This window comes from Typopeltis vanoorti, chromosome 2, assembly GCF_054136105.1.
Source record: "Typopeltis vanoorti isolate ZY-2024b chromosome 2, IOZ_Tvanoo_1.0, whole genome shotgun sequence".
NCBI lineage: Eukaryota > Metazoa > Arthropoda > Arachnida > Uropygi > Thelyphonidae > Typopeltis > Typopeltis vanoorti.
The window spans coordinates 179,559,703-180,573,807 of record NC_143550.1 but is presented as its reverse complement, the minus strand read 5'-3'; the positions used below and the strand labels follow the sequence as shown (position 1 = coordinate 180,573,807).

The 1,014,105-nt window shown below is 35.9% G+C and overlaps 5 protein-coding genes and 2 pseudogenes across 6 annotated transcripts; 5 read left to right on the top strand and 2 right to left on the bottom strand.

The window, feature by feature from the left end:
• The first annotated feature begins 201,107 nt into the window (after positions 1-201,107).
• Positions 201,108-753,639, top strand: Set2 (SET domain containing 2). Of its 2 annotated transcripts, XM_090414085.1 has the most exons (21): positions 201,112-201,246; positions 218,427-218,471; positions 276,027-278,453; positions 325,780-325,908; positions 351,601-351,652; positions 396,897-396,973; positions 413,690-413,891; positions 432,003-432,100; positions 439,839-439,992; positions 530,025-530,156; positions 546,812-546,922; positions 582,760-583,407; positions 615,005-615,254; positions 629,877-630,009; positions 632,235-632,470; positions 645,990-646,279; positions 673,072-673,407; positions 697,051-697,217; positions 715,916-715,997; positions 737,416-737,601; positions 753,073-753,639. In XM_090414085.1, exons 2-21 carry the CDS (start codon positions 218,458-218,460, stop codon positions 753,241-753,243), a joined length of 5,895 nt encoding a protein of 1,964 aa, XP_090270211.1. In that variant the 5' UTR covers positions 201,112-201,246; positions 218,427-218,457; the 3' UTR covers positions 753,244-753,639. The 2 variants fall into 2 exon arrangements, with proteins under 2 accessions (XP_090270203.1, XP_090270211.1); XM_090414077.1 differs by lacking the exon at positions 218,427-218,471 and having other exon boundaries at positions 201,108-201,246.
• On the top strand, positions 256,272-256,453 carry LOC150109703 (U2 spliceosomal RNA; annotated as a pseudogene).
• On the top strand, positions 461,853-493,306 carry LOC150109702 (uncharacterized). Its single transcript, XM_090414209.1, has 2 exons — positions 461,853-461,877; positions 492,923-493,306. The coding sequence occupies exons 1-2, from the start codon at positions 461,857-461,859 to the stop codon at positions 493,304-493,306; spliced, it is 405 nt and encodes a 134-aa protein (XP_090270335.1). The 5' UTR covers positions 461,853-461,856.
• Positions 753,640-791,514: 37,875 nt separating the features above from the next.
• On the bottom strand, positions 791,515-859,806 carry Cdc6 (Cell division cycle 6). Its single transcript, XM_090409790.1, has 12 exons — positions 859,713-859,806; positions 856,560-856,803; positions 847,252-847,398; positions 842,042-842,241; positions 841,752-841,915; positions 839,979-840,085; positions 833,315-833,451; positions 833,077-833,183; positions 827,603-827,670; positions 816,815-817,032; positions 803,279-803,419; positions 791,515-791,923 (listed from the first exon to the last, which is right to left on the bottom strand). The coding sequence occupies exons 2-12, from the start codon at positions 856,792-856,794 to the stop codon at positions 791,825-791,827; spliced, it is 1,623 nt and encodes a 540-aa protein (XP_090265916.1). The 5' UTR covers positions 856,795-856,803; positions 859,713-859,806; the 3' UTR covers positions 791,515-791,824.
• Positions 859,807-864,383: 4,577 nt separating this feature from the next.
• LOC150109699 (5S ribosomal RNA) lies at positions 864,384-864,502 on the top strand (annotated as a pseudogene).
• Positions 864,503-890,205: 25,703 nt separating this feature from the next.
• On the top strand, positions 890,206-909,040 carry LOC150109698 (uncharacterized). Its single transcript, XM_090409778.1, has 2 exons — positions 890,206-890,388; positions 906,725-909,040. Exons 1-2 carry the CDS (start codon positions 890,331-890,333, stop codon positions 907,894-907,896), a joined length of 1,230 nt encoding a protein of 409 aa, XP_090265904.1. The 5' UTR covers positions 890,206-890,330; the 3' UTR covers positions 907,897-909,040.
• An 8,950-nt stretch (positions 909,041-917,990) lies between these two features.
• Positions 917,991-1,011,356, bottom strand: LOC150109697 (ribosome biogenesis protein SLX9 homolog). The gene is made up of 6 exons (XM_090409765.1): positions 1,011,280-1,011,356; positions 999,776-999,903; positions 973,830-974,010; positions 957,148-957,289; positions 944,581-944,646; positions 917,991-918,297 (listed from the first exon to the last, which is right to left on the bottom strand). The coding sequence occupies exons 2-6, from the start codon at positions 999,896-999,898 to the stop codon at positions 918,168-918,170; spliced, it is 642 nt and encodes a 213-aa protein (XP_090265891.1). The 5' UTR covers positions 999,899-999,903; positions 1,011,280-1,011,356; the 3' UTR covers positions 917,991-918,167.
• Between the last annotated feature and the right edge of the window lie 2,749 nt (positions 1,011,357-1,014,105).

Genomic DNA, 1,014,105 nt, shown 5'->3' with positions numbered 1-1,014,105 from the left:
TGAAGTTGAAGCTATCAAGACAACTGAATTGTCTCGCCTTCCTGAAGCTCTGCCGGGATAACCAGGTTAATTTTCACACAGTTAATCCCTAACTGTGTGAAATTCAAGCACCATTTCTCTTCGCCAAAGGCACTTCTTATTTATAACCATGCCAGCCAAGCCTTACTCAAAGAACCAATTTCCGCCACTCGCCTTTCCTGAGTGAAGCTAACTCAGCTATACAGCCACTTGAAGATGACCTTTAAAGCACCTTAAGGAACGAAATTTGGTGACTGCAGCGGAGAAAGAATTTTAAAAAGTACGAGATCGACACATCAAAAAATTTGAAAATTTAAAAAAGGACGCGATCTCGAAACCACAACTTCCTACCGAAAGGGAAGTTAACCTGTCGTCACTTAGTGTGAAACCTGAAGCACTCGACGTCCTACCACGTGGCCACAACTTCGCCATTGCGCTCAGAAGAATACCTGCTGAGGATATCATGATACGAATTGAACGCGGGATTCGACACGTTCTAAGCCACATCGCCAACGATATTAGACTGGATGTAGCTTGTGTTCTGGACAAAGCTAAACCACCTAAAACCAACATACCCAGCAAAGAAATTAAATCACTATTACAACTAAAGAAAAACATGAAAATAATAATCACTAAAGCTGACAAAGGGAATGCCACAGTATTGCTTAACCAAAAAGATTACACAGGTAAGCTGAAATATCTATTGTTAGATCGGGCCACTTACCTCCCCATCGTGTACAATCCCACCAACTCACAAATTAGAAAACTCCACAGGTTCCTTAAGAAGGTCACTTCTTGGCCTATGGAAATCACTAACAAATTAAAACCATATAACTCCCCCCCCTGTATTAATGGACTCCCAAAAATTCACAAGGAAAATGTGCCATTATGTCCCATAATGATTGGCATTGATTTCTCCACATAGAAACTAGCTAAACATTTGGCCAAAGCTCTCTCACACTATACTGGCAACACACCTTCATACATAAAAATCTCAGCCCACTTCAAAGCAAGCATAGAAAGCCATACTCTCAAACACACTGACATAATGGTCAGTTTTGATGTCTCCTCCTTATTCACAATGTCCCACACAAAGAATCCTTAGAGTTAATCCAAGCAAAATATCCTCCCGATATCACAGCCTTATTCCATTTCACAATGAAATCAGGCTATTTTGTTTGGCAAGGAAAATTCTACAAACAAATAGAGGGGACAGCCATGGGTTCTCCACTCTCCCCACCCTTGGTCAACTTTTATATGGAAACTTTTGAAGTGAAAGCCTTAAACTCAGCCCCACAAAAACCCAACCGTTTGGCTTTGCTATGTAGATGATGTATTCGCTATTTGGCCACATGGCTCCGATGCACTCCTCTCCTCTCCTTCTTAACACACTTAAACAACCAACACCCCAGAATGAAATTCACCCTGGAAGAGGAAAAAAACAACTGCATTCCTTTTTTAGACACACTAGTCACTCGCCAGCCTGATGGAACCTTGGTTTTCTCAGTATATATAGAAAATCCACCCATACAGGTAGATACATTCATCAACAATCCCACCATCCCTCCTCACAACAATATGGAGTCATTAAGACACTACACAACAGGGCTAAACTTAACTGCTCGAATGACAATCCTAACCACAGAACTAAACCAAACCACATTCTAAACACTTTCTCATCCAATGGCTACCCCTCGCCTGAAAAAATCCAAAATATATTGAAACCAGAAACCAAATTCCCCCCCCCTCACAACAAGGATTACTTTAAATTCATCACTATACCGTACATCCGAGGCACCTCGGGAAAATTACAAAAATCTTAAAAAAACCTAACTTAATTTCTTGTTAAAGACCATATAAAAAATTGGCATCCCTTATCTGCTCTACTAAAGACCAACCCTCCCCCCCTTAGAGACCTACCTGCAGCTGTAAGCTGTCCTACTTTGGCCAAACAGACAGGAGAGCAAATATCAGAATTTCAGAACACAAGGACTACATCTGTTTTCACCAATAAAGTCACTCTGGTCTTGCTGACCATGCGCTGGATACCTGCCATAGAATACGGTGGAAGAAAGCCAGGATAATACACCATAGCAAATACAGATATGAAAGGCTTTTCATGGAATCAGCTTCATCCCTAAGAAACGATCCAAACCTCAACAAATTTGGCTGCATGAGACTTCCTCAAATTTGGTAAACCTACATCAGAAGACCTTCAGCCCAATCTCCCAAGAATGCCAACATTGCCCGCTAGAGGGCACAATCAGGACTTTAGGAGAAATAATAGCTTCCTACTTTTTCCTCACATACTGTTTTGTTGTGCCTGCGTGCACGTGTCTTGTACTTAAGTTCTTGAAAATGGAAACGTAACGTTGCCGAAATATTGAAATATATTAAAATTTATTTTAATATATATCCTAGTACGTTGTAATTTCCTTAAATTATATAGTGAAAATAATAGTAGAATCATTGCTAGAAATAAATGTAATTATATTTATAAAAAGTTTATCATATTCCCATTATAAGACATGTAACAGTATATGGATGTGAAACGTGGCCATTATCGCAATACATAGATTGAGAATCTTTGAAAGGAAAATATTAAAGAAGATATATGGACCAATAAAAAGGGAAATGAGATATGGAGAATTAGATCAAATAATGAACTTGAACAACTAACTGTTGAAGATATAATAAGATATATAGAGTCACAACGAATAGCTTGGTTGGGGCATATAGAAAGAATGGAAAAAGAATATATGAATTGAAACCATTAGAACAAAGGAAAGGTAGTCCAAGAAAAAGATGGATTGATGATGTACAAAAAGATCTTACAACTCCAAAAGTTAAGAATTGGAAGACTGTTGCACAGAAAAGAAAAGAATGACTAAAAGTTGTTTTGCAAGCTAAAACTCATAAAGAGGTGTAAAGCTAGATGAAGAACAACAAATGAAAAATTTACCTTCAACAAGCAAATCTCACATCTTGCTGAAAAAAAAAAAAACGCTTACAAATAATACAGCTTCTACCAGCTAAGTCGGTAAGGATAAAGTTGGGATTATATCTAACGAGCTCTGAAAACAATATATACTGGAGCTGTACTACCATTGATGTTTTATGCTGTATCTGCTTGAAAAATGCACTAAAATGAAAGACAAAATGACAAAAGTTAATCAAGTTCAACGCCTTAGAGTCATACGAATAATTAAATGATAAAGGACAATTTATTTCGAGGCATGTTGCGTTATTGTTGGTCTAACACCAAACTATCTGAAAATGCAAAAATTCTCTCTCTTATATGTGAAGTCACTTCTGGGAGATATAATGGATATGCAAACATTTCCTTACAACCCTACGTCACCTCACCCAGAAAAGACATCATTAAATAGCAGAAATGCTTTGAAAGCGACTAATTCCATAAATGCACCAATGGGGGAAAAAGAGAAGGAAGCGTCGGTTGCTCTTTCATAGTGTATTACAGACGGTTCATTATACAAGAACGCTGCTTTGGATTGCTTTCCCACTCTCAACCAATGATCAGAAGCGTTGGGATAGAACCCAACATCATTCATCAATGTCAAAAACATTCCTCCAACGTACTTAACCTAAACAACTTGCACACAACCGAATACTTGTTCTTCTTCTTCCCTAAACAAGGTGACTTCGGAAAATGTCTCAAATAAGTAACTTATGAGCGCAAAAAAGTAGCAAAATTTGTGCTGTCATTAAATGAACCAAAAACACTTGAAATAATATCACAATTATATTCGAATGCGAACCACTTATTAAATGCTGAATAATCGTTATCTCTGTTTCTTTCACATCTATATTTATTTAATAATTAAAATATTTCAGTTTAGTACCCACATTATTTCAGACAGTGACATCTCTTATTAGGGTTAGGTCCAAGAGATGGTAGCACTTGTTTGCCAGCCTCTTCATCGGTGGCTGCTATAATTAGTGATAGACATGGGCCTGCTAACTCTGATTGGCTAATGGTGGAGATTGAATTGCCTAATCAGCTTCAAACGCTAGATAGGGTTTAAAGGCCTCACCTATTCCCTATAATGGAATAAAAGGCGTTAGCTAATTTTTTTTGAATGTTTTAGTTTAAATTTAGTTTTAAGTTCTCTTGAACACATTTAACTTTTGTTTGATGATGTTTGGCTAATCAGCTTTTGAATATAATTTTTATTTATTTATTTATTTATTATTTTTTGTTATTAATAATAATGATAATTTATTGATTTCTAAAATATTTATACATACAATGAACATCTTGAGTGACATTGCAACTTATAATTTTACAGAGTTCAGAAGTAAGCGCTGCAATTTCTACATTGGATTTCAATTAAAATTTTTAATGATACTTTTTTTTGCCTTTATATTATGTATTTACAACACATGTTCTTCTAATATTAACAATGAATATTATACAGAATTTTTTGTATATTTTTTTTTCAAAGTTTGAGAAAGAGTGATTATACAAACAAATTTCTGCGTATATAATAATAATAATAATAATAATAATAAGCTAACGCCTTTCATTCTCTTGTAGGGAGTAGACGAGGCCTGTAAATCCTATCTAGCTTTTGGAGGATGAGTAGGCAATTCAATCTCCACCGGAAGCCAATCAGAGATAACTGGCCCATGTCTATCACTAATTATAGGCGGCCAATATGTCTGATATACTGTGAGATTTATGTCGATTCTTTTGCGCTTCTGGAACGAAAAACCGAGTATCCAGAAAAAAAAAAAAAAAACTGCTTCCTTTCCAGTGCCAGAGATCGACAAACTCGTGAACCGGTCGAAAAAAAGCTTAGAAAAAGTTCCTGCAATCGGTGACTAGGCTAGAACTAAACGTCTCTCTGCAGGGGGCCTAGCGAAGATGTAGAAAGCGTCACTTCTATTAAGCTCCAGAGGCCTTCCATTATTATTATTATTATTATTATTATTATTATTATTATTATTATTATTATTATTATTATTATTATTAAGAGCTGAAACAGGCACTATATAAATATTATAGCGAGAATGAAAATTAGAGCAATTCCTGTTTCTCTCTCCCCCACCACACATACACACAAACCTACGACAACCCCCCCCCTCTCAAAAAACTACCACTACAAGAACACAAAGAAACAAACACACCATGTCTAAATCCAACCCTAAATTTGCACTATTTGCACAAAAAAAAAAAAGTTAAACTGTAATAGCAGTCGAAGTCCTTCAAGCACGTACCAACAAACAGTAAAATCAACACCTGGCTTGTGACCACTATAGGAACACAACCATGAAACAACCACCCTCTGTCATCTATTATCTTCCTCAGATAAACTCTGCTAAGCTTCGAGGAAGAAAATTACTAACTTGCAAGTATCTGTTATACACACTTGTAATGCGTTTAAATATTATATACATATAATTACTACAGCAACTATGTATGCAATGTATCTAAGACATAAAAAAAAATAATAATTCTGTATAATCCTTATTGTAAATACTGTAAATATTATTATTGTATGTAACTTATACTGAGACATAATAAAATGTAAACAAAAAAAATTATTATTATTATTATTGCGAGTGTGAGTGCGAATTTCTCAATGAATGGCTGCAGTGAAAATCAAGCCAATTAAACATAGATTTGATTTCATAGCTTCCCAACACAGCAAACAAATCAATAAATAATAACTGGTGTCATCCTCAGATAAGCTCACAAATAAGCTTCGAGGATGAAAGCTGAGAAAATGCATCTCATCTCATCAAAGATAAAAAAAAATAAATAAATAAATAAAAATAAAATAAAATATATGTAACCTATGTAATGAAATGCATGTAATGTACGTATCACATGCAAACAAATGTATGTAATGTTGTATCATATGTAATGATAAGTATGTAATGTATGTATCATATGTTATGAATTATTATAATTATTACTGCGAAAAAAAATTATTATTATTATCAGAATACATGAATGTATCAAATGTAAAGAAATGTTTGTAATGTTGAATCATACGTAAATAAATGTTTGTAATGTTGTATCATACGTAAACAAATGTGAGTAATGTTGTTTCTTATGTAAACAAATGTATGTAATGCTGTATCATCCGTAAACAAATGTAATGTTGTTTCATGTGTAAAGAAATATATGTAATGTTGTATCATACATAATCAAAAGTATGTAATGTATGCATATGTAATAAATTATTATTATTAGTAGTAGTAGTAGTAGTAGTAGTAGTAGTAGTATTAGGTAGTGCTACAAATGCCAAGAAGACCTAACGGGGAAAGAAAACCACGTAACATGTAGGAACTGCCAAAGAAACATGCATTTTTTATGTTCAGGATTGTCCGAGATTACTTGGCAGAGAAAATCAAACAAGAATCGTGACGAGTGGAAGTGTCCCCATTGCAGAGACAACAAAGGAACGTTGCCTTCGACCGCAGGCGGAAAACAGCCAATGCAGAAAACAACCGCAGGCAGTAAACAGCTATCAACAAAAGAGGGAATTAAAAACAAAGAAAACAACAACGGAAACCCAGGTGAGCCATCTTTAAACGCATTACTTGAAAACAGATTACAAAACCTAAAAGATGTTTAATCGATTTTGTTGGAGAACTATTTAAAAAACATACCGCACAAATTACAGAAAAATTCAACCAATATGAGGAATTTATTAAATTTAATAATAACTCGATAGAAGGTATGTTACAGACCGTTAGAGAAATTAAAAACTGCATCAAAGAGCTAACTGAAAGACAGCATAATTTAATTAAAGCGACAACGGACCTACGGCAAGAACTAAACTTTCTAAAGTAACAGTACGAGCTCTCAAAGCAACAGCAGCACAAAAATGACCTCCTCATAAGTGGTCTCCCAGAAATAGCTACGGAACATCTAAGAGACACTGTAATACAACTAGGCCAAAAAATCGGCTCTCCCATTGAATCAAGAGACATCCAGTCAGTGCATCGGTTACCACAAAAAAGGAAAAGAGAAAATAATACCCGTCCTTCTCCTGTCGTAGTGCGACTCACCAACAGCCTAACAAAAACTACACTTATAAAAGCTAGCAGGATTAAAAATCCAGTAGTAAAGGATCTGAAAGGAGACTATGACAACACCCCAATATATACTTGTCTGAATACCTTACTCCACACTATCAGAAAATATTCTACCAAGCAAGGAAAGTAAAAACAGAAAACAATTACCAGTTTATATGGATAAGAGACAGCAAAATATTCCTTAGAAAGACACAAGATGCAAAACCAATTGAAATAAAATCCGTAGATGACCTCAACAGGCTGTCACATTGAAAGGAATATTGACCAGCACACCAACCAACATGAATGCACACCATCAAGCAGACGTAATCACCCCGGAACATGATAACTGCCACATTCTGAAATCAATATCAGAATGGAAACAACTGACAATCCTCAAAAAAGGACTATCTATTCTCCACATCAACATCAGAAGCATTCAAAAATACTGGCTGACCCTGCAAGCTTATCTGAAGGAGGATATAGACGAAATAGACATTTTAATACTGACTGAAGTATCTACGACAAACGAAGAGGCATCCTCCTACCAAATGCCACACTTCCAACAACAAAAACACTGCAGACAAATAAAACGAGGCGGTGGTATAATAATATTTACCAAACATAAACTAGAAGTAACAGAAATAAACTATTAATTAGAATACGCAGAAAACATATGCATCGAAATTAAAATCATCAAACAAGAAAACTCCCTGATATTAAACACAATATACAGACCACCCAACTTAAGCACCACAAAATTCCTAGAAGAACTAAACCGATGGCTTTCATTCCTGAAAGTAGGCACCTCAAAATACTTGATAATAATAGGAGACATTAATATAAACATTAGGAACATAAATAACAACACAGAACAATACCTAGACCTATTATCGGCATATAACATAACCCCATCCATACAGTCGTATACACGACAAGAGATAGTCGGAAACACAACAACCTCAACCTGCACTTATCATATAAATATAAGGGCCCCTCCAAACAGCCACACAGCAGCCGTCATAACATGCAAACTAGCAGACATTATTTCACAGCATTGCAGTTACACCCTGAACCAGAACCCATAAAAATCACTGAGACTACAAAACAGTATCATAGCATTGTAAACGAAGCAATAGTGAACGATGAAATCAGAAAAACAGACTGGATGCAGATAGCATCTTTAGACTCTGCTGAAGCTGTATATAATAATCTTAAACTTACATTTAACAAAATATACAACAAAACATTAACAAAAATAAAAATACGCCCCCAAACGAAACAAAATCCATGGATAACAGACAACATATTAACAGACATACAAAGAAAAGATGCCCTATGGAATATCGCTTTAAAAGCTGAATACAAAAGAAAACGGAATCTCCTAACAACCCAGATTAGAACCACAAAAAGAAACTATTACAGCAACAAATTAACAACAGCTCAGAATGACATAAAGGAAACCTGGCACCTGATTAATGAAACTGGACAATATACACAGAACCACTGCCACAGAAACAATAAAACACAGCTTTGCCTGCGACCACAAATCCCTCAAACAATTGGCAAACAACTTTAATCAGCACTTCTTGAACTCTCTCCAAAAGCTACAAGAAACAACCTTTCCTCACACAAACGAATATTCTCCACTAGGTCCACGAGCAACCCAGTCGATGTGGTTCCCCACAGTAACAAAAGAAGAACTATCACTGGCAATTCAACAAATTAATCCTAACAAAGGACCGGGGATAGACGGAATCAGACCAAAAGACATCAAGAAACACTCAACCCACCTACTTCCAGTTATACAAAAACTGTTAAATAAAATCTTCGAAACGGGACACATACCTGAAACACTGAAGACTGCATTAATCACACCCATTCACAAACAGGGAAAAAGAAACATAATAAGTAATTACAGATCTATCGCCATGCTTCCTGTAATCAACCAAATCATGGAGCGCATTGTACATCAGAAACTCTCCACATACGTTGAAAAATTTCAAATCATACCCAAAACACAATATGGCTTTCAAAAAAAAAAGGAACAGCAACACTCCTGGAAGATTTCACAGATCTATTAAACGCTGCATTGGATAAAAACAGAATAACATTCGTGGTATTCATTGACCTAACAAAAGCATTTGACACACTAACACATAAAACCTTGTTAACGAAACAAATGCATATCGGAATTGAAGGGCGTCTACTCCAGTGGTTTAAAGCATACACGAAAAACAGAAAGCACATCACACGTACAGGATCAGCACACAGCAAAGAGGTACATGTAACCTGTGGAGTACCGCAATTAGCTGTCCTATCTCCCATTCTATTTAACATATACACACACGACATAAGCCAACTCCCCCTAAAAAGTACAATCTTCCAGTATGCAGACGACACTGCCATAGTATCCATTCACAACAATGCAAATATCAATTACAAAATTATGCAACACGACATCAATCAAATCATTAACTGGTTAACCGAAAACGGCATATATATATACCTTGGAAAAACAAATCTAATGATATTCAAAAACCCCCAAACCCTGCCCATAGAAACTAAATATCTGACTAACAAACATTCGTCCACCTATACACAAAGTGCAGAACCTAAAATCACAACCATCACACACGTGAAAACAACACGCTATCATGGACTTCACTTCGATGCTGATCAAAGTTGGAATAGCCATACAAACTACCTACATACCAAGCTTAGGATAATAGCAAGCAAACTATACAGATTAAAAAACATTGCCCCAACCCACATAAAAATACTAATCTATAAAGCATTATGTGAAAACATTTTAAGATATGCAATCACATCATACGCATTCTGCGCAGACTACAGACTTAACAGGCTACAATGGTTGCAAGATAAAATGATAAAACTGATATTCTGGGAACAACCCACTCTTATGCAGGAAGCATGGACAAAACACAAAATATTTAAGGTGAAACACTTACGCCAGTACACAGTCATGTTAAAACACTACTATAGCCCAACATATAGAGTAACCAGAACAACATATCAAATAACAAGACCACAGTCAACAAACTACATAACATATAAGTACAACAATCAGCACGGCAAAGCCACCCGAAACTTCTACGTACCTGACATGCTAAACAAACTGCCGTTCGACAACAGAAACCTAGAAACATACAGAGAGCTGAAACAGGCACTATATAAATATTATAGTGAGAATGAAAATTAGAGCAATTCCTGTTTCTCTCTCCCCCAACACACATGCACACACACACACAAACCTATGACAACCTTCCCCTCTCAAAAACTATCACTACAAGAACACAAAGAAAAAAACACACCATGTCTAAATCCAACCCTATTTGCCCAAAAAAAAGGGAAAAAAAAGAAAAAAAAAGTTAAACTTTAATAGCAGGCGAAGTCTTTCAAGCACGTACCAACAAACAGTAAAATCAACACCTGGCTTGTGACCAGTATAGGAACACAACCATGGAACCACCACCCTCTGTCATCTATTATCTTCCTCAGATAAGCTCTGCTAAGCTTCGAGGAAGAAAATTACTAACTTGCAAGTATCTGTTATACACACTTGTAATGCATTATAAATATTATATATATATAATTACTACAGCAACTATGTACGCAATTCATCTGAGACATAAAAAAGAAATTCTGTATAATCCTTATTGTAAATACTGTAAATATTATTATTGTATGTAACTTATACTGAGATATAATAAAATGTTTAAAAAAAATTATTATTATTATTATTTAAAAATAAAAATTAAAAATTAATAAAAAATTATGTACCTGCAAGTATCTTATGCACAATTATGTTCATGTAATGTATTGTATATTTTATTATTATTATTATTATTATTATTATTATTATTATTATTATTATTATTATTATTATTATTATATAATATTATTGGAAAAACAAAGCTAATGATATTCAAAAACCCCCAAACCCTGTCCATAGAAACTAAATATCTCACTATCAAACATTCATCCTCCAATACACAAAGTGCAGAATCTAAAATCACAACCATCACACACGTGAAAACAACACGCCATCTTGGACTTCACTTCGATGCAGATCAAAGTTGGAATAGCCATACAAACTACCTACATACCAAGCTTAGGATAATAGCAAGCAAACTATACAGATTAAAAGACATTGCCCCAACCCACATAAAAATACTAATCTATAAAGCATTATGTGAAAACATTTTAAGATATGCAATCACATCATACGCATTCTGCACAGACTACAGACTTAACAGGCTACAATGGTTGCAAGATAAAATGATAAAACTGATATTCTGCCAACAACCCACTCTTATGCAGGAAGCATGGACAAAACACAAAATATTTAAGGTGAAACACTTACGCCACTACACAGTCATGTTAAAACACTACTACAGCCCAACATATAGAGTAACCAGAACAACATATCGAATAACAAGACCACAGTCAACAAACTACATAACATATAAGTACAACAATCAGTACGGCAAAGCCACCCGAAACTTCTACGTACCTGACATGATAAACAAACTGCCGTTCGACAACAGAAACCTAGGAACATACAGAGAGCTGAATCAGGCGCTATATAAATATTATAGCGAGAATGAAAATTAGAGTAATTCCTGTTTCTCTCTCCCCCACCACACATACACACACACACAAACCTACGACAACCCCCCCTCTCAAAAAACTACCACTACAAGAACACAAAGAAACAAACACACCATGTCTAAATCCAACCCTATTTGCACAAAAAAAAAAAAAAGTTAAACTGTAATAGCAGTCGAAGTCTTTCAAGCACGTACCAACAAACAGTAAAATTAACACCTGGCTTGTGACCACTATAGGAACACAACCATGAACCCACCACCCTCTGTCATCTATTATCTTCCTCAGATAAGCTCTGCTAAGCTTCGAGGAAGAAAATTACTAACTCGCAAGTATCTGTTATACACACTTGTAATGCATTATAAATATAATATACATATAATTACTACAGCAACTATGTATGCAATTCATCTGAGATATAAAAAAAAAAAAATTCTGTATAAACCTTATTGTAAATACTGTAAATATTATTATTGTATGTAACTTATACTGAGACAAAAAAAAAATTATCATTATTATTATTATTATTGAATTGTGTGTGTATGCTGCATTACTGCATTGTATCGTGAATTGTGTGCACATTGGTGCCAATCCATATTTAGCTAGTTAAAAAAAAAATGTATATTCATATTTATAAAATGTACTCTGCATTTTGTATATCGAATTTTCGTACTTAACAGAAAAGATAATATGTTTTTCATTGTGTGTGTGCAGATACTCTGTGTGATAGTAAACCTTATCATTTTCATTGTAAAAACAAATAAGTTGTTTATAAAAAAAAAAAAAAAACATTATTATTATTATTATTTTATTCTAAATTCAAAAATTCTGTATAAACTTTATTGTAAATATTGTAAATATTATTCTTGTATGTAATTTATACTGAGACATAATAAAATGTTTTCAAAAAAAAAAATATATGTGTATGTAATTTATCTGGAAAATAATAAAATGTTTAACATTTTTTTTTAAAATTATTATTATTATTGAGGATCTTTAAGGATCAGAACTTATAACTGAGACGAGAACCCCACATAGCCTTTAAAGGAATGTAAAGAACCGACCAGGGCTAATGCCCTACGTCCAATCCTCACCTTCTCATGCTGCACCTTGTTAGGTATCTACTTCGATATTGAATAAATGTGGGTGGACTGGAAATTTGGGATTTAGCAGACCAAATTGTACTCTTATTGGCTTAAACCAAAATATAGAATGATGGTAGAACATGACAGAAATTCATTCCACCGTGATTTCGCCAGGAACCAGAGCGACCAATGAAAAGACAGCTACTGGAACAAATACTAAAATACATTCCAGCTGACGATAGCTAGAGTTCGATATCGGTACTATCAACATAAGCTTGAATGGCAAAGAAATTGAGCTAGCTGAGGAATTAGATAAGTACTAGATCGACAAAATAGGGGTGAACGGTAATGACAATCAATGAAAAATTAAGAGTAGCCACAGTATGCAACACTAAATACGAAGCTAATCATCTTGAATGGCAGGCATTCTCAAGTAGAGTGATGTGGGCAAATTTCAGAATAGGGAACTGGACAATGAGACTTATTTGTGCCTGTGATCTCACAGAAGGTTTTACCAAGGAAAATGTGGAAAAATATTTTGAGACTTTAGAGAAAGCAACTGACCTGTTGGATTTCTGCTCAGGACATGGATTGGTTATTACTAATACCATGTTCCAACATAAAAATGTGTGACAAATTCACATGGAGAGAAGAGGCAAGGAATATGAAAAGACTCATTGACTATGTTATTGTCGATTGTGATTTTTTCTCCCTGGTGTAGGATACCAGAGTGTACAGAGGAATTGAAATTCGAAGTGAACACCATTTATTCTTGAGCAGAATAAAATTGAATTTCATATTGAAAAGAAGAACATGTAAGAAAGTTTTAAAGCGAATAAAAATCGAACAGCTCTCCGATGTGAACTGTAGACTAAAATACACAAACATTATGCAAGAAAAATGAAAGTGTTTGAGAATAGGAACCAAACCTTGGAGATTCAGCCATGAAGAAAACACTGATTAATTCAGCCAGAGAGGCATGTGGTGAGGAGGTTGTCTGCAAGATTAGAAAAATCAGAACTCCATGGTAGACACAGGAAGTTAATGAGGTGAGGAAGGAAAAGATGAAAGCATATGAAAAGTTTCTGGCAAATAAGTCAGCTTGTGCCCTTGGAGAATACAGAGACAAATCTAAGAAAGCTAAACACTGAGAAAAACTATCTAAACAAAAGACATGGGAAGACTTTGGTAATAACATAGGAAATAAATATGTATCAAAAGGGGGGGCAAGATATTCTGGAGGTTGTCGAAGAAGCTGAGAAATGGAGGAAAGAGAGCTGAAAATTAATTAGAGGTGATAAAAGTGACATGAAAACTGGAGAAAAAGATATCCGTGAAGTATGGAGTAATTACTTCGAAAAGTTGCTAAATGAAACAATAGATGACAGCACAGTGGTAAACACACTCCACAGGGATGCAGTCAGGAATGCATTGAAAAGTTCCTGGCAAATATGAATCTGAATAGATGATATTCGACCAGAAATGCTCCAGTATGGAAGTATAAAAGTCTTACAGTGGCTACAGTGCACAGTTCAAGGGTCTTGGACAGAGGGAGGAATTCTTGAAGATTGGAGTAGAGCTCTCATTGTACCCATATATAAAGAGCGAAATAATACTGAATGTGAGAATTACAGAGGTATTTCTCTGTAATTCTCAGTGTTCTAAGTGTTGCTGGTAAGATTTATATCAGTATATTTGAGAACGTATATATTTGATAAATTTATTCAGTTGACTTCCTACCATACCAGCTTTGTTGATTCTGTTGTCTACTTCCACATTTAATTTACCATCTTCACTAAAAAAATTTTTAGTATCAGCGGTTCTTCTGTCATCAATCTCACATATGCTGGTATTTTGTTGTAGATCAACAACGTCTTATAATACACAGCATATTCATTTTTATTCAGGAATAGATATCTTTTACTGCGTTGTTCTGAATACTAAAATAAAAATGTCTCTATACCGTTAAAAAACTTTGCAACCTCAACCAATGCAATACTGCAAAAGCAAAAGAAAAAACAATTAGCATTTTTCTACTAACATCCACTTTCAAATTTTCAGTTCCAGAAAACATATGTAACACCTGTTTGTAATAAATTCATCGGATATTATCACTTCCCCTAGGTACTGAGTGAGCTCAAAATTTCAGCTCACCGAGACATGCCTTCTCAACAGTTCAAAAATAATACAACGCTAAGAATTTGAAACCCTGCGCTCTCTTTAAAGCTTTTCGAATGAATCAAAGGTGTATGCATTTTGAAAGCACACGCGGGATATTAACGCGAATGTGATGCAATATTTACGCTGCGAAAAGTGCCTTCTTCATAAAGAACAGTAGTATGGCAGGCACTAGTGACCAGATCAAGATCAAGATAAGGAATTGTGACGTGATTGGTTGCTGACGTCATTGTCTGTGACGTCATGGGTCTGGAATGTTTGGAATTTCCCTGTGGGCATATGTGTCAATGGCTTCAGTTGTTGTGTTTTGGTTCACATATGGCATTATGGGTGATGGTAGAGATAAGGATTCGTGTTGGGATTGGTGGGACACTTTGAACCAGATGAAGATCAAGATAAGATAAGGAATCATGACGTGAATGCTTGTTGTTATGAGATGTAGATAAGTGACATCGTTTGTTAGTTGTAAATAAGTGACGTTATTGTTTTGAATGGAAAAGGGAGATATATTAGAGATAAGGAATCGTGTCGTGATTGGTGGACACTTCTGACCAGATCAAGATCAAGATAAGATAAGGAATCGTGACGTGAATGTTTGTTGTTATAGAGTTTGGAATGTTTGGAATTTCGCTGGGGCTCTCGTCTGTCGGGGACATCACGTTGTGTGTTTGGGGATATTTAGAGATAAGAATCGTGACGTTATGTGTTTGGAAATTTCTGAGGAACATATGTCTCTCTGTGATATCACATGGTGTTTTGGTTTGGCTATGGAATTGTGGGCGATGTTTTTGAGATAAGATATCTTGGAATTTTCCCAGGGTGACAGAAATCCGTCATTGTCGTCATGTTTTGTTTGGTTGTCTAAGGATGGATGTACTAATTTCCAATACATTATGGAATATTTCTTTCCTGTTAAAGATTGGGAATTCTTAGAGTAAGTCATGATGGCGGCAGTCTTTCGAGCTTTTCTGAATAATTAATTATATACTGGTGTCACTCAAACACACATACTTTTTTCCTCTTTCCATACCTGATCTGTATTTTCTTTTATATTCATATTCTAATCAAGTTCATATTTTATTCATAATTCATCCGAATTTTGAATACTAAAACGAAAGTTTAAGGGAATTCTTAGAGAAAGTCGTGATGACTGTCGTGTTTCGAATTTTTCTGAATAATTAATTATGTACTGGTGTCCTTTAAACACACACATACGCTTTAGACATAAAAATCTCTAATGTATCCATGTTGATACTCTAATATATACCCTATGTTTATTCTTATGAAAAAAAACTATCCAGTATTAGAATTACGATTACCAAACGAGCAATGATTATTGAATTACAATTATCAATTGTTATGTTTAAGTTAAAAATTAACTTACATTTCTTTCCAGAATGAGAACATCTTGGTACTATCTAAGTTTTCAGAATATTCCAAATTGTTGATTATTAACATATATTCACAGAACACAAACAAAACTCTGAAAATCCATTTGACTTTTTTCATTATAAGTTTTACTTTAAAATTTAGTTAACTACATATTATTACCAGAATAAGTGAGTAAAATAAATAAATTGGTTATGAATTATTTTCCCACACTGGTAATTTTCATTAACCTTGTTTGTAGATAACTGAGTGTGTCATTTCCGGTCAGTCAGTCATCGTTCTTTTCTTAACCGTATAACGCTTTCTTCAAACGTAACATTTTGCTCCCAGGTTGTGTTGTAGTCAAGCTTTATGATGTGACTAATGTTTACAGTAGTGTTAGGTAGCAAAAGTTCGTAATTTGACCTTGTATGATCTTTGAGACCTAAGTTAATCGAATCACTTCTTTTCCTACACGTATCGCGGTTTCTTCAAAGGTATATTTCCACAGGATTATATGTATTACTCAAGCTTACTGTTGTGACTAATTGTTTTCGAGGTGATACATGAATTGCTTACAGTACTGATGATGAGGTAGCAAAGGTTCGCAATTTGACCTTGTGTGATCGTTGAGAACTAAGTCATTCATTGTCAGATGACAGGGTTATTGGTTTTCCATTGGTTCTGATTTTTTTATAAATAGACTAAAGGGTCGCTCGCTTCATTTGAGTTTCTAGTAGTATTTGTAATATTTGTATGCATTCAGAAGATTGTAGTTTCAAAATGAGTTTTTCTTTAGAAAAGTTAAGTTAATTTTGTCATTTTATAGTAATTTCATATAAATTTTAGTGACTACATTAGCGATTTTTGTCTATAAAGTTATAAGATGGTTTTTGCAATGGAAAAATAAAAAATCGTGTTCATGATATTCAATCTGTTTTGTGTTAAGTGGAATACCATAAGTCATTATATATCATCATCATCATCATCATCATCATATTCCTGCCATGTACCCTCAAGGGGTGCACAGGATATGACAGTACTACATGAAAAATTTACATCATTACTAACTTCCTATCTACAATTTTCCTCCAAATCAGTCTGTTACTTGTCAAGACTCCAACATTATCAGATCTTATATTTCTATCGTTTAAGGCACTTTGTACCGTATCAATCCACCTATATCTTGGTCTTCCTCTGGGTCGCTTTCCTGCCAACCTGGCAGAGAACACTTGTTTTGCTAATCTTTCCACTCCCATTCTATTCAAGTGACCATACCACCTGAGATTAGCTCTGCTAATGCATTCCTGGATGCTGACAATGTCAAGTTATTTCCTAATATCCTCATTTTTAATATGATATTGCCATTGATGCCATCTGTTCATGCCTCTAATCTTTCTCAGGACTCTCATATCTGCAGTCTCTTGTCTTTGGTCAAGTGTTTTACCTCTGAGCCAGCTCTCAGATCCATAAGTTAAAACTAGTTTGAACACTGTCTTGTATACAGCTAATTTAGTGTTCCGACTAATTTCTCTCTTATTCCATATGAATTTATTCAATTGACTTCCCATCATACCAGCTTTACTGATTCTGTTGTCTATTTCTATATTTAATTTACCATCTTCAGTAAAATCGTGACTAAGTAGCTGAAATGTTTTACTTGTTCCACAGGTTCTCCATTCACAACACAGTTGACATTTTCAATGATTCTGCCTATTTTCATTGTCTTTGTCTTTTTATTACTGACCTTCATACCATATCTATTATAACAGCTATTCAATTTAGTCAGAGATTCTTGCAGACTTGTAGCAGATTTATTTAGAAGTATAACATCATCTGCATAAAGCAAAGAGCTGACATTAACATCTCCAATTTTGATATCAGGCTTAATATCACTTTCCTTCATAATGTGATCCATATAGATAATGAATTACAGAGGGGATAATGTACATTCTTGTCTCACACCAGATTTAACATTAAGCCATCTTCCTGTACTTCCTTCAATTTCTAACTGCTGACTTACAACTCAAATAAAGACTAAGTATTGCTTGATATAATGCCCCATTGACACCATATAACTGCAGCGTTTTGAATAGCTTCTCTCTTGGCACCCTGTCATATGCCTTTTCCAAATCGACAAAACTTCAATACAGATCTTTGTTATATTCCCATGCTTTCTCCACTATTTGTCGTAAAGTGAAGATCTGATCCTGACAGCCTCTATTTGGCCTGAATCCAGCTTGTTCTTCACCAAGCTTTTCTTCCACAATTCTTCTCAACCGTTTCTCAAGTATACTTGCATAGATATTTGCCAGGAACACTCAGTAGGGAAATACCTCTGTAATTCTCACATTCAGTTTTATTTCCCTTTTTATATGTGGGTACTATGAGAGTTCTACTCCAATCATCGAGAATTCGTCCCTCAGTCCAGGCTTTCTGAACTATGCAATACAGCCGCTGTAAGACTTTTATACCACCATACTTCAGCATTTCTGGTCGAATATCATCTACTCCTGCTGCCTTTCCACATTTCAAGCCTTTGATGGATTTTTCTACTTCAAGTATGGATATGTATTCTGACTGCTTGCCTGGTCAGTATTTTTTATCACTGTGCTGTCATCACTGCTTGTTTCATTTAGCAGTTTTTCAAAGTAATTACTCCATACTTCAAGGATATCTTTTTCTCCTGTTTTCATGTCACCTTTATCATCTCTAACTCCTTTTACGGCACTCTTTCCTCCATTTCTAAGCTTCTTCAACAACCTCCAGAATATCTTACCACCTTCTTGATATTTATTTTCTATGTTCTTGCCAAAGTCCTCCCATGACTTTTGTTTAGCTAGTTTTACCCAGTGTTTTGCTTTCTTACACTTCTCTCTGTATTCTGTAAGAGTAAAACTGACTTATTTGCCAGAAACTTTTGATATGCCTTCTTCTTTTCCTTCACTGCCTCTTTAACTTCCTGTGTCCACCAGGAAGTTCTGATTTTTTTATCCTTGCACACAACCTCACCACATGCCTCTCTAGCAGAATCAATCAATGTTTTCTTCAGAGTTTGTGACTGAATCTCCAAGGTTTGATTCCTGTACTCAAACTCTTTCATTTTCTTTTCAATAATCTTTGTGTATTTTAGTCTACAGTTCACATCTGAGAGCTGCTCAACTTTTATTTGCTTTAAAACTTTCTTAGATATTATTCTTTTCAATATGAAATTCAACTTTATCCTGCTCAAGACTAAATAGTGATCACTTCCGATTTCAAATCCTCTGTACACTCTGGTGTCCTGCACCAGGGACAAAACATCACTATCAACAATAACATAGTCAATGAGACTTTCCTTATTCCTAGCCTCCTCTCTCCATGTTAATTTGTGCACATTTTTATGTTGGAACATGGTGTTAGTAATAACCAGTCCATGTCCTGAGCAGAAATCCAACAGACATTTGCCATTATTATTAGCTTTGCTCTTTTCTCCAAATTTTCCCAAAATATTTTTGTATGTCTCACAATCATTTCCTACTCTGCTATTTAGATCCCCTATAAGGACCAACTTTTCCTTTTTCATTGTGTCAGTTGCTTTTTCTAAAGCATCAAAAAATTCCTCCACTTCTACCTTAGTAGAACCTTCTGTGGGACCATAGGCACAAATGAGTCTCATTGTCCAGTTCTCCATTCTCATATTTGCCCACATTACTCTACTTGAGACTGACTGCCATTCAAGAAGATTAGCCTCGTATTTTGTGTTGAATACTATGGCTACTCCTTCTTTTCCTTGATTGTCATTGCCTGAATATGACATTTGGTATTTATTTCTCAGAAAGATCTCACCAGTTTTTCTGTTTTTTGTTTCAGTCACCCCTATTATGTCGATCTGGTACTTATCTAATTCCTCATCTAGCTCCATTTCTTTGCCATTCAGGCTTCTTACGTTGATAGTACCGATCTTTTACTCTTGTGATGTTGAGTTGGGGTTTGTTTTCAGATTTGTTCCAGTAGCTGACTTTTCGCTGTTCGCCCTAGTTCCCTGACGAAAACAACGGGGCTTTGTTTAACCAGGCGACGCCCCAGCCGGCATGAAATTTTTTCATGTTGTACCATAATTTTTTATTTTGGTTTAACCAATAAGGATACAATTTGGTCGGCTAAATCCCAAAATGCCTGCCCATCCTCTTTCGTTCAGTATCCAAGTAGATATCCAACAGGGTGCACCACGAGAGGGTGAGGATTGGACATTAGGTCAGAAGCCCTGGTCTGTTCACTGCATTCCTTTAAAGGCTATGTGGAGGTCTCCTCTCAGTTATACAGCTTTGACCCTTAAGCACCCCTGACCCTTAATATATATACAGGGTGTTCGGGATAAATTTGACATATTTATAATTAATTATATTTTTCCGTAAGTTACATGTATTAACACACACTTCTCTTCATTTAAAAGTTTGGACCCTTCTTCATTCATATACAAGATGTCAGAAAGGATGGATAGCTGGAACCCACCTGAATCATGGAAGAGAATAACTTGTATCATGATGATTCGTGCCCGCCATCAAAATAAGGATATTACGACTGCTGCCCAATGCTCCCTGAATACAGTAAAAACAATCAGGCATGAACTAGAGACTTGCAGTGGTGACTACGAGGATGTAGCAAGAAGAAAGATCCCTAGCAGACGATCTGATTGCGTTCGTACAGCAGAATTCCTCGCAAATCTGCAGGAACAGGTGTTGAAGAACCCTGGCATTGGAATTCGGGCTTTGTTCGTGGAGTTGCTAACTGTAGTCAAGCCCTGGATAACAAGGGTAGCCAATGGTAGGCCGTATGTATGGCAGCAGGATTCGGCCCCTTGCCACACCTCTGGGAAAAGTCAAAAATGGTTGTCTGAAAATTTCTACGACTTCACCAGTCCAAATGTTTGGCCTCCAAACTCCCCAGACCTTAACCCCATGGATTATTTTGTATGGGGCGCAGTTGAAAAAGACACCAATCGCACTTCCAGTAATACAAAAGCCCAGTTAATGGATAAAATTAAAACAGTTTTTGCGGCCCTTCTCAGGGAGACTGTAGCATCAGCTTGTTCGAGGTTCCGAAGCAGAATTGAAGCTGTGATCGATGCTAATGGTGGTTATTTTGAGTAAATCCTGTTGATAGTATTGTAATTAACTCTGCCTGTAATGTTTTTTTGTCAATTCATTAAATTTAATAGATACAAAGAAGATTTTCTTTTTCATTACGAAACTGTCAAATTTATCCCGAACACCCTGTATATATATATATATATATATATATATATATATATATATATATATATATATATATATATATATATATATATATATATATATAATTAATTTTTTTTTGATTGGGAAAAGATATTGAGTGTGATTATTTAGTAATATTGTGTTAGTGAAACCATCGCATGGTGTCGAAATTGCTAAAAACATTATGATGAGTAACGTTTAGTTTTATTTTTTGGTTATTAGGATTTTTTGGGGAAAATATTTGAGGGTTGATATTTAGAAAAAATTTGTTAGTGAAACTCTCATATAGTGTCGAAATTGCTAAAATGATCTTAAGTTTTTTTTATTTCTGAATGATATTTCTGAAATCTAGAAAGTAATTTTTTTTTAATAGCGATCATCTGTTATTCGTTTTGTTAATGGTAATGGCAATATATTCAAGCATCAACCCACCATTGTAGAGGTTGATTTGACTAAAAAATGGTTGCGAAAATGAAGAAATCACAGGATGTGGTATCAATTCTAATGTAACAATTGCTGGTATGGCTGGTGGAAGTCGCAACCCTCCCCAAAATTTATATAATTCACATTCAGTTACTGGATGTGAAACTAAATTCTCTACTTCTACCACTATTGAACCCTCACTCTACAGGGAGTTTTATACTGTTTCAGTGGCCCGATCACGTAAATCTATCAAGTATCAAACTCGACAATTGGAGTATCAAGTTCGATTTCGTGATCTGGAACTCTTTTCACCAGAGTGTTTTTTTGAAATATTTCGAGATATGTTTAATGAAATCATTCAGCGTTTATCAGGTTCTGGAACTTTTTCTCACGTTCGGTTGGGCGTTAGTGCATCCAGTTTAGAAAGCAACATTAACTTACCATTCATGTTGCTTTCTGATCTAACTATCCAAAGGATAGTTGATGCTTTTTATGCTGTCGTCCAATCGAAATGTGAGTTTCTATTGGTAAATGATCTGATTATTGATGTAGTACTTATCAATATCAGTAACAATGGTGGTGACAGAACCAATGTTAAAAGAAGAACGCTGCTTAGTCTGGATGAATTTGTGAAAATCAAAAGAGCTGTTGTGGAAATTAACAACAAAGATAATCTTTGCATGGCCCGAGCACTTGTTCTGGGTGTTTCTTCACACACTGATGATGCCCAAACATACAGACAAGTGCAGTTAGATCATAAAAAGTTACAAACAAAGAGGGCTTTAACTCTCCACAAAATTGCAGGGGTTCCGCTCATTTCTTGCGGTATTCCAGAAGCAGATCTCTTTCAAAAGCATTTCACTCCGGAATACTAAATCGTAATTTTTTCGGCAGATGCTGATTTTTCTGTGGTGTTTCGGGGACCAAATGCCAAAAAGCAGATCTGTCTTTTATACCGCAACACTCATTATGATTTTGTGCGTAGTGTGCCAGCTCTGTTTGAGAATAGCTATTATTGCCCAGTTGCATAAAAACATTCAAAAAACCAATCAATTTGAAAATGCATAGATGTAAGAACATATGCATCCGCTGTCGCACAAACGCCAATCATAGTGTGCAGAACCTTCTTTTGTGCAAGTCGTGCAATAGATTTTTCTACGGCAACGAATGTCTGAAATTGCACATACAAAATAATATATGTTCAAAATTCCTTCATTGTGGACAGTGTTTGACTACTTTCTCTACAGATAAAAGTCACGTCTGTCCACCTGAAAATTTCTGCAAAAATCGGAGGTCTCAAATAAACAGGTTTGTATGGGTTTTTTTGACACAGAAACCATTGCTAAAATCATCATGTACCAGTCTTATGTATAGCTGATTTTGGTAGTCACGAACGTGAGTTCTGGGGTGTAAACTGTTTTCTGTCAAGAATATCATAAAAAGAGATCGAGATGGTAAGGTCCTTTGGACTGTCAAACCAAAATACGAAAATATTCGTGTAATTGCACACAATGTTCGTGGTTTTGACGGGTATTTTATTTTGGAATATCTTTTTTCAAAAAATTTCCAACCCTGTGTAGTGTTTGATGGATCGAAGATACTTGCTATCTATTATGACCCCCTTTAAACATCATATTTCTTGATAGTTTTTCCAACATTAGTGTTGCTCTTAGGAAACTGCCAGCCATGTTCGATATCCCAGAATTTCGTAAGGGTTTCTTTCCTCGTTAGTTTCACACATCCGATTCTCTGGATTATCGTGGAGTCATCCCCAAAAAATCATATTTCCAGCCGGAATTTATGAATAAATCGGCTAGACACTGAATGAATACTGTCTGAAAGTGGAACTTTGAGCTTTTATGAAAGATGACGTGTATGTTTTGTGAGACAGTTGCAACACTTTTCGCACTCTCTTCATACAGCTCACCCAGATTGATCCCTTTCTCCATGACATTACAACTGCAGGAGTATGTTTGAGAGTATTTCTCCAAAACTTTTTGAAACCTAATACATTGGCCATACTTCCTGCTCGGGGTTAGATAGGGGCAAATGTGCAAAGTCGAAAGGCTTTAGCTTGGCTCAAATGGCAAGAACAACAGAACAACATAACCATACGACATGCACGTTCTGTGTGTGGGGGTGAAAGTCCGCATCGGACCTTATTTTGTCGATGGGAAATGTGGAATCATTTTATATGATTTCTACGGTCGCTTCTTCCACGGTTGTCAAAACTGCTTTAGGGCAAATACTTACCAACCATACAGAAATACAAACATGATAACCCTTTTTGAGCAAACAAAGGATCGGGAAAACTACTTTCGTAGCCAAGGATTCGATGTTATCTCAATTTGGGAATGTCAGTTTAATGCAGAAATTTCTAAAAATAGAGCCTTGAAAACCTTTATTGCTGCTCTTAATATTCCAGATCCCATATTACCTCATAGTGCTCTACATGGTGGCAGAACCGACTGCTACAAAATGTATCACAAATTTCAGTCAGAAGGGGAAGTTATTCGCTATTTGGACTTCAATAACCTTTATCCATGGGTAATGAAATACCAGGTATTTCTAATGGGGCATCCCGAAGTTATTATCGATAATTTCGACTATTCTCCTGGGGCATACTTTGGTATTTGCCATGCAAAAGTGGAAGCACCTACTGATCTCTTTTTACCGGTTTTTCCCATCACAGATAATGAAAAATTAATCTTCCTCCTGTGTGGAAAATGTGCTTCTGAAATGGCCCCATTATGCTCTCATACGGACTGATCATTTACAGGTTATTGGTGCAGTCCAGAATTAGATTTAGCACGTTCTTGCGGTTATAAAGTTATTGAATTTTACGAGGTGTGGCATTTTTCTCAAAAATTTGAAGGAGAAGAAAATTCTTTGCTCACTATATTGATACCTTTCTGAAGCTGAAACAGGAAGCATCTGGATGGCCTGAAGGTCAAAACTGACAGGCTTATCTGGACGAGTTTTTGCTAAGGGAAGGTGTTATGTTAAATAGCGAACACATTAGTAAAAACCCTGGTAAACGTTCACTTGCTAAGCTTTGTTTGAATTCTCTATGGGGATGGCTTGGCATGAGAATGTTAACAACTCAGACACAGGTGATTTCCTCTTATGAAGACCTAGTAGAACTTTTTTTAGATAACAGTAAAGTTATCCAAGATGCCAGGTTAGTTTCAGAAGAGCAGATGATGGTTGCCTACTCTCCTATTGAAGGCACTGAGCCTGAAAATAGGAAAGGGAATGCTGTCATCTCCTCATTTGTAGCTGCCTACAGTAGGATAAAGTTATACGAGGTCATGGAACCTTTGCAAAGACGGCTTTTATACACAGATACTGATTCTGTCATTTTCATTGAAAAACCGGGCGATTACTCACCGTCCATTGGTCACCTTGGGGAGCTAGGTGACGAACTCGACGGTGACTTTATTGTTGAGTTTGTTACCACAGGCCCCAAATCTTATTCCTACAGAACGCGGGGGGGGGGGTAAGATTGTGACCAAATGCAAAGGCATTACTTTAAATTCTCGCGCGGCTACTGAGATTAATCTGGAATCTATGATTGCAGCAGTAAGGGGTGAGCCACAAAACATCCAAATTCCTGTACCATTTTTTGTCCACAGAGACAAATGGAGGTGTCAACTCAAAATGACCTCCGTAACAAAAATATTTGGATACACTTTTGCGAAGCGCATAGTGTCAACAGACACATGCACTTTTCCCTATGGGTATTTTAAAGGATAATTCCTTACACTCACATACCCCATAAGCAAAAGATGCCATCTATGGGACAGAAAACTAAACAACATTCTACCTGGTAGGTAAAAATCCATGGTTGTTTCCCAACATAATAATTTGCAGTGTCGCCCTTCTCTTGTACAGTTTTCACATCAATGTTATTGTTACTATTATTTCACAATAGTTTTTTTTTTCTTAGAATTAAAAAAAGAAAAATTTCGTCTTGGCATGATTACATGGTGACTGTGATAAAAAAAATAATAATAAATAAATAAAAAATAAATAAATAAAAATAATTTTTTTTGTAATATTAAAACAACTACCTATTTGTTTTTACATGATCTCTGATTATATAAAAATAATCACAGTCTTATTATGTTATCATTTTCGATATATTCATACATCCATTTACATGCATAATTTCGGGAGCTACTCAGTCAGGAAGAACAACATTCGTGTTGTCTCTCATAGAACATTGTAATCAACTAATCAATCCACCACCGGAGCGAATCGTTCACTGTTACAGTGAAAATCAAGATAAATTTAAAAATTTTACCAATATAGAATTCGTGAATGGTTTGAAGTTACCTGAATTTGATTCTAATGTGAGAAATTTACTCATAATCGATGATTTGGTTCACCAGGCAGGACAGCACGGAAATAGCTGATGTATTCATAAAAGGTTCACATCACCGTAACCTTAGTGTCATTCTATTGACACAAAATTTATTCTGTAAAGGTACGCATTTTCGTACAATTTCTCTCAATAGCATTATGTTATTGCTTTTAAAGATCCCCGAGACTCCTTGCAGTTTTCTCATGTAGCTTCCCAAGTATTTACAAGACAAACGAACGTGTTAGTTCAGATTTATAAAGATGCAACACGCGAACCCCACTCATATTTAGTTTTAGACCTTAGACAGGAAACACCTGATATTTTACGCTTGAGGTCACGGATTTTGCCAGGAGAAGAACCCAATACAGTATTTATCCATGAATGGCTGATAGACTCAAACGCTATGAATATCTCATCAAGTACTTATCTCATTCCTCTCCCAAACAAGCAAATGATGCTTTAAAACATTGCACCTCCAGCCAAATCACCACACTCTGTGAAATATGCAAAAATGTTTTATGTGGAAATATTCCACTAAAAAATAATCAGAAGTCACGCCTACGAAGGAAAAAAAAATTATAAGAGCACTAAGTAACAAATCTCTTCCCTTCATTACCAGAAGAAAACTGGTTTTGCAGCACGGGGGAGCCATGTTCCCATTATTAGGCAGTATCATTGTTCCTTTATTGACTTCACTTATTAGAAAATGAATATGTTTAAAAAATTTACACTTCTCCAATCACCAGAGGAGCGTGAACTGTACACACTCGATGACGAAATGAGCGCCATTTTAAAAATAAGAAATAAACATGCAGATGAAAAAGTAAAAGCATATTTAAATGTTCTGCAAAAGTATTTAGGGTTGAAAAACCAATTGGCTCTCACAGAAGGAGAGCAACAGGAACATAGACTACCACGTCCAGAACCTTTACTGAACAAACCAAATACCCAGAACCATTCCCATCAACCATCAACGTCAGCCAGTCCCAGTGAAAAAATGCTTCCACTCCAATCCCTCCCCGCAAGAGAACTCGAAGAAGGAGTACCAAATTCATCTCTCTATCTCCCCGAAAGCTGCGTGGGAATAAGAAACTGGTTTGGAAAAAGTGGTAAGTGAAAAAACAATTTTTTTAAATAATTTTTTTATTTTCAGTAAATGATCTGTAACAGCATTAGTTACTACAATATCATTTAACCATAAATCCTTAGAATAACATTTGTTAATATTATTTTGCATAGAAAGACCACGACATCTCAATATTAAAAAATACACACAATGCAAACCGCACGCGACAGATTCCTTAGCTTGTACAGCTACAGAATTATAATGCCATTTATTAGTGTTAATATTCAGAAAGATAACAATATCGTTTTCGGGTGGACGACCCAAGCTATCGAAAAAATCATCGTGTTTGTCTTTAATATAGATAGCTTGCCAATGTTGTCCTGGCAACCAGGTCGGATCTGTGTTCACTACGAACATCGACTGTTGTTTTCTGATCGAATATTGTGGCAATTCATCACGAGCACAAACTCCTAAACCCACTTTTCTCGTGGTGGGTTCTAACGCTAGTATGCTTACTAATTGTTCAGTGTTCATAGTCCAGTAACACAGAACGATCCTTTGTTACGGATAACGTACACTCAAATTCTGCATAAAGAACCACTGTGATGTTTTCAGGAAGAGGTTGAGCAAATTTAACTTCGAGGCGCACGCTTCCTCTTCTTAATAGGCTGACATGGGGGGCAACGGCATTTTGATCTGGTGATAAGTCAAATCCATAGAGAATGTTTCCCTTTACGTATTCTTCATAAGAAATGTCATTACCACAGTCTCTGTTCCATTTACCTAGTGATGTGAACAGTGACATGTAGCATCTGCTGTAATGCTACATGTCACTGCTTTCTTTGAAGTTCGGAGTCAAAGGTTGTGAGGGATACTGAATACCGTCAGCTGTCACTACAAGAACATTCAGATTGAAATGATGAAAATTAAATGGATTTCTGTTGAAAATGCCATTAAATCCATCACTAGCGACCAGTCCAATAATTAATCTTGATGGTATTTCACCTAGATACAGATTGTCTCGTGTGGCATCTGACATACCCTTGAGAATCGAAAAATAAGACACTTGCACACGATTGATGGGATATATCATGTTTGACTTGTCTAACACAGACAGGTGAGCCAGTTGAATCTTTGAATTTATTTTGACTTTGCGGACAAAAAGAGTAGCCTCTTCAATTTGCACTTTAGCCTTAGATTTGCAGTCAGTAAACAAAATTCGGGAGAACTGCGAACCATACGAACACGAACAGCAACGTTATTGATCAAGTACCGGTCTTGATGCATGATGTCAGCGTGCATTCGCCCAAGCATCTCGATACTTTTCGATTGGTTAATTCGAGCTTGTCGTCTACGCATCCCACATTCACTTTTGGTAAACATATCACTAACATTAGCCACATCATCTTTAACGAAATAGTTCATTTGTGAGTTGACTGTTTTTAGCATCTCTGTCATAATTTAGTATATTTTCAATATAAGCCTTATAAGGATACGTGTCTGATGCCACATTCACTAGTTTTTTTTTGGTGAAAAAAGTCAATTTGACTGAACAGGGAATGGAAAAAATTATTCACAACACCAACTGAAGAATCTTCGATAGGTTTATTATCATTGTCAGTGATGCGCACACGAACACGTAGGTATGAGTTTCCCAAATCCAAGTATTCTTCAGATGTACCTGGTATGCAAAATTCCACAGGACCTCCACTGTCAGTACTGGATATTGGTTGGTAGGTGACATAAGAACTTCTTTCCACACACATGTTGACATGAGGGTGGGAAAAAAGATCTAACTCTGACATCATATCCTCAGCAAAAGATGTCATCTCGCTTGGGCTTTTTAGTACTCGTTTTTTTCTTCTTGCTTCCTTGACCTCTCTGAAGTAATCGAGTCTGAGCCTTTTCAGCAGTGGTTTTCCCAGCTTCTGATACTCTGTTTATAAAGGCTCGACGTACAGGTACCCCTTCAATACATCTCCTATCATATGCTGACCGGCTTTTAAGGTTTGACGACCGACAAATTGAGTTATTTTAAAAGTGGACTTAGAAAGGAGAAGGCACTTCTGAAAATGCTACCTAATCCGTACCCACGCTGTATTGGGGCCCTGTAAACATTTGAGCCCTACCTTCCTGCAATGTGTAATATCTGAGATAATCAGTCATCCTTCACTTGTCGGAACTGTAATTGAACTATTGTCTTGCCACCACGAAAGTGGAACAACTCGCCGCTATCAGAACGAATTTCAATGCTAATTGACTGAAATGTTGGTTTTCGTAATGGATAATAATCAGGTTGAGCGAAAACGAAGGAACACTTAGTGCTGCACTGAACAATTCGTAACAATGGTGCACATGTATTACCAACTATCTGTTTTTGTATTAAATCAGAATAAACAAAATACGCGGCTACACCCCTCTTTATATCAATTGGATATTTCCCTGTGATTGTACCTTTCAGTTTAACACCAATCTGATTAAAACCCAGTAGAAAACCCAAACCCGAGGCCTCCTTGGGAAACAAAAGGTTGTAATCTTTCTGGACTGTCAGAGAAATAGTATTATTTGGGTTCTTTTTTCCAGTAATCACAGAACTCACATCAAACATTGCTTGAAGAAGTTCAGAGGGTGAATTGTAACTGCCATGGGGAATCTTGTACACTTTGTAAAATCCTTCTTTAGACTTTTCGAAGACTTTATTTCCTATGATGTTGTTGTTGTTGTCGATATTGTTGACTCCTCCCCCAATTGCACGTATCATATGAAACTCATCGTAACCGGAATCTATGTTATTAAATTCTCCCAGAAGATGAATTTCGGCAAGAGCAACTTCCCATTTACCTTTAAGTCTCGAGTGGTAATTCCACTTGAAATTTCGTTTGCGTATTTGTAGGAAACATTTTCATACTGGCATTATTGGGAAGGGTTAAGTAAAACATCTTCGCTACGAAACCAAGAATTTTACGATGAGGTATAACCGAACCACTTAACAAAATACTGAAGCTTTCCTTTCTGTTTGCGGTGCTTAAGTACTTGTTCGATTAGATACAGGTCTTCCGGAAGTTCATTGCGTATATTAGCCTTTTGCAGTTGAGGTTCATAGAAAGTTCCCTCCACTATCTCTCCGTCCCGACTGCGAACTCTATATACTACAGGGTTTCTATTAATAACCTGAGCAGTAGAGAACAATTCTGGTGTCCAGTTACCCAAATACCCTTTTCTAAATTTGTGGGTATCATCACTTAAAACCACACTATCATCTACTTGAAATTTTGGTTTGGTAGTCTCCTCTTGGGCTCCGTACAAATATTTCCAAACACGATCCTCGTTGAGAAGGTTAACTTGCAAAGGAGCCATACCGACAGTGCGGTGTGTTGTGAGGTTATAAGTATGTACAAGGGTCGGCAATACATTTGTATAACTTTTACTTTTAGTATACGTCATCCACTTGTAGATCTTTGTTTTCAATGTTCTGATAAATCTATCTGCAATGGGTGCCTTCATTTCGCTCCTGGTCGTGTAGAAATGAATATTATGGTTCTTAAACAATGCACGAACGTTCTTGTTGTAAAACTCTTTTCCTTGCTCAGTGTTTATGTAACATGGCACTTCCTATTTAAAGATAGACTCGAAAGCATTAACAACATCGTCTGTTGATTTCTTCTTCAGTGTTCGAACCCACGCAAATCGGGAAAAACAATCAATGCATACAAGAAGGAAACACACACACCCCCATTCTCTTTTGCAAGGGATGACATATCTGCCAAATCACATTGAAAAAGTGTGTAAAAGTGTCGGTACTTTGATTTGATTGCGTTTAAACTTTCTTCTAATGGGTTTATGTCTCACATAAGTAGGTTGTGTTGCTAACCAACTTTTCACGATTTCATGTGACAAATTTGTGTTTCTGTAAAGCTTTGATACTTCCAAAAATGACTACTGTATTAGGATTATAGTAATCTGCTAACTTTTCCATTACTATCAATGTTTTTTTTTCTTTGCAGGTGAAAATCAAGAACTATCGCAAAACTGCCAGATACTTGCTTTTAAAGCAGTATTGGTAATATTAGTGACCTGAGAAATTGCCCTAATCATTTGGGAAGTAGTATCAAAATCAGGCAATTAAACTTGCCTCATCAAAGAAATGTTACGCCAAGAAAAACACCATTTGCATTGGTGATATATGTAAATTCCTATTTCTGCATATTACAATGTAAATAATATGTGTGAAATAAATATGTAAACTTAAAAGAAAAAGCAGTGTCTTTGTTATGTATGTTTGAGTAAGAATACCTTTGAAATCGCCGTGAAATCACACGCGATTTCTTTCTTTATTTATTTATTTATTGAACTTTAAGATATTAATTTAGACAAATCAAAATATTCGGATGAATTATGAGTAAAATATGAACTTGATTAGAATATGAATATAGAAGAAAATACAGATCAGGTATGGAAAGAAAAAAAAAGTATGTGTGTTTGAGTGACACCAGTATATAATTAATTATTCAGAAAAGCTCAAAAGACTGCCACCATCACGACTTACTCTAAGAATTCCCAATCTTTAACAGGAAAGAAATATTCCATAATGTATTGGAAATTAGTACATCCATCCTTAGACAACCAAACAAAACATGACGACAATGACGGATTTCTGTCACCCTGGGAAAATTCCAAGATATCTTATCTCAAAAACATCGCCCACAATTCCATAGCCAAACCAAAACACCATGTGATATCACAGAGAGACATATGTTCCTCAGAAATTTCCAAACACATAACGTCACGATTCTTATCTCTAAATATCCCCAAACACACAACGTGATGTCCCGACAGACGAGGGCCCCAGCGAAATTCCAAACATTCCAAACTCTATAACAACAAACATTCACGTCAGATTGATGACAGAAGAACCGCTGACACTAAAAAAATTTTTTAGTGAAGATGGTAAATTAAATATGGAAGTAGACAACAGAATCAACAAAGCCGGTATGGTAGGAAGTCAACTGAATAAATTTATCAAATATACGTTCTCAAATATACTTGCATAAATCTTACCAGCAACACTTAGAACACTGAGAATTACAGAGAAATACCTCTATAATTCTCGCATTCAGTATTATTTCGCTCTTTATATATGGGTACAATGAGAGCTCTATTCCAATCTTCAAGAATTCCTTCCTCTGTCCAAGCCCCTTGAACTGTGCACTGTAGCCACTGTAAGACTTTTATACATCCATACTGGAGCATTTCTGGTCGAATATTATCTATTCAGATTCATATTTGCCAGGAACTTTACAATGGATTCCTGACTGCATCCCTGTGGAGTGTGTTTACCACTGTGCTGTCATCTATTGTTAGCAACTTTTCGAAGTAATTACTCCATACTTCACGGATATCTTTTTCTCCAGTTTTCATGTCACCTTTATCACCTCTAATTACTTTTCAGCTCTCTTTCCTCCATTTCTTAGCTTCTTCGACAACCTCCAGAATATCTTTCCCCCCCTCTTGATACATATTTATTTCCTATGTTATTACCAGTCTTCCCATGTCTTTTGTTTAGATAGTTTTTCTCAGTGTTTAGCTTTCTTAGATTTGTCTCTGTATTCTCCAAGGGCACAAGCTGACTTATTTGCCAGGAACTTTTCATATGCTTTCATCTTTTCCTTCACCACCTCATTAACTTCCTGTGTCTGCCATGGATTTCTGATTTTTCTAATCTTGCAGACAACCTCCTCACCACATGCCTCTCTGGCTGAATTAATCAGTGTTTTCTTCATGGCTGAATCTCCAAGGTTTGGTTCCTATTCTCAAACTCTCATTTTTCTTGAATAATGTTTATGTATTTTAGTCTACAGTTCACATCCTCGTGAACTGTAGACTATTATTATCCTCGTGAACTGTAGACTATTATTATCCTCGTGAAGAGGACAATGAAGCATTACTGCAGTATATTGTGTTCAATTTTAGGAATCGCGCGAGGCATGCAAACAACTGGGGAGTCTTTAACGTGAATAAATATAATATTATTATTTGACACATTCAGGGAGTCCAAAGACTCTTCGAGGGAGAGTGTGCCAACAGTATCGAACGATTGTTCCCCTTCCAACTAATAACTGCGCTCAAACTTTCTTAACTGAGCCATTAGTGGCAGAGGCTCTACCAATCGACCAACCTTTGCAGGCAAATATATCTCTGATACTGATAGATATTTCGTGGATGAGCACCGCACACCTAGCACACCCGGAATATATTCTTTTCTTTTTTTTTTTCTAAATTTTACAATGTGTTTTCATTATCATACAGGCTATTTATATTTTTGAATATTCACATATTATATTTTCGGTTTAGCACAGAATGTCATATTTTATTGGTTTATTGATGTACACTTTTGTACAGAGTAGACACTGAAGCCTAAATGAGCAAGATGCAAAACAGTTGCAAATCTCTGAAAATAGAATTCACAGAAGAGTCTATGGATATAAGACATCACAACACACAACAGGAGAATGGAGAAAAGAGACAATCAAGAATTAACGATATTAACTCTATAGATCGCAAGATTTAGTGTATGAGATTCGAGTAAGCAGATCGAGAAGGCTTGAACATGTGGAAAGAATGCGTGAGGAGACAATGGGCAAACAAGCATCCAAGGTGAAGCCTGATGGAAAGCGACCCTGAGGAAGACTGCAGATGCGTTGGGAGAATAATATCCAAAAAGTCTCATATGAAACGGGAATTCAGAACTGGAATAGAAAAACTCAAGACAGCAAGGAATGAAAGGACGTTCTTAAGCTAATTGAACCTCCAAGGTTCAACTAGCTAAAGAAGCATAATAAGATTGATTTCAGGAATTTGGTTTGCAGCGTTTAAAAAGCGGATAAGGTGAGTGATGGGTACTATAATAATGTCTTCTTTTGCCTGTGGTAGTGGCGTAGCAATAGAGAAAATTGCGGGAATTATTTCGCGACATAGACATCCAACACCATTACGGGATTTATTTCATGCCATAGACATCAAAGAAAATTGCGTTAGAGTAATCACTTATTCATGTCATACTTGTGTCGAAAAAAAGTAGTTCATTTCTTTAAACACACACACACACACACACACACACACAAATAGACTGTCGTGTAGCATATGAAATTTTTAATTGTAGTCATTGGCTAATGAGAATTATTTGATTAAGCCGTGCTAATCCCACCTACTTCGAAGCTAAGGTTAGCTTTTATGAAGATAGTGGGATTAGCATACACTATTTATGTGGTTAGATATTTTTTAAGGATAGAATATATGCATTGGATGATGGTGATTTGTGAAGTGAAAATAGGTGTGGGTTGAGATATATTAATTGTGTTGATATAGCTACCACAGTTCCTGTTTTAATGTTCTGTAACTTACCATGTGTTTTAAATTTTGTGGTAGGTTGTTGAGTAGCATGGGTATGAGATATTATCAGTGGCGGATTTAGGCATTAAGTGGCCAGAGGCGTTTGAGATTTTCGGGGCCCTTTAAATTATTCACAAACAATTCATTTAATTTTTTTAACATTTTATGTATAATTGCACAATGCATACACATGCATTGTGCATACATAACAATAATTACTTCACAACAAAAATTATAAAACATTTTGTATACATATAAATATGAAAATACGTAGGTAACTTTAATTCTGTGTTACATATTATAGGAACAATTCGATAATATTATAATCACATTCAGGTACAGTCTGTATTTTATACATATGTATTTTATGAAATTATACTGGCACTTTTCTACTTTGTGCAGCAGCAAATTTGTCAATTAATAAAACAAATTCTAATTCTTGTATTACAGAATTTTCAATAAACATCAGTGACAAATTTGATAGTCGATCTTGCCCCAATGAATTTCTTAAATAATTCTTGACACGCTTAAGGACAGAAAAAGATCTTTCTGCAGAAGCATTACAAATAGGCATTGTTAAAAAAAAATTTAGTATTGGTCCTACATTTGGAAAAGTTGATTGCAATCCGTTAATGATTGTTTTGTACATTTGAAATGGACATGTGATTTTTTCTTCTTAACTGAGGCTCGACTATTGCCGTTACCCACCCATGACCAGAGCTTTTAGCTCAATAACACCCCATCCACACATTTTCATCAATTCGAGGAAGGGATAAAGAGTCAATGACTCAGTCCATCTCCTCCCCCCCAAAAATAAATAAATAAATAAAATAATTTTGTTGTATTAAGAAGTGTAGAACTTTTCTCTTCGACTCTGTCTTTGATTATAATTGTTATTGTTGTTATAGTAAGTTTAGCCTAAGTTCTATCACAGTGTTTGATACACCATCGTCGCTAATCATAATAATTTTAACCTTAAGGTGCATCTTACTACATCTTATGCATCTTCTTATAATTGGAAGCAACAGCACATTTACTTTGAATTGTGCCTGTCGTTCTTAACAAATAAAATAAGAATAATAGTTATAAACAGTTTTTAATTCATCCAACACCTACATCTAAATAGATGAAGCGAGCAACGACTTCATAAGGAAAGATTTCACTAAAACTGTACAACGGTGGATTCATGGGAGTGTCAGTTCGCTAAAAGCGTCGTGTGAGTGAATGCAGCGTCGTAGAGTGAGCTTCGGTCATAAAAGCGTCGTATGAGTATATCGTCGTAAAGCGGGGTATTGCTTTCTTCAGACAGTTAATGATGAAGAAACTCCACAAAGATCAATGGAACTTGTAATAAAAATAACTTTTGCAAAATAGAACTTATTATCCTCGTTATAACCTATCCGTTCCACTATTTGTATGAAGTAACTCGAAAACGACTAACAGCTTTTAATGAAAGTTTATACTTTCATTAAAAAATGGAACAAGAACTACTTTAGCAGAAGACCAAAATACATTTTTAACTTCATTGTACAAGTTTCGTACGCAAATCGTTACGACATCAATTGCACTCAGCGAATTCATCTCTCTCACTGTCTGCTTGTCTTTAGAAATAACACATCTAAGCAACTTCCTGTTTCCAGCAAAGTCGGATATGACGTAACGGTTTCAATGCAACAATTTAGCATCTGAGAATTGATATATACTGCTACTGCCAAAACCGTTTGACGTTCAAATAAATTATTATTATTATTATTATTATTATTATTATTATTATTCGCCTTACAACACAAATCAGAAATGCAAAAAGAAGCTACTACAGAGACAAACTAACCTCCGCACAAAACAACATGAAACAAACCTGGCATCTGATCAATTAGATGATAGATTGTGTTCCCAACACCACCGCCACCGAAACCATAAAACACAGCTTCATGAAAGACGCAAAACCTATCCAACAACTAGCAAATGACTTTAACCAATACTTTGCAGACTCCATCCAAGAACTATATAGAAATATTCCCCCAATCACAAAACGTGACCCTCCACTTGGACCACAATCAAAACGGACATTATGGTTCCCAACCATAAAAGAAGCAGAACTTCTCTCTCTGTAATACATCAAGTCAAATCAAACAAAGGCCCAGGAATTGATGGTATAAGACCTAAGGATATAAAGCAAAATGCAACTAGTTTAAGTCCTATCCTACTAAAATTAATAAATAAAATATTTAAAAAAGGACAGATACCAAGTATGCTAAAGACCGCCATAATCACACCCATATACAAACATGGAAAAAGAAATTTAATCAGCAATTACAGACCCTTAGCAACATTACCAATTATCAATCAAATCATACAGAAGAAACTCACAGCATACACAGAGACCTTTCATATTATCCCCAAAATACAATATGGTTTTTCAGAAAAATAAGGGAACACATCTCTCTTGGAAGACTTTACAGACGTAATTAATACCGCCTTAGTCAAAAATAAAATTGCCATGGTAGTCTTTATTGATCTAACTAAAGCATTCGATACACTCACACATCAAGCCTTATTAGAAAAGCTGAGGCATGTTGGAATAGACGGGCCTCTTCACAGGTGGTTTACAAACTACCTTCAAAATAGAAAGCATATCACACGTATCGAGTCAAACCGAAGCAGAGAGCTACCAGTAACATGTGGAGTACCACAGGGAGCTGTACTCTCCTCAACTATTCAACATTTACATTCACGATATTAATCAGCTACCACTCAAAGGTTAGATATTCAAATACGCAGACGATACAGCAATAATATCCATCCATAATAACGCAAGCATAGCCCAAACAAATATGAAATATGACATAAATCTGATCATAGACTGGCTCACGAAAAACTCCATACACCTAAACTCAGAAAAGACAAAATTAATGATATTCGGAAATCCTCTGACTCGACCAGTTGATAACAAATACAGGGTGTTCGGGATAAATTTGACAGTTTCGTAAGGAAAAAGAAAATCTTCTTTGTATCTATTAAATTTAATGAATTGACAAAAAAACATTACAGGCAGAGTTAATTACAATACTATCAACAAGATTTACTCAAAATAACCACCATTAGCATCGATCACAGCTTCAATTCTGCTTCGGAACCTCGAACAAGCTGATGCTACAGTCTCCCTGGGAAGGGCCGCAAAAACTGTTTTAATTTTATCCATTAACTGGGCTTTTGTATTACTGGAAGTGCGATTGGTGTCTTTTTCAACTGCGCCCCATACAAAATAATCCATGGGGTTAAGGTCTGGGGAGTTTGGAGGCCAAACATTTGGACTGGTGAAGTCGTAGAAATTTTCAGACAACCATTTTTGACTTTTCCCAGAGGTGTGGCAAGGGGCCGAATCCTGCTGCCATACATACGGCCTACCATTGGCTACCCTTGTTATCCAGGGCTTGACTACAGTTAGCAACTCCACGAACAAAGCCCGAATTCCAATGCCAGGGTTCTTCAACACCTGTTCCTGCAGATTTGCGAGGAATTCTGCTGTACGAACGCAATCAGATCGTCTGCTAGGGATCTTTCTTCTTGCTACATCCTCGTAGTCACCATTGCAAGTCTCTAGTTCATGCCTGATTGTTTTTACTGTATTCAGGGAGCATTGGGCAGCAGTCGTAATATCCTTATTTTGATGGCGGGCACGAATCATCATGATACAAGTTATTCTCTTCCATGATTCAGGTGGGTTCCAGCTATCCATCCTTTCTGACATCTTGTATATGAATGAAGAAGGGTCCAAACTTTTAAATGAAGAGAAGTGTGTGTTAATACATGTAACTTACGGAAAAATATAATTAATTATAAATATGTCAAATTTATCCCGAACACCCTGTATATTACCATCCAACATCCACTTTCCAACATAAAAAACACACAGAACAGCAAAACCATTACAATCACTCAGGTTGAAACAATACGATATCTTGGAATTTACTTCGATAGATATGAACTGGAATAGCCACATAAACCATCTACACAACAAACTCCAAACAATAAGTGGCAAACTCTACAGGTTAAAAGACATGGTTCCCATACGCCTAAAAACACTAATATACAAAGAGTCATCATCATCATTATCATGCATATCAAGGATTTAGGCCAATTCCGGCCTTAGAAGTCATCGTTGAATCGTTTAAGAGGACGTCCTGGTTTTCTTTTTCCTAATGGCTTGTACTTTAAGGCTTGGTTTGGTAATCTTTCTGTTTTCATTCTTTGAACGTGTTCCATCCATTTATGTTTATATTTTTTAATTTTTTCTATTACTGATTCTTAGTTTAATTCTTTCATAATATCTTTGTTTCTTTTGTGATCAAATAGGGTATACTTTGCAGTTTTTCTCATATACAAAATATACAAAGCACTATGCCAAAATATACTAAGATACGCTATAACAACGTAGGCATATTGCAATGCACTGAAAGCACCCTACAAATGAAATAGATTAATGTCGCAACAGTACAAAATGATTAAACTGATCTTTTGGGAACAAAGAGAAAATAACGACCTTATATACACTGTAATGTGAGAACACAAAATACTGACAGCAAAACATTTATGTCACTATGCAGCTTTGCTAAAACATTATTTCGATGCCAACTACAGGGCAGTTAGAAATACATACCGTATAACAAGACCTCAGACTACTAATTATATCACATATAAATACAATAATCACTACGGAAAGGCCACGCGAAACTTCTACATCCCAGACATGATAAACAAATTACCTTTTGAATACAGAAACCTTACAAACTACAATAGCCTGAAAAGAGCTCTAAGGACATACTACGAACAAGAAACCCACACCCAAAATACCATACAAACTTAATGAAACACAATATATTCGTTCAGGCTTCCAGTCCAGCGACGCATCAATACATTCCAAGTTATTGTGTGTGTGTGTGTGTGTGTGTGTGTGTGTGTGTGTGTGTGTGTGTGTGTGTGTGTGTGTGTGTGTGTGTGTGTGTGTGTGTGTGTGTGTGTGTGTGTGTGTGTGTGTGTGTGTGTGCACGCGTGCGCGCGCGAAGTTCTCAATCATAGATTTCGTAGCTTCCCAACACAACAAAAAACCCAATAAATAACAACCAACTGGTGTCATCCTCAGATAAGCTTCGAGGATGAAAGTAGAGAAAGAAGGAATTTCGGACTACCGCCAGCTCACCAGACTTATGGATGAACTGAAAGCCCCACACCACACGTTTCAGCCTAAAAGCGAAAAAAATTTAAAGGTGGTAATCAGAGGACTGGCTGAAACCATACCAGCCGAAGAAAGAGCTACTGACCTCAGATCACAAGGCCTTGAGCCGATTAAGATATCGTGCATGTACCGAGCAGACAAGCGCCCCATGCCTCTGGTCTTGGTCGAGATCAGTAAAGACCATAGAGAAATTTATGAGCTTAAAGCTGTCTGTAACTTGGTTATCAAGACTGAACCCCCCTCAGAAAGAAGACATCTGCCAGACAATGCCATCGCTGTCAAAAGTATGGTCATGCGCAGAAACTTTGCAGGGCGGAATACAAATGTGTGAAGTGCGGAAATAGTCATCCCTCGCACACATGTCACAAACCAAGAACCACTCCTGCTAAGTGTGCCAACTGTGGCGGCCCACATCCAGCTAATTACAAGAGCTGTTCACTCCACCCATCTAACCTGACAAGGACTAGGGAGGCAGTAACCCCGCCCACACAGAAGCGCATCTCACACCTTAAATCGGAAATTAAAGTGCGAAGTATTACGCCTGATAAATCATATGCCTCTGCAGTTTCCTCATGCAACAAATCGGCAGAAACCACACCAAGCAGCTAAAACTCTGCTGCAATGCTTGCTGCCACTTTGGGAGAAATGCTATCATCTTTTAGCAAATCAAATCCAAACCAGGCTGACACAAACAGATTTCTCAAAAATACCCAAGTCATATTCTCTTTGATTAATGGATAATTCGACCATCACAATAAATTCTATACAGGTTGCATTCTGGAATGCCAATGGACTCAGCAACAACATTCTAGAACTCCAAGAATTTGCTACTCACTACAAAATTTATATCATGTTAGTTAATGAGACCCATCTGCGGCCCTGTGATAACCCCAAGCTAAGAAATTACTCGTTAATTAGAAACGACAGACCTAATGCCAGAGGTGGAGGTACTGCAATCGTTATCAAGAAAAACATCCGTTATAATGAAATAAAAAAAAATCCTACAACTAATCTGGAAAAAACTGTCATAGAAATTTACACCATTAATGCAGGCAACTTAAAAATATATTCTGTTTATAACACTCCAGGCAGAACTCTGCTATCCTCTGATCTTTCTCAGCTGCTTGACACTATGGAAGCAACAATAGTAGCAGGAGATCTAAACTCAAAACATCCCTTATGGAATAGCATGTGTACCAATTACAACGGAAAAATCCTTTAAAATTTTGCTAAGCTGAGAAATATTATCATCGCAGCCCCGATTGAACCAACACACAATGGAACACATGGTAGGCCCGATGTATTAGATATAGCCATATTCAAAAACACATCTCACAATTCCAGCTGCAAGTAATTAACGACCTCAGTTCGGACCACAACCCAGTACTTCTAAAACTGGGAGAGGATCTGGAACTTATTCCCAGTCAGTCATTTACTAATTTCACAAAATTCAAGGCTACAATCAACACTATCATGGACTCAGTGCCAAATATCTCCACTTGTGAAGAAATTGACGCAGCAGTCAGCAACCTGGAAAGAAAAATTCAAACTAGCTTAACTTCAGCCTCTTCTATCTCCACTCCAGCTCAAGTAAACACACTTCCAGAAGAAATCCTTGCTCTAATCAAAAACAAAAATAAAATCCGACGTCGCTTTCATAACACGCTATCTCCTCAAGATCGCCAAGAGCTGAACAGAGCATCCAACTTAATTCGCTATGCACTAAAAGATCACAGAAATCTACAATGGAAAAGAAAACTTTGTTCCCTGAAAGCTGAAGATAAATCCTTGTGGAAGTTGGCAAAGGCTCTCCGTACGGACCATTCCAATATCCACTCCATTCACAGAGAAAGAGGTATAGTTTATAGGGAGGGTGAAAAGGCAGAAGTTCTCGCAGAAGCTCTTCAACTTCAGTGCAGTCCTAATTATGCGCATACGGATTTGATATTCATAGAGAAAATTCACCGTGGAGTCCGTTCTGCGCTCCAACTGCCTAAAAACTGTGAAAATATCTGTCCCACCTTACCTAAGAAGGTCTACTCAATCATTAGGAAGCTCAACAACAAAAAAGCCCCTGGTCCAGATGAAATTAACAACAAAACAATCAAGGCCCTTCCGCACAAAGCTGTTATGCACTTGGTAGCAATCATAAATGCAATGCTCAGACTAAGCTATTTTCCAACCCGATGGAAACAAGCAGATATAGTTCTTATTCATAAGCCGGGAAAAGCACCTCAGTTGCTGCAAAGTTACAGATCCATCAGTCTCCTTTCATGCTTGGGAAAGATTGCAGAAAAAATCGTCCTCAATCGACTTCAGGATGTGGTGAATAATAACAACACAGTACCGAAGGAGCAATTTGAGTTTAGAACCGGACACAGTACTAACACATCAAGTTCACAGATTGGTCGAATTTATCATTACTGGATTCAATTGGCGACAATATACAGGTGCTGTTTTTCTGGATGTAGCAAAGGCCTTTGATAAAGTTTGGCACAAAGGCCTCCTCTATAAATTATTTATGGCCAAAGTTCCGCTCTACCTTTTCAAACTTATCGACTCCTTTCTAAAAAACCGGAAATTTCAGGTCAAGTTGAGAGGACTCAAATCCTCTTTGAAAAGAATCACTGCAGGTGTTCCTCAAGGTTCGTTGCTCTCCCCGCTGCTTTTTAACATCTTCGTTGCTGACGCCCATAACACGACATCAACCACCACAGCTTACTATGTGGATGACATGGCAAAAGTACTGCCATTCTCTTCACAAGGCGGAAGGCGTCCCACTATGGAGAAGTCAAACTTTTAAACACAACTATTCCATGGAAATCCAGCACCAAATATTTAAGTATTCAACTGGACAACCACCTTAACTTTAACTCTCACATCGACTATGCCCACAGCAAGTCAAACTCCGCAATAGCTCAACTCTACCCTCTACTCAACCGTAGAAGCAAAGTCAGCCCAGAAAACAAATTAAGAATATACAAAGCAATCATCAGACCCATGCTGACTTATGGTTCAGCAGCGTGGAGCCACACCTCTCCTAGCAACATCAAAAGATTACAAATAATCCAATCTAAATGCCTCCGAATGATCTTCGATGTCGCGTGGTTTGTAAGGAACACTATCCTCCATCAAGACGGAAACCTGCCAGACATACCTACGTTTCTCCTCCAGATAGCAACCAAGTACTTTACTCAGGCATCACTCCATTCAACCTACTCATTCGTGAGTCATCAGATTACGATGAAAATGACAGATGGAGACATAAACGCCCAAAGGCGGCCCTGATCACAGATAGAAATCTTTCAACACCCTAATTAGGGCGAGCCAAGTGCTCAAAACTTTCTTCCTTTAAACAGGGAATCATTCATAGCGAAAAAGGGATCAGAGTCCACGGGACAGATATCCATCAAGCCACATCAGTTAACAGTTAACACAGAGAAATTAGTTCTCATCCAAGATGTATCATATGTAACCAAATGCGTGCAATGTACGTATCACATGAAAACCAATGTAGATATATAACCAATATAGAGTGTAAAATTGCAAAGAAACATCTGTAATAATCATCATTATGAATATCATAATAATATACGTTGCAAACAGTTATTGTTATTATTATTATTATTTAAAAAACTTTATGTACGAGAAAGTATTTGTTATGCATAATTGTGTTCATATAATGTATAATTTATCTGAGAAATAATAATAAAATGTTTAAAAAAATTAAAATTAATCTATATATACATTAATAAACTATAAATAATTATGTGGGAATCAATGATTAAAAGTATTTTTATTAGTTAAAATAACACATTCTAAACCATTGTAACACTGTTACTAATATTCGCTGAGTAGAATCTAATGCAAAACGGAAGCAATATCAAATTTCACCTTATCAGAATTACATCCCATTCAAGACTATGGCATGGATTAATCATATAGTACATCTTTACATGCAGCCAATACTAATCTAGGCAAAAGAATCAAGAATTCTTATTTTTTATTTTTTCAAAATAAATTGTAATTAAGGACTGGGAATTAACAAGTTACTAGCATTCCTTATTTCAAATTAATATTATATTATAATGGTATTAACCAATATATCGATTTATTTCTAACCTTGATAAACCTTATCTTTTTTTTTTCTAGCATTCAAATGATGACATCACAAAAATTATCCCTTCGACCAACCCCATGAACACCTTGGTGGCAAGACGATAAAAAGTTTCTTGCTGTTTTGTGCGTGTTTGTTAACTTTGTACCCTTCTTAGCGGTTGTCTTTTTTCTTCTTAAAGTGGAAAAATCTGGAGATAGAGTCGTGGCGTGGTTATTGGTCTTATTTTTCTTATTAACAGTGTTCCACCTGGTCGTATCGGTGCTCATGTGTTCTAGCGTATTCTCCATAAATCAAGAAACCAACTGTAGCAAATGTCGCACAGCATCTACTATCCCCGATGGACGATCTAAAAAAGTGAACAGTGAAAAGCAACCGCTCTTGTATGGGGATACTCACTCAATCGATCTGAAAAATGCGCCTTAGAAAAACATTATCACACAAATTTGATTTTTCTAACCCTATTTGCCAGAATATCGTTACCGATTTGTTCTTTCACTATGTGTGCAGATCAAATTATTTTGTTTTCAATTGATGCAAGTTGTTGTTAAGATTTATAAGAGTTCCTTTTTATGGTTTCAATAAATGCTAGCAATCAAACACAAACCAGCAAAGTATTAGTTGTTTTATTTAGATCTCTTCCATCATTGTAACAAACATTCCTTTTGCAACCCTGATTGCAATCGTCAACAATCCACTGTTGCATGTCACAAAACGGATTCCAATCTATATATGATTAAGGATTTCGTGCTCGCCGATGATTTTTGTTTCACCTGCAACACAAGATAATTTATGATTGCCTTAGTGAATTAGAAGAGAATACTTATAATTTACTATCACATTTGTAAACTATTTTATTTTAATTAACATTCATAAATAACATAAATTATTTAATATCTAATATGTATTTAATTTAACGTAATGGTTATTTAAAGAAAAAAAAGTGAATAATTTGGAGAGTTTTCGTACACCTTTGATGGTCTATAATTTGCTACCACAGACTTAGATCCTCCTTTATTCAAAGGAATTATTTTGCCCTCCTTCCACTATCTTGGGACTCTGCCAGAATTCTGACAAATTAAACACCCTAGCCAAATGCATTGCCAGTTCTCCTGTAAAAACAGTAAACCTATTTCTTGTAAAACGCGAGCCGATATCCCATCCAATCCAACGAGAACAGAATGATCTTGTCGAATCTGAATAGATAAATGTCATCTGGTTAGCAGTAGATAGCACTTCTCCATTTTGCTTTCCATTTATACTGTAATTTCCATTCCACTGGAATTTATTTTTCAGCTATATTCAGCCTTCTTCAGAAGAGCCATAACTCCGTTTTTCTACAGGTAACGAGAAATCCATTAACCACGCTACCGGCCAAGACGTCTATAGACGTTCAAGTTATCATGGATGCGAAGTGCATATTAAAATTGTAATACCATTGATATTACATTGAAATATATGATGGATACGAAGCGTATGCGGATACGCATCCGCATCCGCATCCGTATGCGGATGCGTATTTGATACATAATGGCCGGTCAGCGTCTATGCTTATGCTACCTAGAAACCGGAATTAACAAACGATGGAGAATGGTGATTCAATCACTGTTGACCAACAAGGAATCTTATGTTGACTGTCCTTCAGACAAATTCAAGAACTTCTAAGAAGAAAGAAGAAATTCAAATGGTTACCCCTGATATCTTTAAAGCATTTCACTGAATTTCGAAGAAAGAAATGAAATTTACTTCCATTTGCTTTGCTACTTTTCTTCCATAATTGGATTTACCCATGGCATCTTTTCCACAAAATTTCTTTTTATTCAACTCATGTTTATGGATGGTACCTCATCATTTATTTCTTCTGAAAGGCATGTATAATCCTGTGGAAATATCATTTGCATCCATAGCGTTAGGCTGTCCGAAGAAAGACCCTCTTAGTTCGGTTTCAGTCGCCAACTAGAAGACAGTTTTCTAAGACTTCAACAGGTTCCCGAATAAGTGGATCTCTTCTACAGACAAGCCTAGAACAGGCTTGTCCATAGAACAAGGAACACTTTCACCTGGAACATGCGTTTTCCATCCAGTAAACTCAAGAAAATCGATCGTAGGACTCATCATTTCAGGCACTAATATATAGTGGTAGGATTAGGAACTAGGAGATAGCAACAGTTGTCTGCCCTACTTTCCTACACAAATACTAGGTAAAATCATTAATAATATTGGGCAAACTATTGAGTGATAGGCCATGGGAGAAAACTAGCTGCCCACTAATCTTAAATAGTTTGGGCTAAATGGACTCGCCTTTTCCCTTTAGGGAATAAATGGCGTTAGTGGTTTTCATCTATCTAGACATACACACAAATAAAATACTCTAACACCTGTTATTTCCCAAAGGGAGTATACAGAGCTCCTTTTGCCATAACTTTTTTGAAAACAAATGTGCAGCCAGTCTCCATCCTACCACATAAAATCATCAATCCCCGAACTATTAATAAATAAAAAAACTGTTCAGAACAGATAACAAGAAGAGAGAGAGAGAGATAGTAGGACAGACTACTGCCGCCACCTTACGATCTAAATACAGGGTGGCCATAAAATAACTTTCCCTCTTTGGAAGCATCTGTAGCTAAAACTAATAAACGGGATGAGACCTAATTTTATATTGAGACTTTTGAAGGCATGGAAAGATGATTTCCGCAAAAAAAAAAGATTTAGTATCAAAAGTCGCCGATAGGGGAAACTTTGGCGCTGGCGGAGCCGAAAACAAGCGGATAATTACATTAGAGGCAGATAAAATGGAATAATAATATTTCGACGGTGTAAGCGCTTATAATCTGCGGTAATTAGTGCTTGCACCCGACTGAACTTATACGGATAGAAGTGAAGCATTTTCCGTAACATTTTCCAGACTGTACCATAAGCCATATCAAGTTTGCGAGCTATGGCACGAGCGCTTGAACCAGTACTGGTCCCTGTGTCTTCGAACACCGCAGTAGCAACGTCTGTTACTGTCTCTTCTTGCACTGCTTTCCGTCCTCTGCCAGGTCTAACTCCTAGTGATCCAATTTCTTCAAACTTCTTAATCATATCTCTCAGTGTTACAGCTGACATAGGACCTGTACGCACTTTATGAAGCCTTCTAAATTCCCGAAGGGCCGCTACGGCATTGCACTGTTTTAGGTAAAACAACTTAACAAGTAAAGCACACTGAGGCAAGGTAGGATGTATTGAGCACAATTCGTCAGTCATTCGAATAACTGCATGAACATTCCCAATCCCTTTTTAAGTGGAATTGGTGGCCCTGCTGTCACGTACGCACAGTAAAATTTGCATAAACCTTTTTACTTGCGTTTACTGCAAATATATACTGCTTTCGGCCCCGCAGCGCCATATTTCCCCTACCAGCGACTTTTGGTACTAATTTTTTTTTGCGGAAATCATCTCCCCATGCCTTCAAAAGTATAAAATATAAAAGTACATAAAAAAAGTATATAAAAGTATATAAAAGTATAAAATTCAGTCTCATTTCGTTTATTGGTTTTAGCCACAGATGCCTCCAAAGAGGGAAAGTTATTTTATGGCCACCCTGTATTAACATCAATAGTATTTTTTAGATGCTGGGTAGAAAATCCGATATTCTGAGAGGAAAAACCCTATTTACCATACCTGAGTTCGACTATCTAATTAACAAATGAAGAAGGGAAAGGTTTCTTTGGTTGGCGTCTTGAATCCAACTTAGAAAAGTTTCTTCTGAATGCCAAGCGCTATGGATGCAAACGTTATTTCCACAAGGTTATGTAGGCAAGTTATATATATTAAAGAAAAAAGAGGATAAGTGTCTACAGTCTATCGATCTACTGTTCTCACTCCAGTATTGTCTTAAGTAATAAATGAAAATATCAATAGTCAAATTATTTGTCTGTGGGAGAACATATCTTATCAGTGACCACCAATATCGATTCTGCCAATCAAGTTTGAAAAAATCTTACCTAAATCACCAACTTTTTGACACGTGCCATCAAAAGGTTTCACAAAATGTGCTGTTACACTTGACATTTCCAATCCATCAGATGTTAGGCGTCAATGGCCCGGGAATAAACGTCTTTTTATGTAATGGGATTGCCAGCTTTATCTGAGATAGTTATTACACATAATAGTGGGAGTGTTCTTTCTCTTGAGATTTCTTATTTATGCAAGAGTCATCAGGAATGTAATCTACTCCATCCTCCTCTTCTTCATATATATAAAAGAGCTGCTCTCATTGGCCTCAAAACCTATTCGCATAGTTTTGATAATACTGTCCATTCATCCCACTCATATGACAACCCTGACAGTACCTAAACATTTCAAGCTTCAAGGTCATTAAGAGTAAGATTTCCTAAACAATGATCTATAGAGCTTCCTTCAATGGGCTGATGAACAACATAATTACTTCCACTGCTTCCAAAACGCAGTTTTTCTTTATTTTCTCTCAAAGCTGGCCTTAATTCTTTCCCCTTTGCCTCTATTTGACTGTTCCACTTAACAGTCAAATCTGATCTCCCTTCTCTTACTGACTCTCACTCTTAGCCTTTCTTGAAATATTTAGCCTTGTTTTGTTCCTTTACTCCAATCCAGTTTCGTGTATTGGTAGTTCTGATGTTAAAAAATCAGCTAACTCCTTTTTGTTCCCGTATAGGGAGTAGGCGAGGCCGTTTAAGCCATATCTAACTTTTGGAGACCGAGTGGGCAGTTCAATCACCACTGGTAACCAATCAGAGATATCTGACCCAAGGTTATCACTAATTAATCGGTACGGAATGAAGAAGATGGCTAATAAGTGGCACCATCTCGGAACCCTAACAATATTTTTAATGTCTGAAAATAGTGTGAGTTCGACGGACGATTTTCTTGAGTTTACAGGAAGAAAAAACCGAGTTTCCGGGAGAAAAAAATTCACTTTGATGTTAAGTATACACAATAAAGGAGCCTTTTATAAGTTTGGCAAAGTGCGTAAAATAGCATGCAATAATCTCTTGTTCTCTTGCTATCCTCAACCCATTCTGTGCAAAAGCTCCCCGACATTAATCTGGTAACCACTCAACAGCTTATATGTCTCAATCATATCCCTCCTCCTCCTATCCACCAATTTCTGCAAATTGCATTTTGTCAATCTGTCTTCATACTCTACATTCCAGAGACCAGAAACCACCTTAGTCAATCGCCTCTGAACGTTTTCCAACGCAATTTCATCTTTTTGAAAACCAGGTGACCAGATCTGGGCACAGTAATCCATATGTGGTCTGATCAAAGCCTTATACAAAGGAACCATAATATCCTTACTTCTGCGAGTCAATGTCCTCCGTATCATTCCCATTATCCACTGTGTTGTCTTCACAATTTTAGTAACATGTCCCCGAAATTTTAGGTCCTTGTCTACAGTCTCTCCCAGATCTCTCATTTCCTCTATCTCTTCCAAGATATTCGCACCGATTGTGTACTTTACATCCCATCTCTGCTTCCCAAATTTCAAAACCTTACACTTTGAAACAGTGAATTGACATCCTCACTTATTTACTCATTCAGCCAGTGTATTCAAGTCCTCTTGCAAAGCTAAAGCATCCACACTACTCCTGATAGCTCTCCCCAACTTTTCATCATCTGCAAACAACTGCACATCACCATTCAGACCTCTCCAGATATCATTTACATACAAATTAAACAGCAATGGACCCAAAATAGACCCTTGAGGTACACCACTAGTAACTTTCCTCTTCTGGGATATCGCTCCTCCACAGACAACTCGCTGAATTGGAGATTGGCTATCAGACAGCCAATTTCCAATTCAGCGAACCAATCTACAGTTCAGCCCCATCCGTTCCCATTTAATTACCAGCTTGTCATGTGGCAATTTATCAAATGCCTTTGCAAAATCTAAATATACCACTGTATATGCCACACCCTTATCCAAGTTGCTAAAGCATGATCTTCCTATAGTAAATTCATGCTGGCCGCCAGAGTATTTTTCTGTTGTCAACCCAATTCTGAATCGTATTCCTAACTAACTTCTCTAGTACCTTGACCACAACTCCAGACACACAGACTGGTCTATAATTCAAAGCCTTACTCTTATCACCTCCCTTATGAATTGGAACAATTTTACCCTCTTTCCAGTCTTTTGGAACTTAACCCAGTGAGAGACTCATGTTGAAAAGATATACAAAAGCTGTTGTTAACTCTCTGGCACATTCCCTCAAGACACGTGGTGAAATAGCACCAAGTCCCACAGCCTTATTTACATCAAGTCTATTCAATTCCTCATATACCTCCTGTTCACTTACTACCAGTTCCTCCTCCTCCTCCTCCTTTCCCACAGCTTTCAAGTTCTGCATGATGCCACATTCACAAGAAGGAAATACCTTTAGAAATTGCTCACTAAATATCTGAACTATATCCTCCGCAGCGGTTATTATTCCTCCGTTTTCACCAATCAATCCCATCCTACCATAATCATTCTTTCTTCTACTGGCGACATATCGAAAAAACTCCTTTGGATTTTTTTTTGGCCGCTTTAGCTAACTGCTGCTCATACTGCATTCTTGCTACCCTTATCAAGCTAGTCACCTTCCTCGCGTGGTCTTTATACTTCTCATGCAACTGGTGGTTATATATACTCATTTTGTGTTTCTTCAATAATACCTTCTTCGTCCAGATTGCATACCTTATCTCTTGATTCATCCATTTTACACCTACTCTATTTACCCTCTTGACCCTTGGAATACACTCTGATATTGCCTCCAGCAAATAGTTCTCGAGTATGACCCAAGCAGCATTGATATCTTTTCCATTCCAATTTATTATCGCAAGCTTTTCGTAATTACCAGTCTTATAATTCCACATATATCCATTTCTAACTGACGTCCTTGAATGACTGGTCAACCTGCACGTGATCACCTCGTGGTCACTCTCACCAACTGGTGGAAGATTTGACACCTCATTTATAATAACATCATCTGATGAGATGATCAAATCCATTACTCTTGATCCTCGTGTACCCTCCGTTACGTGCTGCCTAAGGTAATTATCTTTCAAAAACTCCAAGAATTCATTTTCTTTACCCCCAGATGCAGTCTCTTGCTTCCAGTCTATATTATCATAATTAAAGTCGCCCATAATGATAACTCGTTTCTTGCTAGCTAGGCCAATTTGCCTATACACTTCCTTTTCATTACCCTCCATATTACCAGGTCTATAGCAACATCCAACTAAATATTTCATCCTGCTTACTTCTACCTCACACCATACCGCCTCAAAACCGTGACCGCTATTTGCACCTTGCAATTCCACCTTAGATGGGCACAACTCATCTGCTACCATTTACAGTACTCTTCCTCCCTTTCTTCCCTGTCTAACTTCACGAAAAATATCATATCCGTTCATCTGTATTCCTGTCAGGATGTCATCTAACCACGTCTCACTTATACCAACAATTTTGGGACGAACAGACTCGAGCAAAGCAACAATTTCGTTCCCCTTATTTCGAATACTTCTAGCATTAGTGAATAAACATAATAAATCATTACTGCTTCTACAAGTTCTAAGAACATCACTCCTACGATGTGACTCTTCAATACCTTCCCTAGTCACTTCCTCTATATTACCACCAATTCTACAACTTTCTTCACACCTAAACTCTTCCCAGGCCATCTCAATCTGTATTTGTCCGCTTACACATTCACCTCTGAATTCAGCACCCGCCTGTTTCATAAAGTTCTTCCCCATCCACCCTGACTCGCCCCCTCATTTCCCTGTTCGTGCTGTACCTCCACTGTCTCATTTACTTGATTCATAATATTCACCTGCGCATTTGCAAGTGAACAAATATCTCTCCCTACCCTACTTTTTTGCTCTTTCATATCATTTCGCACCACCTCAGATATTCATTACAGTCATTACTTCTGGCAGTAACAATCTCTCCAGCAGACTTACACCAAAACCATTTAAATGCAGCCCATATTCTTTATACAATTCCATCCGTCCCTGAAATTCCTCCCACACATTCACAAAATGCACTCCATTCTCCTCACATAACTGCGCTAACATATCATTCATAATCTTTGCTCGCCTCCTCAATTCATCATTATCATACCTTGGCAACACACTGACTACCTTTCCTATCACACTGTTATCTTTTACTCTCCTTAATAATCTCCTTATATCCAATCTTATATCCAAAATTGCTATTGATACGAAACTTTTATTATTGGTGTTTGTTCGTGGTGAGGATGAAATATTTTGAATAAAGGATTTTTTTAATATGTAAATTTATTTATTAATAAATTCGTTAATGATTAGAAATTTTTTTAATATATATGCAGCACCCCCACTTAAAATTTTCACCTGCTGCCACTGATTTAAAGTTGAACCAATAAAAAAAATATGAAGAAAGTGGATTAATTTCAAAAAAAGAAATCAATGAATTTCACGAAGAAATAACATTTTATGAAACAATGACTGAATATTTAAAACAGTGGACAATACCATTGGAAAAATATTCAGTGTTTTCATGGATGACTTTGGAAGAAATTCCAAGGTGGAAAGATGTCAGAAAAAGTTATGAATATTTGAAGACAAAAAATATTGATATAAATGACACATACTTATTTAATCACCACATTGAAAACCATATTAGAGGAAGAATTAAAATCTTCAGAGTGGAATAAAAAAAATAGCTTCAGAAAAATGGGCATTTATATTTTCAAAAATGGAAACGGAATTTCCAGAGCAATATAAAGATTTGTATAATATATGTGAATATGTTTTTTCTATACTTGGTCACAATGGTAACGTGGAAAGAATATTTTCCTTAATGGATATCCTATGGAGGATAGAAATAGACTTTCAATAAATACTGTTGAAAGTATTCTTCAGTGTCTCGAAAACTACGATTTTAATTGTCTTCAAATTCATGATTATTTACTGAATAACAAGACTCTGTTTAAAATGGCCAAATCCAGTGATGAGTTCAAAAAGAAAGAGTAATATTTTAATTAAAACAAAGGATAACTAATATTAGTTTTATTTAAATTAAGGGGATATTAAATCCCACATTGTTTTAAAACCGAATAAGAAACTCAAAGATTGGAATCAGAGTTTCATGCCGAATATAGTAAACTATAAAAGTATTAGTTTTGTGATTTTTAAATAGTCAAAATAAGCCCATGGTATTATTTCTTATAGTTATAATTTTAAAAAAATGTTTTTGTGATTTTCTTTTCTTTAAATTTTGTGTTTGTGTTATACTTGATTCAAGTATAAAGTCAAGTAACTTGAATATCTAATATTTTTAGTTGAGTTGTAAGATCTTTATAAAACAGAATTTACTATTTTACTTAAATATAAAGAGCCAACAGACTTCTGAAGCCTCAAAAAAGGCTGAAACCGGTCTGGGTAGTGCCCACCATATTGTAATATAGTTCGCCCACCGATTAGAAATCCCTCGACACTTCTGCGCATGTCAGAAAAATGAGAATCCATTCCGATAATAGGGTAATCATTCCGTATTGTGGGATGAGACAAAGATCTGTATTTAAGTTTTGTCGATTTGGAAAAGGCATATGACAAGGTGCCAAGAGAGAAGCTATTCAATACGCTGCAGTTATATGGTGTCGATGGGGCATTATATCAAGCAATACTTAGTCTTTATTTGAGTTGTAAGTCAGCAGTTAGAATTGAAGGAAGTACAGGAAGATGGTTTAATGTTAAATCTGGTGTGAGAAAAGGGTGTACATTATCCCCTATCTAACTATCCTATTCATTATCTATATGGATCACATTATGAAGGAAAGTGGTATTAAACCTGATATCAAAATTGGAGATGTTAATGTCACCTCTTTGCTTTATGCGGATGATGTTATACTTCTAAATAAATCTGCTACAAGTCTGCAAGATTCTCTGACTAAATTGAATAGCTGTTGTAATAGATATGGTATGAAGGTCAGCAATAAAAAGACAACGACAAAGAAAATAGGCAGAATCATTGAAAATGTCAACTGTGTTTTGAATGGAGAACCTGTGGAACAAGTAAAACATTTCAGTTACTTAGGCACAATTTTTACTGAAGATGGTAAATTAAATATAGAAATAGACAACAGAATCAGCAAAGCTGGTATAGTGGGAAGTCAATTGAATAAATTCATATGGAATAAGAGAGAAATTAGTCGGAACACTAAATTAGCTGTATACAAGACAGTGTTCAAACCAGTTTTAACTTATGGATCTGAGAGCTGGGTCAGAAGTAAAACACTTGACCAAAGACTAGAGACAGCAGATATGAGAGTCCTGAGAAAGATTAGAGGCATGAACAGATGGCATCAATGGCAATATCATATTAAAAATGAGGATATTAGGAAAGAACTTGACATTGTCAGCATCCAGGAATGCGTTAGCATAGCTAATCTCAGGTGGTATGGTCACTTAAATAGAATGGGAGAGGAAAGATTAGCAAAACAAGTGTTCTCTGCCAGGTTGGCAGGAAAACGACCCAGAGGAAGACCAAGATATAGGTGGATTGATACGGTACAAAGTGCCTCAGACGATAGAAATATAAGATCTGATAATGTTGGAGTCTTGACAAGTAACAGACTGATTTGGAGGAAAATTGTAGATAGGAAGTTAGTAATGATGTAAATTTTTCATGTAGTACTGTCATATCCTGTACACCCCTTGAGGGTACATGGCAGGAATTTGATGATGATGATAAAATAGCAAAATTTATAATGCTTTAGAATAGCTTGATAATTTTGATAATACCAAAACAAGATGAGACATCTGTAGAAATTCATTATTATAGTTTCTTTTAATTATGAACTCTATAAAGATATATTTAATAAATTGGTTTTATTTTTTTGTTTTTAATTAAATAAACTAGTTTCATTTTGTCACAGATGGTTTTTGCTTCTGAACTACCCGGACTATTGTTCTTATCAATATTACCAAATTCCCATCTCCTTCTTTGGAAATTTTCTTTTACTAAATGTTTGACTTGTGTTGACCAATCACTGATTTAGCAGTTTAATCCAGAGATTAAATATGGTCAGTTTAATCCATAATGTTCTTAAGAATATTTCACCCTGTGATTTCCCAGAATCCCTTTAGGAAATAACAGATCGCCAAGTATTGAACTTGTGATCATTTTGAAACATGTTTCAGAGAAAACAGAGGTTTTTTTTGTGTGCTGCTGCTATTTGTATTAATTAGTGGGTAAGAGCAGTTTCTATAGCACATAAACAGAGCATTTGATTTTCAAGTTTATTATTATTTATAAATTAAATTGATTTTTCGGTTCATTTTTTTGTGCATCAAGATTCTAGTTATTTTAGGGTAAAATGTCGAGTAAAAAAGTGGATGTTAGTGAGCATAGCAAGTTATCGTTACTATTGATTGCTTCTACTTTTAACTAAAGCTGAAATTATTATGCTTATTACTGCAACTTAAAAAAAATCAAATCTGGAGTTGATTTAAATTAATCCTATATATATACATATATTATATGCTTTTTATGTGAATCCCAGTAAGTAAGGTGGTCTCGCACTAGGCGACAAAATTTACCTTTCACCTAAAGTTGGGTGGTTGGAAAGCAGATACGTTAACCATTCTGTCAACCAGGGAGGCATACTGTGCATGTTACTGCAAACTGAAACGTTTTATATTTAGATCCATATTGTAATTCCATAAATATATATAATGATTTTTGCTACAATTTTTATTACCAAAAATTCAAAATTTTTTATTTTTAGTGAGAATATCTGAACTTTACAGTTGATGAAGTTCCTATTTTTACCTTGATTAGCAAGCTTAATTTGATTGCATTTAAATTCTTTTTTTTTTTTAAAAACTTATCCTTATACAATTATTTAAGAAGCAACTTGCACCAAAATAAAACAAGTGACCCGTCGTTACAAATGCATTGAATCAGATATATTGGATTCGATTTATTATGATGACATTATAGATATATTTGCTAAAACCAAGCCAAAAAAAAAAAATTTTAGAGTTATTGATTTTTTTTTAAATTGAAATTTGAACTGATTTATTTTTATACATTTTTTTAAAATGCAAATATATGTATACCAATGTTGTATTGTGTTATTAAAATTAGTTATCATGGAAATGTTGACTTTTATTTTCAATAAACTAAAAAAAGTGCTTATTTTTCAGGCCTCATAATGATGTTGCGCCTCGGATCTCCAAAAGTATAAATGCAGCCCTGGACACTGTCTGTTTGTAATGCTAGCGGTGAACGCTCATTTTCTGTACTTAAACGCATTAAAAATATTTACACAATTCGTTAAGTCAGATGCATTTGAGAAATTTGTCAATTATGTTCACAAAAAAAACGATATTGTTGAATTATTAGATTATAAATGCATGATAGATAACTTATACAGTTATAACTTATAAGGTATATATAATTGATAAATACTTCATTAAGCAAATGTATAAAAATTTATTTGTGAATTACTGAATAGTTTAAAGTTCATATTTTTTATCATTAAGTTTATTTTTATTTATAAATATTTCAGTTATTGGATTTTGAAAATGGATAAAAAGAAACCAGGTTGCCAATATTGCAAACGTAAAGCAGAAAAGGAAGAAAGTTTGAAAAAACAAGAGGGTGCATTTTTAAAATATCTTTGCCGAGAAGATCGTAATCACATGCAAGAAAATCTTCAAGATTATTTGTTGGATAATTCATCTATAATTTTGATTAATGAATTGAAGAATTCTACAGATACCAAAAATTGGATTAAAACATCGAAGGAGAAATCTACAGATCATATGAGTATTGTTCATTCTGAAGCTGGTTGTTCTACAGATCCAATCATAAAAGGATTTGATTTTACAAATTTAAATTATAATGATCCAGCAACTTGGTGTCCTGTAAAATTTTCCAATAACAATCAATTGCGTCAACTATTAGTTGAACATAGACCTGAACAGATTCATGATTTTGATTTTCCGAAAGATAACAATAATAGAAGATTTTTAATGACTCATTATACTCTATGACTATTTAATGGCGAGACAATTCAGCTTTGTGGTTATTATATTCAAAATCCACAGATTCTGCACTTTGCTGATTCTGGATTGAGGGACTGGAAAAATGCTTCTATTTTAGCTGCGCATGAAAAAAGTCAAAGACGCATTGAAAATTACCATAAGTGGAAAGAATTAGAAATTCGAATAAAAGAAAAGAAAACCATTGATGAAGAGAACTTGCTAGTTATTAGAAAAGAGGAGAAACATTGGGTGCAAGTATTAGAACGACTCTTTGCTTTAGTTCAGATTTAGCTATTCAAAATTTATCATTTCGAGGAACAAATGAGACATTGTTTTCGCATGGAAATGGAAATTTTTTGAAATTTGTCGAATTTCTAGTAAAGTTTGATCCAACAACGAATGAACATCTTCGAAGAATAAAAGATAAAGATACATATGTGCATTATCTTGGAAAAGATATTAAAAATGAAATAATAAACATCTTCGCCAATAAGATAAAAAAGAAAATTTTAGAATCTGTTGTTGCCGCAAAATATTTTTCCATAATTATTGACTGTACATCTGACATTGATCACATGGAACAAACGAGCACGTACTTCGATTCGTAGACACTAGTAATAGCACAGTTTCTATAAAAGAACACTTTTGGGGATTTATGGAAATAAAAAATACCACAGGAGAATTTTTTTCAAATGAAATACCAGGAACTCTAGACAAATTTTCATTACCAATACAAGATTTACGAGCTCAAGGATACGATAACGCCAGTAATATGAAAGGTGATGTAAAAGGTGTGCAGCGGCCGAATTTAAAATATTAACCCGAGAGCTATGTATGTACCCTGTAGCTCACATTCATTAAATTTAGTAGTGAATCGCACTGCTAATACTTTAGATGCCACAGCATTTTTTGACGCGGTACATTGTCTATATGTATGTTTTTCCGGTTCGACTCGACGGGAATGCCCCAAAAGATACAAGTAATTTTACACTCAAACCAGTCTGTGATACACGATGGGAGAGTCAAATAGACTCATTAAAGCTCCTAAGATATAATTTGTCCGATGTTTTCGAAGCACCGCAAGAAATATCTCAAGATGATAGTTTATGTGGAAATACCATGAAATCAGATGCAAGTAGTCTTCTTAAAACTTTAAAGAAGTTCAAATTTATCACATCCTTAGTAATGTGGTATAATATACTTTTTGAAATAAACTTTACAAGTAAACAACTTCAGAATACAAGCCTTGATATAAATGGAGCCATAAATTGTATTAATGACAAAGAATTTCTTAATGAAAATCCGAAATGAGGATGAATTTGAAAAGATGTTAACAGTGTGGGGAAAAAAAAAAAAAAAAAAAAACTGCTGAGAGGTCTTAGGTGCAATGCCTAATTTTGAACAAGAAGCAGTTAGAATTAGATAAAAAAAAAAAAACAATTTATGTATGAAGCAGAGGATGAATTCAACAATTTTAAACAAAAATTTAAAGTAGATTTTTATTTTTCAATTATTGATACCTCAATTGCAATTGATGAAAAATTCAAGCACATGTCTACAATTAACGAAAAGTTTGGTTTTCTTTTAAATATATATGAATTTCAAAAAATTACTTCAGCAGAACTGCTTAAAAACGTTTGATATTGGAAAATTATTTAACACATGATAATTCTAGAGATATTGATGGAACAGATTTATGTAGTGATTACAAATAATAGCAAGACAAATTCCAGAAAATACTTCATTAGATGTCCTGTCATACATATGCAAAAATAATTTAGAAAATAGTGTTCCAAATGTGTTTATTGCCCGTATCGGTAGCAAGTTCAGAAAGGAGTTTTGTTGCATTTCAATTTACGATTATTATGCTTTCAACTAGCCTTACATGTGAAACTCTACTTCTTTATCCAAATCTTATCTATATACGAGATATCACCCAAATACAAATATTCAAGCTTCTTGTCCCCTTAGTGTCCCTAAATATTTATTTTATACTGAGGCTTTCAGGACATTTAGTTTAAGATACAAAATTCAAAAACAAGGAGCAATTACCAAAATGTGCCTGAGTGTGAAACTAATATGCAATCTTGACCTTTATCTCGTAACTTAACAAAATCCCCCCCCCCCCCCCATGTGATTAGGTTCGCATGTTGTTACAAGTGGGCATTGAGTGGCAATCTCAGACAACTGTATTTTCATTGAACCAAAGTTTATTGAACTCTTAAACATGGTACAATTCATTCTTTATCAAATAATACTAAATTCAATACTAAGAATATATAATACAAATTAACACTAGCTAAACAAGTATTAGGCTAAGATCCTATATGGGAATTGTGATCATACCGCCATAACAGATTCTATACAAACATATATAGTCCTAGAACTAGTTGACCTTTTTATCTAACCCTTTACTAGTCTGATCACGCTATAATTCTGTACTTGCTAGGACATATATCATCAGTTACTCTAATTTTCTTACTAAAACAATATGGATTAAAATTATCCTTTTGCTGAGCTAATACACACTTTTGACCTTTAAAACTCTCTTAAATGAAATACAATGCATGCATAAATCTCTAGGCACATGAATACCTATTAATTAATAGTAACCAGCTTATTCTCATTCTAGTCTGACATGTACTAAAGTCCTAATATCATTCTCATTAATCCCTTCAACTGTTCTGGTATTGAACAATGATTACAGTTACATATGATTTGAACTGACACGAGATTCTTACAGTACCTTTTTTTTTGGGATCTTCTACACTGGTTTCTACCTTTTTCCAATTGTACCTTCCTAGGATGAACTCTTCTATAACTTATCACTCCTAAGTTCCTTTGGCAATAAGATAGGCTATCACGATCTTTACTTTACATGTTTCAATCAAGGACATACATAGGATCATCTATTCTATGGCTGTGAAATTCACTACATGGGCACTGACTTCTGTATGGATTTCTTTCTCTCATTACTATCACTAGATGAAAGACACTGCCATTATCTTCTTTCTTTTAACTAAACGGCGTCCCTCATTTCTTACAATAGGAACATGGAATCGAAATCTCGCACACTTTGTTTCCTTATTGTGTCGGACAGAGAAAACTCCTTACCAGTCACTCAGAAAAACCAGGTGTGACCTATACGAAGACTCGTGAAGAAAACTAAAGAAAAAAGCCTCGTGGGGGGTTCCTAACCCTTTTATACGATGACCCTACTGCCACCTTCTTCAATTTCTTTCCCCCCCCCCCCCCTGTACTGGAGTCTATTTCACTGACCAATTAGTGGCGTTTTTTCTGCCAAAACATCCTGCGATCCATGTGCACGCGACTGACACGTGAAGAAGTCTCAATTAGAGAATTATGCCCTTGGGCTTTAGTTTTTTTTGTTTAAGCTAACCTCTATGTCATCTATACTAGATTAATTCCCTTTCCAAAATTTTCTAAGAATTAACTCGAATCATTAATCTCTTATTTCAAGTGTAAAAAGTAGCCTCTCACATACAAAATCATATGACTAATCTTCTTTGCTTTACTTAACCTTAGTTTATCATATCACAACTGTAATAAATTCCCCCCCCCTCCTTTTTTTTTTATTATTTAGTTCAACAAACAATTTCAGCTATATTTTTCACTTGGATGCAAGCATAATTTCCTTTCTTTTAATTTTGTGTATTCATTACTTTCAAAGGCTCTTAACGATATCTGCTTAGGAACAAGCTTGCTTACTTAGTTATTTATACAGGGTTTTTATTTCTTCTCTTGTTACATCATAACTGAAATTTTCACATTTTTAAGTTATCAGGGTGTAACGGTTTCTCGAAATTAAAACTTACACTCTCTCTCTCTACGATGGCTCAGGAATGACTCACTAGTCTAGTAATAATATCTATAGAGCATGAAATAGCATCTACAATTAATATAGATGAATTAATTCAAAACTTTGCCTAAGCCAGAAAGATTAATTTTTCATAATTTTTGTATTTAAGATGTAATAATTTTCTTGCTATACAGATATTAGGAGTAATCATATGTATACAAAATGTATTGGTTGTGATTAATAAATTTTATATATAAACATTTATATAAATGTTCATAATATTTTTTATAAATATCCACATGTGTAGGTATATGTGTGTGAGTATGACAAAATATATATACAGCAATCCCTTGATTAGTGCACCTAATGCGTTCTTTAAAACAGGCGCATTAATTGAAAACACACTAATCAAATATAATAACCTATGGGAAAATGCATAATTTGTTCCTCAAATTTCTTTTTTGAACCTTAATTTTTTTATAAAAGAATTAAGGTATGTCGCAGGGTCTAGTTAAAGTAAAGTCATGAAGCTGAAAGACTATAAAACATAATCGGAATATAAATTTTATTATTTTACTTCTTAACAAAGAATTGAGCTAACGTAGTTTGGCAGCATTTTGTCTCTTTTTTTTCATACAACCAATGGTATGGCCCTATTGCCTCTTCTGCAAATTTTACTGCTTTTTTATTCATCAGGGTCAGCCTCTGCATTGCCGCTTAAAAACTTTGCTTGTATAAAAAATATTATACGCCGCTGATTTTTATAATCCACTTGCAGGCAATTTTTATGACCGATCATAAACAGCAGTATTCTCTTTCCCAAATGTTGAAAGGTTTCAATGTGAGAAAATTAACGATACACAAATGTTATTAGGCGTTCTGGGTCCAAGCTTTGACATATTCTCGAATATTATTCTCCTCAGAATAGTTCCACTATAAAATATTTATTCATAAAAAATGCTTAGAAAACTAAAATTACAATTCCAGGAACTTCTTGCTCAACACAGATTGGGAAACCCTGGTATATATAGTGTACATAGAAGTAGTGTAAATATGCCATTAAAAATAACTTTGAAAATGTTTTTAATCGGTAACTAAATTATTTCATTCTGGTGAGTGATTTTTTTAAAATAGTTAAGGCATAAAAATCTATAGACAGAAAATTTTTAAAATCTGTAACATTTATTTTTAAGATGTATATAGGCGCACTAATCAAATTTGGATATCGAAAAAAAATGATGCACTAATTACTGCATAGAGACATTGTATAGGGGTGCCTAAATTTACTTTGCCTAGGGGCATCAGATACTCTTGCACTGGCCCTGGCTTTTAGTGCATTTATTGTACTACTTCATTTAATAACATAATTGTAGAAATATTATGTTTTTACTACTCTTAAGCATGGCACCTAAAGCTCAAGTTAAAGTTGTTACCACTGAAGACAACGTTTGTCCCAATGAGAAAAAGCATTGCTGCAGTGATAAATGATCAGAGGATAATCTGACATTGGAAATATCCTGATTAAAAGAAATTATTAAAAAAATCAACCAGAAAATTTAAAAAAGATGGAAAAATGTTTAACGAAAATTAAGAAAGAATCTGAACAAGAAGAGGCAGGAAAGCACTGAACTTGGTGATCATAAGGTAAGTCAATTAAGAAAAGAAAGGGAGGTGATATGATGATTTAATCTTAAAATTTGCACTTGCCAAGGGAGTCACTACTTCTAGTTTAATGGGTTATCTGGAAAATTAAAGATATAACATCTCATCTTCCTTTCCCTCTTTTACCTTCTGGTGTCGAGGGTTTATTAATCATCAGACCTCAAACTGTTCACAAGATAAGGTGGTCAGCCCTACGCCCCGGTGTATCCTATGTCAGTAGTGTTGAGTTCTCAAAGCTGTTTTGCCTGCTTTGTGGGATGAAAAACCCCAGAATAACCTGGGGGGAAAACCTACTTCCACACCCAAGACCGGCTAATTTGGCCATGGCTGAGGAAGATACTTCAGCTCCTCACATCACTGACAGGAATCGAACCTAGGACACTCCTTCCCCAGGCATATGGCTGCAAAGCTAGGCTAACCGTGTGGACTTCGATATATAACAGACATTGAAAAACAGAAAAAGTAAAAAAAGATGATAGTTCTGATGATAGACCTATATCAATAAGTAGTGACAAATATAAGAGAGGATATGAAAAGTCTGTTGGGAGAAGCAAGAGAGAAACACAAGTAAAAATTGTAGATTTGCTACCCAGATATGACAGTACCAAGTTAAGAAGGGCAATGATTCCATGTGCATGCTGTGTAGAAGAAATGGATGAAAGTTCGATGTGTGGAGTTTCCAATGGTTTGTATAAGAGGAACAGCCTGCATTTTAATTCATTTGGCATCAGGAGTTTGGAAAAATTACTTATTGATATAGGTCAAGGAAAATAGATCAAGGGAGGAATGGCAAAAATGTATGTGAAAGTACAGCTATGGTATGCAAATATGATAAAGATATGAATTGCTTCAAATGGTTATCTGGCAAAAGAGTGGAAATATATGCTTTGGGTTTTCAAATATGTCTGGAAAGAGAAAAGAGAAAGCTGTACAACAAGGCCAAATAGATTGCATATTTAATTTTAAGAATAGGCTAGGTGATAATTTGCTATGTCTATACACAAATGCCAGGAACATCAAAAACAAAGGGGTTGAGTTCGTTGCTTTATTGAATATGATGTGGCCTAAAATTGTTGGCATTAGCAAAACCTGGCTATCAGAATCAGATATGGTAATTGTGATATGAGTGTAATGGGTATACTATTTTTTTAAGAATGACAAAAGAAATAGATGGGAAGTACTAATGATATCAGATAACTTAAGTCCAATTAGGGTAGAATTGCAAGAAAACTAATGGTAACAATGTCCCACATAGTGATGAGTTTGAGGCCATCATGTAAAGTGGAGGCTAACAGAATGAAATATATTGTAGGGTGTTGCTACAGGGCAACTAAGTTGCAGGCGAAGAAGGAATGCATCGCCTACTTGGGCTTATGGGTACTAAAAGAGTGATCATTATGCGACTTTAATTACCTAAACACTGACTGGGTAGAAGAAAAATCTCATAAGAATCAAACTTAATTTATTGAATACTTGCGAGACAACCTTCTCAAAGCAGCATGTGAAAGAAAGAACTCTAGGTCAAAGAGTGTTAGATTTGTTCATAGCGTCAAAAAGGGTATATGTTAAGAATGAGTATTTTAACAGCTGGTGACAGTGATCATGCTGTGCTTTCTTGGGAAGCATCAATTACATTGATGTTTCCATTTAAGGACAGTAATCTCAAACCTGAACACAAAACATCCATGACTGACTATAGCAGGATTCAAACACTGTATCTGATTGGAGCTAGTATATAAAGTCACTCAGCTAACCAACACCTCTCAACAGCCTAAGAAGAAAGACCTTTTCTACACCTTAATGGAATTATATTAATCAAAAATTTTCTTGGACCTTATATCAATATGCAATGTACCAAAAGGAATTATCTAAAGTTTAATTGCAATTGTGAAATAATGTACATTTAAAGAATTATTGGGAGTTTATTATAAGTATGCTAATAATGTAATTGAAATTTGCATTTTAAATCTACTCCTTCATGATCTGGTACATGTTTATTCTCTAAAGCAAGTTCCTAGATCACTTAACTCAAGCCTGGCCACATTATTAGAACAATAGGTTTACATCTTGTGAGCAGGGATTTAGAAAAATTATCAAAGAACAGACATTTAAAGAGCATTTTTATAAAAAAATTACTCTGTATAGAGAGCTCCTGCAGATACGAGGTGGTATCAAAAGGTTTCGAGACTAGGTTTGTAACACGCCAACAGATGGCAGCACAAGGCTGCACGCACAGTCACAGGGAGCATCTACCTTCATAAGTCAGTGTGCCAAAAGACATCGTCCTGTGTACATCGGAAACTGCAACTGATGCTATTCTGACCACCTGCGTTACTCAGCGATTTCATCATGGATAGCAAGTTAGAACAAAGAGCAAACGTGAAATTCACATTTTTTCATTACTGGTGACGAAACTTGGGTGTATGGGTATGACCCTGAGATGAAGCAACAGTCTTCACAGTGGAAGAGCCCATCATCTTCACGACCAAAAAAGGCGAGGCAGGTCTGCACTCAACCAAGTGCATGCTCATCTTCTTTTTCGACATTTGCGGCATTGTGCATCGAAAATTCATCCAAAAGGGCCAGACAGTCAATAGCGACTTCTACTGCCAGGTTTTAAAGTGTCTGAGGGAGGACATTCAGCGAAAGCGACCAGATCTGTGGCGCACGAAAAACTGGATGTTCCATGACAACAATGTACCCTGTCACCGAGCTCTCCTCACGTGCGAGTTTCTCACCAGAAACAACATGATCTCACTTCCACAACCACACTACATGCCAGATTTAGCTCCAGCAGATTTCCCCTCTTCCCGAAGATGAAGATCCAGCTCAAAGGTCAGCGTTTTGACACCGTTGCGGAGATCCAGCATGAATCGCAGAAGGTGCTTGGCATGCTTCGAAAAGAAAACTTCCAGGACACATTCCAGAAGTGGAAAAAAAGCTGGGAGCTCTGTATTGATATGCAAGGAGACTATTTTGAAGGTGATAGTGTAAATGTAGATAAATAAAGTAATTTCTTGTAAACAGAGCTAGTCTCGAAACCTTTTGATACCACCTCTTATTTTAGACCAACAAACGGGGGGGGGGGGGGGTGCTTGAGGGTCAAAGCTGTATAACTGAGAGGAGACCTCCACATAGCCTTTAAAAGAATGTGGAGAACCTACCAGGGCTTCTGACCTAATGTACAATTATCACCTTCTCGTGGTGCACACTGTTGGGTATCTACTTGAATACTGAACGAACGAGGATGGGCTGGCAATTTGGGATTTAGCCGACCAAGTTGTATTCTTATTGGTTAAACTAAAATAAAAAATGATGGTACAACATGACAAAATTTCATGCCGGCTGGGGGTGTCGCCCAGTTAAACAAGGCCCCTGTTGTTTTCACCAGGGAACCAGGGCGAACAGCGAAAAGTCAGCTACTGGAACAAATCTGAAAACAAACCCCAATTCAACATCACCTGAGTTAAAGATCGGTACTATCAACATAAAAGCCTGAATGGCAAAGAAATAGAGCTAGGTGAGGAATTAGATAAGTACCAGATCGACATAATAGGGGTGACTGAAACAAAGAAGTCAAAAACTGGTGAGATCTTTCTGAGCAATAAATACAAAATGTTATATTCAGGCAATGACAATCAAGGAAAAGAAGGAGTAGCCATAGTATTCAACACAAAATACGAGACTAATCTTGAATGGCAGTCAGTCTCAAGTAGAATAATGTGGGCAAATATGAGAATGGGGAACTGGACAATGAGACTTATTTGTGCCTATGGTCCCACAGAAGGTTCTACAAAGGTAGAAGTGGAGGAATTTTTTGATGCTTTAGAAAAAGCAACTGACACATGAAAAAGGAAAGGTAAGTCCTTGTTGGGGATCTAAATAGCAGAATAGGAAATGATTGTGAGACATGCAAAAATATTTTGGGAAAATTTGGAGAAGAGAGCACAGCTAATAATAATGGCAAATATCTGTTGGATTTCTGCTCAGGACATGGACTGGTTATTACTAACACCATGTTCAAACATAAAAATGTGCAAAAAATTCACATGGAGAGAAGAGGCAAGGAATAAGAAAAGTCTCATTGACTATGTTATTGTTGATAGTGATGTTTTCTCCCTGGTGCAGGACACCAGAGGGTACAGGGGATATGAAATTGGAAGTGATCACTATTTAGTCTTGAGCAGGATAAAATTGAATTTCATATTGAAAAGAATAACATGTAAGAAAGTTTTAAAACGAATAAAAGTTGAGCAGCTCTCAGATGTGAACTGTAGACTAAAATACAGAAAGATTATTGAAAAGAAAATGAAAGAGTTTGAGAACAGGAATCAAACCTTGGAGATTCAGTGGCAAACTCTGAAGAAAACACTGATTGATTCAGCCAGAGAAGCATGTGGTGAGGTTATCTGCGAGGATAAAAAAAATCAGAACTCCATGGTGGACACAGGAAATTAAAGAGGCAGTGAAGGAAAAGAAGAAAGCATATCAAAAGTTCCTGGCAAATAAGTCAGCTTGTGCTCTTAGAGAATACAGAGACAAATGTAAGAAAGCTAAACAGTGTGTTAAACTAGCTAAACAAAACTCATGGGAGGACTTTGGCAAGAATATAGAAAATAAATATCAAGAAGGTGGCAAAATATTCTGGAGGTTGTTGAAGAAGCTTAGGAATGGAGGAAAGAGTGCTGTAAAAGGAGTTAGAGATGATAAAAGTGACATGAAAACAGGAGAAAAAGATATCGTTGAAGTATGGAGTAATTACTTTGAAAAACTGCTAAATGAAACAAGCAGTGATGACAGCACAGTGGTAAAAAACACTGACCAGGCATGCAGTCAGGAATATATATCCATACTTGAAGTAGAAAAAGCCATCAAAGGCTTGAAATGTGGCAAGGCAGCAAGGGTAGATGATATTCGACCAGAAATGCTGCAGTGGTTTACAATAAAATAATACAGTGACTGCACTGCATAGTTCAGAAAGCCTGGACAGAGGGACGAATTCCCGATGATTGGAGTAGAGCTCTCATAGTACCCATATATAAAAAGGGAAATAAAACTGAATGTGAGAATTACAGAGGTATTTCCCTACTGAGTGTTCCTGGCAAGATCTATGCAAGTATACTTGAGAAACAGTTGAGAAGAATTGTGGAAGAAAAGCTGGATTCAGGCCAAATAGAGGCTGTCAGGCTCAGATCTTCACTTTACGACAAATAGTCGAGAAAGCATGGGAATATAACAAAGATCTGTATTTATGTTTTGTCGATTTGGAAAAGGCATATGACACGGTGCCAAGAGAGAAGCTATTCAATACGCTGCAGTTATATGGTGTCAATGGGGCATTATATCAAGCAATACTTATTCTTTATTTGAGTTGCAAGTCAGCAGTTAGAATTGAAGTACAGAATGATGGATTAATGTTAAATCTGGTGTGAGACAAGGATGTACATTATCCCCTCTGTTATTCATTATCTATATGGATCACATTATGAAGGAAAGTGGTATTAAACATGATATCAAAATTGGAGATGTTAATGTCAGCTATTTGCTTTATGCGGATGATGTTATACTTCTAAATAAATCTGCTACAAGTCTGCAAGATTCTCTGACTAAATTGAATAGCTGTTGTAATAGATATGGTATGAAGGTCAGCAATAAAAAGACAAAGACAATGAAAATAGGCAGAATCGTTGAAAATGTCAACTGTGTTGTGAATGGAGAACCTGTGGAACAAGTGAAACATTTCAGCTACTTAGGCACCATTTTTACTGAAAATGGTAAATTAAGTATAAAAATAGACAACAGAATCAGCAAAGCTGGTATGGTAGGAAGTCAATTGAATAAATTCATATGGAATAAGAGAGAAATTAGTCGGAACACTAAATTAGCTGTATACAAGACAGTATTCAAACCAGTTTTAACTTATGGATCTGAGTCAGAAGTAAAACACTTCACCAAAGACTAGAGACCGCAGATATGAGAGACCTGAGAAAGATTATTGGCATGAACAGATGGCATCAATGGCAATATCACATTAAAAACATATTTGGAAAGAACTTGACATTGTCAGCATCCAGGAATACGTTAGCAGAGCTAATCTCAGGTGGTATGGTCACTTAAACAGAATGGGCGAAGAAAGATTAGCAAAACAAGTGTTCTCTGCCAGGTTGGCAGCAAAACGACCCACAGGAAGACCAAGATATAGGTGGATTGATACGGTACAAAGTGCCTTAGACGATAGAAATATAAGATGTGATAATGTTGGAATCTTGACAACTAACAGACTGATTTGGAGGAAAATTGTAGATAGAAAGTTAGTAATGATGTAATTTTTTTCATGTAGTACTATCATATCCTGTACACCCCTTGAGGATACATGGCAGGAATTTGATGATGATGATAAAAATTAACACTTCATCTGGCCTTTAACTTCTGAATAGAAGTCATTTCATAAGTTAACATTAAGAAACTAAATGTATGCAATGCTAATAGGTCTTGATAAATGTTCATTTTTATCCTTTGGACTATTTGCTCTTTGATTCAAATTAACTTCTGATAATTTGACATTCTTACTGCTAAAATGTTAATGAGCATTTTGACTTAATTAAAAGTAAAAATCATTCAGACTGCTAGTACCTACAGCAATAACCAACTATGTTAATTACTCAACAGCATGACTACAACAGAACAGGAATGCAATAGATATGCTGATCCACAATGAAATGCATGGAGTCTCCTATTTGGGTATGTTAATTAATATGTATTTCTAAACAATGCCAAGCTTGTCATGCCTGTTAAGATATCAGAATACCCAATCTGAAAGAAATTGTTTCCTTCTACAATACAAATAATTCTCAACATCCTACCCTGTTTCTATAGATATATGCAGTAATGCCACCAGCTATACCAAGGATGAAGACCAACAGCAATAATATTGAAAACTGGAAAGTATAAAAGAAATTTATCATTAGAAATTACTGTAAGTGTCAAATTTTAAATACATGCTAAAATATATGGTAACAGCTAATAGTACAAGGTACATTACATGCCACTATTATGTTCCAGTTTTGATAAATACAACTATGCTATAAACAGGATATTTATATTATAACAAAGCCTAATTCCAAGGTTGCAAAAACATGAACCTCATTCTTCCTCCACTGCAAAATTTGTCTTGTATCTATGTTGTAAGAATTTCTTACAAATCTAGGCATTTTTATCATTTAAGACTCAAACTTTAAAAAGGTTGCACTCTTTCTCAATCTGTCTTTATATGCAAAGTTCCACAAACCAGATATGATCTTGGTTAGCTGATAATGAATTTGTTTCTTCACTTCCATGAAAGTCAGATAACCACATCTGAGCAGTGATCCAGATGTTCTCTTACTAAGGCCTTGAGAAATGAGATGATATCCTTAATTACTACAGGTTAATGTTCTTTTTGGCACTGCAGATCAAATGTTGATATCTTAATCACCTTGGCAACATTGAACCTAGATTATCCACCATTACCCATATTTCTCTAGCTTCAATTACTTACAAATTCCTATTAACATAATGCTATATACAATGTCCTCAGTCCAAAAACTGACTTCTCACTATGTAACATTAAACTGGCATTCAATAACATTTGCTCACAGCATCACTCTGTTCAAGACAGAATTGCAAGGATTTTGCATCAAAAATGCCACTTATCCAATCCTACATGCATCATCCACGTAATTTAATTTTTCTTTCCAAACCATCCTTAAATATATAAAGGAAACTAAAGTGGTCTGAGGATAGAATTACAGTTCCTCTATATACCTTAGGTGACTGTCAGATAGGCTTGAGGTACGGACTGGTCAGTGGCTATTTCGTATATTCCTCTGAGTTTAACAATCTCCTGTGGAATTCTGCCAAATGCCTTGGCAAAATCTAAAAGAATAACACCATTATAAAATGGCAACAGTGATTCTTTCAGATTATAAAATTATAATCTGAATTTCATAATTCTTTCAGATTTCATAAACTTGAAATTTTATAAATTTGTAAAATACACCCTACATTTAACAAAGGGTATGCAACCCTCTATAGCAGATCAAAAATGTTACCTTTTCACATCGGGACAATTTTTCACCACCCCTCCAATACATTAATGACTACTCCAGAGACATGCTAGTCTGTTCTGGTGCTTAAATATTGTTACTCATTTTTCTTTCAGGAAATGACAATGTAGGAAATTTAATAAGTAATTCTAATATTTCAGAATTAAATTTGTATCAAGGGAGTCATATACATGCAAGTAATACAAGTAAGTGAGACTGAGAAAAGACATAGAGGCCTACAGTCCTAAACAGCATCATCTATTGAGTTTTATGTTCTCAACTGTTGGGCATTGCTGTGGATAAGTTTCCCAGATAAGATACAGCTTGATGCAAGCATATTTGTTGAGAAAGTAAGGCATGGTCTGCTAAACCTGAGCAGTTGTAGTGGTGAATTAGATGTAGCCTTGGTACTGTGATCCTCAACGTTAGCTGTCCTGCCTGTTTAGCCAAAGAAGGAAAGGCTGCAGCTGTGGATACCTGGTGTACCCTAGGTAATTCCATATGTAGCTAGTCTTAGAGATAAGGGATACCACTCTTAAAAACTAGCTACAACTTCTGAATTATTCAAATTTATGTTATATACCGATTACTTTACATTGAAAAGAATCTGCCAAAACAACCACAATGAGTTTCTTCTCCCATCCATTTGCTAGTTTTTATATGGAAAATTTAGAGAACAAAAGCAGTAACAACTTCTCAAAAAATTCAATTTGTTATTCATGTCAAAAATTTCTGGAACAAAAAAATTACATTACACAAATAAAAATAAATTTACTACCTGAATTATTCGCAATCTGATGTTTTCGCAGCTCAAGATAGCATTATTAAAAAGGCACTTTAGAAATACCTGTATTTCTGAAAAACTTGCATCTCGTATGCCTTTAAATACTGCTAGCTTGCAAATCTCAGTCTTCCAGAAACCTAGACATGAATGAATGCACTGTTTGCCATTTAGCCCCAATCTCATCCATGAAAGGTAGAGAAGTTTCAAGTATACAGAATAACCAATGTTAAAAAAATAATAAAAAAATTCTGTATTACCTGAAGTTCCTCAAATGAAGAATCCTATTTTAGACAACCTTACTACTTAAGCATTCAAACATCCTAACAGTAGAAATATTTTAATCTTCTGTTATAAAGGATAAAGTGCAAACTAATCTCACACACAGACAGAAAATTAAATACAAAGACCAGATGCAATAGCCTTAAACTTAAAACCTAAGGATGTCTATACACATAGATTGGTTTAGTTTAAAACAGCCTGTATTCCAAACAAAGTGCGGTACAAAGTGCCTTAGACGATAGAAATATAAAATCTGATAATGTTGGAGTCCTGACAAGTAACAGACTGATTTGGAGGAAAATTGTAGATAGGAAGTTATTAATGATGTAATTTTTTCATGTAGTACTATCATATCCTGTACACCCCTTGAGGGTACATGGCAGGAATTTGATGATGATGTATTCCAAACAAGCAAGGTTTAAACTTGTTACAATAAGTAACATACTTCCCGTTTGATTATTTGCCGAGTGTTTAGAACAATCTGTAGCATGGTGTAATGGTAGATTTATAGTGTCCTTGAACTGCCAATATCTGCTTAAGCAGATATTGGCAATTCTATCAATGTTTTTTTTATAATAGAGATAAAGAGCCCCAAAAACCAAATGAGTGTCATCCACCCCCATCCCCCTCAGGAAAGTGGCTAAGAATAACTGGCTTGATGTGAGAATGAGTGAATCTGTATCTCTATGGCCATGGCTACATTTTTTTAAAAATGCAAAGTTACTCTAGATATAGAAAATTGCAACAGAATTATGGTCTGCTGTCAATTAACAGCACAGACAGGATTCTGTGCTGTTAATTTTGTTGACCAATGCAAAACTGGTCAATTATGAAGCTAAGAGGAGAGAAGAGAAAGTGATTAGCATTGGTCTTAACTGAAAACTGCTATCAAAACAAATTATATAATAGATTATTCTTATCAACTAGTATTTGTACAAAAAATTTAGGAACTTTATATTATAAACATACCAAAAACATTGTAAAAGCTATAGCATAACAGATCTTAATTCCACCAAAAATCTTCCTAAAATTTGTTGCCAACTACAGAATAGATTGGCTTACTTTTCTTTCTCTCAACCAACTCACTTCAACCACTATCTCACTGGTTCTACCTTAGTAGAAATACCTAAGAATTTAAGTACCTGTGCATGTACTTAAATTTTTAGATATTTCCTTATAGGTACTAGCAGGTGTGCTGTTTCACTGAAACAACCTACTTTTAAGCTTATAATATGAGAAGCAGATATCCAACATTCTTTAAGATGTTCAATTGGGAAAAGATTCTGGTGCAAATGCACAAGACCCTTTCCCCAATATATTTGCTTCTGTTCTCTGGAACACTTCCTTATAAGTACTTTCAAAGAGTACAGTAACACACACACTAAAAACATGAATGAGGAAGCTGGTAGTAGTATGCAATTAGGCATATGCATGCAACTATTTTGTAGCCTTTTATGCATGTACTTAAATTCTTTGGTGTCATCTGTCAGTTTTGTGTTCATGCATTTTGATTACAGGCCTGATAAATAGAACACTCAACCCAAATATAGTACAAAAGGAAACATGTTTGAAAATATATCAGTTGAAATTTTTGGAACCATCAATGGCACTTTGCACATTCAAAACATCATACTTTTTTTTTTATTTTATTTTATTTTTAGAGTGTTAGCAGCATTATTGCCTTTTTTGAACTCAAAGAAGGATGTGCTCTTTGGTGGCCTCTACAATAATAAAAGGTTATTGAAATAACTTATGTATAATGTTCTTGCATAGAATGAGGCCTAGCGGTACTTAAAAAGCTCTAAAAAGCTTTTTAGACAAGCTGAGACACATCTGAACAAGTACAGCATAAAAAATATTACTTTTGGGATGGCCTGATAGCCAAGAGATCCAACTGAATTAGCTGATGGTTATATTGGTAGCTGCAATCTGTTCTCATAACAGAGAAAAAAAATGGCATATTTGTAGATATGGAGAGCCTTTTTATATTTGATTTTAAATTTCATACAAATGAATAAGATTTCTATATCCAAACATCTTTTAAGAAAGGCCAGACTGTCCAATTCTCTAGTCAAAGTTTCAACTTGACTAATGTTTTACTTTGCAAAACATTAGTCAAGCTGAAATTGCAATGCAGATACATTACAATTTGAATGTATGATCTGAACATCTACCATCCCTCACCAATAGTATTTCTTTTGTGTGTATGATTTGTCTGTAATATTCTAATTTTTTTTACCTCTGCCACTGCTTTTTTTTTTCATTCAGAAATCTTTCAAAATAATTTACTCCACATATTCATAACTCTAATTTTGTTTTATAGTACTTCTTTATTTCTAAGCTTTTTTAAATAGCCTCAGAATTGACATTTGCGATATGTTATAACTTATTTTATGATTTGTTCACTTAGCTGTTACACATACTTAGATTTGTTACTGAAAGAAAACTATCTGTAAGAAAGAATATTTAAATTCTAGCTTGATGCAATTTTTTTTTTTTTTTCCTCTAGAGGTCATGCCAGTAGAATAATATAGAGGAAGTGACAGGAGAAGGTATTGAAGAGTTACATCGCAGGAGTGATGTTCTTAGGACTTGTAGAAGCAGTAATGATTTATTATGTTTATTCACTAATGCTAGAAGTATTCGAAATAAGGGGAACGAAATTGTTGCTTTGCTCGAGTCTGTTCGCCCCAAAATTGTTGGTATAAGTGAGACATGGTTAGATGACGATGACATCCTGACAGGAATAGAGATGAACGGATATGATATTTTTCGTGAAGATAGACAGGGAAGAAAGGGAGGAGGAGTACTGTTAATGGTAGCAGATGAGTTGTGCCAATCTAAGGTGGAATTGCAAGGTGCAAATAGTGGTCACGGTTTTGAGGCCGTATGGTGTGAGGTAGAAGTTAACAGGAGGAAATATTTAGTTGAGTGTTGCTATAGACCTGGTAATATGGAAGGTAATGAGAAGGAAATATATAGGCAAATTGGCCTAGCTAGCAAGAAACGAGTTATCATTATGGGCGACTTTAATTATGGTGATATAGATTGGAAGCAAGAGACTGCATCTGGGGGTAAAGAAAATGAATTTTTGGAGTTTTTGAAAGATAATTACCTTAGGCAGTACGTAACGGAGGGTACACGAGGATCAAGAGTATTGGATTTGATCATCTCATCAGATGATGTTATTATAAATGAGGTGTCAAATCTTCCACCAGTTGGTGAGAGTGACCACGAGGTGATCACGTGCAGGGTGACCAGTCATTCGAGGACGTCTGTTAGAAAGGGATATATGTGGAATTATAAGACTGGTAATTACGAAAAGCTCAGGAAATTGGAATTTGGAAGAAGAACTGGATGGAAAGGATATCAATGCTGCTTGGGCCATACTCAAGAACTATTTGGTGGAGGCAATATCAGAGTGTATTCCGAGGGTCAAGAGGGTAAACAGAGTGGGTGTAAAATGGATGAATCAAGAGATAAGGTATGCAATATGGAGAAAGAAGGTATTATGGAAGAAACACAAAATGAGCATATATAATAACCAGTTGCAGCAGGCGAGGAAGGTGACTAACTTGATAAGGGTAGCAAAAATGCAGTATGAGCAGCAGTTAGCTAAAGCGGCCAAAAAAAATCCTAAGGAGTTTTTTTCGATATGTCGCCAGTAGAAGAAAGAATGATTATGGTAGAATGGGATTGACTGCTGAAAACGGAGGAATGATAACCGCTGCGGAGGATATAGTTGAGATATTTAATGAGCAATTTCTAAAGGTATTTCACTCTTGTGAATGTGACATCATGCAGAACTTGAAAGTAGTGGGAGGAGGAACTGTTAGTAAGTGAACAGGAGGTATATGAGGAATTGAATAGGCTTGATGTAAATAAGGCTGTGGGACTTTATGCTATTTCACCACGTGTCTTGAGGGAATGTGCCAGAGAGTTAAAACAGCTTTTGTATATCTTTTCAACACGAGTCTCTCACTGGGTCAAGTTCCAAAAGAGTGGAAAGAAGGTAAAATTGTTCCAATTCATAAGGGAGGAAATAAGAGTAAGGCTTTGAATTATAGACCAGTCTGTGTGTCTAGAGTTGTGGTCAAGGTATTAGAGAAGTTAGTTAGGAATAAAGTTCAGAATTGGGTTGACAGCAGAAAAATACTCTTTGGTGGCCAGCATAGATTTACTAAAGGAAAATCATGCTTTAGCAACCTGCTTACTTTTTATAATAAAGTGACAAATGCGTTGGATAAGGGTATTGCATATACAGTGGTATATTTAGATTTTGCAAAGGCATTTGATAAATTGCCACATGACAAGCTAGTAATTAAATTGGAACGGATGGGGCTGAACAGTAGATTGGTTCACTGGATTGGAGATTGGTTGTCTGATAGGTATCAGCGAGTTGTCTATGGAGGAGCGATATCCCAGAAGAGGAAAGTTACTAGTGGTGTACCTCAAGGGTCTGTTTTGGGTCCATTGCTGTTTAATTTGTATGTAAATGATATCTGGAGAGGTCTGAATGGTGATGTGCAGTTGTTTGCAGATGATGCAAAGTTGGGCAGAGCTATCAGGAGTAGTGTGGATGCTGTAGCTTTGCAAGAGGACTTGAATACACTGTCTGAATGGGTAAATAAGTGGGGATGTCAATTCAATGTCTCAAAGTGTAAGGTTTTGAAATTTGGGAAGCAGCGATGGGATGTAAAGTACACAATCGGTGCGAATATCTTGGAAGAGGTAGAGGAAATGAGAGATCTGGGAGTGATTGTAGACAAGGACCTAAAATTTCGGGGATATGTTACTAAAATAGTGAAGACAACACAGCGGATAATGGGAATGATGCAGAGGACATTGACTTGTAGAAGTAAGGATGCTATGGTTCCTTTGTATAAGGCTTTGATCAGGCCACATATGGATTACTGTGCACAGATCTGGTCACCTGGTTTTCAAAAAGATGAAATTGCATTGGAAAACGTTCAGAGGCGATTGACTAAGGTGGTTTCTGGTCTCTGGAATGTAGAGTATGAAGACAGATTGACAAAATGCAATTTGCAGAAATTGGTGGATAGGAGGAGGAGGAGGGATATGATTGAGACATATAAGCTGTTGAGTGGTTATTACCAGATTATCGTCGGGGAGGTTTTGCACAGAATGGGTGAGGATAGCAGGAGAACAAGAGGTCATTCCTGGAAGCTGTATAAGGAGGGTGTGAGGAGCAGGTTTTTTGCATGGAGAGTGGTGAGTGATTGGAATGAGTAAATATATTTAAGGCACAGTATGATAAACTGTGTGTATAACAGTGGACCTCCCACGATGAGTCTGACTCCTTGAGGTTTTTATAATAATAATAATGATAATAACGCGATCAAATTTTTGTTTCTCTAGCTTACAGTTTGTAATATAACGCAGCTTGTATAGTATAATTATGTATGCTCCAGATGATGATCTTGATATGAAGATCGAAACGTCAAGATAATAAAGTTATTTATAACTCTTAAAGCTGACTGAAATATACTGAAAAAAAAACAAAAATTGAACAAGAACCAAACCTTCGGTGACAAAATGTGAAGACATTTTTTTTCAGCCAGTGTATGGATTTTACGGTTGTAAAATCCATAATTTATAAAATGAATGCTGATCACCATGTAACACTAAAAGAAAGGATACTTAGATTTGTTACATTTCTATATTCCTTCCAGGGTCATGACTTATTTGCTAGGAATTTGATATTTTTTCAGGACTACTCTAACTTCAAGTATTACAAAAAGGCAGAACTTTTCCATCCTTACCCAAATGTCTGGGCCTTTCAGATTTCTCTATCTTTACAATTTTGCTATATCCCTCACTGGCTGAAAAAAAAAATTTCTTCAGATTTTGTCACCGAAGGTTTGGTTCTTGTTTCAATTTTTTTTTTTCTTTCAATATATTTCAGTCAGTCAGCTTTAAGAGCTAAAATGAAAGTCTCATGAAAAGTAAAATTAATTATCAATATACTTTAGCTCTTCTGCAAGTTCAACTTCTCCATTTATCTGTTACACCAATTATTTGATTCTTTTATCACAGGTTTCAGTATCTGACTTTAATTTTGTCCTAGTTCTCTGGCAAGGAACAGCCAGGTTCTTATTGAACTAAACATCTCGACTGGCATTATGCAAAATGTACTATTATTTTAAGGAATTATTTCTTATTATCATCTAATTTCATTACTTGAGTCTCACACTAGCAATCCATCCCTCTTTATTCAGTATCTAAGTTGACCCCCCCCCCAATCACCAAAAAAAAAAAAAAAAAAGTGTGTGTGAGAAGGAAGGTGATAAGACTGAAATTTGGAACCTGTGGATGGTTCTCTCATTCCCTAAATGCTACATAAAAAAAAATCCATTATTTAACTTTGACTGTAGTGATCTATTAATTTTTGTTCAGTTTGTAATTATTAGGCATGCTTTTTTTAAGTCTATAGAATAAAGAAAAAAGTAATGATTACAAACTATCTTAAGATTTTTCTTTTTTGGAAGAGCATATCCTTTAGAGATTATACAAGACAATTTGAGACATTTAATGTCTGACCCTTTTTCCTGATTCATCTTTTCAACAAGAGAAGCTAATTTTAAATACAAAACTACCTTCTGCAAAAATGCATGAACTTACTTCTTAATATACAAAATTAAATGTATCAACGAAAGGATTAACTTTAAGACAATAAGTAAATAAGCAGATCTTGTAAAATCAGTAACATACAGTAGTTCTCCTTGACAGCTCCACAACATCCCAGAAAAGCCAATGCAAACATCATAATTCCCACAATAATTAAGAGAATCGATGGGGAGGCATATTCACTTCATAAGAAGTCCAAATAATTACTACCTTTTGTCTTGGTTACAGCACCTACAGATATGAAGGTTATTCCTGCAATCTGAAACAAAGTTTTAAAGTTAGATATGTATTGTGCTGTTAGAAAATTGCATAAGTAGATCTTTAAAATAAAATACAAGTACCAATAGTATCTAGATTAAAGTTATATTTAAGTATTCCAAAGAAAATGCCTTTCCAACATAAGAAGTTTCATGTTACAATTTATAAAGATATCCAAAACACAAAGTTTATGGTTGTTCATAATAGTTCAGCTGCACACAGCAAAAGGCAAGTTATGTTACATTAGTAGCATGTAGCTGCTCAAGGCATGAACATCATATTTCAGATGAAGTGATAAGAGGGAACTTACCATCTATACATATTCAAATTATATTTTGAGTCGTTTTTTTTTCCCCCCAATGAGACTAAGTAGCTTATTAAATAAGAGAAAAAAAAATTGTTTTAATCTAGCATTTCACCTACTGATAACAGGCATTTAAGTTATTCAAAATATTAACATTGAAATTCCATATTCTATTTTCGTTTTTGCTTTGTTTACCTCTTTCAAAAAGCAGCATAGGATTAGTCTCCCAGAAATTTGGCAGTTTTTTTTTTTTTTTTAGATAAAAGTTTTAGATTGTCCTATGAAAGATATGCAGATTCTAAGAATAACCAATAATTTCAATTTTAAAAATTGAATTTTAGGTCAAGTTTTCCCCTCCCCATCTTTTGTATAAGGTAGAGTGCATGGTTTAATCAATTTTATCCATATAGCTTCATAATTTTGGTGTTTATGTTCACAGCTACAATACACCCCTATTGGCAGTGTCATCTTTTGGAGACCAACTAAGAGAAATAGTGGATGCTTAGTTTTTGTTAAGACATCACATGGAGGTAGCAAGGATTTTCTTCCCCTAAACTCTGGTTCTTCATCCTGCAAAACAGCCAAACTGGCCATTATAACAGATGCAAATTAACAGATATAATACACCAACCTCATAGCCTGGGTTGCTTTGGTCAGGATTTATGGCCAACCACTTCAACTGCTTATGTCTCTTTATGTTTGAGCACAACTTCTTTAAATGGGGAAAGATATTTCTGCTCTACAAATATAGTAGCAGACATCTTAGATTAATTTATATTATGGGTTCGAGGATATTTGGTGAATGTCAATTTGTAATGCTGCAGAAAGATAAGTAATTTTTTTCCCCCCAATTTCTGCTAATAATACTGAGTGAATTTAATAAATTTAGTTTAATCCTTTATCCAAGTGTGAGCAAACAAAGTTTGCGCCTGAAAGTATCTTCAAGACTGGGGTAAGGTGGTACAACACCAGAGCAACTCGTTGCAAAGGTGGAGCAAGCTACCAACAATCCTGTCACAGTATCTCCTATAATGCAAAACACATCTCCTTGCGGATATGTCTAATGTCATGCATTAAGGGATGTTGTACCACCTTACCCTAGTCTTGAAGATACTTTCAGGCGCAAACTTTGTTTGCTCACACTTGGATAAAGGATTAAACTAAATTTATTATACTCTAACCAAGTGAAAAATAAACTTTCAACTGAGTGAATTTATTGTATTATAAGTGTGCAAAATAGACAGCTATTTATATTTAAGGAAATAAATCATTTTACAGTAAATTGTTGGTATGACACCTATGCATAGCAGAACAAAATGGTAGCCAAGACATTTTTGTTAGGAGAGCAAAACTGGTGAAAGCATAAATACTTTGAAAGTGAATATGAAGAGAACAAATTACATGATAGAGTAGAGAGCATTGATTCAATGCTGGAATTGTAAATATGTAAATATGTAAAAATGTAAATATCAGTGATAATACTAAAAGTGCAGTAGCAGAAGTTTAAGTAGAAGACTGAATAAAGAAACTGAGCACTTGCATGTAGTCCTTCACAAGACTAAGTGCAAGATTGAAAAGCTACACAAATGGCAAGAGATCAGCCGTGAGGGGAAAAAAAAAGTCCGAAAACAAAAGAAAAATCAGAATAATCTTCATGAAAGCACTACAAAATCTTGTTTCCATGGCATTAAAATTAATATTAGTAATGCTATCAAAATGCAGAAAGAGAAGGCAAAAGAATTGTTTTGGCTGGAACTAGCGACTTAAAGAGGTGAGAAATATTATATAAGGCAGAATGTCAGTTGTTAGAAGAAAAGGAAAAAGTGCAACAAGTGTACTGCCAAGCTACGATAGAGGCAAACTGAGAAGAATGATGATAGCTAATATTGTGCAGAAGGAATGATGCAGAGTTGATGGACAGAAAGATCTGTACAATGCTGATGGACTGGACTTAAAATCGATTCCAAGTTAAATATCTGGAGAAAGCTTTATTTACTGAGTGTTGAAGCAACAAAGACAAGAAAACTAAAACAATTAGGGCAGATGACTCAGATGAGTGTGTGTGAAGGCATCCATGAAGAGAATGAGTGTAAATGATGAACAAAAAATGTAACTAGTCTCTCAGGCAACAATATCAAATGAAGGTAGTCAATTCAGAATTGAAAAGAGGTTAGGGCATCCAAGGAGATGCTACAGTTTCAATACATTAATGCTAGATGCATCAGGAATAAGAGGGAAGAATTTTTGGCATTGGTTAGTGCAAACCCTACTAAAAGATATAGGCATTAGTGAGACTTGGCTAACACCTGATTACAGTTACAGGGATGTAATGTGATGGATTTAGCATTTGAGGAGGATAGAGTAGACAGGTGAGGGGGGGGGGGGCTGCTAATGATGAATTGCAGTCAAAATTAGGAGTCAGATGACAATTCTTTTGTCATTTTCTGATCAATAAGTCAATCTGGTGTGAGAGAGACCAATAGGACAAAATTGGTTGCTGCTGTAGGTTGTGGAGTGCAAGGGATAATGTGGAAGATATGCATCAGCAGATTAGTGCAATGAAGAAAGTCAATTATTATGGAAGGCTTCAACTTCAGAGACAGATTGGAAGGAGAAAAGATCACATGGGAGGAAGAAAATGGAATTTACACACTTACTGAGATAATCACTTGAAGCAGAATATGAGAGAGGTCAGGACCTGTCCATAACTAAGGTGGCTACATCACCTCCAGCGGGAGAAAGTGATCATAAGGTCATGACTTAGTGTGGTAGCAAAACGTGGAAATTCCAGTTAAAGGATGTGGAAATATAAAGCAGGAGATTATGATACACTTAAAAGGAAGCTTGAAGCAATGCCATGGCATAAAGATTTGCAAGGGATGTTCAGTGTATGTAGGATAGTCAAGGGATATCTGGAGGAAGTAATACTGAACTGTAGATCCAAGTGTCAGAAGGTAAATCAGGTAGGCGTTAGATGGATGAGTAGTATGATTAAGAATGAGCTGCAATAAAAAGAATATTGCAAAGTATAATACTGAACTGTAGATCCAAGTGTCAGAAGGTAAATCAGGTAGGCGTTAGATGGATGAGTAGTATGATTAAGAATGAGCTGCAATAAAAAGAATATTGCAAAGTATATATAAGGAGAAAGGTGACCAGCTAAATCATGAACAGTACAAGGATAAGGCAAGAAAGTTCACAAGCGTGGTAAAGAATGCAAAATCAGATTATGAGAAGAAATTAGCCAAAGAGATAAAAGGAAATCCCATAGTTTTTTCGTTATGTAGCAAGTAGGAGGAAGAATAAGTATGGAAGGATATCTTTAATGAGTGCAGATGATAGCGAGGTAATAGAAGCATATGAAATTGAACTACTTGAATGACTATTTTGCAAGAGTATATTATCCAAGTAAAGATATTATGGCAGACGTGACTAAAATGAGAACAGAGGTTGATGAATTAGAGGTACTCAGGTTATTACAAATAACCTAAGTACCTTTATTTGCATTCACCAAATAGGTGAATGCAAATAAAGCTATGGCAGTGGATGAGATATCAGCTCACATTTTAAGAGAATATGCAGGAAAAATGACAAAAGACTGAAGGAGCTTAATAATACTAATCTTTACGGTGATAAGAAATCAGAACTACAGAGAAATAAATCTGCTTTGTATTACATTAAAATTGTGCATAAAAATAATTCAAAATAATTTAATTATCCAATGAGCAACAAGATTTAGAGAAAAATAGATCAGCAATAAATGTGTTAAACTGTGAATGAAATTATTTTGTATATTTTTGTTCTTCATTCACATTTAACATAATCTACCATATACTAAGCAAGACTTGTTTATATATTATTTGTTAGTCCCTTGCTTAAGATTTATTATTCATGTATTTTCCTTGAAGTTCTAATAATAATTAATTAATTAATCAAGGATATATAATAATAGTGATAGACTCTGTATTAAATTATCATCATCATCATCAAATTCCTGCCATGTACCCTCAAGGGGTGTACAGGATATGACAGTACTACATGAAAAAATTACATCATTACTAACTTCCTATCTACAATTTTCCTCCAAATCAGTCTGTTACTTGTCAAGACTCCAACATTATCAGATCTTATATTTCTATCGTCTAAGGCACTTTGTACCATATCAATCCACCTATATCTTGGTCTTCCTCTGGGTCGTTTTCCTGCCAACCTGGCAGAGAACACTTGTTTTGCTAATCTTTCCTCTCCTATTCTATTTAAGTGACCATACCATCTGAGATTAGCTCTGCTAACGCATTCCTGGATGCTGACAATGTCAAGTTCTTTCCTAATATCCTCATTTTATCATCAATGGCATCAATGGCACATCATCAATTATATCATCAATGGCATCAATGGCACAGATGCCATTGATGCCATCTGTTCACGCCTCTAATCTTTCTCAGGACTCTCATATCTGCGGTCTCTAGTCTTTGGTCAAGTGTTTTACTTCTGACCCAGCTCTCAGATCCATAAGTTAAAATTGGTTTGAACACAGTCTTGTATACAGCTAATTTAGTGTTCCGACTAATTTCTTTCTTATTCCATATGAATTTATTCAATTGACTTCCCACGATACCAGCTTTGCTGATTCTGTTGTCTATTTCTATATTTAGTTTACCATCATCATTATTAATTGTGCCTAAGTAGCTGAAATGTTTTGCTTGTTCCACAGGTTCTCCATTTAAAACACAGTTGACATTTTCAATGATTCTGCCTATTTTCATTGTCTTTGTCTTTTTATTGCTGACCTTCATACCATATCTATTACAACAGCTGTTCAATTTAGTCAGAGAATCTTGCAGACTTGTAGCAGATTTATTTAGAAGTATAACATCATCTGCATAAAGCAAAGAGCTGACATTAACATCTCCAATTTTGATATCAGGTTTAATACCACATTCCTTCATAATGTGATCCATATAGATAATGAATAACAGAGGGGATAATGTACATCCTTGTCTCACACCAGATTTAACATTAAACCATCTTCCTGTACTTCCTTCAATTCTAACTGCTGACTCACAACTCAAATAAAGACTAAGTATTGCTTGATATAATGCCCCATTGACACCATATAACTGCAGCATATTGAATAGCTTCTCTCTCTTGACACCTTGTCATATGCCTTTTCCAAATCGACAAAACTTAAATACAGATCTTTGTTATATTCCCATGCTTTCTCGACTATTTGTCGTAAAGTGAAGATCTGATCCTGACAGCCTCTATTTGGCCTGAATCCAGCTTGTTCTTCACCAAGCTTTTCTTCCACAATTCTTCTCAACCGTTTCTCAAGTATACTTGCATAGATCTTGCCAGGAACACTGAGTAGGGAAATACCTCTGTAATTCTCACATTCAGTTTTATTTCCCTTTTTTATATATGGGTACTATGAGAGCTTTACTCCAATCATCAGGAATTCGTCCCTCTGTCCAGGCTTTCTGAACTATGCAGTGCAGCCACTGTAAGACTCTTATACCACCATACTTCAGCATTTCTGGTCGAATATCATCAACTCCTGCTGCCTTTCCACATTTCAAGCCTTTGATGGCTTTTTCTACTTCAAGTATGGATATGTATTCCTGACTGCATGCCTGGTCAGTGTTTTTTTATCACTGTGCTGTTATCACTGCTTGTTTCATTTAGCAGTTTTTCAAAGTAATTACTCCATACTTCAACGATATCTTTTTCTCCTGTTTTCATTTCACCTTTATCATCTCTAATTCCTTTTACAGCACACTTTCCTCCATTCCTAAGCTTCTTCAACAACCTCCAGAATATTTTGCCACCTTCTTGATATTTATTTTCTATATTCTTGCCAAAGTCATCCCATGACTTTTGTTTAGCTAGTTTTACACACTGTTTAGCTTTCTTACATTTGTCTCTGTATTCTGTAAGAGTAAAAGCTGACTTATTTGCCAGGAACTTTTGATATGCTTTCTTCTTTTCCTTCACTGCCTCTTTAACTTCCTGTGTCCACCATGGAGTTCTGATTTTTTTATCTTTGCACACAACCTCACCACATGACTCTCTGGCAGAATCAATCAATGTTTCCTTCAGAGTTTGCCACTGAATCTCCAAGGTTTGATTCCTGTTCTCAAACTCTTTCATTTTCTTTTCAATAATATTTCTGTATTTTAGTCTACAGTTTACCTCTGAGAGCTGCTCAACTTTTATTCGCTTTAAAACTTTCTTACATGTTATTCTTTTCAATATGAAATTCAATTTTATCCTGCTCAAGACTAAATAGTGATCACTTCCAATTTCAAATCCTCTGTACACTCTGGTGTCCTGCACCAGGGAGAAAACATCACTATCAACAATAACATAGTCAATGAGACTTTTCTTATTCCTAGCCTCTTCTCTCCATGTGAATTTGTGCACATTTTTATGTTGGAACATGGTGTTAGTAATAACCAGTCCATGTCCTGAGCAGAAATCCAACAGATATTTGCCATTATTATTAGCTTTGCTCTTTTCTCCAAATTTTCCAAAAATATTTTTGTATGTCTCACAATCATTTCCTACTCTACTATTTAGATCCCCGACAAGGACCAACTTTTCCTTTTTCATTGTGTCAGTTGCTTTTTCTAAAGCCTCAAAAAAATTCCTCCACTTCTACCTTAGTAGAACCTTCTGTGGGACCATAGGCACAAATAAGTCTCATTGTCCAGTTCCCCATTCTCATATTTGCCCACATTACTCTACTTGAGACTGACTGCCATTCAAGAAGATTAGCCTCATATTTTGTGTTGAATACTATGGCTACTCCTTCTTTTCCTTGATTGTTATTGCCTGAATATAACATTTTGTATTTATTGCTCAGAAAGATCTCACCAGTTTTGGTCTTTTTTGTTTCAGTCACCCCTATTATGTCGATCTGGTACTTATCTAATTCCTCAGCTAGCTCCATTTCTTTGCCATTCAGGCTTCTTATGTTGATAGTACCGATCTTTAACTCTGGTGATGTTGAGTTGGGGTTTGTTTTCAGATTTGTTCCAGTAGCTGACTTTTCGCTGTTCGCCTTGGTTCCCTGGCGAAAACAACGGGGGCCTTGTTTAACCGGGCGACGCCCCAGCCGGCATGAAATTTTGTCATGTTGTACCATCATTTTTTATTTTGGTTTAACCAATAAGAATACAATTTGGTCGGCTAAATCCCAAATTGCCAGCCCATCCTCGTTCGTTCAGTATCAAAGATACCCAACAGGGTGCACCACGAGAAGGTGAGGATTGGACATTAGGTCAGAAGCCCTGGTTGGTTCTCCGCATTCCTTTAAAGGCTATGTGGAGGTCTCCTCTCAGTTATACAGCTTTGACCCTTAAGCGCCCCCGTATTAAATTATTAAGTTTATTTTATTTATTGGTATGTTTATATAGGAATTTGTATTCAACATTTTAACTGCATATTAATTGAAATGTAAATATTCTCTATTTATTCCTACTTGTGGAAGTTTAGCGTTATGCAATAGCTCAATTTTATTATGTTTTGTTGTCATGGAGACGTATGTAAGTAAGCGAGCGCGAGTTTGGAACAGTGCGTGAGGAAAATGTTAAAGGTTTATTGAAAGGAGTTTTAGTTAAAGAAATCACGAGAATAATTTAGGCAGGAAGAACAGATATATATAAGGAGGAACGCTGAAAATTTAGAGAAAGAGAGGAGTGGGAAATGAAAAAATGGCGGTTGCCAAGTGTCTATATATATGATCCGTGATTCTGTCATTTGATATAAAATGTGATTCAAGGAATTTAACAAGTATATTTACTAGCAGTGAATAGTTTTACTGGTATGGTATAGTTAACCCGTTTGGTTTTCAAACAGGTTCAAATAATCAGCTTAGTAGGTAAGTCAACCTTTTTTCAAAACAAGGGCGATACGCTAGGCCTACTGCCATCAGTATCGTCATTGTTTCATTTACGGCATTAGAAACTGTCTATTATTACTATTGTAAAAAAAAAAAAGAGAGAGACATGTCCTGCTCTGCAGAACAAAACTTGGGTCCAACTATGGATGCACCATATGAGGAACTTAATTTCAAGCAGCTCCTAGCAATTTTTAAGCACACAGGAAATCTGCTTCACACAAAGTGGCCAGGAAAGGTGGTAGTACACGAAATACAAGAAGTTGATACAGACGACGCTCAACTTTTAGAACTTCTTCAAGACGGCGCTACCGAAATAGCAACAACAGCTGAAGATAATTCCCTTACTGACAACACTAATTATCAGGAGGTTCGCACACGCAAAAAAGCACAAAACTGCGGCCTCCAAACCACAAAATGTGGATGTAATGGAAGAAGATGGCTCTGTCCCAGACTCCCCTACCTCCTCAAGGGAAAAGATCACCCTGATTATTCTGTACGAAAAGAATAAATGGATGTCAGTAAGGAATACAATGAACAACTTACAGATCTCTTACCACCATGCAAAGAATGTCACAGAAGGTGTTAAAATTCACCCCAAGACTGTAATGGACTATCGTCGGTTAACATCTGAATTAAATACCAGAGGAATTCAGTATCATACATTCTCACTTGGTTCGGAAAAAAATCTCAAGGTAGTGATCAGAGGTGTATCTGAGGATGTCTCCACAGACGAAATCACTACAGATCTACACCAGAATGATTTAAAATCAGTAAAGGTCAGCAGAATGATCAGGAGGGACAAGACTCCAATGCCACTAGTGTTGATTGAGATCAGTCAAACCTACAAACACATATATGACTTGAAGACCATCTGTGGATCGAAAATCTCGGTAGAACCGTTAAGAAAAAGAGCTTCAACTGGGCAATGCCATAGATGTCAAAAGTTCGGGCATGCCCAGAAAATGTGTAGGGCCAAATTTAAATGCTTGAAGTGTGGGGTCGATCACCCAACGAACACATGCTCAAAGCCAAAATCTATCCCGGTCAAATGTGCCAACTGTGGCGGTCCTCACACTGCCAACTACAGATGATGTTTGCATAATCCACGTAATAGGAAATCTGAAGAAGGAACATTCTCTTCCTCTCTTAGCTCACCTACATCAGCGACTACTTCACAGCCTCCTAAAGTTCAGAACAAAGACTCAGAAGCCCATCTGCTGAAAACTGAGCTCCCCAAAAGAACAACTCAAAAACAGCAATCTAGGACATATACGGATGTAACCCGCCCTAAACAGGCATCCCCTAGAACAGTCAGCATCACGCCCAAATCTGACAGCTATCATTACCGCTTCCTTGGCAAATATGCTGCTAGATTTTAGCAGATCCAATCCTTCACAAAGTTCTACTAACAGATTTCTAAAAGACACCCAAGTCATCATTTCATCGCTCACTAATGAACAGTAAAAAATTAAAACCAGAATCCCTAGCGATCATAGCCTGGAATGCAAACGGCTTGAGAAATAAGATCCTGGAACTTCAAAATTTTGTCCACAGACATCAGCCAGATGTCCTTTTACTAAGTGAAATGCACCTAAGACCTGCAGACAATCCCAAAATTTATGGATATCAATTGTATAGAAGTGACAGATCAACCCAGAGAGGTGGAGGCACGGCAATCTTCATCAAGAATTTTATCTCTCATCACTCCCCAAACATCCCTCCTACCTCCAATCTTGAGGTCACTGGCATAGAGATTCTCACAAGTTCTGTCGGCAAATTAAAAATTTTTGCATCATACCATCCCCCACAAAAATCATTATTATTTTCGGATTTGAATGCCTTATTTGATACTGGAGAGCCTATCATTGTGGTAGATGATTTAAATGCTAAGCATTCTACCTGGAATAGCCATTCCACCAACAAAAATGGACATATACTACAGAACTATGCTGGTTTCAACAACCTTCATGTAATAGGTCCTGCTGATCCCATCCATCACAACACTTATGGTAGGGCTGATGTACTGGACATAGCCATACTGCAGCACATCATTCTCAAATACAATATAATGACAATCAATGATCTATCATCAGATCATAACCCAATACGGTTAAATTAGGAAATCTTGAAAAATTATCTCCCCCCCACCTCACTCATTTATTCCTTGGGAAAGGCTCTCCAAGGTGCTTCCAAAATATATTGGTCCTGTTCCCATCATTAAATCAAAAGAGGAAATTGAAATAGCTGTCAAAAATCTAACAGAACAGATTACAGAAGCCTGTGCAGCAGTTACTACCCCTGCAACTACCTGCAAATCCAACCACTTGCCTGAAGATATTATGAACATGATTAGGGAAAAAAATAAGGCTAGAAAAAGATACCACACCACCAGGGTGCCACAAGACAAGCGGTTTTTAAACAGGTTCAATTCTGCAGTAAGAGATGCACTCACAGCTCATAGAACTCAACTCTGGGAAGAAAAACTGACCTCCATCTCCACTGACAATCACTCTGTATGGAATCTTATCCGAAAATTAAAAACAGAAATAAACCTCTTCCCCTCTTCAAACAGATTCAGGTCTCATCCACACTGATGCTGATAAAGCTGAGGCAATAGCAAATCATCTTGAAAAACAATGCAAACCCGCACACGACCACCATGATATTAGTCATATCTGCAAGATCCTCCGTAATGTCAGATATTCGCTCAATTCAGCTCTCACACATTACACTCAAATTGCACCCACCTCACCTGCTGAAATATATGCTATTATTCAAAAATTCAAGAATAAAAAGGCTCCTGGACCCGATAGTATCTTCAACAAAGTTATAAAACTTCTACCACGTAAAGCTATTGTTCATTTAGTAAATATAATCAACTCCATCCTTCACTACAAATATTTTCCTTCCCACTGGAAATTGGCATACATAATACCAATTCATAAACCTGGAAAAGGTTTATGAATTGGTATTATGTATGCCAATATACCAGTGGGTATGCCAATATGCCAGTATACCAATACTTTACCTCAAAATTACAGACCAATCAGTCTCATCTCTAATCTCGGAAAAATTGCCGAGAAGGTAATTCTTACTAGGCTTCAAGATTCAGTACTCCGATTAAATATCCTGCCTGAGGAGCAGTTTGGCTTCCGACAGTTGCATAGCACCACGCAACAAATACACAGATTGGTAGAACATATCATCACAGGTTTTAACTGGCGTCAATGCACTGGGGCTGTTTTCCTGGACTTAGCCAATGCATTTGACAAGGTTTGGCATTATGGTTTGCTATACAAACTAATATCATCTGGTGTACCAATTGGAATCATTCAACTCATCAAGGCATACCTCTACGATAGGCGCATGCAAGTGAGATTGAGTGGAGTAGTCTCTACACAAAAACACTTGGCTGGAGTTCCACAAGGGTCCTTACTAGCACCAGTCCTATTCTCCTTATACCTGCATGATATACCACACAACCCATTATCTTCAATTAAAGCTCTTTATGTGGATGACACAGCGATATTGGTCAGATCATTAAAGCCTCACCTAACCATCAAGAAACTGCAAGAAAACCTACTGCAAATTGAACAATATTTCACCAAATGGAGACTCCTGGTGAATCCTCTGAAGAGCGTAGCCATCCTGTTCTCTAGAAGATCAGTGCTTCCTAAAGAAGATATTCTCCTATTTCACACAAAAATTCAGTGGAAAACAGAGATCAAATATCTTGGTGTAGTACTGGACAGAAAACTGACTTTCAACTCCCATATCCAGACTCTCTGTGCAAACACATCAAAAACCATAGCCCAGCTCTACCCATTAATTAACAGAAACAGTAAGCTGAACACCAGAATCAAACTTCTCATATACAAACTGATGGTTCGTCCAATACTCACCTATGCCTCACCGGCCTGGAGTCATACTTCAAACTCGAATATTATCAAATTACAACACATCCAGAACAAGTGTCTTAGAATGATCCTGGGTGCCCCATGGTTCATCCGAACTGTCCAACTGCACCGGAACACGGAGGTCCCCTATATTTATACTTTCATGCAAACTATAGCAACCAAATTCTTCTCAAAAGCAACTGTGCACCCTAGCAGACTGATCCAACTGGCTGCTGACTATTCTAAGCACAAAAGACCTAAAGCCATCCTCAACCCCAACACTGAGGATTAATCTCCTAGCCCACTCAGGGCGAGCAATTAGCTCAAACTTTCTCAACTCACAGTCTCTATTAAGATAGCCAGGAATATGAGAAGCTTTTGCTTCACCCGTTAAGTTAGTAATGTTAATAGTTAAGAGAAGGAATTTCTAATTTGGCATTTGGTTGGAATCGGAGCATTCAGGAATCAGAGTGCGATAATAACGTGTCGGCAAAATCACTCAAAGAGCTAATTAAAGTCTGCTAGTTGAGAGGCGGTTAGGTAATAAGTTGTAGAATAACAATTATAGCTACAGAAGATAGCTGAGTGACTACTGAATGACTAGCGATACTTGAGTTGAAATTTAAATTCAGGGCCGACATTTCAAGGACACACAGAATCTTGAAATAAAGCACGGAGTTACTAGAGAATAGCAGAGGCTATAAAGTTGAAGTTTAAGGATAGTTGTGTTTAGAATTATAGTGCCTAAAGAATTAATTGAATGTAGGAAGAATGAACAACTGTTCATATAAAACCTCAAGTTAAGAATTATTGTGTGTTGCCTTAATTCATGAGTGATCAGTAGTATTTCATGCGAGAACATTTGTTTATGTGTATAGTGACCGATGATTAATTCAGCTATTGCTTAGAAGATTTATTTAATGAGTGCCGTATATTAAGTGTTTACGTATAAGTAGATGAAGAAAAAAGATTATCGGTAAGATTATTCCAACCTTAAATATTTCTATACAGCGAAGTGTGCGAGTTTCATAGAATTTCCTTATACTAACAGTAACTATTGCGGATAATTAGCTGAAGTGTAAAATTAAAAGTGTTTGTTTATGAAGAGGTGTTACTGCAATTTTTATCGTATTTTGGAACTTAAGAAACTGTGAGAAGACTGTATTATAGAGATAACAGATTTACCATTGTCTGAGTTTGTATGATTGTATTTATCAGAGAAGCTAAAATGTTTGTGATATCTTAATTACTGATTTGAAGTTAAGTGTAAAATTTGCGATTTTAAAATTAAATGTTTGTTTTTGTTAATCAAAAGTTGTATTTTGATTGAATATCTTTTACTGCACCATTCATAAAATATTCGAATCAAAGCAGGTAAATTAAGTAAGTAAAATATACTCGGCCAGTATATATAATAACATCATATAAGGGAAAGGTGGTTAAGAGTTGGTTTATCTTCAATTCTTGAACTAATTCAGACATAAAGTGGCACAGTCTTTAAATATAAATTTTCTTTATATTTGAATTAGAAATCAACTTACAGCCTATCAACTAGTTAAGAACATCGTAATAACCATATATCGAATTCAAAGTATAGATTGAGAAGAAGTAGGATTCAACAAATGCAATATTCATATTAAAACAGAGAAATGAATGGAATATAACAATTCTCTTTGCATGTGATTTGATTTAAACGTATTCAATAGAATACTGTTAAGATAACCACATTAAAAATTAGATAAATAATAAAATTTGTTTTAGCATTGATATATCCATATGCACACAGGCAAATTTTGTTAATTTCATCTTCGCATATATACTGTTTCCTATCCAAGGTGTGGAAGCTTCAGCACATATGCTTTGTTCCCTATCCTCATCCTGTGCTCAGTGGCCATTCTTGTGTCCTTACTGCCTTATTGGTCTATGCAGTATTGTCTTTATCAGCAAAAAGCATTTGCACCATTTGAACAAAATGTCTAGCAAGAGAAAAAGGAAATTAAGACAAAAAGAAAAACGAATAAAGCAAGTGAAGAAAAGGCCTAGAAAATTCCATTCTTTAGAGGTTCTAGTAGTAAGACTTATACGTTGGTTAGACATAACTGGTAATTAATTTACGGAATTAACAACGCATATGAAGTATATTAATTAAAGATAACTTTAATGAATCACTTCTATATTTCGGCAATGTCACATTGCCATCTTCAGGAACATAAAGATATGGTATATGCACTAAGGAACTAACAAAGCAAATGAGGAAGAAAGTAAGAAACTAATTTTGTTCCTAAAGTCCTAAGGTGCCCTCTTGCGGGCTAATTTGGTAGTCTTGGCAGTTGAGCTGAAGTTCTCATAATGAAAGTCTCCCAAATTTGGGGCAGTTTCATGCACCCAAATTTGTTAAGGTTAGGAACGTTTTTTAGAGCTGCTGAAGATTCTTTGAATAATCTTTCGTATTTAAACTTGCTGCGATGGATTATTTTTGTTTTCTTCCAACGAATTTTATGGTGGGTATCTAAGGCATGGTCTGCCAACCCAGAGCGGCTGTACTGGTGAAACCGGATGTAGTCTTGGTGTTCTGAAATCCTGATATTTGTTGTTCTGCCTGTTTGGCCAAAGTAGGACAATTTGCAGCTGCAAGGGACCTGGTATACACCAGGTAGGTCTAGGGGAAGTGGTTGGTCTTTGGTAGAGCGGATAAGGGATGCCAACTTTTTATATGGTCTGTAACAGGAAGTAAGGTCATATTTTTCGAGGATATTAGTTATTTTTTCAAAGGTGCCCTGGATGTAGGGGATAGTGATAGACTTGGTGTAGTCTTTATTGTGGAGGGGAGTTGTGGTTTATAGGTTTTAGTATTTTTTGGATTTTTTTGGGGTTATAGCCATTGGCTAAGAAAGTGTTGAGGATGTGGTTTAGTTCAATAGTCAGGGCCTTGTCATCTGAGCAGATTAATTTTGCCCTGTTATATAGTGTTTTTATCACCCCATATTGTTGTGAGGGGGGGGGGGGATTGCTGGTGAATGTATCTGCCAGTGTGGGTGGGTTTTCTGTAAACAGAGAAAACCAAAGATCCATCAAGCTGGCGGGTGATTAAAGTGTCTAGGAAGGGGAGGGTGTTGTTTTCCTCTTTTTCTAAGGTGAACTGGATTCTGGGATGTTGGTTGTTTAAGTGTGTTAGGAAGGAGTGGAGTGTGTCTGAGCCATGTGGCCAAATAGCAAACACATCATCCACATAACGAAGCCAAATAGTGGGTTTTTGTGGAGCGGAGTTTAAGGCTTTCTCTTCAAATGTATGGTGGGTATCTCTTAGATACCCACCATAAAATTTGTTGGAAGAAAACAAAAATAATCCATCGCAGCAAGTTTAAATAGAAAAAAGAAATATTAAAAAGAAAGATTATTCAAAGAATCTTCAGCAGCACTAAAAAACGTTCCTAACCTTAACAAATTTGGGTGCATGAAACTGCCCCAAATTTGGGAGACTTTCATTATGAGAACTTCAGTTCAACTGCCAAGACTACCAAATTAGCCCGCAATAGGGCACCTTAGGACTTTAGGAACAAAATTAGTTTCTTACTTTCTTCCTCATTTGCTTTGTTAGTTCCTTAGTGCACATACCATATCTTTATGTTCCTGAAGATGGCAATGTGACATTGCCGAAATATAGAAGCGATTCATTAAAGTTATCTTTAATTAATATACTTCATATGCGTTGTTAATTCCGTAAATTAATTACCAGTTATGTCTAACCAACGTATAAGTCTTACTACTAGAATCATGATCATCCACGGAGATGCAATCGCACGAAAGGCCCGTCAATACGGCAAATTGAGGTTGAAGATATCGAGGCAAATAAATCGTCTGACGTTCCTAAAATGCTGCCGGGATAACAAAGTGATCCCCAACTGTGTGAAATTGAAGCACCGTTTCACTTCCGAGAAAGCTCTAGCATTTATAACCGCACTAGCTTTGCCCTGTTAAGAGAACAAATTACTGCGACGCGCGTTCTCCTTGCCGACGAAAACAAAACCTTACGGGCGCTAGAGGAAGAGCTTTCTAACACACTCGGCCTTGATCTATGGTCTATACTTCATGACATCTCATGCACATCGGCAAGAAAGGAATTCGAAAAAATACGAAAACCTGACAAAGACCTCTTCTTCTGTACCCCAGCCACCACTTAACACAGTAGTCAACCTCTCGTCGGCAGTTTTAAAGCCTGAAGCACTCACCGCACTTTCACGTGGTCACAATTTCGCCCTAGCTCCAAAAAGGATACCTGCTGAAGAAATCATGATCCAAATAGAGCGTGGAATTCGCAACCTGCCTAACCATATCGCCAACAACTTGAGACTGGATGTAGTCGGTGTTCTCACTAAAGCCAAACCTCCAAAATCCAACTTATTCAAAAACGAATATACAGCCCTACAAGAATTAAAAAACAACAAAAAAATAGTAATCACCAAAGCTGATAAGGGAAGCGCCACTGTGGTACTCAATCAAAAAGACTACAAAGGTAAGCTAAATTCTTTAATACGAGACCGTACTACTTACCTCCCCATTGAATATAATCCGACCAACTCTCAGATTAGAACTATCCACAGACTCCTTAAGAAGGTCACTTCTTGGCCTGTGGAAGTCACCAACAAACTTAAACCTTATAACTCTAGACCTCCCCCCCCCCCGATTATATGGACTCCCAAAAATACATAAACAAAATGTGCCATTGCGTCACATAGTGGATGGCATTGATTCGCCCAAATATAAATTAGCCAAACATTTAGCCAAAACGCTCACACACTACACTGGCAACACACCATCACACATAAAAAAACTCAGCCCACTTTAAAGCCAGTATTGAAAACCTCACACTCCAACACACTGACATAATGGTCAGTTTTGATGTCTCCTCCCTATTCACTAATGTCCCACTCAAAGAAACCCTTGAGCTCATCCAAGCCAAGTTTCCTCCCGATATCTCAGCCCTATTTCAGTTCACAATGAACTCAGGCTATTTCGTTTGGCAAGGAAAGTTCTACAAACAGATAGAGGGGACAGCCATGGGTTCACCACTTTCCCCACCCTTGGCCAATTTCTTTATGGAGACATTTGAAGAGAAAGCCTTAAACCCCGCCCCACAAAAACCCACTATTTGGCTTCGTTATGTGGATGATGTGTTTGCTATTTGGCCACATGGCTCAGACACACTCCACTCCTTCCTAACACACTTAAACAACCAACATCCCAGAATCCAGTTCACCTTAGAAAAAGAGGAAAACAACACCCTCCCCTTCCTAGACACTTTAATCACCCGCCAGCTTGATGGATCTTTGGTTTTCTCTGTTTACAGAAAACCCACCCACACTGGCAGATACATTCACCAGCAATCCCCCCCCCCTCACAACAATATGGGGTGATAAAAACACTATATAACAGGGCAAAATTAATCTGCTCAGATGACAAGGCCCTGACTATTGAACTAAACCACATCCTCAACACTTTCTTAGCCAATGGCTATAACCCCAAAAAAATCCAAAAAATACTAAAACCTATAAACCACAACTCCCCTCCACAATAAAGACTACACCAAGTCTATCACTATCCCCTACATCCAGGGCACCTCTGAAAAAATAACTAATATCCTCGAAAAATATGACCTTACTTCCTGTTACAGACCATATAAAAAGTTGGCATCCCTTATCCGCTCTACCAAAGGGATGGCCTCTTGTCATCACTCCTTCCCGCTGATCAACCAAGCGAAAGAACTCCCCAGTGTCAACCCTGTAACCACCTCTCAACAGTTTAAAAGTCTCAATCATATCACCTCTCCTTCTTCTATCCGCCAAACTCTGCAGTCCACATTCTCTCAGCCGATCCTCATAACTATCCTTGTACAGTCCTGAAACCATCTTTGTCATCCATCTTTGTATCCTTTCCACAGTTAATTTATCCCCTTCAAATCCTGGGGACCAAATCTGAGAACAATAGTCCAAGTGTGGTCTGATCAGAGACTTATACAACGGAATGATAACCCTCTTATCTCTGTAGGTCAGTGTCCTTCTCATAATAGCAGCAATCCTCTGTGTTACCTTCACCACCTTTGCAATATGTCCCCTAAACTTCAGGTTTCTATCAATCATCAACCCCAGATCTCTTGTCTCCCCTACTTCCTCCAGTATAACTCCTCCCATAGAGTATGCAGCATCCCATCGATGTTTCCCAAACCTCAAGACCTTACATTTTGCTGCATTAAACTGACACGCCCATTCATTTGCCCATCTATCTAGCTTATTTAAATCCTCTTGCAGGGCTAACACATCTGCGCTATTACTAATAATCCTTCCCAGCTTCGCATCATCCGCAAACAACTGAATATCCCCCTGCAATCCACTGGCTATGTCATTGATATAAAGGTTAAACAATATAGGTCCTAGTACTGAGCCCTGTGGGACCCCACTTGTAACCCTCTGTCTCCTGGAAACTGCTCCACCATACACAACTCTCTGATACCTATCAGACAGCCAATCCTGAATCCAGTTGACCAATCTGACATCCAGACCCATGTGCTGCAACTTAAATATCAGCTTATCATGTGGCACCCTGTCAAATGCCTTCGCCAAGTCTAAGAAAATTGCAGTATATGCCTTTCCCTCATCTAATGCTCTTGTAACTTTATTATAAAAGGCTAGCATATTGCTAAAACAAGAGCGTCCTTTCACAAATCCATGTTGATTCTCACAGATAACATTACCCTCATCTGCCCAATGCTGTACACGGTCCCTCACTACTTTCTCCAAGATTTTAACAACTACTGATGACACACAGACTGGCCTATAATTAGACACTTCCAGTCTGTTACCACCCTTATGCAATGGCACTATCTTACCTACCTTCCATTCCCTGGGCACCTTTGCCAAAGCCAGACTTTCATTGTAAAGCCACGTTAAAGGTATTGTCAATTCGCTAGCACATTCTCTCAAATTCTTCCTCATTTGCTTTGTTAGTTCCTTAGTGCACATACCATATCTTTATGTTCCTGAAGATGGCAATGTGACATTGCCGAAATATAGAAGTGATTCATTAAAGTTATCTTTAATTAATATACTTCATATGCGTTGTTAATTCCGTAAATTAATTACCAGTTATTCTTTAGAGGTGAAGTTTTGCAATAGTTTGACAAAGATAAATGTAGCATTGACATTCAAAACAGCCATGGGACTGAGTGATAATGACTGATACAATTTACAAGAGTGCTCAAATCATCCATAAATCTCAGTATGACTGGAGTAATGAAGTTGATATCATGCAATTGAAAAAGTTGAAAATGTGCTGGCTATAGGATCAAGAACCAGAACATGTCTGAGGCAGTCATGTGAGAAGGTAAAAGATTTGTATGAGGATCTGAAAAGATGAAAGCAACAGATACCTTTTGGTGCACATTGTGGGTGGTTGAACCATTATAAGAGTTATGCATTCTAGAATATCAACGACTGGCAAGACTTCAGCTCCCACTGAAGAATTTCATGAATCTCTTCAAAGCAAGAATAGGAGGTTACAATCAGAAGCTGAAACTGCAAATCAGGTTTCCAAAGAGATTCCTGAAAATTAGCTTCCTACAAATCTTCAATTGCAGCATGCCAGCTAAAGAAGATGTGATGATATATTAATGGTGAAAATACTTTTAGTAGCAATGTTTTAAAAATACAGAAAATTATATTTACTACTCTTATGCTTTAAGATGTATGAAAAAAAGGTGCATTTGACTGAATTAATCTTGAAAGATCAGAATCTCTCATGTGGATATGCAACCTCTACATAATCCTCCCATTTTATGCATTTGATATACATAGCAATTCTCAAGAACACATAACAGTTCTAGACTGAAGAAATTAAAATAACTAAAAAATAATTAAACAAGGTGAGTCATTAAGTCCCACCTGATTTAATTAACAACAGATGAAATAAAGTAAAATGGAAAGATGTGGAATGCATACAAATGAAAAATTAAGGAACTGGATGTGCTGATGATATAATTCTATAAAAAATTATGAAACATTCCATAATGCAGTAGGGAAAAAAATTAAAATTTAAACAAAAAAAAAAGTTCTAAAATGCCCATAGGTAGCAAAGAAATTAAAGGGAAAATCACTGAACAAGTTTAGTAAGATTTAGGAATAGAAATAAACATGTATGGCATGACACAAAATTAAATGCAAGAACAAGCAATAAATGTTATTGGAATATCTGGATATCTCAACTGGAAGAATAAGAATCTATGAAGACAATCAGACCAGTACTAAACATATGCAACAAATACAAAAATTATACAAATAAATGAAAACATTTGCAAAAAAAATTGAAAAAATTGTAACAATATTAAAAGAAAATCTAGTACTCAAATAAGAAAAATTGTAACATACAACCAGTAAATGATTGAATCCAAAAATAAAATATCAGATAATAGATGGGCATAAAAAGCAAAGAACTGGATACCAAAGGGAAAGAGAAAGACCAAGGAAAATATGACAAGACAGTTTAACAATGGAGGTAGTACAAGCATTTATGATTAAGTGAAGAAAAGCAAGAATTTTCTTTCTAACACTATTCACAGTTTAAGAGTGGTGGAGGTGGGCGGTAGATGGCGTTGATGGAGATGATTCGTAGTAGAGAGGTGCGGTATAGTAGTTGAGACAGTTGTAAGTGTCCTCCTGCGATGAGTCTTCGGACTCCTTGGAGGTATCAGGAATAATAATAATAATAATAATAATAATAATAATAATAAGAGTGAAACTGCATGCAATATTACAAAAATTTTATTTGCTACCAGCAAATAAAATTTGCTGGTAGCAAACAAAAATAAAATTTTTGCCTAGATATATCAAGCTGAGTTTGCACTAAACATGTCACCAATATTGATGATGCCTACTTACAATACAAACTTTTATGCTAGCACGTATGTAAAAGTATGAAAATATTTCATAGCTATTTTGCCAAAAATATTCTTAGATGATTTATAACTACCTCCATAGCACAAGTGAAGGAATGGAACATTGCACCCTTTGATTGGAAAACACCCGAAGGCAAGTTAGCCGATCTCCTATGTAGGTAGCAGGGTTTTCCCTCTCCTAAAAATTGGTTTTTCATCCTGTGTACAGGCAGTACGGCCATGAGAACATACATAATTTACAGACAAAAAAAAATAAAATACTATAGTTGATGGTGATGGGCAGCAGATGGCAGTAGTGCCATGTGTATTTGAAGAATTAAGTAGAAATGGGAGATGTGTAGAGTAGTGTCCTCTTGAGATGAGAACCTCTGGAGGATTCACGTAATAGCAATAATTAAATGTGAATTCACTCATAGGATTAGATATGCCATCAGCCCATGTTCTCACAAGAACATGGGAGAGAATTAGCACTATGTCTAACCATACTCAAAATCTGTACTGTGGCAGGGTCCCAAGATAATTTCATTATGTAAGACGATCAGAGACAAGATAGCAAAATTACATATTTATAACAAAAACAAACAACATATTTAAATGTATCGGATTTATTAAACTCCAGTATACAGACAATGTCTGGGAGAAAGGAGATTTCATTCCAGACATGATCAGGAGAATGTGCTATTAAATTTCAGAATGAACAATAAATTTTCTATGAATCAAAAATAATAATATTAAAAAAAAGTTCACTTTGAATTACAGAGGCTGTTCATTTTGTTATCTGAACGAACAGTGCATTCTAATTACTCAGCTTGAACCAAAACAAGCTAGTAAGCACACATGCTACGTGACTCATGTTTTGAATGTAGTTAATGGATCTTTTCCCCCTCAAGATAGCCACATAACTGAAAGAAATATATTCAAGCTTAACATTTTTCTATAGATGCATTAAGTTGGAAATATATTATGTCAAGCATGCATTTTCTTTTAAAAAATTGCTGAAGGTGGCAAGTGATGGCCTCAGAAGTAAAAGTTTAGGTTTTGGAAAAGTTGGTTATGGTTAAGATTCAGATATAAGTAGATAGCAATATGATCCTCTGTAGGGATCAGCATAGTTTGTGAAAGGAGATCGTCTTGGCAACTTATTCTAATATAATGACAGGATTGTTAAAGGCCTGCATTGATATTCATCAAATTTCTGACACGTACCCTCAAGGAATGTACAGGATATGATAATACTACATGAAGAACTTGCATCATTACTAACTTCCTATCAACAATTTTCCTCCAAATCAATCTGCTATCTGTAAGACTCCATTATCAGATCTTATATTTCTGTCTTCTAAGGCAGATTTTATATCAATTCTCCTATATCTTGGTCTTCCTCAGTGTTTTTCCTGCCAACCTGGCAGACAACACTTGATTTGCTAATCTTTCCTCTCCCATTCTGTACATTCCTTGAGGAATGTACAGAATGGGAGAGGAAAGATTTCACTTGAAAGAAATACACTTGACCAAAGAGGATAGTCTTTGGTCAAGTGTATTTCAAATGCAGTTCTCGGATCCATAAGTTAAAACTGGTTTCAACACAGTCCTGTAGACAGCTAATTTAGTGTTTTGACTAATTTTTCTCTTATTCCATATAAATTTATTCAGTTGACTTCTACATTGATATTGGACTTTTGAAAAATAGGTATCTGACGAGACCAAATGCAACAGATGTGAATAAAAAATTAGACAATCCAAAAATTAGGACAGTAGCATCAAGGAGTTTGTTTAGAAACTAAGGAAGCTATTTGTTGCATAAAGTATTGTCAGCAAAGCTGTTTACAGGATTATTAATGATTGAAAGTAGGTCATTTATGTATAGCACAGAGAGGATAGGTGATAGAACAATCCATTATGACAGTGAATGACAAGAATAAAAGCAAACTACAGTAATCTACCATTTATCTGAGCTTCAAAACAATGATATTTCAATTAACTAATCTTTTAATTTCAACCAACTTGTGGCAGAACATGTAATTATATTTCAATTATCAGAGAGAAGTTTGCTTAAAAAAGAAACCCCACTTTTCAAGTAGGCTTCAGTGACACACAAATGCCTCTGAAGATATGATTATGATTATTATTCAGGCCTCCAAGGAGTCAAAAGACACATCGAGGGAGGTCCTTCCTAAGATATAAAGTCTGTCAAGACTCATCGAGGAGAGGTTCCCCCCCCCCTGAGAAACACAAAATTATCATACCATTCTTTAAACTCATTGACCGTTCTCACTCCCACAACTCCATCAGGCAATGCATTCCACGGCTCAACCACCCTCCACACAAAGAAACCACTCCTTACCCTCTTGCTCACAGTTTCCTTTCGTAACTTCCTGGGATGGCCTCTTGTCATCACTCCTTCCCACTGTTCAACCAAGCGAAAGAACTCCCCAGCGTCAACCCTGTAACCACCTCTCAACAGTTTAAAATTCTCAATCATATCACCTCTCCTTCTTCTATCCACCAAACTCTGCAGTCCACATTCTCTCAGCCGATCCTCATAACTATCCTTGTACAGTCCTGAAACCATCTTTGTCATCCGTCTTTGTATCCTTTCCACAGTTAATTTATCCCCTTCAAATCCTGGGGACCAAATCTGAGAACAATAGTCCAAGTGTGGTCTGATCAGAGACTTATACAACGGAATGATAACCCTCTTATCTCTGCAGGTCAGTGTCCTTCTCATAATAGCAGCAATCCTCTGTGTTACCTTCGCCACCTTTGCAATATGTCCCCTAAACTTCAGGTTTCTATCAATCATCAACCCCAGATCTCTTGTCTCCCCTATTTCCTCCAGTATAACTCCTCCCATAGAGTATGCAGCATCCCATCGATGTTTCCCAAACCTCAAGACCTTACATTTTGCTGCATTAAACTGACACGCCCATTCATTTGCCCATCTATCTAGCTTATTTAAATCCTCTTGCAGGGCTAACACATCTACACTATTACTAATAATACTTCCCAGCTTCGCATCATCCGCAAACAACTGAATATCCCCCTGCAATCCACTGGCTATGTCATTGATATAAAGGTTAAACAATATAGGTCCTAGTACTGAGCCCTGTGGGACCCCACTTGTAACCCTCTGCCTCCTGGAAACTGCTCCACCATACACAACTCTCTGATACCTATCAGACAGCCAATCCTGAATCCAGTTGACCAATCTGACATCCAGACCCATGTGCTGCAACTTAAATATCAGCTTATCATGTGGCACCCTGTCAAATGCCTTCGTCAAGTCTAAGAAAATTGCAGTATATGCCTTTCCCTCATCTAATGTTCTTGTAACTTTATTAAAAAAGGCTAGCATATTGCTAAAACAAGAGCGTCCTTTCACAAATCCATGTTGATTCTCACAGATAACATTACCCTCATCTGCCCAATGCTGTATACGGTCCCTCACTACTTTCTCCAAGATCTTAACAACTACTGATGACACACAGACTGGCCTATAATTAGACACTTCCGGTCTGTTACCATCCTTATGCAATGGCACTATCTTACTTCCTTCCATTCCCTGGGCACCTTTGCCAAAGCCAGCCTTTCATTGAAAAGCCACGTTAAAGGCAATGTCAATTCCCTAGCACATTCTCTCAAAACTCGTGGTGAAATACCATCCAGTCCCACAGCTTAACTGACATCCAGAGTACTCAGTATCTGAAACACACCTCCATGAATCCTCTATCTCTATCTCCTCTATCTGAAACCTCCATGAATCTCCTCCTGTACCTCCAGACCTCGAACCAGTCCTATCAATCTAGCATTAAAACTGACTCCTCTAGGATGAAATACTCCAATAAAGTGTTCATTGAACAATTCCACTATGTCCTCTGCATGTCACTCTATTCCCATTTTTATCCCACAATATCATTCTTCCACAGTCATTTCTCCTCCTACTGGCCACATAGCTAAAAAATTCCCTAGGATTTTCTTGGGATCGTAGGGCCAATCTCCTCTCATATTCCAGTTTCCCTTTCCTTACCATACTAGTCACTCTTCTGGCCTGTGTCTTATATTCCTCATGCATCTTCTCTTCACCTGTCTCCTTATATCTCTTCCATAGCCTCTTTTTCGCATGCAATTCCTGTTTAATATTGTTTGTCAACCACTTTACTCCAAATTGCGTCCTCTTCTTCACCCGTGGTATACAACTTACCATTGCTGATAACAAATATTCTTTCACAATTTCCCAAACACTAGTGATATACCGGCCTTCCAATTCTTCCCTCCATGAAACTTCCCGAAGTTGACGTCTAAGACTATTTTAATCACCTGCCTTATAATTCCACATAAGTTCCCGTCTCTTTGATACTCCTGCATGTCTATTCATTTTCCAAGTCAACCATATGGTCACTCTCTCCAACTGGTGGGAAGGACATCAACTCAGTTATTATCAACTCTTCTGATGCTATAACCAAATCCAAAACTTTTGCACCTCTTGTTCCCTCTGTTACATGTTGCCTAAGCCATTTGTCCCTCAAGAATTCTAGAAATTCCATTCCCCTATTGCTACATGCATCTTCCTCTCTCCAATTTATACTACTGAAGTTAAAATCTCCCATAACAATCATTCTTCTTGCACTTGCCAAACTTAGCTGTCTAAACATCTCCTGGTCCCCATCCTCTGTGCTCCTGGTTCTGTAGCAACACCCCACTAAATATCCTGTCTTGCCTACCTCTACCTCACACTATACGCTCTCAAAATCATTTGTCTCACTTCCTTCCAAATTCTCCACTCTTATAGGACATAGGTCATCACTTATCATAAGCAGTACCCCACCACCACGCTTTCCTCTCCTATCCTGACGAAAAATGCTATACCCAGCGACTTCTATTCCTGTTGTTATATCCCCTGTCAACCACGTCTCAGTGATCGCAATAATTTTTGGCCAGGCTGATGCTATCTGCGCCACCAATTCCTCTCCCTTATTCCGGATACTCCTGGCATTAGTATAAAGCATATAAATGCCATTGTTTCTATACTCAGCATTATCCCTTCTAAACTCCACTGGGTTCAGTGTTACCTGACATTGTCTCCCTTCTCCCAAGTATCCATTCCCACAAGAGGCCACCCCTGCTATCATCCTCCCTGGGACACACTGACTTGTTCAGAACAGCAATCTCTCCAGATGCCTATGTCCTTCCTCATTCAAATGTAAACGGTCTCTCGCATACAATTCCTCTCTTTCCTCAAACGCACTCCAAGCATCCACATATACTAGTCGTCTCTTGTCACACATTCTCGCTATTATGCCATTCAATATCACCGCTCTTCTGCTCAGCTCATCATTATCATACCTAGGCAACACACACACTATTTTTTCTCTCTCTGTCTTCTTCCGTACAGTCTCAAGCAAAAATCTCATATCTCTCGCTGCCCGACTTACATTACTTACCACTCAAGTCATTCGTTCCTACCATCACAATCATCTCATCCACCCTTTCACCTCTCTTAATTGCCATAGCCACCTTTCTATTGTTCCTCCTGGCAAACATTCCTCACGCATCCTATCTTGAACACCACGGATCATCGAGTCGCCATACATTATACCTCTTACCATTCCCTCGCTCCTATTGTTTCCATTCTCTCCTTTTCTTTCATTCCGATACCTCCCTCTTGTACTGTTTCCATTCTCTTCTCTTCTAGCACTCCCATACATCTCTCTCATTCCCTCTCTCCTACTGTTTCCATTTTCTCCACTTCTAGCACTTCCATATCCCTCTCTCATTCTGTCTCTCCTACTACTGTTTCCATCCTCTCGTCTGCTAGCATTCCCATACCTCTCTCTCATTCCCTCTCTTCTACTGTTTCCATTCTCTCCTCTTCTAGCACCCCCATACCTCTCACTCATACTCCCTAAATTCTCTCTCTCTCCTACTCTGATTTGCCTTGCATTTATCTCTTCCATTCTCCTAATCTTATCTTTCATACTTCTGCTCTCATTCACAAGACATTCCACCTCCTCTTTCAACTCATCTATCTCCCTCTGCAGGTCAGTCACTCTTAATCTAAATTCACTCTCCCAAACAAAACCATCTCCTAAACTTTCACAGTCACTCACACCTTCCACACTATCAACTATTATTTTCTCATTCATATATATCTTTTTTTCATTCTCTCCTATCACACTACTTGTCTTCCTACATTCATTCCCCGTTCCTGGAGCAACAAAGTCGGATATCGATATATCTAATGTACTTATTTCCTCCAACTGCCTGCATTTTGCGCACATATGCTCTCCACTCTCTTTAACAAGCCACATATGTAATTCCCGAGACGCATGCATGCCACAAAGTCCCTTATGATATTGCTAATAATTGAGTTCTTAAATGGCGGAGGACTTGGCGTTACGCCACTTGCAACTGCTGCTGAATCCACCATCATTCCTTACTGCCGAGTAGCGTAATCTTTAATAATTATTCAATTAATAAATAAGAGGAAAAAAAAGTACAAACATCAGAACATTTAAGTACTAAATATAATTAAACAAAATGAAATATAACTAAATACAGTAACTTAACTTCGTTTTGTCTTCCACCGTTACGCATTCGATTCCGACGGTACCAAAATATATTATATCGCGACAGCAACTAACTTCCAAAAAACAACCACTGAAGTACACTCGTATTCAGAGAAACAATTTAGCACTCAAAAACGTAGAAAAACGGGGGGGAATGGACTATTCACCGATTAAACACCACTTTCTTCTACACAGCTCAAATTCACCGCTAAGTGCTACAGCGACGCTAGCGCCATTCATATTTGAAAAGCAATGCCTCATTTCTCCAAAACCTTTCCAGGGTGTGCCCAATGTAGGATAAAAGATTGGTCATGTTTGTTGAGTGGAAGAATCCATGCTAGTAGTCTTAAATTAACTGGTAGACCTTTAAGTAAGGGAGAAGTTAACTCATTTTGGAGAGGGACATGGTTAAAGTAATCAGTTGCTAGGTTGGCAGTACTTATCTCCCTTTTTTCCTTTTTTGAAATGACTAGCTACATACTTGCTTCCATATTAAGCTAAGTACAGTTAAAAAATTTATTTTACTTACTTATTTATTGTTCTTTCATTTATTTGGGTACTTAAGAATTTTATATTTTGATGACTGTACCATTTCTAGTTGTTATATAGAGAAAACTGGAATAACTATGCATTTTGTAATTCCCTTTTTAGCAGTGGCACTATTTTCTATTTATCAGAAGATACCCCCCCCCCTGCCTTTTGAAGTTCTTTTCAATTTCTGATTCCTTTTTCTTGCACTTTTGTCTTTTCCTAAGACATCGTTGGCTGCTTTATTATTATATTACCTACCATTTCCATATTATCGCTTACTTCCATTTCTGATAAATTCTGTTTTCTGTAACAAAGAAAATTACAAATTACTATTTTCAACTCTTCAGCCATGTTTCCAATAACTGCATAATGACTGCCTAAAGGTAGACTGACATCTATCATTTTTATTTATATATAATCACAATAACAGATTTAATGTCTTGTCAGGTGTGTTATGGACACATATCTATAAAAGGAATTTGCAATTTTCAAATTTATGGGAATCCCATTCACTAAAGGTTTGGAACCTTTTGTACAGGATGACCATGAGGGACTAAGGGCAACAATCTCCATTTCCTATAAAAGATCAAATGAAACTTTGTTAATGCACCACAGGCCTCCAATACACAGAGTGGTATACTTACACCAGGCAATGAATATCATCTACTTCCTGAAGACATTCACACCAGTGCAATTCAAATCCACAGCTTGTAGACCAGAGAGATAGTATATTAGTGTTTGGCCCACAAGGCTGGTGCCAAGGAGAAAGCCAAACTGATCTCAGCCCATTTATTTTGATATGCTTCATTATTTTCCAATGTTTCCATACGATTTTTAATCTTGTTTCTACCATTTATTATTTATTGCCATTTTATTTTTCCATATCTTTATATATCAGCAAGTGTTCTGATTGTTCAGATTATCTTTAAATATATAGCAGATTAAAATCTGATTTTCTGTTCCTATTGCAGCAGTTATTTCTGCACCATACTGCTTCAGTTTTTTCCCCCACTAGATCTTTACCTTGGTGCTTCATATGTTATTCTAATGTTCAATGTTTTATAGATTCGTTTGCATTCCCCTCATAGTTGTCTCCAATGTCTCATATAGGAGACAACTATAACAGCTAGATATGAAGTTCTCAAAATCTAGTTATAGTTCCCTGCTCCTCTCAAAAATTCTCTATCCAGAAATCGAATGTTTATATTTTGAATAATTAATTGCAAGCTTTTGCAAATAAGTTACATTATATAAATTATATATTACATAATATAAATATTATTATTATTATTATTCCAGGCAACTCTAAGGAGTCTACAGACTCATCGAGGGAGGCCCTAACATCATGTCAAGAACAACTATTCGACATTCACACAGTATCTATCATACCTTGCCTTGAACTCGTTCACGGTCGTAGTACCCACAACAGACTCCGGCAGCTTGTTCCAACCATTCACCAGTCTCCAAGTAAAAAACCTAGTTCTAACACCCCTTCTAACCACATTCTTGCCCAGCTTCCATGTGTGGCCCTTAGTCTTCCCACCACCAGTCCTATTCTCAAAAATATCTTCTGGATTAATCTTATAGAAACCCTTCAGTAATTTGAATGTCTTAATCATATCACCCCTTTTCCTCCTATCGACCAATTTTTGCAACCCACAAATCTTCAACCTGTTCTCATAAGGTTCATTCCACAGACCTGCTATCATCTTGGTCGCTCGTTTCTGGACCCTCTCCATTTCCTCCCCATCAAGAAGAAACCCTGGCGCTCATATCTGGGCATAGTAGTCTAGTCTAGATGGGGTCTTATCAAGGCTCGATACAGAGGAACAATAACTTGTTTGTCTCTGCTTGCTAAAGTATTTTTCAGAAGCCAAGTGATTTGATGAGCTGATTTAGCCACTTTTGCAATGTGCCCCCTAAACTTCAATTCCCTATCCACCAACACTCCAAATCCCTGGCCTCATCAATCTCCTGGAGTACGGTTCCATCAATGTGATATACTGCTGCTATTCTTTTCACCCCAAAATGCATAACATTACACTTTGCCACATTAAATTGACATCCATTTTCCCTAGCCCAGTCCTCCAAACTATTCAAATCATCCTGTAAAATTTTGACATCCTGTGCACTCACAATTGCTCTACCCAACTTTGCATCACCAGCAAACAAGTGAACACTTCCTCTCAGATCCTTTCCTATATCATTGATGAACAAATTGAAAAGTAGTGGTCCAAGAACAGAGCCTTGCAGCACACCACTAGTCACGAGCCATCTTTTGGACTCAACTCCTGTATAAACCACTGTCTGGTATCTCTTCATCAACCACCCTCCTATTCATCTCACCAACCCTATATCCATCCCCATCTGCTCCAGTTTACTGATTAGAGTTCCATGTGGTATCCTGTCAAAGGCTTTTGCAAGGTCCAGTAGAATCACTGTAAACCAATTACCCTTATCCAGTTCAGCCATCACTGTGTTATAAAACGTGAGCAAGTTACTGAGGCATGATCTACCCTTCACAAAACCATGTTATCCCCCATACAATATCCCATTTTCATCTATCCAATCCTGTATTCTTTTCTTGACTAATTTCTCCAAGACTTTGACAACGATTCCTGATGTGCTAATCGGTCAGTAATTTACAACAGCAGTCTTAGACCCTCCTTTATGCATTGGAACTATTTTCCCCTCTTTCCACCCCCTCGGGACTAACCCAGACCCGAGACTCAAATTAAACAAAATGGTCAAGGGTACTGACAATTCTTTAGCCGCTTCACGTACGACACGAGCTGGTATACCATCCAAATATTTATTTTATAAATAAAATAAATATATATATATATATATATATATTATTATTATTATTATTCCTGAGAGCCTGTGTAGCTCAGTGGATGTGGCGTTTGCACACCATCGCGCTAGGCCGCACGAAGGAAGTCTTGGTTTCGAGTCTAGTCGGCGACTAGAGGAAATTTTTCTAAGCCTTTTTTCGACCGGTTCCCGAGTTAGTCGATCTCTGGCACGGGCAAGCAGGTTTTTCCTCCCGGAAACTCGGGTTTTTCGTCCTGTAAACTCAAGAAAATCGACCGTAGAACCCACATTATTTCAGACATTAAATATATTGTGTTAGGGTTAGAAACCACGAGATGGCGGCACATTTGAGCCGTCTCTCTTCACTGCGTACCGCTTAATTAGTGATAGCCTTGGGCCATCTGTCTCTGATTGGGTACCAGTGGAGATTGAACTGCCCACTCAGTCTCCAAAAGTTAGATAGGGCTAAATGGCCTCGCCTACTCCCGTATATACGGGAATAAAAAGGCGTTAGCTGATTTTTTTTTTTTTTTTTTTTTTTTTATTATTCCTGATACCTAGGAGTCCGAAGATTCATCGCGGGAGGACATCTTCAACTGTCTCTACACCTTACCTCTACTACCAATCAACGCCATCTACCGCCCACCTCCAACACCACCACAACTAGTAATTTTTGTCTGTAAATTGCGTGTGTTCTGAAGGTTTTATAAATAAATATATATATATATTTATTTATAAAAGCGGTGTTTAAGTTCCAAACTACAACTGCAAGGTACGACGTTGCTTCTGTACAATTATGAAATTATTTTTGAAGCGGTGGTGGGGGGGAGAAAAAACATACAAGCTGCTATGCTTTTATTCATCAGAGAAAAATCAAATCTGAGAATACAGCAGTCGGTATCAGTACAGGCCACTTTACTTTACTGCGATCATTAATTCATAACTAGATAAACTGAAATCAAATATTTTAACTGACATCACTAAAATAAATTGAGTAAAGAAATTTTTGGATACTTACTAGAAATATGAAGTTGAAGACAAATAAAAAGGTATTTCAGCAGGCTCATTCCACCTTGCACCATCTTGGTAAATTAATGTAATATACAGAAATATATAGTCAAAATTATTAAAAAAACAAATAGACAAATACACCCACTAACGTTTAACAACTCCAAGGGCTGATACCTGATAACCTGATATGGCTTGATGGATAACAGTCCAATGGATTTCGATCCCTTCATCGCTATGAAATAGTCGTATATTAAAGGTTAGCGAGCACCCTATTTTAGGGCAGTACAGAGACCTGAAACGATAAGCAGAGCTGCTTTCTGGCGCTTATGTTTCCACCTATCGTGTTCATCATAGTTAGATGACTCTTGAATGAGTTGATTTGGATGAACAGCTGCTTTGGCAAAATAAGCAGTGGCACTGTTATGAAGAAATGGGAATATCTGGAATATCGGCATCACGATGTAAGAGAGCATTTCTGACAAACCACGGAGCGTTGAAAATCATACGGAGGCACTTGTTTTGAATAACTTGTAGCTTTTTGATGTTGGTGGGGGAAGTGTGACCCCAGGCCGGCGATCTGCAAGTTAACGATGGTCTGATAATTGTTTTGTAGATCCGTAGTTTGTTTTCAGTGCTGACTTGACTTCTTCTATTGAGGAGAGAATAGAGTTGCACAATTGCAGAGTTTGCTTTTTTGCATACATAAACTATGTATGCAAAAAACTGAACTGGTTCAGAAAATGGTTATCAAGTTGAATGCCTAGATATTTGGTGCTAGATCTCCTTGGGATGGCTGTGTTAAAAAGTTTAACTTCTCCAAAGTGAGATGCTTGTTTTCTTGTGAATGGCAGTACTTTTATCAGCATTTACTGATATTCTCCATTTTCTGAACCAGTCCTCCAAATTTGTTGCTGCAGTTTGTAAGCGCTACGTAGCTATATTTGGCCTGAGAGATCACCCAAGAATTGCCATATCATCCGCATAACTAGCTATAGTGGTTAGTGATGTGCTAGGAACATCAGAAACAAAGATGTTAAAAAGCAGCGAGCCTTGAGGGACACAAGCAGTGATTTTTTTTCAGTGAGGATCTAATTCCACGCAACTTGACTTGGATTATACGTTCCTGTAGAAAGGAGTCAATAATTTTAGTAAGATAAAGAGGGATGTTGGCTGAAATTAATTTATACATGAGACCTTTGTGCCACACCTTATCGAAAGCTTTTGCAACATCTAAAAAGATAGCTCCTGTGTGTAAATTCCAGTTAAATCCTGTAATAATGAATTCAGTCAGTCTGTGAATTTGCTGTGTAGTGCTATGTCCGGTACGGAAACAAATTGTTCTTTAGGAATTATGTTATTTTTATTCACCTCCTCATTAAGTCGGTTAAGAATGACTCTTTCTGCGATTTTTCACAGGCATGATAAAAGACTGATAGGTCTATAGCTCTGTGGCATTTGAGATGCCTTACCAGGCTTGAGAATAAGGAATATATCAGCTTGTTTCAATCTTGAGAGGAAATAATTTAATCTCAGCATTGCATTAATAATGGCTACTAAATGCATGACAGCTTTGTGTGGGAGGGCTTTAATTGTTTTGTTGGTAATTTCATCTGGACCAGGGGTTTTTTGTTTTTAAGCTTCCTAATGATTGAATAGACCTCTTTATGTGAGGTGGGACAGATATTTTCACGGTTACAAGGTTGCCGAAGCGCGGAGCGTACTCGACGGTGTATTTTCTCTATGAAGACTAGATCCACATGCGCATAATTAGGACGGCACTGATGTTGGAGAGCGTCAGCGAAAGCTTCAGCTTTTTCATTATCTCTGTAAACAAGACCTCTTTTTCTGTGAATGGGCTGGATGTTAGAGCGATCTGTACGGAGAGCTTTAGTCAACTTCCACAGAGAATTATCTTCAGTTTTGAGAGAACAGTTTTCTTTCCCACTGCTGGTTCCTGTGATCTTTTAATGCATAACGGACTAGGTTGGACGCTCTATTTAGTTCTCAACAGTCTTGCGGAGATAGCATGTTGTGATAGCGGCGCCTGAGTCTATTTTTGTTCCTGATCCGAGCAAGGATTTCTTCAGGAAGTAAGTTTACCTGAGCTGAGGTGGAAATAGAACAAGCTGCGGATAAGCCAGAGTGTAATTTACATTCGAGATTGCCGACTGCACTCAATTTATTCACGGGTGGAGATAGTAGGTATTGAGTCTATGATAGTGTTCATTTTAGCATTGAATTTTGCAAAGTTAGTGTGGGGTTGGCTGGGAATGAGCTCAGGCTCCCCCCCCCCCAAACTTAAGAGTACTGGATTGTGATCTGAGCTGAGCTCGTCAACCACTTGAAGTTGGAATTTATGGGAAATATTGTTAAAAATAGCAATATCCAAAACATCAGGTCTGCCGAACGTTTTCGTAATGTGTTGGCTCGATCGGGCCTGTAATAACAATATTTCTCTTCAAGGCAAAACTGTAGAGGATCATTCTGTTGTTGTTAAAACTCTTGCTGTTCCATAAAGGATGCTTGGAATTGAGATCTCCTGCTATAATTATTGCTTCATTTCTATCAGGTAGCTGAGAGAGATCAAAGGGGATTAGAGGTTTGCCAGGGGGGTTGTATACAGAATAAATCTTTAAGCTGCCTGCATTGTTGGTATGAATTTCTATGCCTGTCTCCTCGAGGTTAGATGTATTAGTCTTCTTAATCTCGTTATAGCGGATGTTTCTTCTGACAAAGATGGCAGTGCCTCCACCTCTGGCATTGAGTCTGTCATTTCTAAGTAATGAGTAGTTTCTGAGTTTGGGATTATCGCAGGGACGTAGATGAGTCTCGTTAATGAGGAGAATATCAATTTGTAAATGATCTGTAAGTTCCTGTAATTCAAAATTTTGCTGTTGAGACCATTTGCATTCTAGAATACTATCTGCATAGAATTTGATGTTGAAGCTGGATTAGTCATTAATCATGGAGAAGATGACTTAAGTATTCCTAAGGAATTTGTTGGTGTTGGCCTGGCTTGGATTTGTTTTACTGAAGGCCATTAGCATCTCCCCTAGTGAGGCATAGAGAATTGCTGAGGAATTCTGACTGCTAGTTGCAGGGAGTACCTTGGTGTTAAGCGAGGAAACCACAGAAGCATAAGATTTATCTGGTGTAACTTTTCGCGCTTTGATTTCAGGCACAGATCTCTCAATATTTTTCTGAGTGGGCTGGATTAACTCCTGTCTAGTCTTTTGAAGGTTGGATGGGTGGAGAGAACGACCCTTGTAATTGGCAGGATGTGGGCCACTGCAGTTCGCACATTTAGCAGGTGTGGTCTTTGGCTTGACGCAAGTGTGGGAGGGATGGTTGCCACCGCACTTCACACATTTGTAATCTGCTCTGCATAATATATGTGCATGCCCAAATTTTTGGTAGCGATGGCATTGACCAGCCGATGCCTTTCTTCTCAGTGGCTCAGTTTTGATGACCAAGTTGCAGACTATTCTAAGATCGTAAATTTCTCTCTGATCTTTACTGATCTCTACTAAGACCAGAGGCATGGGGCGCTTGTCTGCTCGATACATGCGAGAAATCTTGATTGGCTCCAAGCCTTGTGATCTGAGGTCAGTAGCTATTTCTTCTGATGTTATGTTTTCTACAAAACCTCTGATGACTACCTTAAGGTTCTTTTCACTTTTCAGTTGGTAAGTATGGTATGGAAATTTATGATCATCCATAAGTCTGGTGAGCTGGCGGTAGTCCGTTGATCCTTCGGGCTGTACGCAGACTCCATCATCTGTGTTTTTGGCTGATGAGAACTTGATGTTATTGTTCTTCATCGTTTCTGCAAGCAACGACCATTTTTCCTTAGATCGCAAGACTACTGGTGGAATCCTCTCTTTGGGCTGTGTTGGTATATCTATCTCTGTTCTTGCACCAGGTAGTGCTGATGTGTCCATTTGAAGTGCAAGGTTCTGCAGCAAGAGACTCTTTCTTTCTCTTCTTTCTGCTGACTTCCTGATAATCATTGGAATCTATGTCAGTTGTTGTAGCGTAGGAAATGACACTGTCACGTGTAAGGTTAGGAGAAAGTTCGAAGGTTTACGGGTCTTCTGTCTCGACCTCCATAATCTGATGAACGTCAACCTTTCCTGGCCATTTTGTGTGTAAAATGTTACCAATTTGCCGGAAAATAGCTAGAAGTTCTTTGAAAGAGAGATCCTCGTATGGTGAATCCATAATTGAATCTGGACTTGAAGTGGGGTAAGGACCTGCCATGTCCCTTCAACCACCAAGTGCTGCACAGGGTGGGGAACAGGAGAGGGCCTGAAAAATGTTTTTGAAGATGAAAATAAAAGTCTTACCTGCTCTGTTGATCGCGCACGCTGTTGACGCTACAGAAGAAACATCAAACAATCACTATTTTAATGTTGAAAGGAATTGTGAACTAATCATTAAAAACAAAACTTGAATCACTGCTGTAATAACTACGAAGAGCGCTGAGACACGTCTGTACTAAACAAAACCCGACTACCTACTTTTTTGAACTTTAAACTGATGCCTAGAGAAAACTCCACAAAACGCCTGGTTTCAACTGTGACTATAAAAGTTCAGTATACGTGAACACAACCTCGCAATGGCTGATGGGAACAGAGTTATTTAGATACACCCTTTCTTTGAGGTAGGCGTCTGTAGCTACGTACTTGGCAAATGACAGCAGTCAGAATGCAACCATCGTTAATAAAAATATGTTTATAAATGCTCATAAAGAGAATTAAAAGATTAAATAAAATTAAATGAAGTTGGTTTAAAATTAATTTTGTAAAATACATGCAATCGTTTCATATTACTTTTCGTTTTATATTATGCAATAATTAAAACAATTAATTTAATTAAATCAATTTAAATTAAAACTTGGTGCAATTAATTTCTTAAAGCATTTTGTTAGAAAATTTTGAATTTTTCAGAAATCAAAACGCAAGATTTAAATAATTTTAGCCTTTTAAAAATTTATAATTTTTTAAAAAATTATTTTATGTGAATTCTATTCGTCAGGGGGTTCTATCACCATTATTTCGCAACAAATGCAACAAATCCAGGATATTTTAGTCTTTTTTTTTTTGGTAAAGAATTTGAGAAAATATATGCAATAATTATTTTATATTATTATTATTATTATTATTATTATTCGTGACACCTCCAAGGAGTCCGAAGACTCATCGCGGGAGGACACCCACAACCGTCTCAACCACCACACCGAACCCCCCCACCACGAATCATCTCCATCAACGCCATCTAGCGCCCACCTCCACCACTACTACAACTAGTATTTTTTTGTCTGTAAATTGCGTGTGTTCTGAAATGCCGATTTGTCTGTATGCGGGTTGAAAAACCCTAGTTTCCAGGAGAAAAACCCTGCTACCTCCGTATGAGATCGGCTAACTCACCTTCGATTGAAATCTTGCAACATGTACCAAACCTCTATTTTGGGCTCTGGTTTTAATGGGAGAAAATTAGTGGTTGTCTGAAGTCATGATTTTCCTTACGTTTTATGAGTTTCACAATTTTTCCTTTTTAATAAATAACTATCAAAACTGTTTCACATAATTACAAAAACCCCTTATTTGTTTTCCCAGAATTCCCAAAAGACAATGACATCTAGCGGATTTAGAAATGCTTGATTAACAGGTCAAGTATTCAAATACTTGACTGGTATTTGACATTTGCCTTGAGCGGTAAATAAGCCCTAGCTGGTTTGAGTGCAACAATCGCTTCCCTCTTCCCACTCCCTAAGTAAAATGTATACAGCTCTGCCGAAAGATAAGGAAAAGAACGGTTTAGGACCCCCCCCTCTACATATACACATTTACTATTATGAAAATCGAACCCCACGGAGCATTAGGGTCCAACAATACAATTTTTGTGATTTTTCTGGATTTAACTCCCCCGAATTCACAGTTCACATCCACACTCACTAGTAGTTTATTAATTCTTCTTCGTTCTTTTCCTGCCTACGCCTTAAAGATATTAAATTCGATATCAGTAAATTTCTTCCTTCTTCCCAACATTTAACCTATCGCAAGTGCTCAAATACTGCAGGATTAATGGACTTGAGGGTTTGGGATTTAAAAAAAAAAAGAAAAAAAGATGACTGATACATCGAATGGCTTGAAAGTAGTTGAAGTACAAAACCAGGATATGCCTACTGTAAAAAGAAGGCTGGTGACTCACCCCAAAAAAGGAAGAAATCCGGAATAGGAAATGCACTTTAACATAATTAAATGCTTGTTTAGATAGCGCAGTGGACAATCGAGTTTTTTGTTAAGTAATAGGCGCCCATACATTCAAATCTCCCTCTCTCTAGCTGACATGCATTCGTATTCTTTATATGACAGCTATGTAGATCGTAGTCTCTATCTCCGTCTAATTTTTATGCTTGCCACACACACGTTCGTTCGCGCGCCTCTAAATTGCACCTGTAGCCAATACGCTATAAGCCCAACAACTATTTCACTTTACTTCCGGATACAGGAAAACGTTGGGGAATTGTGAGAGTTTACTCTAACATTTTCAAATAATGCTGCCATCTGTTGGCATAGTAACGAATTGAAGTAGCTGTTCTAAATTTTAAAATACCTGTTAAGTGATTAGTTAAATTTATTATTATTTCTTCCATTATCATTCTGTGTAAGTCTTCATTTAATATTCTGAAATTTAATAAACTAGTAAGCATCATCGTAATTATAATGAGAAATATTTAATAAGACAAACAAAATATAGATATATTTAACATGCGTTTTATATACTGTATAATGTTTGTTATATTATATATATGAAATAGCAAGAAATGTATTATGAATACAGAAGATTGGATGGTGTATATTTATAAATCAACATTTTAAACCAGAATTATCAAACGATATTGTGCACACAATCTCATGTCAAAATTCCATTGGATGTCTCTTCAGAGCTAAAAAGCAACGCGGTTTTCTTTTCGTATTAGATAGACGGTAGTTTGGAACAACCCAAACGTTGCCTAGGGATTCCCACAGGAGGGAGGAACGTGTGTAAATATGATATTCTTTCGTACACCTATCTTCTTCACTACTCCAATTACAGACCAGGTAGTTCTTTTGTCTTGCAAATAAACAAGGCTTCACACAGGCAATACACTGTGTTCTAAAACTTATCGGATACACGTGTTTTTTTGTTTGTTTGTTTGTTTGTCTCTCTCTCTCTCTCTCTCTCTCTCGAATATTGCATATCACGGATAAACCAATTGGTACAGCAGTGAGAGATTCAAAATAAATAAATAACTGTAGTTGTGTGCAATATATTACTTCCGCCAGGTATTATCACAGACTGTATGCCTTGTTAGTCTTCAGCAGTTCTTGTCACTGTAACTTAAGTGCATCAGGTGTGAAAAACGATGCCAATTTTCATTGGCATCGTTTTTTTTTTAATTGTATTTGTTTTTATTTTGAATACATTTGAGATAAATTATATATTACGTTGAAATGAACACAATTACTGATAAAATAAGCATGAATCAATTTCAGTGGAAGAAATAAAAGAAATTTCCGTCGAAGCGGATTTGAACCACCGACACTGCGCTTTTTTTTTTTAAATACAATATTTAGTAACAATAATAATTAATTGTTCATAAAGCTCGGCATTTAAAATTCTCATTCCGGGAATCGAACCAATCGCAACCACTAGACCACTTTTTTTTTTTAACTTTATTATAAACTTTCGCAATTATTTACATCATAATGAATTATATATACAATATATACAATTGTTATACCATTATTTCAATCGAAGTTTGATTTTATATTATATCATCATGTTATAATGTAGTTGTTACATTACTGTTCTCTTAAAATGCCTTGACTTCCTTTACTTATAAACAGGGAATCTCATAACTGGTAGTTACTGTACATGCACATTACTTTCTATTACATCAATTAAGGTATAATTCAGCTTTGTTAGCTTTTTTTTTAAAAGAATATACAGTTAATTATATTTACATACCATATATATAATTATATATCTCACTTGTTATATATTTAACAATCTATATATTCTACAAGATAAATCATATATACATCTGTACAGCGAAATAACATTCACATGCAATGAAGTAGGAGAGCACGCTTTTTTCTCCGGTAGGAGATCTGTTCCAAGTGACTCAGGTGCTGTTTCCTCTAGTGGAGGTGGAGAGTTAGTATCCTTCCGAATTTACTTCCGATTTGCCCCATTTCCACTAGGAGTGATGAAGGTGTCGTTCTGTTGTTGGTTGGAAGGTTCATCTGATGTAAGGTTGGAGGTTAAGTGTGTCCATTCTTCTGTAGTTATTCTTCTGGAATGGACTGAATTGGTGATCTCCTCCTGGATGTAGTGATGTAATTTCAATATTGTTCCGGGACTGTCTTCCCTTCCATACGCTTGGTCGCACCTGTGAGCCCAAATTGCGTACATCGTTAGGATTAGAACAATGGTTTGCATCCTGTTCATATGTTTTCCTTTTAGCCAGAATAACATTTCTTCATTGATTACTTTGATTTCGGGAAGCCATCTTTTAACGGCTTTCCAAGTTACGTCTGCTTCCTTGCAGTATAACATTTGGTGGTATAGTGTTTCCGGTTCCTGGCAAAACTGACATGTTGCCTGACCTTTAGCCACTATCCACATCTTGGTTGGTAGGCAGGCATGGTGCACTTTAAAGAAGAAGGTTTTATACCTTGGATGTATTGGGAGCTTGAAGATATTGTTTAATACCGGACTGAGTGTGATTTTTCCTCTGCCAACTGAGCTATCGACAAGAATCGGTCAAACATTACATTATAAATCATACTTATATAATAGTTCTTGGCGTGGTTTTTCGGTTCAATTACATATTTGAAAATTAAGGTTGACTTTCTTTAAAGTATAAAGGTTGTAATCATTTTATGAAAAATTACACAATTTTTTATAGGATTTCTTATATATATATATATATATATCATCTGCTGTTTTTTTTTTTTAAATATAAATGTGAAGTAGAGCAAATGAAATATGTTTTAATATTATCCAACCTCATTCTGCTCTCATTTCGGAAATTCAAATTTTAGAATTTTATGAAACTATAAGCGAACTATTTACTTAACACAGGAATGCATACGTGTCCATAAAAGTTTGGTGTATTGTATTAGTGAAATTATGGTTTGGCGATTCTTATGTTCTTTTATAATTAGAAGAGAACTAGTTAAAGATTTTTAATTACAGAATCTCGTTGTTCTACATATATGATATCTAAAGTTTTATATGTTTTTTCCTTTTATAATGTCAATACGATTTTAGTTAAAAATTATTTTTGCTATTGCAATATTCGTAGTTCGTATTAACGCTTCGCAATGGCGACACCATACGGGCATATCTTCGAATATTTTTTACAATATGTAAAAATACAGTATGGTATTCGAGTACAACCAAATGCATATAATTACAGCACAAGTAATTGAAAAAATATCAAGAGACATAAAATATTGCATATGTTCTGGTATTAAGCAATAAAATATTAAGAGCTGGACTTATGGTAACCTCAAATGTAATAGAAAAATAAAATACAACTTACAAGTTCTTTGTTGATTTTTGACATAGAACTTCAAATGGTTATTATGTTTTAATCTAAAAGTTTTAGTTTTTTTTTCTTTTGGTAGTAAATGCAGGTTTCTGATTTATTGAAAGAAGTGGTGTAAGAAGTGATAATTTATTATTAAAGAGTACAATACATGTGGATATATCATATCGCCAATATAGCAGCATATCCACGGTATGTTACATTGACTGTTAGACGATTTGCCTTTAGATGTACTGCATATCATTACTACAGGCAGACCTGCAATGTGTATTCAGACCTAGAGTGATACGAGAATATTGTAACAATGAATTACAATGATTACGTATTTTAGAGCAATCATTCATCAGGGCATGTGTTTGCATATTTTTTTTCTTTCCACTTCCGTTTTATTTTACGTAAAAAGTCAAAGATGTTACACAATGTTAGAACATGCTATACGAAAATACCTACGAAAACTCTAGTTCACCGATATTTTTCTTCTAAGATTTTTAAACATCAATTTTGGTTTAAACCTGAAATTTTGTGTTAATTTTTTTTTTTTATTCGAAAGGGATGGCCTTCATGTTTCATTCCATTTCGATGTGTGTACATACTTATGAATAGCTTCTGATTTTTTTTTCTTTTGTTAAGGAATGTTTAAATCAGAAATAAATTTCAGCCATTCAATGTTTAAAGTACGAAAGCAAAAATACATCCCTGAATTCAATTCTCATCCGTATCCTTCCAAGACTGATTGAGTCTCTTAATTCGAGATTCTTAGGCAATTATTGAATCCGGCTTGCCATTTTCCCATATATCCCCTGAGGGCAGTATTTTATGTCTAATAGATACGTGTGTTCAAGGGCGGTTTGCCTCTTTGACGGGATGAAAAATCCAAGTTCCAGGACGAAAAAACCCTACTATCTTCGTATGAGAGCAGCTAACTCATGTTTAGTTGAAAATCCCTGGAAAAGTTTCTTCACGTTACAGGCAGGATTCGAACCTGCCTGTAAAAGGATTCGAACCTGTCTGTAAAGGGATTCGAATCCCGTATTTTCTGTTATAAAAGAGGCTCGTTCGTTGTAGTTCCCTGCAAATACACGGAACTATCTCTCTCTACGCATGCTCTAGATATACAGGAATGTGGCATTTCTGTTCAAACTTGATAGCGAGTTGAGGCAACCAGTTTTCTCTAAGAGTGTGATTCTGTTGATGGTATTTTGGTCCTATCTAGTTGCATATTGGACTCTGGGGACATCATGTTAAAGGAGTGCCTAAGAAATTAATTGCTGAAAGCATAAACGTTTTCTCCAAATGACATCCGACTATTATTTCTGTCTGATGCCACCAATAACACTTTACATGTATACGACATCGATCAAATGATATTCAAGCAAACGCATATCTTTTGCATTGACCAAAATTTGCATATTGTCTAGTGGGATTCATTTTCTTGTAGATGGAGTTGTGTTGCCAGCTTGGAAGATCACTTTCTAACTTCCTGGAGGTCTCTGGTAAGCATATTGTAATTCTATGCATGTACTATACAGATTTGCTCACACTTACAATTTTTAATTCCAAAATTCCATATATATATATCCCATAGTGCACAGCACACTTCCTTCACAGTCATGTATAATAATTTGCGTTGTGAAAAATCACTACCCTGTCTTAGTCGTGATGATTTTTATTCGAAAACATTTTATACTCACGATAAAAAATAAATAAGAGAATTAAAAATATATACTATTTTGTCAAATATAATTGGATTACGTTTACAGAAAAAATCTTTGAATATCTTTTTATTTTTCTGACCATTTTTTTATTTTTATATAGAAATATGACTTCTTATGCTGAGGGGAATTGATACTGTGACAGTATAAATATGGAAATCTCAGTGGCCACACAGGCAAGTGAGGATTATGTATTTTGATGAGAACGGACGTGTTATTTTAGACTGTGCCTGATTACATTGCATACAAGGTTTCTCAGTAATCTCACATTGCACTGGTGTTAACACAATGTGATTCCTACTGTCTCCCCCCTCTGCACGAAATGTGCGAGGTCAAATGGCTGGCAGGCCCCACCCGCAATGAGGACCAGTGGTGGATTTAAGGTTTCATAGGGAGGCAGGTTTCTAAACTGTGGCCAAGTGAGATATTGATACTCCTTTTCCCCAATTAGTAGGTTGCAACAAGACTTAATTTGCTAATAGACCAACTCAGTCTACAGATCACTTGCTGGCAGGCTTCAAGATCTGCGGGATTATATACTGCTAGTAATCCATCTAGGTCTACAGGATACTTTTCTGGCATATCCCTAGCCCTTCGGGATTATTTATACTGCTATTAACCAATTTCTGCTGGCTGAAAATCGCCACTTTGACATTTAAAACATCAAAGAACAGATCCAGATCCTCAATAAAGAGCAGTCCCGAGAGAGATACTGAAAGTCATAATAGGCAAGTTAGAATCTGACTGGCCAGGATTTATAAAACAATATATTCACTCTAATGATCAGGATGGAGAGGGGGAGGAGAATGAGATCTCACAAGTTGAACTCATTGCTGCTCTGTCACCAAAATCCCCCTGTCAAAACATCTCTCAAGGGGAGCACTCTAACAAAAGAAGAACTATAGAAGACCAGATGGATGAAGACATACCAACATTAGATGTCCCGAGGAACACTGAAAAGATTCCACCAGTAATACTAAGGGACGAGGACAAATGGACCACTGTCACATCAACCCTTAGGGAACATAAAATCTCATATTCCTAGACTAAAAATCAAGATGAAGGAGTCAAAATCCAGCCAGCTTCAGTCACCGACTACAGACAGCTGACAAGATTAATGGACAACAAAAGTCTTCCATATTACACTTTTGCTTTACCTAGTAAGAAGAATCTCAATGTAGTGCTTCGCGGAGTGACCGAGAGTGTCACCAGTGAAGAAATCACTGCTGATCTTAAGAGTCGGAACCTAACACCAGTAAAAGTGAGCAGGATGTTCAGGGCAGATACCAATGCCACTAGTACTCGTAGAAATTGATAAGACACAGAAAGAGATTTACGAACTGACAACGATATGTGGCCTCAGAATTTCTACTGAACCACTAAGGAAGAAGTCGACAGCTGGGCAGTGCCATAGGTGCCAAAGGGTTAGCCATGCCTAAAAACTTTGCAAAGCAAATTACAGATGTTTAAAATGTGGCGAGGACCACCAGACCGTCATGTGTACAAAACCAAGATCCACTCCAGCTAAATGCGCCAATTGTGGAGGACCTCATCCTGCCAACTACAAGGGATGCATTACACACCCAAATAACCGAGGGTCAGGAAAAACTACCTTTCCAACACATTTCAGCGATGCTCAAGACAGCCGTACAAGTCACACCCCAGTCCAAGTTATCTCCAGCTCGGCAACTCAAGAAAGGAAACAAATGCCTAAAACTTATGCAGAGGCAGCATGAACAAAAGCTACTCCATCTCATGACCATATAAGCTCAAAATCTAACATCAGTACTAACTGCCTCACTAGCTACATGTTACAAGAATTCAGTGTGACGAATCCTTCGCCGTCCTCCACAAAAAGATTCCTACAAGGTACCCACTCAATTCTGACAGTCCTCAATAATGAATAAAAGAAAATTCCATCCCAACTCTCTCAAGATCACTGCATGGAATGCTAACGGACTCAATAACATAATTCTTGAGCTGCAAGAGTTCTCTCACAGACACAATCCTGACGTAATACTGGTAAATGAAACACATCTCAGGCCAGCTAATAATCCCAAATTACAGAACTATATTATGTATAAAACAGATAGACTCACCAGCAGCGGAGGAGGAACAGCTATTTACGAGGGCTGTTCAATAAGTAAAAATACTAATTTTACTGTCGCGAAACCACTCATCACAATAAAGAAATGTTGCTGTTTGTATTAACAAAAGAGGTTGATAGATGGCGTATACGGGCTGATGTGCCAGAGTGTCACGTGACTAAACAGAAGCTTGTTTTGGTCACGCGAACCTCGACCAGTCGTCGAAATGGAAGCGTCGAACAGCGTTATGCGACAAAAATCGGCATCGGACACTTTTAACATGATACGCGAAGCTTTCCACAATGAAGCAATGTCGAGGGCAAGTGGTTTTCGCTGACACAAAACTTTTAAGTAAGGAAGGCAAAATGTGGGAGATCTTGAACGTGAGGGAAGACCTTCAACGTCCATCACAGAGACAATGATCAACACAGCAGCGATTATCATCAAGGAGGATCGCAGAATTACAGTACACCAGCTGCATGTTGTCCTGAATATTTCTGTGGGAAGTGTTCACTCATTTGGGACTGAAACGTGTTTGCGCCCGATGGATTCCCAAACTCTTGACACCGGAGCAAATGCAGCATCGAGTGGATGTGTGCACAGAATGGAAAGAAAGACTGGAACAAGAAGGCGACAACTTCTTAAGCTTGTCTGATGCCGATTTTTGCAAATGCACACAAAATTGAATCGCTCGTAGGCGCGCCGAAACAAGCTTGCGTTTAGTTACGTGACACTCTGACACATCAGCCTGTATATGCCATCTATCCACCTCTTTTGTTAATACAGACAGCAACATTTCTTTATTCCAAACCACTCATCACAAAATTAATTTCCAAAGAAATTAATATTGTGATGAGTGGTTTCACGACAGTAAAATTAGTCTTATTACTTATTGAACAGCCTACGTACATTAAAAACTACCTAAGCCACAATGTTCTGACCAAACCGCAAACCAAGAACCTCGAGATAACAGGAATTGAAGTTCATACCAATAATGCTGGCAATATCAAAATCTATGCTGTATATAATTCACCCAGCATTCCATTGCTGGTATCTGACTTGGACTCCATTCTTGGCTTTACAGACTCCATCATCATGGCTGGTGACTTTAACGCCAAACATACAGCCTGGCATAGCTCCACAATCAACGACAAAGATCGAACTCTAAACCATTACTCAATGCAACATTCTATTGTTGTAACTGGACCCACAGAGCCCACCCATCACAGCTCAACTGGAAGTTCAGATGTACTTGATATAGTCGTCCTCAAAAACATCAGATACCAATATCGGCTGGAAACAATAAATGAACTTTCGTCCGATCACAACCCTATTCTGCTTCAACTTGGTACACAAGAACAATTCTCCCCTCCCCACTCTTTCATATCTTGGGACAAACTCTCCAGAATCCTACCTGATCACATTGGCCCAGTCCCTACTATTCACACTAAAGAGGAGATGGAATTGGCTGCAAACAACCCTACCAGTCAAATCAAAAATACAATAAAGTCAATCATCCAAACTACAGTCTTTCACCCAAGTGGTCGGATCCCTGAGGAAATCATGGATTTAATCAGACTGAAAAACAAAACCAGAAAGAGGTATCATAACACAAGAGCCCCTCAAAATAAAACAAATTTGAAAAAATTAAACAGACAAGTCCAATAAGCCCTCCAAAAACATCGAAACCAAGAATGGGAATCTAAGCTAACGAAATTAAACCCAGAAGAAAACTCCATTTGGAAGTTTCTGATTATCTTCCGCACTAAAAGACAACGTTTACCGCCAATTCAGACCATGAAAGGAATAGTTCATACTGACAAGGAAAAGGCAGAGGTTCTGGCCGACAGCTTGGAAACTCAATGCAACCCCTGATATGAAAATTGGAACATCAATCTCATCTACAAGAGTTAAGCAGGCCATAACACAAGAAAAAGATGACCTAGAACCTCTCACACCCACTTCTCCAACAGAAGTTATAAACATTATAATCCACCTGAACAACAATAAAGCTCCAGGTTCAGATGGAATTACAAACAAAATAATTAAACTACTCCCCAGAAAAGCCATTGTGCATCTAGTCAACATAATTAATGCCATCCTCAGACTCAAGTATTTCCCTTTAACATGGAAAATAGCAGATGTCACACCAATCAAAAAAGATAGGGGAAAAAAACCCAACTCCCTGAAAGCTACAGACCTATCAGTCTTCTGTCTAACCTTGAAAAGATCGCAGAAAAAGTAGTCCTTACTAGGCTTCAATCACAAACGGACCAACTACGTATAATTATTATTATTATTATTATTACCACGGGCTACTCCAGGAGTCCTTAGACTCATCGAGGGAGGCCCTAAACATCATGTTCACACAGCTGTTCAACATTCTCACAGTATCTATCATACCTTGCCTTGAACTCGCTCACTGTCATAGCACCCACAACAGACTCTGGCAGCTTATTTCACTCATTTACCACTCTAAAAGTAAAGAACCCAGCTCTAACACCCCTGCTAACCACGCTCTTGCCCAGCTTCCATGGGTGTCCCCTAGTTCTCCCACCACCAGTCCTGATCTCAAAAATATCATCTGAATTAATCCTATAGAATCCTTTTAGCAATTTGAATGTCTCAATCATATCTCCCCTTTTTCGCCTATCAACTAGTTTCTGCAACCCACAAATCTTCAACCTGTTCTCATATGGTGCATTCCATAGACCTGCTATCATCTTAGTCACTCGCCTCTGGATCCTCTCAACCTCCTCCCCATCAAGAAGGAACCGAGGTGACCAAATCTGGGCACAGTAGTTGAGATGAGGTCTTATCAGGGCTCGGTACAGAGGTACAATAACTTGTTTTTCTCTGCTCGTCAAGGTATTTTTCAACAACCAAGTGAGTTGATGAGCTGATTTAGCTACTTTCGCAATGTGCCCCCTAAACTTCATCTCCCTATCCACCAACACTCCCAAGTCCCTGGCCTCATCAATCTATTGGAGTACAGTTCCACCAATGTGGTATACTGCTGCTAATCTTTTCACTCCGAAATGCATAACCTTACATTTTGTCACATTAAATTGACATCCATTCTCCTTAGTCCAGAACTCCAATCTATCTAAGTCATCTTGCAAGACTTTGACATCTTCTGCATTCACTATCGCCCTACCCAACTTTGCATCATCAGCGAACAAATGAACTGTCCCACTTAGACCCTTCCCTATATCGTTAATGAACAGATTAAACAGCAGTGGTCCAAGAACAGAACCCTGTGGCACACCACTAGTCACAGGCCGTTTTTTGGACTCTACTCCTGAATAAACTACTCTTTGATATCTCTCCATCAACCACCCAGCTATCCATCTCACCAACCCTATATCCATTCCCATTCCTATATCCATTCCCATAATCCCAAATAAGCAATTTGGATTTAGAAAAAAACCACTCCACCGTTCAGCAGATCCGCAGGCTGATCGAATACATTTCCGAAGGCTTCAACCGGAACCTTCATACAGCTGCAGTCTTTTTAGATACTGCAAAGGCTTTTCATAAGGTGTGGCATCAGGGCCTTCTCTACAAGCTCATCACATTCAATATGCCTACTAATCTAGTTAAATAATTCACTCTTACCTCAGAGACAGATAAATGCAAGTCAAAATAAATGAAACTGTATCAACCAGACGCAAGGTTCTGGCGGGAGTGCCGCAGGGCTCATTCCTGGCCCCCTTACTGTTTTCTATCTATATTGCTGATATCCCCCGAAACCCAATTTAAATGAATTTTGTTCCCATTTTTAAAATTGTAAATAATAAAACAATAAAAACCCAGTTTACACTTCATTTACACATGTATAAAATGTTTTCCCATCCTGCCTTCTCTATATGTTACGGTGCGATGTGTTGTGAAAAATGAGGTATCTTTTATTAAGGAATGTTATACAAGCCATACGCTTGGGTACGATATAAGGTTATAGTTTGTTATTCATTATTTCAAAAGAGAAGTACACTGGAATATCTGTTAATATTTATGCTTTATTGAAACTAAATGTGTACCTCATTCCTTAACAATGAACATGGAAATTATATTGTTAAGACTGGATCAACTCTCAGCTACTGAACACACACACACACACACACACACACACACACACACACACACACACACACACACACACACACACACACACACACACACACACACACACACACACACACACACACACACACACACACACACACACACACACACACACACACACACGCACACTGGGATATATATATCCCACAGCTGATTTGCTCTGGTAGGGATTCAAGCACTTGAAGAGGTTCCACGTTTGGTTTCATGGCACTATTTCTGGGCTATATAAAAATGTATAAAATTGGTACCAATAGAAAAAAATTCCTTAGCCCACCCACGGTACAAAATATACTACAGTTTCTCATATATAACCTTTCGTAGGTGGGAACAACATAAAAAACAAATATGAGGATTTCACTATTTCGACAGCCTAATTTGAAAGGAATGCAGTTTATCCAACCACACCACAATTCTTCGGAAAGCATATAAGTTTGTATTTCAGTATTAAAGTTACCGAAAACCGTACTTAATAGTTTGGGAGAATGGGGGTAGTTGTGATTATTTTCTGTTTAGAATTATTTTCTTTTTTGAGTTGAGATGACTTAATGATCATTGATAACACTGACCAACAAAAAAAACTTTTTCTGCTGATTATGATCTGACACTTGTTTTTTACTAATTTGGGTGCGCTGATTTCAAATATCAAACCCATTTTTCTCTATCACGTCAGGTTTTTCCTCTATTGCATTTTCTTTTTGCTAATTTGTAAGTTTTTGATCATTTTAAGGAGGCAGTACTATTTAGAGGATCAAAAAATCGATTTTTTAATATTATTTTCTAAAAGTATGTACTTTTAAAAATCTGTTCCTAACTTTTTATTAAGACATTCGAAAAATTCCCGAAGATATAGCCTATTATTCAAAGCGGTGCGCAGATCAGAATCGGAGCGCTCACCGCACTCGCTTGTTAGTAAACGAATAAATGCGTAAGAACCTGCAACGGCACGTACTGGCACTTTGAATGCGAGAGAGGCCGATAACCGACCTAATACATTTAGGTGATGAAAAGTAGGCGATGACAACTGCCTAAAACAAATGAATGCTATATGCGTCATAGCGGACAAAGAACGATCGAAATCAGTCAATCGTTAATTGATCGTGGATATATGATGAGCGCTTATAACGTTTCAATAAAGTCTCTGTTTTTTTTTTTTTGTCTTCTTAATTGCATGTTAGTCGGCAGTGAAGAAAATACATCATGTCTACTACTCGAAAATGTGTCAATAGTGTAGATTCCTTCTGCTACATTTGTGGCAGGTTTACTGTTCCCAGTCAAAGGACAAATATCACTGATTTCGTTAAGAAAGTGTACTTTGCATACTTTGACGTAAAACTTGCAGATCAGGACAAGTCATCGGCTCCAAATAAAGTGTGTAAGTCATGTGTAGAAAATTTACGACAGTGGAGCAAGGGAAACTCCAAAAATTAGCTTTTGGCATTCCAGTGATTTGGCGTGAACCGAAAAATCACGTAGATGATTGCTATTTTTGTTTAGTTCAGACTTCTGGTTATAATAACAAGAATAAGAAAAAAATTGTGTATCCAAATCTCGACTCAGCAATTCGGCCAGTTGCTCATTCCAATGAAATAGCCGTGCCAATTTATAAAGGACTTCCTTTACTTGAGAACGAGCATGATCGGGATATGCCAGATATTCTTGAGGAGCAAGACCCGGATGTTGATTTAGACAATGAAAATTTAATTTCTAGTTCTGGACCGCAATGTTTTACTCAAGCGGAATTGAATGACTTAGTAAGAGATTTGGGCCTATCAAAGGAATCATCGGAATTGTTAGCTTCAAGATTAAATGAAAAAAACTTACTGGAGCAAGATACGAAGATAACTTTTTATCGTAGCAGGGAAAGTAATATTGTACAATATTTTAAACACGAGTGTGGGTTTGTTTACTGTAACAATGTGTCAGGTTTACTAACTGAAATGAGTGTTGTACAATATCATCCAAATGAGTGGCGTTTATTTATCGACAGTTCAAGCAGAAGTCTCAAGTGTGTCTACTACACAATGGGAATGTATATGGCTCAATTCCTATTGGCAATTCAGTCCACTTAAAGGAAACATATGAGTACATTAAAAAGGTTCTGAAGTTATTAAAATATACAGACCATAACTGGATCATCTGTGTGGATCTTAAAATGGTTTAATTAAAATGTGTAATTTATAAAAGAAAAATTGCTACAAACAAAAATTTATTCCCTGAAACTCATGTGTAAGTAAAATTGTTATTTTTTTTATAAATATTCTTGTAATTTTTAATGAATATTGTTAAGTAGTTATGTATCTAATTATATCGGCCTCGCATTCAAAGCGCCAGTATGTGCCGTCGCTGGTTCTTACGCATTTATTCGTTTACTAACAAGCGAGTGCGGTGAGCGCTCCGATTCTGATCTGCGCACCGCTTTGAATAATAGACTATATCTTCGGTAATTTTTAGAATTTCTTGATAAAAAGTTAGGAATAGATTTTTAAACGTACATACTTTCAGAAAATAACATTAAAAAGTCGATTTTTTTGATCCTCTAAATCAGGGTTTCTCAAACTTTTTCTCCGACGGAACACTTCACAAATCCTGAAATGTTTACGGAACACCTTGGTTATTTTGTAATGTATTAATTAATAATTAATTGGTAATTTAGCGTATTTTATTGTTAATTATAATTGTCAATTAATTGGTAATGACTGGTAATTAATTATTAATTATTAGTTAATTAAACATCAATTAAACCATTATTAAATTAATTTGTGCTGATTTTCATTGACGTATCCCATTCTGATCACCAAAAATGTATAATATTATTATAAATACTTACGAGTGAATGCAGACTTTTTACTTTTTCTCCTGTGTGCTGATTTTGTAGGTTAGGTAAATTAAATAAAATAAATGAGTAAATCTAAGCGTTAAGAAAAAACAATCATTTATTGTCAAATGTTAATTAATAAAAACAAAACACATAAAATAGTAAAACGTATATTGCAAATTAAGTTCTTAATGACTCCGATGTTTTTGAGTCTTTGAATTACAAATCGTTTGATATCAGGCACAATATTAGAAAGTTGAATTCTCATATTTGGTATAGCATCGACTCTATTCCTGGACTTTGATTTGGTTGCAGCATAATATGAAAATCCTGCCTCGCATAAATATGTCGTTGTAAAAGAAAGTAAAACAAGAATTGCTAGTTTTGACACGCTTGTCCAGAAATCATTTATTGGCAGTTCCTTGTATTTTTGTTTTAAATCAGAGACACTAATTAAGTCAATTAGATTTTCATAGTCACTTGCGCTGAAGCCTGCTGGCTTAGCTGTCACTGTAAATGGATTCAGAACCCAGGAATTATTCTCACTGGATTTTGGAAATATTGCAAAAGGGTCGATTGCAAGTCATGCAATCGAAAGTGTTCTAAAATTACGTTAGATACTTCTTCATTTACTTTAGAATTTATTTCAGTCAAAAATTCATGAAAGATGGGAAAACAATCAAAATTATTCTGTTCAACTGTAGAAATTCAGAATTGCAACTTCCTATCAAAAGATGCAATTTTATCTCTTGTATTAAAAATTGTAATTTTCTTTCCTTGTAATGATAAGTTAATTTCATTGCACTTTGTAAAAATATCTGCCAGATACGCAAGACTCATCAACCATGAATAATTTCTTAATAATTCAATAAAATTTTGTCCTAAATTATGTGACATCAAGAAGACCATTAACTCACTACGAAGTTCAAAAAGCCTCAATAATGCTTTTGCTCTGGATAGCCATCTCACTTCAGCATGTAATAAAAGTGCGTTACGTGCACTACCCATTTCATCGCACAAAATTTTAAATAATCTGAATTGAAGTGGTCGAGAATTTACATAGTTGATCATTTTTATGGCTTCATCCAAAATAGTTTTTAAATATGTAGGAATTCTTTTTGTTACTAGTGCTTGTCTATGCAAAACACAATGACTTTTGGTGGCTCTTGTAGCTACTTGCAGGATACGTGTTACAACTCCCTTCATTTTTCCTACCATTGCTTGAGCAGCATCTTTACAAATATCGATACACTTCTCCCAACCGATTTCCTGTTTTGTAATATAATTATTAATACAGTTGAATATATCTTCTCGGGTAGTTTTTTCTTGTAGATATTCCCACATGAGTAAATCTTCTTCAATACTTTTATCAAATATGTAACGAACAAACACTAGTAATACAGCGAGTCCTGCGACATCTGTAGATTCATCCATTTGCAATGAATATTCACTGCAAAGTCTAAGTCGATGAATTAGCTCTTTTTCTATGTCAGCAGAAAGATTTTTGATGCGGCGTGAAACAGTATCATTTGATAATTGTCTGCATCTATTTTTTTAGCAACCTGCTCATTTAACATGCATGATACGATGTCTTTCACACACGGCTTAATGAGCGTCTCACCAATTGTATGAGAAAAGACGCCTCTGTTGCATTTTCAGTTGTAGCAATTGTAGCCATTTAAAGTTTAGATTTTTCTAGCGAGTCGCGTCGTCTCTTAAACAAATGTATATCTTTTCCTTTGTAATCAGTGTGTTTTGTTTCGAAGTGCCTACGAAATTTAGCTGGAGCCAAAGTACTGTTTAGTGGTATTTTATTACACAAAACATGAGGAGCATGTGTATTGCCAATGCACGTAAATCCATAATTTAAATAACTTTCATGGTACTTCCGTTTTGGTCTGTTATTAGATGACTCTTGTTCTTTAATATTAGCGTTTGAAGAAACCACAGTTTGCAATTCCATATCTTCTCCAATGATACGAATAGATGTGTCAGCAGAAGTACTTGCTTTTCCTTGTGTTAAAGTTCCTGTCTTTAAACAAGAATCCATGGGTATTTTTTCAATAATATTCAAATTCCAATATTTGTCAGAGCTATAATAAAAACAAATAGAATTGTGTTGTAAATATAACTTTAGTATGAAAAACAATATTATAAATAAGAAATGTGGAATAATATAAAAGTAAATGAATAATGCAAAATAGTAAAAAAAGACTGCAACACACAAAAGTAAATATGAATTGTAACAATACCTGTAAGAAAAGTACTAAACCGTATCAAATAATGTAAAAGCAATTGTAATAAGAATGATTTGATAAAATGTTCAGTAACAAAAATTAAACAGTTCGAAATAAATCAGATATTAATTATAAAATTAGTTAAAAGAGTAAGAAGAATTCTTTTTTTAAAAGTCGTCTCGCCTACTCCCTATATACGGGAATAAAAGGCGTTAACTGATTTTTTTTCTTTTTCCGAGGGCCCGGTCCCAAGAAATTTACTCGTAAATACCTTTCCAAATTTTTTTAAAGTTCATACATTAACATAAGGATTAATAATTAATTATGGCATAATTATAAAGAGTATTAGTATACTTATGTATACGGTGTGGCATGTTGACAAATATAAATTACATTAAAATTAGTTATCAATCACTGGGCTAATGAAATCTTGTAGCATGTCGTAGTTTCTTCAGGCAAACATCATTAAATTATTTTGTGCTGATTTTCATTGACATATCCCATTCTGATCACCAAATACATTTATAATATTATTATAAGTACTTACGAGTGAATGCAGACTTTTTCTCCTGTGTGCTGGTAGTTTTCCCCTCCTTTTGTACATCCTGGAGATCTTTGTAGGCTTGAGGTGGATGACTCACTATGTTCCGTCAAAACACCTTCAATAAAAGATTTCTTAATACCAAAATTAAACAAAGTGCCTTGTCTCTTATTCATATTAATTGTAACTCTGCATTCTTATTACTTTTAAAAAAATCACGGCACTCCGGTTTCAGAACAAGCACTTACGTACTGCAATATACGAACTTGCGAAGAAAATATTCAGTAGTAATAGATTTGAGAACCGGATACAGACTACCTTGATCTTCAATTTCACTCGAAAAATTTTCTTTATACTTCCTTGCTGATTGGTCACTGATATTTGCAATGCAGATGTTATTTCTTTCAGTTTTGAGAACAGAGGATACGCCGCCCATTGTTATAATCGGCTTGTAGGCAATTTTTATGATCGGTCATAAACGGCAGTATTCTCTTTCCCGATTGTTGAAAGATTTCAATGTGTGAAAATTAACAATAATTCATGAATACTTCCATGTTTAAAAATGTTTGGTCACTGATATTTGCAACACAGATGTCATTTCCTTCAGTTTTGAGAACAGAAGATATGACAACAATTGTTGTAATGGGCTTGCAGGCAATTTTTATGACCCGTCATAAACAGCAGTATTCCCTTTCCCAAATGTTGAAGGGTTTCGATGTGTGAAAATTAACGATACACAGATGTCATTAGGTGTTCTGGGTCTGAGCCTTTCGACATATTCACTAATATTATTCTCCTCAGAATATTTTTACTATAAAATATTTTTTCATGAAAAATGCTTGAAAAACTAAAATGACAAATTTCAGAACTTCTCGCGGAACACCTATTCACCTTCCGCGGAACACTAGTGTTCCGCGGAACACAGTTTGAGAAACCCTGCTCTAAATAGTACCTGCCTCCTTAAAACTATCAAAAACTTCCAAATTAGCAAAACGAAAATGCTATAGAGGAAAAACCTGACGTGATAGAGAAAAATGGGTTTGATATTTGAAACGGGCGCACCCAAATTAGTAAAAAAACAAGTGTCAGATCATAATCAGCAGGAAAAAAAAAAATTTTTGTTGGCCAGTGTTATCGGAGAATCAGAAAGCACTTATTCAGTAATGCTCTGCAGTACGGCAGAGAAAGCATCTTTCCCACATAAACTTTATCTTAAAGAAACCTGCTTATACTTACGAAGATTAAAATAAAAATGAATCAAATGCTTCATTTTTTTACCGGAAAGAAATCTGGAAAGAAACAAATATTAATGTATAAATTATAAAAATTAAGTGAATATTAGATTCAGCATTATTTCAAAGCCGAATACAGAAATTATAAAAGTTTCGTATGAAATTTGACCAGAGAGCTTACGGGAATACACTCCCGGTATTTACGAGACCAGGCAGAAACCCAAGAGAGCAAAAAACCCTCTTTCAACACCCAGGAACCTGAAACGCCGGAGAGGTGTATTCCTCGCAAGCAAACTCTCAGTCGATGAGTAAAATTATTTACTAAAATAAAATAAAGGGCCAAAAGGCTTCACTTCGGTGATGAGAGGAGAATTTATGATGTTTGGATTTCTTTATTAATCTGCTTTCATAGTGACTGTACACATTAGAATTTGAATAGGGCGTTCAAAATTACGGGTTCTGTTTATTAAGGTAATATTACTACTTGGAAGACACACACACACACACACACAAAAGCATCTCCCAAATTGATTGCTTTCCTTGTCTTTCGATCGAATTAAAATGACTGGTTTTGATTCCATGTTATTAGGGCATCTCACTATATGGGAATAGTGCATTTTTTATTGTCTATTGCATATTTAAGATCGCTTCATTGTCACTTTTTTTTCCAAAGAAAAAAAATAGAATCTCTTTTTAGAATCATGTAGTCTATACTTTCAGTAAAACATACATCTAATTTATTCAGAATGTGTTTGATTCAAATGCTTATTTTCAGTTTCTTAAACTTTGTACAAAAATATAGCTATTTATTTCTCTTTGATTGTTTTGACCTTCCCTGCGGATCTCAAAACTATTCAGAGAAAGACTTTTATGAATTTTTTTTTTTTTTGGGGGGGGAGGTCTAGAAGTGGTATTTATAAATGACTGAGTGTTTATCTTTTGGCATTGTATTCTATTGTGATTATATTTTCACTCTCACCTAAATAATGCGTTTATTTTTATGTCTTTCTGAAGATCTAAAGTGTTTCCTATGGGAAACAGAAGAAACTTTCATTTTGTTTTAAAAAATTCGTTTTTTGTTAAAAATAAGTACTTCGTTTAATTCTTAAACGTTCATTTTGCATACATTTATTATTATTATTATATTGTATTATTGAAAAATATAAATTTTCTTGTAGGTATTCACTCAGTAAAACAACTAACACTGTGTAATAATTTTATACAGATCCTGTACAGATGAAGATTATGACCTTGATTTTACTTGGATTGTATATTGGGTAATATTTATTTATTCATTTCTGGTGATGACTGTCTTTCACTAAAATAAATTTTAAATATAACATAAAATATCATTAATTCAATTAGATAACTCTAATTATATATATAGTAAATTCTAATTATATCTTTAGGATTATTTAATTAATTATTAAAATATATTAAAATTAGTTATTACAGGTTCTGTTTTTTTCTTAATTTTTCTGAAATTTATTTCTTTTAAAATTGTCACATTAAATTTAATTAAAACATTATTTTAAGTCGTAAAGAAATGTTATGTGCATATATCTTTCTATGAAAAGAAAAGAAAGAGAAATTTCTACCAAAAATAACCATTAGCAAAAAAAAAATGTGATTTCTTATATCAGTAATTTTTTAACATTGTTATCTAACTGAATTAATGCTTATTTTTTATTTTAAGTTTATTTTCGTGAAAGACACGCACCAGAAATGAATAAACACCATTTATTTTAAATTAATGTATCAAAATTTCAATTTAGAAATAACTTGCTGCAAAATTTACTAATATTCTCAAAAACTAAAACCTTAATTTGTTAATAGCTATCTTTAAGAAACAGTATAAAGAAATTTACAACTTCTGGCTTAATACATTCGTAAATCATCAAACATATAAACAATTTTGAAGAAGGAAGATGAAGAATGCTTAAATTTTCTGATAAAATTAGGTCCAGGAATTATACAGACTGATTATCTTGATGCATCTCTATCACTGTGATGCAGATACATCTGATAGAACTTCCAGGTGATATCTTGCTATTTCTAACTGGACAAGAAGAGATAGACACTGCATGTGAAATTCTCTATGGACGGATGAAATCATTGGGCCCCTCTGTCCCAAAATTGATTATTCTTCCTGTTTACTCTGCTCTGCCTAGTGAAATGCAAAGTCGCATATTTAAACCTGCGCAAATATTGCTAAACAGAATGTTTACAATTCAAAAACAGGAATGGATTCTCTTGGTGTTACTCCAGTCTCCCAGACACAAACTAAACAAACAGCAGGTCGAACTGGGCCTGGAAAATGCTATCGTTTATATACAGAAAGAACATATAGAGATGAAATATTGACAACTCCGGTTCCTCAGATACAAAGAAAAATCTAGTTTCAACCATACTCCAGCTAAAGGCTATGGATATCAATGATCTGTTGTCTTTTGACTTCATGGATACATCTCCTACTGAATCATGGCTCTAGAGCAGCTTCATTCCTTAAATTCATTAGATGATGAAGGATTATTAACTCAACTATTTTTCCATGCTGTCAGTACAGAATGTTTTCTGTAGGCATCTATAGACCAAAGGATAAACAAGCACTATATCAATTCAGAAAGCTATCTGCAGTAGCTTCTTTCGTAATGCTTCCAAGAAAGACCCTCAAGAAGGATACAGGACATTGGTTGATAGACAGGTGGTATATATATTCATCCATCCAGTGCCCTCTTTAACAGACAGCTAGAATGGGTTGTATATCATGAACTTGTACAGACCACTAACGATTATATGAGGGAAGTTACAACTGTTGATCTATGGTGGTAATATTTATTTCATAAACATTACCACCATAACTGCTGGTAATTTCAGTGTATTTTAAATTTATATTTATGCATTTATTTGTGCTATGTTGTACATGCCAAATTGAATAAAATTACAGATACCAAAAAATTTTATATACTTGGTTTTAATCCTTTTCCTAAGTAAGCCAAACAAAGTTTTCGGGTGAAATATATTCATGGCTGATCTACTTGTATGTAGAGGCTGATGACTTCATATTGTAAAATCTTTGTGTGTGTTGTAAATTTGTATTTTCTTTCCGTGCTTATTCACTTATTTAAATTCTCTTACTTAACTTTAAATTAAATCATTGTTCGTTGATTCTATTTACCTTACTTTAATTCCATGCAGTCTTGCTATCAACTAGACCGTTAGTTAATCTTATGAAGAGTGCACATGGATTGGAAGACAAAGGGATTGCCGTTGGGTAGTGCCAATTCCTTTGTTTCGGTTCTGGTGCTAATCCTTTTTCAAATTTAGGGAAAATTTATATCATGCTGCGCCACCCTAAATCCTAGATCACAGAATAACTCAAAAATCAAAGAAATAGCACTCAGAAAAGTACACTACTATATAACTCTTTTAGATAATTTCGTAAGGTTCTTAAATCATCAAATAACTTAAATTCAAGTGCAGTCGTAGCCACCCTAATGCTTTACCTCCCGCTTTGGTTCTGACTTTATGAGCAGTGCAATAAAAAGAAAATCAGGCAAGTCGTAAGATTAATACAAAAGGACATTTAATAATCAAATCAAGCAATTTGCAGGTAAGTAACGACAATTACTGGAATAGAACCACAGCTATCCTTGAGAAAAAGTATAATTAATTAAAAAATGTGAACTCTCTCAACATTTTACAACATGAATCTAGATTAGAGGCTCAATCAATGGTCAATCATTCCTTCACTACTTAACATTCCTAGAGATTATATACATCTCAACATATTTCTACACAATCCTTTCTTTTAGAACTTAAGGTTCCCCTTTCTCTCTTTGCATAAACTCTAGAGACCTTTCATTTACGAAACATGAATAACTGAAAGGTCTTCACGCATACTTGGCCTTCTCCACACGTATCTCAGTAGTGCTTCCGTTTCGTCGATCCTTCTCCTAATTGATCTCATCTACATGAATCGACTGGTGGGCTTCGATATGATTCGCCTCCGTCGGAAGAAATGACCCTGGCTTGCCGCTCTCAGGTCAACTGGCTCGGCATGGCTTGTCGATCTCCATTGTATATTCTGCAAGATCGGAAGTGTTGCTCCGCTGAGCTACTACTTGATTGGTGAACTCTCTGTAGACATCTCCGCGTGCTCCTACGACCTCCGAGGGATCTCCCGAACTTGATGATCAATCGAACGAAAGAGAAAAAAAGCCACGAACTTGGAACTTCTTTGGGAGATGGACCGAGTCCTTGACTCTTTATCCCTTCATCTGATTTTAGCTTGTGTATGAGAAGATTATTTTGGGTAAATTACCCGCTCATTGTGAGCATTGTAAGCTGTATTAGCTTTATCTTGCGATGGAGGATTATGTTTTTTTATGTTTGAAATGATCTGAGGGTTTGTAGTCTGCTGCCTGTTGAATTAGCTGATTTGGGTGATTATCTGCGTCTGTGAAGAATTTTTCTGCAATGCCTGTTATGTAGGTCTTGATATCTGGACGGTTGGCTTCCTGGTGTAACTGAAGGTTTCTCATGAACCAAGGGGCATTAAAAGCCATTCTTAGGCATTTGTTCTGGATCGTCTGAAATCTGTTGATGTTGGTTTTAGCTGTGTGTCCCCAGGTTGGTGATGCGTAAGTGAGTTGTGGTCTTATTACAGATTTATAGAGGAGGATCTTGCTATTCATGTTTAGGAAACTCTTCCTATTCAAAAGTGGATATAGTTGTGCTATTGTCTGACTTGCTTTGGTGGCGATACTATTTATGTGTGTCTTGAAATTCAGGCGTTTATCAAGATGAACTCCAAGATATTTGGTAGAGTTTTGCCAAGGGATGATTTTTCCAAACATTTGTATGCTTATGTTTGGTTCTGATTTACATCTGTGAAAAGTACTGCAGAGCTTTTTCCTGGATTAATGGCAATGCGCCATTTGGTGTACCAGTCCTCTAATTCGTTGACTGCTCTCTGTAGCTTGTTTGTGGCCAGATGTGGACGGAGGGATAATTGTGTCGTCGGCATAGAGAGCGGTGATGGATGGGGAAAACTTGGGGAGATCCGCCATGTATATGGAGAAGAGTAGGGGAGATAGCAGAGAGTCTTGTGGGACTCCTTCCATGACTCTCCTTTCTGTGGATCTGATTCCATTCAGTTTTATTTTACATTTTCTGTTACTGAGGTATGATTTGATAAGTAGAATTAGTGGTATTGGGATTCTGACTTGGTGTAGCTTGAAAATTAGACCATGATGCCAACTTCTATCAAATGCTTGTGTTATGTCCAAAAAGACTGCGCCAGAATGTTGGCGCCATTCATACCCTTGGATGATGTATTCAATGATTCTGTAAATTTGGATGGTCGTAGATTGCTGTTTTCTGAATTAGAATTGCTCGTTTTATATGACTTGGTTATTATCTGTTGCTTTTTGAATCCGTGTTAGTATAGCGCATTCGGCTATCTTGTATACACATGATAGAAGGCTGATAGGCCGATAGTTCTGTGGGAATTGTGCATTTTCCCCAGGTTTTGGAATTAGGAAGACCTCTACAAGTTTCCATCGCTCTGGGAAATAATTTATCCTAAGGATGGCATTGGTGATGGCTACCAGATGTATAACCCCTTTACGGGAAAGTAACTTGAGCACCTTGTTCCTTATACCATCTGGACCTTTTTGTTGTTTAGTTTTCTTATGATATCATATATTTCTGTTGGTGACACGGATTTGCTGTTGGATTGGAGTGAAGCGTTTTGAGTTATTTTACGCACTTGGGTGTGAATTTTTCTTATGAAGCTTAAATCTACATTTGCATAATTGGGACTGCATTGTCTTTCTAAGCTGTCTGCAAATGCTTCTACATTTTCCTCGTCACTGTAGACCACTCTATATTCTCCTTGGATTGTGGGAAGCGTGCTAGGTTTTGAACGAAGTGATCTCATCATTCTCCACAATGATTGATTCTCTGTGTTTAATTGGTGTATTTTGTTATTCCAGAGTTCGTTACGGTGATCCTTTAGGACATACCGAACCTGGTTTGTAGCTCTGTTAACTGCGTGCTTATCTGCGGGATTCAGTTTTCTGTGATATTTTCTTCTTAATCTGTTTTTCTCTCGGACGAGACATTTTATGTCCTCTGGGAGTTTATTTGGTGGTGCGCATCTGGTTGTGTGTGTTACATGTGATACTTGCTTTTCAAAGGTTTTTACTGCTTTTTCTATGTCTTCAGTGGATATTATATGTGGTACTGGGCCAAGAATTTCCTGGAAGGCTGAGGGAAGTTGTTTCCAATTTATAAAGGTGGAGGTATTTTCCGTTAAATCTTGTGTGGTGCCTAGTTGCAATATGATGGGGTTGTGATCAGAACTTAATTCGTTGACCGCATGTATTTGATAGCTGTGCGCTATGTTTTTTAATATAGCTATATCAAGTACATCAGGACGTCCGGTTGTCCGTAGTGTGTTGGTTCTGTGAGTCCTATTACTGCTATGTTTCGTGAAGTAGTATAAGAGTTGAGTATTCTTCCGTTGATATTTGAGTTTCTGCTATTCCAGGCTGAATGTTTGGCATTAAAATCTCCAGCTATAATTACTGCTTTACTTGCATTTAATATTTCATCCAGATCTGATTCTAGGAGTTTTTTTATCTTGGGGGGGGGGGGGGGTTGTAGGCTGCAAATACCATGATACTGCTTGCATTCTCCATGTGTATTTCAATTCCTGTTGTTTCCATGTGTTCTGTTTGAGGTGTGGCGATTGCGTTGTGTTTTATACTTCTTTTAATGAAGATGGCAGTTCCTCCTCTTGCATAGGTTCTATCTGTGCGATACATGGTGTAGTTGTCGATTCTTTTCTTGTCAGATGGAAACAAGTGTGTTTCATTTACTAAGATGATGTCTGCTTGGGTTTCTGCCGCGAATTCCTGTAGTTCTATTGCTTTGTTGGGTAGTCCGTTAGCATTCCAGCTGATGATATGTAGAGAGTTGGGTTTTATTTTGCTTTTATCTATTAAGGATTGTAGAGAATAATGTGTCTGTTTTAGAATGATGTCCTTGGCCTCTTGTGTTGGGTCAGTTTGTCGGAGTTCTGCAAGCATCTCTCCTATACAGCTTGTTATATTGAGAAGATTGGTCTTGCGGGTTTGCTGTTGGTGGTTTGTTTTGGGTTTGGAGTCTTGTTGTTGGGTTGGTCTTGTAACTTCTGCATATGATCTTTCGTTTGTTGTGGAGGCTGTGATTTGTTTGGTGGGTGTGCTTTCTTGTATGAGCTTGCTGCTTTGGGGTTGTATCTTCTGGTTTTGAGGATGTGCTGTACACCCTCTGTAATTGGCGGGGTATGGGCCCCCGCAGCACATTTCGCTGGGTGCGTGGTTTCTTGTATTCTAGTGTGGCGTGTTTTCCTCCACATTTTACGCATCGGAATTCTGCTTTGCAGCATAGCTGAGCATGACCGAACGTCTGATATCTGTGACATTGTGTTGTTGTGAATTTGCGTCTCAGAGATCCTACTTTTAAAATTAGGTCGCAGATGGTTTGGAGGTTGTATATATCTTTCTGGTCTTTTGAGATTTCGACTAGGATCAAGGGGTAGGGAGTCTTGTCAGCTCTGTGCATTCGGCTTACTTTAATGAGGTTAAATCCTTTGTTAATGTAGGTCTATGATAACTTCTTCTGTTGATATTGTTTCTGTAATTCCTCTTAATACTACTTTCAGAGTTGAGTTGGAATGTGTGATACGGTAGGTTGTTGTTATCCAAGAATTTTGTTATGTTTCTGTAGTCTGTCGATGTCTTAGGTTGAATGCGTATTCTTTCTTCCGTGTTTGTTGCCTTTGCGAAGGTTATTCCTGTTGTTCACAGAGCGGTGGCGATCGAGGTCCAGTGTTCCTTTGCCCTTAGGATGACTGGGGGTATTCTTTCCTTTATCTGTTTCTCTTGTTTTGGGTATTACAAAAACTCAAAACGACGTAGGGAAAGAAATTGAAACACCATGTTTATTTTTATTTTAGTTGTAAGTATAGCTGTTGAAAACTAATTATTAATTAAATAATAAAATTACTAAGTTAACATAAATAGAAGAATCGTCGAAAAATAAAATTGTTTCTCACGTGAAAAATGCCGCTAGGGGCGGACCGCGCACCCCCCTAGCTACGCCACTGATGAATGAATATATATATATATATAATACTTGAACATTTACATTTTTTATGTGCCACACATGGTTATGAACGTGATGGATTACTATATACAGTATGTTAGGGTTAAACAATACAGATAGCAAACATGAAAGTTTTTTTTTCCAGCCACATCAGGCCGCCAGTAAACAAGGTGATGGTGTCACACCGTGCGATTAAAATCATCTACTATTTCAAAATATTCGCAAGTATATATGCAGCAAGAGAATTTAACCCATAATCTGTAAGCTGGTTAGTATGGGGCTTGAACTAACTAAGCTACTGGCACTATTCATATTGATAACAAACTCAGAATATCTTAGGCAAATGTTTTGCAATTAATTTTGATATTTCTTTGCAATCAATCACCTATTACAGGTAAATGTACGGTGTATATATATATATATATATACTAGACAATGTTCCCGAAATGCCATTTTAGTCTTTAGCATTGGATTGCTTATATGTAGATGTGATAATGATACATCGGAACACAGTTATTATTTGCCTTATCCAAGAGTTAAAAAGTAATCTTGCCAATCCATGGGCAGCATTGAAAGTTAGAGTGTCTTCTGCACGTGCATTATGCGTTATCCCCACTAGGTAGGGGTTTGGTGCGGTCTGCACTGAATGCAGCTTCAGCGTTGAGTGTACCATCCCTAGTCTGCACAGCACATTCACTATTGCAAAATACAACTATTGCTACAAAATGAATTATATAAAATACCATTGAGGGTATTGTATTACAAACAAGAAAATAACGGTTTTCAGATAAACATAAAAATTTAAGAACAGAGATAATAAAACAGGAACTTTCATATTATACTGGAGAGGCAGCAGCCCTGCAGTATTGGACAAATGGGCAAAAACTATATTACCAGCTGAACACATTGTTACAAAAATGTGCTTAAAACGAAATTGGATGTTAAAAACTATTTGATTCCTATAAGGAGAAGAAATGGTCTTTATTACTATAATTTAAAAAGTACATGTACGTACTAGAATAGTCAAAAATATCAAAGAGCTCCATTATAAGATACGCAGGTGTGATTGCAGATGGCATTTCAATCAAATGCACACCTCAGTGGTTAAAAGAAACCTGTGAATGTCTTACTCGGTATTATTTTCATTAATATTCGCCAAAGGAATCGGTCATCCACGAGAAGGGGAAAAAAATTAAATGTAAGTGCTGCACTCTAACGAGTTTTAGTATATCATCATGCAATCACGTGTCATTTAGAGGAGTAGAATTTATCAATCTACTAATTGTCAACGAATATGCTGAATTGCACGAACAAATAAAAATATTAAAATCAATAAACCATGAATAAGTATGCGAATGGCTTGAGTGATATTAAGAGGAAGTTCTGGCAAGAACTAACTAATTCTCTAGCGATGAACCAGGATGGATGTATCCTGATTCTATCCATTCCGTTTTTACATACTGTAACCATTTTTGTCTATACTGCGGGATATATTGTATTATAGGTCTTGCTAATATCTCCCATGCTATAATTATGGTATACCTGCATACTTTGGTTGAATTAATAACTTAATTAAATCTACGTCTTCTTCTGTGCTTTCAATTTTATTATTAATGCCATTTTCTTCTTTGTAATCAAAGAAGACAATGGACAACATGAAAAAAAAAAATCCATTCATTACTTTCTTTTTGCCTTCCACCGGTGCATGTATACCAGTAATAGTCAGGTGAGTATTCTAGTTTTAATATAACTCTGATTTGTTTTTTTTTTATTTATTTATTCCAATAAATATAACTCACTACTTTATTTTTTTAGGATTCTATGTACAATCATTGCTACACCTGTTTTAGCTCCTCTCTCATAACTGCTTACACCACTGTAAAATGATATAATTATTAATTAGTTTTGAGCTTCTCAACTTTTTCTTGGTTTCAGATATTGGTGCGTTTTTTATAATGAAAAGAATGAGCAAGGGAAATGAGGAAGAATGAGGAAGTTTTAAATTGAAGATTAGCCCAAAATTCATTCACAATATATCAAATACAATTTATTATATAGGGCCTGTGTAAATAGGTGGAAGTGCGGTTTGCATCCATAGCACTAGGCTGCCTGAAGAAAGCCCTTCTCAGTTTGAATCCTAGTTGCGAACTAGAAGAACTGTTTCTAACTTTTACTTTGATCAGCTCCCGAGTTAGCCAATCGCGGACACACGGACAAGTGGTTTTTTCTATCCAGAAACTCGGGTTTTTCGTTCCTTAAACTCAAGTAAATCGACAGCAGAACCCAATAATGTACTGTGTTAGATGTTTTCTGTGTTTTCAGACCAATAGTATACTGTGTTAGGGTTAGGGACCGCGAAATGGCGGCACTTGTCCGTGTCTCTTTGCCGACTTGGGCCAGCTGTCTGTAATTGGCTAATGGTGGAGATTGAACTTTCCCCTCAGTCTCTAAAAATTTACATACGACTAAAGCGGCCTCGCCTACTCGCCATAGGGAATAGAAGGCATTAACGGATTTATTATCTCAGAATTAGAGAAGTGGTTCAGGAGATAGTGCATCGACGTCACCGCAGACAAGAATGTCGCTGTCCTTTACACGGCACGCCCAGAACGCGAGATAATCATGTTTGATGTCTCATCTGATGACAACCAGTCATCAAATATTTGGGATGCAGCTAGAGGGGAAAAACTCTGCTTTGTATCCATGTAGATTATTCCTGCTCAAAAGCAAATAACGTAACAGGACAATTTTTTGACTAGGCATGGATATCGATATGGAAATCTATACAAAGAGCAATAATCAGATCTGTTCTGATTATTGTTTCTGATCATCGATCTATACGAATCGCCAAGTTAGGGACACACTGACTTGGTAGGTACAAACGGCTCAAGACCGCACTGTGCAGCTGAATATGAAATACGATGCTAATCAGCTCACAATGGGCGAGCCACGTGCTCACTAAATAAACCTGATTTGCAATTCTTTTTCAGAAACTTTTCAGAAACTTTATCCCTTTATGAAAATTCTTTTTCATAAAGGGATAAAGAGTCAAAGATCGAATCGATTTGCCAGAAGCGTTGCGTTAACCGTTATAAAGAGGGCGTGTTTCACTGTTTTCGCTTTAGTGAGTTCTGTTTTTCTCTCACTGCTACACTGCTACGAGCATATCTGTCTGATGATGCGGCATAGTTTCCTTCGTGTGTGTGTGTCAGTTAAAGGATTAAAAACCGAGTAACCAGAAGAAAAACTACTTTGTCAGTAAAAGAGACTGACTAATGTAGGAATATTTATAGAACTTTTTTTAAAGTTTCTCTAGTTGATGACTAAAATCGAACTTAGAACGATCTGTCTCCGAGAAACCTAGCACTATGGTAAACGCCATGTCCACATTCAAGCCGAGAAAGAGAATGTGCCAAAAAATTAAAATAAAATAAAATAATAAAGAAAATAAACTCAGACTCATGCCTCTTATCACCTTTATTGGTGACATTAAAACATCATAGTTGTTCTTCTTCTGTCCCCAACATACCAAATACTTCCATAATACTACGATATGGTTTTCATTTTGGCATTATAAAAATACAAAATTTTATATTTTGTATTTTTATAATGCCAAATTTTTATAATGTCACGATTTTAAGTGCGTTAATAGAACCGTCTATAACATTTTGCAAAGAAGCTGTTTGTAATAGGAAAACAATTATAATTTCTCATCATACCTGAGCTCAAAAAAATAAAAAAATAAAAAAAACTAGGTACTTGATTGACAAAAGAACACTAATTTCTTCATCTCATCTTCCTTTCCTTCTTTTACCTTGCGGTGTCGAGGGTTTATTGTCGAGGGATAAGGTGGTCAGCCCTACGCCCCGGTGTATCCTGTGTCCTGTAGTGTTGAGTTCTCAAGGCAGATTTTGTCTGCTTTACGGGATGAAAAACCCCAGGATAAACTGGGAAAAAACCCTCCTGTCCACACCCAAGACCGTAGTCAATATCTGCCAAAATCTGCCATAGCCAAGCTAACTTGGCTATGGCAGATCCTTCAACTCCTCACGTCACCGACGGGAATCGAACCTAGGACACTCCTTCCCCAGGCATATGGTTGCGAAGCGCACAGCTACTAGGCTAACCTCGCGGACACTAATTTTTTAGGATCTATAAACCAGACAGAGTGGTGTAATCGCATCTTATTTCTTCCCATATTCATTTCACTTATTAGACTGAATAGCTACGGATGATGTTTACTAAATATGACATTTATATCTATCATAAATCTCTGTTATGTCTAAAAGTTGTATTCTCCCTGTACATTTTATCTGTTTTTGGGAAGAAAGAGGGCCAAGTTTACTATAGAAAAACTACCAAACTTGGCTAACTTAGTTTCAGTTTAACCAATTTAAAAAAGTAGTTCTCCATTCTATAGGATACAGATCGAGATCTTTTCAGTTAAAAGGAACAGAGTATTTTGATTATGCTGCTGCAGATGATAGTTCTGCTGAAATCCTATGATGTGTTTATTTCATTTCTCTAATTATAAGTCAACCTTCGTTTTGCATGAAGATTTTAGACTGCTGTTAAATTTGTATCATAGTAATCAGCAAGCAGAACTTTTGTTTTGAAGAATGGACGGAGAATGCTGCCAAACTCAATATTTTTCAATATGTTGTTTTTGTATTCGAAACTAATTTATCCAATCTCAGAGGGAAGCGTATGTCATGTCCATACAAAGGTTTATTCTCTTTTGAGCAGTCTGGCCAGTGACCAGCTGCAGTATCATTGCAAATTCGTACAACCAGAAAGATTGTTTCTAATTTCTAATTTAGGGATATCGTGTTGTATTAATTTATTCAAGTTTTTTTTTTTTTAATTTATATGATAGTATTACTCTATTTGCTCTGTACTAGCGACTTCGAGTTTTCTTTTACCGTTATAAGCCCTGAAGAAGTCAAACAGCTCCTTTGGCGAAACTTGTTGGCGTTGTATGTTTATAAATCTCTGTTCAATTAAAAACCACTATATTTCAGTTTAAATTATCTATTTGTGTGACCAAATATAGTTTAACAATGAACAAAACAGTTATTATTTTTATGGAAATTAATTTCCAATTGCATTAACATTTTTATCCCTTATCTAAGTATTAGTTTTCAAAGAAGTGTGTCAAACTATAGCAATGTGTAATCAGTCATATTGTAATTGGATTTCATGAAAATCGTTTTTCTTACACTAAAGCTGGAAATATAACCAAATTATCAACACAGGCATAAGCAAATTTGAAAGGGCCAAAAGCAGGAAACTTGCATGATGTCTCAATGGAAGTCATGCCAAACGGGATGGGTGAGACAGTCGCATCAGGGATCAACAAAATAACCTTCTCAAAAAAAAAAAAAAAATTACATTCAGTTACCAGAAATTTTTTCATTTTTTTTTAAGACTTTTACCCTGTTCTTGCACTTTCACCATTTTTGCGCCCTGATGGGATGGTTTTATTGCATGATTATTAAGAAAAATCCCATTTAAATCCATTAAGAAAAACTCCATGGTTTATTTTCACAATTTCTTGCAATGATCTTCATAAATGGCATCCTACATTTTCCAAAATGCGTAGCACTGTTCCACTGATTTCTCTTCCGAGAAAGATAATGTGAACCTCAGGAAATGTAATGCCTAATTGGGATTGTGTTCTCCCCCCCCAAAAAAAAATTAAGATAATTATATCGGAAATACGTGCTATTCTTAAGGGGAGGGGTATATATCATCACCATCATCATCATCAGCCATTGTCGATCCACTGCTGGATGAAGGCTTTTCCAAGATTACTCCAAAACTCTATGTCCATGAGTCTCCTTTTCCATGTCACTCCTGCAAATCTGATGATATCATCAATCTACCGTGATTTAGGTCGGTGTCGTGGTCGTTTTTCCTCTCGTGGAATCCAATCTAGTACTTCTTTTGTCCATCGCTGATCTTGTCTTCGAGCAATATGCCCAGCCCATCATTGCCACTTCCGATGTTTCACTCTTCCTATGATGTCAGAGACTTTGGTTTGATTTCTTATCCACGTATTCCTTTTGTGATCCAATCTTGTGATACCAAGAATACGTCTTTCCATACTAAATTGTGTTGTTCTTAATTTTTGAATTTCCTTTGCATTCAGTGTCCATGTTTCACAGCCATATGTCATTATAGGAAGAATACATTGGTTAAAAACGTTTCTCTTCAGACATAATGGTAGTCGGCTTTTGAATACTGAATGTAATTTTCCAAATGCTTTCCACCCAAGCATCGCGCGCCTTTTAATTTCATCCATGATATTTTGTTCCATTGATATCTGTTGTCCTAACTATATGTAATGATCTACTTATATATATATATGTGTGTGTGTGTGTGTATGTGTGTGTGTGTGTGTTAAAGATACCAAGAAATTTTATATTTCGTTTTAATCCTTTTCCCAAGTAAGCAAAACAAAGTCTTGCGCATGAAATATATTCACGTCTGAGCTACTTATATATAGAGGCTGATGACTTCATATCACTTGCCTAAGTATATATTGCCTTATATGTATCCCATAATGCAAAGCACCCCTCAATTTTACATCCCCAGGTCCTGGGGAGAATGTAAAAATCGATGCAGTAGAATTTTCCTTTTTCTTGCGTCGACTTTTGCAGAGGTCGCATCTCGTAAACAAGTAGTGGCGCACCCAGGATTTAATTTTTTTTTTTTTGGGGGGGGGGGGGGGTGTAGTTCAACGGATAAAAATATTTTTAATACAATGAATTTGCATTAAAAATATTTTTATTCGTTCAACTAAAATTCGTTAAATTTCATTAGGCAATTATAAAAATTTATTTAAAGAATAAAATCCAGTTTTCTTTCATTTTTACAAAGCTCTTGAATTATTGCAGTCGTGGTTACATTAATCTCTGTGTATATACAGCAAAGCCAGTCCGTTCAACCGTGATTGTGTCATGGTAGATCTTAAATAGGTTTTTAAAAGGCGTAAGGTAGAGAATGACCTTTCACTGACGCATGTTGTTACTGGAAGCGTTGCAAATAATTTTAACAAGTTATAGATGTTAGGATATATCATTTTGTCGCACTTTGAAACTGCATCAACGGCATTTTTGGAAGGAGCTATTGCAAACCGTTTTTAAAATTTTTATACCACAACTTGTATTGGGCATTCAAAATTGCTGGATTTGTATAAGGCAAATCACTTGCATAAAATTCACACAACTGAAGAAAATCTTCCATTGCACTTGCTGTTGGATCATCTTTTTCATTTGGTAGAAGAGAAAAAAATATATTTTAAAATGTTGCGGTGCCGAGTGAAACGTTTATGAAATTGAGTTAATATTTGGTCAATAAATGGAATGAAATAGTTCTCCTGAAATACTCTTCTACAGAATCGGCTGGAACATTGGACCTTAATGTTTGCTTTGATGAAGTCCTTGGCTTTTTAATGTCAATATCAAAATTATTGGCTTTTATCCATGCTTCATCGTAAATATCTTTAAATGAAGAATCTGATGTTTCACGAACGGTATTTAATTGAGCCACTACATCATCAACAAAATTTAGGGCAATTAAGAAGTCACTGCATTATTATGTCAGATTTTTGCATTAATTTCGACAATGATAGATAGGTTCCTTTTTTTTAAATGCATTAACTGCTCTAATCCATCAGAGATTTTATTATTCTTTTCTTTTCTTCTTTTATTATTATTTTTTCTCTATATTTCTATCACTCTTTGCTTCAGATTTCTCCGCTGATTCTCTAAAGTTGGCTGGTCTCAAGGCGCCCGTGGTAAAGTTTCCCTCTCGGAAATTCATGTTTTTCTTTACCACAAAACAGGCAAATTGGATGTGTTGCATCATTGTAAATCTATCCAACCATCTTTCCTTCTCTTTACGTATGCAAAAATAACATTAACAACATCAATAATAAACTGTAGAGTTGTGCATTGATCGCAAATATTGATAGCTCAATTGGCAGCGTGGTAGACTGTAGAAATGTGATGTTGATATCCATAAGTCACTGGTCCAAATCTGACTGAAAGTCATCTTTATTAGTATTGTTATTATCTTTTTTAACTATCGTTTTTTTTTTTTCTCTTCAGTGAAATGGCAGCTATTTAATATTAGACAAGGTATTTAATATTAGACAATTAGACGATGTTGATGTGTGTAAAATAACAAAGATTAAATTTAGTATCTGGAATATTTTTATAAATTACGTATCAAGATGGACCTGGTCGATATCTTGGCGCATTCCTTCTGCACACTGCCAAGAGTTCTGCATGACAGCAATGGAAATCTACCTTACCAATTACACGGAAAATAGCAACACTTTGCAAACAGCGCCATCGCACGGAATCACACGAACACACTATCTTTTATGTGTAACATATCCAAGTTACTATAACAAGAAATAGGATTATTGACGAGTTTCGTGTTTCTCTCAACTAGATTGAACGTTTACTTTAAACTCGCAAAAATCTTGTGCCCAAGAAAGTTCAGTGAATACACTTATATGGCCATAATAAAAATAACGGGTTCTAGAAACATGTAATCCAGACTGTTCATTATAATGCTTGTATTCGAATGAATTCTCATGATGCTCAGTAGATTCACCTGAGTAAGTGAAAAAGTGGATTAGTACCTGAGCTATAATAAAGGGCTTCGACCTAAAGTAATCAAAAGCTACTTTTGTTATACGTAATAAGAATATATCATTCGATGTCGTATAGACTATATTAAACTTCGTCAACGCTGTCGCTATTGAAATTATCGTCAACAAGGTATGAAGGCTTAGCGACTATATCAAAGGAAGTTAAACATCACGTGTCACTGAGGCCAACTGAGTCAGCATGTATAAGAGCTATCATGCAAAACGCACGGAATTCCTGTTGGATGGAGATTTGTCTTTTACTTTATATAATACTCAATAGACAATAATGTAGTGTGAATGCTAAGGTAGATTTTATTTCCCATTTTCCTTTGCATGTTAGGCTCAATGGTCCGTCACTGCCAAGTAACTTTTCTTAGAAACTTAAGCACTAATGCTTTAATAGAACGGCTATTCCTAATTGCCTTACTGCATTACGACTGTAAATTGGCGTGTTTTCCGGGATGAGAAACCCGAATTACCGGGAGAAACAACCCCTTCACTTCCACTTCCACACGAGACCAGTAAAAAGTTGGAAAGCCCTTCGCGTCCTGGATGGAATTCGAACTCAGGTCTTTTCAAAGATTACGTAGCTTAGCCTCCCCCCCCCCCCCCAAAAAAAAAACGACGGATGTACGAAGGCGTCTATCGACTTTATTTCATCTTAAATTTGGCATAGTCATACTTATTTGGTATTTACTGCTTGTTCAATGCGACAATTCGCTGAAAACAGTAATGTACTGAAAATAGGAACTAAACAAAACTGCTAATAAGAAAAACGAACGTAAATGTAAAGGCCGAAATTAAATGAGATTGATTGATTCTAAGAGGGAATCGTGCACATTAAAGACAAATGAATTATGCGATAATATTTGGGAATAAGGCTTAAATTTCATATTATTTATTGCCTTTAAAGGAAAGGAGTTTTTTTTTTTTTTTCATTTCTAGAAACCCAAGTCCTAATTGGATACATGACGAAATTTGACTAAATTTATGCTTTAGATAAGCAATTTATTTAGTTAATAATTTAAAAAAATATATTTTATATATATATATTTTGTCATTACTGTTTTGAAAATTCCTATTAAAGAACAAGGAACCCAAAAAGTTTGTCTAAATCGAATATTCGTTATCTACGCCTTTCAAATGTTTATACTACGCATTCTACGGGCTCAGAAGAAATAAAAAGTTCTTTTTCTAAATAATCGCACACACAATTAGTGTTTTCCATCGATCACAAATAATTATCTTTGACGAGAGAGAAGCCACAGCGATTCAGCTTGACAATTTAATAAATATTTTAGTCGAGAAGTACTTTCTCCTAACAAAACAAAACAAACAAACGTTTCAACCACTCCAAACAGGTTCCGATAGTACAAATACTGCAAAGCGTTTCTTATTCCTTTTTAGAACCCATCTTCTGTATCGCACTAATATATATAAAAGGCACCATCCTCTTAGCGGCAGTGTTCTGTCTTTCATGAGAGTGTCAAAATATGAACGCCGGGTACATAGTGTCGATATTAAACTTACGGTATATTTTCCTAACAAAGGTGAATTTTACATTGAAATAAGCATTACCCCCCCCCCTTTTTTTTCAGACTGAAACAATCGTGACCTGTATTACTGTAAGCAAACGAACTACAGAGTCGACTGTATGTTTTGTGTGCTGTCATGTTGAGAATTTCCAGACTTTTAATGTCTTGAGAGGCTATCCATTCATGACAGTGGTAAAAGACTGCATCCCTCAAAGCCATAGGCAACATTATCAACATTAATATCTAGAATAAAGGGTGTTTAGAAGAATCTAAAACTATTCTCAAAAGTCCCACATGAAAACAATCAACCAGAAGTTTTAACCATATACAGGATTTCGGTCGGTAGCGGGTATGAACTACGCAAACAGATGCACAGTCCCGATTTCTAAGGAAGGGCGCATAAGTCAAACATCGATTATAGCAAGAACCATCGGAGACCACAGTTATGTAAAGAACATCGTGATTGGTATGTAGAGCCTTAGAAGTCATTATATCCGTAGTCAAACATCGATTATAGCAAGAACCATCGGAGACCACAGTTATGTAAAGAACATCGTGATTGGTATGTAGAGCCTTAGAAGTCTGTCATATGGAGCGATGATTTATATATATATATATATATATATATATATCATTTTTGATGAGATTAGATGGGAAAGTGTGAGTTTAACGAATACCTGGAGAATTTTCCAAACACATGGTTGCAGAAGTGTAATGGTATGGAGCTGTTTTTCCTGGTATGAACTCAGACTTTTCATTCCGATGCTTGGAAGGATGAATGTCTACGGATATAATTTTTTTTAGTTGATAATGCAATACTTTATACATTCTGAACGTGTTAAAGAACAAACTCATGTTTCTTCTGCACGACAGCGCACACTGTACCATAGTGCAAATGGAAATTGGGGTGCAAGCCCCACCAATGCATCTAGCAACGGTACATGAACTAGTGGTTATACAGGAAAAACGGATCAAAATACCTGATTCATGTCTTCTTATCTCATGGAAAATGTTCAGTTAACCTGGATGAAAACTGCTAAATAACTTCAATACTAAAGAGAAGACGATCTTTCTGGGAGAATTAATAATGTAAGATCATTTGGCGATACACAAAAGACGTAAAGCTCATCCTTATTATCCCTGTGAATTAGGACCACCTTAAATTTCTCTTCAAGTAATTGACAGAAATAACTGACGCTTTCACTACAAATAAAAATGTATCTAAAATTTAATGATTTTAAAAATATATTTTACACGTTTTTATTTATTATTTATGTAAATATTCAATAATAAATATTTATTCGTTTGTTTGAAAGAAATATTATTATGGCTTCTAAATTGACATTTCTTGAGGAAAAGGCAATTTGTGATACGGGCTACTCTAAACTTTTGAAATAAGTGCCAAAAGTTTGGGAAACACTGTTGTGAAGAAATTTAGTTTATCCAATTCCAGAAGTGATGTTGAGGTGTAATGAGTCTGCTGCAAGTGAGACAGACTGTGCAAGAAGAAGAAATTAGCTTAAAAAGTTACATCGAATTTATTATGAAATTAATAACACGATATTAATAGTGAAACAGAAATAATGCTATAGGCTTTATCTGTGTAGTTGTGACTGGAATGCAGATGTTGATGCCAATCAATTGCGCAATGGAGCTTAACACTTGTCTTTTATTTTGGTATTCCTCTGTAGTTCCTTTTTTCGTTCTATTTGTAATATATTCTCAATGTGGCAATTGATGGTGTTTTCCTTTATCCGCATTCTTTATTTTTACGCTTCAGGATTTCTTCCGCTTGTGTCACTACCGTTAGTTTCGTTTTTGTCTCGCACAGTTCCAAGTACTTCTGCATTGTCATTATTATTATACTGCATGTAATGTTGTTACACCTGAAACGTTTTGTTAACTTGTTCCCTTAATCAAGTCTTTAACTATGAGTCTGAATGAATCTAAGGATCGGAAAGCACATGGAAAGCATAAGCAGCTGCGAAAGGTACCAAATGGCCTGTCCACAATGCCGTGAGAAAATTAACAAAGAACGGACACCAAACAAAAGCAACGACGTACAGGAAGGTTAAGTCCTTGCTTTTGATTGGTAGCTGTTCTTTGTTCTTCATTTTCTCATAGCATTGTGGACAGGCCATTTGGTACCTTTCGCAGCTGCTTATGCTTTCCATGTGCTTTCCGGGGGTGTCGAAGTATACAGACGGGCTCTTGAAATCCCTAATAAAATAGTAAACTTGTTGAACCTGATCTGCGAGATGCAGGCATAATTCACAAGTAATATCTCCGAAAAATATATAAAAAAAAAAAACGTGTTCAAATTTGCTCCGATATTTTCTTTAATTTAAGGAAGACAAAATAGTGTTTTACAGGGGGAAGCATATATCCTAACTGGCATATGTTATTTTGAAGTATAACATTTAAAAAATTGGACAGCAGTTTAAAGCCAATCAATGAAATGTTTCATTCAGGCTCATCAAATAAGAAGTTGCGTGTTCTGTGAATGTATTAATATCAGAAGGGGAAAAAATCGGTTGTTCCTGACATGACTTGAAATTTTGTTAAATTGCATTGTTTAATGAAATTCCTAAAATCACCCACTTATTATGTTTATTATGTTTAAGAATTTGCTGCCAAATGTTTAACTGTTCGCGTACTTTATTGTCGAGTGGCATTTCATCATCAGTCATGGGACTGGTAGCTCAGCAGCAATTTCTTCCATTCCGCTCCGTATTGGCTTTCTCCTTAATCTCCTGGTAACTCCTCAAGCCAATGCTTTCTTTGATGTGTTCAAGAAAGCTTTTCCTTGGTCTGCATCTTCTTCTTTCCCCCTCTATTTTGCTTCACTTATTCTTTTCACAAGTCCATCATGACGAAGCATATGTCCAAACCACCCTTCTAATTTTGATCGATTTAATTAGAGTTCTTGTTTCGTTTATCTCTCTCTCTCTCTCAGGACTTGTTCGTTTGATTTTTTTCTGTCCATTTTATATTGTTCATGTGGCACCAGCACCACATTTCGAAAGCCTCCAATCTTCTTACATCTTCTCTGCCTAGAATCCAAGTTTAACATCCAAGTTTAACATTTATTAGTGAAACATGGCTGACTGTAGATGATATAGCTAGTGGGATTGAATGTGATGGGTATAGTGTGTTCAGGAATGACAGAGAGAATAAAATGGGGGAGGAGTATTGTTGATGATAGCTGATGAGCTACAGCCAAGGAGAATAGAAGTTGAATTGCAGGATAGAGAAAAGAGCACATTTGAGGCCATTTGGTGTGAGATTGTGGCTAGCAGAACTAAATATACAATTCGGTGCTGCTATAGACCAGGTGATGGAAAAGATGGTGGTGACAATATGCACAAGCAAATAGAAGAAATGAGTGGAAGGAGGGTAATTATTATGGGAGATTTCAACTATGGTCGCATTGATTGGAGTGAGGAAAGGACACACGGGAGGAAGGAATTGGATTTTATGCGGTTATTAAGGGATAATTATCTGCTACAGCATGTAATGGAAAATACTAGGGGTCAGAGAGTGCTTGGCCTAGTAATTACATCTGAGGATTTGGCTGTAACAAATATGACCACATTGCCACCAATCGGTGAGAGTGATCATAGGGTCTTGACTTGGGAGGTGGCTAAAGGTGTAGAATTTTCAATTAAGACTGGGTACATGTGGAATTATCGGGCTGGAAAGTATGACAAGCTTAGGAGATTGATTGGCTCAGTGCCATGGCATGTACAACTGCAAGGACTAGAAGTTGATAGTGCATGGGAGGTAGTTAAGAAGTGCTTGCATGAAGCAATGGCTGACTGTATACCTCGAGTCCGAATAATAAATCAAGTAGGGGTTAAATGGATGAATAACACCATTAAGCTTGAGTTGCAAAAAAAGAAACAACTATGGAGGAATTTAAGGAGAAAGGTGACCGGCAGGCACATGAACGGTATAAAGCGCAGGCCAGAAGGGTGACGAGTGTGGTAAGAAAAGCAAAAAAGGATTACGAAAGAACATTGGCCATGCAGGCTAAAGAGAATCCTAAACAGTTTTTTAGATATGTAGCAAGTAAAAGGGAAAATGTACATGGCAGAATGATTTTAAAGAATGCCGATGGTAGGGAGGTAACTGAATCAGTTGAGATAGCTGAGTTACTGAGTGAGCACTTTGCAAGAATATATCATCTAGGTGGTGACATTGCAGAAACAAATAAACCAGTAGATTATACGGGAATTGTGGTGAATGAAGTGGAGGTGAGTAGTCTATTGCATAACCTCAATGTCAATACATCTGTGGGATTGGATGGTATACCAGCTCGTGTAGTACGAGAAGCAGCTAAAGAATTGTCAGTACCCTTGACCATTTTGTTTAAATTGAGTCTCAGGTCTGGGTTAGTCCCGAGCGGGTGGAAGGAAGGAAAAATAGTTCCACTGCATAAAGGTTGTACCAAGACTGCTGTTGTAAATTACCGACCGATTAGCATATCAGGAATCATTGTCAAGGTCTTAGAGAAATTAGTCAAGAAAAGAATACAGGATTGGATAGATCAAAATGGGATATTGTATGGGGGACAACATGGTTTTGTAAAGGGTAGATCATGCCTCAGTACCTTGCTCACGTTTTATAACACAGTGACGGCTGAACTGGATAGGGGTAATGGGTTTACAGTGATACTACTGGATCTTGCCAAGGCCTTTGACAGGATACCACATGGAACCCTAATCAGTAAACTGGAGCAGATGGGGATAGATATAGGGTTGGTAAGATGGATGGGAGGGTGGTTGAAGGAGAGATACCAGAGAGTGGTTTATTCAGGAGTGGAGTCAAAAAGACGTCTTGTGACTAGTGGAGTGCCGCAGGGCTCTGTTCTTGGACCACTGCTTTTCAATTTGTTCATCAATGATACAGGAAAGGATTTGAGAGGAAGTGTTCACTTGTTTGCTGATGATGCAAGTTGGGTAGAGCAATTGTGAGTGCACAGGATGTCAAAATTTTACAGGATGATTTGGATAGTTTGGAGGACTGGGCTAGGAAAAATGGATGTCAGTTTAATGTAGCAAAGTGTAAGGTTATGCACTTTGGGGTGAAAAGAATAGCAGCAGTATATCGCATAGGTGGAACCGTACTCCAGGAGATTGATGAGGCCAGGGATTTGGGAGTACTGGTGGATAGGGAGTTGAAGTTTAGGGGAACATTGCAAAAGTAACTAAAACAGCTCACCAAATCACTTGGCTTGTGAAAAATACTTTAACATGCAGAGAGAAGCAAGTTGTTGTTCCTCTGTATCGAGCCTTGATAAGACCCCAACTGGACTTCTGTGCCCAGTTATGGGCACCAGGGTTTCTTCGTGATGGGGAGGAAGTGGAGAGGGTCCAGAAACGGGTGACCAAGATGATAGCAGGTCTGTGGAATGAACCTTATGAGAATAGGTTGAGGATTTGTGGGTTGCAGAAATTGGACGATAGACGAAGGAGGGGTGATATGATTGAGACATTCAAATTACTGAAGGGTTTTTATAAGATTGATCCAGAAGATATTTTTGAAAATATGACTGGTGGTGGGAGGACTAGGGGACATGCATGGAAGCTGGGAAAGAGCGTGGTTGGCAAGGGTGTTAGAGCTAGGTTTTTTACTTGGAGAGTGGTGAATGAGTGGAATAAGCTTCCAGTGTCTGTTGTGGGTGCTACGACCGTGAATGAGTTCAAGGCAAGATATGATAGATAATGTGTAAATGTTGAATAGTTGTTCCAGACATGATGTTAGGGCCTCCCTCGATGAGTCTGTCGACTCCTTGGAGTTTCCCGGAACAATAATAATAATAATAATAATAATACAGTGCAATACTTCATATCAATGTCTTTACTATTTTTCTTTTCAGTTGTAGGTTGAGGTTTCCTGTTAAAATGCTTTTCATCTTAGAAAATTGGGATTTTGCATTGTTTATTCGTGATCTTATGTCTTCTCTTGTTCTGCCATCTTCTGTTATTAAGCTTCTTAAATATTTAAAGCTTTTTACTTGTTTTATTTGTTTCCCGCTAATGTCTATATGCTCTGTATTGATATTGATAGGGAGTTTGCCTGTAACAAGGATTTTAGTCTCATCTGTGATGATTTTCATTTCATATTTTTCGACGTTATTATTTAGTAATTCTAGCATTGTTTTTTAATGTTCTACTGTTTTCTGCTACAAGGGCTATGTCATCATCAAATCTCATACACATGACGTGCTCACCATTTATCTTTATGCCACTATTAATTTTATCTTTAGTTTCCTGAATGGCCTTTTCAATATATAAATTAAATAAAAGTGGTGAAAGTATACATCCTTGTCTTACTCCACTCCTGATATTTATTACTTTCTTCAACCCAAGCTTGCATTCTATTCCTAACCAATCTCTTGAACTCCTTGAATACAAGTGCAATAGTTATACAGCCTGATCTATAATTGAAAACGTCTGTCCAAGGACCATGCTTGTGGTCACCTCGTTAGGAACCCTACTCACTGCAAGACTTTCGTTAAACAACCAGCTCCAGAGCATAAATAACTGTTTTGCACATTCCTCAAAAATACATTTTAATATGTTCATGCATTCCCATAACATACAATTTACACTAAATCGCAGACAAAGCTTATTATTATTATTATTATTATTATTATTATTATTATTATTATTATTATTATTATTATTATTATTATTATTATTATTATTAAGAGAGACCATCAGGTATCAGAGACTCATCAAGGGAGGCCACATACTACACTCACCAGATATCATACTTATTCTTGAATTCATTCACACTGCTTGCACTCACAACATCCAATGGCAATCCATTCCAATCACGCACCACCCTATAAGAGAAAAATGTAGCCCTCGCCCCCTTCTTAGCGGCATTCATTCTTAGCTTCCAAGGATGCCCTCTTGTCCTATCCTCACCCTCCACAAATTAAAAAATTTCATCAATTGAAATCCAGTGTGACCCTTTTAGAAGTTTGTAAGTCTCAATCATATAGTCTGCAGCTTAAAAATTCTCGATCTGTCTTCAAAATTAGTATTCTACAATCCTGATATCATTTTTAACACTTTCTCCAATATATCAGAATCACAACGGAAACCAGGAGACTACACCTGTGCACAATAGTCCAAGTGAGACCTTATCAAGGCCTTGTAAAGAGGAAAAATAACATCCTTATCTTTACATGTGATTGTTCGTTTCAGCGTTGCAATTATCTTTTGAGTTGTATTTGCAATCTTTGCCAAATGGCCCCTAAACTAGAACTTCCTATCTACTAAGAATCCAAGATCCCTAGCTTGATCAGTTTTTGTTAGCATAATCCCACCAATATAATACGACGTTGGATATCTAATCAAGCAACAGTGAATGATTTTACATTTACTGACATTGAACTGACATCCATTTTCCCATGCCCACAGTTCCAATCTATTCAAATCATTCTGCAAGTACGGCATATCGGCAGTTCCTGAGTTTCTAGGATTTTTCCTACGAAAAATCCTAGCTACCTATCTTTGGATCATCAGCAAAATGCTGATGATGCAAAGACAGGTGGCTGATGATTTTTCGCTTGTCAAATCCTTCCCAATATCATTAATGTACAGATTGAATAACAGCGTACCAAACAGTGATCCTTATTGTACATCACTCATTACCTTAACTCCTACAGACTCACATCCCCCATATACCACTTTTTGATATCTGTCAGACAGCCACCCTCTTATCCCTGCCAATAGTTTATGATCCAGTCCCATATTCTCTAGCTTATGTAACAGTCTTCTATATTGTATTTTGTCAAAAGCTTTAGCAAAATTCGAAAGTATCATGGTATATCCATTCCTACAACTTGCTCACATTCTGTAACATAGTTATTGAATGTAAGCAAGTTGCTAAAACAGAACCTTCCCTTTGTAAACCCATGTTGCTCATTGCAATGTAGAGATTCGCTGTCAACCGATTTCTGAATGCGAGTCCTAACTAATATTTCATAATCTTCACCACTACTCCTGAGATACTAATTGTTCGATACATCGGTCTTTACACCACTTTTGTGCAATGGAATTACCATACATTCTTTCCACTGCTGCGAAATCTTTCCTGTTCTGAGACTCATATTAAACAGTCCCCTCAAGGAAATAGCCAGTTAAGCTGAACACTCTTTTATCCCACGTGCTGATATCCTATCAGTCACTATTGCTGAATTCTTATTGCTGAATTCTTATTCAGATTGTGCAACAGCTCTAATACCTCCTACCCATACACCCGAACTTTTTAACAAAGTTGATAACTTTGTTAAAAGTTATGAACTGGTGAAGAGGTAGCAGTGAGCTCAATTCGTCTACACCAGTTGATAACTTTTAACAAAATGGGCACTAATTAGTTGAACAACCTCTTCTGCGTCTTTAATCCTCATCCTCACGCCATCTATATTTAGAAGGTTATTCTTTCATATTCATTCTTTCTTTTACTTTCAGCATATCGACAGAATTCTTTTGGGTTGTCTTTAGTGCGGACTAAAGACAACCTTTGCTTATGTCTTTGCTTAAGTGTTTGGAGAGTGATAGGGATGATCTGGTACTCTGGTGGAATATTTTCTCAAGGTTATTTGTGATGGAAAATGTCTGAACATCTCCAGCTGCATTGTCTGTGCAGTTGGAGAAGGAAACCAGTTGGTACTGTGCACACTGAAATCGTCGATGAAGATAATCTCACTGCTGGAAAGTTGGATTGAAGGACATCGACTTTCAAAGAGAGGAAATCAAAGAGCTTCGAATAGCTTGTGACACCGAGAGAACGAGACAGCAGCATATGAATTTGACAGAGTGGAGGAGGGAGAGAGATTATCAGCAAAATAGGTCATGATCAGGAGATTCTAAATGGAATGCTCTCTTGAATGACATATCAGAGCGATCGTTCCATTGGTACATCAGATTTCCGAGCTAAACTTCCTTTTGCAGTCGATGCATCATGTTTCCTCCCTGCTGTCTCAATATGTGACTGGGGAGAACAGATTTTGATATTTTTGACAGCCTTCATTAGTTATATTAGTTACAAAATTCCGCATTAGTTGCAAAATACTGTTTGATATTAAGGTATGTATCAAGGGCGCGCCGGCCTTATGTGCAATGTGTGTGACGTAAACATGCGCAAGGACAGTAAAGGCGCCAAAGAGGAGGAAATACTTTTAAAAAAAAAACGTATTTTAAGGTGAATTTTTTATTGGAGTGGGGGGGGGAGGATAGGGGCGCTAACTAGAGTTTTGCACACAGGCACCGGACATTACTGGCATGTTACTGGTATGTATATATCTCTTCTAATACTTTGTGACATTATCTTGGTGTATATAATCGCTGGAAGTTTTTTTTTTCACTTGGTTAGACTATAAATTATATATTTAGTAGAATCCTTTATCCAAGCGTAAGCAAACAAAGTTTGCTGCTGAAATATCTTCAGGACTGAGGCAACTCGTAGCAAAGGTGGACTAAGTTCTCATCACTATCCTTAATGTCCCATAATGCAAAGCACATCTCTTTGCAGACATGTATACTGCTGTGCATTATGGAAAGGGTCACTACCTAGACCGGTTTCGACCTTTATTGAGGCCTCTTCAGTGGGACTCAGACCCAGTGGGGATATCAAGGTTTAAACCTTGATATCACCTCTGTAATGCAATGCAGAGCTCATATTTATAATTTATAGTCTAACCAAGTGGAAAAAACTTCCAACATCTTTCTCTAATCCAGAGTAATTTAATAATAAGGTGTGACACCTTTTGGCAAGTGGCATATGGAAATATGAGTACTGCATTGCTTCAACCTTGATATCACCTCTGGGTCTGGCTCCCACTGGTTATATGCTCGTGCATAATACTTTCACTTTTTTAGCACTTGTGTTTTTGGTTATTAAAATCTAGAAGTGCAATCTAATAATAATTAATAATATTTAATAAATATTAACATCTTGCTTTTGTATTTCTTAAACATTTAATATGAATCACTGGTTAAAAACTAGACTGAAACGCAGTGAAGTAAAAAATAATTTTTACTCTTAGAAAGAAAAGCTTAGACGAATTAAAATGATTTCCCAACAAAAAATAATTTTATTCGTTTCACGAAACTTTTCTTATTATTGAAAATTTAAATTACATAATTTTTGTTTCCTTGGGGGAGACCACACTCCTACCAGGTACGTCCCCCGGTTGGCGGATGGGGGAAACCCAAATGGGTTGCTCTGAATAAAGAATAAAGAGCCGTGGACCAAAGGATGTAGCAGAGGCATGGCAAGCTGGCTACATATTATGCCAGTAACTTTCATGAGCAGGAGAAAGTCTACAAACCGAGATAGTGCTACTGCGTACGGGACAACCGACGCGCCTACTCAAAGACCACATAGAGTAGGTGAGAAATCAGCAATGTGGTCAGCCAAGGATGTGAAACATGTAGCCACCCTCAACATAAGATCACTATACCGACCTGGAAAATTACAATTAGTCCAGGAAAATTTAAAAAGACTGAAATGGAGTATTTTTAGGTTTATCAGAGACACATTGGTGCGGAGATGGATTCATGGATTTACCAGAAGGAGGACTGTACTTCTCAGGAAGAAAAGATAACATACACAGAGAAGGAGTTGCATTACTAATTGAAAAGAAACTCACACACTCAGTAATTGAAATAAACCCAGTGTCTCCTAGAATAATAACAGCCAAACTTCAAGCAAAAGAAAAAGGTCAAACAATTAAAATAATCCAAATATATAAGCACCAGACAGTAACCATTCAGAGGAAGAAATAGAAAATTTCTATGAAGAACTACAACAGGAAATAGATAATCCCAAAAATAGAGAACTCATGATAGTGATGGGAGATTTTAATGCTAAAATAGGACAGTTCACAGCAGACAAAAAAGACGTGAAGGGGAAATTTGGATACGGAGAGCTTAACGACAGAGGAGAACAATTACTCCACTTCTGTAAAGCAAACGATCTAATGATTACAAACACATTGGTCTATCAACGCCCTAATAATAAATATACATGGACATCCCCAGATGGTAATATAAAGACCTGCATAGACTATATCATCATAAACAAACAATGGAAAAGATCAGTAAATAATGTACGAACATTAAGAAGTTTTGATTTTGACACTGACCACGAAATTTTAACTGCCAAAGAGAAGATAAAATTCAACAGGAAAAATAATATCAGAAAAGAAGAAAACATCAGCCTATCAAAACTAAGAGATAGCTCAAGCAGAAGTCGATTTTTAGAACAGATGTGCTTGAAATTAAAACCCTCCATCTTACAGAACAGCGGAAAATTCTGGGAAGAAGGAAAAGAAACAGTGTTATCAATTGCAAAAGACACTCTAGGTTCCAAACCCAAAATAAACAAACAGTGGATAACCCAAGAAATCATAGCTACCATAGAAGAGAAAAGAGAGGCCAAGATACTTGTAAACCAACAAAACAATGAAGAAAATAGAGAAAAATACAGAGCACTAAAAAATAAAGTTGATAACCTATGCAAAAAAGCCAAATAAAAATGGTTAGAAGAAAAAGCTAAGAAATGCCAAGAAGCATACCAACAAAACAACTTAAAAGTCTTCCATGATACTGTAAGAGAAATTACAAAGGAATTCTCAGCAAAAGCAGTAACAGTGATAAACAACAAGATGACTGAAACCGGGAATATTGAATATATAAGAAAAATCTGGTCAAACCATTTTAAGACTATCTTCCACCAAGGAAACAAAACTACAATGCCAACAATAGAAGAAAATAATGATCACCCAAAAATTTTACAAGAAGAAGTTAGATACGCAATAAAACAGATGAAAAACAATAAAGCACCAGGCATTGATACTATCCCTACTGAACTGTGGTCATATGGAGGCAGCATATCATTAGAATATTTAACAACCCTATTCAATAAAATACTACAAACAGGAGAGATCCCAGATGACTGGAGAACTGGAAAGATCATCCCAATATACAAGAAACGAGCAAAAGAGACAGAAATTACAGACCGATCAATTTACTCCCTCACACCTATAAAATATTCATAAGAATTATACAAAATAGATTAAAAAACACCTACGAAGAAATGATAGGCATAGAACAAGCTGGTTTCCGAGGAAACTATTCAACAATAGACCAAATTTTCGCATTGCACCAACTAGCAGAACTCAGCTGGGAAGACCATAAAGAACTATATTGTTGTTTTGTGGACTTTAAACAAGTTTCGATAACATCAACAGAGAAATCCTTCTCAAAATTCTACTAGAAAAAGCAACAGACAAATATATAATACAGTTTCTGATAAAATATTACTCTAAGACAAATGCAATAATTAAAAAGGACACACTCACAACAGAACCCATAGAGATCCAAAAAGGAGTAATGCAAGGATGCCCATTATCCCCAATACCTTTCAACATATATCTAGAAGAAGTTGTAAAGAAAGCAATAGACAATGAGCCTGGAATCAATGTCAACGGTTTAAACATAAATAATATCAAATATGCAGATGATCTCGTCCTTCTTGCAAGAACCCCAAATGAACTACAAAAGTTGATAAAAAAAGCTAAATGAAACCTGTAAAACATATGACATGACAATAAATATACAAAAGACAAAAGTGATGAAAATAGGGAGGAACAGAACTACCATCTCAGCCACCCTAAACGGAGAACAATTAGAACAAGTAGACAACTTCATATACCTTGGATCAAAACTAACAGAAACAATAGATGAACTCAAAACAATCAAACACAGAATAGCGAGAGAGGATGGACCACCATGGGAAAATTACAGAAAATCTGGAAAACAAACAAGATATCTAAACAAGCCAAAATCAAATTATATGAAGCAATAATTATACCAACAGTCATCTATGGAGCAGAAGCGTGGACAGGTGAAAAAAGAGGAGAAAAAACTGCTGGCATTTGAAATGAAATGCTTAAGAAAAATAAATAGAACAAGTTGGATAGAAAAGAAAACAAACATTCACAGTCAGACAAGAACTATTGTATAAAAAGACAATAATAGAAAAAATTAGAAAACACCAACTGAGATGGTTTGGTCACACTGTACGCATGGATGCAGACAGACTTCCTAACGTCCTAATCAATACTTTTCCAACTGAAAAAAGACCTGGAAGACCAAGAATTACCTGGCTGAAATTAATAAAGAACATCTCGGGATGCAGAACATATAAGGAACTTTTTCGAACAGCAAGGAATAGAGAAGACTGGAAGATCCTGTTCAAGAGAAGACTCAACCCGTCTTAGACGGAAGAGAAGAAGAAGAAGAAGAAGAAATTTTTGTTTCTAATATATTATAATGGACTCGTTCATCTAAAATGTATTTAATAATTTTAAAAATATATTTTACACCTTTTTATTTATTATTTATGTAAATATTCAATAATAAATATTTATTCGTTTGTTTGAAAGAAATATTATTATGGCATATTATGACATCGCAACATCAAAAAGAAAAGCAAACCACAGAATACAGGGAAGACTGAAATTGCAGCTCACGCCCTTGAACTAAACCACATTCCCCAAATTGACAAAGCCATAATCATTGACAAACAAGAAAACGAAACGATGCTTAGAATATCCGAAACTATTGCCATAAAATGTGATGGGAATTCTATCAACGTCCACCGCCCCTACCTAATTTCCGAATGTTGGACGTTCCAAAACTTACAAATTAAGCCACGCCTCCGGCCATTTAGCGACAACAAATGCCCAAATTTGGCAGATACATCTTGCAGCCTTGACATAGCCCTACAATCATTCCCACAAAGTTCCGACGATGGTCAGACGATGACTGAAACGGTCCACATCCCGTAAACCCTTGCCCCAGTTTCCACATAAGGATACCCTTCCTCTTCCTTCCCCCCCCTCTCCCCACAACAAAATAATATATATATATATTTATATATATATTATTAATTGTAACCCGGGTTCCCAAACTTATTTCCCGTGTCCCAAGTACATCCCCATGTTCTTTCATTCTCTTCCCCCCCTTCCACAAGAGCTTGGATTTAGAAGGCACCTTTAAACCAAAATCAAGGTATGTACATAATTTTTCAACATTTTTTATTCTGCCATAATTGCCTTCTACACTCGCCCGTAATGTCCTAAATTATATATATATATACCCCTTTTGAGTTATGTTAGCCAATGTATTAAATATAAGGGACACTCCTAAACAAAAACAGGCTAAAATATAGCCGTTAATTATATTAATAGTGTTTTAGAGGAGTAGCATGGGAATTTCCTAGAAATTATACTTACTTATTATTATGGCTTCTAAATTGACATTTCTTGAGGAAAAGGCAATTTGTGATACGGGCTACTCTAAACTTTTGAAATAGGTGCCAAACATTTGGGAAACACTGTTGTGAAGAAATTTAGTTTATCCAAGCAATTACCACTCCCCCTTCCCCCCAAAAAACTTCACATCACGAGCATAGAGAGACATTTCATTCCAAATACCTAAACGTAAATCATTTATGAGTACATTAAACAACAAGGGTCCTGACATCGACCCCTTTGTTATCCCACTCTTAACAAGTGGGCTGCCTGAACACCACTTTCTGTCATTTATCTGCAAACCAGAGGCGTAGCTAGGGCGGGGGGGGGGTCCGCCACGGGCGGCACTTTGAACCTTTTTGAATTTTTGCAGTTAATTCTAAAATACAGTCTCGAGATCTCATTTCCAAATATTGTAATACTACTGCGAATTTTCCTTACAATTGCTGTAACTGTTGCTAGTTGTGAGAGGAGTTTCTGTAAATAAAACTGATTTAAGAACCACCAACATTACTACGAAGTAGACTTCGCCAATGTCATCGACGATTTTGCTAACAGAAAAGCAAGAAAAATAATATTTTAGAATACCATAAAGTATTATAAAAGAATTATAAATTATGAATGAATACCTAACATACAATTGCATCTTATAAACTGGTTTGCAACGAAAGGGAAAAAAAAAGCTGTACTACGGACTGTACAATACAGTATTGCATACTGATAATGATCGTGTATTAATTTTCGTACAATTACATACACTTCTTTTATATTTTTGAAGTCGATAGGATACTTATTAAACGTTCGGTTTTCTCGAAGTTTTATTTTCAGAAACAGAATTCCGTTTGTATACCTTAGATTAACAATTGCTTGAATTAAATTTAGTATTTTATTTTAATTTAAATTAAATTTAATCTAATTGTTGTTTCTTCTTCTTCCTATTCAAGTTCTAGGCCAAGTGGCCTGTTACGGACTCAGTCCATCTTCCTCTTGGTCGTCTTCCTACAATCACCTCTTGATTCGAAGAAAAACGCTGACCAGCGAGGAAGAGTTTTACTTTTGGGAAGAGACAGAAGTCAGAGGGACCCAAATCAGGGGAATAGGGTGGATGTTCCAACAATTCATAGTGCAGATCCCTTAATTTTCCCATTGCCAAAACAGCTTTGTGGGCAGGTGCATTGACCTGATGAAAGATGATTTTTTTATTCTGCAAACTGAGTCTTTTCTCACGAATTTTTTAGTCTAGTCTGGTTAAAAGATCGGAATAATATTCCCCGGTTATTGTTTTACAATTTTCAAGATAATTAATAAACAAAATGCCTTCAGCATCCCAAAACACGGATGCCATAACAATTCCTGATGTAACCCACTTTGTCTCCTTTAGCGCTGAACGACTGGCTTCTATCCACTGTTTTCAGTGATGTTTGAATTCTGGTGTGTAATCGTGAATCCAAGTCTCATCCCTGGTAATAAATCGATGCACAAAATCAATTTGATTCTCGTTAAAATGCCCCAAGCACTGTTCAGAGATTTTCATGCGGGTGCATTTTTCATTAGCTGTGAGCAAGCGCGGCACCCATCATGCGCCAAACTTTTTAATTTGCAGTTCTTCATGCAAAATGTACCCTACATGTTCTTTTGAAATGCCTATAATCTCAGCAATTTCAAGCACTTTGACTCGCCGATCATGCAATACCATATCGTGAACTGATCAATGATTACTGGTGTAGTTATACTTTTTGGACGTCCTTCACGTGGATCATCTTCAAGGCTGGTATGGCCACGTTTAAACTCGGCAGCACATTTCTTAATTGTCGAAAACGAAGGAGAAGAGTGTCCATAAACGTTTATGAACTTCGAACGAATTTCTTTTGGCGTTAAACCTTCTTTTAGAAAGAATTTTATAGTAGCACGATACTCAGTTTTATATATTTCAAGGTATACGAGACAACACTTTGGCTTCAGACAGCTGTGAAAAAGCAAACTACTTGATAGAATGACTTCAATTTCACATGGATGCTTATGACAGATGTACCAACTTAGAACAAAAAAATCTTGCCGATAGTGTTGCCATCTATGATCGAGCCCGAGAACGTTTCAGACCACCCACGCATTTCTGGTTTGCCATCGCAGAATTAAAATTTCAAAACATTTTATTCCTCGGTATGCTTAAAACGTTCCATTGCCCACGGACATTTTTGGCTGATATAACGTGGTCATTTCTATATTACATATAATATAATAAAAAAACTTAGAAAAAGCAAGACTGCTTTTTTTTTCTTATTTATATTATTATAAATACGTTGATGAACAATTTTTTATTCCTATATCAAAATGGGGTCCGCGCGGTTAGCCTAGTGGCTTTGCGCTTCGCAACCATATGCCTGGGGAAGGAGTGTCCTAGGTTCGATTCCCGTCGGAGACGTGAGGAGCTGAAGGATCTTCCTCAGCCATAGCCAAGTTAGCCGGTCTTGGGCGCGGGAAGTAGGGTTTTTTCCGCCAGTTTATCTGGTGTTTTTCATCCCGCAAGCAGGCAAACCAGCCCCGTGAACACACACGGATACAGCAAAGAATACCTTGAGGCATAGAAGTGACCATTCTATCCTCGTATTTCGGTTACGAAATCCAAGCATGCTTGGAAGGTTGTGGGCCTTAAAGGCCTGTTAAAGCCATTGGGATGGATAGATAGATAGATAGATAGATATCAAAATGGGACATTTCGCACTGAGAAAGTCTTCTATATCTCTAATAAATCTAGATTGATAGGTGAGAGACGAGATCCTTTGAAAAAAAGATTTCTTGTAAATTCCAACAATTCAAGTGTTATTACAAATATATAATAAAAAGGGGTTGCTTGATCAAATGCTTACATATTTATCTACCCTCATAGCAGAGTCAACAGCAATGACGACAGAAGCCTCCTTGGTTTTGTCGATATAGACGAAGTCTATATCGACTAACGAACTCGATTCGATTCCCGTCCTTCCCACCATGATAATCCTAGTTGTAGAATATAAGATAATGATTGAATAAGGCTGTAATCTGTGGTTGAGAATAAACACAGTATTTTTCATTCGATTTAACCTTTATCATATACATTTCAGCCATCTTGCTTTTCTAAATTCTAACAGCTGTATATGATTATCCGAAATATGAATTTCATTCGATTGTCTTGAGCTGGGGGTTAAAAATCACTTTCTGGCAGAAGAACAACAAATTTTTCTATCATTATAAGACTTCAACTAACTTCGAATCAGGATGTTTCGCAATCTCAAAAAAAATATTGAGATTGATAAAGCAGAAGCTGATCAAAGATCAGATTTGTCACTTCCTTACACCACTTATATAGTCCTTATAAGGACCGGCTTAAAGGAGCGAAGCAAGAATGCTTTTCATCTTTCTGGTTATCTGTAGAGGACAGTGTAAGGATAAGGTGTTATTGGGCTATTAGAGCTCTGATCATGGTAGGAGGGTAACAGCAAGAGCTGAGCCTCAGTTAGAACTTCATTGGCTACTATATAAGTAAAGCCATCTCTAAAAATAAGGACGATCCCTAGACCACTCCATAGTGGCCGAAAGACCGTCCAACTCAGCGTTGGGCTCCACTCAGTGACGGGTTTCCCTACCACCGAGCAGAACCGCTCATATTCCAGGGAAAAGAGCATCCACCGACACAGCCCCCTCACCAAGCCATGCCGGAGAACACCCTCCCTGGAGACTCAAAATGCTCCCTTAAGGAAAAAACCTTAAGAGATCGAACTCAAACTCTCGAATCTCTGCGTCCCAGGGGGTAACAGCAACAGCAGAGCCTCAGTTAGAACTTCAATGGCTACAGCATTGCCATCCATTACCCTCCCAGGGTAATTTCTTCTCCTAGCAGGTATAACCACTTAAGTCCTTATAAGGACTGGCTTAAAGGAGAGAATCAAGAATGCTTTTTCATCTTCCCCATTATCTGTAAAGGACAGTGTAAGGATAAGGTGTTATTGAGCTATAAAGCTCTGATAATGGCAAGAGGGTAACAGCAATATCCGAGTCTCAGTTAGAGCTTCATTGGCTACAGCATTGCCATCCATTACACTCCCTGGGTACCCAGTAACCATGTAATTCATCCTTCCCGGGTGTTTTGGTCCATTTTTCGTTCTTGAGATGCGTTCGTAATTTGTTCAATTCGCTTTGCCTTGTTATTGTGCCTCTTAGGGTTGTCCCATAGGTTTTTGCGAAACTTTAGTGTATTTTCTTTGTCTCTGGTATTTATATTTATATTTTCTTTAAGGTTATCATTCTTGCAGCAATCAATTTTCTTGTAATCTCGTGTGTGTGTGTGTGTGTGTATATATATATATATATTTGTAAAATATAAAATATAGTTTAAAATAACTATTTTAAAATATATAAGAATATATAAGTTATTGATATTAGATTTTAAAATACACCTTTTATTTCTTAGTGTAATTTTTATGTAAAAGGGAAAAAAGCATGTGGATCGTGAAGAGAAGAATCGACCGTGAGATGCGGTGATTAATACCCTTAGAGGGTAATGGATGGCAATACTATAACCAATGAAGTTTCAACTGAGGCTCGGCTATTGCTGTTACCCTCCTGCCATGATCAGAGCTTTAATAGCTCAATAACACCTTATCCTTGTACACTGTCCTCTACAGATAACGGGCAAGCAAGAATGCTTCGCCCCTTTAAGCCAGTCCTTATAAGGATAAGGATCGTGAAGTCTGATAATTGAAATAGGCGAGTTATTGGAAACATTTTCTCTATTATAGCGATCATCTCGGAAGGGGGATTAAAAAAAAGAAATCATTTTTGAAGAACACTGATGCTGGAATTTCAAAACATATTGCGGCATGTTAAAAATGATATTATTCAAACTAATGCGAAATGGGTAGCAGAGAAGGATATTTTGCATGATCTATTGTTGAATCTTATCACAAAGTGCAGATTTCATAATAAACCTGTCATCTGGATGAATAATTAAGTTTTTAAAGAAATACATTATAAGAAAAAACCGAAAAGAGTATTGATCTGCGAAATTAATTATTAACTATTATTAAATTATTTATTATTAAATAACTATTATTAATTATTAGTCATAGTTCATAGAGTGGTCATAGAAAGTTCATAGAGTATACTGGAGTCACCAGCCAACGAAGAACAAAGGACGTCGCCATTTTAAAAGTCGCACTATAGTCGCTAACGGGAAGAAAGGCTAAAAGTCACCGAGACAGCGAAGTTCAAGCAAAATGAGCTACAACAAGTGCAATAAGCCATTAAGCGATGAAGGGGACGGGCCGCATTGTTCCGGATGTAACCAAAAAACAACACTTTCATTGTTCAGGGATGTCAGAAAGCACGTGGAAAGCAAAAGTAGCTGTGAAACGGACCGAATGGTGATGTCAATAGTGCCGTGAGAAAGCGAAGAACAAAGACCAGACACCAACGACGACGCATATCAAGGTAAGCCGCTTCCGGATCCTAAAATTACAGATAACTTTGATTCATTTAAACTCATGGTGAAAGACTTATTAAATGCACACATGAAACAAATTAACAAAAAATTCGAGGAGTATGAACATTACATACAGTTCAATAACGAGACCTCTGAAGAGATGTTGGGAACCGTGAGAGCGATAAAAACGAAATTAACGGTAGCGATAGAAACGCAAGAAACACTCCAGCGCGAAAATCAAGAATTGCGGAAAGAAGTAAACACACTCAAATGTCAAATGGAGCACATGCTACAAAAAGAAAGAAAAAAAGATCTTCAAATTGAGGGAATAGCGAAAGAAAATACAAAAGACGTAAGCAACATAATGCAACTGATCGGTAGCAAAATTGGAATTCAAATCGCAACCACAGATATCACCTATATCAAGAGAGGCCCACAAAAAAATAAAGAGAGACCGCCACCAATCATCGCTCGTTTTACCAACAGAAAATCTGAGAGACCTCATTCTTACAGCAAGCAAGAAAATAAAGCTGACAACAACGACCCTAACTGATAAGAAACTCCCAACACCAACCTATATAACGGAACACTGGACTCCATACTTCAAAAATCTTCTATACCAAGCAAGGAAGACAAAAACAGAGAAAAACTACAAGTTCGTGTGGACAAAGAATTCCCAGATATTTATGAGAAAGAATGAAAACACTCGAGTATACATAATTACAAGTGAATCCAACTTACATAGCTTACCAATATAAAACACTAACTCTTTACATCCTTAAGAATAAGATTAGAACTCATTTAAAAACAATATAATGAGATCTCAAACATAGGCGAACATATCCAGTCAGACAACATAAATTTCAAGATCTTTTACTTTTTAAAGAAATGGTCAGACAACATTTCCACCAACACCAACTTCGCTATCATACACACAAACATAAGAAGTATAAAAAAACAATGGCTTACATTGATAAGACAGCTCAATTATACCATGATAAACATAGATGCGCTAATACTGACCGAAGCTGCAATAAACGACACAGAAATTTACGCATACAACATAAATAATTATCAAACTTACAACTTATGTAGACCAAGCAAAAGAGGAGGTGGCATTTATCAAAGAAAAATACAATGTGACAGAAAAACAAACTCCCTTCGAACATGCGCAAACACTAATTTTGGAAATCACAAATAGTCACAATAGTATCAAATACACAATAAACACAATATACAGACCCACAGATAATAATCCACTCAGTTTTCTTTGCGAGTTAGAAACATGGCTAAGCGGCATCGAACCCCGTACAACACACAGGCTCATCCTAATAGGAGACATTAACATAAATACGCTTGACCACGCTTCTTCAACCACTAACACATATTTTGATATACTAAGTCAGTACAACATAAACCCTACCATTAACTCCCCAACAAGAGAAGAAATACTCAATAACGCAGTAACAAAATCATGCATTGATCATATCGACATACGGGCTCCCATCAATACGTATACATCATAAGTAATTAACGTAAAAATTGCCGATTACTAATTTGTCTCAATTTCGATTTAGTACGTTTCCTACCCCCCCTCCCTCCCACCACCACAAAAGTCGACAAAACTCGATAATACTAAAGAGCATTGTCGATAACCAAGTAAAAAATACAGACTGGAATTCCCTACTTAAAATAAACGATCCTGTAACATTATACGAGAATTTTCAACTAAAGTTCACAGATATATACAAAAGAGCAACAAAATCTACACAAACGAGGCGACAAACAGACAACCATCCATGGATAAATGACGACATACTAAATACTATGACCGTGAAAGAAAATCTATGGAAAAAACATAAAAAGTCACCCAGTAACACACATTTACAAACCTTATACAAAAACACAAGAAATAAACTAACAACAAAAATTCGTAGGGCAAAAAGACGATACTACTTCCAAAAATTCATGGAATATAACAACAACATTAAGCAAACATGGGCTACACTCAGCGAATTAGTAACCCGAAAAAAGAAAACTTCAGCACAAGATTTTATTGCAAAAAGCTTCGGTCAGGAAACAAACCAAGAGGAACTAGCAGACTCATTCAACCATACTTTGACAAACAACATCACACAAATCAAAAAAGACAAACTACCAACGATCAACAAAAAACTACCGACACAAAGTCAACAACAAACGATGTATTGTCCACCCATAACAAAACAGGAACTGAAAGAAGCAATCCTACAACTAAAACCAAAGACCACTCCAGGAATAGACAAAATAAGACTCACAGACCTTATAACACACTTTGAACAAATAAATCCAATACTTTTGAAACTCGTGAACATAATATTCGACACAGGCATTGTTCCACAACAACTAAAAACTGCAGTAATTACGCCAATATACAAACACGGCAAAAGAAACGATACACAGTAATACAGACCAATAGCTGCACTACCAGTCATCTCAAAAATTCTAGAAAAAATAACACATACCAGACTACAGAATTATTTACAGCAGTACAACATCATCTCACAAAACCAATACGGCTTTCAGAAAACAAAAAGCACTACTTTATTAGAAGACATCGCCGACACAATAAAGAAAGCTCTCGACAAAAACAAGTACGCCGTCCTTATACCGCTGGACCTAACCAAAGCATTTGACACACTTGAACATGACATACTACTCATCAAAGTATACTCAATAGGTATAACAGGAACACTGCATACATGGTTCAAGAACTATCTCTCAAACAGAACACAAGTAACAAAAATAGGTACATGTCACAGTCGAAATATACAGGTAAAACACGGTGTACCTCAAGGTGTCATATTATCACCCACTCTATTCAACATATACATTAACGATGTTCATAACATATCCATAAGAAGTCAAATATTTCAATATGCAGATGACACTGCACTATTAGCAATCCACACATACATTAACACAGCTCTCTGTAAAGCACAACAAGACCTAAACGAAATCACAACTTACTTCCACCAAAACGCAATTCTAATCAACGGCACCAAAACACAGATGTTGATAATACACAACCCAAGAATCATACTCCCCGCATCACTATCGATACATTGTCACACATACCGCTGCATTAACAACAAAAATACCTGCCAATGTTCCGAAATCAAACCTGTAACACACGCAAAATACCTCGGTCTCTATATAGATTCCCACCTTAAATGGACAAAATATAGAATACCTACACAAACTGCGGATCATCGCAGCAAAACTCTTCCAAGTTAAAGACATTATTCCACCCAACATAAAAAAACTCCTATATCACGGTATCTGCGAATCCCTACTAGATATGGAATAACAGTCTATGCAAATACATCAAACAGCCAACTAACAAAATTAGAAACACTACACAGGAAAATCGTGTCAACAGTGATCTGGACACCTTACACGCAGCAACCAATGTTCGACAAGCACATGGCGATACACAGAATTCTGAGCGTTAAAAACCTGAAACACTACATGATATTAACAAGGAATTACTTCAACATCACCTATCTAAACAACAGAGTCACGTATCGTATAACACGACCTACAGCAACTCTGTACATCCCTGCACCCTTCAACAACTCATACGGTTCTTTTGTGAGATCACATCAGATACCCACGCAACTCAACAGCCTACCAAGAAATTTAAAACAACACGTAGATAACTACAGAACATTAAAACACGAACTCTGGAAAATATACCAACAAAGTTAAGAAACCATTAACACTAATATACACATCACAAATCACTAGCATCCAACGCCTACATCCCATACATAAACAGTAGCAACAACACAAACAGTGAAGGCTAAATCCCACTCTCTTCATAAAATCTAACCCAAGCTTCGAAGTAGGTGGGATTAACTTCCCTCACTCATCTACAAGTATTCCTCATAAACAAATGCAGAAATTTGTATGTATAATCACTCTTTCTCAAACTTTATTATACAAAACAGCCAATAATGTATATAACAATAAAGAAGATACTGATTATTATGAAATAATATCATTAATATAATATTACTATGTAACATGCAAAAATGTAATCAATTTTTCTTCTTCTTAAAAAATTATTATTATTATATTATTATTATTATTATTATTATTATTATTATTATTATTATTATTATATATTATCTTATATGTAAGCTTATCCTCAGATAAGCTTACATATAAGATTCGAGGATGAAAGCAGAGAAATTAGTTATCATCCCAGATGTATCATATGTAACCAAGTGCATGTAATGTACGTATCACATGTAAACTTAAAGATTAAGGCAGTTCAGTGCCGAAAACACTTTTCCTGAGATGATTACCCTTGATTTGAACCTTGTACTTATATATATATATATATATATATATATATATTTATTTATTTATTTATTTATTTATTTATTTTATTTTATTTTTATTATTATTATTATTATTATTTTTATTTTATTTTATTTTTTCTCTTGGAGTTCTTGGTTTTATTCGATCTTTCTTAGGCTTCCTCCTTTAGTTTGGAGAAACTCTTCTTTTCCTAAACGTGCTTATTAATTTTGCGAAGACAAAAAATCATTTCTTCATCTTTCATACACAGAGACGAGAGGAAGCAGACCTTTGTCCTTCCTCATACAGGTTTGATGCTCGACTCGGCAGGAAGAATTATGACGGATACGGTGGATACTGCAGAATTTCTGTGAAATGGCCGTGGCTGTTGAGATTATTAAAGCATATCTGAAATTCAAAACTTCCTACATCTTATTATGAGAATTGATATATTTTATATATTTTTTATTAAAGTCATTTTACTTTTAATATGAAGTACTACTGCAGATTTTGACCAGGATCGTATACTTCTGAATTTCGTTTTTCAATTGCTAAAATGAAGTATTTTGTAGACGACTCCTGGTAAAATTTGTGTGATAATTCATATGAAAAGTAAAATCCCTTAATAAAATAAACACGAACAGAACTGTAGTAAATACCCCGAATGACAAATATCACCAACAAATATTAAAATATAAATACCAAAAGGAAAGAGAAAAAGTGGGTAGATCTCAAAAATTAGACCGGAACAGATAAACAAAAAAGGTTGCATGATGATGCCAAAACAAAACTACAGGTAAAGATATGACTGCAGGGTATTGATACTGGGGAAAAAATTCAACTGTGTCAATATGTTAAGCAGAATCTATAGCAGTCGATTTTGTCTGTCCATACGCAAGTCCAGGACTCTGGCTTGAAGGATTATTTATCACCACCATCATCATCATCATCAAATTCCTGACGTGTACCCTCAAGGGGTGTACAGAATATGATGGTACCACATTAAAAACTTACATCGCTACTAACTTTCTATTAACAATTTTCCTCCAAATCAATCTGTTACTGTCAAGACTCCAGCATTATCAGATCTTATATTTCTGCCTTCTAAGGCACTTTTTGCTGTATCAATCCACCTATACCATTGTCCTCCTCTGGGTCGTTTTCCTGCCAACCTGGCACAGAACACTTGTTTTGCTGGCCTTTCCTCTTTCATTCTGTTTAAGTGACCATACCACCCGAGATTAGCTCAGCTAACACATTCCTGGATAGTGCAAAAGATACTCTTTTTGTACTACAAAAACACTTTTGTACTTCGTAAACATAATTTTCTCTATCATTTTGTAGTGAAGTTGAACCACACAAAGATTGTCATGGGCATCCTAAATCCTAATTTTTATCAAATTTCATAGACAGAGGCGAAGTTGTAATCTGTAATTTCGATAGTCTGAATGGTTTGGTCATTCTGAAAGAGCAGAGCATCAGGTGCTGGATGGCCAGAAAATAAAAGGATCAGGGCAATAATTATGATGATTATCGTAAATATTACCAAATTTCAGTACAATGGTCATAGGTGGAAGCCTGGAATGAGTATGTAACGTACAAGACATTGTACAAAAAGAAAAAAAAAAAGGATATAACGAGCGCTTCGGTGTTTTGAAGCATCTAAAACTGGTACAAAACTTACAAATGTATAGATTTAAAATAAATACATTCAATTCAATAATAATAATAATAATCAATATTAATTTATAGTCCTTATAAGGACTGCCTTAAAGGGGCGAAGCAAGAATGCTTTTCATCTTCCTCGTTATCTGAAGAGGACAGTGTAAGGATAGGGTGTTATTGAGCTATATAAAGCTCTGATCATGGCAGGAGGGAAACAGCAATAGCCGAGCCTCAGTTAGAACTCCATTGGCTACTGCATTGCCATCCATTACTCTCCAAGTACTATATAATGTAATCTATAATATCGTCTCCTTTTAAATCAGTTCTTAAGTTCTTAAAAGAACTGGGAGATGGACTGAGTCCTTGACTCTTTATCGCGTCACCTGAATGACGAAACTCTGTATGGATGGGTTATTGAGCTAAAAGCGCTAGGCATGGCTGTGTAATGGCAATAGCCGAGCCTCAGTTAAAACTTCATTGGCTACAGCATTGAAATTCTTTCCTTATAGTCCATATAAAGACTGGCTTAAAGGAGCGAAGCAAGAATGCTTTTCATCTTCCCCGTTATCTGTAGAGGACAGTGTAGGGATAAGGTGTTATTGAGCTATTAAAGCTCTGATCATGGCAGGAGGGTAACAGCAATAGCTGAGCCTCAGTTATAGAACTTCATGGGCTACAGCATTGCCATCCATTACCCTCCAAGGGTAGTATTGTGGGTGTCCTCTTATATATTTATTTCATGCAATTTTTATATTGGTGTCTAAAGATATATATACATTTTAAATTTTATGAAGATTAAAAATTGCAATTTTTAGATTAGTGTAGAATACTAATTAATTTTTTTATTTCATTTTAATAATTAAATAATCTACAGCAAATTTATGCGTACGTCAGAGAGAAAAGATGTATAAAAGAAAGAGTGTAGGCGAGGTCCCAATACCATGGGATAATCAAGCATTGAAGAAGACGAGAAGGAATCATCCAGATCGAGAGAAAATTGAAATTCCATTCATAAATGGTAGGAGGGAGATCAACGATGTCTGCTTTTTTAGGTCTCGAAGCCAGACTGTTGTGGCAAGCGTACAACACAGAGATAGCAGGTTTAAACGTGATTAAAGCACGTACTGCTAAAACCACTGTTGCCCTTCAGAGGTTACAACCATTTTGGAACAGCAACAAAACACAACTAACCAGAACGCTCTATCTCATTCTTACTATACGTTTTAATTACTTTCATTTTAGATTCAAGGTCGCAATGACTATGATGTGCTCACTGCCAGTATCGGAAGATTAACTGATGTTTTATGTGTTGTCCGAATAAGTATATAATGTCGTAATATTCGTGAAATCATCTCAAAGACAAATCTTATCCCGAGATAATATCTCTCATATCTCCATGACACTTTCCTGTAGGGAAAAACAGGGCTGGCTCACATGATTGTTTTTCGGGTCTCAGACCGAGGTCCCGTGCTCAGAGGAGGGGCCATCACTTTAAAATTTCTAAGAAAATTTGATAATATAATTTTTGATGTTTTAGAGATGTATTAATATAGAAAATATTTTAGTATATAACCATGGGCGGCTCGTGCATACGCACTGCGGAACTGCAGCACCCCCAATTTTTCTTGGCATATAAATATATTTATTAATTTATTTATATTTGCTTGTAATATTTAATTTTATCATCAACTATACAATTCTCTTATTTTGTATTAAAAATAATAAAAATTCATCTTGTAGCACTTAGGAGGGCGCTAGCAGCACTGTGTTCACCACAGTATCATATTGCTACGCGCGCAAGCATATGCACGTCATAGTGAAATGCGAGCTATTAGTGTAATGCGGCACTGTCCGTCGCGCAGTTTCACGGTTGTTTATATGCAGTTTACGCTAGTAGTAGAGTGTTTGTAGTGCTTTTTCATCAAATAATGCCTCGTGTTAAAGTAATTTTCAATCAAATGCAATCTCGTGAAATTGATGTATTCAAAGTACATGAATGTATAGCAAATTTTAAAACTGCTATTTTAGCAATAAGAAATTCATAGTACTGTGAGAATCCTTCAAAGTCGCTCATTGCTGAATCAAAGGAAATATGCGACTGCATATGTGTTGATATGGAGGAAAGGTATTCTTTCACTAAACATTTATTAGCTGCTAAATTATTTAACAATGATAAATTAGCTAATTTCAAGAATAAATTGCCTACAGAAGAAATAAAATTGACCACTAAAGCATGTCCCATGATCAACAAAGAAAAACGTGAAAAACTTCGAGTATTCTACAGTAGACCCGACATGCATGATTATTGTAAATTAATTGACTTCTTAAAATTTATAACATACAAGAGTACTCTTGTCCCTATCTACAAGGGTAAAGGGGATGCACAAGACTGTAAAAATTACAGAGGAATAAAGTTGATGTCCCACACAATGAAAATCCTAGAAAGGGTTCTTGATGGTAGATTGAAGAAGGTGGTGGAGATTGCAAAGGAACAATTTGGCTTCATGCCTGGTAGATCAACAACAGATTCTATCTTTGGGTTACGGCAGATGATGGAAAAGTATCGAGAGAAACAACGGGAGCTACATCTGGCATTTATTGATCTCGAGAAAGCATACGATAGAGTGCCAAGGCAAGAAGTCTGGAGATGTCTGAGGGAGAAGAAGGTGCCGGAGAAATATGTCAGGTTGTTGCAGGGAATGTACAGAAATGTGAAGACAAGTGTTCGGACCTGTCTGGGACAGAACAGAAAGTTTTCAAGTAACAGTTGGCTTGCATCAAGGGTCAGCATTAAGTCCGTTTCTGTTTAATATTGTGATGGAGGTGGTAACAGAGGAGGTGAGAGAAGATGCGCCTTGGACAATGTTGTATGCAGATGACATCTTGCTGTGTGTAGATTCAAGAGAAGAAGCGGGAACTAAACTGGAAAGATGGAGAAAAGTACTGGAAGAGAGAGGTATGAGACTGAGCAGAAATAAGACAGAGTATATGTGTTGCACAGTAGGTGGCGGCCAGGAGACAGATCTGGAGTTGGAAGGAAATGTCATCAGGAAGGTGAGAGACTTTTGATACTTAGGTTCAACAATGGAAGAAGATGGAGGAGCTGAGAAGGAAGTGGGATGCAGGATACAAGTGGGTTGGAGGAACTGGAGATAGATGGCTGGACTGTTATGCGATAAGAGGGTGCCGATCAATCTGAAAGGCCAAATCTATAGGACAGTAGTGAGGCCAGCTATGACATATGCTATAAAAACTGTGGCCCTGAGGAAAAATAACATCAGCAGGATGGAAGTAGCAGAGATGAGAATGCTTAGGTGGATATAAGTGTGACCAGAAAGGATCGTCTGAGAAATGACTATGTGAGGGGAACAGTGAAAGTTACGAACTTAGGAGCGAAGATACAGGAGGCAAAGTTGAGATGGTTTGGTCATGTGATGAGGAGGGAGGACGAATATGTGGGAAGAAGGGTCATGCAGATAGATGTGCAAGGAAGGCGGAAGCGTGGGCGGCCAAAGAAGAGATGGAGGGAGTTGGTAGAAGAGGACTTGAGGATGAAGAACTTGGATGTGGTGACAGTCCAAGACAGTCCAAGGTGTGGAGGAGACTCATTATCAACAGTGACCCCACTTAAGTGGGAGAAGCTGCAGAAGAAGAAGAAGAAGTTAAAATTTATAACATAAAATAATTTAGATTGTGTTCTTGGTGAAATTACTGTATTGATAAAAATTCTCTTAACAATTCCTATGACTACATCAGAGCCTGAACGCTGTTTTTCAACATTAAAGAGAATAAAAACTTTTCTGAGGAGTACTATGAATCAGGATAAGTTAAATGCACTTGTGATGATTTCAACAGAGAAAAAATTCTTCAACAGTCACACAAACATCAAGAAAAAAGTTATCGACCTTTTCGCTCGAAACAAAACAAGAAAAATGGATTTTATTTTTAAGTAATTTTGAATTATACTAAACTGTATACTTTTATCGATAATAAAAAAAATATTTTTTCATGAAACAAAACCAGAAGAATATATTTTATTTTTAAGTAATTTTGAATTATAGAAAATTGTATAATTTTATCGATTATAAATAATATTTTTCATTTCTCATTTTTTTTTAATATTTACCATAATATTGATATTTTATCCAAACACATATACACTGTACTTACAGTGTACATGTATATTTCGAAAGTTGCAGCACTCCCACAAGCCACCACTGTATATAAATATATGTATTTAATGTTTATAAATTATATTTAATAAAATTATATGATTTTTCGATAAAAAATTATTTTTTGCAATATTTTGAGAACCCACTAATAACTTTCTCCCGAGGCCCCACTGAACCTGCAAGAGTTGAGAGATTAACTCTATTATGACATCATTTATCAACTTGTTTAACATTTTGAAAGTTAATTCTTCAAGATAATTACCAGACGTCTTCAGATAATACTTGCATTCTACTTCGATGTCGAGCAAAAAGATTCTATATTATTCGGTAATATCTTGCCTACGTACCTACCTACATATCTATATGCTTCGAGTACTATGCCACATACGGCCAAAATTCACTTTCTTCAGTTACCCCGGTCTCTTGCAAATAATTCTGTCCCTCCCTCTCTCTCTCTCTCGCTCTCTCTCTCTCTCTCGAGCTTTCTTTCTTTTTCTATCATTCTTCGTCAAGTCAGATTTGCTATACCTCTTTCCTTTTGGAATCCATCTAAGCCACAATAGGAATTTCTTCTATGTCCATTCTGAGTATATGTCCTTTCGATTTTATTTATTTATTTTTTTAAGAAAAACATTTATTTTTGTTTTCTTGTGATATACGGATGATTGATTTCCAATTATTATTCAATCATCTGAAAGTTGTATTTGCTTTTGTCAATCTCCTTGTCACTTTCATCTTCACCATTAACATCCAGATGATGGCAATGGTAATAATAATAATAATAATATAAAATTCTTAACTGTTTCCACTAATGTTGGAAACTTTCAGTTTCTTTGTGGAATTCTTTGTTCAGTTAAGAGTTTTGTTTTATTCGTATTTAAAGCTAACCTTTTCAAGCTATGTAATTAATGATGATTTGATTTTCAATATATCAGAAGGTTTTGACGATATCAAACTATATTATATCTGCATAACAAGATCTTACAACTGTTGATGTCAAATTCTACTATATTCTTATCTTTTATGCTTAGAATCTCTCCTTTTCATATTCCCCTCAATGACTATGTTGAAAAGTAGTCTAGAAATTGAACAGCTCTGTCGCACACACACATACAAGTCTTAATCTCATACAATTTTGATGAATGCTGGCTTTTACTTTATACATGTTCATCCATACTTGCCATAGTTTATAATTATTATTGATGTCTCTCCATAGTGACTGCTGCAAATTCTATCAAATGTAAGTATAATTGTTTTAAACTGTATCCAGCCATATTTCTTAAAGTAAAATATGATAAATCATACTTTCAACCTATTCTCAAATGAACTTGCTTACGTCGTACAATAATTTCAATTTCATTTTTAATTATCCTTATCTTGCAAAGGTATTTGAATAATTTTCGATACACATCGTCGCCAAATATAATAATTTTAACTTTAATGTGTAATGTAACAGGTTTACATGTCTTCTTTTAATTAGAAGCAACAGCACCTTTACTTTGAATTTTATCCACCATTATTAACAAAAATAAAATCAGAATAATGTTATAAACTGTTTATAATTCACAGTGAAATATCAAGATCCAAAGAGACGTAACGAGCAATGACGTCATAAATATTTCACGAAAACGGCTTATCGGTTTATAAATAGTTTTCATGATCGAAAATAGAGCCTCTGTAGCTCAGTCAGTATAGACAAAGTCCCTTGGTCGGAAAGACCTGGGTTCGATTCCTGTCTATGACATGAGGAACCTTTATCTGATACCTTTTGACTAAAGGTGAGTTAGCCGGTCTCATATAGAGATGGAGGGTTTTTCCACCCGGAAACTGGTTTTTCATCCCTGAAAACAGGCCAACGGCTCACTAGAACACACACGGCTACAGGCCTAAAATATTCTACGGGAAGGAAGGCAATGGGAAGCCACCTTGCTTCATAATCATTCTCCCTAGTATGATTAGCATATAGCTACCCCCACCAGCCATATGGCTGAGGGAATACGAATAGCAACTTCAAGCTATAGGTGTCTCCTAACTCTCTTCATCTAAACGTTTCCATCTTGAACTTGTTGGTGCCAAAGAGTTCCAAGTATTGTCTGACCATCTTTCCGATCTTCCAGCTGATCTTTATATAATATTATGATTATACTTGAATAACCCTGTACATCGATGAGTAGCATCTAATGCAAAAGGGAAGCAATGTTAAATTTGGCTTTATCAGAATGAGCAGTCATACAGTACGCCTTTACATACAGTCAATACTAATCTAGGGTTGTATAGATCTGTTATTCGGTTTTTTAAAGAACTTTTTTGATGTTCATAATACCAACAAATGAACTTGTTTTTTGTAATTTCTTAGTTTGTGCATTTAAATGGTGTTCTCTTTATCCCTGAAGATGTTAGTCTTACGACTAACGAAACCTGTCGGGTTATTTTTAGTACTTGTTAAGTTTTTTAAAACAGTTCTCTAATAAACATGTGGAACCAAAACCGGAATATTTCTATTGAACTTCTTAACCACATAAACCTACGCATGAATGAGCTACTAGCATTAGCTCATTCATGAAATTTGAAATTAATATAATATTAATTTCAAATTAATATTATATTATGATGGTATTAACCAATGATATGGATTTATTTCTAATATTAATAAACATTGGTTATTTCTTTCTTTTTTTTTTTTTTTTCTAGCATTCATATGATGGCATCAGAAAAATTATCACGTTCACCATCCCAATCAAAACCTTGCCAGCAAGAAGAGAGGAAGCTTCTTGCTGCTTTATCCTCATTTGCTAACTTTTGGTAAACAACCGAAGCAAATAGAAAAAAACAGAAAATAGAATAATGGGGTGGGTATTGACCATGTTCTTCTTATTAACAATATTCCACATGATAGTATCAGTGTCCCTGTGTTCTAGCATATTCTCAGCACCAGAAACCGACTGTAGCATATGTCAGTCAGCATCTACTGTCACCAATGGATGATCTAAATGAGTGAACAGTGAAAAGCAACCGCTCTTTATGTGAATACTCGCTGAATTGATCTGAAAAATGCTCCTTAGACAAACTTCAGATTTGACTTTTCTAACCCTCTTTGTCAGAATGTCATTACTGATTTGTTTTTTCACTATGTGTAGATCAAATAATTTGTTTTCAATTGATGCAAGTTGTTTAAATAATTAAACAACTATGTGACTGATCTATAAGAATTCCTTTTTATGGTTTTAATAAACGCAACCAATCAAACAAAACCCAGCAAAGTATTCAGTTGTTTTATTTATATTTCTTTAATCATTGTAACAAACATTTCTTTACAATTCTGATTGTAAACGATAAAAATTTACTCTTGCATGTCACAAAACTGATTCCAGTTTATATATGGTTACGGATTTTCGTGCTCGCCAATGATTTTTTCTGCTTGGAAAAAACAAAGTAACAAACAGCAACGAAAGAGACTGCTGGATGATGGATGAGACTGTTGGGAAGCAGTGGATGATGGCTTCGGCCGAAGCCATCATCTACTGTTGACCTGCAACGCAAGATAATTTATGGTTGCCTTAGTGAATTACAAGAGAATAGTTTTAATTTACTATCATATTTATAAATTACTTTATTTTCATAACATTCATCAAGTCTGCTGATGAAAAACACTGCTGCAAAATCTACCAAATGTAGGTATGAATGTTTTAAACTGTATTCAGATAAAAGTAATATGTGATCAAGTCTTAACATCTTTTCTATTTCATTTTAATTGTCCTTATCAAAATTCTCCACTGAAAATTTTGAAAGTACTAATAGTATACATTGACACAGCAAGAAAATATAGAACTAACCCTGCATCACGATTAACATTTCTGACTTAAAGGGTGAAGCAAAATGCTTTTCATATTCCCCGCTATCTGATAGGTAAACAGTGAGTGGAAAAATTTATGGGCCAATTGCTCGCCCTGAGCGGACTTGGAGATAAACATCAGAATTATAGTTTAAGATGGCTTTCGGTCTTTTATGTTTGAAGTAATCCATTGCTTCGTAATTTGCAGCTAGTTGAACCAGTTTGTTGGGATGCACAGATACTTTTTAAAAGAACTTTGTTGCTATAGTTTGCAGGAGTGTAAATATAGGTGACGTCTGTGTCTCTATGGAGTTGCACATTTCTTATGAACCATGGAGCGTTTAGGATCATTCGTAGACATTTATTTTCACTAGTTGTAATTTAAGAATGTTAGTATCAGTGGTATGGCTCCAAGCCGGAGAAGCGTAAGTGAATATAGGACGAACCATCAGTTTGTAGATAAGTAGTTTGAGTCTTGTGTTTAGTTTACTGTTCCTGTTGATTAGAGGGTAGAGTTCAGCAACGGCTTTTGATGCCTTTGCACAAAGAGCCTTGGTATGGCAGCTGAACGTTTGCCTTGTCCAGTAGTACACCAAGATATTTGATTTCTGTTTGCCACGGGATTTTTGTGTTAAACAGGAAGATGTCCCCTTTAGGAAGCATCAGTCTTCTGGTGAATAGCATGGCTATGCTCTTCTGGGGATTTACTTGCAGTCGCTATTTGGAGAACCATTTTTCAATCTGTAGTAGGTTTTCTTGTAGTTTTTTGATGGCAAGATGGGACTGTAGATCTAGCTAATATTGCTGTATCATCCGCGTAGAGGGCCATGGATGACAATGGATTGGGCGGGATATCAGACGTGTATATGGAAAACAGAATCGGGGCTAGTAAGGATCCGATTCTGTTTTCGATTGTGGGACTCCAGCCAAGATATGTTTCTGAGCTGATACTGTACCATTAATCTTGATTTGCATATGCCTTTTCCAATGGTATTCTAGTTGAGATCTTATGCAGTAATCCGAAATGCCAAATTTTATCAAATGCACTGGCTATGTCAAGGAAAACAGCCCCAGTGTATTGATGCCAATTCCACACTGCTCTTTAGGAAGAATGTAATGTTTAACTTGTGTACGGAGGCTTGGAGTCCGGTGAGAATAACGTTTTCTGCGATTTTACCCAAATTTGAGATGAGACTAATGGGTCGATAATTTTGAGGCAGGTGCAGGTCTTTTCCGGTCTTATGGATTGGAATTATATACGTCACAGGAAGGGAAATGTTTGAAGAGGAGGATGGAATTATGTTGGTCAGATGTACAATGGCTATACGAGGCAGCAGCTTAATCCGTTGCTAAACACTGTGCAGATATTCAGTCAAGATATATCAATGGATTTTGGCTTAGACAAATGCGCAATTGCTGGAATAACAAGAGGAAAGTTTGAAGATATGAACGAAATCGAGCTGCTCAATGGTGAAATAATCAAAGCAATAAAATTCGAAGACAGCTACAAATATTTGGGAATGTTAGAAGCATCACAAATTCTGCACAATAAGATCAAAGAAAGAACTAGAGCAGAATACATAAGACGCTTAAGAAAACTCCTTAAGTCAATGCTTAATGCTGGAAATTTGATAAAAGCAATTAATACCTGGGTCATACTGTTCTGAGATATTCAGCAGGCATTGTTGAATGGACCCAGCTAGAGATGGAAGATTTAGACCGAAAAACTCGAAAATTAATGATAATGCACCATGTCCTCAATCCTCGAAGTGACATTGATAGGCTATATCTATCACGCAAAAAAGGATTGAAGAAGAAAAACGAAATTTAAATGATTATCTGCAGCAAACAACAGAAAAATTTCTAATTGAGGTAAGGAAAGAGGGTTTATTTAAACCCATGGAGACAAAATTTGAATACAAAATCAACCAAGTAAAATTGAGAACTGAAAGATGGAAAAATAAGGCATTGCATGGAAAATACCTTCACAGCATAGAGGACAGCGCTGACAGCAACTTGACCTGGCAATTAAAGAAAGAAACAGAATTGGTAATTTTTGCAGCACAAGAACAGGCCATTAAAACCAACGTTATGAAGGCAAAAATACAAAAAATTCAAGAAGACAGTAAATGTAGATTGTGCAAAGAAAAGGAAGAAAGGTAGACCACATTATAAGTGGATGCAGCAAAATCGCACAAATTGAGTACCGTAAAAGGCATGATAACGTAGCTAAGATAATCCACTGGCATTTATGTAAAAAGTATGGGTTTGAAGTATCTATAGGCTATTGGAAGCATAAAGTTCACCAGAAAGTGGTTGAGAATGAAAAAGCTAAAATACTCTGGGATTTCAAAATCCAGACTGACAAAAGCTAGAATGTAATACACCCGATACCACAGTCGTTGAAAAAAAGTGAAAACAAGGGTGTTAAGTTTATCGAAATATCAGTACCAGGAGATAGTCGGATTGACGACAAAGAAAATGGAAAAATTACGAAATATCGCGATTTGCAAATCGAAGTTGAACGAATCTGGCAAAAGAAAACGAAAGTTGTTCCCATAATAATAGGTGCTTTAGGCGCCATCCCTAAAATATTAAAAAAACATCTAGAAGCACTCGAGTTAGATGGATTAAAAATTGGGCAGCTGCAAAAGGCCGCTTTGTTCGGCACAGCTTTCATTTTCAGAAAGTATTTCCACAACTCATAGGCTAGTTTAGATACAAAGATACGACTAGTTTCATTGAATACATCAACTTCTTCAGGTATCACAGGCAAAGAATTAAATAAAAAATAACAGAGACATAATAAAATACATTAACATATCTAGTATAAAACACTCAAGTACATTTACATTTAAAAAGAGAGTGATGCGTGCTTGAGTTCCAACGGACTACGGGCGTGAGCTGGCACAAGTGCGCCAGTATTGGATAGTGGCAATATGTGCGTCAGAGATATTGTAGCTAAATTAGTGGCCAGTCTTCGATGTGTTGGCGGCCTTCATCCGAGTTGATAGAGAAGAGAATGTGGGTAGAGAGAGCGCTGCCCCTGGTTCTGTTGTAGGAAATGTCGCTTTGATGTTCTTCCATGCGTAAAAGGATGGATTTAGCTGTCTGGCCGTAGTATGGTTTGTCACAATCACACAAAATCTTGTAGACTGCTGGACACTGAGTAGGAAGATGTTTCATTTTAGGTCTACTTGGTATGGAGCGAAGTTTACGAAACATAGTGAAGCAAGTTCTAATGTTGAATTTCTGAAGCATTTTAGCTAGTTTTGGGGAGAGAGAGCTGATGTATGATAACGAAATAAAAGCTCTAGGTGGAGAAGAATCTTCAGCAGCAGTCGAGCGGCGGACAGAGAGAAATTTATTAATCTTCTTAAGAGAGAATCCATTGTTAACAAAAGACCTTTTGAGAAAATTGAGTTCATATTCAATTTCTGTTTCATCTGTTAGTAACGATCTGGCTGGATGTGCCAGGGTTGAAATAATACCAAACTTTTGTGGAGGGTAGTGATGGGAAGAAGCATGAAAGTATCTGATCATAGAATTGGACTTTTCCCCATTTCCTCAGCATTTGTAGGTGCATATGCTTGTACGATGATCAATTTCTTGAACCTGGAGAAAAATCTAGCTTTAATTATTCGATTATTTACTGGATTCAATTCTATCAGATTTTTCTTTGCTTTCTCATATTTTTCATCTTCTCCAGAATATAATATGCAGTATTTGTCGGTTGTTCCTATCTCACCAAAGCCTGTCCATTTCAAAAATTCCTAAGATATCAATAACGTATTTATTCATCTCGTTATCTATCTGCCTTGTTTTATTCATTTGATACATTGTGCAAACGTTCCATGTTCCGATAGTATTTTAAGTTTAATTTTAGGGTGAGTGATTGACCTCAGGTTTTGAGGTTCCGTAAGACTTGGCTCCACCCGCATCATAGTTGTTGGCTCCTCTCCAAAGTCCTGTAAATAGTTATCGACTAGTATTTAAATTACGGCGGTGTTTCTTCGAGCAGTCTAGCTCTGGGGAGTGCAAATATCACATCCAGTGAGCTACACGCATTCCAAAACTAATTACTTTGCATATGATGATTAAATAAATTAAAATATCAATCGGACAGAATGGTTGCAAAAACATGCAACAAGAATGCAGTAAATAGTAAATACGTATGGTATTTACTATTTACTATACGTAATATGAAGTAGAAAAAACAATCTGAAATGTGGAATTGCAGCGGGAGTTAACAATATCCAGTCAGAAAGATCAAATTAAGAGGTGTTATTGCTTTACCATGACTGCATTGCATAATTCAGAAGGCTTGATCTGAGGAGCGAGTACCCAGTGATTGGAGTAGCTATCTATAAAAAAAAAAAAAAAAAAAGAAAGAAAGAAAGAAAACCTAATGCGAGAATTATAATAGGATTTCGCTCCTGAGTGATCCAGGTAAGATTTATGCAAGCATACTTGAGAAAAGGCTAATAGAACTTGGGAAATGAAAGTTAGGAGAAGAGCATGCTAAATTCAGGCAAAATAAGGTGTTATCAGAATCACTTTAGATAAATAATTAAGAAATCATGGGTATTTAATAAAGATCTTAATCTAAGTATTGTATAACTGGAAGATGCATATGACAATGTTCGATGAGAAAACCTGTTCACAACGCTGCAATTATATGTTGTTAATGAGACATCATGCCTTACCCAAGTCGTAATTAATTATTAGGTATTAGCGATATTGTTACATGTAACTTGTGGTATTTTGTTTATTTTGACTGTGTTGTTAAGAGGGGGTCAACTATTATTACGCGACATACTTACAGAAACCGTTTTCGTTGGGGCACCAATACATATGAGAAAATTGGCGACGAACACTTCGATTTTGACTGATATCAACAGGCTGGATATAGTGCGGTGTAGAGTGTGATTAATTTAATCGTTGCCGAGAGTGAATGGTTTGTGGTATGAGAGCGAGAATGGAGACAAAATTTGTCGGAAATGTTTCGTAAGTGAGTACAAGAAATGCGAGTCGTGTTGGGAGTGAAAGAATGAGGTGACGGATATTATGAGTATAACGCAGGATTTTCAAACTGTTCTGGAGAATGTAGCGAATGATAGTGCGGGAAATACGAATGAGAGATTGATGGCTGTGGTTGAAAGTAATAATGTTCATGATGAGTTGCTAGACCTGAAGAATAATAGCTGAGGAACTTCAACAAACAAAAATAGACTTTTAGTCATATTTTAGATTTAATGGAAATGGTGCATTTGAGACATTTGTGCTATGAGAATGTGCGAATGAACTGGCAGTCGCTGTGAGGAAGTTGAGTGGGAAAAGGATAAGACAGTTTCCTTATATAAAGATGCTCCAAGAGAACAATAGTAAATTACAGACCAAATAATATCTGGAATGGTAGTAAGGTATTAGTAGGCTGACCATACGTATCTTTTTTTTTTTTTTTTCCCGGCCGTCCCGAAGTTTTAATAAAAATGTCAATTTTGTTCCGTTTTTAATAAAAACTATAAATGTACTTTCATATGGATCGGTCATAAATTATTATTCATAGCCTATAATCATATATCGATATCATGGATACCAATCATTTGTATAACCATGAAGTCGCATTGTTCGATACTAAATATCAATATCTGCAGTGATTTATTTAGAGAAAATAAAAAAAAAAAAATTTGATGTTGGCAACGCTTTCGCTTCTAAGACGCGGCGTCTGTTCTGATGCAGCGTTAGTTTTTGTTTTGCCTCTATGCTAACCGGTGGCTTTGTTATTCAATGCTGGTAGTTTAAATTTCATATTTTTTTAAAGTTTTAAGTCTTATTTTTTAAAGCTTTAAGTTTATTCTTACACTGTCAAAGGGGAAAAACTGCAGTTTTAATGACGATCTCCAGAAAGAAATCAAATTAATTTAACTGGACAAACTGTGTACAAGTGATGGAACAAAAGCACAGATTTTTTTTCTGAAATGAGAGTAAAACGCCTTCACTTTCAAGACTTTTGTAATATTGTAGAGTTTATTCTTTGTCTTCCAGGAAGTACAGCACCTATTGAGAGAATAATTTCTGTTATGAACAGTACTCGTATGTGGTCAAAGGAGAAATATAGATTAAATGTTGAGAAAATGAGAGCTATGTTAGTTGAAAGACAAAATTGTGTCATGGAGTGTGAGAAGTTTTATGATAAGATGTTGAAATGACCGAAATTTGCTGCGTAAGATCGCTTCATCTGAGAAATATTCATGGTACGATCGAGTTGAAATGCTGTCCCACCCTCTACGTCTACCTAAATTTTTGCATGGGCTCTCTCACTGAAGAATAATAGTAAGTTCATTACGTTTATGTAATAAAACTTTTTTAACGTCTTATTTTTTCATGAATACAACATAACCCCCCCCGTCCCGTTTTTGCTATCCCAATATCCCGTTTTTGTCTCAAAGAAATATGGTCAGCCTAGAAGCCTAGACATTAGCAAAGTTGGTTAACAGCAAAATTCAGAAATGGCTGGATAGGAACATAATATACTCCATAGGGGTCAGCATGTCTATGTAAAATGAAAGTCCTCACCAGGGGCGGCTCGTGCATAGGTAATGCAAAACTGTAGCACCCCAATTTCTCTCGATATATAAATATATTTATTAATTTATTTATATTTACTTGTAATGTTTAATTTTATCATCAACAATCCTATACAATTCTCTTATTTTGTATAAAAAATAATAAAAATCCATGTGGAGTGAGTTTGATGGGCGAAAGGATCTATATAAGATTGATGGCTTGCATTTGAATGGTTACGGTGTAAGAAGACTTGAGAAAGTGTTGCTGAATGTAGTGGATGTGCAAATTCAGGGAAACTAGATTTGTTGGGGGGGGGGTAGAGATACAGTCCTTATGGAGGCAGTTGAATGTAAGAATGAATATAATATGCCAGAACAAATAAGGACAACAAATCAGAGTGGGATAGTTAATATAAGGCATCAAGGTAGGGTTGGGGCTAATGGGGGTCTTAAATTCATGTACACTAATACTAGGAGTATTAGGAACAAGAAGGAAGAGTTTTTGGCCATGGTTGGCACTTCCAGACCACAGGTTATAGGTATTAGTGAAACATGGCTGACTGTAGATGATATAACTAGTGGGATTGAATGTGATGGGTATAGTGTGTTCAGGAATTACAGAGAGAATAAAATGGGGGGAGGAGTAGTGTTGATGATAGCTGATGAGCTACAGCCAAGGAGAATAGAAGTTGAATTGCAGGATAGAGAAAAGAGCACATTTGAGGCCATTTGGTGTGAGATTGTGGCTAGCAGAACTAAATATACAATTGGGTGCTGCTATAGACCAGGTGATGGAAAAGATGGTGGTGACAGTATGCACAAGCAAATAGAAGAAATGGGTGGAAGGAGAGTGATTATTATGGGAGATTTCAACTATGGTCGCATTGATTGGAGTGAGGAGAGGACACACGGGAGGAAGGAACTGGATTTTATGCTGTTATTAAGGGATAACTATCTGCGACAGCATGTAATGGAAAATACTAGGGGTCAGAGAGTGCTTGACCTAGTAATTACATCTGAGGATTTGGCTGTAACAAATATGACCACATTGCCACCAATCGGTGAGAGTGATCATAGGGTCTTAACTTGGGAGGTGGCTAAAGGTGTAGAATTTTCAATTAAGACAGAGTACATGTGGAATTATCGGGCAGGAAAGTATGACAAGCTTAGGAGTTTGATTGGTTCAGTGCCATGGCATGTACAACTGCAAGGACTAGAAGTTGATAGTGCATGGGAGGTAGTTAAGAAGTGCTTGCATGAAGCAATGGCTGACTGTATACCTAGAGTCCGAATAATAAATCAAGTAGGGGTTAAATGGATGAATAACACCATTAAGCTTGAGCTGCAAAAAAAGAAACAATAGTGGAGGGAATTTAAGGAGAAGGGTGACCGGCAGGCACATGAACGGTATAAAGCGCAGGCCAGAAGGGTGACGAGTGTGGTAAGAAAAGCAAAAAAGGATTACGAAAGAACATTGGCCATGCAGGCTAAAGAGAATCCTAAACAGTTTTTTAGATATGTAGCAAGTAAAAGGAAAAATGTACATGGCAGATTGATTTTAAAGAATGCCGATGGTAGGGAGGTAACTGAATCAGTTGAGATAGTTGAGTTACTGAGTGAGCACTTTGCAAGAATATATCATCTAGGTGGTGACATTGCAGAAACAAATAAACCAGTAGATTATACAGGAATTGTGGTGAATGAAGTGGAGGTGAGTAGTCTATTGCATAACCTCAATGTCAATACATCTGTGGGATTGGATGGTATACCAGCTCGTGTTGTACGAGAAGCAGCTAAAGAATTGTCAGTACCCTTGACCATTTTGTTTAATTTGAGTCTCGGGTCTGGGTTAGTCCCGAGCGGGTGGAAAGAGGGGAAAATAGTTCCACTGCATAAAGGTGGTTCCAAGACTGCTGTTGTAAATTACCGACCGATTAGCATATCAGGAATCATTGTCAAGGTCTTAGAGAAAATAGTCAAGAGGAAAATACAACATTGGATAGAAGAAAATGGGATACTGTATCGGGGACAGCATGGTTTTGTGAATGGTAGGTCATGCCTCAGTAACTTGCTCACGTATTATAACACAGTGACGGCTGAACTGGATAAGGGTAATGGGTTCACGGTGATTCTACTGGACCTTGCCAAGGCCTTTGACAGGATTCCACATGGAATTCTAATCAGTAAATTGCAGCATATGGGAATGGACATAGGGTTGGTGAGATGGATAGGAGGGTGGTTGACGGAGAGATATCAGAGAGTGGTTTACTCGTGAGTAGAGTCCACAAGACGGCCTGTGACTAGTGATGTGCCACAAGGATCTGTTCTTGGACCACTGCTGTTTAATTTGTTCATTAATGATATAGGAAATGATCTGAGTGGAACAGTTCATTTGTTTGCGGATGATGCGAAGTTGGGTAGGGCAATAGTGAATGCAGATGACGTCAAAATTTTGCAGGATGATTTGGATAGATTGGAGGTCTGGGCTAAGGAGAATGGATGTCAGTTTAATGTGGCAAAATGTAAGGTTATGCATTTTGGGGTGAAAAGATTGGCGGCAGTTTACTGCATTGGTGGAACCCTGCTCCAGGAGATTGATGAGGCACGAGATTTAGGAGTGTTGGTGGATAAGGAATTGAAATTTAGGGGACACATTGCAAAAGTGACCAAAACAGCTCATCAAATCACTCTTGGTTGCTGAAGAATACGTTGACAAGTAGAGACAAGCAGGTTATTGTTCCTCTCTATCGAGCCTTGATAAGACCCCATCTACACTACTGTGCTCAGATTTGGTCACCTAGGTTTCTTCTTGATGGGGAGGAGGTGGAGAGGATCCAGAGGCGAGTGACCAAGATGATAGCAGGTCTGTGGAATGAACCGTATGAGAACAGGTTGAGGATTTGTGGGTTGCAAAAATTGGTTGATAGGCGGAGGAGGGGAGATATGATTGAGACATTCAAATTACTGAAGGGTTTCTATAAAATTAATTCAGAAGATATTTTTGAGAAAGGGCTGGTTGTGGGAGGACTAGGGGACATCCATGGAAACTGGGCAAAAGTGTGGTTAGTAAAGGTGTTAGAGCTGGGTTCTTTACTTTTAGAGTAGTGAATGAGTGGAATGCGCTCCCTGAGTCTGTAGTGGACTGTGACAGTGAATGAGTTTAAGGCGAGGTATGATAGATACTGTATGAATGTCAGATAGTTGTGATGAATATGATTTGGGGCCTCCCTTGATGGGTCTAATGACTCCCTGGAGTTGCCCGTAATAATAGTAATAATAGTAATAATCTTGTAGTTAGCAAGACCGTGTTTACCACAGTGTCATATTGCTACGCGCGCAAGCACATGCACGTCATATTGAGATGCGAGCTATTAGCGTAATGCGGCACTGTCCGTAGCGCAGTTCCACCGTTGTTTATGTGCAGTTTGCGCCAGTAGTTGTGTTGGTAGTGCTTATCGTGTTTACCGTCTCTTTAAATATTTGGACATTACAATTAAAGACATAACATTTGTTATGGTTTATATTTTAGAACATTATTGGGGTTATGATAATGGATTTTATTTTGAAGTAATTTTGAATTATACCAAACTGTATAATTTTATCGATAATAAACAATATTGTTTCATGTTTAATTTTTTTTTAAAATTTTTACCATAATTTTGATATTTTATCGAAACACGTAGTTTTTACAGTGTGTATGTATATTTCGAAAGTTGCATGACCCCCGATTTTAAGTTGCGAGCCGCCATTGGACCTGACTCAGTGATTTATTCACATTATCCTCATCCAATTCTGCCCTCACATTTATTGTAATATGACAGTAGAATTGGATAAGGGAAATTGCTTCACCATGATGCTGCTGGACTTTGCAAAGGCATTTGATGGAATATCACATGGAAAACTATTGCATAAGTTGGAGCAAATGGGAATGGGTACGAGTCTGGTGGCATGGATATGAGGGGGTGGCTGATAGACAGACAACAGAAGCTGTTGTATGGGGGAAGTGGAATCAAAGTGAATGAGGGTCTAGAGGAGTGCCCCAGGACTCTGCACTGGGAAGATTTGAAGAGGGATGCAGTTGTTTGTCGATTATGCAAAATTAGGAAGGGCAATAGTTGATGAAGGTGATGCAGATATCTTACAAGATGATTTAAATATATTGGCAGCGTGGTCAAATGGTAGTGGTTATCAATTCAATATTGCAAAATGTAAGGTAATGCATTTTGGGAAGAAAAGATTCGCATTTATATTGATGGTACTAGTTTGCAGGAAATTGATGAGGCTAGGTATCTGGAGGTGATGGTGGATAGAAATTTGAAATTCATAAGACATATTGAAAGAGTTGGCAAAATAGCTCAGAGGGTTACTTGGATGCTGAACAGTACATTGAGAAGAAGCTATAAGGAGGTTATTATTTCCATTTATAAGGTTATGGGTCAGTCGAATGTTCACTACTGTGTATTGATTTGGTCACCTGCAATTCCTGGGGCATTCGCGAAATGGTGTAGATGATCCAAAGACAAATGACCATGCTCGTAACCATTATGTGAAATGTTCCTTATGATGATAGATGGAGGCTGTATGGGTCGCAGAGTTTAACTACCAAGTGGAGGAGAGGGGATATGATAGAAACTTGAAGAAATTTTTCAATACATGGGGAGTAGGGGGAAAACAAGGGTCACACTTGAAAGCTGTCTATGAGTGTGGTTAGGGTGTAGACTGTGAGCGCTATGTGAGACTATGAGCGCCCCAACAGTGAATAGGTTTAAGGATATGCATGATTGGTCTCTCACAGTAAGCCTTTTGACTCCATGCAGTACCCATATAAACAGTGGCGGCTCATGGCTTGAAATCGTGGGGGTGATGCAACTTTCGAAATATACACACACTTTAAGTACAGTGTATACGTGTTTGGATAAAATATCAAAATTATGGTAAAAATTAAAAAAAAAAATTAAACATTAAACAATATTGTTTATTATCGAGAAAATTATACATTGGTATAATTCAAAATTACTTAAAAATAAAATCCATTATCTATAAAATATATTTATTTTATTTTATAAAAAATAAAATAAATATTAACCCCAATAATGTTCTAAAATAAAACTATACAAATGTTATGTCTTTAATTGTAATGTCCAAATTTTTAAAGAGACGAAGTAAACACGATAAGCACTACGAACACTCTACTACTGGCGCAAACTGCCTATAAACAACAGTGGAACTGCGCAACGGACAGTGCCGCATTACGGTAGTAGTTCGCATCTCACTATGACGTACAAATGCTTGCGCGTAGCAATATGACACTGTGCTAAACATAGTGCTGCTAGCGTCGTTCACCCTCCTAAGTGCTATAAGATGTTTGTAGCACTTAGTCTTTTTGTTATTTTTTATACAAAATAAGAGAATTTTATAGGATTGTTAATGATAAAATTAAATATTACAAGCAAATATAAATAAATTAATAAATATATTTATATGTCGAGAAAATTTGGGAGTGCTGCAGTTCCGCCATGCCTGTGCAAGAGTCGCCCCTGCATATAAATAATAATAATAATAATAATAATAATAATAATAATAATAATAATAATAATAATAATAACAAGCAAGCTGTATTTGGGTTGTAAGTCAACAGTTAGAAATGAAGAGGCACAGTAAGAAGGTTTTATGTTAAATCAAGTGTAGACAAGGATGCACATTATCTCTGCTGTTATTTGTAATCTACGTGGATCACATTATGAAGGAAAGTGGTCTTAAATATTCTTTCAAAAATGGCAGTGTGTTGTTCCTAGCTCTTTTCTTTATGCACCTGATATTATACTTGTAAATAAATTCAGCACAAGTCTGTGAAATTCCTTGGCTAAACTAAATAACTGTCAATAAATTTGGTATGAAAATCAGCAATAAATAGACAGAGACAATGAAAATAGACGTATTAAAAATTTTGGCTGCATCCTGAATGGGAACCTATAGAACCAGTAAAACAGTTCGGCTATTTGGAAATGAACAGCAGAAGTAGCAAAGCTGCTATGTTAAGTCAACTGAATAAATTTATATGAAATAATAGAGAGATTAGTCAAAACACTAAACTATCTGTATACAAGACAGACAGATTAGCGCCTCTATAGCGCAATTGGAAGAACGACGGTACATTGCGCCTACGATTGGAATAGGCCTAAGTTCGATTCTCATCGCGACGGGAGGAATCTTTATCTGGACGATTTCAATCGAAGGTGCGTTATCCGATCTCATACGGAGGTAGCAAGGTTTTTCATCCTGCATACAGAGACAAATCGGTCCTTCAGAATACACGCAATTTACAGACAAAAAATACTAGATGTGGTGGCCGGTTGATGGAGATGATTCGTCGTAGTAGAGGTTCGGTGTAGTGGTTGAGACAGCTGTAGGTGTCCTCCCGCGATGAGTCTTCGGGCTCCTTGGAGGTGTCAGGAATAATAATAATGATAATAATAAGACAGTGCTCAAACCAGTTTTAACTTATGATTATAGAGATGGGTCAGAAATAAAACTGTTAATCAAAGACTGGAGACTACAGAATGAGAGTCCTGATCAAGATTAGGGGACTAAACAGATGGCATCATTGGCAGTATCATAATAAAAATGAGGTTATTAGCAAAAAAACGTAACATTGTTGGTATTCAGGAATATGTTACCGGAGCTAATATCAGGTTGCATGGCCACTTAAATAGAATGGAAGACGAAAGATTAAAAAAAAAAAGTGTTCTTTGACAGGATGGTAGTTAGAAGACCCAGATGAAGACCAGAATTTAGGTGGATTGACACTGTAAAAAGTTACTTAGAAGACAAGAATATAATTTTCCTAGAAATTAATTTGCAGGAAAATTTTTGATATGTATTTAGTAATGACGTAATTTTTCCCTTTCGTGTATCATAATATCCAGCACAACCACGTATTAGTAAGTTGATGACCATTTTAACCTTTCTTATTGATAAAATATTACTTTAAAAATACTCTAGGAACTCGTTTTAAACAAAAAAAAAAAACAGGTATTGTGTTGGTTCTAGTAGCACTTTGCCGTAGAAGATTTTTTAAAACAATGTAATATATCTTATATCTATCTATTGCAGTTTATTGATTAGCTTCGATTTAAAAAAAAATGAAAACACTGTGCTTTTCTCTTCAAAAAATCACAATGGTGCCAATAGATGGCATAACAAGCTTATGTTTGGTTAGTAACACGCTAGATGCGTGAAACACCGATCGCTTAGCAAATTGCAAATCGAGCTTGTAGTGGTAGTATATGCGATGTGTGAAATCAAACGAAGTCATCCGATTTAGTCGGATTTAATTTTATTTGCTTTGTTTTTCGCTTATGTTTTGCTAATGTCTCCCGTTATTTCGTAATGACAGAAATATATGACCCTGCTTTTCCAACAGGGTAAGTAAAACCGTATTTCCACTGCTTTGTATATATCAAACAGTATTACAAATATGGCACTTCGCACACCCGTCTTGCCTTTTCCCTCCTGAACATGGCGTCGAACGTCAGCCGAAGACGACAAAGCGAAATGTTTGATTATTTCATCAGTAATGCTTCACACACATTGATACTACTTATATGATTAAATAGTTTATGTTTTAGTACTTATTATCTAATTTGATTCTGATTTGTATATATCAACTTTTCCGTTCATTCTGTTTTAAACTTTTTAGTTCATGGTATTGAAATGTTTCTTTTATGTTGAAGTAGTTTACAAATACATCGGTTGAATATTTTGCCAGTTTTTACCTTCCGTAGCACTTGTTAGTAAAAAGAAGAGGAGAGAGCATTGGTTAGGCAAGTAAAGAACAATTTAAAAGATTAATGATATAACTTTTTCAGTACTTTTGCTGTTTTGGTTGAAACGAGTAATATCGAGTTAATTGTTATCATTTGCGTTGTTCTAAGTGGCTGAATGGACAGCATTACCGGTTTAATTCCAAACTATTGGAAATGTTTTTCTATGATTTCTTGTTATCCCATTGTGTAGATTTATTTAGTTATATTTTTAGAGGCTCATGTTTTGGACTAGTTGGTGCTGAGTAGTTAGCATGCTAATTCAGAAAAGCATACAGGTTTCCTTGATAGATATTAATCTTGATTAAACATGATAATTCTGATAAACTTTGACCATAATATATATATATATATATATATATATATATATATATATATATATATATATATATATATATATATATATATATATAAATTATAACATGTAATAATCATATTCTCGCAAAATCATACAATACAGCCAAATATATCCATATTTTAACTTCCACCATACTCATGTGGATTGATTGCAAAAAAACAAAACAAAAGTAAACATACTTGGCCCACAATCAGTGTTCTTAACAAGAAGAATACTGAATGTATGCTGAGTATGTTTGCTTTTTATACCTGATGTACTTAATAAAATCTATAAGTGGATAAAAAGAATTGAGAAAACATAATTACTCAAACACACTGGGACCAATAAATAGAAGTTTGGAAAATCTGACATTAATTACACACATTACAGCAGAAAAATAGGTATAGGTAAAAGAAATGGAAAAGGAAACAAGGTCTGTGATTATGGAATGATGAAGAATCAAGAATATAATTTGATTAAAAAAACAGCTTTTTATAACATGGCTTACCTGAAGAAAATTAGAAGACAAAATAGAACTTAAAAGGAAAAGAGCTAAAATAAATAAATAAAACAAGAAAACTTCACAGAAAAAGTTGGGATAATTATGCAGTCTTGCCATAAATACTGTTACAACAGCTGTGCCAGCCTGGCTGGCCGAATGGTTAGCGTGTCCACTCTCCATCCAAGAGGCTGCTGGTTCGAATCCCACGGTGGGCATGGATGTTTGTGATTGTCTGTGGAAATACCGGTGTGGTCGGCGGTAGATGGCGTTGGTGTGGTTGCGGTCAGTTGGTGAATTGTGAGTGGTGGAAGCACAGTTGTAGAGTGGATGCCCTCCCTCGATGAGTCTTTGGACTCCCTGGAGGTGACTAATAATAATAAACTAATAAAAATAAACTTCCTCACACCCCTGCACTGCACACGAATTGTGCAAGCTGAGTTCTGTTAGGGGCACTGTGTGTAGCCAATGTGTTCATCAGTAGAGAGAGAGTTGTCTAACAGTACAGTTAAATGCAGTGGGGAGATTATGAGAACTGTGTCGCTGTAATAGCGCTTCATGATAATAGTCTAATACAACACCAGTAGAATGTTTGTTTATTGGACTATTAACCATTATAACAATGCAGAAGACATATCTGACCACCAGAGAAAAGGTCGATCACGCTGGGTTAGGATGCAACGGCTTGTAAGGGTGTAAAGGCATGCCTCTGCTGTAATCCAATGAGAATGCAGAAAGTGATGTTATGAGAGAGAGAGAGATGAACATTTTGCAGAGAACAATGTCACATTTACTATCTGATGACCTGGGGGTGAGATCCTATCATCGTTCTACTGGACACTTCCTAATAGACGGTGATGAAATCAAAGGCACTTCTCCAGCAGTACATGAACAACAGACATAGATTAGAAGATTTCTGCCATTAAAAAGTTGTTTAACTGCCTAAACAATCAGATATATGTCCTGGATGGTTGCACAGCATGTGCCACATCACCCAGGATTCGGAGAAGTCATTATCCTGCATCAGAGGTGGCTTGGTATGTGTTGGGGGGGGGGGAGTGATGTATGAGGGAGTATCTGAATGCATTTCTGAGAAAGGGGGTCAAAACCAAAGTGTATGAAGACACTGTGATATGTCCCTGAATGACTTGTTTCATGGTACAGTGGTTGGAGGTGAATGTGCTGACTACATACCACCATCTAATTGGCTGTCTGGAAGTCCTGATCTGAATCTGTTGGACTTCAAATTGTGGTTGGAGCTTGAAAGAAACAAGAGAGCCTGCAAGAAACATTGTCAGCCTGAAGGTGAATTTGGAGCAAGCAGTGGCAACATTTCCATTGGATGTTGTGTGAGCTGCCATCAGTATGTGTCCTCAAAAGGAGGAGGGTGGGGGGGCATTTCAAACATTGAGTGCTGCTATATGTACGTTATACATGTGGTTTAGTTTGTATGTGCTGAAAGCTGTAAATCATTTACTGATAGATTAAAGATTTATGTGCTGTTCAAGTTGTAACAATGTTTATGGCTAGACTAGGTATATTAGTAAATTAGAAAAAGACATTAATAACTACAACCCAAAATCTATAAAGAAATAAAGTTTCTTACAAAAAGAAACCATAGATATTTGAGAGATCAACAACTAGCAGTGTACATTATTATTATAAACTGGCAAGAAAAACAGTCAGAATTGTTACTTAAAAGATGTTTTCAATATAACTGCTAATACTCTCCCAAATAACAGAACATTAGGATTATTAAATAAAGCATTAAAAGAAATGGAAAGTAGAAAATCACCTGGAGTAGATAAAAACCCAAATAGAACTTATAAAATATGCAGGAAATTAATTAAACCAAAGATTTCTTATATTAATAAACAAAATATATAACTAGTAAATTACCCAGTGATGAACTATGCAACTGCAATTTTTGATTTTAAAAGAGGAAATAAGTATAGTCATGAAACTACACAGGAATAAATTTATGAAATATATGCAAAAATATTGAACAGAATCAAATCCAATTTTTGGCAAAAAACAACAACAACATGTTTTTTTTTTTTTTTTTTAAAAAAAGGAAGGTCCTGCTTGGATCGTATATTCACTCAAAATACCAGTTCAGAAGAAGAGAATTCAATACTTAGAAATACACCTAGCATTCATTTGTAGTAACTGAAGATAATTTATAAGAAGCTGTATATTAAATTTAATAAAACATCTTTTAAGAAAAAAACAACTTTACATTCAAAGGAAAAATGCCTGGCTGAAGTAAAATAGTTGAATATTACAAATGAATGTTAGATTTCCAAATAATTGAAGTCTAATTATTTAGGTTATAAAATAAGTTTCAAGAAGATTGATATATCTAACAAAATAGATTTTCTAAATTGACCAACAGTGGTCACAAAAAAAAAGCATGCTAAGAATATATATTTTATCAAAACCATCATTATTATATGGAAGTGGCACATGAACAATAAAATGAGATAAGTAAAAAATCACTGCAGCAGAAATATATTAGAACAGGTTCTAGAAGACTTGTAAAGACATTGAAAGTACTAAACTAGACACCAGTAGTTGAAAAACAATATAGAAATAAATGGAAAGAACATCTACAATAGTGCCTCTGAAAGGTACTAGGAAGATAAGGAATTATAGACATAGATGAAGCAACAGACACAAACTGATGAAATTCCAAATCAAGAATAAAGCAAGTTACCTGGTATAGATTCATGAATGGAAGAAAATTGTAGTGGTCACATTTGATTGTATGTACATAAACATTCTTTAGAGTTTTTTTTTTAACCCCATATATCTGCATGCATCATGGGATGCAGAACATGAAACTTCTTGTAATTAATACCAAAAAGTTTTATATCACATAAGTTTTTCAGAATTTTTTATTTCAAGTACATGTCAAAAATCTGAATTATTATTTATATTTTACATTGGACACATTTCTACTGTATTCTGCACACGTGCGTGCGCGCGCGCACACACACACACACATACATACATATATCAGATGTTGAGATCATGCTTTGTGACCTCAGTCTAGTATCCAAGCTTATACATGTTACTCATAGTGGTATTTTTAGGATGGAGATGGCAACATACATTATAATATAATTAACAAAATTAATTAATGATGAAACTACACAGGAAAAAAGTTTTCTGCAAGCACTACCTGAGTGAGTCTGAATTGGAGGGAAAAAAAAGTAAAGCCTTAAGTCCTGAATGGCACCACATAGCAAGTTTTGATTGGTCACTCTTGGCCATAGGGTATGAGCCAATGATGTGATGCCCATTGATGCATTGATGCACATTGTATTCAGGTTAGGATGGTTTCCCAACACTAAGGCAGGTTCAGAATCTGCTGGGGGGAAAAAAAGGGCACTGTGCTTCATGGAAGCAAATACATGTATGAATACTCTTCCTTGACTCTACTTTGCTAAAGTATCCTAACTTCAAATTTTGATGCATAAAACTGCCTTACATCTGGGAAATGCTCACAGGAAATGGTCTGAGGATAAGCCAAATGTGACAATCAACCCACTTAAGGCCTTAATTTGTCTCTTCACTTTAGTCTGTCATGTAGAGCCTACATGTGCAGACTCTACATGCCTGTGTATCATTCCCAGTGATGCCAGTTTGCTTTAGTGGAATATCAGAAATAGTAATTAAATTACTTATGTCATCTATATTATCATTTCCTTCCTAAAAATATCAGTATGAGTATATTACATCATTGTCACTGTATTGTATTTGGTATTGTATTGGAAAGAATAATAATGTATTTACCAACTTACAAAGATACCTCAATTGCTAATAAATGGTAACAAAGATGTTTGAAGCGTTAACAATCACAAATACCAAGATCAACTCACTTGAGTGCTAATAATGCAAAGATGTCTTGAGTGCTAATAAACACTGTTGTGACTAATAGACTCAGTGAAAGAGAAAATATTAACAGTTCGTGATAAACTGTTTCACAAATTTGACATTTTATATTTTTATTGTTATGCTAATCCATTCTTGATTACCTGATAAGTATTAATCAGATATTTTTAGTGCCACAATCCTGTATCTGGAACAGTATTCACTGTTGAACCAAATTTCAATTCGAATAAAAGATAAAGTAAATGCATTGGACAGAAGTGATGTTGATATTCTGGATCATTTCCATAGTCATCATAACATAGAAAACAGGTAACCAGAATAAAACGTTTCACGTTAATGTTTTGGAGCACTACAAAACATTCTGGTTTGGAACAGTGTTCTTTTGCGATCTACCATACCCATATACATCCATCTGATTTGAAGAGAGTGTATTGTGATTTGTACCTTAGCTTTTCAGTGCTGCACTGTTCAGTTACATTGAGCCTGTTGCATGTTGAACTCTAGCATTATTTTGAAATGTTTGGTTTGTGCATATCAATCCTTTCATAAAAACTGAGGTTGTGTAGATTAGTACATATGCCCAGAACTTGTGGTCGAATTCATTGATACACATTGGATCTTTTCCAAATATTGAGTACATTATCATTCCTGTCAGTTTTTGGTTTGCTGATTGTTCCTTAGGTTTTGTTTTCATTATCCCATTTCTATCTATTAAAAACCTCAAGTCACATCTTGAATGCAGTGTTGAACAGTCTGTCATAGATGAAATTCAGCAGTGAGCTATTGCTTCTGACTTGGTGTATTACTAAAGCATCTTAATGGGAGTCAAAAGTATAATTTTCTAAATAAGAGATCTGAAGATGTCATCATCAAATTCCTGCCATGTACCCTCAAGGGGTGTACAGGATATGATAGTACTGCATGAAAAATTTATATCATTACTAACTTCGTATATACAATTTTCCTCCAAATCAGTCTCTTACTTGTCAAGACTCCAACATTATCAGATCTTATATTTCTATCGTCTAAGGCACTTTGTACCGTATCAATCCACCTATATCTTGGTCTTCCTCTGGGTCGTTTTCCTGCCAACCTGGCAGAGAACACTTGTTTTGCTAATCTTTCCTCGCCCATTTTTTTTAAGTGACCATACCACCTGAGATTAGTTCTGCTAACGCGTTCCTGGATGCTGACAGCGTCAAGTTCTTTCCTAATATCCTTGTTTTTAATATGATATTGCCATTGATGCCATCTGTTCACGCCTCTAATGTTTCTCAGGACTCTCATATCTGCGGTCTCTAGTCTTTGGTCAAGTGTTTTACTTCTGACCCAGCTCTCAGATCCATAAGTTAAAACTGGTTTAAACACTGTCTTGTATACAGCTAATTTAGTGTTCTGACTAATTTCTCTCTTATTCCATATGAATTTATTCAATTGACTTCCCACCATACCAGCTTTGTTGATTCTGTTGTCTATTTCCATATTTAATTTACCATCTTCACTAAAAATCGTGCCTAAGTAGCTGAAATGTTTTACTTGTTCCACAGGTTCCCCCTTCACAACACAGTGGACATTTTCAACAATTCTACCTATTTTCATTGTCTTTGTCTTTTTAATGCTGACCTTCATACCATATCTATTACAACAGTTATTCAATTTAGTCAGGGAATCTTGTAGACTTGTAGCGGATTTATTTAGAAGTATAACGTCGTCAACATAAAGCAAAGAGCTGATATTAACATCTCCAATTTTGATATCATGTCTAATACCACTTTCCTTCATAATGTGATCCATATAGATAATGAATAACAGAGGAGATAATGTACATCCTTGTCTCACACCAGATTTAACATTAAACCATCTTCCTGTACTTCCTTCAATTCTAACTGCTGACTTACAACTCAAATACAGACTAAGTATTGCTTGATATAATGCCCCATCGACACCATATAACTGTAGCATATTGAATAGCTTCTCTCTTGGCACCTTGTCATATGTCTTTTCCAGATCAACAAAACTTAAATAGAGATCTTTGTTATATTCCCATGATTTCTCAACTATTTGTTGTAAAGCGAAGATCTGATCCTGACAGCCTCTATTTGGCCTGAATCCAGCTTGTTCTTGATCTGACGATGTACATTAGAAAATTTCAGTATTCACTAAATTTTCAAAACAAAGCAAAAGTTTAATGTTATACGATATGCAAATGCTGGTTTTGTTTGTTGAGTGCCTAGCATACCCACTCTCCAATCAGGAGACTGTGTGAGACCATAACCTCCTTATTTACTGGAGCTTGAAAAAGTTGTTTGGTTTCTAGAGCAGGACTTTCAGATTGACAAACTCTTGGCTCACACACCTACTAACATATTGTAGGTGTACAACTTCTTTGAATGGGAATCACATAAAAAAAATTTCTGCATGTCAACCTGATTGCTTGTTAGTTTTCAGCTTTCAGACCACTCAGAATTTTACACTACTTAGGATAGTTTCAGGATGTTGGCTGTCACTGGGTGGGTAGGGGAGAGCTTAACAGAAAAATCAGTTTTTAACTCCTTTCAAATATCACTTAGTATATATCCAGTCTAATCTATGATTCCAAATGGGTTTTTTGTAATATTTGTGATTCTTCATATATGGCTACAGTCTTTTAATTGAAATTAGAGAGATTGTTGGATCCTACTTCGTCTTAATCTATACTTTGGATCCAACATGATTACTATTACGATGTTCTTAACTAATTGATAAGTTGTGAGTTGATTTCTAATTCAAATATAAAGAAAATTTATATTTAAAGACTGCGCCACTTTACATCTGAATTAGTTCAAGAATTGAAGATAAACCAACCCTCAACTATTTCTCCTTAATATATATACTGGCCGAGTATATTTAACTAACGTAGTTTACCCACTTTGGTTCGAATATTTTATGAATGGTGCAGTGAAAGAGATTCAGGCAAAATACAATTTTTGATTAACAAAAACAAACATTTAATTTTATAAACACAAATTATACACTTAAGATCAAAATACTAAAGTTATTATAAAAAACACTTCAGCCTTTCTGATAGTACTGTCATACAAACTCAGACAATGGTAAATCTGTTATCTCTATTACAGTTTTCTCATAGTTCCTTAAGTTCCAAATACAATAAAATTGCAGTAACACTTCTTCACAAACAAACACTTTTAATTTTACACTTCAGTTAATTCTCACCAATAGTTACTGTTAATATAAGAATATTCTAGGATGAAACTCACACACTTCTCTGCAAAGGAATATTAATGGGTGGAATAATCTTGCCGATAATCTTCTTTCTTCATAAACTTACACACAAACATTTTTTATAACTGTAAACACTTAAACAGTTTATGGCGTTCATTAAAATAATTCTTCTAAGCAATAACTGAATTAATCATCGGTCGCAATACACATAAACAAACGTTGTTGCATAAAGTACTACTGATCACTCATGAAATAAGGCAATACACAATAATTCCTTAACTTGAGGTTTTATATGCACAGCTGTTCATCCTTCCTGCATTCATTTAATTTTTAGACACTACATTTCTAAGCACAGCTAACGGTAAACTTCACTTTACAGCCTCTACTATTCGTTAATAACTCTGTGCTTTGCTTCAAGGTTCTGTATGTCCTTGAAAGGTCGGCCCTGAAATTGAATCTCAACTCAAATATCGCTAGTCTATTTAGTAGTCACTTAGCTGTCTTCCGTAGCTATAATTGTTATTCTACAACTTATTAGCTAACTGCTTCTTGACTAGTAGACTTTATTAGCTGCTTGAGTGACTTGCCAACTCGCTATTATCACACTGTGATTCCCGAATGCCCCGATTCCAACCTATTGCCAATCCTCTCCTTTCTCTCTCTCTTAATTAATCTAATCTCTCTCTGTTTTCAGCGTTCTTCCCTTTTTTATATCCATTCATCCCGCATAAATTATTCTCGTGATTTCTTTCTAAAACTCTTTTCAATAAACCTCCTCACGTGGTGTTCCAAAACGTGCTCGCTCATTTACATATGTCTCCATGACAACCAAACAAAATATAATAAAATTGAGGTATTGCATAACGCTAAACTTCTACAAATAGGAATAAATAAAGAATATTTGCATTTCAATTAATGCGCAGTTAAATTATCAAATACAAGTTCTTATAATATTAATATAGTAATGAATGAAATAGCTTAATAATATTTAATACAGTCTTTTCATTATTAATACATATATCTTTGATTAATTAATTAAATATTAAATAAGGTTAAAGGTAGTTATATGAATATTAAATTATAAATAAGTGAATTACATTAAATAATATTTACAAGTCTAGCCTATGTGATGGAAGATCATGTTGGATTCTGAAACAAATAATAATTACTCCAATCTCTATATAATCAGAATCCAACAAGATGTTATTCTTCAAAAAATGGAATTTTTTAAAGAATATATCATTACTCTTTAATATATATATCAATGCCATTATCAGACATTGGAGACTGATAGTTCATGGAAATATCCTATCATGAATATTTCTTGGCCATTAATGAAGATGAATGGCAGTATTCTGTGCACCATTTTAAATCTTACTGCTAAAAAAAAATTTAATATGGAAATATCAACTGTATCAACCAAAATTATGGCATTTCAAGGAAAGGAACCAGGTTATAGCAATACATGTGTTGAAAATGCACTTCTTGTGCAAGTAAGCTCTTCAGCTATCTTGGTTATAGCCTAACTTACACAGGAGAAGTTGTCATTAATGATAAAATTTTAAATTATAGCCCTTAAAATAATTAATCAGGTTTTTAATCCAGCAAAAGTACAGTCATACCAGAATTAAAGCATAGAAGACTATCAACACCATTATTTGTCTATGGAGTGAAGCCTAGACCATCACAAAACAAGATGAACAATGGCTGACTTGAGTTGAAATGAAATTTCAACTCAACTGGAGTACACATCTATTGATGAAACAGATGTGTACTCCAGTCAAAGGTTCCAGACCACTATTGCATAGTGAATCATTGCATTTCTCCCACTTGTAGATGCATGTAATAGTTTAATAACATTTTTAAACAGTCACACGTACAGTATGTACATAACTGACATAAATCATATATTTACATCAGTTACTTATGAAAAATTTAGAATGATTTTTGTAAACAAAAGATTTAGGGTTATTTATAAATGTGACGGCAAGATTGTCATGTTTATGGATTATTAATTTTTCACTTTGCTAAGAACTTTGACAGCTTATTAACAACTGTAACCACAGTAGCATAAGACCTCTAGCCTATCTGAGTGTTTGAGAAGCCATCACTAAATTAAATAATTTTAATCTTGGTATCTAATGTAATAAGTTTACAAGTCTTTCTCTTTGCTGGAAGCAACAGTGCACTTATTTTGATTTTTATCTACCATTATTAACAAAAATAAAATAATAAAAAGTTCACAATGAAACACCAAAACATGCAGTGAGCATTGGTCATAATTGACATATGACCAGATCGTATGAGCAGATCATTGCAAGGTGAAATGTAAGGTGGGGCCTAATGTTAGATGTATTGTTTGATGAAAAAACTAAATGCATTACCTATAATACAGTATATCTAGCAATATGAGCAAAACTGGTTATAGGATGTAAACAGAATGGACAGGACCAGGATGCCTCAACAGGTTGTTCAGCATGCACTCCTAGAGGCAGGAGACTGCCAGGAAGACCAGCCAAGAGATGGCTTAAGACCATAACAGGCCACTGATCCTGTTAAGGCCTTCTTCTGGACAGAATGACGATTCTCTAAAGTAGTGATTCAAAGGCTTTCAGTAAAAAATTCCAGTTTGCAGTTTATGTATAATTTTTACTTTGGTATTTCTGTACGATGGTGAAAATTGACATTTTCTGTTGAAAGTCCTCCAATATCTGGGTGTTCATTAAAGATACCACTCTTCTAGAGAGGGAGAAAAAAATGCAATTCTGATGTATTCTCTTAGTAACTTATTTAATTTAAATATTAAATGAAGTTACCTTCTAATAATTGAATATTTGTTTTCAATATTTCAGATAAGTTTGAATCCAAAAATGTCATCACATTCTTCTTTATCGCTCCACAGCCCAAATCAAGCCTTGGCCTCTATATTCATCGTCTCCATCTCTACCTATCAAAATGTTGCTTTTCCAGTTTGGACATTGCAGTATGGTGTTACTACCTTCACTAATGGTATATCTCCATCTTGTTCTTGGTTTTCCTTTTGGTCTTATTACTACAGTATTTATTATTTGTTAGCCTTGACAAGAAATTATATTTTGGTTTTAATCCTTTACCCAAGCATGAATAAATGAGATGCACATGAAGCATCTTTATGACTAGACTACTTTTATAGAGGTTGTTCGCTTTACATCATATTGCCTCAGTATTCCATAATGCACATCACACTCCCCTTTTGGGTGTGTATGTATGTTGTCATGCATTATGGGAAGGCTTATTACCTGCTCTGATTACGATCATTATTGAAGGCAGATGAGTAGAAGCTAACATGTGAAGAGCTAAATCAGTGCAGAAATCATGAAGATGCTTCATATGAAACTTTTTTTTTTTTTATCGCACTTAGGTATAAGATAAAAATAAGAATATTTTTGTTTCATTCGAGTATAATTTACTTCCTGATCAAGCAACATATACACCAAAACACATTACAACTATCTCTAATCCAGAATATTTTAATAATATGACATTATATGATTTTGCTATTTGTGCATATAAAAGAACTTTAGCACTGATTTAATTCTCACTATTTCTATGAATCTAGCTTCTGTTGATGAGATCTCAGTAAAGAGTAAACTGGTTTGGTAATGACCTTTGCCATTAGTGCATGGCAATATACACATTTAAAAGGTAGTGTGCTGTGTGTTATGGGATACTGAGGCAGCACACTACCAGCGCGTGCACACACACACACACACACACACACACACACTTTTGTTTGCTCATACTTGGCTAGAAACAAGAATATAATTTTTTGTCAAGTACAAGTGAAGAAACTTCTTGCTGCTTGCTAACAACGGAATTTTTAGGAAACTGTTTCACCCATTAACTGCTCTGTACCCGTTAACATATTTGTCTGTTCTCAGACACTGGCTTTCAAAAGGCTGAGAGTTAATCAGAATATCAATAGAAAATCTGGCATCTTCATATGAGGCTGCTTAACTCTCTTTCAGCTGAAAGTCTTGTTTCTCATATGGTGGTGAGATTTGAACACAGCATTTCTAAATGAAGGATGCATATACTGCTATTCTGACCATGCTGTAAAGGCACTGTATTTGATGACAGCAAGACAAGGTTAAAGAAATTCATTGCGAGATTGATGTGTGGCTCTCAAAAGCTTTAAGAGTACCCAATTTTTCATAAAGCATTGTTGTTTTTAAACAAATTTTTACTTCACACATGCTATGTATAGACATAACTTTACGTTTATCTTCGAACAAAAAAAAATATAAAAAAATACCATATGAGTCATTAGTATCCAAGATGCATTAAAACATAATCAGCATTTTGTACATAGTTAGATATTGTACTTATAATTTGAATATAAAAGTGATTTCCTAACTTCTGTATATTATCTCAATTTTTTGGAGTATCCAAAAATCCCTCATTAATTAAATCTACTCTATTAACATCACCTTCTATATATCCGTATCTCAGAAGTTGAATAGAATACCAAAATATACCATTATGAAAAGGTATTTATTATTGTTTTAAAATATTAAATTTCCACATGAGAAAGTATAAAACCTGTAACAAAATAATGTCATGCATGGCTAAAGATATTAAGAAGAGAAGAGTAACCCATTCATGTTTTTCTTGAATAGCTGGAGATAGTAATGCTGTGTGAACATTATATGTTGAAACAGAAGTTTGGATGCTGTGCATTAATATTAAGCATCTACTCACATTTTCATTAGATTTGAGGAATAGAAGAATGGCAGAAGCCCAGAGCATGGCTTGCCATTCCATACTTGCCATAAAGATCATTGTAGATGTAAGTTTTGTTCTTCACAAAAGAACAAAAATGATGATAACTGATCCATTATTTGTCCAAAACAGGAACTTTATACTTGACATTTAGAAGAAGAAAGAATGGAGATCATATTTGCAGAGAACTTACTATCTTTTCTGATGTACTTTGAATATAAAGGAGGGGAATAGTTTTGCTGTGCTCTACAGTTTTTATCTGTTTTAAAGGGATTGTAGCCATTCGCTAAAAAAGTATTGTAAAGGTAACTTACCTGGGTTCAGTTTTCAGGGTTGTCATTTGAACAAGTAACCCTGGCTCGATGTGTAAGTGTTTTGAAGATGCCATTCTGTTGGGTTGGGTGATGTGATTGTTTATATAAATACCTTCCTGTATGTGTGGCTTTCTATAAATGGAAAAGGATAATGAGCCTTTAGCCAGTCATGTCACTAGTATATGGGGAGACAATTATTACTTTATTTTTCTGTTGCAAAGTTTATTTTAAAATGTTTGTTAAGATATGCTGAAAATGTATCCAGTATGTTTAGTCATGTTGTCGCAATAGCAAACACATCAACAACATAGTGCAGACAAATTATCGATTTGTGTAGCCATGTTGAGCTCTTGGTTTTCGAAATGTTCCATATGGTCTAGTGCAGGAAAGAGGGAACCCATTTCAGTTCCATCCAGTTTGTTTTTATGTCTTTCGTTTCTATAAGAACTAATCTGAATACTTAAGATATGTCAGAGGGGGAAATGGGACTAAATGAGATCAAGGGTCTCTGTCAGAGGTATATGAATGAATGGTGGAGTAATGACAAAATCTGTCAGAGTTTAATGTTTTAAAGTGAAAAAAATATTCAATAAAGTAGGGAGAGTTACCTGTAAAGAGAGAGAGAGACGAGAGAAAAGTGATTCAGATAAATTGCTGTCAACAATTTCCCAGAGAAGGGTTATTAGGTTTGCAAATTTTGGGAACCCAGAGTATTCCGTGTGGTATGACATGATAGGGTTTAGCTTTTTGGTAATCTTTCTGTCTTGGTTGAGACGATTTATAATAACCCACATCCATAATGGCAGTTGCATTTCCTCTATTTGCTTTGGTTCTAATATTTTTTTTTCCCTATATCTATATAACTTTTTAAGTGCTGATATTTCTTTAGGAGGAATGTTACTCATGGGAGATTTAGATTTTATCAAAATACTGGCCACATCCAAATGAATGTTATTGGCAACTGTGGATGATAGATTGTATATAGCATGTTCCATACTGGCCATTATTTTCCAAATTGGTACTTTTTGGGACTGATGCAAAATTATTCCCTTGACTTAAGTGCATTGACTGGATCTTCTGAGGATTGCTGTGAAGATAGTTCATTATGCGTTCTTGCTGTAGTTTTGGTTAGGAAGTGCTTCATTGTTAATGAGCTTCAGATTTGTCAGTTTTTCACATTGTCAAATTGTTTAGTAGCAGCATTTTCAGAGATGGTATCTGCAGTAGACTACAGTTCTGGTTTTTTTACAGATTTACCAGAAAGCTCTTCCTGTGATGCAGTGAAGGCAGCATTGATTTTGGCTACCTTGATACAAGTGTTTTCAGATTAACACTAAGCCTGCCTGTGTGTAAATTTGGTTTTGGTGAATGGAATTTCTGTGTGAATCTTAGACAGGGATAGCGTTAGTATCCTGGCATCTTTTTAGGAAAGCAGTCTGATCGAGCTGTTGTGACAATTGTAGTTTCCATTTACCTAGCTATATTAGGACATCACTTCATTTCCATTTACAATTTGAATTGCTTCTACATTGATTTAGTTGTGTGCTGTGTGTAATTTGTGCTCTGAAGATGCTGAGTAGAAAACAGCAAAATATTAATAAGTTCAATAAATTAATTATATTTTTCTTTTCTTTCTTGTTCATATCGTGAAACACTATTATGAATAATTAACAACACCCATCTTTCTACATGTATTGATTATAAATCTTGCTTGAAATATGAAATTTTATTGTTAAATAAGTTGCAATTATTGAAACCATTTTTGTCTTGGGATATTGTTGTCTTTTTCTCATAACTGCAGTTGTAATATTGTGTTGCCATCATAAGCACAAAAGAAAAATAATTTCAATTTTTAATAAGTGAAAAGGTTTATACTGGTAGTTTAGGTTAGTGAAATGAAAGAATCATACTTAGTTCTAGAAAAGTAATGCCATTTCCTCCTATATAGGATCCAAGATTTTGATTAGGGGATACTTAATGCAAAATATAACCAAATAATAAGTAATGAATGCTAACCTAACCAACTTTACTTCTTATTTGTTTACATTTTGTATGAAGTATTCTCTAATTAAAATCTTGGATTGTTTATAGGAAATGGAATTGTCTATTCTAGACCTATGTATGATTTTATCACATCATAGATTGTGCAGATAATTTCATTTAGTATAAGTTAGTCAAGTACTGTGGCATTAGTTATATTTTTATTTTTTTTCTGATTGGATATTTTTGCAATATTGCACTGATATTTAAGTATATATTTCAAAACACAGAGAAGCCAAACAGAATTATTATTATTAATTTAATTTAATGCTTTTTCTTTTATCTCAAGTTGTTATAATAGAGTTTTACTATATTTGTTCACACAGGACAAACAAGAAGTGTGACATGCTTAAGGTTCTGTAATTTTAAAATTTTATAGTGTAAGATATTCCTTGTATTAAAAATGGCCTACCACCTTTACAGTAATTATTTTGCTGGCTAATTGAATAATATGCATGGCTAAGCAAAGATCTAAATTTCTTTAAAACTATCATCATCAAATTCCTGATATGTACTCTCACTGTGTGTGGGGAAGGAGGTACAGGATATTATGATAGTACTACTACATGAAGACTTTACATTCATTATTAATTTCCTATTGCTTATTTTTCTCCAAATTAAACTATCTGTCAGGATTTCAGTATTGTTGGATCTTATGGTTTGGTTTTCTAAAGCACTTCTTACTGTATCAGTCCATCTAGACCATAGGTTCCCAAACTTTTTCGGGCCACCGCCCACTTTGCAAGGCATAAATTTTGTAACGCCCCCTATTATACACACATATATACATGCTCTGTTTTCTCATTGACATAGAAAATTGACATCTATTTCTAACTGACATGGTAAATTTTCAAATGATTAAATAATTGAAATAGAAAATTGATAAAAAAAAAAAATTGATCGTGTAAGACGGGTATAAGATGAATTAAAATGCAATATTTAAATTTTAAATGATTATCTAATTGCAAAATCACGAAAATAATTAATTTTTAAATATATATTATTAATTTCTTCTATAAAGAGCCACCGACCCCTAGACCCCCTGAACGTCCCCAAATGCTTCTGATCCCCTGCCCCCCCCCCAGAAAGCTTCAGCACCCACTGGGGGGGGCAGTACCACCCACTTTGGGAACCTATGATCTAGACTGTGGTTGGTCTTCTTCAGGTTCTTTTTCCTTGCTCATTAAAAAAAAACAAAAAAAACTTGTTTTTTAAATCTTTCCTCTCCTGTTCTGTTTAAACAACCATACCACCTCAGGTTAACAATATCAAGTGTTCCTTCCTAATATCCTAATTTTTAATATGGTTCTGCCATTGATATCATGTTCACTTTCCTTACTCTTTCTCAGAACTCTCACATCTGTGATCTCCAGCCTTTGATCAGGTGTTCAAATTTATTCAAGTTTAGTTTTATTTCTAACTCAGATCCATGAGATAAAAGTGGTTTGAACACTATCTCCTGTACAGCTGGTGTGGATTAAAACTATCATTCAATCAAAATATTTTTTATGTGAGTACCATCAGTTTCTTTTAAAATTCAAAGCTTCTGCTTATTATATTATGCTAATAGTGTAAGATATTGTATATGAACTCTGTGTGCATGCACAGATACTGTACCTAATTACTGTATAACTGCTTATAATTCTTAGCTTAATATCTGTAATTTTCACACCATTATTAATCTATATCTTATGCATTTGATTTCTCTTAGTTTTACATATAAGCAGCATTGGTGACTACAGATGGATAACATAATGTAAGTAATAGATATAACAGTGATAAAAAAAAAAAAAGTCAGCCATGGCCAAATTCTTTGTTAGTCTGCCATTATGAGAAGTAATTGGCTTATTTATAATCAGCATTTCAGTAACAGTAGGGATTATTACCATTTTGCAATCATACATCAGTCATTGACAAAACAAACATGGCAACTAAAATACAATGATCCCTTCATTATGTAACCTGCTACTGACCAAACCTTCAGTTAACCAGCCCTCAAATAGGTTAGTTTGTTAATGAACTTTTGGAACAGTATGATGTTATTGTACCTTCAGTTATTTGATAGGCAAATTGCTTTCACTGCAGTCAGATAGTTGGAGGATTTCTGTGTATCTTTAATATATATAATAAGAATCATATATTGAAACATTGAGAGAATTTTAGTAATATATGAAAAGTATATTTGGTACTTGAATTTGTTATTAAGATGGTATGCTTTGTTTATAAACATTATATGTTGGACTTTGGCCATGATTGATGTAAGTGCTATAAGGACTAATAGCAGTTATTACCAGCATTTTTTTCTTTCTTTTATCTGCCATGTGTTGTCAACACCAGAATATATAAATAAAACATGAATATTTAATGTTTTTACATAATTTTTTACTCAAGTAGCAACATTGCACTAGCTGTTATGAACAAGAAAGTGATGCAGTTTTTCTAGTCTGACCATTTCTTCTTTTATACAGTGGAAAAATTAAATATATATAATGAATTGGTAATATGAGCTAGTTCATATGGGCAGACCAATGTCAGCAATTTGGAAAAACTTGATTATTCTTTTCACATTAAAAAAAGGCAGCACTCTGGACAACATTGCTGCCTTTCAAAAGCATGAAGTTTAAGAATCAAGGACATTTTTAATATTTTTACATATTGTTCCAAGTCATTTACTGTATCATCCATGACTGCCTGCTTCACAAGAAGATGGCAGTAACATTGCTGCTAATAACCTTGCTGAAGACTATTTGGCTGTGCATGCAGTTTTCAGCCATAATGTAATATGAATTTTTAGATTGCATCACCACAGTGAGATAAATGCTCCCAGAGCATACCATTTCCAAACCCTCTCTCTGCCTGAAAGCTCCATTTCAGGCCATTAGCACAACAAGTGATGTTGACATTTAGGGACAGTAGGGGAATCATTTTGACAGCTTTTGATTGTGGACTATATCATCTGTGGAATGTTGTACTGTCATCAAAAAAGTTGGAGAAGTGCATTTGCTTCATGACGCTACTCAGCTACCCTAACTAATCTCGTTCAACATTTCAGTTTTGATTTGTGAGAGGTTCATTTTTCTTATAGTTCTCATGCTTCTAATAATATTCCATCTCATTGTTTCAAGGCGGGTGATGCTGGCAAGATCTACTGTGGATTGTGACTGGCAGAATCCATATTGGTGATCATTGATTATTTGACAGTTCTGTAAATGTTGACCAGTGATAGCCTGCATTACTTAGGATAGCACAAATGCCATTTGAGTATAATATGATGTATGATACATATACTGTTGGTTGAGTGAACTTCCCATGATGAGTCTTCTGTCTCTACAGAGGTTAATGTAATAATAATATAGTAGAGATTTTAAATAACAGATATTAGTTCAGGAACACATCTCTTGAGTATAATTGGTGGGATATCAGGACCAGAAGACTTTTGGTATCCTGGATTTTTAAGTTCTGAAGGCTTTCAGGTGTTATATAATTTCACCTGGTACACTACAGTGCTTGACCACAAGTCATGCACTGTAGTGTACCAGGTGAAATTATGGGTACTTTGTTTTGTAATCTATGCAGATGCTGAATAAGAACACCAAGCCAGTAGGTCAGCTTTATCTTTAGGTTATATTGTACTGCCACCTGAGTGAAAGTTAGGATCACAGACAGAAATTGCATCCAATTGCTTTTGCAAGGGCTAGAGAGCACAGCTGCCCTCTAAATGGTGTAATAGGTGAGTTTAATTTTAGCTCTGTTAATGACTATTTTGCATGTTGGGCATAATTGTAGTCTCCGAATACAATTTCAATTTTGAGTGTCTCAAGTGACTTACAATATGTTTTTTCCCTTGGAAAACCATAGCTTTCCAAGAAGCATGTTTTCCATATGTTTGATGAGGAATTTTGAACAGAGTGAGCATTGAAGGCCCTCATTTCAACATGAATTGTTCTGTGTACATAATCACAATGATTACCTGAATCAAGAGAATGGAAACAGTAGCAAACTTCACCTTCTCTTCCACCTTGTACACTAGAATTGGGAAAAGGGAAACAGGAGTTGTCAACATTTGTCACCAAGGAAGATGACTTCACTGGCGGGATAGTTGGATCGCAGGAAATCAAACTTCATAAATAGGAAGTCGAACAGATCAGAATGAATTTTCAGAATTGGGTGTGCATTAAAGACATCTGATGAATGATATATAATGAAGCAAAACACTCTTAAGCCACAGAAGGCCAAAAAAAGAGATTTCAGATTTGTCATTCTCTGACAGGAAATATTAGACCTCGCAAAAGCATAAGTACATCCTTGTGGCAGAAGCAATCGTCATATTACCTGGAACACTTTGCAGGGAAATTTCTCTATACTTTTTACATTGTGTTGTTTTCCTTTTTATAGATTGTACTCTGAGCATTTGCTCAGAGAGAAATATGCAAGAAAGTGAAGCAACATGTAAACACTAGAGAAATAAAAATCATAGTACAACTTTAGTAAAGAACAAAATAAATCAGGGATTGGGCATAATTGAAGCTATTGAAAAAGCAAATGAAAGAAGAGCACCTTAAAAGAAATCAGACATATAAAGGTGACATGAAAACTGAAGATAAAAATATTCTAGAGATCTGAAGGAATTACTTTGAAATATTGCAAAATAGTGGTAGAAAATATTTCAGAGGAATGTGATCAGGAGTGCATATCAGTAATAGGGAAAAAAAGTCATTAAAAAACCCTTGAAATGTGGAAAGATTAGCAAAACAAGTGTTTTCTGCCAGGTTGGTAGGAAAAAGACCCAGAGGAAGACCAAGATATAGGTGGATTGATAGAGTAAAAAGTGCCTTAGAAGATAGAAATATAAGATTTGATAATGTTGGAGTCTTGACAGGTAACAGAATGATTTGGAGGAAAATTGTAGATAGGAAGTTAGTAATGATGTAAATTTTTCATGTAGTACTATCATATCCAGTACACCCCTTGAGGGTATATATATCAGGAAATTGATGATGAAATGTGGAAAGGCATTTAGATGATATTCAACCAGTTATGCTCGAATATGGAGGTATAAAAGGTTTTAAGTGGCTACATTGCATAATTCAGGTCTTGGAAAATTGGAACAGGTGGGGTTGGATAGTAGATTAGTGCATTGAATTGGAGGTTGGCTGTCTGATAGGTATCAGCAGGTTGTGTATGGGAGAGTGATTGATCTCCCAGAAGGGTAAAGTCACTTTACTCTTGGTGTGCCCCAGTGGTCTGTTTTGGGGCCATTGTTGTTTAATTTATATGTAAATGACATTGGAAAGGGTTTAAATTGTGATATATGGTTGCTTGCAGATGATGCAAAGTTGGGGAGAGAGTTATGAGAAGTAGAGCAAATGTTATAGCTTTGCAAGAGAACCTAAATAGATTGTCTGAATTGGCAAGTGTGTGGGGATGCCAGTTTAATGTTGCAAAGTGTAAGGTTTTAAAATTTAAGAAGCAAAGATGGGATACAGAGTATAGGACTGATGGAGAAGATGAAAGTTTTTGGGGTGATGGCAGATAGGGACTTGAGATTTCATGAACATTTTGCTAAAATTGTGAGGGCAACACAGTGGATTAGAGAATGATGAGTATAACACTGATGCGTAGAGGTAAGGGTGTTTGATTCTTGTACAAGACTTTGGCATATGTTTACTGTACCGATTACTGTGCACAGATTTGGTCACTAGGTTCTCAAAAGAATGATGAGATGTTAGAGAGGGTTCACAAACAATTGACTAAGTTGGTCTCTGGAATGTGGAATATGATGACAGATTGAGAGAATATGAATTGCAGAGTCTAGTGGATAGAATGAAGAGGGGGAGACATGATCGAGTCATATAAGTTGGTAAGGGATAAATACCAGATTAGTGTGGATGAGATTTTTCATAGAATATCTGTAAACAGGAGGAAAATGAGGGGCCATCCCTGGGAAGCTGTATAAGATGGGTGTGACCAAGGGGGTGAGGAGTAGATTTTTTGGATGGAGTGTGGTGAGTGCAGGGACAGTGAATGTATTTCAGTTATGATGAGCTGTTCATGTGATAAGTCTCTTGACTCCAGGTCTGTTGATAATAATATATCCAAATTTAACTACAGTTCTGCAAATATTATTAATCATTCCAATAAGTATTGCTAGTGCCAAAAGTTTTTAAAACTTGAATTATTTATGGTCAGCAATTACTTAACAAAGATTAACAAGGGTCTAGCAACTTTCAGTAGAGAAAAAAATTGCACATAATGTACATTAAAAACTCGTTGCTGATTTTCTGCTAAAAAAACTTCAGAAAAGTAAATATTTAATTACTGTTTTTGTTACTGTTTTATTATTATGTTTATACAGTTTTTTGTTTAATTATTAAAAATACATTTTTTTTTTTTATACATACTGACTTGAAATTTTTCGGCAGCAAAATATTGCTTGCTTCGGGATGGCACATACCCTAATGACAGACCTGCTGATGATGTGATGAGATGTTGATCATAAAATGTGTCTTATATTAAATTCTTTAATTGTCTTACATAATTTACATGTATAGTGAGTTAATCATGTAGTACTCTTATAATATTGTGTATGAGGAATTTGATTATGATACTATGAGAACTGTTGAAAGTTTATTTTTTCACTTGGTTAGAGTATAATAAAATTAGTTTAATCCTTTATCCAAGTGTGAGCAAACAAAGTTTGCGCCTGAAGTATCTTCAGGACTAGGGTAAAGTGATACAACAACCCTAGTCCTGAAGATACTTCAGGCGCAAACTTTGTTTGCTCACACTTGGATAAAGGATTAAACTAATTTTATTATACTCTAACCAAGTGAAAAAATAAACTTTCAACATCTTTCTCTAAATCCAGAGTAATTTATTAAAAAAGGGTGGCACACCATTTGGCAACTCCTATAGGTAGAGATGACCTGCTAATGCTTCTGCCTGGTATTTCCACTAGGGCCTGGCTCCCACTGAAGAGACCTCAATAAAGGTCGAAACTAGTCTGGGTAGTGGTCCTTCCTTTAATGCATAACATTAGACATATCCGCAAGGAGATGTGTTTTGCATTATATAGGAGATACTGAGTTAGGAGTGTTGGTAGCTTTCTCCACCTTTGCAACGAGTTGCCCTGGTGTTGTATCACTTTACCCTAGTCCTGAAGATACTTCAGGCGCAAACTTTGTTTGCTCACACTTGGATAAAGGATTAAACTAATTTTATTATACTATGAGAACTATTTAAGTCATCCAGAATTTTCTCCTGAAAACTTAGTTTTCATTGTACAAAACACCAGATTGGTCAAAGAATGCTTGCACTTAACAGGATATAACATATTGGCACCGCAATCTTAGTTTCTTTGACTATTATTACAATGAAACGAACCGAAATCCCCTACCATTACACTGTAAAAACAACTCCCTTGGATTTCCTGACTAGTCTGTCTTATGTATACCATCATTTTCATTTATCCTCAAGGGTTATACAGGATTGTGATTATATCATAGCACCACACTCCATTGCATCAGCAGACTCATTTTTCCCAACACTTACCCAACTTATTCACTTAACCTAACAACATATTTATTCTATTAAACATTACAGTCCTTAACACTCTCTGAATTCACAATATATTCTGGTAATGCATTTTATTCACTCACAGTTCTCCATGTAAAAAGTCTACTCCTCATACCTTTCTACATTTCACTGTTACACAGCTTCCAGGTATGGTCTCTGATTCTTCTCCTGTCACCTACTCCTTTTATCATTCTTATTGTATTCATCTAATAAAATCCCCTCCCTAATTAAACAGAGCCTGCATAGCTCAGTCAGTATAGACAAAACACATTAGTTTGAAAGACTGGGTTCGATTCCCATACATAACATGAGGAATCTTTTTGTAGGCATAGGTTTCTGTGGTTTAGCAGTTCAAAAGAAAGATTTCAGTATTGTGACCACATGTTTATTAAGATAAATAAAGATAAACACACCCGACAAGTTTCGTATGTCATTTGACGTACATCCTCAGGGGTTAAAGGTAACTAAAAGTTTAAACTCATGAAAAATTACTCAAAATAGTCCATTAGATGTTGTTATGGCAGTCTAACTGTTCATAAAATTAAAAAATCCAAATGCAGAATCGATAATACGTTAATGCATTTTGGTCAGCATTATGAATGCTGACCAAACTTTCCTGGAAATTAAAGAAGAGTGTGGTTAACAAAGGTGTCAGAACAAGGTTTTTTCCCTGGAGGGTGGTGAATGAGTGGAATTCATTGCCTGACTTAGTTGTGAGCTCTTCATCTGTAAATGAATTCAAGAAGAGATGAGTCTACTGACTCCATAATAAATTGGTGTAGAATTAGGCACTGGTTTTTGTTGCATTGTGTTGGGATTCTAAGTATATTTGCATATTTAGGTGCTGTAGAAATCTTGATATTTTTTCTAGCAGTAGAAAAGCTACTTTAATGTTGTGCTTGTATAGTAAATTTCCTTGTGAAACTGTTTTTTCAATATAAGATGTTCGTTTTATGGCAAAGTACATTATGGCCAGTGGAAGTTGTGTGGGATGCTAGGCCGGATTTGTGTTCTCTCCTTTTTTCACGTCTTTTTGATATTCGTTCATATGAATTTCCCCTAATCCTCCCATCTCGCCTACATAACATGCCACAGGAACAATAAATTTTATAGACACCTGGTTTTTTTAAAGGGTGATGTTTTGGGAGCTGTAGAAATCTTGATATTTTTTCTAGTGGTAGAAAAGCTACTTTAATGTTATGCTTGTATAGTAATTTGGCCAATTTGTCCATAACATTCTTGATGTATGGTAGCGTAATTGCATTCTTAAAATTTTGCTTTTGTGAGATGCTTGTAGGAGGTGTGTTGAGGGTTTTCTTGATTGCTTAGGTTCAAAATCATTTTTTATGAGGATCTGTGTGTTAAATAATGTAATTCTTCCTTCCGCTTTTCTTCTGTGCTGGAAATATTGTAAGCTGTGTCTCTCAAATTTTTTATTAAACCTATTTTTGCATGGGGTGATGGTGTGAGGCAGCATTAAGAAATCTTCCTGTGTTGGTGGGTTTTCTATAAATGGAGAAAGATAATCTGTTTTCTTTTTCATTGATCTCTATTAGGATATCAAGGAAAGGTAGTTTTTTATGTTCTTCCTGTTTTTCCACAGGACGTTATAGAACTATATAAACATTGCATAAAAAATATGTTCTTCATGTTTCAAGACAAATTTTGGGAACAAAAAGGACTGGCAAACCATATATGGAAAATTTTTAAAATAATGCACTAAACAACTATCAATAAAAAACCAAAAATTTGGATGTGTTATGTAGACGATTATTTTCATTATATGGCCAGGAACACTAGAGGAACTCACTGCTTTTAAAGATTATCTTAATAATCTGCACAACAACATAAAATTCACTTTGGAACAGGAAGAACATAAAAAAACTACCTTTCCTTGATATCCTAATAGAAATCAATGAAAAAGAAAACAGATTATCTTTCTCCATTTATAGAAAATCCACCAACACAGGAAGATTTCTTAATGCTGCCTGACACTACCACCCGATGCAAAAAAAAAGGTTTAATAAAAACCTTGAGGGAGAGCTTACGATATTTCCAGCACAGAAGAAAAGCGGAAGGAAAAATTACATTATTTAACACAGATCCTCATAAAAAAATGGTTTTGAACCTAAGACAATCAAGGAAATCCTCAATACACCTCCTACAAGCATCTCACAAAAGAAGATTTCAAGAACGCAATTACGCTACCATACATCAAGAGTGTTATGGCCAAATTGGCCAAATTACTATACAAGCATAACATTAAAGTAGCTTTTCTACCACTAGAAAAAATATCAAGATTTCTACAGCCCCCAAAACATTACCCTTTAAAAAAACCAGGTGTCTATAAAATTTATTGTTCCTATGGCATGTTATGTAGGCGAGATGGGAGGATTAGGGGAAATTCATATGAACAAACATCAAAAAGAAGTGCAAAAAAGAGAGAACAAAAATCAGGCCTAGCATTTCACACAACTTTCACTGGCCATAATGTACTTTGGCATAAAACGAACATGTCTTATATTGAAAAAAACTTTCCCAAGGAAATTTAAAGAAGATGCAAATATGCTTAGAATCCCAACGCAATGCAACAAAATCCAGGGCCTAATTCTACACCAAGTTTGGTCAGCATTCATAAAAAATATACCTAAGTCAGACCTCGGACAGAGTGAATGTGACATCATCCAGCATTGTTCAAACATAGCATGCATTAACTTATGTATTGATTCTGCATTCGGAATTTTTAATTTGATGAACAGTTACACTGCCATAACAACATCTAATGGACTATTTTGAGTAATTTCTCATTTCTTATGTTTAAACTTTTAGTTACCTTTAACCAACCCCTGAAGATGTAAGTTAAACGACATGCAAAACTTGTCGGGTGTGTTTATCTTTATTTATCTTAATAAACATGTGGTCACAATACCAAAATCTTTCTTATATTATTATTAAGCAAAGTGGCATTACCTAATATCAACATTGGAATATTCAGCTCAGCACTTTATTCAGATGATGTATTCGTAAACAAATCCAGTAGCAAGCTTAAGATTCATTTATTAAATCAAGTAACTGCTGTAATAAATTTAGTATGAAAATCAGTCTCAAAATGATAGACAACTATAAAATTCAACAGGAACATGGAAAATGTAAAAATAAAATTTGAGTGCATTCTGAATGGAGAGGCTAAAGAACAAGTAAAACATTTCATCGATCTATGCACAATTTTTAATGAAAATGGCAAATTAAATATGGAAATAGACAATGGAATTAGAAGCTAGTATGGTTGGAAATCAGCTGAATGAATTTGTGGAATTAGAAATTAGCTAATGAGATATGTGGTATGGAAGTAGTAGAAGAAGAAAAAATAGTATTTAAAAAAAAAAGAAAGAAAGAAGAGAAAAAAAGATCACTAAACCAGTACACAAGGTAGTGTTCAAACCAGTTTTAATTTATGGATCTGAGATTTGAATCAGAAATCAGAAATCAAAGATATGAAAATTCTGAGAAAAATTACGGTAGCGAACAAATGGCATCAATGGCAGAATCTTATTAACACGTTCATTGCCAATCACACAATATCGCGTGATGTGAGTTCTCACCATACGGCTGATCACGCGTTATCGCGTGGACGCCGCTATCAAGTTTCTAAGTGGAATAGTATAGTGGCCACCACACGAAATTCCAATTTTCAGCTTGGCAATGAACGTGTTAAAAATTGAGGATATTAAGACTGAAGTTATGTGAGTAGAGCTAATTTGCAGTGTTTTGGTCACTTAAACAGAGTGGGAGAGGAATGGTTAGCAAAAGAGGATGGCAGGAAAAAGAGCCAGACAAAGACCAAAATCTAGGTGGATTAATACACTAAGAACTGTGTTAGAAGATCAAAATATAAGATCTGAGTATTATAGTGCTGACAGATAACGGATTCATTTGGAGGAAGTTAGTAATGATGCAAACTATTAATGTACTGTTATGATATCCTGTAAACCCCACGAAAGTACGTATTAGAAATTTCATGATGATGATGAATATTCACTTGAAAAGAAATTTAAGCTAAAGATGAGATTCTTCTGAAGTATTTGTTATTTTAAAAGTTATTTTGAAAACCATTAAGAAAAGTACCACAATTTGAGATCTTATGTAAGTTTGTAAGTCCAGAACAGTATTGATTATTATTATTTTTTACTAAATGATTTAAGGAAATTACAACGTCAACTAGGATATACATTAAAATAAATTTTAATATACTTCAATATTTCGGCAACGTCACATTGCCATTTTCAAGAAACTTAAGAACGAGACACGTGCACGCAGGCACAACAAACAGTAAGTGAGGAAGAAGCAGGAAGCTATTATTTCTCCTCAAGTCCTAATGGTGCCCTATAGTGGGCAATGTTGGTATTCTTGGGTGATTGGGCTGAAGGTCTTCTTATGTAGGTTTCCCAAATTTGAGGGAGTCTCATGCAGCCAAATTTGTTGAGGTTTGGATTATTTCTTAGGGCTGAAGCTGATTCCATGAAAAGCCTTTCATATTTGTATTTACTATGGTGCATTATCGTGGCTTTCTTCCACCGTATTCTATGGCAGGTATCCAGCGCGTGGTCAGCAAGACCAGAGTGGCTGTATTGGTGAAACCGGATATAGTCCTTGTGTTCTGAGATTCTGATATTGGCTGTCCTGCCTGTTTGGCCAAAGTAGGACAGCTTACAGCTGCAAGGGACCTGGTATACACCAGGTAGGTCTAGGGGGGAAGGTTGGTCTTTAGTAGAGCAGATAAGGGATGCCAATTTTTTATGTAGTCTGTAACAAGAAGTTAAGTCATGTTTTTGTAGGATTTTTGTAATTTTTTCCGAGATGCCTCGGGTATAGAGTATGGTGATGGATTTAGAGTAATTATTGTTGTGAAGGGGGGGGGGGTTTGCCATTGGCTGAGAAAGTGTTGAGAATGTGGTTTAGTTCTGTGGTTAGGGCATTGTCATTTGAACAGATAAGTTTAGCCCTGTTGTGTAGTGTCTTAATGCCTCCATATTGTTGTGAGGAGGGGTGGTGGGATTGTTGGTGAATGTATCTGCCTGTATGGGTGGGTTTTCTATAGACTGAGAAAACCAAGGTTCCATCAAGCTGGCAGGTGACTAGTGTGTCTAAGAAAGGAAGGCAGTTGTTTTTTTCTTCTTACAGGGTGAATTTGATTCTGGGGTGTTGGTTGTTTAAATGTGTTAGGAAGCAGAGGAGTGCATCGGAGCCATGTAGCCAAATAGCGAACGCATCATCAACATAGCGAAGCCAAATGGTTGGTTTATGTGGAGCAGAGTTTAAGGCTTTCTCTTCAAAAGTCTCCATATAAAAGTTGGCCAAGGGTGGGGAGAGTGGAGAACCCATGGCTGTCCCCTCTATTTGTTTGGAGAATTTTCCTTGCAAACAAAATAGCATGAGTTCATTGTGAACTGAAATAGGGCTGTGATATCGGGAGGAAATTTAGCTTGGATTAGCTCTAAGGATTCTTTGAGTGGGACATTTGTGAATAAGGAGGAGACATCAAAGCTGACCATTACGTCATTGTGTTTGAGTGTAAGGTTTTCTATGCTTGCTTTGAAGTGGGCTGAGTTTTTTATGTGTGAAGGTGTGTTGCCAGTATAGTGTGAGAGCACTTTGGCCAAATGTTTAGCTAGTTTGTATGTGAGGGAATCAATCCCATCCACTATGGGACATAATGGCACATTTTCCTTATGTATTTTTGGGAGTCCATAAATACAGGGGGTGAGTGGGTATGGAGTTAAATGGTTTTAATTTGTTAGTGATTTCCACAGGCGAAGAAGTGACCTTCTTAAAGAGCCTGTGGAGTTTTCTAATTTGTGAGTTGGTGGGATTGTACTCGATAGGGAGGTAAGTAGCCTGATCTAACAATAGAGCTTTCAGCTTACCTGTGTAATCCTTTTGGTTAAGCAATACTGTGGTGTTCCCTTTATCAGGCTTTGGTGATTATTATTTTCTTGTTTTTCTTTAATTCCAGTAGGGATTTAAACCAACCATTTGGCTTCGCTATGTTGATGATATGTTCGCTATTTGGCCACATGGCTCCGATGCACTCCTCTCCTTCCTAACACACTTAAACAACCAACACCCCAGAATCAAATTCACCCTGGAAGAAGAAAACAACAACCCCTTCCTTTCTTAGACACACTAGTCACCTGCCAGCCTGATGGAACCTTGGTTTTCTCAGTCTATAGAAAACCCATCCATATAGGCAGATACATTCACCAACAATCCCACCACCCCCTCCTCGCAACAATATGGAGTCATTAAGACACTACACAACAGGGCTAAACTTATCTGTTCAAATGACAATGCCCTAACCACAGAACTAAACCACATTCTCAACACCTTCTCAGCCAATGGCAAACCCCCCCCCCCCCCCAAAAAAAAATCCAAAAAATCTTGAAACCAGTAAACCACAACCCCCCCCCCCCTCACAACAAGGATTACTCTAAATCCATCACCACACCCTATATCCGAGGCACCTCGGAAAAAATTACAAAAATTCTAAAAAAACATGACTTAACTTCTTGTTACAGACCATATAAAAAATTGGCATCCCTTATCTGCTCTACTAAAGACCAACCTTCCCCCCTAGACCCACCTGGTGTATACCAGGTCCCTTGCAGCTGTAAACTCTCCTTCTTTGGCCAAACAGGCAGGACAGCCAATATCAGAATCTCAGAACACAAGGACTACATCCGGTTTCACCAATACAGCCACTCTGGTCTTGCTGACCATGCGCTGGATACCTGCCATAGAATACGGTGGAAGAAAGTCACGATAATACACCGTAGTAAATACAAATATGAAAGGCTTTTCATGGAATCAGCTTCAGCCCTAAGAAACAATCCAAACCTCAACAGATTTGTCTGCATGAGACTGCCTCAAATTTGGGAAACCTACATAAGAAGACCTTCAGCCCAATCGCCCAAGAATACCAACATTGCCCGCTGTGGGTCACCATTAGGACTTTAGGAGAAATAATAGCTTCCTGCGTCTTCCTCACTTACTGTTTGTTGTGCTTGCGTGCACGTGTCTTGTTCTTAAGTTTCTTGAAAATGGCAATGTGACGTTGCCAAAATATTGAAGTATATTAAAATTTATTTTAATGTATATCCTAGTTGACATTGTAATTTCCTTAAATCATTTAGTAAAAAATGCATAACCAACGTCTAATCCTTTCCATGAGAATTGATTATTATTGTATGGGTACTTCCATGGAGGCTGAATTTATGTACTTAAATTTTAATGATGATTATCAACTGTATATTGGAGTTTTGCAAGAAAAGCAAGTAATTTTCAAATCATTGCACCAAATGTCATTGAGACAGATTTTTTTTATATGAAAAAATGCTGAGTTAGAATTTGGTGAAAATAGCAACAGAATAACTTTCAGCCTTTAAAATATAAATAACAAAATCATAAAAACACATTTAAAAAAATGCAAACAAGACAAACACTTTCACATTCAATTCATTAATATTTGTGCCTTTCACATCCATTTTTCACATACACTGAAGCATTGAGTAGTGTTCATGCTGCTAGAGTATAGTAGGTGATGAGTTGCTCAGGTGTTATGAAAGAGCTGCCCTAAAATATTATGATGTAGAAAGTGTGTAGAAGGGCTTTAGAAAGACTGTGCATGGAACTAGTCAGTCTGTTTTATGGGTTAAAGGGGGGGAGAGAGAGAGAGAGAGAAGCAAAAACTGAATTATTTGAAAGCAGCCAGGCATTGCAGTTAATTGCTGAAAGTAGAGAATGTAGGTATAGGCTGGAACAGCATCCAAATAATGAGAATAGACTAAGTTATAGGAGAGATTAATTACCAAGTAAAAGCGTAGTTGAAAATAGATTAACAATATGGTTAATTTTGTTAATCTGTTAATCTTGGTTAACAATATGTCATAGAATGTAGCTAGGAAGAATCATCACAAAGGTTTAAATGAAGTTATTAATAAGATATATGAAGAGGGAGAATGGAGTGAAGTCGTTAAAAGATAAGAACACAGCACAGTTGAAGGGCAAGATGCCATCCTAGCAAGGGGGGGGGGTGGAGCATTTTGATCTTTTAAACAATATTCAGTCTTGCAATCTGGTTATCCTTGTGAACAGATTAGTTCCTTTACTAATTTGATATCACTCCCATTACACTACCTGTGGTTAGATTGGCTATAAGTAAATTAAAACTTCATAAATCACAAGGATATGATGAGATTATTGCAGAAATGCTAAAAGCAGGTAGGGAGAGTATAGTGATCCAGCTGATTGTGATTCTGAACCTCTCAGAGTGGTGTAAAACTGCCAGGTAAGTTCCTCTGTATTATTATAGTCAACAGAATAAAGGACTTGGTTGGCAAGCAACTTAGTGATGAGCAAGGTGAATTCAGAAAGGAAATTGTATAGTTGAACTGTTTTTACTGAGACAGATCCTTGTGAAATGTTTAGAATTTCAGAAATCTGTGAGAAGTCTTTTTGTGACTTCAAAAAGACTTTTCAGTTGATAGGTAAATTTTATGGAAGATTGTAAGAGTTTATGGAATACTCAACACATTTATTAGCATTATGACTACTTTGTATAATAACAGTGAGGCTTGTATTCAAGTTGATAAAGCATATAGTGAATGGTTTAAATTAACAGCTGGTACAATATGGGTATGTCTTGTCACCTTTTCTGTTTAGTCTCATAATTGATTTTTTGATGAACAAGACTCTGCAAGGGGATTAAAGTGGTCTAAGAATCTTAGAATATCTGAAGATTATGCTGATGATTTGGCCTTATCCACAAATGTGTAGAAAGTGAATTCCTTTATTCCTGCAATTGATGATGCATAGAGTCAACTAGATTTGATCATCAATATTGAGAAAACAAACATGAAGAAGATAAGTCCTCGATCCTTCTTAAACAATGTGCTATAGAAAAGCCTCTCACTTCAGTTATCCTAGTAGTTGTGTAACTGATATTGATAAAGTGGATAGAAAATTAGGGATAGCTTCAGGAATGTTCAAAAAAATTATGGAACGTTTCGAAAGACAGCAGAATATCAATTGGAACAAAACTTAAAATCTACAATCGTCTGGTTTTCTATTTTTGTATAAGAGTGATAAACAGAGACAATTGTTTTGATCAGTGGTGTTTAAGGAGCATTTTGGGAGTAAGATAGTTTGATATATCTCATCATTATTCATGAAGTCAGAGTAGTGGGCAGCCACTTCTTAGTACTTTCTTATATAAAGAAAGGGTATGGTTTGGCCAATTAACAGAATGCAGGACATTTGGTTGGTCAACAAGATTATGTTGAGTGATCCAGAAGGTTAGGAGAAGAGGTAGGTCCTGAATGAGGTAGACTGACAATATCAAACAAGACCTAAACAGAATTGGCATTCAATGATATGAAGCAGCAGTAGATGCTCATGACACATTCATCTGGAGCAGGAAGATATTCGATCTTGTGAGACCTCCATGACTGTTGGTTACTTAAGGAACTCATACGTATACTAACATCACCTGAATATAAGGCTGTTGCTTTCTTAGCAGCTGTCATCAATACAACTGGACCAAGAGAAATTACCTCCTACTCTACCATAGTTTGCTGCATGCCCCAGATCTTTCACAAGAAAGACATCAGAATAATGTTCATTAGTCTGAATAACAATATAAATCTCCTAGTCTGGATGTATTCTCAATTTGTGGTGAAAATTGTATTCCTGAATACATATACTATTATCACCTAATATAGTCTGCCATAACATGTACCTGACAGCATGGAAGCAAATCAACACCTTAACTCAACAAAAGTGTCAACGCCTTACTAGTAAAGTTTTCTGGATTAGAGATAGTCGATGGAAGCTTTTTCACTTCGATATGCTCAGTCCTGAAAATATTTCAGGTGCAAACTTTGTTTGCTTACACTTGGATAAAGGATTAAACCAAATATGTAATTGGTAGCATAGCCAAGTGAAAAAACTTCCATCAACTATCTCTAATCCAGAGAATTTTAATAATAAGGTGTTGACACCTTTTGGTAACTGATATATGGTGATATGACTTTTGCATTAGTTCCACCTTGGTATCACCACCTCTGGGTCTAGCTCCCACTGACGAGACCCCAAGTTTGCTTACACTTGGATAAAGGATTAAACCAAATATGTAATTGGTAGCATAGCCAAGTGAAAAAACTTCCATCAACTATCTCTAATCCAGAGAATTTTAATAATAAGGTGTTGACACCTTTTGGTAACTGATATATGGTGATATGACTTTTGCATTAGTTCCACCTTGGTATCACCACCTCTGGGTCTAGCTCCCACTGACAAGACCTCAATAAAGGTCAAAACTGGTCTGGGTTGTGATCCTTTCCATAATGCATAGCATTATACATACCTATAAGGATATGTGCTTTGCATTATGGGATACTAATGCAAGTGATCAGAACTTATACCACCTTTACTGCGAGTTGCCCCAGTCCTGAAAATATTTCTGGCACAAACTTTGTTTGCTTACACTTGGATAAAGGATTAAACCAAATATGTAATTGGTATCTTGTAATAAATTCCACTTTCCAGTAATAAACTTATTTTGCTAATATAGATCTTATGACTTGCTTCCAAAAAAAATTCATTTTTTTTTTCTCATGAACAAACAAATAATGAAATAATTAAAAATATTGGTCTCCAAACTTTCCGTTCCTGGAAATTGCCTGAAAATGAGTTCACTTGAATTCAGGGTTTTAAAGATCACATCTCCATTAAATTTCATCTTTTAATGGATTTTGTCATAAGTAGGATAAAATTGCTGAAGTGGAATAATGTTAAGTTGGTTCATAATTTATTCATTGTGGTTGGTTGGTTGGGTGATTAAACTACATCAAAATGCCAGCCCTTTTAAATGTTACCAAAATATTCAGAGGATGGATATGTATAAATTTAGCATAGTATATTTAGTGCATTGTTTGATCTCTTGTGGATAGAAAGAAGATATGGAGTTCATACACTATTATTATTATATCAAGTCAGGCTGATATACTTTGCGTTGAACACCTATTCACACAAGATTACATGGCAGAAGCTGCATAATTTGTAATAGCTATATAGAGGCCATTACGAATCCAAGGCAAATTTTGGAATAATTGTCATCAGTGAAACACTTTCTAATCTCAACAAAAACATGGCTAAATTAAGTTACTCCAGATTTGAGAGACATAGTTTATGACTACCTTCATCCCAACAACCACGTACAGCTGCCACCTATATATCTAGCTTTTGAGGATGTAATGTATGCTAGTATCCTGATTCTCTTTTTTTCATTAGTTTGGAATTATTTCCATTAGTCACATGATTATCGTTTTATGTGTTCTAAGATAAGTGCTTTTATGTTCTGATTATATGTTTGAACACAGTGAAGTATGATCAGCTTAATAAGTTATATGATATATTTTGCCCTTTTAATGCTGTTGTATTAATACATTAAAAAGGTTTGTGTAATATGATAATAGTGAGCACTTAATAATCTTCCACATAGTAAACCATGAGTAATTGCAAACCAGTGGTGGCTTGTACATAAGCACTGCAGCACCCCCAAGGAAAAATGAAAAAATTAAATTTTGTGTTTATAAATAATAATGCTTACAACATTATATAAATTTTAATACAACATGTTAAAGGTTACAGCTTATGTTTTGACATTGATTGAATAGTTAATAATTGGAATTGTTCAATTAATGCTTTTGATTACGAAACAAATGCACTAACGCAGTGTCGGAATTATCACGTTCTGCCAATTGCAGCTTGACTCGCCAATATTCGTTTGCGCTTGTCATTGCACGTAACAAATGAATCTGATGCTGCTCAAATGAGCAGGGTCACTTCAGATAAATTGTATGTTTGCACGTGTTATTTCTGTGAGATACGAAACTTATTATTGGTGCGTATTCGTGGTGAGGGTGAACTATTTTTTGTAAATCTTATTTTATTCTGTTAAAATAACATATAATTATTTATTTATTATAGATACAAAGCTGAATTATGACGAGTGTCACTTGTTGAAAATATGAAAAGAATTATATTTTTTAAATTATCTTTACACGAAACAAATGCACTGCAATCTAACACACTTTCGGAATTATCGTGTTCGGCCAATTGCAGCTAGACTCGCCGATATTCGTTTGCACTTGTTATTGTACGTAACAAGCGAATGCGACACTGCTCATTTGAGCAGTGTCGCTACAGATAAATTGTATGCATGCGCATGCTACTTCTGTGAGATACGAAACTTTTATTACTTTTATTATTGGTGTGTTTGTGGTGAGGGTGAATATTTTTAATAAAGCGATTTTTTAATATGTAAATTTATTTATTAATAAATTGGTTACTGATTAGAAAAAAAAATTATTTTTTCTTTTTATTTTGTATATGCAGTACCCCACTTAAAATTTTCACTGGCTGCTGCTGTTGCAAACTTTTCTGCACACCTATAAAAAGAAAAAAAAATCATTAACCAATAGTATTCTATGAGGGTGTTCTGAAACGTTCTTGGCCTTGACCATAGATGGCAACATTATCGGCAAGATTTTTTTTTTTTTTTCTAAGTTGGTACATCTGCCATAAGCATCCATGTGAAATTGCAAGTCATTCTATTAAGTAGTTTTTTATACAGCTGTCTGAAGCAAAAGCGTTTTCTGTATCCCTTGAAATGGATAAAATTGAGTATCATGCGGTTATAAAATTCTTTGTAAAAGAAGGTTAAACGCCAAAAGAAATTCATTCAAAGTTAATAAAAGTTTATGGGCACTCTTTTCCTTCATTTTCGACAATTAAGAAATGGGCTGCCTAGTTTAAACGTATCCGTACTAGCTTTGAAGATGATCCACGTGAAGAACATCCAAAAAGTGTAACAACACGAGAAATCATTGATCGAGTGCACAATATGGTATTGGATGACCGACAAGTCAAAGTTCGTGAAATTGCTAAGATTATAGGCATTTCAAAAGAATGTGTAGAATGTATTTCACATGAAGAATTGCAAATGAAAAAGCTTTGTGCAAGATGGGTGCCATGCTTGCTCACAGCAGATCAAAAATGCACTCACATGAAAATCTCTGAACAGTGCTTCGAGCATTTTGACAAGAATAAAACTCATCAATTTATTACTATGAATAAGACTTGGATTCACCATTACACACCAGAATCCAACAGCAGTCAAAACAGTGGACAGAAGCCAGTTGTTCAGCGCTAAAGGAGACAAAGTACAAAGTCGGTTACATCAGCAGGAAAGGTCATGGCATTGGGATGCTAAAGGCATTTTGTTTAATAATTTTCTTGAAAAGGGTAAAACAATAACTGGGGAATATTATTCTGATATTTTAACCAGAGTAGACGAAAAAATTCGTGACAAAAGACCCAGTTTGCAGAAGAAAAAATCATCTTTCATCAGGACAATGTACCTGCTTCCAAAGGTGTTTTGGCAATGGGAATATTAAAGGATCTGCACTATGACTTGTTGGAACATCCATCCTATTCCCAGATTTGGCTCCCTCTGACTTCTCTCTCTTTCCAAAACTAAAACTCTTCCTTGCTGGTCAGCGTTTTTCTTCAAATCAAGAGGTGATTGCAGTTATAGAGGAGAATTTTGCAGATCTTACTGAGAACCATTACAGGGATTGGATAATGGTACTGGAGCATCGCTGGAATAAATGTATTAGTCTTAAGTGAGATTATGTTGAAAAATAAAAATAATTTTGAAATTATTAATTCGTTTTTTCATTGTTAGGCCAAGAACTTTTCAGACCGCCCTCGTACTTGTTGTGCAGGATTCAAATGTTCGTGTATATTATTATTTAAATGATACTGCATTTCATTGGTTCATCATTACTGATTATAGTGTTTATATAGAATAATTAACTATGTGCTAGCTAATAACGATGTTTTAAGATACATGAATAGTATCAAATACTCTTCTGAACATACAATAAATAGAGACAGATGCTTCCTGTTAATTAGAGATCTGCAGTTGTTATACAGTCCTATTTTGCCATGTGAGGGGTTGCTCTTGGATAATCTTTCAGTGTGCCAAATTAAAAATAAATAAATAAATAAAAATAAAAAAAATTACAAAATTTTTCAGATTGAGAAGGTGGGACTGATTTTGAATTTGGCTTACTTTCTCTTCAAAGAGGACTTTTTGGAGTTTGAATTTTCTTGGAAATGGCTAACTCATTGTGATGTGTAAAGCTAATCATGAAATAATTTTTTGACCACTAAAACTGAGAGTGATTGGGGGAGAGAGAGAAATTGTAGAGGTATTTATGTAGCTACTCATGTGGCAACTGTCTCAGTGCCGACTTGTTTTTGAGGATAGTTATATGCTGTGGTTTGTACTGCTTTGATCCCCAGACCTAAATTCAGATGACTTTTTACTTTTAGGCAATCTGAAAGAAGAATGTACAAACAGCCCTTAAACAGCAGATCTAAAAAGTTACAGCAGGCTGCTATTGATTGGGAAGCATCTCTGTCTTCATGGTGTATGCTTAGAAGTGTGTTGCTTGACATCACTGTTGTATATGTTGTAAAGACAAAACAACCATGAAAATAAACTAAGGATCACAAAAAGGTGCGTATCATCATAATTTTGGTTTAAATGTTAATTTAAACCAAAATTGAAATGGATGGGCAAATTTTAGTAATCCCAAATAATTAAATTTAATCCAAATTGGTCTAACTAGTGGTTCTGTTATTACCTCTACATATAGAAAAATGGTTGGTCAAAACAATTCTAATCAGGTGCATTATACAGTCTGCAAAATGCATCTAGAGACATCCAGAGTATTATATGCTAGTCACATAGGGACTAGTATTTTTTTATGATGAAAATCAGTTGTATATCATCATTGATGCTGTGCAGATATAAATATATATACCTCATATTGATACAAATAAAATGAAACTCCCATGCATCATGAATATATAATATAATACTGTACTCTTGTGTAAGTAGACTTCATTGTGTAATTGATATCTCATATTACAGTGACCCAAAAGTTTTTGAATTTTGACATTTGCACTTCAATATTTAATAAAATTAGAATTACAAAACATTACTCAACAAAAAATAAATTATGCTTTATGGTCACCACATATGGACTTTTATTAAAAATATAATAGTAATGTGAGTAAAGTATTAGGGGTTAAACATTCTGGAAACTAAATACGAAAGTTTTTTTTTTTACACACTTCAGGTCTCCAAATAAGACTTATTAGGCTCACAATGGGCATAGAAATTCACCTGTCACTTAAACATACCATGTTGCAGTGGAATTCAAATCCCCATCCTTGTTAGACAGCAAAGGTGCTCTGAGACCAACTGGTTGTGGATTTGTGAAATATTCTCTTGGCCAACCATACCAGCATTTATTATTCAGACAATTAAAATGCAGTATGATGAAGATATTCTGAAAACTTTTGAATCACTCTAGTATATTCAAGTTAATATTGTTTTTTCATTCTGATGTATTTTAATAACTTCAGAGAACTGAGAAAAGCTCTGATAATTAATTAATTATGTGCATTATTTGTAGTTTTACTGGTTATCTAAACAGAACTTAATATCTGATTGTTACAAATATGTGATCCTCACTGAAGGGATCAGAGTTCATGTAACTTGTAATTTAATTAAATGATCATTCTGACACTCTGAACCAAGTTGCTTTGGATATTCCAACCATTTTATTATTATTATTTCTATCCCCATTATTTATGTACTACAAGTGAATGAATTCAAAATCTTTGTCATATAAAACATAGTCAGTTTTCTCGTATTAGTGCTTAGAAAAAAGTTTTAGATTGAACTTTCAGCTGATAACACTCTGTTCAATTGATAGTAATCTATATTGAGATATGGAATCAAAACCAGAAATACAAAATAGTCCATTAGGTTTTTTTTTTTTAACAGATTTGCATGCTTTTCATAGCTTTTTTGAAATATTTTATCCTGAATTAATCCAAATACTGAAATTTCAAATTATTGTTACTTAAAGAAGTAGCAGGGTACAGCATTTTTCGACAGGATAGGAAAGGAAAACGTGGTGGTGGAGTACTGTTTATGATAAGTGATCATAAACAGTACTCCACCACCACTTATCATAAACAGTACTCCACCACCACCACCATCACAAACAGTTTATGATATGTAATCTAAGAGTTGGAGACTTTGGAAGACAGTGACACTAATGGTTTTGAAAGCATATGGTGTGAGGTGGAAGTGGCCAAGACAGGATATTTACTAGGATGTTACTAGTAAAACCAAGGAGCACAGAAGGTAGGGAGCAGGAGATGTTTAGGCAGTTGAGCTTGGCAAGTGCAAAAAGAATGATTGTTGTGGGAGATTTTAACTACAGTAGTATAAGCTGGGAAGAGGAAAATGCATGTAGTAATAAGGGAATTGAATTTCTAGAATTCTTGAGGGACAAACATCTTAGGTAACATGTAATTGGAGGGAAGAGGAGGTTCAAGAGTTTTGGATATGGTAATGGCATCAGAAGAGCTGATAATAACTGAGATGACATCTCTCCCACCAGTTGGAGAGTGACCATGTGGTTTTGACTAGGAAGATGAATAGACATGCAGGAGTATCAAAGAAAAGGGTACACATGTGGAATTATAAGGAAGGTGATTATAATAGTCTTATATATTAACTTGGGGCAGTTCCATGGAGGGTGGAATTGAAAGGCCAGGTTATCATTAGTGTTTAGGAAGTTGTGAAGGAATATTTGTCAGTAGCAATAGTAAGCTGTATTCCATGAGTGAAGAAACAGATGCAGTTTGGTGTAAAGTGAATAACAAACAATATCAAACAGGAACTGCAGTTGAAAAACAGATTATGGAAGAGATATAAGGAGAGGGGTGGAGAGCAGATGCACAAAGAATATAAGGCACAGGCCAGGAGAGTGACTAGTATGGTGAGGAAGATAAAAGTGGAATATGAGAAGAGATTGGCAATAAGATCCAAAGAAAATCCTGGGGAATTTTTTAGCTATGTGGCCAGTAGGAGGAGGAATGACATTGTGGGACATAAACAGGAATAGAGTGACTGATGCAGAGGACATAGTGGAATTATTCAATGAACAGTTTATTGGAGTATTTCATCCTGGAGGAGTAAATTTTAATACTAGAGGGATAGGGTAGGTTCGAGGTTTAGAAGTGCAAAAGGAGAGTGTATTCTAGATGCTGAGTACTCTGGATGTCAGTAAAGCTGTGGGACTGGATGGTGTTTCACCACGGGTTTTGAGAGAATGTGCTAAAGAACTGACAACTCCATTGACCTGGCTCTTCAATAAAAGTCTGGATGCAGGAAAGGTACCCAAGGAATGGAAGGAAGTTAAGATAAGTACCGGTGCATAAGGGCGATAGCAGACCGGAAGTGTCTAATTATAGTCCAGTTTGTGTGTCATCAGTAGTTGTTAAGATCTTGGAGAAGGGTAATGTTATCAACATGGACTGTGAGAATCAACATGGATTTGTTAGGGAATGCTCTTGCTTTAGTAATATGATTGCTTTTTATAATAAACTGATGAGCAGTTGATAAGGGAAAGGTATATACTGCCATTTTTTTGGATTTTACAAAGGCATTTGACAGGGTGCCACATGATAAGCTGATATTTAAGTTGAAGCACATGGATTTAAATGTCGGGTTAGTCGACTGAATTCAGAATTGGCTGTCTGATAGGTATCAGAGAGTTGTGTATTGTGGGGCAATATCAATGAAGCAGAAGGTTGCAAGTAGAGTTCCACAGGGCTCAGTACTGGGACCTGTATTGTTCAACCTTTATATTAATGACATTGTCAATGGATTGCAAGGGGATATTCAGTTGTTTGCAGATGATATGAAGCTGGGAAGGGTTATCGGTTTAATGTAGCAAAATGTAAAGCTTTGAAGTTTGGGATCGGTCGATGGGAAGCTGCATACTCGATTGAAGGAGTTGTACTGGAGGAAGTAGGGGAGACGAGATATGGGGGTGATGGTTGATAGAAAACTGAAATCCAGGGAGCATATTGCAAAAGTGATGAATGTAACCCAGAGGATTGCTGCAATACTGAGAAAGACACTGACCTGCAGAGATAAGAGTTATCATTCCATTGTATAAGATCCTGATCTGACCACACTTAGATTATTGTTCTCAAATTTGGTTCCCAGGATTTGAAGAGGGATAAATTAACTGTGAAAAGGGTACAGAGGTAGATAACAAAAATGGTTTCAGGATTGTACAATATCAGTTATGAGGATCGGCTGGGGGAATGTGGACTGCAGAGTTTGGTGGATAGAAGAGAAGGAGAGATGATATGATCGAGACTTTTAAACTGTTGAGAGTCAGTTATAGAGTGGACATTGGGAAGTTCTTTTGCTTGGTGGAACAGCAGGAAGGAGTACTGACAAGGGAGCTGTCCCTGAAAGGAAGCTGTGAGCAAGAGGGTGAGGAGTAGTTTCTTTGCGTGGTGGGTCGTTGAACCATGGAATGCATTGCCTGAGAAAGTGGTGAGAGCAAAAACGGTCAATGAGTTCAAGAAGTGGTATGATAGACGGGATCCGGAAAAGTCGCCCCCTGTAGATAATGAATAAGCTACAAAAATGTAAATAATATATCTAATTTTTTAATAATTCTAATTTATTTTGTTTTAATAGAATAAATGCACATTATTATTGTTTAAAACTCGAAGTTGTATGCAATGCCTCTAAGGTAATCAATTACATTACGATTTTGAAAATCTTGGACTATTGTTTTGATTCTAGCAGAAATTGCAGCATACTTATTTCTTTGATTGCCTGAATTACCGGCAATTAGTTGTGTAATTTTGAAATTGTGCAGCCCTTGTTGTTTCTTTAAAGAATCGATGAATTGGTAAATATTTGGGAATACAGTTGCACAAGTTTCCTGAAATCCCCTATGTCACCCCTCCACGCCATTGTTGGTACGTTGCTGATCATTCAGTGTTCGTGTGTAAACATTCCACAATTCAATGGCAAAAATGGGTAATTGCCGGCCTCTCCGTTGTCTTTTTCCAATATATGTATCTTCAAAGTAGTTTGCAATCACCATAGTAGCTTCAATGGGGAAGTCATCAGCTTCAACTAAATCTTCAAATGCTTGAATAACGTTAGCAGGAAGAATAAATGCCAATGCCGGAATCATTCAAATCCAACGAGCAAATTCATGGTCTTGTTTGTATCGGGCTTTTAAACCTTCATTCTGTACCTTTCGCCAAACGCTTTGGGACAGATGAAAAAAGCAACCGGTATTTACAGTGCTAGGAAATTCTTGTTGGAAGGCTTCCATGGCACTTTGTTCGAAATCTATCATAAGTTGCTGGGGTGGAGACCTGGTTGTAGATTTTTAACTTCTTGAAGCAACTTGACGTATGTGGCACGAGTTTTGTTTGGCAGAAGCACGTAGACCACTGGAATAACTGCATTGAATTGAACCACATGAATTGTATAAAGCTGCTGGAAATGCGTGGGTACTGTCCTAAAAGTTGCATCAGTAAACCACTCCTAGCTACGCTAATAACTGAAGATTGTTACTAGTGAAAAAAATAAGCATGCGAACCGGGAGCAGTTCGTCCTGAGAATCATACATCAAAAACTGTTGTACATTGCCATCGATAATAATTTCTTGATAATTTTGTGGAATTACTAGGTCATGGAGATTGCTCGGTAAAGCAGGATTACCATTGTTGCATCGAATATGATGAATGGTTCGTTTAAGTGAATCCTTTTTAGCAAGTATTGCCACGACATTGGCATGAGCCTCTGCAATTACTGATGCAACAATTTGTTGTGGCCGTTCGTTTGTGGGTGTTGCATGTTGCCATATTTGACCAATTAATTGCAATGCTTCCGACCTTGCAGCTTGATCTGCATGGTTATGTTTAGTTATGACTTTCACAACTGGGCCTTCCAAACTCTGTCCAAACATGCCCTTTGCAGGTGGAACGTTTTTCACAAACCAAGATTCCATGTTGTTCATCTACCAATTTTCTTTGAAAACACATAAATGGTTGTCATCATCTACCAATTTTCTTTTGCTTCTTATTGACGGAACACTTTTTGCCATTGTATACACAGATCAATCAAGATGCAAAAATAATATGTAGATATTGCACTGCCTGTGACGCTCAACTTGTTCATGCAATGCACTGCCGATAATGAGGCGGCGAAAACAGCAAACGCGTGCTGTCCACTGTTCTCTCCCCCCCCCCAACGTCCGTCACTAACCACGTGTCTATTGCCCTCGTGGTCGAGTATGTATTCTTTCCATTGTGAAAGGATTACCAGTTCCACTTAATACTTTCACAATGGAAAGAGAACCCTGAAGACATACAAAAGGGGAGAAATTAGTTTAAAAGCTACATGACAATTTGTACACGAATGTAATTTTAAAAATTTGTTTGGAAAAGTTAGAGTTATCGGAAGTTCGATTCGAGTAATCGAGAGAGTTTAACATTGAATCTCCACTAAAGGGGCAGGGACTTCATTAAAAATTCGAGTTATTGAGAGTTGACTGTACTGTATTTATATTATTGTAACCTACTCATTATCTACATGGGGCAAAATGCTGGGAGCGACTTTTCCGTAAACCATGATATAAGAAAATATACCCGAGGAATGGAGAGAGAGTACTCTTGTTCCCATCTACAAGGGTAAAGGGGATGCACAAGACTGTAAAAATTACAGAGGAATAAAGTTGATGTCCCACACAATGAAGATCCTAGAAAGGGTTCTTGATGGTAGATTGAGGGAGGAGGTGGAGATTGCAGAGGAACAATTTGGCTTCATGCCTGGTAGATCAACAACAGATGCTATCTTTGGGTTACGACAGATGATGGAAAAATATCGAGAGAAACAAAGGGAGCTACATCTGGTATTTATTGATCTGGAGAAAGCATACGATAGAGTGCCAAGGCAAGAAGTCTGGAGGTGTCTGAGGTAGAAGAAGGTGCCGGAGAAATATGTCAGGTTGGTGCGGGAAATGTACAGAAATGTGAAGACAAGTGTTCGGACCTGTTTGGGACAGACAGAAAGTTTTCAAGTAACAGTTGGCTTACATCAAGGGTCAGCATTAAGTCCGTTTCTGTTTAATATTGTGATGGAGGTGGTAACAGAGGAGGTGAGAGAAGATGCTCCTTGGACAATGTTGTATGCAGATGACATCTTGCTGTGTGTAGATTCAAGAGAAGAAGCGGAAACTAAACTGGAAAGATGGAGAAAAGTACTGGAAGAGAGAGGTATGAGACTGAGCAGAAGTAAGACAGAGTATATGTGTTGCGCAGTGGGCGGTGGCCAGGAGACAGATCTGGAGCTGGAAGGAAATGTCATCAGGAAGGTGAGAGACTTTAGATACTTAGGTTCAACAGTGGAAGAAGATGGAGGAGCTGAGAAGGAAGTGGGATGCAGGATACAAGCGGGTTGGAGGAACTGGAGGGAGATGGCTGGAGTGTTATGCGATAAGAGGGTGCCAATCAATCTGAAAGGCAAAATTTATAGGACAGTAGTGAGGCCAGCTATGACATATGCTATAGAAACTGTGGCCCTGAGGAAAAATAACATCAGCAGGATGGAAGTAGCGGAGATGAGAATGCTTAGGTGGATGTGCGGTGTGACCAGAAAGGATCATCTGAGAAATGACTATGTCAGGGGAACAGTGAAAGTTACGAACTTAGGAGCGAAAATACAGGAGGCAAGGTTGAGATGGTTTGATCATGTGATGAGAAGGGAGGACGAATATGTGGGAAGAAGGGTCATGCAGATGGATGTGCAAGGAAGGCGGAAGCGTGGGCGGCCAAAGAAGAGATGGAGGGAGCTGGTAGAAGAGGACTTGAAGATGAAGAACTTGAATGTGGTGACAGCCCAAGACAGGAAGGTGTGGAGGAGACTCATAACAAACAGTGACCCCACTTAAGTGGGAGAAGCTGTAGAAGAAGAAGATGATAGACTTTGTGTTTCCTAAGAAGCACTTCCCACGATGAGTCTCTTGACTCCATGGAGGCCTGAATAATAAAAAAAAAAAAAGTCCTTATATAGCTGTTGTGACTCAAGGCATGTAGCAGTAGCTTGAAAATGGATTGAGTCATGGTTTGAACATGTCTAGATGACTTACATTAAGAAAACTAACAAGCTCGGTCTCTCACTTGTGCTCAGATGCTTTGAATCTCATTTGTTTAATTCTATTATTATGTCATGTCAAAAAATTCAAGTTACAAGGCTTGTTTTACAGCCAAGATCATTAACACCTGTAATGCAGACTGCATTACAGGTGTTATTGAACCACACATATCACTCTTTAACAGTGATCCAGCATCACTTTTTGAAATGGTAACAGCTGCATATATACTTTCATTACTTTTAAAAGTAGGGATCTTTTTTAAAAAAAAGAAAAGAAGTTTACTCATTATCCTGCATATCTTGTCAAATTAAGGAAAAAGGTGATTTTGATCTACACACAAAAGGCTACAAGACCTATAGCACAGTAAATTGTGTGCAAGAGGAATAGAAGAAAGGAGGAGATGCAAGATCTGTTCACATATTGCTTGAACAGTTGGGGATGTAATCTTTGGGGGAAGAAGTAGATGGAATAAAAGAGTAGGCAGTGAAGTTTGTTCAGTGAGTTTTAAGATGGACTGTAAAAGGGTGTGTTGATTAGCAGTGTTTTTTTGTTTTAATGCTTTTGGAGGAATAATAGTGGCCAATTCAGCAGAGCACTGTTCATGAAACTATCTGTGGAAGATGTACAAGGTAGAAACCAGTGATACCAAAGGTACCAATGATATTTAGAAAACCAGATCATATAATAGATAACCTGCAAAAAAGTAGTTCTGGTCATATCTATGGAAGGCTCAAGCCTATAGCAGCCTTGCTGTAGAGATGAAAGGAGCAGCCTCTCATCTCTATGGGAGCAGCCTTGCTGTAGAGATGAAACAGGAAGTAATCTATTTGGATTTTCTTTGAAAAGCGAATATGTTAATTGTTTTGGGTGTCACTGCAAGATGTTGCAATAGTAATGATTGATGAACCTTCTGCTTGCAGTATGGATAAATAGTTAATGTTATCAGAGAAAAGTGTGAGGTCAACATTGCTTATCTGATTTAAAGGAATTAAATGATCTTGAAAGCAATTTGAATTTATATAAGATCTGATAATGTTGGAGTCTTGACAAGTAACAGACTGATTTGGAGGAAAATTGTAGATAGGAAGTTAGTAATGATGTAAATTTTTCATGTAGTACTATCATATCCTGTACATCCCTTGAGGGTACATTGATGATGATGAAAAAGAAAAATTGAATTGCTTAGGTTTTGTCAGTGAATTTTTTTATTGCTGATATAGATTCCACTTTTTAGAAAAAAAAACAAGTTTGTGAGACAAAGGATTTAGCTCTTTTTTTTTTTGTGGACTTGGCCAAAACAAGCTTAAAAGTAGTTTTGTTGTATGATAGCATCTTCCATACCTCTTGCACATGGAGTAAATATGAAGAATAATCTAAGTTGATTGGAACTAATGTAATTCAAGGAGTACCATGAATAATTTTGAAATATATAAAGTTAGATTGCTCCTTAGTGTGCATGAAGGATTTGCAAAACATTACTGCTTTTTTTGTGCTTATGGGATTGCAAAGCAGCAAAAGAACATTTTGTCCAAGAAAAACATGACATGAAGAAAAGATTATAATTGGGAAAGATAACATACAATCCACCTTCCGCCTCATTGATCCTGAAAAATTTTTTCTGCCACCCTACCACAAGATCTTATGAAAAACTTTGTTGAAGCATTGGACAAAAAGATGAACTTGTATTCTAGTACCTCATTACAAAATTTAAAACATTTCAGAAGCCAAACTTAAGAAGGTTGTAGTTGTTGAATCTCACAGTATGGGATAGTGGTTGCCACTATCCCATACTGTGATAATGGTTGCCAGTTTAACGTGACAAACTCTAAGGTTATGCATTTTGCGGCCAAAGATATTGCACACTGTTTATTATATGATTGGAATTGCACTGCAGGAAATTGAGACTAGGAATTTAGGGGGCGATGGTGGACAGGTGTTGAAGTTCAAATGAAATAGAGTAGAAGTGAGCAAAATTCCTTGAAAGATCATGTGTATGTTAAGAAACTCACTGAGCAAGGATAAGAAGGTTATCTCTCTAAATTTATAAGGCTTTATTATCACAGTGGACAGATTTGTTTGCTGGGATTGTGTATGTGGAAGCGATGGAGAGGATTCAGAATGAATGACCTGTGGAGTGCTACCTATGGGAACTATTAAAAGATGAATTTGAAAAGTCATTAAAATACAGTTATTCTGTCCTGGAAATTGTTTGGGATATTGTGGGTTTTATTTATTTTTTTAGAACAATCTGCCAGATCAACTCGTACAAGATATAGGGACCAGGATATCCATTTGAGGATTCATTTTCACGCAATGAAGTGAATATGGTGATAATGGAGCAACAATACCAAAAAATGGGTTGTTAATATTGATGGGAGAATACCGTTGATTTCTTTGAGGAGAGAGAGAGAGAGAGAGTTGTGCAGTAATGCTTGCAAGAAGAAATTATGCACTCAAAGCACATTTACATTTATGTATAATTAGCAATCATTAAACAGTACTTAGCCAACTTGTGTTTTGGCATTTTTGCCACGAAGAACCTTTTTGTGCTTGAGGCAGGAGTCATTTTTAAATTCTGTATCCTAAAATTCTACATCCCACTTGTTTTGATGACAGTTACAAAATATCCTTGTTGGCCAGTGTAATTGTAGTGGATAAGGGAGGAAAGTTGCTACTCCTTGGCATCTGTGTTTAATCTGTTCTTATAAGATCTTAATGAAGAAAGATGAATTTAACATTAAAGAAAGTCATGCTTAATTATTTAACTTATATTTCTCTCTTAACTTTAAAATAGTGGGATGTAGAACAGAGCAGAACTTGACTGTCTTACAGACATCAGACAGCAATAAAACTTGGTTTGGATATGCATGCTACAATGTGATTTATAAAGCTGGAAGATATGATTCTTTCTTTCATTCATGGTTATATGGTGATCAGCATTCATTGTGTATAATTAGGAAGACACATTTCTGTGTTCGAGCAATTTCTTTACTTAAACTAAGATACAGTAGCATTTGATTTTTGACCTTTATATTAAGATCATCATCAGGAATACAAATATGTACACTGGGATACAAGGTGCATCACAACACTTTAGTAAGCTAACATGTAATTGCTCTGTCCATCATTGACCCCTTGTGTGACCTCTAGTGAGGGCAAGAAAAAGCAGAAGAGAGAGGTTTAAAAAATAATAAAAATGATAATTAAACACTTAAATAAGTGAAACTAGATATATTGCTACTAATTAAATTCTCTTTTGCAGGTTTGTTATTTTTAGGTTCTGTTTGTTTCTATTGACCATTGGTTATAAATTGATCTATATTTTCTTGTTTTTTTGTGTTTGGAGATTTTTGTAGTTCATCCTGCCTGTTCTTTTATAATCCTAGATGTTATATGGGTTGTTATTACTCTTGGAACGTCAGACTGGTGCTGAGTGGTTAGCATATCTGCTCTCCAGTCAGTCAAGAGGCTGCAGGTTCGAATCCTGCCAAGGGCATGGCTGTTTGTGATCGTCCTACTAACTGTTTGCCACATGTACTGCTTTAACCTGTGTCCTGGTGCTGTGTGATCTTTGATATCTTTGCTGTATGATCTTTTGTTTGATTTGATATCCATATCAAATCAAACAAAACAAACACAAACTCTTGGAACTGTTAAGCCATCATTTTTGTTAAGGTTGTGATGATGGATTGCATCTCACAGGCTTCTTTGAGAGTTGAATTCTTCTTGTATTCCTTTGTTAACCTTTATATAAAGGTCAAAATGATGAAATAATTTCTCTAGCAGGGAAGTTTTTTCTCAATATATATATATATATATATATATATATATATATATAAAATGAATGACTAGCAGATATGTTTATAATTACTGCTTAAAAAAATAATAAAAATAAATTCATGTTCCTATGACAAAAGGCTATGGCAACTTTGCATATACTCTTACTCGCATACTCTTACTTGCATATACTCTGAAACATATATAATTTTTGTTTAGGTTTGGAAATGTTAAGCAGCCATGTGATATTCTTTTTAAATATACATGTGTATAACTTAGCTACTGTGATGTAATATGGCTATCTATTTCCACTATATTGTGTAGTTCTTGGCTATGGATCTTTATAGATTTCTGCTTAAGAAGCAATTAATCTCACCATATTCCATTATAAAAATGTACTTTAATTTACATGTAGGGAATATGAAACCCCAACAAAAATAAAGTCTTCTGAATTTCAGTATTGCTTGATGTCTTCAGACAACAAAGATTCAACCGTGCACATCGGGGATTTGAAACGAAGTAACTGCTACCGAGTATTAAGCATGATAAAATATATATTCCCTTAATGGGAGTTAACAAAAGCAAGCTGAATGTTTACTCCATGAAGGAAGAAAGAGTGTTTCATATTAAATTATTGTTCTTTCTTATCCTTCATTTTAAATGACCAGTTTGTGCCTAAGCATATATTATTTTGCATATGTACATATAAGATTCCACTCACACTATACAGGTTCCCAAAGTCTTGGTTCACAGTGCCTGTAATGTCTCATTAATTTTTTTCATGGTGCCTCTAGGCCAAAAGAAATACCTAACAGTTCCGTTATTAAGTCATATTAAGTCAGGAATTTGATGATGATGATCATCATCATCAAATTCCTGCTATGTACCCTCAAGGGGTGTACAGAATATGATAGTACTACATGAAAAAAAATTACATCATTATTAATTTCCTATCTACAATTTTCCTCCAAATCAGTCTGTTACTTGTCAAGACTCCAACATTATCAGATCTTATATTTCTATCGTCTAAGGCTCTTTGTACCGTATCAATCCACCTATATCTAGGTCTTCCTCTGGGTCGTTTTGCTGCCAACCTGGCAGAGAACACTTGTTTTGCTAATCTTTCCTTGCCCATTCTGTTTAAGTGACCATACCACCTGAGATTAGCTCTGCTAACGCATTTCTGGATGCTGACAATGTCAAGTTCTTTCCTAATATCCTCGTTTTTAATATGATATTGCCATTGATGCCATCTGTTCACACCTATAATCTTTCTCAGGACTCTCATATCTGTGGTCTCTAGTCTTTGATCAAGTGTTTTACTTCTGACCCAGCTCTCAGATCCATAAATTAAAACTGGTTTGAACACTGCCTTTATACAGCTAATTTAGTGTTCCGACTAATTTCTCTCTTATTCCATATGAATTTATTCAATTGACTTCCCACCATACCAGCTTTGCTGATTCTGTTGTCTATTTCTATATTTAATTTACCATCTTCACGAAAAATCGTGCCTAAGTAGCTGAAATGTTTTACTTGTTCAACAGGTTCTCCATTCACAACGCATTTGACATTTTCAATGATTCTGCCTATTTTCATTGTCTTTGTCTTTTTATTGCTGGCCTTCATACCATATCTATTACAACAGCTATATTTAGTCAGAGAATCTTGCGGACTTGTAGCGGATTTATTTAGAAGTATAACATCATCCGCATAAAGCAAAGAGCTGACATTAACATCTCCAATTTTGATATCATGTTTAATACCACTTTCCTTCATAATGTGATCCATATAGATAATGAATAACAGAGGGAATAATGTACATCCTTGTCTCACACCAGATTTAACATTAAACCATCTTCCTGTACTTCCTTCAATTCTAACTGCTGACTTACAACTCAAATAAAGACTAAGTATTGCTTGATATAATGCCCCCATTGACACCATATAACTGTAGCATATTGAATAGCTTCTCCGTTATTAAGTCTTTAGGTCCAAACTACTTATTATAAATATTTGTGTCCTAAAAACTTACTAGCCATTTGAAAAAATAATACACATAAATTGAAAGAAAAAAATTAAAAAGAAAATTCTTAAATAACCACAATTACTCGTGGGATGTATTGGAATTAGATTGGACATTGCTGTCCTCATTTCCTGTTTCACATTGATTTTTGCATGGTACTTGCTTTTTATCTTCACAACGACCCAAAACCCAATTTTGCAAAGAATATGACATAGCGAATCGAATGGCTTCGCTGAGTCTTAGTACTTAGCAATGGATACTCATAGAGCAGTGGTTCCCAACCTTCTTCCACTTACGTACCTCTTTTAAACCCATTTCTATAAATTGTACCCCTTGTTTTTAAAATAGCTGTTTATAAATACTGACACTTTTGTTCGGTGCCTATCTTAATGTAACGCACTTACTTATACTCAGTCAATAACTGAACTAATAATGCGTCAATAACGTCTAAAGTCAATAATATGTACCACCGGTTGGGAATCGATGTCATAGAGCCTTCATAGTTCAGTCAGTATAGATGAAGCGATTTGGTCAGAAAGACCTGGGCTCGATTCCCATCCATGACGTGAGGAATCTTTATCTATCTTTCAACTAAAGGTGAGTTAGCTGGTCTCATACGGAGGTAGAGGTTTTTTTCACCCGGAAATCCAGGTTTTTCGTCCCTCAGAACAGGCAAATCGGCCTGTGAACACACATGGATCCACAGTCATAAAATACATAATTCCCTCATTAGGAGGGCTCAACCAATCCTAAGGGATGGTGGAGGAATGTGGGGAATATCCATTTAAATAAATAAAAAAAAGGATATTCATCTTTTATTGCTATCCAAAACTCAGTAAGTTCCATGCTGCCAAATTTTAGTTTTAAAATCTTGTCACAAGACAGCTCAATAAGATTTTCTTCTTCAGTTGTTTCCAGTGGAACCTCTCCTTTGACTGAACTCAATCATATACACAACAACTTCCTATCCAATAGCTACAATGATTACAGAATTAAAAAAATAATCAATGCTTCCTCCATTACTCAGCCATCTCTTCAGGATTTCAGAAATGCCATCACCATTCCTTATGTCCATTGGCACATAGGAAAAAATAGCCAGTTCTTTAAAAATGTACTATCTCTACACACCTATACACACAGCTTTAAAGCCCCACTGGAAACTTTACCAAAGATTAGCTCCTTCCTTTCTCAGTGCTTGGAGTATATAAAGTGCCCCTGTTTCTGCAAGTTGGCTTGCTTTAGACATACAGGTAGATCAGCCACTATCCATTTAGATGAACATAAATCTTACATCTACAATCATAGTCGTGATTGCAGATGTAAGACTTGCAGACCATGTATTGACACAACTCACAGGATCTTCTGGAAGAAAACGCTCTGCCTTAGTAAATTTAAAAAGGAAACTGTTTTTGGAATCTTCAGTGGCATTCGGAAATCAATCTAATTTAAACAAATACAGATGCATAAAACTTCCCCAGATATTATTATTATTATTGTTACATTACACCTCCAAGGAGTCCAAAGATTCATTGAGGGAGGACACCTACTCTACAGCGAGCCGCCTATTTCCTACCACCACCACCACTAGTATTTTCACAGACAATCACAAACATCTATGCCCAAGGTGGGATTCAAATCCATAGCCTAGGCTGGAGAGCGGATACATTAACCACTCGGCCAACCAAGCTGGCACAAATATGGAAAACAATAATTGTTAGAGGTCTCAGTTTACATCCTAGGTTGCTTACAAATGTCCATAGAGATTGCACCACCTAGATAGGACTTCAGAGTCACCCACTTTTCATTAAGTATTGCATTATCTTTATGTGTGTGATACAAGTGTTATTTGTACTTTCTGAAGATTTCTCAGTGACCGAGATGAAATATTGGTAGCATTAAAATTAGTTTTTAGTCCTTTCCTAGTGCTGTCAATACTCTATTATACCTCCAACATTAAGGGATTGGTATTGTTTATAAATGAGTTCCAATTTGCTCTACAAGTGTTACTAGGCATGCTCTGCAATGGAGAGCACCAGGGACACATCATCCTGCTAATATATGTGAAAGGGACTTATGGTGGAGACAGTGAAATGGTTTGCGAAATCATCTCATTGGTTGGACATGCATTCATGGTTCCACTATGAATGCATGTCCAACCAATGAGATGATTTCGCAAACCATTTCACTATCTCCACCATAAGTCTGTTTCATATATATGTAGGATGATGTGTCCCTGGTTCTCTCCATTGCAGAGCATGCCTAATTACACTCGTAGAGCAAATTGGGACTTATTTGTAAACAATACCAATCCCTTCAGATTGAAAGTGTAATAGAGTATTGACAGCACTAGGAAAGGACTAATTATAATGCTACCAATATTTCATCTCGGTCACTGAGAAATCTTCAGGAGTACAAATAACACGTACCATACACATAAAGATAATGTAATACTTCATGCAACTTGTAGACATGAAGACTTGGAACCTTATGTTTGTCTGTATACGAGTGTGATATGGGAGACATTTATCCTACACATGATGATAGTGCTTGTCCTCATAGAGCGGAGCTTGTGGATCACTATCTTCAAGAAACTATCGCACGTACGGACTGGCCAGACAGGTCTCCTGATTATAATCCTATTGAGCATGTTTGTGATGTACTAGGTGGATGGGTTGCTGCTCTCAACCCCCCCCCCCCCCCAACCTTGAGAGAGCTTTTGTAGGAACAATAGTTATTACCAATAACTTATTCCTGCACACTTATTCCTGATAACGACCTTTGAAATGTGGTGCTATAGGAGAGCTCTGAAAATCTCATGGACAGAACATGTGACAAATACAGATGTCCTACAGAGAATGAGAACACAGAGATCTTTATTACAGGAAATGATCCAGAGAATGATAAGATTGCAGAGGATACTAACAGTTTTAGAAGGAAAAATTATAGGAAAAGGATCAAGAGACAAAAAACGAAGGACATGGCTTGAAGATATAAGATCATGGACAGTATCACGTGGCTATGCAGAAACAAAAAGGAAAGCCATGGAAGGACATGGTGCTGTACCCTCTCACTGAGGAAGCTACATGAAGAAGAGGAAAGAAGTAATATAAATCTTTTTTACCTTAATATTTCAATATTTCTTCTTGAATATGATTCCAGCTGCCTTTCCACATCTTATGTTTCTTATGGCTTAAAAGCCATAAGAGACATAAGATGCATTCTGGAATAGTTTCCACCACTGTTCTTTGCCTGCTTCTCTCATTTGACATTGTTTATAAAATGATTACTCTGGACATTCAGGATGTCTTCAGTTTTTATGTCTCATATCCTCTGCAATTCCTTTTATGTTACTATTTCCCTCATTTCTGTTTTTTTTTTTTTTTTTCCCTATAGTTTCCCAGAACATTTTGTCACCTTCCTAATGTTCTTACTGGTGTTTCTGTGACACCTGGTTTACTAATTTTATATGTTGTTTTGCATTCTTTCACTTTTCTCTGTATTCACTCCAAACACATGCTGATTTGCTTTCTGAGAAACTTGCAAGATACTTTCTTTATCAGTACTGCCTCTTAATTTCCTGAGTCCACCATAGAGGTTTTTTTATCCCCCAGACTTCACATGGCACTCAGGCTGAATTAGTGATTTCTTCACACTACTATTTATTCTCCAAGTTTTGATTCTTGTTTCCTGACTTTCATTTTTGTTCTGAATGATATTTCTATACTTTATTCTATAATTTATCTCTGAAATCTGCTCAACTTTGATTATTTTTAAAACTTTTATCATTTTTTCTGCTCTAGAATTTTCCTGCTGATCAAAAGTAAATAGCGATCACTTCCCAATTCCCTATATACTTCTGTATATGAAACAATTTACGTAATGCTATCAACAGTAAGTTGAAACACCTTCCAGAAATATCTGTTTAATATTTTGAGGGCCAATGGGATGATCTCTAAAAGATAATAAACTGATAAGAACACATGTTATTCTTTTCTGTTCTTGACCTTTTTTGGCTAAGATAAGAGTGTTAGCATCTGTTCTTATGAGTTTAATATCTGATGCAGACTACAAGGTATTAAACTGATTTTTGGAAGGTGTCAAAGTGCATGGACTTTGCTCCATCTTTGACATGAATTGCTTGGTATTGTACAACCTCAGTCTTGTTTGGGTATTGTTTCTCAGCCTTATTGTGTGTGTGTACGTGTATACACACGCATGCTGGGTGGAGATGTAAAATGTATTCTTTATTGTGGATAAGAAAAGTTTGAAAAAGACTTGTCTAGTCAACACTGAAATAGAACAGAGGAAGTTGTAAGTTTGCATGATCACAGTCATCTTATGCCATCTTGCATATTGAAGACTGATGATCCACCTCATCAACGTAGGTAGATCCTGTCAGACTTGGACAAATTATGTGTAGGTTTTAATTTCATACAAATACATTTGATCATAACTGTAAATTATATGTAGATATGCCGTTTATCATTTTTTAAAATGTTTTCTTTTGCATGATATGTTATTTACTTATTTAGCTATTTATTTATTATTACTGTACAGCTCTAACCATTACAATAGTTAATGTAATGGTTTATCATTTATTGGTGCAAGAACAGCAAAGGTTGTGTTGCTGTTCTTGCACCAATAAATGATAAACCATCCAGATTTTTCTCAAAATGTTTCTATATGCCTGATGTTTATTTCCTGTTTGAATCTCCAACAAGGACTAACTTTTCCTTATTTTTCTTTATACCTGCTGCCTTTGCTTAATGACTCAAAAAAAAAAAAAAAACTCCTCCACTTCATACTTAGTCAAACTTTCTGCAGGACACTCATTGTCCAATTCCCCATTTTGTTGTTTGTCCATATCACTACTTGATCTTGCCTGTTCCATTCAAGAAAATTTGTTCTGTTTGATATTGAATACTTCAGCTGTTCTTTTCCTTTTCCTGATCATTATAGAATGAATGTTTAAGATCTTGTAGTCATTTAGAAAAATCTTGCCTCTTTTTGTAGTCTTTGTTTTTGGCATATCAGTGTCATGTATTTCTCTTATTTTTCTACCAGTTCCATCTTTTCTGATGTTAGTTCTTACATTCATGGTGCCTATCTTGAATTCATTTTCATGTTGATTTTGAATTTCAGTACTGACTTTCAATATTTGCTCTGGTTGTCTAACGAAAACATCATGACTCTCATTTAATTCAGTGACACCCTAGGTGGTATGACTTCATCTTGTATCATCATTGTCTTCTGGTTTAAGTCATGACTAAATACATTAGCTAAATCCCAAATGTCCAATTCATCTTTCATTCAGTATCTGGGGGGAAAGATACTTGTTAAGGCAGCAATATCTGAGTAGGTGAGGTTTGTATATTAGCTTAGATGCTCCAGTGATTAATCCTCATTCATTAAGGTGATCTGGAGATCTCCTTCCAGTTTGAGATATCCAGAATAATTGCATGTTTGTAGTGTTTAGGACTAAATCTGAAGAATCTAAAATCTAGAGAGTTAAGATCTGTGCTACGGCAACTCGTAAACGCCAGTGAGTGTATTCCCATAAGCTCTCTGGTCAAATTTCATACAAAACTCATAGTTTCTGCATTCCACTTTGAAATAATGCTGGATTTAATATCCACTTGATTTATATAATTTTGCATCATCGAAATGAAGCCTTTTGGCTCTTTATTTTTGTAAATACTGTATGCACTGACTGAGAGTTTGCTTACTATCTGTATTTATGAAAAATACACTTCTCTAACACTTTGAGTTCCTTAGTACTGAATGAGAGTTTTTGCTCTCTTAAGGTTTCTGCTTGGTCTCTGAGGAGAACTGATCAGTTCAAAACAGCTGTCAGGCCAGTGAAACTTTATCAAAATGGACAAATAGAGGGCGAATATATGGACGCTTGGACAAAGCAATCATGTCTCCTATAAGGGCTGCACTAGAGCAACTCGTAAACACTGGTGAGTGTATTCCTGTAAGCTCTCCGGTCAAATTTCATACAGAACTTTCCTAGTTTCTGCATTCGGCTTAATACCCACTTGATTTATAGTGATGTTTTTGTAGTCATGACATGTCATGGAGATAACTAACATTTCTCTTTGTGGCTTTAAAACAGTTATCTAACTGATGTCATTAGATAATATACTAGATCACCTGATGGTAATGCTTTAGATGGCTTCCAGTTGAGGTAGTGAATCATCCTGCTTCCATTCTTTTGCTAGGCATCTGGACAAGTCCAAGTAATGTTTGTGGGTAAACTGCCAAGGCAATGATTTGAAGAAGAGTATGGTGAAATTCTCCATTTTTGAATGGCTTCGTAAATGTCCATTCTTGTATATTCCATGTTTTCCCAATTTAAGTTGAACAGCAACTATTAAAAGTCAGGAAAAGAGGAATAACTGCTTGTGGGGGAAAAAAAAAAAGTGTGTGCAATATGCTAATGAAATGATTTTCTTCAGCCTGCATTGTCCATCAAGACTGAAGTATAGAACATGAGATCCTGCAAAAAATCAGATGCAATCCTCTAGGACAATTTATTATCCCAGATGGTTGCATCTAGCAGCAGCCATGAACAACCTTTAGGTTGTTCGCTGCTAATCTTCACTTATAACAACACATGCAGTAGATACTCACAGTCAATGCATTATCAGTTTCATACTCTATTAGTTTAACCAGCCTTACTTTTCTATAAAATGAATATAGAATTGCATTTCATTTGGCCATAGAATAGTGTGTGTTGATTCATTTTTCAGTTTACTTATAGCTGATACCTGGTATTGATGTATATTGTATGCTCTACAACAGACTTTCTTAATTTTATAGGTACTTGAAATTATGACATAATACTGATACATTATCACAGATTAACAACAACAACAAAAAAAAAAATCCTGTATGGAATCAGCAAACTCATCTCAGGAGGTCTCACTCAACCATTAGCATATCATATTGAACCTTAAACATATTCACACCTTGATGACAATGTTTTACCATTCATCAACTGTTCTCATCTTAAAAACATTTTCTTCATACTCTTCTTTCCCCATATTTACTCAGCTTCCAGGGATGAACACCCATTCTCTCCCTCTACTCTGTGGATAATCTCTTCCATATTAATCCTATGAAATCTCACCAATTTAAAAATTTTAATAATCTTTCTTGCCTTTCCTTTAAACTATATTTCCTCTTCATCTCCCTATAACCAATATTCCAGACTTGACATTACCTTGTTTAATTCTTCTCTGGTTTTCTGATAACCACGAAAACTGGATGACTAAATCTATTCATAGTAGTCTTTGTATGGTCTGAATGAAGATTTCTACAATATGATAGCTTATCTCTTTTATCTGTACTTATCATAGCAACAGTGTGTTGTTCAGTCTTCACAACTCTTGTGGTGTGCCCTTGGACCATCAGATTTTCAAATCATAATCACACAATCATAATCCATTTACCTCCTGAAGCACCATTCCATCAGTACAGTACAGTACAAAGTCTTAGACCTTATCTTCCAAATTACTGTAACCTACATACACTTCTTAACACTAAAACAACAACTTAACAATTAAAATCTGTTTAAAATTTCCTGAATGAACTTAATATCAGCATAACTCCCAGAAAACAACCCAGTATGTCCTGTCAGTCCACATGAAGGATATACAAATAAAGTTAAACAATAGGTGGCCAAAAAAACAGAACCCTCCACCTGCAAATGGTTATTTCTGACTAATTTGCTTTTCTCCCAGCTTGTATACTACCACACAGAATCTCTCAGTTGTCCTTTACTGTCACTTATCCATTGTTTGATCATAAAATACAGGTAGATTGTTTGAACCAAGACTATCCTTTACATATCCATGTGAAAGATAATTCTTGATCGTTGTGATAGGTGTTGGAAGTTTTTGCACTTGGTTATACTAAAATTAAAGATGCCAAGAAATTATATACTGGTTTAATTCTTTATCCAAGTGTAAGCAAACAAAGTTTGCACCTGAAGTATTTTCAGGACTGGGGCAAATCATATATAGAAGCTAATGACTCCACATCACTTGCCTTACTATTCCATTATGCAAAGCACATATCCTTGCAGACATGTATAATGTATAGCATTATACATGTCTACAAGGATATGTGCTTTGCATTATAGGAAGAGTCAATACCCAGACCAGTTCCAACCTTTATTGATGTCTCATCAGTGGTAGCCAAGGATATGTGCTTTGCATTATGAGATACTAAGGCAAGTGATGTGGAGTCATTAGCTTCTATATATGAGTTGCCCGAGTCCTGAAAATACTTCAGGTGCAAACTTTGTTTGCTTACACTGGGATAAAGAATTAAACCAAGTATATAATTGCTTGATATCTTTAATTTATTGTATAACTAAGTGGGAAAACTTCCAACAACTATCTCTAATCCAGAGTATTTTAATAAAGTGTGACACCTTTTGGCTACTCATATGAAAATATGACATCTGCATTACTTCAACCTTAATATCACCTCTGAGTCTGGCTCCCCTGATGAGACTTTAATAAAGGTCGAAACTTGTCTGTACTGACCTTCCCACAGTAGCGCACTCAGGATTTAATCTTGAGGGGGTGGACCGAGTTGAGTAGAAGATTTGAGAATACACACTACGCATTGCATACGACCTATGACTGAGCATCTGTAGTAATTCATAAGTAGTATAGAAATAGAAGACACGACATAACATAAAAAAAAAAGAATTTTAATTAGGAAAAGATTTTTTGAAAATTTTTTAATGTTTTTTCCCCTTTTTTTGAGGGGGGGGGGAAGGCTCCCCCTCTGGGTGCACCACTGAGAAGGTAATGCATAACATTATACATGTTTGCAAGGATATGTGCTTTGCATAATGGAATACTAAGGCATGTGATGTGGAGTCATTAGCTTCTATATACAAATTGTCCCAGTCCTGAAAATACTTCAGGTGCAAACTTTGTTCACTTACACTTGGATAAAGGATTAAACCATTTTATATAATTTCTTGGTATCTTTAATTTACATTGTGATAGGATTGGTTGCTAGACAAAGAATCCATATTGTATTTCTAAGGAATCACTCTAATCCTTGAACTGCAGTTTCAGATTTGTATGTATTTGGAAAACATCTGTCTGAGCACATTTGTTGCAGCACTTACCACTTCTTTTGGAACACTCCCCAGTGCAAGACTCATTAAACAACCACATTAGGGGTGCAGTTAATGATGATATATCATCCAGCTCCATATCCTTATTTTATTACCATCTAATCTGCCTTTTCATTATTATTTTTTTTTTTATGTGGCTCTCACGTACGAAAATATTTTGTAAACCTATAGTGCATTTGTACCTTGAGTGCATTAAGAATTTTTTCTATTTTTATTAATTTTATATATTTTTATTTTGTACATAGTCCTGAAACCCTACTCTAGAGACCAAACATTCTACTTTTCGCAGCATGTTTTATGTGCGATCACCACCTCCCCATCCGCACGGTTAGCCTAGTGGCTTTGCACTACGCAACCATATGCCTGGGGAAGGAGTGTCCTAGGTTCGATTCCCGTCGACGATGTGAGGAGCTTAAGGATCTTCCTCAGCCATAGCCAAGTTAGCCAGTGTCGGGCATGGACAGCAGGGTTTTTTCCCCCACAGTTTATCTGGGACTTTTCATCCCGCAAGCAGGCAAGCCGGCCGTGGACATACACGGATTACAGTCAGGAATACTGACCCAGCCATAGGCCTGATTCGTCAGCTGTGCCGGTTCTGGAGCTTGGATAAAATTTGGGGGGACTTAGATGGTGCCTTCCATTCCCATAAAAGGGAACTTACACTGTATCATCACACAGAAATTAATTAATTACCACCTCCCCACTTCAGGCCTCCAATAAGTAAGGAGATGGTGTCACACCAGGCAGTAAAATTAATTTCCCACCTAAAGACAATCACAAACATCCATTCCCATGGCAAGATTTGAACCTATAGCCTGTTGGTTGGACAGCTGATATACTACTCTTTTCATTCTGATTGCTCTTATTTTCCTGTTTATTACTCTCATCCACTCTGCCTGTCATAATCTCACAATCACTCTCTCGATTCTTATATCCATCTTCTGGCTCTCCTTTCATATTCTGTTTCTCCCTCAGTCTCTCTCTCTCTCTCACACACACACACACCAGTCAATCAAAACGTAGTCATCACTAAAGTCGTTCAAGTGCAGCGTATCTCTTTTGGAACTTGACTCAATGTAAAATTCATATTAAACAAATGTGTCAAAACACGTGTATTCTCTAAAAGCATAAGCTGACTTTATACATTTATTAATTGCACACAATTGGCCTTGCATTTGTTCTTCTCAACTTTTTATTGTCATATTGCTACACTGTCATCCTTTACCTGTACTGACAGCTTCCTTAAACACACCTTTTAAATATTTCACATTTATACCCATAGCTGCTACTTACGGATGCTATACCACCCAGAATGCATGTCTAATGATTGAATAACAGAGATTGTCATTAGATATTTGGCCATTTGATTAGTCTTTGACATCTTACTTCACTTTTCTCTTAGTTTTTCATGTGAATCCTGCCCATGAAAGGGTATAGAACTGGGTAAGCCAAAGGTAGGATAATAGAAAACTGTGCTTTAGACACCCAAGATGTCATACTAGGTGATAAAATTCATTAACCACTTAATGATAATTTATAGTTTCTGTTGCCAGTTGATTGGATATGCTGTCCACTCGACAGCATTATTACTAACTGATTATTATTAGTAATTGATATTTTGAAATTATTAATTATTCCATCTTCAATTAATATTAACAGCTGGGTTCGAATTATAGAATTTACTCAATTGTTATATTAGTCAGTGTCAAGTGCTTTTTTTCTTTTAATTGCTTGGTAATAAGTCCACCACTCTACTCATTGAAGACCTAAAGATGTGTGAAACAGTACTATTTGATCTTGTTACACCCTGATATCTTAAGAATGTAAAATTCTCAGTTATCATGGTGTAACATGAAGAATAAATAAAATAAATTAGAACCCTGCATAAAAGATAATAGTTGAATTAATAAAAAGAAAAAGAAAGATTCTTGCATCCAATAAAATATATAAAAAAAATAAAGGTTTTTGTTAAACTAACTAACAAAAGAAAGAATATATTAATATTGTGATATGATTTAAAAGAGAAAAGGTAAATAAATAAGACAGAAAAGGATTATTCATAAGAGATGGTATGTGAGAGGCTAGAGATTAAGTTATTAAGTAAGTTCTTTTTGGAAAGGGGATTAAATTAGAGGCTAGCAAAAGAAAAACAACAGACTATCACTCAGGGCCAATTCCCAGATTGAGACATCGTTACGGGCTCGCCGATCAAATAATGTTTGGCAGAAAAAAGCTACCATAATTGGTCGGTGAAGTAAAAACAAGTAGGGGCGGAGAAAAGAAGTTAGAAAAAGTGCCGTTAGGAGAACAGGTAGAAAAGGGCTGGAAACCCCCCCCCCCCCACGAGGCTTTTTTTGGTTTTGGTTTTGATTCTGTTCCAGGAGAGTCCTTCGCGAGCTCTTTCATATGGATTTCACGGTGTTTTCCTGAGTGGCGAGATAGGAGTTATATCTCCACGTCACAACACGGAAACGAAAGTGAGCGGAATTTCGGTTCCGTATTTCCTATGTGAGAAGCGAAGAATGCCATATAGTCGAGGAAAAGAAAGCATATTCTTTGTGTTTCGACTTCAGTGACAACTACAAGAAGGGGAAAGAAGTAAAGAAATCGATGACCACGTGGCGAGTCGCACAGCCGATATATAGATGATTCAAAGTGTGTTCGGAGTTACGAAAAGTTAAGCCAGCCTAAGCCTAGTTCAATTCCTAAAGAACGTAGAAGAAGCAGATTATCGGTGAGGTTATATCAAGATAGCTCAATCAGAAGAAGGTAAAGGTCCATATGAAAATCCCAAGAAAGAAAGGTACTGTAAAATATATCTAATGTTAACTAAAATTTGTCTGTGATAAGTATCATCATTCCAATATGGAACTGTTGAAGTGACCAAGGAAAATTTATACTAGGACTTTAGTATCTGACAGAATATATTAAAAGTGAGCTTGCTAGTGTTAATGTTATGTGAATAATTAAGTGTCCTGAGAATTTTGCATGTCTATAGTAATGTATAGGAAAGTTGAAATGTCATAGTTGTGTGTTAGTGCAGAAAAGGGTTTAGTTAATCTACTTAAGTTTGAATAGTTAAATAGTGTGAATTAATCTTATTTGTCCATGTCAAGTGAATTTATGTGTTGAATTGTTATGGCGGCATGATCGTAATACTCATTATTGGATCATAGCCTAATTACTTGTAATAAGCTAATGTTAGTTTATAAGTATTTAGTTTAGCATTAAATTGAGTAATCACAAAAAATTGAATTGTACCATGTTAAGGAATTTAATAAACCTTTGTTCAATGATAAAAGAGTTGTCTGAAATTGCTGTCCAATGCACCACTTGAAAAATTACGAACCTAATCACGCGGGAAATTAATGTTAAGAAACGAGATAAAGTGTCACGACTGCAACATTGTTTCACTTTAGACATATTTGAGTTCTTTCTCCTTGTTTTTGTATATAATATCTTAAACTAAATATCCCAAAAGGTGCAGTATAAATACAAATATTAGGGATACTAAGGGGAGAAATAATTTAAGTATTAGTAAAAATTTTGGTGATATCTCGTGCGTGATAATAGAAGAACATAGATAAGCGGAAATTATAAAATAGAATAAAATTCATAAAATGGGACACAACATAAATGGCGCAGCCGGTTGGATGTAAAGTATAAGAAAGTTAATAGAATAGAATAAGAAGAATAGGTCACAACAATCTCTAGAGTAGGGTTTCATAAATATCTAATTATTAGCTACCTCCCCATTTGGGATGTCCTGTGGTTTGCATTCTTTTGTGGTGGTATCAAAAATACAAAAATCGATGTATATTGTGGCATATGAAAAATTTGCAAATATATATGGATAACACTCTTCCTACTTTATTGGTTAATCTATCATTTTCAGTCATGGTGGGACAGTGTACCAGGACCTTATTAAACAGGTGTTTGTACTGAAAACCATGTCTGAATGCTTGGTGTAATTCCAAAGGATTTTGTGTCTACTTTCAGCACTGTGCTGAACCTGCCTGGACTTTTAAGGTTTTTATTCATGGCATCCCCCAGTATTCATCATTCCTCTTGAATGACCAGTTTACCCAGAATAAGAAAGGATACATTTGCACGCCAGGCATATACAGGATTGCTACTTTGACTGGCAGAAGGCAAAAATTGATATTTTGCAAGATTTCAGGTGGTAAAGAACTATAATTTTCTCAATATCCTGTATGTTTGTTCTGAAATTCAGATATGTAAGGAACTGAAACTTTTCTTTCATTTGTGGTAGTGGGTGGAAATGAATAGTACCTCGTTGCACATATGGATGAATGGATAGGGAATGTATCACCACTCATAATCACTGCAGTTGAAGTTCTTACTAGATGTGATTTTGCCATAATTCTAATAAAGATCCTGTATTTAGATTTCATGCTTTAACATAAACACCACATTTTTGAGCTTTATTGAAAATACTAACCAGTTGAAGTCTGAATCTGCTTTATCATTATAATGAGGCCAAATTACATTATAATGTTTTCAGCTAAATTTCATGCCCTCTGATCTCCAAAAAAAATGAATTTCAACATTAGTATTAATTCCTGATAATAACATTATTATATTATGAAAGCAGATAAAGGGAAAGCAGTAGTTGTGATGGATGTTGTAGATTAAAGTTGGAAAATTTTATTGCTATTCTGTTACCAATCAGTGCTTTTAAATGCAATTGGAATCTGATGAAGAATAAGCTAAACAATGATTAAGTTTGTTAAAGAAAAAAAAGAAACTACTTGAGATAGGGATATAGTTGGAAAAAAAACAAAAACGAACCTATCGTCATCGTTCGTTCTGAGCTGTACATGCACACTGGTCAGAAAGGGAGCACACATGCATAGTAACTGCATGCACAAAATTTCAGTAATTTTGCATAATACTATAAAAATGAATTATATGATAAATCATACTTGTCATTTATTTTATTTAGTCGTCTGAGCAATTTAGGCATAGGCTTTTTATGTCCTGTTCCTGCTCTGCAGATGAAGTTGGTCTTTCCATCTTATCAGTCTTGGATGTCTGCAGTCTCTTTTTCCTGTAGGTTTATATTTATATGCTAGTTTGGGAATCCTATTGTTATTCATCCTTTCTATGTGGTGTAGCCAATTTTGCTGACATAGAAATAGCAAGAAATAGAAATGTATATTTTATTTAGTAATTTCTCCAATGTCTCCACTGCAATATCTCTTAACCCATTCCAACTTAATACACTTAAATTAGTTACTTTTAGCTGCACCACGTGGGTGAACTGATGTATCACTGTGTATTTGTTCAGAGTGCCTACTACTGTCTAGACAGTACAGTCACTTCAACTATGCAAATGGTGATGGATTTTTGTAGCTACACAAATTAAAGCAAATGTAAAAGGCATAGAATTTCTTATTCTGCAACTTGACATAACTTGTTTATAAACTGTATCTGTATGCAGTATTTAAGTAGTTGAAAGAATAAGCTAAGTTATTCTTGTAGAAATATTTATAATTGCAACATATAAAAACTCTCTCGGGGGACCCTGTAACCCCTAAAGAGTGCGTCCCCTGGGTGGCGGATAGGGGAGCATCCATGTGCGTGCGTGCATGCATGCATGCGTGTGTGTGTGTATATATATATATGTGGTGGGGTGGTCCGAATATACTGAATAAGGACTCGTGGACCAACAGGGCCATAAGGGGCAATCGTTTTGATTGTAAGGGAAGCGGCACTCCCATGGATCCCTAGCTGGATCTATCTTCTTCTACTTTGAGGAAGATCCACTTATTTAATCTTTCCTATAAGGCCTTATCAGCCAACTTTTTTATTTTATGACCCTTATGCTATTAGAGTACTCAAGGGCCATGGGGTCTTTTCATTTCTGGCCTTACAACTATGCCCTCTCTATAAACCTTACTATAATTCTTCTATAATCTACTCTTTCCCTCCTTCAATATACCCTATTCCTCCAATGGGTTTAAATGAGGAAGAAGGCTAGTTCAGAAGCCTTAGGGTAGCAGCCCTACCACTGAACTATTCCATTGTCAGGCTAGTCCCCTGACATGGAGAACATAATTCTACTTGTAAGCTGACAGAAAAAGATAATCAGATTAAAGCTATGGGAAATGACCCTGGAATGGAAAAGGTAAAACAAAAATGGAAATGACAAAATATAATACACATAGCAAACTGGAATGTAAGAGGAATAGCATATAAAGAAATAGAATTAGACCACTTATTAAATGAAAAAAATTTTAAAATAGCAGTAATCACTGAAACAAAAAAGAAATTAAAAGGAACTATGAGAACCGAAAATTTTATTGTGATATACAGTGGAGTCGACAGAGACCAAAGAGCACAAGCAGGAGTCATGATTTGGATTCATAACTCCTTTCAAAACAGTTAAAACATTATAAATTATGGAATGAAAGAATGATAGAAGCTAGAATAAAAATAGATAGAGGATGCCCCAGAAGAAGGAAGAGAACAGAATAATATTGATTTTTATAATCAGCTACAAAACATATATAATAAAATAAATAAAAATGATTACATAATTTTAGCAGGAGACTTAAATGCAAGAATTGGAAACACGAAAATTAATAATAATATAGGAATACACGGAGAGCATACTCTAAACAGGAATGGTAAAAAATTTATTGCCTTCGTACTTTATAATAACCTAAAAATAATAAATTCCTCAAGAGGAGGGATATCAATATTAGATTACTTTATATTAAATGAAAAGACATCAAAATTTTCACTAGATGTTAGAGTTCACAGAGGATATGAAATAAGCAGTGACCACTTTCTTGTTAAAATAAAATTAAGATTTCCATCTAAATGGCTACAAGTAACAAGAACAGAAAGAAAATTTGAAACATTTGTTTATTAAACTAGACTATTGAATGACACAAATATACAGTGGCTATATGAACAAAGAATTAACCAATATCTAGATAAAATGAAATAAAATGAAGAAATAGAAACAGAATGGCTTAATATAAAAATAATACTAAATGCAGCAGCAAATGAAACACCAAAAAATTCAATAAAAGAAAAAAACTGAAGATCTGGGATGATACAATCAAAGAGATAATCAAAAAGAAAAAAGAAGCCTATCACAAATGGTTAAGCAGTAAAAGATTAGAAGATGAAATAGAATATAAAAGAATAAGAGCCATAGCTAAAAGAGAAGTCAGAAAAAGACATACAGAATTATGGAATAAATTTGTTTCTAATTTAGAACATGATTTATATAAAATAAGACCCAATATATATAAGATTTTGAAACACTTAAATGCAGATACCAAAGAAAACATAAAATTAAACACCGAATTGAAATTAGAAGAATTTCTAAATTACTACACAGAATTGTGGACGGACAAATATTTTAAAAAAGACAACTGGCAAACAATTAACGAAAATGAAAAGGAAATAACTAAAGAAGAATTAGAAATCAGCCTGAAAGAAACAAGAAATGGAAAATCACCTAGAGAAGATAAGCTAGGTTCAGAACTATATAAATATGCAGGAACAAGATTCAAAGAAAGACTCTTATTGTTTTTAAATAAGATTTATTCAACTGGTATCCTTCCAATAGAATGGAAAAAGCAATATGATTTCTATCTTTAAAAAAGGTAATAGAGATGACCCTAAAAACTATAGAGGTATCAGTATACTAAATTCCTGTTACAAAATATATAGCAGAATCTTAAATAGCAAACTAATGAAATATTCCGAAAACTTTATTTTAAAAGTAGAGAATGGATTTAGAAAAGGACGATTATGTATAGACCTGGCCGTTTGCCTAAAATTAATAATAGAGAAAAGAAGAGAATACAATTTAGAAACACATATTGCATTTATTGACTTTGAAAAAGCATTTGACAAAATTAAAAGAAACATATTATTTAACATATTAAAAGAAAGACAAATACCAAATAATATCCTAAAAGCTATCACAAGTATATATGAAAATAATCAAATACAAATAAGATTAAATCACAAGCTATCATATACGAGAGAGATAAGCCAAAGGGTCCGACAGGGATGTCCCCTCTCAGCAACTTTTTAATATCTACTTAAATGAAATAATAATAAAACGGAATAAAAATTTACATCAAGGAATTAAACTTTACATGCAAATCTATGTATTAGTTCATTCAAAAGGATATCAGTAATGTGATAATATATCTTCTCTGGAATGTAGTGCTTGTCCTGAAACTATTAGCTGGAATGATGTACACATCAGAATTATTTGTGTATATCATTCCACGTGTAATTCAAATGTGCTGTTGATATTAATACTGAAGATGGATTTATTACTAAGAGTATATTTTGGAGCGATAAAATAGAGAAGGAGGGGAGATGAAGAGTGAACTATTGTCTACTTTGTCTAATCTAAATTTAAAGGTACCTGTGGCATGACTATAAACAACAAATTACATGATAACCACAGTAATTAACTTTGATGAAATGAAAGTACAGATATTTCACACTGAAAATAACAGTACCTCATCAGTGCATAGAAACAAGCAAATCAAAGAAACGGGAATACAGGGTACATACAAACTGTGGTTTACCAATTAAACTGTTGTTGCGTGCTGGTGGGAGCCCAATGAAGCTATGAACCTAACTTGCCTTGTAAACACAACTGAAGGTTCTGGAGGTGTCATCATGGTGTGGGACATGTTCTGTTGGTACAGAACAGGTCCCCTGATATTGTTGAAAGGGTGGGTGTCCTTTAAGGAATATCTGAACATTGTTGCCAATCAAGTCCATTCCGCAGTGTTGACTTTTTATCCAGCAGGTGATGGATAAAATGACTGGTTTCTCAAAATGTGAGATATTCTGGTTGTTTAATCAGCAGAAAACTAATCCACATTGCTTGTCTGAGAGGCATAACTGTGATCCTAAAACAATCTGACAGGAATGAGATTACCATAGTCAAAGAAGGCTTGTACAAAAAAATAAAACTTCGTGTGTGTGCAGCAATGGACAGAAGCATTTAATGAACGTTGTTCCTAATTCATAACTATGTGCTGACCCATATCTCACTGCACATAGTTATGAATTAGGAACAGTGTTCCTAATTCATAACTATTGGCAATCGCAACTATGTGGAAACCACTTTCTGCAAAGAACTGGAAAGTTTGTTTACAGTGGTGTTGGGAACACTGTGACTGGACACTGGAAGACTGGAAAAAAGTCATGACGCAATGAACCTATCTTACCTTGTAAACACAACTCAAGGTTCTGGAGGAAGCATCATGGTGTAGGACATGTTCTGTTGGTACAGAACGGGTTCCGTGATATTGTTGAAAGGTCAGGTGTTCTCTAAGGAATATCTGAACATTGTTGCCAGTCAAGTCCATCCTGCAGTGTTGACTTTTTATCCAGCAGGTAATAGTTGTTTCATGGATGACAGTGCTACTACTGTCCATTGCGCAAGAATTGTTCAGCAGTGGTTCAGTGAGCATGACAGTGACTGACACCATCTTCCCTGGCCACCACAAAGCCCAGATCCGAATATCGTTAGGAATGTATGGGATATGTTATTAAAGCACATCCAGAAGCAAAGTCCCCTTCCATCAAATCGGAGTCATTTAAAGAACTGTTTGGTGAATGCTTGGTAAGTTGTAGACATGGATGCAATCCATCATCCTGTGGAATCTATGTCAAACTGTATATGTGATGTAATTTGGGCTAAAGAGATCTATCACACTCTTCTTCTTCTTTCACTATGCCTTATCCCATGTTAAACAGGGTCGGCGCACCGATCTTTAATCTTCCTCTTCCAAGTTCTCCGGTCCAGGACGTCCTTCGGACTCCATCCTTTCTCCATAAGATCCTCTGTCACCTTATCCCTCCACCTGAGCTTGGGCCTGCCTCTTTTCCTCCTTCCCTCCAACTCCATATACTCCACTCGTTTACCAACATATTCCTCACCCTTTCTCTCTACATGTCCAAACCACCTCAGCCTACTTTCTTCTTGCCAATGGTCCCACCTTAATCATTCCTCTGATGTAGTCATTCCTTATCCTGTCCTTTGTCACACCACTCATCCATCTCAACATCTGCATCTCTGCTACCTCCATCTTCCTCTCCTGTGCCTTCGTTATAGGCCACGTCTCTGCACCATGGAGCATTGCCAGCCTCACCACCATCTTATTCAGCTTTCCTTTCCTCTTACAACTCACTCTCTTGTTGCGCAGGACCCCGCTCATCTTCCTCCAATTCATCCAACCGCATGTTGTTCAGTGCTGTATTTCCTCATCCAAGTCACCATTCCTCTCGATAACTGACCTAAGGTACTTGAATTTCTTCCCTGAAATTAGCCTTTCACCCTGGAGTCGTATGGCCATATCCTCGTCACTCCCCGTTGACATATATTCAGTCTTCACTCGGTTAATTCTCATGTCGCACTCTTCCAGGGTATTTTCAAGCTTCTCTCGGGATGATTCGCATAGAACAATGTCGTCAGCAAACAGCATGCTACATGGTGCCTCCTTCTTGACATCTTCCACTAGTACATCTATGACCAGGTCAAGGAGGTAGGGGGCTCAGAGCTGACCCTTTATGTAGCCCTAAGACAATGGGGAACCCTTCTGTCATGCCGACACTAGAGCTGACCTGAATTTCTGTTACCTCATACATCTCCTTCACCAACCTCATGTACTTCTCTGACATCCCTTCTTCCTCTCATTCAGCGACCCGATTCTTGCTTTACACACACACACACTCTCTTTCTGTTGGATTCACTTCTTTAGCCGAACCCGTCCTTGGTTCAGTAGCCCTAGCCCACTTCTCACAGTCCTCAGGCAACAGAACTGCGCATCACTTACGGGGGACGGCGTAGCCATGGTCCTTTCTCTGTTATCCAACATTTCATCATTGGTTTTGGCATGGTTTTTTTTATGGCCTATGAATCTATGTCAAACTGCATATGTGCTGTAATTTGGGTAAAGAAATCCAACACACCATTAAATAAAAATTTCTAATTCAGTGGCAGTTTGTACATACAGATTCATGAAGATTCAATTCTCTACAGGTTGTCTAGAGCTGCAGATCCAAGGCTCTCCCTTTGTTCATATCATTTCTTAGGAAAGTACAGTTTGATGTATGTTTTCGTTGGATTCCAAGCCACATTGGGATTAAAGGAAACGAGGAGGGTACAGATACTGCAGGTAGGTCAGCTCATTTCTCAAACTTTGTCTGCCTGTCCCATTCACCGATTACTGGCAGATCATCAGTCAGAAACTTTTTTCTCTCTGGCAGTCATTATGGAATGGAGAGACCAATAATTAGCTCCATAAAATCAAGCTGAAATCAAATGGTGACAGTCTAGTCTATGCTGAGACTGTAAAGAGGACGTTGTTCTTGCTCAGTTCAGTATAGGTCATAGTCACTTATATATCCCTTCCTATTGAGAGGTGATATGCCTCTATGTGAGTTATGTGGTACTGGACTAACCATCATTCATATTGGACTACTCTTGTTTTGTTGGTGAGTGCAGTGACTATTTCAGTCACATTCATAATCTTAGTCCTGTATACTCATGCAGATTTTATCAGGTTCATCAAATTTTGCCTCTCTTTTTAAATTTTTTCACATATATCATTATGTACATATTTGTTTTATTAGTTTAATTTAGTGTATATATCAGCTTTTAAATGTTAACTTTTTAAATGTTTTAATTAATTTTTTACACTAATTTTATATTTCATTTTTTACATTTGTTTCTACATGTCTTTTACATCACTGATTTTTATACCTGTTTATGTTCCATCTGTTGCATCATGACCTTAGCTGTGCTTGTGCCGTTAAACCCAAAACAAACAAACAACAAACATGTTAAGAGTGCCCAAGAATTTTAGTTTTATCACTTGCCATTGGCATGTCTTGTGTGCTAGTAAATCTTATTGAATTATGACAAATGTGTGGAAGCAGTAGACAATGTATATGATATAATACCTGGAAAAAACAACTCATATCTGTCCAGTCAGCCTGGGCATAGTTCATTTGGAAGCAATTAGTTGAAAGATAATTGAGCATTACTGATACTTTAACACATTCATCTCAGGATGATTGGAAATTTGTTGCCACTATCTTGACCTTATTGTGGGGGAGAGGAGAAAACACTTCGCCTCGCCATAATTTCATGTTTGTGTATTGACAGACATGCCATATATCATGATTCCTAAAAGTCTAGGTGTCATTATTACTAAAACGTGTAAATATGTGAGCCATCTTTAATGAACCTTGTGAGAATGGTAAATACAAGGGAGAGAAAGGTATGAATAGAAATAGATACTAGCAAATTAATTATTAATAATTTTCATTTGTGATATTATATGTATGTGTCCTATGTGAGTGGAGCAAATAACATCATCGTATAAATTGTAAACTTGCATTTATGATGGAAATAAAACTTATGAGGAGAGGGGAGTAGAAAGGGATTTGTTTGCAAAATATAAATAACTAACCAATAATAAACAACAGTTACATACATTTTGTAACTCAGTAAATAACTATAGGAGGTTCTAATCCAATGAACTAACAGTGTTGATTAGGTGATTCATCTAGGCATGGCAGGAATATATAGTTTGATGCTGCAGCAAATCATGTTGTATAATTTGTTGTGCTTATGTGGATTTATTTCTGTTATTTATTCATGTTTTGCTTAGTTTTCTAAGAATTTTCTTTTTTCACTTATGATCAGTATACACTTTTTTACATATAAATTATATATTTAGTTTAATCCTTTATTCAAGTGTAAGCAAACAAAGTTTGCACCTGAAATATCTTCAGGACTGGGACAACTCATGGCAAAGGTGGACTAAGTTCTTGCCATTGGTGGCCTGTGAAGTTTTAAGTGGGGGTGCTGCCTATACAATATAAATTTTAAAAAAATTATTTTTTTCCTAATTAGTAACCAATTTATTAATAAATAAATCTACAGATTTATTCTTGCACTAATATCTTGCACTATGTTAATATCTACTCTCAAGATGTATATTGCAGAAAATGTGTTAGCAACTGTTTATAATGGAGTCATGAGGTACAGAAAGCAAATTTTCAAAAGTAATTAAAATGTATAACTTGGAATTAGTTTGAATTGCATTTAAGATTTTTAATATCATTAAAACATTTCATTTACATATGCTAATTTTATTAATATTCTAGTGAAAACATTGAAACTAATATGCCATATAAACTTTGTGAAAGATATATCCTGCTATATATATCAAGATATATATTGCAGAAAATGTGTTAGCAACTGTTTATATTGGAGTCATGAGGTACAGAAATCAAATAATGTAAAGCAAATTTTCAAAAGTAATTAAAATGTATAACTAGGAATTAGTTTGAATTGCATTTAGGATTTCACATAATTTTCACATCATTAAAACATTTCGCATATGCTAATTTTACAAATATTCTAGTGAAAACGTTGACTAATATGGCATATAAACTTTGCAAAATACATCTACTCGATGCAAAAGCAACATAATATACCACAAACTAGTTCCATGTAACTTATGCCTGTCCATACACTCTTTTAACACATTCACACCTGGTATGAATGTATTAAAAGAGCACTCAGTATTCATTGAGAATTGTAACCAGTATATATGAGATTAAATCAGTAGCATTAATGCCTTAATGGTTGATTGATTTAGATATAAAATAAATGAATAATAAAATTTAAATGTGTTTGTTTTAGATTAATGCTTCCCATATCCTTGAGATAGGTATAAATTGTCTCTGCCTGAAAGGCAACTCTTAAAAGAATGGACTTTTGCAAAGAAGTTCATCTGCACATTTTTTTCATCTGTAAGAAAAATATCCTTCATCCTGCCTACATTTAAAAGATAAAATTATCCATAATCTTTTCCAGATAAAATAAATTTTGTCCTTGCAGTTTGAATTAGTATGGATAAATCAGATGAATTGCTGAAATAAGAAGATTAAAATGCATGAATGAGTGATTTGGCAGAACCAAATGATATTGCTTCATTATTAATTATTTCAGTTTTGAGAGAGCTAAAGTCTTACCTAGTGTTCCTTCATTGACCAAATCTTATAAGAACAATTCTGTGCCGGTCTCAATCAATGGGAAGTGCTTATATTAAGCAAGACCATGTTGATTTTATGTTCAGTATTTTTTAAATTCAGAAGTTATAAGCCCTAAAATATATGATTGCTGTTGATGTTATATATTTCACTTATATCCATTATGTTGTATATTATATGTCCTTTTGTTATTAATGGTTCTGACTAATCTTTTGATAGGGCTCTGAAGATAACCATTATGCCTAATAAAATATTAATATAAATAAATGATTTATTACTAATTTACTCCTTGTATCATTGTGAAATGATATTTTGTAAAATGTATGCAAATGTAAAGTCGACTAATTCATTTGGGTACTGTGGTTTCTGCATTGTTTTTTTGTTTATGATTAATTTAAAAAAATTGTTGTTAGAGGTGGGGGAACCTTTTAATTGGCAGCTCCCACATATTTCATGTTTATTTAATGTTTGCTAATGGAATCTCTGTTCTTTTAGGGATGATGAGGAAGAATATCTGGAGGAGGAGGAGGAAGAGGAGGGTGATAATGAAGTTAAATCTTTAGTAGATTTGCATACCACTGAATCACATCCATCACATCAGGTCACAGAAAACTGTGAAACAGAACTATTAGAAGTAATTAAACAGCCAGTATCTCTTGTAGAAGATTCTGAAGACTGTGACCAACAAATAGTATCATATATAGAGGTGGCAGGAGATAAACATTATTCAGTGAACAATTATGAAGTCATTTCAACATCAGATTGCAACAAAATATCAGCTGTTAATGATAATCAAGAAACATGCATACAAGACTCTCGAGAATTTCCACATAAACATTACCCTGAAACATTACCATGTTCTGTTATGACAGATTGTAAAGAAATTTCAACAGTACCAGACTGTGAAAAAACACCAGATGTTGATGTTCATGAAGACATTTCTATAAATACCTACAAAGATATTACTTCACCTGTAGAAAACTTCGAGGACATTTCTAAACACAATTGTAAAGATATTTCAACGACTGTTACAAACTATGAAGAAACATCTACACTTGATTGTAACAATATTCAAATAACTGTTGAAAACCATGAAGTTTCTACCCATGTAGAAAATTGTGAAACTGTGTCAACTGTTGTGGAAAATTGTGATGACATTACAGAATATGTTGAAGAATGTGAAAAAATTTCCTTACCTATACAGGACTCTGGGAAATGGTGTTTATATAAAATAGATGCTAACACTATCGAAGAATCTTGCATACATCCAACATTAGATGATACTATGGATAATGTGAAAAAGGAAACTGTTCTTGATTCATCAGAAGTGGATATCGTGATGATGGAAGATGAAATAACAAAACAGGAAGGAGAAATCATAGCATTTGAGGAAATTACACGATCGGGCATTGACATAGAAACAGAAAATGTAATTGAAACAGTAGAAGAAACAGTTAGAACTGATTCATCAAATGTTACATATAATGAAGGTAATAATGAAAATAATGGTGCCTCACTTAATTTATTACCGTCTAACATAAGTAATATTGAAGTTTCAGATAATTTAGTTGATACTCCTTTGGAATCAGAAGTTAATTCTGATAAGCAGGAAATGACAGAAAATGAAATACAGACAGTACCATTTATTGAACCTGCTCCTAAAATTGAATGTACAAATGTAAAACCAACAAAAGAAACCAATAATAAATTAAATATTGTAAAACCAGTTATAGAAAAGGCTAGTATTTCAAAAAAAAATAAAAGTGTGACAGTTAAATCTGAGAATACAGTTGAAAAGTCTTCTGGTTATAATGCACAGAAATCGAGGCTTGAATTTTACCTTCTGTTACGCAATTTTGGGTCTGAGAATGAACAGTCTAGTGCAGCTAAAACTAATTCAGAAAAACTGAATGCTTCTAAAGAAGAAGCATCTCAGTCAAAGAAAGAAGATAAGCAAATTAGAAAAGAGCAGGAGATTTCCAAAGAAACAGAAGAAGGTGATAGTTATAAGCAGGAATCACTTAGTTCTTCTCCTGAAAGTGGAAGAAAAAATGCTATTGAAGGCACACCAATAAGACGAAGTAGTCGTATTAGATCTATTGTAGAGAAAAGGGAGAAAGAAAAAGAGGAAAAGGCACGAGCAGGTAAGGATAAATCTGAAGATGTTAAAGACACAAAAGATGTTTTAGGAAATGAGAAAAATAGTCATGAAAAATTAAAAAAGGATGAAAAAGATGTATCAGATAAAGACCAAAGCATAGCACTTGATAAAAATGAAAAAATTAAGGATACAGAAAGCACTGAAAGACAGAAAACTGATAAATATAAAAGTGAGAAATCTAAACGTGAAAAAGACGAGAAAAGCAAATTTACCAAAGATAAAGATAAAAGTGATAAAACTCATTCAGAAGTAGGTTCAGAAACTGTTAAGAATGATCGTGATGTACGCAATAAAAAGGCTAGACCACTTAGAAAGAACAGTTCAAGTAATGCCAAAGTTAATTTAGAATCTATTGATGAAGAAAACTCTAAACCTAAAGAACATATAGGTGTAGAAAATACTACTTTAACAGAAGTAACTCCTGTGCCTCTTCAGCCACCATTATCTGTATCACCCACATGCGGAGGGAAAAAAGATAATGAAGAACCATGTAATCCAAAACCAGAAAAAGTTAAATCTAGGTGGAGAAGAAATAGTGAACTTGAAAGAGGTGAACTGAGTGGAAGTTCAACACCAACTCATACTCCAGAGCCTGGAGATCGGAAGTCTCCTGTGCCACTTTTACGGGAACCTTTATGTCCACTGTCAGAAAATCAAGTGTTACCACCTGTTAGCACTGAGTTGAACACAAAAATTACTAATGATATGGAAAAGCCACCTCATTATGATGAAATATTTGAAAATGTATATCTTTTTGAAAGGTAAGTGTGTATTTTGAAATAAAACGTGTGTACCAGAACATGAACTAGTTCTGGTACGCACGTTCTTAAATTATTATACATGAATTGTGATTGGTAGACCTTTTTTATAGACTGATACATTCATATAGAATTCTACAGCATGCATACATACATACTTCTGGAAAGCTATATAATTTTAAGTGACTTAGGTTTTCTACAAATACAGCGGTAGTCTGAGAAGTTCTCGGCTTCAACCATAGATGGCAACACTATTGGGAAGATTTTTTTTTTTTTTCTAAGTTGGTACATCTGTCATAAACATCCATGTGAAATTGCAAGTCATTCTATCAAGTAGTTTGTTTTATACAGCTGTCTGAAGCAAAAGTGTTTTCAGTATCCCTTGAAATGGGTAAAATTGAGTATCGTGCGGTTATAAAGTTCTTTGTAAAAGAAGATTTAACGCCAAAATAAATACATTCGAAGTTCATGAAAGTTTATGGCCACTCTTCTCCTTTGTTTTCAACAATTAATAAATGGGCTTAAACGTGTTTAAACATTGCCATACCATCCTTGAAAATGATCCATGTGAAGGATGTCCAAAAAGTGTAACAACACCAGAAATCATTGATCAGGTGCATGTTATGATATTGGATGACTGGCAAGTCAAAATGCGTGAAATTGCTGAGACTATAGGCATTTCAAAAGAACGTGTAGGATATATTTTGCATGAAGAATTGCAAATGAAAAAGCTTAGCGCAAGATGGGTGCCGTGCTTGCTCACAGCAGATCAAAAACGCACTCACATGAAAATCTCTGAACAGTGCTTGGAGCATTTTAACAAAAATAAAACTGATTTTGTGCATCAATTTATTAGTATGGATGAGACTTAGATTCACCATTACACACCAGAATCCAAACAGCAGTCAAAACAGTGGACAGAAGCCTGTTCAGCACCAAAGGAGACAAAGTCGGTTCCATCATCAAGAAAGGTCATGGCATCGGTGTTTTGGGATGCTAAAGGCATTTTGTTTATTAATTATCTTGAAAAGGGTAAAACAATAACTGGGGAATATTATTCCGATCTTTTAACCAGCCTAGATGAAAAAATTTGTGAGAAAAGACCTGATTTGCAGAAGTAAAATATCATCTTTCATCAGGACAATGCACCTTCCCACAAAGGTGTTTTGGGAATGGGAAAATTAAGGGATCTGCACCATGACCTGTTGGAACATCCACCCTATTCTTCAGATTTGGCTCCCTCTGACTTCTATCTCTTCCCAAAACTAAAACTCTTCCTCACTGGTCAGCATTTTTCTTCGAATCAAGAGGTGATTGCAGCTGTAAAGGGGTATTTTGCAGATCTTACTGAGAATCACTATAGGGATGGGATAATGGTGCTGGAGCATCACTGGAATAAATGCATTAGTCTTAAGGGAGATTATGTTGAAAAATAAAAATAATTTTGAAATTATAAATTTGCTTTTTCATTGTTAGGCCAAGAACCTTTCAGACCACCCTCATAAAATATGTTTAGAATTCAAAGTTGCTTGATGAACTCCCACCTGTGAAAAGTTACAAACCTTAGTCAATCCGCAGTACTAAGTAATTTTTATTATTATTTTTAATTTTATTTTTTATATTTGGTATTAGTATTACTTCCAAGCTGCCATCAAATCTGAAGACCCATCACGAGAGGTTGAACACTCACAGACCACAATAACTATCATACCCTGCCTTAAATACATTCAGTATTTGAGGATCCAACATTCAAGTGTTGGATCACTTGCCACCCACTCTAGCAATGTATTCCACTTGTTAACCACCCAACAAGCAAAAAATCTTATTTTGACTTCCTTACTCACATGACCATCATACAGTTTCCAGGGGTTGCCTCTTGTTCTCACATTATCCTTTGCAATAATTCCCATGTATATATCTCAATGATATCATTCTTCCTCCTCGTCCTATCTGCCAAGCTCTAAAGACCTCATTCCCTCAGTCTATCCTTATACTTCAATGTTTTTTATCACCAGTATAGTCAGGTGACCAGATCTGTGCATAGAAATCCAAGTGGGGGCCTAATTAGCGTCTTATACTGTAGAACTATCATATCCTTATCCATACATGCCAGTGTTCACATTATAGCAACAACTTTCTGGATAACTTTTATAATTTTTGTAATGTGTTCCCTAAACATCAGTTCTCTATCCATCAAGATGCCCAGATCCCTTGCCTCCTCCTGAATCAAAGTTCCTCCAATATGGTAAGCCTCATTCCATCATCTCTGGCCAAACTTCATAACTTTACACTTCTTCTTTTCATCCATTTTCTTTGTCCACTGCTGGGTGAAGGCCTCCTCTAGTTCTTTCCTTCTTTCTCTGTTCTTGGCAATGGTTGACCAATTTTTCCCAACAAAATTTGACAGTTCATCACTCCACCTTCTTTTAGGATGTCCTCAGCCTCGTTTCCCTTCTTTTGGAATCCAGTTCGTTAGTATGGTGGTCCATCACTCATCTTCTCTTCTGGATAGATGTCCGGCCCATTTCCATTTTAGTCGCTTATGGTGAAGAATGATGTCAGTGTCAGTCTGGCTTCTTATCTTTTAATGTGATGCCTAGCATCAACCTCCATTTTTCTTTGAGTTGTTAGTTTATTTGCCAGTGCTTTTGTTAGCGACCAAGTTTCACAACCATATGCGATGACTGGAAGTATACACTGGTTAAATGTCTTCCTTTTTAAACAGAGTGGGACATCATTGTTTTGAAAATGCTTTTCAGTTTTCTGAATGCACCCCAGGCAAGTTGAACTCTTCTATTTATTTCCTTTTGAAGTCCACAATTTAGATCAATGAGATGACCTAAGTATGTATATGAAGAGAGAGACTTTCCAACAAATTGTTTTCTATTATTATGTTTTTTGGTGTTACAAAATGATTAAACATGATTTTAGTTTTTTCTCTTTTTCATTTTAGACCAATTTTTGTGCTTTCATGATATAGGTCTTCTGGAATGTTTGCAAAAATTATGATATCATCTGCATATCTTAGGCGTGTTAAGTTTCTGTTTTTAATTTTTATACCAAGGTTTGTCCAGTTTATATTTCTTAAAGGACGCTGTAAAGATTTTGGGTGATAGCGTCTCCTTGTTGGACACCTTTTTCAATTGATATTTTATTGCTACTTGTGTGAAGTTGGATTGTTGCTGTTGTAGTGTGGTATATTTCCTGGAGGAGGTCCATATATTCTCCAGGAACTCCTTGATTCTGGAGTGCTTTGATTATTGCATTCGTTTTGATGGAATCAAATGCTTTTTCATAATCAATAAAGGCTAAACAGAGAGGCAGTTGGGTTTCTTCTGCTTTTTCTATTATTTGTTTTACTGCATGGATATGATGAATTGTGTTAAAACCTTTATGGAATCCTGCTTGTTCTAATTGTTGATTTGAGTCTAGAAGAGGGGTTAAGCTGTTATTACTTTTGTGAGAATTTTGTACAGATTTGAGAGAATATTAATTGGTCTATAGTTTGCTTCTTCTTTGTCTCCTTTTTTAAATAACAGTATCAGAGTAGTTTTTCAAGTTTTCTGGTATCTTCCCCTCTTCAAGACATAGATTTAGTAAGTTTGTGACATGGTGAATTATATTGTTTCCTCCCCACTTAATTAATTTTATGTGAATTAGGTCTTCACCAGGAAATTTTTCATTTGTTTTAATGCTTGTTTTATCTGAAGTGAATGGAGGGATGAATTCTATATATGATGGAGAAGAGTTATTTATATTTGTAGAAAGTTTTTTTAACATGGGTATATTATGTATTCAAGATACCAAGTAATTTTATATAAACTTGGTTTTAATCCTATATCCCAATTTGTTGTTCCTTTTTTGTTGTTTGTTGCTTTTGAATTCATTGGCTGCTGAAATTATTACTTCCGTTAGGTTTTTGCTTATTTTATTTACGTCTTCTTCAAACAAAGCAAACAATCCTATTGGGAAATAGGATTAAAACCAAATTTATATAAAATTACTTGGTATCTTGAAGTTATTTATATTTGATTTATCTTTTGAAGGATCACTATAAAGTTCTTTATAAAATTCTTCTAGCCTTCTTAGGATTCGTTCTTGGTTCCTTATTATAGTTCCATTCTTATTTTTTATTGCAGTTATTTGACTTTTGCCAAATGTTTTCTTAGTTTTAATTGTTTCTTTTATTTTTTAAGTGTTATAAGATATTATTTCATTTCTTATTTATTGTTTTGCATAGTTCTGCATATTCTATTTTAGAAATTAAGTTTTTGTCTTGTTTCATATTTCGTCTCTTTATTAGTAGTTGTAAGGTTTCCTCTGAAAGTTTATGGTCTTTTTGTTGTTTGTTGCTTTTGAATTCATTGGCTGCTGAGATTGTTACTTCCGTTAGGTTTTTGCTTATTTTATTTACGTCTTCTTCTTCAAATATATTTATTAAATCTAGTTTTTGATTCAGTTTTTGTTCATATTTCTTCTTCTTGTTTTCAATAGGTTTTAAGTCAAACCTTCTTAATATCTGGTTGTTTAGCCATTTTATTTTTTCCAGTTTGGGGCTTATTTTGATTTTGGCTCTGACCTGTCTGTGGTCACTTCCTGTTTTTATTTGATTTAGTACTGAGGTATCTTGAACTATTTCTTTATTATTACACAGTATATAATCTATTTCATTTTTTATTTCTCCATTTGGACTTCTCTGTGTCCATTTTCTTTTGAGGGCTTTCTTAAAAAATGTATTCATAATGTAAAGCTTGTTACTGATAGAGAATTCTGTAAGAGCCATTCCTGAGTTGCTGCTTGTACCATATATGTATGATCCAATTGTGTCTATATTTGGTGAATGGGATGATCTACTTTGGCATTAAAATCACCCATTACTATAGTAAAGTTTTGATTGCTATTTCTTTTTTTGTCTAGAGAAGTGTTTCTCAATGTTTTTTGGATCATGCCTCACCTCAACCTCTCAAAGATTTTGATGCTCCCCCCTCTAGCATAATAGTCAGCTAAGTTCTGAAAAAGTATAATATAAATATGTATAAACTGCACTTAAACCTATGATATCCCATTTAATGTTTTAGTTCTTGCTGTAAGATGGTAAGGTCTTCCTCTTCTTTAAATGTTTGACAATTAAATGTTTCTATATAGAGGAAAAGAGGATTGTATCGATTACTGTTATATTCATGAATTCTTTGGGCTATTCCAGTATTGCTTATTATTTGGGAAAGCTTTCCCACTGCATCATGCTCTGGTCTCCATAAATGGTTTCGATCAGAGTAGTCATATAGTTGGGGAAATTTAGTCACATCCAGTGTTTGCCCATTCTGGCCATGGGCTTTACGGCCTTGCTTCTTCTTGGCATTGTAGTAGAAGGGTTGTGGCCTAATCTCCCATGCTGGCCACATAACATCTTGGGAGATGCATTTTATAGCTTTCTGCCAGCTCTTTGCTCAGTATCAACTTTGCCATGGCTCATTATAACACCATGTTTCCTGGGGGGGGGGGTCCACTCAGAGGCATGATACTAAGACTTCCTGGGTATGGCCCTCCAGACTTAACCAAAATATTGGCACTGCCATCTATATCAGGAATTTGATGACTTGGATTCTCTCTTATGCAGTGGCACTATTTTCCCCTCTTTCTGCTTGACTGAATTGTTCAAAAACAAGTCAAAGGCACTCTCATTTTTTGGAACATTTCTGTAGTATGTATGGTGCTATCCCATTCAGTCATTCTGTCTTATTAACATTAGGGTTACTTCGTATTCTACAAACTTCCCATTCTTGAACTGTCAGTGTTCTGTCCTCCTTCCTGTTGCTTTTCAACACCACTGAAATACAGTAACAAAATACTCATTGATGATTTCTACTGTATCTTCAGCAGATGAGAGTTGTATTCCATCTCCAGTCAGTCTTCCATATTATCCCTTTCTTTTACTAGTAACATAACTGTAGAATTTTCTAGGATTTTGCTTTATTTCTTCAGCCAATCTCTTTTAATATGCCAGTTTCTCTTTCACTACTATATGCCTCATGCTGCTAAGGGGTACATGTTATTCTTTATATTTCCTACATACTTTCCTCTTTCTCAGATGCTCCTTCATAACTTCACAATTTATCCTCTGAACCTTGAGAATGCAATCTGACATTGCAATAAGTAATTGATTCTGGTGAAGTTCACAGGTACTGCTAATTTTTCTCCCTTTCAGCTGATTGAGCATTGCACATCATAATTTATCATTGTCTCCTGCTCTGTAGTTCCACTCTTGCTGTGTGAAGCTTGTGCATGTCCAGCCACTCCCCATGTCAAAATGACATGATGATTCTCCACCAATTGGTGAATTAATGGTGACAGCCTTTGTTATCACTTTATGAGATTAAGTGTAACATTCTAGTCCCTTGTGTTGCTTCAGCTACATGCTACATAAGATAGTTGTCCTTAAGTAGCTCAAAGAATTTTATCTCCTTCCTTACATGATAATTCCTGCTTCCAGTCAGTGCCTCCATAGTTAGTCATTCATTCACTCTCCTGTTGTCTGGATAGTTCTGAATCATCTCCCTCTGCATTCCCTAATTTTTAACATCATCCCACTAAATATCTAAAATTTGTTTACCTCGATCTCACACCAAATGTCCTCAAAGGGATTATTGTTACTGTTTTTTTCCAAGTTCCACATTGAGATGACACAATTTTTCTGAAATCATCAGTGATATCAAACATCCACTTTTTATGTTTCTCCTTTTTTTTTTTTTTTTTTTTTTTTTTTGAAATATGCCTTAACTATCACATTCTATTCCTGTGAGTACTGTCCTGTCTAAAGTAATTGATATTTCATTTAATAAACTGTACTTTACACAACTCATCTCAACCTACCGAACATCGACTACCACCGACCTCAATTATGATCTCCAAGCCATTCTCCAATGGGGTTAAGGCAACCTCATCAATTTCAATCTAATAAAACCATTCTGTCTTATTTCTCACAAAAAAAGAGCCATTTTCGCCGATACAGGCAGTCCCTGAGTTACGGACTACCCATCTTGCGGCTTTCCGTACTTATGAAAGGGGTCTCAGGGCTCTGCATAAGGTTAACAATTAAATGAATAATTCAGGAACTAGTTTCTTTCGCGTATGTAAACAAACTCGCACTTCACTGCATTATTATAGCAGCTCTTCCCGTTATTTGGAAGTCAGATTTAAGGACCTGGGTCACACTTGCCATGATTGAAGATTGGTTCTTGAACTGTTTTATTCCTGCTGTGGAACGTTATTGTTCATAAAAGAAAATTCCCTTTAAAATTCTACTTGTGCTGGACAGTGCTCCTGAAAATTGAACATCTTTAGATGATCTTCACCCTAATGTAAAGGTTGTATTTTTACCACCCAACACTACATTGTTACTACAGCCATGGGCGAAGGAGTTATTTCTGCATTTAAGGCTTATTACTTATGGTGTATGTTCCTGCAAGCGGTCAGGGCTATGGAAGATGATGTGATGACCTTTAGAGAGTTCTGAAAGAATGATAACATCTATAATGCCAGCAAAAATATTGCTAATTCTTGGGAGCAAGTGAAGCAATCAACAATTAAAGGGATGCGGAACAAACTCTCCTTAAATTTGTGATGATTTTCGTGGCTTAACAGAAGATATTGCCAAAGCCAGAAAAGCTGTGGTGGATATAGCAATGCATTGCAATTGGACATCAACAAAAATGATGTCATTGACTTACTAGAGTCCGTAATTATATATTGTTTTTTTTTTTTTTATCCTTTATCCAAGTCAGTGGTGGCCCGTGAAGCTTTAAGTGGGGGTGCTGCCTATACAAAATAATTTTTAAAAAAAAATTATTTTTTTCCTAATTAGGAACCAATTTATTAATAAATAATCTGTAGATTTATTTATTAATAAATTGGTTACTGATTAGGAAAAAAAATTTTTTTAAAATTATTTTGTATAGGCAGCATCCCCACTTAAAACTTCACAGGCTGCCACTGATCCAAGTGTTGGCAAACAAAGTTTGCACCTGAAGTACTGAAAAGTTCTGGAAGTACTTCAGATGCAAACTTTATTTGCTAACACTTGGATAAAGGAAACCCAATATATAATTAGTAGCATAGCCAAGTGAAAAAACTTCCGTAAACTTACTAGATTCCCATTCACAAGAATTAACCAATGAAGACAGAGAAGCAGCCGATAGAAACACAAGAATACGAAGAATCAGAAGATCCAGAACCAAGAAAGTTTATGACAAAATAATTAACTGAAACCTTTTGTTTCATTGAAACAGCATTTGCTAAGTTTCAGGAGCAAGATCCTAACATTTAGCAGTTTACAAAGGTATACCATGCAGTTAGTGAGAACATCAGCTGTTACAAGGCCATTTATGATGAAAAAAAGAAAAAGGCTGTATGCAAACGATCCTCATCTTCATCATCATCAAATTCCTGACATGTACCCTCAAGGGATATACAGGATTTGATAGTACTACATGAAAAATTTACATCATTGCTAACTTCCTATCTACAATTTTCCTACCAAATCAGTCTGTTACTTGTCAAGACTCCAACATTATCTGATCTTATATTTCTATCATCTAAGGCGCTTTGTACTGTATCAATCCACCTATATCTTAGTCTTCCTTTGGGTCGTTTTCCTGCCATCCTGGAAGAGAATACTTGTTTTGCTAATCTTTTCTCGCCCATTCTGTTTAAGTGACCATACCACCTGAGATTAGCTCTGCTAACGCATTCCTGGATGCTGACAATGTCAAGTTCTTTCCTAATATCCTCATTTTTAATATGATATTGCCATTGATGCCATCTGTTCATGCCTCTAATCTTTCTCAGGACTCTCATATCTGCGGTCCAGTCTTTGGTCAAGTGTTTTACTCCTGACCCAGCTCTCAGATCCATAAGTTAAATCTGGTTTGAACATTGCCTCGTATAAAGCTAATTTAGTGTTCCGACTAATTTCTCTCTTATTCCATATGAATTTATTCAGTTGACTTCCCACCATACCAGCTTTGTTGATTCTGTTGTTCTTCAACAGAATCAACAAAGTTGGTATGAAGTATTTAGTGAAGGTGTCTCATCTTCTATAAAATCGTGCCTAAGTAGCTGAAATGTTTTACTTGTTCCACAGGTTCTCTGTTCACAACGCAGTTGATATTTTCAATGATTCTACCTATTTTCATTGTCTTTGTGTTTTTATTGCTGACATTCATACCATATCTATTACAACAGTTATTCAATTTAGTCAGGGAATCTTGCAAACATGTAGCGGATTTATTTAGAAGTATAACATCATCAGCATAAAGCAAAGAGCTGACATTAACATCTCCACTTCTGATATCATGTTTAATACCACTTTCCTTCATAATGTGATCCATATAGATAATGAATAACAGAGGGGATAATGGACATACTTGTCTCACACCAGATTTAACATTAAATCATCATTCTGTACTTCTTTCAATTCTAACTGCTGATTTACAACTAAAATAAAGACTAAGTATTGCTTGATGTTAATGCCCCATTGACACCATATAGCTGTAGCGTATTGAATAACTTCTCTCTTGGCACCTTGTCATATGCCTTTTCCAAATCGACAAAACTTAAATACAAATCTTTGTTATATTCCCATGCTTTCTCAACTATTTGTCGTAAAGTGAAGATCTGATCCTGACAGCCTCTATTTGGCCTGAATCCAGCTTGTCTTGTACTTCATCAAGCTTTTCTTCCACAATTCTTCTCAACGTTTCTCAAGTATACTAGCATAAATCTTACTAGGAACACTCAGTAGGCAAATACCTCTGTAATTCTCATAATCAGTTTTATTTCCCTTTTTATATATGGGGTACTATGAGAGCTCTACTCCAATCATCGGGAATTCGTCCCTCTGTCCACACCTTCTGAACTATGCAGTGCAGCCACTGTAAGACTTTTATACCACCATACTTAAGCATTTTTGCTCAAATATCATCTACTCCTGCTGCCTTTCCACATTTCAAGCCTTTGACGGCTTTTTCTACTTCAAGTATAGATATGTATTCCTAACTGTATGCCTAATCAGTGTTTTTTACCACTGTGCTATCACTGCTTGTTTCATTTAGCAATTTTTCGAAGTAATTACTCCACGCTTCAAGGATATCTTTTTCTCCCGTTTTCATATCACCTTTATCGTCTCTAACTTCTTTTACAGCACTCTTTCCTCCATTTCTAAGCTTCTTCAACAACCTCCAGAATATTTTGCCACCTTCTTGATATTTATTTTCTATGTTCTTGCCAAAGTCCTCCCATGACTTTTGTTTAGCTAGTTTTACACAGTGTTTAGCTTTCTTACATTTGCCTCTGTATTCTCTAAGAGCAAAAGCTGACTTATTTGCCAGGAACTTTTGATATGCTTTCTTCTTTTCCTTCACTTCCGCTTTAACTTCCACCAAACTCTTTCATTTTTTAAGACTAGTACACTTTTTTTATAATCTTTGTCAAGTAGCTTTATTTTATCCTCCTACATGTTTCGCCAATCATTTTCTATTGGCATCTTCAGGGAATACAAACTAGTAAGCTAAAATGAAGTTTACAGACTAGGTTATAACTGATGGTTCTAATTCATGCAAAAAATTGGTATTGTGCATGACAATGTGCGTGTCTCGTTAACGAGATTTATTCGTTATGGCTCATTATTTAATTGTTATGAAAGTTCATTTCTTTGATGTTTAATGATCTGATAAAAGTTTTCCAAATTTCTGGTAAAATTAGACCTTGATTCTTGTTTAGGTTTTCAGTTTTACAGGCAACTGTAGCTGCTTCTTTAAAGGTTCTTGAATGGTAGTTATCTTCTATGTATGGCATAAGGCTCTTATCCCACTCAATGTGATGGTTAGTAGAGGCAAATTGGCATGAAAGGCCTGAAATGTCTTGTCTGTTATTTCTGACATATTTCTAAACCTAAACAAGAATCAAGGTCTAATTTTACCAGAAATTTGGAAAACTTTTACCAGATCATTAAACATCAAAGAAATGAACTTTCATAACAATTACGTAATGAGCCATAACGAATAAATCTCGTTAACGAGACACGCACATTGTCACGCACAATACCAATTTTTTGTATGAATTAGAACCATCAGTTACAACCTAGTCTGTAACCTTCATTTTAGCTTACTAGTTTGTATTCCCTGAGGATGCCAATAGAAAAAGATTGGCGAAACATGTAGGAGGATAAAATAAAGCTACTTGAGAAAGATTATAAAAAAAAGTGTAATAGTCTTATGAATAATTGTCAAAAAAAAAAACAACAACATAATGAACTTTGATTTTTTTTCTTCAATAATCTTTGTGTAGAGCCTGTGTGGCTCAGTGGATGTGGCGTTTGCACACCACCGCGCTTGGCCGCACGAAGGAAGTCTTGGTTTCGAGTCTAGTTGGCGACTAGAGGAAATTTTTCTAAGCCTTTTTTCGACCGGTTCCCGAGTTAGTCGATCTCTGGCACGGGCAAGCAGGTTTTTCCTCCTGGAAACTCGGGTTTTTCGTCCTGTAAACTCAAGAAAATCGACCGTAGAACCCACATTATTTCAGACATTAAATATATTGTGTTAGGGTTAGGGACCACGAGATGGCGGCACATTCGAGCCGTCTCTCTTCACTGCATACCGCTTAATTAGTGATAGCCCTGGGCCATCTGTCTCTGATTGGGTACCAGTGGAGATTGAACTGCCCACTCAGTCTCCAAAGTTAGATAGGGCTAAATGGCCTCGCCTACTCCCGTATACGGGAATAAAAAGGCGTTAGCTGATTTTTTTTTTAAATCTTTGTGTATTTTAGTCTACAGTTCACATCTGAGAGCTGCTCAACTTTTATTCGCTTTAAAACTTTCTTACATGCTGTTCTTTTCAACATGAAATTCAGTTTTATCCTGCTCAAGACTAAATAGTGATCTCTTCCAATTTCAAATCCTGTGTACACTCTGGTGTCCTGCACCAGGGAGAAAACATCACTATCAACAATAACATAGTCAATGAGACTTTTCTTATTCCTTGCTTCTTCTTTCCATGTGAATTTGTGCACATTTTTATGTTGGAACATGGTGTTAGTAATAACCAGTCCATGCCCTGAGCAGAAATCCAACAGGTATTTGCCATTATTATTAGCTTTGCTCTTTTCTCGAAATTTTCCCAAAATATTTTTGTATGTCTGACAATCATTTCCTACTCTGCTATTTAGATCCCCAACAAGGACCAACTTTTCCTTTTTCATTGTGTCAGTTGCTTTTTGCTAAAGGATAAAAAAATTTCTATTAAGGTAGAACCTTCTGTGGGACCATAGGCACAAATAAGTCTCATTGTCCAATTCTCCATTCTGATATTTGCCCACATCCCTCTACTTGAGACTGCCTGCCATTCAAGAAGATTAGCCTTGTATTTTGTGTTGAATACTGTGCCTACTCCTGCTTTTACTTGACTGTTATTGCCTGAATATAACATTTTGTATTTATTGGTCAGAAAGATCTCGCCAGTTTTTGTCTTTTTTGTTTCAGTCACCCCTATAATGTTGATCTGGTACTTATCTAATTCTTCAGCTAGCTCCATTTTTTTGCCATTGAGGCTTCTTATGTTGATAGTACCGATCTTTAACTCTGCTGATGTTGAGTTGGGGTGTGCTTTCACAATCCTAGATACCTTTTTTTTTCAAGAAACTGTCTTCAGTGGTAAGCTCCTCTCCTCCTCTTTAAATCCTGATTCTCCAGCATCACATCCATCTTCCAATTAATGTTAGCCTACATTCTTGCCTCAATAATGCCCCTTCCAGTAAGCAAGACATTGATGCAACCTTTAATATTCTGTTTTTGAAATTTTTCCTATCTAAACTTTGCATGAGTTCGTTTTTATGTTCTATTTGTTTGAATTAAAAGAAAGAGCAAAATAGTTTCTGTAACTTATTATTATAGTACAGGGGTATCATTATTATCATCATCACAGTATTACACTGTATTATTATTGCCACATATGAGCCATTATAGTATTGTTATTAATATTGCATATGCACTGTTCATCAGGGATTTGAGTTACATACAAATCCGACTTAAAGATGTTCTCAGGAACTTATCTCGTTCGCAACCCGGGGACTACCTGTATTACTTTTGACAACAGCCAAATTTCCAGACAAGATGAGATTTCTCTTCTTGGAATTACTGTTACATCAAGCCTCTTCTAGCATAAACACTTCACAACCATTGCATTCTCAGCTTCTAAAAAACTAGGATTTCTCTTTTGCTCAAGATATTAATTCACCTCTGAATAGCCGTAACCTTATACAAATCACAAATCTTCCCAGCTATTGAATATTGCTCTCACATTTGGAGTAGGGGCCCCCTAAAAGCTCCCTCAAAATGCCTGACTCAATACAGAGGAGAGAAATTACTTATTAATGACCCATCGCTTGCCAACTCACTCCTCCCACTTTCGCACAGGTGTTTGGTTTCTGGAATATGTGTATTCTATAAATATTTCCATGAGAAATGTTCATCTAAAATAGCATCATTAATTCTCCCAGCTTAGCTAAGCTCATTGGAACACGTGCAGCTGCTGCTCAACATCCTTTCACAGTGCACCTTGAAATCCACAGAACAAGTTTTTTGTTTTCCTCCTCCTCCTTCATCCCTGCTAATGTTGTATTGTGGAACAGTCTTCTCCCTGATGTGTTTCCCCAGGAATACAATTGGTGGAGAGCATTGTGGCTCTCCCCCTAGTTCCCCTTTCCTTCTTACAGTTCCTTTCCCAATCATTTAAGTCTTTTGACTGTGCTACTTCCATTGAGACCATCCCATTCCTATTGTGTCTTCCTTTGTCCATTATCTCACCAATTCTGATATCTTACGCTGACATTCCAACCATTTTTCCTTGATTGTCTATACACACACTCCCTTCCTCTCATTAACAATCTACCCAGTTGCATGCTCTCATTCTTACTCAAAAACACTCTGCAGCGAACTGCTCTCTCCTACCTTCAAATTTATCCCATACATCTACAAACTCCAGTTCTCTCTCTCTCTTCCTGCACATTCGAGGCATCATGTCATTTGTGATCATTGTTCTTTTCCTCAGCTATCTACTATCATAACTTGGCAATACATTCACACTTCTCACTCTCAACTTTTCTGCTTCACTATCTCTAACAATACTCTCTTCTTCTGCAGCTTCTCTCACTTAAGTGTGGTCACTGTTGATGATGATTCTCCTGCACATCCTCCTATCTTGGGCTATCACCACATCTAAGTTCTTCATCCTCAAGTCATCTTCTACCAGCTCCCTCCATCTCTTCTTTGGCTGCCCACGCTTCCTCCTTCCTCGCACATCCATCTGCATGACCCTTCTTCCCACATATTCGCCCTCCCTCCTCATCACATGACCAAACCATCTCAACCTTGCCTCCTGTATCTTCTCTCTTAAGTTCATAACTTTCACTGTTCCCCTCACATAGGCATTTCTCAGACGATCCTTTCTGGTCACACCTCACATCCACCTAAGCATTCTCATCTCTGCTACTTACACCCTGCTGTTGTTATTTTTCCTCAGGGCCACAGTTTCTATAGCATACGTCATAGCTGGCCTCACTACTGTCCTATAGATTTTGCCTTTCAGATTGATCGGCACCCTCTTATCGCATAACACTCCAGCCATCTCCCTCCAGTTCCTCCAACCCGCTTGTATCCTGCATCCCACTTCCTTGTCAGCTCCTCCATCTTCCACTGTTGAACTTAAGTATCTAAAGTCCCTCACCTTCCTGATGACATTTCCTTCCAGCTCCAGATCTGTCTCCTGGCCGCCACCTACTGTGCAACACATATACTCTGTCTTACTTCTGCTCAGTCTCATACCTCTCTCTTCCAGTACTTTTCTCCATCTTTCCAGTTTAGTTCCCGCTTCTTCTCTTGAATCTACACACAGCAAGATGTCATCTGCATACAACATTGTCCAAGGCGCATCTTCTCTCACCTCCTCCGTCACCACCTCCATCACAATGTTAAACAGAAACGGATTTAATGCTGACCCTTGATGCAAGCCAACTGTTATTTGAAAACTTTCTGTCTGTCCCAAACAGGTCCGAACACTTGTCTTCACATTTCTGTACATTTCTCGCACCAACCTGACATATTTCTCCGGCACCTTCTTCTCCCTCAGACACCTCCAGACTTCTTGCCTTGGCACTCTATCGTATGCTTTCTCCAGATCAATAAATACCAGATGTAGCTCCTTTTGTTTCTCTCGATATTTTTCCATCATTTGTCGTAGCCCAAAGATAGCATCTGTTGTTGATCTACCAGGCCTGAAGCCAAATTGTTCCTTTGCAATCTCCACCTCCTTCTTCAATCTTCCATCAAGAACCCTTTCTAGGATTTTCATTGTGTGAGACATCAACTTTATTCCTCTGTAATTTTTACAGTTTTATGCATCCTCTTTACCCTTGTAGATGGGGACAAGTGTATTCTGCCTCCCTTCCTTGGGTATATTTTCCTGTTGGCAAACTTTCATGAACATGTTCCACAGCAGGTCAATTCCCTCTTCTCTCAGTGCCTTCCATGCCTCCACTGGAATCCTGTCGGGGGCCCACTGATTTTCCATTCTTCATCCTCTTCATGGCCTCCATCACTTCTACTCTACTGATGTTTTGCACCATCCCCTCTGAAGGCTGCCCATCTTCTCTGTGAGTCCTTGCATTTTCCTCATTCAATTTTCTCTAACAATACTCTGAAATCTGTAAATGATACCTTATTTACACTTCCTCGCAAATCATCATATTCAACTTCTTTGCATTTTCTCTCCATAGCTTCTGTCGCTTTTCCTATCATTGCTCCTCTCAGACATTCTTTTCACATGTGTTCACATCTTTCAGCATGGAGTCCCCATACAGCACTACACTACTTTCCACCATTCTACTTTAATCATTCATCTTTGTCTACCACTAGCACCTTCCTTCTTACACTTCCAATACCAATTATCTTTTTTAAATGTCCTATCTCATCTGTACATGCCTCAATTCATTTCTCAACCCTACCAATTATTTTCTAATTTCCTAACTCTTGTTTATCTTTCATACATGTTTCTTTATGATTCTTCATTCTTTCGTCTACCTTTCTGCTGTCTTTAGCATCTTCCTCCATCTTACTACACTGCCATGTCAATTCACCACAGTTGTACTACATTCTCTATTCTCAACTTTTGCTGCATATTATATCATTCCTACCACCATTGATTGCTTTTTTTTACCATATTACTTGCTCACCTTTTCATACTTTCTTACACATTTACTGCTCTTTCACAGTATCTCTCTTCACTATTAGATGAACACTCATTCTTCTTTTTTTTACATTCTCATCGCTGCCATCCTTTGTCACCAATTTATCACTGCCAACTCTGCATTCTGATTGCACTTTGCACATGCTCTCCTTCCATCCACCTTAAAAATTCTTGACTTACTGACACAATCCAACAAATACATATAGCAGATCTCTCATTTCATGAAATGACTAAAATCGAAACCATCACCATCTTGTTTTCTATGCATGAGTTGAATTTTGATTTTAGTCATTTGGTTAATTTTAGTTGTTTAGTCATTTAGGGTTGGAAAAGTGTAGCACAATTACATGGGGTTAGTTAATTTAAGGATTGTCACATAAATGGTAGATTACTGCATATAAAGCTAAGATTTGTAAACGAAACTCATGGGAAGACTTTGGTGAGAATATACAAGATAAGTATCACAAAGTGGCAAAATGTTTGGGGGATTGAAAAAGTGAAGAAAGAGTACTTAAAAGCAATCACAAATGAGAAAGGTGAAAGTTTTAGAAAAAGCAATCAGTCACCTGAAATATGGAATAAACAAAAAATATTCCAGTATGAAGATATAAACTTTACATGCAGTGCAGTCACTTTACAGTAGCTGCACTGCATAATTTGGCTTCCACATGATTGAAATAGAGCTCTCATAGCATCATCTGTGAAAAAAAAAAGGGAAAAAAAAAAAAAGGTGAGGATGTTCAAGTAAGACTTATGCAAGCATACTTGAGAACAGGCTAAGAAAAGCTGTGAAAGAGAAATCTGGAAAAGAACAAGCTGGGTTCCAGCCATATATGGTTGTTAAAATTGGATTTTGATTGTAAGACAAATAGAGCAATCATTGTAATATAACAAGAATATGTATTTAAGTTTTATAGATCTGGAATAGCATGTAGCCTATATTTAATTTTTATTAATAGTTAGAATTCAAGGTCATATGGAAAGATTGTAAAATCTGGTATGAGACAAGAGTGCTATATTTCCTCCGTTATTCATGATCTATATGGATTATGTTATGAAGGAAAGTAGCATTAAATCTGATTATAACAATTGGAGATGTTAATCTAATTTCTTTACATTTTGCAGAAATCCAGTAAGTCTGCAGGATTCTTAACCAAACCAAATAACTGCTGTAACAAATTTGGCACATGAAAAGTACCAATAAAAATGAGGCAGGAATAGTGAAAATAAAAACATCAGGCTATTTTGGTGCAGTTTTAGTTACAGTGGCTCTGTAGAGCCTCCAATTGGTTTAGACAAAGCCCTTTGGTCAGAAAGACCTGGGTTTGATTCCCATCCATGATGGGTGATTTAGCTGGTCTCTGGATGTAGAGGATTTTTTTCACCCAGAAACTAGAGTTTTTCGTCCACAGAACAGGCAAACCAGCCGTTCCCCATTGAACCGCACACATTTGTAGATTACTGGCCTTTGTGAAAGTCATAAGGAACAAGCTATGAGTTATACTTGAAGTTAAATATTTCAAATCAGCTGCTCTCAGCAATAACGTATATTGGATATAGGACAAATCTTATATTGGAAGTTCTTTTCATTGGTTAGACTATAATAAATTTAGTTTAATCCTTTATCCAAGTGTAAGCAAACAAAAAAAGTTTGCACCTGAAGTATCTTTAGGACTGAGGCAACTTGTGGTAAAGGTGGACCAAGTTCTCATCACTCCTTGTCTCAGTATCTCCCATAATGCAAAGCACATCTCCTTGCAGACATGTATAATGCTATGCATTAAGGGAAGGACCACTACCCAGACCGGTTTCTACCTTCATTGAGGTCTCGTCAGTTGTTTGCTTTGTTTGATTACATTTGGATAAAGGATTAAACTAAATTTATTATAGTCTAACCAAGTGAAAAAAAACTTCCAACATCTTTCTGTAAATTCAGAGTAATTTAATAATAAGGTGGTATATCTTTTGACAACTCATACAGGTAAATATGACTATTTCATTGCTTCTGCCTTAATATCACCACTTCTGGGTCTGGCTCCCACTGATGAGACCTCAATAAAGGTTGAAACTGGTCTGGGTAGTGGCCCTTCCCTTAAAGCATAGCATTATACATGTCCACAAGGAGATGTGCTTTGCATTATGGGAGATACTGAGACAAGGAGTGATGAGAGCTTGGTCCACCTTTACCACAAGTTGCCTCAGTCCTGAAGATACTTCAGGTGCAAACTTTGTTTGCTTACACTTGAATAAAGGATTAAACTAAATTTATTATAGGATAAATCATATAGTTATATTTTAGCCGTCCTATTGCTTTTTCTACTTCGCCTCTTAAAATGTCTACATCGTACTCATTTACTGGTAGTAATATCAGCTTCATTTCTTCAATCAGTTTCCCAGCACTATCTAAATCTAGTTTTTCTTCATATAACTCACTACAGTATCTTGCCCACCACTGTATAATATTATCTTTATTCATCAATACTTTGCCTTTTTCATCTTTAATTGTGGTCTATTTTGGTTTCCACCTGCTATTAATGTTTCTAATCATTTTGTACACCTCCCTAGTTGTATGCTCTCCATAGTGCAGTTCTATATTATTACATTAGGCTTCTAACCATTTCATCTTATCGATTCTGACTGCTTTTTTTACCTCGTTACACTTTCTTCTATATTGCTGCTCTATTTGTTCTGATGTATCTCTTGTTATCTTCAACATTCTCTTCTCCTGTACTAACTTCAGCGTTTCTTGTCTAATCCACTTCTTCTGGTGCTGTTTCTTCAACTGCGTCTTCTATCATTTTCATTACTTCTTTCACTCTTAGATTTCAATTTTCTTCTTTGTCCACACTTTTAAGTTTCTCTTCTAACACTGTTCTATACCTTCCTATTTCTGCTTCACTTATTCTTGCTCTATCTCTTCGTTTCTGATGATGGGTTTATATTTTCTTTTTAATTTTAACTTGATGTTTGCAATCACTAAACTATGATCCGAGTCTATATCCACTCCTTGAAAAGTTCGACACTGTTGTACTGATGTTATCCATCTTCCTTTAATTGTAATCATATCGATCGTGTTATTGGTTTTCCCATCATTTGATCACCACGTCCATTTTCTACACTCCTTTTGCTTGAATCTTGTGTGACAGATCATCTCATGGTACATAGCAAATTCTAACATTTTTTCGCCTCGTTCATTTCTTTCTCCAAAACTATATTTTCCCATGACACTTTCCCAACCATCATTATCTATTCCGACATTGGCATTACAATCTACGGCAATAATTAGCACATCTTGTTTTGGTATTGTTGCTATTGTTGCTAGCAGATCTTTGTAGAATAAGTCAATATCTTCATCTGTGCTGTCAGATGTGGGTGCATATATCTGGATTATTGGTATATTAAATGGTTTTGCTTGAAATCTTGCTACTATATATATATATATATATATTTATTTATTTATGTTGGGCCCATATACAAGAGGTTGGCTAGTTAACTTATGGTACTGTATATGGGTAGTGGGTTGGGAAAGGACAAACTTGTTTACATGTGATTTAAAAGCTTGTATGCTGTATTCCTTGGGGAATATGCCAGGTGGGAGACTATTCCACAGTACCGCAGTAGCAGGGATGGAGGAGGAGGAAAAGCAATTTGTAAACTCCCATCATTTGTAATCACATCCCATCACAGTACACCTTGAAACCCTTGGGTTTCAAGGTGTACTGTGAAAGGATGTTGGTTAACAGCTGTACGTGTTTCAATGGGCTTAGTACAGAGTGGGGGAATTATTGATGCTGTTTTGGATGAACATTTTCCATGGAAATATTTATAGAATATACAAATCGCAGAGACCAAGCGTCTTTGTGAAAGAGGGGAATGAGTTGGTGACAGATGGGTCATTTATCAATCTAATTGCTCTCCTCTATATTGAGTCAAGCATTTTGAGGGAGCTTTTAAGAGCCCCACTCCAAATGTAAGAGCAGTATTCGATAGCTGGGCGGATCTGTGATTTGTATAATGTTAACAGCTGTTTAGAGGTGAAGTAGCATCTTGAGCGAAAGAGAAAACTAGTTTTTTGGAAGCTGAGGATGCAATGGTTGTGATGTGTTTATTCCAGGAGAGGCTTGATGTCAAGTAATTCCGAGAAGAGAGATCTCATCTTGTCTGGGAATTTGAGTGTTATCAAAAACAATGTTGGGTGAAAATGGTTCTTTTTTGTGAGAAATAAGACAGAATTGGGTTTTACTAGCATTGAAGTTATCTGAGCCCCATTGGAGGATGGCTTGGAGGTCAGAATTAAGTGCAGTGGTGGTTGATGTTCTGTGGGTTGAAGTGGGTTATGTAGAGTAGGGTTTGTCAAATGAGAGGGAAGAGTGTAACGTGCTGTCGTCTGCAAAACTGTATATTGGGTTAGAGGTCAACTGAAGTAGGTCATTGATATATAGAAGGAAGATGGTTGGTGAGAGAACTGAACCTTGTGGGACCCAGCATGAGTTGGATGGTGAGAGGATAGAGAGCCATCTACCATCACACCTAGTGTTCGTCCAGACAGGAAGCTGGCAATCCATCTGCAGAAGTTCTGAGACAGTCCAAATGAGGAGTTTACTTGGTAAGCCTTTGTGCCAGACTCGGTCAAAGGCTTTAGAGATATCAAGTGTAACTACTTGGAATTTGCCGAATTTCTCCATGGCATTTGTCCAGCGATGGGTGATGTATGAGAGTAGATCTCCTGTTGATCGGCTTCGACGGAATCATACTGGTGGTCACTTAATAGTTGGGCACCTTCGAGGTAGAGTCGGAGTTGAGAGTTGATGGTTTTCTCCATCACTTAGATAGGACTGAAGTGAGTGAGTGAGATAAGGCGGCAGTTAGATGACAGTGATTTGTCACCCTTTTTAGGAATGGGTTAAATGTGGGCCAGTTTCCAGGCTTTGGGATATATATATATATATATATATATATATATATATATATATATATATATATATATATATATATATATATATATATATATATATATATATAAGTGGAGTAAGAGAGTGTGTACAGATAGCATAGGATAGGAGTCAGTTCTGTTGTGCTGACTTTCAGGACATTTGGAGAAATGCCATCAGGATCAGGAGACTTTTTATATGTAATTTAGACAACAGGTTCATGATATATTTTTGGCAAAAGGATACTGGGGGAGCATTGCATGCTGGGCAGTTGGAATGACTGGAGGGCATTTGCTATTGTCAGTTACGTGTGCATTGGAGGCAAAGTGTGAAGCCAGAAAGTTAGTTTTTTCTGTAGGTGATGTTGCAATTGAGCCATCTGGATATGATAGAGGTGGGAGTAGTGTAGGGCAAAAATTATGACCAATTGCCTTGGCAAGAGACTAAACGGCATGGCTGCCATTTGGATAGGCTGCAAGATTCCTGCTTTTTGCCTGTTCAAATTCTGTTTTAGAAGCATTGATAATTTTCTTGCATCTGTTTTGGGCTTCAGTATAGGCATTGAAGGAGGATGGGGTTCTCGATTTGAGACAGTTACGGTATGCCTGATTTTTTATTTGTACCACCTTGGCACATCTTTTGGAGAACCAGGGTTTAGTTAGGGGATGGCAGTTCAGAGTAGTGTGGGGAATGTATGTTTTCATGCTAGTGAAGATTACTTTGGTACGTTCGGTGGATATGTTTGGACTGGAAGGCCGGAAACAATAACCCAACCATGGGAATGTAGCATAATAGTCTCAGAGACTGTCCCATTTGGCACTGTTATGCCAAATTATTGTGTGGGAGTGATTGTAAGCGTTGTTGCATGGGGGAGGAGATGAGCACTAGGATATTTGGGTTATCTGGTATTCTGGTCGGCTTTTGAACAATTTGTGTAAGGTCATTAGTGATGGCAAATGTTTCAGCATCTCTGCCTGCAGGATCCGTACAACTGGAAGAGGAAAGCCAGTTAGTGGTGTGGACATTAAAATCTCCTAGGAGGATGATTTCACTGTTAGGAGAGTGGGACTGGAGAAAATCAACTTTTAGGGAGAGGAAATGAAAGAGCTCAGAATGATTGGTGGTATTAAGAGAGCGATAGAGACAGCAGATGAATTTGACTGAGTTGGGGAGGGATAGCTTTAGCCAAAGAAGGTCGAAGTTGGGTGATTCTAAGTTAGGTGCTCTCTGACAGGGTATGTCAGAGTGGATATATGCACAGACACCACCCTTGGGTCGAAAGGAGTTAAATAGTGTGTAGTTAGGGAGGTTGAGATGGTTAGTGCTGGGAGAAGGTGAGATTTGAGTTTCTGTTAAAAAGAGTAGGTGGGGTTTGGCAGACTGCAGATGTTAGTGGATGCTGTTAAGGTTGGAATTGAGGCCACAAATGTTGGTGAAGTGGATATGCAAGGTTCTGTGAGGCATGGATTTGACTGCAAGGGTCTTGCACATTTCCTATGAAGTGCCTGCATTCTGGTCTCCTTTCATTCAACTTTTGTCTCCATTTTGGTGTTTCTCTTCTAGTTGTCTTCGGAGTTGCCGTCTTTGTTCTCTCTGGGCAAAGGTCCAGCACATATGCACGACTGGGGTCAAGTGTCCTTTAGCTTGTTGTTTATCACCATTATAAATTTGGATTTGTTTGTTGGTGTGTCGGAGGTCATTTTCACGAGACGTGGAAAGTTTGTTCCATCCTTTCTTTTGTTTATGGATCCGACAATATTTCTAGGATCGAAATTGCATTTTCCTGATAGAATGCCGACATCTTCTTTTAAAGATTTTCTGTTTTCTGTCAGAATGTCCAGGATAACGTCGCTGAGTCTCCTATTTTTGGCCTCGAGCAACTCGTGTACCGTTGATGCGATTAGTTCGTTAGCAGGCACGGATGCACTTGTGATTGCACGCTGGATGTCGAGTATCTCGAGGTTAGTTTCCAACTTTCTGATTTTGGAGGAGTAAGTATCTGTCATAGTATTAAGCTGTTGTTCGAGGTTTTCAACTCTTGCCTAGGTTTTATAGCTGTTTTACGGAAGGGATGCACATCATACAGAAGTAGGATTGGTCGAGATCGGTGAAAAGCTTTTTCGCCGATTCATCTATTTTTGTGCAGGAAGTATGCAGCCAGCCAGTTGCAACAGAAATCGCACATTAGACCTTTTTTCTTCCTTTGTTGCTGCCATCTTATTTCGCACGGTAGGCATAGCACTTTCACCTGGCTGTTTTTTAATTGAAAAAATAGCTGATTTAATGGACTAAGGGTACTTATGAGTTGTACTGAAATATTCGTCTCCTTAGTACCTTCTGTTAGTTTTCTGTTTACTGCTTATCACAAAAAACACTTGGTGAAATGCAGGAGCACAAGTTTAACGTAACTTATCCAAAGGCGCCACCTCAGTCAATCTGATACTGTGATTCTTTCATTGACTGGTTTGTAACCTAACAGTGCCTCTCTAACTCTTTTGCTAAGATGGAAACCAACTCCTGCTTCATGCTTGGTGTCATGCCCTGACCATATGACTTTGCATCTATTTATCATCTCCTGATGATGTCCATCGCATCTCCGCCAGTCCTAGTATATCACATCGATATCTCTTCAGTTCCTCGCTAAATAATTCTAGTTTTCCTGACATTCAAAGTGTCCGTACATTCCATGTTCCTACTGATAACAGTTCTGTTAGTTTCAGTTTCCTTTCAATATCCCACTTTTCGATCCAACCGTGATCGCTCGATTGGTATTGCGCACTTTGTTCATCTGGACAACGTCCGAGCCAGCATGTTTTATCTGTTGATCGTACAGGCAGCATAACAATAATTCTTTAGGGTTGCCTTTGACCATTCAAGGTCAGTTTCATTTCTTACTATGATTTCCTAACAATACTCTTCTGTCCTGCTTTCCCTATATGTTGTAACTCTCTCTGTGCTATAACTTCTCGCATCCTTATTTTCACAATGTTCTTTTCACTTCATCTTAGGAATTTGTTGCTTATTAAGGTTGCACATTCATTTCATGCCCATCCTATTTGTTTAAACTTTATGGAAATATATGTAAATGCTGCATGATTTATGCATCTTTACACTGCTACCCAGGCACTGCTGATATTCTTCCCATTCCGTAACCAATACCATGAGACGTTATTAAATCTAATATTCTTTGAATGTGAGATTTGATCATAGCATCAGCAGTTTCTTCTCATAGAAGGAATTCAATGAAGAAATCAGAAGAAAATCAATAAATTTTGATTCATTCTTATTACAAGTTTTCTCTGCTACTCAATCAATATTTGGATAATTTAAGTCACACGTAAAAATTAACCAGCTTATAGTTGTTAGGATAATTTGGGGATGCATTTAATTTAATTGTCTTTAGCGACTATAAACTTCCATCTCTGTAATGACACCAACTGTATATTTCATCCTTTTAGTATCCACTTTCAGCTATACTTCTCACTCATTGCTGCATGGATCATTACATTACTAATATTACTTTGAAAAGTTTCTAACTTACTGAGCTCAAGCTGATATCATTAATTGCACCATTCTTTCCTTTATCTTCTTGTCCTTTCTGAAAAGTTATTAACATCCAAATAGGGTAATATATTTTCCTGAAAATATATCACACCAGATATCAGTCACTACTAGCCAAAGCAGTTCAAGAAGCACACGGAAACATCTAAGACTCTTCAAAGGACAAGACAACAACCAGTCACTATATTTGACTGAGAACCAGGTTTCACTAATGTCAGCAGCTGGGCTTCACTGTATATAAGGTAGTCTGAAAAGCATCCTCGACCATAGATGGTAACACTATCGGCAATATTTTTTTTTCCCTAAGTTGCTACATTTTATAAGGCATCCATGTGAAATTTGCAAGTCATTCTATCAAGTACCGTATTTGCCGGTGTATAGGACGCACCCCCTTCATTGTACACATTTTTTAGGAAAAAAACTTTATCACTGAATATTATCATAAATTACAGTATTTCAAATATAAAGTAATAAGTAGGTCTACTTTCAACAAATACCTAATCTAACTAGGAAAAAGTACCTACCTTTTAATCATCAAAACCCAGAAATTCATCTCCAGAGCTAAACGAAGAGACACTTGAAACCTCTTCTAAATCAGAATCTGAGTCCTCATACAACAAATTTTCCTCTGTACCATCCAGTGAATTACTAATGCCATACTTCTTAAATGTTTTAACCACTGTCTCAGTTTTCACAGCATCCCATGAAGCTTTGACCCACTCACAAACTTGCAGAATGCTAGGCCTTCTTCCTGATGGCATAACCTCAAAATCTGAACCTCAAAACCCAGAAATTCATCTCCAGAGCTAAATGAAGAGACACTGAAACCTCTTCTAAATCAGAATCTGAGTCCTCATACAACAAATTTTCCTCTGTACCATCCAGTGAATTACTAATGCCATACTTCTTAAATGTTTTAACCACTGTCTCAGTTTTCACAGCATCCCATGAAGCTTTGACCCACTCACAAACTTGCAAAATGCTAGGCCTTCTTCCTGATGGCATAACCTCAAAATCTGAAGACTGCATCCAGCCTGTTCCACTTCCCCTTCATAAATCCCTTAAATGGTTTATTAATACAGACATCTAAAGGTTGAAGCTGACTAGTTAGACCTCCTGAAATTACAGCTAACTGAGTTTTCAATTCCTTGAGTTTATTTGTAACATCGTCTGTTCTGTGAGAATGAAACTGATCCCATACTAGCATAGCAGGCTTCAACAGTCCACCAGGGCGCATAGACCAAATTTTATCTATCCATAACTTCATTCCTCCGCCATCCATCCAGCTATTTGCATGAATATGTACAAACACTCCTTTAAGCAGTTTTATTTGGGTAGAGTCTTCCTTTTAAAAATGAATAGTGGCAGCAATTTTGTCCCATCAGCACAGCAGGATAAAACAACCGTGTAGTGAGTTTTTTCGTGCCCTGAAATTTTAATAGTAACATGTTTAGTGCCCTTAGAATCTACAGTTTTGTTTGAGGGCACATCAAAAGTCAGCGGAACCTCTTCCATGTTTCCTATTTGCGCAAGTTCAAAATTTTCTCGTTTCCTTGCGTTAATGACTAGGCATCACTAATGCATAGAATAAAATTCAATGGATCTGTGAAGTTCGAGATCGTAAAACGTTCCTATTGTATCACTGAATAAGGTACAGAGACATCTGCAGGCTGTGCAATGTTTCTCAAAAAACAGTGCAATTAGAGACAACTGGATAAAAACGGCACTAACTAATGAATTGAATGTCCCCCTCCCACAGAAATTGCTGTATTTTATTATTATTATTATTATTCAGGCCTCCATGGAGTAAAGAGACTCATCGTGGGAGGTCCTTCCTAAGAACATAAAGTCTGTCAAGACTCATCGAAGAGTGGTCCCCCCCCCAAGAAACACAAAGTCTATCATACCACTCCTTAAACTCATTGACCGTTTTCGCTCTCACCACTCCATCAGGCAATGCATTCCACGGTTCAGCCACCCTCCATGCAAAGAAACCACTCCTCACCCTCTTGCTCACAGTTTCCTTTCGTAACTTCCAGGGATGGCCTCTTGTCATCACTCCTTCCCGCTGTTCAACCAAGCGAAAGAACTCTCCAATGTCAACCCCGTAACCACCTCTCAACAGTTTAAAAGTCTCAATCTGACTCAAGTAAAACCGCATGTTGCCTGTGCAACATATGGTTTTGTTTGAGTGAACGTGTTAAAATGAAGAAATATATGATGAACGTGTTTCAAATATTATATAAGGAATTCGGTTGAAGAGAATTAGCATTTCAACTCAACTGTCGGCTTGTCTTTGTCATTTAGTAGCACGATCTTTTGTTAATACTGCACTAATCATATGAACGCAGATGTCTGAAGTTTGAGAAACACTGCTCTACGTAACTGGAATGCTCTCACTCACACCGCAAGGAAGCAATAAAGAAATCTCGTAACTCGGAACAGAGAAAAGTTCCAGACATGAAAATAATAAAAAACTGAGTATCGGCATATAAGACGTACCCTGTTTTTCAGACCTATTTTCAAAGGAAAAAAGTGCATCTTATACGCCGGAAATACGGTAGTTTGTTTTATACAGCTGTCTGGAGCAAAAGTGTTGTCTGTATCCCTTGAAGTAGGTAAAATTGAGTATCGTGCGGTTATAAAATTCTTTGTAAAAGAAAGTTTAACTCATAAAGAAATTCATTTGAAGTTCATAAAAGTTTATGGGCACTCTTTTCCTTCGTTTTCAATAATTTCGAAATGGGCTGCTGAGTTTAAACGTGCGCATACCAACCTTGAAGATGATACATGTGAAGGATGTCCAAAACGTGTAACAACATCAGAAATCATTGATCAAGTGTATTGGATGGCTAGGAAGTCAAAGTGCGTGAAATTGCTGAGACCATAGGCATTTCAAAAGTAGGATATATTTTGCATGAAGAATTGCAAATGAAAATGTTTGCACAAGATGGGTGCCGTGCTTGCTCACAGCAGATCAAAAACGCACTCACATGAAAATCTCTGAACAGTACTTGCAGCGTTTTAACAAGAATAAAACTGATTTTGTACATTGATTTATTACTATAAATGAGACTTGGATTCACCATTAAATACCAGAATCCAAACAGTAGTCAGATCAGTGGACATAAGCTGGTTGTTCAGAGACAAAGAACACAAAGTCGGTTTCATCAGCAGGAAAGGTCATGGCATTGGGATGCTAAAGGCAGTTTGTTTATTAATTATCTTGAAAAGGGTAAAATAATAACTGGGGAATATTATTCCGATCTTTTAACCAGACTAGATGAAAAAAATTGTGAGAAAAGACCCAGTTTGCAAAGAAAAAAATCGTCTTTCATCAGGACAGTGCACCTGCTCACACAGGTGTTTTGGCAATGGGAAGATTAAGGGATCTGCACTATGAATTGTTGGAACATCCACCCTATTCCCTAGATTTGGCTCTCTCTGCCTTCTATCTATCTCTTTCCAAAACTAAAACTCTTCCTCGCTGGTCAGCAATTTTCTCCGAATCAAGAGGTGATTGCAGCTGCAGAGGGGTATTTTGTAGCTCTTACTGAGAACCACTATATGTACGGGATTACGGCACTGGAATAAATGTATTAGTCTTGAGGGAGGTTATGTTGAAAAATAATAAGCCGAGAACTTTTCAGACCAACCTTGTATTCACTAGGGCAACAAATTCAATATCTATGTTTGTAATGCTCCCTGCATTTGTATATAGACAAGTTATCTCTTGGTTTATTTTATACTTAAATCTATATGATAAATGCATGTAAACACAAGAAAGATATTTAATTAACCAAATATTTCGGTCTGGAAATAGCAGACCATCTTTAGTGGTATTACAAGAACAGCTTTAAAAAATTCAAGCTAGAATGCTAACAATAGATCGTTAAAAATAGAACACGCTGCGTGATGTTATATCACTAAGTATTAAGTATAAAACGGAACATTTTGAAGTAGAGACATGATTGGGGGGGGGGGAAAATTAATGAGTAATCTTGATTAAACTTTCCCAGATTTTTGATATAGATATACAGTTTTTACAATTCAGGTTGGGACGATGGAGCAAGGCCTCCACTCTTTCCTTGAACAAACATTTGAAGATATAACGGGATCTATGTAAGAGGTGAGTTCTGGACCAAAAGATGCTGTGTTCAGTTTCAATCCTGTGTTGAGCCAATCCAGACTTTTCAGGTTTGTTGTGAAGAATGGATGATTGATGTTCTTGGATTCTTTTTTCAAGAGAATGTCCAGTCTGTCCAAAATAGTTAAGATCACAGTTGCAAGGAATTTGATAAATTCCAGGAAGAGATAAAGTTGAGCGTTTGTCTTTAGGAGAAGGAAAATGAGAAGACAATTTGTTAATAGGTGAATAAGTAGCTGTTAAATCATATTTCTTTAAAATTCTTGCGATAGGTTCTGAAATGCCGGAGATATAAGGAATAGGCACTCGACGTATTGAAACTTTGTTGTTTTGTGGAGGATTATAAGAATTGAGAAGATGTTGAGTACTTTTTTTAGAAAAGCCATTGAGTTTCATGTGTTGTTGGATGTAGAAAGTTCTTTCTGTAGATAATCAAAAGTAGAACAATTAGTTTTGGCTCTTCTGATGAGGCATTTTATAATTCCTGTTTTTTGACAAGGATGATGAACTGATTCTTTAAGAATATAACGACCTGTGAACGTTGGTTTCCTGCATACTGTAGTTGTAAGAATATTTGAAGGTGACTGAATGAGGAGAACGTCTAAAAAAGATAACTGGTTGTTTTCTTCTATTTCCATAGTAAACTTTAAACAATGATGCAAGGAATTAATACTGTTTAAAAAAGAAGGTAAAGAGTTTTTGCTGTGAGGCCAAATAGTAAAGATGTCATCTATATATCTTACCCAAAAGGATGGTTGAGGGAAAATAGATGAGAAGAGGACTTTTTCTAAATGTTCCAAATAAAAGTTGGCTAAAGCAGGAGATAGAGGACTTCCCATGGCCATTCCTTCTACTTGGCTGTAAAATTTATTTTGACATACGAAATATCCAGAATGTATTACGAAATCGAATAGTTTTATAATGTCTTGAGGAAAGATGTCTGCAAGTAATTTTAAAGTTTCCTTGAGAGGTACATTGGTATATAAAGATTCTATATCAAACCTAACCATAAGAGCTGTAGGTTGTAATGAGACATGTAATGAAAAAAGAATCCAAGAACATCAATCCTCCATTCTTCACAACAAACCTGAAAAGTCTGGATTGGCTCAACACGGGATTGAAACTGACCACAGCATCTTTTTGTCCAGAACTTGCCTCTTACATAGATCCCGTTATAGGTTCGAATATTTGTTCAAGGAAAGCGTGGAGGCCTTACTCCATCATCCCAACCTGAATCGTAATGACTGTATATCTATATCAAAAATCTGGGAAAGTCTAATCAAGATTACTCATTAATTTTTTTTCCAATCATGTCTCTACTTCAAAATGTTCCGTTTTATACTTAATACTTAGTGATATAACATCGCGCGACGTGTTCTGTTTTTAACGATCTATTGTTAGTATTTATTCTAGCTTGTATTTTTTAAAACTGTTCTTGTAATACCACTGAAGATGGTCTGCTATTTCCAGACCGAAATATTTGATTAATTAAATATCTTTCTTGCGTTTATCATTCAGTCTTATTTCACAAGTATCCTTAAAACAGCAAATACTTACATCTATAGTCTGCTTGTTCATTTGGGCAGATTTGTCCTTTGTATTTCTAGACGTTTTCACTTGAATCTATTGCATACAGGTCTCCATTCCAGATTTATAACGATATTCATTGATATATGATTATTCGTTTGTATGCCTTAGTTGCACTCTAGTTGTACACACATTCTCATTATTCTTCCCATGATCTAGTTTTCCTAACATTGGGTTAGGTGTCACTCGAATAATTATTTCTCCAAACTCCTGATGCCAGTTCCATTCAAGTGCAGGCTATCCATCTTATACAAGTTCTTTCTACCATGAACCTCACTGTATACACACCAAAAACTCACACCTAATTCTTCTAAATAGCCTGTGCACTGAATTGCATTTTATCGAATGTCACCTCCTTAATTCATTATTATCATATCTTGGTAAAATACTAACCATTTTCACTGTCTCAGTCTTCTTTCAATAATCCTTTCATATCTTCTCTCTTGTTCATTAATGCCACTTTACAGTTATTAGATTTTCTAATTCATTCACTCTTTCAGAGAGAATAAGTCATCTATATCAGTGGTGTCCTTGAGACAGAAAAAAAATTCATTTTATTGTTTTCTTGGATGCTGGAGTAAAATGTCTGCTGAATATCTCAAGCTCATTTATTTACAGAACCAATCTGTTAATCAGTCCTAAGATTCACTTTGTTAATATTCCTTTTTGGAATTACTTGTTAACATTGGAACTGTCAGATTTTACTGAATCTTTGAAAAATTCTCTTGTCTTCTTTCTTAAGTTTCCTCTCTTTTTTCTCATTACCTGAATACTGAGTCTCTGTCCAGCTGTCAATCAATCATTAATTTCCTCAGTATGCATATACACTTCTTCAAATAAGGAGCAAGTGAAAACATAGTAATGGTTGCAACATTATTGTTAGTGAAAAGAGAATTTCTTTGTCTAGCAACAGATATTATTGTACAATTAACAAATTATGAATTAGAATAAATTAAGAGTGAGATTGTTACAATTATCTGGATATCTGGATAGTAGATTCAATCAAAAACACTCTTATATTTTTTCTTTAAACATAAACAAGCATGCACAATTGAAAATTGTGCATGCTTGCTTACAAAGCTTAAAAATAAAAATAAACAAAATTTTTAATTATAATTGTTCTCAGAAGGGGTGCTTAAGGGTCAAAGCTGTATAACTGAAAGGAGACCTCCACATAGCCTTTAAAGGAATGCGGAGAACCGACCAGGGCTTCTGACCTAATGTCCAATCCTCACCTTCTCGTGGTGCACCCTGTTGGGTATCTACTTTGATACTGAACGAACGAGGATGGGCTGGCAATTTGGGATTTAGCCGACCAAATTGTATTCTTATTGGTTAAACCAAAATAAAAAATGATGGTACAACATGACAAAATTTCATGCCAGCTGGGGCGTCGCCCGGTTAAACAAGGCCCCCGTTGTTTTCGCCAGGGAACCAGGGTGAACAGCGAAAAGTCAGCTACTGGAACAAATCTGAAAACAAACCCCAACTCAACATCACCAGAGTTAAAGATCGGTACTATCAACGTAAGAAGCCTGAATGGCAAAGAAATGGAGCTAGCTGAGGAATTAGATAAGTACCAGATCGACATAATAGGGGTGACTGAAACAAAAAAGACCAAAACTGGTGAGATCTTTCTGAGCAATAAATACAAAATGTTATATTCAGGCAATGACAATCAAGGAAAAGAAGGAGTAGCCATAGTATTCAACACAAAATACGAGGCTAATCTTCTTGAATGGCAGTCAGTCTCGAGTAGAGTAATGTGGGCAAATATGAGAATGGGGAACTGGACAATGAGACTTATTTGTGCCTATGGTCCCACATAAGGTTCTACTAAGGTAGAAGTGGAGGAATTTTTTGAGGCTTTAGAAAAAGCAACTGACACAATGAAAAAGGAAAAGTTGGTCCTTGTTGGGGATCTAAATAGTAGAGTAGGAAATGATTGTGAGACATACAAAAATATTTTGGGAAAATTTGGAGAAAAGAGCAAAGCTAATAATAATGGAATTATCTGTTGGATTTCTGCTCAGGACATCGACTGGTTATTACTAACACCATGTTCCAACATAAAAATGTGCACAAATTCACATGGAGAGAAGAGGCTAGGAATAAGAAAAGTCTCATTGACTATGTTATTGTTGATAGTGATGTTTTCTCCCTGGTGCAGGACACCAGAGTGTACAGAGGATTTGAAATTGGAAGTGATCACTATTTAGTCTTGAGCAGGATAAAATTGAATTTCATATTGAAAAGAATAACATGTAAGAAAGTTTTAAAGCGAATAAAAGTTGAGCAGCTCTCAGATGTGAACTGTAGACTAAAATACAGAAATATTATTGAAAAGAAAATGAAAGCGTTTGTGAACAGGAATCAAACCTTGGAGATTCAGTGGCAAACTCTGAAGGAAACATTGATTGATTCTGCCATAGAGGCATGTGGTGAGGTTGTGTGCAAGGATAAAAAAATCAGAACTCCCTGGTGGACACAGGAAGTTAAAGAGGCAGTGAAGGAAAAGAAGAAAGCATATCAAAAGTTCCTGGCAAATAAGTCAGCTTTTACTCTTACAGAATACAGAGACAAATGTAAGAAAGCTAAACAGTGTGTAAAACTAGTTTAACAAAAGTCATGGGAGGACTTTGGCAAGAATATAGAAAATAAATATCAAGAAGGTGGCAAAATATTCTGGAGGTTGTTGAAGCTTAGGAATGGAGGAAAGAGTGCTGTAAAAGGAATTAGAGATGATAAAGGTGAAATGAAAACAGGAGAAAAAGATATCCTTGAAGTATGGAGTAATTACTTTGAAAAACTGTTAAATGAAACAAGCAGTGATGACAGCACAGTGATAAAAAAACACTGACCAGGCATGCAGTCAGGAATACATATCCATACTTGAAGTAGAAAAACCATCAAAGGCTTGAAATGTGGAAAGGCAGCAGGAGTAGATGATATTCGACCAGAAATGCTGAAGTATGGTGGTGTAAGAATCTTACAGTGGCTGCACTGCATAGTTCAGAAAGCCTGGACAGAGGGACGAATTCCTGATGATTGGAGTTGAGCTCTCATAGTACCCATATATAAAAAATGAAATAAAACTGAATGTGAGAATTACAGAGGTATTTCCCTACTGAGTGTTCCTGGCAAGATCTATGCAAGTATACTTGAGAAACGGTTGAGAAGAATTGTGGAAGAAAAGCTTGGTGAAGAACAAGCTGGATTCAGGCCAAATAGAGGCTGTCAGGATCAGATCTTCACTTTACGACAAATAGTCGAGAAAGCATGGGAATATAACAAAGATCTGTATTTAAGTTTTGTCGATTTGGAAAAGGCATATGACAAGGTGCCAAGAGAGAAGCTATTCAATACGCTGCAGTTATATGGTGTCAATGGGGGATTATATCAAGCAATACTTAGTCTTTATTTGAGTTGTGAGTCAGCAGTTAGAATTGAAGGAAGTACAGGAAGATGATTTAATGTTAACTCTGGTGTGAGACAAGGATGTACATTATCCCCTGTATTATTCATTATCTATATGGATCACATTATGAAGGAAAGTGGTATTAAACCTGATTTCAAAATTGGAGATGTTAATGTCAGCTCTTTGCTTTATGCGGATGATGTTATACTTCTAAATAAATCCGCTACAAGTCTGCAAGATTCTCTGACTAAATTGAATAGCTGTTGTAATAGATATGGTATGAAGGTCAGCAATAAAAAGACAAAGACAATGAAAATAGGCAGAATCATTGAAAATGTCAACTGTGTTGTGAATGGAGAACCTGTGGAACAAGTAAAACATTTCAGCTACTTAGGCACAATTTTTACTGAAGATGGTGAACTAAATATAGAAATAGACAACAGAATAAGCAAAGCTGGTATCGTGGGAAGTCAATTAAATAAATTCATATGGAATAAGAAAGAAATTAGTCAGAACACTAAATTAGCTATATACAAGACTGTGTTCAAACCAATTTTAACTTATGGATCTGAGAGCTGGGTCAGAAGTAAAACACTTGACCAAAGACTAGAGACCGCAGATATGATAGTCCTGAGAAAGATTAGAGGCGTGAACAGATGGCATCAATGGCAATATCATATTAAAAATGAGGATATTAGGAAAGAACTTGACATTGTCAGCATCCAGGAATGCGTTAGCAGAGCTAATCTCAGATGGTATGGTCACTTAAATAGAATGGGCGAAGAAAGATTAGCAAAACAAGTGTTCTCTGCCAGGTTGGCAGGAAAACGACCCAGAGGAAGACCAAGATATAGGTGGATTGATACAGTACAAAGTGCCTTAGACGATAGAAATATAAGATCTGATAATGTTGGAGGCTTGACAAGTTACAGACTGATTTGGAGGAAAATTGTAGATAGGAAGTTAGTAATGATGTAATTTTTTCATGTAGTACTGTCATATCCTGTACACCCCTTGAGGGTACATTGCAGGAATTTGATGATGATGATGATTGTTCTCAGAAAATCTTCCAAGTGGGACCCATTTTCTTAGCCATACTGCTACTAAGAGAACTATAGTCTGCAAAGCTCTAAATGTAACGCTGTTCCTTTGACTCTGTTATGTTTTGGGCCCGCTTTTATCTCTTATATGTATATATTACTTTTCTACCTTTCTGTCATTAATTCCTATATTTTCTTTCCTTTTACTTATTTAATACCATTTTACTTTAAACTTCTATCTCACTTAACTTAACTCAGGCCGAATCCCTGACAAGAATGAAGCTTTGGTTTGTGAGACAAAGAATATGTAAATGGCAGATGCCTATTTCTTTGTCTCAGCTCTGGTTCTAACTCCTTATTCAAATTCAGAGAAATTTATTTATTTTCGTTGTGCCACCCTGAATCCTAGATTATACTAAACTTGTATGACCAAGGAGTTAGAATACAGTCAGCATTCACTCTTATCAACTATATATTTTCCAACTTGCAGTCATGACCCAATATTATCTAATTTCGTGCCTTTTTAGGTTTGCTAAATTTTATGAGCAAGTGCAACAGGTTCTAAGTTCAGGCAATACAAAATTTATATTTAAATAAAACAATTAATTTCAAGAAAATACATATAATACACGTTATAAAACTGAGTCAATCAAACATTCAAAGCTAGGTAGAGAATTAGCACTCATATATACAATTACTTTATCCTTTCTGTAAATCTCAATCTGAGAAACATATTTAATAACATTTAATACACTTAGTCTTTGTGCCACTCTAGTTAATCAGTTCAATTCACAATACGAATTAAGTTCCATTCTCAATTTTCTCTGACAATCCTATCCACAATATATATATTTACAAAACTCGATTAAGAACTTTAGTAAATCTCTCTCTCAAGGTAAATTCATGTAACAATTTTCTGTATCTCTTTCAATTTTATCAGTAATTTCTAGATTCTATCTGCCACATAAACTTTACATACAATATTCTGTTTCATTCTCAATCTATCAATTTACCCTAAGAGTCTCTTGTAGCACATAACAATAAAATCTTCCTAATCATTTCCACTAGATAGGAGGAACAAAATTTTGTACCTTACCAATTGCTGGTATGTTACTTTGGCCGCTTCCTTATCTCGTCGGGTATCTGCCTTCTACGACTACTTTACTTCACGTATTCTCATGATGTTCACCACGGATTCCCTCTGTACTTCATAGTTGGATAATTCTGAAGTCTTCCACAAATATAGTCTGCTGGGCTAGTTTCCTGCTTGGCAGGGTTCGTGATCATTCTTCTGATATCTCCTTGAACAAAGGAATACCACATGGAGGCTCCACACCAGCTGGACCTACAAGGGCAGGGTGAAAGTAAAGGGGAAACTCATCATTGGCCTACGAAAAAGTCAGGCTCAGAGTTCCCCAGTAGAAAAGAGAAAGAAGGGAAGTGATAGTGAGGTTGAAGTGGAGAAATAAAGGGGGATGGGAAAGGAGAGGAGAGGGAATAGGATGGGAAGGTTGGGGGGGGGGGGGGAGTAGGAAAAGGAAGTGTAGGCCTCAGCTCATATCTCACATCTTTCTAGCTCCATGCTATCAGATGATAACCTTTCACCCTTGCCCCCGGCTCACAAGATCGAAAAGACCACGGAGACAGCCTGTGCCCAGGTGACCCGCCCTTTCAGGGCAGCCCACCTCAAGTGGGCCTGCGCTGCCTGGGTTTTTCCTCCAAACTATCCCTGTGGGAGACTAGGGAACAAAACAGACCTCAGGGAGGACGCAGAGACCAAGAAAATGACTAGAAGTGGAGCTGCTGCTGCAGATGGAGATCTTATAGCAGCAGCAGCAGGCAGAACTTGATGGTATTGTGTTTGAGATTGCACAGGATTGGAGGTGAACATCACTTGATCTTAAATGTGGTGTCACCCAGAGTCTCCCTTTCAAGATGTAGAAATCTCCTTAAGGAACCATAGAACATGTAGAGAACGATCCGAGAGAGATTCAACAGATTGGGAGGATTAGTCGGATTAGAAAATTTCTTTCTTACCTTCCACATGTGGTATTTGAGCTCATTAATTATAAATACCTGGAATTGTGATGAATGAAGTAGAGGTAACTAGTCTGTTACAGAACCTCAATATCAATACATCTGTGGGATTGGATGGTATACCAGCTCATGTTGTACGTGAAGCAGCCTCAGGACTGGGTCAGTCCCAAGGGGGTGGAAAGAGGGGAAAATAGTTCCACTTCACAAAGGTGGTTTCCAAGGCTGCTGTTGAAAATTACCGGCCAATCAGCATAACAGGAATCATTATCAAGGTCTTAGAGAAAATAGTCAAGAGGAAAATACAAGATTGGATAGAAGAAAATGGGATACTGTATCGGGGACAGCATGGTTTTGTGAAGGGTAGGTCATGCCTCAGTAACTTGCTCACGTATTATAACACAGTGACGGCTGAACTGGATAAGGGTAATGGGTTTACAGTGATTCTACTGGACCTTGCTAAGGCCTTTGACAGGATACCACATGGAATTCTAATCAGTAAATTGCAGCATATGGGAATGGACATAGGGTTGGTGAGATGGATAGGAGGGTGGTTGACGGAGAGATATCAGAGAGTGGTTTACTCAGGAGTAGAGTCCACAAGACGGCCTGTGACTAGTGGTGTGCCACAAGGATCTGTTCTTGGACCACTGCTGTTTAATTTGTTCATAAATGATATAGGAAAGGATCTGAGAGGAACAGTTCATTTGTTTGCGGATGATGCGAAGTTGGGTAGGGCAATAGCGAATGCAGATGACGTCAAAATTTTGCAGGATGATTTGGATAGATTGGAGGTCTGGGCTAAGGAGAATGGATGTCAATTTAATGTGGCAAAATGTAAGGTTATGCATTTTGGGGTGAAAAGATTTGCGGCAGTTTACTGCATTGGTGGAACCGTGCTCCAGGAAATTGATGAGGCACGAGATTTAGGAGTGTTGGTGGATAAGGAATTGAAATTTAGGGGACACATTGCAAAAGTGGCCAAATCAGCTCATCAAATCACTTGGTTGCTGAAGAATACGTTGACAAGCAGGTTATTGTTCCTCTGTATCGAGCCTTGATATGACCCCATCTCGACTACTGTGCTCAGATTTGGTCACCTAGGTTTCTTCTTGATGGGGAGGAGGTGGAGAGTATCCAGAGGCGAGTGACCAAGATGATAGCAGGTCTGTGGAATGAACTGTATGAGAACAGGTTGAGGATTTGTGGGTTGCAAAAATTGGTTGATAGGCGGAGGAGGGGAGATATGATTGAGACATTCAAATTACTGAAGGGTTTCTATAAAATTAATTCAGAAGATATTTTTGAGAACAGGGCTGGCTGTGGGAGGACTAGGGGACATTCATGGAAACTGGGCAAAAGTGTGGTTAGTAAAGGTGTTAGAGCTGGGTTCTTTACTTTTAGAGTAGTGAATGAGTGGAATGCACTCATTCACTACTATCACATGCACTATCACAGCATCCACCCTGAGTCTGTGGTGGATGCTGTGATAGTGAATGAGTTTAAGGCGAGGTATGATAGATACTGTATGAATGTCGAATAGTTGTGATGAATATGATTTGGGGCCTCCCTCGATGAGTCTAATGACTCCCTGGAGTTGCCCGTAATAATAGTAATAATAATAATACCACTAACTTCTGCTTGTTGTTGGCTGGAGCTCGATGCGTAGCCTCCTCCAGATGTAGATGGAAATGGGACACCAGTAGAAAGTGTGCTCCACTGTGTCCAGGCTCCCGCAGAAGTCACAAAAGGGATTCCGGGTGTTGTGGAACTGCCAGATGTTGACTGGAAGGTGTCTGTACCCAATCCTCCATGCCAGGTCCTTTCTCGACAGGTAGCCTTGATGTTTGGAGAGGTGGCCGTAGAGGATCTCGTTGTTGATCCCCAGATCCGGAACATTCGTACGAAGGATGTTAAAGAAATGGTCGTACCATGTATAACTGTTCTGGATCGCGGTGATGTTCACACCCGACAAGCGGAATTGTTGCATTAGCTGGCACAGTCTGTTGTAGTCTTCTGGAATAATGTCTGCCTTGGGACCCTGGTGGACTTGGATCCCAAAAAGGGGAAGCTTGTGACCCAAGAAATACCGCACAGGATAGCTGCAGGGATGTGTAGTCTGCAGTCCCCTATTTAGATGGAAAGCGGTATTACTTAGATATCTGATGGTAAAGGAGGGGAGGACGAAGCCCCCCGTCCGCCGCTTCTCCGGAAGTTGAAGGATCTCGATATCGACTTCCTGGCTTAGATTGCCCCAGAAGAACTTCAGGGGCTTCCTGTAAAGCTGGATTTCCTGATCCTCGCTGATGTTGGTAGTGTTCAGGACGTGCTGAAGCGCAGGGCATATGATGGTTTTAATGACAGAAGCCCTGGAGGAGAGTGACAGCTGTCCATTTTCCCAGTCCTTGAGTTTCTCGATGATGTTGTTATCAAGATGTTCTATGTTGAGCACGGGCTGTTCTTCAAACAGGACCCCCAAGATGGTAAGGGGGTCGGCAGTAGGGACAAGACCTGCAGGGATGTTGTGCAGATCCCAGACTCCGTACAACTTGATCTTAGTTTTGTCGGGGTTGGCTGTTAGCCCCGACACTTTAAACTTCTTTAGGATGTTGAAGAAGTTTAGTACGGAGTCATTGTCCCTAAGAGTGCCCACCACGTCATCCGCATAGGCGATTACCTTCGAGTCATCCGTGGTGAGAGGAAGCGGAATTCCTCTAACTGCATGATAGTTGTTGACAGCCTGCAGGAATGGTTCAAGGGCTAGTGCAAAGAGCAGCGGACTGAGGGGACACCCTTGTTTGACCCCTTTCTGGATGGTAATGGGGTCATATAGGTGTCCGTTGATGAGGAGGCGAGTGGAGCTGTTGTTGTAGCCTCCTCTGATGATGTTGAGGAGTCCACTGCTGACCCCGACTTTCTCCAGGATGTTGATGAGAAAGGAATGCCAGACGCTGTCGAACGCTCGGTCGAGATCAATAGTCAACAATGCCATAGAGTAGTTCTTGATGTTAACCAGACGTAGCACTTCTCTGATGAGGATGAGATTGAACTCCATTGATCGACCAGGAACACCATACACTTGTTTGCTTTTGATGATGTACCTCAACCTGATTTTCAGTCTGTTGTTGAGAACACGGGCGAGGATCTTATAGTCCGTGTTTGACAGACTGATGGGGCACCAGTTTTTGATGATGGAAGGGTCCCTGTTGGTCTTCGGGATGAAGACGGTATGGCATTCCATAAATTCTTGTGGCATGTTTCCGGTGGTAAGGAAGGTGTTAAATATTGCCACGAGAATGGGGAGGATGTGGTCTCAGGCCTCTCGGTAGAGTTCCGTGCCTAATCCGTCTGGCCCAGGCGCTTTCTTTGTACGGCACTGTTTGAAAGTTGATGTTATTTTGGCTTCTGTAAAAGGTGCATCCAACCCTGCTTGAATGTGCGCAGGGAAGGAGTCAATGTTCCAACAGAAGTAATCCTGGCGGGTACTGTTTTCTTGGTAGAGTTGGCTGTAGTACCCCCAGAAGGCGTTCATGATGTTAGGTGTTGTGGTGTGGTCACACCCGCCTTCACTGATGGTAGTAATGGGTTCGCTCCTGCCGGAAGTTGATGTATCGCCTGTTGTAAAAAGCGGCCGATTGCCTGTCTTCTGAGCGGAGGTGGAGACGGATGTCAGTGTTCTTTTCTTCCACCTGCTTTTGCTTCTCCAATTCAATGTCGAGATTAATGTCACAGATGGGGTTGTGACATGGAAAGCCTTGGCATTGGCTGGCCACGAACCAGCTCCTCTCCTTGTAGAGATCACGGAGCCGAGCTCTTCTGAGGAAGGCACGTTCCTGACCCCATTTTTTCATATTGTCTTTGATGGTAAGTTTAAGCCATGCCCAGGCATTCCGGTCCCAGCCAGCAGTGCTCCAGGTGGAGCACAGTTGATTAAGCTTGGCTGAGAACAGGGACGGGAAGTCTGGTGGTAACTTCCAGTGGCCCGGACCAACATCTACAGATTCTAAAGGGTGGTACCTGAGCACGACTATTTTATGGTCCGAGATGGAATAGTTGACTGGAACGTGCCTTATTGTCTCAGCTCTGGAGACAAGGGATGGTGATAAATAGAGGCAGTCAATCCGTGTACTGACGCCTCGGCCTGTCCAGGTATAATCCCGACAGTAGGGGTTGTGAGCCCTCCAGATGTCTGTCAATTGGAGGTTCCTAAAGCGGATTTCCAATTCCCTGTAGCCAGCTGTACCTGTGTTTGGAATACCCCCTACTTTGTCGTGGGCCAGGTCTGCCAGACAGTTGAAGTCCCCCATCAGGATGACATGATGGGCACCATATAAGTAGTTATGTAGCGACTGGAAGAATGCAGGCCTAGGTGGTCGGTCTGCCGGGGCATAGTTGTTGATGTACCTGGTGGTACAGCCCCAGTACTTCCAGTCGATGGCAAGGACTCTCCCCTCTGTATCCCTCTGGATGTTATGGAAGGCTCTGATGAGGGGAGGCTAGCATAAGTACCCCTACCCCGGCACTGTGACTTGTGCCGAAGCTCCAAAAACATGTTAAGGGGTACTTATGGCTTAGTTCCTGCATATCCCTATAATGGAAAAAGTGGGTTTCCTGCAGGAACAAAAAACGGATGTTAAATGCTAGCATGATGTTCCACACCTCCTGTTGTTTAGCTGGTGAACGGAGCCCTCTGATGTTGAGGGAGGCAACACAGAAGGCGGGGGTGGCGACATTACGATGTTTTGAGTAATTAAACCCGACCTAGATCTTTAATACGTAATTTTTGTATGTACCTTGTGAGGTCGTCGATCTGTAGGGGGAGGTGGAATATCCCACGTCCTGCAGACTGGCTTCCAGCCTTGCACGCAAGTTCGAGAGAACCTTGAACTCGTGCTGGGTGTTAATAATTCTGAAGCTGACGATCTTGTTGTCCTTTACTTCACGGTCGTACAAATTGAACTGGGAGCCGGTAAGTTTTTGTATTTTTGAGTTGACACTGTGTCTGTGGTGAGAAGAGGTTTCCACCTCCATCTCAGACTCTGATGTTGTTGAGTCCAGACCTCCCTTGGGGAAGCTTCGTTGATGTTTTTTCTCCAATTTTGGAGAAGCCACCTCTTTTCTTTTCTTAGGGAGGTCTTTGGGGGATGGAAGATGTTGTTTCCCCCCTCTCTGGTGTTCAACTCTTCTGCAGGGGGGGTGCTGGCTACTGTGGGGGGGGTTGTAAAGCGTCCACAGACGACACTTCCTCTGATGATGTTGAGGGGTGGATAGCTGGTGTTGTGCTATTCATAGCATCATCTGTACCCTTGGCTGTGTGTTGTTCTACTTCTGACGGTGGTAATGGAATGTCAGAAGTGGCTGAGGGGGGACTGATTCCTCAGCAGATGTTGGGGGGGGAACAGTTTCTTCTGCTGATGTTGTTGCAGTGGGACGCTTTTTGATTTTCCCCAAGACAGTCTGTGTGAAAGTCTTCTCCCAAATGGTGTCGGGGAGTACCGGAAAACCACCAGCGTCTTTTGCAGGCTGTGGAGATAGTGCCTCAATGGGCGCCCCCGCCCCCCCTCTGCAAATATGCGCAGAGAGCAAGATGTTACAGTGTGTTCTGTGCTGGTGCACTTTCGGCAGGGGTGTGGGCACTGGTTGGAGATATGCCCTATGCCTATGCAGTTGAAGCACTTGGCTCGGGGGCAGTCATTCCCCAGATGTTCTGTTGAGCCACATCACAGACACTGTCTTTGTACTCCGGTATATTGAACTAGGACACGTGACGTGCCGATGGTTACGAGATTTGGCACTGGCTGTCACATGTCAATGGTGAATGTGACATCACCGGAGAACCAGGTGGGGTCTTCCTGGCAGACGCTCTTTTTGATGTTACTCACTTTCCCCCACTTGTTGAAAGTTTGAGTGAGCACGTCGTCTCCAGCTTCTAGATATTCCATGGGGGAAGCGGCTGATTTTGATTTGGTGCACCTGGGACCCAACCATGGTGGAGGTCACCTGCTTCCCTTGGACTTGGAAGCCCCCTAAAAGCTTGTCCCTCGTCGTCACGTTCTTCATGACGAGCAGAAATCTATCCCCTCTGTAAGAGGTGAAGGAGAAGATATTGTGCACTCCTATGGTCTCCTTAAGAACTTTCCTTAATACTCTGGGGTCTTCCAAACCTGGAATCTTCACTCCTAAGGTCCGGGTTCCTGGGGGGGGGGGGGGCGACGAGGATCACTTTACTCATCTTAGTCTCTGCGTCTGTTTAAAAAAAAAAAAAAAATAGAGTCCATAGACTCTAATAATAATCCCATAGTGCTATAAAGCGCTATGGGATTATTAAGCAAGTTAAGGTTAGTAAATGAAACAACAACAAAGGTTAGTAAAAGAATGTTATAAAGGAACACAATAACTGTAAGTAAAAAAAAAAGCCCTGAAAACTAGAAATACGCCCTCGATTCCGCCAGCCGGACTGGGGGACAGGAACACAGCAGCAGGAAAACGTCTAAAAGCCTAGTCTCCAGCGTTACATTCCTTTTTAAGCGTCACGCCGCTCCTTTCTCTTTCGTCATTGACATCTACGTCATCTTTCTTCACGGCACTTAGCGGCGCACACAGAATCCTTTCATAACTTACGGAGTGTAGCTGTGGAAGGGGGGGGGGGAGGCACTGTACTTACTAACAGGTATGCCTGTACACAGTATTACGTGTTTCTGAAGTCGGTCATTTCGCAGTTTTGAATATTATTTCTCTCCCAGCAATTGTTAAGTACTTACATAGTATTTGAGACTAAGTAGACATACATAATAAAAGTTCACAATACAATATAAGATAAAAGACAAAACTAAATCAAGATTGCTATACAAGTGCTTATTCATTTCTGAAAAATCGTTATTTGTTCCAATAGAGTGAGAACTATGTTAAGTCCGAGTGAAACGTAATTTTCTTTAATATTTTGTTTCACTCCGACTTAGCAACGCTCTTGCTGTCAAAGGAAATTCAATCAATAAACAACTTTCTCCCATAATACTCTGTATGTATACTTAGCCATTTTCTCTCATTGATAAGGATTATTAAAAGGCAACTTCAAGAAACAGTTGATCATTTTAGTTCTTGACTCTTATTAAGGGATTCATGTTATCTACAGACTATACCCTAAAAATAAAATCTCTGACATCACACAGCCATTTGATATGCATGTGAAAGAGATGATACCAGCTTTTGGCATGAATGTTGATAACATTACATTGTACTCCAACTCGCTATCTTTAATTATGCTAGCCAAGGAAGTCTAATACTCCATCAGTAGTGTACCTGCAGCTGCCTAGTGCTTATAATACTCTGATTTTTTTACCTCCATACTTATAATTCAAGATTTGATTCCTATGTTTAATGTCTTCTTATTTTTCCTGACTACATTATCTTGAATCATATACCACTAGAATCCATTAACTTTTACTGCTGAGATGCATGCCACACCACTTACATTTCAACGTAAAGTCACTGCCAAAAACGATTTATATCTGCCCGCTAAATACTTACATGACATTTGTTCTCTTCTGTACGTTCACATAACTCTGTGATGTTTCACAGTTATTTTATAAAATGAGGACCCTTAATTTTGATGTTTACTTGTACTGGATTCTTAGTCACTTTGCAATCAAAGGAAACGAGACTGCAACTTCTAGGTCAGCGTAGACTTTCTCCACATAACAGATTTTTGATAATTTTAAGCAGTACACAAATTATGAAATTATGTACTCTACAACCATGTTATAATTATTTTAATTTCCTGATGTTTTGACTTTCTTATTAGGGTCATCATATGGAGTATATGTGTGTGTGTGTGTGTGTGTGTGTGTGTGTGTGTGTGTGTGTGTGTGTGTGTGTGTGTGTGTGTGTGTGTGTGTGTGTGTGTGTGTGTGTGTGTGTGTGTGTGTGTGTGTCTATACAGTGACAAGCTAAATTACATTTCACACAGTATGCTGAAGAGACAATGAATTGATCAACAATTGTTTTGCTGGTCTGATCTGGTGAAAATAAAATTAAATTACAATAAATAAATGAAATAAAATAACTACATCAAAGCTGTATTCTGATTAAGACAATATTAGAAAAACATTCTTTCATATGTCATAATTAAGTTTTGTTACAGTAAAAATGTTGTCCTAATTTAACTTTCTATTACACTTTCTATCTACAAAAAGGTAGAAATTCATTGCACCTGTAATTTGCCCTATATAACAGAAACAGGATGCACAATTCCTATCAGAAAAAAAAAGGAACATAAACGACACATTGAATATAATAACTATGGTCAAGCTTATCTTTCTGATCTTGCCCTGAACACTTTACATAGAATCGAAGGCACAGCCATGGGCTCACCATTATCCCTCTCACCATTGCTAACTTCTACATGGAACATTTTAAGTATTCTAGATTCCTCTCCTTTAAAATCCAAAGTCTGGCTTAGATACGTTAATAATGTTTTTGCTATCTGGCCTGATGGCTGCCAGACATTACACACTTTCCCTAGCTACCTAAACAAACAACACAAACACATAAAATTCACAGTTGAGATTGAAAAGCAAAACACACTTCCGTTTCTAGATGCACTTGTCACACATCTTCCTTCTGACAGTCTTTCCTTCACTGTTTAGGACACATAAACTTCTACCACTAACCAACACAAAAACTAGGGGTCATTAATACACTGAGAAACAGGACTTTGTAAATTTGCTCCAATGAACAAGCACTTAAAGATGATACCTTCCTAAAAAATGATTACAGCCAAAATCTATCAAGAAAAGTCTGTACAAGACTTCACTTAAAAACAAAAATCAACTAGACTACAATAAAACTGTAACCATTCCATACATTAAAGGGATATCAGACAAAATAAACAGAATACTACAAAAATACAACCTTAAAGCCACCTTTAAACCTCCTGCAAAATTAAAGAACCTACTCAACACATCCAAGGATCCACTCCGTCTGCTAGCCCACCCTGGAGTATACCGTATTCGTTGCACCTGTAATTTGCCCTATATAGAGAAAACAGGATGCACAATTCCTATCAGAAAAAAAGGAACATAAACAAGACATCGAATATAATAACTGTGGTCAAGCTGGTCATTCTGATCTTGCCCTGAACACTTTACATAGAACTGATTGGAAAAGCACCTGTTGTTTACATCACGCCAAAACATGGTATGAGTTTTTAGATTGTTTATTTTATAGTTACAGCGTTTATTATATGTATAATATAGTATATATTATTATATTACTTTTACTACTACTATTACTATCACTAGTAATATCACTGGTATTACTACCAGCCGTGCTGAACTCTTCAACATAGAGAAGTTTAGTTTGTGAATGGATAGCAGTTGGATTATAATATGTATGTTGATGAATTTTAGAACATTAACACTCACTTGTATGTCGATGCGCAAAAATGAGACTGGGATCAACACGTGCGCGGTTCTTATTTACTTATACTTACACGTATGCAATCTCGCTCCCGCCACGCCGGCCGGGCGGGAACCACAACATCTGTTTATTGGTAAATACGTCATTCTAGCCCACTTGATTGGCCTCCATAACTATTTTCATGACCTTGCTCCATCTTACAGGTCCTATTCATGTCACTGTTCTCATGATTCACTCTTAATTGCATTGTCATTCAGGATGGAGGTAATCCAAGTTAACCGAATTAAATATTACCCGTACAATGATGTCTTATATTTTTCTATCGACCCCTAACAATGTTATATCGACCTCTTTGGCGACCACTGCTCCAGACTCATTGTGCCTGACTCAAAAAAACACATGGAATTTTTTTAAAAAATCATTGAGACAGATGCAATCATTTTGTTTTTTATGTATATACTTTTCTGGCCTGGTTTGCTGAATGGTAACATATCTGCTCTCCAACTGGCTGTTGGGTCATATCTCACCATGAGCACATGGATGTTTTTTGATTAACTTTAGATGTAAGATGAAGTCATCTTACACCTTAGTTTTTATTATGTTTATTATGTCTTCTGTAACCATTTATATTGGTACAATATGGTCTTAGTCGACCCTGAACCCAATGTCTTATTGGGTTCCGAGTTAGTATACTTGAAGTAGGCTCTGCTATGAATAATAGCCATCACTTGCATCTCATCACACAAGAAACTGCTATGTAGTGCTTCTGTTACAAAAAAAAAAGTGACATGTTTTGTCATTGTGCGACTGTTAAGCTGTCTTATATTGATCATTAAATTGGAAAATGAACAATGTATTATAAGTATCTTCTAATAGTGTTTTTTATTTTTGCTCTTCAGGAGGCGTTCTAAAAGTAAAAAAGAAGTACGGCGAATGGTTTGTGACTGTTCATTGACTAAAGAAGAACAAGAAAGAGGGATTCTTGGTTGTGAAGAAGACTGCTTAAATCGTCTTTTGATGATTGAATGGTAAATTTGGGAATGATAATTTTAATCTAGGAAAAAAAAAAAAAAGGAATGAAAAAAACTATGTACTGAATTACAATCTGTAATCACTGTGCTTCTTGGGGCATATCTGAATGAAAATCGTTAGATTTTCATTCAGATATGCCACATATTATATTTTGATAATTAACTTAATTTCAAAAGAAAGTATTTTAGATTAGATAAATCTGGCAAGTAAATTTCAACATTTATATAATTAGATGCAGTTTTCCCCTCCTCCCATTTAATGTAGTGTTGAATGCTTTTATTTTTTATTTTTTAATTATAGAATATATATATATATATGTAGGAAGATCGATTTACTCGCTTGATATGCATTTTTAAAAAAAATGCATATCAAGACTAGAAATGACTAGAAACCGAGAAAAATTAAAACAAAGTTTAATAGCGCAACTAGTTTCAGCTTGTATCAGCTTTTTCTTCAGGTGCACATTAAAAAAGAAATAATCAGTAAAACATAGAGGAAATAATTGTAAACATCACGGAAAGTTAGTGTATATATATTCAACGTTCAAGTCTGTGCATTCAAAACTGTTCTTTCGTTGGCTTCTTTGTTGGGCGTATGCATGTGTATAGCATCTCGCGAACGCCAGTATTTGATTGTAGCACAATGACAGCCTGAAAGGTTGTAACTAAGGTTGTTGTTGTTGAGATATAGGGGGTTGAGAATGATTTCTTTTGATTCTGTTATCTTTCTTTCTAATTCATCATGGCAACGGAAAGTGTTATTAGACTTGTCCCATAGGACTGTATGGCTAAGGTTTTCTTCATTAGAATTGGCCGAGAACAGAACATAACTAGACAAAGCACTGGCTCGTGTTCTCCTATAACTGATGTCTCTCTTATGTTCTTCAATGCATAACTCGATCGGTTTCTCTGTTTTGCTAAAGTATGATATATTGCAGTTGCACCAAATCTGGTAAACATCGGGATATTTAAGGTTGTGATGTCTAGGTTTCAGATTGCTCACTAAGGAGTGAATTCAATGGATTCAGTACTCTGCATTGAATCCATTTTCATCATCAATAATGCTAAACCCCCTACAGACAATATCTCTTCATGGGAACGACAGGCTATTAAGAAGTTACAAAACAACAAAAATATAATTATTCTTTCTGTAGATAAAGGCAACGCCACAGTTGTTCTTAACATTGATGAATATCATAACAAAATGATGGAATTATTACAGAGTGACACTTACTCGATCCTCAAGAGAGATTCCTCCCATGAACTCCACAACCGGACCAACAGTCTACTGAGAACTACCTCTGAACTACCTAGAAACATATATGCCTTTCTCTCCATCCATTTATTCCACGATTATATAGACTACCTAAAATTCATAAGGAAAATATTCCACTACGATCTATCGTAGAAGGAATTGATTCTCCAACATATAATATACATGATATATAATATGAAAGATATTATTATAATATTATTTATTTATTTATTAATTATTTATTATAAATAATAAAGGATATTATTATTAAGGAAGATGAAATCATGTCTAGTTTTGATATAGTCTCCTTATTTAGCAATGTTCCTACGGATGAAGTTCTTGTACAACTCAAAGATAAATTATCTAAAAAGATCATGGCCTTACTTACTCATTGCATCCACTCAGGATACTTTAAGTTTCAGTACACCATCTATAAACAAAATTATGGCCTTGCAATGGGTAATCCATTGTCACCTGTACTTGCGAACATCTATTTAGAAGATCTGGAAGTTAAAGCCATCTCTTCTTATCTTTTAAAACCAGGAATTTGGAAAAGATGTATTGATGACATTGTCCTGATTTGGAGCCATGGCCGTGAATTTCTCCCGAACTTCCTAGAACGTCTAAATAATCAACATCCGGACATAAAATTTACAGCTGAGTTTGAAGCTAATGGTTCTCTTCCTTTTTTTGACATCAAACTGACCCGTTCCCCAGAGAAATTAAAAATCTCCATTTATAGAAAAGCTACCCACACCAACAGATATCTCCACGGAGGATAATGATGGTCAATCCCATTGTGTATAATCTGTCTCAAATTGGCCAAGGTTCTTAGGAAATACAACATAAGAACTTTATTTACTCCTCTTCTGAAAATCCGCTCCTTAGTGAGCCATCTGAAACTTAGACACCACAATCTTAAATATCCCAGTGTTTACCAGATTTGGTGCAACTGTGATATACCATACTTTGGCCAAACAGAGAAATCAATCGAGTTACGCATTGAAGAACATAAGAGAGACGTCAGTTACAGGAGAACGCGAGCCAGTGCTTTGTCTAGTTCCTATTGGCCAATTCTAATGAAGAAAACCTTAGCCATACAGTCCTATGGGACAAGTCTAATAACATTTTCCTTTGCCACGATGAATTAGAAAGAAAGATAATAGAATTAAAAGAAATCATTCTCAATCCCCCCCACACACAATTCAACAACAACTTGAGTTACAACCCTTCAGATTGTCATTGTGCTACGATCAAATACTGGCATTCGTGAGATGCTATACGCATGCATACACCCAACAACGAAGCCAATGAGAGAACAGTTTTGAATGTGTAGACTTCAACGTTTCAGCACTGAATATATATACACTAACGTTTCGTGATGTTTACAGTTCTTTCCTCTATGTTTTAGTGGTTATTTGTTTTTTATTGTGCACCTGAAGAAGGCTGATACAAGCTGAAACTAGTTGTCCAATTTTTTTAAAAAAATATGTATATATACATACATACATTCTAATACTGTGATGAAGATATATGCTAACCCTCTGTTAATAGAATTATCTTTGTCTCCACAAAGGGAATAAAGAAAATGTATGCTGATAAAGTCATTCTATAAAATTTGTTCAAAAAAAAAAGTGCACTTATTTTCAGTCAGCAAATATTACAATAATTGTCATATTTTGCTTTCATAGACTGGAAAGTGTATAATAAACTATTTTTATTTCCAGAAAATATTGCACAGTATTTGTGCAATATTTTCTCTGTACGATAAGAGCTCCATTAAGTTAAACTGGTAGTTTGAAGCAACTATGCCCAATAACTGCTATCCAGAAAGCAGCACAATTAGGTAGCAAAAACTGTGAATGTCATTTTTCTGTTGTGGAGACTACAATGGAATAGGGTTTTTGGGAGAGTGGCACTCAGACACCGATAGATTTAACAGAAAAAGTATCTTACAAATAATCTCTAGATGATATAAATCTAAAGGTCTCTCAAAATATATTATTTTTAAAAAAGACTATCATAGTTTGAAGAAGGTTATTTTCCTTTAATATGACTGCTATTGTTATCCAGAGTAAGTTATTACTTGCATATATTTGAAATGCAGATAGAACAGTATACATTGTTTCGAAGGAGAAATTTATAATCTTGTGTATAAAACTACCTCATTGTGAAAGAATATTTGCACAATCTGATTCATTGTAGTGCATATACTGGAGACAAGAATTATTATTTTAGAAACAGGAACAGTTCATCAAGTGGAAGTCAGAATCCAAGGTTGTTGCTTTATGGGTAATTTGATGACAGATTTTTATGCTGAGTCCTGCTGAATTTTTTATGCTGAATTAAACAACTTACTTCTCATTTGATGGTTGTAATGGAGAAATGAATTTTATAAAAGCTTAAAACTCTTTGCATTAAAAGTTTAAATTCAGATAGCTCGAACGACATGGTCAGAATTCTCCACTAAATTTCATTTGGTTCATTAAACTTTTTTTGTTATTGAAAATTTAAATATAATTTTTGTTCTACTGCATGTATATGGGATTCGTATAACTATTACACACAGGGTGGGCATAATTAAAGAGGTGTTCAAAGCCCTATAGCAAAAAATGAATTGGATGAAATTCAATGAAACTTGGTTTAAGTTACAGAAGGGGAAAAAAAAGTACAAAATTCTGCCACCAGTGTGTAATTGGCACTGTTTCTACTGACAGTTGGTGGATATAAGAAAGACCAAGATCAATTCGTTTGATTCTGATAACACTGAAGTGCTATGGATCTCACCAGAATGTGCATTGCTAGTCAAACTTTACTATCAACAATGCTGTAACTCTAATGCTGCACTTCAAGAATTCTGGTGTTTTAAGATTAGGAGAAAAGGTCCAATGGCAATAACAAATCTTCTAAATTTAAAAATAGCTTAACTTTAGCAGTGAGCTCAGGACGAGGGCACAAATGGATTATGTACCTCGGGTATTACTGTCAGTGCACAATGCAGTGATTTGTTCTGATTAATTTAATAACAATGATATTTTGTATTTATTAAATTATCCCATAATGAGTAAAAAGTCAAGTCAGAAAACCACACTTTTAAGTTATTTTAAGAAAGGTGAAACTGATAAGCATAGTAGTGAAGACACCAAATCAACAACAGAATCGTCGATTTCTGCAGAGTTTCTTTCCAACGTAAAACGTGCGTCTAAACACTGCTTATCGGATATTAACAGTGAGTGGTTTAAAAAATTCCATTGGTTAGTGGTGAAATATAATGAAATGATGTGTTCCACATGTATGAAATATGGAAAGAGACGACCCACAAAGAAAGAAGTGACTTGGGTAACTATGCCATGCACAAGACTTTGAAAACAAATCTTGTGCATGGCAACAAATATAAATTAGCAACAACATCTGAGCTCAAAGAGTCTTTTCCAAAATGTATACTAGAAGAAACTGGAATAAGGCAAATTGATAAATCAATTTCAATTTTGAATAACTTGCAGAGAGAGATGCTTTTCTGGGAGCTTTAAGAATGTATTGGTTAGCAAAAAATGAGTTACCACATACTACATCATTTGAAAAATTGCTTGAGCATTGCAAGGCTATGGGCTATTCCTACTTAGAACATCTTAACATTGGTAAAAATGCACATTATACCTCAGAATGAATAATGCAAGAGTTGATTGATATTTTAGCATCAGAAATTAGATCTGAAATACTGAAAAATATACATTCTGCGGATTATTTCAGTGTTTTATGTGATGAAACTACAGACATCTCAGTTTTAAAATAGCTGATTGTGTACATTAAATATGTTTGTCAACTTAGAAAAGAGGTCAGGGTTAGTTTTATATCAACTTGCAATATCATTGATGGTAAAGTTGAGACTATAACTAACAAAGTAATTTAAACCCTTGATGGCCTAGGCTTAAAAACTTGTAATCTGGTGGGCCTAGGATCTGATGGAGTAGCTGTCATGATTGGAAAGAAAAAGGGAGTTGCAAAACTGCTCAAAAATAAAACAGATGGACTCATGGTCAACTGTCATTGTGTAAACCACCGACTGGCTCTTGCTAGTGCCCAAGCAGCTGCCGAAGTGCCTTATTTAGTCGTGTTTAATAATATCTTAAGGCAATTATTTTTCTTCTTCCAAAATTCTTCAGTCAGGATGGTTGGTTTAACCCAAATCCAAAATATACTGAACAGTTCTCATATTGAACTTAAAATGGCTAGTGACATTAGACATCAGTCTCGTGATTCTACAATACAGTCTCATGGTGAGTGTTATAACTGCATTGGAAAGAGAGGCCACTGAACGAAATGATATCACAGCTGAAGGTTTAAGTAAATATATCAGAACAATTTTGTAGCTTCACTAATGATGCTTTCAGATGTGTTACTGCCTTTATCTAACTTGTCTAGATCATGGCAAAGGCAAGATGTTGACTTAACTGAAATAGAGCCAGTCTTAGAAACCAGAAAACTATCCATCATGGAATTGAAAGACACTCCTGGCAGTCATTTTCAAAATCTTCATCAGCATCTTTCAGGTGAATGGTCAGACCTTTACATTGATTATTCAGAGTCTAATGTTATTGCGTTTAAGACTACAATATATGATAAATACATTGGCCCAGTTATTAAACATCTAGAATCAAGATTTCCTGCTTTTCAAGACTTTTCAATGCAGAAAGTCATGATGAATCTGAGGCTTCTGAGATTCCTTTTGATTATTATTCTAGAAATGGAAGTCCTTTAGTTTTAAACTATGAAAGTACTAAACTAGAATGGACAGTTGCATCAAAAAATGATTAATTGACAATCATACAAAAATCTAGATCCAAAAATGAAACAAATACTGCTGAAATTAGCAACAACATCTTGGCTCAGAGTCTTTTCCAAATTTAGCATAACTAGCTGCTGTTGGACTGACCATACTTGTGAGCACAGCTGAATGTGAAAGGGTTTCTCTGCATTAAAAAGGATAAAAAGCTGTATGAGGAATCACATCAGTCAGAACTAAATAATCTGATGCTGATTTCACTGGAGGGACCAGATCCAATATTTTAATTACGAAATAGCTGCTGACAACTGGGCTTCTAAGAAGAAGAGAAGAATTAATGTATAGAATTTTAAGTTGTGAGCATTACAAGGTTTTCATTACTTAATGAGAAAATAAGAAAAATCCTATTCTTCTTTGTTGTAATTACAATATAAAATATTATCCTTGTTTGAAGTAATTTCTAATAAAATTACTATTTTAATTTGTTACGAAAAAGGATCTTTCTTAACTCATTCAAAATTTTTGTACGCCCAGCTAATCTTAATTTTACTCGTCTAGTAAAAATTTCTGAGGAGAACACTGACCATGATTCGCTGCTCCATAACCAGTTTTCCAAACTTCCATGTCCCATTGTACACACTCTTTGCACCACTGAAGATGATGCTGCATGTTGGTTTGAGTAATGTGGGGCTTTCGTATTGCAGTCCTCCCATGGAAATCCATGTTGTGAGCCTTGGTTCTGAATGTATTTGTGCAGATTCATGTTCCACTCAATGTCTGGACCTCATTACATGGCATGATGCACCTTGCCTATGCAGATGTCCATTGAGTTCTTTCCAAGCAGCGTATGAGAAAATGTGTGTGTATATAACTAAAAGTGTATTTTGAGATCAAGAGTAATCTATAGATAATCTTAAAAGAGCTAGAGTTATTGGGGGATATTTCACTGGATGGCTATTTCACACATCTAAGGTAGATGGAATTGAAGACAGCTGAGAGCTGACATTTATTAATTAAAAAAGATTGTTTTATGTGTGTGTAATTTATTATAATATAAATGTTAAAAAGTAAATACCTTTATAATTGAAATGTTTTAATGAAATATTTTTTAATTTCTCCTAAATGCCTTTGCCTCAGAGGGGGTATACCAAGGTTACTAAAATTTTAAAAAGGGTGCACAGCTGCTGAAAGTTTGAGTATACCTGTGTTAAGGTAAATAAATCTGGATACTGAAAAGCAACCAATAATTGTGGTACAAACTTTTTCGTGCTGTAAAGAAAATAAATTTATAATTTTAAAATTTTTAACATGACAGTTTTGTTTAGGAACATGATATACATATCCTAAGATGGTGTTGTTTTACTTATTCATGTCATTTAAGAATTAATGATACTGTCATTTGTAGAATGGGCACACCCATTCTTAAGTGAAATATTCATTATTTCATTTATGATTGTTGATTCGTGTTTATGAAAACCTTCCTACATAGAAAAAATCTCATTTGTTTGATAAGAGCTAGAAAATTTCTCAAAATAACTGATATAGCTTTCTACAGGCATTTATTGATGTTTATATATATATATATATGTTAAGAATACCAAGCAATTTTTAAAAACTTGGTTTTACTCCCATTTCCCAAGTAAGCAAACAGACAAATAAGTCAAGTTTGCGCCTGCAAGTGATGCAAGTCTAGCTGATCCTACAGGTAGTGCAAGCAGCTAGACTTGCATCACTTGCAGGTGCAAACTTGACTTATTTGTCTGTTTGCTTACTTGGGAAATGGGAGTAAAACCAAGTTTTTAAAAATTGCTTGGTATTCTTAACATTTATTATACCCAAGGTAAAATACTCTCTCTCTCTCTCTCACACTCACAACAGGCTGCAATGCCTTTAGCAAATAAATCCTGTGTGTTTTGTGATCAAGAGCAAAGTAATCTGTAGATATTCTTAAATAGCTAGAGGTTCTAGTCCTTGGCGATACTTCATTGGAAGTCTGTTCCACACAACTGAGATAGATGTAATTAAAGACAGCTATGAGTATCAGGCTTGGTGAGAACCAACATTTTTGTGGATACTGAAGATGTTGTACAAGTGATGTGATTATAGTTTGAATATTCAAGCTCAATGAGAGCAAAAATATGAGGAAGAGGGTAGGTAGAATAACATTTTTCTGAGAAACACTTGAATTAAATGGAAAATCTGAAGAAAGAACACCATACACCATTACATGCAGTGAACGATCTCAGAGAAAATTGGCAATCATGTTGGAAGCTTAATGGATTGTATACAGCACTCAGAAAGGATTAAGACAGAATTTAATACTGTATTTGTATTTTGTCTCAGTCACTGATTAATCTTCAAGGATTACAAAAAACTAATGTTACATATACACAAATCCCACACAATACTAAGACAACCACATGGGTGACTCTAAAGTCCTACCTAGGTGGAGCGCCCTCTATGGGCGGTTGTAGGTGACCTGGAATGTAAAGTGGGATCTCTGATGATTAGTGTTTCCCAAATCTTAGAAACCTTAATGCAACCGTATTTATTTAGATTTGGTTGATTTCTGAGAACTGCTGTAGATTCTAATAGTCTCTTTTTTGAATTTACTGTTGTGGAGCATTGCGGTTTTTCCCCAAGAGATCCTGTGGGTTGTATCCAAGACATGGTCAGCCAGGCCTGACCGACCATACTCTTGGTTGCAGATGAGTGACTTGTGTTACAGGATCAGGGTACTTTATAAATTCCAGGCACTGAGAGAGGAGGGAGCTTTTCTTTTGTAGAACGGATAAGGTAGCAAGTTTATGGTTAGGCTTAAATGCTGTGTGTAGGTTGTACTTATTTAAAATCTTGGCTATTTTTTCCGATATGCCACGGATGTAAGGTATGGTGATGGCATTTCTAAACTCTTTCTGAAGAGATGGCCGGGTAATGGGGGACGACCTGATTATTTTTTTAATACTATGATCGCTGTAGCCATTGGAGAGGAAGGTGTTGTGTATGTGGTTGAGCTCAGTTGCAAGGGAAGTTCCACTGGAACAAAGATTGTGGGCTTTCTTGGTTAGAGTTTTAATAATGCCATATTATTGAGCAGGGTGGTGGTGGGAGAGTTTGTGAATGTATCTGCCTGTGTGCAGATAGGTTTTTCTGTATGCAGCGAAGGAAAATGTACTGTTAGGAAGGCATGTAACGAAGGTGTCTAGGAAGGGTAAACTATTGTTCTTTTCCTTTTTCCATCGTAAACTGGATTCTTGGATATAGGCTATTGAGGTGACTGAGGAAGGAGTCTAATGTGTGTGGGCCATGAGGCCAACTAGAGAACGCTTCATCTACATATCTTAGCCAGATAGAAGGTTTGAGAGGGGCTAAGTCTATGGCTCATTTTTCAAAAAAAAAATAAAATAAAAAAAAGATGTTGGATACAAGAGTGATACCCAACTGCCTTAAGCTAAAGATCAATTTTCATTCAAAAAAAAAGCCTCCGCATACATAACTACTCCAGCTTTGCAGTACTGCAGGAACAAATCACCGCAACTTGTGCCACCCTCTCCGAGACGAATGCTGCCATTGGTCCTTTACAATGAGAGCTCTCCACGGTACTTAATCCTGAACTTTGGTCCATTCTCTCTGGCATCTCAGAAACTTCCACAGAAAGAATTCCAAAAAATAAAACATAAACATATCAAAAAGTATAACAACCTGTGTTAATGCAAATTGCAACTGCAAATTCAACTGCTCCAGACAGTAGTTAATCTATATTCCAAAAGGCTCAACAACAATGCTGTTAGTGCCCTAAGCCTTGGCCACGATTTTGCGGTCACACCGAAAGAAGTGTCGGTGCTAGATGTAATGTATAATATCGAACGCAGGATCTGTCGCTTAGCTCCAGAGATAGCATATAACATCAGACTTGACGTCGCCAACATCCTCACCCAGTCTTTGCCTCCAAAAAGTAATTTATTGTCATCACCAGAGCGGATACGGGTAATGCTACAGTCTTCCTTAATGCCACGGAATACAATCGAAAAATGGAGATTATCCTCTGAGATTGCTCTTCCTACATCCCACAAAAACACAAGTTCAAAAATTAAAAAACTTACTTAATCCCTTAACATACAAAGACATCTGTGACACGTCTTTTGTTTATTGCACCAAAATTGATTTTGAATTTTGGTTTCACATATAAATACAACCGAATATAGACGCTAGACAACCTTGTGCCTATTTCCTTTCAGCCGAGAAAAGTTGCCAACGGCATGTATCAGCTATTTCGTTTGCACAAATTCATCATTATTTTTCAAATAATGATGAATTCGATCCAGCATATCACCCTCGCCCAAAAAATTGGCAGAAAAACGACTGCTTTCAGATTTTTAATTGGTACGTTAAGTGGTTAAAAAAGTACTTTCTGGCCTCTGGATATTACGAAAAACTCGAACCTTTCTGCCCCCTCCCCTCGAATATACAGTTTACCAAAAATCTACAAACATAATTCCCCACTAAGACCTATTGTATATTCCACTAACGTGCCTTGCTACAAACTGTCGAAACAGCTGGCTTACTCTTTGACACCCCTCACTGGACTTTCCACATCCTGTATAGAAACCTCTACCCATTTTAAAACCTTGTAGAAAATCTGGCCTTAAATAACATGGACATATTAGTAAACTTTGACATCTCCTCACTGTTTGCCAGTATTCCCTTAATTGATACCGTAACACTCTTAGAAAACGTTTTTCCTTCTGACACCTTATATCTTTTTCCTATACCATCAATTCTGGTTATTTTTCTTGGAAGAACAAAATCTACAAGCAGATAGAGGGACCCCCTCCACAAATTTTATGAAAAACGAGCTATAGACTCAGCCCCTCTCAAACCTTCTATCTGGCTAAGATATGTAGATGATGTGTTCTCTATTTGGCCTCATGGCCCACACACATGAGACTCCTTCCTCAGTCACCTCAACAGCCTATATCCAAGAATCCAGTTTACGATGGAAAAAGGAAAAGAACAATAGTTTACCCTTCCTAGACACCTTAATTACATGCCTTCCTAACAGTACACTTTCCTTCACTGCATGTACAGCAAACCTATGCACACAGGCAGATACATTCACAAACTCTCCCACCACCACCACCCATCTCAACAATATGGCATTATTAAAACTCTAACTAAGAGAGCCCACAATCTTTGTTCTAGTGGAACTGCCCTTGCAACTGAGCTCAACCACATACACAACACCTTCCTCTCCAATGGCTGCAGCGATCATAGTATTAAAAAAATAATCAGTTCGTCCCCTATTCCGCGGCCATCTCTCGAGAAAGAGTTTAGAAATGCCATCACCTTACCCTACATCCGTGGCACATTGGAAAAAATAACCAAGATTTTAAACCTACACACATTATTATAAACTTGCTACCCTTATCCATTCTACAAAAAATCAGCTCCCTCCTCCCTCAGTGCCTGGAGTTTATAAAGTACTCTGTTCCAGTAAGCTGGCATACTTTGATCAGCAACCATCTGCCAAGAGGAACACAAGTCATTCATCTGCAACCAAGAGTATGGTCAGTGAGGCCTGGCTGACCATGTCTTGGATACAACCCACAGGATCTCTTGGAAAAAAACCACCATGCTCCACCACAGTAAATTCAAAACAGCCAGACTATTTTTAGAATCCGCTGCAACTCTCAGAAATCAACCAAATCTAAATAAATACGGTTGCATTAAGCTTTCTAAGATTTGGAAACACTGATCATTAGAGATCCCACTTACATTCCAGGCCACCTACAAGCACCCATAGAGGGCACTTCACCTAGATAGGACTTTAGAGTCACCCATGTGGTTGTCTTAGTATTGTGTTATATTTGTGTATATGTTACATTAGTTTTTTGTAATCCTTGAAGATGTCTTAGTGACTGAGACGAAATATAGGAAGTATTAAATTCTGTTGTAATCCTTTCTGAGTGCTGTGTACAATCCATTAAGTCTCCAACATGATGTCCTTACAGCACTTAAGCCTCAGCACATGGAAAATTGGCAATCCAGTTACAAAGGAAGGCAGGTGGATCATAAAGCCGTCAATTCCAGATACTACCAAATGCCTTAGAAATGTCAAGTCCAACATCTTGTGTTGGACTTGACATTTCTACTCTGTAGTTCTTGGCAAAATCCATATTTGGTAGTGATTAATGAGTTGAGACTTCTCCAGACATTGAAGAAGTTGACTGTTGATGACTTTCTCCATTGCTTTGGACAACGTTGTGAGAGCAATAGTTGATTCCCCCACTTTTTTTTTTTTTAAATTGGCTGTATATGAACTTGTTTCCATAGTATGGAGTGGATGCCAATGAATTATAATATAGTGTTTATATGATAAAGAACCAATGTTAGTTTAGGATTTCATCTCTTGAGCACAACTGTTGTGGTTCCATCAGATGTGCAAGATTCTTTGATATTTATCTAGTTAAAGGCTATAGGAAGCATGCCATGTAATATTCCTGGTAAAAAAGAGGTGATCTTCATCATTTATGCATGAGTTAGATGAAAAGAATGATCCAGGAAATTAGTTGTGTTATATGGTGACTTGTTAATAAGAGGTGTATTAGATGAGAGTTTGATGAAATCGTACTTACCGGATACAAAAATTAATGATGTATGTGAGAGTATTAGAGTTTAAAAGCAGGGGGTGAAAGAAATGATAGTCATGGCAGGAACAAATGATTTGAAAGGAGATAAAATTGCTATGAGAGAGGACTTAAAGGAATTATTAGGGGTAGCAAACGAAAAGAGTGAGAGAGCTAGGATAGTGAGTCTGTTGCTATGGTATGACTGAGAAGAGTTTAGGAGGGCCATAATTGCAAATGACTATGTGTAGGTTGTGCAGAAGATGTGGCGCAGAGTGAGTTTGATGTGTGAAAGGATTTGTACAAGATGGCTGACTTACATCTGAATGGATTTGGTGTGTGGAGACTGGAAAAATGTTGCTGAATGAAGTGAAAGTGGATGTGCAAAATCAGAGAAACTAGAACCATTAAGGTGGGGGGGGGAAGAGGATATGCAGGCATCCGTGAGGCAGTTGAGTGTAAGAATGTATATAATGTGCCTGAGCTAGTATGAAGGACAAGAGATCAGAATGGGATAGTTAGTATAATGCATCAAGATAGGGGTGGGACAAATGGACCTCTGCATTTCATGTATACTAATGCCAGGAGTATTAGGAACAAGAAGGAAGAATTTTTGCATTGGTTGGCTCTTCCTGGCCACAGGTTATTGGCATTAGTGAAACATGGATGACAGAAGATGATATAGTTAGTGGGATAGAATGTGAAGGGTATAGTGTGTTCAGCAGGGACAGAGAGAATAAAATGGGGGAGGAGTGTTATTGATGATAGCTGATGAGCTACAGCCAATAAGAATAGAAGTGGAATTGTAGGATAGAGAAAAGAGCACATTTGAGGCTATTTGGTGTGAGATTGAAACTAGCAGAACTAAATATACAGTTGGGTGTTGCTATAGACCAGGTGATAGAATAGATGGTGGAGATAGTATGCATAAACAAATTGATGCAATGAGTGGAAGGAGGGTAATTATTATGGGGATTTCAACTATGGTAACTGATTGGAGGGAGGAGAGGACACATGTGAGGAAGGAATTGGATTTTATGCAGTTACTAAGGGATAGCTATTTCAGGCAGCATGTAATGGAAAATACTAGGGGGTTTGAGAGTGCTTGACCTAGTAATAGCATCTGAGAACTTGACTGTAATGAATATGACCATGTTGCCACCAATTGGTGAAAGTGATCATAAGGTCCTGACCTGGGAGGTGGCTAAATGTGTGAAATTTTCGACTAACACAGGGTACATGTGGAATTACCATGCTGGTAAGTATGAAAAGCTTAGGAGATTGCTTTGTTCAGTGCCTTGGCATGTAAAACTGCAAGGGTTGAATGTTGACAGTGCATGGGAAGTGGTCAAGGAGCGTTTCAGGAGGTAATGGGCTGACTCTATACCTAGAGTCCGAATAGTAAATCAAGTAGGGGTTAAATGGATGAATAGTACCATTAAGCTTGAGCTGCAAAAAAAAGAAACAACTGTGGAGGGAATTTAAGGAGAAAGGTGACCTGCAGGCACACCAACGGTATAAAGCGCAAGCCAGAAGGGTAAAGACTGTGGTAAGAAAAGCAAAAGCAGATTATGAAAGGAAATTAGCCATGCAAGATAAAGAGAATCCCAAACTGTTCTTTCAAGCTGCAAGTAAAAGAAAAACTGTACACGACAGAATGATTTTAAGGAATGCCGATGGTAAGGAGGTCACTGAATTAGTCAATATAGTGGAATTACTGAGTGAGCACTTTGCAAGCATATCATCCAGGTGGTGACATTGAAGGAATGAAGGAACCATTAGTTTATATGGGAATTGTGGTGAATGAAGTGGAGGAGAATAGTCTATTACAGAACCTTAATATGAATACATCTGTGGGATTGGACGGTATACCAGCACAGGTCTTACGTGAAGCAGCTAAAGAATTGTCAGTGCCCTTGACCATATTGTTTAATCTGAGTCTCAGGACTGGTTTAGTCCCGAAGGGGTGGAAAGAGGGGAAAATAGTTCCACTGCATAAAGGAGGATCCAAGACTACTGCTGCAAATTACCGACCTATCAGCACATCAGGAGTTGTTGTCAAGGTCTTGGAGAAAGTAGTCAAGGGAACAATACAGGAATGGATTGATGAAAATGAGATACTGTATGGGGGACAGCATGGTTTTGTGAAGGGTAGATCATGCCTCAGTAACGCTCAGGTTTTATAACACAGTGACGGCTGAACTGGATAAGGGTAATGGGTTTACAGTGATACTGCTGGACCTGGCTAAGGCCTTTGACAGGATACCATATGGAATTTTAATCAGTAAACTACAGCATATGGAGATGGATATAGAGTTGGTGAGATGGATAGGAGGGTGGTTGATGGAGAGATATCAGAGAATACTTCACTCAGGAGCAGAGTCCAAAAGACGGCCTGTGACTACTGGTGTGCCACAGGGTTCTGTTCTTGGACCACTGCTGTTTAATTTGCTCATTAACGATATAGGGAAGGATCTGAGCAGAAAGGTTCATTTGTTTGCTGATGATGCAGAGTTGGGTAGAGCAGTAGTGAATGCACATGATGTCAAAATTTTGCAGGATGATTTGGATAGTTTGGAGGACTGGGCTAAAGAGAATGGATGTCAATTTAATGTGACAAAATGTAAGGTTATGCATTTTGGGGTGAAAAGATTTACTGCAGTATATCACATTGGTGGAATGGTACTCCAGGAGGTTGATGATGCCAGGATTTCGGAATGTTGGTAGATAGGGAGTTGAAGTTTAGGGGGCACATTGCAAAAGTGACTAAATCAGCTCATCAAATCACTTGGTTACTGAAGAATACTTTGACAAGCAGAGACAAGCAAGTTATTGCTCCTCTGTATCAAGCCTTATAAGACCCCATCTTGACTACTGTGCCCAGATTTGGGCGCCAGGGTTTCTTCTTGATGGGGGAGGAGGTGGAGAGGATCCAGAGACGAGTGACCAAGATGATAGCAAGTGTGTGGAATGAACCTTATGAGAACAGACTATTACACTTTTTTATGTAATCTTTATCAAGTAGCTTTATTTTTTATCCTCCTACATGTTTCGCCAATCTGTTTCTATTGGAATCCTCAGGGAATACAAACTAGTAAGCTAAAATGAAGGTTACAGACTAGGTTATAACCGATGGTTCTAATTCATACAAAAAATTGGTATTGTGCGTGTCTCGTTAACGTGATTTATTCGTAATGACTCATGACATAATTGTTATGAAAGTTCATTTCTTTGATGAACGATTTAACGATCTGATAAAAGTTTTCCAAATTTCTGGTAAAATTAGACCTTGATTCTTGTTTAGGTTTTCAGTTTTTCGGATGACTGTAGCTGCTTCTTTAAAGGTTCTTGAATGGTAGTTGTCTTCTATGTATGGCATAAGGCTCTTATCCCACTCAATGTGATGGTTAGTAGAGGCAAAGTGGCATGAAAGGCCTGAAACGAATTATAAAAAATAAAGCTACTTGATAAAGATTATATAAAAAAGTGTAATAGTCTTATGAATAATTGTCAAGAAAAAATTCAACATAATGAACCTTATGAGAACAGGTTGAAGATTTGTGGGTTGCAGAAATTGGTCGATAGGTGGAAAAGGGGTGATATGATTGAGACATTCAAATTACTGAAGGGTTTCTATTGGATTAATTCAGAGGATATTTTTGAGAACAGGACTGGTGGTGGGAGGACTAGGGGCCATCCATGGAAGCTTTCTGGTTAGTAAGGTGTTAGAGCTAGGTTTTTTACTTTTAGAGTGGTGAATGAGTGGAATAAGCTGCCAGAGTCTGTTATGGGTGCTATGACTGTGAATGAGTTTAAGGCAAAGTATGATAGATACTGTGTTAATGTTGAATAGTTGATGAACATGATCCTCAGGGCTTCCCTCGATGAGTTTAGGGACCCCTTGGAGTTTCCCATAATAATAATAATAAATTTCAACAAATTGATATGGAATAGTTTCCAATAGAAGTTGAAAATTGCTTAAAGTCCTAAAGTATGCTAGATACTAAGTAGGCTGAATATGTGCCATCCAAATTCTTGGAATTTTTATGCCACCATTATTGTTGAGATTAGGGTGGTTAATCAGAATTTCACAGGCTTCTTTAAATTTTCTTTCATACCAGGTTTTTGTATGATGTAAAGAGCAGGTACTTTTCCAATCAATTTGGTGTAGGGTGTTGAGAGCGTGATCTGAGAGGCCTGCTTCACCAAAATTGTTATATTTAATATGTCTTTTGTGTTATTTTTTACATATAGGGATTGTACGTCCAGTTTCACTAATATAAGATAAGTAGTGCAGCTTGTTTCGCTGTATGTACGTGTATGCTCCAGATGATGACCTTGATATGAAGGTCAACGTCGAGTGTTTATTTTGGTTTATATTTAACTAAAGTTTTGCTCTAACACAGTAGTTGTCTCCATAATTTTCCATAATGTGGCTGGTGGGATCAATCCCTCCCCATTTCCACAGTTCACACTTATTTTGTGATGAAAATAGGTCCTGCATTTGTTGGGATAATCCAAACTCTCTCTCACAGTATTTCTCATTGCACTCACAATTTCTTCTGCTTAATTAAAAATACATTAATACTTTCCTGCTCAGACATATCTAATTTCCCTGACTATTATTATTATTATTATTACCACGGGCTACTCCAGGAGTCCTTAGACTCATCGAGGGAGGCCCTAAACATCATGTTCACACAGCTGTTCAACATTCTCACAGTATCTATCATACCTTGCCTTGAACTCGCTCACTGTCATAGCACCCACAACAGACTCTGGCAGCTTATTCCACTCATTTACCACTCTAAAAGTAAAGAACCCAGCTCTAACACCCCTGCTAACCACGCTCTTGCCCAGCTTCCCATGGGTGTCCCCTAGTTCTCCCACCACCAGTCCTGATCTCAAAAATATCATCTGAATTAATCCTATAGAATCCTTTTAGCAATTTGAATGTCTCAATCATATCTCCCCTTTTTCGCCTATCAACTAGTTTCTGCAACCCACAAATCTTCAACCTGTTCTCATATGGTTCATTCCATAGACCTGCTATCATCTTGGTCACTCGCCTCTGTATCCTCTCAACCTCCTCCCCATCAAGAAGGAACCGAGGTGACCAAATCTGGGAACAGTAGTCGAGATGAGGTCTTATCAGGGCTCAGTATAGAGGTACAATAACTTGTTTTTCTCTGCTCGTCAAGGTATTTTTCAACAACCAAGTGAGTTGATGAGCTGATTTAGCTACTTTCGCAATGTGCCTCCTAAACTTCATCTCCCTATCCACCAACACTCCCAAGTCCCTGGCCTCATCAATCTCTTGGAGTACAGTTCCACCAATGTGGTATCCACATTGGTGGAACTATCCACATTCACTCTTTCACTTTACAATAATTTCTTCATGCACAACTCCAAAACCATTCACGTGCAGCCAATTTTACAAGTACAAACCTTTCCTCCCATCAAAGTCACCCAATACATAATTAATTTCATGTTAGCAGACTCACATGATTCCTGCTTGCTTTTTTTGCTTCACTCAGCTCTTTCATATCCTTTCTAATAAATGCATCTACCTGTTCTTCTTGCTTGTGTATTGGTTCGTTTATCTCCTGAAGCCTGGTTTTTATATCTGCTTATTCCTCGTTCAGGTTTTTGACCCATCCTTTATTTCTTCACGTGTTTTGTCTCTTTTCCTTCTATTTGTCAAGTGCTTTTCTAGCCTTTCCAACTCCTGTATAGTATTGTGCAGTGCTCATTAAATCCCTGCAAATTTCCTCCATTGTGTCACACTCTTCCTCCTTTCTTTCTTTCTTCCCCCCCCCCCCCATTTCTTTTATTTTTCTCACATCTTTGACTTCACTCACCATCTTGCAATTCAAACACCTGCATTCTTGCTCAAATTTTGTTCAGCTTGTGCTTAAGAGAGCAAGCATTGTCTCGGTTACTACCTCATCGAATTTCTTCTCACATTTTACATTCCTCAACTTGTTTACTCATCCTACATTTCTGGCACATTCTATCACTCTTGGTTTAATTTTTCAATAAAATACTCATATTTAGAAATGTTCCAAACATGCTACATAATGAAAATTTCCAAGTCATATACAAACAGTGTAACTCACTGCCTCCATTAGTATGCTTCACACATACATGCTTTATCAACCTATGTTATTATTATTATCCTAAGACCTGATGGAGTCACAGACTTCTCTAGGAACTCCCTTTCGTCATAAACACATTCAAACTCTCTACAGACACCATGCGCAATTTATATTTGCATAATGTGGAAGGGCAGCTGCAGTAGATGAACTTCGGACAGAAATGCTCAAATATGTAGTTATAGAAGTAAATTTTATAACTACACATTTTATAAAAAAATTTAAAATTTTATAAAATGTTTAAATTTTATAAAAGTTAATTAAGGCTGCATTGCATAATTCAGAGGTTTGAATTCCAGATGATTGGAACAGAGTTCTCATAGTACCCATCTATAAAAAGGGAAATAAAACTGAATGCAAAAATTACAGAGGTATTTCCTACTGAGTGTTCCTGGTAAGATTTATGGAAGTATACTTGAGAAACAGCAAAGAAAAATTGTGGAAGGGAAGCTTGGTGAAGAACAAGCTGGATTCAGACCAAATAGAGGTTGTCAGGATCAGATTTTCACTTTAAGACAAATAGTTGAGTAATCTAGAGAATATAACAAGGATTTGTATTTAAGTTTTGTTGATTATGGAAAAGGCATACAACAAGATGCTGAGAGGAAAGCTCTTCAAAACGTTAGTTATATCGTGTAAATGGGACATTATATCAAGCAATACATAGTCTCTATTTAAGCTGTGAGTCGGCAGTTAGACTTGACAGGAAGATGGTTTGATGTCAAATCAGGTGAGCGACAATGATGCACATTATCTCCACTGTTTTTCAATATCTATATGGATCACATTATGAGGGAAAGTGGTATTAAATCTGATATCAAAATTGGCAATGATAATCTTAGGTCTTGACTTTATTATATTTTTTATAAATCCAGCACAAGACTGCAAAATTTCCTGACTAAATTGAATAACTGTTGTAATAAATTTGGTATGATAATCATCAATAAAAAGATAAAGACAGTGAAAATGAGCAGAAACATTGAAAACATCAACTGTATCCTGAATGGTGAACCTATAGAACAAGTACAACATTTTAGCTATTTAGACACCATTTTTGGTGAAGATCATCATCATCATGTGTATCAAGGATTTAGGCCTAGCATGGCCTGTTCCGGCCTTAGAAGTCATCGTTTAAGAGGACGTCCTGGTTTTCTTTTTCCTAATGGCTTGTACTTTAAGGCTTGTTTTGGTAATCTTTCTGTTTTCATTCTTTGAACGTGTTCCATCCATTTATGTTTATATTTTTTAATTTTTTCTATTACTGGTTCTTGGTTTAATTCTTTCGTAATTTCTTCATTTCTGCTGTTGTTTGTCTTTTTGTTTTATTGTCCAGATTTCGCTTCCATACATTAAGACTGGTAGGGTTAATGTATTGTATACTTTTAGTCTGGTTTGTTTTTGAACTAGGTTTGGTTTAAATATAGAGTTAATTGTGCCTGTTATTTTTAAATATTTTGCAATTTTTACGTTTATATCTTTTTCATTTTCATATGTGATCATACATCCTAGGTAGTTAAATGCATTTACTTGTTCTAAGAGGTTGTTTAAGGTTCAAAGCTGTATAACTGAGAGGAGACCTCCACATAGCCTTCAAAGGAATGCGGAGAACCAACCAGGGCTTCTGACCTAATGTCCAATCCTCACCTTCTCGTAGTGCACCCGGTTGGGTATCTATTTGGATACTGAACGAACGAGGAAGGGCTGGCAATTTGGGATTTAGCTGACCAAATTGTATTCCTATTGGTTAAATCAAATTGCATTCCTTTTGGTAATCTTTCTGTTTTCATTCTTTGAACGTGTTCCATCCATTTATATTTATATTTTTTAATATTTTCTATTACTGGTTCTTGGTTTAATTCTTTCATAATTTCTTCATTTCTTTTGTGATCAAATAGGATATACTTGATGGTACAACATGACAAAATTTCGTGCCGGCTGGGAGCGTCGCCTGGTTAAACAACGTCCCCGTCGTTTTCGCCAGGGAACCAGGGCGAATAGCGAAAAGTCAGCTACCGGAACAAATCTGAAAACAAACTCCAACTCAACATCACCAGAGTTAAAGATCGGTGCTATCAACGTAAGAAGCCTGAATGGCAAAGAAATGGAGCTAGCTGAGGAATTAGATAAGTACCAGATCGACATAATAGGGGTGACTGAAACAAAAAAGACCAAAACTGGTGAGATCTTTCTGAGCAATAAATACAAAATGTTATATTCAGGCAATGACAATCAAGGAAAAGAAGGAGTAGCCATAGTATTCAACACAAAATACGAGGCTAATCTTCTTGAATGGAAGTCAGTCTCAAGTAGAGTAATGTGGGCAAATATGAGAATGGGGAAATGGACAATGAGACTTATTTTGGTCCCACAGAAGGTTCTACTAAGGTAGAAGTGGAAGAAATTTTTGAGGCTTTAGAAAAAGCAACTGAAACAATGAAAAATGAAAAGTTGGTCCTTGTTGGGGATCTAAATAGCAGAGTAGGAAATGATTGTGAGATATACAAAAATATTTTGGGAAAATTTGGAGAAAAGAGCAAAGCTAATAATAATGGCAAATATCTGTTGGATTTCTGCTCAGGACATGGACTGGTTATTACTAACACCGTGTTCCAACATAAAAATGTGCACAAATTTACATGGAGAGAAGAGGCTAGGAATAAGAAAAGTCTCATTGACTATGTTATTGTTGATAGTGATGTTTTCTCCCTGGTGCAGGACACCAAAGTGTACAGAGGATTTGAATTCGGAAGTGATCGCTATTTTAGTCTTGAGCAGGATAAAATTGAATTTCATATTGAAAAGAATAACATATAAGAACGTTTTAAAGCGAATAAAAGTTGAGCAGCTCTCAGATGTGAACTGTAGACTAAAATACACAAAGATTATTGAAGAAAAAATGAAAGACTTTGAGAACAGGAATCAAACCTTGGAGATTCAGTGGCAAACTCTGAAGAAAACATTGATTGATTCTGCCAGAGAGGCATGTGGTGAGGTTGTCTGTAAGGATAAAATCATCAGAACTCCCTGGTGGACACAGGAAGTTAAAGAGGCAGTGAAGGAAAAGAAGAAAGCATATCAAAAGTTCCTGGCAAATAAGTCAGCTTTTACTCTTAGAGAATACAGAGACAAATGCAAGAATTCTAAACACTGTGTAAAACCAGCTAAACAAAAGTCATGGGAGGACTTTGGCAAGAATATAGAAAATAAATATCGAGAAGGTTGCAAAATACTCTGGAGGTTGTTGAAGAAGCTTAGAAATGGAGGAAAGAGTGCTGTAAAAGGAATTAGAGATGATAAAGGTGACATGAAAACGGAAGAAAAAGATATCCTTGAAGTATGGAGTAATTACTTTGAAAAACTGCTAAATGAAACAAGCAATGATGATAGCACAGTGGTAAAAAACACTGACGAGGCATGCAGTCAGGAATACATATCCATACTTGAAGTAGAAAAGGCCATCAAAGGCTTGAAATGTGGAAAGGCAGCGGGTGTAGATGATATTCGACCAGAAATGTTGAAGTATGGTGGTATAAGAGTCTTACAGTGGCTGCACTGAATAGTTCAGAAAGCCTGGACAGAGGAATGAATTCCCGATGATTGGAGTAGAGTTCTCATAGTACCCATATATAAAAAGGGAAATAAAACTGAATGTGAGAATTACTGGGGTATTTCCCTACTCAGTGTTCCTGGCAAGATCTATACAAGTATATTGAGAAACAGTTGAGAAGAATTGTGGAAGAAAAGCTTGGTGAAAAACAAGCTGGATTCAGGCCAAATAGAGGCTGTTAGGATCAGATCTTCATTTTATGACAAATAGTCGAGAAAGCATGGGAATATAACAAAGATCTGTATTTAAGTTTTGTCGATTTGGAAAAGGCATATGACAAGGTGCCAAGCGAGAAGCTATTTAATACGCTGCAGTTATATGATGTCAATGGGGCATTATATCAAGCAATACTTTGTCTTTATTTGAGTTGTAAGTCAGCAGTTAGAATTGAAGGAAGTACAGGAAGATGGTTTAATGTTAAATCTGGTGTGAGACAAGGATGTACATTATCCCCTCTGTTATTCATTATCTATATGGATCACATTATGAAGGAATGTGGTATTAAACATGATATCAAAATTGGAGATGTTAATGTCAGCTCTTTGCTTTATGCGGATGATGTTATACTTCTAAATAAATCTGCTACAAGTCTGCAAGATTCTCTGACTAAATAGGTTAGCTGTTGTAATAGATATGGTATGAAGGTCAGCAATAAAAAGACAAAGACAATGAAAATAGGCAGAATCATTGAAAATGTCAACTGTGTTGTGAATGGAGAACCTGTGGAACAAGTAAACCATTTCAGTTAAGCGAGAAGCTATTTAATACGCTGCAGTTATATGATGTCAATGGGGCATTATATCAAGCAATACTTTGTCTTTATTTGAGTTGTAAGTCAGCAGTTAGAATTGAAGGAAGTACAGGAAGATGGTTTAATGTTAAATCTGGTGTGAGACAAGGATGTACATTATCCCCTCTGTTATTCATTATCTATATGGATCACATTATGAAGGAATGTGGTATTAAACATGATATCAAAATTGGAGATGTTAATGTCAGCTCTTTGCTTTATGCGGATGATGTTATACTTCTAAATAAATCTGCTACAAGTCTGCAAGATTCTCTGACTAAATAGGTTAGCTGTTGTAATAGATATGGTATGAAGGTCAGCAATAAAAAGACAAAGACAATGAAAATAGGCAGAATCATTGAAAATGTCAACTGTGTTGTGAATGGAGAACCTGTGGAACAAGTAAACCATTTCAGTTATTTAGACACGATTTTTACTGAAGAGGGTAAATTAAATATAGAAATAGACAACAGAATCAGCAAAGCTGGTATGGTGGGAAGTCAATTGAATAAATTCATATGGAATAAGAGAGAAATAGCTGAAATGTTTTACTCAGATCCATAAGTTAAAACCAGTTTTAACTTATGGATCTGAGAGCTGGGTCAGAAATAAAACACTTGACCAAAGATTTGAGACCACAGATATGAGAGTCCTGAGAAAGATTAGAGGCATGAACAGATGGCATCAATGGCAATATCATATTAAAAACGAGAATATTAGGGAAAAAACTTGACATTGTCAGTATCCAGGAATGCGTTAGGAGAGCTAATCTCAGGTGGTATGGTCACTTAAAGAGAATGGGCGAGGAAAGATTAACAAAACAAGTGTTCTCTGCCAGGTTGGCAGCAAAACGCCCCAGAGGAAGACCAAGATATAGGTGGATTGATATGGTACAAAGTGCCTTAGACGATAGAAATATAAGATCTGATAATGTTGGAGTCTTGACAAGTAACAGACTGATTTGGAGGAAAATTGTAGATAGGAAATTAATAATATGTAATTTTTTTCATGTAGTACTATCATATCCTGTACACCCCTTGAGGGTACATGGCAGGAATATGATGATGATGACGACGACCTGTTCTAAGATCTTGTTATCTATTACTATTTGTTATCTTTGTTAACTTCTTGTTATCTTTTATTGAAGATGGTAAATTAAATACAGAAATAGACAACAATATTAGTAAAGCTGGTATGGTAGGAGGTCATCTAGATTAATTTTTATGGAATAAGAAACAAATTAGTCAAAACATTAAATTAGCTATGTACAAGATGTTGTTTCACTTGATCAAACACTGGAGACCTCTGATAAGAGTTCTGAGAAAGATTAGCATTGTGTACAGATGGTATTAATGGCAGTATCACATTAAAATTCAGGATATTGGGAAAGAAGTTGCTATTGTTAGCATTCAGGAATCTGTTAGTAGAGCTAATTTCAAGTGGTATGTCACTTGAATAGAATTTGAGAGGAAAGATTAACAAAACAAATGTTCTTTGGCAGGTTGTCAGGGAAAAAACCCAGAGCAAGATCAAAATGGATTGATACAGTAAAAAAGTGCCTTAAAAGACAAAAATATAAAATCTGGTATTGGAATCTTAACAGATTAATTTGGAGGAAAATTGTTGATTAGAAGTTAGTACTAGTGTGACTTTTTCATGTATTACTATCATAATTATCCTATAAACCCCCAGAGTTTATAGGATAATAGGATAGGAAAGTTTATAGGAAGCATATCAGGAATTTGATGGTGATGATGATATATTGTATCAGTTGTTCAGTTGCATATATAAATAAGATAAGCAATCACCTATATATACAATTCATTAAAACACTCAGATTAATTGGTAATTACTAAAATACTCAGTGCTCATCTGATCTTACGTTATGGGTTGTAAAACAAACATCTTGTCTTGAGCAATGCCCTGTCATATAAGAAAATAATTAAATATCTACCAAATTTCTTCTAAATTAAATATAAGCTTAACTTGACCTAACCAAATGCAAACTAAACTGAACATAACACAATCTATAAAGCAGTATTGGAATATTTTAACAGCAATGAGTTTATCTTTTATGGAACTCTCATAATCTTCCTAATAGTTTAAAATTTTCTCCAAATATTATTGGAGAAAAATTTAAACTATTAGAAAAGGGGGAAAAAAAGCTGAAAAAAAAGCTTTGGAGGCTTCTTTTTGGAAAAAGAAGCCTCCAAAGATAGAAATTGCAGAGCTGATGCTAATTATAACATATTTGGCATTATATAATAATGAAATGAATGTATTAATCAAATGAGTTGAACGTTGCAGGCCATTTTATTTCAGAACTGTTATGCAGTTGTGTATATTTTATTACCTGTTTTATTGCTGACTTAAAAGATTGTGTTTATTTGTATTTATCTTAAAATGATAAATTGGAAATATAATTTTTATATAATTAAAAGTATTTTAGTAAAGAAATTTTTCCTTCCTCTAGTGGTTCACGTTGTGCAAATGGAGAATCTTGTACTAATAGAAGGTTTCAAAAGGTAAATGAGTAATTAGTTGTGCTTTTGTAAAGTGCTTTTGAAATATATTCAGGAATATGCATATGATTTATCTTTTAATTAAAAATCTTTTAACCTGTTCAGGACTTGGGCTAGTCATTACTAATACCATGTTCCAGCATAAAGATATGTGCAAATTCATATGGAGAGAGAGAGAGAGAGAGGACACAAGAAATAACTCATTGTGTGTTCTTGATAGCAACTTTTTTCTGGTGGAAAGGTTTTGTTGTATATTATTATTATTCAAGAAAATAATGAAAGAGTTTGAAAACAAAAACCAAACCCTGGAATACACTAGTTATACGTTGGTTTTTCATAACAGTATTACTTAGGAAATTACCAATGTAATTATATCAATTACAAAAATCTTTTAATTAATACTTACAAAATATTTTGAGAAGGTCAGATTGCTATCATTAGGAAACAAAGAACAAATTAATATGTGCAAGAGGAATCAGAAACAAGAAAGATAAGTCCTAATATAGTGCTCCCTAGTGGGCTGAGATAGGTGTTAGCTGTTGTGCTGAAGTTCTCAGGATACGTGTTTTCCTAATTCGAGGCAGTTTTATAAATATAGTTGCCGCAAATCTTGGAATCACCTTTCCATAGAACTTCAGCTTAACAGACAAGAACACCCATCAAGGGGGCACTATTTTAGTACTTTAGACTGATCTTTGTTGTTTCTGCTTTTGGCAAAGTCAAATTGCTATCATCAGGGAACAAACTGATGTAGTGTCTATTGGCACATATCAGAAGTAGGAATGATCACCATTTAGTTTTGAGCTGAATAAAATTAAAATCATAATGAAAAAGTGCATAAGAAAGTGTTAAAAAAAAGATTGAAAGTTGAACCGCTTTCAGAGGTAAATTGTAGACTCATTTAGTTCCTTTTATTGAAGAAAACGTTTTGCCATTGCAGTATGAACAGGATGGCCAAAGTGTTTCAAAGTGATGGGGGGGATTTAATTCCAGTCTCACCCAAAAGAATGTGGCTACTGTCAGAAAGTCACGCCCAATAAAATTTAACTAATAACCATATGCACGAGGGCATTTGGGCATTTATGAATTTTTGTTTTATTAGTGACGCACTATTTTCTTTAAGAAAGATACATATGTGTATACTTTAAATGAAAAATATTCCATTACAATTAAATAGAGTTTTATTCAATGATTTTCATATGTTTTGTTTGAAAATAACTTATTGTTCATATCAGGTTTTCACGTCCAGAACCATTCTTCTATTTTTTCATATGCATTGTACAGGGAAACCTCGCTTAACGCGAATTCGATATATGCGATAATCAGTTAGCGAGATTGAGTGAAATGATACTATTTCCCCCTTTAAGTGAGTGATTAATCAGTTACTGTGATTTTTTTACTTTATGTGAAATTTTTTGTCGCCAAGCTGTAGCAAGTGGGAAAGCTGAAAGTCATTAAGAGACACGAAAGTGGCGCTAGTAATACAATGATTGTGCGAGACCTGGGATACAGTGAGTCTACAGTTTGGACTATATCAAATAAGAGCAAAGAACAAGGAAAAGTTGGTACTGCTTCTTTAAGCATGCAGATCACTCGAAATAGAAGCCATCTAATGATCAAGATGGAGCATCTTCTATCACTCTGGATTGAGGATTATAACCAAGAAAGAATATCTCTTGGTACAAGGAATATTCCAGCAAAAGCTCTCAATATTTTTACCTCATTGAAACAGACCAAATTTCAAAATTTGGTCTGTTTCAATGAGGTAAAAATTTCAAAATTTGGTCTGTTTCAATGAGGTAAAAATATTGAGATTGGACTGGACTGCATAATGTAAGAATAACTGGGGAATCTGCTAGTGCTGATAAAGATTCTGTGGCAAAGTTTCCTGAAGAACTGCAAAGCATAATTCAGGAGTGTGTGATTATGACGATCGACAAATACTCAACATTGACGAAGTTGGTCTCTTTTGGAAGACCAACAAAAACTTTCCTAACTAAAATTGAAGCATCTCAACCAGGATACAAAGGATCTAAATGTCATCTTAGCTTTTTATTAGGAAGCAATAAACCCCTAGTTTATGTTAGTTTATTGTGCACAAAATCCAAGATTAACATTATTGAAGAAAGAAGCACTAATTTCCAATAATTCTGAAGGTTGACTATTTTTTTTTCAGAAACTCTGTAATTAATCGGGTTTTCTTTATTTACTTTGCCATCGTGAGTTTCTGTTTTGAATATTACTAGTGTAAAGGGATGTTATGTGTCTGTATAGCAAAGGGAACGTTTCCAACAGCGTTGAAAAGAAAGAAGAGGATGGAAATGCTTCCTCGGAGATCCTGTTTTGACTAGATCTTTGTATAATTCTTCATATCGTGTCATACATGACTTCAGTTCACATTTGAACTGTTCAGCTCATTCAGTATTTGGATCATGTGTAAGAAAATGACTTTGACCAATTTACTAGACATTTGAAGCTGTTGTTTAATTAATCCTGCAGTGAGTCGAACCTCTTCATTATCATCATCTTCATCACCTTTTTCATCAAGATTCTCAAGAACAGCTTCTATTATTTTGTCATCACTAACAGCCTTGTCAACCATCAATTCTTCAATATCTGCAGATGAAAAATCATCAAATCCTTCTGCCAACTGCATGTGCTAATCTGATGATATTGGAATATTCAGTCATATGCAAAGTACAGTGTTTTTCTTTTTCACACATTCTGGCCATGTAGCTTTCCAGCATGCATTTAAAGTTGATGGTTTCAATTCTGATAATGCCAGCTTAGCAAGTTTGATGCAATCCAAAATAGAAAATTTCTTTAACACATCAATACCTGTCAGTAAATTATTTTAATCTAATTTATCCAAAATATATTGGAATGTTCTTATGTAATAAGTTTTGAAGGTAGCAATCACACCTTGGTTTAGTGGTTGCATTAAGGATGTTGTATTAGGTGGCAGAAAACAGAATTCCACATTTGGGTGTTCTAAAACAGGATGGCCAGAATCAATATAATCAATAAAACTTTAAAGCCCAGATTTTTTTTTTCATCAAATGGCATTTAACTTCTGAAACAAAACATTGATGGAACCATTCATTAAAAATTTCTTTTGTAACCCAACCTTTTTTGTTTGTCTTCCATTTCACTGGTAACATGTTAAAATCCACACCTTTCATTGCCCAGGGACAAATAAAGTAATGGTTTTAATATATGATCTCTTGAAGCATTGCTACAAAATAATAGTCAAACAATCCTTAGCTGCTTTAAAGCCACCAAATTTTTTTGTGATTTCACTATATAAGTTCTACTTGATCTTTTTTTTTCAAAAAAAGATTGGTCTCATCTGCATTCCAAACTTGATCAGGAGTGTAGCCACCATTTTCAATAATTTTGGATAGTTTTGAAAGAAATTCACTACTACCAACATTTGCAGATGCAGCTTCTCCTTTTATTTGTACGTTATGAAGCACGTATCTTTTGAGAAATTTTGTAAGCCAACCTGTGCTTGCAGAAGAATCACAATTGTTGTTTGATGTTATTGGATCCTTTTCCTGAATCTGTTTGTACAACCATAATGCTTGTTTGATGACATTTCCATCTAAAGGTATTCCTTTTTTGTGAGCAATTTTCTGTCCACATCACTAGGGCCTTTTCCATCTTCACTTTTATGTCTCTGGTGTACAATGACGACTTGCCATCTAATTTTGTTCCATAAAGAACAAATTTTCTAATGGTCTCTTCATTTTTCTTAATCATTCTCACTGTAGCTTCATTCAATCCAAAATATTTCCCTAAGGATGTTGAACCTTCTCCAGCTACTAAACTATATAAAATTTGGATCTTAGTTTCTGAAGAAATAGCTTTTCTTCTTCTGTCTAACTGAATTATTTGACATCTTTGTGTGATTAATGGGGTAATGAAAATATCTGAAAATAATCTATAATTAATTTTACTAATTTGATGGTACACATACTATCAAATTATGTATTTAATGCATACCTGTATAACTCTATTGCACAAACAAAACTTTCATGAACAAAATACAAGACACGCAAACATGTTGAATTGAAAAAAAAAAATGATTGTTTAGCAAACAGCTTACAGCTTAACTCCTTCCAAGCAGTGTTATGTAGGTGCGCCTCCCATAATGGGCCAACTTAACTTCGAGGAATCATCATAGCACCCTTCTACTTCCAGGAACCAGCAGCAAGTGAATATAATGGATCATCTGTCAGCTTGAACTTCTGGGAATCATAATTACAAAAATAAATTTTTTTGTTGCCACCACAATTGTCTACATTCTATAGCCTGGAGTAATCCCTGATATTTAAAGCATCAAGGGGTTTCCCAAAATTCAAGTTTAAGTACATATGTACCATTCTAAATGATAATTATAATGGAAATACCCTTTTTTTAACAGAACCAAATTCAAACAGAAATTTTAAAAATAAGCACCATTTGAAATGTGCTAAATCAAAATATACTGCATAAAAATAGAATTGCTTTTGTTTTCAAAATCGTGTAAAAAGAGTATCTTTATAACTGTATCTTCCTTACCTTTGATTTAACCTAAACCACTACCACCTGTAAAAGCTGATGGTGGTTTAGAAATATGGACATGCCCAAAACTGTCTGTTATGGTTTTCATCATCTGTACCTAACATGTCACAAAATTGAATGGTAATAAATCATGCTCTGCGCACACAAAAACCCTTCAAACTCCTATGCATGCCAGAGGGTGTGGACAGATAGAAAGGAGATATAAATTACAATATATTTGAATGGTATGGTCTTGTTTGCTTCAATTTGGAATTGTATTATCTAATTTGTTTTCATTCTTTAAGCATCTAAAATTTGTGAAAAATCGAAAAAAATAATGGCAAGAGCATCACTTAAAGCTTACAGAATCATCCATAGATAAAATAGATACTATTCCACTGAGGTAAAAGAAAACCCACTGCAGGCGATGGCAGGTTTTGAAAACAAACCTATCTTGCATTAATACTGTGAGCAACATTTCTAGATTATCTTTTTTAAGCCACTTCAGACCTTCAATTAGCAGGATAGCGATGTTAACATTAGGTGATAAATTAATTTTTCATTTAAAAGTTAACCATGAATTTTTATTGTACACTTATTTTTTTAATTCACTTAAAAATGAATGATTATTGTGTAATGCAGCATTCATCAGCATTATGAATATCTACACAGATATTCATACCATTTATCAGTTTTTGGGAAACAGTGGATTGCCCTTTCTCTCACAGAATTTAAGGGGAAAATTTACAACATTTGTATGCTATAAAAGAAAACTTGATATCCTAACAACACATTTTAAAAATTATAAATTGCTTAATATATATATATTGTTTATTACTCTTATGATTTCAAAATATGATACTGTGATATATACAGTGACTATGTCTCGAATTACAAAAATTGACAGAACAATCATATTCATCCATAAATGACTCAGGCTAAAGAAGGCAAAGAGGTTGATTATTTTTTTATAGGGTATTACTTTTAGACTTCTAGCAGCAAGGCAGGGATGATAAAAATTTACTTTGTGTATTAGAGTTCTTCCTATAGATGGGAGAAGTTTAATAACTTCAGTGACAAAAGGAATTAATGTTATTTGTTTAGTTAATATAGCAGGTAATTTATTATGGTATATTAACAGCACAAGCAATTTTTTAATTGATTTATTATTGAAGCGTAATGGTTATTCAGGAATCTCCACAGTGTCATTTTTGCATATCTAAAGGGGGTGGGGATTCCTGTTGATATCTATCTTTGCTATTTCTGTCAGTTAAAGTGTTCAGATTCAGCCCCCCCCCTTTTTTTTTTTTTTTTGCAGCTTCTAAAGAGAGGTTGAAAAGATAATTATTCAAGTAAACTATTCATGTATGATGATGATAAAGATAGCTTAGAGTAGTGGTCGATATCGACTCCCAGGAGTCGATATAACATTGTTAGGGGTCGATTCTGGCTTAGGGGTTGATAGAAAAATATAAGACATCATTGTATGGGTAATATTTAATTCGGTTAACTTGGATTACCTCCATCCTGAATGACAATGCAATTAAGAGTGAATCATGGGAACAGTGACATGAATAGGACCTGTAAGATGGAGCAAGGTCATGAAAATAGTTATAGAGGCCAATCAAGTAGGCCATACCAATAAACAGATGTTGGTGGTTCCTGCCCGGCTGGCGCGGCAGGGGTGAAATTGCAACACGTGCACGGTTTTTATTTACTTATACTTACACATATTCGATCCCAGTCTCATTTTTGCGTATCGACATACAAATGAGCATTAATGTTCTCAAATTCATCAACATGCATATTATAATGCAATCGTTATTCATTCATTCACAAACTAAACTTCTCTATGTTGAAGAGTTGAGCAGGACTGGTAGTAATACCAGTATTTTATTAATACCAGTATATTAATATCACTAGTAATACCAGTGATATTACTAGTGATAGTAGTAGTAATAGTAATATAATAATATATACTATATTATACATACAAGAAACACTGTAACTATAAAATAAACAATCTAAAAACTCACTACGTAATAGTAAATAGAGGGGGTCGATAAAAAGTCAAAAAACTCTTGAAGGGGGGTCTACGGTCAAAGAAGTTTGGCGACCCCTGGCTTTGAGCAACAAAATTTAGAGGGAATTGTCCCAATGATGACAGAGAATGGTGATTATCCTATTAGAGAAGAAGTAGAAAGAGCCATCTTAAGATCAAAAACAGAAAGGAAAAAAAAAAAAAAAAACCCAGAAATTGACAATATCCCATGAGAACTACTTAATTATTACCCCGTTTTTAGAGCACTTCACAAAATTTGCCAGTAGGTGTGGAACACTGAGATCTGGCAAAAGGCTGGTGCAGTTATATTGTTGTTCCAATTCAAAAAAAAGAGCAAAAATACAATAATTTTAGGACAGTTAGCCTCATCAGCCATCCAAGCAAAATATTTTTGGCATCTTACTCCCACATATTGAATCAAAAATGGAACCTAATTTTTCAGACTTCAGTCTGGATTTAGAAAGAACAGGATCACAATTGTACATATATTTACGCTCGCTCCATATCATTGGAGAAAAATATGTAGAACATTGCTAATGTGCCATAATTTTATTGATCAACAAGAAAGCCTTTGATTCTGTTTGGCATGATGCCCTTTGGAAAATTCTGCAATATTATGGAATAGAGAGTAAAATGTCTTTTGAAAAATGATGGTTGAAATCAGTGGGTATAGCATTCCATTTGCTGTGGAGCGTGGAGTGAGATGAGTACAAATTTCTGCTTCCTCGAATATGTTGTAAATGAAGCCCTGGAGTGCTGTGATATTGGATAGAAGGAAGAAAAATAAACTATCTAAAGTTTCCTGATGATATTGATCTTCTAGCAGAAAACAAATCAGATCTTCAGGAGATCACAAGAAAATTAGTTTATACTCTTAAAAAATATGGCTTAACCATAAGTACCCAAAAATCAAAAATAATGATAAACATCTGTGCTTCTGAACCAAGAAGGAAGTGCTGTAGCAGAAACTGAAAAAAATCTTACTTGAATATACACCCATAGAAGAAGCTGATCAGTTTAAATGCCTAAGCAATATCTTTAATAAAGATCAGAATATTAGAACAAAAATTGAAAAAGCATCAACAGCAGTCCAAAAACTAAAACCACTTTTACAGATAACAAGCTTATAATTACAAACAGATAATGCTTTATTGATACTAGTTCATTCGGTACTTCTGTATGGAAGTGAAACTGGACTCTCCTAAAAGAAGATGAAAAAAAGAGGTTACTCATATTTAGTATCAATGCCTGGTGCTCCCCCAAGGAGTAACCTCCAAAGAGGTTACTCCTTGGGGGAGACCACACTCCTACCGGGTGCGGGTGGCGGATGGGGGAAACCCAAATGGGTTGCTCTGAATAAAGAATAAAGAGCCGTGGACCAAAGGATGTAGCAGAGGCATGGCAAGCTGGCTACATTATTATGCCCGTAACTTTCATGAGCAGGAGAAAGTACAAACCGAGATAGTGCTACTGCGTATGGGACAACTGACGCGCCTACTCAAAGGCCACATAGAGTAGGTGAGAAATCAGCAATGTGGTCAGCCAAGGATGTGAAACATGTAGCCACCCTCAACATAAGATCACTATACCGACCTGGAAAATTACAATTAGTCCAGGAAAATTTAAAAAGCCTGAAATGGAGTATTTTAGGTTTATCAGAGACACATTGGTGCGGAGATGGATTCATGGGTTTACCAGAAGGAAGACTGTACTTCTCAGGAAGAAAAGATAACATACACAGAGAAGGAGTTGCATTACTAATTGAAAAGAAACTCACACACTCAGTAATTGAAATAAACCCAATGTCTCCTAGAATAATAACAGCCAAACTTCAAGCAAAAGAAAAAGGTCAAACAATTAAAATAATCCAAATATATGCACCAGACAGTAACCATTCAGAGGAAGAAATAGAAAATTTCTATGAAGAACTACAACAGGAAATAGATAATCCCAAAAATAGAGAACTCATGATAGTGATGGGAGATTTTAATGCTAAAATAGGACAGTTCACAGCAGACAAAAAAGACGTGAAGGGGAAATTTGGATACGGAGAGCTTAACGACAGAGGAGAACAATTACTCCACTTCTGTAAATCAAACGATCTAATGATTACAAACACATTGTTCTATCAACGCCCTAATAGTAAATATACCTGGACATCCCGAGATGGTAATATAAAGAACTGCATAGACTATATCATCATAAACAAACAATGGAAAAGATCAGTAAATAATGTACAAACATTAAGAAGTTTTGATTTTGACACTGACCATGAAATATTAACTGCCAAAGTGAAGATAAAATTCAACAGGAAAAATAATATCAGAAAAGAAGAAGAAAACATCAACCTATCAAAACTAAAAGATAGCTCAAGCAGAAGTCGATTTTTAGAACAGATGTGCTTGAAATTAAAACCCTCCATCTTACAGAACAGCGGAAAATACTGGGAAGAAGGAAAAGAAACAGTGCTATCAATTGCAAAAGACACTAGGTTCCAAACCCAAAATAAACAAACAGTGGATAACCCAAGAAATCATAGATCCCATAGAAGAGAAAAGAGAGGCCAAGATACTTGTAAACCAACAAAACAATGAAGAGAATAGAGAAAAATACAGAGCAATAAAAAATAAAGTTGATAACCTATGCAAAAAAGCCAAAGAAAAATGGTTAGAAGAAAAAGCTAAGAAATGCCAAGAAGCATACCAACAAAATTACCTAAAAGTCTTCCATGATACTGTAAGAGAAATTACAAAGGAATTCTCAGCAAAAGCAGTAACAGTGATAAACAACAAGATGACTGAAACCGGGAATATTGAATATATAAGAAAAATCTGGTCACACCATTTTAAGACTATCTTCCACCAAGGAAACAAAACTACAATGCCAGCAATAGAAGAAAATAATGATCACCCAAAAATTTTATAAGAAGTTAGATATGCAATAAAACAGATGAAAAACAATAAAGCACCAGGCATTGATACTATCCCTACTGAACTGTGGTCATATGGAGGCAGCATATCAATAGAATATTTAACAACCCTATTCAATAAAATACTACAAACAGGAGAGATCCCAGATGACTGGAGAACTGGAAAGATCATCCCAATATACAAGAAAGGAGACAAAAGAGATTGCAGAAATTACAGACCAATCAATTTACTCCCTCATACCTATAAAATATTCATAAGAATTATACAAAATAGATTAAAAAACACCTACGAAGAAATGATAGGCATGGAACAAGCTGGTTTCCGAGGAAACTATTCAACAATAGACCAAATTTTCACATTGCACCAACTAGCAGAGCTCTCAGCTGGGAAGACCATAAAGAACTATATTGTTGTTTTGTGGACTTTAAACAAGCTTTCGATAACATCAACAGAGAAATCCTTCTCAAAATTCTACTAGAAAAAGCATACAGTTTCTGATAAAATATTACTCTAAGACAAATGCAATAATTAAAAAGGACACACTCACAACATTACCCATAGAGATCCAAAAAGGAGAAATGCAGGGATGCCCATTATCCCCATGCCTATTCAACATATATCTAGAAGAAGTTGTAAAGAAAGCGATAGACAATGAGCCTGGAATCAATGTCAATGGTTTAAACATAAATAATATCAAATATGCAAATGATCTCGTCCTTCTTGCAAGAACCCCAAATGAACTACAAAAGTTGATCAACAAGCTAAACGAAACCTGTAAAACATATGACATGACGATAAATATACAAAAGACAAAAGTGATGAAAATAGGGAGGAACAGAACTACCTTCTCAGCCACCCTAAATGGAGAACAAGTAGACAACTTCATATACCTTGGATCAAAACTAACAGAAACAATAGATGAACTCAAAACAATCAAACACAGAATAGCGATGGGATGGACCACCATGGGAAAATTACAGAAAATCTGGAAAACAAACAAGATATCTAAACAAGCCAAAATCAAATTATATGAAGCAATAATTATACCAACAGTCATCTATCGAGCAGAAGCGTGGACAGTTAAAAAAAGAGAGGAGAAAAAACTGCTGGCATTTGAAATGAAATGCTTAAGAAAAATAAACAGAACAAGTTGGATAGAAAAGAAAACAAACATCACAGTCAGACAAGAACTATTGTATAGAAAGACAATAATAGAAAAAATTAGAAAACAACAACTGAGATGGTTTGGACACACTGTACGCATGGATGCAGACAGACTTCCTAACGTCCTAATCAATACTTTTCCAACTGAAAAAAGAAGACCTGGAAGACCAAGAATTACCTGGCTGAAATTAATAAAGAACATCTCGGGATGCAGAACATATAAGGAACTTTTTCGAACAGCAAGGAATAGAGAAGACTGGAAGTTCCTGCTCAAGAGAAGACTCAACCTGTCTTAGACGGAAGAGAAGAAGACTCATATTTGAAATGAGGTACTATAGATGATTCCTAAGGATACCATATGCTGATTATGTCACAAATTTTGAACTAAGACAAAGAAGTTTTAGTTCTTTTGCCATTCCAAGAGAAAACCTGATTACCAAGATTCAAACGAAACAACTCATCTGGCTTGGTCATATCAGCAGATCTAATGGTTTCTCCAATGCAAGTTCTTGAAGGACATATCAGGAACTCAAAAAAGAGGTATACCCAGAATAAACAGGCTAGACAATATAAAAAAAAAAAAAAAAATGGACAGATGCTATACTTACAATGACTGAATGGAAAATTTCTACAAGGAATATTTCCTAATATGTACTTGATTGGCCTTTGTAGATTATAGGAAGAAGGAAAGATTGAAATATTTTGAACAGATTACCATGAGCAATATCAGGATAACTATAACTTAGTCAAGATAGTGATCATTACAGTAGTTTTTCTATGGGGAACTGCTATTAAGATTAACTTGTCAGTTATACTTGCCAAGAAATTATATTCTTATTTATAATCATAAAATTCGATGATTTATAATAATCGAATTTGCTTCTGTACAGGATATAATAGTACTGTATGAAAAATTTACATCATTACTAACTTCCTATCTATAATTTTCCTCCAAATCAGTCTGTTGCTTGTCAAGACTCCAACATTATCAGATCTTATATTTAAATCTTCTAAGGCACTTTTTACGGTTTTCTGTTTAAGTGACCATATCACCAGTGATTAATTCTGCTAACAATGTAAAGTTCTTTCCTAATTTTCTTGTGTTTAATATAATATTGCAATTGATGCCATCTGTTCATGCCCCTAAACTTTCTCAGGACTCATATCTGCGGTCTCCAGTCTTTGGTCACGTGTGTTTTACCTCTAACCCAGTTCTCAGATCCATAAGTTAAAATTGGTTTGAACACTGTCTTGTATACAGCTAATTTAGTGTTTTGACTAATTTCTCTCTTATTCAATATAAATTTATTCAGTTGATTTCCTACCATACCAGCTTTATTGATTCTGTTGTCTATTTCCATATTTAATTTACCATCTTCACTAAAAATCGTCCTAAGTAGCTGAAATATTTCATTTGTTCTATAGGCTTTCCATTCACAATGCAGTTGATATTGTCAATGCTTCTGCCTATTTTCACCCTTCCATGTGGGGCACCTGTTCGTGGTGGAGAGGACCTCCCAGTGATGGTACTGGCCCTTTTCATTCTTCCTCTTTTTCTTTGCTTTTCTTCCCGTATTATTTGCTCTACTTCTCCTGAGTCTTTTTCACTTTTTTCTTTTTACAGACCACCATCACTGGGATCCAACGCTGTGTTTGCCGTACGGTGCGACCCATGGACATCCGGAAAGGGGGATCCTGGTAGTCTTGCACTTCTTTGGCCCCTGCTTCGGCAAAAGGGGGTGGTCCTGGGTGGCCCAGCCAGGATCAATCGGCTAGTGGGCTTGCCTGTAAGGGTCAACGATGTTGCAGTAAGTCTCTCACCCCATGGTCCTGGGTCAGGTTCCTAGACCTGCTGCAGTGCCAGTATAGCGTCCAGGGTAGCCCTGGCATTCCACTCCTGAGCGCATTTGCTTGCCAGGTAGTGGGTGTCCATGTGTGGCTGGGTGGGAAGCTTTGGTGCAGAATTAAAAATTTCTTAAAATATGAATTCTTCACCCTTAAATGTTTCAGGGACCCTAACAAAGTCCCAGTCAAGTACTGATAATATAGACACAGCATATGGAAACAGAAGTAAGAAACAAAAGATATCGGATACTAACAAAAATGAATCAATCTTTTTAATAATTCTTGCAACAGGTGAAAAACCAATTGGGAAAATGTCACCCTTCTTTATCCAAAATGGTTTAGAAGGACTGGCAGGATCTCCCAAAAGTGTCAAGAAATTGCGTTCTGGTGATATCCTTGTGGAAACGATGTGCAAACAACATTCCAAGAAACTACTGAGAGCAACGACAATGGGTGGAATACAAATTGCAGTAACACCTCACAAAACACTCAATTCCAGTAGAGGAGTGATATCAGAATGGGATCTCCTTGAGGTTACTGATGAGGAGTTATGTTCAGAGCTTAAAGATCAAGGAGTGACGGGTGTGAGGCGCATCCTGATACGCAGGGATGGTCGCCTGGTCTCAACCAAGAACATCATCCTTACTTTTGATACACCTAGGCCTCCGACATCTGTAAAAGCAGGGTATCTCAGCTGTCCTGTTAGAATATATATCCCTAACCCACCGAGATGCTTTAAATGTCAATGGTATGGACATGCCTAAACTGCCTGTCATGGTTCTACTACCTGTGCTCGATGTGGTAGTAAAGAACATGAAAATAAATCTTGCTGTGAAAAAAAAGCTAAATGTGTCAACTGTCAGGGAGATCATCCAGCATACTCTCGTGCATGTCAGAAATGGAAAGATGAAAAAGAGATACAAAAAATAAAAACAGAACAAAACATTACATATCAGGATGCAAAAAGAAAGTTAGCCATCGTTACACCTGTTCTACGATCCTCTTATGCTGAAAAAGTAACAATTAAAAAAGTGCCAACAGCAACTCAAACATGTATGTCTATTCCACCATTTGATTATTTCACCATATCTGAACTTTACAATCGTAAGTGCTTCTTTGTTGAGCGCATTAATCACAAGACCTACGGCCTTACTCCAGAGACAACTTCAGAAATGGTTCCATTCAATGAAACTCATCTGTCAAAAAAATCATGGTGGAGACTTCACTCAAAGATAAACCACCAGACACTTGCACAGAAAAAATGGATACCTCGATACCCACTGAAAGCAAACTAAACATACCAACTGACCCTGACACATTTGATGTTTTGAACACTCTACCAGAGGAAGAGATGGACACTGGCCGTCCATACTTCCCTAAAACAGTAGATAAATATAAATATGATAAAGGTAAGCCCTCAACCTCTCGAAAACCAGTTGTCAATAAAATCAAAACAATAGGAAAATTTTTACAATGGAACTGTCGTGGGATCCATCAGAATATTGACGATATCAAGATGTTTGTTCCTGTAGACAGAAACAAACCTTTCTGTTTCTGTCTACAGGAAACTTACTTAAAACCCAATGAGGACCGTACCTTTAGGAATTTCAGTTGTACATAAGGATAGAACTGGAGATGGTCCTGCTCATGGAGAAGTAGCTATCCTAGTGGGCAGTCATACCCTTTCCATCAGGTCCAACTTAATACTTCTCTGGGAGCGGTAGTGATTCGCTTCTCTGTGGGATTCCTTATTACAGTATGTTCAATTTATTTACCACCAAATGCTGAGTTAAATGAAATTGATCTTGATAACCTTATCTCGCAACTGCCTGAACCCATACTTTTGATGGGTGACTTTAACGGTCACAATACTCTATGGGGTAGTGCCAACACTAATAGACGAGGACGAAGCATTGAAAAAATTCTTGATAATAATAACCTTTTCCTTCTAAATAATAAACTCAATACTTTCTTCCATATGCCTATCCACTCATATTCTGCAATTGATCTTACAATCTGTTCCCCTTCTATTCTTCCGCTGCTCATGTGGGACATTGAAGAGAACATATATGGAAATGATCAGTTTCCTGTTCTTTGTACAATGTCGTCACAGGAACCATGTTCACCCACATGGATACCTATATGGAAAATGGACCAGGCTGACTGGAACACTTTCTCTCATCTTGCAAAATTTAATGCTGATGCCATCAGTCAAACATTTATCAATGAAGCTGTAAAATATATAACAGAATGCATTGTCCAGGCAGCAACAACCTCCATCCCAAAATCATCATCTTGATTTCCAGTCTATCCAAAGCCTTGTTGGAACTCAGAATGTCAGGCAGCCAAAAAAGATCAACACAGAGCATGGAGCATATTTCGTAGATACCCCACCACATCAAATCTAATAACTTTCAAGCGTGCTTGAGCCAGAGCACGTTTTGTAAGACATCAGAGTCAAAAACAATCATGGATCCAATTTACTACATCAATTAATCAAATGGCCAGTCCAAAAATTGTATGGGATAAAATCCGGAAAATGAAAGGCAGATATAGTACACGTTGTTTGTCCACCTTAGACTATAATGGAAGTGTTCTTGCTGATCCCAAAGCTATTTCAGATACTTTAGGAGAAACTTTTGCTAAAGTCTCAGCAACAGCTTCATATTCTCCCGAATTTTTAATGCTGAAAGAGCAGCAAGAGAAACAAAGGCTTAATTTTTCTACCAACATTCTTCAGCCATATAATCAGCCATTTGTCAAGGAGGAACTAAAAAGAGCTCTCCTACAATCTCACCCTAGTGCAGTAGGACCTGATGACATCCATTATGAAATGATAAAACATCTACCATCATCTTCTATGGATCTTCTTCTCTTATTATACAATAGAATACTTGCAGAGGGAGAGTTTCCAAATTCTTGGCATAAGTCAATTGTCATTGCTATCCCAAAACCAGGAAAAGATCCAACACAAGCAAATAATTATTGACCCATTGCTCTGACTAGCTGTCTTTGTAAGATACTAGAGAAAATGGTTAATGCCAGACTTCTCTGGTATTTAGAAAGCAACAGTCTTCTTTCCAATACACAATGTGGTTTCCATAGACATCGATCAACTTTAGACCATTTAGTTTGGTTAGAAACATGTATAAGAGATGCATTTCTGAAGCGAGAACATCTTGTCTCGGTTGTTTTTTACATGGAAAAAGCTTATGACACAACCTGGAGATATGGAATATTAAAAGACCTATAACCTAGGTCTCAAAGGACACCTCCCTATATTTATTAAAAACTTTCTGTCCAAGGGAACTTTCCAAGTCGGAGTGGGAAGTATGCTATCTCAACCATATCTTCAAGAACAAGGTGTTCCCCAAGGCTCTGTCTTAAGTGTAACCCTTTTTGCTATTAAAATCAACTCAATCATTGAACAGCTTCCTCCCACTGTAGACAATGCTCTATATATTGATGACTTCACAATTTACTGTCACTCACGTAACATGAGGGTAATTGAAAGACAACTTCAGCAAGCAATTGATCATGCCTCTCTGTGGGCTCTTAATAATGGGTTTAGGTTTTCAACAGAAAAAAGTATCTGTGTACACTTCTGTCGAAAACGCACTCATCACCCAGATCCTGAACTGAGAATGGGATCTACTGTTATTCCAGTAACTACAGAAACCAAGTTCTTGGGACTCATTTTTGACAGAAAACTCACATTTCTAGCACACTTATACTTATACCTCATCTTATACCCCATCATCCATCTACCTGCAATTGTTCAATGCACACAGAGCAGCACATGCAGATTTCTTACCCATCTATACTGATGGTTCAAGAACTAACACCTCTGTTGGCTGTGCTGCTGTGTTTCCTGACATTATCTCAAATCAGATCCCACTTGACTGCAGTAATTATACAGCAGAGTTACATGCCATTCAGCTTGCACTCGTCAACTAAGAGAAAAGTGCAAAAGAACTTTGAACCTCCTTTGCTCTCTATCCTCTACTGAGTGGGGTGCTGATCGAGCTTCATTGCTCCATCTTTATCGTGCACTTATACGTTCAAAGCTGGATTATGGGTCCCAAGTCTATGGTTCGACAAGACAGAGTAACCTACAATGGTTGGATTCCATCCATCATCAGGGTATATGGATAGCTACTGGTGCCTTTCGCACCTCACCCACTCCAAGCCTCTATGTAGAAGCAAATGAACTGGCTCTATCACTTCGACGAAAACAGTTGTCTCTTAATTACACCCTAAAAATAAAATCTCTCCCAGATCACCCTACATAGAATAGTATCTTCTCTCTGCATTGGGAAGCTCAATATCACACGCATCAAACTGCTATACATCCTTTTGGTATGCGTATTAAAGAAACTATGCAAGCTGTTAGTATAAATGTTGACAACATTAGCTACACTAAACATAACAGCATTCCTCCTGTTATGTTTAGTGTAGGTTTGCACACCATCCTGCAACCTCTCACTTTGTCAGCTACAGAAATCTTATACCCCATCATCCATCTACCTGCAATTGTTCAATGCACACAGAGCAGCACATGCTGATTTCTTACCCATCTATACTGATGGTTCAAGAACCTCTGTTGGCTGTGCTGCTGTGTTTCCTGACATTATTATCTCAAATCAGATCCCACTTGACTGCAGTAATTATACAGCAGAGTTACATGCCATTCAGCTTGCACTTGTGCATATAAAAGAAAACTGCTACCAAAAGTGTATAATTTATACAGACTCATTGAGCTCTTTACAGGCTATCTCTTCTCCTATGTATAATCCTCATCCAGTACTTTATGAAGTGCTACACCTGCTTCACAAAATGAAAATCCTTAATTTCGATGTTCAGTTCTGCTGGATTCCCAGCCACATCAGAATCAAAGGAAATGAGCTGATTTAGCAGCTGCAGATACAGCTGCTAAATCAGCCCATACCTTCTCCACATACTATTTGACAGTTCCATATATACAGACTACAGACATCTTATAAGATCAAAGCTAATTGCTCAGTGGGAGTTAACATGGCAAGAAACATCAACAAACAAATTATATAACATTAAACCTGAAATTAAACACTGGCATTCTAGTCAACGTACAAAAAGAAGGGAGAAGGTTCTCCTTGCTAGGCTCCGCATAGGTCACAGTCACCTTACGCATTCTCATTTACTGAGAGCTGATGACCCTCCCATATGTGAAAAATGCAACACACGTCTCACATTTCATCATATTCTGGTAGATTGCCAAAAATTTACACGAGAGAGGAATGAAATTTTCACCTATCTAACTAAGCCATATACACTCAGGGAAACGCTAGCAGACTCAGTCAAATTCCACAAGGTTTTTAATTTTTTTACAAAGAATTAATTTGTACAAACACATTTGACCATAAATTTCTTATATGTAAATCCTTTTTTTTTGTTGCTTAACTTAACTTTTATAGATATATATTATTCATAAGGTTAAATCTGACCAATTATGTATTACCATGGGCCTCTATCTTGTATATTTGTATCACCCTGCTGTAATTTTGTTAATATGTAAATACAATAATGCTAAACTTAAATTTTGTGTATCAATGCTGTATAATAATTCCTTTTATTAGTATAATAATGTTTGTTATAATCTTACTAGATGTAGACACTGCTTTCCTTGACTTGTTTTGTATATACATATGTTAACCTATAATTACCTATTTATGTACTGCTGAAACCTCTGCAGTAATTTTGTTTATATGTAGATATTGCATCACTTAACATGCATTTTGTGTATGCATCGTATTTACTACTTTATTTTTCAAATAATCATATGGTGCTGTAGGACATCTTACCTATTTGTGTACTACTGCATTGCTAAATTTAATTTTCATCCATGCATATTGTATAATAATCCGTTTTTGCCTATTTTTGTACTGCTATAAAGTCATCTATTATAATCTTACATATATGTAGATACTGCATTCCTTGGTTTAGTGTTTCATATATTATGTATTAACTTACATTGTTAACTATTTTTGCACTACTGTAATAACCTCTGACCTTGTGTATTGCTGTGCCCTCTGCAGCAGTTCTGTTTACATAGAGATGCTGCTTTGAGAAACTATTTTTCTGTAAATGCTAATGTTATAACCTTTGTAGTTTTTGTACTAAATAAACTATAAACCAACCAACCAACCTATTTTCTTTGGCTTTGACTTGTTATGGCTGACCTTCATACCATATCTATTACAACAGTTATTCAATTTAATCGGGGAATCTTGCATACTTGTAGTGAATTTATTTAGAAGTATAACAATGTCCACATAAAGCAAAGAGCTGACATTAACATCTCCAATTTTGAAATCAGGTTTAATACTACTTTCCTTCATAATGTGATCCATATAGATAATATACATTCTTGTCTGACACCAGATTTAACATTAAACCATCTTCCTGTACTTCAGTTCTAACTGCTGAATTACAACTCAAATAAAGACTAAGTATTGCTCGATGTAATGCCGCATTCACACCATATAACTGTAGCGTATCGAATAGCTTCTCTCTTGGTACCTTGTCATAATATGCCTTTTGCAGATCTACAGAACTTAAATACAGATCTTTGTTATATTCCTATGATTTCTCAACTATTTGTCATAAAGTGAAGGTCTAATTCTGACAGCCTCTATTTGGCCTGAATCAAGCTTGTTCTTCATCAAGCTTTCCTTCCACAATTTTCCTCAATCATTTCTCAAGTATACTTGCGTAAATCTTACCAGGAATACTCAGTAGAGAAATACCTCTGTAATTCTCTCATATATATGATGGAGATACTTTTTATCCCCACGATATATAAAAAGAGAAAAAAAAATTCTCTTTTTATATGTGGGTACTATGAGAGCTCTACTCCAATCATCCGTGCAGTCATGGTAGAGCAATAACACATCTTAATTTGATAGTTCTGACTGGATATTATTAACTCCCCCTGCAATTCCACATTTCAGATTGTTTATTCTACTTCAACTATACATATTTACTGTTTACTGCATTCTTGTTGCATGTTTTTGCTACCATGCTGTCAGATTGATATTTTGATATATTTAATTATTATATGTAAAGTAATTAGTCTTGGAGTGTGTGTAGCTAGTGGGTGTGATATTTGCATTCCCCCAGAGCTAGACTGCCTGAAGAAACCACATTGTAATTTAAATTCTAGTCGACTATTTACAGGACTTTGGAGAGGAGCCAACAACTATGATGTGGGTGGGACCAAGCCTTATGCAACCTCAAAACCTGAGGTCCATCACTCACCCTAAAATTAAACTTAAAATACTATCGGAACATGGAACGTTCGCACAATATATCAAATTGTAAAAACTGGGTAGATAGTTAACGAGATGAGTAAATACGGTATATTGATATCTTGGGAATTGCTGAAACAGGATGGATAGGCTTTGGTGAGATAGGAACAACCAACAAATACTGCATATTATATTCTGGAGAAGATGAAAAACATGAGAAAAGAGTTGCAATCATTGTAAATGAGAAAGCAAGGAAAAGTCTGGAATAGAATCCAGTAAATAATCGAATAATTAAAACTAGATTTTTCTCCAGGTTCAAGAAATTGACCATCATACAAGTATATGCACCTACAAATGATGCTGTAGAAATGGGGAGGGGAAAAGTCTAATTATATGATCATCTCCAAAAATTGATTGACAAAGTTCCTAAACACGACTTACTAATTTTGATGGGAGAATCAAATGAAAATGACTAGGAAAATAAGATTTAAGCCAACTGGGAAAAGTGTAAAGAAGTCTTCAACAAAACTGCAGAAGATATTTTAGGAGTGGCAAGTGGGAAGTCACACAAAGAATGGATTACAGGAAATATGTTAAAACTAATTGAAGAAAGGAAGAAGATAAAAGAGTAAATAAATACCCCCAAGTCAGAAAGATTACACGGAGAATATCAGAAGAAATACCAAAAAGCACATAAGATGGTGAAGCGCTCCACCAGAAATGACAAGAGAAACTGCTATCAGCTGTTGGCTGAAGATGCTCAGAGAGCAAATGATACTGGAAATCTTGAAGTTTATAAAATTATAAGATAACTTGGAGGAACCTACCAGAAGAATGAATGTGGGGTTAAAGATAAAAAGCTCAACTACTAACTCATGAGCAAGAAGTCCAACAAAGATGGAAAGAGTATTTTGAAGAACTATTAAATGTTAAACACTATTCTATAAATCCAAACATTGAGTCCCCTTTCGAGAAGATACTAAATGAATTCGAATTTGATGTTAAACATTGGAGAGCTCACAGTGTAAGAAATCATGGAAGCGATCAAGATCCAAAAGAATAGAAAAGCAAGTGGAAATTATAACATTAGTGCTGGAATGCTCAAAGCTGACCTAAAAACATCAGTAACTATACTATATAAACTGTTTAATTTCATATGGGCATCTGAGAAGGTTCTGAGTATCTGGAAAGAATCACAAATAGTCAAATTTCCAACAATAGTGATCTTACAGACTACCAACTGGAGAGGAATCAGCCTATTGTCAGGACCATCAAAGATCTTCACTAGAATTATAATAAATAGAATAAAAGATAGTACTGAGAAAATAATGAGAATAGTACAAGCAGGTTTTAGAAATGGAAGAAGCACATTGAATCAAATTTTTATTCTTAGAAACATAATTGAACAGTGCTGAATTAAATTCAACTGTATATCTCAACTTTATTAATTAAATAAATTTATATATATATTGTAGGCATAGGTTTCTGTGGTTTAGCAGTTCAAAAGAAAGATTCCGGTATTGCGACCACATGTTTATTAAGATAAATAAAAATAAACAAACCCGACAAGTTTCGTTTGTCGTTTGATTTACATCTTGAGGGGTTGAAGGTAACTAAAAGTTTAAAACAAGAAATGAGAAATTACTCAATATAGTCCATTGTTATGGCCGTCTATTAAAATTAAAAAATCTTGAATCTTTCAAAATTTTCCATATATAGGTTAGCTAAAGTTGGAGAGAGGGAGGAGCCCATTGCCAGTCCTTCTTTTTGTTCTTAAAATTTGTCTAAATACATTAAAAACGTATTTTTTATCCAATGTTTATGTAGTTCTGCAATGTCTGGTGAACAAAGGTCTTCAAGGAGATTCACTGTTTCATTTCTGGGAACATTTGTAAAGAGGCTGACTACATCCAAACTTGCCAAGATATCTAAAGGTTCTATGTGTATATCCTTTACCTTCTCAATAAAATGTGCACTGTTCTTAATGAATGATGTTGTTTTTCCTGTGTGTGGTAAAATAATGTTACCGAGATTTGAGGTCGAAGAGTCTCTTCCATCCACTAACGGTCTTAAAGGAGTATCTTTCTTATGAATTTTTGGTACTCCATATATCCTAGGTACTAATGGGTGTTTTGATTGTAGAGTTCTTTTTAGTTCTTCAGTCCAATTGGGTATATTTTTAATTAGATCATTGGTTTTATTGTAAGCTCGCCAGGTGGGATCTCTGTCTAAGGATGTATAGGTATTAGAATCATCAAGAAGAATCTTCATTTTTTTGTTATAATCCTCTGAGTACATGACTACTGTCACATTCCCTTTATCTGCCTTAATTATAACGATGTTTTTGTCTGATTTTAGTTCTTTGAGGGCTGTGAATTCCATATATGGTAAATTCCTGGGTGGTAATTTGCTTTGTAATAGTAATGCTGTACTTTGTATACAGATGAGATCCAATGCATCCCCAGGCAAATTTCATATTCATTTCTCGATTTGAGCTATGATGTCAATTTTTGGGATGTAGCATGACATTAAAATGAAGTTGAAACCTTTCAAAACTAGATTTGTTCTCCTTCTTGATAGGACTCTTGAAGAAAGGTTAATTACTACTTTGGAATGATCTAGATGTTTTCTTTTTCTTGAAGTATATTAAATTCTTTAATTAAATTACATTTCTTTTGGTCAAAAATCGCTGCAGCTTTGTTGTATGTAATATTGTCACTGTTATTCCACAGGTTGGACGGAACCCATGTGGCTAACTCACTGTGTCAAGTAAATGTATCTTGGCTTATTTGTGCTAGTTCTGATCTCGTGGCTGCAATTCTTTCTCTCAAAATCACTAGTTCCATTTTTCGGTAAATTCTGTTAGCTTTGGTTGTATGGAATGCACACATGATTTGGATGAACTTAGATACAATTTCATTATCTCTACATCGGATTAAAAAATTCGGATTTTTTAATTTAATGAACAGTTAGATGGCCATAACATCATAGAATGGACTATTTTAAGTAATTTCTCATTTCTTGTGTTTAAACTTTTAGTTACCTTTAACCCCTGAAGATGTAAGTCAAATGACATACGAAACTTGTCGGGTTTGTTTATTTTTATTTATCTTAATAAACATCTGGTCGCAATACCGGAATCTTTCTTTTGAAAACACATATATACAGGGTGTTCGGGATAAATTTGACATATTTATAATTAATTATATTTTTCCGTAAGTTACATGTATTAACACACACTTCTCTTCATTTAAAAGTTTGGACCCTTCTTCATTCATATACAAGATGTCAGAAAGGATGGATAGCTGGAACCCACCTGAATCATGGAAGAGAATAACTTGTATCATGATGATTCGTGCCCGCCATCAAAATAAGGATATTACGACTGCTGCCCAATGCTCCCTGAATACAGCAAAAACAATCAGGCATGAACTAGAGACTTGCAATGGTGACTACGAGGATGTAGCAAGAAGAAAGATCCCTAGCAGACGATCTGATTGCGTTCGTACAGCAGAATTCCTCGCAAATCTGCAGGAACAGGTGTTGAAGAACCCTGGCATTGGAATTCGGGCTTTGTTCGTGGAGTTGCTAACTGTAGTCAAGCCCTGGATAACAAGGGTAGCCAATGGTAGGCCGTATATATGGCAGCAGGATTCGGCCCCTTGCCACACCTCTGGGAAAAGTCAAAAATGGTTGTCTGAAAATTTCTACGACTTCACCAGTCCAAATGTTTGGCCTCCAAACTCCCCAGACCTTAACCCCATGGATTATTTTGTATGGGGCGCAGTTGAAAAAGACACCAATCGCACTTCCAGTAATACAAAAGCCCAGTTAATGGATAAAATTAAAACAGTTTTTGCGGCCCTTCCCAGGGAGACTGTAGCATCAGCTTGTTCGAGGTTCCGAAGCAGAATTAAAGCTGTGATCGATGCTAATGGTGGTTATTTTGAGTAAATCTTGTTGATAGTATTGTAATTAACTCTGCCTGTAATGTTTTTTTGTCAATTCATTAAATTTAATAGATACAAAGCAAATTTTCTTTTTCCTTACGAAACTGTCAAATTTATCCCGAACACCCTGTATATATATAAAATAAAATTGTAAGCTAACGCTTTTTTATTCCGTCACAGGGAGTAGGCAAGGCCTTTTAACCCTATCTAGCTTTTGGAGACTGAGTGGGCAGTTCAATCTCTGATTGGCCAATCAGAGATAGGTGGCCCCTGACTATCGCTAATTATAAGCCGACACCTATGAAGAGATCAGCAAGCAAGTGCTGCCATTTCTTGGCAGCACTTGCTTGCTGATCTCCTAACAGAATATGTTACTGTCTAAATTAATGTGGATTCAATGGTCGAATATCTTGAGTTTACAGGATGAAAAACCCACTTGCCCATGCCAGAGATCGACTAACACAGGAACCGGTCGAAGATAGGCTTAGAAAACGTTTCTCCAGTCAGCGACTAGACTCCAACTGAATTCTATCTTCGGGTTGCCTAGCCAGAAGATGCAAGTGCCACTTCCACTGAGCTACACAAACCCAGTCTAGACTCGAACTGAAGGCTATCTTCAGGCAGAAGATGCAAGCTCCCACTAAGCTACTAACATAGAACAGTCTTTTTTCAAGTGGCTTAGCAGTAGGTGCAAACATCATTTCCACAGCACTGTGGAGGCCTATTATCTAAAAATATTTATTTCAATATCTTTTCTGTGGATATTTGTGCTTTAGTATTGAAACTTCATTCTCAGAGAAATTCTTAGTTCATTTCGTTTTTAACCTCCCTACCGGCCGAGGTGGATGAAATAGCAAGACCATCCCAGCATCTTTCATGTATCAAAACTTCATTGGCATTCTACCTTTTATCATGAAATTAACTCTCTCTCTCTCTCTCTCTCTCGGTTAATCCCTGAACGGCAATTTCAGAGCTGTTAACGAATTAACTGTGGTGTAGCGACCTTTGTGTCACTTGTCTTTATGTGTACTGTGTTACTTTGAAATTTCGTTTACTGTCCTACGATATTTTTAGCTGCCAATTTATTTATCGTGTCTCTATCCCCAAAATAAACACGAATTTCACATGTGCGAAAATAATCAACCTGGAAATGACCAGAGATCAGCCTTTGCAATGAATCTATTTAGTAATAAATTTGCTGTCTTTTATTCTTCAAATCGGTGCAACGGAACAAGACAACTTTATGTTCTTTCTCTTTCATACATGAAAAATGCTGGGGTGGTCTGGCTATTTCATCTGTCTCGGCCGGTAGGGAGGTTAACTGTCGTTCGTACGCAGGCGAAACAATTGATAGTTTAGTTACTGTTATTTGGCATTTGTAAAAGTAGTATGCAAGTGTATATACCAGGGGTGGGAAAGTTCTTCGGTAATAAGAGCCACATATAATACATTTTTGAATGTTCAAGTGCCGCAGAAAATATTTCAGAAATAGGTCTCTCTGCAGTGCACCAGGAGAGAGGAATTAGTTCTGTTGCCTGTTTAAGCTTTGAGTTCTCTGGAGCGAGAATTGCAATCACATCACTAATATTATTTTTTACAAATTCTTCATGACTGTAAGGTACTTTACGTTCGAGCAATATTCCAAGCTATAACAAAACTAGCTTCAATAGCCAAATTACTTTGTTTACAGAGGGAAAATAGGTTATTTTGTTGAGTGACTAAATTAGATTTCAAACGTTTTTTCGAAGTTCTGATTCAGGAGGAAATTCAGATGCAAACTTTTTATGATTACCTTCACCATGGCCCTTTACATTACTGGCTTTAAAGTGGCTGATGGTTGTATGACAGATAAGACACAGAGCCCTTTCACCCTTAACAGTAAAAGCAAAATCGTCCTCCCATTGTTGGTTAAACACTCTCATTTGTTGTTCGTATTTCCGTTTTATACTCTTCTGTTGCTCAGTCATTTTAAAGAAGGATTTTATAACTTTCACTAAAATCTTCTTCTTCTTCCTAACATGGAATATAGGCAATGTGGCCTGTTCCGGTCTCATGCCATCTCTTTCTTGGTCTTCTGATTCTTCTTTTTCCACTTATTTCGTATCTGTATAATATTTTTGGTAGTCTGCTGTTGTCCATTCGATTTAAATGTTCTAGCCATTTTTGTTTATACTGTCTTATGTAGTAATTAATTGGTTTTATTTTAAGGGATTGTAAGATTTCTTCATTTGTTTTGTGGTCCCACTTGGTATATCTAGCTGTTTTTCTGAGGAACTTCATTTCTGCTGTTTGAATTCGTTTTTCATCTTTCCTTTTCATGGTCCATGTTTCGCTTCTGTATAGTAGAGTTGGTTTTGACAAGACATTATATAGTCTGATTCTAGTGTGTTTTTGTACCAGGGATGGCTTAAATATATTATTTATTATGCCATTTACTTTGACAAAGTTTGATATTTTAGTGTCTGTCTTTTTCTTCTTCGTATGATAGATCACATCCCAAGTATCTGAAAGTGTTTACTTGTTCTAGTATTTTATTATCTATCACTATTTTACTTCTTATTGGGTTTTCTCCTTTGAATGCCATTATTTTTGTTTTTTCTTTGGATATTGTCATATTATATTGCTTTGAGATATCATTTAATGATTTGAATGATCTTCGTAAGTCGTCTTCTGATGTAGCTAATACTATTTAATCATCTGCAAATAGTAGTGTATCTATCATCATTTGCGGGATCATTTGTATACCAAATGGGTTATGCTGTTTCCAGATTGTTAATATTTCATTTATATATATATTGAAAAGCAGAGGTGAGAGGGTACATCCTTGTACTCCTCTTGATATATCTTTCCATTCTGAGGTGTGTTCTAATTTAACTGCTATTTTATTTCCTGTATATATTTCTTGAATAGATTGTAAAAGTTGGTTTGGTATGTTTAAATTGGTTAATATTTTAAACAATTTTTGTCTACTAATTTTGTCAAACGCTTTTTCATAATCAATAAACGCCACATGTGTTTCTTTTTGAAATTCTCTTCTCTTTTCTATTAATAATTTTAAAGTAAAAATTGGATCTATGCAGGATCAGCCTTTTTGGAAGCCATTTTGTTCTTCTAGTAATTTGTTTTCTACAATGCTGCTTTGTTTCTCTTTTAATATTCCTGCATATATTTTATATCCTGTATTCAGCAGGCTAATTCCCCTATAATTATTGCAATTATCTTTATTTCCTTTTTTATAGAGTGGGATGACCAGTGCTTTTTTCCAAGAGTTAGGGGTTTTTCCCGGACATCCAAACCATATCAAAAAATTTCAAAAGTCTTTTCATTAAATTTTTCACCTGCATTTTTGTATAGTTCTATATTTATATTGTCTTCTCCTGGCGTTTTCCTATTTTTCATTTTCTTTATTATATTTTTCAGTTCAAACATTGTGATATTTTCTATTAGGTCATTCTTTGTCTTATAAAATTTTAATTCATTGTTCTCATCTGTCCAGAGATTTTGGAAATAGGTCACCCATTTTTCTAAATCTATTGTTTATATTTTTATCTTTTCTTTTATTTCTTTATTCATGTATTTTATTACTTTATAGGTTTTGGGTTGTGGCTTAAATAAATCCTTTTCTAGTTCTGTTACGAAATTATTCCATCTTTCTCTATGTTTTTTTTCGTACTTCTCGTTTTGCAATTGCACTATTTCTTTTATACTCTATTTCTGCTTCTAATTGTTTTGGAATTTAGCCATTTCTGGTAACTGTCCTTTTTGGTTTTATTATATTTTCTATTTCTTTGTTCCAGTCTCATAGTCCTCTTTTTCTAATCCATTTGGGCTTTATTCCTAAGGTTTCTGTTGCTGCTTTTGTGAGAATTTGTTTCAAATTTTCCCATTCATCTTCTATGTCACTTGATTCATGTGTGGTTTCTGTTTTTAAGTTTGTGCATTTTTGATATTGTAGTCTAACTTGAGGATCCTGTAATGAAGAAATTTTGTAGCTTGGCTGGTAAGAATTTTCAATTCTATGTGTTTTTAGCCACTTTGGTTTAAAACGAATTTTTGCTGATACCATATAATGATCAGAGTTTAATTCAAAGCCTCGATATGCTCTTACGTCTAAGATTAACTCCGCTAATTTAAAATTTGTGATAGCATAGTCAATTACTGATTTGTATCCTCTGGCTGACCAAGTATATTTATGTATTTCCTTGTGTTTAAACATTGAATTCATTATTCTCATATTATTATAAATGACAAAATCGCGCAATCTGCGACCATTTTGATTACATGTATCTTTGCCAAATTTACCTATGTTTGTTTTGTATTTTTTGTTTCCTATTCTGGCATTTAAATCTCCTGCTAGCAGTAAATAGTCAGTTTTGTTTGTTTTATCTATGGCATTCTGTAATTCTTTATAAAATATATTACTGTCTTCTTCTTTTCCCTCTTCTGGTGCATATGCACCAATTATTGTTATGTGGCCTCTTTATGTCTTGAGTCTAATTTCTATTAGTCTTTCATTCAAATAGTTGTAATTTACAATATTGTTCTTTAGGGATTTACTAAAATCAATCTTAATTATTTATTAATCAGAAAAGTACATATCTACACTAGAATTCACTAGTTATGTTTAGCTACCACCACAAGCACATAACTTGTGTAACATGAAGAGTGATGACACAGAGTCCAGGCAATGGAGGCACTTTCTGCACTGGATAATGCAGCGATCATAGTAATCACTTTTGGAACTAATTTTGGTGGGAGCGACACAGGCCATAAAATGTCGAAACACTTTTTACCAACCAAATACGATAACAAAAACCACTTTAACAAGCCTTTTAGCTAGTACCATTTAAAAGCTAAATATGTAAAGTTTCAAAATATATGTTTTTTACTTATCTTTAAAGCACTTACGAAATAACATATTCTAATATTGGTACACACTATACTACTATCGATTAAACATACAAACTTATTGTTTTAATACTGACCATATTGTAATGCGTACAAACATCTCGCATTCTTTGCCTACCAGTTTCGCTAGCAAACTGTCTAGCTTTTTCAAGGCGTTGATGGAAAAGCATAAAAAAAACTAGTAAATGCAAATTAAAAGGAACATAAAAACATTGTAAACAATCTAGTAGCTAAGGTTACATGTTTGCACGACAGAGACTGAGAGGACTTATTGTTCTTATTCATTATCATGGATGCGTGTTTGTTGTAAATGCGTAATGTGATTACTGGCTAGCTGTAGTTCAGATGGATTTAGAGAGAGGATCAAGTTTTTCCACGAACTGTTCAGAATAGTACCCTGATTTCTGTTGAGGTTTCTGCTAGTTATTAACACTATTGTGGCTTCCTTGAATAAACGATGTCTGTAGTCGTCATCCAAATATGGCATGGAGCTGTTTTGCCACTCTATTGCATGGTTAGACATACAGAAATGATGTGCTAAGCTGGAAGATATACTTCTGTTGTGGTTTACATCACCAACATGTTCTTTTTGTCTGGTCTCTAAACTCTCTGAAGTTTGTCCGATGTAGGCAAGACCACAGGAGCAAGGAATGTAATATACTCCTGGATATTTGTAGAATGGCACCTTATCTTTTGGGGATCCTAAAACCTGTCTGATTCTGGTGGTTGGTTTGAGAATTACTCTGATGTTGTAGGCTCTTAGTATTCTGGCTATTTGATAAGAAATTGACCTGATGAAAGGGATCACTACAGTAGAAATATGTTGGGAGCTTGATTCTTCTTGTCTGGGGTTGTCACCGTATAGATATTTTTTGATGATGTTTGGAGGATATCCATTTTGTGATATGTAGCGGAAGCAGTATGCAGCGATGCAACGGCAGTTGCATCGCTGCATACTGCTTCCACCTACTACATACTGGATCTGCTGCCTCTGGATACATCAAAAAAAGCCCTGGATCTTTTCTTGATCCTTTCTTGTACTTCCTCTTGCGGTCCCTGGATTAAGGGTTGAGAACCCCTAACATTTCCATGTAAAACAGGGATGTGACCTTCAGAGTTGTTGATTACTTTTGTTTATCCTTGAACACACAAAAACAATCTTATTCACTACGCATGGGAGATCCTTAGTTGTTCGCCGCCTGTTGTTGCACTGTCCTTGAGACATGCATTAGGTTAAGCTTCGAACAATTGAAGGCACTTGACATTTTACAAACAAAGCTTCTAAGCTCTTTCTTTGAAATTGGAACCACTTAAAAATGACAGGCTGCTTTCTAAGGCATTGGAAAGAACACACAATTGCCCTTGAAATACACAGTTTAACATTCCTACCTTTTCAATACATTCTTGCATGGTTACATTTAATATAAACCTTATATATACAAAATTCCTAATAATAAAATTCTGCAATCAGCGTTAAATTACAGTATCCTTTTATGTACACTATTTGTGACCTCTGTAAAAGTCGATGCAAAGTTAAGATAAAAAAAAATTCCTGCTGCATCTAATTTTACAATATTCCCATAATTTCTCAACTATTTGTCATAAAGTGAAGGTCTGATTCTGACAGCCTCTATTTGGCCTGAATCCAGCTTGTTCTTCACCAAGCTTTTCTTCCACAATCCTTCTCAACTATTTCTCAAGTATTCTTGCATAAATATTACCAGGAATACTCAGTAGAGAAATACCTCTGTAATTTTCACATTCAGTTTTATTTCACTTTTTATATATGGGTACTATACCACCATACTTAAGCATTTCATGGTCGAATATCATCTACTCCTGCTGCCTTTCCACATTTCAAGCCTTTAATGGCTTTTTCTACTTCAAGTGTGGATATGTATTTCTGACTGCATGCCTGGTTTTTTTTTTTTTTTTTTTTTTTTTTTACTACTGTACTGTCATCACTGCTTGTTTCATTTAGCAATTTTTCGAAGTAATTACTCCATACTTTAAGGATATCTTTTTCTCCAGTTTTCATGTCACCTTTATCATCTCTAATTCCTTTTACAGCACTCTTTCTGAGCTTCTTCCACAACCTCCAGAATATCTTGCCACCTTTTTGATATTTATTTTCTATGTTCTTGCCAAAGTCCTCCCATGACTTTTGTTTAGCCAGTTTTACATAGTGTTTAGCTTTCTTACATTTGTCTCTGTAATCTCTAAGCTGACTTATTTGCCAGGAACGTTTGATATGCTTTCTTCTTTTCCTTCACTGCCTCTTTAACTTCTGTGTCCACCAGGGAGTTCTGATTTTTTTATCCTTGCAGACAACCTCACCACATACCCCTCTGGCTGAATCAATCAGTGTTTTCTTCAGGGCTTGCCACTGAATCTTCAAGGTTTGGTTCCTGTTCTCAAACTCTTTAATTTTTTCTTGAATAATGTGTATTTTAGTCTATAGTTAATATCTGAGAGCTGCTCAACTTTTATTCGCTTTAAAACTTTCTTATATGTTCTTCTTTTCAATATGAAATTCCATTTTATCCTGCTCAAGACTAAATAGTGATCACTTCCAATTTCAAATCCTCTTTACACTCTGGCGTCCTGCACAAGGGAGAAAACGTCACTATCAATAATATTCTACCTTAGTAGAACCTTCTGTGGGACCATAAGCACAAATAAGTCTCATTGTCCAATTCCCCATTCTGATATTTGCCCACATCACTCTACTTGATATCACCTGCCATTCAAGAAGATCAGTCTCGTATTTAGTGTTGAATACTATGGCTATTTGATTTTTTTCCTTGATTGTCATTGCTTGAGTGTAGCATTTTGTATTTATTGCTCAGAAAGATCTCACTAGTTTTTGTCTTTTGTTTCATTCATCCCTATTATGTCGATCTGGTACTTACCTAATTCCTCAGCTAGCTCCATTTCTTTGCCATTCAGGTTTCTTATGTTGATAGTACCGATCTTGAACTTTGGTGATGTTGAGTTGGGGTGTGTTTTAAGATTTGTTCCAATATCTGACTCTTCGCTGTTTGCCCTTGTTCCCTGGCGAAAACAACGGGAGGCCTTGTTTAACCTGGTGATGCCTCAACTGGCATTAAGTTCTGTCATGTTGTACCATCATTTTATATTTTGGTTTAAGCTAATAAGAATACAATTTGGTTGGCTAAATCCCAAATTGCAGCTTATCCTTGTTCGTTCAATATCCAGGTAGATACCTAACAGGGTGTACCACGAGAAGGTGAGATTAGAAGCCCTGGTCCCACATTCCTTTAAAGGCTATGTGGAGGTCTCCTCTCAGTTATACAGTTTGACCCTAAGCACCCCATATTTAATCCTTTTGTTATATTTTATTATATATTTATTATATTATATTTTATTCTTATTCCTTTTTAATTCTTATTTAATCCTTTATCCAAGTGTGTACAAACAAAGTTTGTACATGAAGGTTCTTCACGACTAGGTTATTTGTATATAGAGGGCTAAGGCTATTGACTTCACATCAGTTGCCTTAGTATCTCATAATGCAACCACACTTCCTTTCAGAAGTTCATGCTATGCATTATAGGAGGGTCACTACCTAGACTGGGTTCAAACTCTTTGAGACTAGATTGGTGGGAGCCAAACCCAGAAAGATCCTGCATTTGGCTCCATTTTCATTTTTCTTGTATAATATTTGTGCATTTGTATATACTTCACCTGACATTTGCTCAACTTCGATTCTTATCAATATAATATTCAATTTTATTCTTCTCAAAATTAAATGGTTATGTGATCCCTTCCACTCAGATTCTCTGTATGTTCTTATATCCCATGAAGATATTGCCTGTCAGCTATGACATAATGACTATGACTTTTCTTGTGTCTTCTCTCCATGTGAATTTGTGTGAATATTTATTTTGGAACATGGTGTTTATAATGACTAGTCCTTGTCCTGAACAGAAATCTATCCGGCACCTTTATTATTAACTTTCTTCTTTTCCCCAAATTATTTCCATATATCTGGTAATTATTTCCTACTCTGCCTTTGAGATTTCCAACAAGGACCACCTTTTTCTTTGTTTCAGCTGTATTGTCTAATGCCTCAGAAAATCCCTTTACTTCCTTAATTGGAACTTTCCATGGTACCATAGACACAAAGGTTTTGTTGTTCCCCTTGATATTACTTGCCATTGTAGAAGACTATCCTTATATTTAGTGTTGAATAGCATAGCTACTTTTTCCTTTCCCTGGTCATTATTCTTTGAATATAACATCTTGTATTTGCTATTTAGAACAATCTCACCAGATTTTGTCTTTTTAGTTTCAATAACATCTGTTATGATATTATGTCAATCTGGTAGTACTTTTATTCAAGGCATTTAGGCATTTGTTATTTCCATCGATACTCATGATGTTGAGTGCCAATCTTGAATTCTGCTGATGTTTGCTTATCATTTTTTCAATTTCTTTATATAATTGCAATCTTTGTGCCTACATAGATGAAATCTTTTCTTGTTCTTTTGGTTTCCCATTCCCATGTTGAATATCTTTAGTTTTGATATCAGGTTTAATGCTACTTTCCTTCATAATGTGATTCATGTAGATGATGAATAGCAGTAGAGTTTTGCACCATTATCTTTCAGCTGATTTTACATCTTTTTTGCACATCCTGTTCTAATCGTTAACTTTAAATCCTTAGTATATTTGTCTTGCTTCATATGTCTCTTTTATACCATATAAGGAAGTAAACTTGGTGGCCCTCTGAATTGTGTTGCTTAGATTTTGTGCTCTCTAATTTTAGCACTATTTAAAGTGATTTTCACTCAATTTTTCATCCCAGATGTCAATACAGCAATAGATCTTGTTTTTTTTTTTTTTTTTTTTTTTTTTTTTTTTTTTTTTTGTAAAGACCAACTATAAATTAAGCTTTTAGACAAAAAAAAGTTAATACAGGCCAAAGCAAATGGCAACCATGCATTCTGGTCTATAGCCGAAGCCATTGTTATAACTTTAACACAGCACTTCTTCCCCCACTGTTACATCATCACACACAGTAAAAGCCAACCTCCTGACTTTTTACTTCTGTTCTTGCACTGCTGATTTTGATAAATGTCCCCCAACTATCCCACACACACACTCCATTCAGTGCCTATTGTGTCCTTTCATCAGAAAGCAATCAGAAAAATTATTCCCAAATTTAATACTTGAAACATCTCCTGGCCTTGATTCATTCCTCCAGTTGTCTTAAAGGCTTGTGCACAAGAGTTGACTTTCATTCTGTGTTGCCTTTACACTTTCTTATTCCACTGTTATCTAGCCTATAATAAATTTAGTTTAATCCTTTACCCAAGTGTAGGCAAACAAAGTTTGTGCCTGAAGTAATTCAGGATTGAGGCAACTCGTAGCAAAGGTGGTCCAAGCTCTCATCACTCCTTGTCTCGGTATCTCTCATAATGCAAAGCACATCTCCTTGTGGACATGTATAATACTATGCAGTAAGGGAAGGACCACTACCCAGACCAGTTTTGACCTTTATTGAGGTCTCGTCAGTGGGAGGCAGACCCAGAAGTGGTGATATTAAGGCAGAAACAATGGAGACGTCATATTTACTTATACAAGTTGCCAAAAGGTGTACCACCGTATTATTAATTTACTCTGGATTTAGAGAAAGATGTTGGAAGTTTATTTTCCACTTGGTTAGACTATAATAAATTTAGTTTAATCCTTTACCCAAGTGTAGGCAAACAAAGTTTGGGCCTGAAGTAGTTCAGGACTGAGGCAACTCATAGCAAAGGTGGACCAAACTCTCATCACTCCTTGTCTCAGTATCTCCCATAATGCAAAACACATCTCCTTGCAGACATGTATAATGCTATACATTAAGGGAAGGGCCACTACCCAGACTGGTTTCAACAAAGGATTAGGTTAATCCTTTATTGAGGTAAAGGATTAACCTAAATTTATTAGATTAATCCTTTAACCAAGTGGAAAATAAACTTCCACATCTTTCTCTAAAGATGTGGAGACCTCAATAAAGGTTGAAACCAGTATGGATAATGGCCTTTCCCTTAATACATAGCATTATATATGTCTGCAAGGAGATGTGCTTTGCATTATGGGAGATACTGAGACAAGGAGTGATTAGAGCTTGGTCCACCTTTGCTAGGAGTTTCCTCAGTCCTGAACCACTTAAGGTGCAAACTTTGTTTGCCTACACTTGGGTAAAGGATTAAACTAAATTTATTATAGTCTAACCAAGTGGAAAATAAACTTCCTGTTATCTAGCCTGCAGTCTGGATATTAGCCCACTTTCAACATATCCCCCCAAAAGGGCAACAAACCTATATCTTTAAACTACCATTCAGTTTGTCTTACTCCAGTTATTTTCAAAGTAATGAAAAGAACTATAAACACTCAAGTGCTATGCTATCTTGAAGACTCTCAGCTAATACGGTCAGTCAACGTGATTACTCACTTATGAGCCATATTTGGACAATTACTGAAAAGCTTCGTGAGTCTCAAGTGGTTGCCCTTGGTATCTGTGAAGCTTTTGACTGGGTCTGGCACAAAGGCCTATTAAGTAAACTCCCATCATTTGGTCTGCCCCTGATTTCTGCACTTGGACTACCAGCTTTCTGACTTAGGGTTAGGGCTCTTCAGGTGATGGTGGATGGTTCCTTATTAAGATAAATCTCCCACAATGTAATTTATCTTCTTGAGATAAATCTCTCTTGGTACGAACATATTACCAATATTGCGTCGTCTGCTTCCAAAAAAATTAGGTTTCTTTTTTTTTTTTTTTTTTACTGGAGGCATTACTTTACTCCAAGCAACTTCCGACTATACAAACCATAAATCCATCCCACCATTGAATATTGCCCTCACATCAGAGGGGGGGGGGGTGATTCTCTTACAAGCTCCCAAATGACCGCTCTTTCACTAAGACACTTTACTGACTTTCACATAGGTGCTTGGTTTCTGTTGCATGCATCTGCTACAAATATTTTTATGACCTCTGTTCATCAGAATTAGCATTAATAATACTCCCACTCTCTTCCAAATTCATTCAAATGCACGCAGCTTTTAATCAACACTTCCTCACAGTGCATCTCAAAACTCAGAACAAATTTCTCTTTGTTCATCCCTTCTGCTGCTGCCACCCTCTGGTGCAGTTTACCATCTTATATGTGTTTCCCAACAAATACTATCCAGCTCTTGCAAAAAATTAGTTTTTTTTTTTTTTTTTGAGACATTACTTGAACTTCAAACAATTTCTAACTTTATAAAATCAGAAATCCATTGGACCATTGAATATTGCTCTCACAACTGGGCTTTCTTCTAAGACTTCTCTGAAGATACTGGACTCTTCGCTTTTCTATGTACTTGTGTTCTTGGTTAAAGCAAATTAAACCATCGAAACAGATCCTTGCAAATACATGTAGTATTTCAAAAGCAAACTGAACATGTATATATTTCTCTTCATTATGGTTAATTTGAAAGTTTGTCTTCATCAGCATTCATTTCATTCATGCATTAGTGTTGACCATTGCATGACTCAGGCAGCTGACAGAATTTGGAAAAGTGATGTAGATTCTTCCAAACTATTACAAAATTCCCAACTACTTCTATTTATAAGTCATAGGAAAGTTATATCGTTCAATACAGTATGTTTTTCTTGTTACATCCAATTTTAGAAAATTAACTGATATATTCCCACTGAGCTGCCAGACTGTTCTCTTCTTTTGCTTTAATTGAAATCCATACTAGTATAAATTTATAGAAAAATATAAAAGTTTTTGAAAGATATCCATCTTGGAGTGAAAGAAAATTTGCACCATTCAGTTTGTGTTTTCTCATTCAGTGAGGCAGCCTTCCGTTTAGTATAATCTACTTATCCAAACCTCAAATTTTAGCCAGATTCTTTATTCTTAGGTATAGCAAACTACCAAGAAGTCCGAACCCAATTTGTACTCCCATAGGTTTCTCTTCCACATAGCTTTAAAAAAAATAAATAAATAAAAATAAAAAAGTTTCTCTATTATTCTAGAGGAAATACACCAGAATAGACAATATTCCTTTAGTCCCTGTTAGTTGCTAAATTTCAGAATTGGCTGCATATACAGGGTGTTCGGGATAAATTTGACATATTTATAATTAATTATATTTTTCCGTAAGTTACATGTATTAACACACACTTCTCTTCATTTAAAAGTTTGGACCCTTCTTCATTCATATACAAGATGTCAGAAAGGATGGATAGCTGGAACCCACCTGAATCATGGAAGAGAATAACTTGTATCATGATGATTCGTGCCCGCCATCAAAATAAGGATATTACGACTGCTGCCCAATGCTCCCTGAATACAGTAAAAACAATCAGGCATGAACTAGAGACTTGCAATGGTGACTACGAGGATGTAGCAAGAAGAAAGATTCCTAGCAGACGATCTGATTGCGTTCGTACAGCAGAATTCCTCGCAAATCTGCAGGAACAGGTGTTGAAGAACCCTGGCATTGGAATTCGGGCTTTGTTCGTGGAGTTGCTAACTGTAGTCAAGCCCTGGATAACAAGGGTAGCCAATGGTAGGCCGTATGTATGGCAGCAGGATTCGGCCCCTTGCCACACCTCTGGGAAAAGTCAAAAATGGTTGTCTGAAAATTTCTACGACTTCACCAGTCCAAATGTTTGGCCTCCAAACTCCCCAGACCTTAACCCCATGGATTATTTTGTATGGGGCGCAGTTGAAAAAGACACCAATCGCACTTCCAGTAATACAAAAGCCCAGTTAATGGATAAAATTAAAACAGTTTTTGCGGCCCTTCCCAGGGAGACTGTAGCATCAGCTTGTTCGAGGTTCCGAAGCAGAATTGAAGCTGTGATCGATGCTAATGGTGGTTATTTTGAGTAAATCTTGTTGATAGTATTGTAATTAACTCTGCCTGTAATGTTTTTTTGTCAATTCATTAAATTTAATAGATACAAAGAAGATTTTCTTTTTCCTTACGAAACTGTCAAATTTATCCCGAACACCCTGTATATTGCATATATAATGGAAACATATATTGCAGAACAATATATATTTCCATATACAGTGGTATCTCGCTAATCTGAACCTCTTTAGTCCAAACCATCCAGTAATCCGAACTGCGGTTTGAAAGAAAAAAAAAAAGTTTTATTTATTATATATATTTTTTTGTGCACTGTTATTTTTATTTAATAATTATTATTTTAACTATTATTATTTATTTTATTATCATTACAGTACAATATTTTTTTTTCATACTGTCAATTCTATGATTATAGTGTAGGCCTATTTTGATATATTGTGTGTTCACGTTTGCTTGGGAAGCCGTAGAACCTGAAGCAATTCGAGCATCATGGAAAAAAATGTGGCCTTCTAGAATTTACCAAGATAATTATGGTGATACACAAAAAGAGGAAATTCAAAACGTGCATAATTTGGTTAAAAATATAAATCCGGATGTTGAAATTTCACAAAAAGATGTTACGGAATGGATTACAGGTAGAACTGAAAGTGAATTTGAAATCAAATCAGATGCTGAAATTATAAATATGACGCTACAGAATGAATTAGAAGACGATGATGAGGATAAAGAACTCAAAGAAAAAAAAAGTAAAACATGAAGAGGCAGTTGACAGTTTTACAATGTGTATAGAATGGGCTAAGCAGAATGATACGCCATTCCACAAAATTTTATTGCTAATGCAGCTCCGAGAAGAATCATTTGAAAAAAGTTTAGCTTCCAAGAAGCAAAAGAAAATCGGTGACTTTTTTACAAAGAAATTTTTTTAAAAAATTTTTTTATTTTTTTTATTTTGTGGAACTTTTTTTGTGTTGTGTACAAGAAAGTGATATTTTTTATTAAGTTATGTTATGTACTGAACTATGCAATTTTATTAAATCAGAATCCTCAACAATACAGTATATATAAACTAAATTTTTTACTAAAATAATCTCTTGTATTGTAGTTTTATATTTCAGTACAGTACTTCATTACTTCATTTATTTACAGAATTAAATTGATATACCATTAGAATCTGATTATTTTTTGTCTTAAATACTAGTTATTGTCTCTTGGGGAGGGGGATTTGCTAATTCGAACGAGCACGGTTTTTATTAGTTCGGATTAGCGAGATACCACTGTATGCTGTTCTGTTTTTCTCTTTTTCCCCAGGCAAAATTGTTTTGAATTATTACTCGTATTTTTATTTACCATGAAGGGAATATTCTTTTCTTGATTAGTGACCATGATATTTAATGTTGCCTCTGGCAACAAATCTTTTATTAAAATAACTGCCATATTACTGTTGACCCTTGAACAATGCTGCAGTTGAAAATCCGCATATAACTTTTGATGATGATGATCAGTCTGTTTTCCACCCACCATAGGGTGAAGGCCTCTCCCATTGCTGGAGGGTTAGATCTACTTCTTCCATGGTGATGACCCAGTCCATCTTGGGAGAGTGTATATATACGTGGATGAATGAATGTATAAAGGTGGAAGACAATCACAAACATCCATTCCTAGGCGGGATTCAAACCCCGTATCCTCTTGGCTGGAGAGCAGATATGCTAACTGCTCAGCCAACCAGGCCAGCATATAACTTTTGACTCCTCAAAAACTTAACTACTAATAGCCTACTGTTGACCAGAAGCCTTCTTCATATCGATAACATAGTCAATTAACATGTATTTTGTATGTTGTATATATTATATACTGTATTCTTTCAATAAAGTAAGCCAGAGAAAAGAAAAGTGTTATTAAGAAAATCATAAGAGAAATTACATCTACAGGTATGATTGTATAACTTGTATTTATCGATACTATAAGTTTACGTCGTCTGTTTACAAGATGAATCGTCAGTACCTACATCAGTATTGTCTTATATGATAGAAACAGTGTAGATGTTATACATATTATTAATACTAGATATCAAAAATGAAAAGATAATGTGAAAAAGAAATTCTTATTTATTTACAGGTCTAACGATTCATGCATTGATAACGAAGAAGCAGCACATGATTGCTTTATTTGACGTTTCAGAAAATCAATTCCAAATATCACTTCTACATTTGGATTAGAAGATTCTAGAAGAACTATTCCCATTCATGTGCCGTCTCCTGTCTAGGGGGTTGACTACCATAATGTGACTTATGGTTGACTATGGGCATATCAACGGATTTACAGTCATGAATACTTACGACAATACATATTGTTGTAAGTATTCATGACTGTAAATCCGTGTGTTTACGGGGGCGATTTGCCTGTTCTGAGGGACTAAAAACCCTCTACAACTTTACGTCGTTCTCTACAATGTTAAGTTAGTCGGTCTCTACAACGTATGAGACTGACTAACTCACCTTTAATCGAAAGAGACCAGAAAAAGATTCCTCACTTCGTGGACTGGAATCGAACTCAGGTCTTACCGACCAAAGGGCTTTGTCTATACTGACTGAGCTACGGAGGCTCTGGAAGAACTATTAATGGATAACAAAAATTTCAAATGAAAACAGGGAATTGAAATAAAAGCATTTATTTGCTTAATAGCTGAAATTTCTGATTCAGATATACTCTTCAGCTTAATTGGATATCTTAAAACTGAAATGTCATTTGGAATTAAAGTTTTAATTTTGTTAAACTATAAGAAATGAGTGAAATATGTGCACCTGTGTCAAATAAGATTTCACAAGGCACATTTTCAATAAATCCTTGTAGAATTGTCAGAGGATTATCTCAATTAGCATAAGGAGCTAATGCTACATCAAACTCCTTCAGGGTTTGAGCTGCATTTAGCTTTACCCTTGCCTAATGAGTAGTTTGACATTTCTGTCCTTGCCAATATGATATTGGAAAAATAATTATTTTCAAAATTTCCTATATTCTCAGATTTCTTATGTTTAAAACAGAGTTCCTAACATAACAGTCTTTAGCAAAATGACCAGGTTTATTGCATCTAAAACATTTTGGAACTTATCTTCTTTGAGATGTTTTGTTCTTGTCAATACCGTTAGATTTACAAGAGAAAGATTGATTATCTGTAGGATTCTTGGATATTGTTAAATCAGGTATCATCTTACAGAAGTTCCTGTCCTTTCACTATTGGTCTCTGCTGTCTTTCTATTTCTTCACTAAGAAATGTTTTTAGCTCCTCTATTTTTCCCAAACCATGTAATTTTACTCTGGAATCAGATTCTGGAACATCTTCAGTTAAATTCACACAAATTTCTTTAGACTGTTTCTTTATCTTAGCACCTAATTTTTGAAATTTACTTTCTTTCACTTTATCTGCAGCCACTGTTTAGGGGAATAAGTTTCATTATACTGAAAAGAGTTTACCTGTTTATTGTTTGAGGAATGAAATATATCTCTCTCTTCCTTTTCCCTAACAATCTGAAAACATTGTTTAAGATTTTTGACCTTTTTCTTGCTGTTTCTTTCAAATTATCTTTAAGGCCATGACTTAAACTGATTAAAAAGCAACCATTCTAAAGAGGATCTCTTCAGATGAAACATTAAATTTATGAGCAATGCTCCAAAGTCTGTGGTAATGCTCTGAAACAGACTCCCTATTACCTTGAATGCACCGATGAATTTTCCAAATGTTAGGCCTTAATACTCCCAGATTTGAAATTCTGATATCAGTAAACTTTGTTGCACCACTGTCAATGTCTCCCAGTAAAGGGGATATGTTTGAGAACGATTTGGCTTTGCCCAGTAATTTATTGCTAAGTATAATTAACAAATGGAAATTTGGCTATTTTCCTAAATCTGTAATTTTTTCTGTATATCTAAAAAATGTTTCTATGCTTTAATGACTATCACCTGAGAATGAAGGTATTACAAAGTTTGGATTAACTAACTTAAAAAATTCCTCATATTTAATTGAAGAAACTTCGCTACTAGAATTACTACTTCCTGTAGCCATTTCACTTGAGTCAAAATTACTTTCTGGAGTCTAAAATAAAGTTAAGTCGCAACCAATCCTGTTAATCTGCTTTGCCATTTGTTTTGAGATCTCTATAAAGATTTTTTATACTGAGTGTTTAGTATTTATACAAGGGTTCAATTCCAATTGGTGCAATCAATTTTAACCTGTTTGTTTTAGAATCTGGAAAATCACTGACTCAAGAACAAATACAAAAAATATACACATCTAATAAAACTGAAACAATATATGCACTTTACATAAAATTACATATCTACAAAAATAACTGGATCCAAGGCATTCTAAAATACATCTACACTTTAGAGATTTTCTTATCCAAAAATATTAAAATCACCCATTCTCTGACTCAGTCTATTACTGAATTGTTTAATATATACTTAATAAATACCAGAATAAACACCTTGTTTTCACAATAACAAAATGTTCATAGTCAGTTTCTTTGTTAAAGCCTTTTTCCGAAAATATAAAATTTCTTCTTTTTCATAGGATCCTATGAAAAAGATCACAATATTATTCCTCTTATCTCACTGAAGTATAAATATTTATTACCCTTTGCAGTTCTATTTGATGCACAATTTACCACCAGAAAGAAAAGTTTCTTCTACTGCTTCATAAACAACATATCTAAGTTGAGCTAATTCTGTCGCCTTTTCCAATAGAAATAACAAATAGATCCAGCGTCCTTAAGACAGATGAAACTTTCCAATCAGCCTTTCCTCGAACATTCAATTAGAACATTGACTGTTCTAATTCTTCTTTTATTTACTAAATACTTGTTGACATTCTCAACTTCTCCAGTTTAAAGACTCACAGTTCTACAATTCCCGTTTGGAATCTTCTCTTAATATTCTTCCGACTGTCACATGAAACTTATAAACTTCAAGAAACAAGATTTCACTGGTCTGCGTTCTTAACTTTCATTAGCTGTCTCTTGTTTTTCCCCCCTTACTTTGATACTGAACGCTCCCTCGTTTTCCTTGTTACCCCAATACCAAATTCTCTGTTAGCTGTCAAGCACCCACCAATCTCCTCGGCAAGGATGTGCAATCCATCTAAAATGGCAAGCGAGAAGTTACCTATAATGGGCAATATGCTGTCTTCATTAGCATAATGAGAATGTCTTTACAAAACACAACACTTGATAATTTTAAATTACAATAACAACAATTGAAAGTAACATAATTATTAGAATCTAGTAAGTACACCAAATGCTTTTACTTTTTATTTTGAGAATAATAATAATAATATAAATAACAGGCACGTCACAAGTGTCAATGTACGTGTTACAAAACCAAAACTAATAATATACTAACATAAACAGTTTGTAAAAATATTCATCATTTTAAATTATGATTATTTTTACAAAACCATCTTCCTATACCTCTCTCAATTCTAACTGCAGACTTACAGCTTAAATAGAGACTCGGTATTGCTCGATATGATTTCCCATTTACACCATATAACTAGCATTTTGAAGAGATTTCCTCTTGGCACCTTGCCATATACCTTTACCTTTTCCAGATTAACAGAACTTAAATACACATCCTTGTTATATTCCCTAGATTTCTCAAATATTTGTCTTAAAGTGAAAATCTGATCCTGACAACCTCTATTTGGTCTGAATCCAGCTTATTCTTCACTAAGCTTCCCTTCCACAATTTTTCTTTGCTTTTTCTCAAGTATACTTCCATAAATCTTACGAGGAACACTAAGTAGGAAATACCTGTGTAATTTTTGCATTTAGTTTTATTTCCTATGAGAGCTCTGCTCCAATCATCAGGAATTTGACTCTTTGAACAGGCCTTCTGAATTATGCAATGCAACCACTGTAAAACTTCATCTACAAATTTCAAATTTTATTTAAACAAATTTCATCTACTCCAGCTGTCTTTCCACATTTCAGGTTTTTAATGACTTTTTCTACTTCAAGTATTGATATTTATTTCTGACATTCCTGTTAGGAGTTTTCTACCACTGCTCATTTCATTTTGAAGTCTTTCAAAGTAACTAATCCAAAAATCTAGAATATCTTTATCTTCAGTTTCCATATCACATTTTTCATCTGATTCCTTTTTACAGTACTTTTTTCCTCCATTTCTAAGCTTTTTCAATAGCCTCCAGAATATTTTGCCACCTTCCTGTTATTAATTTTCTAGGTTCTTACTAATCTTCTCGTGACTTTTGTTTAGCTACTTTTACACAGTGGTTTGCTTTCTTACATTTGTCTCTTTATTCTCTAAGAACTTGTCAGGAACTTTCCATATGCTTTCCTTTTCGTAGACTGCTTCTTTAACTTCCTGAGTCTACCATGGAGTTGTGATTTTTCTATTCTTGCAGACAATCTCTCACATATATCTCCTGAATCGATGTTTTCTTCTGGGTTTGTCACTGAATCTCCAAGGTTTGGTTCCTGTTTTCAAACTCTTTATCTTGAATAATGTTTGTGCATTTTAGTCTGCAGTTCACATCTGAGAGCTGCTCAACTATTATTTGTTTTAAAACTTTCTTACACATTCTTCTTTTCAATATGAAATTCAATTTTATCCTGAATTTTTTATGACTAAATGGTGATTACTTCCAGTTTTGAAACCTCTGTTATTCTCTTGTGCCCTGAACCAGTTTGAAAACATTGCTATCAACTATAACATAGTCAGTGAGACTTTTCGTATTTCTTTCATCTTCTCTCTATGTCAATTGTGCAGATTTTTATTTTAGAACGTGGTATTAGTAAATACTAATCCATGTCCTGAACAGAAATCCTGCAGTCATTTACCACTATTATTAGCTTAGTGCTTTTCTCCAAATTTTTCCAAAACACTTCTATATATTTGGTTATCATTTCCTATGCTGCTGTTTAGATTTCTAACAAGGACAAGCTTTTCCCTTTTCATTGTGCCAGCTGCCTTCTCTAATACCTCAAAAAAATTCCCCCATTTCTTCCTTGGTAGAACTCTTGTACCATAAGCACAAATAAGTCTCATTGTCCAGTTTCCCATTCTGATATTTGCCCACATCACTCTACTTGATATTCCCTGCCATTACTCCCTCTTTTCCCTGATTATTATTGCCTCAATATTACTTTTTGTATTTGGTGCTTAGAAAGATCTCGCCTGTTTATGCCTTATCTGTTTCAGTCACGCCTGTTATACAATCATATTACATTGTAATTTAAGCCATTGTAAACGTCAATATTGAGATTATTAAATGCTTAATATACATATTGCTATATTAATAATTTAATAATCTTGATATTGCCTGCAATTCAAGAATGTCCTCATATAGCTTATTTCATTGACTAGTTTTTTTTATGGAGTTACGTCGAAACAGTGACCACGTCTTTTCTAATACATCCATTTTTTTAACAGCATAAGAATAAATTCACAGGATTTTAGTATAAATAAAATTCTGTCAACCAATCTGTCGAGCTGATGTTAAAATTTGAGATTGATTTCCATTGCGTATTTTTGTTGATGTAAAGAGCACGTGATAATTGTTGGCCTTCATGTATTATTTTGGTTGTTGTAAAGAGCACTTGATAATTGTAGGCCTTCATGTATTATATACCTTGTTACATTTATTGGTTAATCCTTTTTTAGAAACAATATGCCCAAACAGAACCATTCAAGACAGAAAAGAAAGGTTGGGGTTTGCGAACTGTCGATGCTTTGCAGCCGTAAGTTTTTTTCCTTTAGTAATTTTTAATGATGAAATTTAAATGATAAAAATGCAAGCATTTTACCTATTGAAAGTTTACTTCTTTGATTTATATTGCTAGCAAAGAGTGATTCAGATATGGAACTATTTGCTTTTCCTATTTATTTATTTATTTACTTTTTTTATTCAGTTATCAAAAGAGGATTCTAGAATTGTAATAAACAAACAAAAGAAAGTTAAGTTTTCATATAAACTACAAAAGTTGATGTAAATAATAACTGTAAATTTATTTTTAATACTTTAAATTGCTTTGATTCACTAGGATGAAGCAATGTATATGATGTTTTTCTTTTATCAGAATAAAAATACAAAGCAGTATTAAAAAGTTGCCTTTTGAACACTGATATAATATTCGGTATTTTAAAGACTCTACATCTATTTATATTATTATAAATTGTTTACTATAAATTGAATTTCCACGTTTGCATTGAAATAAATCAAAATAAAAAGTATCAGGTGATATTTTTGCTGCGGTGATAATGCTACAAAAGTGAGAGCCAGAAGTGCTGGTCAGGTCGCAAGGGTGGAACAGAGATTATGCGTAGAAATGTGTGTAACAGAAGATAGGATTGAAATGGAGATTAAAAGTGGTGATCAAAAGAATAGTACTATGACAGATGCAAAGATTGAAGAGTTGGCCCTAATGAGGAAGATAGCACTGTTACACAGAGTGATACACAGGACGTAAAAGCATAAGCTGCAGCAAATGTAGAAGTGTCTGGTGAATAGTTCAGCTGATAATAAGAAAGAAGTGTGATAAAAGAGAGAAGGAAATATTAAGGAGTCTTGTATGATGTTTCTATTATGAGAGGTGTGATTAGCTAAAGAGTGACAAAATAGTGCTTCTGAGGTGAAAAAATTAATGATGTTAGTGAGATTATCAGAACTTAAAAGGGTAAAGTAAAAGAGTAGATTGTTTTGGCTGAATGAATGATTCAAAGGAATTTCTATGGTATGTACAAGATTGCATCATCAAATGAATTCTCTCTTGGAATTCATTTATGGTGCAATTTTTTGAGCTGTAACTTCTGATTGCTTGGTATCATTTGTGTCCTGTTTAAATAACATAGCATGCTCAAATAACTTCATTTGGAATAGTCTTTTTTTTTTTTTTTTTTTTTTCCTCATCACTTTCCTCTATTTTTCTGAACAGCACTTCCATGCTGGCTTGTATACAATTTTTGCTAGTGTGTTTTACTTTGCTAAACCTGACAGACATTTTAGTCAGTGTGCACATAAACATTGAAAAAATTATTATCGATGATTTCAAACATGTATTAACAAGAATAAAAATGCTATTATTGCAAATGTTATTTATTTTCACAGTATTGATGACAACACAGAGTAATAGAAGATAATATTTGTTAACTTATTTGCTGATATTTCGCTGGTATTATATCCAGCATCTTCAGAGTACGAAAACAACTTGTCACAGTATGTGAAATAACAACAACATGAAACAACTTTCTTAAAAATTCTGTTCGCCTTTAAATCTTTTAGAAAACTATATCTTAAAAAGTTCAGACGTAATGATTAGTTTTGATATCAAGGTAAATATTATGGGAGATTTCAACTACAGGACACATAGGAAGGAGGAGAGGAGGACACGTAACAGAAAGGAATGGTAAACTGCATAAATGGTATTTATGCAGTTACTGAGAAGTTACCTGAGGCAGCATGTGATGGAATGCTAGGGGTCTCAGAGTGTGCTAGATCTACTGATTGCATCAGAGAATTTGTCCATAACCAATATTGACCACATTGTGACCAGCTGGTGAGAGTAATCATGTGGTCTTGATCTGGGAGGTGGCTAAATGGGTGGAATTTTCAGTTGATATGGGGAAGGGGGGGGGATATGTGTGTAATTACAGGGCTGGTAATTATGACAAACTTGAATCAGTGCCACACCATGTGAAACTGCAAGGGTTGAATGTTAATAGTGCATGGAAAGTGGTAGAGGAGTGTTTGAGGGAAGTAGTAGCAGACTGCAAACTTAGAGTCAGGAGAATAAATGAAGTGGGAGTTAAATGGGTGAATATCATCCATTAAGTAGGAGCTACAAAAAAAGAAAGATTTATGGAGGGAATTCAAGGAGAAAGGTGACCAGCAGGCACATAAGCAGTGCAGAGCACAGGCCAGAAGGGTAACCAGTGTGGTAAGAAAGGCTAAAGTGAGTATGAAAGGAAATTAGCAGTGCAGTCCAAAGATAATCCCAAAGTGTTATTTCAGTGTGCTGCAAGTAAAAGGAAGAATGTTCATGGCAGAATGATTTTAATGAATTCCAATAGTAAGGAGGTAACTGAATCAGGTGAAATAATACGAGGGCTGTTCAAAAAGTAATAAGACTAATTTTACTGTCGCGAAACCACTCATCACAATATTAATTTCTGTGGAATATTGATGTCTGTATTAACAAAAGAGGTTGATAGATGGCGTATATGGGCTGATGTGCCAGTGTCACATGATTAAACGCAGGCTTGTTTTGGCACCTACGAGCCGCGACCAGTCGTCGAAATGGAAGCGTCCTTGGAACAGTGTTATGCAATTAAATTTTGTGTGCGTTTGCAAAAATCGGCATCAGGCACTTTTAACATGATATGCGAAGCTTTCCACGATGAAGCAATGTCGAGGGCAAGTGTTTTTCGCTGGCATAAATCTTTTAAGGAAGGAAAGCAAAATGTGGAAGACCTTCAACGTCCATCACAGAGACAATGATCAACACAGCAGCGATTATCATCAAGGAGGATCGCAGAATTACAGTACGCCAGCTGCATGTTGTCCTGGGTATTTCTGTGGGAAGTGTTCACTCAATCATGGCTGAACATTTGGGACTGAAACCTGTTTGCGCCAGATGGATTCCCAAACTCTTGACACCGGAACAAATGCAGCATTGAGTGGATGTGTGCACAGAATGGAAATAAAGACTCGAACAAGAAGGCAACAACTTCTTAAAACGCATCATTACAGCAGATGCTTGGTTGTATCACTATGACCCTACAACGAAACAACAAAACAGTGAATGGAAGCATCTGTCTTTGCCTACCCCCAAGAAAGCGAAAACTGTAAAATCAGCTGGTAAAGTGATGGCCATAATGTTTTTTGACTACAAAGGCATTGTATACCAACACGCTGTAGAACCCGGGAATACTGTAAACTTTTTTTTTTTCAGTGCTTAAAAGAAGTAATAGTTTTCTTAACCACTAAAAATTATAACGTAAATCATGTGGAACTTCTCAGTAATCCCGAATGGATACAAAATTTTTGTTTTTTGTTTGATATGACAGAACATTTTATAAGCTAAATTTGAAGTTGCAAGGGAAGGGAAACACAGTCTTACGGTTACTAGAGGAAGTCCTTATCTTTGAACAGAAACTAAGGGTGTTTTTTGAAGAAGAAAAATTTATATATTTTAAAAATCTAAAAAGTTATAGATGGAATTTAAATCAAGAAAAAGTTGATTGCAAAATATTTGCTGAAATGATTATTACTGTAATTTCAGATTCATTTACAAGCAGATTTCAGGATTTTAAAAAACATCAGGAGATGATGAAATTTATATTACATCCATTAAATTGCAATTTAAAATTAATAGATATTGAAGTTTTTCCCAGAATATCAATTGCAGAACTACAAATGGAGATTCTGGAAATTCAGAATAAAAGCATCTGGGTACAAAAACTTCAGGAAATGGTAAGCACAAATTGAAGAAAACGAGGAAACTATGGAAGAAACACCACAGGAAATTATATTTAAATATTAGAATTCTTTCTCAACTAATTATTCAAATGCCAGGCGACTTGCTTTTGGGGTTTGACTCTTTTCGGTTCAACGTACAATTGCGCACAGTTTTTCTCTTCATTGAATTACATTAAAATTAAGTATAGGAACAAATTGACTGATGAAAGTTTGAAAGCCGAATTACTATTAAAGTGCACGACATACAATCCAGATTTAAGTAAATTGGCTGAGAAGATGCAAAATGAAAAGTCTCATTAGTGAATTTTAAATTAAAACAATCAAATATCTATTAAAATACATAATATTGTTAGGTATAGTTTCTGGGAAAATTCCCATGCTACTCTTCTTAAAGACTATTATTATAATTCCGGCTATTATAGCTTGTTTTTGTTTAGGAGTGTCCCTTATTTTAAATACATTGGCTATTATTACTCAAAAAAGGGGTATATATATTTTAGGGCATTATGGGTGAGTATAGAATGCAATTATAGCAGAATAAAAGAGGTGGAAAAATTTGTACATACCTTGTTTTGATTCCAGGATGTCTTCCAATTTCATGATCTTGCTGAAGGTTGTTTATAACGAGGGGGAGGAAGGGAGCATGGGAGTGTGTTTTGATGCGGGAAAAATAAATTTGGAAACCCGGGTTATGTATTTATAATATATATTATTGTGTTTAGGGGTGCATTTTTTTGGGGGGGGGGAGAGAAGGGGAAGGGTTTACTTATGGGGAAACTGGGGCAGGGGAGAGAGTTAACGGTGTGAGGACTGTTTCGGTCGACTGACCATCATCGGAACATTTTCAGAATGAGTGTGGGGCTATGTCAAGACTGTAAGTTGAATCTGCCAAATAAGGGCATTTGTTGTTGCTAAATGGCTGAAGGCATGGCTTAATTTGTAAGTTCTGGATCGTCCAACATTCTGAAATTAGGTAGGGGTGGTGGATGTTGATTGAATTTTCATCGCATTTTATGGCAATAGTTTCAGATATTTTAAGCATTGTTTCGTTGTCTTGTTTGTCCGTGATTATGGCCTTGTCGATTTGGGGGATATGTTTCAGTTCAAGGGTGTGAGCTGCAATTTCTGTCTTCCCTGTACTCTGTGTTTTATTTTTCTTTTTGATGTTGCGATGTTTTTTTGTGTTCAGATATTCCAGAATGGGAATATACATAATATTGTATATTTGTTCCGACTAATTCTTTTTGCAATACAAATTCTGAGTTTTTTGCAATATTATACTTACTTAAACATGTTTTGTGATTAAAAACGTAATCAAACTTAATGTTGTTTTATTTATTGAACATATAAAAATTTATATACAAAAATAAAAGTGGTATTTGATATCTCGAAGTACTGAATTAAAAACAAATTTACCTAAGTTTGAACTAACTGCAACTTTTAGTCACCAGGAAAAATTGAATTGAAGTTGTGGCTCCCAAAATTTTGTTCTAATTAATTTTTTTGGTGGAATGGTTCTTTGGTTCAAAAAGGTTCCCGACCTCCTGCTTTAAAGGAATGCGGAGAACTGACCAGGGCCTCTGACCTAATGTCCACTCCTCACCTTCTCGTGGTGCACCCTGTTGGGTATCTATTTGGATACTGAACAAATGAGGATGGGCTGGCAATTTGGGATTTAGCCGACCAAATTGTATTCTTATTGGTTTAAACCAAAATAAAAAATGATGATGCAACATGACAGAATTTCATTTTGTGATTAAAAACTTAATCAAACTTAATGTTGTTTTATTTATTGAACATATAAAAAATTTATATACAAAAATAAAAGTGGTATTTGATATCTCGAAGTACTAAATTAAAAACAAATTTACCTAAGTTTGAACTAACTGCAACTTTTAGTCACCAGGAAAAATTGAATTGAAGTTGCGGCACCCAAAATTTTGTTATAATTAATTTTTTTGGTGGAATGGCTCGTTGGTTCAAAAAGGTTCCTGACCCCTGCTTTAAAGGAATGCGGAGAACTGACCAGGGCCTCTGACCTAATGTCCAATCCTCACCTTCTCGTGGTGCACCCTGTTGGGTATCTTCCTGGATACTGAGCGAACGAGGATGGGCTTGCAATTTGGGATTTAGCCTACCAAATTGTATTCTTATTGGCTTAAACCAAAATAAAAAATGATGATACAACATGACAGAATTTCATGTTGGCTGGGGCATCACCCAGTTAAACAAGGCCCATTGTTTTTGCCAAGGAACCAGGGCGAACAGCGAAAAGTCAGCTACTGGAACAAATCTGAAAACAAACCCCAACTCAACATCACCAGAGTTAAAGATTGGTACTATCGACATAAGAAGACTGAATGGCAAAGAAATGGAGCTAGCTGAGGAATTAGATAATTACAAGATCGGCATAATAGGGGTGACTGAAAAAAAAAAAGACAAAAACTGGTGAGATCTTTCTGAGCAATAAATACAAAATGTTATATTCAGGCAATAACAGTCAAGGAAAAGGAGTAGCTATAGTATTCAACACAAAATACGAGGCTAATCTTCTCGAATGGCAGACAGTCTCAAGTACAGTGATGTGGGCAAATGTCAGAATGGGGAATTGGACAGTGAGACTTATTTGTGCCTATGGTCCCACAGAAGGTTCTACTAAGGTAGAAGTGGAAGAATTTTTTGATGCTTTAGAAAAAGCAACTGACACAATGAAAAGGAAAAGTTGGTCCTTGTTGGGGATATAAATAGCAGAGTAGGAAATGATTGTGAGACATACAAAAATATTTTGGGAAAATTTGGAGAAAAGAGCAAAGCTAATAATAATGGCAAATACCTGTTGGATTTCTGCTCAGGGCATGGACTGGTTATTACTAACACCATGTTCCAACATAAAAATGTGCACAAATTCACATGGAGAAAAGAGGACTAGGAATAAGAAAAGTCTCATTGACTATGTTATTGTTTTTTTAAATAACTAAACCTGTGGTGAATTCATCACTAAAAAACACGCTTACTAACCACAGTAATGACTACTTAGTTCATAAATACTTGTGATGAAATATTTACGAATTGAATGGTGATTACTGCGGTTAGTTCGTGTGTTTTTTAGTGATATGTTATTGTTGATAGTGATGTTTTCTCCCTGGTGCAGGACACCAGAACGTACAGAGGATTTGAAATTGGAAGTGATCACTATTTAGTCTTGAGCAGGATAAAATTGAATTTCATATTGAAAAGAATAACATGCAAGAAAGTTTTAAAGCGAATAAAACTTGCGCAGCACTCAGATGTGAACTGTACACTAACATACACAAAGATTATTGAAGAAAAAATGAAAGAGTTTGAGAACAGGAATCAAACCTTGGAGATTCAGTGGCAAACGCTGAAGAAAACATTGATTGATTCTGCCATAGAGGCATGTGGTGAGGTTGTCTGCAAGTATAAAAAAAAATCAAAACTCCCTGGTGGACACAGGAAGTTAAAGAGGAAGTGAAGGAAAAGAAGAAAGCATATCAAAAGTTCCTGGCAAATAAGTCAGCTTAGAGATTACAGAGACAAATGTAAGAAAGCTAAACACTATGTAAAACTGGCTAAACAAAAGTCATGGGAGGACTGGCAAGAACATAGAAAGTAAATATCAAAAAGGTGGCAAGATATTCTGGAGGTTGTTGAAGAAGCTCAGAAATGGAGGAATGAGTGCTGTAAAAGGAATTAGTTATGATAAAGGTGACCTGAGAACGGGAGAAAAAGATATCCTTAAAGTATGGAGTAATTACTTCGAAAAAATTGCTAAATGAAACAAGCAGTTATGACAGCACAGTGGTAAAAAACACTCAACAGGCATATAGTCAGGAATACATATCCATACTTGAAGTAGAAAAAGGAATCAAATGCTTGAAATGTGGAAAGACAGCAGGAGTTAATGATATTCAACCAGAAATGCTGAAGTATGATGGTATAAAAGTCTTACAGTGGCTGCACTGCATAGTTCAAAAGGCCTGGACAGACATGCGAATTCCTGATGATTGGAGTAAAGCTCTCATAGTACCCATATATAAAAAGGGAAATAAAACAATGTGAGAATTATAGAGGTATTTCCCTACTGAGTGTTCCTGGTAAGATTTATGGTAGTATTCTTGAGAAACGGTTGAGAAGAATTGTGGAAGAAAAGCTTGGTGAAGGACAAGCTGGATTCAGGCCAAATAGAGGCTGGCAGAATCAGATCTTCACTTTACGACAAATAGTTGAGAAAGCATGGAATTGTAACAAAGATCTACATTTAAGTTTTGTCGATTTGGAAAAGGCATATGACAAGGTGCCAAGAGAGAAGCTATTCATGGTGTCAGTGGAAAATTATATCAAGCAATACTTAGTCTTTATTTGAGTTGTAAGTTAGCAGTTAGAATTGAAGGAAGTACAGGAAGATGGTTTAATGTTAAATCTGGTTTGAGACAAAGATGCACGTTATCACCTCTGTTATTCATTATCTATATGGATCACATTATGAAGGAAAGTGGTATTAAACATGATATCAGAATTGGAGATGTTAATGTCAGCTCTTTGCTTTATGCAGACGTGTTATACTTCTAAATAAATCCGCTACAAGTTTGCAAGATTCCCTGACTAAATTGAATAACTGTTGTAATAGATATGGTATGAAGGTCAGCAATAAAAAAACAAAGACAATGAAAATAGGTAGAATTGTTGAAAATTTCAACTGCGTTGTGATTGGAGAACCTGTGGAACAAGTAAAACATTTCAGCTACTTAGGCACAATTTTTAGTGAAGATGGTAAATTAAATATGGAAATAGACAACAGAATCAACAAAACTGGTATGGCAGGAAGTCAATTGAATAAATTCATATGGAATAAGAGAGGAATTAGTCGGAACACTAAATTAGCTGTATACAAGACAGTGTTCAAAACAGTTTTAACTTATGGATTTGACAGCTGGGTCAGAAGTAAAACATTTGACCAAAGACTAGAGACCACAGATGTGAGAGTCCTGAGAAAGATTAGAGGCGTGAACAGATGGCATCAATGGCAATATCATATTAAAAACAAGTATATTGGAAAAGAACTTGACATTGTCAGCATCCAGGATGCATTTGCAGAGCTAATCTCAGGTGGTATGGTCACTTAAACAGAATGGGTGAGGAATGATTAGCAATAATCATTCCTCACCCTTCAACTCAGTTGGATGATTTTTTGGAGACCAATGAGGAGAACTCAGCAGAAATGCTTTGGGAAGGAGTCAAGGTGATAATACAGGACACGGGGAAGAAGTATCTCGGCCCAATAAGAAGACCAAGAGACCCGTGGATATCAGATTCAACATGGGAACTAATCAAAAGAAGGTGGTTGGAAGTCAGAAGAGCCATCAAGTAGGACAAGGAAAAGTTCTATACTAATAAATGTGAAGAGATAGAGTTCCAGATGAAGAGGCACAATTGTAAAAGTATATTTTATTTAGTTTGTGACTTAAAGCACAAGTTTAAAACCAAATTGAATGTCATCAAAGACAGGAATAGAGCATTACTAACAGAAAAGTTGGAAATAAAAAACAGATGGAAAGAATACTGTGAGGAACTGCACAGCAGAGTGGATAAAGAAAATGTGAAGCCCTCTCACCAGGAAAATTTTGATTTGGAACCTCCTCCACTTAGGCATGTAGTCGAAAGAGCAGCTTAACAGCAATAATGCCCCAGGTGCAGATGAAATCCCAGCAGAGTTAATTAAGGCCACAGGGGATGGAGGGATAACAGTGTTTCATAGATTGATTACAAGGATATGGGAGACAGGATCAGGGCCTAGAGCAGGGGGTCTTCAACACATGGCGCTCAGGCCACAGGTGGCCTGTGGAGCTCTTTGCCATGGCGGAGCATGGCAAAGGACTTTCCATTTTGAAAAAAATAACTACTTAACAATAAAACGCGATTAAATAAAAAATAATTTCAATGAAAACTGCGGGCCACTAAGCTATACTATGGTATTTAGAATTGTAAGATGCTTTCCAGATTCACAAGGAATGCTGCGCATTTCATACTTTACATAAAATCCTATAAAAATGAATATTAAATAGATATGCTTCTTCAGCCATCTACCAGCGCCAAGATGGCTAAAGCAGTAATTCGTTTGAGTGTGCTGTCCAGTGCCATCCAGATGCATCTCGAAGGTTCTCGATACTTCGTTATTTTCATATAAATACAAGAGGATCTCATCCACAGTCAGTCGTGAACAGTGCTTGAGATTTATTGCAAGATCGCAGTGTAATCTAAAGCATTAATTGAACAATTCCAATTATTAATTATTCATAATATTTTCGTAACCAACAGTCTTCTTTAGATTTATTTTCAATGCCATTCAGTTTCAATGCTGCCGAAATGCCAGGTTCAGTATAAATGGAGCTGCTTGAACTACAAAACAACTCTTCTTTGAGAGAAAAATTATTCAATGTCAGTGGCGGCCAGTGAAAATTTTAAGTGAGGGTGCTGCATATATATTTAAAAAAAAAAAAATCTTTTTTTTTTCTAATCAGTAACCAATTTATTAATAAATAAATTTACATATAAAAAATCGCTTTAATAAAAATATTTTGCCTTCACCACAAACAAGCACCAATAATAAAAGTTTCATGTCTCACAAAAATAACACGTGCAAGGATACGAAACAAGCAGTGTCGGAATCACTGGTAACATGCAATGAGAAGCGCAAACGAATATTGGCGAGATCGCTGATATTGGCCTAACGTGATAATTCCGACACTGCATTAGATCGCAGTGCAATCTAAAGCATTAATTGAACAATTCCAATTATTAACTATTCAATCAATGTCAAAACATAAGCTGTAACCTTTAACATGTTGTATTGCATTTATATAATGTTGTAAGCATTGTTATTATTTATAAACACAAACAAAATTTACTTTTTTTCATTTTTTCCTTGTGGGTGCTGCAGTACGAGTCACCACTGTTCAATTTGCCCTTGCTTACATTTTACAAAGACTACATTTCTGAGGACACATTCCCTTATCTTCGCCGGCATGCTTTGAAGATGTGTGCTTTCTTAAGAAGCACATACTTATTTGAGCACTTCTTCTCCAAAATGAAGCATGTGAAATCCAACTCAGATTACAGACCATCTCGAGAATACCCTACGCATAGTGACTTCCAACATTGATGCCAACATTTGCATTTGATGAGCCTTACCCTTCACAACTCACCTCAACCTACAGAACATCAACCACCACCACCCTCAACTCTGATCTCCAAGCCATCCTACAATAGGGTTCGGATAACCTCATAAATTTCAACGCCAATAAAACCCAGTTCTGTACTATTTCCCATAAAAAAGAACCATTGTCCCCAGTATCCTTTTTGACGATACCCAAATTTCCAGACAGCCTGAGATCTCGCTTCTTGGAATCACCCTCACATCAAACCTCTCCTGATATAAATATATCACATCCATTGCATCCTCAGCCTCAAAAAAAAAAAAAAAAAAACTAGGATTTCTCTTTCGCTCAAGACGTTACTTCACCACCGAACAGCTACTAACATTATACAAATCACAAATCCGCCCAGCTATTGAATACTGCTCCCACATATGGGGTGGGGCCCCTAGAAGCTCTCTCAAATTGCTCGACTCAATACAGAGGAGAGCAATTAGACTTATCAATGATCCATCCCTTACCCTCTCTCTCCCCACTTTCACACAGATGTATAGTTTCTGCAGTTATGTATATTCTACAAATATTTCCATGGGAAATGCTCATCCGAAATAACATCAATAATTCCTCCACTCAGTACAAAGCTCATTGGAACACATGCAGCTGCTGCACAACATCCCTTCACACTACACCTTGAAACAAACAGAACAAGTTTCTTTCCTCTTCCTTCATCCCTGCAACTGCTGTACTGTGGAACAGTCTCCAACCTGCTGTGTTTCCCAAGGAATGCAATTTAAAGTCATTCAAATCAAATGTAAGCAAATTCCTCCTTTCCCAACCCACTACCCATACACAGTACTAACGTAATATAGGTTGACCAACCAACCTCCTGTGAATGGGCCCAACATAAAAAAAAAAAAAAAAATTAAAAAAAAAAAAAACTGGTCAAGGAAAATCATCGCCAAGTTTCCCATTGACATTGTAAAAAATGAATGTTTCTTCATTAAATTATCTTTTTTCAAGTATTGGTTGTATTTACTTATCATAAACCGGACTTCCACCTACGCTCTTAAAGCTGAGTTTGCTTATTTTTATAGGATTTTATGTAAAGTATCAAAATGTCCAGCATTCCTGTGAATCTGGAAAGCATCTTACAATTCTAAATAGCGAAATATAGCTTCAGTGGCCCTTGGGCTTAATTGAAATTTTTAATGTGGCCTGTACTGTCTGGAAGGTTGTGAAGACCCCTGGCCTAGAGACTGGAAGAAGTCAGTTTTCATACCACTACACAAGAATGGTGATATGAAGGCATGCAAGAATTATAGAACTATTAGTTTGATATCTCATGCAAGCAAAATTTTATTAAAGATCATGATAATAGGATTGAGGCCAAAGTTGAGGCAGAGATGCCCGAGGAACAAGCAGGTTTTAGGAAAGGTAGGGGCACCAGAGATCAGATCCTTTGCCATGGACAGATCATAGAAAAATATAAAGAATTCAGACTCCTTCTGGTAATGTATTTCTTAGAATACTCTAAAGCTTTTCACTGTGTTGAGCATGTGAAACTGTGGGAAGTAATGAAAAGAATGGGTTTTCCTCAACACACTATCAGGTTGATAGCCAACTTGTATAAGGAGCAAGAAGCCACGGTAAGAACAGGTGTTGGATTGACTTGACTAGCTTCAAGTTGGAAATGGAGTTAGGCAAGGATGTTTACTTTCTCCTTACTTGTTTAGTATATATTCGAAGGACATCATTGGATGAACCGAAGACAGGAATTAGGATAGAAGGTAGATCGATCAGTAATCTGAGGTATGCTGATGATACAGTGCTCCTTTGTAATGACATGGAAGAACTAGGACTAATTCTTGACAAAGTTAAGAAGATCAGTAATAACAGAGGTCTTCAACTCAATCCTAGCAAGACAAAGATTATGGTTCTCAAAGGAAATACAAACAGGGAAGCTCTTGAGAAACAAGTGTACCTTAATGGAGAAAGAATTGAGGAAGTCAGCAAGTTTGAGTACCTGGGATCCATTATTAATGTGAAGAATTGTTTTTCATAAGACGTCAGAAGAAGGTTAGGAATGGCTAAAACAACAGTCAGAAACCTTTCTAAAATATGGAAGGATGGATCTATCTCCATGGGAACAAAGTTGAGGATTTTGGATGCAGTTGTTTTTCCAACAGCAAGTTATGGATGTAAGACTTGGAACCTAAAAAAGTCAGATAAGAAACTGATATCTGCTTTTGAGATGTGGTGTTACAGAAGACTGTTGAGGATATTATATACCGAAAGGCGTACAAATGAATGGGTGTTAGAAAAGATCAGTAGAAAATTTAAGGCTCCTTAAGGATATTTACAGAAGAAAGTTAAAATATTTTGGACACATTGAAAGGATGGAAGGGGGACTTCTCAGAACAGTAATAGAAGTTCCTGGAAAAGAGGAAGCGATAGACCATCAATGAGATGGATGGATTGTGTGTGTGTGTGGTGTGACCGATCTTCAGAGAGTTAAGGACTCCAGAAAAGCAAACAATAGGACTACATGGCGAGGCCTGGTGTGGCACATCACCAAGCATGGGAGTGACCATACGGCATCTGTAGATGTCCAGTGAACATATAGATAGTTGGATCCTGTATTTTGTAGTCATGTAATTTTATTTAAAGTGTATATATTGTCTTAGTTTTATTTGAAATGTATATATTGTCTTAGTTTTATTAAATGTATATATTTTTTGTGTTTGGTCTTGAGTCAGTGATTTTCCAGATTCTAAAAGAATCTGGAAAATTCGAATCAGAATCGAACCTTGTTTAAATACTAAACACTCGGAGTATAAAAACAATCTTTATAGAGACAATCTCTAATCACTTTACGATAATATGCTGGAAAATCCTATTCTAATTTTCATCTGACAAAATTTTCCACATATTAATGTTGTTTGTGTTATGCTAACTACTTAACGATTTTGCACTTAGGGGTGGCATATGAAGGCTCACTTGTGGTGCTAAAACTTGAACTATCGGTTAAGGGTTAAGTTAGTAGTGGGATGTTGAGTTTGTGCATTTCCAAGTGGACTGGGTCAAAAAGTTTGAGGAATGCTGTTTGTGTCACTAAAAACTGAACAAACTACATACATGGGTTCCATAGTCAGGTACACATATTTATTTCGTAGGTATCCTTCCATCCAACGTGTCCAGTTAACTATGATTAAAGCAAATCATTCTGTAGTAACAAAATTGACTAAATATTATTGTGATTATTATAATGTTATTGAAGATTGGTGTTTTTTGCAACTCAAACATAATTTCAAAGATTTTCTCAATAGGAACCTTCACAGTTTTTTTATTTTATTTTGGGCCGATATATGAGAGGTTGGCTGGTCAACCTATAGGTCTTTAGTACCGTATATGGGTAATGGGATGGGAAAGGAAAAACTTGTTGACATTCAATTTAAAAGACTCTTCCACAGCACAGCAGTAGCTGGAATGAAGGAGGAGAAAAAGAAACTTGTTCTGTGGGTTTCAAGTGTATTGTGAAAGAATGTTGGGCAGCAGCAGCTGTACGTGTTCCAATGGGCTTAGTACAGAGTGAGGGAATTATTGATGCTATTTCAGATGAACAGGTTGGTTTGTGATTAAGTTATAGTTGGGGGTGGAAAGAGGGGAAAATAGTTCCACTGCATAAAGGAGGTTCAAAGACTGATGTTGCAAATTACCGACCGATCAACATATCAGGAATCGTTGTCAAGGTCTTGGAGAAAGTAGTCAAGAGGAAAAGACAGGAATAGATAGATGAAAATGGAATACTGTATGGGGAACTTCATGGTTTTGTGAAGGGTAGATCATGCCTCAGTGACTTGCTCACGTTTTATAACACGGTGACGGCTGAGCTGTATAAGGGTAATGGATTTACAGTGATTCTGCTGGACCTTGCTAAGGCCTTTGATAGGATAACACATGGAACCCTAATCAGTAAACTGGAGCAGATGGGGATGGATATAGGGTTGCTGAGATGGATAGGAGGGTGGTTGATGGAGAGATAGCAGAAAGTGGTTTATTCAGGAGTGGAGTCTAAAAGATGGCTTGTGACTAGTGGAGTGCCACAGGGCTCTGTTCTTGGACCACTGCTTTTCAATTTGTTCATCAATGATATAGGTAAGGATCTGAGAGGAAGTGTTCACTTGTTTGCTGTGATGCAAAGTTGGGTAGAGCAATGTGAGTGCACGGGATGTCAAAATTTTACAGGATGATTTGGATAGTTTGGAGGACTGGGCTGGGAAAAATGGATGTCAATTTAATGTGGCAAAGTGTAAGGTTATGCACTTTGGGGTGAAAAGAATAGCAGCAGTATATCACATTGGTGGAACCGTACTCCAAGAGATTGATGAGGCCAGGGATTTGGGAGTGTTGGTGGATAGGGAATTGAAGTTTAGGGGGCACATTGCAAAAGTGACTAAATCAGCTCATCAAATCACTTGGCTTCTGAAAAATACTTTAACATGCAGAGATAAACAAGTTATTGTTCCTCTGTATCGAGCCTTGATAAGACCCCACCTGGACTACTGTGCCCAGTTATGGGCACCAGGGTTTCTTCATGATGGGGAGGAAGTGGAGAGGATCCAGAGACGAGTGACCAAGATGATAGCAGGTCTGTGGAATGAACCTTATGAGAATAGGTTGAAGATTTGTGGGTTACAGAAATTGGTCGATAGGCAGAATAGGGGTGATAATTGAGACATTCAAATTACTGAAGGGTTTCTATAAGATTAATCCAGAAGATATTTTTGAAAATAGGACTGGTGGTGGGAGGACTAGGGGCCATGTATGGAAGCTGGGCAAGAATGTGGTTGACAAGGGTGTTAGAGCTAGGTTTTTTACTTGGAGAGTGGTGAATGAGTGGAATAAGCTGCCAGAGTCTGTTGTGGGTGCCATGACTGTGAATGAGTTCAAGGCAAAGTATGATAGATACTGTGTGAATGTTGAATAGTTGATGAACATGATCTTCAAGGCTTCCCTCGATGAGTTTAGGGACTCCTTGGAGTTTCCCGTAATGATGATAATAAATAATAATAATATTTATAATTCATGTTTATAATTTCATTTTCAAGTCCACGGTACAGTATAGTGCTATCATATCAAAGTCATCGAGCTAGTCTAGTCATTTATGTCACACCAAGTCATGGAGGGATTAATTTTGTGTTTGTTGTTATTGAAATGATACTCGATTCTTAATACATCAATTCACTATGAAGTTATATACATATAAATTCTTTATGATTCCAATTCATAAAATGAACTGGCAATTGCAATTTTTTAGTCCGTGCAACATTGGTATCTTGAAAACTGCTAACTAGAGGTTTCCTGTAATATAAAATTATTTTTTAAAGAAAAGAGAAAAATTCTTAACCACTCATGGTATTATGTGCTTGCAACCTTTCATAATTGGTAGTTCTATTAAATCAGGATGGTGGGTTATCTGTCATAACAAACTATTTCTGTGGTTCCTACAGTTACATAATAACCAGTAATTAATATCTTCTATGTTATGTTACACAATCAGGTAAAAAAAAAAATTTTTTTTTTCATTAATGATTTCAGTGGTTTAATAAGATTGTGTGGAGTCTTCTACATATGCATCACATTTTGATTCGAAGAAAGCAGATTAAATTTTCGTTCAATAATATTACCGAGAAACTGCAATGGACGAAAATTGAATAATTGCCGCTATGCTTGTTTCAGGCATAAACTTAAGGTTCAGACAACTAAAAATAAAGAAATAATATTATTTTATGCCTTTCTTTTTATAGAGGAACCTTTGTAATGGAATATGTTGGTGAAGTTCTGAGTCCCCAGGAGTTCAAGCAGCGTGTCAAACATTATGCCAGAGAAAAGAATAATCATTATTATTTCATGGCTTTAAAAAGTGATGAAATTATTGATGCTACATGTAGAGGAAATCTATCCAGATTTATTAATCACAGTTGCAGTCCAAATTGTGAAACACAAAAGGTAATGTTATTAAAAATAGAAAAAAAGCTTTTTTTTTTTTTTTTTTTTTTTTTCCATTTCTTATTCAACAAGTTACATATAATATTCCTGATGATCAATGTAAGCTAATAATCACATATGTTTTGGACTGTAGTACTTGGTATAATGGAAGAGAGAAATATTAGGAATGAGCTGAAGAAGTAACAGTTGGTATAAAAACTGATATAGTCATCTAATCTTATAAGTGTCTGTCTCTCTCTTTTCAAAGGTTCTCCTGCTATAGGGAAGAAAAAAGAAAGTTTAATTATTTATGGACTGGTTTGTAGATAACATGTTTTTTGCTACAGATTTGATAATATCTTTAGATTTATTTAATTGCATAATTGGTAAAAGCATATCCAGACATTGATTCTTTCATCAAGAAAGAATTTAGAGCAAATTATTTATGTAATTTTTTATACATGTACTGTTTATTTAGTATGTAGTTTATATAGTAAGTTTGCTGACATTTGTTAGCAGTCATTTTATAGTTTATATAATGACTGCTAAAAAATGTCAGCTAGTTGTTATTTGTGGGGTTGACAGGATTTGAAGAGTGGGAGGTGTGACAGAATTATAAATACCAACTGTGCAGAATAAAGAACAGCTGCTAGTAACACTCATAAATTATCTGAAAACAGTTACACATACATCATGATTTGTTAGCTTTATGTCAGTATAGTTGAAAAAATTTAGAAATGGGAGGAGGGGGTTGCTTAAGGGTCAGAGCCAGAGAAAAACATCTGCATAGTTTTTTTTAATTCATATTTAAGATTTTAGGTACACAAAACACGTGTTGAAATGATTATTTTACAAATTATTAATAAACTAACACTTGACATTTCGACCCCTGTATCGAGGTCATCATCAGAAGGATACACGTGTATAGGAACCAAACTACATGCTGTTGCACTCTATAAAGGTAAATTAAATCTACGTTGTTAACTAGTCTTTTTTTTTTTAATTTTATTTTTTTATCACTAGAGGTCAGGCTAAGAAAAAGATTAGTTAACAACGTAGATTTAATTTACCTTTATAGAGTGCAACAGCATGTAGCTTGGTTCCTATACACTTCTATCCTTCTGATGATGACCTCGATACAGGGGTCGAAACGTCAAGTGTTATTTTATTAATAATTAATAAAATAATCATTTCAACATGTGTGTCTTGTGTCCGTAAATTCTTAAATATGAATGCTGATAACGTGTAACCTTAAAAGAAATAGTTTTTTAAGGAATGTGAAGAAACATAACAGGCTTCTAACCTTACTATCGATTCCCCACATTCCCTTTGTGTTTGTTAGTAAATATCTACGTGGATACTGAAGAAATGCTGATGGGCTCCAATATGAGATTTAGGCAACCAAATTGTGTTCTTGTTGGCATAAACCAAAACAAATAGTATAACATAATTGGAGTTTCATTACGCTGGGGCATCAGCTGATTAAATCAGGCCCTTTCTGTTTTCATTAGGAAGCAAGGGCAAATAGTGAAAAGTCAGCTACAGTAACAAATTTCATAAATTCCAAATCATCATCAGCACAATTCAAGATATGCATCAGGTAAGTAGCATCAACAGAAAAGAAAAGGGACTGGCAGGCAGACTGAAGAAGTATCGAGTTGATATGATTGGTTAACAAAACAAGGCAAAAACAGTTGGAATCCTTCTAAATATCAAATACAAAATGTCCTATTCAAACAATAATTTAGGAAAAGAACAGGGTAGCAATTTCATTCAATATTACTTGTGATGATAATATTCCTAAATGGCAGGCATTATCATGTAGAGAGATATGTGCAAACATTAAAATTTGTGACTATGGCTGCACAGAAGTTTCTAAGGAAGGTGGGAAATTTTTTGAATCATTAGAGAAGGTAGGTGACTTAATGAAAAAGATGATTCTTTGGGATTTTAACAGCAGATTAGATAACAGGCATATACATGATCTTGAAATGAGTAAAATCAAAAATCATGAAAGTATCTTCTGATTTCTCTTAAGGACACAATTCGTCATCACCAGCATCATGTTTCAAAATGGATTTGCATAACACAGGCAGAAAATAAGTCTCTCATATTATGTTATTGTTGATAGTGATTTCTTCACACTGGTTCTGGGCACAACAGAATATGTTTGTTTTAAAATACAAAGTGATCATCATTTTAGTGGAAAAAGTTTGCATATCTTACTAAAAAAGCGTGCAATCAAGTTTAAATAAAAATCAGAGTCGAGCAGCTTTCAGAGGTGAACTGTAGATTCAGATATAGAAATATTATAGAGTTTTAAAGCGAATAAAAGTTGAGCAGCTCTCAGATGTGAACTGTAGACTAAAATACACAAAGATTATTGAAGAAAAAATGAGAGAGTTTGAGAACATGTATCAAACCTTGGAGATTCAGTGGCAAATTCTGAAGAAAACATTGATTGATTCTGCCAGAGAGGCATGTGGTGAGGTTGTCTGCAAGGTTAGAAAAATCAGAACTCCATGGTGGACACAGGAAGTTAAAGAGACAGGAAGGAAAAGAAGAAAGCATATCAAAAGTTCCTGTCAAATAAGTCAGCTTGTGCTGTTAGAGAATACAGAGACAAATGCAAGATTGCTAAACACTGTGTAAAACTAGCTAAACAAAAGTCATGGGAGGGCTTTGGCAAGAATATAGAAAATAAATATCAAGAAGTGGCAAAATATTCTGGAGGTTGTTGAAGAAGCTTAGGAATGGAGGAAAGAATGCTCTAAAAGGAGTTAGAGATGATAAAGGTGACATGAAAACAGGAGAAAAAGATATCCTTGAAGTATGGAGTAATTACTTTGAAAAAATGCTAAATGAAACAAACAGTGATGATAGCACTCTGATAAAAAAAACACTGACCAGGCATGCAGTCAGGAATACATATCCATACTTGAAGTGAAAAAGCCATCAAAGGCTTAAAATGTGGAAAGGCAGCAGAAGTAGATGATATTCGACTAGAAATGTTGAAGTATGGCGGTATAAAAGTCACAGTGGCTGCACTGCATAGTTCAAAAAGCCTGGACAGAGGGACGAATTCCAGATGATTGGAGTAGAGCTCTCATAGTACCCATATATGAAAAGGGAAATAAAACTGAATGTGAGAATTGCAGAGGTATTTCCCTACTGAGTGTTCCTGGCAAGATCTATGCAAACATACTTGAGAAATGATTGAGAAGAATTGTGGAAGAAAAGCTTGGTGAAGGACAAGCTGGATTCAGGCCAAATAGAGGCTGTCAGGATCAGATCTCCACTTTACGACAAATAGTCGAGAAAGAATGGGAATATAACAGAGATCTGTATTTAAGTTTTGTCGATTTGGAAAAGGCATATGACAAGGTGCCAAGAGAGAAGCTATTCAATACGCTACAGTTATATGGTGTCAATGGGGCATTATATCAAACAATACTTAGTCTTTATTTGAGTTGTAAGTCAGCAGTTAGAATTGAAGGAAGTACAGGAAGATGATTTAATGTTAAATCTGGTATGAGACAAGGATGTACATTATCCCCTCTGTTATTCATTATCTATATGGATCACATTATGAAGGAAAGTGGTATTAAACATGATATCAAAATTGGAGATGCTAATGTCAGCTCTTTGCTTTATGCAGATGATGTTATACTGCTAAATAAATCTGCTACAAGTCTGCAAGATTCCTTGACTCTTCTCCTTGACATATAAAGATAAGGGAGTCATTTTGTCTCTTTACAAGGCCTTGATAAGACTTCACTTGGACTGTTGTGCACAGGTCTAGTCTCCTGGTTTCCATGGTGATTCTGAAAAAGTGTAGAGAGAGTAAAAAAGAGAATGTTAAAACAATATCAGGATTGTGGAATAATGATTGTGAAGACATTGAGAATTTGTAGACTACAGATTCTAACATACAGAAAAAAGAGGGATGATATGATTGAGACTTACAAACTTCTACAGGGGTTACACAGGATTCCAGTGGATGTAATTTTTCATTTTGTAGAGGATGGGGAAAGGACTAGAGGGCATCTTAGAAGTTCAGAATGGATGCTACCAGTGCTTTTTTTCTGGCGGTACACAGTACTGGCACCTTTTTTTTTTTTAAAGTTTTTAAAAATTTGTGATTTATTGGCAGCAAAATGTATTATAAATATTCCAGTAAATGATGCTGTGTTCACGAATTGAATTTTCAGTTTTGATTACTCATAGTACCCTGCTTTCCTGTTTCAGAGGTTGGTACGCAACCGGAAACAGGAAGTTGTGTTCACTTCCGATTGCTTCCAATATCAGTTTATCATTTCTATATTCACTCTGCAACAGGCAGGTGTTCACGTGAGTTTTGAATTAATCTAAGTTAAATCATTTCAATCTTTGTTCAAAATGAGTAAAATAAGTAGTTACTTTATGCCAATGAGTAAAAAAAGGAAAGCTGAAGAAGCAGAAATCGTTTTCTTAAAACAGAAAACTAGCACCGAAAAAAGAGGATCATGAAACCAAGCTGAAGATCCACTTGGTCAAAAGGAAGCAGATTCTGATAATGATTGGCCCAATTGTTGAACACTTTTGCAGAAAAATGACTTCTGGGAGAGAAACGAGTGGCTATATGCCAAGAATAAAATGTTGGGCTGTAAGGTGTGTCGTGATGTCGGAAGTCTTGCCGTTGATAAACACATGGGAACGAAAATTTCAGCGGAGTGGGGAAATGGTAAAATCAGTCATTTTGGAGAATCTCGCAAACAACAGTTAATGTCATTAAGAAAAAAAGATTTACAATCATAAGGAGAGTGCAACGTACAAAGCGTGCCAAAAAAATAAAATCTGAAGCAAAAAAACATTAGAGAAAGTTTTCCTAAATATTTTGTCTCATAATAAAGACGGAACAGGGAAAGTGTTTCGAACTGCTTACAAAGTTGCGAGGAGAAATCAATCATTTAATAACTTTGAATACAAAATATATTTACAGGAACTTAATGGCCTAGATATGGGATATATCTTTCATTCTGTAAATGCTTACAATAACATTGTGAGCCATATCGCAAATGAAATGAGAAAAGCAACAACTGATCTTTCTGCTCCTGTGAGTCCTTTCCTAGATTTGATCGAATTATCAGATGTAACTGCTAGAGGAATTCTTTAATTAGTCATTTTGAGTGTTTAGGATTATCTTAAGATTACTTAAAGAAGTATTTATTGTCTGTAACTTGTGACGGTGCAGCTGTGTTGTTTGGTGTGCGTAATGGTGTAAGGAGGCTAATGACAGAGGTTTCCTAGTGTTATTTTCTGGCCTTGTGCTAGCCATCGCCTTGAATTGTCTGTTAGTGACACAGTGAACAATATGGCAGGAGTGAATCGCTTTAAGAGTTTCATGGACAAACTTTATATGACTTATCGTGCTTCACCTCAGAATGCTAGGGAACTACAGGAATGTGCAGCGACTCTAGAACTTCAACTTCTTAAAATTGGCAGAATTTTAAGCATTTGCTGGGTAGCATCTAGCTTTCGCTAGATGGGACCTCCTCTCACTGTTTCTGCAGTGTGGCAAGACTTTGAAGCCTTTGTCCATCATTTTCTGGAGGCAAAAGAAGATAGCAGAAGCAAAACAGATCTGTTTCTTTATGAGGGCCTTTTAAGAAAAATAAAATCATGTGAGTTTGTTCTTGATTTGGGCCTTATGTGTGATGCTCTCCAAGAACTTGGAGAAAGTCTGGATTGGAGAAAGTCGTGAAGAAAGTCTAGATTTACAAGAGAGAAATATTGACTTGCACAAAGCAGACAGGAGGATACAGAATAGAGTTCAACGTTTTGAAAAAAGAATTGAAAATCCTTGTCTGTACTACAGTATTTCTCTTCAAAGTCAGAAGAACACGAAGTTCAAAGGGATTGAGATGCACAAAAATGAAAAACACAGTCCTGCAATAAGTTCATCTGCTTTCTATAAAAGTCTGAAAGAAGCTGTTGGAAAGCGTCTGCTTGACGGAGATGATGCTGATTTGCCTCAATGTGCTAAGATTTTAGATTGCAAGTATTGGCCAGAAAATCCTGGGCAGCATCTGACATTTGGTGAAGCTGAAATTAAAAAGTGTTAACATGCAAATTTCGCTTAAATGAAAGAGAAGCAGTTCGTAGTTTCCGTGAATATCTTCAAGAAAATAAAGTCCCGGACATGCTACTTCCTCTAAAGCACACTTTGGGCACAATTGCAATATCTTCCAGTGAATGTGAAAGGGGGTTTCTCTCAGATGAATCTTATAGTAACTTCATCTAGGTCATCTCTGCTTGTACGGACAACTTCTACACTGATGTTCATCATGATAGTAGGACCTCCTCTCACTCAGTTCGACCCTAGCAAATATGTGGACTCATGGCTGCTCTGAGATCGTCATTCTGCAGTTAATACCAAAAGCAAGAAGTGATCTAGAGACGATGAGGGTATATTGGAGGATATGTTAAAATTATGGAAATTGCTGTAATAACATCTTCATGATGAGTACCGGCACCTTTTTTTTCCAGAAAAAAATCACAGGCAGTATAATCTTTGTTTCGGTGTGCCTATTAGACTTGGTTCTTAACCGATGTCGTATATATTAATGTTATTGTGTGTTGTTTTTTAGTATAGTGTGCCCAGTTGATGCATGAAGGAAGATTGATCTTGATTGTCATCAGAAGTTGCAGTTGCACATGTTCATTTCTTTGTGTGTTTGGCGAAGTGATATTAAAATGTATGAAACAAGCATTTACTCCTCTGATCATGAAATGTTATGTGATGGACTTAGCATTGAGTGAGAGATTGGACTGGACAGCAAATTATTATAATATTTAAGTGGTCAGTACTCTTTGTCTTTATATGAAAGATGCATAGAGATTAACAAGTGATTGTTACTTTGATCAAAATGTTCATCTCTGAAAATTCTCATGTTGTACTAACTTGTCAGTGGAATAAAATACTGTAAATTGCCTTATGATTTCGATTTATATATATTGGGAGGGCTTGCCATGAATTGCTACACATTCTTTGTAGTCATTGTAAAGCTATGAATATAAAGAATGTATCACATAACATCACATAATTATATATTGAAATCTGTTGATTTCAGATTCTTCTTGTTGAGAGGTTTATACGCTGGTTAAACATGATAACTAATATTTAAGGAAGTGACAGCATATACTAGAAATATAAATTAAATAAACTTTAATATATATTTTCCGATATTTCGACAAACGTCACATTGCCATCTTCTTGGGAACTTAATACAAAGACACGTGCACACAAGTACTACATAACAGCAAATGAGAACTGAAGCTAGGAAACTTACGTTTTCCTAAAGTCCTGATGGTGCTCCCTGGCGGGCTATATTGGTGGTTCTTGACCTTTGGGCTGAAGTTCTTCTGATAAATGTTTCCCAAATTTGGGGCAGTCTCATGCATCCAAATTTGTTGAGGTTTGGCATGTTCCTAAGGGCTGAGGCTGATTCCATGAATAGTCTTTCATACTTGAACTTGCTGCAGTGTATGACTGTGGCTTTCTTCCATCTTATTCTGTGGTGAGTATCCAGAGCGTGGTCTACAAGCCCAGAGTGGCTGTACTGGTGAAATCGGATGTAATCCTTGTGTCCTGAGATTCTGATATTTGCTGTCCTGCCTGTTTGGCCGGACAGCAAATTACAGTTGCAAAGACAATTTACAGCTGCAAGGGACCTGGTATACACCAGGTAGGTCTAGGGGAAGTGGTTGGTCTTTAGTGGAGCGGATAAGGGATGCCAATTTTCTATGTGGTCTGTAACAAGTGGTTAAGTCATGTTTTCTTAAGATTTTGTTGATTTTTTCTAAGGTGCCTCAGATGTAGGGAATGGTGATGGATTTAGAGTAATATTTTTTGTGAAGGGTGGTGGGTTGTGGATAACTGGGTTCAGTATTTTCTGGATTTTTTTGGGGGGGTAGCCATTGGCTGAGAAAGTGTCACGGATGTGATTTAGTTCAGTGGTTAGGGCTTGATCATTTGAACAGATTATTTTTGCCCCGTTGAATAGTGTCTTAATAACTCCATATTGTTGCGAGGTGGGGTGATGGGATTGTTGGTGAATGTATCTGTCTGTATGGGTGGGTTTTCTATAAACTGAGAAAACCAAGGTTCCATCAGGTTGGCGGGTGACCAGTGTGTCTAGGAAGGGGAAGTTATTGTTTTCCTCTTTTTCCAGGATGAACTTGATTCTAGGGTGTTGGTTGTTTAAGTGTGTTAGGAAGGAGAGGAGTGAATCCGGGCCATGTGGCCAAATAGCAAACACATCATCAATGTAGCGAAGCCATATGGTAGGTTTTTGTGGGGCTGAGTTTAAGGCTTTCTCTTCAAAAGTCTCCATAAAGAAGTTGGCCAAGGGTGGGGAAAGCGGTGAACCCATGGCTGTCCCCTCTATCTGTTTGTAGAATTTTTCCTGCCAAAAGAAATAGCCTGAGTTCATTGTAAACTGAAATAGGGCTGAGATATCGGGAGGAAATTTAGCTTGGATTAGCTCTAGGGTTTCTTTGAGGGGTAGTACATTCGTGAATAGGGAGGAGATGTCAAAACTGACCATTATGTCATTATGTTGCAGTGTAAGGTTTTCTATACTGGCTTTGAAGTGGGCTGAGTTTTTTATGTGTGTTGGTGTGTTGCCAGTATAGTGTGAGAGCGCCTTGGCTAAATGCTTGGCTAGTTTGTAAGTATGAAAGACAATTAATGGAATCAGCCTCAGCCCTTAGGAACATGCCAAACCTCAACAAATTTGGTTGCATGCGACTGCCCCAAATTTGGGAAACATTTATCAGAAGAACTTCAGCCCAAAGGCCAAGAACCACCAATATAGCCTGCCAGGGGACACCATCAGGATTTTAGGAAAACGTTAGCTTCCTAGCTTCAGTTCTCATTTGCTGTTATGTAGTACTTGTGTGCACGCAACGTGACGTTTGCCGAAATATCGGAAAGTATATATGAAAGTTTATTTAATTTAGATTTCTAGTATACGCTGTCAATTCCTTAAATATTAGTTATCATGTTGATTTTAGAATATATAATTAACCAAACTAATAATTGAAACGATTGGTACCTTTGGATGGCATCACATTAAATTAGGGAAAAGAAATTGTACAATAAAACCAATCTTGTGACAAGAATCAAGAGACATGGGAGTGGTCAGTTTAAAGCATAAAAGTTAGAGATTTGGTACAGGAAAATAAATCACCAATGATTTTAGATTTATTTTTGTGTGAGTCGGTGATTATGATAATCTCTGGGATGGACTGAATCACACATGAGCCTAAAGTCTATTGTCCTCAATTTCCTACTGCCTCTGCTTTCTAATTCATGACATAGATTTGAATTGTACTAAAAGCATTGATGTAAAGGAGTAAATTCTGCTTATTGAGGACCTGAAATGACCTGAAAAGGTTATTTGTTTGGCTTTAAGAGCAAAATAACAAACTTTTGCATTTTGCTGGAAAGCTCTGCAGTCTCTTAGCAACCTTCCAAATCTTTTTTTCTTTTATTTATACACCATAGAAGGTGAGATATACATTTTTTACTCACTACTCAAAGGGTTAAGTATTGAATTGGTATTATTTACTGTTACTTAACAGTAAAACTAGTAATCACTTTGAACTTTTATTGAAACAACTTTCCTACAATCAATCTTTGGTATAATGTTGAAATGATTATCTGGGATATCTAAAAAATCTTAAGACATGGGTTGTGAATTTAGGGCTTTCGTAAAAGTGGAGATTTTTGTGTTTTATTGTGTTTTTCCATTAGAAAATGTTTTTTATAGTATATTAGTGTAGATTTTAGTACATTTAGTATTTTATAGCAAATTTTTGTTAAGATATTTCAATAATGAGTCTAGTTTAAAATGACTCCAAAAATGCACAAGAAATGTAATGCTAAAAAAAATAAAAAAGCAGCGAACTTGAGAAAAAGGAGGCTTGCCCCACCTAGGAGGTTGATGAAGCTATTGAGAAAGTTATTGAAAATGAATTAACCTCCAAAATAGCAAAATTAAAGCAGATCATCAAAGAGACAATGTGGTAATTACAGAAAGTCAAGAGGCATTTTAATGAACTTAGGGAGGAAAAGAAAATTAAGCAGCAGCATACGAAACAACAAAGCACGGAATCAGGTAAGTCAGTAAGCAAAACTGAGGTAAATAATGTTTGTAAAAACAATGATGTTATTTGGTATGGCGACTATATCATAAAAGATGCTGTTGGTGAGCAGGTTATAACATCAAGTTTTCCTGGAACTAAAATTAAAAATATAGCACATGCAGTTTGAAAACAGAAAAAAAAAGTAAACGAGATCATAATTGTAGTAGGTAAAAACAACTTTTACTAGTGATAAATTCAGTAAGAGAGGACATGAATTTTTGGAAGAGGAGAGTGAAGAATGAGAAAGTAAAAAATAGCAAGCATATTACCTGGATGTGATCAAAATGGATTAAGAAGAAGGGCTGTGATGACAAACGATTTCGATTTGTAAGTGGTGTAGAAGGAATAGATGCAGGTTTTTATTGTAAACTCTTTATTTATTTCTACTTTATTATGTTGTTAGCTGCTGTGCCATTGTAAACTCTTGATTGTTCTCTATTTGAAACTTATTATTTTAGCTACTTTATCTTTTCTTTCTTTCACTTCTATATCTAATTTTTCTTTTTACTTTAAATTACTTTACTATATCTCTATTTTACCTTTTTTTTTCTATCTCTATATTCTTCATTAACCTTATTTAATCCCTCTTTTAACTTATCTAATCCCTTCATGTAGTCTATTAACTTTTGTACTTGCTCTACCTTCAGTGTTCTTTTACCTATACCAGAGATCACTAGAAATTTATTTTTGATATAACGACTGTGCCACTGGCGGTCTCCTTGTGGTATAAGAATTATCAATACTTCCAGAGAAGTTCACTTGCTATCTTAAGGCCCTTCTCAATAATATTTTACAGTCGTGGCTAACACTTATCTTCAATTCGTAGCTATTGTAAACTCCCCGCTCACAGGATCACGTTTAGTTGGAAACAGTGCATTGCCTAAAAGATCAGACGGCACTCTTTGTAAATAAAACAAATATGTTTATTTGTATTGAAGCAATCATACAATTTTCACACTAATGAATTACTACTTCTTACTCCACTCTAAGTTCAACACTTTAGGGGAAAACTTCCTTTAAAACATTTACGTAAGCATGCAACATAATACAAATCATTAAGCAATTTAAAGAAAAACTATCAGTCCATTTACAATATTGGAATTATCATGCCTTGTTAACTATACTATAAATGCCAACCTTCACTTTATATAAACTTCTCTTTATGCAAACTATTCTCATTATACTACATATAATAACTCTATAAATTTATTAGTCCTTGTAAAACAATCTTTCATAACATATACAAAATTGCAAAAAAAAAAAAATAAATAAATAAATAAACTCACATGACTTCTTGGCACTTGTTCACATTTCCTTTACAGATTCCCTGGCTTCTTTTCCATATCAGGTCTTGGGCTTTTACTTGGAGATCTCAAGAACACAGGCATTTCATCGACGAATCGCTGGCGGAACCTGGAGCACAATTTCCCGTCTGGTCAAGGCCTCATGCAGGTCATCCCACTGGCAATGCATTAGGTCCAGCACTGCTGCTCCTATGGTAATTAATCGGCTCCTGGAGCTTTCCGTCTCAACATCATCCGAACAGGACGAAAGTCGTGGATCGACGATACTCTCTCCTCTTTTCCTCCTTTTTCTTATGATCTTATATTTGGTTTTTCGCGGGACCCTGGACGAAGGTTTGAGACCCCCGAACATTCCCGCACAATCTGTCTTGGCCTTTGCGGACTTCTAGTTCTCCTAAGTGCACACTTAATCCTTTTTACAGAACAGCGGAACTGCATCTGATGTATACCATCCTCTTTTACCATTGACTTTGAAGGCGGTATCGGACTGACTTAGGATACAGTAGGTTTCCTTTTCACTCTATACTACATACTAACATCAATATATTTCCGATTTCAATGGCATTTCCCTTGAACTTAACATTTTAAGATATCTTCTGTTTACACAATTTAGTATGTTAATTCCTCTAGGTTTTAATACATGAGCTTTTGGTATTACTTACATAGACAATTACAATATATTTCCGATTTCTACGGCATTGCCCTTGAACTTAACATATTCATACATTTTCTATTTACACAATTTATCATGCTAATTCCTCTGGGTTTTAATACATGGGTTTTTAGTGTTATTTACATAGAAAATTACAAGTCTACTTTTGTGAATTTTTGATGTGAGCCTTGTAAAAGTCGATGTAAATAAAAATGAAAAAATTTACGCTGCATCGAATTTTACAGTGAGACCTGGCTATCAGAATCAGATATACCAACTGGCGTGAAGTATAATGGGTACAGTATTTTTAGGAAGGATAGACAGGATAGGAGATGTTAGCGGGTGTGTGTGCTACTAATGACGTCTAATGACTTGAATCCAGTTAGAGTTGAGACCTGAGACTGTAGTACAATTAACAGTATTTCATGTGGCAGTGAGTTTAAAGCCATCTGGTGTGAGGTGAAATCTAACAAGATCAATTACATAGTGGGATGTTGTTACACACCTGATGGATCAGTTGCTAGTAATGAAGAAATGCATCACCAAATAGAAAAGATAACCAAGAAAAGAGTAATCATAATGGGAGACCTTAATAATCCAAATATTGGGTACCAGTAAAATCTCATGAGAAGAATGAAAATGAATCTATTGAGTTGTTGCGAGTCAACTTCCTCAAGCAGCATGTGACAGAAGGAACTTGAGGTCAAAGAGTATCAGATTTTAGTGCCATAGGGTGTTTCAGGTTAACTATAACTATTCTGCCTCTGGTTGGTGACAGTGATTATGCAGTACTCACTTGGGAAGTGGCTAAATTTATGAAAAGTTTACATGCTAAACCACAAAGCAGAAAATTATGACCGTCAAAGGAGTATACAGAGCTCACTAGAATGAGATTGGTTGCTGGATTGAAAGTATATCAACAGTGCATGGGAAGCATTTAAAAACTACTTTAATAATGCAACATTAGAATGTGTCCTGAGAGTTAGAAGAATAAACAGGGTAGGAATCAAATGAATGTGTAATCTTATTAAGCAAGAGATTCGAGAAAAGGATGATGTGGAAGGAATACTGTGTGCATAAGGATGATGTCTGTTATGAAAATTATAAGCAGCAGGCTAGAAGTCACAACTGTGGTACAGAAAGCAAAGTCTGAGTATGAAAAGAAACTGCCTCTGCAAGTTAAAGACAACCCCCACAAGAATTCTATCTCAAGTAAAAGAAAGAATGCATATGACAGAATAACTTCTAAATGCAGATGGTGTGAGGGTGACAGAGGTTGTTCAACTAATGAGTGCCCATTTTGTTAAAAGCTATCAACCTGGTGTATGCAACTTCAATCTCACTGCTACTTCTTTGCTGGATGAAGAAACAAATGAATGAGGACAAGTATAAGAGCTGTTGCACAAACTGAATAATAATTCAGCACTAGGGACTGATGGGATATCAGCACAGGTACTAAATGAGTGTTCAGCTGAACTGGCTATTCAGAAAAATTCCTTTCACAAGGCTGTATAATATGAGTCTCAGAACAGGGAAGATTCCAGAGGAATGGAAGCAGTGTATAGTAATTTCATTGCATAATGGTGGTGCAAAGACTGATGTATCCAACTATCAACCAATTATGTTGGAGGTTTAATGGATTTTTTACAACACTCAAAAAGAATTAAAATAGAATTTAATGCTTCCTATATTTCGTCCTAGTCACTAGGACATCTACGGGGATTACAAAAACAATTAATGTAACATGTACACAAAAACTTACAATACTAAGCCCAACCACGTGGGTGACACTAAAGTCCTGTCTAGGTGGAGCGCCCTCTAAGGGCGGTAGTAGGTGGCCTGGAATGTAAGGTGGGACCTCTGGTGATGAGTGTTTCCCAAATCTTCGGAAGCTTAATGCAACCGTATTTATTAAGATTTGGTTGGTTTCTGAGAGCTGCTGCTGCTTCTAAGAAAAGTCTCTCTTTCTTGAATTTGCTGTGGTGGAGCATCGTGGTTTTCTTCCATGATACTCTGTGGGTGGTGTCCAAAACATGGTCAGCCAAGCCTGAATGGCCATAATTGTGTTTAACGATGTACGACTTTGGGCGCTCCACCTAGACAGGACTTTAGTGTCACCCATGTGGTTGGGCTTAGTATTGTAAGTTTTTGTGTGCATGTTACATTAATTGTTTTTGTAATCCCCGTAGATGTCCTAGTGACTAGGACGAAATATAGGAAGTATTAAATTCTATTTTAATTCTTTTTGAGTGTTGTAAAAAATCCATTAAACCTCCAACATAATGTCCTCACAGCACTTAAGCCTCTACACAAGAATATCAACCAATTAGTATCTCAGGTGTGTGGTAATGAAGATTTTGGAAAACTGGTTAGAGCTTGCATTCAGAAATGGGTTGACCGTGAATCTAAGAGAAGGTCATGTTTTCGCAACTTACTCACATTCTATAATAATGTTACCGTTGATTTGACAAGGGGAATGGATACAACATGATAATTTTGGATTTTGATATTAGCATGGATAAGAGGATGGCTGACGGACAGATAACAGAAAGTGGTATGCGGGGGATGTGAGTCTGCAAGATTTAAGGTAACTAGTGGTGTGCCACAAGGATCAGTGCTTGGCCCACTGCTTGCCAATCAGGACAATAATGATATTGGAAAGGATTTGATAGGCGACATACAGCTATTTGCTGATGATGCAAAGATAGTCAGGATAAATGGGAATGCTGCTGATATGTAGTACTTGCAGAATGATTTAAATAGGTTGGGATTGTAGGTGTGGGAAAATGGATGTCAGTTCAATGTCAGTACTGTAAAGGGAACGCCACGGTATTGCTTAACCAAAAAGATTACACAGGTAAGCTGAATGCTCTATTGTTAGATCGGGCTACTTACCTCCCTATCGAGTACAATCCCACCAACTCACAAATTAGAAAACTCCACAGGCTCCTTAAGAAGGTCACTTCTTGGCCTGTGGAAGTCACTAACAAATTAAAACCATTTAACTGCACCCCCCCCCCCACCGCCTGTATTAATGGACTCCCAAAAATACATAAAGAAAATGTGCCATTACGTCCCATAGTGGATGGCATTGATTACCCCACATAGAAACTAGCTAAACATTTGGCTAAAGCTCACACACTATACTGGCAACACACCTTCACACACAAAAAAACTCAGCCCACTTCAAAGCAAGCATAGAAAACCTTACACTCAAACACACTGACGTAATGGTCAGCTTTGATGTCTCCTCCTTATTCACAAATGTCCCACTCAAAGAATCCTTAGAGCTAATCCAAGCTAAGTTTCCTCCCGATATCACAGCCCTATTTCAGTTCACAATGAACTCGGGCTATTTTGTTTGCAAGGAAAATTCTCCAAACAAATAGAGGGGACAGCCATGGGTTCTCCACTCTCCCCACCCTTGGCCAACTTTTATATGGAGACTTTTGAAGAGAAAGCCTTAAACTCTGCTCCACATAAATCAACCATTTGGCTTCGCTATGTTGATGATGCGTTCGCTATTTGGCTACATGGCTCCGATGCACTCCTCTGCTTCCTAACACACTTAAACAACCAATACCCCAGAATCAAATTCACCCTGGAAGAAGGAAAAAACAACTGCCTTCCTTTCTTAGACACACTAGTCATCTGCCAGCCTGATGGAACCTTGGTTTTCTCAGTGTATAGAAAACCCACCCATACAGGCAGATACATTCACCAACAATCCCTCCCCCCCCCCACCCTCACAACAATATGGAGTCATTAAGACACTACACAACAGGACTAAACTTATCTGTTCAAATGACAATGCCTTAACCACAGAACTAAACCACATTCTCAACACTTTCTCAGCCATTGGCACCCCCCCCCCCCCCCAAAAAAAAAAATCTTGAAACCAGTAAACCACAACCCCCTCACGACAAGGATTACTCTAAATCTGTCACAATACCCTATATCCGAGGCACCTCAGAAAAAATTACAAAAATCCTAAAAAAACATGACTTAACTTCTTGTTACAGACCATATAAAAAATTGGCATCCCTTATCCGCTCTACTAAAGACCAACCTCTCCCCCTAGACCTACCTGGTGTATACCAGGTCCCTTGCATCTGTAAGCTGTCCTACTTTGACCAAACAGGCAGGACAGCTAATTTCAGAACACAGGGACTACACCCGGTTTCACCAGTACAGCCACTCTGGTCTTGCAGACAATGCACTGGATAACTGCTATAGAATACGGTGGAAGAAAGCCACGATAATACACTGTAGTAAATTCAAATATGAAAGGCTTTTCATGGAATCAGCCCCAGCCCCAAGAAACAATCCAAACCTCAACAAATTTGGTTGCATGAGACTGCCCCAAATTTGGGAAACCTACATCAGAAGACCTTCAGCATAATCGCCGACGAATACCAACATTGCCCAACAATATTCTTTCTCCTAAAAGTCCTACTGGTGCCCCCTATGGGGGCACCATTAGGACTTTTAGGAGAAAGAATAGCTTCCTGCTTCGTCCTCATTTACTATTTGTTGTGCTTGCGTGCACTTCTCTTGTTTTTAAGTTCCTGTGAAAATGGGAACATGACGTTGACGAAATATTGGAAGTGTATTAAAATTTATTTTAATATATATCCTAGTATACGTTGTAATTTCCTTAAGCTATTTAGTAAAAATGCATAACCAACGTCTAAGCCTTTCCACGAGAAGTAAATGTAAAGTCATGCTCTTTGGCAAGATTAGATATCTAATGTCGTATTATATTAGTGGGATTATGCTAGAAGAAACTGATCAGGCTAGGTATCTTGGAGTTCCATTGTCATGCAACAAAGATTGCAAATACAACTTAAAATATAATTGCAATGCTAAAACGAACTTTCACATATAAAGATAAGGATATCATTTTGCTTCTTTACAAGGCCTTGATAAGATCTCTCGGACTATTGTGTGCAGTTCGTTTTCCTGGTTTCTGTTGTGATTCTGATACAGTGGAGAGAGAGAGTGCAAAGGAGACTGTTAAAAATATCAGGATTATGGAATGCTGACGGGAATTGAACCCAAGGACATTCCTTCCCCAGACATATGGTTAGCCTTGTGGCTGAGCGCTTCGCAACCATTTGTCTGGAGAAGGAGTGTCCCGGGTTCGATTCCCGTCGGTGACGTGAGGAGCTGAAGGATCTTCGTCAGCCATAGCCAAGTTAGCTGGTCTTGGGCGTGGACAGTAGAATTTTTTCCCCTAGTTTATCCTGGGGTTTTTCATCCCACAAAGCAGGCAAACCGGCCTTGAGAGCTCAACACTACAGGACATAGGATACACCGGGGCGTAGGGCTGACCACCTTATCCTGTGAACAGTTTGAGGTCTGATAATTAACAAACCCTCGACACTGCAAGGTAAAAGAGGGTAAAAGGAAGATGATGATGATGAGATTATGAAGACAGATTGAGAATTTGTAGACTGCAGACACTAGCAAACAGGAGAAAGAGGAGTTTATATGAATGAGACTTAAACTTCTGAATGGGTCATACAGGATTTCAGCTAATGAAATTTTTCAGTTTATGGAGCATGGAGAAAGGACGAGAGGGCATCCTTGGAAGCTGAGAATGAATGTCAATAAGAATGTGGGCAAGGGCTAGATTTTTCTCTCATGATGTGGTGCTTGATTGAAATCGATTAGTGTTTGTAATATGTGCCCTCCCTCGATGAGTCCCTGACTCCCTGGAGGTCTCTCTCTTACTAATATAATGATATTGACATACATTTAACAATCAATCATTTTATTTGATTTCTTACACACATCATTATGGTAATTAATTATGAAATAATTTTCAAGTTATTTTAGCCTTTGTTATTGTGCATAAAAGTAGTTTAAGCTGAAAATAAAACATTTTACATCCAAGGAGTGGTAATTATATCGTGTAAAACCCGTATTGAATATTCACTAACTTGTAATACATTTTCAGGTATAATTTTTGTTTTGTTCTAGTGGACAGTAAATGGAGAGTTGAGAATTGGGTTCTTTACAAGGTGTTATGTAAAGAGTGGAGAAGAGCTGACATTTGATTACCAATTTCAGCGTTATGGGTAAGAGCGTTTTTTAATTTTATTTTTTTTGAAACCAAATTTTGAGTTTCATTGTCAGAATGTAATTATATTCTGATATTGAAAGTCACTTGAAACTCATTATTATAATTATTGGGAATGCACTTGCAAGGAGTCCTAACTCATTGAGGAGGGCTTATTTAGACACTAATAATAGTCTTATAGTAAGCATCATTTTTAAATAGCATAATTTGCTTTAATCCATATGCTTTGCCTGTATTATAGGCACTGAATTAAGTTAGAATTCGAGGTATATTTTTTATAACAGTACTTTTTATTGATTATTCTCATATCAAATCAGGTTGTAAAATATGTTTGCTTATGATACTCAGATCACTTTTCACGTAGTGGAAAATTAATAATGGTAATCAAAACAAAAAGTTAGTGGAAGTTCTTTACTTGTGATTGTGGATGCCTAAGAAAGATTTAATCAAAATTTAATCAAAATCTGCCCAACCAAAGATATCTTTGGCTGGGCAGATTTGAAATATATATTGTTCTCACATTTGATTTTCTGTAGAAGAGAGCATTCTGTCCAATAGATGAACCTTCTCACTGGTGCACTTTCTCATTTTTTTTTATTATAAAATAAAGAAGTATCTATAGGTGCTTTCTTGGTTGTTCCTCCACTGAACAGTTCACTATCATTCTGCTTTCTATTAATCTCATGATCCTGACAGAATAAATTCTGTCAGGATCATGAACGTAATTTTAAGTAGCATTCTGGTACCATCTTCTGATACCTTGTTGTAATTGATCAACTAGTGTTTCATAATTTCAATCTTTATTGTTATATGAAGCCAATTACCAGTATCTCTGAATTCCAGACTTCTATTTTTAATGACTTATTTCAATTATTCCTTTTTTTTTTTTCATAGATTCTTAATTCAGAGTCCAACAAATGGAAATGTACCTTGATTTTTGGCATCTTAAATTTTTAAACACCATGCTTTTAGGTGATGGAATGCAGAGCCTACTTGTTTGGTTTGCTGTTTAACATGAGTAACATGAGATTCAGTATAATATGCAATGGATATGATATCAGACATTTGTTTTTCATAGAAATCTAATTATGCTAGTTCAACAAAATTAACAGTCTGATTCATGTTCTTTTACTGGTCTCCAAATTATATTTTGCTGTAAACCAGTAGTAATGTGTACCAGATATAGTACGTCAACAGAATATTTCATTACCTACCTTCCTATTAACAACTCTCTTTCAAAATCTTATATCTTGAGTTAATTCACTCCATTTTTGTTTTCTAAAGTACTCCTAACTAGATGTGCTACTTTCCTGCCATTTTTTGGTTCAAAATCATGAATATTAAAAGTGTCAGATTCTTTTGAGGTAACATAATATTTAATAGGTTTGCATTAATGTCATTTATTCATGCCCCAAGTTTCTCAGAACTCATATAGTCTCCTTTTTATTTCTGTCTCAACTCAGGTTTAGGTTTTTTAATTATGTTGACTAGAATCATTAAAGGGGGGGGGGGGTTTGTTTACTGGATTGAAGATGCATACTAAATAAGAAGGAACTGATTAGAAACTGAATATATATTTGACAAATAAATTATGTAAATTAACATGCAAAACTGGTAAGAACTGTTGTAAGAATCAAAAAACATGGAAACAGTGAAATTAAACAAGTCATCCATTTGTTAGCATTGTTTGGAGATTAGCCAAAAAGTTAAAATCTGGTGCATGAAATGATCTAATTAAAGACTTCCAGATGGGATCAGTCCTTTATTTCTGTACAGTGAGCCATATGAAAAAAAGTGATTGTTGTAGATTCATTATCTGACAGGAGAGAAAGTTTATCTTCTAGATAAGACATAGAGATCTTGCCAATTGGTGTGTGTGTCTGTGAAGAGTGGTAAGCTAAACTGGCCTTTCTTCCCCTTGATGAGCCACATTGCAGAGTTTTTTTTTTTTTATCTTAGAACCTCTAGGATTCTGAACTATGTAAGAAAGGCCAAAGAACAAGGAATTCTGTCAACTCCTTGATGTTTATAGAAGTGGTTATTTTGTTGTCTTTGGGAGAAGGATGGCAAGAATAAGTTTGTTTGCCACTGATGCTATGAAATTTGAGATCGGTGATTCTGATTTGAATGACTACTGATTTACATAACTGAAACAGTGAGTGTCTGTAGCTCATGCACATTAAGATTTGGCCAAGAAGTAGGATTGGAGAATAATTTTTTTTGTGCTGATTTCCTTCAGTCTTTGTTGTGACCGAATTGGTTGAAGAGAAGTTATAATCTTACATATTTTCTGTTTTCATCTTTTTAAGATTGCTTGCCTTTTAATGCTATGAATGAATCCTATTTTATGCGCAGGATTGTGAAGATAACGGATAATGGAGGTAATGTCCAGTATAAGTGAGCTTATGGAAAACATTTAATGTGAAACCATTCTGAGATGTTTTTGAAATAAGATTATCTGGAAATGGCAATTTGCCTTTGTTTTCCAATTCAAAATGAATTTTATTTTTTTATACAAGACACTGAGAGCGATTAGAAAATTGTTTAAATCAGTGATATCCAAGATATCACCCATTATCTCCACCAGATGGCAGGTTTCATATTGCCTAATTCAAGAAACTTTTTTTTTTTCAAAGTATTCGATGATAAGATCTGTACATGTAGGCCAAAAAGGTATTTATAGAATGATCATTCCATTTTAAGTCATTTGAAGGCAATATTTTAAAAAGTTTTGAGACTTAAAACTTCATCAGTTGGGATGTTTGTATACAGGGAGACAACATCAGGACTAATAAGAATGTCAAAGCCTTGCTAATATTGACATAATCTAGAAATTGGATTACTTGTGCAGCTATTCACTATCTCCACATATTTTTAGATTTATCATATTACAATGGTTCCTATAAGTTTCTCTTGTTAATTTATATCTTGTATTTGTTAACTATGCATTTATTTTTGTTAGCCTGAAGAATCCATAAGTAACCTGTAGTGAAAATTAGTTGGTTTCTTCTTATTTATTATGTATTTTTAATCCTGACACCAAAGTTAAAATTAGTTTGAAGCAAGATATACTGCGAACTATTCATCTGGCTTACAACCAGTTTTACTTAATTCTGTTAGTTACACAGTTTGCCATTTTCTCTAAAATATGCTTAAATATGTGACTTGTTCTCCAGGATCACTCCTGAGAAAGCAGCCACTGTTTTCTTCCCCCCCCCCCCCCACCTAGTTTCATATAGTAGTTTTTCATTTTATTCCTGAGATTCATATCATGTTTGTCAAAGCATTATGACTTAAACACTAACAGCAGATTTATTTAAAAAGCAGTGTTATATAATATAGAATTAAGCTTAATATCTCCTAATTGAATTTGAGAATATTATTTATTTATTTTTTATGTTGGGCCATACATGAGAAGTTGGTTGATCAACCTATAATATTAGTGTAAAATAATATTAATTATTTAATTTTGATGTCGGCTGTTGGCTTTGTTAAATATTAATTTAAATTATTTATTTTAACTTTACTTTGTCTTGACTTTACTTTTCCCAACTTCACTCAGTGTAGACTATCACCTACTTTTACATAAACCTCTCAAGATTAATCCTGCTGTGACCAATTTCTGTCCCCCCTGCTATTAAACAAACCTTGTGTTATAAGTTTATTTAATGTATGCAGTCCCCACTCTCACACAAATCAAATTAGAAAATTTATTTTATTTTCGACTGCACCATCTAATTTGAGTAAATATTGTTTGAAAGTTAGGGTGAGGAAAAACAAGAAGTAATCACTAACCATACCCTAAATCTCTATATGCAACTTGTGACTATTCATAATTTATTATGCCCGCAGGTTCCCATTTTTTTTTGAGATAATGCATTAGCCAAAGAACAGGCCAGGTAGTTACAAAATAAAAACATTTATTCTAAAACTAGACAAGAAGTACATTACACATTTCACTTAACCCCTTTTTCAAGCAAAAAAGGCAATTGATAAGGCAAAACTCACAATGCACACAATTACTGGATTATGTACATGCTTGCTCACTGCATAAACAGATAAATAAAATCCTTCCCTCAAATGCTGACTTAATAATCGCCTAATTACAAACAATTTCTCAATAGCACTGCTACCTGTATTATAACTATGCACACATTCATTGTTTAAACCATGCAAATTAACAAACAATCTTCCTGCAAACTTGTGACTAAGTAGGTACCTGTTTACAATCGATTTCTTGTAAGCACATTCACCATTCTGGGATACACTTCCTTAACAAAATTATGAAATTAGTGCCTACTTACAATTTCACCATGAATTAAGAGTCCAAACAAATTGCAGCATACTTCTTCAGGATCGTAGTAGCCTCTATGTTCTGGTTGACTTTCCTCCTGCTTAGATATCACAGGCGATCTCTTGTAGAATATCCTCCATCGGATATTCGATATGGAATCAGCCGTAGTTACTGCTAGGCTTGCGAGTATCTGCTCTCTTTCTGGAGACTAAATCAGAGAGCCATCGATGAGGAAATCAGCCTGCTGCGATCTGGAGATGAAGATCCTACAGCGCTCAACAGAAAGAAGAGCCTCAGCGACTAGAAGAGAAGGTTAAACGCCTCCACAACGACCGGAACAAAAGCCTGGGCAACGAGCAGAAGAAAAGCCAAGGGCCACAATCTCCTTTTATGCAAAATGTTGCTCTTTGTTCTCTATGGTGTTTTTTCAGGATTAGCCTTTAGCAATGATGTCATTTCTGCCCGTTCGGTCAACATCGGCTAACCTTGCAACATTTGGTTGGTGTTTCGCCATCGCTAATCTGGCATAATCCCTACTTACAGCTTTACATACAGTCAATGTATATGCACTTTTACAGCAACATTTTATTTTGCACATTATATTTTAAATATTACTAAATATTAAAACAAAAAAACTGTAAAATCGATTCTGAAAAATTAGCAAAACAAAATTTTTCTGCTAGAGATTTTACATTACTACTGTATATGGGTAGTGGGTTGGGAAAGGAGAAACTTGTTTACATTTGATTTAAAAGACTATATATTGTATTCCTTGGGAAACACAACAGAGGGAAGACTGTTCACCAATACAGCAGTTGCAGGTAAGGAGGAGGAAAAGAAACTTGTTCTGCGGGTTTCAGGGTGCACCGTTGAAGGGATGTTGAGCAGCAGCTGCACATGTTCCAATGAGCTTAGTACTAAGTGGGCATATTATTGATGCTACTTCAGATGCACATTTCCCATGGAAATGTTTGTAGAATACACATGTTATGGAAACCAAAATATCTGTGCGAAAATGTGGGAAGTAGGTAAGAGATTGGTCATTAATAAGTCTAATTGCTCTCCTCTATTGAGTCAAGCATTTTGTGGGAGCTTTTAGGGTCCCCACTCCAAATGTGAAAGCAATATTGAATAGCTGGGCAGATTTGTATAAGGTTAACAGCTGTTCAGGGTGAAGTAGCATCTTGAGCAAAAGAGAAATCCTATTTTTTTTAGAAGCTGAGGATGCAATGGTTACGATGTGTTTATGCCAGGAGAGGCTTGATGTCAGGGTAATTCCAAGAAGAGAAATCTCAAATTCTCTGGAAATTTGGGTGTTATCAAAAATAATACTGGGAGAAAGTGGTTCTTTTTTTTATGAGAAATAAGACAAAACTGGGTTTTATTAGCATTGAAAGTGACGAGGTTATCTGAACCCTATAGGAGGATGGCTTGGAGATCACAATTGAAGGCGATGGTGGTGATTGATGTTCTGTAGGTTGAGGTGAGTTGTGTAGAGTAAGGTTTATCAAATGAAAGGAAGGAGTGCAATGTTCTGTCATCTGCAAAACTGTGTATTGGGTTGGATGTCAACTGAAGTAGGTCATTGATATATAGCAGGAAACGGGTTGATGAGAGGACAGAATGTTGTGAAACCCTGGCATTAGTTGAATGGTGAGAGGACAAGGAACTATCCACCATGTTAGATAAAAAAAAAAAAAAAAAATGTTTACCTAACTTTACATCATCAACAAACATTTGAAGATCCCTGTGAAGATGCTGTGACCAGGTCCTGTCCCTGACAATACAGACTGAAGCAGGCTTCCAGAAGAAACTTAAATCTGGAGTCACTTTCATCGACTTAACATCAGCTTATGACACAGTCTGGATCAGGAGCCTCCTCCTAAAGCCCGTAAAACTGAAAACCTAAACAAGAATCAAGGTCTAATTTTACCAGAAATTTGGAAAACTTTTATCAGATCATTAAACATCAAAGAAATGAACTTTCATAACAATTACATCATGAGCCATAGCGAATAAATCACGTTAACGAGACATGCACATTGTCACGCACAATACCAATTTTTTGTATGAATTAGAACCATCAGTTATAACCTAGTCTGTAACCTTCATTTTAGCTTACTAGTTCGGTGATCTTAAAAGTTTGTATTCCCTGAGGATGCCAATAGAAAAAGATTGCCGCGAAACATGTAGGAGGATAAAATAAAGCTACTTGACAAAGATTAGATAAAAAAAGTGTAATAGTAGCAGTTTTTCTTGCTCTGAGACCAGCAGTTTAGAAACTAAAGAACAGTTTAAACATGGCCAATAAACAATGTTCATAATATATATATATATATAAATATTATAATAGTTGTAAAATTTTGAGAAATTTAAAACATCCTTGATTTCCTTTGCAATCAACCTAGTAAAACCACTTGATTGTCTAAATAACTAAATAACTTGATTATGTTGTACCTACATACATATATAATTTCAACCAGTATAGTACAGTTTGGTCAGCTAAGTACTAAACTGCCATTCCATCCTCCTTCTTTCAGCATTCAATTGGATATGAACTACACCATTGTAACAAACTGCACAAAAGTTTCAACTAATGCTCCATGGGTATGCTAAAAAAAATTCAGTATGGAATATGTCCCTATGAGTTTGCTATGTCAAAGTCAACTGTGATGGACACACTACAGGAAGATGAGGATTGATGATTGGGTCAGATGCTCTAGTTGATTCTTTTAATTCTTATAGGCTTCCTGGAAAAGGCTCTTCATATTTCCATACCTTTTACCCTTAACAAACTTCAAATCCATGGCTACTGAAAGTGACCTTGTCCCTTCAGTTAGCTTTACTTAATATATAGAAATAATCACAAACCCATTTTTTATTTTGATCTTCTGTTTAAGTCTCAAAGAACTGAAATTATCCAGTCCTTATTAGGTGATTAATATGGTATCGCTCATTACAAATGTAAATGACCTTCCTCCCCATCTAACAGAAGAATTTTATGCTTGTTCTGTAGCCTCTTGTAAATATGGATTACTAATAAAAAGTAGAATGTTATTGTCGATCCCAAAAGATATGAGCAGGTATTAAAAGTGACTGTAGTCATTCACATATATTTTTTAACCACCTTACTGGCCAAGGTTATCATGGATGCAAAGTGCATATTAAAATTGAGATACCGTTGATATTACATTGAAATATACGATGGATACGAAGTGTATGAGGATGTGTATTTGATTCATAATGGCTGGTAAGGTGGTTAATGACAAGATCCCCCATCCTCCTTCCCCAATTGTAAAAGGGGAGAGGAATGAAAATGTATTAATGTTTCCCCTTATACTCATATTTCTAGTATAATAAATATATTTAAATTATTTTTAAACTAATTATATTTCTATCTACTGGACTAATGTATCTTTGCAAACATTTGCAATGCTTTCAGCAAGGAAGCCCAGAAATGCCATTGTCAATCAGAAAATTGTCGAGGTTATATTGGTGAGGATAAACAGATCTCTCTCAAGTCATATCGAAACATGTCATCTAAAAAACGTAAATTATCTGAGGAGAAGAAAAGAGAAATATTAGAAGATTTAACGGTAAGTATCAGTGATCTATACATTAAATTCTGTATCTTTTTAGCAGCATTTAAAGATTATTGTGCATATAATTTATTTTAAAGACTTGTTTATATGCATTTGTTTCATAAGCTATTTATCATCAGTCTTTTTCCACAGACTGATAGTTATAATACAGGCATCTGTTATTCATACTTTGTTATAATTAATGAATAACTGTAATGGTGCTTATATATTCTATAATCTTCTATATTCAGTGGAATATAGAACTTTTCTTTTTCCCTTTGGGAATAAATCTTAAAATGAAAAAAAAAAAAATTTGAAATTAAATAAAAAAATTATCTTTTATTTGATATAGTTAGTAGTAAGAAATTCAGTTTCTTAACAGCTTTTTTATGAATGTTACATTCCAAGTTAAATAAATAAGATAACAGCATTGTCATATTTGAGTTTTATAGATTGACCATGATATTAACTGATTGGCTCTGCAGAATACTGCTGAAGTTTATCGTTTAGTTTCTTTATTAGGAAGGAAGTCTTCGAAGACTTCATTTCATCAGGCTGTATGTCAGCTGTTGTACCTCTAGTTATTGATCATGTGTGAAAAAATGTAGGCTAATGTCATTAATAGCATTTTTTTATTATAGATTAAAAAATATATATGCTGTTGATATTGTTAAAATCTGCTAAATCATGCTGATTTTTTTTTTTTTTACTTATTTATTGGGAATGAAAGATGTATTATTAAAGAACTGGCAAGAAATATACTACAATGGATGATAAAGTTGTTTATTTGCTAAATTAAAAACAGCAGATTTTTTTATTTATTAATATATTTATTAACATTATATCATTTGGAAATAATTTCCCATATAGCATTCAGTAACACTTCCAGTATTGTACATATCCATACCTCATTGATAGGTTAATCTACATATACCAGCCACTGAATTGAAAATTTCACAGAAATCAGTGATTTTCATATAAGCATGCAACTGCCAGTACTGATCATCTTCAATTCCTTGTGCACAGTTCATTAAGATATGGGTCGGGAACAGCCTTCGTTAAATGCTTCAGTCAGTTGCTGCACACAGGAAGTTCTGTTTGTCCCCACAAGCTTTCTCAGACAATAGTGATCTCATTCCTGACAAATTGTTTTAGGATCACAGTTATGCATTTTAGACAAGCAATATGGGTTATTTTTCCACTGATTAAACACCCAGGATATTTCACCTTTCGAGAAACTAGTCAGCCCTGCAGTTTTCAAAATTGTGGCTCCAGCCAGACAAGCACTCACAATAAGCCTTTAATGAACTCCAAAAGATCCTTTGTTTTTCCCATTGGGATCAAAACTGTTGACTATTGCTGACCAGCAGTATTCTTAAATAGCTGTGTAGGATACATAGCAATGCACACGATCAAGTATTTTGTATATGCGTTGCGTGAGTGATTACGTATATCTGCATAAAAGGTTTTTATAATACAGTGTCTGGTATGTGTAGTTAGGTTATGAGGATGCAACTGTTGTCTAGTTTAAAAACTATAAATAAGCAACACAGAATGTTATTATCTAGAAATTGCGAGAACAGGATCTAGTTTAAATTTGTACTAACAAATGTTGCAACCCAAATAGACTTGTCAGCTTAAACTAGAAATAAGGTTATTATTTATCCAATTTCAGTATTCTTTTGAATTTCAGTTTTCTCAATTCTAACCTACATTCCTTATACAACACTGATGTGCTTATTGGCTCTTTGATGCATGCATCGTGTATGGGATCGGTGTAGATGACATTTCCTTTTGAAATGCTGTTAACTCTTTCATGTGCTCATCATTTGACTATGATTATAGTGACTTTATAATGAACCATTGTTCTTCTTCATAGGCTATCAATTTGCATGTTGCTGCATTCTGTGACTTGAGATTGTACATACTACTGAGTTTTAAATTTTGCACTGACATTGATAGATAAATGCATTCTTTCACGTAGCATTTTTGTATAACTATAACAATTATATGTTTTGCCTTTGTTTAGCATTCAGGTTGTGCTTTGTAAATTACAATTCCAGTATGATTACAATTTGTGATTTTAATGGTATTTTTATAGTTTATTGTTATATAATGTTGTAGTTCATTTATAGTATCTAGAATTTTGTGTTTCTAAAAGTCTTCACAATTTTTTCTATTCAAAACATTAGTAGTGCTTACCAAGATACTGGTTAAATGGATGTGTGGGAAAAAAAAAAAAAAAACTTAGTGCAGCTGTTGTTTTATCATCTTTCTATTTATAGCATTGCTTGTCAGTTATTGTTGGATTATCTAAGATCTGAAGTGTTGTTTGATCTGATTAGAGATTTTAACACCTTTTTACAGAATTTAGCTTTGATTCCTATGTAGGGTTCACATGTAAGCAGTTTACCACAGGGTTGTCCATTATGAAATTGTTAAGCTATGACGTCCAAGAGGAAGAACATTGTAATGATGTAGCTTACATTTGTGAGAGAGAGAGAGATGGGGAGGAGATGCAATTGCACCTCCCACTTATGCCAGTTAGATATGAAACTCATCAAGTGAGGCACCATAGCAGTACTCACAAGAAAGAGAAATTTGGTCATGCATGCATATCATATCTTCCAACCATTCTCTGAACTTGGTGTATCTGTATCCAAAACTCTGAAAGGTTGTAATGTACTACTTATTATGAGGCTCATGTTAAACCGCTTGCAAGCACCAGTTTTCATCATAAACTAGGATCCCACCTGCAGAACATGTTTCTCTGCATGCTTAGACTTAAGAAAAGCAAATTACTTTTCATGTCTGAATCTGCATCAGTGCTTTCTAATCTTCATTATCAAAATTTGTAAAGATGCCTGGTATATTTCACCCACCCTGACGACTTGGATGAAATATACCAGGCATCTTTACACCCCCATTTCCAAGTTATTTTAATTTCATCAATACACTTGCCATTCATGTTTAATCACTGGATGTGTCTTGTAGCTAAATAATAAGGTTATCATGTCTCTTTTACAACAATTACCACTACAACTCAGAAGGAGCTTCCGATGATAGTACTAACTCAGTATGTGTGCTGTAACAAAAATACAATAAATTAGAATGTAGAATCTTCCCGGACTCATTTCAACTCCAAAGATTTAACTGTGAATTGCAAATTTGCAAATATGATCACTAGATAATACCACAAACCCTTAGGTCTGGCTTTATCGATGTTGAAAAGGCACTTGATTCAATCTCAGTGTTAGCTATTTTAAAAATGCTAAAAAAATCAAGCAATTGAAAAACTTATATTGATATAACTCAGGTGTAAGAGGACAAGATATTACAGCTGTTGCACAAATGGAATAAGAATTCAGCAATAGGGAATGATGGGATATCAGCACATGTGCTAAAAGAGCATTCAGCTGAACTGGCTATTTCTTTTATCAGACTGTTTAATATGAGTCTCAGAACAGGGAAGATTCCATAGGAATGAAAAGAATGTATGTTAATCCCATTGCACGAGCATTGGGATGTAGAGACCAGTGTATCCAACTATCAGCCAATCAGTATCTCACTTGGTGGTGGAGATTTTAGAAAAGTTAGTTAGGGCTTGCATTCAGAAATTAGTTGACAGAGAATCTCTACTTTGCAATGAACACCATCGATTTACTATGGGAAGGTCATATTTTAGCAACTAGCTCACATTCTATAATAATGTTATCACTGAGTTAGACAAGCGGAATGGATACACCATGATACTTTTGGATTTTGATAAGTCTTTTGACGGAATACAGCATGGTAGACTATTGCATAAATTGGAGAATATGGGTTAGGTTGGTGTGGGTAAGAGGATGGCTCACTGACAGATTTCAAAAAGTGGTGTATGGGGGGATGTGAGTTTGCAAGATTTAAGGTAACCAGTGGTGTACCACAAGGATCAGTGCTTGGTCCACTGTTATTCAATCTGTACATTATTGATATTGGGAAGGATTTGACAAGCGACATATAGCTGTTTGCTGATGATACAAAGATAGGTAGGGTAATCAGGAATGCAGCTGATATGCAGTACTTGCAGAATGATTTGAATAGGCTGGAATTGGACATGGGGAAAATGGATGTCAGTTCAATGTCAGTAAATGTAAAGGCATTCATTTTGGCATGATTAGATACCCAGTGTTGTATTATATTGATGAGACTATGCTAGAAAAAACTGATCAGGCTAATGATCTTTTCGTGTCAGTGCATAGGAAGTTGAAGTTCAGGGGCCATGTAGCAATGATTGCAAATACAACTCAAAAGATAATTGCAATGCTGAAACGAATGTTCACATGTAAAGATAAGGATGTCATTTTGCCTCTTTAAAAGGACTTGATAAGACCTTGAAGTGTTGTGTGCAGGTCTGGTCTCCTGGTTTCCATTGTGGTTCAGATATAGTTCAAAGGAGAGTGTTAAAAATGATATCAGGATTGTGGAATACTGATTTTGAAGACAGATTCCTTTGGCCAGATTGAGAATTGCAAACACTAGCAAATGGGAGAAAGAAAGTTGATATGATTGAGACTTGCAAACTTCTGAAAGGATCATACAGGATTTCTGTTGATGGAATTCTTCATATTTATGGAGGGTGATGAAGGGACAAGAGGGCATCCTTGAAAGCTGAGAACGAATGCTGCTAAAAAGGCAGTGAGGGCTAGATTTTTCTTTCATAGGGTAGTGCATGATTGGAATGGAATGCCATTGGTTGTTGTGAATGCAAGTAGTGTGAATTAATTCAAGAATAAGTATGATAGCTGGTGCGTGTAATATATAGCCTCCCTCGATGAGTCCCTGACTTCTTGGAGCTCTCTCTTAATAATAATAATATGCTTAGTCATATATATTTGAACTCCATGTATAAAATTAGGAACAAATTGATTTGATGAGTGCTAATATGAATTTGATGAGAAAAAGTATTAGTAGCGAGAATGACGCGGGGAGAATGGGTGCACGTTCGGAAGAGAAGAATGGTGTGAAATAAGGCAAAAAATTGTTAAAAAATCATTGAAAAGAAAACGAGTGACTTGAAAACTATAATGTATGGTAAAAAGGACGAAAGTGAGGTGAATGTGGCAGAAGGCAACGAAATTGAGAGAACAAATGAATCCTGAAATAGCGTGACGCAAGGTTCAAAAGTTGGAAAAATCGAAAGAATGAATGATAGCAAAAGTTGGGCACATGAACTGAAAGTACGCAAACTTAGAAGGATGAATGAGAGTGAAGCAGGGATCGAGAGTTCAAAAATGAGAAAGATTGAATGACAGAGAGAATGTGATGCGAGATTCAAAAGTTGAGTTGGGTAGGATGAGGCAAGAGATGAATGGATGTGGAATGAAATTAAGAAAATTCAGGTGAAAACGATTAAAACAAATCATGTTGGTACGAAAGATGAGCGAGTGGCATTGTATGGCGACTGCATTATTAAAGGTGTGCTGGATTAGAGGATGTACAAGGTATGTTTTCCAGGCAGTAAAATCAGTAGCGTGATTAAGGCATTGGATATGAGGAGGGAGCGAGCAAGAGAGTTGATGGTTTTAATAGGTAGAAATCACAAGACAGAGGATAAAGAGCATGTCAGAATGGATATCAGGAGGCTGCTTAGACGGATAAAAGAGAATAGTGTGACAGGAAAGGTAGTAAGCATGTTGCCTAGGTATGACTGTGGTGAAATGAGGCAGAGAGCAAGGATTATGAATATGTTAGCTGAAATGTGTGAGGAGAAAGCAGTACAGTTTGTTAATGTGTGGAAATGAGTTTGAAGGACGAAGTGAACTATATAAGAGAGATAGACTGCATTTGAGTGGTTATGGTGCGACTCGCTTGGAGAGACTTCTGCTGGGAGGTAGAGAAGTGAGCACAGAGAATGAATCAGATCAAGTGGGAAGTGATGTGGATGAGCAGGAGAGATTGAAAAGGTGGTTATGAATGAGGAAGTGAGTGGAATGAGTATGAAAATGAGAGAATGGGTGGGTGTGCAAGAGGAACAGGGAAACGGAGAGGCTCAGCGTGGACAGGGGTACACAGCATGAGAAAGGTGGATGCTCCAAGAGGATGTAAAACATATGTAGACAGGAAAGGAATTGGATGACCTGGGATCAAGAGAAACACTTGGAATTGAAGAGGGTTATAAAATGAATAAGCAGAAAGGGAAATCGCCCCAGTTGAGCATGGAGAGATCACATCGAATGAGTGGTATCAGTGGAACTAGCTGTAGATCCAGGAATGAGCTGTTGTGTTTGTATACAAATGCTAGAAGTGTAAGAAACAAGCCAAATGAAATGGTGTCCTTTCTATATCATAATATAGAAAGAAACGTCAAACATCTCTCCAGTATTATTATTATTATTGTTGTTCCGGGCAACTCCAAGGAGTCAACAGACTCATCAAGGGAGGCCCTAACATCATGTCAAGAACAACTATTCAACATTCACACAGTATCTATCATACCTTGCCTTGAACTCATTCACGGTTGTAGCATCCACAACAGATTCTGGAAGCTTATTCCACTTATTCACTACTCTCCAAGTAAAAAACCTAGCTCTAACACCCTTGTCAACCACACTCTTGCTCAGCCTCCATTCATGGCCCCTAGTCCTCCCACCACGAGTCATATTTTCAAAAATATCTTCTGGATCAATCTTATAGAAACCCTTCAGTGATTTGAATGTCTCAATCATATCACCCCTCCTTCGCCTATCGACCAATTTCTGCAACCCACAAATCTTCAACCTATTCTCATAAGGTTCATTCGACAGACCTTCTATCATCTTGGTCACTCGTCTCTGGATCCTCTCCACTTCCTCCCCATCACGAAGAAACCCTGATGCCCATAACTGGGCACAGTAGTCCAGATGGGGTCTTATCAAGGCTCGATACAGAGGAACAACAACTTGTTTGTCTCTGCATGTTAAAGTATTTTTCAGAAGCCAAGTGATTTGATGAGCTGATTTAGTCACTTTTGCAATGTGCCCCCTAAACTTCAATTCCCTATCCACCAACACTCCCAAATCCCTGGCCTCATCAATCTCCTGGAGATTGATGGTTCCACCAATGTGATATACTGCTGCTATTCTTTCACCCCAAAGTGCATAACCTTACACTTTGACACATTAAATTGACATCCATTTTTCCTAGCCCAGTCCTCCAAACTATCCAAATCATCCTGTAAAATTTTGACATCCTGTGCACTCATAATTGCTCTACCCAACTTTGCATCATCGGCAAACAAGTGAACATTTCCTCTCAAATCCTTTCCTATATCATTGATGAACAAATTGAAAAGCAGTGGTCCAAGAACAGAGCCCTGTGGCACACGACTAGTCACAAGCCGTCTTTTACACTCCACTCCTGAATAAACCACTCTCTGGTATCTCTCCTTCAACCACCCTCCTATCCATCTCACCAACCCTATATCTATCCCCATCTGCTCTAGTTTACTGATTAGGGTTCCATGTGGTATCCTGTCAAAGGCCTTGGCAAGGTCCAGCAGCATCACTGTAAACCCATTACCCCTATCCAGTTCAGCCGTAACTGTGTTATAAAACGTGAGCAAGTTACTGAGGCACGATCTACCCTTCACAAAACCATGTTGTCCCCAATACAATATCCCATTTTCATCTATCCAATCCTGTATTCTTTTCTTGACTAATTTCTCTAAGACCTTGACAATGATTCCTGATATGCTAATCGGTCGGTAATTTACAACAGCAGTCTTGGAACCACCTTTATGCAGTGGAACTATTTTCCCCTCTTTCACTCCCTCGGGACTAACCCAGACCCGAGACTCAAATTAAACAAAATGGTCAAGGTTACTGACAATTCTTTAGCTGCTTCTCGTACGACACGAGCTGGTATACCATCCAATCCCACCGATGTATTGACATTGAGGTTATGCAATAGACTACTCACCTCCACTTCATTCACCACAATTCCCATATAATCTACTGGTTTATTCGTTTCTGCAATGTCACCACCTGGATGATATATACTTGCAAAGTGCTCACTCAGTAACTCAACTATATCAACTGATTCAGTTACCTCCCTACCATCGGCATTCTTTAAAATCATTCTGCCACGTACATTTTTCCTTTTATTTACTACATATCTAAAAAAACTGTTTAGGATTCTCTTTAGCCTGCATGGCCAATGTTCTTTCGTAATCCTTTTTTGCTTTTCTTACCTCACTCGTTACCCTTCTGGCCTGCGTTTTATACCGTTCGTGTGCCTGCCGGTCACCTTTCTCCTTAAATTCTCTCCATAGTTGTTTCTTTTTTTGCAGCTCAAGCTTAATGGTGTTATTCATCCATTTAACCCTTAGTTGATTTATTATTCGAACTCTAGGTATACAGTCAGCCATTGCTTCATGCAAACACTTCTTAACTGCCTCCCATGCACTATCAACTTCTAGTCCTTGCAGTTGTACATGCCACGGCACTGAACCAATCAAACTCCTAAGCTTGTCATACTTTCCAGCCTGATAATTCTACATGTACCCTGTCTTAATTGAAAATTCCACACCTTTAGCCACCTCCCAAGTCTACACCCCTATGATCACTCTCACCAATTGGTGGCAATGTGGTCATATTTGTTACAGCCAAATCCTCAGATGTAATTACTAGGTCAAGCACTCTCTGACCCCTATTATTTTCCATTACATGCTGTCGCAGATAGTTATCCCTTAATAACCGCATAAAATCCAATTCCTTCCTCCCATGTGTCCTGTCCTCACTCCAATCAATACGACCATAGTTGAAATCTCCCATAATAATTACCATCCTTCCACTCATTTCTTCTATTTGCTTGTGCATACTGTCACCACCATCTTTTCCATCACCTGGTCTATAGCAGCACCCAATTGTATATTTAGTTCTGCTATCCACAATCTCACACCAAATGGCTTCAAATGTGCTCTTTTCTCTATCCTGCAATTCAACTTCTATTCTCCTTGGCTGTAGCTCATCAGCTGTAATCAACAACACTCCTTCCCCCCCACCATTTTATTCTCCCGGTCATTCCTGAACACACTATATCCATCACATTCAATCCCACTAGCTATATCATCTAAAGTCAGCCATGATTCACTAATACCAATAACCTGTGGTCTGGAAGTGCCAACCATGGCCAGAAACTCTTCCTTCTTGTTCCTAATACTCCTAGCATTAGTGTACATGAATTTAAGACCCCCAATAACCCCCAACCCTACCTTGATGCTTTATATTAACTATCCCACTCTGATTTGTTGTCCTTATTCGCTCGGGCATATTATATTCATTCATACATTCAACTGCCTTCCTAAGGACTGCATATCTTCCCTCCCCCCTTAATAGATCTAGTTTCCCTGAATTTGCACATCCACTACATTCAGCAACACTTTCTCAAGTCTACTTACACCATAACCATTCAAATGCAAGCCATCCATCTTATATAGATCCTTTTGCCCATCGAACTCACTCCACACATCCACAAATTCCACACCACTCGTCATACATAACCCACGCATAAAGTCATTCGCAATTATGGCCCTCCTTTTAAACATTTCACTGTCATACTGTGGCAAAAGACTAATCATTCTAACTCTCTCACTCTTTTCTTTTGCTACCTCAAACAATTTATTCAGGTCTTCTATCATTTTCATTTTATCTCCTTTCAAATCATTCGTACCTGCCACAACAATCATTTCTTTCACCCTTTCCTTTTGCTCTCTAATAGACTCAGTTACATCCTTTATGGTCGCAGCAGGTTGGTACGATTTTGTCAAATCCTCTACCTTACACACCTCGTACTAACGAGTCTCCATACAGCACTCTATCCTTCATTTTGTTCATGTTCACACTCATACGCCTATTTTTCCTGTCATACTTTTTATTATTGGCTGGTTCAATCAGTCGAATTTTGCTCATACGCTCTAGCTGCTGTTTTGCCATTTGTATTGCACCATTCAACAAAGCGATCTCACTCGTTGCATCTATCTCATCTTTTTTTATTCTCTGTAAAATCATTAATACTATCATTCACACTTTCTACATTCACACTCTCACAATTCTCTGGTACAACCTCGCTGCTTGTCATATCCCTATTTTCTTCATTCTGAAGTTTGACAAAAATATCACACTCATGATTCGAAATACACTTCAATTTCTCATTCTCCCTACATTTTCTACACACATTCACTCCTTTATTATCATCTAACCACACTCTGACCGCACTCTGCAAAGCGTACATTTCTGAGATAGTACACTGAATCATCTCCTTTACATTACCGTTCTTGAAAGAAGATGGTGAACCATCATTACTGGCCACCATTTTCCTTCGTACTGGAGCCATACTTACTAGTAACATATTTTATCAAATTATAAACACCAAAAACACACAAAAAGATGCACTAAGATAAGTAAGGCAAACAAAACTACACAATATTAAAGTAAATTTATCAACGATAACTGAAAATAACGCTTATCTTATCAGGAGCTTTCACGAACACTACACACTACGAATCCCTCTAGCGGCGACTTCCCGACATAGATTCAATATAACTTGTATGTAACAGTATTGAAGCCAACAGACTTCGATTTGAAATAGCTAAAGTGATCATCAATTCTGATGGTGGGAATTAAATATCCCACCATCAGAATTGAAAGCTATTATTTCCTTAAAACATAACAAAAATGAAATGGTTGCACTAATTGAGTCTGTTCACCCAAAAATTGTTGGAATAAGTGAGACATGGTTAGATGAGGACGACATCCTGACAGGAATAGCGATGGAAGGGTATGATGTCTATCATGAAGAAAGAAGGGGTAAAAAGAGAGGGGGGGGGAATCTTTCTCTATCATCTATTGATGATAAAGAAAGATTTATGTCCATACAAAGTAGAGATGCAAGAGGGAAATAGGGGCAGTGGTTTTGAGGCAGTATCAGAAGTGGTAATAACCAATTCCACAAGGATTACAAAGACCAGGCAAGGTGTGAGATTGAGTGAAATACTTGGTTGGATGTTGTTATAGACCAGGTAATGTGGATGGTAGTGATAATGAAATGTATGATCAAATTAGCGAAGGAAATATGAAACAAGTGATCATTATGGGAAATTTTAATTATGACAGTAGAGACTGGAACGATGAGATAGCAACTGGAAATAAAGAAAATGAGTTTCTTGAGTTTTTGAGAAGTAACTACCTCAGACAGTATGTTACAGAGCAGAGGGCATGTGAGAATTGAGTGTCTTGGATTTGGTCATCTCATTAAGAGGATGTAATTATAAATGAGGTGTCAAATCATCCACCAATTGATGAGAGTGACCATATGGTGATTACCTGGGTGGTTGTCAGCATTGTGAGGACATCTGTGAGAAAAGGGTTTATGTGAAACTACAAGGGAAGTGTGGGGTGTAATTATGAAGAGCTCAGGAGACAGCTTGCAGGTGTAGCATGGAATGAGGAGTTAGCTGGAAAAGAGATCAATGCAACTTGGGGATTTTCAAGAACTATCTAGTAGATTCAATGTCTAAATGTATTCCAAGGATGAGAAGGTTAAATGAGGTATGTATGAAATGGATGAATGAAGATATTAAGTATACCATACAGAGAAAAAAGGCATTATGCAGGCAGGTATAAGTGGTAATAACCAATTCCATAAGGATTACAAAGACCAGGCAAGGAGGGTGATTTGGTTGATAAGGGTAGCAAAAGTGAAGTGTGTGAAGCAGTTAGCTAATGAAGTCAAAAAGAATTCTAGGGAGTTCTTTTCAATATGCAGCCAGCAAAAAAAAAAAAAAAAAAAAGAATGATCATGAAAAGATGACATTGATTGGAATAAATGGTATAAGGACAACTACTGTGGAAGATATAGTGGAGATACTTAATGAGCAGTTCATAAAGGTCTTTCATTCTTGTGAATATGACATCATGGAGAGATTGAGAGCAGTTGATGAGGAGGAGGAGAGACTGACTGTAGGTGAGCAAGAGGTGTATGGGGAGTTGAGCAAACTGGATGTTAATAAGGCTGTGGGACTTGATAATATATCATCACTTATTCTGAAGGAATGTGCCAGGGATTTGATGCTGGCCTTGACACATTTTTTTAATATGAGTCTTGCACTGGTTCAAGTTCCTAAGGAGTTAAAGGAGGTCAAGATTGTGTCACTTCATAAAGGAGTGATAGAACTCAAGCATCAAACTATAGGCCTATAGTGTGTCAAGTGTTGTGGTTAAGTTGTTCGAGAAGCTTGTGAGAACTAGGATCCAGAATTGGGTTGACAACAATGGTATTATCTTTGATGGACAGCATGGATTTGCTAAAAGGAGGTCATGTTTTAGTAATCTACTTACTTATTATAGTAAGGTGAATGCTTCCATGGACAGAGAAGAAGGATACACAGTAATATGCTTAGAAAAGGCTTTTGATAGATTACTGCATGATAAGTTGATAGTGAAACTAGAGCGGATGGGGTTGGATATTAAATTAGTGCATTGGTGACTGGAGACTTGAAGACTGGCTATCTGATAGGTATCAACATGTTGTGTATGGGGGAGCGATATCTAGGAAGAGGAAAGTCACTAGTGATGTGCCTCAGGGGTCTTTTTTAGGGCCATTACTGTTTAACTTGTATATTAATAATATTGGTGAAGATTTGGATGGAGATATTCGGTTGTTTGCAGATGATGCAAAGTTGGGACAAATTATGAAGATTAGAAAAGATGTGGCCTTACAAGAAGACTTGAATAAATTGAGTGATTGGACAAGCAAATGGGCTGTGAATGATTGGAATGCCTTGCCTGAGAGTGTGGTGTCTGCAGAGAATTTGAGTGTGTTTAAAGCATGGTATGATGAGCTGTATGTGTGATAAACGGACTTCCCAGATGAGTCTTTGACTCCATGAGGTCTTGGGTAATAATAATAAATATGAAATTTTCTGTAAATAATGGTGTTAAACAGACAGATGCCATTTCACCCAAATTATTTACAGCAACCCTAGAAGAAATTTTTAAAAATCTGGATTGGAAAGAACTAAATCACTTATGATTTATTGATGACATTGTTCTTTTAGGAAACTCTGTAGATCAACTTCAACAAATGATCAATAAATTGAATGCAGAAAGTAAAAAGAAAGGATTAAATTTATATACAAAGACAAAACAAAAATAATGTGTAATAAATATATCACCAAGAAGCCAGCATAAATGAAAACCTGAAATTGATATAGTAACATCCTATGTTTACCCAGTACAAAAGATCACAGTAGAGTGGGGCTGCAAAGAAGAAATTATACATAGAATTAAATTCGACCAACAAGTTGAGGATTACCCAGAGGAAAATGGAAAAATACAAATTGCAGTGAGCAGCAGGTCATATTGCAAGAAATAGTATCCATAGAATGGAAAGAGCTACAGACCAAGGAGATGATGGTAGGGTGTGATTAAAGAGATTGCCGAGACTTAGTGGCATAGGAAGGTGCAAGATCAAGATAGGACTGAATGGAGGACTTCAGGGAAGGCTTTTGTCTAACACCAGGCAGAAAATTCTGATTAAGAAGTAGTGGATTTAATTGAAAGTTTATGTGAGCTACTGAATTAATGTATATTTGTAAAGGAAGCGAATTTTTGCTTGTTTTTCTGAACATGTTTCTGCATTTCGTTTTTCATTTTGTCAATTGGTACAAGTGGGAAAATTGGGAACATTCAAATAGAAAACAGTGGAAAAAATTAAGTGATAGAAGTCCAGAATTGAATAAAGAGAGGTTATCTGACTTTCTATTCTCTCTTTCTCTCTCTCATGTGTAGTCAGTTCAATAGATATTCATTTCAGTTTTTGAAAGCCAAATGCTTAGAAACATATTTGGCTCAGTGGATGATAATAGTCTCTGGTGGAAAATGATAGTATTCTTAAGAAGACAATAAATAGTAAAATTCTTAGTAAAAGATAACAAAAGAAAGCCTAGAACAAGATGGATATACACTATTAATCAAAATTTCAACATCATATTACAATTTCCAAACTGGCGAAGTAAAGTTTTGGACAGACAGGGTTGTAGGCTCAGTTTGGGCTATAGAGCAAGAAGAAGAAGAAGAGGACTGTTAAATACATGCTTTCTGTTGTAATTTTATTTCTTTTTATATTAGTTATCCCAAAAATGTGGCTAGAAGTAACTTATAGTTTTGCTATGAAATTCTATTAATAGTTTTGCTGATAACAGCAAAGTCCATTTCTCTTTATTTTATAAACAAATCTTGCACTGTCCAAAAAATGCTTTAAGAATATCACATCTAACATCTGAAACAATGACCTGCCTGTTATTTTCCAGCATTGAAGTTTACAAGTTTGTCTTTACTCTGTTCAAAAGCACCAAGGAGGCCATTGTTTAAGACAATAGTTGTGGTGATCTTGAAGTTTGAGTCATTTGGACACCACGAGATTTGTTTATGAAATGAAGAGGAATGCATTTTACTGTCACCAGCAACACTGTATTTCATAGTAAAACTATGAGTCACTTCTAACTACATTATATGTTTTTGGCATTTCTCACGCCTACAAAAGTTTGGTAACCTATTGTGCATTTTATACCATTAATGGACTAAGAGTTAGATAATATGTGAATACCACTCTTGAGACTGAACATAGAACTATCTTTTATTCATACTGTTATTATTGCATGGCACCTCTGTGCAGTCAAATGAACTCAAATTGCAAGAGCGCAATCCACTATTTAAACTCCCATGTACATAATTGCCACTGTTTATACACTATACCATGATCCATTAGCCTCCATCCAACACTGTTAACTGCCACTAATTGTGATTTTGTTCTGTAAATTGCATGAATACTGGGGTTGATTTGCCTAGTACTGTCAAGGCATTTAGCCTATAATAAACATGGTGATGGTATGAACTGGGCATTGAAATTCATCTGTTACTGTGCATTTTATATGGCTTTATCTTGTTGATCATAGTAAAATGTTAGTTGGAGATTATTCACATCACAATGAACATAAAATTATTGGCATATATCTGCTAATGAATTTGTTTCAGCAAATGTCTGTTTACTCAAATTACAAAATCAGAATTTTATATATACTTGTATATATAAAATTCTGATTTAGCCAAGATATCATTAACCAAGTATTATATTTGGTTAATGATATCTGTGACTTCTTAAACGTGTAGTATATTTTTCTTACTTAACTTCCTGATGTTGAGAGAAATACACTTTACATACATATATACTTGTAAACAACTATTTTGTGGTAAGTTATAGATATCATCATTATTATATAAGTCAGAAATCCTTGTTCTGTTATTCAAAAAATAATTAAACCCACTGATGGAGTATGTGACTATAGCACACAGTTTGTCCTTCAGAGACATGGGAATAATTGATATTTATGGATCAGATTTGTCTGACATCCACAATTGTAGAAGTTGAAGGTTTTATAATCTCATGTAGCATGGCATCAGTTACTCATTTGTTCCATAGCATAAAATTTGATGGAAAATCTAGTTCCATTTCTCCCTTTGTGGTTAACCAAAATTTATGATTTCCATCATATCTCAGAACAAAAAACACATTTCTGTAATGCAACGAAATGAAAATCCAGTTTTGACAAAACCCAGTAAACATACCATAAGTATATAGAATATATAGGCTCATATAGTTAGCATGACATGGTGAAGAATCTTTTTCTTACTTTCAGAAAGGATTATGCATCTCTGTCAGCTTGTAAACCATATTATTTTGAACTTTGGTTAGTTACACAATCAACACCTAATTCTGATACTGCCATTTCAATAAAACCATTATTTTCTTCCAGAAGCATTTATAGAATAGTTGTTGAAAATGTTTCCACTTGGTTATACTATTAATTAAAGATACCAAGAAATTATATACTTGGTTTAATCCTTTATTCAAGTGTAAGCAAACAAGTTTGTGCCTGAACTATTTTCGAAACCGGTGTGGATAATGACCCTTCCCATAATTCACAGCATTATACATACCCATAAGGATATGTGCTTTGCATTATGGGATACTAAGGCAAGTGATGTGAAGTTATACACCTTTACCATAAGTTGCCCGTCCTGAAAATAGTTCAGGTGCAAACTTGTTTGCTTACACTTGGATAAAGGATTAAACCAAGTATATAATTTCTTGGCTTCTTTAATTTATATTTACAGAATAACAGTGTAATTTTTTCAGATGTTCAAATATAAAACGTAGAAGCAACTTTAATAATCATTTTATATTTGCCTACCAATAATGATGGGAACGCACAGATATAAAATTTGTGGTAGAAAGTAAGTGATATTGTGCTCTGATTCTCTTCTAATGTGTTGACTACCATTGGCATAATGTATCAACTTGCTGCAAGTACTAAAACCCTGTTAGTATTTTCTCTTCAGTATATATATATATATATGGTTCCAGATTTTTCACAGTAATTACAAATTTTTTTTCTAGTAAATAAAAGCAAAATGTTTTTGGAATTTGCATGTTTATATTATTGGTTTAAAGTTTGTAGCTCATGCAGGAAGAGAGTGCTGAGATCATTAAAGCAAGAATGGTATCATGATTGTACAAACATGTCAGTACATGGTTGCTATGAGCTGCTTATCAATTTGCTGTCAGTGTTGAAATGTAAACATTTTATTTTCAAAAATATATAATTCCTGATATCTTTTACACTTTCTCTGTATCTACAAACTTTTTTTTAGTAAAAGAACTGGATGACATATGGATGAGTAATTCTTTTATATATACCATCCTCTGAGATATCTCATCATGAGTTATCTCATAATATAGACTTCTGAGACAAAATTCATTTACACCTATAAGAAGATAAGTGACTTATAGTAACTGCATGCTGAAATTAATGCCACTTGCTTGTAATGAGTTGGATACTTCTTTCTCACACAGATCTAGAAAATGTGTGTTAGTCCAATTGTGGTGTTGCCATTTCAGCATTTATTTTGCAGATCTCGTTTGTTACTTCTCATTTATTGGCTATTAAAAAAGTATTTAGTTCAGTTTCATTATATTTGTTCTGAACACCAAGCTTCCCTTTCCCCCATTTGAAATACCTGCATCTTATATGAATTATCGTATAGTCTCAAAAAAAAAAAAAAAAAAAAAAAAAAAAAAAAAAAAAAAAAAAAAACGTCCAACCAATATGACAAATACAAGATAATTCATAGTCAGCTCCCTAGTTTAGATAGCAAACTGTAAGTCAGCAATCATTGAGTTAAAGCATTAGTGAATTACATTGCTAGTGAAGGCTATGTTACAATTCCACTCCCCAGTTTGTTCCACAGTTATTCTTTGAAATGAATGCCACTGCAGTGTTGTGTTATTTCAAGCATTATCATGTTGGAAAGTGCAAGATGTGATGACGTAAAAGTGCCAGTGTCCAAACTACCATAATTTCTCCAGGATCGTGTGTAGTAGTCAAGATTCTGTATACTGATTAGTAGGCCTAATCCTCATCAGATGAAGCAATTCCCAGTCATTGCACTGTCCCTTGCATTGCTAGGCCAATATACTCAAAAGTATTCTCAGCACATTTTTACCTAAACACATCCATTAGACTTTATGCGATTCTCCCACCTTCTATGAAACATTCCAAACCCCATATTAGTACTAGGAGTTAAATAATCTAGTTTTCCAGCCTCTAGAGACTAAACATGGTACTTTTTTTCAAGCGACTTCAGACCTGTTTAAAGACATATATAAACATCTACATCTTCAGTGAGATTTGAGTCCCACATCCTGTTTGCTGGAGAGCCTGAAGCACTGTCCAGTTGACCATTGGCTTGCAGATGGTCAGTAACCTGAAATACCCCATTCAGTCAATACCCATTTAGTACCATAATAAGGATTCAGATAATCTGAGAATCCTGCTGTAGATATCAGGCATGCTATAATCTTTTGTCTACATCACCATGGTAGTTTTGCACTGGACAATGAAGTGAAATTCACCCACCACCTAAATGTATTGACATTCATTCATACCATTGTCTCATTTAAAGCTATAGTCTTTCTGTTAGAGAACAAAGCTACTATCTACCTGGCCAGGTCATATCTTTTTTAAAGTTTTAGATAATTTTTAAATGATCTTTTAAAGACTTTTCAGACGATAGTCTTTTGTCAGAAGACTGTCATAATTCCACTTGTTAAGTCATTGGCTTAAAGGTTTGTGTCAAGAATGTGAGTTTTTTTGTTTTTTTTTATAGAGTGAGAGCTTTTTTTTTGATGAAACCAGCAAACATTTTTGTCCAGAAAATCTTTATTGAATAATTCATGACAGTTGTAATTAATGCCAATTTAAAAATGCAATTTCATATATCAAGTCAGAAATATCAAGACACTTCACAGCTTTTCCAAAAGAACTAATTTAATAATAAATTAATTAAAATTTTAAATTTGAAGTGTTCCATTTCTTAATTTTTCATCACTGACTTATTTTTTGGATTACTTAAAAGAACAGGTAAAGAAAACAACTCTTCTGTACCACTTTATGAACATTATGTTACTATCGCACATATGAGTATATTACAACATTCAATTTTTTCCTGTTTAGAAAATATATTAAAATATGTAACATATAGCATATATTTCTTTTACAGAAGGTTCTGTAAGCGATTTTTTTTTTAAACCTACCTTTCATTCATTTAATATAGTTGACTCTCACTATATCAGATTAATAGAAACTACAAGAAGGATCTGTTATAGAATGCTATTGTGAATTTCTCTTAGAACTGCACCTATAGGGCTTTGGTCATAACTTTTCAGCATTTTGTTATTGCAGTGCATACTATAGAGTTAACTGTATCTTGAATTATGTACACTTCATTTTATTAAAGAGATTTCCAGTTTAAAATTTATTGTTCTCCATTTTCTTTTATATTATATTACTGACTTTTATATTTAAATCTCAGAAAAGCATAAATTTCATCTTTCATGTTTTTATGAAACTATAAATCAAGGCAAGTCAAGTTGACAATTTTAAAGCAGAAAATGAAATTTTTTGCCTGTATAACACAAAGTTGTCAGTCAGATACATTTTTTTATTTTATGAAATATATAGTTGACTGTCACTATAGAAAACTCCTTTATAAGAAACTCGCTCTTAATGAACTGCTTAAAAGCTCTGATGACATTCTGTTCTATTCTATTACATCACTGTAACACACAATTTGTGGATCCCTGTGACTTTACTATATTTGGAGTTGACTTTTGTTTAGTGTGAATCCCACTCATGAAAGGTTGCAGACTTGTAACTCTATTTATCCCTTAGCCCACCCCATGAAACATCTGGGAACTCTGATCTAGAAATTAACATTCGGGCCTATAATATTAACAGGGTGGTGGCCTCACATCAGACAATGAAAATTTTGTATGATCTAGAGACTTTTACAAACATCCATATCATTGTGCAATTTGATCTCTCAGACTGTTGGTTGGAGAACAGATTCACTGTTTACTTGGCCATTCAAAGATGTGTGTGTGTGTAAAATCAACAGTATACAACAGTCACGTTTACTTGTTTTCTTTGCTAAATTTGCTTAGTTTCATGTTTTTTCATACATTGATTTCAGATCAGAGATATTGTTGCTGATTCTCCAAATTTAGTATAGTGCCAAGAAGAATGGAAAGATCAGTGTTAAAATAAAGATAAAATTTAAAGATATAAAAAAATGATTAGGGAAGATACTTGTTTCAAGGACATAGAGCATATCAAGAGCTAAATGGAAATGGGTAGAGCATATGACAGGAATTGAACATGAATGGGGGGAAAAAATTGTGTAATTTGGATAACAGTAATGAAAAAACTGGGAGAAATGGGAAGATGAGATTGAGAAAGAAGATCTAGAGAAAGCTGACTAAAAGACTACTGAAGAATCCATGTCTTACAGTATATCGATTAAATAAAAGAGATGATAATTTTATAAGATCAATGATTGCTGAAGTACTGAGCTTGGACTCAGTACTTCAGCTTTGTTTTGTGCTTTTATAGTGATCCCAGAATATAGTATAATATTATCTCTTCTGTTGTTGAGGAGTCTTGCTTTTCAGCAGTTTGACGATTGATAGATTAGAGTTGGCCATGTTTGATAGACAGTTGGTGACATGTTTCATTTGGGATGTCCTCTAAGAAGGAAAAATTACATGCAAGAACTACAAAGTGAGAACAAAAATATAAAAGTTAGTTAAATAGTTTTATATAATTCAATTTTTTAAAAAAAAATGTAGACTTCCAAGTTTTCCTATGTGAAAAATGTATGTAATTTGAAAAAAAATTATTCTCTTCATAATTTAAATACACTATGCCTGATTTTGTGAAATTTTATTAGGAATAAGCATAGCATGTTCAAGAATAAGTGAATTTATTCTTGAAGTATGATATCTTTTAGAATTAATTTGCATTTTATTAATCATAGAACATTGATGAAATATGCATTGCTCCCTTGCTGAACTCTTATCTACTGTTGTTGCATTTTAATGAAAATATTGAGAATCTTTTATAATCGTATAAAACTGCTTTAGAATGCACAAATATATTTATGCCTTGTCCTTTTAGTTTAATTTTGATTCTGTGTGTGTCTGTTTGTGAGAATTTTTATCACATCAGACTATCAGCTTCTTAAATATTGTATCTTTTTATTTTTTTTTTTTTTTTTTTATATCTTTGTGAAGGTTTTCATGCCTCTGGATATTATGGCTGTTGGAGTTTGTCGTCTTGAATTTTTACCCCCATTCAAATACCACATCCACACAGATTTGCTTCCAGTATTTCAGTTTTCAAGAAAAAAATATTCATCCCAATACCCTTTAATCATGATTATCCACACTTTTTGATTACTGTTTATCTCTTTCTCCCACCACTACCCCTATTTTCTCTCTCTCTCTCTCTCACACACACACACATACACCCCTTTAGTATTTCCAAAGCAGATAATTAATATGAATTGGCAGTTTCCCGAATTATGCATCTCAGAAAGTAGTATACTACAGTTCCACAGAATTTCATATTTACTGCATGAGCTTACATTTAATCTCTCCTCCTGCTACTACTTGAATCACTGTTTCACAGATTTCTTTAATCTGCATTTTTAGTTATTTTTTGTAACTTTCTGTTTGGGTTCTGATCATATCTAGTATATAGTAGATGCATTCTGTGACATACATTGAAAAACAAGGTTAGCTCACACCAAAACTTAAATTTATACTTTTCAGGAACATTTTTAATTCCAAGGGGGAAAAAAAAAAATTAAAACTACAATTATATATGTGCACACTGAATCTTTATGCAATAATCATACAGATACCATCTGCATTACAATATAATGGGAAATGCTCATGTATTTTTCATATTGCAGTGTTGAGCATGTTGAAAGAACTACCAGTTTTAAAAACCTGTTGAACCACTACAAACTTTAATATAAAAATTGATTTTGCTTAATTTATAATCTCTTAACAAAGAAAAACCAGGTTTTATACTTCATTGAGATGGGTATGTTTGCTGTTGGAAAAAGATTTTAGCACATCTTGATCATTTAGTTCATTTTCACAAGATACACCATTTCATTATTGCATGCATTTTTCATATGTCTCCAAGATAATTCACCTCAAATTATCGCTAATAAATATATATAAATATAACAACTTATTTAAAAAAAACCTTATTTCATCCTTCCTACAAAAATAAGTTTTATGTTGGGTTTGAGTTACTGTCATTGGGTGTGTGTGTCAGAGAATACCTCCTAACACCACCCTTTTTTTCCAGCTGCCTTGCCTTTTGATGATTCGAACTTGAAGACATCTTTTTATGAACTTCGGAAAACACGTCAGCAGAAATAGTTAGTCATGTTTACATGTTATTTCCAGGTAAAGATAATCTACCTTTTCTTATCTGTACATTGCATGAAACACACAAACATTTAAAGATTAGGTATATACCTTTTACAGAAAAGATTTTTATACACCCACTCACATGCAGTGGCATCTTCAACACAAACAGTATAATTTCAGAGTGATATTTATTTTCATTATTGCACCACACATTGCTTACTATATAACATACAAATCTAACAAATTGCAAGTACAGACATGTACATTTATATGTGTATGTATATATATATTATATGTGTGTGTGAATTAGATATTTAAGAAATGCATTAATTAATACTGACAAAACAGCCATATCTGTATATCAGTACTCTCAAGATCTGTGTATTCTGGTACAGGACCCAATGTTCATTTTGTCACATAATGAAAATACTTATACACATTTGATATCGGGTTTGTCATTCCATTGACATTTTTATAAATTGATGAGTTTGTTACCATAACAATTACTGGAAGGGATCATTTATAGACATGCATATTACCTCAAATAAACAGTGTTACCACATCATAAAGTTAGTCATAAAAACACCAGAGGTTGTCAAAATATCAAAATATTGTTTGGGGGCAGGTAGGGATCTACATATAACTTACACATCCCATTACACTGAATGTCTAGTGACTAAATAGTATTTTCTACATCAAGTTGAAAATGACAATTAAAATAGCTACCATACAGTGTCATGGCATTTGATTCTACTTACCTGTAGTGTACATAGCACTCAAGTGAAACTATTTATCTGACATTTTATTAACCAAATCCCTTCCTTACAGTATCAAAGTATTTGGCATTGTTATGCCGATGTAAAATATATCAATGAAGGCAGTTATTCAATATTGTAATTCAACTTTTTAATGGCCATGTCCTCTTTAAGACTTGCTTCCTTAAGGGGAAGGGTATCATCATTATCATATTCTTGATATGTGTCCTTGCATAGGGGATACAGGATATTATAATAGTACTGAATGAAAAGACATCCTGGGAGAGCCATGCTAACCGTTATTCACACTACCTGTCACACTTCTCCTTAAACTCATTCACCATTGGAGCACTTGTAACTACCTCTCGCCATCCATTCTGCTTAATCATCACTTTCCAAGCAAAAAATCTAGTCCACATGCTTACTAAGCACACCCGTACACAACTTTCAGGTATGACCCCTTGTTCTCCCCCCTCTCATTATGTATCTAAAAATTCCTGTTGTGTTAATCTTGTAGTATGCTACTTCTGTATCCCTTTAGTACCTTATAAATTTCTATCATGTCTCCTCTCCTCTGCCTGTAAACTAAATTCTGCAGCCTGCATACCTTCCATCTAGCCTCATATGGATTATTTCATATTTGGTCATTTGTCTCAATATCCTCTCCACCACCTCCTGATCTCCAAGAAACACAAGTGACCAAATCTGTGCACATTGATCAAGGTGTGGCTGAATTATAGCTTTACACAGAGGGATAATAACTTCCCTATCTTGACTTGTCAATGCATTCTTCAGCATCCAAGTAATTCTCTGAGCTATTTTTCCAACTTTTGCAATGTGCCCTCAGAACCTCAGCTCTGTCCATCAGTACCATCCAGTTTATTAAAATCATCCTGTAGAATGTCTACATCACCTTTATCAACTATTGCTCTCCCCTATTTTGCATCATAAACAAATAGTTGAATTTCCTGCATCATTAACATACAAATTAAAGAGTACTAGCCATAGCTTGGAGCTTCGAGGCACTCCACTAGTCACCCATGTTCACCTTGCTTTCACTGGCTTGTATTACTATTCTCTGGTATATGTCTGGATCTCCCTTCTCCCAAATACATGCTACCAACTTCCTATACATTGTGATTAGCTCCAACTTATGTGATAGTTTTTCATGTGGTATTCTGTCACATACCTTTGCAAAGTCCAGCAGTATCATGGTTTAACCAGTTTACTTGATCCAATTCTGCTGATATTTTTTTTATAAAATGTGAATAAATTACTAAGGCAGGACCTACCTTTTACAAAACTGTGCTGTCCACTGTAGAGTATCATATTCCTATCCATCCATTTCTGGATTTTACCATTGATGAACTTTTCCAATACTTTAGTCACCACTCCTGAGATATTAAATGGTCTATAATTTGCTACTATTCCTTGGAACTGCCTTTATAATGGAACTATCTTACCATTCTATCTTTCCGCTCCCTTGGAACCTTGCCAGAACTGAGATTTATGCTAGATTAAACAACTTCAGCAGAGGCACTTCCAGTTCTCTTGCACATTTCCATAGTACACTGTATTCACATTGATATTTTTCAATATGCTGAGCAACTCCAATTTGTCAACCTCATTTCTTTCATCAGTCTCTGTCACATCAATAACTGCAAAGTTTCCATTTGGATGATATGCCCTTGCCAAGAAGTTGATAAGTAATTCAACTGTTCTACTTCTGTCATTTTCTTGCCATTGTCCATGAGTAAAGTTATCGTCCATAATAATTCTTTCTCTTATTTAATATATATAGAGAGAAAAACCGTTTTGGATTTACTTTGTCCTGCTTGACTATTTACTCTTCTTTATTACACTAGTTACCCTTTTTGCCTGTGTATTACTTATAAGCATACTGATTATCTTTTTGTGACTGTCTCGTCTCTTCCACATTTTTTTGCTGCTCCTGCTTTTTAACACTGATTTTCCATACACCTCTGTTTATCCACCTGACCCTGGGTATGCAGTCTCATACTCTCTCTTAAATTCCTGACCACTTCTCATACACTACTGACATTCCCTCCTTGTAGCTTTTTATGCCATAGCACTGCTGCAACCTGTCACCTAAGTTTGTCATAATCATCAGCTTTGTAGTTCCACGTAAATCCTTTGACTGAGAATTCCCTATGTTGGTTAACCTCCCAGAACAAGACTGCACAGTTGTTTACCCTGATTGGAAGTGGATGCTATTACCAGATTCAGTACTCTCAAATCCCCGATCCCCTTCTTCATTCTTCATATGCTGTTTCAGGTAATTATCCCTTAGTAACTGTATAAATTCCATTTCCATCTTGTGTGCCCTTTCCTCCTTGCATTCTATATCAAAGTAGTTGCAATCCCCCGCTTCCCATAATAATTGCTTGATATCTGCATGGTATCTACATTTTTCTTCTGAAACCCCCAGGTCTATTGCAGCAGCAACAATATATTTTGTCCTATTGGCTTCTATCTCACACCCTCTTCTTCATCGCCATTTTCTGTTCACTGCTAAATGAAGGCCTTTCCCAAAGTTGTCCATTTTCTCATACCAGATAGTCTCAGATGAACCATCTTTCTTAGATCCCAAATCCTTCTTAACTTCTATTTTTGTTGGTTGAAGCTCTTCAGCTATCATTAGTAATACTTCTCCTGTCCAATTCCTTCTATCCTCTCTGAAAATATAGTACTCTTACATTCTATCATTTTATATTAACTAGATCTTGCTGGTGTCAGTTTTCGGCTGAATTTTGCTGACCATGTTGAAAACTCCTCTCCTTTAAGTAGGGGGAACAGCTTTTGTCCCACTCGATGACATGGTTAGTTGTGGAGAAATGAGACGACAGCCCAGAAATGTCCTGTCTGTTGTTTTTGACATAGCCAATGTGCTCCTTTTGCCTGATTTCGAGGCTTCTCGAAGTCTGTCCAATGTAATTAGAGCCACATGAGCATGGAATATTATAGACTCCAGCATATTTGTAGAAAGGATGGTTGTCTTTTGGAGATCTTAGTGGTTTACGAATAGTATCTATAGGTTGAAATGCTACTCTTATTTTGTGTTGTTTGAGGAGATTGGCGAGCTTGTTGGAGATGCCACTTACATACGGAATTGCTATTGTTTTTATATATTGAATCTCTTCTTTTCTCTTTGTGGTGGTTCAGAGAAAAGGATTTTATTGACTAGTCTTCTTGGATAGCCGTTCAAGTACAGATTGTTGGAAATAAATTTTAACTCATCTTGAAGGGTCTTGTTGTCCATTGAGATGCAAATAGCTCTTTTCTTTAACATGTGTATAATGCTGAGTTTATGTGATATGTGGTGAGAGGAGTTAAAATGTAGGTAGCGACCTGTATTGGTCGGTTTTCTGTAGACCGATAGATTTAAACTGCCATCAGTTTGTTTTTTGATTAAGATGTCTAAAAACGGAAGTTGTTTTTCTCTCTTTCAAGTTCCAGAGTGAATTTAATAGAATGATGGAAAGCGTTGATCTTTTTGAGAAAATCATAAATGTCATCTTTGTTGTTGTTCCATATGATGAAGATATCGTCCACGTATCTAAACCAAATTTTAGGTCTAGGAAAAATTTGTGATAGGATTTTGTTTTCTAAGTCTTCCATAAAGAGGTCAGCACATGAAGGTGAGAGTGGGCTTCCCATTGCCAAGCCTGTTAACTGTTGATAGATTTTATTTTTCCAAGAAAAATAATTGGAGTTTAGGCAGTGAGCAAACAATACGGTTATATCTTGTGGGAATAAGGTACTTAAGATGTCAATGACCTCTACTACGGGAACACTTGTAAAGAGAGAGGTGACATCTAAGCTGGCTAGAAGATCATTATCCGATATCTTGATGTTTTTTAGCTTTTCTACGAAATGTCCAGAGTTTTTGATGTAACTCTCTGAGTTGTGGATGTATTGCTGTAGGAGTTTCGAGAGATGTTTTGACAATAAGTAGGTGGGCGAGTTGATTGCATCAACTATTGGGCGTAAAGGAATACCCTCTTTGTGCACTTTTGGAACTCCATAGAGTCTCGGAGTTAAAGGATGCATCGATTTTAGTTTTTTAATCAAGTCTGTTGGCCAGTTAGATAAATTGCGTAGTAATTCGTTGGTATCATTGTGATTTTTTAATGTTGGATCTTTTGTTAAAAGACGGTAAACAGACAAGTCAGAAAGTAGATGGTTAACTTTGTCTTCATAGTCCTTTGAGTTCAGTATCACAGTACTGTTTCCTTTATCTGCTTTAAGTACTATGATGTCTTTGTTGTTTTTTAAATCACGAATAGTTCTTTTATCCAGTGATGAGAAGTTTTGTTTTGTGGAATAGGGTGCGGAAAGTATTATGCAACTTTTTAATCTTAGATCATTTGCTGTGTGAGGTGGTAATAATGAGATTCCTTTTTCTAGACTACAGATGAAATCTATCTTGGGAATCTGTTGTGGAGCTGTTGCATAGTTGAAACCCTTTTTGAGAATGTCGATTTCAGGTTTCTTTAAGATGTGGTTTGAAAAATTAAGAATAACTTGGATGTCTGGTAGAGAAGGTTTAGACTCATTGTGGGTGGTATAGAGGTGGTTAAATTTTTTAATCTGGGTCTGTCTGCTTTTGTTAAAAGCTTTGGTGAAACTGGTGTTGATCATTTTATCTAACACTTGCCAAATTTCCTCATCTAAAGAGCTGGATAGATCCATGAACAGTTCATAACATTGTGAGTCAATTTGACTAAGCACAAATCTTGTGTGATGTAACCTTTCACGAATGAGGAGCATCGATGTCTTGAAATAAATATTTTTAGCTTGTCTAGTATTGAAAAGAGGTTTAAGATGTAAAAACTTAGGAATTATGCAGTTATCACGGCAACATTTTAAAAAAGTGAGATGGTTTAGTAACCTTGCCTTTTTACATTTTAAGATTTCAAAATGGCGTACCTTGATTTTCGTATCACCATTGACTCTATTCATCATGAAGGTTGTTTTCTTGATCATAAATAGTAAATAATAATATTTGGTTAACCGATCAAGTGTTGATCAATATTTCAACACTTGATTTCATTTTAACCTATAGATACTATTCGTAAACTACTAAGATCTCCAAAAGACAACCATCCTCTCTACAAATATGCTGGAGTCTATAATATTCCATGCTCATGTGGCTCTAATTACATTGGACAGACTTCAAGAAGCCTCGAAATCAGGCAAAAGGAGCAAATTGGCTATGTCAAAAACAACAGACAGGACTCCTCTCCTTTATTTCTGATACTTCTGGCTTTTGTGTGCATGCATTTCAATATCCTCTTGGACTCGGTTACTCTTGCATAATGTCATTACCAACCCATTCAGATTTGAAACCAGGTAAATTGCACTGAGTCATTCATGATCATTTCTGCACTCACACTCATTTGTTACTCTTGCATAATGTTGTTACCAACCCATTCAGATTTGAAACCAGGTAAATTGCACTGAGTCATTCATGATCATTTCTGCACTCACACTCATTTGTCACCAGAGTTAGTTAGACAACATTTTCTCAAATGCATCTTCCCTCCCCACACCCCTTGTTTCCCTAATTTGCACCTCCCCTCATCTCACTGAACAAACAATCTCCAAACCAAACATAACTCAAAACCATTGAAGTGTGGTCCATCAGGCATATACAACCCCTTTGTCCATCCAACTGACTCCATACATCTATAAACTGCATACCTCATGTACGATCTGCTCTTTAAATCATTAGCAATCATGGCCTTTCTCAAATGAGGCATCAGACTCGCAATCTTTACTTTCTCACTCTTCATTTTTGCTTCTTTCAACAACTTCCATATCCTCTCTCATTGCATATTTCTCACCTTGCAAATAATTTGTCTGCCAAAACAGGCATCTCTTTTACTTTTTTCTTATTAAGTACACCTCTTAACACCGAATCTCTATGCTCACAGTTTCTTGTGCTTTTATCCTTTTCTCATTCAATTTTTTATTTTCACCCCCGTTGTATTACACAGCAGTTTTTTTTTCTCCAGTCACTCGAGTTTGTGTTTTCTCCTGTGAAGGCCTCTGCATAAGTGCACTATTTCTCTCCTGTCGCCTCATCAATATTATCATACTTTCAATCACTTTTATGCTCTCATTTATTTCATACATTATTGTTCACTCCCTCCACTATAATTTCTACAATTTCACTATCTTACCTTACATAGTTAATGTCAGTTACTTTATTCTCCTGCTTTTGACACCACCTACATTTCTTTCATTCCTTCATGAAACATTTCTGTCTCCCTCCCACATTTAATTTGGTTCCACAAACCACTCACTCTTAGTAGTGAAGACGTTGAACCCACAACATCACGCAAAATCCCTAATATTGAAATCATTGAAGTCTTGGCTGCCATTTTTCTGGTATGAATCAGTGAAATGTAAAATGCTTTTTAAACAAATCATGCAATAAGATTCACAATTAAACAGACACAGTTAACTACACAGTCTTAAACTAATAAAACACGCCCAATAACGATTAGCAATATGGCATATTTACTAAAAATAAGGACTTTTAAAGAAAAACAAATTAATCTGCTATCTGTCAGGACTTCACTATTGTTTATTTTATATTTCAGTCTTCTAAGATACTTCTTACTGTATCAATCCACCTAGATCTTGGTCTTCTTCTGGGGCTTTTCTAGTCTTTCTTTTTCTCCCATTTTGTTTTAAGTAACCATATGGGAATGTGTGAGCAGGTTGCATATGTTCCTGAATGACATTCTCATTTCCTCTTATATCTGTGACCTTCTGTCTTGGATCAAGTGTTTTATTCTTTACCCAACTCAGATCTGTAAGTTAAAATTGGTTTGAACACTATCTTATATATAGCTATTTTAGTGTTCTGACTAATTTCTGTCTGTATTCTCAAATGAGACCCAACAAAAAGTCAATACTATGATAAATCTGCTTTTCATTGAATATTATTTTATTTCCTTTACTGGATATTTAGAATTATTGGAATTTATAATTTTCCATTAATGTTACATCTATAAGATTTTATAAAGAAGATAATGCATCGTTCTAGGGATGATTGATAATTTAGTCAGTTTTTAAAGGTTAAGTGCCATCCTGATTGGCTGAGTTGGACAGTGTGTCATTTTCAGGCTATAAGCTATGAGTTCAAATCCAAGAGTGGTACAGATGATGTTTGTAAATGTCTTTAGTTGGTAGATGCTTTTCATCACCCCATGTGAGACCATCATCTTCTTTAGAATTCGATATTCACTATTATCTATTCACCAAATAGGTTCACTATTTTTTACAAAAAAAAATAAAAAATAAAAATAATCCTCCTAGTGCAATAAATTGCTTAGCATTAGTTCTTGCCCTGTGCTATATCAGCTGAAGTTGTCCGTTTTTCATGCAGCCACACAATCAAAAGAATGACATTGATTTACGTCCCATCTAGCATGCAGAAAATGCTATGATAGTTTTTTCATCTGAAGGAAAATTAGACAGTATGAGAGAAATATAGGATTTTTTACTATCAGAAATTCAGATCCCCCCCCCCCCATGCAAAACAAACCAACTGATAAAGTGTATAAAAGTTTTTGTTCTCCTTTACATTATTTATATTGTGTCACTTTTTAATACTTCAGTCGTGATAGCAATAAGTCATTCACTATATGTGAATGAATGACATTGCTATTACTTAATAATATCAGTTAAAGTTTGAGACCTTATTTTGCTTTAATACATACCCATCATGGAGATTTATGAATAGAAATATAGAAAAGCAAATACAAACAATGCATTTTGATTCAACAGAAGTTGTAGTCTCACTCTTTTAGCCTAACACCGACTAGTATTTATTTACATATATTCTTATAAATCTATGGTTGAATTTTTCTGTATTGTGGGATTAAAATCTCAAATTTTTTCCAGGGAGGAAATCCTAGTTGAATGCACTAAAGATTGACTAACACCAGAATCAGCAGGAGATTGTGAGGACATCCCGAATAGATTCTGTAGTGATTAATTACTTTGGGATAGGTGCAAACTTGAGTACAGACATAGAGATAATAAAGGACAAATATTAGCTATGTAGCACATTTGAGTACAATTGAATAGATGCCATAGGACCAGAAGACTTGTTCAAAATGTTCAGTTCTTCTGATATCTTTTTTCTGAAAAATCTGGGAAGCTTATGGTGCTTGCTCAGTAAGTGGTGTGGTGGATGGCAGTTTGCCTTTGTCATCTCTACAGGAGTTGGAGGAAAAGAGTTAATGTCAGGAGGTCAGCTTTATCTTTTGGTGCCATCTGGATGAGAGGTGGAAGCACATATGAGTAGAAGTTGATCTAGTAGCCTTTGCAAGTAAGCAGAAGATAAATTTGTTCTATTGGCTTTTATGAAGTTACGTTTGGATTTGCTGATGGTTGTTTTGCATCTGTTGCAATCTTTAGCATACACTGAATATGAAGTTGGGTTTCTTATTGCAAGCCACCTGCAGTAGCTGTATTTTATTTTATTTTATTTTATTTATTAATTTTCTTCAACTGCCTTGGTACATCTTGTATTAAAAACCAGCTTGGATGAAAATTCTGGTTAGAATGGAAAATGAAGGCCTTCATGCTGTTGAGGATAATTTCTGTCACTCAGATGTTGTTTATTATTTTAACGGTATAATAGAACACAGAAACTAAGTAAATAATTAATTTGTAATTAATCTGTTCAAATGACAAGGCTCTGACTGCTGAACTGACTCACTTACGCCACACCTTCTTGGCCAACGGCTACAATCCACAAAAAATAAACAAAATACTAAACACTCCTAAGAAACCCCTCCCACCATCTACCACAGAGAACTACAACAAAACAGTCACCATCCCCTACATTAAAGGCACATCCGAAAAGATCTCAAGAATCCTCAATAAACATAAACTATGCACCACATTCAGACCATGTAGCAAATTAGCCACCCTCATCCGCTCACCCAAGGACAGCATTCCTCCTTTATCACATCCAGGAGTCTACCAAGTACCCTGCTCATGCAATCAAGCCTACTACGGTCAAACAGGAAGAACTGTGAATATCCGCATCAGCGAACATAAACGATACGTCCGGAAATATCATTATGGGAAGTCGGGCCTAGCAGACCATGCTCTGGATACCCCTGCACACAGGATCAACTGGAAAAACACAAAAGTACTACACAGAAACCCATATAAATCAGAGAGATTGTTCTTAGAGGCGACAGAAGCCCTAAAACACACTCCAAATCTCAACAAATATGGCTGTATTAACTTGCCGAAGATCTGGGAGACAGTCATATTAAGAAAAAACTAGCACTTTTCTAGGACTCTAGTAATATATGATAGCGTTTTTTTTTTTTTTTTTTTTTTTTCAGATAGAGGGCGCCAAAATCAGGACTCTAGTCTTTGTGTTGCTGCTACAATTTTGGTTAAGTACACCATGTTGTTTTAGTCTCGCGTATTGTTACAAACAGTGTTTTTGTGCTCTGAAGATGCTGGTTATAATACCAGCGAAATATCAGCATCAAGTCAATAAATTAATTATTTACTTAGTTTCTGTGTTCTATTATACCGTTAAAATAATAAACAACATGTTCGACGAACACATAAGTCTGTCCACACGTTCTGTCACTCAGAGCAGATTTTTGAGTCAGAAGAGTGGAAGCAGTAGTCAGACTATGGAAAGGAAGAATGAAATTCTGGAGGTCATCCTGCAATTAAGTAGATGTGCACAAGACTGTGATCTGAGTTACCAAAAAGAGAAGTGTCCTCTGCAGTGTATCTAGAAAGAGACCTGATTTTTAAGAAAAAAGAGTATAGGGAGAGCAGAAATAATTATCAGGAATTTGAATAGGTAGATATATGATTTGTCTTAGGTCAGTGCTTATCATAAAACTTTTGCATCACGTCCCAAGTTTGTCTAGGGTGTTGGAAAAGGGATCAATAGTTGTGATCGTTAAGGTTGCCTAGGAAAATAACCTCTGAAGATCATTATTTGGATAACATGATTACATAGGTTGGTTGAGCTTCATGAATAGGAACAAGGTGAAGAATTCAGAATAGTTTTTGGAATTTGAGAGAGTTTGTCAGTTGTGGAGACATAGTCATTCTTTGTTATATGTTTCATTCATATTTCAAGTTAGGCAAAAAGCATAGAATGGGAAATGCAGTGTAATGTGATACTCTGTCTTGACTCCCATGCAAAGTGTGACCAGTCTCCTTGCCATAATGTGACCATGACATTGCCTTATTTAAGTCAGCAGTTAAAATTTAAGATAGTATAGGAAGATGGTTTGATGTAAAATCAGGTGTAACATAAGAATGTACATAATCTCCACTGTTATATCATCTACATGGGCCATTATGAAAGTAATTGGCATTCAGTTGGGTATCAAGATTTGGAGATGTTGATCTAACTATTAAATTTATGCAGGCGATGTTATATTCCAAAACAAAACATATCTCCAGGATTTCTTAAATAAATTGAATACTGCTTGTAACAAATTTGGCAGGAAGATTGAAAATATCTGTTGCATCCTGAATTGAATAGGGAACCTGTAATAAAACTATTTAGGCACAATCTTTATTGAATATGGCAAATTAAAACTGGAAATAGAGAATGGAATAAACAAACCCAGTATTGTAGTAAGCCAACTGAATAAAATATAAGAAATATTAGTCAAAACACAAAATTAGCTATAGATGACACTGTTCAAACCAATTTTAACTTGTGAGTAGGAGCTGGGTTAGATATAGAGCTATTGATCAGTGATCAGATATGAGAGATATATCAGGGACCCCTCCCAGTATGACAGTTTTGAGAAAAGCAATTCAGTGCAAGATGGCATCAGTGACCACAAAATGTAGATATTGAAGGAACCTGTCATTCAGTATTCAGTAATATGCAAGCAGAACTAATTTCAGGTTGTATGGTCACTCAGACAAAATAAGATAAGAAAGGTTAGCAGGAAAAGACAAATTTAAGGCAGACTGGTGCAGTTAGAATTGTCTTAGTAGACTGAGATATAAGATCTGACAATATTGGAGTCCGTCCCAATGATAGACTAATTTGAAAGGAAGATTAGAGATATTATGTTAGTAATATAAACTTTTCACATAGTACTATCAGTCTGTGTGATAATTCTTTATGATTGCAAATGAGTATCAGAATGAATGCTACAACCAATTTCTTTTTAATTATAGTTGACATCTCAAGTAAGCCAATCATTACCAAAAATCAGACACTAATTGCAAGGACAAATGTTGTTATAAGCACCAAAAACCCACTGTTAAATAGTACTTAAAATCACTCCTTCTAAATATGCTTGGCCAATCATTCGCACCGACTTCCCCCCCCCCCCCATTTCTGTCTTTCTTTCCTCAGTTAAGGCTTTGTATATCGACCTTCCTTTATTTCTGCAGCTCAGCATATGAGCACGGAAAGTTTGTTTAAAGTAGTGATTAACTTCCGGCATGAGAAAACCCTCCTCTCCTGCCAGTTGTCCATTATTTCCTCTCTTCTCTCTCCGTTATGATGTGATATGTCACTTCGAAGTCACGTAGTGCTTGTACCTTTCGTTCCGTCCTCCGACTTTTCACCCCAACTTAGGCCTTTGGCCAGCAAGATGAGACAACGCAAGGCGTTGATGCTGTGGATCATTACGATGTGCCAATGGCAAATATCTCTTGGATTTCTGCTCAGGACATGGACTGGTTATTACTAACACCATGTTCCAACATAAAAATGTGCACAAATTCACATGGAGAGAAGAGGCTAGGAATAAGAAAAGTCTCATTGACTATGTTATTGTTGATAGTGATGTTTTCTCCCTGGTGCAGGACACCAGAGTGTACAGAGGATTTGAAATTGGAAGTGATCACTATTTAGTCTTGAGCAGGATAAAATTGAATTTCATATTGAAAAGAATAACATGTAAGAAAGTTTTAAAGCGAATAAAAGTTGAGCAGCTCTCAGATGTGAACTGTAGACTAAAATACAGAAATATTATTGAAAAGAAAATGAAAGAGTTTGAGAACAGGAATCAAACCTTGGAGATTCAGTGGCAAACTCTGAAGGAAACATTGATTGATTCTGCCAGAGAGGCATGTGGTGAGGTTGTGTGCAAGGATAAAAAAATCAGAACTCCCTGGTGGACACAGGAAGTTAAAGAGGCAGTGAAGGAAAAGAAGAATGCATATCAAAAGTTCCTGGCAAATAAGTCAGCTTTTACTCTTACAGAATACAGAGACAAATGTAAGAAAGCTAAACAGTGTGTAAAACTAGCTAAACAAAAGTCATGGGAGGACTTTGGCAAGAATATAGAAAATAAATATCAAGAAGGTGGCAAAATATTCTGGAGGTTGTTGAAGAAGCTTAGGAATGGAGGAAAGATGCTGTAAAAGGAATTAGAGATGATAAAGGTGAAATGAAAACAGGAGAAAAAGATATCCTTGAAGTAATGAGTAATTACTTTGAAAAACTGCTAAATGAAACAAGCAGTGGTGACAGCACATTGATAAAAAACACTGACCAGGCATGCAGTCAGGAATACATATCCATATTTGAAGTAGAAAAAGCCATCAAAGGCTTAAAATGTGGAAAGGCAGCAGGAGTAGATGATATTCGATCAGAAATGCTAAAGTATGGCAGTATAAGAGTCTTACAGTGGTTGCACTGCATAGTTCAGAAAGCCTGGACAGAGGGACGAATTCCCGATGATTGGAGTAGAGCTCTCATAGTACCCATATATAAAAAGGGAAATAAAACTGAATGTGAGAATTACAGAGGTATTTCCCTACTGAGTGTTCCTGGCAAGATCTATGCAAGTATACTTGAGAAACGGTTGAGAAGAATTGTGGAAGAAAAGCTTGGTGAAGAACAAGCTGGATTCAGGCCAAATAGAGGCTGTCAGGATCAGATCTTCACTTTACGACAAATAGTCGAGAAAGCATGGGAATATAACAAAGATCTGTATTTAAGTTTTGTCAATTTGGAAAAGGCATATGACAAGGTACCAAGAGAGAAGCTATTCAATATGCTGCAGTTATATGGTGTCAATGGGGCATTATATCAAGCAATACTTAGTCTTTATTTGAGTTGTGAGTCAGCAGTTAGAATTGAAGGAAGTACAGGAAGATGGTTTAATGTTAAATCTGGTGTGAGACAAGGATGTACATTATCCCCTCTGTTATTCATTATCTATATGGATCACATTATGAAGGAATGTGGTATTAAACCTGATATCAAAATTGGAGATGTTAATGTCAGCTCTTTGCTTTATGCAGATGATGTTATACTTCTAAATAAATCCGCTACAAGTCTGCAAGATTCTCTGACTAAATTGAATAGCTGTTGTAATAGATATGGTATGAAGGTCAGCAATAAAAAGACAAAGACAATGAAAATAGGCAGAATCATTGAAAATGTCAACTGTGTTGTGAATGGAGAACCTGTGGAACAAGTAAAACGTTTCAGCTACTTAGGCACAATTTTTACTGAAGATGGTAAACTAAATATAGAAATAGACAACAGAATCAGCAAAGCTGGTATCGTGGGAAGTCAATTGAAAGATTCATATGGAATAAGAAAGAAATTAGTCGGAACACTAAATTAGCTGTATACAAGACTGTGTTCAAACCAATTTTAACTTATGGGTCTGAGAGCTGGGTCAGAAGTAAAACACTTGACGAAAGACTAGAGACCGCAGATATGAGAGTCCTGAGAAAGATTAGAGGCGTGAACAGATGGCATCAATGGCAATATCATATTAAAAATGAGGATATTAGGAAAGAACTTGACATTGTCAGCTTCCAGGAATGCATTAGCAGAGCTAATCTCAGATGGTATGGTCACTTAAATAGAATGGGAGAGGAAAGATTAGCAAAACAAGTGTTCTCTGCCAGGTTGGCAGGAAAACGACCCAGAGGAAGACCAAGATATAAGTGGATTGATACGGTACAAAGTGCCTTAGACGATAGAAATATAAGATCTGATAATGTTGGAGTCTTGACAAGTAACAGACTGATTTGGAGGAAAATTGTAGATAGGAAGTTAGTAATGATGTAATTTTTTCATGTAGTACTGTCATATCCTGTACACCTCTTTAGGGTACATGGCAGGAATTTGATGATGATGATGATGATGAATTTCCAGCTCATATGACATCTCAAATGGATCACACTGATGAGTTACCATCTGTTATCCCTATCAGCTGAGTTGAGTTTGGTTCTTTTGAATTACAGCTGAATCTACTAAGTAGTACTGTGAGGTCAGTGTTTTATGTTTGTTAATTGTTTTTTTTTTTTCTGGTTAGTCTGTTTTGCAGTTTGCAAAAAGCTTGCTTGCTCAAAAAAAATCATCCCAACCACCTTATGATACTAGCTAACTCATCTTCAATTCAAAAGCTCTTATACAAAATTTGAATCTGAGACTTTCAAATCAAAGCTCATCCTCATTACCACTGCAGCTGCTGTGACTACATTGTTAGTAGGGATAGCTTATATATGTTTGATATTGATTTTCCAAACTTCCAATGGTTTGCTGCAAAATTTAACATGCAGTAAGCCATTAGGGGTTTGTAAGGATTAAATTTTGACTATTATAATACACTCATAAAGATCACTCACATGAATTCTGTAACTGTTATGATTAACTTCTGTTTTGTGTCCATTCTGCATCATTACTTCAGTTCTAACAAACAAATATGTAGAGACCTCCAAAATACTTTGCTCTAATGAATTATAATATAATGAGAATGATATTTCTTTAGAATATAATAATCTTGAATTTGGCACTGTATGACCTTTGCTATCCTTGCTCCAGTAAACCCCCTAATCAACTGAACAGCCAACCAATCTTTAAAATAGCTTTGTGCCCTTGGGGAAAGGCTTTCCATATATTTTTTACCTTGAGTAAGTTTGTTATAGCACTGTTTGTAATAATGATTGTTGATTGTATGGTAGAATTGAATGAAGAGAAATAGTGTGAATAATAAATTGAGGGCAGAGAGGATGTACTCATTTCATATTTTTCTCTGCCTGACAATGCCAAGTTTTTGAATATAAAAATATTTGCATGCATGATTTTGACTATTATAAAGCACTCATAAAGATCACTCACATGAATTCTGTAACTGTTATGATTAACTTCTGTTTTGTGTCCATTCTGCATCATTACTTCAGTTCTAACAAGCAAATATGTATGTAAAAACGTCCAGAGACGAGTGACCAAGATGATAGCAGGTCTGTGGAATGAACCTTATGAGAATAGGTTGAGGATCTGTGGGTTGCAGAAATTGGACGATAGGCGAAGGAGGAGTGATATGATTGAGACATTCAAATTACTGAAGGGTTTTTATAAGATTGATCCAGAAGATATTTTTGAAAATATGACTGGTGGTGGGAGGACTAGGGGCCATGCATGGAAGCTGGGCAAGAGTGTGGTTGACAAGGGTGTTAGAGTTAGGTTTTTTACTTGGAGAGTGGTGAATGAGTGGAATAAGCTTCCAGAGTCTGTTGTGGGTGCTACGACCGTGAATGAGTTCAAGGCAAGATATGATAGATACTGTGTGAATGTTGAATAGTTGTTCCAGACATGATGTTAGGGCCTCCCTCGATGAGTCTGTCGACTCCTTGGAGTTTCCCGGAACAATAATAATAATAATAATAATGAAACTAGTGTTTGAATTGATTGAATCTAATAGCAAAATTATAGGAACAGAGCCAACTGATTAACCAAATGATGAGTCATAGGTGGGAGCAACATAAAAGTCACTTTTAACATAAGATTTTTTGTCATTATTTGAATATAAATGTGTAGTTATGAAACTTTTTCCTATATGTTTAATTTACCCATCTTGGCTTTAATTGTTTAATGCAGAAGTTCTTAAACTTTGTAACTGCAATTCCTGAAAAACTATAGACAAATCTATAGCAAAACTTTAGAGACCATAGACATAGATTGTTATAACCTAAAATTCACTGTAGTGAATATAGGGTAGTAAAAATACTAAACTCTGCACTCCACTCCATGAAACAAAAGGAATTGTTGGAAACAGAACAAATGAAATTACAAGAAACAAAAGAAATCGCAAAAAAAAAAATAAGAAAGAAATTTCAGTAAATAGAATAAATGAAATCACAGTAAATAACATGAAGGAAAACAAAGGATCTCTCTAGATAAAGAACAATGGAAATGGAGGGAACATTAACTATGAAGCATGAAGGATTGGCAGGAACCATGCAGGATATGAAATAATGTCATAAAGTACAAATGCAAACAATAATGGCTGACAATAAAAAATAAAAAGTATAAAAGCATGAACTCATAAAAATCTAGAAATATCATTTACTTTTCAAATGTTAACTTAAATTGAGGAGGCATTTTGTTGGAATGTTTGTGCAAAGAAGGCTCCCATTTCAGATAAGTTTTTTGAAATCATTAATTGTAGATAAGTGTGTGTTTATATGAGTAAGAGTTGCTGTAAAAGTTGTGTGGATTCATTAGTTTAAGTTTGTTTACAAAATTGTTAAACCTAGAGCTTAGTATTGTAACTGGCAAAGGAATGATGGCAATGGTTTTGTCTTTGCAGGAATTTAATTTTGATTTCAGTCATTTTCTATATATGTATTCGATCGATTATGTAGATAAATTATGGATTAAAGATATTTAAGGCAGATGGAAGGAGGGCATAACATTACAGATGGTATTTGTAATTTCAGTTACAAATATGTTACCATATTTGTAACTGAAAGTGTTTATCTAGAATGACACGAGTAGGATGAGTGCTCGTCTGATAGAAAAAAGTGACAGTGTAAAAGAGCAACAAAAAAATGATAAAAAAGTTTTGAAAAAGTGGATGAACGATCTGATGAACTAAAAATTGATGTTAAGAAAGACAAAAGTGATTCGAATGTAGCGAAAGTTGAAAAACAGAGTGCAACTAAGGCAAGGTGGTGAGCAACATTGATGGCAAACAAGTATGTATGTCAGTAGTGTTGGTGTACTTTACGGGTTTGTTATAGGGCCATTGCTGTTTAACCTGTATGTTAATGATATGGGAGAAGATTTGGATGGGAATATTCAGTTTGCAGATGTTCTGGCTTTACAAGAAGACTTAATAGATCGAGTGAAAGGGCACGGGAGTGGGGGATACCAGTTCAGTGTTGCAAAATGTAAGGTTTTAAATTTTGGGAAACCAAGATGGTATGTAGAATTTACGCGTCGTGGAGATATATTGTTGGAGGGTGGAAGAAATAGATCTCATATTGATGGTGGATAAGGATCTAAAATTTAGAGGACACATTCCCAAACTGTGAGGACAACACAACAAATTCTGGGAATGATGCAGAGGACACTGACTTGTAGAAGTTAAGATTCTTATTGAATTGTATAAGGCTCTGATTTGGCTGTACATCGACTACTGTGCTCAGATGTGGTCACCTGGTTTTCAAAAGGAAAAAGAGATGTTGGAAGAAGTCCAGAGGTGACTGACCAAGGTAATTTCTGATCTCTGGAATGTGAGTCTGAATATGAGGAAAGTTTGAGAAGATGCAATTTACAGAGTCTAGTGGATAGGAGGAAGAGGGGTGATATCATAGAGACAACTTGGTAAGGGTAACTTGGATCAGTGTTAGAGATGTTTATCATAAAATGGTGGGAGATCAATTTGGAGGGTGTGAACAAGGGAGTGAGAAGCAGGTTTTTGGCATGCAGAGTTGTGAACGATTGGAATGCCTTGCCTAAGAGTATGGTGTCTGCAATTGAATGTGTTTAAGGTGTAATATGATGAGTTATGTTATTACAAAGGCACCTCCTAGATGAGTTTTTGACCCCATGTCAGCTTAGAGTAATAATAATTAGCTGTAACTTAAAGTAGTCACTTACCTGAAATCTTCATAATAAACTATGTGCAGTCTGTATTATTAAAATCAAAAATAACTTCAGTAATCAGTGAACTTGGTCGCTTCAACTTACAGAGAAGAAGGGAGCTAAAATGATGAACATTAATTAGTCAGCATGATTGCAGTGGGAAAATGTAGACAACTAGTGACAATGTCAGCTTCCTGATTCAACAGAGACCTAATGAAGTACATCTTGCATAAATCGATACAGTTTGCTTAGAACAGTTAATTCAAGAAATATTGCACAATATGCACTATTTCTTTAATTTGAAGTTTTAAAGTGAAAGTTATGAATTTATGTCATGTTATAAAAGTTATATTTGAGTAGCAGCTCAAGTGTTTTTCTTGAGTTAATGACCTAAATTTTTTATGTTAATAGTACCTGAATTTTTAGTCTGCACATATCTACAGTAGTTCATTATGAAGATTTCAGGTAAGTGACATTAGTCTAAGCCAGGGGTCGGCAACCTTTTTGGAGTGAAGAGCCATTTTTAAAATTATATCTGTTCACAAGTTCATTACCAATCACGCGATATCGCATGATGTCAGTTCTCGCCGGTCGGCCGATCACACGTTATCACATGGACGTCGCTATCAAGTTTCTAAGCGGAATAGTATAGTGGCCACAGCGAAACGGCACGTAATAGATATTTAGAGTACATAAATCCTATATACATAATAATAAAAGCATATAAATAATATATTTAATTTATTTTGAGCACAATAAAAACTAAATAAAAAAAATTTGGCCACCACACAAAATTCCAATTTTCAGCTTGGCAATGAACGTGATAAAAAAATTAGGGAGCCGCGTGTTTTTTTTTTTTTTTTTTTTTTTTTTTTTTTTTTTTTTTTGCAGTAACATGTCATCATCATACTTGTAAAACACAGGGGGTGCCATGTCACGTGAAATTATATGATATTTTAAAATATTAAATAATAAAACAAATATTTCCTTCTCCTTACAAAAGCATTTTCTTAATCATAAATTAGTAAATAATAATATTTTTTGGTTTACCGATCAAGTGCTGATCAATTTTATTAACTGAACCAACTAGTTTCGCCACTCTTATCTGTTGGCATCTTCAGAGTTTACATAGAGGTTTAAACAATCTCACAATTATGCGTAACTGCAAACTGACAAGAATAACTGTAAAAAACTGACTAGAATAATTACAAATAAAATAGTATCGAACATGAGTGAAACACGTATCGCGTGTACAAGATCAGCTAGCTGTTGCTGAGGAACTTTCTGTAGTTTGTATTAAAGTTCATTTCTTCCGTTTTTAAGGTTCTGATTAGGGTTTTCCATATCTCTGGGAGTATTAGGCCTTGATTTCTGTTAAGGTTGACAGTAGAACGGGCGACTGTGGCTGCTTCTTTGAAAATTCTTGAATGGTAATCTTCCTCTATGTAAGGGGAACAGCTTTTGTCCCACTCGATGACATGGTTAGTTGTAGAGAAATGAGACGATAGGCCAGAAATGTCCTGTCTGTTGTTTTTGACATAGCCAATGTGCTCCTTTTGCCTGATTTCAAGGCTTCTCGAAGTCTGTCCAATGTAACTAGAGCCACATGAGCATGGAATATTATAAACTCCAGCATATTTGTATTAAGGATGGTTGTCTTTTGGAGATCTTAGTAGTTTGCTAATAGATTCTATTATTTTGAATGTTACTCTTATTTTATGTTGTTTGAGGAGATTGGCGAGCTTGTTGGAGATGCCGCTTACAAACGGAATTGCAATCGTTTTTATATATTGAATATCTTCTTGTTCTCTTTGTGGTGGTTCAGAGAAAAGGATTTTATTGACTAGTCCTCTTGGATATCCGTTCAAGTACAAATTGTTGGAAATAAATTTTAACTCATCTTGAAGGGTCTTGTTGTCCGTTGTGATGCGAATCGCTCTTTTCTTTAACATGTGTACAATGCTGAGTTTATGTGAGATGTGGTGGGAGGAGTTGAAATGTAGGTAGCGACCTGTATTGGTTGGTTTTCTGTACACCGATAGATTTATACTGCCATCAATTTGTTTTTTGATTAAGATTTCTAAAAACGGTAGTTGTTTTTCTCTTTCAAGTTCCAGAGTGAATTTAATAGAATGATGGAAGGCATTGATGATCTTTTTGAGAAAATCATATATGTCATCTTTGTTATTGTTCCATACGATGAAGATATCGTCCACATATCTAAACCAAATTTTAGATTTAGGAAAAATTTGCGATAAGATTTTGTTTTCTAAGTCTTCCATAAAGAGGTCAGCACATGAAGGTGAGAGTGGGCTTCCCATTGCCAAGCCTGTTAATTATTGATAGATCTTATTTTTCCAAGAAAAGTAGTTGGAGTTTAGGCAGTGAGCAAACAATGAGGTTATATCTTGTGGGAACAAGGTACTTAAGATGTCAATGACCTCTACTACAGGAACGTTTGTAAAGAGAGAGATGACATCTATGCTGTCTAGAAGATCATTATCCGATATCTTGATGTTTTATATGCGGCGTATTCACTGCATATCAATATGCAGCAAATACAGCGTAATTTTTTTTTCAAACATGCCGAAAGACTCACGTTGTTTAGTTGATTTCTCAACTTACTTTTATTAAAATTCATATTAGAAAATATTTGCTCACACAAATATGTTGATCCAAAAATCGATAGAAGTCCAAATGCATATGTTTTTAACTGAATGTAAGTGTCCAGTAAACAATTCCACGTGTCAAATACAATCTGATCTTGCTTTTTAAGATCTTCTGTTTCAGACCATTTGCGTTGTATTGCAAGGGTAGATTTTTGTCTTTCCAACTCCTCCAGGTCAGCTTTAAGATTTCTAAATTTTGAATTCCACAAATCCTTGGTTTTCAGGATCTCTAACTCAAAATGCAGCCTCATCAATTCTAGCAAAAGGTAAAAAATTTAATTCGGCAGGATTAATTTCAGGTGGTCGCAATAAAAATCACATTGCTTTGTGCTTTCTAAACTCCTCAAATCTCCCATTAAATTCAGATCACATATTTACCACAATTTCTTTGAAAAAGGTTAAATTTATGGAATTATCAGCTTGTTCTTGTTGATATTTCTTCCACGTAGGAAAATGTAATAGTGTGCCTTTCTCTAAGTCTGTCACAAACAAATATAATTTTTGTTCAAACGAAATCACTTCTTCTAAATGCAAAACTGCTGTATTTCCCTTGCCCTGTAGTTTCTTATTTAGTGTGTTTAAATGGGAAGTCATATCCACCATAAAGTAGAATTCAAGGCATATTCAAGGTCCTTTTGTCTTAGAAACAGCTTAACCTTTCCAAGGCAGGTGGCAAATTGCATCAACACCACACCTCTGGAAAGCCATCTTATTCTGTTATGCAAAAGAAGATCGGAAGATTCGCAATTGATTTCTTTAAGAAGTTCACAAAATTTCCGATGAAGTGGTATTGCCATTATTTTGTTAACAATTTCTACGACCAAATCCATCGCCATCTCTTTTGGAAAAGTTTGTGCACAAAGTATCTCTTGATGGATTATGCAGTGAAAGGAAAACACGTCATGCAAAATTTGTTTTTTAAATAAAGAAACAAAACCTTTTTTGTACCTTTCATGCTCAGTAGCCCATCGGTCGAAATAGATATTATTTTGTTAATATTAATACCTTTACTTTTCAAACAAGTGGTAACAGCAGATTCTTCTCCATGAGTTTGTCCTGTAAGTGGCAGTATATCGAGTAATTCTTCCTGAGGTCCTTGAGAGTTTATGTATCTACAAATAAGTAGAATCTGTGCAATGTCATCCACATCACATGATTCGTCACAGGCAATGGAGAATCCTGGTGTTGAATTTAGATCTGTAACCTGCTGATTTGTTATATCTTCTGCCATTCATATAGTTCTGTCCCTTACAATCTTAGCAGATAATGGCCTGTCTTTTATTTTTGTAATTATTTCCGCTTTGTTTTTAAAATCGCAGAAAAGATATTCGGACATTTTAATAAAACATTCTTTCACATATTCGCCATCCTTTAAAGGTTTTCTTTGTTTAACAACTTCTTGAACAGCCACAAGACTAGCAATAGTGTATTTCTTGATTCTTTTATCCATTTGGAAAGTGAACATTTAGTTAGATTTACTTTGCGTTGCAACTCTTCTACTGCCTTTTTTCTTTCATCTCCCCATGGACAAATGTACCGTGTTTATTTAAAAAATGTCTTTGTATATTTGATTTTTTATTATTTGTAACGTGACCAATTTTTTTACAATGAAAAGGAGGACGAAAAAATTTAAGAAAAAAGTACAACGTAAATAAATGAAACATTTTATTAATTTAAACAAAAATACACTAATTATGCTTACATCCCTTTTAATTATTTAATTAAACGAGTATTTTTCCATTGAATGAATATTTTTTGTCAATATATTATTTTCTAACAATATATTGGAAATTTCGGAGCAAGAAATATCCTTCATATTGAATTTTACGGTAAGTGCTGCAGCTAGAGTATCAACATTCAATCTTGATTTCTCACTTGTCCAAAAATCATTACCAATTGAAAAAACTCTTTCAACTGCTGCATTAGTTCCAGGGCAGCACAACGTAAATTCAATAAGAATAACTAAATTTTCATATGGAATGTATTCATTTTTGAAATGGTTAAATATTTCCACCCATCTTTTATCAATTTCAACATGTTGGTTTTCCCATTGTTCTAATTTATCAGAATTTAAATATACATTCGGTCTTCTAATTTCTTCAAACAGACAATTGTCATTGATTTTAATATCAGGCATTTCTTTCGATAAAAACTCAACACAATTTTCAATATCTGTCCAATTTACTTGCGATGAAGTCAAAAAACACCATTGAAAACTGTTATTTCCTGTGATATTTGTTTCAGACCATTCTTCGACATATTGGAAACATGTTTGGTAAAAATTCTGCACTTCTTTGGTAAACTTTTCCGTTATGCCCGGATTTGATTCCTCTAAGTTTGACAATTTTCTTTTTATTATTAAATGAATAAATTTTTCTTCAAATCGTGATTTATATTGAAGGACAAAATCATTCAAAATAAAACTAACTTCTGTAGCTGAAATATGTTCACCTTCAATCTTTTGAATCGTTTTGTGGAAAATAGATGCCTGATTATGTACAAAATACATTAATATCTCTGATAATTCATAATTGAAAAAAGATTCCAGAATTTTTGGACATTTGTCTAAACTTAAAAAATATGAACGGAGAGGCTCAAATAATTGTAAAACACACTCTATAGCAGGTGTTAGAGCAAGCCATCTAACTTTTGAATATCCTAAAAGTTTTTTGTATTCAACATTTGCGTCTTCACAAAATTGTTTTAAAGTAGCCACACGAACAATAAAACGACTAAAATACAAATAAATTGTCGTTATTATTATTTCTACATCAATTGGCATGGCACATGACGCTGTGTTGATTGCATTTGACAAAATATGTGCATTACAACCTATTCCTAGTATTTTCTTTTGGAGTAAATCTTGTAATTTTACATAGACATTATTCACTCCTTTGCGTCTTTGCCCACCAAAATTTGTGTTTGTATTATCAGCTGTTAGTGCAACAACTTTAGATTTCAAATTGTTTTCATTTATTACTCTGCATAGGTGGTTTGACAAAATTTCAGCAGTTTCGCCCTCAATGGATTCTAAATTTAAAATTTTTACTTGAATGTCCTTGGTAACATTATAATACCTTGCTAGTATTGGATACAATTTGGTTTCATTATGATTTGATGCATCAGATAAAACCGTTACAAATGCTGCATTTTTCAAGTATTTTATCACAGTAATTTTTAAATACTGATTTAATAATAGCCTCACATTTTGTCCTGGCACATGAAAATTTAGCATTGCGAAAACTTTGATTGTGAATTATGGTATGAAATGCAAATGTTCCCTCCATTACAGCTAACTGTTTTTCATCTTCAGAATAATTAGAAGTTTTAAAAAAAATAGGTTACTTTACTACTGGAAGCTGATGCATCTAATGATTGCTTATGTTTGTTGGTGTTCAAGTGTTTCGTTATAGCTGCTCTGCCTCCAACTGCAATACAAAATTCTCCTCTGCAAATATTGCAGAAAACAATGTTGTCTCTCTTTGATATGAGGAGTGGAAATTCCTTTTTCAATTGATCGTTGAAATGGCATTTCCTCTTTCTTGATTTTTCCATCCCTTAAATGAAATTAAAAATAAAATATAGAGCCACACGAACGATGCAAGCACATTATGAATAAATAAAATTAATAATTAAAACTAAAACTTTAATAACAAAAGCGATAAAACTTTACTAAATCTATATTTAAATTATTTTACACTTGTGTTGAAAACAGGGTTGTATCAAATTGAATTAATGAATTAATAAAACGTGAATTGTACTTACCTGAGTATAATATTCACTGAGAAAGAAATAATTTCGTATTTCCGTTAGAAATAAACACGAAGTATAATATAGAGATAAAGTAAACAAAGTGAAGTGCGCAATGGTGTGAGACACGTGAAGTTCTCCTATGCCCTGCGCATGCGTTTCATAATCGCATCTTTCCGAACTGTACCGTCACATGACGCGTAACAGTTCGGCGCGGCATCTCTGAATACAGAGGTTAACAGATTAGTTTTAAAATATCGAAAAGGACAGGTAGGAGGACACTTTTCGAGAAAGGACAGAACCTACAAAAGAAGGACTGTCCTCCCTAAAGGAAGACGATTGGTCACCTTATTATTTGAAAGCTTTTCATGGCATATTAAACACATTGGAAATCCTGCTGTATTTGCTACAAATGCGTAGGTTTCGGTCCATTCACTTTTAAACTCCAGATTTTCTTGTTCTATCTTTCTCTTCTTTGCTGACATTTTAAATACTATAAAAATATTTTTATTCTGTTAATATTTAATTGAATGTTACAATATTCATGTTACCTAATACAATCACCAGTTAATAAAAGCACGGCAACGTCCACTACAAAACCTTTACTTATTTTAACAAATTGAGCAGATTTACATATCACACCTGCACTATATGCGAAGACAGTGGGCACATTCAGACAGGCAAGCGCTACATGCTAGCCTAGCGTGACGTCATAAATGTGTCCGAGCCAACTGCTCGATCGTAGTGCTACTGTAGCGATTAATTTTCGTTACAAAGTAGCGCTCTGCCTGGCTGATCGCACCCAATGTAAACTGACGTTTTTTGAGTATTGACATATGGTTAGGGGTCATTTGACCTACAAAATATTTCTTTTTACTTCTATGTTTAGATAGATCGTTTATTAACGAAAAGAGCTGCATTCATGCATTCAAAGAGCCGCATGCAACTCCGGAGCTGCAGGTTGCCGACCCCTGGTCTAAGCTAATGTAATCTTCATCATCATCATCAAATTCCTGTCATGTACCCTCAAGGGGTGTACAGGATATGACAGTACTACATGAAAAAATTACATCATTACTAACTTCCTATCTACAATTTTCCTCCAAATCAGTCTGTTACTTGTCAAGACTCCAACATTATCAGATCTTATATTTCTATCGTCTAAGGCACTTTGTACCGTATCAATCCACCTATATCTTGGTCTTCCTCTGGGTTGTTTTCCTGCCAACCTGGCAGAGAACACTTGTTTTGCTAATCTTTCCTCTCCCATTCTATTTAAGTGACCATACCATCTGAGATTAGCTCTGCTAACGCATTCCTGGATGCTGACAATGTCAAGTTCTTTCCTAATATCCTCATTTTTAATATGATATTGCCATTGATGCCATCTGTTCACACCTCTAATCTTTCTCAGGACTCTCATATCTGCGGTCTCTAGTCTTTGGTCAAGTGTTTTACTTCTGACCCAGCTCTCAGATCCATAAGTTAAAATTGGTTTGAACACAGTCTTGTAATTAATGTAATCTTTTGAAATTTAAATATGAATTCTAGATTTGTATTCCTTCATCTAGACCTTTCTTATGTCTCCTATTATTGTCATGTTATCATTTGTGTGTGGTTCCTGCCAATCTGTTCTGTTTTCCATGATTTTCTTTTGCTTTATTACTACAAGTTTTTTCAGTCATTTCCTTTGTCTCTTGATGTGTCATTTTTTAGGAAATTCAGTTCACTATGTTGAACTTTTTCAGCTTTTACTCTTTGTAATAGTCAAAATAGCATATATTCTCTGGGACTCAAGCTGTGACTTTTCTGTAGTTTGTTATAGCACACTAACCACTCAGCTAGCCAGGTTAGCCGAGTGGTTAGTGTGTCCGCTCTCCAGTGAAGAGGCTGCGGGTTCGAATCCCACCGTGGGCGTGGATGTTTGTGATTGTCTGTGGAAATACTAGTGGTGGTGGTGGTTGGCGATAGATGCTGTTGGTGTAGTTACGGTCAGTTGGTGGATTGCGAGTGGGGGAAGCAGAGTTGTAGAGTAGATGCCCTCCCTCGATGAGTCTTTGGACTCCCTGGAGGTGACAAATAATAATAATATTATTTCATAGTGGTGTTTGCTATAGTACTTGTCTATTGTGTATAATTTACACAACTCTGATGATTTCATTAAAATTAGGTAAGGAGTAAATAAAGTTTAGCACTTTTTTTTTCTTATTAAAGGAAGTATTTGTCAGAAATCCCTTTATTATATTGGTTATCATATACACTTTTCCAGTGTTTCTATTTTTAAAGAACATGTTTACTGCTGTCATTTTTTTGATTGTATGATTAGATAACGTTCTACATATTACTCTAAAATTTCTCTCAAAATATTACAGCTCATTGCAGTGATTCACAGTATGTCTTTGTAGTGTGCTGTTTTTTCTAAAATGGCTGAAATAATTAATTATGTGAGTGACATAACATGAGAGATGGATTTAATTATGCTTGCTTCTTCGACTTAACTGCTTTGGTTGATTCATAGTAGAAATCCAGTCACTGAAGAAAAATTAATAACTAATTAACAAATTTTCATTTGAGCAACATCATTAGTGCATCAAACTAAGGGAACAGTAGAAAATGTAATTGTTTATAGTTATGTGCTAACAGTGGTTATCTTTATACATGCAACCACTTGTATATTACTATTTTCTGATTATAACATTAGGAACTTAAAATTAGAGGAGGTATTTTACACAGTTGTTGGAACTTAAAATTTCCCAAATGTTGAGAATAGAAAGACGTCATTGTAAGATCAGGATGGGGTAATAAGGTTTCAGAACTTTCTTTAAACAGACATTCATATTTAAAGATGCTTCAAAGAAGTTTGCTATTATTTAAAAGAATTATTCTCCAGTTAGTGTCAAGTCCACGTGGTTAGCCTAGTGTGCTTCGCAACCATATGACTGGGGAAGGGGTGTCCCAGGTTCGATTCCCGTCGAAGACATGAGGAATTTGAGGATCTTCCTCAGCCATAGGCCAAGTTAGCTGGTCTTGGGTGCGGGCAGTAGAGTTTTTCTGCCAGTTTATCTGACGTTTTTCATCCTGCAAGCAGGCAAACCGGCCCTGTGAACATACGCTGCTACAGTAAAAAATACCCCCCCCCCCCCAGTGGCAGGCTAGGCGACAGGTCGGTTGGGAGTGGTACTAACAAGAAGTCACATCTAAGTAACATGCGGACCCTGCATAGGAAGTGGGAATAACGCGTAGTGAAAGAAGAAGAATTCTCCAGTTAGTGTCAAGCCATTGCTAGGTTAAAGCTTATTAGGCTAGGTTTATTAGGTTTAAGGAGCCAAATATAGGTTGATGTTCAGAGATTTGCCAGTCAGCTGAATGGCCTGATTGACCCAACTAGCATAAGTGAGAAGAGTTTGATTTACTTCAGAGAGTGTTGATACAGTTGTGTTCATTGTCAAAGTTTCAGTTTCTCTTGCTTCCCAAGATATATATACATGCTCATGTATAATAAAAACTAATCCATATGTTTCTGTTTGGATGTCTAACAAAACAATGAAAATCCTAAAATAGCATTCTCTTGCTTAGAGGGACTTCAAGAAAACAAAATACACTGTCATCTTTTCTTGATTAGTTAACATTCACATTAAAAATACTGACACACTGACTGACATTAAAAATACTGACTACATTTGAAGTTTGAAATCATATTTCAAACTTCAAATTTCCTCCTACCATAAATCTCATATCATTTTGCTCTTTTATATAGCTTTCCATAGTTATTATAACTATAGACAGCTAAGACATCAAACTGGGAAGTAATCCAGATGTAGATTATTGGAAATTTCATATTATTACTTAAGGCAGCAAAATGCCATACTCAGAATTGAAAATGCAGAAAGGCAGTGGGAATAGATGATATGCAACCCTGAGTATGCGTGAATAAAAGTTTTTTTCATTGTAGAAATTTATAAAAGAAAAGGGAAATAAACAAGACTAGAATTTTAAATGAATTCCTTTACTGAGTGTTCTGGAATACTCAGTAAAGATATTTTTTATCAAATTAAATTGTGGTGCGAGTTTTTTTATTTATTAATGTTTTTCTAAAAACATCAGTTCAAGTTTTTCATTTTATATCCAAGAAAAATATAGATTTTATCAGTTGATCGATTGGAATTCCATTCAGTTTTTCATCCCATGTAACTTTTCCTTCTCTTGTTCTCATATTTGTTTTATTTTCACTTTGAAATAAAAATAGTATATGTGAAGTTAATGTTAATGTTTTTTACATTAAAACTGACATCTAAAGCTAATAGTTACTAAATTGTTTAGTTAATTACATTACTCAGCCATATTTTGCCTTGGTCACTAAGGCAGCTTCACAGGCACGCTGTGTAGTATGTATGCATGCAAGCTCCTTAAGTCGTAATTGACACTCTCTGGGTGAGTTGATTTGCACTTACTGAAGGTTTCAAAATGACAGTCTCCTAGATTTTTGCCTGGGTGATGCAGTCAAATTCTTTAAGTTTAGGGAATGTTGTGGGAGATTTCAGAAATAGTCTTTCTCTGATTTGAATCTGTTTCTGTATAGGAGGGAGATTTTCTTTCCTTGGATCCAGTGATTCATATGTATGGCACGGTATGGCCTGCCATCCCGTAATGATTGTAGTGTTGACAATCCTTCCTGTTTGTCCAAAATATTGAAGCATACAGAAGCAAGGGACATTGTAGACCCCAATATGGTCCAGATGGTTAAGAGGATCTTTAGATGACTAGATACAGATAGCTAGTTCTTGGTAAAGAATGCATACAATTTTTTTCTGAGATACCCTGGATAAAGGGGATAGTTGTGGATTTTTTTTGGGGGGGGGGGGGGGGTGATTGAGTGGATGGGATGAGAGAGCTCTGTTGATTTTATTAATGGGGAGTCATTGGCTTAATTTTAGCCAATAAAATATGTCCCAAATGTGATAACTTTTGTGGAGAGGCTGTTGTAGTCTGAACAGATAGCTCTGTGCTAAGTTTTAATAACACCATAGTGCTGGGAGGTATGGTGGTTGGTGTACTTACCATTGTGAGTAGGTTTTCCCACATACTGAAAAGGATAAGGATCCCTTTTGGTAGCTAGGTAAAAAAAGTATTAAGGAAAGACAAACAGTTATGGTTTTCCTTTTTAAGTGAAATGGATCCTCAGGTATTTTCTGTTGAGGTGTGCTAAAAATGTTTCTGATAAATCCTTTCCATGTGACCAAATGAGAACACACCATCAATGTAGCATAACCATATTATGGGTTTGAGAGGCATAGAGCTTAGAACCATGTAAAGATTGGCACGTGTGTGGGGGGGAGGGGGGGTTAATTAGCAAAATAAATTTAGTTAATTATTAGCTTCAGATGCCTGTTTTATTCTACAAAACATCAACGTGAATAAAAAACATCCAAACACACATATTAGATTAGTACATGTGATATGAACAAAGGTTATATCTGATCAGTACCATTATTAAACTCTGGTTCAGAGTGCAGAGGCACAATCATCTGATTTATATTAAAAAAATAAAATCAGCCAGTGCCTTTTGTTCCTATATAAGTTTTGGTCCTATCTAACTTTTGGAGACTGAGGGGGAAGTTAGTTCTCCACTAGTAGCTAAAGAAATAGCTGATCCCAGGCTATCACTAATTATACAAAACATCCAATTAAGAGATGCAACTGACAAGTGCCACCATCTCATGGTCCCTAATCCTAACACTGTTTATTGTCTGAAAATGCTTATATAAAAATATATATATATATATATATATATATATATATATATATATTCTGCTTTGGTTTGCTGTTTATAACAAATTACAATCTGCATCTTTTCACTTTTTAGGAAAACATTGTCTTCAAAAAAAAAAAAAAAAGCCAGTTAAATTATATTGCAATTTGTGTTGTTAAAACATTAAAAATTAATGTAAAATATTGCAGTTAAATCGTTTAGGCCTTTGATATTAAATATTATAATATTCTAATGCTTTCAGTTGAGTAACGTTTTGGATAAGGGTGTAAGGGCTCCAGAAGTGAGAGACACTTTGAGATCTGACATGAACCAAATTAATGACCAAATAGAATATGATGTCCTTACTGCACATAACTTGGCTGATGTGGATCTAATTGAAATGGTGACATATACTAATCCAACAATGGAATACCAACAAGATGATTGTGAAGAACAAGAAATGGAAGATAAGACTAAAATAAGTTGGGGAACAGCTGAAGCCTGCTTTGAAACAATTCTTAATTTTGTGGAAGCTAGAAGTGAATTTAATACCCAACAAATGATGATGTTGCACAATTTATATTCTCATTTTATGCAAGCTAAAAGATCCTATGAAACAATTGATAGTAGAGGAAAATTTCAGTAAAACTGTTGGATTATATTTGAAATTTCATAATCTTTCCATCAGGTAAATTAATTGAACTCTGATATATGTAGCATCTTTCACAACTCTGCCATCATTCTTATGCATCATCTGCTAAGAATGACCCCATTTGGCATTATAAACTCAGATAACAGAAATACCATTATTCTGAAGTAGATGCATGTTTTTATTTATAATTAAGTCTGTTATGGTTAATAAGATTTAATATCAAGTGATGGCATGCTTGTATTAACAAAAGACTATTAAGTTTTTATTTGTTGGTCATCTCCACATATTAAATCTAGATAAACAGCAATTCACTTACATGCTGGTTTTAGGTAACTTAATATGTTATTGTAAGTATATGAGAAATGTGTATATTAAAAGAATAAACATTTATTGTATTTGTATCTCTGGTGTCTCTTTTTTTATGACAGCATAAATAATGATAATAATTATTATTAATTGGATATGTAGAAGTTCCATGACTCATATGAGATAGATTCACTGTAGCTTTCATAGTTCTTATCAAATTTTACTTTAAATTCTTTCCTGCATTGCACTCACCCACTTCTGGCAATATGTTCTACTTTTTTAATCAGTTATGTTGATTGCATGTTTTAAAGAAAAGTGTACTAGGTAATATTATATATTTATGATGAAGAACACATATAGAAAAATAAAGTTCATTTAAAACTCCAATATACTCACTGCACGCAACTTGCTCTCCATGCCCTACTGATCAATAACTCTCTTTCTGAGACCTCCTACTGTGCATTAAAATATTTTCTTTATTTGGGGATCTTTATAGGGATTCCACTCAGATAAAGGATTAAAGCTGAATATAATTTTGTGGGAAGTTTTTGGTATTGAGACCACATTATTATGTAAATAAAGAGTTTAATAAAAATGAATTTTACTATTTGTATTCTGGTTTATCAATTACATTTTGTTGTATAAAACATTTTTGTGCCAGTACTCCTGATGATGTAAGTCTTATGACTTATGAAACTTGTTGGGTTTTAATTGTGCATATTTTTATTAAACTCTTTATTTACATCATAATGTGGTCTCAATACCAAAAACTTTCCACAGAACTGCTAAACCACACAAACTTACATTTGCAAGAATAATTGGTATCTTTAATTTATAGTATAATCAAGTGAAAAAAAACTTTCAACAAGTATCACCTCTCAGACATGTATCAACTCCAACACCATGCCCAGATGTTTGTTATGGTACATTATGATATTGCTGCTTGATATTATTATTATCAACTCTCGACCTCCATGGAGTTAGAGACTCATCGTGGGAGGTACTCACTATTGCATACAATGCTGATCCAACCTCATCTTAAACTGATTCAGTGTATCCACATCCACAACACACTCAGGCAATGCATTCCACTCACCAACCACCCTCCATGCAAAGAACCTGCTTCGCATCCCTTTGCTCACACCCTCCTTATACAGTTTTCCAGCAATGGCCTCTTGTTTTACTTCCCTCTCCAATTCTATGAAAAATCTCTTCTATATCTACGTGATAACAAACCCTGACCAGTTTATATGTCTCAATCATATCCCCCCCCACATCTTCCTCTTATTTACGAGGCTCTGCAACTTACATTCCTTCAATTTGTCCTCATATTTCACATTCTTAAGACCACTGACTACCTTTGTGAATCTTCTCTGTACCTACCCTTTCCAACATATCCTCGTCACCATGAAAACCCGGCGACCAAATCTGTGCATAATAATCCATATGAGCCTGATCAAGACCTTATACAATGGAATCATAACCTCTCTATTTCTGCATGTCAGGGTTCTCTGCATCATTGCTGTTATTCGATGCGATATTTCACATCTCATTTTGTTAAGTGTTTCTAATCACTACCACTTGCATGTAGTGATTTAACCCTGCAGTCTATTTATTAGCTGTCTGTTGTTAGTGCTATCATTGACATGTATCTTTATTACACATGTAAATGTATGAAGTTTGCATGATCAAAATATCCTATCTCCAACCAAATTTTCATCACTAAAGTCTTTCTTAGAAAATTCCGTGTATCATGATGTTAGATAAAATTTAAATTTTATTTCATGTATAATTTTCCACACTTCCTTTTCCTGACCAAAATTTTTTTTTTTTTTTTAAATGCCTATCAAATATGAAGTATAATAGTTTTCCTGCATTCATCACTTCTGAAGTATATGCCTGTATGAGATACATAAAAATATACATCCACATGACTTAAGACATGATTTTAAGTTAGATTAAATTCATTATTTGCATTGTTACATTAAACAATTTGTACTATTAGAAACAAATTACTGTGCAGTTGATTATTGGGCCATTCTAAATTAAATAATGATAAAATTATTACAACCATTCACAACTAATTATCTACATTTGTAATATATAATTAACAATCACAAGTATGATGGGATAATTGAAGCAGTAAAGAAAAGATAATCCACATTGAATTTTATTATTAATTTTGGGGGGGGGGGGTTGGACAAGATACAGACAACTAAATCCAATATATTTAATTGTCCATTTCCGAGTTCTCCGAAACATTATATGCAAAATGTTTGAATCAACATATGTGGAAAAGATTAAATTGTGCTCAAACGTATTTTTTGTATGTTCTGTATTTTTCTGTAAATGATGGAAATTAAGATTTAGTGCCTAGTATGCATAAATGATTGTTTATTTTAACTGATTATTCTACATATTGACTAATCTCCATTCCATTTCACAGCTACTTTCCAAAGATTTAAAAAGTTGACATTAACAACGAAGTTGAAAGATTTTTTGATCCATTGTTACAACATCTTGTTTGGGGTGAGGCAAAATAGACATTTGTATAATGTGAAAAAAAAGTAACAAGACTTTTGTGATAAAAAGAAATGTCATTGTGGAAGAACATACTCAGAAGCCATACATTGATTTTTCTAGTGTTTTTCTCGGAAGTTTTTTTTTTTTAAACAAAAGAAAAATTGCTAGTAAGAAAATTTTTAAAAAAAGGTGTTATTTTTTTTTACCCATTTTTCTTGTACAGTTTGCATATTATGTTATCTTAAAGAATATCATTACAGCTTCGTTATTAATTTCTCATATAAAAAAAAGTTTAACTTATAAAAGCACTTGCACTCATATATATTTAGTAAGATAGTAAGCGTAATGTGCAATTAACAGCATTTGTGTGAAATCATTTATACATGAAGTATAAACTTCAATATAGACGGGTGTATTTATTAATGATTTCATGTTGAATTTTCAGTTTAGCATGGACTCGTAAAATTATTTATCAATGAATGGACATTTACCTATTTTTCTACTTCTTAAAATTGGTACCAATTAGAAAAGCAAGCAAAATAAATAAATTCTATATTTTGCTGAAATCAAATAAAATGGTCATTATTTACAGATATAGTGGTTTCACAAATAAAATTATCAAGTTTCCAGACGGAAAAAAAGTGAACAGTTATTGTCCTCCCCATTCTTACAGACTGTACATTCAGATCTCATTATAGCATATTTGTAGATGTCATCAGGTAGTAACTGCATTTTGTTGTTTATGTGAAACCATCACCTTGTATATTGGTGACAAAATCTTGCCATAAGATGTTTTCAGACAGTCCTCCCCAGAAAAGGTTATTAATTATAGTGCAGTATTCGTTCATGGGTTAGATAATCCATGAAACCCTCTCTAGAGACCAAACATAATACTTTTATCAAGTCATTTGACACTTCTAGTAAGCAGGGCATTGGTCTTACACTGAATGCTGAAGAACCTATACAACATATAAAGGTTTCACAAACATTTGTGCTAATGTGGAATACAAATCCACAGTCTGCACATTTGAGAACAGAGATGTTATTCATTCAGCCAAAATGCTAACAAGTGCTGTATGAACACTTTGACATCCTTGCTATAGCAAACTGTAGGGACCAGAAAAAATAGTTTGTGTGATAGTTGTTATAGTGAATTTTTTTTTTTTTTTACCACAGCATTGCTGCTATGGGACTAAAAGTCATGACATTTCTGCAGTTTGTTATAGTGAGAGAATTCAGTGAGATTTAGTGGTGCAACATTAAATTGCTAATGTGAGGGGATGCAAAACCAATTCCAATTCAAAACAATTTTTTTTTTTTTCCCTTATATGGATTTCTCAGTAAAGATTAGAGGTGTGAACAGATGGCATCAATGGCAAATCATATTAATAACGAGGATATTAGGAAAGAACTTGACATTGTCAGCATCCAGGAATGTATTAGCAGAGCTAATCTCAGGTGGTATGGTCACTTAAACAGAATGGGCGAGGAAAGATTAGCAAAACAAGTGTTCTCTGCCAGGTTGGCAGGAAAACGACCCAGAGGAAGACCAAGATATAGGTGGATTGATACTGTATAAAGTGCCTTAGACGATAGAAATATAAGATCTGATAATGTTGGAGTCTTGACAAGTAACAGACTGATTTGGAGGAAAATTGTAGATAGGAAATTAGTAATTATGTAATTTTTTTCATGTAGTACTATCATATCCTGTACACCCCTTGAGGGTACATGGCAGGAATTTGATGATGATGGGATTTCTCAGTTGTATAAGTTGTTTGGCTTTTAATGTGTTTACAGAACTTTATTTTCAAAGTTCTTTTTAGACTTTTTCTCGAATCAATGTACAATGCACACATATTGTTTCCCTAATGATTAGTAACATTTTATTTGATTTTTTTATTCCGATTTCTGGTAAAACCAACATATAATATGTCGATAAATGTTTTCATGATTAAACAATAAATATTGATTAACAAATAGATAGATAACAGCTTTGTTTTGGTGCCACTACACTACATTTTGTAGAGGTTGTTGAAAAACCTTAAAAAAATGGAGGAATGAGATATTCTAGATGTTTACATTAATTACTTTGAAAGATTGTTAAATAAAATAAGTATTGGTAGAAAATATTCCAGAAGAATGTAATCAGGAGTATATATACATCAGCATTTGAGGTAGATAAAGCTATCAAACACTAGAAATGTTGGAAGACAGCTGGAGTGAACATTCCAGAAATTCTTAGCACTGACGCTTTATTAAACGTTTTACAGTGACTGTACTGCACAAGGGATGGTGAGGTAAAATCCCAAATGACTGGAGTGGATCTCTCATACCACCCATCTATAAAAAGAAATTAAACAATGTGAATATTACAGCAGAATTTTACTGCTGAGTATTCCGGGTTAGATTTTTGCAAGTCTATTCACCAAGAAATTCCCTTCATGTGAGTCACCTATGTGTGTGTGTGGTGGAGGGGGACCTCTCTCTCTCTGCTGACCCTTTTCATCCTTATTTGTGTACTAGGCTTTTCTTCCCACATTCTTCACTTCTTCCAAGTCTTTATTACTATCTTATCTTCCAGAACACCATCACTGTGATTCATGGATTTGATGATTGTCCACATTTATATATATATTGGATTTTATCCTTTATCCAAGTGTAAGCAAACAAAGTTTGTGTCTGAAGTACTTTCAGGACCAGGGCAACTCCTGGTAAAGGTGGTATAAGTTCTCATCACTTGGCTTAGTATCTCCCATAGTGCAAAACACATCTCCTTATGGATGTCTGCAAGGAGATGTCTTTGCACAGTGCCACCCATAGACATATGAAAAGGGGGAATGCTGGTGTTCTTGCACTACTTTGGCAAGATGAGTGGTCCTGGAAGGCCATTATTGTTGCACTGTCTTCTTTCCTGTTGTGTGTAGACAGGGCACAAGGCTTGCTCTAGTGCTAGTATGGCATCTGGAATAGTGTGTTCCACTCCCAAGAGCAGTCATTGCTTGAAAGTAGCAACATCTAATCGTAAATCCTCATATGCTGAGAAGGCAGCTGTAAAAGTATCAGAAGGGACCTCAATACTTATATCGCTCCCACCTGCTCATAATTAGAACATCTCTGAACAAGATAGCTTGCTTTCTTGATATGGGATCACTCCTGAGGACATGCCAAAATATCTCACTACACAAGAATCCACTAATTAAAAAAAAAAAAAAAAAAAAAATAATAATAATAATAATAATAATGGAATGTGCACCACAGAGGATCAAAGATATGCCTGCAGACCATGGCATGAATACCTCCATTTCCCCCACACTGCAAGAAGATATTTATTAAGCACTCTAAATATTTTTTCATTTGTGGCCTGAACGTATAGAATAGTGTCTAATTAGACAAGGGAGGAGAGAATTATAGGCTTTGGCTAAAAAAAGTATGATGAAGGTGAGTGAGTTCAGTGGTAAGAGCATTATCATTGGAACAGATAGCCTTGTGAGTTAGTGTTTTGTGGATACCATATTGTTAATCTGCATGATGGTGCAATTTTTCATGCAAATATCTTCCGGTATGTGTAGATTTTCTTTAGACAGAAAAAGATAATGAATTATTTGGAATGCATTAGACTAGTGTATCTAGGAAGGGCAGATTATTAGATTCTTTCCATTGTGAAGTGAATTCTAGCTAATCAGGACTAGTAGACCATACCTTAGATATCCCTTCACACAGAATCGGGTGGAGAAAATCAAAAGTGCTACACAGAAATCATTGTTAGTCAAAGAGACTGTTTTTGCAATCAGCAGCAGCCTTAAAACATTCCACAAGCTTCAAGTAGAGCTGTATCAGTTTACCAAAAATCTGGGAGATAATAATTTTTAAATGAATTAATACTTGTTAACTCTTTCTTTATCCAGCCATAGATGGTGCCAATTAGAACTTTAATTCCTTGTGTTGTCCCTTACAATTTTAAACTGTTACCGCTATTAATTAAAATTGTTCATGTACTATTTTTTGTGCTCTGACAATGCTGGGTATAATACCAGCAAATAAGTAAATAAATATTAATAATTTTTAATTATTCTTGTGTTGTTGATTAAAACTTAAATAAAGTAGACATGGAACTGCCAACATATAAGTTTTTCTACCATATCACGATACAAAATCAAACTAGCTGATTGGTTCACCTTCTCTTCCCTAGCAGAATTCGATTCTGTGACAGTATCAGCAATGCAGAGAAGCATGTGAAAGTGTATTATACAAGCTGTCACAACTGCAATTCTCAAAACATTGATCGGTTTCTATGTTGCCTAACCTCTAGTGGAACCCTGATTGCATAATAGCCAAGAAAGCGTATCTTCCACAATACTCAACAACAATAAACCTCATTGCTTTCAAAAACGTGCCCAAGTCCGAACAAGACACATCTATCGTCAGAGGCAAAAGGAAACCTGGATCCAGTACACTCCTTGAACATAAAGACTGCACAGTTACCAACAGCCATTGCATTTGGGGAGATTTGTGCTAAAATATCAGCGTCGTTTTTTTATCTCCCACCCCCTTCAAAGAGCTCTTTGCCCAAAAATCCTGTTCTCCTTGAGCTGTACAGAAGAATACAGCATGCTGTTCCTTAAAATAAAAATAAAAAAAATTAAATGCCCCACAACTCCTGTTGGAGTAGGTAACATCCCTAATGAGAGATCAAACATGTCACCGGCTCCTGCTTTTCCTAAGACGAAGAAGGATCCGAAATCACTATTAAACTATTGACCAGTTGCTTTTACAAGATGCTAATCCAAGATTCTGGAGTGGAAAAGGGTTTAAGTCTTGTCCTTTGCTAATATCATTCAACAACCAATCATCTAGTGTGACTTGAAGCATCCATTTGAGACATTCCTGAAATGCAAGCACCTAGTGTCAGTTTTCTTTGATGTGGAAAAAGCATACACTTGGAGATTTTGTGGATTTTTGCCACATATATGGTATTCATCCAACCTAGGACTGAGACTAGGACAGACTAATTCCGGTTGCGTCAGAAGCCAAGTTCTTGAGCGTGATATTTGACAAAAAGACTCAGTTTCCTTTCATATATATATATATATAACAATTGCAAGATAAGTATTCTTAAGTAACAAACATTCTTCTTACCCTATCTTCCACCTCTTGTGGTGTTATAATATTCTTTGCTTTGATTGTACCATGAATTGTCTAGATCAAAACTTGATTATGGTCCCAAGTCTAAGTTTCTGCCAGAGTGAATACCCAGTTATGGTTGGGCACTGTTTATGATTAAGCTATAAAAAGTCTGTACTTTGTAGCAAATGAACTACTTTAGCTGTCTCTACTATATATTACTAAAATAAAATCCCTTCCAGACCATTCCACATGACCATTTTTTGGCAACAATAGGAGAAGCTATACAACGCACGTCAGACTGCCACATTGCCCTTTGGTTTGCCAACAAACAAAAGCACTCTTAGAAGCTTTAGATATCAAAGTAAGACAGAAACATTTATGTTAGTGGCACTCATCATGGTTTAATGAATGCAACAACAAGCTCTACCCAATCAAGCCTGAAATCAGACTAGAATGCCACAGTCTGATTAGACTAGACTGTGGCATTCTAGTCTATTCAAGTTTGAGTTGTTCTTGCTTTGTTCCCCCTAGGTCATAGCATCGTATGCACTCCTTCTTATTGAATGGTGACTAACATGTATGTGTGAGTTGTATGGTATCATCATAATCATCTGCCTTTGTTTTGTCAATGAACATTGTCATTATTTTAGCCACTCAGGCAGATTTTATCCATTTCAACATGTATTATTTCTGTTTTTAAATTTTTACACAGCATTCATATTTATCGCCTTATATAAATTCTATACATTATATATTCTATTAGTTCAACTTAGTGTATATAACCCTTTAACATGTTTTTTTATTTATGTTTTATTATTTTTTTTTATATACTGATTTTTATACCCTCTTTTGTGAATTTATTACCTTATGTACTGCTGACACATGCATTGATGCAGAATTATCATAGTTGTCCTTACCATTAAACCCAAACCAACTAAACAAACAACCAGCCAACATATGGAAAAATTGTGGAAGAAGAATGTAGTGATAGACAAACTGTGTTCCGGCTAAATAAGTATAAATATTACTACGATCAGATTTTCACTTTTGAGTCATACAGGGAAGGAATCATGGGAATATAACTGAGATCTTATTTACGTTGTGATTCAGCAGGTCAAATTCAAGGTAGTAGAGGAATCAGGTTTATAAAATAAAGTGTTGGTATGATGTTATTCCTTAAATAAATCTAGTGCAGGTCCATGAGATGCCATAACTAAATTGAATATATGCTATAATAAAATCAGTTGAAAATCTGCCATAAAAAGACATACTATGAAAATAAGCCAGAATGTTCAAAACTGCTGTCTATTAAAAAAAAAGTCAAACATTTCAGTTATCAATTCACAATATTTAGTGAAGATAATCTTGAAAGGTACCTGTGGCAATAATGATTCAAAAATGAAAATAACACTATAACCATAGTAATCAACTAGAACAAAAATCACAGATATTTTGTACTGAAATTAAATATACATGGTGACACTGATCATTTACTGTTCATTTCAATGCAAAATATTTCTGTGCTTTTATTAAAGTTTATTGCTGTTATTTTTGTTGGTTTAGTGAAGATGCCAAATTAAATATGGAAACAGATAACAAAGCTGGTATTGTAGGGAGTTATCTGAATTTATATAGAATAAGATAGAAATTAGTTGAAACATTGAACTGGTTGTTTACAACACTGTTCAAACTAGTTTTTCCTTATGGATCTTGAGAGCTGAGTTAGAGGTAAAATATATGATAACACTTAAGACCACAGATGTGAGAGTGCTGAGAAAAATAATGGAAGTAAACAGGTGGCATCAATGGCAGAATTATATTAAAAATAAATGGATTAGGAAGGAGCTTGATATTATTAGCATTGAGATAAATGTGGGCAGAGCTAATCTCGTGTGGTATGGTCACTTAAACAGAATAGGAGAGGAAAGTAGGTATATGATGCCAGGAGAAGACTAAAATCCAAGTGCCTTATAAGATTTGACAATATTGGAGTCCTTACAGATAACAAATTAATGTAGATGAAAATTGTTGATAGGCAGTCAGTATTAGCAATAACCTTTTCATGTAGTATGTAATCCATCATGTATGCCACTTGAGGTTGCATATCAAGAATTTGGTGATATGATGCTATTCGGCTAAGAGTATGTGTATCTCACTAGGATATGAATATGCATGTCATTTTCATCACCTGATATGACAATTGTCTTGTAATAAACACAAAAAAATTTATTCTGATTATAAGACCATCGGTTTAATACACATATGTACGAAAACGCATTGTACATATTTTCACTAGCATACTGTCTAGCTTTGGCAAGACTAAAAAAGGTGAAAAAATGATAAATGCAAAAAGAAAAAAATAAATAAATAAATACAGAACCGTTTATCATGGTTAGGCAACCAAATTTGACAGCTCGCGTCACAATGTGTGCATGTAGCGAGATGCTTCAGTCATTATTGTTAATACGCGTTAGTTTTTAGTGTATTGGAGTTCCACTATACTTAATGAATTAATCAAATTTTTCCATGTATCTTTCAATACTGCTCCTTGATTTCTGTTCAGGTTATTTCCTGTTCGTAGGACCACTACTGCTTCTTTGAATATTCAGCATCTGTAATCATCTATATATGGCATTGAGCTGTTTTCCCAATCTATTGCATGGTTAGAAGTTAAGAAGTGATGCGCCAAACCTGAGGTATCCATTCTGTTGTGATTTACATCTCCAACGTGTTCCTTCTGTCTAATTTCCAGGCCTATGTAGGAAAGTCCACAAGTGCATGGTATTCTATAAACACCTGCATATTTGAAAAATGGAACGCTGTCTTTAAGGGATCTTAAAAATAGTCTAATGGTTGTAGTTGGTTTAAACACAACTCTGATGTTGTAAGGCTTCAAAATTCTAGCTATTTTAGGGGAGACTGAACCAACATAGGGGATGACGTACTGAGTAGCTATCCTTTGTTGTTGGAGGTTATTTTTATAAAGCAATTTGTTGAGTATGTTTGGAGGATAACCATTTTGAGATAGCAATTTCGATATTTGAGAACGTTCTGTACGTACATCTTCTTCGTCGTGTTTTTTTTTTTTTTTTTTTTTTTTTTTTTTTTTTTTTGTGACTATGTTTTGGGCTCTATTTCGTAACATATGGATGTGCTGTATTTTTGTGTATGATTATGATTGGAAGTAAAATGTAGATACCATCCAGTATCTGTTGGTTTTTTATATATAGTAAGTTTAATATTATCATTCTCTTGTCTTTTGACCAGTATATCTTAAAAAAGGTAGTTGTTGATTGTTTTCCAATTCCAAAGTAAATTTGATTTTGTTGTGAAATGAATTGATCTTATTTAAGAACACCTGTAAGCTTAATAATTTTTCTTTCCAAATGATAAAAATATCATCAACGTATCTCCACCAGACTGATGGTCTTGGAAAAATGTTGGCTAGAATTTCATTTTCTAATATCTCCATCAACAAATCCGCACATGGTGGTGACAGAGGGCTGCCCATGGCTAGACCTTCTAATTGTTGATAAACGATGTTGTTAACTTTAAACAAATTGGACTTCAGGCAGTGATTGAGAAGTTGTGTGATATCCCTAAGAAAGAGATCTTTTGTAATGTTTATGGCCTCCTCAACTGGAATGTTCATGAATAAGGAGACCACATCCAGACTGGCCATTATGTCTGTTTTTGATAGCTTAACGTTCTTGAGTTTCTCAAAAAAGTATTGAGAGTTCCTTAAATAAGACTCTGTTTGTCTGATTTTTCCTTTTAGTAGGTTGGCGAGGTGTTTGGCTAATAGATACGTGGGGGAAAATCTGCCATCAACGATCGGACGAAGTGGAACTTCTTCTTTATGCACTTTGGGTGCACCATAAAGGTGAGGTGTTATAGGATGTGAAGATTTAAGTTTTCTTTTTAACTCTTCAGGCCAATTATTCATATTATGAATCAGAAGGCTTATCTCGTTATGGTTAGTCATGGTTGGATCTTTAAGTATTTTTTACGTGGAACGGTCCGATAGTAAATTATTGATCTTACTAATATAATCTCTGGAGTTTAAAATGACTGTGGAGTTCCTTTTGTCCGCATTAGTAATTATTATATTTTTGTTCCTTTTCAAGTTCCGAATTGCCTTTCTATCGTAGAAAGGTTGCCTAACCTTTATAAACAGTTCTGTATTCTTTCGTTTTTTTGCATTTATTATTTTTTCACCTCTTTTACTCTTGACAAAGCTAGACAGTATGCTAGCGAAACTAGTCGGCATTCTTGTACATATTTGTATTAAACCGATGGTCTTATAATCAGAATAAATTTTTTCTGTTTATTACAGTATATAAAGACAAATATGAATAGTCTAAATGGACAATTGTCTTGATTACTCGATGATTGTAATCAATTTGTATATCACTTGTCAGTCATATGCAAATTGTTCATGTCTCATGAATATAGGCTGAAATATAATTCGCTGTACATTTAATAATTTAAATTTTCCACCTCCTAAATATATACATTATCTTACAAATCTTTTTATTTATGATCAGTTAGTTTCTGGTCAAAATATTTGCAGTAATAAAATTACTATATTGTAAATGTGTGTGTCAAATCAATACATCTTAATTATTTGTTATTTATATTACCGGAGGAACCTCCATAGCTCAGTCAATATAGATGAAGCCCTTTGGTTGGAAAGACCTGGTTTCAGTTCCTGTCCATACAACAGGAATAGGGAACCTTATCAGGTTTTTTCAGCTAAAGGTGAGTTAGCTTGTCTCATATGGAGGTGGAGGGTTTTTCATCCCTCACAACAGGCAAACCGGCCCTGTGAACACACACACACACATCTACAGACTTAAAATACTTAGGGCTAGAAAAGCAATGGGAAACCACCTTGTACCAAATATAAAAATAAATATTCCCTAGTAAAGTAGCATATTGCTACCCCACCAACCATAAGGTTGACAGAGAACCCAACAACATTACCTGATATGATGACCGGAAGCAGTCATCTAGTTTTTCCTTCTCTATAGCTTTCGTTTTTTCTCTTAACAATTTGTTGCATGTCTACTTGATATTCAAGAGAAAGTAGGATACACTTTACTGCATTGCATTGTGCCTGATCAGAAAATATGACATGATACATTTTGTCCAATGTCAGGAATGAACTTGTTAAAAGCAGATTTGCTGTAAAAGGAATAGCTATGATAACCCTTCCATACTTTGAGCATAAACCATAAGCATGAAGGAGAGTTTAGAAGATATTTTCAAGTTGATGGAAGTGATATGGTATTAGGGATAACAGAAAAATTTGTGGCAACTGAAAGTAACTGGATGATTGCTTGGAAGGAGGATGCGGGGGAGAAGGAAAATAATTGGATCCCTGCTGCATGGATGATTGTGTTTTATAAATGGTGAAGAATGGTGCTTTATAAATCTTTTTAATCTTTGTTTTGTATATTATCCAATATTTGAAACTCCAAGAAATATTTTTCTTAAGTTTTGTATTCAAAATGTTTTGGAAATCTTGGATCCAGATAGTGAAATATGGGTCCATTTTATATCCAGTACTGTAATAAAATATTTCTGGCACTTGTGTTTAGCAAAGATGACTGCAATTTTTTTAAGTATGGAGGAGGTTGCGTTTTGTGTTTTCATTAGTGTAAAATCTTTTTTGAGAAGGAAGGCAATATTTTCTTGACACGGTGTTTTATCAGTGTCGCATAAAAGGGAGTAGTGGCAGAACATTGTCATGTAAATTTGACCTTCCCAAAACAATTTTACACTAGTGAGAGAAGAGAACACAAACTGATAATTTACTCCTGGAAAATGTCTGCACTCCCCCCCATGAAAAACTCAGAAAATTTGAAATACTGAAAAATAGCATCACTTCTTTTGGAGAAGAGAAATTGAAGTCAGAAGACCTGTCATAGGTATTGTTGAAGAGTTTGAAAATAAGAATGAAAGAGCTGAAAATTATAAAGAACTATTAGTTATCTTCTAAAGCACTAAGGCATCATTGAATGTTTATTATTATGACTTGAGACCATCAGGAACTATTTGAGACATGCCACAAATCACCCACACCAGCTGTCATACCTTTTCTTGAATTCACGAACACTACCTGCACTGCCCACCTCCAAAAACAAGCTATTCCATTTAGGCACTGCTCCATGAGAGAAAAATCTAGCTCATCGTTATTTTGATTGCATTCATTCTCACCTTCTACTGATGCTTGTTTTCATCTCAGCCTCCACATAATGAAAATTTTCTTCTACTGGTATCCTATGTGATCTTTTCAAAGGTTTATAGACTATTATCATATCATGCATCTTTCTTCCATTTGTTAGTGTCTGCATTCCACACCTTCTCAGTTAGTCCTCATAACCTGCACTCCACAATCTTGATATCATCAACACTCTTTGTTGTACTCTGTCCGCTGTATTTGCTCACTTGAAACAGGAGACAATATCTGCACATAATAGTCCAAGTGACTAGTTGGATCTTCTTCTTCTGCAGCTTGTCCTACTTAAGTGGGGTCGCTGTTAATGATGAGTCTCCTCCACATCCTCCTGTCTTGTGCTGTCACCATATCCAAGTACTTCATCCTCAAGTCCTCTTCTCCCAGCTCCCTCCATCTCTTCTTTGGCCACCCACGCTTCCTCCTTCCGTGCACATCCATCTGCATGACCTTTCTTCCCACATATTCGCCCTCCCTCCTCATCACATGTCCAAACCATCTCAACTTTGCCTCCTGTATCTTCGCTCCTAAGTTCATAACTTTCACTGTTCCCCTCACATAGTCATTTTTCAGATGATCCTTTCTGGTCACACTGCACATCCACCTAAGCATTCTCATCTCTGCTACCTCCATCCTGGTGATGTTATTTTTCCTCAGGGGCCATAGCATACGTCATAGCTGGCCTCACTACTGTCCTATAAATTTTGCCTTTCAGATTGATCGGCACCCTCTTATCGCATAGCACTCCAGCCATCTCTCTCCAGTTTCTCCAACCTGCTTGTATCCTACATCCCACTTCCTTCTCAGCCCCTCCATCTTCTTCCACTGTTGAACCTAAGTATCTAAAGTCCATCACCTTCCTGATGATATTTCCTTCCAGCTCCAGATCTGTCTCCTGGCCGCCGTCCACTTCGCAGCACATATACTCAGTCTTACTCCACAATCTTGCCACTTCTTCTCTTTAATCTACATACAACATTGTTCAAGATGCGTCTTCTCTCACCACCTCCATCACAATATTAAACAGAAACGGACTTAATGCTGACCCTTGATGCAAGTCAACTGTTACTTGAAAACTTTCTGTCTGTCCCAGAGAGGTCCGAACTCTTGTCTTCACATTTCTGTACATCTGCACCAACCTGACATATTTCTCCGGTACCTTCTTCTCCCTCAGACACCTCCAGACCTCTTGCCTTGGCACTCTATCGTATGCTTTCTCCAGATCCTTGATACTAGTTGTATCAAGGCTTGTAAATAAGCAAAATGACTTCTTATCTTTACATCTCCATATTTATTACAATTACTGTTATCCTTTGAATTGTATTTGCAACCTACTGAAACTCCAAGCTCCCTTTTCTCATTAGTTTCTTCTTGGTAATGCAGCCAGCATAATATGCCATTGAATATCCTGTTATACCAAAGTGCATAATAGCTTTATATGAACTGATAGTCATTTTTATCTGCTCACAATTCCAGCCTATTCACATCATTCTGCAAGTTCTTCTGCCTTGACAGTTTTCTGATTACCACCAACAAATGGCTGAATGCCTCTTATCAAATCCCTCTTATTGCAGTTAGTGTAACAGCAGAATAATAATTGGACAAAGGACTGATCCTTGTGGTAAACTGCTGGTCACCTTAAACCTTGCAGACCCCGCCACACATGCACCATTCTTTGAAGTCTGTCAGGCTCATCTCATCCAAGCTAATAGTTTATAATCCAGTCCCATATCTATCTGAAGTAATAGCCTCCCATGCTGTATCCTGTCAGAAGTCTTAGCAAAATCTAAAAGTATTCTTGTGTATTCATTATTAAAAATTATGGAAACAACTACTGTATTATAGTAGAACTTCAGTTTAATATAAATCAAAATAATCACTCGACATTTCAACCTTCATATCAAGGTTTTCATCTACAGCAGTGGTTCCCAAACTGTGTGCCATGGCCCCACAAAATATTCCAATATTTTCATTGAAATGACACTTGGTTAGCCCACATGGTTTTAGAATTGAACCATTGATGATGCAATGATATGAAGGACATCTAATGGACACTGTACAAACCACTAACTTGGGCTTTTAGTAATACATAGTAATACTAGATAGTGCTCATTGTCAGAATTTTAATAATCTATTAAACTCTGGATTGTTCTGGTCAATGCACTGCAGAAGACAATTGTTTCTGAGCCTGCTACACAAACAGATGTGAGTGATCAGTGTGAATATAGTGACTGAATTGTTCTAGTTGTTTATTGAACTTTCTCAATACTTGGTGTTTGTATATAAATACCTGTCTCCAGCCTTGATTTAATGAAGATTGAACCAACTGAATGGTGTTGTGATCAAATAAACTTTTAAAAGGTATTGTTCTTATCTTCCTAAAAATGGACAAGTTTTAATAAGCATTGTAGGAGTGAAAATAAAAGAGGACACACCATAAACTATTGGTGGGGATATGGAGTGGAAATGTCATAAATATGATGACAGTTATTTGAATTTCGGCTTTATATCGACAGGTGTCAGTGCTTCCAAGTAAGCTTAAATGCCATTTAGAAACCATTTGGTAAACCTCGTGAATGTTTTATCAGAAAGGTAAAAGAATCAAAACAACGAAAAGATAATTTTTCTCAGCAGATGTCAATACCAAGCAATGCTTTGCTAGCATCATACAAGGTTTCATATAGAGTCGCGAACGGTAAAAAGCTCCATACCATCGCAGAATAACTGATTTGAATCAATGAATTATATGGGCTTTTTCAGTTGAAGGTGAGTTAGCTTATCCCATATGGTACTGACAGGGTTTCTCCCGCATACAGACATATCAGACATCGGAACATGAACAATTTACAGACAAAAAAAATACTGTTGTTGGTGATGATGGGCGATAGATGGCATTGATTGCAGTAGTGGAAAGGATGAGATGTATTTAGCGAAGTAGAGTAGTGTTCCCTCCCACGATGAGTCCTTGGACTCCCTGGAGGTGTCACGTAATAATAATAATGAGCCTGCAGGGAACTGCTTTCAAAGGTGCCTTGTCTAACAGTACTATTAATCGCAGAATACAGCACATGGCTGAGGATCTCAATGATCAATTAATTGAAAAAATAAAAGGGAAGAAATTTGGGTTGCAGCTGGATGAGGCCACCGACAGTAATAAGGATGCACATTTGTTTTGCTATGTGCGATTCATGGATGCTAATGACATTGTGGAAGACTTTCTCTTTTGTAAAAGTATCACCACAAGTACAAAGACTCAAGACTTGTTTGAGATCCTGGACACATTTATGGTTGAAAATAATTTTGAGTGGTTGGTGTGTGGGTGTCTGATAGTGGACATCAAACAACCACTGATAGTGGTTGTTTGATGTCCAGCCGTTATGGAGGATTGCAAGCAATTATTCAAAGAAAAGCTCCAAATTCACTGTGGACCCATTACATCGTTCACAGAGAAGTATCTGAGTCCTCCACTGAATATTTGGTTTGGAATGTGTGGTGAACGTGAACTTTATAAAAACTCTGCAGTGAAAGCAAAGTTTTTCAAAAAATTCTGTGAAGATATATGGGTGCCGAATACACGTTTTTGTTGTACTAATGTCCCTCTTCGGGCACTGTAGAAAAATCCTGATGCACTAAGGGCGATGTGAACTAAAAAAGTTGGGGAACCACTGATCTGGAGTATACATATATATATATACAAAGAAACAAGCTACATCACAATCTAAGTGGTATGCTAAAGTTACAGTAATTTGGTCAACCATTACAAATATTGGCCTGACCTCAGGTGAAAAAAAATAATAAAAATAAATAAAAACCCTTACCACATCAAAGGATTTTTATTTTATTTTTTTCACCAGAGGTCAGGCCAGTAGTTGTAACAGTTGACCAAATTACTATAACTTTAGCATATCATGTAAAGGGTAATGTAGCTTGTTTCTTTGTACATATGTATACTCCAGATGATAATCTTGATATTAAGGTTGAAATGTTGAGTGACTATTTTGGATTATATTAAACTGAAGTTTTACTCTAACATGGCAGTTATAATTTTTAATAATGAATGTTGATCACTGTGTAACCGTGAAGAAAAGTATTGTGTATTTATTCCCCTTGTGTAATCTAACTATAACATCATTATAAAATGTGAGTAGTCTACTCAGACATGACCTTTTCTCAGTAAACCAATGCTGTTTGTTGGAAAGTTTAGACTCTTTTTTAAATCATTTCTGTATGCCAGCCCTAATCAACTTTTCTAAGTTCCTCACATCTGCTGATATACTGATAGTTTACCTGTGTTTGAAACACCCTTGTTCAGTGGAATTATCACATGTTCTTTCCATTCCTGTGGAATCTTCCTTGAGGTGAGACTCAAATTATACAACTACAGTATGTTCAAGTCACAACCTCTACTACCTCTTCAGTCAGTGGAGTTTCTTCATTCAGTCTAGAGGTAGTACTGCACATACCTGGTTAATATCTCTTTGCAAAATAGGTACTCATTTGAAGGTTAGTCTCTTATGTCACTTGACATCTGCATTCAGCAGAGTTATCCTTAAATAATTCTTCTAAATGCAGTTATTTAAATTTGGACAATTAATGTCCAAACCAAGTAGTGATTTTAATTTTTTTAAATTATTCCACACATGAAAGGTCACAAAACCTATAACATAACAGTGCCAAATGTGGGCAAGCGGTTAAGGTGAAAATAAGTACTCTATTAATATATTTCTTAAAAATTTGAGGATTGAACTCATTAGGAAAAACTTTATGGGGGAAATTGTTCCAGAGATAAAATTGTGATGGGATGGAGGAAAATAAGTTCATTTGGTATGTTTAGAGTTGAGCAAGTACAGGTGTTAAACAGTGGCTGCTGTAATGATTAGAAGAAAGTGGAGGAATGGTAGCAGCCATTTTGGCAGAAAAGTTTCTGCATTGAGCCTATAGAAAAGTCATGATGTGGAGGCAGAATGCCTGTGGGAAAGGGCAGAAGAGAATCCATGAGAGAGGAGTCGCATATTAAGCCATTTACCCTCTTCTGTATATCATCAATCATTCTTAGGGTGGTTTTGGTGACATCAACCCAAATTTGAGAAGAATATTCCAAGTTTGGTCTGATCTTGGACTTATGAATTGTCGGGAGTTGAGCTGGAGTGAATTAATAAATTCATTAACTGCCTGTCATCTGTGCCCAGTATCACAGTAAAGATCATGATAAAAACTGCAAGAGCAAAACACTGATATTCTTTGGGGGTGAGACCACTGAGCATGCTTAAGTTGGAAGCATGAAAAGGAGATACAAAAATTAAAAACAGAGCAACATATCACTTGTCAGAAGTTGAGTCAGTATACCACAACAATAGCGACATCTGATAAACCCTCTTTACACTGAGAAGGCAACTGTAAAGAAAGTGTCATTAAGAACATTGAAACATATCTCAATCAGGCCTTCTCACAACCACAACATCCCTGAAAGATATGGTTTGCTTTCTATCTCCTTAGAGTGAATTAAAGAGAAAAATCAATATAAACTCACTCCTTAAGACATGCCAAAAATGTTTCCCACTACATGAAAATCCTCTTATTAAAAAAAGGTAATGGAAAAAGTATTAAAGACTCTCCTCCAGACCCTTCATTAGGTGGTCCTTCAAGAGGTAGCATGAATATCTCTGTTCCTCCTCAGGAATGGTGAGATCAGTATTTAAGTCATTAGTTTTGGAGGATCTCGGGGTTTCGATCATTTGAGTCCTATTGTTTCATGAATGAAGAACAGGAATGGAGAGTGTTGTATCAGCAAAACTATAAATGGAATTTGAAGTCAGAGAGAGAGCAGGTCGTTGATTTAAGGAGGAAGAGCATTGGTGAGAGTACAGAACTCTGGAATACTCCTCCATCGATAAAGAAATCTGATGTGAGGAGACTATCCACCATAATTTGCAATGACAAGGAAGGAAGCTGGCAATTGCATCTTTTGTAATATCAAGAAAACCACGTAGGCCTGCTATGAAATGAGAATGGCAGAATCCATTTTGGTAGTGTTGCTAAGTAATTGATAGGTCTCCACATGGTGAAGATGGTTGTCGATGACTTTCATTACTTTTGAGAATATTGAGGTGAGTGCAATGGAACTATAGTGTGATGACCAAATTTTCTCTTTTTTTAGATACAGACTGGATAACGGTTTGCTTTCATTCTGTTGATTAGATGTGAGATGAATATGACAACTTATATAGGCATAATGGGATTGGTGTTAATTTTTGAGCACAAGTTTTGAGCATATCTTAAGTAATACTATTAATAATGTCATTAATTAATCTCCAAAGCTATTAATGTTTGGATAATTAATGTCCAAACCAGTTAGTTTGGAAAATTAATCATCCATGATGATTACTCATTAGTATCCATCATGTTGATTTGATGGTTGAATTTTATCACCACCTGAAACTGAGCCTCTAATTCTGTAATAACACACCACTACATATTTGATCTTGTTCGACTCCACCTCACAGAGATAGCTCCAAACTCACTGAAGGAATGAAATTTGTTATTATATTGTAATTTTAGCTTTCTATCCTAATTGGATTTGAGTCATTCAGTATCAGTAGCAATTCGCCCCATCTTTTATTATTATTATTATTATCTCTATTTTCTAAAAAATGGTCTTCTGTTTATGCTTGATACCTGTTATTATATCTGCATCTGAGAGCCAGTCTTTACTAATGATCATAATAAGGCTGCAATCTATTTACCAAGGCAATAAACCCTTATAACTGATACTCCTGATATTTGTGTCTGGACATCATATAAGTTACCTCTATTTTTTGTATTCTCACCCCTGTGGTCTGCATACCCAGTTAGGTGACTTGCACATATTAAGTCCAAACCGAGTGAGCATGGAATCATTCTTTCTTCATCATGAACAAAGAAGAATCATAAAGGAAATAGATTATGCACATTCATATCATTAGCTCAGTTGCACCACTTATTTGCTCATATGTATAGATTCTCACCATTCCTACCTTCATGATCTAGTTTTCCTAACTCCATATTTCATCTCCTACCAATAAATAATTTCTTCAGTCTCCCAATACCAAATGCATTCCATTGTAGGGCATCTCTCTCTTATGTATATCAATTCTCTCCTCAGATTCACTTCATGCATTTTGAAACTGTCAACCATTCCTTCTACTTGGCCTGAACATCGAATCATTTGACATCATAGCATTTCTTAATTCACTGCTATTGTATTTTGATAAGAGACTAATGATCTTCACCCTCACTTCTTCTAGCACTTGTCTCTGATCTCTCCTCTCCATTTCTTTCATTCTTTTCTTAACTTCTTTCCTGAAAGCTTTAGTAAAATGACTCCTCATGAATCAGCAGAATGGCTCTACCAAGATATAATAATGCACCAGCACTACTTCGAAAAAAGGAGTGTTGGTTCGGTGAGAAACTGCATCTTTCTTCAAAGACTTATTTTTATTTTAAATCTTGCAAACTATGCAAATACTTCCTTCCCCCTTTTTTATGAATGCTACTCAGCCATGCTTGTGTTGTGATATTTATATAACAAATTGGAATATTATATTGGTAGAAAAAAGTTCTCACCTGAAAGAAATTAGCATACTCTTGTTTTGATCTATTTACAATATCCTGTTTTTGATTAGCATTATTATATTTTACTATGGAATGTAAATGGCAGACTTGTTAAAATATTTAATTTAGCCTACAAAGATCAATAAAGAATTCTATATGATATAACAGAGGAGATTAGAATTATGCACATTCAACTCTGTTTTAATCAGAGGTAAAGAAGCATATTTCAAGAAGTGTCTATTAATAAAGTAATCCCCCCCCCCCAAAAAAAAATCAACACACTATAAGCATAGTATCCTCCAGCTTTGATTTTGCTTTTTCTTGAACCTTAAGAATTACTCATTTTGAAGGAAACTATACTTTGAATTGGAAAAGGCTTATGTTTGTAAAGTTAATATCATGTGAATAGATTTCAGAATCTCTATCTCTTTTTTTTTTGAATCAGAGTCTTGGAAATCTGCAGAATTATCCCTTGTATAAACTTAGTTTTATTATTATTAATTCCCACTAACTAGACCAGTCCAGGTAGTGACCTTTCCAATAATGCATAGCCATAAGGATATGTGCTTTGCATTATGGGATAATAAGACAAGTAATGTAGAGTTATGAGCTTCTATATACGAGTTGCCCCAGTCCTGAAAATAATTCAGGCACAAACTTCTTTGCTTACACTTGGATAAAGGATTAAACTAAGTATATAATTTCTTGGTATCTTTAATTTATAGCATAACCAAGTGAAAAACTTCCAACAACTGAGAAATTGAAAATATCAGAAGCTGCAACAAATACATCACCACAACAGGTGAATCTGCAGTTGGAAGTCTTAGAAGGATCTCAAATCTATAAATAAATTGCTCCTAGGAGATATCCTTATTGAAGCAGCTATGGTAGCACAATCAGAAAAATTACTTCATGCAACATCTGTTTGAGAGGAAGATCAATTATGATTAATACCAACAAAACTAAAATTTTCTGGAGGCATAATATCAGAGTGGAGACCACCTTGACATTCAAGATAAGGAGATCTGATCTGAACTCAAGGGCCAGAAAGTGACATCCATAAGAAAAATCCTCATACATAGGGATGGATATCTGGTTCTCACCATAATATCATCCTTACCTTCATCAAACTAAAACCACCATCCTCTGTCAAAGCAAGCTATCTCAAATGACAGTAAGGCTGTATATCCTGAACCGTTTATGCAATTTAAATGTCAGAAACATGTTCTTTGACTAACTACCTGTCATCTGTGCCTAGTATTGCAGTAAAGATCATGGTAATAAAAACTGCAAGAGCAAAACACTGGGATGTTCTGAGGGAGACCACTGAGCATACTTAAGGTGGAAGCAGGAAAAGGAGATACAAAAATTAAAAGCAGAGCAATGTATCACCTCAGAAGATGAGGAGACAGTATACCATAACAATAGCACCTCTGATAAACAATGAAAAGGCAACTGTAAAGAAAGTATTAGTCTGAACATTGAAACATGTTTCAATCAAGCCTCACAACATCACTGATAAATAGGGTTTGCTTGCTATCTCCCTAGAAACTCACTCCTGAAGACATACCAAAAATGTTTCCCACTACATGAAAATCCTCCTATTAAAAAAACTAATGCTAAGTGCACCACGGAGGATCAAAGACTTGCCTCCAGACCTTTTATTAGATGGTCCTTCAACATGGATATCTTTGTTCCCTCCTCAGGAAGATAAGATAATTAATATACCAAGTGCCCTAGAGGAAGTGGAATTTGATGACGTCTTGGGTATTTTTCCAGAAGAAGAAGAAGAAATTCTGGGTACAAGCTGTTCACAATTAAAAAAATGGAAGACTAATGAAAATGAAACCGCTCAACATAAGAAATCACATGATACCTAAAAGAAATAATGAAAACATTCCTACAGTGGGATTGTCGTTGATTTCAACAAAACATCAATGACAAGGCTCTCTTTCAGAACTACAAACCAGTATGCTTCTGCCTACAAGAAACATACCTGAATCAGAGTGATCTGACTCTTAATAATGTTACTGTCATACGTAAGGACAAAAATGAGTGATGGACATGCCCACAGAGAAGTTGCCATCCTTATTGGGCAACTACATTCCTTTCCAGCAAATCCAACTATGTAGAAGCAGTTGATAACTGATTCTCAGTTGGAAATATAATAATGGTATGTTGCATTTACCTTTCTCCTACCGACAAATATTTCTCAAGATAACTTTGATACCACCGTGTAGTTAACCTCCCCCTCTTACTTTTAATGGGGGATTTAAACAGAAACAACACTGTGGGGTAGTGCCAGCACAAACATCAAAGGAAGAGTTGGATCAGAGCAGATACACAACATCTGCAATCCTCCCTTTTAAACATCGGAAGCAACACCTTCCATATACCTATCTGAACATTCACTACCCTCAACTTAACTGTCTGTTCACTTCCTTTTCCCGGTGTTTAAGTGGGAAATTGATGACAACCTATTTGAGAGCGATTTCTATCCCATGATATCCACTTTTTGGCACGGGCAGCCATGTACTACATCACAAGTATTCTAATGGAAAATTTAGCAAGCCAACTGATCCACCTTTACTTCTTTAACAGAATTCGATTCTGTGGTGGTCATATCATCTCATCAGCAATGCAGTAAATGATGTCAAACAGTGTATTATAGGAGCCGCCAGAACTACAATTCCTAAAACATCTAGTTGGCTTCCACATTTTCCTAAGCCATAGTGAAATGACAATTTCCCAGTACCCAAAGAAGCCCAGAAGAAAGCTGAGGTTTTTTCTTCAGATACTCCACTACAGTAAATCTAATTGCTTTCAAACTTGCTTGATCCAGAGCAAGATACATCGTCAGAGCCAGAAAGAATCCAGGATCCAATATACATCTACTATAACAAGATCTGCCACCAGCAGATCTTGTTATATGGGAAAAAATTGGAAAATAAATGGCAGATACACTACTTGCCTACTCTCCATTCTAGAACATGATGCTTGCGTTGCTGCCAATCTAAAAATTTATCCGTTTCGTTTGGCATAATCCCACCAATATAATGTGTCACTGAATATCTCATTACACCAGTGTGAATAATATTTATATTTGTTAATATCGAACTGATAGCCATTTTCCAAAACAAATATATTACAAATAGGGTGAAAAAGAGCAAGAGAGAAAATAGTTGTTCAAAAATGAACAGAAAAAAATTATAACCCATAAAAAAAAAAGCGACAATGTGTATATAAAGTACAATACTTAACCATAAGAAACTAATATTGGAAAGAGTTTATTTGGGGGGGGGGGGGGTGACATCACTTTTGTTTTGTAGTATCTTGCAAAACAACTTCCAGAAATTTGTAAGTGATCATCATCAGAGTATCAGAACTTTGCAATTTTCAAAGTGTAAATAGGATTTTACCATTCCCAATTAAAGACACCTAATAATATTATTATCATCATTATTATCTGCCATCTGTACACCAGTTAGTATGGTATGAATTTTTCTTAAATTTAGTATTTGAAATCCTTACAGAAATTTGTCAATGTTCCAATTTTCTGTTGAACTAATTTCAGGCCTGCAGAGAAATAACTTCAAAATTATAGCTGCAATAACTCTGAATTATGTGAATTCTCTAAACCTCAGGATTGGGAAATCTATAAGAAACTGTTTTGTGTTTTAGTTTAGGTTACATTTAGCTCCCTTTTATTGGAAAATTTTGGCAAATAAATTTTGAAACAATATTAATAATTCTGTTCTATCTGGATGACATTTAATGAAATATTATAGTTAAGATCTGTATTAAAATTTGTCTTGGTTGATTTTAGTCTGATTTTTGTGAAAAAATTAGGCAAAACTTTCATGTCCATAGATGAATTACCATTCTCATTATGAAGTAGCAGGTACACTTAAAGAATAATGTTCTAAAATACAAAATAATTGGGATGTTAGGTGTTATCGAATGCTTTAAAACATTATTTCACAAGAAAATTACCCCTGATAAATTATGAATTCTTTCAAAATTATTGGTCGATTTTTTAATTTTATTTTTTATTTATTTATTGTAATGATGAATTCATTGAATTGCTATTCAGTAAACTTTCCGTTAACTGTTTTTGATAATTTTTTGTGGAACTCCCATTTACTGGCTCATTCGCTTATCCATTGTGTTGGACATGGGCACATCTTATTGTTAGCTGAAATAGTTAGAATGATGGTATAAAAATATTCTACAATCATTCTACAGTAACTTATAATGAGTATAGTCTTTAGTATTTATCTGATGTATTTAGTCTCGTTGATAGTGGAGCAAATAGCAAGAGAAATTTTGCAGTTCAAAGTAACATCGATATTTTGCCAAAATATTGATGATATCAAGATTTTGCAGCAAGAACACAACCTTTTTTTGTTTCTGCCTGCAGGAAACATATTTAAAACCCAGTGAGGACCATACCTTAAGAAAGTTTGCTGTTGTATGCAAGAACAGAACTGGAGATGATCCTGCTCATGGTGGAATAGCTATCCTAGTGGGCAGTCATACTCCCTTTCATCATTCATGTCCAGCTTAATACTGCTCCGGAAGCAGAAGTGATTTGCCTATCCATGGGATTTCTTATTACAGTATGTTTAATTTATTTATCACTGGGTACTGAGTTAAAAGAAATAGATCTTGATAACCTTATCTTGCAACTGCCTGAGCTAGTTCTTCTTGTAGGTGACTGTAATGAGCACAACACTGGGATTGTGCCACCACAAATGGATGAGATTGTGTCATTGAATGAGGCCTTGACAATAATGACCTCTCTAATTTGAATAATAGACTCGATACTTTCTTCCATATGCTTACTCGCTCATATTGTGCAAAAAATCTTTTCTGCTCTACTTCTCACATGGGTACATATACAGAAGCAATCCTTGTCCTGTTATTTGTGCAATGTCTTCACAGGAAGCATGTTCTCCTACACTGATGCCCATGTGGAAAATGGACCAGACTGACTGGAATCGATTTTCCCATCATGCAAAGTTTAATGCGATACATTCAGCCAAATACTGGGATATGTATTTGATTGACTCCCTTCTATCATGTCCAGCTTAATACTACTCTCAAAGTAGAAGTGATTCACCAATCCACAGGATTTTTTATTACAGTGTATAATGAGAAAAAAAAAAGTATGTAACTGATTGCATTGTCCAGGCAGGAACAGTTCAATTCCAAAGACATTCCCTCGATTTTCACTCTGTTCAAAGCTTTGGTGGAACCCAGAGTGCCAGGCAGCCAAAAAAAATATCAAGACAGAGCAATGAGTATATTTCATATATACTCCACCACATCAGACTTAATCTCTTTTAAATGTGCTTGGGCAAAAAGCATGTTATGCGAGATTTCAGAATCAAAAACAATTGTGGATACGGTTTGCATCATCGATGAATCAAATAGCGAGTGCAAAATTTCTATGGTATGTTGGAAGTTTTTTCACTTGGTTATACTGGAAATTAAAGATGCCAAGAAATTATATTCTTGGTTTCATCCTTTATCTGAGTGTAGGCAACAAAGTTTACATGTGAAGTAACTTCACGACTAGGCTACTTGTATATAAAGGCTAATGACTTCATATCAATTGCCTTAGTATCCCATAATGCAAAGCACATAACTTTACGGACATGTATAATGCTATGCATTATCAGAAGGATCACTACCCAGACCAGTTTTCACCTTTATTGAGATCTCATCAGTGGGAGCCAGACTTAGAAGTGATACCAAGGTTGAAGTAATGCAAAAGTCATATTTCCATGTAAAAGTAGTCAAAAGGTTTCACAACTTATTACTAAAAGTTTTTTCACTTGGTTATACTATAAATTTAATTTTTAGTATAACCAAGTGTAAGGATGCCAAGAAATTATATTCTTGATTTTTGCCTATGGGATGGATACCAAGGCAGTTGATATGAAATCATTACTGTCTATATACAAGTATCCAGTTGTGAAGTTATTATTATTAACAGAGACCTCCAGGGAGTCAGGGACTCATTGAGGAAGGCCAGAGGCCACATACTACATGCACCAGCTTTCATGCTTCATTCACACTTCTTTCACACACGACATCCCATGGCAATCCATTCCAATTACACATCATCCTATGAGAGAAAAATCTAGCCCTCACCCCCTTCTTAGTGTCATTCATTCTCAGCTTCCAAGGATGTCCTCTCTTTTCCCACCCTCCATAAATTGAAAAATTCTATCAACTGAACTCCTATATGACCCTTTCAAAAGTTTGTAGGTCTCAATCACATCACCCCTCTTTCTCCTGTCTGCAGTCAACAAATTCTCAATCTGTCTTCATAATCAGTATTCCATAATCCTGATATCATTTTTAACACTCTCTCTCCACTGTATCAGAATCACAATGGAAACGAGGAGACTGGACTTGCACACAATAGTCCAAGAGAGGTCTTATCAACTCCTCGTAAAGAGGGGCAAAATGACATCCTTATCTTTACGTGTGAATGTTCATTTCAGCATTACAATTATCTGTTGAGTTGTATTTGCAATCTTTGCTACATAGCCCCTGAACTTCAAGTTGCTATCTACTAACACTCCAAAATCTAGCCTCATCAGTTTCTTCAAGCATTATCCCACCAATATAACACGACATTCGATATCTAATCACGCCAAAGTGAATAACTTTACGTTTAATGACATCCATTTTCCCATGCTTACAATTCCAGCCTGTTTAAATCATTCTGCAAGTACTGCATATCAGCTGCATTCCTGATTACCCTACCTATCTCTGCATCATCAGCAAATAGCTATATGTTCCTTGTCAAATCATTCACAATATCATTAATATGTAGATTGAATAACAGCAGACCAAACACTGGCCCTTTTGGTACACCACTGGTTACCTTAAATCTTGCAGACTCACACTCCCCATATACCACTTTTTGATACCTGTCAGTCAGCCATCTTCTTATCCACACTAATATTTTATAACCCAAACCCATATTCTCCAATTTATGCAACAGTCTACCATGCTGTATTCTGTCAAAAGCCTTAGCAAAGTACTAAAGTGTCATTTTGTATCCATTCCCATTGTCTAGTTCAGTGGTAACATTGTTATAAAATGTGAGCAAGTTACTAAAACATGACCTTCTTAGTAAACCCATGTTGCTCATTGCAAAGTAGAAATTCACTGTTGACTCATTTCTGAATACGAGCCCCTAACCAATTTTTCCAAAATCTTCACCACCACTCCCAAGATACTAATTGGTCGATAGTTGGATACATGTCTTTGCACCACCCTTATGCAATGGAATTATCATACATTCTTTCCATTCCTACAGAATCTTCCCTGTTCTGAGACTCATAATAAACAGCCTGGTCATAGGAATAACCAGTTCAGCTGAACATTCTTTTAGCACACGTGCTGATATTCCATCAATTCCTATTGCTGAATTCTTATTCAGTTTGTGCAACATCTCTAATATCTCGTCCTCATACACCTGAATTTCTTCATCTAGTGTAGAGGTAGCAGTGAGCTCAATGTCACATACATGAGTTTGATAGCTTTTAGCAAAATGAGCACCCATAGTTGAACAACCTTTTCTGCATCTGTAACCATCATGCCATCTCCATTTAGAAGAGTTATTCTTTCATATTCATTCTTTCTTTACTTGCAGCATATCAATAGAATTCATGCGAGTCGTCTTTAGTATACAGGACCAGTTTCTTTTCATACTCAGACTTTGCTTTCCGTACAACAGTTGTGACTATTCTAGCCTGCTGCTTGTAATTTTCATAACGGACATCATCCTTATGCACATTACATTCCAGTCACATAATCCTTTTCTTACAAATCTCTTGCTTAATAAGAATACACATCCATTTGACTCCTACTCTATTTATTCTTCGAACTCTTGGGACACATTCTGATATCGCATCATTTAAGTATTGTTTAAATTCTTGCTATGCACTGTAGATATTCTTCCCATCCTGCAACCTTCCACTGAACTCGGAATACTCCTCAGTTGGTCATAATTTCCTGCTTTGTAGTTCAGCATGTAACCTTTTCTGAATGAAACATTCATAAACTTACTTCATGTGCAAACTTTTGTTTGCTTCCACTTGAATAAAGATGAAACCAAGAATATAATTTCTTGGCATCTTTAATTTATAGTATAATCAAGTAAAAAAACTTTCAATATCTGTCTCTAATCCAGAGTATTTTAGTAGTAAGGTGTGACTACTTGTATATGGAAATATGACTTCTGCATTACTTCAGCCATAGTATCGCTTTTGGGTCTGGCTCTCATTGGTGAGACCTCAATAAAGGTTGAAACCAGTCTGAGTAGTGACCCTTATCATAATGCATAGCATTATTTATGTCTGTAAGTTTATGTGTTTTTCATTACAGGATACTGAGGCAATTGATGTGAAGCCATTAGCCTGTATATACAAATAGCCCTTTTGTGAAGTTACTTCACATGCAAGCTTTGTTTGCTTACACTTGGATAAAGGATAGAACCAAGAATATAAGTTCTTGACATCTTTAATTTATTTGTATGGCATAAAATCCCGAAAATCCAGTGAGAAGATCACACTGTTTGTCTACCTTAAATGATATTGGATGTGTTGTTGCTGATTGCAAAGCTGTTGCAGACATTTGAGAGAAAATTTTGCCAGAATCTCAGCAACAGCTTCATGTACTCCTGTATTTTTAATATTGAAAGAGCATCACGAGAAACTATGGCTTAATTTTTCTACCAATTCACTAGAGCCATTCAAAGCCATTCTTTCAATGTGATCTTAAATGTGCTCTTTACTCTCATGCCTGTTCAGCAGTTCTGATGACATCCATTTTGAGCTGATAAAACATCTTACATTATTTTCTATGAATCTCTGTCTGTTACTATACAACAAAATACTTACAGATTAAGTTTCCTGATTTTTGGCATGTCATTGTTGGTAATGGTTTCAAATTTTGTGTACACTTCTGCCAAAAATGCATGCTTCATCCAGATCCTTAATTAAGAATGGGACAAAGTGTTATTCTAGTAGCAACATAAGCCAAGCTCTTATGTCTCATCTTTGGCAGAAGACTTACATCCTTGCATACTTGTTGAATAAGAGAAAAGTGCAAACGAACATTGATTCTCCTTTGCATCATGTTGTCTACTGAGTGGGGTGCAGATCGATGTTCATTGCTTCATATTTATCGTATGAGTGTACATTCAAAGCTGGATTATGGATCTTGGGTATCTGGTTCTGCAAAGGTTGGATGAGATCCAACCATTGCAGAATAGTCTGCAATGGTTGGATCTCATCCACCATCAGGATTTATGGTTCATGGACAATTCATCATGGAAAAAATTCACTAGAAAATTGAAATGCTATTGCAATGATACCAATATATGAAAAGTAAATGCAGTGCAAGATAAATTTAACAAAATATAGTTTCGTTTTTTTATGTATTTATGTATTATTTTTTTAGATTTTAATTAGATTTTCATAATATTTTTATTCTTATACAATGAAAGTAATATATTTATTGATCGGTGAGTTTCATAATTTTTGTTTAGTTGTAATTTTTATTCATTTTCAGCAGGTTCGGAAATCCTGCTCAAATTCCATGACCATTCTTTAGCATATGTATAAGGCTCAATTTCTGTGAAATATGATGTAATGAGGAGAAAATGCAGGTAACGACCTGTATGGGTCATCTTACGGTATGCATATGCTAAAGAACAGGGCAATCTCTATTATAAAAGATGAAAGAACATTAACAGAAGAATTAGATTTTATTTTCCAAATATTAACCAGCAATGGATATTTTAAAAAAATAACAAAAAGAATACTATTCTCCATTCCCTCTCTACAGCAAATCCAGGACATTCATTACAGGGCTTCAATTTCCATTCCTTTTGTTGGCGCACTTTCACAAAAAATTGCCAATCTCCTAAGGTCTCACGACACTAGAGTAGCCTTCAAACTGATTAGGACAGTGGAATATGTTATGCTCACCTCAAGACAACAACGCTTTCAATAAACACCCTGGAGTTTACAATATCCCATGTTCTTGTGGCCTTAATTACATCAGACAAACTTCAAGGTCTAGAAATAAGACAAAAGGAGACCATTGAAGATGTCAACAACAACAAAGAGGGATTGGCATTCCATTTTTTCAACACTCGCTCATCACAACATTGAATGGGATAGATGTTCTATGCCATACATAGAAGATGACTATAGCTCCTGCAACATAAAAGAGGCTATAGCGGTAATCCGCTCAGATGATCCTATGTGATATTTGAAATTCACTTATAAGATCGCTTCCCACATCAAAGTTTAATTGCGCAGCTAACTATAAGGCGCACCTGCTGAACAATGACTGACCATGTGATTGCATCCATGCTCCACATATTTATATTGTATAACGGTTCCTTTGCATTCGGTATAATTTTTTCAGTACTGATTCATAATCACAGCTTGTTGTTTTCAGTTTATAACTGTATGTTCATCAAACCCAGAAAACGCCACCAGTTAATGTGGCAAAACTAGTAGGTTACTAGTTGTATCTAAATAAAACCCAATTTCAGTTATCTTATTTAATTAATGAGAGTTTATTTCATTTTTTATTGAAATTGGTATTTTGAATTGCTATAAAAATATATCAAGCCATGTAAATTTTTGATTTGATCAGACACAGGAACAGCTGCAGAGGAGCATGATATTTTGCAGTTATATTATTATTATTATTACATGACACCTCCAAAGATGACTCTGTAGAAGCACTTCACTCCACATAATCCATTCTCTATACGCCATTCTACCTATTTTATCACCAGTAGTGTTGTTGTATGTTCTCTGGCTGATTTCCATCATGCAGGAGAAAAAAAAACCGAATATCCTGGTGAAAATCCATAATACTTGTGTATAAGATCATTCATTCATTCAATTGAAACGACCATGCACAGATTCCATTCATGATGAGAATTGAATGAGAAGAAGTGCTTAACTTGTAACTCTGCTTAGATTGATGGAATTCAAAATTTGAATCAGGATGTATACAAGAATGTCTTTGTGGTTAAATTTTGGTTGCAGTTTTTATTGACAAAATTACCAGAACAATTTTAACTGATCTTAATATTATGTACTGGCTGTTTAGCAATTTAATGAAATTTGGTATTTAGGGTCACTATTAAAATTTGTTTCACTACAATTATTTTTAATGATAAAAGCATTGATGCAATGGAGGTTACCGTTACCAAAATAATAAAAGATATAGAAATGAAACTTAGTTTCATGTTGCTCCTGAATTAAAACAATAATAGACATAGCAAAGCTTATTGGTTGATTGTGCTACCCTGCTATCCAACCAAAAGCAAAATTATACCTATTATAATTATTTTTATTTTTTATTTTCTTTATTTTTAATATCTCCACATACAAGGTCTCAAGACTTATGGCATGACAGTGCCATATGCAGGTCTTGAGAATTATATTTAATTATATTAAAGAATAATTAAAAAGGCATATAGTTGTCATTTTAGAAGGTAAGGATGAGCAGATATTTAGAGTCAAACTTAATGAGCCAAAATGTGCAATAAGAGAAATTTTGAGAATGATGTGCAGTTACATACATGCATATGAACTGAGTGATTTATATTCAATAGCCAAAAATGAAACTTGAATACTCTCGGTAAGTGAATAAGATGATGAATGGACTGTAGATTTTGAAGTAACATTATGAAAACTAAAAATTAAAGAACAAAAAGAAACAAACTAGTAAAGTTGTGATGAGAGGACTCTTTATATGAGCTTTTTCAATTGACTGTAAATTAGCCAGTCTGATATGGTAGTAGCTGGACTTTTTATCCTGGAAATTCAGATTTTTCATCCTGCATACATGCAAATTGGCCATGAGAACTCACAATTTAAAGACAATATAAACTAGTTAGTGGTGGTGATGGGTGATAGATGGCACTCTGTGTTGATGGTAGTAGTGTCATGCAGTTGGAGGAGTAAGTAAGGGAGATGATTTGTAGTGAAGTAGTGTTTTCCACCCCCAACCCCTCCCAGCGAGTCCTTTGACCCCTCGGAGATGTCACGCAATAATAATAATATACAGGACTAGCAAAATGGGGGAAACATTGTCAGATGATGAAAAACACTTAACAGAATTATACATTTTTAGTAAGTCAAAATAGGTTCACAAGTGTGTCAAAAGCTGTTAGATCAAAGGTTCACACTTTTACTTTTGCCAGAATACCTACCCAGTACCTTTTAATACATAAACAAATCTATCACAGGCATCAGTCTTCTGAAAACAATGGAAAGATCAGTTTAAAAAAAAAAAAACTCTACTGAAATTTAAAACTATGTAAACAGTTTTTAAGAGGCAAATGATTTGGAACGATTGCTAACCCCCTCTTCCCCAGTAATTGGATAATTTTTATTGGTAGCAAAATTATTTGAAATTGGGATTGTTATTAAAATTGTCAAGTTATTTATTTCGCTTGTATCATTTTAATGGCAGAATGAAACAGCAAAAAATTGTCTATTATGCACATATCCAATGTGTTTTTCAGTTAAAACACATTGGATATGTAATGAATGGTGTCACTAGAAGAATGTTACGAAACACTGCAGTAATTCCATTACTTTATTAAACTACTTAAACAATTTTAATCTTAGTGTGCTAAGGATTAGATAATCCAAGAATCCTTGGATTATCCTCTATAAAAATAGTAGTCTTACAATAAATGCTGAAAATCATCTACTAACTAAACTCATAAAAATACATGCCATAATGAAATTCTTACCCACAGCCTGCAGATTGAAAAATCTTGATGTTGTTCAGTTGGGGCCAGCATTGCTTATATCATGACATAAATTCATTACATTTTGACTAATTCTCTAGCAACACATTCCACTCGCCATGACTTTCCATGTAAGCATTCCTTAGAATGCCAAGATACGTTGAAAGAAAATCCTAGTGAACACACTATGATTAAGAGAATTTGAGTTAGATGAAAAGGTTCTTCAGCCTTTCTAGACTGGATCACTTTTTGGATGTGCATATGCAAATATAGCAGTCCCACTTTTTACATGAAATCAGCCAGAGAATGAATGAATATTGAAATGTAATGAAATGATTGACGGAGCCAATATTTTTATTTGTAAAGGAAGAGCAAATGCTGGGTTGAAGACTAGAGAATTAAACATCTCTAACCTGAGGGAAATATAATGGTACATCACATTGGGATTGGAATTAATATTGTATATCATATATCTGAAGTGTTGCGAAGGTGTTCGTTATCATCCTGCAAGTAATCTGTTACTCTTTGTGATCATTTCAGGTAAAATTGAAGTTACTAGGGATAAATTCAGTGAACTCTTTTACAAACATATCCCTAGCTGCATTATCACAGTCAACTACTTTGACCTCCTTCCTTGTGACCCAGTATTAGATAATTCATTAAACTTGGATAAAATTGACATGGTGGACCCATAACCTTACAATGTATCATTGTATCTGTAGTTCATTTGGAGAACAGTAGGATGTTGCCCCTTCGATTGGAAAAGACCTAAGTTTGATTCTCATCTTGATGAGTGGAATCTTGATATTGGCTTTTTCAATTGAAGGTATTAACCAATCTCATACATAGGTGGGGGGGGGGGTTTCATCCCAGATATAGACAATTTGGCCTTTTGCACATGCAATTTACAGAAAAAAATACTATATTTGATAATGACAGGCAGTAGATGGCATTGTGTGTTGATGTTATTAGTGTTCATTGTGTATGTAGTTGGAGAATTAAATATTGGAAATGGTGGGTTGTGTGTAGTTGGAGGTTTAAGTAGTATGGAAGATGATGAAATGTGTGTATCAATAGTGGAATAGTGTCCTCTTGCAATGTATCCTTGGAAGTGTCATGTAATAATGTTACGTTATATTGTAAGAGGGAAAAAAAAAAGATCTAGAAATCTGCTGTGGACTATCTATAATATAATATCTGTATTATATTATATATAGATACAGTTGTATCTGTATTATACTATAGGAAATAAGTCTTTCTTCTGAAGGATGTGAGGACTTCATGTCTCCTTCCTCTCATCTACTTATATTTGTTTCATTCCCAACATGAATTCAGGTTGGAGTTATACACAGCCTTGAATCCTGCTGTGGCAATATTTGTAGATTTTGTTTTAGTTTAAATGATTGTCATAGCTTCTGAGACCCATCCTGCTGTTAGAAGGTTGATGTGGTGTGTAAAGTATGTTTAGCCTTTAGACAGGTTTCCTGGATTATCTAGCCTACTCACCCATAGTACTCATAGTCTATAGATTTCCAATAATTTATGGGTGAGATTATCATTAAAAAAAAAAAAAAAAAAAAAAACTGGTTCTGTTTGTGTTCCGTTAATGTAAAAGCATAGTTAATAGATTTAACTGGTAGGCTTTCTGGATTATAGAAAGATTTGTTGCATACTGAACTTGCAGTGAACTGAACACTGAACATCAGCACGTTTAACCAAAGTCGGTACCTACAAAATGTTATTCAAAAGTAGAATAACTATATTTCCCCTTTTCAGCCCTACTCAAACAAGGAAACTAGACCAAGAAAATTTACATTTGATGAATAGAGATTTCATAACAAGAAACTTGTGTAATTCAGAATGTTAGCTTTAAAGATTGTGAAGAAGTATAAGTTACAGAATTTGGAAAATTAGTGGACAAAAAAAAAAGAGGACAGGAAAGAGAAGCGTAGATTGAGTTGGTGAGAGGACTTGATCTGAGTAACAAAGATTTTTTTCCCCTAGTATATGGAAGACATCGTGATATAAATGTAATTTCACTTTTACATAAACATTGTTTGTTACTATTTACATTTTACAATTTCAATTCCTTTTTATGTGTAATGTTGCAGTTAGAAGAAGAAATTGAAAAACTGGGAAGTAATGGAGGTCTTCGTAATAGAGAACACACACTAACACTTGCTAGATTAATGGTACGTGCTGAAGATACTCATATAAGGCGTCGTCTCTTGGACATTATTCAGGTATTTTTTTTATTATTATTTTTATACCAAAAAATAAAGTATGTCATGATTTCTTCTTGACTTCCACTAATTGTTTCTGATTTGTATGTCTCTGTTACTACAGATATACATCCAACTGTTTCTTCACATGCTAGCTAATCTCTTTCATGAGTATGTGCATATTTATATGGAATTAAAATCCTATTTCAGTTTATTATATTAACACAGTTAAAGATCATCTGCAATACAAGTAAATGGTCCTATCTTTTTATTGTACATTTGAAAACTGGTTATAAAAAGAGAAATTCAATGGTTGAAAAATTATCACCATAATTTATATATTTATATGGTGATCAAAATTAAAGTATCCTGTTTAAGGTATTGTGGAGTGCCACTCAGTGATGTGTGATGTACCAAATGTAGATGTAGTAATTTTTTTTGTATTTGTAAGAAGAAAAGTGACACAAGCATGAATAACGTTTTTATTCACTTCCATTATGCATTCACGTTCAGCGTGCTGCCCTTTCCAGTATGCCGCAGAATGCAGCTGGTCAGGACTGATGTTGCACACATCCTGCATTATGCTATCATTCAGTGATGGCAAGTTATAAGGATGATCATAATAAACCCTGCCATTTAGAAATCCCCAGAGTTAGAAGTCACAAGGGGTCAGATTAGGTTCACGAGGTGGCCATGCAGTAGGAAACACATCTGATCACTCTGGCTTCTGTGAAATGTTCTCAAAGAGCCTCCTGTACAGATTGACTGATGTGGAGAGGGCCCCCCCATCTTGCTTGAAAATGACTGAATCCATGTGCAGATGCTGCTGTAGCACAACAAAATCATTTATCATATCATGATAACCTCTTGGCAGTAATTGAGCAGTTCATAGGACATGATTGGGGAATGTCCTCAAAGAAGAATGATCCAATGATAAATGAAGCTGTAAACCTGCACCAGATGGTAGATTTGGGTGAATGAAAAGAAATATGTTTGATTTCTTAAGATTGCATGGCCCATACCTAGGAATTGTGTGTATTCACAGCTCCATTCAGGTGAAAGTGAGCCTAATCTCCTAACAAAATTATCCATGATCACGCAGCATCCAACTCCACTCGAGCAAGGAATGCTAAAGCGAGTATCAGTCAACTTTCAAACTCCTGTGAGTGCAATTCCTGTATCAGGGCTATCATGAATGGGTAGAAATGCAGAATTTTCCAGACAGTTGTGTAAAGACACATCCGCTTGTCTTGATATATGTGCACTGCAGAAACTAACACTATTAGTCATGGCCTGCTTCATAATGGCAGTAGCAACTTCATTCATTTGTTGTGAGCTAATTGGTTTACAACCTCTTCCAGGTCTAATCATTCATTGCAGAGCACATAGTGGACCATGTCGACATTTGTTCAAGTGATGAAATTCTCAGAGTGTAACAACAGCACTGCAGTTGCTTAGGTTGTTTAAGTAGTACTTCTTTGTGAGCAAAGCATGTTGGGGCAAGGTTAGTGCTAACACTGTGGATGGTATTCACAACCAGAATGAAGGGGGAAATCATGTGTCTATCTTTGTAACCCTCCTGGTACCTACCAAGTTGCATATGATGCAAATATCCATCTGTTTAGTGTTTCTAATGCCCCTAGTGGTGAATTTTGGAACTTTTTTCCCTTAGATGTTGCTTCCATATGATGCACATTGTATTTCTGCAAAGTCTCACAGCATTTGAATCACTTGATGGTGCTCTGCAAGGCCTTAATAAACAGGGATACTTTAATTTTGATTACCCTGTATATATGAGTTAATCTTACACAAGAGGTTTCACAGAATGCAGTGTGATATAAGCTAGTTAAACATCTCAACATTTGATTCTGAAGATGCATCAGAATCAACAATAAATAGAATAATTAAGTGTATTTTACACTGCAGTAATATGTGGTGGATATGCAGTACTTGAAGAATGATTTGAATAGGCTGGAAACTGAATAAGAATTTAGCAATTCAGACTGGTGGGGTATCAGCATGGGTGCTAAAAAAAGTGTTCAGCTGAACTGGCTATTTCTTTAACCAGGCTATATAATTTGAGTCTCAGAACAGGGAAGATTCTGCAAGAGTGGAAAGAATGTATATAATCCCATTGCACAAGTACTGGGATGCAGAGACCGATGTATCCAGCTATCGGACAATCAGTATCTCAGGGGTGGTGGTGGTGGTGAAGATATTGTAAAAGTTGGGTAGGACTTGCATTCAGAAATGGATTGACAGAGAATCTCTTTGCAACGAACAGTGTGGGTTTACTAAGGGAAAGTCATGTTTTAGCAACTGATTTCGACCCCCCCCCCCCAGTTTGACCTGTGTTTGACTAGAAGAGGCAGACTTGTAGCACACATCCTCACAGAACATCAAATGATAGATTGAGCAAGCTCAGAAAATCCTCTTAGTTTGGCTGTAGCCCTTAGAAAACCTCACACGCCAACACACTGACATCATGGTCAGGTTTGATATCGCCCACCCACCTCTCTCTTCACACCAATGTCCCACTTAAAGCTTTTGACCTTATTCAAGCTGAATTTCCTCCTGATGTCATCTCAACCCTATTCACCATGAATTGGGCTATTTCATTTGGCAAGAAAAATTCTACAAACAAATAGAGGGGACAGCCATGGGCTCTATGCTTTCTCCTCGTGGCTAATTACTTCTCTGCTTTCTCCCTCCCTTCCTCTTCCACTTGTAACTACTTCACACAGACTTTGAAGAGAAAGCCTTAAACTCTACCCCACATAGACCCACTGTTTGGCTGTGCTTTGAGGATTTGCTCTCCATTTGGCCACATGGCTTGGATGTTTTCAAAAAATTTTTGGCACACATCTAAACAATGAACATCCCTCGATCCAGTTCACCTTAGAAAAGGAAACAATATCCCCTTCCCAATTACATGCCAGCCTGATGGATCCCCAGTGTTCTCTGTTTTTGAAATACCCACATACACTCTGGTAGATACATTCACAAACAGTCTCCCCCCACCCACCCAGTATGATATTATTAAAACTATATATAACAAGGATAAATTAATTAGTTCAGAAAACAGTGCCCTTCCCACTGAACTTGATCGCCTTTACAAAACCCTCATGGCTAAAATTATCACCATATCCAAAAAATTCAGTTTCCCCTTCCCTCCCCACGTAGAACAGAGACATCATTAAAGCTATCACAATTTTGTATATCCAGGGAACATCTGAGAAACTATTTACACTCCTAAAAAAATGTGACCATATAGACCATATAAAAATTGGCATTCCTTATTCACTCTACTAAAAACCAGCCACAATCCCTAGATCTGTCAGGTGTTTACGAGGTATCATCCAGTTCACCCTAGAAAAGGAAACAATATCTCCTTCTAGATACCCTAATTACATGGCAGCCTGATGGATCCCTGGCGTTCTCTGTTTTTGAAATACCCACACACACTCTAGTAGATACATTCACAGTCTCCCGCCTCACACCCCAAGTATGAGATTATTAAAACTATATATATATAACAAGGATATTTATTTATTTATTTAGCATATGGCATAATAAAGACACATGACATCAGAATATATAAATACATATTTGTGCAGACAATAAAAATGAGACAAGTAATGCACATATACAAATATCAGGTAAAAAAAAAAAAAAAAAGGTCTAAAATTTTAAGTCTAGTTCAGATAGCCAATCAAGAGCTGAAGGATCTGCCTCAAAAAAGTCTCTCAGGTCACCAGGGTAGGCTCTTATGCTGCAGTCCTCCACAATGTGCCGGATAGTTTGGTTTATGGCCCCACAGGTGCATTGGAGTGTAGGTGATCTAACAAGGATAAATTAATAATTTAAATTATTAACTTATTAATAACAAGGATAAATTAATTAGTTCAGATAACAGTGCCCATTCCACTGAACTTGGCCTCATTTACAAAACCTTCATGGCTAAAATTATCACCATATCCAAAAAATATCAGCCCTCCCTCCCTGATCTACCACAGTCTATTTTATGATGGCCAAATGACAACTGCAGACTCATTGAACCTGCTTCTCTTCTTCCTCGTTTATTCTATCTACCTCTGTTTCCATCTCTTTAAGAAGAATGGCAATAGCTTTCTTCTTTATCAATCATCATTTACACCTCACACACACACACATTGTTGTGCTATAGGTTCTTGTACCTCTAGTGTGTGGGGGTCACATTATATATTAAATGATCTTATATAAGTTTTTAGTGATCCTGATGTCTTTACCATCTAATCCAATTCTTTATAATAATTCAATCATTTTAGTGTCTTGGACTTTGTCAAATGCTTTCTCGAAGTTGATGAAGCAGATGAATACTTAATTGTTTTGGTCACTGCATTTTTGGAATAAGATTTGAGAACAGAAAACAGCCTCTCTTGTCCCCAAACCACTTCAAATGCTGAATTGGGTATCACTGATGGTATCTTCACATTTCCTGTGTATTCTTTTGTGAATTATTTTCAGAAACATTTTGAGAACAAGGCTCATTAAACTGATCATTCTATAGTCATTACAAGTTTTGGTATTTGTTTTTTAGATAGCATGATGGTCGACTGTAACCAGGCTTGAGGGATTGTGCTTGTATCGTAGATCTTATTAAATAGCTTTACCAATATAATAATGTTGTCACCTTCTAATAACTTCTTATAACACCTTCTATTTCTGCTGGTATTCTATCAGGGCTTAAGGCTTTACCATTTTCAGCTCAGTTCAGCACATATTCTACCTCTGATCTTAGAATGCATGAACCTTCCATCTGTTCATTTAAATTTAAAAATAAATATTTTATCTGACCAGATAACTCATATTGACTATTCTCTCAGTTCGTTATTACAAACCCAGTTATTTTCTTTACCTTGCAAGTCATCATTAGTTCTTTTATTGCCACTTTTCATTAAACCAGAGGGGGGGGATGAGAAACAGAGGGAGAAGGCACAAATAGAAGGTTCCAGTAGCTGAATATCGCTACATATTAGTTCATTGCTAAAAATTAATGTGACCTAATTAAGCTAGATGACATTTCAGTCAGTGTGACATTATTTCCACTATTACCATCACATTTGTTTGTGGTTTAATCTAATACAGAATACAGTTTGCATGGCTAAGTTTCAAATTTTGTCATCCCATCCTCATTTACTTGCCTAATAATTGAATGACTTAATTATTAGGCTAGTAAAAAATTGAATTACTTAGTAATCTGACTGCCCAATCTTCATCGTGAGAAGGTGAAGATTGGGCAGTCAGATTCTCTGGTAACTTCTTTGCATTTCTTACAGCAGGGTTTCTCAAACTTTTCCTACGATGGAACACATCACAAATCCTGAAATTTTAACGGAACAAGGATGCTGCACACTACAGGCGTGCCAGGCCGCAGTGCATTGCATTGACTTGTTTGTGACTTCACATTTCCTAGAATAGATACCTCCGTACCTCACTTGCGCTCGAAGTTGTCAACAACCATGGCAATAGAGGAAATAAAAACTATTCGTTCCTAGATAATCTTATCTAAATATAACCAAGTCAAAACTTCCTAGGAAACAAGACAAGTTTTTTCACAAATAACAAAGTGTGAATAAGTAAGCAGTGACACTATTGGTAGAAAATATAAAGAAAAAAAATGAACATGAGTACATTTCAGTAGCAGAGTTGGAAAAAAGGTTGTAATCTGAAATTTGGTTGGCATGTGGGTAGATCCATGTATCATAGTGGGCTGTAAGGCAGCGTTTCCCAAAGTATGTTCTGCAGAAAGTGAATAAGTGTTCCGTGAAAAATTATCAAAATGAATACGAGCCTGGAATGGTTTTAAATGCTGTGACAAGTTCAAAGATGTTTGAAAATCAGGCGCTCCCCACTTTGCGTGTAGATTGTGCTATTAAGGCCAGTATGCACTGGCCTTGACTCAGCCACCCACATGCAAAGTGAGGAGCGCCTGATTTTCAAACATCTTTGAACTTGTCACAGCATTTAAAACCATTCCAGGCTCATATTAATTTTGATAATTTTTCATGGAACCCTTATTCACTTTCTGCAGAACATACTTTGGGAAACGCTGCCTTACAGCCCACTATGATACATCGATGTCTACTCACATGCCAGCCACATTTCAGATTATTATTATTATTATTAAACAAGACCTCATGGAGTCAAAGACTCATCTAGGAGGTCCTTTTATCTCACACACATCTCATCATACCGGGTCTTAAACACATTCAAACTCCTTGCAGACACCACACTCTCAGGCAAGGCATTCCAATCATTCACAACTCTGCACGAAAAAAACCTGCCTCTCACTCGCTCTACTCACAGCCTCTTTATACAGTTTCCAGGGATGACCTCTGGTTCTCCCCTGATCTCCCACTATTCTCTGTAGAACTTCTCCACCATTGATCCTATAACAACCCCTTACCAACTTGTAGGTCTCTATCATATCTCCCCTCTTCCTTCTCTCCACTAGACTCTGCAAATTACATCTTTTCAATCTTTCCTCATACTCGACGTTCCAGAGGTCAGAAACTACCTTAGTCAGTCGCCTTTGGACCCTTTCCAACATCTCTTCATCCTTCTGAAAACCAGGTGACCAAATCTGGGCACAATAGTCCATGTGTGGTCTAATCAAAGCCTTATACAATGGAACAAGAATCTCCCTACTTCTACACGTCAGTGTCCTCCTCATCATTCCCAGAAGTCTTTGTGTTGTCTTCACAATTTTGGCGATGTGTCCCCTAAATTTTAGATCCTTATCCACTATCACTCCCAGATCTCTTATTTCCTCTACTTCCAACAATATATTCTCACCAAGCATAAATTCTGCATCCCATCTTTGTTTTCCAAATTTTAAAACCTTACATTTTGCAACATTGAACTCACATCCCCATTTGCTTGCCCAATCACTCAATTTATTCAAGTCTTCTTGCAAGGCCACAACATCTTCACTACTCTTTATGGTTCGTCCCAACTTTGCATCATCTGCAAACAACTGAATATCTCCATCCAAATCTTCGCCAATATCATTAATATACAAGTTAAATAGTAATGGCCCTAAAACAGATCCCTGAGGCACTCCACTAGTGACTTTCCTTTTCCTGGATATTGCACCCCCATACACAACTTGTTGATATCTATCAGATAGCCAGTCTCCAATCCAATGCACTAATCTAATATCCAACCCCATCTGCTCTAGTTTGACTGTCAACTTATCATGTGGTACTCTATCAAAAGCTTTTGCAAAATCCAAGTATATTACTGTGTATCCTTCTCCTCAGTCCAAGGAAGCAGTCACTTTATTGTAATAACTAAGTAGATTACTAAAACACGACCTCCCTTTAGCAAATCCATGCTGTCCATCAAAGATTATACCATTGTTGTCAATCCAACTCTGGATCCTAGTTCTCACAAGCTTCTCCAACAACTTAACCACAACACCTGACACACAGACAGGCCTATAGTTTGATGCTTGAGTTCAATCACCTCCTTTATGAAGTGGCACAATCTTGCCCTCCTTCCACTCTTTAGGGACTTGACCAAGTGCAAGACTCGTATTAAAAAAATATGTCAAGGCAGGTGTCAACTCTCTGGCACATTCCTTCAGAATACGTGGTGATATATTATCAAGTCCCACAGCCTTATTTACATCTAGTTTACTCAACTCCCCAAACACCTCTTGCTCACTTACAGTCAGTCTCTCCTCCCCATCATCAACTGCTCTTAATCTCTCCATGAAGTCACATTCACAAGATTGAAAGATCTTTATGAACTGCTCATTAAGTATCTCCACCACACATTCTACAACAGCTGTCTTTATACCATTTCCTCCAATCAATGTCATCCTTCCATAATCATTCTTTCTTTTGCTGGCTACATATCGAAAGAACTCCCTAGGATTCTTTTTAGCTTCATTAGCTAACTGCTGTTCATACCTCTCTTTAGCTACTCTCACCAACCAAGTCACTCTCCTTGCCTGGTCTTTGTAGAACTCATGAAATTGGTTACTTCCACTTCTCTTATGCTGCCTCCACAATGCCCTTTTTCTCTGTATTGCATGCTTAATCTCTTTATTCATCCATCTCACACCTAACTTATTTAACCTTCTCACCCGTGGTATACATTTAGACATTGCATCCACTAAATATTTTTTGAAAATCCCCCAAGCTGCATTGATCTCTTTTCCAGCTAACTCCTCATTCCATGCTACACCTGCAAGCTGTCTCCTGAGCTCTTCATAATCACCCCCCTTGTAGTTCCACATATACCCTTTTTTCACAGGGGTCCTTGCACTGCTGGCAACCACCCAAGTAATCACCTCATGGTCACTTTCACCAATTGGTGGATGATTTGATACCTCATTGATAATTACATCCTCCGATGAGATGACCAAATCCAAGACCCTTAATCCTCTTGTGCCCTCTGTTACATACTGTCTGAGGTAGTTATCCCTCAAAAACTCAAGAAACTCATTTTCTTTACTTCCAATTGCTATCTCTTCATTCCAGTCTATATTGCTATAATTAAAATCACCCATAATGATCACCCTTTTCTTATTTGCTTGGCTTATTTGACTATACATTTCACTATCACCACCATCCACATTACCAGGTCTATAACAACACCCCACCAAGTATTTGATTCTATTCACCTCTATCTCACACCATACTGCCTCAAAACCACTGGCCCCATTTCCCTCTTGCATCTCTACCTTGTATGGACATAACTCTTTCTCTATCATCAATAGCACTCCCCCTCCCTTTTTACCCCTTCTATCCTCACGAAACACATCATACCTTTCCATCTCTATTCTTGTCAGGATGTCATCCTCGTCTAACCATGTCTCACTTATTCCGACAATTTCAATATAAATGAAATTTAATTTCATTTATAATGAAATTAAATAAAATTATTTAATTTCATTATAAATGCATTTTGTTTTTCCTATCAAAATTGAAGGAACTGCAGTGAGTTTGCCTAAATCTAGAACATTTAGAACAACATATACTTATAACATCTTCTTTCCTGTCTTCTCTATGACATTGATATATCAATGACATTTTAGTTTGAACTATATAATTTTCATCTAAGCTTGATCATTTTCTTTATAAAATTAATGTATTCTACCCAATAATATTAACTCTTGAAATAGAAAAGCCTTCCATTGATGGATGTTTTCATCCAAATGCAACCTGGTGGTGGTTTTTAGTATCCAGAAAGAAAAGTACAGCAATACCTCACATAGTCCAGGTAATCGATTCCACTGATATCTCAGACTGTTTGATACTGGACTAATCGAGGAACTAAATACATACAAAAAATTATAATTGGTTCCAAAAAAAAATATTCTCCCTGTTTTTCATTAAATGAAACGAGATTAATAAATTCAAATGTCTTTATCAAAAATAATTAAACAAAAAATACATGTTTTTTGTAATTAATATTTTATTCTTTAGAAATTGCAATATCTATGTCTGCACATTTTTCTTCTTTGGTTTTTTCTCTTTATACTAATTATAGTGAAGAGCCAAAGGCTTCAATTCGGCGACATGAACTTATTTAAGTTAACGGATATTATATCCCATATTGTTTCTTAGCCGAATAAGAACCTCAAAGAGTTTCATGCCGAATATAGAAACTATATAAAGTTTGGCGATTCCAAGCGTAAGCAAATACCTGGATAGAGCAGGAACTGACCCTTGAAGGTAGTGCAAGCTGAGGCAACTCATACAAAGGGTGGAGCAAGCTCCGATCACTATTCTTGATATTTACCCATAATATGAACTTAACTCCTAGGAGCCGTATTATTGTTCAACATTATGAGAGAAGGTCACTACCCAGACCGGTTTCGACCTTTTTTGAGGTCTCATCAGTGAGTAGGTAGACCAAGTTTGTAGCAAACAGAACTTTCATCCCTTCTATGAGAATTGCCAAGAGGTGTCCTATTAAATTACTAATTATAATGAAGAGCCAAAGGCTTCAATTTGGCGACATGAACTTATTTAAGTTAAGGGATATTATATCCCATATTGTTTCTTAGCCGAATAAGAACTCAAAGAGTTTCATTTTCTTTGTAGCAATGAATTGCATTGTTTATCGTTCGGCGAATTGCAAGGCTACGTTCAATGTTGGGATCAACTTCCGTAATATGCTCTGACAAGGTTTCAACCATTCCAATAATTTTTGATTGTTGTTCAGCTGTTAATTCTCGTGCAGGCACTTCAACACAGTCGTCGTTGTCTAAGTTGTCCTCCTGTTCTTCATAAGCTCATTATTCATCCATGTTAATAAGTGTTTCATTATCCAGTTCATTAGTGTTTGATTCAATGCACTCAATTACATAGAAGGAGTCGTAACTCTTTGAAACCAAGTTGATGTCCAATTTCCACTATGTTATTAGTGACTTAAGCAAAATGAGTTTCCAAACCAATGAAATCATTTGCCGTAATGTGGTATGATATGTTTCCATACTACTCTCATATTGTTTGCCATTAATTCATGCCATGCTTCGCCTATATTTTCGATAACGTTTCTGATATTGTAGCTCTTCCAAAATTCTGTTAAAGTAGGTGCATTTTCCCCTGTTGTAGCTTTTATGGCTTGCCAAAAAAGTCGGCACAAATAATTGGCCTTAAATGTTGCAATGACACAGTGATCCATTGGATGGATCACTGATGTCGCATTTGGTGGAAGGAAAGTTATTTGTACATTTTCATTTAATCACAAAGACCAGTCGGATGACCAGGGCATTATCTAAGATCAATAAAATCTTAAAATCTAATCCCTTTTCTCTGCAATAACGTTCTGTTGTAGGGCAAAAATAGTTGGTGAACCAATCTTCGAATAAAACCCTTGTGACCCATGCTTTCTTATTTGAACGCCACAACACTGGGAGATTATTTTTTGATACATTTTTAAGAGCTCTAGGATTTTCTTCACTGTATACACAAGCATCGGTTTTAATTTGAAATCCCCTGCTGCATTTCCACCTAATAACAGTGTGAGACGGTCTTTTGAAATTTTATATCTATGGCATGACTTTTCATTGGCTGCTGTAAAAGTACGTGACGGCAAATTTTTCCAGAATAATCTTGTTTCATGAACATTAAATATTTGTTCATCTTTGTAGCCACCTTTTTGTATGATTTCACTCAATTCCTTCGGATATCTTAAATCAGCCTCTTTATCTGGAACAGCAGATTTGCCAACAATACGAACATTGTGAATGCCAGTTCATTGCTTAAAATGAAAAAACCACCCATGACTTACTATAAAATTTTCACTAGTTCCCTCACCTTCGTTTTCTATATCATCAATAATCTTCAAGTCATTGTAAAGACTTAATGCTTTAGCTTGAATTTCCATTTGACTAAGCAGAACTCGCTTTTGAGTTAAGTCTTCGATCCATATGGATAATAGCCGCTCCATATTTACCATTCGAGTGCTTCTGGTTTTAGTCACTATTTTTGATAAATAAGAAGCCGTAACCATACATTGCCATTTGTATTGATTTTTTTTTTTTTTTTTTCTGATAAGTTTTCGAACTGATGACTCGTCCATTCCTTTTTCGTGGCCTATTTTAGCAAAGGATGCACCTTATTCATGAAGCTTGATTATATCAAGCTTTTGTTCTAAAGTGAGCCATTTACGTTTCTTGGTGACAGAATCACTTTTACGTTTTCTTTTTGCACTCATTCTTTAGTTATTTTAAATGGAATTAAAATTTAATTATCACAAATTCAACATTAAAGTTCACAAACGTCCACTGCTTACTTGTACTATACATAGCTTACACATTAAGATGTTGAACATAATGTCGCGCTTACATTCTCGCCGAGTCTAGGTACATACACATACAATGGGGAATCCCCCGAAAAAATTGAAATATCGTATTGCATAACTTTAAAACCGCACAAAAAGAGACGTGACTGTATAAAGAGAAAAGACTGAACATTTAGGTATAAAAAAAATAATTTTGTGTACTAATTTTTTAGGATTTAAAACTGGACTATAGTGAATCTGGACTGATCGAAGCCAGGCTATGCAAGGTATTGCTGTACAATGAAGTTCATTAATGCTTCTCATTATCATCCATCTCAGAAGTAGGGTATTATCAAAACATTAGTGGATCATATGCACCGCTTATTTTCCATAGATGCTCTTCTACACACAGTAGAAGAGCATACTTGCAGACAACACATTACAAAAATTGTAGAGAAATATAGCATTCATTCTTGTTTTTAATAACAAGAAGAAATTTCAAATCTCTATATCATGTCAGAGGGCTTACAAGAATTAAGTGCTAAATTAACCTTCAAGTTGTTTTCCATCCCATTGATAAATAATGACAAAAGCCAGCAGCTTGCCAAGTGGATAGCATATTCATTCTCAAACTACCAGATTGAAAGTTTTGAATCCTGCCATGGCATAATAGGTTAGTAATATTCATCTCATGGTCCTCTGCTATATATTTCAATTAGATAATTCAAGAAAAGTGAATGTTTATTATATATATATATATATATATATATTGAATAACATATATTTGCTAGAGGTATTCTATGAGAAAGGATGTAAAAGACTTGTTAGAAGAGGTAAAACTGAAGAGCAGAAGATTGTAAGTCTCCTTCCATACTATGAGAGACAAACTGGGGAGAGGGCAGTGGTATCCAATGAGTCTATTCATGGATAATGCCGAAGGAATGATTTAGGATTTGTTGATGCTGTGGTCTGTGTTCGACAGAAAGAAGGATTTGTATAATGCTGATGGACTGCGTCTAAATGGTTTTTGTGTTAGATGTCTGGAGAGAGCTTTTGTTCACTGATCATGTTGAAGTGCAAATTCAGGAAAACTTAAGCAATTAGGGTGGCAGCAAGTAAGTTTGTGTGAGGGCACCCAGAACGAGTGTGACCAAGTGTGGAATCTAGTCTCAGTAGCAAAAATCCTGAATAGGGTAGTCACTTCAAGAAGTAAAGTAAAGGTGGGTGGGGGACTAAAGGGATGCTGCAGTTTCTATATACTAATGCCAGAGGTATCAGGAACAAAAGGTAAGAGTTTGGGCAATGGTTAGTGGTTTATTCTACTAATAGTAGAATAAACAAGTGAACTTCCACTAAGGAAAATGTCATCCTTTTATATCCAGAAGGTATTAAGATTAGCAGGATTTACATCATCCATAAATAAACTGTTTGGGCGATGCCTTCGAGGAAACCACTTTGAAGAAATATTCAGAGCACATCTTTGATACCAATTAAGGCTACTACCTTATCAAACATTTAACTCTTCTATAGGAGTTAATATAGAGGTGGGGAGCTGCCTGGTGTTCCAAATGAGATTTGCTTTAAATTTAAAGCATGGAGTGGCAGATTACATGTAGAATATCATTGTTTCTGTTTAACCCCCCTGATAACTCTAAAAGCACAATATCTTAACTGATTTTCCTATTCCTTTGAAGGATTTTCAAATCATAAAAATATGGTAGTGACAAATAACACGGAGGGAGGTGAACATACAAAACACTAAATGCATCTACTGTAAGCTAAAAATTTAGCTTATCCTCAATGAATATTAAAGATTGAAGAATGAAAAGGAAATTATTATTATTTGACACCTCCAGGGAGTCCAAAGACTCGTCGAGGGTGGGCACCTACTCTACAACTCTTCGTCTCCACCCGTCATCCACCAACTGCATCTTCTACACCAATGCCATTTGCTGTCCACCACCGCCACCATTTTCACAGACAATCACAAACATCCATGCCCAATGCGGGATTTGAACCCGCAGCCTTTTGGCTGTAGAGCAGATATGCTAACCGTTCAGCCAACCAGGCTGGCTAAGCCCAAACAGAACATTCCACGTCACTGCGAAAAGAAAGTTTACTACAACATGTAGTGAGAAGGTAACGGGGAGGTTGGGGAAGTATCTAATGAGAAGTTAACTCATTAAATACATTCTCATAATTATATTAGCCCTAAATGATATGATCTGGTCTGTTTTTCATCAGAATGCTAATGAATATGATATCACTCCAGACATCTTTCTGAATATAATCCTTTTATTTTTATACCAAAATCTACTAAAAAAAAAAAAAAGGATAATGGCGTGAGCACACCACGTAAGTAAAAACCTCCAGCCATTCCACCATCAGAAAAATGAATACCTTTATCCATAAAGTTATCCTGAATCATAACGATAACAATTATTTTGGATAGAGTTCAATTTGACAGTATCATCATGATAACGTTAAATATGGATATAGACCTTATGTTCTGTTTTTGTGATTTTTAATCCAATAGCCTCTTTGAAGGTCTACCTGGCCTTCTCTTCCCAGTTGGTTTATTTATTTATTTATTATTATTATTTTTTTTTGTTTAAGATATTGGATTTGCATACTCTATCCAATTTTTGTTTATATTTGTTTAATTTTTCTTCTATTGATTTTCATTTTAGCTCTTTTGAAATACTTTTTTTTTGTGTGTTTAATGAAATGTATTTTACGATTCTTCTTTTGAATCTCATTGTGGATTCTAACAAGATAATCTTGTTTTTGCCTGTATTAGACTTATATGAAACTTAATGAGGATCTTACAATTTCACAAAAAAATTAATCTTTATAATTGTGTGATCAATTTTACAGATACGTTTATCTTTGTTTGTAGTTACATTTACTACACGCTTCACCATATAGGCGTTCGAAACCAAATTCCTACAGAATAGGTTGGTTAATCCTTATTCCAGGAGTGTCTTAGGTCTGTAGATGTGTGTGTGTTCACAGGGCTGGTTTGCTTGTTCATTTTAAATCATTTTATATGTTAATATGTTAGCCAGAGTACTAGTTAATGGAGACAAAACAGACAGTTTCCCCATCACCACAGGAGTCCTACAAGGAGATACTCTGGCCTCATATCTATTCATCATTATGATTGACTATATTTTTAAATTGATTAAAGTTAAATCTGGAATCCTCGTCAAAGACCCATATATATACATGTGTATTGGAAGTTTTTTCACTTGGTTAGACTATAATAAATTTAGTTTAATCCTTTATCCAAGTGTGATCAAACAAAGTTTGTGCCTGAAAGTATCTTCAGGACTGGGGTAAGGTGGTACAACACTGGAAAACTCGTTTCAAAGGTGGAGCAAGCTAACATCACTCCTATCTCAGTATCTCCCATAATGCAAAACACATCCTTGCGGATATGTATCATGTTATGCATTAAGGGAGGGGCCATTACCCAGACTAGTTTAGACCTTTATTGAGGTCTCTTCAGTGGGAGCCAGGCCCAAGTGGAGATACGAGGCAGAAGCATTCGCAAGGTCATCTCTACCTATAGGAGTTGCTAAATGGTGTGCCACCTTTTTATTAAATTACTCTGGATTTCTAGAAAGATGTTGAAAGTTTATTTTTCACTTGATTAGACTATAATAAATTTAGTTTAATCCTTTATCCAAGTGTGAGCAAACAAAGTTTGCACCTGAAAGTATCTTCAGGACTGGTAAGGTGGTACAACACCTGGAAACTCGTTTCAAAGGTGAAGCAAGCTAACATCACTCCTATCTCAGTATCTCCCATAATGCAAAACACATCTCCTTGCGGATACGTATCATGTTATGCATTAAGGGAAGGGCTACTACCCAGACTAGTTTCGCCCTTTATTGAGGTCTCTTCAGTGGGAGCCAGGCCCAAGTGGAGATGAAGTATCTTCATGACTGAGGTAACTCATGGTAAAGGTGGACCAAGCTCTCATCATTCCTTGTCTTATTATCTCCCGTAATGTAAAGCACATCTCCTTGCAGACATGTATAATGCTATGCATTAAGGGAAGGGCCACTACCCAGACCGGTTTCGACCTTTATTGAGGTCTCGTCAGTGGGAGCTAGACCCAGGGGTAGTGATACTAAGGTGGAAGCAATGGAGAAGTCATTTACCTATATGAGTTGCCAAAAGGTGTTTCACCTTATTATTAAATTACTCTGGATTTAGAGAAAGATGTTGGAATTTTTTTCCACTTGGTTAGACTATAATAAATTTAGTTTAATCCTTTGTCCAAGAGTAAGCAAACAAAGTTTGCTCCTGAAATATCTTCATGACTGAGGCAACTCGTGGTAAAGGTGGACCAAGCTCTCATCGCTACTTGTTTTAGTATCTCCCATAATGCAAAGCACATCTCCATGGGGACATGTATAATAAATTTATTATAGTCTAACCAAGTGGAAAAAACTTCCAACATCTTTCTCTAAATCCAGAGTAATTTATTAATATGGTGAAACACCTTTTGGGAACTCGTATAGGTAAATATGACTTATCCATTGCTTCCATCTTAGTATCCCTACCTCTGGGTCTGGCTTCCACTGATGAGACCTCAATAAAGGTTGAAACCAGTCACATCATAAGAGCATCCAAGTCTTATCTTAGTGCACGCACGCACACACACACACACACACACACACACACACACACACACACACACACACACACACACACACACACACACACACACACACACACACACACACATTTGTTTTGATTGGTTTCCCTATTCATAATTGTAAAATTATAAATAAACGATGATGATGTTAAATTTATATGTTAATACACCATAAAAAAATTAAACCAACCAATTAATCAAATTCACTAATTGATTTTTGCAGAATACAACTGAACAAGCATGTCTGAGACTGTTCCTGGATTATCATGGACTTTCCCTGTTATGGAGTTGGATGGCAGATATCGGAGATAAAGCTATGCAGTTGAAAGCACAGGTAAAATATAAATCTAATAGTCTGAATTCTTTATTATGCAATGCATATTTTTATACATTTGAATTTTCACTGTAGCAAAGACCATTTAACAAATGTAACTTAATTTAACAAACTATGGAACTGACCTAACAGATTTCTTTCATAGGTTATAATGCTGTTGTTATTATTATAATTATGATTGCACTTCTATAGGGTACATGTATTCATGCAGGGGTGGGGGGGAGTATTTAGACACTCAGATATGTATCATTCAGTCAACAGTTTTACTGAAGATGAATTGATAACATCTAACTAACATTAGATGGAATCACAGTGTAGCCAGAATATGAGCCTGATTATATTTCCACCATCCACAGTCTGCAAAAATTCACTTCTGTCTATTCTGTAAGATAGATGCTTTAAAGGAACGTCTGTAGAAAGTTTTTTCACTTGGTAATAAATTAAATTAAAAATGCCAAGAAATTATATTATTTAATCCTTTATCCTAGTCTAAGCAAACAAGGTTCGTGCATGAAATTTTTTCATGACTAGGCTACTTATATATAGAAGCTAATTTCACATTAATTGCTTTAGTATCCCATAATACAAAGCATGCATCCTGTCAGGTGTGTATAAATCTATGCATCGTGGGAAGGGCAACTATAGGCTAGTTTTGAACCTTTATTGAGGTCTTATTATTGAGAACCAGACCCAAAAGAGATACCAAGGTTGAAGTAATGCAGAAGTCATATATACCTATATACGTCATCATCAAATTCCTGACATGTACCCTCAAGGGGTGTACAGAATATTATTATTATTGTTGTTCCGGGCAACTCCAAGGAGTCGACAGACTCATCGAGGGAGGCCCTAACATCATGTCAAGAACAACTATTCGACATTCACACAGTATCTATCATACCTTGCCTTGAACTCATTCACGGTCGTAGCACCCACAACAGACTCTGCAAGCTTATTCCACTCATTCACTACTCTCCAAGTTAAAAACCTAGCTCTAACACCCTTGTCAAAAACGCTCTTGCCCAGCTTCCATTCATGGCCCCTAGTCCTCCCACCACCAGTCATATTTTCAAAAATATCTTCTGGATCAATCATATAGAAACCCTTCAGTAATTTGAATGTCTCAATCATATCACCCCTCCTTCGCCTATCGTCCAATTTCTGCAACCCACAAATCTTCAACCTATTCTCATAAGGTTCATTCCACAGACCTGCTATCATCTTGGTCACTCGTCTCTGGATCCTCTCCACTTCCTCCCCATCACGAAGAAACCCTGAAGCCCATAACTGGGCACAGTAGTCCAGATGGGGTCTTATCAAGACTCGATACAGAGGAACAATAACTTGTTTCTCTCTGCATGTTAAAGTATTTTTCAGAAGCCAAGTGATTTGATGAGCTAATTTAGCCACTTTTGCAATGTGTCCCCTAAACTTCAATTCCCTATCCACCAACTCTCCCAAATCCCTGGCCTCATCAATCTCCTGGAGTACGGTTCAACCAATGCGATACTGCTGCTATTCTTTTCACCCCAAAGTGCCTTACACTTTGGCACATTAAATTGACATTCATTTTTCCTAGCCCAGTCCTCCAAACTATCCAAATCATCCTTTAAAATTTTGACATCCTGTGCACTCATAATTGCTCTACCCAACTTTGCATCATCAGCAAACAAGTGAACACTTCCTCTCAAATCCTTTCCTATATCATTGATGAACAAATTGAAAAGCAGTGGTCCAAGAACAGAGCCCTATGGCACTCCACTAGTCACAAGCCGTCTTTTAGACTCCACTCCTGAAAAAACCACTCTCTGGTATCTCTCCTTCAACCACCCTCCTATCCATCTCACCAACCCTATATCTGTCCCCATCTGCTCCAGTTTACTGATTAGGGTTCTATGTGGTATCCTATCAAAAGCCTTGGCAAGGTCCAATAGTATTACTGTAAACCCATTACCGCTATCCAGTTCAGCCGTCACTGTGTTATAAAACGTGAGCAAGTTACTGAGGAATGAACTACCCTTCACAAAACCATGTTGTCCCCCATACAATATCCCATTTTCATCTATCCAATCCTGTATTCTTTTCTTGACTAATTTCTCTAAGACCTTGACAATGATTCCTGATATGCTAATCGGTCGGTAATTTACAACAGCAGTCTTGGAACCACCTTTATGCAGTGGAACTATTTTCCCCTCTTTCCACCCCCTCTGGACTAACCCAGACCCGAGACTCAAATTAAACAAAATGGTCAAGGGTACTGACAATTCTTTAGCTGCTTCTCGTACAACACGAGCTGGTATACCATCCAATCCCACAGATGTATTGACATTGAGGTTATGGAATAGACTACTCGCCTCCACTTCATTCACCACAATTCCCGTATAATCTACTGGTACATTCGTTTCTGCAATGTCACCACCTGCATGATATATTCTTGCAAAGTGCTCACTCAGTAACTCAACTATATCAACTGATTCAGTTACCTCCCTACCATCGGCATTCTTTAAAATCATTCTGCCATGTACATTTTTCCTTTTACTTGCTACATATCTAAAAAACTGTTTAGGATTCTATTTAGCCTGCATGGCCAATGTTCTTTCGTAATCCTGTTTTGCTTTTCTTACCACACTCGTCACCCTTCTGGCCTGCGCTTTATACCGTTCATGTGCCTGTCGGTCACCCTTCTCCCTCCATAGTTGTTTCTTTTTTTGCAACTCAAGCTTAATGGTGTTATTCATCCATTTAACCCCTACTTGATTTATTATTCGGACTCTAGGTATACAGTCAGCCATTGCTTCATGCAAGCACTTCTTAACTACCTCCCATGCACTATCAACTTCTAGTCCTTGCAGTTGTACATGCCATGGCACTGAACCAATCAAACTCCTAAGCTTGTCATACTTTCCAGCCTGATAATTCCACATGTACCCTGTCTTAATTGAAAATTCCACACCTCTATCCACCTCCCAAGTCTACACCCCTATGATCACTCTCACCAATTGGTGGCAATGTGGTCATATTTGTTACAGCCAAATCCTCAGATGTAATTACTAGGTCAAGCACTCTCTAACCCCTAGTATTTTCTGTTACATGCTGTCGCAGATAGTTATCCAATATAAAATCCAATTCCTTCCTCCCGTGTGTCCTCTCCTCCTCACTCCGATCATTGCGACCATAGTTGAAATCTCCCATAATAATCACCCTCCTTCCACTCATTTCTTCTATTTGCTTGTGCATACTGTCACCACCATCTTTTCCATCACCTGGTCTATAGCAGCACCCAATTGTATATTTAGTTCTGCTATCCACAATCTCACACCAAATGGCTTCAAATGTGCTCTTTTCTCTATCCTGCAATTCAACTTCTATTCTCCTTGGCTGTAGCTCATCAGCTGTAATCAACAACACTCCTTCCCCCCTCCCCCCATTTTATTCTCCCTGTTATTCCTGAACACACTATACCCATCACATTCAATCCCACTAGCTATATCATCTACCATCAGCCATGTTTCACTAATACCAATAACCTGTGGTCTGGAGGTGCCAACCATGGCCAAAAACTCTTCCTTCTTATTCCTAATACTCCTAGCATTAGTGTACATGAATTTAAAACCCCCATTAGCCCCAATCCCACCTTGATGCCTTATATTAACTATCCCACTCTGATTTGTTGTCCTTATTTGCTCGGGCATATTATATTCATTCTTACATTCAACTGCCTCCCTAAGGACTGTATATCTACTCTCCTCCCCCTTAATAAATCTAGTTTCCCTGAATTTGCACAGCCACCACATTCAGCAACACTTTCTCAAGTCTTCTTACACCGTAACCATTCAAATGCAAGCCATCCATCTTATATAGATCCTTTCTCCCATCGAACTCACTCCACACGTCCACAAATTCCACACCACTCGTCATACATAATCCACGCATAAAGTCATTCGCAATTATGGCCCTCCTTTTAAACATTTCACTGTCATACCGTGGCAAAAGACTAATCATTCTAACTCTCTCACTCTTTTCTTTTGCTACCTCAAACAATTCATTCAAGTCTTTTATCATTTCCATTTTGTGTCCTTTCAAATCATTCGTACCTGCCACAACAATCATTTCTTTCACCCTTTCATTATGATAGTACTACATGAAGAACTTACATAATTACTAACTTTCTATCATCAATTTTCCTCCAAATCAATCTGTTATCTATCAAGACCCCATGTCAGATCTTATATGTCTGCTAAGGAAATTTTTACTGTATCAATCCACCTATATCTTGGTCTTCCTCTGGGTCTTTTTCCTGCCAACCTGGCAAAGAACACTTGTTTTGCTAATCTTTCCTCTCCCATTCTGTTTAAGTGACCGTACCACCTGAGATTAGTTCTGCTAACACATTCCTGGATGTTAACAATGTCAAGTTCTTTCCTAATATTCTCGTTTTTAATATGATATTGCCATTGATGCCACCTGTTCATGCCTCTAATCTTCTTTCTCAGGACTCTCAAGTCTTTGGTCAAGTGTTTTATTTCTAACCCAGCTCTGAGATCCATAAGTTAAAACTGGTTTGAACACTGTCTTGTATACAGCTAATTTAGTGTTTTCACTTATTTCTCTCTTATTCCATATAAATTTATTCAGTTGACTTCCTACCATGCCGGCTTTGTTGATCCTGGTGTCTATTTCCATATTTAATTTATCATTTTCATTAAAAATCGTGCCTGAATAGCTGAAATGTTTTGCTTGTTCTGTAAGTTCACCATTCATGATGCAATTGATATTTTGAGTGCTTCTGCCTATTTTCATTGTCTTTGTCTTTTTATTGCTGACCTTTATCAAACCTATTACAACAGTTATTCAATTTACTCAGGAAATCTTGAAGACCTGTACTGGATTTATTTAAAATTCAATATCATCTGTATAAAGTAAAGATCTGAAATTAACATCTGCAATTTTGATATCAGATTTAATACCACTTTCCTTCATAATGTAATCCATTTAGATGATGAATAACAGATGGGATAATATACATCCTTGTCTGACATAAAACCATCTTCCTGTACTTCCTTCAATTCTAATTGCTGACTTATAACTCAAATAAAAACTAATATTGCTTGATATAATGCTACATTGACACCATATAACTGTATCGCTTTGAACAGCTTCTCTCATGGCACCCTGTCATACACCTTTTCTAGATCTCATCATCATCAAATTCCTGATTTGTACCCTCGAGGGGTGTACAGGATTTTTTTTGATGTTTTTTTTTTTCAGATCTACAAAACTTAAATATAGATCCTTGTTATATTCCCATGATTTCTCTACGTCGTAATATGAAAATTTAATCCTAATGGCCTCTATATGGCCTGAATCCAGCTAGTTCTTCACCAAGCTTCCCTTCCACAATCCTTATCAACTGTTTCTCAAGTATACTTGCATAAATATTACCAGCAACATATAAATAAAATGAAGTATATATTGATCTTTAACTGACTATGATTTATAAACATCTAATACCAACAAGTTTCGCCAACGGGGCTGTCCAGCTTCTTCAGGACTTTTAACGGTAAGAGAAAAAACTCAAAGTGGGTAGTACAGAGAAAATGGAGTAACACTATTGTATAAATTAAACATTAAAACAGAACGCATAACATTACACGCATGGACCATGTTGTTTTAGTCATAACGGTGACTAATACAACGAGAGCACGTTCTGTAGTTTTGAGCAAAATTATATTCTGGCAGACTGAGTGATCTTATTAAGGTTTTCCATATGTCAGCTATTATCATTCTCTGGTTTTTGTTGAGATTTTTCCCCAGAACAAAGGGCTACAATGGCTTCCTTGAAATTTCTACAACAGAAATCTTCTTGTTAAGGCATGGAGCTGCTATCCTAATCAATGGTATGGTTAGTAATCGCAAAATGATCTAGATCTGAATTGTCTGTTCTGTTGTTATTAACATCTCCTCTATGTTCTTTTTTACGGATTTTGAGCCTTCTCGACATCTGTCCTATATAGTTTAGAACACAAGCACATGGGATGTTGTACACTCCAGCGTTTTTGAAAAAAAGCATTAATGTCTTTTTGGCAATCTTAAAACGTGACGGACAGTCTTGACTGGTTTCAATGCAACTCTGACGTTGAAAGGTTTAAAAAGTTTTGCGATCTTTTTGGACACTTTACCTGCTTAAGGAATAACTATGGATGGACTGTATTGAGTGATGGTAGGTTGTTGTGGAGGGTTGCGATGAAGAATTTTATTGATTAAAGACATCGTCTACATACCTCCACCACATTAAAGATTTTGGGTCTAATTTTGAGAGGATGTCTGTTTCTAGCATTTTCATGAACAGATCTGCACAGGCGGCAAAAGGGGACTGCCCATAGTTAAGCCATTTAGTTTCTCATATATCGTTTCATTCCATTTAAAATAATTAGATTTAAGGCAATAACGAAAAAGGTGAGCCGTATCCTATGCAAGCAATCTCTTCAGGGAAGAGATTGTATAGGATACTGATAACTTCTTCTACTGGGATCTTGGTAAATAAAGATACCACATCCAAGCTAGCGAGAATGTCTGTCTTTAAGTCGAGATGTTTTTCAATAAAGTGCTTTGAATTCATAATGTAAGTGTCCGATTTTCTGATATGTCCTTTTATGAGGCTGGAGAGGTGTTTGGACAATAAATATGTGGGAGTATTTCTCCGTCAACGATCGGGCGTACCGGAACTCCACTTTTGTGGACTTTCGGGGCTCCATACAATCATGGCCTCAATGGGTGTAGTGACTTCAGATTCCGTTGCAAGTCTGTGGACCAACTAGTCATGTACCTTAATAAGTTATTATGGTACATACTCTAATATGCGATACATTGATGAATCTGATAAGGAAATTTTTACTGTATCAATCCACCTATATCTTGGTCTTCCTCTGGGTCTTTTTCCTGCCAACCTGGCAAAGAACACTTGTTTTGCTAATTTTTCTTCGCCCATTCTATTTAAGTGACCATACCACCTGAGATTAGTTCTGCTAACACATTCCTGGATGTTAACAATGTCAAGTTCTTTCCTAATATTCTCGTTTTTAATATGATATTGCCATTGATGCCACCATTCTGGTGGCATCAATGGCAATATCATATTAAAAACTAATTCTGCAATCTTGGCTATGTAGTCCTTAGCAGACAAAGGTAATGCCACAGTCATTTTAAATGCTAAGATTAGCCTCGTATTTCTTGTTCAAACTATAGCTACATCTTCTTTTCCCTGATTGTCATTGCCCGAATATAACATTTTATATTTATTGTCATTGCCCGAATATAACATTTTATATTTATTGCTTAAAAAGATCTTACCAGTTTATATCTTTTTTGTTTTTTCAGAATTTGTTCCAGTAACTGACTTTTCGCTGTTTGTCCTGGTTCCCTGGACAAAAACAACAAGGGCCTTGTTTAACCAGTGACACTGCAGCTGGTATGAAATTCTGTCATGTCGTACCATCATTTTATTTATGGTTTAATAAGCCAATAAGAATACAATTCGGTCTGCTAAATCCAAAATTGCCATCCCATACTCATTCTTTCGGTATCCAGGTAGATACCTAACAGGGTGCACCATGAGAAGGTGAGAATTGGACATTAATTCAGAAGCCCTGGTTGGTTCTCTGGAAGCCTTTAAAGGCTATGTGGTCTCCTCTCAGTTATACTGCTTTTGACTCTTAAACACCCCTTGTTCTGATGAATCCTTTCTTATCCTCAACATTCTTTTCTCCTATATTAACTTCAGTGTTTTCTCTCAAATCCACTTCTTGATCTTCAATTCTTCTGGTACTTTTTCTTCAACTGCGTCTTTATCACCTTCATTACTCCTTTCACTCTTAGATTTTTTTTTTTTTCACACTTTTTAGTTTCTCCTTTAACACTGTTCTGTACATTCTTCCTATTTCTGCTTCGCTTCTTGCTGTATCTCTTTGTTTCTGATGATGGAATTTATATTTTCTTTTTAATTTCAACTTGATGCAAACATCAAGTTGAAATTACTTCCTCCAGTACAGCTCCTCCAATCGAGTATGCAGCCTCCCATCGATGTATCCCAAACTTCCAGACTTGACATTTTGCTGCATTAAACTGATACCTCCATTCATTCGCCCATCTGTCTAGTTTATTCATATTCTCTTGCAGGGCTGCTGCATCTGCACTATTACTAATAACCCTTCCCAGCTTCACATCATCTGCAAACAACTGAATATCCCCTGCAATCCATTGATATAAAGGTTAAACAATACAGGTCTCCCATTACTGAGCCTTGTGGGACCCCACTTGCAACCCTCTGCCCCCTTGATACTGCCCCTCCATACACAACTCTCTGATACCTATGAGACAACCAATCCTTAATCCAGTTCACTAACCCAACATCAAAACCCATGTGCTGCAACTTAAATATCACCTTATCATGTGTCACTCTGTCAAATGCCTTTTGTGAAATCCACTTTATTATAAAAGGCAATCATTTTACTAAAAATCCATGTTGACTCTCACAGATAACACCCTTATCCCCAACGCTGTCTATGGTCCCTCACTAATTTCTCCAAGATCTTTACAACTACTAATGAACCACAAACTCGCCTATAGTTACACACTTCCAGTCTGCTACTGCCCTTATGCAATGGCACTATTGTACCTTCCTTCCATTCCTTTGGTACCTTTCCCATAGCCAGATTGACTTTCATTGAAAAGCCAGGTTAACAGAGCTGTCAGTTCTTTAGCACATTCTCTCAAAACCTGTGGTGAAATACCATCCAGTCTTACAGCTTTACTGACATCCTGGGTACTCAGTATTTGGAACACTCTCCTCTCTTGCACCTCGGACCTGCCCTATCCATCTAGTATTAAAACTTACTTCTCCAGGATGAAATACTCCAATAAAGTGTCCATTGAATAACTCCACTCCTCTGCATCAGTCACTCTATTCCCATTTTTATCCCACAATGTCATTTTCCACAATCATTTCTTCTACTGGCTGCCTAAAACGTCTCTAGTATTGTTAAAAAACGTTTAATTTTCTTGACCAAAAAGCTCTGGAAAGACTTTTAATGGGATTATATTGATCAAGTGCATATAATAAACAACTATGTTATACCAACTAGTTTCACCAACTAAGACTGTTGGCATCTTCAGGGTACATAACTGATGTAAGGTACTAAAAAGTAAAAAACTGTTACAAACTATAATCAACCGATTCCAATTATATTAAACAAAGAACATAGCACGTGCAATACATGCATAGAGCGTGCATGATATCGCTTGTTGTTATTTAGGAACGTTCTATAGTTGGCACTATAATTCAGTTCTGGCGAGTTGAAGGATCTGGTAAGGGTCTTCCAGATCACGGGCAAGATTAGTCCTTGGTTCCTGTTAAGGTTTTGTATACAGCAGGCAACTGTTGTGGTCTCCTTAAAAATTCGGGAGCGGAAGTCCTCCTCCACGTAAGGCAGTGTTTCTCAAACTTCAGATATCCGCAGACTCCTTCTTAAATTTTCATTATTACCAAGTATCCCCTAATTAATTAATTAAAAACAAAAAATTAATTTAAAATATTAAATAATTAAATATCTATTTTATTTGAATTTATATGTTCATGTAAACAAAAAATATGATTTATTTTTAATAGAACAAACTTTATATAGAGATACTATAAAGTTTTATTCGCTTGAAATAATTCATCATCAATAAAAGGAGTGAAATTGCTTATGGTGAGATAAAATTTCAGCAAAATTTGGCTCTATAGTTGTTAATTTCAATCTGAGATGCGGTTCGACATCTGTAATGCGATTCCTCTTCTTCATCTTAATATCTACAAGGGCCGAAAATCCAACTTCGCACAGATATGAACTTAGAAATAGAAAAATGAACCTTAGAGCTTTATCTGTTAATTCAGGAAATTCATTCTGTATTTGTAGCCAAAATGATGATAACGTATTCTCGCTGTATTTATTTTTTAGAAAACCATTAGAAGCTAGTTCTAAAAGTTGTTGTTCTTCTATTAATGATAGACCCTTTGGCATAAATTTGTTTTTATTGAAAGGATATCTTATCCACTCAGTATTAATGTCCAATTCAGGGAAATACTTTTCTAGATTCATTTGTAAGCTTTTTAAATGCTGCATGATAGTAATTTTCACATGATCATCAATTAGTTCATTGGAACTTGCGAGCAATTCATAAAGCGATGGAAACACGTCAAATTCTCTATTACCAACCTGCTTTTGCCATAACTTCATTTTTGCCAACGTGGTGTTCACTTTATCTTGGACATGAAATATAGAAATTTCCTTGCCTCATAAAGATAAATTAAGACTATTTAATACAGTAAATATATCTGTGATGGTGCTAATTGACTGAGCCATTTCCAATTATGTAAATGCTTTTTCAATTCAAACTTTTCATCAAGAAAAACTTGCATTTCACTCCGGAGTTCAAATAAATGAGTAAGGACTTTTCCACGAGAAATCCAACAAACATCGGTATGGAAAAGAAGTTGTGTATAGTTGCTTCCTTTCTTTGTAAAGTTGAGAGAAAAGTCTGGTGTTTAGAGGACGGCCTTTAATATAATTTATGATTTTTACAGCTTATCAAGAACTTTTCTTAGGTCTGTAAACATCATATGTGTAGCCAAGGCCACCCTGTGTATGCAGCAGTGTGTCGACTTTGCATTTGGTGCAACAGCTTTTATCCTTGAAACAAGCCCTTTTTTTTAGATCCAACCATGGATTTTGCTCCGTCCGTGCTTATTCCAACACAACTTTTCCAATCAAGCTCGTTTTGATGCATAAAGGTATTTATACTATTGAATATTTCTTCTCCTGTTGTATGCTCTGGCAATGGTTGGCAATATAAAAGGTCGTCATGAATTTTTTGATTTTTTTTCGTACCTAACGAACATTAGAAGATTTGCAAAATTTGTAATGTTTAACCTGCGACGCATAATAACAACTCTTACGTATATCGGATAACAATATTTGTTTTATATTTTCAGCCATTTCAGTGATTCTTCGATGAACGGTACTATTTGAAAGGTAAATCCGATCAAAAGATCTTTTTTCATCATCTCCGATCATAATTTCGGCTATTATTTTTGCTGCGGGCTTGACCAAAGTTTCACCAATTGTTTCCGCTGCACCATTTTTTGCTATTAATAGCGACACACGATACAAAGCTTCTAAAGCCTTCATGTTTTCACCTCCTGACACGATCAACATCACTTTTTGAGATTCTTTTAAATTTTTTAGTTTATTTTGAAAAAATTCGACAAGTTTGTCCTTGCATGCATTATGTTTCGATTCAAAATGGCGATTTAAATTACATGGTTTCATGCTTTCATTTTTTAAAGTTTCACCGCAAATTACACATAATGGAATATGTTCCTCTTCATTTCTCGTCCATGAAAATCCACATTTCAAGTAATTTATATCGTACTTATGAAAGTTTCTCATCTTCTTCCTAGTTGGTTCTTTAGAGATGTCAGATGACACACACTTATCAGTTTCACTTGATCCAGATGTAATATCAACATTTTCTTGTTTCTAACAGCTACTTGTATCTGTTAGAAACAAGAAAATCTTTCGCACATTTTAAAAATCCCGTCTTTAACCAGTGATCCATACTTAAGAATTTGGAAGCTAAAAAAATTACCGTATATAACGAACAGTCCTTCAAAAAATGGCTAGTGAAAGCAGAACTCGAAACAGACAGCAATGGTAGACCAGTAGAGATAAAGCAGCTATAAAGACGTTCATATGATTGGTGCGATATTAACAAAAGATCGCACTACTAATTGACAAAGGCATGCCGACAGTTGAGTAGAAATGCTAATTTTCTTCAACCGAATTCCTTATATAATATCTGAAACACATTCACTATATATTTCTTAGTTTTAACACATTCACTCAAACAAAACCATATGTTGCCGGTGCACCATATGGTTTTGATTGTCTACTATACAGCATTTTATGTGGGAGAGAGGTCATGCGATTCATTAGTTAGTGCCATTTTTACCCATTTGTCTCTAATTGCACTGTTTGTTGAGAAACATATTACACAGCCTGCAGATGTCTCAGTACCTTATTCAGTGATACAATTGGAACGTTTTACAATCTCAAATTTAAATTTTATTCCATGCGTTAATGATGCATAGCCGAAAATTGCCACAGACCCCCAGAAGACCTTTTGCAAAACCCCGGGGGTCCGCGTACCACACTTTGAGAAGCACTGATGTGAGGAATTGTGCTTTTATCCCACTCTATGATATGGTTCGTTCTTGAGAAATGAAAAGCTAATTGACCCCAATTTTTTTATCTGTTATTATTGACATCACCTATGTGTTCTTTTTGCCTAATTTCAAGGCTCCTTGAAGTTTGGCCGATGTAATTCAAGCCGCACGAGCAGGGTATGTTATAAACTCCAGCATATTTGGAGAAAGGATGGCTATCTTTTGGAGATCTTAAGAATTGTCTAATCGTTTCTGTGGGTTTAAAGGCCACTCTTATTTTATGTGGTCTAAGGAGTCTAGCGATCTTATTGGAAACTGTCCCTAAGTATGGAATGACGATGGTAGAAATATAACGTATATCATCTTGTTGTCTTTGTCGGGGTTCAGAGAAAAGTATCTTGTGGACGAGTCTTCGAGAAAATCCATTCATGGTAAGGTTGGTGGATATCAAGGATAGTTCTTCCTGGAGGTCTTGTTGATCTGTTGTAAGGAGAGAGGCATGGTTCTTCAACATGTGTACATACTAAGTTTCTGAGAAATGTGGTGGCAGGAAGTGAAATATAAATAACATCCTGTATTGGTAGGTTTGCGGCAAACTGAGAGGTTGCTACCACCATTTGGAAACTTCTTAAAGTGTCCAGAAATGATAATTGGTTATCTTTTTCCAGTTCTAGAGTGAATTTGATTGTGATATAGAGAGTTGATTTTGAAAAGAAAGTCGAACAGGTCCTTTTTTGTGTGGTTCCAAAAGATAAAGATATCGTCCACGTATCTCCACCATACATTTTAGGAAGTTTGCTCCCGCAAGATATTACTTCTCTCTTCCGTCATTATTTAACATCAAACTTTTTATATCAGCAATTGACTGGCCTTGCAATGTGTAGCTCCCTCTCTCTCCATCTTGTGCTGATCTCTTTATGGAGGAGTTTGAAAGTAAAATCTTAACTCAATCAGACCCTAAACCCACAGTATGGTGGAGATACGTGGACGTATCTCCACGTATTATGCCAGCTTTTGCATGTATTAGTTGTCTGCTCCATTATATATGATATGTTCTGTGCAGTCAAACAATATGCACATAAAGTATGTGTATTATATTTAAAGCTTTGATAATATGTACATATATATTTGTTAAAATAAAATTATTAATAACGAAAACAAAAGAAAATTATATACAGAAAATATGAAACTTTCGAAAAGATATTACATATTTCTATCTTGAAGTTCCTGGTTTCGGATCACCTGCATTTTTTTTGGAAAAAAGTGTCGGGTTAACTGCCTGGATTTTGTTTTTCTTTCTTTAAGGAGTTCAGTGTAAGGTCGAATAGATGCGATTATACTCCTTTTTACGTTCGCACTCCGTTCCCAATGATGGGTTTGTCAGTCAATGTCTCTATGCTTGCAAGAATATGCTGTAAATCGGCCATTTTTATATCTCTCAGAGGACCTTCTTCATTTTCTCCTTTGGATGTTGACTTAATTGTTAGGCTAATTCTTTTAAGTCTTCATTGGAAAGCGGTTTATCATGGCTCTCTAAGACTTCTGTCACATCTTCAGCTATAATATCGTCCAATCCCACCTCTTGCGCAAGTTTGCAATGTCTTCAATAACATTCTCCTCTTGCTCTAATTCCTTGAAGTCGTGCATAAATGCCGGAAGAAGTTTTTGTCGTGCTCCTTTTGAACACTTTGCTGACACTTTGTTCCAAGCTGCCTTGATGTTGTTAATGCCCTTCAAAATATCGAATGACCACCAATAGTCTTTAATAGTTTTTACTGAAGTGTCCAAGACTCTTGCCATTTCCATAAATATTATATGGAGGTAATAGGCTTTGAAGATTGATATAATCCTGTGATCATTGGTTGCAAAAGCAATGTTGTATTTGGGGGCATGTAAACAACCTTGACGTTCAATGGTGTTTTTACTTCAGCAGGGTTTTGAGGGTGTCCAGGGGCATTATCCAAGAGAAGCAATGCCTTGGCTGGCAGATCATTTTCTTTACAGAAGCAAAGCACGATAGAAAAAATATAATTTGTGTACCAATCTATAAAACGTCTTGTTCCATTTCCAATAGACTGGCAGCATGGCTTTTAGAACCTTGAAGGCACATGGTGTCTGTGAATGGTATACCAACATTAGTTTAAGCTTGAAAGTTCCGGAGACATTTCTACCCAACAAAAGCGTAAGTCTATCTTTCATCATCATCATCATCATCATCAAATTCCTGCCATGTACCCTCAAGGGATGTACAGGATATGATAGTACTACATGAAAAAAATTACATCATTACTAACTTCCTATCTACAATTTTCCTCCATATCAGTCTGTTACTTGTCAAGACTTTGTACCGTATCAATCCACCTATATCTTGGTCTTCCTCTGGGTCGTTTTGCTTCCAACCTGGCAGAGAACACTTGTTTTGCTAATCTTTCTTCGCCCATTCTGTTTAAGTGACCATACCACATGAGATAAGCTCTGCTAACACATTCCAGGATGCTGACAATGTCAGGTTCTTTCCCAATATACTTGTTTTTAATATGATATTGCCATTGATGCCATCTGTTCACACCTCTAATCTTTCTCAGGACTCTCACATCTGTGGTCTCTAGTCTTTGGTCAAATGTTTTACTTCTGACCCAGCTGTCAAATACATAAGTTAAAACTGTTTTGAACACTGTCTTGTATACAGCTAATTTAGTGTTCCGACTAATTTCTCTCTTATTCCATATGAATTTATTCAATTGACTTCCCACCATACCAGCTTTGCTGATTCTTTGTCTATTTCTATATTTAATTTACCATCTTCAGTAAAAATCATGCCTAAGTAGCTGAAATGTTTTACTTGTTCCACAGGTTCTCCATTCACAACACAGTTGATATTTTCAATGATTCTGCCTATTTTAATTGTCTTTGTCTTTTTATTGCTGACCTTCATACCATATCTATTACAAGAGCTATTCAATTTAGTCAGAGAATCTTACAGACTTGTAGCGGATTTATTTAGAAGTATAACATCATCCGCATAAAGCAAAGAGCTGACATTAACATCTCCAATTTTGATATCAGGTTTAATACCACTGTCCTTCATAATGTGATCCATATAGATAATGAATAACAGAGGGGATAATGTACATCCTTGTCTCACACCAGATTTAACATTAAACCATCTTCCTGTACTTCCTTCAATTCTGACTGCTGACTTACAACTCAAATAAAGAGTAAGTGTTGCTTGATATAATGCCCCATTGACACCATATAACTTCAGCGTATTGAATAGCTTCTCTCTTGGCACCTTGTCATATGCCTTTTCCAAATCGACAAAACTTAAATACAGATCTTTGTTATATTCCCATGCTTTCTCGACTATTTGTCGTAAAGTGAAGATCTGATCCTGACAGCCTCTATTTGGCCTGAATCCAGCTTGTTCTTCACCAAGCTTTTCTTCCACAATTCTTCTCAACAGTTTCTCAAGTATACTTGCATAGATCTTGCAAGGAACACTCAGCAGGGAAATACATCTGTAATTCTCACATTCAGTTTTATTTCTCTTTTTATATATGGGTACTATGAGAGCTCTACTCCAATCATCTGGAATTCGTCCCTCTGTCCAGGCTTTCTGAACTATGCAGTGCAGCCACTGTAAGACTCTTACTGTGGTTGCACTGCACATACTTCAGCATTTCTGGTCGAATATCATCTACTCTTGCTACCTTTTCACATTTCAAGCCTTTGATGGCTTTTTCTACTTCAATTATGGATATGTATTCCTGACTGCATGCCTGGTCAGTGTTTTTTACCACTGTGCTGTTATCACTGCTTGTTTCATTTCAGTCACCCCTATTATGTCGATCTGGTACTTATCTGATTCCTCAGCTAGCTCCATTTCTTTGCCATTCAAGCTTCTTATGATGATAGTACCGATCTTTAACTCTGGTGATGTTGAGTTGGGTTTTTTTTTTAAATTTGTGATGGCAATTATTTCCAGTTGAGCCCAGTCTCATCAACATTAAAAATGAGATCAGGAGGATAACTTACTTATTCTACACAGTCTTGAAATTCTTTAGGAAAAGCAGCCGCTGCCTTAACATCTGCACTTGCTGCCTCACCACATAATTTGACACTGTGGCACTTGCTTTAAGACTTAAATCTCATTAACCAACTTTTGCTTCCTAAAAAGTTTCTTTGCTTCCATCTATCTTTTTAAGATCCTCGAAAATTGCTTTTGCTTCTCAGTCATAACAGCCTGTGTCATATGAATGTTTTTCTGATTCAAGTCATCCATCCATAATGATAATAATTTTTCCATGTTTTCATAAAGTTTATCCCTGCTATAACTTACATGTTTTGCATTTAGTGCTGCCGTAGATTGTTGCGACGACTGTGTTATTCTATCTGCATTTTTCATAATTGTAGTAACAGTCGATGGACGTAAGTTCATACTTCTATAGACATTAAGACGTGTCTGCCCATCTTCCATTCTTCGAATCACCGCCATCTTCTTTTCACGTGATTTCCACGTCTTCTTAACACCAAGTTCTGCTAACTTCTCTGCACTTCTTTTATCAGACATGGTATGTAATTACGTACTTTATCAATTTAAATACTTATGTATGTAAAAAAAAATTAAATAGAACAATTATGTAGATTCAACAGTAAAACTAGGTTTCATACATATATTTCGTAGTAGCTCCATAAATACTCAAACACTAGAGTGCCTGCTAGCGTCGTTTCTCATTCAGACCACACTACATTAAGAAAGCACGCGCAGGCATCCACGTTATTGTGAATTGGCGTAAATTGAACCATCGTAAACCAAGGGATGCCTGTATATGTTTTTCTATGTCAAGTTACTAGCATGACGGGTGGAACTGCCACCTTAGGGCAATTAGGTTGCCCTTTTTAGTAGATAGTGGAAAATGCAGTTTGAGAGGAAAGAATCTCCCAGTTGCCCTCAGATTTCCTAATAGTACCTCTGTTTAACAAAATTATGCTATTCCAACTGTATCTTACCATTGTCTACCTACCTTTTGATGTGATTCCTAACCAGCCTCTTCAATACTTAGATTACCACCCATAGATGCTGCATCCTTATATAATGGAATTATCTCTCCCTTCCCCCCTGTTCATTAGGAATCATGTGCATGTTGAGAGTCAGGTAAACAACGAATCCAGCAGCATTATGAACTCTTTTGTATATTCCTTTAGCAGTCATACCAGTATCTCACATGGATAGGCTGTATAAATCTACCAAAGATTTGGACGACAGTCATCCTAACCAAATTAATATGTTTTAATTTATATTTGTTCAATTTGAAATTTTTTTTTTTTTTTTAAATCTAATATTTGACTACTGTTTCAAAACTTTTTTTTTTTTTTTAACCTAGATTGCACCATATTAGGACTTTAGTCTTGTGTTGCACGCTGCAATCACTTATACTAGCCCCCACTGTTACACCGGATTATGGTTGTTTTACATTTGTAACCAACTTTGTGTTGTGTGCTCTGAAGATGCTGGATATAATACCAGCGAAATATTAGCTTTAAGTTAATAAATAGTTATTTTCTTAACCATCTGTGTTCTTATTATACCGTGAAACCTATTACAACAGTATCTCATGTGTTTCATTTGCTGTATTTTATTGCAACAGCTTTAATATTTCTAATTCTTTTTTTATTTATTTATTTATTTATTTATTTTTTTTTTTTTTTTTTTTTTATTTTTTTTTTTTTTTTTACTTCCTCCCAGAGAAGTATTTTGATTTTGGAGTGATGGCCAGGAAGGGAACTTGTTGGCCTTCACTCCATAGCCTGCCCTTTATTTCACTGCAGAGGTTCATCACTTCTCATAATATTGGACCCACAATATCCTCTATTTATGTAACTGTTGGAACACACATCCTTTCGGATGTGTATAATACAATGCATTATGGATAGGGCCACTACCAGGCTGATTTTGACCTTTACTGAAGTCTCATCAGTGGGAATCAGACCCAGAAAAGATAACGAGGTTGAAGTAATGCAAAAGTCATACATTACTCATATACAAGTAGTCAAAAGGTGTCTCACCTTATTATTAAAATACTCTAGATTAGAGATAGATGCTAAAATGGTGTGTGTGTGCTTTGCATTATGAGATACTAAGGCAGTTGATGTGATGTCATTAGCCTTTATATACAGTTGACCCTTGAACAGCGAAGGGGTTAGGGGCACTGAACCTCTGTGCAGTCGAAAATCTGCATATAACTTTTGACTCTCCAAAAACTTAATTACTATGAACCTACTGTTGATGACCAGAAGTCTTACCGATAACATAAGCAGTCGGTTAACTCGTATACAATAAAGTGAGCTTGAGAAAAGAAAATCACAAGAAAGTGAAAATACATTTACAGAAATATACTGTATTTATCGATACAGGAAGTTTATGTTATGTTGTCTGTTTACAAGGTGAATCATATGTCTGTCAGTACCTACATCAGTATTGTCTTATATGATACAAAACACTGTAGATGTTATACATATTACTAACATTAGACATCAAAAATGAAAAGATAATGAAAAAGAAATTTTTCGTATTTATTTTAACGGTATAACAATTTTATGCATTGATAACGAAAAAGGAGCAATATGATTGCTTTATGGTAGCATAGTGCAATCGATTTGATTGTTTCGCAGTAGTCTAGCACAACGTTTCCCAAATGGTGGGTCATGACTGACATCGGGTCACAAGAGCTAAATGCCGGGTTGCCTAAAAAAACTCTCGAAAACCTAGGTGTTTCGTTTTTTGGTTTTCTTTTTTTCATGAAACTCTAAAATACAAGTAAATAGCGTTTAATCGGGACTAATGAATAATTAATTTAATTAATAGAGATGAAAAACGTGCTCCGTCCGCTTCGCCATTTCACAGTGTCTTTGTTCGCGGTAAAGTAGTTCAACTAATGGCGAGGCTGCTTGACGGCACCCGCACCACCAGCCAAATTGTTTGGCGCTCTGGCATTTGTTTTACTCGCCTGCCACGTACTCACTCTGCTTTTTCAGTTTGAGTTAAGTATCGAGAGAGAGAGAGCATATTTTATTGTATTAATGATATGTACCTTGCCCGGTGGATTCGGCTGAACAACCGTAATTATTATAAATGTTTCTAAATAATTTATTTTATTCTTTCTTTATCTTGCTTGCCATTACCTATTTAACAATGGATAAATGGGTAATAAAACAACAAACAAACAATGTGCTGGTTACAAACTCTTCAATTAGATTGTTAAATTGAACTCGTGCAGCCGGGCTCGAGTTCCGAGAACAGCACTAACAAGCGGCCGCACAATGTGTTGTCTACTACTCTTACATAAAAGATGTACTGGACCCAACAGTATTCTGAGGATTACATACAATTCGGTTTCATCAAGGGTGCTGATGACAAACCATTATGTGTTATTTGTTGTGCAGCACTTTCAAATGAGTCCATGAGACCTTCAAAGTTGAGGCGACATTTGGAATTGAAACATCCGAACTAAAGTTATAACCCAGTAGATTTCTTTATAAATAAAAAGAGAGAACTAATAGCTACCAAGAAGACTATGTCTTCGAATTTTTATCAGGGAGCTCAGTCTGAAAACCTTGTAATGGCTTCTTATGAAATATCAAAATTAATTGCTGAAACTGGTTATCCTCACACAGTTGCCAAGAAATTAATAGTTCCAGCAATGAAAATGTGAGCATCTCGAATATGTGATAAAAAAAGCCAAGTAAATATGCTGACGCCTATCAAATAACATAGGGAAGTGTAGAATCATGGAGATGGCAGATATATAATATCTGCCATCTCCATGATTAATATATGATATAGAAGAAACTGTCGTAGGTCACTTAAAAGAGTGCAATTTTTTTCCTTGCAAGTTGATGAAAGTACAGACATATTGGACAATGCCAATTTAATGTGTTTATGATATACGATTGTGACAATAGAACTCACACAGAATTTCTTTTTTGTAAACCTCTGACAAGAACAACAGCTGAAGAAATTTTTAATTTGATTGCAAATTACATCAGTGAAAAGGGCATTGAATGGAAGAAATGTGTGGGACTGAGGAGCAATGGAGATCGCACAATGGCAGGTGCACATACTGGATGTTTTTCGAAGATCAAAGCCATAGCACCAGACTGTGTATGGGTGCATTATAGCATTCACAGAGAAGCATTGGCCTTCAAAAGAATGCCATTACTTTTAAATGAACTGTGCAAGAGTGTGTACAATTTATAAACTTTGTAAAATCTCGTCCATTGAATTCAAGAATATTCTCTGCGTTGTGCAAAGAAATGGGAAATGAACATGGACATCTTCTTTTACACTGCGAGGTACGATGGCTGTCAAGAGGGAATGTTTTAAGAAGACTTATTGAAATGAAGGATGAAGTTTTAATGTTCTTAGACCAACATCCCCCATTCGCTAGGGATGTAATATTTGAATTCAAAGACAGTTTTCATGATGGCAATTGGTTAATCAAGGTTGCCTACCTTTATGGCATTTTTGATTTTTTGAATAATTTAAATCTGACATTACAAGGTAGCAATGTAACTGTATTTAAAGTGCAAGAGAAGGTGGAAGCTGCAACAAAAAAACTCAATTTGTGGTCCCGTCGTGTGGAAACAGGGAATTACAAATCTTTTATAAAGCTAACAGAGTTACAAAAAGAGTATAATATGAGTTCCATGCCAGATGAGATTTCAGCTGTTATCAAGGAACATATGCTAGGACTGCAGGCAAGTCTGAAAGAATATTTCCCCCTATCAACAGCAACAAAGCATGGATAAGGAACCCTTTTACAGTGAACGTAGAATCTGAGACAGAATTGCCGGATTCAGATATTGAATCTATAATTGAACTGTCGTGTGATACGGCACTCAGACATCTTCAACACAATACGACTGATGGATTTTGAGCTGTCTTGCCGTCAGGAGTACCCAGTTTCAGCAGAAAAAGTGATAAAATTTCTAATGCCTTTTGTCACAACCTATAAGTGTAAAACAGGCTTTTCAACACTGTTTTTTCTAAAAAATAAATATAGAAACCGATTGGAAGTCGAACCGGATTTAAGAATAAAGTTATCATCTTTTCCTCCAAACCTGAAGTTTCTAGTTAACAAACAATAGCATCACACTTCTTATTAATAAATTACTTGGCTTTAGTTTAATTTCTTTATATTTTTGTAAGAGTTGCTTCTTTATTATAAGAATAATAAATGAAAAAACTATAAACATTCAAATCTGTTTTATTTTACCTATTGTCCATAAAAATTTTAGTGCGTCACGAAAATGTATTAAAATAATCAGGCCATGGAAAAAAAAGTTTCGCCTAGCATATACACTAATGAATGAATCATAAAATTTTTATTTGATGCTAATTAATTAATTTAATAGTAACAGTTAATTTTATGAAATTATGATTTAATACAGCATCTTTACTTTTGTTTAATCAATTTAGTTTAATCCTGTATCCAAGTGTGAGCAAACAAAGTTTGCGCCTGAAAATATCTTCAGGACTTGAGGTAAGGTTGTGCATCTGTTGGCAACTCGCAGCAAAGGTGGACCAAGCTCTCATCACTCCTTGTCTCAGTATCTCCCACCATGCAAAGCACATCTCCTTGCGGACATGTATACTACTATGTATTAAGGAAAGGGCCACTGCCGAGCGGTTTCAACCTTTATTGAGGTTTTGTCAGTGGGAGGCAGACCCAAACATTGGGATACTGAGGCAGAAGCAATAGGAGAGGTCATATTTACCTATACAAGTTGCCAACAGGTGTACCACCTTATTATTGAATCACTCTGGATTTAGAGAAAGATGTTGGAAGTTTATTTTGAACTTGGTTAGACTATAATAAATTTAGTTTAATCCTTTATCCAAGTGTGAGCAAACAAAGTTTACACCTGAAAATTTCTTCAGGACTGAGGTAAGGTGGTGCATCTGTTGGCAACTCGCAGCAAAGGTGGACCAAGCTCTCATCACTCTTGTCTCAGTATCTCCCACCATGCAAAGCACATCTCCTTGCAGACATGTATAATGCTATGCATTGAGTGCAGTTCAAACCCGCCTTCTTCAAGGGTCAGCTGTAGCCCAGTCATGATGACGATGATACTTCATGTGCAAACATTGTTTGCTTACACTTGGATAAAGGATTAAACCAAGAGTATAATTTCTTGGCATATTTATCCAAAGTATTTTAATAATAAGGTGTGACACCATTTGGCTTGCTTGTATATGGGTAATATATGATTTCTGTATTATTTCAACCTTGATATCTCCTCTAGGCCTGACCTCAATAGAAGTCAAAATCGCTCAGTAATGACCCTTTCCATAATGCATTGCATTATACACATCTGTGCTTTGCATGATATGATATAAGCTCTTACTGACTTCTCCGAAATCTCAAGACACTACTCTAGAAATAGAGATAAGTTGAGAGTATTACATATCAATCTTTACACCATCTTTGTGCAATGGGATTATTATACATTCTTTCCACTCTTGTGGAATCTTCTTCCCTGTTCTGGGAGCTCAAATAGCCTGATCAAAGGAAATGCCAGTTCAGCTGAACACATTTTTTTGGCATCCGTGTGAATATCCCATCAGCAACCACTGCAGAATTCTTATTCAATTTATGCAAGAGCTCTAGCACCTGCTCCTCATAAACCTTAATTTCTTCATCCATTGAAGACAGCAGTGAGCTGTTGCATACATCAAGTTGGTAGCCTTTTGCAACATGGGTACTCATTAATTGAACAGTCTTTTCTGCATCTGTCACATGCATATTATCTACATTCATTCACTAATGTATTATTCCCTGTGTAATCCCTAAGTTATCATATTCTCTCTCTTTTTTGTTTTCTATTACACTGACAATTACTATCACTTAATTTAATGCATACATCCACTCAGCCATTTCTGATTTCTCTGCAATTCATTCAACTGCAATCCACCTTGCATGTACAAATCTTCTTGACCATTGAAATCATTCCATACATTAACATGCTGCACACTCTTTCTTTTGCACAGTCTACTTATTGCAATCATAGCTCTTCTTCTTCTCAGCTCACTCCTTTCATACCATGGCAGTAGACTTACAAGATTTATCTCCTGTTCTTGTTTTTCCCTTCATTCAACACTGTTTTCATATTCTTTCATATCATATTTCTGCTTTAAAATGTTTCATTCTGACCAGCACTATCATATCACTCACTACTTCTACCATTTTAGTTGCATCTAGGAAAGATGCATTCTTTGATCTGATCATGGAATTGCCATATATCACTTTGTCCTTTAGCATAATGCTATACTAAAAGAAATCCACTGTCTAAACCACCTGTTATAACAATCGATTCCTTTGCTTTTCTATAAGTTTGTTGTAGTGAGAGTTGACTGTGTGTTGACTATCTTCTAATCAGCAGTTTTATTCCAGTTAGTTCCCAAATCTCTTTTTCTGTTATGCTTCCAATATGTCTTATCTTACTTTTGGCTTTTTAGTCACTTATGAAAACAGTATCAGTCACTTACAATCTCTTGATCTTTATGGTTAGCCATTTTTATGCTATTTTAGTATTATACACATTTTGATAATCTTTTCTCTTATTATGTTTCAGTGGCCATACCAACTTAAGATTAACTCTGCTAATAATGAATTGCATAACAATATCCAGTTCTTTTTCACTGTGTCCTTTTTAACATGATTCTGCTTTTAATATCAGCTCACTCCCTCACTCCCATAGCTTTTCTTACAACTCACATCTTAACTCTTTGATTCTTAATGAACTATTTTATATCTAACACACCTATTAGATCCATAAATTAAAATAAGTTTTTAGCATTGTCTTGCGAGTTTATTTTTCACTTGGTTAGACTATAATAAGTTTAGTTTAATCCTTTATCCAAGTGTGAGCAAACAAAGTTTGCGCCTGAAAGTATCTTCAGGACTGGGGTAAGGTAGTGCAACACAGCAACTCGTTGCAAAGGTGGAGAAAGCTCTCTCATCACTCCTATCTCAGTATCTCCCATAATGCAAAGCACATCTCCTTGCAGATATGTGTAATGCTATGCATTAAGGCAAGGGCCACTACCCATACCGGTTTCGACCTTAATTGAGGTCTCGTCAGTGGGAGCCAAGCCCAGTAGTGGAGATACAAAGGCAGAAGCAATGAGAGGTCATCCTAACCTATAGGAGTTGCCAAAGGGTGTGCCACCTTATTATTAAATTACTCCGGATTCAGAGAAATGTATGGGTAGTGGCCCTTGCCTTAATGCATAGCATTACACATATCTGCAAGGGGATGTGCTTTGCATTATGGGAGATACTGAGATAGGAGTGATGAGAGCGCTTTCTCCACCTTTGCAACGAGTTGCCTGGTGTTGCACTACCTTACCCCAGTCCTGAAGATACTTTCAGGCGCAAACTTTGTTTGCTCACACTTGGATAAAGGATTAAACTAAACTTATTATAGTCTAACCAAGTGAAAAATAAACTCTCAACATCTTTCTCTATTTTCTTTATTTCCCTAATATTCGGGTGGTTTATCAGGATTTCGCAAAACCACCCAAATATCAACAACAAAGATGGCATGAAAATTCCAAGGATCTGGATGGCGCACATTCAGCCTACCTAATATGAAAGATCCAGCATAAGTCAGGACTCTAGCCAATCCTTAGCTAGTATTAGAAACCATTCCATACCAAATGGCTGGAATGATGTTAATATATGTATAGAGTAGACAACACTAATAATAGGACTCTAGCGTTGATGTATAATTTTTTATTTTATTTTATTTTATTTTCTATTTATTTATTTATTTAAGGGGTGCTTAAGGATCACAGCTGTATAACTGAGAGGAGACCTCCACATAGCCTTTAAAGGAATGCGGAGAACCGACCAGGGCTTCTGACCTAATGTCCAATCCTCACCTTCTCGTGGCGCACCCTGTTGGGTATCTACTTTGATACTGAACGAACGAGGATGGGCTGGCAATTTGGGATTTAGCCGACCAAATTGTATTCTTATTGGTTAAACCAAAATAAAAAAAATGATGCTACAACATGACAAAATTTCATGCCGGCTAGGGCATTGCCCGGTTAAACAAGACCCCCGTTGTTTTCGCCAGGGAACCAGGGCAAACAGCAAAAAGTCAGCTACTGGAACAAATCTGAAAACAAACCCAAACTCAACATCACCAGAGTTAAAGATCGGTACTATCAACATAAGAAGCCTGAATGGCAAAGAAATGGAACTAGCTGAGGAATTAGATAAGTACCAGATCGACATAATAGGAGTGACTGAAACAAAAAAGGTAAAAACTGGTGAAATCTTTCTGAGCAATAAATACAAAATGTTATATTCAGGCAATGACAATCAAGGAAAAGAAGGAGTAGCCATAGTATTCAACACAAAATATGAGGCTACTCTTCTTGAATGGCAGGCGGTCTCAAGTAGAGTAATGTGGTCAAATATGAGAATGGGGAAATGGACAATGAGACTTATTTGTGCCTGTGGTTCTACTAAGGTAGAAGTGCAGGAATTTTTTGAGGCTTTAGAAAAAGCAACTGATACAATGAAGAAGGAAAAGTTGGTCCTTGTTGGGGATCTAAATAGCAGAGTAGGAAATGATCGTGAGACATACAAAAATATTTTGGGAAAATTTGGAGAAAAGAGCAAAGCTAATAATAATGGCAAATATCTGTTGGATTTTTGCTCAGGACATGGACTGGTTATTACTAACACCATGTTCCAACATAAAAATGTGCACAAATTCACATGGAGAGAAGAGGCTAGGAATAAGAAAAGTCTCATTGACTATGTTATGTTATTGTTGATAGTGATGTTTTCTCCCTGGTGCAGGACACCAGAGTGTACAGAGGATTTGAAATTGGAAGCGATCACTATTTAGTCTTGAGCAGGATAAAATTGAATTTCATATTGAAAAGAATAACATGTAAGAAAGTTTTAAAACGAATAAAAGTTGAGCAGCTCTCAGATCTGAACTGTAGACTAAAATACACAAAGATTATTGAAGAAAAAATAAGAGTTTGAAAACAGGAATAAAATCTTGGAGATTCAGTGGCAAACTCTCAAGAAAACATTGATTAATTCTGCCAGAGAGGCATGTGGTGAGGTTGTGTGCAAGGATAAAAAAATCAGAACTCCCTGGTGGACACAGGAAGTTAAAGAGGCAGTGAAGGAAAAGAAGAAAGCATATCAAAAGTTCCTGGCAAATAAGTCAGCTTTTGCTCTTAGAGAATACAGAGACAAATGTAAGAAAGCTAAACAGTGTGTAAAACTAACTAAACAAATGTCATGGGAGGACTCTGGCAAGAATATAGAAAATAAATATCAAGAAGGTGGCAAAATATTCTGGAGGTTGTTGAAGAAGCTTAGAAATGGAGGAAAGAGTGCTGTAAAAGGAGTTAGAGATGATAAAGGTGACATGAAAACAGGAGAAAAAATATCCTTGAAGTATGGAGTAATTACTTTGAAAAACTGCTAAATGAAACAAGCAGTGATGACAGCACAGTGATAAAAAACACTGACCAGGCATGCAGTCAGGAATACATATTCATACTTGAAGTAGAAAAAGCCATCAATGGCTTGAAATTAGGGAAGGCAACAGGAGTAGATGATATTCGACCAGAAATGCTGAAGTATGGTGGTATAAAAGTCTTACAGTGACTGCACTGCATAGTTCAGAAAGCCTGGACTGAGGGACGAATTCCCGATGATTGGAGTAGAGCTCTCATAGTACCCATATATAAAAAGGGAAATAAAACTGAATGTGAGAATTACAGAGGTATTTCCATACTGAGTGTTCCTGGCAAGATCTATGCAAGTATACTTGAGAAACGGTTGCGAAGAATTGTATAAGAAAAGCTTGGTGAAGAATAAGCTGGATTCAGGCCAAATAGAGACTGTCAGGATCAGATCTTCACTTTACGACAAATAGTTGAGAAAGCATGGGAATATAACAAAGATCTGTATTTAAGTTTTGTCGATTTGTAAAAGGCATATGACAAGGTGCCAAGAGAGAAGCTATTCAATACACTGCAGTTATATGGTGTCAATGGGGCATTATATCAATCAATACTTAGTCTTTATTTGAGTTGTAAGTCAGCAGTTAGAATTGAAGGAAGTACAGGAAGATGGTTTAATGTTAAATCTGGTGTGAGACAAGGATGTACATTATCCCCTCTGTTATTCATTATCTATATGGATCACATTATGAAGGAAAGTGGTATTAAACCTGATATCAAAATTGGAGATGTTAATGTCAGCTCTTTGCTTTATGCGGATGATGTTATACTTCTGAATAAATCCGCTACAACTCTGCAAGATTCTCTGACTAAATTGAATAGCTGTTGTAATAGATATGGTATGAAGGTCAGTAATAAAAAGACAAAGACAATGAAAATAGGCAGAATCATTGAAAATGTCAACTGTGTTGTGAATGGAGAACCTGTGGAACAAGTAAAACATTTCAGCTACTTAGGCACGATTTTTACTGAAGATGGTAAATTAAATATAGAAATAGACAACAGAATCAGCCAAGCTGGTATGGTGGAAAGTCAATTGAATAAATTCATATGGAATAAGAGAGAAATTAGTCGGAACACTAAATTAGCTGTATACAAGACAGTGTTCAAACCAGTTTTAACTTATGGATCTGAGAGCTGGGTCAGAAGTAAAACACCTGACCAAAGACTAGAGACCGCAGATATGAGAGTCCTGAGAAAGATTAGAGGCGTGATCAGATGGCATCAATGGCAATATCATATTAAAAATGAGGATATTAGGAAAGAACTTGACATTGTCAGCATCCAGGAATGCGTTAGCAGAGCTAATCTCAGGTGGTATGGTCACTTAAATAGAATGGGAGAGGAAAGATTAGCAAAACAAGTATTCTCTGCCAGGTTGGCAGGAAAACGACCCAGAGGAAGACCAAGATATAGGTGGATTGATACGGTACAAAGTGCCTTAGACGAAAGAAATATAAGATCTGATGATGTTGGAGTCTGGACAAGTAACAGACTGATTTGGAGGAAAATTGTAGATAGGAAGTTAGTAATGATGTAAATTTTTCATGTAGTACTGTCATATCCTGTACACCCCTTGAGGGTACATGGCAGGAATTTGATGATGATGATGATGATTTATTTATTATTATTATTTTTTTTTCTTTTTTTTTTCTCACCAGAGGTCAGGCCAACAATTGTTGTAGTGGTTGGTCAGTGTCTTTAACAAACCAGTTTGATTGTAGTATAGCTTGTTTCCTGTGTATAGTTGTATGCTCCAGAAGATGACCTTGACATAAAGGTTGAAACGTCGAATGTAGATTTTATTATTATTATTATTATTATTATTATTAAACAAGACCTCATGGAGTCAAAGACTCATCTAGGAGGTCCTTTTATCTCACACACATCTCATCATACCGGGTCTTAAACACATTCAAACTCCTTGCAGACACCACACTCTCAGGCAAGGCATTCCAATCATTCACAACTCTGCACGAAAAAAACCTGCCTCTCACTCCCCTACTCACACCCTCTTTATACAGTTTCCAGGGATGACCTCTGGTTCTCCCCTGATCTCCCACTATTCGCTGTAGAACTTCTCCACCATTGATCCTATAGCAACCCCTTACCAACTTGTAGGTCTCTATCATATCTCCCCTCTTCCTTCTCTCCACTAGTCTCTGCAAATTACATCTTTTCAATCTTTCCTCATACTCGACATTCCAGAGGTCAGAAACTACCTTAGTCAGTCGCCTTTGGACCCTTTCCAACATCTCCTCATCCTTCTGAAAACCAGGTGACCAAATCTGGGCACAATAGTCCATGTGTGGCCTAATCAAAGCCTTATACAATGGAACAAGAATCTCCCTACTTCTACACGTCAGTGTCCTCCTCATCATTCCCAGAAGTCTTTGTGTTGTCTTCACAATTTTGGCGATGTGACCCCTAAATTTTAGATCCTTATCCACTATCACTCCCAGATCTCTTATTTCCTCTACTTCCAACAATATATTCTTACCAAGCATAAATTCTGCATCCCATCTTTGTTTTCCAAATTTTAAAACCTTACATTTTGCAACATTGAACTCACATCCCCATTTGCTTGCCCAATCACTCAATTTATTCAAGTCTTCCTGCAAGGCCACAACATCTTCACTACTCTTTATGGTTCTTCCCAACTTTGCATCATCTGCAAACAACTGAATATCTCCATCCAAATCTTCGCCAATATCATTAATATACAAGTTAAATAGTAATGGCCCTAAAACAGATCCCTGAGGCACTCCACTAGTGACTTTCCTTTTCCTGGATATTGCACCCCCATACACAACTTGTTGATACCTATCAGATAGCCAGTCTCCAATCCAATGCACTAATCTAATATCCAACCCCATCTGCTCTAGTTTGACTGTCAACTTATCATGAGGCACTCTATCAAAAGCTTTTGCGAAATCCAAGTATATTTTAGTTATATTAAACTAACGTTTTTATTCAAACACGGTAGTTGTCTCCATAATTTTCAAAAATGCGTTCGGATCACCGTGTAAGCTTAAAACAATGGCATTAAACTTGATATTAGAATTGGATATATCAAGTTTATGCCTTTATGTGATGTACTCCTAAACACCTCCAGTGCAAGTCTTGAAGATTCCCTAATTAAATTGAATAATAGCTGTATCAGTTTGGCATGAAAATAAGCAACAAAAAGACCAAAGCTACGAAAACAGACAAGAACATGTGCAGAAATCTTCTGCTGCATTCTGTGGAGAACTTTTAGAACAAGTAAAATATTTCAGAATATTTCAAGTAAAGTTTTAAGTGAAGATGACAAATCAAATATAATAGGCAAAGCTGGTGTGGTGGGAGAACTAGTTGAATAAATTTATATGGAACATGAGAGAAATTAGCCAAAATACTAAACCAGTACTATACAAGACAGTGCTCAAACTAGTTATAAGTTATGAATCTGATAGGTAGGTTAAGCACTTGATCAATAACTAGAGATTACAGATAAGTTCTGATAAAAATTAAAATTCAATGGCAGAATCATATTAAAAATGAAGATATTAAGAATTTTACATTGTTAGTATTCAAAATATGTGAAAAGGAATATTCTAAGGTAGTATGGTGTGTGTATGTGAGAGAGAGGTCAACAAAACAGGTGTTTGATGCCAAGAAGAAAACCCAGAGGAAGGTCAAAATCTAAGTGGAAAGTAATAAATTAATTTAGAGAAAAATTGTTGATAGGAGATTAGTAACAGTATAAACTTAATCATGTAGTACATTTTAGTAGATTGCACACTCCTTGAGAGAGTACCTATCAGAAAACTGATAACAATTCTTCAAACCATAACTAAAATACAAAAGCTGTATCAAATTTGGCATGAAAATCAGTAATAAAAAAACTATAGAAATAGACCGGAACATTAGAAAATTAATGGCATTCTAAAATGAAAACTTAAAGAACAAGTAAAAATGTTTTATTTAGGCACTGTTTTTAATGAAGATAGTAAATTAAATATAGAAATAACAGAATAAGAAAACGGGTAGGGTGGGTAATTGCCAGTTGAATAAATTTATACTGAATAGGTTAAAAATTTGCCTGAACCTGAAATCATATAGCAGTATGCAAGACAATGCTAAGTTTAGTTTAATCCTTTATCCAAGTGTGAGCAAACAAAGTTTGCATCTGAAAGTATCTTCAGGCGCAAACTTTCATGTGTTCATTGTTTTTTCTTTGTATCACTGATTTTTGAGCCAAGTTTGATCAGTTAAATAGTTCTGTGAAGAACTGTGGTGTGTTTACTTAATGCAAAGCACTGAGATTAATATCTGTGATATGAAGTTTAATGCCACTTTGTTTCATAAATGATCCACTTGGATGAATAACAGTGGAATTTCAATGCAGTGTTGCCCCATGCCTGATTTTCAAATCAACTTTTTGTAAATCCATGTTTGTTATGGCTGACTTATGACTGTAGGTTGTATGTTGCTCTATGTCTCATGCACTATATGACTATGTTTTTTGTCGTCTTACAATATGTCTTTTCCAGATCAGCAAAACTTAAATATAGGTCATTATTATATTCCTCTGATTTCTCAACTATTTGTCTTAAAGTTCCATCATCTCTTTGGTCTATACCCAACTTGTTTTTCTCCAGTTTTATTTTCCACTATTTTCTTTACCTCTTCTTTTGTATGTTTGCATAAATCTTATCTGGAACACTCAGAAGGGAAAGTCTTCTAATTCTTGCATTCAATTTTATTTCCCTTTGTATAAATGGAATTTATTTATTATTATATTTATAGACATTTCTTGCTGAAAAATGATAATCAGAAATGAATCAAAAACTAATCTGTTGAGCAGAGTCTTTGAAAAGCTACCTAGTCTGGCCATAGATACTGTTACAACGTGAACAGTACATAAACCTTTAATCTATCAGTAAGCCATTTCAGACATACAAACCACATGTATAACATGCATATAACAGCACTCAATGTTTGAATTTCCCTCTTTTGCCTTTTTGCACAGCATCCAATGGAAACACTGCCACTGCTTGCTCCAAATCCACCTTCAGGCTGGTGATGCTGGGCTGTCGTTTCTTCATTTCTTGCAGACTATTCTCTCAAGCTCTAACCACGATTTGAACTCCAGATTCAGATCGGGACTTCCAGACAGCCAGTGACGAAGATGATAAGTGACCAGGCACATTTGTTTCCAACCATTGTTGAGTGGTCCTTGCCTTGTGTGTAGGAGCTGAGTCCTATTGGAAGGTCCAATACCATGAAACAAGATGTTGTTCAGGGCCATACTGCAAGTTCCAGCACAGTGTCTTGATACACTCCCCTTTCTCGCAGAAGTGCAACTTAGATATCCCCCCCCCTTGATAAGTTCACCCATTAACCCCCACCAAACCATCACTGATTTGGGGTAATTACATCCCTGAATCCTGGGTGCTATGGCACATGCTGTGTGACCATCCAGGGCATATACTTGATCATTTTGATGGTTAAATGGCCCCAATGTTGAAAATCTTTTCATCTGTGAAGAGGATAGCTCTGTGTCTGTTGTTTGCATACCACTGGAGAAGTGCCTTTGATTTTATCACTCTGTGCCACATAAGTTGTGGTGTTAGGAAGTGTCCAGTAGAACAGCGATGGGTTCTCACCCCCAGGTCATCAGCTAGTACACATGACGTCATTTTCTGTGAAACATTTATCTTTCGTGACATCGCTTTCTGCATGCTCACATGATTATGGTGGAGGCATGCCTTCACAGCCCTCTCAAGCTGTTGTGTCCTAATGCAGAGTGGTTGGCCTGCTCTTCTATGGTGAGATATGCCTTCTGTGTCATTATAATGGTTAATAGCCTGATACACGAACATCCTACTGATCCTGAGTGTTTTTAGTGTGTTGAAGATAGCAGGTGGCTGCATTTCAAAACCTTGTGAAGTGCTATTACAGCTACATGGTTCTTATCATCCTTCCAGTGCATATTAATCCATACAGCTAGACAACTCTCTCTACTTATAAACATGTGAATGTTGGCTGTGCACAGTGCCACTAATGGAATTGGTGCCCACACAGTTGTATGAGCAGTTCAGAGATTTGCAGAAGTTGTAATAATATTTATGGCGAGACTGTGTATATGTAAAGCATAAGAAATCCCCAGAATGCACTTATAAATACTATGTTTGATTACCTGTAGACTAGTAGCTGCTATCTCCTTTGAGTGACTCCTTGTGCAGCAGTGCACTTTGATTATGCTGCCATTGTTCAGAGATTTAACTCCTCTTGTGGAATGGTTTTTATTACTGTAACTACATGATGTTGACTGCAAAGAAATGCCAGAACATCATCCTTTCAAGGCATTCTTCAGTTTTGGGAATAACTAAAAGGTCTCAAGGGGCTATGTATGGTGAATACAGAGATGGTCCAATTTTGTGAAATTTTCTTATCCAGAAAGCTGTGGACAGCTATTACATTATATGCAGGAGTATAACCATGATGGATAATTCAATCATTCAGCCAAATTTCAGATCTCTTCTCATGAACAGTTTCATATAATCTTGCTGACCATTCTAAATAACAATCTGGCTTTACTTGTTTAATAACCTCAAATGAACTATGCCCTTATGGTCAAAAAAAGAAACAAGCATTGTCTTGATATGTGGTTGTGGCATTTGTTTCATTTTTAGGCTTTGGTGGTGATGCTGTTTTCTGTTACAAGTGTTGGCATTTGGTTTCATGGTCATACTGAAATCACCAAGTTTGTCACCAGTATATCTCTATCAAAAAAAACAGCTAATGATGAAGAAAGATCAAAAAAAAACATCAAGCAGCTGCCTTTGATCTTTACCCAAAATTTATAGACCCATCTTTGCAGAAACATTCTGAAATCATCCATGAAATCTTCCTCACTATTTCTCTGTCTAATTGTTCTGCGTTTAACCATACATTTAATCACCTTTTGGACTGAACAGCTGCCACACTCTTTCCACATTTTTACATGTTCATTGAGTTTGTGGTTGCCCAGTTCTTTTCTTATCTCATCCCTCTTTTGCCACTCAGGTACGCTATAATTTTTCATGGCATCATCACCATAAACCACTCTTAACATGTCCAGAGTTTCACTCATGCTTTTGTCTAGCTTTCCTAAATGTGATATATTATTCTAAATTCTTTTCAATCAGTTTTTCACCGAAAAAAACATTCACTTGCAGACTCCTTTCTAGTGTAGAATATAAGTTTTCACATAACATAATGGAAATGCATATATTAGTTTCTTCTGTTTCAATTACTAGGTAGTTAGCAGTAGGAATTATCAACAGCATCTTGAAGATATCAGCAAATATGAGATGTGTTAACAGACTGTATGACCATCCACTTCTTAAATAAAACCTCCATTTTATGACTCAAATTTATGGAAACTCTGATCCATATTATTTCATACCTTGAATTTACCTCTCTCTACATTATGTTCTCCTCACTTCTCTGTCTGTTATTTTCTTCAGCAGTCTCCAGCACTATTCAAAGAAAAGCTCTGTGATAGCATTCAGGTTTTGTTGGTCACATCCAGTTCCTTGCTTTTCCAAATGCTTCACTGAAATAATATTACCCTATACTTAAGTATTTTCTTGTTTTATGCAATATAAAAATTCTCCATGCACTGAAGAAAGTTAGTTTCAAATTTTTAATTGCTCTAATGAGATGTCAATAATAGTAATCTAGTGCTTACAGTATATATACCTAATCCAAAGGTTCTCAAACGTTCTCAGTTCATGACACCCTTGTTGTGTCAGTAATATTTTTAACAGCACCCCTAGGCCGAAAGAATACCTACGCTTCCATTATTAAGTAGTTAGGTCCAAATTACTAAGTTTTCTCTTTGGTGCACAGTTTGGGATCCACTGCTATAAACACTAGTTTTTGTTGATGAATGAGTAAAGCAGTAGATAGTATGTTCACTCTTGACCACTTATTATTCACAATATTTCACAACACAAATATGCATTACAATAAAATAATTAATGGAATGTGTATTTTGTTTGAATAAACATTCGTGAAATGCACAGCCAACATTAATAAATCAGTGCCTTTTTAAATATCCTGCAGTTATCAATCATAGGTGGGACAGACATAGAATTTAAATGAATTTTTAATAAATGTATTCACAGCAGTCAGTAACAATAATGCTTTTAGTCAGAAAGACCTGCTTACAAATCCCCTGCAATGTGTTGCACATTTTATCAAGATTTGTCCTGCCAGAAAATTATCTTTTTCCTATATACAAAACATTTTTCCAAATGCTTTAATTTTTTATAATTAAAGCATTTGGAAAATTATTAAAACACATGCTTTTGACACAAGTAATAATCCTGATAAAACTAAATTTCCCATCATTTCATAAATTAGATTAATACGAAGTAAAAGTATCTCGTGGTGACAGTCCATTCAGGGATATTGTTATCCTACTTGAGATGTTATTTAAGATTTATAATAGGAGGAGGGTGCTCACTTAGCTGGCTGGTAGCATACTGACTCTACCCATGAAGTTGTCGGTTCGAATTCCATGATAGGCATGGATGTTTTTATGAATGCCATAATGCTGTGATATATTTCATTGCTCTTTTTCATTTGAACCTTGGGGATGAGATCCACATAAAAACTAGGGAAGAAGACTAAGATCAGGCTTCTGTGTTTCACTGATATTAGGTAACTTTTAATATGAGTGATGCATGATTTTCTTTGCCTAGATGAGACCATCACACTCTAAAACATGAGTGAAGAGCAGAATACCAGCTCCAACAATCTCCTGAAAAACTTGTCCAGGTAAAGTTGAATAATATCTTGAATTCTTTATAAATCTCTATAAATATATATAATATATATAATTTCAGTTAGGCAGAACTTGGATGTTCTGTATGAAATTGCTTGAATATGTGTATATGTTTGCATTTTGTGTTTGTTTTTATATATGATTGTTATGAACATAATTTATTTATTTATTTATTTTTTTTTTTTAAATAGATACTTGAGGTATTATCTCTATTACCAGTGCCCAATAAGACAATGTTATTGGATAGCAAAGTGATGAATGTTGTTCAGAAGTGGTCTTTTCAGTTGGCTGGGCACAAGGTGGAAAAAGATAGTGAAACAGCTGAAACAGAACAATCAAGTGAACCACCATCTGGAGCTACTACTCCTAGGCATGGAGAAGGTGCTGATAGCTTAGAAAATCCTCCAAAGAAATTAAAACTAGGTGACGATGGAACATCAGATAGTGATCTTTCTGATGCTGGGCAGCTCCCGGTGTCTTCAGAAAATAACTCAAGTTTAGTGCCATATAATTTAGTAAATCCTGGAGAAGTAACAGCAAAATTTATTAATTCAAGTAACTCAGAGACATCTAATGACACTGGATTTCTAAAACCAGATCATACAGTTAGTGTAGAAGAACTGAATATTCTAAACACAAGTACTGATAAGAAAGAAGAAAGTCCAGCACCTTTTAGTTTGGAGGTCCCTAAGACAGAGGATAATGCTATTAATAAAATTGAGAGTGGAGTACGGTCTGATGATGAAAGTAGAGATACAATGGATGAAGATGATGAAAAAAAAGAAACAGAACTTGCCAGTTTGGCAACCAAGCTATTAGATTCTTGGAGTGGACTAAAGGTTATTATTATTATTTTTTATTTATAGATCTTTTTTCTGAAATGGTTTATTAATCTAGATCTTTTATGTATCAAATTGCTAAAAATTTGTGAATTATAAATTCTAGGAATGAAACAAACAAACTTCTTTTCCAATTACAAAACAACTTCATCATCATCAAATTCCTGCCATGTACCCTCAAGGGGTATACAGGATATGATAGTACTACATGAAAAATTTACATAATTACTAACTTCCTATCTACAATTTTCCTCCAAATCAGTCTATTACTTGTCAAGAGTCCAATATTATCATTATCAGATCTTATATTTCTATCATCTAAGGCACATTGTACAGTATCAATCTACTTATATCTTGGTCTTCCTCTGGGTCATTTTCCTGCCAACCTGGCAGAGAACACTTGTTTTGCTAATCTTTCTTCACAATGACCATACCACCTGAGATTAGCTCTGCTAATTCATTCCTGGATGCAGACAATATCAAGTTCTTTCCTAATATCCTCGTTTTTAATATGATATTGCCATTGATGCCATCTGTTCACGCCTCTAATCTTTCTCAGGACTCATATCTGCAGTCTCTAGTCATTGGTCAAGTGTTTTACTTCTGACCCAGCTCTCAGATCCATAAGTTAAAACTGGTTTGAACACTGTCTTGTATACAGCTAATTTTAGTGTTCCGACTAATTTCTCTCTTATTCCATATGAATTTATTCAATTGACTTCCCACCATACCAGCTTTGCTGATTCTGTTGTCTATTTCTGTATTGAATTTACCATCTTCACTAAAAATCATGCCTAAGTAGCTGAAATGTTTTACTTGTTCCACAGGTTCTCCATTCACAACACAGTTGACATTTTCAATGATTCTGCCTATTTTCATTGTCTTTGTCTTTTTATTGCTGACCTTCATACCATATCTATTACAACAGTTATTCAATTTAGTCAGATAATTTTGCAGACTTGTAGTGGATTTATTTAGAAGTATAACATCATCTGCATAAAGCAAAGAGCTGACATTAACATCTCCAATTTTGATATCATGTTTAATACCACTTCCCTTCATAATGTGATCAGTATAGATAATGAATAACAGAGGGGACAATGTACTTCCTTCAATTCTAACTGCTGACTTACAACTCAAATAAAGACTAAGTATTGCTTGATATAATGCCCCATTGACACCATATAACTGCAGTGTATTGAATAGCTTCTCTCTTGGCACCTTGTCATATGCCTTTTCCAAATCGGCAAAACTTAAATACAGATCTTTGTTATATTCCCATGCTTTCTCGACTATTTGTCGTAAAGTGAAGATCTGATCCTGACAGCCTCTATTTTGGATGAATCCAGCTTGTTCTTCACCCAGCTTTTGTTCCACAATTCTTCTCAATCATTTCTCAAGTATACTTGCATAGATCTTGCCAGGAACACTTAGTAGGGAAATACCTCTGTAATTCTCACATTCAGTTTTATTTCCCTTTTTATATATGAGTACTATGAGAGCGCTACTCCAATCATTGCCATTGATGCCATCTGTTCATGCCGCTAATCTTTCTCAGGACTCTCATATCTGCGGTCTCTAGTCTTTGGTCAAGTGTTTTACTTCTGACCCAGCTCTCAGATTCATAAGTTAAAACTGGTTTGAACACGGTCTTGTATACAGGTAATTTAGTGTTCCGACTAATTTCTCTCTTATTCCATATGAATTTATTCAGTTGACTTCCCACCATATCAGCTTTGCTGATTCTGTTGTCTATTTCTATGTTGAATTTACCATCTTCACTAAAAATCGTGCCTAAGTAGCATCGGGAATTCGTCCTGCTGTTCAGGCTTTCTGACTATTCAGTGCAGCCACTGTAAGACTTTTATACCACCATACTTCAGCATTTCTGGTCGAATATCATCTACTCCTGCTGCCTTTCCACATTTTAAGCCTTTGATGACTTTTTCTACTTCAAGTATGGATATGTATTCCTGACTGCATGCCTGGTCAGTGTTTTTTACCACAGTGCTGTCATCACTGCTTGTTTCATTTAGCATTTTTTCAAAGTAATTACTCCATACTTCAAGGATATCTTTTTCTCCTGTTTTCATGTCACCTTTATCATCTCTAACTCCTTTTACTGCACTCTTTCCTCCATTCCTAAGCTTCTTCAACAACCTCCAGAATATTTTGCCACTTCTTGATATTTATTTTCTATATTCTTGCCAAAATCTTCCCATGACTTTTGTTTAGCTAGTTTTACACAGTGTTTAGCATTCTTGCATATGTCTCTGTATTCTCTAGAGCACAAGCTCACTTATTTGCCAGGAACTTTTGATATTCTTTCTTCTTTTCCTTCACTGCCTCTTTAACTTCCTGTGTCCACCATGGAGTTCTAATTTTTCTATCCTTGCAGACAACTTCACCAAATGCCTCTCGAGCTGAATCAATCAGGGCTTTTTTCAAGGCTTGCCACTGAATCTCCAAGGTTTTATTCCTGTTTTCAAACTCTTATTTTTTCTTCAATAATCTTTGTGTATTTTAGTCTACAGTTCACATCTGAGAGCTACTCAACTTTTATTCACTTTAAAACTTTCTTACATGTTATTCTTTTCAATATGAAATTCAATTTTATCCTGCTCAAGACTAAATAGTGATCACTTCCAATTTCAAATTCTCTGTACACTCTGGTGTCCTGCACCAGGGTGAAAACATCACTATCAACAATAACATAACATAGTCAATGAGACTTTTCTTATTCCTAGCCTCTTCTCTCCATGTGATTTGTGCACATTTTTATGTTGGAACATGGTGTTAGTAATAACCAGTCCATGTCCTGAGCAGAAATCCAACAGATATTTGCGATTATTATTAGCTTTGCTCTTTTCTCCAAATTTTCCCAAAATATTTTTGTATGTCTCACAATCATTTCCTACTCTGCTATTTAGATCCCCAATAAGGACCAACTTTTCCTTTTTCATTGTTTCAGTTGCTTTTTCTAAAGCCTCAAAAAATTCCTCCACTTTTACCTTAGTAGAACCTTCTGCGGGACCATAGGCACAAATAAGTCTCATTGTCCAGTTCCCCATTCTCATATTTGCTCACCTTACTTTACTTGAGACTGCCTGCCATTCAAGAAGATTAGCCTCGTATTTTGTGTTGAATACTATGGCTACTCCTTCTTTTCCTTGATTGTCATTGCCTAATATAACATTTTATATTTATTGCTCAGATAGATCTCACCAGTTTTTGTCTTTTTTTTGTGTCAGTCACCACTATTATGTCGATCTGGTATACTTATCTAATTCCTCAGCTAGTTCCATTTCTTTGCCATTCAGGCTTCTTATGTCGATAGTACCAATCTTTAACTCTGGTGATGTTAAAGTTAAGGTGTGTTTTCAGATTTGTTCCAGTAGCTGACTTTTCGCTGTTCGCCCTGGTTCCCTGGCGAAAACAACGGAGGCCTTGTTTAACCAGGCGACGGCCCAGCCAGCGTGAAATTTCGTCATGTTGTGCCATCATATTTTATTTTGCTTTAACCAGTAAGAATACAATTTGGTTGGCTAAATCCCAAATTGCCAGCCCATCCTCTTTCGTTCATTATCTAAGTAGATTCCCAACAGAGTGTGCCACGAGAAGGTGAGGATTGGACATTAGGTCAGAAGCCCTGGTTCTCCGCATTCCTTTAAAGGCTATGTGGAGGTCTCCTCTCAGTTATACAGCTATCTTGATTTTTTTTTTTCACCAGAAGCTTTGCCTTGTGCATGTTGCTCATCAGGTGGATGCTCACTTGACTCTCATCTCCTTCTTGCATCAGGCATGAGTACATTTTCAATTTTTTCTGTATAATTTCAGTGGAATTTTCTGTAAAACTAGTACAGTAATCAGCTACTGTTTATCCAGCCACATTGGCAAAGGCAATTTGCCATTTTGATAAGTGATGATGCAATTAAATGGTGCTGTAAGTCAGGACATACAAGGACTGGTTAATTGAAACTTTGTGTTTTAAAGGTCAAAATAACAGGATTTTTTATATAACGAAACCTGTGGTGAATTCATCACTAAAAACACACATAATAACCACAGTAATGACTATTTAATTCGTAAATATTTACAAATTACTATGTTATTCCTAGTATTGTTTAAAGTACTGTACTGACGATGTCCCAAGATACTTGGAATGAAATATTTACGAATTAAATAGTCATTACTGTGGTTATTACGTGTATTTTTAGTGAAAAATAACAGGATAGCAAAACTTTATGAAAAGCACAGATATTTCATTCTGAAACTAATAGTAAATATCATCAGTGCGCAGAAAGAACAGATAAAAAGAATAGGAATACCAGGTAAATAATTTTAGCAACTTGCTAATATTCTATAATAATGGTACCACCTGAGTTAGACAAGGGGGGATGAATATACCATGATACTTTTGGGTTTTGCCAAGGCTTTGTGACAGAATACAGCATGGAAGACTTACATAAATTGCAGAATATAGGATTGGATTCTAAACTGTTGGCATGAATTAAGAGATGAATGACAGATATCAAAAAGTCATGGAGGGTGTGAATCTGCAAGATTCAAGGTAATCAGTGGTGTGCCTCAAGGATCAGTCCTTGATCCATTGTTATTCAATCTGTACATTAATGACATTGGGAAGGATTTGTCATGTGATATACAGTTATTTGCTGATGGTGCAAAGATAGTTAGAATAATCAAGAGTGCTGCTGACATGCAGTACTTGCAGAATGATTTGAATAGGCTGGAATTGGGGGATGTGAAAATGGCTGTCATCTCAATGTTAATAAATGTAAGGTCATGTGATTTGGTGTGATTAGATATCCAGTGGTATATTATATTGGTGGGATTATGCTAGAAGAAACTGATTAGAATAGGGATATTGGAGTTTTAGTAGACAGGAAGTTGTTCAAAGTTCATATAGCAAAAATTGTAAATATGACTCAGAGAATAATGGGAATGCTGAAACAAACTTTGATATGTAAAGATAAGGAAGTCATTTTGCCTCTTTAGATCGCACTTGGACTATTGTGCACAGGTCTGTTCTCCTGTTTTCTGTTGTGATTCTGATATAGTGGAGACTGTGAAGAATGATATCAGGATTGTGGAATACCGATTATGAAGACAATTTGTAGGTTACAGACGCTAGCAAACAGGAAAAAGAGGAGTGATATTATTTGAGACTTACAAATTTTTGAAAGGGTTATACAGAATTTCAATAGATGAAATTTTTAATTTTATGGATGGTGGGCAAAGGATGCAAGGGCATCCACGGAAGTTGAGAATGAATGCTGTCAAGAATGGGGTGAGGGCTAGATTTTTCTCTCAGAGTAGTGTGTGATTGGAATGGATTGCCTTGGATGTTGTCTATGCAAGTACTGTGAATAAATTCAAGAACAGGTATGACAGCTGGTGTGAATAGTATGTCCTTCCTCGATGAGTTCCTGACTTCCTGGAAGTCGCTCTTAATAATAATAATACAGTTTGTTTACCAAATAAAAGTGCTTGCCATGTCCTAGAGCAGTGGTTCTTAACCGGTGGTGTTCCGCTGGTGAAAGATGTTACATGACATCTTTCAAAAAACATTACTGGCAATATTAAAACCTCTAGTAGACCAAGTTGTAAATATAATAAATTAAGTCAAGATCTTTAAAATCACGCCTTTTTAAAAAACTTTGCATATCTATGGAAGCCAAGTACGAATCTTTGCTTTTTGTCACACTGAAATAAGATGGTTATCCAGGGGAAAAGGACTATTCCGAATTTTAGAACTTAAGAATGAATTATTGGCCTTTTTTCAAAATGAAGGTACAGATGCTTTTGTAAAATGTCTTAAATGATATTTGGTTACTAAAATGGCATATTTAGCAGATATTTTTAATTACTTAAATATCTTTAATACAAGTATCCAAGAGAAAAATGAAAATATTTTGACATCCACTGACAAATTGTCAGCTTTTCATAAAAAAAGTATCTCTTTGGAAAAACTGCATATCAGAAAAAAATACAGTAGATATGTTACCATCGCTCCATAATAAAAATGTCTAGGGAATTATTTCCGTTATAACAGAACATTTAACATTATTGGAAGAAAAGATTTCAAGTTACTTTCTTTCCTTAAATGCACAATTATGACTGGATACAAAAATCCATTTGGCACAGTTGTGAATTTTCATTACAAGAAGAACAATTAGTTATCTTGTCAACGGATCGTGCTCTAAAAATTAAATTCTCTTAAATAACTCTTGAGGAATTTTGGATTTTTGTCCAAGCCAAATACCCAACTCTCTCTCTCTCCCTCTCCCCCCCCCCCCACAAGGGCACTAAAAATATTGTTACAGTTTGTATCATCATATTTGTATGAGCACTTTCTCAATATTAACTAATATAAAGACTAAAAAGTGTGAAAGACTTACTACTATGGACAAAGAGATGAGGATAGCTGTATAACATATTAAACCTCATATTGCTGAAATCTGCAAAAGCAGACAAGCTCAAGTATCGCATTAAAATAAGTTCCATTTTTACAAAAGGCAAGTCCATGCATATTTTTATTGTTAGTTTTATGACCCTAATGCTTTTGGTGTTCCCCAAATTTTTCTTATAATCAAAAGTGTTCTGTGATTTCGAAAAGGTTAAGAACCACTGTCCTAGAGAAATAATACATAAAAAAGAAAATTGGTTTTTATATAGCATGAGAATTTCCCAAACTTTTGGAAGAGAGAGATACAATTATTCTGATTAAGGTTAGGTCAGCATAAAAGGGCATTGCAGTTTTTTATGAAATTGCATTCATATTAAAACTACTATTATGGGGAAGATGACGAGCTTTTTTCCACGAGTTGCTGTGTTTAGTATCAGTGCTGTGCCAGACCAGACTTTTGAGGTTTCACATATGTAGTATTGATGTTCATTAATTATTTTTTTCATATTCTGTGAAAAAAATTACATTATGTCAGATTACATTCACGACAGATCTGGAAAACCTCAGTTAAAGATGAAGGTGACAGTTTGTATTTTATAGATTGTAACAGATGAGAAATTTTGTTGATAGGATAATATATGGGATCAAGGTGAAACTTTGTCAGAATTCTACCAATAGGTTAAGAGATGCCAGAAATATAAGGGATCACAACACTTCAGCCTAGCAAAAAAATCTTTAGGTGTTAGAACATAGGAGTCAATTATCTGGTGGTAACCATTTATTTCCATTAAAGCTTCAGTAGCGAGAATTTCTTGATTACTTGACAACACTGGTTTTTTGGGAGGTGTGATGAGCAGACTTTGATGTATATATCTGCCAGGAAAGGTATACTTTTCTGATGAACACTGATAAAGTTCCAGAGGCTATAGAAGTTAAAAGGATGTCAAGAATGGTAAACTACAAGCATTTTCTTTTCCATGGTGAATTAAATACATGAGTGAAGGCCGTTGATCCAATAGGAAGGTGGGAAGTTTTCTTTCAGAATGAGGCCAAACAGCAGAAATGTCATTGACATAGCGAAAGCAAAGAGATGGTTGGGGATGAATGGATGAAAACAATGTATCCTCCAGATGGTTCAAAAAATACTTTGCCTAATGTGAAGACAAAAGGCTACCCATGGCTGCACCTTCAGTCTGTTTATAGATCTTGTTTTTCTAACTAAAGTAATCTGATTGCATAACAAATTCAAAATTCTTTACATTAGGAGGGAAATCGTCGTATAGAAAACTAAGTGTTAGACAATGAAGTGTTCAAAAATAGAGAAACAATGTCAAAACTGATTAAATATCTGACTCTTGTATTTCAATATCTGCTTTTGATTAATCTTTATGACTGTAGATATTGTGTTATTTTCGTTGAATGATCATTATGCTACAGGTACCTTTAAATATTACTTTAAATATTACATATCACTAAGCTAACACGCAACTTAGGAAAATTATCAGATTTACAAGGTAAGCTTCATGCTTGGATTGCCTTTCTCAAAAAAATGCTGTGAGATGAAAATTATTCCTGTTTGCCAGATTTAGAGAGGCCATTCAGTTAACTGGAGCTCATGCAATTATTACTCGTACAAGTTTTTCCTTGGTACATAACAATCTTTAAGTGGCTTTTTAGCATCTAATGACTTACTTTGACTTATCTAGGCACTGTCAGCCCTGGGTGCAGACTTCTGACCTCAAGCACCACATGATGCCACTGGGCACGGCCCTCTGCAACTATCTGCCACGTTTCGGTCTCCAGCCCGACAACCTGCAGGTCCTCCTCCTCCTCCTGATCTGCCCATCTCCTTCTTGGTCTCCCTGGCAGCCTCCCTGATCGAGATCGGGCCTCCCACACTTGTCTCACAGGCCTTTCGGGGCCCATATGGTGCAGGTGCCCCATCCACTGAAGATGCCGGACTCACAGCTCCATCAAGATGTCTGCCAAGTTGTATAAAGCATGTATGGCAGCATTAGACCACCTCCTCCAGACTCCATCTGCCATGACCCCTCCATAGATACGTCGTAACATCTTCTCAAATCCTCTCAGGTGGTCGGCTTGCCTCGCTTTGAGAGTCCATGCTTCAGCACCATAGAGGAGAACAGGTCTAATCAGAGTCTTGTATAGCCTCACCTTTGCAGTCCAAGACAGTATATGCGAGGCAAAAAGGGGATGCACTTGGTAGTAGGCCACATTCGTGGCATTCACCCAACTCTGGATATCAGCCTCAACTTTGTTGCCTTCAGTCACAATAGACCCCAGGTCCCTAAATTCCATCACTTTCTTAAACTGAGCAGCTCCCTTTAGATCTTGAGCAGCATGGCAACTCATGAAAAGATACTTCGTCTTCTCAGCATTTATCTTCAGGCCAACGTCTTCTGCAGCTTCCTCAATGGCAGTAACCAGTGCCACTGCATCGTCCCGTTGATGTGCCACGACGTTCAGGTTGTCCAGCCAAGAATCCTAACTTGCACCCCCATGTCAACTCCACCGACCACTTGCTGTGTACTTCTAATTACTTTTTCCAGCACTAAATTGAAGCATATCGGAGAAAGCCCATCACCTTGCTTCACGCCAGTCTGTACTTGAAACGGGTCTGACAGGTCACCTTCTGCTTTCACTCTTGCTCTTGAGCCAGCCAGCCACACACACACACACACACACACCTGCATAATTTTTCGAAGTTTTCGAGGAATTCCCAGATCTTCTAACACCTGCCACATTTTTTGGTGTATAATTGAGTCATAGGCTTTAGAAAAGTCTATGAAAATTTTATGAACTTCCCGATTATATTCCTAGCACTTTTCAAAAACTTGGCGCAGTGTGAAGGGTTGGTCTATTGTAGAATGGTTCCTCCTGAAGCCCGTCTGTTAATCACCAAGACACTCTTCTGCATATGGTGTGAGACGCATTAGCATAATGTTAGACAGCACCTTGTAGCCCATCGTCACCAGTGAGACGATGGGCTACAAGGGTAATCTTATATACAGGGTAATCAGTGACTCCTTTCACTCATCCGGCAGCCATTCTTCTCGCCAGAGCAACAAGATGAGCCAGTCCAATTGTTTCGGCAGGACGTCCCTGCCATTCTTCAGAAGCTCCGTCGGAATGCAGTCCACTCCTGGAGCCTTATTATTTTTCAGCATGCGGACAGCACGAGTAATCTCACTAAGCGTCTGCTCTTTAATATATGGTTCAGCAGTTTGGTAAGGAATTCTCCGGTATTGCCGTCCAGCAAGTTCTCAAAATATCTATGCCATTGAGTGAGGGCATCTTTGGGGTTTGTTAGAAGATTTCCACTCTCTTCTCTTATGGTTGCCGCTTGTGTCTGGGTGCCTTGCATTGCTTTGATCGTCCAATACATTTCCCACCCATTATTCATCACTCTATTTCTCTCTATGCTGGCCAACCTTCTCATTAAGATACTTTTGCTTTTCCCTGCATAGTCATGTATTCACCACTCTTCTCACCCTCTCATATGCAGCCTTCTTCCTGCTGTCTGCTAGGTAGTTCAATAGTGCTTCCCTTCGTTTCGCTACAGCGTCTTCACACTCTATTAAACCATGCCTTTCTGCTTCTCTTTCCCACAGTTTTTGAGGCAGCTGATACGACCGTATTTTTGATGGTGTTCCACATCCCATTCAGATCACCCTCCTCCTGTAGCTCCTCAAAACGGTTCTGCAGCTCTAACTAGAAAGCCTGCTTGCCTTCCACTATTTTCAACTTGTCCAAATCCCATGCAGGTCGTGTGGTAGGACATGAAGGCTTCTGAACCGCGATTCTGTGCCTGAAATTGTAGGCTACCAGGTAGCGGTCGCTATCTCCATCTGCTCCTCTGAAATTCTTCACATCTGAGATCGAGCTGTGGTGAAGTCTATACACTAGTACATGGTCTATTTGGTTAGCTGTTCTACCATCCGGCAGTCTCCAGGTCTGCTTGTGGAAGTCTTTATGCATAAACATAGTGCTCTTTACAAAATATCCCATGGCTGAGGCAAAACTCGCAAGTCAGGTCCTGTTATCATTGCACTCCTCATGTAGGCTCTCACTACCCACGAAAGGGCACCACGCTTCTCTCTCTCCTCAGCTTTGCGTTGAAATCTCCCACCACTAACTTGATGTTGTTAGATCCTGAATGCAGAGCTTTACAAGTAAATTCTTTATTCAGGATTTAACATGACAAACTACTACTTATTAAGGAGATATCTGCACATCAGCTAATAATTATAAAGTATTATTTTATGTTTTGTAATAATTGCAGTCCATGTGTGCCATATAATGAGAGTTATTGTTAGGTTATTTGTAATTCCCAAGTAAGCTGTCTAGTACCTTACGAAATTCTGAGAAAAGTTTATGATAGTAATCCGGAATAATCGCGTATAATCGGTATGAGTCGAGCATAGCAATGGAGGCTATACCTACCCAGAAATATGACGTCAGAGCGCCTTCCTAGAATAATGTAACCGGACAGGTTAGCGAGAGTGTAGGATCACCCAAGGGGCATGAACGATGGGGTTCGTGGGTGAAAACCGCATTGAATAGAGGGCGCCCAAATAGGGCGAATAAAAGACGATGCACACCATTTTACGCGGACCTTTTGATCTTCGAGTGCCGGATTCGAGTTTTAGGGGGAGTTTGTCGGAGGATTCGTGAGAGAGCGTTGGGTCGGCTACGGTAATGATGGACGGCAGGTTCTTTTCTTGAGAATGCTTGAAAATTTTCAAGCAGAGCTGATCGCGATATGACGGCCTATGTGGAATCGAGCCTTAGCAGAATGTCCCATTGGAGAAAGTTTCCTACGGAGCGGTAGACAGCACGCAGCAGTTGGAAACGATTAGAAGAAAAAGCATAGTACATCGCCAGGCACAAAGACAGCCGAAGAATATGCAGTACAATAATCCAGACCTACATGAGATGGCGGCATGAAATCTGAAAGGATCCGGTAATGTAAGAGTTTTCGTTCTATGTTATAATTTTGTTTAGAAGAACAAGAAATTTGTGTGTTGTAACTAAAGGACACTAGTAGAGAACTTTTAGTGAGAATTTGACTGAATTAATTAAGCCCTTGTGGAACAACAAAGAAGAGTTGTTAAATAGGCAGTGATTTGTGAATGGCTAGACTTGCTTAAATGAAATTTAGAATTAAGGTAATCATTGATAGAGTATTAATGAAAGTGTTCAATATGTATTCTGTGAGTAATTTGTGAAAGGAGTAATATAGTTGTAGTATTATGCTTAAACCTAATCCTTTCATAATTGGAGGATTTAATTTGCTCTGATTCATTGTGATTTAGTATAACCCTTAACTTAGAGTGAAATTTGATCCATTGAATATTTAAACTTAAATAACTGTAAAATGTTTTATGTTTTTCCAATAAACATGCTTTGTACCTTATACCTGAGTTATGCCTGATTACGAATTCACCACCACTTATGAAATTGAACCTTTTTGGCAGGAAGGAATTTAGATATAATTGTTTAAGTGAGATTCAGTCTACGACTGCTAACTGAATCTGCACATCGCTAGCGTGAGATAAATTACTGTGTGTATCCTTTTAAATTTTGAATTATTTCCCCGAACAAGAGTCTCTTCTGTTATTGGATATTGGCTGGCGCAGCGAAATATAAATTTTGCCAATATCCGAAGAGGAAATAAATCTGAATTAGTATTTTAGGAGCACGACAATAGATTAGAAGGAGAGTTATTATAGAGGTAGAATAAGATATAATATAGAAAGATAGTGACATAACAATACAGTAGCCGGTAGGACTTTGATTGTACACAGTTTTGAGTAAGCAAAAGGATAGATTCTAGAGACAGTAAATTAATGTATAATAAGATTGAACTTACGACTTACGAAATAACATCATATGAAAGTAAGGATATAACAATAACACAGAAGACGAATTACAGATATAACAATGTCATAAGATGGTAGATTAGCACAAGTACTCTCAAGCACTTCATTAAAACAGTCTTTGGCTTCCTCCAAGCTCTCTTCCGTAGGTGCATAACAGTTTACAATAGACACATTTTGAAAACATCCCTTAACTCTAATAGTGCACAGCTGATTGTTCACAGGTTTAAAATCTAAACTATTACACAAAAATTTATCACTAACTAAAAACGGAGTTCCGAGGACTCTTCGTCCTCTGTTGTCACCACTATAATATAGTGTGTATTCCTGATTGCGGGTCGAGCCATGGCCCGGCCAACACGCCTCTTGTACAGCACACAGTTCAATTTTATGCTGTCGTAAGACATTCATCACATTAAAAAGAGCACCTTCTTTCATCAAACTGCGTATGTTCCAGGTCCAAAAACTATTAGTAATCATTGTGGCAAAAGCGTCCGAAATTCGAGGCTTCTGTGGTGCTCGTTTCTTTACCAAAGGTATGTTTACAGGAGGGGTGGTTGGTCCTCGCTAACCCTCCCCATTTCTCCAGGCTTGGGACCAGCAAGGCTTCAACGGTGTCCTTTCTTGACTCCTTCACCTTGGCTGGGTTTATGTAGTGAATAGCATCTAATATTCACTCCATATCCAATCTTGAAAGAAGCACTCTAAAAGACAAATTACTGCATATCATTTTATGTGTTTCAAAACAATGACTAACCCACTCTTACAAATGACATTTCCATAGACTGATACAAGAATATGAATCATTATATTGTAAGCAAAAATTTACCACTGGAAATATTCTTACTAATAAAGGGGTAATAAACATTTCCGGATGCCTATTGAGGAAAGATCATAATTTTATGGTTGTACTTAAATCCATTCCATATCCTGATTTTTTTTGCATAGTATTGAATGCAATCTTTCTTGTCTTCCAAGTAAAGATGCTAATAAACTACACTTTGAAGTTGCTGCAACACACTTTAGAAGCAAATGATCATTATCGTCATCAATTTCCTAATATGAACCCAAAACAGATGTTCAGGTTAATATGACAGCACTACATGATTAAGTTTACATTATTATTAATCTCCTATCAACAATTTTCCTCCAATCTATTACTTGTGAACACTCCAATATTGTCATATCTAACATTTTGTGCCTCTAAAGCACTTCTGATGAAATCAATCCACCTAGACCTTGATCTTTATCTGGGTCTCTTTCCTGCCATCTTGGCATCAAACACCTGATTTTGCTAATCTTTCTTCACCCATTCCATTTAAGTAGCCATACTACCTTAGATTAGCAGAGTGAACTGATGGCATCAATGGCAGAATCATGTTAAACATGAAGATATTAGAAAAGAAATTTGACATTATTGGTTCACTCTGCTAATTTTTCTCAGAACTCTCATATTCATAGTCTCTAGCCTTTGATCAAGTGCTTTATTTCTAACCCAACTCTCAGATCCATAACTCAAAACTGTTTTGAACACTGTCTTGTATACTGCTAGTTTGGTGTTTTGGCTAATTTCCCTCTTATTCGGTATAAATTTATTCAGCTGGCTGCCACTGCCCACCATACCAGCTTTGCTTATTCTGTTGCCTGTTTCCTGGTTTAACTGGCCATTGTCACTAAAAACTGTGCCTAAATAGCTGAAGTATTTTACTTGTTCTATAGGGTCTCCATTCAGAATACAACTGAAGTTTTCTATACTTCTGCCTATTTTCATAGTTTTTGTCTTTTTATTGCTGATTTTCATGCCAGATTTGTTAAAGCTGGCATGAAATCTTCAGAGGCTGTTCAATAAGTTATAAGACTATATTTATACAGAAAACAGATTACCTTTAATCGTCATCATTTACATGGTCTTTTTTGAAGTAACTACCGTGAGACGCGATGCATTTGTCCCAACGTTGTGTCCACTTCTTAAACACATGTGAAAGTCCATTTTTTTGAGAGTTCTTTCAAAACCGCCTCCGCAGCTTTTACACATGCTTTGTTGCTTTCGAAATGGTGGCCTCTTAGTGGTTTCTTGAGCTGAGGAAACAGCCAGAAATCGCACGGTGCGAAATCAGGATTGTATGGAGGGTGTGGTAGGATATCTATGTTGTTCTTCTGCAAAACGTCCACTACCCCACCAGCAATATGTGGCCTTGCATTATCGTGGTGCAATAAGAAGCCATTCTTCAGCAATGGATGCTTCCTTTTGATGTGCTGTACCATTGTCCGTAAAACATCCGCATAGTATGAGCCGTTTACAGTATTCCCGGGTTTTACAGCGTGTTGGTAAACAATGCCTTCGTAGTCAAAAAACATTATTGTCATAACTTTACCAACCGATTTTACAGTTTTTGCTTTCTTGGGGATAGGCAAAGACGGATGATTCCATTCACTGCTTTGTTGTTTCATTGTAGGGTCATAGTGATACAACCAAGCTTCATCTGCTGTAATGATGCGTTTTAAGAAGTTGTCGCCTTCTTGTTCCAGTCTTTCTTTCCATTCTGTGCACACATCCACTCGATGCTACATTTGCTCCGGTGTCAAGAGTTTGGGAATCCATCAGGTGCAAACACGTTTCAGTCCCAAATGTTCAGCCATGATTGAGTGAACACTTCCCACAGAAATATTCAGGACAGCATGCAGCTGGTGTACTGTAATTCTGCACTCCTCCTTGATGATAATCGCTGCTGTGTTGATCATTGTCTCTGTGATGGACATTGAAGGTCTTCCCTCACGTTCAAGATCTTCCACATTTTGCCTTCCTTCCTTAGAAGTTTTATGCCAGCGAAAAACACTTGCCCTCGACATTGTTTCATTGTGGAAAGCTTCGTGTATCATGTGAGCATTTCTGGTCTAATATCATGTACTTCAGCTGCTTTTCCACATTTCTAGTTTTTGATGGCTTTTTCTACCTTAAGTATTGATATGTACTCCTCTTGCATTCCTCTTGAAAATTTCCTAGTATGGTTCTGTCACTGCTTGGTTTGTTTACCAGTCTTTCAAAGTAATTAATCCAGACATCCAGGATATCCTTATCTTCAGTTTTCATGTCACCTTTATCATCTCTAATTCCTTTTTCAAAGTCTTCCCATGACTTTTGTTTAGCTACTGTTATGCACAGCTTAACTTGCTTACACTTTTTTCTGTATTCTTCTAGGGCATGTGCTGACTTATTTACTATGAACTTTTGGTATGCTTTCTTCTTTTTCAGGACTGCTTCTTTAACTTCTTGTGTTTACTCATGGTGTTCTTATTTTTCTATCCTTGCATACAATGTCATCACATACCTCCCTAGCTGAATCAATCAGTTTATTCTTCAGAGTTTGCCACTGAGACTCCAGGGTTAGGTTCTTGTTTTCATTTTTTTAAAGATGCAGATAAGCTCCAGGTAATATATCTACTGCTGAATATTCCATGTGCTCCTTTCATTAAACAAATGCACCGTATTTCTAAAGCAGAAAAGAAAAGCTGGAGTTGTGATGGATAAGGTCAACTGTTAGAGGAAGATAGGCTACCTTTTGCAGGATACCTCCAGTTATCAAGAAATTAGTTATAACCTAATAACCTACCAAAACATAAACAGTTAAATAACTTCCTTGTTGAAGTTGTTAACTGAGATGAAAATACTTTGTTATGCACTTATTTTGGAAGGATCTCTCATTTATGTGGTTCCAAAAATACACGAAGAAGGTTGTCTTGTAATGCCCATTGTGAATTGTATTGACTCTCCCATACAGAACTGCAAAGTGTATCTATTCAGTGCTCAAACTGGACAATCCAAATCATCAATTCCACACATTTTCTTGACAAAATCAAGGATAATATTGAAATATATAAGTGAGATATTTTAGTCAGTTTTGCCATTGCTTCTCTATTTATCAGTATTCCATTTTTGGATACATTCCATTTTGGATGTTTGGCATTTGTAGAAAGGCTTATCTTAAAGCAACTGGCTCATGGCCAGTATTATGATGTTCTTTTTCACTTATTTCATATAACCGCTAGCTGATACAAATACAATACATTTTTCACCATCTACAGTACGTTACATTTCTCTTTCTCACTTGACCATCAATGCACAAACCACCACAGCAGCCCTGCTACCCTGAACTTTGATCTCCAAAGCATTGTTTGATGGAGATCAGATAACCTTCCAGTTTCAATGCTAGCAAAACAGTGTTCTGTGCTGGCCTGGTTGGCCAAGTGTATTCACTCTCCAATCAACAAGCTGCGCTTTTGAATCCTGCTGTGGGCATCGATCTTTGTGATTGTCTTTAGGTTTGAGATGAATTTCATCACGTAATGTGAGACCACCACCCTGCTTATTGGAGGGCTGAAGTGGCTTGAAAAAGTTCCATGTTTGGTCTCCACAGCATCATTTCCAGACTGTGTAAAAAATAAATTAAAAATACAAAAAATATATACATATAATTGATATTAAAAAAAAAATGGGAAAAAAATCCATAGCCTACCCATGGTATATTTTATACTGTGGGTGGGCTAAGATATTGCCTGCCATTCAAGAAGATTATTCTCGTATTTAGTGTTGATTAGTATAGCTTCTTTTGTCATGATCATTATTGCCTGAATAGAACTTTTTAGATTCCGGCTTTCTTTTTTTTTTTTTTTTCTTTTTTTTTTTTTTTTTTTTTTGTAACACCTGTTATGTTGATCTGGTACTCAGCTAGTTCCATTTATGCTTTTTTTATTGATGGTGCCAATGATGAACTCTGCTAATATTGAGTTCAGGTTTGTTTCAGCAGCTGACATTTCACTGTTGGCCCTATACAGTGTGAAGTTTGTTTAATCAAGTTTAACCAATTTAGTGCAAAGATTAATGCATCTTTTGACCTATCAGTATCTCTGGAGTGATTGTGAAGATTTTAGAGAAGCTGGTAAGAACTTGCATACAGAAATGAGTTGACAAACAAGCTTCACATTGCAAGGAACATTAAGTGTCAATATTATATTGGTGGGATGCTTGAAGAAAGTGGTGAATGTATTATAGGCACTCTGCCTGTGACAGTTCACTCCACTCATTCGTCACTTCCAAGCCAAAAAAAAACAGTCCTTACTTGGTAACTACACTCAAATTCCTGGAGTCACCCCTTTCCCTTTGTTCTCCCATGCATCATGTGTTGAAAGAAAAATCATTAGCATGTAACATTTAATTATAAAATCCCTTTACCAGTATCCTTTACCCAAATTACCAGTTTGTTTAGATTATATTATCCTGTAGAATGTCTATATCACCTTAATTAACTATTGCTTTCCCTAGTTTAACATTATCTGCAAATAACATGATATTCCTCTTCAAATCATTCCTGTTATCATTCATATATAAATTAAACAGTAGCAGATCAAGTACAAGGCCTGTTTCCCCACTATATATCATCTGTCTTCTCTTTGATTCAGCTGCACCATATGCTTATGTATTAATTAAAGGATCAAGTGACAACCATATGAAATATCTTCCCCACATTTAACAACCCCCTCCCAATATATTAATGAAAGTCAAGTACCTCAGCTACTCTGTCACGCTATTCTCGTATTCATTGCTGTAAGTGTTAGAAATCATTCTCAAGCTATTTGTCATTATTCTGCCATCTATATGCCTAATGTGGCAGTAAAGACCATGAAAATAAATGATAGCAAAAGCACAACACTCAAATATGCTAACTTGGAAAGAGATCATCCAGCCTAATCCCAAGTTTGCCAGAGGTGGAAGGATAAAAAGGAGATTTATAAGACCAAGACAGAGCAGAACATGATATATCAGGAGGCAAAGTAGAGTATACTGCAATAGCAATAACATATACTAGAAAACTCTCTTAAACCTGCTAGCTAATAGAGTCCCACTAACACATGAAATGGATACCTCTGTATCCCCAGAGGAAAATTAAGCCATTAAAATACCCAGTGTACTTGAAGATTAAAACATGACCTCACAATACCAGAAGTCATCATTCAAAATAAATAATGGATGCATTCCTACAGTGGAAATGTCATGGATTCTTTCAAAACATCGATGGCATTAAGCCCTCCTGCAGAAGTATAAGCCATTGTCATTGTACCTATATTTCTGCAGGAGGCATTCATTCTTAAACCCTGTGAAACCACACTTTACATAAAGTTATCGCCATGTAATAATCACAGTATAGGAAATGGATCTACCCTCAATGATGTTGTAATTTTAGTGGGCAAAAGCAAAGCAAAAATAAAAACATAGAATTTCTGATCACTTCAAATAACCTAGAACCTTATGACAGGTATTCAAGAAACAAGGACTTATAAAGCTCCTTTGCCCAGTGTTGACCATCTATCATATGAGATGATTAACTGATGATCTGTCACTGTCTTCTATGGTTCATTTACATGTCCTCCTTAATAGCATTTTCTGTGAACACAAATTTCTGGATTCCTGGTCTAAATCTTTTGCTGTAAGCATCGGACATCTTGCAATATTAGGGCCATAGAAAAATAGTTGCAACAAGCCATTGACCACCTTTCCAACCTATTCATTTGCAAATTAGCTCATGTTTTCACATACAAGATCGTTTGTGTGCACATTTTGCCACAAACATATTCTCCATATACTGACCTAGAACTTAGACGTGGGGTTGCATCCAACATGCATTGCACCCTGTCTTCTCCTCCCATGGTACAGACCAGTGTTCTTTGTACCCTCTATATCAAGTGCTTGTCTGATAAAGACATGAGTCCTGAATCTGAGCTTCTGATTGAGACTACTTATTGCTGGCTTGATCCTATCTACCATCATGCAGTTAGAATTGCAGCTGGAGTCTGTTCCTTGTCTTTATGTTGAGGTATACACACCACTGTCTTACAGTATGCAATAAAAATATCTTACTTCTTTCTACCAATATATCTTTGAAGCACACAGAGAAGAATAATCTGATTGTCACTCAGTCTACACTTCCAAGATCAGTCTCTAGTGGGGCTTGCTGCTGTTTCCCAGACAATACATGTATTCAGATCCTACTTGAACGTAGCATTCTACTAGATGCATGCTATAGATCTTGCATTACATTTTATAAAGATGAAATGCTACCAAAGGTGCATTCTTTACCCTTTAAGGGTCAAAGCTGTATAACTGAGAGGAGACCTCCACATAGCCTTTAAAGGAATGCGGAGAACCGACCAGGGCTTCTGACCTAATGTCCAATTCTCACCTTCTTGTGGTGCACCCTGTTGGGTATCTACTTTGATACTGAACGAACAAGGGTGGGCTGGCAATTTGGGATTTAGCCGACCAAATTGTATTCCTATTGGTTAAACCGAAATAAAAAATGATGGTACAACATGACAAAATTTCATGCCGGCTGGGGCGTCGCCCGGTTAAAAAAGCCCCCCGTTGTTTTTGCCAGGGAACCAGGGTGAACAGCGAAAAGTCAGCTACTGGAACAAATCTGAAAACAAACCCCAACTCAACATCACCAGAGTTAAAGATCAGTACTATCAACGTAAGAAGCCTGAATGGCAAAGAAATGGAGCTAGCTGAGGAATTAGATAAGTACTAGATCGACATAATAGGGGTGACTGAAACAAAAAAGACCAAAACTGGTGAGATCTTTCTGAGCAATAAATACAAAATGTTATATTCAGGCAATGACAATCAAGGAAAAGAAGGAGTAGCCATAGTATTCAACACAAAATATGAGGCTAATCTTCTTGAATGGCAGTCAGTCTCAAGTAGAGTAATGTGGACAAATATGAGAATGGGGAACTGGACAATGAGACTAATTTGTGCCTATGGTCCCACAGAAGGTTCTACTAAGGTAGAAGTGGAGGAATTTTTTGAGACTTTAGAAAAAGCAACTGACGCAATGAAAAAGGAAAAGTTGGTCCTTGTTGGGGATCTAAATAGCAGAGTAGGAAATGATTGTGAGACATACAAAAATATTTTGGGAAAATTTGGAGAAAAGAGCAAAGCTAATAATAATGGCAAATATCTGTTGGATTTCTGCTCAGGACATGGACTTGTTATTACTAACACCATGTTCCAACATAAAAATGTGCACAAATTCACATGGAGAGAAGAAGCTAGGAATAAGAAAAGTCTCATTGACTATGTTATTGTTGATAGTGATGTTTTCTCCCTGGTGCAGGACACCAGAGTGTACAGAGGATTTGAAATTGGAAGTGATCACTATTTAGTCTTGAGCAGGATAAAATTGAATTTCATATTGAAAAGAATAACATGTAAGAAAGTTTTAAAGCACATAAAAGTTGAGCAGCTCTCAGATGTGAACTGTAGACTAAAATACAGAAAAATTATTGAAAAGAAAATGAAAGAGTTTGAGAACAGGAATCAAACCTTGGAGATTCAGTGGCAAACGCTGAAGAAAACATTGATTGATTCTGCCAGAGAGGCATGTGGTGAGGTTGTGTGCAAGGATAAAAAAATCAGAACTCCCTGGTGGACACAGAAGTTAAAGAGGCAGTGAAGGAAAAGAAGAAAGCATATCAAACGTTCCTGGCATATAAGTCAGCTTTTACTCTTACAGAATACAGAGACAAATGTAAGAAAGCTAATCAGTGTGTAAAACTAGCTAAACAAAAGTCATGGGAGGACTTTGGCAAGAATATAGAAAATAAATATCAAGAGGGTGGCAAAATATTCTGGAGGTTGTTGAAGAAGCTTAGGAATGGAGGAAAGAGTGCTGTAAAAGGAGTTAGAGATGATAAAGGTGACATGAAAACAGGAGAAAAGGATATCCTTGAAGTATGGAGTAATTACTTTGAAAAACTGCTAAATGAAACAAGCAGTGATGACAGCACAGTGATAAGAAAACACTGACCAGGCATGCAGTCAGGAATACACATCCATACTTGAAGTAGAAAAAGCCATCAAAGGCTTGAAATGCAGAAAGGCCGCAGGAGTAGATGACATTCGACCAGAAATGCTGAAGTATGGTGGTGTAAAAGTCTTACTGTGGCTGCACTGCATAGTTCAGAAAGCCTGGACAGAGGGACGAATTCCCGATGATTGGAGTAGAGCTCTCATAGTACCCATATATAAAAAGGGAAATAAAACTGAATGCGAGAATTACAGAGGTATTTCCCTACTGAGTGTTCCTGGCAAGATCTATGCAAGTATACTTGAGAAACGGTTGAGATGAATTGTGGAAGAAAAGCTTGGTGAAGAACAAGCTGGATTCAGGCCAAATAGAGGCTGTCAGGATCAGATCTTCACTTTACGACAAATAGTCGAGAAAGCATGGGAATATAACAAAGATCTATTACTATTATTATTACTATTATTACGGGCAACTCCAGGGAGTCATTAGACTCATCGAGGCAGCCCCCAAATCATATTCATCACAACTATTTGACATTCATACAGTATCTGTCATACCTCGCCTTAAACTCATTCACTGTCACAGCATCCACCACAGACTCAGGGAGCGCATTCCACTCATTCACTACTCTAAAAGTAAAGAACCCAGCTCTAACACCTTTACTAACCACACTTTTGCCCAGTTTCCATGGATGTCCCCTAGTCCTCCCACAACCAGCCCTGTTCTCAAAAATATCTTCTGAATTAATTTTATAGAAACCCTTCAGTAATTTGAATGTCTCAATCATATCTCCCCTCCTCCGCCTATCAACCAATTTTTGCAACCCACAAATCCTCAACCTGTTCTCATACGGTTCATTCCACAGACCTGCTATCATCTTGGTCACTCGCCTCTGGATCCTCTCCACCTCCTCCCCATCAAGAAGAAACCTAGGTGACCAAATCTGAGCACAGTAGTCTAGATGGGGTCTTATCAAGGCTTGATACAAAGGAACAATAACCTGCTTGTCTCTGCTTGTCAACGTATTCTTCAGCAACCAAGTGATTTGATGAGCTGTTTTGGTCACTTTTGCAATGTGTCCCCTAAATTTCAATTCCTTATCTACCAACACTCCTAAATCTCGTGCCTCATCAATTTCCTGGAGCACGGTTCCACCAATGCAGTAAACTGCCGCCAATCTTTTCACCCCAAAATGCACAACCTTACATTTTGCCACATTAAACTGACATCCATTCTCCTTAGCCCAGACCTCCAATCTATCTAAATCATCCTGCAAAATTTTGACGTCATCTGCATTCACTATTGCCCTACCCAACTTCGCATCATCCGCAAACAAATGAACTGTTCCTCTCAGATCATTTCCTATATCATTTATGAACAAATTAAACAGCAGTGGTCCAAGAACAGATCCTTGTGGCACACCACTAGTCACAGGCCGTCTTGTGGACTCTACTCCCGAGTAAACCACTCTCTGATATCTCTCCGTCAACCACCCTCCTATCCATCTCACCAACCCTATGTCCATTCCCATATGCTGCAATTTACTGATTAGAATTCCATGTGGAATCCTGTCAAAGGCCTTGGCAAGGTCCAGTAGAATCACCGTTATCCCATTACCCTTATCCAGTTCAGCCGTCACTGTGTTATAATACGTGAGCAAGTTACTGAGGCATGACCTACCCTTCACAAAACCATGCTGTCCCCGATACAGTATCCCATTTTCTTCTATCCAATCTTGTATTTTCCTCTTGACTATTTTCTCTAAGATCTTGACAATGATTCCTGATATGCTAATCGGTCGGTAATTCACAACAGCAGTCCTGGAACCACCTTTATGCAGTGGAACTATTTTCCCCTCTTTCCACCCGCTCGGGACTAACCCAGACCCGAGACTCAAATTAAACAAAATGGTCAAGGGTACTGACAATTCTTTAGCTGCTTCTCGTACAACACGAGCTGGTATACCATCCAATCCCACAGATGTATTGACATTGAGGTTATGCAATAGACTACTCACCTCCACTTCATTAACCACAATTCCCGTATAATCTACTGGTTTATTCGTTTCTGCAATGTCACCACCTGGATGATATACTTTTGCAAAGTGCTCACTCAGTAACTCAACTATCTCAACTGATTCAGTTACCTCCCTACCATCGGCATTCTTTAAAATCAATCTGACATGTACATTTTTCCTTTTACTTGCTACATATCTAAAAAACTGTTTAGGATTCTCTTTAGCCTGCATGGCCAATGTTCTTTCGTAATCCTTTTTTGCTTTTCTTACCACACTCGTCACCCTTCTGGCCTGCGCTTTATACCGTTCATGTGCCTGCCGGTCACCCTTCTCCTTAAATTCCCTCCATAGTTGTTTCTTTTTTTGCAACTCAAGCTTAATGGTGTTATTCATCCATTTAACCCCTACTTGATTTATTATTCGGACTCTAGGTATACAGTCAGCCATTGCTTCATGCAAGCACTTCTTAACTACCTCCCATGCACTATCAACTTCTAGTCCTTGCAGTTGTACATGCCATGGCACTGAACCAATCAAACTCCTAAGCTTGTCATACTTTCCAGCCCGATAATTCCACATGTACCCTGTCTTAATTGAAAATTCTACACCTTTAGCCACCTCCCAAGTTAAGACCCTATGATCACTCTCACCGATTGGTGGCAATGTGGTCATATTTGTTACAGCCAAATCCTCAGATGTAATTACTAGGTCAAGCACTCTCTGACCCCTAGTATTTTCCATTACATGCTGTCGCAGATAGTTATCCCTTAATAACAGCATAAAATCCAGTTCCTTCCTCCCGTGTGTCCTCTCCTCACTCCAATCAATGCGACCATAGTTGAAATCTCCCATAATAATTACCCTCCTTCCACCCATTTCTTCTATTTGCTTGTGCATACTGTCACCACCATCTTTTCCATCACCTGGTCTATAGCAGCACCCAATTGTATATTTAGTTCTGCTAGCCACAATCTCACACCAAATGGCCTCAAATGTGCTCTTTTCTCTATCCTGCAATTCAACTTCTATTCTCCTTGGCTGGAGCTCATCAGTTATCAACAATACTCCTCCCCCCATTTTATTCTCTCTGTCATTCCTGAACACACTATACCCATCACATTCAATCCCACTAGTTATATCATCTACAGTCAGCCATGTTTCACTAAGTACATTTAACCAGTGAATATCTGGAAATGAACTTCGTTATAGAAAATGCTAACTGCTTTTTCTTCCTAGACAAGCTAGTGATAACATGGCTACCAAATGGATCATTATACCTTTCTCTTTATAGAAAACCTTCTTGTTCTGGAAGGTACTTTTATAAACAATCATTCCCATCCTGATTTTCCAAAAAAATTACACATAAAGCCAAAGCTATTTGTTTGCATGGTGTAGCAATTGATTTTTTTGTTATCCAAGACCTAGATGGAGCTTGTTCCTTTTCAGTTACAATTTGATAATAATATATGCAATATCATTAAAAAATTGAATGGTAGTTACCCAGGAAGGGACTCTTTGTCAGTCATACTAATTTGCCAATGCATGTCTTCTACATTCTCCCTCATATGTGCTCTATTAATTAAGGAATAAATAATAATCGTTAATTAATAGAACACATAAAGCAGGGGTCTTCAACCTTTCAGACAGTGTGGGCCACGCTAAAAATTTCAATGAAATCTGTGAGCCACTAAGCTATACTGCAGTATTTAGAATTGTAAGATGCTTTTCAGATTCACAACGAATGCTGTACATTTGATACTTTACCTAAAATCCTATAAAAATAAACAAACTCAGCTTTGCGAGCGTAGCTAGGAGTCGGGTTCATGATAAGTAAATACAATCAATACTTGAAAAAAAGATAATTTAATGAAGAAAACATTAATTTTTTACAATGTCAATGGGAAACTTCGCAATGCTTTTCCTTGACCAGCTTGCCAAAGTTGCTATGTGCAGAGTATTCTCGAGATGTTGGTCAATAATCTGAGTTCTTGTCTTGGACTTCACATGCTTCATTCTGGAGAAGAACTGCTCACATAAGTATGTGCTTCAACAAAGCACACATCTTCAAAGCATGCTGGCAAAGATTAGTTAATGCGTCCTCAGAAATGTAGTCTTTGTAAAATGTAAATTGAATCATTTTTCTCTCAAAGAAGAGTTGTTTTAAAGTTCAAGCAGCTCCATTGGTACTGAGCCTGGCATTTCAGCAGCATTGACACTGAATGGCATTGAAAATAAATCTAAAGACTGTTGGTTACGAAAATCACTAAATCTCTCTTTGAACTCGCGTCGCAACACGGCTAATTTTATAGCGTATTCATCAAGAGATGAACAGTTGGACTCAGCGAGAAGCTTAAAATGAGTTAAGTCTTTTTTTTTTTGCGAGTTGTGCCTCCCAAAGTTTGAGCTTGGCCACAAAAGCTTTGTGTGATCAAACAGAATGTGTACCAGTTGATCTTTGGATTGTAGCCACGTATTTAGGTCATTCATATGCAACGAGATGTCGTCAAAAAGGCAAAGTCTGTCATCCACTTCGGATCATTGAATTCTTCATTCTGCTTCCCCTTGGTTTGCATGAACTGCTATATTTCACATATTACGTCATGGACTCTTTTAAGAACCTTCCCTCTGCTCAACCAATGCACATCACTATAATAAACCACACGCCGTGATCCTCTTCGGACTCTTGGGTCAAAAACTCGTGGAATTGACGATGATTTATTCTTCTTGCCCTAATAATGTTGACAACAGTCACAATAACTTTCATGACATTCTCAAATCCAATTTTTCATGCACAAATTCTCCTGGTGGATTAAGCAGTGGTAATGGACAAAATCTTTTCCTTCTAGTTCCGGTTCTTTCCATAGCAGCGCAACAAACCCTCTGTTCTTTCCCACCATAGCAGGGGGGCACCATCAGTTACCACACCCTCGAAGTTGGTTAAGCTGAGGTCGAAATGCTAGAGTGTTTTCTTAGCGGCTCCAAGAATATCAGTGCCATGGAGAAAAATAGCCAGTTGTGCTGTGTTTTTCACATCTGTGCTCTCATCTAAAGTAAGTGAATGTGACGTAAATTCAGACGACCGTTTTTTTAAAGTTCCTTCAATGTCATTGGCAAGTTCTTCGAGACGTCATGCTACAGTTACCCCAGACAAACTTGGTTTTTAGACACTTATTATTTGGGCACAGAATTTCCCCAGCAGCAATGAAACACACTTTCACAAACTCGCCGTCCAATCAGGCTTTTGATTTTTTAGCAGTTTTTTCAGATGTTACATGACTTACTTTGACTCATGCTTCATTCTCTTCCCTCTGCCTTTTAAACGTACCCTGCTGGCATTTTAAATCAATTTGGAGATGGTTCACTTTGTCCACACGAAGCTGCCCGTTGAAGATGAAGTTGGACGCATGCTTTGTCTCGTAGTGTTGATTTATATTGTATTCTTTTGATACTGACTGGCTCACGACAAATTAAACACGCTGGCTTATCACCAGTCGGCACAAAAAAGTACAAATTGGTCCACTTATCATTAAAAACCCAACAAGAATCACTTGATTTACGCTTTTTACTCGTAGATGCCATAGTAATGGAAAGTGAATCCAAAAAATGATCCAAAATGACCGTGTAATGGTTATTATCCACTGAATATGTCTCACACTAATGAAAAAAGTCTGGCAATATAAAACCACAATAGGCTATGGCTGACACGACGAACCTGTGTGAGCTTATATACGAATATCAATATCACTGTTCACCACTGACTGACTGACTGTGGATGAGATCCTCTTGTATTTATATGAAAATAACGAAGTATCGAGAACCTTCGAGATGTATGTGGAAGCCACTAGACAGCGCACTCGAATGAACCACTGCTTCAGCCATCCACCTGCGACGTTAGTACTAGTACTTAAGTACCGCTTGGCGCTGGTAGATGGTTGAATAAGCATGTCTATTTACACTCATGAGCAGTTGAATTAGAGATACCTGCTGTGGTCGCCCCAGCGAATGGAACAGTGGCATCTGACGGGGATGTCGTTATTCCTTGTACTGGCCGTCTGAGTAATAGTTGAGCACAGAACGGGGAAGACTCAGAATCTCAGCGACTTCGATCATGGCCAGATAGTCAGAGCCAGACGTATGGGGCACTCCATCTCTGAAGGCATGCAGGCACTGGGTTTTTTACGGGCTGCTGTGTCAAGAGTGTACCGTGAGTACATGGAATCGGGTGAAACCACAGCCGTCAGGAAAAACTGCCGTGTTGTATAACGTGTCGATAACAGGAGACACCGTCGGCTAGCTCGGATGGTAACAGCGGATAGACAGGCCACAGTGCCGCAAATCACTCGCCAATTCAATGCTGGACAACAATAATGTGTGAGTAGCCACACCATCTAGAACCATCTCCTCGCTATGGAGTACAGAAGGCACAACAATTAGCATGGGCACAGGAACACCGCCATTGGACTCTCTATGCATGGGAAAAGGTTGTCTGGACTGATGAGTCGAGGTACATGCCGATGGCATGGCACGCGTGCGTCGCCAAGCACACGAAGTGATGGATCCCTCGTGCCAGCAGGGTACAGTTCAGGCCAGTGGTGGTGGTGGTATCCTCGTATGAGGACTGTTTATGTGGGATGAAATGGGTCCCCCTGGTACAGCTACCATTGTCCCTCACTGGTGAATGATACAGGGACCTGCTGTCAGATCATGTGCAGCTATTTCTGCACCCTGTAGGAGACCTGTTCCTACAGCAAGACAATGCACTGACCCACCCCTCCCGAATTGTGGCCAATAGAGTGGATGAACACTTCACAGACATGAGGATGCTTGGCTGGCCCGTGAATTATCCTGACGTCAATCCTATTGAACACATCTGGGATGCTGTCGAGAAAGATATACGCACCCTGGACCCTCCCTGCATTGTGGGAGGCTGTGCAGCGGCCATGGATCATTTTGGCTACCCAACGCTTCTGGTGCCTTGTGGAGTCCATGCTATGCCGCATCGCCACCATCATCAAGGTGAAAGGGGTGCTATCCGTTACTAGGCAGGTATCTCTAATTCAACTGCTCATGAGTGTAATATTTATTTTTATAGGATTTTATGTATCAAATGCACAGCGGTCCTTGTGGATCTGGAAAGCATCTTACAATTCTAAATACCGCAGTATAGCTTAGTGGCCTGCAAGCTTCATTGAAATTATTTTTTATTTATTCACGTTTTAATGTTAAGTAGTTTTGTTTTCAAAATGGCCAGCGGAACACGACAGAGAACTCCGCAGACCATGCATTGAAGACCCCTAACATAAGGTGTGTGTGTGTGCTCCTCTCCCTTAAGCTTACAACAAAAACTTCTCACTATCAAAAAGTTAATGGAATTTAATGGTTACAACCCTAATCATATCCAGCAGATAATGGACTCCTATTTTCCAACACCTCAGGATTGAAGACTTCAAAATTGGTAGAATTTTGAAGAAGTATCATCTCGTTCCCACATATTTTCTGATCAACAAAATTTCTCATCTGTTGCCATCTACAAAAGACAAACTGTCGCCTCTATCATTAGTTGCCATTTACCAGATACTGTGTGAATGTAATCTAACATACTTTTGACAAACAAGCCGTTCTGTAGAAATAAGAATTAAAGAACATCAATATTATATCGAATACATGAAACCTCAAAATTCTGTTCTGGCACAACATAGTATTGACACTAAACACAATATTATTATTATTATGCGACACCTCCAAGGAGTCCAAAGACTCATTGAGAGAGGGCACCTACTCTAGAACTCCCCATCTCCACCAACTACAGCGAATAACATCCAATGGGATAAGCTCGTCTTTTCCATAGATGCAGGTTTAAATATGAATGCCTTTTCAAAGAAAGTTGTGAAACCTTTTTACATCAGCCAAATCTTAAATCAGAACGATTGTCTCTCTCTCCCAAAAGTTTGGGAGATTCTTATCTTATGTAACCATCAAAAATAGTTGTTTAATAATATTTTTAATATTATTTATTAATGCTAATTTCTAGCACGTAGCAACAGTTTTAATTGGTAAACCATCGACTGCTGTATGTACTTTGTAATCTGGTTCCTTTGATTGCTTGTTTCTACACACTGATGATGATGTACTGTTATTTTCAGTATGAAATATCTGTACTTTCATTTCATTAAAGTTAAGTACTGTGGTTATTGTGTAGTTTATTATTTAACATTACATTTATTGTAGTTTGTTTTTAATCTAAAAACAAACCAAAGCCAAGGCCCAGTTTCAGCATATATTGAAATGAGGTGACATTTTAGAGGGAATACCCAGGGAAATATCAGGTAGAAAGGGTAGTCATGCATGGAAGGTCTATGTGGGAGAAAGAAAGGAGGTAGAGTAATAATTACTCAGTCAGTGGAGTCCCAGAAATTTAATAAGGTTTTGTTGCCATCCCAAACAGTGAAGTAGTATTCCATGCTAGAACTGAATTTTTGATGTAGAACAACAACTTGCTGCTTAAATATGAAGCTAACATCTGGAGCAGAAGGGTAAATTTGGCTTTTTAAATCCTGAGAAGGCTGTATTTTTAAATAATTATCAGGTGTAGACTTAAAGTTGCTGCTGCTATTCCATGAAAGGAAATCTCTTCTTAATCTGAAAATTTGGGAGTATATGAACAAGACAGATTAACTTTAACTTCCCAAGAAATTATATTCTTTATCCAAGCAAACCAAGTTTGAACATGAAGTATCTTCACGACTAGACTACTTGTATATAGAGGCTGGTGACTTCACATCAGTTGCCTTGGTATCCCATAATGCAAAGGCCATGTCCTTTCAGACATGTATAATGCTGTGAAGTCACCAGCCTCTATATATTGAGGTCTCATCAGTGAAAGCAGAAAGAGATACAAAGTTGAATTAACGCAGAATTCATATATTTCCTAAGAAAGGTCAAAATCAATCTGTGTAGTGATTCTTCCCATAATGCCATCTCTCTGTGTGTGTGCGCGCGTGTGTGCTTTGTATGATGGGATACTAAGGCAGTTGATGTGAAGTCATCAGCCTCTATATTCGAGTAGCCTAGTCTTGAAGATACCTCATGCCCAAGCTTTGTTTGCTTGCATTTGGATAAAGGATTAAACAAGAATATAATTTCTTGGCAAGTTTAATTTAATTTATAATCAAGTGGAAAAACTTTCTTTAAGAACAGATGAAGTGTAGAGCTAATTGTTTTATGTGACAAATGAGGTAGGATTGAGTCCTCTTAAATTTCTGCTTTTTTCTTTGTTTTTTAAAAAAAAAGTTTCTTTTTTTTGTTATTCTGAATTATTACCTTATCATATCAGTTAATCTTGTAAACAAGCAGCTGACTGATATTATAAAAGTTTCCAGTATGCATGAATTGTATGTTTTCTCTATCAGTAGGAAAATAATTAACAAAAAAGAAAAAGAAAAAAGTATATAAACTTATTTGCTGCTTAGGCTTTCAGCATATGTTGAAGACATGCGAATGAAATCACATTTCAGAGAGAAATACCCATTCAAGTATCAGGTAGAAAAGGCAGTCAGGCATGGAAGATCTATTTTGGATAAAGAGGGAGAAAATCAGTAGAGAAAAAAATCTTTTATATCAAGTTATAAGTTACATAGAGAAGTTTATCAAAACAGAATATAAAAGTAGAGCTACTTACTGTTGAGCACATCTTCCCAAATCATTCAAATAATCCTCTATATCAAAATTTATTTTACTTTAAATAAAGAAATTCATGATCATTGCATAGATACTCATCATTACTCTTTTAGGGAGATTATAAAAAGTGCAGATGCATCTATTTATTTAAAAAAAAGAAAATAAAAAGCTAAGAAATGGCAGGGAATGTGATGTAATGGTTATTTAAATATTTCTTTCTTGGTACACATAAGTTATCAGCATTCATTAATTCTACTCTCTTTTTTTTGTTAACTTTGTATTCATATAATACATTTTAATATTATGGAATTTTGGAATATAATAAATTTAAATGAGCTCAGTTACATGGAGTAATTCTTTAATGAAATTCCTCTCTCTCTCCATTTTTTTTTTACAACTTTTTTTTTTTTTAATATTATGAAAACTTTACATAATCTGTAAAACTTGTATGCATAACAGCATTTTAGTTTCCCTGTTAACATTATAGGCAATAAAATATTTTTTCTGTGTTAAGAGGTTATATTAATTAGAAAATTGGTATGTGTGTTACATTAAAATTTAAAGAGTTAAAGTTGCTTGTACTTTTGTATTGCAAAGCCATATATAACCCAGGCATATTGCCAAACTCCCTCTCTGACCTTACTTAGTACTGGCTTATAGCCAACCTTCAGTGTATATAATCCTTTTAACTGAGGCTATGATTCTTGTGCAGGAGGTGTTCAGAATCCCTCGGTTAGAGCAACAGAAAAGAAGAGAAGATGAAAGAGAAGCTGACAGAAGAGAGAGAGAACGTGGACGTAATTACTACAGATATCGTGACAGAGATGATTACAGAGACAGATCTCGATCTCGCGAAAGGTCTAGGGAAAGAGATAGAAGAGATTATAGTCCAGCAAGAGACAGAAGATATCGGGAGAGAGATAGAGATAGAAATAGGGGTCGAGAGCGTGAAAAGTCAAGAGGTAAGATTTATTTAAAAGAAATTCAGAAATATGGGGTTAATGTATAGTATATCAAAGAAGAAATGCAAGATTTTATGAAATACCTTTTTTTCTGCCTCTTTGATTTCACTGTGGTTTTTCTAAGTTTACATAATATGCTTTAGTTTATTTCACATTCACTTGTTAAAATTTTAATCCCTATTTGCCTTCAGAATCATAATGGCTATCTTTTTTTACTGTCACATTTTCAGACTGCTACAAAAACTTTATAATCCTCTATAAATAGAGTTATCTGTTTATTATATGATTTTTTTAAAGAGCGTTATTTGAATGAGTGTAATTTAATTAACCTATACTATAATTATTAACTTTTAGTTTTCATATTCTAATACCTTGAAAAAAATAAATTAATATGTTCTTAGAAACTTGCTGAAATAAATCTACGTACCATTTGGAAGCATAACTCTCTAATTTAAAGCTCAACAAATTTAGTTTTCATATTCCAAAGTATACTTTTCATATCATCTCTTTCTAAATGTTGCTATTACTGAAAAAGTTACTCCAGACATCCAGAATCTCATTTGCTTTACTTACACAACAATTGAAGTAAATGATATTCTAGATGTCTGGAGTAATTATGAAAAATTAAGTAAAAGAAATAGTAGCAGAAAAGTGGTGGAAAATATTCAGAATGTAGAAATGCCAGTGTAGATGTATTCCACCAGAAATGTTCAAATATAGATGTAATCAGTGCTTTTTTTTCTGGCAGTATGCAGTACCGACACCTTTTTTCCTTTAGTTTTTACAAATTTACAATTTATTGACAGCAAAATGTATTATAAATATTCCGGTAGATGGTACTGTGTTCATGAATTGAATTTTTAGTTTTGATTACTAGGTTGGTACGCAACCGGAAACAGGAAGTTGTGTTCACTTCCAATTGCTTTCAGTATCAGTTTATCAGTTCTGTATTCACTCTGCAACAGGCAGGTGTGTTCACGTGAGTTTTGAATTAACCTAAGCTAAATCAGTGCAATCATTGTTCAGAATGAGTAAAATAAGTAGTTACTTTATGCCAATGAGTAAAAAAAGATAGCTGAAGAAGCAGAAATTGTAATCATCCCAAATTGTAAAAATGGAATGTACATGTGATGTACAAATTGTTGAATCTACTTGTGATCCTGAAAAACAGAAAACTAGCACCGAAAATACACTTGATATTGGTATTGATAGATCTTATACTTTTGTCTTCCTCTGGAACTTTTATCTGCCATCCTGGTATCTAGTACCTGATTTGCTAACCTTTTTTTCTATCATTCTGTTTGACTACACAGCACCTTAGATTAGCTCAGCTCACATGTTGTTGAATGCCAAGAATGTCTAATTACTTCCTGATATCTTCAATTTTAACCTTTCTACTACTAAGCTCAAGTATTCTTGAGCACACAGCTGAAAAAACATATTCATCTGAATTTAAAGGGCATATGGTGACATCTGTTATGAATATAATTCAGTTTAAATCATGTAGTTCTGTGTCTTCATCTGCTAGCAGGAGGAAAATATTTGTACTATTGCAGACAGCAGAAGAAATCTCTTGGCCAATGCATCACATGGTCTGTTTCTTCCCAGAATAGTAGAAATAATGGGCAGTGTACATGCATACCACAAGTCATTAAAATTGCACAAAATCCTCAGGAAAGAGATAGTAATCAGTCAGCCAACAATGGAAGCAGTTGACAGTTTGGACTTTCATAATAAGTCCTTGAAGTGATACAGAAAGTTCTTTTTTGACCTTAAGTACAGTAAGTAAATACAGTAAAATTTATTTCTGTAAGTAAATACAGTAAAATTATTATACTTGCAGATTTTCAGTGACTCTCATAAGAAAACATTTTCTAATCTTACACATGCTGAGCAGCCACTGAAAATGGGATGTACGTGTGATGTACATACCATTTTTAGATTGGAAGGAAGATGCTTCACTACTCTGGTTCTTGCTTCACCAAAAAAGAAAAATCCTACTAGGTATTGCCATGTAGTGAAGAAATAAGACGGCAGATATATCTGTGTGACAAATGTTGTGTTGCCCTGTGTGTGTCCTCTTTCAAAATTCCAGCCACAATACTCTCCACCACACTAGTATTTTTATTATGTTATCTGTTTCCCAATTTACTTGCCATCTTCACTAAAAATCATTTCTAAATAGCTGAGTGACCTATATTTATTTTATAGGTTCTCCATTCAGAATGCAGTTAATATCCCCCTATTTTTAAAGCTTATTTATTATTATTGTGATTTGTCACAGCAGTTATTTAGCTTAGTTCAAATATGCTGAACACTTTTACTGCATTTATTTGTCTAATAACCTTACCTGCATAAAGAGTTATGGTTAATATCTCCAGTTTTGATAACCAGTTTAATGCCACTTCATAATGTGATCCATATATTTGATGAGTGAATGAGTCTCACTCTTGCTTTACACCTGAATTTTATATGAAATCATAATATTTTATCTCCTTCAATTACAACCTAAATATAGACCAGTGCTGGCCATCATCTATAGAGCTGCATGCCGAGATATTTAAGAGGGTTAGATGGCAGGCCTCAAATTTTATTTATACGCGTGCACACACACACACACACACTTCTTGGAAAGAGGTCAACAGACACCATATTGTAAGGAACAAACAGCCACCACAGCACTCACTTTAAAGAAATAGTAACCAGTCAGCCAACAATGGAAGCATTTGACAGTTTGGACTTTCGTAATTCTGCTGAATTTTGCATAAGTCCTTGAAGTGGTACAGAAAGTTCTTTTTTTCACTCCGATGACTGCAGTAATCCTACGAGGGCATACTTTCTGCAAGTATATGATAGTGATCAATGGGAATTTTGGGCCATTCTTCCTGTAGGCATGTAATGAGGTCCTGGCTTGTTGTAGGGAAGGCATCGTCTCTTGACCTCTCCCGATGTTCCCTCCAGTTAATCCCACAGATCTTCAATAGGGTTGAGATTAGGGCTCTGTGGAGGCCAGTTAAGTGTGTCGACGTCCATTTCCACATAACCATGCGGCTACAGCGTCAGCCTTATGACATGCATTGTCTTGCTGAAAGAGACAATGGTTAGTTCCATAGAAATGCAACAAAAGTAGGAAGCATTGTATTGTCCAGAACATTCAGATACCTCTCGGATACCTCTGTTTGTATACCACAAACAGAGGTCCAAGGCTAAACCAGGAAAAACAGGACTATACCATCACCTGGTCACCTCTGAATTTCATAGTTGGGATTATGCACTCCAGTAAGAGACATTAACCAGGCATCATCCACACCTGTCCATCTACTCAGTAGAGGATGCAGTGTGATTCATCACTCCATAACACAGGTTTCCAAGCTGCCATGTCCCACCATACACACTCTTTGCACCACTGAAGATGCAAATGTATGGTGTATGGTGGTTCGAGTAATGTGGGGCTTGCATATTGCTGTCCTACCATGGAATCCCATTGTTAGCCTCGGTTCTGAATGTTTTTGTGCAGATTTGTGTTCCAGTTGATGCCTAGAAATCTGCATTCAGTGTGTTAGCTGACAAATGGTAGTTTTTACATGTTATCTTTCATAGCACCCTACAGTCACATTCAGTGACCGTAGGGTGTGGTAGGTTGTCCACTGCATGTTGTAGCACTGTGTTTCCATGTCAGTGTGGTATCACTGATTGTTGACCTGGGACAGACCAATTTGTCAACAATTTGAAAAACAGATAGACACAACATGGCATCCTATCACAATGCTTCTTTCATACTCCTTCTCTCAGCCATTTCACTCGCTGCACTGACTTGGGAGCATCATATTCCTCCAATTTATACTGACTGCAAACACATGACTCATTACATAGCACAATGCACCTTGCCCATGGAGGTGTCTATTGACTTCTTTCCAAGCAGTGCGAGTATACTGCTTGGAAAGCAGTATTTGCTCGAATATAACTCGCACTTTTTCCCTCATAATTAAAGTTAAAAAATTATGGTGTGAGATATATGTGGGAATTTTTGGAAACTAAAGTTTTTTAGAAAAAACTAAATTGACATTTATAATTGAATCCTCAGTATGCGTTATAATTTATGATTGTTTGCATTATTTATGAAATGGGTGCATTTAAATTTTAATTATCAGCATTATTTACGCGATTGGCAGCTCACCTTCATCACACAATATGTTTGAATCTTTAGCGACAATGCTTCTGTAATTAAATTAAAACAAACAGCTTCATTATTGCTTGTTCTTTTATCATTTTGGAATCATATGATTTTTGAGTTTAAAATCAGTACTGTAACTTGAACGTTTTCCCATATTTCAAGCAAAAATTACCAGTAATTTACAAGACTTGAGATATGTTATGAACAATCCTTCACAAATGACTAACGAGAAATGAAAGTGGTGCACAGAATGGACAGCAGTGGTAGGACGTTAGAGGTAGCACAGCTTTGACGATGTGCATATGATTAGTGCAGTATTAACAAAGGATTGTGCGACCCAATGACAAAGGCAAGCCGACAATTGTTGAACTGAAATGCTGATTCTCTTCAACTGAATTCCGAAATATCTGAAACTGCCACAACAACATTTACTATCTATTTCTAAAAGTTTTAAACTTTTTTGGCGTGTGAGGTATATGCGAAACCTTTTTGCAAAGTAAAATCAGGGGTGTTAGATATACATGAGAGCAAGTTATATTTGAGTAAATACGATGTATAAGATGTAAATACAAAGATGCGCTGCATAATGTATCAAACCTTTAGGATGTCATCATCAAATCCCTGACATGTACCCTCAAGGGGTGTACAGGATATGATAGTACTACATGAGAAACTTACATCATTACTAACTTCCTATCTACAATTTTCCTCCAAATCAGTCTGTTACTTGCCAAGCCTCCAACATTATCAGATCTTATATTTCTATCGTCTAAGTCACTTTGTACCATTTCAATACACCTATACCTTGGTCTTCCTCTGGGTTGTTTTCCTGCCAACCTGACAGAGAAAACACTTGTTTTGCTAATCCTTTCTCACCCATTCTGTTTAAGTGACCATGCCACCTGAGATTAGCTCTGCTAACGCATTCCCGAATGTTGACAATGTCAAGTTTTTTCCTAATATCCTCGTTTTTAATATAACATTGCCATTGATGCTATCTGTTCATGCCTCTAATCTTTCTCATGACTCTCATATCTGTGGTCTCTAGTCTTTGGTCAAGTGTTTTACTACTGATCCAGCTCTCAGATCCATCGGTTAAAACTGGTTTGAACACTGTCTTGTATACTGCTAATTTAGTGTTCCGACTAATTTCTCTCTTATTCCATATGAATTTATTCAGTTGACTTTCTACCATACCAGATTTGTTGATTCTGTTGTCTGTTTCCATATTTAATTTACCATCTTCACTAAAAATTGTGCCTAAGTAGCTGAAATGTTTTACTTGTTCCACAGGTTCTCCGTTCACAACACAGTTGACTTTTTCAACAATTCTACCTATTTTCATTGTCTTTGTCTATTTAATGCTGACCTTCATTCCATATCTATTATAACAGTTATTTTTTTTTAGTCAGGGAATCTTGCAAACTTGTAGCGAATTTATTTAGAAGTATAACATCGTCCACATAAAGCAAAAAGCTGACATTAACATCTCCAATTCTTATATCATGTTTAATACCACTTTCCTTCATAACATGATCCATATAGGTAATGAATAACAGAGGGGATAATGTACATCCTTGTCTCACACCAGATTTAACATTAAACCGTCTTCCTGTGCTTCCTTCAATTCTAACTGCTGACTTACAACTCAAATAAAGACTAAGTATTGCTTAGCAATACTTAGTCTTTATCTGAGTTTTTTTTATATAGCTGTACTTTATATAAAATGAGCTTTACATAACTGTAGCATATTGAATAGCTTCTCTCTTGGCACCTTGTCATATACCTTTTCCAGATCGACAAAACTTAAATACAGATCTTTGTTATATTCCCATGCTTTCTTGACTATTTGTCGTAAAGTGAAGATCTGATCCTGACAGCCTCTATTTGGCCTGAATCCAGCTTGTTCTTCACCAAGCTTTTCTTCCACAGTTCTTCTCAACCGTTTCTCAAGTATACTTGCATAAATCTTGCCAGGAACACTCAGTAGGGAAATACCTCTGTAATTCTCACATTCAGTTTTATTTCCCTTTTTATATGGGTACTATTAGAGCTCTACTCCAATCATCGGGAATTCATTCCTCTGTCCAGGCTTTCTGAACTATGCAGTGTAGCCACTATACCACCATACTTCAGCATTTCTGGTCGAATATCATCTACTCCTGCTGCCTTTCCACATTTCAAGCCTTTGATGGCTTTTTCTACTTCAAGTATGGATATGTATTCCTGACTGTATGCCTGTTGAGTGTTTTTTACCACTGTGCTATCACTGCTTGTTTCATTTAGCAATATTTCAAAGTAATTACTCCATACTCCAAGGATATCTTTTTTCTCCCTTTTTCATGTCACCTTTATCATCTCTAATTCCTTTCTTCCATTCCTGAGTTCTTCAACAACCTCCAGAATATTTTTCACCTTCTTGATATTTACTTTCTATGTTCTTGCCAAAGTCCTCCCATGACTTTTGTTTAGCTAGTTTTACACACTGTTTAGCTTTCTTACATTTGTCTCTGTATTCTCTAAGAGCACAAGCTGACTTATTTGCCAGGAACTTGATATGCTTTCTTCTTTTCCTTCACTGCTTCTTTAACTTCCTGTGTCCACCATGGAGTTCTAGCTATCCTTGCAGACAATTTCACCACATGTCTCTCTAGTTGAATCAATCAGGGTTCAAGGCTTGCCACTCAATGTTCCTCTAATTTTTTGCTGTGAGTGTGCACAGAAATTTGCGTGTGCAAAATTTGCCTTCTTTTGAAAAGTATGTGCGCACCCATACGAGTCACCATATTGATAATTTAAGCAAAAAAGTTAAAAGATTTTAGTTCACTCTTTATCTTCTGGTGTCAATGGGACATCAGCCAGGTCACCCCAACTCCCCACCATGTTCCCACATACAGCAGTAGCCTCCCCAGTAAACATTCGGAAATCACGATTCACAAGCCTTGGGCAGGACTCGATCCGGGGACTTCGCGCATGGGATTCCAACACGATACCGACTGTACTAGATGGGATTCTAAGTGTGTGTATTATTACCATCACCAAGTAAGTTGTGTGACATCAATCACAGAGATAACATAAATATTTTATATGTATTTAATATTGATCTGATTAGAAGTAAGAAATATAGTAAAAAAAAAAGATAACACTAGTGACTGATTGCCTTTAATTAAATTTTCTAACTTTGCAAATAACTCTAAACATACATAATAAAATATTCCCATTACTAATTCTCATCTTGTTTAGTTCTAGCTTCTATCTCTTTATTTTTTCTCTCTTCTGTCTTTACCATTCACCCTCTATCTAAATTAATCGAATTTCCATATAATTGGTAACTTTTCACTCTCATTAGCATATCCAAATGACATTCTCCTAAACGGTTTCTAAGTTGGTTTTTTATTTGATTCATTAGACCGAAACCTCACTCAGAGTCTGCACTAGATGCAAGGAAGGTGCCTCCAATATCCATCAACGCTGCCAAATCACAAAACTGCTCATTTTATAGAGCAAATACAACCATTTGTGTAAAATTTGATATCATTTTGAATTTAATTTTTTCTTGTACTGAAAATTTGAAATCATTAAAGTGACTAATTATTTCTGTAGTATCATCCAGAAAATCATGATTTTTAAGATAGAGGTCATTAATATGTTCACTACCAAATGAGAAATCACAACATAAAATAGAGGAGATATCAAACACTGACCATTCTTGTATCTCATTCTCAGGGAATCTGTCCTCTAAATATGTTAACAATTTATAAAATTTAACAGGGCCTAATATCTACTGGTTCAGTCTCTTCTTGTTTAAGTAAAGCATTTACTCTGTCACTCCAGCAAGCGTCACCTTCTAAATACTGATACCTGATTTTGTTAATCTTCCCTCTGGCAAAATGATGACTATCTAGTGGTGTAAGGTTACTCCTTTGTAAGAGTTTGCACAGGGAAGCCATTTCTTCATTAACAGCTACTTTGAATGTCACGTTAGTTAATTTATTGTGAAAATAATTAACCACGGGATCATTTGATTTGTCTTTTTCAAAATATGTGATCAGTCCCTCATAGTTTCTTATTATTGCCTGCAATGCAAAATGTCTGGATAGCCACCGCACTTCATTGAATGGTCTGAAGGCAATAGCTTTGGTTCCTTTTCACTGTGGAACGAGAAGAGAGTGTGTACACTGTTCTCATTAATGTATCAATATCTCTGATTATTTTAATTTCCTTCCATGTATCACAGATCCCCAGATCCTCACGGTGAGCTACACAGTGTTGCTGGACAAGATGTGGAACTTCTAATTTAAGTTTTGCAGCGACACCATTAACTTTGCCCAGCATCACTGCAGCTCCATTAGAGGTAAACATCACCATTTTTTGGAGATCAAGTTTCTTTTCTTGATAAAACTGTTTAATAACTAACACAATGGAGGAGGCATCACATGCCTGCAACTGAATTATTCTGCCAAAATATGTTTTATATTCATTACAATCTTTAGGTCTAAACTTAAAATAGAGAATGAGACATTTGTTAACAGTTTTATCAGTGCTTTCATCAATGGTTAAGGTGTGGAAATTTGCAGATGCAATTTGCTCAAACATGTCATTTTCAACAATTAAACTGATTGTTTCCAGAAATTCAAATGCATAATTTTTGCTTCGCAGGCTGTCTGGGAGTTGAACATACTGTTCCATATGTTCATTAATATGCTGAACTGAAAGTAAAGAGTTATTCATCTTAACAACTAATAAGACACTGTCAATAAGAACTTTAATCTGCTCTGGGTTTGATCGTTTTCTCTCTTGGTCATCTGAACTTTCACATAGCATACGCAGTACTCCTGTAGCTGGCAATGAACAATTTTGTTGCCTAAGTTTGTGTACACCATCCAGATGTATTTTACTTGTCAAATGGCATTTCAAAAAGTCCAACTTCCAAGTGACATTAAACTTCTTCTCATTAGCAAAATCCCCAGCAACCTTTGCATCATGACAATAAATACAAACAACACCAGTTGTAGCATCATACATAAATATTTCACGCAGCTGAATGTTTATCAACCCATGAGCTTTTGGCTTAGCAGTTTTCACTATTTCATGCAGCCATTCAGTTTTAAAGCAGCTAGCAGTTCATTTTCACTTCACACCTTTTGCTTCCTTTGAATTTGACATGGTGCATCAGTTTTTTGCAATTTTGTTATTTGAAGAATATTTTTTATTGTTTTTATAAATTTTCAAATGTACACTATTTACTGAATAATTTGGCAAGGCAAAAGCTGAACAAACACTAAACATTGCCGAGGGCAACACAAGAGCTAAAAGATATGCCTAGAGGCTAGATTTAATTAACTTGGTTGTATCTCAACATGTACATGAATGTTATTATTTAATCTACTATTTTAAAATTCCTTTTAAAAATAAGTATTTAATTATTTTTATTAAAATTATGAAACCATTGTTTTAATTCGTCATGATCTTGAACTAATTTGATCAGCCAATCATGTTTGGAAATTTTCCATGAGTCAGGCCTGAAATGTAAACAAACCGTGTGCCATTCTGTATGCTACTTAAAAATTACACATTTAAACCACACTCCTTTCACTTTGGTCAAATCGCTAGCCTCAAATAGGGTTATTGTTAATAATTTATAAGTTTTGTGCAACTTCGAGAATGTAATAAAAAATGCGAAGTTATAGGCTTGAGCGTTGCTGAGTTACCGTATTTTTTAAATAATTTATAGGTTAATGTTTAGGTGGAACTTCTTTAATTAATAAATTTTAATTTCATCTTGAAAATCTAGTGTGCACATATTTTTTTGCTTTGTGCGCTAGTTGTAAAACATGTGTGAGCATTCACAGCTTAGAGGGAACATTGTTACCACTGAGTCTCCAAAGTTTGGTTCCTGTTCTCAAACTCTTTCATTTTTTTCTTAATAATCTTTATATATTTTAGTCTACAGTTCACATCTGAGAGCCTCAAACTTTCTTACATGTTATTCTTTTCAATATGAAATTCAATTTTTTCCTGCTCAAGACTAAATAGTGATCACTTCCAACTTCAAATCCTCTGTACACTTTGGTGTCCTGCACCAGGTAGAAAACATCACTATCAACAATAACATAATCAGTGAGACTTCTTATTCCTTGCTTCTTCTCTCCATGTGAATTTGTGCACGTTTTTATGTTGGAACATTGTGTTAGTAATAACCAGTCCATGTCCTGAGCAGAAATCCAACAGGTATTTGGCATTATTATTAGCTTTGCTCTTTTCTCCAAATTTTCCCAAAATATTTTTGTATGTCTGACAATCATTTCCTAGTCTGCCAGTTAGATCCCCAATAAGGACCAATATTTTCCTTTTTCATTGTGTCACTTGCTTTTTCTAAAGCATCAAAAAATTCCTCCACTTCTACCTTAGTAGAACCTTCTGTGGGACCATACCATAGGCACAAATAAGTCTCATTGTCCAGTTCCCCATTCTGATATTTACCCACATCACTCTACTTGAGACTGCCTGTCATTCAAGAAGATTAGCCTCGTATTTTGTGTTGAATACTATGGCTACTCCTTCTTTTCCGTGATTCTCATTTCCTGAATATAACATTTTGTATTTATTGCTCAGAAAGATCTCACCAGTTTTTGTCCTTTTAGTTTCAGTCACCCCTATTATGTCGATCTGATACTTATCTAATTCTTCAGCTAGCTCCATTTCTTTTCCATTCAGGCTTCTTATGTTGATAGTACCGATCTTGAACTCTGGTGATGTTGAGTTGGGGTGCTTTCAGATTTGTTCCAGTAGCTGACTTTTCGCCAGGGAACCAGGCGAAAACAACGAGGGCCTTGTTTAACCATCCTTTTGTATATTGGTTTAAGCCAATAAGAATACAAATTGGTCAGCTAAATCCATAATTTCCAGCCCATTCTCGTTCGTTCCATGTCCAGGTAGATACCCACGAGGGTGCACCATGAGAAGGCGAGGATTGGACATTAGGTCAGAAGCCTTGGTCGATTCTCCGCATTCCTTTAAAGGCTATGTGGAGGTCTCCTCTCAGTTATACAGCTTTGACCCTTAATTAGGATGTTTTAATTAATATTACAACAATTGAAATTTAAAATTTTGAAAAGAGGAAGAAATTTATTTAATGCAAGTAGTGTGAACAATTAAATTCAACTAGAAGTTATTGCATGTCCACTTCGAAGTTTGTTGCTGAAAATCAAAGAAATTAATTAACAATAGGAGAGTGAGTATACTCATGCTCCCATCTTTCATGAAATTCATAACTTACACTCTCATTACTTTTTTTTTTTTTTTAATAGCTACTGGCATTCTCATTTGTTTGGGAGCTTTTATATATTTTGAAGAAATTTAGAATAATTTTGGAATTTTACCCAAACACAAACACTTATAGACCAACTTTCACTTACATGTAGAAAAAGTTTCCAGAAACATTTCTGTATGTCTGTTATTTGTTTCCTACTCTGCTATGTAGATCCTCAACAAGGACTCTTTTTTCTTTGTCAGCTGCCTTCTCTAAATTACTCAAATTCCTCCACTTTTTCTTTAGCTGGGACTGTACACACAAATTAGTCCAACTGCACAGTTCTGTATTTTATGGTTTGCCCACATCATTCTAGTTGATATTTTCTGCTATTGAAGAAAATTACAAGACTATAGCTACTCCTTCCCCCTCCCATATCATCATTTTTTGAATATTCTAATTATAACATTTTTTATTTATTTATAAAAATCTTACCTGTTTTTATCTTCTTTGTTTTGGAATCACCAATTATTTTTACATAGTACTCCTCCAATTTTTTTGCCAGTTCCACTTTTTATGTGTTTTAGAATCTGTTTCAGTACTTGTCCATCCTAGTTCCCCAATGAAATGGCAAATTCTGTTAATCGGATGATGCCCCAGCCAGTGTGGCATTTCATTTTTATGATATGTCATTATGACAAGATTATGAAAGAGTAAAAAAAAAAAAAAAAAAAAAAAAAAAAGTGAGTAAGTAGACTATTTTGTAACTGATGAGTGAAAAAGTTAATAATTTATTATGTTCAAATGATTTAAAAGATGTCAAGTGTGGAATGCAAGAAGATATGAAAGAATTCCTGGAAAAGGTGAAAAAGAAAAGGAGAAACACTGAAGTTTACCAGTCTATTGCAAGATTTAAGTAAGTGAATTGAGAATAAGAGCCATGATTATATCTTAATCAGTATGCTGATTGTGTAAGAGGGATGATGTGTCATTTTTAAATGTATAAATTTGAAGGCCTTGTGTAAGACTGATGGGTTGTAATTGATTGGATTTGTAGTCAGTTATCTTTGAGAAGTTTTATTTGTTAAGAGAATGAAAGTGCAGAACAGATAAACGTGCTGTTTGGTGTTTTTGTGAGGGGGGGGGGGGAATAGGTGAGTGTGTATGCAGTTATTAAAAGATACAAAAAGAGTTGTGGCCCCATGGAATATTATAGCTTATTAGAATCATCTGGAAGAAAGGTGAGAATGTTTTAGCATTGGTTAGCTTGACTCGATCAGAGAGAATTGGATTAGATGGAGGGAAGAGAATATATTGTTAATGATAACAGAAGAATTGTAACCAGCAAAAGTATCAGTTCAAGCCAAGCAGAGGGGGCACTATCAAGGCTTTGCATGGACAAAGAACTGGGCACTCTGTGTGGGAGTGTCTTTCACTCTCATACTACACATCCCTCTCTTTACCAACATCAACCTTAAAGCATATGATAAATAAATACAATAATAACTGGTAATTAGAAAATAATTCCTACAAAGTGATTTGCAAGAAATCATAATGTACCCAAAATCCAGCCAAAAAGGCCCCTTAAAATATAACAAAAAATATGAAAAACGTTTCCATTTCTTCATTTACTTAATTTGTGACCGTAACACAGTGTGCATCACTTACTTGCTTGACTATCCAAAATATGCTTTGCATGATACTTGAACATCTGTTAGATCTGACATTCCATTTTAGAGAATGGACTGCAGCTAGTTGTTCTCTTCAAACAAACGTTCATGTTTAAATTAGCTGCTATGAATCAAGCATGTCTTTAAAGAAGATTATTTGTTTGGTTTTGACTTCATGATGCCTGAAGCCCAATTTATACACTTAAGTAACAGATATGGTATTGGTAGCCACTTAACCACTATGGGACTTGTTAAACACCAAGTACAGAAAAAGGAAATAGTTTATTCTGAGTGATGAGTAGGATATTGGACAGATTGTCAAATGTCAGTATACTGGATAAACAGATCTTCAGTAGAGAGGAGAGTTATTCAAGACCTATTGCTATGTCACCTAAAGTTGCAATGCTTAGGGCTCGCACAGCATGAAGTTCATATGGAACTCAGGATCTTCTTTGAAGACACACCAATTCACTGACCTCACTCTCAGTTACTTTTCTAGTGACAGTGCATTCTATTCCTTCTTTTTATTTGACAGACCTTATAACATTCAAGCATTTTAATCTTCCATGCTGTCTTATTTCTCATAAACTCTAGTAGTTTCAACCTTTATTTAGGTCTCATCAGTGGGGAGCCAGACTTGGGAGAGATACCAGTTATTATTATTATTATTATTTTATTTTTATTTTTTATTTTTTTAATATAGTTTTTAGACCTATGTATCCTGCATATTTATTACATGGGTTCTAGCACATCATGATCATAGATGTCGTGTGTTGAGGCTTAAGTGCTGTGAAGAATTCATGTTAGAGGTTTAATGGAATATTAACAGTACTGAGAAAGGATTAAAACTTATTTTAATACTTCCAATATTTCCCAAATTTTGGGAAATATTGGAACTTCCCAAAATTTTGGAAACTTTAATTATCAGAGATCCCTCTTTGCATCCCAGGCCACCTGCAAATGCCCATAGAGGGCACACCACCTAGATAGGACTTTAGTTTCACTTTGAATTGTATTTGTGTGTGTGTTGTTACAAAAAGTTTTTGTAATCCCCAAAGATGTCTCTGTGACGGAGACGAAAAATTGGAAGTATTGAAATTAATTTTAATCCTTTCTCAGTGCTGTTAATATTCCATTAAACCTCTAACATGAATCATAGATGTCCTTGCACCAACACTCCAAACATCTTTCCTGTTAGAACTGAGATAATTTCATTTCATATAACTCTGTGTAATGTTTCCTGCATGAGATGTCCAATGTAAATTGTGAAGGCATAAAAAAGTAGCATTATAAATGTGACTGAAATTGTGGTATCTAGAGAACCCTGGAAATTTTAAACATTATCCTCTGAAAAAATGTTTTACTGTAAAAAAAAAATAGGTTTTCCAGCTATCACATCAGTATGCTGTGATATCACTTAAGGGGAAAATAATATGTTCTATATCAAATAATTATATTTGTGATGTTAGTACTTTAGTTTTATGATGTACTTAGATTTCTGAACATTTTTCTTTTCCTGTTCCCAGGTGACTATGATTATTATCATGAGAAAAGGAATTCTCTAGACTCTCCTGAATGGAAAGAAGACAGGAAACATTCCAAGTCAAACAGAAGAGATTCTCCAGTTGAAAGTGAAGAGCCTGAGATCAAACCACGAAAGTATGTAAAAAAGATAGTTCATTTATCAAAGTCATTATTTCTCTTTTTATATATGGGTACTATGAGAGCTCTATTCCAATCATCTGGAACTCGTCCCTGTGCCCAGGTCTTCTGAACTATGCAGTGCAGCCACTGTAAGACTTTTATACCACCATACTTCAGCATTTCTGGTCGAATATCATCTACTCCTGTTGCCTTCCCACATTTCAAGCCATTGATGGCTTTTTCTACTTCAAGTATGGATATGTATTCCTGACTGCATGCCTGGTCAGTGTTTTTTATCACTGTGCTGTCATCACTGCTTGTTTCATTTAGCAGTTTTTCAAAGTAATTACTCCATACTTCAAGGATATCTTTTTTCCAATTTTAATGTCGCCCTTATAATCTCCAATTCCTTTTATATTCCCCTATTTCTTAGCTTCTTCAACAACCTCCAGAATATCTTGCCATTTCTTGATATTTATTTTTTACATTCTTACGAAAGTCCTCCCATGACTTTTGTTTAGCTAGTTTTACACAGTGTTTCGCTTTCTTACATTTGTCTCTTTATTTTCGAAGAGCACAAGCTGACTTATTTACCAGGAACTTTCGATATCAAACTATTTCTTAGCTTCTTCAACAACCTCCAGAATATCTTGCCACTTCTTGATATTTATTTTTTGCATTCTTACCAAAGTCCTCCCATGACTTTTGTTTAGCTAGTTTTACACAGTGTTTCGCTTTCCTACATTTGTCTCTTTATTCTCGAAGAGCACAAGCTGACTTATTTACCAGGAACTTTCGATAGGCTTTCTTCTTTTGCTTTACTGCCTCTTTAACTTCCTCTATCTACCATGGAGTTCTGATTTTTCTATCCTTGCAGACAACCTCACCACATGCCTCTCTGGCTGAATCAATCAATGTTTTCTTCAGGGCTTGCCACTGAATCTCCAAAGTTTGGTTCCTGCTCTCAAATTCTCATGTTTTTCTTAATAATGTTCGTGTATTTTAGTCTACAGTTCACATCTAAGAGCGGCTCAACTTTTATTCACTTTAAAACTTTCTAACATGTTCTTCTTTTCAATATGAAATTCAATTTTATCCTGCTCAAGACTAAATGGTGATCGCTTCCAATTTCAAATCCTCTGCACCAGGGAGAAAACATCACTATCAACAATAACATAGTGAATGAGACTTTTCTTATTCCTTGTCTCTTCTCTCCATGTGAATGTGTGCACATTTTTATGTTGGAACATGGTGTTAGTAATAACCAGTCCATGTCCTGAGCAGAAATCCACCAGATATTTGCATTATTATTAGCTTTGCTCTTTTCTCCAAATTTTTCCAAAATATTTTTAATGTCTTACAATCATTTCCTAGTCTGTTATTTAGATCCCCAACAAGGACCAACTTTTCCTTTTTTCATTTAGGCAGTTGCTTTCTCTAAACCTTTAAAAAATTCCTCCACCTCTACCTAAGTAGAACCTTCTGTGGGACAAGGCACAAACACAAATAAGTCTCAGTGTTCAGTTACCCATTCTGATATTTGCCCACATCACTCTACTTAAAATTGCCTGCTATTCAAGAAGATTAGCCTCATATTTAGTGACCTAGTAATCTAGTTGTGACAAAAAAAAAAAAAAAAAACTTACTATTATTCAGTAGCCCAGAATGACCAAGTACTGAATAACATTCCTTAATCCAGCAATTTATCTTCAGAGCTGAGAAATGAATACAGGATCACTTGTTCAATCAATCTCTTGTGCCACAACAGTTAATCTTGGTATCTCTTCTGGGTCTTTCTCCCACTGTTGAGAAAATAAAGTCAAAATCCATTTTGACATTTATTGTGGGAGCTAGACCCAGTGTTGTCAGAATTGGTCTTGTAGTAATCCTTCCCATTATACATAGCAAGATATCGAATACTGAGGTAATTGATATGAAGTCTACAGCCTCTAATTACCAGTAACCAAGTTGTGAAGATAATTCATGTGCAAACTTTATTTGCATATGCTTGGACAAATGAATAAACAAGATTATAATTTATATTGTAATCATGCTATATATTTATAAAATAATAATTGCTGATAAGTTGCTGTTTTTATATTTTCATTCAATAAAAATGTGAAATAGTAATTATCATTTAATCAATCAACAAATTGATTTTCAAAGATGGTCAGATAATTGAGAAATTACTGAATATAGTGTATAGGTGTGTTACACAATCTCTTGAACTCTCCTCTTAGGGGTCCATTACTTCCAACTCCTCCGAGACTAAGTAAAGAAGAAAGGCGACAATTGTTTGCCTTGGAGGTTAAGCAACGGGACCAGGAGGAAGCTCTTCGTCGCCAACAAGAAGAGCAGAGTGGTGCTTTGGGTTGGCAGACAGATTCCTCTTTTATTTTTGACAGTGATACTTCTTTTCCACAGTACTATGATCATAATACAAGCTATACAGAACAGGATACAGCATTCAACAGTGGTATGTGATAATAGTATGTTAATATTTTTTTTACTAAAATGAATAAATTCTTTGGCAATTGCTTGGTTATAATTTGTCTTAAAACTAGTATTTTTCTCTGTTCAGGTTATGAGTTTCATCTCTGCTAGTAAACTCATATCTGTGTGTCACTATCTCTGCACTAAACGGGGTTTGGGGGAGGAACTATTTGAAAATGTCTTAGCTTTCCATTTGAATATATGGAAAGCTAAGACATTTTCAATACAGATACAAAACACCAAAAGCTCAACTGTTTTTGGTGTTTTATATCTGTAGTACTGTGGTTTGAAATGCCTTAGTCCCCATCTGTTTAACCTACTTTCTTGAAATCCACGTCTTCTTGAATCTTCTGAATGACCCTTTTTCTACATTTTCAATAATAACCTTAATTGTAATAGTTCACGTGATATCTAGTTTGTCCTCACTGTGGGAAACTCATAGGGATGGTATGAAGAGTTTTTTATAATGATTAATTTGCTATAGTGAATTTTATTTGTAGTATCATATTTTTTTTTGTTTTGTTTTTTTTTAAAAATCATTCAGTTACACTAATAAAAATTTCCTTGAGTTGTTTTTCCCTTTGTAATTTTAATTATGTCTTCTAATAAGTTTCTATTTTTCATTACATTTGTATCCTCTACAGAGAGGCTTTATCTAACAAAACCTTAATTGCAATAGTTCATGTGATATCTAGTTGGTCCTCACTGTGGGGAAACTCATAAGGACGGTATGAAGAGTTTATTATAATGATTAATTTGCTATAGTGAATTTTATTTGTAGTATCATGGTTTTTTTTGTTTATTTTTAAACCATTCAATTACACTAATAAAAATTTCCCTTTTTATTTGTAGTATCATGTTTTTTTTGTTTGTTTGTTTATTTTTAAACCATTCAATTACACTAATAAAAATTTCCTTGAGTTGTTTTTCCCTTTGTAATTTTAATTATGTCTTCTAATAAGTTTCTATTTTTCATTACATTTGTATCCTCTACAGAGAGTCTTTATCTAACAAAGCGTTTTTATCAAGAAAACATTTCATTAAATGAACCAAATACACAAAATAACTTTTTAAAACATTTTTTACATGACTCCCGCTCATGAAAGGTTGTAAACCTCTAGTACATTGCTGCTATCAGTTGATTATTAATTAATTTTTTTGTTTTAACATGGAACTTTTTTAAGCCACTTCAGATCTCCAGTAAGTGGGATGATGGTCTCATGCTGGACTCTTATGTTCATCTTCCATCTTAAAACATTTAGAAACATCCATGGAAGAACTAAAAAAGAAAATTAAAAAAAAAAAAGAGTTTAATCTAAAAGGACAGTGATTGCAGGCCTAGATGGCTGCTGAATGCAGAGTAGGCATGCTAACCACTCAACCAACCAGGCTAGCATTCGTTGTACTTGTTGGATTAAACATATTTTTTTTTTGTCTTTTCAACTCCAGCATATCACTTCTGATAAGCTAGGTTCATGACACTAAGAAACTAATTGTCAGCGCTATTACCATCACTGCCAACTGCTTTCTTCTAGTCTGTCTGCAGTCTTGTCTTTTACAGTACAGTAACGAATGTATGAAGCGCCTATGGCAAGTGTCTAACTTGCACCCCCCCCCCCCCAACCCAAAAATGACAGATTTTGAAAATTTTAAATGTAACAAGTTAAATGTTACTAAATGCAATATGTTGAATACTTACTATTAACCCCATCAAAATGAGTTGCAGTATGTTGCAGAATTTGTTTTTCTAAAGCAGCGTATTGCCAAAATTTAAAAGTGCAATATAAAATAGCGGACTTTTATTTATATCTATTTATTTATTTTTATTTTTTATGTTTTGCACCCAAAATCTAGTTTCACCCTTGGTTGGTGCCTCTTTTGCCACGTCTTCGTTATGGCACTGGTCTTTTAATACCTTTGATAATGTTTACTAAATATCCTTAGAGTCAAAACATAGAGTTTTTATAATTATAATTTTATAATCCTTTTCTCTTGATACTAAAAAGTTGATGATTTCTGGTCTTCCTTTAACAAAGAGGTTTCTGTGTTATTCAAAGGTTTCAACTTTGATTTCTCTTCTAAAGAGTTCTAATGATGCATTTTCTTTTTAACTTGAATAACAGTTTTTTAATCTTCATTGGCACATTGTCAGTGAATTATGCTAATTTAATTTAATTATGCAACAAATTTAAAGTGTCACCTCCTCATTCCAGTTTAAGTTGCAAATTTTAGTCCCCTTTATCTCAAACAAAATAGCAATATTGTTATAGCAAAGTCTAACGATAGATGTGGTGTGGGGAAAAGTTGCCCTTCTTTTATGCAAACATTCTACTTGATAGTGCATTTCCAAGACCCTGCACACAATCTCAGATTAACAAACTAAACAAGGTGCTACATGAGATCCAAAACCTGGATGAAGAAACAACAACAACAAAAAAAAAAAAAAAAAAAAAAAAAAAAAAAACTTTAAAAAAACAAAAATAAAAAAAGCCAGCAGCCATGTTTATCATGCCGAAGTGCCTAAGCTAGATAAACTGCACAAAATACAATAAGGAAAATTTACCTCCAAGGCTTGCAAATTAGGCAACATTCTACAGTACTTCCTGCATTTACAAGTAATTTTTCTTCATATACAATGTGTACTTTAATTAATTAACACATTCTGTCTTTTTTTTTTTTTTTTTTTTCAATAAATATACAGTGGTATCTCGCTAATCCTAACCTCTTTAGTCCGAACCCTCCAGTAATCCGAACTGCTTTTAAATGTAATTTCCCCAAATTATGACTTTACCACATCAATAAGAAATATAAGTTTGAAGACTGTAGCATTCTCAGTTGCTACTGCTTGGGAAGCCGTCGAACCTGAAGCAATTCGAGCGTCAAGGAAAAAACTGTGGCCTTCTAGAATTTACCAAGATAACTACGTTGATACACAAAAAGAGGAAATTCAAAACTTGCATAATTTGGTTAAATATATAAATCCAGATGTTGAAATTAAACAAACAGATGTCACGGAATGGATTACAGATAGAAAACCAAAAGTGAATTCGAAATCAAATCAGTTGCTGAAATTATAAATATGATGCTACAGAATGAATTAGATGAATATGATGCTACAGAATGAATTAAAGAACTCGAAGAAAAAAAAGTAAAATGCTGCTAATCAAAAGAAAATCAGTGACTTTTTTACAAAGAAATAAAAAAACTTTTTTTGTGTGTGTGTTGTGCACAAGAAAGTGATATTTTCTATGCAAATTAAGTTATGTACTGAACTATGCAATTTTATTAAATCAGAATCCTCAACAACACAGGTACATACAAACTAAATATTTTACTAAAATAAACTTGTGTATTGTATTATTTTTTAAGTTTTACATTACAACAGTAGCTTTTTTTTTCTATCAGTTACTTCATTTATTTACAGAATTAAATTGATGTACCATTAGAATCTGATTATTTTTGTCTTAAACGCTAGTTATTGTTGTCTCTTGGGAGAAAATTCACTAATCCGAACGAGCACGGTTTTTATTAGTTCGGATTAGCGAGATACCACTGTATAACTTATTCTTTCTGTTTGCTATAATGGGGATAGATGGATTACATTATGAGAGAAAATAGTATTAAGCCTAATATCATATAATCTAATAGCAATGAAATTATTCATCTTTATGCAAATGATGTTGTTATTCCCATGGAGTCAGAAGACTTATTGTGGGAGATTCATTATACATAAAATACCTATCATATCTCTCCTTAAACTCATTCACTGACAAAGCACTTGCAACCATCTCTGGCAACCCATTCCACTCATTCACCACCATTTGATCAAAAAATCTAGTCCTAACACCTTTGCTAAGAATGCTCTTACACAATTTCTATGGATGACCCTTCATTCCCTCCTTGCCTGCCATGTACTGAAAAAGTCTTCAGCATCAATCCTATATAACCCCTTTAATAACCTGTATGCTTCTATCATGTCTGCTCTTTTTCTCCTGTGAGCTAGTTCTGAAACTGATGGATCATGAATCTATTTTGATAGGGATCATTCCATAGAAGTTGAACAGTCTTTGTCACTCGCCTCTGGATCCTCTTCACCATTTCTTCATCCCCATGGAATCCAGGTGTTCAGATCTAAGCACAGTCGTCTAGATGTGACCTTATTAATGTGGGGAACAATAACTTCTCTATCTCTGCTTGTTAGAGTGTTCTTCAACAACCGCATAATCTGATATACTGTTATGGCTATATTTACAATACACCCCCAAGTCCCTTCTCCTATAGTTCAGTTCCATTAATATAGCACACAGTTTGTGATCTCTTCTTCCCGAAGTGAAATGGCATGGCAGCCATTTACCTTAGCCCACACTGCTAGCATATTTAAGTCTTCCTGCAGGATCTCTACATCACCTTCATTTTCCATCGCTCTTCTCAGTTTAGCATCATCAGTAGACAACTGAATATTTTCTGTCAATTCATTTCCTATATCATTGATGTACAAATTAAATAATATGGGAAATGAATTGAATACCAAATACTGACTGAACTCTGTGATGTACCACTGGTCATTTGCCTTCTCCTGGACTCAATACTCCTCCATAAATCACTCTTTGATGTCTGTCCATTGGCCATCCTCATTTGCTCCAATTTATGCACCAGAATTCAATGTGGAATCCTGTCAGATGCCTTTTCAAAATCGCAGTCTCACCAAGTAGCCATTTCTTTTATCTAACTCCATTGTCACTTTATTATAAAAGGTAAACATATTACTAAGACAAGGCATACCCTCACAAAACTGTGTTGCCTTTATAAAGTATCATATTCCTATCGACCCAGTCTTGAATTCTGTGTTTTAACCAATTTCTCCAATACCTTAACTGCTATCTTCTTCTCCAAATCTTTTTTAGTATTCTGTCTCCCATACTACCATCACTGGGATACAATGCCTTGCCTGTGTTTGCTGAATGGTGTGACCCATGGATCTCCAGGTGTAATCCTGGTAGACTTGCACTACTTTGGTGGCAAGACGGGCAGACCTGGATGGCCCAGACATGATTGATCAGCTAGTGCTTGTCTGCAAGGGTCAAGTGTGCTGCAGTAAGTCTCCTTCCCCATGATCCAGGGAGAGAACCCAAGGCTTGCTATGGTGCTCATATAGTTTCCAAGGTAGCCCTGGTGTTTCACTCCTGATCACAGTCACTGCTTGCCAGTTAGTAGGCATCCATGGTTGGTGGGGGAGCTCTGGTGCTGAAACCACTTGAGCATGAATTCTTTACCCTCAGTTGTTTCTGGGGTCCTAACAAACTCCCAACAAAGTAATGATACCATTGATACAACTTTTGATAACAGAAGTAAGAAAGAAAAGACGTGATACCAGTAGAAATGTACCAATTTGTCTAATCACCCATGTAACATGTGAAAAGCTAGTAAGGAAATTTTCACCCTTTATTCAAAAGAGTTTAGGACTGGCAGGGGGTTCTCCCAAAATAGTTAAGAAACTATTGAAACACTCAATTCCTATAGAGGAGTAATCTCAGAATGAGATCTCCTTGATAAGGAGATATATTCAGAACTGAAAGATCAGGGGGTGACGGTATGGGCATAACCTGATCTGCATGGATGGTCACCTGGTTCTACCCAGAAATATCATCCTTCCAATCTGATATGCCTTTTAAGTCTCCAATCTCTGTAAAAGCAGGGTATCTCAATTTTCCTGTTAGACTGTACGTTCCTAATCCACTAAGATGCTTCAAATGCCAGAAATATGGACATGCCCAAACTGCCTGTCATGGCTCTGCCATCTGTACCCCATGTAGTAGTAAAGAGCATGATAACAAATCTTGATATGCAAAGAAAGCTTAAATGTGTAAACTATCAGGGAGATCATCCAGCATAATCCTGTTCGTATCAGAAGTGGAAAGAAGAAAGAGAAATACAAAAGATAAAAACAAAACAAAATATATCGTATCAGCATGCAAAAAGGAAGTTAGCTATTACCACCTGCTCTGAGATCCCCTTATGCTGAGAGAAGGTAGCAGTTAAGAAAATATCAATAGCAACTCAAACTCATATGTCTATTCCACTATCTGATAATTTCACCATACCTCAACTTTACAATCGTGATTGCTTCTCTGCTGAGTGCAACAATTGCACAATGTACAGTCTCACTCCAGAAACAACTCCAAAAAATACTCTCATTCGATGAGGATCCACTTGTAAAAAAAATTATGGTAGCATTATCACAAAGACAAACCACCAGATTGTACCAAAGAAAATAATAGCTACTTCAGTATCCATTAAAAGTACCTTGAATATGCCCAGTGATTCTGACGCAACCAGTGATGTATTGGATATTTTTCCAGAGGAAGAGATTCCTGGTTGTCCATACTTTCCAAAATGTAATTAGAAATATAATCCCAACAAAGTTAAGTCCTCAACCTTCTGAAGTCAGACAACTCTGCAAAGCCTAAACAATAGGAAAATTTTTACAGTGGAACTGTCATGGGTTTCACCAGAATATCGATGATATCAAACACATGCTGCAAAAACACAAATCTTTTTATTTATGTCTGCAATAAACATTGTTAAAACCAAATGAGAACACTATTTTCAAGGCTGTCTCTTGTATACAAGGACAAAAACTGGAGATAGTCCTACTCATGGTGAAGTAGCTATACCTGTGGGCACTTATACTCCATTTCATCATGTCCAGGTTAACACTACTCTGGAAGCAGTAGTGACAGTATGCAAAATATATTTACTACCAAGTTCTGAATTAAATTAAATGAAATGGAACTTAATAATCTCATATTGCAACTGCACCATACTGCTAATGGGTTACTTTAATGGACAAAAAAATGGACACTCTGTAGAATAGTGCCAATATGAACAGATGAGATCATATCATTAAGCGAATGCTCAACAGCCATGACCTTTCCCTTATTGATAACTGAGTTTTTACCTTCTGCCATTTTCCTACCTGCTCTTATTCTGCACTCGATCTTACAATCTGTTTCTCTATCATTTTTCCACGGCTGAAATTGGATGTGAAGAAACCATGTAAGAAAGTGATAATTTTCCATTAATGCCACTATGTCTTCACAGAACAATGTCTCCTTGCTTGGATACCCATGTTGAAAATGGGTAGCTTACTGGAATACATTATCATTTGCAAAATTTAATACTGATGCAATCTACCAAATACCTATCAATGAAGCTGTGAAGTATGTTACAGATTGTATTTTCCATGCAGCATCTGCAGCAGTTCCAAAATATCAATCTGATTTCCACTCTTTCCAAAGCCTTGGTGGAAACCAGAGTGCTGTTGGATCCTATGTTCTACTCCCATGTATATTCTAGCTGTTGACTGACTCCACATTCGAACACAGAGAAAATTTATTTTTAACTGCGCCACTCTATGTTCTAATTTGCATAAGCAACGTTGTGAAATCAACATTCAGCTAGCACAATATTCTTATCTACTTAATTCAGGCCGAAATTCTCCTTACTATATATATATATATATATATATATATATATATAGGGTTCCCGCTAGGATTCGAACTATTTTAATGAGCAGTACAATGAAAGAAATCAGGCAAACACAAGATTCAACTCAAATAAAAACATTTAATGCAGTGTCATAAATTTACACCAAAGCAAAGATTTCTAGTAGGGAAAATACAGTTAAACAATAATTAAGTTTTCATTGAGATACCAGCAAACTACTCAGCTGAGTATAATAATTACGATTAGAACTTAGGCATACAGATTCTATTCTTCTTATTATTATTATGTTATTTTTAGCCAGGGCATGCTAGCGCATGCCCTGGCTAAAAATAGCATAATTTCTCACAACAACCAATCAAGTCTTATTTTGAAGAATTACTTGGATACATTACATTTTACTAATAACATAAAAGGATTGCATAATTCGCAATTTTTATCTCTGATTCAGCAATATTAATTTCATAATAATAAGTGATATTTAATATATAGTTTTCATAACTGCACTTCATCTCAAAAAAAAAAAAAAAAACAGACAAGTGAATATTAATAAACATAACTAAAAAAATTTATATGAACAACATACTATCAATAAGAGATTATTAGTCTGATGAGCAAATATGGTTCAGGGAATGGCAGATTATGTTGGACTCTGAATGAAGCATTAATAATTTCCAATTCTCTTCATTCAGAATCCAACAGTGCCAAGCAACCAAAAAAGAACAAGCTAGATCTCATGATATCTTTTGTGGATATGCCATCACAAAAAAAATTAATAGCATTTAAACGTCCTTGGGCCCAAGTATGCTGTGTGAGATATCTGAATCATAAACAATCCTGGAACCAATTTACATCATCAATTAATCAAAGAACGAGTTCAAAACTTGTATGGGATAAAATCTGGAAGATGAAATGTATATACATAGTCTACTTTGAACCATAGCGATGTATTGTTGCTGATCCCATACCTATCACAGATGTTTTGGGAGAAAACTTTGCTAGAATCTCAGCAACAGTTTTATATCCTCCTGATATTTTAATATTCAAAAAAAAAAAAAGCTATAGGAGAAACAGCAGCTAAGCTTTTCTACCAAGAGGGCAGAGCTTTACAGTCAGCCATTTGTTAAGGATGAAGTCAAAAGAGCTCTTCTTCATCACCTTAGCACAATAGACGCTGATGATATTTCCATTACGAGATGATAAAATACCTCCCATCATCTTCTTATTGATCTCCTCTTACTATACAATAGAATATTTACAGAGGAAGGTTCCCAGGCTCTTGGCATAAGTCCATTGTCATTTCTATCTCAAAACCTCACAGGGATCCAGCACAGGCTAATAATTATTGTCTATTTGCTCTGACTAGCTGTCTTTGCAAGGTCTTGGAAAAAATGGTAAGTGCAATGCTACTTAGAAAGCAATAAACTTCTTTCCAACACATAATGTGGCTTTTGTAGACACTGATGAACTTTGGGACATTTGGTCTGTTTAGAAACATGTATAAAAGTCACTTCCCTGAAATGAGAACATGTGGTTTCAGTGTTCTTCAACATGAAAAAATCGTGTGACACAGCCTGTAGTATGGCATATTAAAAGAGCTGTTTATTCTTGGTCTGAGGGGATGCTTTCCTTTTTTGATTAAACACCTTCTATCCATCCAAGACTTTCAAGTCCCACAGGAAACACATTATCTACGTCATATCCTGAAGAAGAGGGACACCCTCAAGGCTCTGTCTTAAGTGTGATCTTCTTTGCTATTAAAGTGAGCTCAATAACTGAACAGCTTCCTCCCACAGTAGGCATTTGCCTTTAGGTTGATGACTTCACAATTTACTGGCACTCCTGCAGTATGAGGATCATTGAAAGACAACTTCAGCAAGTAATCTTTAAAGCTAACATTCTTTACACACATTCAATCTTTGACAAAATTGCAAAACAAAAAAAAGCACACTCTTCTGAAGGATATTTTTGAGAAAATTGCACCTTTTAAATTGTAGTCATTTCACAGAGTAAGTGTACAAGCCACACTTCATCCTTTTGTGGTGTACTTAAACTCCTGCAGTTTGAGGGTGATCGAAAGACAACCCTCATCAACAAGTCATCTTTAAAGCTAACATTCTTTACACACATTCGTTGTCTTTCAGCAAAATTGCAAAAAAAAAAAACATTTAATATCTTCTGCACAAAGCTGTTTGAAGTAGAATTTTAAACAACTGTTTAAAATCTGAAACACTTTGTGTTGCCAGTGACTTTTCAAAACATAATACATTTGCAATTCGTGCTTTTAGAGAGGTTTGATAACCATTTGAAAGAAAAGTTTCCCACTTTCAACAAAAATTATTATTTTAGTGATGGCTTATCCACTCAGTATAAGAACAGAAATAACTTTGTTAATCAGGCCAACTGATTAACAAAGGTGATTAACCTTTGTTAACTGATTAACACAGTGGCACTTTTTTAAGATGCTACATAGTAAGAGCACATGGGGATGATGAACCATTACAGCAGAGCAGCAGAGAAACATTAAACAGCTGGTCACAAAGAAAAGTTTGCAAAGGACTATTGAAAACCACGACTTGGTTTTCACTAGTCTATGACCCTTATTCTATTTCTATTCTAGCAATACTGCTGGTATTTTTTCTATCCTATGAAGACATTCAACATAAAGCTACTTAAAGAAATATTTGGAGAAGCAGTAAAAAATTGTGAACTTAAACATCTATCAGAGCAATGTCTCAGTCGAAGTGAGAGAAAAAAAAATGTTGCTTTCTCCCACTATTCTGCATCAAAAACAGCTTTTAACTCGTTGCAGTCACTTGAGCATCAGAGGTTATTTCACCACAAATGAGTGAGTGTTTCTGCTTTTGTTTATGATGGTAACTATTAAAATTAATAACAGGATATCCTTTGAAAAAATAAGTTATATTTATGTGGTGAGTACTGAATATAATTATTACCTTGCTAAGTAAAATTGGGTTAAAATCGAACAATGCACTTCCAACTGCAGTACACCTGTTCTTTGCAAACTCTAGTAATATGAAATTACAATAGCCCACATAGCTGAGTTATGAAATCCAAATAAATTTTTAAAAAGTTCATGTTAAACATTCTACTTTTACATTAATGCTGGTGGTGTAAAAGTTTGCAATATGTAATTTGCTTACTTCACATCTTTTAGGAAGTTCTATCTAGATAAATCAGTTTTTTTTTGTTTTTTTTTTGTGCACATTTTGTCATTGAAGAAAGGCTTTATTATCAAAGTTATCAGGGATATACAAAAAAAGCAGGCTTTTGGATTCATCTGCGTATGGCTTACAAGGCAGAATACAAAATAGTGAAAATATGCTTAGGATACCTAAAGCAAGTATTTGGACTATCTGGAAATAAGCAGTGATTTAATTTTAAAATTGTGAAAATTTTGTTGGTCTTCTGAATAAAAAATGGTTGCATGATCATGATTAATAGGATGCCAGGAAAAATATTAAAAAAAACTTTTTCTTCTTCCATCTAAGGAAGGTATGGTGAAGTGAGGTGGTTATATGGAGTGGGATACTATTGGATGATGTGAGTGTGTCTTCAGGTGAATTAGCTCAATTAATGATAATATAGGAATTTAATATGACTGAAAAAATAACTCACCGAAATCAAAAATTAAACAGCTTTCCTTAAGATGATTAATTTTTTCTAATTTGCAATCTTTAATTGACCATATTTGGCTTCGCAAAATGCAACTGTGCTTTTTTTTTTAAGTCTTGATCTTTTTATTGCTGATTTTTATACTAAATTTTTTAAAGCAGTTAATAAAGAAATCCAGCAGTTTCTGTACAGGATTATCATCAAATTCCTGACATATAACTCTCGGGGGGGGGGGGGTGTACAGGATCTTATGATAGTATTACTTGAAAAGTTACATCATTAGAAATATCCTATCAACAATTTTTCTCCAGATTAGCTTGTTATCTGTCAACATTCCAATATTATCAGATCTTATATTTCTGGCTTCTGAGGCACTTTTTATTCTGTCATTTCATTTATATCTTTGTCTTCCTCTCGGTCTTTTTCCTGCCATCCTGGCAAAAACACTTCTTTAGCTAATCTTTCCTCTCTTATTCTGTTTAAGTGGCCATACCATCTGAGATTGGCTCTGCTAACACATTCTTGTATGCTAACAGTGTCAACTTCTTTCCTAATGTCCTTGTTTTTAATATGATATTGCCATTGATGCCATCTGTTCACACCTATCATCTTTCTCAGGACTCTCATCTTTGGTCAAGTGTTTTATTTCTAACCCAGCTATAAGATCCATAAGTTAAAATTGGCTTGAATATACTGTCTTGTGTACAGCTAATTTAGTGTTTTGACTAATTTCTTTCTTATCTGTATAAATCTATTCAGTTGCTTTCCTCCCATACCAGCTTTGTCGATTCTGTTGTCTATTTCCATATTTAATTTACTTCTTCATTAAAAATTGTGCCTAACTAGCTGAAAAGTTTTACTTGTTCTATAGGTTCTCCATTCATTATGCAGTTGCTGCTGATTTTCATACCAAATTTATTACAGCAGTTATTCAATTTATTTAGTCAGGGAATCTTGCAGACCTATACTAGATTTATTTAAAACTATAACATCATTTGCATAAAGTAAAGAACTGAGATTAACATCTCCTTTGATATCAAGTTTAATACTGCTATCTTTCATAATATGATCTATGTAGATAATGAATAATGGAGGGGATAATCTATATCCTTGTGTCACACCAGATTTTACATTAAACCATCTTCCTGAACTTCCTTCATTTCTAACTGCTGACTTACAACTCAAATAAAGACTATACTTGATATAATGTCCCATTCATGCCTTATAACTATAGCATTTTGAACAGCTTTTCTCTTGGCATCTTGTCATATGTCTTTTCCAAACCTACAAAACTTAAATACAGATCCTTGTTATATTCCATTTCTCAACTATATGTCTAAAAGTGAAAATCTGATGCTTACAACTCTGTTTGGCCTAAACCCAGCTTATTTCTCCAAGCTTCTCCTCTACAATTTTTCTTGGCTGTTTCTCAAGAATACTTGCATAAATCTTACCAGAAATATTCAGTAAAGAAATTCCTCTGTAATTCTCACATTCAGCTTTATTCCAGTCATGGGTTGAATATAATCTACTCCATGTCTTTCCACATTTCAGATACCATTCCTATCGAGTGTTTTCTACCACCATGCTGTCACTGCTTGTTTCATTTAGTAATCTTTTGAAATAATAATTCTCCATATGTCAAGAATATCCTCAGTTTTCATGTCACCTTTATCATCACTAATTCATTCCTTGTACATCACTCTTTCCTCTGTTTCTGAGCTTTTTCAATAACCTCCAGAATATTTTACCACCTTCCTGATATTTATTTTCTATGTTCTTACTAAATTCTTCCCATGACTTTTATTTAGCTAACTTTACACAATTCTTTGCTTTCTTATGTTTTTCTCTGTATTTCCTAAGAGTACAAGGTGATATCACCAGGAACTTTCAATGTGCTCTCTTCTTTTCTGTGACTGTCCCTTTAACTTCCTAATTTTGCCATGGAGTTCTGATTTTTCTGTCTTGTACAGGGTATATTGGAGAATATAACATTATCTGCATAAAATAAAGAGCTTAGAATAACATCCTCTTTTGATATCACATCTAAGTCACTTCATAATGTAATCCATGAAAATGATGAATAAAAGTGGTGATAGTATGCACCTTTATCTTACACTTGATTTTATATTAAACTGTCTTCCTGTACCTCTTTCAATGTTGACTGCCAACTTACAACTCAAATACAGACTAGTATTTCAGTTGTACAGAACTCCGTGGATAATTTTTGTCTAGTACAATTTAATTTTTGCTAGTCATCTGGATAGCAATGTCAGTGTTAAGACCATTTCGTACTTCTGAATTTAGAGTGTATAAGTGCTTACCATCATATGTTTAATTGCATTCATTGCTCTATATTTCAGAACAGCAGATGACAGGGGAAAACATGACTCCTTCCCCTCATACAATTCCATTACCAAATGATACCAGTTCACCTGCTGCTGCTGCTCCTCCACCTGTAAGGGCCCCACTTTTGCCAACTCCAACTTTTATAGAACCACAGCGTATGCCACCACCTCTTGCTTCTACCATGTCTGGTCCACCACCACCATTACCTGTGCCAAATTCTGGGATGCAATTTCCTGAACAAGGACCATTAATGTATCCACAACCAGGAATTGTTTTTCCACCTCCACCACCTCCTTCTGGCCAGGTATTTAGTTTTATTTTATAATACTTTTATCCAAAAGAATATAATAATCAGAATATTTTAGATGTTTTGTATCCTGCAGTTTTTGTTTGTTACATTATTTATCTTTTCATCAGTAAAGATAAGTAATTTCAGGATTTCTGAAATTAATGCAAAAGACACATATGCAGTATCGTCGACAGGGTGTAGTATAGAGGCAGCCTGCCTCACGGCACAGCTTAATAAGGGAGTTCGTTCAGCCATATTGCGGTAGGCACCGTTGCTATGTTAACCATTCCTGTTAGCATAGCAAATACAGAAAAGTTTTTCCATGCTTAAGCTGATTAAAAATTATTTGCGAACAGCAATGACCCAAGAAAGATTGGCTGATCTAGCAACTATATCAATAGAGGCGGACATAGCTTATAATTTAAATTTTGAAGAGCTTATGAACAGTTTTATTGTGCGATATTCCCGTAGAGTAAACATTTAATTAATATTATTTTGTAATCGTTTTGCATGAATGTTGCATTATTTTGTTTTTATTAATGGAAATTGGAGATTTTCTTATATTTTTGTCTTATAATCCATCAGGGGCTATATTTAATTGTTTGTCAGGGTGCGATCTAATCTAGCGATGGCCCTGCACATATTAATATCATATATAAAGTTTATTTTTGAAATAAATAAATCTCTAATATGATTTTATTCCCTTAGAGAGTAGATGTAACTTATCCTAACTGTCATCATAAATTCCAGATAACTACCCTCAAGGGATATATAAAATGTTATGCTTATATTATATAATTAAATTTATATTATTATTAACTTTCTAAAATAATTCTCCAAGTTATTGAATTTATAACGGTCTTACTTCTGCCAATTCATACATAAAAACACTATTTGAAACTACCATTATGATTTAAAAATAAAGTGGTAACACAGTTGCTGGGTTCTTCAGCTAAATGGGTGAAATTTTATATTGTGGAAATTTTGAATGTTGAATTACTTCAGAGTGCTAAAATAGTCATGATTTGAAAAGAAAGTGAATTTCATGGTGAAAAGTGGAATTTATTGATTTTGTAAATTGTAACCAAATTATTTTTAAAAAGTGATCTGAAAGAAAAAATGTTTGGATATGAAAATTAGGACAGGCACTTTAATAAGCAGAAGTATTTATATTTTTTGTATTGTTCTTAGAAATTATTCCTCTTGAAGAACCATTTGGAAATGCTTGATGAAAATTTTTTTCCATCATTTCATCTTTCATTTGTGTTAAGGCCTAGCATGATCAAGTAACTTGGCTTATTAGAAAAGTGATATTGCTTGTTATTGGAAGGTTAATCCTATCTGCATTTTCTTCTGTCTTTGCATACATTGTGTGTGTGTTCTTCTGGATGGGTTACCTCTTTTGTGGGATGAAAAACTGAAGTTTTGAGGAGGAAAAAAAATCTTTTCACCTCCATATGTTTTAAAAAAATTAAAAACAAAAACTGTGAGACTGGCTAATTCACCTTCATTTGAAGCCCTGATAAAGGTTCTTCATGTCCTAGACACGATCGTTCCCAGGTCTTTCTAACCAGAGGGTATCATCCATGCTAACTGAGCTATGACAACAGCCATTCAAGGACTCTAAAAATGAAATGTGGCTGTTGAGTTAAGTCTTCAGACTCAATAAACTAGAAGGGAATTCTTTATTACCTTCTTGCTTTATTAAGTCTGAGGACTCATAAAATATACCAAGATTCTGAACAATCTCCATTTGCCTTATCATACATGGTGATGTATCTGCATGGATTACTATGTGATAGATATTCCAGAAGAAAAAGATAACATGTTGCTGTGAGTAGTTTAGAGAAGAATATTCAACTCTTTACAAATGATGGCAATATGAAAAGTGTTGCTAGGCTAAATAGGAGTGCAGTATAACTATAAGTGTAAACATTGTTGTCTTACAAACTTAAACAAGTTTTACAGTTTTATAAGACTATAATGGAATGCTATGTATTCTGTTTGTATGAAGCAGTTACATGAGCTGAAGTGGACAAAAAATTGCAATTATGGGATGCAGACAACTGAGAATAACTCAATGGATTACTACAAGGATGAGGAGGAGGACAACATTGACAATAAAGATAAAGAGATTACTGTTCAAAATCTTAGTGATATTTGGTCACTTGGTTTTCAGAATAATGAAATGAATCTATAGAGAACAGCCATTAAAGGACTTGGAAATGTTAGCTATGATAAGACAGATTGGGGGGGGGGGGGGGGATATGATCTGTAGAGGCAGAAGCATGAAAGTGATGATATGATAGTAATGTATAAATTTGGGATGGACTTTCATCCTAGCAATACAGAAGAGATTATCCAACCCGAAGCCATCTTTGAAGTTGAATAAGAGGAAGGGAAGGGTGAAGATACATTTTTTGCATTTCCAAAGCACATAGTGAATGACTACTGAGGAAGCGGCTTGAGTATAGTACACTGAATCCACAGATATTTAAAGGAGGTTTTAGGCAAGAAGATTTACAAATGTAGAGGTCTAGTAAGGATAATTAGACTAAATCAGTAATAAAATAGCAAAATGTGATCAGCACACCATAACAGGTCAGCCTGTAGTCTGTATCCCTTTATTCACAGCTCATCTTAGGGCATGTTTTCAGTGGTGTTGTATCCAAAATTGGACAGGACGCCAATGGACTAATGACTCTTCACAGATGAGAGTCTTTTTAGGCTTTCCTCCGATTCTAGATAACATTTGATTTGATGTGAAAGTGGTGTTGCTTACCATCACGAGAATGTTCTCAAAAGGGATATATACAGCAGTGCTGGGGTCAGGGTGTGGGGAGACATTATGCTTAATGGACATGCTGAGCTACAAACACTGGAAAAAGGGACTATGGTGAACAATATTGCAATGAAGTTCTTCAACATCATGTTTGATTGTTCCATGGTGTGGTAGGCAAAGAATTCATTTTTATGCATGACAGACGACATCTTACACAAGCAGTGGAGATACTTCTGGAGACCGAGGGTATTAATTGAACTGAATGGTCAGCACGCTCCCCAGATCGTAACCACAGAGAACAAGTTTGGGATGCAACAGGGAGATTTGTTGCTGCTCAAAATTTCCCTTCCGAAAACAAACATGGCCTTATTTTTTCTCTGAAGGAGAAATGGACAAGTTTGCCTCAGGAACTCACTTGGTGTTAAGCATGGTTGACATTGTGAGAGCTGCATCACAGTTTGGGGTGGACATATTCCATACTGAAATGTTTCTCTCTGTATAGTTTTCTATAAGCACTGTACATTATTACTTAACTACATCCTTTGGAAATTTGTAACTTTTGCCAAAAATGTATTGCAATTTAATTTGTACAAAATTTATAATACATTTTTTGTGTAATGTAATTTATTAGTATGCTGGCAATAAATTTTGACCACATTTAGCTGTAGTTATGAACATTTTTTCATATATATGTAAAAATGAACTTTTCCTGTTGCTTTCGGACACCAGTATACAAATCTCCATAAGTTGAGACATAAGGTGCATAGGAGAGTAGTATACAATAAGTCCTACCTGCCATAATGCAAGTGAAGTATTGTGGATAAAAAAAGTGCAAATTTTCCATTATCTCCATTAAGAGTTGCAATAATTCTTGACTCCAGAGAAATTTAACCAGATTAACTCTCATTCATAACTACATCTCAGAGCTCATGCATTCCTGAATAGTAAAAAGATAAAGTTCCTTTTGATATCTTTTTCATTTTTGATATGATTCTGCCATTGATATTAGTTGTGAACGGCAAGATGCCGTTCACAACTAATTTTTCTAAAAACTCTCTCTAGTCTTTGATCAAGTGGTTTACTCCTAACCATTTGGCCATTCTATAAGTTAAAATTGGTTTTCACCTCTGTCTTATGTGGCTGGTTAAGTATATTGACAAATTTCTCTCTTAGTGAATATGTAAATTTATTCTCATCCTTTTACCATCCCCTCTATGTAGGGCATATTTTTGTGGGGATGGTGGGGACTTACTGGTGATGGTACTGGCCCTTTTCATTCTTCCTCTTTTTCTTTTGCTTTTCTTCTTGTGTTCTTTGCTGTACTTCTCCTGAATCTTGTTTTATTATCCTGTCTTCCAAAACACCATTAGAGGGATCTGTTGCCTTCTGCCATGTGTTTTTTCTTGCAATGCAACCCATAGAGACATTTGAAATGGGAGATCCTGGTAATCTTGCACTACTTTGGCCTCTGCTTCAGCCAGATAGTTGCTCATTGATGACTTGGTCATGATTATTTGGATAGTGGGTTTGCCTCTAAAGGTCAACAGTATTGCACTAAGTCTCCTACCCCACAGTCCAGAGATGGGCTCAAGGCTTACTGTTGTGCTTGTATAGTTTCTGTGGTAACCATCGCATTCTCCTTCCAAGGACATTTATTTCTTGCTAGGTAGTGGGCATTCATGTATATGTATCCATAATGGGCAGGGAGCTCTTACACTGAACAAAAAATCTCTTAAACATGAACTCAGCATCATCAAATTCCAGACATGTATCTTTGAGGGGTGTACAGGATATTATGATAGTACTACATGAAAAACATCAGTACTAACTCTCTATCAACATTATCAGCTATTATACTTCTGTCGTCTAAGGCACTTTTTACTGTATCAATCCACCTGTATCTTGATCTTCCTCTGTGTCTTTTTCCTGCCAACCTGGCAGAGAACACTTGTTTTGCTAATCTTTCCTTTCCCATTCTGTTTAAGTGACTGGATGTTAACGAAGTCAAGTTCTTTCCTAATATCCTTGTTTTTAATATGATATTGCCATTGATGCAATCTGTTCTTGGCCCTAATCTTTCTCAGGACTGTCATATCTGTGGTCTTTAGTCTTTGATCAAGTGCTTTATTTCTGACCCAGTTCTCAGATCCATAAATTAAAATTGGTTTCAACATTGTCTTAAATACACCTAATTGAGTGTTTTGACTAATTTCTCCCTTATTCGATATAAATTTATTCACTTGACTTCCTACCATACCGGCTTTGTTGATTCTGCTGTCTATTTCCATATTTAATTTACCTTCTTTACTAAAAATTGTGTGTAAGCAGCTGAAATCCTCTACTTGTTCTATAGGTTTCCATTCACGATGCAGTTGATATTTTCAATCTTACTACCTATTTTCATTGTCTTTGTCTTGTTATTGCTGACCGCCATACCAAATCTATTACAACAGTTATTCAATTTAGTCAAGCAATCTTGCAGACTTTAGCAGATTTATTTAGAAGTATAGCATCATCTGCATATGTAAAGAAAAGAGCTGAGATTAACATCTCCAATTTTGATATCAGGTTTAATACCACTTTCCTTCATAATGTGATCCATATAAATAATGAATAACAGAGGGAATAATGTACATTCTTGTTCTAACACCAGATTTAATATAAAACCATCTTCCTGTGCTTCCTTAAATTCTAACTGCTGACTTACAACTCAAATAAAGACTAAGTACTGCTTAATATGATGCCGCATTCACATCATATAACTGTAGCATTTTGAATAGCTTTTCTCTTGGTGCATTGTCCTATGCCTTTCCAGATCTACAAAACTTAAATACAGATCTTTGTTATATTCCCATGATTTCTCAACTGTTTCTCATAAAGTTCCACCTTAGTGAAGAACAAGCTTCCCTTCCACAATCCTTCTCAACAGTTTCTCAGGTATAGTTGCATAAATCTTACCAGGAACACTCAGTAGGGAAATACCTGTAATTCTCATATTCAGTTTTATTTCCCTTCTTGTATATGGGTACTATGAGAGCTCTACTCCAATCATCCGGAATTTGTCCCTCTGTCCAGGCTTTCTGAACTATGCAGTGCAGCCACTGTAAGACTTTTATACCACTATATTTCAGTATTTCTGGTCAAATATTGTCTACTCTTACTGCCTTTCCATATTTTAGGCTTTTGATGGCTTTTTCTACTTCAAGTATGGATATGTATTCCTGATTGCATGCCTGTTGAGTGTTTGATATGACTGTACTGTCACTGCTTGTTTTTTTCGAAGTAATTACTCCATACATCAACGATATTTTTTTTTTCTAGTTTTCATGTCACCTTTATCATCTTTAATTCATTCCTTGTACAGCACTCTTTCCTCCATTTCAGAGCTTTTTCAACAGCCTCCAGAATATTTTGTCACCTTCTTGATATTTATTTTCTATGTTCTTACCAAAGTCTTCCCATGACTTTTGTTTAGCTAGTTTTACACAGTGTTTAGCTTTCTTACATTTGTCTCTATATTCTCTAAGAGCACAAGCTGACTTATTTGCCAGGAACTTTCAATAGGCTTTCTTCTTTTCCCTCACTGCCTCTTTAACTTCCTGTGTCCTGATTTTTCTCTCCTTACAGACAACCTCACCACTTGCCTCTCTGATTGAATCAATTAATGTTTTCTTCAGGGATTGCCACTGAATCTTGAAAGTTTGTTTCCTGTTCTCAAACTCTTTCATTTTTTTCTTGAATAATATTTGTGTATTTTAGTCTACAGTTCATTCATATTTGAGAGCTTCTCAACTTTCATTCACTTTAAAACTTTCCTACGTGTTCTTCTTTTCAATATGAAATTCAATTTTATCCTACTCAAGACTAAATGGTGATCACTTCTAATTTCAAATACTCTTTGTCCTACACCAGTGAGAAAACATCACTATCAACAGTAACATAATCAATGAGACTTTTCTTTTTCCTTGCATCTTCTTTCCATGTGAATTTGTGTATATTTTTATGTTGGAACATAATGTTAGTAATAATTAGTTCATGTCTTGAGCAGAAATCCAACAGGTATTTGGCATTATTATTAGCTTTGCTCTTTTCTCCAAATTTTCTCAAAATATTTTTGTATGTCTGACAATCATTTCCTAGTCTGCCAGTTAGATCTCCAACAAGGACCAACTTTTCAATTTTCATTGTGTCAGTTGCTTTCTCTAAAGCCTCAAAAAATTTCTCCTCTTCTACCTTAGTAGATCCTTCTGTGGGACCATAGTCACAAATAAGTCTCATTGTCCAGTTTCCCATTCTGATATTCGTCCACATCACTCTTTTGATATTGCCCGCCATTTAAAAAGATTAGCCTTGTATTTAGTGTTGAATACTATAGCTACTCCTTCTTTTCCTTGATTGTCATTTCCTGAATATAACATTTTGTATTTATTGTTCGGAAAGATCTTACCAGTTTTTGTCTTTTTTGTTTCATTCACCCCTATTATGTCGATCTGGTACTTATCCAATTCCTCAACCAGCTCCATGTTTTTGCCATTCAGACTTCTTATGTTTATAATACTGATCATGATCTCTGGTGATATTGAGTTGGGAGGTATGTTCCAGTAGCTGACTTTCTCCCTGGTTCCCGGGCAAAAACATTCGGGGACCATTGTTTAACAAGGTGATGCCCCAGCCAGCATAAAATTCTGTCATGTTGCACCATCATTTTATTTGAGGTTTAAGCCAATAAGAATACAATTTGGTTGTCGACATCCCAAATTACCGAGTCTGTCCTCGTTTGTTGGTTATCCAGGAAGATACCTAACAGGGTGCTTCACAAGGAGGTGAGTATTGGACATTAAGTCAGAAGCCCTGGTCAGTTCTCTGCATTCCTTTAAAGCTATGTGTGGGTCTCCTCTCATCCTCAAATATTTCAGGTCCTAACCAACTACTGGTACTGTAAATGCATTATTTGATAACAGAAGTAAGAAACAAAATCCACATGACACCAGTATAAATGTAGTAGTGTTTCTAATCATCCATGAAACAGGTGAAAAGATAGTAGGAGAAAATATCACTCTTCTTTATTCAAAAGGGCCTACAGAACTAAGGAGATCCTGCCTGAGTTTACAAAACTAAGAGAATCTCCCAAAACAAATAAACTATGTTCTGGTGATATTCTTCTGGAAACATCATATCAGCATCACTGGACAAAATACCAATTATAGAAACACCTCATAAAACACTAAACTCTTCTAGAGGAGTGATATCAGAATGGGATTTCCTGATGTTCAAGATGAAGAGATATGGTTAATGCTTAAAGATCAAGGAGTAACAGGTATGGAGTGCATTCTGATATGTAAAAATGTTTTGTTCTGACTAGGAACTGATCATCCTTACTTTTTGTACATCTAAATCTCCATTATCTGTAAATGCAGGTTATCTCAACTATCCTGTTAGGTTGTACATCCCTAATCCCCTGCTTTAAAATGTCATGAATATGGACGTGCCCAACTGCCTGTCATCTACTACATGTGCTCGATGTGGCGGTAAAGACCACAATAAAGATCTTGCTCTGCAAAGAAAGCTAAATCTGTCAACTGTTAGGGAGATCATCCAGCTTACTTCCATGCATATCAGCAGTGGAAGGGGGGGGGGGGTGAAATACAAAAGATAAAAACAGAACAAAATATAACATATCAGGATGCAAAAAAAGAAGTTAGCCACCACAGCTGTACTCGAACCTTCTTATACTGTGAAGATGACAGCTAAGAAAACCTCAAAATCATCTCAAACACTTGTCTATTTCACCATACATGAACTTTGTGATCGTGGGTGCTTCTCTTTTGAGTGTATTAGTTTCAAGACATTGTTTCCTGAAACAGCTCCAAATATGATCCTTTTTGATGAGAACCTACTTGTGAAGAAAATGATGTTGTTAAATATGTAGTTATTTTATTTATTATCTTATTAAAATATGTTATCAAGTGTCTTCAATTATATCTTGTCTTCTGCACGTTTGTAAAAACTATAGTTATCTCATTTAAACCTTTCTTCTTAACCTTTACTATACATCTGACCTATGGCCGCAAATAATAAAGCTCACGTGTGCAAAATTTACAGAACAAAGGAATCGTCTCTGGCTGGAGCCAATCTCTTTGTCTGACCTACTGGTGTTTATTCTCAACTGAATTTGGAAAATTTATTTAGTTTCTAGCTGCACCACCAAATTCGTGGGTGGGAGGTGAATCTCCCTCCAAAGAATAACACACAATAAACTACATGGAACGTTTCTCTCTTAATTCTAATTAAATCTAGCACTTAAATTTTCTGTTATGCAGTCATGACAATAATACCTTTAAGGCTCACACAGATTCGAATTTATGAGTAGTGCATTGGAAATAGAAATCAGGCAATTTACTTAACATCAATGAAATGTACAATGGGTTGATTTTAAGTACTAAGTAAATTAGCTTCAATGCTTCAAATCACAACTAATGACTACTTTTACAATTTAGTTCCTTATCATAATCAATTCTAGTAAGACCACGTGTCTATAATTTTCTCTCGTTAAATTTGATAATACTCGGATCAATTTTTACATAACATTCTGCAGGTTTAGGCAATAGCTATAACATTAAATACACGATGTTTCACCTTAAATTTTAGCCAGACCTTCTCTCACATATAACAAAATACTTCAAATATCAGCATAAGGCCTAAAGTCCTCAAGTATCATTATAAAACAAGTCTCTTAATTAAGCCAGTGTCACAATCTTCTTATTTCTGACTAAACAGAGGAAAGATCTTACTTGGAACAGATGTCTGGTCTTTTCTGAATGATCTCTGAAATCACTTCCTTCTATTACTGTCCGACTTTAGCATTGAACTTGGGTAACTCTTCTGGAGCTTGTGAAATCCTTCTTTAATCATAACTTCAGGTCGAAACTTCTCACTGACCCGAGAACGGGACCAGACATACTCAAACGCCAATAAAAAGGCAAGACAAGTCACCTTTTCGACGTAGCGAACTACTATTTATATTGTCCCGATGACCTTCGTTTTTGCCTATGTCATCTTGTCCCCCCCCCCCCCAGTACTTTGGTGGTTTGCACCTGTCACCCTCGTCGATCAGTGCAAATTAATCGCGAAACCTCTGTGCACTATTGACCCTCGAGGTTTGCAGTTGCCCCAGGTCATTATTTAATACCTTAATCTGTCTGGAATTACTGGTGACTAAGAGGTTTCTTAAGACACAATTAATCTTACATTTATTTTTCTGTTCTTTTACAAAACTCTTTGAGGTGACAATATTTAGTAATATACAAAAATTATTTCCAAATTAAAAAATATGAAAATATCTCTATTAACTTTAGGGAATTTTGTTTACCAGTAAAATCGCTATATAAGGTAATTTTGTATAAAAATCCTTCTATACACGATTTTACAATGTTAAGAATATCACAAAAAGATGAACCACCAGGCACATCCACAAAAATAGGATAGAACTCTAGCCATCGAAAATAAACTGTATTCATGAAATGATCCTGCCACATCAGATGATGTATTAAACATTTTTACAAAGGAAAAAGTGGATGAGAGAGTGATCGTCGGGGCAGACCTGAATGGGCATGTAGGAAGGCAACGAAGTGGTGAAGAAAGGGTGCATGGGGGTTGGAGTAGTGGTGAAAGAAATGAAGAAGGTAAAAGAATCGTAGAGCATGCTGTGGCCTTCGACCTGGCTATAGCTAACACGTGGTTTAAGAAGATAGTTGGACACCTGATAACTTATAGGAGTGGGGATAGGATGAGTCAGATTGATTATATTATGTGCAGAAGAAAAGAGGCAAAGAAAAAATGGGGCGTGACTGGAACCAGAGCCGACAAGGAGGCATATAGATTGACAAAGAAAAGTGCAAAGAGAGCTGTGGCAAGGGCGAAGGCGAGGACAGTTGAAGAGGTTTATGAAGTACTGGAGAGAAACGGTGGTGAAGCTAAGTTGTTGAGAATAGCGAAAGCTAGAGATAAGGCCTCAAAAGACATAACATCAGTCAAGCAGATAAAGGACGGCACAGGAGTAGTACTACAAGAGGAAGACAAAATCAGAGGAAGATGGGAAGAATCTTTTCGTAATCTGCTAAATGAGGAGAATCCAAGAGAGAGGTGTGAGGATTGAGAGGCAAACGAGGGATCAGTGCAGTACATAAGCAGAGAGGAAGTCTATTGGGCACTGAGAAAAACGAAGAATGGAAAGGCTGTGGGGGCAGACCAGATACCTGGTGTTTGATATTGAATGGAGAACTTCTTGACAAGTTATTCATTCAAGACCTAACATGTAAGCTTTACAAAATAATAAAAAAATTTGCATAATACCTGCTTACCAGCGGAAGGTGAGAAACAGATAAGTTGTTGTATGTGAAAGTGTATATCGGTATGTGTAATGTATTGGAATTATTTATTGTCAAACGGAAAGCTAAAATCAAAAATTATGTTAGATTAGTATTTCATGTAAAGGAATAATGGCTTAATTTATGTATTATTGCACTATCAAAAAAATCGTAAGTTGCCAGGTAAGAAATGACTAATAGGATCAACGGTCATGTCTAAGCCGCAAGTGCCTGTCGTAACGCCGAAGGCTGCAGTTCACAGGGAAGGCTGATGTAAGCGCCTTTCCTCGAAAACAACAACTAATAGCAAGGAGGGAAAGCAAGGGATCAACCTAAGGGCGATGTAAGTTATGGATCGTGCGAAAAAACAATACAGAAAAAGAGGGCACTGAGAAAGAATATTTAAGGCAATACGTGCCAAGCTCTAGTCTTATTTCTTCCGGGATTTTGGAGATTAGGGACTCTCGATGAGTGATCGGAGATAGGACAAGCCGAGGGTGCTATGTCGACGGACAGCCGGCCATATTCATGACTTGCGCCGAGAGGTATTCCGCGGAGACCTGTACGAGAATCAACAGCTCGTGCAGAATGGTGCCAAACGCTGAATGACCCACCCGAACGAGCGGAGAAGGCTCGTAGTTCCAGCGATTTCTTGATTTGTGTCTGGTAGCAGAGAATGGAACAACTCAGTCACGAGACCTGACCCAGAACCAGCCAAGACGAAGGATGACCCGAGCAACGTGGCAGCTAATAGACCTTCGGAGGAACTTGGTAAAGTAAAGATCCTTTTGTTTTATATCTTGAGATTGTTTGAAGGTAGAATTTGTGTCTTGATAAAACAAGACTGCAGACAGTTTAGAGCACTTTGACAAAATAGAGTAATTAATACAGCCAATTCTATTAGACAAAGAATTGTATAGGATAAATCTCTAACTTGTATATGATTGAAGTAGTGAAAACCCTTTGTTAATTGAGTAAATTTAACTTAGAGAGAAATGAGTTGTGAAATATCTATTTAAAGTAAATGTGAATGAAGGAACTCGACATTGTTTAATTATCCATTTGTATTACATAATTTTGCATGTCAGTTTATGTAAGAAGGTTAGATTAGTATTGAACAGTTTGTATAGCTTAGCATAAGACATTCACTTAGCTAGCAAAGCAATTCAGAAGTTTGATAACTTAATACAAGATTTAATGTACCTGAGTCTTGCCTGAATTCGAGGTGTCAAACTACCACTTGTGAAAATAGAACCAAATAGCAGGAAGGAGTTTAGATAATTATATAATTGCGATTAGATCTTAGGTCACGACTGCAAGGTACCGAGATCTATATACTTGCATGTGAATTCTAGATTAACGTATATGCCTAAAACCTAGGAATATTTCCCTGAGCTTGAATTATATTCTTGTTATAGGAAGCTGGCTGGCACAGTTAAAATATAAATTTGCCAGTTTCTGAAGAGGAAATATCCCTAGGAGCCAAACCGGGTTATATATTAAGGAGAAAGATATAAAATTAAGGTAGAAGGATATAGAGAGAACTGAATCAAAATTGGATCATACTAAATATGTACTCTAATAAAGAAACGAAAATACAGAGATGTAACACTGGAGAAGCTTGGACAGTCAGGGTGTAGACATGTTATGGGATCTGATGAGGAAAATAGCCCAACAGGAAAAGATACCAGAGGAATGGAGGTAAAGCATTCTCGTCCCAATTTACAAGGGGGAAAAGGAGATGTTCAAGATTGTGGCAACTATAGAGGGATCAAACTGATGTCACACACGTTGAAGATATGGGAAAGAGAATTGAAAGAAGGATACGGCAGGAAACAAAAATTGGTGAGGAGCAGTTTGAATTTATGCTAGGAAGAGGGACAACAGATGCAATATTTGCGCTAAGGCAATTGATGGATAAATATAGGGAGATGCAGGCGGAACTACACATGGTGTTTATAGACCTGGAAAAGGCGTACGACAGAGTGGCCAGGCAGGAGGTATAGAGGTGTATGAGGAAGAAGGGGGGGTGTCAGAAAAGTACGTGAGGTTGGTGAAGGAGATGTATGAGAGAGTGAAAACTCAGGTCAGGTCTGGTGTTGGCATGACAGAGGGGTTCCCCATTGTCATAGGGCTCCATCAGGGATCAGCTCTGAGCCCCTACCTCTTTGATCTGGTCATGGATGTACTAGTGGAGGACGTCAAGAAGGAGGCACCACGGAGCATCATGTTTGCCGATGATATTGTTCTCTGCCAGTCATCTCGAGAGAAGCTTGAAAAGACCCTGGAAGAGTGGAGAAAGGTATTGGAGGAGAGAGGCATGAAAATTAACCGGGTAAAGACTGAATATATGTCAGTGGGAGTGATGAAGATATGATCAGACGACTCCAGGGTGAAAGGTTAATTTCAGGGAAGAAATTCAAGTACCTCTGGTCGGTCATTGAGAGGAATGGTGACCTGGATGAGGAAATACAGCACCGAATAACATGTGGCTGGATGAACTGGAGGAAGATGAGCGGGGTCCTGTGCGACAAGAGAGTGAGTTGTAAGATGAAAGGAAAGCTGTATAATATGGTGGTGAGGCCGGCGATGCTCCATGGTGTGGAGACGTGGCCTATAACAAAAGCACAGGAGAGGAAGATGGAGGTGACAGAGGTGCGGATGTTGAGATGGATAAGTGGTGTGACGAAGAAGAAGAACAGGATAAGGAAGGACTACACCAGAGGGATGGTCAAGGTGGGCCGATCGGTAAGAGGGTACAAGAAAGTAGGCTGAGGTGGTTCGGTCATGTAGAGAGGAGTGAGGAGTATGTTGGTAAACGAGTGGAGGAAAAGAGGCAGGCCCAAACTCAAATGGAGGGATAAGGTGACAGAGGATCTTAGGGAGAATGGATAGAGTCGGGAAGATGCCCTGGACCGGAGAATCTGGAAGAAGAAGATTAAAGATGGGAACGCCGACCCCGTTTAACACGGGATAAGGCATAGCGAAGAAAAAAAAAAGGAATAAGTGGGCACTGACCATCCTTCTTCTTCTTCTTTCACTATGCTTTATCCCATGCTAAATGGGATCAGCGCACTGATCTTTAACCTTCCTCTTCCAAGTTCTCTGGTCCAGGGCATCCTTTGGACTCCATCCTTTCCCCCTAAGATCCTCTGTCACCTTATCCCTCCACCTGAGCTTGGGCCTTCCTCTTTTCCTCCTTCCCTCCAACTCCATATACTCCACAGTCCCTAGCAGCCAAAAAAGATCAAGAGAGAACTTGGGGTATATTTTGTAGATATTTTACTGCATCAGATCTCATTGCTTTCATACATGCTCAGGCCAGAACTGGAAGTATGTCATGTTAGATCCCAGAGTCAAAAGCAATCTTGGATCTGATTTTGTCATCTATTAATCAGAGCAAACATCATATGGGGAAAAATCTGAAAAATAAAAGATATAGAACATACTGTTTGTCTATGTTGCCAAATAATGGATGTTGTTGCTGAACCGAAATCCATTGAGATACTGGGAGAAAATTTTGCTCATATCTCAGCAACGACGTCATATTCTCCTAAATTTTTAATATTGAAAGAGCAACAAGAAAAACAGCAGCTAAATTTTTCTTCTAGTTGGGTAGAGTCCTGCAGTCAGCCAGTTAAAGAACTAAAAAGGGCTTTTTTACTCTCTCAGTCCATTGCTATAGTTCATGATTCACATCCATTATGAGATGATCAAACATCTTCCCATTATCTTGTATAGAGATCTTTCTCTTCCTATACCACAAAATACTTACAGAGAAAGTGTTTTCAGATGATTGGCATCAGTAGTTATCATTGCCTTTCCATAACCAGGAAGAGATCCAACATAAGCAGATAATCACCTGTCTATCATTCTGACCAGCTGTCTTTGTAAGATATTGGAGAAAAAATAAATGCCTGACTTCTGGCATTTCATAATTTTCTCTCCAAAATACATAGCATGGCTTTTTGTAGACATTGTTCAGTGTTGCACTTGGTCTGCTTAGAAACATGTATATAAGACACAGATTACTGAAACCTGAACATCTGGTAATCTGTACTGAGCACTTAAAAGGATGTGGAATGGAATTTGGATAGTTTTTTTTTTTAATGATTCAATAATTTTTGAGACCATAGATAATATTATTATCATCAGAGGACTTATTGAGGAAGTCTGTCACCCACACTAGTAGCTGTCATACTTCCTTTTAAACTCACACTGGATTAATTAACTACTTCTACAGATGCTGTTCCACTTGTCCACTGCACACAAATTTAACTTCAATGAATTTCCCCTTGTCTTCTCTATACTTTTATATACTGAAAAAATTCATCAGACAATATTCTGTAAACCCATTCAGAAATTTATAGACCTCTATTACCTCTCTTTCTCCTGTGCACCAGTGTCTGAAGTCCACACATACACTGTTGTGTTGGTGTTGTATCACCTTAACCCAGTCCTGAAGATACTTTCAGGTGCAAACTTTGTTTGCTCACACTTGGATAAAGGATTAAACTAAATTTATTATACATACACTCAATCTGATCTCATAATCTACATTCATTAATTTCAATATCATCTTTGTCTTTGCATCCTTTCTACAGCCTCTTGATCCCCCTCTGAACTCAAGAGACCAAATCTATACAGTTTCCAGATGCATCATATCAAGACATTGTCAAGAGGTAAAATGACTTCCTTATCCTTACATGTCAATATGCATTTTCACATTGCAATTATTGTTTCAGTTGTACAGTAGCTCCTTCCCCCCCCCTTATCTGCAGATAGTACTGAACTCTATATGTGCTATGTTTTTCTTATACATACGTACCTATGATAAAGTTTAATTTATAAATTAGGCACGGTAAGGCACAAAGTATAAAAAGTACGATTTTTTTTTTTTCTTTCCTCATGAAGTTGAGAAGTTTCACTTAAAGGAAGCACTTTATGGCTTCTCCTTGGCATATTCAAATTGCCAGCATTGCTACTCTTGTGCTTTGAGGCCATTAAGTAAAATAAGGGTTACTTCAACACAAGCACTGCAATACTGCAACAGTCGATCTGATAACCGAGAACTATTCAGAACAGTGTGCAATTTAAAACTTATGAATTGTTTATTTCTAGACTTTTCCATTTAATATTTTCAGATGGCTACTTCCAAAAATATTAAATGACTAATTGACTCTAGTCACTTAGTATTAATAATACTAAGTGACTAGCGGATGGGTAGCATATACAGTACTGTGTGAATGCATTGGACAAAGGGATTATTCACGTCCCAGATAGGACACCGTGAGATTTCATCATGCTACTTAAAACAGTGCACAATTTAAAACTTATGAATTGTTTATTTCTGAAATTTTCCATTTATTGGACCAGGTTGACTGTGGGTAGCTGAAACTGCAGACAAGGTGGGACTACTGTATTTTCAATTCTTACATTGTTATCTTTGATTTTCAGTTTCCTGTCCACCATAACTGCAAGATGCATAGTGTCTTGAATTTCAGGTAACATAGTTCCACCAGTATAATATGCCTTTGGAAATCTCATCATCCCAAAATGCATACACTTTCTACTTACTAACATTGAATTGAGTGCAATTAGCATTTGCCCACTGTTCCAACGTATTCAAATCATTCTGTAAATGCAGTATATCAATAGCATCCTTTATTGCTCTGCCTGTCGTTGCATCATTAGCAAGCAAATGAACATCTGCTGTCAAGTCTTTCCCAATACCATTAATGTATAGTAACCCTAGAGTATACCACTAGTCACCTTAAATCTGGTAGATTCGATTCACACCCACCACTTTCTGATACCTATCCATTAGCCACCCACTTACCCAAATCAATAATGTATATTCCAATCCCATATTCTCCAGTTTATGCAACAGCCTTTAAAAAAAAATGGATGGAGTATGATATTGTTAGCAAAGTCTAACAATATCATACTCCATCCATCCCCTACAAATCAGCCATAACATTATAAAATATTAGCAAATTGCTAAAATAAAACTTCCCTTTATTCAACCTGTGCTGTTCTTTGCAAGGTATAAGCTTAACAAATCATTTCTGTATGCAAGTTCTTACCAATTTTTTGTACAACTGATCTATCGTACATTCTTTCCTGAGCTGAGACACAAGTTATACAAATATGTCCAAGGCATTTTGACTGAAGATTGATTTAGCATGCATGCTGATATCCCACCTGGCACTATTGCTGAATTGATGTCCAGGTTATGCAGCAGCTCTTGAACATCATTTTTATGAAGCTCTAATCTGCTTACACAAGGGTACCATTTATATTCATTAAAGTTATTCTTCCACATTCATTTGGGTGCCTTTAGTCTGCACATCCAATTTCTTTTCATGTTTCGATTTAGCTTTCCATACAATACTTGTAGCTTTTCTATCCTGTGTTTTATTATATTTCATAACTCCTGTCATTCTTATCTCATGATATTCCTTCCACATCATTGTCTTAATTTCACTGTTACCTATTTGTTGTTTGAGCTTATGAACATTCAGATACCTCAGTTAAGCTTCTTTTGGAGAATACTATAGTATTCTCCCAAGTTAGTCATAATTCACAGCCTTGCTTTTCTGCATGTAACCTTTCTTAATTGGAACGTCTATATAGTTAGCTACTCCCCAGGACAGTACAGCATGAATCACTAACCGGTGGCAAAATAGTCACATTCTTAACTGAGATACCTTCTGATGCTATGATCAAATCTAACACTCTTTGATTTCGAGTTCCTTCTTTCACATGCTGCTTGAGAAAGTTGTCTTGTAACAGCTCAAGAAATTCTGCTTCATTCTTATCAGGAGATTCTCTTCTACCCAATCAATGTTTGATCATTAAAGTCACCCATAATTATCACTCGTTTAATACCCATCAGGCTAATTTGGTGATGCATTTCATCATCAGCAGCAGCTGAACTACCAGTTCTGTAGCAATGTTCCACCATATACACTTGGTCGTCGACTTACGGCCGACTCCCGTTCTTGTTGACTGGTCGTATGTCAGCCATATATTTATTAACAGTATTCTTTAACCTTTCTAATCTTTTTATCATCTTTATAATTTATTTTTATAATCTTTTAAATTTATAATTATATATATTGTACATAATGTGAAAAATAATACTGTAACATACTGTACTGTAAACACCGTGGAATGTGATAACTTCACATCACGTGCTATCGTATTCACTTTCTTTCTGCCTTCATACTTCTGGATAACTTTCATTTTACACTCTAAATCAATAGTTTTCCTTGACTTCTTAGCTGGCGTATCTGTAAATGAAGGCATTTTCCTTTTACTAGACATTTTATGGGTAGTATTTCAGTAGAATTTTAATTAATACACCACATGCAACAGATGCTTGAAAGCGACTGAGTGTATGTGAGAGATAGTTATCGTACGTACAGCTGCCTGATTTATTATTAATTAATTAATTTATTTTTTATTATTATTTTTTTTTTGTGGTCGTAAGTCGCATAAGCGATGACCAGGTGTATTTAATCCTGTTATCCTCGACTGCACACCAAATAGCTGCAAAATTACTACTACATGGGACATTATTGCTTTCATGAATTTCTACCCTAACTGGACACAATTCATATATCATGAGTAGCACCTGCTCTCCTCACTATACATAAAATTATACAGAAATATGCTTTCCTTTAATGTGAGTTTAAAATGCTATTATTAATATATTATCAATTATTATGTTATGACAGTGATGACAGAACAACTGTTGGGGGGGGATGTGGGAGATTGAGTTTTTAGTGACTGTTCGATTTTCATAGCCTTTCATATAGAAAGAAAAGTAAAGCTCTGAACCTTAGGATATAAAATAACAGAAGAAATTGAAGATGACTGGTTTATGTTATGACTTTTGTGATTCTTTAAAAGGGAATGCTATAGTTTTTGAATTAAGGATTTCAGAACCAGAAGTTTTGTTTCCAACTCTCTATAAATAAATCTTCCTTAATAAATTTGTTGTCAGCCACCTGTGATCAAATAACTTCACAGTGAATGAGATAATGTTTAAAATGGGAAGGGGGAGGGATTGTGTAAATTATTTGAAGAAAATAATATATTTAGAACAATAATGAAAATTTAATTGCCACTTGTTTCTTTGTTAATTCTCCTGTGGTAAGTGGATTTCTGGAGCCCTGCTTACATCTACAGTCTACCTGGTCCAGTGGGTAACTTACATACTCAAGAAGTCTGAACCCAAAGAGTAAATTTCCACCTTTTTCACCAGAATTCATAACAATTCACAATGACATTCATATCATTAGTCTATAATTTCTGATTTTGTTGCTGTTATCTCTGTGAAATAATGTAGAATTGATGCAAACTTTAAGTATTGTATAATTTTCCCATGTTCAAAAGATTTATTTATACACTTAATGAGTTTTTGACCTTTATATTATCACATCCTTTTTTTTTTTTTTTTTAAATCTGATTTCTACATTCCTTACTTGTTTACTGCATACAGATACGTTGAATTTTTTGTCCACAGGAGATGACTCACATACTTTGTCCTATCTGTAGGATCATAATCACAACCACCGTACTAAAGTGATTATTATAATTAATCATTTGGTTTAATACAGCAGTGATATGATTGCCATATGGGAATTCATGTTTTCTTCTTTATATTGACAATTATCGTGTTTAACAACCTCTTTTCATTACTTTTATCATTCATGCATTTCATGTATTGGGAGGTAGTTTTCTTTTTATACTTGATCCTTGAAACATTTAGCAAAATTTTTATATTAATTTTCAAACATTAAATGGTAGGGATTCTTCCTAAGCTTATTATATAGTTTTTCTTTTGTCTCCATGAGTTTTTAGTTCATTAGTAATCCAGTATATGTGAGGATCCTTTTTCCACTACTACTACTATTATTATACTGCAATTTGCTGTCTGAATAGGCAATTCGAATTTGCAGGATATTATTCAGTACAATGTATGCAAAATGATGTGTTGAGAAAATTAAAGAATATGTGGAAGGAAATTGAAACTGGAGAGAGAGTATGTATTAAGTGTTTTAAAAGTGAGTGTCTGTTAGGTGACGAGGCAACAAATAATGGTGATAAGATGGAAAATGATGTTACTGATTATATTTGATCTTCATAAATTTCTTAGAAAAATTAATTCAATTTACCCTAGAAGTAGAAGACAACAATTGTCTTCCTTTTCTTAATGTTCTCATTCTATGTCAACCGAATGGCAGTTTGCAGTTCTCAATATATAGAAAACCAACTCATGCTGGTAAATACATTGATTCTAACTCTCATCATCACCTTGTCAGAAATATGGTGTAATCAAATCCTTAGTTGATAGAGCTCATAAAATTTGTTCCACAAATTCTCTTTTAAACAAAGAACTGTTTATTATCAGAACTACCTTTAATGCAAATGGTTATAATGCGTAATCTATCAAAGAAATAATCAATAATTATGGCTCTCATCCTAATCCTCAAGAAGAAATTATCAGAATTTGTATTCCATGTGTTTCTGAATTTCTGAAAAAATAAAAGATTACTTCGACAGATTAATGTACAAGTTGCTTTCTGTTCAGTTTGCAAACTTAATACATTCCTTATCTCACCAGAAGACAAATATCCTTCTCTGTCTTATCCTGGAGTTTATAGAATCCCCTACTCTTGTGGCTTATGTTATTATGGACAAACTGGTCGATCTGCACAAATTGTCTGGAAGAACACCAGGAATACATTTCTCTTAATGACCCCAACAAATCCATGCTTTATCTACAAAACACAGAATTCAGTGGAACAAAACCAAAGTGTTACACAAAAGTTACATTGTTCTAGAAAGACTCAACAAAGTAAGCTGAGAAGCACACATTCACAACCCGAATCTGAACAAAAACAATTGCCTAAAACTTTCTCAGTTTTGGAAAATTATATTAACCAGTACTCACCATTCATGTCTTCCGTAATTATAATTAAATTTTGTTTATATTTTGAATATCCATTAATGCAGATGGAGCTATTCTCCTGCAGCTGATATTGCACATAATATCACATGCTTCCAATTAAATTATTCTTTGTTGAGTTTTCCTATAACTGTATTGACAATGGCTGTGAAACCTAGCCAGAAATTTTACAATCAAATATTAAACATAAGTGTTTCTGGTACTCATAGTACCCATACATAAAAAGGGAAATAAAACTGAATGTGAAAATTAGAGGTATTTCTCCACTAAGTGTTCCTGGTAAGAATTATGCCAGTATACTTGAGGAACGGTTGAGAAGGATTGTGGAAGGAAAACTTGGTGAAGAACAAGCCGGATTCAGGGCAAATACAGGCTGTCAGGATCATATTTTCACTTTATGACAAATATTTGAGAAATCATGGGAATATAACAAAGATCTATATTTAAGTTTTGTAGATCTGGAAAAAGCATATGACAAGATGCCAAGAGAGAAGCTGTTCAAAACATTACAGTTGTATGGTGTCAGTGGGGCATTATATCAAGCAATACTTAGTCTTTATTTGAGTTGTAAGTCAGCAGTTAGAATTGAAGGAAGTACAGGAAGATGGTTTAATGTTAAATCTGGTGTGAGACAAGGATGTGCATTGTCCCCCTCTGTTATTCATTATCTATACTGATCACATTATGAAGGAAAGTGGTATTAAACATGATATCAAAATTGGAGATGTTAATGTCAGCTCTTTGCTTTATGCGGATGATGTTATCCTTCTAAATAAATCCACTACAAGTCTGCAAGATTCTCTGACTAAATTGAATAACTGTTGTAATAGATATGGTATGAAGGTCTGCAATAACAAGACAAAGACAATGAAAATAGGCAGAATCATTGAAAATGTCAACTGTGTTGTGAATGGAGAACCTGTTGAACAAGTAAAACATTTCAGCTACTTAGGCACGATTTTTCGTGAAGATGGTAAATTAAATATAGAAATAGACAACAGAATCAGCTTACGAGTTATCATAGCAGTTACACACACACACACACACACACACACACACACACACACACTCCTCCCTCCCTCCCTCTCTCTCTCACTCTCCCTCTCTCTCTCTCTCTCTCTCTCTGGATAGATTATAAAATAAAAATTTATAACTCAGTGTTAAATCTTGTGTGATATAACTGACAAGAAATTATGTTCTTTTAATCCTATGCCTAAGCATAAAGTAACTTAATGATTAGGTTTCTGTTGGTATATAGATGCTGTTGACCAGTTATCATAGCAGTTACACACACACACACACACACACACACACACACACACACACACACACACACTCCTCCCTCCCTCCCTCTCTCTCTCACTCTCCCTCTCTCTCTCTCTCTCTCTCTCTCTCTCTGGATAGATTATAAAATAAAAATTTATAACTCAGTGTTAAATCTTGTGTGATATAACTGACAAGAAATTATGTTCTTTTAATCCTATGCCTAAGCATAAAGTAACTTAATGATTAGGTTTCTGTTGGTATATAGATGCTGTTGACCTTGCATCAATTTCATTAGTATTCCTTAATGTAAATCATTATAAGAAGAGTTATTGCCAAAACCAGTTTCAACCTTTATTGAAGTTCTCATCAGTGGGAGCCAGTCCCAAGAAGATACCAAGGTTAAATAAATGCAGAAGTCATGTGTATCATCTTATTTTTAAATCCACTGGGTGAGAAATAGTGGAAAGTTTTATTACCATTTGTTTATAATGTATAATTATATTTGCCAAAGCATGGGATGTCAACAGCTTCTATATACTAGTCATGAAGTTGCTTCACACTTATGCTTACACATGAGCATAGCATTAAAACAAGAATATAATTTCTTGTCAAGTATAATATACATTGTAACCAACTGATAAAACTTTTGATAACTATCTCTTATCCAGAATATCTAATAATGTGATATGCCTTTTTTTCTACTATGTGAAAAAAAGGTATATGGAAAGTATAAGAAGGTACCATAGTTAAATACAGGTAATCCCATATAACACAGCATTCCTACAACACGGTTCGAGAATTGGGGAAATCCCCGTGCAACACGGGATGTGATGAGAACTTTTAAGAGCAAGCACCATCTCATTCGATATTTTTCATTTGAGCATGTATGTCGTGTGAGATTTGTGTACAGAATTTTGGAATTTATTAGCATTTTAAATTCATTTTGTTCATGGAGTATTAAACATATTTTAAGACTTTCGCTGTTTTCTTCTTTGTATGTATTATTGAACCTTTTTTAAAGAAATGTTAAATATTTCTTTTTTGTAAATTAATTTATATCCAATGTCTGTTGGAAGTAAAAAAGTACCTCTTAAAAGACATTTCATCTCACTAGAATTAAAAATACATATTTTGGATCGTCTTAAAAAGGGGGGAAAATATCATATGTTGCAAAAACCTTGGATTTAAATGAAGGACCATACAGAAAATTAGAGCTTCCATTGCTGCAGGTTGTTCTATCTCTGCAAATATTGACAGCTTGTCCCAGAGCACCAATACTTGAAAAAAATGGGAAAAGATCTTAGTATTTGGATTGATGACTGCTCAAAAAAAACAGATCCCACTGGACACCAATGTTATTAAACATAAAGCTTTAAAAATTTACAACTACTTAAAAGAAAATGGAGAATCTGCTATTAACCCCGACTTTATTGCTAGCAGAGGGTTTGTTCAGCCGTTTTAGAAAATGCTTTTCATTACAAAACATAAAAATACAAGGGGAAAGTGCATCAGCTGATAATGAAGCTGCCAAAACTTATCCAAAGGAATTGCAAAAAATTATTGAACAGGGTGGATATACATCATATCAGGTTTTTGATGCCGACGAGATGAGCCATTGGTGGAAAAAAATGCCCAAGAAAACGTTTATTTCAAAAAATGAAAAAGTTGTACAAGGTTTTAAAGCATCAAAAGACCGTGTAGCATTACTTATGTGCAATAACGCTTCAGGCGATCACATGGTAAAACCCATGCTATTTTATAAATCTCTCAATCCTCGTGCAATGAAAAACCTAAATAAAAATGCTTTACCGGTATATTGGAGAGCAAAGAAAGAAAAATAAGAAAGCTTGGGTAACTACTGGTTTATTTAAAAAATAGTTTCTAAACTGTTTTGTACCAAGTGTGGAAAACTACTTAAAGCAGAAAAATCTAGATTTTTAAGTTCTACTGATATTGGATAATGCACCCAGCCATCTGAAAGATTTGAATCACCCAAATGTCAAAATAATTTTCTTACTACCAAATACAAGTTCATTACTTCAACCGTTAGATCAGAGAATTATAGCTACATTTAAAACTAATTACATCAGGAAATCGTTGTAATGGGTTTTGAATAAAGTCGACGACAAATCTATCAAAGTCATGGAGACATGGAAACGTTTTACAATTTTGGACTGTATTAATCTCATTACTTCATCCATCAAAGAAATAAAACTGACAGCGTTAAATGCCTGTTGGGAAAATATATGGCCAAAGTCAGTTCAAAGTGAAAATCTAATTGAGCCAGCAGAAAATAGAATGGACAATAATAGAACTTGCTAAGTCTCTAGGAGGGGAAGGTTTTGACAATATGAAGGTCGAAGATATTCAAGAATTACTGGTGGCAGAAGAGACTGATGAATCAAATTTGGTGGAAATGGCATCTGGGATAAACCAAATTAATTCAGAGGATGATAGCACAGATAGAAACGATGAAGTTAAACATTTTACCCTAAAAAGCATAAAGAAAGGCCTAGACTTAGCCAAACAATTGGTGTTATATTTTTTAAATGAAGATCCTTCCACTGTAAGAAGCACAAAATTTAAGAGAGAACTTCACAAGTGCTTAGCTCCATACAACGAAATTTATAAAGATCTCTCAGCTGAAAGCAAACAATTGAAAATAACAGATTTTTTTGCAAAAAGTAGAGCATAGAACTCAAGATGCTGCTGAAGAAAGCTCAGAAGAGGAGGATATTTTGCCAAAAAGAAAACACCCTTGTTTAATGGTGCTTAGCATTGATGACGAAGAAAACATTATGTAATGATATTAATATGTAATACTTTTGATCAATTATTGTTTTGATAAACATACATTTCTCTTACTCATAAAAAGAAAATAGTATAGTTTTTAAACTTTTGGAACCTAACTTTTGTACTAGTTCTTTGCTTCGTATAACACGGCATTTTTTAGGAACCTACCAACCGTGTTATACGGATGTTACCTGTATATTTAATCATGGTATCTTCTTGGATCTAACTCCATTAATGTGATCTTTCCCATAATGCTTTTGTATTGTGGGATACTAAGGCAATCGATGTAAAGTCAGCAGTCTCTATATTATGAATAGATTAGTCAGAAAGTTACCTTCACACTTATACTTGGGTATAGGATTAAAACAAGAATATATAAACAACATCAACTACATCAAACACATCAACCTAGACAAGAACAAGCCCATAGGATTCCCATACCTTATATCAAAGGCTCTAGAAAATTATAAAGAAATACAATCTTACTGCCACCTACAAACCCATCAACCAGATCCACAACCTGTTACCTTCGCCCAAAGACAAACTTTCACCTATGCTACTACCTGGTGTATACGAGGTTCCATGCTCCTGTAAACTCTCTTATTATGGACAGACAGATCAGTTTTTAAACGCATTTTGGAACATCAAGACCATATTCGCCTCATCAAACCACAGAAATCAGGCCTCGCTCAACATGGAGTTGAAAACCCTAACCACAAGATCCACTGGGAAAAGACAAAACTCCTACACAGATCTTCATACAAATATGAATGCTTATATAAAGAAAGTGGTGAAGCCCTTACTTCACAGACCAAATCTAAACCACAATGATGTTCTTGCCATCCCTAAAGTATGAGAAATTGTCATACAAAAGTGTGTAAAAATAACTTAACTGTAATTTCATTTTAATTTAATTTAATCTAATTTAAGTTCAGGCCGCAACGCGCCACTGCATGCAATTTGGATTCCATTGTACTTACGTACCCTACCCTTTGTGTCATTCCTAGTATTGTTGTACTGTACTGATGATGTCCTAAGATACCTAGGACGAAATATTTACGTAATAAAAAAACCTACTACTGTGGTTCATGTGTGTTAATTTTGGTCAAGAATATATAAAATTTATTATCAAGTATAATATACATTCTAACCAAGAGGAAAAACTTTCAACAAGTGTCAAACATTATTGTATAGAGAGAATAACAATAAGCTATGCCAAACTAGGCCCGGAATTAAACTTTGGCAGTCTAGTAGTCTTTGCATGGTTTACAGGGCAGAAGTTGTTATTGCTTAGCTTCATGTAGACCATAGTCATCTTGCAGATTTTGGGTGACATATGATATATCCAATGTTTTTAAATTTTATAAGAAATTAATATTTTTACAAGGATATAAATCTTAGAACTACATATTTAATCTACTATTTTCAGATTTGTTTTTTTTTTCATCAGATATGCCAGTTCCTTAACTTATTGTACCTTTTGACATAGTACATTATAGTCACAGATGCTAATGCAGTGGTTTTTTTGACATTAATTACATAACTTTTTGGATATCTATATTAGTTAATATGCATGTATATGTCAAAAATGTAATATATTACTTTTTTTTTTTTTTCATAGATGCCTCCTCCTTTCATGGCACCGCCACCACCTGGACCAATGCCACCTCCTGGAGTTCCTCTTCCCACTGTAATTGGACCGCCTCAAGTATCTCTGCCACCACCCATTCCACCGCAACCTCATATCTCAATTCCACCTCCTGTTCCACCACAAACTTCTGTCCCTCCTCCAATTCCTCCTCAGACTAATCTTCCTCCTCCTATTCCATTACCTCAAACTAACATGCCCCCTCCATATATTCCTGGACAGCCACAATACCTCAATCCTCAGGGACAACCTATGTATTATATTCAGCCTGCAAATACACCTACTTCAGTCACTGTGACAGAACAGACAGTAAGTATTTTTTTTTTTTAGGAAGTTAAACTACCTTTGAAGTGACATGGAATATGAGGAGGGGAGAACTTTTAGCTGTAATTTATTAGTGAACTATTTGGAAATATTATTAAGAGAGACCTCCAAGGGATCCTGGACTCATTGAAGGAGACCGCATATCACCTACACCAGCAGTCATACTTTTTTTTTCTTTTTCCCCTCATCCACACTACATGAACTCAAAACCTCTAAAGGCAATACATTCCAATTGTATACTACTCTATGAGATAAAAATCTAGCTCCCACACTCTTCTTCACTGCAGTCATTCTAAACTTCTGTGGATACCCTCTTGATCTCTTCCCCCATTCTCCATAAAATGTAAAATTCCATCTATTGGTATCCTGTATAACCCTTTCAGAAGTTTGTCTCAGTCATATCACCTGCTCTTCATAATCTGTATTCCACAATCCTGATCCCAACAACATAATATGACATTGGATATCTCATTACACCAAAGTGCATGACTTTGCATTTATTAACATTTGACTGATAGCCACTTTCACGTGCCTACAATTCCAGCCTATTGAAGTCATTCTGCAAATACTACATTCCTGATTACCCTGACTATCCTTGGATCACCTTCAAATAACTGGATGTCACCTGTCAAATCCTTCTTGATCTCGTTAATGTAAAAATTGAATAAAACAGTGGACTAAGGATTAATCCCTGTGGTATACGCTACTAGTCATCTTAAATAAAGCACTCAGATTCCCATATACCACTTTTTGATATGTCAGCCATCCATCCTCTTAGACAAGCTAATATTTTATAATCCAATCCCATATTCTCTAAATTATACGACATGCTGTATTTTGCCTTAGCAAAATCTAAAAGTGTCATGGTATATTCATTCTCCTTGTCTAGTTCAACAGTAATGTTATTATAAAATGTGTGCAAGTTGCTCAAACATGACCTTCCATTAGTAAACTCATGGTGTTTATTGTAAAGTATAGATTTTGTGTCAACACATTTCTGCATACAAGCTCCTACTAACTTTTCCAAAATCTTCTCAGCCACTCCAGAGATACTGATTGGTCGATTGTAGGATACACGTCTTTGCACCATCCTTCTACAATAGGGTTATCATTCATTCTTTTCACTTCTGTGGAATATATATTTGCATGAAATTAGCTGCACAAATGAGTGTCATTTGTGTTTTATTCAAGCCTTGTTTCTAATTTACAAAGAATTTGTACTTCAAGAAACTTAGTTGTAAAGTGCTTTTGTTTATTTCTTTTCATAAGCCTACGATTTTAGGCATGTCATTTCTGTCAAATGCAACAGATCCTCTTATATAAAATTTTGCTGTGTGAAAATTGTTTATGAAAATCCTGAAGTATTGCTAATTTCCAGGGATGTTTGCATTTTTATTTTTAAAAAAAATCTTCCCTAGCATTTGAAAATCTCAGCATCAAGGGATATACAGGTTATTATGATAGTATTGACTAAGTTTATATTACTAGCTTCCTATCAACAGTTTTCTTCCCAAGCTATTTGTTGGCATACCAACATTGTCCAATCTTGTATTTCTCTTTTAAAATGCTATGAACTGTATCAATCTGTCTGTATATTAGTCTTCCTCATGGTCTTTTTCTGGCCATCCTGTCAACAAGTATTTGTTCTGCTAACCCTTCCTCTCCTATTCTGTTTAAGTGTATCGTACCACTGTAGATTTAGCTCAGCACACACATTCTCAAATACTAATAAGATTAAGTTCCTTTCTAACATCTCAGTTTTTAATATGATTTTGCCATTGATACAATATGTTTACTCTCCTCATTTTTATCAGAACTCTATATCTGTGATCTCTAGCCTGCAACAGATGTTCTATTTCTAATTCAACTTTGACACAATCATACATTAAAATGAGTTTGAAGACAATTCTATACTTCTAGTGTGTTATTGTGACTAATTTCTCTCTAATTCTATATACATTTTTATGTAGATCTCACCCGCAAAAGGTTTTTGTAAAAACCTGTAATACATTCATACCATGGTGGACTAAGGATTTTTTCCCTTTTTATATATTTTACCTAGTCCAGAGACCAAACATGAAACTTTAAGCAGGACTGTGGTCTTATTGGGTGATAAAATTCACCTCCCACCTAAAACAGACATCCTTGTCCAAGTCTGGATTCAAACTTCCAGCCTGTTGGTTGCAGAGCAGATGTGCAAAGCACTCAACCAATCTGGCTGGCACATGTGTGGCCATTTTCATAGTTGTCTGTTGCTGATTTTCATATAAACTCTGTTAACAGCGGTTATTCAATTTGGCTTAGGTGTTCAAGACTACTGCATTACTTTGTTTTTAATCCTTACAGATGTTGAATAACAGTTAGGATAGCATGCACTTTTTGATTTCACCATTAAATTTTCAATTCGGAATGTTTAGTCATAACTGCACAGTCAGCTCCAACTATAGGCAACTTGCATTGATCACTGGAATAGTTGTTAGTGGGTAGTTTTGCTTTAAGAAATTTCTTTTAGCATGCCATTGTAGTTATACTTGTTGGGACTTCAGCAGTTTCTTATAGTAATGGTGTTTACTGTTGGAGAATTCACACTGTATAATTGTGTGTGTGTATATATATTGATCTGCATAGTGTGCCATTTTCATTTTGCAACTGCAGTGTTTTAATAAGCTTTCTCGTGGCATTTTATCATATGCCATTCTTATCTACAAAACTTAAATATATTTTCTGTTGTTTATATTGTCGTGAATTTCTTAGCTTTTTATTATAAAGAAATTATTCTGATCCAGATAACCTCTGTTTGGACTGTGTTCACTTCCCTAGTTTGCTTTCTATAAATGTATAGAAAGTTACTCTGTAATTTTCATGCAGATTTCTCTCTTTGATAGCTGAGTATTATGAAAACTCTATTCCAGTTGTACAGAATTCAACCTTCTGACCAGGCCTTTTTAATTGTACAGTGTAGTCACGTATGTTTAGAGCATTTGTGGTTGAATATCCATTCTGTCTGCATTTTCCACATTTCTCTTTCTGCCTTCAATACAGTCCTGTGTGTGAATAACTGCATTCCTCCTGGCTATTTTCTACTATTGCTTTTGAATACTTTTTCAAAGCATAAAATCGCACTTAATTTCTTTTCTTGATGGAGGAATTCTCGTAGAAAGGCTTATACATTGGCAACACATGACTATTAAATTATTTAAGGAATTTACAACGTATATTGGAATATAAATTAAAAGAAACTTTAATAAATACTTGCTATATTTCGGCAATGTCACATTGCCATCTTCATGGGAACATACAAATATGGCACATGCACGCAAGCACTACAAAAAGCAAATGAGACAGAAGATAAGAAACTATTATTGTTCCTAAAGTCCTAATGGTGCCCCCTAGCAGGCTATATTGGGTTGTCTTGGCCGTTGGGCTGATGTTCTTATGATGTAAGTCTCCCAAATTTGGGGCAGTCTCATGCACCCGAATTTGTTGAGGTTTGGAACATTTTTTAGAGCTGGGGCTGATTCTATGAATAATCTTTCATACTTAAACTTGCTGTGGTGTATTACGTTGGCTTTCTTCCAACGTTTTCTGTGGCAGGTATCTAGAGCATGGTCTGCAAACCCAGAGTGGCTGTACTGGTGAAACCGGATGTAGTCTTTATGTTCTGACATTTGTTGTCCTGCCTGTTTGGCCAAAGTAGGACAGTTTACAGCTGCAAGGGACCTGGTATACCCTAGGTAGGTAGGGAAGTGGTTGGTCTTTGGTAGAGCGAATAAGGGATGCCAACTTTTTATATGGTCTGTAACAAGAAGTCAGGTCATATTTTTCACCACTTTCCCCACCTTTGGCCAACTTCTTTATGGAGACTTTTGAAGAGAAAGCCTTAAACTCTGCCCCACAAAAACCCACTATTTGGCTTCGTTATGTGGATGATGTGTTTGCTATTTGGCCACATGGCTCAGATACACTCCACTTCTTAACACACTTAAACAACCAACACCCCCAGAGTCCTGTTCACCTTGGATAAAGAGGGAAAACAACAGCCTCCCTTTCTTAGACACTCTAATCACTCACCAGCCTAATGGATCCTTGGTTTTCTCTGTTCTATAGAAAGCCCACCCATACAGGCAGATACATTCACCAGCAATCCCACCCACCCCCCCTCACAACAATATGGGGTTATTAAAACACTATATAACAGGAAAAAATTAATCTGTTCAGATGACAATGCCCTAATCACTGAACTAAACCACATCCTTAATACTTTCTTAGCCAATGGCTACAACCCCCCCCCAAAAAAAAAAAAAATATTAAAACCAGTAATCCACAACCCCCCCCCCCCTTCACAATAAAGATTACACTAAATCTATCACCATTCCCTACATCTGGGGCACCTCTAAAAAAAATAACCAAAATCCTTAAAAAAATATGACCTGACTTCTTGTTACAGACCATATAAAAAGTTGGCATCCGCTCTACCAAAGACCAACCACTTTCCCTAGACCTACCTGGGGTATACCAGGTCTGTTGCAGCTGTAAACTGTCCTACTTTGGGCAAACAGGCAGGACAGCAAATGTCAGAATTTCAGAACACAAAGACTACATCCGGTTTCACCAGTACAGCCACTCTGGGCTTGCAGACCATGTTCTAGATACCTGCCACAAAATACATTGGAAGAAAGCCAATGTATTTTGTGGCAGGTATCTAGAACATGGTCTTTGTGGCAGGTATTACACCCCAGCAAGCTTAAGTATGGATTATTCATAGAATCAGCCTCAGCTCTAAAAAACGTTCCAAACCTCAACAAATTTGGGTGCATGAGACTGCCCCAAACTTGGGAGACTTACATCATGAGAACATGAGCCCAACGGCCAAGACAACCCAATATAGCCCGCTAGGGGGCACCATTAGGACTTTAGGAACAACAATAGTTTCTTATCTTCTGCCTCATTTGCTTTTTGTAGTTCCTGCGTTCACATACCATATTTGTATGCTCCCATGAAGATGGCAGTGTGACACTGTCGAAATATAGGAAGTATTTATTAAAGTTTCTTTTAATTTAATATTCTTGATGGAGGAAATGGCATAATTTCAATATACAACAGTGTTTTAACCCCCCCAATCGGCCACGACGTCTATAAACGTCGAGCTAAATCTGAATCTTAATCTAAATCTTATCCTAAAACATGGATAAGAAGTGCAATTTGGTGTCATTATTTCTTCCAATTTGACACTTCTAGGTGTAAGTTACAGATTCAGTTGCAATTCTCCTCCCTGTGGAGCATCATTGTTTCATTTAGTCACTTCATAATATAATACTAGAAACTGAGAATTATAGTAATCCTGCTGCAATCTTTGGTTGGAAAGACTTGGATTTGAGGCTCATCTGGGATGAAAAGAACAAGTAGAATGGTTTTTTCCCTTCTATAATGTATGCAAACTAGCCAAAGACAATTTTGTCATTACTGCCTTTGTACTAATACCCATTGCCCGAGTTTTATTTTAAAATTTAGTGAGAAATTAAAGGGGGGAAAAAATCACACTATATAATTTACACGAATGCTAGGATATCATTCATAAACAAAGGGGTAGAGTTTGTTGCTTTGGTCAATATGCTGGGACCTCAGATTGTAGGCATTAGTGACACCTGGCTATCAGAATCTGACATACTAACTAGTATCGAGTGTAAAGGATGCAGTATTTTTAGAAAGGATGGGGGGGCGTGCTGCTAATGATATCGGATGACATTAATCCAGTTAGAGTTGAGACCTATGATTATAGTACTACTATTAACAGTATTTCATGTGGCAGTGAGTTCGAAGCCATCTGGTGTCAGGTGGAATCTAACAAGATCAATTACATAGTGGGGTGTTGTTACTGACCTGGTGAATCGGTTGCTAGTGATGAAGAAGTGCACCACCAAATAGCAAAGATGAGCGCAAAAAGAGTAATCATAACGGGAGACTTTGATTATCCAAATATTGATTTAGTAGCAGTAGAATCTCATTAGAAGAATGAAAATACATTTATTGAGCTGTTGCGGGACAATTTCCTCAAACAGCATATCACAGAAGGAACTTGAGGTCAAAGAGTGTTAGATTTGATTATAGTGTCAGAGGGCATGTCAGTTAAAGACGTAACTATTCTGCCTTTGGTTGGTGACAGTGATCGAACGGTGCTCACTTGGGAAGTGAGTACACATTCATAAGTTTATGAATGTTCCATTCAGAAAAGTTACATGCTGAACTACAAAGCAGGAAATTATGACCAACTGAGGAGTATACTGAGTTCAGTGGAATGGCATCAGTTGCTTGATGGAAAGAATGTTGACAGTGCATGGGAAGCATTTAAACAATACTTAAATGATGCGATATCAGAATGTGTCCCGAGAATTCGAAGAATAAATAGTGTAGAAGTCAAATGGATGTGCAATCTTATTAAGCAAGAAATTCGTAAGAAAAGGATGATGTGGAAGAAATACCGTTTGCATAAGGATGACGCCCATTATGAATGTTATAAGCAGCAGGCTAGAATAGTCACAAGCAAAAACTGAGTATGAAAAGAAACTGGCTCTGCGTGCTAAGACAACCCACAAGAATTCTATTGATATGCTGCAAGTAAAAGAAAAAAATAAATATGAAAGAATAACTCTTCTAAATGCAGATGGCATGAGGATTACAGATTCAGAAGAGGTTGTGCAACTACTGACTGCCCATTTTATTAAAAAGCTATCAACCTGGTGAATGCAACATTGGGTTCATTACTACCTGTTCACTGGATGACGATGAGGTATTAGAGCTGTTGCAGAAACCGAATAAGAATTCAGCAATAGGAACTGAGGGGATATCAGCACATGTGCTAAAAGAATGTTCAGCTGAACTGGTTATTCCTTTGACCACGCTATTTAATATGAGTCTCAACAAGGAAGATTCTACAGGAATGGAAAGAATGTATGGTAATTCCATTGCACAAGGGTGGTGCAAAAACCGATATATCCAACTATCTACCAATTAGTATCTCAGGAGTTGTGTTAAAGATTTTGGTAAAAAATGGTTAAGGCTCGCATTGGGAAGGATTTGACAGTGAATCTCTACTTTGCAATGAGCAACATGGGTTTACTAAGGGAATGTCATATTTTAGCGACTTGCTCACATTCTATCTCAATGGTAACATTGTTATACTTTTACCATGATACTTTTGGATTTTGCTAAGGCTTTTGACAGAATACAGCATTGAAGACGGTTGCATAAATTGGTGAATATGGGTTTGTATTATAAAATATAAGCATGGATGGCTGATGGACAGATATCAGAAAGTGGTATACAGGAGATGTGAGTCTGCAAGATTTAAGGTAACCAGTGGCATGCCACACGGATCAGTGCTTGGTCCACTGCTAGCCAATCGGTACAATAATGATATTGGGAAGGATTTGATGATTGACATACAGCTATTTGCTGATGATGTAGAGATAGGTTTGGGTAATCAGGAATGCTACTGATATGCAGAATGATTTGAATAGGCTGGAATTATGGACATGGGAAAATGGATGTCAGTAAATTTAAAGTCATTCACTTTTGTGTGATTATATATCCATCATCATCATCATCATCAAATTCCTGCCATGTACCCTCAAGGGCTGTACAGGATATGATAGTACTACATGAAAAAAATTACATCATTATTAATTTCCTATCTACAATTTTCCTCCAAATCAGTCTGTTACTTGTCAACACTCCAATATTATCAGATCTTATATTTCTATCGTCTAAAGCACTTTGTACCGTATCAATCCACCTATATCTTGGTCTTCCTCTCGGTCGTTTTCCTGCCAACCTGGCAGAGAACACTTGTTTTGCTAATCTTTCCTCGCCCATTCTGTTTAAGTGACCATACCACCTGAGATTAGCTCTGCTAACGCATTCCTGGATGCTGACAATGTCAAGTTCTTTCCTAATATCCTCGTTTTTAATATGATACTGCCATTGATGCCATCTGTTCACGCCTATAATCTTTCTCAGGACTCTCATATCTGCAGTCTCTAGTCTTTGGTCAAGTGTTTTACTTCTGACCCAGCTCTCAGATCCATAAGTTAAAACTGGTTTGAACACTGTCTTGTATATAGCTAATTTAGTGTTCCGACTAATTTCTCTCTTATTCCATATGAATTTATTCAATTGACTTCCCACCATACCAGCTTTGCTGATTCTGTTGTCTATTTCTATATTTAATTTACCATCTTCAGTAAAAATCGTGCCTAAATAGCTGAAATGTTTTACTTGTTCCACAGATTCTCCATTCACAACACAGTTGACATTTTCAATGATTCTGCCTATTTTCATTGTCTTTGTCTTTTTATTGCTGACCTTCATACCATATCTATTACAAGAGCTATTCAATTTAGTCAGAGAATCTTGCAGACTTGTAGCGGATTTATTTAGAAGTATAACATCATCCGCATAAAGCAAAGAGCTGACATTAACATCTCCAATTTTGATATCATGTTTAATACCACTTTCCTTCATAATGTGATTCATATAGATAATGAATAACAGAGGGGATAATGTACATCCTTGTCTCACACCAGATTTAACATTAAACCATCTTCCTGTACTTCCTTCAATTCGAACTGCTGACTTACAACTCAAATAAAGACTAAGTATTGCTTGATATCATTGACACCATATAACTGTAGTGTATTGAATAGCTTCTCTCTTGGCACCTTGTCATATGCCTTTTCCAGATCGACAAAACTTAAATACAGACCTTTGTTATATTCCCATGCTTTCTCGACTATTTGTCGTAAAGTGAAGATCTGATCCTGACAGCCTCTATTTGGCCTAAATCCAGCTTGTTCTTCACCAAGCTTTTCTTCCACAATTCTTCTCAACCGTTTCTCAAGTATACTTGCATAGATCTTGCCAGGAACACTAAGTAGGGAAATACCTCTGTAATTCTCACATGCAGTTTTATTTCCCTTTTTATATATGGGTACTATGAGAGCTCTACTCCAATCATCGGGAATTCGTCCCTCTGTCCAGACTTTCTGAACTATGCAGTGCAGCCACTGTAAGACTCTTATACCACCATACTTCAGCATTTCTGGTCGAATATCATCTACTCCTGCTGCCTTTCCACATTTCAAGCCTTTGATGGCTTTTTCTACTTCAAGTATGGATATGTATTCCTGACTGCATGCCTGGTCAGTGTTTTTTACCACTGTGCTGTTATCACTGCTTGTTTCATTTAGCAGTTTTTCAAAGTAATTACTCCATACTTCAAGGATATCTTTTTCTCCCGTTTTCATGTTACCTTTATCATCTCTAATTCCTTTTATAGCACTCTTTCCTCCATCCTTAAGCTTCTTCAACAACCTCCAGAATATTTTGCCACCTTCTTGATATTTATTTTCTATATTCTTGCCAAAGTCCTCCCATGACTTTTGTTTAGCTAGTTTTACAGAGTGTTTAGCATTCTTGCATTTGTCTCTATATTCTCTAAGAGCACAAGCTGACTTATTTGACAGGAACTTTTGGTATGCTTTCTTCTTTTCCTTCACTGCCTCTTTAACCTCCTGTGTCCACCAAGGAGTTCTGATTTTTTTATCCTTACAAACAACCTCACCACATGCCTCTCTGGCAGAATCAATCAATGTTTTCTTCAGAGTTTGCCACTGAATCTCCAAGGTTTGATTCCTGTTCTCAAACTCTTTCATTTTTCCTTCAATAATCTTTGTGTATTTTAGTCTACAGCTCACATCTGAGAGCTGCTCAACTTTTATTCGCTTTAAAACTTTCTTACATATTATTCTTTTCAATATGAAATTCAATTTTATCCTGCTCAAGACTAAATAGTGATCACTTCCAATTTCAAATCCTCTGTACACTCTGGTGTCCTGCACCAGAGAGAAAACATCACTATCAACAATAACATAGTCAATGAGACTTTTCTTATTCCTTGCCTCTTCTCTCCATGTGAATTTGTGCACATTTTTATGTTGGAACATGGTGTTAGTAATAACTAGTCCATGTCCTGAGCAGAAATCCAACAGATATTTGCCATTATTATTAGCTTTGCTCTTTTCTCCAAATTTTCCCAAAATATTTTTGTATGTCTCACAATCATTTCCTACTCTGCTATTTAGATCCCCAACAAGGACCAACTTTTCATTTTTCATTGTGTCAGTTGCTTTTTCTAAAGCCTCAAAAAATTCCTCCACTTCTACCTTAGTAGAACCTTCTGTGGGACCATAGGCACAAATAAGTCTCATTGTCCAGTTCCCCATTCTCATATTTGCCCACATTACTCTACTTGAGACTGACTGCCATTCAAGAAGATTAGCCTCGTATTTTGTGTTGAATACTATGGCTACTCCTTCTTTTCCTTGATTGTCATTGCCTGAATATAACATTTTGTATTTATTGCTCAGAAAGATCTCACCAGTTTTGGTCTTTTTTGTTTCAGTCACCCCTATTATGTTGATCTGGTACTTATCTAATTCCTCAGCTAGCTCCATTTCTTTGCCATTCAGGCTTCTTACGTTGATTGTACCGATCTTTAACTATGGTGATGTTGAGTTGGGGTTTATTTTCAGATTTGTTCCAGTAGCTGACTTTTCGCTGTTCGCCCTGGTTCCCTGGCGAAAACAACGGGGGCCTTGTTTAACCGGGCGACGCCCCAGCCGGCATGAAATTTTGTCATGTTGTACCATCATTCTATATTCTGGTTTAACCAATAAGAATACAATTTGGTCGGCTAAATCCCAAATTGCCAGCCCATCCTCGTCCGTTCAGTATCCAAGTAGATACCCAACAGGGTGCACCACGAGAAGGTGAGGATTGGACATTAGGTCAGAAGCCCTGGTCGGTTCTCCGCATTCCTTTAAAGGCTATGTGGAGGTCTCCTCTCAGTTATACAGCTTTGACCCTTAAGCACCCCGATTATATATCCAATGTCATATTTTATTGGTAGGATTATGCTAGAAGAAATTGATGAGGCTAGGGATCTTTGAGAGTGTTAGTGGATAGGAAGTTCAAGTTCATGGGCCATGTAGCAAAGATTGCAAATACAACTCAAAAGATAATTGCAATGCTAAAACAAATGTTCCCATGTAAAGATGTCATTTTACCTCTTTATAAGGCCTTGATAAGACCTCACTTGGGCTATTGTGTGCATGTCTTATCTCCTGGTTTCCGTTGTGATTCTGATATATTGGAGAGAGATAGAGTGCAAAACTACAGTGCTAAAAATGATATCAGTATTGTGGAATACTGATTATAAAGACAGATTGAGAATTTATAAACTGCAGACACTAGCAAACAGGAGAAAGAGGGGTGATATGTTTGAGACTTACAAACTTCTGAAAGGATCATACAGGATTTCAGTTGATGGAATTTTTCAATTTATGGATGGTGGGGAAAGAACGAGAGGGCATCCTTGGAAGCTGAGAAAGAATGCTGCTAAGAAGAGAGGGTGAGGGCTAGATTTTTCTCTCATAGGGTGGTGCGTGATTGGAATGAATTGCCATTGGATGTTGTGAGTGCAAGCAAAGTGAATGAATTCAAGAATAAGTATGATAGCTGGTGCTTGTAGTATGTGGCCTCCCTCGATGAGTCCCTGACTCCCTGGAGGTCTCTCTGAATAATAATAATAATTAATTTCTTCAGCGAAACACCTATACTTGTTACTGTGAATGCAAATTTTAAGTCTGGGTCAATGCCTTTAAAGATCTACACATAAATCCTGATTAAGACTTTTTAAACTTGACTTCTCCAAATTCTTGATCCTGACCATCAGCAAAAAAATAAAATAAAAATATTGTTCACACAGATAATTTGTAGCAAGCAGTAGAACCTTCTTAATTGCTTTTTCTCCAATTGATGGAAACTTCTTTTGCAGTGAACCAGAATTGAGATAACTGAATATCTTTAAACTAAACATCAAGGTTTCGATCATTACTTAAATCTAGGAGTTCTTCTTTTTCTTTCATTGAAAGATCAAAGTCTGAAATATTTTCTGATAATGATGCAAATGGATTTCAAATGCAATTGAAATTTTGTGTGTCGATTCGGTCAAAATAAAAACTGAGCTTCTCCTAAAGCATGCTCAGATGTTGCCCTATAACTGGAAATAGTTCTTTTCTAGGATTATAATTAAAACACCGACTAAACATTTAAAGTGAACCATTATTTGTTTTTCCAAAGCTGGATTTTAGATTTGAATCCATTAACTTTATCAGAATAAGTTACTATGTGTTCATTAGGTCTTTTCATTTTTCAATTAAGTTCATTCAGATGCTCAAATGTACCTGCTAGGTAAGCTATTTTTTGTATCAAATGGTTGTTGTTTAAAAAATATGAATAATGAGTCATTCATAAAAAATAAAATAATATAAAAAGTTTCAAATCTTAAGATTGTGAACTTTTGCCAAAACTCTTCCTATGGTCCCAAACAACCTAAACACTTCAGTGTGATATGCTGAGGACTGATCCCATTTCTTTGCATAAGGCTGCAAAAAAAGTGAGGCTAATAGTGGTTTAGATTTTATTAATTTTGCTATTTTAACTATATCATTTAATGTGGACATTGAATCTGGTGGTAAAATCTTTTTTCATGAGATCTCTATGATTGAAACAATGTATCAATGGAATATTAGAATTTTTAGACTGAAGTTTTCAGACAAAGCCAACTCTGTCCCTCATTGCAGCTGTGCCATCCCTGCATAAACTCACACAGTTTATCCACAAGATATTTTATCATTTCAAAGTATTTGTTGATTACTGTAAACATTTTTCCCCCAGTTGTCTGTGTAGAAAGTTACTTGCAGGTTAAATAATGTTGTAGTATGTTTTAAATAATGGCTTACACATGTAAATAATGTTATTTCAAGCAGTTTTCTTCTGGAATTCTAATAAGGACTGGTAACTGAGTTGAATTACTGACATCTGCAGACTCATCAGTTTGTAGCAAAAACATTTTTGAAATGATTATTCTCTGCATGAGTGTAATCTCTATATCAACTGATTTGTCGTCAATATGTGTGCTGATAGTATTATTTGAAAGTGGTACATTTGATACTTCTTTGCTGCATTTGGTCCAAGCATGGTCTTTGCAATTTGATGCCTCTTTTTTAAGCTGAGGTATGTTGAGTGTCCTCGTAGGATATTTCTCATCGAGATCCAGGGAAGCTGATGCGTTGAGAGCTGCAGTCCAGGTAGCATATTTCTCATCGAGATCCAGGACTGCAGTTCTCGGCGCATTAGCTACCCTGCACGCAGTAGTATGTTTCTGATCAGAACAGACGCTCTTCATGGAATTAGGTGTGCCAAAGCCCTGTTAGCCAGCAATTTTCAAGATTCTCTGCGTTTTTTGATGTAACAATCCAAGTGAAAAAAAAAAATGGTAGCAGAATTAGACAAAGGAAGACTCTGGTAAGATACCTGAAAGATCTCTGGGTTTCATATAACCATCCAAGTGGGGGGGGGAGCAGGATTAGACAAAAGAAAACTTTCATGCTACCGTATCGGTGCTTCAACCTACAGAACAATCCCCTACTGCTTGCCACTTCTGCCTTGCACGTGAGCAAATGCTCAGGCGTGGGGTTGGACTTCTGCAAGCTGAAGTCTGGGGTGATTACCCTAAACAGAACAAAGTGACAAAACAGGGGTAAAAAATATTCTTCAGGAAAACAATTAAGAATGCATATCAATACTTGAGGTAAAAAAAGGCCACCAAAAACCTGAAATATGATAAGGCATCTGAAACAGATGTTATTTGATCAGAAATATTGAATATAGAAGTGTAAAAGTTTTACATTGGCTGTGTTATGTTCAAAAGAGAGCTTGATTTGCCCCAACTGTGTTATTCCCCACCTATATCCAGCCTAAGTATTAAAGTCAGTCGTGGAGAAAGATAACGCTTATAATTTTATTTTAGTTGGTTAGTGGATAAATGTTTTGCATTCATATCCATGATGATGCATTGACTTCATTGACTTGTATTCTAAAGAATGAAGTTCTGATATATAAAAAATTAAACTATTTACTGTAAACATATATATGCAAACAGATAAAAATTCTTAGTACTTCACGATATCTCTAAAGCAGGGGTCTTCAACGCATGGCCCACGGAGCTCTTTGCCGTGAACCACCGGCCATTTTGAAAAAATAACTACTTAACGTTAAAATGCGATTAAATAAAAAAAAAATTTCAGTGAAGCACATGGGCCACTAAGCTATATTGCGGTATTTAGAATTGTAAGATGCTTTCCAGATTCACAAGGAACTCTATGCATTTGATACTTTACATAAAATCCTATAAAAATAAATATTAAATAGACATGCTTCTTCAGCCATCTACCAGTGCCAACCGGTACTTAAGTACTAGTACTAACATCACAGGTAGATGGCTGAAACAGTAGTTCGTTCGAGTGCGCTGTCTAGTGCCTTCCGGATACATCTCGATACTTTGTTATTTTCATATAAATACAAGAGGGTCTCATCCTCAGTCAATAGTGAACAGTGTGATATTCGTGTATAAGCGCACGTAGGTTTGTTGTGCTAGCCATAGCCTATTGTGGTTTTATATTGCCAGACTTTTTTCATTAGTGTGAGACATATTCAGTGGATAATAACCATTACACGATCATTTTGGATCATTTTTTGGGTTCACCTTCCATCACTATGGTGTCTACGAGTAAAAAGCATAAATTAAGTGATTCTTGTTGGATTTTTAATGAAAAGTGGACCAAGCTATTTGTACTTTTTTGTGCCGATCGACGATAAGCCAGTGTGTTTAATTTGTCGTGAGCCAGCGTCAGTATCAAAAGAATACAATATAAAATGACACTATGAGAGAAAACATCCAATTTTGATCACCTTCAAGGGCGGCATCATGTGGACAAAGTGAACTGTTTCCAAATTAATTTAAAAGGCAGAGGGAAGAGAGCAAAATGTGCGTCAAAGTAAGTTATGTAATAGCTGCAAAAATTGCTAAAAAATCAAAATCCTTCTTGGACGGCGAGTTTGTGAAAGAGTGTCCCATCGCTTCTGGGAATATTCTGTGCCCAAATAATGAGGAAGTGTTTAAAAAACTGAGTTTGTCTGGGGTAACTGTAGCATGATGCGTCGAAGAACTTGCCAATGACATCGAAGGAACTTTAAAAAAACAGTCGTCTGAATTTACGTCATATTCACTTACTTCAGATGAGAGCACAGATGTGAAGGATACAGCAGAACTGGCTATCTTTGTCCTTGGCATTGATTAACAATTCAATGTGACAGAAGAACTGAACTGCTAGCACTTGTACCTATGAAGGGAATGATGAAAGGCATCGTTCCCTTCATAGGTAACGATGTTCTTCAAGCTGCCAAGAAAATGCTCCAGCGTTTCGATCTCAGCTTAACCAACCTCGATGGTGTGGAAACTGTTGGTGCCCCTGCTATGGTGGGAAAGAACGAAGGGTTTGTTGCACTTCTACAGGAAGAACCGGAACCAGAAAGAAAAAATTTCATCCATTACCACTGTTTAATCTGCCAGGAGAATTTGTGAGCGAAAATTATTGGATTTGAGAATTTTATGAAATTTATTGCGACTGTCGTCAACATTATTAGGGATTGAAGGTAGAGTGATAGAGGATTGAATCATTGTCAATTCCAAGAGTTTTTGACCCAAGAGTGCGAAGCAGATTACGGCGATGTGGTTTATTATAGTGATGTGCGTTGGTTGAGCAGAGGGAAGATTCTTAAAAGAGTCTTTGATTTAAGGAGCGAAATACAGCAGTTCATGCAAACCAAGGGGAATTCGATTGCGGAATTTAACGATCCGTTGTGGATGGCAGATTTTGCCCTTTGTGACCGTCATCTCATTGCATATAAATAACCTAAATACGCGGCTACAATCCAAAGATCAACTGGTGCACATTCTGTTTGATCACATCAAAGCTTTTGTGGCCAAGCTCAAACTTTGGGAGGCACAACTCGCAAAAAAAGACTTAACTCGTTTTCAGCTTCTCACTGAGTCCAACTGTTTGTCTCTTGATGAATACACTACAAAATTAGCTGTGTTGCAAAGTGAGTTCGAAGAGAGATTTAGTGATTTTCGTAACCAACAGTCTTCTTTTGATTTATTTTCAATGCCATTCAGTGTCAATGCCGCTAAAATGCCAGGCTCAGTACAAATGGAGCTGCTTGAACTCCAAAACAACTCTTCTTTGAGAGAAAAATTATTCAATGTTCCCTTGCTTGCATTTTACAAAGACTATATTTCTGCGGACACATTCCCTAATCTTCGTCGACATGCTTTGAAATGTGCGCTTTGTTAGGAAGCACATACTTATGTGAGCAGTTCTTCTCCAGAATGAAGCATGTGAAGTCCAAGACAAGAACTGAGATTACGGACCAACATCTCGAGAATACTCGGTGCATAGCGATTTCAAAGATTGATGCCAACATCGACAAGCTGGTCAAGGAAAAACATTGCCAAGTTGCCTATTGACATTGTAAAAAAATGAATGTTTTCTTCATTAAATTATCTTTTTTTTCGAGTATTGATTGTATTTACTTATCATGAACCCGACTCCTAGCTATGCTCGTAAAGCTGAGTTTGTTTATTTTTATAGGATTTATGTAAATTGTCAAATGTACAGCGTTCCTTGTGAATCTGGAAAGCATCTTACGATTCTAAATACCACAGTATAGCTTAGTGGCCCTCGAGCTTCATTGAAATTTTTAATGAGGCCCGCACTGTCTGAAAGGTTGCAGACCCCTGCTTTAAAGTGATCTGGCATTCTTCATATAACTAAAGTACAAAATTCATTTCTAACTTCTTAATACAAATAATTAATTACATGCCCATTTTAAATGTTACTCAATACTAGCTCAATAATAATTTCTCATACCTGAATCTCACAGTTAAATTCAATACTAAAAGATAACATTAAACACTTTATAAAACAAAACTGAACATAGCATTCAGCTGAAATGGAAATTCCCTTTACAGCATCTATTTTATCACTGTTTTATAGACTGAATGAGTGAGTAAAAACTAAATATGGGATTATTTAGTTTTTACTCACTCACTGAGTCTAGCTTATCTCTTAAATTCCTCAAATACAATAGCTAAAGATCTCACTTGACAAATATACTTAAAAGTTGTCTTCTAGTTTCCTTAAGCAAGTCTGCATTAAAATATGTGCCATATAACGAAATATACTTTAATACACGCAGATAGCTTCAATTGATAGCGTTTGTGTGTCAAAAACACGAAAATGACGCTTTTAAAAGGAATGCATTTAACTGAGCAGTTCCAGTTGCATTTCCAATAAAAAGAAACTTCACTGCAGATTCTATCTTGCTCCTTGGATTATCACTTTCTTTTCATTAAGTGTAAAGCCTTCTCACTAATCTGTGAAGGCTTGATACATTGTACAGTGGTGCCTCGCAATTCGACACTAATCCGTTAGCAAACTAATGTCGAATTGCGGGACAACATTCCCCATATAAGTCTATGGAAAATAGATTAATTCGTTGTCGGACTCCCACTCTCCCTAATGGGGGAGTGGAAGAGAAATATGCTATATTATTTACTTTATGTATTTTACTATTGTATAACACACTAAATTACAAAATACGCTATTGTAAACACAATACATACAATCTGTTGAGCCTTAGATGTTGGAAGGGAGTCTTTTTATCCTGTTCTGCCTCTTCTTGTCTCTTTGCTTGAACAGGTATACTGATCAAGGGTTGGACTGTCTCTCCCTCTTTTTCAAGATGGTTTTGAAGTGATGCATGATGGTGTTGTTGAAAACGTCTGTCATTCTACTCACATCAGTAGTGTTGGGGTGCCATTCCAAACAAACAGACTGCACCTTCTCCCAGTGGAATAAAACTTCTTTAATGGCAGCTGTTCGCATCGGCCCTTTTTCCCTGCCATCCTCTTCTTCAGGTGAAATTCCTCTTTCTCTCTCCTTTGTTTGCTTTTTGCTGAGCTCTGAGTTCTTCCACGGTCAGTTCGTCATCGTGATCCTCCACAAGCCCTTCTACATCAGCTTCATCAACCTCTTCTATCTCAAGATTCTCTGCTCGAAATAATCTCTCGCATGGTTGCTTCTGATTCTCCAGCTGCTTGGTCTGCACTGTTGTCATCCTGAGAAAAATTAGGAACAAGTTTCTTCCGCGATGCACGAAGAGTTCTCTGTGTCACTTCATCCCAGGCAGTTTAAAAAAAGGAAATGGCGTGGAGAATGTTGAACTCGGTCTTTCAGTATCTTGTCAGAAGAGTGAGTTGTCAAAAAGTTCTGAGAACAAAGCTTTGGTGTAAAGCTTTTTAAAACATGCAATCACTTCTTGATCCATGTGTTAGATGAGTGACATCGTGTTTAGGGGCAAGAATTGGACTTTGATGAAGTCAATTTCAAGAATGTCCTCTAAGTCTTGAAAGTGGGCACTAGCATTTTTCAAGGATCAGCAGTGCTTTCAAAAGCAAATCATTGTCAGTGAGGAACTTCTTCATGCTCCGGGCAAACACCTCAAAAATCCAATCTTTAAAAACTTGCTGGTCTAACCAGGCTTTTGCATTGGTCCACATCACTGGCAGTTTAGACTTAATGATTTTCTGAGTGGTAGATCAGAAGTGACTTTAGTTTGAAGTCTCCACTTGCATTTGCTGCCAATAACAAGGTAAGCCTATCTTTCATAGGCTTATATCCAGGCAGCTTCACTTCTTCTTGCATGATGTAAGTTCAATTTGACAAGCACTTCCAAAATAACCCAGTTTCATCCCCATTAAAAATTTGCTGTAGCAGGTAGCCTTCCTTCCTGATTAAATCTTCATACTTTTCTGCATCCTCTATCCCCACTAGCAGCTTCCCCCCCCCTGTCTGAGAACACTATGGATGCCTGTTCTACCTTGGAATCTGTGAAACCATCCTCAACTTGCTTTGAATTCCTCAGTTTGATCTGCGGTACATCCTGGAGTTTTCTTCTGCAATTCTTCAAAAATTAACCTAGCCTTCTTACAGATCACTGCCTGAGTTACTGGATCTCCCTTCATCAGTCTTTCTATAATCCAGGTGATAAGCAGCTTTTCCATCCCTTCATTGATCGAAGGTCCACGCGGTTAGCTTAGTGGCTTTGCACTTCGCAACCATATGCCTGGGGAAGGAGTGTCCTAGGTTCGATTCCCATCGGTGACGTGAGGAACTCTTCCTCAGCCATAGCCAAGTTAGCTGGTCTTGGGTGTGGACAGCAGGGTTTTTTTCCGCCAGTTTATCTTGGGTTTTTCATCCTGCAAGCAGGCAAACTGGTCTTCTGAACACATGGATTATAGCCAGGAATATTGACCCAGCCATAGGCCAGATTTGTCGGCCTATGCCAGTTCCGGATCCTGGATAAATTTGGGCGGGGGGGGGGGGGGGGAGGTGCTCAGATGGTGCTGTACATTCCCGTAAAAGGGGGGGTACTGTACTATCACATGTAAAGGAAGGAGGATTCATTGAAGATCTATTCTTGTCAGAAATCTTCATTGCACCAGCAGACACCCTAGCCCCCATAATCTTCTCTCTCTGTTGCTACAGTTGACCTAGGAATGCCATACTCTTGGGCTACATCTGTAATTGTTCTACCTTTCTGCACTTTATCTACAATTTCTTTCTTCTCTATGCTCAACCAAGTGTGCTTCTTTCCTGAATTATTCCTCTGTTCACTTCTCTTTGGACCCATTCTTAAATTTCACTCAAAAAAATAATAACTACGGATGCATAAAATCAGTTATTAACTTCGGAGTTCCGTATCCTTAGAGAGTAATTAAAGATGCATATAGCATCCTTTCTGAGATTAGAATACTTAACTTGGTAGTTTATTAGACCTTTTTGGCTTCCCTGTTTGCATACTCTTTACTTGCTAGCATTCCTGTTATCCAGCACAACTATTCTAAAAACAATTAATGTGCATGTCTGTTACCGAGATTCAAAGCAAAATTCAATTGATAAAATCACTTTAATTACTACGGTGCTCACACGTTGTACAGTAATAGCGACATATGAACAGTTCTGTAAACAAACATGCAATAATATACATACATTGTTATTTTCAATATAACTCCTTAAGGAGTACAACATAGAGCAAGTAAGTTTACTACTGAAATTTTTTCTGAGTTGCCCTAGGTGTAAGAGGTAGTGTTGGTTTGTTTTGTGCATAGATTTTGGGTGAGGTTTGAGGGATGGACAAAGAATTCTGTTGATTTTGTGAAGTGAGCCATTGGCTTTAAAGTGTCCTGAATGTGATTGTTGACTTTAATGGAGAGGCTGTTGTAGTCACAGGAAACAGTTTTTACTCTATTTGCTACTGTTTGAGAACACCATGCTCCTGGGAGAGGTGAAGATATTTTAAGTGATTGATGTATACCTTCCAGTATAGGTAGGTTTTCTGTAGACAATATATATATATATATATATGTTAAAAATACCAAGCAATTTTAAACCTGGTTTTACTCCATTTCCCAAGTAAGCAAACAGACAAACAAGCCAAATTTGTGCCTGCAAGTGATGCAAGTCTAACTGATCCTACAGATAGTGCAAGACCAAGGCAACTCGTGGTAAAGGTGGCATAAGCTCTGATCACTAATCTTAATATTTACCCTTAATGCCAAAACACATCTCCAAGAAGGAGATCTATGATGTTTTGTATTAAAGGCAAGGGGGGGGCCACTACCCAGACCGATTTCGACCTTTATTGAGGTCTCGTCAGTGGGAGCTAGGCTAGAAATATCAAGATTTAGTAATACAGAGCTTATAAGTATTTTACCAGAACAAGTTGCCATAAGGTGTTTTAACCTTATTAAATAAAAATCTCTGGAGGAGATATAAATGTAGAAGGTATTTTACCTTGGGTATAGTAAATGTTAAAAATACCAAGCAATTTTAAACCTGGTTTGATTGCTTGGTATTTTTAACATTTACTATACCCAAGGTAAAATACCTTCTACATTTATATCTCCTCCAGAGATTTTTATTTAATAAGGTTAAAACACCTTATGGCAACTTGTTCTGGTAAAATACTTATAAGCTCTGTATTACTAAATCTTGATATTTCTAGCCTAGCTCCCACTGACGAGACCTCAATAAAGGTCGAAACCGGTCTGGGTAGTGGCCCCTTGCCTTTAATACAAAACATCATACATCCCCTTCTTGGAGATGTGTTTTGGCATTAAGGGTAAATATTAAGATTAGTGATCAGAGCTTATGCCACCTTTACCACGAGTTGCCTTGGTCTTGCACTATCTGTAGGATCAGTTAGACTTGCATCACTTGCAGGCTCAAACTTGACTTGTTTGTCTGTTTGCTTACTTGGGAAATGGAGTAAAACCAGGTTTAAAATTGCTTGGTATTTTTAACATTTACTATACCCAAGGTAAAATACCTTCTACATAGATATATATATATGAGTATCCTCTCGATCATTCAGATCATCTTAGTGTCTGCAGTATCCCTTGCTCTTGTACTCTAACATACTTTGGCAAACTAGAAGAATAGCTGACATCTATTTAGAAGAACACATAAACTGCACCCATTATCTACACTACAGATCACTGGATCCAATGGGGATCCAGTGATCCTGAAAGACTAGTTCTAGAATCTGCCATGGCATTACAATTCTTTGATTCTAATGAATTTGGCCACTGGCTACCAGAATTCTGGGTAACCATTCTTAAAATTTTGAACAACATCCCATCACTGCATCTTTAAAGATATCAATTAGAACTGGAGGATCTCATGTTTTTAAAATCAGTCTTTGTTTGCCTTCCTGCAGGCATGTGCCCAGTATATTTCCTTGTGCTCATGAAGACTGAAGATGCTTTTGTGACCAAGACTAAATGTTGGCCTAATGATTTAACCACTAAAACTTTAGTTAGTTGTTATTCCTAGACTACAGTAACGAGGGTATGAAGCGCCTGTGGCAAGTGTTTAACTTGTGCCCCCCCCCCCCTTCCTAACCCAATGCAAGTGTCTAACTTGCACTCTGCTAACCCGAAAATGACAAAAATTTTGAAAAATTTAAATGCAACAAGTTAAATTTTATTAAATGCAATATGTTAAATACTTACTATTAATCCTATCAAAATGAGTTGCAGTATATTGCAGAATTTGGGTGTCTAAAGAGGCGTATTATCGAAATTTAAAAATACAATATAAAATAGTGGACTTTTATATCTATTTTTATTTTTTATGTTTTGAGCCCGTGGCGGGCGCCTCTTTCTCCATGTCTTCGTTACAGCACTGTTCCTAGATGTGTATTTTCTCTAAATATCAACATGACTGATTATCATCTAAGAGCATCCATAGAAGATTAGTAAACCAAATTCAAAAGCAATTTTCACATGCATCAAGCTCGTACCCAACACATCAAATTTGTGTGAGGAATGTGGGGAAGGCATTCAAAGATTTGTTTCAAGCTTTCTTGACTGCTATGCTTTCATCATTTTACCTCAGTTTAGGATAAGCTGCCACAACATACTGTGTCCAATGAAAGATAAGCTGAGAATCAAATTCCATTTTTTTTTTTTTATCATGATCTGTGATGGAGTCCGTGGTTGTCCTTGCAACAGAATGGGAAAATGATAGATGGATAGGAAGAGAGGTGATGTGTAGATTAAGTCACTTGCATTGAATGTTCAGGTAGGCGTATGGAAGGTGTTGCTGTCTTTGTTTAGGAGAGAAAGATTATCATTGTCGAGCCTACACTCCGCAGTTCACATTTATAGCCACATTATTTTGTGACTCAGTTTATATTATGCAGAATCGTTTGGGTGTATACATTAATGTAAAATATGACCCCTCCTCCCTTTCTCCAAAAATATGCCTCCTTGTTTACTAAAACCTTACTGGTGTCTGACGAAAACCAATGATTTTGAAATAGCTGTCAGGCCAGTGAAACCTAGCCAAAATGAACTGATAGGGAGTGAATATACTTTGAGCGTGCATGTCTCCTATAAGGTTCGACTAAAGGCAACTCGTAGTATGGAGGCTAGTGTATTCCCACAAGCTCTGTGGTCAATTTTCGCATGAAACTTTTTTTTAGTTCCTGTATTCCACACCATGGCAGGAATTTGATGATGATGTATTCGGCTTTCAAATGATGTTGGATTTAATATCCACTTAATTTATATAATTTTGCATCGCCAAAGTGAAGCCTTTTGGCTCTTTATTTTAGTAAATACTTTACACACCGAACAAGAGTTCGCTTATGGAAAATACACTTCTCCGATGCTTCGAGTTGCTTAGTGCTGAGAGTTTTTGCTCTCTTAAGGTTCTTGCCTGGTGTCTGATGAAAACCAATGAGTTTGAAACAGTTGTCAGACCAGTGAAACCTTATCAAAATGGACCAATAAGAGGCAAATATATGGGCGCTTTGAGCGTGCATCTTTTCCTATAAGGTTTGGCTAGGGGAACTCATAGTATGTCGGCAAGTATTCCCACAAGCTCTGTGGTCAATTTTCGCACAATTTTTTTTAGTTTCTGTATTCAGCTTTGAAATGATCTTGGATTTAATATCCACTTAATTTATATAATGTCTTATGGTTTTTTCTAAAATTGCATTTATTTGTGATATTTAAATAGATTTTAAATATTCTAGGCTTCTTTACCAGGAGCACCTGTAATACAAACTCCAACTACTCCTAATACAGTTGAAGAAGTGCCACCCCCCTCTCCTCCTAAACCTAAGCCTGTAAGGTTACCAGCCAGTTGGAAAACAGCCAAAGATGGAGAGGGTAATATCTATTACTATCATGCTGTTACTAGGTAAATATTTCTTAAATACATTATAATTAACTTTTAATATGCAATATAAATTTTTGGGGTTGCTTAAGGGTCAAAGCTGTATAACTGAGAGGAGACCTCCACATAGCCTTTAAAGGAATGCGGAGAACCGACCAGGGCTTCTGACCTAATGTCCAATCCTCACCTTCTCGTGGTGCACCCTGTTGGGTATCTACTTGGATACTGAACGAACAAGGATGGGCTAGCAATTTGGGATTTAGCTGACCAAATTGTATTCTTATTGGTTAAACCAAAATAAAAAATGTTGGTACAATATGACAAAATTTCATGCCGGCTGGGGCATCGCCCGGTTAAACAAGGCCCCCATTGTTTTCACCAGGAAACCAGGGCGAACAGCGAAAAGTCACCTACTGGAACAAATCTGAAAACACACCCCAACTCAACATCACCAGAGTTAAAGATCGGTACTATCAACATAAGAAGCCTGAATGGCAAAGAAATGGAGCTAGCTGAGGAATTAGATAAGTAACAGATCGACATAATAGGAGTGACTGAAACAAAAAAGGTAAAAACTGGTGAAATCTTTCTGAGCAATAAATACAAAATGTTATATTCAGGCAATGACAATCAAGGAAAAGAAGGAGTAGCCATAGTATTCAACACAAAATATGAAGCTACTCTTCTTGAATGGCAGGCGGTCTCAAGTAGAGTAATGTGGTCAAATATGAGAATGGGGAAATGGACAATGAGACTTATTTGTGCCTGTGGTCCCACAGAAGGTTCTACTAAGGTAGAAGTGGAGGAATTTTTTGAGGCTTTAGAAAAAGCAACTGACACAATGAAAAATGAAAAGTTGGTCCTTGTTGGGGATCTAAATAGCAGAGTAGGAAATGATCGTGAGACATACAAAAATATTTTGGGAAAATTTGGAGAAAAGAGCAAAGCTAATAATAATGGCAAATATCTGTTGGATTTCTGCTCAGGACATGGACTGGTTATTACTAACACCATGTTCCAACATAAAAATGTGCACAAATTCACATGGAGAGAAGAGGCAAGGAATAAGAAAAGTCTCATTGACTATGTTATTGTTGACAGTGATGTTTTCTCCCTGGTGCAGGACACCAGAGTGTACAGAGGATTTGAAATTGGAAGTGATCACTATTTAGTCTTGAGCAGGATAAAATTGAATTTCATATTGAAAAGAATAACATGTAAGAAAGTTTTAAAGCGAATAAAAGTTGAACAGCTCTGAGATGTGAACTGTAGACTAAAATACACAAAGATTATTGAAGAAAAAATGAAAGAGTTTGAGAAGAGGAATCAAACTTTTTTTCCCTTGAAAAAAGCCCTGATTGATTCAGCTAGAGACGCATGGTGAAGTTGTCTGCAAGGATAGAAAAATTAGAACTCCATGGTGGACACAGGAAGTTAAAGAGGCAGTGAAGGAAAAGAAGAAAGCTTATCAAAAGTTCCTGGGTAAGTCAGCTTTTGCTCTTAGAGAATACAGAGACAAATGCAAGAATGCTAAACACTGTGTAAAACTAATTAAACGAAAGTCATGGGAGGACTTTGGGAAGAATATAGAAAATAAATATCAAGAAGGTGGCAAAATATTCTGGAGGTTGTTGAAGAAGCTTAGGAATGGAGGAAAGAGTGCTGTAAAAGGAGTTAAAGATGATAAAGGTGACATGAAAACTGGAGAAAAAGATATCCTTGAAGTATGGAGTAATTACTTTGAAAAACTGCTAAATGAAACAAGCAGTGATGACAGCACAGTGGTAAAAAACACTGACCAGGCATGCAGTCAGAAATACATGTCCATATTTGAAGTAGAAAAAGCCATCAAAGGCTTAAAATGTGGAAAGGCAGCAGGAGTAGATGATATTCGATCAGAAATGCTAAAGTATGGCAGTATAAGAGTCTTACAGTGGTTGCACTGCATAGTTCAGAAAGCCTGGACAGAGGGACGAATTCCCGATGATTGGAGTAGAGCTCTAATAGTACCCATATATAAAAAGGGAAATAAAACTGAATGTGAGAATTGCAGAAGTATTTCCCTACTGAGTGTTCCTGGCAAGATCTATGCAAGTATGCTTGAGAAACGGTTGAGAAGAATTGTGGAAGAAAAGCTTGGTGAAGAACAAGCTGGATTCAGGCCAAATAGAGGCTGTCAGGATCAGATCTTCACTTTACGACAAATAGGCGAGAAAGCATGGGAATATAACAAAGATCTGTATTTAAGTTTTGTCGATTTGTAAAAGGCATATGACAAGGTGCCAAGAGAGAAGCTATTCAATACGCTACAGTTATATGGTGTTAATGGGGCATTATATCAAATAATAATTAGTCTTTATTTGAGTTGTAAGTCAGCAGTTAGAATTGAAGGAAGTACAGAAAGATGGTGTGAGACAAGGATGTACCCTCTGTTATTCATTATCTATATGGATCACATTATGAAGGAAAGTGGTATTAAACATGATATCAAAATTGGAGATGTTAATGTCAGCTTTTTGCTTTATGCGGATGATGTTATACTTCTAAATAAATCCGCTACAAGTCTACAAGATTCTCTGACTAAATTGAATAACTGTTGTAATAGATATGGTATGAAGGGCAGCAATAAAAAGACAAAGACAATGAAAATAGGCAGAATCATTGAAAATGTCAACTGTGTTGTGAATGGAGAACCTGTGGAACATGTAAAACATTTCAGCCACTAGGCATGATTTTTAGTGAAGATGGTAAATTAAATATAGAAATAGATTACAGAATCAGCAAAGCTGGTATGGTGGGAAGTCAACTGACTAAATTCATATGGAATAAGAGAGAAATTAGTCGGAACACTAAATTAGTAGTATACAAGACAGTGTTCGAACCAGTTTTAACTTATGGATCTGAGAGCTGGGTCAGAAGTAAAACACTTGACCAAAGACTAGAGACCGCAGATATGAGAGTTCTGAGAAAGATTATTAGAAGCGTGAACAGATGGCATCAATGGCAATGTCATATTAAAAACGAGGATATTAGGAAAGAACTTGACATTGTCAGCATCCAGGAATGTGTTAGCAGAGCTAATCTCAGGTGGTATGGTCATTTTAACAGAATGGGCGAAGAAAGATTAGCAAAATAAGTGTTCTCTGCCAGGTTGGCAGGAAAACGACCCAGAGGAAGACCAAGATATAGGTGGATTGATACGGTACAAAGTGCCTTAGACGATAGAAATATATGATCTGATAATGTTGGAGTCTTGACAAGTAACAGACTGATTTGGAAGAAAATTGTAGATCGGAAGTTAGCAATGATATAAATTTTTTTTTCATGTAGTACTATCATATCCTGTACACCCCTTGAGGGTTCATGGCAGGAATTTGATGATGATGTAATTTATTGAAAGTAGTACAGTTGTTCAGGTATCATTTTCCCATGAAATTAAATAAGTATGAAAGGGGGGCTTATAACTTTCCTTTTCATATTTAAGTATTGTCCTCAGTGATATGAGAAATAGCATTCTTTTCAGATGATATAATTTTTTTCATAATGAGCGAAGAGCAAAATAAGAATTTTTCTAGTGTGTTCAGGAAAAACTCATTAAAAATGCTTTAATAATAGCAATAAACAAATAGAATACAGAATTAAAAGAATTTACAATAAAGTAACTATAGAGATGACTACTATGAAAACTATTGGCCAATATGTCTGGAGTTACTTTCAGTAATATAACTTATTAAACATCTCAGCTTATTTTCACAGACATCCATGCCTACTCCAGGATTCAAATCCATATTCTGTTCATTGGAGAGAAGGAATTTTAATTTTTTTATATGCTTACATAAAAATTCATATCAGTGACCTAAAGAAAAGCAGATTTCTCTGTTTAACATTGACAATTACTATCCCTTCTAGTCCGCAGGTGGGGGAATAGACTTCTTTCTGATATTAAATTGAATGCCGCTTGACTTCATAATGTGATCCATATATCTGAGCCTCCATAGCATCCAAAGAATCATCACAGGAGGTTTGAGCACCCACAGACCACAATAACGATCATGCCTTTCCTTGAATACATTCAGTGTTGAAACACCCACTCCTGCAAAAAAAAAATCTCCTTTTCACTTAAACATGAACATTGTACAGTTTCTAGAGATGATCACTTGTTCTTTCATGACCCATTATCCTATGCAATAATTCCCTTGCATCTGTTTAATAGGCTCTTCTCACCAACTTATACATCTCAATCACGTCATCCCGCTCGTCCACCTATTATTTACCAAGCCAAGCTCTGAAGACCACATTATCTCAATCTATCGCATGCTCAATATTCCATAGTCCTGAGACAGTCTTAGTTATTTGCCTCTGCACTCTCCAGTGTTTTTTTATTGCCACTATAGCCAGTTGATCAAATCTATACACAGAAATCGGAATAAGGCCTAATTAGTACCTTGCATAGTGGAGCTATCACCTCCTTATCCTTACATGTCAGCATTCTTTACATTATAACAGCTTTTTTTGGGTAACCCTTACAATATTTGTGATGTGTTCCCTGAACCTCAGTTCTTTATCCATCAAGATCCCCATATCCCTTGCCTCTTCCACTTCCCGAAGCAAAGTTCCTCCAGTAATGGTAACCCTCATTCCATCTTCTCTGGCCAAAGTGCATATCTTTACACGTCATTTCAATGATATCCCCATTCTTTAGCTCAGAGCCTTGTAATATCACATCAAAACTTTCTGCCATTATTCTTCCTAATTTAGCATCATCAGCAAACAACTGAATAACTTTCTCACATCCCAAATCATATCACTGGCATAAATTAGGAACAATTGTCCCCAAGCACAGCCCTGTTCATTCACAACCTCATTCATCACATTCGATTTTCAGGACATACACCACTTGATGGCTGCTGTCAGTCAACCATCTCTGTAACCAAGCTACGAAATGACTATCCATCTCCATCTTTCCAAATTTCAACAGCAGTTTAATGTGATATGTTATCCAATGCTTCAGCTAAATCTGAATAAATCATTGAATAAGCATTTTCTCTGCCCAGTACACTAGTCGTCCTATTAGAAAATAACCAAGTTACTAATTCATGACCTCCCCATGCTGTTTTCTCTCTCTCAAAAGATTTCCATTCTCATCAATCTGGACTTGTGTTCTGTCTCAAACCAGCCTCTCTAACACCTTCACCACTACACCTGTTATACACACTGGCCTATAGGTGCATGCTACTATCTTGGATTCTTGCTTCTGCAGTAGCACTATTTTTCCTTATTTCCACTCTTCGGGACTGTCTCTATTGCCAGATTTCTATGGAAAAACGAAGTCAAGGGCCAGCTCTTTCACACATTATCATAATATACATTGTGATATCCCATCTAGTCCCATAACCTCATTAACATCAAGGTTACTTATTTTTCTGAACACTTCCCATTCTTGAACTGTCAGTCCTTTGTCGTCCTTCCTATTGTTGAATAACAATTATTATGTGGGGTTAATTATTATTAACCCACACGAAATATGCTATAAAATATTCATTGAATTTCTACTGTAGCCAGTTTCTCTTTCCTTAATACACTTATCACCTTCCTAGCCTGCACCTTGTACTACACATGCTGCTGGGTGGGTGGGGGATTTACCTTGTTCTTTATACCGCCTCCATAATGTCCTCCTCCTCAAAAGCTCCCTGCATAATTCCATGATTATTTGATTGAAGTTTTTTCACTTGGTTATGCTACCAATTACATATTTGGTTTAATCCTTTATCCAAGTGTAAGCAAAAAAGTTTACACCTGAAATAATTTCAGGACTTGGGGCAACTCATGGTAAAGGTGGCATAAATTGTGATCAATTGCCTTAGTATCCCATAATGCAAAGCACATATCCTTATAGGTATGTATAATGCTATGCATTATGTAAAGAATCACTACCCAGACTGGTTTCGACCTTTCTTGAGGTCTCGTCGGTGGGAGCTAGACCCAGAGGTGGTGATACTAAGGTGGAAGTAATGCAAAAGTCATATCATCATATACCAGTTGCCAAAAGATGCAAAAAACCTTATTATGAAAATTCTCTGGATTAGAGATAGTTGATGGAAGTTTTTTCACTTGGCTATGCTCCCAATTACATATTTGGTTTAATCCTTTATCCAAGTGTAAGTAAACAAAAGTTTGCGTGTGAAATATTTTCAGGACTGGGGCAACTCGTGGTAAAAGTGGCATAATAGGATACTAAGGCAATTTTGACCAATTGCCTTAGTATCCTATTATGGAAAGGATCACTACCCAGACCAGTTTCGACCTTTCTTGAGGTCTCATCAGTGGGAGCTAGACCCAGAGGTGGCGATACTAAGGTGGAAGTAATGCAAAAGTGGATAAAGGATTAAACCAAATATGTAATTGGTAGCATAGCCAAGTGAAAAAACTTCCATAAACTATCTCTAATCCAGAGAATTTTCATAATAAGGTTTTTTTGCATCTTTTGGCAACTGGTATATGGTGATATGACTTTTGCATTACTTCCACCTTAGTATCACCACCTCTGGGTCTAGCTCCCACTGACGAGACCTCAAGAAAGGTCTAAGGATATGTGCTTTGCATTATGGGATAGGCAATTGACCAGAACTTATGCCATCTTTACTGCGAGTTGCCCCAGTCCTGAAAATATTTCAGGCACAAACTTTGTTTGCTTACACTTGGATAAAGGAGATTAAACCAAATATGTCCATAATTATTTATTTCACCCTACTTTATTTATCCTCTTAACCTTACCTCTTAACCTTATGGATATATTTTGACATTGTCATGAGTAACTGATTCTGGACAAAGTCTCGGACACTGCTGATTTCTCGTCCCATAACTGATCAAGTCACTGCACATTTTCAGTGTTTCTTTAATTTATCATAGTCACTTGCTGTGTAATTCCTCATAACTCTCTTTTTCCATGAAGCTTATATATATATGCCTAACCACTTCCCATGTCAAAACTCACATTCTCACCCTTTCAAGTTGGTATCATCTTGATGACATTTTCTATTATCAATGCGATGATGTCATTAAATCCAACACTCATCTTCTACATGTTGCTTTAACGACATGCTTTATAACATAATTTGTCCCTAAGTTGTTCAAGGAATTCGATCTTCTTACTCACATGTTATTTCCTGCTTCCATTAGTTGCCCATTATCATCATCTTCCTGTTGTTCAGCTGTCTCATCTGTCTGAACATTTCAGAATCATCTCTCTCTCTCTCTATATATATATATATATATATATATATAAACAAGCAGTGATGACAGCACAGTGATAAAAAACACTGACCAGCCATGCAGTCAGGAATACATATCCATACTTGAAGTAGAAAAAGCCATCAAAGGCTTGAAATGTGGAAAGGCAGCAGGAGTAGATGATATTTGACCAGAAATGCTGAAGTATGGTGGTATAAGAGTCTTACAGTGGCTGCACTGCATAGTTCAGAAAGCCTGGACAGAGGGACAAATTCCCGATGATTGGAGTAGAGCTCTCATAGTACCCATATATAAAAAGGGAAATAAAACTGAATGTGAGAATTACAGAGGTATTTCCCTACTGAGTGTTCCTGGCAAGATCTATGCAAGTATACTTGAGAAAAGGTTGAGAAGAATTGTGGAAGAAAAGCTTGGTGAAGAACAAGCTGGATTCAGGCCAAATAGAGGCTGTCAGGATCAGATCTTCACTTTACGACAAATAGTCGAGAAAGCATGGGAATATAACAAAGATCTGTATTTAAGTTTTGTCGATTTGGAAAAGGCATATGACAAGGTGCCAAGAGAGAAGCTATTCAATACGCTGCAGTTATATGGTGTCAATGGGGCATTATATCAAGCAATACTTAGTCTTTATTTGAGTTGTAAGTCAGCAGTTAGATTTGAAGGAAGTACAGGAAGATGGTTTAATGTTAAATCTGGTGTGAGACAAGGATGTACATTATCCCCTCTGTTATTCATATTCTATATGGATCACATTATGAAGGAAAGTGGTATTAAACATGATATCAAAATTGGAGATGTTAATGTCAGCTCTTTGCTTTATGCAGATGATGTTATACTTCTAAATAAATCCGCTACAAGTCTGCAAGATTCTCTGACTAAATTGAATAGCTGTTGTAATAGATATGGTATGAAGGTCAGCAATAAAAAGACAAAGACAATGAAAATAGGCAGAATCATTGAAAATGTCAACTGTGTTGTGAATGGAGAACCTGTGGAACAAGTAAAACATTTCAGCTACTTAGGCACGATTTTTACTGAAGATGGTAAATTAAATATAGAAATAGACAACAGAATCAGCAAAGCTGGTATGGTGGGAAGTCAATTGAATAAATTCATATGGAATAAGAGAGAAATTAGTCGGAACACTAAATTAGCTGTATACAAGACAGTGTTCAAACCAGTTTTAACTTATGGATCTGAGAGCTGGGTCAGAAGTAAAACACTTGACCAAAGACTAGAGACTGCAGATATGAGAGTCCTGAGAAAGATTAGAGGCGTGAACAGATGGCATCAATGGCAATATCATATTAAAAATGAGGATATTAGGAAAGATCTTGACATTGTCAGCATCCAGGAATGTGTTAGCAGAGCTGGTCTCAGGTTGTATGGTCACTTAGATAGAATGGGAGAGGAAAAATTGGCAAAACAAGTGTTCTCTGCCAGGTTGGCAGGAAAACGACCCAGAGGAAGACCAAGATATAGGTGGATTGATACGGTACAAAGTGCCTTAGACGATAGAAATATAAGATCTGATAATGTTGGAGTCTTGACAAGTAACCGACTGATTTGGAGGAAAATTGTAGATAGAAAGTTAGTAATGATATAATATTTTCATGTAGTACTGTCATATCCTGTACACCCCTTGAGGGTACATGGCAGGAATTTGATGATGATGATGATATATATATATATAGGCATGTAGCAACATCCCACTAAATATTTGAAATTTTTGCTTATCTTCCTCTCACCAGATGGATTGGTGATATTACTCTTTGCTTTACTATCAGAACCATTATCATTACTGTTTTTTTTCCACACAGAAGGGACATAACTCTTTGGAAATCACTAATAATACCCCACTTTTTCTTTTATCTTTTCAATCTTTTCTAAAAATACTTTAATCACTTATTACTGGCACCAATTGTTTTGATTTGTAGACTGACTAACTGTATCAAGGCCATAACACTTGACCCCTTATTCATTATTATACTCCATGAATTGGTGTGTAAACATAGTAGTTTTTCTCTAGTCTCCCTTTTCTTCTTTCAGTACTGACCCTATCATTCAAATCCTTTGACTCTGTTACTCCCATTGAAGCCATCCCTGCATACCTATCTTGTTTTCCTTCGTCTTTTATCTCACACCAGTTCTGGTATTATCTTAAACTAATTCCCACCATTTAGTTTTTGTTTCCCTGACTGGCTACACACTTTCCTCCTCTCATCAAATGCAAACCACCTGCAGCAAACAGGTCTTTCCTACCTTCAAATTTATCCCATACACAACATACTCGAGTCCTCTCTTCCTGCTCATTCTATGCATCATGCTATTCATAATCATTACTCTTCTTCTCAGTTCTCTACTATCATACCTTGACAATTAACTCACAATTCTCTTTTCTGCTTTTGGCTGGCAGCACTCAAATCTCATGCTACATCATTCACACTTTTGTTCTTATCAACACAGTCAACTCTTCTGCACTTCTCTTCTCTCCATAGTCTCAGTCACTCTTCTTATTGCTGCCTCTCTTAAACATTCATTCATCTTTAACCCATCTACCAGTGGAACCTTCCTTTTTCTTATACCTCCAACAATAAATCTACTTGGTACTTTTGATTTTTCTAAATGGTGATTGTTTGACTGTTTTCAGAAACTGATTATTTTCTGAATGGTGGTTTCATCATAACCATTGAAATGCCAAAGTAATTCTTATTTTATTTAACTCTTCTAATAGAAGGTAATCCTAAGAACAAATTGTGCAAGTTCTATGCCCAAGACTTTTGATGATGTGTCTTTTGTGATGGATGATATAAAGCTGGGTGAATGTACCTGCCAGTGAAGGAATATCTCCTGTAAATGGAAAAAATGGAAAAGTCAGTATTGCCTGTAATATGGCTAGTCCATCTCCATTCATATGTTTTACAGTACTTCATAATATCGTCTACTCCAGTCATCTCTCTAATTCTAGTGTTTGTTATTCTCTCCAAGGCTCTTTGAGCCTCCTTATACAGTCAACAGGTTTTGTTTCCTTTGTTATTCTTCTACTTATTTTTTTATCTTGTTTTTCCTTAAAACTAACTTACAGAGGTATATATATAGCCCTCCACAATTTTGATAAGATTATCTGCTAATTTTAGTTCAAGTTCATCTGAATTTTTTAAATTCTTTAAATTGCTAACATCTGCTCAGAGTTTGTTTATTTTTGATTCTAAATGTAATTTCCCTTTTGGGGTTCCTCTTTTTGGTTTATTTACCTGTTTTATTGTATAACCAAGTTCTCCTGAACTCCGGCGCTGTATGTCAACGATTTGTTTCTCCACTTGTTTTTGTAGGAATTGTTTCTGTTACCAAGTTGATGTTGTTCAATATTGCAGCTAGATCTTGTCTTCAGCTTTGTTTCAATGTTGGTAGTTGCTGTCTTTCTGTGGTGTTCTGCATTTGTTCTACAATCATACAGCTCAGTTCTTGTGGTGTAGCATTTAAGTGATTCTGCTAGTTATTATTTGGGTTATCTGAATTCAAGACATTGACCTGAAATGTTTCTTCCATAGGTCTTCAGCTGCCTCAAATTCTTGCTGGGATTCCATGATAATCTGTCTTTGCAATTCAAGTTCATCATCACTGAAAACTTTGTTTCTTACAATAAATCTTTGTTGTTCCATTAATCGCTGCTCAATGACTCTTGTATCAGGAAATTTCTGTTTCCAAATTTCATACATTTCTTTTTGGTATTCCTTTTGATGCTGGATTTGATTCATAATAAACTTGCATAATCATCTTGTTTTCAGGTAGAGTTTATTACTTTTGTTTTAATTGTTATTCTTCCAGTTGCATTTCAGTTCATTATCCTTGTTGCTGAGCAAAAGAGTCTGAGCTCTGTATCCAATTTATCGTCTGACGCCCAAGAGCTATAGCACCAATCATGATCCTTGTTTATTATTATTATTATTTAGTTAACCTTGAATTACAGAACTATACTTGGTTTCCCTGGAACTTTATTAAGGCTTTTTTTGGTCACTCTGCTGTGACAAGACACAAGGAAGTATACTCATGCTACATGATTCATTCTTGTGTTTCATATCTTAAATGTTGCATCCAGTCTTTCACGTTATCCCTCAGTGATGTTCAGGTTACAGTGAGTGAAATATATAGGAGCTTATATTAAATTCTAATTTCCTTTATGTATGCTAACAATTTTTTAAAATATATATTACTATGTATATGAGAAAGAGAGTTGGTAAAATAACAGCCTTGAAGAGCACCTGCATTAGAACTTAAATTTTAGGAATAAATTTTAATAATAAAAATTTAAATTTTTATGAAGCTAATCCTACTAAGTGCTGTTATTTTTGTGTTAACAAGAATATGATTTTTTTATTATACATTGTAACCAAGTGGAAAAACTTTCAGTAATAAAGTTACAAAGGATGGAGGACAGACCATAAGATGTCATTGTTTAGAAGCTTTCAATGCTAAACCCTATCAAATGCCTTTGGAAATGTTGAGTGCAACTGCAGAGGTTTCTCTTCAGTATTCAAACCTTTCCACGTCATCTATAGGCAGTGATGTAAGCAAGTAAATCTGCTGTAGGATCTTGACTGGTAGAATCCATTGGGTGGTCACTGATTAGTTGACATTGCTTGGATTTAGCATAAGTTTACTGTTGATGACCTCCATTATTTCAAACAGCACCAAGATGAAAACAGTAGTTTCATGGTAGGCATTTATCTCTTGTTTCTGTTTTGAATCGGCTGCATGCTTGCTTTTGTGCTCTGCGGCAGATGCCAGTTCAGTATTGTATGCTATAGAGAAGAAAAAGGTTAGTTCCTGTTAGTTCAAGAGTAAATTTCTTAAGCACAATTGGTTGTAGTCCATCTGGATCAGAAGCTTTTTTGGTATCTTGGTTGATGAAAGTTCTTCTGATATCTTTTGGCAGATTGTGTCTAACTGCTTCCATCAGTGTAAAAAGTGAGATTTCTACATTCTTCCTTTTGAAGTCAAACTTAGACCTTTTAAGAATTGTTTTTCAAGTGTTGTAGGCTGTGAATGAAGTTGGTGGTTTTGTCTCAAACCCACTTACAGTTTCTTCTGGACAGCCCTGGCACACTTCTTGTAAAACAGTGGCTGGGATACTGGGCTGGATTTTTAAATACAGTGGGGAATGGAGGCCGCCCTCATTCCAACCCAGATAATTTCTGTAGCACATTTATAATGATTATCTGGTTCTGGAGAACAGAAACAGTAGCTTGACCATAGAAAGGAGAAGTAGATGACTCAGAGAGCTTCCCACTTAGCATGTTGTATAGCCAAAGATATGAGTTTTTGAATGGCCGAGTGGGTGTTCTACTAGAGATGAAACTTTGGTCTCTGAATTACGAAGAGGAGAGGTCGCCTCGACAGTGTACTTCATAGTAGAACTTGTTAAGAAAAGACATGTTTAGGCTTAGGTGCTGGTTTACACTTGTACTAAAATGTAATCAAAAATACAACATAAAAAAGAAATAATTAAACAACAGGTTTAATTGTTCCAATATTTTTCTCTCTCACAGAGACATCTTCAGGAATACAATATTAAATTTCTTCCACAATAAGTGGAAGAAATTAGACTATTTAAAACCTAAAGCCCTATGAGGGAACAATCTCTGTGGGTGCTGCTGGATGGGAGGCCTAATAATTCAAGTTTCCCAAATTTTGGGAACTTTGACACAACCATATTTATTAAGATTAGGCTGGTTTTATCTGATGCTGATCCTAAAAAGAGCCTTTCAAGTTTGTATATGCTATGATGAAGCATAATAGTTTTATCCCATCTGATCTTGTGCAAGGTATCTAAGACATGATCAGCTAAAGTCTAGCTGCTAGACCTAACTGACCATGTTTGTGGTGGTAGATGTATTTTTTGCATTCATCTAGGCCAGGGGTCTTTAACCTTTCAGACAGTGCAGGCCACATTAAAAATTTCCATGAAGCCTGCAAACCACTAAGCTATACTGCGGTATTTAGAATAGTATGATTCTTTCCAAATTCACAAGGAACGCTGTACATTTGACAATTTACATAAATCCTATAAAAATAAATAAACTCAGCTTTAAGAGGTAGGAGTCACGAACCCGACTCCTACCGACTCGCGTAGGTAGAAGTCGGGTTCATGATAAGTAAATACAATGAATACTTGAAAAAACATAATTTAATGAAGAAAATGTTCATTTTTTACAATGTCAATGGGAAACTTGGCAATGCTTTTCCTTGATCAGCTTGTCGATGTTGGCATCAATGTTGGAAGTCGCTATGCGCAGAGTATTCTCGAGATGTTGGTCAGTAATCTGAGTTCTTGTCTTGGACTTCAAATGCTTCCTAACGAAGTGCACATCTTCAAAATATGCCGGTGAAGATTAGGGAATACGTCCTCGGAAATTTTTTGCGGGTTGTGCCTCCCAAAGTTTGAGCTTGGCCACAAAAGCTTTGATGTGATCAAATAGAATGTGCACCAGTTGATCTTTGGATTGTAGCCACGTATTTAGGTCATTCATATGCAATGAGATGTCAGTCACAAAGGAAAAGTCTGTCATCCACTTTGGATCGTTAAATTCCGCAATTGGATTCTAATTGGTTTGCATGAACTGCTGTATTTCACTCCTTAAGTCAAATACTTAAGAATCTTCCCTCTGCTCAACCAACACACATCACTATGATCCACTTTGCACTATTGGGACAAAAACTCCTGGAATTGACGATCATTCAGTCCTCTTGCTCTAATAATGTTGACGACAGTCACAATAACTTTTATGACATTCTCAAATCCAATTGTTGTCGCGCACAAATTCTGGTGGATTAAACAGTGGTAATGGAAGAAATCGTCTCCTTCTAGTTCTGGTTCTTTCCGTAGCAGTGCAACTAACCATTCGTTCTTTCCCACCATAGCAGGGGGCACCATCAGTTACCATACCCTCGAAGTTGGTTAAGCTGAGGTCGAAATGCTGGAAGGTTTTCTTGTTGGCTTCAAGAATATCAGTGCCTTTCGTCGTTCCCTTCATAGGTACGAGCACTAGCAGTTCTTCTGTCCATTGAATTGTTGATCAGTGCCACAGACAAAGATAGCCAGTTGTGCTGTATCCTTCACATGTGTTCTCTGATCTAAAGCAAGTGAATATGACGTAAATTTGGATGACTGTTTTTTTAAAGTTCCTTCGATGTCATTGGCAAGTTCTTCGACGCATCATGCTACAGTTACCCCAGACAAACTCAGTTTTTTAAACACTTCCTTATTATTTGTGCTCAGAATATCCCGGCAGCAATGAGACACTCTTTCACAAACTCACTGTCCAAGAAGGATTTTGATTTTTTTAGCAGTTTTTTCAAATATTACATAACTTACTTTGACGCACGCTTTGCTCTCTTCCCTCTGCCTTTTAAATGTGCATTGTTGACATTTTAAATCAATTTGGAGACATTTCACTTTGTCCACACAAAGCCGCCCTTGAAGGTGATCGAAATTGGATGCATGCTTTGTCTGATAGTGTCGTTTTATATTGTACTCTTTTGATACTGACACTGGCTCATGGCAAATTAAACACATTGGCTTATCGTCAATTGGCACAAAAAAATGTACAAATAGCTTGATCCACTTTTCATTAAAAATCCGACAAGAATCACTTGATTTGCGCGTTTTACTCGTAGAACGCCATAGTGATGGAAGATGAACCCAAAAAATGATCCAAAATGGCCGTGTAACAGTTATTATTTACTGCATATGTCTCACACAAATGAAAAAAGTCTGGCGATATAAAACCACAATAGGCTATGGCTGACATGACGAACCTGCATGCACTTATACACGAATATCACACTGTTCATGACTGACTGACTGACCTGTGAATGATGAGATCCTCTTGTATTTATATGAAAATAATGAAGTATCGGGAACCTTCAAGATGTATCTGGAAGGCACTAGACAGCACACTCGAACAAACTACTACTACTTCAGCCATCTACCTGCGATGTTAGTACTAGTACTTAAGTACCGCTTGGTGCTGGTAGATGGCTGGAGAAGCATGTCTATTTAATATTTATTTTTATAGGATTTTATGTAAAGTATCAAATGCACAGTGTTCCTTGTGAATCTGGAAAGCATCTTGCAATTCTAAATACTGCAGTATAACTTAGTGGCCCCTGGGCCATATGTTGAAGGCCCCTGATCTAGGTGGATGTTAACAGATCTCCCAGTTTGACCATAATATGATAAGTTGCATGAACAAAGAATCTTGTAAACAGCTGGAACAGAGAGGGGAGAAAGTAGATCAGGAGTGCGAAGAAGGGAAGTCAACTTCAAATCAGGTTTGAAAGCAATGCAAAGATTATAAATCTTTAAATTTCTGGCTGTGTTTGATTGTTGAGCATGTTTGTTAAGAAAAGATCCAGAGTGTTCAGCGAGTGGAGAGACTGTTGGGTATTTTGAATTAGGTGTGTGGGGGGGGGGGGGGCTGAAGTCGTAATCATTAAATTCACCATGAAAGATAATTTCACTCTTAGAGCTGTTTGATTGCAGGAAATCAAGCTTCAAGGATTAGTATCCAGGGGAAGAATAATTTATAATTTTCAATATTAGAGATGCAGGTAAATGATGAGTAATGAGGCAAAGAACTCTTAAGCCATAGAAGTTAAATGAGACAATTCAAAATTAGTCATCCCCTTGCAAAAAATATCATATTGCACAAAAGTTCCAAGTTCCACCCTTCAAGCTTGTCCAATCTTTTGGTGGAAAGAATGAATCAAACTGATTATAATTTGGACAGTTAAGATGGACCATGGTTGTTATGGCAATTTGGACTTTAGTCAAAAACAAGAGCTCAGGTTTGAATGTCTGTGGGTAATGATGCATATCATTTAAGTTTGTTTTTATTTTATAAGACTTTTTTTTAAATGTTTTTGAGTTTAAATTTTTGGAGGTGTTATTTGATGAAAGTTTGTTTTTTTGTGGTTTAACTGCAGTGACATTATCTATCTGCATCTAATGCCATGTTAACTTTATGAGATTAGAGATGGAGTGAAAACTATTAGGAGAACTTAAATTTCAAAGTTGTTTTTTTTTAAATGGAAAGAAAACCCATCCACAAGATGTTGGTCAACCTATAACCTATAGTACACTAGTACTGTAAATAGATAATAAAGAACTTGTAACTTGTTCACACTTGACTTGAAAAGCTGTGGATTGTATTCCTTGGAAAACACATGGTGGGAGACAGAGCCGGAGAAATTTGTTCTGTGGGTTTTGGAATTGAACTGTGAGTGGGTGTTGATTGGCTGCTGCAAACTTTAGGAAGGAATTGACAGAGTGGGAAAATTATTGATGCCAGTTCTAATTAACACTGGCCATAGAAGTATTTATAGAAGATGCAGGCTGCTGAAACAAAATGCCTGTGTGAATGTGAGTAGAGTTTTAGAGAGGGATTATCAATCAATGTAACTGTCCTTTTCTGTATAGAATCCAGTATTTTTAGGGAGCACTATCCCAAATGTGAGCGTAATATTCAATGATCAGGTGGATTTGTATAGGATTATAATCTGTTTGGAGTTAAAAGAAAGAGAAAACTTAAGATAATCTTAGATATGTCCATAGAGAGAGCATCCAGTCTCCATACTCTTGAAGAGTATATTCTTTACACTGCATATATTTGAATTTGGAAATCTCCTGTTCTGTTTTTGCAGTATTCAGTTATGTGAGAATTTCGGGAAGGAATGTGTAAAAATAATCATAATTTAAAATTCTGAATATTTTTACGAATTGTTTATGCTAGAATGTTTTATTACTTTAGTTTCATAACACGCATTGTTGGCACTTGCGATGTGCCCGTTATTGAAATTGTTTTGTCAAAAATGATATGTAAAGCAGTTAAAAATTAATGTACTTACCAGATTTGAATAGTTGTGTTACTTTAAACAAATTTATTGTAATTTAAAATATTAAGTTTTGTGTTTTATGAAGACATTCTCTTGTCGCTAACGGAGACACCGTGTCAGCCATTATATTTAGTTTCTCGCTTGCCATTTTCATGAAGTGCGCATGCTCATTGAGAAGGTTGATGTGTGATCGACAGCTGACAGAAAGCATTTGGTATCGTAGTAATGGAGAAATAAACAGGAGAGCGTTCAGAAGGAAATAAGAACACAAGTGGGCAGATATTTAGATTGGGAGGAAATTGAGTTTTTTTATGTGACAGTCAGAAGAAAATTAATAGTATATTCCAAAAAAGGAATCGTGGAACTATGAAGTTTCAAAGTGGAATAAGTATTGACAAATAAAAGAAAATATTGCTATTGATCATTTTAAAAGGAATGTTCAAGGAAAGGCTAATTGGAAGATTTATAGTAGATTCTGAAAAGGGAATCATAGAACTGTGAATTTTTTAAAGTGGAAGAGTTAAGACTGTCAATAAGCATTAGTGAATAAAAGAACAAGTTGCTATTTACGTTCTAAAGGAAAATGTTCGAGAAAACTCTGATTAAGAAGTTTCATCTGTCTTAAGGACGCTGAATCTAATTATTATTTCTACTGGAAAGGAGATAGAATTAGGACGAATTAATGTGTCCTAATTCTGTCTCCTTTCCAGTAGAAATAATGACTTTAATCTTCATTTTCATAAAGGATCCTATGAAAATGAAGAATAAAGTCATATATCTTCAGAAAAGGGCCTTGACACAGAGAGAAAGAGAAACTGGCTATGAACATTTTGTCCTTGTGAAAACAAAGTGTTTAGTCTAGTCTAGTCTAGTCTTAAGTGTAAGTTTATTTTTAAAAAGGCCTTGGATCCAATTAAATTTGTAGTTATGTAATATTGTTTGAAGTGTATATATATTGTTTGTGTTTTATTAAATCTGTTTATTTTGTATTTTAATCTTGAGTCGGTGATTTTTTGGATTCTGAAAGAAATAGTAAAAAAGAGGTCATTGCACCAATCGGAGTGAACCCTTGTGCATATAAATAAATAAGGTACACTCGGAAATAAAAAAATAATTGTTGAACAGAGATCATCTCTATACACAGGATAATATTAAAAAATAATTAAAAATCCTATATTTAAACAAATGCATGTATTCTAATGTGAAAGCTTACTTTATTTGTAACCAAATCCAATCAAGTAGGTTTAGGTATAATTTTGGTATTCTTTGAGGTTCTCCAAACTGTTGCCTATATACTGTATTATAATACATTCTTCGGTCTTCCCTTTAGTTACTTTCCAGTGAAATGAAACACAGATGGTAGTAAACTGAAGCTATCACTAAATTGGTTTTCATACTTTAACCACCACACCAGCTCTGATGTGTTTGCATGTAAATACAATCTCTCTCTCTCCCTCTCTCTCTGTGATGGGGACCATTACACAGAGATATGAAACATAAATTATTTCATATATTTCATTCATATAGCCATAAACAGAAACCATTGTATTTTTCTTCTTTTCTTCCATTAGGGAAACCCAGTGGGATCCTCCTTCACTTGATGAAGCAGATGAAGATATGGACCTTGGCACTCCAACTTATGATGAACCAAAGGTAAGTTGTTAAGTTGTCAATTCCTTCATAATACATAATTGTGTATTATATTGATATTGTGAATGTTGAATCTAATCCATGTGAACACTTGGATGACTGAATGAATCTTTTTTATACTGTTTTCTCTTATTTCTTCTCTATACTACTTCTGATTGGTCTCTTTTTGTTCTTCTATTTTCCATACTGCCATCAATAGCATCCAATGCTCTTCCGCCATGTTTACCAAGTAGCAATACCCATAAACATCTCTCTCCATACAGGGCACTGTTCATGGTGAAGCAAACCTTCCAGTGATAGTAATGGCCTTTTTTATTCTTTTTTTTTTTTTTTTTTCCTTCCTGTATTCTTCATTCTATCTCTCTTGAATCTTTTATATGATCCCATCTTCCATACCATCACTGGGAAACACCCTGGCACCAGGTTTGGCATGCAGTGTGACCCAATGGACATCTGTAAATGGCAATTCTAGTAGTCTTGTATTGCTTTGGCAAGACAGGTGGCCCTGGATGTTTCGGCCAAGATCAATTGGCTAGTGATCTTATCTGTAATGGTCAGTGGTGTTATAGTTGGTCTTCTACTCTGTTGTCCAAGGATGGGGACCAAGGCTTGTTACTCTGCTGGTATAGTCAGTGTCTGGGTATTCCACTTCTGATCACAGTTATTGCTTGCCAGATAGTGGACATTCACATGTAGTTCTGTGGTGATGGGGATCTCTGATGCTGAACCAAAATATCCCTTGGGCATGAATCTCTAACATTTTCCATAGGGCTCCTCACAAGGCTGCAGCCAAGTACATATACATACATACATCTTCAAGGCTCACTCTTCCTAATTGGGTTGTGGGGGCAACAGCTGCAAGAGGAACTTCCATTGGTCACGATCCTCTGCCACCAAGCTCAGGTGTTCTGGTGGGATTCCCAAACGTGTCCACCCAAGGTTTTGGATATAATCTATCCAGCGAGTCCTTGGCCTTCCACGTGGCCTCCCACCCTCTGGCTTGGCAAAGAGGGCCTGCTGAGGGAGCCTCTCTTGTGGCATTCTGACCAGGTGCCCGTACCAACGTAACTGTGATCTCTCAACACGGAGAAGCAGCGGTTGAGTATTGAGGGTTTCCCGAATTGCAGAGCTTCTGTCGAGTTTTGTCAGCCCCGCAACCCCTCGAAGGAACCTCATTTCAGCTGCTTGGATTCGTGTCCGCATTCTTTCAGTCATTACCCAACTCTCATGACCATAGGTGTGAGGGTGGGGACATAGACTGTATTGAAGACAGCCAGCTTTGCCTTCTGGCTTAACTCCCGCTTCAATACTACCGAACGGCCAAGCTCCCGCAATATTGAGCTTGCTAAGTCAATTCGAGTATCTAGCTCTATGTCCCATTTTCCATCATTCGTGAATGTGGACCCAAGGTATTTAAACTTCTCCACCTGCCTCATTGGGACTCCACTTACATTTAGAGTGCACTGGGATGGTTGTCTTGAGACCACAAATGTTTCAGTTTTGGCCACACTGATCTTCATTCTGGCTTCTGCACAAACAGCTACAAACCTATCCAGGGTCTGCTGGAGGTCATCTGTGGAAGAGCTAAGCAGAACTAGGTCATCTGCAAAAAGCAGACGTCCAATACTACATTTTCCAATTCTGACACACTCACTGCCTCGGCTATGCCTATCAATCCAGTCCATAAATATTATGAAAAGGAGGGGCGACAGAACACACCCTTGGCAGAGGCCAATGGAGACTGTGAAAGGTTCAGACTTTGTGCTGTTTACCCTGACACAAAACTCTGGGCATTCATACAGGGACTTGATGGCAGCTAATAGTTGACCATCCACTCCATTCTCCTGTACTACTTGCCAAAGCTTATCCCGAGGAACCCGGTCATGTGCCAAGTACATATACCATATATAAATCATTTTATATCAAATTTAATTTCATAACAGAAATAACAAACAAGAGACATCTGAAACACACATACACACATAAATCTACCAATGTTTCTCATGCAACTAGATGCCAATTGGGAAAATGTCACCCTTCTGGAAGAATCTCCTAAAAGAGTTTAAAAAAACTACATTCCTGCAATATTTTTAATGAAGCATCATGTCAGCAGCACTTGGTAAAATTATGGGAGAATACCAATTATGGTAACACCTGATAAAACACTCGGTCTAGGTATGATATTAGAAAATGGAATCTCCTTAATGTACCAGATGAAGAGAAATTTTCAGAGCTTTAAAAATCAAGCAATGACAGGTATGAGGTGCATCCTGATACATAGGAATATTCACCCAGATCTGAAACACCAGAAACATCATCCTTACTTTTTACACCTAAACTTCCAACATTAATAAAAGTACAATATTGCAACTATCCTGTTAGAATCTACATCCTTAATCCATTAAGATGATTTAAATGTCAGAAATATGAGCATTCCCAAACTGCCTGTCATAGCTCTACTATCTGTGCCTGATAGTAAGAGTTCCATGCAAGGCAATGGTGGAAGTATGAAAACAAATTATATCAGTATTCAAAGAGGAGTCTAACTATCACAACTCCTATCTTGAAGTCCCCTTATAACAGTTAACAAATTATCAAAATTGACTACACAAACGTATGTATAATCATGAATTCTTCTGTATGAGGCACATCAGTTGGCCAACCTATTATCTCACTCACTTGGAATCCACTTATGAAGAAAATTATGGCTACAGCATCACTGAAAGAAACACAACTCGACACTCCCACAGAAAAAAATTGGTTTCTGTATCCACATAAAGTGAACCAACTCAACTAATTCTGATACATCAGATGATGTATTAAACATTTTTCCAGAAGAAAAGATGGACACTGAGCATCAATGCTTCACAAATCAGTTAACCAATATAAGTGGACAAGGTAAGTCCTTGATCTTCTGGAAAGTTGACACAGCTACAAAGCCAAAAGAATAGAAAAATTGTTAGTGGAACTATTGTGGATTCCGACAGAATATCAGGTGTTCTTCTGGAACCCAGTGAGAATAACACCTTAATGCATTTCACCCTTATTCATAAAGACAGAACTGGAGGTGTTCTGACCATGGTGGAAGTATAATTCTAGTAGGCAACTATAATGTCCTGCTTCATGCTACTCTAGAAATGGTAATCATTTGTCATCAAATTCCAGTCAGTGAGACTGTTCTTTATTTACCACTGGATTTGAGTTAAATCAGATTGATCTTCTAATAAAGGATTACTCATTTGCCTGTTATGACTTCACTGGTCTTCATCTCTCTCTCTCTCTGTGTGTGTCTTTGTTTTTAGTTTATATTTATCCATTTCTTTTGGTAGCAATATCTTTACATTCTATATAAACATATAATCTTGGGATCTCTCTACTGTTCATTCTCAGTACGTGCCCAATCCATCTGCATTTTTTTTATTTCACCGATGATACTTTTTTGATTAGTCAGTTTATATAATTAATCATTTATCATCACCATTTTACATTGTGGTTTAAGCCAGTAAGAATACAATTTAGTCAGCTAAATTCCAAATTGCCCATCCATTCATTGAGTATCTGGGTAGATACCTAACAGGGCGCATCATGAGAAGGTAAGGATTGGACATTTTCCTCCCAGTTTATACAGCTTTGACCCTTAATTTGGTATTCAAATCAGCAATAAAAAAACAAAGACACTGAAAATAGGCAAGAACAATGAAAACATTAACAGAATATCCTGAATGGCGAACCTATAGAACAGCTATTTAGGCATAATTTTTAGTGACGATGGCAAATTAAATATACAATAGAATTAGTAAAGCTAGTATGGTAGAAGTCAACTGAATAAATTTCTATGGAATAAGAAAGAAATTAGTGAACCAAATTTAACTTATTGAACCAAGAGCTGGGTTAGAAATAAAACACTTGATCAAAGACTAGAGACCTCTGATATGAGAGTTTTGAGAAAGAATTAGTGGAGTGAACAGATGACATCAATGGCAGTATCACATTAAAAATGAGGATATTAGGAAAGAACTTAACGTTGCTAGCATTCAGAAATGTGTTAGCAGAGCTAATCTCAGATGGTATGGCCACTTAAATAGAATAGGAGAAGAAAGATTAGCTAAACAAATGTTTTTGCCAGGATGGCAGGAAAAAGACCCAGAGGAAACTGATAACATTGGAGTCTTGACAGATAATAAATTAATTTGGACAAAAATTGTTGATTGGAAGCTAATAATGATGAAAAATTACTAACACATCACATATTTGTAGTACTATCATAATTATCCTCTATAGTCCCCTGAGGATACATATCAGAAATTTGATGATGATGATGTGATCATTTGTTACACACTGAAGCCAAAATATTTTGAATATTTTACACACATGTTGTTTGAAAGTTAATTAATTTAGCTTCCAGTTTTTTTAGTAATTTTGCATGTCTCCGATGCATATAATAATATGGCCTTAACAGTGCTCTCACATATGTCAGGAATTCCATAGCTTCTGATAATTATCCATGATGTTTTTTAAACTCTTGAAGGTACATATCAGGAATTTGATGATGATGTTTCTTTATCAATAATGTCAAATGCTTTGGTAAATCCATAAAATTAAGTATAATGAACTTCTAAATTCTAAGCTTTGTTTAGTGATGTTCCTTAAGGTAAAAATTCAATGTACAGTACTCCCTCCTGTTCATGCCTTTAATATCTTTTCTTAAATTAAATTAAAAATGCCAAGAACCTATATTCTTGTTTAACCCTGAGCAAACAGAGTTTATGCATGAAGTTTCTTCTCGACTAAGGCTACTTCTGTATATACTTGAAAGTACCCATAGTCCATCAAATCAGTTATCTTTACAATTAAAAAACAGCCACATGAAAGGAGTTACTGAAGAAAAAAGAAGTATATAATGCAATTTCTGTTGCCACTAGCTACATGCTTCCTGCACAAAAATAGATGAATCGGTGCACAAGTTTTTTATCAATCTCAAAAACCTTGAACACCTTAATATTATTTCAGTGCATGATTGCAAGTGCACCCTTGCCTGCTAATGAGCTCCGTGACCTAATCACATCAATGGTACATGAGTTGATCAAGGCCGAAAACAGGAGACTCAGTGCCGTTATTTTGAACTTTCTGACAGAAAACAGTAAATCATTAAAAGAAGACGTCAGCAAATTAGCAGGAGAATGCAACTTCGATCACAGAAATATCATCAAATGCCATAGTTTCGGATCCATAAACAAGAGAAAGGACAGAACAAACTTCCACGTCTTGTGAAAGTGACCAGTGACACACTAATAAGTACATCCAACTTAATAACGTCAATTAACATGTTAAAGGATGCTTTCTTGCTAACAAACTCCGCGACTTAATTGCATCGATGGTACACAAGTTGATTGAGGCTGAAAACAGGAGACTCAGTGCCGTTATTTTGAACTTTCTGACAGAAAACAGTAAATCTTTAAAAGAAGACGTCAGCAAATTAGCAGGAGAATGCAACTTCGATCACAGAAATATCATCAAATGCCATCGTTTCAGACCCATAAACAAAAGAAAGAATGGAATGGACTTTCCACATCTCATGGAAATGATCAGTGTCCCACCAATAAGCACATCCAAATTAATAACAGCAATAAATAACGTGTTGAAGGACACTTGCCTCCAATCGCGCATACCTCTTCGACCTGACTTAACATTTGCCCAGAAGGAACAAAGACGACAACCTGAAGAAAAATGCCAAAATGGAGACACCAGTTGGATCATAGATTACAAACATGCTAAACTAGTGTAAAATTCAAGTGACACCAAGGAGACAAGTATGCAGGTAGTGCTTAGGAAACATGGAAGCCCCTTGCGGTCAAATACATGCCTCAGAGAACATTGCATATCCACTTCACCAACATCCATGCCGTCAACTCCAACCTTAATAGTGTCCACTACCATCTGCAGTCCAACAAACCCGAATTACTCTTTAGCAGAAATTCAAATCTCATTTCCTCCGCACTATCCATCTTAACCTTCCAAACTACGCACTGTCTAACTCCTTTCAACCCAAGGGTGGTGTCTGTGCATATGCTCTGACATACCCTGCCAGAGAACATCTAACCTAGAATCGCCCAACTTTGACCTTCTTTGGTTGAAAATATCCCTTCCCCCATTCAGTCAAATTCATCTGCTGTCTCTATCGCTCTCCTAACACCACCAACCACTCTGAGCTCTTTAATTTCCTCTCCTTAAAAATTTATTTTCTCCAGTCCCACTCTCCTAACATCAAAATCATGCTCCTAGGAGATTTTAATGTCTATAACACCAACTGACTTTCCTCCTCCAGTTGTACGGATCTTGCAGGCATAGATGCTGAAACATTTGCCACCACCAATGAACTTACACAAATTGTTCACATGCCAACCAGAATACCGGATAATCTGAACCACTCTCCAAATACCCAAGATCTCTTTCTTACCAATGACTGTTCCAAATACGCAGTGAATGTAGTGAGTCCCCTGGGTAATTCTGACTACAAACTAGTGCTCATCTCCTCTCCTCCCCCCATGCAACAACGCTTACACAATCACTCCCACACGAGTAGTTTGGCATTATAACAGTGCCAAGTGGGACAGCCTCCTCCAAGACTACTATGCTTCATTCCCATGGACTGTTGTTTCCAGTCTTCCAATCCAAACATATACAGAAACTTCTCTGAATTGTCTTCCTCTATTTAAACCCTGGTTCTCCAAAAGATGTGCCGAGGCTGTGCAAATGAATGATCAAGCATACCATAACTGGCTCAAATCGAGAACTCCATCCACCTTCATTACTTATACTGATGCAAGAAAACTATCAATGCTTCCAAAACAGAATTTGAACAGGCAAAAAGCAGGAAACTTGCAAAAAGTTCCAAAATACCGAAAGCCATACCTTTTGGTCTCTTGTCAAAGCAATTGGTTGTAACTTTTATCCTATGCTATTCCCACCCTATCATACCCAGAAGGCTCTATTGCATCATCACCCACAGAAAAAAGCTCATATCCTGGCTTCACACTTTGCCTCCAATGCATACATAACTGACAATTGACAATGTCAAATCCCCCCCCCCCCCATTCGTTCCAAATGTCCAGCATGCTCCCTATATCCTTTTGCCAGAAAGAGATCAGAAACCTATTGTCTAAATTAGACACAAAAAAGTTTCCTGGCCCTGATGGCATTCCTCCAATTGCCCTGAAGGTCTGTGCACCAGAACTGACTCCTCCTGTCCAATGCTGCCTGTACATACTCTCACTCCACTGGTATATATATTTATATCCCAAAGCCTTGAAATTGTCCTATATTTCAACCCATTCCTAAAATGGTGACAAATTTCTGCCATCTAACTACATCTCTACATCTAACTGCTGCCCTATCTCACTCACCTCAGTCCTATCTGAAGTGATGGAGAAAACTATCAATTCTCAACTCCTACACTACCTTTAAGGCACCCAGCTGACCACCAGTACAGATTCCGTTGCTGCTGATCAATAGGAGATCTAATCTCATATATCGCACATCTCTGGACAAATGCAATAGAGAAATTTAGCAAATCTCAAATGGTTGCACTTAATATCTCTAAAGCTTTTGACTGGGTCTGGCACAAAGACTTACTAAACAAACTCCTATCATTTGGATTGTCTCAGGATTTCTGCAGTTGGATTGCCAGCTTTCTGTCTGGACGCACACTATGTGTGATGGTAGACAGTTCCCTATCCTCTCACCATCCATCTAATGCTGGGGTTCCACAAGGTTCTGTTCTCTCGCCAACCCTCTTCCTTCTCCAACCCAATACACAGTTTTGCAGATGACAGCACATTGCACTCCTCCCTTTCATTTATGGTTGCCAATGAAAGGGAGGGGTCTAAATTGACAATTCACTTCAACATACAGAACATCAACCACTACTGCCCTCAATTCTGACCTCCCAGCCATCCTCTAATGGGGCTCAGATAACCTCGTGAACTTCAGTGCTAGTAAAACCCATTTCCATCTTATTTCTCACAAAAAAAGAACCATTTAACTCCAGTATTATTTTTGATAACACTCAAATTTCCAGACAAGATGAGATTTCTCTCCTTGGAATTATGACATTAGGCCTCTCCTGGCATAAACACATCACAACCACTGCATCCTCAGCTTCCAAATAACTAGGATTTCTCTTTCGCTCAAAACATTCTTCACCTCTAATCAGCTGTTAACCTTATACAAATCACAAATCCACCCAGGTATCGAATATTGCTATCACATTTGGAATGGGCTTCTAAAAACTCCCTCATAATGCTTGAGTCAATACAGAGGAGAAGGCAGTTAGGTTGATAAATGACCCATCTCTTACCAACTCACTCTCCTCACTTTCACATAGACATTTTGTCTCTGCAATTTGTGTATTCTTTAAATATTTGTGGCAAATGTTCATCTGAAATAGCATCAATAATTCCCCCACTCGGTACTAAGTCCATTGGAACACATACCGCTACCGCCCAGCATCCTTTCACAGTGCACCTTGAAACCCACAGAACAAGTTTGTTTTCCTTCTCCTTCATCTCTCTCTGCTGCTGTACTGTGGAACAGTCTTCCCCCTGATTATTTCTCAAGAAATACAATATACAGACTTAAATCAAATGTAAACAAGTTTCTCCTTCCCAACCCATTACCCATATACAGTACTAACGTACTGTAGGTTGATCAACCAATCTCTTCTCTCGTGTATGGGCCTAACATTAAAAAAAAAAAGAAAAAAGTAATATACAAGCTAATGATCACATTAATCTAATCAAGAGTATTTTAATGATAAGGTGGTACACCTGTTCAGTATTTGTATATGGGATATATATGGCTTCTGCATTACTTCAACCTTTGAATCTCTTCTAGGTCCAGGTCCTACCGATGAGACCTCAGTAAAGGTCAAAAGCAGTCTGGTAGTGGCCTTTCCCATAATGCATTATACATATCTAAATGGATCTGTGTTTTGCATTATGGATACTAAAGCAATTAATGTGAAGTCATTAGTTTCTTCATATGAGCAACCTTAGTCGTTTGCTTGCACTTGGATAAAGGATTAAACAAGAATATGATTTCTTGGCATTTTTAACTTAATTCATAACCAAGTGAAAAAACTTTATGATATCTTTTCTGGTTCACTTTTAACATCCCGATCGGCCATAACGTCAAAGATAGACGTCCAGCTTGATCTGGATACGATTCTGTAACACCCGTTGAATAACATGGATAAGAATGCAATTGGGTCTCACTATTTCATCCACACAGCCGGTTGGGAGGTTACTTCAGTTTATGAATACTTAAATTGCAAGTACTGTCAGTAGATTGATTTCTTTCCAGTTTTCACACTAGTGAGATATCCTTTCTTTGGAATATTGTCATCGTTGCCTGTCTTTTTTTCATTGTTAAAGATCATGTGCAATTTATGAGCCACAATTTCTTTACTTATCTAAAGCATTTCTATTGTTATAGAATCTCTGTATAGCTTGTACTAAATGTAAATGGTTATCCTTTCATTATACCCCATAATTTTTCTCTATGTATTTGATCAAAAGCTTTGTCATAATCTGTCAAGGCCAAATGCTTGATCTTCAAATTAAATTGTCTTTTTTTTTTCAGTTTGTTTTAAAATGATATCATCTATACACGATCTTCCATGTCTAAAACCATTTTGTTCTTCTGGGAATAGATTGTTTGTGATATTTCTTTTATTCAAAATTGTACTGCATGTTTTGTAACCACTTTTTAATAAACCTATTCCTCTAATTTCCACCATTTCATATCTATCTCTTAACTACCAGAATTAACTCCTTTCTGCTTGAATTACTATATCTGTTGTCTTTCCTAAGTATAGATATAGTCTTAGCTTTTGACCAGTCTGATGGAACTTCACATTTCTCCAACTGTTATTAACTTTAAGAATCTTTAATATAAATATGGCTTTATAAGGCTATGATTCTGCCACATGTTGACTATTGTGAACAGATTTGATCATCTGCATTTCTAGGGGACCAAGAGGTGGTAGAGAGGATTCAGAGATGAGTGACTAAGCTTGTGACAGGTCTGTGGAATGTTCCCTATGAGGATAGATTGAAGTTGTCTGGGTTGCAGAGTATATCCATACTTGAAGTAGAAAAAGCCATCAAAGGCTTGAAATGTGGAAAGGCAGCAGGAGTAGATGATATTCGACCAGAAATGCTTAAGTATGGTGGTATAAGAGTCTTACAGTGGCTGCACTGCATAGTTCAGAAAGCCTGGACAGAGGGATGAATTCCTGATGATTGGAGTAGAGCTCTAATAGTACTCATATATAAAAAGGGAAATAAAACTGCATGTGAGAATTACAGAGGTATTTCCCTACTGAGTGTTCCTGGCAAGATCTATGCAAGTATACTTGAGAAACGGTTGAGAAGAATTGTGGAAGAAAAGCCTGGTGAAGAACAAGCTGGATTCAGGCCAAATAGAGGCCGTCAGGATCAGATCTTCACTTTATGACAAATAGTCGAGAAAGCATGGGAATATAACAGAGATCTGTATTTAAGTTAGAAGGGTGGGAATAGCATAGGATAAAAGTTACAACCAATTGCTTTGACAAGAGACCAAAAGGTACGGCTTTCAGTATTTTGGAACTTTTTACAAGTTTCCTGCTTTTTGCCTGTTCAAATTCTGTTTTGGAAGCATTGATAGTTTTCTTGCATCAGTATAAGTAATGAAGGTGGATGGAGTTCTCGATTTGAGCCAGTTGTGGTATGCCTATGTCGAGTTGCACTGTACCCACTAGCATTTATTTAACAGACCAAAGTGGTCATATATTTTCTACACCTGAAGATTTTTTTTTTTTTTAATCAATAAAAAGCTGTTCTGAGCAAAGGCGAGGGAGATTGAAACTTCTTTGTGGTGTAGATGGAAATTGTACGAGGATGGGCTGGCAATTTGGGATTTAGCCGACCAAATTGTATTCTTATTGGTTAAACCAAAATATAGAATGATGGTACAACATGAAAAAATTTCATGCCGGCTGGGGCGTCGCCCGGTTAAACAAGGCCCCCGTTGTTTTCGCCATGGAACCAGGGCAAACAGCGAAAAGTCAGCTACTGGAACAAATCTGAAAACAAACCCCAACTCAACATCACCAGAGTTAAAGATCGATACTATCAACGTAAGAAGCCTTTCATTCATATTCTATTTCTTGAGGTTTTTTTTTTTTAAACTATCCTATCTTCCAGACCACTATCACTGTGATTCATCCCCTTGCCACCATGTTAGCCATTGAGTGTGACCTGTATGCATCTGAAAAGGAAGGAGGATCATGGTATTCTTGCATTACTTTGGCAAGATGGGCAGTCCAAGATCATTCATTTGGTGGGGTGTTTGCCAATGTCAAATGGTGTTGCAATAATCATGTCAAGACAAGCAGTCCTAGATGACCAAGCCAGGATCAGTCAGCCAGTAGGAATGCCTACTTAAGGTAAATGGTATTGCAATAAGTCTCCAGGGGCATGGCCCAAGACTTGTTGCAGTGGTATAGCATATTGGGTAACCCTGGTGTGTCACCTCTGAGAACATTTATTGCTTGCCAGATATGTGCATCCATGTGTAGCTCTGTGGTGGTTGGGAAAAAATTCCCTTTGAGCATGAATCCTTTATTCTTAAATTTTCTAGGGGTCCTTGCTAGGTTTCCAGTCATGTACAGATATCCTAGATAAATCATTTGAAATAAAAGAAATCTGACACACATGTAAATATAGTGTTTCTCGTTATCCATGTAACAGGTGACAAGCCATTAGGAGAAATGTCCTTTCTTTATTCAAAAGAGGTTAGAAGTACTGGTAGCATCTTCATATTTAAACGTGTGCAATATATATATTTATGTTACCTTTTTGTTTATTCCTGGAACTTAAAACATAGGTTTGCACCACAAGTATTATTTGAGTATTTCTAGTTCCTTTCCAATATATTTATATACTTTAAAACATTTCTTCTTTCCCCAAATCCTTAAAATCTCTTTATTTCTTTTACTTATCCTAGTCTTCTAAACAAGACAAGAGAATTGTAATACAAAAAGACATTGTAGGCATAGGTTTTTGTGGTTTAGTAGTTCATAAGAAAGATTCCGGTATGGACCACATATTTATTAAGATAAATAACAATAAAAAACAAACCTGATAAGTTTTGTAAGTCTTTTGACTTACATCTTCAGGGGTCAAAGGTAACTAAAAGTTAAACAAGAAATGAGATATTACTTAAAATAGTTCATTCTATGCAGTTGTGGCCGTCTAACTGTTCATTAAATTAAATATCCGAATGCTGAAATCTGTCACATTCTGTTGTTCGTGTTCACATTGTCCGAGGTCTGACTTGGGTATATTTTTTATCAATTCTGACCAAACTTGGTGTAGAATTAGGCCCTGGGTTTTGTTGCATTGCTTTGGAATTCTAAGCATGTTTGCAGCTTCTTTAAATTTCCTTATGTAACAATTTTTTTTTCAATGTAAGACATGTTTGTTTTTTGCCAGAGTACATTATGGCTGATGGTATGTTAGGCCTGATTTGTGTTCTCTCCTTTTTTGCATGTCTTTTTGGTGTTCGTTCATACGAATTTCCCCTGATCTTCCCGTCTGGCCTACGTAGCAGATGCCACAGGAACAATGAATTTTATAAACACCTGCTTTTTTTAAAGGATGATGTGGAGGTTTGGGGGGATGCAGAAATCTTGAAATTTTTTCCAGCGGTAGAAAAGCAACTTTGATGTTATGATTGTTTAGTAATTTGGCCATTTTGTCTGTAACATTCTTGAAATCTTGCTTTTGTGAGATGCTTGTAGGAGGTGTGTTGAGGATTTTTTTTGATTGTCTTAGGTTCATAACCTTTTTTTTTTTTTAGGATCTGCATTAAATATTGTAATTCTTCATTTCTCTGTTTTTCTGTGCTGGAAATATTATAAACTCTGTCCCTAAAGGTTTTAATTAAAGCTATTTTTTGTGAGGGGTGGTGGTGTGAGGCCGCATTAAGAAATCTTCCTGTGTTGGTGGGTTTTCTATAGATGAAGAAGGATAATTTATTATCTTTTTCATTGACTTCTATTAGAATATCAAGAAAGGGAAGTTTTTTATGTTCTTCTTGTTCCAAATATAAATTTTATGTTGTTGTGTATATTATTCAGGTAATCTTTGAATGCAGTTAGTTCCTCTGTGGCCATATGATGAAAATATCGTCTACATAAAATAGGCAAATTTTCGGTTTTTTTATGATAATTATTTAAAGCATTATTTTCAAAATGTTCCTTATATAGGTTAGCTAAAGTCGGGGAGAGGGGGGGGGAGCCCATAGCCAGTCCTTCTTTTTGTTCCCAAAATTTGTCTTGATACATGAAAGTAACTTTTAGTTACCTTTGATCCCTGAAGATGTAAGTCAAACGACTTGTGAAACTTGTTGGGTTTGTTTTTTATTGTTATTTATCTTAATAAATATGTGGTCCAATTACCGGAATCTTTCTTACAAAAAGACATTCTTATAAATATCATAATGTACAAATATAATATTTGACATAAAAAGTTGTGAGATACACTTTCTCTGTGGCACTCATTCATTTTAATTTCAGGAATAAAAATATATTCTAACAACAAACAAAGGAAACAAATTCCTTTACGAATCCTTTTTAGGATTAACAACCACGGTATTTTCAATACATTCAATGCAGTTACAAATTAAGTTGTACAAATTTTCAGAAAAATTTCCCTCCTCCAGATAGTTATCCATGAAGAGAAAATACTTACTGTTCGCTTCATAGTTCTCTAAACAAATCTTCATTACATGAATTCAATTCCTTTGTCTTTCTTCTTGTCTTCGGTATTCTGTAACACACACACACACACACTATCATGAAGAATGCTGTTTAGAAGAAAACCACAACTTTCTGCTTGATACAAAATGTTCTGTCTTAAATTTCATTTGTTGACATGCAGTACTGAAATTTGCTCTTTTCAAACTTGAACTACTATTTATTTTTTTAAAACAAGAAAAAAAAAATTAGAAGCCTTTTTTAGATTTTTATCTTCTAGTGGCTGTACACCATTTGAAAGAAATAAATACTCTCAGATAAATCTATAGGTCTCCAAATATATTCCTATAACGTTCTGCTCAGTAAAACAGGATTCCCCCCCCCCCCCCATTTTCATTCCAATCTCCACAATAGCACAAATAAACAGCTATTACTTAGCTGCGTTTATGCCTCAAATTCTGCATATGTACTTGCCAGCTTCAAACAGCTGGTTTAACTCAGTGGTGCTCTCCTTGAATAGTAAGAGCAAACAGTGTGTAAAATAAACTTTCAGGTAAGAAAGATGATTTTATTATACAGTCTTACTCAATTAAAGAAAAACAATGATAGTTTTTCTACTGGCCAAATGTGGTCCCTTTCTGAAACTTGAAAATATCTTTACTTCATGTGTTGTCTCCTTCGCCATTATGAAACATTGCTGCAATTTTGATAATTTGTAACCTAAAGTTACAAAAGTGTTTTAATAGCATTTTACAAAATGATTTATTAATATTTACTCCTTATTCTCTTTGGGGAGATAAAGACAAGTGAATTTAATTCTAGTGCTAACGAAAGGAAACTGTGAGCAAGAGGGTGAGGAGCGGTTTCGTTGCATGGAGGGTGGTTGAACCATGGAATGCATTGCCTGATGGAGTGGTGAGAGCGAGAATGGTCAATGAGTTCAAAGATTGGTATGATAGACTTTGTGTTTCTTAGGGGGACCTCTCACGATGATTCTTTTGACTCCATGGAGGCCTGAATAATAATAATAATGTATTTACTTGAATATAACTTGCACTTTTTCCCAAAATATGAAAGTTAAAAAAAATCATGATTGAGATATATGCAGGAATTTTCATAAACTAAAGTTTTTCAGGAAAAAGCTAAATTAATGTTTATAATTAAATCCTCAGTATTCATTATAATTTATAATTGTCCACATTATTTATAAAATGACTGCATTTAAATTTTAATTATCAACGTTATTTACAGAATTGGCTACCCACCTTCATCACACGATATATTTGAATCCTTAGTGACAAAGATTCTGTAATTAAATTAAAGCAATCAGTTTCATTGTTGCTTGTCCTTTTATCAATTTGGAATGATTTATGTTTATGCCAATATCGCACATTAAACTCATGCCCTGCTGCTCGATTGTCATGTTTTTCTGCAAAATCAATAACTTTGAGTTTAAAACCAGCACTGTAACTTCAACGTTTCTCCATTTTTCATACAAAAACAACCAGTAATCTGCAAGACTTGAGATACGTTATGAACAAACCTTAACGAACGAGAAGTGAATTTGGAGTGCGAAATAGACAGTGATGGTAGGCTGGTAGAAATAGTGCAGCTACAAAAAACTCGCATATGATTGGTGTGGTATTAACAAAATATTGCATGACTCAACGAAACAGGCAAGCCGATGATTGTCGAGTTGAAATGCTGATTCTCTTCAACAATTCAAAAGTATCTGAAACTGCCATAGCATTGTTCACTATCTATTTCTTAAAGTTTTAAATTTTTTTAGTGTACGAGGTATATGTTGAACAGGGTGCTTAAGGGTCAAAGCTGTATAACTGAGAGGAGACCTCCACATAGCCTTTAAAAGAATGCAGAGAACCGACCAGGGCTTTTGACCTAATGTCCAGTCCACACCTTCTCGTGGTGCACCCTGTTGGGTATCTACCTGGATACTGAATGAACACGGGTGGGCTGGCAATTCGGAATTTAGCCGACCAAATTGTATTCTTATTGGCTTAAACCAATATAGAAATTGATGGTACAACATGACAAAATTTCATGCTGGCTGGGGCGTTGCCTGGTTAAACAATGCCCCTGTAGTTTTTGCCAGGGAACCAGGGCTAACAGCGAAAAGTCAGCTACTGGAACAAATCTGAAAACACACCCCAACTCAACATCACCAGAGTTAAAGATCAGTACTATCAACATAAGAAGCCTGAATGGCAATGGAGCTAGCTGAGGAATTAGATAAGTACCAGATCGACATAATAAGGGTGACTGAAACAAAAAAGACAAAAACTGGTAAGATCTTTCTGAACAATAAATACAAAATGTTATATTCAGGAAATGACAATCAAGGAAAAGAAGGAGTAGCCATAGTATTCAACACAAAATACGAGGCTAATCTTCTTGAATGGCAGGCAGTCTCAAGTAGAGTGATGTGGGCATATATCAGAATGGGGAATTGGACAATGAGACTTATTTGTGCCTATGGTCCCACAGAAGGTTCTACTAAGGTAGAAGTGGAGGAATTTTTTGATGCTTTAGAAAAAGCAACTGACACAATGAAAAAGGAAAAGTTGGTCCTTGTTGGGGATCTGAATAGCAGAGTAGGAAATGATTCTCAGACATACAAAAATATTTTGGGAAAATTTGGAGAAAAGAGCAAAGCTAATAATAATGGCAAATCCTGTTGGATTTCTGCTCAGGACATGGACTGGTTATTACTAACACAATGTTCCAACATAAAAATGTGCACAAATTCACATGGAGAGAAGAGGCAAGGAATAAGAAAAGTCTCATTGACTATGTTATTATTGATAGTGATGTTTTCTCTCTGGTGCAGGACACCAGAGTGTACAGAGGATTTGAAATTGGAAGTGATCACTATTTAGTCTTGAGCAGGATAAAAATTGAATTTCATATTGAAAAGAATAATATGTAAGAAAGTTTTAAAGCGAATAAAAGTTGAGCAGCTCTCAGATCTGAACTGTAGACTAAATACACAAAGATTATTGAAGAAAAAATGAAAGAGTTTGAGAACAGGAACCAACCCTTGAAGATTCAGTGGCAAGCCTTGGAGAAAACCCTGATTGATTCAGCCAGGGAGGCATGTGGTGAGGTTCTCTGGAAGGATTGAAAAATCAGAACTCCATGGTGGACACAGGAAGTTAAAGAGGCAGTGGAGGAAAAGAAGAAAGCATATCAAAAGTTCCTGACAAATAAATCAGCTTGTGCTCATAGAGAATACAGAGACAAATGTAAGAAAGCTAAACACTGTGTAAAACTAGCTAAACAAAAGTCATGGGAGAACTTTGGCAAAAACATAGAAAATAAATATCAAGCAGGTGGTAAGATAATCTGGAGGTTGTTGAAGAAGCTTAGAAATGGAGGAAAGACTGCTGTAAAAGGAGTTAGAGATGATAAAGGTGACATGAAAACAGGAGAAAAAGATATCCTTGAAGTATGGAGTAATTACTTTGAAAAACTGCTAAATAAAACAAGCAGTGATGACAGCACAGTGGTAAAAAACACAACAGGCATACAGTCAGGAATACATATCCATACTTGAAGTAGAAAAAGCCATCAAAGGCTTGAAATGTGGAAAGGCAGCAGGAGCAGATGATATTCGACCAGAAATGCTGAAATATAGTGATATAAAAGTCTTACAATGGCTGCACTGCATAGTTCAGAAGGCCTGGACAGAGGGACGAATTCCTGATGATTGGAGTAGAGCTCTAATAGTACACATATATAAGAAGGGAAATAAAACTGAATGTGAGAATTACAGAGGTATTTCCCTACTGAGTGTTCCTTACAAATCTATGCAAGCATACTTGAGAAACGGTTGAGAAGAAATGTGGAAGAAAAGCTTGGTGAAGAACAAGCTGGATTTAGGCCAAATAGAGGCTGTCAGGATCAGATCTTCACTTTATGACAAATAGTTGAGAAAGCATGGGAATATAACAAAGATCTGTATTTAAGTTTTGTTGATTTGGAAAAGGCATATGACAAGGTGCCAAGAGAGAAGCTATTCAATACGCTACAGTGATATGGTGTCAATGGGGCATTATATCAAGCAATACTTAGTCTTTATTTGAGTTGTAAGTCAGCAGTTAGAATTGAAGGAAGTACAGGAAGATGGTTTAATGTTAAATCTGGTGTGAGACAAGGATGTACATTATCCCTTCTGTTATTCATTATCTATATGGATCACATTATGAAGGAAAGTGGTATTAAACCTGATATCAAAATTGGAGATGTTAATGTCAGCTTTTTGCTTTATGCGGATGATGTTATACTTCTAAATAAATCCGCTACAAGTCTGAAGATTCTCTGACTAAATTGAATAACTGTTGTAATAGATATGGTATGAAGGTCAGCAATAAAAAGACAAAGACAATGAAAATAGGTTGAATCGTTGAAAATATCAATTCTGTTGTGAACGGGGAACTTGTGGAACAAGTAAAACATTTCAGCTACTTAGGCACGATTTTTAGTGAAGATGGTAAATTCATATGGAATATGAGAGAAATTAGTCGCAACACTAAATTAGCTGTGTACAAGACAGTGTTCAAACCAGTTTTAACTTATGGATCTGAGAGCCGGGTCAGAAGTAAAACACTTGACCAAAGACTAGAGATCACAGATATGAGAGTCCTGAGGAAGATTATAGAAATGAACAGATGGCATTAATGGTAATGTCATATTAAAAAAGAGGATATTAGGAAAGAACTAGACATTGTCAGCATTCAGGAATGCATTAGCAGAGCTAATCTCAGGTTGTATGGTCACTTAAACAGAATTGGCGAGTAAAGATTAGCAAAGCAAGTGTTTTCTGCCAGGTTGGCATGAAAACAACCCGAGGAAGACCAAGATATAGGTAGATTGATACGGTACAAAGTGCCTTAGACGATAGAAATATAAGATCTGATAATTTTGGAGTCTTAACAAGTAACAGACTGATTTGGAGAAAAATTGTAGATAGGAAGTTAGTAATGATGTAAATTTTTCATTTAGTACTATCATATCCTATACACCCATTGAGGATATATGTCAGGAATTTGATGATGATAAAAATTCCAAGAATTTGGATTACACACCTTCAACCCACTAAGTTCTTCAAGTTTTCCATCATACCCTTTAACACTCTAAGCCAGTGGTTCTTAACCGGTGTTCCCCGGAACACTTGTGTTCCGCGAACTGGTTTCAGGTGTTCCGCGGTGAAAGATGTCACATGATACAAAAAGATTACCTGCAATATTAAAACCTGTACTAGACCAAGGTGTGAATATGGTAAATTACATCAAGTCAAGTCAAGAGACCTTTGAAAGCATTCCTCTTTAAAAATCCTTTGAACATCTATGGAAGCCAAGTACGAATCTTTGCTTTTGCACAATGAAATAAGATGGTTATTCAGGGGTAAAGTGCTATTCCGAATTTTAGAACTTAATAATGAGTTATTGGCCTTTTTTCAAAATAAAGGTACAGATGCTTTTGTAAAATGTCTTCAAAATGATATTTAGTGTACTAAAATGGCATGTTTAGCCGATATTTAAATAGAGTTAAAACAAGTATCCAAGGTGAAAATGAAAATATTTTAACATTCACTGACAAATTGTCAGCTTTTCAGAAAAAGTATCTCTTTGGAAATCCACATATCAGAAAAAATACAGTACATATGTTTCCTTCGCCCCATAATAAAAATGTCGAGGGAATTATTTCCGTTATAACAGAACATTTAACAATATTGGAAGAAAAGATTAAGTTAACTTCCTTCCTTAAATCACACAATTATGATGGATACGAAATCCATTTGACACAGTTAATACATCGAGTTGTGAATTTTCGTTACAAGAAGAACACTTAGTTACATTGTCAACGGATCGTACTCTAAAAATGAAATTCTCTGAAATAACTCTTGAGGAATTTGGACTTATGTCCAATCCGAATACCCAGCTCTACCCACAAGGGCACTGAAAATTTTGTTACAGTTTTCAACATCGTATTTGTGTGAGCTCGGTTTCTCAATATTAACCAATATGAAAACTAAAAAGCGTGAAAGACTTACTAATATAGATAAAGAGGTGAGGGTAGATATATCACATATTAAACCTGATATTGCTGAAATCTCTGCAAAAACCGACAAGCTCAAGTATCGCATTAAAATAAGTTCCATTTTAGTTTTATGACCCTAATGTTTTTGGTGCTCCCCAAATTTTTCTTATAATGAAAAGTGTTTTGTGACTTCGAAAAGGTTAAAAACCACTGCTCTAAGCAATAATTTCATCCCTTATTAGCCAACATGTATACTGTTTTGTTCTAATTCATATGAGTAATTATGCGAGAGCATGTTGCTCTCTAGCTTAATATATCTCTTAATGATTTGTAACCAAACAGATAATAATAACAGGACTCTAGCTTTGATGTAGTAAGTTTTTTTTTCCCACCAGAGGTCACTCTAGTAATGTAATTATAATGTAGCTTGTTTCTTTGTATATATGTGTATCCTCCAGATGATAACCTTGATATAAAGATCAAAACGTCCAGTGATTATTTTGGTTTATATTAAACCAAAGTTTTACTATAATGGTATTTTTAATAATGAATCTTCTAGCAATTCTTTCCTATCCTCTCTCATACCATATTTGTTGTTACTTAAATCATTAGTTCCAATAAACTACCATCTCTTTCAGTTTATTTTCTGTTTATTTGTTACATCTGCATTATATTTCTCACATCATTTTTAAGACTATCTTAAATTAACAATATATCTATAATTTTATTACTAAAGAAAATAAATCTACAATAATATACTAAAGATACACCAATTAATGTAAAACACATTCAATAAATTAAAAAAAAATCGCTAATCTTACAGGAGCTTCCTGATAACTTCCACACTTCAACGGCTTGCCTCGAACTAGTGCTATTAGAAGAAAGTCTTCCAGATTGAGGCAATAATTGTGACTAAGTTGTAGGCCAACACATTAAATAAAAACACGATCAATGAAGGCATATTTTGTTTACATCTAGATATGTCTGATGACTTCCAGTGGGATGTACTATAAGCAATACATTTACTTAACAAAAATCTTGGATTAGAGTTTAGCTGCCATCTGCCAGATTGGGCACTTTCCCACATGTATAAGCATGATATCAGGTTATCTTGCAAATATATCTGGAAGTGTCTGGATGGTTTGCAACTTATTGTGTGTGTGTGAGTGAAGATAGCCGCTGATACCTTTGCTGAATGTGTATTGTCTAGTTTGTTAGGTGGTAGACAGTAATGGTTTTGAAATAGTACAGCAATATTTGTAGTATTATGACCATTACAACAAAGAAAAGCATTAAACATGTTCTTTATTAAACAGTTTATATTATATGCATTCTCCTTGTGATTACAAAATGGTTAGAAGTGGTTTACGGATTCCTAGTATTTGGAAGCTGCAAGTGAGAGTGGTATGGTATGGAAGTGCCATATAGTCTATTAATAACTCATTTATAATAACTCATACATATTCTCAAAAAAGTATTGTAAAGCTTCTGTAAATTTGCACACTTTTTAATTTATTTTTGTTTTATTTATTTAAATCTTAAATGTATGTTTTGCTGTAGGCAAAGAAAAAAAGCACAACGACTGCAGCTGCTGATACCTCAAGTGAAGTTGCAAAGAAAATAAAAGAATTATTTAGGACAAAAATTTCAGGTTTCATTGTACAGTGTCTCAATCCATATAGAAAACCAGATTGCAAAATTGGACGTATCATTAGTACAGAAGATTTTAAGCATTTGGCTAGAAAAGTATGAATTACTTCATTTCAAATTTATAAATTTTGATAATTTCTAATACCTTATTTCCCCTCCTTATTTTTAATATAAATTAAACTAATATAATTGCTAAAATGACAACTTCTTCCCTTTAACTCATTTGTCTTCTTTGGCATTAAGTTCACTCTAAGGATAAGTTTTTTTTTTTGTATATTATTTCTGGGAAAACTCCCATGTTACTCCTCTTAATAAACTATTATAATTACGGCTATTTTGCCTGCTTCAGTTGAGGAGTGCCCCTGTTTAAATGTCATTGGCTATTTACTCATGGATTATTAGGGCATTGTAGATGTAAATTTACCAAAAAGTGTATGTAGCATAAAGAAGAGAAATTTACACATACCTTTTTCTGGGTGTTGCGGCTTTTCTTCTTTCTGCGATGTCCGAAAACTACTGAGTGTGTGGAGGGGGGGTAGGCAATTTGGGAGAATTAAATTAGAAAAACCCGGATTTTTTTCAGTAATATATATATATATATATAAACATATATATAAACATATTCAACACAAAATACGAGGCTAATCTTCTTGAATGGCAGTCAGTCTCAAGTAGAGTAATGTGGGCAAATATGAGAATGGGGAACTGGACAATGAGACTTATTTGTGCCTATGGTCCCACAGAAGGTTCTACTAAGGTAGAAGTGGAGGAATTTTTTGAGGCTTTAGAAAAAGCAACTGACACAATGAAAAAGGAAAAGTTGGTCCTTGTTGGGGATCTAAATAGCAGAGTAGGAAATGATTGTGAGACATACAAAAATATTTTGGGAAAATTTGGAGAAAAGAGCAAAGCTAATAATAATGGCAAATATCTGTTGGATTTCTGCTCAGGACATGGACTGGTTATTACTAACACCATGTTCCAACATAAAAATGTGCACAAATTCACATGGAGAGAAGAGGCTAGGAATAAGAAAAGTCTCATTGACTATGTTATTATTGATAGTGATGTTTTCTCTCTGGTGCAGGACACCAGAGTGTACAGAGGATTTGAAATTGGAAGTGATCACTATTTAGTCTTGAGCAGGATAAAATTGAATTTCATATTGAAAAGAATAACATGTAAGAAAGTTTTAAAGCGAATAAAAGTTGAGCAGCTCTCAGATGTGAACTGTAGACTAAAATACAGAAATATTATTGAAAAGAAAATGAAAGAGTTTGAGAACAGGAATCAAACCTTGGAGATTCAGTGGCAAACTCTGAAGGAAACATTGATTGGTTCTGCCAGAGAGGCATGTGGTGAGGTTGTGTGCAAGGATAAAAAAATCAGAACTCCCTGGTGGACACAGGAAGTTAAAGAGGCAGTGAAGGAAAAGAAGAAAGCATATCAAAAGTTCCTGGCAAATAAGTCAGCTTTTACTCTTACAGAATACAGAGACAAATGTAAGAAAGCTAAACAGTGTGTAAAACTTGCTAAACAAAAGTCATGGGAGGACTTTGGCAAGAATATAGAAAATAAATATCAAGAAGGTGGCAAAATATTCTGGAGGTTGTTGAAGAAGCTTAGAAATGGAGGAAAGAGTGCTGTAAAAGGAATTACAGATGATAAAGGTGAAATGAAAACAGGAGAAAAAGATATCCTTGAAGTATGGAGTAATTACTTTGAAAAACTGCTAAATGAAACAAGCAGTGATGACAGCACAGTGATAAAAAACACTGACCAGGCATGCAGTCAGGAATACATATCCATACTTGAAGTAGAAAAAGCCATCAAAGGCTTGAAATGTGGAAAGGCAGCAGGAGTAGATGATATTCGACCAGAAATGCTGAAGTATGGTGGTATAAGAGTCTTACAGTGGCTGCACTGCATAGTTCAGAAAGCCTGGACAGAGGGACGAATTCCCGATGATTGGAGTAGAGCTCTCATAGTACCCATATATAAAAAGGGAAATAAAACTGAATGTGAGAATTACAGAGGTATTTCCCTACTGAGTGTTCCTGGCAAGATCTATGCAAGTATACTTGAGAAACGGTTGAGAAGAATTGTGGAAGAAAAGCTTGGTGAAGAACAAGCTGGATTCAGGCCAAATAGAGGCTGTCAGGATCAGATCTTCACTTTACGACAAATAGTCGAGAAAGCATGGGAATATAACACAGATCTGTATTTAAGTTTTGTCGATTTGGAAAAGGCATATGACAAGGTGCCAAGAGAGAAGCTATTCAATACGCTGCAGTTATATGGTGTCAATGGGGCATTATATCAAGCGATACTTAGTCTTTATTTGAGTTGTGAGTCAGCAGTTAGAATTGAAGGAAGTAGAGGAAGATGGTTTAATGTTAAATCTGGTGTGAGACAAGGATGTACATTATCCCCTCTGTTATTCATTATCTATATGGATCACATTATGAAGGAATGTGGTATTAAACCTGATATCAAAATTGGAGATGTTAATGTCAGCTCTTTGCTTTATGCGGATGATGTTATACTTCTAAATAAATCCGCTACAAGTCTGCAAGATTCTCTGACTAAATTGAATAGCTGTTGTAATAGATATGGTATGAAGGTCAGCAATAAAAAGACAAAGACAATGAAAATAGGCAGAATCATTGAAAATGTCAACTGTGTTGTGAATGGAGAACCTGTGGAACAAGTAAAACATTTCAGCTACTTAGGCACAATTTTTACTGAAGATGGTAAACTAAATATAGAAATAGACAACAGAATCAGCAAAGCTGGTATGGTGGGAAGTCAATTGAATAAATTCATATGGAATAAGAAAGAAATTAGTCGGAACACTAAATTAGCTGTATACAAGACAGTGTTCAAACCAATTTTAACTTATGGATCTGAGAGCTGGGTCAGAAGTAAAACACTTGACCAAAGACTAGAGACTGCAGATATGAGAGTCCTGAGAAAGATTAGAGGCGTGAACAGATGGCATCAATGGCAATGTCATATTAAAAACGAGGATATTAGGAAAGAACTTGACATTGTCAGCGTCCAGGAATGCGTTAGCAGAGCTAATCTCAGATGGTATGGTCACTTAAATAGAATGGGAGAGGAAAGATTAGCAAAACAAGTGTTCTCTGCCAGGTTGGCAGGAAAACGACCCAGAGGAAGACCAAGATATAGGTGGATTGATACGGTACAAAGTGCCTTAGACGATAGAAATATAAGATCTGATAATGTTGGAGTCTTGACAAGTAACAGACTGATTTGGAGGAAAATTGTAGATAGGAAGTTAGTAATGATGTAATTTTTTCATGTAGTACTGTCATATCCTGTACACCCCTTGAGGGTACATGGCAGGAATTTGATGATGATGATGATGATGATATAAACATATATATTATATTATTACGTTATATAGGATGGGGAAAGGTGAAAGGGTTGATTTTTTTTATATAGGGAGGGGAAAAGGGGGTTGACGGGGTGCGGTCCGTTTCGACTATTTTTGGTCATCATCTGAACACGTTGGGAAAGTGGATGCTATGTCAGGTCGGGTAGGTGCTTCTGTTTTTGAAGTGTTTGTGTTATCGCCTATTGGTCGGTGTTGTGAAGCTTCCAAACCTTGGAGATTATGTAGGGCCTGTGTACGTTGATAGAGTTCGCATCACATTTTATGGCTATTGTTTCCGATATTCTAAGCATTGTTTCATTGTCTTGTCTGTCTACTATGATGGCCTTGTCGATCTGCGGGGTATGTTTTTGTTCAAGGGTGTGAACAGCTATTTCCGTTTTTCCTGTCCTTTGCGGATATGCCAAAACGAACTTCCCAACACAAAAAATTATCAAACTACCATACACCCAAAACACATGCAAAGCCTATAAATACATCTTCAAACATACTGACTACAAACTGGTATTCACCACAAACCAAAAACTGGCAAATCTCCTAAAACCCACCAAACCTCACACACAGAAAGAAATATTTGAACATCACAATGTGGTCTATAAATTTCCCTGCCAAAAAGACTGTGATATCACCTACACAGGTTCCACCATCAGGTCTTTATGGGCAAGATTACAAGAACACTTCTGTGATTGTAACATCCCTATTCCTGAACATTTAAACACTAAAAAACGTAACATCAAAAAGAAAAATCAAATACAAAAAACAGAAATAGCTGTTCACGCCCTTGAACAAAAACATACCCCGCAGATCGACAAGGCCATCATAGTAGACAGACAAGACAATGAAACAATGCTTAGAATATCGGAAACAATAGCCATAAAATGTGACGCGAACTCTATCAACGTACACAGGCCCTACATAATCTCCGAGGTTTGAAAGCTTCACAACATAAAATTGAGGTCACAACACCGACCAATAGGCGATAACACAAACCCTTCAAAAACAGATGCACCTACCCGACCTGACATAGCATCCACTTTCCCAATGTGTTCAGATCACGACCAAAAATAGTCGAAACGGACCACACCCCGTTAACTCCCTTTTCCCCTTCCCCCTCCCTATATAAAAAATCAACCCTTTCACCTTTCCCCACCCTATATAACATAATAATATAATATATATGTTTATATATATATTACTGCAAAAAAACCCGGGTTTTTCTAATTTAATTCTCCCAAATTGCCTACCCCCCCCCCCTTCCACACACTCAGTAGTTTTCGGACATCGCAGAAAGAAGAAAAGCCGCAACACCCAGAAAAAGGTATGTGTAAATTTCTCTTCCTTATGCTACATATACTTTTTGGTAAATTTACATCTACAATGCCCTAATAATCCATGAGTAAATAGCCAATGACATTTAAACAGGGGCACTCCTAAACTGAAGCAGGCAAAATAGCCGTAATTATAATAGTTTTTTTTTTTTTTTTCTACTTTAGAAAGAGTATATTCAATATTATACGTGCTTTCATCCATATTTTACTCTGGTATAAGCAAACAAAAAAGTGTGTGATATATGTTCATAACTGTTGTTTGAATAATGAACAGTTAACTTTAAGTGTGAGTTGTCCCTGGGCTATTCCAATATATATATTGATGAGTTCTTGACTTCCTAGAGGTCTCAGATGATGATAATCATATATACAGTATTGTCCATCCTCAACTTTCAATGACTTCTGACTTAAAACAGTCCCATTTTAAGTCACAGATCACTATACAACAGTTAACATTTCTGACTGCTAAAATGTATAGGTCTGTTTTTTATATTTTAACTAATTTTACTCTTTATTTATAATGAAATAATACAATGTAAATTTTAACATAAAATTTTTGTAAAGTAAAATAAATCGTGAAACATCAGTGTTCAGGCTTCTGGTAAAATAATCAGTTGGAAATGCATGGAACGAGAGTAGTTCTTCAAGGCTCCTGCTATAGTAATTGGATGATCCATCAGAGCCAGGGGAAATTAGTTCATCAACAACAAATTTTAGAATGCAACAAAACATGGGGGGGGGGGGGGGTCACTAGAAGCAAAATTGTGGAGAATCTAAGTTCATCTTCAGAAGGTAAGATGACAACTGGAGTGAGCTTCTTTAAAAATTTGTACATTTCATCCAACTTAGTCTTCACATTCAAAAGCCATATATTTTGACCTGAAAATTACAGGTCATCATCAGTGGCAACAGATAGTTGAATACAAAGTATTACTCTAACAATTTGAAATAGTGAAGGCTGCTTAATATTATACATAAAACAATACAAAGGAGTAAGTGATAATAGTCATGTGTTTCCTTTTCTTCTTAAATTTCTTTGTAACAAGCAATTGCAGCTTGCATCATTCTTCTACTCTGCTAAATCTCTCCGTGTTGAGATCATTTCTTCAAACAACCAAACTGGTTTATTAACAGACTCATGTGACTTTGCCAATTATTTCATTGTGAACATTTTTGGAAACTCTCTCTCAACTTTCTGTGCTTCTGTCTCTATAAGATCCTCATTTCAGAGTGCTTCTTTCAGCAAATGCTCAACATCTTCATTGTCAACCTTGACTCTTCAGCTAATAACACTATCTTGTCACCGTTCTCTTGTAAGACTTTTTCTTTGTTGAATCTTGTGAATGTATGAACATATATTTACAGCAGCTTCTTCCACACACCATTCATACACTGTACTGTTGCCTCACTCCATGAGGCATCTGCATATTTTATTCCTTCCAAAAGTCTATTAGGGTTTACTCACCCTCAATAGCAGCTGACATGTTTGCTGATGATGCAAAGATCAGCAATTAATATCAGCCATATTGCTAGCCTGATACAAAAACGTACTATAGGTTGCAATAACTTTTCATGGGTGGAAGCAAATAAAAAAATAAATAAAAATGTTATCATCAAGAGGAGAGAACCAAATTAAGCAGAAAAAAAAATCAGAAGCTGTAATAAATATGTCACTGTTCTTAATCTTACATTCAATGGGTGACTAAAATGTCACCCTTCTTCATATAGAAGGGTTAGCAGATCTCCAAAATCTGTAAAGAAACTGTGTTCAAGAGATATCCTTAGAGAGCAGCTGCAGTAGCACAATCAAAAAAATTACTCCATCATGTAGCATCTATCAGGAGAATATCAATTACAATACCCCTCCCCCCCCCCAAAAAAAAAAAAAAAACTTGGGTCTCCTCCGTGGTCTGGGGCCAGGATCCAAGGCTTGCTGTGGTGTCCATATAGCATCATTATTCTGATTATTTGCACTCCAGAATAGAATGCTATTCTGCACTCCAGAATAGCATTCTATTCTGGAGTGCAGTCATTGCTTCCTAGAGAGTCAGCATCCGTTTGTGGCTCAATAGTGAGTGGAGAGTTCTGGTACTGAATCCAGCTCCTCCTGAGAATGAATAATTACCTTCATTCTCTTTTTATCAGGGTTCCTGAACTTGGTTGGAGCTTGTTTAAATTATGCCTCTTTTCTAGAGGCATAATATTTGAGTGGTGCTTCCCTGATGAAGAGATATGTTTTGAATTCAAGTACCAAGGACTGGCAGCCATAAAAATAATCCTGATACCTAGGGATAGACATCTGGTTCATACTAAAAACGTCATCCCTACCTTCAACAAACTAAAATCGCCAACATCTGTCAAATCAGGATATCTCAACTGTCCAGTACAGCTCTATGTCCCAAACCCATTTAGAAATCTGATAGTAGGCTTCCATTACTATCAGATTTCTATACTGAAATCTAAGCGCACAAATAAGATCCCAGGTATATGTATTTTGCTATGATAATTCCTCACTTATTCTCAAAATTCAATCTTAACTTCAACAATAATTAAGTCATTTGAGTCTTCACACCTCTATTTTACAAAAATGAAAACCCATTTAATAATACTAAAATACATTAAAAGAAATTTACATTCTTAACTTTAACCACAACTTAAAATCTAAAAAGATCCCATTCCATCTTATCTGGGACCCATAATATGCCATCCAAAAAACACATCAATTTCTTTTATTTCTTCAGTAGAAACAGTTCATTATCTTAAAAATAATTGTAGATTTCCTCTTTATAGTCAGAGACAAAAGTTCACATTTCATCATCATCATCAAATTCCTCCCATGTACCCTCAAGGGGTGTACAGGATATGATAGTACTACATGAAAAATTTACATCATTACTAAATTCCTGTCTATAATTTTCATCCAAATCAGTCTGTTACTTGTCAAGACTCAAATATTATCAGATCTTATATTTCTATCGTCTAAGGCACTTTGAACCGTATCAATCTACCTATATCTTGGTCTTCCTCTGGGTCGTTTTCCTGCCAACTTGGCAGAGAACACTTGTTTTGCTAATCTTTCCTAGCCTATTCTGTTTAAGTGACCATACCACTTGAGATTAGCTCTGCTAACACATTCCTCGTTTTTAATATGATATTGCCATTGATGCCATCTGTTCATGCCTCTAATCTTTCTCAGGACTCTCGTATCTGCGGTCTCTAGTCTTTGGTCAAGTGTTTTACTTCTGACCCAGCTCTCAGATCCATAAGTTAAAATTGGTTTGAACACTGTCTTGTATACAGCTAATTTAGTGTTCCGACTAATTTCTCTTTTATTCCATATGAATTTATTCAATTGATTTCCTACCATACCAGCTTTGTTGATTCTGTTGTCTATTTCTATATTTAATTTACCATCTTCAGTGAAAATCGTGCCTAAGTAGCTGAAATGTTTTACTTGTTCCACAGGTTCTCCGTTCACAACACAGTTGACATTTTCAATGATTCTGCCTATTTTTATTGCTGACCTTCAAACCATATCTATTACAACAGTTATTCAATTTAGTCAGAGAATCTTGCAGACTTGTAGTGTATTTATTTAGAAGTATAACATCGTCCACATAAAGCAAAGAGCTGACATTAACATCTCCTCTTTTGATATCATGTTTAATACCACTTTCTTTCATAATGTGATCCATATAGATCAATGATCTTCAAACTTTTCGCCGTGAGGGCCACATTGGGTAATTCAGCACTGTTCAGCAGGCCGTAGTTATGAAAAACTCTAGAACTAGATATATGAGTTTTATTGAAAGCAGATAAAAACTGATGTATGTGAGATTAAATTATCATATATTAATGACAACGGACACTATCAGCAAATTCTCATATTTTTATGAGAAATTATAATAAAATCATTAATGAATGATGTAACTGTGTTTGTGTTTTTAAAATCTTATTAAACTCAGGTTCAAATTTTGAAGTGCTAATTACAAGTAGCGATTTCGAATTTTCATCAGATAAATTTGCCCTGTATTTTGACTTCGGGGAAAAAGTTTTTCGCAAAGAAATCTTTAATATGTTCATTTGCCTGAAGTTCAATAATTTCCATTTGAAGTTGACTTGGGACATCAGTAACAACCTTATTTCCCTAGCACTGGCATCCAAATCAACAAATTGCTTCTGAAATTGTTGTTTAAGATCTGAAATAACTAAATTTGTGAATGAGAAAGGAAATTCTATTTCATCCTTTTTATACAATTCTGCATGGTATGGCATATGAGCAAAGTTACAATTTTTCACCTGGCCTTCCAGAAGTATCAACTTTGCTCTGAATGCCTTGATATGAGATAACAAATCACAAACTAAGTTATTTTCACCCTGCAATAAATTCAAATTGTTCATGTGGTTCACCAGATCTACAAAAAATACCAATTTCAAAACCTACTCGGTCTCTAATAAAAGTGGTTCGTAACAGTTTTTCTCGGTAAGAAATATATCAATTTCATTCCTGAGAAATTTTGCGGATTCTTATTGAAAAATTAGTCCAGTTGGTGGGCCGGATAAAATCATATCGTGGACCGCATCTGACCTGCGGGCTGTAGTTTGAAGACCACTAATATAGATAATGAATAACAGAGGGGATAATGTACATCATTGTCTCACACCAGATTTAACATTAAACACCATCTTCCTGTACTTCCTTCAATTCCAACTGCTGACTTAAAACTCAAATAGAGACTAAGTATTGCTTGATATAATGCCATATTGACACCATATAACTGTAGCATATTGAATAACTTCTCTCTTGGCACCTTGTCATATGCCTTTTCCAAATCGACAAATCTTAAATACAGATCTTTGTTATATTCCCATGATTTCTCCACTATATGTCGTAAAGTGAAGATCTGATCCTGACAGCCTCTATTTGACCCGAATCCAGCTTGTTCTTCACCCAAGCTTTTCTTCCACAATCGCTGTTTGTAGTGAGTCCTCCACAACCTCCTGTCTTGGGCTGTAACCACATCCAAGTTCTTCATCCTTAAGTCCTCCTCCACCATCTCCCTCCATCTCTTCTTTGGCTACCCACACTTCCTCCTCCCCTGAACATCAATTTGCATGACCTTTCTTCCCACATACTCGTCCTCCCTCCTCATCACATGACCAAACCATCTCAGCCTTGCCTCCTGTATCTTTGCTCCTAAGTTCAGAATTTTTCACCGTTCCCCTTACATTGTCATTTCTCATACGATCCTTTCTGGTCACACCACACATCCACCTAAGCATTCTCATCTCTGCTACCTCCATCCTGCTGATGTTATTTTTCCTCAGGGCAACAGTTTCCATAGCATACATCATAGCTGGTCTCACTACTGTCCTGTAGATTTTGCCTTTTAGATTGATCGGCACCCTCTAATCGCATAGCACTCCAGCCATTTCTCTCCAATTCCTCCATCCTGCTTGTATTTTGCATCCCACTTCCTTCTCAGTCTCACCATTCTCTTTCATTATTCAACCTAAGTATCTAAAGTCACTGACCTTCCTGATGACATTTCCTTCCAGCTCCAGATCTGTCTCCTGGCTCCATCCACTTTGCAACACATATACTCTGTCTTACTTCTGCTCAGTCTCATACCTCTCTCTTCCAGTACTTTCCAGTTTAGCTGCCACTTCTTCTCTTGATTCTGCACACAGCATGATGTCATCTGCATACAACATAGTCCAAGCATGTGTTCTCTCACTTCCTCCGTCACCACCTTCATCACAATATTAAACAGGAATGGACTTAATGCTGACCCTTGATGCAAGCCAACTGATGACAACAACCTCTCCCTTTTAAACACAGGAAGCAACTCCTTCCATATGCGTACCTGAACATTCACTGCCCTCAACTATCTATCTGCTCAACCTTCCTTTTCCCACTGTTTAAGTGGGAAACCGATGACAGTCTGTTTGGGACCAATCACTTTCAGGTGATATTCACTTTTCTATGTAGGCAACCATATACTACATCATGAATATCATGATGGAAAAGCTGACTGGTCCACTTTTTCCTCATTAGCAGAATTTGATTCTGCAACAATCAGTTCATTATCAATGAAGCATGTAACAGAGCGTGTTATAGCCAAAAAGAATCCCAGAACCAATATATCACCCATATCATATCATATCACCATCCATCACAAAAATTTGGAATCATTAACACCCTTAAAAACAGAGCTATAACAATTTGCTCTAATCAACAAGCTCTTAAACAAGAATTAAAGGTTATTAGCAACACATTTATAAATAATGGCTATAACAAAAATACTATTAATAAAGTTATTCGTAAAACTTCATCAAAAAAGAATATAGATTACAGTAAAACCATAGCCATCCCATACATTAAAGGGTTATCAGAAAAAAATCAATAGAATCCTTCACCATTATAATCTCAATGCCACTTTTAAACCACCTATAAAATTAAAAAAACATATTCAACTCCTCTAAGGATCCTCTCTCCTCCCATTGGCACATCCTGGAATTTATTGTATCTACTGCACCTGTAACTTACCTTATATTGGTGAAACTGGATGTACAATCCCTATACATAAAAAAGAACACAAAAGACACATTAAATATAACAATTTTAGTGAAGCAGGCCTCTCAGATCATGCTCTCAACACCCTACATCAAATTGACTACCTGCTCTTTACATCATACAAAAACCTGGTATGAAAGAAAATTTAAAGAAGCCTGTGAAATTCTGATTAACCACCCTAATCTCAACAATAATGGTGGCATAAAAATTCCAATAATTTGATGGCACATATTCAGCCTACTTAGTATCTAGCATACTTTCAACTTTTATTGGAAAATTTTCAATTGAAAAAAAGCAATTTTCAGCTTTTATTGGAAAAACTATTCCATACCAATTGGTTGAAATTTATATGTATAATCACCATTTTTTTTTATTATTATTTTTATTTTATATACAGTAATTTTAATGACTCAAACCACCGAGATAATTAAGAATAAAAGTTTAATATGGACACAGCTAGTTTCGTTGGTAAGCCAACTTCGTCAGGTGTCCAAGTACAAAGATATATACAAAAAAGACCAACCGAAACATTACACACTAACAACAACAGCGCTATCAAAAAAACTAGTTAAGTTCAAATTGGTGTCCTCGTTTTTTTTTTTTTTTTTTTTTTTTTTTTTTTTTTTTTTTTTTTGATAGCTCTGTTGTTGTTAGAGTGTAATGTTTCTGTTGGTCTTTTTTGTATATATCTTTGTACTTTGACACCTGATGAAGTTGGCTCACCAACGAAACTAGTTGTGTCTGTATTAAACTTTTATTCTTAATTATCTTGGTGGTTTAAGTCATTAAAATTATTGAACATGTTCATAAACCGAGTCAATCTGCATACAAATATATATATACATACATACTAAGGGGGCTCTGGCACCCCCCCCCCCCGAGTATTGCTTGATATAATGCCCCATTGACGCCATATAACTGTAGCATTTTGAATAGCTTCTCTCTTGGCACCTTCTCATATGCCTGTTCCAGATCTACAAAACTTAAATACTGATCTTTGTTATATTCCTATGATTTCTCAACTATTTGTCGTAAAGTGAAAACCTTATTCTGACAGCCTCTATTTGGCCTGAATCCAGCTCATTCCTTCTCAACCATTTCTCAATTATACGTGCTTAATTCTTACCAAGATCACACAGCGGAGAAATACCTCTGTGATTCTCACATTCAGTTTTATTTCCCTTTTTAAATATGGTTACTATGGGAGCTCTACTCCAATCATCTGCCATTTATCCCTCTGTCCAGGCCTTCTGAACTATGCAGTGAGCCACGGTATGGCTTTTTTACCTCCATACTTACCATTTCTGGTCGAATATCATCTACTTCTGCTGTCTTTCCACATTTCAGGCTTTTTCTACTTCAATAATGATATGTATTATTGATTGCTTGAATGAACAGTGTTTTTTTACCACTGTGCTATCACTGATTGTTTCATTTAGCAATTTTTTGAAGTAATTACTCCATAATTCATATCTTTTTCTCCAGTTTTCACGTCACCTTTATCATGTCTAATTCCTTTTACAGCACTCTTTCTTCCATTTCTGAGCTTCTTCAACAAGCTCCAGAATATCTTGCCACCTTCTTGGTATTTATTTTCTATGTTCTTGCCAAAGTTCTCCCATGACTTTTGTTTAGCCAGTTTTACATGTTTAGCTTTCTTACATTTGTCTCTGTATTCTCTGAGAGCAAAAGCCGACTTATTTGCCAGGAACTTTTGATGTGCTTTCTTCTTTTCCTTCACTGCCTCTTTAACTTCCTGTGTCCACTACAGAGTTCTGATTTTTCTATCCTTACAGACATCCTCTCTAGCTGAATCAGTCAGTGTTTTCTTCATTTCTTGCCACTGAGTCTCTAAGGTTTGGTTGCTGTTCTGAATCTCTTTCATTTTTTCTTGAATAATATTTGTGTATTTTAGTCTACAGTTCACATTTGAGAGCTGCTCAACTTTTATTCGCTTTAAAACTTTCTTACATGTTCTTCTTTTCAATATGAAATTCAGTTTTATCCTACTCAAGACTAGATGGCGATCACTTCTAATTTCAAATCCTCTGTACACTCTGGTGTCCTGCACCAGGGAGAAAATATTACTATCAACAATAACATAACATAGTCAATGAGACTTTTCTTATTCCTTGCCCCTTCTCTCCATGTGAATTTATGCACATTTTTATATATCGGAACATTGTGTTATAGTTCGCCCACCGATTTGAGGTCCCTCGACACTTCTGCGCATGTCAGAAAAAGGAGAATCCATTCCGATAATAGGGTAATCAGTCTGTCTTCTGGGATGTAATAATAAACAAACTGAGTTTGTTTATTATTACAGGTCGGAAAATTTAGCTTTTCTTTTACGAACATTGCTGTTTTTAAAGTGTAACTATTTTGCTTGTATAACAGTTGGAAAAATGTACGTAGATTGTTAATACGTGCAAATACTGCGTTCTACATAAAACAATGTCACTTCGCTCCATGATAAGTTTCCTTTTATTCTGGGACTTTTTAAAACAAAATCCGATTTCATGAAGTATTTTCCTTAGAGTTTTTCTTTTCCAAGGAAAATTAATTTTTTCTTTAAGCACAGTTGGCACTCTTTTCTCGACCACGTAAAATTCGTTAATAGCTCTTCTTATAACGTCTACATCAAAATCATTCAAAGCTACGATTTCGATGGTTTTCTTTCTCTGGCGCTTTTTTTAGGTGATTTAAATTTTGGCTTACCTTCACCTTTTGATTCCCTACGAATTCTTTTAACAGTCGACCCCGATACGCCAGCAATTGCACTTGCATTTTATGACTGTTAAAAGAATCTGTTAATGCGAAAAAGAATTGTCAGAAGGCCGTCTTCTTGAACAAGGGGAACAAGAAGACGGCCTTCTGACGATTCTTTTTCGCAGAATGTCAGCACATTATTCAATATTCTTTTGCAAGAGCTACTGAAACGTGTAACAACAGAACTTGTTGACTGTACTGGATCCATCATATACAAATTAATAATAAAAAAATAATGCAAAAAGAGAACAACAAAAATCAAGTTAGTACTAGTACAGCGACAGACAAGAAAGCACGTGATTTCGCATGTTGGCGACCAATTCGTACATCCTTCATTTCTTTCTCCCCTTCAGCATGAATCGACTATTCTTGGCACAAAGCCAAGAAGGGACCTAGAAGTGGTGGGCGAACTATAGTAATAACCAGTCCATGTCCTGAGCAGAAATCCAACAGGTATTTGCCATTATTATTAGCTTTGCTCTTTTCTCCAAATTTTCCCAAAATATTTTTGTATGTCTCACAATCATTTCCTACTCTGCTATTTAGATCCCCAACAAAGACCAACTTTTCATTGTGTCAGTTGCTTTCTCTAAAGCCTCAAAAAAATTCCTTCACTTCTACCTTAGTAGAACTTTCTGTGAGACCATAGATACGAATAAGTTTCATTGTCCTGTTTCACCATTCTTATCTTATATTTGCCCACATCACTCTACTTGATGTTGTCTGCCATTCAAGAAAATTATCCTTGTATTTTATGCTAAATACTGTGTATACTCCTTTTCCCCCTGGTTATGGTCAGAATATAGCATTTGTATTTATTGCTTAGAAAGATCTCACCAGTTCTTGTTTTTTTTTTTTTTTTTTTTTTTTTCAGTCACCCCATTATGTCAGTCTGGTAGTACTTATCCATTTCTTTGCCATTCAGGCTTCTTATGTTGATAGTACTGATCTTTAACTCTGGTGATGTTGAGTTGGGGTGTGTTTTCAGATTTGTTCCAGTAGCTGACTTTTTTGCTGTTAGCCCTGGTTCCCTGGCAAAAACTACAGAGACCTTGTTTAACCAGGCAACGCCCCAGCCAGCATGAAATTCTGTCATGTTGTACCATCATTTTATATTTTGGTTTAAGCCAGTAAGAATACAATTTGGTCGGTTAAATTCCAAATTGCCAGCCCATCCTTGTTCGTTCAGTATCCAGGTAGATACCTAACAGGGTGCACCAAGAAAGTGAGGATTGGACATTAGGTCAGAAGCGCTGGTCGGTTCTTCACATTCCTTTAAAGGCTATGTGGAGGTTTTCTCTCAGTTATACAGCTTTGACCCTTAAGCACCCCGTATGCTTACATGTTATTCTTAAATAGTTTTATTTACAACTTGATTTGTGAAATATATTAGTAACTTGAATGACTTCCATTAAAATATTTATGACATTTGATACATTAGATTCTCTCTTTAATGAAATATATTTGTTTTACAGCTTACTCATTTTGTCATGGCTAAAGAATTGAAACACTGCAAGAATGTCGAAGACTTAGAGTGCAATGACAATGTTAAACATAAAGCCAAAGACTTCATTCATAAATATATGAGCAAATTTGGATCACTGTATAGAAAAGATAAAACATCTACTTCCCCAAAGGATGAGTAATGATTGACATTCAGTATTCCACAATTCTAATTTAGTAATGCTAACCAGATCGCTGCCACCCTGTAGATTTCAACATGTATTCCGCAGTGGTGTCCATTCAACTGAAATAGACTGCCTTCAGACGTATGTTGGGCAGGGGTGGGGGGGGGTATATATTTTTTATTTTTTTTTTTAAATCCTGAGGCTTAAAACAAGCTTCATTCATCAATCTGCAAGTTCTTAAAAAAAAAAAAAAAAATGCTTTCTTTAGAAAGAGTGGGGAAGAGTTCAGAAATATTAGGAAACTGCTGATATATTTAATGTTGGGTAAGTCAGGCCAGTGATGGTTAGTTCTGATGTATTGTTTTATTATATGTGGAAAGAACATGTAAATATAATAACATTCACACTTTTTTATATTGTGTCTTGTTAATTTTATTTGCATTACACACTCTTTACAGACATCTTAAATCAAAATTAGGCAGCATTCAGAAAATAAGTTTAAAATTTATACTAGATCAAAGCTCAAAGCACACTAAAATTTTCAGTTTGACAAAAAAAAAAAAAAAAAAAAAAAAAATGCTAATATGTAATTGTAAATTTGAAAAATAATTATTATAATGTTTGACATCGCAATCTTCCATTCCTTAAAAAAAGTGCAACGATGAAGGTATTTTTGGATTTTTTGGTATAGACTTTGCTGTATAAAAACTTTCAGTTAGAAATTGCAAAAAAATCTCAAGTAAGCTTCTTAGTATCAGTACTACTCTCCAAAGTAAATTCACTGTAGCAGTTTGGATTCTTGAGCTCAGCATTGAAAGTTTTCTCTATGGTCAGTGGTTTTTTACTTGTCACCTCCTGAGCATTTTTCCTAAACTTAATTTAAAATTTTTTAAATTTTCTTATGTAGATAATGCAGTTTCCAAACTTTGTGCTTCAGAAGGAACATGCCGTTATATAAAATTGTCTCAAAAGTTTCAGGACTAATTGTTTAAAGACAGTCAGACGAGTGTGTAAGGTGATTCTATAACAGATAGACTTGATTTCCAGTCTTGATAACTTCGTTGTACAAAATCTGCTCAAGATTCTAATAATAATTTCACATGTTCCTACATAAACCTTAAGCAATGATCACTTCCCATTATTTCTTTGAACATTATATTTAAAACTGGTTATAATATTCCATTATCATATTTATCCACAATTTTTCCACACACTCTGTTTCACACCTTATATAAAAACCTTGCAAAGCTTTCAGTGTGGGTGGAACTATGTAAGGTATCAATATAACAAATAGAACAAATTTTTAAGTAAGAATTCAAGACTAATTTAATTATCAAATTACTATCTATTATATAATAAACACCATGTGTATCAGTCACAGTCTAGTTTTTACTGAATTTTTCACAACTCTGCTATGTAAGAGGCTATTTCATTGTTGGCTAAAAACCAAAGTTAGCTTAGTTTGTTGTTCCTTGTAAATTAATTTGTACTAAATAGTTTAAAAATAATAAGTAAATACTGGGCAATTGTCACTTAAGTATCTTTAAGTATAAAATAAAGAGCTTTTATTGTTAAAAGACCAGAAGATAAATGATAAAATATACAAAAAGCCAACAAGTCTCACTAGCCACTGTCTAGCATTTTCAAGGCTGAACTGGTGTGAAAACAAATGCATTAAGTTACATGTAAAACATACACTTTAGTAACTGTTAGGCTGTTACATTTGATCATTCGTGTTTGATGGCGTGCATGTATTCGAATGCTTCAGTCAGAATCTGGTACATGACCACGTGTTGTGTAGTTTTTTGCATATTGTAGTTCTGTTGAACTGAGAGAGAGAGAGATGATGATGAGATTTTTCCATATGTCTTTAAGAATAATACCTTGATTTCTATTTAAATTATTGCCTGTGCGTAGTACCACAGCTGCTTCTTTTAAAGTTCTTCAAATGTCCTGGAGTATATGAAATTCCATGCACGTGTGGCCTTTCTTACATTGGTCAGACTTCTAGAAATTTTGAAATAAGACAGAAGGAACATGTGGGGAATGTCAATCATAATCATCACATCTCATTTAGCTTATCATTTCTCAACATCAAATCACATTATAGATTGGAAAAACAGTTCTATGCCTTACATCGAGAATGACTACAGACACAGAACTTTAAAAGAAGCAGCTGTGGTACTACGCACAGGCAATAATTTAAATAGAAATCAAGGTATTATTCTTAAAGACATATGGAAAAATCTCATCATCTCTCTTGGTTCAACAGAACTACAATATGCAAAAAACTACACAACACGTGGTCATGTACCGGATTCTGACTGAAGCATTCGAACACATGCACGCCATCAAACACGAATGATCAAATGTAACAGCCTAACAGTTACTAAAGTGTATGTTTTACATGTAACTTAATGCATTTGTTTTCACACCAGTTCAGCCTTGAAAATGATAGACAGTGGCTAGTGAAACTTGTTGGCTTTTTGTATATTTTATCATTTATCTTCTGGTCTTTTAACAATAAAAGTTCTTTATTTTAATACATCAGACCAAATATGTACAATTTATCTTTAAGTATTGAGGAAATTTCACTCTCGTAGTTGTTTATTGAGAAATACTGTGAATAATATTTTTAATATGATTTCATTCAGTGTACTGGCATCGTTGGCCAAGGGTTAGCATATCTGCTCTCCAACCAATGGTGTAGAGACCATCTTCACTTAGTAGAAGAAATCAAGTGACTTGCAGAAAGTTCCACAGGATTTATGGGCTATGGAAAAAAAAACCAGTGGAAAAAAAAAAAATATATATATATATATATAATAAATTTAGTTTAATCCTTTATCCAAGTGTATGCATGGTTTGCATACATTTGGATAAAGGTATTTGCGCCTGAAGCATCTTCAGGACTGAGGCAACTCGTAGTAAAGGTGGACCAAGCTCTCATCACTCCTTGTCTCAGTATCTCCCATAATGCAAAGCACATCTCCTTGTGGACATGTATAATGCAATGCATTAAGGGAAGGGCCACTACTCAGACCGGTTTCGACCTTTATTGAGGTTTCGTCAGTGGGAGCCAAACTCAGAAGTGGTGATATTAAGGCAGATGAGAGCTTGGTCCACCTTTATTATGAGTTGCCTCAGTCCTGAAGATACGTCAGGTGCAAACCTTTGTTTGCATACACTTGGATAAAGGATTAAACTAAATTTATTATAGTCTAACCAAGTGGAAAATAAACTTCCAACATCTTTCTCTAAATCCAGAGTGATCTAATAATAAGGTGGTACACCTTTTGGCAACTTGTATAAGTAAATATAACCTCTCCATTGCTTCTGCCTTAGTATTACCACTTCTGGGTCTGGCTAGTGGCCTTCCCTTAATGCATTGCATTATACATGTCCACAAGGAGATGTGCTTTGCATTATGGGAGATCTGAGACAAGGAATGATGAGAGCTTGGTCCACCTTTACTATGAGTTGCCTCAGTCCTGAAGATACTTCAGGCACAAACCTTTGTTTGCATACACTTGGATAAAGGATTAAACTAAATTTATTTTAGTCTAACCAAGTGGAAAATAAACTTCCAATATATGAGGGGTTTCCAAAAAGTAAGGTAACACTTTTTTTTTTCCTTGAGGATGTTTAATAATAGGAAGTTGAAATTATACACCAAGAAATAAGTTAACATGCACTACTTCTCCACAAAGTCTCCAAATTTATTGAAGCACTTGTCCCAACGATAGATCAGTTTATCATTACCAGTACTAAAGAAGTCCATGCCCACACCCAGTAACCAACATCGCACTACCTGATGAACTTCCTCATTCATAGTGAAATGCCTTCCAAAAAAGTGTTTCGTGGGGGGGGGGGGGGGGGACAAATGGAAGTCGGAAGGCATGCATTCTGGATTGGGGGGTGACACAGTTTCCCAACAGTTATGGTGCAACCACTCACAAGAAGTGTGTATGTGGAGTAGCGTTGTGTACCATTATCATGCACTTGTCAGGAATCCTGTCATTTGTATTGAATGTTGGCTTTCAGTTTGTTCAACATTGATTGTTCTTACGACAAGAACTCCACCAACAAAGTGCTTGGGCGATCCCAGAACACTGTGGTCATGACTTTTTAGACACTAGAAACAGTTTTGAATTTTTTGCACACAGGAGATTGTGAATGTTTCCAGGTCATAGTCTTGTTTACTCTCTGGGGTAAAATGATGACCCCATATTTCGTCTCCTGTGACTAGGCGAGCAAGAAAATCCTCACCTTTGTTGCTGAATCACAACAGATTCCCCAGGCACATCCTCATGTGTGTTGCCTTGTATTCCTCTGACAATTGTGGGGGCACACTTTTCGAAAACCAAGGACATCGTGAATAATTTTGTGAACAGTGGACTTACTAAAGTTCACCACTTGTGCAATTTCACTACTAGTTTCTATAATAAATTTAGTTTAATCCTTTATCCAAGTGTGAGCAAACAAAGTTTGCACCTGAAAGTATCTTCAGGACTGGGGTAAGGTAGTACAACACTGGGAAACTTGTAGCAAACTCCTTTGCTACAAGTTGCCCGGTGTTGTACTACCTTACCCCAGTCCTGAAGATACTTTCAGGTGCAAACTTTGTTTGTTCACACTTGGATAAAGGATTAAACTAAATTTATTATAGTCTAACCAAGTGAAAAATAAACTTTACATAGTTTCACTCACCAGTCTTCAAGAACAATGCCCTTAATGTTCAAAATGTTGTCTTCCATCTTGCTTGATGAAGGCCTATCTTCCCAACAATGTCATCACAGCCTGCTTTAATTTCATTGCACCAAAAACACACAGCAAGCAGTTCATGGTGAATGTCAGTTGGTGAAGCTCCTTTTACTTGCAAAAAACGAATAACAGACACCTCTTTTGGACCACACTTGCACATGTTAACCATCATCTTGCAACTGGAATTAGATGTGAGGTGACAGTAGCGCAACACTGCAATGGTGGTTTTGGAACATTATTAATGGGTCTATATGTCCACCATGTTTTATCTCATTCCCTTTCCCCTTGTGTTGTAGGCTTACAAATTTTCATAAGTGGGAATCACATTAAAAAGAAAGATAGTACAAGCTGAAATACAATTCCAGGTTTTCAGCCTCAGAGAGCTATTGCACAAAACATCATAAAGCTCCACAGAAATATTTTATAATAAACTCTGTTGTTGGAAGGTTTTCCATTTGGTTATACTATACATTAAAGATACCAAGAATTATATATTTGGTTTAATCCTTTATCCAAGTGTAAGCAAACAACTTTGCACCTGAACTATTTTCAGGACTTGGGCAACTTGTATGAAGAAGCTAAGACTTCACATCACTTGCCTTAATATCCCATAATGCAAAGCACATCTCTTTGCACACATGTATAATGCTATGCATTATGGGAAGGGTCACTACCCAGACCGGTTTTGACCAATGTTATTGAGGTGAAAAAGTAAAGGGTTGCTCATAGGCCTGGAGTACTTAGTATATGGGGTGCAAGAGAGCCTGATAGTTTTAGGAGAAAGACAGACAGATAGTATGAGAGAGATGGAGAAAAACCCTCTTTATATCATTATATAGCCAAAGGCTATCAGTTTTCCTTTTTCACTAATCTCATGTAGATGAACAACCAAAAGACCAATTGAAAATGAAGCACAAAGTCCAAGTGCTTAGCTCCATCTGGGTTAACTGCCTTGAGTTGGCCTTCTCTACCTGGGATTGCTCTCCAGTCTTCCCTGCAATTAACTATAAGATCACATTGAATTAAGAGGATGAAACTATTTGAAAAACTTCTCATAGCAAGAATAGACAGAATTTTATCTCCCCCTGGTGAATATTGATTAATGTGGGTGGTTTACACCATCTAGTGGTAAATTTGATATCTCCTAGAACGTTTCTTTTTAAATACAAAAATCGTCTGACTGAAATATAAAATTTCCACAATGCAATATTATAAAGCATTTGGATGTCATATTGCTGGTTTTCAAATCCATGTTTCTTTCTAACATTCTATAAAATGGTACTTTAATTCATTAATTATAAAATTAAAATTCTCTTCCCATGGCTGACAGGTGGTAGGTATTGTAAAAAAATAACTTGTTTTGTTGTAAATAATGAAATGCCCAACACATAATCTGTTCAAATATGCAGGGCAAGGGGGCAGCTTCAGAATGCATGTTCTACTGTTTCCAATTGGCAGATGTCACACATTGGATCTCTCATGTTAAAGTACCTCCATTTGATGGTATTGACTGGAAGGCGACCATATGCAATTCTCCAAGCAAGAGCCCTCATGTTAGGGTACTCTTGGAACTTCAAGTCATCATCATCAAATTCCTACCATATACCCTCAAGGGGTGTACAGGATATGATAGTACTACATGTAAAAAATTACATCATTACTAACTTCCTATCTGCAATTTTCCTTCAAATCAGTCTGTTACTTGTCAAGACTCCAACATTATCAGATCTTATATTTCTATCGTTTAAGGCACTTTGTACTGTATCAATCAACCTATATCTTAGTCTTCCTATGGGTCGTTTTCCTGCCAACCTGGCAGAGAACACTTGTTTTGCTAATCTTTCCTCGCCCATTCTGTTTAAGTGAACATACCACCTGAGATTAGCTCTGCTAACGCATTCCTGGATGCTGACAATGTCAAGTTCTTTCCTAATATCCTCGTTTTTAATATGATATTGCCATTGATGCCATCTGTTCATGCCTCTAATCTTTCTCAGGACTCTCGTATCTGCAGTCTCTAGTCTTTGGTCAAGTGTTTTACTTCTGACCCAGCTCTCAGATCCATAAGTTATAACTGGTTTGAACACTGTCTTGTATACAGCTAATTTAGTGTTCCGACTAATTTCTCTTTTATTCCTTATGAATTTATTCAATTGATTTCCTACCATACCAGCTTTGTTGATTCTGTTGTCTATTTCCATATTTAATTTACCATCTTCACTAAAAATTGTGCCTAAGTAGCTGAAATGTTTTACTTGTTCCACAGGTTCTCCGTTCACAACACAGTTGACATTTTCAACGATTCTGCCTATTTTCATTGTCTTTGTCTTTTTATTGCTGACCTTCATACCATATCTATTAAAACAGTTATTCAATTTATTAGAGAATCTTGCAGACTTCTAGCGTATTTAGAAGTATAACATAATCCGCATAAATCAAAGAGCTGACATTAACATGCCTTCATAATGTGATCCATATAGATAATGAATAACAGAGGGGATAATGTACATCCTTGTCTCACACCAAATTTAGCATTAAACCATCTTCCTGTACTTCCTTCAATTCTAACTGCTGACTTACAACTCAAATAAAGACTAAGTATTGCTTGATATAATGCCCCATTGACACCATATAAATGTAGCGTATTGAATAGCTTCTCTCTTGGCACCTTGTCATATGCCTTTTCCAAATCAACAAAACTTAAATACAGATCTTTATTATATTCCCATGCTTTCTTGACTATTTGTCGTAAAGTGAAGATCTGATCCTGACAGCCTCTATTTGGCCTGAATCAAGCTTGTTTTTCACCCAGCTTTTCTTACACAATTTTTCTCAATCGTTTCTCAAGTATACTTGCATAGATCTTGCCAGGAACACTTAGTAGGGAAATACCTCTGTAATTCTCACATTCAATTTTATTTCCCTTTTTATATATGGGTACTATGAGAGCTCTACTCCAATCATCGGGAATTCGTCTCTCTGTACAGGTTTTCTGAACTATGCAGTGCAACCACTGTAAGACTCTTATACTGCCATACTTCAGCATTTCTGATCGAATATCATCTATTCCTGCTGCCTTTCCACATTTTAAGCCTTTGATGGCTTTTTCTACTTCAAGTATGGATATGTATTCCTGACTGCATGCCTGGTCAGTGTTTTTTACCACTATGCTGTCATCACTGCTTGTTTCATTTAGCAGTTTTTCAAAGTAATTACTCTATACTTCAAGGATATCTTTTCTTCCGTTTTCATGTCACCTTTATCATCTCTAACTCCTTTTACAGCACTCTTTTCTCCATTCCTAAGCTTCTTCAACAACCTCCAGAATATTTTGCCACCTTCTTGATATTTATTTTCTATATTCTTGCCAAAGTCCTCCAATGACTTTTGTTTAGCTAGTTTTATACAGTCTTTAGCATTTTTGCATTTGTCTCTGTATTCTCTAAGAGCACAAGCTGACTTATTTGCCAGGAACTTTTAATATGCTTTCTTCTTTTCCTTCACTGCCTCTTTAACTTCCTGTGTCCACCATGGAATTCTAATTTTTCTATCCTTGCAGACAACTTCACCACATGCCTCTCTAGCTGAATCAATCAGTGCTTTCTTCAAGGCTTGCCACTGAATCTCCAAGGTTTGATTCCTGTTCTTTCTCAAACTCTTTCATTTTTTCTTCAATAATCTTTGTGTATTTTAGTCTGCAGTTCACATCTGAGAGCCGCTCAACTTTTATTCACTATAAAACTTTCTTACATGTTCTTCTTTTCAATATGAAATTCAGTTTTTTCCCAAGACTAAATAGTGATCACTTCCAACTTCAAATCCTCTGTACACTGTGGTGTCCTGCACCAGAGAGAAAACATCACTATCAATAATAACATAGTCAATGAGACTTTTCTTATTCCTTGCCTCTTCTCTCCATGTGAATTTGTGCACATTTTTATGTTGGATCATGGTGTTAGTAATAACCAGTCCATGTCCTGAGCAGAAATCTAACAGATATTTACCATTATTATTAGCTTTGCTCTTTTCTCCAAATGTTCCCAAAATATTTTTGTATGTCTCACAATCATTTCCTACTCTGCTATTTAGATCCCCAACAAGGACCAACTTTTCCTTTTTCATTGTGTCAGTTGCTTTTTCTAAAGCCTCAAAAAACTCCTCCACTTCTACCTTAGTAGAACCTTCTGTGGGACCATAGGCACAAATAAGTCATTGTCCAGTTCCTCATTCTCATATTTGCCCACATTACTCTACTTGACATTGACTGCCATTCAAGAAGATTAGCCTGGTATTTTGTGTTGAATACTATGCTACTACTCCTTTTCCTTGATTGTCATTGCCTGAATATAACATTTTGTATTTATTGCTCAGAAAGATCTCACCAGTTTTGGTCTTTTTTGTTTCAGTCACCCCTATTATGTCGATCTGGTACTTATCTAATTCCTCAGCTAGCTCCATTTCTTTGCCATTCAGGCTTCTTACGTTGATAGTACCAATCTTTAACTCTGGTGATGTTGAGTTGGGGTGTGTTTTCAGATTTGTTCCAGTAGGTGACTCTTCGCCGTTCGCCCTGATTCCCTGGCGAAAACAACAGGGTCCTTGTATAACCGGGCGACGGCCAAGGCGGCATGAAATTTTGTCATGTTGTACCATCATTTTTTATTTTGGTTTAACCAATAAGAATACAATTTGGTTGGCTAAATCCCAAATTGCCAGCCCATCCTCGTTCATTCAGTATCCAAGTAGATACCCAGCAGAGTGTACCACAAGAAGGTGAGGTTTGGGCATTAGGTCAGATGCCCTCTTCGGTTCTCCGCATTCCTTTAAAGGCTATGTGGATGTCTCCTCTCAGTTATACAGCTTTGACCCTTAAGCACCCCGAAACTTGAAGTTATGAAACAAAATATTGTCTGTACCTAACTGTGGAACTTTGAAGTTGAAAGAGATTAAAGATTTCTTTATACCAAATTTTACTCTTTTTTTTTTAATGGAAACAATGTCAATTTCAGAGTGTTTTAGCAGTTTTAGTGTTAAGCACAGTGTTGTAGTATTGAGGAACAATCTCTGCTTTTCGACCTGTATAATCATTAACGCCAAACATGGGAAGATGAAAACCCAAGTAGTACCAGAGAAGGTCTGCACATGTGTGATCAATCTGCAATATCTTATGGATTTTAGAAGCTGTATTGCTTAAATAGCAGAATTTTAAAACTGGAAGTCCAAATCCTTCATGCTGCTTTGATAGTTAAATTCCTTTTTAATTTCTTGTATCGGCCGGACCAAAAAGATTGCTGAGGTTTACTATATAATTGCTTTTCAGCAACTGAGCAGGAAAGATTATGGTTTTCAGTACTATGACTTTAGAAGAAAAGGAGAGTGACCCTATTTTCCAGTCTTCTAACATTTCAAAGTTCTTGGACTGGTAATATTGGATAAGTGGAGAAGCGAATTCCAAGTATAATGAGGGATTCTCTGTTAGGGATTAGTCCAAAAGGAATGCCTCCAAGATTCCACTTTCCATAAACTTTTGTCATGTCTGCATTAATAATTAATCCACTGCTTTTGCTGAATTTTGCCAAAATACCAAAATATATATATATGGAATTCGCAAGAAGAAAGACTTAAGTTCGAGTCGAGTCGCCGACTGGAGGAACAATTTCTAAACTTTTTTTCGACTGGTTCCCAAGTTAGTCGATCTCTGGCACTGGTGAGCGGGGTTTTTTCGTCCTGTAAAATCGAGAAAATGGGCCGTGGAACCCATATTATTTTCAGGCATTAAAAATATTGTTAGGGATCACAAGATGGTGGCACTTGTTAGCTGCCACCTTCATTGTGTACTAATTAATTAGTGATAGCCTTGGGCCAGCTATCTCTGATTGAACTGCCCACTCAGTCTCCAAAAGCTAGATAGGGCTAAAATGGCCTCGCCTACTCCCTATATAGAAACAAAAAGACGTTAGCTGATTTTTTTTTTTAAATCCTTCAAGGTTCTCATTAATCATCAGCATATGCTAATACCTTATTTTCCTTTATAGTTGAAGGAACTGTTATACCTCGCACAGCATGTGTATTGTTGACTTGCTGTAAGAAAGGTTCAAGAACCAATTCAAAGAGCAGTGGACTGAGAGGGCAACCTTGCTAGCTCCTTTTCGAATTTTTACTAGGTTTGACAAGAACCCATTAACTAGGTGGCAGATGGTTGTATTGGCATAGATTCCTTTGATAATGGATAGCAGTTTATTACCTTACCAGTTTGGTGGAAGATGTGGAATAGAAAGGGATGCCGGACATGATCAAATGCTTGATAACTACTACTACTACTACTACTGATAACTACTGATGACTGGCTTTTTGTGTTAACTAAACGGATTAGATCACGTAGCAGAAATAGATTAAATTCTACTGCTCGACCTGGCACACTCCATACACCTGTGTGCTTTTAATTATGTATCTCATTCCCACTTTGAGCCTGTTATTGATAATGCGGAAAAATATCTTGTCAGTATTAGATAGAGTAAAAGTTCTCCAGCTGCTGATTAAGGTGAGATCTCTATTAGGTTTAGCAACGAACAGTATGTCTTGCTACAAAAAGATGAAAGGAATTAAATAGTGCCTCGCGATGAAGTTCTATCCCTAAACCATCAGGTCCTGGGGATTTTCTTGTCTGGCATTCTTTATAGCCTGTTGTAACTTCAGATGCTGTAATGGGTCTATCAAGCCCATCTTGGATGTGAACAGGAAAGCCATTAATATTCCAAGAATTATAATTTCCAACAGTACTATTGTCTTCAGATTTTTGTAGTGTTTTTGAAAGGAGTCAAGTCTGTCTTCAGTGGTGGACATGTCTTCTCCAACGCAGATTTGAGTGATAGTCCTTTCTTTGCAAAATTTTGTGAATTGTCTATTGAAGAATCAACTGAAGGGCTATCTGCTAAGTCAGTGATGGCGAACCTATGACACGCGTGTCAGCACTGACACACTTGAGAGTTTCAGGTGACACACCTTGGATGTTGAAAAATATTGGTATTCTGATGAAAAACGGCAATAAATCGTGTACGATCGCTCTCAGTTAAGGCGAAGGTAGGTTTCGGTTCATTGAAAGAATTATATTTTATACTTAGCCTATTTCTATTTTATTTTGTCACTAGCTTATAAACAACGAGCATTTTAAGTTTACGTTTTCTTTATTAATCATTATAATTTCTGCATAGTCATATGATATTATAAAAACTTATAAAAAGTATTATCAATATTATACGATACAAAGTTATAAATACGATCTTTATATATTATAAACTTAAAGTTTTCATTTGACTTCTGTGAAATTCGTTCATGCATGCATTGCAAGTCTCTTGACTGAGTAGTACAAATTCTAAACATATTTAAAACCACTTTAACAGAAAATATAATTAGCAGCATTAAATATTGAATTTATCTGAGTAAATAATGAAAAACATTTTTATAGTTGCAATAAATTCAATACATTTTGTTAAATAATGCAAATAGTAACAACTTACGATGACGTCGCAACAAAACCTACTAAATAGCTACTATTTAGTAGCACGATAGAGAGTAAAACGTAACAAGGTTGCTACGAACGTACCAGTAATAAATCTGGCAACCCTGCTGAAAGAAGTAGTGGTAGTCTTGCATGGTCTGCCACTTAAGTAATTTCAGTTGCTGGTGTATAATTCATTTCCAGTAATTGTTAGTTCTTATTAATTATTACTGCTTAATTACCGCTGTGTATAATTGTGCTCTTTTTATTTTGTGAACCCTTTTACAATGGCAGCTAGCACTAATAAAAAACTGAAATTATCAGAAAGGAAGTGGAAGAAATTTCTAAGATGCCTGGACTGAACAATATGGTGTTATTGATAGAGGCGATAAAGTTCTCTGTAAATTGTGTGGTGAGCTATTTGTGAGTAGAACGTGGAATGTAAGAAGACATTTTGAAACTAAGCACAAATCGCTCCTAGAAAAAACTGAAAAACACAAAGAATACATATCGCAACATCTAAAACTGGCAGAATCACGATCAGGGACTTTAATTAAATTTGTTTCAGGACCTTCAAATTTAGTAGCCGCAAGTTACAGTATTTCACATACTGTTGTTGAATATGGGAAACCACTTAGTGATGGTGTTTATATTAAAGAAGCTTTCATAAAGTGTGCACCATTTTTATTTGAGGACTTTCATAATAAGGAAGCTATTGTAAAGCGCATGAAAGAGTTATCATTAAGTAGGAATACTATTAAAGACAGTTATATCAATGAATGCTAGTATAGAAAATCAAATACAACAAGACTTGAACTCATGCCATTGTTTTTCCATTTGTCTCGATGAAACTACAGACATTACGTCATCAGCTCGATTGGCTATTATTGCATGGTATGTTCACGGTGATTATGCACGAGGAATTCATAAGTTAGAAAATTTACCTCAAAAACACGACAGGTAAAGACATATGCGACTGTGTTAAAGTGTCCCAGATAGATTTATCGAAAATGTTTTCGATTACAACTGATGGTGCGCCTAATATGTTTGGCCGTAATGTCGGTTTTATCAAACAATTTACAGAATATGTTGGTCATCCCATAGTTTGTTTCCATTGTATTATACATCAGGAGACACTGTGCGAAATCAGGCTTAAAGGATTTGTATGATGAGAATTGTGACAAAGGTAACTAATTTTATTGCTGCCAGGGCTTTAAACAAACGAGAATTTAATTCACTTTGAAGTGAAGTTGGATCAGTGCACAATGGTATATTAATGTACAATGATATTCGATGGTTGACTCGTGGCCAAGTACTTGAACGAATGTTTAAATCTTGTTGAATGTTTAAATGGAATTAAGTTATATTTAAATACGAAGGGCATGGAGCACGAATTTTCTCAGTTGAACGATTCTGCTTGGCTCGGTAAGCTGATATTTTTCACAGATTTTTCATTGCACCTGAATGAACTTAATATACAATTGCAAGATTTCAGAAAATCTGTCGGTTATGTTTGGCACGATCAAGAGCTTTGAGAATAAACTCAAAATATTTCAACGTGATTTAGAAAGTAACAATTTTAAGTATTTCCCAAGAGTGAAAATTGTTTTTAACGAAACCAGCCCCCAAAAATCGTGAACAACATATCAACCAATCTATCGAAGTTCTAAAGTCAGTAACTGAGCAGTTTTCTTCTAGATTTGAGCAATTTCGAATGTTGGAACAAACAATCCAATTCATAAAGCATCCTGATGAAACAGAATTCATGGATCTTAAATTACATGGCTTTGAGTGGTTGGATTTAAAAGATCTAGAAATGCAACTAGCCGACTTCCAGTGTAATCCTATATGGAAAATAAAGTTTATTGCTCTTAGAAGTGCATTAGAAGAACTTGAGCGGGAACGTCTGCATGATACCGCGTGTAAAAATTCAGAGTGTGGAATAGCCTTCCCGAAAACTTTCATGCTCTTGAAATCTTTCCTTTAGCTCTTCTACATACTCTTATGAAACTCTATTTTCTGCCTTAAGTAATATCAAATCGAAAGGGAGAAATAGATTGAGCAATGATTTTGCCTGTGTAGCATTAAAATGTACACACCACTATAGCCCTTCTACAAAGCAACTTTCTACCAGTACTCAGCAACAGAAAAGTCATTAAATGTAATGTAAGTTTGTAATTTCACTTTATTAAATTAATTGTATAATATGAATTCATAGATTTTATACCAATGTCCTATTAAATAAATAGCCTAATATGATATGTATAAGTCACTATCTATGATTATGTAGTTACATTTATCATGCATGTGTATGCAAGTGGCACATCAACAACATCAATATTTAAAAAAAAAAAAAAAGATGTTTGACATACCTGGGTATAAAGGTTCGCCATCACTGTGCTAAGTGCTGCTGTATTCTATCTTAAAATTTCTTTCTTCTACTTGTTTCTGCCTTTCCAGTTCTATGTTTATGTTTCTAATGATGTTGCTACATTCCATACCATTGCGTTGGTTATTGAAGTCTCATCAATAGGAGCCAGACCCAGTAGTAATACTAAGCTTGAAGTAATGCAAAAGATGTTGGAGGTTTTTCCACTTGGTTATACTATAAATTAAAGATACCAAGAAATTATATACTTGGTTTAATCCTTGATTCAAATGTAAGCAAACAAGTTTTCCCCTAAACTATTTTCAGGAGTGGGGAAAATCGTGTAAAGAAGCTAATCAGCTAATTATTCCTTAGAAACTACATAAAATCAATTTCCTTCCTCCCATGTGTCCTCTCCTCCTTCCAATCTATGTTCCCATAGTTGAAATTCCCCATAATAATTACTTGTCCTCTACTCATTGAGTCTATTTGCAGATGCATACTATCTCCATCATCTTCTCCATTCCCTGGTCTATAGCAGCACCCAACTGTATGTTTTGTTCTGCTGGCCTCAAATGTGCTAATTTCACTGTCCTGCCATCGAACTTCAGCTCTCCTTGGTTGCAGTTCATCGGCTATCGTCAATAATAACACTCCTCTCCCCTATTCTTTTCTCTCTTATCTCACTGAGGCCAATAACCTTTGCCCGGATGAGCCAACAAAAATCCTCCACTTTGTTCCTAATTCTCCTTGCATTAGTGTACATAAAGTGCAAAACCCCTTAGGCCCACCCCCTGTCTTGACTTTATACTAACTGTCCCATTCTGGTTTGTTACTACTGCTACTAACTCATCCAGTGGCGCACTTAGGATTTAATCTTGGATGGAGCCGGACGCTCGGGGGTGGGGGCGAGTTGAGTGGACGATTTGCGAATACACACTACGCATCGCATACGACCTATGACTGAGCATCTGCAGTGATCGCTAATTCATAAGTAGTATAGAAATAGAAGACACGACACAACATAAATAAAAAAAAAAAATGAATTTAATTAGGAAAAGATTTTTGGAAAACTTTCTAGTGTTTTTTCTTTTTGGGGGGGGGAGTGCCCGGGCCCCTTGCTCCCCCCTCTGGGTGCGCCACTGAACTCATCATATTATACGCATTCTTACATCCTACTGCCTCGCCGATGTTTACATATCCACTCAACAGCTTGCCCCTCCCTCCCCTGAAAGCTCCAATTTCCCTGATTCTGCACATCCACTTTCACTTAATTCAACATCACTTTTTCCAGACTCTGAACACTTAATCCATTCAGCAGATGCAAACCATCCTTCTTGTATATGTCCTTTCGCCCGTCAAACTCGCTCCACACCACTCCTGCACAGGGGGCAGTCTGCCCTGGGCAGCACTTTGAACTTTTGTAAAAAATACAGTCTCGAGAAGTCAGTTCCAAATATTGTAATACTACTGAAAATTTTCCTCACAAAAAGTGTGAGTGTTGCTAGTTGTGAGAGGAGTTTTTCTAAATAAAATTGAATAAGAATTATCTACGTTACTATGAAATAGACTTCGCCAATATCATCAACGATTTTGCTAACAAAAAAGCAAGAAAAATAACATTTTAGAATGTTGAAATTAAAGTTTTACTTCAAAAATAAGCATAGTGTTTTAATTTATTTCCCTATACGTCGTTTCGTCTTTTTGTAGTATTTTGGGTGTGTGCTGAGAGGGGCGGCAAAAGTTCAAGCTATACCACTGCTCCTGCATAACCTGCACATCAAGTCATTCGCTATTATGGCCCTCCTCAGCTCTACTCTGTCATACCGTGGCAGCAGAATCACTATCTTAACTCTCTCACTCTTTTCTTTTGCTGCTTCTGGTAATTATTTCATGTCCTCTCTGCCCTACGTTTCTCCTTTTAAATTCTTCATTCTGGCCTCTACGATCATTTTTTCCCCCATACGCTCTTGTGCTCGAATAGTGTCTTGTGTCACTAACATTAATTTTCGCACAAGAAAGCACGATTTTGTCAAAGTCTGATCGATCACACCTTTTACGATTGAATCGCCGTATAACACTTGTTCCTTAATTTTTCCTTCTCTCCCGGTCATGCCCTCATTTTTCTTATCTCGCACATCTACCTTCTTGTTATCAGCTGATCCACTCGGTGGACATTTTTGCAATTGCTCCAGCTGCCGCTTCGCCCTGTGTATCACTCCGAGCTGTCTCCCTCATTGCAGCCAACTCTTCATTCTTTACATCAGTCAAACTATTCTTTTGTTCGACACTTTTACTCTCACTTCCAACCGTCTCACATTTAATCTCGCTCTCACTGCTATTTGTCGTTACATCGCAATTTTCAATCGTATTTCATGCTTCATCCACTACTTTTGAGCAGTGGTATTTTTAGTTTTAAATACAATGGCACTGTTAATATGTGCCGAAAATTTTCGGTTCTATGCAAAACAGTACTGTTTAAAACATTACTATAATGTGTTTCATACATACACTGGTGTCCAAAAGCTAAGGACGAACTACATTTTTACCTACATATGAAACATTTTTCATAACTACAGCAAAATGTGAACTTAAATTTATTGCCAGCATACTAATAAATAACATTTCACAAAAATGTGTTATAAGTTGCAATACTTTTTTGGCAAAAGTTACAAATTTCCTAGGAAGTTTTACTGTACAGTGTTTATGGAAAACTATGTGGAGAGATTTCAGAATGGAAAAGGTCCACCCCTCGCAATGCAACTCTTACAACGTCGTACCATGCGTAGTACAATGTGATTCATTTCTTGAGGCAAACTGGCCCATTCTTCTTCCTTCATAGCAAGGATAAGGCTTTTTTTTTTTTTTTTTTTTTCTGTAGGAGAATTTCGAGCAGCAATTCGTCTCCGTATTGTGTCCCCAAACGTATTCTATGTGTTTGAGATCTGGGAAGCGCGTTGGCCACTCGATTCGGTTAATATCTTCAGTATCTCTCCATTTCTATGTACGATGGGTATAGCATTGTCATCCATAAAAATGAATTCTTCGCCTACAGCACTGCAGAGTAACTGAACATGAGGTTGGCGAACTTTATCGTTGCAATATCGTTCACTAGTCATAGTCCCGTTTTCCAGCGCTTATAGCTCGGTGCGTCTATTAAGCCTAATCCTCCCCACACTATGAACCCAGGACTAATATCTCTCCCTTTCAAGAACATTCTCGCGATAGTAAGTAGTACCACTTTGATGGCAGATCAAGTGTCGTCTAGAATCGATGAAAGATCAAAACGATACTCATCAATAAAGAGTACATTAGCCCATTGATGTTTTGCCCAGATTTTATGCATACACCACCACTGAAAATGTGCTCTACGATGAGCTGTGAATAAAGGGACGTAGACTACAGGCTTTCTGGCGTATTGGCCTACTTGTTGCAGACATCTTGCCACAGATTGTCGAGATATCTAAACACAATTTGCTTAGAGCAGCATTTTGCGTTTTATCCTCTTGATTGCCTACTACGTGACCCCTTTGCACGCGATATCGAACATAGGAATAGCCTCTTTCTACTCGAAATTGTCAGTAATACAAATTGCCACAAGCTGATTCGCCTGCACTGGCAGTTGAAATCTTCAGAATTAGTTTTCATCCTAAGGTTTTAGATACCAGTGTTATGTGTTTTCCTAACAAATAATTACAGTGTTGGGGGGGGGGAATAATTATGCAACATTTGTTTGTTGCAAGCTCACCAGAAATACCAATTCATATGCACAGAAAAATTAAAAACGAGTAAAATAAAAAAAAATATAAGATTTTTATTGTTGATAATTGAACACTTAATTATTTTTTTTAAAGTAGCTTGCAAAGGGGATTTTCTTCATTTTCTCTGCATATATTGTAATATCGAATAGCATATTGCAATGCTTGAACTTTAATGCTTAATTCAGTGTTAGGATTGTCGTCCATAGGAAAATCACAAGTACCATCCATTTTTCCAATAAGTGAGGCCTGTGTAGCTCAGTGGAAGTGGCGTTTGTGTCCTCTGCGCTTTGTCACTCGAAGTTAGACTTAGGTTCAAGTCTAATCTCCGACTGGAGGAACTTTTTCTCATCCTATCTTCGACCGGTTCCCGAGTTAGTCGATCTCTGTCAGGGGTAAGCCCGGTTTTACTCCAGAAACTTAAGAAAATTGACCATAGTACCCACATTATTTCAGACAGTAACATATCCTGTTAGGGTTAGGTATCAAGAGATGGCGGCACTTGTTTGCCAGTCTCTTCATCAGTGGCCGCCTATAATTACTGATAGACATGAGCCAGCTATCTCTGATTGACTACTGGTGGAGATTGAACTGCCCACTCAGTCTCCAAAAACAGCTTGATAGGGTATACAGGCCTCGCCTCTTCCCTATAAGGGAATAAAAGGGTTAGCTGATTTATATTTTTACAATAAAAGTCGAAAGATCATTTAATGAGAATTCTATTGTAGGCGCTTATAAGTGCAAAATGTGTACTCGTATGTAATAAAAAATAATAAAAAACTTTAGAGAGACTGCAACCTTTTTTTATATTTTGTTGAATCCATACATGAGGGGTTGGTTAATCAACTTATAGTACATTAATACCATATATGAGTAGTGAATTGGGAAAGGAGAAATTTGTTTACATTCTGAATTACAAGACCTTCGCATTCCTTGGGAAACATAAGGGGGAAACTTCCACAATACATCCCTTCTACTGCTGTAATGTGGAACAATACAGCAATAGGGATGAAGGAGATGGAAAACAAACTTGTTCTGTGGGTTTCAAGGTGTGCAGGGCCGCCCTTCCGCCTTATGTTTCGTATAGGTTATGCCAATTTTGTCGCCCCGTGCAAATGTACCGTCGGTAGAGCTGGCCCTGGATGTGAAAGGTTGTTGGAACGCAGCTGTACGTGTTCGAACGGGCATAGTACTAAGTGGGAAAATTATTGATGCTATTTCAGATGAACATTTGTCATGGAAATATTTAAAGAATACACAAATTGCACGGACCAAATGTCTGTGCGAAAGTGGGAGGAGTGAGTTGGTAAGAGATGCATCACTAATCAATCTAATTGCGCTCCTTTGTATTGAGTCAAGCATTTTGAGGGAGCTCTTAGGAGCCAATTCCAAATCTGAGAGCAGTATTCAATAACTCAACAGATTTGTGATTTGTATAAAGTTAACAGCTGTTCAAAGATGAAGTAACATCTTGCGCAAAAGAAAAATCCCAGTTCTTTAGAAGCTGAGGATTCAATGGTTGTGATGTGTGGTTTATGCCAAGGAGAGGCTTGATGTCAGGGTAATTCCAAGAAGAGATTTCATCTTATCTGGGAATTTGGGTGTTATCAAAAGTAATACTTGGAGAAAATTATTCTTTTTCGAGGAATAAGACAACTAGTATTGAAATTGACGAGGTCATATTTACCTCATTGGAGAATGGCTTGAAGATCAGAATTGAGGACAGTGCTGGTTGGAGTGAGTTGTGTAGAGTAAGGTTTAACAAATGAAAGGGAAGAGTGCAATGTGCTGTCATCTGCAAAACTATTGGCTTGGAGGTCACTGAAGTAGGTCGTTGATGTATAGAAGGAAGAGGTTGGGTGAGAACAGAACCTTGTGGGACTGGGATAAGTTGAATGGTGAGATGATAAGGAACCATCAGACAGAAAGCTGGTAATCGAACTGCAGAAGTCCTGGGACAGACCCAATGATATGAGCTTGTTTATTAATCCTTTGTGTCAGACCCAGTCAAAAGCTTTGGATATATCAAGTGCAAAAACTTGAGATTCTCCAACTTCTCTATGGCATTTGTCCAGAGATGTGTGATATATGTGAATAGATCTCCTGTTGATTAGCAGCGAATAAATCCATACTGGGGGTTGTTTATTAGCTAGGATGCTTTCGAGGTAGTGTAGGAGTTAGGAATTGATGGTTTTCTTCATTACATTAGATAGACTGAGGGGGAGCGCGATAGGGTGTTATAGTCTGAAGGGTTTTGTCACCCTCCTTGGAAATAGGTTGAATATATGTCAATTTCCAGACTGAAGAATAGATACCAGTAGAGTAAGAGCTATATACAGTTAACATAGTAGTCAGTTCAGATGCACAAACTTTCAGGACTATTGGAGGAATGTCATTAGGGCTAGGAGACGTTTTTGTCTCTAAGTTGGTCAATAATTTTCTGATTTCTTTCTTGTAAAAGGATATATTAGCATTATATATTGGGCATCTACCATTGTCAGTTATTCGTGCATTGGAGGCTAAGTGAAATTGGCTTTCTCTGTGGGTGATAATGCAATAGAGCCATTCGGGTATGATAGGGTAGAAATAGTGTTGGGCAAAAGGTCTAACCAATTGCTTTGGCAAGAGACCAAACGGCTTGGCTGCCGTTCGGACAGGCTGCTAGTTTCCTGCTTTTTTCTCTTTCAAACTTTGTTTTAGAAGCATTCTTGCAGCTATTTTGGCCTTGAGTATAAGTACTATAGGAGAATGAAGTTCTTGATACAAGTCAGTTGTGGTATGCTTGTTTATTTGTACAGCCATGGTGATACGTTCAGTGTATGTAGTTGGAAGACTGGGAACAATAGTCCAGCCATAGGAATGAGACAGAAGTCATAGAGGCTGTCCACTTGGCACTGTTATAGTGCCAAACTACTCTTGTCTGGAAGTGACTGTAATCATCCTTGCATGGGGAAGGAGATGAGCACTAGATTGTGGTCCATTACATTCACTGTGTATTTGGAAAGGTCATTGGTGAGCAAGAGAGATAGGATGTTTGGAGAGCAGTTCGAGTTATCTGATATTCTGGTTTGCATGTGAACCGTTCGTGTAAGGTGTTGGCCTTCAAGATCTGTACAACTGAAGGAGGAAAGCCAGTTGGTGTTATGGGCATTAAAATCTAAGAGGATGATTTCACTGTTAGAAAGTGAGACTGAAGGAAATCAGTTTTTAAGGAGAGAAAATTAAAGAGATCAGAGTGGTTGGTGGCATTGGAGAAGTGATAGAGCAGCAATTGAATTTGGCTAGGTGGGGAACCAAAGAAGCTCAAAGTTGAGCGATTCTAGGTTTGGTGCTCTGGCAAGGTATGTCAGAGCCGATATATGCACACACGCCGCCGTTGGGTCGAAAGACTATTGTAAAGAGTGTAGTTTGGAAGGTTGAGATGAATAGTGCTGGGAAGAGGTAAAATTTGAGTTACTGCCAAAAAGGGTAGGTGGCATTTGGTACAATGGGGATAGTAGTGGACACTATTAACATCAGAGTTGAAGCCGCGGATGTTATCGAAGTGAATATGGAAAGTTCTGTGGGGCATATTGGTCTCCATGGTTAGCCTTCAAATGACGGCTGACCGTGGTTAACCATGGCAAAAATCAAAATCAAGTCACTTCAGTTTTGCACTAATTTAACTTGATTTTAGTCGATGATCTAACTGCTATCTCCATTTTGGCATTTTTCTTCAAGCTGTTTTTGAAGATGACGTTTCTCTTCTCTCTAGGCAAATGGTCAGGTCGTGCACGTATGCGAAATTGGTGAAAAATATCCTTGAACTTGTGCTTGTCAGTGTGGCACAACTCACTTTCACGATGCATGGAAAGTGCGTTCCATCCTTTCTTTCATTTATAGGTCCGAAACGATGGCACGAGACGATATTTCTAGAATCAAAGTTGCATTCTTCTGTTAATTTGCTGAAGTCATCTTGCGATTTGTCATTTTCCCTTGGAAAGTACAAAATAACGGCGTGGAATTTCTAGTTTTCGGCCTCGATCGAGTCTGGTACCGTTTATGCGATGAAGAGCAAGTGCTGCCGTTTCTTGGTACATAACCTTAATGGGATATCTTACTGTCTGAAATACTAGTAATGTGGGTTCTATGGTCGATTTTCTTGAGTTCACGGGATGAAAAACCGAGAGAAAAAACCCGCTTGCCATGGCAAAGGTCGACTAGCTGAAGAACCGAGTGAAGAAAGGCTAACTTGGAATACTTTAATTTATCAACTAATATATTAAATATGGAAAGCATAAAAGTCAAATGTACAATAGTTCTGCTTCACGCACGGTAATGAGTAGCAAAAAGGGTTTATGCTTCGTCATGAGATTAGATTATCATTGGCAAATGCTGGAATGAGACACGGAAATTTTAATTTTGATACGATTTTTAAATACAGCAATATACGAGGATGGTTTGAAAAGATCTCGGCCTAACAATGAAAAAACGAATTTATAATTTTAAAATTATTTTTATTTTCCAACATAAATCTCCCTTAAGACAAATACATTTATTCCACCCCAATTATTCCCTCCATGTAGTGGTTCTCAGTAAGATTTGCAAAACACCTTACAAGACAGCTGCAATCACTTCTTGATTCGAAGAAAAACCTCACCAGCAAGGAAGGGTTTCAGTTTTGGGAAGAGACAAAAGTCAGAGGGAGCCAAATCTGGAGAATATGGTGGATGTTCCAACAATTCATGGTGCAGATCCCTTAATTTTCCCATTGCCAAAACACTTTTGTCGGTAGGTGCATTGTCCTGATGAAAGATAATTTTTTTTCTTCTGTAGGCCGGGTCTTTTCTCACGAATTTTTTTGTCTAGTCCATTTAAAAGATCGGAGTAATATTCCCCAGTTATTGTTTTATACTTTTCAAGATAATTAAAAAACAAAATGTCTTTTAATAATGCCCAAAACACCGATGCCATGACCTTTCCTGCTGAGGGAACTGACTTTGTCTTCTTTCGCGCTGAACAACCAGCTTCTGTCCATTGTTTTGACTGCTGGTTGTTCATTACACACTACAATAGTGAATCCAAGTCTCATCCACAGTAATAAATTGATGCACAAAATCAGTTTTATTCTTGTTAAAGCGCTCCAAGCACTGTTCGGAGATTTTTATGTGAGTGCGGTTTTGATCTGCTGTGAGCAAGCGCGGCACTCATATCTTGCACAAAGCTTTTTCATTTGAATTTCTTCATGCAAAATAAATCCTACACGTTCTTTTGAAATGTCTATAGTCTCAGAAATTTCACGCACTTTGACTCGCCGGTCATCCAATACCATATCGTGCACTTGATCAATGATTTCTGGTGTTACTTTTCGGATGTCCTTCACGTCGATCGTCTGCAAGACTGGTACGGCCGTGTTTAAACTCAGCAGTCCATTTCTTAAAAAAAAAAAAAAAAATAAGCTAACGCCTTTTTTTTTATTCCCGTATAGGGGAGTAGGCGGGGCCATTTAGCCCTATCTAACTTTTGGAGACTGAGTGGGCAGTTCAATCTCCACTGGTACCCAATCAGAGACAGATGGCCCAAGGCTATCACTAATTAAGCGGTACGCAGTGAAGAGAGACGGCTCAAATGTGCCGCCATCTCGTGGTCCCTAATCCTACCACAATATATTTAATGTCTGAAATAATGTGGGTTCTACGGTCGATTTTCTTGAGTTTACAGGACGAAAAACCCGAGTTTCCGGGAGGAAAAACCTGCTTGCCCGTGCCAGAGATCGACTAACTCGGGAACCGGTCGAAAAAAGTCTTAGAAAAATTTCCTCTAGTCGCCGACTAGACTCGAAACCAAGCCTTCCTTCGTGCGGCCAAGCGCGATGGTGTGCAAACGCCACATCCACTGAGCTACACAGGCTACTTCATTTCTTAATTGTAGAAAACGAAGAAGAAAAGTGCTCATAAAATTTTATGAACTTCGAATGAATTTCTTTTGGCATTAAACCTTCTTTTACAAAGAATTTTATAACCGCACGATACTGAACTTTATCCATTTCAGGGGATACAGACAACACTTTTGCTTCAGCAGCTGTATTAAACAAGATATTCATAGAATGACATGCAATTTCACATGGATGCTTATGACAGACATACCAACTTAGAAAAAAAAAAACTTGTCGATAGCGTTGCCATCTGTGGTCGAGGCCGAGAACTTTTCAGGCCACCCACGTAATATGCACAAAAATCGGAAAAAAGTAATAATTTGGAAATTATTTTTCTGGATTGAACCAAAGAAAGATTGAAATAACTCTCGTTTTACTTATATTATTTATACGAAAGTCAACCTCCATCGATTATAATTGTGCAATCCGCGAAATGGCAGAAAACGGGATATTTCTTAGATCGTCAACACTGCTCCCATTTTAATATGGGCAAAAAAGTTATTTATTAAAAAAAATATATATTAAAATCTTGCCTATATCGGTGTCTTAAGAACTTCAGTTCCCACTTCTCGCACGCAAAACACCTGAAACGCAGAAAACAAAAACTCTTAACAAATGGCAACGTTCATTTCCATTGGTTGACACAATAACCAATCACAACTACTGATTCTGGATGTTGTTACCTCAGTGCACCCTACCTTGCTTTCTGGGTAGTTTAAAACCATTTGAACGCTAAGTATTTGACCTGCGATGAGATTTGGCTTGTGACTTTTGATGCGACCGGACGTGTTATTTTAGTTTGTACCTGACTGAATTTATATAAGGTTTTTCGGGAAACTCGCACTGCACTGGAGCTAACACAGTTTGAGACCTACTGTCTCCCCCCCCCCCCTCTGCACAAAACATGCAGGAGATCTGATGGCCGTGTAGGCCTCACCCGAAAAGAGGACCAGTGGTGGATGTATGGTTTTTTAGTGAGGTAGATTTCACTCTGTGGCCAAGTGAGTTCTCGACACTCCTTTTCCCATTTATTAGGGTACGATAAAACTAAAAATGCGGTTACTTCGCGCGTTTTTCCAACGCTTTATTTTGCTGGCAGTCTTTTATGGCTGCGGGATTCTCTTTGCAGGTAGACCACTGATTGGGTCTACAGGACATCTATGCAGACTCAGGGACCCACGATCTTAAGCAGTGATTTCGCACCTTGTTCTCCCGGTATGAGTAGATTGATGCCGAGGTCCTGCGGGAGTCACTGGACAGAGGACTAGCCATAAATATACTACAAAAAGATTCTCAAAAAATTTGAGTATAACTTATATTTTACTATGTCGGGGGATGATGACGAGGAAGACGACAGTGCCCTGGCGGACGAGAGGTGGGACTTGGTGATCTCTGCCCCCTCAGACTTCACGGAGGTCTGCGCTCGTAAAAAACGCAAAACAACAGCCTCCGAACTTCCAAGAGGATGGAATGAAGGAAAACAGTCCTGTTTCAGAGTCCTCTACATCTACCAGAGAAAAGATACCTCCAATTATTTTGCGCGAAAAACAAAAATGGATATCTCTAAAGGCTACCATATCCACTCTACAGATCTCTTACAAATATGCAAAATATGTCACTGATGGCATAAAGATTCAGCCCACTACAGTGATGGACTACCATAAACTTTCAGGTGAAATGAATACCAGAGGCATTCGGTATCACACCTCACTTAGTTCAGAGAAAAATCTGAAGGTAGTGCTCAGAGGAGTATCTGAAGATGTATCCACAGAAGAAGTGGCTGCTGATCTACACCAGCAAGACCTACCACCCATTAAGGTCAGCAGAATGGCCAAAGAAAGACAAGACTCTGATACCACTGGAATTAGTATAGATCAGTTTAGAGGTCGTGTATATGTTTATAAAGCTTATAAACACATATACGACCTGACGTCCATCTGTGGACTGAAAATCAGCCTACAACCCTTAAGGAAAAGGGCTTCAACAGGACAGTGCCACAGATGTCAAAAATTTGGCCATGCCCTGAAGATGTGTAAGGCTGAGTTTAAATGTCTAAAATATGGAGACAGCCACCCAACCAATATCTGCACAAAGCCAAAAACCACTCAGGCTAAATGTGCCAACTGTGGATGCCCTCACACAGCAAACTATACAGGATGCATTGAAAACCCACAAAACAGACGATTAGAGACAGATAGACACACTTCCTCCCCCCCAGTAGATCTACGTCAGAGGCCTCAGCTTCACAGCCTCTCAAAGATCAGCAAAAATGGACAGAAGCCCATCTGCTGCAGCCAGAAGTCTTCAAAAGAATAACTCAACAACGACAGACAAGGACATTTGCGGATGCAGTCCGTTCTAAACAGATAGCCCATGGACAAGATCAGCCAGCACCACACACAAACTTGATAACTATTATCATCTCTTCTCTTGCAAATATACTGCTACTTTAGCAGATCCAACCCCTCATCATCTTCTACTAATAGATTCCTAAAGGATACACAAACCATCATCATAGCACTCACTCATGAACAGGAATAAATTAAATCCAGAATCACTGCAGATCATCGCGTGGAACGCGAACGGCCTCAGGAATAAAATCTTGGAGCTCCAAGAGTTCATCCAGATATCAGCCGTATGTACTCTTGCTAAATGAAACGCATCTGAGACCATCGGACAGTCCCAAAATCAGGGGATATCAGCTGTACATAACAGACAGACTGACCCACAGAGGCGGCGGCACTGCCATTTTCATCAAGAATTACATCACTCATCACTCTGTAAATATCCCATCTACTACTAATCTAGAGGTTACTGGCATACAGATTCTCACGAGATCAGCTGGTAGACTAAAAATCTTCGCAACATACAATCCTCCACTAAAAACATTACTGTCCTCGAATAGTCGAACTACCAATAAAACGGACACTTACTTGCCAACTATATAGGATCCAACGTGGTTGTGGCAGGTCCCACTGAACCTACCCATCATAATACATATGGCAGGGCTGATGTCTTGGACATAGTCATACTGCAGAATATGAGACTCCAGTATAGTATATTGACACTTAATGATCTTTCATCTGGTCACAATATAATACTGCTACAGTTGGGAAACCAAGAAACACTGCCCCCCCCCCCCCCCCACACACACACTCATTCATATCATGGGAAAGGTTGACCAAGGTGCTCCCGAAATATATTAGTCCTGTGCCACTTATACAATCCAAAGAAGAAATTGAAACATCCAAAGAAGAAATTGAAACAGCTGTAAAAGATCTGACTAACAAATTAACACAGCCTGTGCAGCAGTCACTACTTCCACAACTACTCTCGGGCCCAACCACTTGCCAGAAGATATCATGAACCTGATCAGGGAGAAAAACAAGGCCAGGAAAAGGTTTCACAATACCCAAGCACCACAAGACAAACGAATCCTAAATAGACAACTCTGCAGTGAAAGATGCCCTTAAAGCACATAGAAGTCAACTTTGGGAAGAAAGATTGATTTCTATCTCTCCTGACAATCACTCCATATGGAACGTAATCAGGAAGATCAAAAACAAAAATAAATCTCTTTCCCCTCTCCAAACAGATCTAGGCCTCATCCACAGTGATGCAGAACATCTAGACTTCAGTCACATCTACAAGATCCATAGACATGTCAGTTCATTAAAATCTTCTGTAACATGCTCCGATCAAATTGCACCGTCACCAGCAGAAATATATGGTATAATCAAGAAACTAAAAAAACAAAAAGGCTTCTGGACCTGATGGCATCAAGTTTTATCACCAAGGTGATAAAACTACTACCACGTTTAGCTAGTGTACATTTCACCAACATAATAAATCCCATCCTCCAGTTTAAACATTTCCCTTCCTGCTGGAAGGTGGCAGATATAATTCCAATCCATAAGACCAGAAAAGACCCGTACCTGCCTCAAAGTTACAGATCAATCAGGCTCGTCTCAAATTTGAGTAAAATTGCAGTTATTCTTACCAGATTCCAAGCCTCCGTACACAAGTTAAACATTCTTCCTAATGAGCAGTTTGGATTCTGCCAATTCCATAGTATCACACAACTGACTAGTTGAATACATGTCCACAGGATTCAATTGGCATCAATGCACTGGGGCTGTTTTCCCTGACATAGCCAGTGCATTTGATAAAATATGGCATTACAGACTACTACACAAACTGATCTCAACTGGAATACCATTGGAAATGATTCACTTAATTAAATCATAAAATAGACGTATGCAAGTTAAGATCAGCAGTGTGCTATCTATGCAGAAACGCATCTTGGATAGAGTCCCACATCTTGCCATAAAGAAACTGCAATAAAACCTGCTACTGATTAAAAGGTGGTTACTGCAAGTGAATCCCCAGAAGACCGATGCTTCCTAAAAGGGACATCTTCCTATTCGACACAAAAATCTCGTGGCAAACAGAGATCAAATACCTTGGTGTATACCTTGGTGTACTGCTGGACAGAAGGCTGACTTTCAACAGCCACATCAAGATTCTTTGTGTAAAGACATCAAAAGCCATTGCCCAGCTTTATCCTGATCAACAGGAATTGTAAGCTGAACACCAGAATTAAATTACTGATCTACAAATTGATGGTTCGTCCTATACTCACTTACGCTTCTCCGACTTCGAGCCATATCGCTGATACTAATATTCTCAAGATAAAACGTGTGCAAAACAAGCGTCTACGAATGATCCTTAATGCACCATGGTTCGTATGAAATGTGCAACTCCATCAGGACACAGATGTCTCCTTTATCTACACTTTCTTGCCGACTATACAAAGTTCTCAAAAGCATCTGTATGCCCTAACAAATTGGTTCAACTAGCTGCAAATTACGACGAAAGGCTATTTCAAACATAAAAGACCAAAGACCATCTTGAACTTCAATTCTGACGTTTAATCTTCAAGCCTGCTCAGGGCGAGGAATTGGCTCATAAATTTTCCTCTCACTGTTTCTCTATCAGATAGCGGGGAGTATGAAAAGCATTTGTTTCACCCTTTATGCCAGTAATGTTGATCATTGATCGAATTTGATCACCATGTTCACATATGACCTGCTGCACCATTTGTGTTCAAAGGGATCCGTATTTGTGATCGCACACCCGGTCTATTAACAGGAATGCGATGCAACGTTTACACGTTGAATAGTATCTTCTTCTTCAAGAAGCAGTATTTTGTGTTTAATTTTAGGAATCAGACTAAGCCAGGCAACTATCAGGAGAGGCTTTAACAGGAATAAATGCAAAAAATATCAGTATACAATACAGTATTGCTATTTCCTTGGATGTGCACCCAGAATATATATATATCGCAGGACTCGACAAATAGCTCGCCAACTCAAATTTTTCCAGCTGGCAAATAGCTGCAGACTGGACAAAATAGAGTATTTTTTTATTTAATAAAAAAAAATTCTATACAAAATATTTTGAACTGTTTAAGAAAACAGAAGCATATGCATAATATAAAGGACAATTTTAGTAGGAAATTATATTTTCCAAAAATTCGATGTTGTATTTACTGTTCTTCCAGTTCTTATTGACTTCTTATACAGCACCACTAATCACTTAATGGAATTCCCATTGACTTATTGCAATACATCATTAAAAATGAGGGGAGGGGGGAGAGGATTTTTGGGCGAGTATATTCTTTTTGTGGCAAGTGGGGTTTTGTATAATTTGTCGAACCATGTGTATATATGTTGTGGGTGTTGAGTCAAGATGTGAAATGTATCTTTTATTGAGGGTCGAGATTCAAGCACCTTTTGTCTACTTGTATAATGAAATATATGACTTCTGCATTACTTCAACCTAAGTATCTCTCCCAGGTCAGGGTAATGGCCCTTCCTATTATGCATTGCATTATACATGCCTGAAAGGGTGTGTGTGCTTTGCATTATGGGATACATACTAAGGCAAATGATATGAAGTCATCAACCTCTACATACAAGTAGCTTAGACGAACATATTTCGGGTGCAAAACTTTGTATCCCTTTCTTTCTTTGCATTATACATGCCTGAAAGGGTGTGTGCTTTGCATTATGGGATACATACTAAGGCAAGTGATATGAAGTCATCAGCCTCTACATACAAGTAGCTTAGACATGAATATATTTCGGGTGCAAAACTTTGTATCCCTTTCTTTTTTGGGGCCTGACATACCCACGCACCCTATATTTATTCATAGCTGCCTTTTCATATGTTCCATTTATCTCAGCATCGCTGAGGAAACCTAATCTTTTTGACAAACTTAATCTTTTTGTTTACTTGGCTTTTTTTATACAAATGGCATATACGCTAGAAAGAAGTCAACAAACACACGAGTGTGAGGAGCAAACAGCCATGGCGCCCACCTTAATAAAATGTAGGAGCTCCTTTTGATGTGATAACTACAGCAATCAATGGGAATTTTGGACCATTCTCCTGTAGGTATGCAATGAGGTTTTGGACTGTTGTGGGGAAGATGCCCCCTTGACCCAATGCTCCAGTTCACCTACATATGTTCAGTAGTATTGACAGCAGGGCTCTGTGAAGGCCAGTCAAGTGTGTGACTTTCATGTCCACAAACTAAGCAGTTACAGCAGCAGCCTTATGACAGGGTGCATTACTGTCTTGCTGAAAGAGACAATAGTCAGTTCCATAGAAATGCCACAAAGATCTGAGGCCAAACCAGAAAGGAAAGAAAAAAATACCATCACACTGCCACCTCTGAATTTCATTGTTGGGATTACGTCACACCCATCCATCTGCTTGGTAGAGGATGTAGCATGATTTGTTGCTTCAATAACACAGCTTTCCAAGCTTCCACATCCCACTATAGACGATGCTGCATTTTGGTTCAGATAATGATGGGCTTGCATATTGCTGTCACACCATGAAAACCCAGTGAGCCTCGATTCTAAATGTACAGATTTGTGTTCCAGTCGATGCTTGGAGCTCTGTATGCAACATGTCGGTCAACAAATTTCAGTTTTTACATATTATTCTTCGTAGCACCTTATCGTCACATTTGGTAAGTGTGGTGGGTCGTCCACTGTGGGTAGCATTTGCAGTTGACTCCCTGTGCATCCATCTCAGTATGGTTGACTTTGACCTGGGATGGGTCAATTTGCTAAACAGATAGGCCTGCAATATAGCATCTTATCACAATGCCTCTTTTGAACTCCATCAGTTCCCTTCTCGCAGACATTTCTCCTGAACACAATTGCCACTCACCTGGTGGCATACTCCTCCACAATTTATACCGGGTATAAACATGTCTTTTTACATGGCACAATGCCCGTTGACTTCTTTCCAAGCAGTGTGTGTTCGCCCAAGTTTTTTTTTTTTTTTGTTTGTTTATTAACAGGCTTTGAATCATCTGAACTGTAAATGGTGACAAAGTAGATTACTCAAAAAAAATTTATCTAGAGAATTAGGTCTCGCAAACTTAATTCTTAATTATTGCATCTCAGATCATGAGTTAGTGTGCACAAATAAGAACGAAGTGTAGTGGACAAGTTGGACTATATTTGAATGGCTAATCATTAACAGCAAGAGAGAGAGAGAGAACAAAGTGTATTATTCTGACGTACAAAAATGTTCATCTAAACAGAAGGCTCACTTGGGAGAAACTGTAAGATGTTTATTATTACTACTGTTTTATTTCGCAAAGTAATTTTTTTTCAACCTTAAAATAGATAATTATTTAATCATATATGCAGTTCCCCCCCTTTCTTCCCCGTCCATTTGGGGGAAGGGATTGGGTCCTCTTAATGAGGAAATAAGTATATATATTTTATAACTGTAAATCCCTATATGCAGGCAAGGTTTTTTACATTTCTAGTAACTCAAGAAAATCGGCAGTAGAACCCACACAATTTCAATGTATCATGTTCATGAGAGTGCAGCACCTGTCATGGTCTCCACTTTACAAATTAGGACTAATCTTTGGCCAGCTATTTCTAATTTGCTAACAGTGGAGTTGATTGACCCTCAGTCTTTTAAAGGGCTAAATAACACTACTCCCCATGAGAAATAAAAGGTGATAGCAATTATTTTATAGGATTTATTTTTACAATTTTTACAAGGTGGAAAGTTTATATTGCCATGGTGATAAACTTTCTTCTTTAAAATCACTAAGAAATCAACCTTAATGTTTGGCAGATCTTTTGGGGAAATGGTCCCTCAAAGCCAATAATGGCTAAAAATTAAATTAACTTAATGATAGGGCAGTTCATCCTGTTTGACAATTTTCCACTTTGATTGGGGGAGGGGGGGAGAAACCCTACACTTCATTACCTGCTCTCAACTTCAGCTGAAGCCCTCAGAAGCTCATTATTTAGGGATTTAATCAATTCTACCTAAGAGTGAAATGGTCCTTACACCTTTAACCTTTCAGTGTTCAGTGTTATCACAGTAACCAATTTTTGATGAAAAAGGTTTATTAATCAGTCATGATCAATTTTTAGCACTGTTTGGGTCTGTTCCTGATGTTCCAATTCGTATGAAAGGGGTTTGCTATCTTAAGGTTGAGCTCAGGATTATGTAAAATTACGTAATTTGTGTATATAATTATGTAAAATGGCTAGAGCCATTTTACATAATTTTCCTCAAACCATGTTCTGTAGACTGCAAGATGTTATAAATAACAGCTTCTTATAATCTGAAAATCCATTATGAAGATTTCTCACATCCAGATTCAAACATATATTTTTCTCACTGAAGTGGCATTATGGCCAAGGATTATGCTATTGCTGTGCCATTAATAGCCATAATCAAAATATCCATAAACAATTGACAATAAAATGCATACAAAAATCTACAAATTTAACTTTCCTCTTATTACTATGCTGCCATAGAAGATAATGTATCAGCAGTTTAGGTTGGTGATTTTTGGCATTTTCTTGAAAGGGGATGTTTCGTTTTTGTTGGGTTTGTAACAAAATAAAAAATCCTTGACAATATTACAAATTAGAATTAAAACAGAAGTATGATATAACTTATCATTATAAGGTTTTATGAGCATTAGCTAAAAACAGCCATTAAATTTTGCCAGCCCTCACCTATGTTCTCAAAAATAATGAACTTTACAGCCAAACCCTTTCCCACCTGCAGGTCCACAAATTAATGCTACCACCACTAACGATTCTGCTACTCTCAATCACCCACTTTGAACACAAGCCATGAAAAGCTCATTGAAAATCATGGTCTAGCATCACCTACTGAATTGCCTGACAGTTAACACTAGATAACTGGGAGACCTCCACATGGCCTTTCAAGAAATTCAGATGACTAAGACTTCTGACCTAATGGCCAATCCTCACCTTGTGGTGTACCCAGTGGAAAATATATACTTGGATATTGAGAGGGTAGCTGGAAATTTGTAATTTAGCCAAAGAAATTGCATGTAAGAGATTAAACCAAAACATAATGAACCATGCAATCTGGCACCACTGGTTAAATGCTACCTGCTGTTTTTTGTTAGAGAATCAGTGGAACCAGCAGAAGAATTAGATTAGGGTATCAATAATTGCCATTACTACAAGTAATATTCTAAATAAAAAATACAAGGTGTTATATTCAAGCAATAATGTCCAAGGAAAGAACAGAACAGCTACAGTATTCAACACTAAACATGAAGAAATCCTGAATGGTAAACAATTTGAAATAGTAATATGAGCAGATATCATAACAGAGAATCGGACAGACAGTAGACTTATTTGTGCCCATGGTCCCCCCCCCCCCCTCCCGTAGGTTCTACTCACAGTGGAAGAATTTTTTAAAAAATTAGAGGGGGTGCTTAAGGGTCAAAGCTGTATAACTGAGAGGAGACCTCCACATAGCCTTTAAAGGAATGCAGAGAACTGACCATGGCTTCTGACCTAATGTCCAATCCTCACCTTCTCATGGTGCAACCTGTTGGGTATCTACTTGGATACTGAATGAACAAGGATGGGCTAGCAATCTGAGATATAGCCGACCAAATTGTATTCTTATTGGTTAAACCAAAATAAAAAATGATGGTACAACATGACAAAATTTCATTTTGGCTGGGGCGTCGCCCGATTAAACAAGGCCCCCCGTTGTTTTCGCCAGAGAACCAGGGCTAACAGCGAAAAGTCAGCTACTGGAACAAATCTGAAAACACACCCCAACTCAACATCACCAGAGTTAAAGCTCGGTACTATCAACGTAAGAAGCCTGAATGGCAAAGAAATGGAACTAGCTGAGGAATTAGATAAGTACCAGATCGACATAATAGGAGTGACGAAACAAAAAAGACAACAATCGGTGAGATCTTCCTGAGCAATAAATACAAAATGTTATATTCAGGCAATGACAATCAAGGAAAAGAAGGAGTAGCCATAGTATACAACACAAAATATGAGGTTAATCTTCTTGAATGGCAGTCAGTCTCAAGTAGAGTAATGTGGGCAAATATGAGAATGGGGAACTGGACAATGAGACTTATTTGTTCCTATGGTCCCACAGAAGGTTCTACTAAGGTATAGAGGGATTTTTTGAAGCTTTAGAAAAAGCAACTGACACAATGAAAAAGGAAAAGTTGGTCCTTTTTGGGGAACTAAATAACAGAGTAGGAAATGATTGTCAGACATAAAAAATATTTTGGGAAAATTTGGAGAAAAGAGCAAAGCTAATAATAATGGCAAATATCTGTTGGATTTCTGCTCAGATCTTGGACTGGTTATTACTAACACCATGTTCCAACATAAAAATGTGCATAAATTCACATGGAGAGAAGAGGCAAGGAATAAGAAAAGTCTCATTGACTATGTTATTATTGATAGTGATGTTTTCTCTCTGATGCAGGACACCACAGTGTACAGAGGATTTGAAGTTGGAAGTGATCACTATTTAGTCTTGAGCAGGATAAAACTGAATTTCATATTAAAAAGAATAACATGTAAGAAAGTAATAAAGCGAATAAAAGTTGAGCAGCTCTCAGATGTGAGCTGCACACTAAAATACACAAAGATTATTGAAGAAAAAATGAAAGAGTTTGAGAACAGGAATCAAACCTTGAAGATTCAGTGGCAAGCCTTGAATGATTCAGCTAGAGAGGCATGTGGTGAAGTTGTCTGCAAGGATAGAAAAATTATAAATTATAAAATTAAAAATTTTATAATTTATAAAAAATAAAAAAAAAAAATAGAAAAAACTCCATGGTGGACACAGGAAATTAAAGAGGCAGTGAAGGAAAAGAAGAAAGCATATCAAAAGTTCCTAGCAATTTGTGCTTTTAGAGAATACAGAGACAAATGCAAAAATGCTAAACACTGTGTAAAACGAGCTGAACAAAAGTCATGGGAGGACTTTGGCAAGAATATAGAAAATAAATATCAAGAAGGTGGCAAAATATTCTGGTGGTTGTTGAAGAAGCTTAGGAATGAAGGAAAGAGTGCTGTAAAAGTAGTTAGAGATGATAAAGGTGACATGAAAACAGGAGAAAAAGATATCCTTGAAGTATGGAGTAATTACTTTGAAAAACTGCTAAATGAAACAAGCAGTGATAACAGCACAGTGGTAAAAAAACACTGACCTGGCATGCAGTCAGGAATACATATCCATACTTGAAGTAGAAAAAGCCATCAAAGGCTTGAAATGTGGAAAGGCAGCAGGAGTAGATGATATTCGATCAGAAATGCTGAAGTATGGCAGTATAAGAGTCTTACCGTGGTTGCACTGCATAGTTCAGGAAACCTGTACAGAGAGACGAATTCCCGATGATTGGAGTAGAGCTCTCATAGTACCCATATATAAAAAGGGAAATAAAACTGAATGTGAGAATTACAGAAGTATTTCACTACTGAGTATTCCTGGCAAGATCTATGTGAGTATACTTGAGAAACAGTTGAGAAGAATTGTGGAAGAAAAGCTTGGTGAAGAACAAGCTGGATTCAAGCCAAATAGAGGCTGTCAAGATCAGATCTTCACTTTACGAAAAATAGTCAAGAAAGCATGGGAATATAATAAAGATCTGTATTTAAGTTTTGTTGATTTGGAAAAGGCATATGACAAGGTGCCAAGAGAGAAGCTATTCAATATGCTACAGTTATATGGTGTCAATGGGGCATTATATCAAGCAATACTTAGTCTATATTTGAGTTGTAAGTCGGCAATTAGAATTGAAGGAAGTACAGGAAGATAGTTTAATGTTAAATCTGGTGTGAGAGAAGGATGTAAATTATCTCCTCTGTTATTCATTATCTATATGGATCACATTATGAAGGAAAGTGGTATTTAATGATATCAAAACTGGAGATGTTAATGTCAGCACTTTACTTTATGTGGTGATGTTATACTTCTAAATAAATCCGCTACAAGTCTGCAAGATTCTCTTACCGAATTGAATGTAATAGATATGATATGAAGGTCAGCAATAAAAAGACAAAGACAATGAAAATAGGCAGAATCATTGAAAATGTTAACTTTTGTGAATGGAGAACCTGTGGAACAAGTAAAACATTTCAGCTACTTAGGCACGATTTTTAGTGAAGATGGTAAATTAAATATAGAAATAGACAACAGAATCAGCAAAGCTGGTATGGTAGGAAATCAATTGAATAAATTCATATGGAATAAGAGAGAAATTAGTTGGAACACTAAATTAGCTGCATACAAGACAGTGTTCAAACCAGTTTTAACTTATGGATCTGAGAGCTGGGTCAGTAGTAAAACACTTTACCAAAGACTAGAGACTGCAGATATTAGAGTCCTGAGAAAGATTAGAGGCGTGAACAGATGGCATCAATGGCAATATCATATTAAAAAAGAACTTGACATTGTCAGCATCCACGAATGCGTTAGCAAAGCTAATCTCAGGTGGTATGGTCACTTAAACAGAATGGGCAAAGAAAGATTAGCAAAACAAGTGTTCTCTGCCAAACGCATCAGAGGAGCAAAACGACCCAGATATAGGTGGATTGATACGATACAAAGTGCCTTAGACAATAGAAATATAAGATCTGATATTATTGGAGTCTTGACAAGTAACAACTGATTTGGAGGAAAATTGTAGATAGGAAGTTAGTAATGATGTATATACACCCCTTGAGGGTACATGGCAGGAATTTGATGATGATGATGAGAAAGCAGCTGATGTAAAAAAAAAAAAAAAAAAAAAGTTGATCTTATGGTATTTATTCACTTGATTCTATTCAGGAAAATGGACTAGTCATTACCAATGTTCCAATATAAAGATGTGCACAAATTCACACGGAGAAACAATAAATCCCACTCTTTCTGCCTTTGTGAGAAACGGTTCTCATCGACTCAGCTAATATTTTATTCTTTTTATTAAATTTTAAATATCTACTTACATTTCAAGTAGTCTGTTGTACAAATCTAGCAGCCAGCCTGCAGAACCACTGCCAGATCCTTGAGTGGTTGAGGTTCTGTTTCTACAGTGTGTTTGGTAGAAACTAAATATGGCATCAGCTGATAGAGAAGGTGGGTTATTTCACCAGAGTCATATACCACTTCAAGTAATTTTTGCTGGCATTCTCTGTTTGAAAAAAATATATGCTTTCACAAAAAACAAGCTACACCACAAGACTTGCTTGGCTAGTGAAGCTGCATGTTGCTTTTAGTGGCTGTAACCAAAGTTCAATATTTGGGAATGTATAATACATGAATATATGATTTTGAATGTCTCACATTGCTAGAGAGAAAAAGCTAATCAAAATATACTTACTCCCCTTCCAACAAAAAGAAAATCTCTACAAGTTTACTAGAACATTCAAGTCGATTGTAATTTGCATCCTTTCCTTCATTATTATTAAAAAATAAAGTTGAAAACATGATTTTTTATGCAACAAAATTTATTTGCAATAAATAAAATTCATAGCAGCTTATTTGGCCATAACACGAAAAACAAGCATACAGCCTAAGTTGCAGTAATTATGAACATTGAATATACCACAAATGTACAGGTTATAAGTTCTTATTGATAATATTCCAGCCAAATTAAACAGATACAGCATTTCTGGATAAGCCTCCAAAATATACTTTTTAAAATTAAGGGATGTTTGATACAAGGTCATAGTTCCTTCATATATAAATGGAGGAATCATAAAACCCAGCTGGAATTAAGTTTAATAAAATGCTTAACTGTTCATGTAACATTTATGAATGACAAATATTTCCTCTCTGCCTATATTTACATTTGTAACTCATTTATATACATCTTCAATGTCAGGACTAGACAGTTTGAGTCTGTTATATCACAAGTAATTATAAATATCTATACACAATCAAAAGGTATGTTATTTTTTCAAGAGTGATACATCTGATAATATAGTGGAAAGAAGGGTCTGATCTTGTAAAACGTGTTCCATTTCCTTCTCGTCTATTTTCAGTGATAGCTATAAAAAAATAAATAAATAAATAAATTTTTGAAATTACTATAACAAAGTAAACTGAAAATATTAATACCAAAGTAATTTTTAATTTAATTTCTTTACTTCAAAATTCACGTCAGTTTGACCGTATTTTTATCAATGTATGAAAGTTTTAAGAGTGTATAGCACATCATTGCTCATCTTAATTTGTCTAATGCAATTAACCGGAGGATAACTGACTATTTTAATTTCTCAATTAATTGTAACCAAATCTGTGCAGAGTAGGGGACAATGTGTTTGTTTTTAAATATATTATAAATAAAATAATAATGAAGGAGAATGCTCTATTTGGTTGGTATATATGAATTACTGAAAGGTGTAAAATTTAAAACAGGAAGATGATGCTTGCCTCCTTCGACTAAAATACTGTTTCCCATTGTAAATATGAGCAAAAAAAAGTTATAAATTTATCGAAAATTATATATTAAAAACTTGCCTACCATGTCAGTTCACACTTCACATGCAAAACAGATGAAACTCAGAAAACAAAAACAGCAACTCATGACAACATTCAACTGGATTGGTTGATACAATAACCAATCACAGCTTTTAGGTGCTATCGTTTCAGAGCTTGCCTTCTGAGGTTAAAACTACCAGAAAGCTAAGAATTTGAGCTGCTGCACTATCCATACATCTTTTCAAAGGGCTTAAAGGTATATGTATTTTGAACGCACACCCGAGCTATTAACACAAATGTGATACAATGTTTATGCGTAGAAAAGTGTCTTTTGTGAAGCATTGATATATTGTGCTTACTTTTAGGAATCACATGAAGTCTGGAAACAATTAGGGGCATCTTTAACAGGAATAAATGCAAAAATATAATATCTGTGATATTGCTATTCAATGGATGAGCACTACACACCTGGAATATTTGCCCCAAATATCAAATAAAATATTTCACATTATAAAATAGCTGACTTACAAGTCTTTTCAGCTAATCATCTTTCTTTGCTAATTCACATTTTGAAGTGTTCTACATATTTATCATGTAGCAATTATTTTGTTCCCTTTTTTATTGGCATGATGGAGATATTACATACAATATTTAAAACCAACACTATAAAATGCCTTTTATTGCGCTCTTTTAGCATTATTTATAAAACCACCACTTGAAATAGATGCCAAAATACTACCCACTTAGTGGCATCATAACTAAAGAGTGACTTTGTCAATGGGTGCAGCCAAAGTGTGCAGGAGGAAAAGAAAGTTAACATACCTTAATAACTCTAAACTTCACACTGTCTTCTCTAGACTAAAAGCTACATAGATAAATTAAAATAATAAAAAAAAGTACTTTTTATTGACAGTGTCTGTTTACAATTATTAGAACCTTTTCATACCAATCAAAAAGTTTATGTAATAAAATTTTGTTAACTTCTACTCAAGTCTAATACAGCTAGTCAAGAGGCTTTGTTCATCTACAACAGGTTCCTCACTCTTATTCTAATGAGTGACTAGATTAGATAAATATCCTGTTGTTTGCAGATGATAATTAGCAAGACAAAAGTAAACAAGTGATATAGAGATCTATAGAATGATATTATTAGACTGCCATTGCAAACAAATAATAATGGCTGTTATTCAATGAGGTAAAGTGCAAAGAAGCATTTTGGGGAAATAAAGTAGCATGCAGCACAGTATATTAATGGTAGTGCACTGCAAAAAACTGAAGGACAAGAACAGGGAAGGGGTGAGGCTGAAGTTCAAGATATTGTAAAAGTAAGCAAAAAGCATAAAGGATCACCTGGGTATTGAAAAACCATACTAACAAGTGGGAATAAGGAAGCTATTATCCCTCTTTTTAATGCTACTCCAGATCTAAGACTACTCTATTCAGATTTATTATATGGTTTCTTTTGGGATAAGAAAGTAATGGACAAAATCCTGAGATGGGTGACCAAGAGAGGATATAATAGATACAAAGTTATAAAGTAACTTTACAGCTTACACGCGCAACAAGTTATATAGAATTTCAGTTAAAAACTCCAATATATTTCATCCAATGTTACATGGACTTCATCAGGGAGACAATGTTAACTACATTCAAAAGATGAATCAAAATAATGAGCAATTATTCATGGGCATATTAGCTCCTGTTTCTCAGCTGAAGTACATGATATTAGTGTAATATTAGAGTTCAAAGAAACAATGGTAAAAAGCTGCATAGATAAAAAAAAAAAAAAATTTATGAACAGTTAATAGTGATTCACTTCCCACAACTTGGATATCGGCAATCAGTCTAATCGGTTCGGGTTCAGACAATTTTGTAGAGTTTCACATTTTTCTAGGAAAAGATGATCAAATTTGAACTTGTTGGCATGAAGAAGTTTAGTCTGGTTCCAAAGAACTCTGTGCCTAGTATCAACAGCTTGCAAAGCAAGGCCAGACTTGCTGGATTCCAAAATGTTAATAGTTTTCATGCTCTTCAATTCTAATCAATTATCTGCATTGATAAAATGCAGGCTAGAAAAATGGCATGTAGTAAGAAAAGAAACTGCAATATGAGGGGAGATTGGCCAATCATGCTAAAGAAATCTTCTACAATGTGGCAAGCAAAAGGAAGAATAATTAAGAAAGAGACACCATCATGGCAGAGGATATAGTGGAATTATTTAATTAATGAGTCATTTATCATTTAACCTGCAGTTGTGATTAAGGTATTTGAACAGACTGGCCAGGAAGAGAATACAGCAATGGGTTAATAGATAAGATTCTCTACAATAATTAGATAAGTTGTTTGAGCAATATACTTGTATTTTATGGTAAAATGACACATAAGTTGGTATACAAACCAAAGATGGATAAGTGATTGATCAGTAGCAGACTAGCTGTCTGAACAATACTGGCAAGTTGAATTTTGGGGGGGGGGGGGGGGGGGTTCAAAGAAAAGAAACATCTTATTTGCTAATAAGTTATGTTTTTTGCTATGCTCTGTAATAATATTTCATGTGAAATGACAAGGGATATTAATTTCTTTGCTGATGTCAAGTCTCTTCAGGAAGAGTGACTTTTAGTTTAGAGAAATGAGTGGGATTGTCATTTTAATGTTAACATGCGCAAGATTTGCTATTCTGGTTGATTAAGTGGATAGTGTACTCTCAAACCAACAGATTCTGAGTATGAATTCTATCATGGCAGAGACTATTTTTGATCCTCAGGGTGTGTGAGACCATCACTATCACTTTGCTTATTAAAGGCCCAATGTGACTTGAAAGTTTCACGTTTAATCTCGAGAGCAGGGTTCACAATCTAGTCCTTATCCATGGTACTAATATACTACAGCTGACCATCATAGGCTTGTGCTGTCTTGGTAAAATTGTGCTCTAGGAAGTCAATAGAGTTCTGAAGTTCTGCAGATAAACTAAGTGCTGTGATGACTACACAGTGCATTGCTGCTATGATAAGGAGCATACTGAAAAGTAGAGATAAGGAAGTGGTTTTATATTGCACCTGTATACGAAGACATTGTCAGATTATGCATAAACTGGTGCACAAATTTGATTGCGTGGTCTCCATGGATGGAACTGGAAAAGATTCAGAATAAGCAAACTAAAGCACTATCACAATCCTGAAATGCTGGTTATGAAGGAAGAAAGTGAGGGAATGTAAATTGCAGAATTGGATAGGAAGAAAGGGCAGTTAAAAATATTATACAGGGTGTTCGGGATAAATTTGACATATTTATAATTAATTATATTTTTCCGTAAGTTACATGTTATTAACACACACTTCTCTTCATTTAAAAGTTTGGACCCTTCTTCATTCATATACAAGATGTCAGAAAGGATGGATAGCTGGAACCCACCTGAATCATGGAAGAGAATAACTTGTATCATGATGATTCGTGCCCGCCATCAAAATAAGGATATTACGACTGCTGCCCAATGCTCCCTGAATACAGTAAAAACAATCAGGCATGAACTAGAGACTTGCAATGGTGACTACGAGGATGTAGCAAGAAGAAAGATCCCTAGCAGACGATCTGATTGCGTTCGTACAGCAAAATTCCTCGCAAATCTGCAGGAACAGGTGTTGAAGAACCCTGGCATTGGAATTCGGGCTTTGTTCGTGGAGTTGCTAACTGTAGTCAAGCCCTGGATAACAAGGGTAGCCAATGGTAGGCCGTATGTATGGCAGCAGGATTCGGCCCCTTGCCACACCTCTGGGAAAAGTCAAAAATGGTTGTCTGAAAATTTCACCAGTCCAAATGTTTGGCCTCCAAACTCCCCAGACCTTAACCCCATGGATTATTTTGTATGGGGCGCAGTTGAAAAAGACACCAATCGCACTTCCAGTAATACAAAAGCCCAGTTAATGGATAAAATTAAAACAGTTTTTGCGGCCCTTCCCAGGGAGACTGTAGCATCAGCTTGTTCGAGGTTCCGAAGCAGAATTGAAGCTGTGATCGATGCTAATGGTGGTTATTTTGAGTAAATCTTGTTGATAGTATTGTAATTAACTCTGCCTGTAATGTTTTTTTGTCAATTCATTAAATTTAATAGATACTAAGAAGATTTTCTTTTTCCTTACGAAACTGTCAAATTTATCCCGAACACCCTGTATATATATATGAAAAAGCTTTAATGACTGATACCGAGAGATAAAAAGATGACATGATATATTTGAAAATATACTACTAGTACTCTAGTTTCGTTGAATTGATCAACATCTTCAGGTATCACAATCAAAGAAATATATAAAGAATTACAGAACAAGTACAAAAAGACAGTAGCATGTTTGAAAACAAAATGCGAGCTTGAGTTCCAAACAAACGTATACTACGCACTGTCACAAGTGCGTCAGTACTGAACAGAAGCAACGTATGCATCAGAGAGATTGAAACTCAGGCTGTTGTTGATATGAGAGGAATCTAGATTTGACAATCTTTCTCTCGAGCTCATCATAGCACACATGGATGTTAGAAGTTTGAGTCCAGTTCACAATGTGTTGGCGGCCTTCGTCTGAGTTAGCTGAAAAGAGAACGTGGCTAGAGAGAGAGTGCTAGCTCTAGTCCTGTTATAGGAGATGTCTCAACGGTGTTCTTCCAAACGTAGAAGGATGGATTTAGCAGTCTGGCCATAGCATGGCTTTCCACAATCACATAAAATCTTGTACACTCCTGGAAACTGAGTTGGAAGATGTTTCTCTTTAGGTTTGCTAAGTATTGAATGAAGTTTTGGAAGCGTAGTGAAGCAAGTTTTAAAGTTAAACTTCTTGAGAATCTTTGCCAGTTTTGGTGAAATAGAGCTGACGTAAGGCAAAGAGATGAAGGCTCTTGGGGAAGAGGGATCTTCAGAAGTAGTTGAGTGACTGGGGGAAAGAAATTTGTCAATTTTCTTAGGAGAGAAACCATCATCATCATCAAATTCCTGCCATGTACCCTCAAGGGGTGTACAGGATATGACAGTACTACATGAAAAAAAATCATCATTACTAACTTCCTATCTACAATTTTCCTCCAAATCAGTCTGTTACTTGTCAAGACTCCAACATTGTCAGATCTTATATTTCTATCGTCTAAGGCACTTTGTACCGTATCAATCCACCTATATCTTGGTCTTCCTCTGGGTCGTTTTCCTGCCAACTTGGCAGAGAACACTTGTTTTGCTAATCTTTCCTCTCCCATTCTATTTAAGTGACCATACCATCTGAGATTAGCTCTGCTAACGCATTCCTGGATGCTGACAATGTCAAGTTCTTTCCTAATATCCTCATTTTTAATATGATATTGCCATTGATGCCATCTGTTCACGCCTCTAATCTTTCTCAGGACTCTCATATCTGCAGTCTCTAGTCTTTGGTCAAGTGTTTTACTTCTGACCCAGCTCTCAGATCCATAAGTTAAAATTGGTTTGAACACAGTCTTGTATACAGCTAATTTAGTGTTCCGACTAATTTCTTTCTTATTCCATATGAATTTATTCAATTGACTTCCCACGACACCAGCTTTGCTGATTCTGTTGTCTATTTCTATATTTAGTTTACCATCTTCACTAAAAATTGTGCCTAAGTAGCTGAAATGTTTTACTTGTTCCACAGGTTCTCCATTCACAGCACAGTTGACATTTTCAATGATTCTGCCTATTTTCATTGTCTTTGTCTTTTTATTGCTGACCTTCATACCATATCTATTACAACAGCTATTCAATTTAGTCAGAGAATCTTGCAGACTTGTAGTGGATTTATTTAGAAGTATAACATCATCCGCATAAAGCAAAGAGCTGATATTAACATCTCCAATTTTGATATCAGGTTTAATACCACATTCCTTCATAATGTGATCCATATAGATAATGAATAACAGAGGGGATAATGTACATCCTTGTCTCACACCAGATTTAACATTAAACCATCTTCCTGTACTTCCTTCAATTCTAACTGCTGACTCACAACTCAAATAAAGACTAAGTATTGCTTGATATAATGCCCCATTGACACCATATAACTGCAGTGTATTGAATAGCTTCTCTCTTGGCACCTTGTCATATGCCTTTTCCAAATAGACAAAGCTTAAATACAGATCTTTGTTATATTCCCATGCTTTCTCGACTATTTGTCGTAAAGTGAAGATCTGATCCTGACAGCCTCTATTTGGCCTGAATCCAGCTTGTTCTTCACCAAGCTTTTCTTCCACAATTCTTCTCAACCGTTTCTCAAGTATACTTGCATAGATCTTGCCAGGAACACTCAGTAGGGAAATACCTCTGTAATTCTCACATTCAGTTTTATTTCCCTTTTTATATATGGGTACTATGAGAGCTCTACTCCAATCATCGGGAATTCGTCCCTCTGTCCAGGCTTTCTGAACTATGCAGTGCAGCCACTGTAAGACTCTTATACCACCATACTTCAGCATTTCTGGTCGAATATCATCTATTCCTGCTGCCTTTCCACATTTCAAGCCTTTGATGGCTTTTTCTACTTCAAGTATGGATATGTATTCCTGACTGCATGCCTGGTCAGTGTTTTTTATCACTGTGCTGTCATCACTGCTTGTTTCATTTAGCAGTTTTTCAAAGTAATTACTCCATATTTCAAGGATATCTTTTTCTCCTGTTTTCATTTCACCTTTATCATCTCTAATTCCTTTTACAGCACTCTTTCCTCCATTCCTAAGCTTCTTCAACAACCTCCAGAATATTTTGCCACCTTCTTGATATTTATTTTCTATATTCTTGCCAAAGTCCTCCCATGACTTTTGTTTAGCTAGTTTTACACACTGTTTAGCTTTCTTACATTTGTCTCTGTATTCTGTAAGAGTAAAAGCTGACTTATTTGCCAGGAACTTTTGATATGCTTTCTTCTTTTCCTTCACTGCCTCTTTAACTTACTGTGTCCACAGGGAGTTCTGATTTTTTTATCCTTGCACACAACCTCACCACATGCCTCTCTGGCAGAATCAATCAATGTTTCCTTCAGAGTTTGCCACTGAATCTCCAAGGTTTGATTCCTGTTCTCAAACTCTTTCATTTTCTTTTCAATAATATTTCTGTATTTTAGTCTACAGTTCACATCTGAGAGCTGCTCAACTTTAATTCGCTTTAAAACTTTCTTACATGTTATTCTTTTCAATATGAAATTCAATTTTATCCTGCTCAAGACTAAATAGTGATCACTTCCAATTTCAAATCCTCTGTACACTCTGGTGTCCTGCACCAGGGAGAAAACATCACTATCAACAATAACATAGTCAATGAGACTTTTCTTATTCCTAGCCTCTTCTCTCCATGTGAATTTGTGCACATTTTTATGTTGGAACATGGTGTTAGTAATAACCAGTCCATGTCCTGAGCAGAAATCCAACAGATATTTGCCATTATTATTAGCTTTGCTCTTTTCTCCAAATTTTCCCAAAATATTTTTGTATGTCTCACAATCATTTCCTACTCTACTATTTAGATCCCCAACAAGGACCAACTTTTCATTTTTCATTGTGTCAGTTGCTTTTTCTAAAGCCTCAAAAAATTCCTCCACTTCTACCTTAGTAGAACCTTCTGTGGGACCATAGGCACAAATAAGTCTCATTGTCCAGTTCCCCATTCTCATATTTGCCCACATTACTCTACTTGAGACTGACTGCCATTCAAGAAGATTAGCCTCATATTTTGTGTTGAATACTATGGCTACTCCTTCTTTTCCTTGATTGTCATTGCCTGAATATAACATTTTGTATTTATTGCTCAGAAAGATCTCACCAGTTTTGGTCTTTTTTGTTTCAGTCACCCCTATTATGTCGATCTGGTACTTATCTAATTCCTCAGCTAGCTCCATTTCTTTGCCATTCAGGCTTCTTATGTTGATAGTACCGATCTTTAACTCTGGTGATGTTGAGTTGGGGTTTGTTTTCAGATTTGTTCCAGTAGCTGACTTTTCGCTGTTCGCCCTGGTTCCCTGGCGAAAACAACGGGGGCCTTGTTTAACCGGGCGACGCCCCAGCTGGCATGAAACTTTGTCATGTTGTACCATCATTTTTTATTTTGGTTTAACCAATAAGAATACAATTTGGTCGGCTAAATCCCAAATTGCCAGCCCATCCTCGTTCGTTCAGTATCAAAGTAGATACCCAACAGGGTGCACCACGAGAAGGTGAGGATTGGACATTAGGTCAGAAGCCCTGGTCGGTTCTCCGCATTCCTTTAAAGGCTATGTGGAGGTCTCCTCTCAGTTATACAGCTTTGGCCCTTAAGCACCCCGGAGAGAAACCATTATTAATAAAAGTTTTTTTAAGAAAACGGAGTTCATTTTCAATTTCCGTTTCTTCTGTAAGTAATGATTTGGCTCGGTGAGCTAAGGTGGAAATAATACCAAATTTTTGTGGGGGATAGTGATGGGAGGAAGCATGAAGATATCTATCAGTATGAGTAGGCTTTCTAAAAATTGAGATTTTAATACTCTCAGCACATCTGGTAAGTTTCAGGTCTAAAAAGAGGAGGCAGTCATCTGATTCCAGTTTGAAGGTAAAAGAGATTTTTCCATGGCACTTGTTTAGGTGGTCTAAAAATAAATTGAGGTTGTTGACACCATCTTCCCAGATGAGGAAAATATCATCAATATAGCGATACCAGAATTTTGGTTTAAGATGAAAGGAGTTAATAGCTTTTTCTTCAAAATCGTTGAGAAATATATTTGCGAGAATTGGAAAGAGCGGGCTGCCCATGGCCAGACCTGAGTTTTGTAAGTAGATCTTATTGTCATATTTGAAGTATCCTGACTATATGCAATGGGAGAGAAGATCGAGGACTTCTTGAGCAGGTACATTTGTAAAGAGAGAAACAATATCGAAACTAGCCATTAAATCTGTTTTTTTTTTAAGTTTGATATCCTTGATTTTAGAAACAAAATCTGCAGTTTTTAATATGTGAAGAGGAAATTCCAGAAAGATTTCTTAGAAACCTCGCGAGATATTTGTAGGAGAGTGTATGCTCTCAACTATAGATCTGAGTGGGCAGTTTGTTTTGTGAATCTTGGGGAGACCATACAGTCATGTGATTAAGGGATGAAGTGACCTAAGAGAAAGACGAATGTTTCTTTGTAACTCCAAGGTGGTTTTTAATAAATTATTAGTTCTATTGTGTAGTTCAATCATAGGATCACTATTAATTTCTGAGTAAGTATCACTGTTTAAAAGTTCCAAGATTTTATTATGGTAATGAGACTTGTCTAAGATGACAGTCGCATCCCCTTTGTCTGCCAGAAGAATAACTATGTTATTATTATCTTTTAAAGACTTGATAGCTGTTCTTTCAGTGTAAGAAATGTTGTCTGGTGGAGGTCTAGCTTTATTTATGGTGAAAATTGCTTCCATACGGAGGAGGTTAGCTTCTTTGTTTGGTAATAAAGAAGCTGCCTTTTCTATCTTTGTTAAGAGATGTTCTTTAGGGATGGATGTAGGAACAGTGACAAAGTTGAGAGCTTTAGCAAGTATGATTTCTTCTGCCAAAGATAGTTGATGAGAAGACTTATAGATAACAACTTTTTTTAAATAGGTAGAGTCAAAATGAGAAATTTTGCTATCCTGTATATATTTAAGAGAATCATATTTTCTAATGAGGTTGATTTTATTTAAATTCTGTATTTTAGAAGCTTTAAGAGTGCTAATTTCTTTTAAATAGTTCCAAGATGAACTGTTTAGAGAACGAGATAAATGTGTTTCATGATAGGTCTTCTTAGAGAAATAAGCTGCAAGACAACGTTTGGTATCACAAATGCATTCTGATAAAAGATCTAGTTTTGTTCTCCTGTAAATCCTTTCAGCTCTAGCGGTTTTTATCGATTCTTTAAAATTAAGGAAGCGTGGAATAATAGAATTGCACTTACATCTTTTGAGAAATACAAGTCTGTTGATGTATAATCCAATTGCTCTGAGATTCTTCTGATATTCTTCGACCAGTGAATTTAATTCCTTGTCACCAGGAAAGTAGATATTTTCAGAATTCATTTTTACTCGGTTGGAATATCATGAAAAAGCTTTAATGACTGATACCGAGAGATAAAAAGATGACATGATATATTTGAAAAGATACTACTAGTACACTAGTTTCGTTGCATTGATCAACATCTTCAGGTATCACAATCAAAGAAGTATAAAATGAATTACAGACTTAAAATTGTAATAACAGAACAAATATAAAAGACATATTGTGTTTGAAAAAAAAAAAAAAAATGCGAGCTTGAGTTCCAAACAAACGTATACTATGCGCTGTCACAAGTGTGCCAGTACTGAACAGAGGCAACGTGTGCATCAGAGAGATTGAAATATCATATATGTGAATTGTGCCTATAAAAGATTGTAGACCTGCAGTTCATTAACACCATGAGCAAGCTAGAAGTAGTGCTTATTAGTTTTCCAATAAGCAGGTGGTTTCATACTGGGCAACGAAAGCTGTCTTCCATCTGAAGACTCACAAACATTCATGCAACGATGGGATTGAAACCCAATCTATTGTTTTTCCACTCAGCTACTCTGGATAATACAGAGATGTTTCACAGAATTAACACTGAAGGGATTATACTAAGGGTGAAGGTTGAGGACAAACCTTAGATTTAGATGTTATATAAAAAATGTCACAAACGAAGGAGTGAGGATTTTTTTTTTTTTAAATGGAGATTGCAGGTGAGTGGAATGTATTATTGGAACATGTTACAAATGTTAGGAATGTAAATGAATTGAAGATTCAATATGAGAGATATACGTTTCTGGTTGAGCAAGACCATCCATGATGAGTCTAAATTTTATGGCAGTTTGCAAATAATATAACAGTATATTAACACATAGCTTGTATGGGCAAACGTTATATATTTTATAAAACTTCTTACCTTACATAGCCTGGTTTCCTTGTGGTGTTTCACTTCTACTAAACCTTGAGATTCTGTCATCAAACAAATACTACGAAATTCACTTTGGCTTATATTTGCTATCTGACGTTTCTTACATATATTACAGTAGGCATCCATCAGCTAGAAAGAATAGTCTAATAAATAAAACTTCCAAAGTATGAATTTAAACACATCTTCAAAAAAAAAAAAAAAGAAAAGAAAAAAAAAGAAAACAGAAATAATAATAATAATACACTCAGATGTTAGAAAAAGAAGGGGTGACAGATTAATAATGCAAGCTATTAATTACTATTGACAAAAAAATAATTCACTCAGCACATACTATATGTGGACACTTATTTTTGAAAATAAACTTATCCATTTCCAAAGTGTATCAAGGATGTTGACTTCCACAATAACAAATTTGTAAACTATATACTAACTACTGAAATTACAGAGAAGCATGATGTTGCAAACCTGAAAACATTAGAAACTATAATAATTTTGCAAGTAGAGGACATCAAAATTCACACCCAAAGAGTGTTTTTGAACTTAGTGCTAATGCATTTATTTATAATTAATTTAGATAATCTTATACAATGAAGTTTTCACATTGCTGTTAAGTAATGGGAAAAGTTATTCTCGTCTTACACAAGAAGATACACCTCTGTATAAAATTCAGCGATTTGTAGGCAAAAAACAACTACCTGCCATGATGGTTCATATGGTAAAAACTACCATTTGGCTAGTGAAAAAGACTGTGAGCTACAAATATCCTTAATTCAGATGTTTGTAAGTATGAGCTTGTATGGCTTGTTTAGTGTAATTACAGAGCCCTTCTTCTATGATAAAAATAAAAAAAATAAAAAAAAAAAGAAATACAATGGCCATTCTTGATTGTTTTAAATTTTTAACATATTACTGTGAGTAATGCTTTGGTGTCTATTTTTATATTTTATATGTATTACTCTCAAGTACTAAAACAATGTCGTCCCAACTGTGATAATACCCTGTCAACATAAACACAAATGGAAACGAAGCAGAGCTAGTCGAGAAATTATAAAAAAGAATATGCCAACAAACTTGGTGTTACCAAGACGAAGATTAAAATAAGCAAGGTAATAAGCTAAATAATGAGCATATGAATAGGAATCAGGGGAAGAAGAAGAAGTAGCTATAGTATTTAACAATCAACATGATAAATCTCTTTAATGGAAGTAGTTTCAGTGCCTGCCTGGCTGACCAAATGGATGATGTCACCACTGACCAATAAGCTGCGAGTTCAAATTCCACTATAATTGTTTAAATGTTTTAGGTGGCTCATAAATTTTATTCCTTAATTCTGCTTATTGAAATCTTAAAAATTTCATGTTTGGCTCCTACAGCAGGATTTATAAATTATGCCTCTGTTAACCCACCTATAGTACTAATATGATATGGTATGAAGGTCAGCAATAAAAAGACAAAGACAATGAAAATAGGTAAAATTGTTGAAAATGTCAACTGTGTTTTGAATAGAGAACCTGTGGAACACGTAAAACATTTCAGCTACTTCACACTTTTTACTGAAGATGGTAAATTAAATATGGAAATAGACAACGAATCAACAAAGCTGGTATGGTAGGAAATCAATTGAATAAATTCATATGGAATAAGAGACAAATTAGTTGGAACACTAAATTAGCTGTATACAAGACAGTGTTCAAACCAGTTTTCACTTATGAATCTGAGAGCTGGGTCAGAAGTAAAACACTTGACCAAAGACTAGAGACCACAGATATGAGAGTCCTGAGAAAGATTATAGGCATGAACAGATGGCATCAATGGCAATATCATATTAAAAATGAGGGTATTAGGAAAGAACTTGACATTGTCAGCATCCAGGAATGCGTTAGCAGAGCTAATCTCAGGTGGTATGGTCACTTGAATAGAATGGGAGACAAATTAATTGGAACACTAAATTAGCTGTATACAAGACAGTGTTCAAACCAGTTTTCACTTATGGATCTGAGAGCTGGGTCAGAAGTAAAACACTCGACCAAAGACTAGAGACTGCAGATATGAGAGTCCTGAAAAAGATTAGAGGTGTGAACAGATGGCATCAATGGTAATATCATATTAAAAACGAGGATATCAGGAAAGAACTTGACATTGTCAGCATCCAGGAATGCGTTAGCAGAGCTAATCTCAGGTGGTATGGTCACTTGAATAGAATGGGAGAGGAAAGATTAGCAAAACAAGTGTTCTCTGCCAGGTTGGCAGGAAAACGACCCAGAGGAAGACCAAGATATAGGTGGATTGATACAGTACAAAGTGCCTTAGACGATAGAAATATAAGATCTGATAATGTTGCAGTCTTGACAAGTAACAGACTGATTTGGAGGAAAATTGTAGATAGGAAGTTAGTAAGGATGTAAATTTTTCATGCAGTACTGTCATATCCTGTACACCCCTTGAGGGTACATGGCAGGAATTTGATGATGATAATGACGATGATGATAGTACTAACATGCGAGTTTGCAATGCCTCGTGTGTGGGATTCACATAAAAATCATGCACTCAATTTCAAACAGGGGAACTGGACAATGCGATTTATTTGTGTATAAAGTCTTACAGCAACTGAAGATACCAGTAAAAGAGTTTGAGAGTTAAGGTAAATGTTGGAGACCTATACCACACAGATGTCTCAATAATAGAGCGAGCTTAATGATACTTTATTGTGTTAGGTGTACTGGAAAATATCTTGTTTTAGTCTCTGTTATAAGTCTTTGGAGAATACAAACCTGACTGGAAGATCAAATTCTCAATGATTAACACAAGGCTCTCATAATAATTATCTATAAAAAGGGCTGAAAGCACACTCCAACTCAACATCTCCAGTTAAAGATCAGTACTATCAACATAAGAAGCATGAATGGCAAAGAAATGGAGCTAGCTGAAGAATTAGATAAGTACCAGATCGACATAATAGGGGTGACTGAAACAAAAAAGATAAAAACTTTTGAGATCTTTCTGAGCAATAAATACAAAATGTTATATTCAGAAAATGACAATCAAGGAAAAGAAGGAGTAGCCATAGTATTCAACACTAAATACAAGGCTAATCTTCTTGAATGGCAGACAGTCTCAAGTAGAGTGATGTGGACAAATACCAGAATGAGGAACTGGACAATGAGACTTATTTGTGCATATGGTCCCACAGAAGGTTCTACTAAGGTAGAAGTGGAGGAATTTTTGATGCTTTAGAAAAAGCAACTGACACAATGAAAAAGGAAAAGTTGGTTCTTGTTGGGGATCTAAATAGCAGAGTAGGAAATGATTGTCAGACATACAAAAATATTTTGAGAAAATTTGGAGAAAAGAGCAAAGCTAATAACTGTTGGATTTCTGCTCAGGACATGGACTGGATATTACTCACTGATTATGTTATTGTTGATACTGATGTTTTCTCCCTGGTCCAGAACACCAGAGTGTACATAGGATTTGAAATTGTCAGCGATCACTATTTAGTCTTGAGCAGGATAAAATTGAATATCATATTGAAAAGAATAACATGTAAGAAAGTTTTAAAGAGAATAAAAGTTGAGCAGCTCTCAGATGTGAACTGTAGACTAAAATACACAAAGATTAGTGAAGAAAAAATGAAAGAGTTTGAGAACAGAAACCAAACCTTGGAGATTCAGTGGCAAGCCTTGAAGAAAACTGATTGATTCAGCCAGAAAAGCATGTGGTGAGGTTGTCTGCAAGGATAAAAAAATCATATGGGGGATACAGAAAGTTTAAGAGGCAGTGAAGAAAAAGAAAAAAGTTTATCAAAACTTCCTGGCAAATAAGTCAGCTTTTGCTCTTAGAGAATACAGAGACAAATGTAAGAAAGCAAAACAGTGTGTAAAACAAGCTAAACAAAAGTCATGGGAGGACTTTGGCAAGAACATAGAAAATAAATATCAAGAAGGTGGCAAGATATTCTGGAGGTTGTTGAAGAAGCTTAGAAATGCAGTTAAGAGTGCTGTAAAAGGAGTGAGAGATGATAAAGGTGACATGAAAACAGGAGAAAAAGATATGGTTGAAGTATGGAGTAATTACTTTGAAAAACTGCTAAAAGAAACAAGCAGTGATGATAGCACAGTGGTAAAAAACACTAACCATGCATTCAGTCAGGAATACATATCCATACTTGAAGTAGAGAAAGCCCTCAAAGGCTTGAAATATGGAAAGGCAGCAGGAGTAGATGATATTCAACCAGAAATGCTGAAGTATGGTGGTATAAAAGTCTAACAGTGGCTGCACTGCATACTTCAGAAAACCTAGACAGAGGGATAAATTCCCGATGATTGGATTAGAGCTCTATTAGTACGCATATATAAAAAGGGAAATAAAACTGAATGTGAGAATTAGAGAGGTATTTCCCTACTGAGTGTTCCTGGCAAGATCTATTCAAGTATACTCAAGAAACGGTTGAGAAGAATTATGGAAGAAAAGCTTGGTGAAGAACAAGCTGGATTCAGGCCAAATAGAGGCTGTCAGGATCAGATCTTCACTTTACGACAAATAGTCGAGAAAGCATGGGAATATAACAAAGATCTGTATTTAAGTTTTGTCAATCTGGAAAAGGCATATGACAACGTGCCAAGAGAGAAGCTATTCAATATGCTACAGTTATATATTGTCAATGGGGCATTATATCAAGCAATACTTAGTCTTTATTTGAGTTGCAAGTCAGCAGTTAGAATTGAAGGAAGTACAGGAAGAAGGTTTAATGTTAAATCTGGTGTGAGACAAGGATGTACATTATCCCCTGTATTATTCATTATCTATATGGATCACATTATGAAGGAGAGTGGTATTAAACATATATTAAACAGATGTCAGAATTGGAGATATTAACGTCAGGTCTTTTCTTTATGCGGATGATGTTATACTTCTAAATAAATCCGCTACAAGTTTGCAAGATTCCCTGACTAAATTGAATAACTGTTGTAATAGATATGGTATGAAGGTCAGCATTAAAAAGACAAAGACAATGAAAATAGGTAGAATTGTTGAAAATATCAACTGTGTTGTGAACGGGGAACCTGTGGAACAAGTAAAACATTTCAGCTACTTAGGCACGATTTTTACTGATGGTAAATTAAATATGGAAATAGACAACAGAATCAACGAAGCTGGTATTGTGGCCAGCCAATATGGAAGAAGAGAGAAATTAGTCGGAACACTAAATTAGCTATATACAAGACAGTGTTCAAACCAGTTGTAACTTATGGATCTGAGAGCTGGGTCAGAAGTAAAACACTCGACCAAAGACTAGAGACCGCAGATATGAGAGTCCTGAAGGAAATTATGAAGGAAAGTGGTATTAAATGATATCAAAACTGGAGATGTTAATGTTAGCTCTTTGCTTTATGTGGTGATGTTATACTTCTAAATAAATCCGCTACAAGTCTGCAAGATTCTCTTACCGAATTGAATGTAATAGATATGGTATGAAGGTCAGCAATAAAAAGACAAAGACAATGAAAATAGGCAGAATCATTGAAAATGTCAACTGTTGTGAATGGAGAACCTGTGGAACAAGTAAAACATTTCAGCTACATAGGCACGATTTTTAGTGAAGATGGTAAATTAAATATAGAAATAGACAACAGAATCAGCAAAGCTGGTATGGTGGGAAGTCAATTGAATAAATTCATATGGAATAAGACAGAAATTAGTTGGACCACTAAATTAGCTGCATACAAGACAGTGTTCAAGCCAGTTTTAACTTATGGATCTGAGAGCTGGGTCAGTAGTAAAACACTTTACCAAAGACTAGAGACCGCAGATATGAGAGTCCTGAGAAAGATTAGAGGCGTGAACAGAAGGCATCAATGGCAATATCATATTAAAAATGAGGATGTTAGGAAAGAACTTGACATTGTCAGCATCCAGGAATGCGTTAGCAGAGCTAATCTCAGGTGGTATGGTCACTTAAACAGAATGGGCGATGAACGATTAGCAAAACAAGTGTTGTCTGCCAAGTTGGCAGGAAAACGACCCAGAGGAAGACCAAGATATAGGTGGATTGATACGGTACAAAGTCCCCTAGACGATAGAAATATAAGTGATAATGATAATATTGGAGTCTTAACAAGTAACAGACTGATTTGGAGGAAAATTATAGATAGGAAGTTAGTAATGATGTAAATTTTTCGTGTGGTGCTATCATATCCTGTATACCCCTTGAGGGTACATGTCAGGAATTTGATGATGAAGATGATAAAAAGGGAATACAGTAAGCCCCCGTATCCACAGGGTTTAGTTCCATCGTCTTCCGCAGATAGTAGCGAACCCTATACAAGTAATCCTCAACTTACGACGGCCAAAAATGATTATTAAAAATTCTCTAATTTAACTTCGCCACCAGCATATACATATATATATCACATTACTTTTGTACACTCATTGCAGTGTCGCTATTAGTCGACAAGCAAAGCCCATCACCAATACGCAATAGCCACTGCTGTTTCACCCACTTCTAACTTTTCACAGCCTTTGGCAGGTTAGTTGCTAATCAGCAGTCGAAGTGCTCGTTTCTCTCGTTGAAATTTTTGTATCTTGTCGTAACCCTATCATGTCCAGTAAGAGAAGTAATACTACTGATGAAAATTCCAACATAAAAAAGAAGGCGATGAAAGCTTTAAGTTTAGATGTTAAAATGTGGGTCATTAAAACATATGACAAAGGAAAGAAAGTCGGTGAAATAACAAGAGATGAAAAACTATCGCATTCAACTGTTTCAACAATTATAAAAGATAAATCAACAATAATGGAATCAGCTAAAGGGGCAGTTAATATGAAATGTACAGTTTTAACAAAAAAAAAAAAAAAAGAGAGAAGGGCCAATTCATGAAATGGAGAAGCTTTTAATGATATGGATAGATGATCAAATCAACAAGAATATTCCTCTCAGTTTGTTTACGATTGAAACAAAAGCACGTAGCCTATTTGATGATTTAAGGAAACAATAAGAAGATAAATACGGCGAGCATACATTTAACGCTAGTAAAGGTTGGTTTTATTGATTCAAAAGCCGATTTAACCTACATAACAGAAGAAGCTGCTAGTTCCAATTTTGAAACTGCCGAAATTTTTAAGAAAAATCTGAAATAAACAAATATCAAAAATGGTGATTTTTGATATGTTTATGTGTTTTTTTCTTAAATTGTTTTTTCGTAATTTTGTATTTATATGTATATGTGCTAATAAATAATTTATAAAGGTTTTTTTTCATAAGTTTTATGAATTTCTAATTTTTTCATTAATTAGGTTTCTATTTTAAGTTACCTGATTTATGAAAATATTATAACAGAAATCAAATAAATCAAGAATTAACAAAAGTCGTCGACTTATGATGGAGACATTGGAATGTAACCCTGTCGTAAGTCGAGGACTACCTGTATATAGTATGTTTTTTCCTATACATAAATAACTATGACAAAGTTTAATTTATAAATTATGCACAGTAAGAGATTAACAACAATAACTAATAACAAAACAGAACAGAACAATTATAACAACATACTGTAATAAAGTTATCTGAATATGAATGGAATCTCAGCAACCTCAGAAGTGTAGCTTTCTCCACCTTTGCAACGAGTTGCCCTGGTGTTGGACAATCTCTGCAATCATCTGAACTCTCTATTACTAAAAGAAAGAGCCATACGGCTTCATCTTGACAATGTAAAATTACATAAGCAAAGTGGATATTAGATCCAACATTATTTCAAAGCCGAATATTTGTAGAGGCTATGAAAGTTCCGTAAGTTGACCTTTCGTATATTAATATCTTCAGACCGGGGTTGACCGCAGATATGGGGGGTCCAACTGTACACTGTTTCAACTACTACAAATATATGGTATAAATAAATATTATACAGCAGTTGGAACTGAAGATGTGCAAGACAGTTCAATATAAAATCAGTTATTAAAAAAGAGTACACACTATTTTCACTGTAATTCATCATCCAATTGAATTCTACTATGAAGAAAAGCAGCATTAAATCTAATATCAACATTGGCAGATGATGCTATACTTCTAAATCTTCAGTACTAACATGAATAACTATTATAAAATGCATCAAAGAGAGAGAGAGAGAAGAATAAACTTAGTATTCAAGAACAAATAAGTATTCAATTTTAATTAAATTGCATTCAAATCAGTTTCAACTTATGTATCTGATAAATGGATTAAAAAAAAAACAAGTTAATCAAAGAGGGGTGCTTAAGGATCAAAGCTGTATGACTGAGAGGAGACCTTCACATTGCCTTTAAAGGAATGCGGAGAACCGACCAGGGCTTCTGACCTAATGTCCAATCCTCACCTTCTCGTGGTGCACCCTGTTGGGTATCTACTTGGATACTGAACGAACGAGGATGGGCTGGCAATTTGGGATTTAGCCGACCAAATTGTATTCTTATTGGTTAAACCAAAATAAAAAATGATGGTACAACATGACAAAATTTCATGCCGGCTGGGGCGTCGCCCGGTTAAACAAGGCCCCCGTTGTGTTTGCCAGGGAACCAGGGCGAATAGCGAAAAGTCAGCTACTGGAACAAATCTGAAAATAAACCCCAACTCAACATCACCAGAGTTAAAGATCGGTACTATCAATGTAAGAAGCCTGAATGCAAAGAAATGGAGCTATCTGAGGAATTAGATAAGTACCAGATCGACATAATAGGGGTGACTGAAACAAAAAAGATGGTGAAATCTTTCTGAGCAATAAATACAAAATGTTATATTCAGGAAATGACAATCAAGGAAAAGAAGGAGTAGCCATAGTATTCAACACAAAATACGAGGCTAATCTTCTTGAACGGCAGTCAGTCTCAAGTAGAGTAATGTGGGCAAATATGAGAATGGGGAACTGGACAATGAGACTTATTTGTGCCTATGGTCCCACAGAAGGTTCCACTTAGGTAGAAGTGGAGGAATTTTTTGAGGCTTTAGAAAAAGCAACTGAGCCAATGAAAAATTGGTCCTTGTTGAGGATCTAAATAGCAGAGTAGGAAATGATTGTGAGACATACAAAAATATTTTGGGAAAATTTGGAGAAAAGAGCAAAGCTAATAATAATGGCAAATATCTGTTGAATTTCTGCTCAGGACATGGACTGGTTATTGCTAACACCATGTTCCAACATAAAAATGTGCACAAATTCACATGGAGAGAAGAGGCTAGGAATAAGAAAAGTCTCATTGACTATGTTATGTTATTGTTGATAGTGATGTTTTCTCCCTGGTGCAGGACACCAGAGTGTACAGAGGATTTGAAATTGGAAGTGATCACTATTTAGTCTTGAGCAGGATAAAATTGAATTTCATATTGAAAAGAATAACATGTAAGAAAGTTTTAAAGCGAATAAAAGTTGAGCAGCTCTCAGATGTGAGCTGTAGACTAAAATACACAAAGATTATTGAAGGAAAAATGAAAGAGTTTGAGAACAGGAATCAAACCTTGGAGATTCAGTGGCAAACTCTGAAGAAAACATTGATTGATTCTGCCAGAGAGGCATGTGGTGAGGTTGTTTGTAAGCATAAAAAAAATCAGAACTCCGTGGTGGACACAGGAGGTTAAAGAGGCAGTGAAGGAAAAGAAGAAAGCATATCAAAAGTTTCTGTCAAATAAGTCAGCTTGTGCTCTTAGAGAATATAGAGACAAATGCAAGAATGCTAAACACTGTGTAAAACTAGCTAAACAAAAGTCATGGGAGGACTTTGGCAAGAATATAGAAAATAAATATAAAGAAGGTGGCATAATATTCTGGAGGTTGTTGAAGAAGCTTAAGAATGGAGGAAAGAGTGCTATAAAAGGAATTAGAGATGATAAAGTTGACATGAAAACGGGAGAAAAAGATATCCTTGAAGTATGGAGTAATTACTTTGAAAAACTGCTAAATGAAACAAGCAGTGATGACAGCACATTGGTAAAAAACACTGACCAGGCATGCAGTCAGGAATACATATCCATACTTGAAGTAGAAAAAGCTATCAAAGGCTTGAAATATGGAAAGGCAGCAGGAGTAGATGATATTCGACCAGAAATGCTGAAGTATGGTGGTATAAGAGTCTGACAGTGGCTGCACTGCATAGTTCAGAAAGCCTGGGCAGAGGGACGAATTCCCGATGATTGGAGTAGAGCTCTCATAGTACCCATATATAAAAAGGGAAATAAAACTGCATGTGAGAATTACAGTGGAATTTCCCTACTGAGTGTTTCTGGCAAGATCTATGCAAGTATACTTGAGAAACGGTTGAGAAAAATTGTGGAAGAAAAGCTTGGTATAGAACAAGCTGGATTCAGGGCAAATAGAGGCTGTCAGGATCAGATCTTCACTTTACGACAAATAGTCGAGAAAGCATGGGAATATAACAAAGATCTGAATTTAAGTTTTGTCGATCTGGAAAAGGCATATGACAAGGTGCCAAGAGAGAAGCTATTCAATACACTACAGTTATATGGTGTCAATGGGGCATTATATCAAGCAATACTTAGTCTTTATTTGAGTTGTAAGTCAGCAGTTAGAATTGAAGGAAGTACAGGAAGATGGTTTAATGTTAAATCTGGTGTGAGACAAGGATGTACATTATCCCCTCTGTTATTCATTATCTATATGGATCACATTATGAAGGAAAGCGGTATTAAACATGATATCAAAATTGGAGATGTTAACATCAGCTCTTTGCTTTATGCAGACGATGTTGTACTTCTAAATAAATCCGCTACAAGTCTGCAAGATTCTCTGACTAAATTGAATAGCTGTTGTAATAGATATGGTATGAAGGTCAGCAATAAAAAGACAAAGACAATGAAAATAGGCAGAATCATTGAAAATGTCAACTGTGTTGTGAATGGAGAACCTGTGGAACAAGTAAAACGTTTCAGCTATTTAGGCACGGTTTTTACTGAAGATGGTAAATTAAATATAGAAATAGACAACAGAATCAGCAAAGCTGGTATGGTGGGAAGTCAATTGAATAAATTCATATGGAATAAGAGAGAAATTAGTCAGAACACTAAATTAGCTCTATACTAGAAACCAGTTTTAACTTATGGATCTGAGAGCTGGGTCAGAAGTAAAACACTTGACCAAAGACTAGAGACCTCAGATATGAGAGTCCTGAGAAAGATTATAGGCGTGAACAGATGGCATTAATGGCAGTATCATATTAAAAACGAGGATATTAGGAAAGAACTTGACATTGTCAGCATCCAGGAATGCTTAGCAGAGCTAATTTCAGGTGGTATGGTCACTTAAACAGAATGGGCGAGGAAAGATTAGCAAAACAAGTGTTCTCTGCCAGGTTGGCAGGAAAACGACCCAGAGGAAGACCAAGATATAGGTGGATTGATACAGTACAAAGTGCTTTAGACGATAGAAATATAAGATCTGATAATATTGGAGTGTTGACAAGTAACAGACTGATTTGGAGGAAAATTGAAGATAGGAAATTAATAATGATTAAATTTTTTTCATGTAGTACTATCATATCCTGTACACCCGTTGAGGGTACATGCAGGAATTTGATGATGATGCTGATGTTAATCAATGAATAGAGACCATAAATATGAGAGTCCTGAAGAATATTAATGAAGTGAACAGTTGGAGGCCATGACAGAATAATTAAAAATGAAGATATTAGAATGAAATCTGATATCATTAGTATTCAAGAATGTGTGAGTAGAACTAACCTTATCATAATCATCTGAATGAAAGAACAAAACAGTTATTTGTTACTTGGGTGCCACAAAGACCCATAGAAAGACCAGTGAATAGAAAGTCAGTGGTTCCTAACCTTTTTAACCTGCTTTCAACATATTTTTATCATAAGCTGCTAATTTTCTATGAAATCAAATAACAGTTCTGAATTTTTAGTATAATATATTTCTGGTACTACATTTTTATAAGCAATATCACCTGATAATATGAAATTATTATTAAGTGCGTATACATAATCGATGGTCTCTGAGAAAGGAAAATATATGCAAAGATTGCATGCTAATTATAAGCAATGTGTAATAATAAAATCTTAAATAAATAAGTAGTTAAAAATCAAAAACAAAGCATAAATTGAATATGATTGTTGGGCTTGTTTAGCCAAACAAAGTGAAGGACATTATTTGACTGAAAACAGTGAAGCATCAAATCTGGTTCTGAATCAAGTATGTTCTGGTATTTTGACTTTGTGGTGTAAGGTGAAAAGCTCTTGCATGTATAGGTAGTTAAAAATGGCAGGCAAATTTTCAGTTTTTCAACAAAGTGATAGATATTCTGTTTTTAACTGCCCAACCAACCACTTGGCTCAAATATATCAAAAAGATATGCATCGTATCCATATCATTTTTTCTATAATATCCAAAGATTCTACTGACTTTGATGGACACTTTGCATCCATGTAATTATGACGGTATAGACATATCCAGGTTGGTACAGTGATTAATCAAAGCCAAAAATTTACAAGATTTTCAGTAAATGACACATAGTGGGCATGAATAGTCCCCATCTCCAAGAAATGAAAATCCAAATTTAATATAAACTTCACTATTTTACTCTTTTTTAATGTTTTTAATTCATGTCAGTCTTTTGAACAGCTTTTGTACTATTTGTGAATTTTGAGTTTTTTATAAGATCATTTTGGGATTAATTTGAGGGATGGTTTTCATTTCATGCACTTTATCGACTTTATATTTCAACACTATTTTTTTCTGCTTCCAGTTTTCAAATTAATCCATAACGGTTTTTAAATTTTATAAAATGCTATGAATTCAGGTTAAAAATTAAAAACAATTTAGTACTGTGCAGCTACACAACTAGCAACGTTTACCAGAGTTTGTCTGAGGTGTGATACACATCAGCATGCAGGTGCTCATGACTTCTCGTACCCCACTTCTACTAAAATCCTGTCGTGCATGTGGCTCTAACCACAATCAAATAGAAATTTTAATCAAATGTCATAAATTAATATTAAACTCTTTTGTAGTTTATAAAAATATACCAATGTAAATAGGAAGTTAGTAATGATGTAAATTTTTCATGTAGTAGAAGTTAGTAATGATGTAAATTTTTCATGTAGTACTATCATGTCCTGTACACCCCTTGTGGGTACATGTCAGGAATTCGATGATGATGATACCAATGTAAATTTAAGCAAATGTCACTACAAAAATTTTAGTGCAAACCCCTGGGGATTTTCAAACCATCAGTTGAAAACCTATGATCTAGGTGGATTGATGCAGTTAGTAACTCATTAGAGACCAAAATATAAGATCTGGTAATACTGGAGACTTGCCAAATAGCAGATTCATTTAAAAGAAAACAGCTGATATGAAGTTAGTAATAATACACACTTAGTAATTACTAAGAGAGCATTATGTAATAATTAAATCTACTACTGTATTGGGAATTGATGATATGTATGTTATGTTTGAAAGTCACTGGGAAATGAACCAGTTTCTAAAATTAACTTTCTTAGATGTACATATCACAAAAATCTTACCTTGCCCATTGTCACTTCTCGAGCTTTATTAGTCTTTAAAAGTAACAAAAGAGTGCATAATAAAACTTTCTGTTGCAGAGGAAGCATGGCACGTGGTCGTGAATCACAACTTAATGGTAGCACTCTAGATCCATAGATTTCATGAAGCACAGCATTTATCTGTGGAAGATCAACTGACTTTGCTGGTGTCAAATTAGCAGACTTTCTTGGACTGCAACCTATAAATTATTATATATCATTATGAAAAAAAGGGCATTAAGAAGCAATATTATGATTATGATTAAAGTGTTCTTGTTGATGAGAAAAAAAAGTGACCTGATATCTCCAACTAAAGTATTCAGAATCATAACAGTACAAATACACTAGTTAAGTATTATTATTATTATATGGGAAATCTTCCAGAGTTCAAAGATTTCACTGAGCTGACAGCACAATTCTTCCTCAGAGGACACAAAGAAACTGAAAAGCACTGTTAAGTTCATTACTGACTGTATATTAAAACCATTATTTCGGAGAGTACCTTAAAAAAACTTCAAGGTTACACTATTTAAAACAGGACTAAAATAGCTATGCTTCTTACCAAATAGAACAAACTGAAGAAGGAACAAGTAACTTGCCAGCCTGATTGGTTACCATACTCACTCTCCAACTAACAGGCTGCAGGTTCAAACCCCCTCCACCCCTACAGGCATAAATTTCCCTACCCAGTGTGGGACTACCTTACTTATTAGAGGCTTCAAAAATTTCCATGTTTAGTCTCTAGAGAAGGATTTCCAGGTTTGTTTAAAAAAAAAAAAATTAAAATTAAATAAATAAAATAATTACAATAAACCTCATCTCAACAAATGATAGTACTACCTTTTGTGAATAGGAGCCACAAACTTATGCAGCATAAATTCCTTATTTAGAAATAATATAAAATATATGAATATTTTATTATTCTTCTTATCTAGCTCTGTTTTTTAAGTGACTAATGTGGTATATCCAAATGCATCAAATAAGCTGCATTGTAGGCAAACACTACTTCAAATATCAAGACAGAGCACTTTATTTTTTTTTTATTCAAAATAAGCTCCTTAAGTTTATACAATAACAGAAAAGCTTGTAACATTTGGAGAAAGAGGCTGTTGTAATTTAGTAATTCTAATAATTCAAATTACCCAGAAAATCTTAACCATAAGCATCTAAGTACAACTCGACCGAAATGAAACAAAAGTACAAATATAACATTCAAAGAATAAACATTAAATCACAATGTATATTCACTCCAACTAAATACAAACAAAACAGTTTATAATAAATTAAAAATTGACCTCTTATCCTAGAATATCAGGAATGTACTCAATTCAAAGCTACTGACTTCTTAAGCAATATCACATAATTTGCATTACAGATGCTTGGTAAATATTAATATACACTATATTCTCAAAAGTACACTTGACAAATTACAGTGAATGCACATGAACTGCAAAAGTGATTTTCTGTAGTGGATTGTTTACTATAGTGATCTCCTTCAGATTAGCAAACTTGCCTGTGCGACTTTAGTTGTGAAGTCTCAACTAACAACTCTCCTTATAACAAACTGATTTTCATCAGTTTGTTATAAGGAGTCTACTGTATTTGAACACCACATTGATCTGTGGAATGAAAAAATTTTTGGTTCACTAAGTATTTAACAGACTGACTAGTTTCATCAATAATTCATCATCACCACATAAAATGCATATTGTGACTTAACGTGAAATACTATACAAATTACAAAGATATACTAAACAGCGACACAATGAACATTGTTCAACAAATGTCATGACCTAACCAAATTCAGCAATCAACCCACCACTCATCCATGTGAGTCAACAAGATCCCTGTTGCTTTATATTAAATCACTAAATTGGGAATAATTATAGCTTTTTGGAGACTTCTTCAAGACTATGGCTTAAATTTTGATTTATTGATATTTCAATGAATTCAATAATCCCCCAAGATAGCATGCTCAAGAAGACTTCATTTTTGTAAGTCTGACATAATTTTTTTTTTTAATTGCAATAACTAGTTTCCAATTTAAATGTATATTATATAAATCATACCATCTAGTCATTCTTTTAAGGCATTAAAGCCCTAAGTTTGTCATTCACTTTGCTGAACTATTACTAATCTGTTGCATCTGCATTATATATATGTAGAAAGTTTTTTACCTTGGTTATACTATACATTAAAGATACCAAGCAACTATAAATAAAGGATTAAAACCAAGTTTATATAATTGCTTATTAGTATTATTATATCACACCTCCAGAGAGTCCAAAGACTTATCGAGGGAGGGCATCAACTCTACAACTCCTCGTCTCACTACTCCACCAACCTTCGTTATCAAACACCAACGCCATCTACCGCCGACTAGCACCACTAGTGCTTTCACAGACAATCACAAACATCCATGCCCATGGGGGATTCGAACCCACAGCCTTTTGGCTGGAGAGCAGATATGCTAACCACTCAGCCAACAAGGCCAGCTTATCTTTAATGTATAGTATACCCAAGGTAAAAAACTTTCTACATCTATCTCTCATCCTGAGATTTTTATTTAATAAGGTCAAAGCACCATGTATAAGTAAAATTTATAAACTCTGCATTACTTCAACCTTGGCATCTTAGGATCTGGCTCCCACTGATGAGCCCCCAATAAAGGTCGAAACCGGTCTGGGTAGTAGCCCTTCCCTTAATGCATAGCATCATACATGTCCGCAAGGAGATGTGCTTTGTATTATGGGAGATACTAAGGAAAGTGATCAGAGTTTACCCCACCTTTACCAGGAGTTGCCTAAGACCTGGAAATACTTCAGGGCAAACTTGACTTACCTGCTTGTTTGCTTACTTGGGATAAAGGATTAAAATTTATATAATTGCTTGGTATCTTTAACACACACACACACACACACACACACATATATATATATATATATGCTGTGTTCATGCATGCACTAAGGATGTCAGTAAAGTATTTTATACTTAATTATGTCCCAATTCTAAGGATCCACGAATATTTTCATGCCAAACTGGATAGTATCTTCTGTAACATCCCAAGACAAACTTGGCACAAACAGTGGGAAATTAAACTCAATTGGAACTCTCTGAAGTGTGCTGAAAACAATCTTATTCAATGATACATCTTTTTTATCAAATGAAAAAATCCAGGGCAATGTAGAAGCACTCTTATTCAGGTCATTGACCTGAATTTGTCATCTGTGCTTATGATCAAAATTACATTCTCCTGTAAGAGCCATGACCATCCACCAGATCACAACTAAAAGAAGCTGAGATGCAAACCATAGACATACAATGTTAATGATCTGAAAGATCCTGTTAAGTGCAGCCAGTTCCAACAGTGCCTTGGCAGCAAATTACCCACTGAGCATCCTGAGATTCTGTAGCTCTGGACAGTATTTAATCTACCATCATTGTTACATGCAAAGAAATTATTACAAGTCTATGAAACACCAAGACTAGTTTGATGAAAATGACAAAGGATTCAGCTTCCAACTGATTTGAATCAGAAAGATTTCTCTTGATCCAAGTGCTCTTTAAAGAAAAAGGAACATCAAAAGCAGACGTTCAAAGATGCAGCACCTCTGAAATAAGTGGTGGTTGTAGAAATCTAAGAAAAATACGGACCTTTTACTATTGGTTTGAATCCCATAAGAGCAAATGATGGATGGATCAATCTTCTTCAAAGATGATATCTTAATCAATGCTTGTTGGAGGGAGCATTTTAAAGATCTCCTCAGTTCAGAACACAAATGTTATTGACGAATTTCTCAACATCCCCCAAGAATCAATTCGGGATAACCTCAGGTCTTTCAACTGAAGTTGAATATGCTATCAAGCATTAGAAACTAATCAATGCTGTTGGTTCAGATGGCATGACATTTATTAGGGCTTCTCTCTCTCTCTCTACCATATACTGAGAAGATTTCTGTCTGCATTCTTGCTAGCTGATAGTTTCCTCTTACAAAAAACATCCAGAATGATCTAAGGCTAATTATAGCCTCAGATCATTCTGAGGCTATAATTAGTGTCAAAACTTTCTCCAGATGCTGAAATAATCTACAGGATGGAAGAGAAACTTAGCCTTAATAGAATTTGATCCAAAACAAAGACAACCAAGAGTATGCTGAAAACAATGCAACTTTCTCTCATTCTAAAACTGAATTTCAATTTGTTATAGACATTTTCAAAGAATCTTATGAACAAATTAACCTAAGTATGAATATCAAAAAGACACAAGTGATTTACCGACTTGCTCCAACTGATTCAGTATAAGTCATTCAGATGGATAGGGTGATCCTAGAAAATGTGAACTATTCTATTTTTCCTATTTCAGCAGTCATTTCTTATCAATGACTGGTATTTATGATGATTAGAGAAAACGAACTCAGGATGACTTCATGCAAAAAGTTTAAAAACATTGGCACAGTTTTTGGGTGTCTGAGAAAATGAGCATTTGACTGGGAGATCCACAGTGCAACCAAATTCTTAGTTTATTTGGCTGTTGCTGATGATTTTACAACACTCCAGCAAAACTGAAGTGTAAAATATGGACCACAGGCACCTGAAAAACCTGGAAAAATTAGTATCAAAAATGGTTCCAAACAATCCTCAAAATTTAGTTGAAAGACAGAAAAATAGTCACATTAACATCAGTATTTTGACTGGAAATCACTGTATGAGTATTGAGAAAATTATCATCACTACAAACTTTACTGAATTGGTGTTACCTGCCTTTCAAAACAGATCTCAGAACCGAGAAGAGGGCCAAGAAATGAGAGGAGAGCAAAAGTGCTTCATGGATGACCTCAAAGCAAATATGAAAAAAAAAAAAAAAAAAGTAACAAACACATTTGGAAAACTAGGTTGGTCAAAATGCAGAAAAGCAATGTCAACAGAACTCTAGGACTGAAACCTGAATGGTGTGTCACTGAGACTGAGAAGAGAAGGCATCATCAATTTCCTGATATGTACCCTCAAGGAGTGTTCAGGCTACTACGACAGCACTACATGATTATTTTTGCATCACTATGAATCTCCTACCAACAATTTTCCTCCAAAAATTGTTGGTAGGAGATTCAGATCTTGGTCTTCCTCTGAGTTTCCTTCCTGCCATCAATTCTGTTTTGCTCGCCTTTTCTCTCCCATTCTGTTTAAGTGGCCATACCACCTTAGATTAGCTATGCTCACACATTCTTAAATACTAACAGTGTCAACTTCATTTCTAATGTCACCATTTTAAATATGATTCTGTCATTGCTAATATATGTTCAATCCTCATCTCCTCCTAATTTTTCTCAGGATCTTGGATCTCTAATCTTTGATCAAGTGCTTTATTTCTAACCCAATTCTCAGATCCATAACTTAAAACTAGAATACTGTTCACTATACTGCTAGTTTAGTGTTTTGATTCATTTCTCTCTTATTTTATATAAATTTATTCAGCTGGCTCCTCACCATACCAACTTTGCTTATTCTTTCTCTATTTCCAAATTTAATTTGCCCTTTTCACTAAAAGCTGTACCTAAATAGCTGAAATATTTTACTTGTTCTAAAGGATCTTCATTCAAAATGCAACTGAAGTTTTCTATGCTATTGCCTATTTTCACAGTTTGTCTTTTTATTGCTGATTTTCATGCCAAATTTGTTACAGCTTATGTAATTTAGTTAGCGAATCCTGGAGACTTGCAGAAGATGTATTTAGGAGTACAACATCATCTGCATAAAGCAAAGAGCTCATCATCATCATCATCATCATCAAATTCCTGCCATGTACCCTCAAGGGGTGTACAGGATATGACAGTACTACATGAAAAAATTACATCATTACTAACTTCCTATCTACAATTTTCCTCCAAATCAGTCTGTTACTTGTCAAGACTCCAACATTATCAGATCTTATATTTCTATCGTCTAAGGCACTTTGTACCGTATCAATCCACCTATATCTTGGTCTTCCTCTGGGTCGTTTTCCTGCCAACCTGGCAGAGAACACTTGTTTTGCTAATCTTTCCTCTCCCATTCTATTTAAGTGACCATACCATCTGAGATTAGCTCTGCTAACGCATTCCTGGATGCTGACAATGTCAAGTTCTTTCCTAATATCCTCATTTTTAACATGATATTGCCATTGATGCCATCTGTTCACGCCTCTAATCCTTCTCAGGACTCTCATATCTGCGGTCTCTAGTCTTTGGTCAAGTGTTTTACTTCTGACCCAGCTCTCAGATCCATAAGTTAAAATTGGTTTGAACACAGTTTTGTATACAGCTAATTTAGTGTTCCGACTAATTTCTTTCTTATTCCATATGAATTTATTCAATTGACTTCCCACGATACCAGCTTTGCTGATTCTGTTGTCTATTTCTATATTTAGTTTACCATCTTCAGTAAAAATTGTGCCTAAGTAGCTAAAATGTTTTACTTGTTCCACAGGTTCTCCATTCACAACACAGTTGACATTTTCAATGATTCTGCCTATTTTCATTGTCTTTGTCTTTTTATTGCTGACCTTCATACCATATCTATTACAACAGCTATTCAATTTAGTCAGAGAATCTTGCAGACTTGTAGCGGATTTATTTAGAAGTATAACATCATCCGCATAAAGCAAAGAGCTGACATTAACATCTCCAATTTTGATATCAGGTTTAATACCACATTCCTTCATAATGTGATCCATATAGATAATGAATAACAGAGGGGATAATGTACATCCTTGTCTCACACCAGATTTAACATTAAACCATCTTCCTGTACTTCCTTCAATTCTAACTGCTGACTCACAACTCAAATACAGACTAAGTATTGCTTGATATAATGCCCCATTGACACCATATAACTGCAGCGTATTGAATAGCTTCTCTCTTGGCACCTTGTCATATGCCTTTTCCAAATCAACAAAACTTAAATACAGATCTTTGTTATATTCCCATGCTTTCTCGACTATTTGTCGTAAAGTGAAGATCTGATCCTGACAGCCTCTATTTGGCCTGAATCCAGCTTGTTCTTCACCAAGCTTTTCTTCCACAATTCTTCTCAACCGTTTCTCAAGTATACTTGCATAGATCTTGCCAGGAACACTCAGTAGGGAAATACCTCTGTAATTCTCACATTCAGTTTTATTTCCCTTTTTATATATGGGTACTATGAGAGCTCTACTCCAATCATCAGGAATTCGTCCCTCTGTCCAGGCTTTCTGAACTATGCAGTGCAGCCACTGTAAGACTCTTATACCACCATACTTCAGCATTTCTGGTCGAATATCATCTACTCCTGCTGCCTTTCCACATTTCAAGCCTTTGATGGCTTTTTCTACTTCAAGTATGGATATGTATTCCTGACTGCATGCCTGGTCAGTGTTTTTTATCACTGTGCTGTCATCACTGCTTGTTTCATTTAGCAGTTTTTCAAAGTAATTACTCCATACTTCAAGGATATCTTTTTCTCCTGTTTTCATTTCACCTTTATCATCTCTAATTCCTTTTACAGCACTCTTTCCTCCATTCCTAAGCTTCTTCAACAACCTCCAGAATATTTTGCCACCTTCTTGATATTTATTTTCTATATTCTTGCCAAAGTCCTCCCATGACTTTTGTTTAGCTAGTTTTACACACTGTTTAGCTTTCTTACATTTGTCTCTGTATTCTGTAAGAGTAAAAGCTGACTTATTTGCCAGGAACTTTTGATATGCTTTCTTCTTTTCCTTCACTGCCTCTTTAACTTCCTGTGTCCACCAGGGAGTTCTGATTTTTTTATCTTTGCACACAACCTCACCACATGCCTCTCTGGCAGAATCAATCAATGTTTCCTTCAGAGTTTGCCACTGAATCTCCAAGGTTTGATTCCTGTTCTCAAACTCTTTCATTTTCTTTTCAATAATATTTCTGTATTTTAGTCTACAGTTTACATCTGAGAGCTGCTCAACTTTTATTCGCTTTAAAACTTTTTTACATGTTATTCTTTTCAATATGAAATTCAATTTTATCCTGCTCAAGACTAAATAGTGATCACTTCCAATTTCAAATCCTCTGTACACTCTGGTGTCCTGCACCAGGGAGAAAACATCACTATCAACAATAACATAGTCAATGAGACTTTTCTTATTCCTAGCCTCTTCTCTCCATGTGAATTTGTGCACATTTTTATGTTGGAACATGGTGTTAGTAATAACCAGTCCATGTCCTGAGCAGAAATCCAACAGATATTTGCCATTATTATTAGCTTTGCTCTTTTCTCCAAATTTTCCCAAAATATTTTTGTATGTCTCACAATCATTTCCTACTCTACTATTTAGATCCCCAACAAGGACCAACTTTTCCTTTTTCATTGTGTCAGTTGCTTTTTCTAAAGCCTCAAAAAATTCCTCCACTTCTACCTTAGTAGAGCCTTCTGTGGGACCATAGGCACAAATAAGTCTCATTGTCCAGTTCCCCATTCTCATATTTGCCCACATTACTCTACTTGAGACTGACTGCCATTCAAGAAGATTAGCCTCGTATTTTGTGTTGAATACTATGGCTACTCCTTCTTTTCCTTGATTGTTATTGCCTGAATATAACATTTTGTATTTATTGCTCAGAAAGATCTCACCAGTTTTGGTCTTTTTTGTTTCAGTCACCCCTATTATGTCGATCTGGTACTTATCTAATTCCTCAGCTAGCTCCATTTCTTTGCCATTCAGGCTTCTTACGTTGATAGTACCGATCTTTAACTCTGGTGATGTTGAGTTGGGCTTTGTTTTCAGATTTGTTCCAGTAGCTGACTTTTCGCTGTTCGCCCTGGTTCCCTGGCGAAAACAACGGGGGCCTTGTTTAACCGGGCGACGCCCCAGCCGGCATGAAATTTTGTCATGTTGTACCATCATTTTTTATTTTAGCAAAGAGCTAAGCAAAGAGCAAATTAAGCAAAGAGCTAAGTTTTATATTTCTGATTCTAATATCATCCATATAGAGGAATAAGAGTGGAGATAATGTGCATCCTTGTGTTATTATACCTGATTTTACATCAAACCATCTTCCTGTATTTCCTTCAATTCAAACTGCTGACTTACATCTTAAATATATATTATGAATTGCTCTGTATAATGTTTCATTTACCCCATATAATTGTAGTGTTTTGAAAAGCATTTCTTTAGGCACCTTGTTGTATGCCTTTTCAAGATCTACAATGATTTCTTGACAAACAGTTGACAAGGTTTAAAGGTTCTTCTCATAAAATCTAACCTTGGCAACTTTCGTTAGCCTGAACCCAGCTTGCTTCAGGTTTCTCTTCCAAATTTTCCCAGCCTCTTTTCGAGAATGCTTGCATATATCTTACCTGGAATAGTATAGAAATTCCTCTGCAATTCTCATATTCAGCTTTATTCCCTTTTTTATATATGGGAATTATGAGAGTTCTAGTATTATCATCTGCAATTCAATCTTCTAGCCAGGCTCTCTGAATTATGAAATAATTCAGAGGACCTGGTCAGAAGGTTGAGAGGGCCCCTGCAAAACTTTTATACCTCCATTTGAGCATTTCTTCTTGAATATCATCTAGTCTCCAAGAGCCTCCATACCTCACTTAGTATACACAAAGCCCTTTGGTTGGAAAGATTTGGTTCAATGTTCAATTCCCGTCCAAGATGCGAAGAACCTTTGTGTGGTCTCTTTTGACTAAAGGTGAGTTAGCAAGTCTCATATGGAGGTAAAGGGGGAGTTTCACCCAGAAACTCAGATTTTTTGTTCCCCAAAACAGGCAAATTGGTTGCATAATCATAGCAGACACTGCACCTATGCAGGATAAAAGCACTATAAAGAGCAAGGACAAGAGGATATCATCTAGTCAGCTGCCTTTTCATTATTCAGGTTTTTCATGGCTTTTTTCACTTCAAGTATTAATATGTAAATCCTAATTGCACATTCCTCTTGAAACTTTTCTGCTACTGTACCATCACCGCTTGTTTAACAGTTTTTCAAAGTAATTACTCCAGACATCTAGGACATCTTTATCTTCAGTTTTCATATCATTTTTTATTCCTTTAACGGTACTCTTTCCTCAATTTCCAAGCTTTTTCAATAGCCTCTAGAACACTTTGCCACTTCCTGATATTTATCTTCTATATTCTTACTGAAGTCCTCCCATTACGTTTGTTTACCTACTTTTAAAATAAAAGTAGATAAAATAAGACTTTTACAAGAGACATTATTTGAAATTCCAGACAAAGCAGCTAAGGTTTTTTAATTTCTAAATTTCTGCTGCCTGTATATGAGATCAGATAACTCATCTTCAATTGAGAAAAGTTCTTCTTAGATGGGATTTGAACCCAGATTTTTTTCCAACAAACGAACATCATCGATACCTAATGACCTACAGAATCTCCAGAAGAAGAAAAAGAACATGTCACTGCTAGAAAAGGTCATGTGAATTGCACATCAGCTATCTATGGACTCATGAATAGTTTCTAATACTACACTGAATTCTGCCCTTAAAACATCCCTACAGACAGTGAACACATTACATACAATCCTCCTATCTAAATCTTTAGGATCATTATCTCTCATTTTCTGTTCGGCAAACTAGAAAAGTTTTTAACTGCTGTCTCATGATTTTTTAATTGGATGATTCTTAGTCAACCCTAGTCTCCCATCTCTTGACAATTACCAGATTTAAGATTGAAAAGCATAATTAATAAACTTGTGTGTTTTTTTTAATATTTTATTCTAATTCAATCTCCAGAAGAATACTGAAACCTATACTTACCATCATCAGGCACACACCTCAAAACTGACTGATGCTTCACTTCTGTTTCAACCAATTCCACTGCTCTCCTATAATAATTATAAATTTTAATTATAGTTACTTATAATTATAATTACAAAAGCAATAACCACCAATTTTAATCAAAATTAGCTCATGGTTGTAAAGTTTCTGAAATTTGATAGGACTTTTCAGCAGTTTGTTATAATGGCATTTGTTATAGTGAAAGTTGACTGTATAAGAAAACAGAGCATAAAAATTGTTTGAATCTTTTATAAAACTGCAGTACTAAAATATTCAGGTATTTCATCCTACAACAAAATGGACAGGGCATATATGCACAGCTGGATGACACAGCAGACTATGTACATAGGATTAACAGCACTACCAGACGATTAATCATGTTCCTATGAGGCTAAGTTTTGCATTTAAAAAATGGACTTAGAAAGACAACTTTCTTCTATAAATGAATTTCCACTAATTAAATCACAATATATATATATATATATATATATATTTAACCAGAATAACCTTTTGTCTATACAAGAGTAAATGAGATTTTTGAGAAGAATCCCACAACAAAATAATTTGATCAAAGATCTTTTTCTAATGGGACAAAAAGAAATCACCATAATCAGATATACAGAGCTTTTGAATAACCTGAAATATCTTAGAATTAAAATGTCTGTGACAGGGATTCACTAACATACAATGTCAAAATATTGTAAATATTATACAGCTAGTAGCTTTCTACAAGGAAAAATTATTTACACAAAAAATATGAGATTTCACTGAAAAAACATGGTTCCAGAAAAAAGATTTACTAGTGAGTTTGAATGTGGTTAGCTTGTTCACAAACATACCATGATGAATACAACAGGAACAACTCTTTCCACTAGAGATGGTCAGGTTATATGAATCCTGTCTCAGCATTTTTTTCCCCATATTTAATTATGAGATGTTTGATGAGAGAGAGGGTAAGTTACTGATGAGGATGATTTTGCCACAACTGTTAAAACTATTTATGGAAACCTCTAAGTAGTTCATAGGATTCCATTAAACTAAGAACCTCCTACAATGAGTTTGCTGACCATGGGAAGTGATGATAATATAATCATCACCATCAAATTCCTGCCATGTACCCTCAAGGGGTGTACAGGATATGACAGTACTACATGAAAAAATTACATCATTACTAACTTCCTATCTACAATTTTCCTCCAAATCAGTCTGTTACTTGTCAAGACTCCAACATTATCAGATCTTATATTTCTATCATCTAAGGCACTTTGTACCGTATCAATCCACCTATATCTTGGTCTTCCTCTGGGTCATTTTGCTGCCAACCTGGCAGAGAACACTTGTTTTGCTAATCTTTCCTCTCCCATTCTATTTAAGTGACCATACCACCTGAGATTAGCTCTGCTAACACATTCCTGGATGCTGACAATGTCAAGTTCTTTTCTAATATCCTCATTTTTAATGTGATATTGCCATTGATGCAATCTGTTCACGCCTCTAATCTTTCTCAGGACTCTCATATCGGCGGTCTCTAGTCTTTGGTCAAGTGTTTTACTTCTGACCCAGCTCTCAGATCCATAAGTTAAAACTGGTTTGAACACTGTCTTGTATACAGCTAATTTAATGTTCCAACTAATTTCTCTCTTATTCCATATGAATTTATTCAATTGACTTCCCTTCACAACACAGTTGACATTTTCAATGATTCTGCCTATTTTCATTGTCCTTGTCTTTTTAGTGCTGACCTTCATACCATATCTATTACAACAGCTATTCAATTTAGTCAGAGAATCTTGCAGACTTGTAGCGGATTTATTTAGAAGTATAACGCCCCAGCCGGCATGAAATTTTGTCATGTTGTACCATCATTTTTTATTTTGGTTTAACCAATAAGAATACAATTTGGTCGGCTAAATCCCAAATTGCCAGCCCATCCTCGTTCGTTCAGTATCAAAGTAGATGCCCAACAGGGTGTACCAAGAGAAGGTGAGGATTGGACATTAGGTCAGAAGCCCTGGTCAGTTCTCCGCATTCCTTTAAAGGCTATGTGGAGGTCTCCTCTCAGTTATACAGCTTTGATCCTTAAGCACCCCATGATAATATAATGGATATGTAAATACATTTATCTAAGATGACCAGTATCAAAAGAATGTAAGAATTTAACAACTATCTTAAAAATAGTCCCACAGAAGGCACCAATGTAGGTTCTGGGATTGATCTGACATAAAAAAAATTATTAATAATCTTTATTTACATGCATTAGCTAAACACCAGTGTACAGGAAATGTGTTTACTGCACGTTATTTATTTTCATGATATCGATGGCAACACAGAATGATAAGAAAATATTTATTAACTTATTTGCTGATATTTCACTGGTATTATATCCAGCATCTTCAGAGCACAAAAACAGTTTGTCACAGTACGAACAACAATTAGGTATAACAGTGGGACTAATTTAAAAAATGTAATGGATAACACAAGGACCTAAAGTCCTAATTACGCTTTAGGATAAACCTTACTACAATGTATTAAATATTATAGCATTACTGAAAAACTGTTATATTATACAAATAAAAGAAAATTTAATTAAATAAGACAACATACTGTATGAATAAGAAAGAGATGTAGCATTAACTGCCATTTCATCATCATCGAATTCCTGATATGTATAATCAGGGGGAAGGGATGTACAGGATAATTATGATAGCATTACATGAAAAAGTTAGTGATCAACAATTTTCCTTCAAATTAATCTCTTATCTGTCAAGACTCCCACTTCAACATCATCATATCATATATTTCTATATTTCTGCCCATTTACATCTTGTTTTTCCTCTGGGTCTTTTTCTTGCAAACCTGGCAAAGAACACTTGTTTGCCAATCTTTCCTCTCTCATTTTGTTTAAGTGATTTTACCACCAGAGATTAGCTCTGCTAACACATTCCTGAATACTAAGAATGGTAACTTATTTCCTAATATACTCATGTTTAATGTGATACTACCATTGATGATCTGTTCACACCACTAATCTTTCTCAGAAATCTCATATCAGAACTCTCTGATCAAGTTTATTTCTAACTCAGCTCAGATCCACAGGTTAAAACTGGTTCAAGCACAGTCTTGTATATACAATTAATTTAGAGTTTTGACTAATTCCTTTCTTATTAAATATAAATTTATTCAGCTGACTTCCTACCATAGCAACTTTAGTAATTCTGTTGTCTATTTCCATATTTAATTTGCCATCTTAACCAAAAATTGTGTCTAAATAGCTGAAATGCTTTAACCATTCAGGATACAGTTGATAATAATCCTTCAACTAATGGATGCATATTAATCCCTCCAAATTTATTACAAGTTATTCAATTTACTCGGGGAATACTGCAGACTTGCTGATTTATTCAGAAGTATATCATCATCTGTCAAGTAAAGTAAACTGCTACGATTAATAAACCAATTTTGATATCAGATTTAATACCACTTTCCCTCATAATGTGATCCATATAGATGATGAATAACAGTGAAGATAATGTGCATCCTTGTCACACACCTGATTTTACTTCAAACTATCTTCTTGTACCTCCTTCAATTCTAACTGCTAACTTACAGCTTAAATAGAGACTATGTATTGTTTGATATAATGTTCCATTTACACCATAACTGTAGCATTTTGAAGAGCTTTCCTCTTGGCTCCTTGTCATATGCCTTTTCCAGATCAACAAAATTTAAATACAAATCTTTGTTATATTCCCAAGATTTCTCTTGTGAAAAAGTGAAAATCTGATCCTGACAACCTCTATTTGGCCTGAATCCGGCTTGTTCTTCGCTAAGCTTGCTTTCAACAATTGCTCTTAGCCGTTTTCAATGATACTTGCATAAATCTTACCAAGAACACTCAGTAAGAAAATTCCTCTGTAACTCTCACATTCAATTTTATTTCCCTTTTTTATAAATGGGTACTATGAGAGCTCTGCTCCAAATCATCTGGAATTTTATCCTCTAAATTATGCAATGCAGCTACTGTAAAACTTTTATGCCTCCATATTTGAACATTCCTACTCAAATTTAATTTCAATACTCCAGCTTCATTTCCACATTTTAGGTTTTTGATGACTTTTTCTACTTCAAGTATGAATACATATTCCTGACTGCATTCCTGTTGGGAGTATTCTACCACATTGCTGACACTGCTTGCTTCATTTAACAGTCTTTCAAAGTAACTATTCCAGGCATCTACAATATCTTTATCTTCAGTTTTCATGTGACCTTTATTCATTTACAGTACTTTTTAATCCATTTCTAAGCTCTTTCAATAGCTTTCACAATATTTTGCCACCTTCCTTATACTTATTTTCCATGTTCTTACAAAGTCTTCCTATGACTTTTGTTTAGCTAATTTAACAGTGCTTCACTTTCTTACATTTTTTTCTGTATTCTCTAAGAGCATAAGCTAACTTACTTGCCAGGAAATTTCAATATGCTTTTTTCTTTTCCCTGACTGCTTCTTTATTTTCCTGTGTTCACCATAGAACTCTGATTTTTCTATCCTTAGACAAACTCACCACATGCTTCTCTGAATGAATCAGTCATTGTTTTCTTCAGAATCTCCAAGGCTTGGTTCTTGTTTTTAAACTTTCATTTTTTCTACAATGATGTTTGTGTATTTGAGTCTACAATTCACCTCTGAAAGCTATTCAACTTTGATTCGTTTTGTAACTTTCTTTCAAACTTCTTTTCAATTTTATCCTTGTGTCCTGAACCAGTGTGAAAACATTGCTATCAACTATAAACATAGTCAACAAGACTTTTCTTATTTCTTGCACCTTCTCTTCATGTGAATTTGTGCACATTTTTATCTTGAAACATGATTAATCCATGTCCTGAAGAGAAATCCTGCATTTCCCATTATTATTAGCTTTGCGCTTTTCTCCAATCATATCCTACTCTGATGTTTACATTTCCAACCAGAAACAACTTTTCCTTTTTCATTTCGCCAGCTGTCTTCTCTAATGCCTCAAAAAATTCCTCCATTTCTTTCTTGGTAAAATCTTTGTTGGACCAATAAGCACAAATAAGTTCTCTCTGTCCACTTCCCCATTCTGATATTTTCCCACATTGCTCTACTTGATATTGCCTGCCATTCACGAAGATTATCCTCATATTTAGTGTTGAATACTATAGCTACTCCCTCTTTTCCCTGATTGTTATTGCTGGAATATAACATTTTATATTTGTTGCTTAGAAAGATCTCACTGGCTTTTGTCTTCTTTGTTTCAGTCAACCCTATTATGTCGATCTGGTACTTATTCAATTCTTCTGTTAGTTCCATTTCTTGTCCATTGGTGCTTCTTACATTGATAGTACCAATTTCTAATAATCCCCACTTAGACAATTAAATACATACTTCAGATCTTCTTTTTCATTAAAATCTACTGAAAAAAATAAGTAATCACCTGCAAACTTCCAGAGCTTTTCGGATATCACCTGTACATGCTGCAATTTTACGAGAACACAGCTGCACTGCCAATGGTTTAATAACTGGAATTCCATTACTCTTTACCTGTATATGAGAAAAAGTTGCTTATCACACATAACTGCCACAATGTTGGGGAAATGTGAAAACTAAAATTGTGTTTATCAAATTACAGTCCATATCAAATCAGATGCATCAAGCTTATATGCTAAACTAACCTCCATAAGCCGATGTTCTAAGATGGAAACAATTTGGTCTTTTGTGTATGGCTGAAAATGAAGCAGTTGTGGTTTACAACCGCAAGCTTGTAATCTAGGAAGAACTCTATCAGTGAGGTCCAAAGCATTAGCAATACCTGTAAATTGTGAAAAACATTTAACATTTATTTATATCATACAATTCAAAATACATTTTGATAACTAAAATGACAAATGTCAATCTGACTGATTGAAAAACAATTGATATCATTATGTTGAATTTTTTTCTTGACAATTATTCATAAGACTATTACCTCAACCAAATCAATAGTTTCCACAATACCATCAAATTCACATTAGAAATGAAAAAAGATAAAAAACTGCCATTCCTTGACATTTTAATAAAGAAACAATCCAATAATAGTATCAACCTATCTGTATACAGAAAACCTACAAATACTGGACGTTACCTCCATTTCAACTCAGCTCATCACATAGCTCAGAAACTTAGCATTATCCATAGTCTCAAGAAAAGAGCTATACAGTATACGACAGACAAGGATGACCTACTAACGGAATTAACCACAATATCCAGAACTTTCTTTAAATTGTTACCCAAAAAGACTCTATAACAAGATTCTCTTTACTGATATACCACATCGACAACATGATGACGTCCAATACATCAGTACAATTACGATTCCTTTTGTCAGCAACCTTTCCAAAAAATTAGCTAACCTTTTAAAACCACATATGATCAGAGTGGCATTCAAACCAATCAACACTATTCAGAAATTTTTAAGATCACCGAAAGATCCTCACCCATTCTACAAGTACTCTGGAGTATATAATATACCTTGCTCATGTGGTATTAGTTATGTAGGTCAGACCTCTAGAAGCTTTGAAACGAGAAAGAAAGAACACATAGGATATGTCAGAAATAACAGACAAGACATTTCAGGCCTTTCATGCCACTTTGCCTCTACTAACCATCACATTGAGTGGGATAAGAGCCTTATGCCATACATAGAAGATAACTACCATTCAAGAACCTTTAAAGAAGCAGCTACAGTCGCCCGTAAAACTGAAAACCTAAACAAGAATCAAGGTCTAATTTTACCAGAAATTTGGAAACCATCAGTTATAACCTAGTCTGTAACCTTCATTTTAGCTTACTAGTTTGTATTCCCTGAGGATGCCAATAGAAAAAGATTGGCGAAACATGTAGGAGGATAAAATAAAGCTACTTGACAAAGATTATAAAAAAAGTCTAATAGTCTTACAATTGATATCATTTTGCAATAAACATTTAATTTGCAAACCACTAAAAAGTTTATATTCTACCCACATCACTTGCTCTCCAAATGCTGTTTAACTATTTGTTCTAGAAGTTGCTTTTCAGACTCTGTAAAAAAACTTATTACAAATAGCATGTTTTCAAAAAAATCACAAGGTCACTATATGATTCATTATCATTACCATTTTCTAGCCAAACCTCAAGACACAACACAAATTCTACCAAAATTCATGTTCACTCCTTCCCTCATTACAAACTGTTTCAAGAGATGCATTTGGTGAACTGGGTTGCTAGTGCTATGCAGCATTTTCACCTGAATTGGCCAGGTAATGAATGGATGACTTGTGTATTTGGGATCGTTAATGAAAATCAGTGTTTTTCTATTATTGTTTAAAAGGTATTTGAAAGTTTATATTCTGCAAATTCTTCTCTCCAATGAGATGCCTGCTTTGTGGTGTATTTCATAAATTGTTTTACCACATTTGTAATAAAGTGCAGAAACTTTTTTTTCAAACCTATCATGCTGGTAAAAAAAATTGAACTTGTAAGACACAACATAACCTTACTCAAAGAATTACAACACTGATGCAAGCTAAAGAAGACTGAGTCAAAACTAACAGCAAAAAATATGCTGTCATGCAATATCCAGGCTGCTGGGAGTACTGGATAATGAAACACCACAACTAGTTTTACAAATATTTTCTATAATCAACAGGAGAAACAGTGACTAATATCAGTTCGTTACAAACAACTATACACTTAATTGTGGTATGTGTACAATATCATAAATTTTCCTGTTCATTTCCAAATCACTTTTATTCTTAAATGTGGAAATCATGTATCTTTTTTTTGCTATGCTAAGCAATTTCAATAATTTTGCGCAAATTGTGGATAATATTGTCATTTATATAAAATGACAATATATGCTGCCCTGGTTGGCCAAGTGGTTAGCATACCCACTCTCCAACCAACAGGCTATGGGTTCGAATCCAGCTGTGGGCATGGACGTTTGCAACTGTCTTTAGGTGGGAGATGAATTTCATCACCTGCCCTGCATTATTGGAAGCCTGAAGCAGCTTGTAAAAGCTCTGGTCTATAGAACAGAGGTTCGACTATATAAAATATATCTTAAAAAATCCTCAGCCCATACACAGTACAAAATGCACAATAGGTTTGCAAATTAACTGTACATGGGTTTTTTATGTCAAAAAAAAAAAAAAAATCCACAATTTTATATACATATAAAAAAAGTGCTTAAGGGTCAAAGCTGTATAACTGAGAGGAGACTTCCTCCACATAGCCTTTAAAGGAATGCAGAGAACCGACCAGGGCTTCTGACCTAATGTCCAATCCTCACCTTCTCATGGTGCACCCTGTTGGGTATCTACTTGGATACTGAACGAACAAGGATGGGCTAGCAATTTGGGATTTAGCTGACCAAATTGTATTCTTATTGGTTAAACCAAAATAAAAAATGATGGTACAACATGACAAAATTTCATGCCAGCTGGGGCGTCGCCCGATTAAACAAGACCCCCGTTGTTTTTGCCAGGGAAATATTCACATGAAGAGAAGAAGCAAGGAATAAGAAAAGTCTCATTGACTATGATATTGTTGATAGTGATATTTTCTCCCTGGTGCAGGACACCAGAGTATACAGAGGAATTGAAATTGGAAGTGATCACTATTTAGTCTTGAGCAGGATAAAATTGATTTTCATATTGAAAAGAATAATATGTAAGAAAGTTTTAAAGCGAATAAAAGTTGAGCAGCTCTCAGATATGAACTGCAGACTAAAATACACAAAGATTATTGAAGAAAAATTGAAAGAGTTTGAGAACAGGAACCAAACCTTGGAGATTCAGTGGCAAACCTTGATTCAGCCAGAGAGGCATGTAGTGAGGTTGTCTGCAAGGATAGAAAAATCAGAACTCCATGGTGGACCAAGTTAAAGAGACAGTGAAGGAAAATAAGAAAGCATATCATAGTTCCTAGCAAAGTCAGCTTTTGCTCTTAGAGAATACAGAGACAAATGCAAGAATGCTAAACACTGTAAAACAAGCAAAACGAAAGTCATGGGATGACTATGGCAAGAACATAGAAAATAAATATCAAGAAGGTGGTAAGATATTCTGGAGGTTGTTAAAGAAGCTCAGAAATGGAGGAAAGAGTGCTGTAAAAGGAGTTAGAGATGATAAAGGTGACATGAAAATGGGAGAAAAAGATATCCTTGAAGTATGGAGTAATTACTTCGAAAAATTGCAAAATGAAACAAGCAGTGATAGCACAGTGGTAAAAAATAATCAACAGGCATACAGTCAGGAATACATATCCATACTTGAAGTAGAAAAAGCCATCAAAGGCATGAAATGTGGAAAGGCAGCAGAAGTAGATGACATTCAACCAGAAATGCTGAAGTATGGTAGTATAGTGGCTACACTGCATAGTTCAGAAAGCCTGGACAGAGGAATGAATTCCCGCTGATTGGAGTAGAGCTCTAATAGTACCCATATATAAAAAGGGAAAAAAACTGAATGTGAGAATTACAGAGGTATTTCCCTACTGAGTGTTCCTGGCAAGATCTATGCAAGTATATTTGAGAAGAATTGTGGAAGAAAAGCTTGGTGAAGAACAAGCTGGATTCAGGCCAAACAGAGGCTGTCAGGATCAGATCTTCACTTTACGACAAATAGTTGAGAAAGCATGGGAATATAACAAAGATCTGTATTTAAGTTTTGTCGATCTGGAAAAGGCATATGACAAAGTGCCAAGAGAGAAGCTGTTCAGTACGTTAAAGTTATATGGTGTCAATGGGGCATTATATCAAGCAATACTTAGTCTTTATTTGAGTTGTAAGTCAGCAGTTAGAATTGAAGGAAGTACAGGAAGGTGGTTTAATGTTAAATCGGTGTCAGACAAGGATGTACATTGTCCCCTCTGTTATTCATTATCTATATGGATCACATTATGAAGGAAAGTGGTATTAAACATGATATCAAAATTGGAGATGTTAATGTCAGCTCTTTGCTTTATGCAGATGATGTTATACTTCTAAATAAATCCGCTACAAGTCTGCAAGATTCTCTGACTAAATTGAATAACTGTTGTAATAGATATGGTATGAAGGTCAGCAATAAAAAGACAAAGACAATGAAAATAGGCAGAATCGTTGAAAATGTCAACTGTGTTGTGAATGGAGAACCTGTGGAACAAGTAAAACATTACAGCTACTTAGGCACAATTTTTAGTGAAGATGGTAAATTGAATATAGAAATAGACAACAGAATCAACAAAGCTGGTATGGTGGGAAGTCAATTGAATAAATTCATATGGAATAAGACAGAAATTAGTCGGAACACCAAATTAGCTGTATACAAGACAGTGTTCAAACCAGTTTTAACTTATGGATCTGAGAGCTGGGTCAGAAGTAAAACACTTGACCAAAGACTAGAGACCGCAGATATGAGAGTCCTGAGAAGGATTAGAGGCGTGAACAGATGGCATCAATGGCAATATCATATTAAAAACGAGAATATTAGGAAAGAACTTGACATTGTCAGCATCCAGGAATGCATTAGCAGAGCGAATCTCAGGTGGTATGGTCACTTAAATAGAATGGGAGAAAAGATTAGCAAAACAAGTGTTCTCTGCCAGGTTGGCAGGAAACGACCCAGAGGAAGACCAAGATATAGGTGGATTGATGCAGTACAAAGTGCCTTAGACGATAGAAATATAAGATCTGATACTGTTGGAGTCTTGACAAGTAACAAACTGGTTTGGAAGAAACTTGTAGATAGGAAGTTAGTAATGATGTAAATTTTTCATGTAGTACTATCATACCCTGTACACCCCTTGAGGGTACATGTTAGGAATTTGATGATGATGATAAAAAATGATAATAGTGATATGTTTTTTTTTTGTTTTTTTTTGTATCTATAGTATGCAGAACTAGTAGTACAACACAATTTCTTCACCATAACACTTCAACTAATTTCTGGAAGTTTGTTATAGTTTGATTCTGGAGTAATTTCTATTATGTTAAAACATGCACCTGCTATAATGACATTGTTAAAACTCTGGTGAACTGTCCTTAGAATGGATTTTTACTGTACGTGTTAAACAAAATGGTAGCAGTATTTTCTTTAGCATTTTGAAGTAGTGATGGCCAGCTTTAATTTCTACAATTAATCATGCTTGTGCTTAGTTGCCTGTTCAATTCCATAATTTAGTATACTTAAAGCTTATCTTATCAAAAAAAAAGGAGGGGATGGGATATATTGACCAAGACATAAGAATTCTGCTTCTATAAGGGCAGTTTCATTTCTCTGAACTTGAAGAATCTAATTAACAATTACATTACTGTAACAATTTTATCCTTAACCCTTTCAGGACCATGGGACATATGTGTCCCATGAAATTCAATAAAACCTATGATTTTTTTCCTACATAATGATGATGTTTTATGTTAAATAGATATCTAATAAAGTCATTTTAATACCTAAAAACTTTGTATTACTTCATAAGTCATTCTGGTCCTGAAAGGGTTAATGAAAATAAGTTTTTATTGTACACAGTATTATACACTATTGCAACTCAGAACTGCTGCTATCCACATCAGTTTTTTTTTTTCCTTTTTTACTTTTGACAAAATTAACAAAAAGAATTCATAATTACCAGCTATTAAAAAATTAGCAAATAATAATAATAATTAAAAGTTTACAGAACTTTATTTTTAATTTTGTAGAAGATAAGTCTAGCAGTTTAGGATTAATACATGACACATGGTACTACAGGACTTTGGAAATTGAACATTGTAATTTTTTTTTCTCTATAGCAACAGATTTCAGAATGTCAATTTTAATTTCAGAGTCAGTACTATATCTGGAAGTATTATAATGAATGTTATAATGCTAGCACATGTTTTAGAGACAACCCAAGGATTTTTTTTTCAAAAATAATGAGCAAAGATTAATAATGCACAAGATATAATCTGTTAACAGTAAATCACAGTAAGACCAAGAACAAGTTCCTGCGTTATCTTTTATTTGCATTTGTTTACAGAAGCAAAAATCAGTTACCCAGAGATAAAAACAATCATATCCATTTGCAATTGCCTAAAAAATAAGTCCCTTACATCCATTGAACAAAGATCATTCTTACCAAGAAGCAAATGTCCTTTGATCTACATCAAAGACACAGCTCACTATCCAGCACTTGTTTGGGTTTCAGAAATGATTACACTGACCACTCATTTTCTTTCTCACTCTACATTCTTTCACTAACCCCCCCCCCCCCCCAAGACAAACAAAAATTATGATTCTGGAGATAACATAAAATATTAACATAATTCATAAAGCTTCAGCTGATTTAGTAGAGAAACTAACTTACCAATAAGAATAACTGAAGAATTTTTCAACCTCGGCCATTCAAATATAGTATAAAGAACCTCCTGATGCTTACTGGTTAGCTGATCTATTTCATCTAATATTAATACACTGAAAAGAAATATAATTCTTATTTGAGTAAAATAAGCAATTTACATTCCATTTACTAATTTTTATTAAAATTACTATTTTTTTAAAAAAATGAAACTTTACAGATTGAAATCAAACAAGAAAGGAAAGAAATGAAACAATCAGTTTTAATCAAAATTCAGTGCTATATCTGGAATATACATATTCCAGATATAGCACTAACGTATTCCAGACATACACACAGATCCAGAATGATGCTCATTAGTTAAAGTCAAAACGATAACCAGTTTATACACAATAGTCCTGCTCATTCTTAAAGCAACATGTTCCCAAGAGACACGGATAAGAAATTTCTACCACATATAGTACATTACTATATGTACCAATATCATATCATCAATTCATCTCTATAATACTACAATTATTATTTTTTTTTTAAAAGCACGACCAATTCTCACTTTGTACAGCATACCCTGTTACTAGGTATCCACCTGGATGCCAAACGAAAAAGGATAAGCTGGCAATTTGGAACTTAGACAAACAAACTTTATTCAATATTGGCTGAAACTACATACACAAATGATTATAACACATTCAAATATTATGCTGGTTAGGGCATTTTTGGTGAAACACAGTATACTGTGTTTCACCAAAACTAGGGCAAACAGTGAAAATCAGCTCTCTCTCTCTCTCTTCACGTAGCTTCTCTCAGTGAGAGGGTGCAGCACGATGTCTTTCCAGTTTAAAACTATAAAAAGTGTACTGACAGAAAAACCAAGAAACCAGCAGTAGAATTACAGAAATAAAATAAACATAATTGGTGTTAGAGAGACTAGGAAGACAAATGCGAGATGCTGCCTAACAATAATTATAAGATGATATATTTTCAGGCACTGCAGATCAGGAAAAAGGGAGTAACTAAAGCAACAGAAAACATGAAGACAAACTTCTTGAATGAGTGTGAATTTAATGCAGGTTGATATGATGGGAAATTTTCAAATGGGAAACTAGACAATGAAATTTATTTGTGCCTATAGTTCCATACTAGGTTCCAGCAGGGAAGAAGTGAAGTATGTTTCAAAGCCATCAGAGACAGCATTCAATATATATAAATAAATAAATAAAAAAAATAGAAAGCTGGTTCTTTATGGAAACAAAGAGCACCCTAGGATATGAATCATAGACAAATAATTTTGCTATTTACAGATTTAAGAATAACTTCTGTTATCAGGGGAGTCCAAAGTATATCCACAAGTCTAGCTCCCACTGACGAAACTAGTTTTAATACTGTAACCAGGGGTTGACAAATTGTGCAAATTCCTACTCACAAAAATGTACCCACCCAATCCTCCCTCCACATTTTTTATAATTCAAACAATCCAATAGGAGTTTCACAGAAGGATTAATAGTACTGTACTGTGGTTGAAAAACTTATTTTCTTTTTTTATTAAATGAAAAATATTCTGTTTTATCCAGTCTACAGCTACATGCCACAGGAGAGCATATTTGTCAAGCCCTAACATAATACATGACAATATACATGCCTAAGAAAGGAGTGTACTTATGCATTTTAGGATATTTACATAAGCATTCTATAATCCATGAGATCTTTGCCACAGCCCTATAAATACTCTATAAATTCATATTACAAATATTCAAAGCAAAAAAAATTTTCCATGCCACTTACATCATTGATTTTGAATGCACAATCATCTTCTCCACTGTTTTGAGTGATGATTTAGTAACTGAACAGTTGTCTTCTGTGAGGACACTTGCAATTCTGACATAAACCGATGATGGTTGGTTGATACTCATGCAGTTGATAACCACACTTTTAAAATTTTTGTTAATCTAAAAAATAAAAATTTAAAACTGAAAAGTCACTATTAAAAAAAAATAGAAAAAAAAAAACTAGTTAATCCAAAAACACTTTCTTTCTCTACACACACACACACATATATATATTTATTTATTTACCTTTTTAGCTTCCAGTATGTGAGTAAGACAGGCAGTTTTACCAGTTCCAGGAGCTCCCGAAATATATAAACTGCCAGCTTTCTCAGAATTTAAGTGATGATCCAGAAAAGATGATATTACTGCTATTTCCTTGTCCCGGCAAAGCAGGCGCGAAGGAAGTGAGGTATGGAGAGCTTGCTTAGCTTGTTGATAGCAAGACACTACAAAAAAACATGGACTTTAGTTTCAATTGTCTGTAATAGAATTTTAAATGTATATATAAGAACAATTAATACCTGTTTAGTCTGAATTTGTTTTTATGAAGAAATTTTGTCATGCATTCAGAAAAGTGTTACTATTGGAAGAGCATCCCAAGTGGAGCACAAAAGTTGTGATCAAAATTACTTATGGGAAATGCAAAACTACATTTATCATATTAAAATGAATATATTAAGAAGGTAATCTTTTAATATTCTTCTAATCTTTAATCTTCTAATAATTTTTGGCCTTGGTTGGCACTTCCAGACCACAGGTTATTGGCATTAGTGAAACATGGCTGACAGAAGATGATATAGCTAGTGGAATTGAATGTGAGGGGTAGTGTGTTCAGGAGTGACAGGGAGAATAAAATGAGGAGGAGGGGGGAGTGTTATTGATGATAGCTGATGAGCTACAGCCAAGGAGAATAGAAGTGGAACTGCACGATAAAGAAAAGACACATTTGAGGTTATTTGGTGCGAGATTGAGGCTAGCAGAACAAAATATACAGTTGGGTGCTGCTATAGACCAGGTGATGGAATAGATGGTGGAGATAGCATGCATAAGCAAATAGAAGAAATGAGTGGTAGGAGGGTAATTATTATGAGAGATTTCAACTATGGTAACATTGATTGGAAGGAGGAGAGGACACATAGGAGGAAGGAATTGGATTTTATGCAGTTATTAAGGGATAACTATCTGTGACAGCATGTAATGGAAAATACTAAGGGTCAGAGAGTGCTTGACCTAGTAATTGCATCTGAAATTTGGCTGTAACCAATATGATCATGTTGCCACCAATTGGTGAGAGAGTGATCATAGGGTCTTGACTTGGGAGGTGGCTAAAGGTGTGGAATTTACAATTAAGACAGGGTACATGTGGAATTATCAGGCTGGTAAGTATGACAAGCTTAGTAGTTTATTTGGTTCAGTGCCATGGCATGTAAAACTGCACGGGCTAGATGTTGATAGTGCATTGGAGGCGGTTAGGAAGTGTTTGCATGAGGCAATGGCTGACTGTATACCTAAAATCTGAATAATAAATGAAGTAGGAGTTAAATGGATGAATAACACCATTAAGCTTGAGCTGCAAAAAAAAAAAAAAAAAAAAAAAAAAAAAAAAAAAACTGTGGAGGGAATTTAAGAAGAAATGTGACCGGATATGAAGTGCAGGCCAGAAGGGTAACGAGTATGGTAAGAAAAGCAAAAGCAGATTATGAAAGAACATTAGCCGTGCAGGCTTAAAGAGAATCAAAAAACAGTTTTTTCGATATGTTACAAGTAAAAGAAAAAACGTATATGGCAGAATGATTTTAAAGAATGCCGATAGTAGGGAGGTAACCGATTCAGTTGATACAGCTGAATTACTGAGCGAGCACTTTGCAAGAGTATATCATCCAGGTGGTGACATTGCAGGAATGGAAGAACCAACAACCTTGAGAAACGATTGAGAGGAATTGTGGAGGAAAAGTTTGGTGAAGAACAAGCTGGATTCAGGCCAAATAGAGGCTGTCAGGATCAGATCTTCACTTTACGACGAATAGTCGAGAAAGCATGGGAATATAACAAAGATCTGTATTTAAGTTTTGTCGATTTGGAAAAGGCATATGACAAAGTGCCAAGAGAGAAGCCATTCAGTACGCTAAAGTTATATGGTGTCAATGGGGCATTATATCAAGCAATACTTAGTCTTTATTTGAGTTGTAAGTCAGCAGTTAGAATTGAAGGAAGTACAGGAAGATGGTTTAATGTTAAATCTGGTGTCAGACAAGGATGTACATTGTCCCCTCTGTTATTCATTATCTATATGGATCACATTATGAAGGAAAGTGGTATTAAACATGATATCAAAATTGGAGATATTAATGTCAGCTCTTTGCTTTATGCGGATGATGCTACACTTCTAAATAAATCTGCTAGAAGTCTGCAAGATTCTCTGACTAAATTGAATAGCTGTGGTAATAGATATGGTATGAAGGTCAGCAATAAAAAGACAAAGACAATGAAAATAGGCAGAATCATTGAAAATGTCAACTGTGTTGTGAATGGAGAACCTGTGGAACAAGTAAAACATTTCAGCCACTTAGGCACGATTTTTACTGAAGATGGTAAATTGAATATAGAAATAGACAACAGAATCAACAAAGCTGGTATGGTGGGAAGTCAATTGAATAAATTCATATGGAATAAGACAGAAATTAGTCGGAACACTAAATTAGCTGTATACAAGACAGTGTTCAAACCAGTTTTAACTTATGGATCTGAGAGCTGGGTCAGAAGTAAAACACTTGACCAAAGACTAGAGACCGCAGATATGAGAGTCCTGAGAAAGATTAGAGGCATGAACAGATGGCATCAATGGCAATATCATATTAAAAACGAGAATATTAGGAAAGAACTTGACATTGTCAGCATCCAGGAATGCATTAGCAGAGCGAATCTCAGGTGGTATGGTCACTTAAACAGAATGGGAGAGGAAAGATTAGCAAAACAAGTGTTCTCTGCCAGGTTGGCAGGAAAACGACCCAGAGGAAGACCAAGATATAGGTGGATTGATGCGGTACAAAGTGCCTCAGACGATAGAAATATAAGATCTGATAATGTTGGAGTCTTGACAAGTAACAGACTGATTTGGAGGAAAATTTTAGATAGGAAGTTAGTAATGATGTAATTTTTTCATGTAGTACTATCATATCCTGTACACCCCTTGAAGGTATATGGCAGGAAATTGATGATGATGACTTCTCTATTCAAGAAAAATACATGAGTAATAAAGAATGTGGCACTCTATTAATGTTAATGTGTCAGGATGAATCACATTTTGAGTTGACATTCAACTATAATGATTGCTGTCTAGAACCAAAAGATTATGAAAAATCAATTAATGATCCCTTAAAACAGCGCTTCCCAAACTGTGGGCTGCAGCCCCCTTGGGGGCCGTAGGTTTTGTTGAGGGGTCCATGAAATAATGAAAACAAATTAAAAATCTTTTAAGACTAAGTAGATTTTTTTTATCTTAAAAGAAACGTATTTAATTTTTATTATTTCTTTTTTTGTTATTTTTTATATTTTAATGGAAAAAAATTGCACGTTGGTGCGGATTCACAAATTTTGCTTCCTGCATATTTCGCCACTTAATGAATATTAGTAAATATATGCTTATTCATATAAGTTTCATTTCAAAGCAGAAATCTAAGAATTGCAGTTTCAAATATTTTACCTGATATAGTTCGCCCACCGTTTCCAAGTCCCTGCTTCGCATCTTTCCAAGAATAGTCGATTCATGCTGAAGGGGAGAAAAAAATGAAGGATGTCCGAATTGGTCGCCAACACGCGAAATCAAGTGCTTTATAGGTAAAATTTTCCAACTGTAATACAAGCAACATAGTTAACTACAATAATCATAAAAGAGAAGTTAATTTTCCGACCAGTAATAATAAACAACTCATCCCACTATACGGACTGATTACCCTATTATCGGAATGGATTCTTCTTTTTCTGAGATGCGCAGAAGTGTCGAGGGACCTCAAATCGGTGGGCGAACTATATTGGTGTAGCAGTATTGAAATACATCCATCACATTAAATTCTTATTAAACTTCTTTTATGTTTTTAATTCTTTCTTTATTACTAATCGTTTTACGTTTCATGTGCTTGTACTGCAAATGTACAATAACAATATATCTATCTATTAGATATGTGAAGAGCCAAAGGCTTCAATTCGGCGACATATAACTTGTTTAAGTTAAGGGATATTACATCCCATATAGTTTCTTAGCCGAATAAGAAACTCAAAGAGTTTCATGCCGAATATAGTAAAAGTTCGGCGATTCCAAGCATAAGCAAATACCTGGATACTGCAGCACTGATCCCAAAGGGTAGTGCAAGCTGGGGCAACTCGTGGTAGAGGTGGAGCGAGCTCCGATCACTCTTCTTGATATTTGCCCATAATGTGAACTTAGCTCCTAGGAACTGTATTTTTGTTCACATTATGAGAGAAGGTCACTACCTAGACCGGTTTCGACCTTTATTGAGGTCTCACCAGTGAGTAGCCAGACCTAGTTAATATCAAGTTTGTAGCGAACAGAACTTTTACCCCTACTACGAGTATTGCCGTGAGGTGCTCTAATAAATTATTAGATATGTGAAGAGCCAAAGGCTTCAATTCGGCGACATATAACTTGTTTAAGTTAAGGGATATTACTAGGAGCTAAGTTCACATTATGGGCAAATATCAAGAAGAGTGATCGGAGCTCGCTCCACCTCTACCACGAGTTGCTCCAGCTTGCACTACCCTTTGGGATCAGTGCTGCAGTGTCCAGGTATTTGCTTACGCTTGGAATCGCCGAACTTTTACTATATTCGGCATGAAACTCTTTGAGTTTCTTATTCGGCTAAGAAACTATATGGGATATCTATCTATATAAAAATATGAGATAATGTGTATGTAAGATGCTAAAAATGTAATATTTGCAATATTCGCTGTGTATGTTTTGTATTGAATATAAATACAATAAATATTATAATAATATATGTCTATATTAAGATCTTTTTTCAAGGGGGGGGGGGGCTTGAAATATTTTAATTTTTCCAAAGGGGCCCCTGACATCTAGAAGTTTTGGAAGCGCTGCCTTAAAACATATCATGGTCAGAAGTCAATTAGTTGAAAAAATATCTGCATTTTTTGAAGGTATTGTGCTCTGGACTAGAATGTTGGGTAAGTGAACAGTATTAACACTAAGATGGTAGAACATGAAGGTGTATTTTAGTGGATAAGTGTAATGTTTCAGAATGTTTTAGCAGCATTACACTCATGTTTCAGGCAGAGTTGAGTTAGAACAATTGAAATAACCAAGTATAATTTTAGTGCAGTTTTGTACTGCATGCTGTTATGACAAAAAAAAAAAAAAAAAAATTAAAAGTATAAAAAATTCTCATAAAAGTTTAATTATCCAACCAAAAGAAGATCCTTACCATCTTGTTTAAAAAGTTCCAAACTGACTTTCCTATTTTGTACTTGGTTACAGCTATTTTCTTCAGTAGCATCGAATAGCTTGCGGCATTTCTTTTTAAGATCTTCCTTTGGCCTCTTTGATGGTGAACAGGATTCATTAATTATTCCTATATAAAAAAAATAATAATAATAAATCACTTATTATCATGATTTCCTTTATGCTTTCTGATAGGTGCAGAGTATATGCAGTGAATTAATATGACACTGGACTACCTCAGTTCTGAGTGTAATTGTAAATATCAAGGAATAGATATCAGAGAGATTAACTTTCTGGTGTTCAGTAAGGATTCAAAGTTGAAATAATTCATAAAAGGGCAAATAATGAGCACTTAGTTCTAACTTAACATAAATATGAGTTTTTCTCAAAATCTTACATATATGCTTTATTCATTTTAAAACAATAATTTTTATAAAAATCAAAGTGGTCTTGACAACTGAGGATAAGTTTATAGAAAGACTACTATAGATACTACTACTACAGAAAGTATAATCTCTATTCCAACTATCTCAAGAAATTAAGGTCTATTCAGGCAAGAAATATTTATATGCTTTATATATTTTTCAATTTTTAATTTATTCACTTAAATTTAAATTAATTCTTGCAATGCTTTTTTCAGCACTCAGGTCACCAATAATGGTGTAATCACTACTAATATATTCATCTCATCTCATCTGGTTCAAGTGATGTATCAGAGAACTGAGACCTCTGTTTAGGCTTCATATAAATTTAATTAATGCCACAATAGATATCAGTTAGAATTAGTAAGGCCACAAAGCCTGTATTTCATAGTGTTTATTAATGGTGTACATATACCAGCTGTTTTGGGAGATGAAATACACTGCCACCCTCATTAGACCACCTAACTCACCTTCAGGTGAAATATACATAGTTTTCTCCAAGTGGAAACTCCACTCCATGTAATTGCACTAGAGTGGTGATGGTACATATAGCAGAGAGCAGTTAAACCTATATACCACAATTTGTTTTGTGCAAAGCAAAAAAAAGTATATCACATTTATACAAGATGGCTACCTCATCTCCAGCTAGTTCCTCACATCCTGAAAGGGACACAAATTCACCTTTCAATTAACAATTTTATCAAGACCTTTAAGAATTAAATTTAACAATTTAATTTTGAAACGATATAAACTACTAAAATCAAAGTAAAGTTCGTTAAAAATCACAGATAGAATTTTTGCATTTAACGATACTATTTACAATGCAAGGATCAACAATTCTTCCAAATGTGTATTCTAATGTGGACGAAAGCTATAGATGTTATGATAACAAAACAAGTTATGTGGTAATATAGTGTAAAAAACTACATGCAACTTAGAATCATTCAAGAAGAAGGGAACAGCAAAGAGCTGGGTAGAAAGGAGATAAGCTGTTCATTATTAACATCAAGGTAGTTAAGGTCACATGCATTTCTGTCAATTGTACAGTAAGGTGCAAACCATCTGACATCTCTTTTGGTTCTGGTTTAGGAGACAGCCAGTGTTTAGTTAAAAGTAGAACTTAGCCCTTTCTAACATGAAACAAAGACCAGTCTACTTAGATCAAAACAGAACTAAACTCCACTTGGGAAGTTAGGTGTTAGGTCAGATATCATGCAGCATGTTCACTGGCTGATTTCTTTATTTAAAAATAAAAAGCCTCAATTTTTGGGAAGGAAAAACCTTGACATCCATCTGATACCACTATATCAACTTCACTTGAAAATGGAAAAGAAGGGATACATGGAAATGCTTAAATTACATAGAATACTGGCATGCTATAATGACAATCAATACAGAACATGCCAACATTTATTTCTCAACATCAGACTGCCAGCAATCTGATGTTGAGAAATAAATGATTGAGTTCACAGTATAGAAATGGAGAAAAAAAGGAGTAAACTAAATTAATACAATGAAAATTATGCAAAAAGCATGCCAAACCCAATTTGCATAAATAATTCCAGACATAAGGCCTTGATACTAAATCAAATGGAAATGGGGAATTATTATCAGCAGTATTCCTATTCTATGTTCACTGGACATCCACAGATGCCATATGGTCACTCCGATGCTCGGTGATGTGCCACACCAGGCCTCACCATGTAGTCCTGTTGTTTGCTTTTCTGGAGGCCTCAACTCTCTGAAGATCAATCATTCCACACACACCATCCATCCCTCTTTTTCTAGGAACTTTACCTGCTATTACTGTTCTGAGAAGTCCCCCTTCCATCCTTTCAATGTATTCCTATTAAGACCTGTTAAGCCTATCCACCACACAGCAATCTCAGGGCAAATGCTGCAACACCACATGGTACCATTCTTGCATAGTTATTTCATCATTATAACAAATGACTTCTACAATCATTGTAGAATTTTCATAAAATGCTAATAACTGTATATACATATATTTTTTTAATCCTTCTGCATAATTTGATGAGTCTGTCGACTCCATGGAGGGTGTAATAATAATAATTTAAGCTCTAAAAGATCCAAGCCTATCAATTCCATGTTCTATAAACACATCTTAACAGTTTTTTTTTTTTAGGTCAGATATCATGCAGGCACACATCTGGATGTTATGAGAAAATTTGGAAAAAGAGCAAAACTAATAATAATGGTAAATACCTGCTGGATTTCTGCTCAGTGCATGGACTAGTCATTACTAACACTGTGTTAAAACAAAGATGTCCATAAATTCACATGGAAAGGACACACAAGAAATAGTCTTATAGACTAGGTTACTGTTGACAGTGATATATAAATGCTAGTCACAGAACACAAAGAGGAGTGGAAATAGAAATCATCACCACTTAGTTTTGAACAGAATAAAAAAGTGAGTATCATAGTGAAAAGAAAAAAAAAATTATGAAAGTTTTTAAATAAAGCAGAGTAACATTTATAGGTGAACTATAGACTCAAATATAGAAATATTACAGGAGGAAAAAAATTAATTTGAAAACTAAGTGGCTAAATCAGAGGAAACAGTGATTCAGCTAGAGAGGCATGTTGTGAAGTTGTCTACAAGGAGAAAGAGAGACAGAGAAGGAAAAAAATTAGAACTTCATGGTCAACTCAAACAGTTAAAGAGAGGCAGCCTAGAAAAGAAAATATATCAAAAGCACCAGTCAACTCAGTGGAGGTCTTCAGGGAACAGAGTAAAATACAAAAAAGCTATATGTAGCTAAAAATTAAAGACGTTGTAAGAATGTTAAATATAAATATCATAGAAGCACCACAATTTTCTGAAGGCAATGAAAAAAAAAAAGGATTAGAAAGAGCTACGAAAACTGAAGATAAAGAACTGAGATACAGTGCAGTCATATTTTATGTGAGGTTGAACTACCATGATATAAAAAATATTACCGAAGTCTCACTTTATGCATAAAATTTTAAACAACATGAATCCCAAAAAAATTCAGCAAGAATGATATTGTATTTCAAAACTGGTGGTTGAGTAAACTGAAGCTCTTATTACATGGGGTGTTACTTCAGCTGGTAGAGAGAAATGCCTACCATTCTTTGTCAGTATTATGTGCATGTGTGTTCCCACATACACTGGAAATTCTGCAAATAATTTTGAGGACTACTGTGCTATTATTTTAACATGGTATAATTTAAAATGGGGTGCTTAAGGGTCAAAGCTGTATAACTGAGAGGAGACCTCCACATAGCCTTTAAAGGAATGCGGAGAACCGACCAGGGCTTCTGACCTAATGTCCAATCCTCACCTTCTCGTGGTGCACCCTGTTGGGTATCTACTTGGATACTGAACGGACGAGGATGGGCTGGCAATTTGGGATTTAGCCGACCAAATTGTATTCTTAATTGGTTAAACCAAAATATAGAATGATGGTACAACATGACAAAATTTCATGCCAGCTGGGGCGTCGCCCGGTTAAACAAGGCCCCTATTGTTTTCGTCAGGGAATCGGGGCGAACAGCGAAAAGTCAGCTACTGGAACAAATCTGAAAACAAACCCCAACTCAACATCACCAGAGTTACAGATCGGTACTATCAACGTAAGAAGCCTAAATGGCAAAGAAATGGAACTAGCTGAGGAATTAGATAAGTACCAGATCGACATAATAGGGGTGACTGAAACAAAAAACAGAAAAACTGGTGAGATTTTTCTGAGCAATAAATACAAAATGTTTTATTAAGGAAATGACAATCGAGGAAAAGAAGGAGTAGACATAGTATTCAACACAAAATACGAAGCTAATCTTCTTGAATGGCAGGCAGTTTCAAGTAGAGTAATGTGGGCAAATATGAGAATGGGGAACTGGACAATGAGACTTATTTGTGCCTATGGTCCCACTTAGGTAGAAGTGGAGGAATTTTTTGAGGCTTTAGAAAAAGCAACTGAGCCAATGAAAAATTGGTCCTTGTTGAGGATCTAAATAGCAGAGTAGGAAATGATTGTGAGACATACAAAAATATTTTGGGAAAATTTGGAGAAAAGAGCAAAGCTAATAATAATGGCAAATATCTGTTGGATTTCTGCTCAGGACATCGACTGGTTATTACTAACACCATGTTCCAACATAAAAATGTGCACAAATTCATATGGAGAGAAGAGGCTAGGAATAAGAAAACTCTCACTGACTATGTTATTGTTGATAGTGATGTTTTCTCCCTGGTGCAGAACACCAGAGTGTACAGAGGATTTGAAATTAGAAGTGATCACTATTTAGTCTTGAGGAGGATAAATTGAATTTCACATTGAAAAGAATAACATGTAAGAAAGTTTTAAAGCGAATAAAAGTTGAGCAGCTCTCAGATGTGAACTGTAGACTAAAATACACAGAGATTATTGAAGAAAAAATGAAAGAGTTTGAGAACAGGAATCAAACCTTGGAGATTCAGTGGCAAACTCTGAAGAAAACATTGATTGAGGCATGTGGTGAGGTTGTCTGTAAGGATAAAAAAATCAGAACTCCCTGGTGGACACAGGAAGTTAAAGAGGCAGTGAAGGAAAAGAAGAAAGCATACCAAAAGTTCCTGTCAAATAAGTCATCTTGTGCTCTTAGAGAATATAGAGACAAATGCAAGAATGCTAAATACTATGTAAAACTAGCTAAACAAAAGTCATGGGAGGACTTTGGCAAGAATATAGAAAATAAATATCAAGAAGGTAGCAAAATATTCTGGAGGTTGTTGAAGAAGCTTAGGAATGGAGGAAAGAGTGCTGTAAAAGGAGTTAGAGATGATAAAGGTGACATGAAAACGGGAGAAATAGATATCCTTGAAGTATTGAGTAATTACTTTGAAAAACTGCTAAATGAAACAAGCAGTGATGACAGCACAGTGGTAAAAAATACTAACCATGAATGCAGTCAGGAATACATATCCATACTTGAAGTAGAAAAAGCCATCAAAGGCTTGAAATGTGGAAAGGCAGCAGGAGTAGATGATATTCGACCAGAAATGCTGAAGTATGGTGGTATAAGAGTCTGACAGTGGCTGCACTGCATAGTTCAGAAAGCCTGGACAGTGGGACGAATTCTCGATGATTGGAGTAGAGCTCTCATAGTACCCATATATAAAAAGGGAAATAAAACTGAATGTGAGAATTACAGAGGTATTTCCCTACTGAGTGTTCCTGGCAAGATCTATGCAAGTATACTTGAGAAACGGTTGAGAAGAAGTGTGGAAGAAAAGCTTGGTGAAGAACAAGATGGATTCAGGCCAAATAGAGGCTGTCAGGATCAGATCTTCACTTTACGACAAATAGTCGAGAAAGCATGGGAATATAACAAAGATCTGTATTTAAGTTTTGTTGATCTGGAAAAGGCATATGACAAGGTGCCAAGAGAGAAGCTAATCAATATGCTGCAGTTCTATTGTGTGAATTGGGCATTATATCAAGCAATACTTAAGTCTTTATTTGAGTTGTAAGTCAGCAGTTGGAATTGAAGGAAGTACAGGAAGATGGTTTAATGTTAAATCTGGTGTGAGACAAGGATGTACATTATCCCCTCTGTTATTCATTATCTATATGGATCACATTATGAAGGAAAGTGGTATTAAACATGATATCAAAATTGGATATGTTAATGTCAGCTCTTTGCTTTATGCAGATGATGTTATACTTCTAAATAAATCTGCTACAAGTCTGCAAGATTCTCTGACTAAATTGAATAGCTGTTGTAATAGATATGGTATGAAGGTCAGCAATAAAAAGAGAAAGATAATGAAAATAGGCAGAATCATTGAAAATGTCAACTGTGTTGTGAATGGAGAACCTGTGGAACAAGTAAAACATTTCAGCTATTTAGGCACGATTTTTACTGAAGATGGTACATTAAATATAGAAATAGACAACAGAATCAGCAAAGCTGGTATGGTGGGAAGTCAATCGAATAAATTCATATGGAATAAGAGAGAAATTAGTCGGAACACTAAATTAGCTGTATTCAAAACAGTGTTGAAACCAGTTTCAACTTATGGATCTGAGAGCTAGGTCAGAAGTAAAACACTTGACCAAAGACTAGAGACCACAGATATGACAGTCCTGAGAAAGATTATAAGCGTGAACAGATGGCATCAATGGCAATATCATATTAAAAACGAGGATATTAGGAAAGAACTTGACATTGTCAGCATCCAGGAATGCATTAGCAGAGCTAATCTTAGGTGGTATGGTCACTTAAACAGAATGGGAGAGGAAAGATTAGCAAAACAAGTGTTCTCTGCCAGGTTGGCAGCAAAACGACCCAGAGGAAGACCAAGATATAGGTGGATTGATACAGTACAAAGTACTTTAGATGATAGAAATATAAGATCTGATAATGTTGGAGTCTTGATAAGTAACAGACTGATTTGGAGTAAAATTGTAGATAGGAAATTAATAATGATGTAATTTTTTTCATGTAGTACTATCATATCCTGTACACCCCTTGAGGGTACATGGCAGGAATTTGATGATGATAATTTAAAATTATACAGAACACATCATCTATGAAAGATGTCTTTTTTTTATGGGGGGGGGGGAGATGTGTGGATGCAGTAACTGTAAACCCATTTATGGCATGGTGTGACAGTATCTCTCATGATGTGTGTGACCCCATGGATGATAATAATCAGTGCTTTTTTTCCCCCTCTAAAACAATAAGTGCTGGTACTCATTCTCTGTTAGCAGAAAAAATTAAAACAATATGAAAAGTAAATTATTTACTGAAATATTTACTTCATAGATCAGGTTTTCAGAATGAGAATGATATAGTAAATGTATCGTACAAGTATGTAAAAAATGTGGCCAGTAGGAGGAGAAATGACTGTGGAAGAATGATATTGTGGGATAAAAATGGGAATAGAGTGACTGATGCAGAGGACATAGTGGAATAATGCAATGACCACTTTATTGGAGTATTTCATCCTGGAGGAGTCAGTTTTAATGCTGGAGGGATAGGGCAAGTTCAAGGTTTAGAGGTACAGGAGGAGAGTGTGTTTCAGATACTGAGAACTCTGGATGTCAATAAAGCTTTGGGACTGGATGGTATTTCACCACGAGTTTTGAGAGAATGTGCTAGGGAACTGACAGTGCCTTTAACCTGGCTTTTCAATGAAAGTCTGGCTTTGGCAAAGGTGCCCAGGAAATGGAAGGAAGGTAAGATAGTGCCATTGCATAAGGGTGGTAACAGACTGGAAGTGTCTAATTATAGACCAGTCTGTGTGTCATCAGCAGTTGTTAAGATCTTGGAGAAAGTAGTGAGGGACCGTATACGGCACTGGGCAGATGAGGGTAATGTTATCTGTGAGAGTCAACATGGATTTGTGAAAGGGCGCTCTTGTTTTAGCAATATGCTAGCCTTTTATAATAAAGTTACAAGAACATTAGATGAGGGAAAGGCATATACTGCAATTTTCTTAGATTTAGCAAAGGCATCTGACAGGGTGCAACATGATAAGCTGATATTTAAGTTGCAACACATGGGTCTGGATGTCAGATTGGTTGTCTGATAGGTATCAGAGAGCTGTGTATGGTGGAGCAGTTTCAAGGAGACAGAAGGTTACAAGTGGGGTCCCACAGGGCTCAGTACTAGGACCTATATTATTTAACCTTTATATCAATGACATTGCCAGTGGATTGCAAGGGAATATTCAGTTGTTTGCGGATGATGCGAAGCTGGGAAGGATTGTTAGTAATAGCGCAGATGTGGTAGCCCTGCAAGAGGATTTGAATAAGCTAGATAGATGGGCAAATGAATGGGGGTTTCAGTTTAATGCAGCAAAATGTAAGGTCTTGAGGTTTGGGAAACATCGATGGGATGCTGCATACTCTATGGGAGGAGTTATACTGGAGGAAGTAGGGGAGACAAGAGATCTGGGGTTGATGATTGATAGAAACCTGAAGTTTAGGGGGACATATTGCAAAGGTGGTGAAGGTAACACAGACAATTGCTGCAATTATGAGAAGGACACTGACCTGCAGAGATAAGAGGGTTATCATTCTGTTGTATAAGTCTGTGATCAGACCACACTTGGATTATTGTTCTCAGATTTGGTCCCCAGGATTTCAAGGGGATAAATTAACTGTGGAAAAGATACAAATACGGATGACAAAGATGGTCTCAGGACTGTACAAGGATAGTTATGAGAATCGGCTGAGGGAATGTGGACTGCAGAGTTTGGCAGATAGAAGGAGAGGTGATATGATTGAGACTTTTAAACTGTTGAGAGGTGGTTACAGGGTTGACACTGGGGAGTTCTTTCACTTGGTTGAACAGCGGGAAGGAGTAATGACAAGAGGCCATCCCTGGAAGTTACGAAAGGAAACTGTGAGCAACAGGGTGAGGAGTGGTTTCTTTGCATGGAGGGTGGTTGAGCCGTGGAATGCATTGCCTGATAGAGTGGTGAGGGCGAGAATGGTCAATGAGTTTAAGGAGTGGTATGATAGACTTTGTGTTTCTTAGGGGGAACCTCCCCTCGATGATTCTTGACAGACTTTATGTTCTTAGGAAGGACCTCCCACGATGAGTCTTTTGACTCCATGGAGGCCTGAATAATAATAATAATAAGTAAAATGTATATGATAACTTTGAATATAAGTTTATACAGCAAATGTCTTAACAATAGATCTAGCAAAAAATGGCAGTTTCATTAAATAACTAAGTTTATTTGCTACTCAGTAAATGTGCTAAAAATGGAACATCACAAATTTTTATGTACTGCAACTGTCTCTCCAAAAAAGCACTGATAATAATTTCAGAATTACTGCTACAAATTTAGAAATACAAGAGCAAAAATAAAAATGAAATTACCTACCAGCATCTAACGTGTGCTTAGGAGATATCTGCAGCATGCAGTCTTTTTTGGGGGTCACATTTTTTCGATGGCAGTTCGGTAATGTATGATTAATTTCCTGTTCTTTTTCCTGATTTCTGTAAGATCGTAATCCTCGGGAAACTACTGCTTCATTTTCTTTGTTTGCTCTATCTTTCTTGGAATGAGATCTTGTTTTCCTCAGTGGAAAGTCGATAAGACACTGCATGGAAAGCATCTTTGAAACCTAGAATAAGTTGTTCAAATTGTAATTCTGAAAGATGTATTTCTTTAAACAGTGAAATCATTAACAGTTAGCCCCCTGAATTGATTTGTCTATTTCCATATTCCCATCACATACTATTACTAATAATTCTACAAATTATTGCAGATAGTTTACCATATTTTTCATTCCAACTAAACTACCAAGGTTTAAATGTATAAAATATGAGTTTGCTGGAGAGAATTTAAATAAACTACAGTCAAACTTGGTTATAACAAGACCACAGAAGGACAAAATTTCCTTGTTATAACCATTACTCACATATCAGTGATGAATTAAATCCACCTATATTTATTTAATTCTCAATAACTTGATAAAAATAAATTTAAAAACAATTTTTTTTTTTACATATCTATATGTTATTTGTATGCTTATATGTGTGTGTATGCTTGTATGAAATTACAACACTTAATATTAAACACAATTTATTTTTCCATTTTGCAATTGTATGGGAATATGTGTAAATTAAAATCATTATGGCTTTTTGCTCATTACAGCCATGACTCATTATTTCCATGCCTGTTACAACAAAATTCAACTGTATATAACTATAGATATAAAAAAATAAATAAATAATGCAAAAAAAATCCTTAATCCACCCATAATACTGATGTACTATAAGTTTAATAAAACCTTTCATAGGTGAAAGTCTATTAAAAAAATGCATACATTTTTTAAAAGGTGTAAAAAATATTAACTAATTATTATGAAGTAGGCAAAAGCACCATATTTAGGGTAGCCTGCCAAAACATTTCTTGTTTAGGGTCTTTTGCATTAGATTAAAGATTAAGAATAAAATAAAAGGACGACTTCCTTTTGAAGTAAGTATGAGGTGATTTTTTATTCAGACTAACATTATTTGAAGTGAAAAAAAAAAAAAAAATTGAGATGGGGTTAATTGGATGTCCAGGAAAATCAAACAGGAACTACAGGTGAAAAAGAGGTTATGAGAAAGGTGTGGTAAGCAGGTTGCATGTGGTAGTATATATAAGAACATAAGTTTAGTAAAGAAGGTATATATAAGAACATAAGTTTAGTAAAGAAGGTATATATAAGAACATAGGTATAGTAAAGAAGGAAAAATTAGAATACAAGGAATAGTATTCTAATTTTTATGAATGAGCTAGATGGAATAAGCAGAGATAACCAATGTAGATGCTATGGTAAAGCTGTTTAATGATTACCTTATTAAGAAAATTCATCCCAGACGAAACATCCTAATGAAAGACACTAAGGTTAAATCAATCTAGAACTCATATATTCCTATGTACAAGTAGTAATGATGTATCACCATATTAATAAATACTCAAGATCAGAGCTGTAGAAAGCTTTACCACTAAGTTATAATGTATATTATAAATGGCAAGAAATTATATTCTTGTTTTAGTTCTTTATTCAATTGTATATAAACCAAATGCTCTACACTGATCTAATCTTCATCTTTCTGGGCCTGATTTTCACTAATGAGACTTCAAGAGAGGTCAAAATCAGTCTCGGTAATAACCCTACCCATAATGCAGAGCAATATACACATCTAAAAATAAGTATGCATTGCATTATGGAATACTAAAGCAACTGATGTGAAATCAACAGCTTGTATATATAAGGTGACTAGTTGTGAAGATACTTCACATGCAAACTTTAGTTTGTAATAAACTTGTGCATGAAACATCAACAGATTAAAACAAGAATGTAATTTATCAATTTATAATATACTTTATAACTTAGCAGTAATACTATCTACTTGTATGTGTATGTTGATGAACTTAGCATTAAAATCATAGCTATTTTCAAGAATAGAAGCCTGTTTTATTACAACTGGATCCCCATGAATTCAAAATGCCACTCATGGAGGCCGACCCAGTTGTTAACTCAATTCATTCATTGTTCATGCACTCACCACCCTCCATGTAAAAAAAAAAAAAAAAAACTACTTCACTGTGCCTTAACAAACAGGAAATAAACAATAAACATATTCCAATAATCCACATTTTCATTTCTGTGCAGTTTTTCTTCACTTATCAAGTATTTGCCAATTTGTTATTTCCCTCGATGAGTCTTTGGACTCCCTGGAGGTGTCAAATAATAATATTTCTCATTTTTTCCAACCAACACAAAACAGTTCGGTATGTTCAGGATATATAGTACATGACTCAGCAAGGAAATAAGTACCTGAAGCACTTTTGAAAATGGTGCTAGGCAAAACCAATATCAACATCCTCCTCTCCTCCATTCGGATATTTACTAGGCAAAACACGCCCTTAAACATACATTAAGATTTCACAAGTCATATTAAAGAAAAAAAATCGTTAAATTTTAATATAACTTATGGTTCGAATGTAAGAAAAATGCATGTTATATTTCTATTATTTTGGGTTAGATAAAGATTTACAGTCATTTGAATTAAATTCACAATATCCATGATTCATTTTCAAAAATTATTTTGAATAATTTGTTTAATTATAACAATAAAAGAAAACAATCTGATCGTTAATTACTCGATTTCTTTAATGTTAACTTTAACTTAAAGAAAAACTTCGGCAAACTAAAATTTTCTTTTTCAGTGGAGATTATTTAAAGCTGTACAAACCTGAGTATTTCTTCTAATCCTATTGCAAAAGGACATGCGAATATTAAATCCAACATTATTTCAAACCCGAATGTTTGCAGAAACTATAAAAGTTTTGCAAGTTGACCTGAGTTTATAGTTTCGACAAATATTCGGCTTTGAAATAATGTTGGATTTAATATCCACTTATCCTATGTAATTTTACATCGCCGAAATGAAGCCTTTTGGCTCTTTCTTTAGTAATTACTATTGCAAAATATTTAAAAAAAAAAAGTATATAAAGAAGATTAAAGCTATTCCTTACACTAAATCGCTTCTATATCTTCTTTGCGCAACTAAACCTCTTACAACACGAAACAAGAACAGAAAGCTGAATGCTGCATCCTATACAACGTGCCAAATTTCCCGCAAAGTGAATTAGTAAATGCCCGCCAAATCATGAAGGCGCAACCTCATTGGCTGCGTCCCAACCATTCACAATAATGAAACTCACAATCAGATATTCAGATGTTCTGTAGGTTGTTAATTTCTCTTTACATTGAGCTAAGGCTTTAATCTAATCTAATCTGTAAGTTGAATCTGTAATTATTGAAAAAAGATAACAGTTATTCTTAAAGGCACATTTATAAGTCTGGATCACAAATATCACAAAAAGTCATAGAAATAAATTATGGCTTCATAATTTTCAGATAATTTAAATCTCCTTCGTAACTTCTATAGCAAATGACAATATCCACATTAATTTATTTCAAAGTCATAAATGAAATTATATTCATTGTTCATATATGCTATTATGTTATTACTATTATAATTCGCCGCCTGTATAGCTCAGTGAATAACCGTACGAAGGAAGACTTTGTTTCGAATCTAGTCAGCGATTAGAGGAAATTTTTCTAATCCTTTTTTTTGGCCAGTTCCCGAGTTAGCCGATCTCTGGCACGGGCAAGCGGGTTTTTTCTCCTGGAAACTCGGGTTTTTCGTCCCGTAAACGCAAGAAAATCGAACGTAGAACCCACATTATTTCAGACATTAAATATATTGTGTTAAGGTTAGGGACCACGAGATGGCGACACTTGTGCCGTCTCACTTGACTGCGTGCCGCTTAATTAGTGATAGCCTTGGGCCAGCTATCTCTCATTGGCTGCCAGTGAATTGCTGAATTGAACTGCCCACTCAGTCTCCATAAAAGTTAGATAGGGTAAACGGCCTCGCCTACTCCCTGTACGGGAACAAAAAGGCGTTAGCTGATTTTTTTTTTATAGTTCGCCCACCGATTAGAGATCCTTCGACACTTCTGCGCATGTTACAAAAAGGAGACTCCATTCCGATAATAGGGTAATCAATCCGTATTGCGGATGAGTTGTTTATTATTACACGTCGGAAAATTAACTTCTGTTTCATGATCATTGTAGTTAACTATGTTGCTTGTATAACAGGTGGAAAAATTTATCCATAAAACACGTGATTTCGCGTGTTGGCGATCAATTCGTACGTCCTTCATTTCTTTCTCCCCTTCAGCATGAATCGACTATTCTTGGCAAGTTTCCAAGTGGAGATCTCAAAAGCGTCGGCATACTCTACATGGCATCTCCTCCATAGAGTTCGCTCATTGCTGGAAGCCATTCTAAACTCAAAAATGGTATAGTCAATATCAATCATCTGCCTATACCATTTTTTCTATGCAGTCCGTTTGTTCTGTTAATTGCATGTTCTTTGGCCAGTTAAAAACGCTATTTCTGTGGGGAAACTAGCTTACTTACTTATTCCTCTTTACTCCATTGGGAGTATAGGGCCTCGACCACGGATCTCCATCTGACTGTATTTTGTACTTTTCATTTCATGTGTCCAGTTCTAAGCCCTTCTACCAACTCATCTTTGGTCTACCTTTCTATCTCTTTCTTTGCAGATTCCACTTTAAGTTTGTTTGACTTTGTCATTTTCAGGTTTTCTTAGTATATGCCATATCCATCTCCACTTTCTCTCATTAATATCATTCATTATTTGTTTTTGTTTAGCTTTTTGCCATAATTCTTTATTGGGTATCTTTTCTGGCCATTTTATTTGTTAAATTCTTCTTAAATATTTATTTACAAGCTTTGCAGTTTTTTTCCCAATTGCTTTTGTTGTTGGCCATGTTACTGATGCATAGAATAGAACTGATTTAATATTTATAATAAATAATCTGATTTTGATTTGAAAATTTTATTGCCTTTGATCTTCATATTTTCCCTAACATGTTAAAAATGCTCAGTGCTCTTGCTTTGCTCATCCCTGTTGATTTATTATTGATCCTAGGTAATTAAAGTTCAGTTCTCCAGTGGTACTAAAATTTGCCTGTCAGTACTGTCTTCTTTCTGTTTTGTTATTTATTTTCATTATTTTTGTTTCCATTTTATTTATGGTTGGTTTGAGAAGCTGGCTTAGTATAACTGGAAAAAGCCCATATAAAAATTGCTTGCATTGTTACAAGAATGCCTTTCATTTCCAATAGGGAGTAGGTGAGGTCATTTTAGACCTATCTAACTCATTTGGAGACTGATGGGAAGTTAGATCCCCACTAGTAGCCAATTAGAGATAGCTGGCAATTGTTAAGTGAGAAGACCGCTAACAAAGCCGCCATCTTGTGGTCCCTAACCACAACACAGTTTATTATTTCTCTGAAATAAAGCGAGCTGACGGTAAAATTCGGGAGTTTACGAGATGAAAAACCAGAATTCCGAAGAAAAAAACTTGACAGTCACTGCCCGAGATCGACTAACTCAAGAGCCAATCGAGAAAAAGGTTTGAAAAAGTTCCAGTAATTAGCAATTAGTTTCGATATAAGAAATGTTTCTTCAGGCAACTTAGCGCTAAGAATGCAAACACCACCTCCACAAGGCTGAATTAATTTTGCAAAACGTTTATAAATAAAATCAATTAAAATTCTTACTGAAGTAAGAAGTCCGGACAGCATCATACATTCTTGATATACACTTGTTCACTCACAAAAATGGCAATATTAGTTTTATGAAAGTTACATATTCAAGGGGTGTCCACTTGATTATGCAAATTACTTAATTTATGTACAAACGTACATATACGGGCTCAGCACAGGAGGCATGTATTTCCGAGCCTGTAATAATACGTTCTCAGCAGTTAAATGGTTAATAATCTTCAGCTAGCTAAAGGTTCAGGATGATTGGCCATCACTCTTAAAAATGAATCAATAAATATGTACAGATAAACTCCTGGGACTCACTTTGGGGGATAAAAGTGGTTAGCAGATTTTACTTTTTTAAAAGTAATTATTTTATTTCGCATATTATACATTAGTAAATTATGTTTGGAAAGGTCCCTCCATACATCAGTCGATCCCGATAATCGTTTTAACATTCCTTGCTCGAGGTGGAGCTGGACACTGTGTGAGGAGATGAGACTCACTTTCACCTGGACAAAGCTGTGACTACACACATAATTGCTGGATACTGGCTATACAAAAGCCGCAAGCAATCCAACAAATTTCTTTTCATTCACTCAAATTTACTTCTGCGGGTTACAGCTTCGTTTATCATTGAAACATTAATCTTTGTAGACATTCACCAGTCAAGTACTGTGACCTGCTCAGTTACTGCCAAGAGGTATTGCGATATGATAAATAATTTTGTTGTGTTACAATTATAGCAGCGCCTGTGTATGGATTCAGCTATTTTCATGCAGAATGGGTCTCTTTCACACATTGGTCGATCCTACAGGAGGTTTTCATTAACATTTCACGAAAGCAGGAGTAATCAGCAATGTGTTTCCCACTACATAGCTGCCTCGTTCAGCTGATCTGACCCACTGTGACTTCTGGCTGTGGGAATTTCTCAAAGACAGGGTTTATCGGGATCATCCTCATAATGTGTCCTGGTGAAAGACGGCATAATGCAGCATGTGCACATCAGTCCCGACTAGCTGCGTTCTGCCGTTGAACACACTGTGCAAAACATGCAGTTTGTGGCATACCAGAAGGACAGCACACTGAACAGTTCAGCTAATGAATTCATAACAGAAGTGAATAAAAATGTGTTATTTATGCTTGTATCGCTTTTCTCCTTCTTATACACACGCAGATAAATCACCACATCTATATTCGGTGCACGGTACAACGCCCTGGTGGTAAATTTTGGGACGTCTTTTTTTTTTTTTTTTTTCATCAGATATTGCTACCTCTTGACACAATGTTTTCCTACAAAATTTTGCAGCATTTGGATCACTGGGATCACTCCACCAGGCCTTAAACAGGGATAGTTTAATTTTGATCACCTCCTGTGTATATGGAAGACTACACTGTAGGTTTATTATAGTAAGAAACAAAGTATTTATATGTTATATTCAGCTTCATTAGAAAAATAAACTTACTAGAGAGTACAAAATATCTGAATATTTCTTACAGCAGTTGTTTTGAAACGTATAATATTAATAATAGAGTAAAGTAGTCACGCGTGTCATTTGATTCTCGAAATGAAAGATTCGTTGTTGTTCCAGGCTTTAGATGGGTATCGACATAACCAAAATCTGACAGGGTACATAGACATATGAAACTTCCAAATCTCATAAACAATGAGGCACTGGTTCCTGGTTCAGATGATATGTTGCGGTATCAGCTCCGAGGGTTCCTAAAACGCTCTAGCAAACTAGATTGTCTTCTGGTGAGGCATCGAGACAGATAACCATTCCATTTTATAAATATCTGGGAAAACGTGCACAGTGAGGACTCTTTTTTGTTTTTTCCCTTTGAACTGAAACGTTGTCCCAGTGTTCACTTTTACGGATCTCAATGCTTCCTCTATTATGTTTGATATTAGCTTTGCTGTAGGTACATGATATTTTGTTACTCCAGAATATTTTAAAAATTCTGTAGGGTGCGAACAGATTCAAAAGGAGTTTTTTGCAGTCTGCTCCCGAGTTAGTTAATCTTTGTTATTGTCAATTACGGTTTGTAACTTAACATTTAGTCAACAGTCATATGACGTTGAATACACCGGTTCTCGTCCGATCACCAAAGTTAAGCAGTGTTGAGCTCCGTTAGTACTTGGGAGGGTGCCCACCTGGGAATATCGAGTACCGTTGGCATAAGATTTTTTTAACAGCCTGTGTAGCTCAGTGGATGTGGCGTTTGCACACCACGACGCTTGGCCGCACGAAGGAAGACTTGGTTTCGAGTCTAGTCGGCAACTAGAGGAAACTTTTCTAAGCCTTTTTTCGACCAGTTCCCGAGTTAGTCAATCTCTGGCACGGGCAAGCGGGTTTTTCGTCCCATAAACTCAAGAAAATCGACCGTAGAACCCACATTATTTCAGACATTAAATATATTGTGTTAGGGTTAGGGACCACGAGATGGCGACACATTTGAGCTGTCTCTCTTCACTGCGTACCGCTTAATTAGTGATAGCCTTGGGCCATCTATCTCTGATTGGTACCAGTGGAGATTGAACTGCCCACTCAGTCTCCAAACGTTAGATAGGGCTAAATGGCCTCGCCTACTCCCGTATACGGGAATAAAAAGGCGTTAGCTGATTTTTTTTAAACTTAACATCCTTCTAAAAAGGAAGGGGAAGGGCCACTAGTGGTGAGTGAGCAGAAACATATAAGGAAGTGAGTAAACTAGATGTGGATAAGGCTATAGGACTTGATATTGTATCGCTACGTTTCTCGAGAGATTGTTCCAAGGATTCGCAACAGCTTTAACTTACCACTTTAACATGAATCTTAGACTGGCCCAGTTCCAAAAGAGTGGAAAAAAGGCAAAAATTGTTCCACTTTAAAAAGAAGGTGATAAGACTGAGACTTTGAATTATAGGCCAATCTCCTCGTCTGGGGGCGTGATCAAGGTATTATAGAAGCTATTGAGGTCCAGGATTCAGAATTGTGTTGACAACATCTTAATTCTCTTTGATGGACTAAAGGGTTTTCTAAGCGCGAAGATCGTGTTTTAGCAATCTGTTTATTTATTATAACAGTGTGATAAATTCGTTTGACAAGGAGGGGGTCGATGTATTTATTATTATTATTACTGGCTACTCCAAAGAGTACTTATCGAGGGAAGCGTTAAACATCGTGTGAAGAACTATTCAACATTTGCACGGTATCTGTCATACTTTGCTTTGAACTCATTTATAGTCATTGCACCCACAACACACTTTGACAACCTAACCTATTCCACCCATTCACTACTCTCCAAGCAAGAGGCCTGGTTATAACATCTTTGGGTGCTTAACTACACTCTTAGTCAGTTTCTATGGGTGGCCCCTAGTTCTTCTACCATCAGATCTGTTCTGAAATATTTCCTCTGAATTAATATTGTAAAAAAATAGTTCCATTGCACAAGGGAGGCTCTAAGACTGATGTTGCAAATTATAGACCAATCAATATTCTGGAGTGGTGGTTAAGATTTTGGAGAAATTAGTTAAAATTAGAATTCAGGACTGGGTGGACAGCAATATATATAAGGGGCAACATGGTTTTGTGAAGGGTAGGTCTTGCCTAAGTAATTTGCTTACGTTCTATAATAAAGTAACAGTGGAGTTGGATAAAGGAAATCCTTACTCAGTGATATTGCTTGACTTTGTAAAGGCTTTTGACAGGATTCCACATGGAACTCTGTTACATAAATTAGAGCAAATGGGTTTGGATCCGAAGATGGTGATTTGGATTAAAGGATGGCTGGTGGACAGATATCAAAGAGTGGTTTACGGAGGAGCTGAGTCCAGGAAAAGGCAAGTGACTAGTGGTGTACCTCAGGGCTCAGTTCTTGGTCCTCTATTGTACATCAATGATATTGGAAATACCTTGAATGGAAATATCCATTTGTTTGCTGATGATGCAAAATTGGGAAGAGCGATAATCAATTCAAATGATATGGATATTTTACAGGATGACTTAAATAGCCTGACGCTATGAACTGAGGTAAATGGCTGTCAGTTCAACGTGGCTAAGTGTAAGGTGATGCACTTCGGGAGGATGACATCGCATGCTGTTTACTATATTAACGGAACTGAACTGCAGGAAGTTGATGAGACAAGAGACTTGGGAGTTATTGTGGACAGAGAACTTAAGTTTAAAGGGCATATTGCTAAGATTGCCAAAACATCACATCAAATTACATGGTTGTTGAGGAACACACTAACAAGCAGGGATAGGGAAGTTATTGTTCCACTCTATAAGGCATTAATAAGGCCGCATTTGGACTATTGTGCACAGATCTGGTCGCCAGGATTTCTTGGTGATGCGGAAGTGGTAGAGAGGATTCAGAGGCGGGTTACAAAGATTGTTGCAGGTCTGTGGGATGTTCCCTATGAGGATAGATTGATGATCTGTGGGCTCCAAAAACTAGCTGATAGACGTAGGAGAGGAGATATGATAGAGGTATTTAAATTGTTAAAGGGATTTTACAGGATTGATACTAATGATATTCTTAAGACCAATGCAGGATGTGAGAGAACGAGGGGCCATCCCTGGAGATTGTGTAAGAGTGTGGTTAACAAGGGTGTTAGGACTAGATTTTTTACTTGGAGGGTTGTGAATGGGTGGAATGCTTTGCCAGAACTGGTTGTGAAAGCTTCAACTGTGAATGAATTTAAGGAGAGGTATGACGGGTATTGTGTAAATAATGGTTAGTGTGTCAATGTCGGGTCTCCCGCGATGAGTCTTTCGACTCCATGGAGACAACGTTAAAATAATAATAATAATAGTAAAACCTTCAGTAATTTGTATGTCTCAAATTTGTAGCCATTATGTCTCAATTATATCGCTCCCTTTCCGCATATCAACCAGTTTCTGTAACCCACAAGCCTTCAACTTGTTCTTGTAAGATTCATTCTGTAGTCCTGCTACCATCTTGGTCACTCGCCTCTGAATCCACTCCACCTCCTCCTCATCACTAAGAAACCCTGGCGCCCAGATCTGCGCGCAGTAATCAAGATGTGGTGTTATCAAAGCACGATAAAGAGGAACAATAACTTATTTGTCTTCATTAAAGTATTCTTCAATAACAGGGTAATCTGTTTTGCTGTGTCCCCTAAACTTTAACCCCCTGTCCTCTAACACTCCCAAGTCTCTGGCTTCGTCATCCTGGAGTACAGTTCCACCAATGTGCAATTCAGCTAGTAATCGTTTCACCCCAAAATGCATAGCCTTACACTTGGCCACATTAAACTGACATACATTCTCCTTTTTCTGGTCTATCAATTTATTCAAATCATCCTACAAAATTTTGACAACATACGTATCAACTATTGCTTTACCCTGTATAAGAAAAAAAAAATCAGCTAACGCCTTTTTATTCCCGTATATACGGGAGTAGGCGAGGCCATTTAGCCCTATCTAACTTTTGGAGACTGAGTGGGCAGTTCAATCTCCACTGCTACCAATCGGAGATAGATGGCTCAAGGCTATCACTAATTAAGCGGTACACAGTGAAGAGAGAGAGACGGCTCAAATGTGCCGCCATCTCGTGGTCCCTAACCTTAACATAATATATTTAATGTCTGAAAATAATGTGGGTTCTGCGGTCGATTTTCTTGAGTTTACAGGACGAAAAACCCGCTTGCCCGTGCCAGAGATCGACTAACTCGGGAACCGGTCGAAAAAAGGCTTAGAAAAATTTTCTCTAGTTGGTGACTAGACTTGAACCACCAAACCCTTTCTTCGTGCGGTCAAGCGCTGTAGAGTGCAAACGCCACTTCTACTGAGCTACACAGGCTCTACCCTGTATAAGTAGTATATAGTAATATATATGGTATTATACCCTGTATAAGTAATAAGTATAATGTACAAGTGTTATATGTAGATTTTGCCTTTAATAGATTGCCACATGAAAAGCTGGAAATTAAACTGGGACAGATGGGAGTTCGAAAGCAGAGTGCATTGGATTAGAGATTGACTGGCTGATAGTACCAGCAAGTTGTGTAGCGTGGGAAAGTTATTGTTTAATTTGTATATATAATATTGCGAAGGGATTGAATGGTGTATACCGCTGTTCGCAGATGATACAAAGGTGAGGAGAACTAGCTGTGAGGAGTAGAACAGATATTCTAGACTTGAAAGTGAACTGGGTAAATGGGAGAGTGAGGAGAGAATCGAGTTCAGTGTAGTAAAGTGTAAAGTTATAAAACTTTGAAGCAAAGATGCAATTCTGAATATAAAAGTGGTGAAAAATTATAGTAGTGATGTGGAGTACCGATTGTTGAAGTAAGAATGTTATGGTTCTCTTGTATATGGCTTTAACCAGACTGTAAATGGATTACTGTGTATGTACAGCTTTCATCGCAAAGTTTTCAAAAGGATTAAGCAATGTTGAAGGATTCAGGGAAGATTCACTAAGGTGGCTTTGTGTCTGGAATATTGAGTATGATGACATGTTGAGATGTAAATTGGAGAGCCTAGAGGATTGAAGCATAAAGATTATGTACGTTGGTAAGGGTAACAACCATATTAATGAGATTTTTCTTACAATGGGTGTAGAGAGGGAGACAAGCGGCCATCCATTGGAACCTCTATAAGTAGAGCAAGGGGTGAGAAATAGATTTTTTGCAGGGAAATGATGGTGATTGGAATGAACTGCCAGAAAGTGTGATGAGCAGAAGCAGTGAATACATTTATGTCATGATATGATGAGCGGTGTGCCTACGAGAGAGGGTTCCTGTGATGTGTCCTAACTCCTTGAAAGTATAATAATAACAATAATAATAATTTTTTTAAACATTTTATTATGTCTCAGTATAAATTACATACAATAATAATATTTACAATATTTACAATAAGGTTTATACAGAATTTTTGAATTTAAATATTATAATAATAATAATAATTTTTTATTTTTTATTTTTTATTTTTTATTTTTATTTTTTTTTTTATAAACGACTTATTTGTTTTTACAATGAAAATGATAAGGTTTACTATCACACAGAGTATCTGCACACACACAATGAAAAACATATTATCTTTTCTGTACCGTACGAAAATTCGATATACAAAATGCAGAGTACATTTTATAAATATGAATATACATTATTAAACTAGTTAAATATGGATTGGCACCAATGTGCACCCAATTCACGATACAATGCAGTAATGCAACATACACACACAACTCACTACACAATTCAATAATAATAATAATAATAATTTTTTTTTTACATTTTATTATGTCTCAGTATAAGTTACATACAATAATAATATTTACAGTATTTACAATAAGGATTATACAGAATTTTTTTTTGTCTTAGATGAATTGCATACATAGTTGCTGTAGTAATTATATGTATATAATATTTATAACGCATTACAAGTGTGTATAACAGGTACTTGCAAGTTAGTAATTTTCTTCCTCGAAACTTAGCAGAGCTTATCTGAGGAAGATAATAGATGACAGAGGGTGGTGGTTTCATGGTTGTGTTCCTATAGTGATCACAAGCCAGGTGTTGATTTTACTGTTTGTTGGTACATGCTTGTAAGACTTCGACTGCTATTACAGTTTAACTTTTTTTTGTTTTAATTTTTATTTTTATGCAAATATGGTTGGATTTAGACGTGGTGTGTTTGTTTCTTTGTGTTCTTGTAGTGATAGTTTTTTGAGAGAGGGGGGGTTGTCGTAGGTTTGTGTGTGTGTGTGTGTATGTGTGGTGGGAGAGAGAGAAACAGGAATTGCTCTAATTTTCATTCTCGCTATAATATTTATATAGTGCCTGTTTCAGCTCTCTGTATGTTCCTAGGTTTCTGTTGTCGAACGGCAGTTTGTTTATCATGTCAGGTACGTAGAAGTTTCGGGTGGCTTTGCCGTTGTGATTGTTGTACTTATATGTTATGTAGTTTGTTGACTGTGGTCTTGTTATTTGATATGTTGTTCTGGTTACTCTATATGTTGGGCTGTAGTAGTGTTTTAACATGACTGTGTAGTGGCGTAAGTGTTTCACCTTAAATATTTTGTGTTTTTTTTTAATAATAATAATAATAATAATAATAATTTTTTTTTTTTTAATTTTATAATTTTATATAATTTTTTATATAAAATATATAATTTTTATAATTTTGTATAATAATAATAATAATAATAAAGAAATCGTACAACTTGTTGTTTCACACAATAATATCACTTCGAATTAAAAATGCGAGATCGCAATCATTGTCTACGATGTTATTGTCGCTCTCTCTCGTCAGCTTAACTGAACAGTCAAATAAGTTTATCGGTAATGAGAAAGGGATTTCTAAAAATTAAAAAGTTCATCAGGTTTTCTTTTTTTAATACCCTTGTTATTATCAACGCTGGATGGATTGATTCCTTATCCCTTGAGATTCAGATGTATGCGATAATTAAAGGGGAGAAGTTAGAGGACATTTGTCCCGCTGCCTGTAAGCATGGAGTGGGCAGTATAAGATCGGTGATGATTGATTTGGATCTTCTGCATTCAGAAATATCACAAGAATCGTAGCTGAATGCCAGATAAAGTAGTTGGTTATGATGAATAACTGATAGTTCAGTGCTTACAATGATTATTGTTTTCATCACGTATACGTAAATTTATAAATATACAATTCAAGCATACTATCAACATTTCTGTTGGTTTTAACATTTATTTTGGACTGATTGTTTGTTATGTTATAAACAAATAAAAATATATTTTCATAATATTTACAAATAGGGTAAAATTCATTATCAGACAGTTTTCATAGTCTATATAAGTGTTTAAAATAAGTTAGTGAGTTTTTACAATATTTTATTTTATTTTATGTGTAAACAAGGGCCGTAGCCATACTAGTTACTATAAACTTAAATTTGTGTGATACAGCTGCTGAGACATCCAGGGACTGGTCGACATTATTTAGTCACATGAGGTAGTCTCTCAGTCTTTTTCTGAAAGCATATTCTGAGGTTAGTGATTTATTTCATTTGTTAGTTTATTGTAACTGCTTGTTGCTAGATATTCAAAGGATTTATGATAAATATCTTTGTTTGCCTTGGGTACATGATTCTTTTTTTGGATGAGGTTTTCTTTTGGTTGTATTCGTCTATATATTTCCTCGTTGTTCACTTTCTGGATCTAGCTTATTCTCAAGATCTTTCTATAGCACTTCCTCTGGAATAATAATATCCTATTCTCCTGTGCCTCATATCCATAGAGCATGCTGCTGAAGATACAGATTTCCACAAAACGCAGTTTAGTGTGTATCTTTATAGCTGGGCTCTTCGATATTTTATCCATGGCTTTTAAGGTAGCTGTTGATCTAGCTATTCTAATTTTTACTTCTTTTTTTTTCGGTGGGGGGGTACAAGTCATGAGTCATGTGGCATCCAAGATATGTGAAATGTTCCACATTTTCCAGTTGAAATCCTTCTATGGTAACTTTGTTCAGTAATTCCTGTTGTTCCAATATGTTGTTTAAGTCTTTTCAAAATTGACATTTACCTCATATCTTTTTTCCTTTTGTGTATAGTGTTTGTAGTGTCCGTTCTAGCCTTGCTGCGTCTTCTTCAATCAGAATGATGTCATCTGCAAAACAAAGGTAGTTTATTCTCATTCCATTTATTGAAATGCTTCAACCTTGTCTTTAATCTTATCTAGTTTCTTTGTGTTATTGTATGTTATATATAAAAAAGAACATTGTATGTTTTGTCGGTATACTCTACATTATATACCGAAACACTTAAAACGTTCTTTATTACATATAATATACAACAATAAAGAGAGCTTATGGCAAAATATTATGAATGCCAAACAGTTCGTTGGTTGAATATGCGAAGTCAGCATTGGCTATAGCTCTAATTATTCTATTTCGTATTCATATCAAAGGAAGCAAATTGTTGTAGTAATCTCCACTCCAACAGGTGATACCATATTGCAGTTAGGAATTTAACCAAGAATAGTAGAAGCATCTTAAGAATGCTGCATTTAAAATTCTTTTAATATAATATATTGTGCTAGGCCGCACGAAGATAGACTTATTGTTCGCGTCTAGTCGCCTACTGGAGGAACTTTTTTTAAACCTACTTTTGACCGGTTCCCGAGTTACTTGAGCTATAGCATGGGCAAGCGGGTTTTTTTTTCCTCCAAGAAACTTGGGTTTTTTATCCCGTAAACTCAAAAAATCAACCGTACAATCCACATTATTTCACAGTAACATATTAGGGTTAGGTGCCAAAAGTGGCAGGAATTATTTTCCGGTCTCTTCATTGGTAGCTGCCTGTAATTAGTGATAAACATGGGCCACTTATCTCTGATTGGCTACCGACAGAGATTGAACTGCTCACTCAGTCTCCAAAAGCTAGGCAGGGTTTAAAGACCTCACCTATTCCCTATAAGGGAATAAAAGGTGTTAGTTTATTATTATTATTATAGTTAATTATTATTTATATTATTTTTATATTTTATATATATTATTATAGTTATTATTAATGATAATAATAATAATAATAATAGTAATTTTTTTTATTATGTCTCAGTATAAGTTACATACAATAATAATATTTACAGTATTTACAATAAGGATTATACAGAATTTTTTTTTTTTTTTTTTTATGTCTCAGATGAATTGCATACATAGTTGCTGTAGTAATTATATGTATATAATATTTATAACGCATTACAAGTGTGTATAACAGATACTTGCAAGTTAGTAATTTTCTTCCTCGAAGCTTAGCAGAGCTTATCTGAGGAAGATAATAGATGACAGAGGGTGGTGGTTTCATGGTTGTGTTCCTACAAGCCAGGTGTTGATTTTACTGTTTGTTGGTACGTGCTTGAAAGACTTTGACTGCTATTACAGTTTAACTTCTTTTTTTTTGTGCAAATAGGGTTGGATTTAGACATGGTGTGTTTGTATCTTTGTGTTGTTATAGTGATAGTTTTTTGAGAGGGGGGGGGTTGTCGTAGGTTTGTGTGTGTGTGTATGTTTGGTGGGGGAGAGAGAAACAGGAATTGCTCTAATTTTCATTCTCGCTATAATATTTATTTAGTGCCTGTTTCAGCTCTCTGTATGTTATTAGGTTTCTGTCATCGAACGGCAGTTTGTTTATCATGTCAGGTACGTAGAAGTTTCGGGTGGCTTTGCCGTTGTGATTGTTGTACTTATATGTTATGTAGTTTGTTGACTGTGGTCTTGTTATTTGATATGTTGTTCTGGTTACTCTATATGTTGGGCTGTAGTAGTGTTTTAACATGACTGTGTAGTGGCGTAAGTGTTTCACCTTAAATATTTTGTGTTTTGTCCATCCTTCCTGCATAAGAGTGGGTTATTCCCAGAATATCAGTTTTATCATTTTATCTTGCAACCATTGTAGCCTGTTAAGTCTGTAGTCTGTGCCGAATGCGTATGATGTGATTGCATATCTTAAAATGTTTTCAAATAATGCTTTATAGATTAGTATTTTTATGTGGGTTGGGGCAATGTCTTTTAATCTGTATAGTTTGCTTGCTATTATCCTAAGCTTGGTATATAGGTAGTTTGTATGGCTATTCCAACTTTGATCTGCATCGAAGTGAAGTGAAAGGTAGCGTGTTGTTTTCACCTGTGTGATGGTCGTGATTTTAGGTTCTGCACTTTGTGTATAGGAGGATGAATGTTTGATAATGAGATATTTAGTTCCTATGGGCAGGGTTTGGGGGTTTTTGAATATCATTAGCTTTGTTTTTCCAGGGTTTATATATATGCCGTTTTCGGTTAACTAGTTAGTGATTTGATTGATGTCGTGTTGCATATTTTTGTAAGCGATTTTTGCAGTGTTGTGAATGGATACTATGGCAGTGTCATCTGCATACTGGAAGATTTTACTTTTTCGGGGGAGTTGGCTTATGTCGTGTGTGTATATGTTAAATAGAATGGGAGATAGGACAGCTCCTTGCGGTACTCCACAGGTTACATGTACCTCTTTGCTGTGTGCTGATCCTATACGTGTGATGTGCTTTCTGTTTTTTGTGTATGGTTTAAACCACTGGAGTAGACGACCTCCAATTCCGATATGGGTAAGTTTCATTAACAAGGTTTTATGTGTTAGTGTGTCAAATGCTTTTGTTAGGTCAATGAATACCACTAATGTTATTCTGTTTTTATCCAATGCAGCGTTTATTAGATCTGTGAAATCTTCCAGGAGTGTTGCTCTTCCTTTATTTTTTTGAAAGCCATATTGTGTTTTGGGTATGTATGATTTGAAATTTTTCAACGTATGTGGAGAGTTTCTGATGTACTATGCGCTCCATGATTTGGTTGATTACAGGCAGCGTGGCGATAGGTCTGTAATTACTTATTATGTTTCTTTTTCCCTGTTTGTGTATGGGTGTGATTAATGCAGTCTTCAGTGTTTCAGGTATGTGTCCCGTTTCGAAGATTTTATTTAACAGTTTTTGTATAACTGGAAGTAGGTCGGTTGAGTGTTTCTTGATGTCTTTTGGTCTGATTCCGTCTATCCCCGGTCCTTTGTTAGGATTAATTTGTTGAATTGTGATAGTTCTTCTTTTGTTACTGTGGGGAACCACATCGACTGGGTTGCTCGTGGACCTAGTGGAGAATGTTCGTATGTGTGAGGAAAGATTGTTTCTTGTAGCTTTTGGACAGAGTTCACGAAGTGCTGGTTAAAGTTGTTTGCCAACTGTTTGAGGGATTTGGGGTCGCAGGCAAAGCTGTGTTTTATTGTTTCTGTGGCAGTGGTTCTGTGTATATTGTCCAGCATTTCATTAATCAGGTGCCAGGTTTCCTTTATGTCATTCTGTGCTGTTGTTAATTTGTTGCTGTAATAGTTTCTTTTTGCCGTTCGAATCTGGGTTGTTAGGAGATTCCGTTTTCTTTTGTATTCAGCTTTTAAAGCGATATTGTTCGGTGACTTCTTAAGTTGTTTCCATAGGGCATCTTTTCTTTGTATGTCTGTTAGTATGTTGTTTGTTATCCATGGATTTTGTTTCGTTTGGGGGCGTATTTTTATTTTTGTTAATGCTTTGTTGTATATTTTGTTAAATGCAAGTTTAAGATTATTATATACAGCTTCAGCAGAGTCTAAAGATGCTATCTGCATCCAGTCTGTTTTTCTGATTTCATCGTTCACTATTGCTTCGTTTACAATGCTATGATACCGTTTTGTAGTCTCAGTGATTTTTATGGGTTCTGGTTCAGTGTGTAACTGCAATGCGGTGAAATAATGGTCTGCTAGTTTGCATGTTATGACGGCTGCTGTGTGGCTGTTTGGAGGGGCCATTATATTTATATGATCAATGCAGGTTGAGGTTGTTGTGTTTCCGACTATCTCTTCTCGTGTATACGACTGTGTGGATGGGGTTATGTTATATGCCGATAATAGGTCTAGGTATTGTTCTGTGTTGTTATTTATGTTCCTAATGTTTATATTAATGTCTCCTATTATTATCAAGTATTTTGAGGTGCCTACTTTCGTGGCTGAAAGCCATCTGTTTAGTTCTTCTAGGAATTTTGTGGTGCTTAAGTTGGGTGGTCTGTATATTGCGTTTAATATCAGGGAGTTTTCTTGTTTGATGTTTTTAATTTCGATGCATATGTTTTCTGCGTATTCTAATTTATAGTTTATTTCTGTTACTTCTAGTTTATGTTTGGTAAATATTATTATACCACCGCCTCGTTTTGTTTGTCTGCAGTGTTTGTGTTGTTGGAAGTGTGGCATTTGGTAGGAGGATGCCTCTTCGTTTGTCGTAGATACTTCAGTCAGTATTAAAATGTCTATTTCGTCTATATCTTCCTTCAGATAAACTTGCAGGGTCAGCCAGTATTTTTGAATGCTTCTGATTTTGATGTGGAGAATAGATAGTCCTTTTTTGGGGATTTTCAGTTGTTTCCATTCTGATATTGATTTCAGAATGTGGCAATTATCATGTTCCGGGGTGATTACGTCTGCTTGATGGTGTGCATTCATGTTGGTTGGGGTGCTGGTCCTTCTTTACGAGTTGTCAATATTCCTTTCAATGTGACAGCCTGTTGAGGTCATCTACGGATTTTATTTCGATTGGTTTTGCATCTTGTGTCTTTCTAAGGAATATTTTGCTGTCTCTTATCCATATAAACTGGTAATTGTTTTCTGTTTTTACTTTCCTTGCTTGGTAGAATATTTTCTGATAGCGTGGAGTAAGGTATTCAGACAAATATATTGGTGTTGTCGTGGTCTCCTTTCAGATCCTTTACTACTGGATTTTTAATCCTGCTAGCTTTTATAAGTGTAGTTTTTGTTAGGCTGTTGGTGAGTCGCACTACGACGGGAGAAGGATGGGTATTATTTTCTCTTTTCCTTTTTTGTGGTAACCGATGCACTGACTGGATGTCTTTTGGTTCAATGGGGGAGCCGATGTTTTGGCTTAGTTGTATTACAGTGTCTCTTAGAGGTTCCGTAGCTATTTCTGGGAGACCATTTATGAGGAGGTCATTTTTGTGCTGCTGTTGGTTTGAGAGCTCATACAGTTGCTTTAGAGAGTTTAGTTCTTGCTGTAGGTCCGTTATCTCTTTAATTAAATTATGCTGTCTTTCAGTTAGCTCTTTGACGCTGTTTTTAATTTCTCTAACGGTCTGTAACATATCTTCTATCGAGTTATTATTAAATTTAATAAATGCCTCGTATTGGTTAAATTTTTCTGTAATTTGTGCGGTATGTTTTTTAAATAGTTCTCCAACAAAATCGATTAAACATCTTTTAGGTTTTGTAATCTGTTTTCAAGTAATGCGTTTAAAGATGGCTCACCTGGGTTTCCGTTGTTGTTTTCTTTGTTTTTAATTCCCTCTGTAGTTGATAGCTGTTTACTGCCTGCGGTTGTTTTCTGCGTTGGCTGTTTTCCGCCTGCGGTCGAAGGCGACGTTACTTTGTTATCTCTGCAATGGGGACATTTCCACTCGTCACGATTCTGGTCCTGGTAATTGTTTTCTGTTTTTACTTTCCTTGCTTGGTAGAATATTTTCTGATAGTGTGGAGTAAGGTATTCAGATAAGTATATTGGGGTGTTGTCGTGGTCTCCTTTCAGATCCTTTACTACTGGATTTTTAATCCTGCTATAATAATAATAATAATAATAATAATAATAATAATAATAATAATAATAATAATAATAATTTTTTTTTTTTTTATTATGTCTCAGTATAAATTACATACAATAGTAATATTTACAATATTTACAATAAGGTTTATACAGAATTTTTGAATTTAGAATATAATAATAATAATAATAATAATTTTTTTTTTTTTTTTTATAAACGACTTATTTGTTTTTGTTTTTACAATGAAAATGATAAGGTTTACTATCACACAGAGTATCTGCACACACAATGAAAAACATATTATCTTTTCTGTACAGTACGAAAATTCGATATACAGGATGCAGAGTACATTTTATAATTATGAATATACATTTTTTTAAACTAGCTAAATATGGATTGGCACCAATGTGCACACAATTCACGATACAATGCAGTAATGCAGCATACACATACAATTCAATAATAATAATAATAATTTTTTTTTTTTTTTTACATTTCATTATGTCTCAGTATAAGTTACATACAATAATAATATTTACAGTATTTACAATAAGGATTATACAGAATTTTTTTTTTTTTTTTATGTCTCAGATGAATTGCATACATAGTTGCTGTAGTAATTATATGTATATAATATTTATAACGCATTACAAGTGTGCATAACAGATACTTGCAAGTTAGTAATTTTCTTCCTCGAAGCTTAGCAGAGCTTATCTGAGGAAGATAATAGATGACAGAGGGTGGTGGTTTCATGGTTGTGTTCCTATAGTGGTCACAAGCCAGGTGTTGATTTTACTGTTTGTTGGTACGTGCTTGAAAGTCTTCGACTGCTATTACAGTTTAACTTTTTTTTTTTTTTTTTTGTGAAAATAGGGTTGGATTTAGACATGTAGTGGTAGTCTTGTAGTGGTAGTTTTTTGAGAGGGGGGGTTGTCGTAGGTTTGTATGTGTGTGTATGTGTAGTGGGGGAGAGGGAAACAGGAATTGCTCTAATTTTCGTTCTCGCTATAATATTTATACAATGCCTGTTTCAGCTCTCTGTATGTTCCTAGGTTTCTGTTGTCGAACGGCAGTTTGTTTATCATGTCAGGTACGTAGAAGTTTCGGGTGGCTTTGCCGTTGTGATTGTTGTACTTATATGTTATGTAGTTTGTTGACTGTGGTCTTGTTATTTGATATGTTGTTCTGGTTACTCTATATGTTGGGCTGTAGTAGTGTTTTAACATGACTGTGTAGTGGCGTAATTGTTTCACCTTAAATATTTTGTGTTTTGTCCATGCTTCCTGCATAAGAGTGGGTTGTTCGCAGAATATCAGTTTTATCATTTTATCTTGCAACCATTGTAGCCTGTTAAGTCTGTAGTCTGTGCAGAATGCGTATGATGTGATTGCATATCTTAAAATGTTTTCACATAATGCTTTATAGATTAGTATTTTTATGTGGGTTGGGGCAATGTCTTTTAATCTGTATAGTTTGCTTGCTATTATCCTAAGCTTGGTATGTAGGTAGTTTGTATGGCTATTCCAACTTTGATCTGCATCGAAGTGAAGTCCAAGGTAGCGTGTTGTTTTCACCTGTGTGATGGTTGTGATTTTAGGTTCTGCACTTTGTGTATAGGAGGATGAATGTTTGATAGTGAGATATTTAGTTTCTATGGGCAGGGTTTGGGGGTTTTTGAATATCATTAGCTTTGTTTTTCCAGGGTTTATATATATGCCGTTTTCGGTTAACCAGTTAGTGATTTGATTGATGTCGTGTTGTATATTTTTGTAAGCGATTTTTGCAGTGTTGTGAATGGATACTATGGCAGTGTCATCTGCATACTGGAAGATTTTACTTTTTAGGGGGAGTTGGCTTATGTCGTGTGTGTATATGTTAAATAGAATGGGAGATAGGACAGCTCCTTGCGGTACTCCACAGGTTACATGTACCTCTTTGCTGTGTGCTGATCCTATACGTGTGATGTGCTTTCTGTTTTTCGTGTATGCTTTAAACCACTGGAGTAGACGACCTCCAATTCCGATATGGGTAAGTTTCATTAACAAGGTTTTATGTGTTAGTGTATCAAATGCTTTTGTTAGGTCAATGAATACCATTAATGTTATTCTGTTTTTATCCAATGCAGCGTTTATTAGATCTGTGAAATCTTCCAGGAGTGTTGCCCTTCCTTTATTTTTTTGAAAGCCATATTGTGTTTTGGGTATGTATGATTTGAAATTTTTCAACGTATGTGGAGAGTTTCTGATGTACTATGCGCTCCATGATTTGGTTGATTACAGGCAGCGTGGCGATAGGTCTGTAATTACTTATTATGTTTCTTTTTCCCTGTTTGTGTATGGGTGTGATTAATGCAGTCTTCAGTGTTTCAGGTATGTGTCCCGTTTCGAAGATTTTATTTAACAGTTTTTGTATAACTGGAAGTAGGTCGGTTGAGTGTTTCTTGATGTCTTTTGGTCTGATTCCGTCTATCCCCGGTCCTTTGTTAGGATTAATTTGTTGAATTGTGATAATTCTTCTTTTGTTACTGTGGGGAACCACATCGACTGGGTTGCTCGTGGACCTAGTGGAGAATGTTCGTATGTGTGAGGAAAGATTGTTTCTTGTAGCTTTTGGACAGAGTTCACGAAGTGCTGATTAAAGTTGTTTGCCAACTGTTTGAGGGATTTGGGGTCGCAGGCAAAGCTGTGTTTTATTGTTTCTGTGGCAGTGGTTCTGTGTATATTGTCCAGCATTTCATTAATCAGGTGCCAGGTTTCCTTTATGTCATTCTGTGCTGTTGTTAATTTGTTGCTGTAATAGTTTCTTTTTGCCGTTCGAATCTGGGTTGTTAGGAGATTCCGTTTTCTTTTGTATTCAGCTTTTAAAGCGATATTGTTCGGTGACTTCTTAAGTTGTTTCCATAGGGCATCTTTTCTTTGTATGTCTGTTAGTATGTTGTTTGTTATCCATGGATTTTGTTTCGTTTGGGGGCGTATTTTTATTTTTGTTAATGCTTTGTTGTATATTTTGTTAAATGCAAGTTTAAGATTATTATATACAGCTTCAGCAGAGTCTAAAGATGCTATCTGCATCCAGTCTGTTTTTCTGATTTCATCGTTCACTATTGCTTCGTTTACAATGCTATGATACTGTTTTATAGTCTCAGTGATTTTTATGGGTTCTGATTCAGTGTGTAACTGCAATGCGGTGAAATAATGGTCTGCTAGTTTGCATGTTATGACGGCTGCTGTGTGGCTGTTTGGAGGGGCACTTATATTTATATGATCAATGCAGGTTGAGGTTGTTGTGTTTCCGACTATCTCTTCTCGTGTATACGACTGTGTGGATGGGATTATGTTATATGCCGATAATAGGTCTAGGTATTGTTCTGTGTTGTTATTTATGTTCCTAATGTTTATATTAATGTCTCCTATTATTATCAAGTATTTTGAGGTGCCTACTTTCGTGGCTGAAAGCCATCTGTTTAGTTCTTCTAGGAATTTTGTGGTGCTTAAGTTGGGTGAGAATAGTACAATAAATACAATAATCACTATGGAAAGGCCACGCGAAACTTCTACATCCCAGAGATGATAAACAAATTACCTTTTGAATACAAAAATCTTACAAACTACAATAGCCTGAAAAGAGCTCTAAGGACATACTACGAACAAGAAACACGCACCCAAAATACCATACAAACTTAATGAAACACAATATATTCGCTCAGGCTTCCAGTTCAGCGACGCATCAGTACATTCCAATTATTGTGTGTGGGGGGAGGGGAGGTGTGGGCGCGCGTGTGTGTGAGCGTGCGTGCGTGTGTGTGTGAGTGCGCGCGCGCGAATTTCTCAATCATAGATTCCGTAGCATCCTAACACAGCAAAAAAAAAACAAAAACAATACATAATAACCAACTGGTGTCATCCTCAGATAAGCTAACATTTAAGCTTCCAGGATGAAAGGAAAAAAAAATTAGTTCTCATCCAAGATGTATCATATGTAACAAAATGCATGTAATGTACGTATCACAAGAAAACCAATGTATGTATTATATGTAAACCAATGTATGTATTATATGTAAACCAATGTACGTATTGTAAATATCACACGTAAACAAATGTAATTAATGTATCATATGTAAACAAATGTATGTAATGTATATAATAACTGTAACAAATGTATGCAATGTAAAAAAAAAAAAATTATTTTAAAAGTAAATCATGAGTTTACACCGTATGTTTGTGAAAATAAGGACACATAATATTCAGATTGCATATCTGTAAATACTGTTGGAAGGTGTGAAGGATGGTTGGATGAATCAATCGACCGTGAGATGCGGTGATTGACTCATTCAATCCAATACCCTTGGAGGGTAATGGATGGCAATGCTGTAGCCAGTGAAGTTCTAACTGAGGCTCGGCTATTGCTGTTACCCTCCGGCCATGATCAGAGCTTTAATAGCTCAATAAAACCTTATACCTACACTGTCCTCTACAGATAACGGGGAAGATGAAAAGCATTCTTGCTTCGCCCCTTTAACCCAGTCCTTATAAGGATATAAGGATAAGTAAATACTGTTGTATAATCACACCTTTTCAAACTTGAAAAAAAAAAAAAGTAAACCACAACATGTAATATTATACAACTTATGTAACTCTGAACAATATAATTGTAAATTATTATTATGATTATTATATATAAAAAAAAAACTGTTATCATCATTACTATTTAAATCTCATTATATGTAGCACAAAGTGCTGAACCTTGTAAAAAATATACTGAATAGATGATCATTGTACATATGTAAATATTTGAAAGAACAATAAAAAATTATTATTATTATTATTATTATTATTATTATTATTATTATTATTATTATTATTATTATTATTATTATTATTATTATTAACATTATTATATTAGTCATTCATTATACAGAAAATTCTGAACAATCTTCATTGTTAATATTCGAAGAACATGTGCTGTAAATACATAATATAGAGGCAAAAATTGAAAATTTTAATTGAAATCCAATGTAGAAAATTAATCATATATGCAGCACTTAGTGCTGAATTTTATGAACATTATAAGTTAGAATGCCACTCAAGATGATCATTGTATATGTGTAAATATTTTAGAAATCAATAAAATTATATATTATAAAAAAAATTATAATTATTAAAAAAAAAAAAAAAAGCAGCTAACGCCTATTTGTTCCCGTATAGGAGTAGGCGAGGCCATTTACCCCTATCTAACTTTTGGAGACTGAGTGGGTAGTTCAATCTCCACAGCTACCAATCAGAGATAGATGGCCCAAGGCTATCGCTAATTAAGCAGTACACAGTGAAGAGAGACGGCTCAAATGTGCCGCCATCTCGTGGTCCCTAACCCTAACACAATATATTTAATGTCTGAAATAATGTGGGTTCGACGGTCGATTTTCTTGAGTTTACGGGACGAAAAACCCGAGTTTCCGGGTGAAAAAACCCGCTAGCCCGTGCCAGAGATTATTATTATTATATTCATAAATTATATATTATTGTATTAAAAAGGCATTAGCTGATTTTTTATTTATTATTATATTCTGTTAATTAAGAACTTCAGCTTATTTGTTAGTGAGCCTGTGTAGCTCAGTGGATGTAACGTTTGCACACCATGGCGCATGACTGTATGAAGGAAGACTTCTTGGTTTCGAATCTAGTCGACGACTAGAAGAAAATTTTCTAAGCCTTTTTTCAACTTGTTCCCGAGTTAGTTGATCTCTGGCATGGAAAAGTTGATTTTTTATCCCGGAAATTCTGGTTTTTCGTCCCGAAAACGCAAGAAAATCGACCGTAAAACCCACATTATTTCAGAAATTTAACACGAGTGTTAGGGTTAGGGACCACGAGATGGCAGCACTTGTTGAGCCGTCTCTCTTCACTGCATGCCGCTTAATTAGTGATGTTAATTAGTGGCCTTGGACCAGCTATCTCTGATTGGGTACCAGTGGAGACTGAACTGCCCACTCAGTCTCCAAAAGTCAGATAGAGCTAAAAAACGGCCTCGACTACTTCCTATATACTCCCTATCGATTTGACTGATTTCGTTTTTTTTTTTTTTTTTTTGACTAAGCTACCGTAACAATGGTAAATATAACTACACTTTGTTTCATGCCATTTTAGATCATATCTAGATAACAATATGGATATATTGTGATCTAGCTTATCTGTTATCGTGAAGTACATACGAGGGTGGTCTGAAACGTTCTCGGACTGACAATGAAAAAACGAATTTATAATTTCAAAATTATTTTTATTTTTCAACATAATCTCTCTTAAGACTAAGACATTTATTCCAGAGATGCTCCAGCGCCATTATCCAGCCCCTAGTAGTTCTCAGTAAGATCTGCAAAATAACCCTCTACAGCTGCAATCACCTCTTGATTCAAAGAAAAACGCTGACCAGCAAGGAAGAGTTTTAGTTTTGGAAAGAGATAGAAGTCAGAGGGAGCCAAATCTGGAGAATAGGGTGGATGTTCCAACAATTCACAATGAAGATCCCTTAATTTTCCAATTGCCAAAACATCTTTCTGGGTAGGTGCATTGACCTGATGAAAGATAATTTTTTTCTTCTGCAAATCGGGTCTTTTCTCACGAATTTTTTCGTCAGGTCTGGTTAAAAGATCAGAATAATATTCCCCTGTTATTGTTTTACCATTTTCAAGATAATTAATAAACAAAATGCCTTTAGCATCCCAAAACATCGATTCCATGACCTTTCCTGTTGATGGAACCAACAGTGTCTTCTTTGGCGCTGAACAACCGACTTCTGTCCACTATTTTGACTGCTGTTTGGATGCTGATGTGTAATGGCGAATCCAAGTCTAATGCATAGTAATAAATCGGCACACCGAAATCAGTTTTATTCTTGTTAAAATGCTAAAAATAGGATGTATCCATCCTATTCTTAGAATCTTCTTGTAACAAGTTCTTTCAAATGCCAAAATTCTTTATTTATCATCTCCGTTACAGATCCATAGAGTACACCGCTAAAGGTGCATATTTCCAGCAACCTTAGGTTTGTTTGCAGGCTGGTCACTTTACTTTTCCAGATGTTATCCAAGGCTTTCAGATTTGTTCTTACCTTTGCAATCTTGATCTTTATTTCTTTTTCACAGTCCAAATCATATATCATTTTACTTCCCAAATATGTGAACTATTCTACATTTTCTATATCAATTCAATCCACTTGTATCTTTTGTTTCATGTTCTTCTCACCAAATACCATTGTCTTTTTTTCCAAGTTCATAAAAAGTCCAAATCTCTTTCCTTCCTCATTTAACAGTTTACATTTTTTTTTTTGGAATTTTTTCTTCTTCTTTCATAATAACAATGGCATCTTCAAATCTCAGATTGTTAATCCTCATCTCGTATACCGATATTCCTTTTGCACCTTCCTTTATTTTATCCATTGCACTTTCTAAATGTGCGATGAAAATGTTTGGTGATATTGGGTCCCCTGTCTAGTACCTCTGCTTGTGCTAAACCATTTCTCCAAATCATGATCTATTCTAACTGCTGCATCTTATGCACATCTTTTAATATAGCTATTAGTTTCTATCAATTCCACAGGATTCTGGCACTGTTAATGTCACTTTCTGGTCGATACTGTTAAATGCATTCTGAAAATCAACAAAGCATATATATATATATATATTTTTTTTTGTTTTTTTTACCTATCTTTCTCTGCTATCAACCGCATTGTCAAAATCTGTTGGATTGTGCTTCTATCTTTCCTAAATCCTGCTTGCTCATCTGTGAGGTATGTTCCAATTGTGTTCTCAATCTTTCTGTCAATATCATCATCATCACCTTGCCAAGGTGACGTGTCAAAGAAATTGTTCTATAATTTTAACATTCTAGCTTATTTGCTTTCTTATATAATGTCACTAATATAGATTTCACCCATCCTCTGGCATTTTCCCTTCTTTTCATACCATATTATTGGAATGGCGCATTTCTGTAACCATACTTTCACCAACATATTTAATGATTTCTCCAGTGATATTATCATTATCATTTCCAGGACTCTTATTGTGTTTTAGCCATCCTATTTTTTTTTTTTTTGCACCCCATCTCTTAAAATGACCATATTATACTCCTTACCTGGTGGTGATATCTGCTTCAATTCTACGATCAGTTTCCTAACGTTGTCTTAATCTAGTTTTTTTTTCCATAAAACTCACTACAATATCTTGTCCACAGCTGTACAATTTTATCTTTATTCATCAATACTTTGCCTTTTCCATCTTTAATTGTGGTCTGGTTTGGTTGCCACCTTCTATTAATAGTTCGAATCATTTTGTACATCTCTCTCTAATTTTATGCTCTTCATAGTGCTGTTCTACGTTAGCCTGTGAGGGATGGATCATCTGTGAGCTGGATTTCTTCTCCTTGACGGTATAAAGAATTTTCAAGAAAGTTTTAGGTGCACCACCCCAAATGTGCGATCAGTATTGTAAGGATGAGTATTTTGAATTTGTGGTCAGTATCTGGGTGGGTGTTAAACAGCTTCTTGAGCTGAAAAGAATGCGTAGTGCTTTTTAGAATTTGAGGAAGCTATTTAGGATGTGTTTGTGCCAAGAGACGCTGTATATCAGTAAACGTGAGTCCAATGAGAAATAGTTCATCCTGAATGGCGATGTGTCCGTTACTGTGAATGAGGAGAGGCGAGCTGAGATCTTTTTTGCGAGAGAAAAGACAACTCGGTTATTATTGTCCCACTGAAGGATGATATAGAGATCATTGTTTAAGGCCCTAGTTACAGATGAACTTTATGTAAGGGATACATGGGAAGACTACATGGTTTGTCAAAGGAGTAGAATGAATGAAGAGTACTATCGTCAGCAAAGCTATGGATAGGATTCGTAGTGGTTAAGAGTGATTCATTTACGTATATGAGAAGCGGATATGAGAAGAAGTGAATGAATGAAGCCGTGTGACACTCCGGCATTGATGGCAAAGCTCCAAGAGAGTGTGCCATCTACCATGGAACGCAGTAACGCCTAGATACGAAGCTGGCGAACTATTTAAAGAGGGCAGCAGGTAGACTGTAGTATGGCAGTTTGCAAAGCAGGCCTTGATGCAAACACGATCGAATGCCTTGGAAATGTGAGCCCTTGATATTTCCAATGCCTTCTGTTATGTTCTCTTAACTTTCTGTTTTGTTGACTTTGTTTCTGTTCTTTTGACTCTCTGTTGCATTCAGCCATCTAGGAGCATAGATAGGGTTGCTTGTGTATGTTTCAGAAACACAACAGTGTGATCGTGTGTAGGGTTGGTTTTTGCCAAATTCTATCAGCAATTTTGATAGAATAATTGCAGCATTGGTGGATTTATAGAGCAGTGATCTTTAGAACAGGTTCATTTTTTTAAAACTAAAATTTCAACATATCATTTATTTATTATTTATTTATTTGTCAGAGTTACAGGGAGAGCTTTAGTCTGATACGTTAATCTCAGAAGAATTTCTTAATGAGAAATCTTGTGTATATTTGGCTTTCTGATTTTAATTAAAAATGGCACAGCCTGTATAGTTTATGAGGCGGGATGAGGAGGAGTACCGCAGTTAGGAAACGTAATTGGCGGGGTTTTAGGCTTGTTACACGAAATAATCTCATGTTTTTACCTGCATTTAATACATTTGGAGTTTATACATTTAAACTCATTTATTATTATTGCACCGGCACCTCCATTCGGTCTTAAGACATCTGCATATAAGTGTTTTTAAAATGCCATACTGTTGCACTGATGATGATGTGATTGTTTATGTAGGTATCTTTCTGTGTGTGTTGGCTTTCTGTAAATGGAAAAAGATAGTGATCTATCTGAAAAGTAGGTGACTTTCAGATGCGGGTAACTGAAACTGTGGAACAGAATATCTATCATTCTCTCCTTGAAACTATTAACAGACACAGCTCTAAAAGCACTCACAACTAACTCAGCAACCCGTTTCATTTATTCACCTGTCTCCAAGCGAAAAATCTAGTCCTCATGCCCGTGCTAACAAGACTCTTACCCAACTTCCAGGGATAACCTCTTGTTCTGTTCCCTGTAGCGATGTGCTGAAACATTTTCCTTGCATCAATCAATCATATAGCAGCAGTACAGTAACGAGGGTATGAAGCGCCTCTGGCAAGTGTCTAACTTGCACTCTGGTAACCCAAAAATGACAAAATTTTGAAAATTTTAAATGTAATAAGTTAAGTTTTACTAAATGCAATATGTTAAATACTCACTTTTAACCCCATCAAAATGAGTTGCAGTGTGTTGCAGAATTTGTGTGTCTAAAGCGGCATATTGTCGAAATTTAAAAATACAATATAAAATAGCAGACTTTTATATCTATTTATTTATTTTTATTTTTTATATTTTTTACGTTTTACGCCCCAAACCTAGTTGCACACGTGGCGGGCGCCTCTTTCGCCACGCCCTCATTACAGCACTGTATAGGAGCTTATAAGTAATTTAAATGTTTCTATCATGTTCCCCCTTTTTGCCTCTGATACTACTTTTGCAATCCCCGAACTCTCAATCTATCCTCATAGGGAGTAATACACAGACCAGTGGCCACTTTCTCATCCCCAAGAAACCCAAGTGACCAGAACTAAGCACAGTAATCAAGATGTGGTCGCATCAAGTCTTTATAAAGAGGAATAGTAATTCCCTTATCTCTGCTTCTTATTGTGTTCTTCAATAACTAAGTAATCCTGTGAGTTAAACTGGCTATTTTAGCAATATCCATTGTAAACATGAACACTCTATCCATTACTACTACCATTTCCTTCAATATGATACTCAGATTGTGGTCTTTGTGTCCTAAAATGCATAAGTTTACACTTTTCACATTAAATTGACAACTATTATGTTTTGCTCATACTGTCTTCTTATTTAAATCATCATGCAAGCTTTCTACATCACCTTGATTAATCATTAACCTATCCAACTTTGCATCATCAGCAAACAACTGAAAATTTTCTTTCTGGATATTTCCTGTCATTTATGTATAAATTAAGCAGCAGAGGTTCAAGCACAAAGCCCTGCAGCACGCCACTAGTCACCTGCCTTCTCCTGGATTCTGCTCCTCCATTTACTACGTTTTGGTATCTGTCCATCAGCAATCCTTTTATCTATATCACCCGTTTCATATCCATCACCATTTGTTTCAGTTTGCATAACAGGGTTAATTGTGATCTTGTCAAAAACACCTTCGTCAAACCCTGCAGTATCATTATGTATCCATTTCCTTTATTCAACTCAGCTGTAACTCTGTTATAAAAAAAGTTAGTAGATTACTAAGGCATGATTCACCCTTAACAAAACCGTGGTACCCCTCATAGAGTATCATATTCTAATCCACCCATTTCTGAATTCACTTTTTGACTAAACTTTTCAAGTACTTTTACCACCACTCCTGATATACCGATTGGTCTATCATTTGCCCCATAGAGTTAGATCCTCCTTTATGGAAAGGAATTATTTTCTCCTCCTTCCACTCTCGTGGGACTTTGCCAGAGCTGAGACTTAAACTAAACCACCTAGTTCAAGACATCGCCATTTCCCCTGCGCACTTTCTTAGGATACAAGCCGATTTCCCATCGAATCCCACAGCTGTATCTGTATTCGGATTCTGCAATATACTAAGTACCTCCAATTCTTTAGCCTGTGTTCTCACATCAGTCCCTCTCACTTCTGTCATTACAATATCGTTACTTGGATCACTGAAGAATGAATTTTAAGGGCTTAGTTATTGAATAATATACTGCATGCATATCACGAACATGACGTCAGACTTTATTAACCTCGACAATGCCAGAGGCACCGGATTTTTATTTGCTTTGTACATGCGATTAATTTTCAATGGAATAAAGATTTTTTTTTTTTTTTTGAAGACCTACGAGAACTCTTCCAGAGATATAGACTGTGTTATTTCGACGGAAAACCACTTAATTTTTTCCCCTTCACTTTTGAAAGTGAATATGGGATAAGGAATATCTTTGTCATGATAAATTTGGTTAATTTGAGAAAGCCTGTGACCGATTCTGGTTGGAATTTAACTCCACCCTCTACATTTGTAGCTTTTAAGAAGTTGATTTTAAGGAATTTAATGGCATAGGCAACTGCAGTTTATTGTTCTTTTTTCTGGGGTATTACTAGGGTATTCTCTCCTTTTGTTACCATTAATAGAATGATGTTCTCATCGAATGAAGATATCACCCTTTCCTTTTTTCTATAATTAACTTTTTGAAAATCAACCAAGTTAGCTTCTTGGTCTTGTGAGTCATGAGGATAAGACCTAGACACGAACTGAGATTGGGAGTTTGGAATCTCCTCAGGATTAAGATTGTTTGAATCGGAGAGACACAAACTAGACCAGGCCATCTGGCTTTAAATATATCAGCCTTGCGGAATTGTGCTATAACCTGATGGCGATATTAAAAGTCTTCCAATAATTCAGATCAGCCATGGGGAGGGGGGGGGGGTAATAAAACCCAAAACAAATGGAAAAAAATTCATCTGAATATTTCCTGTTCAAAGGGTTAAAAACAAAACAAAGCAAAACAAAACGAACCAAGCATGTAACCACAAAATTTAATCTAAAACCATGACTCTGAAATATAAATTTTGGCGGTTAACTTGATATATCACCGTAATCATTGAGCACTGAATTTTACCGATCATCGTCAAATCAGCAAAATGCGAAATTACGCCTATTAAACCGATTGTTTTTAGTAATGCACATAGGGATGGGACAATCTGAGATATTGCCGTGTGTTGTAGCAATAGCGTGTTGATAAGCAGTGATGCAACATTCACAAATCAAATATAAGCTTGCCATGAAATGAAAACTTTTAATATATGTGATATAAACTAAAGGGTTTCCTACATTTTCTCTAACATTGTTTTAGATGGCATCCGAAGAACTTTCAGACGATATTTCTTGCGAAAAAAATACCGACATCTGTGGTAATGTTTCATTTTTAATTTATGTTCACCGTATCTTATGTAGCTGTTATTCGCATTTCTGCCATTCACATCTGTGGTTTAATAATGCTGATTATTGTACGAAAATATATCAGTAATAGAAGTGCTGCTTTATTTAAAACGGGCCTAGTATATCGTAAGGTTTAATTAAGAGGAATTACTGAAACAATTTATTATCGAAGAGATACGAGGCATATTCATGGATTTTTTTAAAAAAAATAATAACGCCTTTAAAAATATTGATGTTTTGTTAATTAGTGTTAGTTGCCGGGTTATTCCAATTCACAATCCACTTGCTTTCCATTCATTAAATGCCTGTCAGATAGCTAATTGTATGTTTTCTCTGGCTAATTTGCTTTATTATTAAGTTTCTGGAAGAAATTCTTATCCCTAAGTTATCCTTAAGATGCACTCCAAGGATGGTTCATGCATTAATTAATTTTTACTCAACTTTGCATTTGTAAATGCAGAGCTTTTAAATTACACTGCTCCCCATGAATGTTGCAGTAAATTTGTATACTCGTTTGGGTAGTGTATTATACTTTGTGTACGTTATGTTAAGAGTCACTACCCAGACTAGTTTTGAAATGAAAAAGTGAAGATGTTCATCATGTGCCTGGAGTAGTATAAGGGGGCAAAAGAACTTGGTAATATTAGGAGGAAGTGAGAGAGGAAGATAGATAATAAACAAAAGGCCTCAGTTCCTTATATCATGTGAAACCAAAACCCACAGATGAGTGTTAACTTAGAAAAGGCTACCCAGGTGGTTAGCCTTTTCTAAGTTATCCAACTTGGTATTGTGTTCCAGTTTTCCTTGTAGTTGAAATAAGACTACAGTGAACTAAGAAGATGGATAGTGGGAAAAGTTTCTCTTAATAATAATAGATAGAATTTTATCTCTTCATGATGAATAACATGGGTGATCTCCACTATTTTGCCAAAAATGTGGTATCTCCCAGAATGCTTCTTTCTGAATGTAAAATTCAGACTGAACAATAGCATTTCCGTAATACAATATAAAGCATTTTAAGTCGTATTGATAGTTTTCAATAAACATGTTTTTTCCCTGAGATCGTTCTGAGCAATAAATACAAAATGTTATATTCAAGCAATGACAATCAAGGAAAAGAAGGAGCAGCCATAGTATTCAATACAAAATACGAGGCTAATCTTCTTGAATGGCAGTCAGGCTCAAGTAGAGTAATGTGGGCAAATATGAGAATGGGGAACTGGACAATGAGGCTTATTTGTGCCTATGGTCCCACAAAAAACAAGGTTCTACTAAGGTAGAAGTGGAGGAATTTTTTGAGGCTTTAGAAAAAGCAACTGACACACAAAAAAATGAAAAGTTGGTCCTTGTTGGTGATCTAAATAGCAGAGTAGGAAATGATTGTGAGACATACAAAAATATTTTGGGAAAATTTGGAGAAAAGAGCAAAGCTAATAATAATGGCAAATATCTGTTGGATTTCTGCTCAGGACATCGACTGGTTATTACTAACACCATGTTCCAACATAAAAATGTGCACAAATTCACATTGGAGAGAAGAGGCTAGGAATAAGAAAAGTCTCATTGACTATGTTATTTTTGATAGTGATGTTTTCTCCCTGGTGCAGGATACCAGAGTGTACAGAGGATTTGAAATTGGAAGTGATCACTATTTAGTCTTGAGCAGGATAAAATTGAATTTCACATTGAAAAGAATAACACGTAAGAAAGTTTTAAAGTGAATAAAAGTTGAGCAGCTCTCAGATGTGAACTGTAGACTAAAACACACAAAGATTATTGAAGAAAAAATGAAAGAGTTTGAGAACAGGAATCAAACCTTGGAGATTCAGTTGCAAACTCTGAAGAAAACATTGATTGATTCTGCTAGAGAGGCATGTGGTGAGGTTGTCTGTAAGGATAAAAAAATCAGAACTCCCTGATGGACACGGAAAGTTAAAGAGGCAGTGAAGGAAAAGAAGAAAGCATACCAAAAGTTCCTGTCAAATAAATCAGCTTGTGCTCTTAGAGAATATAGAGACAAATGCAAGAATGATAAACACGGTGTAAAACTAGCTAAACAAAAGTCATGGGAGGACTTTGGCAAGAATATAGAAAATAAATATCAAGAAGGTGGCAAAATATTCTGGAGGTTGTTGAAGAAGCTTAAGAATGGAGGAAAGACTGCTGTAAAAGGAATTAGAGATGATAAAGGTGACATGAAAACGGGAGGAAAAGACATCCTTGAAGTATTGAGTACTTACTTTGAAAAACTGCTAAATGAAACAAGCAGTGATGACAGCACAGTGGTAAAAAACACTAACCATGCATGCAGTCAGGAATACATATAGATACTAGAAGTAGAAAAAGCCATCAAAGGCTTGAAATGTGGAAAGGCAGCAGGAGTAGATGATATTCGACCAGAAATGCTGAAGTATGGTGGTATAAGAGTCTTACAGTGGCTGCACTGCATAGTTCAGAAAGCCTGGACAGAGGGACGAATTCCCGATGATTGGAGTAGAGCTCTCATAGTACTCATATATAAAAAGGGAAATAAATCTGCATGTGAGAATTACAGATGTATTTCCCTACTGAGTGTTCCTGGCAAGATCTATGCAAGTATACTTGAAAAACGGTTGAGAAGAATTGTGGAAGAAAAGCTTGGTGAAGAACAAGCTAGATTCAGTCCAAACAGATTGTCAGGATCAGATCTTCACTTTACGACAAATAGTTGAGAAAGCATGGGAATATAACAAAGATCTGTATTTAAGTTTTGTCAATCTGGAAAAGGCATATGACAAGGTGCCAAGAGAGAAGCTATTTAATACGGTGGAGTTATATGGTGTCAATGGGGACATTATATCAAGCAATACTTAGTCTTTATTTGAGTTGTAAGTCAGCAGTTAGAATTGAAGGAAGTACAGGAAGATGGTTTAATGTTAAATCTGGTGTGAGACAAGGATGTACATTATCCCCTCTGTTATTCATTATCTATATGGATGACATTATGAAGGAAAGTGGTATTAAACATGATATCAAAATTGGAGATGTTAATGTCAGCTCTTTGCTTTATGCGGATGATGTTATACTTCTAAATAAATCTGCAACAAGTCTGCAAGATTCTCTGACTAAATTGAATAGCTGTTGTAATAAATATGGTATGAAGGTCAGCAATAAAAAGACAAAAAAAAAAAAAAATCAGCTAACGCCTTTTTATTCCCGTATACAGAGAGTAGGCGAGGCCATTTAGCCCTATCTAACTTTTGGAGACTGAGTGGGCAGTTCAATCTCCACTGGTACCAATCAGAGATAGATGGCCCAAGGCTATCGCTAATTAAGCAGTACACAGTGAAGAGAGACGGCTCAAATGTGCCGCCATCTCGTGGTCCCTAACACTAACACAATATATTTAATGTCTGAAATAATGTGGGTTCTACGGTCGATTTTCTTGAGTTTACGGGACGAAAAACCCGAGTTTCCAGGAGGAAAAACCCGCTTGTCCGTGCCAGAGATCGACTAACTCGGGAACCGGTTGAAAAAAGGCTTAGAAAAATTTCCTATAGTCGCCGACTAGACTCGAAATCAAGTCTTGCTTCGTGCGGCCAAGCGCAGTGATGTGCAAACGCCAACACCACTGAGCTACACAGGCTTATAAAAAGACAAAGACAATGAAAATAGGCAGAATCATTGAAAATGTCAACTGTGTTGTGAATGGAGAACCTGTAGAACAAGTAAAACATTTCAGCTATTTAGGCACAATTTTTACTGAAGATAGTAAATTAAATATAGAAATAGACAGCAGAATCAGCAAAGCTGGTATGGTGGGAAGTCAATTGAATAAATTCATATGGAATAAGAGAGAAATTAGTTGGAACACTAAATTAGCTGTATACAAGACAGTGTTCAAACCAGTTTTAACTTATGAATCTGAGAGCTGGGTCAGAAGTAAAACACTTGACCAAAGACTAGAGACCACAGATATGAGAGTCCTGAGAAAGATTATAGGCATGAACAGATGGCATCAATGGCAATATCATATTAAAAATGAGGGTATTAGGAAAGAACTTGACATTGTCAGCATCCAGGAATGCGTTAGCAGAGCTAATCTCAGGTGGTATGGTCACTTAAACAGAATGGGCGAGGAAAGATTAAGAAAACAAGTGTTCTCTGCCAGGTTGGTAGCAAAACGACCCAGAAGAAGACTAAGATATAGGTGGATTGATACGGTACAAAGTGCCTTAGATGATAGAAATATAAGATCCGATAATGTTGGAGTCTTGACAAGTAATAGACTGATTTGGAGGAAAATTGTAGCTAGGAAATTAATAATGATGTAATTTTTTTCATGTAGTACTATCATATCCTGTACACCCCTTGAGGGTAAATGGCAGGAATTTGATGATGATGATGTTTTTTCCTAGCTTTCCATATATGGTATTTGACCTCATTAATTATAAATGCCCGAATTATTTTCATATTGATAATTAGTGAATGGTACTACAGAAGAGAAAAAAAAAGAAAAGAGAGAGTATCATGTTCTGCTATGTGTAATGGAATACTCAGCACATTACATAATCTGTTCAAAATATGAAAGACGAGAGCAGCTATAAAATTTGACTGTTTCAAATCTGTAAAAAGATGGCAACTAACACTAATTTACACCAATCTGTGACAAGTTATTCCACCATTTACAAGTGGAATGTAAACTGGTGGAATTTAAAAATTTCCAATCTCTGACACTGAAGTACCTCCATTTGATGGCATTTACTGGAAGGTGACCATGTATAATTCTCCATGCATGCTCTCTCCTGCTAGAGTTATGTGACCAGATGTACAGCATTATGCTGTATTGTACAGCATTAGTATGTGTACAGCAAAATGTACAGCATTTGAAATATTTTGTTCACCTTAACAGAAAGAGTAAACTACGAACATGCATTAGTTGTTTATTCTGAGGAACTTCTTCATGTAAAATTATTTTTTGATTATATGCCAAACTTTTAAAGTTCGACAATCATCGTCAATGAATGTAATCTAAATTTATGTAATACCAACGTTTTATGTTTTGTTTTTACTACTATAATTTACATAGTGTATGTTTAATGCATGTAATTTGTATTCTGTTTTATAAAACTATTACCTATTTTTACTGTGCAATTCACAACCATCTGTAACAAACTGTAACTGGGATAATGCCCGTAATAAACATTATTATTATCATAAAACAAAGTTTAGATATGATATCTGTTGCTTTTAAATTTCATTCATAAAATAAACAATTGTGTGTGACAGCAAAAGCTGTATTTTCCCTTTTTTTAATAATAAAGGTAATTTAAGTTATTGTTAGTTTGAGGTCTTTCAGTACTTCACTCATGTCAATACAAAATCAGATAATGCCCGTAATAAACATTATTATTATCATAAAACAAAGTTTAGATATGATATCTGTTGCTTTTAAATTTCATTCATAAAATAAACAATTGTGTGTGACAGCAAAAGCTGTATTTTCCCTTTTTTTAATAATAAAGGTAATTTAAGTTATTGTTAGTTTGAGGTCTTTCAGTACTTCACTCATGTCAATACAAAATCAATTGTGGAGCAATGGAAACCACGAAATGATATATTGACCATGGTTAAAGAATGATATTTTGTTGTATGTTTCAAAATCATAGTATTACAATTGTTGTTTTTGATATCATAGATCCCAGGTATTCGTAAAAGTGATACTTTGCTATATCGTTTTTTATATGTTTAAAAATTGGAAAGTTTATAATTATTTTAAAATATTTTATTATTTTTTAATAATCAGGTTTAAACCATGTCAGTAAAAAGAAAATGAAGGGATTGCAAACTGACAGATAATTTGAAAAAAGAGTATCCATTTATTAAGGAGTATGAACAGGAGGGATATGTTTCATGTACAATCTGTTTGGGAAACTTTTCTGTGACCTGTGGAGGAAAGCACGATATCACAAGGCATTTAGCTTCTGATAAGCATAAGAAAGCTCTACAGGCAGCTTCATATGTAAAGATGACTGATTTTCTCCGTCAAACTGAATTTGGGATGAAAGAAAGAGAATTTTCTTTCCATACCATATATCACAATCAAACTTTTAGATCCATGGACTGTACATCCAAACTGATTCACAAATTATTCGACAGCAAATTCAAATGTGCAAGGACAAAAGCAGAAGCTATCATCAAGAATGTGTTAGCATTGAAAGAGCTTGGTAAGGAATTACAAAATATAAACTTTATATCTGTGTTTTCTGATGCATCAAACCATAAAGATGTAAAACTTTTCTACTATTATTTGTTATTTTGATTCAAAAAGTGGTGAAGAATAAGATTATTGGTTTTGTGTCCAAATATTCCCAACCTGGGGAAACTGCAGAGCTTATCAGCAATTCTGTCTTAACTGTTCTTGAAAAAAACAACTTATCTAAGAAGGTTGTTGCATATTGTGCTGATAATGCAAATACCAATTTTGGTGGTGTAGCTAGAAAGGTATTAACAATGTCTTCACTATACTGAACAGAAGTTTAGAGCAAAATATTATTGGAGTAGGTTGTGCAGCTCATATAGTTCACAATGCCATTCAAACTGCTGCTGAACTTTTACCACCAGACATAGTCTATTGTAACAAAAATTTATAGCCATTTTTACATTTACACTGTCAGAGTAGAATCTTTGAAAGAACTCTGTGAAGAAGCAGAAGTTGAATATCACAAAATACTAGGCTCCAGTAAAACTAGATGGCTAGCTTTAATTCCTGTGATTGAGAGGATTCTGAAATTGTATAGTCCATTAAAGTCATATTTCTTATCCTTTGATAAGTGTTCATCTCTTTTTCAATGATAATACCTCTCAGTTGTGGTTAACATTTCTTCATAGTCAGGCATCAGTATTTGAGGCAGTAGTCAGAAACATTGAAGGAAATGATTGCACAATAATGGAAGTCTCAGAGGAATTTGATATGCTAAAAGAAAAATACAGAGAATTTCTCGAATCAAACTACGTTCCTATTCGCATAAGAATAGATTTTAGAAAATGAGGGAAGCATAAAAAAAAATTGTTTATTTCTCATGTTAAAAGTTTTTACAGTAACTGTTTGGAATATTTGGACATGTGGTCATCCCAGTTCCTGGAAATCAAGACATTTAAATGGGTGAATCTTAAAAGTAGGATATCATGGCATGATTTTGAAGCATCGTTGTAGTATATAGATGCTAATTTTGGAAAAAAAAATCATATCATGGAATATATGAAAATAACCTTTCATAAAAATGATGAGGTTTCTTGTTTAAAGAAGTATATAATTGATTCAAACATTGAAGAATGGAAGGAGAAAAAACTCCTACAGGAGATAGATGAGTTGAGATATTTGCATTTTTTGAGAAACAAAAAAGTGCTCTATGGTAATATAAAAAAAAAAAAAACCAGTGGAATTTGCCCTTTGCTTACCTGGGACAAATGCTGTTACAGAAAGAGTATTTTCAGTTGTGAATAAATTATGGACTGCAGAGAAAACACAATTAAAACTTGAGACAATAAAGGCCATTCTTATTGTGAAATATAACATGGTTGATTCCTGTGAAGATTTTATGAGTGAAATATCAGAGGATGATGAATTATTGAAAATAATTCATTCTTCCGAAAACTTTGTTTAAATTGTTCATTTGGAGAGTTTTAATAGATATTCATTGTATAAGATAAATAAGTTTTGTGTGATATTTACTTTTGCATATATTATTAAGAATTTAAATAAAAGTTGCTTTTAATAAATATCTATTCATTGTATAAATAAAATAAGTTTTTTGGGGGATATTTACTTTGCATCCATTATTGAGAATTTAAATAAAAATTTCTTGATAGTTTAGCAGTAACAATATTATTGATTAGTAATAATAACAAGAATAAAACCAGAATGTTTTATTGAAAAGGTATGATTATGTTTCTGTTGGGATAAGAAATACAGCAATTTTAGAATATACGCCTGGAGGGAAGGTAAACCTGCAAAGCAGGAAACAAAAGTTATGCAACAGTGGAACGTGTCCAGCATTGGTCCTTGGAGGGAAGGCAAACCTGCAAAGCAGGAAACAAAAGCTATGCAACCAGTGAAACATGTCCAGCATTGGTCCTTGAATAATCTGGTCACTATATAGTTAGAGTATCCTTGTAACTTTATTAAATTGTTAAAGTATCATTGTTAGTACCTAGATGTGGAAGTTTCTGGCAGAATATTTCCATGTGTGCAAGTTCTGTTATTGATGGGTAGTGTTGGTACTGAGATGATGTAGCAGTCTTGGGGTTAGGTTAGGTATAGAATGCTGTGGTATTCAGGAACAAACTCTACCCTTGTGCCATTGTAATCATTTATTCCAAATAGTAAGAGATGAAATATTCAGTAGCTTGAAAAGTGCATGTGTGATTGAAATATTTTGTGAGGATTTTTGAGGCTGTATTGTCTAAATAGAATTTTAATACATTTTTCTTTGATATCTGAAAAACTTCATTTTTAATTTCTTTGTATTTTTGGCCAGACCAAAAAAACAACAGCATAGATTTACTGTATAGTTATGTACAGCTGAGCAGAAAATATTATGGTTTTAAGTAGTTGACTTTAGAAGAAAAGGACAGTGGCCTGGTTTTTCCACCTGGTTCAAATTGCTTTTGTGTATAAGTTCTTGAACCAGTGCAAGCTCATTACTTGAGAAAGAAGTAATATTTATTTGAATAAGCTAGACTGATGGGCAAATGAATGGGGATGTCGGTTTAACACAGCAAAATGTAAGGTCTTGAGGTTTGGGAAACATCGATGGGACATTGCATACTCTATGGGGGGAGTTATTCTGGAGGAAGCAGGGGAGACAAGAGATCTGGAGTTGATGATTGATAGAAACCTGAAATTTAGGGGACATATTGCAAAGGTAGTGAAGGTAAGACAGAGGATTGCTGCAATGATGAGAAGGACACTGACCTGCAGAGATAAAACAGTTATCATTCCGTTGTATAAGACCCTGATCAGACCACACTTGGACTATCGTTCTCAGATATTTCCCAGGATTTGAAGGGGATAAATTAACTGTGGAAAGGATACAAAGATGGTTTCAGGACTGTACAATGATAGTTATGAGGATCGGCTGAGGGAATGTGGACTGCAGAGTTTGGTGGATAGAAGGAGGGATGATATGATTGAGACTTTTAAACTGTTGAGAGGGTTACAGGGTTGACACTGGAGAGTTCTTTCGCTTGGTTGAACAGCGGGAAGCAGTGATGACAAGAGGCCATCCTTGGAAGTTACGAAAGGAAATTGCGAGGAAGAGGGTGAGGAGTGGTTTCTTTGCATGGAGGGCGGTTGAACCATGGAATGCATTGCCTGATGGAGTGGTGAGAGCGAGAACGGTCAATGAGTTTAAGGAGTGGTATGATAGACTTTGTGTTTCTTAGGAAGGACCTCCCATGATGAGTCTTTTGACTCCATGAAGGCCTGAATAATAATAATTATTTGTTAATAAATGCATGCATTTATAAGCATTCCATTTAGGCTTTTATTTTTGTAGACAGAATACGTCTTAAGCTTGCTCGGCAATAATCGAGCTTTGCGTTGTGTGTTGAAGTCCAATGCTTGCTCGTCTAGTCAAAGCTACCTTGGCTTGCTCGGTTGTGGGAGCTTCCAGGTCCTTGCTGCAGCGCTGTGATTTCATGCTCGCACATAGCCATTTCTGCTCCCTTCACATCATCTCACTCTGTTGCTTAAACACAGGCGATACGCAGTCAACGTAACCAGTGAGCTTCAGCCAGCCGTTACAAGTGTGTGTGTTGCTTGGGAAAATTAAGTTATAACCAACTTTTTATGACGATGTTATTGACCAGTTCATAAAGAAGAACCGTAGGGCAGAATTTGTATTCAAGTAGCTAAATTGAAAAAGATACAACATTTATTTTACAAATGATATTGTATTTGTATGATTAAATGTACATGAAGTTCTAAATATACAGTATAGTTTTAAATGGTCAGGTAAATTCATTATTTCGCTAATTAGACTTCAATCACACCTCTCACTCCCTGAATGATAACAACGCAAGCGTGAATTTCATTACCAGCATTCGCCCCTGCAGGATTCCATCTTTGATAAATTTCTAATTTTGTCTTGCCATTGTTAGTATTTTACCAAAATACCAAAAAAAAAAAAAAAGTATATTAAATTATTATCCCTAACCTGCACATTACATTCATATGCATATGCTAATATTTGATATCACTTCACAATTGAGAGAATTGTTATTCCTTGCACAGCATATGAATGGCTAACTTCCTGTAAAAAAAAAAAAAAAATCAACACAGTACTAGCCACTGAATTAGAAACTTTTTATTTAATATTGTGTTGGATCTCCTTTAGCCCAAATTAGCACATACGTAGTTTAGCAAAGATTTCACAAGGTGTTGGATTGTATCTATGTCTACAACAGAATGATATGTTGTAGCATCTCCTTTATCTCAACCCCATGTATCAAAATACATTGGGGTGGGGGGATTGAGTTTGGGAGAATATATATGGAGCAGAAGATGGGCAGACAGGGGATAGTGATGAGAAATTGCAGATAGCAGACAGCATGAGTAGGACTGGTTATAGACCAAGAAATGAAGTCATGTTTATTTATGAATGCAAGAAACATCAGAAATAAGGGAGATGAAATTTGTTTCATTAATTGAGTCTGTGTGCCCAAAAATAGTTGGAATAAATGCAACATCATTGGCTGAGAATAGAAATGGAGGAATATGATGTTTTTTTTTGTGTGTGAAGATAGGAAAGGCAAGAAGGGAGGAGAAGTGCTATTGATGATAGCAGGGGAATTATGTCTGTGCAAGGTTGAGATATAAGGAGAAAAAAGTTGCAGTGGTTTTGAATTAGTATGGTGTTGAAGTGGAGGTTGATAGAATGAGATATTTGGTGGGGTTTGCTATGGGCCAGTGAATGTGGAAGGTGAGACAAAGAAATGTATATGCAACTTGGCTTAGTTAGTAAGGAAAGGGTTTCAACTATGGCAATATTGATTGGAATGAATAGATAGCATCAGGGAATAAGGAGAATTGAATTTCTTGAGTTCTTAAGGGACAACAAGGCACATGAGGGCTAAGAGTCTTAGATCTGACATTATCAGAGGATGTGATTGTGAAAACGGAGTGTCTAATCTTCTCCTGGATGGATAGAGTGACCATGAAGTGATCACCTGCTTTGCAGCCAGACCCATGAAAACTTCTATGAAGAAGGGATATATGTGGAATTACAAGGCTGGTGATTATGGAAAGCTTAAGAGACAACTGGTTGCTATAGCGTGGAAAGAGGAGTTGAGTGGGAAGGATATAGATGCTGTGTGGACATTGATCAAGAGCTATTTAGCAGCATCAGTGTATTCCAAAGGTGAAAAGGCTATACTTGGTAAGAGTAAAATGGATGTGTGAAATCTGGAAAAAGGTAAATGTTGGTAATGATCAGTTGCATGAAGAGTACAAAGAGCAGGCCAGGAAGGTACTCATATGGTAAAGGCAGCAAAAGTGCAGTATAAAGACATTAGCTAATCTAGCTAAGAAAAATCCTAGTGAGTTCTTTTGATATGTAAGTAGAAAGAAAAGTGGTAAGTAGAAGGAAAAAGGACTATGAGAGGATGATGCTAGTTTGACACTGGCATGTTTTATTTATGCCATACAAATAAATAAATAAATGGTCACCCCTTACTAGTCATGCTTCGTTGCCTATAAATTGTAATGCTTATCCATATTTATGACTTTTTTCTTTATATTCCCTCCATGCTACTGATCCATTTAACTTCCACATGGTTTATTTTACTGACAATAAGTATGCAGTCTGATACTGCCTCCCTCAAAAAACTCTCCAACCATTTCCAATGCATTATTTATATTCTTCTCTTGTAGCTTCTCATGCCATTGGCACCACTCCAAGCTGCCTCTTAAAGGTGTCATAATTGCTGACTTGTAGTTCCACATATACACCTTATTAAATGAGAACTCTATGTTTAGCAATGGACAAGACTGCATAGTCATTTTTCCTGATTGGAGGCAGATTAATAACTACTTTGGTTATGGATACATCTTCTGATGCTATTATCAGATCCAGAAATCTCAAACTCTTAAGTCCTCTCCTGCAGATAATTATTCCTTAGTAATTGTATAAATTTCTTTTCCATCTTGTCATGTGCCTTTCCCTTCCTATAATCTATGTCCTTATAGTTAAAGTCACCCATGATAATTGCTTGAAGTCTGAAGCAATTATCATGGGTGACTACACTGATACAGATTAGCACCATACATTGATGGTGCTAATCTGTTGGCACATGGCATCCTCCCACTTAGAAGCAACAAACAATACGTTTTGTACTGTTTGTCTTTATCATCAGTACTCCCCCCCCCCCTCCTGTTTCCTCTATCCTCTCTGAAAATACAATATTCTTATTATTATTATTACAGGCTACTCCAAAGAGACTCATTGAGAGAGGCCCTAAACATCATGTCAAGAACTATCCAACATTTACGCAGTATCTATCATACTTTGCTTTGAACCCATTCACAGTCATGGCGCCCATAACAGACTGGCACCCTATTCCACTCATTCACTACTCTCTAAGCAAAAAAACCTTGGTTCTAACCCTTGTTTACACTCTTACTAAGTTTCCATGGATGGCCCCTAGTTCTCCCACCACCAGACCTGTTCTGAAAAATTTCCTCTGAATTAATCTTGTCAAAACCTCTCAGTAATTTGTATGTCTCAATCATATCACCCCTTTTCTGTAACCCACAAATTTTCAACCTGTTCTCCTAAGGTTCATTTCATAGACTTGCTACTATCTTGGTCCTTTACATTCTATTCCTATAACTAAATCATCTATCAACTGAGTCTAACTAATGCTGATAATTTTTGGCAAAATCCAACTGACCAATGCCCAAAACTCTTAACCTTTATTTCTGGTGCTTCAGACATTCATATACCTGAACTTTCAACATTCCAATCACACTCATTTGTGACAGAGGTGAGCAGATCCTTACCTGACTGCCTCCCCCCCCAAAAAAAAAACACCATTACTTTCCTTGATTCTTTCTGCCTCTCATTAAACACTTTCTACAATCATCTAATTCAGACCAAATGCAATCCACGAGGCCTGTACAACATCTTTCATTCATCAAATTCACTTCAGATATATGAGGGTGGTCTGAAAAGTTCTCGGCCTAACAATGAAAAAACAAATTTATAATTTCAAAATTATTTTTATTTTTCAGCATAATCTCCCTTAAGACTAATACTGTACATTTATTCCAGCGCCATTATCCCGTCCCTGTAGTGGTTCTCAGTAAGATCTGCAAAATACCCCTCTACAGCTGCAATCACCTCTTGATTCGAAGAAAAACGCTGACCAGCGAGGAAGAGTTTTAGTTTTGGGAAGAAATAGAAGTCAGAGGGATCCAAATCTGGGGAATAGGGTGGATGTTCAAACAATTCATAGTGCAGATTCCTTAATTTTCCCCTTTTCAAAACACCTTTGTGGGTAGGTACATTGTCCTGATGAAAGATGATTTTTTTTTCTTCTGCAAACCAGGTCTTTTCTCATGAATTTTTTCATCTAGTCTGGTTAAAAGATCAGAATAATATTCTCTGGTTATTGTTTTACCCCTTTCAAGATAATTAATAAAAAAAATGCCTTTAGCATCCCAAAACACCGATGCCATGACCTTTCCTGCTGATGGAACTGACTTTGTCTTCTTTGGCACTGAACAACCGTCTTCTGTCCACTGTTTTGACTGCCGTTTGGATTCTGGTGTGTAATGGCAAATCCAAGTCTCATCCATAGTAATAAATCAACACACAAAATCAGTTTTATTCTTGTTAAAATGCTCCAAGCACTGTTCAGAGATTTTCATGCGAGTGCGTTTTTGATCTACTGTGAGCAAGCGCAGCACCCATCTTGCGCAAAAGGTTTTCATTTGCAATTCTTCATGCAAAATATATCGTACACATTCTTCTGAAATGTCTATAGTCTCAGCAATTTCACACACTTTGACTCACCGGTCATTCAATACCATATCGTGCACTTGATATGATTTCTGGTGTTGTTACGCTTTTTGGACGTCCTTCACATGGATCATCGTCAAGGCTGGTACAGCTGCATTTAAACTCAGCAGCCCATTTCTTAATTGCCGAAAATGAAGGAGCAGAATGTCCATAAACCTTTATGAACTTCAAATGAATTTCTTTTGGCATTAAACCTTTTGCAAAGAATGTTATAACTGCACGATACTCAATTTTATTCATTTCAAGGGATACAGACAACACTTTTGCTTCAGACAGCTGTATAAAACAAACTACTTGTTAGAATGACTTGCAGTTTCACATGGATGTTTATGACAGATGTACCAACATAGAAAAAGAAATCTTGCTGATAGTGTTGCCATCTGTGGTCAAGACCGAGAACTTTTCAGACCACCCTCGTATATAAACTGCACATTAAATCAACAAAAATTACACAATAACTGCAATAAATTTTAATGAAAAGTACATATACTGAAAATAATAGTAGATCATCAGTGTGTGTGGAAACAGTAAGCAAATCAAAGAACAGGAATAAAGTGTACAAAACAATAATTTTACGAATTAAAAACAGTTGCTGCATGCTAGAAATTAATATTAAAATTATTGATATTAACATAAGATGAGAATCTCCCAAACTTTTGGGGAAGAGACAGTCATTCAAATTTAGCATAGACTGATGTAAAAGGGCTTCACAACTTCCTTTAAAACTGCTTCTATGGAGAAGACGAGCTTTATTACACACTATAATGTGTTTAATGTCAGTGCAATACTGTGCCAGACCAGACTTTTGAGATTTCACATATTCAATGTATTGATGTTCATTAATTCTTTTTTTCCACAGAATGGCCTGTCTGCCCAAAGTATGTCAAATTACATTCACAAGGGATCTGGTAAACACCAGCTAAAGATAGAGGCAACAGTTTATCTTTTGTAGATGGTAACAGATGAGAAATTTTGTTGATAGGAAAGTGTGTAGGATTAAGTTGAAACTTGTTCAAATTCTACCAATTCTAATTTGGCATGAGGCATGATTTTTAGCTGATAAGACATTCTGTGGGGGGAAGAATTAATGAACATCTTTTTACTACACTATGTGAAGCCTCAAAAATCTGATCTGGCACAGTATAGTATTGCCTAATATTTCATCATTCTGATTCAAACTTAACTTGAATCAGAATGACAAAATATTTATACCTTCATGGAAGTTTATTACTATAACTATTCTGTAATTTTGTTTCATAGTTATACAACAACCACAAGTACCTTTAAAAAAATTAGGCTGTTCTTTGCGGAACAAAGAATTAATGAACATCAATACTATGTTGAATACGTGAAACCTCAAAAGAATGATTCTCTCTCTCTCTCTCAAAAGTTTGGATGATTCTCTTATGTAAAAATCAAAAAGTTTTAATATTATTTATTTTTAATATTAATTTCTAGCATGTGGCAACCATTTTTAATTGTTAAACTGATTGTTGTATACACCTTGTATTCCTGTTCTTTGATTTGCTTGTTGTTTTCATATGCTGATGAATGATGTACTATGAAATATTTGTACTTTCATTAAAGTTTATTACTCTGGTTATTGTGTAATTTTGTTGTGTTTTAATGAACATCTCAAATGTAAAACTGTATGTTTTGCAGTTGAGATATTTGTCCGACTGGTGAGCTGATATAAAATTTTTCAACTCCTGTATATAAGCCGTCCATGTAGTTAGCGTAGTGGCTATGTGCTTCACAACTATATACCTGGGGAAGGAGTGTTCTAGGTTCGATTCCCGTCTATGGAGCTTAAGGATCTTCCTCAGTCATAGCCAAGTTAGCCGGTCTTGGGTGGACAGTAAGGTTTTCTCCACCAGTTTATCTGGGGTTTTTCGTTCTGCAAGTGGCAAACTGGCCCTGTGAACACACACACGGATTACAGTCATGAATTCACCCTTAGAGAATGCAGCAGAGGAATGGCGAACTGGCTGCATTAATACCCCAGTAACCCCCTCGTTAGGAGGGGGACTCAACCCGTCCTAGATGGATGAGAAGGATAGGAGTATATGAGCTATTAGAACCATGTAAAATTTGAGATTTACTCTTTTTTTTTTTTTTTCAGAAATTACATGTTAAAAGGTTAAGCTACTTATGTATTTATGTGCTTATTTCTCAATGTGTGGTAAATATAACAAGATGAATTGTCAAGTACAATTTATCAATTTTTTTTTTTCTTTTGCTTCAGGTAACCCAGAAAAATTAGAAGACAAAATTTTATGTCAGTTCTTTCTGGAGGGTAAATGTCGTTTTGGATCCCAATGCCGAAACCAGCATATTCAACAGTCTGAGAATGAGTCAGTCCTTGGCATTGAGCAAAGTCAACCCACAAAATCTAAAATGAATAAAAAAGCAAAAAGTGGAATTTCTTCTTCAGGCAAAAAAGCTCCCATGAAGACATCAGCTGATGTTATATCTAGAATTCTTTGGGACTCTGTCCTTCCCAAACAACATTTTGTAATTGGATATTTAGACAGGTTTCTAGGAATTGTAGAACAACCTTTCACGTTGTTTGACTGGAGTGATCTTGCAACAGTTGACAACTATAGTTTAGCTATTCCTAAACATCGTATACAATATTTTAAATATAAGCACAAGAAAGTGTGGGACAAAAATGAACGACTGGACTTGATATTTGGATCGACTGGTGCAGATATCAGAATTACAGATGTCATGAAAAAGGTAAACGAGGAAGAACTTATGGAATCCATTACAGATGACACACTAGACTTACAACTGTGTTGTGAGAATGAAACAAACTCATTTCATGATGTGTCAGAATCAAAGCCAAATTTTTTTTTAGCTGTGAGAATTAACAAAACTATTGGTGAAAACCTTCAAGAAGTGATAGAATATATAAAGAGCAAAAATCCTTTACCTGAATTACAGTATTTATCAACAAATACTTTTCATCTCACCCTCACTTTATTAAGAATAAATTCCACAGCTGATGTTTCAAGCGTTATTAATGCATTGCAGGCTGCTAAAACAAAAATTGCAGAAGGTTTTAATGATATACAATTGAAAGGACTTAATAATTTTAAACAAAGAGTATTATATGCCCAGGCAGACATGACACCAAAGCAGAAAACCTGTCTTTCAGAATTAGAACATATTGTTGGCAGTGGTGGTGGCAAAATCTGTAGGGATTTAGATTTTATTCCTCATGTTACTTTAGCAAAAATCAACAGAAAATGCACAAAAGAGATAAAACTTTTAGATTTGCAATGGTATGCACCCTTTGCAGAAAAATATTTTGGCAGTCAAAAAGTAGATAAAATTGCTTTATGTCCTATTGGAGATGGTTACAGAGAAGAGGATGGTTTCTATGTATGTGCTACAGAAATCAGCTGCACCTGAAGTGGAATATATATATATATTATGTGTAACTGTTTATACATAGGAATTTTACATATTGCAAAAATTGATTTTGCACTATATTATTTTTTGAAAATCTGTTGGAGTTAATAAACTGCCAATATATTGACTTGTTTTGCTAGAGAAAACCATTATCTCTCAACTAGTGAATGATAATCAATATGGATTCTGCCACTCTTGATCAGTAGGGTATCTATCCTGCTTTATGTTGCCCACTTTTGGACAAATAGGCCATGAAATGTTTGGAAAATCTCAGTTGCTCTTATGGTTTTCTGAATTCTGCAACTGAGTTTCCCCCTTTCTGTTGGGGGTGCATATTACATATGCTAGTAGACAGGGCTGTTCCATGAGTTTGCGTTGCCTGGGTTCAAAATTTTTGTGCCTCCCTTCCATTAAAAATAAAAGATCCCAAAGTACAATAACACATCAAGAATCACATTATTATACTGCACGTTAAGAGGAATATATGTTAAAATAAAGAAAAAACACAAATAGTAAAAAAAAAAAAAAAAAAAAAAAACTTATTTTTATTAATTTCCTACTGAGATGTTCTTCTGACTTGTTACAGAAAAATCTTTTATATCTTCTAAATCTAAATTGCTACATACAGTGAAATCTCTTGTAACTGGCAATACCAAACAACTGCACTTTCGAAGGTCGAAATTTAGCCTATGAGATAAGAAAAATATGCAATGGCTTGCATTCTGGCAACACTCATATGTACAGCTGAGTTGCTGTACATTGTATACGCAGTGAATTTTTAAAGCTCCAGCGACACTCTTGTAAGCAGGCAGACATTCGAAGTTGTGTTATGTCGTCACACTAAGAAATTCACAACTTTCATGTGATAATATGTACTATAATTTTTAAATGCTGTATAAATTTGATTTTGTGAAATATAAAACCATGTGTATGTGTTTTAAATTTTAAAAAAATCTGCACGATTTTTGATGTTATTTATTTAATTATGGCCAGCAGATTGAAAAACACAACCAACGAACTTCGCATGCTGCAATTTCTACAGATGGCAATCGCAAAACATGAACAGATAAGTTCTTGAAATATATATTCAATTATCCAGCAAAATCCTGTTGTTGCTGGTTAAGAGAGATTCTACTGTATTTCATTTTCTATACTTAATATGGATACTTTTTTTAATCTTTCTTGTGACATATTCAATCATAAGTGATTTTTTATTCATTTTAATTTTGAAACGGATCTTTCTCCAGAAGCACCTGTTAATTGTATTGTTAAAAAAATACGTAAAGCTATTACCAAATTCGGAAATAACATTAAATTATTTTCAAATATAAATTGCAAAATATCTAAACATGTCATATGTAGTTTTAAATAATCTTTAATAGTGTCTAATTCATTGCATAAATCTAAGGCCTCTCGCATTCAAAGGTCAAATATGCACAAACAGTTCAGTGTATTGTAGAAAGTTTTTTTACCTTGGGTATACTATACGTTAAAGATACCAAACACTTTTATAAACTTGGTTTTAATCTTTTATCCCAAGTAAGCAAACAAGCAGGTAAGTCAAGTTTGCACCTGAAGTATTTCAAGGTCTGAGACAACTCATGGTAAAGGTGGAGTAAGCTGTGATCACTTTCTTTAGTAGCTCCCCTAATGCAAAGCACATCTCCTTGCGGACATGTATGATGCTATGCATTAAGGGAAGGGCCACTACCCAGACTGGTTTCAACCTTTATCGAGGTCTAGTCAATGGGAGCCAGACCTTGAGATGCCAAGGTTGAAATAATGCAGAACTTATAAATTTTACCTATATAAGTTGCTACAAGGTGCAGAATTGTCATCAATCATTCCCTCATTCTTTCCTCTAAATGTCTTAAAACACATGCAGCAGGTTTTCAGTGCTTCTTCACAGTTATGCAATTTATTTCTTTCCCACTTCATCATTCATTCCTTTCTTCCTTCTAGTATTTCCTAAAGAGTATAATCTACAGCCTTCTCCTTTCACTTTATCAATTGAACTAAAGTACTATAGGTTAAACTAGCTCTCGTGTATGGTATTATATATATATATATATATATATATAAAACATAAGCCTGAATGCAAAGAAATTGAGCTAGCTGAGGAATTAGATAAGTACCAGATCGACATAACAGAAGTAATAAAACAAAAAAGACAAAAACTGGATGAGATCTTGCTGAGCAATAAATACAAAATGTTATATTCAGGCAATGGCAATCAAGGGAAAGAAAGAGTAGCCATAGCATTCAACATTCATTCCTTTCTTCCTTCTAGTATTTCCTAAAGAGTATAATCTACAGCCTTCTCCTTTCACTTTATCAATTGAACTAAAGTACTATAGGTTAAACTAGCTCTCGTGTATGGTATTATATATATATATATATATAAAACATAAGCCTGAATGCAAAGAAATTGAGCTAGCTGAGGAATTAGATAAGTACCAGATCGACATAACAGAAGTAATAAAACAAAAAAGACAAAAACTGGATGAGATCTTGCTGAGCAATAAATACAAAATGTTATATTCAGGCAATGGCAATCAAGGGAAAGAAAGAGTAGCCATAGCATTCAACACAAATACGAAGTTAAACTTCTTGAATGGCAGGCAGTTTCAAGTAGAATGACGTGGGCAAATATCAAAATAGGGAACTCGACAGTGAGACTTATTTGTGTCTATGGTCCCACAGAAGGTTCTAAGGTAGAAGTGGAGGAATTTTTTGAGGCTTTAGAGATAGCAACTGACACGATAAAGTAAAAGTTGGTCCTTGGAGATCTAAATAGCAGAGTAGGAAACGATTTTCAGACAAACAAAAATATTTTGAGAAAATTTGGAGAAAAGAGCAAAGCTAATAATAATGGCAAATACCTGTTGGATTTCTGCTCAGGACATGAACTGGTTATTACTAACACAATTCCAACATAAAAATGTGCACAAATTCACCTGTAGATAAGAGGCAAGGAATAAGAATTTCATATTAAAAAGAACATATACAAAAGTTTTAAAGCAAATAAAAGTTGAGCAGCCCTCAGATGTGAACTGTAGACTAAAATACACGAACATTATTCAAGAAAAAAAAATGAAAGAGTTTGAGAACAGCAACCAAACCTTGGAGATTCATTAGCAAGCCATGAAGAAAACAGATTGATTCAGCCAGAGAGGCATGTGGTGAAGTTGTCTTCAAGTATAGAAAAATCAGAACTCCATGGTGGACACAGGAAGTTAAAGAGGCAGTGAAGGAAAAGAAGAAAGCATATCAAAAGTTCTTAGCAAATAAGTCAGCTTGTGCTCTTAGAGAATACAGAGAAAAATGTAAGAAAGCTAAACACTTTTAAACAGTGTCAACTAGCTAAACAAAAGTCATGGGAAGACTTTGGTAAGAACATAGAAAATAAATATCAAGAAGGTGGCAAGATATTCTGGAGGTTGTTGAAGAAGCTTAGAAATGGAGGAAAGAGTGCTGTAAAAGGAGTTAGAGATGATAAAGGTGACATGAAAACTAGAGGAAAAAATATCCTTTATGTATAATCACTTTGAAAAGTTGCTAAATGAAACACGCAACAGGCATACATATCCATACTTGAAGTAGAAAAAGCCATCAAAAGCTTGAAATATGGAAAGACAGATGGAGTAGATGATATTCAACCAGAAATGCTCAAGTATGGAGGTATAATCCTCCCAGATGAGTCTTTGAGTCCATGAGGTCTTGTTTAATAATAATAATAATAAAAGTCTTAGTGGCTGCACTGCATAGTTCAGAAAGCCTGGACACAGGGACAAATCTCAGATGAATGGAGTAAAGCTCTCATAGTACCCATATATAAAAAGGGAAAAAAATGTGAGAATTATAGAGGTATTTCCCTGCTGAGTGTTCCTGGTAGGATTTATGCAAATATAATTGAGAAATGGTTGGAAAGAAAGCTTCATGAAGAACAAGCTGAATTCAGCCCAAATAGAGACTGTTGGGATCAGATTTTCTTCTTTAAGACAAATAGTTGAGAAATCATGGGAATGTAACAAACATCGATATTTAAGTTTTGTAGATCTGGAAAAGGCATATGATAAGATGCCAAGAGAAAAGCTATTCAAAATATAATAATATACAATGGGGCATTATATCAAATAATACTTAGTCTTTATTAGAGTTGTAAGTCAGCAGTTAGAATTGAAGGAAATACAGGAAGATGGTTTAATGTTAAATTTGGTGTCAGGCAAGAATGTACATTATCCCCTCTTTTATTCATTATCTATACGGATCACATCATGAAGGAATGTGGTATTAAACCTGTGTTATATTTGCGTTGTTCTTTATTTATGTTCTATCTTAAATCCTTTTCATACTAACTACGCCTGAAATCTCTAACTTATGTCTCTGGGGCTGCTTCTCTATTCGGAACTCTGACAAAATTTATTTATTTTAGCTGTGCCAGCCAGAGTCCTAGTACAGAAGAATTCTTGTACAAAGAAACTTTCCCAGAGTTTAAGTATTACCTAATCTTATTAAAGTGTTAAGTGCCTATAGAAACTTCAACATTACAGTCATGGCCTAAACTTTCTTTAATTTCCCCTTATTCACAGGTTCGACTTTAGTGAGTGGTAATTTCAATCTCATGCTCAGACAAACATAGAAAAAACGTTTATTAATTATCAAAATTTCATACAATAAACCTTTACATATCAAGGTATGTCTTATCAGAATTCTAATTCATCAGCTGAGCTATAAGGAACACATTAATTATCTAAACGCTCTAATTTTACATCTCTAGATTAAGTAAGCACATATTATCATGAAATAGTAATTCAAAATTCTAAGTAAAACTTGCTAACAAAGGTCAATTCACATTCAACTAAGTGTTGCATACTCTAAGGCTCTCAGACTACTAGTCCAATATGATTAACACGTTACTGAGCACAAAAGTCACTTAAAAGTTCTCTTTCTTCTCAAATCAGAAATCTGTTCTTCTCTCTTTGCCCCAATGCTAATCGTTACAAGAATAAGGAATTTACTGTACTTTACCAGTATCCTGAGAGGATATCGTGCTTCTTTTCATCCGTCCTTTGTTGTCAGATGTCTTTCTGCTTTATCGAGTCGCGTCCACGTGGAGATTACGCTGATTGACCCAAATCGCCATTCCTTGCACTTTGCCATATATATGCTTGTCTACTGGATCGATATCGTCATCTCGGCCGTCCTTTTTGAGGAACTTATTCTGCTGTTTCACATCGGTAAACTTTTACCGATGGCCCTAGTTGGTGTCTGCCGTCAGCTCACGTATAGCATGCCCAACTCCTTCAGCTAGCAACCGGGAAGGAGAATACTTCCGGCGGCATCGATCGATCAGCACTCTGCTTGTCCACATGAGAAAACAGGAACAGAAAAAACGGGGGGAGAGGGGGGGGGGTTCAAACCCAAGTGAACTCGCTTTTTATTCTTCTTTTCAGCACCCTCTTTTCGTAATGGAGGATCTCTAACTGTGCTCTCCCATTTGCTCTTACGCGAATGCATCGCACTTCTGCTCCTTGAAGAGCGCTCATTTTGCTGAACGCGAGTTCAGCGTGCCTTCCACGAACGCTTCCGTTGCGCCGTGATGTCATCATAGGCAGTTAGCTAGCAACCTTTGAACCTTTGTTTGCACTTAGATTTACATTCTTATACAGTATAATTTAGACATCAGTAATTTTAACAATATAATTCTATTTTGACATACAATTTTCTCCTCAACTTTACTTCTTTCTAAGGTAATTGTAACAGGTTTTCTTTTATATTTTTCTTACTTAACTAATAGTGCAAACATTTCTAGCTCAGAATTTTTTGTTTCTTGTTAAATCTTGAATGAATGACTTTTTGTTGAAAGAGTCCCCATTCCAGATCTAACACCTGATATCAAAATTGGAGATGTTAATCTCAGCTCTTTCTGGATGATATCATACGTCTAAATAAATCTGTTACAAGTTGCAAGATTCCCTAACTAAATTGAATAACTGTTGTAATAGATATGGTATTAAGATCAGCAATAACAAGATAAAGACAATGAAATAGGCAGAAGCATTGACATTATCAACTGCACCATTAATGTAGAACCTATAGAACAAGTAGAACATTTCAGCTACTCAGGCATGATTTTTAGTGAAGATGGTAAATTGACAACAAAAATCAACAAAGCTGGTATAGCAAAGTCAATTGAATAAATTTATAAGGAATAAGAGAGAAATTAGTCAAAACACTAAATTAGCTGTATACAAGACAGTGTTCAAACCAATTTTAACTTATTGATCTGAGGGATGGGTTAGAAATAAAACACTTGACCAGACTAGAGACTGCAGATATGAGAGTCCTGAGAAAGATCAGGGAGATGAACACATGGCATCAGTGACAATATATTAAAAAACGAGGATATCAGGAAAGATCTTGACATTGTTAGTATCCATGAATGTGTTAACAGAGCTAATCTCAGGTGATATGGTCACTTAAACAGAATGAGAGAAGAAAGATTAGCAACAAGTATTGTCTTCCAGGTTGGCAGGAAAAAGACAAAGATATAGGTGAATTGATATGGTAAAAAAGTGCCTTAAAAGATAGAAATATAAGATCTGATAATTTTGCAGTCTTGATACATAACATTGATTTGGAGGAAAATTGTTGATAGGAAGTTAGTAATGATGTAAGTTCTTCATGTGGTACTCTTATAATATCCTGTACATCCCTTGAGGATACATGTTAGGAATTTGATGATGATGAAAAAGAAAAAAGTTACATACTTTCATTTATTCACTGTTCTGTAATTTTTATTATTGAAAATAGTTGAATAATTAAAAAAAAAATACATATTTATAAATAATCTAATCTGCAAAGTTCCTTCATATAATTTATTATTATTTGAAATAAATCATATTTTCAAAAACGTGTCAGTTAAGCTATAAATTTTACTGATAAACTATCAAGCCTTGCTCTTTATCTCATCACCTACAAAATCGAGAGGGGGGGGAAAGATGAAGAGCAAGGCTTGATAGTTTATCCAGCCTTGCTCTTCTTTCCTTGGTGCAATCAACATCCCCTCTGCCTACACTGACTGTCTTTCACACAAGATCTAGCCTACCATGGTTAAGCAACCAAGTTTAGGTATTAACATGGCTTTTTAATGGTATTAAGTCACAATATCAGTTTCCATTGTATATCTTCATGCAGGTGTATAGGATGATATGATAACACTACATGATTACCTTTACATTATTTGTAAATGTAATCATGTAGTGTTAATTCTTCCTGTCAATTTTTTTTTTTTTCAACTTAATCTGTTATTTGTAAGATCTGCAATATATATTGGTCTTCTGAAGCACTCTTAATCTGCCCAGATCTTGATCTTCCTCTAGGTCTCTTCTCTTTCTGCCATCAAAGACCTGTTTTCCTAGGTCTTATCTCTCTCTCTCATTCTAAGTGGTCACATGTTAAAATAGCTCTGCTCACACATCCTTGAATATTAACAATGTCATGTTCCTTTCTGTTATATTTTCATTTTTAACAACATTTTGTCATGGATGCCATCTGTTCATTTCTTGTTTTCTGGTTGTTTTATTTCTAACCCAAATCTCAGATTCATAAGTTAACTGGTTTCAACACTCCTGTTTAGTTTGTGAAGAGATTTTCTCCTTTAGTTCATAAATATTCATTGAATTATCTGCCTGTTTTCCAAATTTAATTTGCTATCATTACTAAAAATTATATCTAAATAGCTGAAGTATATTACTTATTCTATATGTTTTTCATTGAAAAAGCAGTTATATTAGAAACATTTCTATTTTCATTGCATAATTGATAAGAAACAGTCAATAGGACTATATGTGTGTTCTTTAGATGTAAATTTATGCATATGTTCAAAAGTAGCATTTCTAATTACCAGCTCATGCACAATTCTAACAATACTTTTGTGTAGAATCCATTTTTTACTCTGTTGTTTAGATCTTCAACAAGAACCAGCTTTTCTTTTTTTCAGCTGCCCTCATGTCGAACTCACTATCTTCTTCATTAGTAGAACTTGCTAGGACAATCCAGTTTCCCCATTTTCATATTTGCTTACATTACTCCGTTTGAGATTGCATACCATTCAAGAAGTATATCATTATTGTCCAAATGTATGGTTATTATTTTGCATTGTCTTACCTGTTATAATCATCTTTTTCTTAACACCAGTTATGCTGACTTCTTTAATTCTTCAGAGTTCTGCTTGTTTTCCAGTGATTATTCTTGTTCTATTAATGTGCCCTAATCTACTGACAAAAACAGTACAGGCCTTAACTGAGCAATGCCTTGGCTGGAATGCCATTTCATCACACATAATTTTTGTTTTAAGCCAGAGAATGCAATTTAGTTGGCAAAGCCCAGACTTTCAAGTTCATCCTTTTTCATTCATTCTGTTTCCAAGGCAGGTACCTGGTAATGGGATTCACCAGGAGAAGATGAAGATTGGACATTAAGGTTATGCAGGAGTTTTTAACCTAGATAATCTAGTTTTGACAATTAAGTGATCCTACCTACAATCCACAAAAGGCTGTAAACCTATGGTATGTTTAATACCATGGGCAAGTTAAGGATTGTTTCCCATTTTTATTAATTTTATTATTTTTTGTATTTATTTGGAAACCCTACTTGAGAGACCAAACATGAAACTTTTTGAGCCACTTCAGATTCAGTAACTGAGGTTGATCTCACACTATGCATTAAATTCCATTATTCCCTAAGAGAAATGCAAGATGCAAAATTCTAATTTTCTAGAAGAATGCAAAATTCTTCTACCTCCAATTCAGATAGAGTAATAATTCTTCAAGTGATTTGAATCTGGGTCTCTCCAGATTCAAATTGTTGACATAAACCACCTGACAATCATGATCAGCATTAAATCAAGTTACAGAAAAAATAAATGCTGCATATTGTGTTAACCTAAAACAGTGGGAATTCACATTTAGGTGGCTGGCATGTAAAATTTCAAAATGGAAGAATTGAGATAGATATTAATATTTTTTTTTTTTCACACATTTTTATATTTGTTTTTCATCATTTGGCTCCATTAATGGTGTGAATTTCACTACAGCATTTGATTTTTTTGTAAGAAACATTTTATAGTGTGAAAGATTGTAAAATAAAAAAAATGAAGTATATCAGATTACGTGATTGCCGAGCAGGGATAGAAAAGTTATTGTTTTTCCTTTTTAAAGCCACTAATGTGGACCTGCACACAGATCTGGTCACCTAGATTCTGTGGGGATGAAGTGGTGGGGAAGAAAAGAAAAAGCGACACAGATTGTGCCAGCACTTCAAAAGCTAGTTGAAAAAGAAAACATGCCTTTTTTTCAGTACATGGCAAGAAAGAAAGAATGAGGGATCATCCCTGAAAATTGTGTTAAGACTAAATTTTTGCATGGAAGGTAGTGAGTCTTCTGACTCCATGGAGATACCACTATAGTAATAACAATTGTATCTAACAAATATCAGGCTCAAGTAAATAGAATTGCTGAACGTAATTTTCATAAGATTAATCACCCATTTCAATCTCTACTGCCTTGTCTGTCAGTTGCATATTTTCATGAGCCAATTTGCAAGAGGGAAAAAAATAACTAATCCTCATGCACTGTGATGGAGATGTTTCTAACCTGCACTTATACACATAGCTTTTAGGTCGATCCCTATACTTTTTTTACAATAAAATGATTCAAAATCAATTCATGTGCATATACAAATGGTTACCAGACTTTCTTTTTCTTTCAAACTGTTCAAGGATAAAGTTTCTGAAGACTCACATTTGAATGAGCAGTTTTGAACTTCAGCAAATTAAATTTTTTACAGAATCCCTCACAAAAACAGAAGGATTCCATTCTCAAATTTGTTTTTAAGACATTCATATGGCATATCCAAGATAGTTTCTAAAAATACCAAATGGAATTTAATGCAAAGAATAAAAAAAAAAATATGTATAGATGCAAAATGAAGTCGTCCATTTTGATATGCAGTGCTAAAAATACTGGTGGAAACTTTTACTATTATTTTCTGAAGAAATCAGACATGATAGTTTCATTTATTCAAACATATGACATTCGGATTTTTTTATTAAAGCCTTTACAACAACAAACATTTTATTTACATCATAAAAAGAAACATATGGCGATTTTTAATTGTTCATTAATAATAAAAATATATATATTAAGGGAAAATTTGTTTACTAAACTCCAGTCCAAATATATTTGGACCATAATTCAGTAAATATTTTAACTTGTACTATTTTCAAGTTTTTCTGCTTGAAGCACAGCATGTACATGAGCAAATATGGATCCTATAGGGTCAGCTTGATATGCAGGATGATTAATAACTTCTTGAAAAGTGTTAATGTTTTCTAACCTGTAAAGAAAAAAAAAAGGCATTAAAACATGTAGCTGATAAGAAAATTGTTATCTATATGATATCAGCTGACTAGCCTAAATGGACAGAATCTGCTCTTCAACCACCAGACTGGATTCAAATTCCATTGTGGCATTGACTGCTTATGAATGTTGAAAATTTTTCAACTTGGTTATATTATAAATTATATTCTTGGTTTCATCTTTTATCTAAGTGTCAGCAAACAAAAGTTTGCAAAAGTCATGAAGTAATTTCACAACTGGGCTACTTGTATATAGAGGCTAATGACTTCACATCAGTTGCCTTAGTATCCCATAATGCAATACACATATCCTTATGGACATGCATACTGTTATGCATTATGGTAAGGACCACTACTCAGACCGGTTTCGACCTTTGAGGGAAATTTTGTAGGAGCCAGACCCAGAAGTGATATGAGGGTTAAAGTAATGCAGAAGTCACTTGATTAAAGGATGAAATCAAGAATATAATTTCTTGGCATCTTTAATTTATAGTACAATCAAGTGAAAAAATGTTCGACATCTCTAATCTTGAGTATGTTAGTAATGAGGTGTGACACCTTTTGACTACTTGTATATGGAAATATGACTTTTGCATTACTTCAACTTTGGTATCACTTCTGGATCTGGGTAATGGCCCTTCCCATAATGCACAGCATTATGCTTGTACGTAAGGATATGTGTATTGCATTATGGGTTACTAAGGCAATTGATGTGAAGTCATTAGCCTCTATATGCAAGTAGCCCAGTCATGAAGTTACTGCACATGCAAACTTTGTTTGCTGATACTTGGATAAAGGATGAAACCAAGAACATATTCCTTGTCATCTTTAATTTATGAATGTCTAAGGGGGAAAATTATTTACACCAATGCCCTGGTCACTGGATGTCTGAAGCAGTTTGAAAACATATTTCATGTGGTCTTTGGAGCAGGGTGTTAGTTCACTTGTGGTACTTTATATATAGTAACTATGTTTCAGAGATATACTTTTTCAAGCTACTTGAGGGTGATAGTCTAGATCATAGGTGGCCAACAGCAGGGCCGCATGCGGCCCGTAACGTGATTTTGTGCAGCCTGAGCAGGATAGAAACTGTATCCTGCACATTTTTGTGCAGGATAAAAACTGTATTAAATTATATGTATTATCAATTTAGCTATTAGTTTCGACTGCAGATTTTCTGATTGATATACTAGTAATATTCATTATTTCTGATGACGAAACAATTTATATTCTCAACACGGAATCAGAGTTGCTTTAAAAAGATTACTCAATTTATAAAATCTACTGCTTCTCTGTGCGAGTTGTAATAGGGAGTGGTAGATTTCTATGCGCTCCAGAGTAACGCATCATTGAAAGTCACTTGCTCTGCTCTGGTTACAGTGATCAGTTTCTCAGTTAACAGTGTTATTGTTGTAGTTTGTGTCCCCTGGTCAGTTACTTCAGCCTTTGTTTACTATGAGTAAGAAATGCAAAATCTGTGAAGAAAACAGGTCATTTCAAGAGAAATGGGAAAACAAATTTCTGTTTATAAACAATAACGACAACAAACCACAGTGTCTTGCGTGTTTGCAAGTGTTGTCTGTGCACAAGGAATATAACCTCAAATGCCGCTACCAAGAATACGTTGGACAAGTACGTACTAAAATTGTACGTAATTTGAAGAGAAGGTTTTGTGCTCAGAAATCTATTTTTACTAAACCAACATCAATACGAAAAAGCTCACTCTTGCCATCGTTTGTTGTGAGTGCAGAGATAGCAAAAGGAAAAAAATCATTATCTGATGGTGAATTTGTAAAACATTGTTCTGTGAAAATGGCACATGCATTTGGGAAAGATAAAATTGCCAGTGAGTTTGAAAGCGTTCCACTATCAAAAGAAACTGCGACAAAAAGAGTCGAGGAAATAAGTTCTCACATCAGCTTACTTCTCATTAGCTCTGGATGAATCAACTGACATAACAGATGCAGCTCAACTACTAATTTTCATTCGAACTGTTTCCAAAGACTCTGTTATTAATGAAGAGCTACTAGCATTAGAGTCATTGCATAACACAGTCAAAGATCAAGACATTTATGATGCAGTTATGAAGGTTGTAAATGGTACTGGTGACATCAACAATCTCACAGCTATTGTGACAGATGGAGCCAACTCAATGCATGGTACTCAAACAGGCTTAGTTGGCTAACTAAGGAAGGCTGGAATCAATTGCCATGTATTGCACTGCATTATACATCAGGAGGCTTTGTGTGGTAAAATTCTGGAGATAGAGGCTGTTATGAAAACTGTAATGAAGTGTGTGAATCTAATTAAGGGCGGAAATCGGGCCTTGACACACCGCAAGTTTCTTTCTTTTCTAACAGAAATGGAGGTAGAATATGACGAGTTAGTGTTGTACAAAGAAGTATGTTGGCTAAGCAGAGGGAACTGTTCGAAACGGTTTTTTGCTTTGAGAAAGGAAATAAGTTTTTAGAGGAACATGAGAAGACAAACAAAGAACTAATCACCAAACTATGTGATCCTCATTTTAACAACTTACTCACCTTTCTAACAGGCAGCACACACATGAATAAACTCAACATTCATTCATGGGGACATAACCAAACCATCTCAGATTTAGTTGGACACCTAGATGAGTTCATAAGTCGACTGAAGGTTTTTAAATTCACCCTAGTCAGAGGAAACTTGTTACATTTCCCTTCTTGCAGGGAATTTATGGAGGGGGAGCCATGACATTGACTTCAAGTTTTCTGTGCTTTCTTTGTTGCTTTCATTTACTGCTCTCCCAATTCTGAATGATGACCTCTTTGGCCAATTAGACCGTAGAAAAATAAACTTCAAGGATAATCAAAGAAATTGTTGGAGACTTTAAAGTGCATAATTCAAGAGCTTCCCTTCTTTAATTTCATAGATAAACTGCAAGGAAAGTTGAATTATTTGCTGTCAGCAATGATCTAATACAGTGTTCATCTATCAACCAGAACACCAGATGATTCTCATTATTCTCCCAATGCTCAGGGACTTTTCCTTAACCAACTTTCCTTCCAAATATGCTGCAGATGTTAGCTCATCTTCTGGCAACTCACTATGTCTTGTTCTTATGATGGCAAAAACCATTATAATCTCTTATTCTTCATGATATTACCATTAATCGACACACCAGTGTTAATTTTCTTTAGAGTTTTCATTTAATTATTCCCCTTTTTATGCTGAGTAGTAAGAAAGATTTGTTTCTGGAGTGTTTCTCACTGAGCAAATAGTACAATAAAAATATAACTTCTCTTGTAGTTTTCAGGAAAGACTTGTTCAAATGTGCTTTACCTACCATAATAAATAATGTATCAAATTAAAATAATTTACTATGAAGTAACTAGAAAGATTCAACTATGAAAATCACCGCCATATATGAGATGTATTTTGGATGTATATCTTCGATATGCCTTTGAACTTCAAAATTAATTGAGAGAGAAAATTTTTCTTTCCTTCTCCCTATCACAGATACTCTCACCCTTTAACAGAATTCAAATTAATGAATTTTAACAAAAAACTGACCTAATATCAGAAACAAATTGGTCTCCTTAGTCTCATTCCAAAAGACGAATATTTCTTATCTCTGTATCTAACAAACAAACAAAAAAAAAAAAGTCATCCAATCTTACTTTCCCCTTCAATACCCAGAATAAAGTTCTTAAGCCTTAGCTTAAAAAATATAAGTTGATTTGTACACAGATTAACTGAAAAACAAAGATTTTCCATTAAATAAAATTTTTATATCAACTGAGTCTTCCATTTTATTGAATTACATATCATGAATGTTTTTTTATTTCTATCAATGGGAACAATATAAAGTATTTTCCAAAAATTCATAATTAAGCATCATTGCATTCCTGTTTTAAATATTCAGTCACATGCTGATTTAAGTTTTTTTTTCCTCCTCCTTTATTAAGAAAGTTTATTTAAGCCAACTTTATTTCTCTATATGAGACTTTAAAAATGGTAAATATCACTCACAAAAATATTCAGATAAGGTTATAAGCAAATTCCACAATAGTACTACACAAAAAGTTTACACTATTACTAACTCCCTATCAAAAATTTTCTTCCACATTAGTCTGTAAAAATTCCAATATTTTCAGATCTTATATTTTGATCTTTTAAAGCTCCTAACTATATCAGTCTACCCAAATCTTGATGTTTCTCTAACTACCGTGGCATTAAACGCCTGTTTTGCTAACTTCTCTTCTCCAATTCTGTTTAAGTGACTATACAAACCTGAGATTAACTCACTCTCTCTGCTAATACATTACTGACTATTAACAATACCAAGTACCTTCTTAATACTTTCAATTTTTTAATATTATTCTGCCACTGATGTCACCTATTCACTCTGTTCTGCACAACTCTCATATCTGACTTCTAGATTACTTATCTTACTTTGTTGCTTTCATTTACTGCTCTCCCAATTCTGAATGATGACCTCCTTGGCTAATTAGACTGTAGAAAATAAACTTCAACGATAATCAAACACTTAAATGATTTACATCTAACCCAGCTCTCTGATCCAAATTATCTCAACACAGAATTATATTTACCACTTTAGTGTTTTGACTAATTTCTCTCTTATTTCATATAAATGTATTCAGATGACTCCCCTACCATAATTATCTTTGCCTATTCTGTTGTTTATTTTCATACAGGTAACCCCCCCATTTTACGTGGGGGAATGAGTTCCAAGAAATTCGTGTAAAGCAAATTTCTGCACTAAAGAAGAGATGCAGGATTTTTTTCTTGCATCTTTTGAATGTTTTTATTACTTGATTTTTTATTTCTCATATTAATGCAGTGTACAAAAGTGTATTATTTGTGTGTTGATGGGTATAGATTTTTGATTTACATCTTTGATCCATGCAATTAACAATTTTTCCAACTCTTGGAGGTTTCACTCTGAGAATTATTGATTTTCTTTGCTGAGAAGGGAGTAACATTGTCACCCGCTTCTTTAATTTTATCCTCATCTTTAAAGATTGTTCTTATTGTTGACTCCCTTAATTTAAATTCACATGTGACGTCAATCTTAACTTTGTATCCAAAATTATAACACCATGCCTCTTTTTATGTGCCAGCATTTCCTCACTGTTCTGACTTTCCTTGGCTGGTCTTATTGACATGTTTAATAAAGGTACGCAAATTAAACCTGTAATAAATTATGTTTCTGTGGAAACAACAGCATCAGAAGTGTATCAAACCAACATTTACATTCATCTTCAAATCAGCAACAAATTTTGAATTTGCAGATATGAGGTGATGTGCTGTACACGTGTGCATGTGTAAAAACATGTAGACAGTGGCAGAAAAAAGCGAATCTTTAAATCATGGGTTACCTATATTTAATTTGCCATTTTTCAATTAAAACTATAAATAGCTGAAATGTTTTACTTGTTCTGCAGGTTTGCCAAAAGTCAATCCGATTCCTTAACTGGATTATTTAGGAGTATAACATCTGCATAAAGTAAATGCAGATATTATTAATTAGCTTCGTAGATCATATTATGATCCATGTAGATGATGTGTAACAGTGGAGATAGTGTACACCCTTGTCTCATCTGATTTTACACCAAACCATCTTCCTGTATCTCCTTCAATTCTAACCGCTACCTTCCCACTTAAATATAGACTGTGTATTGCTCAATAAAACATCCCATTTGCACCATGTAATAATTGTAGCGTTTTGAACTGCTTTTCTCTTGGCACCTTGTCATATGCCTTTGCCAGATATACAAAACTTAAATACAGATTCTTGTTATGTTTTAATCATCCTGACAATCCCTATTTAGCCTGAACCCAGCTTATTCTTCAAGTTGTTCTTCCATAAATTTTCTAACTCTTATCAAATACTTGCATATATCTTTACCTGGAAATTCCTATAATTCTCACACTGTCTCTATAGATAGGTATTAATATGACATTATGAAATCATTTTTACCCCAAATATTTATATGTACTGCTGATTACATTTTTCCTCTTAAATATTTTCTACCAGTGTTCTCATTTCTTGATTCATTTAAGTCTTTCAAAATGATTACTACAAATATCTAGGATATCTTTATCTTCAGTTTTCATTCTCACCTTTATCATCTGGTTCTTTGTATAGTACTATTTCCTTCATTTCTAAGCTTTTTCAACAGCCTCCAGAACATTTTCCCACTTTCCTGATATTCTAATGAAAATCTTCCCAAAACTTTTGTTTAGCTACTTTTATGCACTCCTCTTTTTTTACTTTTTATTGCTCAGATATATTGACCTGCTAGTAACTTTTGATATAAAGCATATCAAAATTTTCTCAACAATACAGTCAATAAGACTTATTTCTTGTGTCTTATCTTGTGTTAGTGATGACTAGTCTTTGTCTTGAACAGAAAGAACAGGTACGTCCTGTATTATTAGCTTTTTGCTCTTTTCTTCAAATTTCTCCCAAATATTTATGGATCTAGTATTCATTTTTAAAACAAGTGGGAAAGGAAAGGTCAGCAAAACAGGTGTTTGATGGGAAAAAAAAGCTCAAAGGAAGACCATAATTAGATTGATCTAAGTAGAAGTGCCCTAATTAGAAAACTGAAATACAGGAAAACCTTGCTTAATGTGATTAATTATTCCATCAATTAATATGCGCTAAGCGAATGCAATAAACAATAGGACTAATTATAATTCATCCATCAATTAGCATAAATTTGGAAAAAAAATTACAGTATAAGCTATGTTAGAGGATAAAGTCATCAAAGTTAATAAAAATTAATTGCTTAAATTTTTATTTAATGCCTAAACATTTGATTGAGCTACATTTTTACAAAAAAATTAAGTACAGATTGAATTGTGCTCAACCTTTTCATCTTGTCGTGATTTGCGATAGCTAGCGATCATTTTATCAAGATTTCAGCAGACTTTGAAGCTTCGTTCCATATCAGGATCAGCAACAAACAAATTTCCTTAGCATACTCAATGTGATTGAAAACTAACTGAAGTTCTTTTGCAGTTAGCTTCTTAGTAGTAGCATTCTCTTGTTCGCACTCCTTATCTTCTTCATATGCACACTGTTCTTCTAGTTGAAGGAGATCATTCTCGCGTAACTGTTCTGAATGGGAATCGAGCAAGTTTCTCACATCTTCATTATCCAGTTCATTAAATTCAAGCTCTTTTCCAATTGTCATGATTTCTTCAGTAATGTTAGATCTTGGATTTTGCGCAGGCTAAACTAACATAGGCTTGAGTTTAAAGTCGCCTTCTGCATTGCCTCAATAAAAGTGTAAGATGCTTCAGTTTTAACTAGGAAAGTTTTTGTTAGCATATACTTACAAAAGAGACCAATTTTGTTGATGTTGAATATTTGGTGATCATCATAATCACCCTCCTGATTATCCTTTGCAATTCTTCAGGAAATTTGGCTGCAGAATCTTTATCAGCACTAGCAGATTCCCCAGTTATTCTTCCGTTATGTAGTCCAGTTTGATTTTTTAAATGGTAAAACCATCCTAAACTCGCAGTAAAGATTTCACATTCCTCTTGAAATTTGATCTTTTTCAAATGAGGTAAAAATATAGAGAGCTTTTGCCTGAATATTCCCTCTACTAAGAGGTATTCTTTTTTGGTTATAATCCTCAATCCAGAGTGATATAAGACACTCCATCTCACTCATTAAATGGCTTCTATTTCGGGTGATCTGCTTTCTTAAAGAAACAGTAGCAACTTTTTCTTGTTCTTTGCTTTTATTTAATATAGTCCAAACTGTAGACTCGCTGTATCTCAGGTCTTGCACAATCATTGTATTACTAGCGCTCCTTTCAAGTCTCTTAATGAATTCCAGCTTTTCTGCTTGCTGCAGATTGGTGGCAAAAAAATTCGCCTAATGTCAAAAAGTCGCATTAACTGATTAATCACTCACTTAAAGCGAGAAATAGTATCATTTCACTCAATCACGCATATAGAATTTGAGTTAAGTGAGGTTTTCCTGCATAAGGTCTGACAAATACTTATTTGCAGGAAGACTGTTGATAGTTAGTAATGCTGTAAACTTTTTTTATAGTACTATCATAGCACCCTGGACACTCCTTGAGGATATATATCAAGAATTTGATATCTAATATGGTGTTTAGATCTCATCATCATCATCATCATCATGCGTATCAAGGATTTAAGCCTAGCATGGCCTGTTCTGGCCTTAGAAGTCATCGTTTAAGAGGATGTCCTGGTTTTCATTTTCCTAATGGCTTGTTTTGGTAATCTGTTTAGATCTCTAACAAGGACAAACTTTTTTTCCTTAGAACTTTTTGTGAAACATATGCACAATTTAGTCTTATTTTCCAATTACCCATTTTAATGTTTTCCTGCATCACTTTACTTGAAACTCCTTGCCAATCAAGAAGTTTATTTAATGTTGAAACTCCCTCCTTTTCCTGGAAATAGCATCTTGTAGTTATTTAGAAGAACCTCATCACACCTGTTTTATGTCCATGTTGAAAGCATAACATTAGACATATCTGCAAGGAGATGTTTTGCATTATAGGAGATACTGAGACAGGAGTGTTGGTAGCTTGCTCCACCTTTGCAATGAGTTGCCCTGGTGTTGTACCACCTTACTCCAGTCCTGAAGATACTTTCAGGTGCAAACTTTGTTTGCTCACACTTGGATAAAGGATTAAACTAAATTTATTATACTCTAACCAAGTGAAAAATAAACTTTCAAAATCTTTCTCTAAATCCAGAGTAATTTATTAAAAAAGGGTGGCACATCATTTGGTAACTCCTATAGGTAGAGATGACCTGCTTCTGCCTGGTATCTCAACTTGGGCCTAGCTCCCACTGAAGGGACCTGAATAAAGGTCGAAACTGGTCTGGGTAGTGGCCCTTCCCCTAATACATAACATTAGACATATCTGCAAGGAGATGTGTTTTGCATTATAGGAGTGTTGGTATCTTGCACCACCTTTGCAACGAGTTGCCCTGGTGTTGTACCACCTTACCCCAGTCCTGAAGATACTTTCAGGCACAAACTTTGTTTGCTCACACTTGGATAAAGGATTAAACTAAATATATTATATTATGTTTTATGTACTTTAATTCTTCTGCCAGTTTTGCTTCTTTTTCTGTTGTTACTTGTAACATGGTGTCAATTTTGAAATTTGCTGATGTTGAATTTGAGTTGCTCCAGCAGATAATTTTTCACTGTTTGCCCTGCTTCTCTGATGAAAACAGTGAGGGCTCTGTTTTTTAACCAGGCACTGCCACAGCCTCCACGACATTTAATCATACTGAACCATCATTGTCTTTTAGTTTAAGCCAATACAGCCTGCACAGCTAAATCCCAAATTGCCAGTCCATCCTTATTCTTTCAGTATCCAATTAGATACGTTCAAACAGGATGCACCCCGAGGAGGTGAGGATTGGACATAGGATCAAAATCAGCTCTCTGCATTTCTTAAGGCTATGTGGATTTATCCTCCAGTTATCCTAGCTTTAATCTTTAAGGAACTCTTTATTTTATTAAGGAACAGAGAACAGGACAATAATAGTCTGAATGCAGCTGTATGTGAATACTTTAATTCCATTCAAGACTAAATTACTTTAATAGCATTAAATATATTAGGAATAGTTTTATTGAGATAGTAGTTGAAATAGGGACTAACAACCACCTGGATCAAAGAATCAAAATATAATGTTCAGTGAAACATACTGAAATGCTAAACCATGTTTATGGTGATAACACAATAGTCATCATATTCCTGCATGGATAAAACTATTTTTTTCAAAGCAGAGAAGATGTTAATGAAGATAACATATGAATCACCAAATCACATTGCAAAAATATTTATTCTGTTATTACTCTGAGGAAGATATATGGTACAAATGGAACTAAATCTTAACAGAGACATTTGGTTTAATCTGGCAATTTTGAGCAATAAGACAAGTCTGTGAAATGGTGTTTACAAAAAAAAGTTAGGAAAATAAATGTACACACAACATAGCAGGTGCAGTCACAACTGATATCCTCATTTGCCATTGCTTATTTTGCTAGGGTAAGAAGCAAGAGTAAGAAAATGATCAAATAAAAATGTTTGTTTACTAGGTTAATAATTGGATGTTACTTGATGATATTTTGGTTATTGTGAGCTTTATTTGTGAAAACAGTGTGTAGCACATGACTAAGATTGGCTAAATAACACATCCCTGTCCATAATTAAAAACAAAATCCTCCATCAAATTTGCAAAGAAAAACATACTAGTCATACATAGCCAGTGTTAATATTCTATAATCACACTTAATCTTTTCAAAATACAATATGCATTTTTCAGGCTGATACAATCAATTATTTTTTTTAATTGAAAATGCTACATGATAAACAAAAAGATTGGTGCAACATTCATGAGGCACAATTAAAATCACCAGTGCATACCATACACTGCTCATGCAGTGAAGTTACTTGTCTCACCAAATACAAAATATATTTTGGTCTTATAGTCCAAATTTAGTTCAAGTTAAAATTGTTTGGTAATTTTTTTTTTTGTTTCCCAAAGTAATAAGTACTAAAGAGCCTCCCATAGCTCAGTCATCAGTATAGATGAAGTCCTTTGGTTGGAAAGACCAGGGTTCAATTCCCGTCAGTGACATGAGGAAACCTTTATCTGGTCTCTTTTGACGAAAGGTGAGTTAGCCGGTCTCATACAGAAGTAGAGGGTTTTTTCACCTGTTCTGAGGCAATTTACAGACAAGAATACTTAGAGGCATAGGGGGGTAACTGCCTTATCCTTGTATTATGGTTAGGAAATCCAAGGTTACTTGGAAGGCTATGGGTAGTGCTTAAATGCCTGTTAAAGTCACTGATGGAGGGATGGAATAAGTACTAAGTTTCATCTGCTTTGTTTTGTGCAGATGGATATAATTAATCAATAAACAGTCATCTTTTATGCACCATAAAAATCTAGCAAATATGTATCACATTCACCAAAATTGGCCGCATCTAACTTCTTTTTCAAAATGAAAGCTTCTTAAAAAAAAAGAGAGATACCTTTAATCCATGAGTTTCCGAAAAAATATTTTACAGCTCAACAAAAAATTATGATTGCTTCCTAAGTTGTAAAAAACATTGGAATGAGTATATGTACTGTGCGACCTAGAAGAGTCAATTCGTGTTGAAAGGGAGAAAGGAATAAGATGATGTACGAATTCATCCAACATGCAAAATCGCATGCTTTATACATAAAATTTTCCAACTATTGTACAAGCAGAATAGTCCCCACTTTAAAAACTGGAATTTTCATAAAAGAAAAGCTAATTTTCCAACGTATAATAATAAACACTCATCCCACAAAATGCATTGATTACCCTATTATCGGAATGGATTTGCCTTCTTTTGCCATGTGCAGAAGTGTTGAGGGAGCTCACATATATGGTCACGCAGTACAGCTGCTGTTGGGTAGCCTTGTTACTTTAATGTCAGACTTTATATTAGATGAAGCTAAGGGAAATGCCAAGAAAATATTTGTTAACAGATACATTACAATACTCACTGCAAAAAATTGATGACTATTTAAAATAAGTGCTTAAACATGAATGGAGATGTGACAATTACAAAAAACATTTTTGCAATGGTATTCCCATATAGCAAAATTGTTCATCACTACCACTTTAACTGAGCAGGCATAATGTTCTTTTTCCTAATAACAGTAAACATGGAAGGTAAGAAAGTGTCAGATACTTTAGAAATAGTTGTTAGCCAATCACTTTTGTAAGGTACACTAAAGTATACATCGTACACACATCGGCATCAAGATGGTGAGGTGTATGAAATGGAGATAATAAATCTATCGCTAGAGCTTGATTCAAACAAAAGTTGATAGTACTGATCTTTAACTCTGGTGATGTTGAGTTGGGATGTTTTTTCAGATTTGTTCCAGTAGTCGACTCTTCGCTGTTCACCCTGGTTCCTGGTGAAAACAACGGGGGGGGCCTTGTTTAACTGGGCGACGCCCCAGCCGGCATGAAATTTTGTCATGTTGTACCATCATTTTGTATTTTGGTTTAAGCCAATAAGAATACAATTTGGTCAGCTAAATCCCAAATTGTCAGCCCATCCTCGTTCGTTCAGTATCCAGGTAGATACCAAACAGGGTGCACCACGAGAAAGTGAGGATTGGACATTAGGTCAGAAGCCCTGGTTGGTTCTGCATTCCTTTAAAAGCTATGTGGAGATCTCCTCTCAGTTATACAGCTTTGACCTTAAGCACCCCCTAACAGCAAAGATGGATAAAGATTTTCCAAGGCATTTAACAGGATTCCACTTGAGAGCTTGTTATATATAGATTCAAAAGGATGGGTGTGCAAAATAAAGTTTTCATGGACAGGGGAGCAGGTGAGTGACAGGTATCAAAGTGATGTGTGGAGGTGGCAAGTCCAAGAGAAGGATGGCCAGTGATATACCTGTAAAATCTCACACAATAAATTAATATAATTAATTTCTCAAGCTCAATTTTACAGGAGTTTCCAACCTAAATAGTTTAGGAAAAATTATGTAAGATTCTTTTTTTTTTTTTTTTAAATATAAATTAACCATCTTGAAAAATGTGTTAAATATTTCCTGTTTGAATACTGTACATAAAATTAGAGAAAATGGATTAAGTGATTTTTACATTCTAAGTCAGCAAAAAGAATAGTGTATCAGAAAAGTTCGTAAGAACTTGCAAACAAATTGAGCGCCTGAAGCAAAGACTTTCAGCAAGAAGACCAGAGTGACGTCACTGCACCAACGGGTAATCACAGGTAGTGATTACCCGTTGGTTCCAAAGTTGGGAACAAAGAGTAAGAAGCATATTTAAGGGGCTGAAAGGGGAGAGAAAAGTGACTAGAACTAGGAGGGTTACGAGGACTACTGCTGCTGCTATAGTTCCCTTATCGGCTGAATGGAAAAGAGGAGAAGATGCGATGACTCAGAGCACGGAACTGGAGGCTTGGCAGCCGTCGTCAGCGATTCCCCTAAAAATGTTCCGGAAAGAATTCCAAGGAGCGTCCGACAACATGTGCCCTGATGTGTAGCTGACCATAATTCCCACAAAAGGTTTGATGTCAGGTCAATGAACAAGCCACCAGTGGAGCAACGGTAATAGAGTACAGAAATGTCCGAGACAAGAACGTGTCCTGTGTAACAGCAAAGATTCAAGATATCCCGACAGAGGCTTTGTTCATGTAAACAAGTGGTATTGTTGTTGTTTTCTTTGGAACATAGATAAGTAACAATTGTATGTAAGTGTTACAAAAGATTGGTGGTAAAGTTTTGTAAAGTGTCGTATAATATAATATCAGGGTAGAGCATATGTATACGTGATACTAGTGTAAGGAAAAATCCTGAAGGTAGTTATGTTAGAGGGAACAGTTATTCTATAATCATTGTAAAGTATGTATTTTATATTGCTAAGTAGAGTGCAAGTTGAGTGAACGTAAAATATATGTAGTTCAATGACAATAATTTTGCTGGAGTTAGATATGTTGAGAGTGTTAGTTACTCCCCGCTAAGTTGTAACCTTAACTGTTTAGTTAGAATAAAATGTTTTGTTTGAACAACAATTCATCTGGTCATTTACCAATGCACTATCTCAAATAAAATTTGCACCTGTGTGCATATGTTGATTTAGAATAGCCACAACTTGCTGTATGGTTAGGAGGATTTTAGCTGAGACCTTACCTTTGTTCCTGTTATTATTATTCTTAAACTATATTATTTCTTCCATACTGGCGCAGTTGTAAAAAATAAATTTCTCTGGTAGAAGAGTCTGAGAAAATAAGTATACTGCAATCATATAGCCGGCGATAGTTAGATATAAAGTCTTTTCTACGTGGGGTAGGAGCAATGGGTAAGGGCAAGAAAGAAAAAAAAAAGGGGGGGAAACAAAACTTTACGACAGAAGGGCTTAGAGAACAAAGAAAGTAGGGAAAGTTAGAGATTAACAAGATTTGGCGAAACTTCGTAAATAGCATAAGTTATGAATATGGTGCAGCCTGACAATGGTAATTTGCTGCAAGTGATCAATGAAGTTGCAGACCTGGAATTAAAGTTAGGGGCCACACTGCTAAACTTAAATCATATCAGATAACTGTGAAGGTGAAGAAGACATTAACTTGTAGGAATAAGGAAGTTATTCTTCCACTGTACATGGCTTTAATAAGACTACATCTTGACTATGGTGAACTGGATTCAGAGATGATCACAAGCCAAGCTAACTGAAAAGATCCAATGGCAGGTAACCAAGATGCAATCAAACCTATAGATTTTTTCACGTGAAAATAGACTGATGTAATGTGAGCTTCAAAGTATGAGTAAAATGACAGAGGAAATAACAGAAATGTATAAGTCGGTTTAAGAGGACCTTATAGTATAGACAAGATTTTATGGCTTGTGACAAGAGGGGGGGGGGGAAGAAGTTGGGAATCATCCTTGAAAACGAGGTAGGGATGTGATATGTAGGCTCTTCTCATGGTAATTTGTGTGGAATATGCTACCAATGGACATATCTTCAGTGAGTGCTTTCACAGAGAGAGAGAGATAAGATAGCTATTTAGACACTATATTACCTAGAAGAGACTTTCCCTCATTGAGTTCCCGTATAATAATAATCATACAGTAGATACATACTGTAAAATCTCATATAGAAAAAAAATAGAATTATTTTTTTCTATGTTGATTTTACATGGGTAATTAAATTACATATTATACTTGTAAGTAAAAGAATGTATAACTCACTGTACTGAGATAAATGTTGTAACTAAATGTTAAAATATTTGAATAAAAACCAAAAGATTTGTAACTAAAATTAAGCTCAGACAGGATTAGGCTAGGAGACCTAAGGCTAGTAACAGTCGTGAAGATCACCAGATTATGAGTTTTCCAGCCAAAACCTAGCGATAGCATGGGTGATGGGGGACTTTAGAGAAGAAGGGCCAAGGTCAGGAGAATGATATAAAAGACAGGGATTGAGTGGCTAGGAGGTTCTTGTTTCAAAGTTTGTTCCTGCACTAAACTTTTCCAAGGACGAGGAGAGTTGCGTTCCGGCGAGCAGCAGTTCTGACGAAGATGGGAAGTTCACTAGTAGCAGAGACAACCTTTTCAAGATATCCCACCGTGAGATTCCCCAATGATTTACTCCTGTGCTGAATTATCACAGCCGTGTCCTAGTGCCCGATCGAAAGTTAGATGGGAAGAAGTGGAACGTGCCCATAAGCCTTGAGAATCTATGACTGTGTAATGAACTAGAAAGATTGTAAGTAGAATGTTTCTTGTAATATCCTAGATTGTGAAGTTCAAACGACAAATGTTGGTTCTGTTATCTAGTGGTATAGAAAGTGTTAGAAAGAATCGGAAAGTCGTATTTTAGTTTGAGTGTGAATAGTAGGAATACAGAGATCTAAAGATTTGCTTATGTTATGTAATGCTAAGAGTGAATGTGATTAAGTTATGCCTTTTGATTGATTGCAACGTGAGAGAAATTTAAGTGTGTTAAGTTTCATCCAAGTATCTGAAGAGTTATGTGAAATTATGATTTTTTTTGTCTCAAAGCTTAAGCGAAATGCTTAATTCATTTTTTTTTGGAGAATTAGACACGTGGCAAGTATTGTCTCCAGTGTACTCTTGTTGTCTTAGTTAGAACCAGACACATGATATGTGTTGTTTGAATGTTGTATATAATTTGCCTTGGTAACAATAAACATGTTTGTTTTGTTAATAGCTTGCCTGATCTTGTTTAGACAATGCACTTGTCATAAAAATACCGAAACTGTGTGACCTAAGAGTAGTAATAGCCACGACTGACTAATTAATTAATAGGAGTTGCTTGAGATAGAGTTAAATTAAGAGTTATTGTGCTTGGCTGAATAATTTCTCTTGTAAGTAAGGTAAGGAAGAACAATTCTTTTACGCGATCCTTAATGGCGCAGTCGATAAAAAAATAAATTTTTAGGTATCAATACAAGTGAAATACAGCAAAGTAAATTAAGGACTTGGCTCCAGCCAGAGGCTTTTCCTAAGTTTACAATTCAAGCATGTGAAAGAGCATACCTACGGCCTTGAGAGAGGGGGAGAGTAAAACTAAGTTAAGGACTAAAGGATTAAGATTAATTGTGAGTTTTATGCATGAATTAGAAATTGAAGTCTATAGACAGTTTGAACTAGCTCAAGCAACTATAATATAAAATAAATAAGAAAAATAGTACAATAGTGCAGTAGATATCCATTCATTAAATCCTTAACTTAAATAATTAATAAAAATTTTACAATACTTACTACAGTGAAAAGCCACCAAAACAAAATGATGTGCCATAATGAACTATGAAAAAGTTCCAGTCCAAGTTCCATAGAAAAATGTTATTTTAAGTGACAAGTATCCCAATTTAAGAAAACTGTGCAGAAAATTTGTATGTCTGCATCGGTTCAATATATTTGTGCAAGGCAGCATTTCTGCAAATGAATATAATTTAGACAAAGTATCAAACCACTTTGACAGATGAACACTTGGACTCGTGTTTACAAAATGCTATGAGTAATTACAAAAAGATTGTGGACTCATTGCAGTGTCCAACAAGCAATGCAAATTTTGAGACGCCAGGAAGTTCAAAATAACAGTTTTTATTATTAACAATACTCTCATAAAAGCATTGCTGTCACCCAAGTAATTAAAGAAGTTTGACCTGCCCTTGGCATCTGAATATTGTGACAAAGTTTCAAGGATTATTAGGCTTCAACTTCTTAGCAGTACTCATTGTTTTGGTTTCTTCTTCTTTAGGATGATGTGTAGGTAAATAATAAAAAATGTTAAGCAAAAATAAATAAACCAATAAATAATTTAAGTAATAAGTAAACAAAGTCAATCATGGATGGATATATATTGGAGAAGTAGATCTAAAAATTAGCTGACACCACTATTTACGGATAGTCTTTCAAAACAAAAAAATCATAACTCTTACTATGATAAAGAGCCAAGAGGCTATTTTTCTGGCGGCGTAAATTAAGTTAAGGAGATAATAAATCCCTCATTATTTTAAAGCCGGATATGAAACTCGGAGATCGAAATCCAAGAGTTTCATGCTGAAGAACTATCAGCGAGTCCATGCATAAGTCATCACTTGGGTAGTACAACACCATGGCAACTCATGTCAAAGGTGGAGCAAACTCCGTCACTATCCTTAATATTTTCTCATAATGTAAAACGCAGCTCCTAGTAGATGTATTACTGTTTTACATTATGAGGAGAGGTCACTACCCAGACCGGTTTCGACCTTTATTGAGGTCTCATCGGTGGGTAGGTAGACCTAGAATACCAAGGTTTAAGCGAACTGAAATTACACACACACATATATATATACCTCTACTAATGAATTGCCAGACCAGTGTACCCATATATTATTATTACTATGATAAAGAGCCAAGAGGCTATTTTTCCGGCGGCGTAAATTAAGTTAAGGGGATAATAAATCCCTCATTATTTTAAAGCCGGATTTTAAGGATAGTGATGGACCTTGCTCCACCTTTGACACGAGTTGCCACAGTGTTGTACTACCCAAGTGATGACTTACGCTTGGACTCGCTGATAGTTCTTCGGCATTAAACTCAGATTTCGATCTCCGAGTTTCGTATCCGGCTTTAAAATAATGAAGGATTTATTATCCCCTTAACTTAATTTATGCTGCTGGAAAAATAGCCTCTTTATCGTAGTAATAATAATATATGGGTACACCGGTCTGGCAATTCGTTAGTAGGAGTATATATATGTGTGTGTGTAAATTTGGTTCACTTAAACCTTGGTATTCCAGGTCTACCTACCCACTGATGAGACCTCAATAAAGGTTGAAACCGGTCTGGGTAGTGACCTCTCCTCATAATGTAAAACAGTAATACATCTCCTAGGAGTGGTGTTTTACATTATGAGAAAATATTAAGGATAGTGACAGAGCTTGCTCCACCTTTGACACAAGTTGCCATAGTCTTGTACTACCCAAGTGATGACTTACGCTTGGACTGGCTGATAGTTCTTCAGCATGAAACTCTTAGATTTCGATCTCAGAGTTTCGTATCCAGCTTTAAAATAATGAGGGATTTATTATCCCCTTAACGTAATCAAAACTTTTACTTTAAACTTCAAATTAAAGTTTTTTCACTTGGTTACAAAGTAAATTATACTTGCCAAGAAATTAAATTCTTGTTTAATTCTTTACTCAAGTGTAAGCAAACTGTTTGCTTGTGAAATATCTTCACAACTAAGCTACCTGTTTATAGAGACTGTTGATTTCAAAACAGCATTATGGAAAGGTAGTACCTTTCCATAATGCATAGCAAATATACATGTTTGCAAGGAAGCATGCTTTGCAATACAGGATACTAATGCAATTGATGTGAAGTCAATAGCCTCTATATACAAGTAGCCTAGTTGTGAAGATACTTCATGCCCAAATGTTGTTTGCTTACAAGTGGGTAAAGGATTAAAATAATTTTTTGGAAAGTATAATGTATATTTGAAGAATATTTCTTAAATTTACAGCAGTGCAGAGAACAGTATCAATTGTCAGCTATACTTCTCTGTTCAATTAGGAAACTGACATCCACCTTAGCTATGTATCATTTTTACCTTTTCCTCACACTGAATAATGCAGACTAATATCATTTCTGTTCCTTTTCTCTTTGCAAATGGAGGTGACAAAGTTGACTGACACCACTGAAGTTTTTCAGGTTATTTTTGATTGTAATGGTACAGATTGCACACATTTAGTTATATGTGTGAAGATTTCAGGTAAGTGACATTAAGTTAATATAACATTTTGAAATTTAAACATTAATTGTGGATTTTAATTTTTATAATTTCATTATAAATATTAAATTTCATAGTCTGGTTGTTTCTTTTGTCTCCCATAACTGTTTCAATTTATACTTCTTCCATGTTATTTTGCAAGCTTTATGATTGTTGTCAATGCAAGATTTCTCCACCACTTAATTTGTTTAATTTTCTTTTTGTGATTTTTTCTTCTATTTTTTCTGATTTCCCACCATTATTTCTTTTATTGTGTTTCTAGTGATTTCTGTTCTATTTCTGGCGATTTCTTGTTGTTGTTTTTTTTCACTTTTTTTTTTTTTTGTGAAATTTCAAATAATTTCCTTTGTTCTGCTCCCTACAATTTCTTTATTTTTTTAGCAGTGGAGTAAATGGATCAGTATTTTAATTCTAAAGTGCATGAACTAATATCAGAGGGATATTAGTTCATGCATCTATCATGTAGAGTTTATGCTTTACAACAATAAGTCTAGGAATAAGAAAGTCTCATTGACTATGTTATTGTTGATGGTAATGTTTTCTCCCTGGTGCAGGACACCAGAGTGTACAGAGGATTTGAAATTGGAAGTGATCACTATTTAGTCTTGAGCAAGATAAAATTGAATTTCATATCGAAAAGAATAACATGTAAGAAAGTTTTAAAGCGAATAAAAGTTGAGCAGCTCTCAGATGTGAACTGTAGACTAAAATAGACAAAGGTTATTGAAGAAAAAATGAAAGAGTTTGAGAACAGGAATCAAACCTTGAAGATTCAATGGCAAACTCTGAAGAAAACATTGATTGATTCTGCCAGAGAGGCATGTGGTGAGGTTGTCTGTAAGGATAAAAAAATCATAACACCCTGGTGGACACAGGAAGTTAAAGAGGCAGTGAAGGAAAAGAAGAAAGCATACCTAAAGTTCCTGTCAAATAAGTCAGCTTGTGCTCTTAGAGAATATAGAGACAAATGCAAGAATGCTAAACACTGTGTAAAACTAGCTAAACAAAAGTCATGGGAAGACTTTGGCAAGAATATAGAAAATAAATATCAAGAAGGTAGCAAAATATTCTGGAGGTTGTTGAAGAAGCTTAGAAATGGAGGAAAGAGTGCTGTAAAAAGAGTCAGAGATGATAAAGGTGACATGAAAACGGGAGAAAAAGATATCCTTGAAGTATGGAGTAATTACTTTGAAAAACTGCTAAATGAAACAAGCAGTGATGACAGCACAGTGATAAAAAACACTGACCAGGCATGCAGTCAGGAATACATATCCATACTTGAAGTAGAAAAAGCCATCAAAGGCTTGAAATGTGGAAAGGCAGAAGGAGTAGATGATATTCGACCAGAAATGCTGAAGTATGGTGGTATAAGAGTCTTACAGTGACTGCACTGCATAGTTCAGAAAGCCTGGACAGAGGGACGAATTCCCGATGATTGGAGTAGAGCTCTCATAGTACCCATATATCATCATCATCATCATCATCAAATTCCTGCCATGTACCCTCAAGGGGTGTACAGGATATGACAGTACTACATGAAAAAATTACATCATTACTAACTTCCTATCTACAATTTTCCTCCAAATCAGTCTGTTACTTGTCAAGACTCCAACATTATCAGATCTTATATTTCTATCGTCTAAGGCACTTTGTAGCGTATCAATCCACCTATACCTTGGTCTTCCTCTGGGTCGTTTTCCTGCCAACCTGGCAGAGAAGACTTGTTTTGCTAATCTTTCCTCTCCCATTCTATTTAAGTGACCATACCATCTGAGATTAGCTCTGCTAACGCATTCCTGGATGCTGACAATGTCAAGTTCTTTCCTAATATCCTCATTTTTAATATGATATTGCCATTGATGCCATCTGTTCACGCCTCTAATCTTTCTCAGGACTCTCATATCTGCGGTCTCTAGTCTTTGGTCAAGTGTTTTACTTCTGACCCAGCTCTCAGATCCATAAGTTAAAATTGGTTTGAACACAGTCTTGTATACAGCTAATTTAGTGTTCCGACTAATTTCTTTCTTATTCCATATGAATTTATTCAATTGACTTCCCACGATACCAGCTTTGCTGATTCTGTTGTCTATTTCTATATTTAGTTTACCATCTTCAGTAAAAATTGTGCCTAAGTAGCTGAAATGTTTTACTTGTTCCACAGGTTCGCCATTCACAACACAGTTGACATTTTCAATGATTCTGCCTATTTTCATTGTCTTTGTCTTTTTATTGCTGACCTTCATACCATATCTATTACAACAGCTATTCAATTTAGTCAGAGAATCTTGCAGACTTGTAGCGGATTTATTTAGAAGTATAACATCATCCGCATAAAGCAAAGAGCTGACATTAACATCTCCAATTTTGATATCAGGTTTAATACCACATTCCTTCATAATGTGATCCATATAGATAATGAATAACAGAGGGGATAATGTACATCCTTGTCTCACACCAGATTTAACATTAAACCATCTTCCTGTACTTCCTTCAATTCTAACTGCTGACTCACAACTCAAATAAAGACTAAGTATTGCTTGATATAATGCCCCATTGACACCATATAACTGCAGCGTATTGAATAGCTTCTCTCTTGGCACCTTGTCATATGCCTTTTCCAAATCGACAAAACTTAAATACAGATCTTTGTTATATTCCCATGCTTTCTCGACTATTTGTCGTAAAGTGAAGATCTGATCCTGACAGCCTCTATTTGGCCTGAATCCAGCTTGTTCTTCACCAAGCTTTTCTTCCACAATTCTTCTCAACCGTTTCTCAAGTATACTTGCATAGATCTTGCCAGGAACACTCAGTAGGGAAATACCTCTGTAATTCTCACATTCAGTTTTATTTCCCTTTTTATATATGGGTACTATGAGAGCTCTACTCCAATCATCGGGAATTCGTCCCTCTGTCCAGGCTTTCTGAACTATGCAGTGCAGCCACTGTAAGACTCTTATACCACCATACTTCAGCATTTCTGGTCGAATATCATCTACTCCTGCTGCCTTTCCACATTTCAAGCCTTTGATGGCTTTTTCTACTTCAAGTATGGATATGTATTCCTGACTGCATGCCTGGTCAGTGTTTTTTATCACTGTGCTGTCATCACTGCTTTTTTCATTTAGCAGTTTTTCAAAGTAATTACTCCATACTTCAAGGATATCTTTTTCTCCTGTTTTCATTTCACCTTTATCATCTCTAATTCCTTTTACAGCACTCTTTCCTCTATTCCTAAGCTTCTTCAACAACCTCCAGAATATTTTGCCACCTTCTTGATATTTATTTTCTATATTCTTGCCAAAGTCCTCCCACGACTTTTGTTTAGCTAGTTTTACACACTGTTTAGCTTTCTTACATTTGTCTCTGTATTCTGTAAGAGTAAAAGCTGACTTATTTGCCAGGAACTTTTGATATGCTTTCTTCTTTTCCTTCACTGCCTCTTTAACTTCCTGTGTCCACCAGGGAGTTCTGATTTTTTTATCTTTGCACACAACCTCACCACATGCATCTCTGGCAGAATCAATCAATGTTTCCTTCAGAGTTTGCCACTGAATCTCCAAGGTTTGATTCCTGTTCTCAAACTCTTTCATTTTCTTTTCAATAATATTCCTGTATTTTAGTCTACAGTTTACATCTGAGAGCTGCTCAACTTTTATTCGCTTTAAAACTTTCTTACATGTTATTCTTTTCAATATGAAATTCAATTTTATCCTGCTCAAGACTAAATAGTGATCACTTCCAATTTCAAATCCTCTGTACACTCTGGTGTCCTGCACCAGGGAGAAAACATCACTATCAACAATAACATAGTCAATGAGACTTTTCTTATTCCTAGCCTCTTCTCTCCATGTGAATTTGTGCACATTTTTATGTTGGAACATGGTGTTAGTAATAACCAGTCCATGTCCTGAGCAGAAATCCAACAGACATTTGCCATTATTATTAGCTTTGCTCTTTTCTCCAAATTTTCCCAAAATATTTTTGTATGTCTCACAATCATTTCCTACTCTACTATTTAGATCCCCAACAAGGACCAACTTTTCCTTTTTCATTGTGTCAGTTGCTTTTTCTAAAGCCTCAAAAAATTCCTCCACTTCTACCTTAGTAGAACCTTCTGTGGGACCATACGCACAAATAAGTCTCATTGTCCAGTTCCCCATTCTCATATTTGCCCACATTACTATACTTGAGACTGACTGCCATTCAAGAAGATTAGCCTCGTATTTTGTGTTGAATACTATGGCTACTCCTTCTTTTCCTTGATTGTTATTGCCTGAATATAACATTTTGTATTTATTGCTCAGAAAGATCTCACCAGTTTTGGTCCCATATATAAAAAGGGGAAATAAAACTGCATGTGAGAATTACAGAGGTATTTCCATACTGAGTGTCCCTGGCAAGATCTATGCAAGTATACTTGAGAAACAGTTGAGAAGAATTGTGGAATAAAAGCTTGGTGAAGAACAAGCTGGATTCAGGCCAAATAGAGGCTGTCAGGTTCAGATCTTCACTTTACGACAGATAGTTGAGAAAGCATGGGAATATAACAAAGATCTGTATTTAAGTTTTGTCGATTTGGAAAAGGCATATGACAAGGTGCCAAGAGAGAAGCTATTCAATACGCTGCAGTTATATGGTGTCAATGGGGCATTATATCAAGCTGTAAAAATAATCATAATTAAAATTCAGAATATTTTTACGTATTGTTTATGTTAGTATGTTTATTAGTTTTGTTTTCATAACACGCATTGTCGGCACTTGCGATGTGCCCATTATGGAAATTGTTTTTGTTAAAAGTGATATGTAAAGTAGTTAAAAATTTAATGTACTTACCGGATTTGAATAATTGTGTTACTTTAAACAAATTTTATTGCAATTTAAAATTATCAAAAGTTGTGTTTTATGAGTACATTCTCTTATTGCTAACGGAGACAAAGTGTCAGCCATTATACAGTACTTAGTTTCTCGCTTGCCACGGAGTGCGCATGCTCGCCGAGAAGTTTGATGTGTGATTGACAGCTGACAAGGAAAGCGTTCGGTATCTGAGTAACGGCTGTAAACAAGATAGTGTTCGGAAGGAATTTAGAACACAGGCCGGCAGACATTTAGGTTCGGAAGGAACTTAAGTTTTTTAAGTGACGTCGGAAGAAAATTAATAGTATATTCCGAAAAAGGAATCGTGGAACTATTAAGTTTCAAAGTGGAATAAGTATTGATGAATAAAAGGAAAATATTGCTATATGCATTTTAAACAGAATATTGGAGGAAACACTAATTAAAAGATTAATAGTAGATTCCGAAAAGGGAATCGTAGAACTGTAAGTTTTTTTTTATTGGAAGAGTTAAGACTGTCAATAAGCATTTAGTGAATAAAAGAAGAATTTGCTATTTACGTTCTAAAGGAATGTTCGAGAAAACTCTGATTAGGAAGTTTCATCTGTATTAAGGATGCCAGATCTGACTATTATTTCTACTGAAGAAAAGAGACAGAATTAAGTCAGGAAGAATTAATGTGTGTTACATAAGTGATGAGAAAGGATCCTGTAAAAATGAAGAATAGAGTCATATATCCATTGAAAAGGGCCTTGACAGAGAAAGAAACTGGCTATGAACGAACATTTTTGTGATTGTACAAAGTGATTAGTATAGTCTTAAGTGTAAGTTTATTTTTAAAAGGCCTTGAATCCAATTAATTTTGTAGTTATGTAATATTTGTTTGAAGTGTATATATATTGTTTTTGTTTTATTAAATGTGTTTATTTTGTATTTTGGTCTTGAGTCAGTGATTATTTGGATTCTGAATGAAAGAGTTAAGGTCATTGCACTAATTGGAGTGAACCCTTGTGCATATAATAATATATAGGTACACTCGGTAATAAATTAAAAAAATAATTGTTAGAAACAGAGATCATTCTGTATGGTAGGATTAATATTAAAATATAATATCTATGAATAATCTCCTCAATATAAAAATCCACCAATTATTAACAAAGCAATACTTAGTCTTTATCTGAGTTGTAAGTCAGCAGTTAGAATTGAAGGAAGTACAGGAAGATGGTTTAATGTTAAATCTGGTGTGAGACAAGGATGTACATTATCCACTCTGTTATTCATTATCTATATGGATCACATTATGAAGGAAAGTGGTATTAAACATGAGCTGACAGTAACATCTCCAATCAAAATTGGAGATATTAATGTCAGCTCTTTGCTTTATGCAGATGATGTTATACTTCTAAATAAATCCGCTACAAGTCTGCAAGATTCTCTGACTAAATTGAATAGCTGTTGTAATAGATATGGTATGAAGGTCAGCAATAAAAAGACAAAGACAATGAAAATAGGCAGAATCATTGAAAATGTCAACTTGTGAATGGAGAACCTGTGGAACAAGTAAAATATTTCAGCTATTTAGGCACGATTTTTACTGAAGATGGTAAATTAAATATAGAAATAGACAACAGAATCAGCAAAGCTGGTATGGTGGGAAGTCAATTGAACAAATTCATATGGAATAAGAGAGAAATTAGTCAGAACACTAAATTAGCTGTATACAAGACAGTGTTCAAACCAGTTTTAACTTATGGATCTGAGAGCTGGGTCAGAAGTAAAACATTTGACCAAAGACTAGAGGCCACAGATATGAGAGTCCTGAGAAAGATTATAGGCGTGAACAGATGGCATCAATGGCAATATCATATTAAAAACAAGGATATTAGGAAAGAACTTGACATTGTCAGCATCCAGGAATGTGTTAGTAGAGCTAATCTCAGGTGGTATGGTCACTTAAACAGAATGGGCGAGGAAAGACTAGCGAAACAAGTGTTCTCTGCCAGGTTGGCAGCAAAACGACCCAGAGGAAGACCAAGATATAGGTGGATTGATACGGTACAAAGTACCTTAGACGATAGAAATATAAGATCTGATAATGTTGGAGTCTTGACAAGTAACAGACTGATTTGGAGGAAAATTGTAAATAGGAAGTTAGTAATGATGTAAATATTTCATGTAGTACTATCATATCCTGTACACCCCTTGAGGGTACATGGCAGGAATTTGATGATGAAGAATAAGTCTCCAGTCTCTAGGAGTTCACTGTAACAATTAATTTATCATGATTGAATTTTGTATGCATAATACCATTATAAAGGTTCTTTGTACCCTAGACAGAAATCAAACCATCTTTTCATGATCAGGATGGCTTGCTAACCAACTAAGCATGCTTCTACCACTTCTTTTTCATTCCATTTAATACTGTTCTAGAAAAAAGTGTATCCCACAAAGTACTTTCCAAGGACTACAACCTCCAGCTGTTAATCTGATCAAAAGAACAATCATTCCTTCTCTTTTAACCTACACAGTGTCAATTTCATAAATTGATTTAAAAAAAAAATGAACAGAAATTTTTAATACCATATACTTACATTGCCTTCTGTTGTGATTTGAATGATCTACATGCCATTGGTGTTTCTATTTTTACATTTTTATTCCTGTAAAGTAGAAGAATAATTAAATATTTCAAAAGATTCCAAATATGTGACAAAGAAATAGAAATATATTTTAAATATGTAAGAAATCACACTAAAAGTTTCTGGCAACTAGGTTGGCAGGTGCCTGCCTTCAGTTTGGCAAAGTCACCAGCCTTTGGAGAAAATATAGAGAGAAAAATATAATAAATTAAAGTTATTTGAAATTATTAAAAAAATAGCCCAACAAAAGTCATGGGAAGAGGTTAACAAAATACAAAAGGTAAACTGAAAATGCTTAAAGAGGAAAGAGTACCATAAAAGGAATCAGGGAAGATACAGAAAACTAGAGAGATCTAGTTTTCACATTCAGTTTTTCTTCTCAATTAAGTGGAAGTTTTACTTCTAGACGGTTGAGAAGAAACCTAAGAAAATTGGAAGGAAAGCTTCAGGAGGAAGAAGCTGGTAGTTGAGACTAAGTAAAGGTTGTTAAGAGTAGATTAACAACCTTTACTTAGTCTCAACTAAGTAAAGGTTGTTAAGAGTAGATTTTTACTTTGAGAAAAACAACTGAAAAATCATGACAATATAGCAAAAGATCTGTATTAAGTTTTGTACATATGAAAAAAAAAAAAAAATGATAAAGTACAAAGACAAAATCTTCCAAATGCTACAATTATATGGTGTAAATGAAATATTATACAGAGAAATATATACCTTGTACTTAAGTTGTAAGTTAATAATTTCAATTGAAGGTGAGTTAGCCAATCTCATATGGAGGTAGCAGGGTTTTTCTTCCCGGAAACTCAGGTTTTTCACCCTGCATACAGACAAATCGGCCCTTCAGAACACATGCAATTTACAGACAAAAAATACTTGTGGTGTTGGTAAGCGGTAGATGGCACTGATGTTGTTGATTGGTAGTAGAGGTTCGGTAGTGGTGGAGACGGAGACTTGTGCAGTGGGTGTCCTCCCGCGATGAGTCTTCAGGCTCCTTGGAGGTGTCACGAATAATAATAATAATAATAAATAATTAGAATTGTAGAAGGAAGTAGAGGAAGAGTTTGGTGTAAAATCACTCATAAAACAAGGGCGAATGCTATTTTCTATACTCATTATCTATGGATTGCATTATGGAGGAAAGTGACATTAAATCTGATAACAAAATCACAGCTATTTGATGCAGAGGATGTTATACTCATCCATTCGAATAAATTCACTATTTGTTTGACTTTTTGATTTCTTGACTGTCTTGCATAAAAAAAAAAAAGCTTCTGTTCCTAAGTCTGTTGCAATTTTAAACTGCTAACACTAATAACTGATTGTTAATGCTAGTGTACAATGACTAACCATTTATGCCCTGAGGATGATTAGAAAACTAGCAAATATTAGCAATGAGATAAATATTGCATTTATTTTGTTTTTTTGGTGTTGTTATGCATTATACTGCATAACAACATACTACTGCAAATGCCTCAAATGAATAAGAAGTCAATGTCTTAAATGGCAGGCACTGAATATTATAACTACACTTCCTTTCCCTGATCATTATTGGCCAAATATAAAATAGTTATTTACAAGATCTTACCTATTTTAGTCTTCAATTCAGTAACATGTATTATTACATCAACATAATAATTTGATTCTTCTTCCAGTTGCACTTTTCCATTATGGTTCTTTTGTTGATGGCACCTATCTTAAATTCTGCTGACATTAAGTTGGTTCCATTAGCTGAATTTTTTAGTGTTCATCCTTGTCCCCTGACAAAAACATTGGGACCTTGTTTAACTGGGTAACATACCAGTTGGCATGATACTATGCTATATGTACCATCAGTTTCGTGCAATACAAAACACAGGTGGATACCCAATATTAAATAGGGTGCACCATTAGAAAGTGAGAATCAGACACTGTTCTTTTTTCTTACTTACAGACCAGGGTAGGTCTCTTTCCAGTTATCTAGTTTGACCCTTAAGCAACTCATTAGAAAGCTTTAGTCCCCAATATATGTAATGTAATTTGTTAAATTTATATAAATGATGTTTATTATGGTAGTTATTTTTAAAGATAATTTAATGGAAATAAAGGGGATGAAAAGAAAATGTTTCTAAGCTGAAGGGAGAATGCCATATACAGTTTTGAACCACTGCTCTAAAGTATCTAAACTTGCTATATAAGGTACTTTATATAGCAATTAAATGAGTATACTGCCCATGTTCCTTTGCAGATGCAACCAAATGTATAACACACTTACATCTTTATTACTATGGTTCTGAATATATTCATAAACACCCTAGAATATAATGAATCAGAGTGTGATAATGGAAGTTGTCTTTCCATACATAATGAGAAGTAGACCTGTCCTTCTTTAATATTCAAAGAATAATGATAAGCAAAACCTTTCTAGTCATGGTTAGCAAATTATGATCATAAATCTCTAGATATTACCATAAATTAAACAACAACTGATGTTTAAACAGCCGAAACACTTCCCTCAAGAAAAATTAGTTCTAATTTAATGTGTGCAGTAATTTATTTTTCATAAGACATGAACTGCATTAAATATGTATGCTTCTTAACCAGTGATCTCATCAGGTCTCTCTCTCTCTCTTGAGAGAGAGACCATTCCAATGTTATTAATGTATACATTACATGACTATAATATAAATACCATATTCTAAGATAATTAAAAAAAAAAATGTATAGCCCTCCATAGGGGATGCTTAAGGGTCAAAGCTGTATAACTGAGAGACCTCCACATAGCCTTTAAAGGCTATGTGGAGGTCTCTCAGTTTCAGGGGTTCCCAACCTTTTTGTTTCCTAGAGCACATTCCAAAATACCGATAGGGCGACGGGCACCATCTATTTTTTCAAGCAATTTTTTTGAATTCATTTGTTAAATGAATACATACAAATTTCACATTATAATCAAATGTTTTATTACTTAAAAGTTTACATTATATAAAACTTTAAATATATATATGTAAGTTAGTATGATCTTTGGTAACATTTCATTGGCCAGTGCTTCATAATTAGGAGAATATGATGATATTCCAGTTCTTAAACTGGAATGAACAACTTCGAATGCTCATCTACTTTATATTGTATGCGTTTAATACTCGTCATGTGCCATTAACGCATGCGTCATATAGCATGCCATGAATTGTTGCATGATTATTTCAAACTATACAGCACACGGTTAAACAGCGGCGGGCACACACAAATTGGTCCACGGGCGCCATGGTGCCCGCAGGCATAGGGTTGGGAACCCCTGCTTTAAAGGAATGTGAGTAGAACCGACCACGGCGTCTGGCCTAATGTCCAATCCTCACCTTCTCGTGGTGAACCCTGTTAGGCATCTACCTGGATACTGAATGAAAGAGGATGGGCTGTCAATTTCGGATTTAATCAACCAAATTATATTCTTATTGGTTTAAACCATAATATTAAATAATGGTACAACATGACAGAATTTCATACTGTTGTTTTTGCCAGGGAATCAGTGCAAACAGGGAAAAGTCAGCTACTGGAACAAATCTTAAAACCCACCCAACTCAATATCAGAGTTCAAGATCAGTACTATCAACATAAGAAGCCTGAATGACAAAGAAATGCAGCTAGCTGAGGAATTGGATAAGTACCAGATCAACATAATTGGAGTGACTGAAACAAAAAAGACAAAAACTGGTGAGACCTTTCTGAGCAATAAATACAAAATGTTATATTCAGGCAATGCCAATCAAGGAAAAGAAGGAGCAGCATAGTATTCAACACTAAATATGAGGCTAATCTTCTTGAATGACAGCAATCTCAAGTAGAGTGATGGGTCAAATATCAGAATAGGGAACTGGACAATGAGACTTATTTGTTCCTATGGTAATTCTACTAAGATAGAAGGGGAGGAATTTTTTGAGGCTTTAGAAAAAGCAACTGAAACAATGAAAAATGAAAAGTTGGTCCTTGTTCGGGATCTAAATAGCTGAGTAGGAAATGATTGTCAGATATACAAAAATATTTTGGGAAAATTTGGAGAAAAGAGCAAAGCTAATAATAATGGCAAATACCTGTTGGATTTCTGCTCAGGACATGGACTGGTTATTACTAACACCATGTTCCAACATAAAAGTGTGCACAAATTCACATGGAGAGAAGAGACGAGGAATAAGAAAAGTCTCACTGACTCTGTTATTGTCGACAGTAATGTTTCTCCCTGTGCGAGACACCAGAGTGTACAGAGAATTTGAAATTGGAAGTGATCACCATTTAGTCTAGAGCAGAATAAAATTGAATTTCATATCAAAAAGAAGAACATGTAAGAAAGTTTTAAAGTGAATAAAAGTTGAACAGCTCTCAGTCAAGAAAAATGAAAGAGTTTGAGAACAAGAATCAAACCTTGGAGATTCAGTGCAAATCCTGAAGAAAACACTGATTGATTCAGCCAGAGAGGCACATGTAGTGGGGTTGTCTGCAAGGATAGAAAAATCAGATCTCCATGGTGGACACAGGAAATTAAAGAGGCAGTGAAAGAAAAGAATAAAGCATATCAAAAGTTCCTGGCAAATAAGTCAGTTGTGCTCTTAAAGAAATGTAAGAAAGCTAAAACTGTGTAAAACTAGCTAAAGAAAAGTCATGAGAAGATTTTGGTAAGAACATAGAAAATAAGAAGGTGGCAAGATTATCTGGAGGTTGTTGAAGCTTGGAAATGGAGGAAAGAGTGCTGTCAAAGAAATTAGAGATGATAAAGGTGACATGAAAACAGGAGAAAATGATATCCTGGAAGTATGGAGAATTACTTTGAAAAATTGCTAAATGAAACAAGCAGTGATAGCACAATGGTAAAAAACACTCAATAGGGATACACATTCATACTGAAGTTAAAAAAGCTATCAAAGGGGCCTGAAATGTGGAACGCCAACAGGAGAAGATGATATTCGACCAGAAATGCTCAAGTATGGAGGTATAAAAGTCTTACAGTGGCTGCAATGCATAGTTCAAAAGGCTTGGACAGATGGACGAATTCCAGATGATTGGAGTAGAGCTTTCTGAGAATTACAGAGGTACTTCTCTGAGTGTTCCTGGTGAGATTTATGCAAGTATACTTGAGAAACGGTTGAGAAGGATTCTAGAAGAAAGGTTTGGTGAAGAACAAGCTGGATTCAAGCCAAATAGAGGCTGTTAGGATAAGATTTTCACTTTTTGACAAATAGTTGTGAAATCATGGGAATATAACAAAGATCTGTATTTAAGTTTTGTAGATCTGGAAAAGGCATATGACCAGGTGATAAGAGAGAAGCTATTCAAAACACTACAGTTATATGGAGTCAATGGAGCATTATATGAAGCAATACCTAGTCTTTATTTGAGTTGTAAATCAGAAGTTAGAACTGAAGGAAGTACATGAAGATAATTAATTGATTGATCTCATCCATCCCTTTAAGACGAGTAGAGTCTCCTAATGAGGGGTTCATGGCAAAATTAATGCGGCCGGTTCATCACTGCTTGCTGCATCACCTAAGGATAGTATTCATGACTGTAATTCGCGTGTGTTCATGGGGCCGGTTTGCAGGATGAAAAACCACAGATAAACTGGCGGCAAAAACCCTGCTGTCCACACTCAAGACTGGCTATCTTGGCTATGGCTGAGGAAGACCCTTAAGCTCCTCATGTTGCCGAACGGAATCGAACCTAGGACACTCCATCCCCAGGCATATGGTTGTGAAGCGCAAAGGCACTAGTCTAAGGCAAACTGCGCAGACCACATGAAGATGGTTTAATGTTAAATCTGGTGTCAGACAAGGATATATATTATCCCCTCTGTTATTCATTATCTATATGGATCACATTATGAAGGAAAGTGGTATTAAACCTGATATCAAAATTGGAGACGTTAATCTTAGCTCTTCGCTTCATGTAGACGATATTATACTTCTAAATAAATCTGTTAGATGTCTGCAAGATTCCCTGACTAAATTGAATAACTGTTGTAATAGATATGGTATGAAGTTCAGCAATAACAAGACAAAGATAATGGAAATAGGCAGAAGGATTGAAAATATCAACTGCATTGTGAATGGAGAACCTTGCTATACCCTGATAAGTTGGAATATTAAAGTTTCATCTTATCATTGCATAACAGAGCGAACAACCAATAAGAAACATTAAAATATGCTTGGTATCTAGGTATAAGTGGTTTTGAATACATTAATAAGAAAAGAAAGGAAAGAATTGTAAAGTAATGAGATGTTATTTACTCAGTATAAAGGAAAAGAATATGTAGGAAAAGTGTGCAAATATTATGTGTATAATTTAACACTGAATTAAGGTCGACATTTTCTTTAGTATGAATTAACCTTTATTGTGAAAATATGTGCAAGAACCAGACCAACTTAATCTGGGTAAACATAAGCTAGAAGTTCAGGGAGCAAAGCAGACGGTTGCACCAAGCGGTCTTGTGCACGCAACGTGATTAGAAGTAGTGGGAGAAAATCGGACAATATGAGGTCAGACACACGTGACGGCAAATTCTACGTGCCGTGTGAACAGCCAAAGTTACGGTGATAGCCGTTAGGGAGGAAGTATAAAAAGATTAGAACCCCCACTCTCTTGGTTTTCTTAGTCTCAATGCGTGGTTGATCAGAGCTCTGGGCGCGTGGTCCATCACGTGGCATGCGATAGGACGGTTTTCAGCGGGAAATCTAATCCCGAGATACGGCAGCAGGCTATGCACATGGAACGTCGAGGAATGTTTGTGTCCAGAATGCTGTGATAATAGAGGTCAAGGAGATGATCGCGTTCAAATACCGACGATCGGGAAAAGAGGAACAAAGGAGTATTGATAAGTAGACAATTTATTCTTTGTTATGTGTGTGAAAACAGAAGTTAATATTGTGTAAAACTTTAATGACAAAATACTCAGGGATAGCAACTAAAAGAGACTGTATGAGAAAGGACTTGTTTGTTGTAGAAGATTATGAAAGGACAGGCACTGTATGAATCTGAATATTATGTGTAATTAAGAATGCTTAACGGGATTTGATCTATAGAGTAAAAGTTAAATGAGTTTGTAAAGACTAAGATCACAGTGTAAGAAATATGTTTATATATAGTAACTTAGATTGTTTGAAATTTGACGGAGTTGTCTGTAGAAGGTATAAGAGTTATCACATATGATTTATTCCTTAGCTAGATTTTGAGTGGAACCTTTTAATTGTATTATTAGCAGTATGTATATTATGCTTAATAAACCTTGCTATTCTTTAACCAATTTTGTCTCTTTGTGTAATTAGATGCACCACTTGTAAAATTAGTTACGAATCTGGGCTGGAGATTTATAGAAAATAATTCACGGTCACGATTGCATATCTTGTGTTATCTTTGTTCACTTCTTGCCAACTTCTTGATTAACATTCGAATTAATCTAAAGGTCCTAAGTGGCGCAGCTGAAATAAATAAATTTTCTTAGGACTTAATGAGAAGTTGGTAACGAAGAGTCTGCCACATAGGTTTTGGCTCGACCTTCGGGCTATTCCTTTGTGACCCAGAGATACTAGGTGCCACACACATTTGCAAGACTTTAAGGAAATCAAAAGACAAGAATTTATGAGAAAGGGACACGATACAACAAACTATAGAACAAGTAAAACTGAAGAGCCTGTGTAGCTCAGTAGATGTGGCATTTGCACTCAACAGCACTTGACCACACGAAGAAAGGATTTGGTGGTTCAAATCTAGTTGTCGACTAGAGAAAATTTTCTGGGCAAGAGTGTGGTTAGCAGGGGTGTTAGAGCTGGGTTCTTTACTTTTAGAGTGGTAAATGAGTGGAGTAAGCTGTCAGTCTGTTGTGGGTGGTGCTATGACGGTGAGCGAGTTCAAGGCAAGGTATGATAGATACTGTGAGAATGTCGAATAGTTGTGTGGACATGATGTTTAGGGCCTCCCTCGATGAGTCTAAGGACTCCCTGGAGTAGCCCGAAATAATAATAATAATAAGAAGAAGAACATGGAAATAGACAACAGAATCAACAAAGCTGGTGTGGAAGGAAGTCAACTGAAAATTTATATGGAATAAGAGAGAAATTAGTCAAAACACTAAATTAACCATATATAAGAGAGTGTTCAAAGAGATGGGTCGGAAGTATAACACTTGACCAAAGACTAGAGAACGCAGATATGAGAGTCCTGAGAAAGATTAGGGACATGAACGGATAGCATCAATGGCAATATCATATTAAAAACAAGGATATTAGGAAAGAACTTGACACTGTCAGCATCCAGGAATACATTAGCAGAGCTAATCTCAGGGAGAGGAAAGATTAGCAAAAGAAGTGTTCTGTGCCAGGTTGGCAAGAAAAAGAACCAGAGGAAGACCAAATACAGGTGGATTGATACAGTATTTTTACTGTATCAATCCACCTATAAGTGCCTTAGAAGATAGAAATATAAGATCTGATGTTGGAGTCTTGACAGGTAACAGACTGATTTGGAGAAAAATTGTAGATAGAAAGTACAGAACTTTTATAGTTTCTGTATTCGGCTTTGAAATGATGTTGGATGTAATATCCACTTAATTTCGATAATTTTGCATTGCCGAAGTGAAGCCTTTTGGCTCTTCATCATCATCAAATTCCTGCCATGTACCCACAAGGGGTGTACAGGATATGATAGTACTACATGAAAAAATTATATCATTACTAACTTCCTATCTACAATTTTCCTCAAAATCAGTCTGTTACTTGTCAAGACTCCAACATTATCAGATCTTATATTTCTATCGTCTAAGGCACTTTGTACCGTATCAATCCACCTATATCTTGGTTTTCCTCCGGGTCGTTTTGCTGCCAACCTGGCAGAGAACACTTGTTTCGCTAATCTTTCCTCGCCCATTCTGTTTAGGGGACCATAAAACCTGAGATTAGCTCTGCTAACGCATTCCTGGATGCTGACAATATCAAGTTCTTTCCTAATATCCTCGTTTTTAATATGATATTGCCATTGATGCCATCTGTTCACGCCTATAATCTTTCTCAGGACTCTCATATCAGCGGTCTCTAGTCTTTGGTCAAGTGTTTTACTTCTGACCCAGCTCTCAGATCCATAAGTTAAAACTGGTTTGAACACTGTCTTGTATACAGCTAATTTAGTGTTCCGACTAATTTCTCTCTTATTCCATATGAATTTATTCAATTGACTTCCCACCATACCAGCTTTGCTGATTCTGTTGTCTATTTCTATATTTAATTTATCATCTTCAGTAAAAATCGTGCCTAAGTAGCTGAAATGCTTTACTTGTTCCACAGGTTCTCCATTCACAACACAGTTGACATTTTCAATGATTCTGCCTATTTTCATTGTCTTTGTCTTTTTATTGCTGACCTTCATACCATATCTATTACAACAACTATTCCATTTAGTCAGAGAATCTTGCACAATTGTAGCAGATTTATTTAGAAGTATAACATCATCTGCATAAAGCAAAGAGCTGACATTAACATCTCCAATTTTGATATCATGTTTAATACCACTTTCCTTCATAATGTGATCCATAGAGATAATGAATAACAGAGGGGATAATGTACATCCTTGTCTCACACCAGATTTAACATTAAACCATCTTCCTGTACTTCCTTCAATTCTAACTGCTGACTTACAACTCAAATAAAGACTAAGTATTGCTTGATATAATGCCCCATTGACACCATATAACTGCAGCGTATTAAATAGCTGCTCTCTTGGCACCTTGTCATATGCCTTTTCCAGATTGACAAAACTTAAATACAGATCTTTGTTATATTCCCATGCTTTCTCGACTATTTCTCGTAAAGTGAAGATCTGATCCTGACAACCTCTGTTTGGCGTGAATCCAGCTTGTTCTTCCACAATTCTTCTCAACCGTTTCTTAAGTATACTTGCATATATCTTGCCAGGAAACTCAGTAGGGAAATACCTCTGTAATTCTCACATTCAGTTTTATTTCCCTTTTTATATATGGGTACTATGAGAGCTCTACTCCAATCATCGGGAATTCGTCCCTCTGTCCAGGCTTTCTGAACTATGCTATGCAGTGTAAGACTATTATACCACCATACTGCAGCATTTCTGGTCGAATATCATCTACTCCAACTGCCTTTCCACATTTCAAGCCTTTGATGGCTTTTTCTACTTCAAGTATAGATATGTATTCCTGACTGCATGCCTGGCCAGTGTTTTTTACCACTGTGCTGTCATCACTGCTTGTTTCATTTAGCAGTTTTTCAGAGTAATTACTCCAAATTTCAAGGATATCTTTTTCTCCAGTTTTCATGTCACCTTTATCATCTCTAACTCCTTTTACAGCACTCTTTCCTCCATTCCTAAGCTTCTTCAACAACCTCCAGAATATTTTGCCACCTTCTTGATATTTATTTTCTATATTCTTGCCAAAGTCCTCCCATGACTTTTGTTTAGCTAGTTTTACACAGTGTTTAGCATTCTTGCATTTGTCTCTATATTCTCTAAGACCACAAGCTGACTTATTTGACAGGAACTTTTGATATGCTTTCCTCTTTTCCTTCTCTGCCTCTTTAACTTCCTGTGTCCACCAGGAAGTTCTGATTTTTTTATTCTTGCAGACAACCTCACCACATGCCTCTCTGGCAGAATCAATCAATGTTTTCTTCAGAGTTTGCCACTGAATCTCCAAGGTTTGATTCCTGTTCTCAAACTCTTTCATTTTTTCTTCAATAATCTTTGTGTATTTTAGCCTACAGTTCACATCTGAGAGCTGCTCAACTTTTATTCGCTTTAAAACTTTCTTACATGTTATTCTTTTCAATATGAAATTCAATTTTATCTTGCTCAAGACTAGAGAGTGATCACTTCCAATTTCAAATCCTCTGTACACTCTGGTGTCCTGCACCATGGAGAAAACATCACTATCAACAATAACATAGTCAATGAGACTTTTCTTATTCCTAGCCTCTTCTCTCCATGTAAATTTGTGCACATTTTTATGTTGGAACATGGTGTTAGTAATAACCAGTCCATGTCCTGAGCAGAAATTCAACAGATATTTGCCATTATTATTAGCTTTGCTCTTTTCTCCAAATTTTCCCAAAATATTTTTGTATGTCTCACAATCATTTCCTACTCTGCTATTTAGATCCCCAACAAGGACCAACTTTTCCTTTTTCAATTGTGTCAGTTGCTTTTTCTAAAGCCTCAAAAAATTCCATAGACAAAAATAGGCACAAATAAGTCTCATTGTCCAGTTCCCCATTCTTATATTTGCCCACATTACTCTACTTGAGACTGACTGCCATTCAAGAAGATTAGCCTCGTATTTTGTGTTGAATACTATGGCTACTCCTTCTTTTCCTTGATTGTCATTGCCTGAATATAACATTTTGTATTTATTGCACAGAAAGATCTCACCAGTTTTGGTCTTTTTTGTTTCAGTCACCCCTATTATGTCGATCTGGTACTTATCTAATTCCTCAGCTAGCTCCATTTCTTTGCCATTCAGGCTTCTTACGTTGATAGTACCGATCTTTAACTCTGGTGATGTTGAGTTGGGGTTTGTTTTCAGATTTGTTCCAGTAGCTGACTTATCGCTGTTCGCCCTAGTTCCCTGGCGAAAACAACGGGGGGCCTTGTTTAACCTGCTGACGCCCCAGCCGGCATGAAATTTTGTCATGTTGTACCATCATTTTTTATTTTGGTTTAACCAATAAGAATACAATTTGGTCGGCTAAATCCCAAATTGCCAGCCCATCCTCGTTCGTTCAGTATCCAAGTAGATACCCAACAGGGTACACCACAAGAAAGTGAGGATTGGACATTAGGTCAGAAGCCCTGGTCGGTTCTCCGGATTCCTTTAAAGGCTATGTGGTCTCCTCTCAGTTATACAGCTTTGACCCTTAAGCACCCTTTTGGCTCTTTATTTTAGTAAATATTTTACACACCAATGGAGAGTTCGTTTACAAAATATACACCTCTCCAACGCTTTGAGTTCTTTAGCACAGGGAGTTTTTGCTCTCTAGGTTTCTACCTAGTCTCTGATGAAAACCAATGAGTTTGAAACAGCTGTTTCAAACTCATTGGTGAAACCTTATAATGAACCAATAGAAGGCAATATACAGATGCTTTAACAGCCGTACTTCCCTATTAGGTTCTGTGAGGGTAACTTGTAGTATGGTGATGGTGTATTCCTGTTAACTCTTTGGTCAATCTCCGCACGAAGCTTTTTGTGCGAAGATTCATCTTCAAGTGAAGTGAAAAGGCTTCACTTCACACTGAAGTGAAGCCTTTTGGCTCTTCATTTTAGTAAATGATGTAAATTTTTCATGTAGTACTATCATAACCTGTACACCCCTTGAAGGTACATGGCAGGAATTTGATGATGATGACCCTCCATGGGTAAAAAGCTTTGCATGCCTGATAAAAGCAAATAGTGAGCCAAATATGACAGCTGACCTACATTCTGGACACCACTTCCTTAAACATCTAAACAGATAAACCAATTCAAATAAATGTGTAAAAATACATCACCTCTCCTTTGTTTCCTTTTTCAATAACAATTCCAGTGTTGGTAATGCATCTGATAAAGGTTTCATGTCACCCACAATGGGAGTTTCCTTCCTCTTCTTGGCCTCGATTTCTTCCTTTCTAGCCTTGCTGATGGCATTAAGTTCTGAAAAATATAGTTAGTAGTAGATGCATGTAAATTAAAATGTTTAAAGATGCTTGCTGATTAAGCCATGTTTCTAACATGAAACAAATAAAAAACAGAGCAGCATACTTTATTCACCACATGAAAATGTAATAGATACAAAAACAAGGTTTAACATTTTAATTCTTGAATGTGAATGTAGACAATATTCTGAAATATATCTAGATGACTTTTAGTGTCATGGCATCATTTACTTCCTAATAATCAATTCAAATATCAATTTATTCTGAATTTGTATAAGAAAAGAATCCAGGGGAACTGGTGGATGTCATTCAAAAGAAGGAGAATAATACATGCAGAGAAGAAATCATTAGTACTAGAGAATTGTCAGCATTCTATTAATATGAATCAATAGGAATCTGGGAAAGAACATACAGGGGCTGAAAGGGATATAATAGTTGGATGCTGCATAAGCAATTTATCATTATGTAATAACAGCAAACTGAACTTTCACAGTCAAGAGTAGACAGTGCTGAAAGATGATAGTCTTAAACTACTGTATTTGTCCTTAGTCTATCAGGTAGGTCAAGAAACAGCAGGTATTATCAGCATTTGCCAAAGATTGTCGGGTTATGGCAATCTAGAAACATTGTTTTCTGATGTATGTCCTCAAAGAAGGGAATGTACCAAATATTATGATAATGCAACACTATTTCATAACTAACTTTCATTAAATAATCTGGTCTATTATTTGTTAATTCTGAGTATGTCTTGCATTTCAGTCTTCTACAGCACTGACTCACTTATTTAACAATGGGTATTTTCCCTAATTTGTGCTTTAAACACTTGTTTTGATAATGTCATCTTCCATAATTAAGATGAAAAACCAAATGGCTATGGGGATTTTTATCCCCTTAATTTAATGTCATCTTCCATTCTGTATAAGCCATATAACTCTGCTTATACATTTCTCAATATTAACAAAGTAGTTCTTTTCTGATATCTTCCGTTTTAATATAGTTCTAGCATTCACATCATTAATTCACTCCTATTTGTCCTCAAAACTTTCATGTCTGTGATTTCCAATTTTTAGACATATGTTGCATTTCTAACCCAACTTTCATATCAGTAATTCACTACCCACAAGGTGGGTGATAAATTATTTATCTAACTGGTAAATGGATATGCAGCTGCTCTTGCTCGTAACTTTATAAAGAAAGTGGAAGGATGATAGGGGCCAATTCAGAAGCACACTGACCATGACAGTACCTATAAAAGAAGCACAAAGCAGAAGTTGAATGTCTGCGAGAGAGAGCAATTGGAGTGATTCTGTGAGAGTGGGTTCACTGATTAATCTAACTGACCTCTTCTGAATAGCATTAAGAAATGCTAGTGAGGCTTTGGGTGCACCACACTAAATGTGTAAGCAGTATTTCATGTTTGAGTAGATTTGAGATTTACACTGTTAGTAGTTCTATAGGTGAAAAGTAGTGCATTGCATGGAAAAGTACCAAGCTTTTTGGCAGATGCAGAAGTTACAGTTGAGATGTGTTTGGCCAGGAAAGGCTGGAGATGCAGGTAGTCCAAGAAGAGAAATCTGATTGTTTTGATATTTGAGTGTCACTGAAAATAAGGAGAAGAAAATTGTACAATTCCCTCAAGAAAGATCTTATGTCAGGTCTTTCTTGAGGGAATTGTACAATATACTGCTTTAGTAGCATCAAAGTTCACAAGGTTATCCCCACACACACCACTGAAGAATGGTGAAGAGATCAGAATTTAAGGTATTTGTTGTGAAATATCTCAGGGCTTCTAATGGTTGGACACTACATAAGGTTTGCAGAATGAGAGAGAAGAGTGAAGTGTACTATTATCAGCATAGCTATGGATAGAATTTGCCAAGACTTGGCGAGAGTACAGAGTCCTGGAGTACTCCTACAATGGTGGGGAAACTAAGGAGAGGAAACCATCTACCATGACACACACACACACACACACACACACACACACACACACACACACACACACACACACACACACACACACACACACACACACACACACACACAGTGAGCAGTCTCCTTTTCTCAGTTTCCCCACCACTGTTGGAGTACTCAGGACTCTGTACTCTTGAAAGGAAGAACTGTATACTCTTGAGAGAAAGCTGGCAATCAATATGCAAAAGGAATGAGAGCAGACCATAGAATGGTAGTTTGCCGAGCAGATCCAATCAAATGCCTTAGAAATGTCAAGGAGACCATGCGAGTTTCTTCAAACATTTCCATGACTTGAATTCAAATGTAGGTGATAATGCTAGATCGGCAATGGATCTAGAGTGGCAGAATTCACACTGTTGGTCCTCTCTGGATGGTGTAGAAATTGGTTGATGACCCATGCCATAAGTTTTTGAGAAAACAAAAATAAGAGCAATTAGATGTTAGTTTGATTGCTGATGTTTATCTCCTTTCTTGGGAAGGAAGTGGAATATAGGCATGTTTTTATGCTGTAGGATAGATGCCAGTTGAGTAAGAATGATTGAAGAGCCCATATAGGATGTATGTTAATTCTAGAGAAGTTTTTAGCATAACAGATGCAAATATCATCAAGATCAGATGCTTTGTGTCCAAGTTCTTCAGGGCTCTTCTGATTTCTTTCAGGTAGAAAATTAGAGGTGGCATGATGGAATGGGTAGTCTCGGTAAAGTGGGGATTTTTCAATACTTTTTCAATTCCTGAGCTAATGCCCTGATCGTTAGTGAAGGAATTGGAAGAGAGGAATGACATAAGTAGGTCAGTTTTATCTTTGGGTAATATTACAATAGTATTACCCAAATGTGAGAGCAGTGGAAGCATAGGATAAGCAGAAGTGAGCATCCAGTGGTTTTGGCCAGGGAACAGAAGGTTTGAATGCCATTATATTGAGGCATTTAACCCAAAACTGGATTAAGATTTATTTATTTGTCTTTTTTTTTTTTTTTTTTTTTTTTGCAGTTATTGTGAGCTGTAGTGTACATTAAGTGATGCTGCAGTTTTGGACTTAAGCGAATTGCTGATTTTGTGTGTGTGCGCGCGCGCGCGCAAGGCTTTAATACTGATCAAGAAGTTTGGGTGGAGCGAGTGATGAAAGCCTTCATTTCAGTTATAATTAATAATTACAGTTGACCCTTGAACAATGCAGGTTTGAACTGCACGGATATATACACAGAATTTTTTCAATAAATATGCTGAAATTATTTTGAGATTTGCAACAATTTGAAAAACTTGAACTTGAACAAACTTGCCTTGTGGAACATGGCATCAGTACTAAACAAAGGGTGCTGTGGAAGATCAGAAAAATTCTGCACCAAAGTAGATTGCTAATGGAAAAGGTTTTATAAAGAAAGTTAAGAAATATGACATCATCTTAACTCGATGAGCATTAGCCATCACATAAGGAGGATGGCTGCTGCTCATCTTCCTTATGGGAAATAGCACTTCTTCAATCTGCTTACCTTTCCTAGTTTTTTTTTTTAAAGCCAGTTCTAGGAATTTATTGCCCATTCTTAACTTAATGAAGTTGTCATGACAGTCTGTTGACTTCTGTCCTGTAAAGTTGTACGTTATGCTTTATTTTTCCACTGACGATGCCTATGATGCACGGGTAATCAAGAATTAATTTTATGCAAGTTCTCTTGTCCTTTATTTTAATCTTATTTAACATCAGACACTAGATACCCTTCAATTCTTACTACTAATTTGCAACTAATTCATAAATTCCATTTAAATTACAGAGATCTAATATTTTTAACAGTTTTTCTTTGGCACCTTATCATATACTTTTCAAGATTCAGTCTTTTACCATCAATTATTTCTCTTAATGCTTTCTCAAGTATGCTTGACATAAATCTTTCCTAGAACACTGAATAAATAAGTCCTCTAATTCTCACACACTGTTTTATTTCTTTTCATAAATTAGTACAATAAGAGCCCCATTCTAATTGTCTCAGATTTGACCTAGCTACTCAGCCTTGAATGGATTATGGTTTACAGATCATTTATTCCATCAGTATTTCCAATCAAATATCTTCTACTCCATGTGCCTTTCCACATTTTTAGTTCCTGAAGACTTTTTACCTCAAATGTTAATATGTATAAATGATGGCTTTGAAATTTGCTGGCCTGGTTGGCTGAGAGGATGATGTACCTGCTCTCCATTAAACAGGTTATGGGTTTGAATCCTGCCATGGACAATCATTTGTGAAAGTCATTATGTAGTAGATGAATTTCACCACCTGGTGTGACCCACCCTGCTTAATGAAGACTTGAAATGAATTGAAAAAGTATTATATTTGGTCTCTTTGAGCAAGTATAGAACTTTTCCCAGATTATCTAACAATCAGCTACATTCAGTAGTAATATTCGTGCATTAGAATCTAACAATCTTTCATGGATGGAATTTACATAGGAATGCTATATATTGAATTCAGCAACTATGTTTGCAGATTCAAAGAAAATGCCAAAATGATACAATTAAAAAGTATGCAATTTGAATTGAGGTTTCTGTGGTGTGAAATGTCCACAGTTATTTATCAGGCAAGAGCCATATATAACATATGAAGAAAGAACTGTTATTTACTAATTTTGAACATCCTGTCGTATATATCTTCTGAAATGAGAAAAAACACATTAACAGAGATCTTTCTAAATTAATAGCCGTCCATACATCAAATGAACTTAAACCAGATGTCGAAGATGGAGATGTCAGACATGTTGTGATGTGCTCTGTAGCTTCTGTCATATCCTAATTCATTGATACGTAGGTCTTTGATATAAATGCTGACCATAAGGTTTGAGACCTTGGTTTTTGCTACAATGGGTTGGACATTGTATCATTTCAACAGCTTCTTTCAAAGAAACACATCATGTACTTGGACAATTCTCCCATACACTGAATTCAGCAACTATGTTTGCAGATTCAAAGAAAATGTCAAAATGATACGATGTCCAACCTCATATAACACATAGCAAGGTCTCATCTTATAATATATATATATATTTGTATGCAGATTGACTCAGTTTATGGACATGTTCAATAATTTTGACTTAAAATACTGAGATAATTAAGAATAAAAGTTTATTAAGGGCACTATTAGTTTCGTTGGTAAGCCAACTTCATCAGGTGTCAAAGCACAAAGATATAGACAAAAAGACTGACAGAAACATTATACACTTATAACAACAGAGCTTTCAAAAAACTGTAGTTAAGTTTGAATAGGAATTTGCACTTCAGTTCTAGCTCCATTCATATGTGTGCATGTGATCTTGCGAGAACGTCAATACTGAATGGCAGAGCTACGAGAGTCTGGTAAATTGTAGCTAAGGCTGCTATTCATGTGGGTAAAATCGAGGACAATTTCTTTTGATTCCAGGATACGTCTTTCAATTTCATCATAACATTTGTGAATATTAGAAGTTAGATTCCAGTCTATTAGGTGTTGGCGGCCTTCATCAGTTTACAGAGAACAAGACGTGGCTGGCGAGGGTGCTGGCTCAGATTCTATTATATGAGATGTCTCTTTTGTGCTCTTCAAGACGGAGAAGGATTGATTTATCGGTTTGCCCGTAATATGGTTTACCCCAACTACAAGTAATTCTGTATACTCCTGGGAACTGAAGATAGTGATGTTTTTCTTTAGACTGACTAAGGATAGATCGGAGTTTTGGTAAAGTAGAGAAGCATGCTTTGATGTTGAACTTTAATATTCTTGCCAATTTGGGGGAGAGGGAGATGTAAGCTCTGGGGGTTAGTAGAATCTTCAATGGTTTGTTGACGACGGTGAAATAGAAGTTTCTCATTACTTTTTGGAGAGAAACCATTATTGATAAAGGTCCTTTTTAGGAAATTAAGTTCATTTTGAATATTCATTTTGAATCTCTTCATAAGGATCTGGCCCAAAGTGCAAGAGTAGATATAATGCCATATTTCTGTGGTGGGTACTGGTGAGAGGATGCATGTAGGTATCTATCTGTATGTGTTAGTTTCCTGAAGATTGAAATTTTAATATTATCAGTACTCCTGGTTAGCTTTATGTCTAAACTAAAAAAGAAAGACAAATGTTAACTTCTAGCTCAGAAGTGAATTTTTGTGATGAAAGTTATTTAAATGATCCAAGAAAACTAGGAGGTTATCTGGGAGGTTATCAATATAATGGAGCCAGATTTTAGGTTTCAGTGTGACTGAAAAAATTGCTTTTTCTTAATAGTCTTCAAGAAATATGTTTGCTAGCACCGGGGAAAGCAGACTACCCATGGCTAGTCCGGTGTTTTGTTTGTAGATCTTGTCTTCGAATCTGAAGTAACTTGAGTCGGCACAATGAGTAAGTAAAGTGAAAAGCTTCTTTGATAATTTGTTCTTGAGAAGAGTGAGAACCTCCTGGGTTGGTACATTTGTAAAGAGTGAAACTACGTCGAAGCTTGTCATCATATCTGATTTGTTAAGTTTCATGCTTTTGATCTTGGAAAAGAAGTCAGCTGAATTCTTGATGAAAGAAGAGGATTTATCTATGATGTGTTTTAAGGAAGAGGTGAAATATTCTGACTTTAAACGAAGTCAGAATTCAGCTGACTTCGTTTCCAAGATCAAAAACATCAAACTTAAAAAATCAGATATATTTTCATGGACTTCCCTTTTAACTTTGTGTCCACCATGAAGTTCTTAATTTTCTGTTCTTACATTCAATTTAACCCCATGCTTCTTGCATGCCAAATTGATTCCATCAACATTTTCTTGGTTGATCAGTTCTTAACCCCCCCCCCCCCCAATATTTGTATCATTTGAGTCCACTCAAGAAATTTGTCGAGAAGTGTGGGCCTGGTTTTGTCATAACAGAACTGAGGTTTGAAGGCTCTGCATAATATTGACATATGCCAAATCTCATTTAAAGTGGATGGTGGATTAATCATCATTAGATGATTAATCCACCCGATAGTATAAATTGAAAGATGAAAATTTTTTACATTATGGTCAAGTTCAACGTCGTTGTCATCAAATTCCTGACATACATCCTCAAGGGGTGTACAGGATATGATAGTAATGATGTAAGTTTTTCATGTAATACTAACTTCCTATCTACAATTTTCCTCCAAATCAATCTGTTACTTGTCAAGACTCCAACATTATCAGATCTTATATTTCTGTCTTCTAAGTCACTTTTTACTGTATCAATTCACCTATATCTTGGTCTTTCTCCAGGTCTTTTCCCTGCCATCCTAGCACAGAACACTTGTTTTGCTATTCTTTCCTCTCCTTCTGTTTAAGTGACCATACCACCTGAGATCAGCTCTGCTAACACATTCCTGGATGCTAATAATGTCAAGTTCTTTCCTAATATCCTCATTTTTAATATGATATTGCCATTGATGCCATCTGTTCATGCCTCTAATCTTTCTCAGGCCTCTCATATCTGCAGTCTCTAGTCTTTGGGCAATTGTTTTATTTCTAATCCAGCTCTCAGATCCATAAGTTAAAACTGGCTTGAACACTGTTGTATACAGCTAATTTAGTGTTTTGACTAATTTCTCTCTTATTCCATATAAATTTATTCAGTTGACTTCCTACCATACCAGCTCTGTTGATTATGTTGTCTATTTCCATATTTAATTTACCTGTTCTATAGGTTCTCCATTCACAACGCAGTTGATATTTTCCATGCTTCTGCCTATTTTCATTGTCTTTGTCTTGCTATTGCTGATTTTCATACCAAATTTATTACAACAGTTATTCAATTTAGTAAGAGAATCTTGTAGACCTGTACTGGATTTATTTAAAAGTATAACATCATCTGCATAAAGTAAAGAGCTGAAATTAACATTTCCAATTTTGATATCAGGTTTAATACCACTTTCCTTCATAATGTGATCCATATAGGTAATGTACATCCTTAACTGACACCAGATTTAACATTAAACCATCTTTCTGTACTTCCTTCAATTCTAACCGCTGACTTACAACTCAAGGACTAAGTATTGTTTGTTATAATTCCCCATTGACACTAGGTTTAGAAAAGGCCACATATTTACTGCTTTACTAACATATACTGCAATGAATAACAAAGTTCAGGGTGAGAAATGCAATGCTTCTAATGGTCAGTCTACAATACTACATTGCTGATAATGTCAACACTAAAATCTCTTATGATTTGGATAATGCATGCAATATATAAATTGCCTGTCTTGTTGGCCGAGTGGTTAGAGTATCCACTTTCCAGCCAAAAGGCTGCGGGTTCAAATCCTGCCGTGGGCATGGTTGTGAAATGTTTGTGAAAGTACTCGTGGTGGTAGTCGACGGTAGATGGTGTTGGTGTTAGATGATGAAGGTTGGTGGAATAGTGAGACGAGGAGTTGTAGAGTAGATGCCCTCCCTCAATGAGTCTTTGGACTCCCAGGACTCCCAGGAATGCCTTCGTTATCTGTGCTTCTGCACATCCATTGTTTCATTTCTGTACAGGAGGATTATCGCTTCTAATGTCCAGAAAGCTTCATGTATGCACCTTGTTTTCTACCTCATTCCACTGTGCTGAATGTCCATTTTGTATCATTTTTTTTTTTTTAAATGTAGCTCCCACTCATGAAATGCTCTTTCTGTACATTCCTACCATGGGCAAGATGGTTTTTTTTTCTATTTTTTAAATAGTCCAGAAATCCTGCTCTAAGACCAAACATAGAACCTTTTCAAGCTGCTTCCGGCCTCAAATAAGCGGGGCGGTGGTGTCACACAATACGATGAAATTTATCTCCCACCTAAAGCACCTATTCGGTATTGTATTTATCCATAAATATGAAGACCTGATGAAGGATGAAAACAAATCGACACCTTCTGCTGCAAGTAGCTATGTGTCGTGTTCTATAATCTCAACATGATTGACGAGGCTGCAAATGCAGATCATGTTGCTGATGAAGAATTTCATGAGCTCTTCAAAGCATAGACAGCAGAAAGAGGTTGCACACCAAATCCAGTTTTAACCTAGATGAAACTGGCTTGTTTTGGAAGTGTATGCCCAGTTGTACCTACATATCCATCTAAGAGAAGACTGTGTTAGGTTTAAAGCTGCCAAAGAATGCTGCACATTGCTTCTGGGGACTACAAAATATAACCCCATGGTATATCACTCAAAAAACTCTGAGTAACTTCTTAGCCATATGACATAACATATATCTGGTATAACAGAAGAAACTTAAATGACTAAAAACAAGGAATAACAATACAGAAAAATTTATTATCTTTAATAAATGAATAAATAAATAAATTTGCTGATTCTGTTGTCTATTTCTATATTTAATTTACCACCTTCAGTAAAAATCGTGCATAAGTAGCTGAAATGTTTTACTTGTTCCACAGGTTCTCCATTCACAAGACAGTTGACATTTTCAATGATTCTGCCTATTTTCATTGTCTTTGTTTTTTTATTACTGACCTTCCTACCATATCTATTACAACAGTTATTCAATATAGTCAGTGAATCATGCAGACTTGTAGCGGATTTATTTAGAAGTATAACATCGTCAGCATAAAGCAAAGAGCTGACATTAAGATCTCCAATTCTGATATCATGTTTAATACCACTTTCCTTCATAATGTAATCCATATAGATAATGAATAACAGAGGGGATAATGTACATCCTTATCTCACACCATATTTAACATTAAACCATCTTCCCGTAGTTCCTTCAATTCTAACTGCTGACTTACAACTCAAATAAAGACTAAGTATTGCTTGATATAATGCCATATTGACACCATATAACTGTAGTGATTGACTCAGCCAGAGAGACATGTGGTGAGGTTGTCTGCAAGAATAGAAAAATCAAGGCTCCATGGTGGACACAGGAAGTTAAAGAGGCAGTGAAGGAAAAGAAGAAAGCATATCAAAAGTTCCTGGCAAACAAGTCAGCTTGTGCTCTTAGAGAATGCAGAGACAAATGTAAGAAAGCTAAACACTGTATAAAACTAGCTAAACAAAAGTCATGGGAGGACTTTGACAAGAACATAGAAAATAAATATCAAGAAGGTGGTAAAATATTCTGGAGGTTGTTGAAGAAGCTTAGAAATGGAGGGAAGAGTGCTGTAAAAGGAGTTAGAGATGATAAAGGTGACATGAAAACAGGAGAAAAAGACATCCTTGAAGTATGGAGTAATTACTCTGAAAAATTGCTAAATGAAAAAAGCAGTGATAGTACAGTGGTAAAAAACACTCAACATGCATACAGTCAGGAATACATATCCATACTTGAAGTAGAAAAAGCCATCAAAGGCTTGAAATGCAGAAGGAGTAAGACTATTACACTTTTTTATAAAATCTTTATCAAGTAGCTTTATTTTTATCCTCCTACATGTTTCGCCAATCTGTTTCTATTGGCATCCTCAGGGAATACAAATCAGTAAGCACAAAATGAAGGTTACAGACTAGGTTATAACCGATGGTTCTAAATCATACAAAAATTGGTATTGTGCGTGACAATGTGCGTGTCTCGTTAACGTGATTTATTCGTGATGACTCATGACGTAATTGTTATGAAAGTTCATTTCTTTGATGTTTAATGATCTGACAAAAGTTTTCCAAATTTCTGGTAAAATTAGACCTTGATTCTTGTTTAGGTTTTCAGTTTTACGGGCGACTGTAGCTGCTTCTTTAAAGGTTCTTGAATGGTAGTTATCTTCTATGTATGGCATAAGGCTCTTATCCCACTCAATGTGATGGTTAGTAGAGGCAAAGTGGCATGAAAGGCCTGAAATGTCTTGTCTGTTATTTCTGACATATCCTGTGTGTTCTTTCTTTCTCGTTTCGAAGCTTCTAGATGTCTGACCTACGTAACTAATACCACATGAGCAAGGAATATTATATACTCCAGAGTATTTGTAGAATGGGTGAGGATCTTTCGGTGATCTTAAAAATTTCCGAATAGTATTGATTGGTTTGAATGCCACTCTGATCTTGTATGGTTTTAAAAGGTTAGCTAATTTTTTGGAAAGGTTGTTGACAAAAGGAATTGTAATTGTACTGATGTATTGGACGTCATCACGTTGTCGATGTGGTATATCAGTAAATAGAATCTTGTTATAGAGTCTTTTAGGGTAACCATTTAAAGAAAGTTCTCTGGATATTGTGGTTAATTCTGTTAGTAGGTCATCCTTGTCTGTCGTATACTGTATAGCTCTTTTCTTGAGACTATGGATAATGCTAAGTTTCTGAGCTATGTGATGAGCTGAGTTGAAATGGAGGTAACGTCCAGTATTTGTAGGTTTTCTGTATACAGATAGGTTGATACTATTATTGGATTGTTTCTTTATTAAAATGTCAAGGAATGGCAGTTTTTTATCTTTTTCCATTTCTAATGTGAATTTGATGGTATTGTGGAAACTATTGATTTGGTTGAGGTAATTCATTAGTTCTTCTTTTGTATGATCCCAAATGATAAAGATGTCATCTACATATCTGTACCAAATTTTCGGTTTTGGAAAGATCTGGGTTAAGATTTTTTTCTCTAGATCTTCCATGAATAAGTCAGCACAAGGAGGTGAGAGGGGACTACCCATAGCTAATCCAGTGAGTTGTTTGTAGATCGTTTCTTGCCAAATGAAATAGTTAGAAGTTAAACAGTGATTGAACAAAGTAGTGATGTTTCTTGGGAACAATTTGTCTAAGATGTTGATGACTTCAACCACTGGAATGTTAGTAAACAGAGATGTGATGTCCAGGCTTGCTAGTATATCCTCTTCAAAAATAGGGATGTTTTTTATTTTATCTATAAAATGTTTTGAGTTTTTAATATAAGTATCCGAGACGTGAATGTGTTGTTGTAAAATCTTCGCAAGATACTTGGATAGTTGGTAAGTGGGAGAATAGATTCCATCAACTATTGGACGTAATGGAATACCTTCTTTGTGAATTTTTGGAAGACCATACAATCTAGGAGTAAGTGGGTGCATAGATTTTAATTTTTTTATAATTTCTATAGGCCAATTATTCATTCCACGTAATAATTCATTGGTGTCATTATGATTTTTAGTGGTAGGATCTCTACTGAGAACTTCATATACAGACCTATCAGATAATAGATTTTTAATTTTTTCTTTATAATCTGAAGTATTTAATATAACTGTATTATTACCTTTGTCGGCTTTGAGTATGATGATATCTTTATTATTCCTTAATTTGAGAAGCGTTCTTCTTTCCATTTGGTTAGAGTTGGTGTTAGGAGATCTTGACTGAGCTGAAAGGATTATGCTGCTTTTTAATCGCAAATCATTAGCTGTGGGAGCTGGTAGTAATGAGAAGGCTTTTTCTAAGTTGCAGATGAACTCTATTTTAGGAATGACAGTGGGTTTTAAAGCAAAGTTCAAACCTTTTTTGAGGATAGAGATCTCAGGTTTACTTAAAACGTGTTTAGATAGGTTAATTATCACTTGCTTATCTGGTAGAGAAGGTTTGCAGTTGTTATGATTATCATACAGTAAATTAAATTTATCAATTTGTGTCTTTTTCTTGAGTTAAATGTTTTATTTAATTTTAAGTCATCAACATCTTAGACAAATTGTTCCCAAGAAACATCACTACTTTGTTCAATCACTGTTTAACTTCTAACTATTTCATTTGGCAAGAAACGATCTACAAACAACTCACTGGATTAGCTATGGGTAGTCCCCTCTCACCTCCTTGTGCTGACTTATTCATGGAAGATCTAGAGAAAAAAATCTTAACCCAGATCTTTCCAAAACCGAAAATTTGGTACAGATATGTAGATGACATCTTTATCATTTGGGATCATACAAAAGAAGAACTAATGAATTACCTCAACCAAATCAATAGTTTCCACAATACCATCAAATTCACATTAGAAATGGAAAAAGATAAAAAACTGCCATTCCTTGACATTTTAATAAAGAAACAATCCAATAATAGTATCAACCTATCTGTATACAGAAAACCTACAAATACTGGACGTTACCTCCATTTCAACTCAGCTCATCACATAGCTCAGAAACTTAGCATTATCCATAGTCTCAAGAAAAGAGCTATACAGTATACGACAGACAAGGATGACCTACTAACAGAATTAACCACAATATCCAGAGAACTTTCTTTAAATGGTTACCCTAAAAGACTCTATAACAAGATTCTATTTACTGATATACCACATCGACAACGTGATGACGTCCAATACATCAGTACAATTACAATTCCTTTTGTCAACAACCTTTCCAAAAAATTAGCTAACCTTTTAAAACCATACAAGATCAGAGTGGCATTCAAACCAATCAATACTATTCGGAAATTTTTAAGATCACCGAAAGATCCTCACCCATTCTACAAATACTCTGGAGTATATAATATTCCTTGCTCATGTGGTATTAGTTACGTAGGTCAGACATCTAGAAGCTTCGAAACGAGAAAGAAAGAACACATAGGATATGTCAGAAATAACAGACAAGACATTTCAGGCCTTTCATGCCACTTTGCCTCTACTAACCATCACATTGAGTGGGATAAGAGCTTTATGCCATACATAGAAGATAACTACCATTCAAGAACCTTTAAAGAAGCAGCTACAGTCGCCCGTAAAACTGAAAACCTAAACAAGAATCAAGGTCTAATTTTACCAGAAATTTGGAAAACTTTTGTCAGATCATTAAACATCAAAGAAATGAACTTTCATAACAATTACGTCATGAGTCATCACGAATAAATCACGTTAACGAGACACGCACATTGTCACGCACAATACCAATTTTTGTATGATTTAGAACCATCGGTTATAACCTAGTCTGTAACCTTCATTTTGTGCTTACTGATTTGTATTCCCTGAGGATGCCAATAGAAACAGATTGGCGAAACATGTAGGAGGATAAAAATAAAGCTACTTGATAAAGATTTTATAAAAAAGTGTAATAGTCTTATGAATAACTGTCAAGAAAAAATTCAACATAATGAGCAGAAGGAGTAGTTGATATTCGACCAGAAATGCTGAACTATGGTGGTATAAATTCTTACAGTGTCTGCACTGCATGGTTCAGAAAGCCTGGACAGAGGGACGAATTCCCAATGATTGGAGCAGAGCTCTAATAGTGCCCATATATAAAAAGGGAAATAAAACTGAATGTGAGAATTACAGAGGTATTTCCTTACTGAGTGTTCCTGGCAAGTATACTTGAGAAACGGTTGAGAAGAATTGTGGAAGAAAAGCTTGGTGAAGAACAAGCTGGATTCAGGCCAAATAGAGGTTGTCAGGATCAGATCTTCACTTTACGACAAACAGTCGAGAAAGCATGGGAATATAACAAAGATCTGTATTTAAGTTTTGTCGATCTGGAAAAGGCATATGACAAGGTGCCAAGAGAGAAGCTATTCAATACGCTACAGTTATATGGTGTCAATGGGGTATTATATCAAGCAATACTTAGTCTGTGTTTGAGCTTTAAGTCGGCAGTTAGAATTGAAGGATGTACAGCAAGATGGTTTAATGTTAAATATGGTGTGAGACAAGGATGTACATTATCCCCTCTGTTATTCATTATCTATATGGATCACATTATGAAGGAAAGTGGTATTAAACATGATATCAGAATTGGAGATGTTAATGTCAGCTCTTTGCTTTATGTGGACGATGTTATACTTCTGAATAAATCCGCTACAAGTTTGCCAGATTCCCTGACTAAATTGAATAACTGTTGTAATAGATATGGTATGAAGGTCAGCATTAAAAAGATAAAGACAATGAAAATAGGTGGAATTGTTGAAAATGTCAACTGTGTTGTGAACGGGCAACCTGTGGAACAAGTAAAACATTTCAGCTACTTAGGCATAATTTTTAGTGAAGATGGTAAATTAAATATGGAAATAGACAACAGAATCAACAAAACTGGTATGATGGGAAGTCAACTGAATAAATTCATATGGAATAAGAGAGAAATTAGTCAGAACATTAATTAGCTGTATACAAGACAATGTTCAAACCAGTTTTAACTTATGGATCTGAGAGCTGGGTCAGAAGTAAAACACTTCACCAAAGACACTGCAGATATGAGAGTCCTAAGAAAGATTAGGAGCGTGAACAGATGGCATCAATGGCAATATCATATTAAAAACAAGGATATTAGGAAAGAACTTGACATTGTCAGCATCCAGGAATGTGTTAGCAGAGCTAATCTCAGGTGGTATGGTCGCTTAAACAGAATGGGAGAGGAAAGATTAGCAAAACAAGCGTTCTCTGCCAGGTTGGCAGGAAAACGACCCAAAGGAAGACTAAGATATAGGTGGATTGATACGGTACAAAGTGCCTTAGACGATAGAAATATAAGATCTGATAATGATAATATTGGAGTCTTGACAAGTAATAGACTGATTTGGAGGAAAATTGTAGATAGGAAGTTAGTAATTATGTATATTTTTCATGTAGTACTATCATATCCTGTACACCCCTTGAGGGTACATGTCAGGAATTTGATGATGTTAGAAATGTTAGATATGACAATATTGGAGTGCTTAGAAGTAATAGACTAATTTGGAGGAAAACTGTTGATAGGAGATTAATAATAATGTAAACTTAATCATGTAGTGCTGTCATAGTAACCTGAACTCCCCTTGTGGGTACATATGAGGAAATTGATGATGATCCTTCATATCTAGGCATAACTATGCTTCCATAAAGTTAGGTTGGCACGTTCTAGAATTTGCCTGATCATCCTAGAGTTGTGATATGTAGCCAACAGCATCTCTCTAAGATGAACTGGAACTCCAGATGAGAAGAAGTTAACATGCCCAACTGTGATGATGATCTATATATTAAAATGCCAAATTTCAGCTGTCATTATGAATAGGCTGAAAGTGTTTCAATATTCAGTATTCTTCAAAGGGTGGTTTGAAGAAAATTTCATTTTTTGAATATTGGTTTTCTTCAACATTATTTGTACATGAATATCTGAGATTCTAGCAGCCAGCCTGTTTTTCTTTTGAAAACAAAATAGCCTGTAAAGAAACTGGCAACAGGAATGACTTATCACATTAAGATCAAATTTAATACTTGTATGCATCAGTATGATGCACCACATAATGATGTCAGAATGGAGCTTACTTTTTGGCTAAGTTGTAATGATAACAGTTATTTATTCACTGCAAAGTCAATATCATAATTTTTATTTTCAAGAAAAAGCTTCAAATATATGATTATTCATATATTTGAAGATTATTCAAACATCAAAAGTAGAATTCAACCTGTCATCAGAATCGTGATAGGTAGCCTAAAATATCGATTGTAAGGATGTTGGATTGTGTTTCCTTTGTAAAAAAAATAAGCAACTGTTGATACAATTTCAAATCTAGAAAGCAATATTTTCAATTATCCATTCATCATTATTCATCGTCAAAAATGTACAAAACAAATGCAAAGGAAAAGATCGTTATAACATTTTAAGAGTTAAAAAAAAAAAAAAAAGAGTTCATGATGTGGCAAGTACATCAAACAACCTAGGAGAGTAACAAAATGGAACTAAAAGCTATGCTAAATCTAATTTTCTCAACAGTACTTACTTTGCATAAACCATTCATGTCTCATCTTTCTTTTTGTTTTTTTATCTATCTGCCTTCCAACAGACTTAGAAGAAATTACACTTTGCCTATCAAAATCTGGCAAGCTTTGCTGAAGATGTTCTGGTGATATCACATTACTAAAGAGACCAGTCGATGGGAATAAAGGCTGAGTAGCAGATACCTGATAAAACATGAGTTGCATCACTGAATCATGAACTAAAACACATTAAATATTTTGATATATAAAAAATAACCTACAATTCAGAAATAAACATCTGCCTAATTATTAGTTTCTTGGAATACAAACAACTAACTAACATTAAACTCAAGAGCAATCTCAAAAAGTAATACATGCTGCATATATGACTATTAACTGCTCTTTTAAGAGAAGTGATAATTTGTAGTTTGATTCTTGCCAAAATATAAGGCACTTGCTCTGTTCTTCTACTCTTGTTATAAAATTTCAAAATGGCAGGAGAGGTGTGTGAGTAACCATTAAGTGACATAAGATCAATATTAAGATGTAAAATGCAGTATGGGAAAAAAGAAGAAAAAAAAACTTAAAATTCATAACTTGATTTGTGACAATGCCATAGACTAAAATGCAGTATTCATATGGGCACAACAGTCACATACAGATGCATAAAAAAAAACACTACATGTTTATAAAACAACTTCAGAAGATTTAAGTTTTCATTCATACAGACTAACAACTCTGACACTAGGCTTCTTTTAGAATATATATGATTGTCCCCAAGAGAATTGATGGGTTAAGCTGATAAATTCTTATTTACTTTGTATTGTATTCTGCCTCTCAGTCTGCCTAAGAATTTTTAAGAAATGGCAGAAAAACCAGAGATTAGCATTTTGATGAATGATATAATCACGTAACCACAAGAAAGATATTTATGTAACAGTGGTATTACAAGAACAGTTTATTGAAGATGGTCTGTTATTTCCAGACCGAAATATTTGGTTAAATAAATATCTTTCTTGTGGTTATGTGATTATATCATTCAGGCTTATGTAACAAGTATCCTTGAAACAACAAATAGCATTTTGATTTTATTCTCTTAGTTGCTAAGAGAATTAAGGAGCCATTAAAGGAGTTATATATCACAGGGTGCTATCGGCTTGGTTTCTGTTTAACATTGAGTAGTCATTAATAATATCATGTTAAAAAAAAAATTAAAAAAAAAAAGGGAGGGTGTACACAAATACATCATCATCAATCCTCGACTTATGACTTGGCTTCCAGTGATCCTATTCATGTCAGAAATCACTATAACTTAACTGTTAACATATGAATATGTTAACAATTAACATGCCTGAATACTAAAATGTGGAGATCTGTTTTGTTATATTTTATTAACTAATTGTACTCTTTGGTTTATAGTGAAATAATAAAATCTACAAATTATAAAATTTACAGTGCTTCTATGTACTTACCAGTAAAAGAATTAGATAGAAACATATGGAACAAGAGTAATTCTTCAAAGCTGCTGCTTTCTTAACCTCCCAACTGACTGAAGTGGTTGAAATACCTTTTATCATCATGTAATTACCCTCCTCCATAGTCCATTAATGGCATCTGTAGAATCATTAGTGGATTAACTATAACAGAGTGACTTCTGTTTGTTTTACTCTAAATATTCTTCAATATTTTAACTTTTTGCTGTATAATTTATTTACTGTGTCTATTCCCAAAGATAATAGCAAATTTTAAGTGTGAAAATAAATATATTCTGAAATGTGACAAGTGATTGCCCATAGCAATGAATTTACTTAGTAATGGTAATCTTTGTCATTTTAGTGCAACAGAACAAGACAGTTTATGTTATTTCATTTTAATGACAATACTGCAGAAATTTTCATGCTATTTTCAAATGCTTGTACTGAAAGTCACTATATTAAATATTTATAAATAACACTGTTTTCAAAAAAACATTTTGACATAAATATGAACTTTCCCCCCCCCTTTCCTTGCAGAATATCATTACATTGATCGGCATGCTTTAATTTAAAAAATTGAGTTATTCTGTTTTTATGAATATATTCTAATGGTAAATTTAAATTGCATTACTCACATTCCAATTATGGCACCTTTTTTAATATAAAAATGTATTATTACTAACATCTGACCTCCACGCAGTCAGAGACTCATCGTGGGAGGTAAAAACTATTGCACAAAATGCTCATCCAATTGCCTTAAACTGATTCAATGTGTCTACATTCACAACACACCAAGGCAGTGCATTCCACTCACCAACTACTCTCCATGAAAAGAACCTGCTCATTGTTCCTCTGCTCACACCCTCCTTATACAATTTCCAGTGATGGCCTCTTATTTTATCCCCCTCTCTCTCCCATTCTAAGAAAACTATCTTCCATGTCAACCTGATAACCCCTGACTAGCTAATATGTCTCGATCATATCCCCCCCCTCCTTCTCCTATTCATGAGGTTTTGCAACTTACATTCTCTCAATATATCCTTGTACTCCACATTCCAAAGACCACTGACCACCTCTGTGAACCTTCTCTGGATCCTTTTTAACATATCCTTGTCACTATGAAAACCTGGTGACCAAGTCTGTGCACAATAATCCATATGATCAAGGCTTTATACAATGGCATCATTGTCCTTATCCAATTTGACATCTTCACAACTTGTGCAATGTGTCCCCTGAATTTCAGGTCCTTGTCCACCACCACTGCCAGATCTCTCATCTCTTCTACCTCCTTTAAAGTTTCTCCACCAAGCATATACTTTGCATTCCATCATTGCTTACCAAATTTCAAATTTGCAACATTGAACTGACAGTTACACTTACCTGCCCCTCATTCATGCAGTCTATTCAAGTCCTTTGTAAGGCCATAACATCTGCTTGACTCTGCATTGCTTTCCCTAATTTTGCATCATTTGCAAACAGCTACATATCACTAGTCAATTATATCCCATAATATTTCATTATAACTCAGTCACTTTCAACATTTAGCTTAAAATTGCTGCAAATGATTTTTTTTTTTTTTTGTAACTTTCTGTGAAGATGCTCACTCCAATAATATTCAGTGCTTAACCACTTTAGAAAGGATATGGGTGAAAACATTCTATACATACTGATTCAAAATGTATGCTCCTTTAGAAGATTTCCAATTAGGAGGATTTTCTCCCTCTCTGCTCCAGGAACTGAAATTATAAATAACTACTCTAATTTTCTACTGGTTCGGAAGTGTTCACAGAGAGTATTCCAAATCTATTACATTCATTTTATTTACTGTTTTGACAAAAGAAATAATGCAACACTTTTAATACCAGACTATTTCTTTGCAACCTATTTGAGCCACTACCTTCTTTTCCATCAGTTGTTCAGCTGTTTACTGAAAGTATTCTAAGGTTTACCAATACATTCCATGTTATATTTTCACCAAAGAAAAACTGTTTATATTTATGCCACAAAAAAAAAAAAAAAAAAAAAAAAAAGTTCATTAGTTAGCCTACCCCCCCCCCCAAAAAAGTTCCAAATATTACTACTTATACTTCTGCTGGCAGCGGTTACTGAAATAAACTATATCTTAGAAATACTAGATAATAATCCTCTGTGCTTGAGAAAAAGGCTGAGAGCTTAGATTATTCTCACTACTGAGAAAGAAAAAAAAAACACTTTCCTAGAAGTCAAGAAATAGAGCCCCAAGAAGTATACATCAACAATGTCTCATTTTGTTTTCAATCATATGATTGATTAGTAGACATCCCAAACAGAAGTACTGATATTTATTCTACATGTCAATAAGTATTTATGTCAAAATAATTTCTTGATTTATAATAATCATAGTTTCAGTTTTTTTTTACTGAAAAATTATGAATTTTGTGATACAATTCTCTCTTAGAAAAAATTAACGATTGGAATAAAAAAAAAAGAAGTGTAAGATGTGTTTGGTACATAGACATTTAACTTTTTTTTTTGGGGGGGGGGATTATCCACCTATTCACTTGCAGATATTTCATAGAATAATTTATTTTCTAAACTTTTCACAAGACAACTGAAAATGTAAATTACTTGGGGAGCTTTATACATTTAGTAGTAAAATAATTAAGATAAAATAGTTAAAATAGCAATAAAGGGTGATAAATGTCTATCTACCATCAAAGCATCGACTTACCGGTCTCATCTCAGTTTTGTCCAAACTAATGGAGAAGGTTATCAACAGTCAACTTCTTCAACACTTGGAGAACTGCTATCTAATTAGTAACCACAAGTATGGATTTTGCAGATCTAGATCCACAGGAGATCTCCTGGCCTGCATCAAGCACCTCTGGACTCATTCCATGGAAAGGTTTGGAGAAACGTGCTGTTGTACTTGACATCTCCAAGGATAGAGTCTGGTATCAAGGGCATCCTCAACAAATTACCATCATATGGACTATATTTGTCCTTTCAGATCTCCTCAGATCAACCCCACTAGTTGGCCGAGTGGTTAGCATATCCGCTCTCCAGCCAAAGGGTTATGGGCTCAAATCCTGCTGTGGGCATGGATGTTTGTGATTGTCTGTGAAAATAATAGTGATAGTGGTGAGTAGTAGCTGGCACTAGTGATGATGATAGTTGCAGTTTGCTGTAGTTGGTGACAAAGAGTTGTGGTGTGGGTGCCCTCCCTTGATGAGTCTTTGGACTCTTTGGAGGTGTCACGTAATAATAATAATAATAAAAAACCCAACAAGTAATGATGGACGGTGTCTCACTTCAGATTTTTCTGTTAATGCAGGTGTTCCTCAGGGCTCTGTCACTTCACTTACCATCTTTCAGTTTTATATAAATGAACTGCTCTCATTGACTGCAAACCCTATTCATAGTTTTGCTGATGACAGCACTCTTCACTCATCCTACAAGCGTTACAGTGCTTAGGCATCTAACTATTTAAGATCATCTGTCATAAATACTATCTTCATGGTATCTTCGATTTGGAAAACCTAGTCAAGCTTCAATGCTTCCAAAATATATTTTTGCTACTTTTCTCAAAAAAACAGATATTCTCCACTTACTTTTGATGATAGTGCTCAGCTCAATAGTCAAGACCAAATCGCTCTCTTTTCTCAGATGATTCTTACTCCAAACTTTTTCTGGTATAACAAATCTAAAGCATCAGCTTCATAAAACTTGGCATTCTTTTCTGCTCAAGATGGTACTTCTCTTCTGACCAGTTACTTACTCTACTACAAAAAGGGGGGGGGGAGGATCTGGAAAGTTCTGATAAACACCTAAAACAAAAATGATATTAAAACACCAATATAACCACGAGAAAGAACATATGAGGATATAAGAATATAAGAACATAAGTTGCCTTCATAACTCTGCTACTAGTATGTTCTTTCTTATGGTTATATCAGTTGCTTTAATATCATTTTTGTCTAGTTGTTTATCAGAACTTTCCAAATCTGGCCAACCTTGGAATACTGCTCCCATGTTTGGGATGGCACATCTAAGACCTTCCTAAAAATTCTTGATGCTGTCCAGAAAAGGCCAGTTCAATTGATTGAGCTCTTAGAGACACTCTTCAGCATTTTCCCACAGAAAATCAGTTTCTGAATTGTGTTTCTTCTACAGATATTTCCATGGCCACTGTTCAGCACCCATTATGCCTCCCATTTCTGGAGGAACTTGAGCAATAGCTGCTCAACATCTACTTATGGCTAAATGGCATACTCACAGTCACCTTTCATTCCATCCACTTCAACTGTGTGGAACAACCTCCAGCAGTTAAGAGAATATCGATAGATTACCTGACCTCTGCCACACCACTGACCCCTGGCATTTATTTGCTATAGATTCCCTGCCTCTCGTGAGTGAGAATAATATATAAAAAAGTAATTTAAAGTGTGGCTACTTGAAAAATATTGCATATCTAAACAGTAAATTTATTTCTTCTGAAATGTGCACTGATTTCTTCTTTGTACCTTCAAGAAAATGTCAAGTAAGAATAAGAAAAATATGTAGTATTTTCTTTTCCACTGAGTAATCATTTCAGAACCAAATGTTATATATAACGTTCTTTATTTTTTCAAAAGAAAGTGCACAAGATTATTTTCTCATTATTTTTGCCAACTGAACATCAAAAATAATTATAAGAATGACATTAATACTTGATATTGCATTAGATGCTTCCCAAGAAGGGCGACAAATCACTGCCATCAAACAACCATCCTATCTCACTTGCCTCAGTCCTGTCTAAAGCAATGGAGAGAACCAATGATTCCCAACTCCTACACTACCTCGACGGCATCCACCTAATAAACAACCACCAATATGGATTCGTTCACTGCTGATCATCAGGAGATCTACTCACATATATCACCCACCTCTGGACCATGGAGAAGTTTGGTGAATCTCAAGCAGTTGCACTTCAGATCTCTAAAGCTTTTGACCAAGTCTGGCACAAAGTCTCGCTAATTATAAAGAATTAGAAATAAGCAATAAAAAAAACTTACTTTAGAAAAAAACTGTTTCACGAAATTATTTTCAATAAAGCTTTCTTAAAAATGAACAGCCATCTAACATCATAATCAGGCAACATTAAGCAAAAAAACTGGCATTTCTTTTTCTGGGCTGATACAAGATTTATGTGCCGAAAGTTCATTTTTCACTTGGTTAGACTATAAATAAATTTAGTTTAATCCTTCATCCAAGTGTGAGCAAACAAAGTTTGCACCTGAAGGTATCTTCAGGACTGGGGTAAGATAGTACAACACCGGGCAACTCGTTGCAAAGGTGGCGCAAGCTAACATCACTCCTATCTCAGTATCTCCCATAATGCAAAACACATCTCCTTGCGGATATGTATAATGTTATGCATTAAGGGGAGGGCCACTACCCAGACTAGTTTCGACCCTTATTGTGTTTTGCATTATGGGAGATACTGAGATAGGAGTGATGTTAGCTTGCACCACCTTTGCAACGAGTTTCCCGGTGTTGTACTACCTTACCCCAGTCCTGAAGATACTTTCAGGCGCAAACTTTGTTTGCTCACACTTGGATGAAGGATTAAACTAAATTTATTATAGTCTAACCAAATGAAAAATTAACTTTCAACATCTTTCTCTAAATCCAGAGTAATTTAATAAAAAAGTGGCACACCTTTTTGGCAACTCCTATAGGTGGAGATGACCCTGCTATTGCTTCTATCTGGTATCTCCATATCTGGGCCTGGCTCCTACTGAAGAGACCTCAATAAAGGTCTAAACTAGTCTGGGTAGTGGCCCTCCCCTTAATGCATAACGTTTGACATATGATATATATCAAATCATATATCATAAAGCACTATGTTGTGCATTTCTTGATGATTAGTAACGATGGCTGTGAGACACAGCATTGAACATGAGTTAATCTGGTTAAAGGTTTTGAGTGTGAAAGATTAATCTTAATTGTGATAATCACCAACTCTATCATATGCCTCACATCCACATTTTGGTGAGTGTAAAAATACATCAAAGCCAGAAGGAGATTAACTAAACAATTCATCAAATTCAAGAATTGAGCCAAAGCATTCCGATGATGGTTCACGAGAATGCATAACTTGTGAAAGGTCTAGGCAAATCTTCAGAAGATGACGTGACAGCATGAGCTGGCATCTTTAAAAATCTGTACATTACATCCAACTTGGTCTGCATCAATTTCCTTTCTTTTTTGCATGAATTTCTTTATAGCAAGCAACTGCAGCTTGCATCATTTTTCTATATTGCTAATTCTCTCCATGTTGGGTATCCATCTCTTAAAACAACCAAACCGACTTATTAATAGAGGCAAATATCTCTGCCAATTTTTTCTGGGACTTGGGTTCCTCTTCTTGTTCTTCAGCTTTTTTCCTCAATTCTGCAATTTTCTGTGCTTCTAGCTGTATGTATATGGTCTTCGTTTGAGAGCTCTTTTTTCACAGATTCTAACAAATGCTGAAATCTTCATTGTTAATTTCCCCCTTCTTAGCAGCAATCTCTTGTAAAGCCTTTGTCGAATCTTGGGAATGTATGAACTTTGAGTCAACTTCTTACAAATACTATTCACATGCATTGTGTCACCTCACTCCATGTAACAAGATATTATATTCCTTCCAAAAGTCTGAGGATTTGATCATACTCAATAGTAACAATAGCCCGAGGAAAAGTATTTCTTAAATGCATTGAAGATGTGATAACATTCTAGATTCTAGTACATGGGCTGCAAGAGAGTGAGGTGATATTTAGTAAATATGTTAGTAGGTTGGACAAAGGTCACATGTCATTAGTCAAGGACTGATTGTATATAGAGGATTTGAAATAGGAAATGATAATTTAATTTTAAGCAGCATATAAATGTCAGGCAGCTTTTAGAGGTGAACTGTATGCAGAAAAAAATACAAGGCAATTGAAAACAAGAACTAATCTCGGAAGACCTGGCAGCAAAATCTAAATTATGTTGATTGATTCACTAAAGAGGTATCTACTGAAGTTGTCTGCAAGGACTGGAATATCAGAACTTCATAGACTCAAAGGAAACAGTCCTGGCAAAGAAAAATTTATTGGGCAAATAATTCAGTGAATATCCTGAGAATACCCAAACAGAAATGCAACAAAGCAAAGCTTTCTCTCTGTGTGTGTGTGTGTGCACGTACATGCATGTGTAAAAGTAGCTAAACAAAATAATAACGAGGCTTTGATATAAATACAGAAGATGAAGACAACACAGAAGTAAAAAAAAATTAATATACACTGTCAAGGTAAAGAGTTAAAACTGTAAACACTGATCGGAATAAGAACACAGAACATCAAGGGAGCATTCAATTATTTTTAAATCAACAATGACAAAAAATAAATAAATAAATAAAAAGGCATCTTTATTTGTGCTACGAGTTGTAATCAAAACAGAAACTTGACTTGATATTCCTTTTATTTAATTCTTTGGTGTGAATAATCATTAAATTTCGTTATTACTGCAATAAATACCATGAAGGCGGCAAATATTATTATTGTACGAGCAACTCCACGGAGTCCAAAGACTCACCACGGGAGACCCAATCTATCATACCTCTCCTTGAACCCATTAACAGATAAAGCACAACTGACCCTGGCAACCCATTTTACTCATTCACAATTCTTCAAGCAAAAAATCTAGTCCTCACACCCCTTGTTCTGGCCCCTCCAACCAAATGCTGAACCATTTGCCTGCATCATTCCTACAAAACCCTTTAAGCAACTTAAATGTTTCTATCATATCTCTTCTTTTTCACCTATCAACCAACTTCTGCAATCCACATGCCCTCAATCTATCTTCACAGGGAACATTCCACAAACCACTCGCCATTTTGGTTACTCATATCTGAATCTTCTCCACGACTTCCACATCCCCAAGAAACTCATGAGACCAGACTTCAGTACAGTAATCCAGATGTGGATGTATCGAGGCCTTATAAAGAGGAATAACAATTTCCTTAACTCTAATTGTTAATGTGTTCTTCAATAGCAAAATAATCAATCTTATGGGCCACCTTAGCAACATGTTCTCTAAACTTTAACTCTCCATCTACCACCACCACTAAATCTCTAGCTTCATCAATTTCCTGGAGTACAGTGTCATCAATGTGGTACACAGCTTGTAATCTATTTATCCCAAAATGCATAACTTTAAATTTATCCATTAAACTGACACCCAATATTTTTTGTCCATATAGACCAGTGATGTTCAACCTTTTTTACTACGCGAGCTACTTTTCTATAAAAAGTTATTCGGCGATCTACTCTCTTATATAGATCATGTTCCCCCAGCCTGATATCTGATTATGCACAAATAAACAACTAAAAACTTTGTGTATTTAAAAATTTATTTATCACTTTTAATTATTTTAATACAACAAAAAAAAACCAAATATATTGGAATAAAATATTTATTTCTCTATTTTGGAAAACCAAAGTTAGGAAAAACAGCAGACTGATTACAAACTCACAAGTTACAGGAAATGCTGGTTGATTAAAAAAAAAAAAAGTTAATGTGAAATCTGGCCTTGTTTGGACTCGCAATATTTTCATAGTCAAGTTGATATAAAGAAGTGGCCCATCGCAGACAATCATCCAAATGATCATTTGTAATTTGGTTTCTTAATTGATTTTTTATGACGTTCATATTTGAAAAAAATTCTGACAAGTATGTCGATCCAAAACAAGACAGAATTTTTCACGCAATATCAATTAATATTGGGAATTTTTCATGTGCATACTTTCAAATGACTTCATTGTTTATTGGTTTTAAATGTAAACTATTCTGAATGTTTATTATCTCAAGTTCTACTTCAGCTTGGTTTATATCAAACAGCCCACTAATTTTATTTGAAATTTCTGTGATGTTCAAGTTTTCTTGAAATGGATTATTGATAAAAGATACAATCATTTCAATTTTAAAATCTTTAAATCTTGAATTTATTTCTTCCTCAACTAATTCTATTTCACGAATAAATTCTTTTAAATCATAGCGAAGCATTTCTTGATTTTGTTCGAAAAATTTTAATAAATATGGGAGATGTCTAAATTCGTGGTCATTTATATTTTTCTTTAATAAAAGTAAGTATTGTTGGAAAGTTTTTATTGAACTTAACATGTCAATTAAATTTTTTATCTCTACCTTGTAACTCTAAATTTAAATTGCTTAATTTCGTACAGAAATCTACTAAAAATGATAAGTGTAACAACCATTTTTTATATCATAAATTAATATAAGAAATCTTTCTAAAAATTGACTTCTGCTGAGCCAGCGAACATTATTGTAAAACAGAAGTTCCCTATTATCACCTGCCTGTAATTTAAATAACTGCCATTGCAGGGCTTTTCCTCGAATAGAATTTACAATTTTAAATGTAATATCCAAAACATCTTTTGCGTTTAATCTTTTACTACACAGTACTAGTTGGTGAATAATACAGTGGTACGTCAAAAAATCTGGATATTTGTCATCGTTTTTACATAATAAAATGAAGCCTGATTTATTACATATCATTGCAGGAGCACCATAAGAAGCAATAGACACACGTTTAAAAAGTGGAAGTTTGTGTTGTTATACAAATTCATCAAATGCCTAAAAAATGTCTTCTTCCCAATTCTACTCCAATCATCGGGAATTCATCCCTCATTCCAGGATTTCCGAACTATGCAGTGCAGCCACTGTAAGACTTTTATACAACCATACTTCAGCATTTCTGGTCGAATATCATCTACTCCAACTGCCTTTCCACATTTTAAGCCTTTGATGGCTTTTTCTACTTCAAGTATAAATATGTATTCCTGACTGCATGCCTGGTGAGTGTTTTTTACCACTGTGCTGTCATCACTGCTTTTTTCATTTAGCAGTTTTTCAAAGTAATTACTCCATACTTCCAGGATATCTTTTTCTTCCGTTTTCATGTCACCTTTATCATCTCCAACTCCTTTTACAGCACTCTTTCCTCTATTCCTAAGCTTCTTCAACAACCTCCAGAATATTTTGCCACCTTCTTGATATTTATTTTCCATGTTCTTGTCAAAGTCCTCCCATGACTTTTGTTTAGCTAGTTTTATACAGTGTTTAGCATTCTTGCATTTGTCTCTGTATTCTCTAAGAGCACAAGCTGACTTATTTGCCAGGAACATTTGATATGCTTTCTTCTTTTCCTTCACTGCCTCTTTAACTTCTTGTGTCCACCATGGAGTTCTAATTTTTCTATCCTTGCAGACACCATCACCACATGCCTCTCTAGCTGAATCAATCAGGGCTTTCTTCAAGGCTTGCCAGTGAATCTCCAAGGTTTGATTCCTGTTCTCAAACTCTTTCATTTTTTATTCAATAATCTGTGTATTTTAGTCTACGGTTCACATCTGAGAGCTGCTCAACTTTTATTCGCTTTAAAACTTTCTTACATGTTATTCTTTTCAATATGAAATTCAATTTTATCTTGCTTCTATATCTATATTCAATATCTCATCCTTGTGTTAATCGAATTACTTTATTTTTGCCTTAAACTGATTATCCTGATAATCCTATCTTAACACAAGCTATGGTGCTAAACTAGGAAAGCTATGTATCTACTTGGCCGACTACTTAGAGTAACCACGTGTATTGAACTCTCGGACAACGGGTCTATTTCCTTGTTGGAGACAAGTCCTGTGTAATTACTGTCTGGAGTTGTTTCCCCGTCAGATATTGGCAAATTTATTTGTTCCGCTGTGCCAGCCAGTATCTTTAGGTTAGGAGGAATCCTTAACCTGGGAACGTCTCTAGAAATTATACAGAGGTGATTATCCCTCGCTTATCCTTCAGCACTTAATTATCTAACTAATTATACTCAATTATACTCAAAGGGGTGCTTAACGGTCAAAGCTGTATAACTGAGAGGAGACCTCCACATAGCCTTTAAAGGAATGCAGAGAACCGACCAGAGCTTCTGACCTAATGTCCAATCCTCACCTTCTCGTGGTGCACCCTGTTGGGTATCTACTTTGATACTGAACGAACGAGGATGGGCTGGCAATTTGGGATTTAGCCGATCAAATTGTATTCTTATTGGTTACACCAAAATATAGAATGATGGTACAACATGACAAAATTTCATGCCGGCTGGGGCATCGCCCGGTTAAACAAGGCCCCCGTTGTTTTTGCCAGGGAAACAAGACGAACAGCGAAAAGTCAGCTAATGGAACAAATCTGAAAACAAACCCCAACTCAACATCACCAGAGTTAAAGATCAGTACTATCAACGTAAGAAGCCTGAATGGCAAAGAAATGGAGCTAGCTGAGGAATTAGATAAGTACCAGATCGACATAATAGGGGTGACTGAAACAAAAAAGACCAAAAGTGGTGAGATCTTTCTGAGCAATAAATGCAAAATGTTATATTCAGGCAATGACAATCAAGGAAAAGAAGGAGTAGCCATAGTATTCAACACAAAATATGAGGCTAATCTTCTTGAATGGCAGTCAGTCTCAAGTAGAGTAATGTGGACAAATATGAGAATGGGGAACTGGACAATGAGACTTATTTGTGCCTATGGTCCCACAGAAGGTTCTACTAAGGTAGAAGTGGAGGAATTTTTTGACACTTTAGAAAAAGCAACTGACACAATGAAAAAGGAAAAGTTGGTCCTTGTTGGGGATCTAAATAGCAGAATAGGAAACGATTGTGAGACATACAAAAATATTTTGGGAAAATTTGGTGAAAAGAGCAAAGCTAATAATAATGGCAAATATTTCTTGGATTTCTGATCAGGACTTGGACAGGTTATTACTAACACCATGTTCCAACATAAATATGTGCACAAATTCACATGGAGAGAAGAGGCTAGGAATAAGAAAAGTCTCATTGACTATGTTATTGTTGATAGTGATGTTTTCTCCCTGGTGCAGGACACCAGAGTGTACAGAGGATTTGAAATTGGAAGTGATCACTATTTAGTCTTGAGCAGGATAAAATTGAATTTCATATTGAAAAGAATAACATGTAAGAAAGTTTGAAAGCGAATAAAAGTTGAGCAGCTCTCAGATGTTAACTGTAGATTAAAATATAGAAAGATTATTGAAAAGAAAATGAAAGAGTTTGAGAACAGGAATCAAGCCTTGGAGATTCACTGGCAAACTCTGAAGAAAACATTGATTGATTCTGCCAGAGAGGCATGTGGTGAGGTTGTGTGCAAGGATAAAAAAAATCAGATCTCCCTGGTGTACACGGGAAGTTAAAGAGGCAGTGAAGGAAACGAAGAAAGCATATCAAAAGTTCCTGGCAAATAAGTCAGCTTTTACTCTTACAGAATACAGAGACAAATGTAAGAAAGCTAAACAGTGTGTAAAACTAGCTAAACAAAAGTCATGGGAGGATTTTGGCAAGAATATAGAAAATAAATATCAAGAAGGCGGCAAAATATTCTGGAGGTTGTTGAAGAAGCTTAGGAATGGAGGAAAGAGTAAGGTAGAGATGATAAAGGTGACATGAAAACAGGAGAAAAGGATATCCTTGAAGTATGAAGTAATTACTTTGAAAAACTGCTAAATGAAAAAAGCAGTGATGACAGCACAGTGGTAAAAAACACTGACCAGGCATGCAGTTAGGAATACATATCCATACTTGAAGTAGAAAAAGCCATCAAAGGCTTGAAATGTGGAAAGGCAGGAGTAGATGATATTCGACCAGAAATGCTGAAGTATGGTGGTATAAAAGTCTTACAATGGCTGCACTGCATAGTTCAGAAAGCCTGGACAGAGGGACGAATTCCTGATGATTGGAGTAGAGCTCTCATGGTCCCCATATATAAAAAGGGAAATAAAACTGAATGTGAGAATTACAGAGGTATTTCCCTACTGAGTGTTCCTGGCAAGATCTATTCAAGTATACTTGAGAAACGGTTGAGAGGAATTGTGGAAGAAAATCTTGGTGAAGAACAAGCTGGATTCAGGCAATATAGAGGATGTCAGGATCAGATCTTCACTTTACGACAAATAGTCGAGAAAGCCTGGGAATATAACAAAGATCTGTATTTAAGTTTTGTCGATTTGGAAAAGGCATATGACAAGGTGCCAAGAGAGAAGCTATTCAATATGCTGCAGTTATATGGTGTCAATGGGGCATTATATTAAGCAGTACTTAGTCTTTATTTGAGTTGTAAGTCAGCAGTTAGAATTGAAGGAAGTACAGGAAGATGGTTTAATGTTAAATCTGGTGTGAGACAAGGATGTACATTATCCCCTCTGTTATTCATTATCTATATTGATCACATTATGAAGGAAAGTGGTATTAAACCTGATATCAAAATTGGAGATGTTAATGTCAGTTCTTTGCTTTATGCAGATGATGTTATACTTCTAAATAAATCCGCTACAAGTCTGCAAGATTCTCTGACTAAATTGAATAGCTGTTGTAATAGATATGGTATGAAGGTCAGCAATAAAAAGACAAAGACAATGAAAAAAGCAAAATCATTGAAAATGTCAACTGTGTTGTGAATGGAGAACCTGTGGAACAAGTAAAACATTTCAGCTACTTAGGCACGATTTTTACTGAAGATGGTAAATTAAATATAGAAATAGACAGCAGAATCAGCAAAGCTGGTATGGTGGGAAGTCAATTGAATAAATTCATATGGAGTAAGAGAGAAATTAGCTGTATACAAGACAGTGTTCAAACCAGTTTTAACTTATGGATCTGAGAGCTGGGTCAGAAGTAAAACACTTGACCAAAGACTAGAGACCGCAGATATGAGAATTCTGAGAAAGATTCCAGGCGTGAACAGATGGCATCAATGGCAAGATCATATTAAAAATGAGGATATTACGAAAAAACTTGACATTGTCAGCATCCAGGAATGCATTAGCAGAGCTAATCTCAGGTGGTATGGTCACTTAAATAGAATGGGCGAAGAAAGATTAGAAAAACGAATGTTCTCTACCAGGTTGGCAGCAAAATGACCCAGAGGAAGACCAAGATATAGGTGGATTGATACGGTACAAAGTGCCTTAGACGATAGAAATATAAGATCTGATAATGTTGGAGTCTTGACAAGTAACAGACTGATTTGGAGGAAAATTGTAGATAGGAAGTTAGTAATGATGTAATTTTTTCATGTAGTACTGTCATATCCTGTACACCCCTTGAGGGTACATGGCAGGAATTTGATGATGATGATGATTATACTCAATGATGTTTGCAATCGTGGCTTATAAATATTCAATTATTCTCCACATTAGGTTCCAAATTTATGAGCGATGAGTTGAATTCAGGCACAGGCTAATTTCAGGTTAAAACATAAAGAACATTTATTAAGATCACTAAATTGTACATAGTTACATTCATTCTCACTATTAGATTAAAGTCATACTCAGGTGAGGAGCTTTCATTGATATTTAGAACTTAATTGGAAATTTAACAAAGGCTCCTTTTAAGATTCAACTCATTTGACTGTACACAATACATATATCAAAACTCTAATCTTCTCAATTTATCCTATCAAGCTATGTTAAAGGCTACAAATCATAATTATCACACTCTACTTAATTCACAATGTGAGACAAAGATACCTATAGAGCAGTAGTTCTTAACCTTTTTAGTGATCGGCACCCCGTTGAATCTAAAAATAAGTTCTCGCACCTCCTTGAAAAATGTGTTTCTATTTCTTTATTTAGGAAATTACATCTATTGCAAGATAATTTATTTATTGAAAAATAAACACATACATTTACATATAGATACAAAACAATATCTCAATTTTTAATGGCTATGTTGTTGTTTATTAAATTAAAGAAAATTAGTATTCATTTCTTCGTCAAACCATCTCATTAACGTTCGTACTCAGAGTATGCGTACACGTGCACGTATCAACCAGTTTCTTATTGTACTGCATGTGCTGGTAAGTGCGATGCACTGAGGTAAAGGTAGAGCGGGTAGGTGTGGGGGTCCCAAAAGTCAACGTAGCATTCGCTAGTTTCCACAGGCGGTAATTTCCATCATAAATTTAGAAACTTCTCTCGCACCCCTGGAAATGCTTTCTCGCACCCCCAGGGGTGCACACACCCCAGATTAAGAACCACTGCTATAGAGTTAGACCTTTGCAGTTAACGCTAATCACCTAAAGTTCCTCACTAGAATGTTCGTTCACAGTTAATACTTAACTGCAAAAGGAGAATAAAACATTACTTTACCAAGATAGTCCACTTTCTGCATACAGTACTGGGTTTTCTTTCCTTGAAAACTAAGTTTGGAACATTGTAGAATTACCTTTACGCACGTGGTCATACATGGTATACGTCTCGTCTGCCCCCTTTCAGTACCGCTGGTGAACTGTCCACGTTGGTCTGGTTCTGTTTCTGATCCTATTCCACATTGCAGTCGCGAATACGGGAACTATGGTTGCCAATATAGAACATCTGCGGGCTATCCTGGATCCATCACGAGGCGAGATAGAACTGCTCGCCTGAGACTGAGAAGAGCAGGTCAAAAACCAAACGGTCATGACTCGAGCAAGGACGAAAGTGCCACGATCAAAAAGCCTTCTACAAGGGGGCTATTCCTTTTTTATTTTGCACCTTTAGCACCCTCTTTTCTCTTATGAATCTTCGCTCGACACTCTCCTTCTTTTCCCGCTAGTCCATCCAGGTCACCGTGTTTCCTTAGGTCAGTGTCTTCTGCGAATTTGAGCATGAGCCGCTTTCCGATAATTTACATTGCCGCAAGCGTAACGCTCGCCCAAGCACCTTGAACATTAGATTACATACGTCTCACATAGAACATATTATGGCCGTTACAATTAACTAAAACATAATTCTTCACACAGAATAATTGCCATTTTTGATTCATGCTTTGTATCATTATATAAATTATTCATTCTATATACTCCTTTCACAATCAGTTTCTATACTAAAGCTCAAGTATCTCTTAATTGTTTTCCAACTCTTGTTGAATCCTGAATATACCAAATTTAAAAATAAAATTTTCCATTCAAGATTCAACAATTATCATCAGCAGTACACCTTATTCCATCGTACTTTCTCTATCTTCTCTTAAAGTACTAAGCCCTTCACATTCTATCCCTGTAACTACATCTGCTGTTAGCCAAGTCTCACTAATGCCTATAACTTTTGGCGAGGTTGCACTAACCAATGCCAAAAACTTCTCCCTCTTGTTCCTGATACTTCTGGCATTAGTATATAGAAACTGCAGTATCCCTTTAGGCCCACAACCACCTTTATTTCCTAAATTGACTGTCCTATTCAATATTTTTGCTTGAGAGACTAGATTTTGCACTTGGGCAGTTTATGTTTATGTGAAGGCACTCATATTCTCTTGCTTCATGGGTGCCTTTGCATAAACTCACCTGCTTCCACCCTAATTGCTTAAATTTTCCTGAATTTGCACTTCAGCATGCTTGATGAGCAAAGTTCTCTCTAGACACCTAACACCAAAACCATTAAGATGCAGTCCATCAGCAAAAATATACTAGGGAGTATTGAAAAGCTTATAAATGGAGTAAAAGAGTACTGTAAAAGGAATGAGAGATGATAAAGGTGACAAGAGCTGAAAATAAATATATTCCATATGCACGGAGCAATTACATGGAGAGATTATTCAATGAGATAAGCAGTGACAGAATAGTAGAAATCAGAAATGCAGAAAAGAAGCTGGAAGATGGAATTCAATCTTGTGAGTATGCAGTATAGCCACTGTAAAAGTTTTACAGTGGCTATATTGCATACTTAGAAGGTTGAATTGCATATGATTGGATTAGAACTCAGCACCAAGCTATGAAAAGGGAACTAATACCACTGGTATGGTAGTAAGTTGAATAAATTTATACTGAATAATAAAGAATTAGTCAAAACACTAAACTAGCAGTATAAGACTGTTCAAACCACTTTTAAGTTATAAAATTGGTTTGAACAGTTATCAAAACACTTCAAAGACCAGAGACCATAGATATGAGAATTCTGAAAAAGTTTAAAGGAGTAAAAAGATGGCTTCAATAGCAGTTAACATTGAGAATGCGTTAGCAAAGCTAAGATAAGGTTGTATGGTTCTTCTATGGCCACTTAAACAGAATGGGAAGGAAAGGTTAGCAAAACAAGCATTTGTTACCAGGATGGCAAAAGGGATGTATTCCCTTTTAATAATACATTGAATACATTGAATGCAACTAATACATTGAATTAGTGAAATTTTTAGAATGGCTAAATAAAATACTAAAGTATTATGATTCTTCATAACATTGGGGGGGGGGGGGGGTGTATAAGGCCAATTATATTCAATCAGCCTTAATTCAATTTAATTATTTTTTTTTATTTATTGAATATAATTAATACTTTGAATGTAAAGAAGCCCAAGATCTAGGCTGTTACTGCTTGCACCTAACAGTAGACTGTAAAATAGCAGTTAAGTAATGTGAAGTAAAGATAATGATCAATATATTTTACCAAGTGAGAAGCGCATCAGAAGAGCAAAATACAAGATCTGATGAAAGTGGAGTCCTGACACATAACAGAATAATTCGGAGGAAAAGTGGTAATAGGAAGTTGGTAATGAGGTAAACTTTTCATGTATACTGTAATAATATCTATATACTACTGAAGATACAATATCATGAATATGATGAAAATATTCAGTTATTCAATTTAGTTAGACTTGTTAAGACATGCTGGATTCATTCAGGAGTATACATCATCTACATAAACAGCTAAGTTGAATATCTCTGACACTGATATCATGATTGCTCTCAGTTTGTTCCAAAAATGTGATGAACAGTTGATGAATAAGAGTAGAGATAGTATGCATCCTTGTCTCACACCTGATTTTACATCAAGTGATGTTCCTCCTTCAATTCTTCAGTTCCTTCTTTAATTGCACTGATGTTTTCTTCAGTGCAATTGAAGGAGGAATTGAATATAGCATCTTAATTATTATTTAAAAGTATCTTGAAGTATCTCACCTGTTTCTGTCTTCTTTATCTTAATATGGTACTTTTTTAATTTGTCTGCTAGTTACAAGTTTCAGTAAGGAAATACCGTGAGTAGACATATTACTAACTATTATAATAACGGAATTAACTCACGTCAATTATTCTTTATTCGTAGAATTTTCACCTGAGTATCACAGGCTTCATCAGTACAGGTACAAGGCTAATTAAACAATAACTGTTATATTCACAGTGCCACCTAAGTAGCTAAGGTTAAATTTCCTAAATTTATTTAATTATTATTATTATTTATTTGTTTATTTTTATTTAAATTTAATTATTTAATAATAATTATTTAATTATAATAATTTTAAAAAAATGTCCTTTTTTTTAGTGTGTGTGTGTGTGTGTGTGTGTGTGTGTGTGTGGTGTGTGTGTGTGTGTGTGGTGTGTGTGTGTGTGTGTGTGTGTGTGTGTGTGTGTGTGTGTGTGTGTGTGTGTGTGTGTGTGTGTGTGTTAGGAAAGATTTGCTGCTTTATAAAGTACTATCTCCCAGAATGGGGAAAGACCACTGAAACATTACTTCACTTCCCTAACCTAAACAGACCCAATGGATCTGTTTAGGTTAGGGAAGTGAAGTAATGTTTCACACGCTTCTTTGTATAGTCATTCCATTAGGAACTGACTTTTGTGAATGACTTTTGTCTTGTTCCACTTAACTCTATGTCTGGTGTTGATGGCATGTTCTGCAATTCCAGACTGTTTGGGTTCAAGGTATTGGATGTACGACTGGTGTTCTTCTAACTGGACCTGAGCAGATCTTCCTGTTTGTCCGAAATATGATAATCCACATGAGCAATGAATCTGGTAGACATCCGGATAATGACCAATTGATGTGATGATATTAGGAAATATTAGGAAAGTGGAGATTTTTCTGACGGGTCGAAAAGCCACACAGACATTTAGTGGTTTTAGCACCTTAGCTATACGTTCACTAACCCCTTGCACATAGGGGATAGATATACGTGTAGGTTCTTCTGTACTTGAAGAAGATGATGGAGCACGACTGCTTAAAGCTCTTTTTATGAAGGACTTCTTATAGCCATTGGATATGAAGGAGGAATTAATATACTGTAATTCTTTTTGTAAAAGTTCTTCTGAAGAACAAAAGGAGTGAGCTCTATGAACTAATGTTTTTATAGTACCTGCCTTTTGGCTGGGATGGTGATGTGATTCAGCGTGGATGTACTGGCCTGTATGAGTCTCTTTCCAATAGAGTATGAATTGTAGATAACTATCTGGTTGGCGAAGAATCAAGAGGTCTAGAAATGCTAACTGCTTATTTACTTCTACTTCTAGGGTGAACAGGATCCTTGGATGAAGTGCATTAATTTTTGAGAGAAACAATTGTAGTTCTTCTGAGGTCCTTCCATATGGCAAAAATGTCGTCCACATATCTGAACCAAATGTTAGGTCTGGGTGTAATGTTGTCAAAGATACGCTGCTCAAAATGCTCCATGAAGTAGTTAGCAATAGCAGGAGATATTGGATTACCCATTGCTGTCCCTTCGATTTGTTGGCATAACTGGTTTTTGAAGGAAAAATAACCAGACTTTATTACAAATTCAAATAATTTGACAATATCTGGAGGAAATTCTTGGTGTGGTAATTCTATGCTGTCCACCAACAGAACATTCGTAAATAGCGAAACAACATCTATCATCATCAAATTCCTGCCATGTATCCTCAAGGGGTGTACAGGATATGATAGTACTACATGAAAAAATTTACATCATTACAAACTTCTTATCTACAATTTTCCTCCAAATCAGTCTGTTACTTGTCAAGACTCCAAGATTATCAGATCTTATATGTCTATCGTCTAAGGCACTTTATACCATATCAATCCACCTATATCTTGGTCTTCCTCTGGGTCGTTTTGCTGTCAACCTGGCAGAGAACACTTGTTTCGCTAATCTTTCTTCGTCTATTCTGTTTAAGTGACCATACCACCTGAGATTAGCTCTGCTAACGCATTCCAGGATGTTGACAATGTCAAGTTCTTTCCTAATATCCTTGTTTTTAATATGATATTGCCATTGATGCCATCTGTTCATGCCTATAATCATTCTCAGGACTCTCATATCTGCAGCCTCTAGTCTTTAGTCAAGTGTTTTACTTCTGACCCACCTCTCAGATCCATAAGTTAAAACTGGTTTGAACACTGTCTTGTATACAGCTAATTTAGTGTTCTGACTAATTTCTCTCTTATTCCATATGAATTTATTCAATTGACTTCCCATCATACCAGTTTTGTTGATTCTGTTGTCTATTTTTATATTTAATTTACCATCTTCAGTAAAAATCGTGCATAAGTAGCTGAAATGTTTTACTTGTTCCACAGGTTCTCCATTTAGAACACAGTTGACATTTTCAATGATTCTGCCTATTTTCATTGTCTTTGTCTTTTTATTGCTGACCTTCCTACCATATCTACTACAACAGTTATTCAATTTAGTCAGGGAATCTTGCAGACTTGTAGCGGATTTATTTAGAAGTATAACATCATCCACATAAAGCAAAGAGCTGAAATTAACATCTCCAATTTTGATATCATGTTCAATACCACTTTCCTTCATAATGTGATCCATATAGATCATGAATAACAGAGGGTATAATGTACATCCTTGTCTCACACCAGATTTAACATTAAACTATCTTCCTGTACTTCCTTCAATTCTAACTGCTGACTCACAACTCAAATAAAGACTAAGTATTGCTTGATATAATGCCCCATTGACACCATATAACTGTTGCGTATTGAATAGCTTCTCTCTTAGCACCTTGTCATATGCTTTTTCCAAATCGACAAATCTTAAATGCAGATCTCTGTTATATTCCCATGCTTTCTCGACTATTTGTCATAAAGTGAAGATATGATCCACCTCTATTTGGCCTGAATCCAGCTTGTTCTTCACCAAGCTTTTCTTCCATAATTCTTCTCAACCATTTCTCAAGTATACCTGCATAGATCTTGCCAGGAACACTCAGTAGAGAAATACCTCTGTAAATAATTCAGTTTTATTTCCCTTTTTATATATGGGTACTATGAGAGCTCTACTCCAATCATCGGGAATTCGTCCCTCTGTCCATGCTTTCTGAACTATGTAGTGCAGCCACTGTAAGATTCTTATACCACCATACTTCAGCATTTCTGGTCGAATATCATCTACTCCTGCTGCCTTTTCACATTTCAAACCTTTGATGGATTTTTCTACTTAAAGTATAAATATGTATTCCTGACTGCATGCCTGGTCAGTGTTTTTTCCCACTGTGCTGTCATCACTGCTTGTTTCATTTAGCAGTTTTTCAAAGTAATTACTCCATACTTCAAGGATATCTTTTTCTTCCGTTTTCATGTCACCTTTATCATCTCTGACTCCTTTTACAGCACTCTTTCCTCCATTCCTAAGCTTCTTCAACAACCTCCAGAATATTTTGCCGCCTTCTTGATATTTATTTTCTATATTCTTGCCAAAGTCCTCCCATGACTTTTGTTTAGCTAGTTTTACACAGTGTTTAGCATTCTCGCATTTGTCTCTGTATTCTCTAAGAGCACAAACTGACTTATTTGACAGGAACTTTTGATATGCCTTCTTTTCCTTCACTGCCTCTTTAACTTCCTGTGTTCACCAGGGAGTTCTGATTTTTTTATCCTTACAGAAAATCACACCACATGCCTCTCTGGCAGAATCAATAAATGTTTTCTTCATAGTTTGCCATTGAATCTCCAAGGTTTGATTCCTGTTCTCAAACTCTTTCATTTTTTCTTCAATAATCTTTGAAGTTAGTCTACAGTTCACATCTGAGAGCTGCTCAACTTTTATTCGCTTTAAAACTTTCTTACATGTTATTCTTTTCAATATGAAATTCAATTTTATCTTGCTCAAGACTAGATAGTGATCACTTCCAATTTCAAATCCTCTGTACACTCTGGTGTCCTGCACCAGGGAGAAAACATCACTATCAACAATAACATAGTGAATGAGACTTTTCTTATTCCTCGTCTCTTCTCTCTATGTGAATTTGTGCACATTTTTATGTTGGAACATGGTGTTAGTAATAATCAGTCCATGTCCTGATCAGAAATCTAACAGATATTTGCCATTATTATTAGCTTTGCTCTTTTCTCCAAATTTTCCCAAAATATTTTTGTATATCTCACAATCATTTCCTATTCTGCTAATTAGATCCCCAACAAGGACCAACTTTTCCTTTTTCATTGTGTCAGTTGCTTTTTCTAAAGCGTCAAAAAATTCCTCCACTTCTACCTTAGTAGAACCTTCTGTGGGACCACAGGCACAAATAAGTCTGACTGTCTAGTTCCCCATTCTCATATTTGTCCACATTACTCTACTTGAGACTGACTGCCATTCAAGAAGATTAGCCTCGTATTTTGTGTTGAATACTATGGCTACTCCTTCTTTTCCTTGATTGTCATTGCCTGAATATAACATTTTGTATTTATTGCTCAGAAAGATCTCACCAGTTTTGGTCTTTTTTGTTTCTGTCACCCCTATTATGTCGATCTGGTACTTTTCTAATTCCTCAGCTAGCTCCATTTCTTTGCCATTCAGGCTTTTTACGTTGATAGTACCGATCTTTAACCCTGGTGATTGTTGAACCGGGCGACGCCCCAGCCGGCATGAAATTTTGTCATGTTGCACCATCATTTTTTATTTTGGTTTAACCAATAAGAATACAATTTGATCAGCTAAATCCCAAATTGCCAGCCCATCTTCGTTCATTCATTATCCAAATAGATACCCAACAGGGTGCACCACGAGAAGGTGAGGATTGGACATTGGGTCAGAAGCCCTGGTCGGTTCTCCGCATTCCTTTAAAGGCTATGTGGAGGTCTTCTCTCAGTTATACAGCTTTGACCCTTAAGCACCCCAAAAACATCTAGACTAATCACCTTAAACAACAACATCTAAACTAATCACCCTAAACAACAACATCTAGACTAATCATAATCTCCGAATCGTCTAGATGCAGATCGGAAATTTTATATCTGAAGTCCACAGAATTTTTTATATATGTAGCAGAAATTTTGATATTTTGTAAGTGGGACAGCCTATACAGTTTGCAACCGGTCTTAATGGAATTCCTGGCTTATGTACTTTACTAACATTACATGAGCTAACAGACATTAAACATTACTAACATAACAAGATTCCAGTGTGCAAAAATTCATTTGATCGCCAAGCCTCCGCAGCTGAACCTATCGTATGCTGGACAAAAAGCACTGAATTCGCTAAAAAATAACAAGAACCTAATTATTACGAAAGCTGACAAAGGGAAGCCTGTAGTCATCCAAGACAGAAGAGAATACGAGAGAAAAATATCACTGTTACTCTGCGACTATTTGACTTATAGGCCCCTCACTTCAGATCCTACTGGTAGTCAAATAAAAAAGTTTAATGTCCTTATAGAAAAAATATCGATATGGGATGAAGATTAAAAGAAAACACTAAAGACCTCCTTCGGGCGCCCACTGAGATTATATGGTCTTCCAAAAGTTTTTTTTTTAATAATTATAATTGAATAATTAAATTTAAATAAATAAAAAATAAAATAAATAATAATGATAATTAAATAAATTTAGGAAATTTAACCTTAGCTACTTGGGCAGCACTTTGTGAATATAACAGGTATTGTTTAATTAGCCTTGTACTTGTACTGATGATGCCTGTTATACTCAGGTGAAAATTCTACAAATAAAGAATAATTGACGTGGGTTAATTCTGATAGTTCTATTCCTTTTACAGTGATACATGTTTCTTCTGCTGGAGTGCTTATTTTTGATTCTGCTGAGGTTGAGTTTCTTCTTGTAGTTGACTCTTCACTGTTAATCCTGGTGCTGTGATGTTAATAGCAAGGGCCTTGTTAAGCCAGTCTGATATTTCAACGTGCTCTACCATAATTTTGTTTGTGGTTTAAACAATAGAATACAATTTGGCAAGCTAAGTTTCAAAATGCCAGCTCATCCTTTGTCATTCAGTATCCGGATAGATACGATAAAATAACAGCCACCAAGAAAAGGCAAAGATAAGACAATGGATTAGAAACTATTGTCAGTTCTCTGTATTTTTATAGGCTATTTGAAAGGTCTCTTCCCAGTAATCTAGTATTGGCAATTAACTAATTCCAGGTAAAGATTAAACAGTAAAATTAATTTAGAAGGGGAGAAAAAAAAATCAGACCTTTTACAAAGCTCTAATTTTTTTTTGGGTGTGTTTTTATAAACAGAGATACTGTTTGCACCTAATAGTAGACTATAAAACAGCTGTTAAGTAATGTGAAGTAAAGGTAATGACCAACATATATTACCAAGAAGTAGTAAAATTGAAGCGTACTTAATCATCTTTGCATCTGTACAGGTATCAAAGAAATTTCTCAAATTAAAATAAAGAGTTCACATTTATCAAATGTTCATAATGCAATATTGTAAAATGAAATTATTACCTGTGATTCTGCTAAGCATCTATTCTGCTCTGACTCATTTTCATATTCTGACTTTAAAATATCACTCTGAGACACTTTAGCTACAGTATGATATTTCTTCCTCTGTCTTCTTATTTTTCCCATTTTTTCTAAAATTATAAAAAGGTGATATTACAAACATGACATCAAAAATAAAAACACACATAAATATGTCCACATTTTTCAATACACTACTCATTTAGCAATTAATACCACTTTCAAGATATATACTGTCAGTGGCTTTTAACATGTGATGTACTTTGTTAATGTCAATAGGCTTTTTCTACCACTATGGAAAGTCAAAAATTCAAAATAGTACTGTCTGGTAATGTAATCTTGAACTAATAAAAGACAACAGAGATTTACTCAAAGTGATTCATGACTAACAATGACTGATGATTAATTATGCAGTATTAAGGTTATAATCTAAGGTTAATAACTAAGGAACCGAGAAAGCTGAACAATGGGCTCCCACAGGGCTCAGTATTAGCACCAATTCTTATCCAACTTATCTGATCTACCAACAACTAGATAAAAAAAAAAAAAAAATGCTTATGCTGATGATATAGCCCTTGCCACCCAACACAAGAGCATTGAAATAACTGAAGATATTCCCAGAAATGACCTCAGAACCATTGGGTAATACTTTCATAAATGGAGACTAGCACCAAACCTCAATAAAACTGAGGTTAGCTCTTTTCACCTAAACGCCAAATTGGCAAACAGGAAACTTCAGGTCAGCTTTAACAACACAATGCTGCAGCACCAAGATATAGAACGCTATCTTTCAAAAGACATCTGGAGAATCTCTCTTTAAAGAACAGAACCTGTAATAACATCATACTAAAACTGAGTGGTACTACATGGGGCTCTTCTGCTATTACACTGCAATACTCCACATTGGCCCTAGTCTACTCTGCAGCAGAATACTGTTCACCAGTATGGCTTAAAGAGTCCTCATATCAAGAAAATCGACACTCATAAATGCAGCGATGAGGACAATAACAGGTTGTGTCAAATCCACTCTCCTCAACTGGCTTCCAACTCTGAGCAATATTGTGCCACCGACCTGCACAGACAAGATACTCTAGTAAAAGAGTACAAAAAAATAAACAGCAATCCCCTGATACCAATACATGAAGACCTCCCATATATAAATATGAATCGTCCTAAATCCCAAAGGCCTCCACTAATATACTGGCTAAAGAACTAGTAAATAGCAATTTTAATGTCAATTCGAAATGGCTAGAAACTTGGAAAGAAAAATTGGCACCAGACTTAAACAAGTATATCCTTCTCAACCAAAATCCACACCCCAGTGCAACCATAAACCAAACCATCCAGCACATTGTGGAGGACTGCAGCATAAGAGCCTACCCTGGTGACCGAGAGACTTTTTTGAGGCAGATCCTTCAGCTCTTGATTGGCTATCTGAACCAGACTTAAAATTTTAGTGACTTTTTTTTTTTACCTGATATTTGTATATGTGCATTACTTGTCTCATTTTTATTGTCTGCATAAATATGTATTTATATATTCTTATGTCATGTGTCTTTATTATGCCATATGCTAAATAAATCTAAGGTTAGAGATAAGCATTTTTATTTTTTTTTAAGTTTTTCATTTGAATAACAAACTAAGAATATTTTCATATCTTTTGAGTTTTAACAATGACGAGTGAGGAATGACTTGGTTGTTCAAGTAGACAGAATATTCTTTCCAGTCTACAGGTATGAATCCTGCTGTGGCACTGATGGTGAATATCTTTTGTGGTGATTTTGAACTGATGCATGTTAACGATGTAAGAAAGGATAGCAAAAGTGGTCTGGTGAATGTGGAAGTTGTGATACTGCCTGGAATGAGAGCGTGAAAGAAGTGGCCAATGAAGTGACAGTAAGGAGAGAAATAGCACATTTACATTGCATCATTCACAGAACAAAAGGAGAACTGGAGCAACTGGAGAAACAATTGTGTAGTACAGCAGGTGAGAAAATGAAAAAAAAAAAAAAAAAGTGAATTTGAAAGTATGAAAGTACAAAAAACTGCAAATAGGGTTACAGTATTTCTATAGAGATTGGATGATAAGAGGTATAGTTAATGAGCAAGTGACAAAAGCCTGTTTCCCAGATGCAAAAATCAAGGATTTTAGTGATGCTGTTAGTTTGCTGAAGGGAGAAGTGAAAGATGATTGCTATGGTAGGAACAAATGATTTGAAGGGGGAGAAATATGCAATGAGAGACGATATTAAAGAGTTGTTGCAAGAAGCAACAATGAAGAGCAAGCAAGTAAAAATTGTCTGCTGCATCGGTATGATAGGACAGAATTGAGAAAGAGGGCCATGATTGCTAATGAGTCCATAAGAAGATTGTGCAAGAGGAATGGTGTGCAGTTTATTGATATATGGAGTGAATTCAATGGATGAAAGGACTTATACATGCCTGATGGATTACATTTAAATGAGTTAGATGTTTGGATAAATTGTTGTTTAGTGAGAGTTTGGAAGTGCAAAATCAGGAACACTAGAGATATTAGGTATTGAAAATTTTTCCACCTACCATATATTATCGCATATAATGCGATCCATGTATAATGCAAACTAGAAATTTTGTTTGAAAACTAGCCCTAAAATGCCATGTCCGTGTATAATGCGATCTGTTAATCTTGTTCCATACATTATAAATAATACAATATGAATTAACGAAAGAAATATTTATTTTAAAAAAAAATGTCAAAATGCTTTAAATTCTTCTTCATCTTTTGAGTCATCAAACATTTCATTTATAAATTCATCTGTAGGGATTCCATCATCAGTGTAGCAGTTCTCGTCATCGTCTTCATACTCTCCATTTTGTTGTGCATCATCCTCGCTTTCGTATATGACGTGATCTTCGGATCCATCCACTGAATTACTTATTCCACATTTAAGAAATGAGCGTTGAATCATTTCAGATGGTATCAAATCCCATGCTTCTTTATCCCAGCTGGTGACTAGGGTGATCTCAGGCTTCTGAAAAGTCCCACCCTTTGTCATCTTCACCAAACCAGATGACATCCATTCTCTCCATTTTTCACGTAAGTGATCTTTAAATGGCTTATTCAAGCTGACATCAAGCGGCTGCAAAACGGAAGTTAGACCACCTGGTATGACTGCTAGGTCTGTACGTAGCTCACGTGCTTTCTCTTTGCTTGCCACTGTTAAATGCACCCAGAACATATCCCAGACTAGCATGCTTTGTTGACGTAAGAAGCTACCTGGACATATGTTCCATACTTGATCCAGCCACAATTGTATACCTTCTTCATCCATCCAACCTTTCTGATTGGCACGAACAATTACACCTGGTGGAAATTTCACATGCTTTGGAATTTTCTTCCTTTTAAATATCACTGTTGGCTTTAATTTGGTTCCGTCTGCCATGTATGCTAGAACAACGGTAAAATGCGTTTTTTCATGTCCTGTTGTTTTTATGAAGACACCCTTTTTACCTATTGGTTTCCTGTTCGATTCCCAGGCATATCAAAGTATACGAGCGTCTCATCCATATTGCCAATTTGGGAAAGTTCATATCCGTGACACTTCCATAATTTTATGATAAATTTATGGAAGGACTGCACTTATTCTTCAAGCCGCTTTGGTAACTTCTGCGCAATTTTTGTCCAGTGTCATAATGTTAATGCTATGTGTTCCATAAATCTGTTGCACCACCCAGGCGAAGCAAGAAAAGATGAAATACCTGGTATGTCCTTGAATTTACCATTCTTGAGTTGTAGAGCTCGAAAACGAATTGCATTTCTTGTTACTATAATGCCATCTTGTCGTTGCATCAAAATCCATTCATTTAGCTCTTCTTCGAGTTCTGGAAAGGATGCTACATCTCCATGACGGGCACGTTTTGTTTTGGGGATTTTTCAAGACTGTCTTTTTGCTTATGCCAAAGTCTAATATTACTCTACACCAAATTCTCTCATAGCAACACTGTTATTATGTTCTTCTGCAAATTGCATGACACGCAATTTAAATCCTGCTTCAAAAGATGAATGTTTAGTTTTCTGTTGGCTCATTTTCAGGCTAGGTTTGTTTAACGAATAATATTTAATAATAACGAATAATTTTGTGGTTAAACCGATATACCTAACTGTCCTATATCTATCTCACTGTGCTCTATCATTTGGCAACGGAGCGCACATCGTACCTGCGCATAAAGCCAGTAATGTAAGTAGCTTTATGCGCAGATACGATGCGCGCTTGGTCACCGAATGCGAGTGGGTCAAGTAGATTTGGTTGCATAGGCATTAGGTAGTATATATTGTGTGTGCAAGTCTAATAAGATGTTATATGTTTTAGGATCTGCATATAATGCGAACCCCTAACTTTAAGTAGTATTTTTTACCATAAATTTTTCATTATACGCGATAATATACGGTTATATTATAAAAAAGATGCCAAGAAATTATATTCTTGGTTTCATCCTTTATCCAAGTGTAAGAAAACAAATTTGCGCATGGAGTAACTTTATGACCGAGCAACTCGTTTATAGAGGATAATGACTTCACATCAATTGCCTATTATCCCATAATGCAGAACACATATCCTTACAGATATGTATAATGCTATGCATTATGGGAAGAGCGACTATCCATACCGTTTCGACCTTTATTGAGGTCTCATCAGTGGAAGCCAGACCCAGAAGTAATACCAAGGTTGAAGGTTGTTACTTCACCCTTCATGTGTGTGTGTGTGTGTGCGCGCGCTCCTCAGTACATTCCTCTTTAATGTTTTCCAACACATTGCTGTTACTGCTAGTTTCATTTAGCATTCTTTCAAAGTTATCTTTATCTTCAATTTTCATGAGAGCAGTAGGTAATGAAGCATGTGGTTCAAGAAATAAAAAGGCATTAGTGAGTTTATTTAATTTAAGGTTTATTTCATGAGAATACGGATTTTTCTCCTGAAAAAAAGTAAAACAGCCAGAGAGGCACATACACGGTTATCAGACAAAAATACCTTTAATAGATGAAAATGGAGGAGGACCTGGATGGAGATGTCAACTAATAATAATAAAAATGTCTACATTGGTAATGAATACTAGAAGCTACTTTACAATAAAAAGGTAAGAATGAGTCTTACCTTTTTACTGTAAAAGAATTATTTCCTTACAGGGGAAATAATAAGGAAGAAGAGGGATTTTTCAAATCATTGGAAAGGGCAGCTGATATAAGAGAATGAGGAAAGATTGCTTCTTATTGAAACCTAAACAGCAAAGTCAATCAATCACAGACATACAGGTAGGCTTTATGAAACTTTCTAGAAAAGGGAAGGGCTAATAATAGTGGTAAATAAAGTGCAAAAATTCACATGGGAGTCACATGGAATCACAATTCAAGCAATATCTTAATATTTGTGTTACTACTGATAGAGCAGATTAATCCAAGAATTTAGAAGGAATTTGAAACATGAAGTGACCAACTCCTAGCTCTGAGATGAGCAGAGTTAAGACTGAGTACTTAAAAAGGTTCAAATCCCAAATTTAAACCAAGGTCTTTCCAAATGAAGGACAGATATTGCACTATCCTTGTGACTGATATATAGGCATTCCTCCTTTCTCAGTAGTGAATGTATTACACATTTTAGCTATTCAGATGATTTTTAGTAAAATAAGAAAATTAAATATAGAAACAGATAAATTAAGGCTAGTACAGGAAGAAGCTTAGAACAAAAAAAGCTAATGGTAAATCTCTTTCACAGAGATGTTCTCAATTATCTTTGCACCTCCTTTTGTGAAAGGCAGTAATCTCTCAAGCATAGACATTAGCATGCCCAGCACCACTTCAAAATTTTCTAGAACTTTATGGTTTACTTCTTTAATGGAGATTTATCATTCTGCTATAGTACAATAAAATCACAGTACAAAAGTACTAGGATTTTCACTCTGTATTAAAGTAATATGGGATTACTTCCCAATAATATCACACTCATGTTGGGGAGTCTCAGAACAATGAAATTATTTTGTTCAGATCAGAAATAACACTTAACATATTAAGACATTTTAACAATAATTCAAAAATTATTTTTGAATCCTTATGCTCAATGAACAAAATCAAAATACAAACAGAATCCATTTGTTAATTTATTTTTATGATTTCAAGCTATGTTGGTGTAAGATTATACATGCTTGTTGAGGTAACAAATTAGAAAAACGTATATCGAGAAATTTTAAAAACAAATTATTCTTCCAGATTTTACTTTTTCACTTTAACATGAAATGGACAGAACTAAGTTTGGTGATGTTATGTAACAGATGTAAGTGAAGAAAAATCCAAAGCCCTAGAAAAATAAATAAACAAAACATATGATGTAACAGCATTCATCATTATTATTATTATTATTATTCAGGCCTCCAAGGAGTCAAAAGACTCATCGAGGGAGGTCCTTTCTAAGACAGTCTATCAAGACTCATCGAGGGGAAGTCCCCCCCCCCCCCTGAGAAACACAAAGTCTATCATACCACTCTTTAAACTCACTGACCGTTCTCGCTCCCACCACTCCATCAGGCAATGCATTCCACGGCTCAACCACCCTCCACACAAAGAAACCACTCCTTACCCTCTTGCTCACAGTTTCCTTTCGTAACTTCCAGGGATGGCCTCTTGTCATCACTCCTTCCCGCTGTTCAACCAAGCGAAAGAACTCCCCAGTGTCAACCCTGTAACCACCTCTCAACAGTTTAAAAGTCTCAATCATATCACCTCTCCTTCTTCTATTCACCAAACTCTGCAGTCCACATTCTCTCCGCTGATCCTCATAACTATCCTTGTACAGTCCTGAAACCATCTTTGTATCCTTTCGACAGTTAATTTATCCCCTTCAAATCCTGGGGATCAAATCTGAGAACAATAGTCCAAGTGTGGTCTGATCAGAGACTTATACAATGGAATGATAACCCTTCTATCTCTGCAGGTCAGTGTCCTTCTCATAATTGCAGCAATCCTCCGTGTTACCTTCACCACCTTTGCAATATGTCCCCTAAATTTCAGGTTTCTATCACTCATCAATCCCAGATCTCTTGTCTCCCCTACTTCCTCCAGTATAACTCCTCCCATAGAGTATGCAGCATCCCATCGATGTTTCCCAAACCTCAAGACCTTACATTTTGCTGCCTTAAACTGACTGATACCCCAATTCATTTGCCCATCTATCTAGCTTATTCAAATCCTCTTGCAGGGCTACCACATCTGCACTATTACTAATAATCCTTCCCAGCTTCGCATCATTCGCAAACAACTGAATATCCCCCTGCAATCCACTGGCTATGTCATTGATATAAAGGTTAAACAATATAGGTCCTAGTACTGAGCCCTGTGGGACCCCACTTGTAACCCTCTACCTCCTGGAAACTGCTCCACCATACACAACTCTCTGATACCTATCAGACAGCCAATCCTGAATCCAGTTGACCAATCTGACATCCAGACCCATGTGCTGCAACTTAAATATCAGCTTATCATGTGGGACCCTGTCAAATGCCTTCACAAGTCTAAGAAAATTGCAGTATATGCCTTTCCCTCATCTAATGTTCTTGTAACTTTATTATAAAAGGCTAGCATATTGCTAAAACAAGAGCACCCTTTCACAAATCCATGTTGATTCTCACAGATAACATTACCCTCATCTGCCCAATGCTGTATACGGTCCCTCACTACTTTCTCCAAGATCTTAACTACTGATGACACACGGACTGGCCTATAATTAGACACTTCCAGTCTGTTACCACCCTTATGCAATGGCACTATCTTACCTTCCTTCCATTCCCTGGGCACCTTTGCCAAGGCCTGACTTTCATTGAGAAGCCATGTTAAAGGCACTGTCAATTCCCTAGCACATTCTCTCAAAACTCGTGGTGAAATACCATCCAGTCCCACAGCTTTACTGACATCCAGAGTACTCAGTATCTGAAACACACTCTCCTCCTGTGCCTCCAGACCTCGAACCAGTCCTATCCCTCTAGCATTAAAACTGACTCCTCTAGGATGAAATACTCCAATATGAACAATTCCACTATATCCTCTGCATCAGTCACTCTATTCCCATTTTTATTCCACAATATCATTCTTCCACAGTCATTTCTCCTCCTACTGGCCACATAGCTAAAAAATTCCGTAGGATTTTCTTTGGATCTTAGGGCCAATCTCCTCTCATATTCCAGTTTCGCTTTCCTTACCACACTAGTCACTCTTCTGGCCTGTGTCTTATATTCTTCATGCATCTTCTCTTCACCTGTCTCCTTATATCTCTTTAGCCTCTTTTTCGCATGCAATTCCTGTTTAATATTGTTTGTCATCCACTTTACTCCAAATTGCGTCCTCTTCTTCACTCGTGGTATACAACTTACCATTGCTGATAACAAATATTCTTTCACAATTTCCCACGCACTAGTGATATCCCGGCCTTCCAATTCCTCCCTCCATGAAACTTCCCGAAGTTGACGTCTAAGACTATTATAATCACCTGCCTTATAATTCCACATAAGTTCCCGTCTCTTTGATACTCCTGCATGTCTATTCATTTTCCAAGTCAACACCATATGGTCACTCTCCCCAACTGGTGGGAGAGATGTCAACTCAGTTATTATCAACTCTTCTGATGCTATAACCAAATCCAAAACTTTTGAACCTCTTGTTCCCTCTGTTACATGTTGCCTAAGACATTTGTCCCTCAAGAATTGTAGAAATTCCATTCCCCTATTGCTACACGCATCTTCCTCTCTCCAATTTATACTACTGAAGTTAAAATCTCCCATAACAATCATTCTTCTTGCACTTGCCAAACTTAACTGTCTAAACATCTCCTGGTCCCCATCCTCTGTGCTCCTGGGTCTGTAGCAACACCCCACTAAATATCCTGTCTTGCCTACCTCTACCTCACACACCATACGCTCTCAAAATCATTTGTCTCACTTCCTTCCAAATTCTCCACTCTTAGAGGACATAGGTCATCACTTATCATAAGCAGTACCCCACCACCACGCTTTCCCCTCCTATCCTGACGAAAAATGCTATACCCAGCGACTTCTATTCCTGTTGTTATATCCCCTTCTGTCAACCACGTCTCAGTGATCGCAATAATTTTTGGCCATGCTGATGCTATCTGCGCCACCAATTCCTCTCCCTTATTCCGGATACTCCCGGCATTAGTATAAAGCATATAAATGCCATTGTTTCTATACCCAGCATTATCCCTTCTAGACTCTACTGGGCTCAGTGTTACCTGACATTGTCTCCCTTCTCCCAAGTATCCATTCCCACAAGGGGCCACCCCTGCTATCATCCTCCCTGGGACACACTGACTCGTTCAGAACAGCAATCTCTCCAGATGCCTACGTCCTTCCTCATTCAAATGTAAATGGTCTCTCGCATACAATTCCTCTCTTTCCTCAAACTCACTCCAAGCATCCACATATACCAGTCCTCTCTTGTCACACATTCTCGCTATTATGCCATTCAATATCACCGCTCTTCTGCTCAGCTCATCATTATCATACCTAGGCAACACGCACACTATTTTTCCTCTCTCTGTCTTCTTCTGTACAGTCTCAAGCAAAAATCTCATATCTCTCGCTGCCCGACTTACATTACCACTCAAGTCATTCGTTCCTACCATCACAATCATCTCATCCACCCTTTCACCTCTCTTAATTGCCATAGCCACCCTTTCTATTGTTCCTCCTGGCAAACACTCCTCATGCATCCTATCTTGAACACCATGGATCATTGCGTCGCCATACATTATACAATGAATCTACATGTGAATACCCTTGATAGACCTAGTGTGATGAGTCTTTTGACTCATCACACTAGGTCCATACCTAACTGCTACAATATTTATCACACCACTTTAAATCCATGCTGAACCCTATCTGACAATGCTTTCACTCACTAGTATTCTCCATGCAAAAGTAAAATAAATTAACCACTCCCTTTCTTACCATATCCTTATATAATTTTCAGGAAAGGAATGGTCCCCCTGTTCATTTTCCACCAAGCTTTACAGACCACACAGACCACATTAACACCAGACCTCCAAAGACTCACCACAGGAGGCAAACACTGTTACACACACAGTCCTTCAAACTGTACCTTAAATTCATTCAACGTATCTGCATTCATCATAATGTCAGGAAATGCATTCCACTCACCAACCATTCTCCATGAAAGAACCTGCTAGTTATGCCCCCCTCCCTTTTTTTTTTGTTTATATCTAATCCACACACAAAAGGCCACGAAACGTATAGCACATTAGTACCATATGTGGGCAAGAGGAATAGAAAAAGGAGGAATCTGAAATGACTTTTAATGGGATTATATTGATCAAGTGCATATAATAAACAACTATGTTATACCAACTAGTTTCACACTAAGGCTGTTGGCATCTTCAGGGTACATAACTGATGTAAGGCACTAAAAAGTAAAAAACTGATATAATCAATATAATATATTCAGAACTTTCTGATACCTATCTGACAACTAGTCACTGATTCAACTCACTAGTCTGTTATCCAATTCCATCCATTTCAATTTATTGAACAGCTTGTCGTGTGGCAGTCTATCAAAAGCTTTTGAAAAATCTAAGTATACCACTATATTATATGTATCTCCATTGTCCAAGACATTTGTCACCACTTTATGGTATATAAGTTTAGTAAAACATGATCTCCCTTTAACAAATCGATGCTGACAACCACAGAGAATACTGCCGTTATCAGCTAATTTCTGTATAGCACTCACTAATCTCTGTGGTACCTTCACAACTCGAGATACACAGATTGGCCTATAATTTATAGCAACAGCCTTATCACCACCTTTATGTGGTGTTACCATCTTTCCACTCTCTTGGAACCTTCGTGCTATTGTAAGGTTTATTAAACAGGCATTTGTCACCACTTTATGGTATATAAGTTTAGTAAAACATGATCTCCCTTTAACAAATCGATGCTGACAACCACAGAGAATACTGCCGTTATCAGCCAATTTCTGTATCCTAGCACTCACTAATCTCTGTGGTACCTTCACAACTCGAGATACACAGATTGGCCTATAATTTATAGCAACAGCCTTATCACCACCTTTATGTGGTGTTACCATCTTTCCACTCTCTTGGAACCTCGGTGCTATTGTAAGCTTTATTAAACAGGCATGCTCATGTTACTGCCAATTCCCTGGAACATTCCCTTAAGACATGTGATGACATGTCATCAAATTCTATTGCCTTATTGACATCAAGCTTTATTTATTTCCTAGTATACCTCCTACTTACAATTAAGCCATCCTCTCCTATGTCCTCTACACTTGAGTTTTTCATGAATTCACCCTGATGAGGATGAAAATACCATTATAAACTGTTCACTGAAGATCTCAATGAGGTCTTCTGCAGCAGTTACCATTCTATCATTAACATCATCTTACCATAATCATTCTTCCTTCTACTTACCACATATGAAATTCTCTAGGGGGTTTTCTTGGCCTGAATTGCTAATTTCTGCTTGAGCTATAATTTTACAGTCTTGCAAATAGATGAATCATCCTAAGAACAAGGTGAAATTCAGTCAAGAACAAAGCAATATAAAATAAAATATATAAAATCAGACTACTTTTAAACTAGCACCCTGCACCCAAGAGACATGGGTGCAGGTGCTGGTTTAAGGATTCAAGGATACACATCTAGGATGTTATTTAAGACAGGATCTGAATTTGGAGGCTGAAGAAATATCAGCAAATTGACTAGAAGTTGGACTAAAAAAAAAAAGTTGAGAACCTATATTTTGAGGCTGTGAAAGTATCAGAATCTAACAATACATCTCACAAGTGAACCTGGAACTGCAGCCAAACTGAGAGTTTTATGTTGGGACCAGTATTCCCCAATTCCTCCCATAAAACAATCAACCAACCCAGTATGAATGCACTGGCCACTAGGATTCACAGTAATGAAGAAACATAGTGTTATTATTATTCAGGACCTTCATGGAGTCTAGAGTGATCATAGGAGGCACATCCTAGACAAAGTCTAGTCTAATCACACAACTTCTTAACATCATTCACTGTTTGTACTCTCACTACTCTATCATGCAATGCATTCTTCCACAGTCCAACTATCCTACGTGCAAAAATACCTACCAAATAAAAGAACTCCGCAGTATCAAACCCTATAACTACCTCTCAACTGTTAAAATGTCTCAAATCATATTGCATCTCCTTCTACCTCACTTTGCAGTCCACATGCCATCAGCCTATTCTCATAACTAACATTGTACAGTCCTGATATCATTTCTGTTATCTGCCTCTCTACTCTTTCCAAAGTTAATTTATCCTCATCAAATCCTAGTGTCCAAACCTGAGCACAATAATCCAGATGTTGTCTGATCAGGTCTTTATACAATGGAATTACCACTCTTCTCTCTCTGTTGGTCAGTGTCCTTCTCAGTATTGCTTTCACCATCTCTGCAATGTCCCCTAAACTTCAAGTTTCTATCAATCATCACCACAATGTCCCTTGCCTCCTCCACTTTCTCTAGTACAATTCCACCATCAGAGTAAGCAACCTCCCATCCACTAATCTGAAACTTCAAAACCTTACATTTAGTTCAATTAAACTGGCAATCACTTTCCCATCCATCCATGCTTATTCAAATCCTCCTGAAGAGCTACCACATCTGTACTATTACTAATAACCCTCCGCAACTTCGCATCATCAGCAAACAACTGATAAGTGGCTTGGATAGGACTGGTTATAGACCTAAAACTGAACTGTGTTTATTTATAAACTCCAGAAATATCAGAAATAAGGGAAATTAAATGGTTTCTCTGATTGAGTTTATTCACCCCACAATTGTTGGAATAAGTGAAACATGGTTGAATGAAGATGATATCCTAATGGGAATAATAGAAATGGAAGGGTGCACTGTTTTTTGCAAGGATAGAAAGGAAAAGAACGGAGAGGATGTGTTGCTGAATTATGTCCACATAAGGTAGACATAAAGAGGGAAATAGTGGCATGAGGTGGAGGTTGATAGGAAGACATTTAGAGTTGGATGTTGCTATAGGCCAGGAAATGTGAAGGGTGGTGATGAAAAAATGTATAAACAACTTAGGTTAGTGAACAAAGGAAGGGTGATTATTACAGGTGATTTTAATTATGGTGGTACAGACTGAAGATAGCATTTGAGAATATGAAAAATGAATTTCTTGAAAGACAACTACCTCAGGCAGCATGTAAAGGACAGAGTTTTGGATCTCATCATTTTATCAGAGAACGTAATTGTGAGTGGGGTTTTGCACTTTCCTCCAGTTGATGAGAGTGATCACCTGGGTTGTTGATAGCCATATGCAGATTTCCGTGATGAAAGGATATGAGTGGAAGTACAAAGCTGGCGATTATGACAAGCTTAGGAGACAGCTCAGAGTTATTGCATGGAATGAGGAATTTGAGTGATAAGGAAGTAAATGCTGCATGGGAAATGACAAAGTAATACATAACAGCATCAATGTGTCAATGTATTCTGAAGGTCAAAAGACTGAATAAGATAGGTGTAAAATGGATGAATGAGGGATTTAAGCATGAAATCTGGAAGAAGGCACTTTGGAGGCAGTACAAGATGAATAATGGTAATAATCAATTACATGATGAGTATAAAGAACAAGCCAGGAGATGACCCAATAAGGATAACAAAAGCACAGTATGAGCAGAAATTAACAAATCAGGCAAAGAAAAAACCTTAAGAGTTTTTTTTTTTTTTTTTTTTTTTTTAGATATGTGGCAAGTAGAAGGAAGAATGTTATGGTAAGATGATGTTAACGGAAGAAAATGGTGGAATGGTAACTGCTACAGAAGACATTGTTTAGGTATTCGGTGATCAATTTATAAAGGTGCTTCATTCTTCAGGGTGAAATCATGAAAAACTCAAGTGTAGAGAGAATAGGAGAGGATGGCTTAATTGTGAGTCGGAGGTACATGAGGAAATAAATAAGCTTAATGTCAATAAGGCAATAGGATTTGATGGATATCAAGTATCTTAAAAGGGAATTGGCAGTAACATTAGCATGCCTGTGTATTAACTCTTACAACAGCACAGGTTCCAAGAGAGTGGAAAGAAGATAAAATTGTTTCACTGCATAAAAGTGGATGATAAGGCTGTGGCTACAAATAGGCCAATCTGTATATCTTGAGTTGTGAAGGTACTACAGAGATTAGTAAGCACCAGGATACAGAAATAGGTTGAAAACAGCAATATTCTCTGTGATTGTCAGCATGGATTTGTTA

Bases quoted from the DNA above. Each gene is read 5' to 3' on its own strand.
- Set2 (XM_090414077.1), top strand. From the start codon at position 201,212: ATGACAGAAATATATGACCCTGCTTTTCCAACAGG. The intron at 396,974-413,689 runs GTAAGTTTTTTT...TTCTTTTTATAG, and splicing joins ACTGTCGATGCTTTGCAGCC to AGGAACCTTTGTAATGGAAT. The intron at 630,010-632,234 runs GTATGTAAAAAA...CTCTCCTCTTAG, and splicing joins CCTGAGATCAAACCACGAAA to GGGTCCATTACTTCCAACTC.
- LOC150109702 (XM_090414209.1), top strand. From the start codon at position 461,857: ATGTTTACATGTTATTTCCAG. The intron at 461,878-492,922 runs GTAAAGATAATC...TAATGCTTTCAG, and splicing joins TGTTTACATGTTATTTCCAG to TTGAGTAACGTTTTGGATAA.
- LOC150109698 (XM_090409778.1), top strand. From the start codon at position 890,331: ATGGCATCCGAAGAACTTTCAGACGATATTTCTTGCGAAAAAAATACC. The intron at 890,389-906,724 runs GTAATGTTTCAT...CTTTTGCTTCAG, and splicing joins AAAAAATACCGACATCTGTG to GTAACCCAGAAAAATTAGAA.
- LOC150109697 (XM_090409765.1), bottom strand. From the start codon at position 999,898: ATGGGAAAAATAAGAAGACAGAGGAAGAAATATCATACTGTAGCTAAA. The intron at 957,290-973,829 runs GTAAGTACTGTT...TATATTTTTCAG, and splicing joins ACATGAATGGTTTATGCAAA to AACTTAATGCCATCAGCAAG. The intron at 944,647-957,147 runs GTGATGTATTTT...TCTACTTTACAG, and splicing joins AAAAAGGAAACAAAGGAGAG to GAATAAAAATGTAAAAATAG.
- Cdc6 (XM_090409790.1), bottom strand. From the start codon at position 856,794: ATGCTTTCCATGCAGTGTCTTATCGACTTTCCACTGAGGAAAACAAGA. The intron at 833,184-833,314 runs GTTAGTTTAGCA...TCTCATATACAG, and splicing joins TAGAACATCGGCTTATGGAG to GTAAAGAGTAATGGAATTCC. The intron at 803,420-816,814 runs GTAAGATTTTTG...TATTCTTTCTAG, and splicing joins GAGAAGTGACAATGGGCAAG to CTGATGGATGCCTACTGTAA.